Source organism: Camelus bactrianus, chromosome 25 (assembly GCF_048773025.1).
Source record: "Camelus bactrianus isolate YW-2024 breed Bactrian camel chromosome 25, ASM4877302v1, whole genome shotgun sequence".
NCBI lineage: Eukaryota > Metazoa > Chordata > Mammalia > Artiodactyla > Camelidae > Camelus > Camelus bactrianus.
The window spans coordinates 7590289-8743721 of NC_133563.1; the positions used below are offsets into that span (position 1 = coordinate 7590289).

Below are 1153433 nucleotides of genomic sequence, written 5' to 3' on the forward strand. Positions count from 1 at the left end.
AATTATTACTAATAATTTGGATTCTGCTATAGAAGAGCTTTCTCTTCTCCCTATTTACTTATTCAATTATTTAGTTATATAAGTATAGAATCTTGAATTCTCATTTTATTCTATGGGTTATAATCCATTTCTATCATTATTTATTCTGATGTTCACTGGGGTTCCCTTCAAGTTCCTTTGACACGTCCCAATCTTTTGTAGGGGCCTCCTTGCTCTCTGTCTCAACATGTTCCTTCTCTCAACCCAGAATCAAGAAAGTATTTGTAAGTATATGTTCTTCAGTTCTGACAAGTTGTCTTGAATTATTTATTTGATCATTTTGTTTCTTCTATTTTTTCTGCTCTCACTTCTTAAATACCTACTAGTCAGATGCTTGGCTTTCATCTGATCCTGTAATTTTCCTTTCTCTTTAAAATTCTTGTGATAGAAATTATAAAACTGTAAAAAAAAAAAAAAAGTGGAGAGAACAGTAAAGCAAAACCCCATACGTCCATCATCCAGTTAGAACGATTAACATTTACCTTTTTTAAAAAGTAAATTTCAAAACAATCCCAGATACTATATCACTTTCCACCCAGAAATACTTCAGTATACATCTCAGATATATAGGAGCTTCTAAAACGTAACCACCACCATCACATTAACAATACTACCCTAATTTCTTAATATAATGTAATATGCAGTCCACATTCATATTTCTCTGATTATTTTTTTAAATGTCTTTCCACAACTAGCTTCAAATTCAAAGCAGGATTACATCAAGGCCCACATTGCATTTGATTATTAGGTCTCTTAACTTAGAACATTTCCTCCACCCCTCACCCCTTTCTGTCTGTATCATTTATCAGCTAAAGAAACTGTGACCCTCCTGTTTTCTTCTCTCTCTCCAATTTCTATCCCTGTGTCCCTTTTTTCTATAAATTACTTTTTTCTCATTTTTATTTAGATATAATGAACATACAACTATAGTCGTTTCAGGTGTACTATATAGTGACTCCATGTTTGTATACATTACGTAGCAAAATGATCACCACAGTAAGTCTGGTTAACATCCATAACCCTACATTGTTATGATTTTTTTTGTGTGATGAAAACTTTTAAGATCAACTCTCTTAGAAACTTTCAAATAGACAACAGAGTATTACTAAATATAGTTCTTTGTATCTTTTATTCAACTTGCTAGATTTCCTCAACTTATCTTCCAAACTTTCTATTGAATATTTTTTGATAAATAAATTTAAATTTCACGTTTTATTAGTATTTATTTATTGTAGCAAAATGTTCTTTTTTTCATGATACACTATCTTATCTCTCCAAAAGTATTATTCATCTTTTTGTTTAACTATTTTTATGCCCTTCTGCAGTATCCCTACTTCCTCTGTTTTTGGGGTTTTTTTTTTTTTTTCTGTTTATTTGCTTTAGTGTTAGTCTTTCTTGTTAGAAGCTTTCCTTAAATATCTGGTGACCCTTGACTATCTGTCTTTTCTACTTAGGAATGAGACTCTCAAAAGCGGATTATGCATGGGCAGGGCATGCTCACTGTATGGTGAGTTGGTGGAAACCTAGCCTTTTGTGCTAAGGGACCCTCAAATGTCAGTTGCTCTAGGACTTTTCTATTGAGCTACTGAATATCCCCAGAGAGAAAAACTCTCCAATCTCCCATCTGGGATGTGTAAATTCAGCAGCAGGTGTTCAGAGAGCTAGCTTACTGCCTAATATGTAGTTTCCACTTTGGACTCTTGTTTTCAGCATGCGCTCCATCCCACCTCCACTGGGCTTGACATCCCTGGGACTAATGCCTCTGTGAATCAGCCCCTCCATCAGGTGAACCTCCTACCTTCTGCTGGAAGGTGGGAGGAAGAGGCTGAGCTCTGGCTTTTGTGGGTGAGGGAGACCACCTGCAGGTCTAATGACTCTTCTATAGATTTTCAACCCCACTGTTTTTCAGGTTCTCCTTGCCTCCTGCCTTCAGATTCCTGGCATCTCTATTGCTGACATTTTCAGAGGTTCAGTGGAATGGATCTGCTTGCTCCTTATTGGCTTTCTTCCTTGCAGCCACCTAGGTTCTCTCTTGCTCATCTGTTTTCCAGTTTCCAAACTGTTATAGTTATTTCTTGCTTTAAGGTCTCTTATACTATTATATGTATATGTATACATGTGTGTACTTTTAGATTTCGCTTTTTTATTCCTTTACTAACCATTTTGTGAGATTTCAGAAGTGAAGGCAAACATGTATCTTGAATGTATGTTGTTTTATTAGAAATCCCTCGTTAAAAAAAAAAAAAGAAAACCTTTTTTATTTTGAAGTAATTATAGACACACAAGAAGTTGTAAAAACAGTAGAGGTTTCAAATACACTTCACCCAGCTTCCCCTAAAGGTAAAATCTTACTTGACCATAGTGCAGTATCAAAATCAGGAAATTCATGTTGGTACCATCCACAAACTTTATTCAGATTTCACCAGTTTTCTATGCAGTCACAAGCATGTATGCGCGTATAGTTCTGTGCAATTTTATCACATGTATAGATTCCTGTAACTACCACCATAGTCAAGATACAGAACTGTCCTATCACCACAAAGCCTTCATGCTACCACTTTATAATCATGCCAACCACCCTCTTCTCACTCCCAATCCCTGGAAATCACTAATCTGTTCTCCATCTCTATAATTTTATCATTTTGAGAATGTTATATAGATGGAAGCATACAGTATGTAACCTTTTGATAGAATTCCTTTGAGATCCAGCCATGTTGACAGTTTGTTCCTTTTTATTGCCGAGTTGTATTCCATGGTATAGATGTCAACAGTTTGTCTGACACTTCACCCAACTAAAGGACATTTAAATTGTCTCCAACTTGGGGCTATTACAAATAAATGCATTGCTTTTCTAATAAATAAAAGAAACTGAAACATAAAATTCAAAGAAGTATCCCAAATGCTGAAGATGACACCATCTTTACTCTTGTAAAAGAGGGGAAAGTCTGGTTTCACTGTCACTTGTCACCAGTAAGTTCTTGTTCTGAAACCCCTTTATACTCACCATTAAACATGAACTGGGTCCTCCTGAAATCAGAGCACATCTGTGCTGGGGCAAGGAGGTGGGTCTGGTCTTGGTTCAGTTAATTAGCCAGTGATTTTACACCCTTGGCAAGATCAGGCTCTGGTATATTACGAGCAGTTTGTGAAAGTCCCTAAGGCCATTCTCCATAACGATGTGGTCAGTTACAACTGAGTTATGAGTGATTGGTCTCACACATTTCCCATGGTTAATAGGGCAGTTCAATTGTTTGAGATTGATTTAATCTCATTCACAAACCCATGCCGAACCACACAGGGAACTTGGTAGATGGTATTGCAGTATTCTCTGCAGTTTTAGGCAGTTTTTTTTTTAACAATGGTCCCCAGCATCACAAAACTTTTCAAAAGGATTCATTCATTCATTGAGCACATAACAGGTGTTAGATACTATTTTAGGAACTTGGAAAATAATGGTAACCCTCCAAAAAAGGACATGGTTACTGCCCTCATGGAGATTATATTCTAATGGCAGAGACAAATTAATCAAATAATCACAGATAAATGTGAAATTGTAACTAGGGTAATTTCCACACAGGAGAGATACAGAGGTTTGATCTAGTTGCCGTTAGTTGTGGAAGTGAATGGGGAGGTCAGGGAAGCTTCCACAAGAAAGTGAAAGTTGAGCTGAGATTCAAAGGATGAATGGGTCTTTGTCAATCAGGGTTCAGATAAGAAAACACAGCTCACACCAGGCCGTTCACTAGAAGGGATTTAATTTAGGAGATGAGTTATGAGTTACTAGGATGTGAAGAACAAACGGGAAAGTGAGTTAGCTCAGAGATTATTAACCGCAGGAAGCTGCAGCCACCTCAGGGCTTGGGGTGCCACAGTACAGGGCCCAGGAACTGCCAGCTAATGGAGAGAGCTGGGAACCCCGAGGAAGGGGCTATCTGTAGATGGCTGGCACCACAGAGGTGATGGAGGCACTGCTAAGAGATGCTGTGGAAGTGGGGGAAGGGCAGTTACCTGAGTTTCCACCTTCGTTCTGTCCTCTAATTTCCTGCCAGTGCTTTCCATTGGCCAAATAGAGCTAGAAAATAAGAAAATGGAGTTTGCATGTGTTAGCCCCCTACTACAGAGAGTAGAAGAGAGGTGGGAAATAGATCTGAGCAAATAACTGGGGTAAAGGCAGTGGGGGATAAAGAGGGAGAGGCAGGCAGGGGTTAGCATTCTAGGCAGAGGGGTGACATGTCAGAGGCCCAATGGCTAGGGGGGACACTGCACAGTTGAGGAACATGACAGAAGACAGAGAGCAAGATGAAGCTGACGGGAGGCAGGGCCAGACCATGCAGGTACAGCAGGCCATGTTAAATTTTGGACTTTAGTGGAAAAGCAATAAGATGCCAATAAAGCAAGTGGATTTAAGCAAGTTTTAAGCAAGCGGTCATTGTAACTGACAACTGTACTTGAAGTAAAAAATAATTATTATAATGTGTATGTGCAGTCGAACTGTAATAATTCTACCTAATAAAACTGAAAAAGGAGAAAAGAATAATTATTAGCTATTCGGCAGAACTGAGGCTATATACCATGAACAGGAAAATGTTATGAACACTGAAGACGGGTAAGAAAAACAAAGCTCCAGTAAGCCCACTGATCACCATAGTGGGAAACCAAATCAAACTGGCATATAGACAGAGTGGGAACCACAGGACACGATTCTTCAGATCGAACTGAAGGCCTCTGCAACAGTGGTTAAAGCACTTCTGAGCACCTACTATGTGCTGTGGAAGGGGCTCAAGGAAGAGAGAAGAAAAATTTCTTTAATGCTCTCATAGGCTGTGATACCAGGATACATACGTGCACACATTTACACACACAATCCCGTTTAATTTTTACAGTGACTTCCCATGAAATAGGTATTAGCACGCCCAGGTTACAGAGGCGCAGTCAGAGGCTCCGGGGGAGTGTTCTGTGTCACCAGCTAGGAAGTGAAGGAGACAGGATGAGAACTCGAACTCTAGTCCTCCTGATTTCAAAGCCTAACTTTTTTGCTGTGAATGGTAAACCCAGACCCTTCTCAGACTTCCGGTTTCTTAGGCAATCCATCAGCAGCACTGAGAAACCATCCTTAATGGTATCCAGGACAAAGATGACAAATAAGCCTCTGCACACTGAAGCAGTGCTCCCCGCTGTACTGTTTTCCCCTAGGCATGGTGGGCAATAACAAACAAAAGCAGGACCCCAAGTGGTTGCCATTTCATTATTGTAAACGGGACAACCACAGAACCAATGGGAAGACAGCATTCTAAGAACCCAAGGACTTGATTCTGGTAGAAGGCTGGAATTGGCTTCTTTAAAAATGTAGTAGTAGTGGAGATGAATCCAGGGCAAGGTGCCGGCAGCAGGGGAGACTCCCTTCAGGACAAGGGCACTTAGAGGAACACTGTATTATGTAGGTCTGGACAAACTACAATGCCAAGCAGTTACGGAGAATTTATGGCTCAAGAGGCCTCCCTGACTAGATGTCAGCCAGTAGGAGGCGGGTAGGAGTAGCCCCTACCAGGGCAAGAAAATTGAGGACCTACCTCCTGGGAGTGGATCAGAGCTATGGCTGAATCTGGAAGTAGAGGTGGGTCTGAAGTCTGAGCTGCTGGGCAAGCAGAGAGCAAGGGGCTGACGAAGGGTGCTCCCCGGTGCCTCCAGTGTTTGAGGCTTGCTCTGTGGGCTAGCAGGTGGACTACTTTGATTTACAGGGCAAGGGTTGGGCTGGACACTTGTAGTCTAAACCAGTAGTTTTCAAGCTTTTTAAAGCAGTGAAACATTTTCTCCAAAGGAAATCTTAAGCGGCAGTGTAAATAATCAAAATAAAGTGGATTTACTCTGGTGGAAACCAATGGTGGGGATCCACGGTCCCACCAGGTTGGACCCGCTTTCCCCTTCCCAGGTCTCCTGATGGTCCTACAGCCAGATGTTGAAGCAAAGAGGATTCACAAATGCATAATTTTCTCTATTGAGAAGTTAGATTTGAACCCCAGTTTCTAAGTATGCAAATTAACTAGAATGTCTGGGTCTCTGTTGGATGAAATTCAAAAAGAAAAACTTTGAATTAGCACACCAATAATCATTTTCAGCCTGCTCTCTAGGCAGCCCCGGACAGCCCCTGTAATTTAGCTGGTTGATCCTTTCCCTCGGGGCCAAACAGCTAAACTTGAGCCAGGTGGGCTTAAACACATGAACCAATTCAGAGTTTACTGTCCAAAGATGAAAGAGAAAAGTCAGCCAGCATCCTGGGCTCATCCACATAAGGTTCCCAAGAGCAGGACTCAGTCCTTACCCTCCCCTCCCCGCACCCACTGCAAATACACGGAGAGGCCAACCCAGTATAACTTCAAACAGAGCGGCCCTGCAGCCCCTCAGACAAATTACACCAAAACAAGCCAAAGTGAACGCAACTGTCTTTACCAGTTTCACAAAAGAATTGCCTGGGAACCATTCCTTTTCAGACCTAATTATAAAGTCAGTTTTGAATTACAGAACAAGATGGTATGAAAGCCAGTGTTTAACAAGCAGAACAAACAAACACGCAAAGATAAAATGCAGTGGGCTTTTACCCGAGGGCTGCTGCCAGCGACAGCAGAAATGGCCTCTTTTACCAAGTCTGGGGTGCCCTGGAAAACTTCATACCTCTCCAGGGAGACAGTTCCCAAACTGCCCTCCTCCCACTTTACAAAGCAATCTGGTAATAAATAAATAAACTACATTGCCCAGAATTCTCTTTGCTCAGGCATGGGGTTACATTTTGAACCACTCTGTAATTGTCCAAAAAGAGGGAAAAAGTTAAAATAAGTAGAAATATTTGGGGGGAGCTCAGTGGTAGAGTCTGTGCCTAGCATGCACGAGGTCCTGGATTCATACCGCCGTCAAAAAAAGTAAATAAACCTAATTACCTCCCCTCCCCCACAAAAGTAGAAATGTTTAAATGTGACAATGCTTTGACATACAGAGTTGACTCAGATCTTTTCAAATCACATCTCATCGCTGGTGCCCTTGGGCATGTTTTTAAAGATAAAAATACCAAACTCTTACACTATGCCATGGCCAGCAAAGCGTAACAGAACAACAGTTCAATGCTTGTTACACTTAATGTAACATTACACTTTACTCTAAGATTAGCATGTATCAGAATCACCTGAAGGGCTTGTTAAGCTACAGGTTGCTGGACCCCACCCCCACAACCCCTGATTCAGCAGGTCTGGAGAGGGTCACAAGAATGTCCATTTCTGCACTTATTTACAAAACAGAAACAAGACTCTCAGACAAAGGAAACAAACTTATGGTTACCAGGGATGGGGGAAAGGAGAAGGGATAAATTGGGAGTTCGAGATTTGCTGATACTAGCTACTACATATAAAATAGATAAAGAACAAGTTTCTTCTGTATAGCATAGGGAACTATATTCAATATCTTGTAGAACCTACAATGAAAAAGAATATGAAAACAAATATATGTATATGTATGACTGAAACACTATGCTGTATACCAGAAATTGACACAACATTGTAAACTGACTATATTTCAATTAAAAAAAAAAAAGAATGGCCAGTTCTAACAGGTTCCCAGGTGCTGCCAATATTGTTGGTCCCAGATTACATCTTAAGAGCCACTGACTTAGATGATCTCCATGGCCTGTTTCAAATCTATGCAAAAAGTAGGCACACGGCTACTGATTTCTATGGGCTTTGCACTAGCAGTATCTGTGGAAATGAAGACTTTAGCCTTTCCTTGCAGCGTCAGGAAAGGTAAAAGGCAAAGCAACTAGTTCAGGAGGTTCCAGAAACTGGTCCAACACTTTCATTTTCCCAGTGAGGAAATTACGGCTTGGAAAGAATCAATTTGTGCAGTCTCCCGGTGAGCCCGTGGTTGTGCTGGGACCAAAAACCCAGATGTCGTGGCTCCCACTCCACTGCTCTTGCCAGCACTGGAGTAAAATGGGACAAGAGGACCTGGCACGGAACAGGGAAGCCAACCTGACTCTGACTCACACAGATTTTTCCCTTGGCTCCTACCTCATCGTTGTCTCTGCGCTGGCAGAGGTAAAATTCCTCTGCTCAAATCCGCAACCCAGGAACTCCTTTCCTCCCTTCCTTTTTCATTTAGCTCCTCTGTAGCCTAAGACAGGGCAGCCAATTTGTCACAGCAGCCTTTAGTTACAATATTTGGGAGATGAATTAATGAATTTACTTTTCTATCTACTTTGTCTATGTGACAGCAAGTAATGATAGAATCTTCCAGAACAAGCAACCAGACCTTGTGCATCAATCAGCTACTCTGTTATCCTGAAGAAATTAGCCTTTAAGAAAAATTGTTTCTGTGCACCAATCATTCCCACCAGCCACCAGGGGTCACATAAATAGAAGTTTCTACTAGAACTTTCTAACACACAAATCTGCCCTCTTCCTCCACAGGCCTTGGTACAACACATAATTCAGCAACTAATGTTCCTTGGAAAAAAAAACAACAACATCACCTATAAAACTAGTCTTTTTATAATTCCATTGACATGAAACCCTCTAGGAGTCTAGGCCAGAGTTCACAACAATCCATTATCTAAAAACACAGATATACAGATAAACCATTATTTTGGTAAAGATACATCTTCTGAATACCACTCCTCTGGGCGTTGTGTTTGTCCTTGAATTGAAAAATGATCACATTTTATGGTCTTAGCCTTGAGCATGGTTATCAGTGCCAGAAACTCAGAGGCTTAATTTGAAAGATGGCCATGCTGGCCAACCGGCAAGTGCCTTTTATTCTGCCAACAGAGGGGCTGCTGAAAGCTTACACACTGTTGCACAAGTGAAAACTGACTTCGTAACAGTTCTTCAAGGTGCCGGCTCGGAAGGGGGCCGCTGCAGCCCGGTCGGCCAGGGCTGGGGCCGCAAACGCGGCTGCGCGCTGAGCCTTCGCGGCGCGGCTCCGCGTGGTGCAGCTGCTGCATTGGCCAAAAAAGCCCCGGCAGCCCCAGGAGAAACAGAGACTTAATTCACTTACAGGAACTTTCCTGAAAGGGTCTTTTAAAAAGCATTTAAGGGAGACCAGGTGCACTTATTTTCTTTTTAAATCTCATCGCTCTGTCAGATCTTCTCATTTATGGTTTTAATACTCTTTATAGACAGCATTAACCACCCTTTGTTGCATTATAGATTATAATAAGAACTTTTAAAACATACTTAATGATAATGACTTCTAGGTAGATTCCTCTAAACATCTAATATCTAAATGTCTGTGTCACAGTGCCTGAGACAGACATATAGCATGAGTTGCTATTTAGGTTGCCTGGAATGATGTTAAAGGCTTTGTGAGCCCCGCATATTTAAAAAAAAAAATAAAACCGTGTGTGTGTGTGTGTGTGTGTGTGTGTGTGTGTGTGTGTGTGTGTGTGTGTGTATACACCCTGCTCAGATATAAACAGTAGTAAAAGAAAGCTGATTCAATTCAATATGTCATGCTGTTAAAAGACTTCCAGCTGTCAACTGCTTCCACTATAAACAGGAGATGGGAAAAATGGGATCCAGAGGGGAAGGAGATTGCATAAAGATGAAACTTCATAATGTGAGAGACAGGGTAGTGGTTGGACTCAAGTCATCGCTTAGGCGAAAATAGCCAATAATCTGAATAATTCTAGGAAATACTCCCCGTGGTCCTTCCCTACACTCTGAAAGCACTCAGGCCACAGACTGTCCTGTCCGAGCCCGACAAAAGACCTCCCTATGCCAGTAAGTAAAAATGAGTGCCAGCGCCATCCTTAAAGGTAAATATTTGGGATAGGCAGCTGTTTGCATAATGTGATTTTAAGTGTGACAAGCATGCACCCCACCCAGAAAAATAGCTGTGCTGCAGACCTGGGTCACGGATGCCTGCAATTCTGCCCTCAAGGAGTATTTCCATCCCAGTCAGAAACTTAGGAATCATCCTTGACTCTTCTCTCTCCTTCTCTGACCCCATCTAATCCATCACAAATTCCTCCTGCAGGACTCTTGACTCTGCCCCTTTATCTTCATTCCCTCTGACAGTACCATGGTTCAGGCCCCTGCCAGCTCTCGCCAGGGCAACAGCAGATCCCCCTGACTTACCTCTGTGCCTTCAGTCTGTGCTCCACACCGCAACTAATGTGATCTTTCTAAGATGCAAATCTGATTATGACAATCCCCAGCTTAAAACCATTAGTTGGTTCCTCATCCCCGCAGGATGAAGGGATGAAGTCCAGGTTCCTTAACAGGGTTCACATGTCCCTCGTGGTCCAGCCACTGCTGACTGCTCAGCTCATCTCTTGTCGCTGCCTCCTATCAGCACATTCCCCTTTATTTGGTCTCTCAGTCTTGCTCCCAGGGCTCCGAACACATCATCCCCTTTGCTTAGAAAACCCCCTCCCACTTTCTACCCTTCCCCTCAAAGACTGCATAACGCCTAAAATGATCCCAACTTTAGCACTTTCTTACTATGTAAGCTTTACCCATTTGGCTGTCTAATTGTTTCCCAAAAGGCTATGTATGTCATGAACACAGAACTGTCACCTATTCACTACCGTATTTCCAGGGCCTAGCACGATTCTTGTCACATAGCAGTTAATAAATATTTGTTGACTAGATAAACAAATGAGTTCTGATAAAGGTCTTATAATCTATTAACTTACTAATGTTGGGAATTCACACTGGAGTGTGATTTCCCTTACTACAGCTGTCTGAGAATATGTGTGAGAGGGTTAATGAAACGAAGGCAGAATTGGCTCTGGCGAATCGGGGTAAAGTCTAACGGCGTCGATCAGCCAGCTCAGGAAGGCCCTGGGAAGGAAGGGAAGAACAGGCGCTGTCGGAGGGGTTAGAATGGCCCTTCATGGATGTAAAGAAATTAGCAACCAAAACTTGAGTTTCATCTCCGATCACACCCCTGAGGCCACCACCCATGAAAGGTCAGTTCCACTGAACGGGTGGAGGGTCTAGGTACCTGCGCTTGGCCCAGTGGCTGCACCGAGGTCTGGCCTGATGGCTGTGTCCTAGTGTCAGGCCTATACTATGGAGAAGCTGCAAGGACAGGGCAGAGCTGACTGGACAGACAGACTGTTTCATCCTTTCAGCCAGTTTGCCTGAACTTGTCCAGACATAGACGGCTATGACTTTTTGCATGTCATAGCCTTTCAGAGAAGTGTAAAAGTTTCACCAGCCCATGGCAAGAGGGTATAAGCTCAAGTGGTAGAGCGCATGCTTAACATGCGTGAGGTCCTGGGTTCAATTCCCAGCACCTCCATTTAAAAAAGAATTAAATAATAAACCTAATTACCTCCCATCTCCAAAAAAATTGAAAAAAAAAAAAAAAGAGCACGGCTCAGCAAACATTAAAAAAAATAAATAAACATTTTTTAAAAACATTTTAAAAATTTCACCAGCCCGTACTTCATGTATTTCCCTCCCCAAGTATGCTCTTTCATCTATGATCAGGAGAGAGGCAGGATAATATGGAATATAGTTTGGTTATTTATTTTACTATTGACCTCAGTCAATGACTCAATGATGTTTCCAGGCAAGGGGAAAAATCCTTCCTTCCACCCCATGACTGGGGCATCACCAAGGCTCAGCTATGAGCTCCTGATTTTTTTTTCCCATCTGGATTCTTTCCTTGGTGAACCAGTTTTATATGATGGCTCTCACTTTTAGACTTAGGCACCATACTAACGAGGCCTAAGTCTAAAACATCCATCCTGATATCACAAGCGGACTCCAGGCCCACATTTTTCATTGTCTGTAGGACATTTTCCTTTGACTAGCTCACCAAGAACTCCAATTCAGCAAGTCCAAGCTAACTCGTAATCTTGCCTCCTCCCCACAAAACTGACCCACAGCTGCAATGTCCTTACTTTTGCCAGTGGTACCATCATTCTCTCAGTCACATGTCAGAATACTCCACTCCTCCCACCAGAACATAAACTGCCCCCTGCTCAGTGAGGCCCACCTCCACTACTCCATTTAAAATTGCAATGCCACGGCGCCAGCCGTCTCCGTTTCCCCTCTCACTTGCTTCATTTGTTTCATAGCATTTATTGCTGTCTAACATCCTAGTTTACTTGTCTGCTTACTATGTATCAGTCTCTCCGCCAACCCCACTAGAATGTAGGTACCACTGAAGACAGGGATTTGTATCTGTTTTTATTCACTGGTGTCATACTAGTGCCGACAACACCTCCTAACACACAGCAGTGCTCAATAAATAGTTGTTGAATTAATTAATTCACTCCACAAATAGATATAACAAAGAATATATTTTAACTAGTCCTCTAGCTGGAACTTGAGCCCCATTGAAGTAGGGGACTTAGTTTTGTTCATCACTTTGCCCCCCAGAATCTAGAATAGTGCCAGGGATTGTATTCAATAAAAGTCTGTTGAATAAATGAATGAATGGACAGGAACTCATTGAGTAGCTTTTAGTACCAAGTACTAACCTAGATGCTCAGGGATTCTAAGACAATTTAGAAAACTATAATACAATGGGATAAGGATATATGACAGAGGTAGGAACAAGATGCCATGAAAGCTCAGGAGTGACAGCACGGGCATTAATTCTTCACCCCTGGGTCTTGAAGACGATGTAGATGTTCATCTGCTTTATATGCCAGACAAAGGCCCTAGAAAGCATTAAAGTAGATAGTGTGGGGCAACGCTTCTCAAATATTACTTCTACATGAACCATCTGGGGAATCTTGTTATCATACAGACAGTGGTTTCGTGGACCTGACATGAGCCCTAGGGTTGTATATTTCTAACAAGTTCCCAGGGGATGCTGCGTCTGCTGGTCCCCAAACTGTGCACTGAGTTACAAGTGTACTCAACTCAGCACCCATGCTCTCTTTATCGTCCCTTAGTAAACTCCAGTTTTGTTCATGAATCTAACCCTCCTGTCCCCAGTACTCAAAGGAAGTGACTGCAGCCCCAAGGTTAGACTGGGATGGAGCTCAAAGGCAATCGGTGTAAGGCGTTCTTCTGGCTAATTGCTGGATACGAATGGGGCTGAGAACTAAGAATTTTTAAACTGTGCTTAGGGGAAAAGTTCCTCTTTCCCTTCTACTATCCTTCAACAAAGAAGCATGTGGCTTGGTCACTACAGGCGGCCATCCTTTAACCCGAGCAGCTTCACCACAAGATGAAGCCAATGCCAGGGGTGCTGAGTGAAGAGAGGGAGAGAACCTGGGTCCTTAATGACATCACTTGGCTTCTGATCGTGCTGAGCCTGGAAGTTAATCTGCCTCTGGGCTGATCTAATAAATGTCCTTGTTGTTTAAGCTAATTTGAGGTCAAGACCTCTTATTTGCAGCAGAAATCATCCTAATGGTTACATACGATTTTTTTTTTTTAGGGAATAAATGTTTATTGAACACCTACTATGTCCCAGGCACCATCCTAAGGAAACTAGACAGAAATTATTCCTACCCTCATAAAGTTTATAGTCTGTAAGGTAAATTAATTTGATTGAATCCAAATTAGTGAGATTAACAAAATTTCATTTCATTTATTATTTATTTTCTGGGATGGAGACTATTTCTCCCTCCCTGGCTCTGCCTCTGAAATGGTTCATATCAATCACCTGTTGCCCTGATACAACTGCCCTAATCCTAAGTCAGAGCTCTGCCCCCTCACCCTTGATAACTGCAACAGTGCCCTAATACCCTTCTCACATCCAGTCTCCAAACTAGTACCCCATTAATCTTCCCAAAGCATCCAATTCACAGAGCAAAAATCTTCAGAGACACTTCTTGCTCATAGCAGTGATTTTTAAGCTTGTTTTATGGAAGCGAGAAATAGTATCTTCAAAGGCAAGATTTTTTTTTACACGAAGTCCCAGTGTATAAAATAGAAAAAACCAGTGGTGTGTTGTGGAAGTAGAGAAGGGGGAGAGGCAGGCAGCGTCTCACTGGCCCTCCCCCAGTCTTCTCCCCACCCCCACTTCATCCTCCCAACACATTCCGCGCCTGAGGAGTTGCGATGCCTTCATTTCACACTGTGTCAGAGAATCAAACACTGCCACTTGTCATCTGATTACCTGCTTCTATTTTCTGCCCCCATTCTTGATTCCATTAGGTCAGTCTTCCCACAACACTTCACACACACACACACACACATTCATTCTCAAGTCTTTGCTCACACTGTTTCTTGCATCAGGAATGTTGTGTGTCCACCTCTATGTAAAACTGATCCCCTTCACAAGAAATCTGACAACAGGATACTATGCTCCCAGCACCCCTAGAGCAGGCATTACCAATCAATCCCCATCCATCAGGCATAATTTCCTTTGAGTCTTTGAGTCTTTTCCTTTGAGCTCATAATGGGTTTTCTATGCATCACATAGTCAACCACTATCAACCCAAAAAAAGCAAAAAAAAAAAAAAAGTTTAAATCTTTTTTAAATCCCTTGTAGTAAATAGAGCTCTCATTCTGTTGTTTTGTAAACTCACATTATCACTTACTTATAAAATTGTTTGATCTGCCTGTTTCCTTAGATTATAAATGATTAGAGGGTGAGACCTATATTTTCTCTTTCTTTCTCCTCAATTTCTAGCTCAGTTCTGGCCACTTAGCAGGTACTAAATAAATATACTGGATGAACGAATGTGCAGGTAATATTAATTTGTCTCTTCCAAAGTGTGCTTATGTGATCACCACAGAGAATCCCAGCATGAGGCAGGACCACAGCTGGAATTGAGAGACCTGAGCTCCTCACCCACCAGCACCACTAACGAACTGTGTGACCACTTTGTCTTCTGGGCTTCAGTGTTCCTCATCTCTAAGAAGGGACTTGATTAAATTATTTCTGAGGGTTGATACCAGGAGTGCACTTTGAGTTTGCCGAGAGAAGCAGTGCTCAGGTTACCAGTTTGCCTTGTGGGAGTGGGGTCCGTTGGGAGGACATAGGGCATCCTCCATGTCCCTGGCTGTATTCCTGGTCCCCTGACGTCCAAGTCACAGCAAATGCCAGGCCACATGGAGAGCTAGAATAACGGTTCCTGACACAGAGCGTGACAGATCCCTTTCTTCGGGTGAACTCAGCATCAGTTTACCCCTATCCAGCAGACTCTGCCGGTCAGGCAGTTTCACAGCAAACTCTCAAAAGTGGTTAACTTCCTACACATCCAGCTCAAACATGCTAGTCTTTGGCTTGGATACCCATCCCTGGTCTAGTCAGCTGGGGCCAGGGTGTCAGGGATGGTTTCACTCAGGGACCACTCTAGCAACTTTATGTGGGGAGAACTGGTTTGGGCCAATCTTTTCAGAAAAGTGGGCTGCAGGAAAGGCACAAACCTAGTGCTTCATAAACCCTTCTCTCTCCTTATCTAAAATATTTTGTGTTACCTAACTAAATACTCCTAATCTTCACAAAAGCATTAAGAAATATACATTACGAGTGAAAGATTACATTCTATATTCATGTAGCAGTAACTTAATCTTTCTGCCCAGTAGAAAAAGACAAAGGGAGTAGACCTAAGAAAGACAGAAACCACACAATTGCAAAAAACTAACTCCCTTAAAGACTTTCTGGGACCCAAAGGCCTCAAACATAATACAGTATTATTATGTATACTTTATGTATACATAAATACATATTTTGTGTATATTAAGTGTACTTCCTTCAGTATTTTTTTTAAGTTTTTTTTTTTTTTTAAGAGGACACCGAGGATCAAAGTGTTTTATAAACTTCTAATGTGGAGCTAATTCAAACACAGCTGTCTGGTACATGCTCAGCCACAGCCAGTGACAAAACCTCCTGCCTGTGGACTCCCCCCAGCCCCCTGTCCTGGAGCCCCCCCAGACACACACGAGTGTTTCCACAAGGGGCTGGGATGTGCTTACTCAGGCATCTCACTCACAGAGAGATGAGTGGCTGGCCTGCGAGCCCAAGGCCTTTGTCAATGGACACATTTTTATAAATAAGAAAAAAAACCACACAAATCTGTGACTTTGTTTCTCAACTTATAATTTTTTTTAAAAAGGCTATAAAATGGAGTTTAATCAGAGTGCCTTTTTTTGTACAAATGATTTTACTTATTGGAGTGCACAATTTTTTTAAACATGCAAATTAAAAGTTTTAAAACCTGGGGGGGAAAAAGCTGAGCTCAAAATGTTAAGATCATAAACTGTTAGGCCTGGATGGTAGGCTAGAGGATGCTGCAGGATCATCTAGGGAGCACATCCTGGGGGAAGGAGCCTGGACATTGCTCTCAGGCAGCCCTAGGATTGAATGCTGATTTTACCTTTTACCTGTTTGCTAGACCTTTAGCAAGGTGCTTAATATTAATAAGTGTCCATCAAGTGCTTTATTCTGTGCCGAGGACATGATATGCATAATCATGTTTACTCCCCACAATAACCCTGGAGGACAGAAATTGCTGAGGCGCTGAGAGAGTAGCTGCCCCACAGCCAGCCAGCTCAAAGAGGGAGGCGGAGATGCAAAGCTGGATCGGAGTCTCTCTACCACCTTCCTATTTATCTTCTCTGACACTCTTCATCAGTAGAATGAGCTCCCTTAGACAATTGTAGTGAGACTTCAATTTTGTTCTGTTTGTAAATGTGCCTGGAATATAGTCATTGTTCAATCAATGTTGACTGGTAGCATGTTTACACATGAAAAACTGGAGTCCAGGGAGGAGCTAAGTCACAAGGAGACCTGCTGGCCAAGAATCGCTTATCCTTGATTTCCAGTGGGGAATTCTTCTCCTTTTCTTGTATTTAAAAAAAAAAAAAATGTCAAATTTACATTCCCCAAAGTGCAAAACACATAAAGAGAATAGAAAATCACCCCAAATCCCATTACACATTCACAGCTTCTTGTATATTCCATTCTGCTCTTTCCCTATGTGTTGCTTTTACATTGTTTGAGTTTAATAGTCTGCTTTTTTCATTTTGTCGTAAGTACTACAAATATGTCATGAGTAATAGGAATACTATGCTACACACAACGTATGCTATTCACAAATAGACGAAACATTTCTCTCGACCTCACCGTCGTGAGGTTGAGTAGGGTGGTGATGAAAAGTTTGGACTCCATGAATGATGAATGGATGAAAAGTTCTAGAAACCTAGAATTGAATCGTCAGCCCCATTTTATCACCATGTTACGTTAGGGCAGTTTCTTAACTCTCTAAGCCTCTGTTTATTTACCTGTAAAATGGGGATAACGATTCCTACATCATAGTATTATTGTGAGGATTAAGGGAGATCATATACATATAAAACCCCTATGCTTTTACTATTCACTCTTAGCGTTTATTGCATGTATAACTCAAAGCTTCTTCTCCTTCTCCATCCCGACAGCATTACTTCACATTTTCAGTTAGTCAATGGCTTTACAGAAATATGCTTAGCGATTACACGGGTTCGAGAGAGGGAGAGGAGAAAGGGGAGAGAAAAGGCGAGAGGAGCGAGGCGGTCACTGGGAAGCCCTGCCCGGCGCTGCCTGCGGGCACGTCCCGCCTGCCTCCTGCCTCCGCCTATCCGGCCGGCGCAGCGGGAGCAGCAGGGGTTCCCAGGCTGAAATTCCATTCCCAGGTAGCTCACAGGGCAGATCTGGCCACCGCGGCCCGTGTGGGCTGTGCCCACCTGCTGCCTCACGGCAGCCTCATTCCACGTCGGCTCCCTCGGGATGCAGAGGCCGCCGCGGCCGGGGATGAAGGCAGCTGGGCGAGCAGGGCAGCTTTACGTGTTCTCAGAGAGCTTCTCAGTTGTCTGAAATCCTCAGCTTTTTCAAAGGAGGGCTGATCTCTGCAGAGAAATGTGAAACTGCTGTGAGCCAAATAAATCATTAATAGGCAAGCTGGGAAAGAATGGGCAATAAAGAGGACAAAGGGTCAACCTTGGGCCTTCTCAAAAGGATTGACTTAACATGTGCACGCCACTTCCTTATTCCAGTCACCCTCCAGCTCGGAAGATTTCGGCTCCTTGGCTCCTCCGAGGGAGCCCCTGGGGCCTTGCCAGGAAAACTCCTGTAGCATTCCACCCAGCCCAGCCCTCCCTGGTTCTTGAAACTCTATTCTCTTGGCTTCCCTGACGTCAGCCTCTCCTGGGCTTCCTCCTCCTTCTCCATCTCACCCTCCTTTGTCAGCAGTTTCTCCTCTGCCTGACCTCTGAATGCCACAGTTCCTTAGGGTATGGCTCTAAGTCCTGCTCGCTTTGTGCACTTTCCTTCTTCCCCTAGGAAGAAGGAAAATCATTCATTTTAGTGATTTGAAGCGTCGTCTACATCCTGGTGACTCCTACATTTTTTTCTCCAGTTCAGATCTCTCGTCTGAGTGCTACACCTATATATCCAGTAATACCCTGGGCATACTACTAGGATGTCTCAGAAATCTATAACTGAACAAGTCCAAAACATATCTCCCTCAGATTGTCCCTTCACCCAGCATTCCTGTCTCAGTAAATCTCTGTCACTCCCATCTGCACAGTAGTTCGTACATACTTGAGACCTAGGAGTCATCCCTGACTCCTGCCTCTTCCCTCACCACCCTCATCCAATTTATCACAAACCCTCTCAGTTCCTCAGTATTTCTTGCATCCTCCCACTATCACCACCCTGGTCCACTCCTTCTCTTCTGATCACCAGCCAGCTAATCCCCTGAGCCCTCCATGCAGCAACCCACAATCATTTAAAAACATGATAAACGGGATCGTGTCACCATCCTGCACAAAACACTTCAGTGGCTTCCCATCGCACTTAATAATAGCCAATGTATTGGGCATTGTGCAAAGAACCCTACACACGTTATCTCAATAATCCTCACAGCCCTGTAATTACCATCCTGTTTTACAAATAAGGAAACTGAGGCTTGCAGAGATTAAGTAATTTGCTCAAATTAAAGGAACTAGAATGAGGTAGAATTAGGCATTTGAAGTCATTCTGACCCCCAAATCCAGGCTCTTTCATTGCTATCCTTCCTTTCACTTAATCCAAACTCTAACACACCTAACAGGCCCCGTGGGACCAGGACTCTATCCACTTTATCTCTATCATCTCCTTCACCTTCATTGTTCTTTGTGTTCCAGTCATAACGATTCTTCTTTCAGTGACTCTAGGACCCTAAGCTCTTTTCTGCCTCAAGGCCTTTGCACATATGGTTTACCCCATCTGTAACACTTTTCCCTGTATATAGACTAACTCCTTCTCATCCTTCAGGACTCAGCTTTATTGTCACTTTCTTACCGAGAGAATTTTTCCTAATTCTTTATTTAAATTATTTTATGTTGTGGTTTCTTATTGCATCCTGTCTTTTTTCTTCATATAATTTACCAAAATTAATTATATGTGTATATATAAAATTGTTTAATGCTTACTTCTTCCATAAACATAAGTTCCATGTAAGTAGAAACCAAGACCATTTTTTTCCATCACTATATCCCCTGAGCTTAGCATAGTAGAAGATGCTTAATTAACATTAGTTAAGTAAATACATTTATTTATCTTTATAGGATAAAGAATTCATGCACATCAATAAGAGAAAATTCACATTCCCCTGTAGATAAATAGTAAATTATACCAACAATTAACAAAATTGGAATCAAATAAACAGGGGGATGTTCTACCTTATTGAGTAATCAGCTAAACTGAAACAGAAGTGAGATACACTTTTTCATCTATTTCATAGCCAACGTGAAAAAATAAATATATACAACTTCTTAATGCTGATGGTGAAACTGATCCTTTAATGTTTTGTTGGTGAAAGTGTCAATTGGTTTGGAAAAAAAAAGGAAAATCTTACCAAAAAAACAACTGGACAAGTATCAAATTATCAAGAACCTTAAAATATTTATATTCTTTATCTTATAATTCTACTGCAGGAACTCTACTGGAATAAAATAATGTTAATACAGAAATTGCTTATATATAAAAATACTTTATTTCATCATTATTTGTAATGGTGAAAAACAAGGTAGATCAAATGTCAAACAATAAACTTTAGTATATCCACTGCATTAGTCACAGCCACTAAAATTATTTTTACTACAACTTCATAATAGCATGGGGAAATGGCAAGGCTGTGACACTGAAGACACTGAATGAAAATGCATAATTGCTTTTATATTATACATGAATGGATATGAGGCAACTTTGAATATTACACAATCCCAAAATATCCTATTGAAAAATTTAAACAGTTGAGTTTTCAGGGGCAGGAAACTAGAGTATGTAAAGCTTTAGCAGTGAAGATGAAATATTCAATTATCTGCTTACAATATATGATTTATTAATTTAGTTTAAAATACACATCCAAAACCACATGTATAGAAAATATACTGTTAAAAATTTTTTTCCACACTCACATTTCACGAAAAAATTTTATTCAAACTCTTCAGGGTTATGTTTGACATCAGTGTCTTCATCATCTCTAAAGAGATCTACCAACTTTCCAGGCCACCTCCTCTTCACTTCTGTCTAAATTGTTTGCAACATAGTACTTTCTACTTTTTAAAAAAAAATTTTCATTACAGAAATTTTCAGACATAAACATAAGTGTGTAGAAATCTCAACAATTATCAACTCATGGCCAACGTTTTGTTTATACTCCCCCATGCCCTCCTTCCTGGATTATTTCTAAGCAAATCCCAGACATCACATCATTTTATGCAAAAATATTTCAATTTGTGTCCCTATAATAAAGATCCTTTTAAAAATATAACTGCAACACCATTATAGCACATTAAAAAGTCACTTATTCCTTCACGTCATCAAATACTTAGTAAGTATTCGAATTTCCCCAGTTGTCTCGTAAAGTTGTTTAAATACAGGATCCAGACTAGATGCAGATATTTCATTTGGTCGATAGGTGTTTTTAATTCTCTGTTAATCTAAAGAATCTAGGAACTGTTAATTCCTTCCTCTTGCTCTTTTTTCCTTTCCATACAATGCATTCGTCAACTGGTCCTTTAGAGTTTCCTACATCTGGAATTTTGCTCATTCCATCCCTGTGCTATCACATGACATGTTGCTCTAGTTTCCTTTATTTCCGGGAACTCACAGTTAGCTTGAGAGACTTTATCACATTCACGTTCTATTTGTTCAGTGGCAAGAATAATTCATAAGTGGCGCTGAATATTTTCACTGGGAGGCATGACACTGTGCTGTCTGTCTTTTTGTGATAACAGAGCCGTTGCCTGGATCCACTGTTGCATTAGGGGTGCAAAATGTGATAGTCTGTCATTCCTTCCTCATTTACTAGCTGGCATACTTCTATAGGAAGAAACTCTCTCATCAACTTTTGATAACCCTAAGTTGCAATATGCAGGAAAAGCAGGATAAATGCTTGATTCTTACTCTTTATTTGTTAGTTTTCAGAATAATGAACTGGTTTCCTAGCATCCATTACCAGTGACCTACAAGGTTTGTATGTATGTGCCTCTTAGTTATGTTTGTCCTATTTGTGACATACTAGTATTTTTTATTCCACATAGGCTTCTGGCCCTGGAAATTTTATTCCAAGATAAAACCAGTTGTAAAATATTAGGACATTGGACTTTTTTTTCAGTAGATAAGTGTATTTTATTTATTGGTAGATGATGTTGACTTTCTTTTGTTTATTTGCTTTTTTTTTTAAACAGATTTTTTGTACCATGCAATTCACTAATTAAAGGTGTGCAATCCAATGGTTTTTAGTATATTCACAATTTTAGAACATTTTCATCATGTCAAAAAGAAACCCCATAACATTTAGCTGTTACTCACTATGGCCCCATGCCTTTCCCCAACTCTAAGCAACCATTTATCTACTTTCTGTTCTATAGTTTTTTGTGTTCTGGACTTTCATACGAATGGAACCATATAATATATGGTCCTTTGTGATTGGCATCTTTCCCTTAGCCTAAGAATTTCAAAGCTCATCCATGCTATAGCATATATTGGTACTTCGTTTCTCTCTCTGGTTGAATAATATGCTGCCAGGGTGGTTGTACAACATCTCATTTACCCATTCATCAATTGAAGGACATTTGGTTTATTTCCACCTTTTGGCTATTATGAATTATGTCTGTATAGACATTCACGTACAACTTTCTGTGTGGATGTATGTTTTCATTTCACTTGGGTATATGCCCAAGAGTAGAATTGCTGGATCCTATGGAAACTCTGTGTTTAACCATTTGAGGAACTGCCGGACTGTTTCACAAAGCAGCCACACAGTTTCACACTCTGTTAGCAGTGTATGAGGCTTCCAACTTCTCCATGTACTCACCAACATTTGTTGTTATCTGACTTTTTGATTTTAACCATCCTAGAGAGCGGGAAGTGGTATCTCACTATGGCTTTGATTTGCATTTCCCCTGGTAACTGATCATGGTGAGCATTTTTTTAAGTGCTTATTGGCCACTTGTATATCTGCCTTAGAAAAATGTCTATTCAGATCTTTTGCCAATTTTTAATTGGGTTATTGTTTATTAAGTTGTAGGATAGCTGATTTTTTTTAATGGAGGTACTAGGGATTGAACCCAGGACCTCATGCGTGCTAAGCATGCGCTCTACCACTAAATTATTACCCTCCCTGATAGTTGATTTTTAAAATTTGCCACATAGATGTACATTTGCAATACCCATTAATATAACCACTTATGTTTTTAAAAAGTAATCTCTAAAAGCCTTACTTATAAATATAACCAACACTCACAATCGTGTGGTTCTGACCTCAGTGTGTTAGTCAGGGTTCTCTAGAGAAACGGAACCAGTAGGATGTAAGAGGAGGTTTATTATAAAGAATTGGCTCACGTGACTATGGAGGCTGAAAAACCCCACAGTCTAAAAGCTGGAGACCCAGGAAAGCTGATAATTAATCAATTTAAGGATTTGAAGGTCTGAGTACCAGGGGAGCTCAATCTGAGGGTAGGAGGAAATGAGAGGAGATGTCCCAGCTCAGCAGAGGGTTGGGGAGGTCGGTGGTGGGAGCCGGGATGGCACAAATTCCTCCTTCCTCCACCTTTTGTTCTACTCTGGCCCATCACGTTGGGGAGGGCCATCTACTTTTCTGAGTCCACTGATTCCAATGTTAATCTCATCCAGAAACACCCTCACAGACACACCCAGAAACAATGCTTAGTCCCGGCACCCCCATGTCCAGTCAAGTTAACATAAAATTAACCATCACACTCAAGAATGAATTATTGACTTCATATTAAGTTTTTTACTAACTTTGAAAGATTTGAGCAGGTGACCTCAATAAACATGGAAAAAAGGGAAAACTAGCACTGACTAAAGTTTTTTTTAAGCTAAAATGTCTTCCCTGAATAATACATTGTTATTCAAAACAAAATTATTGAAATCCTATAATATGATAGACTGTTAAGACTTGAACATACAATGACTCTCTCTTTTCTGAGGAATACTTTTCAGGAAATCTTGTCTTTTATTGGCTATATGTAGCACATAATTTACAACCATGTTTTTAAATGATGCCCTAACCCCATGCAGTGAGCATTATTGGATGATTAATCATTAGTGCCTCTCTGTTGCTGCTGGGTGGTAGGAGATAGCAATATTAAATGATATTACACAGGAATAAGTTCCTGAAGTCTATGTTCTGACTGTGTGGATATCCTTCTTCAACTCAGACTCCAGCGAGAATGAGTCTTTCCACATCTTTAAAATGTCCTCCCCATGGTTACAGTGCCCAAGAGAAAACTGACTGGACAGAGAGATTGCAGCCCCAAGGATGCGTGCATAGCTCGCTGGAGAGAGGTTAGTGGCAGCCAGTGTGTTCAGCCGGGGAAACAGAGCTGAAGCATCACCTGGTGATGCCCATACACAGCAAGGCCGCAAACAGTAAGCAATTTTGCGGACTGCTGGAGGGCGCACACACTAGAGAAAGTTACTACTCATTCTTTGTGAGGAAGAACTACAGACTGGAGTTAGATGACACTGTTTTGGGGTTGTTTGGGGGGCATTTTTTGTAGTCTATTGCATATAATCTTGTAAGTAAACTCCAATTCTCTTTACAAAAAGTGGGTTTGGTCCTTCTCAACAAATTACTTTGTTGCCATAATGAAATTCTAAGTTAAAGATGCTCTCTAGGTATAGGCAAATTAGGTGGACCACAGCTAATTAAGTCAAGATTCTGCCTTGGAGTGATCAATAATACCTCAGCAGCCTCCCTTACAAAATGACTAAGGCAGCTACAATGGTATGTTACTTATAGAAAATATTCTTAAAGAAAATACACTGAAGCAATGGTTTCAGTATATTATGAGCATTGGTCTTACAAGGGTATCTATCCTACTTTCTATGATTTTTCAAATTATGTTTAAAAGGCATGTATTTTTTTTTCTAGGGCATGTATTTTGAAATGAAAACTAATAAAATAAAAAATGAAAACAAAGTTTAATCCTAAATGACGCATATTGCTTATAGTTTATAGTTGTGCTCTCTAACCTTGAAATAGTGACCAAAAAATCACTCCTAGTCCAAAAAGATGGGTTGTAGAAAAACATTAGCTAAGAATTTGCTTATACAACATCGTATCTGTTGAGGTTTTAGAGAACTAAGCCCCCTTTTTCTCTTCCTGAGTTTAAAATCAGCTGAGAAATAGACACAAGAGTTAGTTGAAGATCAAAACTTTTTGTCTTGATCACTATTAGGCTGGTTTAGGGAATGTGGCTTTAGATCTGTAACCACAGTGGACTCATTCACACATTGCCCCCAAATTAAACTCATCTGCCTGCTCACAGGAGGAGCTGGAAAACCAAGGGTTTTCCTGACCAGGATGGACTGGGCCCTTCTAACAATACTATGTGGATGACAAGCTCTCTGCAGGTGTCTGGGCCAAGCAAAAAGTGAAGTTCCAAAGAGCTGAGCCATGCACGCCCAGTTCTTATGCCCAAACCATCCAGAGGCAGAAGGCAACCATCCAGAGGCAGAAGGCAACCATCCAGAGAGAGACCAGGACTGCTACTTTAAGGACAGCCTCCTGCATGGAACTATGAGACCAGGAGAAAAGAAAAATCCCAACCCACCAGCAACCTAATGATCGTAAAAACTTCATCCAGATAACTCAGGCTACATGATCCTAAGAAATAATTTTGACTATTAAACTAAATTAATAAAACTTATGGTGTCAAGTCAATGCGAAAAAGAAGTCATTAAACGGAAGCAGCTCTTGTAACTTACAAAACAGTAAGAGCTTTCTTTTTAAAATATGCAACAATATGTTTACTTGATTTATGCTTCTTTCATATTCCACAAATTGTGTCCTGCCCATGAAATCTAAAATTAGAGAAACACTGTCATGCCTCACAGAATTCCCTCTCCCTTCCCTAAACATAACTTAGCCAGAAACAAAGACACAAAACCGTCTTGCAAAGAGAGTGGAGAAACTGTAGTTTGTTTTTAAAAAGTTAATCCAGTGTGTAAAGCTCGTAAGGAAAGCCCCTCCTCTTAGCCGGAGTTGCATAATCGTCAGAGAAGAGTCCCTAGAGAGTCATAACCAGGTATGTTGATTCAACACCCACACTTGCTGTGCAAGACTTCTGGCCTTGATCCAGACTCCTTGGGACGAGGTGTCCACACGCGTCTGAGTGCTGCCAAGGAGATGCTGGGGAAGGTTTTCACACAGGTATGTCAGCGTGCGAGCAGCCTGCCCCTCGTTTGCCCACTCGGACATTAAACTCAATCCCTTTCTGCACCGCAGTGCAACTGCCCAGGAGGAAAAGAATCTTCCCCATCAACCACAAATGAAAATCTCTGCTTAGGAGCAAACGGAAGTCCAGGAATGAGAACAAGGGTCCTCCACGGTAATGGCGGTGGCAGCCACAGCTGGCAGCGGGGGCCTCTCTTCCTTGAGAGACCTGGAGTCTCTTTCAGCCCCTAGGACCTGAGCTCAAAAAGACTGAGGCTGGATTCATCAGGCTGGAACTGTGTTGAGATTCTATGATTCTTCAGGTTCTTTCTCTCCAAATATTCTTATGGAACTCCAATCAAGTAAGGTGAAAATTATTTTGGTGATTGCTCCAAGAGTGCCAATTCAAAAAAATATGTTTGTACACCCCACTCACAAAGGAGCTGGAATTATTTCAATCATTTGTTCACACAGGCCCACATTACTCAAACTTGCACTTCATGTTACTGCTATTGACATGTTAATTGTAGCAAGTTGTTTTTAGTTCCTTCAAACTGTCCTCATCTCTATTTAAGTGGAATAGTTTTCTAAACATGGGTCCTCAAAACAAGATGTCTGAGCCAGCACCGCAGGCTCGGGGGCATGTAAGAGCTGAGCGTACTGATACGCCACGCCGAGTATGTGCCTGAAAGATGGATGGCTGTATGACGCAAGCAAATAAATAGTGGTTGACTGAAAGAAAAAGTCCTGAAAAACTGAAGGCGAATACATCTTTCATTAAATGGAGTCAATGGAATCACGTTTTGTGTGTTGTAGGGCAATTCCCTATTTAGGACCACATTTTTAAAAGAACATTGGATTTACGTCCCAATTTATTTCTGCCACTTTCTGTGTAACTTTCGGCCAGGTCCTTAAACCCTCTCTCTGAGTTTCAGTTTCCCCTCTGAATAGTGTAGATAAAACACTCACCCCAAAGAGTGGTTGTGAGGGTTGAATAAGAGACTGTATATGAAAGTGCCCGACATAGTATCGAATATACGCAAAGTTATCTGGATATTAAACTAATTATTTCATCATTGGAGGAATTCTTTCAAAATGCAAATAATAATCATTACTGAGTATGTGTGATTTTTCAAACTGGGTCTTGTAAAAAAAAAAATGCCCCCAGGTAGAAGATATTTATCATTCTGTCATACAAGGCACCCACCCCTATGAGAGAGAACACACCCCCTGACCCCCCCACCCCAAAACAACATTCAGTTCTCCTCCAAGGAGCAGTCCCCCCAACCCGCTTCCAGTGCCAACATGGTATCTCATACTGCCTTTTCCAAGGACAGAAACCAAGGATTAAAGGGTCTATTTTGGGATAGCTTTTTCAGAAACCATTAAAGGTAGAAGAAAATTCTTCCTGTTTCTAAGACCCACAAAGGAGCAGCAGATTCATCAGCTCTGCAGAGTCTTCATTCACCGTTTCAAATGTACGTTTTGTCTCCTGCTGTGATACAAGCCTGCACAAGCTCCAGAGGTCAAGCTTCCTCCAAATAAAAGAAATGTTAAAACTCCAGTTTCCAGTCTAGAGCTGGACATGCAGGGAGGGATGCAAAAAATTTAAAAGGGAAAATGTAACCAAGCAGGACCCTGTTGTCATCGGTGACCATCTGATATCTGTAATGGTGTTTGTAACTGCTTAACTGTATAATGGTTTAAAGGGTTTTTCTCAGGCTCTTGCTGACCAGGGTCAGGCTGGAAAGGAAGGAGGCTTGGGTGCATTAAATCTGCCCCTCGGCCAGCTTCCTAAGTAATTGTAAAGTAATTTCAGTTTGGGATTAGTACTAGTGAGAGATAAACAGGGCAATGTAATTTTTAAAAAAAGCAGAGGAGGAATGGGAGTGGTTCTAGGTTAGTTACGCTTCTCTGAGGGTGGGGATTTTGGAGCTGAGACCCGAGTGACTGGAAGGGAGGTCTGGGAGAGGAGCACCCCAGGCTGAGAGGAGCATGTCTGCACAGGTCCTGCGATGGACGTGAGCTCGATGTGTCAGTGGGTAGGAAGGTGGCCAGTGTAGCTGGGACATGGTGAGCAAACCGGAGAGGGAACGACGATGAGTCAGGAAACAGATGGATGCCAGGGCATTGAGGTCATGGTAGGGATTATTTCAGAGGCCTGCCAAAATGTGCACATTTCTGAGAACCTGCTTAATTGCCTTAACGCATAAAAGGCACTTAATAAATATTTATATTAATTGGATTTCCTACAGCTAATGCCTTGGATATATCTGTGATTTAACAGCCATTGAAATGACCAGGATTCAGACAGAGCAACTGGCAGATGTACCAGCACAGCGCTTTTAAAGAGGACAGCAATGCAGACTGCTTTCCAAGAAGCAGAATCCGGAAGTGGGCTTCTCATTCATCTTGGCAGAAACCTCCCCTGTCCCGTTTAGATCCCAGATCCCACCAACCCCCTGCACAATACCAGGAACGGAGCTCAAGTCTGGGACCCTGTCTTCTAGGTCCAAGGACTCAGAAACATCCCTGGGTGGTAGGGGAAGGACCACCTGCTCAAGGCCCCTCCTTTGCTCCTTGCTAGCTATGCACCCTTGAGTGAGTTAGTTACCTAAGTATAATATAAGAAACGTTTATGTGGTGTTTTCTAGGGGTCAGGCACTGTTCTAAGGACCTTACTGTATTAATTCATTTAATCTTCTGTTTCACCATCTGTAAAGAGAAGATACTAACAGTACTTAGTTCATAGGCGAGATGCCAGGTGTAACATTGAAATATGATAAATGGTGTTTCCTTCTTTTCCTCTAAAGACTGAAATGGTTGCCTTCAAAAGCTCTAGTGGGGGTCAGAGGAGGGATAAATTAGGAATTGGGGATTAACAGATACACAGGACCATATATAAACTAGATAAACCACAAGGCCTACTGTATAGCGCAGGGAACTATATTTGATACCTTGTAATAACTTACAGCAGAAAATAATCTGAAAAAGAATACATACATGTGTAACTGAATTACTTTGCCTTATACCTGAAACACTATAAATCAACTTCAATTAAAAATAAAAAAAGAAATAATAAGCCAAAAAAGAAAAAGAAATAATAAACTAAATGTCAAAAGGAAGAAAAAAGGGCACTAGTAGAGATAGAGTATGTAAAGCACCTGGCACGTAGTGGGTGCTTTCCTAGCTCTAATGACAGCAATGTTATCAATTGTCCCCAGCGAAGCAAGCCCTAGTTCACCTGGAGGGCCAAAGCCCTGTGAGAGACTTACGGAAGCCAGCTATTTGAGATACCTTTTGCTGCTAACTTATCCTAGGAGCTGATTGAGAGCCTGGCACATAACAGATACTCAGCAAATATTCCTTCCTCTCTGCTGAGGCACATTTTCACTATCAGACCAGGAACTACACTAAAAGGTAGCTAGCTTACCTCAGAGAAAACAACTTAACATCAGCTGTTGAAAAAAAATCTAAATCTTTATTTTGGGTGGCATTCCCCAAGGTTCAAACCCAGGCCTCAGCAGAGGGGTTACACCTGGAACATGAGGAGAGGGCCTGGTGCCCGCCCAGCACGTCAGGGCCCGCCTCAGAGTGAGAGGGAATAGCAGCGTGACAGCCAAGCAGAGGAAGGGGTCGGGGAGCCTGGCTCAGGCAGATGGGCCCGAAACAGTGAGAGTACGCCCTGGTAATGACGGAAGGAAGTGGAGAGTGTTCGTAAGCAAAGGTCTCTCAAGCAAGCTGTGCTGTGTATCAGTGCAAAATCCTACACTCTCCCCTGGCTAGCACCACATACAACAGGCCTTTCAGATGTCTCCTCTGCCCCAGCTGGCCACAAGACCTCACCTTGGAACAAGGACCCTTTGGCTCTAATATCTATATCCCAAAAGACCTCTGGGAAATGACAATATTTGACTTAAGACATATCCATCCATTAGCCCCTACCAGTCAATGAGGCCATATTGTTTCAGCAGATAACCTGGCTCCTGTCTTAGGAAACTGAGAGTAGAGTTCAGAGATGGGACACAGATCAGAAAAATCTTTGTCAGTTCTAAAGCAGACCAAAAAACAAAAAAAAACAAAAACAAAAAAACCCCTGAGGTTTAAGGGGCAAAAATCAGAATAATTGTTGCCTAGGGGTTTGACTGGGAAGGTTCATGAGGGAACTTTCTGGGGACATGGAAATTCTATATTGTGATGGGGTATAAGTTATGTGGGTGGTGTATCAATCTGTCAGACTTGTACAGCTATGAGCTGTGCATTTCAAAGTATACAAAGTTTACCTTAAAAAGCTGTGAGAAAAATCAGAACGGAGCGGGGAGAGCAGAGGTACACACGATATAGATATGGCAGCACCTAATGGGTACAGGGGCGTTCATTATGCTATTTGATTTCCTTTGTGTATGTTTAGGATTTTCTGTAATAAAAACTGAAACATGTCTTTGTCAGAAGAGTTACAACTGGGGGCCAGGAAGGGGCTACATGGGATTAGGGCCCACCCGGTTAATGGGCAGCATGGAGAACGGACCGGAAGTGCCCAGGGGAAGGGGGGCTCTTCGTCTGCTCCACATGTCCTGTCAGATTTAAACCTACGTGTTGCATGTTTTTTGTCTTATTAGTCTGATCCCTTTCCACCGAATTTTCTAACTGTAGAAGAGAAAGCTAATACTTTTTATGCATTTGCACAGGCCACTGTCTTCATAGTTGCAAGCACTCTAAGGGGAGGGGAGGTCAATGTGTAACCATGTCCCAGGCCAGCCCTGCTCCGACCCAGTGAGAGACTTCAGGGGAGAGGGGCCCACAAACCCAAAGTGCTTGAGAAAACTCCACACAAAGATCGTATTCCCAGAAATTATTATTATCAAACAAAAAACTGGGGTGCGAGGATAGGTCAGTGACTAGCTTTCCTGTGTCCACAGCTTTCTCCATCAGAGATGGGCTGACAGACCGAGGCCTGCAAACTCATGGAAATTAGCAGTAATGAGACATAAACAGTCAAACCTCAAAATAACATCTCTGGCCTTTAGAATCAACACAGCTCTCCTGTCAGCCTGCACCTGGTCCGTCCGGCTGGGTCCGGGAGCCAGTGGGGTTTTAGGACCCTTTTAACAGCTGCCAAGAGCACATTACTCATGGCCGGGATGTCGGCCTTTTATGTTGCCACAAGTGGCCCAGCCGTTGTTTGGGCCTGGCGAAGTCCATTGACGGTTTTTCCCAGGGCCGAGGCTCTGCTCTCTGATTTTTCCAGCAGCTCCAGTTTGTCCAAATGTCACCAGTGTACACTGAGTGAGCCCCCCGGACTCCTGTGCTGGCGCGCAGCCACGCTCACTGCCGGCCCGCATCCCCGGGTCGCTAGAGAGATGGGGCAAGGGGCCGAAGTCAGAACAGCAAAGGGCTACAACTTCGCTCCACCGACTGATCTGCCTCATCAGTGCCTGGGTTCCTAACACAATGCAAACAGCTGGGAGGTGCCTGTTGAATCCAAAAAGGATACTTGTGAAATTGAAAAAAAAAAAAAAAAAAGCCTAATTGTAGTACTCAGGTGTTTGAAATACACCCTTGAAATGGAGTCAGTGGCTGGAGTGGATGGGTGGATGTTGCAAATTAAAAGAGTCCCACCTATGTCAAGTTAGTAAGGTCCTCCCTGGATCGGTGGGGCTTGGTGAGGTTAGATTTGGGGTTAAATCCTAATGGGGTCATTAGTATCTGATGATGATAAACTCATCATATTTATTGCAGTTGTTTGTTTACTGTCCATTTTTACTTCTAGACTTTAAGTTCTTCAAGGAGTTGTGTCGGCTTATTCACAGCTCTATCCTCAGGATCCAGCCCAGAGAAAACCGTCAAATGAATCTTTACTGAATGAGGGAGTGTGTTGAACTGTAATTCTTCAAGTCGCCACAGCCGTGGAGGGCCTGGGGCATTTCCTGCTACACTGGGTTCCTGTGGTGGCAGATGTTAGAGATGTTAGCTGGGCATCCAGAACTCGTTCCTCACCGCCTTCTCCCTTTCTCCCTCCCACGACAGAGGTTGGAAAGTCTCCCTTGCAGCTAAGGGTCTGGCCAATAAGGCGTAAAAGGGAGACAGCTGGGGTACTTCTGGGACAGAATTTGCTTCCTGATTAAAAAAAAAAAGTCAGACAAAAGAGGAGAACCTGCTAGTGTTGCTTTGTCTCCCTTCTTTTCCCTCTGAACGTAGACTGAAAAGCCAGACACTGTGACGGTCATCTTGCAACCAATAGTGACAAGCCTGGGGAGGAAAATGCACCTTCTAAGGATTGTAGAGCAGAAACAGGACAATAACCCAGGTCCTTTGCCTGCATCGTCACCAAATCATCCCTGGAACCAGAGATGAGGCTGGAGGTAGCTAGCCTTCTTGTTAAGTGAGATGATATCAACATTTGTAATGTTTGCACCACAATTAGTCTGTTTTCTATTACCTACATTCAGAAGTATCTACATACTTCATAACTTGTATACTTCTTAATTTCCACCTTAGTTAGGACAGAGCTTGCGTTTTATTCATCTTGCTATTCCCAAGCACGTAGTTCAGAATCTGGTACACAGAGCTCAATAATTATTGAATGAATGAGCGAACCAGCAAATCAGGAAACGAACAAGAAGTGATTCAGGAATTCATGTATTCAGCTTCTACTAAAAGGCATTGCTGGTTGCTGAGTGAGGGCTGTGGTTATAATTTATTATTTAGTTGAATATTTTAGATGTATGGTATTTATGATGTATTGATTACAAACTATTATGATTCTTGGTTCTTGCTCTTTGATTTGTATAAATTATAGTTTATCAGCATGCACGCTGTTCACCTATTTTCTTAGTGCACACATACTCATTAATTCTTAAAGCTTGAAAAAAAGTAATTGTTCCTCTATTATGTTTATTAGTGCAACTCTTTCTATGAAATATGGAAACTATTTTTCTTCTTTGAAATTAGCTAAAATTGGTTCCGCTGAGGATTGACAAACTGGCTGTTTGCTGACATCATTTAGAGCACTAGGGTACGTACTATCCATGGCTTTTCAAAATGTTTGATGTTTGGAAATTTTAAATTAAAAAGAAATGTGGAGCCTTGATCAAATGGAAAAGCTTTAAATATATCTAATGCAAATTGTAATGAAGCAAAATTTATACTAGCTCACAGTCAATGACCCATGTTAGAAGGTCTAAAATAACAAAAAGAACAGGGGGAAAATGCAAATATTATGTTAATGAATCTGAGGACTAAGTTTGTGGGAATTACAATAAAATTTCTCTTTTCCACTCATGCTGATTTTCAGCGGGGCCCAAGTGAAACAAGTGTAAAAAGTTTTCCATGAACAGGTGGCAATGCTTGTACAGTTTGCTTTTCAGAGTGGGCCTTAATTGCACTTCAGGACAAATGGACTGATAGTTGGTGAAGACTAATATGTTTTTTAAAGCAACCACATCCAGAAATAATATCCTCATGCAAACATAAAATGAGAAGTATAACAGAAGAAATCATAAAAACAAACAAATAAGCCTAAAACCTAGCACTACTTGCAAAAATGGCCCAGGAATTCCCAGGGACATTACCTCAAAGAGAGACTGATTCTCTCTGGGCTGAAACTACCTAGAGTCCCATGGTAGGAGGATGGATGGTCATGCAGTCCTAGGTCTATGAACAAGATGGAATACTCTACAGCCATCAAAAATTTTAAGTATGGAATAGTGGCCAAGTCGTGGAAATGCATATGTGGAATAAAGTTAAGTGAAAAAAGCAGAACATGAAACTGTGTGTATGCACAGATTACAACTTTGCAAAAGCACAAGTCTACATATGTTGACAGTGATGGGAGAGAATTTGGAGGCATGTCAACAGTTTTATGTTGAGCCAGCCAGTTCCTTTTCTTTTTTTTCCCTGTTGAAAGTTTTTTAGATTCATAATACAAGAAAAAAGAAAAACCCTAGCACTAGAATCATCCATGGTACCCTGAAAGATTTGTCAGGCCTTCTTAAGGGGCTCATGGAGGTTGGAGGGTACAGAGAGCTCATGCCAAGAAAGCAGGGAATCATGAAGACAAGGATGCTTTTGTTGCCCTTGAAAACTTCGAGGACAGTGTTCCCCTCCATTGGCAGGTCTCCCACCTCTTGCTTCTTCAGACTGCAGTTTGGACAGCAGGGAGAACCCTTGTCTAAGAAGTTTGTGAACAAAGACTGATTGCTTCCCTTGTCAATAAACATTATCTGCTTCTGTTTCTCTGCTAAATTGAATTTCTGCTTACCCTACCTGGTTATATAAAGGCTTTATGTATACAGGAAAAAGAAATGACAAGGTTATGTAAGCAGGCAGCCTTGGGTAGAGTTGAGAAGTCAGTACAGTTTATTTCATGGGGATCCTTGCTTCTTTTATGCATACTTTTCCCCTTTCCAAAAGCCCAGATGGCTCATGAAGCCACTATTTTCATCTTTCATCAACCTATTCAGGAACCAATAATGGATTTTTTTCTCAGGATTCTTAAACAAACAAACAAACAAACAAAAAGACCATGAGAAAAGCCATAGACAAAGGAATGAATCACTATAAACTGAATTTTGGGCATGGAGGTAAGGTTTATATTTGGGAATGATACCATATAATGGAAATAAATCATACCACGTAGGCAACCGTCTTTGTAAAGGCTAGAACTGAGGAACAAAGAGTCTTAATTTAATTTAAATGACTAAAAAGAGGGAAAGTCAGGATGAGAAGTCAGGTCTGTAGAAAGCAGTAGGTGCAATGGGAAGCTATGAGAGTTCAGGGGAATGGGGATGAACCCGGCTTTCTTCTCCCATGGAGGAGTGGAGTCTGGGCTCGGTTCCCCCAAAGGATGGGCCCTGTGGCCAAAAAATGCCTCAGGATTACTGCTGGTGGGTGACACAGTGTGATGCCAATCAGAAGGAAGAGGACAAAAATCCTCCGGTTTTCATCCAGTGGAGGGGGACAAGGGAGGAGACCAGGACAGAAACTACCCCTACCAGGTTTTCAAAGCCAGATTCCCCTGTGGTGGGTTGTCCTGCAATGAGAACGGTGTTAACAAAGTCCAAACCTTCTCCAAGGTAGGCACAAGAAGATCAGATTGGCTGAGCAGAGTAGGTGCTCGCCAAGAAGCAATTCTGATTGCCACCTCCCTCTGCCCACCAGGCTGCCAGAGCTCTCCTGGCAATCCCAAGGACAAAGTTTTTATCCATCTTTTGGCCCAATAATCCTGATTTTTCTCACAAGTTTAGCCATAAGTAATTATTCGTCTTTCAGTTAAAAACTACAAAATAAAGCATCCAAACTTGTAGTATCACAAGGCATGAATAGACACTGAAAATTTAAGGAGAGATACATAAATATTCTGGAAAAAAAAAACCAACTCTCATTGGCTCTCACAAGATCATTGAGCAGATTGATAGCAGAACTGGAGAGAAAACTGTTTTCTGTACTATATAGTTCACTCATTCATTTACCTGAGGGATCCAGGTTTTGAGAAAATAGTTATATAAAATCCTTAGCATTTTATGCTATAGGAGGCAGCCCCCAGAGCCTTCAATGTCAAAAATCTAAACTCATTCAAATGCCTCTAATTTTAAGGATTTTTTTCAGTCCCCCTTTCCATCTGAAACTTGTATTTTTGTTGGCCCAAACACCACTTTTTGATTGCCCTTGCTGCTTGCTGAGAATGCAGTCTCTCAAGCACTCTGTTTAATCTTTGAATCAGCTCAGGAAGATGGAATTACCATCCCTGGAAAACTGCAGTTTCGTTTCAAGGAACTCACTGCAGCTGCAACAATAAGATGAAAATGTGACTAGTCTGGAGGAGGCGAGGATTAAAGGTAAGGGATTAAGAAAGCCTTGCTTGCCCCAGTGAATAGAATGATCACATAAATCACAGGCTAACCTTGGCTCCACTCAGCTCGTATTAAAGTATGTAGTGTCACAGACGCCCCATAATTAGGATTTGTCATCTTGAGCATTAGGATGGAGAATGCAGATGCCAAAGAGGGGCCAGAGGGAGAACAGAGGATGAGAAGGAAATGAATAATTTTGGTGACAGTGACTACTATTTTGATAGGAACCAGAATGTCTGTAATATTTTAAGAATCATGCATAAGGGTAAGAGCTGTTGGAAATGTGCCTTCCAACTTCAAACTGTGCCTGACCATAAGAGCGCTGATAAGCACTTGGGGGAGAGCAGCTGGAACTCCACGGGCTGCTTGTGTTTCCTTTCCCGATTTTTATTCCAACATCACATTTGCAGCTGCTTTTATCTGCTCTTTAGAAGTTCTTGTATTTGGGGAATCATTAATTGTAAAATAAATACCTACTCACTGACATGGAAATGTAATTTATCAGCCAGCTACAGAACGGGTTGTCTGCTGATGCCTCCATAGTGAATCTGGAACTTTCTACTCCTCCCAACTCTAAGGATTCTGTCGACTGGAGATACTAATGACCATCTTCCCAGGCCTCAGAAGAAGAGAATGGGGCCTTGTATTACGAATAGGAGAGAGAAAAAGAGAAAGAGAGGTCGAAGACAGGCCCTCATGCTACGGCTTGAGCTCCTGGATCTTTTGTGCCAGAAGCTCTTCAACCCGTGGACTTTCCAGCTACATGGACCAGGAACACCCTTTATCGTTTAAGCTAGTTTAACTAGTTTAAGCCAGTTAGAGCTGGGTTTTTGTCATTTGTCAATAAGAGTCCTGACTAATGCAGGCTTGTCTGTGGTGTTCTCCTGTATGCACTGGGAGAACTGGGGAAGCTGAGAGCCGCCGAGATGAGTCAGGATGTTAAAAACAGGTTGGCACCCTATGACATTCGGACAATTGCTGTGGCATTCCATGGCTCCGGCTGTCCTCACCTCACCAGTGTGCCCTGCTTCAGTGATGGTCTGTAAACACACCGACTATCCATCCGCGGGTAACAGTCCTCTGGCTCCCGGAGAGAGGGCTGAAGTTACAGCAATACGGGGCTATCGACCACCATCTCACGAGGAGAAAATGTTTGGTCTGCCTTATCAATGCCTGGGTTTATAGCCCACTGCAAATAACCTGTAGAAAAGCTAGTTGAACACAAAAGAGCCACACCTGTGAAACTATAAAAAGCAAGGTAATTGCAATCCTTGTGATTTGAAAGACACCTCTGTGCCCCCTTCTAAAAGGCTTGGGGTTTGAGGGGTTGGCTGGTTGGTATTCCTGGCCCCTCAGGAGAAGCTAGTAGCTTTTATACTGGTTCCACTTTTCACTAGTTCCACCTTTCCGGGTTCCTGGGCTTACGGAGAAGTGGGCCTCCGTGTGATTTGGCCTGGGGGCTCACGCAAGTAAACCAGTGTCTGGCACGTAGTAAGTGCTCATTAATCTTTGGTTTTCCAATGACTTCAAAACCTGCTATTACTTTTCTAATGAACAGATTCTGTGGTGGAATGAGTAGGGAAGGGTCTAACAGCTGGGTGAACTATTGGAAGAAAGTCTCTAATCAATACTCCCACACATGGACAAGTTTTTGAGCTGGAAAAAAAGTTTTAATTCAAGGGTCAAAACTAGAGAAACCGAGGTTAACTGAATGCGCAGGTCACATAGCTGGTGAGTAACAGTGAGGCAATGAAAAGATCAGGTTACTAAGTTAAATTATGCCAGCGTCTCAGTTTACACTGACAATGAGAAAAATGAAATCCTTATACTTTTTGAGTGTGATATAATCCAATCTTTAAAATCTGAATTAATTATCAGAGTTTGCTCTGTCAGCAAATTATCTAGTTCGAAAGCTGAAATTGCTCGGTCGGCAAGAACCTATAGAATTTTGTAGCTGAAAGGAACTTTAGGAATCAAACAGGGATGGGAAGACGGGATTCAATAGAGGTCTCTGCTGCAGGACTTCTCAGAGCGTTGGCTGTGCTAACTTGACTTTTGATTGTCCAATAGGGAATATGGTATGTATCTTTCTCAAACTTATTTGACAATGGAATTTTTTCCTCAGCAAAGTTATTAAAAAATCTTGAGGTGTCCTGAACACCATCTAGGAAATGGTTGAGTCCCTGCATAGGTTCACATTTTATTCTATAACTCCTAATTATTTTCCTGCTAGCTGAGACCCCAAGTGACAGATCTTTCATTTTCTCTCAATACACCTCAACTCCCCTCACCACTGGGGCTTCTGCTGGGACATCTAGGTCCCTCCCATGCCTTCAAGTGTGTGAGGGAGAAGCCAGAAACTACAGCTGCCACCCCCGGCCCCCAAAGTCCACTCCCCACCCTGCAGCTTTGAATTCCCTCCGTGTGTAATTATAAAGTATGTGTTCAGTTATTTACTTTCCCGGTTCCATGCAGAGTGTGTTACTGAGTCATACAGCTCACAAGGAAGCCCAGCTTTCCTGCTGCAAGGTCTGAATTAAAAAGATTACAACCCTGTATCATCCCCGTTTAAAAAGAAACCACCACTTATAGAGCTTAAAAAAAACAAAAAACAAAGATTCTCTGTCCTCTCAGAAATGCCGGCAAAATGGTAAAATTAAGACTTTTACATGGATTTTGTTGTTTCTGACGGCCCTAAATTGCCTCATTTAGAAAGGTAGAAAATAAAATGCCTGTGTTTCTAGAGTTTCCAGGAACTGAGTCTGGCAGCTGGTTCGCTGTTGTCTTTTAGAGTTTGAAACAAGAAAAATTGCAACCAAAGTGGTGTCAATTTGCTCTGTTTATCTTGGGAATTAACTTTAAAGCTTAATTGTCAGAGACAGTGACCTCTGTAGTCATGCAAATCCCCAGGTCATTGCAAAAGCCGACTACTTGAGGGGACTGGGAATGCCACAGTGCCTGAAGGGAAACGCTCAGCCCAAGAGGGAAGGAGTTGACCCCACAGGTTTTGTACTCATCTCTCAGCACTCAAATCTGGTATCTAATCCACTGCTTCTGTCTGACCCACGTTTCTGCTGCTGATCTGGTCACAGAGAGACCAGGTGTCTTGAAATGAGCCAAACTGGGGTCCAATGAGCAGCCACCATTCAGCTTCACAAGGCCCCTGAGGAGACAGTGCAGTGGCCGGCAAGGGCAGGTGGGTTGATGAAGGTCTGCTTACTTAGGAAGGTTCCCAGGAAGGGCTTGGTCTGGAAACTTCCCCTTAATCTGGCAGAATTTGGAACAAATGTTTGGCTGAAACCATATACTATCAAATTAATAGAACAATTGTAGGATAGAGAACAGTAAGTCAGAAAACAAAAATGCTGGCATACAGCTTATAAAGTCTACTTTATGGAAGAAGTACGATGCTGAAAAAGCACACATTGCACCCGGTGGAATAATCATCCCCACGCCACCCTGCCCGAGCCTGATCTATCTTGCACATATTTAACTTTAAAAAAAAAGAGGAGGAGAAGAAGAAGTAAATTATGTGGACAAATAATGCCCAGGGCTCTCCTGTGTCAGCGGTAAGCCCTGATGCTCAGCAGATAACATCACTAGTAATGAGGTAACAGTGAACGGCCAGGAGACGCACTGGGTTTTGGTAAACAGCCTTTTATGAGTACAAAACACTCTGTTGACTGGCCCCACCCTAAATCATTGCCTCTGTAAGGGGGAGCCCTCCAGAACAAAACAATAACCGTGAACTAGATTACACTCTAGTACACACAACAATCCCCTTTCCTGGAATCGGTACAAATTCAGAGCTGGGAATCATAATTAAGTGCTTTCTTTTGCTCTAGAAAATGGAGTTCATTAATTGACTTAGCCTTGACTGCTCTGGGAATGTTGTTCCCTTGGACCAAAGCACAACTTCAGGAGCTATTTTAGTGGAATGATGAGATTGGTGGAGACCTGCATGTAGCAAACCAGATTAGCCAAATCAATCCTGCTGATCACTGGGGTATCAGATAAGGCAGCCAGGTAAACCCTGATGACTGGCTCTCAGAATGGTCTGAAACAGGCCTCCAGAATAGTTAGCTCCTGATTAACAGAGGGAAGAGGAAGAGGAAATTTGAGACTCCAGCAGAATTTATCTTCTCAAATTGGGAGCAAGTGAGAAGCCAATAAAAGGGAAAGAAAGAAGAGAGAAAATATAGTCAGTAGAAAAACAGCTTTTGTGTTTTTCTGAGAAAAACAAGATAGCAGGGAGAAATGCTTGCTGGTTTCCATGGTTTACCTATTCTAAATTATTCCAAAGCAACATTTTAGATCAGTTGTTCTCAAACAGCCAATTTAAGGACCCATGAAGGTTAGTCACCAGGGACAGCTTTAAATATCTCGATTCCCAGGCCCACCTATAAAGCAAGTCTAGTATATGAGCAGGGTTCTTAATGCATTAGAGGAAAACGATTAAATTGGTCTTTAAGGAAACGATCTGGTGGTAGAGGCGCTGGCCTGGAGCAGTTCTTCCCAAATTTAATCTGCAGGCAAAGTACCTGGGGATCTTGTTAAAATGCAGATTCTTATTCGGTAGGTCTGGCTGCACTTCTAACCAGTCCCCAGATGAGGCCAAAGCTGCTGGTCCTCCAAACACACTTTGAAAAGCTAAGTCCTGGAGGCCAGCTGCCGCTGGAGTTGGGGTACACGAAGGCTGTCAGCAGCACCCACAGGCTGCTGAAATCAAATCGACTTCTTTTTCTGGAGGAAAATTCCAGCTTCAACCTAAATGAGATTGTGAGGTATAACAGAAAGAGCCCCTTCTGAAGTCAGGAATCCCAGCTCGGGGCTGTGGAAAAGTCAGCGCTTGAGAAAATTACTTTCCTCCTGAGCCTCTGTGACCAAACAGGTAAAATGACAGGACTGAATTATGTTGTCTCTAGAATACTTTCTCATTTCATGATCCCAAATCCTTTAACCCCAGAGCATAGAATAGGGTCAAACCAACTTAGGTGGCCTTTTCTAACTCTGCAGGTTATTAGTCACTGAATTTTAAAGAATCAACATGAGTATCATACATCCTTTTGGTGTGTTTGCTGTAAAACATGCATGTCCTTCCTATACATCAATTGTATACGTTACTATTTAGACATGTAGTTACACCCTAAGGGGGGAAATACAATTGTATGTGGTTGATAAAAGAAAATGCTATTGTATACAGACTGAAAAACATTATACTTTATTTTTAAAATATAGTAAGGGCTGGCATAAACAAGTCATAGCTTACAGATGTGTATAAAAGCTGCACGAATTGTGCACATTTACTATTTGGAGGGGGAAAAAAACCTTGGTTTTAAAAATTGTTTGGACTGTATGTTCTTTTCCTTTTTAGCAGGGTGGGGAGCCAAAGGAATCAAATTACAGGGTAGAATATAAAATACCTCCTTCAAGGAAATAAATGTGTAATAGGAACTATCTAGCCAGTTCTCTCAGGCATGGGAATCCCCTGGGGCTCATGTAAATGTGTATAAGTATGTCCTCAGTGTCACTCCAGATGTTTCTGCAGGGAAAGAATCCTTCCCCCATTGACACTGTGCATGCAACCTCCATGATCAGACTTGCCCCAAGCCAAGCAGCATCCTGAAGGGGAACCCCGGGTGAGGCTGGGGATCCACAGGCCCTTCCCACTTGCCTCTCTCTACACCTAGAAGGTCATGTTTGTTGCTAAGTATCCTCCTAGGCTTGGAGGGGAGAAGAGAGCCTGTAAGTATTAGCAGAGCATAAGGAAGACCCAGAAGCAAAGTTAACCAGGCAGAGAGGTCAGGCTAGGACAACTTTAAATGGTAATAAAGTCTCTCCACACTTATCTCTGGAGATTGTCCTTGGACTCTAGCTAAGCAGGGCCTTCTTGGCTATGTGGGGGGTCTGCTTGCAGTTTTGATTCTGCCCCTTAGGGCAACCTGAGCTGCACATTTTTGCTGCAGCCACAGGCTGCCAAGGCCGTAAAAAGGCAGATCCTGGCTTCTACAGTTGCCCCCCATGCCTGCTTGACACAGTGACAGGGCCAGGAAGAATCCAGGGCATCTACTTCCTCTAGTATGTTCTGTCTCATTTCTCGTCCCATGTTCCAAGGAAAAAATGAAGTACTCCTGCAGAACACCCGCCTGACACCCAAGGCCCATCCCACAAAGGGAATGCTGCCCTGTGGGATCAGTGGTATTCCCCACACTCCGCAACAAGACCTTCCCTGGGCAAGCTTCTCACACCTCTTTTCTCCCACCCTCACCCACCTTCTTTGTTCCCACCTCCCCACTCTAAGCAGAAAATCATATACCAGCAGCCACAACTAAGAGGAAGTAAGTAGTGGCAATACGCTGAGGCATTCCAAAACAGAATCCTGACATTGCATATGGTGCTCAAAACCATAAAAGTGACAAAAGATACAGTGACTACTATTCAGAACCAAAGACAGTGATTATGGTGCCAACACATATAAGATAACTTACATAAAGAACCAAGCACCAGACCTAGACATCCTGTGGTAGAGACTCCTGGTCAGCCCCCAGTACCCATTCTCCCTTTCTTCTTTAGCAACAGAAGCCTGAATTTTAGCTAGGCATGTAGCCACTCATAGTAAAGACTACATTTCCCAGCCTCCCTTGCAGCTGGTTCTGGCTAGGTGACTAGGTTCTGGTTTCTGTGGAGCCTCCTTAAAGAAAGGGGGCATGCCTTCCTCGCCGCTAGCTGGAATGCAGCCATCTTGGACTGTAAGGTGGAAGTTGGTGGAACAACAAGACAGAGGGAGCCCAAGGACCTAATAATCAAGGAGACAGCCACCATATTGATTCTGGTTTGCCTATGTTTATGTAAGAGTTAAAATAACTTCTCTGTGGTTTCAACCCATGTTATTTTGGGTTTTCTGATACAGCTCAATTGTATTCTGATACAATTTCCTTCCACCTTATGGGATGGCAACGACACCCCAAAATTAATTGCATTGTTGTTTCATTAAAGAGTAACATCCAAAATAATAACTTTGAAGCCTAAAAAATCTAATCATCATAGATCTAGTCCATGTTTTCTCTAATTGCAATAAAATAAAACCACAGAGTACCCAAAAATGTAATGCACAGTACAGTACTCCTATTTTGTAATATCAATGGTAAAAATAAAAGTCTTGATAAAAGCCTTACTGTCAAATTAGATGACTTTTTCTCTAGAAATACTTGTTGCAGTGACTTAATTTTTATACTCTTGACCACTAGATACTAGACACTGGGTCAAATTTCTTCCCCTCGGTTTTCTTTCCAACTCCTTGGAGAAGTGAGAGGAATAATTTTGTGCTGACAAGGTCAGTTTATGTTAACAGGTAAGAAAGAATCATAACTACTTATAGCACTGATGTGCACTCACGTCATTTATCCCTCAGAATATTGTTAATTTGCAGATTCAGAAACTGAGGTTCCAACCAGTGGCATGACTTGTCCAGGTAATAAACTATTAACTAGGGACCTTGGATCCAGGCTTTCTGATTCATACCATATCATAACTGTCTATTTACTTGTCTGTCTCACCTTATACATTGTTGTATCCCCAGCATCTACTGCAGGGCCGACTATACTAAACATCCTCAATAAACACATGTTAAGTGAATTAACAAGTCTAAAATCCCACTTTGACATTGCTCCCTTACTCTGCAAGGGTTCTACAAGCCAATGTTCTTAATCTATTTCAGATCACTCCCAGGCCATATGGCCTGTCAGGAGAATGTGGTCAAGGATGAGACAGAGGGGAGCAGGACTGGTGAACACACCCATATGACACACTCGTGTTCTCCTCCACGCTCTCCTGGGCCTGGGCGGGCCCACCACGTAGGGCATTTGGACGTGTGCCTCACAGCCTGGGAGACAACTTGCACTTTGTGTACTTTTCCAGGGAAAGGAAAAGGCAACCATGGTTTAACATGTTAAAAACACTGCTGCCTGGTGTCTTGACATCATAGCATCCACCCAGTCTGATTCCTGGAGGCAGGCCCACTTGCCAGGCATGGGCTGGGGAGGGTGTCGAGGGAGATGATGTGGGAAGAGGGGTTAAGCACTGTAAAATGGAGTATGTGGCTAAGACATGCAGTGTGAGCAGCCATGGTGACACAATGCATGCGGTAAGAGTAGAATGGGACCTCTCAGCTTCTTATGCTGGTTTGTCTCCAGAGCCATGGAAACTTGCTGTGTTTTACACTTAGAGGCAGAGATAAAAGAGCTCATCACTTCTGGTAAGACCTGGATACTCTGAAGCAAACTGGACCTGAGCTGGTACTGTTCCAAGTTCTCCCAGGGAATAATGATGGGGCCACTCTAGCTGTCTGCCACTTCTTTTACCCCTCCCTCCAGCAAGGGTGCCGAGGAAGAAGGGTGTTTTTCTTTCTGTGACTCCCTGCAGAGTCAGGAGGTGAAAACAGGCTTGAGTGAGCTATGGTCACCAATCATAAGGAATCTACAGCTAAATTATCACCTGGCATGATGGAAATAAAATTATTGTAAAATGTTGTCATGATATTAAGTTCTTCCAGTTGGAAAGCTGAAAGTTAAGGCTGTGCTGGCATTCATTTTCCAATAAATGAGCTGGCTCAAACACTGACTTTCTCTCCTTGACTTGTAAAAATGACCTAAAAATGTAAGAGAGAGTTCAATAAATGTTTTAAAGATTGCTATTAAGTATGAATACTTTAACAATTTAACAAAATCAGAGGAAACCAACCTTAAAATCCCACCTTCCTTGCCCTTGCCCCCACCCCAAGTCAGGATGAAAGTTCAGGGTCTCAAACAATAACACAATTGTCTAGTACCTGGTACATAGTAGACACTCAAAAATATTTTGTGACAAGAAATTCCAAGTGCCTTATGAGTTGGCACCTCTCAGACTTTTTAGAGAGTTTGCTGACTTGGATTAGATTCAAGAATAGTGTATTAATCTTCTGGGGAATATTCACAAGCAAACAGCTACAGGGATATGCATTTTCCTCTGTTAAACCTTGTGTCTGCACTCAAATATTGGCCTTGGCATTTCCTAAGTAAGCGCTGGCTGCTTTGAATGTTCCTATGTCAAACCATCTGCACTGGAAAGCAAAATCTTGTTAAGAAATATGATCACAGGTTGTAAAGAGATTATCATGTTCCTGACCATTATACATTTTATATTTTGAAAATCCCTATAAGAAAAAGTCATATTAAAATAGCAACTTTGTCAAAATGGAGCTGAGTACTTTTGGTACAATTTATGACTAGGGCAATATGAAAATTCATGTTTGTGTGTGTGTTTTCAGTGGCTTTCCTGCACTGGCTCACTAAAATGAACTTTTTTTCTGACTCTTAAAATAGACGACAAGAGGCTTCTAGCTCGAGGCTTCCCCGATTTTTGAGGGACTCGCCACTTGACTGAGGGGCAAAGTGCCTTCCGCGTTCTCGCTGTTCTACAACCAGAAAATCTCCGTGGGAAGCAAAAGGTCCAGTGGAGGGTGGCTCCTTGCCTGGCTGAGGACAGAAGTTCAGTCAAGATTCTAGAGAGAAATTGCAAAGTGAAAGCTTAAGGGGGATTGATTTGGTGTAAGAAAACTAGAAAGTGCGAGTTTCACTCGGAATTTTAGATACTCTGTGAGAGGGAAACAGATTTTGTACTACTAAGCGAAAGGTTAAGGGGATTTGACCCAATCTTAAGGTGACAAATCCGCATGTTGAGGACAGGACGTTAACGACCGGGTACATTCAACCTCGGGAAGCTGGTCAGTTCGGGGTGGAAGGACCCAAAGTGCGAGCCAGCGAGCACAGAGTGGGTGAGCAAGCGTGCATGTCAGTTTCAGCTGTCCTAAGATCCTCCTACGCAGCCTGAGGGAAATCCAAGGGCACAGAGGCTTGGAGCCTGGGTCCAAACACGTTCCCGACCGCCGACTGGAACACTCTCACACCCCGGGCGCCACCCACGCTAACCCAGTACAGGGAGGGCAGGTAAAGTGTGGGCAGTGTATGTCAAGGTGTGTGTGGAAGTGTATGCAGCAGATACACAGAATTTCCAGGATGTGATGAAACTAGGAAAAGAGTAACATCAATCTTGGCGAGGAAGGAGTGGAGGGTCCCCAAAGGTCAGGAACTTTAAAATGGGGTGCGTTGCTCCTGTTCGGTCCCTAGCAGGGACATTTACTGAAGTCAGGTCAAATTTAGAATTAGATTATAATAATACCCCCCCCCATTGACCATGAAAGGGGCAGGCATCTGTACTGCTTTCTCTCCCTTGTTCTTCTGCATACATTCCGACCCGACTCCTTGAAAAGAGTGTCGCGCCTAATTCACCTGGGGGTCCTCAGCACGTCTCCAAGGACTTGGGAGGTGCCTTGGAAAAGTCAGATAAATGAGAGTGAGGGAATGAATGAATGAGCGAAAGAATGAATTAGCTGCCCTAGGCTAGAATTTTACCCGGATATTCTCCCTTGAGAAGGGGAAAAAAAGGAAGGAGGGAGAAAAGGGAAGAAATGAGGAAGGAAGAGAGACAGGAAGACAAACAGCGCACACCGGCGATTGCCCGCAAAAGTCATTTGAATCTAGGTCAGTAGTTCGCTTTCTTTAGCGTGCATCAGAATCACCTGGAGAGCTTGTTCAGACACAGATCGCCGGGTCCCAATACTAGAGAGTCTGACTTAGTAGGTGAGGCCAGAGAAGCTGCATTTCTAACAAGTTCCAGACGCTACTGATGCTACTGGACCACACCTTATGACAGTAACTCTGGACCGATCTTAGAATCTTAGAGAAACGACCCCTGCAGCTAGAAATGGAAAATCCAGGGCAATCCAAGGCCCAGCATTTAAAAAACAGACCTCAGAGAACAGGGAGCAGAGCAGCTCAGCTCCGGCCAGCTCACTGCCGCGTAGGAAAGGGAGCTCATTGGAAATCAAGATTTTCTTTAAAATTTTCCCAATGGGTAAGCGTTCGCAAGTAAGTTATTTTTTAAGTGAAAACCTAATAAAATTAGGCTTGCAGACTCTGTCCCAGTCTTTTCCGAGGGCAGTCTTTCGGAGCGCAAGGGCTGGGCCAGTCTCACGCTGCCTAGGTAGAGCTGCCGCAAAGGGACACCATCTGCAGGGCTCTCCCTCCTGGGAGGCGCTTGGGTCTTGTCCCTGGCTGCGGTTATCTTCTGTAAACCGGTCTTCCTGGTCATGGATACCAGTGGGCCCCGTTAGAAAAGCACTTTGATATGGAAGCTGTCCTTCGACGCGGGAACGTAGGGATTGACCTGGCTCGCTCTCTGGCGGGGCAAAACGTAGTAGACCCGCTTCCCTAGCGGCACTGAAAGCGCAAGAGCGTCGTGGCCCCGCGCACCCCGGGAGCCCGCGTTCGCGCCCAGCACGTGCCGAAGCCAGACGGTCGCTGCTGCCCGCTCCCTCCCAGAGACTTCTCGGGACTCTTGGCGGCGTGAAGGCGCGGGGCCGCTCTCGGGCTCACGAGGGAGCTGACGGATCGCTGGGCGGCCTCGAGTTGGCCTTGCTGCGGCGGCGCTGCCGGAGACTTCCCCCGGGAAAGCCAAACTCCGACGGGACCCGGCTCACCCGAGGGTCTGCCCCCAGGCGTGACCACCCTGGCTTTGGCCACGCAGCTAACCCTCCGACCCCGTCTTCAGCCTCCACAGGTAGCTCCCCTTTCCCGGCGACTCGGTGCCCTGCAAGCTGGTGGCTGAAAGGGCGCCCGCCGAGGCCTCTGACGGAATGAAACGGAGCGGGGGCGCACGCACCAGGAGGGCGCCATTGGGCCCAACACGCCCCTCTCCCCCTGCCGCCGCCCCGGGGGAAGAGCCAAAGGGACTAGGCCGGCCTCGGGGGCTTCCCGCCCGGCTCAGTTCTGGAGGTGGAGGCCCGGGGATTGGACGGCTGGAGGCGGCGGGTGGTCCTCAGACTCCCAGGCCAGGAGAGGGTCCCGCGCAATTCGCGCGCCTCGAGACGCGCGACTTCCGGCTAAGGCTCAAGGACGGCGCAACCCGTCCAGCGATCCAGTCTCGATAGGGCTTCAAATGCTGGGTGAGATGAGGGGTAAGTGTGGGGAGTGGGAGAGCCTTTCCAAATGCTGTCCCCTGAGAAACCTCTTGCCTCTCCCGCAGAGACCATACACGAGGCTTTGGAATCTGCCAGAATCTGAGCTGATCAGCTCCGGAGCGCCGCGAACTCCCTGGGCTGGGGTCATAACTAGTGTCTTTCCCCAGCCCTGAGGAAGTCAGGGCCACCCTCGGCGGCGTCGTGAGTCCGAAAGTCTGTCTTAGAAAAACCTGCCAGGAAAGGAGTCGCGAGGAGGTCACCGAGCGGGACGCTCACAAAGGCCCCAGCGGTGGGGATAGAGCGGCTTACTGGCCGTGACAAGCCAGGTCCTCTCCTCAGCACCCCTGCCGCGCACTTGACTCTACCACTGCAGCCAAGGGGCCCGGGTCGAGGTGAAAGGGAACCAGCGGCCGGCAGGGTCGCTGGCAGCCAGGCATTCACACCCAGGAGCCTGAGTGACCTCCCCTGGCGCCCGCGCCACGTAGTGCTCGGCCCGTGCCTCCAGGGGGCGCTGAGGCTCTTCCCGCGAGCGGCCGAGGTCCCGCCTGCGGCTGCGCTTTCCCACCCCATCCCTTTGTAGAGCTCCGTCTCGAACCTACTTTTTTAAAGGTAAAATTCTTAGTCTTTTGGACTCTGGCTCCTCACCCTCAGTTCCAAGCCCAGTGCCCGAGATCCTTCTCTAGGTTTCCGCGGGCCTCCTCACTACTCCAGGACTGGAGAAGAGAAGAGCTACCTCCGGGCTCCAGCGAGAAGCGGCAAACAGTGCGGGAAGTTCAAATGCAGAAGGTCCCCGCCCTGAAGAGGCACGGGAAGTCTGGGGAGAAGGGAGGCGAGTCCTCAGTCCTCAGAGGTAATGGCAGCTGAGATTCCTGAAAAAAGATGGGGTTTCCATAGTGTGTATTCTAAAGGGCGAAAGTTTTTACGATGTTCTCAGCGTGTGGGTCAGAGTGGGAGAGGCTCGGAGTCAACCCCAGGGAAGCGTGTGTCTGACACCTGTTCGCCGTTTAACTGGCCGAGCCACCTGGGTGGGCCGGTGGAGGTGGGGAGGGATCTACTCTGCGGGCCCCTTCCTCCTCCCACTCCTCCGCTGTCCTTTCCCCGCCTGCGTCCAGTCCTCTAGGGGAAGTTCGGGTTTGGGCAGCAACTGCTCGCGCTCCCTCCGTCAGTCTGCTAGCTCTTTCCCTGGAAGCTTCCTTAGTGTCGACAGCCCAGAGCCGGGAGGACAGCAGATGACCAGTCGGCAGAAACGTCGGAGTGAACCCGCAGCGCAGCTCCTGGAGGGCGCAGGGGGAGTGGGAGGGCTGCGTAGAGACTCAGCTCCTGGAGCGCAGCTGGGCGTCTGTAGGCTCTGGGACTTCCAGCTCCACACACCAGGACCCCACAACTCCCCGCGGGCTCAGTGGCCTATGCTCCTTGCCGGGCGTTGACACCCGGGAGTCGGGCCGAGGAGGCTGCTTCTGGGTGGGCCCTCACAGAGCGTGCGCTCTAGACGCCGACGGGGGCAGGGGGCTTGCTGGGGCAGAGCGTGGAGAAGCTCAAGGATCCCGTCGCGGAGGTGGCCCTAGAGAGTCCTACGAGTCGTGCGGCGCCGCGTTCAGCCTCCAGCTCGCTCTCCGAGTGGGGCGCGCACCTGCCCGTTGCGGTGGCGGGGCCTGGAGGCTGGCGAGGCATTGCCCCGCCACGAGGCTTCCCCCCAAACCGGGAGCTCGCCGACCCTTCCCTACCTTTCAAACAGCTGCCGCGCTCTGGCCGGCGTGGCCCAGACTCCATTGTGGAAGTTCGGAAGCTGGGGTGGGCGAGGTAAATAGGTTTACGGAAAAACCTGGGCTCAGGAGGTTTGCGGAAAGAGGGTGCAGCTTGTGGATGGTTGGAAATTTTGTTTATCCCGGGGGAAAAGCAGGCGGTTCTGCGCAACACACACACACACACACACACACACACACACACACACACACACACACACACACACACGGTAGGAAGGTGTGAAGCCCATCGCCGGGGAGTTACCTCCACTTGCAGAAGAGGAAATACGAAGCGTAGGAGCACTCTTCAGGTCACCACCCCGGTAGTTGTGTCCTGGGGGTCTGAAAGAAGAGAAAGTTTTCTCCAAATCTTCCAAATTGAGAAAAGCTGCAGAAGGAATGAGGCGGTTGGAGAGAGGGGACCGCAGGCATCCCCGTAGCTGGGGTTCATGGCTGAGCGCTAAAATGAAAGCACCCCTATAGAATCCACTAGGGAAAAATTTTTTTAAGTCCTGAACTTAGGCATTTTGCTACTTCCACACTGTTTTATCAAACCTACTTTGAAGCCGTTAAATACTGAAGGGTATGAAACACTTGGGTCTCCGTTCCAAGCTCACTTTTTAACCTTAGTAAATTTGAAATTGGAAAGAAAGAAAGAAAAAAAAGAAAGAAAGATCTGCTATCTCTGAATTATGTTTTGCCAAAGGTACAAAAAATTCTATCCACCTCTGCATTAGTAAAATGGGAAGGAATTTTATCTTAATAAAATAATGTCCCGTAGCTTCTACCTGGCTCCTCAATCACTGACCTTTTGACAGCTTTTCGTCTTCTGCTTATACTCGTCCACTGCCCCTCACGATTGAGATTATTTTAATTGTCCTTTGGGGCAGCACATCAAAAACCATATTTTAGCGGAACACCTTTGAATTGTGCAGCTTCTTGGCTTGAAGATCTATGCCCCTCGAAGCACAGGCTTGCAGGGGGCTAATGGGAATCGCCAGAGACTCGTCTGGGACGAAGAGCGTTTTGCTCAGTGTTGCTCACCCAGATCATCTGAAAAGAAGCTGTTTAAAATGAGAATATGTCATCCTCTGTCACTCAGTCACTCTACTTCTAGAGTAGCTGAACTGCGTTCTGCAATTACACTCACACAGGACCAAACCTTTAGAGGAACCTGAAAAATGTATCACTACAGATTACAATCGTAATCACTAATTCGATTACGTTTCCTGGCGACTGAACTCTAATGGGGAGGGGAGAAGCTGGGAATGAAAAAAGATGTACACGTTTGAGAACTTAGAATAATATTTTCCTAAATATTAAATGATTGCTTGTCACCCACTCCAGATGGATTCTTTATTGTTTGCCAATGGGTTGCAGATGCCCACGCTTTTAACCAAGTTGGTTAACTGCTTATGAAATGTACATTGTAGGATTAAAGCTTAAATATTGGAAGTAATTTCTCCTGGGACATTCCACATATTTTTGCAGTAATTACAAAATTAGTCAATTGTCACCTCTATAAACAAACCTCGTTTTGAAAACTGCAGGCGAAAGCAGACTACATGTAGTCATAATAGACCAAAAGTATGTACAAAACTGTATTGTAAGTTGAGGGAAGGTTGATACATGCTGGAGAATACAATCTAGAAGTGATTGATTTTATCTACGCAGAAGATAGTTAACGTTAAAATTGTTAAGATGTGGAAATGAACGCTGCGAGGGCGCCAAGTAAAACTACAAAATGCCCTTTGGGTTTGTCTGCGGGGTCTTCGGGAGGCAAGGAAGACAGTTGTTCGGTTTCTAATGTTATAAGGGAAAGTGGCACCGAGAAGGAAGTGGGTGCGCTTTGTGTTTGTGTGTGAGTTTTGAACTGAGTCACCTTGGCTTTGCCTCTGTAACAGGGAAACCTCGAGCAAACCTGTGCCTTTAAGACTCAGTTGCTATCCAAACACAAGTAAACAGAGTGGACCATTAGCGGGCTCCGGGCGTGGAGGCGGAGCCTGGGCTCAGTGGGCCCGGCTAGGCGGTGGGACGCCCGCCCGAAGGGGAGGCGGGGCCGCTACTAAAGCCGGAGACTGCGGGCCGCGAACAGCCTGGGGAGGGACGCGGGAGGGGACAGAGCTCGGCGCGCTCGCTGCTGGAGGGTGATGGCCCTGCTAGGCTGCAGGCTCCGACCTTACCCGGAGTCGGCTTCGAGAGGCTCGCGGCGGCGCGAGGTTCCAGGCGAGCGCTGAGCGCCGGGGCCAACCACCCCGGGTCTTTACACATTCTGCGTCCACAGACTCGGACGAAAGCGAGAATCTGTTCTCGTTCTGGCTACTCGTCGTCCTCCGGACCATGTCTGCGGCTCCCGGGACTCCGCGCGGAAAAAGAAGTTTGCCCGGCCTGGACCCAATGACCTTTACAAGCTGTGCGTCTGACTGCCTGGACCAGATCTGAGTGGCGCTGCCCAGAAGGACCTTTCTGCTGGAGGTGAGTGTCCGCTCTGGGAAGGGGCTGCAGCCGCCTAAGTAAGGAAGGCTGCAGAGGGGTGAAGGAGGGTACTCAAATTCTTGGTTCAGCGTGCCACAAGTTCAGAAGCTGTGCAAAAGAATCATATGGATACAATCCCGGGGCTTTGTATTTTTCACTTTATCAGATCCCAGGCACGCCACTCCTAGCTAACACGCAACGACAGACGCTTTCATGTACTGTTTCTAGTTTTGTTTTGCGACATTTAATCTAAGCATTCAGCAAGTCTTCTTATAAAAGCTGATCGACGTACGTCGAGATTAAACCCACAAGCCCATGGTTTTTCTGCCTGCCTTAGTATTCCTGGTCCACCGCTGCGCGGACAGGCCGGGACACACAGTGCTTGTCTAGCCAGCGCGTTTCAACAGGAGAGTAATAGTTCAATCCTAGGTAATTCTCCAACCTTGTGCGGGTCTTTTGATTTTCCTCCACCCTCCAGTCTGGGAGGAGGAGGCAGAAGACAAATTCCCCTAGGGTTTAAACGCTTGGATTCTCGAGAAATGGCAACAGAGAGCAGAATTGCGTTGAAGGAAGGAGGGCGAAAAAGGTGTCTGGAGGGAGCGCTGGCTCTGTCTCCCTACCTGTTAGCAGGGAACAAAAGAGGGCTGGCGTTTCCTGGAGCGAAACGGCGCAGACAGCTACTTTCTCTGCTAAACAAACTGCAGTCCCGAGCAGAACAAGAAAATTACTCACGCAGGGGGAGTGAGGGAGCAGAGAGAAACAGAACCCAGCTTATGTGGAAGGCATCTTAATTTAATTAACTCCTTGGGAAGGCAGAGGCGCAGTGAAGGGGCAGGAAATTCGCCGTCGTTTCTCTCTGTTCACCTGATCCAGTCTGCCCATTTTAATTTTATTTTTCAAAAAATGATCTCCTTAGATCCACCTGGAGTGTAGCTCTCTGATTTATGTGAAGTTCTGTTATGGCTTGGGCCGAGAAATTCAGCGAGCCTATGGATTCATCAGTTATTTCTTTCAGACTCCAAAGCACAGGTTTTAGCAGATGACCCCTGACTGTATATTATTTTTAGATAATCAGTGTAATAACACATTACCAAAGAGCGAGATTCCTAATCAAATTACCACTGCCTTTTTTCCTCCAATGTTTTGAAAGCTTCACTGAACTGAAATTAGTATGTACACCTCTCACTTGTCAGCCAGTGAGGTGAATTTTTACCAAAATTCTGTGTATGTCTGAAATTCTTGTGAAGAAGACTGATGAAAGAAAACTAGTCTCAGTTCCACTTAAACATTAATGTCTTTTCATTGGTTTAAGTTTTTTTTTTTCTTTGCAAAATTAAAAGTAACTAATGGTCCAAGACGGGATGGTGGAGAAGTGACAGCAGATGACGGCTGTTACTGCTTGAAACTGAGTGTGAGAACTACATGTTCAACTCTAGACAAAACGAAAGTACTTTGGATCCCTGCATTGACTTAAAATATCTTTTGACATAGATTTCCAGCTACTCAGCAGGAGAGTGGAAATCTAAACTCCCTAATTATCTATGGCAAAAGTATTTGTTGGATATTTAGGGTTGTACAGTTTCTGAAGGGTTTGCTATTCTATGAAGAAACTATTTGACCTGCAAATTAAAACGAATACATACTATGAAATAGCACTTTTGTGCCACCATGAAGCTGAATTATAATAGAGGTGTTAATTTTTGTGTTTTAAGACATTTGGTGCAAAAGAGAAGGAATGTGGCACTTTTTGGTGGCAGAATTAACATGTAACCTTTATGGCAGAGTTCACTTTGTGCATTTGGAATAAAATCACAGGTCCTGATATTCCTTCAGTCAACAGCATGCACCCACCACTCCCCAGACGTACATACACAGAGAACATGGTGGGAATTGCACTTTGCCTCCTGTATTTATTTCTAAGAAATCTAGTCTGGGAATACGCCCAAATAATAATTTCAATTTCCTCTCTATGGTGGAGGCTGCTTTTTAACACTACGGGAAAAATAATATTTGGAATCTCTGGAAAATCCTCCTTATGCAAAAAGAAGGAAATAAAGGTATTATGTATTATTTTTAATGGAAGAGGAAATAATCAGATAGATTACCAGGGATGTTAGTAGAATCCTTTTCCCCTACCTCTCTAGGAGAGGGTTTGAGGGTTGCCACTGAACAGAAATGAATTGTGATTTGTGGTGGGAAAGTTTATTACTAATGGAGGTTTACTGTTTCGGTTGAATGGTCTGACTGAGACCCTCTGACTGTTACACACCTCTCTTTAACTCCCCAACCTCAACTCCCAGACCGCATACCACCAGGCAGAAGCGGTTCGTTAATAAATCCCTGTCTCCCAGCCGTTCCAAACAGAGGAGGAGGAACGGAAGGTGTGGGTCTCACGGAGGCAGCCAGATTCTGCCTTGCAGGAGCTGCTGTGTCATTAGCGCAGCCCCTAAGCCTGCCCTCGGAGCCACAAGCAACACTTCACAACACACTGGAGAAGAAAATTTCAGGCTCAGAAATGGTTGGTGCAAGGGAAGTCTGGACAAACTCTCCCACCTTCTTGCTGGGTTCAAAAACCGTGCATAAAAGGTTGATGGCTCAGAAAGGCCTGCCTGCCCTTCTCCAGGGAAAGCGTTTAGCTGTGAGTCCCGCACCTGGGGGGGCCCTTCAGAGGCGAGACCCAGGCACGCCAAGCTGGCAGAACTCGCTGCTAAAAAGGGGCTGGCCGTGGGCCTACCCTGAAAGCAGGTGAGGTGCCCTGTGGAAACCGGGTCTGAAAGCCGACCTCCGTGTTGCCCTTGGGGGTGCAAGGAGAGGCAAGTGCGCGCTCCCTGCTTAGGCCCAGGCCGCAGACCCCGGCCGGCTTCCAGGTGGCAGGAGCAACGTCGCACTCAACTCAGGCAGAAAAACAAGCTTTCTTCAGCGGGGCAGAGCCGCGCGGTACTTGGTCTGCTGTGGCTCCCCTGCTGCTCCTTCCCTTTTCCTCCCCAGGGGGCCGTCTCTCCTGTCCTCTCTTTCCCGGGGCTTCATCGGTGTAGTCTCCTGTTGCCAGGTCGAAAAGTGCTCGGGCCTAGGGGCCTCCGGAGAGTCTGATGTTGGGTCTGGGAGAAGGGGCTCCCGCCTCTGGGTCGTTCTCCACCCCTACCCCCCACTGAGCCTGTACATCTGGAAGGGATCTTGGTGGGGGGTAGGAGGAGAAGGCCCCTGGGAAGGAGGAGGGGGCCGTTCCAGGCCCAACCAGCCCCCGAGGTGTCACTTTTCTTTCCTGTGGCCCGTCACCGCTGATAAATGGGACTGTGGCAGAGAAGGGAAAAAGAAAACCTCGGAGGTCAGCACCGGGCGAGGCAGGCCGCTCCGAGGGCTCTGGAGGCCTGGGATCGCAAAGCCTCCCGGGCTGCTCTCCCGCACCCCTGGCGCGGTCCGGGTAAAGCGCTGGATCGGTGGCCACGGGGCGGGGCGGCGGGCTCCGGGTACAGCGCTCTGAGCCGCCCGGCTGAGCCCGGCCCTCCAGCCCAGATCCGACCCACAACCTGTCGTTCCCCGGGGAGTTCGGAGGAACCGCGGCGACAGAGGCTCAGCCCGGCCGGCGGGTGTTGGCACAGCGGGCTGTCACGGATGACCTAGCTTCGCCTGGCCTGGTAGGGGTGGGTGGGCTAGGCTGGGTGCCGCCTCTGCTGGAGCCCCTTGCCCGCGGTTCTTTCTCCCCCGCCTGGCCCGAGTCTTCCGCTCCTGGAATCCGTGCGTGCCTGGAATCCAATCTTCGATGGGTGATCCACTGGCCAGGGGACCACTTCTAGCCCGCCTGACACCCTGGACCCGGGGCTGAGCTCCCCTGGCAGGCGCTACTCGGTTCCCTCACCTCTCCTTTGGGAGGCCCTGGAGTAGGGTGGGGAGGAGGACTAAAAGGAAGATGTGGCAACCAACGTAGCACCAAAAGGCAGATCGAGAAGGCTTGGATAATAGTCACGACTTTCCTTTTCTCCCCTGCCATTTTTAGGGTTTTCTCTGCTTGCTGCTGTCCCTCTGGGTTTTCGTCGGAGCCCCACGCACACTCACCTCTGAGTCCTGGAAAAAAGGGGCGTCTCCCTCTGCCCTCCAACACTCCGGAAAATGGGGAGCAAGGCCCTGCCAGCGCCCATCCCGCTTCACCCATCGCTGCAGCTCACCAACTACTCCTTCCTGCAGGCCGTGAACACCTTCCCCGCCGCCGTGGACCACCTGCAGGGCCTGTACGGCCTCAGTGCCGTGCAGACCATGCACATGAACCACTGGACACTGGGGTACCCCAACATGCACGAGATCACCCGCTCCACCATCACCGAGATGGCGGCGGCACAAGGCCTCGTGGACGCGCGCTTCCCCTTCCCGGCTCTGCCGTTTACCACCCACCTCTTCCACCCCAAGCAGGGAGCCATTGCCCACGTCCTCCCAGCCCTGCACAAGGACCGGCCTCGTTTTGACTTTGCCAACTTGGCCGTGGCTGCCACACAAGATGACCCCCCTAAGATGGGAGACCTGACCAAGCTGAGCCCGGGGCTGGGTAGCCCCATCTCGGGCCTCAGTAAATTGACTCCGGACAGAAAGCCGTCCCGAGGGAGATTGCCCTCCAAAACGAAAAAAGAGTTTATCTGCAAGTTTTGCGGCAGACACTTTACCAAATCTTACAACTTGCTTATCCACGAGAGGACCCACACGGACGAGAGGCCATACACGTGTGACATCTGCCACAAGGCTTTCCGGAGGCAAGATCATTTGCGGGATCACAGGTAAGGTGGCCTGGGCAGGGAAGGGTGATTTTTTCAGAATATCAAGTCCTGGTTTACATGCCAAGTAAAAGCCCCTCTGAACTAAAATATATCCTCCAAACTCTGCCCCAGTAAACTACAACCAATCCCCAACATTTACCTTTTTCCTCAAAGGGCTGCTGCTGCAGAGGCATGCATGAGTTGCATGTGAGAGGGCCGTCCCCATTCTTAGGTATTTAAAATCTGCTGGGTTGGCCTTGGTCCTGGGGTCTGTTTTCCAGTTTCCTCCAGGTCACCCATAGCGGATGGGGCAGGTAGTCCTGATGACCCCAAAGACCTTCCATGGTGGGTACAGGTCCTGGCTGCCACAGTATCATTTCTGGAAATCTATTCAACCACCTCCACTGGGTTCCCTCCCTTCCCTGACTCACCCCCAGAGCCCACCACAGCAACCTCTCTTTTAAACTTGTTTGCGGGGGTCTTGAGATCACTGAATTTAGAAATAGCTCCCCATATTCCCTCCACATCGTAAACTCCGCATTAATAAAAGGCAACTGAAGACATACTATAATGTAAGTGTTTACATATGGTAAAAACTTCCCAGGAGTGGGAGTGAGAGTATCTTCTTCCTGGAGTCCACTTGCTCTTGTCCCCCAAGGTAGGATCCTCCAGGGCTGTTAAGGGATTTGCTAAAATCAGTTCCCTTAAACTTGGCCTTGCCTTACATCCTGATTTGACCAGTTTAAATCCCAGAAAAACCGTAGAGACCAGGAGGAGCTCATTCGGCACGATTTTGAGCTCCAGAATATGCCACAGAGGGCGATCAAGTGTAGATAAAGCCAGAGTCCGGTGAATGTTTTGAAGAGTCTGTTAGTTGAGGTTAACCATAAACAGAAAAAACACAAAAACAAAAATAATGGAAATCCTGTTTCTTTTTTCCCCCTACGACTTTGTAATTTTAAGTAATTGCCAAAAGAAACTCTTCACTGTGGTGGTAAATCCATTTCAATGAAACCTTATATTGACTTTCAGGTATATCCATTCCAAAGAAAAACCCTTCAAATGTCAGGAGTGTGGGAAAGGATTTTGTCAGTCTAGAACTCTAGCAGTCCACAAAACTTTACATATGCAGGTAAGTCTATTTTCTTTTTTAAAAACAACTACTGGTTCTGTTGTATCATTTTTGCTCTACAGAAGGTGCTTTAATGGCAGGGTCTTTGTCTTAAGAGGCTCTGAGTTAGCTTTCTAGGTGGGGAAAGCAGCACTCTTGATTTTTTTTTTCCATAGATGAAATTAATTTTATTTAACATAAATATTTATGTGTTTTTTTTCTTAAAGAACAGGCCACTCTCATTATTCCAAATCCTAATTTTAGAATTTTTTTTTCATCTGATCTGCCCTGCATTTAAAGCTTTCGTGTTTGGGAGGAAATAAAGGTAATTTTGATAATGGAGGCATGGTGAAATCCCATACGCGCTCTCTCCCAGGGGCCTCATAATTTGTAGGTTTCAGAACATTGAGGAATAGTTTAATTTTCCAGCAAAGAGGAGCCTTATTACCCGGGAGAATGTCGTTCCTTAAGAGAGGATTAAAGTTTTTCCTTCCCCCTTTTCCTGCCTATGACATGGTGATGAAATGTAAAGAGCTGGAAATCACAAAGCCCACCGCGGTGGCCACCGGCAGTTATCAGTGCAGTCGGGCCCCCCGTGTGTGCCTGCGCGTGTGTTTTCGTGATTGGAGGATTAGGAGCACAGATTTGTTCCTGCAAGTCCCTCTTTGTGGTCGTGCGTGTTATGTTAACGCTTGTGATACCGATAAGACAGAAACTACTGAGAAGGGTGCCGTGGCGGTGTGAAGGATTAATCCTTTGCTTGCTTCACATCTGAACAGGAATCTCCACACAAATGTCCCACATGTGGAAGAACCTTTAATCAGAGAAGTAATCTGAAAACTCACCTTCTCACCCATACAGACATCAAGCCCTACAGCTGCGAGCAGTGCGGTAAAGTGTTCAGGCGAAACTGTGATCTGCGGCGGCACAGCCTGACTCACACCCCGCGGCAGGACTTCTAGAGAAGCCCCGGATCTGTCCCGGGCCGCCGCCGCTCCCCTCCCCAGACACCTCTCCACGCCTCCCACATGGGGGGCCACCCCCCAGCCCTTCACTGACCCCAGCTCTTCCCTGGCTGCAGCCGCACCTGCAGTTCCAGGAGGTTAACTCTTCTTCCCGAGGACTGAGAACTATAGAAAGCCACACAAGTACATCCTTTCACAAAGAACATATACTAGTTTCTTGTAGATATTCACAGCTCATTTTAGAGCTCTGTACATAATGTTGTGGGTCTCTGTTTTGTTGTGTTGTCTGTTTTTGTATCTTGTTGGATGCACCTAGATATGGAAAATGGAAGCCAAATTTATCTTTAAAGACTGTATTTCAAAATAAAACTTTTTTCTTGTTTGTTCCAACACTCCTGCAAAAGTGCGTTGCTATTTAACTTCTGTTTTTCCTCTGGATTCTGGAAGAGTGGCATGCCTTGAAAACAGTCAGTATTGAAGGGCCTTCTTCATCCCTAGGCGTTTAAAATAAGACTTCTAACAATTCTCTTACTGAAACTTCATCTCTTCCCTTCTCATACTGTGGCATTTCGGAACTGGTCAACTGTGCTGTCTTTTTGGCTTTTGAAAATATTAAAATGGATACCCTGAGGTTTTATCCCCTTTTGTTTATTCTAATACCTTGTGTATTAGCCCTTCAGATAAAAGCAAAATAATAATCACTAGTAATAACAAGCAACTCCAATGGCTGAGCTGCTTGACACACAAAGAAGCATGAGGAAAAAGAAGAGAAGAGAGCTTCTCACCACTTCACTTTTAGAAGTCCTTGACCTGTTGTCATAGTTTATGATGGGTGACTTCTCTCACCATTAGACTTTGAACACTATGATTTAGCTCTATAGACAGAGACTTTACCCCACCTTTGGAGGGGAAAAGTCTAAAATCCTCCTGCAGAAGAATGCTGGCAGGCACAACCTTCAGAAGATGGGGGACAAGAGGAGAAAGGAGAAACTACTTAGCTATGTTTGCATAAAATATTTTTCCCAAAGGTGGAGTTCTTTTCTTCTAGAAGGTTCAGATTTCTCTGCAAAGCAAACTGAGTTAGGTCACTAGCAAGGGTTCCATCACTGGTTGACCTTTTGTCCTTGGAAAAAAATGCCAGAAGTACAGGTACTTCTGTGTACAGGGCTCATGACAAGTATGTAATCAGCTTCTAAGGCATTTCAATTTGCTCCCAAATGGTTCCTGGGGAATATGACACTAGCATAATGACCACCCTGTGTAGGGTTTGGGTGGAAGGCTTTGGATGCAGATAAACAGTGTTACTATTGCAGACACCAGAAGGGAAATAATTGCACTTAAAGAGGGAACATCAGAGGAGCCTGTGGCCCAGAGGCCTAGTTCTCGCAAACTTTAATACTGAACAACAAGGTGAATTAGATGCTCTCAGATTTTGTTTTTTCATTTGTATACTTGTGTGGGGATGGCATGTTCCATGTTCAGGGTGATGCCAAGCAAAACGTCCTACGTTTGTACCTTAGAATTCTCCAAAAGAATAGGTAGGGGTTTGAGGACTAGACTCAAAATTTCTCACCTGGGCCTTGTTCAGTACAACTTAGGAGGAGGTTTCAAAAACTGTTCCAGATTCACTGCTGACTCTGTTCACAGGGGTGCTGGCTGAAAGTCACTTCTACTTCTCATGAGAGGTCAATTCTCTCCAACAAAATGTCCACTCACCAAGCCTGTATGTCTAATGCTCACACAAATGCATTTCCCAACATGGGGTGGATCCAAAGACTTCACTGAGGAAAGGGGACAGAGATGGAGTGTAGAGGTGTGTGTAGTATTTAGAGGAATGAAACTGTTGTTTGGTTTCTTTTGTTTGCACAGAATTAACTCAGTGACCTCCCTACCCCTACTCCCTCAGGATCCTGGCCACCTTGGCACAGAAGATTTGAAGACATTAGGGCAGAGTTACACATTGACTGTCCCTAGAGCTCCCCTAATCCTGCAGGCTTTTTCCATGCAGTCAGTCTCGCTGCCCCACCCACCCCAACTGACTACCAGCAGCACAGTTCTATAGCACAGGGTTCAGTCGAATTATCAAAGAGTGACCCTTGCTCGATATCAAGTTCAGGCATAACCTTGAAGTCCCTGTCACGGGGATATACAGATAGGTGTGACCAGAATCCTCTTCCTCTCCATTTGTTTTCACTGAAAAAAATGGGAATCAGAAGTGAATGAGGAAAAACAGAGAAGGTGGAGAAAGCAGTTCCCCTACCCAGATACACACTAGTACAAAAGTTTAGGTAAACTTATTTATGATTTACTTATGTAGTTACTAATTTACCAAATGTTTATAATGTGCTTTTCACGTGCCAAGTCCTGTGCTAGTTTCCAATGATTTTCATAATCAGTTTCTGCCTTTCTATATCTACTGGCACCTTTTTTTGAATCTTGACTACCTAGATAATTTAAAATGTTTTAATAGGGCTTAATTTAACATTTTCCCTCAATCTGGACTCTTAAATCGAGCATCCGTTTAAGTTCAGAAAGGATCTAGATTCAGAGTAGACTCTTTCCAGATTCTTCATGATCTCAGGTGAACTTTTGAACAGTGGGTTCCTCTCCAAATTCTAAGTTTTGTTTTCTTTTTCTTTAGATGTCCAAGCATGCAGGAAATGAATCTTACATGAGACACAGTTATGAAGCATCACAGGGAAAATATCTTGTAGCTTATGAAATTGATTTGCTGGGGTTTTTTTTTGTTTTTGTTTTTGTTTTTTTGGTTTAGAGAAGAGTAATTATTTGAGTTTTAGATTAGCCTGTGTTTTTCTTCCTTACACCCTCTACCATAGTCAACTCATGAATCAATACTCCTGGCCAGAGACCAGGAGTGGAAAATGTTACAAGTCATAACCACAGTGCTGAAGAACTTCATGAACAACAGTTAAGTATTTAGCTGTGGCTTTAATCTCATTTTGGAATCTATTTGTGGGATTTCAAAAATAATTTCTAAAAATGAATTACATTGTAGTCAATAATTATAAACTTATAAATGTGTTTTAAGGGCACTTATTGATGCTAATATTGAAATGCAGGTCACTGTAGTGCTAGTACCTGATAAATGTAGTGATTAAAATTGTTATTTTGCATACGCATAGGTTCTGTTACATGAGGAACCTTTCCAAAATTTGACTCTAAGACAACTAAGTATTTAACAAGTAAACAAATCTAAAATCTCAAGTGGCAAATGGGCTTAACCACTGCTAGTGATGAAACCAGAGGCAGTTACTGGGGGTTTCTTCCACCGTTCAGTTGTCAGATGTTCGCACAGGCATTTGAACTTCTTCATTTAAATCATGTTCAATCAGGGAACCTTGTCCCAGTTTGGATTCTGGAGCGGCGGTCAACCCCTGGAAGGTCCTTGGGAAACATCGGTTCTTGGATACTGTCAGTGTGATAGACTAGATGCATTTAGATTAAACACAGTGTAGAATCTACAGCACAATTTAATATGAGAAGAGAATTACCATGGCATAACAGACTGCCTTTCTTATGACCAAAGTAATTTTACCATAATAAAGAGAAAAGGTTGATGAAACCATGTGACACTGGAAACAGAAACAGCTTTTTGTATTTTAGAGGATTATTTGTGTGTTATGTTGAGACTGTGTTTCCCAACTTTTCCTTCTGAAATGTAACTTGCCCCTGATAACTGCCTCGGCTGACAGCAGTGAGCAATAAAGGGAGTGGAGATTCAGAATGATTCAGCTTTGATGACCTGAGATATTTCAAGTTCATTCCTGTTTCTTTTCTTTATTGCATTTCCCACCCCCTCAACATAAATTACATTATTATCTAAGCCATATAACTTTTTTTCTTGATCCTATCCAAGGCAAAAACTGACAGTGAAAACTGTAACATAAGTAGCCTACAAGAGGAAAATTGTTAGGAAATTATAATGCTCTGTTAGGATGCTTTCTACTGCTAGAAACAGAAAACTTGAATTAAAGGGGCTTAAACAATAGGGGATTTATTATCTGACATAACAAGAAATTTCAAGTTAGGGTCCAGGGATTTGTAATTAATTAGGATTATCCAGAGCGAATTCTTCCTATTTTCCTCTTCTTCCATCTGCAGTGTGTAGACCGGCTCCCTTCATGGCCACAAGATGGCTGCAACAGCTCCAACCTCCAGTGTTTCCTTCTTACACACATTCCATAGGCAGAAAAGGGGGTTACTTCTTCCTTGTTAGCACTTTTTAAGAGCTAAGAACTTCTCCCATAAATCCAACTTGTAGACCTGCCCTCATCTCTTATTGGCCAGAATTAGGTCACCTGCTCCCTTTCTCAGCCAGTCACTAACAAGGAGAATAGAATTATACTGTGATTCACTTAGACTAAATAAAATTCACCTTCTATGCACTGAAGAGGAGACAGCCTTCCCTGAAGTTCTTGGCTGTCTGAAAAACCTAAATTCTGTTAGCAAGGAAGAAAGGAGAACTATTGTGAATATGAAGCAGATGTTAAAAATGAAGTTTCCATCAATAACCTCAGGTAGGGAGATTCTTATGTTATAAAAGCAGGTATTTAATGGCACATACAGGTATCCTCTGCTTTTTGAAAGTTCTCTTTACTCCACTTCGCTTTTATGAAAGATCTACCTGTTTTCACTAACTGGAAGGAAATCCAAAGAGGATTTTCACTTTTATGAAAAAAAGGCCAAAATAGCGTTTAGTATTTGTTTTGCAGGAGCTGCTAGAGAGCCAGTGTCACACCCAGAGCAGTGAGAGTGGCACCACCAAGCTCCTCTGGAAACTGGGTTCAGCATCTCTGCATCAAGCTGCTATAGCTTTGAACCGTGTCTGCAAGCGTCTGTGCTTTATCCCAATCTATTTTATGCATCCATTAGCAAGATGTGTCCTAAGGTAATTGCTTCTTTGCTTAGGAAGTGTTTCACTTCTATGAATGCTCTATTTTCAGATAGTAGAGTAAACTATATAACAAAACCTTCAAGAAACTAAACAGAAACAAAGACCAGCAGAAGATATTCCAAAATGTTAACATCAGCTATTCACAGGTAACAAACTAAGGGTCCATTTTCATTCTCATTTTCTGATTTTTCAACTCTTCCACAATGAGCAAGTGTTACTACTATAAAGGAAAAAGGTAATAAATGTTATTTTTAAAATCCAAGAAAAATCTTAATTTCCTCAATATTTTTATGTTTCATTTTGCTTTATTGCTTCTGAGCAGTCTTTGCTTGTCTCTCTTCACACCCACCCTCATGCTTCTTCTAAACCATTCCTTTCATTTAGTTACATCTTTGCTTTTAGATTCTTTTTCTTTCTTCCTTGATTTCTATTCAGATCTCCTTTTCTCTCTTTTCCCCTCTCTAGGTTTCTGTATCCTGGTTCTTATTTTTCTCCCTTTCAAGAGCTTTAATAATTGTAGCTCAGGGTTCCTCCAGGTGTGATCATTAGAATTATCCAGGGTACTTATTTTGGGGCCCTCCCTAAGTGCGTGAGTTGGAATTCCCAGTGATACAGACTCAGGACTCTGTATTTTAAACAAACACTTCAGGTAGTTCTAATGTGTATTACAGACTGAGAATTTCTGCCTTAACCTTTGACATCATCATCCCCTTCATCTTATCCATCAGCCATTTAGTAGGTGCCTACCATAATAAATGTAAAACAAATCTCAGCCCACTTTTTTTCCCCACTCACTGTCCTTGAAGTTGTCAAATTTCTGCCTGCCTTGGTTCTTACGGCTCTTCTATGGTCTCTCCATCTACTTTTCTTTTCTACTGCTGCTGTCCCCAAATTTGATTTTTCCTTTTCACATTAATAGGTATCTTTGATGTTTTATTTCTTCTCCACTCACTAATTTAAAGAGGCAAGAGAAGAAAGAGAATGTGATCATTGATTAAGATGAGAAAATCACAGAGAAGTAAAACTAATTCTCATTTCATTCTGTGTTGAAATATTGTCACCAAATGACCTGTTACTTTGGCTTCTGTCTCAGGAACATTAATTTGCTATGAGTAATGTTTTAGGTATTGAGGTGTGGGTGTATGCTGGTTTTAAGATCAGAGTTAAATGAAATTATTTTTTGAATTACTTATATTATCATTATACTAAAATTTCAAAGCTGGAGGCCATTTTGTGATGGAAAGAGCCATGGACATGAAGTCAGAAGAAGAATTTAATTCTTTTTTAAGCTCTAGAATGGTTTATCTACAAGACATTTAACTTCTCTGAGACTTAGTTTCTCACTTTTAAAATGAGAATTTGCTCCACATAATAAGATCTTTTCTAGCTTCACAAAAACTAGGGAATACCAAGAAATCATATCATTTGTCTCTCATAAAAAATTTTATTAACTCAATAAAAATAATTGTGGGTTTACAAATTAAGCTCTACTTGAAAATGCTATATCATCTGTTTCCCTAAAGCTGTTGAACTTTTAGTGACTCTTCAGAAGACTGTTTATTGAAAGTAATGCTTTTAAATTGAAAAATAAATATATTTATTATTTTTTAGATGATAAATATGAGCATGCTTATTGTAAAAAAAATTCAATTAATTTTTAAATTATTTGACTGAAGTTAAAGTCTCTCATTTCTCCCTCCCCTACTAATGACCCTTTTAAATTCATTTCCCAAAGATGGCCACTATTAGTATATTTGGTATATATTTCTAGACATTTTGCTGTGGATATGCAAATTTAAGCATATATTTTAAAGCACGCACATAAAAATATGTTCATACTATAATATTATTTTGCAATTTGCTTTTTTCCCCATTTGACAATAAAACATTACATGTGGGGTCTATTTTTCTACATCAGCACAGATACTCTTCTAAGGTAATGGGAAAAAAAAACTCTAAGGGCTTTTAAACCTGAGGATTAATTCTTTCATTAGAATTTAATATGGAGAAATAGGAAAAATCATTGTTATTGAAATTATTTACAGTATTACAAAATTCCATCTTTAACTGACAACCTTTAGTCCCATATCTTTATGACAGCAGCTGAGAGAGTGCCTGAGGGTTTTGAAGATTCTTCAAGGTGTGTCACATTATGGTTCACATCAGTGCACACTGATATACCTCCCTGGCAAGAACTGAAAGATACAGTTCTTAAATCCCCCAGTGACCCATTATTCACGGATCATTGACAAGATAGAATGTAATAGCTCCTGTCTTTTTACCAAGGTAAACTTCCCAGTGAACCTCTACTGTCCAAGCCCTACATCTTTTATCTAAAAAAAAAAAAAAAATTAATCTATGAAAAAGAAACTACATTAGGTAGATAATACAAGTGCCCTCATATTCTTTGTTTTAATATTTATTGAGTGAGAAAATATCTGTTAAAATAGAGTAGCTGTTTAACCAAAAAGACAGACTGAAAAACTTTTTCCATATCCTACCTTTCAAATAGATCATCTGAAATTCAAGGGAAAGTGAATTGCCCAAAATCCCGAATTTGGAACATCCAGTTAAACTAAGATATTTTGCCTATTTAAGGAGAGCATTAAAACAGTAATTCAACTAGTATTATGGTTCAGAACTTCACATTCCCCATTGTTTTGCTATGGTCTGAAAAGTCAGTGCTTCTTCACCCCAAAAGTTATTTCACTTGTGAACTGGGTCACAGTCATAAGCTCCCAGAGGGACTTACTCACAGGCCTCTGCACTGTTTACCATGTGGCATGGTGCTTGTGCAACATCACATATTGACAGTGCTGTGTTGTGAATATCACTATGTGATGACAGGACATGGCCATGTTTTTATGTGACTCTGAGCCACGTACATCTGAATTTCCTTATTTTATGTTAATTTTCTTGACTTCTATAAGGTTTCTGTCCCATTTCTGTCTGCTTAGAGAGAGAGAAGGTTAGAAATAGAAAAATGATGCTCTCATTAAGTTGATTAACACTTTATTTCCTACCCAGGCAAAAAGAAAAAGGAAAAGGAAAAAAGGAAATAACCTGACAAACTATCTCCATAAAAATATACGCAAGTGAATCAGATGTTGTGGCCTAAACTAGTGAAGTTGAAGATATATATCCCTTTACCTCAGAAATTCTAGGAGAGAAACTTAAGCACATGTGCAGAAAGAGATATGGGGGAGAATGTTGTTTGAAACTTTGTCTATAATAGAAAAACTCAAAAGAGCATAAATACCCACTAACAGGAAAATGGATAAATAAATCATGAATATTCACATAATGGAACAGTAGTTAAAATGGGTTAGCCTTACATGTATCAGCATGGATTAATCTCAAGCACATAATGTTGTATGAAAAAAAAAGCAAGTTGCAGAATGACAAGTACATGCCATTCATGTAAAGTTTGGAGACATGATATGTAGTTTCTATAAATATAGTGAAAGTATAGAATGTTCTTGGAAATAATAAACACCAAATTTTGGATAGCAGTTACATTTGGGGAGAAAGAAGAAAGAAATTGGGAAGTGGCACACAGTGAGGGGAGACTCCAATTCTGCTTTTTTTTTAACTGAGCCTTTTTTTTTTTTTTTTGGTAGGGGGAGGTAATTAGTTTTATTTATTATTTATTTATTCTTAGAGGAAGTACTGGGGATTGAACCCAGGACTGATGCATGCTAAGCATTCGCTCTACCACTGAGCTATACCCTCCTCCCTCCAATTCTACTTATTTCTTAAAATCTGAAGCAAATATAGAAATTAAGACTTGACAAAACTGAGTGATGCATGTAGGGGTGTTTACTGTATTAGTCTCTATACTTTTTTTATGCTTGAAAATGTTTATAATAATTTTTTTTAAATATCTGATTTTAGAGCTGAAAGGGACTTAGGAACCATCTAATATTGGATATTTACTGAGGAGATACAGAGATACACTGGTATACCAGAAAGACACGTTCTATACACCCTTTGAGTGTACATTCTACTGGAAAGAGCCCAAATTAAAAAATAAGCACATAAATATACAAAAACAGATATTAATAAGGACCACACAGAGGATTTTATGTCACTTGAGGATGAAGCAAATGAGGCGAAGAAAATTAAGTGATTTTCCCGCGGTGCAAACCTGTTCTAGGAACTTGCCTTCCCTCTTTGCCTTCCCACATACTTCTCTTTTCCCCTGGTCACTTACTAACTTAATATTACTCTAATTATTGGTGGTGTTGGGCATAAATTCATTGACAATGCCTCAGCTGTTTTGTAGCCTCTTCTAATTTATCACAAATTTACCAACCTTAGCTAAATAAGCCTTAAAATTATTGGAATATTTTGAACGTGACATTAAATTTACACAACTTTCTTTTTAGGCAGATCAGCATTATTTTCATGTCACCAGTGAAGAAAGAGATGAATAGTGGAGTAGTAGGGGGGTGAAATTAACTGCCTTAAGCTCCGTGGGAAATGAGCGACAGCTTCTGGATCAGAATTCGTAACTCTGACTAATCTAGTGCAAAATCTTGAGTGAATTTCTTTCTGATATTTCCTTTCAGGTTAATGTGCCTCACTTCCACACATTCCTGTAAAGCCAACACTACTCTTGAAAATTTTAAGAAGAAGGCCCACCATGCTAATATTTTTGTCAGCTCAAAAATTTGAGCTTTTTTTTCATCTTCAAAGTTGCAAATTTATTGATAAAAATGTTTCATGTAAGCTTTTGTGTCCCTCGAAATGTGCAAATCCTTCTCTCCAGATAGGTTCAATGAGTGTTCAGGAAAATAATTCCCCAGACGGCAACTATTCTATTCAGAGCTTCGAAGACAGATTTCAGGTGAGCTTTCATTCACTGTTGGCAAGTAGAGGGAGCGGAAGAACAGAATGATTATGGTGCCCTAATCTACCCTACATGGTGTTAAGACATCCATTCCACTTACAAAATTCCAGCATTTATAAAATTTCTATTAAGGTAGTTATCTTCATTTCTATTATTAAAATAATTATTTTAATGTTATGATAGCCAAAGGTGATTGTTTCAGCTTCTTCTTTCTGTATTCATTAAAAAAAAAACAAACCTGTCCCTTATAGAAGTTAAGTCTTTATGCAGAAAATTATTCTGAGCAGAATTTAAATATTCTACATCAGAAGGTAGTATGGTCTTACACTGTTGCTTCCCAAGAGGCTATCAGCAGACTTTACCCCTGTCACTACATACTTCCCTACAAAGCTGATTATAGGTTTGTGTTGTAAGTGCTCAATATTGACTGGTACAGGAACACTCCAGAATTACTTATTATCTTAATTTTCCAATGAATTCTTTCTTCCCTTGGCTGATGTGTGAAGCTAGGCTTCTAAGGACTTCTTCAGTGTCCTTATTAAGAACATCTGTAAAGAACATCAGAATGAAGTGTTGAATTTCACCCATTTGGATTTCATTAAAGTGTCTATAGTTGTCAAGCATTTAGAAAGTCAAGACACTAAGAGTTTGGGGTTTGACCCAAAGGAAATTGGTCCTCATTTTAAGGCTAAACAGGAGGGATAACTGAGCCAAAGTTTTTTAGGGAGATTAAAAAAAAAAATCATTCCTTTCAGATACATGCCCTTAAAGAATGAAAGCTTAAACAATCATACTTTCTAATGGTAAGTTTTCCATCTTGTCAAAGCAAAGTGTGGGTTTATTGCCGAGGTTCTTAACCCAGAGTTCATGGACTTCTAGTGGGTCCACAGGCAGACCTCAGAGAGTCCATAAACTGTGAAATTGTAAGCAAAATTTCGTGTGCAAATACACATACATACTTTTTTTTTCCTGCGAAAAGGAAGCTGTAGCTTTCGTCAGATTTTCAGCGACATCTGTGATTCAAAAATGTTTTAAAATGTTGGTTTATTTTCTTACATATTTAGGTATCTTAAAATTGTCAAAGTATCTGAATGTGCAAAGTTTAAAAAGTTTCTCTTTTTACTAAGAGTACATAATGTACATTAATGTATATAACTTTTAAAATGTTAAAAGGGTAAACTAATTTTTAAATTAATAAATGACCAGGATTTTGGTAATTTTTGAAATCTCGATTATGACTATATTTACCAACGTATATACTCCGATCCAGCCAGGTTTAACAAAAGTAACCTGACTGATTATTTGGAATAAATAACATAAAAAGTGTAATTTGGTTGAAAAGTGAAAATACGTTATATTGGTAGTACAAAGGGATAAAAAACAAAGGATCTTGAAATGTTCCCCATTACATTAGTAAGAACAATAATATTTATTTGGTTAATTAATTAATTATGCTTTAGAATAAAGTGGCATGAATTAATTTATAATGTGACTCAAATCCACTTTGAGTAAAAACAGCAATTTCATTTCATAAACAGCACTAAGTACAACAAATTCTGATGTGAAAAATCTACTGGCTATTTTTAAGTTTTGGAACATTTAAAATGAATACAAAATAATCTGATCATCATTACATTAATTCTAGTTACATTTATGTTTGGAACAATTGGTAAAATTTAAGAGGCCATATTTTAAGTTCAAATACAAGACATTATTCCTTCTCTGCATGTGATTTTTAAAAAGCATTGTTTTAACTGGATCCTATAATTACATTTAGCTTTAAAAAGTGATTATTTAGGATACATTGAACTAACAACATTTTTTCAATGTGGTTTTCCTGGTGAATCATCTATTTTTAGGCTGGACTGAATACACAGAGTGCAGAAACATAGCATGAAACTTTGATTCACAGGCTATCTGCCACTTGTCTCTGTTTTGTATTGCAAAAATGTATATGTTATTTTTCTCCCTTGGGTTAAACTTCATATATCAGTCTATTTTGATTGATCTTTGTTCCTTGTGCAGCAAGGCTTCTTTGGTCACCTTCTTGAATTACCGATCCTCTCAGATAGTTCTTTAGCTTATTATATGTGAAGCTGGCTTATTTCCAAATTAACTTGGCTAGTCTCTTAATCTTTCCCATCCTCTCTCAAAAGCCCTGATCAGTCCTCTTGATATTCAACAAACCAAACTTAGTTTCCTGGCTTCATAATCCCCTCCCTGCCTTGCACTCTCTGGATATATATGCTGTATATCATCAACCTTTCTTTTCTTAAATTTTTTCAAATGCTTTTATTCTCTCCTCAAACTTTGTCTTTCTAACTTTGCCTCAAAATATTTTCTTCTTTTTAATCTGTCTTAAAAACATACTTAACATTAAATATTAGTGAAACATGGACTCTTGAAGAGTTGCTTAATTGTTTTAAAATTAAAGCTTTTTCTGTTCTTTGGCATCAAGTTTATTTCTTACTGTTTAAATAAGGTTAAGAATCAGTAAAGGTTATAGTATATGAATTATATCTCAATAAAGCTAGTATTTAAACAGTGAAACAGAGAAACAGTGAGGCAAAGAAAAAACCCAATAAAGTAAAGGAGTTCACATGAAAGTGTTTTGAAAGATATAAATTGCCATATGGACCCTGGATATTTATCATAGTTTACTTACTATTACATGCACTGTTTAGCTTTACAAAGTCTCTGAAGCCTTCCTATAAACTAATAATTTAAACTCCTCTGCTAATTTACTGTCCTAGAACTATTTATCAAAATACAAGGTATGTGAAAGCTTCTAGCACAATTGTTGGCATATAGTAAGTGTCCAATAAATGGTAAAAAACAAAACAGTTGAAGTACAATTAATAGAGTCAAATAATATATATTAGTATATGATTTAGACACTAGAAGAATTTAACCTATGCCTAAATAGTCAGAGGCCAATTTAAAGTTATATAAAAAATTTATTCTTTGATATTAGAAATAATATATGCTGTTACACAAGAAACAGGGTTGGAAAACATTAGAGTAAGAATTCATTTTTCAGACACTAAAAATAGATTTACCATAGGATCCAGCAATCCCACTCCTGGGCATATCATATATCCAGAGGGAACCCTAATTCAAAAAAATACATGAACACCAATGTTCATAGCAGCACTATTTACAATATCCAAGACACGGAAACAACCTAAATGTCCATTGACAGATGACTGGATAAAGAAGCTGTGGTATATTTATACAATGGAATACTATTCAGCCATAAAAAAGAATAAAATAATGCCATTTGCAGCAACAATGGATGGACCTGGAGATTGTCATTCTAAGTGAAGTAACCAGAAAGAGGAAGAAAAATATCATATGATATCACTCATATGTGGAATCTAAAAAAAAAGATAAACTTATTTACAAAACAGAAACAAACTCACAGACATAGAAAACAAACTTATGGTTACCAGTGGGGACAGGAGTGGGAAGGAATAAACTGAGAGTTCGAGATCTGCAGATACTAACTAATATACATAAAATAGAAAAACAACAAGTTTATATTGTATAGCACAGGGAACTATATTCAATATCTATAATGAAAAAGAATATGAAAATGAATATATGTATGTTCATGTATGACTGAAGCATTATGCTGTACACCAGAAATTGACACAACATTGTAAACTGACTATACTTCAATAAGAATATATATGCAAAAAACAGAAAAAAAGAATTCATTTTTCAGGCCTTTCTTAGAAGATAGTTATTAAACATCAGTTGAAAATTGGTTGTGCAGAGTAATATGATTCTCAATTAGCTTTCTTCTCATTACGGTGACTAAAAGGGACTTATTCCAACATGATTCCTCCTTTTGAAAACAGAAAGCTACTTTTTAAATTTTTAAACTAAAATATGCAAAAGTGAATATGCAGTTCAAAATGTTTTAGTTGCTCTGTAGATGTTTTGTTTTCCAACCCCAGCTCTCTCTTAGGTTCTCAGTACCAATGAAGAAAGAAACATTTCTTATCAAAGAAGTTAAGGGCCAGAAGTTAAGGGCACCAATTTGCTAGTCAGGACAGCTAACATATTTTCAAAGCTATGGTCTTCATTATGCTTCAAAAATAGAAATGTCTTTGGATTGGAAGGAACTTTAGAAATGTCTCTGTCCATTCCTCACGTAGTATTACTAATGGGAAGAGCACGCACAATTTTTCAAAGCCACAGGGTTCATTGTTAGATAATTCTGAATGTTAGAGAAGTCTTATGCTCAAGTCAAAAATCTACCTCCTTGCACCTTCCAAAGATTGGTCTCAGTCTGTCCTCTACTTTCTCTAAGCTGTAAACTTAGGGGAGAGGGAGGAGAATTCCTCTAATATAAACAGATGCGATATTTGAGTTGCACTTTGTAAAAAGTTTAGAATTGTTAGGGAATGGTGTCACCACACCATCAGGTCCTCAGAAAAAATACGTTGCTTATTCTTCTTTACGTAGCTTCTGGACTAGGAAGTTTTCATCTCTGTCATCCAAATATGTCAATGAATTTAGCAAATTTTCAGTCTCCCTGGAAGATCTGTCAACAAGTACCTTCTAATGGGAGGAGGGAGAAGGAATTAGAAGCTTGGTTGTTTTATTTCCTCCTCTGGTGGTATGGTAGGAAGGAAGATTAACTGGTTAGAGCTGAAGCCTTACTGGGTATGAATCATTTAAATCCCTGGCCCAGATTAACTGAATGATCCTAGCACTGAGCACACAGTTCGTCAAGAGTACTTGTATCACACTGACTTGCCTGACAGCTAATCTGTTTGCACCTCCTACATATTTAATGAGGAGATTCCATTGTCCTCCTCTTGCAAGTTCTAACTTGCTATATTCCTATCTTGATTTAAAAGGGCCTGAATTGCTTGATAATGTCTCAAGCTGCTAAAGGCCACAGCTTCTTCATTTAAACACACACACACACACACAAAGAGTAATTATTACAGATCAGGCAGCAGGACTCAGAGTCTACACCTGGCTGGCCCAGGTTTGTCTCTTCTTCATGTATTAATCCATCCAAATAATAACTTCAAAAATAGTAAGAAAAAATGAGTCACTCTGGTACCAAGCCTGAGATAATGTATATCAGATTTGATCCCATGCTCTGAGGTTTGGGAAAATGAATTATTATAAACTGGGTGTCATCCTCAGCTCTTCCCTGGAAACACTTTTCTTAAATGTTGCTTTTGATCATATTTTTAAGATGTGATTAAGGATTCCTTTCCCCTAGTCATGTTTTCTCTCTTGAGCTAAAACCTTATGGAAACAATCCAATGGAATTATACAGCTATGGTTCCACTCACAAGAGCTCTTGGTAATGATTAAGTTTGCCTGGACAAAAGAATATGGAATAGGTGTTTGCCTAGTGGATGTGTCAATGGTGTGTGGGGGGGGTCTTTTTTTATTTTTCTACAACCTGATGTCCTACGAAGATCCCTAAGACATATCTGCAACCAAGAAATTACTCTGATTGAATTTATATTTTTTTCCCAATATTTCTCATTCACTTGATAGCCATTCAACAAATATTTAAGTATTTCTGTGTGTCAGGCACTGTATTAATCTAGTATGAGAGACAAATACAGAAAAGAAAAAGCATGAATAAATAAATATTATGATCCAAGTCTATGTCGGTGTCTATGGCAACATGCAGAAGATTCCCCAGTCAGTGAGGGAGGAAGGGGGGGGATAAGGGATACTCACTGGAGGAGGTGAATGTGATTTCATTGAAGAGGGGGCATTTAAAGGGAAGTATGCTATTCCAGTAATCAAATAGTAATGGCAAATAATAGTTTCTTTTAAAGCACAATCCATGACATAAGCATCTCTTTAGACTCTGTGGGACAAAAAGAATTTTGTAGTCAAGTACATCGGAAAGTCACAATGCACATTAACAGTTAATGTCACTAAGAAGCCCTGAGTAACAAAGTATAACCCAGCGTTTCCCATACTGCACTGACAACAACTCTCTTCTTTTTTTGTTGGGGGGAGACCTGTTCCAACCTGATAGATGCTGTTAAAATTCTTAACCTGAAGAGGATAATTTCAGATGAAAAACATCCACTGTGAATGAAACACATTTCGGCTTTTCTATGTTTCACCGGTAACTATTGCCATAAAAATGGTTCACAGAGATGGGCAAATTGGGCCACAACTTGGAATCTCTTGCTTACTGAGGCTCTGTGCCTAGCCCTCAAAAAAATCTGCATAGAATCCCTACCTTAGAGGTAAATCAACTGGAGCCGTAGGGCAGAATATGTCTCTACATTCCTTGAAACAAGTGTGAAGAAACAAATAAAAGAACTGCCATTATGAATTGTACTAAAACCATGATCAAAAGTCTCTATACTTTGAAATATCTAATCATATTACAGGATTAAAAACACATGAGTGAACACTAACCAATAATGTATTCGTTTCTATATCTACTTACATCTTCTATTTCTGAAAACTTATATATATGGTTCTTTCTCAATTATAGTGAAAAAATCTTTTTCTGACTTTCAATCTGGTTGGTCCCTCTGGCTTATATGTCTTGTTGTTATACTTGGATTATAGTCAGTTTCTGGCTTTATTCAAACTCACTTTTCAGAGTGACATTTGAGTAGAAGAAGGGGTATGAAATATGAACATTGGGCTTATTTTGTCATGTTCTAATAAGTCTCTACTGTTGAGGCCATGGTGTAAGGCATACTCCTAGAGACAGATGTGATCCTCTCTGAAGAAATTGGGCATCCCTGTATCAGTCATCTGGGGTGGGGGTGGGGGTTCCTCAGACAGGTATCAATATCTTGGAAGGTGGGTCTTGGACTTAAGTGAGAGCTCCTGACTTCCTGTGGGATCACATTCTTTCTGGACTTTTAGGTACACTGACTATTTGGTGACGCTCCCTGGTGGTATGGAAAGATGGCGTCTCTTCTTCTTCAACCTGGGCAGGAAGGCAGTAGCCCTGTTAGGGGATCCTGACACGAAGTGATACGCTTTCAGATTATCAAGCTTTATGTTGCTCTCTGTGTTCTTTCCCGTCTAGCTATGCCCAAATCTTTAGTAAAGCCTTATAATAGTTTAGCCTGGCTCAGGTCTCAGTTGTACACTAAGGACCTTAGGTAAGAATTTGGAGTCCATTTTTGGGCTAAGGAGCTAAAGAAGAGACAGTAATGTGTTAACATAGTTATATGGGGTTATGGTTATTAATAAGGATAGTAACTATCTAGTATCAAGTACCTACTCCATGCCAGGCTTTTTTACATACACTATTTTGTCTAGTCTTCACAACAATCCTCAGAGGTAGGTTCTGTTTGTGTCCTATTTTGTGAATGAGGAAATCGAGACTCAGAGCATTTACACATTTGCAAACATCCCAGGAGGTGGGGTTTCAGTCTAAGTTTCATCTGACTCCAGAGGCTGAACATACGCTGGTCAAATTATTTAACTTTTTAGAACTTAAGTTTTTTTGTTCGAAAACATCTACCTTCTAGGACTGCCATAAGAATTCAGTGAAATAATATGCATAAAGATCCCAGGCCATTGCCTAGAAGATAACAGGTATTCCCCAAATGGTGCTTATTGTTATGTTTTCCTTCTGACGTTTGGACATTCCTTCTTAATACCATTCAAGGCTTCCTCTTCCTCTGACAGTCGGCTAAATTGGTGTTCCCTAAATTAATTTCTTTAACTAAGTACTCTCCTTGAGCGACTTCAACAAACCCAGGGCTTCAGCTACTATTTTTATGCTGGTGACTTTGAAGTCTTTACCTTCAGCCCAGATCACTGCAGGATTCCAGACCCAGATATCCATTCATCTGATATCTCCACTTAGATGTCTCATAGACATATCAAATTCAACATGTCCCAAGCTGAACACATCATCTTTCAGTTTCAATCCTGGTTTCTCTCTCAGTGTGGTGTCATCAAATCTCCAGATATCTAACCTACAAGCCTGGAAATCTTTCTCTACTCCTCATTCTCACTCATCCCTCAATTAGTCATCAGGTTCTCTCAAGACCCTTTTGATTATCTCTTGTATCAGTCCCTCCCTCCCTGTCCTCCCTCAATTTCATTTCTACAGCCACAATCACTGCCTGAATTCAGACTCTCATCACTTCCATCAGGCATTGCTGCAATAGTCTCCTAACTGGTTTTTCTACAATCTACCCAACCTCCTACATGTCCTCAATATTCCCGACAAAATAATCCTTCTAAAAAGCAAATGGTATCATTTATTTCCCACTTAAAATCTTTCAAGAGCTTCTCATAGCTTTCAGGACAAAGTGCAAATTCAATACACAAAACCCTTTAAGATATAGCCTCTTCCTGCTTCTTTAGCTGTATTTCCCACTATTCCTTCATTTTTCATCTTTACCATTTATATCTGCTTTAAAGAATTACTTGAACTTCTCTAAATGAAGCTATTTCTAGCCTTGGGCCTTCAGGCATGTTCTCTGGATGCCCACCTATGCCCCTCTCCCCCACCAACACCCCCTTGCCAAACTGCCCCCTTTCAACTCTTTCCTTAAAGCTCAGCTTAAGAGACACTTCTCTGGAGAGCTTTTCCTTGATCTTGACAATGGTGTTTCTTCTTAATGCCCCCGCGACACCCATGCATTGCTATGTAACAGCATTTTTCATACCACTCATCTCTTTCACTAGTTTGTAAATTGGACCCCAAAGTTTTATCAATATAGGGTCGCCAGCACTTAACCCCTTGTGCCGAGCTCATAACAGATGCAGGCTGTTGGTTTATGAAGGAGTGACTTCAGAAGGAGTTTTCAACCCTTGGCTAAATGGTGTCTACACCTAAGAAGCTAAAGAAAGGCGGGGCTTTGAATTAAGACACCATGTGCTGGAGATTCCTTAAACCTCATTTCTTTCGTCCCCACCCAGTTCTTTCTTCTCAGTTTTACTTATGGCCAGGTTCTACCACTCACCCTAGGAACATTAAGACTCAACAGCCTTTAGACATACAGTATGGAACAAGCAATTAAGATGCAGAGTACTCCATCTGACAGCCTAGGGAGATGAGATAGTATGATTGGGATCTACCAAGCCAATATACACCCTGCCCTGTACAAACCTGAGCCTCAGTGCTCCTTGGTACACCTGAACCAGAGGCTGAGCCTCACGGGGCTAGGTTCCCCTTTATTTTCACTAAAGAAATTGGATACTTCTAAAATGATTGTTATTACTTTCATTGATCTCTTTACTTTCTTTTTCTTTCTCCATATTTTCAGACTTCTCTGAATGTTTTCTCCTTTTTAATTTGAAGCTGTTTCTCACATCTCCTCTGAATGTAATAGAGAGAAGAAGGGTTAAAAAGAAGAAAAGAAAACCAACTAATTCAAATGGTTCTCGAATTTTTAAAATAGCCTCCTTATGGAGGAGAGTCTCTGAGTTGGAAAAAGAGCATAGGAATCATATACCTTACCCAACAACTTTATCTAGTAAATGGTGAAATGAAAGGAAAGAGGGAGTTAATGACTGGCACAAAGACACAAACCCAGTTGAGACCAAGAGTAGTATTGTGGCCCTAAGTCCCCCAAATTCCAATCTTGGCAATCTCTTTTTCCTTGAAGACTTTGCTCTTGTGCTAATAGCTAATACATTTCTGTTTATGCAGTAATATATAATATATAATATGTATACATACATACATACATACATGCATACATACATGCATACATACATACTTACATACAAACACACTAACGGAGCAAAAAGAAGCCACGCGGTAGACGCTCAAAGCTCGGTGGTGGCTCTCTCTACCTTGCCTCTGGGAGAGCACGAAAGGTTGCCAAGGGGCTCCAGGCTCGAGGTTACCGGGAGCCTGGGGCCGGATACAGTCACTGTTCCCTTCGGGTCTTTCTCGAAAGAGTGAGATGACGCGTTGAGAGGCAGCAGCACCGTCTGCGGAACCTGGAAGCGCGTCCTTCTCGGGTGTCCGGTGCGAGACAACTTCCAGGAACTGGTCAGAAGGAAGAGTCTGCGGAGAGCTGGGCTGGCCTCACCTTTGGGCCCCAGCTCTCAGCTTCGGGACTCGGGCAGGGGCTGGAGCCGGGGTCTGGGGGCTTCTGCCGTCGGGGCGGAGGGACCCGCGGGCGTGCCCGGCTCGAGGGTGGGGCTTTTTACGAGCCTGGACTTGCGCCCCCGGGATCTCACTGCCCCGAGCGCCACAGACGAGAGGCAGCCCCGGCCCTGATGTGAGTCCCCAGAGCTTGGGCAGTGCCCACGTCAGAGATCAAAAGAACGGATGGTCTTGTGTTATAACCAAAGTAAAACTCTTCGGTTTCACTGATGGCCAACGAGGACCTTCTCCTTTATCAACGGCGGAAAACTGCGTAAGGAGATCCATTTCCTTTCCTTTTAAGAGGTTTTTCACTATTTATGCAGCGCCCCTGGTGTACCAGAAACTGTATTATGTGCTGTAGTGGAAAAGATGAAAATGGCCTCATATCCGGGGACAGTTTATTTACATATAAACTAAAAATCATTAGGTTATAAGGTAGTGAGGGCCGAATAGACCTAAGGCGGGTGTGTGGGGGGGGGAGGGGAGGTGGGAAACGCAGGTGAGAGACGGATGAGAGAGCAGGTGGGGAAAGCAGGGGAAGAGGGAGAGGGTGGCAGAGTAGAAGGTTTCAGAGGGGAGAACTAGAGGAGGAGAGGGGAGAGGGTTTGGGGGGAGGATGGGAGAGGGAGGAAAGGGAGATGGGGAAAGGGAAAGGGGGAGAGGAGTGAGGGCGAGTTGGAAAACAGGGCCGGGTCGGGGAAGGACCAACCCGAGAGCCTTGATAGGCGGGGCGGGGTGGGGGCGGCTAGGTGGGGAGGGAGGGGCCCAGTTTGTGTCCAGGAGACCTCTCTTCTGTGCCTTCTTCCATTAGCAAAGTCTCTCAGGCCTCCAAACTCGCTCCCGGGAAACCTCCCTGCCTCGCCAAGCGCCATCTGGCTCCGTGACCACCGCTCACACCGCGGCCTCTGAGGCCAGAGATGCGCGCGCCTCCCACTCGCCAGCCCACGCCGAATGCGGGGCCCGACGGCCTCGGTCTGAACCAACCAGTCACCCTCCTCGACGGCCCTTCTCCCCGCGCGCAGGCCCGAAGCCAGGTGGGCGCGAGCCGAGAGAGGCCCCGCGCGTCTAGGAGCGCTGGTGCCCGCGTCTCTTGCGCCCTGACAGCCGGGCCGGGAGGGAACTCCTGTGGCGACCCAGGCGCCGGCCCAGATCTGGGAGAAACGCTTAAACCAGGGGACGTGCCCCCCAGGAGACAGGCCCACTCGCGATTCTCCTCAGTTAACGCTTATTTGAGCTACTTCTGTGCGTTTACGCGTTGATACGCGCACTGAGGGAGTCAAAGGGGACGCGCCCCGCAGGGCCGGGGATGAGGGGGCGGGAAAGTCGAAGAGCTAAGGCTCGGGCAGGAATAGAGACTGCTCGCGGCAGCGAGGGCTCGCGCACCACGAGGGAGCAAGCGGCGGTCGGGAGCTGTGGGCGCAGAAGGGAGGCCGGCGCGCGACCCAAGCAGGGTAGGAGCGCGGGGCCGGCCGCGGACGGCCAGCACGAGCCGACGGACCGCCGAGCTTCCCGGGTGAGGCGTCTGGCGCGGACTGTCCTCCTGTAGGGGCGGCCTTGGGCGGGGGCCTGACGTGGGGGGCGCAGTGCAGGCCACGGGGAGGCCCCTGCCCTAGACGGAGCGGAGGCCTGACGGGGCCACTGGGGCGCAGACGGGTATTTAGGGCTTTGCTCCTCCCGGCCCTGGGCGTTTTCCCGTCTCTCGAGCGCATCAGTGTTCAGAGCGCGCCCGGCTGCCCCGCGGGAGGAGGGCGGCGGAGTCCCGGAGGCGGTCAGGGTCGGCGTCCTCCACTGACGCGGCGAGCCGCGGCCTTCAAGAACCGGCAGGAGGCGCTGTGCGGGAGAATTAGAAAAGAAAAAGATTTTCTGGGCGGCGTTTTCGCATCTTAGGACAGGCCTTCTGTAGTTGGGTGACCCCATTCAGACATGCTCCTTCTTCGTCTTTTCCTCTCCTCTTTAAAATGTGCGTGCTTGCGTGTTGGGTTAGTCAGAAGGATGAAATGTTAGCGAGAGGTTGTAAGTAGAAAATCTGAAAATTTCAGATTCACTGAGGGTTTTAAAAAGATGTAAGGCAGACCTTCTAATTCTTGACTTTCTACAAAGTGCTGGCCTATCACTGCCGTTTGTTAAAGAGCCTAAAGATCTAACACTTTTATAAGACATACCCTTTCGTAGGGTTTGGCTCTAATTCTTTTCTTGAAATAAGGATTTATATAAAACTATTTCTGCTTATTCCTATCTATAAGATCACATATAAGTAACAGGAGCAAGGAGAGGTAATTCCAATATATAACTGAAATTCCAATAGAATTATAAAAATATCGTGTTTGTGACACCTTTATCAAACTATAAAAATCCTATTATTTGCGAATATGTAGCGGTCTGCGAATCATTAGTGAATCCAGGAACTGGAGCAGTTATGCAAAAATGAAATGTATTATTTAATTTATCATCATACTTAAGTTTAGGGCCAAATCATGCCAGTGAATAATATCCTAAAAACTCCAATCAAGATATCCCTGAACCCATCGTGCATAAGACCAGTCCAGACTCGTGAGTTCTGTATCAATGATGGGGCTATGAAGGGATTACATGTTGCTGCCTTAATCTGTGTGTATTCTCAGTCTCAAAGAGATCTGCCTGTTGGTAGAAACTGGCACTCCTGGACTTTGGTTTTCAAAGTGATTTTATGCCATTTTGGAAATTATTCAGCAGTGATTATAAATGCAAGATGACTAAAGTGCATGGACTATAAAGACACATTTTATTCTGTTAATGATTAGCCTAATTATGGGAGAACTAATTTCCAAACAAAGTTTCTATTTTAAAAAAACTATCATTTGTTTTATGGTAGTGTGATTTGAAAGTGAACCTGTTCTAGTTAATAACTATTTCAGGACCTCTGGATATTAAACTTAAAATCTGCCTGAGTTTTTGGGAAAAGGAAGAATTTATGGTTTAAACAGATGTTAATTGTACCTAGCTAGACAGTCTTTCACAGTTTTGCTTAAATACAATTCAACCTGATGTGACAGTGTAATTTTATTTCTTCTTTGAGTAGGTTAAACCCAAAGTAGGTATAAAGTAAACCTTAGTTAAATAGAATAGTTCTTTTTATTTGATTTGATTAGATAAGTAGGTAAGCAATTAAGTACGTAGTAAAATTACATGGGAAGTTAAATAGATAGTAATCACATTACCCTACTTTTGTGTAGCATTTTGTATCTTATAAAGTGCTTTAAGATACATTTATCTCATTTAATTATCAGAATAAGGCTATGAAGTAGATACCATTTTGTCAGTTCTATTACTGGGGTAACAGGCTCACAATGGTGACCTCAAGTTCATGTAGCTAGTTTGTGGCAGAGCTGGGAGTCAAACTCCAGATATGGGTAGACATTTCTTTTTTTAAATATATTTGCCTTTTAAATGGTACATTTTTAAACATGTGTGTTTAAACTGCCTAATCAAAGTTTCTTTCAAAGTACTCAATCTAGATTATTGAATGGCATATTTTACTTCAGTAAAGACAACATGGAGGTGTGAGTGATTAAAATGTGCCCAAAATTTTGCTTTGAACAGTTGGGTTAACCAACACTTAAATATCCTCTACGTTAAATAGGCATAATTCTGCAATATGCCTCCTGCTATTTTTGTTTTTGTTGGTTTTATATAAGTTAGAGTATTATTTTTGCTTATTATTTGGGATACATAGGTCACTGGCCTGCAAATTCCATAAGTGCAGAGAATATGTTTAGCCATCTTGTTAATAGATGTATCCTTAGTACCTTGCATATGTTTGGAATTTAGTGGGTAATAAATATATCATAAATAAGTGATGCTTATACTGTCCTTCACCTCATCTCTTTGGAAATTCTAACCCATCCTTCAAAACCTGTATCAGATCCTATATCCCATGTGAAGTTCTGGTCTTTCCCACCTATAAATTTGCAAGGTGCTTTGTGGGTCTCTCATTATTTACAGCATCTGTTTATTCCAATTGCTTTTATTTGTGGCATGTTTTTAATTTTGCCTCTTAGACTGTAAATTTCTTGTGGGTAGAGACACCTTACCTAGCATAATGTCTTGTACCATGTATTCCATTAGGTGAATAAAACCAAAACGGTTTTACATATACTACTCAATATGAACTTATATAACTTGATTATAAGTTTCATGGTAAAATTTATAAACAAATATAAATTTGTCCTAACAAAATAAGTTACATGCTCAGTATTGGCCATCTAATGATCATTTTCATTATTTCATTATCAGCATTTAGCATTATGTTTACTGTAACTTTTAACACTAACCATATATCTAGAACAAAAGTTACAGGGATTTTCAGTATAACTTTTTATGACCAACAGAATTCATTTTCCAAATTACATACTACTTCTTCTCCAGGCTAGAAAAAAGAGAGATGTAGGATATAAGAATACCAGTGTGTATATTTTTCAGAGATTGCAGACTGATTAACATTTAGTGCTATTACAGTAGTTGTTTTAAGACTAGAAAAAATTAACACTTTAATGTCAAGATTTAAATAAAACCTGAGTCATAAGGAACTATTTATTTTACCCCTAGAACACAGTTTGAGGCAAAATGAGCTTTTTAACTTCACTTATTCTGCTTAGAAATTGGAAATGATTTAGTCTCAGTGGGAGGATATGATTTGATCTCAGTGGAAAATTCTTGCTCTTCACTCAGTAATTTTACATAAACAGTACTACCAGAAGTGTACCAGGGATAGATACAGTTATTGACTGAAATTTATTCTGTACCATGGCAGAATGAGCACTACAAGCTGACTCTTCAGAATACCATTCTATAGGAAGTTTGTTGAGACATTTGATTCTTATATTTAATTCAATTAACTCTGCCATGTAACTGGAATAATCAGCAACCAGTCGTATCTTGATTTTCAAACTGCATGGAAAACATGGTGTTCCTAAGCCAAATAAATGGATTTTAAGCTGGGTAATGCAGAAGTAAAGTTGTGTTGTAGTTTTGAAGTGAGAGGTGGGTGTGTGGGAGGGAGTAAAGTGGTGTTTCTAGTCTAAGATTAAATATATAAAAGTACAAATTGTGAGTCCTTAAAAAGCAGTAATGTGATAAGTTTACAGTCAAAATAGCGCTGTTTTCTTAAAAAGGAAAAAAAAAACAATGCAGGTCAAAATTTAAAGTCACAATCCTAAAATATCTTTTTTAAAAAATTAATTTAACTAAATGAAAGCAACTTTTAAAAGTTATTTCCTTAAACTTTGGAGTGTAATATATTTTGGCCAGGTGACATGAAATAGAAAACAGATAAAGATGACTTACTGGGTAGTGAAACACCAGTCTGCTTAGCAGACAGCTTACTTTTTTTCCTTTTCATTTCCTCTGGACCAGCTGTTAATGTTTAACCTTCATTTACTACTTCAAGAGTCATATTTACACTTCTCCAGCAACACTTTATCCATATGTTCCTTGGCCTTATACATTACATAAGGCTCTTTTAGGGCAACTTCCTAATTTTCTCATTAAGAAAATGTCACACTCGCCCCAAATAACCCTATAGAAGATGTCAGATGATATCACCACTAAAATAACCCCATAGAAGATGTCATCTGATATCACTTACAGGTTTCCTTTCATTTTTGCCACCAACAGTCTTCACCAGGTTGTTCTTCGCATTTAGACAGCTAGGGTGTTTCCTTTATTCAACTGATAGAAAAAAAATCTGTAAATACTTCATAATTCACTTGATAACAGATAATGAATTCAGCTTCCTTAAGAGAATGATAATACAAAGATAGTTTTTCTTCGTCATAATCAGTTATCTTATCTGAACCAAGTGATCATTATTCGGTTCATAATTTCCTACTGGAATGTTACTGCTTTAAGACTGTGTAGAAAATGTGACAAGAAAGAACAGAATGGAGTTTCTCTCATCTGAGAGAATAACTTGCTTGTTCCTAGTTCTTCTTTATGTTCCAGAGATTGAAGGAATTGACAAGTGAGGCTGAGGAAGTGTTTTTAATGAACAAATCAATCTCATTATTTTGATTTCCTTGATCATTTAAGATAGTTATATATATTGGGGGAAAAGTAAGGTCAATGGATTTTCAGATTGCTTTCTCTAGGTCTGGTTATTGATAGTGGTTAATTCAGTGAAGTTGGAATTAAGATTCTTGTGTTTAAAACTTATTATAATGTAGTAATTATCTAATTGACCTTTAGCCATTCAATATCACCAGGCTCAAGGGTTTCATCTGTAAAAGAAATATGATCATATTTATTACCTTTGAGGAATATTTAACAATTTGGTTTAAAAGATGCCAGATAAGTTCTATCATAAAAACAAATTTAATATGTTACAACCAATATTAGATCACTTGTATCTTTAGAGTTGCTTTAAGATTTACAAATAATGTATGATCTGAGTGATTACATCTCATTCCTGTTTGATTTGTTGTTGGCTTAAGAAGGTACTAAGTTTTACCAGAATCTGCCACTCCTTTCAAAGTAGGCCCAACTGAGCAAAATAAGTTGAATTCGGACTTCATTTTGTCAAAAGTAATGTCCTTTTGGCATAGAATCAGGCTGTCTCATCTAGGGCAGTTCTGTGTGGTGATACAGTGCTGATTCTCCACGTCCTGACACTTCTTCATTTTTAAGTCTGTAGAGTCATCCCTATGAGTGTCCATTTCTGGAATCAGTGTGACCGAAACTGCCTGAAAATTCATTTTTCTAAAGCAAAAGTTATAGTGATTTTCTATTTAATCTTTTGTGACAAATAGAATTCTCTTACCAAAGTACATGCTACTTCCTCTCCAGACTATAAATCATTATGCCAGCTTTGACAGTTGGGAGATATTGACAGCTCCTGTTAAAATAAATTACAATTTTCACATTTAAACTTACTACTTCTAATTCTGACATCCTTATTGCCTGAATTGGTAATTTTGGCACTAATCACAGACTTGCATTTTAATGTTTGTTTTATGCTTCATTCCCCTTGAGACTGAAATGCTCCTGAGGGCAAGTTCTATGTGTTGTGAGATTTTTTAATGCCTCACAACTATTGAGTATAGTTTTGGCATATGGTATGCACTTAGTGAAGAATTCCTCAAATAAACATGAACTGTTTTTATTGAGGGTTGTATAAGGCACTTTTCTAGAAATATGAAGAATTAAAAGACACAACCTCTGTCCTTGTGATATGTGCAGTCATATTAAGATCCACATAATTTGTTAGATCACAATCTTATGAGTAATTCTGAAATACCAGAAAACTTACTTTGTTATTTTTTTGTAATATGTTTGGCACTAAAATCTAACTCAAGATTAACTCATTTGGCAGAAAAGTCTGACTTGAACTGATATGAAGCTTTTTATAGTCTTCATTTATTTCACTTAAGAGAAATATTCATATGTTTAACTTCAGATATATTAATGATTTTAATTATGGCGGTGTTATGCCTTCCATGGTATATGTACTATATTACCTTCTGAAATCTGAAAATTTTTGACTTTCAAAATTTATTTGATCTCAAGAGTTTTGGGAATTATGGATCTGTATAACATACAAAAAGTTAAATGATAAAATATTTAAATAACAACTGATATAATAATAGGAGAAATATTTCAAACCAGTGCTTGGAAAGACACCTCAAACTTGGGGTCTCTGTCAGGTGACCCTCCCTGCAAGTGGGTGGGTATTCAGTCTTGGACCCTAGGGCCCAGAGGCAGATGACATAGGAGTATTTTCCTGACATATTCAGGCATGAGAAGAGCCAGAGGATCTGTACAAACCAAGTTCTTTAGAAAGCCTCAGGATCAGAGCCAGGGAAATGGAGTTCAGCCATCAAGGGCTAAGAGATAGCTTGAAAAAAGGAGCCAGAAAGGCACTGGAATAGGAGGAGGAATTAAGAGTAAGGTGAGTCCTGGACATTTGCAACAACCAGCGTGATAGATCTGCAACCTTATGCTGCATAAGTGGATGGCTTTGATTTATAGTATAGAGTTGGGATGGGCTGGTACAGACAATTGTTGTTTGGATCTGAAAGGGGCCTTTAAAGATAATTAACCTCTATACCCTCTCCCTAGTTCAATAATTATTCAAACATCTGGTTAGTGATTGAGCCACAACACAAACTCAGGTTTCTAATGTTCTTCCCACTACCATAGGGAGATAGTATTTCAGTCTATCTGAAATGTCATAAATGACTTTAGGATATGATATTTCTGTTGAATCATTACACTAGTTTGCCAAAATTTAATCCCCCAGCAATCTCTGAATGTATTTTTGTGTATATTTTTGCATTTTAAAGTACCTTGAGACCAAGGACTATCTTAATTTTTAAAAATCCTTAGATTACCTAGGAAGTATTTTGCACATAGTATAGAATGAAAAGAGAAAAGGTTGAAGTGGAGGCAGACTAAAAACAAGTGTGTGTTACAGTGGAAGGAATACCACTGAGAATTGTAAACCCTGAGTTCTAGTCTAGCTCTGCACAGATTATCTGCACTGATTATCTGGATAACCTAGTGCAAATCACTGAACCTCTCTGAGATCCATTCTCCCCCTTAAAAAAGGGTAGGACCAAGTGACCTTTAAACTTTCTTATTCTGTAATTTAGGTCTCTTGTCTGTATTTGCTAGGACAAAGTAATCGCCATTAACACTTTTTCACTTGTATTTAATTGTTTAAGTATTACAAAGGCATGGATCTCATGGATTTAGATTTTCCAGGAACTCTCTAAGGAGAGAGATCTCTCAATATATCTGGAACATTGATTCAGACATTTTGGTAAAATGAAAATACAAAATAAATTAATATCAATAAGCATCCAATAGTAATTATTTAACATTCATTATGTGTCCGCAAAGTGTTGAATAAGATGTGTTCTCTGACTTCAGGTTGTTTAGGATTTACTCAGAGTTTACTTTAAATAATTAAAAAAGTAAGAAAACACAACAAGCTCTCTGGAACTCAGATATGTTTAGCTGGAATGAATCAGCCTCTGAAAGTGTGGTATGACTGGCTGTTCAACCTCTGGTTGGGACTGTTTAAATTACTTAGCATTTCATAATGTAAATATTTTGATACTGTGCACTCCTTGATGAATATGAAAGTGGTTTACCATCTTTGAAGAAAACTTTTAACTCTTAAAAATCAACTCAGAGTATAATGTTTCTAACTGACTATCATCAGGGACAGTCTAACTATTTCCCCAAACCCCCTCTTCTGAGTCGCAAGCATGTTAGAGATGTATCATATTCATTTCATTTTATGTTGTATTAACTAATGGCAAAAATATTTGGTTGGAACTGCATAGCATTGTGATTGACTGGTGAACATTTTAATAAAGGAGATCTAAATAAAGATAACATTTTTCAAAAGAAGGACATTGTTTGTGCTTGACTACCTCTTTGGTGAGACATTTATTCAGTCTTGTCAGTTAATTTAGATTAGGACATTTGAAGTTACCAGCTTATGAACATCTTTATAGAATGAACCATTTTGTGAAATTTTCTTGCAGGTATTTTTCTAAACAAAGTTTTTTTCCAAACTTTTGACTATGAGATAAATTTTACTTTGTAACCCAGTACACATACACATATATAGGTAACTGAAACAAAACTTTCATGAAACAATACTTAACTTACTATGTGTGGTGTACAATGAGTTCTTAAAATTCTGCTCTATTTTATTGTTTTGAAATAGTTGATCAGAAACCCAGTAAATTGACTTAATAACTCCCCAAAGGTCATAACCTGCAGTTTTAAAAGCTTAACCTAAACTCTTTTTTAAGAACAGTTACTATGTTCCATTTAACTTTTATTCCCCCATGCCTAGGTCTGTGCTCAGCACATAGTGCTCAGATAATGTTTGTTGAATGCTTTGTTCTCCATCTAGTTTCAGAAATGTTACTCTATCCGTGAGATTTGTCTGTAGCTGTTGCATGAAACTGCTGAGTTAGAAGAAAATTATTAGTAATTAGAAGATGAAGGTAAAACATACATGAGAAGAGGCAAAAGTCACCATACATTAAAAAAAAAAAAAAAACCTCCACAATAACAATGTGTTGGTTCTCTTAGAAGTTATAGAATCAAGTCCTGACTTGTGTTTTTTTCAGATGCCACTAATTTAAACTCAGCATTCATTTTTCAAATTATTTTCTCTTGAAACTATCACTATTATATACAAATATATACTAACTTTCTTCTAACTGCTTTTATACATCTGTGTGTGTGTCTGAAGTTTAACTTTGGTGTTATTTTTCTAAAAAATAAGACCTACATCTTGTAAATTTTGTTTAATTTATTCTTTATTACCTTTCTTCAAACAATACTCTGAGCCACATGGTATTTGAGTGTACATCACATTTTTTTCTTTTTTTGTCTTCTAAATTAGTAGTACAAAGTTTTTTCCTTATAATAATATTTTCTTAATTTTTATCCGAAATATGATCATTATTAATTTATACATTTCCATTCATACTCAGTAGCTTTTGAGGGGGATTTTGACAAGTATTTTGGTTTCCTGTAAGTTCAACTAACATTCTATTATAACAAATATTATTAGAACTAAAATTTATGAAAGATTGACTGGTATTTCCCAGCTGTTGACTTTTTTCCTTATAACAATAATTTGTATAATAGGGTTTCTATTTAGCAAAAGAATTAGGTTAGCACAATAAAATTATCTAAGATTTGATTAATCCAAATAAATAAAAGATACATAATTTATTACCAGGGTTAAATTACATTAATAAATCAGGTAATTTTCACAACTGTTATTTTGTACTTACTGATATATTATTTTATAATTAGTCTAAAAATTAATATTTTCTTTCCAGCCAAATACCAAGTTCTTCAATAGAATCTTCTCTTCCTCTTTTTTTCTTTCTTTCTTTCTTTTCTCTCTTTCTTTCTTTCTCTAATTTTTCCTTTTTTAAATTTCTTTTTACATCACACAAATACTACTGTGGTTTGTACACTGTAAAAACGTCAATGAATGCTTGCTAATTAACTTTAGGTTATCTCCTAAAACATTTAGGATCTCTAAGGCTCTCTGATAGTTATGTTATGTAGTGGATAATGGATTGGAATTAGAAGTTAGAAAACTAAGTCCATAATTCTGTTTTTTACTAACACAGTGATTTTAATGTCTATGTCCTTTTATGTTCCTATCTGTAATTTACATAGGACTAATAATTGCTTTTGCCTTCTGTCTGTTTCATAGCATAATGTGAAGATCATATGAGATAATTATAAGAATGTTCTTTGAAAATTTAAAAGCACTCTACATGTATAAATGGTTAGTGAGGCCCTTCATGCATGGTTTTCATTAAATGAAATGATGTAAAATGACCAGCACAGTACTTAATACAGAGCAAGCACTTAATAATAGTGGCTGATGTTAATATTATTTAATTTGCATATGTACTTGTAAATTTCAATTATTTTATATTTCACATTTTAAATTTTAATATAGTCTAACTATAACTATTTTTTTGTAAATCTATTTTTGATGTGTCTCATTTTCTGTAATTCTCTAAACTGGAATCCTACCCCCTCCCCAAAAATCTTATCTATTTTTTTTATACCTATTTGCCATTTTATAAGTTTTTACATATAGAATAGTTAAAATTTATAACTAGGTAGTTGAAAATAAAAATTAAAAGTAATTCTTCAAATTGACAGTCATTCTATAAGGTTGAATATTTTGAATTTCATATTTTGAACTATGACAATTTGAATTATTCAGTATGGACATTTGAGTAATAGCAGTTGCTTTGAATTATATAATTTTGATTAATTATATTTTGCCATATATGACATAAATAAAATTTATATTGCATTATTTTCTTTAAGCAACAGGTATTTTATCCACAATGGGAAGTTTTAGCCAGTTGAAGATGTAAAAGTACAAAAGGAATTTAAACTTAACAATTTAGATTCCATTCAGGAAACCGTATTTTACTTATTTATAATATTGCTATAGATTCCTTCATATTTTTTCAAATTACTACTTGTTTTATTGTTTTCCCTATTTAAAACAGTGATTCCATTACAGTGACTGGAGCCTTCTTTCTTTAAACATTAAATATAATTCATGTTTTTGCAATTCAGTATTATATATAAATGAGAGTTACTCAAATAGTTTAACTCTTCCTTACGAGGGGAAAAAAGTGTGTTCCTCTGTGTGTGTGTGTGTGTGTGTGTGTGTGTGTATGATTTAGTTAAATTAAGAGTCTTTTTTTCCATTCAGGAACATTTCCTAAAATGTTAAAAGAGGGATAGAAAAACATTTGCAACTTTTGTTTCACTTGGTGAACGAGTCAGGAATTGTTTATGCACAATAATCCAACATCAGCTTAAGGTTTTTGGCTGTGTTTTTGCAAGAGCAAGAAAAGATTTTGCTTCCAATTTCTGCATGTTTTTTTTTTTAAATTGGTTGGTTGGATTTCCTATTCAGCACCACTTTACTTTCATTCTTTTGGTCAGTAATCTGTTCATTTTGGAAGGATAAGTAATTAAAATAGTTTTTTAAAGTTTTTTTGGTGTGTATGTGATATTTTGTTGGAGCATCTACAAAAGCAATGAAAACCCTTGTTCAAACCCTCAAGATGCAGATGGTGTCATGAATGTTTTGAAGGCAGGAAACCATACAGTCCTATTTTAAGAAATTCTATTTATTTTAAAGTCAAATAAAATTTCTCCCTCCTCTTTAAAGTACCTAACTGGCAAGAGAATTTTTATGGCATCCATTTACAGAAAACAAAACAATTCTTCTAGTAGATTGAGGTTTGAATACCACAGCCCTTGCAGACATGGAGATCCAGGGCTTACTTTGAAGTTAACTTATGTTTTCACCTACTTATTTGCTGACTTCTTAAAAATGTGTTAATTTTTCATGTTTTTCTATTTCTATCAGTATAATTACATCATCTCCTTAACCAGAACTGCTGTCTGTTCCTCAGCTCTGTATCATAAATGAAGATCTTTGACTGTGTGTTGGGCTTCCTTGATGCAGGTTAGTACTTGACTTCTGGTTTGCTCAGATTTATTATCAGCATTTTTCCTACTGTGCTACCGGTGCTTTACTTCTTTATTATGTGGTAATTTTGGGGGTAAATTTTTGTATTGTATTTTTAAAATTTCTATTCTCGAGTTATTTTATCTTTCACAGGAGTTCTAATAAAACTGACCAACCAACCAAACAAACAAAACCAAAGGGGAAAAAAATGATCTTCCTGCTTCCTGAAAAGCTTGACTCTCTCCATATTGAGTTTCTCTTTTATTTCATTCCTCAGTTATTACAACTTTTGAAAATTATTTGGTGTCTCTTTTAATCTCATTAGGTCATGCCCCCTTTATTCTTAACATTTCTCAAATCTGTCCCTTCTGTGTCAGTATCAGTGTGGTTTCCATAGTCTAACAAATTGATCCATCTAAAACACAAACATGAACAGATTACTCCTTCCTAAGAACCATTTAATAACTCCCGTCACCTACAGAAGAAAATTAACATTAGCATTAAATACAATAATCTAGTCAGTGCCTACCTCCCTGACTCTTATTTTGGAAATATGAAACTACACATAATTACCAGAATTTATTCTGATGTTTTCTTGCCTCTGTGCCTTAGCTCATGTTTTCCTCTGCCTAAAACCTTTTCTCTTTCTCATGCCTTCCTTACCTGGCTAGGAAGGAAGACTTTCATCTTTTAAGACTCTGCTTGGATAATATTAATTCCAGGAGAATTTACTGGCAGGTCATGGGACCCTGTCTCCTTGGATTTCTCATTGCAGTCTTTGCCTGACTATCATAGCACTTACCTGTTTATCTGTTGATATCATTCATTAGAGAATGGGCTCATTGAAGGCAGGAGCCAAACTGTAGATGGCTTTGTGACTGAAAGTATTGTTAAAATATCTATTGAGCTGAACTTTTCTCAACTCTGAGTAAAAGAAATTGAATATGACGTGAATGGTGCTGATAAAAGAGAAAATGATGCGAAACGCAAAAAGCACATTATAGGTTTCTGATAGCCTTATTGATGGAAGGTAACTGATCCAATATCCTAAACTTCTAACTTTTCTCTGTTCTGAATCCATTCATGGTGAGGAAGTGAGCCACAGAATCATATCCTGAAAATTCTGAATCAAAGGAATTTTCTCTACTCTGTGGAACTGTCTGGCTTGGACAGTTTTTGAAAAGAGTGATACCCTCTCAGATCATTTTAGAAATGATAAGCTCTGTGTAGCAGGTGTATTTCCCAGGATATCCTGACAACAGAAAGGAAAATACAGCTAACCTATTCCAGTTCCAAAACAGTCTCAAATGTAGCCATTCTCCAAAAGCCTTCGGCAAGAGATCTGTGGAAATGCTCTGATTGTCCACGTTCTTGGAAAGATGGCAGTAAGAATAAAGTTGCTTTCATCATGCCAATTTTCTACATTTCTACAGTTCATGAAGTTTAACCTCTCAAAAAAATTTTAAAAGAAAACAGAATTTAAACACATTTAAGAAAGCATATAATATTAATCTCTACTTCTACCCATTCTCACAGAACTTGATTCATTTCCTATATATTTCTGGAAGAAGAATTTCCCTAGAATTTATGGGAAGTAAACATTTTGAAACTAATGAGGATCATATACATTTTAAAGGGTACACATACACTTGTCAATTTATAACAGGAAGGATGAAAGTAAGAAACATACTCTATTGCATTTTCATTAAATTGTTCAATTAACACTATTTTTTCCAGCTACTTAATTAGGAGTATATGAAGTCATCTTATGACATTACAAAAAAAGAGAAATAATCACCTATTTAGATAGATTTAAAATTTATTTATGACTGGCTAATAATTACACTGTTTAGTATCTGATGCTATCTTTAATTTATCTAGACTGGTGTTGTCCAATAAAATTTCCAAATGTTTTGTCTGTGCTGTCCAGTATGGTAGCTAATAGCTACATATGGCTACTGAGCATTTGAAATGTAGCTAGTGTGACTGAGGAACTGAATTTATAATTTAATTTAATTTTAATTAATTGAAATTAAAATTTAAATTCTTGTGGCTAGTGGCTACCATGTTGGACAGGTAGATCTAGGCTATACAAATCAGTTTCCATAATTAGCTGATCCATAATCTATAATGCTGATTATGTCTTCCTGTTGAGAGATGGAAATTTTTGTAGCAACAATATCTTTATGGCCTGAAAAACTCAATGTATTTGATGTATTCAAAAGATGCTGTCATTGTTCTCAAGGGACCTATAATTTTGGTACAGAAAAGACAATGAGTGATGCTAGCTCTGTATTAAGAATTTTAGTGTAGACTAACTGGCTCCTCTTATAAGAGTCTTTTATTATATTTGCTGAGACCCTCTAAGACCTGGTTAACATTTTTGGAAAACTGAGAACCAGAAATTTTACATACTAATTACTATCAAAGAATTTCACGTTTTGAGGACATAATCAATTTTGTTAATTGATGTCTGTGCATTGGAGTTAAGGATAGAGGTAATTAGCCAAAGAAGGAAGTTGAAGGGCAAGGGCAAAGGAAGGAATGAGGTAAATAAACTAAATTGACTTAGGAACTCTGAAATGATCTAGAACATGTGCACAGATTTTTAACTCGTCTCTGTTGTGATCCCCAGTTACTTCAGAGGTCTGGGAAGATGGATATTATGAAAGTGAGAAGACAAGGGGAAATTGCCTGGAAGATATTGTTACTGAGTGGGAGGAGATGAGATTAACAGATAGCCTGAGCAGTCCAGAAGAAATCAGCAGTGTAGTCTAACCCTATTTGTGTTAGATTGGAATAAAATCACCTTTGTTTCAACTGGTTGTTTATTATCCCATTTTCTAGAAGATTACTGCCTTCAATTGAAGTATATGATATGTTTGCTACATGACACTTTAATGTTTCTTGGTTGGTGCCTAAAGAAATTTTGCTATGTGAAAAGCCATTATTATTCCTTATCTGTAGCACTCTCCTTCAAGGGGAGTCAAATAAGGAAATCAATTATAGTGAATTTTCTGCCACCCATTGAGGTGATAGTTCCACCAAAAACTAAGTTAGCCGTTTAAAACAGTAGAAATGCGTTATTGGAGAGTACATTAAAACTGATTCAAGTCTTTATTCCTAATTAAAATAAAACTCATTTAAAATTTGATTAACTTTCTCTCGGAATCACATTAAATTTTGGTGATGTGCTTGTACCTCTGAGCAGGCAGGTTCTATTTAGATTTTCATGTGGAAAGGCCAAATAAAATGTCTCAAGACATTCTTGGCACAGTTAGAAGCATGAAGTGCCAAAAAGTTTCATGAGAAAAAGACAACCTATTTTCTCAAGATTTCTAGTCCAGCTAGCGAAATTCAAGGAAGAGGAGATTCTTAACTCCTAGAACTATCTTTAGCTTGTGGAAGAGAAACCAAAGGCCAGCAGTTAAGTAGCAGAAAGCAGGATAGTAAAAGAGTGTTGCCACCTACTTTGCTTGATAAGAGGGAAAGATAAACTGCGTGCACATGTGTGTGCGTGCAAGTGTGGGTATAAAGTGCAGGCCTTCAGCAGCTCAAGGTCAGTCCAAAAGTGAGTATTGGTGCTGATTTGCTTCCAATTTCCAATTTGTTTCCAACTCTAAACACGGTTTAATGATATAAAGTGCTCCAAATCATAATCTCCTTTTTCACTTATCAGCATCTTTCTCATTTCTTTTCTTCAAACTACAGCAGTTTTATTAAGCAGCAATAATACCAAGACAAAAAAGAAAATCTTCTGCAAATATTTTGAGCCAACATCTGATTTTTTTTAGATCTGGCATTCTTTTTATTTGTGATCACATATTAATCTACTTTTCTCTGCTCATAAGCAAATTTTCATTCCTTTCAAGCCACATGCTCATGCATGGCTTTGGTTTCTTTCATTTCTGTTTCATCATTACATGTTACATCAGAACTTTATACAAAAGTAATTTGTGAAATAAAATTGGATTTTCTTTGTTTTGTTTTTCTGAATATTCAGCTATTTATTTTTCACTTCCATCTCCTCCCCCTGCCAACCCCGCACCTCTGCCTCTCCCCACTTTTTATTTCATTTCCTCAGAAGGAAACAAACACTTATCATTTGCCTACTATTTGCCAATCTCTTTGCTTTTCACATTTACAGAGAAAAGAATGTCAGCCTAGAGAACTTAACGTAACTTGCCTAAGGTCACATAGATAATTAATGGATGAGTTGCTTTAAACCCACAGTCAGCCTGACTCTTAAGACCGCCTCTCACCAGTGTGCCTTGTTTATCCTTTTGTCCACACTCTTCAACTCTGTTCCCGCCTCCCCTCTCCTTCCCTTCCCTTCTTTCCTCTTTGGCAGCAATTTTTTCTCTGTGCGTTTCTCTTCCAACATATTCTTTCCCAGCTTTCTCTTGTGGCCTCTCAAACTCTACCTTTTCTCCTAAATCACAGTTTTGTTTTCCTTCTAGTGAGAAAGCAGAAGTGGCATCAGATGATGATTGCATTTTTGATTAAATAACTTAAAATTGTTTATATCTCCTGACCTTGTAATTCTAAATTTATTCTTAAGAAATCATCGGAGACGTATGCAAAATGTATGTACAAGGAAGAAAACCCAAGCATTATTTGTAGTTTTAAAAAAATTAGAATAATTTTGATGCCTAAGAGGAGGGTTAAACATGGGTTAAATAAACCCTAGAAGATATATATTGGACTGTTACAGAGTTCAGTGAAGTAATGAATACTTAATGACAGAAAAATGTTCATCATATATTATTTTTAAAATTCATTTATTATGATAACTCATTTATTATAAACCTATCCTTCATACAAAAGAGAACTAAAATGTACACATTTAATTTAAAGAAAAAATGAATACCTATGTATCTACCACTCACTAAAATGAACCAGTTTCTTTAAATCCCCTGCTAAGACACCATATGATAAGTAAAAGAAACAAAAAAGCATCTTAGAAAATAGTACGTAAAAATGATAATAGCGTGTTCAGTATAACTTAAATTTAGTGAAAAAATATATGTATAGTAGAAGTCTGGAGAAGTATACACTACAGTTTTAGCAGTTGTTACCTCAGGTTGATGGCTTTGTGGGTGAAATTAATTTTTTTAAATTTCTAATTCTTTTTACCTCATTGTTTTCCAAAGAACATTGATCAGATTTATGATAAAAATACATAACAAATGTTTTATATGTACATATAACTTTATTATTATCCTTTTTAGTGAAAGGATAGATTGAAAAGTCAAAAAAATTTCCTTTTTTCCTTTGAGGCTGGGAAGATTGTAATTGGAGACTGGAAAGTAAAAGGATGGTTTCTGATTCACCAGTAAACACAAAGATTTTTAAATATCATTCTTAATCAGTATAACATTACTAGTTCCTTTCAGGGACAAGTTCTGTACCAGGTGGCTGGTATAGAAGAACTACAAGTGTGTAAGTGCTTGAGGTATTCAAAGTAGGCAGAGAAGTTCCTCTCTAGTTGCTGTGGTCAAAGAATATATCAAGAAGGAAGGCTTTTTTTGGACTTTAAAGGGTACAGAAGATTTAGATCAGCATTGTCAAACTCATTTAATAATACTCTTCAAAATTATTGCGGACCTCAATGAGGTTTTGTTTATGTGGGTTACATTTATCCATGTTTATCACATTAGAAATTGAAATTGAGAAAATTTAACATATTTATTAATATATTTCAAAATAAATTACATGTAGATATATATAATATAATTTTGTGAAAAATAACTGTATTTTCCAAAACAGAACCATTTAGTGAGGAAAATGGTATTGTTTTACATTTTGCATTTTAATATTTGGCTTAACAGGAGACAGCTGGATTTTCTTATTTGGTCTTTTGTGGTATCACATGTCATATAGCCTCTGGAAAACTCCACTGTCCACTGTGAGAGAATAAGAGTGGAAAGGTAAACAGCATCTTAATATTATTACGAACACAGGTTTGATGTCGTGGGCCCCCTGAGAACCACTGATTAGAATAGACTGAGGACAAAATAGAGGGATGGCATAATCTCAGAGGTGGAAAAGCTTAGAGCATATCAGAGAGTGAACAGACCAATCTGGTGGTTGTGAAAGATTCCTATGGGGGGAGGTGGGAGAGAGAGGGTTAGAAATGTAGGTTGGGGGCATCATGTCAATTGAAAAATACCAGCTTCCCTATTTATAACCATAGTCTCTGATCTCTATCTTTGACTTTAGAAAACCTCAGGACAGGAGCGATAAAAGAGAAGACTATACTTGGTTCCAGGCAATACCAAGTTATGTGGCTGGTAGTATTCTTATTGCCTTATTGATTGCTTTATTCATTCAATTTATTTAGGGTTTACTACATTTCAAGCATCAAAATAAGAACTAGTGATACAAAGATGATAATGACACAATCTCTACCCTTTGACAGCTCTCAATTAAGTGGGAGATTCAGATGTTAAAAGATAAGTAATACGTTTTTTAGACTGGAGGAACACAGAAAAGGGGACAGCTGCCTGACTGGGAGGTGTGGTGAACAGGTTGTGAGATGGACAGGAAATCTTAAAGGTTGAAGCCCTAGACACCAACAACCAGTCATATCTAATCATGGTGAAAAATACTAGAAGTATAGGGTTGACAAATGCAGACTAGAATTAATACAGTAGATCTGGGGAGATGGTCAGATAATAGCATAGAATAATTTCCTGAATATATCTTCTCTTTTGGAAAGTACAAGTGTTCAAGGTCTCTTTCTCCTAAAGACCTACAGAGTCTTTCCACTGCCAGGCCTGGGAGACACCATCAGTTATCTTAACTTCTCTCTTCTCTTCATTTGTATCACCTTTTTTTCAGTCTTTTTGTTCTCCTCTGTGACTCAGTAACCAGAGCGAGGGGGAGGAAGAAATTTTGAAAATTACAACAGCTTGAAATCAAGTACCGAGAACACCTTTGCTTGCCCATATAATTATGGTTAAATAAGTAAATAGATAAAGAACCTGTCTCCCAGCACCACCTGCAGGGGATGAAGAACCCTGCAACAGGATTTAATACTTCCTTCTCTGCCAGAATATCTTCAATCCAACATTCCTTTATTGAGCATCTACTAAGTAAAAACCCTGATTTTAGTAGCTAAGGAGAACACAAAGTTCAGGAAGGGACCATGCACTCACACTCTAAGGAACTTCGTTAGAACTTGCAGATTTTCGTGGTGAGTAGAACAGCGTGGAAGGAACTGGTTAATTCTAAGAGAATCAGGGTTCTTTCATGCAAATTGAATAGTAAAGCAACTACTGCATTGCCTTTTTGCATCTTTCGTTGATAGAAACTAAGAACAAAAGTGATTTCACAGTTTCAAGTAGCGAAGTGATGAAATCTGTTTTTGAGGCTTCAGGGCTGTTGAGCCTGTAACATGATGAGAAAGGCCTGTGTTGCATACCATTTTATGTGGGCCAGTTAAGGTTGTTCATTTCCTAATTTAAGACTCTCTCCAGACAGCTGTCTCATGGGCTGGTTCTCTTCTGGTTATAAGAGAGATCAGATGGAAGAAGATACATGGCTTAGTATAAATCCATAAACACCTATTTGAAATAAACTCAAAGTGTATCCTGGTAAGTGCCCTTTACTTTCCTTACCAAATCATGTCCCAGAAGCTAGGAAGAATGAGGTTTTCAAAAGTTCCTAATCTTTGACAGTCTTACAAATAAGTACAGAATATCTTTCTGATTTCTAGCGTTTAAAATATAAGCAGAATGCACCACATACAAAAGAGGCAAAATAAATCACAACACCTTTAGAGCAAAGAAAGTCTTCCGCAGGGTGAGTGATAAAGAATATGAAAAAGGCTGATTTGCAGGATGGCTTTCAGTGTTTTACTTTGTCTAGATTTGGAATCTTCTTACATATAGAGACAGGATTTTTAGGGGGAGCAGCCAGTCAGCTATCACTCCTATCACCCATCCCACAACCCCAGGCGAATGCATACATGAATTTGGGTAGCCCTATTCTGGTGTTTTTAGCTTTTTTTGACTAGGTATTTGAATTAATGAAGATTAAGTCTCCCAATCGTATCTCTTTCTAAAATCACACCATTAAAGCAATGATATGTTCTGGTAAGTAAAACAATATGCTGTCAGGGGTTAGGGTGTAGCTCAAGTGGTAGAGCGCATGCTTAGCATGCATGAGGTCCTGGGTTCAATCCCTAGTACCTCCTCTAAGAATAAATAAATAAACCTAATTACCTCCCCCCACCAAAAACCAACCAACCAACCAAACAAAAACAATACACTGTCAGAGGTAAGGGGAATCTTAGTATCACGTAGTCCATTATTTCTCACAGTGTGGGTCCTTTGTCTGCTGAAGGGTTTCTTGCTCATTGCAATTGCAGATTTGGGAATGACATTAAAACTAATCAATTTCAGTCCTAAGGGTGACATCTAAGTATCTGCATTTTTAGCAAGCTCCTTAAATTGATATGTATATTAAAGTTTGGGAACCACTCATCTAGTCAAACTACTTCATTTGACAGATGACAAAATAGTATCAGAGAAGTAAAGTGATTTAATCAAAGTGACACAGCCAGTCAAACGCAGAAACTGGACTCAATTTCAAATCTTTTGACTCCCACATTAGAGTTTCTCAACTACAAGTAGTTTGTATTTATTTGTAAATTCCCAATAGAACTCAATGAAAATGGAATTTATTCGAGTTCTTTGTTCCTTGCCAGCCTCCAACCCCAATTTAATACCAACAGTTTACCATCAGTGGGTTCCCTAGTACTTGCTAAGTAAGCTATTGCCTTAAAATTTTGGGAGTATCAATTATAGAAGCTTGAGGACAAAGGCATTTTGTTATCTTGTTACCGTTCCCTTCCCCAGCCCAATAAGACAAACAACAATCAACAAGAACGTGTGCCCATTTTCCTCAAATCACAAGAGACAAGAGCAAGAAGTAAACAGAAAACCCTGCTACTAGTGTTAAACAAGAATATCCCACCCTCTGTAACAACATACCATATGGTCCTTCCCTACCTGGTTCAGTATTTAGCCTAACAATTTATTGCTAGGCGTCTTGGCAGCAAGCTGTGCAAGTTGAAGTGGAATCTGATTGAGGTGAGTTAATTAATGTGGTGGCAGCTTGGAATGTTGTCCAGCTGCCAGTGAGAATTATGTTTGTTTGCCTTTGGCCCAAGTGTGAAATGGCTGGCTGTTGATTTCAGAAGTGTGAGTGTACATTTTTATATCTCACACGAATGAATACATTTTTTGTATCCTACACATTTGGGGAAATGCTAAAATTTATTGGGTAATGTTATTTACCACTTGTGTGGCAGAAAGAGAAAGGTGGAATTTTGCCCCAGAGGTTGACTTTGCAACCGTAGAAAAAGCAAAAGCAGGTGGCATATAAATCTATGAGCAGGTAAATAAGCCATCTGAAATTAGCTCATCTGGGCTAATGTTTTCAGGAGTAACTGTAAAAGGCAGGTAAGCAAGATCTGAACCAGAAAAGAATAGCTCTTGTAATGATGAAAAGATTCTGAACGTAGAAAACACAATGTAACACTTCCCTCGAAAGGAATGGTTTTGGGATTTACTATTGACTTCCATTTAGAATTTTAATTTTCTCTTCCCCAAACACAACCTTCAGTTGAAGACATTGTCTCTCTGTGCAATCTTCCTTCCCATCAATAATTGATGATAGTGATTCCTGTGAAGTGTTTTTGATGTTGAAGGTACTGTGTAGTTTTGGCTGGTTGTTACTGATAGGGGCAGGGGTTCTCTGGCTCAGGTAGTCAATAACTGACACTAAACCAACACAGTTCAAAGTACATTTGAAGGGGGTCAGATATTATTGTTCCTCTATTTTTTCTATGTCTAAAACCATTTAGATAAAATGCTTTGACAAAAGTTTACTTTAGTAGACTAAGGTAATGAATACTTAAAAATGTAATGTATACACACATTCCTTTCTTTTATTCCACCATTCTGAAGAAATTTAAAATCCACTAAAACTAAATGTAAGAGCAAATCATATGAAGAAGAGTTTGCACACCTAACAAAACAAGTATCGCCAGAACTCCTTTTTGATGATAAAAAGATTTCCTTAAATGTTGATGTTGCCATGAGAATATTAACAAAACTTTAAAATGAAAATGTTCACACTTTGAAGATATTAAATGAAATGAGTTTGTCAGGTAATGATCTAGTGAAAGTATTATTTTAAGACTCACAGACATAGAAAAAAACTATAGTTACCAAAGGGGATGGGGGGAGGGATAAATTAGGAGTTTGGGATTAACAGACAGTACTATATATAAAATAGATAAACAACAAGGGCCTCCTGTATAGCACGGGGATCTATATTCCATTTCTTGTAATGAGCTATAGTGGAAAAGAATCTGAAAATATATGTACATATATATGTATCTGTGTATAAGTGAATCACTTTGCTGTACGCCTGAAACTAGCATTGTAAATCAACTACACGTCAATAAAATATAAAATTAAAAAACAGTATTTTAAAGGTGGAAATGTATAAAAAGAAAGCACAATGTAGTTCTTACCTCCTAAAAGCTTTAATCTAAGAAAATGTGATGATAGCGTTAAAACTTTTATTCAGGTAAGTGAGAACTATTGGAGGTTTGGACTTCATTTTAATGGAAGCTGGAGAAAGGCAGTTTTTTTGGGGGCCTAATAATAGTATGTGATAATGTTTCCTCTTTCCCCAAGGGTATTTGATAGAATATTATTTATGATGCTTTTCCTATGCTGAAAAGTTTTAATAATAGAAGCAATTATTATAATTATAGCTATAGTTATCCCCAGGTAACTTTATTTTTTCTTTATTAGGTATGACAATTTCAAATATGAGAAAGACATTTTGTATCGACCTTTCACATAAAAAGTCAAAAGGAAAAATCTGGTAAGTATTGTACCCTTCAGATTATAGGGTTATCATATCCTTGACCTTTCAGGCCAAAGTAAGCCCCAGAGACTTGTTTTAGATTATATTACTGTCAGAGTGAATAAGAAATCAAACATTTTAATCTAATGTACACCCTCCGGGCATCTCATAAGTTCAGACTTACCACAGATAGCTGGCCTGAGAATGAACTGTTATAAATTATTTAACTGTTATTGAAAAAAATTTTTTTAATTTAATTTGGCTGAGGTTTTTTAGACAAAATGTTTGCCCCTTAACATTTTCTGATGTTTATGGTATATTTACAAGTATGTAATGATTGAGAAAGATGTCCTTATGCAAAATTACCCTACATTTGATTATTGTTCTCACATAAACTTTACATTAACAAAGTTAATGTGTTAAATACTTTTTGTGAAATGCTAACTTTTTAAAATGTGTTTTTTTTAAAGAAAAATCAGGATGATTTAATGAATGCTAATATTAATGAAAGGTCCTCAAAATAATTCTAACATCAGGAGATTAAAATAACAATATATTACATGTTTTCAAAATAGTGGAGGAAACATTGTGCACCTTCTATGTACAAAATAATACATCAGTGGGGGATAAGTTTAAATAAAATCAATTCTATGGCCTAGTGAAGTAATTTATAGGAAGCTTTTGTTGCCTTTAGTTAATGAGTTCCACCTTCATTTTGCACCACCTCATAAGTTCTATGTGATAACATTTGAGTTGTTATTAATGAAATGGTCAGTTTTTAAAAAGTTATTCTCATTTTAGTGCACTTGAAGTTTTCTTAAGCATTAAGAAATCATTTGAATGCTGCTTCATTTTCCCATGTGCTTTTTTCAGATGTAACTGGGTTAGTGCAGTAATAGAATCATGGGTTCAGAGAACTTTTGACTTTAAAATAGAGAGACTCCAGGTCCCTCAGTCTGAGATATAAGGTGAGCAAGCTAATGTCTAGAGATTTAAAGTGACTTAACTTGAAATCACAAACTAAATTATGGGTAGAGTCAGGCTTGAGACTCAGATCTGTAAGTTCAATGTGCTTTCATCTGTATTATTGTCCTAAATAGCTATATATATGTATGTATAATTTTTTAGAATAGTTTTAGATTTACAGGAAAATTCTGAAGGTAGTTGAGAGAGTTCTCATACCTCACACCCAGTCTCCCCTATTACTACTATCACGCGTTAGTATGGTACATTTGTTACAATCAACGAACCCACATTGGTCTATTATCATTAATTAAAGTCCATACATTTTCATATTTCCTTCCTTTTTACCCAAGGTCATTTGTTCTGTTTCAAGATCCTATTTAGGAGTCCACATTACCTTTGGAGTTTTTCAGACCCTCCTTGTTTTCAGTGATCTTGACAGTTTGGAGAGGTGTTGTCAGGTATTTTGTAGAATGTCCTTCAACTGAGATTTGTCTGATGTTTTCTCATGATTAGATTGATTATGGGTTTTTGGAAGAAAGACCACAGAGGCAAAATGTCGTTTTCATCAATCTTATCAAAGGTACATACTATCAGTGTGACTCTTGGTGTTGACCTTAATCAGCTGGTTGCAACTGTCAGGTTTTTCCACCATAAAGTTACTCTCCCTCATCTTTTTTCACCTTTTCATACTGTACTCTTTGAAAGAATTCACTATGTGCAGCCCCCACTTAAGTTATGCTCCATCTCCTTGGGTATATGCATAAATTATTTGGAATTCTGCAAAGGAGATTTGTCTATTCTCCCTCATTAATTTACTCATTCATTCAATTATTAAAGTCAGTATGTACTTAAGGATGTTTGTTTTATGCTTCGGGTTACAATTCCATACTACTTTATTTAGATCCTTGCTCAAATTGTTCCAGATTTGGCCATTAGGAGCACTTGCAGTTGGCTCCTTTGTCTTTTGACATATGGCTATCACTGTGTGTGTGTGTGTGTGTGTGTGTGTGTGTGTGTGTGTGTGTGTGTGTGAGAGTGTGTGTGTGTGTGTGTGTGAGTGTGTGTGTGTGTGTCACTTTCTTACTCTCTGGCACTACAGGATGCTCCAGGCTCATCTTGTTTATTCCCTGCCAGAGTCCTAAAATCTGCCAGGTCTCCACGGATCTCTGGGTCCTTTTATTGGAGAATGGCATTAGAAAATAGGAAGCAGGCACTAGGTATGATCATTATGACCGGTGTGTCATTGCATCTAAACCCTATCAGGTGACAAAGCAGGAAAATAATTGTGCATGTAGATACACATATCTATAAATACTTATTTGTGTAACCAACTGCCTCTATATTAAGCTAAACATTGATTCATACTGTCTTAATTCAGTATATATATTTTAAAGTTCTCTTATTAGTTTGATAAATGTAATCCATATTTTTGGTATGAAATTTACATGACATAAAATTAACCATTTTAAAGAGTACAATTCAGTGATACTTAGTACATTAATAGTTGTGCAACCACCATCGCTATTCAGTTCAGTAACTTTTTCATCTCTCCAAAAGAAAACCTTTAACCATTAAGTAGTCACTTTCCATTCCTCTCTCTCTCAGCCCCTGGTAACCACTGATGTCCTTTCTGTCTCTATGGATTTACCTATTGTGAATATTTATTATAAACCAAATCATGTAATATGTGACCTTTTGTGTTCTTTCAATTTGCATAATATTTTTGAGATCCATCCATGTTGTAGCATGTGTCAGAACATCATTTTTATGACTGAATAATATTTCATTGTATGTATATACAACATTTTGTTTATTCGTTCATATGTTGATAGGCATTTGGGTTGCTTCCATCTCTTGCCTATTGTAAATAATACTGCTATGAATATAGGTCTACAAGTTTCTGTTTGAATCTCTGTTTTAAATTCTATGGGGGTATCTACCTAGTGGTGGAATTGATGAGTCATATGGTAATTCTATGTTTTAAGTTTTTGAAAGAGTTGCCATACTGTTTTCCACAGCAGCTGCACCATTTTACATTCCCACCAGCAATGTACAAGGGTTCCAGTTTCTCCTTATCCTCATCAGTACTTATTATTCTCCCTTTTAAAAATTATAGCTATCCTAATTGATGTGAAATTGTATATCATCATGTTTTTGATTCAAATATCCCTACTGACTAACGATGTTGAGCATCTTTTCATATGCTTATTGACCATTTGTATGTCTTCTTTGGAGAAATGTCTTTTCAAATCCTTTGTGCATTTAAAAATCGGGTTGTTGGTCTTTTTGTGGTTGTGCTGTCAGAGTTCTTGGTATATTCTGGATGTTAAAACCTATCAGATATATTATTTGCAAATATGTTCTCCTGTTCTGTAGGTTGTCTTTTGACTCTCTTGATAGTGTTCTTTTATGTACAAAATTTTAAAATTTTAATGAAGTTCTATTTATGCCTTTCCTTCCTTTTTTCTTTCTTTCGTTCTTTCTCTTCTTCTTTTCCTTCTCTTCCTCCTTCCTCTTTTGCCTGTGATTTTGGTGTCATTTAAGAAACCATTGTCAAATCTAAGGCCATGTAGATTTGCCTCTGTGTTTACTTCTAAGAGTTTTATTTAGAAGGTTAGCTTCTAAATTTAAACCTTTGATCTGTTTTGAACTAATGTTTATACATGATGTGTGATAAAGGTCCATTCATTTGCATGTGGATATCCAGTTTTCCTAGCATCACTTGTTGAAGAGCTTATTCTTTCCCCATTGAGTGGTCTTGGCATGCTTGTCAAAAATCAATTAACCATAGATTCGAGAGCTTGCTTTTGAGTTCTCTAGTCTATTTGTCTATCCGGATGCCAATACTACACTGTTTTGGTTACTTATAGCTTTGTAATATATTTTGAAACAGGAAGTGAGAGACCAACCTTTTCTTTTTAAGATTGTTTTGGCCATTTGTGGTACCTTGAAATTTCTTATGAATTTTAGAATGGGTTTTTCATTTGTGCAAAAATGCCATTGAAAATTTGATAGTTATTATATTGAGTCTGTATGTTGCTTTGGGTGGTATTGTGATTTTAACAATATTAATAACATTAACAATATTAAGTCTTCCCATTTGTAAAAAAGTTTTGTTTTTTTACAGGGATGCAAAATTATACTATCTTCTTGATCAACTGACCTTTGTTTCAAGTATACTGTGCATCTTTGTCTCTTATAACAATTTTTGACTTAAAGTCTATTTTGTATGATGTTAGTATAGTTATCTAAGCTCTCTTTTACTATCTGCATGTAATATCTTTTTCCATCTTTTCATTTTTCAGTCTGTTTATGTCTGTGGATCTAAAGTGAGTTGTAGACAACATATAATTGGATCATGCTTAAAAAAAAACCCATTCTGCCAATTCTCTTGTCTTTTACTTTGTGAATGCATTTATATTTAAGGCAATGCTGATACTTCTGTTACTTTTTTCCATTGAATAGGACATACTTTACTGTTTCTTTGCATAGCTTGTGATATTCTTTTGGTCAAAAACTGAGCATTTTGAATATTATAACTCTGGAAACAGATTATCTCCCCTCCCCAGAGTTTGGTCTTGTTGCTTGTTGAGGGCTGCAATCATCCATTTGTCTAGTGATTTTCCCCTACTCCTTTTGCAAATATTGTATTTCTTATTTGTGTGTGGTTACTGAGTCTCATTGTATTATCTGAATTGTCAGCCAGTGACCTGACAGAGATTTCTCTAAATGCCTGGAGTCAAAAAGAAAAAAACACACTCTTCCTGTTTTTGCAGATTGGCTCTAAGCAGAGGCAATCCTTCAATGCTTGGACAGGCCACCTAATTCTGCCTCAGCTGTTTACTTTCTGCTTGTGCAATCCCTCAAGATCAGCCAAAGGTGCAAGCTTAGGGTCCACTCAGGTCTTTTCTGAGCATGCATTGAGCTTTGGGGATGTTGCACATACCAGTACTTCTTTTATTGCCAAATAGTATACCTTTTATTGCTAAATAATACTCCATTGTATGGACATATCGTATTTTATTTATTCATCTATCAGTTGATAGACATCTGGATTGTTTCCACTTTTTGGCTGTTATGAATAATGCTGCTATGAATTGTGGATTATTTCTAGGCTAGTATGTGTAAATATAAATAATTTCTATCTTAAAAACAGACTTATTTAGATATAATTGATATATAATGAACTGCATATATTTAAAATTTATTATTTGATCAATTCTAAACTATGTATGAGTCTGTGAACTCATTACCATAATTAAGAAAACAAACATTTTCATTGCTTTCACTTCAAAAGTTTCCACATGCCTCTTTGTAATCCTGTGCAACTCTACAACCCTATCTGACACACCCACTGATCTGGTTTCTGTTACTATACATTAGTTTGCATTTTCTAGAATCTTATGTTAGTATAATAATAAAATATTGCACTTTTTGTCTGGTTTCTTTCATTTGGCATAATTATTTTGATATTTTCCCATATTGTTGCTTGTAGCAATAGTTCCTTACTTTATCGCTGAGTAATATTCCATTGTATATCTGTATCACAACCTGCTTATCCATTACAATTACAAATGATCTGCACTATTACAAATGATCCTGTTTAAGCATTTTTCTACAATCTTTTCGTGGACTAATTCTTTCATTTCTCTTTTGTAACTGTTTAGAAGTAGAATGGCTGCATTGTATGGTAAGTGAATGTTTAACTTTTTAAGAAACTGCCAAACTGCTTCTAACAATGAAAAACAATGACCATTCAGACAATAGCCAACTATTGTGTCATTTTACGTTCTTAACAGTAGTGTATGAGAGTTCCAGTTCATCTATATCCTCATCAACACTTAGTATGGTCAGTCTTTTAAATTTCAGCCATTTTAGTATGTGTGTAGTGGTATCTCATTATAATTGTCTGTAACGTTTTACTAGTGAGTAATGATGTTGAGCATCTTTTAAAGCACCAACTTGTTATCCATTTTTCTTCTTTAGAGAAGTGCATGTTCAAATCTATTATGTATTTTAAACTGGTTTTTGCTTTACATTATTACTGAGATTGAGGGATAGGAGTTAATAACATACTCTAGATAAAATTCCTTTGTTGTGATATGATCAGTGCAACTTAACCTTTACATGCCCGAGTTTCCTCATTTTGCTATACTTTTGTCAAAAAAGGAACGAGGTATAACATGTAAGAATATTCAGTGACTAACTCAGGGATAGTCTAGGTAAGTATATTTTAAAATTTAATTCAACAGTGACAATTTTATGAGTAAATCAATACAATTTTAATACTCCTGAAGTAACAAAGTTGAATAGATTAAGCTCAGCTCATGTCTATTATCTATTTACCTCTGTGTTACTTAAAATAATGCTTCTTGCTATAACAGATAAACCCCAGGATCTAATGATGTAAAAGGTTTACTTCTCAATTGTGCAAAATTTGGATGAATATTACTAATCAGCAGTTTGTGTTACTCTAGGCAATGATTCACAGACTCAGTCTTCTGTTTTTTTTGTCCTTGATATCTCCATGGACCTTGGAGTCCTCTGTTGCATCCTACTTATCTAGCTTGGTGATGGTGGGACGAGTAAGGCTGTTATGTGAAAGGCTTTTATGAGTCAGTCCTCTGCCTACATCACTTCTAGCCACATTCAAGTGGTCAGAACCCAGTTATTGACACCTGAGTGTAAGAGAGCCTGAATAAAAATCTAGCCGTGTACACAGGAGGAAAAGGAAGGCAGATTTAATGAATAATTGTTAAAATCCATCACTGCCACAACCTATTAAGTACTACATAATATGCAAGGTGCTAGGGGTATAGGTCCTTGTACTTGATGATCTTATACATACACTACACAGAATAGAAAAATAAATAATACACAAGTCTTTCTTTAACCTTTTTCAATCTTTTAAATACCACTCAGGTATTTAAAAACTTTACCTGAGACTTTTCAGTTTCTGGTCTAGTATATGAGTAGCTCAGAAGTTGCCACTCCATCTTAACAAATCAAAAGCTGAACAATCTGAAATACCACCAATTCTTCTTAGATCCATCAGAGAAGTGAGATCACAGGGCAAACCACTGCTCCCCAAATTGGAGACAGGTGAATACAGAGAATCACACCTTAACACAGCAGAAACCCATGAGCAGAAACCTCCTAGGAAACCAGTGTCAGGGTAGGAAAACCTAAATTGTAATTAATGAATTTCTGAAGGCTCAGTGTTGACAAGCCTGAGCAAGCAAACTTGTTACTTGTCTTCGCTCCCTTGTGCACTAGTCCCAGTAAAGCCTCACCTGAATTTCATATCTGACCTCTTATAATTCCTATTGATTAAGGAGGCCAAGAACCCTGGTCAGTAACATTACAGTACAATCCAACAATTGTGCTCATTAGCATTTACCTAAAGGAGTTGAAAACTTATGTCCACACAAAAACCTGCATAAGGATATCTATAGCAGTTTTATTCATAATTACCCAAACTTGGAAGCAGCCAAGACGTTCTTAAGTAGGTAAATGGATAAACTGTGGTACATCCACACAAGGGAATATGATTCAGTGCTAAAAAGAAAAGAGCTATCAAGCCATGAAAAGAAATGAAGGAAACTTAAATGCATATTACGAAGTGAAAGAAGCTAGTCTCAAAAGGCTACATACTGTGATTCTGCCTATATGACACTGGAAAAGGCAAAACTATGGAGACAGTATAAAGTTCAGTGGTTGCCAGAGGCTGGGGGAAGGGAGAGTTGAATAGGCATGGAAAATATTTAGGGCAGTGATACTATTCTGTATATGATGGATACAAGTCACACTTTTGTCAAAGTACACAGAATGTACACCACCAAGCGTGAATCCTAACGTAAACTATGGACTTTGGGTGATAATGTGTCAATGTAGGTTCATCAAATGTAATAAACGTACCACTGTGGTGTTGGGGAAGTTTGTATGTGTGTGGGGACAGAGTACGGGAACTCTGTACTTTCAGCACGATTTTTCCATGAACCTACAACTGCTCTAAAAAAAATTAAGTTAATTAATTAAGAACAGCAAAAAACTTCACCTGACTCTGGAGAACTATTGCCTGTATACCTAACCTGTCTCAAAGCCTTCTTGAGATTTAAAAGATATTTTTTTTGAAAAAAAAATCTTTCAGTAAAAAGACATATAATAGTAGATTTGGAAAAGGCTGCTTATTTGACATTAAAAAACCATGAGCAATGAATGAAACATTAGTGAAAAGGAACTAAATTTACCTTGACTGCTTACAGAACAGGGCACAGAACAGTTGAAAACCACTACTTTTTGATTCTTAAAACCAAACAAAAAAAAAGTGCCCAAATAATTTTTCCAAGGCATAATTTGGTAATTTTTTTGTTGATGCCAAGAGAAAATTTAGTATTCCATGGTTAGTTATTATTTTGTTTATACATTATAATAAAAAATCTATTTTAAATATCTGGCTAATTTATCTTAACTCCTTGGTCTTACTTATTAAGTTGCCACACAAATAAGACTAAGCCCTTTATCTTTCCCTAGAAAAATTAGATTTGGAGCTCCTGCTCTAGACCACCTACAGCTTTCTTACAATTAGAGGAAGCATTCATATTATAACCTCTTGAGTCATGGCTTCAACCCGTTCACTTTTCAAGTGAAGCACATAACTAAGAAATTACTTGGATAATTTAGTTAGGTGACTTTGCAGATTTTAATAAGACTCAAATTATTTGGGTTATTCATCAAAGCTTTCCCTGAGGACAGTTGCTCTGAGTTAGCAATTAGCCACTTCTCTTTCTTTTCCTTCCTTCCTCTTTCTCGAACACCTCCCCCTCCTCTTCCTTTTTGAAACTTAGTTCATTGTTTTCATTAGCAAAACAGATCTAAACACCTTGGCATCCTCACTTATGCCTCTTTCCTACCGCAGTTTTTAAAATACTTTCAAGAAATCATAATCTTAATTCTAGCAAAGAGTTTTAGGAATTTACTCATGAACTTTAAATGCATCAACCAAGGTGGGTATTTTAATAACTTTATAAGGAAAGTCTATTTTCAAAATGCAGTGGTAGGTGTTTTCTTCAGAAGTTACCCAAAATAGGAAATACAGATTAAAAAAAAAAAAAGGCAGCATGTCCCATGGTATCCCTTTATGCCAAGTGTATGTTTCCGAGTTTCTTGACTTCGGTTAGCTTGCAAGATAAAAGAAGGAAAGGTAATTTTAAAAAACATATTCATTTCAGCTTAATAAAATCAACACTGACTCCTAAAAAACTCTGAATTCATTCTCTATCATAACCTGTCCTCCTCCCGCCCCCCATTTTGTCTTTAAGGGTCTTTTATCTTCTTCTGTTATTCCCACTGTTTTTCTTAAGTCTCATATATCAGACCAATGGATAGCCACAATCTTCTCTTTAACTATTCCTTCCTCGCTCCACAAAAGCCTATTTAGCCATATTTAACCACTCCTTCATCAAAGTAAAAGAAGGCAAGAACCTGTCTACACGTTTGGTCAAAACGCATTCCCCTACATCACATATCCTAATCCCTGCAATTTCTCCTTTCTAGCAAATGAACCTCTTGATTTAAATTTAAATCCCTTCTCCTACCTGCAGCCTTATTGCTATTGCTCTGCCAGTGAACCCAAGTTCTTCCCAGGCCATTTCCTAAGAAAAATAATAACCACCTGTTTTTCAGGGTTTTAATCGCTAGCACCCGCTTTCTTTCCCTAATCCGCCCTGCGTGCTTCCCTACCCGGATTCCACCTCCACCATCCACAGCCGCTCTACCCGGAGCGCCACTTCCGGATCTCCGGTGTTTCCACTTTACGGGTCCGCCCACCTCCCCCGCGCACTTCCTAGAGCTTTGTCCTAACCACTGGCGGGGTGGGAGCGGAGACGCGGGCTCGCCGAGCGCAAGAGGTGTCCTAGAAGACGCATTGCGAGACTGCTCCAGGCTGAGAACTCCGGTCCTGCTGCGGAGTCGAGTGGTGGCGGAGGACGGACGGTTTGTTTCGAGCACCGAGCGGGGCACACCCGGAAGTGGCGCCGTACGGGAGCTGCGCCGCCGCCGGGGGCGGGTGCCAGGTACCGAGAGGAGGAGGAGGAGACGCCACGGTACTCTCTGGCGTGAGTGTCAGACGACGGTGCAATAAGGCGGGGGGCGGAAGCCGGTGTGCCTTTGGCTCTGGTTCTACGGTGGTAGATCCCGCCAGGTTCCGGGAGGCGAGGGCCTCGTGGGGCGGCTGGGCTGGCGTAGCGGTGCGGCGGCCAAAGGCAAGCGCGCTTCGCTTCTTTTTCCCACTCCGGGGGTCCCGCTTTCTGCAGGTCACCACCTTTTTCTCCCACTCCTCGCCAGGGGAGTTGTACTAGTGAGGAAGTCGGGGCTGGAGCAGAGAGTCCACTTGAATTTTCTCGGTTTCTGTAAGGAGGCGAGCGGCCGCTTTGGTGGGGATTTGCTTTTCGGCCTCTTCAGCCCTTTCTGAGAAGTGCTTTTTCCTTCTGCACTACCGATTCAGTTACCTCTAATGTTTCTGTCTTTACTCTCTTCAGCATCTGACTTTGACTCCCCTGTACCTTAAAGGATGCTGGAGTCATACGTGACTCCAATTTTAATGAGCTATGTGAATCGCTACATCAAGAACTTAAAGCCATCAGACCTACAGCTTTCACTATGGGGTGGAGACGTGGTTCTCAGCAAGCTCGAGTTAAAGTTGGATGTGCTGGAGCAGGTAAGTGGTGTAGCTGTCATTGATTGGAAACATTTTCAGCTGTTTAGAACTAATCTTGTTTCCTAAAGTTTGACTTTATGCTTTGAAGACTTAGTTTTTCTGCTAATGTATTTTGGGCTACCCTGAAACTAGAGACCTTCCTTTACAGAATATTTCTAAAATGGTTTGTTACTAGTGATAGATTGTTAGAATCCCAAAAGTTGTCTCAACAGATGGGGAAACAATTTCCTTGTTCTTGTTGTCAGAATTGTTCACTCTGTTTACTCAGTTCCCTAGCATTACCGAATGTGCTGATTTACATTGCTAGAATTAGGAATATGATGCCAGATATTATATTACTTTTTTCCTTTTTGGGGAATGGAAGGGTTGGAAAGACAGTAAGGTCAGTTCTTGAGGAAAGTTCTGTTTCTTGGTAGGAAAGATGACACTACCCATGGCATCCTCAGAACACTGAGTAGACAGACGCTGATTGAGAATGACAGCATAATTGAAAACTTCTTTCTTACTCTTCAAGTTTCTTTTTTTTTTTAATGTGAGAATGATCTGATGCAAATGAACTGTAAATTGAAAGCTCATATACTTATTAACTCGTTTAGTACATTTATTATTAACATATGCCAGGCATCTGTTAGGCTTGAGGATATAAAAATTATCTTTAGAAACTCAGAAGAGTCAGAGACCAATTGGTTTTTAGGAGATAAGTGAAGACAATCTTATGATGATGTTATCAATAACTTTTAGTTATATTCTGCTACTTTATTATTGAATAATCTAGAGTTAACACTGAGAAATGATGTTCTTGGTTCCTTTCCCTTCCTGTCTCCAAGGCTGATTATCTTAACAACGTTGTATGAACTGTAGTTTATTCTTTGTATTGCCTTGTAGTATTCCATTGTATAAAGATCCACATTTACGTATTTATTTTCCTATTGATGTACATTTGGATTGTTTCTACTTTTGGCTATTATGAAGAAAGCTCTTATGAACATTCTTGTATTTGGACATAGGTATTGATATCCCTTAGTTGCATACCTAGGTAGGCATATATTTAACTGCCAAATAGTTTTCTGGTGTGGTAGTACCAATTAACATTCTCATCAACAGTGTATGAGAGTTCCAGTTACTTCAGGTTTTTGCTGTTACCTGATAAGTTTGTTATTTTTAGCCTTTTTGGCAGTTGTGTAGTGGTACCTCATTGTAATTTAAAATTGTATTTCCCTAATGACTAATGATGTTGAGCACTTTTTCATGTTCTTCTTATTAGCTATTTGGATATCCTCTTTTGTAAAGTCTCTAATTCTTTTCCCTTTTTAAAAAAAATTGAAATTGGTTTTTCTTTTGGCCTTTTTTCTTACTGATTTGTAGGAGTTCTTAATATATTTTGGAAATGAGTCCTCTGCTAGATTTTATAGTATTTATAAAATTTATAGTATTATTTGTAGTATTTATAAAAGTATTTTATAGTATTTTCCCCAATCTATGGCTTGTGTTTTTACTCTCTTAGAAGTGTCTTTTGATGAGCAGAAGTTTATAATTTTATTGAGGTCCAGTTTATCAATCTTTTCCTTTATGGTTTACTTCTCATGTCTTGTTTAAGAAATCTTTGCTTATTCCAAGAACATTATTTTCCTATATTTTCTTTTAGCAGCTTTATTGTATTTATGAGTCATGTGAAATTAATTTTTCTGCATATGTAAAGTAAAGGTCAAGATTCTTTTTTTTTTCCCCCGTTAATCCACTCAACTGATCCACACGATTTTTGAAATTCTTTCGCTACTGAATTTTCAATAAGTCTTTGCTATAAGTCAGGTTGTCATATGTGTGTGAATTTGTTTTGAACTCCTTATCTGTTCAGTGGACTGTCCATTCTTGTGTCACTATCATACTATCTTTTACAGTAAGTCTTGATATCTCATAGTGTAATTTGTACAGTTTTGTTCTTTTTTACTTCAAGATTGTCGTAGCTATTGTAAATCCTTTGCATTTTCATATATATTTTAATTTCATAAATTTTTGAATTTCCCCCCCAAAAAAGGGAAACCCATTTTGAATTTCCCCCCCAAAAAAGGGAAACCCATTTTGAATTTCCCCCCAAAAAAGGGAAACCCATTGATGTTTTTATTGAGATTACATTGAATCAATAGATTAATTTGGGAGGAATTAACCTTAGCATAAATTGTGCTGACTGACATACTATTGTGTTTTTCAGTTTGTGTTCAGGACATTGCTTTCTGTGTTTTTAGGTCTTTACTTTTTCTTAGCAGTGAAGTTTTCAGAGAGATTTTACATGTTTCATCAGATTTTCTCTCTGTTTTTTGATGTTATGAGCAAGATTATTTATTTTTTGAAAATTTCATTTTCTAATTACTTGTTACCAGTACATAGAAATACAGCTGATTTTTAATATATTGACTTTTCCAGTGGCCTTTCAGATTTGTCCAATACTTTTTGGTGGATTCTTTTGGATTGTCTGTACACAATCATGTCATCTGCAAATAATGACAGTTTTACATTTTTCTTTCCAGTGATTAAACCTTTTATTTTTCTTTCATTATTGTACTGTGGAGTAGAGATCTTGAAAATACATTCTTTGTTCCCAACTTCAGTGGGACATTTAGTATTTTACCAGTAAGTACATTGTTAGGTGTAAATACTCTTTATTGGGTTGAGGGAATGTGCTTCTTTTTTTTTTTTTTTCAAATTTTTATTTATTTATTTATTTATTTTTTTGTGGGTGGGGGAAGGTAATTAGGTTTATTTATTTTTTAGAGAAGGTACTGAGGAATGAACCCAGGATCTTGTGCATGCTAAGCATGCCTCTGCCACTTGAGTTATGCCTTCCCCTCTGAGGGAATGTGCTTCTATTCCTGGTTTTCCAACAAGTTTTTAAAACCATGAGTAGGTGTTGAATTTTATCAAGTATTATATTTAATGAATTGATACTGTATTTTTTTAATGTGAATTTCATTCAGTTTTCAGATGGAGTTTGCATTCCTGGAATAACCCCTATGTATTATGTATTATCCTTTTTATATATGGTTGGATTCCATTTGTTAAGTTTTTGGTTAGTTTTCTTTCATCTATGTTTACGTGTGTTACTGGTTTGTAATTTTCTTTTCTTGTAATGTCCTTATCAGATTTTGATTATGATAGATTTGTTGGCCTTGGCCTCACTAAATTATTTGAACTATTTTTCTCTTTTCATAATTCCTGGAAGAGTTTGAGTAAGATTGGTATTATTAGGGAGTTTTTTGTGTGTAGTGAAATATATGTATCATAAAATTTACCATTTTAATCATTTTTCATGGTATTTATTTTTTACATTTACCCTCTATTTGGAAGTTAATAAAAGCTTTCCCTTTTATTTCTTTTTTAAAAAACTTTTTTATTGATTAATAATCATTTTACAATGTTGTGTCAAATTCCAGTGTAGAGCACAATTTTTCAATTATACATGAACATATATATATATATTGTCACATTCCTTTCTCTGTGAGCTCCCATAACATCTTGTATATATTTCCCTGTGCTCTACAGTATAATCTTGTTTATCTATTCTACAATTTTGAAATCCCAGTCTATGTCTTCCCACCCCCCACCCCCTTGGCAACCACAAGTCTGTATTCTATGTCTATGAGTCTATTTCTGTTCTGTATTTATGCTTTGTGGTTTTTTTTTTTTAGATTCCACATATGAGTGATCTCATATGGTACTTTTCTTTCTGGCTTACTTCACTTAGAATGACATTCTCCAGGAGCATCCATGTTGCTGCAAATGGCGTTATGTTGTTGTTTTTTATGGCTGAATAGTATTCCATTGTATAAATATACCACATCTTCTTTATCCAGTCACCTGTTGATGGACATTTAGGCTGTTTCCATGTCTTGACTATTGTAAATAATGCTGCTATGAACATTGGGATGCAGGTGTCATCCTGAAGTAGGGTTCCTTCTGGATATATGCCCAGGAGCGGGATTCCTGGGTCGTATGGTAAATTCATTCCTGGTCTTTTGAGGAATCTCCATACTGTTTTCCACAGTGGCTGTACCAAACTGCATTCCCACCAGCAGTGTAGGAGGGTTCCCTTTTCTCCACAGCCTCTCCAGCATTTGTCATTTGTGGATTTTTGAATGACGGCCATTCTGGCTGGTGTGAGGTGATGCCTCATTGTAGTTTTGATTTGCATTTCTCTGATAGTGATATTGAGCATTTTTTCATGTGTCTATTGATCATTTGTATGTCTTCCTTGGAGAATTGCTTGTTTAGGTCTTCTGCCCATTTTTGGATTGGGTTGTTTATTTTCTTCTTATTGAGTTGTATGAGCTGCTTATATATTCTGGAGATCAAGCCTTTGTTGGTTTCATTTGCAAAAATTTTCTCCCATTCCATAGGTTGTCTTTTTGTTTTACTTATGGTTTCCTTTGCTGTGCAGAAGCTTGTAAATTTCATTAGGTCCCATTTGTTTATTCTTGCTTTTATTTCTTCTAGGAGAAAATTTTTTAAATGTATGTCAGATAATGTTTTGCCTATATTTCCTCTAGGAGGTTTATTGTATCTTGTCTTATGTTTAAGTCTTTGATCCATTTTGAGTTGATTTTTGTGTATGGTGTAAGGGAGTGTTCTAGCTTCATTGTTTTACATGCTGCTGTCCAGTTTTGCCAATAGCATTTGCTGAAGAGACTGTCTTTGTTCCATTGTATATTCTTGCCTCCTTTGTCGAATATGAGTTGACCAGAAGTTTGTGGGTTCATTTCTGGGCTCTCTATTCTGTTCCATTTGTCTATATGTCTGTTTTTGTACCAATACCATGCTGTTTTGATGACTGTAGCTCTATAGTGTTGTCTGAAGTCTGGGAGAGTTATTCCTCCAGCCTCTTTCTTTCTCTTCAGTAATGCTTTGGTAATTCTAGGTCTTTGATGGTTCCATATGAATTTTATTATGATTTTTTCTAGTTCTGTGAAATATGTCCTGGGTAATTGGATAGGGATTGCATTAAATCTGTAGATTGCCTTGGGCATTGTGACCATTTTAACAATATTGATTCTTCCAATCCAAGAGCGTGGGATATCTTTCCATTTTTTTAAGTCTTCTTTAATTTCCTTCATCATTGGTTTATAGTTTTCTGTGTATAAGTCTTTCACGTCATTGGTTAGATTTATTCCTAGATATTTTATTACTTTGGGTGCTATTTTAAAGGGGATTGTTTCTTTACTTTCTTTTTCTGTTGATTCATCGTTAGTGTAAAATGCAACTGATTTTTGAACTTTAATCTTGTATCCTGCTACCTTGCTGAATTCTTCAGTCAGCTTTAGCAGTTTTTGTGTGGGTTTTCTATATATAGTAACATGTCATTGGCACATAGTGACACTTTTACCTCTTCTTTTCCAATTTGGATCTTTTTATTTCTCTCTCTGGCCTGATTGCTGTGGCTAGGACTTCCAGGACTATGTTGAATAGGAGTGGTGATAGTGGGCATCCTTGTCTTGTCCCAGATTTTAGTGGGAAGCTTTTGAGTTTTTCACCATTGAGTACTATGCTGGCTGTAGGTTTGTCATATATAGTTTTTATTATGCTGAGATATGTTCCCTCTATACCCACTTTGATGAGAGTTTTTATCATAAATGGGTGTTGAATTTTACAAAATGCTTTTTCTGCATCTATTGAGATGCATGTGGTTTTTGTCCTTTCTCTTGTTGATGTGATGTATTACACTGATTGATTTGCGTTTGTTGAACCAGCCTTGTGTCCCTGGGATTAACCCCACTTGATCATGATGTATAATCTTTTTTATGTGTTGTTGGATTCTGTTTGCTAAAATTTTGGTGAGAATTTTGGCGTCTATGTTCATCAATGATACTGGCCTATAATTCTCTTTTTTGTTAGTGTCTTTGCCTAGTTTTGGTATCAGGGTGATGGTGGCTTCATAGAATGAGTTTGGAGGTATTCCCTCCTTTCCAATTGTCTGTAAGAGTTTGAGAAGGACTAGTTAATCATTTTTGATTATACAGATCTGCATCATTGATTATATTTATATTGTCGTGCAGCCGTCACCAGAACTTTTCAGTTTCTCAAACTGAACCTCTATACTCACTAAGCACTAAGTCCCTAGCCCCTGGCAAGCACAATTCTACCTTATGTCTTTATGAATTTGACTATTTTAATACCTCGTAAGGGGAAACATACAATATTTATCTTTTTGTGGCCAGCTTATTTCACTTAGCACAATGTGTTCAAGATTCATCCATATTATAGCATGTGTCAGAGTTTCTTTTTTTAAAGCTAAATAATATTCCATTGTGTGTACATACAACATTTTGTTCATTTGTCAGTGCACATTTGGGTTGCTTCCACCTTTTGGCTATTGTGAGTAATGCTGCTGTGGGTATACAAATACCTGTGTGAGTCTCTGCTTTCAGTTTTTTTTGAGTACACATCCACAAGTGGAATTTGATAGATTGCATGGTAATTCCTTTTAATTTTTTGAGGAATTGACATACTGTTTTCCACAGCAGCTAAACCATTTTATATTCTTACCAGCAATGCACAGGGGTTCTAGTTGTTCCATGTCCTCACCAACACTTTTTTTTTTTTTTTTTTGATTATTGCCATCCTAATGGATGTGAAATGTTATCTCATTATGGTTTTAATTTACATTTCCTTAATGATGGAGATGTTGAGCATCTTCCCATGTGCCATTGGTTGTTTGCATATCTTCTTTGGAGAAATGTATTCAAGTCCTTTGTCCATTAAAAATTTTTTTTTGTTAATTGTAGGAATTATTTATATAGTCTAGATATCAATCCCTTATCATATATGATTTGTGAGCATCTTCTCCCAATTTGGGTTGCCTTTTGACTTTGTTGATGGTATCCTTTGAAGAACTAAAATTTTAAACTTTGATAAAGTCTAACTTAAAATTTTTTCTTTTGATGCTTAGGCTTTTCATGTTATATCCAAGAAGTCAGTGGCAAATCCAGTGTCAGGAAGCTTTTCCCTTATATTTTCTTCTAAGTGTTCTATAGTTTTAGCTCTCACATTTAAGTATTTGCTACGTTTTGCATTTTTGTGTATGGTGCAAGGATCCAACTCCATTTGTTTTTACATGTGGTTAGTCAATTTTCTCAGCACCATTTGTTGAAGACTGTCCTTTACCTGTTGAATGGTCTTGGCACCTGTCGTGAAAAATCAATTGGCCATAGATAGGAGGGTTTATTTCTGGGCTCTGAATACAGTTCCATTGGTCTGTATATCTGTCTTTATGTCAATAGACCATTGTTTTGATTACCATAACTTTGTAGTAAATTTTGAAATCAGGAAATGTGAAATCTCCAACTTTCTTCTTTTACTAATTTTTTAAATGTTAGGAAGAATTTAATCTTGAAGTCATGTGGGTCAGGAATTTTCTTAGTTGGAAAGTTTTTAATTCCTGATTTACTTTAACAAATATGGGACTATTTAGATTTCTGTTTATCCTTTTGTTAGTTTTGGTTAGTTAGGTTTTTCGAGGAACTTCTCCATTTCCTCAAAACCAGGCATCAGCAGACAATGGCGTGGGAATACTTTTGTAAATAAAATTTTATTGGAGCACAGCTATTCTCATTTGTCTACATATTGTCTGTGGCTGCCTTGGCAAACTAAAATGACAGAGTTAAGTAGCTGGAACAGAGTCTGTATGATTTGCAAAAGTCTTAAATATTTACTATCTGTTCCTTACTGAAAAAATTTGCCTGTCTCTGCTCAAAGTTGTCATATTTAAAAGTACAAGGTTGAGTTTTTTTTTTTTTTTTTTCATTTTAACGTCACCTCAAAAAAAAATCTAGGAGCTGTTAATATCCTCTTTTCATTGCTGATATTAGTAATTTGTATTTTCTTCACCAGTATTGCTAAGGCTTTATTAATATTTACAAAGAACCAACTTCATTGTTTTTTTTTCTATTGTATTTCTGCTTTGTTATGTATTTTTGCTCTTATTTTTAATAATTTCTGTCTTCCTTCTTTGGATATGATTTGCTAGTGTTTTCTCTAGCTTCTTGAGGTGGAAGCTTAGGTTATTTATTTTCTTCAACCTTTTTCTGCTCAAATACATGCATTGAATGCTATAAATTTCTCTTTAACCCTCTATTTAGATTTGTCACACAGAATTTTATATGTTTTCTTTTAATTATTATTCAGTTAAAATTTTAAAAATTCCATTTGATTTCTTCTTTAACCCATGGGTTATTTAGAAATATGTTGCTTAATTTTCAAACATTTAGGGAATAGTTAATTATCTTTCTGTTACTGATTTCTAATTTAATTCCATTTTGGTCAGCACATTCTCTGTATGATTTTGATCCATTATAATTTATGACCCAGTGTATGGTCTATTTTTATAAATGTTCCATGTGTCTTCTATATCTTTGATTTTTATGTCTATTGTTTTCTTCATTACTGTAAGTGAGGTCTTTTTTTTTCTTTTTCAACTGTGAACTTGTTTTTATTTTTATTGGGAAATAGAGGATGGATTGGGAAATACTTATGCAAGTTATACCCCCCTAGGAAACGTCCATCCTAATCTTGCTGGGATAGCTTTTGGAGCTTTTTCTGTTTCTCGGGGACACTCTTATTTCCTGATTCTTCAAGGTCAATAACTGGTTCCTCTTTGGGGAAAGATTTCTTCCTCTTAGGAAGACTAAAGCTCCCAGCTGTCTCTTCAAGATCACTACTAACCAGCTTCTCTTTGGAAAAAGATTCTTTTTCTTGGGTTTGGAGAAAGAGACAGTTGGGTCTTACATTCCATTTTCTGGAGGAGCCTCCTGGGGCTTTTGCTTTTTCTTCTTTTTGGGTCTTTCACTTGTCTCCTCACACTCCTCCAGAGTACTGCTGCTATTATGTGACGATGCCAGGGTGATTGCAGCTAGCCTTTTCTTTTCCTTCTTCAAGCTTTTCTTCTGTTTCTCCAACTTCCTAGTAATGTCAGCAGCTGCTTCCTCTCCCTGGCCAAAGAAAAGTGCTGAAAAGGCTTTGAAGATCCCTGGCTTTCTGGGCCCTCTCTTGGCTTTTTTGGAAAGTCTTTATGATTAGTATTGAATTACCTACTTCTCTTTTCAGTTTTTGCTTTATGTATTTTGGGGCTCTCTTGCTATGGTCGTGTATGTTTTGTGTTTTTTTCTTCAGTTGACCCTCTATCATAAAGTGTCCCATGTTATGTTTAGTAACTTTTTTTTTCTTCTTAAAAGTCTGTTTTGTCCGATAATAGTATAATTACTCTAGCTCTATGGTTTACTGATTGCATGAAACATCTTTTTTTTTTTCTTTTTCCCCTCTGTATACTGCTTTTTAAACTGTGTTAGCACTTTTCCTTTGTGTTTCTTCAAGCCTGGTTAGCATACTGTTTGAAAGTTTTATAGCCATGTTATTTGGCTTCCACAGCTCTTTAAAATTTCATCTGGTTAATTGTAAATTCAACTTACGACTGGGATAAATTATTTTTAATTGCTACTTATTTCCATTGGAGAAGAGTCATGAAAAACAGGGGAAAACACTGTTGGAAATTAAGATCATAGAACTTAAAATTCTCTATGTAAAATAGAATCCCATACCATTTCCCTAAATAGCAAGAAAATATGCTGATTTGAGGTATTCAAGACAAGCAACTGGATCACATGATTTCCTGGGATCTTGTTTATTCATTTTTTTATTGAGGTATAATTGACATACAGTGTTATATTAGTTTTGAGTGTACAGTGTAATGATTTGATATTTGTATATATTGCAAAATGATCACCAAAGTAAGTCCAGTTAAAAGTTCTGTCACCATACAGTTAAAAAATCTTTTTTTTTATTATGATGAGAACTTCTTAAGATTTACTCTCTCACCACCTTTCAAATATGCAATACAGTATTATTAACTATATTCACCATGCTGTTCATTATATTCCAGGTATTTTATAACTGGAAGTTTGCATCTTTGACTCCCTTTACCCATTTCACCCACTTCCTATCCTCTTTGCCTCTGGCAACTACTAATCTGTTATCTGTATCTATACAGAAATAAGGTACAGTAAAATTATGAAAAAATAGTTTTTTATCTTATTTTCAACCTATTTGTGGCTTTTGAATCTAAAGGATGTCTTTTGTGGAGAGCATGTAGTCAGATATTACTAGTTTTTAAAATCCAGTTTGACGATCTTTGCCTTTTGATTAGAACATTTAATCTTTTCTCATTTGATGTTTTTGTTCATATGGTTAGATTTCTGCCTACCATTTTGCTATTTTCTGTGTCTCATGTCTTTTTTGTTTTTTTCATAATCCTTTGCTGCCTTCTTTTATATTAAATATTTTTAATGTTTCATTTTAATTCCTTTAATTTTTAAATTATTTTTGAGTTATTTTCTTAGTGATTGCTTAGAGGATTATAATATGCATCTAATTTATCAGTCTATTTGAGATTAATGCTAACTTTATTCCATTTAAATATGGAAACTCTTCACCATAGCTCCATTTCTTCTGCCTCTTTTGTGTTACTGTCAGGTATATTGCATTTCTCTGTTACAAATCCAATATTACAATTGTATAATTGTTTTATATAATTGCCTTTTGAATCAGAAAATGGAAGAAAAAGACATTTATACTGTCCTTTAATTATTATATACATAAATACTTTTAATAATGCTCTTTATGTGGTTTTGAATTACAACCTGGTATTACTTCCTTTCAGTCTGAAGAACTTCTGTTAGCAATGAATTATCTGAGACTTAGTTTATTTGGGTATGCCTTTATCTTGCCTTCTTTTTTGAAGGATACTTTTGCTGGATATAGAATTTTTGGTTGATAATTATTTTCTTTTGTTATTTAAACACGTAATCTCACTGCCTTCTTGCCTTATTGTTTGTAATGAGAAGTTAGCTTTTAATCTGCTAAGAGTTTCCTTTTGTGTGACAAGTTGATTTTCTGTTTCTGCTTTCAAGATTTTCTTTTCATCTCTGGCTTTCAAAATTTTTGCTCTGTTGTGTCTGGATGTAGGTTTGCTGATTTTTTTCTTCTGCCAGCTCAGATCTGATATTGAGCTCTTTTAGTGAAGTTTTATTTATTGTACTTTTAACTCCGAAGTTTGCATTTAGTATCTTTTTTGTAATTTCTGTCTCATTCTTGGTAGTTTCTATTTGATGAATCATTGTTGTCATATGTTCCTTTAATTATTTAAATATGGCTCTCTTTATTTCTTTGAACATATTTTTGATAGATGCTTTGAGCATACTCAGAAATAATTTCTATTTGATTACTTTGTATGCTTTTCACGTTTCATATTTTTGGTTGAAAACTAGACATTTTGGGTAGTATGTTATAGCAACTCTGACTCTGATTTCTTCTCTCCAAGGAATTTTTTTGTTGTTGTTGTTGCTGTTGGTTCATTATCTGTTTAGTCACTTGCCTGGAGTAAATTTTTATTGTCAGTTTCCCTTGCAGTGTATGGCCTCTGATGTCTCTGCTCAGTTTTCTTTTTTCTCCCCAAATGCTTTGCTTTTATGCTTGGATATCTAGGGATTGCTCTTGGGTCACTATAACTGAGTCATCAGCCAGTGATTGGCTAGAAGTTGTTTAAACTTTTGAACCAATAAAGTTTCTACTCTTTGGTGTGGACAGATGCATGTACTGGATAATGCTTTCAAACGTCAAGGAGTCTACAAATCTGACCCATTTTTTAACTTACTGTGTTTACACAAGTTCTTGGTTGACCATGAGTAGATTGTTAGGGGTCTCTGCAGTGTCTTCTAAGTAAGCACGAGCTGGCACGTCCATATAGCTTCACATACTACCAGCGACAGGTCATAACAAGGCCGTCTTTGGCTATCTTGTTAATTTTCTGGCTGCTCTGCTGTTTTGTTGCTTGTACCATCTGGTGTTGTGAACTCAGGCTAGCCTTCCCTTACTGCTTCTGAGATTGCTATTGTTTTTGATAGCTTTGTCTAGGTTTGTCATTGCTTTTTGGTGGGAGGATTTTCCAGCCTTCTAACTCAGAATTTTTTAAGTCTTGTCTTATATTTTTATTTTGTGGTAAAAAGCACATGATGTAAATTTACCATCTTAACCATTTTAAAATATACAGTAGTGATAACTATATGCTGTATACTGTTGCTCAGCAGATCGCTAGAACTTCTCATCTTCCAAAACTTAAACTTTGTGTCCACTGAACAACTGCTTCCCTTTTCTTACCCCAGCCTCTGGCAATCACTGTTCTGTGTCTAAGAATTTGACTGCTTTAGATACCATATATAAGTGGAATTGTACAGTATTTGTCTTTTTGTGACTGGCTTATTTCACTTAACACAATGTCCTAGAGGTTCATGGTATATTATAGCATATGACAGAATTTCCTTTTTAAAGACTGAGTAATAATGTTTCATTGTATATGTGTACTATATTTTTTAATCCACTTATATATATATATTATATATATATATTTAGCCATATTGCTACTGTGTTGCTAAACCAAGGTGAACAGTTCTTGGATGAATGAATAGCTTATATTTTCTTAACTTTCACAAGTAGAGTTACAGTAACTGTAAAAATGTGATTGAAATATAATCTGATTACAATTTACTTTTGTTGATTTGTAACCAATTTTTTCTGAAGGTGAAATAACTTAGTATAAAGTGATTGTGGTGACATTTATGTTACCATTTTGAAACTTATTTTTAATAATAATGGAAACCAGTCAGCAAATATTTAAAATTTATGACCAAATAGTATCCTGGTACAATCCTTAATTAAGTAAAGCTTGATAAAATTATTTTTCATACTTAGTTTTTATTTTGTCAGGTCATTCTCCTGTCTTTAATGTAGTTCCCCTTTCAACTTGCCTTAAAATCCTATTCTGTTAGTTTTTTTTTTTTAACATTTTTTATTGATTTATAATCATTTTACAATGTTGTGTCAAATTCCAGTGTTCACAATTTTTCAGTTATTCATGGACATATACACACTCATTGTCACATTTTTTTCTCTGTGAGTTATCATAACATTTTATGTATATTTCCCTGTGCTATACAGTGTAGTCTATTCTACAATTTTGAAATCCCAGTCTATCCCTTCCACCCTCCACCCCCTCTGGTAACCACAAGTCTGTATTCTCCGTCTGTGAGTCTATTTCTGTCCTTTATTTATGCTTTGTTTTTGTTTGTTTGTTTGTTTTTGTTTTTGTTTTTTAGATTCCACATATGAGTGATCTCATATGGTACTTTTCTTTCTCTTTCTGGCTTACTTCACTTAGAATGACATTCTCCAGGAGCATCCATGATGCTGCAAATGGCATTATGTTGTCGGTTTTTATGGCTGAGTAGTATTCCATTGTATAAATATACCACCTCTTCTTTATCCAGTCACCTGTTGATGGACATTTAGGCTGTTTCCATGTTTTGGCTATTGTAAATAGTGCTGCTATGAACATTGGGGTGCAGGTGTCATCCTGAAGTAGATTTCCTTCTAAATACAAGCCCAGGAGTGGGATTCCTGGGTCATATGGTAAGTCTATTCCTAGTCTTTTGAGGAATCTCCACACTGTTTTCCATAGTGGCTGCACCAAACTGCATTCCCACCAGCAGTGTAGGAGGGTTCCCCTTTCTCCACAGCCTCTCCAGCATTTGTCATTTGTGGATTTTTGAATGATGGCCATTCTGACTGGTGTGAGGTGATACCTCATTGTAGTTTTGATTTGCATTTCTCTGATAATTAGTGATATTGAGCATTTTTTCATGTGCTTTTTGATCATTTGTATGTCTTCCTTGGAGAATTGCTTGTTTAGGTCTTCTGCCCATTTTTGGATTGGGTTGTTTATTTTTTTCTTATTGAGTCGTATGAGCTGCTTATATATTCTGGAGATCAAGCCTTTGTCGGTTTCACTTGCAAAAATTTTCTCCCATTCCGTAGGTTTTCTTCTTGTTTTACTTACGGTTTCCTTTGCTGTGCAGAAGCTTGTAAGTTTCATTAGGTCCCATTTGTTTATTCTTGCTTTTATTTCTTCTAGGAGAAAATTTTTTAAATGTATGTCATATAATGTTTTGCCTATGTTTTCCTCTAGGAAGTTTATTGTATCTTGTCTTATGTTTAAGTCTTTGATCCATTTTGAGTTGATTTTTGTGTATGGTGTAAGGGAGTGTTCTAGCTTCATTGTTTTACATGCTGCTGTCCAGTTTTCCCAACACCATTTGCTGAAGAGACTGTCTTTATTCCAATGTATATTCTTGCCTCCTTTGTCAAAGATGAGTTGACCAGAAGTTTGTGGGTTCATTTCTGGGCTCTCTATTCTGTTCCATTTGTCTATATGTCTGTTTTTGTACCAATACCATGCTGTTTTGATGACTGTAGCTCTATAGTGTTGTCTGAAGTCTGGGAGAGTTATTCCTCCAGCCTCTTTCTTTCTCTTCAGTAATGCTTTGGCAATTCTAGGTCTTTGATGGTTCCATATGAATTTTATTATGATTTTTTCTAGTTCTGTGAAATATGTCCTGGGTAATTGGATAGGGATTGCATTAAATCTGTAGATTGCCTTGGGCATTGTGACCATTTTAACAATATTGATTCTTCCAATCCAAGAGCATGGAATATCTTTCCATTTTTTAAAGTCTTCTTTAATTTCCTTCATCAATGGTTTATAGTTTTCTGTGTATAAGTCTTTCACGTCATTGGTTAGATTTATTCCCAGATATTTTATTACTTTGGGTGCTATTTTAAAGGGGATTGATTCTTTACTTTCTTCTTCTGTTGATTTATCGTTAGTGTAAAGAAATGCAACTGATTTTTGAACGTTAATTTTGTAACCTGCTACCTTGCTGAATTCTTCAATGAGCTCTAGTAGCTTTTGTGTGGACCTTTTAGGGTTTTCTATATATAGTAACATGTCATCAGCATATAATGACACTTTTACCTCTTCTTTTCCAATTTGGATCCCTTTTATTTCTTTCTCTTGCCTGACTGCTGTGGCTAGGACTTCCAGGACTATGTTGAATAGGAGTGGTGATAGTGGGCATCCTTGTCTTGTCCCAGATTTTAGTGGGACGCTTTTGAGTTTTTCACCGTTGAGTACTATGCTGGCTGTAGGTTTGTCATATATAGCTTTTATTATGTTGAGATATGTTCCCTCTATACCCACTTTGGCGAGAGTTTTTATCATAAATGGGTGTTGAATTTTACAAAATGCTTTTTCTGCATCGATTGAGATGATCATGTGGTTTTTGTCCTTTCTCTTGTTGATGTGATGTATTACACTGATTGATTTGCGTATGTTGAACCAGCCTTGTGTCCCTGGGATGAACCCCTCTTAGTCATGATGTATAATCTTTTTTTATGTGTTGTTGGATTCTGTTTGCTAAAATTTTGGTGAGGATTTTGGCGTCTATGTTCATCAGTGATATTGGCCTATAATTCTCTTTTTTTGTAGTGTCTTTGCCTGGTTTTGGTATCAGGGTGATGGTGGCTTCATAGAATGAGTTTGGGAGTATTCCCTCCTTTTCAATCGTCTGGAAGAGTTTGAGAAGGACTGGTATGAGTTCTTCTTTGTATGTTTGGTAGAATTCCCCGGTGAAGCCATCCGGTCCTGGACTTTTATTTGTAGGGAGGTTTTTAATTGCTATTTCTATTTCCTTTCTAGTGATCGGATTGTTCAAGTGTTCAGATTCTTCTTGATTCAGTTTTGGTGGACAGTATGCTTCCAGAAACTTGTCCATCTCCTCTAGGTTATCCAGTTTGGTTCCATATAGTTTTTCATAATATTCTCGTATGATATTCTGTATTTCTATTTTGTCTGTTGTAATTTCTCCATTTTCCTTTCTTATTTTGCTAATTTGTGCTCTCTCTTTTTTCTTCTTTGTGAGTTTGGCCAGAGATTTGTCGATTTTATTTACTTTTTCAAAAAACCAGCTTTTGGTTTGGTTGATTTTTTCTATGGTCTTGTTAATCTCTATTGTATTTAATTCCTCTCTGATCTTCATTATTTCCTTCCTTCTGCTGCTTTTTGGGGCTTTTTGTTCTTCTTTTTCTAATTCATTCAGGTGGTGGGTTAAATTGTTTATTTGAGATTGTTCTTCTTTTTTGAGGAAGGCCTGTATCGCTATAAAATTCCCTCTTAGCACTGCCTTTGCTGTGTCCCATAGGTTTTGAGTGGTTGTGCTTTCATTATCATTTGTCTCAAGGTATTTTTTAATTTCAGCTTTGATTTCCTCATTGATCCATTGTTTTTTCAATAACATATTGTTTAATCTCCATGCTTTCCTTTTTTTCTCCTTTGTTTCTCTGTTGATTTCCAGTTTCATGGCATTGTGGTCAGTAAAGATGCTTGAGATAACTTCTATCTTCTTAAAATTGTTGAGGTTTCTTTTGTTCCCAAGTACATGATCGATCCTGGAAAATGTTCCATGTGCACTTGAAAAGAATGTATATCCTATTTTTTGGGGGTGTAATGCTCTGAAAATATCCACCAAATCTAGCTTTTCTATTGTAGTATTTAATTTCTCTGTTGCCTTGTTTATTTTCTGTCTGGAAGATCTGTCTGGTGATGTTAATGCTGTGTTAAAGTCTCCAACTATGATTGTATTCCCATCAATATCCCCCTTTATCTCTGTTAGTAATTCTTGCATGTACTTAGGTGCTCCTATATTGGGTGCATATATATTAACGAGTGTAATATCCTCATCTTGTTATCACTCCTTTAATCATTATAAAATGTCCTTCTTTATCTTTCTTTATGGCCTTTGTTTTAAAGTCTATTTTGTCTGAAATCGGTACTGCAACACCTGCTTTTTTGGCTTTTCCATTTGCATGGAATATCCTTTTCCATCCTTTCACTCTCAATCTATATGTGTCCTTCTCCCTAAAGTGGGTCTCTTGTGTGCAGCATATTGAAGGTTCTTGCTTTATTATCCAGTCTGCCACTCTGTGTCTTTTGACTGGAGCATTTAGTCCATTAACATTTACAGTAATTAATGATAGATGTGTGTTTATTGCCGTTTTGAACTTATCTTTGAAGTTGAATTGGTATATCCTCTTTGTTCCTTTCTTCTTCCTTTTGTGGTTTGGTAATTTTCCTTTGTATTATCATGGATTTTATTTAATTTTTGTGACTCCTTTGTAAATTTTTGGCTTGTGGTTACCCTTTTTTGTAAATCTGTCAACCCATTACTATAACTGTTTTTATTAAACTGATAGTAACATGATCTCAAACCCATCCTACTGTTAAAAAAATTTAAAAAAGAAAGAAAAAAATATTCTATATTTCCCTGCCTCCCTCTCCCACTCTCAGTGATTTGTATGTCTTCTTTTATAATTTCATGTTTACTTTATTTGTAATTCATGAGTTATCACCTTTCCAGTTGTGTGTTTCTCATTTCTGTAGCATCCTGCTGCTTTTCTATTTAGAATAGTCCTTTCAATATTTCTTTTAGCATGGGTTTAGTGTTGCTAAACTCCTGCAGCTTTTTTTTGTCTGTGAAACTCTTTATTTCTCCTTCTATCCTCAAGGATAGCCTTGCTGGATAAAGGATCCTAGGCTGCATCTTTTTTTCATTCAGGGCTTTGAATATATCTTGCCACTCCCTTCTGGCCTGTAGTGTTTGTGTAGAGAAGTCAGCTGAGAGCCTTATGGGGGTTCCCTTGTAACTTACTCTTTGCTTTTCTCTTGCTCCTTTAGAATAATTTCTTTATCCTTGACTCTGGCCATCTTGATTATGATATGTCTTGGTGTGGGTCTATTTGGGTTCTTCCTGTTTGGGACCCTCTGAGCTTCCTGTACTTGGATATCTGATTCCTTCTTTAAGTTTGGGAAGTTTTCAGTCATGATTTCTTCAAAAACCTTTTCAATCCCCTTTGATCTTTCTTCTCCTTCTGGGACCCCTATTATGCGAAGATTGGGATGCTTTATATTATCCCATAGGTCCCTTATGCTATTTTCATTATTTTTTATTTGCTTCTCTTGTAGTTCTTCTGAATGGGTGCTTTCTATTGCCCTGTCTTCTAGATCACTGATTCGTTCCTCTGCATTATCTAGTCGGCTTTGCACAGCTATTAGATCATTCCTCATCTCTGTCAATGAGTTTACCCATTCTACTTGGCTCTTCTTTATAGCTTCAATTTCATTTTTGACATATTTTATATCTCTAAACACTATCTCTTTTAATTCCTTCAGCAATTCGATCACTCCTTTTTTGAAATCTTGATCTAGTAGGCTATCGATGTCTATTTCGTTGATCTTTCTTTCAGGGGATTTCTCTTGTTCTTTTAATTGGGAAAGGTTTTTCTGCTTCTTCATCTTGCTCATAACTCTTTTCACTGTGGTTTATGGAGTATCAGTTGTTTATTTTGGTCCTTAAGGATTTTATCTATCTGATGCCTATTTAGGAATAGAACTTAGGAAAAAAAGAAAAAAAAATAAGAGAGAGAGAGAAAGAATTTTAAAAGAAGGGAGAAAAAGAGGTTTTGAAAACAGTGTATAATGAATAATAGAAGAGTGAGTTGAAGCAGAGTATTAATCGGGTTGAGACGTCCTTTTAAAACCTTTACAAAAAAAGGGGGGGGAGATGAATAGATGTATTTGAAACCTGTGTCTAATCAATAGCAGGACATCAAAACCCAAGAGAAATAGAAATGAATTAAGAAGTAAAGATTAAGAGAGTAATAGAAAATAGAACAGGTAAAAACAGATTTAAAAAAAAAAGGGGGGGGGGTTTGTCGGTGTTCTCCTGGAATCTGTGTGCTTTTAATGTGAAGTCTTTCTGTCTTCGTCCTGTTTTGGAAGCTCAGCTTGCTGTTTTCAGAGGCCCTCCGTCGGCGCCCTCTTCTGTGCTGCTCCCAGCACCTGTCGGCAAGCCGATTGCGCCTCCTTCTAACACTGGGTCAGGTGCAGCTCTCTGCTGTGGGCGGGCGGGTCGCTGCCCCTCCGGATGCCGCAGTCAGATGCCGCAGACTGGCCAGGTAGGAGGGCGGGTCATGCCCCCTCCCAGCACCTCGGTCAGGGGCTGTGTTCCTGCCCGAAAGGCGGGGGGGCCGCTCTCCCTCTACCTGCGTCGCCGGTAGTAGTTCCACTGCTCTGTGCGGCTGCGCGCTCCGCCCTGGTCGGCGCTCCGCAGGTGGGCTCGGGGAAGACCGAGGGACAGCCCTGTCCCTGCTCCCAGCAAAAACCCAGTTCCTTGTTTGTCTTTGTGGAGCAAGTTCTCTGAGGGACCAGGATGGAAGGATCCTATCTGCCCCGGGCTGCAGGCCAGTCTCAGTCTGGCCTTTGAGGCTGCTGGGCCCTTCTGTGCGGATGCAGGTTTCGCCCCCGCCCCCGCCTGAGTGCTCAGTGCGGAGGATATGGCGGCTGTGCCTGAGCCCCGCCTCTCTTCCCCCGAAAACTTTCCGCGGGTTTTCAGAGATGGGGGTGTGCACCCTTCCCCCGAGAGCACATCAACCTTGCTGTTTTATGGAGGGCCCAGGTTGTTCTGCCCTGTGCACCCACAGCCACGGTGCGCAGCCCCTTGCGATCCCCTGGGGCTGCCTCCGTGCAGCCACTTCCGTCCTCCGCCCGGCTTGTGCAGCCTGGCCCTGCCCGCGGCTGCCGGCCCGCGTCTCAGGCTGGGTGTCAGGGGGACGCTCTGTGCCCGTTTAACTTAGTTCTCTTAGTCAAGGGCTGCTCTGTACGGATCCGAGCCTCGGAGGCTCCCCCTCCGTCCCGCTGGCCTCTCAGTTGGAGAGGGGAGACCCAGCGAGCGAGCGCCAGTCCTCCTTCGCGGCTCCCTCCCCGCGGGACCCGTCCCGCGCTGCTTTGCCTTTTGTTCTTTCTTTTTTCCTTTTCTCCTACCAGATTTTTGGCGTCTTTATCTTTTGAAGAGGGCGATGTTCTGTCGCAGTTCCACAGGTGCTCTGGTTGGCTGAGTGGGTCTGTAGATGTGGGTCTTGGTGTATTTGTGGGAGAGGGTGACCTGCGAGCGTCCTTCTACTCCGCCATCTTCTCCGTCTCTCCTATTCTGTTAGTTTAAAAAACATTTTGAATACATTTTTTTAAGTGGTGATTTTAAACTGTATACCATTCAATTATCTCAGTTACTGTTGCAGTCTACTACTGTTACTACCACCACCAGTACCATGTATGAGCCATTATTATATACCAAGTATTGTGTATTATTTCTATTTAGCAAGATAAAAAATGGAAGCCTAGACAGGTTAAGTAGTTTATTAAATGTAATTTGCACAGTAAGTTTTTGTAGTTTATCATTAACTGTAGTTTAGCAAGTTATTTGATATTGTTTGGTGAACAGTAATTCCCAGAGTGTTTTTATGTTGGAAGTTTTCTGTTTTCAGAAAGTTATTTAGATGAAAAATATATTATTAGAATGAAAAATATATTAAGCACTTACTAAATTTTATTTAATATTTTGTGTTTTAAGGAATTGAAATTACCATTCACTTTTTTAAGTGGACATATACATGAACTGAGGATCCATGTACCATGGACAAAACTGGGTTCAGAACCAGTGGTAATTACCATCAATACAATGGAATGCATTTTGAAACTTAAAGATGGAATACAGGTAAGAAAGTATTGAACCTAGTTATTTATGTTAACCAGTTTTGATAGTTATTAGTAGTTGATATTTCTTTAACTTTTGGAGTATGTCAACATAAACAAATCTTAGCTAATACACTTTTTATTACATACCTATTAAAGTAACATAATTAATTGGAAAAAGGTTTTCTTTTAAAAAGATTTTTTTATTGAAGCATGGTTGATTTACAATGTTGTATTAGTTTCTGGTATACAGCAAAGTGATTCGGTTGTACATACGTATATTCTTCTTCATATTCTTTTCCATTATACGTTATTATAAGATAGGAATATAGTTCCCTGTGCTATGCATAGTAGAACCTTATTGTTTGTCTATTTTGTTTATAGTAGTTTGTATCTGCTAATCCCAAACTCCTACTTTACCCCTCCCCGACTTTCCCCTTTGGTAACTGTTTGTTTTTTATATCTGTGAGTCTGTTTCTGGTTTGTAAATAAGTTCACTTGTATCATATTTTAAGATTCCAAATGTAAGTGATATATGGTATTTGTCTTTTTTGTCTGACTTCACTTAGTGTGATAACCTCTAGGTCCATCCATGTTGCTGCAAATGGCATTTTATTATTTTTTATGGCTGAGTAGTATTCCATTTGTGTGTGTGTGTGTGTGTGTGTGTGTGTGTGTGTGTGTGTATGTGTACAAAAACCATGTTTTTATTCATCTGTCAGTGGACATTTAGGTTGCTTCCATGTCTTGGCTATTGTAAATAGTGCTGCTATGAACATTGGGGTGCATGTATCTTTTCAAATTAGAGTTTTCTCTGGATATATGCCTAGGAGTGGGGTTGCTGGATCATATGGTTACTCTATTTTTAGTTTTTTAAGGAACATCATACTGTTTTCCATAGTGGCTGCACCAATTTACATTCCCACCAACAATGTAGGAGGGTTCCCTAAAAGGATTTTCTTTAATTTGGATAAAATATTCTAAAGGTTATTTCCATACTAATTTTACTTAATCTGATGATAGGAATTATGTATATTACTTATTACCTATAACTACTAGAAATGGAGCATGATAGCGTCCAATTTTTAGGTGAACTTTTTTGGATTTTTGCAAAGAACTTGTATACTTTTTATTTACATGGCATTTCTTAATGTGATGAAAATTTTTCAAGTCATTTGTTGAGAAGATGAAAATATGTTCAGTTTGCCTTCGTACTACTTTTCATTGTCTTTGAAGTTTTGTCATCAGAAACTTTTTTTCTGACTTACTTCTTCTCTGGCCCATGTTTCTTTTCAGTGTTTTTTATTAGGTATGATACTGATTTTAAGGAGTTTCTACCAAAAATTTTCTGATTTAAGAAGCAAATAGCAGCATATTGTGATAAATTTTTCCACTTTTATCTTGTAGAAAAGTAGTATCTCTGTCTTTCATTTTTATTACTTTTTCCTTAGCCCATATTTAACTTTAAGTTTTAAGGAAAAGTTTCTAGAACCAAGTGAATTGATGAGTATTATTAAATTTTAATCTCTGTGAAATTAGTTAAGGTTATTAGTGAATTGTTAAAATAATTTCCTGTTATCAGTAGATCCTTTGAGTGTCATACGAACCCACTGGGCTCAAATCTTTTTTTTACTTTTGTGAAATCTCTAATTACAAACCTTTATTATCCAATTTAACTGAAATATTGTAGCTCTTGAAAGTAAGTGGACCCATGCTATATTCTCGTTAAAATTTACTTTGTGACCTTTAAATATTTGGGAAATTGATCCAGGAATCTGTAGATAGTTATAGTGCAAGAAAAGTTTTATTTTACATTTATATTTAGTAATACTTGACTGGTTCTTAATCATCATCTGTTCTTGGAATTTAATTTTTTTTTAAAAAGTCTGGACTTGGTTATACCACCCATGCAGTACTCCATATTAAGAGGAAAAAAAAAAAAATCCAGACACTAAGTATTTTTTCAGTGGGAAGGTGGAAATTTCAAGGCCAGATGTCCCATAAGAAACACATTTTAAAAGAGGCAAATTACAACTAATTATAGAGGCTGCAGAAAAAGATTTGTAACACATGACAGTGTAACCTAGAACTAATATTTGATATTGGACCATGCAGATGGCTACTGCAGGAATGATCAGGTTTCCTGCTTGCATGGTATTTGAGACTTGAGTTTTGTGGTGTGTACAGCAAAAGGTCAAGTGTCATGAGTGTAAACCACTCTCAAAACAAGTATTTTTTACAGATGTTTAAAATTTTGAGGTAGAAAGGATTTTTGAAAATTACAGTTGACATTTGGACAAATTATTGAGCAGTATACACCCCTGGAGAGTAATAACTTGAGTTTATGCTAGTGATTGGAATTAATTTTTCAGTAAAAACATTATAGATGAAACATTTTTAAGAAGTTTATTTTCCTATTTTAAGCTTTGATTAGTATAGTAGGAAATTATGTTTACAAATTACACATGTACTAGTAAAACTCAGTAAGCCCATATTTATATTACTTTGAATTATTATAGATTCACAATGAAGAAGTCTTAATTTCTAAGTAAAATTAGTGTGGGATGGTAGGTTAAATGAAGAGGTGTTTTACAGTTATGGATCTGAATCTGTTAAAAATAGTACTATTAATGTATGAGAATGTAATATAATTCTAAAGCTAGAAATCTGAGGTTTATTCAGAAAAGATCATTACAAAAAACCAGTATTGCTAAATGCCTTTGATAAGAAGGCATGCCTGGTTTGTAATTTGTAAAAATTAGTTCGTAGTTTGTTAAAAAAAATTAGTTTGTAATTTAGTACAAACTAACTAGTTTGTGATTTTTAAAAAAGATTTATAATGATTGTGACTCTTGTGATAATAGTTATACTGCCTTCACGTGTCTTTGTAATCATTTTTAATTATAGAAATTATTTTTGATGTGAAGGTGACCAAGTTGTGTGGCAAAATGAAGTCACCTTGATGTTCACTGTGAATTATTTTAATATATTGTTATTTTACTTAGGAAATATTAACTATTTGCTATTTACTCTAAGAGACATCTGTGTCAGTCATGGCTACCTTGAGATCCTGCAGATTTGTCTGTCTTTTTCTTTTCTGGGCTTGAGACACAGATTTTGATTCATGACACATTATCACTAGTGGTCCAGGTCTGACTTTATTTAACTACTTTTGTCCACATTAATCTAATCTAATACTTGTGGACCCAGCACCCAGCCCAAGAATGAAAACATTACCAGAAAGTTACATTTAACTATGTGCTCCTCTCCTTTTGTATATTCCTGCTTGTTCAGCCTCTGTGGGCCTCATCTGTAAAATACGATGAGACTTGCTACATACTTCTTTTATTCTGTGATTGTATATGCTTTCTCTGCTCATAGTGTTAATAAGTCTTGGAAAAAACTTCAACCTAAAGAGAGTAATAAATTTATTTTTAAAGTACTTATCTATTCTGGTCTTTGTATCATCTATAAAGTAGACTTTCAGAATCTTTTAATATGATAATATGTAAGGCTGTTCTAGAAGTAATGCTTGTTATTAAAAAAAAATTTAAAAAAATCTTTTGAACCTAAACTAAAACTTTAAAATTCCATTCAAAACTTGAGATAAAGAACTAAGCTTTTTGTTAATGTATGTGCTTTTAAATCCTGGTTAGTGCTTGGGGTTACAGAGCAATCTTGACTGTCATTTCCTTTCATGTTTTGGGGCTATGGAAATTGGTTATTGGCTTAGATAGTTGCTAATAGAATAGAGAAGTATCATATCCTATCTTTGAATCTTGAGCACTGTTAATGTGTTAACGCTATAGGAAGCTAGAGGAAGTATTGGTAAGGCTATTAAGAATATTTACATGGCTTTAAAAAAAAACACTTTAGTTCTCTTAAATGAAGCTGGATTAATCTGGTTAACTGCTGCTGTGGTTTGAATATGTCCCCTCAGAATTCATATGTTGAAATCCTGTCCCCCAAATATAATGGTATTGTGAGGTGGGGCCTTTGAAAGATGCTTAAGTCATGTGAGTGGAGACCTCATAAATGGGATTAGTGACTTTTAAAGAGGCTCCAGAGATCCTAGCCCTTCCTGCCAGGTAAAGACACAGTGAAAAGGCACTGGATGTGAGCAAGAAAGAGGGCCCTCACCCGACTGTGTTGGCATCTTGGCTTTGGACTTCGCAGCCTCCAGAACTGTGAGAAGTAAATTTCTGTTGTTCATTAGCTACCCAGTCTGTGGTATTTTGTTATCTGCCCAAATGGACTAAGATAGCTATCTTTTCAGAAATTCGGGTAGGGCTCAGAATTGCTGATAAGGTTGTGGAATTTATTGTACTATTAATGATTCTTTCACTTGCACTGCTCCAGGTTAGTGACGGTGACGATGATAATAGCAGATAAGGTAGTCTAGATTCTGTCTGTAGATTCCATATGTGAAAAAAGAGGAGCAGAGTTCCCTATAAATTATGAGTAGTGTCTTTATTCCCACTAGGGAACCCCTTTATGTTGGGTGCATAAATATTTACAAATGTTACATCCTTTTGTTGCATTGACCTGCTTATCATTATGTAATGCCCTCCTTTTTCTCTTATTACAGTCTTTGTTTCAAAGTCTATTTTGTCTGATAGTATAGCTATCCCAGCTTTTTTGTTTCCACTTGCACGGAATATCTTTTTCCATCCCTCTGTTTCAGTCTGTGTGTGTCCTTATATCTGAGGGGTTTCTTGTAGGCAATGTATAGTTAGGTCTTGTTTTTAATTCATTCACCACTCTATTTCTTGTGATTGGAAAAGTTAGTGCATTTACATTTGAAGTGTTGATTGATAGGTAGATACTTGGTGCCATTTTGTTTTCTGGCTGTTTTGTAGTTCTTCTCTGTTCCTTTCTTCTTTCTCTTTTCCTTTGTGATTTGATGACTTAGTGGTTTGCTTAGAATCCTTCCTCAGTCTTTTGCATATCTACTCGAGGTTTTTGCTTTGTGGTCACCGTGAGGCTTATATGTAACAGTATATGTTTATGATAGTCTATTTTAAATTGATAACAACATACCTTTGAATGCATTCTAAAGCTCTGCGTTTTTACCACCACCGCCACATGTTTTTCATGTCACATATTACACATTTTTATCTCGTGTATCCCTCAACTAATTATTGTACTTGGTTTTTCTTAACTACTTTTGTCTTTTAACCTTTACACTTCATAGCTTTATAAGTGATTGATTCACTATATTTATATATTTACCTTTACCAGTGAGATTTATATTTTCATATGTATTTTTCTTTTAAAAATTTAAATATTTCTTAAAATTGAAGTGTAATTAACTTGCAGTATTATATTAGTTTCGGGTGGGCAACATAGTGACTCAATATTATACATTACAAAAGGATCACAGGATAAGTCAAGTTACCATCTGTCAGCATACAAAATTGTTACAATATTACTGACTATATTCCCTGTGCTGTATGTTATATCTCTTTGACTTATTTTATAACTGGAAGTTTGTACCTCTTAATCTACCTCACCTACTTCACTCTTCCTCCCTCACTCCTCCCCTCTGCCAGTCACATGTTTGTTCTCTGTATCTATGAGTCTCTTTCAATTTTGTTATATATATTTTTTTGTTTTTAGATTCAACATGTAAGTGAAATCATAAGCTATTTTCCTTTCTCTGACTTACTTAGCATAATGCCCTCTAGGTCCGTTTATATTGTTGCAAATGGCAAGATTTCATTCTTTTTTATGGCTGTGTAATATTCCATTGTGTGTGTGTTTGTGTGTGTGTATCTGTGTGTCTGTATGTATATATACTACATTTTCTCCATTTATTGTGAACACGTAGGTGACTTTCGTATTTTGGCTATTGTAAATAATGCTGCAGTGAATGTAGGGGTGCATATATCTTTTCAAATTAGTGTTTACTTTTCTTTGGAAAAATACTTATGAGTGGAACTGCTGGATCATATGGTAATTTTTTGAAGAAACTCCTTACTGTTTTCCATGGTGGCTGTACCAACTTGCATTCCCAACAGCAGTGCATGAGGGTTCCTTTTCTCCACATCCTTACCAATGCTTGTTATTTGTTGTCTTTTTGATAGTGGCCATTCTTGTAGGTGTGAGGTGATACATCATTGTGGTTTGATCATTTTCATTTCCCTGATGATTAGTGATGTTGGGCATTTTTTCTTGTGTTTGTTGGCCATCTGTGGAAAAATTCAGGTCCTCTCTGTATTTTTTAATTGGGTTATTTGTTTTGATGTTGAGTTGTGTTAAGTTCTTGGTTTATTTTGGATGGTAACCCCTCTTTGGATATATTGCTTGCAAATATCTTTTCTATTTCATTAGGCTGCCTTTTCATTTTGTTTGTAGTTTTCCTTCACTGTGCAAAAGCTTTTTAGTTTGACATAGTCCCATTTGTTTATTTTTGCGTTTGGTTCCCTTTTCTGAGGAGACATAGCCAAAAAATATTGCTAAGACTGATGTCAAAGAGTGTACTGCCTGTGTTTGTTTCTAGAAGTTTTATGGTTTCAGGTCTACGTTTAAGTCTTTAATCCATTTTAAGTTGATTTTTCTGTATGGTGTGGGAGTAAGTAGTCCAATTTGATTCTTTTTCATGTAGCTGTCCAGTTTTCCCCATATATTAAAGACGGTGTCTTTTCCCAATTGTGTATTCTTGCCTCTCTTTTCATAGATTAATTGACCATGTAAGTGTGGGTTCATTTCTGGACTCTGTATTCTGGTCCATTGATCTATGTGGCTGTTTTTGTTCCAGTACCACACTGTTTGATGACAGTAGCTTTGTGGTATAGTTTGAAAGAAGGGAGTGTGATACCGCTAGCTTTGTTTTTCTTTCTCAGGATTGTTTTGGCTACTTGCAGTCTTCTGTGTTTCCATTCCATACAAATTTTAGAATTATTTGTTCTAGAACTGTGAAAAATTCCATTTGTCTTCTGATAGGGATTGCATTGAATCTGTAGATTGCCTTGGATAGTATCGTCATTTTAATAATAATAATTCTTCTAGTCCATGAGCATGATGTATCTATCCATTTGTTTGTGTAGTCTTCAGTTTCTTTGATCAGTGTCTTACAGTTTTCAGAGTACAATTCTTTTACCTCTTTGGTTAGATTTATTCCTAGATATTTTATTCTTTTTGTTGCAGTTATAAATGGGATTGTTTTCTTCATTTCTGTTTCTGATAGTTTGTTGTGACTGGTAATAGGAACACAGAACATTACTGCATATTAACTTTGTATCCTGCAGCTTCACTGAATTTATTAGTTCTGATAGTTTATTGATGGAATATTTAGGATTTTCTGTATATAGTATCATGTCATCTGCAAACAGGGACAGTTTTTTTCCTTTCCAATTTGGATTCCTTCTATTTTTTTTTCTTATCTGATTGCTAGGGCTAGAAGTCCTAATACTTTGTTGAGTAAAAGTGGCAAGAGTGGGCATCCTTGTCTTGTTTCTGATCTTTGAGGAAATACTTTCAGCTTTTCACCATTAAATATGGTGTTAGCTGTGGGCTTGTCATATATGGCCTTTATTATGTTGAGGTCTCTCTCTATTCCCAATTTGTTGAACAATTTTATCATTAATGGAGGTTGAATTTTGTCAAAAGGTTTTTCTGTATCCATTGAGTAGATCATATGATTTTTTATTCTTCATTTGGTTAATGTGGTGTATTACATTGACTGATTTGCAGATATTGAATCATCCTTACATCCCTGGGATAAATCCTACTTGATTATGGTATATGATCCTTTCAGTGTGTTGTTGAGTTTGGTAGGCTAATGTTTTGTATAATTTCATTTCAAGAATAACAAATATGAATGGAATTCTTCAGTATGTAATATTTTGAGGGTAGCTTTTTCCACTTATTGTAAGTTCCTTGAGGTTCAGTCAAGTTGGTGTGTATATCAATGATTTTTTAAAAATTGCTGAGTAGTATTCTACTGTATGGATATAACACAGATTGCTTAACTATTCATCCACTGAAAAACTTTTCAGTAATTTCTATGTTTCAGTATTGCAAGTAAAGCTACTATAAACATTTGTGTACAAATTTCTATGCATACACAAGTTTTCATTTCTCTGGGATAAATGCCTAAGGATACTATTGTTGGATCCTATGGTAATTACATTTTTATTTTTAAACATGATTGCTCAACAGATTTCCAGAGTGGCTCTGCACACTGTACATTCCCATGAGAGGTATATGAGTGATCCGTTTTGTCTGTATCCTCACTAGCATTTGGTATTTTAATTTTAGCCATTCTGGTAACTACATGGTGATGTCTCATTGTGGTTTTAATTGGCATTTTCCATGTGGGAAATAATCTTGAGCATCTTTTTGTATGCTTATTTGTCCAGTGAAGTGTCTGTTCTTATGTTCATTTTCTAATTTATTTATTTTCTCAGTGTTGAATTTTGAGAGTTCTTTATATATTCTGTGTATAAGTTCTGTCTTTGTTAAAGTAATAACATGCCACATGTTACTAGTTTTTTATTTCTGTTTGGTTCACAAGCTCTATAGATTCTCTTTCAATCCATAAAATTCAGCAGTTCTCTGAATTTTGTCTTGATGGTTAGATGCTGCTAATTTTCTTTTTTCTTAAATTGGTTCATTTTACCTTGATTTTCCTTTTGAAACTTGGGATATCTTATCTTTAGAAACTTTACTGAGCCTATAGCTGAACTGAGTTTTCTGTAGTCAGTTATAATTGGACATTACTAGTCTAAATAATAATTTCTGCCTATTAATTTTAGTTTTAGATTACTTATGTTTTATGTGATTTTTAATATTAATCTAATTGAACTATTCGGAGTTCTGTAGTGATACATTAGTAGCCCTAATTTTAATTTTTGGTTTTCTAGTTTGAGATGATTATAAATACTATAATATTCAGATTTGCTATCTTACTGGTAAAGAATTAAATTTGCCAACATTGTCCAAAGATGGAGTGATTTCAAAGAGTGCCTCTTGCTTGCTGTTGATGGTTATTTTGTGCATCTGCATATACAGAGGTACTGATGATCATCAGTACTCCTTAGTTGTTGAACTCTTCTTGAATTCTAGACTCATTCCTCCAGCTTTGCACTGTTTAGCTCTCCTGACTTGTCTTATTGTTTGCCTCAACTTGTCTAAAAATAAAGTTTTCTCCAAATTAGATCTCTTTCTCAACTTTAGTATCTTATTTAGTAGAACCATTATTTGCCTCTGAATGGCATTTGCTTTATTTATTTTTATTTTATTAAAAATTTTAAAAATCGAAGTATAGTTGGTTTATAATATTGTGTTAATTTCTGGTGGCATTTGTTTTTTAGGGTAGATAGGATATATTATTGTTGACTGTAAATACAATTTTTCTAATATTTATAATGCAAGTGCAATGCCAAGAAAAAAGGGAAGAGTTTTATTTAGGGTCCAATTAAGTAGTTCAGATTAACAGAGGATTTTCGTATGCATCAAAAAAGAGCTAGTAAGAGACTGGATATACCTTTAAGAAACAAAATATCATTATTCTTTTCTTATTTTAGAATGAGACAAACTTAAAACTGTGAAAAACTATGTGCTCTGAAAAATTAGTTTATTGTACATAAATTTTAATTTTTTAATAGATGAGACTATATTAGCATCTTATAACAGTTAAAGGTATTTAGATCTTTTCTTAACCATTGTTTAAAGTGTCTGTGAATATGGATGGACACTCAAGTATAGAATATATGTTAGGGGATTTCAAGTACAATCTAAATAAGTGTTTATTACTTAAACAGAGGTGCAGTAAACATTATGGCTCTTGAGGCCCCCCCCCTTTTTTTTCTTTTTTAGCAGCATACTCATGCTATAGCTCTACAGCCAAAGTCCCTTTCATACCTAAAGTGAAATGAATCATTATAATCTGACTACTTAAGGATTTAAAAATTTTGTATTTGCTAATATTATTGTAGTGTATAGTTTAACTCTTTTAACCTTTATTTTAGTTCTTGAAAATCTTTAAAATTCTTTAAAACCTTCAGTTGGCTTCAGTAGTATTACTGAGATATATTCATGGTACTATTGAGAAGGTTCTACTCTGTTTTACTGAAAACTCATCTTGAAATGTATTCTTTTCTTCTTATATACTGAATGCTCCCTGGGTTTCTCTTCTTTTGGAATTATCTGTGATTAGAAGCTGTATCCAGATTTCCCCCCATACTTATATATATCTTTTTTCCAAATTACTCTTAGGTTTTATTTTCTTTATCATGTTGGCCAAATTTTTAACTTTTAGTTTTGCATATGTTTAGAATGTTCTGTTTTGATAATATGCAGCAGTTACATGTATTCTTTCTTTCCAGAAATGTCATATTTTTTTTCTCCTTTGAGTCTCTAAAATCTTCAGCCTATTTTCTTACTGACAATTGCTTTCCTTTTTCTTATTAAACCTTTATTCTTTTGTTAAAATTAGTTAAAGGGATAACAGTAGAAATGACCTTGAATAACCAAAACAATCTTGAGACAGAAGAGTAAAGCTGGAGGTATCACATTCCCTTATTTCAAACTATACAGCAAAGATACAGTAATCAAAGACAGACACATAGATCATTGGAACAGGATAGAGAGTCCAGAAATAAATCCATGCTAATACAGTCAATTAATCTATGACAGTGGAGGCAAGAATATAAAATGGGAAAAAGACAACTCCTTCAATAAATGGTGTTGGGAAACTGGACAGCTGCATGGAAAAAGATCAGACTGGACTGCTTTCTCTCATCAGACAGAAAAATAAACTCAAAATGAATGAAAGACTTAGATGTAAGATCTAATACCATAAAACTCTTAGAAGAAAACATAGGCAACACACTCTCTGACATAGGTCAGAGATATTTTTTTCAATTTGTCTTTCAATCTGAATTTTATATTCTGCCTCAGGATTGTCTTGGCTATTCAAAGTTTTTTGTGTGTCAATACAAATTTTAGAATTATTTGTTCTACTTCTGTGAAAAATTCTGTGGTATTTTGATAGAGATCGCATTGAAAGACACCATACGTGCAAAACCTTTTGTGTCAGTATCACCGATGAACATAGATGCAAAAATCCCCAGCAAAATATTGGCCAGCTGAATTCAGCAATACATTAAAAGGATCATGCACCATGACCAAGTAGGACTTTTCCCAGGGATGCGAAGATGGTTTGATATTCACAAGTCCATCAGTGTGATACATCACATTAACAAATTGTATAATAAAAATCATATGATCATCTTAATGGAAGGAGAAGACACTTTTGACAGAATTCAGTGTCCATTAATGATAAAAGTATGATAAAAGTGCTCAGCAAAATGGGTATAGAGGGAGCATACCTCAACATAATGAAGGCCTTTTATGATGTACCCCCAGGAAACATCATTCTTAATGGTGAAAGTATTTCCTCAAAGGTCAGGAACAAGATAAGGATGCCCACTCTCACCACTTTTATTCAACATAGTATTGGAAGTCCTAGCCACAGCAATCAGACAAGAAAAAGAGGTAAAAGGAATCCAAATAGGAAAGGAAAAAATAAAACTGACACTGTTTGCAGGTGACAAGATGCTAAATATAAAGAATCCTAAATACTCCAGCAAACAATTAGTAGAACTAATAAATGAATTTGGTAAAGTTGCAGGGTACAGAATTAATATACAGAAATATGTTTTGTTTCTGTAGACTAATAACAAACTATCAGAGAAATGAATAAAACAAGTCTATTTACAGTCACATCAAAAAGAATAAAGTATGCAGAAATAAAACCAAGAGGTAAAAGTGTTGTACTCTGAAAACTGTAAAGACATTGATGAATGAAATTGAAGATGACATAAGTGGAAAGATACACCATGTTCATGGTTTGGATGAATTAGCATTATTAAAATAACCATACTACCTTAGGTGCACTATACAGATTCATTGCAATCCCTGTCTATGGCTGTTTTCGTGTTATAGTGGCCAATGGCAGAATTGAGTCACTGGGACAGAGTCTGTATGGTTTTACAAACGTAAAATATTTATTTTCTGGCTCTTTAGAGAAAAAGTTTGTCTATCCTCTTTTAAAGTATATGATCATTTTAAAATTGACATTTAATTTCATTAAAATTAAAAGTATAAAATAATAAAACATATATTGCCATTTCTAGATTGATTATTCTAAAAGGAATTTATATGTTGGTAGTTACTAAAAATTAAGAAAGCCATATATGAGCTCTATGTCAACAGACATATGTTGAGGAGTTGATATTTTACAAGTGCACAGTAAGTTATTATGTATACATATTTGTTATATTTATGTTGAAATAGATGATTGAGAAAGGTAAATTTTTATTTAGTGTTAAATTACCAGATACTTTAAGTAATACACAAATAATTTGAGTCCTTAAATAAATAGAATCAATTTGGAAAATTTAGAGATAGATTTAGATTAGAAATTAAATTATTAGAATATATATATGTATGTATGTATTTGTATTTTTGTTTGTGTGTTTGTTTTCATGTCTAGTATGAGGCAGGAATATGGCTAACCAGTTCTTTCTGTAGTATTTAAATGGTCTCTCTTTCCCATTGATTTATAATGCCACCTATGTCATGTTCCAGGTACTCATATCTATCTGGATCTGTTTCTGGATTCTTTTTTTTTGTTTGTTTCATTTTTGTTTGTTTAAATTTTAATAATTCTATAATAAATCATAATGCTGAAGGAGGGGCACTCTTCCCACTGTCTTTACGTATCATATGTGTGTATGTTGGTATTCATTCATTTGTATTTCTCTGTGAGGATCCTAATATGTTTACTTTAAAATCTTTTAAGCATGTTCTAGGCAATTAATTTTATTGTGACTGAATTTCATTTATTTGTTTTGTTATGTTGGCAAAGCATAGTGATTTGTAAAATTTTTTTGAATAGGAGGGTCACTGTCTTTATTTCACCATCTTTTCTCTTTCTCAGCCCCTTGTTTTGCTCATCCTTTCTTGTCTAGTAGTTGTACAGTTCCTTCCTCTGATCTCTAGTCTAGAACCGGTTCTTACTTTGGCAGTTCAGGGCTCCTGCAGTATTGATATGGGGTGATATAGAGTTACTTGTCTCAATTCTTATTTGCAAGGTTTGTTTCCTTCTGACTCCTTTGCCATGCAGCTTCATACGAAGTTTTAGACAGCAGTTGGCAGCAGCTTTCTTCAGCCTCCTTGAAGAGTTGGGAGTTTTATTACGTTACTGATTCCAAGTGTTGGGCCTGGTGATGGTCTCCCTGCCTTACATGGACCAGTTTCAGTCCTCTTTATTGCTCACTTGCTTTTGCCAGGTTTTGCATCTTGAGCTGGGGTAAAATTTTCCTTTTTTTCCTTTATTGTTAGCATCAGCGCCCACCCTCACCCCCCAGTGTTTCCAGTTATCTAGTCTTCCATATTTTTTAGAAGCATAAATCCTTATCTTTTCTTTAAATTGGAAATCTAGTTACTTAAAATATCACTTGTGTTTGGATGAGGCCCAAATCTTATCTAACTCCGATTGCTGTTTTTATCTTTACAAGTAAATGTTCAGTTCCCTTGTGGACAAATATGATTGGTGTGATGTGCCTTCACTGGAGATGCCACATATCTAAAATTGCATCTGCTGTTTTACTTTAAAAATTAGATTTAAAAAGTCAGTTGGTTATTTTTGGGTAGTCTGGAGCTCAGAGTCTATCCTATACAATTCACGGTCAAGCATCTCTCTCTCTCCTGAAATTTTCAAAGCTCATTATAGCATCATTTTGCAAAGTTAGAGCAGATATAATAGAGTCTTAGGAGACTGAGACTACGGTAGTGACATCGACTGAATTGGGGTGTAAGGACAGTATTTTTTTTTTTTTTTTGAAAGTAGGGGTTGGGGAAAGGAACAGAATCTGTTTCAGAGTTTGAATTTTGTTTTAACGTTGAGTTTGAGGTGCTAGCATTTAAAAAAAATTCTCATGGCTACTTCCTTCAACATTTAATTTCTAACTTTGTATAATAACCTTTCAATTGTTAGTATCTCTTTTTTTTACTTTTTGTCACATAACTGGAAGATTCTTCTTCCTGAATGAAGTACTTCAGCTTGTTAATCCCTGCTTATAGGTTTCATTGGCTTGATATGTAGAATAAAGCTTACAGTTCTTGGCCTGATAGTCATGTTAGAGACCGTTTGCTTTAGCTTCTTTTTACAGCCCAGTATTTCATTGCTCTACTTTACCTAAATTGGACTAGTTATTTTATTTTCAATAAGACAAGTGCTTTCTTTTTTCCTACTTATTTTTGTTCAGCCTCTCCTTTTTTTTTTTTTTTTTTTTCCTGCAGGGCACAGTCTTTTCAAACCTTCTGTCCTTTGTGATGTTTTCCTGACTAATCTATCTCCCTGTGATCTCTCTTTCAGAATATATGGCGCTTAGTACTACACTGTTTAGTTGGCCTTTTCTTATAGGGAGGCAGTAGAACAGTGTAATTAGGATTGTGCCATTTAGTAGCCGTGTGATTTTGAATTACTTACTTAATCTCTTTATGCCTTTGTGTCTTCATCTTTAAATGGGGATGCTCTTGTATGGGGAATAGTGTACTTCATAGGGTTGTTAAGAGAATTAAGAGATGTGAATGTAATGTCAGTAGTAGCTCATGACACATTGGAAGTGCCATAAATAAAAACTTTTTTCTCTGTGTCTTTTCCCTCTCCCTCCCTGCCATTCTTCTTTATTCCCTTTTCCCCTGCTTTCCTGTCTTTCAAGTTTAGTAGTAATGGGAGGGGCTTTTCTGTCAGACATATCTGAGTGTTCATCCCAGCATTGTTACTTCTATCTTTTTGACATTGGAACCTCTTAAGCCCTAAAATATTTCCTTAAAATACTTGAGGCCTGGCACATATAAGTGCTCAAAAATTCTACTTTTGTTTCTTTGTGACACTTGTTATTGATGGCTAATTTAAATTGCTCTTAACTTTTTTATGCATATAAGTATTGTTCCTCAAGTAGGTAAGTAATGTTACCAGGATAAGGGTACTGTCTATTTGTACTATTTACTTTCTAACAGATACTTAAAAAAACACTCAAGTATTCCTTGTTGAGGGAAGTGTGTGTGTATATGTATATATTGTATATGTATATATATGGAAACAAAATACAGTTTTATTAATCTGTTGATGCATCCAATTCCCTCAGTGAATTTTTCTAAATATTAGATGGTAGAATGTGGTTTAGGTCAGAATATCTCTGTATAGTTTTGATCTTTCCTCCCTTAATTTCGGACTATTTCATCTTCCAAATCTAGCAGTGAGTCTAACCACTTCAATCCAATGGTTTGAAAACAGGGGAGGAGAGCTTGGCAATATGATATATACCTACTGAGACAAAGGAAAGGGATGTCATAGACAATAATAAAGAACCATTTTTTCCTAACACGTGGTGCTGTTAAATGGCATAGTTTGATTGTTCTCTGGCTCGGGCAGTATCCTGGGTTAGGTGGCCATGAATGTGAAAAGAAGGCAGAGGAGCCATGGCTAGTGATTGCATCATCTGGGAAACTGCTCCTGTTACTCAGTAACTTGAATCTCAGATAGATGAGTAGCCCCATCACTTAGGTGTTTACAGTGAATACAGTGATCTCTTTCATTATTAAAAGGTCGCCTAATACAGCTTAATGTATGTTCAGCTTTGGCCTGTCAGGTTAGCTATTCTTCCTTTTGGAAGGTTCAAGTAAAAGGAGAGCGTCAACTCTCTTCTTCCCCAGGCTGTCATAACCCCTTATCCTCACTCTTGATGGGAGAGAAGCCGGAAGCAGTCTCTTCTGTGGGTTTAAGTTGATGTGTGAGGAGATTGGGAACATACATTTGTTTTTTGTTTAAGTGTGCTTGGCATTATTTTTAATGCCTAAAATTGTTTATTGATATTGCTGTCAGGGTAGAGATAGGTGATCCAGAGATTCCCATTTTTATCACAAAAGCTAGTAAATGTGGTTTCTCTGGCTTGCTCTTGTGTTCTCCAAGTGTACCTCGGCGTTGCTGACTTTATTTCTCTGACCCCTGGAAGTATAGGGTTACTCTTAGAAATTCTTTATTGCATCTAACTATTGCAATTGTACTTGCTTCTGGAGGAGATAGAGGTGACTGTCCCTAAGAGCTTTGTAGCAGTTCATTGCCAAGGTCCTCACACTGTTTCAGAACTTTTGGTGACCAGAGCTGCCAGGTGAGTGAGTCTCAGTCCTCCTTCTCTGCTTGCCAAGTTTGGTTCCCTAGGACTGAAGAGCATAAAGCATATCAATTCTTAATTCTGCCTTTCAGTTTCTCCTTCTTCAATTCTTTCTTACTTTTAACCTCTTTGTTTTTAAACAAGAACTTAGAATGATTCAGTCGCCTGTTTTAAGTTTTGTCCTCAATCTTATTCTCACAGTATTGTGAATCTGAGAGTAGATGGTTTTCCAGTTTTAATTGACTAGCCCTGTAAGGACTGAGGTGAAAAGTATGCAGCATGATTCCATGATCTGTTAAGTAGGAAAGTAATGGATCTGTTTACATACAGTATTTACCACATTTTCCCTCTGTTAGGAACTTTTGTAAGGAAATGACATTCTTGCCTGTTTCATGAGGAGCAAAGGGCAGTATTTTCAGAAATAGCTATGTGGTCCCCAAGAGACAACATTCTTTTGCCATGAAATATACTTACCAGACATTTTGGAAGAATTGCAACCTAAATAAGAAAAATATAAATGTAATGTGTTTGGGCTTAAAAATTATCTCAAAACATTTTAGCTAGTATTTTTGGGAACAGAGTTTCTTTTATTAGAAATTAGAGGCTTTCAATGAAGTAAAATGTGTAATAGTCCAAAGTGATGCATACTGGTTAAAAGCAGATGATAAACTCAAACTAATGATGGAAGTAATTCCAGTTTTAATAGTAAATATTATAATTCTTATTTCACTTTATTTTTATTTCTTTAATTTAGTTGCAGCAGGATTTGAATGGAAGCTCACTTATAATTGGTGCAATTAAAATGAAATTGAGATGAAAACAAGTTGAAATTATCAAAATGATTATTTTCTAATTATATATGCAACCATGATTTCCTAATTATAATTAAGAAAGAAGTGTTTACACGTTTGGTAGTGTTTGTTTCATAGTATGTATCCCTGTGGGTACCATGATTAATGCTCATTTTTAAGGCACACTAAAATTTCAAGTTTATTAAAGTTTTTGTTTTAGCAAATATTTAGTTTGTTTTTCTTTTAAATAATAAAAATGTGTAGTTTGTAGGGAAGCTTTATTCACTGTGTTTTTTAAAAAAACTTTGAAAACTCATATTTAGTCTATGCACTTTACCCCTCTTTACTGCTAATAACTTTTAAAAAATAAAGTAAAAATAACTTGTTCTTTCTTTTGCTTTAAAATGTTTGTCATTTCATGTATGCCAGATTTATTGGACTGCAGTAGTTTTAGTGCATTTTGGCTGGAATGTTTATTATGACATCACTGTAATCTATATACAGTATGTGATTTCAGATGGTTTCAGTGTTAAATATTTTCATAATTATGCTGGTTTTGGCAGTTCACTTGGAACTTTTTCACATCTCTTTAATGAATATGTTTTACTTCTGGGCTTTTGAGACAACCATATGTTTCAAAAATTAATAGTGTGCTTTTAATGTTAACATTGTGCAGAAGTGTATGACTACAGACATTTTTAAGGATGTAAGTTGAACTAAAAGTAATTACAGTATGGTTTTATTCACAGTAGTAGTCTTTTAATATTTAGAGACTGTAACATCCCCCAAAATAACAGAAGATGTCATTATAAAAATTGAATAGTGAAGTTGTTTCGTGGAATGAAATGCTGTGAAGTTTGTTTTGCATTAACTTAAAATGAGCATAAGTGTGTGAAATTTTTTTTATTGTTTATTATAGCAAAATTTAAAGTTTTTGCTTGTAGTCAAGTTTTGAACAAAATTTTTCTCTTTTGCTAATATATTACTAGTATCTGAAGCTATGCTATATTGTAAAAGATTCATCTTTACTTTTGTATAATCCTCTTAGTGTGGTAGTGAGTAAGAATTTTTGTTTCCTAAAGGAGGTCCTGTCATTGTTCTTAATTGCCTATGGTACCCTTTTAGATAAATTAGTGGTTATCCTTATTTTTGTTCTTTAATTTTTTCTTCAAATATATAAAATAGAAAACCTAAATTTACCACAATTCTTTTAAGTATTATGAATTAGTTTTATTATTGATTAATGAATTGATGGTACACAGTATACTATCAGTTCCTCTTTGTATTGGAGAGATGTTTGATCTCTCCCACCTCATATGCATCTCTCCTTCAAGCAGAATGTGCTCTTTTATCCCCCCAAAAGGAATAAGCTGATGCCAGGTGCTTTTTACCGCATATTACTATCCCACCTGTTTCCTCCTTGTAATACTTGTCTTCTTGAAAGAGCAATCTATAATTATTTTTTCCATCTTAACTTCTTATTCATTCTCTGACTACTCATTTACTTCTCCCACTCCTGTCCCTTTACTGGAATTACCAAATCTCCTTTTTTATAGGTTATTGGCACCCTGCTCCTAATTACCAAATCGTGACTGTCAGCTAGAATGAATACCAAATCTTGAGTGTCAGCTAGAATGAAGACAGAGAACATCTCTGTAGTTCTTAACATAACCTTATTTTTATTGAACTAATCCATGCCTCTAGCTTCTGGTATTGTTCCCCCATCTTAAACATTGTATACTGTGGCTTTTTTTTTTTTTTTTTGGACTGATCATTATTCCTTGTATATGCTACATACATTTGTACTATTTTGTTTATAGTTTTCTCCCTATTTAGCTGCCGATCTTAACCTAAAACATTCCTACATTCAGTTCTAAGGGCCTGATTTCTTTAATTCTTCCAAATGGAATGACTTTTGTGTTCCTTTCAGTTAAAAACAAAGAAAAAAAGTACTTTTGTAGAACTGGTTATGTATGTTTTGAATAGATTCTGAAATCCTTGAGGACAAGTATTGTATCTAATTTGCTTTGTAAATCCAGCAATTAACACATAAGAGTATTATATAAATGTTGAATGAAATCAGGAAAAGAGTACTCATTTGCATTGTATAAATTTCAAAAATATGTATGATTTTTTGATATTTTTGTTATTCATGTTAAAACCCAATTAAACCTTGTGTCTAATCTGAATAATATTCAATTCAGTGAACATTGTTAAATAGGATGTCAAGGATTCTAAGGATGGTTAAGATTAATTATTAAAGATGATTAAGAAGACAGCTTGGATTCTTATTTTGACTCACAAAATAGTGAGGAGTCTTTTTTTTTTTTTTTGTGAGGAGTCTTAACATATAAACAAATAGGAAAAAATTAAGACCTTTTCCATTTATTTTGCACTCAGATGGAAAATGTTTAGAAGTTTCTATAAAATTGTTGTCTTTTGCTGAAGCCATATATAAGAATTTTTTGACATTATCAAGTGGTTTGTTTTGATACCAACTAAAGAAATGAACAATTTGTAGTTTTAAACTTCTAGTTATTTTTGAAACTGAGAATGCCAATTATGAAAAATTTTGGTTATGTTGATTTTTAGAGCTAAAAAAATAAAATTAGAAGAGTCTTGTCTAATCACATTTATTAACTTGCATTCAGTCAACAAAACTTTTAAAAATTCTTGAATGCTGATTGATTGATTTACTTTTCTTTCTTCAAAATAAAAACAGGATGACCATGAAAGCTGTGGTTCTAATTCTACCAACCATAGTACTACTGAGAATACAAAATCATCAGTAAAACCCCGAAGGATTCAGCAGGCTGCTCCCACAGATCCTGATTTGCCACCAGGTAACTTGATAAAAGAGAAAATTTTGATTGTTATTAATCATTGTTTTAGCCCTTTGGAGAATAAGTACTTTCAGTATTCCTTAGTGTCGTGAAGTATTTAAACCATATGTACATTTGCTGCATATTGTCAGGACGAATTGAAAGACATTTCTGAGGGCTCTGGGCTCATTCAAATTTTGATGCTCTTTTGCCCTTGGTGGTTCTTTAAGTTTCTTACATCCTCTCCAAGCCAAGACTTACCTTTGACTCCTAGTCATAGTCTCTTTGTTACTCTTGCTTCTTGATAAACAAAGGAATGACACTAGATTGTTCTTGAGTTTCTGAAAACTGTAATATTCACTAACAATCACACTGGGAGAGACCATCTCTTCTCTTTCATTTCCTAAAATTTTTATTTACCTAGAAGAGTAGTAGCTTACAAACAACAGTTCCTTGGTAAATATTTAGTAAAGGGAAAAAAACAGTGATTGTTACATATCACTCCTGTGGCCAAAGTGCATTGCTGTCTTTTTACAGTTACTAGTTATCTATCACTTCTCTTTTGATTTTATTTATCAGTCAGTTTTTTTTTTTTTTTAAGCTATAGGTGACATTGGTAAATACTTGTTTTCTACACCAAAGATTTGGAAGCTTTCTGCTGGTTTTAACCTAGTTTATTTTTGATAGTCTTCTGGCATCATCTACTTCACTTGTAAGAGATTAGAGTTAGATACATCATTTCATAGCCCTCCTCCCTCAAGTACAGGTTCTAAATTGCCTTTGAATTGATTTTTTTTTTTTTTGTATATGTATTGCTGAAGTGAGCACTGAGCTGAACATTTTTCACTGTAGTGTTATAGTGATGTTAATGCTGATGCTTTGTGTTTTTAGGAACTTTACCTAATAGTTCTCAGTAATCCCTCTGGCTTTAGAATAAATAGATTAATTGCTGTAGCTGGAGAAAGTGCCAGAAGAAGGTATTTTACTTCTAAATGTTTCTAATTCTACTTTGAGTTGTGTGATGGTTACAGAACTTTCTAAATTCTCTTCTTAATTATCAACTCCTTGGGAGAAGTCCCTGGTGAATTAAACTGTAAGTTAAACTATAGTTTATTCTTGTTTATTAAGTAGACAACCCTTTCACCCCTCCAAATTTCTGACTACATATCTTTTTAAAACTTCCTAAGCCAGATCTTTGTATAGAACTCTCTCAATCAATATCTTGGCAAAAAATAATCAGTTTTAGGTTTAACTATTAAGTCTTACTACATTTTTTTTCTAGTGGGAAAGAACTTGTTTAAGAAAAATTTAATTATTTTGTTAGTTTTTGATTTCACAGATAAAAATCTGTGGGCTAACCTGCATGTAATCAAAACAGGTCCCAGACTTTTGATGATTATTTAGAACCTGTTTTGCAATTTACACTGATAATCAGGATTAGGAGAATTGTTCTGTTTTTAGGAGCAGAAAGCATAAAACATAAAAACATAAATGTAACATAAAACATCCTGTTTTTAGTGGCATAAAACAGAGCTGTATTTTCCCTGAACTACTTGAGGTAGCTTTTGGATTAACATGTGCTTTTCTGCCTTACCTAATAGGAGGACTCGTATCCTCTTTTATGCTGACATAAGTCACAGTTAAGGAATTGCTTTGGGAAGTCACTGAACTTGTTGGGCAATTACTGGGAGGCAGAGCAGCTAAACGTAATCTTGCCAAAGGAAAAAGAAAAGGGATAATTTGAGAATCCAGTTGGATAATAGTAAATCACTTAATTTAAAGATTAACTCATACAGTTATTTGAGGACTCATTTTTGGTGACATTATCCTGCCTGGAAATTATATTTAAGTTCTTTTATGATAGAGATGAATTCCTGTTTTCAACATTTTCTAGGGAAAGTTATTTTTTCTAGAATCTGTGGTCATAATTTTGGAATTTGAACATTTGCGTAGATCCAGAGATACTTTTTAAGAAAAGTTTTGGTGTTGCCAATAGTTGTTTGTAGAACAATATATTCTTCTCAAATTTCATTGAGGAAAACTATTTGCAAGGACATTACAGCTTAGAAGTATTATCTCGGTAACAGTTCTGCACTCTGGAAAGGGGAGCACAAAATACTGATGGATAGCTAGCCATTTCTGTCATACGGCTGTTCTTTTTCATTAATACACTGATCCTTTTAAAAGTAGGTTATGCTTCAAACTATTATCTTGTTAATAAGCTTCAAGATATCTAACATTTATATTTTGTTTATAACAGAGAAGGTGATAACTGGAGAGCCTTTATTTCATTCTAATTAGGTTGAATTTCAAAACATTGCTTGGTGGTGGCAGACCCTTTAGTTCCCTAAATCTTTATTGCTGTGTGAATGAGAATATGCTGGAGCAGCTCATTGGAGGCTATCTTTGCCCTCAGAGAATTAATGGCTTAGTATAGGAGACTTTGTGAACTACTAATTAGTGTAAAACCAAGGCAGAGAGAAGCTCTAAGGAAGCACAAGTACTGTTTTTTGGATACTGAAAGAAAGGAGTGGTTATGTCCGTGTGTGTGGCTTCTAAAATACGAAGGTAAAATGGAGAAGTAAGAAAGATTGCAACTGAAAGAACGGGAAATGGCACAGTAGACAAGTACTATCCAAAAATAAATCTGTACTTATAACATAAAAATTAGGCAAAATGTAACTAAGGCAAAAGCATTGATGGACACGCATAATAGATGCTGAATTATAATAAAAGGTGCAGTCCTCCAAAAAAATTTATGATGATTTTTTATGTACCTAGCAACTTAGCTTTGAATTGTGATAGATCAAGCAAACAAAAATAAAAAATCCCCAATCTGGATCTTTGAATATCAAAATTAACAAGATTGTTCTATAGATATTTGTAGAACTCTGCACCCAACAGATAAGACAGTTGTACATTCTTGTGATGCACACGTTGGATTTCTATAGACATTGGGAAAGACTTGGTCAAAAGGAAGTCTTGACAAATTTCAAAGAACCACTATCATAAAGACCATCCTCTCTGGCCCCAGTACATTTAAATTAGAATGTAATTACTATACCATTTGATATCATTCATGTGTGGAATCTAAGAGAAAGAAAAAAAAAGAGGACACTAATGAACTCATCTACAAAACAGACTTGCAGACATAATAAACAATCTTATGGTTACTGGGGGAAAGGAGTGGAAAGGGATAAATTTGGGAGTTTGAGATTTGCAAATATTAACCTATATATATATAAATCGATTAAAAAATTTCTTCTATATAGCACAGGGAACGATACTCAATATCTTATAACAACATTTAATGAAACAATATGAAAATAAATATATGCATATATATGCATGATTGGGACATTATGATAAAATGGTAGAGATAAATTCAGTATTTTTCAGTTACATCTTTTGGATTTTCTGTATAAAAAAGTCATCTTGTAGTGACAATTTTGTGTCCTCCTTGTCAATGCTTACACTTACTTTTTTATCCTTACTTAGTTATTTAGAACTTCTGTGTCTATCTTAAATCATAATAAAAGTATCTTCAACTCACAGCTATTTTCCTTTGCTCCTGCAGTAGCTGCCCCAAGTTACCTTCTAGTTACCAGATCTGATGGATGTTTTTTAAATTCATGTGTTTTTGAACCTTTCTACTACTGCATTAGCAATAAGGAATCCTAATTCTTTCCTAAACTTTCTTAAAAAGTTTAATTTGAAATAATTTCAACCTTCCAAAAAATGCAAGAACATTACAAAGAATTTACTTTTCCTCTAACTATTTGAGCATAAGTTGACTGTATGATGCTGCATAGCCCCCAGATTTTACACCAGGAAGTTGACCAGGATGTTTTTAGGTACTGTGACCAGATCATCAACCATATAATTACTGGTTTTGAGCAACTTGGCTTCCTAGTGACCAAGTTAGAGTAAATCGATTGCAAATATTGTCTCTTTGTAACCCAAATTATTTGCTATACATTACTTAAAGTATATCAGAGAAATAATTAAGATACAATCTTTGCCCTCTAGGGTTTCATAATTTAACAGAGAAGGTAAGTATAGATAAACATATGCAAAAGGCAGTTGTAACCTAAGCCCAAGAAGAGTGGTAAAGACAGTCTCTTTAATGTTGATGTGGAGGGTGAAGGGTTGGAAAAGAGGATATATGGCAGAGGGTACACTGGACCTGAACAAGAAGGGAGAATAGACAGACTGTTTTAAACAGAAGGAAGAACATGAGCAAAGTCAGTGAAAATTCATAGAGTTTTATCTGGCCCTGTGGGTATATGTGTTGAGAGGAATGGGATTTATGGGTGGGAGAGAGTTGAATAGTGATAAGAATTTCTGGAAAGGTTGACTAGGCTGTTGTTCTAGAGCCATCTAATATGATATCTTAGAGGTTCTTATCCCCAGAGTGCCTGTGGAATAGATTTGGATTACTGTTACTTCATTTGAACAGATAAGATACACTCCCCGGGAGTCTCTAAATATGGAGTATTGAGAGCTATTAGATCTGCTGTTTGACCCTTTTCTGTGGCAAATTTAGAGCTAAGTTATTAGGAGGGATTAAAGAGAGAGTATATTATCTATTCCATTGGATAGTCACTGTTACTTGCTTTGGCATTGAATTTTTAAATAAGAAAACATAGTTTTATGTAGTTCTTTTTAGGTATTTGATTCTTTTACTTTGGTGAATTGGCTTATTCATCTCAGTTTGTGTAATGAGAAACTGAGAGAAGATATTAAAAGGTATATGAAAAAAATCTACCAGTAGGATTCTGTTAGTTAAAATACATTTACATTATTATGTTTCTGTTAACTGCTTTGCATTATATGTTTTGCCCAGTTCTATCTCTTGAGTTATTTATTTATTTATTTATTTATTTATTTATTGAGGATAATAGAAACTCATGAACTCTTACAAGGTTTTTATGAGTTCTCTATTGCTGACAGGTTTTTCAGAAATAGGAAAACCAATATTAGTCATGCTTCTTGACTTTACAGAAACAATTTATTTTTATTTTTAACATCTGTGTTGCATAATAATAGCATGGGTGAAATATACATTCTAAACTTGAAAATTTAGATACTTAAAATTTCTTTTTGAAACTTAATTTGTTAAGCATTATTGTAGCATATACTCACATAAAAGAATATTTTTTAAGTTTCTTGATATTTTGTGTGTTAATTTTATAGCATATGATAATTGGCACTCTAAACATTGCTAATAGTTACCATGTATGTGAAAAACTTGAACATAGTCATTTTACATTTTTTTCCTATTTGTATCCATTGGGAATGAATGAAGGATTTGGTTTTTGGTTGAATAAATTTAAGTAAGCTTTCTCCCAGCAGACTTCAGTGTAGGTGTTAACAATGTCAGTTGCTGACAGAAGTTGATTCTATTTTGTCCAGTAAAGTTCTGGTTTAAAGAATACAACAGATAGTTATTTCATGAAATAAGCTAAAATTTTAATTAGCTTTTAAATAGGGTTTATAGTGGAAAATGTATTTGAATAAAGTGAAGTTTTTAATCTTTTTCTCCTGTGTCTTTTTAAATGCTGTTTATGTTTAGGTTTATTTATATTTTCAATTTAATTCCTCAGTAATGTATCTCTATGTACATTTATTGTGTGCAAGAAACTTGAGAGATTATGGATTCTCAATATGCTTTCATCTGTTCTCTTTCTTTCCTTACTCTTCTTCTGTCTTCTTCATTGTATTCTTTTTCCCTCTTTAATTTTTTCTATGTTTTCTTCCTCAGTCATACTTTCTCCCCTTCTTTGTTTCAATATTATGTATTCGTATGTGGAAATAATTGAATCTGTTACGATGGTCTTGTTTCTCTTTTCTTCTGTGCCTAACTTTTGAATATTTTTATGGCTATTTAAAGTAGGAAGAGAAGATGCAGCTGGTTCAAAAAGAACCTTGAAGAAGTTCTTCTAATATATTGTATAATCAGTGTATATAGTAATATTGTTTCATTTTGGAAAATGTTTATAAAATAGGCAGAAATCAGACAAAGTACACGTAGTATAGGGTAATCATTTAATGGGATCTAGTATTATGTTATGAAAAGAGGTATAGTGCCCATGGTTTCTCTTAATATGCGAGCACTTCGTTACATAAAACTTCTTTGTAATGGCTTTTTTGGGGGATGGATCTGTTACTTACTAGTTATGTCACCTTGGTAAGCCTAGTTGAATGTTACCTAGGCTGAATGTTAGTTTCATCTTTACAACATATGCTAAATAATACCCATCTTTTACATAAAGTTCAGTAACATTTTAAGAGTAATTATTTATTGATAGACTTATGTCTAACTGAATTCTTTTTTCCTGTTTTATAGGTTATGTACAGAGTCTGATTAGACGAGTTGTAAATAATGTAAATATTGTAATAAATAATCTCATACTAAAATATGTTGAAGATGATATTGTTCTTTCAGTCAACATTACTTCTGCAGACTGCTATACAGTGGGTGAATTATGGGATCGTGCATTCATGGATATTTCTGGTGAGTAAATGTCAACAATAGTATAGATTTTTCTATTATTGAAACAGCTGTCCTGGATTCTAAAACTTTTCTGGGCCAACAGGCTGTTTGAAAAGTCTAATGAAAGCTTTATGCCTTCAGCCTGGAAAAAGGCATATATGTAAAATTTAGCATATAGTTATAGGAGGTTAATAAACCCTCAGATTAAGAAATTTCAGACTTTTTTTGATATTGTTAAATTTTATTCTTTCTTGCCTGTCACATACTTGTTTCAAATGCGATAAATAATATTTTACAATGCTGTGGATTGAAGCAATAATAATTAAATAATATTAAAATTTTGAATGTTTTTGAAGGAGGAAAGGAAACATGTTGCTTTTGCATAGTTGGATAATGGCAAAACAGTGTATCTGATTGATTTATGTTTTAGGGTTATATATTGCAAAGCATAGTTGGGAGTTTTGGGTAGTCCCAAAGCCTCCTTTGTTACCTGCTGCATCTTATTCTGCTTATATTAAAAGAACTACTAGTAATAATTTTAATAACTCCATTTATTTATTTTATTATGTTCTACATGAAAGGTAGGCACTGTGCTAAGCACTGAAAATACAGCTGTGAAAGAAATAGACACTGCTTTTTCTTAATTTTGTCAGAAGGCATAATAGTTAAATAAGTCACAGTACTTGTTGGTACATGTTCTGATGGGGTAAGGAGTGGATATTTTTGGAAAATATAGTAAGGAGACTATTGTGAGCACCTTTTATCTGTGACTTAACCATGATACGTAATTGCTAAAGTTATCCTACCCGAGTTTGAATCCTGGCTCTCCTACTGAGTACAGATTTATGACTTCACTGTTTCTTAGTTTCCTCAAATACGTATCACAGCATAAAAGCGTGCTGTACATAGTGCTCAGAAAATTAGCTGCTGTTCTTATTATTTATATTCAGTCTCAAATTTTCATAGCAATTCTATAGAGTGATATCTTTTCTCATTCATTTACTCATCTTAAGTTGTAATTAAAAGAAAGTAAAGTGAAATTGAGTCTCTAGGTTACTTGACTTGCCTTGTTAAGGCATACAAATAGGAACTAGCAGAATTGGAATGCAGTTTCATTTTTGTGCATTCTTTAAGGTTTGATCTAGAAATTTTAAAAATGAAGAATAATTCTGGTCTCAGCTCTGTTGTGAAACATAATTAAGAGCACATGCAAAGACCCAGGGTTTGTTTCTGAGACATTGTTAATTCCTCCTCCGTCTTATCCTCTGTGGGAGGAAATACTTGGTAAAAATCGCAGAAGAAAAAGTTAAAAAAATAGAAAACAAGCAGAACTGGATAATGCAGGACTGAATAAACGAGTTGACATTTTAGGGAAAGAAATTTCATTTATAGTTTTTTTTATCAAAGTAATGCAAATATTACTTTGGGAAATTATTTATAATGAATTAGAGTCTTGGATTGGGAGTTAGGGGGTCTTGGTTCAAATCTTGTCTCCAACACTGACTTAGTGCAACCTTGGGTAAGTCATTTGTAATGAAAATTCACATTTGTAAATTTGTAACTGCCAACCTGTCAGTGTATTTATGAGAATCAAGGATGATACCACGTGAAAGATCATGATGATGGTGGTGTTAAGGACAGCAAAAAGAGTAATTTCCATTTATTGAGCACTTGTTAAATGCTGGGCCTGGTGCTGTTTTTTTTTTTTTTTTTTCTTTAAGTTAATTATCTTGTTTTAATCCTTTAGTTTCTGAGGTAGATGTTTCCCCTTTTATTAATTTTTAATGCAACATTTGGTATTTACAAGAGGATTTATGTAACATATTTGTTAAAAAAACAATGCAATGAGCACTTATACTCTGAGTAACTAGAACATTAACAGTTTCCCCATCAGTGTGCTTTTCCCTGTCCCATTCCCTTGCTACCTCCTAGAATTAACTGCCATATTAAATATTGTTTATGATTTAATTGCTTAAAAAGCTGGGCTATAGAAAGGAATGAAGTCCTGATACATGTTACAACATGGATGAACCTTGAAAATGTGTGCATACATATAAGCATTTCTAGGACATATACAGTACTTACGAGTAGGTTTGTTGGATGGGAGGATATGCAGATGTTCACATTTTCAAAATAATGTTTAATCATTTTCCAGAGTGCTTCTTAGATAGGCATAATTATCCCCATTTTACAGATTAAATGGTAACAAATTATCTAAAGTAAGTACCAGAATCAGCATTCATTTTGTATGTTTTTAAGATAGCTCCTGTTGTAATAATGTTTAAGAAAAACATTTTTCAAAGCTTAATAATTTCCTCTCTCACTGACAAGTTTTCTGAAATATCCTTGAAGTATGATCACTTTATGTTCTCATAGCATGATGGATAGGAAAATGTGCTTTTGAGTAAGGCTGTTAGAATTTGAATTACAGCTCTGCTCTTCTTTATAAACTGTCTAACAATAGACAGATTATTTACCCTTACTTTTCCTTTGTTCCACATCTTTAAACAGAGCCATATAAATATTATGAGATAATAGATGTAAAAGATTTAATATAGTGTCTAATAGCAAATATTCAGTAAAGTATAATTACTATAAAGAGAAGGAAGGAAGCATTTAGTTTCTTTCATGTCGAGTCCTATTATAATTTCTTTAATTTATGTACGTGTATATAATAGTAACTAAATCATTTATGTATATACTGTGTAAAATGAAATAATATGGTAACTTTGTATTTTTTTTTGAATAAAAGTAGATTTATTTAGAGAGATGTACATGGTAGGGTTACGGGTGGTGGTTAAAGTAAAGGTAGATACACAGTCTGTAGACAGAGTGCAGGCCGTCTTGGAAAACAGAGAGCGACCGTTGTTTGTGTATTTTTTCAACAGACAAATTTGATATTTATTTGTTTAATGAAACTTTATTTTCACACATGTACATACTGTTTAAGTTTTTAAGAAGTAAAAACTAAATCCAAAAAAAAAGAAAATTAAATGAGTTAATTAGAGGTTGTCAGAATATACTCAGAAATAGAATGGACTAAAGTATAATTTATTGTTTGATTCCCATGCCCACAGCATGTGGATAGCTGCTAAAAATTACTGATCAAGTAGATTTGGGCCTGATACTTACCTAAGAATTGCTAATTAGTTAGGAATAAAATAACTCATTTGCTAAATGTTTCACCTTCTAGTTTATACTTTACCAGCAATTGTTTCCATTTTTATTCCCTTGAAGACAAACTTTATACTGTCATTGATAATTTGGTAATTTCTTCATTAGTTATTATTGAGAGAAGTGCTGTCCACTAGAATTTTCTGTGATGATTGAAATTTTTCATGTTTTTACTGTCCAGTACTCTAGCCACTACCCACCTGTGACTTCTGAGTTCGTGAAATGTGGCTAATCCAACCAAGGACCTAAAGTTTTATTTTCATATAATTGTAATCAGTTTATAGGTAAATTTAAGTAACTACATGTCACGAGTGGCTACCATATTGAAGAGTGCAGGTTTGAGAGTAGCAGCAGTGAGTTTTTTAGTATAAGATAAATGATAAATGTTAAATGAATGACTGTTACTCAAAATGTTATTTTTAATATGATTTCTCAATAATTTGATTGTATTTTAATATTTCATTGCAGATTGTGAAATGTAACAAAATTTTTTATAGACTTTGTCTACATTTGTAGTTAGGTGTCAAGCAAATTGGGGGTGAACTGCTTCATTTCTTTGGCTTCTATTTGATTCTTCATACATAAAATGGGGATTATTGTGCCTATTTCATAAGGTTGTTGGAAGACAAATTATATAATAAAGGATAAGTTCTTTTCTTAGGCTCTGGCATCATGTATTAAATATGCTATTAATTTTATTTCTATTATTTTTATTACTATTTGTACTAATAAATAATAGTTGCATTTTCTTCTCTAACTTTCCTTTTTACTTAAAATGTTTTTCTTTTCTTTTTAGCAACTGATCTGGTGCTGAGAAAGGTTATCAATTTTTCCGACTGTACAGTTTGTCTTGATAAACGAAATGCTAGTGGTAAAATAGAATTTTACCAGGATCCTTTGTTATACAAATGTTCCTTCAGAACTCGTCTACATTTTACATATGATAACCTAAATTCCAAGATGCCATCTGTTATAAAAGTAGGTGTTTCTTTTTCTAGTAGTTAAGTTGCATGTCTCTACTTGGTTTATTTGCTGTTGTGCATATTAATAAATATTGAAGAGCAAAGAAGAAATTAACCTCATAAATATATGTACCATTAATTTTTGTTAAAAAGTTTTATTTATATTTTTTAACTTTTATGTTATTATAGTTACAACTTTTTGCATTGTGTGTTCTAGTAGAGATATTTTGGGATCAACTTTTTTTTTTCTATGACTGTACTTTCCTTTTTAGTTTGTCCAACTATTTGTTAATGATTTTTACTTTGAGGAAATAGAAGAGATCATATGAAAAAAGTGTATTTATACCCACAGTGGACTGAGTATCAATCTGTATTTCAATCCTTATAATTTGTTTAGCACGATCTGATAACTGTATAGTTACTGACCCTTACCTTTCTTAAAGATATATAAGGCTTAATTTGCTAACCTAATCTTAGTTGATTGGTTCAAGAAATTTTAGCTTTTTATCTGTGGTTTCAAATTGTAATTAAAATCTTAAGAAAAAGGAAACTTTTCAGATAATGTCTTTTGATCTGTGTGAAACTTTGTTCTCCAAGGTACTGGTGTATATATTTAATGTGTATAGTTATTCTCTAAGTGTAAATCTTGTGTTCTTTTATTATATAACAGTTTTCCTACTTCTTGTCTGACTGTTTATCTTTGAAAAAGAACATACAGTGACTTGTCATCTGGTTAACTAAGTTTTAATGTGGAATGAATTTTTATTATTTGAATTACAAGCTTTTGAATGCTTAAGTACTGCAATGGAAAAGCCTGCCTTGAGTCTGAACAGTGGTATTGACTACTATATGTGTTTGGGCATGGCTATATAAATGATTAGTTTTGCATAATGTTTTTTAAAACAACACTTTCTATTTTATGAAACTTTATTAAAATTATATTTACACATGAAATCTACCTGTTTTTCTTTGGTAATGTGCAGTTATGAATATTTCATTTTTTCTCTGCACATTGTGCCGTGCACATTGGTTTGTTTAAATTCTGTTACTTTCTTCTACTTTTGAATTAGCTTCTTAGGCAAAGATAAGCATGGAAAAGTATGAATTCAATAGTAATTAGGCCTCTGTCTCAGGACAATGGACTTAATTTCCTTCTTTGTCCTTGACTCTCCTCCTAAAGTTAGAGGATGTTAAGGGTGAATTAAAGCTATATTTTGAAAGCAAGTAATGCATATATGGAAGCCTTACTATATAAAAAACCCTTATTGATCATTGGTACAAATTCAATTGTGCATTCTAGGATGTGGCTAAATTAGAGGAGAGTATAAAGAAATGAACTTGAGGAAAGCTTAGTGTTAGCAATATTTGTGTTCTCAAAATTGATTAGCCATGACGTTTCATTGTAAAAGGCACTTTAATATAAATAAGCTTGTTGACTTGTGGTTTTTGACTTTGATAGTCACTGAGTATGAGATACTATTGTGCTCAAAAGAAATTCAGTTTTGAGTTTTTTATTAATACTATTGAGATGTAAGATTTGCTGTTTTGAGTTAGACCCATCATTCTTCCAACTCCCATCCCTAGGAAAATATGTATTAAATGGACGTGGTTAACCTTATCTATCACCTCAGAGACAGGGGATTTCCCAGAAATGTTCCAGATACTCTAATTATTTGTGTAAGACTCTTATGTATGCTTGTTTGAGTGGCTTTTGAATTTGTTCATATTTCGGTTAGGCTTTTTATGATTTCCTGTCTTTGTGAGAAAAAAGTATATCTGGAGATTATATCATCTATGAGATATAGATCATATGGGTATGTGATTTATTTAACATTTCTCTTGGTTTTGAAAATTTACTTTTTTCTACAGTTTCAGAGGAATGAAAGTCTGCAATAAATCTTCGAGCACATCTCTGATTAATTCCTTATGAAAGATTTCTGTAATTGCAAATATCTTATTAATGGATTTAAACTTTTTAAGTCCTGTGATCTGTGCTGCAAAATTGTTTCCAGAAAAGTTTAACCAATGTATATGCTCATGAACATTAAGGGGAGTGTCTGTATTGCTTCTGCTGTCATTAAATATGATCATGTTAAAAAATGCAAAATTGAACAAAAATAGTATATTTTAATATTTGGTTATTATTGAAGTTAGATTTTTGAAAATATGTTCACTGGCCATTATTTTTTCTTTGAAAAATTCATTCAGGTTCTTTGTCAGTTTTTCTATTGGGGATTAATCTTACTGATTTTAAAGATACTTACATATATATAATATATAAAATATATATTTTAATGACATGTTTGTGTGTATGATATATTAAATACATTCATACATATATACAGGGTTGATTTTTTGGCATTGGTTTTGCTAAGACAGGTTGTTACTGGTGCTTTTGGTGCTATGTAGTATTTAAAAGGATGTGGCAGAGAAATCTCAAATTTAAGAAGAGTTTGGCAGAATTGTACTGCATACTTCTCCCCTCCCACCCCCCCTAATTTTCTTATCTCTTTATGGTGTAGTCAGTGTATGATTTTCAAGTCAGTTTTAAGAAACCTATACTCATATTTGAATATGGTATGTTACACCTGCCCCATACAACTTTCTTCCCTTTCAAATACAGTTCTTCTTGCCTTTATGCCTAAAAATATGATGGTTATCATTACCTCTTTTTCATGTTTCATAGACAGTCAAATACCAGGTAGTTAAAATAAACCTTCCAGGAGACTTGACTTTATGACTTAATTGGTTTTACTCCATGTTTATGTAACAGCAGGAAACCATTAGATTGAGGCTGTGTTTATATTCCATTGACGTCTCTTTCTATAAGGAAAACCAAGATTTGTATCTTATGGATAGTAATTAATCTTATTTTTCACTTATAATTGATTCATGTTATAAATTTTATATCATGTTTAAATCTTATTTAAAATTTGTCTAAGAAACTTTCCTGAACATATATTTCACTTGGTTTTTGTATTTGACAATAACATTTTTATCATGTGCCTACTTCTGTAGTTTTAATGTTAGTAATTCCCTCACTTAACATATGTTTTTAGGATGTGTATGCATTCTTTTGGTGAAGAAGGCTGGAAAGGGTGATTCAAGTCTTACTAAAATGACATAATGAAACTTTTATTCGTAGTTGTGACAGAGATCTTTCTGGTTTTTGTGGGAGTACTATCATATTCTTAGAGGGTGGATATTTGCATAACAAAAACTTCTGGGAAAAGTTATCTGGAAATCCATTGTGACTGTATCAGCTCAATATCATTTCTATTTCCACTTATATAGTTTGGATTAGTATACTTTCTGTCTAAAGTTTATTGATCATTATAGCAAAATTTGTTTTAATTCTTAAGATTTTAGAGTAAACTATTATTTTGTCTTAAATGTTAAAAGTTTGGAGACATTACTGTTTCTCCTGTGATATTCCATTTTAAGACTTAACATTTCTCTACTTATATTGAAAGGTACTCTCTTTGAATATGCTTTTGTTGGTGTTTTTGTTTTTTTCAAAATACAGATTCATACCTTAGTAGAGAGTTTGAAGCTTTCTATCACTGATCAACAGTTGCCTATGTTTATCCGTATAATGCAACTTGGGATTGCTCTTTACTATGGAGAAATCGGAAACTTTAAAGATGGAGAAACAGACGATTCTACCTGTTACAATAAAGATATGTTAGGAAACATTACAGGTAAATATAACAAAAACTTTATTTTATAACTATTGTTCTTACAAAATGTTTTCATCATTGTGAAACTTTAAAAACTACGTTAGATTGAGTTTTGCAGTGTTCTAATGTGATGGAATGATTTTATTTTGGTTGTTTGACACTAATTTTTTTCTTTTCTGCATTCTATTCTGATTTTGTTTTTTCCACGTACTAAAAATAACTTTAATATTTCTAATAGGTATTAGTGTTTAGAATGTACGTTACATAAAATTTAAGTTAGTCCAACCTCAAGATTTCCTAGTAAATTATAGTACATTTGACCCTAGAACAACATGGGTTTGAACTGCGCAGGTTCACTTACACATTTTTTAAAATAAATACTAACTGTAGTACTGTATGATCCATAGTTGGTTAAACCTTTGGATGCAGAACTGTGGCTACAATGGAGGGTTGACTGTGAAGTTATACCTGGATATTCAACTTGTGCCTTTAACCCCGTCATTGTTCAGGAACAACTATATTGGTAATTTGTCTGAGAAGTCTCACCAAGAGTTATATCTAATTAATTTATTTATACTTAATTATTATATGTAATTATTATTAACTGTAATTATACTTAACTATATGCTTCATTGGAGATACCTAGTTAATTAATTGGAGCATTAATTAATGAAGTATATACTTCACTGAAAGATACCTAGCAGGTTAACTTCAGTTATTTAATTCATTTTGCTTTTATTAACACCTAGTGTATGTAAGACATTATTGTTGGTAATGTGGGAAAATACAGAGAAATTCTTTCCTTAGAATCTTAATATATAATGGAGTGGACAGAAATGTGAATAGTTAAGTTTGATGTTTGGTAGAATGGTAGGATATTTGATTAAATAGAAGTATGAATGATCTGAAGTAGAAAAATGCTGAAAGGAATCATTGATTTGCATTGGGCCTGAGATTCAGGAAAAATTTGGAGAAGTTGATGATTAATTTCTATAATTAGAGCCTTTAGAGAAGGGCATTTAAAACTTAGGAACAAATAACCCAATTAAAAAGTGGGCAAAAGACCTGAATAGACATGTTTCCAAAAAAGATACACAAAGGGCCATCAAGCACGTGAAAAGATGCTCAGTATCATTAGTCATGAGGAGTAATGCAAATCAAAACCACAGTGAGATACTGCTTTACAGCCACTAACCAGTATAGTTATAATTAAAAAGACAAATAATAACAAGTGTTGGCAAGGAAGTGGGGAGATTGGAACCCTTATGTATAGCTCATGGGAATGGAAAACAATCTGGTTTGTCACAAAGTTGAACACAGAGTTACCATATGACCCAGTAATTCTATTCTTAGGTTTATATGACAGAGTTGATAACACATATCTACATAAAAATTTGTATGTGAATGTTCATGGCAACATTATTCTTAATAACCAAAAAGTGAAATAACCTAAATGACCATCAGCTGATGAATGGACAGTTTGGTATGTCTATATACTGGAATATTATTCAGCCATACAAAGGAACGAAATACTGGTATATGCTGCAACATGGTGAACTTTGAAAATGTTAAGTGAAAGCAGCCAGTCAAAAAGGAACATGTTGTGTGATTTCATTCATATGAAATGTCCATAATAGGCAATTCTATAGAAATAGAAAGTAGATTAGTAACCTGGGCTTGGGGGAAGGAGGTAGCGGGGAGTGACTGCTAATGGATAGAGATTTTCTTTTTGGAGTTCCTTGTTTCTTAGAACATGAAAATGTTCTAAAATTAGATAGTGATGATGGTTGTACAATTTGTGACTGTATTAAAAACCACTGAATCGTACATCTTTAAAGGCCAAATTTTATAGGATTCAAATTACAGGTTAAGAAGAAAAATCTTATCACCTTAAAAGAAAGCTTATGGGACATTAGTAAGCATATATAGGTGTAACACATTTTATTTTATTTCACACTAGGCAACAAATTTCTGTTAGACAATGAACTCCTGAGACAGGAACAATGTCTAACACCTAGGACAAAACCTGGCATATAGAAGGTGCTCAGTTCATTTTTTCCACCTTGCTATTATGATTAATTTGAAATATATAGGAAAGTTGAAAGAATATACTGTGGACACCCATATACTCATCATCTAGATTCTACAATTAATATTTTATCACACTTGCTTTATCTTGTATTTCTGTTTATCTAACACCACTTTCTCTCCATCAATTCAACCAATGTTTTTGATGCCTTTCAAAGTAAGTTATGGACATTAGTACATTTCACCCCTAGACTTCAGTAGCATATCATTAACTAGGGTTTATATTTATTAATAATTCTTTTTATTTTTTCAAAGGTTGAATTTACAAAGTGAAATGCATTAATCAAGTGTATTACTCATCAAGTTTTGAGAGATGTGTATGCTTGTGTGATGTAAAACACCCATCAAGATATAGATGATTAACATCTAAAAAATTATTCATTAACATCTAAAATTATCTCATGCCTCTTTCCAGTCATTCCCTCTTCCACCTGTCTGCCCACCCCTACTGCACTCAAGAAAATACTGTTCTGAATTTTTTGAAAATTCATGGATTAGTTTTGCTGATTCCAGAATTTCATGTAAATAAAATTATACAGTATGAATTCTCTTGTCAAAGGATCCTTTCATCAAACATAATACTGTTTTTTACCTTTTATTAAGATTTAATTTTTAGAGCAGTTTTACATTCACAGCAAAACTGAAGGGTAGATATAGAGATTTCCCATGTACCCCCTGTTCTTGTACATGCAGAGCCTCCCCCATTACCAGCATCCCCTCCAGAGTGGCGCATTTGTCACAACTGATGAACCTGTATCATTATAACCCAGAGTCCTTGGTTTACTTAAAGTTCACTCTTGGTGTTGTACATTCTCTGGATTTAGACAAATGTATAATGACATGTATCCATCATTATGGTATCATACAGAGTGTTTTTGCTTTCTAAAGGCATAGTATATTGGGGATTCATCTATGTTGTATATATCAGTATTTTTGGGGGGTTGCATTTTGCCTAGTAACACTTGGCATTCTTTTTCTCTGCTGGGCGCATCAGGAAATCAAGAAAGTTTCTTGATCTTTTTGGTATTATGTTTCCGAGAAAAGTCAGTTTTTCAGCACTTTAGCCTTATTTTGGGGAGGTGGGTTTATGTTGTTTTTTAAGTTAGTGAAATGATAATGAATTTATTTTTTGTGTTTATCAAATACATTTAGAATTACATGATAAACTACTCCCTATGTAACATTGTCAACTATGAAAGGAGATTGATACAGTACAACATATAGAAACTTGAAAGTGGTAATGCTACATTATTGGTTTCAAAGAATAATAACCAATGTATGATTTGTCCATATTTTATATGTAGAAAAAATCACGTGAGAGAAACATCTTTGTATAATTCGAATTCCTATTTATCCTTAGTTAAATTCTCTTGATTTTTAACTTTATTTTGATTGTTAGGTACAGAAGATGAAACAAGAATAGATATGCAGTATCCGGCTCAGTACAAAGGCCAAGAGCTGTATTCACAGCAGGAGGATGAGCAGCCACAGGGATGGGTATCATGGGCGTGGTCATTTGTGCCTGCAATTGTGAGTTATGATGATGGTGAAGAAGACTACCTTGGGAATGATTCTACATCAACCACACATCAACAAAAAACACAGACTTTGAAGGATCCTATTGTTTCTATAGGATTTTATTGTACAAAGGCAACTGTGACTTTCAAAGTAGGTTTCCTTTTTCTTGCTGATTGTCTGTCTCTCAACTTTAATGTTTATATTTTGATTTCCAGTAAGAATCTAGCTTAGTTTATTTTATACTCAGTAGATGTAAGGCAGAGTCTCACAATCCTTAATTCTTAAAACCATATGTCATCTCTTCTAAAATCTCTGAATTTTGATGTCTTTTCCTATCTTCTTAAGGCCTTCTTCACTTTCCTTTTTTATTAGGATTATAAAAGGAAAGTTTTATAATTAGCTTCATGGAAAGTTCTTCTGTCCCTTCTGAATCTTTCAGTTGGCATACAGGGTACCTTAATATTTTTATTAAGAAAGAAATACACATTAAGAAAATATCCTGTGACTTCATATACTTTTCCAGCCACTATTTCATCTCTGAGCTCTCCTTCACTACAAAATTTCTTTAAAGGGTCGTTTATATACATACTTCATATATATATAAAATTTTCTTTAAAGGGTTATTTACTTCTCTCTTTTTTTCACCTATCTTTCTTTAAGATTGTTTAATTTTTTATTATCTAGTTCCTAATCTAACTCTATTTTTCAGCTGTGTTTAAAATACTTTGAATACTTCCTCCATTAACAAATACATGTAAAATACATTCTTAAAAGAGATTATATAATAGTTATTTTCAGGTGAAAGAATAATAAGGTGGTCACTTTTATTTTAAAAAAATATAATGCCACTAGTACTTTGGTACCCCTTATTTGTTCTTCTTTGATTATATAATGTCTTCTTTGCCCCTCAACTATAACCCAACCTTTATTTTGTGTTATTTATTTCTTGACTTTTTATAATAGTACTACTGTACATGTAATATTCTTGAACAGTATCAAATTCATTCAAGTATATATATTCAAATTAATACATATTAATGCTATCTATGTACCATTGTTTTGTCTCTAGAGAGCCACAGTGAATAGATCAGCTATCAATCTCTGCCTCTTAAAATGTAAATTGTTATTATAAACAAGTAAGATATATAGTATACCCATTATTATATGTAGGAAAAATAAAAGAGGAATAGTGAATGCTTCCCCTAGATGGGATGGGATTATGCAAGTTAAAAATGAATGATCAGGGAAGGGCTTAATGGAAAGGGGATATTACAGTAGAGACTTGTGGGAAAGGAAGCTTTGTTGATGTGTAGGAATGAACATTCTAGGAACAGCAATTTAAAAGCCCTCAAAGTTCAAGGAACAGTGAGGAGGCTGGTGAGGCCAGAGCAAAGTGAGCTAATGTAGAAGCAGTACAAAATCAGGTCAGAGAGGGCTGAGAAAGGTCCATAAATTGTCAAACCATGTAGGTCATTTTATGGACTTGGTCATCAATCCTGGGTGAGATAGGTAGATTTTGGATAATTTTTAGCATAGTGGTTATCGGACGATCTGAATTATATTTTAGATTGCATCACTCTGTTTGCTGTGTTGAGAATAGATTCTAGGGGACAGAAGCAGAAGTATGGAGATCGGACAGAGAATTGCAGTTTTGAAGCAAGAGTTATGATGTCTTGGACTAGGTGGTAACAAGTGGAGGTGGTGAAAAGCAGTTGGATTTTGGATGTATTTTGAAGGTCAAGTGTCCAGGACTTCCTGATAGATTTTATTGTGAGACATAAATGAAATAAAGAGGATCCAAGGATGAGTCCTACACAACTAGGAGGGTTGAGTTCTGATTTTCTGAGATGGAGGAGTATGGCGAGAGGATTAGCTTTGAGATAAATATCAGGAGTTTCATTTTGGAGATTTCAGTGAGGGAAACTGAAAATAAGTGACTCAGGATGTAGGTGAAAAAACCAATAGAGTGCCTGTCCAGAAGTGCCATGAATGTTTTCTAGTGGAGGGAGTAGGTTATTTGTGAGAATGGATGATTGGATTTGGCAATGTGGAAATTACTGTTGATCTTGTCCAGAACAGTGATTTGACACTGGTGGAATCTTAGTTGGAGTTGGTTAGCAACAAATGGGAAGATTGGTGGGGATGTAACATTGTGCAGTTGCTGTGGAAAACTGACGGTTCCTCAAAATGTTAAACATAGAATTATCATATGATCCAACAGTTACACTGCTAGGTATATATTGAGAAGAATTGAAAACTAAATTCAAAGAAATGAAAGTACACGAATCTTCATAAAAGCACTATTTACAATGACCAAACAGCTAAAACAACTTAAATGTCCATCAGATAGAGGAAGGCATAATAGCCTTTTCAGAAAGTAGTGGCTGTTCTTTTTCCATTGTACACCAAACTCAGTAAGTGGTGGTTTTAAAAAAAAAGACTAGTTGTATCTCTGACTCTTGGAAATTGTCTGGTACATATTCAGCAAATAAATGTTTGTTGAATAAATCCATCATCTATCCATCTACCCATCTGCTTTACATTTTTCTATATTTTTGGACCCTCTTTTAGATTTTTTTCTTTACTTTTATCTGTCTTTGGGCTTATTTTTTTCATGGAGGCATTTATCTGAAAAAGATAAACTTACGTGTTCAACCTGTGAGGTAGCATTAAAGGTATTATTCCAGGCAACTTGTTAGATACTGGAAATGTAGCTGTGAAAAATCAAATTTCTGCTCTGCTGTCTTTAATTTAGCTTGGATTGTTTAACTGCTTGAAGTAAACTTTTAAAATCAGTAGTAAAGCTATATAATTATTAACGCTAGCAGATGGTAGATTAAAAATATTTTAAAATAAACAGTTTTTAAAGATTTTTCTTGTTAAAACCATTCAGTATTTTCTAATTTGACAGAAGCTACGAAATATAGAGGATAAGTTTCAACAAAAGTATAGTCATGGCTTGACTGGTTTAAGGAATATTTTTTAGGGGGGTAATAGTTTGGGGCAGAAATGATAAAAATGCCTACATTAGCTGTACTACCTTAGCACTACTGTTTATGAATTTTATGAAATAAATTATTTTTAGGTTGTATTATAAAATTTGCAGTTGAAATTCATTGATTTAGCTTTGTTTAAATTAAAGGGATATGGGTCAATCTGCAAAAATAAAAACGATGAAATATAGAACTCTTTAAAAAAAAAAGCCAGCTGTTGCCAACTGTTTAGATATCTTGCCAGTTTTAGATGATCCAAATGAAGTTATTTTTAATTTAAATTTGTGAGGAAAGTTAAGGATTGCTAGTGAAGAACTATCTTTTCTTGTGATTTTTTTTATGTATTTACTTTCAAAGTTGAAATTTTGCTGGTACTTTTCTGTGAACTTCATTGATGAGAAGAATAGTATTAAACTGAGTCAGGCAGAATAGGCATATATAAAACTTTTATAGACTTTTGGGCTAGTATTTTGTCATTAGTTAATACATCTTTTAAAAAATTTGAAACATTTCTGTCTTTCTAAGGTTCTGTAAAGGAGATATGTTGATATTTAGAAAGAAAACAGAATTCATTGTTCAGCTTGGATTTGAAGAATGTATGGAATTAATTTGTGGTTCATATTTTGGTCAGAAAATAAGGTCATGTTTCTACATTAGCATTCTGAACAGTTGATATTAATCCAACAAAAATCATGCCAAATTAAAGGTAGCATTTAAAAAATAATGTTGAAAATTATTCTTGTAATGTTTGAGTCCTTTTAATCAATTAATTGCTTTTTTTCTAGAATAATTGTAGACAGCTGAAGGTTAATTAAGTTTAAAATATTCAGTTTTACTTAAGCATTTTAGGTTATAGAATTGTACTTTACAACAGCAACATTGTGTATACCTGTTTTAGAAGCCTCCAAGAAGTAAAGCTTAAATTTTATAAAAGCTATTTTTTATAAAGAATGAGAATAATTTAGTTGATTCTCAATATATAGAGGTTATCTTGCTTACAAGTATAGCTTTTCAGCTTTGACCTAAGTTAATTTTTTTTTTGAAAGTGTGATCATTTGTGAGGTCACTGAGTCATTAGCAACATGGAGAGAATATCTTTTAAAAAAGAAATAACATTTTTACTTTGAAATAGTTTTAGATTTAGAGAAAAGTTGCAAAGATAGTACAGACATGTGACATATACTCCTTATTCAGTTTTTCCTGTTGTTAATGTCTTATGTTATCATAGTACATTTGTCAAAACTAGGAAGCCAACATTGGTGCGTTATTGTTAAATTCTATACTTTAATTTCATAATGACCTTTTTCTGTAACATGATCCAAACCAGGATACCACATTGCATTTAGAAAAATATCTTTTTTTTCCCTAAGAAAAGTATCTTTTAAAAATAATTGGTTTTTGGATACATAGAAATGTATGCTGTAAGTTTCAGAGGAGCAAGAATATATATAAATATATACATTTATTTGTCAGCATCTAGATTAGTACTTGTTATCTAGCAGGCACTCAGTATTTGCATGATCGAATGAGTCTATGACACATGCTGTGAGATTATGTACTTAGTAAACAGCCGTGAATCTGCTTAGCTCATAGAACTATAAAAAGTTTTGTTTAATCCGTGTTTTTTCACAGCTTTCTTTTTGATTACAGATAGAGAGAGATCTTAGAAATGATTCAACTAAATCTGATTGAATAGTGCATATAAAATGAACTGAGGTTAAAAAGTATATTTAAATTTTTGGCAGAATATATGAGCCATTTTATGACTGTGGGACTATTATAGCTATATAGCTTTCACATTTTTAAGAAATATTGTTAAGAAAAAGGAGTTAAATAAAATAAAGTGGTGCTTAAATACTCCATATGAATTTATTAGACTAGCATATTCAGCCTTTATACCATGGATAATCTGTTACAGCTGTTTTTGTTGCACCTGTTTTCCTGCTTAATAATTAAATTTCCCGAGTCTTAAAATTGGCCTTGTTTCCATCAATTCATCATAGTAATGACAGTTTATTGCCATTTACTACTAATTTGACTTACTTAATATTCTTATATCGTTTCTTAGCTCACTGAAATGCAAGCCGAGAGTAGTTATTACAGCCCTCAAAAAGTAAAATCTAAAGAAGTATTGTGTTGGGAACAAGAAGGAACTACAGTTGAGGTAATCTTTCAACACTGAACATATGTTTAAAAATCTTTTGAATGGTCCTTAAAGTTAGTATTCAGTAAATGCAGGTTTTTATCATAGGTAGTTTTAAAAAAATAAGTTTTCTGTTTCTGTCAGGGTCAGTATTGTTTGAAATAATTTTTCTTTAACAAAGATTTTACTGTGATATGTGACGTTAATTTTTTTCTTTCATTTTTCCATTTGACCTGTGTGTACTCATATGGATGTGTGGATTAGTGTTCTTGAAGTGCAGTTGAGGATCCAAAGTTTTGATGATACAGAGACAAAAAAGATGTTTCTTACTTTAATAGGGTTTGTGATCTGAGGAGAATAAATTTGGAAAGGTCATAATCCTAGAGATGTTTCAACTAATTTAGAAATTCTACAAGGAAAGCCTGTAACATTTCTATGAAATTCAAGTTCATAGTTCTAATGTTCCCTTTCCTCTTGTAGGCCCTTATGATGGGAGAGCCTTTCTTTGATTGCCAGATTGGTTTTGTAGGTTGCAGAGCCATGTGCCTTAAAGGAATTATGGGTGTTAAAGATTTTGAAGAGAATATGAATAGAACTGAAACCGTAAGTCAAAATCTCCACTTTCACCCATTTTTTTTTTTTTTTGGATAGAATGCAGGGATAATGAGGTGCTTATTGAAGTGTTTAACCATACCAAAAATTTTGTTGGACTACATATATCTTTGGCTTGAGAAGGGAACTTTACTATTTTCCCCTGTAAGAAATTATAGAGCTCTGGGGAATTTAGAAAGTTGGTAGTACTTAACACCTGGACAGTAGTTCCAAATACTTTCCAATTCATAAATGTTTCTTCTTTCTTGTTTATGGCAGCTACTTGGAGTTCCTCTTTGGTTTGTTAAAATGTTCTTTGCCAAAATAGGCAATGGAAAATTGTCTTTTTACAGGTCTTCAAGTTGAAGTGATTTGTATTGACTACTGACTTAGTGTTATAAAACCAAAGTTTTATTTTCCTTAACTGTCTAATGATTTTTCCTCCTGTGCAAAAAACTTTGTGTTTATTTTCAGGAAGCCTGTTTCTTCATTTGTGGTGAAAATTTGAGTGTAAAAGGTTTGACATACCTCACAAATTCATTATTTGATTACCGAAGCCCAGAAAATAATGGTACTCGTGCAGAATTTATCTTGGATGCAGCTAATCATAAGGTCAGAGAATATATATTTGAGCCAAATTCTAGGCTGTGTTTGCATGGACACTTTATGTGAATACTTGTGATTGCCATCTTTTTTCTCAAAATAATGTATTCTGAATGCTAGTTGTTTACTGAAACATCTAGAATACTTTTGTCCAGCTTCTATATCTAGAGAGGTTTGGGAAGTGCACAGAGATCTCTGCTTTCATACAGTATATAGCCACAGTAGTTCACTTAGTCATTCCCTACTGTTAAAACTGTCATGGAAGAAACATGTAGAATTATTCTTTGAATTTCAGTTACTTTTGAAGTGTGGAATTAATGAAAAGAGATGAAGAATTTCACGTTGGACTTCGTGTATATCTTAGTATTGCTTGAATTCTTTGTATAAGATTATGTTAATGTACTTTTTAGGGCATAAATTAAAAAATTCAAAGAAAGTTACTGAAGAGTAGTTTAATAGAATCAATAATTTACATTTTAGCCCTTTTCACTACAAACTTAATTTTATAGTTGAACATAAAAGAATTTAATTTTTACCTAATTAACATGTATTTAAAATATTTTAGTATATCTTTAGTGTTTGAACTGTTTTATATAAGTGTACTAAAATATTTAAGGAGTAACTCTATTTGAGAGTATATGTTTGACAGTTTTGTGTTGGTAATAAAGATCAGGAACCACTGTCCTGCTCCATTATAGGTATTCATTAACCAAACATTATTGATGAAGTGGTTAAATTGTCTAGTAGAATTACAGATGTCCTTTTGTGTGGTTTGTAGCAGAGGTAACACTAACTTTTTTGTAACTGAATTCTTTGAATAACCTCTGTTCTTTCGTTTTGTTAATCCTTTGAGTTGGTACATATTCTGTGTTAGGATATATGTCTGATTCTTGACCTATTAGATTTTAAACTCAAAAGTCTCCTCTGTACAACATCCGTTCTGTTTGCTTTTCTTTGTTGGCAGGAGACATACACTGAGATAGCTGGAATGCAAAGGTTTGGGGCTTTTTACATGGATTACCTGTATACAATGGAGAATGCCAGTGGCAAAGGTACTGGTTTCTTTCCTTTATGTTTGCTTTTCCTTGAACAACAGAAACAAACACTTCTTAGAAATCAAGTGTTACCTGATTAGTGTTGCACTCTGTTACATCAGATTAACTTTCCATTACTTTGGGGAATGGTTTAATTTTAATGTCATGTTAGAGTTTTCTTAGATTCTTAATGTTTTTAGTCCTTTCTTTGTGCAACTGACTGAAAAGGCATTTTGTATTATTAACTAGAATTAGTTCTAATATGTATCAAATATTGAAAATTTTGATACATCAAATTTTATATTAAGTTGTCAAAAAGCATAAATAAACATTTCTTTTTCAAAACATATATTTTGAAGATTATATAGATCCTAAGGATCTACTGTATGGCACAGAAAACTAAATTCAGTATCTTGTAATAACCTATAATGGAAAAGAATCTGAAAAAGAACATATATGTGTGTGTGTGTGTGCGTGCGTGTGTGTGTATAACTGAATCAGTTTGCTGCACACCTGAAACTAACATAACATTGTAAATCAACTATACTTAAATAAAAAAATATTTTGCTCACGAAAACAAAAGATTATATAGATTTTTTTATTAAAAAAGAATTTGTTGTTTCAAGCAGAAAAGTAGAAATAAGTTCTAGAAACTATGGACAATCTTTTATTATTTTATGTGTTTCATTCTTATTATGTTAGCAATCAAATGATTTCAAAAATTTAACTATTTGATATTTTATTTGCACATCAACATAGTGTGTTGTGCTTAGTGCTCCAGTCTTCATATTGAAAATTTAGTTAAAAGATTCACCATTTTTTGGGTTAATTTTTTATATTTTAATGATTTCTTTGTGTTAGGTGATGAGTTAGATATTGTGAAGGCAAAGAAGACCAAGTCATTTCTTAAGAAACCAATAGGTAGTGTTTATGCACTTAAATAAATGATTATAATAATAAAGCATGTTAAGAATAGCAATATGAACACACAGGTAAAAGAGGTCCAGGTGAGAAAGTGACTGCTTTTGGCTGTGGGGTTGAAGACTTCATAGAGGAGTTGATCTTGAAGGATCGTTAAGTTTTGTTAGATGAAAACAGTTTAGGAAGGAAAGGAAGTAAAGAGCAGTAATTTTCTGCTTCCTCCTTTTGTAATGGATTTCTAAATGTTGGTGTTCTGAAACCTTGGATTCACTTCTTTCCCTAAACTCTTCTTGAAGTAATCTTATTCTTTTCCATGGATTTAAGTACCTTCTGTATTTACATACTTGACATTTTCCCTTCTGTATCTTACATATATCTCAAAATTGAATATGTCAAAAATTGAATTAGTAATACCTCCATGGTCACCTACTATTTCACCCCTATTTCCAGTTTTCTTTTATTGGAAAAATTTTCTACCATCTTCTAGTTGCACAAGCCAGAAACCTGGGAATCATCACGACACACTTCTCTCCTAGCATCCTAACCATCAGCACATTTTGTCAAATTTTGTCTCCAGAATCTATCTTGAATTCCTCTCCTTCTCATAAGCACCACTGCTACCACTCTTGTCTAATCCTCTATCTTCTCTAGATTCTAATAGCTTTTTTACTGGCTTCCTGTTTCCACTCTTGCCCTCCTATAATTCATACTGCAATCAGACTGGTTTAATTTTGTGCTTAAAATCCTCACTGCCTTTGCATTGCTTGATTTAAAAACAAAATTTAAATAGTTTATCAAGTTTTGGTTTTGAGTTACTTAGTGGATAATGATAACCACTAAGGAAGATAGAGACACAGAGGGAAGATGTTTGGAGGAAAAGTTGTGTTTTGAGGTACCTGTGGATATTGGTAGAGATTTTCAGTAACCAATTAGATGTTTCAGGTTCCCCCTGCTGTCCAGAAGAACAGCATTCCTGTGAAACCTTTGGTAATCCAAAGTGGTGTAAAGTGAAGAAGCAGTTACCTTAGGACACATCTTGTTAATGGATGCACAAAGTAAAGTGAGATAAAATACAGATACTCACAGACACACTTCAAAGCTATGATGGCTTGATGCTGAGATTCTGAGTGTAGTTGCTGGGGAAGAAGCTTGGTGGTGCCACTCTCAGTGCTGGGGGTTTGCACTGCCTCTATAATGCCTTGTTGCAAAACAAATGCTGAATGCTATTTCTGCCTTTTTTTGTAAAAGTGAAAATCCCCTTTGGATTTCTTTTGGTTAGGGAAACAGCTACTAATATAGATCTTTTATAAAAGTGAAATGGCATAAAGCTAACTTTTGAAAAGCAAGGGATACCTGTATATGAATGTGCAATTCAGAAGTCTGTTCTAAGAACTTGCAAATTGTTATTGTGTTGTAGTTGCCAAATGTAGGTTGGTAGGTTTCTTCTGGTTTAGTGTGATGTCTTATGCATGTGCTATGGATTCAGTATCTTGTGAGGAGATGGGGTATGAAGTAGTGGCCTTTCAAGGAAACCTAACACTGAAAGTTTTGTTATTTGTACATATTCTGCTTCTAGAATTTTTAAGAGATTGAAACATGATTTCTGTTTGCTAGGGTGCCTGTATGTTTTCTGCCTGAGAGGCTGGTAGTTAGTGTTTGAATTTTTCATATATTCCATTCTTGTGAATAGTATGCAGTATTATAGATATCTTAGTCCTTACTTTTTTTAAACAAAATGATGGATCAGAACATACAAGCAGAAAAGTTCTATGCATTTATGTACAGAATAGCAAAGAATTATAAGCATCTGTGTATTCCCCACACAAGCCAAGAAACAGGACAGTGTTAGCATCTTAGAGCCTTCTGTGTGTTCCTTTTCTATCAGTCTTCTCCCTCCCTCACCAGAAGAAACTGCAGTTCTGAGGTTTGTGATAATCGTTTTCTTGTTATTGATTTACCACTTACACAGAAATTTTGTGAGCGGATAATTTTTTTTGAGGAAATGATAAAATTCCACTGTTAATTTAACTTGTGAATGTCACATGTACTTCAAAAATGTATTCATTCACCCAGTAATCTGTTCATTTATTCTTTGCCTGCTTTTAGGTAGCTGTGTTCGTATGTTTGCTTCTTATTGTGAATCTATAGTCACTTATAATGTAGTGACGGTGATTATAATAGCTAATGTATATTGAATGATTTTAAATGGAAGGTGCTGCTCTAAGTGTTTTATGTATAGTAGCTTATTTAATCCTCATATTAACCCTATAAGGTAGATAATAATACCCTCATTTTACAGATAAGTAAATAGCCAGTCTTAACACAGGTTAAGTAACTTGGCCATGATCAAATACCTGTTATATGGGATTTGAACCCAACTAGTATAAATCTATAGCCTACATTCATGACCACTGTGTTCAGATTTTCTTCTTTCTTGGATTACTTGAAACAAGAAATTTGTAGATTTTTCATTATTTATGAGCCTAAGAAAAATATTTTGAATTTTCACAAGATGTTAATTTCAAAACTTGGAAATATTTTATCTAAAATTCTTGATTGGTTGTGACTCGACGTTTGTTTCTTCGGTCCAGATTATCAAAAAGTGCCCTAAATTTTATTTTATCTGAATGTAGTATTAAACTGATAATTTCACGAAGTTTGTAGTGAATTTTGAAATTTTGAAAGCAGATTTGATTGGTACGCTTTAAGTAGCTCACGCTAATATTCTACTTAATGTAAAAAAAAACTAGTAAATGCAGTAAGAAAAAGGTTATATTATTTATTTCTGTTTTGGTAAATGATGTAGTAGTACTTTGCTCACATTATAAAATAGCATATGAAGAAAAATTCAGTTTATAAATTTCTGGCGGCTCCTGCTTGATATTAATAAGCATTGTGATAGTTATTTCATTTTTGTTATGCTACTTGAAAGCACTTAGTGTTTTAAAAATGAAATTTCTTATTAATGTAACTTTAAATATTACTGTTATAACTACTACCTTTCTAGTCTTTATTTAGGAAATTATTGCCAATTTTTTATGGACCTAAAATAGATAGCTGAAAATGTAATCTACCATAGAAAGATTTTAGAGACATAGAGATAAAATTGAAACCATTCAGTTATTGGATTGAGGAAAAGGATGAGAGAGAGGCATCATGGTTCATTGCCCTTTGAATCTGGGTATCTTGTGACAGTATTGGTGTTAATTTAGGTGAATGTTGAAATAGAAGGATTCTTGATTCCTACATTATTCTCTTTAAAGGTTAATTTTCTAGCTTCTGGAGTAGAGCTATTCTCTTTTTTTTTTCTATAAAGGTATGGATTTTTTTTTTTAAACTGAAACTCAGACTTATAAGGTATAAGTTAAATATAAGCCAACTTTTTAGAACTAGTAGGGAAAGAAAGCAGGTGAATCTCTAGTGCAAGAGGACAATGAGGGATATATAGTTCTCACAGATGAAAGTAGAGTTCCTTCTTGCACACTGACAACACAAATGGTTGATGGAGTTGTTTTGATAACTTGCAGATTCCTCTTCAGAAGGGAAGAAGAATAATTTTGTGTTGTTAGATATAAAAGTACAGATAGGTGTGGGCTGTGCAGGTTTGTTGCCTCTGGTTATCCTGGAGGGACTGACAGGTCCTTCCTTTTTATTAGGCTAACTGGATATTGTCTTGACTTTTAATGAGAATAGTCAGATATTCAGGGAGCTGGAATGACCAGGCCTTGAGGGTGGTTACAAGTAAATACCTTGCTGAAAAGATACAGCTAAAAGCCATTCACAATTTTACATTTCAGATAAGCCACTGGTATCTAAATTTAAACTGCCTTATAATCAAGTTGCATTATCTGGGAAAAAATACAAGCCTTCTGTTATTTTAGAGGCAATCTGAAAAAAGAAATGTCTTCTCATAAAGTGACATAATAGTCCCTTCAGTACTCAAAGCAGCACATTTTCCTTGTTTTTTGAATATTGTGATTTTCAACCAGAGTTCTTCTGGTTGTGTTTAAGTTACCTCATCCTAACAGGTAACTTTAGAAATGCCTGATTTAGCTATGAAAAGAAATTTTTAAAATGTGAATGGTATTTTATTTATGCCTAACTTCTAATGTGACTCACTGTTATTTATGTGTATCATAAAATGATCATAAAATATGCGTAAGATTAACTTTGTATGTTTTGTGACATTTAATTCTGTGTGATCATCTTGTTAAGAATATATGAATAATTATTTTTTGTCTGTGGTACCGAGACTAAAGATTAAACTGAACTCCTTTGTTTGAAATGAAGGAAATGTATTTTTGAAAAAGTTATTAAAAGGCATAGATAAGGAATTTTTGTGTTCAACTGGACCTTCCTAGATTCTAAAGATAGTAAATGTTGGAAAGTTTTACTCAACTATATTTGTTTGAATAAAGAAAATGGCATAAGAGTTAAAAAATTAATATATGTTGTCCCTTAAAATGGTGGATTTATATGTTAAAACCAAATCTCTAATGTAAGGTGTGTACATGGTAGATAAGGAGACATACCGGTAAGTAGAGCCAGGGTTTTCTTTAGGAGACAGCTTTGGTTCCTCTTCAATATATGGGCAGGTAAGGAATTGAGGAAATTAGATTCTGCACCATGGAGCATGGCCATAATGATTTTATTCTGGAAAAAGTTCAGAACGAGTAATACCTATTGTTTACTTCCATGGTCATTATAAAATTCTCAAGGCACCTTGTGAACATGTAATTTTAAGCAATCTATTTTTCAGTGAAACGTCTAAGATGAAATAATAGTAAAATGTAACTTCCTCCAGAGTCCTTCTTCCTAGTCAACATAATAGTATTTATTGTGCATAAAATTATTGGATATAGGCCAATTAGATTTTAGAGAATAATTTTTTAAGAATGACCATTTCAATTTTATAGCACTTCATTAAGTAGATACGAAGAATGCTTGTTTTTTATTTGTTTTTTGTTGATAATGTCTTCTCATCTGCACAAAGAAAACTATATTCCAGTAGGGTACTGTGTATCCAGCTGATGGAGAATTCGTTTCAAGGCATTTAGGTATAAGCTAAAAAGATAAGAGTAACATTAAGACATATCCTTGATATATCTGGTGCTTAAAAATTAATATAAAATTTGACTTCTTGTAGGTTCTGCAAATCAACAAGACTTTTCTTCAGGGAAAAGTGAAGATTTGGGGACAGTTCAGGAAAAGTCTACCAAAAGCCTTGTTGTAGGTCCTCTTGATTTTCGCTTGGATAGCAGTGCAGTACATAGAATTTTAAAAATGATTGCCTGTGCACTGGAACATGAATATGAACCATATAGCAGACTGAAGCCAGGTTTGTTTTTTGCTTAATTTTGAATCTCTTGCCAATTGATTTGAATAATTATATAATCCAATTTGTTGTATTTCGCAAACTTAACCTTTTTAGCGTATTTTCTCTTATCTAATGTTCATATAATTAGTTGTTAACTTCTACACTTAAGTTTATCTTTAAGTTATGGGAGAAGTCAAAATTTAGAAGTTACTTGTATAAGTACGTACTTTATTTGCCAGTATTTGTCAGTATTTTATTGTCATACCTTTTTGATACTTTTTCCATTGGATACTCATGAAATATGACCATTCTTCTACCATAGTGAATTCTAAGGAAGAGACATGAAGGTGGGTTCTAAACATACACATTTAACATTGAAGAAAACTTAGGTCTTACTTGTAATAAGGAATTTTCTGTATGACTGGTATTTTCTACATGGTATGAAGATTTGGTTATCACAGTTTCATAAAATACATGTTTATTTTTTATGCAGTAAAGCACTCTAGGACACAATAGCATGATGAGGGTGTATAGAGTAGTGAAGAACTTAGCCCATGGGGTGAGACTATGGTTTGAATTCTGACCTCTACTTCTTACTGACCTTAGGAAATTAAACTAACATGACTGATTTTTCCATTTCTCTATCTCTATAATGAGTTTAATTATTGTGACAGATGGTTTAATTGTCTCCTCAATATTCATTCTCCTCTTATTTTATAGTAATAGAAATTTCTATGGTAGAAATTTTATTACAGAAATAAGGACTCCACGTCCCAAATGTAGTCATGTGACTACGTTCTGGCTACTGGAATGTAAGCAGAACTTCATGTGAATTTTTTTGTAACATGGCTTTAAGAAGAAAAGAGCATGTCTTCCTTTTTTTCTTTTCCCCTTATTTCTGGATGAAAAAAATTACAATGGCAGAGCTGGAGCTTCCAGCTTAGACTATGAGATGAGAGCTGCATGCTGAGGATGACAGAGCAACTAGACAGAGAGCCTGGGTCTTCAGCAGTGCCATGGCACCGTGCCAGGATGGACCCTTTAGACTCACGTTGTGTGAAAGAGAGATAGGCTTCTGTTTTTGTTGATGCTTCTAGTATTTTCTTTTGTTACAGCACATTCACTCTTATCCGAGATGATACACTAACAGGACCCACTTGTTTAGTTTAGAAAGATTAGTGCCTGTAAAAGCATGCAACCCGGGGCTTAGTCCATAATTAGTGCTTGATATGTTCGTTCATTCATTTCATGCACCTTGCTTGAATGCCTGCTCCATGCCAGACACTCTGAGAAGTGCTGGGGTAGTATGTACAGAATGGCTAGAACAAAAAATAGTGACAACATCAAGTTTGGGGGAGGATGTGAAGAAACTGGGTCACTCATTCATTACTGGTGGGAATGTGAAATGGTATAGCCACTCCTAAAAACAGTTTGGCAGTTTTTTAAAAAAATGAACATGCAACTGCCGTATAGGCCAGCAGCTGCACTCCTGGGTGTTTATCCCACAGAAATGAAAACTAATATTCACACAAAAAACAGTACATAATTAATTTTTCTCATGTAAAAGTCCAAGCTGGTAGGTACTACAGGGGACTAGGGTGACTCTGTTTTATGAGGTTATGTTAGACCCAGAATTCTTTCTAGCTATTCTGCCATCCTCTGAAGTGTATCTCCTCCACACAGTCAGTGTTCGCTTACCAGTACAAGGTCTAATTTTAGTCAACAGGAAGGAGTAACAAGAGAAAATAGTAGGTACGTAGTCTTGTTAAATGATAACAAACCGCTCTGTCATCCTATTGACCAAAACTTAGTAACATATTTCTATACCCAGCATCCAGGAAGGCTGGAAAAATGTATGCTCTGAAGGAGTCCATTTATCTGACATAAAACTCAGAAAGTTTTGTTGCTAAAAGGAAGAAGAGGAGTTTGCAATTAGCAGTCTGTTCCACAGTGGAATTATGCCATACAGACACACATACACATATACATGTATATTAAATTAATTTTTATTTCAGTTTTTATTTGGAATATGATGTATATAAGGAACATCTGCTAGCTGACTGTATACAGGCAGTTCTCTGCATGGTAGTTAGAGACCATAAAACTGTGCAAAATGAAATCAAAGTGATCATAATCAGTGGGGCAAATTAGTTATTCCACACTTTTTGATATTTTTGTCAAAACAATAAAAGCTTTAACTATAAATTTTATAGAAGTGAAAAAATAGTAAAAAGTATAGCAACAAATTAAGTGTTTTGTTTCTTTGTAAAAAAAAAAACTAGTAGTTTGAACAGTGCTGTCTCCTTCTTGTCATATAAATTACAGTATGGAACAAATGTCTTTCCTATGTCTTGGCAAATTGTCAAACTCCCAAGTTTGGATTAGATTCCAACATGTTATCCCATACACTTTCAATGTCCTAAAAACCTCTGTGAGTTCCTTTAATGGGAAGTATTTTGCTTACATCACTTCTGGGACATCTTCATCCTTTTTATCACAACCACTTTTCTCATCTACATTGATGTTTGTCTTCACTAGGTTTCCCTAGCTGCACAATCAGGGTCTCTCCAGTTGTGGAGTGTCAGTATTCCCACAGTCAACATTTCATCTGTAACTCCATTTGTTTTTTATTAGAATTTCACTTCCAGCATTTTCATTTTTCTTTACTGCACTTTCATCTTTGATTGCCAGTTCATTATTTCGATAATCCAGTTTTGTAAAATGTCACATGGATTTATCACTAGTAAACAAGGAATCAGTACAAGTACATGCTTTACTGTCTGTGCCAGAGCTATATGACAGACACTGGTAACCAGTAACCAAATCTGACAGACTTTAAAAGAAGTGACATGATTGGTCACAGAGCATGATGTTTATCTCTAATGATTGTGGACTTTAGGGCTAGTAGTGAAGTTAGTACTTTATGCAGTTATTTACAGTCATTGTACTGTGGGAGCTGATATTTGATCTGTGTTTTTTGGGGACTTTTTTTTTTTTTTTAGCTAAAACAAGGTAGTTGGAATTCAGAACTGTGTGAAGTGAAAGCTGCCTGTACGTACATATATATGAGTGCATAAGGGTTAAATCTTAAGTAGTTATAAGTCCTTCTCCACTCTTTTAAAAATTATGTATTGAAGTGTAAATACATACTGGAAAGCACACAAAACCTAAGGGTATAGTTCTGGGAATTTCGTAAAGTTAACCACATCTATGTGTCTAACTGTTCAAGAATTGGAACTTTACCAGCTCTCCAGAATTCTTCTTGCCCTCTTCTGGTTATTACTCTCACCTCAGGGGTAATCACTGTCCATCCTTCTAACATACTAGGTTTAGTTTTGCATATTTTAGAATTCTTGTAATTGTAATCACACAGTATATACTCTTATCTATAGCTTTAGCTTACATTACGTTTGTGAGATTCCTTTCCATTGTAGTATAGTATCCCATTTTGTGAATATAGCATAACTTATTTATCCATTTTATTTTTTAACTTTTTTTTGAGTTATAGTCATTTACAACGTGTCAAATTCCATTGTAGAGCACAGTTTTTCAGTTATACATGAATACATGAACATACATATGTTCATTGTCAATTTTTTTTTTTTTGCTGTGAGCTACCACAAGATCTTGTATATATTTCTCTGTGCTATACGGTATAATCTTGTTTATCTATTCTGCATATGCCTGTCAGTATCTACAAATTTTGAAATCCCAGTCTGTCCCTTCCCACCCACCACCCCCTTGGCAACCACAAGTTTGTATTCTATGTCTATGAGTCTGTTTCTGTTTTGTATTTATGTTTCTTTTTTGATTCCACATGTGAGTGATCTCATATATTATTTTTCTGTCTTTTTCTGGCTTACCTCACTTAGAATGACATTCTCCAGGGACATCCATGTTGTTGCAAATGGCGTTATATTGTCGGTTTTTATGGCCAAATAGTATTCCATTATATAAATATACCACATCTTCTTTATCCAGTCATCTGTTGATGGACATTTAGGCTGTTTCCATGTCTTGGCTATTGTAAATAGTGCTGCTATGAACATTGGGGTGCAGGTGTCTTTTTGAAGTAGGATTCCTTCTGGATATATGCCCAGGAGTGGGATTCCTGGGTCATATGGTAAGTCTATTCCTAATCTTTTGAGGAATCTCCATACTGTTTTCCGCAGTGGCTGCACCAAACTGCATTCCCACCAGCAGTGTAGGAGGGTTCCCTTTTCTCCACAACCTCTCCACCGCCTCTCCACCATTTGGTATTCTGATTGGTGTGAGGTGATACCTCATTGTAGTTTTGATTTGCATTTCTCTGATAATTAGTGATACTGAGCATTTTTTCATGTGCCTATTGATCATTTGTATTTCTTCCTTGGAGAATTGCTTGTTTAGGTCTTCTGCCCATTTTTGGATTGGGTTGTTTGTTTTTTTCTTAAGTCGTGTGAGCTGCTTATATATTCTGGAGATCAAGCCTTTGTCAGTTTCATCATTTGCAAAAATTTTCTCCCACTCCGTAGGTTGTCACTCTGTTTTACTTATGATTTCCTTTGCTGTGCAGAAGCTTGTAAGTTTCATCAGGTCCCGTTTGTTTATTCTTGCTTTTATTTCTATTGCTTGGGTAGACTGTCCTAGGAGAACATTTTTGAGATGTATATCAGATAATGTTTTGCCTATATTTTCTTCTAGGAGGTTTATTGTATCTTGTCTTATGCTTAAGTCTTTGATCCATGTGTTGAGTTTGTTTTTGTGTATGGTGTAAGGGAGTGTTCTAGCTTCATTGATTTTCATGCTGCTGTCCAGTTTTCCCAACACCATTTGCTGAAGAGACTGTCTTTATTCCATTGTATATTCTTGCCTCCTTTGTCGAAGATTAGTTGACCAAAAGTTTGTGGGTTCATTTCTGGGCTCTCTGTTCTGTTCCATTGGTCCATATGTCTGTTTTTGTACCAATACCATGCTGTTTTGATGACTGTAGCTCTATAGTATTGTCTGAAGTCTGGAGAGTTATTCCTCCAGCCTCTTTCTTTCTCTTCAGTAATGCTTTGGCAATTCTAGGTCTTTTGTGATTCCATATAAATTTTATTATGATTTATTCTAGTTCTGTGAAATATGTCCTGGGTAATTTGATAGGGATTGCATTAAACCTGTAGATTGCCTTGGGCAGTGTGACCATTTTAACAATATTGATTCTTCCAATCCAGGAGCATGGGATATCTTTCCATTTTTTTAAGTCTTCTTCAGTTTCCTCCATCAGTGGTTTATAGTTTTCCATGTATAAGTCTTTCACCTCCTTAGTTAGATTTATTCCTAGATATTTTATTACTTTGGGTGCTATTTTAAAGGGGATTGTTTCTTTACTTTCTTTTCCTGTTGATTTATCGTTAGTGTAAAGAAATGCAACTGATTTTTGAATATTAATCTTGTAACCTGCTACCTTGCTGAATTCTTTGATTATTTCTAGTAGTTTTTGTGTGGACCTTTTAGGGTTTCTGTGTATAGTATCATGTCATTGGCATATAGTGACACTTTTACCTCTTCTTTTCCAATTTGGGTCCCTTTTATTTCTCTCTCTTGCCTGATTGCTGTGGCTTGGACTTCCAAGACTATGTTGAATAGGAGTGGTGATAGTGGGCATCCTTGTCTTGTCCCAGATTTTAGTGGGAAGCTTTTGAGTTTTTCACCATTGAGTACTATGCTGGCTGTAGATTTGTCATATATAGCTTTGATTATGTTGAGATATGTTCCCTCTATACCCACTTTGGTGAGAGTTTTTATCATAAATGGGTGTTGAATTTTACAAAATGCTTTTTCTGCATCTATTGAGATGATCATGTGGTTTTTGTCCTTTCTCTTGTTGATGTGATGTATTACATTGATTGATTTGAGTATGCTGATCCATCCTTGTGTCCCTGGGATGAACCCCACTTGATCATGATGTATAATCCTTTTTATAAGATGTTGGATGCTATTTGCTAATATTTTGGTAAGGATTTTTGCACCTATGTTCATCAGTGATATTGGTCTGTAATTCTCTTTTTTGTTAGTGTTTTGCCTGGTTTTGGTGTCAGGGTGATGGTGGCTTCATAGAATGAGTTTGGGAGTATTCCCTCCTTTTCAATCTTCTGGAAGAGTTTGAGAAGGACTGGTATGAATTTTTCTCTGTATGTTTGGTAGAATTCCCTGGTGAAGCTGTCTGGTCCTGGACTTTTATTTGTAGGGAGGTTTTTTATTGCTAATTTGATTTCATTTCTAGTGATGGGTTTGTTCAATTGGTCAGTTTCTTCTTGATTCAGTCTTGGTGGACTGTATGTTTCCAGAAACTTGTCTATCTCCTTTAGGTTATCCATTTTACTGTTGATGACTATTTGATTAGTTTCTGGTTTTTGGTTGTTTTGGTAGTGATGCTACCAACATTCTAGTACATGCCTTTTGATAAACATATATACTTATTTCTTTTGGGTATTAAAGAGTTAATATCACTTAGGCAAAAGGATTGCATATGGTCACTTTTAGTAGATATTTCCAAACTGTTTTCTAAAGTGTTGAACCACTTTACCTGCCTACCAGCAGTTATAGGAGATTTTTAGTTGCTCTTAATCATGGGGTTGGCAAATTGTGACTTACTGCCTCCTCCTGCACCTTATGAACTGATAACGGGTTTTGCATTTTAAATAGTAGGAAAAAATACAAAGAAGATTCATATTTTGTGACAAGCTATATGAAATATAATTTTCAGTTTTCATAGATAAAGTTTTATTGGGACATAGTCAGGCTCATTTAGTTATGTGTTGTCTGTGGCTACTTTTGTCTTACAGCTGCAGAATTGAGTAATTATGACAGAGACGGTATGGCCCAAAAGACTAACATATTTTCTATATGACTCTTAACAGAAAAAGTTTGCTGATATTTGGTTTACATGCTTGCAAACTTTTAGTATTCTTAGTCTTTTTCATTTTAAGCTTTTTCAGTGGGTGTGTAGAGCTATCACATTTTGACTTTATTTGCAATTATCTGATGCCTAATGATGTTAACTAACTTTTGACATATCTTTTGGCCATTTGGGTATATTATCTTTTGCTTGTTCAAGTCTTTTTTTCCCCATTTTTTATTGAATTATTTGTGTATTATTGTTTTTTAGAAGTTTTTAAAGCTTTTGATTTTTAACATGCTGTGGGTACAAGTCCTTTGTGGCAATATCTATGGATGTCTGTGTATCTGTCTATGGCAAATATTTTCTCCCCGTCTGTGGCTTACTTTTACATGATCCCAGTGGTGTTTTTATGAACAGAAGGTGTTATTCTTTTAAAGACAGATTAATAGTTTCTTGATTATTATTTCACTTTAGATATTAAGGATGAAAATGAAACAATGCGGAATCCTGAGGAAGTAGCGTCTTTGGAGGAATATATTCCTACTCGACATACAAGTGTTACTCTCCTCAAATGTACATGCACAATTTTCATGGCTGAATTCAACTTGCTGGACCATTTGCTACCTGTCATTATGGGAGAAAAGGTATATTTTGTGATTCATTACTTGTTTTCTCATATACGTATATTTGTTGGTTCTATGATATTGTTGAAGAAGATAAGTAAAAGAATATCTGTTTATAAGTTATCCATGATGAAGGTAAAGCAATGTAACTATGATTTTAACTGTTAGAAAGTAATTTATATATATTTATGTAAATAAATAATCTGTAGCTTAGGCTTTATAAAGAAATGTTGAAGATCGTGGGCCTAGATATCAAACCATGTACAAGCAGTGACACCTTATGAACTTTGTTTTATATCTCTAAACCATTTTTTCCTTTTCTGAAAGACAAAAGGAAATTGTATTTTTAAGCTGACAGATTCAGCCAGCAAAGAAGCAGCAAGCCTAGATAGTTTATTACTTACATAGACAACAAAAGCAAATCAGTAATGGTATCAGCTCACTTTGTCCGTTTTAGGACAGCCTTGAAATCAGAGCGCCAAATGACATACAACACACATGGTAGGGTACCCTTTTGACAAGGATTTAGTTCCGCACTGAAGCCAAGCAGTTATTTGGCCTACAGTTGTATTGTGAGAGGGGCAGATGGAAAGCCCCCTATCTTATGTGAATGACGGTTGCTGATGAGAAGACGTCCTATAGCAGCATTTCTCAAGATGCGAAGGTAAGTGAGAAATTGTCTCTTAGCAGCTTCTCTCAAGACCACCTCACCCATTTTCCCCTGTTCTGGTAGTATCACAGGATGGACTGCTTTGGTTGAGCCTTGCCTTTGTGGTCTAAATGGATTTTAAGATTGTCAGGGAGCTGGCACAGAGCAGTTTCCCTACAGTACCTAACTCTTAAAATTATTTTGAATACTCAGTGAAATAATTCATGTAAACCATTCTGCGTGTATTAGGAACCCAGGATTATTACTGCTACTGTTAATGAGAACTTATTAGATGCTTAATATTTAAGGTCTATTTACAATGTGTTGCTTTCTGAGACTGCTGTATATATATGAAGTATTATCTGTTATCTTTAATTTTTTATTTTTTGGGTTATATTTCTTTTGATGTCTACATAATGATGATGACTTTGAAAGTCAAAATTGTCCTAACTTTAAGAAGAATGTATGAAAGTGTGGCAGAGAATTAAGCTGCAGTAGTTTCATTTTGTATATTTGCTCTCTATTTGCCACTCATAAGTAATTATTAAATTGCTGGGTAAAGGGATCACCTGGGGAGAATTTTAGTGGAGAAAGTTAAAATTTGATTTTGATTAGGCATGAACTTCAGACAAGAAGTTTAACTATGATTAAAAAGTTGAAGAAGAGACAAAAAAAAAAAAAAAGTAGAAGATTTCAAAAGACCTCAGTCTGTTTGAAAAAAGAGAACCAAAAGAAATTCCGGAACTGAAAGTTATAACACTGGTTAGAAATAAAAAGATAGAAAAAAATATACTATTTAAAATGCTAATCAAAGAAAAGATAGAGTGGCTATTTTAATATCAGAAAATGTAGAGTTTAAGACAAGAAATATTATTAGAAATAAAGAGAGCCATTCTTTAATGATGTGTCAACTCAAAGAGTGAACAGTAGATAATTCTCACATGTTATTTTGGATGAAAGCAGGCAGACGTGAGTATATTCTGTGTGATTCTGTTTATATGAAGCTGAAGAACAGACAAAACTATGGTGATTGAAGTGAGGATATTGGCTACCTCTGGTGGGATTTGATATTATCTGAGAAAGGGTATAGGGGAGCCTTCAAGGTATTTGAAATGTGTGGTGGTTACATACATAAAACTTTGCTGAGCTCTACAGTTAAGATTTATCTCCTTTACTGTATACTTCAGTAATCGAAATACATTTCCTTAAAAAAGTAAAGTAATTGCTCAATAAGTGGTGGTTTAAAAATTATTATTAATAATGAGTCAAAAAATATTGTACGTTCAGCTTAGTCTTAGGCATAGTGTTTCTCAATAGTGCCATGTTGGCTTTCTGTACTAAAGAAGGGTTATGTAGCATTTACCATCTTTAGCCAATGCCAGCTAAATGCCAATACTGTTGCCGAGTTATTGTGATAATGAAAGACAGACAAAACAATTAAACTGCTCTTCCCACATATTTTCGCATACCCCTGAACGGAAGGTCATACTGTTCCTCATTGAGAGCTATAAGTATAGGAGTAAAGCTCAAGGACTAGAAGGGGTTGCTTGCTAATCAGAGTTCGTACTCTGGACATCTTGAAACTTAACCTGCATTTATGGGAAGCTTTGAAAGATTCTATAACACTGAAAATACCAAACCCACCTCGAGATTCTTAGGACTTATGAACCTTTACCTTGATTATTATTAGTAGATATGATACGGATCAGAATTTTTTCTGTCCTGCAGACTTTGCTTGTTGTGGCATATCTTTCAGACTGTCTTGAGTTGTGTGCTTAATCTCTTAGTCTTTTAAATGAAGGAAAAGAAGATAAAAGGTGGCTGGCTCTGGGATATCTAGGATTTTTTTTTTTTAATTATTGAGCTTAAGAAAGTACCTTCAGTGTTCCGAGACATGTAGCGATAATATTCCAGTTGATTGAAAATAATGAAAGTTTTAGCTAAAAGGACATTGATAATTTTGTATTAAATAGACATTCTTTGAAATCTGGGACATATCTGAAAATATGTTGAAGGTGTTTGTATTTGGTTATGGTAAGAGAGTCCCATAGGAAGGCATCATTTCCAGGATGATTTGATATCATTGTGTCAGTCTGAAGCTTGTGTAGACAGCTTTGTCCATCAGTCACTGTTCTCCTGAAATATAAAGTGAATACTGTTATTTTCCAGAACTCAAGTAACTTCATGAATACTACAAACTTTCAGTCTGTTCGGCCTTTGCCATCGATTCAGATACTGGTGGATAAAATTAATCTGGAACATTCTGTGCCGATGTACGCGGAACAGTTGGTGCATGTGGTCAGCAGCCTTACTCAGCCTTCTGATAATCTGCTTCATTATTGCTATGCACATTGCTACCTTAAGGTATGGAAAGTGAATTTTCTCCTGTATTAGTATCTAGTTGGCTTTGTGGGAATTAAATAAAACTTCTCTCTTTGTTGTAATTTTACAGAATTAGTACTACATAAGATGAGATTTAAGTAAGATATGGATATATTCATTATTCAATATAATTAATATAAAAAATAAAAGTGTACCTATTTTAAAGATTTCTTCAATTGGAGTTAATAACTTGATATTTATAAGATAATTTAATTGTGATTTTTGAAGATTTTATGTATCATTGATATTTATAAGCAGTATGAAAGAACACTTAGTTTCTAAGGATGTTTTAAAGGCTTCATAATTTCTTTGAGGAGAACATTTATGTGAGATGATGTTTTATAGAGTGGGTTTAACACATTTTTTTTTAGTCATTTTCCTCTTACTGAATTCATCTTAATTTTTTAATGTAAAGGAAAACTTTATTACTTTAAATCAAGCTATATAAAGTTAATTATTGGAGATGTTGCTCAGCTCTTCCATCTCCTTTTTTTTTGGTAAATTATTAATACATCCCAATGTAGGTACTTAAAATGGATAAACTCAAATGTTGAGTAGTAAGTGTTTTTGCTAAGCAAACACTTATATATTTAATATCTAAGCAGAATCAGCATAGACCTAATCAAATTCTGTTTGATAAGGGAAACTGTAACAAGTTGAATTCAAGAATAAAAGTACTAAAAATGCACTGAATTTTATGTAAAGTACTAAAAAGTTGGAGGACTCCAAAAATAGACTCCTGATTTTATCGGTTCGTGCTTGATAGTTTGATGTTTTACAGTTCTTAAATATTCGCATGTTTGTAGAATTAAAAAAAAAAACCAATTTAGAGATAGCAGTTTTAGATCACCTCTGGGCATATTTAAATTTAAGATGTTAAAATCTGACTATTTTCAAACCACGTAGAGTGGAAGAACACATTTTTCAAGTGTCCATGCAAAGCCCATTTTTAAGAAGATGGAGGAATTTGACACAACATTGTAAAATGACTATAACTCAATAAAAAAAGTTAAAAAAAAAAGAAGATGGAGGAGATTTCACTCCTTTGGTGAAGGAGTGACAGTATCATATTGCAAAGGGGTGTGGACGCAGGAAAGTGTGTTTCATTGGGGGGCCATTATTATAATGATCTATCATAGTGTTTTACGTCATGCGGAGAATGGCAGAAGGTTTTTGTGAAAGTTAGTTAATAGAGAATATTTTATACTTGTGCTTTTTTATTCATTCCCGTAACTAATACACTGAGGTGTGTGATTTAAAAAAAAATATTGGTACAACTTAAATATCAGATTATATTGTTAAACATATTTGCCTTGTTTTGTTGAAAAAGTCTAGTTTTAGGCAGTTCTTTACAAGATATTCTACTTCTTTGGGATTCATTCATTTGGTAAATATTAAGTTCTTACCATATTGCAGATACTCATGATTAAAGATGAGCAAGCATGCCCTATCCTCAAGGAAAATGGCCCTCAAAGCCATCGGTCACCAGTATGGGTGTCATCCATACTGACATAAAAGTTATTGGCATAGTTGTTGTTAATATGTTAAAAACTTACTTGAATTTTTAGGGAAATGTGAAAGTTACAGTGTAGTCCAGATAAAATTATGTTTTGGGAATATTTTGCTATACTTTCTGTCTAGTTATCTTTTATATTTTGGTTAGTTTGACTACAGCTACAATGGATAAGATAAATGTTCCAGAAAGTTAAATGTTGGGCATAGTATAGCATGTAGAAAAACTTTTCATTGGTAGTAAGAATACTGAATATGTTAAAAAAAAAAAAAAAAGCTTTGACTTTTGACTATTTCATTGCCTTTTGTTTTTTGAAGATTTTTAAAAAAAATTTGCATTATTTTTTATTGAAGTATAGATAGTTTGCAATGTTGTGTCAGTTTCTGGCATATAGTGCAATGTTTCAGTCATATATATACATACATATATTCATTTTTTATTTTTCATTATAAGTTACCACAAGATGTTGAATATAGTTCCCTGTGCTGTACAGTATAAACTTCTTATTTATCTATTTTACATATAGTAGTTAGTGTCTGCAAATCTCGAACTCTCAATTTATCCCTTCCCAACCCCTTTCCCCGCTGGTAACCAAAAGTTTGTTCTTTGTGAGTCTGTTTTGTTTTGTAAAAATAAGTTCATTTGCATTTTTTTTTTAGTTTCTACATGTAAGTGGTATCATACGGTATTTTTCTTTCTCTTTCTGTCTTCACTTAGAATGACAATCTCCAGGTCCATCCGTGTTGCTGCAAATGGCATTATTTTATTCATTTTTATGGCTGAGGGGTATTCCACTGTATATATACCACATCTTCTTTATCCAGTCATCTGTTGATGGACATTTAGGTTGTTTCCATGTCTTGGCTATTGTAAATAGTGCTGCTGTGAACATTTGGGTTGCATGTATCTTTTTGAATTACAGTTTTCTCTGGGTATATGCCCAGGCATGGGATTGCTGGATCATATGGTAAGTCTATTTTTAGTTTTTTAAGGCACCTCCAGACTGTCCTCCATAGTGGCTTCACCAATTTACATTCCCACCAACAATTTAGGAGGGTTCCTTTTTCTTAACATCCTCTCCATCATTTATTGTTTCTAGACTTTTTAATGATGATCATTCTTGACTGTTGTGAGGTGATACCTCATTGTAGTTTTGATTTGCATTTCTATAATAAGCCATGTTGAGCATATTTTCATGTGCTTGTTGGCCATCTGGATGTCTTCTTTGGAGAGAAGTCTATTTAGATCTTCTGCCCATTTTTTGATTATGTTGCCTTTTTTTTTTAAATTAAGCTTTATGAGCTGTTTGTATGTTTTGGAAATTGGTTTCTTGTTGGTTGCATCACTTGCAAATATTTTCTCCCATTCTGAGGTTTTCTTTTCATTTTGAGATGGTATCCTTAGCTGTGCAAAAGCTTTTAAGTTTAATTAGGTCCTATTTGTTTATTTTGCTTTTGACACTGTTCAGTTTTGAAAAAAATCTAGGTGAAGAAAAATCACTTATTGTTTATTGTTACCTTGTTTAATTAGAAATACTTGATTTTCTTTCCATAAGAAAAGACTATATCGGTTTCAGTTCAGAGTTTCTTTTTGTTTCAGTGGATACATGAATAGGAAATAGATTTAAAGCATTTAAAGAATGAGTAGGCAATGAAAAAAATGTAGCATACTCCAGGCTACTTTAAGATATTTGCTGATAAGAGGTGATAAATGGCATCTTACTGATGGTTAGAGGAGAGGTAGTGGTGAGAAAGATTGTTTTTTCTATTCCTGCAGTAAGTAATTCTAAAGTCCCCCTTTATCCTTTTTGGTTCTCACTTTTCCCATATATAAAATAAGGTGATTTAGTTAAATTGTTAGATTCTAATTGGATTTTTTAAAAGGTGGTTCTACATTTTTAACTTTTCATTTAACATGATGTAAAAGTCATCTTACTCAAGTTGGCATTTCTTTCAACTAAATTTTTATTATTGTTATACTTACTGCTTCAGACATTCTTTTTGCTTCAGACTGTTAGTTTGCAGTGTTAAGTACTTTTATTTTCTTTCTAAATATATGAACAGTCATGGTGAAAACAACCTCAGTTCATCCTGCGCTGGCTTCTTTTTTCTGGTAAAGTGTTTGTAATCTTGGCCAAGGGTTGTTAACAAGTTATTCCGTTATATAGATATTTTAAGTCTATGTATCATATTGCTGTAATTTAAAAGAGAGAACTGAAAATTGGTTATTTTGAAATAATTATTTTTGATGTGGTAGATAGCCCTCTTTCATTATAATTCATACTTGCTTGAATGTTCCCTTCGAGGCATCTCTGGACAACATGTAAATTTAGTAAAAGCTTAAAAAAAAACCCCTGCAGAACAATAAGCAATTTCCCCAGTCCTTTGCAGTTTTGCAGACAACCAGCAGGGGATCTCCTCTACACCCAGTTTTCATCTGTGTATATTAATGAAAGTGTCTGTAATTATACTGTTGGGGCATTTATAGAATACTAGAAAGTGGCTTGAGAGTTCTTACTTGAACACAGATAATCTAGTTTGCTAGCACATTACCATGATTCATACTGTAGAAATATTTGTAGGTTGGGCATTGTTTCAGTAATCATGCTTTGTATTAAGTGGTGTTAATGATTATAAATTTCATACTCCTTTAAATCCTGAGTCTTTCAGAGGAAATACAAAATGCTGGAATTGTACAGTGCCTAGAAGTTCCTTGCATTTGTGTTGCTCAGAACAAGTCTTCGCAGAAAATGAATGTGGAATAACAGTCTTTAAGGTTGATCAATCAAGTGTTAGAAACAAGCTTTTTTCTTTTTCTTCTCACTTTAATTCTTGCCTCTTGATTAGCAGCAGGATTTATGGAATTAATTAATCACTTTCATTTTTCTTGATAGTAATTATGTGGATAGATCCTTTGAAATGCAGTTTTTTTTTCTGAAAACACAAAATTCTAACTAATGTCTGTTTCCAAGAAAATTATTTTGTTCTCTGAAAACTTGACTTTACAGGAGAAGATTTGACATTGTCAGTTTGATGAATGATAGGAGTATAGTAGCTTTTTAAAACCATTTGGAACTACTTTTACTTTCTAAGAAATTGATCATCAGTTTGTGTTCATTAAATGAAAGTATTGTTTTGAAAATTAGTTATTGAGATTTTTATACATGTTTCACTGTTGAATTTAGCAGCTAATATTAATTCTAGAAACAGGAATGTCAGTGCTTTATAAACCTGAGGAATGAAAAATAAGTGTTGGGGTTAAACTGTTTCTGCATGTTGTTGGAAAACAGTTAACTGTTTTGTATCCCTGTGTGTCAGTGTTTCCTGTTTGAGACATTTATCTTTTACCTTAGTGGAAATAATGGAAGAAAATGTATCTGTCATATTCAGTTCTTTGGCATGTTTCATGTAAAGTGTGGTGTTAATATTGATTCTTCCTATTAAGGTAAATGTAGAGTTCAGGAATTTCAGAGTGTTTAAAGTTCTGACGGTGATCTGCTTGTTTTAAGTATAAACATATGAAGAATAATTTTTGCCATGTACAAAATTTCCTGAGGTGAGAAACCTTAGCCCTACAATTATTTTCACAAAAGAAATGGAGAAGATGTAACACTTACGGATATATCTGGATATCTGTTTTGTGTGTGTACTGTAAGTTGAAGGCAAAATATATTTTTAAGATTGTTCTTGTAGTTACTGTTCTTTTAGGCATAAAATGATATAACAGTAATTTATTAAAGTTAATACCTGTATTATGCACAGTGTAGTCAGTTATATATCTTAAGAGAGAATATGTGCATTTTAGCAGACAGTAACATGCTAAAGGAGAATTATGTGTAGAAATAAAATGTGAAACTTAAAATTAGTGAAAAGAGCAGTGATCTTTCAGGGTTGTGAATGAAATACTGTATATTTAAATCTCTCAATTCTTAGTATCAAATTGAATAAAGAAAATGTTCATGTTTGGGAAGTGGAAAAAGACATTGGAACATATTTAGTGTGCAGCTGTTGTAGAGCAAATTGAAACTGACGTATTTCATCCTGTGCTTATTAAAACATTGTCTCTGTGAACATTTGGATCTTTTCTTCTTGTTTCAGATATTTGGTTTCCAGGCAGGACTGACGTCTTTGGATTGTAGGGGATCTTACTGCTTACCTGTTCCCATTATTCCCTCTTTCAGCACTGCTCTTTATGGTAAACTTCTTAAACTACCCACATGCTGGTAAGTATTATGTTAAAATGTGGTTTATGATAATTTTCACTTACTGTTTTAGGAGAGAAAAAAACCCAGTTGTATCTGTCTTATGCCAGTGTGTTAGTGTTATACAAAACCTTAGAAAAATCTCTGAAGTTAATACTGTAATAAAACTTTTTTTAAATGTCTAAAATGTATTAGATCATAATATCTTTTGTAGTAGTGGTAACTGTTGTGGGATAGTAACTGTTAATTCATGTTGCAGCTATTAGTAAAATGTTTCTGCTTCACATTGTAGTGGGAACTGCAAGGGCAAGTACCTTCTTTCCTTTTTGAGGGGATACAAATTTTTTTTACAATTAATATCAAGGCCAAAGTATTTATCAACCAAATACAATTTCATGGTATTCCTAGCCACTGAAAAAAGTATACCCATGATATAGATTTAGTATATTTGATATGCCTGTGTGCAGTCACTGCATTTTGGAAGAAATTGATTTTAGCCCCTAACTTTCATTTAGTTTTGGATTACTTTACTTGGAGGTCATATTTCCTGAATTAAAAGAGATTTATGAAAGAGAGCCTATAGTTATTAATCATACTTTTATTTTTAGTTGAAAGCAGTAGTTTTAATATATTAAAGGAATAATTATTTAACTGTATGAAATAAGGCTTAAATACATGAAATTCTAGTGAAATGTTTCTACATTTACAAATTTGGATTATTTCAATCATTTGGAATATATTTTACTTTCCTATCCTAACTAGTAATCTTATTTTTTTGTAGGATGTATTTTCATTAGATATTTATGAAAAACAGCATAATTTTCAGAAAATACATATTGATTTCTTAATCTAAAGTACTTCATTTCTTAAAAGTATATTTCCTTTAATAATATATAACTTTTGAAATGATACTTGTATCCAGGTGTCCCCTCTGAAAAAAGATACTTGTCAATGCTCACGTTTTCAAGGAAATTTGCCTGCTTATTAAGAAAATTAAAAAATATACAACTTGAAGTTAACTAGGTCTTGGAACTAGCTTTTCTGTAAAATGAGATCATTGTTAAATGATTATTCTTAATTTCTCCTGGTAAGTTTAATTTTGTCCTTAATTATCTATATTCCTCATATATCACATTATGTTGTTTAGAATTTCACTTTGCAACTTTTTATTTGTGTATGCGTGGCATGTTGCATTTGAGCCAAATGTAATATTCTGATCTATTACACAAAACCATGAGATATGTCCCAGTTAATAAGTTGATATCAACTTTAATAGATATTTGTGAGTACTATTATCTCAGTTATGTGCTGATTTATCATTCATAACACTAAAATTTTATTAGAAACAGTGCATTTTACTATAGAAAATACTTAAAAAATACAACCAAAATTTTCCAAGTGAATTATATTCTTTATATGAAAAAATTGAATATTTAAATAGGTAAGGCTTATTCCAAGGATGTGTAAGGCTTACTATAAATATTTCCAAATGTGGCTTTAAATATGTCTGCTGACGTCTAAATGAAAATATTCCAATTAAATACTAAAAGTATGAGATCACAGAATGCTAATATTTATTTGGAGGTGATTTTTTTTTTTTAGTTAAGACCACTTCTGCATTTTTTCAGTGATATTTTTGTATTGCTTTGAAATAGCTTCTTTAAATTGTTTTCCTTAGTAATAGAAAGTAAACTATAATTATTCTTAGCAACTCTAAATTGAACATTGATTTACACGTTCTTGATCCGCAATTTTAATTTAAAAGTAAGTACCTGAATTTTGTTTCAATTTCCTTTTCATTCCTTTGCCATTTTTTCTTTCCCTTAAGAAGCTTCAATTGTATTAAGGGACATTAGATGTCATCAGATAGTTTTTGATTTTCTATGTTTTGATAGACATTGTGCTACGTGTTGGGATTGGGGAAAGAATGAAGTAGAATGCAGTGAGGGTAAAAGATACACCCTGACTATGAAAACTTACAGTCTAGTTGGGGCGGGAGGAGGAGCAGGACATTAAACACATATGTGAACAGTTGTCATTAAATCACCAAGTTGAGGCTTAAACAGAATGTGCTGTTAGTTTAAAGAAAGCAAAAATTTCTCTAGGACCTGAGGGATGGATAGGACTTCAGAGAATTGGCATTAGAATTGGGTTTTAATGGCTGTATCAGTTAGATATCCAGGTTTTAGGTTGATTGGGGTGTAGAGACTCCTAGGTGACAATATTGTTTGAACAAAGTCAGGGTTAGTCCATTAGATCTGTGAATGGATACAGTGGGGGAGGAATTTGGAAAATTACTTTGGGCCTGTACTTGTACACTAATAAGGATGTCTAAGCTTTTTAATGTGAACACTTTAAAATAGTTAAAATAGGTAATCAGATATTCACTAGTCCCCTTTCTTTCTAATCAGAGTTACTGAACTACAACTATAATATAGTTTTAAGTTCACTTTTTTTTCTATAATTGAGGCTTCAAAAATGTGATCTTAGTCATAAGTATATTTTGGAAGTCAGAGAACAATTACTTTGGCTTAGAAAGTCATGGAGAACGTGAAAAAGGTAACTTTTAAGTGGGTTGTTAAAGAATGGGTAGAATTTGAAAGAGAATACTTTTTTATACAGTGTCAGATATGTAGTTTAACGAACTTTTTGTAACAGCCCTGTGAGGTTAGGTGATACTGCCTCTTATAAAACTAAAACTCAGAGAGGTTACATAAAGTGTCCAAAGTCACACAGTGGCTGAACAAGGATTCTCTTGGAGGGTTACTTCATTCCAAAGTTTTGATCCCTTTCTTGCCTGAAAGGAGTGAAGACATACATTATCTTTTGTTAATCATCTTTGAAAACTCAAGATCCTTCTTGTCTTATAGTAAATATGAATTTCCATATATAGAGAAGCTAGTTATGATAGTACAGCTAATGAATCTGAATTCTCCTAGTGTCAGTTGATAGTATGTGGATATTATGATGCTGATCTCATAGAATTGGAGATATAAGGGTTAGGCAGAGTCTTATTATCTCAATTTCTAAGTCTTTCTGACATAGCTTGATTTATGGTCATCTATCCAAGGCTTGAACATTTTATTCAAAGGGAGTTAGCTACTTTCACATGCAGCCAGATTCATTGTTGGGCAGTGCTAAAACTCTTTCTTTTATTGAATCAAAATCTGCTTTCATGTTTCTTTCTTTTTTCTTTCTTTTTTTTTTTTTGTAATTATTGCTTATTTATAACATGAGCCGTTTTCATACTCATAGGAATGTGGGCAAAAACGTATTTCTTTACAAGATAAAGGATTCCATCCAAGTACCTGTTCCTTTCTTAGCATGGTGCCAGATAGCTTGGTTTTGAGCAGTCAAGTTACTAAACTGTTAATTTGTGGGAGGAAGATGCTTCTGTGGAATCCGTGTTTGAGTTCAGTGTTAAATAGGAAATACAGGATGTGGTGCTAGTAGCTTCATGGTATTGGTGAGGAAAGGGGAGGCAGATACTGATTTTTTTATCTCCCTGAAATGGAAACTGAAGTAGCCATTCTTCTGTTGTAGTTCAGAATAACACCAGAATAAATGATTTCAGCTTCAGTAGAAACTGGGCCCTTCAAGTCTAACAAAAATGCCAATAATATTTATTAGCAAACAGAGAATAAGTAATCCACCCCACAAGGCCCAAAATGATGTTTGCTCAACTGCCCTGTCTTTTATAGTAACGCAGTTTGTGGCCTCAGGAACATAGAGTTGGGCGTTTTTAATGTTCCTGGAGATAGATCTTTTTAATTCCCTTGTTTACAAAGCTGTGTTTATTTTCTTCTGTCTGCTTTTGTGATTAACATTCTCCTTACAGAACGTCTTAAAACTGGTAAGACTTAACTGGGATGTTAATTCTCTTATCTCCACTTGAGTGGCAGCAACCTTATTTTCAGCTTTGGTTTGTCTGGCATCTGGAATGTGCTTTCCTGGAATGTTTTGAACTGAGAAGAAATACTGACATCATCTGTTATAATCTTCTCATTTCAAAAGTGAAAAAACTGAATCCCAGAGAGGTCAAGTTAGTTACCTAAGAGCACATAGTTAATATCAGTACCTCAGTTTGATTTTCGTTTTCTTAAGTCAGGGCTGCCTTTTACTGTATCACACTGCTTTAAAAATTATTTTAATTTTTATCATGATAAAATATACCTGACATAAAATTTGCCATTTTAACCATTTTTACGTGTACAATTCAGTGGCATTAAATACATTCACATTGTTGAGCGACTCTTACCACTATTCGTATTACCACTACCCAGAAATTTTATGTTCTATACCCATTAAAACAATAACTCCCATTACTCCCTACCTCAAGCCCTGGGTAACTACAATTTTACTTTTTGTCCCTATGAATTTGACTGTTTTAGGTACCACATGTAAATGGAATCATGAATATTTGTCCTTTTGTATTTGGCATATTTCATTTAGCATACATAGAATTTCCAAGATTCATTCATGCTGTAGCATATATCAGAACTCCTTCCCCCCTTCCCTTCCTCTCTCTTTTCTTTCTTTTTCACCCCCCCCCCTTTTTTTTTTAAATGAAGGTAGTGGGGATTGAACCAAGGACCCTGGGCATGCTAAGCATGTGCTCTACCATTGAGTTATGCCCTCCCTTCTTTTCAGACCTTTTTAAGTTTGAATAATATTCCATTGTATGTAAATACCACATTTTCTTTATCTGTTCATCACTGCACATTTGAATTATTTCTATCTTTTAGCTCTTGTGAATGATGTTGCTGGGTATACAACTGTTCAAGTCCCTTCTTTCAGTTCTTTTGGGCATATAGCTAGAAGTAGAATTGCTGGATCATATGGCAATTCTTTGTTTAATTTTTTGAGAAACTGCTATTCTGTGTTTTACAGCGACTGCACCATCATTCCTATCAACAATGTACAGGCATTCCAGTTTTTCCACATCCTTACCAACACTTATTTTCCTTTTTTTGATAATAGCCATTCTGTTGAATATGAAATGATACCTCATTGTGGTTTTGATTTGCATTTCTCTGGTGGTTAGTGATTTTTTTTCTGAAGTATGGTTTAGTATAATGTAATGATTCAACATTTAAATAAATTTTGAAATGATCATGATAAGTCTAGTAACCATCTGTCACCATGCAGTTTTTTACACTATTATTGATTATATACTTTATACTGTATGTTACATCCTTGTGCATTATTTTGTAGCTGGAAGCTTGTACCTCTTAATCCCCTTTACCGTTTTCCCCCAACCCCTAACCTCTCTCTATCTTTTCAAATGCTTATTGGCCATTTATATATCTTCTTTGGAGAAATATATATATTCAAATTCTTTGCCCCTTTTTAAATTGGATTGTTTTTGTTGTTGAGTTGAAGGTTATTTATTCTGAGTTGTAGTTATTTATTCTGTATATCAATCTCCTATTATATATATGATTTGTAAATTTCTTTCCTCCAATTCTGTGGGACTACATTGCTTTTCAGTGTTAAGTCTCTCTACTATAATCTAACTCCAAAGCCAGAGGCTGAGTTTATCTTCTTTATGTTATTTGCTTTTTGTTTGAAATGTTACCTTTTAGATTTGACACAGTTTTTCTTAAGAATTAGTATTGCTTTAGCAAGTAAAAAGTGCTAGTGTGTATATTTGGAATAGTTCTACCTAATTTGAGAAAAAGAAGAAAGAGATGAATTTATTAGTATTCTTTGGGTTCTTTACAAGTTTATCTTTACAGTAATTTATGCTCTTACCAACTGTGAGATGGCTTCCTTATAATTGTTTTTCTGCAGAATGATTTTATAAATTTCTATGATACAGGGAGATCTTTTTCTGCTTAACTTTCTTCTCATTTTAAGCCTATTTTAAACACGTATGTCTGTTAAGCTCTTCAAAAGTTAAATATAGTGCTTGACATAGACTTTATAGTTTTTAGATTATAGACCACTTCAATACCATAATAAAATCAAAATTAAAACAAATGATCAATCAATTAAATCAAATGACGATTTAGCTAGTAACTTTCTGTTATTCAGGATAGGGTTCAGGAAGACATGGAGGTTTTAGAAATAGCAGGAAGTTTGGGATTTTAGTACCCATTTTTAATGGGAATTTATAAATACCTCATATTTCCTACTCTGGGTTGGCATACATATATACATCATGTTTTGAAATCTGTATACATATTGGCTTCATCACCTTTTTGTTATTAGTAATTGTACTTATTAATTATTGGAAGATAGTTTTTTATAAATGAAGTAATACTAAAGTAATCGAAAATTATTTAATAATTTTTGTATTATTCATTAAAAAGATACTATCATCGTCCTAGTGCTCATTGCTCCTCAATTTGAACTTGAAGAGAGTATTGAAATATAACTCTTTGAGGTATTATTAAATGGTAAATCAGTTCAGTCAAGACATTTATTCTGATTACAAGATTATTTCTCTAGTAATAGATATTAATGTTGATTTTAACAATCTGATGCTAGAGAATATATTTTAACAAGTCCAAGCAAATATGAACACTGATCTTTGTATGGTCACAGAGTTAAACATTTCAAAATAGACTGGGATTCATATGTTAGTCTCTGAAAAATCCAACATTTTTTGCATCTTGGCTCTGTCACATCCTCTTGAAACTGACATATATTGCTGATACAGGTTTCTACTTCAAAGATAGATGAATTAAAGTATGATTTCTTCATCAAAGTAAGATTCAAACTCATCAAAATGTGTACATGGCTTCTGAAATTGTGACTTTTTTTCAGTAAAATGGCTCTATAGTTCTTAATAACTTACGGGTCTTTTAAAGATGCTTAGAGAAGTTTAAGAGTGAGACATAGCAGTCTTCGTGTGTCTTTGGCTGAATTCATGCATTCGCTTTGCATCTGAACTTGAGTTTCTTTAGAAAATGCTCTTTTTCGTCCATGTAAAATTTTAGACTGGGTACATAAAATTGTGCTATCTGTGAGACCTTAAGGGTGGGGTAAGTCCAAATTTTACAGCCTTAAATGAAACAAAATATGCAAGCTTTATCTCAGTAGGTTACACATTAGAGACAGTTAAGTATAATCACAATGAAAATATTCCATTGTGATCAGTTTCTCCATTACATCATATGGCAAATTTGATTTGGAAAGTTCAGAGTGCAAACTGTTCTCATAACAGTTTTCTCTTGATTTGGATAACTTGCTGAATTTTTTTTCTTTGTAGCAAATGATTAGGTCTTATTAAGGTGGTATATTTCTGTATGAGCTGTAATCTCAGGTCAAGCATACAGCAGTGGATTCATTCTGGATGGCATTGTTCTTGATGTAACTTAATCTTCCATCTTACGGGATTCTGTGTTGTGTGACTTGCCCTGCTTTGTTAATGAAAAAATCTTTTAATTATTAAGCATTTTCTTGCATATTTTTAAGAACCTTTCTTTGTTTTGGTCATACTGTTTTTGCCTTCTAACTTCTTCATGCTTAATTCTTCTTTTGTATCTTTGTTGGGATAATTAAAGCAGGGAAGTCTGACCAGAATAGACAGGATACATGTTTTCTTCAATTTTTGAACAATGTTCCCCAGTCGATAGCACGTTTTTTTAAACTCTAGTGAGTTTTTCCACTATGTCTGCATTTTTGCACATCTGAGATTGTTTTTTGTTTATTTGATCTTTTCCACAGATAGAGATGAATGCCTGCTGTACATCCACTTTGCAGGGCCCTGGCTAGAGATGTACCAGTAAACAAAATGGGCATGGTACATGCCCCCATGGCAGCAGAGAATACACAATCAATTAAGAGAATTTTAGGGAGAGAAAAATTGCTTTAAGAGGCAGTGTATATTTTCTCTTAAAATCTAGTTATAAAATTGTCCTTCTTGCTATCTTGGGCCTCAGAAGGAGATGCTTATGTAGTTTTTAACTGCATAATGTTTTAAAATTATTCAGTATTTTTCTGTTTAATTTTTATTAATGATTCATGTTTAATGATTCATGTCTGAAATACAAGCCATCTAATTAGTGGAGGAAACAGTGATTGAAACTGAAATACATGTTCCTGCAGATAAATGAAAACTCACTGAATAAATAGATTAAACATATCAATGTTTTATCTTCCAGCTTTTTGAAAACATTCTTCAGTTACTATTGAATACTTTTGTGGCTTGTATTTGATAATTCTGGACTTAACGTAAGCTTTTTTTAAAATTTGATTTCTCAGCAGTTTAACATGTGTACAATCTCCAGTATTTACGGAGGTTAACTTATATTAGGGCTTTTAAGACCTGTTTATAAATAGACACATTTAAAAATTGCATCCTTGCTTTATACTCTTAATACCCACTTTTCTGCATTATAACATTTAGTGTGAATACACGTCAAAAATCTGTAAAGTTTTTCTAATTTGAGGATTTTTAATTATTGTGTTTTTAAATATGTATGTTCATATGAAGCTATATTCTCTTTGATTATAAATTACTGATATTAATTTTTCTAGCAGGACTTTCCTAAGAGTCTTTTATGTTTTCTCTTTAATCTTCACAGCAACTTTATGAGAGAGGTACTATTATACATTTTATATATACCTTTCTCTTAACTTATTAATGCTTATACATCTAATAAATAGCAAAGATGAAATTCAGTTTTAGGTTTGTCTATTTGAATCATGACCCAAGATTAGTACTCCCTTCCACCATTGATGAGAGTGTATTGCAAGTTGGCCGTTAAGTTTGTAACCGTAGACATCCTTTTATAGGAATAGCTTTGCTAATTTGTATCTTTTTAATAAACGCTTTCATTGAGGCATACTTTATACAGCATAAAATTCACCATTTCAAGTGTACAGTTCAGTGGTTTCTGGTGGCTTACTGAGTGGTGCAACTGTTAACATAAATCAGTTTTAGAACATTTTCATCCCTCCAATAAGACCCTTCATACCCATTTACAGCTAATCCCCATCTCCAGCCCCAGGTAATCACTAATCTACTTTCTTTCTCCATATATTATCTATTCTGGTGTGTAAATAGAATCATACAATATGTGGTATCCTATATCTGGCTTGTTCCACTTAGCATAATATTTTTGAAGGTCGTCCTTGATACAGCATGTGTTAGCAGCTAACTTGTCTTTTATTCTGCATCTCTATGTGGCTTTTCCTTCCCAAGTAAAACATATTCAGGCTTACAAGTAACTATCCTTACTCTTATCCAGAGATGTTTAAATTCTAGAGTTGGATGAGGGGTTTGAAAACCTTGTTAACAGTTGCTGCTGTAACTGTAACTGTGACTTGGGATGTTCTAAGACTATCCTTTCACGTCATTAGCCCTTTCTTCAACCTTAAATAGACATAAGCTTTTGCCATAATTTCTGAGAAATTACAGAGGTGGGAATAGTGTATAGACTCCTTGCTCTGTGATTATTGGTATTGAAATTCATATAAATATAGATTCCAACTCTGTATCAGACTTGCTTTTCTCAGGGAGAAGGATAGCTGGTAGTGTTTTTTTTTTTTTTTTAATCTTTGATAAGTTAACTCACTTTGAAATGCCTAGTCTTGTCATTTTAGGACTTTATCATTTTTGTATCTTGACTAACTTTTCATATTTGCATTTATGCTCCAGGACCTAGCATATAGTTGATTTTCAAGAAATGTTAATTAAAATGAACTGAACTAGAATTAATTTTATAAATTTTTAAATCAGTTAACTTATGTTTTGAAGATGACAGAAAAACAAACAGATATATTCAATCATATTGATGTTTAAGGAAGAAAAGTTAGCAAAACTACCCAAACTGTTTACTTTTTTGTTCATCCTTAATATTTTTAAATAAACGAAGCTCTAATATTATGAAGTATTCTTTTAGATTGTAGCATCTAAAGAGAAATATGGGTTAAACATATCATTCTTGAATATTTTCAATTTTTGTTCATCCTGATAAATGCGAATAAATATTCAGATATGAGTAGTCTTGCAATTTGTATTTCTAGATGTTAGTGTTTTTAGTCTCACGATGTTCTTTTAACTTTTTTTGGAGGAATAATATTTGAAGGTGAATACTTAATTTTTAATACCTTATTTCTCACAGTATTATTTTAGTTTCATAAAATCCCTGTGAGTAATTTAAAAAAATTATAAAAGTACTGAGGGATCTTGCTACACCTGAAAATAGTGTATAACTGTGGTAAGCTTTCATAGTACTTTAGAGCTCTGTAGACTGTGGTAAGCTTCTCTAAAATGGTTTATAATATGAATTATACCAGTGTTTTCAGTAACATTGTTTTCACTTTAAAATTAGACTGTAATTTTAGTCTAAGTACAACAATTTTATGTGAACAATTCAGTGACTTTGACAGACATGTAGCTGTCAGGTGGTCACCATCAAAATCAAGCTATAGAACATTTCTTTCACCTCCCCCTCCCCCACCAAAATTTCTCCCTCTGGAGTTTGTCAGCTTTTGGTAAGGGCAGTTTGCTCATGGCAAAGGTAATGCCTATCTTGATTCCCCAGTTGTAGAGTGACCAGGGGATAACTGGTTGGCAGCTTGTTAGGTGGCAACTCACTGTTCCTTGCTTTGTTGCTCCATCTCTCACCCTAATCCATCAGGTGACTGCTGCTCTTCACTAGGGCTTCTAGGCTTTCTCTAGCCCACGTGGCTGCCAGAGACTGAGCCGCTAGCATTTTCAGTTACACAATAAAGGATTTTGTAACTATATTTTATATACACAATTTCACATATTTTCTTTTCATTTTTTGGATTCTTTTTTTGCCTAGGTAATTGTTTTTAAAGTAATAAAAAGAAAAATAGAAATGTAATTTTAACAAGTGAGATATCATAGGACTCTGATGTATTTTGTGACAACAAATATAGTAGCCTAACCCCCAAAAAAGACTGATTTAAAATTAAAACATTATTTTACTATTGTTTACTACTTATTATTTACTATTTTACTTAATTTGATTAATTTATTTACAGCCTTGTATTTGTATCAGGGTGAAATTCTTAACCAAGATTTCATTTGCTGTCTGAAATACCGGTTTATTTAAATCTGAAAGAATAGTTTTATTACATAATCCATATTTTTAAAAAATATTTCTTTTAGAAGTTGGGAAATACAGAATAGAAATGAATCTAGGCTTTATTTTGATTAAAGATGTTTTCTTCCCAAATATGTTCTTACTTTATCTATGAATTTGTGTTGACTGAATGACTTTTAATAACAGGTTTTAAAATTTTAAAGAAATAATGCCTCATAAATAATCTTTATATGAATGGTAGTCCAGAATCTTAAATTTAACAATTAACATAATTGGTTCAGAATGTGTTTTCATTAGATGTTCTGTTTGTTTCCATCTTAGCACTAACTTGTAAAGTCTCTGCTTATCTTGGTGTTGGATTTAGTTTGGTTACTTTCAACACTTTGCCACATTGTAGGTAAAAAAAATTCAATTATGAAATTATAAATACTGTATCATTGTATTACTATGATTTTATATGTTACTAATAAAGTACATTTTTTAGAATATTAATGTGTTATTATCTGAAAAATAGTACCTGGAAAGGCCAACTTTTATATATGTTAATAATCCTATCAATTTTTTTGTCATGTTTTGGTTTTGATTTTATAATGTGTTTAAATAAATGACTAGCTGAAAAATACCTATTTTTATAGTTTTTTAATGAGTGCGTATATGAATAGAATTAAAAAGACATGAAATACACAGCTATAGGTAAATAGCACTTGTCTTTATACAGTTAGATTTTTCCCTTTGAGTTTTTTAGTAAGTGCATGAGCATACAACATATGTTAACAACCAGGACATGCTGGTCCAGTGAGAACAGAAGGTTTTCTCTGATTTTGCTTTTGCAAAATTTGGTATTTTATGATTAGTTAGGTGTGAAATTGTACAGGCAAATATGACTCATCTATTTCCCTTTTTTTAAAGTTTTAGACTTAGTAAAATAGTTTTAGTGATACCCAAATGAGCATTTATAATTCCTTCTTAGAGTGTTGCTTTTAAATTTGAGTTTTGGGTATTGGAGAGTATTATTACAAGACCTATACCTCTTTCTATGAGATGAATAACTGTCTTTTTCTCAGAATTTGTTTTTATCTGTGTACAGTGGGAGACATTTTATTCTGTCTCAGTGTCAGTGTATTCTGTGACAACATCTTATTCTAGTGATAATATCTATTACATATGTCTGCGTTTCATTATTTTTTGGGGGACTGAAACTTGAGTATTCAAAAGAATTTTAAGTTATTAGTATATTTATTAAAAGAAATGTCTTGATTAGAAATCACTAAATTTTGATTAAGTTTTATATCTTTAATCATTGCCTCTAAATTTCTTAACTGTATTTGACCATTTAATCTCTCTTTAATATACTAACTTGAAGTTTAGGAACAAATAATCATTGGAGGCCCCTATTGGGGTTCAAAAGATCATACAGTGCATATTTGGTAGCAGAAGAAAACCTCTAAGAACAGGATCATAATATTCTAGTATAGCATCTTGCACTTAGCTGATGCACTACATACAGGGATTCATTTGCACCTCACAACAGATCTTTGGAATAATCAAGTCAGGTAATATTATCTCTTTTATGAATATGAAAATGGAGGATTAGAGAAGATGAAACTGGATCAAAAGAGGTGAAGTCACTTGTTCTAGATGTTCTGGAGGTCTAGTTTAGTTGGTGACGGAACCATTAATAGCTTATTGGTAACTATTAGCAAGCTCTGGATAATAGCTTTTATAGTATTCTTCATTATGATTTATAAATATAAATATACTTCCAGTTTCCTAAATCAATCTGTTAATACTTGGCACTTTTCAAGTTTCAACTGATTAATGAATCATTTGTTTTAGAAATAATTTTTGGCATCTACCATGTGAAAACTGTTGTGTTGTAGGCCTCAAGTCCCAATATGAGTAAGACATGGTCTTTGCTTTTTTTTCTTGATTCTTTGTATTTAGAGAGGTGTTCTTAAATACTGACTAACTCATACATCTGAATCCAGGTTTGTTTGACTGATTTGTTTTTGGAAGATAGTTTTACTTATGTCCTTCTCCTGCCTAAAATACTTTGCTTCTCACAGCTTTTATGATAAAGATTAAAATCTTCGAAACATTCTGTGTTGCCCTCAGTGGTCTGGCCCCTTCTTGGCTGTCTAGATTCATTGAATATCTTCCTCTCTGTCCCCTCCTACCTTTTTGCCTTTTTTCAGTGTGTCTTTTTTCAGCCAAGGTTTTCACCATATCGTCTTAGGAGTCAATAGTTTAAATAATTTTTACTCATTCCTCAGATATTCACCCAGTTGATACTTTCTGTGACCTGATCACATCCCCTCAATGTATTCTTTCATGTGATATTTTTCCTGTTGTTTCACTGTACTTTGCATAGAAGTAATTTTACCCTGGTTTGTGTGATTATTTAAGGTGTTGCCATTCTTTTTACGTTAAGTTCTGTGAAGACTGTATCTTATTTTTTTGGGTGACATTTATCTTCCAAACCTTGAAACTATAGGAGGGACAAATAAATGTGTTGGCAGTTGATGATTTCTTCATCAGTTTTAGTGTTTTTTGATCGATAAGGTTTTAGGTTGTATGCTTTTTTGATAACCATGGTTGTCTCCAATTTACTTACATAGTATATGTAAAATGTGCTCTTGGTCAAAGCAAAAACCAAGGACTTCAATTACTGAAACTGAATTAAAATTTAAGTGATTTTTTTACTAATCAGAATTCTCAAGGTACGATTTGAATGTTTTTAATTACATGTGTAAGATCTATTGCATAAACTTACTTCCTTTCTCTCTTTTTTCCTGAGTAAACATTTTTACTTATGTAGATGAATTATCTATATTGAATAACTTGTCTGGGAGATGATGAGATTAATGAAGAGAAAACACTTTGGTCCATTACTGTTTTGTTTCTTTGCTGCCACCTGTAATTCATTGTAAGATTTTGAGCTTTGTATATTATAATAATAATGGCATTCATTGTATTTTTATTTTAGTAATAGACAAGTTTTACTTCTCATTTTCTCTGTTCACTTGTTATCTAACACGTTCAAATATTTATTTCAAAAATTTGAAAAATGGTAAGATATTTTCATATTTCAACACAACAAGCTGTAATTTGTATTTTACAGCTATTTGCAAATGCTGAAAATCATTGTACTTAAATATATATAATAGTTAATACTGGTGGGGTGTTGAGAAAGTCATATGCTGATACACTGCTAATGAATGTAAATTTTGATTCAAACAGTGAAATATCAAGTGTGCATTAAAAAGACCAGTGTGGAAGAATCTGTACTGATGCAGAAAGGTCTTGATGATCAATCAGTAAGATCGGTTGCTTAGTCATAAAAGGCAGGCTGTAGACATGTATATATATATCTCCATTAAAATGATACCAGTATCTATGAATGTATAAAATCAGTAGACAGAGATCTGTAGATATGTATGCTGAATTCATAAAAAGTGGTTATCTATGGGGAGTGAAGTGGATCAGAAGGAGGAAAGAGGAGTTTTAACCTTTAATTTTACTTATAATTTAATTAAGGCATTTTTCCCCCTTTCATTGAATATGGATATATTGTGAATGTTAAAGCGTCCCTGTATGCAGAACTAAATACAAATTTCTTAGCTTTTTAAACTGCTTTCATTTCTCAGTTGAGTTAGTGAGTTTTACACTCATTTTATTTTGGAAAAAGTGATCTAATCTTATTTTACTGTACAGGATATGAGTAATAACAAAAATACATTTTTGGAACCAATTTGTAGGTTCAGACTTTGCATTTGGGGACTCTGTATAAATCTTTAGATCCAGCTGTTGCTGAGGATATTCTTTCAATTGCTATGAGGTGTGTTGATTTTAAAAGAATGGATGGTTGTTTCTCAAGTGTATGTTTGGCAAAAATTTTATGGTATTGCTATGAATGTGAATGGATTGTTTAATTCCTTTGCATCAAATAGTAAGAACTGCTCCCATGTTTTTTATTTAAAATTAAGGAAGAATTTTCTTTATAGAAATGCCAGATTGTTTCAGAATTTCATCAACTTTGTATTGTAATTTTTCAGCAAATGTACAGGCACAGTCTTTTAAAGTGTTTGTTAATTAAGGCATATTCATTTTCAGTCTTTGCTATTACACAATCAAGACTTACTTGTTTCTGTTTCCTTAAATTTATCCTGGAGTTTGTCCAAGTTGAGTTTTAATGAGTTGTTTATCCCACTAGTTACATTAGGATTTATTTTTCCCTAGAGAGTAATGTTTGAATTGATAGTTTTTAAACCTATTCTGTAAAATGAACATATGTTCAGACTAGGACTTCTGGATATGTGAAATAGGCATTTGTTAAATAAATTATTTTATTTTCACCAACTTAACTGTTAAAATGTAGGTTTAGTGATATTTAAAAAAACACAAAGTAGCCCAGAAGTTCTTAGATAATTTTAGTATGAATTTTATTGAGCTGTTTTATTTTAAGCAAAGTTTAAATAAATTTGTAGTGGTATAAACCACAGGGAAAATTACACTTTTATTTTGCATTTTCATTGACATTTTAATGAGCTTCCCAAGTAGCTTAAAGTTATAAAAGCTATTGGTCTGTTTAGAAATTCTGAAGCAAATATGCTATGGTGGTATGGTTTGATGAATTGGGTTTGATGAAATGGATACATGGGTATTTATTATTTTCTTGTTAACCTGTTAGAAATATTTCAAAATTGACAAAAACGAAAGAGAAAAAAACCCTTCATTGAGACTGTTAAACCAACAGGTACATTCTATAATCTACCATCTATTGCCAAATCATTTTTAAATAGTTTATTTTAGTTCACATGCTACTGGAGTATTTAACAGAAGTATAATAAAATGTACTTTTATTTGCAGTCAGTTACAGCTGGAAAGTAAAACAAACCACAAAAACATGTCCTACGTGTATGATATAATTTATTTGTTTATTATTGAGTTATGGCTTTTGTGCAAAGTGAATTACTTCCTTTGATGTTAAATTGAACCTGAAGAAGAGAATTGTCCCCTACCCTTAGGCATCATTAAAATGTAGAATAAATTAACTTTTTTGAATTTGCATATGTTTAAGTTTTTATTCAAGTCTGTGTTATCCACTTGGGAGTCATTTTATGTGACATATGATGACTTAAAAGCTACAGTACCATGTACAGTAGCTGAATTTTTTATGAAATAGTAAAGACCCACTTGTAAATAGAATCCTGACTGTAATTTTGCCTTATAAATAATTATTGCTATAGTTATAAGAACATGGCTCTTTCTACACCATAGAATTTCCTAACTGCCACAGAGTATCTGGCTGAAGATAGAGTGGCTAGATTAATTGTACATTTTTATATTGTAGGTTTCTGTTTTGTTTACTTAGTATCACTACTGATTAACTTTTTTCTGGTCAGGAATTATGAATGAAATTTGAGAACATAGTAGAGAGAGAACCACCTCTAGTTTTTTAATAAAAGACAAGAAAGAGATTTAAAAAATGACTGCAATGTTGAAAAAGCAAAAGAAACCAATAATGATAATGAAATATAAGTTGATGAATTAGATCCTATTTGTCTTTCCTCCTGTCTCATTTAACCTTTACTATTTTACCTGATTGGTTGAAGGAATCTTTTATTCAGTGAATATTTCTAGTCCTTTGATTTTATGGTAAGATATGACCAGGATTGTAAATTGAATAGTAGATCTAGGAAGAGCCATCTATTGCTATTAAATATTTAAGAGTTGTATGGACAGGGTTTTAGGTGTCTTAATGTGCAGCTGTATATTTAATTACGTGACGTCAGCTAAATAAGAGACAGATTATCCCAGGGTTTTGTTCCTGTTTTGATATTTTTGAATAAGAGAATGCATTCGTTAGTTGCTTGGACTAATGTTCCTAGGAACAGAGTTCTGAATACTTGAGGGAGATCTTTTGTTTTAATTGAGGTAAAATCCACATAACATAAAATTTACCATTTTAATTATTTTAAATTGTACAATTCATTGTTTTTTAGTATATTCATATTGTTATGCAGTCATTATCACCATCTAACTTCAGAGCATTTTCAAAACTTAAAACCTGATTCTATCTCTGATTCTAGATATTTCATATAAACAGAATCATACAATATGTGACATTTTCTGTCTGGCTTCTTTTACTTAGCATGTTTTCAAGGTTTCTTCATGTATCATTACTTCATTCCTTTTTGTGGCTTTATAATATTCCTTTATAGGGGTATACCACATTTTGTTTATCCATTTGTCAGTTGTTGTTTGGGTTGTTTCCACTCTTTGCCTGTTAATAATAATACTTCAATGAACATGCATGTATGAGTTTTAATATGAACATGTTTTCATTTCTCTTTAGTTTATACCTAACCATATAATTGTGTATTACCTTTTTGATGAACTGTCAAATTGTTACACAGAGTGGTTGTACCATTGTATATTTCTGTCTCCAGTGTATGAGGGTTCCAGTTCCTTCTCATCTTTCCCAACACTTGTTATTTTATTTTATTTTTTTTTCCTTATTATGTTCATCCTAGTGGGTGTGAAGTGGTGTCTCTTTGTGTTTTTGATTTTTATTTCCTTAATGATGTTGAGTATCTTTTCATGCTTTTTGGCCATTTATATATATCTTCTTTGGAGAAATGAGTATTCATGTTCATTTTTTAAATTGGGCTGTACATATTTTTGTTGTTGAGTTGTGGGAGAGCCTTATTAGATTTATGATTTGTGGAACCCCCCCCCCCATTTTGTTTTGTTGGGTTTTTTTTTTTTTTTTTTTTTTTTTTTACTTTCTGGATAGTATCCTTTGATACACAAAAGGTTTTAATTTTGATAAAGTTCAATTGATCTGTGTTTCTTTTTATTACTTTTGATATCATATTTGAAAGACTTATTAAAATCCAAGATTGTGAAGATTTACACCTATGTTTCCATCTAAGAATTTTATGGTTTTAGCTTTTTGATCAATTTTGAGTTAATTTTGTTATAGGGCATGAGGTAGGGGTCCAACTTTATTCTTTGGCATTTGAATATGCAAAACCATTGGTGAGAAGACTGTTTTTATCCCCATTGATTGTTCTTGACCTCTTACCAAAAATCAGTTGATGATAGATGTCTGGATTTACTTCTAGACTCTCAGTTCTAGTGCACTGATTTATATGATGTGTATTTTTGACTACTGTACCTTTATTAAAATTGGAAATTGTGAGTCTTCTAGCTTTGTTTTTCTTTTTCAGGATTATTTTGGCTATTCAAGTTTCCTTTTAAATCCATATGAATTTTAGAATTAGTTTACTCATTTACCAAAATAGACAGCTGGGGTTTTGATAAGGATTGTGTTGAATCTGTAGATGAATTTGGAGAGTATTGTCATCTTAGCAATAATAAATTTTCCAATCCGTAAACATGGGATGTCTTTCCATTTATTTAGTTCCCTCCTTTAGTTTCTTTCAACAGTGCTTTGTAGTTTTCAGTGTAAAAGTCTTGCATTTCTTTGTTAAATTGTTCCTAAGTATTTTATTCTTTTTATTGCTATTGTAAATTAGGTTGTTTTCTTATGTTCATTGTAAGTGTATATGAGTACAAAACTAGTTTTTGTGTAATTACCTTATTTCTTGCAACTTAGTTGAACTCGTTTATTATTATAGTTGGAGTGTGTATGTGTGTTCTTTATGGTTTTCAATGTATAAGATCATGCCATCTGTGAGTAGTGATAGTTTTACTTCATTTACAATCTGAATGCCTTATTTTTCTTGCCTCATTTTGTGGCTAGAACCTCTACTACAATGTTGAATAGAATGGCAAGAGCAGTACTTGATGTCTTCCTGGTCTTGGAGAGAAAGCTTTCAGTCTTTGACTGCCAAGTATGATGTTAGTTGTGTGTCCTGTGTCATACTGAGGACATTCTCTTTAATTTTAGTGTGTTGAGTATTTTATATCTTGAAACAATTTTGGATTTTATCAAATGCTTTTTCTCTGTCAGTGAGGGAACATGTTTTCTGCCTCCTTCATTCTGTAATTATGGTATCTTGCATTGATTGAGTTTCTTGAGCCACTCTTATTTCTGGGATAAATTCCAGTTGTTGTGGTCCATAATGGTTTTAATATTATTCTGAATTTGATTTGCTATTATTTTCCGGAGGATTTTTGTGTCTGTGTTCACAAGGGATATTGGTGTGTAGTTTTCTTTTGTTGCCTTTGTCTGGCTTTGGTATCAGGATAATACTGGCATTATAGAAGAAACTGAGGAGAGTTCCCTTCTCTTTGTTGTTGTTGTTGTTGTTGTTGTTGTTGTTGTTGTTGTTGTTGTTAAAATTTGAAAAGGATTGTTATTTATTCTTCTTTAAATGCTTGGTTGAATTCACCAGTGAAGCCTTCTGGTCCTGAGCTTTTCTTTCTTGGAAGATCTCTACTTCCTTTTTGAAGGGTAGTCTTATCAGAATTATAATTCTCAATTGACATTTCTTCCTTTCACCACTTTGAATATTTCATCCCACTGCCGTGTGGCCTCCATAGTTTCTGGTGGGGAATACCTTCAAAGTTCAACCAGGCAGTTTACAACTCTGCTGCCTCTTCTTTTTGTGTAGACCCTGAAAGTCAGCCAGAAGTGAGAGCTTAAGGCCTTTCTCTTGCCAGTGTGCAGCCCTGAGCACGTGCAGGTATGCCTTCTGTATTCCCAGGAGGGTGCTGGAGCTTTTCAACATTTTTATTCTTCAAAGCATCATTTCCAAGACTTTCTAAGATTTTGGTTAGTCTCTTTTCTCCTCCTTTTCTTAACCATTATCCCAGGCAGCAAGGACTCATGTAATACCTTTGCCTGTAAATATTTTCTGCAAGTGTACCTGGGTAGTTGTTTTAGTTCTGAATTAAGAGAAATAAAGCAAGCCCTTTGAGTTGGTCCTCTAGGTAGCCACCAGATAGGTCAAAACAAACAACCACAATTTCTTGTGAATAAGGTCTATTTTGCTTTCTCTGTTACCTCTGCCTACACTGGGAATATGGGCTGTTTGGTGCCACTGCCGAGCTGGGGTTTGGGGGATGTAACATGGGTAAGTAAAAACTACCACAAAACTCACTTTTCCTATTGAGATTGAGCTGTTTTTTAAACTTTAATTTTTTTTGTTAATATGTTTCCCTGTTGGCTGCAGACTTTCGGTTAGTTTTTAGAGTTCTGGAAAAAGTCAATTCTTGATAGTTTTTGCCAGCTTTTTTGTTGCTGATAGTTTTTGCCAGACTTTTGATGTACCTTGCTCTTCCAGTTTTGATGATGTCATTCCTCTTTTGGAGGCTTTAAAGTCAAGTTTATTTGTATGAGAAGATAAGAAATCCTTTGATAATCCAGTGTCAGGGCAGGGAGTGGAGATAGTTTGATAATGCTGATATCTTATCTTCATATTTTAGAAGTATTTTATGAAATTACTTCATTTTGACACAGTTTGTGATTTCTATAGTCCATTCTTAAAATATTGCAATTTCTTAAAATTTTTTGAAAAAAAAAATGATATTGATTTCTCAAAGGACCAAGTAAAACAATATAGACATGTATATAGGGGAAAAGGGGAGAAGATCACAGAAAAGTCATCCTCTGTTCTCATTTTTGAGGACTATTAATAATTCTATCCAAAATTTTTAATCTCAACATGCAAGCACATGCGGACATACTTTTATGTGTAGGTAACTCACCACTTCCTGCCATTATGTGGGGCCATATTATAATGCAACTATATATCTCTTACCCATACTTCAGGATATCCTTTCATGTCAGTTGGTTTATCTAACTTCATTCTTTTTAATGATCTGAGTAGTTTTGCATCAAGTCAGTACAACACAATTTATTCAGCAATGACTTTTTCTCAGATTTAGGCTATTTTAAACAATGTTGCAAGCACTGTCATAGTGTAAGTATTCTTGCAGACTCGTGAGAATTCCTTTCAAATAGATTCCTAAAAGGTGAACTAGAGGCTGAGAGATTTGCTAATCTGAAAGGTTAAAAAGAGTTATACATTGTTTTAGTTTGAATTGCCCTTTTTACTGGTGAGGCTTAGAGTCTTTCCATGTTTGTGGATCATTTCTGTTTTGATATTCTGTGAGTTTCCTGTTGATGTCCTTGCAATATTCTTGTATTAGGATATCTTTTTACTTTAAAGAATTTACAGTTATATTTTTCTGAAATGGTTCATATTTATTCTTCAGTATTCAACTTAAATATGACACCTGCATAGTTTTGCTCTATCATTTCGGTCTATTTCACAGGAACCTGTACATAATAGTTCATCCTTGTTTCGTTGTACAGTGTATTTTTCTACCCTCTGCTTGGTTTAAGATTTTTTTCCAACAATTTGGTTATAATGTACCTTTGGTATGATTTTAAGTCTCTTCTTCTTGGAGTTTGTTGAACTATCTAGATCTTTGGCTTTATAGTTGTCTTCAAATTTAGAAAAAAATTGGCCATTATTTCCTTAAACATTGTGCTTTTCCATTTGTACCATTTCTCTTCTCTCTTTTGGGATTCCAAGTACACCTGTTTGAGGTTGCTTGATATTGTCCCAAAGCTGATTAAGGTTTTTTTCCCACAATTATTTCAGTCTTTTTTCCTCTCTGATCCTTCATCTCCAGGGACCTTCATAAGAGGCTTGTGAAATGCATCTCAGAATTGTCAGGCAGGGAAACAAAAGGGGGAAGCATTTATCTCTACACTTCCAGGCTCTGAATTAATGAACACACAAGAATTCCCACTGGAGTCTCAAACTGTACAGTGGCCTTTTAGGCACTGCCACTGAAAAATCTGCATTGAATGGTCTTCATAGCAGTGGCTGGAATAACGGGTGGGTTGAGAGGCTTTTGAGGTGATAGACAGGAGATGTCCAGTACTCTCCTTGTGGATATGGTTGGGGAAATGATAAAGGGTTGAGGTTTATTGGGTTAAGGAGGGAATGAGGTGTCTGAGTCTACTATAGTAGCATCCTACTCTTTTTTTTTTCCTATCTCTTGTTTTTCTTCTTTCCACTTTATCTTGCATATTTCATTAACCTTCACTGTTAGCTTGTTGCTCATAGACATATTTAAATGTTTCCTTACTTTGAAGCTTTGCTATTTAGGAAGTTCAATTAAGGCACCTCAGTCAAAGGCAGAACCAGATAAATATGACAACAATGAGTTAGATATTCCAGGGCAGAGGTTCTAAAAATAATTTTTCTGTTACTCTCAAGTAGGAGCCTGAGTATAATGTAAATGGTTTGTAAGTACTTGTGAAAGTATAGGATAGAGGGCTCTGGATCAGATTGCCTAGACTTAAATTCCTAATTTTTTAACTTTTTAGTTGTATGATATTTGACACCTACTTCATACCTGTATCTTAGTTTCTCCATTTGAAAAATGAAGATAATACCTCCATCAAAGTGTGTTATGAAAAGATTCTGAGTTAATAAATACGAGATATTAAAAATAAGGCTGATCTGCTTATAAATTCTGTTTAAGTATGATTAGTATTATTTTTGATAATTGACTTGATTAAAAAAGTGTAATTGCTTCAGCAGAATGCATGTGTATGAATATGTGTTGACATTCTAGTTTGTATTTTTATTTTATTGTGAGAGATTCTGAAATAGTGAAACATATTTAAAGTTAGTAGAATTGCGTATCTATTTGGTTTAAATTCTATTTTAAAATATTTTTAATGTGTACTTTTTCTTACCTTATAGTCTAATTTATTTTATATGTTGTTTGTAAATGCTTTTTAATATATTACTTGCTGTTATTCTTTCTATTTTCTTATGCAGGACCAAAAGGTCTCAGATTGCTATAACTGAGGGTATATTTGAACTTCCAAATCTCACAATTCAAGCTACAAGAGCACAGACACTTCTGCTTCAAGCAATATATCAAAGTTGGTCTCATATTGGAAATGTCAGCTCTTCAGCAGTGAATGAAGCTTTGATGAATGAAGTTTTCCAAACTATAGGTAAGAACAGTCTTTTTGACAAGTGTATGGAAAATTCTTACTAGAGATGACTGATATTCTGTCGTTCAAACCCATATGTGTGGCATGTTCAACTTAAATTGTAGTATATTTCTGTGAAAGCAGATATGTATAGGTCCTGTGTAAAATCCATGATATAAGTTAAGCCATTCAATCTTTTTCTCTGCCACCAATTTGTGGATACGTTTTATAGTTCAAGAGATTATTTTCACCAACTCCTTGTACAATTGACCTTTTGGCCTTACTTGGATAACTTCTGAGGGGATCAGTATGTGTGTTTGAAATGATAACCAAGTCAAGTATAAATATAAATATTTGATTATGGTGGTAGAGTGGCATGAAATTCTTGATATTATAGAATACATTAATACTTGGTAAGCAAATTATTCTTTTTGTGTGAAAATTATTAGTATTACACCTTGAATGAATTAACTACAGAAAATTAAAAATCTGCTTTGATGCCTGTAAAAGAGATATTATCTTCATCTTATTATTCACTTTGTCGGTAAGCAAAAAAATGTTACAGAAGACTTGCTTCTTTAATTGTTTCAGTTCATAATAATTATGTTACTTTTGTCAGTGACACAAAAGAAGGATATATTAAGTGTAATCATGCTTAAAATAATAACATTATTTTCTACTTCATTTATCTGTTGAAATATTAGTTTTATTTTTACATGATGCTTTTGAAGGTTTTAATGTCAGACCTTACTATGGGGAATATATTATAAGGTCTAAAAAATGCATTTTTATTAGAGTCTTTTCGTTTGATATAGCCATTGCCTAATGTGGAATTTTATAGTTGTGTCAGGTTTTAGGATTTTATAAAGAAATGACAAATGTTTCATTAGTTTAGAAGTTCTTAACTTGGGGTATATGAAAAGGCTTTGAATACTCTGAATTTCCTGAAATAGTATGCAAATCTTAGTGTGTGCGTAAACATATTTCCCCCGAACACATATTTATGTTCTCTTTTTAAATAGATTCATTTATTAAATGTGCTGAGTCTGTTCTTCATACAGTCTTTTGAGTTATATCTATTTTTTCTTATATTAACATATTTATAATTACCTTTTCTTTGGTTGGTATTTGCTGTATTTCCTTTTGCATTCTTTTTCTTAAAACCAATGTTTTTATGCTTTATGTATATGTCTTAGAAATAGCATACAATTGAATATTTTAGGTCAAATTTCATAATCTGTCTTTTATCTAGTAAATTCAATCTATTTATATGTGTGATTGTAGTTTTTTTTGACTTTGTTTCTGCTTACTATCTTACTATATCGTTTCCTTTTATACTGTTTTAGCTACAGTGCTTCTTAAAAAATACTATTGTTTCTTACTTACCTCTTTCTACTTGTTTGGAATTGTATACTCTTATTGAATTACTAACTTAAAAATAACTGATGTTGCTTTGGAAAACACTTTGGTAGTTCTTCAAAAAGTTAAATTAGAGTTACTATATAACCCAGCAATTTTACTCCTAGATATGCACCCAAGAATTGAAAACATATATCTGTGTAAAGTCATGTACATGAATTCATAACATTATTCTTTTTTCCTTTTGCATGCAAGTTTATTTTTTATTAATAATTTTATGTATTTAAGGTATGCAATATGATATTTTGATATACATGGTTAAATGATTACTACACTCAAGCTAATTAACAGATATGTCCCCTCACATAGCTACTATATTTTTTTCCCTGTGGTAAGAGCACCTGAAATTTACTCTGTTGGCAAATTTCCACTATACACTACAGTATTATCAACTATAACTATCATTCTCTACATGAGATTTCTAGAACTTACTCATCCTGCATAACTGCAGCTTTGTCTCCTTTGACCAGCATCTTTCATTTCCCTCATCTCCTTGCCCCTGTAAATACTGTTCTACTCTCTGCTTCTATGAATTCGACTTTTTAAGATTCCGTATGTAAAGGAGATCACATAGCATTATTCCTAATAGCCAAAAGGTGAAAACAACAGAAATGTCTGATGAATGGATAAAATGTGTTATGTGTACAATGGAATGTTATTCAGACATAAAAAGGAGTGAAGTACTGATATATGCTGTGAATGAACCTTGAAAACATGCTAAGTGGAAAAAGCCAGATGCAAAAAGTCACATATTATGATTCCATTTATATGAAATACTTAAAATAGGCAAATCCACAGAGACAGAAAGTAGATTAATGATTGCCAGAGTTTAGAGAAAAGGAGAACTGGGGAATGACTGCATGAGTTTCTTTTGGGGTGATGGAAATGTTTTGCAATTAGATAGTAGTAATGTCTTCACACTTGTGAATCTGCTAAATTCCATGCAATTGTACGCTTGTAAAAGGATGAATTTTATGTTTATTTTATTTCATTCAAAAATCATTTTAAATTGATGAATATTTAAGTGGACTAAATTATGTGTTATGCTCTGAATGTTTACATTCCACCAAAATTTATATGTTGAAATTCAATGCTCAAGGAGGAGGACGGGCCTCTGGGAGCTGATTAGATCATGAGGGCAGAGTCCTCATGAATGAGATTGATGTCTTTAGAAAGAGGGGCCAGAGAGGGGTCCTTTGACTCCCCCACCATGTGGAGGAAGTAGGCAGCCTTCAGCAGGAAGTGGTTCTCTTCGGAACCTGACTGTGCTGGTGCCCTGATCTTGGGCTTCCAGCCTCTAGAATCGAGAGAAATAATTTTCTGTTGTTTATCTGCTGTACAGTCTGTGGTATTTGTTATTAGAGCCCGAATGGACTAAGACAGTGTTATTGCCGTTGTTTTATGTGGAGTTACTGTGTGAAAGCTCTTCTTTTAGATCCTCACCCTTAAGGCCTGTGGTGAGGCCTTTTTTGGTAGTAGCATTTTTCACTGTATATTATTTTGTTTGTCAGATTTGTTTCCTGTGATGTTCTCTCCAGAAGTTTGTTTGTTTACTGTCTCACAGTATTAATCCACCCTTATTTATTTAAAATTTTTGTTTTTGTCAACTTAGTCTAAAAATTCATATTAATAAGCAGGTGGTGGTGGTATTGACTTTTATAATTTTTTCCCTGACAAACTCATTCTGCATTTTTTTCTGAATTGATCAAATGGACTGTGCTAGGCAGATTCTATGTAAAATTTTTTATTCTGTAAATATTCTATCCTAATAGAATGCTGCATAGATATTAAAAAATGGGTCAGATAAGTACACAGAGCAAGTGATCCATAACCTGGTATGCTGACATTGAAAAACCTAAAATTAGTGGAAATAAGTTTTTGGAGATTAGAGGAGTTGAGGAAAATGGAATAATGTTAGGAAGTTTCGTCTCTTCGCCAAGGAATCTTAAATTTATGAAATGAAGCAGCTATAAAATTTATAATAGGTGAATTAAGAGTTAGCCAAAATTTTGTTTTGAAAATCTGGTTTCCAAGTGTCCAATTTCCTTATGTCTTTTTTTGCTCCCCCCAAATCTTATTCTGTTCATTTTATTCTTAACATAGTGCTTGCTTATAGTATTATTTCTCTAAATTTTCTGTCTTAAGATCCAAGAAGTATGTATTTAAGGTGTAAAGTTTATAGCGTTTATTATCTTACATCTGTGGGCTGTCAGTAGACATCACTCAGCACTGTTAAGCTTTGTTTAATATGTTTGGTTTAACCAGGGATCTTTTGCTTCACATTGCAGCTAGTTCTCATTTATTACATTAATGAAGTGATGATGCAGGATTATGTACATTCTTCAACTTCTCAGATTTTTATTCTGATAATCTGTGGAAGAAGAACCATTATTCTTCCATTCTACGGTTGACTATAAGCCAAGCACTTGTCTTCAGTGTTTCTGCCTCACCTTTCATGATAATCGTATACTTCTTGCTTACCTTCCTACTTCTTGCTGTCTTTTTATTGATAGTTGCTAACCCACAGCATCAGTCTCCTCCTGTCCATCACCTTCATGGCTTTTCCTTCTGTCTCTGTTGAACGTAATTCTGATTTGATAACATTCTCCTACATTATCCTCTTTTCTTTGATAACTAGTTCTTTAACACAAGTCAACACAGTTTTTTCCTTTCCTGTAGTTCAGGAAACTGTAACCTGCATTATAGTCTGTGGGTTCCATAAAAAAATTACATTTTTTTCCACATTTATGCCTTTGCCCAGGTTTACCCTTCTACCCCATGCCAGAAGTGTTTTATTTCGCTTGCTCTCCTCCTTCGCATTCCTCCTGTTCAGTTTTTCGAAACTGCGTTATTGAGGTGTAAATCACATACCATACAAGTCACCCTTTTCAAGTAGGCAGTATTTAGCCTGTAGTACATTCAGAGCTCTGTCTTCATCACCACAATCAATTTGAGAACATTTTCTTTACCCCAGAAAGAAGTCTTAGATTTTTTAGCCATCGCTTCCCAAGCCTGCCATGCCCCCCAGCCCTAAGCAAACAATAACCTGCTTTTTGTCTATGGATTTGCCTATTCTGGGCATTTCATATAAACAGATCATATAAAATACAGTCCTTTGTGACAGAATTCTTTCACTTAGCATACTGTTTTGAAGTTCATCCATATTGTAGCATTCATCAGTTTCTTTTTATTGTCAAATAGTATTCCATTGTATGTATATACTATTTTGTTCATCGATTCATCAGTTGATGGACATTTGGGTTGTTTCCACTTTGACATTTATGAATGATGTTGCCGTGAACATGTATGTGCAAGTTTTTTGTGTGGATATACGCTTTTATTTCTCTTGGGTAGGAGAAGTAGGAGTAGAAGTGCTTGGTCATATGGTAACTGTATATTTAACCTTTTGAGAAATTTGGAAAACAGCCTGTTTTCCAAAGCAGCTGTACCATTGAATATTCTTAGCTGTAGTGTATGAGGATTCCATTTTTTCCCACATACTTACCATACTGCTATCACCTGTTTTTTGGTTCCAGCCATCCTGTTGGTTGTAAAGTAGTGTCTCACTGTGATTTTGATATGCATTTCCCTAATAGTTAATGGTTTTGGCCCTTTGTATATCTTTTGTGGAGAAATGTCTACTTAGATCCTTTGTTCGTTTTTTCGTTGGTCTGTTTATCTTTTTTGTTTTGAGTTGTGAGAATTCTTTCTATTTTCTAGATACAAGTCCCTTATCAGATGCATGGTTCGCAGAGGTTTTCTGCAGTTCTGTCGGTTGTTTGTTCACTTTCTTCATGGTGACATCCTGTCCGACTTTTTCCTCAGTTGTAGCCCCAAGTATATCTTTACACTGGACCTTGTTATCTTTTAGAAGTGGTTTATTTCTCCTTTGTTACTGATTCTGCTTCTTGGTCTTCATAATTGCTTTCAGCCTTTTAAGTTCTTTTAAACTTTTTAATATCAGAATCCTTACTGCTCTTGTTATCCAAGGCCTTGATTTCCCAAGGCCAACAATTTCAGTGATGCTAACCTTCTATATTCATTTCTTCCTTTCTCTTTTCATCTTTGTTTTCTCCATGCCTGTTCTCACAAATAAGAAATTTATGTGTTACCTCTGCAAGCGCCAAAACAACACTATTCCATCTGAACTGAACTGTTACTGATTTGGGGGAGATTTAGAAAAATTCATTTATAATTGAGTTCCTATCTTACCCTTTCATTAATTGCAGGTTGTAACTTATTAGTTGGGTTTGAAATCGACGTCTTTGGGTACTCCTAAGAGTTTGAAAGAAATGAACTAGAATTAAATAGAATGCATGTAATGTAGTAAGATGAAGTATTATATTTATTATATTTATAAACATGAAAGGCATACATTGTTAATAAATACAGTTATTGCTCTAAATTTTTTCTTGGTAAGACTAGGGATTAAAATTCTGTGCAATTGCTTCCTGAATATTGGGTTTTGGAAATTTTGAGAGGACATGAGAGATGCCCTGAGTAAAAAAAGGGAAAAAAATTTAGTATTTTTCCAAAGAGAAAGAACTAAAAGAATTGGGTGATAAATAATTAATGACATGTTTTTGAAATTCTAAAATTCTTTAGCTAGTAGTTGCATTATTGATTTTTATGCTATTTTAGATGATACGGTGAGGGATGGTACCAGGTCACTAGCAAAATACATGTACATGTAAAGCATAAGATGCTCCTGGAAAATTTTAAATGTGAAAAATTTCATTCTGATCTCTTGATTCCTAAGAAAACATGGTTATTGATTTCCTGATTCTAATAACAAGAAATTCTTAGTGAAGAGTGAGCAGTGTCAAGTTGTGAGATAATGTAATTTTATCACTCAAAGGAAATAAATTAGTTTGATAGTTAAGTTTTATGTGTCCGATTTATGCTGCATTTTAAACATTTTTTAAAAATTGAAGTATAGTCAGTTTACAGTGTGTCAATTTTCTGGTATACAATATACTGCATTTTTATATAAAGAAAACTAAGTGCAAAAAACTTATTCTTTGTTTCTTTATAGGTACAGAATTATTTCACTATTTTATTAACTTAGTTTTTTTTATAAATACGTATTTAGTTAATCTTTTTTTCCTTTTAATAACTGAAGCTGTTAAATATGTCTCTATGTAAAACCAAGTAAAGTTAGGTTGTTGTATTTGATTGAGTCTTAGAATATGCAACAACCTTGTACATTAGTCTTCGAAATGTTGAAGTTATAATGGTACTTCAGAAATGTGATATCAGATTTAATTTCAAGCATCAAAACTGCAAAATTCCTTTAGGAAGAAAAGATGTTTTCTTTAATAAAGTGTACATGAGAGATGCCCTGAGTAAAAACTGTGTCACAAAATGTGATAATTTTCGTTGAGTCAATTTTTGTACTGTGTCACAAAAATGTGATAATTTTCGTTGAGTCAATTTTTAGTTTCTATTTTGTGAATGACTTTACTTAAGAGGCTTTAAGAGACTGTGTGAATATTGAACTATACTAGTGTTATTTAGAGCTACATCAATGAATTTTTCTTCCTCAGCTCTTGTAAAAGGAGAATAAAATTAAAGATATTAAATTAAGATGAATAGTAAAAAGTTCTGTGCCACTGCTTCTTAGAGGTTTAGTTTTGTCTGTTGAATTTTATTAATCTATATGCTATATAAATATTGGTGTAATGAATGTTTTACTATCTCTGTCAGGTAATAAAAATATTTTCACTCTTCGACTATTAAAATTTACTGAATTGTAGTGTGGAAATCACACTACTTATATGTCTAAAGAAAGGTCAGTTTGTTTCATTGAGTTTCAGTTAACTTTCTCATCTGTAAAATGGTAATAGTATCTTTAGATCTACTCATAGAGTGCTTGAGAGTGCCAAATACAGTGTTACTTGAGGAGTTGATTCATTGCTCCTGCCCTGGCTGTGGAATCCTGCTAGAATCATACATATGGGGATATTACCTGTGGAGGTGGTTGTAGGGTATGAGTTCTTGGAGGCATGAGATAACTATCACTGTCAAAACTGAAGCTTCAGTGATCCAGTATTTTAGGTGAGAAGATACAGGGCAAAGGTAAATTCAGAGAGTAGGGCAGGAAAGTAAATAGGATAATGAAGTAGTGAACTTGATGAGAGAAGAATAAAATTCAAGACATTGGTTAGGTCTGGTTGTTTGGACTTAAGGAAGAAACTGTGCATTGTGCTGCTTTAATACAGCTGTTGACAAGAGGCCTTGCAAGCTCATAGACACCTATGATGAATCGTGTATTCTCTCCTGTTAGGAATTCCCCAGCGATGTGGAACAACAGGTTGCTGCAATGCAGTGGGAGAATAGAAATACGAAACCCTATCCTTTAATCTGCTTTTCATGTAGTGAGCAGCTGCCTACCAAGCATTTTTCCTCCACTGAGCTGCATATTGTAGCGACTGGATACCGTAAGACTTACTGAATAGTCTGAATTGGCTCACCTTTTTAGGTTGATGTTTCTCACGCATTAATTTCTCTGGCTTCTCCCCAGTACTATTGATGTTGGCAGGTTATATGTCCTGTGTTACACATGTGACAATTTATGCGTGGAACAATTTAGTGTTTTTCTTAAGTATCATCCCACAGATACTCACTGAGTAAGCTAGTTTTTGAAGCCAGGCCTTTGGACCCTTCGGTTGTTCTTACTTCTGCTACTACATCAAACAACCTCTCTGGTAAATAAGACCAGAAACAAAGTAAGGTGATTATAGTTTGCTGTTCCATTAGGAATTCTGTGATGAAGGAATAGCAAATATTGGCAACTTAATTAAAATAATAAAGAAGTTTATAAAGAATAAACAGATGTTAAAGTTTGAACTAAATATGTATTATTAATTGGGATCATTGAATTATGCATTTTTATTTTTCATGTTTCTTATGGTACTCAAATCATAGAAACTGTAACCTCTGTAATTTTGCCAGAAGATAAAAATACAAAGTCACATGTGGCTTTTGCTTGCTTAGGAAAACAAGGACTTGTTACTGCTTTTTCCTTGCTCAGGTAGTTCATTGTTTTGTCGACAGTCTAGTTCCACTAATCTGGTATTTGCAGGGAAATTGCCTACAGACTCTCAAATCTGTGCTGAAGGTGATCAAATGGACATTTGAATCTGTTATTTAAGTGATGTCTTAATGTTAAAATAAAAAATCTACTTTCCAGAATGTAACTGTAAAAGTATTTTATGCAAGATTTCATGTGGGATACCTTAATGGTTGAATAATAAATTTTACCTCATAAAAATGAAATTCAATAATACAGTAGCTTTCTCAGCTCAGTAGCATCTGGTCTATTCTCATGAGAGCCAATATTTTCCAACTCATTAGGATCATGTCGTTCTGTATGTCGTCAACATTGACTTAGCCAAGCTACCTTTACTTACATAACCGCCAAACTATTAAATAGGTCTCTTGTGGAGTGAAGTCAAATATTCCTCTTTCTTTACTTCTGCCTTAGAAGAGGGGAAGAAAATGTACATACTGTAACATTTAAACATCTGGTCTAAAACCACATCAGTGTAACTCTGAGTAAAGTTACGAATTTGGTATTCTTCCCAGGTGTGCATATAAAAAGGATTTTGGAGTTGCTGAACAGTTCTTTAACCATTTAGGAAAAGGATTGAGGTATATAGTGATATGCTTTTTCTATTCCTCTGTTTTTAAAGTACTTTTTTTCTCACGCACCTCCAATGTGTTCTAAAATATATATTTTTGAGCTGTTATAAAATTGTCTTTCCAGATAGGAGAAGTATTGATTATAAATTTATCCTTGCCTAAAAATAAAAATGAGTTAGTTTTGCATTAAACACTACCAGTGAGACTTTTTGATGTTTACAATGGAGTAAAAATTTAATAAAAGAAATAGAAGAAGACACAAATGGAAAGATATTCATGCTCACGGATTGGAGGAATCAGTATTGTTAGAATGTTCATGCAGCATAATGACTTGACTTAATATATTGAGAAGTGATTACCACAGTAAGTTTAGTTAACATCCATTGCCTTGTATAGATACAAAAAAAAAAGAATATTTTTTTCCTCGTGATGAGAACTTTTAAGATTTACTTTTTAAGCAACTCTGAATTATACCACACAGCAGTATTAGCGATAGTCATCATGTTGTACATTTCATCCTCTACTTACTTATTTTCTAACTGGAAGTTTGTACCTTTTGACCACCTTTATCCAATTTCCCTACCCTCCATCCCCTTCCTCTGGTAACGACAAATCTGATCTCTTTTTCTGTGAGGTCCTCTCCCCACCCCCCCAATTCCTCATATACGTGAGATCAAACAGTATTTATCTTTCTTGACTTACTTCCCTTAGGACCTCAAAGTCTATCATGTTGCAAATGGCAGGATTTTCTTTTTTTCTGTGAGTGAATAGTATTCCACTGTGTACATACACCATAGTTTCTTAATCCATTCATCTGTTGATGGACACTTAGATTGTTCTCATATCTTGGCTGTTGTAAATAATGCTGCAGTGAACATTGGGAGTGCAGTTATCTCTTTGACATAGTGATTTTATTTCCTTTTGATACAGACCCAGGAGCGTAATTGCTGGATCATATCATAGTTCTGTTTTTAATTTTTTGAGGAACTTTCATATTGATTTCCATAGTGGCGCCAATTTACAGTCCCACCAGCAGTGCTTAAGGGTTTCCTTTTTTCTACATCTTTGCCGGCATTTGTTATCTCTTATCTTTCTGATGATAGTTATTCTAACAGGTATGAGGTGATACCTCCTTGTGGTTTTGGTTTGCATTTCCCTAATGATTAATGATGTCGAGGACCTTTTCATATACCTGTTGGCTATTGTGTATCATTTGGAAAAGTGTTTAGATCTTTTGCCCACTTTTAGATCGTATTGTTTGTTTTTCTACCATTGAGTTATATGAGTTCTTTATATATTTTCGATGTTAACCCCTTATCAGATAAATGATGTGGAATTATCTTCTCCCATTCTGTAGGTTTCCTTTTCCTTTTGTTGATTGTTTCTTTTGCTTTGTGGAAGTTGTTTAGTTTGTTGTAGTCTCATTTATGTTAGCTTTTGTTCCTTGTGTTTTAGGTGTCATATTCAAAAAATGGTTGCTAAAACTATGTCAAGGAGCTTTCTTCCCCCCTGCCTCCATGTTTTCTTCTAGGAATTTTCTAGGTCTTATGTTTATTTCTGTAATACATTTTGAGTTAATTTTTGTGAGCGATGTGAGATTGAGATCTGGTTTTATTCTTTTACATACCATTTTCGAGTTTTCTCAGCATCATTTATAGAAGAGACTGTCTTTTCTCCATTGAGTATTCTTGACTCCCTTATCAAATATTAGTATGCATGGGTTTATTTTTGAGCTCTTGATTCTATTCTATTGGCCTATGTGTCTGCTTTTATGTCAATACCATACTTTTTGATTAATATAACTTTATAATATGCTTGAAACCAGGAAGTGTGTTATCTTCAGCTTTATTCTTTCTTCAGATTGCTTTGGCTGTTAGGGGTCTTTTGTGGTTTTATGTAAATTTTAGGATTATTTTTTCTAAGTCTGTTAAAAAAAAACCTGTTATTGGAATCTTGATACGAATTGCATTGAACTATACATGGCTTTGGGTAGTATGGACGTTTTAACAATATTCTTTCAGTCCATGAGCACAGGATATCTTTCCATTTATTTGGGCCTTCAATTTATTTCATTATTACTGTCTTCTAGTTTTCAATGTAGAGATCTTTCACCTACTTGATTAAATTTGTCAATATTTCATTGTTTTAGATGACATTGTAAATGTAATCAGTTTCTTTGTCTACCTCCCCCACCCCAGATAATTTGTCATTAGTGTATAGAAACACTACTGCTTTTTGCCTTTTAATTTTGTTTCCTGCAGCTTGACTTGATTTACTCATTAGATTAACAATTTTTTGGTAGAGTCTTTGGAGATATTATATATATAAAATCACCTCATCTGCAGATAGGGACAGTTTTACTTCTTTCTTTCCAAATCTGATGCCTTTTATTTCTTTTTCTTGCCTGATTGTTCTGGCTGGGTCTTCCAGTATTATGTTGAATAGGAATGGTAAGAGTAGGTGCCCTTTTCTTGTTTCTGATCTTAGAGGAAAAACTTTCAACTTTTTACTGTTAAGTATGATGTTAACTGTGGGCTTGTCATATATGTCCTTTATTATGTGAGATTGGTTCCTTCTATACCCAATTTGTTGAGAGTGTTTATCATAAACAGAAGTTCAATTTCATCAAATGCTTTTTGTCTGTCTCTATCTAAATGATATGATTTTTTAAATTTCTATTAATGTGATTGTGCCACATTTATTGATTTGCATATTTTGAACCATCCTTACTTCCGAGGGATAAATTCCACTTGATTGTGGCGAATGATCCTTTTAATGTGCTGCCGATTTTGGTTTGCTGTTACTTTGGTGAGAATCTTTTCATTTACATTCATCTGGGATATTGGCTGGTAGTTTTCTTTTCTTGTAGTGTTCCTATCTGGCTTTGGAATCAGGGTAATACTGGCCTCATAAAATGAGTTTGAGAGTGTTCCTTTTTGATTTTTTGGAAGAGCTTGAGAGCCCTGCTCTCTGTCAACTCTGAGGCTTGACTGGTCTGAACTTGCATTCTTGTCATGGATTGACAGTGGATTGGATAGATGATGGATGGATGGGTAGCTATGGATGCACAACACCTTAACACATGTGCACACAAACTGCTGAGTGGAAACATCTCAGTGGGTATTACAGCCTGTGGCAGGAGTATATATGTGTGTCTTTTTGGACAAAATCTTTACATTTTAAGGTTTGCAAATATTCAAGAGGAAATGTCAAGGAAGCAGCAAAACCAAGGACAGTACCACCAGTGGGTTCCGAATATCACAATGTGAGCAGAGCTGTGCTTGAAAGCCCTGATGAGTCATCTGTTAGGGCTTTGGTTAAATAAAACACTAAGCAAATTGAGTAACCAGCATTGTGTCTGTGGATCTCTTTCACAAGAACTTGTCTGACCCTGATGGTAGGATTGGGTCTGAGGCCGTGTCAGTGGATTGGGATTGGAAGGATCCTGGGGACATGGCTTCATGCTTTCTTCTCTGCCTTCCCATGAAGTCTTTCAACTCTTGGATGATAGTCCTGCCATGATTGGCTTTAGCTTTGAACTTCCCTTCATTTGGCTACTAAAGTACCTCTGGATCCACCCTTCCTAAAACTTTGCATCAAGAAGGCAGGAGTAACCTTATCACTCTATTCCTCAAGAATTGTCAGTGGCTCTCCTGTGCCCTCAGGATAAACTTAAAAGACTCCTGGTATGGCACTTTAGGACCTGGGTTTTCCCCAAGCATGAAGCTCATGCTTTACCTCTGGTTGAATCAAATCCTGCATACTTTGCTCTTCAGATTTCCTTGCCTTCATGTCCCCCCTTTCCCCACAAAAGATGCACTGATTTATTACCTCTTTTCTATTTGAAATGTAACATTAGTATTAGTGTTTAGTATTAGCATTAGTATTTCCTCTGCAAATACTTCTCTCATTCACTCAGAGTTAATTACTTTTTCCTTTGTGATATCACTATGATTAATATATCGCTCAGTTCAACAGATGTTTATTATGTAGTAACTGCTAGATTTGGACCCTGTTTTCAGAGATCTTTCAGTCTGGGAAATAAAATATTTAATTTTTGATTACACACATCATTCTGTATTATAGTTATGTTTGTACTGAGATTTTCTGACAAAATCTAGTATGCTGTAGTAGATCTTTGTTTAGACATTCACATGAAGTATCTTTCAATTAGTATACTTAATCATAATAACTGGATTAAAATTTGTTGCAAATATTCAATTAAAGTAAATTCAATAAGTCATTGGTTTTAATTATCAAATATAATAACATTTACTTCAGATTTTATTGTCAAAAATAAGTAACAGATAACAGATAGTCCTCCACAAAAATTTTTGTTGGTAATTAGAAACAGCTTTATTCTGTTTTGTTAAAATTTAATTATGAGGAGAAAACATTAGAAAATTTCACATGATGTTAGACTAATATTATTTGTAAACTGGAAGGCAGAACTCATCAGTAAAATAGCTAATAATTTTTTCCATATCTGACTTGACCTCCTGTTGTAGATCTTCCCCCATGAGAAATAGTTACCTTTTCTTAATTCTTCTAAGAGCCTGCTTGATACCCACCTTACTCTTCTCTGCAGCTAGACCACTGATCTCTGCTTGTTTTTTCAGCCTTGCCCCATGTCTGGGTCTGATTCTATCATTAATCTGGGGATGATTTAAGGAATACACATCCAGGTGACTCAGGAGCATCTCCTGCAACTTTGCTTGACTATGTGCCTTAGCTCTATTGATTGAACTTGTACTTGAATTGTTCAAGCTGCCACCTTAAACTGCAATTTCAGTTGCTTAGATGCCTGTTTGTTCTGCTGGGCCATTCCCTGTCTCATCAAAGACTAACATCATGAATTTCCCTTTCTAGACTGCCGTAGGTTCTTGAGGCTTCTCCTTAATTTTCGCCCATGGATGTGGTACTCCCTACTAACTGTTACCAGACCATTTTTGAAGAATCCACCTGCTGACCGCCAATGTTACCTTTTTTTTTTTTTTTAAGGAATTATTGATTGTATTACATTTGCCTGCAGGAACTGCATTATTTCTCGTTGAACAGATATCTGATCTGACCACTTGTCTTAGCTTTTGCATTTTTTTTTCCTCATTGTAAAGATCCAGCATTGACAACTCTCGCTCACTGCTTGTTTTTGTAAATAAAATTTTATTGGAACGTAACTACACTTGTTCCCTTAAATGTTGTCTATGGCTGTCTTTGTCCTACAATGTCAGTGTTGAGTAGTTGCAACAGAGACCATATGGTTCCGAAATATTTACTATCTGGCTCTTTATCAGAAACATTTTGCTGACCCCTGATATGGTTTATAGTCTTGTTCTTTTCATTTGGTGCCTATTTTAAATATTGTACTTTTTATTTTATAGAGGTTTTATGAGAAAATGACCATATTTATTCATGTGACTTCCATGTAATTTTTAAATTCAGTTAGTTGGATGTTTGGCAGAAGATGTCTTGGACTTTAAATAATCTTCATTGTTAACTTTTTTCATTTTTTTAACTACCATTTTGTTAAAGAAAAGTGTCTCTTCCAAAATAGATAGGATTAAGTGATTATGATAATTGATACTTTCTACTCTAGTCATCTGCCCATAGTAAATCAGTCACCAAGTATTGTCAAATTTATTTTCTAAGTACTTTTACAATGCATCTATTTTTCTCCATTTTTACTTCTGTCACTCTAAGGCAACTTCATTATTTCTTTTCCCCCTTCCAATCCATTTTCTACCATGTACCAGAGTGAGCTTTGAAAAATTCCGATGTGATCAAAGCACTCAGCCTTAAATGACTTCTTGTTAACTGCAGGATAAAGACTCAAATCTGGCTCTATACTTCATTAACCTTTCAGTGTCTCAAAAGAGCTGTGCTTCTTTTTGTCTTACGGTTTTTTTCAAGCCATTCCGTCTTTCTGCAATGTTCTTCTCCCTCTATTTCACCTATTTATAGCAACTTGTCCTTTAGAGTCCAGCTCAAGTGTCACTTCCTCAGAAGATTCTTGAAGTAGAAAGTAGATTCCACGAGGGCAGGTTCCATGTTTCAATTTGCCCTGCTGTATCTCCAGCGACTAGTATATACTTTGGATAGTGTCTAAAGATAGTAAGTACATGTCTGCTTTTTTGAGTGAGCATTCTAAATGTAAATAGACTACAAGTTCTACCAATTCTTAGGGTCACCCCCCTTCCGCACCTGGCTCCAACATCATGTGTAGTATAGTAGATAGGAGCCAGGAGATCTGTCTGCTAGTGACTGAGCAGTCAACCACTTAAAATAAAGACTATCATTAAATTATGGAAGATAATTGTTAAGAAGAAATTACTATGATTTAAGTTACCTGTGAAAAATGGTTAAAATAGAATTGCTATATGAGTTCTTATGTCTGGGGTCCCTAAGACCCCTATTTTGGAGATTCTCTGGAAGAACTCAATAGACAGCATAGAGTATGTTTGTATAACATTTTTGATAATTAATATTTAATAACTCAGACTTATGTCTAGTATGGTAGCTTCTAGCCATTTGGGATTAATCTGAATTGAGATGGCTGTACATGTGAAATTCTTACTGGGTTCAGACTCTTTTTTGTAAAACAAAATTGTGTAAAATATCAATTTTTTGGGACTGATTAAATATTAAATGATAGTATCTTATATTTGGTTAAAAATGTTATTAAAATTAATTTCATCTATTTTTACTTTTTAATGTAGTTCTCACAAAATTTTAGGGGAGAGGGAAATAGCTCAGTGATAGAGCCAGTTCTTAGCATGCATAAGGTCCTGGCTTCAATCCCCAGTACCTTGTGGTAGATAAATATTTGTTGAGATCCAGTGTCACCTTACCCACTGTTCTTCACTCTGAATTGTATTTATTTCTTTCAAATATTCAGACTCACCCCTCAGATGATCAAGATTTGTCATTATTAGGACAGTTCAGAAGAAGACTTGTAGGTCATAAATGTAGTTGTAAATGAGGAGTACCAAAAATGTTTTGTTCAGTGAGACATTGATGTAGTTTAAGACTACTTTGAAGGACAGTTCTTGGCTGTCTCCTAATTCACTATATCAGTCAGGATCTATGGTTTAAATTCTACTCCCATGCAACTCCCTCTTTCCCAGTTCTGCATACTAGTTTTAGGATCTCAGGTGCTTAAATTCTTGAAGTTTTAGTTTTGTCATTGTGAAAATGGATGATAATACATTTTTTATGGTTTTGTTGTGATAATCTGCATTCATCACAATGCCTGGCTTAATGATTGGTGGTTACTGTTACAAATTATATTGACAACAGTAATTAAAATATGTTGCATTATTTCACAATTTTATAAAAGATAACAGGGTTTTCTAATTCTATAAAGGAAAGAAATGAGCTAGAACTCGAAAAAATTTAGTTGGATGAAAAGAAGAACCAGTGGTGTTGCTGCATCTCTGAGACTGGAATGGAATGGGATGACAGTTACTCATTGAATGGCATTACATTACTTACTTGCTTTCTAATACTTCTTCCCTGTAGAAATCATTGTGTATGTTTCATGTAATAGCTGTCAGTGCACTGATCACAGGGGGTCAGTTATTTAAATATCTCCATTTCCTTTGAATGGATCTTTACTTTTTTTCTGCGGCACATGGTTTTAATGTACACTGTAAAGAGAGCCCTTACATAGTAAGTGTTCTTTATTGGTGCAGTATCGCTGTTCATACTGGAGATGATTTTAAGTATGCTGGAACCTGTTTTTAATTATAAAAATTATTTTACTCCATATTAGGAAAAATATATCCATATGTTACACCCATGATTTCAGATATTATTACTTAAGGTAATAATGGAATAACAGTTTGCTCATGAAATAAATTTATCATCAAGTAAAAGTAAAAAAATTGTGGGTAAATTTTAAGAAAAATGTTAGTATTAGCTAATTACTTATTTAGTCCTTGCTTTGAGCCAGGTGCTCCTCTAAGTGCTTGATATCTACAGAGTCTTTTAATCCTTACAACAATTTTGAGAGGAAGGTACTATTATTATCACCATTATACAAATGAGATACTGAAGCTCAGAGAGATTAATAGGCTTGCCCTTGGTTATAGAACATGTGAATGGCAGAGCTGCAAAATCACTCCATGTGCTCTGACAGTTTTCAACCTCTTAGCCACTGTGCAGTACTGTGGCTTCTTTGTTAAGTCAATAATAGTACAAATGATACATGGGTAGAGTAATATTGTTAGTACACAAATACATGAAGTTTGTAAAAACTGCTCTAGATAAGAGAATTATTCTTATCTATAATGAATATATTTCCATACACATATGGAATTAAATAGAGATGCTTTCCAAATATCTGTCAAGGTTATTCTAAGTATTAAATGAAGCATTATCACTATCATGCCTTTAATATAATGAAATAATGCTATATTTAAAAAAAAAATCACAGTATTGTGAGGTATGGTCACAGTTTTATCACCACTTCTGCACCTGTTTCTGTGAACAGGAAATATTCATAGTTTATAACTAGAGAAAATTATTTTTTCCAGGTCATTCACAACTGTGTTCCAAACTGTTTTGATATTTTAGTTTCAGGATTTAACTTCCTAAAAAAAAGTCATGTGACATCAGCAGTGAGGTGCAATGAAAGCTCTCTCAGGAATACTCTTAATAGAAAGGAAGACTTTGGGTCTGTGAAGTTGTGTGGGCTTGAATGTGATTTTTATTTGATATATGAGCTGTGACATAACTATTGCATGACTGAGATGTACTTGTAAGTGCCGTACTATGCAGATGGGTTTTTTCTGAAACAAAGCCAGAAACAAAATCTTGAATGCGTTCATTTAGTGGGGAAAGAATACTTCATAAAAACATATGGAAACATTTCTAAGTTTTTTTCATTAAATGAGGCTTTTACTTTCTAAGCATTTTTATGATTGTTCAAGTTAATATGTCATTTGCCTCATATTTTCCAAGTTTAGTGAGACATGGGAGGCTTACAGAACTGGGATGTTTTGAAACAACCAGATCACTTTTAGGAATGTACATTTTAGAATTAGACAATTATTAAAAATTATGATTGAATCATGGATATAGTTTTCATTAAATTATTAGTCATAAGACTGTCCATCTCCAAGTATTTTAACATTATGATTGGATTTCATGAGGAGATTATACATGTATAGAGTCATTACTCTTTTTGTTCATTTTTAAGTTGTAAGAGCATAGGACAACATTAAAGGAAATCATAAAAAGAAAAAATACCGCAAGTATAACATGACTGTTTTTAATTTTCCATGTTCTGTTCTAACCCATGTCCCTCTACATAAAGTTTTACATGGTTTTTATTTATTATGTATATACCACTTTATGTTATGCTTTTCTTTTATAACATCACATTAAATTGTTTTTCTTTTTGGTGGTCACATACTTTTGTTTTTCCCATTGTGAAAAGCATACAAAGAAAATTTCCTTAGATTCTGCGTCCCTCTCAACCTCTCATTTTATCTTTCTCTTTTCCTTCACAGAGAAATAACTTAGAATGATACACATGTTGCTTTGCCTCTTAGCTTTGATACTGAATCCAGTGTATATTTTGTAGTTTTTATCTTCCTTGACTATGTATTTGATACACAGAGAACTCTTTTTGATTTGTGGGCTCTTTTCCTTTGTCTTTTATCCTTGACCTTGAGGAAGTACTTGGACTAATCTTTTCTTTCTGTGTGGCTTCAGCTACCACCCATATACTGACAACTGCTTCATTTAGTTCTCTAGCCCCGAACTTACTCCTGAAACTGATAAATTTGTTTGGATGTGCCAAGATATCTAAAACTGACTATACTCAAAATGAAACTTAACCCTTTTTTCTAATTATAGCTTATGATATTACCCATGGTCTCATGCAAAACACCTAGGAGTCATCATGTTCTGTCAGTTCTTCTCTTAAATCTTCCTAACCTCTGACCTCTGCTTTGTGTTACTGCTTCTTTTTTCCAATTGGGATTATTGTAGTATCTTATCAAGTGATCACTCAGTCTTCTCTTGTTCTTTTCCAGCTCTTACTTTCCATTGCAGCCTCAGTGATCTTTATAAAATGGAATTTTGCTCATGTCCTTCGGTGGTTTTCCATTTGTCTTCAAGATAAAACTGGAACTTCTTTGTGTATCAGTACAAGGTCGTTTCATGATCTCTCAGACCTATCTCTTGAAACTTTATTCAAGTCCCTTCCTTTAGTCATTTTGAACTACTGGGTGCCCAAACACACAGAAGTTTCCCGTACCTCTTTGCTGTTGCTGCACATGGTATTGTGTCTGCCTGGAACACCCTCATGACCATTTCTTCCTCTTCTTTGCTTAACTACTACTTTTCCTTTAAGACTTAACTGAGGCTTCATTGCCTTCAGTTTGACTCAGGTGTACTTCTGTATTCCCAGAGTATGCTTTCTAACATGATGCCACGTATATACTGTATGACTCAAAAATGCTTTTAATTGAATTATTAAATAATATTCCTCTGAGTTAATTTTTGGGAGTTCATTAACACTTGGAATTTAGGTGATTGATTCTTAGATAAAGCATTTTGCATCTTTGCATATGTTAATATATTTAAAAGTTATTTCCCTGCAAAAATAGTCCAAGAAATATTGTACTAAAGGTAAGGACACTTTTTATGACTCTTGGGCATCCTCCTTTGGGTAATGAATTTTAATATCATCTTGCCCCAAATGCATGTTATTCGGTAGGTATAATGAGTTTTCAAATCAATACTGTTGGTACTGGTAACATTTTCTCATTTCAAAGACATTTTTATCTTTTAAAGAAAAACTGACCTTGGGATATTCATTCATTTTTGCATTTAGTAAACATTTGTGGGCACCACTGTATGCCACTCTTTGTGCCAGGCACTGGGAACACAAATGTAGTAAGATTCTTCTCCTCCCTATTCTTATCTTGGTTAATTGCAAATACATTTCCCAAAAGATTTGAACAGTGATACACATACTACAATTCATACATGTTTATTATGCTAATTGGAGCTGTTTATTAAACAGGAAGACAAATTAATGTTAAATTTAACCGATTAATGCCATAAATTTATCAGAGTTTTTGTTGTTTATATTTGAGAGTGGTTTTCTTACTTATAAAATTGCCCTTTTCTATCTTAGCATTGTGTTTTTGCTTTTATCCCTTATATTAGAGGAAGGTTGTTTCAATTAGGATCAGATTTTAATGAGTAGTAGAAATTTTTTTGTTGGAAAATATAATTAATAGATTGCTGAATGAAGTTTAGTTTTTTTAAAAACAAGTTGAATTAATGGGTATTTGTAATATAGTTTATGTGTGTTTATTTCTTAAACTGTTGTTCTGGTATGTTACATATTTCAATATTAAAATGTAAGCAGATGGTTATAGTATTTCTTTGTACATGATATCCACACAAGAACTCTTTGTACTGTTGGCGGTACTGTTACACAGTTCCTTACTACAATAAGTAAATACATTACCTCAGCCCTTAATCAGCCTACCATTGCCACTGATGACCCAATGCTTAAGTTGTAACAGTATGCTGCTGACCCAGACTCTGGGGGCTTATTTTATTTTATTTTTTGATGCATTGCTGTAGGCAATTTTAAGGGTGTGGAACCAAGCCATTTTCTCCCTTGGACTCATTTCCACTTTTATTTCCTATGGGAGGCTTAGCCTTCCTTTAAAACACTAGGATTTTAAAATTGTTCACCTATTCTGTGATTACTGGGTGGAGGAATAATGTAATGCTGCTTGTCCATTTTAGCTCACTGAATTGAAAAAAATTAGTTTGACTTCACCATTGGTGTTAAACAATTCTCAATTAAAATTTTGGGATTCATAAAATGCTTTTCTGGTGGTAGACACTTTATTTTTGTGTGTGTATGTGTGTGTGTTTCATAGTTTAGATTTGTTTTTATGCTTATATGCTAGGAAAGTTTGACCTGATTTTGTCCTGGGAGGGTGTAATTGAGAAGTGACAGGTTATATGAAGTCAAAAAGAAATTTAATGAGTTGTGAAAACCAGTGCTTCATTTTTCCTTGGTAACTAATATGTTATTTGTAAGGAAATATCCTAAAATGTTCAAAATGGGCCTCTAAATTGCCTAGTGGCTTTCAATTTTAACATTAATAACTGCCTCTTGAAAACAAAATGAAGTTTATTCACTAAGAAGAATAAAGTTATTTTATTTTTACAATATGAATGTTTGGGACTTGGTATGTACTTAACGTTACAGATTAAACTATGTAAAAATCATATGCTTTTTAAGTTTTTTTAAAAAATTACTTAGTTTAGTCCATTTCCTTTCTTCATCAAGAAATTTATAGAAAATCTTACTTGAACCAGGTGCATTATAAGGCACTGGGGTTATTAACAGGAGGCAGGCACAGATTGAAGGAGCTCCATTCTTAATAGGGAAACATATATAAATAAGCATGTAATTTTAATATAGTATGGTAAATACTGCTAGATGTTCAAAAGACAGGCGCAAAAAAAGATCAGTTAATTGTTTTTGAAGGCTTCATAGAGGAGGTACCATTGGAATTAAGACTTATCTATAAATAAAGTAAGAATCTGCTAAGTGCCACGTGGTTAGGAGTTGGGGGGAGTGTGTGGGTATATTTGTTGTATGAATGTTAGTGGGGAATGGGGTGGTGGTAACTTTTTCATCAGATGCTTGATATAAAGTGAATTCTTGATGCACTGGTAAAAATGACCAGCTTGATTCATAGTCATATGAGTGATTTTTGAAATGGAAAGAGTGCTGGTTGAGTTCTCCAGGGAGCAAACACTGAGATGGACTTAGGACTGTGAATGGTTTACTGACAAGTAACACCTGTGAAAAGTAAAGAGTAGGAGCAGGGTTGGTCAGGAGGAGTCCTTGCATTGTGAAGCTGACTTGACATCTCTGCCAAGCCAACAGGGGCTTTTAGAACTAAGATTTTTGGAGGAGTCCTGGACTGGGTGGAAAATACTACTCGACCTGTGGGTGGTTGAATCTGCAAATGTGGAGCTTGCCGATACGGAGGGTTGACTGTAAGAGACTTGAGCATCTGAAGATTTTAGTGTCTACTGGGGTTAGGGAAGTGGAGATCATGGAACTAATCTGCCGCAGACATCCAGGGAAGACTGTGTGTCCTTGACTGCATAGCTGAGGCAAACTCTAAAGAAGCTAACAGCTGGAGGCTGTCAGCTGGGCCGTGTGTCTTTTGCTGAAGGGTAATCTAAGGTGATCTATGTGTCTGTCCCAAGGATGCGATGGGCCTTTGGATGATAGTAACCATTTAGTAAGTAGCTGTCACTGGACACTTACTATGCATTAGGAATATATTGTTCTGGAACTGGGTTTTGCAAGCAAAGTAGATATGTTGCTGTTCTTACATAGGGCAGAGATCTGGAGGAAGAGTATTCCAGACAAAAGGAGCATTAGATATAAGGCCCCATTATGGGCAACAGCTTGACAAAAAGAGAAAGAGGAAGGCCCAGTTGGAGAGTTCTGAAAAAGAGTATATGTGGATGTGTATCTTTTCTGCAGACATTATACTATTGCCAACAGTATAAAAGAATTCTCCAAGAGACTTCATTTTTGAAGATCAACACTTTTTTAAAATGGGTTTTAGTTCAGAATACAAAGCAAAGTGCTAGTTGTTGCCTCAGTGATAGTATAGTGGTAAATAGTGACCTTTACTCTGCCCATTTAGTTGAGAGAGAGAGACAGAGACAGGTAGACAGACAGACAGAGAGACAGAGACAGACAGAGAGACAGAGAGACAGAGACAGGCAGACAGACAGACAGAAGGGAAATGAAGTCAGAGAGTTGGAGGGATCTGATAAAGCCTTGCAAGCCACAGTAAGGACTTTGGATTTTATTCTAATTGCAAGGGGAGGTCAGTGGAGAGTTTTAACCAGAGGAGGACACAATTTGACTTATGGTTTGAAAGTTTACTTTTGCTTATCAGTTTCTGCACTTAATAGTAACAATGCAAGTATGTTTTGTCTTCTGGCTACAACATGTAGTCACTTGGGGAGAATTCTTTTACGTTGCTGGCAGTGGTATAATATCTGCAGAAAAGATACACACCCACACCCATACCCACACATACACGTGTCAATTACTTTATTAGAGTCTGTTTTTACGCATTTTTCGTATTTCTATAGTAACTCATTAATCAATTCTTTTGTTTTTAAGTGATTATATATTACTCAATTAGAAGAGCCACATTAGTTACAGTTTTTAGTTGACTCCATAGAACTGATTTTTTTTTTTTTGCCTATTCTTAAGTCTGAAAAAAGCAAATAAACTTCTTTTTTGGAATTTTATGTAGGCATTTGAAACTCTTCATGAGTTTGTGTTGTGAGTCTTTAAAGTTTAACTAGTCCCTCACTGAATCCATACAGCTCTCTGGTGTAGTGCAGGACAAAATTTAAAGATCCCAGGTTTCTTGCATATAGCAGAGACCTGCACATTGCTGGCTACAAGAGCTGCTCTTATTTTTCTTGGGATCGGAAGTTTGCCCTCCTCTCATAAACATGTTTAGGACTCTATCTTCACCCCAATATTGACTTGCCTAATTGAGAATGATTTTGGTTGTCAGTGACTCTTTTTTAAGGCTTGTGTTGTTTGCTGAGAATTAAGTTCCAGTTCTGAGAAGTGTTTTCTTAATGCTGAAGTTTGAACCTTAGCCACATCATTTATTACCCATGTGATTTAGGCAGGTTTCTTGATCTCCTGTAAGACTCAGTTTCCTTCTCTGTAGAATGAGGAAGACCAGTAGTACCTGTTTTTATAAGCCAATACTGAAGAGTAAGTGAAATAATACAGAATGTCTGGCATACCATAACTGTTCTATAAATGAAAATTATTACTGTTTTCACTCTTTCTTTAAGTATGGTTTTTACTTTTCTAGGGATGTACGCAAGTACAGATTCATTTTGAATATTTATTTAAAATCTGCTCTTTGGCTTTAGCTCTGACCTTAGTCTTTGAAAGATTGATTGCAGAATAACGACTTCAGTGTCATTTTTGGCATCTTTAAATTTGTGTGTAAAAATGCTTACCATCATATCTAATAGTCTAACAGCATCAGTTTACTTAATGAGGCATATCACTTGGATTTATTATTAATATCTCAATTTTCACTTTCAATTATATGTAAACATTCTCTGTGTAACCAAGTATGAGCATTTCCTCATCAGTTTTATGTGTTGAAATTGTCAGTGAGTTGAAGTATAAATATTTATTATAAGAGTAAAATACTACAAGTACCAAAGGTTATGAACACTGTAAATTTAATGTGCAGAAGTAATTACTTTTTAATAGTTCAATGATTAGGTAAAGAGATTGATAGTTAATAAATATTAATAGAATACCTTATTTAGGTAACTTTATAAAAGTCTTAATTTTTCTAAGTTAAAATGTTCTTAAACATTTGATAAAAAGAAATACATTAATAGAGTTTGGATTATAGCCTCATTCTTTATAGAATCTATAAAATTGTTTAATCTGCTAGCATTAATAAAACTTTAAAATTATATTCATTTTCTAGTTATTTTAGCAACAGTTCTCTCAAGATAAGGTCCTGTTTGGGAATTCACATCTTATAAGGTCGAATTAAAGGCAGAAATCAGAATGTTTGTTGAGGAATAACTCAAAATGGTGTTCACTAATATCTAATAAAGTAATCTGTGATTAAAATGTAATAATGGAAAAGTATAAAGAGTATGAAAAGAAGAAAGTGTTAGAGAAAAATGAGCTATCTAGAATGCATTCTGTTTTCCCAATCAAAATTACAGACTTTTACAATTCTTTACAGTGATTCCTATGAAGGTTTGAAATTATTGTCACAGAGAAGGAAAGGCTTAATTACTTAGTAGAAACATCACCCTCAGCAATGTTAGCTAAAAAGCATCTTTCTTACTCATTTACTTCAGTTGAAAATTGAACATTTACTTAGTATTGCAAATACGTAGACTCAACACCACAGAAATAACCTAGCAGCAGACAGCAGATGAGAAATTGTGTACTATATTATCAAATTAAAAGTCAGCTCTTAAGATGCTTAATAAAATTTATAGTATTTTTTTATTAGAATATTTACCCTTATATTTCAGAAATGCATTCTGTTATGATAATATTTGGCCTTGGCTAAAGCTGAGTAGTATGCTATATTTTAATAATATAGGAAAGTAGTAAAATCTTCTTCTTTTTCTGCATGCCAAAAATATCAGTTTACCCAAAGTATGTAGAATGTTGGGTAATTTTAGAAGAAAAGATTTTTAACATCAAAATCTGCATTTTCATTCTAAAATTTTTCAGAGGCCAGTGTCTGTTTTAATTAATAATTTAGTAGATTGCATATTATATATAAAATTTGAAGGGTTTCTTACAGGCTTCAACACGTACAAACAGAATCATTGCCAAATATTTTTCTTCTTAGTTATTTCATTACTTTAAATCCACATTAAAAAAAGACCGAAGTACCTTTTAACATAATTTGATATAAAGAATACTACCATGAAAATATTTTATACCATTTCATATTCCCCTTAGGTCAGTGCATGCAATATTTACTCTCAGTTCTTTTGTAAAGATAGTTAGTGGTTTTAATAACTGTGAAATAGAAGTGATACATAAATAAAATACAATTTTGCCTCTCTGTTTCTGCTGCAGTAAAACACTTTGGTAATTCATTATTGATTACCTTGCCAGTGGATGGAACAGAATAGGGTTTGCTTATAGGTAGGGGATGGAGCTCTTAAAATTGAAAAGCAGTTGTGTAGCATCCAAATAAATAATACAGGACACATTTTAACAGTACAAGAACTGGTTTAATTTAATTAACTGTGGTCCAATGTGATGTGTATCCCCACTCATGGTAAACCACAGTGGCATTTACTGGCTGATGCTTCAAAGCACTACTGATTTCATCCACTTTGGCCAAAAGTGTCATAGAGGCATTATCTAAGGTCTGGAAAACAGTTCTCATGTATTTTACTTTAATGATAAGTCTAATATATAGTTTATTTGTTGATATCAATTCAGTTGGACTTCTGAAATCTATTCTTAATGACATTTTAGTGTGAAGCTGTGATGATTTTACCATGTTTGCTGAAGCAGAGAGCAGATGAACTAGAAGGATTTGTTTTTAGCTACAATTCAGCAATGATCATCATGACCTATTACATTCACCCCATAAAAGAACCTCTGTTGCTAAAAGAAGGCAAGTAGAGAATGGAGATAAAAGGATTACATTTCTTATGTGTAGAATATTCTGGAAAACTCTTACGATTTTATATTGCTGTGTCAACTGTCTTATACATAAGGCACTTATAAAAAATAATAGTTTTATAATCATTTTAACCCTTGGAGTAAATCAGATACCTGATTTTATATATATATATTTTTTCTACAAATGTTTACTGTTTTCTTTTACAGACACATTTTGGATTACTTGCTAAGAACTGTAAAAATTGCTATAAAAGTAGAGGATTATAACTAACATTCTATCACTGTTATCTTTCAACATGTTGCCAATGCAAGGGTGACAATTGAAGTCTTTTGTGAAAATGGTGAGGGCGAGTGACTGTAATAATAGGTTTATTTTAGTCAATAGGAAAGCAGATCATAAAACTCTTGTCAGTGAGAACTGAACAAATACTAATACGAAGTCATGATTCAAACAAAGTGTCATGGATGTCTTTGGAAAATGGGTTACACTATAGGGATATGTAATTAATTTAGGAAGCATTTCTGTTCCTACTTGACTACAATAATGCAGTTTGGGTGTTTGTTGTTGTTGTTATTGTTATTGTTGTTTTAAGTTAGGAATGGTCAAGTCCCTTACGAAACTCTTAATGGTCTTTATTTCTCTAGCTGCACCTCACATCACTCACCCCTACCCTTCAATAAGTTCCGTTTCCACTGACCTGCTGCAGACAATCGCAGCTCTTTTCTCAGGTTCATGGCCCATGCTTGGAGTACTCCAATTCACTCCACTTTCATTCCTTTTTCTGATTTACTTGTCTTTATCTTTTAGTCTGATTTCTCTAGATCAGTCTGGGACCCCATTGTATATAATTTAAAGGCACTGGATACTTCTATCATAGTGCTTATCACATTTCGCTTCAATTCTTTAATTATTCATTTCTCTAAATGAGTTTTAGATAGTTACTGTGGGAAAAGACAATATCTGTCGTTAACCAAGCACAAAGTAGATGTTTTGACTAAATGGATTCTGGTTCTAGTATTTACCAGTTCTTAACTTTAGGGAACACTTATTAAATACTTAAATATTACCTCTTTGTCCTGCCTGGTGGGGATGGGAGAGAACAAGTGGCCGTGGGGCAAGGATAGGTGAAAAGATGCCTGTACTGAGTTTTGAAAGATGAGTGAATCTGGACATAGGAGCTGGAAAAAATAGAATAAATTTTGTTAGGATTTCTTAATCCTGTGTATTCTGGCACTATTTTAGTAGAATGAAAAAGAAGTCAAGGGATGCTATCCTATAGTAAAATTTATGTTTGAAAAAATAAAAATTTCAAAAGAAATTAATTTCATATGAAAACTCTAAAAAGGCCATGCAAAGTGTGCAGATGCTTCATGTAAATTTAGAGTTATTGTCTATTTTATCTTATTCCAGTTCCTTTTAAAGTTCTGAAAAGAATTAAAACAGTTTTAAGCACTAAGAAATTAAGTAGATATTGAAGAATAAATAGCATTATATCCAAAACATGGAATGCCTTATGGTGGCATTTTGCTGTTCTATAGTAATTTGGTCCAGTGGATGATAACAGTATGTTTCAGATATATGTGTTCAGGATTTTACAGAACATCTCAAAAATTCAACAAAAAGAGGAAGATATTTATTTGATTTAAACAAATAACATGTGAAAATACCTCAAACTTTCATCTGTATAAGAATCACGTGGAAGTGCTGCTGAAATGCAGGTTCTCAGGCTCATTCTTAGGCAAGGACCTTGAATTTGACTTTAAATGAGCTTCCAGGCAATTTTAATACTTGTTATTGACCCTTACTCTCCTGACTGTTTAGTGGTAGGACTGAAACATTCTGTATAAGCCTAAATTCTTTTAACCAGTTATGTTCATTCTGTCATGAATTTTGAATATTAAGTACATTGAATGAATCGGATGTTACTTTTTTGAATGCATGAGGCTTTGTATGTGAATTGATAAAATCAGTCAGAGTACTTTATACTTATCCTGTGGGTACTCAACTTTTGAGAGTAAATTGTGTTATAAGCTATTTTGCTTATTATAGTCTGTGGAAAAATAAAAATCTCAAGGTCTGAATTGTTCAGTAATCTAAATAATAGTCTAAACAACAACAATAATAATAATTAGTTATCTTTATTTATCTTGTATAGTTTACTTTAGTATTTCTGGCATTTCACTAAAGCCATATCTTGATAGTAAGTATATCTTAATAATTGTTGGTAAACTGTCAGTTTGGTTTTTAAATAATAGTCAATTTAAAAAAATGTTGTAATATAGTAGTGTTTTTCCCTGACTTTGTAAGAGAATAACTTTCTTTTTAATTTTGGTTTTTCTTTGATTATATGTTGCTAATCTTTTATAAAAGCTTAGGCATTAGTTTTGTTTCATATTTTTAATTTTTTATTAAGTAAAAAGTAATACCAGGTAGATATCTTTGATGAATATAGACGCAAAATCCTTAACAAATTATTAGCAAACCAAATCTAACAATGTGTAAATAGGATCATACACCATTATCAAATTAGATTCATTCCAGGGTTGCAAGGATGGTTCAGCATTTGCAAATCAGTCAATATGAGACGTCACATGAACAAAAGGAAAGGCAAAAACCATTTGATCATTTCAATAGATGCAGGAAAAGCATTTAACAAAATTTAACATCCATCCATGATAAAAACTCTCACCAAAGTGAGTATAGAGGAAACATATCTTAACATAATAAAAGCCATTTATGACAAAGCCACAACCAACATAACACACAACAGTGAAAAGCTGAAAGCCTTTCTACTAAACTCAGAAACAAGACAAGGATGCCCACTCTCGCCACTTTTATTCAGCATAATTTTGAAAGTCCTAGCTACAGCAATCACATAAGAAAAAGAAATAAAAGATATCCAGATTGGAAGTGAAGAGGTAAAATTCCCTATTTGCAGATGGTATGATACTCTATGTACAGAGAGCCCTAAGTCTTCACACAAAAACTTTTAGAATTAATAAATGAATTTAGCAAGATAGCAGGATACAAGATTAATATGCAGAAATCTGTTGCATTTCTTTACCCTAATAACAAAATATCAGAAAGAGAAAGTTAAAAAAAAAAAAACCCTTTAAAATTGCATCAAAAATTACCTAGGAATAAACTTCACCAAGGAGGTGAATGACTTATATGCTGGTAACTGTGAAACATTGATAAAGGAAATTGAAGATGATTAGAAGGATATTCCATGGTCTTAAATTGGAAGAATTAATATTGTTAAAATGGCCATACTACACAAAGCAGTCTACAGGCTTAATACAATCCCTATTAAAATACCCATGACATTTTTTCACAGAATTAGAACAAATAATTCTAAAATTTACACTGAATCACAAAAGGTCTAGAATTGCTGAAGCAATCCTGAGGAAAAAGAACAAAGCTGAAGATATAACTCTTTCAGACTTAGACTAAACTACATAGCATCAGTAATCAAAACAGCATGGTATTGGCACAAAAATGATCATAAATCTATGAAACCAAATAGAGAGCCCAGAAATAAACCTATGTACCTATGATCATTATGACAAAAGAGGGAAGAATATACAATAGAGAAAAGACAGTCTTTTTAAGAACTGGTGTTAGGAAATCTGGGCAGCTACATATAAATAAGTGAAATTGGAATGCTTCACACCATGTACAAAAATAAACTCAGAATGGTATCAAGACTTAAATATAAGACATGACACCATGAATCTCCTAGAAGAAAGCATAAGCAAAATATTCTCTGCTGTAAATTGTAGTAATATTTTCTTAGATCAGTCTCCCAAGGCAAAAGAAGTAAAAGCAGAAATAAACAAATAGGACCTAATCAAACTTAAAAGCTTTTGCACAGCAGAGGAAACCATCAACAAAAATGAAAAGAAATTCATGAAATGGGAGAAAATATTTTAAAATTATGCAGTTGATAGCGGTTAATATCCAAAATGTTCAAAGAGCTCATACAACTCAGTATAAAAGAAAAAACCCAAAACAAAACCCTCAAAATGTGCAGGGGATCTAAATAGGAATTTTTCCAAAGACATACAGATGGCCAACAGGCACATGAAAAGATGCTCAGTGACACTAAATATTAGAGAAATACAAACCAAAACCACAGTGAGGTATCACCTCAAATTGGACAGAATGACTTGTCATCAAGAAGTCTACAAATAATGAATGCTGGAGAGGGTGTGGAGAAAAGGGAACCTTCCTCCACTGTTGATAGGAACATAAATTGGTGCAGCTACTATGGAAAACAGTATGGAGATTGCTTTAAAAAAAATAAAAATAGAGCTGCCATATGATCCAGAAATCCCACTCCTGGGATATATATATGTAGAAAAGTGAAAACTTTAATTTGAAAAGATACATGTACCCCAGTGTTCATAACAGCACTATTTCTAACAGCCAAGACAGGGAAATAACCCAAGTGCCCATCAACAGAAAATCGGCTTAAGAAGATGTAGCATACAGGTAAAATGAGATGTTACTCAGCCATAAAAAAGAATGAAATGTTGCCATTTGCAGCAACATGAATGGACCTAAAGAATATTCTACTTAGTTAAGTAAGTCAGGCAAAGAAAGACAAATAGTATATGATATCACTTATATGCGGAATCTTAAAAAAAAAAAGAATGAATATATGTACAAAACAGAAACAGACTTACAGGCATAGAAAACAAACTTACGATTATGAAATGAGAGAAGGAGGGAGGAACAAATTAGGAGTTTGAAGAAAGAGTATTTGTAGATTTGCGTTGGGTATATGTATGTATTTTCATGAGATCATATACATATTCTAGATCCTGCCCTTTTCACTTAATACTGTGTTATGATTATTTTTTCAGCATAATACTACAAATATAACTTTCTTTTCTATTAATAGCTGCATACTACTTTATAGTATAGGAGTACTATTATTTATTCAGTCATTCCCCTCTTGAACATTTAGGATGTTTCCTTTTTCGCCACTACTTGTGAGTGGTGCAGCAGGTAACTTTGAATATAAAATCTTTACATTTTTTTTTCTATAAGATAGATCTGAAATGTGAGATTGTAGGTCAAAGAGAAAGTGAATTTCAGCTTAATGAATTTTCTTTATAAGATACAACAGTTTAAATGCCTTTTACTGCAGAAATATTGTAGAAACATGGGAATTACTAGAAAACATGGAATGATATAAAAAACATAAGTCTGCCACCAAAACATAATCTATGTGATAAATCAAAGCACATTTTCCAATTGTTTTTTCTCATTATCTACTCTTTCCAATTCATTACGTCAATTGTGTTATAAGAAGCTAAAGTTTATTTTTACCTTATGAGAGAGGTTTTGCAGAGTTATTTCAAGTTTCTAATTTACAGGGTTTTTTTAAGGGCCTTCAGTTTTTAATGTAGACTTGTCTTTGTTTTTTCTACCACTTTTGCTCAGAGGGAACAGCTGAAAATGTCCAATAAAATTTATAATACAGTCTAGGAAGTACAATATTAAAAGAGAGAGGAAAAATAGTTCTGAATTAAGACTGAGAAAGCTCGAATTCTGGAGGTGGCTTCTACCTGATTAGTCATGGAATTTTGGTTGTTACTTGACCTCTCAGAACTTCAGTTTCCTCCACTGTTTCCAAGTGTTGAAAATAATGACTTAGTATTTTGAGAGTTATTTACCTGCAACTGAAGAAAAAGAAGCAAGGATGTCAAATAATCTGTTGATAAATGGTTTTACTCTGTCTTAGAACCAGAAATAATTTCAAAGTTTTCCGGACTCAGTAATTGGGAGTTGCTTTATGCTCCCTTACAAGTCAATCCTAGTCACCCCTGTAGCCAGTTCTTGTTCTGATTTTTGTCACCATTGATTGCCTATCTTTGAAGTTCATGTAAGTGGAATCATATAGTGTATACTCTTCTGCGTCTGATTTCTTTCTCTCAGCAGAATATTTGTAATTCATCCATCTTGTACAAATATAGTATACAGCTATGCTATATAATATTATGCTGTGCCTTTTAATATTAATCATGTATTAAAATAGGTAGCATAGGTTTATAAGTTCTAACTAAAAACTAAGTTCCAGACTAATATGTACAGTACCATGTCACCTTTGTTTTTAAGAGAAGGCTATGTGTATTTGTGTGTGTGTGTGTGTGTGCAGGTGTACATGTGTGTATGTTATTGATGGATGACTAATTAGTAGGTAAGATAGATAGACTGAATTGACAGATTTGTGTGCAAAAAATTTTATATATAAAACTAGTACCAGTTGTTACCTCTTGGGAAAGTGTAGGGCATGGATGAGATGGAGAATGGGGTATGTTAGGCCTACTTCTTTATAAAATTTAAGAAAAGCTGTGTAATTATGGGAGAATTTTACATTTTCATGTTTTTTCCCCAAGTATCTTTTAAATGGTGAGAGGGCTAAACATCACCCTACCAAATAAATAAAAAGTTGAAAAATTCCCCCCTCTTTCTCTTCCTTATTTCATTCGGTCTCCTGAAAATTCTAATTTTTGTCAGAAGTGTATTCTCCAGTTTAGCTCTTAGCATTTTAAGAATTGCTCTTAACCTCCCATAAACAAGAATATTATAATGCCTGTTATGTTTTTTCTTGTGTGTTGTCTGTGCATGTGTAAATATGTGTGTAGAAAGCTGGCTATCTATTATAATTAACTCTCCCTCCCCTGATTCTTTTAAGAGGTCTCTTAAAAGTTCTAGTAATTATTTACTAAGTATAGTCCTTTCAAGCAAGTGAGATATGATTTATTTAGGTAAAAGCCAAACTTTCAGTGTTTGGTAGTAAATGTTTTAAACTCTTAAAGATTGATCATTTTTGGTGACGGAAGCGTAATTCCAGTGTTTATATTTGGGTGTTAAAAATGTAAACAGAATTAGAATTAGTTTTGGGTATAGATTTAACCTCTAAGGAGTCAGTGAAAGCAGCTTGGAAAAAATGATGTGTATCATACCTTGCTATCCATTAGTCACTCTAGTTTATAATCAGGTCCATGCATATGAATGTCATTAATAAATAACAACAAATTACAAAATAAAATACTAACTCTTTAATAGAGTAATTGCTGGCAAAAATAGGAATTTTTTTTTTTTTTAAAAAAACAATATTGTTACTATACTGAGGTAGCCAGTCTCCAAAGATGGCTATGAGTCATACTTGTCAGTATCCTTATATAGGTTCATCCCCCTGAGTTCAGGCCAGCCCTGTGATGAATCATCTTTGACCAACAGATTGTGGCAAAAGTGATACTGTATGACATCTCAGGCCAGGTAATAAGCTCTGCAGCTTATGCCTGGGTTACTTAGAATATTTGCTCTGGGTGAAGACAGCTGCCGTATAAGAAGTCCAGTGACCCTGACACTGTCATAGTGGGAGGAAGCTGACGCTAGCCAACTAGAGAAGAGATGCCTGTCTGGCCCCCAACTGCTCCAGTCCTTTTGACTGAGGGATCTGGCATGTGAGTGATGACACCATCTTGGATAACCAGCTCAGTAGAGACTTCAGATGATTTCAGCCCCAGTCACCATCTGACTGCAGCTGCATGAGACAGACTCAGGCAAGATCCACCCAAGTGAGTCCAGAAAATCCACAGAACTGTAAGAGATAAAAAATAGTTTTAAGCCACTAAGTTTTGGAGTAGTTCCAAAGCAATAAATAACTGAAACAGATACTGTTAACTAAAATTTGTTTTAAATGTATTTTTCTGTGGACATTAAGGGCCAAGATATTTTACTCACCCTCACAATGTGACATTTTTCTTGATGACAGTATTTTGGGCCAAAAGGTACTGATGTAAATGTTTGAGACAGAATTGCTGAAAAAGAGTTATTCTGAGGTTCAGAACCAAAACTCAGCTGGATCCAACCTGGAGGATCTGAGGCTACTAGGAAGCTTTAAAGAGCTATAAATCACACCTCTGGGACCCATCAGTAATATGGGGATACAGGTTGAATTCCAAGTATTTCCTGTGTATAGTTTCAGAATAGAATATGACATGAGATAATTTGCTTTGTAGGAATCTAATTAAATAATTATAAACCTTTCACCCCTTTTTCACTACTTTTTCTTTTCCTACTTTATTCATTTAAAATTTACTACTTTTTAATTGAAATATATTTGACATATATGTGTTTAAGGTGTACAACTTGTTGATTTGATACATTTATATATTGCAGTATGATTGCCATTGTGATGTTAGCTGGTACCTCTATCACTGAAACTCATTAAAACAGAGAGTAAAATGGTGCTTACCAGGACATGGGAGTGGGGAAGTAGGAGAGTGCTGTTTAACGGTAGGAACTTGCAACTCGTGGACAAATAAGTCCTGGAAGATCCAATGCACGGTATACTGGTTATAGACAACAGTATTATACTATAAACATAAAACTTCCTGAGAGACTAGATCTTAATTATTCCCATCATACCTAGAGTTCTAGATGTTATAGAAATGCCTATCAGCCTACAGCCAGCCTGACCTACAAAACTAGGGCAGATTTCAAGCTTTTGTTGCTATTGTTTTTCCTTCTCATTTTATAAAGATATGATTGACATACAGCACAGTTTAAGTTTGAGGTATGGAGCATAATTATTTGAATTACATACATTATGAAATGATGGCCAGAGTAAGTTTAGTGAACATCCATCATCTCATATAGGTACAAAATAGAAGAAAAAAAATCTTTACTTGTGATAAGAACGCATATCTCTTTTCCTAATTTAGATCCTATTTTTGTGGCTCATTTTAACTACTATAGTACTCAGTAAAATTAGGTTTCATGTAGAAGGGTGTGATTTGTATCAGACTTAGTTTTTAAGTACCTGTATACCTTCCAGATATAAGAAAACATGAATCCCCTGCTGTCAGAGATGGCTGGTGTTCCTTGATTACTAACTCTTTGACCTCAAGTTCACTGAAGATTAGTATATTAGGCATAATGCATTCAAGCTCATTTTCTAAGTTATCTTTCATGTTTTGTCAACTGCCAGGTGGACTCTGAGCATTTGGGGGGAAATGTGGTTAAAATAGTCATAATTACCAACTGCTTGAAGTGCTCACCTGGTATTTTGAAGAATATTAATAAGGTCACATTTAATTTTGTTTAGGGGCTTTCACATGATTGCAAAATGATCGTGTCTTATATTTTCATTTATTTCCCCTGCCATTACTAGGTTGATGTGCTTTCATATCATATTTGAACACTAAACATTTGTTGACAATTTAACATTAATATAAGCATGTAACTTTTGATAGTTAAATGTCATAATTTTGGACACAAATAACTAGCATTGGCAAGTTCATCTTAAAAGCATATGAAAGTAAAAGTAGAATTATAAATATAATAAAATGTAATATAGAACTGATAAGTATTTTAAAATATACTTACTATGATTTGTAAATATTATAGCCAAGGCATTCAGTTGCCTTAACTTCCAAAAACACAAAACGAATTTGAAAACCTTTTCACACTTTGCACTTAATAAACTCATTTATAGATTATTGCTTGTATTTAAAACTAAAAAACGAATTCCACTTTTCTGCAGACATTCTAACAAAAACTTAATAAGTAGGCATATCTTTAAAAATGACACAATCCACCAGTTATTTGGTAAGACTAGCATAATCATAAATTTCCTATCCATGCTTATTCCAAAAATACTAACCCATATTGTTCTCCCTGGACCTGTTGTAGGGATGACTAATCCAACTGCTGAGGTTTCCCTTTATGTGTTTGATGGAACACTTGGCTTGCTGGACTACAGCTGTGTGTTTATGTGCAGTGCACACCTGCAGGGGCCTGACAAATAGCTGTAGTATGCGGAGGATACAAAATTACCCTGGCAGTGCTGCAAATAAGGAAGTTTCTGTTTTGAAGTCCATATGTGTGTGTGCTTGAGATGCCAGCTGGTGTATTTATGTTGCATGCACAGATGTAAAACTGCCAACTGATTTTATACCAAATAAAGTTTAATCTTTTTATACGTACTTGGTGTCAAAGTTATGAAGTGGTACGTAGAATGTTCTCACGACTTAGGTCTTTTAAAATAAAAGGTGCTTTAAAAAATATGAACTCATGACATGATTAGGAAAGAGGATAGTGACACATATGGTATTAACTATTATCTTTGTGTGGAAGAATGCTGTTACTGCTCTATCATTATATAAATAAGGCATAATTTATTATGATCATTGATATATATCCTCTTTTGTGGCTAGAGTCAATCAGGTCTGTGTTTAATCCAATTTATGAATACTGAAATGTGAAAGCCAAATTTATACGGTTACCTGAAGTCTTTGGCCTTTCCATTTTTTCAGTGTCCTTAATTTTAACAGGTTGAAATGATTGTGTATTTTAGGTGGCATTTTAACCAATGTATTTAAATTTTTTTTCTGAAAGAAATATCAATATTTATGGGGATAATATTTTCCAACTCTGTGGAAATTTAAACATCCACATAAAAACAGTAGAAAAGCCATTTATTCAAAAGAATCTTTGAAAGAGTTTTGTTTTTTTTTTTCGTTTAACTTGTCCCCTCTAACCAAATGAAGAAATCAGTTTTATTTAATGTGCCCACCCTAAATAAGAATAATGATTTAATTACTGGAAAATTGATCTTCAAATTCCTATTTAGAAATTAACCTTGTCTTATTTGTTATTCAACTGCAGACTTATTTCAGAGTTGGAATTCTTTTTGATTAGTGTTTGATACAGTCATTTTCTCTTAACTCTCATAGCTTACCACCTATGATTTTTTTCAATATATAGTTTCTAATATTAATGGGTATGTTTCAGTTGAACCATTTTCAAAAGTATTGATTTTTTCTTATATTTGAAATATGTCTTCAAATTAAGAATTTTTAGACATTGCATGAGAACTGGTTATCTGAATGGGTATATTTGTTTTTAGTTTGTCTAGGGTTTCTTAGTAGTTTTTATCTCACTGTATGTGATTTGTACTGGTTTATAACTGTAAGTGTAGAGGAGTTTAAGTGCTTATCTGAAATCATACTAAATTTAATTAGAAAACTGTGATGATGCTGTAAAATTATGTTGGCCCACAATCTTCTATCCAAGTTTGCACCTGAAATACACTAAATGTGTGTTTTACAAATGTACATCTAAATATATTAATTGATTCTTCTTGCATTGATGTAAGTTATCAGTTTGTTCTGACTTTCTGCCTTATCATAGTTCTATATTTGATTATATTTGTGCTAATGTTTTGTATGCCTTTCTCATCCATTGTTATTGATATCATCAAATTGATGAATATTTTTAATAATGCCTTAATATTTATATAAGTAGCACCTTAGTAGGCATGGTTTATTTTTCTTCAGTAGTAGACATTCTTTTGTCATAAAAGAATGTGCATTTGCTATTATTTCTGGCGCAATTTTATTTGAACTTTAGATTTCATCAACTATGAGAAGGGTCTAAACTTTTTGCATTGTCCCTTATCCTCAAAAGCATGAATTTTGATTGAATCAGGCCTCCGAATTCATGAAGACAGCTTTATCTGGAATAAGCTTTATATAATAAGACAGAAAGGTAGAATAAAAACTGCACCTCCTAATGGCTAACCTGGGGATAAAATCGTTCTGGCAAAATGTGCAATTAATCACATATCAGAAGTATATCAGGAGACCCAGGAAATTCCAAAAAAGGTAGAGCAGAAAGCAGTGTAGTGTAGTTGAATGAGCTATTATTGATCAGAAGACAAAGAAACTCCAGGCTTGTTGCTCACAGTTGTGTGATATGAGGGTAATTTCCTGGAACTTCAGTTTTTCCACCACAGGAAGGGAATAGTAATTCTGGTTTAATGAAGTTAATGTGAGTATTAATAAGATAATGGACATAGATCTCTTCCTACTGTTAGTATGCAAAGCATGTAGTAGATATTCAATACATTTTTTTTAATGGCAGTAGTTGTAACAATTTGAGATAAATAATTACATAGGAAATAAGAGATGTATGTGATGTTAACTCAGAAAAGGACAGAAAACAGGAAGGATTAATTGTTGCCTTGTATTTTTTCTTAAGGAATATTTTAAAGAGAGGACCAAACCTCAGGTTTTTATAGCTAAAAGACAGAACCTTTTATTACTCATTTGAGAGATTATGTTCCATACATCGTTTTGTTATTTAGTGCCAGGGCCAACTTCTTTTAGTAGGGTATCACTTCAAACACTGCAGCCGCCACTGCAGGTTGCAAGCACATGATTGAAGGCTTCTAGTTCTCAGCTCATGCCCAGATGTCTTTCAATAACTATAGCCAGTAATTTCTTCAAATTGCTCACTTTATCAGCAGCACATGTCATCAATCCTGAAGTGGTTGCTCAAGTCAAACTGCAGAATCTTTAGCTTACAGACGCAGCTGCAAACAGGTGAACAGGCAGAAAGTAATTTGTGCAGCTTGGTGGCTGTCAGACGAAAGACAGACAATCTGTGTTTAAAACAGATTGCAGGCCCTGTATGGGCCAGACAAAAGGGAATTCTCCAACTGCAAATAATTCCAAGGTTAACATATTTTCCTTTCTGCCATTAGGTGATTTGTTAAAATTGGAAACAATGAACATTATAAATCTACACAGAAACTGGAGACAAGATGAAAGAGAAAATCAGATCACTAAATAGGTTTACATTTGTCTTTCTAGAGAAATACAACTGGCATTCATATAAGCTATTTTCTCACAAATTAAGTCAAGTTATAAAATAATTCTTTGAAACTTACAAGATTATAAATGTTTCAAGTTGCATTATGAATTACTGGTATTAAGAAACAATGAAACCTGAACCAGTACAGTTTTTATAATAAACATCTTGCTTTTTAGAGTTAATTGTTAATTTGTGAATGTTAGAATTTTCTCTTTTGAAATATTATTTAGTTTTTCCCTTGAAACTTTCTTAATGTAGATTTAGAAGTAGCATATGCCAGATATAACACAATTTTCAGTATATAATGATCTATTACGGTTACAGAATAAAAATTCTTATAGAGAAAAATTTTTCAGGGACTTAAGCATTTAAAAAAGTTATTTTCACATTTTATTTTCCTAGGAGTTACCAGAGCATGACTACGAAAGATCTGAATATACTTATAAGATAGCCACATTTTAGAAGATTGTTCCACAACAGTATTAAGAATATTCATTATTTGTCCATGTATCTCAAAATTGATACACTATGTTAGAATAGCCTAACTCAGCGACATATTACTTGTCAGTGTTAGTTCCTATGAGTGCTTACCCACTAAACATGAAAGAGGACTGTATTACATTAGCTTTATGAGTAGTTCATCATGGAAGACTACTGAAGAAGATACACACAGACATCTTTATATATTTAAAATATACATGCGTGCATATGTGTAGCACATGGAAGGTAAAAGATGAGTCTTTCTATCTACCAGAGCTTATGTCTGTGATACAAAGAATATCTATAAATGAATGTGACTGATCTATTCTCCCTCGTTCTCTGGTTCTCTTGGCCTTTCTGTTTTGTTTCACAAGCACTTTAGTATTGTAATTGTTTTTAATGGATGATGAACTTTTGTTACATAGTGTTTAGGAACTTACTCTTCAGTGTCAAACTGCATTCAAGTCCCAGTTCAGTGATACTGTATGACCTTCGACTAGTTACTTAACCTCTTAAGTATTCAGTTTTCCAGTGATGATAGTGCTGTTTGTCTAACTTGTGTTTTTTTTTTTTTTTTGATATTTCAGAAAAATTAATATAAAGCATTGTGCATGGTGTCTTGTGCATATTTAAAGGTTCAATAAACCTTAGCTATTTTCTGCTACAATTTAAACATCCTGAGGAGAGGGAGTGTGTGTGTCTTGCTCCTAGCTGCTTTCTGACCATTTGCCAATTTGCCTTGAATCCAGTAACTAATCAGAATGAATTTATTATTGGTTCTGTAAATTTCAGAGTCCGCTTTACTTTCTTTAGTGGTAACAATCTTTCTTTGCTAAATACCTTACTTTAGAAATTAGAACAATTCTGATTTATGTTTTGACTGTAGACAAAATGAAGGGATATGAGAATTTTAGTTTTTCTTAGTTTACTTTACCTAACAGTAAGCTTATTTTTATTTTTAACTTAAAAAAATTTTTTAATTGAAGTATAGTTGATGTACAATGTTATATAAGTTACAGGTTAATAATATAGTGATTCACATTTTTAAAGGTTATACTCCATTTATAGTTCTAAAATATTGGCTATATTCCCATGTTGTATAGTATATCCTTGTAGCTTACTTTATACATAATAACTTATTTCTGATTGAAATTATTTTCCAAATATCATTGATTTTTTTTCAGCTTTATTGCATATAATTGACAAAATTGGAATATTTGATTTATTATGTATTTGATAGTGGTGATGATTTGGTGTACATATACATTGTTAAAGGATTAATACATTCATCACACATATTTACATAGCCATGCATACTCACACACAGATGTATTTGGTGAGGACATTGAAATTTTAGCAAGTTTCAGTTATACAATACAGAGTTACCAACTGTAGTTACTGTGTTATACATTAGATCATCAGACTTCATTCATCTTATAGCTGATAGTTTGTACCCTTTTACCAAATTCTACCCAATTCTCTCACCCTCCAGACCCTGACAACCAATTTTTAGTCTGTTTCCATGATTCTGATTTTTTTTTTAAAGATCCCACATGTAAGTGATACCATGCAGTATTTCCCTTTCTCTGTCTGGCCTATTTCGCTGAATATAATGCCATCAGGGTCCATCTGTGTTGTCACAAACATCAGGATTTCCTTTTCCATGGCTGAATAATAATTCCATTGTGTGTGTGTACATATATATACATAGATATACATATATATATGTGTGTACATATATATCTATGTATATATATGTACACACGCCCCCTACATCTCTTTATCTGTTCATCAGTTGATGGGCACTTAGATTGCTTCCAAATGTCTTGACTATTGTGAATAATGCTTCAGTGACCATGGGAATGCAGATATCTCTTTGATTCAAATATACATTGATTTTTAGTGCCAGATTATTTTGTAAGTAAAAGCCTCATGATCTCTAGACCGACCCACCAGTTTTCCTCTTTGTTTTCAGGCCAGAAACTAAAGAGTGCAAGAATACAAGTCTTAGCTTTAGTTCTTGCACATTTCTCTGATCAAAACTTCTTTGCCTCTAAGGCAGTAGCTAGAGCATCTAAAATATACTGATGTTCAGTCCATACCAGACCTCTTATTTTGGAGGTCTCTGAGGGTGGGACTTTGATACTGCTCATTTTAAAAAAACCTCTGTGTCCATCGAATGTGGATCCAGGGTTGAGAACAACTCCTCTAGAACAGTGATTGGCAAAGTACAGCCCACAGGCCAAATCTAGCACACTGCCTGTTTTTCACTGGAACACAGCCGTGGTTATTTAGTTTTGTCTATGGCTTCCTGTACTACAGTAACAGAGCTGAATAAGTGTAACAGAGACTAGTGCTCACAAAGCCTAAAATATTTACTGTCTGGCCCTTTATAGGAAAAGTTTGCCATACCTTGCTCCATATTTGAGCTCTGATTATCACATCTTTGCCAATTTTCTAGATTGCATGTTAATACTTGAATTAATCTAGTGGTGAGTTTCCAAAATTTTTGGTTGTCTTTTCATTTCTTGCCTAGCTAGCTATTGGCCTTAGGTTATTGCTTGAGGGTACCAGCAAGGGGCAGCGTGGAGCTTTTGCCTTGCCCACTTTCAGTTCTTTATTTTTTACTCATTCATCTGTAATATTACAGTATGTTAAAATAGATATGATAGTATTTTATAGTATTACCAAGCCATAGTTTTACAATTATGGGAAATAGCTATTTATCTGTAATTCCCTTCAATCCTTATTAACTCTTTCTGTTCGTTGTACTTGAGTTTTAGATCCGTCTCAGCTATAAAGTAGCATACCATGTTTTCATCATTGTTACTCTTTTAAATATTTTTTATTATGTGTTTTTATTGAACTATAGTCAGTTTGCAATGTTGTATAATTTCTGGTGTACAGCACAATAATTCAGTCATACAGGAACATATATTCATTTTAATATTCTTTTTCAGCATAAGATACTACAAGATGCTGAATATAGTTCCCTGTGCTATACAGTATAAATGTTGTTTATCTTCTTTTTAAAATTTGCCTTCATTCATTATTTCAAGAAATTTTGGCAATGACTGGGTTATCCTTGTCTTGAAAATATTTCGGGGCCTGGCAGATAGGCAGGTGATCCAGCTTTATAGTTTAGCCTTACTTGCATGCCTCTAATGCGTCAAAATTAACTTAGCTTTTGTTTGTAGTGTGAGTTACAGTAGTGTTTTAATTGTAGGTTGCTCAGGAGAAAAAGCAGGCATACAGACATCTCGTATAGGCTTCTGTTTTATTCCCCTGGAATGATGTGTTCAACTAGTTTTCAGCTATTACTGTACAAATTTTGTTCAAGGATTGTGTTTCACCATTTGTATTCCAAATATAGTTCACATCCACGTGTTATATATTTATTAAGAAAGTAAGATCACCATCTTAAAAAGATTTTTTCATTTGAGTTGTTGAATAAAGTGAGTATGTTATTTAGGATAAGGAAAAAAAATAAAGCACTCAGGCAGGTTGCTGACTGCAGTCCAAATGGCTGATCAGAGAGTCTTTATATGCATTGGTAATGTGTTGTGCAATATAAGCTGAAATATATTCCACAGGGGAGGAAAACGGAATAGGTTACATACGCTGTTCCTAAGTGCAATGAATATAAAACTCCATTACTCACTTTAGGCAGGTGCTTTTTATATGAGGCTTTAAAGAAATATAAAACTGCTGGTGAAATGATTGGTTTGTACAGACACCACTTAGCTCCTAGTGCTTTGACCAGATAAAGAGGCTAAAAATATTCTTGCAAACATTTCTTGAATGAGTCAGGGATTGAAGGTTAATATTCTCTTGGTGTAATAACCTGTCAGTATAACTATTTTATAGTATGTGAAATTTGTCGCTGACTTGTTGATAAAAAATTATTTTCAGGGACACAAGGATAATTTTCTAGTTTTTCTTCTTATCTAGTTAATGATACAGAAATGCTACTTACCAAAAAATATTTTTAAGGTTCACATATGTATTTAAATATATTTTTGAGGAGCTTCTTAAATAATATTTCTTTGTAGTTCTTAATATTTGTTCTTTGAGAACTATGGAGTGTTTTATAGGCATTAAAGTTGGATAAGCTTTTGGAATGTAAAATAATTCTTCTCAGGATAACTCTGCAACTGGTTGATGAATATCATGAAAAATTAAAAAGTATGTTAATTAGTCCATAAATACTTACAGTGATTTCACCTACATATGCAAATGCCTATATTTTTCTTCTCTTCAACTCTTAGAACAAGCACCTGCTTCTAGTTTAAACACTAAACATTCTTCTAAAAATGAATTTTCATAAACATGATCTAAAAGGGAGATAGGGTAGTAAAATGGCATTTTTCAGATTTCTTTAATGTTTTAAATATGTGAACCAGTAGGTTTTCTTTTTAAACTCTGCTTAGATTGATTTTTTTCTCTTTCTCTGTATAATTGAGGTAAAATTCTTATAGCCTATTATTAACAACTTTAAAGTGTACAATTCAGTGGTATTTAGTGTATTTACAATGTAGTGTAACTGCCTACTCCCTGATTTATAAACCTTTTTATCACTCCCTAAAAGCACCTCATACCCTTTTAAGTAATCACTCCCTGGTTCATCCTCTGCTTCATTCCCTGATAGCTTTTAATATTCTTTCTGTTTCTATGCATTTACCTATTCTGGACATAGCATGTAAAAGTAATCATGTAATATGTGATAATTATCTAAGGGAATTATCTAAGTTGTGTGTATCAGTAGTTCAGTTTTACTACTGCATCATATTCCATGGCATGGATAATCACAGTTTATTTAATCATTTATCTGTTGAAGGACATATGGGTTTCCAGTTTTTTCCTTTCCTGTCTGTACTTCTTATTTCTCTTTCTTGTCTTATTGCAGTGGATAATGCTTAACAGCATTATGTTAAATAATAGCAGCGAGAGCTGACATCCTCTGCTTTGTACCAACCTTAGCGTGAAAGCATTCAGTTTTTCATCAAGAGCTTTAGGTATTTTTGTAGGTTCTCTTTCTTATGTTAAGGAAGTTTTTCTTTTTTCCTTTTTCTCTGAAAGTTTTTATCATGAGTAGATGTTGAATTTTGTCAAATGCATTTTCTGTATCAGTAGATATTATTAATGATTTTTTCCTTCAGCTTGCTAATATAGTGGATTACATTTATCTTGCAATATTTAACTGAACATTCATTCTTGGAATAAACCCTACTTGGTCATGATGTATTTATTTATATTTTATGTTTATATACCTGCAAACTCAATGCTGAATTCCATTTCTAATGTTTTGTTAAATACTTTCATATGTGTATTAATGAGAAATATTTGTATGTAGTTTTCCTTTTTTGCAATGTCTTTGTTTTGGAATCAGGGTAATTTTAGCTTCATAAAATGAAATGGAAAGTGTTTCCTCCTTTTCTGTGTTTTGGAGGAGATTGTATAGAAGGGATATTAATTCCTCTTTAAAGACTTTGTATAACTCTCCATCTGTCTCTGGGGATTTACATTTTAGGAGTGTTTTTTTGTTTGTTTTTTGGGTTTTTTTTTTTTTTTTTTGATTTATTGATCCGTATCATTAAAGTTATCACATTCTCTGTGCAGAATTGTTTGTGGTATTTACTTATTAATCTTTTGATGTTTGCAGTCTGTAGTGATACCCCATTTCATTCCTGATATTGGCAGTTTATGACCCCTCTTTTATTTTTCTTTGTTAGTCTTGCTAAAGTTTTGTCAGTTTTAAAATTTCATTGATGTTTGCTATCTTTATTATATCCTTCCTCTGATTGCTTTGGGTTTTTCTTTCTTTACTTTTTCTATGTTTTTGAGGTGAGAACCTAGATTATTGGCTTGAGATTTTTACTTTTCTCCAAAGTGTGTATTTAGTGCTATAAAATTTCCTCTCTGCACTGCTTTATTTGTGTTGTACAGATTTTGATATGTTGTCTTTTCATTCACTTCAATGTATGCTTTTAATTTTTCTTGAGTATTCCACTTTGACTTCTGGACTGTTTTGACTTCTGGACTATTTATATCTGCTTAACTTCCAAGTAATTGGAAATTTTCCTGTTACTCTTTTCTTATTGATTACTAAGTTGAATCAGTTGTGGTCAGAGAAGAAACTCTTTTTTTTTTTTTTTTGTAATGTCCATGAAACTACCAGATAGGTTTATTCTGGAAATGTTTTCAATGGAACAGGAATTTAGTGCTTTTGAAAAGTAACAAAATGATCATACAAAGAAGTTACAGTATCTCTTTGAGAAGAAACTCTGTTGACTGCAATTCTTTTAAATATATTGGGGTTCGTTTATGGCTCAGAATAATATGGTCTATCTTAGTATATATTTTGTAGGCATTTGAAAAGAATGTGTATTCTTTTGTTGTTCTGCAATATCAAGAAGAGCTCATTGGTTGGTTGTGTTTTTGACATCTTCTGTATCTTTGTTGATACTCTTCTAAGTTTTCTGTCAGTTGTTAAGAGAGATATTGAAGTCTCCAGTTAGAATTGTGGATTGTTTATTTCTCTTTTTATCAGCTACATGGCACAGTTTTTTGTGGCTATATTAGTTTCATACAGATTTAAGATGGCTGTGTCTTTTTGGAGTATCTGATCTGGTAATTTTTTTCCTCTTAAGTCTATTTTATCTGATGGTCATATAAGCATTTCAGCTTTTTAAAAAACATTGAGATTAAAGTCATACATATAAATTCATAACACAGCACTTAACATTTAGCCATTTAAAAGTATGCAGCTCAGGTTTTTATTATATTCATAAAGTTGTGAGACCATCACCACTGTCTAGTAGAACATTTTTATATCACTCCAAAAGATCCCATATCCTTTTAGCAGTAACTCTCCATTCCCACTTAACTCTAGCCCCAAGCAATCACTAATCTTTTGTCCTTAGGGACTCACCTGTTGTTAATATTTCCTATTAGTGAAATCATGCAATATGTGACCTTTTCTATCTGACTTATTTCATGTAGCATGATGGTTTCAAGGGTCATCCATATTGCTGCATGTATCAGTACTTCATTTCTTTTTATAACTGAATAATACTCCATAATGTACTACAGATTGTTTATCCATTCATCAGTTGGTAGACATTTGAGTTCTTTCTACTTTTTAACTGTTAAGAGCAATGCTGTTATGAATATCCTTGTACGAGCTTTTGTGTGGACATATGTTTTAAATTCTGTGGCGTATTTACCTAGGAGTCGAATTGTTGGGTCATATGTTTTCTCTGTGTTTAACTTTTTGAGGAATTGCCAAATTGTTTTCTATAGCAGCTGCACCATTTTACATTCCCACCAGCAATGTATGTGGGTTACAGTTTCCCCACATCCTCACCAATATTTGTTATTGTCTCCTTTTTTAATAGCCTTTTAATTGTGTCCAGTGGTGTCCTGCTATATTCTGCTTTCTTTTGAATAATATTTGTATCCTAACTTTTTCTGTTCTTTTACCTTCAACTTGCTTACCTCATTATATTTGAAATGAGTTTCTTGTAGATAGCATATAGTTGGGTCATGTTAAATCCAGTCTGCCAAACTTGTCTTTTAATTGCTAGATTTAGATCATTTACATTTAATGTAACTATTGGTTGGTTAGGCTTTAAGTCTGCCATTTTAATTTTTAGTTTTTGCTTTCTGTTTGATCGCTCTCTTTCTAATTTCTTTATTTTCTCCTTCCTTTCAGTTACTGAACACTATTTATAATTCCATTTTGATTCATGTGTAGCTATTTTGAGTTATTTGAGTTATGAGTTATGTATAGTTATTTTGAGTTATTTGAGTATTATCTTGTGAAACTTTTTTAGTGATTGTTTTAGGCTTACATTTCATATATCTAACTTAATACTGTCTACTTGTATCATCATTTTTCTAGTTCGGCTGATGTGTAGAAAGCATACATATTTTTGTTTCTTTACCATCTCCTGTTTATAATACAGTTGTCTTAAATATTTCCTCTGTGTATATTGAGAACCACATCAGATCTTTTTGCTTCAACATGAAAGATATTTTAGAAAAGTCAAGAAAAGAAGGACAGTCTGTTATATATACTCTAGTTTTGCTTATTGTATTCTTTCTTTTTTCCTAATAGTCCAAAGTTTTGTGTTTTATCTGTTTTGTTTGGAGAACTTACTTTAAGTGTTCTTTTGGGGAAGGTCTGATATTTACAAATTTTCTTAGTTTTCCTTCATCTGAGAATGTCTGGTTTCTCCTTTAATCATGAAGGATATTTTCAGCTGTTGAAAAGTGTTGTGCCACTTCCTACTAAACTTTATGTGTTCTAATTTTTAAAATCTGCTGTCATTTGAATTGTTCTTCCTCTGTGAGTAAGGTGTCATTTATCTTTTGCTCCTTTCAAGAATTTTTTTCTCTGTCTTTAGTTTTTAGAAGTTTATATGTAATGTGTTTTGATTTCTTTGATTACTCTGGGGTTAGCTCAGCTTCTTAATTTTCAGGTTTATGTCTTTTGCCAAATTTGAGAAGTTTTTTGCAATTATTTCTTCATGTATTTTTTTCAGCATCATCTTTCTCCTTTTTTGGGATTCTGATGGCATGAATGTTAGATCTTTGGTTATGGTTCTGTGGATAACTGAGATTCTGTCCTTTCTTCCTCCCTCCCTTCCCCCCTCCCTCCCTCCCTTCCTTCCCTTTCTTTCTTTTCTTTCTTTCTTTTCTTTTCTTTTCTTTTCTTTTCTTTTCTTTTCTTTTCTTTTCTTTTCTTTTCTTTTCTTTCTTTCTTTCTTTCTTTCTTTCTTTCTTTCTTTCTTTCTTTCTTTCCTTCCTTCCTTCCTTCCTTCCTTCCTTCCTTCCTTCTTTCCTTCTTTCTTTCCTTCTTTCTTTCTTTCTTTCCTTCTTTCTTTCTTTCTTTCCTTCTTTCTTTCTTTCTTTCCTTCTTTCTTCCCTTCCTTCCTTCCTTCCTTCCTTCCTTCCTTCCTTCCTTCCTTCCTTCCTTCCTTCCTTCTGTATAGTGCAGATTGGGTAATTTCTTTTGTGCTGTCTTCCAGTCTAGTGATTCTTTCCTTCATCTTAACCAGTTTGACACTGAACCCATCCACTGAGTTTCTTCTGTTACTGCATTTTCCAATTCTAAAATTTCTATTTGAGTTATTTTTATGTTGTAATCCTGTCCTCTCTCTCCCTTCTTTAATTTCCTTCCCTTCTTTCCTTTCTTCCTTTGCCTCTCTCCTTCCCTCCTTTCCTTCCTTTTCTGTTTCTTTGCTACATTATTATTTTCATTTGTTTCAGGGATGCTTGTAATTGCTTATTGAAACACTTTTAAGATGGCTTTTTAAAAATCTTCGTTAATTGGTTCTAACATCTCTGTCATCTCAGTGGCATCTATTAATTCTCTTTTAAAATTCACTTTGGGATCTTGGTTTTTGGTATGACATGTGACTTTCTATTGAAGCTTAAAAATTTGGATGCTGTTTTCTGAGGCCGTAGATCCTATTTAGACCTTCTGTTTCATATGGCTTTATTTGATAATGCTCCAGTGGTGAAAGGGGACATGCCCCCTTTTTACTACCAGGTGGAGTAGAACTCCAGGTTTTCCACTTGGCTTTCACTGGCATCCAAGTGTGGAAGAGCTTTGTAATTCTGGCCTGGGGTGGAGATTCTAGCTCTCATTTAGGACTCCAATGATAACCTCCTGGCTTGAAGTGGTTGGATTTTCTCATTACTACTTCCCATGAGGTACTGACACCACACTGATGGAGTGGCTCATTGTTGCCGAAGTTTGGAGAAAGTCCTGACTCTCCACTTGGCCTTCTTTGATACCACCCTGGAAGTTTGAGGGGTGCCTCCTTATTGCCGGATTGTGTTGGAAGTCCAGGTTTCCTATTCAGCCTTCTTTTATACTCTCCAAGTTGGGGGCTGTTGTGTTTCCTTCTTAGAGCATGTTGAAAGTGGAAGTCTAGGCTTCCCATTGACCTTTGTTAGTGTTGGTGGGGGTTGGGACCACAGTTTTTTCTGTGGTGTTTGGCTGGAGTAGAACAATTATTGTCTAAAAGGTTTTTGTCTTGCTTACCTTATTCAGGTGCTTTGGCTAGGGAGAATAGGCTTTTGTTAGGACTTTTTAGTTCTGTACCTGTTGGCCTTTCTTGGTTGCTGGCTTCTTTAGCTTCAAGTCTGGAATGTATGATGCAGAAACAAAACCTGTGTACCTCACCACTGTGTATTTCTTTGGATTCTGTGGTCCCTAACTGGTTACCTTCTTCTACCTTTCAGAGTCTTTTTGTTTGTTTTATACATAATTTTGGGTTTTCAGTTGTACTTAGCCTGAGAAATAGGGAAAAGTCTACCCCGTCTTCCTGAAAGTGGAACTAGTTTATTTCCATAATGAACTAAGGAAAAGTGTCTTTAAAAATCTTAATTATGTTTCTTTTTGGTTAGAATAGGGGTGAATGTGACCTTGAGTAGTCTTGTGTTTGTTTTATGCTTTTATTTCTTAGCCTAGCCATACCTAAGCGTCCTGACAGGATATCTAAGTCTGAATTTGGCTGTAGTAATGTTTGTTCTTAGGGATGTGGCATGCACTGATTCATGAATAATTTAGAGCTCAGTTTATGTATAGATTGGATTGTCATTTCTATTCTTTCTGTCCTAGCACATATTTTAAAAATATTTTTTTAGTTTCCTGAGATTTTCCACCATTTAATTTTTATGTTTGAGTTATTTATTGGAAAGCTAAGTGTTATTTGTAAATTTACATATTGATCTCTGTTTATCCTCTTTTCTTTCATTTATAAATTTGGATATATATGCCAGAATTACTCAGGGGTGTTGTTGCTGTCTTCTGATACTACCTACAATGATTACGTGGTACTATTTTTCTGTAGTCTTTAATGTGAAACCTTATTATATGATGGCACTTAAGCTTCCAGACTTAGTTAATTTTTGTTATATATGAAGTTTTGGAAAATATCCTATTTTACACTAATGCCAATTTCTATATAACTTATGTTATTTTTCTGTGTGTAGTTTTCATAGTCGTAACTGTATTGCATGTACCATCTAATGTTCTATTGTTTGATTTAACATTTCTTAATAAATGTATTTTGTATACTTCTACATAAATATCAAGTAAAATAGGTTTTTAATAATAATGAGATATTGATAATGCATCTAATGATTTTCCTTCTAAGTATTTTCTGATTTTCGCTGCTATAATTAATATTGCTGTAAAACCCTTTTCCTTCTTTTTAGTTTTTTCTTTAAGATAAATTCCCAGTACTGAATAACTTGGTTATGGATTATAAACTTAAAAAAAGTAGCATATAGATGTATTGCTCTCTCAAATCATTCCATGAATATATACTGCAACTGGTAATGAAGTTTCAGCAAAACCTCGACAACATTAAATGTTGCTATTTAAATTTTCACTTTTCGTTTAACTCACTTTTCTTCAGTTAGAGCAAAACTGGTCTTTCATCATATAGCTTTCTATTATTTGTGTTTCCTCTTAACATGTGAACTAGCTTTTGTGTTCTTTACCGTTCACTGATTCATGAATTCATTTATTCATTCAACAGATAATCTAAGTGCTTTATTAAGTGATTCCTTAAGCTTTTAGTGCATTTGTTAAAGAAATTTTTTAAGTTTCTGTAAGTTAAAGTCTTTGCCTCTCCCTCTGAATAGTTATTTATGCTGTCAAAATCAAAACATGTCAAACTGTCAGAGAGGGCTACATTTGATTTCTTCTTATAACAATATTATTTTTCCCAGCAGGTTTTATGTACATAGTAGTTGATAATCTTATCTATTATTGTTATTACCTTTATGAAAATGAGACTTGGTGGCATATGGCCCTTTGAATAAATGATGTCCACATTGGCTGTCTGTTTGCTATCCTGGTTGTGACATTGTATGTAGGCAGACAGTATCCCATGGGGGTGAAACTTTTTTCCCAGTTCTTTCTTTTGGCTAACTTCTTTGTTGTAGCTTAAGTGGTGTTTTCTTAAGACTCCCCAGACTAGTTTAACCCCTCCCTTAAGTTTTCTTGTACTTCCCATTTTTAGCATTTTTCATAATATCAAGTAGGTACATATTTGTGTAGTTATTGGTTTAAAGACCAATAGCACTTCTTTCTATAGATTGTGGATTTCATGAGAGAAAAGCCTGAATTGGTTTTGTTTACCCCATAACCCTGGACTGTGCTTGGTATATAGTAGTGTATTTAAAAACGTGATTAAGTTAGTTAAAGTTAGTATTTGCATGAAGAACCATCAGTAGATGATCATCCTTAGGGACAGACAAGAACTTGTATCCTTAAGCCAGGAATATTGCCCTTTACAGTGAGAAACAGTCTAGAGTTCTGTGCAGTAGACCTTTGATTTTGTCATTGGAGGTCAGTAATTGAAGTAGCAAGAGTGAATCTTGGTTGCATGAAGTCAGAATTCTTACAGTAAAAGAATGCTTGTCAAAGTCAAGGTTTCACAGTGCTCAGGTACTTAGTGTGGCAATTTGACCTTGTGGTAGAACTGAGAGTGGCTTAAGGCAGAATTAAACTATGGAAAAAAGAATGATCTTGTCCTCTGCAGAGAGAGTGAACATTGTATTTATTTTTATTCTGATGTGCCCTTTACCAGCTCCTTCTAAACATACACACACACACACACAATTTCCTTCATTTAAAAGATAATTTTGCCCTTTGCTGTGATGTCATTTACTTTACCATCTAGTCATTTAGCATTCTTATCCACGTTTAAATAATTAAAAAAAAATCTTTGCCACAATTTCTCCTGTGTTTACAGTAAGCTTTCAAAAAATAGATTCTAGGCTGCCTGTGTGATATTTTTTAAACGATTTCACTTCATTTTTGCCCTAACGCCTGCATAGTGTTTTTTCTTAATTTCGTGCACAAGGGTGATGGCTTTTTTCCCTGTATCCACTTTGGCCGTCATAGTGTGGAGTTTAATATGACTTTTATGTAGTAGTCCTTCTTTAGATATTTCCACCAGTGGTTATTAATGAGAATTTATTTTTATATATTTTCTTTCCATATGTGTTATGAAATACCTAATCCAAGAAGGAGACACTTTGTTTTTTTCTAAGCATTTTATTTTCTTAGCCTAAGTGTTATTTTTTAAAGTTTATATATGAGGATAGTACTAAATGATCATGACTAGTAATTGGGTGTTATTTATTATTTCAAATAAGAACTTTTATGTATAGAAAATCCCAATCTAATAATGTATGACTTTATTATTTATATCACAAAGTAGTAATTTATTATCATTCTTCACCTGACATTATAGCTCTAGAAGCTAGGGGGAGATATAAAAGATTTCAAAAGTTATTCTTGCAATATCAATTTGTAAATTATATTTATTCTTTTAAATTTTATGTTTCTTCTTTCACTAAAGTCACTGACTTTACCTAGAGTCCATATATTTTGTTAATCATATGTACACAAACATCATAACTGCTTCGTTTATTAGTGTAATTTTTCTTTGCCTTTAAAAAAAAAAACTGATGACAGATGACAGTATTGCTCCCTTCAAAGGCTACTTTTCCTTTCCATATATCCCCTCATACAGTCTTTAATCTCCTTTCACTGAAGTTAATTATGGCTTTCAATGCTTAAAGAAATCTTAGTCATAGTCAAACCCAATCACTCTTTTTTTTTTTTTTCAGTTGAAGAAATTGAGGTACAGAGATTTTCAGTCCAAGATTTCAAAACTATTTGATGGCAGAGTTTATACTAGAATAAAAGTCTAGTGATTAGTGTATCATTTCAGTAAACTCTCTTATTCCTCATTAATGTGTATAAACTGAACTTCCATGATCTAAGCTTGTATTGTTTTTAGTAATAGTAACAATGAGAATTAACATTTATTGAATACTTACACACCAGATACTCTGTTAACCACTATCCACTTTTTCATATCAGCACTCAAGATTATTCTGTAAGGTAGCTAGTGAATTATGCTCACTTTACAGTTACAGAAAGAGTAGTTAAGTACATTTTGGGGTTCATACTGTGTTTAATATCTCTGCATAACCTGCAGTGTTTAATCTTAAAATAATAGTCCTTCCTCATCTATCATGGATGAAATCGTAGGGAGGAGAAAATTCAATTACAAGCTATATTTACTTAAGAAACGTATAGCAGAGCATGATGACTTCTATGCCTGGTAGCATGGCATGCTAGTTAACCTGAAAAGCTTTCCTCTACAAACACCCATAATTCTAAGTGAATTGCTCTCAACCTACAAGAAAACAAACAAAAACAAACAAACAAACAAAAAGTCCCCAAACAAGGATGAAACTGAAAACCAGAATGGGAAGCAGGCATTCATGCTTTAACTGTCCTAATGGGCTGTGGCAACCTCGGTTATCAGTGGTCTTGGCTTTTAATCACCAGAAGTGGGTTGGAGACAAGAAACGAAGAATTGGGAAGTGATTTCCATTTCCCTAAGCTCATAACTTCTAAGGACTAGTGGAAAGGGGGACTGTTTCAAATATCTGCTCCACTCTCCATTTAACAAAGGAGCTTCTTTATTTTGGCCTTGATGGGGAAGGAGGAGGGTGCTTTCCCGAGAATTTGTAACCACAGTCTTGTCATCATGCAGATTTTAATTTCTGCATGGTGTAGGAACCATCACACCAATAAGTTAACTTAAACTGTGATCCTGGGTGGACTGGTTACATCTCTGGATATCTAGCAGTAAACACAAATATTTGCTTTTGGCATATACCCTTGACTCTGGCAATGTATTTAAAAAGGAAAGCATTGTGGAATATTAACTACGAATCCAAAATTACTGAGAACTTAAAAATAATCCCTCAAGAATAAGACCTCCAATGGCTAATTTAGTCTCCTAGAATTTCAGTAATATAGTAACTGGAAAAAGTATAAAATGACTAAGTTTGAAATTATTAAAGAAATAAAAATGGAGTTGAAAATATGAGAGAGGCACAGATATTGTCAGTAAAGACTAGAGAATTTAAAAAAGGGAAAGTCAGAAGTCACTGAATGAATGAACATAGGTTAGATGCAGCCAGACAGTATTTGTGAACTTAAAGGTGCATATAAAGAAATTATCTAGAATGCAGCATTGAAAATATAGATGAAAATGTGAAATACAGGTCAATAGATCTGGTTACTAGAATGAGAGGATTCTGTATAGGTCTAATAAAAGTCTCAGAAGGAGAAACTAGGAGAGGGGCACTAGAGACACTTTTTTTTACCCTACAAAATTGGTGGATGATGTGAATCTTCAGATTTAAGAATCAAAAATCCTGAATAGGAAAAATAAACTTAAATTTCTAAGTAGATACATTGTGGTGAAACCCCAGTATGCTAAAGACAAACTTAAAACTTTAAAAGCAGCCCAAGGAAAAAGAAATTAATGATATGATCTGCCAACATTAATGTTAGTTTTTTAGTTTCCGCACTTGGAACTGAATATCTCAAGGATAAATAAACTTGTTCTTGAACATTTATTAAATTTGAGGCACTATGGTAAGGTATCTGGAGTTCTTTTAAGCCCATGCAGTTTGGTGATCTTTCTCTTCCCAGCCAAAATTGGTTATTGAAGTCGTCTTCTGATCTAAAGACTATGTCCCAAAGTTGTAAGTTCTTCAGTTTTCTAATTAGGCTCTGCCTCACTCCAAATGAAAAGATTTTTTTTTCTAGTTCCTTATACCCAGGAATGTCTAAATTCCTACACCTGTAACTATAGTGTAATGTTAAGTAAGCTTGAAGAAGAACAGGTTGATTCTTATTAATAATGCAGATTAGTTTTCCAAGAATGTATGTGGCTATGTGACAAAGCTATGTAGGAATGAGACTCTGATTCATAGAATTTTAGAGCTAGAAGCAAATTTTATTTTGTTAATATTTAAGAATTATGCCATAAACTAGGTGGCAGAATATATTGTTTTAAATTAAGACATCTTATTTTGTTCTTTTGTCATTGTGAAGTTGAGTTTTTGTCAAATGTTTATTTGCAGTTGTTTATGTTACAGAATGTTAAGAATTAAAGAAGCCAGTCTGTAGATAACATGTTGCTCAGTAAATACCTGTTGACTCTTTTTGTTGGAAACTGCAGCAATATGGACAGGGATTGCAGTGAGAGTAGAACAATGAAAAGTTGGCTCTTGCTATAGAAGACTTTGTGTTTTGCTCCTTGTGAAGATTTAAAGTTCAGTTCTGTCACCTAATTATCATTGTGAGCTATGCTTTTGAGATTACTTTTTGTTTTATATCATTTAATTGGTTATAGTTCAATGGTTATATTTTATATTCTGTTGAGAATATTAAGTGATTTTTACTGAAATACTTTGGCTTAGCCCTGGCATGTTACTTCATCTGCTTTTCCATGTTAAAGGCAATAAAATCATCATCAACAGTAATAATAAAACAACCACTATCTTCTAAAGTTTGCTGTCCCCTATTTGCGTGTGATCTCACTGGGACCCTTTCCAGTCTTTGTCACGTATTGAGGCTTGAAGCTAACCAGCTTTCCTGCTACACCTATTTGTTCTTGCCTGTCCAGCCATTCTTGTTAAGACTTCCACTTTCTTCTCCTGTGATAAATCTTAAAAACTCACTCTCATTTCACTTTCTCCTTTTATTTTTCATCTGAAAGGCTAATGCTTGGTTTTTACTACAATATCAACCATTTGGAAGCTCTTTACTTTTGTCATTTTGTGGAGTGTTCCTTAGTAATCCTACTGGGATGGCTATCCATTCAATGCATATTTTTAAAGAACTTAACTGCTTCCCTCTTCAGAAGCCTTTACTATTGGTTCACTGTTCTCTGATTTTTATTATTTTTGTGTATCTGTACTGAGTCCTGGATGCTTGAGTGTCCTGAAAGACTTTTTGTTTTATTTGATTAAATTATAGGTTTTGTAAGGCTGGTAACAAAAAGGGCAGCCCTCTGGGCCCTTATCATCATCACTGTTTTATTAGAAGCAGTCATTTTCACCTCATTCTTAGATACCTCTAAATTTCTAAATAAAATGTGTAAATTGAAATTTTTTAACTTCTGCGTTTAGGTATTATGTACATACTTTACTAAAACAATCATGATGCCTTAAAACAACCTAAGTTTATTTTCTTACAATTCTGTAGTTTAAAATTCTAAAATGAGTCGCATACTAGAAGCAAGGTGTCAGCAGGGCTGTGTTCCTCTTTGAAGCCTCTACAAGGGAATCTGTTTCCTTGCCTTTTCCACCTTCTATAAGTTACTGGCCTTCATTGGCCTGTGGCCCGCATCCCCACCTTCACAGGCAGCAACATTGTGTTTCTGTGAAAGTGCTTCTGTTATGACACGTCTTTCTCTGACTCTCCTCTTCTGCCTCTTTCTTTTTCAAGAATCCTGATGATTACGTTGGGTCCACCTGGCTAATCTCTGTATTTCAATTCAGCTGATTAGTAACCTTAATTCTGTTGCAACCTTAGGTCTCCATTGCCATGTAAGGTAAGACATTGTCAGGTCCTAGTATTATGATGTGGACATTTGGTTGGGGGTTGGGGGCAGCATTATTCTACCTGCCAAGGGGATTTAACTTTTAGGGCCAATACTCACTCTTTTTATCTCTGTTCTTCCTTTTTCCAAAATCGTTGACTATAATTAATTTTCAGTTAAATATATATTCAATATTAGTATATTATGACCATGTATATATGAATTATAGTGTACTATCATGCAGTTTTTTTAATGCAGTTTCTATTCTTGGAGGTAATAACTGCTTTTTTGGCTTCATTAGTATTCCATGTCCTTAGTATTAATTAATTCCCCAGAATTCTTAGAGAAGCATAAGTCTTCTCTCAGTATGTTCAGATGCATTAGATAATTCATTTTAATTTTTGTAGTCATCATTTTTTAGTGTACTTTCCTCCTGTTTCAGTCTCTGTCTGCTTCTAATCCTGCTGTAGAGATGTCTTGAGATTTACTTTTATCGTTGTCCTGAGAATTCCCTTTTCTCTTATGTTGGATCCCCTGTGTCTTAGGTCGCATATGTTATTCTTTCCTGATTTACTTCCTCTTTTTGGTGGAGCATAATTCTCTAGTTATCTTTCTAGCAGAGGAAGTAAACTTTTTTCAGATCTGGTGTGTTTGAATGAATCTTTATTCTACCTTCATACGTGAAGGTAGTTTGGGTGTATAAATAGAGTTGTAGGTTGGAAATGATTTTCCTACAGAATTTTAAAAGCATTGTGCTGTTGTCTTCTTGCTTCCAGTGTCTGTACAGAAGTTTGATGCCATTCTAATTGTATGTTGCATGTTAATTTTTTTCTGTTTTTATGCTTCTGTTTTTTCCTCTCCGAAGCTTCTAGGAGCTTTTCTTTAGCCCTGATACTTGTTTTTTCATTTGCTGTGCTGGATACATGGTATACCCTTTTAATTTGAAACTCATGTACTTCAGTTTGAGGAAACCTTTTTGAATTATTTCTTTGATTATTTTCTCCATTTTGTTTTAATAGTTCTTCCTAGAACTTTTGTATTTCAGATATTTCTTTCTGCTGATCCTTTCATTTTTGGGTCATTTTCCTTCCATTTTCAATCTCTTTGGGTTTTTGTTTTTCATTTATGTGGTAGATTTCCTCAATTTTCTTTTCTTTTCTTCCTGTTAATTTAGGGAGAATTAACATCATGTTCTTAATTTCAAGACATCATATTCTTACTGTAGTATCTTCTGTACTGCCTCCGAGGATACTAGTAGTAGTAGTAGTAGCGGAAGTGGTAGTAGTAGTAGTAATAAATAATAAATAGTAGTAATAAGTAATAAATAATAATAATTATCATTATTTTAAGTTTTCTATTCCTGGCATTGTCTTTTTACCCCAAGCTCCTTTTGTGTGTGTGTGTATGTTTTTTAATCTCTACCTTTCATGCTGGTGATTTCTACCTAATATCTGATGATTCTTCATATTATAGAATAAAATACTAAATAACTAATTGGAACCTGTGTGTGAGATTGCAGCTTATTGGATGACTGGTGTTGTTGTAGGTGAATTGAACACTTATTAACTTTTTGTCAGGGGATAATCGGTTATCAGTATCTCTGGTTCGTTTTTCTTGGACTGGCCAGTTTTCACAGCGAGAACTCCATCCATTTCCTTCCTGCAGGTAATAAATCTGGCATTCAGAGTTCTTAGAAAGTGAAAGAAAGGAGATTCATTATCTAGTACATCTATTTTATATTAGCTTTTTCGACAATCTCCCATTTTTAGCATGCACCCTTTCTTTTGATTGTATCCTTTCAGAGTCCTTCTGGTTCAGACTCTGACAAGTGAACTCTTCAGTTTTTTGCCAGGATGAGTGTGAGGTAGTTGTGTGGTGAAGGATTAAGGCAAAGGAATTGTAGTCATTAGACAGACATTCAGTTACTCCTCATCTTTTCAGCCTCCTCTGGATTCCCGCCCTCTTAACTGCCTGGCTTCTTTCATTCTTATCTTTCCAGGGCTTATTGCAGATCAGCTTGCTTCCTAGTTTGGTTACCCACAGGTACTTTTCTCTAAGTCATTTTGTTGCTACTTGTTCATCTATATCCATCCTCCAAATTTTTGATGACAGCTCTCGCCTCTTCGAGAGCTGCGCATTCAGCTCTTATCTTTTCGTCTTCATTTCTTTGTTGGTTTTAGGACCCTACAAATTAAGGAGGAAACAGAGGTAAACTTACATATGGCTTGACTCTTTAATCTTTTACTTCTATACAGATATGTAGGTCTTTCTTATTAGTTCATCTTTTAGTTTGTAGATGATAATTACAGGAGTGATCATAAGTTGATTACTGAACATTGGAGTTCACACCAAAGGTTAATGTCTCAGTGAGGCTAGGAGAATTATTTGGGCAAGAAAAGTGGTGGAAAAGGAATCAGAGTTAACAGTGTACCACAGGAATAAGAATATTATTATTAGGAGTTAGGAGTTAATATTTTTCAGAAAAATCCCCTGTAAGAAGAAGAAGTAACTGCATTATTTTATATTACATCATATTACAAAAATTCAGTATTATTTTTAGATTATTACGTTGATAATGTTTACCATGTAAAATTATATTTGAATTGCAGTGCCTTAGGGATTCCCTTTTCCCTTCCTCTAGTAGATTATGACAGCAATATTTGAGTAAATGTATATGAAAATGCTTTGTAGTCATTATTTCAAATATAAGACTTTGTCACTGTCTTTGTGACTATTTTATTGACTCATGTCAGCTAACTATACATCTTACCAAAAATCTGCACCTCTTCCCTAAATTGTGTTCAAAGTTCAAAATTATGTATAAAATTCAGCTGATTTCTCAGAGTTAGATACTCTGAACAATAACTGTAGTATTTTGGCCTCCACAGGTAATAATAATAGATGGCTTCCCTTAAGCCATCTAACTATTTGATACATAACGCTGCCTGCATCTGAAACCTTGCTTTTTCAGTTTCAGAGCTTTTGCTCTTTTTGTTTCACCATATTGCACTGCTAACAGATTTCCTTTCACAAGTTCCGGAAGCAGCCTTCATGTCCGTTGGGAACAGTGTGAATGGTGTCCTGAGTTGTGTAGTGCTGAGACTGCTCCTCTCTGCCTCCCTAGTGTTTATTACGTTTGGGGTGTTGTAAAAATTTTGGTTTGGTGGTAGAATGGAAAGAAATTAAGTTTGTTTTAGAATTCTTTTTTTATTAATACTTTTTTTTCCCTTTAGAGCAGTTTTTGGTTCACAGCGAAATTGAGGGAAAGGTACGAGATTTTTCCATGTACCTTCTGCCTCCATATCTTTCTGCATTGCTTCCCCCTCACAAGAGTGGTACATTTGTTACAACTGATGAACCTACACTGACATACCATAATCACTCAAGGTCTTATATACAACATACATATGTTTTAACAAAGACCTACCATTTGCAATTCAAGATAGAGTCGTAAACTTGGTAAAAAGAAGCAGTGTTAAATGTTTCTTAAAAAGCCATTTTGGCCTATTTATCTTTCTTTCCTTTTGCATCTACTAGAAACTAATTCAATTCTTTTGGTTCTTAACACCCCCAGGAACCCTTGAGAGAATCTTTCAGTAGCTCTTGCCTGCTGATCACTATCTAAATTCTTCAAATTTTTCAAAAAGTTGGCGTAGAATGAGTGTCTGACTCTGGGGGCTTAAGAGCTAGAGGAGGGTATTATTCCATTTTGTATCCCTCTCATCACATAACATGATGATTGGAGCAGGGTGAATTATCCGCTGATTATAACTTCTGCATCCGCAGTAAGATGTTAAGTATGCATAGTGGCCCAGCTTCTTTTCTAATGGGGAGAAAAGTGTTGGTTGAAGGCCTCCCTGCTGTCTAACTTGAGCCTGGGCAAAATCCTTATTTCTCTTAACCTTGGTTTTCCTGTATGTAAAATGGAATAGTAATAGCTACCTCTTTTTTTTTTTTTTGAGATGAATAAAAATAACAAACTAGGCATAGTGCGTGGTACTTAGTAAGTTGTCAGTGAATGTTAGGTGTTGTAACTACTACTGTGTTTATATATGTATTGTTGGCATCATTTAATTTTGTGACATACTGCTTAAGTTTTTTGAGTCATAAATTTTGAGAATTTGAGAAAATCATAGAAAATGTGTAAATACACAGCGTTTAGACTATTGCTATGAGGATAATAGATACCACTGCAAATGGAAATAACATGGTGGTAAGTACTGGAAAAATAAACCATTGATACATGTTTACATAACAATCAAATAGAAATTGATAAATAGATCCTTCTAAAGTAAAGATTAGTATGTGAGAAGGTGTTACTCAAGGTGTCCTTTAACCATCTGCAAACCATGTAGTTTATTAGCTAAACTGCAGGTTCCTGGGCCAAATCTCAGGAATCCTCTTGGAGGACTGTGGGGCTTTTTGAATACACCAGAGTTTGAGATTAGAGATTTTAGAATAACGTTTAATATATGTATCATATAAAATTTATAGTTTTCTTAGTTTTTCATATGTAGTTCTACTTAAAGGAGTTTCAAATATGAAGGATAATATATATTTGATTGAAATGTGGAATGAGGGAAAGTAGGGAAGTTATGTTAGCCAGTCTTCATGGGTGAAATGATGGGTGAGGTTTTCATTGATGGGACTAAGTTGTGTTAACCACCCCAGCTCTTCTACTGCTGTAGGATTGAGCAAAAATTACTTAACTCCTCTAATCCATTATATCCTAATTTGTAAAGTGAGGATAACAATAACATCTTTATTACAGTCCTGTTGTGAGAACTGAATGAGATAGTGTGCATAGCACATTGTAAGTCCTCAGTAAACGTTAGTTAGAGTTCTTCGTATCCTCATCATCATTTAAGTGGTTTGCAATAATGTTAGTATAACATTCTTAAGGTTTCTCTGCCTTTTTAATTCTCACCTACCCTTCAGGGCCAAAATGAGTTTCTCCCTTTTGAATTCAGTTTTCTGTACCATTTATTTCATGGTAATTGTTCCCTTCTGTGCTTTTATGTCCTTCAGCAAGTAGCAGACAGGAGAGACGTTCATATTCACTTTTTTGTCAAGTGATATAGTATCCCTTTGGTTTCTTTTATCTACACATGGCATATCAGTTTTGCTTATAAGCTATTGTATTTTAACCTAGGAGCTGTTTCAAGCTGTCTTGTTTCTCTCTTTTCACCCCATCTGACTAAGATATTTTGAGGAGTCTGTTTACTTAGGAAGTTTCCTATTTAAGTTAAATGTCTCTGCCAAAATAAAGCTCAATTTGTAAGTTAATTTTGTTTCAAATTAAAATCTTATTCCATATTCCAAAATCAAATATGATTTTTAGTCCCCTCATTTTTAAACAAATACTTGTTTAAAATTTACTTTTATCTCTTGAGCTTGACTAATTAAGAGCCAACTTTGTATAAATATAGTTATGAGAGTTCAGCCCATTTATTTTAAAATTGCATCTTTTTACCTCCTAAACAGTAAACTGTGAAACCTAACACAAATACTGTAAGAACATCTGAGGTAGATAATTAAAGTATAATTAAGTTTAAATGCCTTGGTGAAGGAGTATAAAAATTATTTAAATTCAATCGGCTAGTACATTTGCAGTTTTCTTTTATTAGGTGTGAAATCTAAGAATCCCCTGCCAACTCTTGAGGGCTCAATCCAGAATGTTGAATTGAAGTACTGCAGCACATCATTGGTCAAATGTGCCTCTGGGACCATGGGATCAATAAAAATTTGTGCCAAAGCCCCAGGTATGTGCAGCTGGACCGTGTAAAACTTTATTGCCTGTATAGGAGAATTGGCCTTGCATTTTACAAGGAGCGTTACTGAAACAAGAATTTACTCATTGTTCCTATGAATCAGAGGTTTTAAATTTTTTTATTTTTACTTGAAAAAATTGTTAATTGTGCCAGGATGATACTTCTTGACTTTAATAAATTAATTTTTACTTAAGGAAAAAAAACTTTGCATAATTTTAAGTGTGGTTATGAGGGAGGAAAAATTAAAAGAAAGTTTATTCCTATACTTTTAGTGGGGAAATAGGAGGTATACATATATATGACACAGAAATTGAATTAAAATGTTGTTAGTATAATAAAATTAAGCAGAAAACCCAGCTGTTTTTCAATTTAAGGTTGTAATTGACTTTACCTTCTTACCAGTACTTTATTTCATAATATTTTCCTTAAACTATTTGTAATTTAATTTTTTCCAGTGCAGACTAAATTTCTAGATATGTTTAAAGTGATACAGATTCCACTGAATATTTAGAATACAGTATGTTCATGTTGTTTTATTTTAAATCTTTTCTGAATATGCTCTACATTCATTAGCTAAGTATTAAAACAATCTTTTAAGAGTTAAAAGTGCTTTTAATTTTATCATACTTTTTAGAGTATAACTAAATATACAGCTAAAATTACCAAATGGAAATTGAAATTTTAATTATGATGGTAGTAAATTTTAAGATCAGGCATCTACAAGCTGTTCTTACAATTTTGTTTGATGAATTTCTTTTTCATAAATATTTCTCCTCAGGTGACAGTGGAAAAGAGAAATTAATTCCATTGCTTCAGGGTCCTTCTGACACTAAAGACCTTCATAGCAGCAAGTGGCTCAATGAGAGTAGAAAGCCAGAGTCTCTCTTAGCTCCAGATCTGATAGCCTTCACAGTCCAAGTTCCGCAGTATATGGACTACTGCCACAGTTCCGGTAAGGACATCATTATTCATTTATTTTGCATTTTCTTTTTCAGCAGGGCTTTTAAAGACAACACTCCTTAAAAAAAAAATGTTCATTCTGATGAGAATGGGTATGGATCTCTAAGGAAAAAAAATGGGAGAATGAGGCCATAACCTGAGACTGTGCCTGTAGATAAAAGATTTTACCCATTTTCTAAGGCAGGAGCTGGTAAACATTTTACTAAAGGGCCAGATAACTCACATTTTAATTTTAGGCTTTGTGGGCCTTAGGTCTCAGCTATTCAGTTCTCCTGTTATAGCACAAAAATAGCCAGAGACAATATGTAAATGAACAGATATGACTGTGTTCCAATAAAACTTTATTCATAAAACAGGAGTTGGGCTGGATTTAGCCTATGTGGTTTGCTTTTCCCTGTTTTAGGGAGAAGGGATTGGTGGTTAAATAAATATCATGCTTTTGTTAATGCCTATTTAATCAAGTTTTTAACATATGTTGTTTGGGAAAATCCTTTATATAATTGTCCATATGGTAGTTTTCAGTAGGTTTTGTTTTCAAATCATCAAGTCATTAAAGTGTTATTTAAATGACCTGACAATCTGGTTAGAATTTTGATACCTAGGGAGGGACTAAGCTTATTTGAATCTATTGCATACTCTTTTTTTGGGGGGAGGGGTTGGCATTAGGTTTGTTGGTTTGTTTGTTTATTTTTAGAGGCGGTACTGGGGCTTGAACCCAGAACCCTGTGCATGCTAAGTGTGCGCTTTACCACTTGAGATGTAACCTCCCCACTATTGCATACTCTTAAGTTGGACAGGACTTTATGTTTTTTGTTTTGCCATATACACAGAATGACATGAGTCAAGCTTATTTAAATAATAATCTGATCTTTCTCATAATAATATTCATGTTATTCTTTGTAATTTAAATGCGTTTCTAGGGTCACAGAAATATATTTGCATTTTGAACCTTTTCTATGGGTCTAAAAGTAACTATTATAAAAAAATTATACCTATGATAATTCTAGGGTAAAGTTTTACATTTTTTCTTGCCATTAAGGGAATTCACCTAATCTTCAACATTAGTGTTATGTTTAGTGATATGTTTATGGATTTGCTTGTAAAATTTTAATGTGATCAAACATTTGGTGCTTTGAAAATAATCCTTTGGATGTGTTTTACTCCTAAAATGTAATGTGTTTTTACTTAAACTACATTCACGTACTTTATTTACAGTATTTTTAAATTTAAATTTTCCACCTATCCTGGGAACTGCCACCCACATTCATGGCTTAGGCATTTATGGTATGGTTATGAGAGAGCTCATAAGTATTATTTTTTAAAGCCAATTTCAAAATAATATTGATGAATCGTATGTTCCTATAAGATTTAAATTGGGGAAGTGTGTATGTGTCTATGTGTGTATGTATATTGAATGATGGTATAAATAAATTGTAAATGAATACATCTTAAGTAAGAAATAATTTATTAACAATCTTTTAAGACTTTACTGAAGTATCATGCTTTCAAGCATGTGCTTTTCTGACCAGTGCATATAAAATTTTTTTTCTCTCATTGACATATGCACATGCACACAAACACTGACACATTTTACTTTCCCACTCTTCTAAAGTTTTTCTTAGTACTTATCACAGTCTACCATACTGTATATGTTACTGATTTCTCTTGTTGATTTTTCTTCCCCCTCTGCTATTAGAATTTATGCTTCATTAGGGCAGGAATTTTTGTCTTTTTTGGCCACTACTGTATTCTTGGTGTCTAGAACAATATCCCACATAGAGTGGCTATCAATAAATATTTAGTCAAACTTTAACAATTCTACCTAATAAAACTGAAAAATGAAAAACAAAAAAGAAGCAGGAGAAGCAAATAAAAAGGAGTGGATATAAAATAAAAAAAAAAAACAAACCAAATAGTGAATGCATGAACAAGTAAGTGATGACTACATTTGCTTTTCTTTTGTTTTTGAGGCTAGAACACCTAAGGTAAATGACACAGAATGAGTCTTTCCTGATTTTTGTTTACTTTTTAAAAAGATGCTGGGTAGTTAAACTCATGTAGATGAACAATTAAAGGGAAGCACAAGTAATCCCTGATGTCTTTTTCACAGACAGACAGATGTCCAAGTGAGGTTGTTAATGAACTTTCCCCATGGGTTTATAGTATTTGAATGAGAGGTATTTGAATGCAGAGTAGTAAGTGATCAGCTAAGTGATTTGAGGCAATTTGTGTATTTTAGAGGAGTTTGGTGATCTTTCGGACTGGCTTCTGTTTATCATGGCATGATATGTGGAAGATAGCTGCCTTTGTGCGTATGCCCCCAAATTGAAGGTGGGATATTAAAAATAGGGACCAGAAAATGTTGTGGATATTATATTAGGAAGTGAGTTTTGAGAGAAGCTCAGTTAGGATAAAGAGACAGAATTTTTTGACTCTTCAGAATGTGAGGGAATGGACAGCTTTATTAATGGGAATGAGGTGTTACTTTACTGAAAGAAATATTATTAGTGTTAGTAAAACTCATTATAAAAATAGGATTTTACAATTTAAAAATCACTTTCATGTAAATTATTTTCTTTGATTATAAAACAAGACTTTTCAGCACAGCAAATTATATTCTGTCTTACAGAGGAGGAAATAGATGCCCAGAAACTGTCCTAACTGTTTAAGAAGTCTGACTCTGGACTTGAACCTGGGGCACCTAACCATGCAACATTTCCCACTGTACTAGGCTATTTATCATTTTGCCTTTTAGTCTTAGAATCCATATTGCTAACGTGCCCTCCCCAATACCTCCCCCACCTCAAGCCTTATAAGTTCTTACCTTTGAGGATCTCCTTTCTTACTTCATGTTAAGCACTATCTAAAGAGCCACACTTCCATGTCACAGAATTGCTTTGTCTTTGAAGTTTTAGCAACTCCCTTTGCACTTTTTCCTCTTCCCCTTGATCACATTCTTTCCTTGACTGGCTCTGATTACAGTGAAGTAGCTGAAGGCTCTTGTGGGAGTCCAGTGTTCTAGCCCACGGTCTCTATTCATTGCTTTTATTCATGGGAACCATTTAGAGGTGCTTCTTTTCTTATGTTTGTAGATACTAGATGCCTCTTTGGCTCCTTCAGAGGTAGAAGCACTTGGTGACTATAATTGATGTGTGTAAATTACTTTAAAATGGGTTCTAAACAATTTTCTTCCTTTATCTTTTACATACGAACTTTAGCTTTTCTTTGTATGCTGTATTTTGCCTATGATTACAACAGAGCCTGCTTGTTAAAAAGTCCTTAGTCTTTGTTAATCCTGGTATTAATGTGTAAATAAATTTTGAGGTGTCTGCTATTTAGGACTATAAAATGATCAGTAAGTACTACAAACTTAGAATACAAGGAACTTCGAGGCCATCCATTTCCATTTCTAAGCCAGTGTTAGGAGTCCTTTCAATGTGTCCCCCTCTCTGTGTGCTGCAGATCTTCTTGGCCTTCTTTCAGTTTCCCAGTGGTGGTTATGCTTTTGTATCTACTGTGGTTTTTTTTTTTTTTTTGGTCTGGGATTCTTACAACTGTTCTTACCCTTTCCCCTCATACTTGTTTAATTCCAGCTTAGTCTTAAGATCTTTGTTCAACTACCGTATCTTCAATTAAGCCTTTTCTTGATGCTGCTCCCCCACTCACAATTGGATTAAGTATCTGTTACATTTGTTTTCCTAGTTCACTGTACGTTTCTTTCATAGCACTTAATGACAGTCTGTATTTATGTAGTTGTGTAATTTGAATGTTGTCTTCACCACTTGATAGTGAATTCTGTGAACACAGGGTTAGTCACTGATTCCTTCTTTTATCTCCAGGGCCTAACATTGCCTGACATGTAGGGAATACTTGAAAAATCATTTGTTGAATGAATGAATAAATGAACATTTGTGACAGATGGTCAAGGGTATGAAAGTATTTCACAGATATAGTAAGCACTTAATACATATTAACTGCCTTCCCCTTTCTCTCCCTGTGCTTCTTCCTCCTCTTACTTACATATGTATCTACCATTGGAGAGAATATCTACTAGTATCTTCCATTGTTAGACAAGTCTGGTTACTACCAGATCCTCTGTTGGCCTGTAATTTCCATTTTTTTGGTCTGGTTTCAGTCTTATAAGTGACATGAAATAATATATCAGTCCTTAATATACCTGACAAAATTTATTGTTATCTTATGTTTCTTGGCATTTGTGTATGACTGTACCCTTTCTGTTGAAACATTTGTCTCTCTTGGCCTCCAGGTGTTGAGAGATAACTCTCTATACGTCTTGAGGTTTTACATATCTTGGGAGTGGAGTCACTAACAGCTCTTCATTCTGGACTATCTTTTTTAAGGATGTTTGTAGGACCATCTTGGAAGACAGATCTAGTGTCCCTCTGGAGGCAAAATGGAAGGCATACTTACTGCCCCTTATAAAAGATTTGGTGCCTCAATTCAGGGTTCATCTCTTATAATGCGTTTCACTTCATGTGCAGGTATCCATCTGGATACATCTTTATTGTCTCCTCTGTGGACTTGGGGGCAAAAGGAACTGAATCAGATATGTTGATACTCAGGCTGCTTGCTGTGCCAGGAATAATAAAGTCCTTTGTCTGACTCAGGAGTCTCTTGTCTTTTATATTATTCATGACAGTGTAAAAGCATAGGCTCACAATTCTTCACACCAAAAAATGTAGTTTCTTGGTTCTCCTTGCTGATCCATCTTCATTTCCCCCCTCAAATACGTTTCTTTCCTTTGTGCCTTAAATATAGGTTGTTCCCAAGATCGTATTATTGGCCCTCTTCTATTTGGATGATTTAGTCAATACTGTACGTGTGTATGTGTGTGTGTGTTTGTGTGTTAAAGCAACCACCCATATGTGTATAGCACTTTGTCCATTTATTTTCTTTTGAAATCCAAACTTCAGGTTTTAGGAGTCCTCTTTACCCTTGCCCTATGGATATTTTACTGGTGCCTAGCATGTTTAAAATGAAACTCAGTGAAATCTCCCCCACCCTCTTACATACTCCATTATTCAGTTGCAATTAATGACTACTTCCCTCCTAATGCTGCAGATTTTAATACTAGCTCAGCTGCTCCTTTTCCTCTGCATATGGTAGATGTTCCACAAAAGCTTTTTTTAAAAAATTGAATAGTCCAGGCCAAATGTAATAAATTAATTTTAGTCTCTTCTCATATCATTTGCCTTCAGATTCATTGCCATACTGATTACTTCCACTACATGTTTGAAAATGTCTCTTTTAAAATTTAGCACAATCTTCCACATAGCACAAAGTACAGAATGTATTTCCCAGATATGAATTGTGAACTTCTATTTAGTTACTGTTTATTTTGGGCTTATGTGCCACTGGACGTTGGAGTTCTTTTTCACATAACCTCTCCTAAGACAGTTTTCTTTATTTTATAGCCTACATTAATTTATGAATTTACATGAATAATACCACACTTATTCCTATGAAATTTTATCTGATTGATTTTGGTCCACCATTTATAAAGAAGATATCTTTAAAAGTATCTGTTTGGCTGTGGTTACTTGTGCAAGTAAGGTGAACATACTGTATTTACTTTCGATATATAAAATTCAAAATAACTTTCTCCCTAACACTAGAATAATAGAATTAAATGATTATAATGTTATTTAAAAATAATTTAAGGTGAGTGTTCCTCTTAAAATGTCACTTAGATATAATACAGTTTAAGCCAATCTTTTAATTCCCTAGTATAATCAGTTTCAGAAATAAAGTTTTAACTTTACTAGATTGCTATATATTAAAAATTATTTTATATTTCTCCCACCAAATATGGACAACTTTTGACCATCGTTATTGGAAAGGAGAGCCACAATTATAGTTCTGTTCTCTGGAAATTCATAGTTAAATTGGAGGAGTAATTCTCTTTCTGGATTAAAACATACTAGCAAATACACATGCTCTTATTTCACCATCCAGAGTTGGTTGATTAGGATATGAATAGTTAAGGAGTTTTTAAAATGAAGATATTTTAGATTGTAAATTTTAATTTATGGGAAATGGTTTTTTGTTCCAAAAAATTCTCCTCATAATGTAGAATTAAGTGAATTGCCTTGAAGTTATGTTTTTAGTATTTTTGACAGGACACATGAGTAAGAATGCTTATATATTGTAGCAATTAAAGACAATTCACATTTGTGGTTTGGGCATAAATGTGTAAAAATTATACCCATCTATCTTATTACATTTCCTCTCTCCTCCCTGAGGACTTTACTATGTACTTTATCTGTAATTGTTGCCAGTTTTCTATCATGTTCCCACTGGGCTTCTGGTGCAAAAAATCTTATCCTCTTGATGACAGAGCTTGCCTGAATGATTTCATGCTCCTAGCATTTTTGTTCACGGGAATTAGGGGCAAAATGTAACTACAGCTGAACAGAGCGTCTATTTTTGTAATTTTGGAGTTTAGGCTCTGTTATTGGAACTAAATGAAGAGATGCAGGTGTTCTCCAGTCCAAGCCCTTTGGGAGTTTTGATGGTAGATGCTTGAAAAGAAAATGCATGTGTTTCCAGAGTCAAACAGCAGCTGTGAGACAAGGATTTATGTTTTTCTCAGAACTTTGGGATTTCAAAATGTTACATTTAATCACAAGCACAGAAAAGGGAGCAAATGTTAAAGATGTTACGCATAAAAGTAAGTTTACTGATTTCTTTACCATATGAACTATTTGTGGGAATATAGGAGCAAAGTGGTTTTTAATCATAATATAAACAATTTCTAAAGGATTATGATAGTTTCCAGGACATAGCCTTTTGAGAATGTTGCATTTATAGCACAGAGAGTTTTTTTATCTTACTAATTACTTTAAAAAATTTCTTTTTTTTTTATTCCCCCTTTAGACAGATACACACACACATACAATGAAAGGTTTGGTAGAAGATTTGCCAGATGAATTTTTATTATAACTTTTTTGGAAAAAAAAGTAAATCATAAGTATCTTATAATAATAGCCCAGTGTTTTCAAGTACAAGAAATATAAATTTCTAGCTAGCATAGTAATTAAGACAATATACATATATATGAAACCATATTTTTTTATATATTAAAACAGAAATTTTTTAAAACATTTTTCTTTTTCAAATAATGAAGTTTGTGTTGTGATTGATTCTCAAATTCATCTTTATTTAAGTAAAGGAAAACTTTCCAGTATTTCTTTGCCATTCTTATATTACTTCTTTTTTTAATAAAATTATTCATTTATCCACTCAACAAATATTTATTCCAAGTTTTTTTTTGTATAAAAATATAATGAACATGAAAGGCTCTACGGTAAAGAAACATATTGAGGACATAAGCATATAAACATCAAGGGTGAATGAATGAAAAATGAATGAATGAATTACAAAAAAGCTTATATTCTGAGTGCAGCTTTATCCATTGTAAGCTATATTACTTACAAGTCAACCTCCTGAGTATGGTTTCTTACTTGTAAAATAAGTATATTCTTATCTGATTGCTAGGATTGTTGTGTGGGTTGAATTAAATACTGTACCTTCAAGTCCATTGTACCTGTAAAAATAATGCAGAGTTTAAGTATCAATTACTCTGTCCAAAATAGTACCCTATATCAGTCATTTTTTCATTCAAGCCTTGAGGCTTTTCTCTGGAGTCCTTTCCTTTACTACCATGTTTTCTGTATGTCCGCTGATTTGAAAGTTTTCTTCAAGTTAATTCTATAAACCTGTGGATATGCCGTTGTGAAGCTAGGAGCAAATCTTTACCTAGACCCAGGATCCTGCCTTCTTCCAGCTTGAAATGTCTCCTGGATGGCATGATGCTAGGGGGCAGGAACAATTTCAATAGCAACAGGAAATTACTTTGCTTGTGTCTTTGAAAGGTCCCAGGTTCTGGAAGGAGGCCATTGGAAGAAATTCATGAGCCTTGTAGGGGATTAGTTGTTTTCGTTATTTATAGCACAAGGTCAAAATTTTTGCATTTTTTTTAACTGCTTATGTAGTAAAATGAAACTGGTATTCAAAGTAAGCAAGTGGTAGCATCATTTGTAAATAGTAAATTATTATTCTAAGAAGTATTTCAGGTTATAATAGTCTTCAAGTGATCTTCAACATAAAATGTATAATGCCTTGTATGTTTTTATGTGGATCAAAAAGCTACCATTATTACTTCAGTTTATTTTATATTTTAGATAGTGATATGTCTTCAAAGTAAGGTTTTGTTTTTTTGCAATTTCTGTTCAGATGTTGAAGTTGGCTGTGTAGTAGCTGTCATAATGGCCGAATGAAAAGTCGTAGCTTTAGTGAACCACTAGGAGTTGATTTACAAAACTCTTACGAGTGAAATTCTCATCCATCCTTGCTACCTGATTCTTCCCTTAATTGTCCCATCCCTTCTAGAAGAAACTTTATTCCACAGATAGCTTTTGCAGCCACTTCAGTCAGTACAGTATACATAGGAACCATCCTTATGCTTTTACTTTGTTTCCTAGATAAATGATGAAAGTCTGTTGTCCATTAATGTGTGAGAACTTTTAATCGCTTTTTTTTTTTTACTGTGTTTTGTTTTATTTTCGCCTTCCTCTGAGTTTTGCTTTTACTCCTCCTCCTCTTTTTTCTCCCTCTCCTCTCTCCTCCCTTATAAATTAATTACTGCCTTCTAAGCAGCACCATGGTACTTTGATCATATCACAGGGCAGACAGTTGTAACTGTTTATAGGAACCTTCCCTGAAGCTGGGCAGGGATCATGACAAGTACATGATAGGTATTTGGTAAATACAAGAAAATGCTTTCTGCCATTTGAGCATAGCCCTATTGTCTACAGGCTCCCATCATTTTATATCTAAATTGATCTCTGGGGGAAAAATGTAATCTGACTTTAGCCTATTAAAGAATAATTTTTAAAAAAGTGAAATTATGACTCGTACAGATATGAAATTGACAAATGTTCAAGATTATTAACATCATCAATGAGACAACTAGGCAGATGTTACAACCAAATCAAAGGAGTATTAAAAACACAGAAATTTATAGATCAATAATACTATAATAAATTTGGAAATAGTCACAAAATAGCCTTCTTCCCCACAGTGGGAAAGAGAGGTGAATTGAATTTCTACCTGACAGAATTTACTTGCATCTGTAATGAAGAATTATTTTGCACTGCTGTTGGTTATCTACAATTTGCAGATCTATAAGGTAGCTCAGAGGCAGCGAAGAGGTGCAGAGTCCCCATAGAATCAGACTCCGATAACCTGGGAGGGTGTACTCTCAACAATGCAGAGCTCTTCGTTGAAGCACCAATTTTTCACTGTAACTGCTAAATTCCAGATGGCTAGGCTATTTTTAGCTGTGGGTGGTTTAAATATAGAGGCAGGTCAGACGTAATTTTTTGTGAGGCAAATATTCAGTACCTGCAGGGAAAAATTAAAGGAAAATAATACCACCGGCAGAGGGCAGTGATGAAGTTAACAGTTTCCTCTTGTCTAAAGGCTGTATTGATTGTTGAATAATTCTGGGCTAATTCTGTAGAACTTGACTTGAGTTTAACCTTTGAAATCTTCTCATAGTAAGTTCTCTTCAACCAGGTGCTTTGTCAATATCTACAACTTTCCAGAAAAAGGACTTTTTTTTTTGTAGTTGTTGTTAATTGAGTAGAGAAATGAATAAAATGTTCTAACCTAGTCTTAAAGTAAATACTGTGTTCTAACTTACTAAAAAAGCTTTCCTGAGAGAAGTGTTTGTACATCAAATGTTTGAATACCTACTTTATATATATGTATCAGGCACTGCTTTTAGGTATTGTGAGAGAGGGAAGCTGAGTGTGTGTGTGTGTGTGTGTGTGTGTGTGTGTGTGTGTGTGTGTGTACGTGTACATACAGGAAAGAGCAGTTCCCACACCTCACAGAAGTAACATTTTCTTGATTGACATTTTTATTTTATTTAGTTAAGTATATTGTATTTTTTCTTATTAGAATTGAGTGCTTTATATAATGTTATCTAAATTATAAGAAGCCACTTTTAAATGAAAAATTATACCTTCTCTGATTTTTTTTCCACTTAAGAGATAGAATTCTGAAATACTGAAAGTATTTGTGGGACTATAACAGAGTTATGCAGAACTTCATTACAAGTAAATAACAAAGAAAAAGAAAGTGCATCGCAGGAAAATGGCCAAAGGACATAAAAGTAAACAATATAAATGGCCAAAAACACATGAAAAAAGTCAAAGTAATAAATAGTCAAAGAAATTGATATATATAATGTCCAGTAATAATGAATAATTTTTACCTTTTTAATGAGTTTAATAAATTATAAAACTGAAAGCTGGGAAATTTATGATAAGCACTTTAGTAAAAGTCTGGTCCGACTATTAATTGTTGCAGACTCTCCAGAAATCAATCTCACAGTTTATTAAAGACTTTAAGAGTGGTCATCATCCAATAATCCTACTTTCAAGACTATATCCTAAAGGAATAATCCAAGATGCATTTAAAGACTTGTATTTAAAATTAAGAGTAGTTATGTCACTGTATTTATAATAATCACAAATCTTTGTTGTTCAATAGTAGGTTAAGTATAAAATAAAGGTATATCCAAAGAAGAACGTCTTTGAAATCAGGCAATAGAAAATGTTCATAGGAAAATGTTCATAATAAAAGCTTGTGTGAAAACAGTGTATAAACCTACATACAATAAGACTGTTGTTTTAAAAATTTTCTCTCAATGTATGCATATGAGTATGTACTTACATGTGTATTCATAGAAAAAACTTACTTTCTAATAGTGGTTATGAATGCTTGATGGGATTATGAGTCATTGGTTTAATTATGATATTTTTCTTGTTCTTCCTATGTGCTAAACATTTTAAGTAGAAACAGTTTGACTCTAGAACTCATGCTTGTAACCATTACACCAAAGAGCAAAGACTGAAGAGATTCAGTCCCCAAGACATTGATTAGTCAGCTTATTTAATTCTGTTTAATTCCATTTATTGGCTGCTAGCTGAAAGCATGAAGCTGCTAAAGGCTGGTATAAGAAGATATTTGATACAGGGCCCTATGGAGTAGTATACACACAGCTGATTCTAAAACAAGCCTAACTTTAACAAATGCTAAGTGTTTGGGAGAAAAGTGTGTCTATCTGAAAATAAATGGGAGAGATTAATTTGAATGGGAAGGGAGGATTGAATGATATTAAGAAAGGCTTCCCAAAGAAGGATAGCTATTGAAGCCTGGAATGATAAAAGATTACGTATGAGTTGAAAATTCTTATTATTTAAGCATTGCAAATTCTTTCAGTTGGCTTATGTTGTCTTGTTTTAAATGTTGGTAATTATTACTAGCTCAAGTCCATATTTTTGTATATTGTAACATTTTGTATGATGTTAAAAAATGCTTGGTACATATTTATGGTAAGGTAGTTTTCCTTCTGAAGTATTTAAGTATATTCAGAGAACTATTGCCAAAATTGTATTTAAAATTTTAAAATTTTCAGTGTGATTGTAAAATTTAAAATATTTGAATATTTGCTATTACTGCTTTTGTTTTCTAAGACAAAATTTTAAAATTAAAGTGTGTTGAGTTCATTAGATTGTATTTAGTTTATGTGGTTTAGCTTGAAGTTAATTATTAAGTAGAATTCCATTTTTAGCTTTAAAAGAACAAAAGCAGCAGTTAACAAATCTTTTTTAAAATATATTGGATTCACTGTTAACAAAGCATAACATAAGTAAGCCTCAGTCAGCCTGTGAAAGGGATGAGTTAACACAACTGTTGATGCATTTGGAGTGAAACATCTTTATCAAGTTAATACAAGAAGCAGTCATGCCCTACTTGAATTACTCATTTATAATAGCTGAACAGCAGCCTGCATGTGGACTTTGAAATCCTGGGAAAGTAAGATGCCTGTGTATATCCAAATGTTGAAAGCCTTTACTCCTCAGCAGCTGGAAAATGTTGAGCTCTGTTGTCATCTAGGTTTTTGGTCTTCAGGGAGATGTGATCAATTTAATTACTGATCAGCTTTACCCATTACTTTTAATGATTGTAGCCTTTGCAGCCATCCTTTGAAGTTTGTAGCTTAAAAGGTAATGTTAAAATATTTCATATTTAAAATTTACAGAAATCAAACACATAGTTGATATTACTTTGCTCAAGTTTATCACATATACTCAAGATTACTAAACATGAAATAATTCAGATATAACAGTAGAAATTATTTACTTTAAATGAAGTCTAAAATGTGTTTGTCTCCGAGGTTCACAAAATATACTCCATATATTGCTTTTCTGGATAAATTTTATGCATTAGATCCATTCGTATGCATAATTTTTAATTTCCCCTGTTTATTTTGAATCACCACTATCTATAAACAAAGGAACTAATTATTTATCCTGCTTATTTAATCATCTTTTCACTACCATCTGATATCTGATGCAAAGTGAATTTTTAGAAAATATGGAATGGGAAAAGATTCATGTTATATGAAGGAAGAAATGTATCTGTAACTTCAAGACTGTTACTTGAATTCTGGTCTAACTGTGAGGCCCAGTTTTTGTATAAATCATTTGATCTCACTTTGTTTCTCAATCTATAACATGATTGCAACACCAGGCCCTGGATACTTCTGTGTCATTTCTCCATTATATAAAGACATCCTTTTAAAGAGGTCACCATTCGTGTCATAAACCAAATGAATTTGCTTATTAATATTATTTATTGCAGGATTTTCAGGCAGATGACAGTAAAATGATTATTACAAACTTGGTGTATTATGATCGTATTGAACAGATGGATGTAAAGTTGAGGAAGGTGCCATGTAGCCGGTTCATGGCTATAGGCAATATTGATGTTATCATGTTTGATAAGTTTCTTTTTTTAAGTTGATAAAAGTATTTCTCAGTATTAAGTGTAAGATATCATCCTCATTGACAAACAGTTGATCATCATATATTTAGAGTTATTATGCTGGTGACATAATGAGAAATTTTTACAGATATTCATAGTAACTATCCTTATTTTTATAACATAGATGTAGAGTTAACATGAGCTAAATTGGTTGCTGTGCTTCAGGATATGATTATATCACTACCACCTGCTCATCTAGGAGCATGTTTCACAAGGAAAAGTTTTATTTACAAAATCAGATTTGTATATGTTTCTGAATCTTTGAGTCTTCTTTCTAATCCTATCTTTTGATATCCTTTCCTACAGCTGCTTTATTTAGACCCCTATAAACAAACCTATGTGTGTGTGTAGCCAAGGGTGACACAGTTTTGCAAGGCTTCCCCCAGCATAATATCAGTTCATATACCCTCATTTATTTTGTATGACCTTCTCTTATCTTCAGTTTCTGAAATACTCCCAGGAATTTATCTTTGGTTATACCTAAGTTAATAGTACATGGGGCATTAATTTGCTCTTTGATAAACAGTAGGTCACTTACTCTAAATAATTTTATGTCAGCTTTTCAAAAATAATTTGTCAGTTAAAAAAATTTCTCAACAAAGTGTTGGTTGTAGAGTAAATACTGAAATAGCATGCAATTATGGTAATGTTGGTATGGGGGTATATCAGGTATCCTAAACAAATGGTTCTTTGAAATGTATTTAGACCTTTTAAAATTCAGTGAGTCATACTTAAGTTGCTGTATCTCCAAATCAGACTGAACAACTGTGGTACCTGTTTGGTTAAGAGTACAGTACAGGTTTCCGGATCCTTATTGCTTTGTTTCTTCCAGCCTTGGTGTTAGTTGTGGAAGGGCATTTCCTGGGAGATCTGATGGGTCTTCCTGTGTTCTCTTACTTGTACTTCTTTTCCTTCACTTACCTATTCAAGAGGGATTGTCTGCATTATTGTAGAGCTGGATTCAAGACTCAGATGCATCTTTTATTGGGTATTTGTCACTTACATAATGTGTACCTTAAGTATTCTCATCTGGGAAATGGTAATATTAATAAATACTAGCCTAACTCATAGGGTTATTGAAAAGAGCAGATGAATTAATGTGGGTGTGATTTTTTTCATAAACTGCATTCTGTGCATATAATGAAAATACTAGCTTTTAGTGGATGCTTCTTAGCGTCAGGCACTGTTTTAAGAGTACTATCTCATTTTATCCTCACAATAATTATGGAACAGGAATTTTATTTTTTTTAAGTTGAAATTAGTCATCATAGATGATATATTAAATGTGTTCATGTAAAATGAGGCAGAATTTGTATTTGAAGTCCTTGATTCTACCTACAGCAGAATATTGATGAATAAATAATACATTTATGTATTCTTAGGATTTCTCACTTTACTGATTATTTTTCTCCATCAGTTCAACCAGTTGTGTTTGTGTATGTATGTGTGTGTGTGTGTGTGTGTTTGTGAGTGTTTGTAGCCAAGGTCAAGTAAGCCATAGTGTCAGGTCTCTCTAAGTGAACCCAATCTAAGAAAGCAGGGCCTTCCAGATTTTCTCCTGCTATAAGTCATCATCCAGGGGTTTGAAGATAATGAGTTTTCTGCCTGTTACTAGACTCATTTGGCTATCACTTCATCATCTCCAGCCAGATTACTAGGGCAGTCCGTAGTAATCCCTAGTTCTTCAGATTAGTACTTCAGTATTTTGATGTTGAATACCAGTAAAAATTATGCTAAGTAACATGAAAAGGTCTTACTTTGTTGTTTAAACCCAGTTGAGAAAGTGAAGAGATGAAGCATCATTATTTTGCAAAATTGATAATAGAGACAGTGGTCACACATTTCTCATACGGTGCAGATTTACCCATAATTCATATGGTGCTTCAACTTTATAACTAGCTATGTTTTCTGTATAATGATACCACCATTAAAGGAATTGAGGTGGTGGTAAAAATGAAGAGTGTTTCAAATATTTTTAAAGGCTGGTGCATTCTAGGATCAGTGAATCCAAAAGCAAAATTCCAGTAGCAGTAAGATTTCAAAGCAGCTGTAGAAATTCTGGGCATAGCCCTCCATGCCATGCAGCTTTAAAGTGCTTGTTTCTTTGGTGTGCCTACTCAGTGCGGGTGTGGCTCAGTGCCTGAAATTTATACTACAGGTATCTCACTAAGGAGAGCTGCTTTTCCGTTTATACTCAAATCTGCTTATTCATTTCTATCTATAATTCTTCATAGCTTCCGAATAAGTTTTGATGTTTACATAATCCTAATCTATTAAAGAAGTATCATTTATGACAGATGACGTAGTATAGTAGTTAAAAGCATGGGCTTTGAATCAGACTGATTCCTGGCTTCATTATGTACTATCTCTCTGATCATGGGCAAGTTTCTGGAGTCTGGAGTCTTCAGTAACTTTGTTTTCTCATTGGTAATGGGAATAATAATAATATCTATCTCATAGGGTTGGCACGAAGATTAAATGAATTCATGTGACCAAAGCATTCAGAGTAAGATTTGGTACATACAAATGTTAGAAGCCATCATAGTGGCAGAAGTTTGTGACTAGAACCCTCAAAACAGAAATAAAATAGTCTTTTCTGTGAGAGGATATTCAGGTATAAGGAAAGGAGGAAAATTTTAATTAAGTTCGTATTTGCTATTGGCAAATCTGACTTTTAAAAAACATTATTTTTTCATGGAATAAAGCATGGTATCCAGTGGGTAAAATGAATTGATATTGTATGCCCAACATTGGATAATTCCAATCAGTTCTGTAAAGATAAAATGTTACATTTGTGCTATTCCCAATGTATAATATGGAGTACCAGCATTTTCCCTGAGCAGCAGATGAATTTTTGGTTATACATGAACATTTCTCTTGGATAATTCACCGGCACATTAGACTCAGCGCTTCCAAGTTAAATTCACCATTTTACTCCAAGTCGGCACCTTGACCTGTATTCTCTGTATCAGTGAACGGTGGTAGTATCGGAAACCTAGGGATTGTCCTAAACTTTTTCCTTCCCTCATTTCCCATCTTTCCTGTTTGAGCAGTCACAAGATTCTAAGATCTTCCTATGAAACTTCTGTGTAAGACAAATCTAATCCTTTTACTTCCTTTTAAAATAGGCTTTAACATGTTGATTGCCACGTCACCCAAATCTAGGTGACAGTTGTGTTTCCTTAGGGGCACCCAACACACAGTGGACAATCAGTGTGTTGAAGGCTCTCTCATTTCTTTCTGCATAAAGGTCAGGCTTCTTAGCCAGATATACAACTCTATCCTTGTATCAGATATTGTTTTCATATGTACACCACATTACGTGGAACTGTTTTTAACCCCAGGAACGTGCTGTTCTCACATACTGTTCTCATTTGTGGATACAAATTTCAAGTGCATGGGAAGCTTTCTGCATGTCTCCTCTCTACTTTAATCTACTCAGCTGAAGCATTAACTCCCACTGAAAATTAATATGCAAATTTCCGTCCGAGGCAAGTTAGGTGCCCCTCATGGTTTCTACTCCTGTTGCATTCTGTAACCTCTTATGAATATTTTATTAAACCATTTATAAAAATTATGATGATTAATATTTGTCAGCATTTTCCACTAAATTATAATAGCTCAAATACAAGGATTATTTTATTTACCTGTGAATGCTTAATATTTAGTTTTAAGCAGATGGTTGGTGTTCAGTAAAAGTTTGTTGAATTAATAAATGGTTTTGAACGAGAACAAAATCTTTGGTAACAGCTACATACATGGTAAACCTACCTTTAATGGAAGATAATGAGAATTAACTGCCATTAATTATTCTCAAGAGGCAAAAATAAGAAAATGGACTGAAATTCAAACTTTTGCCCATTTGATGTTAGTCATTCTGTTAGTTTCTTCCTCTTATCACTGTGGCAATCACTACTTGGTCCTGTCTTCTTTTTTGTTAGTATTAGTCATTGTCAGAAGGTGCCTCTCACTTAACCTGTTTACAGCATCAGTCTTCTTAATTCTTAACTTTTAATTTTATGAATGTTGTTTATTTTTGTTTTATCAGATGACTGGAAATATACATTTCCCTCCTTGTTTTGCATATTCATTGTAATAAATGTGAAGTGGGTTCACTGAGTTGATTTAAGGGAATTTTGCAGATTGGTTAGGAGGACTAGTCCTTGGAGGACATGAAGACAGGAATCTGTCGTTCACAGGATAAGAGGTCAGAGAACTGTGTAAATAGGATAAATATATGTCAGGGAGTTTTCTCTGAGAGTGGCAGGAGGCTAAGTCTCTGACCAGGCGCAGGTCAGGACTTTGTGGCCAAGAGGTAAAAGTGGTATCTAGAGTGCCAGAAGGGCCACGGTGACAGGGGTTGGCATGTCTTCATAATTGTTGAGCGATATCTAACTTTTAAGTTAGGAGAAAATGCTGTTTGGGGGGAGACTGGATGTGGATACCACTTAATTTCCATTAGAAATCGATACAGCATATAAATATAATGGAGCACCTTGGCTCTGGTAGTGAGAAAAAATTATTTTTATTGTATTGACACTCCTAGGTTCAAAACTATGTATTATTTTTGCCTGTGAATAACCTGGTTCAACTTGGCTGTAGCAGAAAGCTAGAGACTGATGTTCAGATCTATTTAGTAAATAAATTTGACTGGTTTTCTGTGCCAATGGCGGAACAAATTAAACTTTCACTGGTTGAGTGCTTATATCTACACGGTGTAGTGTGGGAGGATTATCAGCTAGTTTGTCTTATTGGTTTATTGGCAGCAGAAAACTCTTAAACTGAGTTTTCCCATGGAAGAGGTATCTTTCTTGAAATCCCACAACTTTTACTAAAAAAATTTATGAAGTGGGATGACAGTAAATTACTGAAGACTCATCAAAGCAAGTATGTTATTAATTGACAATTTATTGACTTCATCCCCACGCCAGTTTAAAGAAAAGGGAGGGTGGGTTAGATTTCAAGCTACACTTTGAATGCTGTGTGAGGTCTGTTTGAGCTATTTTGGTTAGGCTGTGATTAATTAACTCAATTAAACAAGTGTTAGTACATGAGTAAAAGTACATGCCTTGATGGATCTGTCAAATTGATAATAATGGATTCAGTACTGTGATAAAATTGTGAATCTAAATCTGGTTAACATTAGAGGCACACAAAATTTCACCTGTCGTCTTCAATCTTCTTTGGTAAAGGATGGCAGTAATTCAGGGTTCCCTATATGTCTTCTCTATCTTTATATATATGTGTGTATATATATACATCCATATGTCTATAGATGTGTATATTCATTTGACTTCAGAGATAATGAAATTAAGCTTTAAATTTCCTTTGAATTGTATTTTAAAATATTAACTTTTCACCTAGTCTGACTCTTTTAAAAACTGTTAGAAATTGCTATCCTTGGGCTCTGTATCTTACGTAGTTACGTAATTTTACTGATACATGTAAAAACAAAGAAAAATTTGAGACTTCTCTTCTTACTGTAAATACTCCTTAAGAAAGAGGTGCTTCCAGTTTATGAACAAGAAAGTATAATTCCCTAGCTAGAACTTTGTATTTTTTTTTTCTTTGAAAAATCCCTGAGTATTGAGATACTGAATCCCTTTGTTCTGTTCCCTAAGTATGATTTCATTTGTTTTTGTTAATTCTGAAAGCATCTATATGCTATTTCATTGATTTTCATTTTGCAGCTTTTCATATTTTAGCATCTCTGAAATTGAGTCAGTGATACCTCACAATTGCTCATGGCCTGAGTTGAGGTCAAGGTCTGCCAGAGAGGTTATGTGTTGGCCTCTGCTGCTCATCTGGTGGCACTGCAACTTGAGACTACCACAAGTTAGATTGTCTGCGTGAGAATTTTTTGGTCTTCATTGGTAGTGTGGATTCAGACTGCAAATCTAAGTGAATATCTGCTTATGGTTCAGATTCCCTAAGATTTGTATTTGTCTCTCTACCCAATGTGAAGCTTAAGTCAAACAACTTACCTTTCTGCTTGATGGCTTTTTTTCTTATTTCCCATTACACTGGCAGATTTCATGTGTCAGCTTTATGCAGGACTTTCCTCTTAGACTGTTTTGAAAATTTTTTTCTTTTTTAATGACACATTAAATAATGCTGAATCTTGAGAATTAATAATGTCTTAGCTGTGATGATATGCAGGGGCCATGATGTAGCCAAAATCAACTGCATATAGGCAGCAGAAAATGGTCCATGGCCTTGGAGCTACTTCAGAGGTGGCATGGAGTGGACTTTTTAGTGTCACTTTTTGTGGCTCAAAGTGGTAATGAATTCATCTGCTGTATTGCCTACCGTATTTATAAGAGAGACCTCTTTGAACACTGTCCCAAATCTGGTAATGCAACATAGTGCTGTATCTTGTGCAGTCATTTAGGAGCAGCTCTTGACCTGATATTTAGTAAAAGGTCTAGAGATGCTGAACCATACAATTATTATATAACTAGTGGCATCTTAGTCTTATTTTTGAGGTGAGAGTTATTAGAGGATTCACTATTAATAAGGATTTGAAATGGGGCAAAAATTATTCAACTCATTCTTTTAAAGTTTTGTCAAGAATTTAGGTGTATGCACCAGAATGTAATGTGAAGTCCATAAGCTAGTAGAGGATACTTGCTTTCTATAGATACGTGTCTATCTCCAAACAACTATTGTATTTTGTGGTAGGAAAGTTATAGGATCCTTGGAAAACTTTAATTCACAGTTAGCATTTTAAACCTTTACTTTAGTTTTTAAACTCAGATATTTAGACAGTGCTATTGTGTGCCTGCTATAATTTACTACCTCTGCAAATTGAGAATTCTTTTTGTGAAATTTCATATTGGGTGTGAATAATATTTGAGTCTATATACTCTATCAAAAAACTATTGTGAGTTAAAAGCATTTATAAAATGGTTGATGTATTGGATTGTTCAGTTCATGAGCACACTGATACTGAGTAGGAATGCTATGGAGTTAATTATCATTCTATGACTAGACATTCATTGAAAACTTAACTGGGACATATGGTAAGTAATAGTGAGACTGATAAATTCCAGTGATAAAATACAGCCTCTACTTGTTTCTTCTATTTGACCTATTCTTGTCTTGCACAGTAGATGTCTTAGGACAGAGAAAAGAATAAACATTTAAATTATAGAATAAGGAACTTTAGTTCATTATAAAAAATGTCCTGCCATTGAGAGTATCTTTTATGAAATTTTTCAAGAGTAGAGTTGAATCTTATCATTGGGATGGTTCCAACTGTGTTATTTTAAGGCCAAGAATATAGCCTAGTTAATATCACAGTTAGAACCACGTGGTTCTCAGTGCTATTTTCTATAGCATGTATTTTCTGATAGCTCTTTATTATCTTGATATACAATTTATAGTTAATGTATGTTTTAAGCTGATAACTTATGGAGAAATCAATATTGATTTGCCATAGTTTGCCATTGATTTGCCATTGATAATGCCATAGTTGTAGTAAGGGATAAATAAGAGGAAAGCGATTTATTCGATATTTAGACTGTAAGTAGACTAGAAGACATGAAGAAGTGCTCAGGTAAGTCATTTAATCTGCCGCATGTGTTATATCAACACAGTTATAAATCTTACCTGCCTGCATGTTTGATAAATTAGCAGTACAGGTACTCAAATGGAATAGCCATGAGTGAAGTTATTTTCTGAAATGATAAACACCTCTTGGTCATTTCTCAGTGATTGATAATTTTTCTTCTGATAGATAAATTTCTGAAACTTTCAGGTTTATTAAAAGTGAGTATGGAAACCACTATGTGTTTAAATGTAAATTGGAGTTAGAGTCTAGATTCAAGTAATTATAAATAGATTTTCCCTCACATGAACTGTCAGGATATTTGAAAATTGTGTAGGATGCAGAACCATTCTTATGTAAGGGACTGTTCTGAGCATTGAACAACTTTGAACATTCTTGATTGGTATCTAATGTCGGGTAACATCTCCTAATCATTGTGACAACCAGAAACATTAATTTCCAGAGATACTCGTAATGGATAGTACAACACTTATATAGCATCTACTGGCTGTAGGATAGTGAGTACAGGCTACTGGCAGGAGTCACAGTCTTGGATTTGATTTCAATTTTCTTCTCCTTACAGACTTGTTGTTGACTGTGACTTTAGACAAATCAATTAACCTTCCTTAGTCTCAGTTTCCTTTCTGGAAAACTGGGAGAATATCTTAACAGTTGTTAGGTGGATAAAATATAATATGTTTTAGGAATGTGATTCATATGAGATGGGACTCTTTCTCTCCTATTCACCTCTTTATTTTCTAATACTGGTAGGTATTTAATAAATATTTGCTTACTCATTATTTAACTCTTCTGTGTTACACTGTTCCAATATTAAAAGCATGTGTGGGAGTGATTGCTTATAATAGGTACAGGGGCTATCATCTGTGTCTTTACTCTTGTGTTTTGGAACTTGTGAATCTTAGCTGAGAATGCTAGCACCCTGGGATTATGTCCTCTAGTTTCCAAGAGTGTATTAAATTAGAAATATGATGATTTGCTTTCTGTTTGAAAGAGACCTGTAGGATAAGGGTCTACCCCAGTAAGCACGTTCATTTCCCAGAATACTAAATTTTCTTAATTATGTTGTTTTGCCAATGTCAGAGTGTCAGTGGGGACTATGGTAAAAGGCTGAGTACTTTTAGTTTCTTGTTAATGCTGATCTTTGTTACACAGATGTTTAAAATACATCATCAATAATTTAGTTTTCTTTTTCAACTCTTTTTTTTCCCGTCTTCCTGTCATTATGGCCAACGCATTTTATTTTCTCAGTAAATATTTGTTATCTTTGTCTTGTTATTTGATTTGTTCAACTTTCATCTTAGTCAATTCAAACCATTTACTAATAGACTAAAATGGAATAGTTACTTCTGGCAATTGTAATGATACTAATTACTTTGAAAATGTGGAAGGTACCCCAAGTCTTCTTTTAAAAATTGCCATCCACTTTAAGAGAGGAAGCATTTAATTGTAAGTGATGCCCTACATTTTTACAGACTTGTGAACCTTGTAAGTATTGAGGTTTTCTGCAAATAAATGTTTTAACTCACTTAAATATATGATGATTATTATGAACATGAGTTTTTAAAGCAGTTACCTTGCTTTGATATTTACAGTGTGAAAAGCTAAATTTTTCTCTTTTCCTTTTATTCCTCCAGGTCACCTTTGGGTCAGGCATTGCTACTTTTGCTAATATGCTTACTCTTAACCTTTAATTGCTCAGAGTTTAAGTTTGGTTCTGAGCCAATAACTGCTGAAATTTTTAAAATTAAAAAAGTGTTTAGCATTCATTTGTTTTAAGAATGGTTTAAAGACCAATTGTCTTTAAACATTCAGCCTCTTCCACAAGAAGAGTAACTAGTGTCAGCTTCAGGCTCTATTACCAAAGTCTAATTCTGGAGCATTCTGTAAAACTACTGAAAACCTATCTGATTGTAATGCATAAAGGTTCAGATGGTTTTAGGTTATTTTAAAGTCTGAAGATTCTTCTATGCACAGTTTTATGAATCTGCGTAAATAATTAAGATGGATGATTATATTAGGTAATGACTTTTCCTAAAAAAGTTAAAAAATTTAAAAAATCTGTTCTATTATTAAACTTGTATCAGATAAACTTTTTATTCATTTCCAGTGCTGAATTGGTTAATTTAAAATTTGCATTTGAATAGCATTTATAGTTTCATTTCACTTGCAAATAACATTTTTTTGCTTAGTAAGTTTATGGGCCATTTATTTAACTCCTACCATATAAGAAATGTGACATGGGATATCCAGAGGATTAGGATTTAGCCATAATAAATAATTAACTTTATTCAGTCTCATTTCTGTCTGTTTGCAACACAGAGGGTTTCTTGACTTCTTAGATCTCTTTTATATATGCAAGAAAGAAGATGGAGCTTTTGTGTTCTTAGAGTTGCTGTTCAAAGTGTAAAATTCCCAGGAAGGCTCTTTTGCTTTCTGCATTGTAATTATTGTAGGAAGCCAAACAGGCTGCTCTCAAGTGTGAGAGAACACAATAAAATCAGGGCCTATTTGCCTGTGTCCGAAGGCTTTGTGCGTCTTTAGTTGTATCATTCTGAGAGCCCCAGTTACTGGTTTCCTTTCTTTGTCTTTATTCATATGACCTTGTTCTTTCCTTAGAGCTCTTTGTTATTGACTGCTCTTTACTAATAGTGTTGAGTGAAACAGTCACCTTTTTTTGTGATGTACTTGAGATCTCATGCATCACTGAAATGTACATTTGCTCTGTTAAAATGTATTCAGTTAGTAAGGTCAAATTGAATTGTTAGATTTAGGGCTTTACTAGATCACTAATATTTTCTGAGGTTTTGGGGATACAAGTCTGCTCTTTATGTTGTGCTGGATGTACAAATGTAAATTTGCATATTAAAAAAGTCTCCATATCTTAAGAGAACATAAGGGGAAAATAGAAGTAAATTTTTAATTTGAGGATTGGTTATGATTTTTGGTCATATTAATCCAATGTGAAAAGTGATTACAGTATTTTAACTGAATTATTAATATTAACCAATTTTCTTATAGACATGTGTTGCCTGTGAGATTAAGAGCATGAATACTCGTTTACCTATTGAATTGGGAACTTAATATGAATACAATCCACACATCATTGTCAAAGATTTTACTGGAAATGGGACTCATAAATGTGCAAAGGCTTAGCTTTTGCAGGAGTCCTGTGTTGTTTCCTTTCGCTGTTCTGTTTTGTTATCTGCATTTACAAAGGGATTTGAAGAAATTAGAATGGATTTGAAGAAGAGGAATAGTGATTAGGTTAGTATCCAGGACATATGGAAATTATACAGCAATGGCTTGTAAATATTTTTGCCTTAATTCATTGATAGTTTACTCTAACATGTGTTATTCTCTGTACCCTACATTTAGTCACAAGAGTCATTAGCATGACCAATCCAAATTATTTTTATCAGAAAGAATAGCAGGGAGGGTGTCGTTCAAATGGTAGAGCACATGGTTAGCATGCGTGAGGTCCTGGGTTCAATCCCCAGTACCTCTAAATAAATAAATAAATAAGTAAACTTATTACCTCCTCCCTCCACCAAAAAATAAAATTAAGTAAAACTAAGTTATTAAAAAAGAATCAAACAGGCTGAGAGCCACAGAACATCATTTAAAAAAAAAAGTATAGAACAACACACCCCCCCCAAATAAAAGAAAGGTTAAGAACTAAGAAAAAAAAATAGAACAGAATCAGAGTATGAATCACTTTCTTTTGGGAAATTAGAGTTAGACAGTGTGAATTTGATTTGCTCTCGTGTCAGTTCCCTAGACTATACAGGTGTGTATTATTGGTTTGGGTTCCTTGCCTTTCCTACCCATTTTTCTGGGAGAGAAAGTTTCAGACCTGAAAAAGTGGTCATCCTCTCCAGGTTGTGATGACAGGTCTAAGCAAGCTGTAATGCCTGGTACTTAATAGTTGTCTAATAAATGTTGAGGGAGCTCTTAGTCAACTAACTGCAGCCCTGAATAGACTATAGCTTTTGGGTTTCACTGGGATTAATTTCTGTCCATTTTGGCAATCTAAGAGTGGTTAGAGTCCACTGTGAAGATTCCTTGGAAGGTCTGTAGCATGGTCAACAAGAGATTGTAAAGATTTATTCAAGCCTGGGCTATTCTACTTAAAGGTACTTGCTTAGAGGATAGTTATCCAACATGGTTTAATGACTATCATGAGGGCCAAATACTAGCAATGATGGTGGTCATCAAGTTAGAGGCAGGGTACACAGGCTTGGCCAGTTTATTTTCTCTCATTCCTGTTGAGCAAAGGAAAATAGATGTGTTTAGTAGGTGTATTTTCACATACGTGTATGCCAAAAACTGTCCCTTACACTTTTATCCCTTTCATAATTACCCTAACTTTCTTGACTCCATGACTGTACATGCAGAGATTAGATTTCTTAGTTATGGTCTCAGAGAGTGTAGAGAGTTTCAACAGTAACTCTAACTAATGTTGGCAGTTTTCATTTCTACAAAGGGTAGAGAGGGGAAAACTAACAACTATTGAACATTTACTATTCTTACCCACAGTGAACATTTATTAACATTACTGTTACCAGGCACTATGCTTGGTGCTTTTGTCTGACATATTTTTAAAATCAGAATAGCCCAATAATGGAAGAATTATTTGCTTCACTTTTACATGGAGAAAACAGGTTTAGGGAGGATATTAACTATCTCAAAGACACCTAGTTAATAAGTGGCAGAACCAGGAATTGAACCAGTATGTTCATGTCTCCAAAGCTCTCTGCTGTCTATCAAACTGTCTCAAATCCGGTATCTGAATGGGAATGATTGTGATAGATAAGTATATCTGTTTAACTATAAGAACAATTAAAAACTAAGATAGGTTACTAGGTATGTTTGAAATCATACTGCTCTACTCTATCTTCCCCAAAGGTTGTGGTTCTAAATAATCAGGTTGTGTTCTGATTAATCTTTATTGTACTCTGATGCAAATTTTGCCTTTATTTGACTTGCAACCTCCTTTATAGAGTTAGTGATTTATTAGATATCTTGGAAGCAAGTCCTTGACAGGCAGTATTTTAAGGTGAAATTGCTATGTGAGGATTTTGTTAACCTGACATTTTGTGGTTTCGCCTCATAAAACTGGCAAAGGACTCCCAGCGTGGAATGTTAATGGGGTGAAGTAATGAATGCAGGCTGGGATACAAGTAACCAGACATGAGCAATCCTATAGTTCATACTCCGTGATTCTTGGGGGAGGTCTTTGTCAACAGTAGCTTAACTGAAAGATAAAAGCAGTAGGAGATCTTTTTAACTCAGCAGTTGATCAAACTCTTTCTGAAATTTAGGCTTAGAAGCCAAGCAGTGGTACGAACATGGGAAAGAAATTAAAATTAAGCAAGTGCAATCTCTCATGATAATTTTCACTTTCTCAAGCTGTTGAAGTAAATAATTATTGAGTACCTATTTCCTCTAACCAAATAGTAGCCTTTTAATTCCATTCAGCTTTCGAGTACTGTCTGTTTCACTTGTATACCTCAATCTGTCAATAAGGTAACTAATTTAATTTTAGTGTTAGTTGTGCAGATTTTATCCCACTGGACAAAGCAATATATAATTTTCTCTTTTCCATTTAATTTAATTTAAAAACTGCTCTGCAGAGCCCAAAGTTTCTTAGAGTTGCCGTTGGGTAAGGCTCTGGACCTTTATTTCTAGATTCCATAAAAGCAACTCTACTTTTTACTGATTAATTTGTTGAACTACTGTGTAAGATTTTGTTTGAGAAAAGGGTTCTGCTCATAAGAAAGTCTTAAATTCTCATATTTAGCTACTAAAAATTTACAGATGATTAGTTTTAAAATATATTTTCAAAGTTTTTATGATCAAAACTTAACGTGATGAAAGGGTATATATAGATTACCTTGAGTCTTTTATTCTAAAGAAGAGAAATGATTATTTACAGGTTGAGGGGAATTTCTGAGATTTGTTCCTATAATATAATCCATTTTGTAGGATTATCTTTAGTTGCAGAGATTATAAATAGTTCTTAAAATAGTTGTTTTGTTGTATTTTGATACTTTTAATTAAAGGCTTTCTCCCTCCACTGGATAAGCTATTAAAATATTTTTTAGATAAAATCTGAAACAGTTGTATTAACCATCCTCACTTTTCATTTAGGTCCTGAACATGTAAACTAGTATTGTTATTCTAAAAAGGCATAATTTAATCTATATTCTGCTTTATTGCTTATTCAGTTAACAGGTCTTAAAGTTTTTTTTTTTCTTTATGATTCTTTTAAATTTATCCCTTGCTTTTTATTCTTACTTCCCATACTTTAAACTAGATTGGCAGCGTTAATCACAGAGTAGTTGGATCACTTAAATGTTCTCTTGCTAATTTTGCCTTCCTTCATTCATTCTGTATAAACTGTCCATTGATATTATCACTTGAAAACCCACAGTGATTCCCATTTGTCTGTCAGATGAAATCCAAATGTTTCAACCTTTCCAACTGTTCATATATTACCTAACATATTGCAACAAGCCAGTTTAATTTTATGTTTCATTTGTTCTTCAAAATATTACCTTCTAGGCTAAAAGGTATTGACACTTTAGTTCTCAAAAGCAGTTTTGTAGAATTTATTACTAAGAGCAATCTTAGCAGAGTAGTTCTAACCTATGTGTATGTATGGTTTAGGTTACAATCTCAATCAACATAAATCTGGTATCTCAGGGGAGAGCTATGATTTAGTTCTCTCAGGAGCATTATTTTACATGATTGACAAAGACCTAATCAAGAGGTTAGTTCCATGTAGTGAAAAGATCACTTTTGGTAGGACACAGGTAAGTGTATCAACTTTCAAGTATGAGCCAATTTCTTGGGAGAGTCTTTAAACAGGTGCCTGTCAATTCCTACAATACTTTTTATATTATCCCTCTGTTGTCTACCTTCCAAATATTTATACTATGCATTCTTTTCAAGGTTTTTATTATTTCTAAGAAAATGACATTTTCTTTCTTTGGATTTTTTCCCCCTCGTTAAATTATTTATTTGTTGCTCATAGGAAATGGCTTTGGGTGGCTGTTCTTCCATGCGCCCATAGTTGTACCTTAATGATTCGTTACTTTTTTATCTTTGCCACTAGTTTATTGAGAGAAAAAAAATCTTATTCATCATTCTTCCTTCTCATCTATTCTCTACTGGATTCCCTTCTATCCTGTGCATCTGTGTTTTCCATACCTGGAAGAATTGAGAAGATAATGAGTCAAATAATTTTCCCTCTTTTTTGGCTCAGATGAGGAACCATAAAAGACTTATATGTCTTTTGAAAAGGCTTATATGTTCCCTGGCATTTACAACAGGTACTCAGTATATATACTGAGTAAATAAACTGGTGTTAATTCACATTTAATACTTCAGATATGTATCTTGTTTCCAGCTAGCTTCTAAGCTTCATGAGAGCTAAGACAGTGTGTTCTCTGTTATGTGAATGTTTCTAGTTGTTGAGTAAGTAAATAGTTTATAAAAAACTTAAATAATTTGGAATAAGGCAGAATTTCTCTCTACCCAATTGGTTAAAAACAAATTAGTTTGTAAAACTAATTTTGCTCAAAATGGAAATGGAATTTGATAATTTGGCAAACCAAGATATTACTTGTAAGAGTTGAAAAAGAACTTGAAAAATCTCGAAGTTAAATTGTTCAAAATTGATTCAGTTCCTTTTTGAATAACACAAGTAGTTACTATTGAGCAGTTTCGTGTGCCAGAGACCATCCCATGCTCTTTCTATATATTAGATTATATAAAGGTCATAACTGTCCTGTGAGGTATAACTCTTCTTCTTTTTCCTTTTTTCCCTTTCTCCTTTTCTTCCTTTCCTCGCCCTTCTTCTTCTTTCTCTCTCCACCCCTCTTCCCCCAACAGGTGAGAAAACCATGATACATAGAGGCTAATTACCCAGGGTCAAGCTGTAGGTAGTCAGTTAGGATAAAAGAGTTCAATCTCAGGAAATTTAAGAGCAGTGCTCATGCTTCTAACCAAATATAAACCCCAGAGAGAGATGCAGCCTTGGAGAGGAATTGTAGCATTCTGATAAGTAAACCAAGTGGTAATTTTTAGGTAATACGCAGCCTTTGAAGGATGGTGAGAAAGTCCAAAATAACCCAGTGCAGTGGTATTGTTGGGTGGGGCAGTAGGTTACTGCAAAAGAGTTACTACCATTGCTGTTTTATTTCACTGATAGGTTAGATTGCTCTTCAGTTAAGTCTTAACTCTGCTTATTTTGTCACTTTGAGTACTTCTTGGCTTACCATTGCCTATGTCTTAAGAGTAAGTACCCTTTTTTGAGAAGTTTAGCTCAGGATGAATTCTAAGTTTTCATTTAGTATGGCTGTTTCTGGATTATAGGACTTTTCTGCTTATAAAGAGGTATCTTGCCAGTTTTATGTGAAACGTACTGGGTGAAATTTTCAGTCTCTTGGCATTTTTTGAGAGGTCTAAACCCCGTGTTTTAGTTTGAGGCATATTGTTTTGAACATCATTTCAATAAATACTACTTAAGTAGCTACTGTGAGTTAGAATCTGTCCTATTTCCAAGCATGTGTTTTATAAAATGAATGATTAATTTTGAAAAGATACATTTTTAAGTTATTCTGAAAGGACACTGTAATCTGTGTATCTTGTTTGACAAAATCACTTAGGGAATGCTGATCAAAATTTTGTTACATTTTTTTGCCTTGACATTCAGTGCATGTTGTTAGTGGTTCAAGGAAACCCATCTACAGTAAAGAGAAAAACCTTGTTAGTTCCAGCTTATAAATAAAATTGATCTTTTTGCAGTGTTACTTCCAATTTCAGTTTTGAAGCAACTTCTTTTTGAGACATCAACTACAGTGGATTATATTAAATTTAACCACCAAGCTTTCTCAGTGATCTTTACTTTCCTGTTCTGTACTATGACAATATTCCCTTTGAGATTTCACTAAATAATGTCTTTCTTATTGCAACAGGTTCTAATTTTTAATTTTTTAAATTGAAGTTGATTTACAATGTTGTGTTAGTTTATGGTGTACAGCAAAGTGATTCAGTTATATGTATATTTTTCATATTCTTTTCCATTGTAGTTATTACAAGATATTGAATATAGTTTCCTGTGCCATGCAATAGGAGCTTATTTATCTATTTTATATATAGTAGTTTGTATCTGCTAACCCCAAACTCCTAATTTATCCCTCCCCCTGGTGACAGATTCTAATTACGTATCGCAGTACAGACATTCTGCCAGTAAATAATTTACTAACATTCATTGTTTCTTTTTTTTTTTAATTAAAATTTTTTTGGCAGCGGGAAGTAATTAGGTTTTTTTTGTTTGTTTGTTTTTTCAGTGAAGGTCCTGGGGATTGAACCCAGGACCTTGTGCATGCTAAGCATGTGCTCTACCACTTGAACTGTACCCTTATCCCCATTCATTGTTTCTTTAGAGCAAAAAATTTTTTGACAATGGCTCTACTGACATTTCTGAATAGATAGTTCATTGTTGCTGGGGACTGTCTTGTACATTTTAGGATATTTTCTAGCATCCCTAATATCTACTCACTAGGTGCTAAAAAAAAATGTTCAAGAACCACTTATTCAGCATGTATGTTTTATTCTGTAATTTTTATTAAGTAATTGGAGATGCCTATTTAAAAGTGTTCTCCTCGGATTTTAGGAAAGAATTGAAAGTATGGACATGTTATTTGGAGCAGTTATCTTGGGGCTACTATTTCTGTATGTCCTATACTGGAATTGTTTTATAAAAATTAAAGTACACCATATCAAAATCTTTTGACCACAATATAATGCTAAATGGTGACAGGATTGTCCTCATTGTTACACTATTATGGCTATTTATACAGAATATAAGGTACTAATTAGGGTCCCATGATGGAGTGTGTGTGTGTGTGTTTAACCAAATTTTTTTATTTGAAGGGTGGGACTTTGGAAGAGAAAGGAGAAATAAATTTTGGGAGTTTAATCAAGTGCTGAGTAAACATCAAAGAATAAGCTTGAACTTTCTTAACATTACTTAAGATAATTGTTTCTTACCCCTGGACACAAGCTCCTACATTATTCCAGCTTTTGTCATTTCCTCTTTCTTCACATAATCCTGCCTTCAGGCTAAATTAATTGTAGCTCCTAAGTATTCCCTTCTTTGTGACTTCATTTTTAATATCCAGGTGTTATCATCTGTATTTTAATTTTTGATTGTCTCCTACCTTCTGAGTTGTGGGAGAATGGAGTACTGGGTTGACAAGTGAAGAAGTTAGGAGGAAATCATAGTGATACGAGGTACTATGTTAAGTTAGTTGATCCTTGTGATTGTCTTTAAACAGAATGGAAACCATCGATATCTTGTCTTTGAATAGCCTTTAAGAGAATCTCCAGGTTCTCTTGGTAACTAGTTTTTTACTGTCTAAGAGTCACTAGTCAGAAATTTATTTTTTTCCACTTATCTTAAAGCATTTAGGATCAATTTAGTCTTTTATTGAATTATAGTAATAGATGGAGTTCAATTTCTTAAAGAAAATTCACACTATTCCTGGTAAGGATTGTTCCTTCATTTTTCAGCTTAACGCATTAAAAATGCTTTCCTCCAGATTCTTTAATCATAGATAAATTTATTGCACATCCATTGAACTTCCTCTCTTATATTCTTTTCAGAATAAGGATAGATAGTTCCACTAAACTTTTATTTATCTGGCCCGTGACAAGGGATAAGCCCTATAGAAGAAAAGTTAAATTTAAGTGAAGACTGCTGGCAATTTACTTAGCTGTTTTTTTGTTTTGTTTTCTTTTGTTTTGGTTTGTTTGTTATCATGGATTGGTCCTGAAGAGTGCTTAGAAAACCTTACTTGAGGGATCGACTCTGTTCATTCCCCTCCCCCCAGTTGTACTGAGAAACAATTGGCATATGTCACTGCATTAGTTTAAGGTGCACAGCATCATCATGTACTGCAAAATGGTTACCACAGTACAGTGTTGGCCGAACTTACTGTGGCAGTCAGCTTTGTCCATTTTAAGCAGCATTTCCTACCATGGCATTGCAAGATAGCCATTTACTACAGTAGCAGTACAATGAGAGCTAGAGGACAATAGAACTGTCAGACTGTGTAGCAACATTATTTGTAGCTACATAATTTGAATCTTGCAAGTTATAGCTCTAGGGCACTGAGACTTCTTTATGAGGAACCTCTCTTTTAATAGGCTATGTTCTCATTAGCATAGAGGCCTGAGTGTGCCTTTATACTTTTAGTATATATGTTTGTGTCATTTAAAAAATTTATATTTCATATGTTTTGATTCCTTTGCTAGTTATATCCTTTCAAAAATGGCTTTTTAATTCAGTATTAAGTTTTCATTCCTGTAACTCTTACTTCGTCATTTAACTGCTGTATAGTAATCTCTTTTATGAATATACTGCAATTTCCTTTCTTGCCATGGTTCTCATATCTGATCACAACCCATCTGATGCCATGTTTCTTGTAGTAGTCAGGGCAATGTCAGGGATAGGACAAAACTCCTGGGTGACAATATTGTGCATGGAGTTATCCTTGCTGTGTTTGATGTTGATGGTGCCAATAAGCAGATTGTTAGAGATACTATCCATGTGCCCCAGAACTTGAGCCAGGTGCCAACAGTCAAGGTTTGATAAGTGATATATTCTCCTTTGACCTTTATAAGGATCTGTAGGCCACCTGGTTCTTTGCCATTCACTTGTCAAAAGGCTCCAGGAGCTTCAGGTTCTGTCTGGTGGGGCTCATATCCACTCTCGGCCCAATGCTGTCCTTGGGGAGAGGGTGCTGGTAGGTGTCCTGCCTGGGGTCTGCCTCCACTTAGGGTAGCTCATCTCCATCTGAAGCTGCCAGCTTGAACTTTCTTCCATCCTTGCCTGTCAGGAAGTCAATCTCTGGATTGCTTATGAGGGTGCCAGGAATGACCAGGGTTGTGACAATGTCTGGGGATGCAATGGAGGCATGAGTCTCAGTGTTTACACTGTTGTGGCCCTTGAAGTTCCTGTTGTAGGAGTTGAGGATTGTGTTCTTCCTCCTGTTGATGTCTTTCTGTTCTACCAGCCAATGCAGTGGCCACAGATATTGGCTAGGACAAGGCCATCCACTTCCTGTCGGATCTGTGTATAGCCGTTCTGCTCAGTGGTAGTGTAGATCTGCTCAGATCCCAGTGCATTGGTGAACTGGGACTTGCGCTTGAGCCTGCAAGCCAGCTCCTGCCTGGCCATACCTGCTGAATGCCCCCTGGGCTCATACCTCGAGTTGGTACAGCTGCTGATCAGCCCCGCTTGGATGATGAGAAGCCATGCTTCCTTCTCTGCCACAGTACCCACTTCTGCCCTGGAGTGGGCTGGATCATGGTAAAGGGCACATCAGTGTGCTGCTTTACCTTGTTGAGGTTAATTTCAGTCAATTGGCTGTAATGGCAGTTAGGGTCAGGAGCACTGGTACCCAGTGATCCTTAGTTTTATATGCTAGATTTTCCATGTCTCCTTACCCTCCTTCACTCAGGTATTTCTTCATTCTGTGCTTGTAAGGGAGTACTGAACCCCCCCCCCCCAATTTCTTTACCCATGCTGTAGACTGTCATCATGTCAGTGTAGGAGATGGGTTCTACACCAGGCCCATGGTACTCCACAGCGGCGCCTATGTCACCTTTCACTGCAGGATGCCTGCCACCTTCAGGATCACATCTGTTGGTGAGGTCTCTCTGGAGAGCCTATCAGTTTCACACCAATCACCTTGGGGAAACATAAACTTCAGGAGAGTCCCACAACTCCCACAGCTGTGCCATCCACAGCTTCAACACTTCAATTCCATTTCAGATGCCTCCCAAGCGACCACTGTTGGGAGTATGGGAGTAAGCTCCAAGCAGAAGAATCCCAGGGTATGTGATTTTCCAAAGTGGTACAGTGAATGATTCCAGATCCAGGCCCCCATTAGGACATACTATACTTGGAAGCTGAAGTTGCCAGGAATTTATGCACTTTCTGGTTTATGTCCTTGGCATGGTGTAGATGTTTCTCTTCCCTGAGCTGGGCCTTGATTAAGTGGTCACAGTGGATGGTGGATAGTGTGGTAATTTTGGGCACTTCACTGCTGATGAACCATTTGTATCATAACATCCTGCCTGGCTGTGTAGTCAGGCTAGCAGCCACAGATATATCTTGCCCAACTCAATCTCCTGGTTGGCTGGGGTCATTCAGGTTTCCATATACTATCTTCTGGAGAGGATCAGGGCCTGGTTCAATAATTTGTAAACAGTGTTAATGTTTTTCTCTAGCAGGTCTGAATGGATGTGCTCATTGGGCTCTAATAAGCTCATGGCCACCTTGGCCCACTGGTATGGGACTGATGCTATGTAGTAATACTGCAAACCCTTGGACTTTCTGCACCTGGGTCACTAATAGGCATTATTTTGTGGACTGATAAAGATGAGATCACATCTTACATATACTTTATTTAAATTAAATTTTTAAGTTCCAGGAAAATCTGTATTTGGAATTTAATTGAAATCTTATTGTTCTTCTTGTCTGTATTTTATCTTATGTGTATGTGAGTGGATGTTTTTGTGTCTGTTTTATACTCCATGCATAAAATTTTAGTATATTTTATTTTTTATTTGTGTTTTAATTCACTGGCTAGGACTTCCAGCACTGGGAGTAGTGGTCAGCATCTTCTATGTCATGATTTTTTAAAAAATCCAATGTTTCCCCATTAAGTATGATATATTATTAAGTAGAATGTGGTGCTAAAAATATATGTGGAACATATTGTAATTAGGTTGAGAAATTTCTGTTAAACTATTTTTGCAGGCTTACAACAAACCCATATTAGTCATGATTTATTTTTTATTTTTACTAAAGATGATAATGTCAAATTTTATGAGAGTGCTTGGAAATTTAATTTATACACCCAAATAATTCTACAGGTAGTCATGGGGAGAGGGGGGGAGAGGGGGGAGAGACAGAGAGAGAGAGAGAGAGAGAGAGAGAGAGAGAGAGTGTGTGTGTGTGTAAAATAGATAACTTTAAAAAAAATTCTGGAAGAGTTTGTTAAGGTCATGTTAGCTTTGGCTAACAAGTGAAAGAGAATAACTTTTTATGTGATTGAAGAACAGATTTTTTTTAAAGGAATTCCAAAAAGGAGATTCTAAAAATTTTATTCAATAAGAGCATAATGTGACTGAGTGCTTTTTCTTCCAAGTTTTAATTTCTAATAAATTTACTTAAAAGCAAAACCAAACAAAAACATTTCTGTTCTTGATAGTCACACATGTATGACTGGGGAAAAAACTGGTAAAAAGGGCACAGTAGTCCCAGTGACTGTTCTGAGGAAAACTGCATGACAGAAGCTTATAATAAAACATGTGAAATTAGGACAAATAACCTTGGAATTCTAGTTCTTTGACATTGTGGAGCAGTATGTAATGAGAGGTTAAAGGATGGTTAATTTTAGGACAAACAAAAATAGTTCATTGATTTTAAAGGCAGGCCTACCTTAGATTTAAGTTGAATAGCTTCTTTTAAGGAGATACAGTCTAATATAGCAAACTTCTTTCAAAAAGGCCAGAGTGCATAGCACTTGTTTGCTAATGTTATCACTTATTAAGAAAAGACAGCGCTAAAGGGATTCCTTGATCTGATTCTTGTTCCATTTACCTGACCCAAATCTCCCCGAAAGTCTCTCTTTTAAAGTGATTGAACATATTTGTAAATAAGTCCTGGATTCATATCCTTGAGGAAGGCTTTTGATGATTTTTAGCAGTTAAAATAATTACAAAAAGCAAGAAATGAACTTTGAAATGTACACTGTGTTATTGTATAATATTATCTATGGTTTTATGTGATTGTTTTTTCCATTTTGAAAAGTTTTATTTTGTAGTATACATGTGTGGCACTTATAATTGATTAAATATAATTATCTTGGTTTCCAAAATTATCAGTTTCATGATTAAGAAAATAACCTGCTGTATATTACCAGTGTTTGTATGAGAAAATGAAACTGAAGTCATTTCAACTCACAGTTTATTTTCAAATAAACATGTTATAACTATGAAGAATTTTTGTTTTGAGTAATAGAAATTGCAACACAGATTGCTTTCTGAGACTTGGATAATGTTAGGAAACATTTGGTTAAGTTGAAAATGAGATTTAATTTTCACTCTTAATAATTGAAAACTTAGAACTTTGGGGCAAAACCATTATGATGAGGTTTATACTCCAGGCCTTCTTTTCATTTTGTATTTCCACGTCTGTGCTTTCTAAACAATAGAGAAGAAATATCCCAGGATACAAAGAAATGAAACTTAAACCAAAATTGGATATTTCATCAGATTCCAGACAGTGGTTTTAATTTTCATAAATATTTTTATTGTGTTCACATGCTAGAAATTTGAATATTTTAAAATATTTATTCTCAAACTGCATAAAAATTTGCCTGCATTCAGAAAACATGTCAAAATTGGATTTTTAACTGAAAATTGCCTATCACAGTCTGAGTTATCTTTAGTGTTTTCTTGTATAGGACAAGTCATATTGTTCAGAAATCTGTTTATTTGTGGAGATGTCTTTTTAGTTGCCTCTGTTCAGAATCAAAACTTTTTAAAGTATCAAGAATGTTGAATTCAGGCAATTTCAGTGGTCTATAGAGACAGAAATCCAGTTCTGGTTGAATAGCATTCGGAGTGGACTTTCAGCCTTGACAGAGGAAAAGGAAAAATAATAGAACAAAAAAAGGGAAAACTGTCCAATCATGGGAGAAGGGAAGTTGAGAGTGAGCAGTGGAGAATGCTACCAACAGTCTTTCCTAGAATAGAGCCTCTGGAATAGAGCAAGTTTCGTCAGACTGTCCTCTCTATTGCTATTTGTTGGAGAGCATAATTTCCTTCAGTGTTCGAGGTGGGGAAAGGTTAAGAGTTGCTAGACTAGTACTACTTTAGCTCTAATTGGTGTCTCTGCTTTCAAGCTTGCTCTGCTGTGTTCTTTACATCACACTGAGTAATTGTTTTCCCCTTTAATATATAAATAAGCTCATGTTATTGCCCGCCCTTTCCTATCAATTGGAAACAGAAAACTCCAGCTGCTTTTTCTAACTTAGAAATCCCCTACCTACCTCTCTGACCTAATTTATGACTCTGTCCCTTTCCCACTGTATTTTGGCTAAACTGCCTTTATCGTTGTTTAGGGCTGTTCTAGCTGTGCCTTCTGTTTGGAATGGTGTCTTACCACTTTGCTCTTGGCTGGCTCTGTGTCAGCTTACATGTCAGTTTCATAGCGAGGTACTTATGACCATCCAATATTAAAGATTCACGCATTCATTCTTTTTCCTATTTCTGTATTATAATTCTTTGAATTATACTTATCACTATCTGATGTTTTCTTGTATGCTTGCCTTTTGTTTATTTCTCTATTAATTACTATATCTTTAGTGCCTAGAATGGTGCTTAGCATATCATTGGTGCCTAATTAATATTTGTGGGTGTAGAAACATATGATCCACTGCTCTGGGGCTAGATATGCTACCCATGTAGTATTAATAACAGTGTATGTGGTCTAAGTAATACTGTCCATAATTTTTAGAAATTTTACCTGCTTGCACTATATGTTTTATTGTAATGAAAATACAAACCAAATAGTAAAAGTGAAAAAGAATTTTCAGGTCAAAGTCTGGAAAACTGGGTTGGAATCTTAGCACTTTCAGGTATAATATAAATTAGACTTATTCACTTTACTTCTCTGACTGTGTTCCTTCTTCTGTAAAGTTAACTTATCATAGGGTTGTTCTAAGGTTTAATTAAAATAATATATTTAGGAACTTCTTATGAAGTCACTACTCAGATTATCTTAAATTCTCCCTTATTCCCTTCCCCCAAAAATCTTTACCTATTTTTAATGATAAAGTAATTTTAAAATATGAACTTCAGTTTTATATTACAATTTTACTACATATACTGTACAATGATATAACTTAAAATTAAATACCTTAGAGAGTCTCTTATATTGCTTTTGAGTATTTTGTGAATAGCAAAATGGTTGACTTAATAATTTCTTCAACTTTTTTTCCTATTAGTTCTTTCATTCCTGTGTCTCTTCCATTTCTTTCTGTCACAAGTAGCCAATTTCTTTTTGATTGGTTCTTCATGTAATTTGAAATCCTGTTTCTTTTTCCTTTCCTTTCTGAAGTATTTATTATAGAAAATATAATTAGCAAGAAACATAGATATATTTATTTATCTCTAGGCTTTGATGACTATGGAAGAATAAAGCCCATTTAGCTTTTCTTTACTTTTTTCTCTGTGTTAAAAACACTATATTTAATTACATTGATCTATTCCTGAACACAATTTACAGTTTTCTGCCTCCATACTTTCAGTCATACATTAAAATGCTCAAAATGTCCTTTCTTCCTTCTTCTCACTTGCCCATACCTCTCTCTTCATAAAGATTAGTTACAATCTACCTTTTTCTGGTGACTTTTCCAACCTGCTGTATCTGAAGTGTGATAGCTTATTTTTAAAAAATCTTATGTCAGCTATTGTTTGTAATTAATCATATTTTACCATTTCTAATGTCTTACTTTGTTTTCTTTAGTCATTGGTTATTAACCACTTTACTTTTTTTTGCTATCTTATTTTGTGGTTTTGAATTGTCATTATATTTCCCAACTTAATGGGGTGTATGTTCCTTTCAAGATTTCAAGCTCTTTGAGGTCCCTTTCCATAGTGTTGGCTATAGCATTTTTTTTCATTTTGTATGCTTAATAAAAGTTTTTTTATTCCTCATAACAGCCATTTATTTTATTCCCAAAGGAAATAGTTCTGTATTTTATGAGTGGTAATATTATGAAGTGGTTAAGTGGCAGACTTACTGTAGCCCTATTGCTTGGATTCTAGTCCCAGCATAACCACTTAATAGTTGTAGGACCTTGGGAAAGTCACCCACCCTCTCTGTGCTGCAGCTTTGTAATCTCTAATGAAGAAAATAGTAATACTTTATAGGATTGTTACGTGGATTAACTGAGAAAATAGACATAAAATGTTTAACACATTGCCTGGCACGTAGTTACCACTCAGTGTTCACTAGCGCATGTGCGCTCTCAGCTCTCTCTCTCTCTCTCTATATATATATATAAAATAGTTATATACTTATACATATATAATATATATGTAAAATAGTTTATATATATATATGTATATATATATATATATAAATAAATATATCTCAACTTTCTCTAGCAACTCTTTCTCTCCTTGTCTCTATCTGAATTGCAGTTGTATTTCTGGAGCCAGACCACTGCTTTCCTCCCTCCCTCACACCCTCTCATCTTTCTTCTCCCCTTTTTCCCTCCCTCTCCTCCCACCCTTCCTCTCTGCTTCTTTTCCATTTTTTCATCTGTGTGTGTCTGTCTGACTATAAGCAACTCAAGGAAGGTTAACCCTAACAGTTGGTTTAGTGTTTTTAGAACCTGAATTGTGTGAAACCTGACATGTTTTTCTAAGAGTCCATTATGTTAAGAAGATGAGTAAGTATACAGAAATGAGTGAGAATGTTAATCTGGGAAACAGATTTTGGCAGTATGAATGTGGGTTTCATAATACTGGCCTGTTTCATCATCACTTATACCAGTGTCCCACATAAGAACCCTATTGATAAAGAAGTCTTGACTTGTACATGACGATAGTTTATTCCTTAAGTGTAAAATAGTAATTTCATCTAACAGCAGTGTAAAGATAGTTGCTTATACGGTCACCTCCTTTTCATGTAAAATATTGTAACTAAATGTGAAGAACGTTGATGCAAAACAAATGTTAACTCTAGAAAATTATTAATTCAAAAATTTTTTTCTACCAGGAACAATCAAAAGCTTCCCATATTGTTAATGGTTTGGTTTTTCTCTTAGACCAGAGAATGTTGTAGTTGGGTAAACACCTTGTGAGTTCCAGAGCTTCATCTCAGGCCACATCTGAAAACTAGCAGCAGTGGTCTATCCAGCCAGTTATGAGAGGATATTAGCACCACCTTGTGGTGTGTTCTATACCCTGCCATTTATTTTTAGTGCCCTGTCATTACACGGATCCTGACAATCAGGAAAGGAAAAATATGGAAGACCTCAGTTTAGCAATTACTTTTCCAAAACAAATACACATTCTGGTCATTCTTCTTACTATTGAACTCTTAACATTTCCATAAGATTTTTAATTTCAGACCTTGCCTATAATAATAATTGATTTAAGTACTTTAAATTCTTAGGCATTTGTAACAAGATAGTTTTTAAAGTGTGTAGGAATAATATTCGAGACTACTCTGGTAGAAATTATATTTTCTTTGAATTACGTATGATTATTGAAAAATAAGTCCTTTTATATCTTAAAATTATTTTAGAAATAAGTATTTAAGTACAATGTATTTGTTGAATTTTGTCTTGATTTCTATTGTAATATGTAGTATATAACTGGCTTAAAATACAAGTTCTTTGCAAATTAAAATATACTCTTAATATTTCTTGAATAAAATTTTATAGTCATGACCTGATATTGACGTTTAAAAGCAACATTTTCATGAAAGTTAGAATATTAATTTTCTTACAAGGATGTATTTTATACTTTTATGTTTTGAACAGCTGGTCCCTTAATTTCATTCTTTGTTAAAGTATTTTTAGATTTTTCTAATTTGTCTGGAAAGTAAAATATATCAGTTATATTCAAGATTATAGGTTCTATGTAATTTCTGAAAAAAAGTCAATGCTAATAATGATGGATAAATATAAAGAATAGGAAGCACAGTAGTGTGGGTATCATAATGAAGACATTTTGTGTTTTAGACAGTAAAGGAACATATACTGTGTAGACTGAGTCCTCCATATAATTAAAAAGTGCATACTAATTTTTTAATGTAAATTTCCACAGTTGACTGTATGGCTCAACCTTGAATAGTTGTAATAACAGTAAAGAACAATTTAAGGTTTTTTTTTAAAAGGATAAATCTGTAGTTTATTTAGATTTTGAAATGCAACAGAAAGTTTCAGATCGCTCAATCTAGCTAAAAAGAAAATTGAAATTACTAGAATTAGTAAACTCTTCTGGTTTATAAAATTGTAACGAGCAGTGTTCATTAAAAAGTAACTTATGATAAAATAAACAATTAAGTGTAGACTTAAATAGAATTTGTCTAATTTAGTACGTAGGTTAACCACATAGCATTTATGCAGTAAGCAGTGTGTTCATTCTAATTGAAAAGTAGGGCCACTAGGTTATGAATTAGTGTATGATCAAGGCCATGCATTAGTGTTACTTGATTACGAAGGAAAACCACTATTTTTTTCTTTCAAAACATTATATTGTAAACTTGATGAAATTATAACCAAGACTAATTAATTAATCTTAATTAATATAACTGTATTTTCTTTTTTTGAATACCAACTTTCTTTTTCAAGTAAGGAAATTTAGAAAAAGTTACTACTGAAATTCACCTTCATTTCATAAAACAAAATGCTAAATTAATGTGAACAGTTTAATAGGAGGGGCATAATTTCAGACTACATATTCTCTTCTAGTTATCCCTTTCTCAGTGGATTTTTGCCTACTCGTGTATGACCTACTGGCCAGAGCAAAAGGTGTTATAGGTGGTAAGTGATATAACTTGAAAGACTGAGAGGCTTACGGTATCACTGACAGAAACAGGAGGACCAGCTGCAGGAGCCAGTTTTGATACGCATGTTTAGTTCTTAGCCACTTGCAAAAAGCTTCCTTGGCTAGATTATCCCTTCCTCTCAGGGATGTTGGTTTTGATTTCTATAGAGTATTTGTTACTTCATCATTATCCACTTCAGTGTGGAAAATTATTTTCTTTTGAGGGGGATCATTAATTTCGATTCTTCTACTCTCTGTACTCTTATGTCAGACAATTGTTCATACCTTTGGGCTTTGGAGGACACAATTCTGAGCTTGACATACTAGCTATAATAAACTTGAACAAGTTACCACCACTCCCTGATCCTCGGTTTCCTCATCCTTAAAATGAAGGTGAAAATACCTGGCATGCAGTAATAAGTGCTTGGTAAATAATGGCTATTACCTGGTATTATTACCAGAAATGGACTTCACAGTGGTCTTACCAGAGTCTTAATGGAAAATCCATTTGACACTATCTTATTAAGGAACTGGTAGTCATTCCCTGCCTCTCAGTATTGAGGTTTGGAGTCATACCTCTCATACACTGTCTTAGATCAAGGGTTGGCAAACCTCTTATAAAAGACTGGGTAATAAACATTGTAGGCTTTGCAGACCATAGGTCTCTGTTTCAGTTATTTGACTCTGCTGTTGTAGCAGGAAAGCAGCTGGAGACAATATGAAAATGAATGAATGTGGCTGTCTTCCAATAAAACTTTATTTATAGACACTGAAAGAATTTAATATAATTTTCATATAATCTTTTGAACTTTTTCAACTTTTAAAAAATGTGAAATCTGTTCTTAGCTATATTCTTTACAGAAGCAGATAGAAGACTGATTTTGGCTTGCAAGCTGTATTTGCTGACCCTCTCTTAGAGCAGAAATACATGAGAGCAGGGTAGCAGGCAGTCTCTGTAGCCAGATGTCAAGATAGCATCTCCCAGGAAGGAGGGATATCGGACTTGTACTTCTGATGCAACTGTAAAGCTGATCTTAATTAAGATAACTTGGAGAATATTATCATCCAGGATTGTCAGTCTTGCCTCCTTGTATTCTTGGATAAATGAGGCTTTTTCCCCACTAGGTGCCTAATGTGCAGTATTATCCTCCTCAGATATTAGCAGTTAGGGACAGAGTAATTCTCTCTCTGTCAGCTATTTTAAAGACTTACACAAATGGAGGGAAAGTATTGCTATTTGGTAAGTCTCCCTTTAGGCATCTATAGAAGTCATTTCTTCCAGGACCTTCTAGTAAGGCTGGTTTGGTTAACGTATACCTCACTATTGGTTTATAATTTTGACTCGACTAGATTTTCATTTCTCAAATGTGCCTTTAAGAGCACTGCATCCCCTCTAGCATAGGATGCTGAGTCTTTCTTCCCTCACATCTGTCTCTTGGAAGACCATTTTGTAGGATTGGTTACCTTAGATAATTCAGCAAGCTTTTGGTACTGGAAAAATGACATGTCTTGTTCTGGGAAATCTAAAGATAGAACTATTTTTAATTCTTCGTTTAATTTCATCCCTAAGATATGATAATGATGGTGATGATAATGATGATTGCAGCAACTCTCACTTTTTAGGTTTCTATGTAACAGGCATTTTATAAACATTTTCTCATTCATTTTTCATAACAGCCCTATAAACTATGTGGTATTCATCTCGTTTAACATTGAAGAAATTTGCAGTGAGGTGGTATGGTTAGGGACTTCACATAGGCGGTGTCAGTGCCAGATTCAGACCTATACCTTTGACTTTGAAGCCTTTCCACTAAACTTTGTGCATGTCTAGGGCATTGCTAGTCTTACTTGTTTATTAGTTCAGTGTCTGTACTGAATAAATATTAATAAGCGTAGTGATTCTCGTCTAAATTTGTATTTGTACCTTTGGTTCCTGTTATAGTAGGTGCCCAATGAATGTTGATTGAATTAATGATTGACTAACCGAGGACAGATTCAATATAATGGTGAAATAAGGGAAGAATGGTCTCATTTAAATTAGGAAGTCTCCATAAGTAGTGTAGTATGGGTAAAGAGGGACGTTTAATATAAAGTGAGTCTTTCCAAAGACCCATTCAAGGTTTCTAGTGACATTAGATATGGAATTGTCTGTTGAGACTGTTTCAGTTATCAGATCATTAGATGTATATGGTTATTGCTTTAGGTGGTTTTTTTTTTTTTTTCTTTTTTTTTAAATCATACCCTTTTGAAGTAAGTCAGTCATGGTCAGGCCTAGGATAGTCCCAGCTACAGAGGTGTCTTCACTTTCTCCTCCCTCCAACCCAAACCACCTTAGGTAACTTTCTCTCTCTTGTATTTGTGTGTGTGCATATATACATAAAAGTCATTAGTGGAGACTAATTAGGATACTAATTAATGTGTATATATGTATGCATATGTGTATACGTATTTTAGATTACAAGTAATTCAAAGTTAATAGATCATGATTATTGAAATGAGAAAATTGTTGAAACTTTGTGAGAAGCTCCTGTGAAAAGTATCATACATGTGTATGTGTGTGATTGTAAAGACGTTCTACAGTACAGGCATATCTCCCATAGTGCCAGGCATGCATCTTTGAAAAATCTTGCATTTGGCACATAAAATCAACAGAGCTTTCAGGGAAGATAGGACTAGAAGTAGTACCACTCATAATGTATGGAACTTTATAGCAGAAGTACTAAGAAAAACAGTAACAATTTTGGTAAAAATACTAGTACAGTTACCTCTCCTCTGGCAGTTGTAATCAGCATAGTTGTCAGGATAGCCTTAAATTTGGGCTCATGATTTGTTTATGTAGATGTTTGAGAAAATTCGCTTTTAAGGGTGATCACTTTCACCAAGATGAAAAACAATGGAGCAGTATATGGACTTTTTAATAAAAACAATTCTTTAAATATAGGGTAGATGTCTTAGCATCTTCTTCCTCTGCACTCCCATCTTCTTTAGAAAGCTTAGCATACGGAAGGTCTAGTGAGTCATGAAGCTTCTGAATCAGTCACTGCTTGTGTGAAAGGAAAGCACTTCTGTTGGATCGTTAGCCTTTTCACATCATATGTTGCGAAAGCTTTCTCTTTCATCATGAGAAAGCTGATAGCTTCAAAGTGGGCTGAGCGCCAATTTAAATCAGTACAACCTTTTGGTTATGTGTATATTGGCTGATACCATTTCCCTATTTGCCAAACATAGTTGAGCTAATTTGCTTTAAAGAAACATAAATTATGATATATAACAAACTGTTTAAATTTAGGCTTTTTGCTTAAAATGAATAGATACTGACTTATACTTTATTCTTACTCCAAAATAGGATAAATTCTATTACTGTTTTTAAGAATCTTAATTATAATTAATAAAAACCTAGTTAACAACTTACTGCATAGCACTGGGTAATGGAAATAATGTGAATGGACAAAGTTAAAAAAAGACATAGGAACTAAAAGAGGATTCAGTAAAATTTAAGTGTACATGGAAGAAATAATAAGATTTAGAACTTAAGGGGTATGAGGAAAATAGGGTGTTTACCTGAAATACATATTTTATAAAAAGTCACTTGTGGATATTTGAAAAGCAGTAACTTCTTTGAGAAGTATTATAGAACAGAGTTTATATGTGTAGGGTTTGTAGTCAAGTTGACCTGATTTTGAATCCTATCTTCCAACCTTATTTGCTTTTATGATCTTGGACATGTTACTTCATTTTTCTAGGGCTCAATTTTAACTTGTATAAAATGAGTTTGATGTGTACCTATTTCCTTGAATCATTGCTAGAATTAATGAGATAAAGCCTTAGAAGTTTTTAGAGTAGTGCCTAGCACGTGAAAAGTGCTATTGTTTTTATTTTGCAACCTGAAAGAAGATTATAAGAATCACAGATGGATTACTCTTTTTTGCATTTAGATATAATGATAATAACAACAACCATTTAAGGTGAAATCTTTTTTTATTCCAGGTAATAACTTTTTGGGATCAGAAAAATACATAGTCATGTTGACTGACCTCACTGTAATTTTGCGACCACTATCCTAGAAACAGGATCACTTACTTGCAGTCATTCTTTTTTTCCCTGCTATTCTGTTTGTCCTATGCTCTTATATACCCGTGCTACTCGAAGTGTAATCACTTTGGAGCAGGACAGTAGCGTCATATGAGAGCTAGTTAGAATTGCACCATCTCAGGCTACATGCCAGAATCACAATCTGCTGCCCCAGGTGATTCTTAAGCACTTTCAAGTTTAAGAAGCACTGTCCTTAAACCACTGTTTCTTATTTTATCTTCTCTTCAAACTCACCCACATCCCTAACTCAGCTCCTTCAAACCCATTTCATGAATGATGACCTTGCTTTCTATTTCTCTGGAAAGAGTGACGCTCTGAGAGGAGACTCTCATACACTTACACACAACCATCTTAACTGACTTTTCAGTAACTACACCAGTACTCAGCCTTCCCATTACTATAGATGAAATAACCATGCTCTTATCTAAAGCTTGTTCACTACATCCTATCTCTTCTCCCTATTCAAGGACGTCAGCTCCAGTAAATCTGTTCTCATTCACTTGAGTCATTCATTTTTCTCTCTCTGCTGGATCAGTCATTTCCTTCAGCCTATAAACATGCTGGGGTTTTTTTTGTCCCATCTTAAAAAAAAAAAAAGAAAGAAACAAAACTTTCTTTGGATCCCACCTTCCCCTTATCAGCTACCATTGCATTTATTTGCCTCTGCAGTGAAACTAATCAAAACAATTGTCTTATACCTATGGTACCCATTTCTTCTCTCCTTGTTTCTGAATCCACTCCAATCAGTCTTTTGCTCCCCCTACTTCACTGAAACTGCTCTTGTCCAAATTACTAGTAACCTGAACATTGTTACATTCTACTGGAAGATGACAGTCCTTGTTTTCTCTAACGTGGCAGCAGTATTTAACAAAGTTGATCACTCTCCTTGAAATACTTTCTTCCACTTGCTTCTTCTCTTGGTTTCTCTTCTTTTTCTCTGAGTGTTTCTTATTCTTATTGTCTGATTCCTCTTCCTTTCCCACTTAAAATATGAAACCTATTTCGTTTGGCTTCTTTCACTTAGCATAATGTTTTCAAGGTTCATCCACACTGCAACATATGTCAGTGCTTTATTCTTTTTTGTGGCCAAATAATATTCCATTGTATGTATATACTACTCTTTGTTTATCCATTCATCCTTTATGGACATTTGAATTGTTTCTACCTTTGGGCAATCGTGAATAGTGTGCCTAATGAACATGTGTATACATATATTGTAGATACATACATGTATGTGTACATATATTGGTTTGAGTACTTGCTTTCAATTATCTTGTGAATTTACCTAGGAGTTGAATTGCTGGGTCATATGGTAAGTCTATGTTTAACTTTTTGAGGAATCTCCAAACTGTTGCCACAGCAACTGAACCATTTTGTACTTCCACTAGCAATGTACTGTGATTCCTGTTTTTCCACATTTGTTATTTTCCATTTTTTAATCATTGCCTTTCTAGTGGGTATGAAGTGGTTGTGATTTGCATTTCCCTAATTAATGATGTTAAGCAGCTTTTCGTGTGATTATTGACCATTTGTATATTCACTCCTCTTTCTTCTGTGTGTTGAAAACTTGAGGAGACCCTTTGAAGATCTGTGGAGCTCTCTCTTCATTCAGCTCTTTCTCCTCATTGGTGCTCCTTCCTGAGAACTTGAGGCACTCTGATCTCCCTGTACTGTGAGCTCTGTTTCATCTGTTTGGGGAGAGTGCCAGACTTTGCTTGGTTCCTCTCTCTGCACTGCATCCTGGAAGTTCTCTCAAGGCAGTAAGCTGGGATGATTGTGGGGCTCAGCTCGTTTGGTTTTTGCATGTCAGGCAGGGTCCATAGTCCTCTGTTGCCTAATTATTGTCTTGCATACTTTTGTTTCATATATTTCCCCCAATATTTTGGTTGGTTCACACGAGAGGGTAAATCTAGTCCTGTTACTTGGCCCCATGTGGAACCCTTTCATCTTTAAAATGGAGAAAATAAGGCTCAGAATATGCCAAATTCAGATTAACTCTGCTGAGATTCCCATGAACAATTCATGTCGTCTTTCCATGTACCATCACCATCTTGGATGTCAAACATTTGTGCTTTGGCACTCTACTGGCTGGACTTTGCAGAGTTTGATGCTGGTGCGGGGGTGTATAATCAATTGGTTTACTTTGTCAGGGGTTGTAGACATTGATTATTATTCACCTGGGAGTGGAGAACTTTCTAAATGAAATTTGAATCTTTTTTATGACTACTGGCAAGAATTGAAAAATTCCCAATAATGAAAATCACATGTTTTAAAAGAAATGGACTGAGGAATACTTACTTTGTTTTAGTGATGTTACATTTTCTCTTTATTTGTAATGGAAATATCTCTTCTTTCCAGGAATGTTAAGTGACTTCATGACACAGACCCTTTAAAAAAAAAAAAAGAGCTTTCAATATTAGGAAAGACTTAAAAATTATTCACATTTATCTAAAAACACATTTATGCAAGTATATGTTTTTAGTAAATACACAATGACACATTTAGAGGTAAATGGGCACCATATATATATCCAGTATATTCTGAAATGGATCAGTAAAGGATTCTATACATGCATACACAGACGTACACACATGCTGTTGTGTGTTGGTGTGTATAAAACAGTTGGGTCCAAATTTAGACCATTGAGGGATTTGGTTGAAAGGTATTTTAAAGTTCCTTGTACTATTCTTGCAGCATTGAAGTTTGGAATTATATTAAATTTATCAAATTTTTAAAAATCACAACATTGTAATCATTTACTATACTGACTGCTAGGTGTGAAGTGTGATATTTCTTTTGTTTTCGCCTGTTCATTGTTCATTTCCTCCTTATCTGGTAGTAGCCGTAAGCTATATAGTTCAAGTGGGATTGATTTCACAGGGTAGTTCCAGGATTGAACATGTGAGCCACGCCTGGAAATACAATTTTTTGTTTTGTGTGTGTGTGTGTGTGTGTATGTATATATGTATATGTATATGTATATATATATATATACACACACACATACACACACAATTTTTTTTTTAAAGCTTGATTTGATTAGCATTCAGTGCTTTGGATCATTCCCTTGAAAATATTGAAGAAAAAGAGATAGGATGTATCTTAATTTTTCTGTATTCTAATTCTGTCCTTCTAACCATTCTTTAATTCCTTTTTCAAAATTTTCTTTCAATCTGTAACCATCTGTACATAACCATCTAATTTCCTTGATGAACATAGTCCAAGGTAATTTTTTTCTTTGACTACAGTTTTAGCTGTATTTATTTATTTACATATATATTATATAAAATATATTTTATATATAATAACTATATTTATATATGCATTGTTTTCACTGTTTATTATATTGTATCATATTTAAATATGTGTTTATTTTTATTTTACCTTATGGTTGTAATTTGATTAATATAATTGTTTCCTTCCATGTAGTTCAGTTACACTTCTAGTACCAGGGATAATGTTCTACCAAATAATGTTGGCCTATATATTATGATTACTAGCAAATATCTTTACCTTGGTGTCTAATAGACACCCCAAATTCCCATTTCTCAAATTGCTATCTCTACCTCTCTCTTCAAACCCATTTCTTATTTTAGTTCATTTCATCAGTAATTGTACCACTGTATCTTCTTACTGGCTTGAGCCATTCTTTCCTATATCTTACATCTAATTTAGTTATGGAATGTTATGTCTACCTCTCAAATAAAATATTTCTGACTTCTTTTGTGTCAGGCTATGCTTTTATGGTTTATGTCCTAAATGCCTAATTAATTATAAAAGTACCAAATTTTACCAATTTTTTTTTGCCTCTAACCCCTCAGTCCATAATTCATGCTCTGTTCATTTTGATCATTCTGAAATGCACATTTCTTTTTCTCCAGGTTGAAAATCTTCAGTGGCATTTAACAGCCTCAGAATAAAATACTAACTCCTTAGAATGAACATTCATGATCTAGTAATGTGCTTTACGTATCTTCAGCTCCAGCCTTTTAAAATTACTTGTATTTTCCTAAAGACGCTGACTTTCCCTTACCCATGTATTTGCACAAGTGGTATTTATACTTGTGGTGTCCTCCCTGCTTCTTGTCCGGCAAGGGCAGAATTCTACTCCTTCTTTAGAACTCCATTCAGAAATCATTTATCTTTGTACCTTGAGTGCCTTGTACAGTATCTTATACATATTAGATCTATAAATGATAGGTGAAAAATGGAAAAAAGGGAGGGAGAGAAGAAGAGAGGGTTGACTAAATCATATGCACAAGGTAAAATGAAATAGATTTAGCTTTATAGGCAATTTAGGACAAATTTAAGGTACTTGATTTCAGTCACATGCATATCCTTTGGGCAGGGAAGTATAGAATACCTTGATTGATAATCCCACTAAACTATGTGTGATTCCAAGGGAGAGTGCGTGATAATTCCTGGGAGGGAACTGGATGGAATGCTTTTACCAGAAGAATCAAAAGAAGAGTTTTTTGGGTTCCTCAGAAAGCAGAAGCTAAGAGAAAGGCTTATGTGCACTGTTATTAGGGATTATAGTCAGATTAAGGTTATGAGTCAGCAAAGGAGGGAGACCTATATGGAGACGTATAGTCTAGTTGGCTACCACTACTTCCTAGGACAGTTCTTTCTGGGAGAGATTTTTTTTTACCCCCACTGGCTCCCACACTCCATTGGTCAAGGTTCTACCCTTCAGGGCACTAACTTTGCTGCTGTTCCAGCTTCTGCTTATGTTTGTGGGCACTGAGTGTGGAACAGCACTGTTCCTTATCTCAGGAGTTAGCTGGGAGGCCCTGGATCCAGAGGAAGGGACGTGTTGGATGGGCACAGGTCTAGGCTCTGTCAGTTTGCCCTGATGGAGTTGGTTAGGAACCCACACAGAGGTGACCACCACTGCAACTGCGAGAGTAATTTAGGCACAAGTGGGGAATTAGAGGTATTTGAGTCACAAGAAAGGAATGCCGGAGAGTAAAAAGCAATAGCTGTCTGCTAAAAATGACGCACGAAAAGGCTCATCATGAAACATTAAAGAAAAAAATGTATTATAGAATGTAATGCTCGTTATATCTTTAGAAAATATATTTGTTTCTGGATACCAGCTTCATGTGACTACAGTGTAGACATAGATGTTGAAACAGCTGGGATTTAAGTCCTCAAACATTAGGAGTCTTATATACAGCCAGATGTTAATATTGATTAAAAATATTTTCCTTCTAGTTTTTGTGGACTATAAAATATCTCCGCATATCCTATATTATTTATATAATCAGAAAAAAGCTTAACACAACATATATGAAGTGGTATCACATTGGAATATTGGATTACAGGCCAGGAAACAGATCTATTTGTTATCAGTAATCAAAATGTGTCTTATATTTAGTAATATTTGGGATATTCTTTGATTTGAAACATATTTTTCAATAATTGCTTCTGAATGAAATGAAACTATACTTAACAATAAGTACTTGAAAGATTAAAGGTAAATATAATCAATTATTCATATATTCATTCATTGAATTTAGCATTTTCTATGTACCAAACCCTGTGCTTGGCATTGGTCACATGTGAACAGTAGAGATAGTCTGTGATCTCACAAGCTTACATTGTATCTGAGGAGGGAGATGATGAGTAAATAAAAAATTATATAATCATAAATATAAACAAAGATACTGTATGACAAAGAGTGGGAAAACCTAGTTTGGATAGAGAGATCAGAGACAGGCCTGTATGAGGGATAACAGAGAGGTGACTGATGGAGCAGCATAGAATTTGATAAGTTCAAGGATAGTTGGTTATGGTTAGCGGGGAAGAGGGTCAGAGATGAGATTGCAGAGAGGTGAGTCAGATGTGTCATGGCTTTGTAGGCTATGAGAAGAATTCTACATTTAATGCAAAGGAGGTTGGGAAGTCAGTGTTTGAAGCAGAGGAATAACATTTTTATTACCTAAACACATGAAATCTTTAGATATTTTCATATATTGTTCTTATTATAGATGTAATTATATCTCTGGTAAGTACAATTTGGAAAGTTAAGAAATCTAGAAAGCAGAAGAAAAAAATTAACCTGCAAACCATTATAAAATTTTTTTATGTCATCCTAGGGTTTTTTCCTGCTATGTATGTACTTCGTGTTAAATTGTATTTAAAATTTCTGTTTATGTCCTAAATATTTTCTTATCACAGTCTTCATAACTATCATTCTAATGATCGTGTGCTATTTTGTCACTTAAATACATCAGTTTTCTTAATTAGTCCTGACTGTTAGAGATTTAGATCATTTCAAATATTCTATTGTAAATAATTAAATGTGAAATTCTTGATGGTAAGTAACCCCTATATTTCCTTAGCATAGATTTCTAGAAATGAAATTAATTAGTTAACAGTATTAACTCTTTATTACCAAATTCGTATGTAAACTGTTAATTAAACTCCTGCCAGCAATGTGTTAACAAGGGTCAGCAAACTTTTTCTTAAGGGGCCATCTACTACATATTTTAGGCTTGTGGGCCATATGATCTCTCTAGCAGCTACTCAGTTCTACTGATTTTGTGCAAAAGCAGCCATAGACAATATGTAAACAAATGGGCATGGCTGTGTTCCAAAACACTTTATTTATTAACGTAATTTTACCGAACTATCTCAGTCTGTGAACCGAAGCCTGTATACACTATCAGTTTTACTGTAACCTTGCTAGCATTTCGATTTAACCTTTTAAAATTGTATGTATAGAAATTTTGGGAATTAAATAAATTTGACAAACTTATTTTAAAAAGTTCTAAATCACATGTCACTCAAAGCATCATTTTCATTTTTTAAAGTTTACAAGGTAGTATGAAATTAGTATGCTTTATAATTGTGGTTGAAATTAATAGCTATAGCAGTAATTCATTAATTTTCCTCGTGTTCTGTATTTTTTATACTTGCTCCATATTAATCTTTGATGTTACAGAAGACTCTTATCCAGTTTGAATTCCAAGAATAGTAATGACTTCTTAACTCTTTTAAGGATTGGCAACCATGAATTCGATTTAATACTGGAATGCTGTTCAGAAACCGAAACTCTGAATTTTAAAGCCTCTACTTTTGTCAACTAATCCTCACACCCGTGTAAGCTTTGTAACCTTGAGAACTCTGTATAAGGCTAATGTTGCCTGCTCTTCAAATTTACGTGTATCTTCTAGTGTTTTATGTCTATGTTACAGAGGAAAGATGTAAAAACTGCAACCTTAGGTAGAATAAAGTATTGGCATATTTCAGAGACCTGCTGTTCTTTATGTTGTGCTATATGGTGTGAATAGAGTAAGATTCTAGATGACCATCATCTCTACTAAGTTCTCTACTAAGTATTTTTGGAAAATAGTAAATAGGCTAAATTAAACATGCAAATTTACTTTTTGAATCAGTCATCAGTTTTTTTCCCCCAAAGGCAAGCCATATCAGGGGGGAAGATCATTTTAGTTTCAGGTTACTTTGTGAAAAACATAAATATTAGGGTTTTTTTTTCTGATACATGCAGATAACACTTTTTAAAACGTTTTAAAATTTATGGTGATCCTAGTGTTCTTATATTTAAAAAGCAGCCTTAATTTCTGAAAAACTGAAAGAAATAACTTGGCTGGAGAAGAATGACTGATGGGATGAAGGGCAGTATCCTGGACTTAGGAATGTTAGAAATCTATCCTGTGATTTACGGCACAAGATTTCAGATGAAATGAGAAGTAATGATATCAAATATCAGAAAATGCATGCTTGACTGGTCTTCATCAAAAAAGCATTGCTTTTCATTTCCGCGTTGATTTATTATTATTAATAAAAATTCAGTATGCAAAGAGTTCATAATTAAATCAAAATGTATATTCTGTCTCTTAGTTAGTCTGCTGAATATTATCATAATTTTGAGAGAGTCCTTTCCAACCACTACTGGTATATGAAATTTAAAAACTACAGACACTGTGGATAACTTTGAAGATTCCAGTTCATTTTACGAATCATCATAATAAAAAACATTTATTAAGTTTCCTGCTAGCATCTATAACAAGAAATACATGTGTATGATCCTTAACTCTGTGTGCTTAAAATTTAAGCCAGATGTGGGTAACTTTCATATAGTCAGCAAAATGAAAATTCTAAATCAGTACATTATTAATTATTTAGAACCAAGCAATCATAGATTATCATTATTGGCTTTAAATGCCTTAAACCAACTAAATACACAGTTTTATTCTGAGTTATTGTACACTGATTCATAGTTTATGCTTCATTAATTCAAAAGGTAATTCTCTCCTATTGTTGACAGTGTCTTTACAGTGCTCGTAGCCTCAGGTTATTTTAAATATGCTAATAAAATTGATGTATGTTAGAGTTTGGGGCCTATGTTTAAAAGAAATGGAGAAATATTTGAAATTAATAAAGCTATCATAATATTAGCAATAGAAAAAAATTTACTGAAGTATATGAGTCAATGATAATAAGTGATTATATGCTGATTTTATTTTGATTATATTTCACTGTAAAGTTCAGTTTAAATTGAAGAATTGGTTTTAAAGATTACTTTTTAAAAGACTCTAAATTTGTTCAGATTGGTTTGGTGCAGGATATTGGATTGGGTATTCTGAATGATGAAAATCCTGAATAAAGAATAGTGACAAGTTGAAAATAAAAGAAGACTTACGAGATCTGGTAATTTCCTAATGGTTTTTACTTGTGGTGAATCAAATTTTTGCTTTTGTTTCTTCTTTGAACCAAAGTTTTTGTTGAAATTCAAGTTTTTGATCAGGAAAAATGCTGATGTAGCTTCATGCTTTTAGAATATCAGCAATATAGTAATATATTTTTTAATCATGAAGTAGTATGTTTGTTCTCCCTTGATTTATATACAGCTTGGTTCATAAACTTGCAGATTTTTTTTAAACAGCGTTATCAGTTGTATATTCACCAACATCTACACATATCACTGTTTTATGTTTTAATATACTTACATAATAATACCTGAGATTTCTCTGCAATACACTTGCATATGCACTTTAACTTTTTCACTTTAAATATACTATTCTGCCCTTGTTTCTGTGTCATTACATACCTCTGTGCTTCATCATTTAATAGCTGAATGGTGTGCCATTAAATAATTGTAATTTAACTATATATGTAGGTTTTTTTTACATGTTTTTGTTGCTGTGTTACTGTAAATAATACTACAAATGAACATCTTTGTGCATATACTTCTAAGAGCATCTACAAGTGTTAATGTAGGATTCCAAGAACTAAAATTGCTGCATCAATGAGTTGTACATTTAAAATTTTAATAGGTAATTCCAAAATAGCCTTCCAAAAGATTGTACCGCTTTCTTTCAGCAGTGCATGAGAATGCTTTATACTTCACAGCCTTATCGGTAATAGAATTTAATTCATTTAAATTTTTGTTAATTTGTCATTGAAAAATTATCTTATTGTTTGGCCTTGAATTTCTTGGCTGTTAGTAATGTTGAACATTAGTAAAGGCTGGTTGTATTTATTTTGTGAGTTGTCTATTTTCTTTTTCCATTTTCCTGCTTGGTTGTATATATTTTTTTCTTAGTAATTTTTAGGAGGTCTTCATATGTCATGAATATTATCTTTGTTATCTATTTTTCCTAATATTTTCTTCTAGCCTGATTTTTGCCTGTACTTTTGTCTATGATATCCTTTATCATTTAGAACTTCTAAGCTTTTTGCTCTGAGACCTGTCCATAGATACCTCTATGGTTTTAGGATTTTATGTCATGAATATAAAGTTAGAGGTAAGAACTTTGAAATGCCACAAAGTATTAATTATTGACACATATCTCTTCCAATTGAGAAATAAGACACAATAGTCACATAGAAGGAAACCGGTTACTAACTTAATACCTGAGAAAACCAATTAGGTAACTGTTTGACCTAGGGAGAAAAAAAGAAAAATAACAGTAGGAAAAATAAAATAATGCATGGAGTCTTATTGAAGTCCAGTTCTTCTGCCTTCTCTGTACCTGAACTGGACTGGAGAAGAACACGCAACCAGGATGAGTTAACTCATTTTGAATTCATGACGAGGAAATGCAGATGTGTCTTTCATGTTACAAAGCAATAGAATGTATCACTATTTCACATAGCCTGCAGTTTCCTAAAGCACTCATTATCTCCTTTGCCATTCTTATGTTTAACTTATGACATTCTTATTTACTGAGAAAACTGAGTTGAGTCAGTGGCTAAATTGAGCTCTATAATACTCACTATTGCAGTTGGGCAGAGAATGGAAAGGGTAGTGGTGATAAGCAGTCTTAATTATGGAAGTTAATTTGAATCAAAGGATGTGTAGTCTTTGGATAGATGGAAATAAAAAAGTACAGTTGTACATAAATAGGTGTTTAATAAGTATTTTTAACTTCATCTAACTTGGGCTTGAGAGTAACATTGATATATGTATATGTTTGTGTGTGTATGTAATAAAAATAAAAATTTTAAAGAGGTCTTTATTAACCACCATATTTTACTCTTTCTGGTGTCCATTCCTTTCCTAGAATTGAATTTCTGTCTGGTATAATTTCCTTCCAGACTAAAGTACTTCCCTAATAATTTCTAATAGTGCAAGTGTTTTGGTGACAAATTGTTCTTGTTGTTTTGTTTTTTTAATTCTGTCTTCATTTTTAAAGAATATTGTCGTTGGATATAGAAATCTAGTTTGTCTTTTCTTTTAGCACTTTAAAGATATCATTTCATTGTCTTCTGGCTACCATTAATTTTGATGAGAAATTATCCTTATTGTGTTTCCCCATATATCTATATATTGTGTCTTTTTCTCTGTATGATTTCAGAAGTTTTTTCTATCTTTGGTTTTCTGTGTTTTGATGATGATGTGTCTAAATCTGGTTTTCTTTTCATTTATTCTTCTTGGGGTTTGCTGAGCTTTTTGAATCTGTCAGTTGATATCATACATCTGTTTTGGGAAGAATTGTAGAAAGAATTCTTCACTTATGATATTGTATTTTTTGAATTCTGGTATTTCCATTTGGCTCTTTTTAAGTTTTTGTCTCTTTGCTGCAATTCCCCTTCAGTTCATGCTTGTTATCTACCTTTTCCACTACGTTCTTTAGCATATTTCTCAGAGCTCTGTAAAGTTCCTGTTTGATAATTCTAGTATCTGCCACCTTTGGGGCTGGTGCTATTGACTGTTTTCTTCTTTGATATTAAGTCATTTCTTCTTGTTTTACTGTGTGTTTCATTTTTTTTTTTTTATTGAATGCCAAACATTGTAAAACGAGTAATAGAGCCTGTGGTTAAAAAAAAAAAAAAGTTTATGCCCAGAAAGGGGCATACCTCTTATTTTGTTACATTATTGATGTAGTTGAGTTGGATCTGGTCTTTGCTTTCTGTTCTCTCGTTGACCTGGATCTGATTCTTGCTTTACTTATATTAAGTCACTCCAGACTTCAAATATTTTTGAGAGCAGGATCAGAGTTTTCTTTAAGTGTGGCTTGTGATTTTCTCTCGGTTCTTCTGACCCACCCACAGACTTCAGCACGCCTTGTTCATCTGTCCTTAGTTCCTCTTTTCTTCTCCTGGCACAGGTTGTCCTGCTTGGTGCTCACTGAACAGTTCAGAGTGGCTATGAGATTTCTCTCAGTTCTTCTTTGCACTCAGCCTTCATCAGGCTCCATGCGCCTGTGCACCAGTGGGATCTTTCTCATCTTTCCAGACCTGTCCCTCATTATTCTGATGAGCATTTGGTGGAGGCTTGTTGAAAAGGGATGGCAGGTGGGTGGATTCCCTGTGTGTCTAGGGTTCTCAAAGATTCTATACTGTCATTTCAGCCCCCAACTAGCACTTTAAACATTTGTTAAAAGTTCAGCTGTTCTCTTCTTACCAGCTTTCTTCTCCTCTGTTGCTGTGTCGAGAATGAAAGCCACTATTCATTCCTTCTGCCCTATGAGGGGCCTTTCACTTTTATGATTTTTGTTCATAAAAAAATCTGTCCGATGAATGTTGAAAAGCTTTGATAAGTTACATGACTTGTTCTTATTGTTACAATGGGATCGAGTGTTCTTGTGATTTTCTACATCCTAAGAGAAGGGGAAATAACTGTTAATTAAGTAACATGAGCTACCATACACACATAGCTAAAAGATCTTATGATTCATTTATACTAAATTTGATAGTTACCTTGGATAATCAGATGCCAGCAGTTGGCAGTGCATCCCTGCTCTGTCCTTTCTTAGCCTTTGATTGCTCTGTCTTGCATTTATTCCCCACCCTTGTTTTTGAAGTATTGTTTCTTCCTTTTTTGTTTATGTAACTGTGTAGCCAGAATTCTTGAAATTATTCATAAAAATAAGAGTAGCAAATATTTCATAAGAGATTTCACAAATTAAAATACTTCATAAGAGATTTCACAAATCTTAAAGTTGTTACTTTATTGTAGTTGCATAATAGAAAAATAGTGAGTTTTAGCCACTTAAACTTAGATGAAGATTCATATATCTGTGCTTTTGTCTCATTCATTGATTCAAGATAAGTGAAAGACACTTTTTTCATGTTAATAATTTGATATTTTACAAGACAGTCTAATTGGTTGACAGGGTTTCTGTAGCTAACAAGAAATATGTATGTTTAACTTCACTGCTCTGCAATTTTGGACTCTAACCCTTAATTCAGTTCTCATTCTTCAGCTTAGGATGTAACTGAAAATGACAGTGGTTCCTTGGGTTAACTAATTGGTGAAGCCTGAATGGAATGTGGATAAGTGAGCCATTTTGGCAGTGTGCAGAGAAGTAAAGCACACTTTTCTCATTAGTTGTCTCCCAGGCTAAAATTAAACAGAATAATATATTGCCAAATTTTAGTGATTTATGGGGACTCTGTTCTGAGTCAACTCAGTATCAGACTAATTGTCTGCACACTTATATATCAAAACTTGTGTATCTTGTAAATGGAGTGTACTATAAAAAATATCCCCTTAAATTTAAAAGAACATAATCTCTAAATTATAATTTCATTTATATTGTTGTTAAATTAATAAGATTATTCTCTCTCTTTTTTTTTTTTAACTTGTTTAACACTCATGAGGTTCAAGTTCTGGCTATGTCATTTAGTCATTTTTGGTATAATGTAATCATGTAACTTATATGGATGTTGGTGAAGTATTTAACTTTTTCATTATAATATAATAAAACCTTCAAAATTAATTGTTCACATGAAAATATTTACTTGTTTACATTTGTTTCTCTAAAATCCCAATTTAAAATTGTGCTAATAACTTTCTGAGAACATTTTTCAAAACTTACTCAACATGTTTAGTTTTTCACACATACAAAAAGACTTTTAAAATAACTTGCCTAAAATGGAGAATGTCTGTAATTCCTTAATTTACTGTTATGTTTTTCAGTTTGCATAATTTTAAATTTAAAACACACAGATCTTTTTGCATATTTTTTATCATAATTAAGAAAAAGTTTATATGTTGCTTGTATTTGAGATGTATAATATTAGAACAAAACTTATCCAGATTTATTTGCTTTTAAAAATCAATTTAAATTCTTCTTTTATCATCTTTTAATTGTTCGTTTAGGGTCTTTTCTGATCTTTTTCTCATCGGTGTTTTGTATCTCTGTTTAATGTAGGTCTATTTTTAGTTATACAGTTTGGGTTCATTGGGCTTCTTGAGTGTGAGGCTTACTGTCTTTCAACAGTTTTGTAAAGTTCTCAGCTGTTACCTTTTTAACAATAGTGCCTCTGTTCATTCCTTATTAATTCCCTTTGGAATCTCATTAGTTTTTCTTACTCAGTCCTCATATCTCCTAACATCATTTTAATAGTTTTCTTTCATTTTTCTATCTCAGATGTATTCTGAGTTATCTTACTGTGTTTCTTCTATTTCATTAATTTTCTCTTCAGTGACATCTAATTTGGTGTTTAACCTACCCAATGAGTTTTTTACTCAACAATTAAACCTGTCATTTCTATAATTGCCATTTTTCTTTAAAATATGTTCTTTGCTTATACATTCTCATTGTTTGTTCCTCTTCATGATTTCATACTTTTGTGTTTTAAACATTTCCTGCATAGCTGTTTTATATTCTGTATTCGAATGTCTTCAGTGCTTGAAAGTCTGAATTTGTTGTTTATTTGTTTTTCTGACCCCCACTTACTTGCCTCCTGCAGTGCTTACTGATTTTTTTAAACGAGAACCATTTACAGATCTTAGTTTGTGGCTATTGTATGACAATGAATTGGAGAATTTTTTCAAAGAGAAAACTTTGTTCTGCTTTTTGCTAGTGGCTGTAAGGAAGAAAGAAAATCTAAAGCTCATCTGCTTCTCTTTTCTGTTGTCCCCAGTTTGAGAATTCTAATTATATTTTCTCTCATGTCAACTGCACCTGTTTTTTAATGTTCCCTTTTCAAGAAGTAGCTAGTTTCAGATCTTTTCAGTAATTATTTTGGTGTTTACATCCATATTTTTAAATAACAGGGCTTTTCCTGCTCTTTCTTGATTGTTCATTTTAGAGCATCATTTATTATTACCTTACTGTGGAAAATGAAAATTGGCCAACTTTTACCCTCTTCAGCTCCCATCACACATTCCTCTTAGGTACCCATAGTCCCAGTTTTGCTGTATCATACATTTGATTAATCAATTAATTCATTTTTTCAGAATTTACATTGTTCTGTCTATAAATATTACTCATGGCACAGTCATGTTTATCCTATGATTAGTTATCTTTTACTGTATAACATTTTCCCCATATTTAATAATTGGGTTTATTATTACTAAGTTTTCCATGTATCTGTCACTAATTTACTGTTGTGATCCTGGGGATTCCCATGACTTTTTTCCTATGTTGGATCCTTTGTCTTCTGGATCCCCATGTCTTTTTTCTTGTATTTCCTTCTTTTGATGAAACACATCCTGTATTGTCAGCCATGTATTATTTTGGTGTGTTTAGTATTTGTGATACTAATTATAAAACAAACTATAGTGGGGTCATGTAGCAATTCATAGTAATTTAAATCTAATTGTAATTTCTTTTCTGTGTATGGATTTTTAAAAAGTCTTAACTTTTGTGATTGAATTTTACATTCTTGAATTTAAATATGTTTTTGAACTCTCTATTTAAATGTGTTCAACTCATTTCTTTAAAATAAAAAGGTTTTGATAAGCAGTTTTTAGTAATTAAGGCCAAGTTCTGTTTCTCACCTAGTGACTAACATATTTGAAGAGGATGAATTGTTATAAAACAGGAGCGCTCTTTAAATTAACTCTTGTTGTTTTTATGTACTGTATCTTGCTACATTTTTATACTAATATATCTGTGTACTGTATTTTTGTTAGTTTGCAGATATGGTAGTGACTGGTATAGTAGAGCTATTATTTTATCTTTCTTAATATAATATAGCATTTTAAGCCTTTATTCTGTACACTAGTAGTAGTTTTTGAGAAGTAGAAGAATTTAGATTCTTATGAGGGATCTGCATTCTATTAGAGGAAAAATATATGTTAAATTGCCTTTTCCAATTGACTTCAATTATAAACCCCCTGTTTTGCAGTCATTTTGTATTTAGCCTCTCACCATCGTCCCTTTCTGATATATGTTTGAGTGAATCACTGATCACTAGCACATGCATTTGTACATGGAAGTAGGGATTGCTCGTGTTGTCTTGGCATGCTGCCTACGAGTCTGTGCTGATTGTGGTCCCTGGGGGAAGCAGCACTGTAAGGCAGAACAAGAGTTCACATGGCAAATTTTGGTTCTTTGAAAATTCTGTGCAAAGCTTTGAAAAAAGTGGAAATTTCTCTTTCATTTGCTTCCTCTCCTCCATTCTTGTATCTTCATCTTTGTGTGGTTCACTTTTCATAGGACTCTGTATTAATGCTAATTATACTAATTGTACTAGTTGTTTAAATTATATGCAGCATTATAAAACAAATGGCTCTTTCCTCCAACTAATGTGAGAATCTATTTACCTTTTATTGTGACTTTTTTTTCAGTCCCTGCCAGGTGGTAGGTACTTTTTTAGATGCTGGAAATACAATTGAGAGCAAAACTGACTAATACCCTTTCCTTCATATTCCATACATCCTAGTGGAGCTAATTGTATTTTTTTAATTAAAAGATATATGTAGAAATGTAAAATCTTATTTATGGATATTTATCACTTGCCACACATAAATTTAAAATGGGATACTTTGCTTTAGTTAAGTTTATGTGAGCTACTTTTTCTCAGAGAGGGACAAAAATATTTTAGTTAGTAGGATGGAATTGCAACTTGTTACACTTCAGCTTTGTGTTTTATGTCAGAGTGTTGGCCTACATTTCATCTAGGCAGATCTCTCTCTTTGCTTCTGCACATTTAAAGCTGTAATTTACAGTGATGTATTGAGTGGTTATGATAATACTTCCTTTCACATCATGAGTTAGTTTTGTAATATAAACAAAAGAAGGAGATAATACTCCATTCTCATGGCCAGTATAGAAATTATTATTTGCCTAAAAATTAAACTTATTACTATTTTGTGAAGACAAGTGCACTTTTAATGAGATGTAAGTCACATTCCATAAAATACTTTAAAATGCATAATTTAATGGTTTTTAGAATATTTGCACGCTTGTACAGCAATCACCATTTGCTAATTACAGGACATTTTCATCACTCCCCAAAGAACCACATATCTATTAGCAGTTATTTCCCGTTCTTCCTTCCCCCCAGGCCCTGGCATCCACTAATCTACTATTTTTCTTTATGGTTTTGGTTATTCTGGCCACTTCATATAAGCAGAATCATATAATATGTGGTTTTCTGTGACTGACTTCTTTCACTTAGCATGTTTTCAAGGTTTATCCATGTTGTGACATGTATTGGTGCTTCATTCCTTCTCATGGATAAATAATTTTCTTCCGTTTCATGACTATGCCACATTTTGTTTATCCATTCAGCAATTCATGGGCATTGATGTTGTTCCCACTTTGTGACTATTGTGAATAATACTGCTGTAAAAATTTGTATGCAAGTTTTTGCATGGGCATGATTACAGCTCTCTTGGTATATACCTAGGAATAGAGTTGCTGGGTCATGTTGTAACTGTCTGTTTTGCTTTTTGAGAATTTGCACAATTTTAGTTTCTACCAGCAATGTGTGAAGGTTGAATTCCTCCACATCCTTGGCAACTTATTACTGTTTGTCTTTTTATTGTACCTATCCTACTGTAATTGATGTGAAGTGATATTCAGCTTATTATTTTTAGGAGGAATTGTAACAGTTTTCAAACCTTGTTTTTTTAGGTGCTGTGCTTCTTTGTAGTGTACAAGGACTAGCAGTTAATATTGACCCTATCTTATACACTTGGCTCATTTATCAACCTCAGAAACGAACCAGCAAACATATGCCACAGGTGAGAAACTCTTCATAATTCTCAATGAGTGACTCTTTTTTCCTCACTTATCAGAGTTAGGTATTTCTTCTATTGATTTTACTTATGGATGTATCAGGATTCTTATGACCCCTGCTGTACCCCTTTAAAAAATTCTTTAATTTCTTTACAAGAAATTACAGCTCAGAGTTGAGTTGAATTAATTTTTAAAGGGACTTGCTGTATAATTGCTCGTAAAGCAGATACTTTAGAGAGACTAGATTACTGGCCTGTTTTCCCTCAAAGTGCGTACATGTTTATTCTTAGAGTGCCTGATACATAAGACTTGTTTTCACTTTATTATCTCTACATTTCTTCATATTTATGTTTATTCAACAAACATGCACTGAGTGTGTCTAATCCTGGTACTGGGATGGTTGGTGCAGATGACCTGGGGTATATGTTTGATTAAGGGGGTATAAATTACAGAGTAAAGAGTAGCCAATTATAGTCTCTAGGATACTTATATGTAATTTTCCACATCACGATACAAATATAATTCTGACATTTTATTATTCCCATTTTAAAGATAAGATACTTATGCTTATTGAGCTTTACTTACCTACTGTCACATCTGGTATATTCTAGAGCCAAGAATTTTTGAGGCCAAATTTATGCAGTATTGGATTGCATTTTCCCATTGACTCAAATGCAGTTTTACAATATTCTACCTGAAATAGCTTTGTATTTTTTTTCCTGAGGTAACTTAAAGCTAGTTGATGGGAGAAAATGCATAATTATATAAGAATATAATAAATTAACTAAAGTATAACTCCGCTCCTCAAGGAGCATCTGTTAAAGGCTTTTTTTCTTTGTCCTAATGTCATTTGAGACTTCTGCCATCCTTTTCCCACTTCATGCTTCCTTTTATCAAACAGTTGCAGAATACAATGTAGTATGTTAGATATGGGGCTACACAAATAAAATCATGGTTGAGACCATTCCTCCCTCTAGAAGCAGTTAGTGCATTGGAGAGTATGAAGGAATACAGTAATGCCATTCTTAGCACAGTCCTTCCTCGGTATCCACAGGAGATTGGTTCCAGCCCTTTCTCCCACGTGGATACCAAGATAAAAACCAAGGGAGCAAGGATCTTACATGTGTCCTACACAGCTGTATTCTAAATACTTATAATGGTGTCCAACAGAGACCCTCCATAAATATTTGCTGAATGATTGCTAATGTAAGTGCTGCATGTCAGGCATGAAAAGATACTGGGTAAAGAATAAGATGAGTGACTCTTACCACTCTTCTGGAAATACGACTACCCCAGTCAAAACAAAAGCAGTGCCATTTATTTTTAGCAACCTCTCATTGCTCTGTTTACATGCTTCTACCTTTTGGTACTGGATATTCCCCCAAATTTCAGTGGTATTTTAGCCCTGGCTCTGCCTTTTCCTTGCCCCATCAATATCCATGGTTCCAAAATACCTAAGAAGCCTTTCGTCCTTCTTCCTATAAAATTTTCCTATATTATTAAATTTAATAAGTGTAAAAATACAGAAAATTATAAAGAATAAAACATACATATTCTATTATAACAATAATTACTGGCAATTTATCATATTTGCTTATTTTTAAAAGAGATGAATAAAATATTACAAGTAAAGCTAAAATCCCCTCTGATTGCTAACTGACCACCCGTTCCTCCCAGAGTCAGTCACTATTATGATACTGATACAATCCTTTAATTTTTACACCTGTATTTACTTATATACACATACTATATATGTAGCATGTATACTATATATAATATGAAATATATAATATGTGACATGTAATATATAGGGTGGTTTTGGGAAAATATAATTTTCTCTGATGATTTATTATATATTAATTTTGACCCTCAAATTTGTTCTAATTTCTTAGAGTGCTTCATCATATTCTGAGTTTATAAATGATGGCCAAGAAACCCAAGGCATTATAGAATCACTAAATATTAGAGCATAAAGGATTTTTCCAGTAGACATCTCCATCCTGTTAACTTTCATAGATGAGGAAGTTTAAATTATGCTCAGCATTTCTCATTTAGGTTTTAAATGCTATTTCTTATTTAGAGTTGTAGAAATATTGTCAGCTTGACTAAATATTTACATAACATGAAAGCAGGTGTTCTACATTGTAGTGGTTCTCACAGTACAATCTTTTCATATTCTCATTATCCTTTTTCTTGTCCTTTTACTCAGCCTAAATAACAACTTGCAAAATAATCTGGCTTTTTTTTTTCCTCTAAGTCATATGTTGGTTGAATATATTATACTGTTATATAATGTACATATGTTCTCATTGAAATATTTATTCACAATTTAAATGATATTAAATAAGACTCATAAGTTGGGTGAGGCTTATGAAAGTGTGGATGCTGTAGTGTTGAGGGTAACATTAGACTGCACTGCAGCCTGACCAGCCCCCTCCAGATTCACCATCTGATGCAGCTGTGTCACAGTTATCATCTGTTGTTTCCCAAGCTGCAATTTCCTTCTCAGTTTGTGGCTAAAACCCAACATTAGATGATTGTTTTCCACCCAGTTCAACATTGATCTTTGATCCTGCAGCAAACTTAAAATACTTTTTTAATTTTTTTTGCCAAAAATCTGACAAGATTGTGTTGGGCGTCATCAGCAGTAACATCAGACTTTATTTCAGTGAATAAAGATGAAACAGCTGCGTTATTGTCCAGCTCAGGACTCATGCATTCAATATAGGATCATAATGTTTTCCAGCTTTCCCTAACTATAGATATTTTTCTATTCTTTCTAAATATGCTGTGAATATCACCTTGTCAGACAAAATATAGAGATTCTCAGCAATTCTTAAAAAAAATTGGACTGTCCGCATTAACATGTGCATAAACACTTTACAGAAGTATGTCCCTAAAATATCATTTTATAACTTTTCATTTTCTAATAACCCTAATTTTCAAAGTTAATTTTAGTCTTGATTTATCCTTACCATATTATCTTTATACTTCTTATTAAAATTTATATTAAATTTTAATTATTTCCAAGCTCTCTTGGGTTTTGAACAGAGTTATAATTTAAAATTGAAATTAAGTGTCCTTGTGTGAGTGTGTGTGAAAGAGACAAAGAGGGTAGGTGGCAAAGATTGATTAATTTGTTTAAAGTAAAAGAGCCCCATGTACAACATGGGGTATATAATCAATTATATTGTAATATCTTTGTATGGTGACAGATGGTAACCCAACATATGATGGTGATCATTTTGTAATGTATAGAAGTATCAAATCACTATATTGTGTATCTGAAACTAACATAGTGATGTAAGCCATTGGGGGAAAAAAAAAGATAAACATTGAGAGGAAATGTATCAAAATGCTAATGATTATTATCTCTGGGGTGGTGGGGATTATGGTGATTATTAGTTTAAAAAATAATAATAAATAATGAAACCTCAACCCCAACATGTGAAGGACTTCCCGCAGGGATGCTGTGTTTAACCTTCTCTGCTTTAGAAATAGTAAATAATTTACTTTTTCATTTGGCTCTTCCAGCAGCCTGTGATAGCTGTTCCTCTTGTTATGCCAATTAGCAGAAGGAAGGAGGATGACGTGTCTGTTGGAAGTGCACCCCTGGCAAAGCAACAGTCTTATCAGGCCTCTGAATATGCCAGCAGCCCTATAAAAACAAAAACAGTAACAGGTATGTGTCAAGAACTCTAAAGGGTCTGTAATTTCACCCTACCTCTAAGCTGACAAGTTATCATGTTATCCAGGGTACAGTTTCATCAATGTTTGCCAAAGACATGAGGCTCCTGGAATGGAGACAAAAGACTTTATTATCTATGGCATTAGCAATTACCAGAGTGTTAGCATTTTCTTATGTCCTTGCCCTACGCCTAATTCCCACAGGGTGGCACAAAGAGGGCCAGGGGATACCTGTATACAGTGGATTATGTTGTAGCAGCAGAACCCTCAATGTAGGGAACCTGAACCTTTAATAATGGGTAGAAAGCATGCCTGCTGTTTTCTCTCGTGGGAAGCCCTGTGTATACCTAGCAAGACTATAAGCAAACCTGCTCAGAAAAAAGACAATGTCTCTGTCTTCTGAGGCTGTACACTGTACAGATATCCTTAAAAACACCTTTGGGAACAAAGGCACTCACTGCCTCTACTTGTAAGACGTGCAAAAGCACAAGAGACCCATGGAGAATCGTCTCCTGATAGTTCCCTCTTAAAGTGAATTCTTGCAAATGCAGAATACCTCAATCTTCTTTCCTCCTCCTCTTTTACTTTCTTAGCTAGAACATCTATGCAAATATAAAACATAAATATTCTTCCATAAAACAATGTTTTAAATTTCCTATTAATGTAATTTAAAAAATTGTATGATTTCATTTGAAATAGTGTTTTTCTCTTTAACGTCTAATAATAAGCTGTAATGAATTTGGTAAGGTATTCATAGCTTCTTACATATCATGTTTCTTGTTGTTTTTCTTGTACTTTTACCATCTTAACCTTTTTAAATGTACAGTTTGGTTGTATTAAGTATACAGACAGTCCCTGGCCCACGGTAATTTGACTTCTGGTTTTTCAACTTCATGATGGTGTTAAAGCAGTATGGATTCAGTAGAAGCCATACTTTAAATTTTATATTTGATCTTTTCAGGGGCCAATAATAGCAGTAGGATACTCTGGTGATGCTGGGCAGGGGCAGTGTGCTACAGCTTTCAGTCAGCCATGCAGTCACGAGGGTAAACAGCTGATAACACCCAAAGCCATTCTATCCCCATACAGCCATTCTCGGTTTCACCCTCAGTACAGTATTCAATAAGTTACATGAGCTGTTCAATACTTTAGTTTAAAATAGACTTTGCATTAGACAATTTTGCCCAATTGTAGGCTAATGTAAGTGTTCTGAGCACATTTAAGGTAGCCTAGGCTAAGATATGAAGTTCAGTAGGTTAGGCATATTAAATTCATTTTCAACTCAAGATATTTTCAACTTACAGTGGGTTTATCAGGATGTAACCCCACGGTATGTTGAAGAGGATGTGCATTCACATTCTTGTGAAATGCATATTTTAATTTTTAAACTGAATTTCACAGTGGAAAAATGTGTTAATTTATCCCTGAATTCTTATTAAAATAATCTTGTAGTTTTATATCCTCAACCTAAGGTCCAAAGATGTTATGTTCATCCCTGTGTTATATAGTATTTTTGGCACAGGAAGACCAGGGTTTGTGATACTGCACTGGGCTTGATTTTCCTTTTTTTCAATAAGAAGCAGACATCCTCTTCCAATCTCAATTAAGCAGTTTTAAGTAGCTGGTTGCAGGGGGAACATGTGCTTGATGGCTGAAAATGTGTTGACAGCAGAACAGCACAATTTGAGTGATATAGGCACGCAGGGCAGGCCAAGCCAGAATAAAAGCATGTTTCACATGAAGATAATATATTATCACAGAATTCTAAATAATCTTCTAGAGAATCTGTATTTTCTTTAAGACAAGGAAACCACTAAAAGCTATGACATCTGTTTACCCTATGTTTTGGAAATGTTATGAACATTAATTTGGAACTCTTGATGAAAATGTCTGTAATGGAGATGAAAACTTTAAAAAGCAGGATACTTCATAAATGATGGCTTTTTTAAAAATATGAGCCATTTTTATCTTAGATGTTTATGTATTACGTCTCGTCTAAAAGCACTGTGAGTACACAGTTAAAATAACAGAAGGCATTTTAATTTGACTCTTTAAATGCTACCGAGATAATAATGAAGATGTGATAATTAATGATGTAAATTTTAGTAGATACTGCTGTTAATTAAAATTGTAGAGCTTCAGCTTCTGCCTGTGATGGAGTAACAGGGACTAGATTTATATTCCTGTTGTAAATAACTAATAAACTGGTCAAAACATATGAGAGAACAAAAAAAGTTTCTAAACATCAGACAATAGGCAGTGCAGGACTATGATCCCTCATAGAAGGGAAACCAATTAGTTGAACCTTAGGGTTGCCCAGGCTTTTTAGCTGAAGGCGCATTCCAGTCTGCGGAACAGGGTGGGATATATCAAGCTGAACGCAGCTGTATTGCTGAGTTGAGGTTTAGGGAAGCAAAGGGATCAAAGTAAAAGGAGGCAGCAATAGCTGGAAATTACAGGACAGAGATCCAGAGAGAGAAAACTGTGTAGCAAAAGAGCTTCATAAATCAGCAGTGGATTTATCCTTGAGTATTTGCCAAATAGTGAGATGTGCACACATAGGATGACCAAGGAATGATACCCAGGTCTGAATGATCCCCAGAGCTCACACAGGACTGGAAGGCATTCAGGTTCCTACTATGCATAGTTCACAATTTCCGTTGATCATTTGGGAAATTGAATAGAGACCCCAAAAAGGCTGTGCCTCAAGAGTGGAGCTAAATTATCCATAGGAAAGCCTATACTAGACCCATCTTAAATAAGCTTTAAAATGCCTCTCTGAAGAAACCAGAACAAGGAGTTATTCCACTGCTGGTAAAACGAAGCCCAGTGCTGTTAAGAGGAATACAGTAAGATCCAGACAGGTAACAACTTAAAAATCACAGTGTCAAGTATTGAATCAAAAACTATTAGAGATGCAAAGAAACAGGCAACTTTGACCAGGAGGGAAACTAGCCAATAGAAATAAACTGAGAAATAACACAGATGATAGAATTGGCAGGTACATTAAATGCCTGTGCGTTAAAATAGGTATTATAACTACATCCAGGTGTTTAAGAAAATATGAATACATTTCAGAGAGAAATGGAGGGTATAGAAAAGAACTGAGCCCAAATCTAGAGATGAAAAATATAGTATCTGAAATGAGAAACTCACTAGGTGGAATTAGCAGGAGAGTAGACATTGCAGAAGAACAAATCAATGAAATTGAAGACGTAGTGATAGAAACTGGCCAAAATGAGGCACAAAGAGAATAAAAGGGAAAAAATGTACAAAGCTTTAGTGAACTGTGGGGTGAAAATTAGGGTAATTACAGTAGGCATCACTGAAAGTTGATATTTGACCAGATACTTGAAGCAAGTGAGGGAGTAAGGCATGTGGATACCTGTAGAAAAATCATATGGGATTGTATGTATATTTAGGAATAAATCATCTAACCTTTCATTTTATAATCAAGGAGATTGAATCATCAAGAGGTCAAGCAACTTACCCAAGCTTAAAAAATATTTAATGAGACTTTTTAGAAATGAAAGTCCCAGGTTACAGTAGTCATTGTGTGATTATTAGTTGTCTCTTTTATTCCTTAATCACATAACCAACCCTAAAAATAAGGTCTATGTAAAATTTCCCCGCTAAAACCTAATACATAATCAGCTAACCTCTTAGTGTCTTTTTTTGTATCAAAGGAATATTTTAAGTTTTCAGCCCAGTTCCATAGGACTAAGATGGTGAAGAATTTTGCATCAGAGCTACCAATGTAGGTATAGTGGGAAACACCTAACCTCTGTGATGATCAAGGAGGTTCCTTCTGCCTTTAATTGGGTGTCACTTCAGTGGCGTAACTCCTGGGTGAAACTCCAAAGTGAGCTACTACTACTGACATACTTTTTCTTGCATGAGAATGGAATGATTCCCAGAGCTCACACAGCTTACACGTCCTTAAATATATCCCAGAGTCATTGATGCTTCTAATAAAATTTAAAATTTATGATGTTTCAGATGTTTAAAATTTTTGTCAGGTATACGGAAATTCTGTTTTATTTGGTTTTCAAAGAGAATTAAATATGCCATGTATAACTGAAAAATTGTGCTCTACACTGGAATTTGACCCAACATTGTAAAATGACTGTAACTCAATAAAAAATGTTTAAAAAAATAAAATAAAATAAAAAGAATTAAATATGAAAAATCCTGAATTTTTTAAAGCACTTTGTATTATAGATAGTGAAAGGTTTCAGATTTTTTTTTTTAAAAGAATCTTTTGACAATGAACTTGGGCTATTATGTAGAATATTTCTAATTATTTTTTTCTGACCTCATTTCAAAACATAGTATTTTTAAATTAAGCAAGAGTTCAGTAATTTAGCTATGATCTTAAGATTGTGTTAAGTTTGGCTGAAAATATCAGAAAACCCTTGTTCAACCTTTGGTTTAAACAAGATCAAATTTTGCCTCTCATGTGAAAGCTTCGAGTAGACACCCAGAGGTGTTAAGTTTCTCCAAGATGAGGTACTTTCTCTTCCACTATGGGTAGCCTGTGATGCAAGGCCTTCTGGTCCACAGTGGATGTTTCAGTAGTTTATCATATCTGCATTTCAGTGAGCAGAAGTGAGTAAACAGGAGTCTTTTATCTCTTTAAAAATTAAACAGAAGTTGTATACTCCACTTTTGCTCCATTTCTCTGGGCCACAAGTTAGTCACATGATTGTATCTAGCTGCACAGGGATCTCAGGATTGCAGTCTGTATTCTTTGAGGCACATGCCTGGCTAGAATGTGTGGGTTCTAACAAAGAAGGGGGAGAATATATATTAGTGGTTATTTAACAGTCTGTGCCACAATAACTTAAAATGGAACGTCACAAGCTGAGTTTTGGAAGACAGAAAATAAATGTTCTCCTTTTATTGGGGCTATCAGAAGTCAAAGCTGGTAAAAGTCTTTTCATGTCTGAGATATGGCTTAGATTTTTCACAGTGAGAGATACAGGTTTGGGAGTCATCAACCTGTGGATCATAGTCAAAGCCTCTCCAAGGGCATGATCTCTCAGGGAGGCCTTACACTGCAAGATAAGAAGAAGGCCCCAAATCCAATTCTGAGTTACTTTCTCATTAAAGAGTAAGGAGTAGGAGCCAGTGGAGGAGACTGAGAAACATCATTCTGGAAAGCAGGCAACAAAGGAACGTCTAAGATAACATAATTGAAAAGAGTTGTAGGAAGAGGGTGTGACTGCGTGGTGTGCTGTAGTCATCAAGAAAAATGAGACTGAAAAACTTTAATTGGCCAACATCAGTTGGCCAGAGGAGCTTTAGTCGTTAGGGAATGAATGGGGATTGAGCATGTAGAAACCAGCCTCTGTCTGTACACAACTCTTTCAGGAGTTTTGACTCTTGAGAAACTTGGGTAGGTCGGTCAATAGTTGTAGTGAGGTAAAGAGGAGAGAAGAAAAAATTGGAGATACGGTAAAGTTGGGAATAATTTATACAGTGAGATCACAGGTCTTAAAAACAGATGTAGGATTTAACAGCGAATTGTCACTTCCTCTGAGAAAGAGGTAAGAAGATAAAGAGTATGTACCATTATAAGCCAATTTAGTTGATTTTCTCTTCACAAACAAATATTTATGGAGACTAAGTATAACTTTCCTTGCACTGTTTCAGAGACTATAAGAGATTAGGAAATGTATAATTTTTTCAAGGCAAGCCCCTTGTTTTTCACATACAAGGAGTATGTTCCTTCTAAGAAAATAAGAGATGACATTACACTTGACCTTTTTTTTTTTAAGTTTAATATATTACACCAAGTTTGAAATTCCTTTGAGCCTTAAAAAAAAATCATTCTCTCCACAGGCAGTATAACTTATAGGATGGTTTTAAGGAGGGAGATTTCCAGTTTTTGTTAGTAATAGTTTCTCCTGAAGGCACTGATGTATTTTTGGGTTCTAATTTTTTTTAAGAATTGTAAAGTATAAGTAAAATGGATCACACTAGTATAGTTACTCATCTAAAAATGGTTAAGCCATCCTTAATTTGATTAAGCTTGAATATTGAGCAGATATGTTTGTAATTACAATATAGAATTAGTGTTAATGTACATGGAATATATTTTTTGTGGATTTATGTATATTAGAAGTTGCTCACTTTAATCAAGTAGGTTATAAAATTCCATTCCTTTCTGTTTAATTACATATTTAATTTCATTAGAAAATATTAAAGCATGAGTACACACTAATGCATAATATGTAATTGATTTTATTCTTTCAGGGATAAAAAAATGTGGTTTAAAAATATTTTCCTTTTATAGACTAGAAAAAGCTTTAAAATAAAATGAAATTTATTTAATAAAATATATTTAAAATAAATTGAAAATATTCATATACTAGTCAGAATTTAATGAAAATATAGATTTATTAAATGGTTCTTTTTCTTTTTTTACTTTGTAAGAAAAATTACTTTTATTTCTAAACCTAAAATTTATGGGAAAAAGTATTAGCAGCCTGCAGAGTTTAAAATGATACTTAATATTCCAATTGTAAATTGTTTCTCTACTATTCTGGGCAATGAACATAATTTATAATCAGATACCTTTTTTTGTATTGAGTTATAGTCAGTTTACAGTGTGTCAATTTCCAATGTAGAGCACAATTATTCAGTTATACGTGATCATACATATATTCATTGTTGCATTCTTTTTCTCTGTGAGCTACCACAAGATCTTGTGTATATTTCCCTGTGCTGTACAGAATAATCTTGTTTATCTATTCTACATTTGTCTGTCAGTATCTACAAATTTCGAACTCCCAGTCTGTCCCTTCCCACTTTCCTCCCCCTACCATTTCTAAGCTTAGTTTCCTAAAGGATTCAGTAGATGCCAGATGATCATTTGACATATCAGCCAGAGTCTAGATGATTGCAGCTATCAACTACAGTTTCTTCATACTTTGATTTTTTTTTATGTTTCACAAAACATCCCTTGATCACTTGATGATGACCTTTTATAGACATGTTTGATAATTGCATTGCTCACTTGGTTCTACTACATAAGTGAATTTCTTTCATTGCTAGTGTTCATATGAGGACTCCTCAAGGAAATCATCAGCTCAGGAAGAAACGTCATTTGTACTTTTTTAGTATGTCTCTTCCTGTGTCCAGCAGAATGCTTATAGTTAGTGTTTGCCAATTAATTCCAAGAATGTATTCAGTTTGTTAAGCAAACTACATTTATTGATTTTTATTTTAAAATGTACTACAGTTTGTATTACATGCACATAGTCTTTTCTTCTTGAAACCTCAATTTTCGAGAATTAGACCAGTTACTATTTCGTATTTAATTAAACAAAATACTTGTTCCATTAGCTCCTTGACTCATTTTTTTTTTTTTTACTTCTCTAGGACAGTAAAGGAGATTTGTTTATGTATGGTTTCTTTTAATATGTTCAAATTTTACTCTCACTTTTACTCTGAAGGTAGACTGTAGCCTCCACTGAATTTTGTCAGAGGCAATGTCTTTAGAAGAAGGTAAATTATTTTAATTTTGAGAAGTTACTTTTAAATTCTACATCATTTGGAGTTATTTTACTGTGATTACTGTCCTCACCTCTTTACTCCTTCCCCTTTTAAATTTCTTGGTCGAAGCTTGGATTAAAACAAAACTAAGTAGAAAAAACCAAACCAAACCACTGTTTTTGGTTTCCTTGAACACAGCTGAGGCAGGCTCACATTTTGTTAAAAGCATTACTAAATAGTAAAAGAATGAATTAAAACAAGTACAGAGGAAACAAACTGTTTGAAAGTAGTTTATCTTTAGAGTAGTAGTCATCAAACTTTTTTCTTAGTACTTTCTTATCAGTGAAAAATTTTGAGCCAGCTTCTGTGGTATATCATTTATTGATTTATGCATTATATATGTGTATCACTATATTAATACATTATAAAGCATTCAAGAAAATGTTAACTTTAACATTTAAATCTTACTATTCTGATTGAATTATAATAATACGTTAACCATATTAACAGTGAGAGTAAAATTATACTTCATTTTTAAAAATAAAGTTTAATGCTTTGTTATAACAACCTAAAGATTTAGTTCTTAATTCAGTTTATTTCAGTAATTGATTTTAGTGGCTGACATAACTGACAGCCACCTCACTGAGATATACAGATTCAAGAGGAGAAGAGGCATCATTGATGTACTCAGGACACTTTTCATTCTTAGCCATTTTGCAAAGATCTTATCAACATCAGGCTAGTGTGTTTCTATCTTTCTTATATCGATAAGGTATTCTTCCAAATTAATGGAAAGACGTTGCCTGTTTTTAAAAAAAATTAGTGGCATCTTTATTTTCTTGTTTTTAAATTAGTGGTCTCTTTAATCCATATGTTTGGGTGTGTGTATTTTACAGGAATCTTTTAAAAGTATGTATCCAAATTATAAGGATTCATTTACTTATATGTAGGTAATACAATTTGGTTAAATGTAGATAATAAAACTTATAAATTTGATTAACTGTGTATGTGTAAATTGTAATATGCCACAGTTAACTGAAAACTGAAGAGTGAAGGATCCCTGCCAGTTCCTTCCTATTACTGAATGTCTGCTCTTCCTTCAGTATATTTAGCGTAGTGTTTTGAGTGGCCTTCTGACATGGAGAAGGACCTCAATGTGAGTCTACTTTACTAAACATTAACTGTGTGTCTTTTTCATTTTTAGATAAAAGTAAATAGGAATACATATTTTTCTCATATTTGTCCCCTACAGCTCAGTGGATGGTCTTGTGGTTTGTGCACCACATTTTTGGAGGACATTGCTATATTGGGACGCAATTACCTGGAAGTTTAGGATAATCTAGAGAAAGTCTGTCATATGAGGTCCAGGTGGGAGGGTCCCAAGGAGCCAAGTTAAACTGAGAGAATTATTGGCTAATGTAGTTCAAGAAATCTTATGGAGTGGAAAAAAAGATTAGAGGAGTTAAAAAATCAATAGCATCCCCAAATACACAGGCCCAGGCAGAAAATCATTGAGATAATGACCAGTAAATGTGGGAATGGAAGGAGGGAGAGCCAGGTGAGCTAGGCAGGGAGTGAAGTTGAATAGCTATTAAGGAGGTAAGCCCCATGTTATGCTGACAGCATTCTGTGGTGTTTTGGAGCCTGTGCCGGCTGTGTAATGATATTACATGGACTGGGTAGGTTTAGCTACTAACATGTTGCCTGGTTTTCCCCTAATTAATAGATGATTCCTTTACTAGAGAAGACACAATTCTAAATTAGGAAGGGCTCTCTGATAAGAAGAGAAAAACTATATTCAAGTGGTTTTTAGTTTTAAAAAAACAGATTATTTATTGGTTATCTCATAACCAAATGGTAAGAAAAGCAAATATAAATCTTTTCTTTGGGATGACTTAGAGATTTCATTCCATTAGGATTCTGTCTTTTAAAATCTTGGCTTATCTTTCTCTTAATGACTATATTTTTCTTGACTTAGCAGTGTATGTGGCTGTGATACCTCTGGACTCACTTACTTAAGTCTCTCTGATCAGAGAGAAAGGGATCTGTTCCAGTGTCTGTTGAAAACATACCTGAAGAAGATTTTATTTGGCCTTTTTGGCTCATGTGCACACATCTTGGACAATCACTGTGGCCAAGGAGGTTAGTTATGATTGGCCCGGTGGCAGCCCAGGTTGGGTCACGTGTCTACCTCTGTGTTCAGGGGAATGAAAATGTAGGGATAACAGAAACATGACCTCTGGGGATAATTTTTGAGAGTCAATCAGCTTTTCCAATTATGTCTGCTAACTTTTCACTTTACCGTCAGTCAGAACAGCTTGAAAACACAAAATGTTGATTATATTACACTTAGACTAAATCACATTCACACATTTCTGTTTTGATAGGAATAAGGTAAATGAATTATGAAGGTAATGCACACATGAATGGAGTGCAGGATGAAAAGTAGTTTAGAAGAGAAAGACATGGGATTACAGACTTTACAACATGTTTTCATTTGTTTCTTAACCTAGAGTTTATTCAGCTGGGGGAAAGGAATTAAGAGGTGTTTTTGTTATATACAGTTTTGAAAAGACAGTTCTGCTTTATACAGTTTATTAATTTTGCAACTTTGTTTTATTATAAACAATTTCTTCTGGAGATTCATTAATTTGAGTTATCATTACATACAATTTAAAACATGTCAGTTAATTTTAAAGTTCTTTGAGAACACATGGTGTTGTTAATAAGTACGTAGAAAGGTTTTCGAATATAGAGTTCTTCTCTGGAAATAAATTCTTTCAAATATAGAGTTTTTACACAAACTGGCAAGAATTCAGCAAAAATTCAACCAAACTGTTTTGTATGCAGTCTTTTCCCCCTCCGTTTAGCAGTCAGAGCAAGATTATAGTTTCCAGATGAAATTCTGAATGTCACATAGTGATGACATATATTTTCCTGGTTGGCTCAGCATAAGATGCAATTTTGCATGCCATGTCACGCTGACTTGCAGAATCCAAAAGCCATTATTTCCCAAGGGGCTTTCTGGAGTGATAGTATCAAATGAAGTTTGTATTCTGATGAAAAGTCTCAGGCATTGCTGCAGTTTCTATGGCAAGTTGCTTAAAGCTTTATATATTATCCAAACTCCAGAAATTCAAAAATAGTATTACTATGTAAAGGGCACTTTCTATTCAAGTTATTTAAATTTATGTTGTCAAATAGAGTTGCTGAAAATAATGATCAATGTAAACTACAAATCAAGAATTTGGAAGATATAGCAGGAAAAAACAGTAAATGAACAACAAAAAACCACATTTTTGACCCAGTTCCCCCCTCCCACTTCAAGCTAACCTCAGACAGCCACATTTTATTCATTTATAAAATGGTAGTAAGTATACCCAACTATCTCACAGATTTAAGTCTTGTTGTAAGACTTAAATAAAATAATGTATGTGAAAATTTTATAAAATGATAAAACACAATTCAGATAAAACACAATTCATATTTGCATTTTAAAAGGAAAACTGTAGGCTTCAAGCAAGGTAAAACTATCTTTAGTTCTTGACCCTGCATTGTAATTTTACTTTTTCTTTTCTTTGTCATCTTTATCATGTTTCTTTTTCTAAATCATCTTAAGTCTGCTTTAAACTCCAGCATTTTCAGTCATGCCTACATATTAACGTTTATTTCAGATTGATGATTTATTTTATATTTGTCTTAACTGGCTTGCTTTGTTATACCAGTCTTTCTTTTCTTCTATTTTCTTCTTCTTCTTCTATTTCTCCTTCTCCTTCTCCTTCGTGTCTCACATCCAGTTGCCTCTACATCACTAAATATCTTACAGGCCACTGAAGCCGGGCACGTATCAAATCTGTACAACTGTGTAACTCTCCCTCACCATCATTGACTATGTTGCTCAAGGCTGAAATTTAGGATTGATCCTTAGTGTCTTCTGTCTGTTCTGCTTCCAAATTATATCTCGAGTCTTTGTTTCATTCTGTCTGTATGCTACTTCCCTAGTCAGAACCAGGTAATTTCTTGTACAGAGTAATGTAAGGGTCTCCTAACTAGTCTCAGTGCTGTCATTTACAAATTATCTTGTCACCTTTTGTCCAGATGACAGCGTGAGCCATCTTATTAAAAAATCTAAATTGGATCATTTCCTTCCCTGCTTGAAACACTCTTGTGACTTACTGCACTTAAGATAAAATTCAGGCTCCTTACCAGGACTTACAAAGTTTGATCTGAACAAGCCTTTCTGTCTGGTTCTTCCATTCCATCTTCTGTCATTTTTCCTTACATTGATCCTCTTTGATTTCTTCAAATCCTGCATGTTTTTTCTTGCCTGGGATCTTTTGCATATTCTGTTTCTGTTGTTCCCATTGCTCCTTTCATAGCTATGTGTTTTTCATACTCTAAGTCTTTGTTTAAATGTTATCCTTTCAGTAAAGAAACCTTTCCTATTTGGTCTTTCTAAAGTAGGTCTGTACCACTCCCCCAGGGTTCCTTACCTTAGCACCTCTTTTCTGTCCTCGTAACATTTATCAGTTTTCCATTTTTTTTTTCTGTCTCTTCGTCCAGACTGTATGTCAAGGGTCATATCTGACTTGTTCATTTTTGTATTCTCAGAATCTAACAGCTATTTCTAGCATTGAGCAAATTGAGTAAATAATTGTTGCGTGTGTGAATAAACCCTTTTTCTTTTGTTGTTTTTATTTAGGGGCTTAATAATCACATTTCTTAACCTTATTTACCCTCTGTCTTTTAATTGATTTAAATTGATGTCCTGTAACTTTCTAGATCAGTTCCCAGATTTCCCAGAGATACTTATCAAATATCTGGGAGAAGGTAGCAGCTTATAGCACAGTTTAGATTGGTACACATTGTCTTTTGGGGTATTCCTGCTGCATCAGAAATTTAGATATGTTTTAAAATGTTGAAGTGTGATAGTAGTCCATGTACAACCTAACATATAGAGGTAAATTTTTATTTTTAGTCAAATAATCAGTAAATATAACCTTGAATTTTTTCAGTGCTCTTAACCCTGTTCTCAGCAATTTTGGGAATTGAAAGTAGTATATGATGTGGCATCTGTTCTGATAAACTTTAGGTTCTAAATAAAGGGGGAAATGTAGTGTGCTATGTGGTAGGCTTTATAGAACTGAGGAGGATCTAGAGAAAAGACTATTAATATAGATTTTAGGAATTGGAAAACTTTTCATTTTGTAAGGCGTACAACTTGAAGGTCAGTCTTAAATAGATGGGGTTTGCATGGTCAAGAGGTTGCAGTTTACTTGGATGGGAACAGCCTGGGAAAGATTTTGAATTGGAGTGGAAAATAAAGTTGAATAGATTCAGAAAGGCTATCTATCTAAGGATCTATCTATCCAGCCATCATTTTTTGCAAGGGGTGAGTAATTGGGTTTATTTATTTATTTCTTTGGTATTTCACTGGAGGTACTGGGGATTGAACCCAGGACCTCCTACATGCTAGGCATGCAGCTCTACCACTGAGCTGTGTCCTCCCCTGTTGCTATTTATTCTTGAATAATATCCTATGGTTGAGACTAGTCTGTAGGATGGATCTGAAGGAGGAAGACCCTTTGCAGAAATGTGAGTTATCCTGCTTTATAGTGATAAAGATTTTCAGCAGGTTAGCAGATGTGGGTTGGAGAAAAAAAGTACAGATATAGGTTATTTTTTAATGTGAAAATTCACTTTCCTTCCTTATCTTTGCAAGAGGTATCTATATTTCTTTCCAGTGACATAAAAATCATTAGGATTATGAATGAGTTATAGCTTCTTGTCCATGGCTATATGCAAGTGGTTTAGAGAAGTGTGAAGGGTCATTATAAGACAATGCTTCTACAGTTATTATACTTCTTACATTATGGTAAAATTTTCTGAAATAGGTCTGTGCCAACGATCCATTTAGTAAGTTTGTTACCCAACTATTTCCCTCTTTTTGGTGTAAACTCCTCAACGACATAATCTCAGTCTCAGGCATATTTGTTTCCCAAGGTCTTAGCATAAGTAGGCACTCAGTAATGCTTATTGAATTGAACTAAGCTACTTTTCCAGAGCTCATAAGTCTTGGAAGAAGATAGCATTTTCCTTTATCTCATTTTCAAGTGTTTTCCAAGCCACACTAATGGAATGGAAGAATAGCAATATAATAAGATTCACAAATTGGCATCTGTCTGCCTTTATTCCTGCTCCACTGAAATTTCCTAAATCCTTACTGATTAAGGAAATGGGAGATGGAGAGAAAGGTGGTGGGTGGCATGGTTCCTCTTTTGCTGTGTTCTTCAGCCCAGTATTTTCGCCAGTATTCTTGCCTTCAGGGAACAGCAAGGAGGACAATCTAGCTGGAGCAGGAAGAGCACCATTAAGAGGGATGTAAGGGAAGGTCAAAACTGCTGGTGGGAATGTAGTTTGGTGCAGCCATTATGGAAAACAATATGGAGATTCCTCAGAAAACTAAAAACAGACTTACCATTATAATCCAGCAATCCCACTTCTGGGTATATATCCAGAGGGAACTCTAATTTGAAAAGATACATGCACCCCAGTGTTCACAGCAGCACTGTTTACAATAGCCAAGACATGGAAGCAACCTAAATGTCCATGGACAGATGACTGGATAAAGAAGCTGTGGTAAATTTATACAATGGAATACTACTCAGCTATAAAAAAGAATAAAATAATGCCATTTGCAGCAACATGGGTGGACCTGGAGATCGTCATTCTAAGTGAAGTAAGCCAGAAAGAAAAAGAAAGATACCATATGATAGCACTCATATGTGGAGTCTAAAAAAAAAAAAAAAAAAGAAAGACTCTGGACTCATCTACAAAACAGAAACAGACTCCCAGACTTAGTAAACAATCTTATGGTTACCAGGGAAAGGGGGTGGGAAGGGATAAATTTGGGAGTTTGAGATTTACAAACGTTAGCCACTATATATAAAAATAGATTTTAAAAAAGGTTTCTGCTGTATAGCACAGGAAGCTATGTTCAGTATCTTGTAATACCTTTAATGAAAAAATATGAAAACAAACATATGTATGTATATGCATGACTGGGACATTGTGCTGTGCACCAGAAGTTGACACATTGTAACTGATGGTACTTCAATTGAAAAAAAAAAGACAATGGGGAAGCCAGATTCTATAGGGACTTAATAAGCCATTTTAAGGACTTTGACTAATAAAAGTGAATAAAATGGAATGCCATAGAAGAGTTTTTATTAGAGGAATATTGTGGCCTTTTGGGGCAGTTTTAATAGTATTTATTACTCTGGATGCTATGTTGAGAATGTGACCACATTTGTGCCATGTGGCTATTGCCGTACATGCCTGTAATCACAGTGACTTGGACCAGGGTAGTATCACTAAAGAATATAATGTCAAATTCTGGGTATATTTTTGGATAGAGCAATTTAAATTATGCCAAATGTCTGTCTCTAGAGGGGTCAGTGTTTTTGTTTATTTGTTTTCATCTGAGCAATTGGAAATGTGGATTTGCTATTTACTGAGACCTGAAGGAATATAAAAGGAAAGATCTAAAGGCAGAGGGAGACTCAAGAGTTTTGGTTTGGCCGTGTTAAATTTTAAATTCCTATTAAATGGAGACATTGAGTAGATAGTTGGATAAGTAGTCTGGAGTTTAGGGGACGGATCCAGACTCTTCCCTGGAAATTTTCACAATGTAGAGGATACTTAAGGCCATGACATGGAGTGAGATCATCTAAGAAGAGAACATTTAAAGAGAAGAGACATGGCACAACAACTGAATCCCTAGATCTTCTAAATGATTAGAGAGCTGGAAAATGAACTAGCGGTGACACCTAGAAAGAGCTACCTGTGAGGTAGGAGAGGAACATAGTATAAACAGTGGTGTCCAGAAGGAAGTGAAGAAAATGTTCTAAGAAGATGGAAATGACCAGCTGTTTCAGATTCCTCTAGTCGTCAGTCAATTCCTTGTAGTCAGTGTTGTCCAGTGGCTGCAAAAAACAACCACAAAAATCTCAGTAACTTTACACAATAGAATTCATTTCTTGTTCAAGGAAAATCTGTTGTTGTGTTCACAATGAATCCCTGCACAAACACTTAGAAAGCATGCTTTTATAGATACCCTGGTGTTCAGGACTGTCTTCAGCTTCTGAAAACTTGTAATGAAACAGTCTATAGCCCTGCTTCAGGTCCTCTCTTTCCCAAGCTTATAACTCTTCCCTCTTTATCCCTTAGTAAGCCTTGCTTTCCCATATGGGCAATTTGTGGATTTGTCTTGTCTCTTTGCCTGTCACTGTTTAAAGCATGCTGCCTTTCCAGAATGATCCACAACCTGGTGTGCAAGGCTTTTTCTCAGGAGGTTTTCTATTTTTATCTTTTAAGTTTCCTTTAAATAATTCAACTCTGGTTAAGGCAGCTGCCCCGTGGCATTATTTTGTCTGGGCAGTGAATACATGGCTGAACAACTTGATTTCCCATGAACAGAGAGGAGAAATAAAAGATTGAAACACTTTTCTTCTTGGTGATCATTTAAAATTTTAAATAAAAATGAAATCATAAATTTTAAATATGTACCTTACACAAAGGTACATTTTTGACCAAAATGTCAAGTAATATGCTACTATGGAAAGTTTAAATAAGGTGCATATATGGTTTTTTTTTTCTCTTTTTTAATCATTAATGATTGATTCAACTAATGTTTACTGAGCAAAAGGCACTATACTCTTTCAAGATACTACATGAAATAAATAAAGGAAACATGGATTGTCCTTTCAGTGAAATGAATACTCTCTTATTATTAGCACTGTACTGAATAAAGTGCATAAACATATGAATTAGTGGTAAGAAGTCTTATGTTTATAGGAAAAATTGCTATAGGAATTTTTTTGTTGTTGTTGTTACTTTCCTATTAGAAGTCATCCTCCCCTATTGACCAAGTACTGAGGTCGGCCTGCTTTTGTGATAGCACCTCTCTAAGACTTTCATACAACAGATGATAAAAACCTGAAACACAAAGGGCTTGATTCTGAGAAGCACTTACTGTGAGAACTGAATTCTACTGCAGCTGAACAAATGTCTTCTGACTCTTTGATATCACGAAGTAACTTTGTTATTATGAGAATCTTTAACTCCTAGAACATAAGCCATTTGGTATCAGATGTTATTATTTGGTGTCATTGGTTTATACATACTATACAATACTTAGAGTTACCATTTAACCATTGACATCATTACTGAAACCCTCAAAATAAGAACAGAGGTTTTTGACATACTAATGTTGAGTAATTGTTACTAGGTTCCATCCAGTTCAACCATAAGGAGATGAAGGAATGTTCTAATATAAATCACTGATTGATATTTAGATGCAAAAAATAGTCATTTAACTCTGTGCCTTGGTGTTTTTAGCTTTATGTGTTTTCAGCTAATTTTATCTAATTCGTGTTATGTTAATAAATATGTACATAAAGATTATTTCTTATTGGAAGAGTAAGATTAGTAGGGGTCAGAATCCAGAATTATCTTCAAAGTCCAGCCATTAACTACTACCATTTATTGCTATCCCATATTACTATGTTCTGCTGCTTTTGGAGAGACAACTATTTAAATGTTTGATAATATACCATGAAGAATTAAATATATTCACAATTATATTGGAATTCTACAATATTATAGAGGAAGGTCCAAATCTGAAACCTTAAGTTGACTCTAAGTGCGGTACTTTTTCCATGACATGAAAAACAAAGGAATAATATTGTACCAAGTTGGATGGTACATGCCTGAGAAATGAATATTTTAACCAACAAAATTTGGACCTCAAAATTACCTTAATTGTTAAAAACAATAAGTGTAATAGTTATCAGACTACCATCTTAAATGTAGGTTTTCTACAGCTCCAGTGAGAAAGGACAAGTATACTGTTTTCTGAACTATTTGTGGTACCAAGATCCTCAGTAGAAATGTACATTTATTACATATTTGGTAGAACTAGAAGTCATTGCACAAAGTTTGAAAAACAGAAGAGGCATGATAACATAGTAGTTAAAAAGCATGGGCTTTGGTGTTAGATGGCCTAGACTGCATCCCTGTTTTGCCACTACCAGTTAGGTGAGCTACGATAGGTTACTTACCTCTCTGTGAACAGTTTCCTTATCTGAAAATGGTAGTAATAAGAGTAAATAACTGTGTCTTCATCGGGGGTTATGAGGTTTAAACTGGCGCATATTTGTAAAGCACTTAGAGTGGCACCTGGTATGTAGTAAATGTTACAGAAATTTTGGTTAAAGTATGGATCAAGATTGGCAGACTTTATAAATGTATACATGTCATCCTTAAAATAGACATAATTACAGGGAAAAAACTGTCCTTTTTAAAAAACAAATTTGTCTTCATATTATCTTTAAGAAAATATGATGGATTGAAAATTAGTATATCCAAAATAGGGTGCTTTTACACTTCTAAAAGCCAGATCATGTTATTTAATGAGAATTTTAAACTGATTATGTTTTTCATAGCCTTTTGGAAAGCACTTTTAAGCCATATACAGATTTCAGGGTCTCCTTTAACTTCTTAAATTAAGTAATTCTATCACATAATACAGCATTTATAATAAATATGTGGCTGTTTTGGTTAGTAGTGACTTGAAATACTGCTTAGCAGTCAGATAATGGTGCCCATACGGCTTGATAACGTTAATTAGATGTATTTATTTTCAAACTGTGATAATATTATTTATACAACACTAATATTCTGTATCACTAGATTTAAAAAATTCAACCATAAACAAATTTTGTAGAACTTTTGCTATTCATGGTTTCAAAGAGTTTTAAAATTTGGTCTGCATTTTAAAATATTAATTTTTTATAGACTTTTTTTTGAAGGGTAGTTTTAGGTTCACATTAAAACTGAGGGGAAGGTACAGAGAGTTTCCTCATATGCCCTGCCCCTACACACGCATAGCCTCCCTCATTATCAAAACCCCTCACCAAGGTGATACATGGTTATAATTGGTGAATTTATACTGACCCATCATTATTATCCAAAGTCTATAGTTCTCATTAGGGTTCACTCGTGCTATTATACATTCTTATACTTCGGACAAATGTATACTAACATGTACCCATCATTATAGTGTCATACAGAGTAGTTTCACTGCCCTAAAAATTCTCTGTCCTCTGCCTGTTACTCCTCTCTCCTTCCCAGCTCCTGTACTGAGCTTTTTATTGTCTCCATAGTTTTGCCTTTTCCAGAATATCCTATAGTTGGAATTAAACAGTGTGTAGCCTTTTTAGATTGGTTCCTTTCACTTAGTAATATGCATTTAAATTTCCTGCATGTGTTTTTATGGCTTGATAACTCATTTCTATTAAGTGATGAATAACATTTCATTTTCTAAATGTATCTCAGTTTATTTAGCAGTTCATCCACCACAGGACATCTTGGTTGCTTCCGGCTTGGCAATGTTGCATAAAGCTGCCTTAAACATCTGTGTGTAGGTTCTTATGAGGCTGGTCTACATTTAAGTCAGTTGTTTAAATTGGCAGAGTTCTACAATAAGTTTACGTAACCATCTTCTTCTTGTAACTACTAAAGTATAAAAGAATAGCAGTGAAGTCCAAGTGAATGGAAAGTAAATTAAGGTGTGTTTTATTTTAAAAATTACAATGAGAAATTCACTGTCGTAAAACATTAATTCTGAAATATACAGGGTAAAGAGTTAAATAGCTCACCTCACCCCTCATCAGTTCCGTTTTACTGTCCTCAGAGATAACTCTGTCAAGGGTTTGTTTTTTACCCTTTAACTTTTCTGTGTATGAAATGAACAAATACATGCTCAAACTCACACTGTTTTTTAAAAAAATATTTGGATTATACCACACATATTTTGTTTTCATTTTACAAGTTATTGAAAATGATTTCTGTCATACCTTTAACTGTTCAGTTTTAAATGATTAAATTATAATCTGTATTAAAGGTATTCCAAAGTTAATTTAACCATTTCTTTTTTGATGGACAGATAAGTTGCTTAGCATTTTCTTTCTCCCTTCCCCTTCCTACCTTCATTTGTTTTGCTGTTTCAAATAATACTGCTGATACTCCTGACGCTGAACATCTTCTCTAACTTGTTGATATGCATGCACTCTCACATGTGTTAGTATTTCTGTTGCCTAGGTTCTTAGAAATGGGATTTTTTGTAGAAAAACATGCATGTTTGAATTCTGGTAGATACAAAATATCCTCTGTTGTAACTTTACTGTGTACTTATTTGTATTCCCTGTATGTGAAGCATTCTAACGAGGGGCTTTGACACTGTCAAAAATTTTTAAATATAAGTTAGCTCTAAAATGTTTGCCACCATGACAATTGAAAAGGATATATGATTGTTGCCTTAATTTTTGTTTGTTAGTGAAGATGAATGTCTCTTAATAAATTTATTGGCCAAATTACATTTTTTCTGTGAATTATCCATTCATATTCTTTTCCAGTTTTAACAGTTGTTTATCCTTTTGCCATATTATCTTCAATTGGATCTGTAATGGAACTCTCAACTTGACAGTCTAAAACTACATTTCTTTCCCTCTTGATTCTTCTCACCCTACAGGTTCATCCTTTCAGTTGCTCAGACATAAAACTTAGGAGTCATACTTGCTTTGCTTTTCTCTCTTCCTGTACTTCTAGTCCATTAGTAAATCCTGTTGGCGGTATCTTGGAAATGGATACAGAATTTCACCACTTCTCATTACTGCCATTGCTGCCACCATCTTTCATAACTTGTCTTCCTTTTTTAATACTTAATGTATGTAGTCAGCATTCTACACAGTAGCCCGAAATATTCTTTCAGAATATGTCCATTAATTTCATGACTGTGTTTAGAATCCATCATCGTATCCTGGCTCCCTCAAAGTAAGACCCAACTTTCTTACCATGGCCCACATAAGCCCTGTGTGATTTGGTCCCTAGCGATAGCTCTGTCCTCGTCTCCCATTTCTCACTCTTCCTCTGTTCTAGCCATCCTTGCTTTTATACTGTTTCTTGAAAGTCCTAAGTACACTCCCAGCTTGAGACTTTGTATTGTTCTCTCTGCCTAGAATGCTCTACTCCTATCTCCACAGATCTCTCTTAAACTTTTTTTAAGACAAACATTTCTTGAATTTCAAATATGTATAGTATGTTAGACTGTAGAATTATGAGAAAAAAGATTTATGTCTCATGCCTTTAAGATATTGTTACCTAGTATCAATACAAATATGCAAACTAAGTTGAGAGAAGAAAAAAAATATGAGTAGATATAGCATTTGTCATCCTTATAGTGGTGATATGGTGGCATTTACTTTGGAGAACATTCTGTGATCAATCAAACTTAGTAAAAGTCTTGAAAAGTAAGATCTGTTTTATTTATCTTATAGTATTTAAAATAACACCTATAAATTATATGTTTGCATTAACACAAAATGTATTACCTAAATATATATGGATCTGTTCAGATATATCTTACTATACATTATAGTATAATTTTTGGAATTTACATATAAAATTATTGAAGTTCTCTAATTTCTTTATTTTAGTTGAACAAAATTTTTAATAACATAAAACTGCTTTTTATGTAATCAGTACTTCTTTTGGTTACCAGCAGTTTTAAAATTGAGTTTCAAATCAGTTTTAAAATTGAGAGATCTTGTGAGTAAGGTTTTGTTATCAGAAAAATTCACAAATGGGAGACATATTTCCTATCAGTTTCAGGTAAAGCCAGTGCTTTGTAGTTGTATTTTTTTCTTCAAGTAAGACTTTTATTGCTGTGTTAACTTTATACTGAGAAATGAACAGATTATTAGGTTACAACTTAATAAATTTTCATGGAATGAATACATCCATGTATTCAATAAATAGAACATTACCATTGCTCCCCAAACCCACCTCCCAATCATCAATCCCTGACAAGAGTCAGAAATACTCTCCTGACTTTTAATAGGTTAGTTTTGCTTATTTTTGAATAATTGCAAAAATCAGTAATTCTGTAAGATAAAATGATCTAATGTGATATTTTATAATCTCATATAGAAGCTTTAATTTTAGGCAAGGAAAGAAATACTCTCAAAATATTTTCTGTATATTTTTGTGAAAGTGTAAGGTGTATTTCTGTTAAATAATTAGCTGTTCTTATACTTAGAGTCCAGACCGTTGTCAGTTCCTGTGAAAGCCATGCTGAATATATCTGAAGGCTGTAGAAGTCCTGAGGAAAGAATGAAAGAATTTATTGGAGTGGTGTGGAATGCAGTAAAAAGTCTCACATTGCAGGTAAAATAAAAGTTAGAAATATCGTGGCTTTAGTTTATATGACTCTTTTTAATTTTCAGAGGTACCTTTAATGTTGGTAAAAATGTTCTCACTGGTGATGCTTATGTATACTACCTCATTTTCATAATTTAGAAGAAAACTATTGCTGTACTTTGCATGTTATTAACAGTGATATGAAACACTTGTGCTTTTCCTGATAGATTTATAAAACCACAGATTTTGAGATGTTCCTTGAATTAAAAAAATTAATTAATTGCATTTTTTGTTTCTTTTAAGCTTTATTTAATATATTTTCAATGGTCGGTGTATAAATCCCATTCTTGGTGCTAAAATAAAAGCTTAGTTGGAATAATTAGATAACCCTTCTATTTTTTCCTACCTAACCATAAACTAGATATGAAAATTATAATTATTTATTTATCTTATTGTTATTAAATTTTCTTTTTACTTATTTTCACTTCTAAGTAGACATAATTTAATCTTTTTAAATTACCCTTCTTCTACATCATGTTTAAACTGATGAAAATATACAATTAAATTCTTATCTTCTTTCATAGGTATTAGGTAAGGGTAACTCAACAGTTTTTAAGTTTTTGTGTAGATCTTTTCCACTTTGAAATAAGATATGGAAGACTGAGGTCAGAGGCATCTTTGTGGAGTTTTATGTGTATCAGACAGTAATATCTAAGTATTGGGGTCTTTCACTTCTGTTTAAGATGTAGAAAATTGCAAAAGAATGTTGTTCCCACCTTTTGAACACGAGCAAGGTGGATGACCTGGAGATTATACCGGGAAGCTTCACACACATAAACTGCAAGATAATGCGTATGTGCTGTTTTTTGCTGCTACATTTGTAGTAATTTGTTATGCAGCATAGAAAAGTGATAACTCACAATACAAACACGTTATGCATAGCTGTAATGTAGTCTGATTACTATAATGAAAACTTACCAAAATTACTTTTCAGAAATCTGAAACATCTCCAGTTGCCTCCTATCAGTATGTGAATATGATTACTGTTGACCCTTGAACAACATAGGTTTGAACAGTGCAGATCCACTTATATGTGGATTTTTTTCAGTATTTCAGTACTACTTGATCTGTAGTTGAATCTGCAGATGCAGACCGTGAATCCAACAGGTGGGCTGTAAAGTTATATATGGATCTTCCGCTGTGAGGGGTCAGTGCCTCTAATCCTTCTGTGGTTCAAGGGTCAACTGTATTTCAAATCTATCTAATACCAGAGCCACTAACCTGGATTTTGGGAGTCCTTTACAGCCTCTCTCTTCTGAGCATGCTGCTTATAGAAAATTCAGAGAAGAGTAGGAGGGAGAAAGTGTGTTTTGTCATTCTTTTGTTGTCATTTTAACTTTTAGCTTGCAAGAAATATGGCCTTTTCACAGATACCAGCTGCATCTCACCAATCTCAGCCAGTGTTAGGCCTTTTACTGTTGATATTATCCTCGTAACTGTAGCTCCCTGTGTTGACTTACCTGTCTTTCTCCTTTCAAGGTTCTTTTGATGTGTTGGTGGCATCAAATAGGAAGAGAGACAGCAGCAATGCAGGAAACATTCAGTGCCTTTACATTGCTTGAGGTTGATTGTAGAAGCAGAAAACAGACAGTGCTCTTAACATGTTGCTGATCATTTATAGTCAATATTACTTTCTTTAATCTATAGTAAACTACTGTCTCCTTATGATCTTTTTTACTGTTTTTCATTCAGTCCTTGTATAAACATTTACCCATGCCATCCTTCATGATAGTAGTGTCTGGTTTTGTTCCTCATAGCTATTTATATTTATTCATTTACTTGTATGTAGCTTTTCTGTATAACAAAATCTTTCATCTAAGGGGAGACATTACTGATGGGAATGAGGGTAGTACATGGGCAATTGTATCTCAGTTACATTCTCTTTCTCAGTTTGGTCCATCTCAGTCTGTAGTGTTAGGTTACTCTAGTCTGTAGTCACAAGAAAATAAATTTAAGGAGTCTTTTTTCTTATTTCTTGTGTTTCTGCATAATGCCACATGGGCTCCTCTAAGTTCACTGATTAATTAACACATTCTGTTTTTACTCTTTAAATCATCAGTAAATTAAGTGGGTTTTTTTCCCTGATAAGTACTACCCATCATCTTGTTACGTATTATTTTGTTATCTTCTAGAAAGAGTAATCTGTGGTGTTTTTAGTAGTCAATAAGTACTAGAGTGATTAGTAATTAAGAAGATGTATAACTACTTAGAGCATATATTTCTACTATAATTATTACATAAATAAATAACACTGAACTCATCTGATTATAGTTCAATCTTAAGTTCTAAATGTTAATTTAATATAAATAGTATTTCATGGAAGAAAGGAATAATCCAAATATTATTAGATCTTTCTGCGGTGCTTTACGTTACATATCATGCCTTTCTTTAGCACTTTACTTTAAGCCATCTTATTCAAGAATTAGTTGTATTTTGATTTCATTAAACTAGGGCTAAGAATTGTTGTAGGAAAGGTATGTATTCTTTGTGTCTTTTCTAAGACTTATTCAGTGTATAATAGATCTTTGTGGACACTTCCCCTGAATATTGATGTCTACCTATTATACAAAATTTGCTTTCTCTTGATTCTTATCTATTGCTTTCTCTTTCTGGCAACACAACTCCTTTCTTTTTTCTTTTTCTCAGTTTTCCTTCTCTGTTCTAGTGAAAGTGCTTTGATACCAAAATAAGCTTACATAGTATTCTTTCATTTCACACGCATGAAATATGTATATGCAATATATAGGTATAGAAATAAAAGTTTGACTATAGTGGGACTGTAGCAGATCCCTTAGTACTTACATGTCTTGTTAAAATTAATTACCTTGTACTCCCCTCAGAAATAGCCCTGGAGTTGATGAAGTGGTGGAATATAATTTGAGGAATTACTCCAAGGTCCTGTTGCTCCTTCATATATCCTGCTTTGCTTTCTGAAATTCCGTATGTCCTTTCTGATAAACATTGTAGTTCCAGGAAAATCTTGCTAAAATATAAGTATTTGCTTAATCATAAGCACGTTAACTCTTTAATACCTTAGTACAAACTTGTTTATTTTTTTAAACAACTAGTTGCCTAGTTGTGAAATGCTTTCTTTCCCTCCATTTATTATTATTTCATTTGTCCTCACATTCAGCACTTAATTTTTGTTATATATCATGCCAAAGGCTGAGGAGAGCTAAGAAACATAATAGTTCCCTTGGTCTAGCAGGAAAAAAGCAAAGAGCCATCTATGAAGTCTTGTGGGGAATGTCTCTTAGAGGGCTCCCTTAGAAAACTTTAATGATCTAAAAGAGAGATGGGCGTGTGCAGGTAAATTTCACTTACTGAAAGGACTCCTAGGGCATGCACTGAGATTCATGATGAATTTAAATACTGTTCCAGGGTAGTATTTATTGATTTGTAGAACTAGATGACACTATAGCATTGTCCAGTATGTAATAACTAGCAAGAATATTTAGCTGTTAGTCTACTTTAGTCCTAAATATTATTTCATGATGCTATAAGTAGTTGTATTAAAAGTAACCTCATTCCTTTTTATCCATTCCACAAAAAATGGACAATTTACTGTAATTACACTTTTCAAATAGCATTTTGAGTAGTCATATAAAAAGGATAAGAAAAATAGTATTAGGTTACGTGATTATTTGACAGCTCTAGGGAAACTTTCCAATTTAAAATTCCAAGTGATATAAGAAATTTTTATGATATTTGTAAGCCAACAAGTAGACACATGAATATCCCACAACACAAGATATTCTGGAAAACATCCTCCCCTGCCCAGGATGAAGTAACAGGGACCGGATTTATCTTGCTGCCTGAAACAACCAAAAATAGACATAGTGTATTAAACAATGGTTTCAATACACTAGACAATAGGAAAAGCTAGGCAGTGATCCCTGCGAGACTTAAGTGTAAAATCAGCAGAACCTACTGACTTATGGATTTGGAAAATGAGAGAAAGGAGCAAGTCTGGTATTCCAGATCTGGTGTGGGTAGATAGAGATGCCATTATATGATAAGAGAAGCAGCTTTTCAGGGTTAGCGGCAAATTGGGAGTTTGAATTTACACATGTATTTGAAATGCCTGTGAGATATCCGGTTATCTATTGGACTGAATATTTGTATATGGAGTTTAAGGAAGAGTTGCACAGTAGCAATACAATTTTGGGAATCCACAGATGGTTAAACCTAGGAGAATGAATCATTCAAAAAAGTACAAGAAGTTGAAGGAGCAATGGGCCAAGTGAATACCATTTCTAAAGTAATCAGTATAAGAGAAAGTATTCTTGAAAAAAATGCTAAGCAAGGGATCAAAAATGTAGGCGGGAAGCCCAGAGAGTTCATGGAAGCCAAGAGTGTATAGAATTTCAAGGAACCATTGGTCAGCAGTATCAGATTCTGAATGGTAACTGTGGGCTTTACTTTGCTTATCTGTGGTATGAGGTGGTTAGATTGAGTCATGTTTAAGATATTTCCAATTCTTACATTTTTGTGATTCTTTTGCCTGTTTTGTAATGATGCAGTGCCTTCATTAGCTTGACCATGAACAATGAACTGTCTTATATGTCATTATGGATTAGTTATAAGTAGAGATACTGATGTTCCTCATTTTTTTCTTCTTTTAGTATTTTTAATTGTGGCCAAATCCACATGTAACATTTACCATCTTAACCATTTTTTAGTATACAGTTTAGTCTGATGTCCCTCATTTGACTAAGCTTATTGAATACAAATTAACATTTAATTACAGGAGTACTCTATGATATATACATGTTATTTTGCATATGATCAAGGAGCCCTGCTTGCCTCACCCCTAGTCCCAGCCCTGTATTATATTTAGACATGTCCAGATGTTAATGTATTCTGAAAAAGTTTAAAGATAAAACTAGATTTTGATCAAAATCCAGGCCCTAAAACTGAGGTTTTTTTAAAGTTAAATCCATTTTCCAAGATGTTCTATGAACCAAAACATACAAAAGAAAGCCCGGAAGTTGTCATCAGATAAAACAGAACATCGCAACTTAAAGCCATCAAAGGATTATTCTTTTAATGGAAGTTTGAGCAAGTAAATGTGTTTGGAATCAGAGTCTCTGGAAAGTTGATTTTGGGGCCCAAGTTGATATTTGCTAAGCCCATGTACTTTTTAACTTATGGTAGAAAGACTTACATTGCATTGAGACATAAACAATACTTGCAACAACCTATTCTTCAAATGGTGGAAAAAAGAACTTCTATACATCATTGTAGTTGGATTATTTTATAGTTCTAGATGTAGAACTTGAAAAATTGAACAACTTTTTTTTTTAATATGGACTTAGTTTGGGGCCCTCTTCACAGTAGATTAGCATAAACTCATTGTTCTTTGCAGTTTTTGTCTGTCTGCTCCTCAGCAAAGATGTTATCTATTATACTTCAAAAAAGTGACATTTTTATTCTGGAATCACATAATTGTCAATGGCATGTAGTTGACAAAATAGAACTACTCTGGCCTAGAATTCAGTAATAAAGGATAACATTACCCTGGCTTTTGCCAAACTCAGTCTCCTTGTCTTTTACATTGAAGAAAATGTTGCTGCCTTATGGCATTTCCTGGGTGTTTTTTTGTAGTTTCTGAAGTCTTCTGATTGTGGACAGTATAGTATAATGGACTCTATTTTTTATCCTTATCTCCTTCTTTTGCTAATAATCTTTTATTCCTTTTAGGAAATGACTTACCACATTCTGTGTGATTTTGATGAGGATGTCAAAGTGTCTCACGTTACCATAAGCCAGTTAAGCTACAACAAGTGAATTTTCTCTCCCAGGAAGTTACAGATAGAGAATGAACAGTGATGCAGTAATCATGTTGCATTATTCTCTTAATATCCTCAAGGCCAGTGAACTTCCTGACTTATCGCCAGGATTAAATAAGAGTAGATGTTTTAGGCTAGACATAACAACTGTCAGTTACCTTAATTATAAAAATAATTATTTATGTTCAATGATTAAAATTTGCACACAGGGCCATATTTTTATTTATAGGCGTTGAGAAAGTGACAGCAATTGCAGGTTAGTTCATTAGAAGGAGAAGGTCTGGGATACAAATATAGGAATGTTTTTTCATGTTTTCCCTTGACTGATGTTTATGTGAAAAATGTGGAGATTTATAATACTCACTGTGGAAAAGAAGACAACCACGGTTCACTTTTGAAGTTTTTAACTAATGCCCTAAATTTTGTATATTCAGATTTCTACTACATAGGAAGATACCCCAAATATTTTCATAATGTATTAAAAATTTATAGAATAGAAAAATTGACTTGAGCAATTGTTTATATATGTTTTGTAGTACAAATATAATACTGCTTATTTTGGTGGCCTCTATATACATAGAAAGCTAAACCATAAGCAAAAGCGTTTTAAAATAAAAAGACTGTGAGCAACGTTTATAAATCTACAAAGGCTAATATATGGGTCTAGTATATATTGGATATTTAGTATATGTTCATTGACTTTATTCAGCAAACATTTATGTGGTACTTAATATGTTGCATCTTTATATCAAAGCTGATTTCCCCCCATTTACAGATGAGGAAACTGAAGTCATGGAAAGATTAAATAACTTGTCAGAGGTTCCACAGCTGGAGTTGAACTCCTGTGGCTGAGAAGTCAGTTTTATTAACTACTCTACGAGGTGTCTCTGTGGAATGAAATGGTGAACAACATGCATTAAACAATTATTTTAATTAATATCAATATCTGATGTTAATAAAAATGATTGTGTTCCCTTATTTAACGGTTGTTTATTTAGTACCTAGTACATGGGAGGTACTACACTTCGTGCTGACACTGTAGAGTACAAAACAGTCAAAGGAGCTGGCGATTTGTTCTGGGAAAATCATATAAGGCTATTAGCATTTTAAAACCTTCTTGTTCTTAAGTGCTAGGACTCTGTCTTTTGTCTCTATTCCTGACTTCCAGCTCACTTAATGGTAGACATTAAAGAATCCATAAATAAAAGAAAGAAAAAGTGAGTGAAAATAGAACCTGCAATACTTCTTCATTTTAATATTTTTTTTACTTGAAACTGTTTCCTGAGGCAGTAAAATACATTCATACTGAGAACATTTCATTCTGTATAAATTTTTTACATATAATTATCACTAAGGTTTGAAGTTTTGAAGAAAGGAAAACACGTTACTTTGGGAATGGGAAGTAGGAACATTATTTAAAGGGCAGACACTATGGTAAAGCATTTATATTAAGTATTCTGTATGATGGACGGTGGGCTAATTAAAATGCTTAGCTTAATGTATAAGTGAAACCTATCTAAAATCTCTTTTTAACTGAGTTATGATCGCAGTTATGTAGCACACAAATTAGAAAAATCCAAGTTTACCAAACCTTACTTCTGGAGGGTAGGGGTACACAGTGCCATATATCTTTTCAAGCAGCACTTGAAACTTAAGAAAAAATGGAACTTGGAACTTCAGAATGCGTAAGAATCATTTCATTTATTAAAAACAATACCAAATAATTTCTGCTTTATTGGTTTATCCTCAGCATATGATACTTAGGTATGTAGCCCTTGACCTAGTAGGAATCAAAATAGAGGTGGTTCTACTTCAAGAATTTGTAATAATCCCTTCACTTTAACACATGAATGTGTTCAATATTGGCGAAAGAACATGTTGCTACCAAAACTGAAATAAGATCCGTGAAACAGAAAGGATGTTGCCATGGAAAAATGAAGTAACACTCAGTGCAGCTGTGATGGATTAATGAATAGGATATTTTTTTAAAAGATCATTTGTGTTTGGTGTGGCTCAGAGGGTCCCAACCAGATGGTTTCCATGAACATGATCTGACCCCCAGTTTGAGGACTTCTTACTGGCAGATTACTTCATTTTCTTTCCCTTGGATTGTCAGATCCTTACATTAACGCAAAATTTACTGCTGCAGATTTATATTCACTTACATAAATCACTCAACATTTTACATTAAAACCACAATTTTAGACATACAGTTTAACAGTTATTTTTAAAGTATAAAAAGATTTCTGTGATATCTTTAGTATATGTAATAGATGTAACTTTATCATTAAGTTTGAGCGATTTGGATTATGTATTTGTTTTGCTTCTTATCATTAAAGAACCCCACAACATATATTTGTTTATTTTTTGGAGTTGCTGTATACATACGTCAGATTCATATGCTGTTGATTCTGCATGCATTGCTGAGGCTGTTTAAATTTGATTAAATAATTTATTTCTGAATTAATGGAAATTTGGAATATATTGTGATTTTTGGAAGTTTTGGCACAATTGAGATTTGTTTCTCAGGACATCTATGTATATATTTGTGTATGGTGGCATATTAACCTAATTATCTCACATTGTTGAAAGCATTTTTCAACATAGGGTCAATACTTAACATGGATTATTAAATACTGACTCTTCATAGTTTGACCCTATAACCATAATTAGTATAGGAGAGTACGCTCTCAGTGTGCCGCTTCAACTTGTACCCTTCTACGTGCACATCACTAATGAATTAGTTCATATTTCGTACATAAATGTAATACATCTTAGACAATATACACTTCTATTTCAGAAGTTAAAAATGTTGTGTTCTTAAATCACTTAACATATACACGCTTAAGCTACAAGATGAAATTCTTGAATGAAAAATTCTCATACTCCATGAACCAGTGTATTTATTTTTGCAAAATAATATATTACTATTTTTCTTCACAAAATTCATCAGTTTGTACATGTACAGAAATGTTGAAGGAAAGATGAGTAAGTTTGCTTATTTATAAGACTGGCAAATTATCTTATCAAGAAATTCCAGACCTGTTATATATGCTCTCGCTAAGGGATATATTAGCTCCAAGAGAAGGTATATTACCATATTCTTAGTTATCTTTTATAAAATATAGTCTCTTTGTTATTTTAATTTGCTAGAATATGCAAGCATTTATCAAACAAATTTTAGTTTTTATTAGATAAAAACAGATAATACTTTTGTATGCCAAATGTTTTATAGAACAGGTCATATTTTGTAATTTTTTAAAAATGATTTAAGTATGCTAGGCTGTTTGGGCAGTTTACTAACCAGGTACAGAATATTACCTTGTAAAAGAGCTAACTGAGACTAATAGGCTTCAACCTACATTGCTTTTGAGTTAAGAACTCATGATGTATTCAGTTTTTGATTTTATCTTACTTAGTCTTATTTGAACTCTACAAGGTCCTGGCAACCTAAGTAACTATACTGGGGATACGGGAACATAAAAATTTCACATGAAATTACAATTTAGGTAATAATTTGAAGTATGATAAAAGTAAGGACTAATGCACTGATTTTTAAGTCTCTTGAATTTTCTTCATTACTATGTATGTCATAGACATATTCTTTAATTTTTGTCTAGAGATATAATTGAATGTTGTACACATTTTTTCTTATATTTCAGTCATAAAGTAAAAAGGAAGGGACAAATTCACATAGAAATAGCTGTTTGTGTTTTTTTTTTTAATTTTTTAAAGTAAGAGCAATAAAATGCTAGTCAGTCCTAAGGCCTTAGCTGGTGTTAACAAAACCTAATGAACTGCAAAAGGAGGAGGATTTTCTCACCTTCTATGCCAGCACATTTTCTTACTCAATCATGTTTCTTGGAAAGAACTGTGGAAAGGCAGATATGTTTTCATTTCATGTCACTGTGCTCTTTTGATCAACTTTATAGCGAGAAACAACACCTTTTCAAGTGTTTGTTATATTCTTTAGTAGAAGTAACTCATAAAGACATAAGTATGGGGCACTTTCTTTTTTGGCTTGCCTCTGTACTCTGGTAAAGATATTAGGTCTTTGAGGATACATTTACTCTCAAATATGATCTGATCCAAAATATTTTGATTCTGCTTTTTTTCCCTAGCTTGAAGTACAGTCTTGTTGTGTGTTCGTCCCAAATGATAGCTTGCCTTCCCCAAGCACAATTGTATCTGGTGACATTCCTGGAACAGTAAGAAGTTGGTACCATGGACAAACCAGCATGCCAGGAACGCTTGTCCTCTGTTTGCCGCAAATAAAGATTGTTAGTGCTGGCCACAAGTACATGGAACCTCTTCAGGACATTCCATTTGTCATCCCACGACCCATCCTTGAAGAAGGTACATCTTTTAAAAAGTCTTCCTAGGGTTATTATATTTTATACTGATAGTTTTAGTTTTATTGTTTTTTTAATATGCCAGTGCATCTGTAAATCAGTCTTCTCATTAGAAGAACTACATGAAAATGAAATAAGTGATCTATTACGTAGATTTAAAATGAGAGCTGTCCAAAGTAAATGAGGTAAGTGATGTTTATTGATAGCCATATCCTTTAATCACACACACATATACAGACTATCTACAAAAGATCATATGCAGTATAGTATAGTCACTGAAATGCTAAACATAGATAAAATTAGCTCAAGAAGACAGTTGGTTTCAGATGTTTGCATTAGGCTGAACTAAGAATTATAAGTAAGTTGATCTTAATTTAACCCACTTGAGTTATGAATGGATATATTATAAATACATAGACAAATGACTATATTGTTTACATCAAGCATAATATATTTCTAGATTACTCATTTATTTAAATGAAGTAGACAGTTGTGCAATGATTGGAGCCATGGCTCTTTCTTCAATAAATACATGATTTCTGATGTTGCAGTATTTTTAGTTGCAGATTCATACCCTTTTGAACTTCGACGTATTCATTTCAAAAAGTATGTGAACTTGGGAAAGTTTTGAGTCACAAAGTAAATAATGTGAATCTATATTTTAATAACAAGCCTCAAATTTTTGACAGTGCTAAATAGGTCAACACCTTGTTCATATTATTAGAATGTAAGTGTCTGAGTCGTGATATCATTCAGGTTACCACACATACTGTTACTGAAAAGCAGATACAGCCTGTGCAGTTTTTGACTTTGACTTGATGTCGATTTCTCTCTCCTTTTCTCTATTGACATTTCCATTGAAATCTAGTTTTCTTAGAATTATCAAAAGTACGCAAGATTTTACTGCCACAAATTAACATTTGTGCTTAATAATATGAATACATTATCATAAGATCATGGAGTTCTAAGAGTTAGAAGGAATTTCTTTAGAGCTTTTCTCATGTGCTCTTTGTCTTGGTCGTTGCTGTAGCATATTGGACAAATCTGTTCTTTGCTACTGACTTTTGGTTATAGGGAATTATTTCTTATCACAACAGCTGTTGCATGTCGTATCAAGGATATGCTAGCCTCAAAGTTAGCTGGGGCATGCTCCCCCTCCCCTTTTCTTTTAAACTATGGAATAATTTTTGTAAAATTAAAACAGTTTGTACCTTGACTTTTTGTTAAAACTCATTGCTAAAATTTGCATATTGTAAAATTCTTCCTTTAAAAGTATACGTTTAGATGATTTTCAGTATATTTACAGTTATCACCTTAAAAAGAATTGGTATATCATTACTCCTTATTCTCCCTTCTCCACAGTCCCTCTGAACTATTTGTCTTTCTGTGTCTATGAGTTTTCCTATTTTAGACATTTCATATGAATGGAATAAAAAATATGTGGTCTTTTGTGACTGGATTCTTTCACTTACCATAAAATTTCAAGGTTGATTCGTGTTATAGCATACATGTCTTTATTCCTTTTTATGGGTGACTGATCATCCATTTTATGGGGATACTGTGTTTTCTTTATTCATTATTTGGTGGATATTTGGGTTGTTTCTGCTTTTTGACTATTATGAATAATGATGCTGTGATCATTCTTGTGTATGTTTTCGCATGGACATGTGTTTTATTTTCTTACATACATACCTAGGAGTAGAATTGTTAGGTCATTTTGTAACTCTATACTTAGCTTTTGAGGAATTGACAAATTACAAAATACCTGTGTCATTTTATAATCCCACATCAATGTGTGAAGGTTCTAATTTATTCACATCTTTTTATTGAAGTATAGTTGATTTATAATATTAATTTACTCATATCTGTGTCACTGCTTGTTACTGTCTATCTTATTGGTTCCAGTCATCCCATTGGGCGTAAAGTGGTGTCTCCTAGTTTTGATTTTCATTTCCCTAATGACTAATGATGTTGAGCATCTTTTCATGTGCTTGTTGGCCATTTGTAGATCTTGTTTTGTATTTTCCTCTTCTATTCACATCCTTTGCCCACTCGTTAGTTGAATTATTCGTCTCTTTATTGTTGAGTTGTAAGAGTTCATATTGTGATATTAAACTCTTATCACATATATCATTTGCCAATATTTTCTCCCATTGTCTTTTCACTATCTTAACTATTTGTTTTATTTAATTATCAATTTAATTATTTCCTTTATACTGTAATATATATTAATTTAATTATTTTTTCCCTGCTGTATTGGAAATTACTTTCTAGCAATTCTTTTTTTTGTTCAATCTTAGAAATTATCACTCTTCAAAGTCAGCTCTAGTCCGAGAAATGTTAAGCTGCCTATTTAACTTATTAATTATGCAGTAAGTCAAGCTATTTGCTCTGCTCCTGAATAACACACAGGTCTTAAAATGCTTTAATTCAATTATTGTCTCTGGAGTAACTGGTTATCACTTTAAAAAATAATTGCTTATATTTATTACATATATATAACCAGGGCAGGGGTTGGAAAACTTTAGTAAAGTGCCAGACAGAACATATTTTCAGTTTTATCCGCTATGTGGTTTCTGTTGCAACTACTCAGCTCTGTGGTTCAGAAGCAACCGTAGACAGTATGTCAGTAAACTAACGTGACTTTGTTTCTGTGAAACTTTATTCACAAAATCTGATAGCCAAGATTGAGTCATGGCCATATTTGCTGACTCGTAATACTAGTACCTTACTGGTCATTCCCTCTTACAGCTCAGTCCTTCGTTTATATTTTTATTTTACGTTATATTTATATTATTTTTTATAGTCCTCAGATCGTTTTCCTTCTGCCTTTTTGTTATGATATGCTGTTAGCAAACTTAATTTTGAGATCCATTTTCAGTTTGTGTTTCCCTGAAGGTATTTTGACCTTTCTTTCTGGTAGCTTTAAGAATTTTTAAAATCTTTGTGTTTTAAAGTTTAACATGAAGGGGAAGGTACAGCTCAAGTGGTAGTGCATGTTTAGCATGCATGAGGTCCTGGGTTCAGTCCCCACTACCTCCTCTAAAAATAAATAAATAAACCTCATTACCTCCCTCTCCCCACACACAAAAAAGTTTTAATATATTGGTATCTTTTATGAGTTGTACAAGTTTTCTGGCATTATCTCTTCAGATGCTGCTGCTGCCTTATTCTCTCTTACGTGTAGTTTGTTTATTTATTTATTTATTTATTTTTCTTACATGTAGTTTTGAATTTTTCCCCTTTTTACTGTATCTTTCTTGTCTGTCCTTTGTACTTTTTGTATTTTATCTCTTTAACTTGCTGACCTGCATTCTGAGTAATTTCTTTAATATGATTTCCATTTCATTATTTTTTTAAGTTATGTCTAATATGCTGTTAACGTTATTCATTGAATTTTTATGAATAAACTTTTATAGAATTTTATAGAATTCTCATATACATTTTATAAAAAAGACCTACTCATGTTGCCAGCATCTGAATCAAGATCAAAAATACTGTCAGCACCCAGGAGATCTCCTCTAGTCCCTTGCGAACCTTTATTTCTTCAGATTCAAACTGCATCTTGACATCTAAAACCATCAATTAATTTTCCTGGTTTTGAGCTTCACGCCACTTTATTAAATTTTAAATTTTACTTATGATATTCTTTATATTTTGATTGATTTTTAAAACTCCTCACTTTTTATTCATTATTTTCAAGGCTTTCTTTTATTTCTTGATATATGAATCATTTATTTCATATTATTGTCTAATTCCTGTTGACTCTTGCCTCCTATGCCTAGGATTCCTTGTGGGAAATTTCTCTCTGGACATTTTTTGAAGGCTAGCTGAAAGCTTCTTTCTATGCATGATTGAATTTACTTCGGATACACTGGAAGTATTACCAGTTCAAGACAACTTGAAACAAAATTCCTTGTTAGAGGTTTTTATGCCACTCAGATAATAAAAATTCAAGTTACAACCTCTTACGAGGCTTGGCTTGTGGTTTTGAGTTTTTTTTTTTTTTTTTTTTTCCTCTGTTCGAGGTTCAGTTTTCTGGGAGAGTTTTAATAGGGTCATGTGAGGAGCAGAGAAATGGGCAGTTTTCTTTCTAGTTTACCCTAATATTACTATTGTAAATCTTTTGCATATAAGCCTATTATATGATTAGATTCTACACTGCAAATTGGCCCCCAACTTTATCTTTAATCAACCTTACTTGTGAACAAGGATGTTCAGGTTCACCAGTTTTGAAATGTCTCAAGTGGTTTGTTTTGCTTATCTGTGATTTTCTGGCTTCTCTCATTCCTTGGCCTTAATAATCCTTACTTTACCCATTAATGAACTTAAGGACATACTCTGTGTGTATAAACAATTATGTTTTAATCATAATATGTGTTACACATAAATATTTTATAAATATATTCCATCATTTTCATTTGTTTTTAGCATAAGGGTCATTCAGGGCACTAAATCTACCATGATTCTGGAAATAGAATCCTTCAATGATGTAAAGATGTTATGACAATTTTATACCCTCTTTTCTCTAATGAATTTCATGAAAGGACTGATATATACTACCCTATATTCTTTTTCTCTTCAGTACTCATTTTAAATCCCTCTTATTCCTACAACTCTCCTGCCAAATTCAACTGTTTGTCATTTTCATATGGTAAATTATTTTATTCTTATCTTGTTTTTTCCAATATATTATGAGTGACTTAAGAACTACAGAAGTCTCCATCTTTAAAGCATAAGGTGTTATTATATTCTCTGATTTTTTTCTAGAACTGAGACAACATCTTAGTTTATTTTCAGCTTTAAAAAATGATAGAACAGATGGAGAGGACTAGAGTTAAATAGAAACTTCTAAAGTCTATTTTTCATACTCCCTAAGAGAATATAGAATGACTGTATAATCAACATTGAAACCTAAAGTTGAAACAATTTTTTTAACCATCTGGTCATCCTCATTGGCCAAACCTATCCTGAGGAAATGGGATTACTTCAAGATATTTAAGACTTCTTTAGACATTAAAAAACTATAGGTATTAACTTCTTATTGAAGGACCATAAATATATCTTTATTCGTCATTTGAAAGGCCATTTTTGAAAATATTTGTGTGTAACCCTTTCGTGCATATGTGTAAAGAGTAGTTTACTCTTTATCTTTACACCCAGGCATATATGGAGAAAGAATTGGGAGATTTCTTCATTTTCAAGTTTCAACCTGTCCTCCTGGTTTCACTGTCACTTCTGTATTCTCTTTTTCAAGTATATTTGAGTGTTAGAACCTGTTGAGGGCTGGATGTCATGAAGCAGATTGATCCTTTATAGTTTACTGCTCTGGGCCTTATCATTTGCTGCTTATCTATTATCTTTCCATTTTTAAAAATTTGTTGATAATCCTTATCTGCTGTTTTGTCCTTTCCTGTTCTCATATTCATTTTGATTTACAATGCTTTTTTTTCTCTCACTGTCATTTTGCTGATTTCAGAATGTCGATAAATATTTTCAGTCATTCATGTTCAGCTAGATTATAAATGTGTCTAAATCTCTACCACCTTCTGATTATACTCCTTTCTACTTTGTTTCTGTGATACTGTTGCTATATTCAGCTCATTTTTTCAGTAAATGTTTTTTGGTAAGTGTAGAGGTTAGATGTGGTGGGGGCTGGAGTTGGGCACGGATGCAAGGGAAGGCAGGAAAACTGGAGGCAGGGAAATGAGTTGGATATTGCAGGTAGCTATTATAGTTGTCTAAAAACATGACTTTCAGAATCAGAATTGTGATAGCGATGGAGAAAATGAGAAAGAATAGAGAAATACTTGAGGTTAACAGAAAATTGGCAAAACTCTGTGACTAGATTAGTTATGGATAGTAAAGGAGAAGTAAATATGTAGAATAACTTTATGGTTCCTAGCTTGGATGCCTGTGTGCATGTTTATATGGTTACTATTATGATTACAAATAAAGAAAAAGGTTTAGTTTTGGAAGATAGGAAGGGTGAATTTCCATTGGGGCATACTGTGAAGTGTTCGTGGGGCATTCCTGTAAATATATCTAATGAGCTGTTGCATAAATGGGTCTAGATTTTAAAAGAGGAATCATTGTTAAAGATACATAATGATAGAGAAAACCATGAAGAAAAATGTGATCACCCAAAGTCACTTGTACAGAGATAAATAAGTAGAATCCAGATAGAAGAAGGGGGAACACTAATGCCTGTTGGATGAAAAGAAAAGAATAATCCATGATGGAAACTGCAAATAAAGTGTGAGGTAAGTACGGGAAGAACCACGAGGCAGTAGTATCATGGAAGACAAATGATTCAGTCTTTTAAATGTAGGAGAGATGCCCAATAACAGGAGGACTAAAAGGTGTTGAGAGGAATTTGACAATTTGGCATGATTGGTTTCTCTTATCACAGTACTTTCAGAGGAGTAGCATTAATGCATGTTGGCTGATGGTGGCCTAATGACTAAACAGAAAGTGAAGAATTGATATAATAGATTTACAGTGTCTTAAAAAATTATTTGAGAAAGACAGAAGAGAGAGGATGGTGCCTAGATGTATATATATATCTTGATATTCTTTGGTTGCAAACAACAGAAACCAAGCCAGGATAATTTAATCAAAATGGAACTCAGTGACTCATTGTCTGTATTCTACTATAGAAAACAACTTTGAATTTTTAGTTAAAATTGTGATATTTCATCATTTGACTCTGGTGATTATGAAGACCATGTTTCCAATTAAAACTTTTTTATTTCTTTGCTTTTTTTTTTTTTTTATCTTGTCCTCAAGGCTTCTGTGAAGTCAGTTTTCTCATGCTCTTTGTGTTTGGCTTTGTTTGGTTATCATTCTGGTGTTCTAAATTTCTATTAAATCCTTAATTTTTTAACCAGTTGTTTACATTCAAGGTATAGTGAACTAGTCATTATGATATGAACAAAATTTTTAAAAAACCCTCTAACATTACAAAGATGATCAGTAGGATGAACAAAATGGGTTCTCATTATAGATTTGAGGCTTCTTCTGTGCTGAACTTGGACTTCTAAAGTTCAAAATGAGGAACTGTTTGTTGAAATGTGTCATCTGATTTCAATTGCCCTGGAAAGGGAGAGATGCTCTCTAATATAGCCAGATCCAATCTGTGTAGGGTGTTTGGGTCAAAATCAACATCTTGAGTTTCATTAGAGAGCATTTGCAGTGAGGCTTACAGATGTAATTTGCTGCATCCACCTCACACCTCTGAGCAGATGGGTTTCTACACTGTGTCTAGCAGTGGTTTGTTTTTCCTTCTTTGAAAGAGTTGCCTGTGACTTTTATAAAATATTTTGACAGAGATGGAATATTGAGATCATTTATAAATTAAAATTCTGCTGTTGTTGGATTTAGTTTTGATAGACACTGATGTGAAAGTTGTTGAACATCTATGAAGAACATGAGGGCTATTTTTCCTTGTAATTCTGGTCACCTCAGTGGTTCATGTGTACTGTTCCAATACAGATTTAAAAAAAACAACAACATAGTTTGATTATCATAATTTTTCCTTGTTCTGAAAGATGGTGACGTACTATTGCAATAGATGTTTTTTCCCCAGTTTTACTCAGTGTCTTTGACTTTAATTCTTAAACCGTATGAAAATGAGATTCCCTGGGGAAAAGAGAAAGTTCAGAAGAGAGTTTCAGATTTGTTCTTAATGTTGTTGTTATTAAACAAATCTCTTGGGTGCCATCATATATGTCTTACGAATGAAATTAAGCTATTGAACAGCCTAAAAGTATTTAATATATAATTGCTATAGATATTATTCTCTTTTCAGTAGCTACATCTGTCCTACTCAGTCATTTGTTTAGGTTATGTGACTTAGGCTGGACGAGGGACCCTGCTTTATTTCTTGTTAATCAGTTTTGCATTTTCACCCCTCTAACACACACTTATTTTAAAAACAACTATTAATATGGCAGATCTAATAATGCCATTTTATTTTTCCTGCTCATCCTTTAAAAATAAACTATATAATTTACATTGGCATAAAATCTTAAAAATATGGTTTTTAAATGGTACCATAGTAACACATTCTCATTAAAGGGAATTTTTAAAATTGAGAAATAATTGACATGTAAAGTTGTATAAGTTTAAAGTATACAACATACTGATTTGATACGTTTATGTATTGCAATATGATTATCACTGTGGTGTTAGCTGTATTTCTATCAGGTTACATAATTTCTTTTTTGTGAGATCTAGTTTCTTAGCAACTTTGAAGTACATAATATAGTGTAGTTGACGGTAATCACTATGCTGTGCTTCAGATCTTCAAGTCTCACTCATCTTCTAGTTGCAAGTTCGAACCCTTTAACAATATCTCTCCATTTCCCCTACCCCCAATCCCTGATAACCACCATTCTTCTATTTCTCTGAGTTTGATGTTTTTAGATTCTGCACACAAGTGATATATATGGTATCTGTCTTTCTCTGTCAGACTTACCTAACTTAGCATAATGCCCTCATTAAAGGAAATTTGAAAAGCAGGAAACATACAGAGTAGAAAATAAAAATCAATGATAACCACTTTTAACATTTTGATTTTTAAAAATTTCTTCCCAATGTTTAATCTTTCAATTTTGTGTGATATATACATATATAATATTTATTGTGTAAAATGATTATATTCATTATACAGTTAGGATAATAATGCCTGACAAATTTTACAGTCTTGTTTTTTCTTTTACTGTTTTATCATGGACATTTTATATGAGATTGACATTTCTTGCATCCATTTCCATCTGAAAGTAAGAGGATTTAAACTTTCACTATTAAGTATGATAGTAGCTGTGGATTTTTTATAGAGGCCCTTCATCAGGTTGAGGAAGATCCACTTTATTCTTAGTTTATGGAGACTTTTTACCATGAGGTGTTTCGGATTTTATCAGTGTTCATATGGATCTGCTGAGATGATCAGGTTTGTTTTCTCCCTACTTTATGCTATTAATGCAGTAATTAATCAATTTTACATAAATAATTGCTAAACTAATCTTGTATTTTGGTATATATATGCTGATTGGTTGTAATATATCCTTTCTTTATTTGATGCTGAACATAGTTTGCTTTTTTATTTTTTTAATCTACATTCTTGAGGGATTTTAGTCTACATTTTTCTGGCAGTGTCAATTTCAGGTATTGAACACAATGTCCCAGTCATGCATATGTAATACATAATTTCTTAAATCTATTTTATTTGTTATTTTTTATAGCTACTCTAACTTTTTGTGGGTATAGTTTTTCAGTCTGACAATCCCTTATTTATAAATGGAGTGTTTAGACCATCTATATTTCATGTAATGTTGATATATTTTAACTAAGTTGGTCATTTGCTGTGTTATCTTTCTTATTTTTTGTTGCTCTGTTTCTCTTTTAACATCTTCTTTGTTTTAAATGTGTATTTTAGCATATCATTTCGTTTTCTCTGTTGTTCTTTTTACTATTTATTATTTAATGGTGGCTCTAGAAGATTATATTATGCATCTGAATTTATCACATTCTATCTTAGATATATTTTAACTTAATTCTGGTAATTTACAGAAAATTTATTTTAACGCAGTTCTGCTCTCTGTTCCTTTCTATTCACATGTATGTACATCTCCACGTATCATAACCCAGCAATACACTGTTACAGTCACTGCTCTGTATAGTATACTGCCTTTTAAAGTACGTAAGAGGAAAAATGAGAAATAATATGTTCATAGAATCTTTCATATTAACCCACTTATATGTCACATCCATTGCCTTCATTTCTTCCTGTGGGTTTGAATTAACACCTGAAGAACTGACTTTAGTACTACTCATAAGGCAGCTTTGCTAGCAGTAGATTCTCTCAGCCCTTATTAGTCAAAGAATGTTCTTTTTTCACCTTGATATTTGTTACATAGTTTTTCTGGATGTAGAGTTCTTTGTTGGCAGTTTATTACTTCCTTTCATGTATTTGAATGTGATTTTGCACGGCCTTCTGAACCCATTGTTTCACATAAAATCGGCTTTTAAGCATATTGATTTTTCACTATTTATGTAATGAGTCATTTTTCTTTTGTTCCTTTTAAGGATTTTTATTGTTCTTTAGTTTTCAACAATCGGATTATAATATATCTAGGTATTTATGTCTCAATATTCATCCTGTTTGGGCTTGGGTTGAGGTTCTTGGATGTATGTACTAATGTTATTCATCAGTTCGGGGATTTTTCAGCCATTATTTTTTCAAATATTTTTCTGCTCTTTTCTCCCTTCTCTTTTCTGAGTTTGAGTCTTCTATTACATTTACATTCGTACACTTGATGTTCCTCATGTCTCTGAGATTGTCAATTTTTCTTCAGTATATTTTGCTTTTTTCAGGATGAATTTTTTTGTTTGCTTTTTACTTTGAGGAATGTGCAACATTGACTTTATTATCATCTTTTTTGGACAAGCACTAAACAGGCTAACATTTTAGGTACAGGGTAATTATTCCTAAAAAGCAAGATGTCAAAATAAAGTTTATAGTTACTGGCTTGTGGTTTTGACAGGAGCTGTGTGAAAGTCCCAGAGATGTCTCTGAGTTACAGAAAAGGTTAAAGATGAGCATGCTGTGCAGGCAGAGGGAGGTGCAAAGGTAAGCCCCACTCTGGGGCATGTTGTGGAGTACAGAGATCCTGGGCTGGCTCTCTTACAGGCTGATTAGAGGAGGTCCTGGGAGGGTACCTTCATGTCCACGACTGAGTTTGTCCCTTCCGTTAATGCCACAAGACTTCTAAGGACAATATGTGGTATTAACACACCTATTGTTCCAATCTTGGAGTTTTATTCACCTGTCAGCAGAACACACAGGTATCGAAAGTGTATTTATCCTACCTAAGTGGGGTTGGTGGGGTGGGGTGGGGCACTACAGTAGATTCCACAGGCCAGTGGGGGATTTAAAGGCTTGTAGCTCTAGCTTCTAAGAAATGCTGTCTTTGGATATCTGACTTGTGCCAAATTCTAAGAGTTTATTTAGGCTTTGATTAAAGGACTTGATGGCTTTGTCTTCCTAGATGTCATCCTTGCCAGTAGGCTCTTCGCTTGGGCTTGTTGGATGGCTGATGCTGCTCCTCTGCTGTGCCAACAAGGAAGGGTTTGTTGTGCAGACCTTTTCATGGCAGAAGGAGTGAGAGTGGCACCAGGACCCTGGGGAGACCACTGTCTCTGGGCTCTAGACAACTTTTGGCCTGACTGCTCTCCCTGACTACCTCAATGACCCCAAGTTCCCTGCCTGTTTTTCTAGATCCCGAAGATCCTAACAGCATTAGCTATCCATTTTGTTTGTATATAATGGGGAGTGTTGGATGCTTACTTGAGTGGGCTTGAATATAGTCTCCAAGTACATTTCTTCAGCATGGACATCTTTCTCCCTCCCATAGGCAGCTGGGGATGATTTGTTTTTACTGGTCTCCTTTTGGTTTTTTTCCCTAGTAAAGTTATATAATTTCTGTTCATCTGTTTTTAGGTTCATTGATTTTTTTCACTTCTGCCGTCATGAATATGCTATTGAGCTTCTCTACTAAATTTCAATCATTTTATTTGTCTACTTTAAATTTTGACTTGGTTCTTTTTTTGTATTTTCTTTCTCCTTATGAGATTATTGATTCATGTTGTCATACTTTTCTTGAATTTTAAAAAATATTTTTCTTTTATGTTTTTCTGTATGTTTCCTTATGTTTTTCCTTATTAAAAAATGCCATCTTTTGTTGCACTTCATGCCACATCTGTTGACACTTTGTGACAGTTTTTATTGACTGCATTTTTTCCCTAGGAATAGGGCACACTTTCCTATTTCAGTATTTGTCTAAAATTTTGAGGATTTTAGCTCTGTGTGTGTGTTTATGTGTGTATTCTTTTTCCCCTGATGGTTGTTGTTCTTTTATGTATTTATGCTTCTTTGTAAATTAATTTCCTTGAGCTAAATCTGTTTCTCCCCAACTGTGTGACCACTGATGTCTCAGCTCAGTTTTGTTTTATTCTTATTATTCTTGGTTTTATTTTTATCCTTGGCTTTTTAGGTATCACTGTGTTTTCTTATCTTAGTGGTCAGCCAAAATCCCCAAATCGAACAGAGTTAGTTCTCAAATAAGGCTTTTGTCCTCTACTAATAGATGTCTGTATGCATAAGATTGTGCCTTCACTGTTCTGTTCATTTTCATATCTGCCACACTTATACTCCCCTCTGAGCCTTTCCACAAGTCCTCTAGACAAATGCACAGTCTCAGGGTTGTTTGGGAGTATCCAGATAACTCTGTTCTTCTGCATTCACTGTGCTTGTGTGCCACCACAGTCAGGAGTGTGCTTGCCCCAGTCATATCCACAGTCTCAGGCTAGCAGAGTTGTTGGCCCTCCCTGTTCAGCCATGACTGAGATCATCATTTCACTGACCCCACTTCTGGGTGTGTTGGTTGTTCACCACTACAAGTCAAGTGACCTCTTTTTGACCATGCCACCAGTGCCTCCAGTCCTTGTGACCTGCCTTCTCCTGGCACAGCATCCACACTGAGCAAGCCCTGGGGGAGATCAGTGTGGCCTCATACAAGAACACCACAAACTCTAACTCTTCTTACCCAAAGTTCAACAGTTTTTTAAGTGTAAATCCTTTGCAGGCTGTTGGATGTCTTTCTTTGATTTCCACAGTGCTGAAATACTTTTGTTTTTTCCCTTGTAACAAGTGTGTCCAAATTTATAGTTTATTCTTGGGTAGAGGGTTTGTTAAGCTCCTCACTCTACCAGAATTGTAAATCTCATCTGATTCCCCTTCTTCTGTTAGGTCACTTCATGGGCTACTAGTTTTCCTCATATTTAGCCTGGACGTCTCTTTAGTTTGGCCCCATCAGCAATCAGGCAGCACAATGCATTGTGACTTAGCAAAAAGAATTACCCATTGACTGCTTTATACAGAGGAAGACTGTGAGTGTGGTGGTCATGTAGAGTTTTAAGCACGTCCAGTACACACACTGTGTGTAATAAATAAATGTGTAGTTGCATGCTCTGGTAGATTCTCAATTTGTTTTGTTTTTCAGTTGAAGTATAATTGACTTACAATACTATTATTAGTTTCAGGTGTACAAAATAGTGATTTGATGTTTTTATGTGTAATGAAATTACCACATGGTAAGTCTAGTTACCATCTGTCACCATTTATTACAGTGTTATTGACTATATTCCCTATGCTGTAATGTAATATCACAATGACTTATTTATTTTGTATCTGGGAAGATTGTACCTCTTAATCCCCTTCACCTTTTTCTTCTCTCATCCCGCAACGCTTACCCCTCTGCCAGACACCAGTATGTTCTCTGTATCTATCAGTCTGTTTCTTTTTTGTTATGTTTGTTTGTTCTGTTTGTAGATTCCATATATAAGTGAAATCATATGATATTTATCTTTCTCTGTTTGATTTATTTCATTTAGCATAATACCTTCTAGGTCCATTCAGGTTGTCACAAGTGTCTGAGTAATATTTTATTGTGTATAACCACATCTTCCTTTTCTGACATGTAGTTGGTTTATAATTAATTTCAGGTGTACAACATAGTGATTCAGTATTTTTTCTAGATTATATGTGATCTAAAATTATTTTAAAATATTGGCTATATTCCCTATGCTGTATAATGTATCCTTGTAGCTTATTTCTTTATACACAGTAATTTGTACCTGCCTCTTCCCCTTTCATTCTCCCCACCAGTAACTCCTGGTTTGTTCTGTATATCTGTGAGTCTGTTTCTGTTTTGCTGTATTCACTACTTTGTTTCATTTTTTAGATCCACATATAAGTGATAGCATACGGTATTTGTCTTTGACTTATTTCACTAAATATATACCCTCCAGATTGATCTCTGTTGTTGCAAATGGCAGAATTTTTTATTGTGTGTGTATATGTTTGTATATATGTGTGTATGTTTGTATCTGTATATACCAGATCTTCTTTATCCAGTCATCTATTGATGGACACTTAGGTTGCTTCCATAACTTGGCCATTGTAAATAATGGTGCTGTGAACATTGGGATGCATGTATCTTTCCAAATTAGTGTTTTATTTTCTTTGGATCTGAGAATGGAGTTGCTAGATCACATGGTGTTTCTACTTTTAGTTTTTTAAGGAAAACCAATCCTGTTTTCCATAGTGGCTGCACCAAATTACATTCCCATCAATAGTGTGCCAGGTGGGAATTTTCTCCTTTTCTCCACATCCTCCCAACATTTTGTTATTTGTGGTCAATAGATGTGAGGTGATAATCTCTTTGTGGTTTTGATTGGCATTTCTCTAATCATTAGCAACGTTGAACATCTTTTCACGTGCCTATTGGCCATCTGTATGTCTTCTTTGGAAAAATATTCAGGTCTTCTGCCCATTTTTTAATCTGGTTGTTTGTTATTTAGATGTTGAGTTTTATGAGCTCTTTATACATTTTGCAGTAACCCATTATCAGACGTATTATTTGCAAATATTTTCTCCCATTTAGTAGGTTGTTTTTTCATTTTTTTGATGGTTTTCTTCGCAGTGCAAAGCTTTTAAGTTTATTATTTTTTTCCTTTGTTTCCTTTGCCTTCAGAGACAGATCCAAAAAAATATTGCTACAATTTATGTCAAAAAGTGTTCTGCCTATGTTTTCTTTTAGGAGTTTTATGGTTTCCAGTCTTACATTTAGGTCTTTAATCCATTTTGAGTTTATGTTTTAATGTGTTGTGGGAAAATGTCCTAATTTCATTCTTGTACATGTAGCTGTCTATTTCCCCATCACCACTTAATGGAGAGACTATCTTTTCTCCATGTGTGTTCTTGCCTCCTTTGCCCTAGACTAATTAATTGACCATAACTACATCGATTAATTTCTGGGCTCTCTGTCCTACTCCACTGATATATGTGGCTGTTTTTATGCCTGTACCATACTGTTCTGATTACTGCAGCTTTGTGGTATAATTTGAAGCTGGGGCACATGCTACCTCCAGCATTGTCCTTTTTTCTCAAGATTGCTTTGGCTATTCAGGGTCTTTTGTGGTTTAATACAAATTTAAAAATTTTTCTAATTCAGTGAAAATTGTTATGGGTATTTTGATAGTGATTACATTCAATCTGTAAGAATGCTTTGGACATATGGGCATTTTAACAATATTAATTCCCCCAGTCCATGAACAAAGGATATCTTTCTGTTTCTTTGTATCATTTTCATTTTCCTTCATCGGTGTTTTATAGTTTTCAAAGTATAGGTTTCTCAGTCTTCTCTTCTGCCTTGTTCCAGGGAGTTACCAAGTGTGTGCTCACATTCGTCAAGAGTGGAGTCTTGTTTTCTTACAACCTTCCATTAAGTCCCATTGGTTTTCCATCAATGGGGGACTCATCATTTTAGTGTCGGGTTCTAGGAGCTGAGGTGCCCAACATGTGGTTTGAACCTCTCACTCCCCAGGAAGGACTTCCAAGCCCTTGATATTCCCTTCCTCTGGTGTGTCCCCTCTTAGAGGTATGGGTCTCCACCTGATTGCCTGTCTTCCCTTCCTGCTCGTCTCCCTGTGGATCTTTCTTTGCAGTCTTGATTATAGAATAGCCTTTCTGCCAGTCTCCACTTTGTTTTCAGTGAGAGTTTCTAAACATGTTGATGTATTTTTGATGCGTTCACTGGAGGAGGTAAGTTCAGTGTCCTCCTACTCTGCCATCTCGATCTCCTTCTACACCACATTTTCTTTATCTATTCATCTACTGATGGACTCTTAGGTTGCTTCTATATCTTTGATATCGTGAATACTGCTATCAACAGTGGGGTGCACATGTTTTTTTCCAATAGTGTTTTTGTTTCATCGAGTGAATACCCTGAAGTGGAATTGCTGAATCATATGGTAGTTCTGTTTTTAATTTTTTGAGGAACTTTCATCCCGTTTTCCATAATGGTTGTACCAGTTTACATTCCCATCAACAGTGTGCAAAGGGTTCCCTTTTCTCTACATGCTCTCAGGCATTTGTTATATATTGTCTTTTTGATAGTAGCCATTTTGAAAAGTGTGAGATGTTAACTCACTTTGGTTTTGATTTCTGTTCCCTAATGATTAGTGACGTTGAGCATCTTTTCATGTGTATGTTGGCCATCTGTACGTCTTCTTTGAAAAAATGTCTATTCAGGTCCTCTGCCCCTTTTTAAATCAGATTGTTTTTATGATACTGAGTTGTATGAATTCTTTTGGATATTGTAGGTTCTCAATTTCTTGGAAGAAAATGTAGCCTTGGATCATTTCAACATTTTGACATTTGAGCTTTTCTGAAGTTCTTGACAATTTTTTTTAGGGGAAAAAATGACTTCTTGCCCTCATTGATAATTTTGTAAACTTTTTATAATTCCTTTCATGCCTTTCCACCCCTCATAAAAGCTGTCATAAACTTAACACCATTTTCCTCAAAGTTTTCTGATGATTTTTCCCTTGTCAGCATACAAGTTCCTTATTACTTTAATGAAAGCACTGAGAACTTCCCATCCCATCATGTTCCTGCTACAGGGTCTTTGCACTTACTATTCCCCTTCTAGAACACTTCCCACCCTCCCTCCCAAGTAGCTTCATGACTTATGTCTCTACAGAACGTCATTTCGTCTGAGAGGCTTTTTCTATTCTGTCTTAAAGTGGCAGCATCATCCCCTGTTCTGTTTCTCTGCTTAATTGTTCTTCAGAGTGCTTATCACCACCAATGTGATATGTGTCATTTACTTAATAGTTTATTATCCTTCTTTCCACAACTGGAATGCAAGCTCCATGAGAGCAGTGAGCTTATATTGTTCACTGCACTCTCCCGGGATCCTAGAATAATGTCTAACATATATTTAATTCAGTAAATATTTGTTTAACAAATGAATCTACCTTACCTAGAATAAGTCTTCAGTCTTCTGTCATTGCTTAGGACTGAGCCATTTTTATTCATTCATGCATTTCCTTCCTTCCTTAATCAAATACTTATTGAGTGCATACTACATGCTATACGCTGTGTTTTTAAGGAACTTGTTTCATTAGTTATAACCTCCTTATTTAACCCCTTTTATATAAAATGCTAAAATATCTTTCATCTTAATTAAGAAAACAAACCTCTTCATTGCAAAGCCAGTGGAAACCTTTTAATCTTTGATGTTGTTCATTGATTCTTTTTTGAAATTCTTTCTTAACTTCTGGACAACTTTGGTTTGTCCTTTGGTTTGTTTTCTGTGGATTGTGACTACTTTTTCTGCATATCTTTCATGGGCTCCTTTTCTTCTGCCCTTTCTTTAAAGGTAGCTGTTCTTCATATTTATAGCTTTGCTGGGTACTCTTATCTATACTGATAGTTAAGCTATCACCTTTTCACTGATGGTTTACAAATCTGTAAGATTGTCACAGACCTGGCTTCTTTTTTCCTTTCTTATATCCTCAGGTATCTATTTGACTTACATTGTTCATCATATGGCACTAATAACATGGTAGAATTTTCTGTTACAGAGTAGCATCTATTTTCAATACCAAAAATTGCTCTGTATCTAATTTCATGGCTAGTCTCTGGTCACACCTGTCAGCTTTAGCATGGTTTTGATGTGGTTCATGTGAGCCCCAGACACTGAAGCCATACTTGAGGTGCTAAGTTATGAATAACAGTCTCCAGGACTGAGGTTTTCTTCCATATGATTCCCTTCTTTATAAGGTTTTCAGGAAATACAATTCATTAATTCAACCTTTGTAACTTAGAATTTGGAATAGTTTCTTGAACTGAACGATTCTTAGGGTCTTTGGTGAACTCGCTACCTTTCAAAAAATTCTTCAAATAATGAAATTCATTAGAGCTTTACTTTTTACCTTTTTTCCTTTAACCTTTTTCCTTTTACTTTGCTTTTCATTTTTATGTCTTTTCTTTTGTCACTAAGTTGGTTCTTTTATTATAATGAAATAGTCCACTCAGTTCTTGCCAACAGAAAAGGCATGAAATGGCTCAACACTTCATGTAGAAGAAGCAGAGGATTTAGGCATTAGTATTTCTCCCCTAACAATAAGGGACTCTTAGAGCTAGGATTCTTACCTAGGTCTGTCTGATGCAAAATCCAGGCTCATTCTGCTGTACCAGGCAGTGTCATAGCATTCTAGTGCACTCAGTAAACCAATTTATCCACTTAAGTAGATCAGTGTGGTCTGTCAGTAATATAAAATGAAAGCTCAAATGAATATCTTTTATTCCTCACAAATACTCATTTCCTAGCAGAGTTAAAATGGCAGTGCTTTTGTATCATTAGCCATGACTTTTGTCTAATAGCAGCATACATTCTTTTGTAGAAGTCTTGGGAAAGTAATTGAGATTTGACTCAATTTGACTAAAATAACTACATGTACTATGTGTTAAGAAAAATGATTGAGTGTATTTGATATCTAGGATGTTTGTGTTGTAAATGTTTATAAGTATTTTTATTGTTGTGAATATAATATATATAGCTGACAATGTTTTGGAAAGGGAATCATGTCTTAAGCATCGATTTCTTATCTGTTATTAAAGTTTTGAGAACATGGTGCTTGTAAAATACATACTCAGTTAAATAGCTTAAAAAGGAATAATTGGCTATTTAGTTATTTAGGGAAAAACTAAAGTAAAAAACAATCAGGAAGCAGAAAATAACATTTCAAAATAAGGATATTTAAAATACCCTATATTTATTTCTAAGTTTTAATCCGTATGTCATATCACTGAGTGATGAGATTGAATAAATATTTTATAATTTTCTTAATTATGTAGACATCTTTATATAATAATTTAAGTGAGGCAAGGATTGCCACTAGTTAGTGGTAAGTCACTTTTGAAAATATGTGGAATTGTAACATTTCTTGACAAGCTACATGAAGGGAGGCTATATCTTGTTAGCTGACCATATAACCTTACATATATCCTGCATTGTTACAATGTCTCTTTTAAAACTGTAAAGTGATTACTCATACCTTCATTCCTGGAAGAACAGTGCTAATCTTGGGGGTTACTTTTAGTTTTAAAAGTGATAATTCTGGTTTTGCATTGTTTATGATGATAAGTTTTAAAGAATCTTAAAACCAGTATTATATTTCTTTATGCAGTAATGAAATTTTTGATGATAATGATTAAGCCAATAATAACTTTGAGGAGAGTACTTAGCATTGAATGCTGTTTTCTAGATGTGAAGAAAATACTTCACAAATTTGAAATGAATTATCTATTAGTATGATTTAATAAACATGATTTTTGTATTTTTATATAAATTTCATTTATTTATAAAATTTTATATATTTTAATATTTATATTACATTATTTTATGCATGCAGTACATTTTATATTTTCTGTTACTAAGTGATATTTTTTTTCCAAATGTAGAATTTTGGTTATAAAGCGAATCAAACTGTAGGTTGCTCATTTTTATTTCCTTCTATACCAGGTATTTCAGGAGTTCTCCTCTGCCAGGAAGATTGATTATAATTTATATCATTTTTAATGCATTCATTCCTTGGAAGTTCCCAATACTTAAATTAATATCATTTAGAATTAAAGAACCCCTTTATTTCAACTGTCTTTAAATCAATTAAGTGCTAAGTGGTTTGGGGAGACAGTGTCAGCAGTTCTGGCTCATTTATATTTGTTGAATACAGTGTATCTGTCTCCAAATTGTTAACCCTCACAACTAGGAGTAGAATATTCCTGGTTATACTAATTCGTATTTGAAATAAAAACCTTCCTGAGTTATACTGGATTGTGGGACATAGGAACAAAAATCAGGGAGAGGAGTAAGGTACTTTTTTGTTGCTTTCTAAAGACTAAGGTTATGAAATCAAGAAAACTGAGGGGAGTATTTCTAATGTTGTCTAACTTTCTTCATTTTCATATTGATGTTTGTTAAAACCAAATATATATACTTTTCCCTTAAGTATAGCATTAATAGAATTGGAAAGACTGATCCTCTTTTCAGAATATTGATCCCTACCTACCAATAGTCAAGGTTGTAAATTAGATGTGTATGATGAGGGTCTGTATAAATAGTCACTATTTCATGATGCCAACATTGATAATAAAATTTTTGAAATATATATTTTTTGAGAGAGAGAGAATGTTTTCTTTGTTATCTAAGTCACTCCTTTTTCTTCAGCTTCTAGTGTTGTACAAAATCAGCAACGTGTGATACAGTATAAGAAAATCAACACTAAAAAAAAAAAAGAAAATCAACACTATATAATGTTTATAATTTCACTCAGTTTTAAGTTAATATTATGTAATGAAGTCCCCCTTCCCCGTTGTTGATACATGTATCACGTAGTCTCACCAAATTTCTCTGTTCATTTTGTCCTAAAATTCTGTTACACTTACTCTCTTTTGCGTTACTTCATCTGAAGTATGTTAGTGTTTGGTTATCTTTTTTTTTTTAGAATTAGTTTACTGGTATTCATGTCTCTGTTGATAATACAGAGGTTTCACAAATTCACACAGAAATGCAGTTCTCAATCCTCCTGCCTTGTTTTTATTTTTTCTTGTTCTTGTTTCTGAATTATGCCAGCAATAATTTTTCTAAAATGATAGGCTAATTTTATAGCATTAGAACTTTCCAATTAAAGTAAAAATACTAATTTTGAAGGTCTCAGAATAGTCCATGTTCTTGGTCTGTCATGGATGCCTGAGCATATTTAGGGAGTCCCCAGAACAGTATATTGCCAGTGTTGTAAATATATAAGGAGTTTCATGTGCATGTATATGTGTGTAAAAGGGATAGTAATGCAGATAATGATGTGTTTTGGTAATTTTTTTTTAAAGTGATTAATTGTGGGAGTTTTTGTCATTACATACTAGGATCTTATTTTCTAGATAGAGTTTACTTTTTAAAACAAATGATCCGCTTGCCAAATAAGTGGACATGAATTTATTACCTTAAAAGATTCTGTTTAAGACTTAGAATATAATATACCCAGTTTCAACTTATGATCTGATTCCAAAGAGGAAAAGAGTCACATATCTGAGATAGTATCAGTATTACTTGGAATTTTTTTTTTAATTTAACAAATTAAAATGTGGTCCTTTCTATCAAGCATAATCACAATTTAGCATTTCTTGAATAACATAAAAAATTTAAAACTATATATAGTTTACTACCAGTTTTAAAATATGTAACCTGAAATCATTCCAAAATACTTTAAGATAAATTTGGCAAAGCCTTTATTTTGTAAATAGCATGGAACACTCTGTAGGTTTTTAAATAATTTCAGAATTAGTTACAGATGATTTAAAGTTCGTCATTCTTTCCTGGGGGAAAATATTTTAAATCTTAAGACAGGCAGAGTACCACAGTGCCAACCACATATTAGTACGCAGTTTTCATTGTTTCCAGTCAAGTTATTTTGGGCTACTATGTGTAGCTAGATTTATTTTATTATCCAAGTCTCAGTTTGAAAGTTTCTGTTTTTAATTTTATTAACCACTTGGTCAAGACATTTTGAATGTTCAAGCTTTAATGAGAATGTATTTTGTAGCATCCATTGAGTATCAGCATTCACAGTTCAGCTGCATATTTCGATTCCTTTACAATATATATTTTTAGCATGATCCACATAGTTACTCACTTGGAATTTTTTTTTCTTACTGAAAAATAATGTGAAACTAAAAGTACAATGTAATCCTGATTCTAACTCTATGTGGGTATGTTCAACACTGGGGTAGGGGGAAAGACTTGAAGGAGACTTGAAAGAAATGTAACACTGTTAATAGTGCATATTACTGGGAGTAACAAGATGGAAGGTGAAATGTGACTGGTTTTGATTTTTCTTCTTTATATATTACATTTTATAAATTATTTTCAGCGAGGTACTAGTAGCTCTAATGAGAGAAGTAAATGAATATTTTAAATTTGTTTTAAAATAATCTAGATACTTAAAGAGAAGCCCGTAATATACTATCTATACTGACAAGTGCTAGTAGAATTGCACAGTCAAAAATACAAGTATAGGAACGTATTTGCCATCAAACTGGCATCCCAATAATAAATGTCTATAAATACTCTAATACTGACTATACTTTTAAACATTATTTCACAAAGTATTTTATCTGTTGTCACAATAAAAAAATCAGATGGCTTTATCTCATAAATTTATATTAAATTTTTCTCTAATTAATAAAAGAATAAATATAAAACAATGAAAGGAATTTTGCTTTTAATCTTGAAATTTGAGTGCTTTTTTTTTAATCAGGTATATTTTCTTTAAGAATTACATTGTCCATGAGAATCACCAATGGAAGATATCAGCATGCATCCTGGGTCTTTGCTACCAGAGAGTCTGTTATATCAGCACTCACAGGATTCTTGTGCAGATGGTCCAACAGACCATAGAAGATTGTTTATTTTCCTTTTTTATTTCACAGTCAGATCTGTGGTCACCTTTAGTCCATTTTCCTAATTTAACACATTTTCTGTGGTCTCCAAGGTACAGTGCATACATCCCCAGCAGGTGTACTGTACAACCCACTAGCACTAAGGTGAGGGGAGAAAAGTTAGAACTTCTGTGTATATTTTTATCTCATTTCCTTAATTTCTACTTTTGTATGTTTAATAATGTGCATAATTATTGTTACAGTAGTATAATAAATATAAACATAAACATTTTTTAAAGGTAACCATTACATAGCCTGTAAACTAATTTAACATCGTCTCTGGGGTACTATATTCCCTTTTTATGGTGACATATTAAGGGTTTTATATTTCAAATACTAACAATAGACACATTACTGTAAAGATAAAATTAACTATATTTTTGTATGTCTACCTCCCTACCCCCTTTTGTCCCCATTATCAGGTGATGCTTTTCCTTGGACTATCAGTTTGCATCATTTCAGCATATATACCCTCTTTGGAAAACAGCTGACACTTTGCCTTGTGGAACCTATGGGTTGTACCTCTACTCTAGCTGTTACATCTCAAAAACTACTCGCTGCAGGACCTGATATGAGGCATTCGTTTGTTGTCTGTCTGCATGTAGACCTAGAGTCACTTGAGATAAAATGCTCGAACCCCCAGGTTGGTACATTTGATTTATGAAAGGAAATTTAAAATAATGTGATTTAAGAACAATTGTTATCCATTTTGTCGAAGAGTTTCTCTTCTATTAAGCATCCTAAATTATTTTTAACAGTTCATCAAGATCAGAATGGTTAGATTAAGTATTGCTTTGAAGTTCTCTCAAGTTTTGTAATTTAAACTCTTCTGAAAATGTAACAGTGGCAGCATAAATGCATCTATTGGCTGATGGAATGAAATCAGTTGCAGATGTAGTTTTAAATGGTGAAGAACTACTTTACTGTCAGACTGGAAGAGTCTGTCAAAGTGATCAAATGTAATTTTCAATCAGATTCTCACTCAGAACTTCTTTTGCCGCACATATTTAAAAAAAAAAAGAAAAGAAAAGCACTGATTACTTTTGTGAAAACGCCTTTTGTTAATCTTATAACATTTCAGTTGATATAGGCCAAAAGTTGTATTCTATAGTTTGATAATTTAGTATAAATTCACATCTTCTGGGTTTATACAAATTATTAATTGCATACAATTTAATACTTGTTTCTTTGACCTCAAGCAGATTGTGCTATGTTTTCTACATAGATTGTCAATGTTGAACAATATTTGAAGTTACATTTTTATAAACAATATTTTCTAGAACCTTATTGGATCTGACAGGTCACTGTGATAAATCTTTGTTTATCTCAGCGTTAGTGGTTTCAAACCAGTGTTTAAATTGTGTTTCTTAAAGTGGGTTCAAATTTTATTCCACATTTTATAGAGCCTCCTTTACTGATACCATCCTCCTTTCTCCTCTTTTCTCTGCCTCTCTCCACCTACTGTATACTACACAGTTTAGTTTAATTTTTATATATATTTGTGCATTTTGCTAATATCTTAGTGGTGGATGGCCTTATTATAAAAATACATAGAATTATTTTGAGACAGTTATATTAAATGAACATTATTGTAAAACTAAAAGCTTGTCCACTATTATAAAAATAATTTCTTTTCTAACCAGTAGTAAATTATTTTGAATAATATTAAATAATCTAGTTTAATAGCCATTTGCCATTCTATGATGATCCATAGTGATATAGAAGAGAATAATTATGAAATGACTTGCCCTCTCTTAGATTATTCTTTGAATTCTACTGTTGATGATTGCTGAAAAACATTTCCAAGAGGAAGGGAAACTGTTACAGGTTGAATTGTGCCCCCCCCCCAAAAGATATGTTGAATTCCTAACCTCTAGTATCTCATAATGTGACCTTATCTGTTAATAGGATTATTATAGAGGCAATCAAGTTTTAAAATGAAGTCATTAGGGTGAGCCTTCATCCAAAACAACTAATGAAAGGGACATTTAGAGGTAGATGTACACAGAGGGAAGTTAATAGGAAGACACACAGGGAGAGTGCCATGTGCAGTTAGAGGCAGATGCTGGACTGATCCAGCTGTGAGCCGAAGAGCACAAGGATTGTTGGCTGCCCCAGGGAGAAGATGAAAAGCAGTGAAGGATTCTACTCACAATCCCCGAGGGAGCGTGTCCCTGCTGATATGTGGATTTAGGGACTTGATCATCTCCAGAACTTTGAAACTATCATTTCTGTTCTTGTAAACCACCCAATCTGTGATACTTTTGTATGGCAGCTCTCACAGATTGTAGAGAAACGGATTCACCTTCTTTAGATCCTTAATCACAGAAAAAGGGGGAAAAAAAGATTTAATTCTATCATAGCATCAGAGGCCAACCTCAGCCCCTCCCACTGATTAAAACAAACAAAAAAGCAAAAACTAACAACATAAATGAATGTTCCCAACTTGTTTTTTATATAATTCAATTGTAAAAAAGACTTTAAGGCAGCTATTATACTTTTTTTTCATGAGTTATAAAAGAAAGCACACTGAATGAGAAAGGTAAGAATTTTCAATGGAGAAATAAAATATAAAGACAATCCAGTGGAATTTCAGAATTCAAAATATAGAACCTGAAATAAAAAACCATGGTGTATGGGCTTAGAAGTGGTCTGCATATGATAGAAGAGTCATTGAACTTGAATATAGAGCGTAGAAATTATTGAATTTGAAAAACAGAAAAAAAGACATTTAAAAAAGGACCAAAGCTTCAGTGGTTATGGGATAAAGTGTCCAAATATATATGTAATTGGAATTCCAGAAGGTAGGGAGAAAAAGCTTAGGGCAGAAAAATGTGAAAAAATAATTGTACAAAGTTTCCAAATTTGCAGAAGAAGATAGGCTTTTACATATTCAAGCAGTTCACCTAGTCCTAAGCATGTATATCTTTGAGGATAAAGTCAAAGATCAAGGAAAAGCCTGGAATGCCTGCTTTCATCATGTATTTCATATCGTACTGGCCATCCTAGCCATTACAGTTACTCAAGCAAAAGAAATAATAGATATAAAGATAAGAAAAGAAGTAAAACTCTCTATTTTCATATGATCAAATACTTTATAGAAAATCCCTGAGGAATTAAAAACCTATTACTAGAGCTAATAAGCATATTATGGTTGCAGGAGACAAGATTAATGTATAAAACCTAATTGTATTTTTATGTACTAGCAGCCACCAATTTGAAAATGGAAGGGGGAAATCAGTTTCATTCATATTGGTGCCGAAAAAAAACCCAACAAATGAATCTCTTAAAAAGATGTGCAAGACCTCTACCCTGAAAACCACAAAACATTGCTGAGAGAACTTGAATATCTAGTTGGAGAGAGATACTTGCTCCCAGATTGGAAGACTCAATATTGTTAAGATGGCAGCTCTCCCCAAATTGATCAAAAATTGGGCATAACCAAGTTTAAAACATTTTCTCTTTAAAAGCCACATTAAGATAGAAATGAAAGCCAGACACTTGGAAGAAATTTATCAAACTGTTATCCAGAATATTTAAGGAATCCTTTCTACTTGATAACATGAAGGAAAAGAACAATAAATAAAATAACATGAATGCAAATAAAGGGAAAAAGATTTGAACACAAGATATATGACTGGTCAATGAGCACAAGGTGCTCAACATCATTATTCATCAGGGAAAAACAAAATAATACATAAGGACGTATCACTACACACCTATTAGATTGACTAAAGTTCAAAAGATGGGATATTGTGAACCAGCTAGAACTCTGTATACTGCTGATGGGAATTTAAAAATTGTGTAACAACTTTGGAAACAACTTGAGAATTCCTGAAGAGGGGCAGCATGTACTTACCCTACGGCTCAGCCATTCCTCCCTAAGTATTTCCTCAGAGAAACAAAAATGTATGTCTACACAGAGACTTTTACATGAATGTATTTAGCAGTTTTATTTATATAGACAAAAGCCAAACATAACCCAAGTTTTCATCAGTAAGTGAATACTTAGACAAGTGATTGCCTATCCATACAATGTAATACTATTCAGCCATAAAAAAGACTGAATTATTGATAGAATGAAACATCATGGATGAATATTGCAATCATTACACTGAGTGAAGGAAACCAGACAAAAAAGACTACTTACTGTATAATTCCATTCATATAAAGTGTTGTAATCTGCAAACTACTACATTGTGGCAGAAAGCAGGTTCCTTGTTGTCTGGAGGCAAGGCAGCGAGAGGGAAGGAGAGAGTGATAGGAAGGGTAGATTACAAAGGAATATGAAGAAAGTTTTTGCAATAACAGAAAAAATATTTCTATTCATAGTTTATACTTAGTAATAGCTCAATCCCTGCATCATAGATAGCTAACTGCCACTTGTAGTTGTCACCAGGAACCTTTTATTTTAGGGACTTATTTTAGGGATCATTATAGCCTTGGAAGGATTGCCCTACTCCACATGGTCTGGTTGTCCATAGCTCTCTCAGCTGAGAATAAATTCTGTTCCCATTGTTGTTCTAGCCTGGGGCTCCATTATTATTAATCTTAAAACATTTTTTTTCTTTTACTTTGACATCCTCGATGGTAATGTGATTTCTATGGATTCTTATTATATGTAATACTGTTGGTCAAAACTGGAGCTCTGGGATATAGTCTTCAGATTTTTACCTTGTTTGTTGTTGAAGTATAAACCAGTTTTAAGCTAAGTCATCACATAGGTCGAGCCTATGTTTGGCCTGATATTTCCTTCTTAAGTCTTATCCCTCCTTTTGTTCTTTCTTCTGTCACTGGCTCCCAGGGCCTCCTTGCTGCTGTTCCCCAGATACTAACAAGGATCTTTTTTGGGTTTTTTGTTTGTTTGAGAATTAAACCAAGGCTGAATGAACTTCATACCCTGAGAATCCTTTTACACTCAAAAAGCAATAATTTGTTTATATCTTCTTGATAAGTCCTGATAAACCAGCCTCTGTTAAATTGTTACCAACTGCTATATCCAAAGTTGATCACAAGGTTACTGGGAAGTTTTAAGTGAGGTAATTTATGAAAGTAGTTTGCAAAGTCTGATATGCAATCTGAATGTCGTTTTGTCAGTTTAGGTTGACTCTGATATAAAATGCAAGACCCTCTACCTATGTAAATTGGTATGAATATCCCCAGTAGAATGTAGCAATATTCCTGAAGGGACAGGAAGCCACAGAAAAAAATAGCACTTTGAAGGATCAACATGTACTCAAATACTTAGTAAGAAGTAAATACTCTCATATCCTTGTGTGCTAGATTGACCTACATTTTAATGGTAAAACATTAGACTTCAAATAAACCATTTTTTTTAATTTTTTTTTTTTTTTTTTTTTTTTTTTTTTTTTGTGAGTGGTTGCTTTAGCCTGTGCTTCCAGACTCCCTCTGGATTCTGTCAGAATTACAAAGGATGACTTGATTTTTTTTTTCCCTAAGTGAATTCAGCAGATATTTATTGAGTACCACATATAAACCAGAAATGAAGGGGAAAAGTTGAATAAGATAAACACATGAAGAAGGCCATGCCTACACACATCATAATTCAGCTGTTGAAAGCCACAGATAAAGAGCAAGTCTTGAAGGTATGATGAGAAAAATGACACATTACATATAAGAGAATCAAGATTTTATTGTTAGCTTGCTTCTCATAAGAAACTATAGAGGTCAGAAGAGCAACATCTTTAAATTGTGGAAATTAAAAAAGAAAAAAAAAAAGAAGCCGCTCAACCCAGAATTCTAAATAAAAAATATATAACATTTATGAATGAAGACCAAAGAAAGACATTTTCACATAGAAGAATCTGTCACCAGTAGGACTGCACTACAAGAAATTCTAAAGGAAATCCTTCATGCTGAAGGGAAATGAAACCAGATGCTTGAGCAACTTTTCAAGTGTTTATTGGCCATTGAGTTTGCTCTTTTGTGAGTTGACAATCCATATTGTTTACATTAATTTGTATTTTCCTGATTAGGAATAAGGATGAGCCTACTTTCAATGTTTTTTGACCAGTGAATTTGCTCTTCTATGAATTGATATTTCATATCATTTACCTAATTTTTCTGTTAAGTTTCTTAGCAATTTGAAGAGCTTCCCTTATATTCTCTAAATACAGACCCTGTATCTGTAATGTAGTTATTTGCCTTTAAAGTTTATGGAATCTTTTGCCAAAAATGTTGAATCTTTCTTAGTGATACATATCTATGTGTCTTTTTACATTTTCTGGGTGCCCTGCCTTATAAAAAGTATCGTGGGCTCCTATAATACAAATACCCACATGCATATAGGATCCTAAAATTTCTTTTACTGTTTTTATTATTTTCTTTTAAGATTAATGACTCAAAATAAACCTTTTCTGTATGTGTGAGTGATTGCTCACTAATTCATCTCGGTTTTGTTTCTGTTTTTTGAAAGTACTTCTCGTTCTTTTTTGTGCCATAGACTTCTTCAAGAATCTTATAATAGCCTTTTCCCCAGAACAATGTATATACCCACTTAATTTTAATATACTGTCAGAATCTTTGTGCACTTCCGATTATAGCGAGTATATAAGCGTCTTGATTCCATTCAAGTACTTCCTACTTAAATACCATTCTTTTGTTTATGCATTAGAGTGACATCAGAAGTGTTAACACTTGTCCATGAATTAATGTTTCATTATTGCTTAATGCCCTCAACTAATTTCTTCTACTTTAAAATACAGTGCAAGCTCTATATGTAGGGCAGGCCCAGAGCAAGTTCATTTTCATGTCCGACATTGTTGTAAATCTCTGTACCAAATACAGAGACCTAAACTACTGTGTCAGTTCTTAAGAGTTCATTGCCATTCAAGGCCTTAGACACTATAAATATTTAACCTGGTTGGATATTTAGAGAATTTGTAGCCATCAGTGATTTCCATCAACCTTGCTTTCATCTTAAGTGTTTTGCCAAAGTTACCCAGTTCCCTTTGTCTTCAGACACTAGTTTCTCAGACCTTAAAAATTGTGTTTATTCCAAAATTAAATGAGCCTGGGGGATCTCTAATAAAATTGCAATTTTCCCTCAGCCAATAAATAGATACATTTTGTTTTCCTATAAGATATTCCCAGGAACATAAAACTATCTTTTCATTTTTGAGTTTTTAATATGTGAAACTAGAGAAAGGATGGATTTCATGCTCCTTTCCTGTCCATTTATTCATAGCTTTTATTGTTCAAAGTTATGTTTAGTTTTCACCTAGGCAGTGGAATTTGGCATTAGTCTAAGAACACAAGCATTGCGTTCAGACAAAACCAGATTTGTGTTCTTCCACTATTCACTCATTTTTAATTTCTCTGAGCTCCTCATTTCCATTTTTATCTCTTAAAATTAGACTAAATGTAATGTCCTACATAAAAAGGGTTTTTTTTTTTTTTTCAAAAAAACGCTTTCTTTTGCAACTGAATTTTAATGATTAGTAAACAACCTGCATACCAAATGAAATAGACTTTGTAAATTCACATTCTCTTGGTTGTTATTCAACATGGATGAGTAATTGTTTTTTGAAATTCCATTCCTGCTCGGTTTCCATTGACATTGTATATCTAATGGTTTTTCTTATTCCTGTCTACCTTTATGTTCCTTTATGTTCACTCCTCTATCTGACTCTCCTAATACACTGCCAAACTTTTCATGGCCCTACATCATGTCTCGATCATTTTCTGCACTTGGCTATTGCTCTTGCTATTCTTATGACTGGAATGGCTTTTTGCACCCATTTAAATCCTATGTATCTTTCAAGAATGTATCTCCTTGAGGTTTTTCTCCACTTCACCAGTCCAATTAAGTCTCCTTTCTGATTGGATTTGGTTAAATGAGAAAAAGTATGTGCAGTTAATTTTTAAACAATAAAATGTTACATTTTTATATTCAATCAGTATTTGATATTTAAGATACTATTGATATTCAGTCACCTCCATACATAAACCACATAAAGCTACCTCACATAGAGCTCATTTTTTAGAGATTTTTAAAAAGTTTTTTTGGGGGTAAAAACGTAAATGCAATAAGCTACACATGTTTAAAGTATATATTTGATAAAGCTTGACATATATATTCCCATGAAGTCATCTTTATAATCAAGATAATGACAAATCCATCATCCTCAAAACTTTCTTTGTACCTCTTTGTAATCCTCCCCCCAATCCCAGGCAACCACTGACACTGTCATTATAGGATTTGCTAGGATTCCATATAAATGGAATCATACAGTTGTATTCTCTCTCTCTCTCACCTAGCTTCTTTCAATCAGCATAATAATTTTGAGATTAATCCATATTTTTCCATGAATCCAAGTTTATTTCTTTTTATTGGCAAGTATTCTGTTGTATGGATATTCTAAAAATCATTCACCTACTTACTGGTTACCATTTGAGATTTTTTTTTTTTTCCAGTTTTAGACTATTACAACTAAAACTGCTGTGAACATTTGTATTCACGTCTCTGTGTGGACAAAGACTTTAATTTTTCTTAGGGAAACACTTAGGAAATGGCTCAATCATACAGTATATGTATGTCTTTTTTGGAAACTGCGAAACTGTAGTCTAAATTTTACATTCTCTTAGCAGAGAATTTTAGCTGCTCTATATCCTCACCAATACTTAGTTTAGTTATGCTTTTTAATTTCAAATGTCTTAATAGCTAGTTGATAGTAGCTCATTGTGGCTCTATTTGGCATAGTTTTCAGTACAGCTTGAAGGATAAGAGTTGAACATTTATCTTAACTTTTTGCCTTCTTTTTTAAAAACTCTGAATTTGGAAAGTCTGAATTCTGTGATATAAATAAAAATAAATATTTTGAAAATAAAAATGTATTTAAAGTTTATGTCAGTGTTTGCTTGGTATGCTAAATGCACAGTGTACTTGGTGACATTCATATACAATTCTTTTATGATACCAGTTGAAATCAGGAGTAGTGACAATAAAAGCAGCATTGTCTTAACTAAATAAAACTTATGTCCTTAAAACTATTTAGAAGCTATTTATGTTTTCCTTATTTGTCAGTTCTAATTGTTTACCGAAAAGTAAAAATCTTTTTTAAAATTTTGATTTGCAGCAAAATGGTTTCTTTTTAGAGATTTATGCATCATCTTATTTAATGGCCAAAAAGGACAAAAGAATTTGAACTAAAATTTCTCTCATAAGGTTTTTATAGGATTTCTAGCCATTAGCTTATTATTTTAACAAAAAGAGCTATAACCTGAGATTTGAGACTTCATCACACAAAAAACAGGAGAAACTGTAACCATGTACTGTTTTATATCAAATAAGGATTGACAAGAGTGTTTTTAGGCATCTGTTCTGCCCACATAAGAAGCCAGCTTTATCATTTGGATATGTCCTGCGGCTGAAACTTCTTATAAATATGAGAATTTCTTTCTTTCTTTCTTTTTTTTAGTGGCAAGCAGAATATGGTATCCAGCTGTGGATTTGCTTATATATTGTGTTTGCATTTTTTTCCTAGGCTTCTTTTATACAGTATATGGCAATATGTTGTCATACAAATTCCATGATTAATGCTTATTTATGAAATCTTATGTAAATATCTTACAACTTAGTCAAACAACGTGCAAGTTAAACAGTTTTTTCTCTGAATATTGGAATGACAAATCTGAGGGGAATAGTAGGTTGGATAGTTTATGTTCTTTATCTATAGAAAAGTTTCATATGTAACATTTTCCTTTTACTGTTCTATGTTATATCATTCTTTTTTACTTTATTTTGCTGCACAAGAAATCCAGTTTCAGATTTATTCCTCAGAAAATAGAGAAAATTTAAATGTGGAAATAATTTAGAAATAAGAATGGTGATTATTTCATGTATAACTAAATAGTCATATTTACTAGGATTTATTTGATTTCTAATTTTGATCTGGACCTCTGTTTAAGAGGCATTTCTTTGTGTTTGTTCTATTAGTTTTGTATTAAAAGAAATCCACTGTCCCATAATAAGCTGTTTTATTAGCATTATTACCATCTTAGCAATATTTTCTCCCAAAATGCTAAATTGCTTATAAAATATTACAGTTTGAACATATGGCAAATTTTAAGTGTAAATAAGTTCATCATATCTGTCTCAAATTCAATTCATGATAAAATGTTTAATATTATACATTTTTATATGAATTCTTTTTCTCTATATATCTCATCAAAATTATGGTGTCATGACAAAATGATCATATATATGATAAATACAGTGCATATAATATATAATAGATTATAGGTCAGGATATAATGTCATGATCAGTGATACATTGATAGATTTTTGTTTCATATATTCTTGTTTCCCTGGACTTGTTTTAATTTTCTCACGTTTAATTAGTATTTTGGTCAATTGTGACTAGAAGTTGAAAGACTTGTTCCTTTTTTTCCCCTTCTGCTCAGGTGCAGCTCTTGTATGAGCTAGCTGATATCATGAATAAAGTCTGGAATAAGATTCAGAAGAGAGGCAATCCCAGCCCTTCTTCAGCTTATCCAGAGACCGTGGCAGGGCCTGTGCCTGGTTCCCCAGTTAGGAGCAGCATAGGCACAGCTCCTCCAGACACCAGCACGTGCAGCCCGTCTGCTGACATTGGGACTACTACTGAGGTCAGTGTTTCTGAAAAATCCCGTTACTAAGTGAAGGGCGATGTGTAGCTCACAGTTCCGTCTCAGGGCTGAGAATGAAGATGGCCTCACCACTGTGGCAGCCGGCAGGGTCACGGGGCTCCTGAGGAGCTGTGGTAGCAGTGGCCGTGTGGCACAGTTTCTTTTAGGTCCAAGTATTTTAATCACTTTTAGTAGGAAGTGAAGTGACAGTGGGCGTTCTGTGAAATGGCAAAAGCTGAGGCACAGGAAATGTGGTTCCTCAGAAGTATGGAAACTTAGAAGCTGAGTGCAAAAGAGGCTCATGCTCCCCGCTCCCCTTCCCTCTCTGCCTTGTTTTTGTTATCTTGTAGTTTTCAATTTTGTCAGACCCAAAGTTCTCTCCTCCTTCCTTCTGATCATAAAAGCCTTTCTTTTCATTTTTTAATACCATAACCTCACCCAGTATGCCAGTGCCCTTTTTTATGACAAATATTTTATAATGCCCCCTTTACTATCCTGAAATGAAAATAAAAAATAATATAACCTTTTTATATATATAATTATAATATATATATAATTTCAAAATTTTCTGGTATCTTGAATAGAGTGGAAAGGATTAAAAGGATTAAAAGGATTAAAAGAAAGTAATTTAAGGTACAGTAATATATATTTCAATTTAAAAATGCTCAGGCATGGCTACATAGAAGATATAATGAAGTAGCCAGGTATATGCGATTACTGTGAATGCGACTGATACAAATAGACTTGTGCAGGCCTGTGTTAAATACAACAAGTTGATGATGTGATTTTCTGAAGTGATAGCAAACTTGGTAAAGTTTTGAACAAAACAAAGTTTATTCTCCCTCTTATTTCCATAGTCGCATTTCTAGAACTCTTTGTATGTAAGAAGATCATGCAGAAATGCAAAAAAAAAAAAAAGTGTTTACATTTAAAACAGAATCCAATTGGATGCCCATATGTTTATTTATAAATAGGATTTCACCTGCTTCAATGCCTGTGAGATAGGCTTCATTTTTCAAGATTGTCCTGTTCATCATAGGGCCTCTTGATACCCTAACTGGTAACTCTTAAATGCCAGTAGTGACATTGAATTATCAGTCAGCCAGAAACATCCTAACACATTCTCAAAACACCGCCTAGTGGCCTGAACTCTAACCCCCGAGAACTACTGTCATAGATGGAGGTAGTTTTCCTTTTTGTGTAAACACGTGTTGAAGTAGATCTATTTGACCCCTGCACAAGCAATTTCTCTGTCCCTGCTTATTCCCAATCTTAAGAAACTCAGTGACCTAAGTGATAGGATTACTTTTTGTTTTCCCTTCAAATGAAAATCTAGAAATATTCCCTTTTGAAGTCAGTAAGGCATATCCTTTTAGGGTAAAAACAATGAATTCTTTCTGGAGATTCCTAATGTTCTTAGAATAATATAAAGGCTCCTGCAGTAAAGAAAACTTTTTAACTTTATTGAATGTAGTAGTTTCCAAACGTATTTAACCAAAGACCCCTTTTTCATACACTATATGTTAACATTGCACAAAATACACTTAGTAAAATACTTTGGTAGAGTAATCAAAGCTCAGGGTGTTAAAGTGCTGGACAAGGCTAGTACAAGTGAAATTATAAAGTTAAATCTTCTGGATGTTTCAGTGGCAGGAGGGAGAGTGTTCCACTAAACAGTTCTTGGCTAAGTATTGTATTAATTGTGATGGTAATATGAACATGACTGCCTATCTTGGGAGTGGTCTTTTAGAAAGAGTTATTTAAAAAACACTGCAGGTCCAGAAAAGACAGGGCTCCAACAGGAATGGTCATACCTGTTGGTCATACATCTAGGGACTGCCATTCACACAAAGTACAGTTTGTGTGGTGCTGTCTACAAATTATAAAGTGGACGTGGTGACCATGATATAAGATGTAATAGAGATAATCATGCTCTGCAATTATAGAGAAATGATTTCAAATTCAATCTACAGAGGTATTTTGCAGAGGAAGTAACATTTGAAATGGATCTTAAGAAATGTGTAAGACATTGGTAATAGTTTTGCTTTAGTAGGTATATAATAAATAGGATAGACTGGAAGAATGATGTCTTCATTAGCGAAAGGAAGAGATTAACAAAGGGGGAGGATTTTCTCAATCACTTAATTCTGCTTTTAATAATAAGTTCCTTCTATGACTGCAGCTAATTTAAAATTGGAACTTTGAGAATTTTTTCTAATTGGATCATAGAAATAAATGATGAAAATGTTTCTAGTGGATTTGTTAGTTTTTTGTTAACTATGGATATAATCTGATCTGATTTAAAAAGATCTGAAAGTGAAAGAATCTTAACGCAAAAGATTCACATTAATATTCAAGAGACACCATGTAAAGCAGCTTACAAAAGGTAACAAGAGTTATGGGGGGAAATGTGGTAAATAGTTTCAAAATGTACCCACTTTTGTTTACATAGTGTGGGCAAGAAAAGAAGTGAGTGATGACTAGTAGTTCGATATGGATTTGAAACTCACAGTCACTTGGGAACCTTGTTCCCTGAGAAGTATCTTAAAGTAATTTCACTGGTTTGTTTTCTGTAAGGAGCAAGAAGATTTTTGTGAAGACTGTTATGATATGATAGTCAACGTTAAGGCTTTGATTTAACTTTACAACTTAGAAGGAGGTGTTCATATATTGAATATTTCATGTATAATTTGTCTGCTTGCTCTCAAGAAAATAATTATGTGGAGATCAAGATTAACTATGTATGCATCTGAGTTGAAATTAACCTCTTTGAGAATTAGTAAATGATGGCATCAGAAAAGATAGTCACTGTCTTCTCCTTTGTGTGTGATTGCTTCATTTGTGACTAAATCTGTGGTTGTTTAGTTGATGCAGAATTCAGAATTTGTGCCCAGACTTTGATTTCTCATTTTCTTTTGTTTATAGTGCTGCTAGAACTGTGGGTAATGACCTTTGTAATTCTCATTCTTTTTATTTTGAGTTCTAACATGGTAGGTATGTTACTATGATCCTTTGAATTCCATTTTAAAATGTTCTGTAACTTTGGTGAATTTGCCTATATATTTAAAGTTTTACTTGACTGAATGGTGATAAAACCCTGTTCTCTCACTGGAGAAACTATTTAATGAATGGTGCTAAGGAAGACAATGTGGAGAGAGACACACATATATTTTCTTTTAATCTGTTCAGAAGCCTTTATGACTTTTCAAACCTGGCATCCCTGGCCTCCCTGGCCTCCCTTTGCTTCTCTTGCTAATCATTGTCCTAATAATCTTGTGATTATAAGACACTCTCTGGATAATAGCATCATATAAGCAACAGAACTCTCTATATACAGATTTAAATATACTGTATCTATTTTGTGGTTAGTTGTAGCTGTAACTTCCCTACCCTTTTCATGACATTGCATAGATAGAAAATGATATTTCTACCTGGAGTAATCAGGAGAAGCTCTAAGTCATTGAGAGCTTGATTCACCCCAGCCCTTCCCCACAAACTCTGAGGGCCAAGAGACCTGTGTCTCAGCATTGACATGCCCGTGGTGTCACAGCGCACTAGTTAGGAAGCTCTGAGTGATAGTATTTCTTTGATAAATATATTCCTAAAACTTTTGTTACTGCCGCAGTAAAAGGTGCTGATATTGATGTATTTAAGTAAAATTATTACCTTGAGATTGCTTCATACCTGTGTTCTCCTGCCTCCCCCAAGTTTTAACAAAATAGCATTATAACAGCATAGGGCTGCTGTGGTATACCGTGTCCTTAGTGTGACAGTCTTCTTCATGCAGCCAGGGCTAAGAAGAAAATAAAAAGTTTTTGGAGTATCCACTAAACTGAGCACCTTATAAGCATTCTCTCTTTTAATTTTCAAACCCATGTTATGAGGTTGGTAGTATTATTTACCTTTTACAGTGAAGAATTTGTGGCTCCTGCGGTTGAGTGATTTGTTTGAGATCATACAGATGAGTGGCAAGGCTGAAATGAAAACTTTTGCATTGTGACTTTAGAGTCCCTAAGATGTATTATCATACGAATTCTAGGACTTAATCCATTGGTAAATCTTCCTTTTTAAAGTAAACTGTTGCCACCAAGTGCAGATGTGTTTGTTCTCCTTTGTCCTGCTCAACACTTGAGTTTTGTGGAATAGTTCTCTTCAATTCTAAAACACTCATTGTCACTTGACAAAATACTTCTACATTGTCCTTAGTTTCTCTTTCTAGAACTTCTCATATTCCCTCTCCAAGTCTTTGAACCACTGTTTGTTTTTTGTTTGCATTTTTGTTTTGTTTTTTCTTTTCTGTTTTCCCCCTTTTTCCCCTACTCTTTTAACTCTCTGTGTTTTCTCTAGGGCATTTTTCTCAATTCCTTTTTTTTTTTTTTTTTTTAATTCCCTTTGCTAAATGCCCTTTTAGCTATTTCTTATCCATTTGGTTTAGTCAGTGGGTGATACAGGCAGGAGATCGGAGGGTAATAGAAGTGAGAGGTTGGCGGTTTTTGTTCCTTGTTCCCGCCCCACTTTGGTGCCCCGTATGGAAACCGTTCATGACATTTCTTCAGTCTGGGAAGCCTCATGTGGATTGTCTGTTTTTACTGAAGAAGCAGCTCTTTTTGGTGCCAGGCTTTATGCAAATGGCTCCAACTCAGACTCTAAGCTTTTTCCAGTCTCTGAAGGAGTGTTAAAATGGCATTGCTTAAACCCCTAGACCTTTCCCTTTACCTGAGTTTGAGACTTCCCTTTACCACCATAGACTCAGTTCCCAGTCATTACCCTGACTTTGTGTTTCCTCTTCATTTCTGGCATCTTGAGATTTGCCTCTTCTTATTTCAAGTTTGGCTGTTATATTAGTTAGAAAAAGATGGCATTCTCAAATTGGGCAGTTTTAAGAGCGTTTAATAAAAAGACAAAGGTGTCCCAGTTAATTTTTTTGTGAGTTCTTCTATTGTGGTAAAACATAGAGAACATAAAATTTCCATTTTAACCATTTTTAAGTGTACCATTCTGTGGCATTAAGTGCATTCACATCACCATCAACCATCTTCAAAACTTTATTTTTCTCAAATGAAATTTGGTACCTATTAAACAATAACTTCCCATTTTAACATCAAGATCCATGAACATGGGACATTTTTCTATTTATTTATGTCTTTTTTCATTTCTTTTAGCAATATTTTATAGTTTTCAGTATATAAGTCTTTCACTTCCTTGGTTAAGTTTATTCCTAAGTATTTTATTCTTTTTGATTATAAATAGAATTGTTTTATTAATTTCTTTTCCCGATTGTTCACTGTAACTGTATAGAAAGATGATTTTGTGTGTAGGTTTTGTATCCTGCAGCTTTGGTGAATTTGTTTATTAGTTCTAACAGGTGTTTTATGTGTGTGTGTGTGTGTGTGTGTGTGTGTGTGTGTGTGAAATCTTTAGGGTTTTCTGCATATAAGGTCATGTTGTCTGCAAACAGATAATTTTACTTCTTCTTTTCTAGTTTAGCTGCCTTTTACTTCTTTTTCTTGTTAATTGCTCTGGCTAGGCTTCCAGTAATATGTTGAATAAATATTTCACTCAGCTTTTTAAATATTGGGTAGTATTTTCAAGTTGAACGTAATTTTCTCTTTTGACAGTCATTTTGTGTTAAGGAAACCTTCTAGCGTGTTTCAACAAACAGATTTTGTTCAGATAGCAAAAGACATATTGAATAAATGACCCTTTGTTGCTTTTTCTGTTTCCATATTAGCTATACTTTTTATGCAATTTTTTTCATCTAAAGTATGTGTTAAGTCAAACAAACATTATAGGTTAGAAGATGATTTAGACTGGGAGACTTACGCTGACTAAGAAGTAGGGATGTCAAATAATGATTATATTGTTTCAGTCACATCCTGGATGTGAAATACAAACTTTCTACTATTATTTTTAGTATCTGAGAATAACCCTAGTTTAAGCAACCAGAACCTACTCAGTATCAAGCACTATTGTTTGGTACAGAGCAGACTTTAAACACATTGTTCTTGAATATATGGATGTTTAATGATTTGGAAATAGTACCTCATTTATGATAAAATTAAATCTGATTGATTATGGTGTGGTACAAGATGTATAGATTCATTGTCACTACAAATATATTTTGATGTAAATTCATAAAACTGTATAATGAGTTTTTTTCAGTTTGTTTTCATGTCTTCTGTTGTTTTAAACATAATTCTTTTATATTATTTATCAGATCTGTTATCTGAATTTCTTGAGAATCTAATCTTACTGTTTGTTTTGTTCTTAACTCTTGCTCTTACACCGTTGCCGTATGTGTTATGTACTCTTCTGCTGGGAGTTCTTCACTAGTGGGACTTTATGAGGCTCTTACGTAGTGGTCAGGAGCCTGTTCCCCAACAGAGATTTTATGTGTTTCCTTCTCTGAGAAACTCCAAAGGCTATCACTAACCTGGGGCCCCTTTGCTATTAATTTCATAGACATTTCTTGAAACATTCGGTAGTATGAGATCAAGCCTTCAAACCTACTTGTAACTTAGAGTTGTGTTTAAAAAGTCTCAAGGATAACTGTTTTCTACTACCCAGGCTAAAATAGATACTGCTTTTTTCTTGGGTTTATTCTGTTGCTTTTCTAATTTTTTTAATTGGATACTTAGCATAATAATAGTCATCTTTTTTTTTTTTTAATTAACCATGTAAGGCACAGTCCTTTATGCTTAGAGGAATTTATAGTATTTAAGTTGGGGGATGGATATGTGTATACACATGATACATAGGTGGCCTGGGAAATTTAGCCTATAAATTACATTGCTGTTTCCCAGAGAAAATTCTGTGTTACATGGAATGGGGAGCAAAATTTTTGCTGTACCCAATGTGTCTCTGGCGCACAAATTGTTGACATGGACTCAAAGATAAATAAGACTTTACCCGTAGACTTGAAGAACATACTCCATTGTATTTTGGCTAGTTAAAATTGTCAAAAGTTTGTGTCCCATCAGTTGTTCAGGAAAGTGAAACATTATATAATTATTTTAATTGAAATATTTATGCCATTTTGCTTACAAGACAGTCCAACAATAAAAACTACCTTTAAAAGCACTAACATTTTCATGATTTCATTTACATAACAAGTCAACGAAGCAAACATACACACAATATACAAATACATGGGCACTCACATACTTCCCTTACAGGGTAAATGCATAAATTGTAACTCTTTTGGAGGCTGTTGTAGTTATGTAAAATGATATTTCTCTCTTGTGCATTTTCAATACTTTCCATAAAGGGGATACAGAAAGGACAGTTATTATGGATAGCTATATTGTATTGATGAAGCTTTCTCATGTGTACACATGTAAGATCTTTGATAATGTCATCCTTATTCACAGTATTGTTATAAGAAATAATTTTAAAGCTTTAGAAAAATCTAAAATGCTGAATGAATGCTAGAGTATTGTTTTATAGCTCAACCTAAATTAAAAATTGACAGATTAAACACACATGTTGGAAGCTTAGGATCATGGCAAAATTTGAATTCCATGTTTTATTGATCTAGGAGTTGAAATTGCTTTAGCAGCCGAGTTCTCAGAAAAATCCAGCATGAGATATATTGTACAGCACAGGGAATATAGCCAATATTTTATAACAACTTTAAATGGAATATTATCTGTAAAAATATTGAATCACTATATTATACACCTAAAATTAATATACTACTGTGCATCAACTATACTTCAATTAAGATAAAAAAATTTATTTTCAGGAAAAAAAATCCAGCATGAAGTGGTTCATTTCTTAGTTTCTAATAGTTATTTAGAATGCATTTATTTTAGTCAAATATAAAGCGAAAATTTGGGGTGGAGGGGACAAAATGAGTGAAGGTGGTCAAAAAGGTACAAACTTCCAGTTATAAAATAAATAAGTCCTAGTGATGTAATGTACACCATGGTGACTGTAATAATACTGTATTGTATATTTGAAAGTTGTAAGAAAATAGATCTTAAAAGTTCACCTCACAAGAAAAAATAATTTGTCACTGTGTGTGGCAATGGATGTTAACTAGACCATACTGTGATTATTTCACTATATATGTAAATATCAAATCATTATGTTGTATACCTGAAACTGTTATAATGTTATATGTCAGTTATATATCCAAAAAAAGAAAAACAGAAGTTACTTGACAGCAACTGCCATAGCAAAACTGCCATTTTTTCAGTTATAAAAAGTTGTTACTCACTTATGTATTAAGTGCAGTTAACCTAAGCAGTAATCGACCTCAATCTGTTATTCCAGACATCCTTATAGAAAATAAATTTAGTTTGAACTTTTTTACTCAATTTCTATTTTAAGAACATCTCATAATAATTTTATATCTGTTCCTGAAAATAGACTTATTTCATTAAATATTTATCTTTAAATGGTTTTATCATCAGCATTTAGAGAGAAACTTTCATTCAAAATGTAGGAATCTTAGCATTTAGATCATTATCTCATCAACTGAGTAGCTGTTGAAAGAACCAAGATAATACATATATCAAAGCAGGTACTGCTTAGCCTCCACATACAAATCAACAAAATATTTTGTTTGTTATGCTTTTCTTATTTCAAAATCATCATACCAGAAGATGCCTCTGGTTTCTCGATTATTGGCTTATTTTTTAAAATTCAAATAGTTTTATTGTATAAATATAACCTGTTAATCTGAGGTCACCTTACATTTGTTGTGCCTACTTATGTCAATTATGGATCTGGGGACCACTTTTAAAAAGCAGTTTTGATTTTTAAAAATTTCTTATTAATACTTGCACTCAAAAAGTTCATGAAATTTTAAAACATTTACTGTTTAAGGTATCTCTTGCTATTTCTTGCTAAGTTGGATCAAAACCATTATTTTAAAATTATTTTGACTATAAAGAACTCACTGTAAATGGATCTAGTTTTAAAAAGCACACTCTTACCAATTGTTTGTGTTAAGTAGAAGAGAAGTATTTGTTTATATGATCCTTGGATGATGGGTACTTTAAACTATGAATAATTCTTCTTATGTTGACATGTTGATAGGGAGCAACATACTTTTCAGTGGATAAAGCTCTAGCTTCCTGAATATCAATCTGAGTGATAGTAGAGGGGGAAATATGAGTGAGAGACTTAAGTACAGAGCTTAAAAACAGTTCTTTATTTTTCCCACTCTTCACATTAAAATAGTGAGAGCAAAGGTAGTGGAAGCCACAGCAGGCCACTTGTTACTGTTGACTTAAGTACAAACAGTCGTGGAAGTGTTTAGCCCTTTGGGAAGTTTAGTGACTGAACAAGAACCCTGGAGTTGTTTTGATAAGAGAGAGTAATATGGCCAAAAGTATGATCATCCCTGAGCTCTGAAGCAGGCCAAGGATAAAGGGCTGAAGTATTTGCTCTTCCAGATGAACAAAGATAAATTCAGTTAGCAAAATAAACTCAGTATTTTGGTCAATTTGTGACAAAATGGTGAAAGAATTGAATTGTGTATTTTAGAACTTGGCATGAAGAGGTGTGGGAAAATAGTTCAGCATCTCTAGTTCTGGCTCAGTTTTTGCTATAGATTTAGAAATAGAGCAGAAAATTAATGCAGAAACATATTTAATAGTACCACCCAAATGTTGTAAATCCAAAATGAAAATTGAAACTATATGAAGAAGGAGAGCAAAACTTTTTCTCAGGAGTCCTTACTTACTAAATTTGAGCCACAGTTTTCTTAGCATTACTACTGAGTAGTGTTAAAAATCAAGGCTTCCATTGATGTGAGGTACTCTTTGCCCTGTAATTCCCATTCTCGGGATTATGATGTTCTTCTGACTCTTGGAGAGAGAAATTAATTTGTAAATGCTCTGAGAACCAGTCTGTAGAGAAAGGCATACTGACACATTATGTTGCCTTTTATTAAATTTAACTTTGTAAAATATACCTTTTTCTGGGATTAGTTTTTGCTTTTCATTAGATACTATTTTACTTTAGACACTTAACCAAAAACTTGAATTTTTTAGCTGTAATTTTTAATTGAAGTATAGTTGATTTACAGTGTTGCAGGTATATAGCAAAGTGATTCAGTTTTATATATACATATATTCTTCTTCAGATTATTTTCCGTTATAGGTTACTACAAGATACTGAATATAGTTCCCTGTGCTATACAGTAGGTCCTTGTTGTTTATCTATTTTATATATAGTAATATGTATCTGTTAATCCCAAATTCCTAATTTATCCCTTCCTCCCACTTTCCCCTTTGTTAACCGTAAGTTTGTTTTCTACATCTGTGAGTCTATTTCTGGTTTGGAAATATGTTCCTTTGTCTAATTTTTCTAGATTCCACATATACATTTCTCTGACTGACTTCACGTAGTATGATAATCTCCAGGTCCATCCAAGTTGCTGCAAATGACATAATTCATTCTTTTTTATGGTTGTATAATATTCTATTATGTGTATATGTATGTGTATATATATGTACGTGTGTGTATATATATGTGTGTATATACATATCTTCTTTATTCATCTGTTTGGACATTTAGGTTACTTCCATGTCTTGACTATTGTAAATAGCACTGCTATGAACATTAGTGTACATGTATCTTTTCAAATAAGAGTTTTCATCTTTTCCAGATTCCTGGAATCATATGGTAACTCTAGTTTTCTAAGGAACCTCCATACTGTTCTCCATAGTGTCTGTACCAATTTACGTTACCAACAGTGTAGGAAGGTTGTGTTTTCTCCATACTTTCTCTAGCATTTATTATTTGTAGACTTTTGATAGTGGCCATTCTGACTGGTGTGAGGTGATACCTCATTACAATTTTGATTTGCATTTCTCTAATAATTAAATGATGTTGAGCATCTTTTCACATGCCTATTGGCCATCTGTTTGTTTTCATTGGAGAAATCTCTATTTAGGCCTTCTGCTCATTTTTTGCATGGGTTGTTTGTTTTCTGATACAGAGCCATATGAGCTGTTTGTATATTTTGTGAATTAATCCCTTGTTGGTTGCATCTTTTGCAAATATTTTCACCCATTCCATAGGTTGTCTTTTTGCAAAACCCTAAATTTTTGTATACCTTCTCAAATTCTAAGAAATTTCAATTATAGCAGATTTAGGACCACTTATGTTTTAGAGAGGCATTTATATAAAAACATCCCAAACAGTAAGCTATTTGCTTTGTTTGGTGTAATTGGAAGGAAGGATGACTATATATTCAGATTTAAGTCTAATTTTGTGTCACAGTGAATTGCAAGACACTATTGCTTTGCTGTGCTTGGTCCTTAAGTATTCCAACAGTAAACACTTCCCTGTAGTTTTGTGAAAATCTTCCTTGTTTGATCTCTTCTGGGGATTCAAGGAAACTGAGTTTTCTTCTGGTTGAAAGATGCTGTAAAAGTGAGGTCAGGGTAAAAACTTCATATAGAACTGAATATGCCTGCAGAGATGGCATGTCTGTACTAGTGAGAGTAGGTTTTTTTGGTTTTGTTTTGTGTGAGGTTTTCCTATCTTCCTTGTTCTTTAGGTGCCAGTCTAATGCCTTGACTGGGAGATAAATGGGTTCTGGTCTGAGAAACTATCCAAGGAAACAGTGTACTGACCATGTTGTATTTTCTTCTGTTAAACCTTAAAGGATGTTTTGTCTGGTAGTTGGCTACTGGTTATGGATCCTTAGCGTAGGCAATGAACATTTTGTTTGAAACACTCAAAGCAACAGGTGAGTGTTACAAGTTGAACATACATGGCAAAGGAAAATGTCCTGAAGTTAGAAAGGTGACAGAATGAGAAAGGCAAGAGGGTGTAGGGTATAGGATACCAAATTCTACAGGGCGGAGAGTAACAATGTCTAAGTAGTAGCTAAGCTTGATGGTGATTACTATACATACCATTTATGAATTGTATATTACAAATTATCACTTTATATTTGTGTTCTTCCTTAATCTTAAGTAAGATATATATTATTATTATATAATAAATATAATTATAATAACCATTTCGCAGATGAGGGAACAAATTGAGAGGTTAAATTACATTACAGTATCTGAAGTCCTTAACCTCATATACCAGGCTGCCTATCAGACTGAGCTTCAGCACATATAACTAATATTTAAATAAGCATGCTAGAGTATAGTTGATCAGCTCACAGAAAATGGGTTTAGGCTCTCAGGTTTTTTTTTTTTTGATGGTTTTAGATGTACAGCAAAGTTGGGATTTTAAAAAACCAAATACGTGGTAGCTAATCCTAAAAGAGTGGAGTGCATGAGTGAGTGATCACTGTTTCTGGCACCATCTCTTCCTGCCTTTGAGACTGAAGCTGTTCACCTCCAAACTAGGATTTGTTTTTCAGCTGCTGAAAAGGAAAAACCCAACAAACCTTTTACAGAAAGTTTGTTAGTACCAAATTTAGGGCCTTACACATATCCAGAATTCAGTGTGTATTTGTTGACTTGAATAAGCTCATGCTCTGTTCCTCTAATTAAGACACTTTTAACCATATAAATCATTTAAAAAATCTATCATCAAATCTATTAACTTTTAAAAGTCTCTATAGTAACATATGTGAAGCATGATGAATGTCTTGCTGTTTCTTAAATCATGCTACTTATGTTTTGCTATGGTTCTTATAGAGTCAGACATTAATATTCCATAGCAAGGGTAGGCAACATTTTTAGTAAATGGCAAGACAGTAAATATTTTAAGTTTTGTGGATCATAGCACCTCTATGACAGCTACTTAACTCTACTAAATAGCAGCCATTGGCAATAGATAAATGAGTCGATGTGACTGTGAGGCAGTAAAACTTTATTTCCAAAAATAGAGCCCAAACGGTCCTTGACTATAGCTTCTTGATCAAGAAATACTCATTAGTACGATCCTAATTTGTTTAGAGGAAACTGGAAGGGCATGCCTGTACATTGTAACTAAGAAAAGCATGTGAGTAGTATGTGTTTATATTACTGTCATTATGTATTAGCATAAGCATCTGTATGGTTAGCATTAGCATATATTATAAGGATGAGTTATAAGGAATCATCGCAGGTTTTTAATTATAATTTTTCAGTTATTTTTATTTAAGTTACAAAGTATTGTTGTTATTTCTCATCCCAGGGAGATTCTGTTCAAGCAGTTGATGATTCACCATTCTCGGATTCTGTTACCTTGGAACAAACTACAAGTAACATTGGTGGATCCAGTGGACGTGTTAGTCTGTGGATGCAGTGGGTGCTGCCCAAAATTACTATAAAGCTCTTTGCTCCAGATCCTGAAAATAAAGGCACAGGTATAGGATTACTTTTCTACTGAAAAGATAAACTATTAGACAGTATTGTTTAGAAGAAATTGGAGAGTCAGTTTTATCTGTCATTGTCATTTTTATCAAATAAACATTATTAGATCTAATTCAAGTGATTTCTACTAGTAATACTAACATGTTGACTCTATTTCCTAAATCTTGTCTTGTTTGTATTAAAATTCATTCCGAAAACCCTAAGGTAATCTTTCCATTGGTCAGATTGATGCATTAGATCATCACTAAACGAACTGCAGCGATTGTTGACTGATACCAGATGTAGCACTTCAAACATTAACCGAGATTTCCCCTATCTTGAAATAAGTATCCTGTCTTAATTATTAGGGCTATATTGATATAATTTTCCTTATTATTTTAGTATCTTGTGTGGCTAATGAACAGAAAGTCTCATTCCCACTTTAGATCTGAAGGATATCTATGCCAATATTATATGTGAAATAGAAAGTTTTAATACTGAGTATGAGGCTTATACTGATATTAATGTTTGCTTCTTATTGCAGAGCTTTGTGTGGTCAGTGAACTGGAAGACCTCAGTGCTTCCATAGATGTCCAGGATGTTTACACTAAAGTGAAATGTAAAATAGAAAGTTTCAATATTGATCACTATAGAAGCAGGTAAATAATGAATAATGAAATCGGGAAAAGCTATATTTACTTTGAACAAATTCTATATAAGAATTTTTGTATTTTGGTCTGATTAGTAAAATATTGTACATATTCCCAGAGGGTTTTTAACAGATAAATTGGTTAATTTTACTTGGTATTCATTCATATATGGAATATAATAAAGTTTTGTTCTATAAGAGGGCAGATCTGTTCATAAACATCCACACAGCTACACTGAATGAAAGAAGCTACCTCTACTAATTATCTCACAACTTGTTACATATGTTGTATATTTGTTTAGATTCCTGGGACACAGTGGATGGCTTTGGTTTTTACTGTATATTCCCCATCCACTCCGTATACCAGTATAATTATAGATCGAAATGGAGCAACGTCTCATGTCCCTTTGCACTTTGGAGAGTTCTCTTATATCACAGATGATTAATGTACAAGTTGTAGATGTGCCTAGAACCATATATTTCCTTCTTAATAAATTTCTATCAAAAGTAATTTACAGTTATAAGCAAATATAATTTACAAATATAATTTGCTTATACTAATAAATAATGGTAGGACAAAAGTAGAGTTTTAGATATTTTTATGAAACTTTACAGCAATTTTATTGTTAATTTTTCCCAAAGAAAGATGCTTTTTTTATTTTGCTTTATGCTACCACCCTAATTTTTTTAATTGAAATATAATTCATATACCACAAAACTCACACATATTTTTAAAAATTATTTTTTAAACAGCATTCTATTTTCAACTTCATAGTATTTTGGCATAGAAACAGCCTGAAAGTCCTTTTTTTCCTAGATTTGTAATATTTACTCACTCAACAATTATTTATTAAGTGCCTGCAGAAGCATGTATGTTTCTGTACCTTTATTGATGCATTATGTATTCTAAAAACCAAAGGCTTTTTTATTTAATGGGTTTCTGATTTTATATTAAATATATTTGAAGTTTTATTCTTTATTGTATATATCATTTTTGTCAATTACTATTAAATCTGGCACAACCAAAAAAAATGTGTCATATCTGTGAAGTTCAAAATATTTTGCTGGATATATATTAAGACATATTATACTAGTATTATCTTATCAAGCTTATGATAATTGGTTTTGTTGTAGTAACGGTGAATCACTAATTGATTTTTAATAATGGAATGGTTAGCTGTATAGTTCCTTTTGAATGGTATATCTCTATGTCAAAATGATTTTTGTAAGTGATACATGAATTACATTTTACTGCTGAAAAAGTGTCTTGATTATGTGAATATTACAATTTATGTTCTAGGCCATCAATGACATTTAAATTTATGTAATTTAATAATATTTAGATAAATTACTTATTCATTGATTTAATAAATATGCTAAGCTCTGGGGATATAGTATTTAACAAAAATAGACATAAACATGCCCTTACGGACCTTAGCATCTCATGGGTAAGAAAGAAAAATAATCAGCCAAGTAAGTATACAATTTACCATTAAGACAGATGCTTCTGTGCAGAGCTACCAGGGTTTGGTACTAACGTAAACTGTTCTGTTGGTTGCATTGTCACATCCACGTTTTAGTTCAGTATAGTGTTGTTTACATCATAACTACTTGAAATAGTTATATATGCTCAATTTTTTAACTCAGAAAAATTGAAGAGAACAGATAAGGTGAACTTATGTTTTCCAGGCCAGGGGAAGGTTGGCAGTCAGGACATTTTGAAGGAGTATTTCTACAGTGCAAAGAAAAACCTGTGGTGAGACTCATTTAGTAATTATGATTTTTTTAACAATATATTATAAACTGTTTATGTTTGTTCTTTCATGAGTAGGACTAATGGTTACAAGAATTAGAGCTCCGAGTAAATTTTTTGACCTTTTCTTCCCAAATTACATTACAAAATGAAGCTATTTATCTTTTTAAGCTGCTTGTGTTTTGTAACCATTTTCCTGTTCTAGCAATTAAGTAAATTTTTCAATAAGGCAAAGGTAGGGTTGCTTTTATTAATATATGTTGTCATTAATGTATTATGTTGACTTTTAGATGTTTTTTTCCCATTTGTAAGTGAATTCCTATTAAATTGTCCTTTTTATAAACTGAAAGTAGCTGTTTACACTAAAAGCAATTATTTTCCCATTAACAATGCTTTTGCAGAAGATGGTTCTGACAGAGGCCATACCTAGCAGTGGCTCAAACCTAAACCTATGCAAACTTGAGCGGAATTAAAATTGTCCAGATTTTTTTTTGCTTATGGCTTTTATTGCTTTTGTCTTTTCACCTTCTTTGCTCCTGTCCATCACCTCAAGCCTTGGGGAAGAGTGTTGGTCTCTGGGGCAATGTGGAGGTGTCTTCCTTTCCTGTACTGACAAGCTGAACAGACGCACCTTGTTGGTTCGACCCATCAGCAAGCAGGACCCTTTCAGTAATTGCTCTGGCTTCTTTCCTTCTGTAAGAAATCATTTTTAAATTATGCTACAGATCTCCCATTAACAGGAACCCAGAGAAGGAACTGAACTATCCATAGAGTCAACTCTTGATTTTCATCTTTCCCTTTACCACCCACTTTGTAAATGAACTAAAATGTATTCTTAAATTATAGGCTGCTTTTCACAATAATCTAATTTGTTTCTCAGCTAATTATGTATGCTTTTTGTCATTCTGGTTTTGTGAATACAAACGAATTTTACCATCAGCATTAGAAAATCAAAATAGATTGTTAAATAATGCGTGTATTGAATGATTAATGATCAAGAGTTGACCTACTGCTTTTGTTATTTCTTTTATGATTCTTACTTAGATTGCTTTTTTTCCTATTACTGTGCCATTTCCTTCTCACAACTAACTCCAAGCACCTTATTTGATGCCTGTAAAATCTGGACAAGGCTGTACGTCTGTCATTGACTGGATGGAAGATGAACACTAGACTGTATATCAGTGGGTTTTAGAAGTTTAGAATCCTTTCTTTTCCCTAGTGATACAGTATATCTGAATATGTTATAAAGCTAATTCTTTTAGTGACATTCCTTTTTTAATTGAAGTAAAGTTGATGTACAATATTACATAAGTTACAAGCATATTAAGTGACATTCTGAAAGTTAATAAAATGCGTGTGATTTTAAAATATTAAGAATGAGTTATAATGGCAACAGCAATTCTCTTAAGAATTTATTAAATCAGAACATTATTAGTTTCTCAGCATGTGTAAACTCGTACTTATTTCCTCTTTGTAGCTCAAAAGGGATTTAAGACAAATATCTTTAAAAAGATTTTTTAAGTTAACCAAGTATTTTAAATAATTTTGTTCTTAGACTTAATGTTTAACATTATATTTCCATAGCCAAATGCTAGTTTCTGATTTGATTTTTGAATTTTTTCTAGTCTTGTCTGGAAAAAAGAAATGTCCCTAAATGTGGCTTTTATGTCAGTGAAAGTTCTGTCTAGATTTATTTTCTTCTCTTTGAGTGTTTGTTAGCGTCCATGAGAAATACTGTTAATAATTTTAATATGTATTCATGAAAGAAAGAAAAAATTATTGTTAATTCCCTTTTAAAGTTTTTAATCAATTTTTCTAAATTTAAAAATTTTAAGATTTCTTGAATTATCAGTTTTCTAGCTTATAATTGTATTAAGTATTTATTATTACTCTGTGAAAGTAACATTTATATTACCTCAATTCCAGGTAGTATTCGTTCATTCTTTCATTTCCCCCCCTTCTACTAGGGGAGTTAGGAATGCAGAAGTTGAGCAAATAAACTTTCTCCAATGGGAGTTTACCTTTCAAGAGTACCTACATTTATACATTGAGACACCTTTTATACTAATTGCAGAATTCAAATGTTGCCATTAATGAAAATTGAGTTAGGTTAGTGGTTGATTCTACTCACTACCCTCATCCCCACCCCCACCCCCACTTCCCGGTAGAGATGCCTAGCGTGTTGCTGTGACCTCTTCCACTGGGGCCACCCGACAGCCACCCTTTTCCACTCACTCCTGCCTACAATTCAGCAGCATGATGAAAAGACTGGTGTCACTTTTCTTGTTTTCCTGTGTTTCCTTTTGTTTTGGATGTAAAAAGCGAAAGGTAAGGGAAATCAGACAAGAGGCAGTGAGAAAATTGGAAACAGTTAAAAAAAAAAAACCACTGAGGGCAAAACAGTTATAAGAAAAATTATATTGCACAACCATTTAATGCCTACTTTCCAAATTTTTTTTAATGCTAGGAAAATTAGTTTTAAAAAAAGATCGTATGCAGAGGTAAATTTTATCTCACCTTTCTTCATTATAAAGTCCGGGTTAAAGACTAAATTAGCAGTGAAAACTGAACTTCACTGTGTTTTCTTCTCACCATGTCACTGGGTGACAGGCAACAACATGAGAGGAAGAAGACAAAGTAGAGGGTTACTAGTGATGGAATAGCAGGCTCAGACACCTTGCTGCTCTGCTGCTGCTCATTTTTTTCTTGTTTGTGTGAATATATTTCATTCTTCTTCTTCCTCAGTTCACTTCCTCTCTTAACATCACTCTTTGGACCCTAATAACTTTGAAAAATTTCATCAGGCCTTGGGAAGAAGGGATGGGAATGTGGAATATAACAACCTAACTGATTTTATATTGAGTAATTTGCAGAATAGAGTTATGTGTACTTTAACTGGGCCAGGAAAACTTTTTGCAAGAACTGTCCTTTTCATATGTTGAGAAATACAAAATATGCATTTTTACCTTTCTTTAAAAAATACTTTATTTTACTGTAATTTCTTTATAGTGTACAATTTGAATATGAGTTAATTGGACAAGTTTTGTCAAAAATATTAGTTATAATGATACAGTTTTCACTATTTAATATAGTACTAAACACAAGGAATATGAGTTTTTGGAGGATTGATAGGTTTTGTAAACAATATGATAGTCAAAATAGGCAAGTTATAAAAGATGTTTTATTTTTGTGTCATGTTACCATTTCTGTTAAACATGCATTAAATGATTGATTCAAATATGAAAGCATAGTCTCAATGAGGCTCTTTTTATGGGCTCAGTAACAGATTATCAGATGAAAAACTTTATTCATATAAGTGTTGTCAAAGTCAATCATCTTTTCTATTCAGATTACTGATCACAAATGGAAATATATAACATGTTTATTTCAATTTCACTTGCATAAACAACCCCTCTGTGACCCAAATTATAACAACATATTGGTCCTCTTAATGAAAAATTATTAAGAATGAAAAGATGTATCTAGAGGTGGTCTGTTCTAAATTCAGAATGTCACAGAAAATGTCAAAATCATAGAAACAAGCACACAGAGGTTAATTACCTCTCTCAAGATCTTGAACTACAACCCAGGATTCGTAACTTTAGTTCATTCAAAGTCTTAGGACCTTTTGCCCTATTTACAAAATTGATCAGTAATGTGCTCGTTAAGAAGTGTGGACATAATAAAACGTGAGATCATTTTCTGCTTTCAAATAGGTTTTTTTATTTCCTTTTTTAATGAAGTGTGTATTGTGATTTCCTTTTCCTGGAACAGACGACTGCAAAACTTCTAGATGGCTCTCATCAGCAGCATGGATTTCTCTCTTTGACATACACAAAAGCTGTAACAAAAAATGTCCGCCACAAGTTAACATCAAGAAGTGAGCGAAGAAGTTTTTATAAGTTATCTGAAGGTTTAACAGATGGTTCCCCTCATTTTCTTCATGAAATACTTCTTTCAGCACAAGCTTTTGACGTTGTCCTTTGTTTTCCTCTACTTAATGCCATTGCAAGTATATTTCAAGCAAAACTACCAAGGGCCCAAAAAGAGAAAAGAAAATCTCCCGGTCAGCCCATGAGGACCCATACTCTGACTTCACGCAATTTGCCTTTGATTTATATCAACACAAGTGTAATCAGAATTTTTGTTCCAAAAACAGAAGAAACACAGCCAAGTATTGAAGGTATTGTCTTCAGAATTATTTTTTTAGTCTGATTTTAAATAACTTTCATCTAGGAACTTTAGTTTTCTTTTTTTCTTTTTACTTTTTTTTTTCCTTTGGTAATATGGTAGCTGGTTGTAGTTTGCAGTTTTGTGTATTTTATAAAGAATGTATATGTTATAGTGATTTTACAACTAAATCTTTAAAAGTTATGTCAAAATATTGGGTATGTTTCTGACTCTATTACTTACTAGAATAAGAAATATGAGATTTTTTTACTTCAGGTCTTTTGCTAGTAAAGCTTATACTTTCTGTCCTTCGTTTTATTAAACTCAAATGTTAGGTTCCATGTACCTAAGGTAACTAAAAATTACTTTAAAAAATTAGCCAACATATCAGAGCTCCTGTGGCTTTTTCCAGGCTTCTCAGTGCCCTCTGAAATTATTCTAGAATTTAAAATGAAGTGAACTGATTATTCCTCTGCCTCCACCCCCAAAAGGGACTTGAAAATTTTTGGTTTCCTCCATGTTGTAAAAGAATGAAGAACTTTAACAATTTTGAGTGAAATTACAGCACAGTGGTTAATGGTATAGGATAACAGCATTACCATTACTTGAATGGTAAAGTTCAAATCCCAGCTTTACCCATTAGGAACTGTGAGGTCTTGAGCAAGTTCATCTCAGTTTCACTGTATAAGATGGTAATAGTAGTGCCTAACTTGATAGTAGACTTTATTAATAGCTCACTTTCAAACTATAAGAAACTGTGTGCCGAGTGTCAGTCCCATAGTAATCTCTCAGTAAATGAAAGTCTGATCAGGAGAGGATTGTGCCCTTTCTTTTAAAATAGGATTTCTGAAGTCCCACATTTCACTACCTCTTCCTCCTCATTGGCCAAAACTTAATCATATGACTACATCCCACTGTAAGAGAAGCTGAGAGGTGGTGTGCCCAGCTGATAAATTAGTGCCCTGTGAATTTGAGCAAGGAGAGAGAATGGATATTTGAGGGATAGGTAATAACCTCTGCCACATAAAAACAGCAAAAGTGGGTGGGGGGCGTTGGGTCTTTTTTCCTTTTAGTTATGTGGAGGAGGCAGAGATTGAATCGTCAATGATGATAAATAACAAAAGAAAAGCATCTAGTTCCATTATATTTCTTCTTAGAGCCTAGTCTGTCTCGTTCTGTCTTCCAAAGACAAATGATCTTAATTAGGGAAGATACTCTGCCAAATAATATCAATAATTAAATTTTATTCAAAGTAGTAGGTTTTTTTTTCTTTACATGAAAAAAAAAGTAGAGATTTATAGTTTTTAATTACCAAGATGTCTAGAGATAAATTTGTAATATTATACTTACAGATTCTCAATACACACCAGTTTCTATTCTTTTCGTTCTAATATTTGCTAGGGACTATCATAAAATTAATAACTTTGAGATGTCAAATTAATATTCTCTGCTTATGCTATAATCTGACAGCACTATATAATTTTCATCTTTTCAGATCATTTGTAGAAATATATGAATGGTAAAAAATAAAGAGTTCATCTTTTTTTATTCAGGTATAGTTGATTTAAAATGTATTAGTTTCAAGTGTACAGCAAAGTGATTCAGTTATACATATCATATATTTTTTAGATTCTTTTCCATTATAAATTATTATAAAATATAGAATATAGTTCCCTGTACTATACAGTAGGTCCTTGTTGTTTATTTTATATATAGTAGATGTATCTGTTAATCCCAAACTCCTAATTTGTCCATCCACTCCCTTTCCCTTTTGGCAGCTACAAGTTTGTTTTCTATGTCTGTGAGTCTGTTTCTGGTTTGTAAATAAGTACATTTGTATCATTTTTTTTTTAGATTCCACATATAAGTGATATTATATGATATTTGTCTTTTTCTTTCTAACTTACTTCACTTAATATGATTATCTCTAGGTCCATCCATGTTGCTGCAAATGGCATTATTACATTCTTTTTTATGGCCAAGTAGTAGTCCATGGTGTGTGTGTGCGTGTATACATCTTCTTTAAGAATAAAGAATTAATCTTTATTGAGTAATTGCAAATGATACGAGAGACAAACTACTAACCAGAAAGAGGCTGTGTATTCATTGTACAGGCAGTAACCTTTATACACTTCTATTATTATTATTATTATTATTATTATTATTATTATTATTATTATTATTATCATCATCATCATCATTATCATTATTATATGTAATCTACTGAATATTTAGATAATTTATATTATAGTTACATAGATTAAAAAAGAAACCTACTTTTTACACAATATAGTTCTCTGAGAAGCAGTTTGAGAGTCGTAATAACACTCTCTCATAACCATACAAGAAAAGGAACAGATATAAAAGATCACTGAAATTTTCAGACCATCTTTTTGATTTTCCAACTCAGAATAGGGGAAAACACTATGGAAGCAGGAGTAGTTTGGCATTGTTATTACAGAAGAGTTATTGTTATTTTGGAAATAGAGTCTGGGTTAGTACATTAAAATTTTAAAATAGCATTATGTTGTGGTATTTATAACCTTTTCCACTAAAATAAAACTACAGAAATTTTGTATTTAGATAAAAATAAGAGTAAATTGAATCTTAGGATACCTCTATTATGAAAAATCCTGATTTTTTTCTAACAATTAAGGATATTATTTTCCACAAACATCTCTCTGGATGGTACAAAAGCATTCATTTTCCTAATGAGAATGAGTTCCAGTAATTTCATTTAAAAGACAATATGGTAAGTAAGCTTTTAGGATTTCCTGAAAATTCCTTGTAGCATATTTTTACGTTCCCCTTCTGTAATTTTCTATTTATTTTCATTTAAATGTAAACAATTGGTGAGGCCAAAATTTCACTGAAACCTAAAGAAAAAAGTGGTATTAGAGGTTAGAGATTAGGATGAGGTGGGGAGAGGTGCAGGGAAAATGCTGTATGAAAAAATAGAAAGTGTTCATGCAGACATGCCAGGAAGTAAAGCAGTGTATCTGACTATGGTGCCTTTGTAATAATATAGAAGTGTTCAGGAAGTACAAATGATCCTCAAATTATATGAGCTAATTGGTCTCTGAATAGTGACTGCGTGGTTAACTAACCCTAAGCTAAGTCTATTTTCTTAATATCCTCTGTGCTGTTTTAATTTAAAGTTTCACACTTTAAATTTCATGCTATAAAATATCAATATTGGTCACAAATACAAATAAAAAGAAAACAAACCAAAGGTATATGCTTCATCTCTTATTTGAGTTATGAAATTGGGCCTAAAATATAAAGCAGTGTCAGTATGTTGTTTTTTCTAGATGAGCCATTCTGGCTAAGACTACTTAAATAGGTGTCCAGTCATGTTTATACTGGTAAGTCTTTCTGAATCAAACATAGCTTTTCCTCCAGTTGCGCATTTGAGTGGCATTTAAAATTTGCTCATTTGTCTTAAAATATTTCTTCCATTTGATGTTTTCATCCATTTGATGTACTGAGCACTTCTGAATGCTTTTGACTGTCATTTGTTAGTACAGGAAATATTTCCACAGTGAATCACTCTTTCATTTCAGTTAATCTTCATTGCAGGGCTTCTTGGAATGAAATTCTTGTGACTAACCATATGTGTGAGAGAAGTTTAAATGACTTACTTATTTTCACCATCCATATCAGTGTCATGGCCCTTAGGTGAACATCACTAGGAAGACCTTATGTATAGTGTTAAGTTTTTCCTCTTAAGAGAGAGTTTGCCTGTAAAATGTAAAATGTCTTGTTCATTGCATTGGAAGTCTTTTCATTTTTTATTATGGTAAAGTATATATATAACAAAGTGTTTTCCATTTTTAAGTGTAACTGATAGCATAAATTACATTGACGGTGTTGTGCAGATGTCACCACTATTTCCAAAATGTTTTCATCACCCCAGATAGTAACTCTCTACCCATTAAGCAATAACTCCTCCATGGTAGCCTTTAAATTACTTTCTGTCTCAGTGAATTTACCCCAAATAGTAACTCTCTACCCATTAAGCAATAACTCCTCCATGGTAGCCTTTAAATTACTTTCTGTCTCAGTGAATTTACCTCTTCTAGATGTCATACAAGTAGAATCATACAATATTTGTCCTTTTGTGTCTGACTGACTTCTCTTAGTCACGTTTTCAAGGTCCATTCATGTTGTAGCATGTATCAGAATTTAATTTCTTTTTTGGCCAAGTAATATGCCATTGTATGGATATAGCACATTTTGTTTATCTATTCATCTATCAGACACTTGGATTGTTTCCATCTTTGGGCTGGCTGTTTTTGAGTAATGCTGCTAATGAACACTGGCACACAAGTATCTGTTCCAACCCATTTTTCATACTTCTGTTTTTATGCCTAGGAGTGACATTGCTTGCTCATATGGTAATTTTTTGTTTAGAATTCTATCATTTTTGAGAAATCACTGATCTGCTTGTAAGCCCTCTTGACTAGTGCAGGATTTATGGTATTTTCTGAACAATATTGAAGTGCAGACACAGTTCAGTCAACAGGTGACAAGAACAATGGAAGCTCACTGGAAGGGGAGAGGACCTTCATAGTGAGACAAAGATCAGAAGTTCCTTGGTCAACATTAGCTTCATTTTTCCATCATGCTCAGTAGTAGTTGGTTGAAACAGTTTCTGTGCTTCACTGATTTGTATAGATGCCTTAAGTTATACAAACCTGGCTATTTGAGAAAAGAGGGAAAGGGGCTATTTGAGAAAGAGGGAAAGGAGCTATTTGCTTTGTGTGTGCGATTGTTTTGTTTTGCTTGTTTGTTGTTTTTGGCTTACTGTTTCATAACTGTTAACTATTACTATATATCACAGTTCTGTTTATGTTGTTTCAAATTTCCCATTTGGCTTCTGTAACTAGGAAAAATCCCCTATTGATTGTAATTGCAAGAATGATTCTAAACTCTTGCTATCTTGTTTTTAAGCTAGCTAGCTTGCTTGCTTCCTTCCTTCCTCTCTCCCTTCCTTCCTCTTCCCTCCCACTTCCTCCCTTTCCTCCCTCCCTGTCCCCCTCTCTATTCCTCCCTCCCCTTCCCTCCCTTCTCTTCCTCTCTTTTTCCTTCTCTCTTTCTTTTCCAAAATTCTGATGACTAAGTACCCGCCAAGCAGGTAACCTTGAATAAGAACATACAGGGTAAGGGGGTGGGATCTTGTTATAGCCATCTTTAGAAAATACAGGCTGCCACATGTCTCTGTGGACTTTTGGTTAATTTTAATCCTTTGCTTATATAAACACTTTTTGCAATTAACACCTTTTTAGTGGTACTTTTCATGACTTGTGTTTATATATATATATAAAATAAATTCCTAGCAAAAATACTGCTGGATCAAAGGGTACCTTTCATATGCTAAGGGATGTAAAATGGCCTCCAGAATGGCTGCACTAGCTTGTACTGTTTCCTCACTGTCATCCTAACAGAGGTTTATCAAACTTGACTTTTTGTCAGTCTCATTAGTGAAAAGTGCACTTTCCCCCGCTAGGGAATTGCTTATCTTTTCTTTATCACTTATCAAGAGCTATTTATGTTAAGCTTTTTGTTTGGACTATGATTGTATTGCATACATCTTATTATTTTAGACTTTGTGGGTTTTTTCTTTTTTCTTCTTTTTGCCTTCTGCCTGTGTGTCTGTCTATGAATATATCTGTATCTACACGTATGTATCCCTACTTCTACGTATTCTCATAGCTGTATCTATCTGAGATGTTACGGGTTGCCAGAATATGTGCATATCCATAAACAACAAATATAAAAGTCTATGCCGGAAATTTAGAGGTTTGGCATATTATGTTAGTTTTTTTTTTATGCTTTATCTTTCATAATTGCTACTCTTAATTCAAATGATCATAATTCACCCAGGAGAAATTCTTTACTGCTGTAAAATTTGTATAGCGTAAAATTCACCATTTTAACCATTTTAAATTATAGATAAAATTTTAAATGTATGTTTTTATATGCAAGGTTGGATGTTTCTATATAATACATTTTAAAAGATGTGATTAAATAAGGAAAAACATGATTGAAGCAGCAATTCCATGGGAAATAAATATGATTACTTAAATGAGTCCAGTAAGATCTAGTAAGAATCAAGAGCATAGTATTCATTTTACTCCAGAAAGTCTTAAAAATTTTACTCATTCAAACTTATTTTTAATCAGATTAATTAAACTGAATGTAAATTATATGCTAGCATAGCAAAATGTTGCTATATCATACTTCTCAGAATAAACTATATTATAAAAATATTTCTAAGCAATTTGTGCTTGAAGATCAGAGATGATTGGTAAACTAGATGCAACATATTCCCATTAACATACGTAATCACTGGGTTACACAGTTATTGGACCTTCCTTCTGTCTTCAACTGCAAATGTGGCAGTAACGAATAAAACCTTTTGTTCAGAGCTTTGTGTAGGGCTGTCACTACTATTGTGGTTTTATAAAAGTGTAATATTGCGCAGTGGCAGGTTCAAATACTCTTGAGACTTCAGATGTTTTACTATATAGAGTTTATATTGAGAATCTTAAAGGAAAATCTTAAACTCTCCAAAACACTTATATTTCACGTTGAGTTTAAGAAAACTTAGTTATGAGCAACAGTCTTATATTGTCTGACAATTACACGAAAATTCTGGAAGAGAGTGGATGGATATAGCTCAGTGGTAGAGCACATGCTTAGCATGCACAAGGTCCTGGGTTCAATGTCCAATACCTCCATTAAAAGAAAAGAAAAGAAAAAAGAAAATTCTGTTCTATGTAAGGTTTTGGTTACTTATACAAGCTCATAATTTCGGAGTTGTTCATAGTCTTTATATTTTCAATACACACCCTTTTTCCCAAGACAAGATACAGTCTTTCAGACATATTTCATGTTACATTAAGTGTAAAAGTTTTTAGTAGTTCATGTGTAAAGTTCAGTTAATAATAAAAAAAATTTAGCATTCTAATATTTTAAGAAGTGATATTGAAAGTCTGGTTTTCAACTTAAATATTGCTTGCATTATGTGCAGTTATTATCAAGATTCTGAATCTAGGTGTTTGATTTCCAGCCTAAGCTATTTATTTCAGAAGAGAGGACTGTTTTTTTGTATCTGGTGTGTGTCTTCTGGAGTCAGTCGTTCCTCATGAGCCTCAATTTTTAAAAAATACAGTTAAAGCAAAGAAGGAAAACATTCATTTTCATGTTGAAAATGCTTCTAGAGGGAACATTTCCTCATATGGTCCAACTATTAAATGCAGGTGAAGTAAACTGAAAAAGGGGAACTTGGTTTTTTCCAACTATAAAGTAACTGAAGAAATGACTCAAGGCACTTTCTTTTTTAAATCCCTATTTTTATTATTTTTTCTTATATCTCAAAGATACATTTTGATAAGCTGAATACTTTCTATAATAAAATTGATTAATTTAGCTTGTGAATGATCTGCATTAAGTGATTATTATTATTATTATTATTATTATTATTATTATTATTATTATTATTATTATTATTATTATTACTTCATAGTCAGTATAATCTAGTGAGAACAGTTTTGGCTCTAACAGAAACAGAATTCTGTTCTTGGATCTGGCTTTGTATGTAACACCAAGTACGTCATTTTTCTACCATATGTACCTCATTTACTGCAGTGTTTCTATTACATTTTAGACTTTCATATGGTAGGTAGTATCTGTAGCCTGGAAGAACAGTTAGCAAGTACACTAATTGCACTTTTGTGGTACAGTCTATTCTCCAGGCTTACTGTTTATTGATTTAATTGATGTCTTTTGCTTAATCAGAGGTTTTACCCACATGGAACTATTTGATAAGCTTGGCATAAAATGCAAGATCTGTGAAATGCAAACATTGTTCACAGTATAAGGACTTATATAATCAAGCCAGACCTCTAGTCATTTGAAAATAGGGCAACTGCATGAGAAGTAGTTTCTATTTGATCTTCTTTGCTGTGGACATTTGAAAGTACTTTCTTTATTGTGTCATCCGCATGCTAATACTGCGATAGCGCATCTCTTTTTCCCCCTTTTTGCTGCTCCTGCCTTCCCAAGCCCCCTGCCATTTTGTTTCTCCCCTTATTTACATCTTATTCTGGTTCCTTTTTTCCCACACTGAGTATCTTTCTTTTTATTTATTTCTGATTTTCTTAATTCTGACTTTCTTTTTTAGACTAATCTAAGTCAGACCATACCAAGTGTTCTGCTGAAGCAGCTGGAAATAATCTCTTAGCTTTTGCATTCTTTGGGCAGCACAGTTTGGGAAGTATGGATTGTATGCCTTTGTAGGCATGTTCTGTTCAGGATATTCCTGAGGTCTTGCAGCCAGTCCTTTTCTGTTCCTTTTGTGGCAGATGATAGTTCTTTGAGAGAAATTTTGAATTTTAGTATATGTTTTCTACAAAACCCAGAAAACTATATATTGATAATAATTTTTAAACAATTTTAAACAACTACTAAAGTAGAATCATCTATGGAAGAAGAAGGAGTAAAATTTAATATAAATTAATGGGGCTATCAAGAATGCCTATTCATTCCAGATAATTTTTAGAAAAGACGCTGAATTAGCCAGTGATCTACAGAAAAATAATTGAGTTTTACAACATGAGAACATATGGTAAAATAATTTTACTCAGTACAAAGAAGAGAATCAGAATTAATATATCTTTTTACCTTTTATTGTTTTCTGAGAATACTTACCTTAGTTTTAGATTGCATTAAGAAGTAGAACTTTTACACAGGTGTGAAATTACTATTTCTCAAGCACACACCACCAGTAGAAATTATCAAAATTTAAAGTGCCCAGAGTCACAAGTTGAAATGTTCTTGTATATTAAACAATCAGTTGGTTATTTTGTTCATTCACATTTCAGATATTATATTTCTTCTTAATTTTCTGACATGTTACAGCTTAATGTACTATCATGTGTGTATGTTCTATTTAATTATTATTATTAATCATGTAAATTTAAATGGCTTGAGCATTTGTTACTGACTTTGTTACTGCCTATCCTTAATATATTTGTAAACAACAATGCAGTGTTGAGAATCCAGGGCTAAAAAATCACTTGGGAGAAAGATGTAGTGTAAGACCATGAAATTAGTTAAACATACTACTTCAGTACCACATACATATGTTTAATGTCATATGTTTTCATGTCAGGCTGAAGTTTTTTAAGTTGCCATTTTAATGTGTATAGAGAACTTACTTAATGGGATATAAAGGAAATAGTTAAGAAAAATAAGAAATATTTTGATTTTTAACATAATTTTTTCTTTGTTCTCATTTATTCGTTTTATTGTTTCTCTATCCTATTATTCAAAAACTTCTCCTTACACATGAAATTACACGCAGACCTACTGCATACCTCATAAATCTATTCCTTTTGTTACAGTTAATCAGGCAGCCAAAGAAGACACTATGGTTTTGAAGATTGGCTCTGTTGCTATGGCTCCCCAGGCTGACAATCCCCTTGGCCGATCTGTCCTCAGGAAAGATATTTACCAGTAAGTTTATTTTCTTATGTTCAATCTTGCAGCAATTTCATACGCAAAGTACACTGATCAATAAAACTTGCTTAGTGTGGCCTGTAGAAGTACTTTTCATTCAGGGTCTTTTGATATTTAAAACCAGGTTTTTCTGATTTTCTTCAGTTGTGGGTTTTTAAATTCCTTCAGACAAATCAAGTATTTCTGTGAAGTGTTGATGAATAACAGAATGTAAGTACCAAGTCACCATAAAACTGAAGAAGCACAGTTTTGGAAAATTTTAGCAGACTTTGAATTTGATCAAATCTCTTATCACATGAGAAAATGAGGTCCTCTCTAAAACTACCACATCCAGTGCAGTCATATTGTATCAAATTGAAGTATTTTCTTAATTTAACTATAAGCCATTATTTGAAATGTAGGACTGTGGATGTCATATGGATCAAAGCTGTAAAGAAAAGCAAACTTCTAAGGAGAAATTTCACAGTAAACACTTTCTGTGAAAATGCCATGCTCTGGATTTTGTCACTGACTGTTTGCAAACCACACCAAGCATAGCTGGACAACTAAACTGGTGAACATATGTAATCAACATGATAAAACTAATATATCATTCATACTGAAGTTGGCACTGCTGCCAGACATAAAAGTACAGTTGCAAATAAAACCAAGTGGGAAAAGTCACAGAAATACAGATGAACAAGTGTCTTATTTTCCTGCTGGTCTGTTTTTCAGATGTCCTCCTCTCTCACTCTTGTAAAAAAAATAAATAAATTTCTACTGTTCTCCAGTAACTGTTACTGCTAGGAAAGATTCTGAGTTTTGTAACGTATTTACCACCTAGAGGGTGATAGCTATTTTTTACTTAAAGTGGACCTAGGGATTTTGTTTTCTCATTTTTTCCCCATTATTCAAGTTGATATTTTTTTACTTTGAATTACATACCCTGCTCTCTCTTGTATTACTTTTTTTGGGTAGCTTATGGTCTTCATCCCTTAGATAAGTTTTTATTTTGCTAGCTTATGTGAAATTTAAGGGTGTCAGAACTGAAGGAAGCATTAGGAATGAACTAATCCAACTTCATTATTTTATAGAGTAGGAACCTGAGGATCCAAAAGAATAATGATGTCAAGTAATGATAGAGCCAAGATCACAGCGCATGTCTTGTGACCTGCTTGATATCTAGAGAAAGGATTACAGGGGAACCCTTTTAGAGAAACAATTTAATTTTCTAACATTTGGAAATTCTTTAAGGTATATTTATCTTTTCTTTTCCACTTTAGAAGTAAGTGATCCTCAAAGAGTTTCCTACTTTACTTTTGATGAAAGAAATATGTTTCAGATTTTTAAAAGACCCTATTGCCATCAATAAAACAAACCACGAACATACCCCCTCCCCTTCTCTACCCTTTCCCTCTCTGGCTCTTCAGTCATTTGTGAGGGTCCTTATTTACCTCCCTATTTTTGTTCAGGCCTAATTTTTCCTTCCCTTTTTGTATCTTCCATCTGTCTTTACTTTTTCCCTTTTCATATTTTTCCTTTCTTTTTTTTTTTTTTTTATTTCTGACTTTCTTTCCCTGTATCTCTTTTCCTTCCGTTTCACTACTTTGATAGTTTGACTTACTTTATAGAATATAAAATATAATGGCAAAAAGTAAATTAAGGATAAAATGTACATTATCTCTTTAGATCTGCAGTGCCTCACATCCTACCTCACACAGAATACATAAAAATTTGTAAACAAATAGTATGTTTATAGAATAAATGCCCTTACTTTCTTTTTCTCATTGGCAAAACTGAGGCGCACGGAATTTTCACGTTTTTCCAAAAACATATACTGAACTAATGACAGAGCATTTCTGAATATATTTCTTCTGAATTCCTTTTAGAGTTATTTTTAAATTCATATTTTCTGTCATTTAGTCCCTCAATTATTTAGTCAGTTAGTAATTTAGTCATTTCATTTTCCTGCTCCCTTTCCATAGGTTTATACTTCCTCTTTCTTTTAATCTGTTTGTGTTTCTTCTTTCTATCTTGGTTTTTCTGTCTTCTTCACCCTGATAAATGGCATCTATTAAAAAAAAGCAAAAACCCACAACTGATATACTTCATGGTCAAAGACCAGATGCTTTTTCCTTAAGATCCGGAGCAAGACAAGTTATGTGCTCTCACTACTTCTATTCAACGTTATACCAGAGGTTCTAGCCTGGGACGGTAGGTAAGAAAATGAAATAAAAGGCACCCAGCTTGTAAGGAATATACGTCTGTTTGCAGATGGCATGATCTTGTATGGGGAAAATCCTAGGGAATCCTCTTGAAAACCTACTGGACAAATAAACTAGTTCAACAAGGTTTCAGGATCAAAAAAAATCAATATACAGTTGACCCTTGAAGCAACAGAAGTTTGAACTGCATGGGTCCACTTGTACGTGGATTTTGTTTTTCAATAGTAAATACAGTATTACACAATCTGTGGTTGGTTGAATCCACGGATGCAGAGCCATGGATAGGGAGGGCTGTCTGTAGGAGTGTAGTGAGTTTTGTGTCTGTGGATTCTGGTATCCCAGCAGATCCTAGAACCAGTTACCCACAGATACCAAGTGGCAACTGTATAAAAGTCAAGTTCACAAGAACAGTAAGCAGTGAACTATCTAAAAGTGAAATTAAGAAAACAATTCCATTTATAACAGCATCAAAAAGAATTCAATACTTACAAATAAATTTACGAAAAGAAGTATAAAACTTATACTCTGAAAACTACAAAACGTTGTTGAAAGACATGAAAGAAGATCTAAATATATAGAATTATATCCCATGCACAAAGAGCAGAAGACTTAGTATTTTTAGATGTCGGTGCTTCTTAAAATGATCTGCAGACTCAACATAATCCACATCAAAATTCCAGCTAGCTTCTTTGTAAAAATTGATAAAATTTCTAAAGTTAATATGGAAATTATTCATAGAATTTCAGAGGACCCAGAATGGCCAGAATAATCTTGGAAAAGAAGAACAAAGTTGAGGACTCACACTTCCAGATTTTAAAACTTATGACAAAATAGCAGTAATCAATGTAGTGGAGTACTGGTGTAAGGACAGCCATATAGATCAGTGAATGGAATTGAGAGTCCAGAAATAAACCATCACTTTTACTATCAAATGGTTTTTGGTAAAGAAGCCAAGACAATTCAATGGCAAACAGTATTTTTTTTTTCAACAAGCAGCACTCAGACATCTGGATATCCACATGGAATTGGACTCTTACCTGACACTATACACAAAAATTAAGTCAAGTGGATCAGAGACCTAAATTTAAGAGAGAAAGTTCTGCAACTTTTCGAAGGAAGCATAGGAGTAAATCTTTGTGACCTTGGATTAGGTAATAGTTTCTTTAAAATGACACCAAAAGCATGGTGGACAAAAGAAAAATAGATAAAATGGACTTTATCGAAATTATAAACTTTTGTGCTGCCAAGGACTCTATTAAGAAAGTGACAATCCACAGAATAGGAGAGCATATTTACAAATCACGTATCTAATGAAAGACTTGTATACAGAATATATAAAGAACTCTTACAACTCAGTGATAGAAGGAAAACCCAGTTTAAAAATGGGCAAAGGAATTTGAATAGATTTATATCCAAAGAAAATATAAACATTGCCAATACACGCATGTAAAAATATTCAACCTAGTTAGTCACTAGGGAAATTCGAATCAAGACTACACCCATTAGAATGGTTGTAATCAAAAACGCAGCAGATGTGGAGAAATTGGAACCCTCATGCATTTCTAGTGGGAATGTAAAATGGTGCAGCAACTATGGAAAACTCTTTGGCAATTCATCATCAGGTTAGACACAGAGTTAGCAAATGATGCAGGAATTTTACTCCTAGGTTTGTACCTAAGAGAATTGAAAACATACATCCTCAAAAAAGCATGCACACCAATGTCCATAGCAGTGCTATTCATAATAGCCCAAAGTTGAAACCACCTAATGGTTCATCAGCTGATGAATGGCTAAACATATTGTGGCCTCATGCCCATAAAGTAGAATATTATTCTGCCGTAGAAAGGGGTGAAATATATGCTGTAACATGGATCAACCTTGAAAGCACATGAAGGGAAAAAGCGAAGCACAAAGAGCCACATCTTATATGATTCTTCAGTGTGAAATTTCCAGAATAGACAAATCCATAGAGACAGAAAGTAGAAGTGTTTTTAGGAGGGGAAAAAAGAATGACTGCTGATGGGTATAAGATTTTTTTTAGGGTGATAAAAATGTTCTAGAATTGGAATCTAGTAGTGAGGTACAATGAAAGATGTATAATGAGTACAATGATAGTATACAAAATAAAGCACTGAATTGTATACCTCAAATGGGTAAATATTGTGGGATGTCAATTATGTCTCAGTAAAGCTGATTCAAGAAAAAAAAATAAAAGATTGATATCACAGAAGGGTCCAGAGGCACTAAGTTCTAGAGAGAGAAGCACCCTTCCTGGATGAATGGAAACTGGGTACTCTTCATCTCTGGAATTATTTGCCTTGTCTGGCTATAAGCAGAGAGGTTTTGTTGTGGGACGGGGAAATCAAAGGACATCTATCAGTCACTTGGGCTAGGTAATGAGTGTACATCAGTGAACAAGATCAAGAAAAATCCCTACTCTTAATGGAGGAGATAATAGTTACAGTTACAAATAAATGTTCTAGTGCAGAATATAATCAGTGCTGTGGAGGCAATGCAGTGGGGAGGCAGATAGGAAATGGGGAGATGGAGCTGGACATCTCACTGAGAAAGCACAGGATCCTGAGGCACGAGTTTGCTGAGGAAGCCAATGGCAGCTGAACCAGCATGTGCGGGGGGACATAGTAGGCTGTGAGGTAAGAGACACTATGGAGGAGCCTCACGGACTAGTGTGAGGACTTTGGCTATTATTTTAAGTGAGTTATAGTTGTGGGAGACAGTAATTCACACCTGCACAATTTTGAAGTTATGCTTTTGTTGTTTACCAGATACCTACCTACAGAAAGAAATGAAGTTATTGCTAGCAGGGACTAAAGATCGACAAAGAGAAAAAAGGTGGAATGTGTATTTAGCAACAAAGCGACTCACAGTTCAAAAGAGCAAGTGGGATTTGGATAGTGATCTCTAAAGGAATTATTTGGAGGGTTATTTCTATTGTTTGAGTCAACTGAATATGTGATATGAAGTTCTTTTGATTATTAGGGAGTTGATTTCTTCATCAAATGAGAAGCCCTCAGAGGGTTTGAGCAGAGAAGCGGTATGGTTCAGTTTATATTTGAGCAGATAATTCAGGCCAACATGTGAAGAGTAGACTGTAGGCAGGGAAGGGCAAGGGTTTGTGACTGTTGCAGTAATCTTGGCAGGAGATGATGGTGGTTTGGCTCAGGGTTGTGGCTGCGGAGATAGTGAGAAGTGGTCAGATTTTGGAGATTTTTAGAGGTAGAGCCAAGAGAATTTGCAGATGGATTGCAGATGGGATTTGAAACAGAGGAGATAAGGATAATTCCTCAGTTGTATGGCGTAAGTACCCAGAAGGATGAAATTAACTGTGGGAAGGCAAACTGTGGTTGGATTTAGTTTGAGGGTTTGGCAGGTGGGGATCAGGAGTTTATTTTTGAAAATGTTGAATTGGACCAGTGCTTCTTGAGGTCAACATGCATACAGATCACCTAGGGGTCTTGTTAAAAGACAGGAGGCCTGAAATTCCACATTTCTACCAAGCTCCTGAGTGAGTGGGTATGACGCTTGTGCTGGATCATACTAATGTGCTGCTTCAGGGACCACACCTTGTATAGCAGATGGGATCAATGGTTCCCAAAAGTTTTGAACAAAGAGGATTTTTTTAAAAAATAGATTTTTAATAAAGGTTAATAATTTTAATACTAAAAGTTCAAACATTATAAAAGGTTCTATGACAAACAGCGAGTAGCCTCCTCTCCCATGCCTTCCCACCCAGTCCCTAACAAGATCACTAAGTGGAGTCTCTTTTTAACTTCAGAATTTTCACAAGCTTTCAGTTGATAGTGGTTGTTTATTTTAGAATCTTTGACTCAGAAAATGTAAAATATAAAACTTCCATTAAGTTACTAATACCTCATATGAATTCATACCTTATTATTCTAAAAACCATCTGACCCACTAGAAAACAACAGAACATGTATAACATGTTATTTATTCAGTCTTCATGCCCAGCTGTTTATGGTCATGAGCTCCTTTCTTCACTCTCTACCTTCTTCACCTGCCTCCTCCTCGCCTGTTGATTTAGACAAGACCATCTCCCAGTTTCCTTTCAATTCAGCCTGAGATTTTCCTATTCTGTGGTGTGTTCAGCCATTTCCCTGACTTATAATGAAGTTCTGAAGCTCACTCTGGCCTAATAGTAAGATCTTTGCTTTATCTTACCCAACGTCTTTTCCCGAGAGATGATTCAAGCTCTTATCTCAACAGAGAAACAATTAAGAATGAAAGGTTATAAGGGCAGACTTTTTAAAAAGTTACGTATGCCAATGGTGTTACTTCATAGACTGATTTAAGGAAATTAAAATAAAATAGGGATTATAAAGTATTTTAATTAAAATGTTTAAATGTGTTCGTAACTTAAGCATATTAAGAATTTGATAAATTTGGTTACTATTTTCTTATAGAAATAGTTTATATATTTTTAGAAACTTTATGTTCTACAAATGCTGGTACATCATCTACAGCTCATGAACTGTAGTGTTTATGGTTGTTTCTGTTAAAAAATGGAAATAGGTCTCAGTCATGATCTTAAGCCGTTTTATAGTATAATTGCTATAAAGAAAATTATATTGGATTTATATTATTTCTCTTCCTAAGACTTTTCTAAAAAATTCATTGACTGTGATCCTGAATACTATTTCAAAATAGTTTGACTTGGTTTTCATCGTTTTAAATAATTTTTCAAGAATAGCTTTCCATATGAGAAAAGGAATAAATAGCCCTATATATCAATCATTAGAACAGTAGGGATCTTTGAGACATTTATGCCATTCCGTTACATGTGTGCATGCATTAATTTATTCATTTAATTCATTTATTACACATACACCAATTAATTATTTCAGTTATTCAATAGATATTTATTGACTGCCTACAATATATTTGACACCAATGATAGATATGTATTTTTGACTAGAACTTATGGTACACCCCCTTCATGGAACTCAAAACCTCAGCCACATCATTTGAGTCAGTGAAATTACGTAGTGAAACTGTGATAGGTTTGATATCATTAATAATTCATGCTTTGTCTACAGTACCACCCACATTGCCTGGATTGATGAAATAAGCAAAATCAGAAGTTATAAATTTGCACCCCACACCTTTTTTCATGGTCCCATTTTTGCTATAAGTGTTCTTACAATGATTCTGTCCTGCATCTTAAAATTATTACATAGGGAAAGAATGATTCCAGAAGTTCCATCCAGTTTTGCAGTTTTCACAGGAAGGAATAGAGAAAAGTGTTCTTCAATTCTGTTCAAATTTTTTTCTTTTTAAAAGTAGCCAAAGGAATAGAAACATGAACGTTAATTATTCATTAGACTGTGTAAGTAAAATACATCACTTTTTTAGTGCCTTTTAAGTTATCTGTTTTTCTTTTTTATTCCAAATTTTTAAAAAATATTGTTTAAAATTTAGTTTATCACTACTGAGTCATCTTATCAAATTAAAATATAAGTTAAAATAAAAAGTTAAATAATTTAGAAACTGGTAGAATGACACCTTTTTGTATCAAATCTACCTTTAATCTATTAATAAGCCTATAATAGGAAGATTTTTTAAAATAAAATTAAAACAAACATAAATAATACCAAAGTGTGTGCATAGAAAATGGAATTCCAAGGCTTACTCTGAGTGCTGACCATTTCCTTACTCTGTGGCCCCTGTTAATAATTTTGTTGACATTCTTTTAGACCATGTGTGTGTGTGTTTGTGTGTGTGGTGTGTGTGGTTGTGATGTTGCTGTCTGTTTTAAATAATGGGATTGTACTCTACATGGTGTTCTGCAGCTAGCATTTGTGTTACTGCAATAATATGTATATATCCATGTATATGTATAGACAGAGGGCATCCTTCAGTGTCATTATATACAGAAACACTTGTCTGTTTTTAAACTAGCTGTTTTAGATGGTCAAAAGTGTCTTTAAGGTCTGCTTTTCTGCCTCTAGCCAACAAAGTATTCTCCATTACTAAAAAGCTCCATGAAAACTTTTGAAGAACGTATTGTGACCACGATTTACCAGTTTTCAAAACATTATTATACCTGAGAAAATATAAAAGGAAAACTAAGTTGTTTCCTTCAGTGAAATAGCTATTAGGATGATCCTTGAGAACAAATAGGTCAGTACCAGTAGGAAACTGAAATTGCTGTAGCTCAAGTGTTCTGTTACCACTTAAACTGCAAAGGCCAAGTGATTCACAGTTCAGCACTACTATGTGAATTAAAGTATTGTAGGCGGTTTTGGCTTTAGTGTACCACTTTGAAACATTATTTGATGATAGCAGCTCTGTTTAATATCTGTCATAGTGCTCAGTTTTTAACATGACAAAATCCCTGTCTTTTAATGCATCTTCTTCTGTGAACTGACCTCAACCTAGACTTCAAATCTTCCCACTAATTACTTTCTTACGTAAGACACTTATTCAAGTTAAATATTTTATTTACCCCAGTAATGCTTATAGTTCTTTTCTATGGCCCTTGTTTATGCATGCATTTTCAACTTACTTGAAATACAGCTTTCTTCCAGCTCAGTTTTTCAAAGTTTTTGTTATAAAAACTTTATATTGATGAGGTTATGGATTCTTTAAAAATCTTTTTCTTTGGTACTCAACATTGTTAATTTAGAAAACATTTTAAGACTCACATCTGTCTTTTAATGTCTCACTTAAATCCTTCTCTCTTTTTGAAACGTTTCATAATCAGTTTACTTAGAAGTAATGTCCCCTTTCTTTGGCCTTCTGCACCCGTGTCTAACGAGCCCTTCTGCAATGTAATATGTTAGTATCAGCAGCAGTAGGTGTGGTAGCAGCAGCAATGGCTAACATCTATTGCATGTTTTGTGTCAAAAGATTCTACTTGATGCTTCAGTGCAACGCTTCCGAAACACAATAACCTTAAGAGTCAGGTATTACAGTTATCTGTATTTTAGAGATGAAAAAAACTGAGTCTACAGACATTAAATAATTTCTCCTAGGTCACACGTAAAATAAGTAGGAGAACCAGTTCCCACTGCCCATGCTCTTTACCACTACATCTTACTGCCTGAAACTGAGTTTCTTTTAAGACAGACTGGCTTTAATTTAACTAACTCAGTTAACCAAGGTATGACATTAAGTTTGAAAGTTAATTTTTTTGAAGTTTCACATTCATATTCCATTAAATTTTATTGCTGTTTAGATGTCAGGTTTTTTTTAAAATAGCATTCTTGTTAACAGTGAATAAATTGAAAAAACTCTTAGGTACCAGTTTTTGTGTATTTTCTATGCATTTTCCTTAGGTTTTGGAAAATACTCCAAGCTGGGGCGGACTTAATATGATAGATATTAAAGCCGTAATTTATGGTGAAAACTCATAATTCTAGTGTTTGAGGTCTTTGGTCCTTGAGGGCATTTGAACCTGTCTATTTGAAAAGAACTTTTATCAGGTTGTGCTGAATACTACTTTTGGATCCACAGAAAATGGCTCCCCATTGGCATCCCTAGCTCATGATTTTGATCTTGATCCAGTTTTTTCTCACACTTATTGTAAACTCTAAAGTGAGTCATGACCAGATATGAATATTTACATAGATTTGTTGATAAACTCAATATATGTTCTCTAATCCTGTGCAATTGAGAAATATTGTGTTTAAGCTACATACCTGAAAACAAGGCTTATAGAATTAGGTATGTAAGTTTGGAAGCCATTTAAGATTACATGTTGACTCCCTGTATCATTACTGTCACGTTATCTAAAATTCATTGTCTTGTAAATACTTACCCTAAAAGACTTAAATAATAAACTAGTGATTGTAACAGTAAAATTTAGTTTTTATTTTTTCCCAAAATATTTTATTTGTTAGAAGAATTTCAAAATGTTCAAAACAGAACTTTTTTTTCTTTTGTAATATTTTTAATTGCAAAGTTTCTTAACTTTAATCTTTTACTTGAGGGAACTATATCCTTGTAATTGGACATTTGTGAACCTCTGCATACAGCTTTTGGCTCATGCCATTAATATTTGTGGGTCTTCTGATGTCCCTTATGGGATTTTATCTGTGACTAATTTATCCCATAGCTCTTTAAAAACTTTGTCAGTTGTTGAATTTTTCAGCCATACCTTTTTTGTAGACATTTGCTAATCCTTTTTAGTGCATTCAGTACTTAATAGATTTGAATCTAGTATTGAGTTTCAGCTTTTCTCCATAGAGAATTTCAGTCTTTTAAAAATTGTCTACGAGCATTATATGAAAAATCCATGGTAATTTTGGCAAACTTTTTAAAGACATCTTTTATAAATGAGGCTTCTGACAGGTGTACCATATCTGTAGCAATTTAATTCATGAAATTCTACCTTTAAGGAAGTATAGAAGTTAGGGGAGCTGATGTATTTCCACTCTTAGAGACTTGAATTAATAGAATTCTTCCAGCATTATATACAAAATTTGTTTTCCATCTGTTTATTGCTTTTTTATGGGCAACTTTTGCAATAGTGGTTGCTCTCCGTCTCTCACTGTGAGCCTGATGCGACACCACCAATACAGAAAGAGTGGGAAAAAACATGCTTTGTTCTGACATAGTTGATTGAGAAATTTAACTTTCATTATAAAAATTAATTCTATGAGTAATGTTTCAGAAGCATAGATGCTCAACACAAAACATGCATATTTCCTAAATGGAAGTTTTACTGGAAGCTTGTAAAACAAACATAATTTTTTTTAAACTACTATAGAATGTCTTTTAATTTTTTATTAACTTTAATGTGTATATATAATCACTGTACTAAGATTTTTAAAATCATAGTTTACTAAAAATCAGGAATCAAGTACCTTGCTAAAGGTTTAAATAAACAGACCTTGATGTAGTTCAAGATATCCGCAGGCAACAGAGTTGTTTCATACGTTAAAATGTTGAGAGTATCTTTTTGTAACTTTTAACTCTCTAATGGTTGTCCTGATTTCTCAAAGGGTTAATGTTCGCAATATGAACTAACATTATATTGATGTTAGTGACCAGTGAAATTCGTGGTTGAGATTGACTTAATTTTTTATTTTGTTTTACATGTATACTTCAACAATATTCATAGGCTCAAACACTTGATAATTGAAGCATATGACCTACAGAAATTCTTAGATGAGATTAACAACCTTTAGATGAGCTTAACATCATAAACAGTTGGGCATGTATGCTTTGAAAATTTGTCTTTATTTCAAAATAGGAAAATTATTCTTTTTCTGGAAATATCAATAATAGGCTTTCTTTATTCCTGATGAATGTGCAGCACACATATGGCATTGCTCCTCTGTATGTCTTTACAGTTTCTCCTAAAACCTAGCTTATCATCTACTTTAACACTAAGCTGTAGTTCCCAGATACATTGTAAAGATTAAATTCTACAGATCTCCACAGAACTATGCCCTTTCTTTCCCAACCATTAATTTCTTCCTAATTTTCTTTCTATATCATGTTCTCAGAATAACCATTGTGTTGGGTTTTGGTGAGGTATGTTTCATATCTAGTGACTTTATGTCCCTAATCCTATAATGCATAGTGTTGGTTTCAAAATAACTCTTTTAGCAAATCAAGAGAGATTGGGATAGTAGGTATTTAGAGTAACTTGCCTAAAAGCTTTATTTGAAAATACTGTTGGCAGACTTTTAGTCCCTGTCGTGTTTTTCAGCTGATCTAGTGTGAAGGCCGTGGATTTATATTTGGCCCTCACCAAAGTAGCTGCGTCTTTTGTGGCTTCCTGTAGCAGGATGTAGGTTTCCACGAATGTGTTTCTACTTGCTGCCAAAAGCTACCTCAATAACAGTGTTGAAAATGACTATAAGTTCTACTGTCATAAATTTTGGAATGTTACATTAAATGTATTTAATGCTTTTTATTGATATTTTTGATGCTTTCCTGTAGAAACTCACATTGAAAAGCTGCAGAATAGTAGAATATGTTTGGTTTCACGTAATAACGGTTTTTTATTATTAAGTTGGAAAATCTTTCTTACATATATTTGAAATACATTCTTGTTACATACCGTATGTTGGATATGTAGTATCTTATGATGTGTTTCCTGATTGTGTGTTTTTATTGAGGCACTTACATTATCATGTGACATTATTATCTAAATACCTCTGGGCTTAAAGGCACGTGAGAGAAAGCATAGTGTACCTTTCAGATACATCTTCAGAGTTTCTAGAATATGATCATTGTTCATCAGAACCACTGGCATACAAGACAGCTCTTTAAAAAAAAAAGAGCAGTAAAACATTGTGATGTAAAGGAAGAATACGTTTTTTCTTATTAATAACAAAGACTGAATACTATAACTTAAGAGTAACCTGCATGTGTGTTCTTATAGTTATTCATATAATGTACCGATTCAGCATCCTAAAAGGATTCAGTAGGAAAGACAGATGATTGATAGGTAGAGAGGTAAAAAATCTTTGACCAGCTTTGAGTTTAAGAAATGTGTAAATGTGAGCGGCAGTGCTGGCTTTGTAATTGCAGTTTGAGGGAGGCCCATTTTACCCTTTGTTGACCAGTGTCTGTTTTCAGCCTTCATATCTCCTCCACAAGTATCAAAACTAATTACAAAGCAAGTTAGGAAGCAAGCATCTATGTGTTCATTTAATATGTGGGATTAATAATAAATTACTTCTATACATTATTTAAGAGTACTTGCTAACCACTGAGATGCTGCTATCCAAAAATCCTTCTAATTTTTACATGAGATCAAGGAAATTATTTTCTAAGGTAACAATTTAAACAATAGCTATTAATACATAAATTTATGTTTATTTCGCATTTTATTCTGTGTCCACTAGGTCACTGCCCTAAAATAAACTACAGTTTTACCTGTTTTATGTACTAAAAATACTTCTCTGTTGGGAGACCGTGCATCCTCTGTGCTGAGGACTGAGGAAATACTTTTCTTATGCATCATTTCTAACATTAAGCTCTGAGCAAAAACTAGATACCTGAAAGTCATTCCACACTGACAAAGGAATGGAATGAAAAATACAAATGTGACTGCAAAGATTAGATAAAAAAAAAATCAGCACAAATCTAATTTTTTTTCTGGTTTGTACTTTTTTTCATATCTTTTTATTTTTTATTGAATTATAACTTACATTTAGGAAAGTGCACTAATCATTTGTATACAGCTCAGTGAACTTTTACATATGTACATAGCTATGTTACAACCACACAACACACCCAGTACGCAAAAAGAAACTTTCCTCCTTCCTTTCGCACCCAGTACCCTACACTCCAGAAGACAGCCACCATTCTCACCTTTATAGCCATAAATTAGTTTTGACATACCTAAATGTTAAAATGAAATCTTAAGTTGTGAAAACTTTTTTCTCAACATCATTCATCTATAAGTCTACCTGACATAGTCAAGTCAGTGTCAAATCATACAATTCAAAATATAATTTTGATCAGAATTAAAAAGCAATTTTTAAGTTCAGTTGGTTGTACCTTAATATTAAACTGTGTGTTCATTCACTATATTTCCATGTAAATCACTAATGAATATAAAGAAAAAGTAAAAATTTCATGTATGAATATTAAAGTTTTTCTTAATAAACAACTTCATTAGACAAATTCCTAAGATATACCTTAATAGCTGGTCATAATGGGAGCTTTTGAACCAATTTCTGTGAATTTTATTTATTGCGGCATTTATTTAATGCAGATTGTCATATACATATGCCTGTGGCATTTGTACATCTTAGAGTATATTGCTTCTCAAAGGGAAGTAATGCTTTGTATTCAGGATTCTATTGTCCTCTAACTGAACTGACTGTCGTCCAGGTATGGGTTTGATAAACTGACACAACAGTGAAAAGAATTCCTGTCCCATGTCAGCTTATCAAACACACTGTGGACAGCATGTCTTTGGCATTGAACACACTCACAGTCATTAAAGTTCTGAATAGAAGTCACGAAGCTCATGTTCAGTGAAACACAACCTCAGTATTTCCAGGTGATTTTAATTAACACCTGATAAAACTGAGGTATAGTTCCACTCAACTTTAAGAATTATCCAAAAAATAGGGGAAAAAATATGCATAGTTCCAGGATTGCAATGTTACTGCTTCAGTTTGGTGATTGAATAGATATTAATGAAATACACAGTAATTAATATCCTGTCATTCTGGTAAACAGTATCAAATTATGCTGTAAACATGTTTATACCATAGAATAAAACAATAAAATCAAGTACTTTGTTTCAAATCCTAGCTCATGTCACAACAGATACCTCCTAGGAAAGTTATCCTTCATTCTGAATTTGTCAAGGTTTTTTTTTTTTCCAACTTCATATAATTATTGTATTTGAAAAAGTTCATCCTCAGATATTTAGCATTCTTCATTTTGAATAGTGTGCCAAAATCATTTGTACATTCTACAAGTTAAGTATGGGCACATTAAAAAGATACTCTTTTCAAATTCATTCTTAGTACTATGAGTATATTTTGGTGAAAATCTAACTTACAAGATGATGTAGGTCAAAACATGTTTACTTGTATAACATTTAACTTTATTTACATACATAGATATATATAATAAAATAACATTTATGAGTCAGTTGACCTGATACTATATCATATAAAATGCGAAAACATACTTTTCCAGGTTTATTCATTGTCTACACTTTTAACCCTTCAAAGAAGAAGCTACGTTATGCAGTTACAGTACCTCATCAGTGGAGCTCCATCTCTGCTGCAGGTTGAAATGTAGTGCAGCAGTGCTGAGCAGAAGCTGCTCTTCTCTTTGGAGAAAACTGCAGTACCCAAGAGCTTTTTTAACAAGGGACTACTCCTAAATGTGTCTGGTCACCTCAAAGGATATGTTGAGCATTTCCTGCCAGTAGAATTAGAGGAAGGAAGCACCAGGCCAAAATGTTTGATGTGTGATGTACTGTAATTCTTTTCATGTGTTCGGTGGCTTTTATATGTTGATCAATGTTCTGCTACCAATTGTGACCCTGGTGTGGTCCAGGTCATTAAAATTCGACCTTCCTTAATGTATAGGGTCATTAACTATACCTAGCAGCATTATTATAATTAAGGATGCTGTGTTCTTTTAAATAACCACCTCTCGTTTTCATTAAAATATTTATTTTTCATAATTGGATAATGCTCCTAGAGACTGATTCTCATGAAGGAGATGATTCAGTGTTAGAGACTGCCAATACTAAAATTACTGTAGCTAGATGCTCTTTGGGGTCCCTTACTTTACTTTTTATACCTGATGTTTAAATCAGCATTTTCTTCCCATAGTTTCTTATGAACATATAAAACTCAAGATGGAAACTAGCTGTTTTTTTTAATTAATAATTTTTTTCTCCCCATTTTATTGAGATATAATTGACATACAGCATTGTGTAAATTTAAGACATAAAGCATACGTACATCATGAAATGATCACCACAGTAAGTTTAGTGAACATCCATCATTTCATATAGATACAAAGTAAAAGAAAAAATTTTTTTCTTTGTGCTGAGAACTCTTAAGATTTGTTCGAACAACCTTCATATATAACATACAGCAGTGTTAATTATGTTAATCATGTTGTACATTACATCTAATTTTATGGTATAGTTTTCCTGGATGTGTGAGTCTCATAGGCAATAAGAATAAGTTTTGACAAAATCACTATCGACATTGTTATGTACCTTTAATGAAACAAAGTTGACAGTTACACATATTCCTTACTATTCTAAGATCACATATTCAAAAGCAGTTGAGTGCTAGTCGACTGTAGGTTTACTCTGTTTTTTAAACATAAATGAGCAACAGGGGCTAATTAATATAATGGCAAAGATTTGATAATCTAAATGCTTGACTGTAGAAGATTGGTTAATATAATAATAGTGTATCTGTGCAGTGAAATTCTAAGCAACTTTTACAATGATATGGGTGCCTGTTTATTAACATGAAATGTAGTTTAGGTATCCATTAAATGAATAAAAGTGTTTTTTAAACTGCATGCATAGTATGATCTATGTACATGTTTACATGTGAACAGAAAATAGCCTGTATGGTTGTCAGAGGTGTGATTATTGGTATATGAGAAGTTGTTTTTCTTGTGTTTATTCATGCATATTTTCTAGATTTTTTTAGACTAATTTGAATTCCGTAATTGCAGTTTTAAAAAGTAGGGGAAAATTGCAGTTCTATATACATTATATTTTAAAATCTTCAGATATTGTTGCCAATTGTAAGATTTTTTTTCTATTCACTCAGTGTAAAATATATGAAAATAGGTCTTTTATTCTTTGATATTCATCCTTTCTATGACCTTTATATTTAATCGCTTTTTGGATCTTTTTAAACTTCATTTTTAATATGGTATCATTAGCTCACCCGTTAGTCATTCAGCTCTGGACAGTGGTGGTTCTAAAGAAATATGTGCTCTATTCTGATGTGTGTGTACACGTGTGCGTGCGTGCGTGTATGTGTGTGTGTGTTGAGGATTATTTTGCTTGTTTGATCGAGGAACCAGTTTAATGTTTTCCCCTCACATGTGCATCCACATATTTGCAGTATTTTTCTTTCGTCTCTTAGTACTAGTGCTGGATATATCATTAATATACTGATTTGACTAATACTACAAGCATGTGCGAGGTGCCTAAAAGATTCTTTCTATAATATAGAAATAATGTTGTTATTCCTTACATAATAAATCAGTTTTATTATATCATTTATTTATTTTCTCAAAAATATTTGTGAATGCTTACTATTTACTAGCTATTTGCTAGTTGTAGGGCTCCATTACATCTAAAAAACTTAATAAAAATATTCAGTCTTTACCTTCATGGAACATGAGTTAATCATCTTTAGTCTTAAAGTGTATTAATTAATTGACTAATTTTTTTAAACATCATTTTCTATAGGTAAAGAAATATATATTCAAAATATAAAGGAAGAACTTCCTGAATGTTTTAATATTCTTAGTATATTTATGTAATATCTACACTTATTTTATCTTGTAAGAAATGTTTCACTAGTTTTGTAAGTTAAAGTTATTGTCATTATAGCTTAAGTTGTCTTTAGGTCATGACATATGATGTTAATATTTAAGATCAAAATAATCATGGTTAAATTTAAGAATATAGTGTAAAAAGTAAAAAAAAAAAAAATGAAGTAACTAAGACTTTTCACCAGTAATTTGTAAATAATTATTCCATTGGCCTTTAAGAAAAGGTACAATAATCTTCTGCACATTCTTTTGTATTTTTTTGCATTATGTTAAGATACAGATATACAACATGTTTAATTCAAAAACATATTGATGTTGAATGAGATTTCTATTTTAATATAAGGTGTGATTTTATTAATGCACACACAATATGAATGGCAGATTATGTGAATATTTAGGGAAGGAAGTATATACAATAAAATAAAATCAGTATGATGAATAACTGTAGTAGATAATTGTTAAATAAATTGTTGATAGAAAAGATGCTTAGAATTAGGTATGATAATATCTCCTCTATTTGGAAGCAGCCACTTTTAGTGAAGGTATGTCCTGTTTCTTCTTTTTTGGTGCCCTAAAGCAGAAAGCACATTATTCTCTCTTTAAAGTTATATATAAAGAGTTACGTATTTAAGGAATATTTCACGGTGTTCACAGAAAGAAAAGATATTTAAAATTCATCACCAGCTAAGTTGGGAATCATTTTTGTAGCATCTCTTTAACAGCTGTTCGACCTCATTATTTCTCAGTTCATAAATTTTATTTTGAATGCTTGTACCTCAACACATGTGCTAAGGTGTGAAAAACATCCCTTTTTTCCCCACCACTTTTATATTTTAGTTTTATTGGTAAAATATTTCCTAGCTGTTCCCCTACTTCTGACCATGTCTTTCAGAACTAAAATTTTGGATTTGAAGAATTCATAGGTAAACTTAAATTTTTTTAAATTTTAAGTCAGTTTCTTTTGTATTCCCTTTGAGTGATATTAAACTTTTTGTTTTTGTATTTATTTTGTAACCAAAATCTAACAACTACGTAATTGTTCTCTGAGATTTTACTGTGGTCTTGAGTCCCTATTTTGTATAACTGTACTTTCATGTTTTATATATTTGTCTTTGCTATTGTTCAACATTTTCTTTTCTACTATAAACTTATTTTCTTTGAATGTCATGGTATAGAACCACAAATACTAAAGGTTAAATTTTTTATAATTATTATTCTTGTTATAAAAACTGCCAAATGTACATTATTAAATTGTTTATATGTTGCCTTAATTCTCCCTTTTTCTTTTCTGTTTTAACATTTTTTATTGATTTATAATCATTTTACAACGTGTGTCAAATTCCAGTGTAGAGCACAATTTTTCGGTTATACATGAACATATATATATTCATTGTCACATTTTTTTCTCTGTGAGCTACAGTAAGATCTTGTGTATATTTCCCTGTGCTATACAGTATAATCTTGTTTGTCTATTCTACAATTTTGAAATCCCGTCTATCCCTTCCCACCCTCTGCCCCCTTGGCAACCACAAGTTTGTATTCTATGTCTAAGAGTCTGTTTCTGTTTTGTTTTTATGCTTTGTTTGTTTGTTTTTGTTTCTGTTTTTTTTGGATTCCACATATGAACGATCTCATTTTCTTTTCTGTTTTAATTATAGCTTAGAAAATGTCTAAGGGTAATATATTTAGAGATTATACTATATAGTAATATTTATTTATCAGGTTTTAAGATTATAAAAGAATATTATTCTCTGGAATCAATTAAAGCTTATATATAATATGTTCTTAAACAGTATAACTGAAGTATTTTGGTCAGATAGTTCATATTTTGCTGTAAAGTCAATACTGTATGTTATTATGGCAGGATTCCTAATCAACTCTTGTTATGCTATTAAGAATAAGCTTATCATATTTGTTATCGCCATAGTTATACATTTCTTGCCATGTTAAGACATTGATGCTCAATGTAAATACAAATATCTCTATACTTTGAGAATAAGACAGGAGAAAATATTTTTATGTTATTTTCCTGAAGAAAAAAATGTACATCTTAGGATAGGCATGATAGTGTTCCTGAGTGAAATAGGTAGTGGTTTATTTTCACTCATTAATTACTGAATCAATGGATAAAATACTGTAAGTGGAATCTTAGTAATATATAATATTTTAAATTATATCTGTAAATCTGGATAGTGTTCAACCCTAAATTTAATGGAGATCTTTCTAGAACCTTATCTCATGAGATTAAATTTCTATAAGGAAAAATTTTAAGTTACATGCACCCCAGTGTTCATAGTAGCACTATATACAATAGCGAAGACATAGAAGCAACCTAAATGTCCATTGACAGATGACTGGATAAAGAAGTTGTGGTATGTTTATACAATCAAAAGAAGAAAATTCTAATCCCAAACCTTAGGAAACTGCTAGCACATGTCTTGACAGTGTGTACATTTATTACTGACAGGGATGTCCTTAGAATTTCCTTGTTGCAGCATTGCTGTTTTAAAATCACATAGTCTCCTAATTTGTATCTGTGTAATTAATCACATTTTGATTATAGATGGTACATTAGGGAGATTTTCTCATAGAGAAGACTTTTGATGCTATGATATCCAGAGGGAATCTCCATGGAAGAGTTAGAACTAGGTGAGACCATTGAAGGATACTTTGAATTGTAGCAGATATGTCAGGAGGAGGGAAATAAGGAGTCAAAGAAGAGAAGCAGGTACAATTTAGAGACCTGAGCAGAGGATTGGTTTTAGGGGCGTAATGAGAGAGAGGTGGGGAAACATAATTGAGGTCAGATTGTGGAAGCTTTGAATTCCTGGTTAAAGATTTGTGCTTCAGTGCCTGGCTGATGGGGGAGGTCCTGAGTGTTTTTGATCAGGTTTGTACTATTTTAGAGGATTAAACACAGTATCAAGGACATAATAGGTGCTTAAAGAGTACAGTTTCTGGTACCACACGGTCTGGATTCAGGTCTCAGCTTTTCCACTCACTAGCCAAATGTCCTTGGACAACATATGATGCTGAAATGTGTTGATTTCCTTTCTGTAATGCAGGAATAACACTACCTATCTTACAGGGTAGTTATGAGGATTATATAAATTAATGCTTGCTAAGCATTTAGAATTTGACTGGCATATAGTAAGCATTCAGAAATATTTACTGAATACTTATCTGTATTAGCTGTCATAATTATTGCTGATATTTTAAAAATGATTACTTAATCTGGCTGCACTGTATTGATTAATCTGGGGAAAGGATTCCACCTCTAGTCCTTGCTTATGCAAAATTAAATAAGAATCACTGGCAAACTAAGACATGATAATTTTTTTATGTACCACATAAAAACATATCCCACCTTATCCTACCTACCCAAGAGGTTTAAAATCCCCAGATAATTTTCAGTTTGTATTTTTAAGCCCTATATAATACTAGCTGACACTTCACAGCATTTTATATTTACAGACTAATTTCACATATTTTATTCCTTTAATTTTCACTGCAGCCATGGGCACTTATTACTATTATTCACATTTTGCAGCAGAGAAAAACAAAGCTCAAGGTTGCTGGAGATCACACAGCTAGCTTGAGCTCTTAACTCCGCTACATTATAATTCTTCTTGGCCTTTTTATTGAAACAGCTACTTCAGAATAATATAAAGAATGAGAAAACGTGTTCTATACCCACCACCTACCTCTGTTCTGCAGCTTGCTCCTTAACTCTATCTTATTCATGTCATACTCATCACTTGGATGTTCATAATCTCATTCATAGATTTTTTTTTTACTGCTATTTAGTAGTCCATTGCATGAATATGCCAGCTTGTTTGTCTTTCCTTCTAATAATGGACATTAATGTTTAAAATTTTCTCTATCACATATAATGTTAAAATGAATATTCTTCAGCATTCTGCTTGTACACATATATAATAGTTTCTCTGCAGCAGTGCCTTACAAAGAACTTCCTTCAGTGATAGAAATGTTCTATATCTGCCTTATCCCAATATGGTAGCCAGTAGATAAACATGGCTGTTGAGGACCTAAACTGTGACTACTATGACTGAGGAATGGGAATTTTTTAAATTGTATTGACCTTTAATTAACTTCATTTTCAGTAGACGCATGCAGCTAATCTCTGCTGTATTGGACAGCAAGCCTCTAGGTCGTGTAGCTAGGAGTAGAATTAATTCATAGATTATACATAGCTTCATTGCTGCTGGATATCACCAAATTGTCTTCCAAAGTGATTATATCAGACTTACATTCCCATTGGCTGAGTGTCAGAGTTGCCATTGCTCTACATTCTGGCAAACACTTGGCATTAATACCATTGTATTAGACACTACAGACAGGATTGTTTTAGCACTGGAAGTGAATGGAAGACCCGTAGGGAAAAATATCACTCTCTACACCTGGAGGCAATGCTGTGATGTCCTCATATGATGATCAGATATATAGATGTGTCCCCTCTAGTGTACGGTGGTAGAATGGCACTACCCTACTCTACAACAGGGAAAAGATACCAGATTTTTAATCAAATGTGAGACTATGTACTTTACTGCTGACTGGAAGATTCTTGATTGGTACCTTTCCTTAAATCATCTTTACTGTGATTATTTTACATGTTGGGATATTTATATTTTAGCATCACTTATTAAGAGATTTCCTGAACTATTGCTGCATTTTTAAAAACTACTATTTTCCTTTATTAATAAACAGAGTTGCTTAATACTTATTGTTGTAAATTTGAGGATCTTGACCTCTGGTTCCTTTTTTTCTGTGACCAATTTTGTAACATTTGTGGGTTTGAAGCAACTCAATATGTTATAAACTATATAAAATAATGTGGAAACATTTTTTAAAGGAGTTGCTTTGTTATATACCAAATCTGAAGTTTTCTCTTCCACCCCCTACCCCTAAATTTCTTTATATCTACCCTAGTCTGTAGTCTTAGAAATACTGTCTTAAGTTTAATTTGACATCTCTCAGTTTTTTACCCAACTATATCATATATACATTTTAATAAAGTATAATTTTACATTTTATTTTGAAAACCAGTTTTCATATGAAGTATAGAAAAGAGGTAAGAGAGAGAACTGAATTTGCAGTCACAAGGTGTGGTTTCCAATTTAGACTCAGCTCTAACCTAGTCTCCTTACCTAAACCATCAGCATCTATAAAATGGAGTCTACCTGTCAAGACTCTGTGCTTGGTCACTTACCTGAGACGACATTGAAAATCTCTTTGCAAACTACTTACCTGTATACAAATTTTAAAGTGATATTATTAATATTATTACTATCATGTATATTTATGTTTTCTGTATTATAAGACAATTTATAGTTTGGTAAGAGAATTGGAATAATGTGTAATAAAAGAACATAATTAAGAAGAAAAAAGTTTAAAGATAGAATTAGAGGCATATTAATAAAAATGAATCTGGTAAGAAATAAAGGGCAATGTCTTTGTTTAAATTTTTATTAAAGATTTCCCGTGCAATTTAGAATTAGAAGTTTAACATGTAGTCCAACTAATTCAGCTACACTTTGCTTTACATAAGCACTTTTATAAGCTTATAGGATTTTTTCTTACTATAGAAGGTACTTAAACAATTAAGAAGAATCTACCTTTCCTATTTAACAATACCTATGAACATTTCTCTCTCTGTGTAATTAAATGGTCTCTTAAAACATCATTTACTCACCAGCCTATCTAAATAGTGTTATTATTCCTGAGAATCTTTAGCTGAGATTTTGAGTAGAGGGCAATCCTGAATCTTGATTTAAATGATGATTTTTGGAAGGAAATCTTCCATGTAATAATGATGTTAGGAGTAGGAGATGATGAGTAATGACTGATGAGTAGAGAAAGAGGGACTATTACACGTGAGAATTTCATAGAAATGTTCAAATAGGATTTTGAAATAGGATTATAAATAAGTAAATGAGGACGCTGTTAAGTACCAAAACCAATTGTTTTGAGTAAATGAAATGAAAAAAATTGAATAAAGATTTGAAAATCTCTGAATGAAAAAGTGTGCTAACACAGTTGGATAAAGTCTGGGTGGTTCATGATTTATATAATAGGAGTTGACTTGCAGCCATGGTCGATTTTATAGAAGAATCTAAATCAAGAGTGTTGCCAGAGATTTGTTGCAGAAACATTAGAAGCAAAAAGGAGGTCTGACTATCTTTTAATAAGGACACATCATAAATTTGATCTGTTTTACTATCATCTTTAGAAATCTAAACAAACTTGAAGAATACAGGGTTTACTAAATACACAGTTAACCTTTCAAAGTTACCTATGTGGGAATTGCAGTAAACTTCACTGCTAAGTAAGACCATTCTGGACTCTAATATAAAAAGTTAACTTTTATGCTAAGTACTTACATGTTTTAGAAATCTATGAGGATTTTATGTAAATACACCTGTAATATATTATTATAACATACTGAAAAAAACTTTCTGATCCCATGTTGTCAATGAATTATTATACATTACTATTTGAATTGAAGCTATGCAGAAAAATGCACTCATTCTAAAATTTTAATGTTTAAATATTAATGACAGAATAGTATTTAAGAATTGTGCTATTTTACTAGTGTAATAAATAAGAGATCGCCTAATCCTGTGAAACTTTATAGTATGTGCATAGTGTATGTTAGTCTATTTAAAAATTAAAAGGCTAGAATGACATTTGACAATGCTTTTGATATTTCTTTTCTTTCCTATAAGCCAGCCTAACTAACTCTAGGCTTTTTGTTGTTGTTGGCCTTTTTTTTGTGAAGTGTTGTCAAACCATCTCTTTCACATCTTGTACTTATAGAGTTGACTGCTTGAATCTATGTATGGGTTTTGCATTTATTCCTGTTAAATTTCATCTTATTAGTTTTGACTCTGTTCCAATATTTTGACATATTACATAATCCTGATTCTTGCATTCAGTATATTAGCTGTACTTCCCAACTTTGTGATATGAAAATTTGATAAGACAGATTTGTATGAATTAATTAAAATTAATGAATGATAAAAATAATTGAATTGAGCCAAATCCTCTGGCATGTTATTAGAGACCTGACTCCAAATAGATATTATTTGGATCAGCTCTAAATCCATTTTACTGTGCTTTCATCAAGCCCATATTTTTTATTACATTAAAAAAGTATCTTATCAGTTACACATCTTCATAACATCAAGTTCCATAATATTGATGCTTAGTTTCTCATTTATTATGGCAATACAACTAAAAAAGGAAATAGGTTTGTTTTGGCTTGATTTATTCTTAGGTAATTCATGTAACTCCTAATATGTACCACTTTCCAAGTGCTCAAAACCTTTCTGATGAATGAATAATCAATTTTGTTGAAGATCAACATCATAATTAGATTTTTTTACAAAATTGAAGTAGCATTTCCATTTCTCTATATTGTAGTGGATCTCATTAATTTCTCTGAGAGCACATGTAGGTTCTCTGATCACATGAACACCTTTTTCAGTGCAGTACATGTTCAGTCAGTGCATTTTTGTAGACCATGTTTCTAATGGGATGACAATTGTTTGGTGTATACTTTTGTATACTTTTCACATTGCCCATACGTTGTATACCTTACAACTTCTTAAATCACTTTACAAATATACCTTGTTTATAACATTATTGAGCAAATGACTACTTAACAGCACAAGTTTGTGACTGTTGAAGACAAAAACTTCAAAGCGCACCTTTTCCTGAAGATAGATTCTGAAAACCTAGTTTCTTATTTACTTAACCACTAAGAACATTTTGAGAATCTTCAAGCAGCAAGAGATATTTTATATTCTAATGAAGTTGCCTATAACTTAGCCATCAAAGGAAAATAATTGGCAAATATGGCTGTCATGTCACTATTACTTTGTATTTGTGGATTTGTACACATAAGTCATTTAAAAGTTGTATAACTGAAAAAGTTGAATTTTATTATTACCCCATTATAAAACCATTGTTAATGTGAAATTGTTGTTTATTATAAAGTTTATTTTAAAAATTAATTTTAGTTTCTGAAAGATATGATATCTCAGAAAATGATTTAATAACCAGATTACTCTTTTTGCTTCTTTACTTTTATAACTCCCTTCTTTTGAGAATGTGAAATACATGATTAATTTATCCCTTGGACTGGAACTGTAGAGAAACCATTTTCTTACTTAATCTTCTGTTTCTTACTTGATCTTTCTTATGAGATATCATAATTGTATTTTGAACTCAAGGAATTATATTACGACCTGTTTGCTTAAATTGAAGTGTCTGTATCTTCAGTATACTTTTGGATTTTATAGTACAGAGTAAGTGAGACTGATGGATTGAGTCCGAAAGCAGGCCATCCAGCTTTTTTTTCATGCACTGTAGCAATAACAATAACCAGGGTGTCATTATAAGATAGTAGGCATGTTAAAATTATGTACTTCTTCCCAAACAAAACCTCCGTACTGTTATCTCCTTACAGAGAAATTTTATACTCACTGAGTAGTTGACTTCTCCAAGGATATATGTATAGCCTGTCAGCAGTAGACTAGAATTTGAATATGATTGTGACATTAAAATTCTTGCTTTTAATACAGCGTTACACTGCACTCTCCTTGGCCATGGAGCCCTAATGGCAGCCAGTAGTCTTACAGATGTGTGCCATTCATCATTGAATGGACTGGGCCAGAAAATAAAAGGAGATCCTGAGAAACCTGTCTCCTTCATTAGAGAGATAACTGAAAAATACATATACTGACATTTGTGAATCAGTTGTGCTCCTGGATGCATAGAAAGCATAACATTAAACTGAAGATAAAAGCCTGGAGATCACTAATATTGAAGGATTGAAGGGGAAAACAGAGAAAAAATCTAGTAAAGGAGATTAAAGAGGGACAGTTGGGGGAGTTTGAAGCCATTCAAGCTCATGGAGGAAATTTCAAGAATAAGCACAATTGTGATAAGTAGCTTTAATATGTAATTATTTACTTCCAGTCAGATATTCCTTTGCATGTATTAACTCATTTGACTCCCTTCATTGACTCCACTTTTCAGATGAATTAAATGAAGCGCTGAGCCTTTAACTGGCCCGAAGATACCCAGTGGTAGGTGGCAGAGCTAGAATTATGGACCCAGGCAGGCTAAATGTGCAGTGTGTGCTCTTGACCAGCATGCTGTACTGCCACTTTGAATTGTCAAGTGCCCAGAAAGGTTAGGTGAGTTAATGACTGAAAATCGTCCGTTGGATCTGGTAATTAGAAAATGAGTTGAGGGTAGGGAAAATTTTTCCAGGAAAATTTCAAAGGAGGGATAGGGATGACATCTGATTGTTCTTGATTAGAGGAGAAAATAAGTAGGAAATAGAAATACTGAGAGAGAAATACACTTCCGTTCAAAAGGGAATGTGGCAGGGTGTCACCTAGTGTGGGTGTACTGGGTCTTAGGGAGTCTTTCTCTTTCACGAGGAGAATAATTTGAATGGTACTTTTTGCCTGAATGGTTAAGTTTCAGGAGAAAAAATGATTGAGTATAGTCTCCAAGGGAAATGAAGAGAATGAAGAAAAATATTTGTTATTTATTCAACTTTCATATATTAAAAGCCTACCTTGTGTCAAGCTCTGTGGCTAAGTAGAAGCTGGTGAGAAGACAGACACTGACCCAGCCTTCAAGGGTGAAGTGAATTAACAGAGATCTTGGCCTTGAAGAGAAGAGGTGCTTCCTCTAAGTAGTTCAGTGAAAGAGGAAGGACAAGTATTTCTCTGTTTTATAAGTGAAGTAGCCTTAGATTTACTGGTCCTCGTTCTTGCTCTCCTCAGTTCACATAGCAGAGATAATGATGTTCCAAGTCAAAAAGATACGATGCTCAAAGTATCAGAATGTGGTTTTTAGAATCAATAAGGATAGTAGCTTAGATTTAAAAAAAAAAAAAAAAGAGGAAAAGGCATTCAGACCTGCTGAATCAGAATTTTTGTGGTTTGGGAACCTAACATTTTTAATAAGCTCTGGGTGATTCTTCTGCACTCTAAAGATGAGACCCTTTGCCCTAAGTCATTAGTTACGGAAGTCAGCAGTTGGTCTTAGCATGATGGTCAACCGTCTATACCCCTACCTATACACTCTCAAAATTACTGTCACTTATGGAGACTCAGCAATAAAAATGTAGACATTTAATTTAATCAAGAATATAAATTTTACTTCTTTTTACATTCCTATTTTTTGGCTTGTTTAACATTTTGTAGATCTCAATTGAGCTGTAAGTAATGAATTTTACTTCTTTACAGTGAGGTCCTGAGATATGCCTATTCAGCAGCGAGCAGTAAGTGGTTCAACATGAGCTGTTCCTTATGTAAACATACAAAAGGCCTGACCCAGACTAAATCAATTTAAAAAGGAAAACATTAAAGCTGTGTTTCCTGTTATATACTTAAAGTCTTCTTTGGTTCCTTATGATTATATTATTGACCAGCTATTGCAGACTTCAGTTTATCCTCCTACACCACCTGCTGAACAGTTCAAATGGTATGGAGATGAGTTTCGGAAGGGCAAAGCAATTACAATTATAACTCCTACATTTTAGCTAATAAAGCAGCTTTTTGTGTTAAGAGTAAGGAAGTTATGGGCATCTTGACTCACTCCCTTTTCTGATTTGAATTGCTAAAAGGTTTTAAAGACTGTAATAAGGAGGGAGAGTGAAGTTCATAGAGCTTTTAGAAGTATGTGAATTTGAGACAAGAAAATTTGTTTCCTATTTATGATATCAAACATTTCTAGGAAACATTTAGTTAAGAAATAGTATGAAGCTTTCCTTATTGAGATATCATAATTGTATTTTTTAAGGCTAATATTGTTAATTTAGACATTCACTGAAGCCTTAAAAGTGCTTTTTGTTATGATTTAGTAAAGTATCATTCTATTAAAATTCTTTAATAATTTTGCAGTTTTTTTTTTTTGTGCCGTGAAAATGTGATGCACTTAATCAAAGCTTTCTTGAATAAGATATACTTTAATTTTTGGCTTTGCAGTCAGATTGTTTTTCACACTTAACAGACTACTTTTAGTTATAAAGTTCTTATTTATGGAAAACAGCATTTTAAAAGTTGTATGATGATTTCCAGCCTTTGAAAAAAAGTAATTTTCAATTCTGTAGCTGTTTATGTATTTATACCTTTAAAAAATATCTAGTATACCAAGAGATGTGAAATATATCTTTTGCAAGACACCTTGTTCTAATACTACCTAATAAAAGTTAATGTATGGTATTTGAATGAAAACATTTTTAGTACGTTTTCTTAATTTAGTATTGAGAAACAAAGCAAAGTACTTTGAATATTCTATATTGTAATAAGAGGAATTGGTTTTAAGTATGCATAAAACAAAATGAGCATATCTTATACTTTAAAGGATAAAGATTAGTGAATATTTCAGGTTGAGGAAAAAATCAAGTACTTTTTGGAAAATGACATAAATCAATGCACCACTGTATGTTTTCTGACTATAAAGAATTAAAAATAAGTCATATTGATCATGTAATAAGAAAGAAAAATTAGATTTTATTATCTAAGTTTGAAAATACTTATCCTGTATTTATTTTTATCAGAGCAAAATCAAACCAAACGTATAGTTTGTAAATATTAGCTAATTCTTTAAAATATATTTAATCTTTATATTAACCTAAACTAAAAAGCCAGATGGCCTATGTTTATTAATAGTAATTTAAATTTTACACTTGGGAAACGGCAGAGTTTTGTAATTTGATCTCTCAGAAGGTGAAAAAATTGTTGAAGAAAATGATTTCTTAAAGATGGAACTGTGTTTTTTATTAAAGGCCTAAATTTTATACAATAGGTTGTTTCTTCCCTTAGAAAGTAAGGAATTTATTACATACTAATGAGCGTGCTGTCAAAATATTTTTAGATTGATGAAACATTAAATTAGAAAATTTGGGCAGAATTCATTGAGTTTGATTAAATTGAGGGTCAGTGGTGCTCTCTGGTCAGGCTTCTGTTTTTTTCCGAATCCTAATATGTGCTTTATCTGGGTGAGTCTCTCTTCCTCTCAATTTTTCAGTTATTTCACGTCTATTTAGCATTTTATACAAAGGCTGAGGAGTGAATCAAAGTGAATGATTTTTATTTTCTAACACTTACTGAGGTTTTTACAATGTGGAAAGTTTTGTGCTAGGCTCTCTATATATTATCTCATTTAATTTTTATAATTAAGATAGAAGCCCAATTCTTTCTCCTCTCTTGACTGTTACTCCATAATTTCTATAACCTTCTTGGCAGAAGAGAAGATGCCAATTTGCTAGGCAGGCCTGACCTGTGGGCCACACCTGTAAAAGGGTAAAACCCCCAGAGATGGGCCTAGTACAGGCCACTGACACTTTGGGAAGAAAGGCTTGTCTTTGGCTTGAAGCCTCACTAGCTTTATGGCTTTGCTTCCTTCCATGCCTCTCTCCACTCCAACCATTCAGAGCCTCTTCAGGGTTTCTGGATGGGCTGCTGTCTCACAACTTTGGGCCTTTAAACCTCTTGTTTCCTCTGCCTCACTACTTTCTTCATTGTGCTAAATGAGATTGAGCTTTTTTGAAGTCCCTTAAACACTGCCTCCACTTTCCTGGGCTCCCCAGATCTGGGTCAGCAGTCCCTCCTGTGTGCTTCCAATTGCATTCTGTACCTAACCTTGTATAATGTTGACTGTTTTATAAGTCCTCTCTCTGCGTGAGGGCAGGACTCAGTGTCCTCAGGACCTAGCATGTCTTGCCCACTGAATAGCCTTTGAATGAATGAATGAATGCAAATTTTCTCATTGGAGACAGTGCTGTTCAGATAGAAGGATACCCTTTTGGCAGTCTTGACTGAGGTGAGAAGTAGGGAAGTGGTTACTTTTCACCGGCTATTATATTAAATAGCTGTTTTTATATAGAAAAAGAGTATGATAGACATACTGTTGTATTTGGTAGAAGAAATGAGAGGACAACTTTTATATTTGTCCCATGGTGAAAAGGATAAGACATGTCTTCTAGGGCAGTGATTAAGTAGGAGAGATTTTTTTCCACAATAAATTGTTACAATCTTTGTTCCTATAAATCTTCCTAATATCCTCGTAATATCTGTTTAATCTCCACAGTGTCATAGTTATGTTTCCGTTTTTATTGCAAATGTAGTTTATTGGCCTCCTATCTTTATCTCTTTTTTGTCCTTGAATTGCTAGAGGTTTGTTTATTTTTGGCTTTGTTGATCTTCTCTGGCTTTTTTATTTCAATAATTTCTGCTCTTATTTCCTCCCCCTCCCTCTTTTAAAGTTTACTCTGCCTTTTAATGTTCAGCTCATTAACTTTGAGACTTTCTTTTTTTGCTAAAACAAACATTTTAGACAATAAATTTCCCTTTAAGTACCACTTTAACTGCATTCCACAACTTTTAATGCACATTTTGTTTTTAAGTATTTCTAAATTTTTATTATTGTTTTGATCAGTGAGTGACTACATAGATGTGTGTTTTTAAACAAATACAGGCAATTTTGCAGGCTCTCTTTTTTTAATAAAATATCTTACTTTTATTATACTCAGAGAATATATAGTCCATCAGATAATAACCTACTGAAATGTGTTGAGGCTAGTAGCTTTATTGCCTTTTGGGTGACTGGTTTCTGTAAATATTCCTGTATGCTTGAGAAAAATATGTATTCTCTAGTTGTTGGATACTGTGTTCTATAAATGTCTGTTTCAGCAAATGTATTTATGTTTTTTAAATTTTCTCTATTTTACTTTTTTTTTTTTTAATATGCTTAGCCAATTCATTACTAAGGGAGGTAGGTTAAAATTTTCCACTACAGGTGATATATTTGTCAATTTCTTCTTGTGGGTATGTCTGGTTTATATATATATATATATATATATATATTTAAATTATATTATTACAAATAAATTTAGAATTGCCTTAATTTCCAGGCAAATTGATCTTTTACATTCAGATAGTAACTATTTTAAATAATTTTTTTCCTTAAAGTCTATGTTGTCAAATATCAATATAATTACTCCAACTTTCTTTTGGCCTAATATATGCATATTTTTTCTATTTGTTGTCTCAATCTTCCTGTGCACTGAAGTTTTTGGTATATTTCCTAAAAAAAACAATAAAACTATGATTTGTTAAAACCAATCTGACAGTTTTCTCTTTTAATTGGACAGTTAAATCAGTTACATTTATTCTGATTGAAGTTATCTTTGGATTTGTTCTTATTATGAGCTATTTGTCTAAGTTTCTCTGATTTTTGCGCTTGCATTCTAATTTTTACTTCACTTACTTGAGAGTTACATGTTCCATGTCTATTATTTTAGTTGTTACTCTAGCTGTTTTCACATATGTACTTAAAAAGTCTGAAGTTAGTGTCTTTGTCTTCATTTCCCCCCTCCCCAAATACAAGGACTTTAGAAAACTTTACCTAAAATTACCTGGTCCCCTAGTTTATATACTGTCATTGTCCAGTGTCTTATTTTTAGCTTATTTTCTTCTCATAATTTTGGCATTATTTAATATTTTGAAGATAATGTTTGTTTAGGTGTAGTCATATATTTACCAGTTTCTTCCTTATATTACTTCTTGGGATTCTTTGGGCTGCTTGGATCTAAGGTTTGGCATTTTTCAGCAGTTGTAGAATAACATTGTCTCTTCAAGTAGTTCCTCCATGAATGAGAACTCACTGTACTATCTCCCTGGGACTCCAATTAGGTCTATTTTAGACTTTTTCTGTCCTTCAAAGGGATTATTAAGTTGCTTTAGTCCTCTTTTTTAAAATGGGTTTAGGGAATTTATTTAAAATGTAGAAAGCATTGGTTAGTTTAAAATAAGTAAGTGTAACTATTATATGGGGAACAATAATCTAGGGAAATAAGCTGGGCCACCAAATGCCAAAAATACTTGCTGTCTTTCAGAGATTATGTGGTCCTGCAGCAGAAGTTTCCTGTCTGGAGACTCTGTGTTCTTATTGCTATAGATTGATTCCTCACTTGAGATTTTTAAATATTTATATTAGTTCAAATCAGTGAATTGAAACAGCACTTACTGATTGTTTAATAGAAGACATAGATTCTGTCTTCAAGAAATTTATGTCATATTGAGAAAGACTGACAAGTCACTGTGATGTTCTTATATTTGTAAGTATAGAAAGACCCTAAGAGCTGAGATTTGAGAGTAAGGGAGTTTGAAGAAATGGTGGTCAGGAAGGGCTTCTTAGAAAGTGAAGTTTGAGCTGAGCCTTTAGAATTAACAGAATTATTTGAGTATTCAAATGAAAGGAGAGCGTTCTACCAAAATAGGGATATTCAGAATGTTACTCCTTCCCACCTGCACCCTCATTCACTCCTTTTTTTCTTTCCCTTCATTAAGGCAAATGTTCACAGCCCATTTTCTGGGCCCTATTCTTAAGGTAATTCTTGGGTTTATATAAAACTTTAGGGCACCTTTTCTTGCATGCCCATTCCTAGATTGTAATGTTTCTAAATTAGAAAAATGAAAAAGGAGACTAGGTTCAGCTCTTACCTTGGGTATAATGAGAATCCATCTCTCTGTTTTCTGGCTCCCACTATGACTTCTGACCAATGCCTGTTTGTTTTCCTGTTCCCTGATTGTAATGCCCAGTGATATCTCCCTTCCTGAGCTGCCTGCTCACTCTGTTCCAGGCCTCTCCTTTTTCCTCTCTTCACTTGAATTTGTTAGCCTCAGCCCTCACCTTGCCTGGCCCAATGCATGCTATCTCCATGCCTGAGAATCTGGCCCAGACTCCTGCCATCTTGAGTCTCAGTTGTCATCCACCTTCCATCAGTGTTTGACCAGTCCCTGGGCATGGTCTGACCCACACTGTTTACTTAGTCTTGATCCAGGGGTAGTCTTGATCACATTCTTACTGTTTCTCTATAATTTTCATACTAGGACCCGTGCTTCCCTCCCTTCTTCCTCCACTAATCAGTTTTATTAGTGTTCTCTTGATGTAGCTAACTTAACTGTATTTTTTCTGACATCTACAGTTGTGTCTGTGCTAGTAAAGCTATTTTATCCCCTATATAATTTTATTTTTTTGTGTTGATTGAAACTTTCACAGAGGGCAAGTGGTACTCTCCTTTTGATAACTCACTTTAAAAAATTTGTGAGCCAACATAACTAAAAAGTTCCCAACTCACACAAGCCTAGGCTCAACTGGCTTCCAATTAGCCTTCTTCCCAGTCACGATACTGCCTTGCTATTTTTCACTCTAGAACCTTCATGAAAAATTTAACCATTTACTTCTTTTAGTTTAGCTTTAAGCTGCTGATAATTTTATTCTTTTACTTAAGCTTGGGTCCAGTAAGATCAAAGTTCCAACTCTCTATGGGCCAGTAATCCTTAATTGTGTTTCTACATCAGTAAGCAATGTAGTCTTCTCAACAGTTTAGTCTCTGTGTCAGTGGGTTATATAAAGAACCAAAGGCGTGGGGTAGGGGAGTTAAATAAATTAGCAAGGCTTCACCATCTTTCCTAACAAGACATCAGAGTGCTGAGGAAGGGAAAGTAGGTGTTTAGCATTGGAAAGAAGACAGGGTGTTTTGAGTTGGAAAAACCTGGATTTACTAGCTCAGTAACTTTGGCTAAGTCTTTCAATCTCTCTGCGTTATTTTCTCTTCAGTAGAAACTGAAATAATAATAGAACCTCACAAATCTCAAGGATTGACATCATATTATGTGAAAGTGCTTAGAAAAATAACACAATGCTGAGAATAATGTAAGAAATCGTTATAGGGTAGATACTGTAAGTGATCAGTTTTGGATGTATTTTCAAGTCATAATATGTGGTAACTTTCTAATACCTGCCTAATAGGTTTGATTAACCCAGTAATCCAAAGGAAAGAACGATAATGATATTATGTTAGGGAACAAGATAAACACAGAAAACTTATTTTATCTGTTTACTTTTTTTTTTTTCTCACTGCCTTTACAGGAGAGCCTTGAACTTAGGAATTCTTCGAGACCCTGGGTCAGAAATTGAAGATAGACAATACCAAATAGACCTGCAGTCCATCAACATTGGTACTGCGCAGTGGGATCAACTAAAACCAGAGAAGGAAAGTGGCACAGGAGGGGTGCTAACAGAAAGTGAAAGAAATTCTCAAAATCCAGCCCTGGAGTGGAATATGGCCAGCAGGTAGGAAGTGGTTGAGAAACTTTTTACTATTTCATTGCCATAGGAACAGTTGATGATAACAGTCTTTAGTCTGCCCAACCTAAGTGTTTGGATGTTGCTTCTGCAATTCATGGCAATCGTAAAATGTATTTTGTAATTGTAGCTCATGATTTTGCTTGGAAACCTGCTAGTCCTGATAGGTCCTGTTACACTGCAATTATTATAAATTTAAAGTTGTGTCAGAATTTTTATTTTTTTTAAATCTTCCTCTTTGATGAAAGATTCCTCCTCAGGCTAAGGATACATTCATATTTTCCCTTGAAATTCATTATCCTCAAGGTCAGATTTTTTTTTTGTCTTTTCTTATGAGGTTCTTCTCCTTTAGGTACCCACATTCCTTTCTAACTTTGTTATGCTATAGTCATAACGAGCTGCTTTCAGCTTCCTGAAAGTAGGATTTGTCAGTAGTTACTAGCCTTTGCGTGTGATCTTCTCTTCGCCTGGAACCCTCCAAACCCACCCTTCACTTGCCTGTCATTCATTAAGTCTTAGACTAGACATCGAGCAGGTTAGGGTCCCTTTCTGTATGCTCTTACCATATCACTTAGCATATTTAATATTAATTATCTATACTCTTTGGGTCCTGAAGACAGATCATCACTATTTTGTCCATTTATTTATCCCTAGCACAAGGCACTTTCATGATATGAAATGTATTATTACAGCCCTTCATTGTCAAGTGATTGCCTATGCACCTAAGGAGGGCTCTAAATTTGGGTGATAAATCTCCCACAGCTGGCCAGGTACATTTCAGGGGAGGGATGTAGTTAAGGAGCCATCCGCTTGCAACACTCCTGGCAGCTGGAGGCATTGAGTGTTTTGGTTCTGAAGGGAGGAGCTGGGTCCACACCACAGATCCTGATCTCTAAACATCACGTGGTATCAGCCAGGGTCCATCCCCTCATTCCTTCTCTTTGCTTAGTTTTCAGATTTAGAAACTACTGTCTTACAAAACTTCAAGGTCATCATTTCTTAAAAACCACAGATGCTATCATCAACCAGAAAGATGAGCCTTATTTTCCTAGGAAACTTTATGACCATCCAGCCTCAACTGAGCTGTTTCTGCTATTCAATACTTAATTCATTTAACAAAAAATTTGTGTGCATATGTGTGGTTTAATAATTGAGTTGAATTTCACATACATATAATTAACAACTTAAAGTGAACAATTCAGTGCATTTTGTACATTCAAAATACTGTGCAACCACCACCTCTATATAGTTCCAAAACATTTTCTTCACCTTGAAGTAAAACCCTTTGTCCATTAAGCAGTTTTTCCGCATCCTTCTCTCTCCCCACAGTCCCTGGAAACTGCCAATCTGCTTTCTGTCTCCATAGATTTATCTATTACAGATATTTTGTATAAATTAGAATCATGTACTCGATGACGTTTTATGTCTGGCTCATTCATTTAACTTAATGTTTTGGAGGTTTATCCACATGGTAGCTTGTGTCCATACTTCATTCTTTTGTATTGCTGGGTAATATTTCACTCTATAAGAAATATCGCAGTTTGTTTATCCATTCATTCATTGATGAACATTTGGACTGTTCGTACCTTTTGGCTATTGTGAATAATGTTGCTGTGGCATTAATGTTTGAGTACCTGTTTTCAGGTATTTGGGATAGATAACCTAAGAGTAGAATTGCAGTGTCCTATGGTAATTTTACATTTAAATTTTTAAGGAGCTGCTAAACTGTTTCCACAGTAGATAAACCATTTTACTTTCTCACCAGCAATGTTCAAGGGTTCCATTTTCTCTTCATTCTCACCAACGCTTATTTTCCTTTTTTTTCCCTTTACTTTAGCCATCCTTCTGGGTACCATTTTGATTTCCATAATGTTTAATGATGTCATGTACCTCTTCATGTGCTTCTTGGCCTTTGAATATCTTCTTTGGAAAAATATATGTTCAAGTCTTTTGCTCATTTTTAAATTGAATTGTTTGTCTTTTTGTTGCTGATTTGTAGGGGTTCCTTATTTATTATGGCTACTGTACCCTTATCAGGTATATGATTTACAAATGATCTTTTCACTTTCTTGATTATGATCTTTGATGCACAGGTGTTTAACTTTGATAAAGTCTAATTGGCCTACTTTTTTTTCTTTTTTTGCCCATGCTGATGGTGTCATATCTAACAACCCATTGCCAAATCCATGGTCATGAAGATGTATACCTATATTATTCAGAGATCTTTATGGGTTTAATGCTTCTAGTTAGGTTGTTGATTTATTTTGAAATTTTTTGTTTGTTTCTGTATATGGTGTATGTTAAAAGTCCAATTTCATTCCTTTGCATGTTGGATATCCAGTTGTCCTAGAACCATTTGTTGAAAAGATTGTTCTTTCCCCATTGAATGATCTTGGCACCCTTGTCAAAAGTTAACAGACTTTCGAGCATCCAGTATATACACTAAAGAAATAAAATAAAATAGCTTCTAATATGTCCCTATCCCTTACAGAGCTCAGCATCCAGTCAAAAAGACAGATTAGTTAATTAGCTATTAGAGTACAATGTGGAAAGTACTCTGATAGACATAAATAAAGGATATTTAGGATTATGGAAGAGCCACAGCAAAGCTGGGATTAACACATTGCATGAACATAGGACATCTCGGTCTAACAGATGTGACATAAACACAGAAACAAAACAGTAAATTAATGTAAAATCAACATAGGTACAAATAAAGAATTTAAAGAAAGAAATGAATGATTAACTCTATGGGTAGGTTTTCAGGGAAGGCTTCACGGAGTATATGGCTTCTGAACGTGTTTCCACAAAGGATGCGTGGCGGGAGAGGGATGGGGGCATTTTGAACTAAGAAAGCAGTAGATCCAAAGAGTAGGAGCATTAAAACATGGCTTGTTTTATTCACTTCTGAACACCCAGATGATAACATACTTGGCACATAACAGGGACTTAGTAAAGATTTGAATGAATTAATGAAAGATTAAATGATTAGATGATTAAGTAGGGCTAACAAATCAAGTGACTGAACGTGAGTGTTTCTGAGAGATACTGATTCAAATGAAGACAAGAAATTTTAGATCTGATGTTGCTCAGTTCTGACAGTTAATCTTAACAGAAATATAAACAGAACCTTAACATTATTATGTTTTTGCTTTTCAGTAGATATTACAGGTAGAACTCAAAAGATACACAGTGAAGAATAATTTGCTCCCTCCCCTAATTAATATTAAATGGCAACTTTTATAATGATTTTCATTTATTCCTCCTGATACATTACTCACATTTTGTCTTTGATCATAATGTGTTTATGTGTGTGAGTTGGGGAGAAGGAAGCAAGGAAGTTAAGCGTAAAGAATCATCAGATTTTAAAGCTAGAGGATCTTTTGCTTCCATAATCTTAATTTTTCAGCTGAGGAAATACATCAGGGTTCAGTCAGGGCAGCACAACCACTATAATCATTGTAACATAAGGGATTTATTTTAGGAATAAGATGGCACCCAATTGTGGATGAAGCTAGGTGACCTGGGTTAAAAGAAACAGTACAAATAGTAGCACCCCAGGGAACCTGGGAAGCCAGGTTCCAGCAGCAGTGGGACCAGGCACAGAGGCTGTTAGAGAAGTCCATGGGAGGCTGTTCTCTTGCTTCTGGAGTTGAACCTGCAGTTGCTGTTGGTCAGCAGGGCCAGCGGTCTGGATAAGGAGCTGGTCACAGAGCAGGGAAGAATGAGGACAAGCTGGAATCTGCCAGCCCCTCTATGTGGTAATTTCACTGCTGTTTAAAACAGGATGGCATGACTGGGACATTGTGCTGTATGCCAGAAATTGACACATTGTAACTGTACTTCAATTTTAAAAAAAACAAAAAAACAAAAACCAGCATGACTTCCAGAGTCTATTATCCACTATTTCTCTTCCACATTCCAACTCTCGTGTAAATGTCTCTCTAAACTGAACCATTCTTAGCTATAGAGCAAAACCACTATAGTAAACTAAGTTGGAGGAGATTCCTTGGCTTGTCCAATGTCACTTATAGACAGAGCTGAGTACAGAACCGTGCTTTACTTCCTTAGTCAGCTGCTTTTCTTCTCTTCAATGCTCTGACCCCTTACACTTATGCTAAGTTCATTGTTAATCACTTTTTTTTTCTTTTCTTTTAGCAACCATTTTTGCTACATCTGGGCTTATTTTATAATCTGAGGAAATGAAGTGCTGAGTACTGAAATAACCTGTACTGACGTCTGCCATGTGCAGATTACACGTTAAAATCACTGCTGCTGTTTTACATGGTGATCAGTACTTAGGGCGGGGTTGGGGGATGGTGTGGAAAGTTTATCTTATGATTTCCTGAAAATGCCAGTAAGCCTTTATTCTTCAAGTTAGTATATTTTTCTTGTTTATAATATTTAAAGATACAGTTTGAATTGACTTGAAAACTACACTTGAAAAATAAATAATTTAGTTTTTATACAAAATACTTTTATTTGGTCCTATGATTATCTGTGTTTGATTTCCTTGGGTAATTTATCTTTCAAAATTTGAGAGGAATAGTCACAGAATATTTATTTGTTTAAGTATTTTGATATACATGTACCAAATTATATATACTACCTTTAGGCCTTTTTCCCCACACATAGGATTTTTTTTTTAATTGTTGTTTCTGTGTTTGCTTAGCAGGCTGAATTTGAATTTGACACGTTCTTAAAACCTGTCACTTCTGTGCTTCACAGAATTAGTAACATTGACTATGTGGAAGAATGACTTTGTGTTGATATTAAAGTCCCTGAAGCGTATGTAATTGGCCTTAATTCTGAGAGATAGTGACTATTCCATCTGTCTTTTGATTACTTACATTTTTATTTTTTGAAGTGAAGTATCACCCAGATCTTCATAGGAGCCCTTGCATATTTTGACTTGTGATTAATCAAACATGAGAGTTTTTCAGAATTGCACCTGAAATCATAAACAAGAATGTGGAAGGAAAGCATTTCCTTTATTTTTACCCTTCACTCTGAAAACCATCACTTGTGTCTTAATTTGTGAGGATGTCAAGCAAATTTTTGCCTAAGCAAAATTATGTAAGTTAGTCTAATTCTTATAGTTTATAGATTAATGCCTGGAGTAACCTAAACCTTCTTGAATTGTCTGATTTGATAATAATCCTCCTTAAACTTTGTCATGGCTTTACATGGGAAAATGTGATTTCTCCCTCCTGCTCAAAGTGCCTGGGAACTCTGCGTGGTGTGAAGGGAAAAGAGATGCTGATGCAGCAGGAAGGAGCGGTTGGTTTATCCTTCCCAACAGCCAGCAAATATTTTCTTCCTTACATATTGGCTGAAGGTGCCCTTGGCAACCTGAAAAGGTGGCATAGAGATAAAATGACAAAGACTGTCTTGCCCAGCCTTACTCTTTGTATCTCAGCATAGTTACTAACAGACAGTAGGTATTCAAAAAGCCAGAAAATATTTAAGTTAAATAGAATCATCATAATAGTAGATCATAAAATTTTAAAAACCTTCCGTATCTTGAGTTACTTTGTAGTCTTAAAGCTCCTAATACCATAATTGTTATCTATATAAACATAGATTATAAAGCCCTGATTGATCTAAACCCAACTGACTAAAGCCCTAAATAGCCCTCCTTGAACATTTTATTTTTAAGAGATGGAGCCAAACAAGATAATATCAAAATTTACTTAAAAGTATATGTGCAACTCATAACTTTTATACACCATCTTGTATAATTCTGTGAGCACTCTGCCTGGTAGATCAATGCATGCTATTAAAGCTTTAAAAATGAAATACAATAAATCTCATGACCATCCAGCTCTTGGTGGATTCCTGTTTATATCCACAACACACAATTTCCAAATGTCCTTTTCTCCAAGAAACTTTGAGTAGTCCCCCTGGTTTCTCCCTCCTCCATGAAGTTTATTTTGAAGTTTTTTCTCAGAAAAGAGCTATCAAGTAGAGATAAATGCAGGAGTTCCAGACTACAAATATCAACAGCTGGAAACTATAACCAGAGCTATTACGCACTGAACATCTCAGTAAAATTGAATTAGGTCGCTGTTTCAGGATAGGTGTGCGCATAAGACTTTGTTTTGGAGACTGTAATACATGTAGCACTTGTGATCTTCATCACAAATATGTTGACCATTGTTTTGGTTTGTTATTTTGTTTGTTTGGGGGAGGGAGAGTTTTTAGTTTCTATTTTTTTTAAAGAATGAGAATATTTTAATATTATTTTATTTTGCAAAAATAAATTTGTACTAACATTTTATTTAAATGTACCTTAAAATTATTCTCATTTCAAATTGTAGTTCCTAACAGCATTGTTCACAGACTCTGTGTCTTTACTATATAATTCCTTATGTAAGTTTAGGACCTTGAACCCTTACTGATGTTTCTGTGCCTCTCTGTCCTTTATCAAACTTGTCTTACTGTATGATTATTTTAATTTTTTCTGAACTCCATGCATCCATCTTTGCCATTGTATTCCCAGCACCTAGCAGAGGGTCTGCCACAGTTGTGGACCCTCAGTCCATGTTCTCAACATTTCAAAGAATGATAAGTGCTAGGAAAATAGTATGGCAGTATAATGTGATAAGGGTAATTGGGAGATTTCCTTAGATTAGGGTTCAAGGAAGGCCTCTTCTTATACCTGAATGACAAGAATGAACTAACCATGGAAATACCCCTGGGGTGTTTCTGCCAAGAGTGTTGTGGGCAGAACTTAGACCCTTGAGTTTGGAATAAGTTTAGCACATTTAAGGAACGTGTCTGACTGGGAGGAGAGCAGTAACAGATGAAGTTTTAGGTAGGGAAGGATTAAATTATGAATGGTCTTGTAGATCATTGGGAGTCTGGATTTTATATTATTTTATTTTTTTGGATATTACTTTAATTGCATTAGAAAATCACCAGATAGTGTTCCTCTTGGAAGGAAAAAAAAAAAAAAGCCCACTAAAATGGGCTTCAATGCTTAACTAAATTTAAAGTCACTATAGAAATCAAATGATTTATCCTTTGACTATGTAAAAATAAGAGGAATCTATAAATAAGTATAGTTAATCGAATTATAACAAATAATTTTCCAAATAGCATATATATTTATTATTTATAATAAATATGTGTGAATATTACTGTTTTTTTACATTTAGGAATATCCACTATAAAGTATTCTCTCGGTTGATTCCCACAAGTCTTGTGTCTTCTATCTGAAGCGCAGCTGTAATGCCGTACCAAGAAAGTCTTCATGTTGCATAAGAAATGCTCTGCGCATACATAGACCATCTAGCACTTTATGTTCTGTCTTTTTGGTGGAATATTTTGGAAACCTTAGTACCATTTTTCCTGCCTCTAGTTTTCCATAATATGAAATTTTTGAAGTATGGTTCTTAAACTGCTTTAATGTTTACCACAAAGTCATACCAAGATATTTGGGAGATGGGCAGAAGAACCTTAGCGTAAATATGCCGGCCCAAGGAAAATGGCCTCAGCCTCCTAAACCTGTGTTTCCATGAGGACTTGTGGCAGATACACGTGCCTTCTTGCTTAGTGACAATTTCAAGGATCTGTAATTTTTATTATTTAAAATCTCCTCCTCCCAGAGCTTAACAGAATAGCTTAACACACATATAATCACTTTTCCTATCATTTAACACCTTATGGTTGTCAAGGTTTGTTTTTTTAAATGCTTAAAGAGGGTTTAATAAGTTTCTTTGAGCCTAATCCTCTACATTAGATGATAGGTGCAGGTCACTGTACCATTTCTTTGTTTCTGTGGACAATGTGGAGTAATATTAAATCATTGTTACAGTAGAACACATCAGAGAAATATTTCTTCTGCAGCTTTTCCAACCCCATACGTCTTAACATTTTCTCTAGCTGATTTTAAGATCGTTTACTCAGCAAGATACGTGTAATTGTGGATTTTATTATATTTGTCTGAACCAGGACTCACTGTGCTCAATCTGTCGATTCCTATATTTCAGCAATTCTAGAGAGTGCTAGGTCATTATTACTTTAATACTGTCCCTTTTCCTTTCTTTTCTCTCATTTGGAATGCCAGTTAAATGCATCAGACTTGCCTCTCCTGTCTCTTAACTTTTCTTTCAAACTGTCCACTTTAAATTTACTTTAGTACATTTCTGGAAGGTTCTCAAATCTGTATCCTAGTTTACTAATGTTTTCTTAAGTTACATCTAAAATTCTATTTATCGATCTATTATGTATTTAATATTAGAAGAATATTAAAAATAATCCCATTATTTTAAATTTTCCCATTATTTTTATTTTAATTTTTAAGTTGAAATAACAGGAAGATCTCTGAATTTTTTCAATAAGCTTTCTTGCCAAACCAGGCAGGCTTCCTTATTCTTTTCTATTTCTGATGGGAAGTTGCTTTTCTGGCCTTTCAAGGGCCCGGATCTAGGTTGGCAGCTCATTTCAAAATCCTTTACTGTCAGGGATGTAAGGATTAGCCTGTTGTCTCAATATGGCCATTAAAAATCTATTCCCTTGGTTTACTGAGAGCCTGAAGTCATTAGAAATGTTAGTTAATACTTTGAGTTGTACTTCCCCCTTTTGTTATTTTAAACCCTAGACCATTATCTAGTAAAATGTTGGCAGAGTGTAATTCTTATTGTAGTTACTTTACTTCTTCAATGTTTATTTTTTCTTTCTTTTGAATTCATCCTTGAAAATATTTGAGTCTTTTAAAAAGATTTTATGATAAAAAGAATATGTATTCTTACCTCAAATACTTACCAGAAAGAATACAAACGTTAGCACTCTATACTAGTAAAGTTCTAGTTTTATGAGACTATTGACTTACTAAACATCTTTTTTAATCTCTAAGGTCATGAGTCTTTCATATGTTATGTTACTTTTTTAATTCACATAATGGGAAAAAATTATGATACGGACAAGTACTTTTTTTCCTCCCATCAGTGCTTCAGTTAAGATTTGCTCTTATTTGGTTTCCTGCCATCTTTTCCATTTTAAGGTATTTTTAATACATCATATATTTTAGCACTCCCCTATGAAAGCACATCAGATGTTACATGTTTCTCACATTGGTCATTTTATGGAATTTGAGCTATTAGGCCATAATTATGGTGTCTCTCAGGATCTCAGCCCTTCCTCTGTATTGAGATTTTAATAGTTCTTCCTGTTACTCTCTATTCACCAGATCTCTTAATTCTTTAAAATTGACTCTCTTGAAATCCAATACTTATGTGTCACAGAACCAGATGATCCAATTTGCTTTTTTGGCAAACACCATATAAAGCTCTGCCCATTGCAAAATTCAACAAAAGATACTAGTTCTCTGTAGACTACTCTTGTAGAAAAGGATGTGGACAGACTTGAGTTTTGAACTTATCTGGGCTTTTTCGTGAGATAACTTATGCCAATTCTCTGATATCAACTTGATCATTTTATAATAAAAGAGAGTAATAAGGAATACCAAATTAATGGTTCCAAGGCACTTCTGAGGTATGGCTTACTAATAAAAACATAGAGCTGTATTATTTCATAAAATGAAAACTGAGAATATGGTTAGTAGCCTTGAAGATCTGCACTGGCACAAGATTTGGTTTCTAATGATGTTTTCCAATTTCATCTTCTACCATGAATGCAGTACTTCCTTTGAAATTATTAGCAATTAGCAATCTTAAACGTAGGGTATAAATATTGTGCTAAGTAACTGAGCAGAAGGTGAGAATGTATACGGAAGAATTGAAATCGAGGTTAAATGCTGTTCTGGTATCAACTTACCCTTCAGGCCCACTTGTGGAACCTTTCTTTCCACTGGGTGGCCTTAGCCCATCCCTGAACCCATTTCCTCACAGATAATGTAGGGCTAGTAATGGTCCTTACTTCACTTACAGGGTTGTTGTGAAGAAGAATTCAGTATCAGAGTCACCAAAGCCATTTCACAAACTGTAAAGGCAGTAATAATCTATGAACTCAGATGGTTTTAAGAGTTAAAGAAAAAAAATCAAAGATTAAGAGAATATGCTTGTGAACCTATTGAGATTGGAGAGGTGGCAGTTGTCAAGTAGAATGTCAGAAATACTAAAATTAAGAAGTTAAAAATGATCACAAAATAGTAAGATTTTTGTTGGTATCAAAAGAGATACTAAACTATTTGTAAAAACAAAAAGAATTAAAAATAGACAAAGTAATTTGTTGAAAGGTCCTAGGATGCTACTAGTATGTAATTGGTTAATGACATCTGAGTTTCTCAGTGATTTTTTTTTATCTTTTATGAATCTGAAGTTAAGTGAAGTTACAAACTATAAAATATACAAATAGACACACTCAAAATAATAATGTAATTTTGTCATATATGTTGGTAGTACAAACTTGTACAAATTTCATGAAAATTATCCTTAAAATGAAATGGCTAATAATTTTTTATTTATCTTTTAGCATACGACGGCATCAGGAAAGAAGAGCAATTTTGACTCCCATTTTAATGGATTTTTCTGTTCGAATAACTGGAGCACCTGCCATCATTTTCACCAAAATAATTTCTCCGGAAAATATGCACACTGAGGTTAGAACTTAACTTAGGTTTTGTTTTAGTCTAAATAATGGAGCAGGTTCTCTTTGTGTGTTACAGGTTTTCATAGTTTCAGTGCACAGGAACACAAATTAGCTTATTATTAATAAGATACTACTATAGCTAATAATTATTGAGCGCTTTTTGTACTATTCAGTTATTTCTCTTCATGTAATAACTCATTTAATCTCCATAATAATCCCATTAGCTTCTCCTACTGTCCTCATTTTGTAGATGAGGAAACAGAAGCATAGAGAGTTAACTTGTCCAAATTTTCACAGGTAGCAAGGAGCAAAACATGGTGTAAACCCAGCTGGTCTGGTTCCAGGCCATACACTCCTGACCTCTACAGCCTCTTTCTAATGAAAGCAACAATAATATTGACAGATCACTTAGCATTCTCACATGGGTTACTTTACAAAGAGCATTCTACATGAATTACCCTATTTATTCTTCACAGCATCCGTATGAGATAGATAGTACTAGTTTCCATGTTTTATAGATGAGGAAATTGAGATCAAAAGAAATTAAATAACTTGACCGGTATTACTAGCCAGTTACTGGTGGATCCAGGTTTGAAGTCTGATCACTATGGCATACTGCTTCCAAGCCTAGAATAGAAATGTAATAATAATCTGATCCACCATAACTCTAAAAATATTCTTCATGAAAATTTATGCTATGCTAAAAACATGATAAGCTTTTTGATCACTGAATTATAAACAGTTGTCATGAAAAGTTCAGAAAAATTAGATACAGATTAAATATATTAATCTAAGTTGATAAAAAGTTTACAACCTTCTCTGAGTTTTTGAAAAACATTATTTAGTATATGTTATTGTCTTTGATGTTTATAATAGCCCTATGGGGAAAGTTAGGTTGGGCATGATATCTTCTATATCCACAAAAGGTGTATAAAAATGAAGTCTGCTATTATCTTTCAGTTACTTAGTAACACAATTGGTTTAGAATACACAAATATATTCCTTTCATCATTACTTGAGGAATAAAATAAGAATTTAACTATAATAAGAAAATGCTAGAAAGTTTAGGGGGCAAAAGTTTATTTAATTTTAAAAAGTAGGGATCATTTCCGGCCTGCTGTTTTTTATGGCTTTATTAAAAGCTGTTCTAAGCTGTGTGGTTTGTATTTGGACCAGTCGTAAGTCTGCTTAAATCCCTTCCCTTGAAAGACACTAATAGGAAGAAGGTTTGTTGGACATTTCCAAGCATTTGAACATTATCCACATGCACTTCCTGACAAGAGGCAGGGCTTCTGCTTATTAAGTGAAGCTTCTGGATTGTTTTTCATTTCTGTTTTCCTTCCCTGAGTGGTTTTCCAACAATGAATGTTCAGGCGACTCAGTTATGCAGAACAGCACCAGTTAAGCAGTGGACATCTACCTAAAGCTGCCAAGATTTTAGAGTTTAAAAAAGTGAAATTAACTAGCCTAGCTGTTTTTAGCTTCAGCACTCCATTTTGTTATAAATCATTTGGAACGTCCCCTTAGGAAAATACTCAGACCATACCACTTGTGACTGTAACTGCCTGCTGATAGTTACCTGTTTACATTTGTCTGCCCAACTGGATTGTAACCTTCTCGAGAGCAGATTGCCCTTCAAGACTGGCCTTACCCTCTGTGGTGTTCCCAGCACTCACGTATGGTACTTGTGACTTAGGATATGCTCACTAAATACTTGTTGGTTTGAATGGATGAACAAGATTATGTTAAGAACTACATCATCACTTACGTATTGAATCAATGATAGTAGTTTGAGGTATGAAAAAGGCAAATGTGTAGGAACTGGTGAAAGTTAGTTTGTTTCCTTATAACTAGGACATGGCCTGCGGCACAGCAGGCCCTCATAAATGTTTATTAAATTAATCCATTAAACTGTGTCAAGTGGCAGTGCTCACCATGTGTGCTATTCTCATTAATAAGTGAACTTGAGTCCCAGGAGAATTCATCAACATCGTAAGGGTCAAATAAGTAAGAATGATAAATTATCATCTAATGGCTATCATGTTTCTTTATCTGTATTCAACCTTTTTTCCCTTCAGGAGATTTTAGTATGTGGCCATTCCTTGGAAGTTAATATAACCACAAACCTGGATTTCTTCCTAAGTGTGGCTCAAGTTCAGCTCTTACATCAGTTAATAGTAGCAAATATGACTGGACTGGAACCATCAAGCAAAGCCACAGAGGTAACTGTTACCTGATTTTGATTAGGCTAACTACGTTTGTGCCAACCTTACATTCGTAATAGGAAAACTGAAATTAAATGCTTTCTGCTAATTATTCTGTATTTAATTTTATTCAAAATATGGTCATAAATCATTCTGGATTAGTGTTTTTTGTTTTTGAAGTTTGCTGTCTTTTCCTGTAATTTATCATGCACCTTTGCAATATCGCTGTGGCCCAGCCTCAGAAAAGTCTCTGGTGAAAACATGATTTTATTAGCCTGCTGCAGCTTTTAAAGCACAGTGCACGAAACCTGGTATAGTTTTCACTTGCTCAGATACATTACAGGGATAGAGCCTCTTTTGGAAGTGAGCTTTGTAAGTGTACTATGGGAATATCTTTAGTAAGTAACCTCTAAAGCATTCATTTCCCATGCTCAGTAAAGAATGGACACAATCATAGAACTTGAATGCCTGCCTAGAAATTTTAATTTTGATCCAGTGTTCATTGGAAGCCTGCGTTGTAACCACAAAGCATGTCAGTGTGAAACAAAGAAAGCTTCTTGTTAGATGTGTCTCAAGATACTTTTCTTTGCTTTTTGTTTCTGTACTTAGAATAAATCTTTTATAAAAACTCTAGGGAAGAAACTGTTTATCTATGAAAAAGGCACTGCTTTTATTTTTGTTATGAGTTATGCAGAAGGCTCTAAGTGCTATTTATTAAGAAGGAAGGTAAAGAAGATGTATTCATTGAGAGCCGCTTGATGCTAAGCAGGTGTGCCAGGCATTTTCATGTAAGTTAGCTCATATATCTTCAAGCATGTTACTACAGCCGCCCTGTGGGGTAGATGTGGGCGTTATCACCATTTAACAGTTTAGGATATTGGGGCTCACAGACAGTAAATAACCTGCCTGAGATCATACACACAAAACTAAAAAATGGTGGATCTGAGGTTTTTAAGTCTTTCAAGTCAGTGCTTTTTTTTTATTCTGCCACAGTTGGTGTGCTATAACCATAACATTAGTCTTAATCAGCTTTTTAAAAAAATTATTTAAAAATGATGAAGCTTTTAAGTTTCATGAACGATTCTCTGACTAGATTATCTTGTATCATCCATGCTTTCTGTTTGTTCATGTCTTTTTAAAAAAGAATGTAGAGCTATATACTCTCCAAAATACTGACTTCTCCCCCAGTATATTTTAGACAACCCATAATAATACAATTATATTATATGAAAATAAGCAGACCAAAAATATTTCCTCATGGCATTTTTCAGTGAAGTCCTTGAAGCAAGTTGCGTTCCTACATTATTTGTGCTATTTTATGAATCTATCATGTCAGTGAATTCTAACTCACAGATTTCTAATGTGTTTTAGGAATTCATAGAACTTTGCAAATTGATTGCTAACACCTATTTACCTACCTACATTTAATACCTATTAATAGGATCTGATTTCAGTAAATAAGATATACTCAGACTATGATTACCAACAACTCTTACTTGAATGTTGAGTCATTCCTCACAGTTCCATAAACAAGCTAGGATTGTTTTTGCTGTTTTAAAAATGTGGTTGTGGACCTTAATTCCTTCTTGGAGGTGATATTAAAAGTACAGATAATATACTGAAATACAGTACAGAAAATACACTGAAAAATCATTAAAATAGTAAAATTTTATTTTATGTATGTTCTACCACAGTTGAAAAAAAAGTACAAACTGTCATGAGGAGGGGCAGTTTAGTCCTATTCCCTGCCTCAGTGGTGTATGTCTCTGAAAATTCCAATATTAAGAAAAGACCTCCAGTGAACTAGAAGAATACTTTTATATTCATAAATGAGTAGCACAGCTCACACCTGATAGTGTAAGAACATAAAGACGTTTCAGCTGCACAGAGTACACTGCTTATAATGTCACAGTATGTTCTGAAAGGGCTGATTACCTTTAAAACAACCACACTTCTGTAATTTACATTCCCACTGACTGTGTGTAAAGGTTCCCCTTTCAACACATCCTCTCCAACACTTGTTATTTATTGTCTTTCTGATAATAGCCATTCTGACAGGTCTGAGGTGTTATTTCATCATGGTTTTGGTTTGCATTTCCGTGATGGTTAGTGATGTTGAGCATCTCTTTGTGTGCTGTTGGCCGTCTGTATGTATTCCTTGGGGAAATGTCTATACAGTGCCTTTGCCCATTTATTAATCAGGTTCTTTGTCTTTTTGATGTTGAGTTTGTATGTGTTGTGGGATATTTTGGGTATTAACCCCTTATCAGATATATTGTGTGTAAATATATTCTCTCATCCACCAGGGAGTCTTCCTTTTGTTGATTGTTTCCTCCCCTGTGAAGATGCTTTGTGGTTTGATGTAGTCCCATTTGTTTATTTAAGAGTGTACTGCCTGTATTTTCTTCCAGAAGTTTTATGGTTTCAGGTCTTACATTTAACTCTTTAATCCATTTCAAATTTATTTTTGTGCATGGTATGAGAGACTAGTACAATCTTTACACTTCTATTTCCTTTTCATGCGTTAATGTATTAGCAAGAATTTCTAGTATGTTACTGAAAAGTAGTGATGAGAGAGGATAACCTTCGCCTTCTACCTGAGCTTAGCAGGAAAGCTTCAGGTTTCTCACTGTAGATGTTTTTGTTGATAGTGTTTATCAAGTTGAGGAAGTTCCCCTCTAGTCCTAGTTAACTAAGTTTTTATCATGAATGGGTTTAGATTTTGTCAAATGCTTTTCCTGCACCTATCTGTGATTTTTCTTTTTGGTCTGTTGATATAATGAATTACATTAAATGATTTTTGAACGTTAAATCAGCCTTGCATACCTGGGATAAGTCCCACTTGGTCATGGTATATAATTATTTTTATACATTGTTGGATTCCATTTGCTAGTATTTTGTTGAAGTTTGTTACAAATATGTTTATGAGATATACTGGTCTGTAATTTCCTTTTCTTGTATTGTCTTATCTGGTTTTGGTATTAGGGTAATCCTAGCCTTACAGAATGAGTTAGGAAATATTCTTTCTGCATCAGTCCTCTGAAAGATATTGTAAAGAATTGGTATTATTTCTTCCTTAAATATTTTGTAGAATTCACCAGTGACCCATCTAGGCCTGATGTTTTCTGTTTTGGAAGGTTATTAATTATTGATTCAATTTCTTTAATAAATGTAGGCCTATTCAGGTCCTCTATTTCTTCTTGTGTGAGTTTTGTCAGATTCTGCCTTTCAAGGAACTGGTTCATTTCCTTGAAATGGTTATCAAATTTGTGGGTATAGACCTGTTCATAGTATCCATTATCATTCTTTTAATTTCCATAGGATCTGTAGTTCAACTAAAGTCCCCTCTTTCGTTTCTGATATTAGTAATTTGACTTCTCTCTCTCTCACACTCTCTCTCTTTTTAAGCCTGACAAGAGGCTTCTCAATATTACTGCTTTTTTTAAGGAATCAACTTTTGGTTTTATTGATTTTCTTTACTGGATTTCCTGTTTTCAGTTTCATTGGTTTCTGCTCTAATTATTATTTCTTTTGTTCTGCTTACTTTGATGATGTTTAAGTTTTCAGACAATCTTTCACAGGTCTTCATTTGAAACATTAATTTAAAATGTATCCAAGAATGTGAAAGGGGGATTTTTGTTAGTAGAGGAAACATCTCTCTAAACAAAGGGTAATAAAGATGGACAGATCTTTGGAAATTGAAGTGAAAACAGTGGAACAATCTAAGGATTATTGCTAGAAGCAATATTTAATATTAATTTGAATTTATGGGGAACTAATGCATAATGAAGCTTTCAAGTACATAGATAGCTAAAAGGGAGGCACTTCAGGTAATAAGATGACCGCCTACAGTTTAGGCAAATTGTCTCCTACATTGACTAAAACTTTTCCAATATTTTTGCTCTGAAAACATACACTCTGCTTAGTGATCAAGCAGCCTGTATTTGTACTCTTTGATTTTCAGTGTCTCTTTCAACTGTTAGGACTTCCGTGAGTGCTGGCTGCCAGAATATTCAGTTTCTTCATGTTAAATTAACCTTTTCTTGTTCCTCTATATATATTATGACAGGCTGAGAAAGTACAAAAGAAAAGTAAGCATTTAGTATTTAAAAAGCCAAAATGTATTCCACATCACAAAGTACTTACCCTTCTGTATTCCGTTCTGTTGCTTTTGTCTTTATGATGACATCTGACTGCACTAGCACAACAGGATGCTATTTGGGTTCCTCACATCCTAGTTCCCTGCCATTTACACGAGGTGGGAGTTCATCTCCTAGATAATGTCATAGTGAAATCTAAATGTGCAATTCTAATTTTTCTCCAAAAATAGGGCTACACTACTCATCTTTGATTTCTTTCCTAGTGTTTAGCAGGGCTGTGGTGATTCACACAATTGGTTTACTTTTTAAGAAGATTCTTCATCTTCTGACAAAGTAGTCCAGGTTCCATAAAGGCCCAGTTATATACTAGTGGTTATTAGTAATGTAATCATAACATTCATGCAAGAAGGATTTAACAAGGGAGATAGTTTAGTTACGTGTACAAGTAAATGTCAGGAAATTTTTGAAAAAAAATATGAATAAACAAAGAGTTAAAGGATTTTAATTTGTGCAAATCTATTTATGAGGTAATAATGCAGGCCATTTTTATATAATAGTAAAAAGAAACTAAAAATCATTGTAAGTATTCATAAAGCTATTGGTATGCAGGACATTATAAGGAATTGTTAAAAAGAAAACAACCAAAAATTCTACTTTTTAAAAACATTTTCTTCAGCTTGAGTCACAAAAAAATACACCATAAAAAAAGATAATTTTTATAGAATTTTAAACTAGTAGAGTGCCTTAAACTGAGATAAAAGCTAAGTAATCTATCTGAAATTTGTAAAATTATAAACAATATAGATAAAATACTAAAATTAGCCTGTTAAGTTGAAATGGTTTGTTTATTATTTTTATCAAAGTAATACATGAATTTTAACAACCAAATGTTGCTGAACTAAATATATCAAAATTGTGTCAGTACCTTCATACCCCTACTTTATCCTGCTTAACTGTTTTAAACTCTATAAGCCCTTTCTTCTGGAATTTATTGCCATATTTCTGAATAAAATGAATGGACTGACATCTCTTGACTTACTCATTTTAGTATTACCTGTTGACTTGCTATTTGCTGTAGATGAGAATTTCACCTCTCTTCTACTTTTCCCCCACTATTACATTCTCCCAATATTCTTGTATTACATTTATAAAGCCAGTATGAATTGTTTTCATTATAAAGACTATATAAATATTGTTCATTGCTTAGTGAAGTAATATAATGTGATTATATTTCCTGTCTTTTAGAATCTTGTTTTTCCTGAAATTAATCATTGCCACATTTTCTTATTTGCTCAACTTTTTTTTTTTAATCTCTACCTCTTCTTTCTCTCCACCCAACCCCAGCTCCTACCAGTGACTCTACATAATACCTGACAATTTGACTTTTCACACTTTGAAACATAAAAAAATGCCCCCTTTGTTTGAACCTTTGGGACCGTTCTTCCTAAAACCTTCCTTCTGCCTTCGCCATTCTGGACCAGTAGTTCTCTAGACCTGCTGCACTCTTGACGCAGCAGAGCCAGATGAGAGAAGATTGTGATCTCTGAGGTTAATGATAAAGAATGTTGGAAAATTATAGGTTATCAAGTAAATAATGTTTTTTCTATGAAAAAAAAATTAGTAAAATTGCCAATATGTTTATCCCACTGTTCTAAATAAAATACTACATATTTGAGTTCCTATATAGAAGTAGTATAATAGTATAGAAAAATATTGTAAATAAGGCTTATATGTGCCTCATATAGTTTGCTTGGGTGTTTTTACAATTTGTTATAAAATGTAATAATTTGGATCTTTTTGAACTGTGATTGAGTGTATGCCCTAGGAGTGGTGATGAAGGTTGTTTTGTGGTAATGTTATTACAATTTTAGCTTGGAAATTATCTGCTTTGGAGTTGTGCTTCATTGTAAGAATGGAAATTCTTACTTTTCAGTCGATAATGAAAAATTCTTACAAGATATACTCGACCAACCTAAGGATTGCTAAGAAAAATTGGAACTAGGAACTTAAGAGTAAAGAAGAGGGGCAGGGACTTCGAGTGGTGATGTTGTAGCAGGTGTTTTCTGGAGCAGAGCTTCAGGTCAGATGCGGGAAGTAGAGGCAGATACACGCTGAGAAGACATGTGAGCGGAGGTAGGGTTTGAAAGCAGGATCTGAGGCTGGTGTGGGAGAGGATGCTGATGCTGTGGCCTATCTGGGGACTTTCTATCTTGAGGTAGGCATGAATGGGAAAGGCCATTTCAGAGGTTACCCAAATATGGAACCTTTGTAACCTTTCTCTCACCTTTCTCCTTTAGAAAAGGAGGTAGGAACTTCGGGTAACATGCGTGTGGTGACTTTCCGTCGGCGTTACTGTGCTGAGTATTTGTTTCCCTTCAGAGGCACCTGGGTTGACTACTTGTAACCAGGCAGTAAACCCAGGCTCCAATAAAATATGGAATCAAGCAGAGCCTTAAATGGACAACAGGGCCTGTGAGGAAATACACTGAATTTCTTAAAATCTTAGACCTGGAAAAGCTATTAAGTGTTTTACTACCTATTCTCTCTAAGGGAAGGACTTCTTAGGTACATTGAACTATCACACCTGTCTCAATTTTACTTAAGCTTTATAAATGTTAAAAATAGTATAATTTTCTCCTGATAAACAAGCTTATGCTTAGAGAGAAACATGTCATAGTTACTCCAGGGTAGATGATAAACATCAAGAAAACATAAAATTTTTAATTTTCTGGCCTTGCTGATGTTTAGCCCATGTAGATTTCTTGACCAGAAATCCAGTGAATGCATTAAGTTTTCCTACGTGCCATTAAACTTTCTGCCCTAGTCTTATTCAGCAGTGTTCATTGAGGGCTTACTCTATACTACAGAGTTATGACATAGGTATGAAAAATAAACATTCCGTGGTCCCTGCCCTCTAGGATTTTATAATCTGGTTAAGAAATAAAAAATAAACAAATGAATTTACAACTAAGAAGTCAGCAGTAAATGAAGGGTGTCAGATACGCTCTAAGGAAAATTAGCGCTGTTTGACAGCTATCCAGAATAAGGAGAGGAGGCGCTAGGTGCTCAGAGATCTAGTTTCATGGAGAAGTGGGAACTGACTAGAGAGAGAAGAATGACCTACTTATTTACTCAATAAATACTGAATCCTTTCTATGTGTCAAACATTATTCTGGATTCTATGGGGACAGCATTAAACAAGAGGTAAAGTTTCTGATTTCATGTTCTAGTGTTCATCTATTCAGTGAAGAAGATAGACAGTAACAAACAAATAATTAGAGCTAGATCAATATATATTGATATCTTTATATATAACTAGTCATATATGCATGATAATATAAACACAAATACATGTATAAAAACACATATTTGCACATAATTAGTTACATACATCACTTTCCATTGGCTCAAGGTTAGTATGGTCACACCTAATTGCAAGGAAGTCTGAAAATATAGTCTTTCTAATGTATAGCCATATGCCCTGCTAAAAGTACCATGAAAGAAGGGAATAATGAATAATGGGGTGCACCTGACAGCCTTGGCCACAGAGACTTCAGGGTTGCCTTGTTGTCAAAGCTAGGATATTCCTTAAAAAGCAGCTTCAGCTCACTTCAGTATTTTGAATATATCATAAAGTTCTATGTCATATAATATGACAGAAATAATGTTAGCTTGAAGATTGTTCAGAGCTGCTCTAGTGACGAATACTGTCTTTGCCCAATGTTTCTAACCCTCTTCATCTGCTAATAGAACTTCGCTTCCTTTGGCTAAACAACATTCTCCTATTCCATGCAATTTTGATGGGGATTCCCATTACTGGGTAGACATGAGACACAGGCCTGGCTAATTATTATATGAATCCCCTGGTCCGGATATAGGCACGCTCCTCAGGCAAGGGCAGTGTTGCATATGGAGACTGAGAAGAACAAGCCCTCTCTGCTAGGGATCATTAAGTGAGGATGTTGTCATGTTGGAGCTTTCTCTGACCGTGGCCCCACTCTTCTCCTTCACTACTGTCATGTGAAGAAAATCTGTGTCAAATTAGAGGACTTGAGCTCACAGAAACAAGCAAAGCTGAAAGAAGGAGAAAGTCTTTGACATCATGTGACTTCCTTGACACAGTTCTAGTCAATGAGGTATGAAGAGAAATAGTCTACGGATTTCTGGGAAAGTCTCTGTTTTCTCCCTTTTCCTCCTTCTTGGAATAACGACAGCAGAAGTGACTGGCCACTTGTTACCATGTGATGACAGACATGAGGATAAAAGGATGCAAAGTGGATAGTTAAAGTGATCCTGAGATGTGAGTGACGTCATGGAGCCACTGCAAGCAGCCCTGGACTTCAGAATATGTGAGGAACATAGATGTGAATTGTTACACCACTAATATTTGGCTTTCTATTACATAAGGCCCAACACAACCCTCACTGATACAGACGCTGTTACAGTGTTCTGAGATGGAAATGATAAAACCCAGGGGAAGTGCTGAGCACAGAATGGAATTTGATGCTGAATAAATGCTTGCAGGATGAATTAATAAATTAATTCCTTAATTCATAGGAAGTCCTATTTCTGTTCACAGACATAGAAAAGACAAGGTATATATGCCACATATACATCAAAAGAACTGGAAGAAATTGCTGATTATATGTTTGATGGAGACAATTTGGGTACATATTGTGGAAGGCTTTGACTATGAGGCTGAAATGTTTTAAGTAAGTAGGCAATAGAGAGGAGGTGAAGTTGGTTGAGCTGGAGAATGACTTACACAGATGGCCGTTGAAGCTCAGATCCATTTTAGGCTGAACCTGTCAGTTGTACTCAGACATTGATAGTAGGTGTATGATCTTTGAACATAAATATCATAGTTACATTTTCTTCTATTCTTGTAGAATAGAATATGTTATATTCTAATACAGTATCAGTTTATTTCAGTTAGGATTTGAAATAGCTATAGCATATAATATTACCTATTGTTTCCAGAAGCTACAATTCTTAAAAAAAAAAAAAGAAGAAGAAGACACTTTTAAATTGACTAAATGGAAGGGCGAGAGAGGTAAAATTGCCCTGGGTTATGTTCATTTGGCTGCAGTAATTATTCTGTTATTCCTGAATAGCAAGTAATCATCTTATTAAGCCTGCTTACAGAGGAGTATATGTAAGGAGTAACACATGCTCATTTTCAAATGAATGTTTTTGAGTAAATAAAACTTTTATAGCAAAATAAAAACCATATTTTTACGGGCAGAGAATAGAACCACATCATTGGGGATCGGAAGGTGGGGGTTCTTTGATCCACACACTGCATATCCTGGAGAAGAATGTAGACAGCTTGTAACACTAATTGAGCATTTCTTCCTTTGCTTTCTCTCCTTCCTCTCCTCCTTGTCCTCCTCCACTTAACCACTTGGTTTCAGGCACTTCCTTCACTCCCCTTTCCTTTCAGTCTCTGGCAGTGACTCACTTGGTGAACTGTGCCATGCATGCTTGGTGCCTATTCTTAGACTCTCTTTGATGGCTGTAAGGAAAATCTCATTGACCAAAAAGTTACTTTAACCATCATGAAATATACGGTACCTAGTCCATGTTTCTTCAGATTTCTAAAATAATAGGTATTTCTACCAAAATAAGGTTTCTATTTCCTCAGACTTTTTGCTCTTATTTATTGTATTTGGCTTCTCTACAGCAATTTAAAGAATTAAGAACTATGTAAAGCACTATATCTAACTATCTAGGAAGCATGATAAAGTTAGAGTAAAAAAATAATGTTATGGTCAAGCTGGTCAGAACAGGTAAAACTCCCTTGGCTCCAGGCACATCTCCATCTTTAGTCGAAGCCTGTCTGCTCAAGACTACTCTCCGTTGCATCTGTGCTTCTCCCTGGGCCTCCCTTGTCTGTTTTATATTTATATTTCTTCCTATCCATGCTCAGTTATACGCCTTCTCTCTGACCTTGAATTCTCTTTGATAATTGCTCCTTTCCCAAATACTTTTCTTGAATTTCCGGTGCTGTCTTTTAATACCATATTTCTCATGACCTACAAAAATGCTTGTCTATATGGTGAAAGCTCTAGGAAAATAGGTTATAAGTAATTCATTATTATTTTTTCTGGGTAGAAATAGGATAAAGGAACTAGCTGTTCAAAATAACTGAGGAGCCATGGTTGGCTTGCTTTCCTATCTGACAGTTTGTGCTTTTCTAACAAGCAAACTTTAGGGCTTTCAGTTACTGTTACATAAAAGAACTGACTTTAAAAAAAGAATATGTTAGCATCAGCGCCATGGGAATGTGTATAATTCTCATCTAAGGTTTCATACATTTTTAAATTGCTTATTTCTAGAATTTTGGCTCTTCTTCAAAGGTTTTCTACAGCAAATGACTAAAAATCCTCTCATAGAGTATAGAGATACATAAAATAAACACCAAAACCTAATCCAGTGATCTTCTTTCTACAGTTTTTTAAGATCCGTAGACTTCAGCAAATGTGCCACTGGAGCTTTCCCACCTTTCTTTCTAGAAATTAGCCCATTTGGTAATGCACCTTTGGAAGACATGAAAGCATTCTGGGGAGATTGAAATGTTTTATATTTTGATTGTGACAGTGGTTATACAACTGTATGTATTTGTCAAAGCCCATTTGACTGTATGTTTTTAAAGTTTAAATTTTATTTACAAATTATATTCCAGTAAACTTGGCTTTAAAATGTTTGGCCACTCAGTAACACAGCCTTGGAAGACACAAAGCCCAACTGGCAACAGTGATTTAACATCAGAGTGTCTGTCACTGCAGTAGCTACCCAGAATCTGTAATACCAGCAAACAGTTACTGGGTACTCACCATGTGCCACATAACCAAAGGGTTTTATATAACTTAACTCCTTTAGTCCTTTCAATAACCATGTGAGTTTGAGGCTCTTTTTCAGGTTGTACAGACATGGAAACTGAGTCTCAAAGTTCCTTAATTTGCACAAGGTTACATAGCTAATAAGTAACAAAGTCAGGCTTCCCCCCCCACCCCCCACCTGAGAATATATTGGTTAAAAGAGCTGTTAGAGGCAGTTCATTCACATAACTGGTATGGATGTGAGTGTTTTAATGGGAGAATGAAGCAAAAACTAGTGTATATAGGCCTCATTTGTCCTTATATAAAGTTTATCTTTTATTATATTGTAATGATAAGCTGTTGAAGGATCTCAACAACAGCATGATGTGATCAGATTCACACTTGGAATAGTGGCAGATGGATTAGGTAGGAGTCTGCTAGAAGCCCTAGAAGTGATCCAGGTGACGAGAGCGCCGACTGAAGCCGTGATTAGGGAAGAAGGGAAGGAAAGCGAGTAATGGGCTAAGTCTGCATTTGCTTGAAAGGTTGTATATAAGGAGGAAAGACCTAGGAAAATGGGTTATAGCTTATTCATTATTATTTTTTCTGAGTAAAAATGTCATAATTGAGCTGGTTTATCTCAGCACATGTGTTAAGGGAAAGGTAGTGCTCTAGATGGTTCTTTCCCCTGCTGTTCTAAACTAGATGGCAAAGGGCAGTGACTCCCCAGCTACATGTCTGCTTATAGGCATCAGCTTTTCCTGAATTCAAAGCCCACAGGCTGGGATCTCCCTGCACTTTGCACCTTCTTGAACTGTTGAATACTCAGCTCAGTATTTCATTCATGCCCCCCCAATAAAAATGTTGAACTGGGCTGTTGTCTTTTTAAAGGCTCAAAAGAGGGTTATTATTTATTTGTTTGTTAGTTTTCTTTTTAAATATGGAAAAGACAAGCATCTTGAAATGTCAGTGGGAATGATTCAGTTAGAAGAAAGGTTGAAGTATACTGGGATGAGAAGAGAAAATCAGTAGTATAACATTCCTAAAATGACGAGAAAATTATACCTCATGAATGAAAGCTAGAGAGATTGACACCCCTTCTAATGCAACAGAAGGGATGGAAGAAGGGTGGTCATATATGGAAGAAGATTTGAGAGTCGAGTAATACGGAGTTGGGAGTTGAGGAGGCGCTCACTTGATATTTTACTCCATGAAATAGGATGTCCTACCTCTATTAAGAAATGGTGCGGAGCTCAGAAATTTGAGATGGGGGCAGGAAGCTGCTTATTCTATTTAAACTTTACTTTTTTGCCCAGTAAATATAGATTGGAATCTACAAAGATGCATACAAAAAAAATGGTAAAATAGATTTCTAAAATTAAGACCAGAGGGACAAAAAGATAGCATAAATTGGAGCCACGAGGACTGAACTCTTTGGCTCTTAACTTGCGGCCAAAAGAAAAGGGAGATTCAGATACTAGTAAATTGCTAAAAGATTTCACCAATTTTTTGAATGTATAGATCTTTTAAAATACTATTTATATTTTAAAATAGTTTAAGATTTACAGGAAAGTTGCAAAACTAGTATAAAGAGTTCCCATATGCCCTGCACCCAGTTTTCCCTATTGTTAAAACTTTACACTGCTGTGGATGTTTTTCACGACTCATGAACCAATATTGATACATAATTATTAACTAAAGTCTACACTTCATTCAGATTTCCTGTTTTCACTGAGAACATTTTTCTAATGTCCTCTTTCTATTCCAGGATCCCATCAAGGATACCATGCTACATTTAGTTCTGTGTCCATGGGCTCCTTAGACTATGACAGTTCTCATATTTTCCTTGTTTTTGATGACCTTAAATGTTTTGAGACATAGTAGTCAGGTATTTTGTACAATGTCCTTTATTTTAGATTTGGCAGATGTTGACAGAGTATCTACATAATTCAGTTGAATTCTTCTGTACTGAAGATTTGCCTACTCTCCTTTTTTTTAGGATATATATATTATTAATAGATGCACCTTTTACAGTCAAAAATTGTAAAAGTAAATTACTAGTGTAGATTGCAACTGTAGTTAATCCCTTATATGCCTGGCATTTCTTTAATCTCTTAGAGCTTTAACATCTTCATCTGCAAAGTGAGAGCTTTGGACTATGCTGTTGACCTTCACCTCTTTTCTTGTCTTTCGTTGGTGCTTTTGATGACCCAAGAAAAGCCCAAGACCGACCTCCGGTGGTAATCCACGCTGCTCTGTTGAGATGAATTGGAACAACTAGATAGTTAAGAAAAAGTAGCACAGCAAGGCGGTTTCTAATTTATTCATCATATATTGGTAGTTAATGACAAGTTTCAATTTCTCTATGATATGACTAGAGAAATTTCTATCTAAAAGTGACCCCAAAATGTCTTTTTTCTGTTCTTCTGAAATTTCAGCCATTTGGAAAGAAATGAATCTAAACTCTATTTGTCAATGTATAGGTAACTCTAATTCTGGGTATAATCATTTCAAAATGTCTCTTTTGCCTAAGTGAGTTCCTCTCAATAATTGAGTAAAGTTTTTTGCAGTCATTAATTTTAGTTCTCCTAAAATATTTTCCAGAGTTAACTCGCCATCTTTCTCATTTTTTTACCAAGGCTTATCTCTCTTCATCAAACCATATTCATGTAAACTCTAGTCCCCCCCACCCCGAAATAACCTCAGAATGTATTTGTGAACCTATGGAATTTGAGTGTATTTCTACGGGAAAATTTCCTATAGTATTGTTTTTAGCATTCTCCAGGGGGTGGATCTCAGTTTTCTGGGATCTGAAGTTGACCCTTTTTAGAAAGAACAAATTACAAATGTAAAATTAGGTTCAGAACCTTGAAAAATGCCCTATGCAAGCAAGAGTACTTGAAACTGAAACTTCTTTTTAACTTTATGTTTAATCTCCCTCAACCAGTTTTGGATGAAAAATGACATTACCACCGTATTAGTTTTCTAATGCTGCTCTACCACGTTACCACACATTCAATAACTTAGAACAACACAAGTTTATTACTTTCTCTTCTGTAGGTCAGAAGTCTGATACTAATGTCTCACTGGACTTAAGTCAAGGTGTCTGCAGAGCTCTGTTTCTGTGGGTCCTAGGGAAGAATTCATTTCCTTGCCTTTTCTAGTTTCTAGAAGCCTCCTGCATTCCATAGCTCATGTGTCGTCCCTCCATCTTCAGTGCCAGCAATGTCAAGTCCTTCTTACATCACATCTCTATAACCTTTTTTCTGTCATCGCATCTGTCTCTAGCCACAGCAGGGGACAATTCCCAGCTTTGAAGTACTCATATGATTAGATTGGGCCCAATCAGATAATCGAGTATAATCTACCCATTTCAAAATCTCGTAACCTCAGTCACTTCTCCAGATCTAACATGTCATGTTCACAGATTTAGGGGATTAGGACTTGGACATCCCCAGAGGGCCATTATTCTGCCCAACACAGCCACATAGGAGTATGGTCCTGTCTTCTTTCCACTTGATGATAATGATCAATGACATACTCTTACTGACTCAAAAAGGCAACAGCAAGCTAGCAAACTCAAAGCTAGGCATATTGTCCAGAGTTAAACAACACATCAAAAATCGTAACTGTATCTTTGGGGAGAAGACATGGTACAGAGAAAAGTATTAGAGATTGCTTATTGTGTATCCAATTCGAATTTGGAGGTTAGCATTACACTATGGTAGCAATTTGTTCCTGACTTAAAATGATCATTTTTATGAAGTAATTATATTTTCCAAAACAAAAATAATTGGCATTGTCTTAATTTTTTGTAAACCTCTGTAACGTATGGCTTAAAGGAAGATAGCTAGAGTCTCCTGTCTGCTTCTGTATTCAGCCTGTTGCAGCATGTTTTGGTTGAAGTAAAGGAAGGAAAATCCAACTTCACAAAGATATGTAGTCAGAAAAGGGAGTATTTTAATAGCCTTTAAGATAGTTGTGGGTATTCTTCTTTGATATGTAATAAAACTTGAGATATGATAGTTTTTTAATCTACTTTATTGACCTTATATTTTAAAGTTTTTTCTAATATAATCAATATACTGTACAATTAGCCCATTTACAATATGCAATTCTGTGGCTGTTAGCATATTCAGAATTGTGCAACCATCACCATAATCAATAATAGAACACGTTCATCCCCTCAGAAGGAATCTCATGCCCCTTAAGCATTGTCTCCTAACTCTTCTATTCCCTCCATCAGCAAGGTAACCACTAATGTACTTTCTTTCTCTATAGATTGGTCAGTTCTGGAAATTTCATATAAATAGAGTCATATTACTATATGTGGCCCTTTATGAGTGGCTCCTTTTGCATAATTTCTATATCATTCCTCTGTGTTTTAGCCTGAATCAATGCTTCATTTTTATTGCTAAATAATACTCCACTTTAGAGATATATATATCATATTTTTAATGTATTAATCAGTTGTTGGGCCTTTGTTCTTTTTCCCATTTGGGGACTGGTATGAATAGTGCTGCTGTCAGCATTCATGTGCATGTTTTTGTGTTGATACATGTTTTCATTTGTCTTGGGAATATACCCAGGAGGGGAATTGATGATCATATGGTAACTCTATGTTTAATCGTTGTAATTTCTTCAAAGGTTAGTTACAAGGTGGAACTCAGAACTATAGTGATGAACTTTTCTTATTTTGTTATGTTACAATTCAGTGGTTTGTCTTGAGTTTTAATGACTCTTTTACCCATGCATGACTTTGTAACATCATGCATTGATCTTCTGGAAAGTATTTGTTTACTTAGTTATGCAGATCTTCTAAAAGTTGACAGATTTTATTACATAACATCAAAATACACATTTGTTAATATTATCAGAAAAGACTAAATATTGGGAAGCTGTCAGGTTCATGATAGCCAATACAAGAAATGCTAATTTTTGCTTGAAAGCTCAAATTTTACTTTTGGGAATAAATACTATCTATTATTTTCCTTTAAAGAATAGTTTATTTTAGAGAAAATATTTATGAAATACCCAGTTCTGAGTAATCAGTCACTCTTTCAAATAAAAAAGATTTTTATGAAGAAATCAGTTTATGTATAGCTAGCAGTTCAGCTGTGTATCTGCTTTTCCTCAAGACAGCTGTCATTCTTTGGTGTGCTTTGTGCATGCTTCCCATTTCGTCACGCTGAATATTAAAAAGATATCTATTCATTGATCAGGATTTAATGAAATGAGTAATTTTTGCTGTTTCATCACGAACATTCTTACATGAAACTGCTATTTGCTTCTCTTTTTTTTTTTTATTGTAAATGTATGCTGGAGAACTAGCTCATTTTGGTTCTATGGCTAGATTCATGCTAAGGCACCCCTATTGCTTTTGCACCATCAACCAAATGCCAAGATAGTGAAAAAGAAAAATTATGTCTTAGTATTACTGCAAAATTAATTTTGACCTTTTGGGGTCCTTGATAGGGTCTCTGGGACCTCCAGGGGTCCATGGACCACACTTTGAGAATGCTGTTCAGACATTAAATTTTCTGTCTCTGTTTCTCTTTCTCAAAAATGGTATTTTCCAAAAATATTAAGGTTAATGAAAAGCCAAAATATATTCTTGGTATTTTGGAATGTACTTTTTAAAATCTCGTTTCTCCTACCCAAGCTACTTTCAGTAGTTTCATTGTCTAGAGATATTCAGAAAGTAAATAAACTTCATCCTCATTTTAAAATGAAAAAAAAAGGAAATCTTCATTTATTTGTCTAAGGTTAACCAATTAACTTGGTATACATTTTAAGTTGAAATCCTAGGCTTCTGATTTTTAACTACGGTGCTTTTGCTTTCTATAGGCTGCCTTACTAGAAAATCTGTGTGAAATATCATGATGCCTTAAAAGTAAGAAATGAAAGTCAAAAGTGTAGGCTTAAATTGTCTGTCACACTGAATAGTCTTCAGATAATCATCTTTCAGGCTTCAAATCGACTATATAAATACTTTGAGAAGGGCACTGGGGGAAATGGGTGATGATGCTCAGAGGGTACAAACTTCTACTCATAAGTCTTAGAGATGTCCTAGGAGTGCAGCATGGTGACTGTAGTTAACATCGTATTGTATACTTGACAGTTGCCAGGAGAGTAGATCTTAAATATTCTCACCACACACACAAAAAAATGGGTAACTATGTGTGGTGACGGATGTGGTAACTAATCTACTGGCGGTAGTCTTTTCACAATATATACATATATCAAATCATCATATTGTACACCCTAAACTTACACGGTGTTACATGTCAATTATATCTTCTTAAAACTGGAAAAAAATACTCTTAGATTAGAAATTGGATATGAATTATGCTGACATTCTAACACTCTCATGCTGAATTCCCCTAAGCAGTGTTCTATGGGAAATGAATTCATTTAAACAGATTAAAGAAATATTTTAAGGATGAGATAATACCTTTAGTTATAAAATCTCTTATTGCTGCAGATATACTTAAAACTTTTGCAGTAAGCTGAATGAATTAGTTACATAAAAATCTACAAATTAATTTTCTATATAAAACATAGTAAACATCAAATAAATTATGTATAGGTATTTTATTAGCTGGTTGAAATCTGAAGTCTAGGATTATTTTTAGTAAAGAAGATCACTTACTACCTTGCATACTTTTTTGAAGACAGGCTCAAAGTCTGATTTATCTTTGAGTGTCCCAAAATGTATAGCAGTACGTGTTACACCTTGTAGGTATTTCTGAAGGGTAGAGACCCTATTTTAAATTCGTTGGGAATAAACTACCTTATTTATCTCAGCACTTCTGGTACCTTGCATACTGCCAGGCCAATAATCAGTGATAAGTTCATGTGGTCTAAAACAGTGTATTCCTCTTACTAGACTGAAAGTTTTTTGAGGTAATAAAGCCATATTTATTATTTGCTTACTTAGTTCCGTTCTCATCTCCTGTCTATCCATTCATCCATTCCCTGCTTCATTCAATGAGACTGGAAGTACTGGCAGGAGCATCTTGACTTCACTCTATATAGTAAGCAGAGACAGCAGAATTCCTTTTATGTATTTAATTTAAAAAAAAAAAAACATGTTTAACATAGGTGCTGAATATGTTTTGTTGCATGGATTGTTTATTAACCTGGCACATAAGTTAAAGGTGAAAATATTTTCATGCCTTCCTGTTGTTTGGTGGTGAAGTATCATAGACGTCAGAGCACCTCAGGACCTAAATCACAGGTTATGTACATGTAGAGCTAGCTAAGTACAGTTCATTTTAACATGCTGGCATTCTATCAAAAAAGTATAGACTCCCAGCAGCCCATTTTTTTCTCCTAGAAAAAAAGACCCAAGAAAATACTGGCTTTGTCTTGATGTATATGGGGACCTCTTAGTACTTACTTAATTTCCACTCTTCCTTAATTAAATAAACAAGGATAAATTAAATGCCAAATTTGAGGGAGTACATAGATTTATACTTAGAGATTACTTGTAGTCTGTGTAGACTAACGTGATTTCACTAGAGAAAATAACTCCAAGAAAAATCTTTTGTTTTAAATTATTTTTCTTTTAAAAGTGTTTCAGTATGAGAAGGAGGTCTCATGGACCAGGGTAATTTTAACCTAGGTGTCATATGGGGATTTGAACTTGATCCAGATCATTTTAGATAGCTCTACATTACTTAATTATTTAAAACAAAACTTTATATTTTCATTATTTGGGTTAAATATACATTTATTTTATTTTGTCTCATACTAAAGTGGTAATCTAGGGGAACAAAAGGCAGATACCTTTACCAAGTTTCATTGTAAAATTTTTGCTTGCCAAAATCAATATTAGGACATTTCTCAGATCTATTGAAATTTGCCTTTTTTTCAGTGCAATAATTAGTCCTTATATGATATTAGTAGTTATATTATTAGCTGTTTTCTAAGTGAAGTAATATAGCATAGTGCAAGAAGTATAGACTGATAAGAAAAGCTGAGTTCAAAACCTGGCCCAAACAGTTTATGTCTTTGAAAAGCAGGCAAACTGTTTGATTTCTGTCCCTGTTTTCTCATCAGCAAATTTGAGATAATACTTCTTCATTCTTAATTTCACAGTGAGGCCTACATGAGATTTTGTGTTTAAAAAAAAAAGCACTTAAGCTTGGCTCTTACTACAAATCCCTCAAATATTTTAGGAGTTTTCACTGCTAGAATTTGCTGTCTCACGTTAACTTACAAGGTTTTTTTTTTTTTTTAAGTTTATTCTTTTAATAAGGAAAACTGAATACTTCAGTGTGTTTTGGCAGTTTATAATTGGTAATTTTCTAAATTTTCTTTGGATTTTTTTCAATAAATCTAAACTAAATTAGAATTTGCACACTGTGATATTATGAGAATAAATCTTAACTAAGCATCAGAGAAATTGGTGTAAAATTTGCTCTGCCACTAATGATAGAATCTTGGTCAAGTCGCTTTCCCACTGTGGACTTCAGTTTCCACACTAAACTAAAAAATGTGTGAAATGAGAGAATTAGGGCAAAGGAGTTGTGATAAGTGAAATTAAAACTCCATTCCATTCTAGATTCAGTGTATATTTTTGGAATATTATTCTGATTCATTCTGAAGGCCTAACTTCTGTTCATTTTTTAAGTGTCCTTGTTTTTTGTTTGATGCTAGTATACATGTATATTTTATGCAATATACATACATATAAGTGGCTGTTTTCTTAACTTGATGATAATGATGAAAACTGGTTAAAAATCTCTAGAGATTCTGATTGAGTAAGTCTGGAGAAGGCCTCAGAAATCAGTAGTTTAATAAGTATCCCAGGTGATTTAAACCAAGTTTAAACTGCTGTATTCTTTTTATTGTATTTTATCTAAAAACTACTCTTTGCAGGGGAAAGAGTCTGTATTTTGGGATGCTGAGATCTAGTCTGTGGACATTTACTTTATCCAACAATTGCTCATTGCACATTTACAATGCCAGATAAAAAAGGAGTGTACTAGATAGTTGGAAGATTTTTTAAATAGTGAGCAATAGATGTATGAATAAAGGGATGAGGCGAAGAGAGAAGGTTCTGCCTGTAGGGATAGAGAGACAGCAGGCAGGAGTTGAAAGAGGTAACATTCAGGATGGACTGTGAAAGAGGGCATTTCCCCAGCAGAAAGTATGGGGAAGGGTATCACAAGTAGAAGAAGATACAGTGTGGTCAGAAAGTATAAGAATGGCAGATATAGCTGGGTGACTTTGAGCAGCATGGTAGATGGGACAGGAGAGAAAGGCTGCAGGAAAAGTGCTCAAAAGGTTGGACTTCATTCTGAGGACAGTGTGATGGAAGGAATGGAGAGGTGCACAGGAATGCGTGTTTTCTGAAGTTCACTCTGCCCTGGTGTAAATGGTACATTTGCAGAGTGACTGCAAATGAGAGGGCAACTATGGTCTCCACTAGGAAGCAGTACTCGTGACTACGAGGGGCCCGACAACTGGCGCCCGGCTGCCTGGCCTTAAATTCTGGTTCTGGCACCTACTGGAAGGTTCCTAAATTTTCTCACCTATAAACTGGGACATTTTCTTCTACTTATCACTTGGAGTTGTTGGGAGGTTGAAATAAGATAATATGTTTAAAGCACTTGACATGGTCCTCACAGTAAGTGCTCAGTCATTGTCATCTGCTACCATTATTGTTGTTGTTGTTGCTCATTCAGGATTGTAAGGGCCACGATTAGACGAGAGGTGGCAAGAAAAGAAAAATAAGAATAACATAGAACCGATTTTCAAGGATTTGGTGATATATTAAATACATGACAGTTGATGGACAAAGATGAATCAAAAAAGATTACCAAGTTTTTTAGTTTGATGGATTGGATACCATTTAACACATTCCACTTGTTCAAAAATGATATCTCATAAACAAAGCATGTTAGCTCACGTGTTCAGTGCATAGAATCACAGATGCACCAATCACAATCTGTTTTAGAGAAAAGTTCTTTAGCCTAATTTAAGTATTATAACCACCCTGAGAATTACTGTTATTCGTAAACTCTTAGAATCTTAGAACTGGAAGAGCCCTTAGATATTATTTAATTTAATGCTTTCTTTACAGATGAAGACATTGACATTCAGAGAGATTACAAATTATAGATTATTACAGCTACTGAGTGAAAGATGTAGAACCAGGCTGTAAGTGATCTGAGTCCAACCAGCACTCTTTTCTAACTGGAAAAAACCTAACATTAGAAGAAAACCAAATATTCTCTATATAAAAAGGCAGACAGACAAAGGGTTAATAATATCCTTTCTAGAGTTCTTATAACTATAAACATCCACTATGATCCCAATAGATAAACAGGTAAAATATATGCAAAGCAAGAGGGAATAAAAATAGGTAATAAATATAGCAAAAAGCCATTCAATCTAGCTAGTAGTTATATCTTATTAGTGGTAATATCATTTGGTACAAACTTTTTAGGGTATATTTTGGTAGTATGTATCAAGAGAAGTAAAATTCTTATAATTTTGTCTAGTAATTTTGCTTCTAAGAAATTATCCTAAATAATAATTAGAAATATAGGATCAGTATATATATAGTTATTTTTGTAAGGTATGCTATTCTGGGGGGCCAGGGAAGAATTAGGCTTATTTATTTACTTTCTAAATGGAGGTATTGGGGATTGAACCCAGGACCTTATACCTGCTAGGCACAAGCTCTATCACTGAGCTCCACACCCTGCCAGCTACATTATTTTTAATATAAGTATATATTAAATGCTCAAATGCATAATAGAAAGTAAATTAATTAAATAATTTGTATATAGACTTATACACATAATATTTGAGTTTATTCAACAAATATTGGGAATAAAATAGATAAGTCATACACTGAAATGCTCCATGTGAAATAAAGTTTTACAATGAATTTTAAATGGTAATTCATTCTTCTTCTTTATTAAAACAGCAACTACAACAACAATAAATTTCAATGTTGAAAATTTAGGGAAGTTGAAAAACACAGTTATTACCTTTAATTGTACTGCCCATGGAAAACTATTACAATATTTTCATATATTTTCTTCCAGATTTTCCTTCTCTATCTTACTATATGTCTGTTCACGTATCCATTTATCCATACATACATAAATATATGCATCCCAAGTGAAAAGTGAGCCAGTGACATTTTATTTGCACCTAGCTATTGAATCAGTTTACTTAAGGCCAGCATTTTTTTTTAATAAGGAAAAACTGGATAATTAGAGTATGTTCTTAGGGCTTTGTATTCCCAAAAAGCAGACATGCCTTATTTTCAGCCTCCAGGTGGTACAGTTAATAAAAGGAAGGAAGAATCATATTTTTATTTCAACCATATTTGGCTTTTCAGGGCATAAAAATATCATGTAGGTAGAATGAAATTATAAAGAATCTTTTTTTCCTTCAAGTTTTATTGACATAATTGACATCACTGTGTAGATTTAATGTATGCCACATAATGATTTGATTTCACTCATCATGAACTGATTATCACAATTGTTTAGGGAACATCCATCATCTCATATAGATACAAAAAAAAATTTTTTTCCTTATGATGAGAACTCTTAGGATTTGCTCTCTTTAAACTTTCATATATAACATATAACAGTGTTCATTATATTTATCATGTTGTACATTACATCCCTAGTACTTATCTGTCTTACTACTGGGAGTCTGTACTTTTGACTACCTTCATCCAATTCCCCCACTCCCCACTCTGGTAACCACAAATTTGATCTCTTTTTCTGTGAGTTTTTTTTTGTTTTTGAAGTATAATTGACATATAAAACTGTTAGTTCCTGTTACACGACATAGTGATTCAGTATTTCTGTACATTTCAAAGTGATCGCCATGGTAAGTCTAGTTATGATCTGTCACCATACGAAAATATTACTTAGTCACTGATAGTATTTCACATACCATACATTTGATGCCCTTGATTCATCTATTTTGCAACTAGATGTTTGTAGCTTTTATCTCCCTCACCTATTTCTTTCCTCCCCTTACCCTTCTCCTCTTACCCTTCTTGCCTCTGGCAAATACCTGTTTGTTCTCTGTATCTATGACTCTGTTTCTGTTTTGTTATGTTTGTTCATTTGTTTTGTTTTTTCAGATTCTACACATAAGTGAAATCATATAGTATTTGTCTTTCTATGACCTATTTCACTTAGGATAATACCCTCTAGGTCCATCCATGTTGCAAATAGCAAGATTTCATTCTTTTTTACAGCTGAGTAATACTCCATTGTATATATATACTATATCTTCTTTATTCATTCATCTTTTGATGGGCATTTAGGTTGCTTCCAATCTTGGCTATTGTAAATAAGGCTGCTGTGAACTTAGGGGTTCATATTTCTTTTCTAATTAGTGTTTTTGTTTCTTCAAATAAATAGCCAGAGTGAAATTGCTGGATCATATGATAGTTCTTTTTTCACTTTTGGAGGTACCCCCATATTATTTTCTATTGTGGCTGCACCACTTTACATTCCCACCAATACTGCATGAGGGTTCGCTTTTCTCCACATCCTCACCAACACTTGTTATTTGTTGTCTTTTTGGTAATAGCTATTCTGACAGGTGTGAGGTGATATCTCATTATGGTTTTGATTTGCATTTCCCTGATGATAGTGATGTTGAGCGTCTTTTCATGTGTCTGCTGACCATCTGTATGCCTTCTTTGGAAAAATATCTATTCAGATCCTCTGCCCAGTTTTTAATCGAGTTGTTTTTTTTTACTGATGTTGAATTGTATGAGTTTTTTGGATATTAACCTCTTACTGGATATGTCATATACAAATATTTTCTCCCATCAAAGAGATGGCCTTTTCACTTTATTGATGGTTTCCTTCCCTGTGCAAAAGCCTTTTAGTTTAATGTAGTCCCATTTGTTTGTTTTTACTTTTGTTTCCCTTGCCTGAGGAGATATATCGAAAAACATACTACTAAGACAAATGTCAGAGAGCACATACCTATGTTTTCTCCTACTGTCATTCAGAAAAGCTTAAAAGCAAGAACTAAAGGATCAAATTGTTTCCAAGTAATGCATCACAGAGCAGATATTTAAAGGAATATTTAAAGAAATACAGATATTTAGAAAAGAACAAATACCTTGATTCAAACAAAGTTAAATTCATAATGTCTGGGATCCAATAAAAACTGGCATGAAGAGAAGCAAGAAAATATAACCCATAATGTTGAAAAATTAATCAATACAAAACAGACCCAGAAATGGCAAAGATTATAGAATTATTAGACAAGGACAGTAAAAACAGTTATTATAAATTATGTCATCTGTCCAAGGTGGTAGAGGAAAGCATGACCATGCTGAGGAAAAACATGAAAGATATTTAAAAATTGAACTTACACAGATGAAAAATACAATATCTGAGATTAAAAAAACCAAATGGGATTCACAGCAGATTTGACACTATAGAAGAAAATCTCAGTGATCTTTAGGACATAGCAATAGAAACTATCCAGACTAAAACATACAGAAAAAAAGGCGGGGCTGTGGTGAGAGTGGGAAAGGAACAGAGCGCATCAGTAAGCTGTGAGAGACTCCAGTTAGCCTAGTGGGTGTGTAACTGTGGTCCTTAAGGGGAGGAAAGACAGGCAGAGGCAGAAAAATTCTGAAGAATTAATGGCTAAACATTTTCCAGATTTGGTAAAAACTATAAACCTGAGAGATCCAAGAAGAATCCTAATCCCCAGACACAGGAAGAAAACTGTACCATTGTCAGATTGCTTAAACCACCGATAGACACAGTCTTTACAGTAACCAAAGACACAAAGGTAAATTAATTGCAGCAGACTTGTTGTTGGAAGTGCAAGCCAGTAGACAGTGAGGCAGCATTGCTGAAGTTCAGAACAGCAAAACATTCTATATCCAAACAAAACATCTTTTAAAAAACTGAGGCAAAATGATGATTTTTTTCAGACATACAAAATCTGAAATAATGCATCACCAGTAGACCTGCACTCCAAAGATTGTTAAGGGGAGTTCTTTAGACAGAAAATGATGCTAGGTGAAATCTGCATGTACACAAAAGAATGAAATCACGGAGGATAATAATTATGTGAGTAACTTAACTGTAAAGGACTTTCCCTCATCACTTTTTAAATCTCTTTCAAAGACTATTGACTGTTTGAAGCTAAAATAATAACAATGTAATTGGGGCTTTATAACATGTGGCTGTATGATAACAGTAATGCAAAAGCTGAGAGAGGAGGAATTAGTGTGCACTGTTAGAAGGTTCTTAGACTGTATGCAAAGTAGTATAATAGTATTTTAAGGCAAATTATGATAAGTTAAATTTTAAAAAATAATTTCAACACAGATACACACAAATAGCATTTGAAGAGTCCTAAGATTTGACAACTCAGATAGGTAAATAAATCTGGAGTTAAGAATTGTATCTTTCTTATATCTCAAAAATAATTCTTCACCTATTTGTTTGATCTGCTTTAAGGCTGAAAATGAAAGTTGAGGGTATGAGATATTTACATATAATATTGCTCTGAAGTAGTAAAACCTAGATTTTGTTGTTGTTGAACGCATAACTTGCTTTGGATCAAGTTGGGTATAACTCCTATAAGAAACAAGAAGACAGTGTGAGCCTGGATTTAGCCATCCATCACATTGAAAGATTTATAAACAACTTCTACCCTCAGTGCTGCTAGGCTTTGTTGTTTTAAGAAGGCAAAGTGAATAAATAGTCCCAACTCAGGCAGAATTGTTATGGGGAAGAAATGTGTTGTCCATTCCCTCTCCTCCCCCAATTTTGTTGGTTATCTACTTTATACTCAGCTCTGGCAGCTGATCCACAGTCTCTCGGCTGTTATATCATGTTATTTTCTGACACTCTTTCCCCCAAAATATACCCACCTTGGTAAGCTGCACTTTGCTTTCCAATGTAATAGTTATCAACAGTGATATGAATGACCTAACTCCTTGGAGAACTGCACTTCGCTCCATCAGCACCATGCACCAATCAGCTGGGAAGAAGAGGGAATGGATAAATAATCTACTTCTTCCTCTACATAATAATGTGGCAGTTTTTTTAGCATCATTTCTTTTAATGATAGTGACTGACAAAAGCCATCTACTTGTGAGCAGAAGCTAACATAGCATATTTCCTTAATAACGATTCCTCAAGTTTGTATTTCACAAATGATCTATCAGTTGCTCCTCATAGCATTCCCAGGGCTTTTCAGTTTGAATCCTAGAAAGTCAGTAACAGTGGTAATGGGCTGGAGCCTGAACTGGAACATTACTACGGCCTCCAAAGCAGAGGGAAGAGTCTGGGGACCGGGTGACAGTGTGGTTATCTGCATGTAGGGGCTGCTGGCCAAAACTCATCTAGACTTTTTAAAGCCTGACTGGAATTCATTTCTCTATAATCTGTGGTGGAAATATAAGGCCTGTTCTTCAGGGAAGGCCTCAGAGTTCTGCGCATGAACAACCTCAGGAAACTGCTGCTGCTGCTGCTAACCTCCCCCCCCACCCCGGGAATGAAGTCCCCCAGAATGCCGGCTGTCCACGGCAGCCGCCTCACTCGGCAGACCCTTCGTACGGCTCTGTGAACAAAACGCTTTTAGTGTGCTCTCTTAGCTATTACATTTTTCTGTACGGTATTTTTGGCTGGTTTTCTCTATCAGCTATGATGTCTACAGCTACAACTAACAGAAAACCCAAACAGTATTGTGCAGTAAGGAAATTTATTGGCTTTCATAACTTGAACTCCAAAGGAAGGGAGACTTGAGAGTTACTTCAGTCTAATGTAATAGTTTCTTTTTTCTCACTTGCTCTGCTACATTCTCCTTGATGCATTGGTTCCATCCTTAGATTGCTTTCCTCCTGCTGGTACCGTCACTGTAATAGTTCTTGGCCTCGTGTCTGTACTTCATGGCATCTAGTTGTTTCCCAAAGCTCCCTGATAGGCGTGAGGAAGCTTTTCCCAGAAGCCCTGAGAAAACTTCTTCCCATGAATTATCAGACCAAATTGGGTCACATGCCCATTCCTGAACCAAGCTCCCTGATTTAGGCAGTTCCTGATCTGATTGGCTTAGGCCTGAACTTCTGAAACAATCAAAGAAAAGGGTTGAAGGTATGGTTAACTATCCCTGAGACATAGAGCATGGGGTGGACAGATTTGTGAAAAACAAGATTTCTCTTAGGATGGGAAAAATTAAAATGGATGATGGACACGTAACCAATAATGTCTCCTTCAATTGATTAGTTTGGTTTTTCCTCTTTTGGCTTTTAGGATCAGTTTAGAATATTTAAGAGTTTTGGTGCAAGTCTAGCTCTCAGGGACCTGCTCTGGGGCTTTGCCCATCTCCTTAACCCCTCTGAGCCTTGGGTTCCCTGTAGGAATTTTGTAAGGATTAGAAGTAGTGTAGGTAAGGGACTTAGCACATAAGGGTGCAAAAAATAAGCATAGTTGTTACTAATATTTTTGTTGATTTCTTTAATCATAAACAATAAGTGAATAAAAGTGCCCTTTTTTTCTTCTGAGAGCCATTCCATCCCTAGATAGTGATTAAAACAAGTAAACAAGAAAATATTCATTAAAGAATCTAGGTGGTAGCTATACAGATGCTTACTATAAAAGTCTCATCTTTTTGTGTGTTTGAATATTTTCATGGAGGCATATTGAAAAAAATGAATTTACAAGATGATGGTGTTGTAATAAAAACCACTGAAGGTGACTCAGAAGAACTAGAAGCCAAAATTTCTCAAGACAGCAGTAGTGTAACCTAAGTGACAATTCAGATGAATTGCTGGAATGGTATTATCCCTTTATGTTGGAAGCATTCCATTTGTAAGAAAATGCATGGCCTGAAATTCTGTGTTTCCTGCCTTGAAATTGCTTGGTATTAACCATTTTATGTGCGCAGTCTGTGACACAAAAGGATAATGAAGTATATGTGAGAACTCACTACAAGAGCTCTGGAATTAGCCACTCAGAAATAAAAAGCTGGGAGGGAAAGCTGTACACAGAAGGGAACTAAGGAAAGTGACTTTTATTGACTTTGTACGTTTGTTCCTTTTTTATAAGATGGTGGGATGCATGACTGAATAAATGAATGAGAAAAACAATAGAAAAACTGTCGGCAATAATATTAATAGTTTCTAACATTGGTATAACTCTTCACAATTCATGAGACTTTGTCACTTACATCATTTAATCTCATACCATCCTTATAAAGCAGATATTTTCTCCATTTTATGTGGTCATCAGTGAGCTCCAAAGATGTTAAAGTCCCATCACAGGGAAGTGGAAGAGCCAAAGTTTGACATACAGGTTTTCTTATTCTAATTCCAGAGCCCTTTCATCCTGCCCAAATTGTTCTTAAATCTAGGGGCCAAGAAGCTGTAAATACATTTGTTTTGGTGAGCGGAAGGCAATCAAGAATTTAATTCTTAAGCTAGTAGACTAGAATTTCCAGCTACTAGTGAGAGAAATGTTAGTTTTAATGAATAAAAGTTATATAAGGTCTCCAATGCAATTCTAGATACAGTGCCTAAAAACTAAAAGACCATCGGTTTATTTTTAATCTACAAATAAATGTATGCTAAGGAGAATGAACTGTGATTGTAAAGTAAGGATTATGGCATTTCACTACATGAGGTTAACATGTTCAAGATGAAACTCCTGATCTTTCTCTTCCTCCAGACCTACTACACCTGTAGTCTTTTCTGCATGTCAATCATTGACAACTCCCATTCTTCTAGTTACTAAAGCCAAAATTTAAGTCACATTCACTTCCTCTTTTTCTGTTATACATCACATCTAATCTGTCAGGAAGCCCTGTTGGCTCTGCCTTCAAAATATATCCAGAATTCGACTCCTTGTCACCACCTTCACTGTTTTGCCCTGGTCCAGGCCACCAGTATCTCTCAGCTAGGTGACTCAGTAGGTAGCCTCCTGATTCATCTGTTTTTTATACCCTCTTCTCTCTTCCTCATATTCTCAGCACATCAAGCCAGAGTGATCCTTTAAAAACCTAAGCTAAATGATTCTGTTGTCCCCTCAAAAGCTTTCTTCACTGACTCCTGTTTCTCTCAGAGAAAAGCCCAAGTCTTTACACGGACAGCTTCCCAGGTCCTAGAAGCTCTGCGCCTTGCTCCCTGTCTGATCTCCTCTCTTCCTCCACTCCAGTCCCGCTGGCCTCCTTGCTGTTCCTTGAGTGTGCCTGCTGGGATTCCTGCCACCAGGCATTTGCAGGGTTTCTTTCCCAGCAGTTCCTCAAGTCCTTACTCCAGTGTCTCCTTTTTAATGAGGCCTCCTGTGACCACCCTGTTTAAAATTGCTGCCCTTTCTCAGAACTCCTGTTCTCCTTTGCCCTGCTCTTGTTTCTCTCATACTACATTTGATTGACTAACACACTGTATGATTTACTTCCTTGTTATATTTATTACTTCTCCTCCTTCTCAGAATACAGACTCCACAACGAGAGTTCTGGGGGTTTGATTTGTTTTGCTTTTTGTTCACTGATACAGCCCCAGTGCCTAAAATCACTGGACACATGGTGGGAGCTCAGTACAGATTTGTTAAATGAAAAAATGATGGCTATATGTAATGAATGTCTCAAAGCAAAGAATTTACAGTTATTGGGGAGGTAATACTCTGCTGGTTCTAATAACAATTGACCAATGCAGAGCCCTATGTGATAAGACTACTGATAGAGGTAACAGAAGTGAGGGAGATCTGAGGGCTGAGCAGTTAATCCAGTTACAAAACTCCTCAAATAAAGAGTAGTGGCCTTTGTTTTTAAAAGGAAAAAAAGATGAAATGAAATTGCCTGTGGCTTCCTAAGTGTTACTTACATAGCACTCGACATGATACACCTTTCTCAGATCTGTAAGGGAACCAGATACTCTGTACTTACTCATTCAAACGAGTACCTTTCCCTGTTACGCGCCACGCACTGTGTAACTAACTTCAAGGTGACACCTGCAGCAGCTACAAAGAGTATGTTTTAGTATATCTGTATTTACTGTAGAAAAATGAAAATTTCACTGGTTTGTTAGGTTAGCTTGCCAGCATTGCTTGTGTGCATCCTTTCAGCTGTTTTAAAATCATATACTCTGCACATGCAGGGATAATGCTACTTACCTTTCATTGGTAGGACATGCACTTGGACTTGAATTGTTCTTTTGCAATAATAATGTGAATAGTAGCTCACATTTGCAAGAGTATTAGCCAGAATTAAGACTATAGGGTATGTCTATGAAACAGTCTTTTTTTTTTTTTCTGTACAAATCTAATTTAACTAACTCAATACTAAATGAACTAACTTGTCTAAACAATCTGTTATGTGGGCTCATGAGAGACAGAGAATGGAAAAGGTCACTAGCAGGTTATGTCTGTCAGTTGGTGGCCAGTGGAAGTTAAATCCTAACAGTGTTTTTCTAATGCCCTGACCATTCTGGTTCTTTTGGGTTAAAGGACCATTTCCCTTTTCATGTAGTAAGCACTTTTCCCCTATAAAATAGCCCATTCCTTGGAACGGAAACAGCATTGGGTCTTTGTAACTTGGGTAGTTTTTAGCACTGGATTGTTTAGTTTGTAAAAATATTTGATTTAGACTGAGCTTGTGGCCTGATGATGTTTAGAAGAGTGCCAAAGTGTAACTCATAGAAGATGCCAGTAAAAACCAGAGTTGGAAGAGGTGAATAACGGTTGCGTCATTTTCCTGGTAGGTGTAACCAGGCCTGAAAATCCATCACTGCCATTTTTAAAAGTGTTCCTAAGAATAAAGTCAACTGGTATTCTGTGAACTACATTACGTATCAAAATAAAATATCTGCCAGTGCCTTGAGTCACTGTCCCACTGTCTTTACATTGTTAAGGAAGCTTTGTTTCATCATTGTGTTTTATTGCCAAAAACAGCAGTAATATTTTTCCCTGACTTTTAACGAGCATTTTTGTTCCACTGAAAACCTTCAGCATACCAGATTTTTCATTGTGCTTTAACTTTGATGTCAAGCAAATTCTTATTAACAAAGAAGTTCTTGTAAAATGTTTTAAAACTTCTATTCTTAAAATATCCTCTCAAATAAAGTCTAAAGACCAATATAGCTAGGGAAAAAAAGCACATTTGGTTAAAATAAAACTAAGTTTTGTGAGTATCATGCAATAGTCAGGCCAACACAGCCAGTCTGATTTTTACATTAATAAAGTACAAACAAAAGATTTTAAGATTCAAACACGGTACATTAAAATGTGTTTAATTCTCCTGGGTTAGTGCAGGATACTTCTAGAAATAGTGAATGTACAATTCCCTGACTCCTATTGTGAATGAAATATACCTCAATAATTGATAAAATGTATTTATTTGTTTGCATGTGTGCCTTCGGCTGTGTCAGGAGAGTCTGTTAGGAGATCTGAGGTGCTGGAGCAGATGGAATCATAAAACCATTTCCTGCTCCTTGGGGAGTACAGGTTCAGGGCAGAAGGGGAATGGGCATGTAGAATGCAAAGTGAATTACTGGCATCTGATAGATTTGGGTACACCGATTATAGTGTGGGAGGCAGGTAGCAAGAGAGAGTAGTGTGAACTCTGTTTTTTCTTAAGCCCTTAGACCAGACCCTTTTTTTAAAGGGAAAGAATCCATTTCCCCTTCAAAAGGCTGTCGTTGTGCTCGGGCATGCCATCTTCATTAAGGAAGAGCATGTGCACAGGCATGCTGAGGGAATGGAGGACGGGGGCCTGCCCGTGGGAAAGTCAGACTGCTTTCTCCACAGCCATCCTTGGGAATGTTTCTTTGTGACCTTAACCACAGTTTACACTTGTTTATAAAAGGATAAAAAGAACAGTCAGAGAGACAAGTGAAGACTAGCTCTTTTACTTTTTTTCCTTAGTTGGCCAGCATTCTCAAAACCCTTTTTTTTTTTTATTCTTATGGATCTAACTGCAAGTGTGTCCCTTTGATCACATGTTTGTATTGTCCTCATTTAACTTTTTTACTTTGTTTTATGCCTGAGCCCAGGACCACAAGGAACACTCAAACAGAAAGGGGCTAGGAGGAAGCTGGATAGAACCTCTGGGAAATCCACAGTTTCAGACCAAGGCTCTTCGTAGAGTGACCATATGACTTCCTATCTGACAGGAAATCTTCAAGAATGGCAGTAGACGCTATTCGTAAAGAAGATAATAGGTGTGAAATAGGACTGGCCGGAGCCATCCCAGATATGTGACCATTTGAATGGAGGGGTGGGTAGGAAGCTGCTGTTGCTTCAACCCAAACTTCACTTTCTCTAAGTTTTCTGTAAAATAACAAGAGATAGAAAAACAGTAGAGAAAATCAACAGGACCAAAACTTGGTTCTTTGAAAACAGCAAAATTGACAAGCCCTTAGCTAGGCTGACCAAGAAAAATTACTAAAATATGAAATAAAAGAGGGAAATTAATACTGACCTTGTAGAAATAAAAAGGATTAGAAGAAAATACTGTCATGCACCATATACAAAAATTAACACAAAATACATCAAGTCCTAGACCTAAGAGCTAAAGCTAAGGTCTTAGATTAGGCAATGATTTCTTAGGTATGACACAGAAAGCATAACAACCTAATTAATTAATTGGACTTAATCAAAATTAAGAAAGTGAAAAGACAACCCACAGAATAGGTGATAGTATTTTCAAGTTGTATATCTGGTAAAGGACTTGTATCTAGACTGCGTAAAGAATCCTTACTTGTCAGTAATAAAAAGGCAATTAATTTTAAAATGGGCAAAAGATCTGAATAGACATTTCTCCAAAGAAGATACGCAAATGGCCAATGGGTACATGAAAAAACTTATCAGTACCGTTTAGCCTTCCATGAAATGCACATCAACACCAGCATGAGCCGCCACTTCACACCCACTACGATGGCTGTGATGATAGAGACAGATAATAACACGTGCTGGTGAAGATGTGAAGAAATTGGAACCATCATACACTTGATGGGAATGTAATATGTTGCAGCTATTTTGAAAAATAGTCTGGCAGTTCCTCAGAAGATTAGACACAGAGTTATATACAGCCCAGCAGTTCCACTTCTAGATATGTACCCAAGAGAAATGAAAACATTTGTCCTCACAAAAACTTGTACCTCAGCATTTATAGCAGCATTATTCATAAAAAAAAAGAAATACCTAAAAAGTGGAAGCAACCCAAATGTCTATGAACTCTTGAGTAAGTATAAGGTAGTGTATCTGTACAGGAGTATATCACTCCGCCGTATAAAGGAATACAAGACTGACACATGCTACAACAGGGCTGGACCCTGTATACGTGTTGCAGAGTGAAAGAAGCCAGTCACAAGAGGCCACACACATACTGTATGATTCCATTTATATGAAATGTCTAGAACAGGAAAATCTATAGAGATGGAAAGTAGGTTAGTGTAGGGGCTGGTGGGGAGGGAGGAAAGTGGAATAGTGAAGGAAAGTGACCGCTAATGGGTATGGGGTTTCTTCTGGGGGTGGACAGAAATGTTCTAAAATTGAGAGTGGTGTTGGTGGCACAACTCAGCAAATATACCAAAAAAAATTGATTTGTACACTTTACATAGATTAACTATATGGTATGTGAATTACTGTCTCAATAAAACATATATTTAGAATTTACATTAAGGGGTAGTTGACCTGTAGCAGATTTGGACTTTGTGGCCCTCAAATCACCTGCATACACATTGGTGACCCAACCATCCTGGGCAGCTTTGCTTTTATCTGTTTTATATATTGTGCATCTGCCCTCCCCGACCTGGCCCTCACCCGCTACCCCATTGCCCCGTAAGATATTCTTTGAAGAAATGGTACTGTGGCTAAAAAGTAGTTTGAAAATCTCTGGAAACAATGAGCTCCAGAACCTCTTCCAGCTCTAACAAGCCATTATTCTGCTGCATTGAACTGAGAACTTATTTGGCCTAGATTACCCACATTTTAGCTCCATGTCAAAAAGGAAAGTTGTGAACAAAGAGGTTTTTTTCCCCACATGGCTGCACACAGGTGTGACTTAGTGGAAACTGTGGAACTTGGCCAGGTCTTCATTCCCTGGTGTAGTGCTCTATCTCCAAGCCCTGCTTCCTGTTCTTGAATATAGTGACTTGCTAAAATAGACACACCTGGTCCCAGCACCTTGCAAAATGGATTTCTTCTTTCAGCATTTCAAAATGTATTTATATATTGATGAAGGCTTTCTCTGGAAGCCATCTGTCTGCAATCTGCAGCAATAAAAAGCTTCTCTAGTCCCTTACATATTTATAATGGTATTTGTTGCTTCACTCCTCTCCTCCTCCTTCCTTATTTTTTCATTTATTTATTCATTTGTTTCCAAAGCATGTATTTATAAAGCATCTACTAAGTGCCCAGCACTAGGTATATAGCACTGAACTAAATTAACTCGTCCCTACAATTAAGATCTGGCCATCTAGTAGTGGGACATATATTAAGAATAACAAAGAGTTGTAAGAATTTCAAATTGTGAGGGCTATGAGAGAAAGAAAGAAGGTTCTGACGTAGAGACTATGTAGGTTATGATTTTAACACAAGCATGGAATCCTAATGCCAGTGTTCAAATCCAAACTTCACCATTTACTTGCTGTGTGATTTTGAACCCATTACGTATGTTTTATCCCCCCCGGGCCTCCATTTCTTTTAAAATGGAGATAGTAATAATACTTCATAGAATTCTGAAGATTAAATGAGTTGATACAGAAAAGTGCCTGATATATACCAAGTGCACATAGAAAAATGCCTGACACATTCTCAGCATCCAGTAAGTGTTACCTATGTGCTAGTGTTGTTGCTTTAGAGAATATTAGGTAATCAGCTTGGTGGGCTGTCATCATTGCCATGTTAATCACCTTCATCACTGTCATCCTCATATACTGACCTCCCCACATACACATGCTCTATGCACAGGATTTACAAAAATGGGCATGGTGTGTTTCTGAACTCAAGAATCCTACCATTTGAGTGAAGATACAGAGGCAAGAAGGTGAATGTGAAGTTCCAGAATGGAGACTTGAGTAAAGGAGCAGTGAGGGGTGGGTAGAGAGGAGGTCCCAGAATACTGGTTAAATTATTCAGTAGGCAGTGGTCTGCTTTGGCCAGATTCTGAGCTGGAGTGATCAAGTAAGAATTTTCTCATTTCATCTCCTGAGCTGCACTGCTTCCTGCGTTACTTTATTTCACATCTCTGGCGTCGTCATCTGGTCAACTGCTTTCTAACTGCTGGTGCTACCCACCATCTCTCTGCTCTCCAATCTCCTACTCCCACCGTTTTGTTCACATTAATTTTTCTTAAGCATTCTTTTGTCACTTACTTGCTTAGAAAGTTCTAGTTTTCAATTGTCTGCAGCAGTTTCTCACATGTTAGTGTGCATAAAATTATTTATTACAAGCACGTCTCACCTTGAGATAAGATGCGTCAGTCATGGGGCCTGAGAACCTCTGTTGAAACGCTGGGCGATTCTGCTGCAGGTGGTCAAGAGGCTCTGCTTTGAGGGAAACTGGGACAAAACTGAAAGTCCAGGTTCCTTAACATCCACCTAGAATCTTGCTTTATCCTAACTCGTTTTTCATTCTTCTCATTATTTTTTTGTTTGAGAAAATTGGGACATTTCCTTTTCCATTCTCTTACCCATACCCTTTTTTGTCTTTTGTCCTTTTTTCATTTATGTTGTTCTCTCAGTCTCAGTGTCTTCACTGCCATTTCAACAAGTCCAAATTCTGGCTTCTTTCAGTCTTGGTTCAGATGCGTTCTAAAAGCATCTTTATTAAGTAAGTATCTCTAATCTAGAAGGCAGGGTTCAAGTTTAAGTGATTTTTATATCTACTACCCAACACAGGAACCTAAATGAGCACCTTGCAAATGATTCAGTCCATTTGTTCATTCCTTCGTTTACTAAGTGTTACCAAGTGCCTCCTGTGTATCAACCACTGTTCTGAAAGCTGGTGATAAAGTAGAAAAATAAAAACTAAAAATCTGTTTCCTTGGATCATACATTCTAGCGGGACAAATGTTTTTAAGTAAATATTGAAAGTGTTTTCTTTCAGAAGAGTTATCTGCCATTACTATATGGGGTTCTTTAGGAAAAGGAAAGACCAGGGAAAGAAACTAACTAGGAAACTCTAGTAGTGATCCAGTGTAGAATGGGAAGGCTGCATGAAAATAGAAAATACGAAGGTAACAGCAAAGGTAATTAATGAAATGAAGGAATGACCAGCAGTATTTGGTGGATACCGGGGAGAAATATTTAATATTTGAGCCTTCTGAGAAGGAACAAATGAACAAAAAGTTAACGCATAGAGGCAGTATTTTGGGGAGAAGGTATTTTTAAATGTTATGGTGATCTTTTAGATGCATGATAGTAACAAAGGGACATCCGAGTCGAAATGCTCGGTAACAACTACGAACATGAAGTTCTTGTAAGAGCCCGGTCCTCTCTGTTCTTGCCCTTCTCCAGCGAAACACACAAATATTCTTTCAGTCTCAACTCTTCCAGGGCCAAAATTCTCCCAAGAAATAATCTCTCATTTATTTAATTTTCTGGGATGTGGTGTGACTCCATGTGTTGGCCTCATTTCCCTGTTCTCCAAGTGTTTGTCTAGAATGAGGCCTAAGCCCAACTCTAAAAAACCATCTCTAATCATAGGCCTTCCTTGAATAGTTCTCAGCTGACAGGATTCGCTTGCTGGAGGAACTAGGAAGACATCATAATTGAACTGGGGGTGTCTTATTAAAACTGGGTTTGATGGGATGTCATCATCTCTCTGTGTGAAGATCATGGTGGTCCTTTTTGATTCTTGGGAAAACAGGCAAAATTTAGAAAGGCAAATTGTTAAAGCATTGGCCTAACTCAGAGACTGGTAGGGAAGCTGCTTGCATAGTCTAGAAAATCATCTTTTCTCATTCTTGTAGCTGCTCAAGCCAAAATACTCAAATCAGTTTTGACTCTTGTCTTTCTCTCATACTACCCAACATCCACTCCATCAGCAAACACAGGGTATGAATGTGTGTTGTATTGTATAAAATTGTATGACCTGACTTTCACACTAGAATGTGGACTCCATGAAGGTAGGGGCTTTGTTTCTGCTGTATTCCCAGCCAGTCCCTGAAACATAGTAGATGTTCATTCAATAAGAACTTGTTAAGTGAATGAATAATGAGAAATCAAATTGTAGTCCACACTTTGTTCAATAATTTTGACACTGGCTGTTCTCAAGCAACTCAGGAAATATTTTATCCCAATAAAATTGTATAGCTGAAGTCCAAACATTAACCATACTTGAGTGAAAAATGTTACCTTAAAAATACAGTTGACACTTGATCAGTGCAAGGGTTAATCCATGTATCATTTATAGTCAGCCCTCCAGTATTCTAGGTTCCTCTACACCTGTGGATTCAATAAACTATAGACCATGTGGTACTGTAGGATTTACTATTGAAAAATATCCATCTGTAAGAGGACTTGCACAGTTTACACTCATTCAGGGGTCAGCTGTAATTTTTTTAAAAAATAGAAACTTTATTCCTTGATAAGTCTAGAGAGATGTAAGTTTTTTCCAGGCCTAGTTACTAGAGTGTTTGATATTGGGAAGGAGGTAAGCTTCTTTTTCTTTCTAACTTCTAAACTTTTACTCAAGTATTCCCACATGACCGGGACTATCTTTAAGGTATAGATTGGATTACCTTCATTAATATACAGAAAGTTGCTTTCTTGGGACATATCTGTATATAAAAATTTATTAATGATGTAGGGCTAGCTGATGAAAGCTAAAGTTAAGAATATTTACCTGATTTAGAGAATGCTTCAAATTTCTAAGGATTGAAGGGAGAGGTTGATATGATCAAAGCAGTGTGTGTAGAAGGTCATTTTGTCCTAGTGATGCTTTTTATGGAGTAGCAGAGAAGAACAAAGTTGTTCTAATGGAAAAGAAGAAATGGCTGCAGGGCATAAATAAATGTTTCTAACATCTTGACCATTTTGCATTTCAAGTCCATTGCATCATTAAGGTACTGATAACATATGACACACAGAGAATCAATATGTACCTTTAGTTCAATTTGAATTTAATCTGCCATCATGAAGTTAAAGGGGAGCCAATAAAAGTTTGTAAATGACCCTGTATTCTGTAATGTCTTGATGTACTTCAATAAAATCAGATACAATATAGAGATTACTAATATTCAGGTTTACTTGGAAGAAAATCTACAGTTAACTGGCCAGGTTGGTCTAGATTTAGTAGATAGAATGTATATAAATGAAAATCAGCTTAATATTTCTGTTAAGTAACTATATTCTATTTGGCAAGGAAGATCAGCTACTAGTTAAAGGAATAGATACACTTAAACCATGTTCGTTGTTTTTCAACTTGTTCTGAATATTAGGGGAAATTTTTAACACATGCTTTTGCTTCATTACCATAAACTGCATAGTTTCTTTAAAAGAGTGTATGTGATTTGAGGGATAAAATAACCAAGGATTCATATTTTTTTAATCAATAGAAGTTTTTCCAAGCTCAACTATAGTTTTCTTATCAGAAAATCGGGTTCATAATAGTAAAGCAAAGGCCTGCTGGAATAGTTAATAAGCATGTTCTGCTTCTGCACTACTGCAGAAACTAAATGCAAACTTTTCTGTGACTCTCAGAGAATGCATAAGCTGGGTAACCGTTCATCTGCTTCAGGGTCAGGGCTGATTCAATCTTACTGCAGTTTTATGAGAGTGGCTGATGTGATACAGTTGTTTCTAGTAAAATCAGACTAGCTCTAAGGAGCCAATCTAAGTCAGTCTCTAAGTAAAATTCTATGAGAAACAGACTCCAACTCAGACACAATTGTAAACCCTGATATAATGAGGACTTGCAGCTGATTTAATCCTATTGAAAATCTTTAAGCAGCCACGGGACAGGATGGTTTCCACATTGACATCAGTGGAATGAACCTTGGATTTCATCAGTGTGAGGAGTATTTACCTTGAACACATAGTAGCAAACTGTTTAAGAATTAACAGCATGGCCATTTCAAAGCAGGTTGTTGTTTCTGATACAGAGGTATCTTTGATTAAGATCCAAGTTCCCAAAATGTGTCAAGTTTTATTTTTTTAAACTGAATTCATTATAAAAAGCAAACAAGTCAAACTTAGAAGTTAGTATAAATCAGACAGATCTAGTCTCCTTTAACAAAAATGACCAAACTATTCCAATTTTATGAGAGGCATAGAGAGAGAGAGAGAATCAGAACTGTTTCTGAGTTAAGATTTTGTATACAAAGTCTTACCTGTAACTAATTTTTTTTTCATGAATTTAGAAGCCCCTGAAAGTAAGCTAATGCTGTGAAATCATACAGATATATAAAAGGAGAGACAAGCACAAAAGTCTTAAGGATCAGCTCTGCTGATAAAAATCTCAGTAGGATTTGAACTTGTGCAAAGAGATTGGTGTGTTTACTTCTTTTTTTTTAGCTCTTTGGTTTATCATATTGAAACAGACACTGATAATAATCTAGGTATTACAGTCAGTTTAGCACTAGAATTGGTCCCTTTTTTGCAATTTACAACTTAAATTAGGACAATAGATCAAACACAACTAAAGTAAAACACAACCTTGCCTGAACTGTCTCCATGCTGCTTTTATTGCAGTTAGCACTGGTCTTGAAATGTGAGTATCTGAACTGATACTTAGCAGGCAGTAGTGGCCTCATACTGTTACTTCAAAGAACCGGAAAAGTAACTTCATGAAAGGGAAAACTTGAAATGGTACTCTACCATTCTATCTGTTAAGCAGTGATGGGTATCATTAGTTCTGCTCTCTTGCATAATTACTGCAGTATTGTGAAAACTTTTTTTGCCATCCAACTGGGAACAATTACATCCTGTGGGATTTTGTATAACATTTGGCTTAGAGAAATAAAATATAAAAAGCCCTTGTTTTCTAGCACTCTGTATCTGTAGTACCCAGTGCATACAGTGCTTGTTAAAGTTTGTTTTTTAAATAAAAAAATAACATGGACTGGTGACACTGAAGGAGGTATTTCATATCAAAGTCAATTTATTGTTTATAATGTTTTTAAATTTAATGTGCTTAGATAAATTTTATCCAGCACATCCCTGAGCTGCGATTGTAATTCATCTATAAAATAATAAATGTTCATAAAGTGTAATGCTGACATCACTGAGAATATGAGACTTAAAAATATACTTTTGTTGTTCAGTTGATTAATTAATCAAGTTGGTGTATTTCTGATTGGTACAACAATTTGTATTTATCTAAAGCTTCCAGCGTAGACTACCTCTGTGTTAAAAGCCTACGACAACCTTTCCCAGCAGCACTACCCTACCCTATCCAAAAACCAGACTTCTTAAAGATATAGTTAGGAGATCATGCTTGCAAATGTTTAGACAATGAGGCACATAATTTTTTTAAGCTTTTAAAAACTCTCTTTTGTAATTCCAGTACATAAAACCATTAAAATACTGTAATCAATTTTTTATTGTATTTAATTTTGTAAGATAGACAGAATGTTTACTTCTTTGAAAATACAACTACATTTTAGCAAGAATAAAATAAATTAGAATAAATGTCACAGTAGTATACAGATGTGATTGTCACTTAGATTTTGTGGTTTCACACTTTTCTATAATTTATAAGATGTCAAAAGTGATCTCATGATTGGCAAAAGATATTTTGATCAAGGTTAAAATCCAACTGCTGCTGTTATATAACCATAATCATGCTAAGAAGTTGGGAAAATATGTGAGTATGATCATGTTTGGTATATAGTTTAAGTTTCCTTTAAAAGGCAAAAGAAATAATGTGAATTAAAATATTGGAATAGGTGTTGCATTGCCCTTTCTTGTCAGCCATCAAAACAGAAGTTATATTTGTTCTAGTCCTTGTTCATTTTCGAGGTCAGTTTCTATGTATTTTCTTAAAATTTTTTAATACCCTTTTATTTGCAGCATTTTATCAATAAGGCTGACTTTGGAGTGCGCTCACAAAAATGTTGATATGGCCAAACAAGAAGTTACAATCAGTCAAGCTTATCTTTCTCCACTCCAAAATGCTACTGCAGAACATCTAATTAATGTCATTCGAAATTATTTTAATGCATTCTTTGGTATTGTCGCATACTTAGTGTGGTTTTAGCCACTGCTCTTGAGACACTGTGGCTCTTATTTAATTCCAGGATGAGCTAGTAAACTTACCTATCTCAGTACATGAAAAGCAGGGATTAGCAAGAATTCCGTAGCTCCTAGTACTGCTTTCAGCACCTTTTCAATGGTGGCTAATATCTGTACCACATATAGCTGCGAAAGGATGGGGAAATGCGCTGAAATGATCTGAGAAGTAAACGATCAACTTGACATGTTTTCCTAGCTATTGAAAACCTTCTCATATTGAAACCCATTGATAGTGAAACTGTAGAATTCCTCTGATTTAAGTACCATCTGGTTGTGCTCAAGGCTTTAAAGCTGTTATCTCTGCATAAAATTTCAGAGTCCTATACTTTTTTCACCAAACTATCCATTTTTAAGCCACAAATATTTTTCCAGCTCTTTCAGATTTTATCTGAAAGTATATTTTAGCAGTATTTAAATAGTTCTTAAACAATAACAATTTATCTTGATAGATGGCATGCTGTATTTTTTCATTTTATTTTAATTAGCCATTGTGGAACCAAATTCCCTTTTGTTTTAGTCTTTTGAATATTGTTTAATTATAGTTATCATGCCAGATATCTTAAAGGTTATTTTACCAATACAGTTTCATTTAACATAACCCATATGGAATCAATAGCCCAGTTTCCTAAAGTGAATGCTTGGAAAATCTTACATTCATATGTTAAGAGTACACATCCTTTCCTCATTAGTTGGAAAGTACAGGGATTTTGGCACAGGTTCTGTGTGGAAGCATTGCGCAGCTTTTATATGGATTTTGTTTTTAGCCTTTGATGACACTGTTTAGAATAGGAAGTATCTAATAAGTAAAGCATTTTGTCTCAAGTGCTGCCAGTGTGTTTAATATATGCCTGGAGGTCTGAAACATTATCTTCTTCACTGCAGTAATATGCATTTAATTCTCTGAAAGCAGAAGGTCAAACTTTTAAAAGGGACGTAAAGTACATTTTCAAACAGAGTAATTCAAAACACATGGAAGAGAGGAGCAGTGTAATGTACAGTTGGTTTTTATGGTTTAATCATGATCATGTTAATGCACACCAGTAGCTAATTAAAGAAAACTTTTATTGTTCATTTTAAATGAGTTAGGTAAAGAGCGGGAGAGCTGATGTAACAGCACTGCCCAGAGATACGTGTTTCTGCTGCATTCACTAACAGCAGGCAAATATTGCTGTTTTTGACAACTTAAATTATTAGTCCCTGTGGATCATAATAAAGGAAAAGTTATTTTCAGAGTTATTACATTGTGAACTTTTCTTTTTCCACAAAGGAGTAGTAAATTGATGCACAGTTTTAGGGCTTAGCACACATAATTAATTATAAAACTTTCTTAATAGCAGGCCAGATACTCTTCAATATAATAGATGAATCTGCAGTGGACTGGTGACAAACCAATGGATTTTTAAATATGTCCCCAAAATCACCAGCTTATTTGTTTCAGTTCTGCAAATGTCTGGAAACTTAGAAAAATGGAGGAAATCTTGGCTTTTGGCCCATTTTTAAGAATTTAGCCTTCTAGTACTGGGGAAGTTGTACTTCTTTTTTCTTTTTCTTTTTTTTTTTTTTTTTTTCCTTTCCCAAGAAGAGTCTGAGTCTTTCATCTCTGGGTAATTGGTTCAAATTTCATTCTGCTCAGTAGTAACTAGAATTAGTTACCAACTGACTTCTGTTCAGTAACCTGTGTGACCTAAGCAGATAGCTGCCATCCTGCCTTTGCTGTTTGTTTATATCTCAAGATTGTGCCACTTGACATAGGCTGGAGTCTAATGTGGCAATCTCAACAGGTAATAGGGCTGGGCACTGCATTTCTTTATCTTTACCTACAGGTGGTCTGTCTTGTCATCTGTTGACACCAGTGGGAACACTTAATTCACTTTAAAGGAGAAACTAGATTTTAAATACAAATCTGTAAATCAGAAGAAGAAAATACAATCCTCTGTTCATTCAAAGTATAGTCTCCCATAGTTCATTGCGGTTGCCTTTCCTGATTGAGAGAATAAAAATAAATGAGTTCTTGTTTTGAGTTTGCTGTGCAGCTAACCGAAGGGATTTTTTTTTAGTTTTGCTGTATACAGCTATTTAGTTTGTAATGTTTCAAAATGTGGCAGTAAATTTCAGATTACGTATATACTTGATTCTTTTAACTTTTCACATACTATTTGCAAATTCCTAGCTGATAATGGATTTGGAGGTATATTTGAAATTTTTTATAATACATAACTAAAACCTTTCCAATTAAATTGTTCCTTTAATAGTCACCTTAATTATTTTTATCTTACTGAATTTTAAAATTAAACTTGTTCATTCATTTGTTCAGTCAGCACATAATTACTGAGCTTTACTATGTGACTAGCAGTGTGGTGTGTGCCATGGATACTAATGGCGTTCTCTCCTACATTGAGCCTGCTAGCTGTCTGACCTTGGACCTATTGATTAATCTCTTTAAACCTCAGTTTCCTCTACTGTAAAATGGGGATAAAAGTACCCCCTTGAAAAGTCTGTAACACTTAGTAAAGAAAATGTATGTCATGTGCTAACAATGTTTGGCAAATAATAAACATGCTCAGTGGTATCTTACTTTTTTATCTTTGATTACAATTGCTGAGACACAGCAGCGTTTGAAAAGTACTATAATAACAGTTTGCTATGAAAGCAGAGAAGCTGGAGAGACTCACACCACCTGGAAAGGTTGAGGCAGTCTTCCCAAAAAAGGTGACTTCTCTTTTGAACTTACCCTTTAGTGAATGCCTGCTATGTGTGGTCAGTACAATACCTGGTTCAATGTTGCAGCAGCTTTGTGGCTTGGGTATTAACATCCATGGTGTGAGAATGAGCATCCAGCAGAGACTGAGAGGACTGCTTGAAGTGTGAGCAGCCCACAGCACGAAGGATGCAGTTAAGGAAAGGACTTGTGAATAGTCTGAAAAGACCTTAAAGAGTACAGTATACCCATATATTTACATGTTAACGATAACGTATTTCTAGTAGGCAGAGTAATTTTTTCCATTTAATGTTGTATCAGAAACTAACATCTCATCAAACACTCATGGATCCTCCCTACAGTGTGTCAAGCACTGCGCTGTTCCTTGGTGCTACACAGAAGCAGAATGATAGGGCCCGTCCCTCCTGCATCCTTCACATGAATAATACATGAGACAGAGCTGCCCATCCCTGGGTATTTACTAGATGCCAGGCACTGTGCTGACCTCTTTAGGTACCTGAGCTCATTGAATTCTCATACTAACCTTTTGGGGTTGGATTTATTATCCCCATTTCACAGATGAGGTTATATACCCTTAGAGAGGTTTGTAATTTGTCCAGTATCATACAATTAGAAAGTGTCACCCTTCACCCTGCTTCTGTCTGGCTCCAAATCCTTTATATTGTGTTAACACTTTTCTGTTACTGCCACCACAGAGCATTTTAGTAGAAAATAATACATCCTAGAATAGAAATATAAGTACTAGGACCAGCAAGAAGGAAAAGCGTGCGAGCACAGTTCTCAGACAAGTGTCGTTTGTTCTGAGTCTTCACATAGCTAAATGTCTGCCAGCTACAGCAAGCTCAGAAGGGGGCTCCAGGCAGGGAGACAGCATGGGAGAGATAGAACAGCTTAAAAGAGCGTGGTGTCTTCAAAGAACACGGATTAGTTGTTTTTGTTTCATATACCTAAGGTTGGATTTTTCTGACGACAGTGTGCCTTCCTCAACAACTTTAAGATCAATTAACAAAAAATATTATTTGAAAACTTTTAATAACTATCACATCATTGTCCTGAATTATTTAACTGTCCTCTAACATTTTCACAAGCAACTTATAATAATTTGTAGCATGTGGAAAAATAATACTGTATTTACCAAAATAAGGAAGAGTCTAAAAAATTAGAAGCAATACCCAATACTTTGGGGAGTATTCTTCCACTGCTGTTGGTAATGTAAATTAGTGCAGCCTTTTTGGAAAGGCACTGGCAATATTTGATAACCTTAAACTTTTTCATACCCATTACCTAGTAATTCCTGTCCTAAGAAAAATCTTACTCGGTTTGTCATAGATGTTGGCAAAAATTGAATACTTGAATGTCCAATTATATGAGAATAGTTGAACAAATGGTTCCTAACAGTCGATGAAATGTTACGCAGTTTTTTTTTAATGACATTTATGAAGAGTATTATTAACATGTTAAAAAATTGGGTAACAAATTGGTCTCTATGGTATGATTATAAACATAAAGGTGTAGGGGCAGGGAGGATAAAAGACCGAAAGGAAATACGCTGAAAGATCGCCACTGGTTATGTTTGGTGATATAACGAGGGTTAGGAGGATTTTGTTCTTCTCTCAGATTTTCCATGATCTCTTTAATGAATCTGTATTACTTCAGTGAGAAAGCAAATGAATTATCTAGGTCTCAAATACAGTATCACAAACTGATGGTTGGGAGACTGAGAAAAAGGAACCAAAGAATCAAACTGGAGGTCTTGCAGTTGTGCTGCCAAAGTCATCCTAACTGCTGCCACCACCAAGTTGTTCTCTGTTCTCCACGGAGGCAGGATATCTTACATTTACCTTTGTTTCAAGCCCTATTGTAGTAAAGGAAAATAAACATCATTTGAATGGCATACCTGTATTTTAGATTACTTTTCTTTGTCCTTTAATTTAGAACCACTGACTTTTTCCTCTATTTCTTACTATCCAAAATACTATAAATCAATTTTATAATAAAATGGGTACACAATATAAACTACTCTTGCCTAAGATATAATTTTAACCAATAGTAATCATGATTTGTAAGCAATTTATTATACTACTTGGAAAAATCACTATAAAGAATACTAACCAATATAATTGTTTAAAAGGTATATTTTTAATATATACTGCTTCATATTAATCCAAAGAAAGAAAGTCTGGCACTGAAAAATATATTTTAATGATAGACATGCACATTTGATGATTTTTTGTTTTTGTTTTTGTTTTTTGCTTTTTTAATCTTTTATTTATTTTTTAGTTGAAGTACACTTACAATGTGCCAGTCTCTCATATATAGCACAAAATCCCAGTCATGCACAGACACATATATATTCATTTCATATTTTTTTCCATTGGGGGTTAAATTTGCTTTTCTTTTTACACATTTTTCATTGACTTATAATCATTTTACAATGTAGTGTCAAATTCCAGTGTAGAGCACAATTTTTCAGTTATACATGAACATACATATATATTCATTGTTACATTTTTTTCTCTGTAAGCTACCATAAGATCTTGTGTATATTTCCCTATGCTATACAGTATAATCTTGTTTATCTATTCTACAATTTTGAAATCCTGTCTGTCCCTTCCCACCCTCCGCCCCCTTGGCAACCACAAGTTTGTATTCTATTTCTATGAGTCTATTTCTGTTTTGTAGTTATGCTTTGTTTTATTGTGGGTTTTTTTGTTTTTTTTTGTTTGTTTGTTTTTTAGATTCCATATATGAGCGATCTTATATGGTATTTTTCTTTCTCTTTCTGGCTTACTTCACTTAGAATGACATTCTCCAGGAGCATCCATGTTGCTGCAAATGGCATTATGTTGTCGGTTTTTATGGCTGAGTAGTATTCCATTGTATAAATATACCACATCTTTATCCAGTCATCCGTTGATGGACATTTAGGCTGTCTCCATGTCTTGGCTATTGTAAATAGTGCTGCTGTGAACATTGGGGTGCAGGTGTCATCCTGAAGTACGGTTCCTTCTGGATATATGCCCAGAGTGGGATTCCTGGGTCATACAGTAAGTCTATTCCTAGTCTTTTGAGGAATCTCCACACTGTTTTCCACAGTGGCTGCACCAAACTGCATTCCCACCAGCAGTGGAGGAGGGTTCCCCTTCCTCCACAGCCTCTCCAGCATTTGTCATTTGTAGATTTTTGAATGATGGCCATTCTGGCTTGTGTGAGGTGATACCTCATTGTAGTTTTGATTTGCATTTCTCTGATAATTAATGATATGGAGCATTTTTTTCATATGCCTTTTGATCATTTGTATGTCTTCCTTGGAGAATTGCTTGTTTAGGTCTTTTGCCCATTTTTGGATTGGGTTGTTTGGTTGTTTCTTATTAAGTCCTATGAGCTGCTCATATATTATGGAGATCAAGCCTTTGTTGGTTTCATTTGCAAAAATTTTCTCCCATTCCGTAGGTTGTCTTTTTGTTTCACTTATGGTTTCCTTTACTGTGCAGAAGCTTGTAAGTTTCATTAGGTCCCATTTGTTTATTCTTGCTTTCATTTCTATTGCTTGAGTAGACTGTTCTAGGAGAACATTTTTGAGGTGTATGTCAGATAATGTTTTGCCTATATTTTCTTCTAGGAGGTTTATTGTATCTTGTCTTATGTTTAAGTCTTTGATCCATTTTGAGTTGATTTTTGTGTATGGTGTAAGGGAGTATTCTAGCTTCATTGCTTTACATGCTGCTGTCCAGTTTTCCCAACACCATTTGCTGAAGAGACTGTCTTTATTCCATTGTATATTCTTGCCTCCTTTGTCGAAGATTAGTTGACCAAAAGTTTGTGGCTTCATTTCTGGGCTCTCTATTCTGTTCCATTGGTCTATACGTCTGTTTTTGTACCAATACCATGCTGTCTTGATGACTGTACCTCGATAGTATTGTTTGAAGTCTGGGAGAGTTATTCCTCCAGCTCTTTCTTTCTCTTCAGTAATGCTTTGGCAATTCTAGGTCTTTGATGGTTCCATATAAATTTTGTTATGATTTGTTCTAGTTCTGTGAAATATTTCCTGGGTAATTTGATAGGGATTGCATTAAAACTGTAGATTGCCTTGGACAGTGTGACCATTTTAACAATATTGATTCTTCCAATCCAAGAGCATGAGATATCTTTCCATTTTTTAAAGTCTTCTTTAATTTCCTTCATCAATGGTTTATAGTTTTCTGTGTATAATTCTTTCACCTCCTTGGTTAGATTTATTCCTAGGTATTTTATTACTTTGGGTGTTATTTTAAAGGGGATTGTTTCTTTAGTTTCTTTTTCTGTTGATTCATCGTTAGTGTAAAGAAATGCCACTGATTTTTGAATGTTAATCTTGTAACCCGCTACCTTGCTGAATTCTTCAGTCAGCTCTAGTAGTTTTTTGTGTGGACCTTTTAGGGTTTTCTATATATAGTAACATGTCGTGGGCATATAGTGACACTTTTACCTCTTCTTTTCCAATTTGGATCCCTTTTATTTCTCTCTCTCTTGCCTGATTGCTGTGGCTAGGACTTCCAAGACTATGTTGTATAGGAGTAGTGAAAGTGGGCATCCTTCTCTTGTCCCAGATTTTAGTGGGAAGCTTTTGAGTTTTTCACCATTGAGTACTATGCTGGCTGTAGGTTTGTTATATATAGCTTTTATGATGTTGAGATATGTTCCCTCTATACCCACTTTGGTGAGAGTTTTTATCATTAATGGGTGTTGAACTTTATCAAATGCTTTTTCTGCATCTGTTGAGATGACAATGTGGTTTTTGTCCTTTCTCTTGTTGATGTGATGTATTACATTGATTGATTTGCGTTTGTTGAACCACCCTTGTGTCCCTGGGATGAACCACACCTGGCCATGATGTATAATCTTTTTTATGTGTTGTTGGATTCTATTTGCTAATATTTTGGTGAGGATTTTGGCGTCTATGTTCATCAGTGATATTGGCCTATAATTCTCTTTTTTGGTAGTGTCTTTGCCTGGTTTTGGTATGAGGGTGATGGTGGCTTCATAGAATGAGTTTGGGAGTATTCCCTCCTTTTCAGTCTTCTGGAAGAGTTTGAGAAGGACTGGTATGAGTTCTTCTTTGTATGTTTGGTAGAATTCCCCAGTGAAGCCATCCGGTCCTGGACTTTTATTTGTAGGGAGGTTTTTTATTGCTATTTCGATTTCATTTCTAGTGGTTGGTTTGTTCAAGTGGTCAGTTTCTTCTTGGTTCAGTCTTGGTGGACTGTATGTTTCAGGAAACTTGTCCATCTCCTCTAGGTTATCCAGTTTGGTTCCATATAGTTTTTCATAATATTCTCATATAATATTCTGTATTTCTATTTTGTTTGTTGTAATTTCTCCATTTTCCTTCCTTATTTTGCTAATTTGTGCTCTCGCTTTCTTCTTTGTGAGTTTGGCCAGAGGTTTGTCGATTTTATTTACTTTTTCAAAAAACCAGCTATTGGTTTGGTTGAATTTTTTCTATGGTTTTTTAAATCTCTATTTTATTTATTTCCTCCCTGATCTTTATAATTTCCTTCCTTCTGCTGCCTTTTGGGGGTTTTTTGTTCTTCTTTTTCTAGTTCTTTTAGTTGGTGTGTTAAATTGTTTATTTGAGATTGTTCTTTTTTGAGGAAGGCCTGTATTGCTATAAACTTCCCTCTTAGCACTGCCTTTGCTGTGTCCCATAAATTTTGTGTGGTTGTGCTTTCATTTTCATTTGTCTCAAGGTATTTTTTGATTTCCTCATTTACCCATTGGTTTTTTTAATAGCATATTGTTTAATCTCCATGCTTTCCTTTTGTTCTCCTTTGTTTCTCTGTTGTTGATTTATAGTTTCATGGCATTGTGGTCAGTAAAGATGCTTGAGATAATTTCTATCTTCTTAAAATTGTTGAGGTTTCTTTTGTGCCCAAGTACATGATCAGTCCTGGAAAATGTTCCATGTGCACTTGAAAAGAATGTATATCCTATTTTTGGGGGGTGTAATGCTCTGAAAATATCCACCAAATCTAGTTTTTCTATTGTATTAGTTTCTCTGTTGCCTTACTTATTTTCTGTCTGAAAGATCTGTCTAGTGATGTTAATGTGGTGTTAAAATCTCCAACTATGATTGTATTCCCATCAATATCCCCCTTTATCTCTGTTAGTAATTGTTTTATGTATTTAGGTGCTCCTATATTGGGTGTATATATATTAATGAGTGTAATATCCTCATCTTGTATTACTCCTTTAATCATTATGAAATGTCCTTCTTTATCTGTCTTTATGGCCTTTGTTTTAAAGTCTATTTTGTCTGAAATCAACTGCTACACCTGCTTTTTTGGCTTTTCCATTTGCATGGAATATCCTTTTCCATCCTTTCACTCTCAATGTTATATGTGTCCTTCTCCCTAAAGTGGGTCTCTTGTATGCAGCATATTGAAGGTTCTTGCATCATTATCCAGTCTGCCACTCTGTGTCTTTTGACTGGAGCATTTAGTCCATTAACATTTACAGTAATTAATGATAGATGTGTGTTTATTGCCATTTTGAACTTATCTTTGCAGTTGATTTGGTATTTTCCCTTTGTTCCTTTCTTCTTCCTTTTGTGGTTTGGCAATTTTCCATTGTATTATGATGGATTTTATCTAGTTTTTGTGACTCCCTTGTAAGTTTTTGGCTTGTGGTTACCCTTTTCTGTAAGTCTATTAGCCCTTTACTATATCTCAAACCCATCCTACCGAAAACAAAAAATTTTAAAAAGAAAGAAAAAAATACTCTATATTTTCTTGCTTCCCTCTCCCACTCTTAATGATTTAGATGTCTTCTTTTACAATTTCGTGTTTATTTGTAATTCATGAGTTATCACCTTTCCAGTTATGAGTTTCTCATTTCTGTAGCATCCTGCTGCTTTTCTATTTAGAGTAGACTTTTTAATATTTCTTTTAGCATGGGTTTAGTGTTGCTAAACTCTTTTAGTTCTTGCTTGTCTGTGAAATTCTTTATCTCTCCTTCTATCCTAAAGGATAGCCTTGCTGGATAAAGTATCCTAGGCTGCATCTTTTTTTCATTCAGGACTTTGAATATATCTTGCCACTCCCTTCTGGCCTGTAGTGTTTGTGTAGAGAAATCAGCTGAGAGCCTTATGGGGGTTCCCTTGTAACTCACTCTTTGCTTTTCTCTTGCTGCCTTTAGGATCATTTCTTTATCCTTGACTCTGGCCATCTTGATTATGATATGTCTTGGTGTGGGTCTGTTTGGGTTCTTCCTGTTTGGGATCCTTTGAACTTCCTGTACTTGGATATCTGATTCCTTTTTTAAGTTTGGGAAGTTTTCAGTCATGATTTCAAAAACCTTTTCAATCCCCTTTGATCTTTCTTCCCCTTCTGGGACCCCTATTGTGCGAAAATTGGCATGCTTTATATTATCCCATGGGTCCCTTATGTTGCTTTCATTTGTTTTTATTTGGTTATCTTGCAGTTGTTCTGATTGGGTGCTTTCTGTTGTCCTGTCTTCTAGGTCACTAATTCGTTCCTCTGCATTATCTAGTCTGCTTTGCATCGCCTTTAGATCCGTTCTCATCTCAACCAATGAGTTTACCAGTTTCTCCTTGGCTTTTCTTTATAGCTTCTATTTCATTTTTGACATATTTTATATCTCTAAACACTATCTCTTTTAGTTCCTTCAATACTTTGATCACTCCTTTTTTGAAATCTTGATCTAGTAGGGTGTCGATGTCTATTTCATTGATTGTTCTTTTAATTGGGAATAGTTTCTCTGCTTCTTCATCTTGCTCATATCTCTCTGGCACTGTGGTTTATGGAGTATCAGTTATCTATTGTGGTCCTTAAAGGAGTTTATTTATTTATCTATCTAATGCCTATGTAGGAATAAAACTTAAAAAGAAAAAGGGGAGAGAGAGAAAGAGAATTTTAAAAGAAGGGAGAAAAAAAGGTTTGAAAACAGTGTCTAATCAATTATAGAAGTGCAGTTTGAATCAGACTAGCATTCGAATTTAGACATCTTTTTAAAAACCCTTAAAAAAAAGGAAAAAAGATCAAAAAATATTTGAAACCTATTTATAATCAATAACAGGAGATCAAACCCAAAGGAAATGAAAATGAAATCAGGTGGATTTTTTAAAAATAATATAACTACTTTAATAAAAGAAAAATTTTAAAGGAATTAAAACTAGAAGTATATACAGTTGTTTAGAAAGTAGAAATTAAAAAGGTAATAAAAATAGAACAAATAAAAAAATATAAAGAGAATTTTGAAAAGGGGTAGAAAAAAAGGTTTGAAAACTGTATAATGAATAATTGAAGAGCAAGTTGAAGCAGAATAACAGTCGGGTTGAGACATCTCTTAAAAACCTTTAAAAAAGGAGAAAAGAGGAAAAAATACATTTGAAACCTGTGTATAACCAATAACAGGAGATCAAAACCAAGAGAGATAAAAATGACATGACGTGCATTTTTTAAAATAATAATACTTTAAAAGAAAATTTTTAAAGGGATTAAAACTGGGAGGATATATAATTGTTTAAAAAGTAAAAATTAAAAAGGTAATAGAAAATACAACAGGTAAAAACAGATTTAAAAAAAAAAGGTGGGGGGATGTTCTCCTGGAGACTGTGTGCTCTTAATGAGAAGTCTTTGTGTCTTCCTGTTTCCCGAACTCAGCTTGCTGTTTCCAATGGCCCTCTGTTGGCGCCCCCGCCTCTCCTTGCGGAAGACCTTCCGTGGGTTTTCAGAGATGGGGGTATGCGCCCTTCCCCCCAGGGCACATCAGCCATGATGTTTTATGGGGGGCCCAGGTTTTTCTGCCCTGTGCACCCACTCATCCATGTTGCGCAGCACCCTGCAGTTCCCTGGGGCTGCCTCAGTGCAGCCGTCTCTGTCCTCCGACCGGCTCAGGCAGCCTGTGCGAGCCCCCAGCCCCCAGCTCCCGGCTCGGGTCTCGGGCTGGGTGTCGCAGGGACCCTCTGTGCCCGTTTAACTTAGTTCTGTCGGTCAAGAGCTGCTCCATACAGATCCGAGACTCGGAGGCTCCCGCTCCGTGCCGCTGGCCTCTCCGTTGGAGAGGGGAGACCCAGCGTTGGAGCGGGGAGACCCAGCGAACGATCTAGTCCTTCTTTGCCGCTCCCTCCCCGTGGGATCAGTCCCTCACTGTTTTGCCTTTTCGTCTTTCTTTTTTCCTTTCTCCTACCAGATTTTTGGCTTCTTTGTCTTTTGAACAGGACAATGTTCTGTCTGAGTTCCGCAGGTGCTCTGGTTGGCTGACTGGGTCCGTGGATGTGAGTCTTGTTGTATCTGTGGGAGAGGGTGAGCCACGAGCGTCCTACTACTCTGCCATCTTGGCCTCGTTCCTACATTTGATGTTTTTTTCTCAAGTGTTGCCTTGGCATTTTAATAAGAATAATTGTTTTGAATGGGCACCTACTTTGTTTTCCTGATTACCCTGTTAGAAGTTAGACTGGACCCATTTTTAACATGTTTCTGTAACATTTGTATAGTAACATTTGGAATGTAACTAGTTTAAAATGTTTTATTATTTTTCCTTACAGATCTCTAAGCAAGAACAGAAGAAAACGGATACATTTGATGGAAGCATGGCTGAAACCTCGTCTCGGTACAGTGGTGCTCAGGATAGTGGAATTGGCAGTGACAGCGTTAAAATCAGGATAGTGCAAATAGAGCAGCACAGTGGTACCAGTCAGCATCGCATTGCCCGCCCCTCCCGCCAGTCATCAATTGTGAAAAACCTAAATTTTATTCCTTTTGACATATTTATTACTGCAAGTAGAATCTCACTGATGACCTATTCCTGTACGGCCTTACCCTCATCGAAATCGCAAGAGCAAAAGGATAATGAAAAAACAGGCAAGAGTTCATTAAATCTCCCAGAAGTTGATTCAGATGTTGCTAAGCCCAGCCAAGCATGTATTTCCATGGTAACAGCAGAAGATCTCTTAAGCAGCAGTGTATCTTTTCCTTCAGGGAAAAAAGTCGGGGTCATCTCCCTTGAAAGTCTTCACGCATCCGCAAGGTCATCTGCTAGACAGGCACTTGGCATAACTATCGTTCGGCAGCCTGGGCGAAGAGGAGCCGGTGACTTGCAGCTAGAACCGTTTTTGTACTTTATTGTGTCCCAGCCTTCTTTGCTTCTGAGTTGTCACCACAGAAAGCAGCGAGTGGAAATATCTATTTTTGATGCTGTGCTTAAAGGGGTGGCTTCTGATTACAAATGTACAGGTAAGAGCCTTCAGATTTACTGGGGTGCTAATAACTACTACTACAAATTAAGTTTTATTCCCAAAGCTTCAAGATTGATCAAACAGAAAACAGCTGGCAGGCCAGACAAGATTTCTTTTCTCTGCAGAATATGTAAATATGTAAAGTTCATATCCCACAGCTGAGTCGTATTTAAGTAAATGTTTGAAATGGAAAAAGGGTTAGCCTAGTGTTCTTACCATGCCTCTGAATATTCATTTGTTTTCAGAAGCTAAATGAAACAGGGACTGTCTCTGGGCTAAATGCTTAACAATTTCCAATGATTAGGGAGCAAAGTTGTCTTTTTTTTTTTTTTTTTTCATATTAATGGCCCATAGGTGGTATGTTTTCCATGTTAATGCAACTATTTGGATAAAAAAAGAAAAATCTTAGAAAGCGAAGTTTATTGTTTTGGTGTTCTTTTGCTCTAGTCATCTTGCTGTAACAGCATAATATGAAATGTATTCGAGAAGGTTTATTAGTAAAGTAAGATTTTTATACATGTTCAACGAGCATGTTTATTAGCCATATTGGCCAGCTGGCTCTTGTTGTCCCATCCACACCTTCCTTATGACCAGAGAGCATCATATATTATAAGCATTATATATAACTTCTGAAGCTTCTTGCCTACTGAAACTAGGAAAGTGATCGGGGTACAGATTTAAGACATACAGGCTGTTAATTAACAAAAGATAATGGAAACAGGGCCAAACAAGATATAGGGACCTTTTCCCTGAGGTAAGGTAGAATTAGAAATATGGCTGCAAAGACCACCCAGAGAAGGTAGCTGGATCATCTAAAATTCGACATTGGAAGGGGGCCCTAGCAAGCTCAGGTATAATTCAGGCATTTTATTGTTCTCAGGTGGTCCCGTCTAGCAGATGGAAGACAGCAGTGAGGCATTTGGAGAATTTGTCCAGTTTGGAAGTCAGCCTGGTTCATTCTTGGCATCAGGGAGAACCGTTTTACATGGCAAGATTTTGGAGAGTAGATGGCAGGTGTGAGGATCAGGATTCAGCCCAAGGAAGTAGGGTCAAAGGAGCCCTTGGCTTTTGCTGAGGTACAGTTGAAGTCCTCCGCTTTAGAAAGGGGTAATTGGCCAGTTGCTAAGAAGGAATAACCTAGAGTTACCTCCTGGGCTGCCTGCTGGCCCTCTCTCTGTCAGTGTGCTGGAGCTGGCTCATACTGGCTCAAAAGAGCTGTTAAATTTTTAGGAACTTTGAAAGACAGTTGTTAAACCACTGGTAGTTTAAATCGGCCATAGTGAGAGTATTTACGCCACAGATATTGGCAAATGCTATCAATCAGCTCTCCTACTCTGAGAGCCAGTTGTTAAACATTTACCAGTAACCACTGCCTCCCTTCTTCAAGCATGTTCTCATTTACTGAGTGCCTACAATATAACAGGTACTTCTGGGAGCCTGGAGATGGGATTGGTGCTGAGGTAGTTGGTGTTATGTGATTCAAGGACTCATGCCTGCATACCTGATACCTGTTTGGGTGTCTGCTGAGCATGGGCAAAAGGTAGGTGTAGGATTGGGAAAATAAATTTCAGTTCCAAGCCCCTCCTTAAGTGCTTTCTGCTGTGGTTGGTTTTATGGCTGTGTGGCGTCAGCAGCCTCTACAATACATAATGATACTAAGTTCAGCAGAGTTATCAGGGTTCATAGCAAATGTGTGCATTTGAATTATAACTGGTTCCTAGGTTGAAATAACAAAATATTTTTTGTTTAAAAAAAAAAAACCTTTGTATGTAGAGCAAGATGGAACCTAATTTTAGTAGATGAAGCTTAGAGTGAAGTTTATGGGCCAGATTCAGTATAGGGGATTACGTGTGGGAGGAAAATGTCTTAACATATGTCCCACAGAGCATCCTTTGCGTAATACTGTTGTGGATCCCTTTCCTTATACAGAAAGCATCTACTTGGACATTTATACTATCCAAGTAAAGAGTTAATCAATATAAATTATCATGTTTCTTTAAAATGAATTTAGTGATTTGGAAAAATTTGTCAGAAGCAAGCAGTTAAAATATAATGGCTAAAAAATGCAACTAGCAATTATTGAGAATTCAGTCTGTGCCAGGAATCATGCTAACTGCTTTAAATGCATGATCTCATTTGATCCTCATGGGATTAAATGGGAAATATGTTCCCATCTCACATTCTGTGTTTTAACTGGTGAATTTGTACATATGTGTCCATGATGTGGCTACACAGTACAGCCTCTCCTAATCATATGACAAACCTGAGCTGAAATTCTAACTCTTGTCACTGTCAAGATGTGTACCTGTCTATATTGTAGGGTGATTGTGAAATTGAAAAGAGATAATTCATGAATGTACTTAGCATTGAGTCTGGCGAGTATTAGACCCTCATAAATGTTTGCTGCTTCTGCTTTAGCTGTTCTGTAGTAGGAAGATGACCAAACCAGGAGCAGAAAGCCTGCGATTTAATATTGGCCCTGCTATTAACTAGCAAAGTGATCTTAGCCAGGCAGTTCACTTCTTTGGGTTTCTGTTTCCTTAGGTATAAAATGCGATGATTATAATAGATACTAACAAGGTCCATTCCAGTTCTAAAGTTTTATCCTTCTGTAATATGGAATGCATCTCCCCATACTCACCTTTCTAAAAATATTTAAACTAGCTTTGGCCTCAGGGAGTTGACATCTCTAAGCCACCTATCAGATAAAATTTATTTTGACTTGTTTTAAAGATGCAGATTTTCTTCTGATATTCTGTTGGAGCACCGATTAGTTAATTCAATATTTTAAATACACAAATGTGTATTAATTGTTAATGAAGCTATTTTTCAAAAACTGATTGGGGAATTTCTATTTTGAATTGGTTCAGTTGAATGAACTATCCGAGTCCCATTATCAATTTAGTTTATCCAGAAACACTTCATGTAGCACTTTTCTACCCAGAACAAAACAGTGTTCCATGTCCAGGATTCTTCTGAAGCCCTGCAATAGTTACCATGTGGGTAAGAAAAAAGAAAAAAGTAAAAAGTATAAATAACTGTAATGTTAGTATCCACACAGGGGAGGAGCAGTAAGGTGGAGATGGCCTTTCACAATTCTAAAGTGAAGGACTACTTACAGTGTCTTAATTGGAGGGACAAAAAGGGACAGCACTGGAAAGCTTACTTTCTGAGAAAGGTCAGGGAAAAGTTAAAGGCATCATAAGCAAAAAATGAAAGGAGTAATATATTAGATCTTCCTGTAGTGTTCATACTTTCCTGATACTAAAATTCATCCTCTTTTATAAGGTAACTCAAGTGGCAGTCAGCCAATAGCAGTTTTAGCATATATGTGCATTTCATTCATTGCCCAGTTTCAGCATTTCAGACACGCCTGAGGTTGTTATGGAGATAATAGGTTTTCTTTTTAAAGAGGAGAAAAACATTTGATTGTTAAAAAAAAAAAAATCCAGCACAACAGTTTGTAATTGTTAACTGTTTTATGTGGAAGTCACAGGCCATTATTACATGTGTTCATGATCCTTTGTATGGAAATCATATGGAACTAAAAGTAAACAAAGGATTTTGTTTCACTCTTTAAAAAGACTTATCATGTTCAGAGGATAATTTCCAAAAAATCATAATTCTTATATAAACAGAAAATGAACATGTCAAAGATTTTGTTTAACTCATTAATTAATGAGGGAACCAATAAGAATGTTACAAAGGAATTCACAGTGCAGGAGACCTCTAAGGCCCTAGTCGTCTCAGAAATTTTGATTCTCTAATTCATTAAGATAATAAAAATGGTACGAGCCACTTCATCCTTGATTTTATTCATTGATAAAGCATGGCTCTGGGTAATTCTAAAAAGATGGAAGTATTTTTAACATGAGATTATGAGGATGTGGTTTTTATTTGACATATTCAGGAGACTGCAGTGAAGACCCTGAAAGCAAATACTAAAAATCCTTTGAACTTTGTTAGAATATGGTGTAATAGCTCAAGGTAACTACTTTAAATTAATCAGCATGGTTTTTAAAATCACACCCTCCTGTTTTGTACAATCATCTTGACATTAGTTTAGAATGAACTTCTAATCCCTGGTGTGCTTTCATTTCTAGATCCAGACAGTCTTTAGGACTAGTCTTTCATATACTTCATTTGAACCCTGGCTAATTATCAGACCTGTTCAAAATGAGGAGGAATTGGTAATAAGACCCAGTTCTGTCCTTCAGGCATGTCCCATCATTTAATAATTACACTTATTATGATTAATGATGAAAGTTGAACAGGATATGGGTCTTCATGATATGGAGGGCTGTGAAACACTTAAAGTTAAGTAAGAGCTGTAACTTCCGGAGAAGCGATTTAGAAAAGCTTAGTAAGATTTGTATGAAATGACTTAAGGAAAGCTGCTTGGATTTTGAGGAATGATACAGAACTAGTCTTCAGAGTTGTTGTTTTTTTTTTTTTTTTTTTAAGTAGTAGTAGATTCAGCTCTAGCTGCAATTCAGAATAATTTTATTATTCTATTTATCTATTTGCTCTTTGGCTGTATGTCTTAAAATGTATTTTAGTGTTTGCTCTGAGGTTTTGAATATGCTTACTTAGTCTTTCACAGTCAGTATATTTACACATACTGAAAACCCTACTAGATAAGATTTTGATCTTTGTTTCAATAATCTGACATATTTTAAAGAACTAAAGAAGAAAAAACTAGTATATTTTGTATTTCCCAGGTACTCACCATGTCCAGAATGCTTCCTTCTTTCCTAAAGTTCTGAGTTTTCCTCTGGAAATTAAGAACTTCCTTTAGCATTTCTTTTAGAGCAGGCCTGCTAGCAACAAGTTGTCTTAGTTTTCCATCATCTGGGAGTATTTTATTTTCTCTCCCTCTCATTCCCAAAGGATATTTTTGCTGGATATAGAATTCTAGGTTGACGTTTCTTTCAGCACTTTAGAGGTATCGTTCCACCATCTTTTACCCTCTGTGGTTTCTGATGAGAAATTCATGGTAGTTCCAGTCATTGTTTCTGTATCTGTAATGTGTTTTCCTCTAGCTGCTTTCAAGTTTTTCTACTTTATCTTTGGTTTTCTGTAGGCTTATTATATGATGTGTCTGAGCTTGATTTCTTTGAATTTATCCTGTTAGAGGTTCTCTGAATTTCTTGACTTTGTAAATATTTTCTTAACTAAATTTAGGAACTTTTTGGCTATTATTTTCTAAATATTTTTCTGTACCAATCTTTATCCTCTCCTTTCAGGACTCCAGAGTTAAACCTTTGTATATTATCCCTCAGATCCATGAGACTCCATTCATTATTTTTTCTTTTCTCCTACCTGTTCTTCACATTGGATAATTTCTATTGGATTTTTCTGTTCTAAATTTTTTTCTTTGTAGTTTCTATTTCTCTTCTGAGAACTTCTATATTTCCATTCATTTCTAGCGCGCTTACCTTTACATCATGAAACATAGTTATAGTACTCCCACAAAGCCTTAAATACTTATGTCACTGACACCACAGCACAGCCATTGCACTACCTCTTCACTACACACACACACACACACACACACAGCCCACCCTTGGGGCAAAACCAGGAGAGAAGAAAAGAAAAATAAAAAGCAGCTGGTTTCCTCAACAGTCTTGAAACCACAGGGGCCGTATCTTCCAGACAGGATTTCTGTTGGACTTGGGGCTGTTCCTGCCCAACAACTTAGGACTCACTGTCAAGTCAAAGTTACAAGAAAAAAGAGGAAAAACAAAACAAAGTAGAGAACTCACCACTATGGGGTCATATCTACAAGTTTAACTCCCCTCCCCAGTCTGCATTGTTCTTGTTTATTGTGGGCTTTTTTTTGGGGGGGGGGGGTTGGTTGAGTTTTTAATTCAAGCAACATGAGAGTTGGACTGCAGTGAGCTTACTCCAATTTTGGCTGGCACCAGAATTCCTGCAATTTTAAGATAATAAAAATATTTTCTAGTCTATTAGTGGAGGCATAGTTTTCTGAGAAACTTAATACAGGATTTCCTCCAAGAGTGATACTTTAATATCTTTACATCTCTGAGCACAGATCACTTAAATATATTGTAATGAATAATTACTGCTCCCAGGGAGTTGTCAGCATTAACTGAATTCTGCCCATGTCCCCATTAAGCAAAGTACATATGCAAATACTCAAAGGGTGGTAATAATGTCCTCACAGTGTGTTCCTTAGGGATATTCTTTCATATATTATAAAATCAAGTTAGAAGAGGAAATGCTGTGAAACTCATTGTTCCTCATGTCGATCTGCCTTCTCAACACGTGTGGCTAGTATATATACATATGTGCATATCATATATACCATTTATACACATATATATTTAAAAACCAAAATTCTACATTTACCCAGAATTAAATGGAATCAATATTTATACCTATATCTATATCTTAACCCAAAGTGAAATAAGAATGAGGAGAATTGCTTTTGATTTTGAAAGTGTTATTAATAAAGTATAAGGCGGGAGGATATAGCTCAGTGGTAGAGTGTGTGCTTAGCTTGCACAAGGTCCTGGGTTCAATCCCCAGTACCTCCATTAAAAAGAAAATAAATAAACCTAATTACCTCCCCCTGATTTTTTTTAACTTAAAATATATATAATAAAACTTAAAAATATATATAATAAAAAATAAAGTATAATTGCCAATCTGTGTAACTTATGATCTTAAATTATGCCAGCTCTACCTGAAAGAATATATATGGTGCTTTGTGTTACACTCCACAGTTTTTTAAAAATGGCAGATTATTTTTTGAAATCTGAATTATCGACTTGCATTTCTTTTATGACTATTAATACTAATTACCTATAGATGATTTTCCATATGGTCCAAGCAGATAGTACATCGGTGAGTTAACAAGTTTCTTTTTAAAATGATAAAATAATGCCCCTTTTCCATGCCCTTCCAACTTGGAGCAACCTCTAAGAGAAATGGGATCTTCTGCCAGCACCTTTACATGCAGCAGCTGTACTGTTGGCAATCCTCATTTAAATAAAGATGTATGTAGTTGTTTTAACATAATCATATTAGTTGTGTTTATAAATATTTAAAAATTGGTATTTGTTTTGTTTAAGGTAATGGAGTCCAGATTTGAAATTGCCTCATATCTTGACTATGCAGCCCAAGGCAACCTCAAAAAGTCATTTTTCTTCTTGTTTGTTTGGGGCTTTTTGTTTGTTTTTGAAGAAATGATTGTGCCATCTGGTCAGTTGTGAAGGAGTTGAACCGTTCTGAGGGAATTTAACCTACCCCCGACCCTGTACTTCCTCAGTACACAGTTAGTCCAGTATCTTATTACTCATTAATGTGTGCTAGGAACTAACAAACTAATTTGAAAACTTTTTTACTTTATTGTAGTCTTTCAATCATCAGCTAGACTAAAATACCAAAATTACAGTTGATTAGAACTTATCTTACTGAAAAAGCAGGTAATAACACAACTTCTCTGTAGGACAGAAACATCCATGTTATGATATTTCTAGTATGGGACGCTTTCTTCATTTTAAAGTTTTGTAAATGTTACAAATATGACTTCAGGTTTAAGAGGCAAACACGGAATAGAGTTCATTAAAAGGTCAAGAGTTGGAGTCAGTCAGTCCTGAGTTCTGATCCCAGCTCTGCTACATATAGCTGTGTGACCTTGGGCAAATTACTTAACCTCTCTAAGCCTCAGTTCCTTATCTTTATTTTTTTTAAATGTAGTTGATTTACAATGTTGTGTTAATTTCTGCTGTACAACATAGTGATTCATTTATACATATATATATTCCCTTTCGTATTCTTTTTCATTATAGGTTACTACAAGATATTGAATATAGTTCCCTGTATACAGAAGGACCTTGTTGTTTATCTATTTTATATATAGTAGTTAGTATCTACAAATCTCAAACTCCTAATTTATCCCTCCCCATAAGTAACCATAAGTTTGTTGTTTGTATCTGTGAGTCTCTGTCTCTGTTTTGCAAATAAATTCATTTGCGTCTTTTTTTTGGTTCCACATGTAAGTGAGATCATATATCCTGAGATTGCTGTGAGGGGTAAATTATGTATGTACATGAAGCTCTTAGCTAAGTGTGTAGCCCTGGATGCAATGAATATTAGTACTGTTGTTGTTGATGCTTCTATCATTATTGTTAATATCTTTAAACTGATTTTTAAATAGTGGTTGTAATCGGCCAAAAAAAAAATTAACATCATTTTAGTGTACTTATAAATATTGTGTAGTTTGAAAATTTTCAGTTATAATAATTGGCTTCTTTACTCTTTCATGAGTAGGTCTACAGGAAATGTGCCAAAGACATTTGAGTAAACCAACAGTTAGAAAATCATAAACTGGCTCCTAACACCTCATAAATCATATCTTTATTTCATTCAGCTATTGTGACTTTAAGAGAAGGATTGAATTACATGTCTTTTTAGAATTAAGGTTTTGCTAATATCCCTGGAAAGACTTAGAATTAACCTGTGACTTGAATGTCATAATGATCACAACTTAAACATTTATCTGAAAATGTAGCTGCTAGGAGCATTTCTTGCTGGCCAGTAATGTGAAAAGAAATTATTACTTTGACAGGAATCGGCAAGTAAGTAGATTTTTTAAATGGGAGGTACTCTAGTAGGTCACTCAGGGAGAGTTGTGGTGAGAAAGTTAAGTAAGAAGTAACCCAACCAGTGTGGGGAATTAATGTATGGGGAAGGGTTTTGGAATGGAAGTCAGAAATTTTGACTTTCAGCCTTGACTCAAATGCCATCGCTCTTTCATGAAAATAACTAAATTTCTTGGTGCTTTAGTTTCCTTATCAATAAAATACAGGTACAGGAATACCTCAGAAATATTGTGGCTAAGCCACAGTATATATGCAAATATTGCAGTAAAACAAGTCACATGAATGGTTTGGTTTCCCAGTGCATATAAAAGTTATGTTCACACTGTAGTGTAGTCTGTTAAGCATGCAATAGCATTATGTCTAAGATGCAATGAACATACCTTAATTTAAAAAATACTTTATTGCTAAAAATACCAACCATTATCTGAGTCTTCGGCAAGTCTTAATCTTTTTGCTGGTGTAGGTTCTTGCCTCAGTGTTGATAGCTGTTGACTGATCAGGATGGTGGTTGCTGAAGGTAGGGGCGGATGTGGCAATTTCTTAAAATAACAGTGAAGTTTGCCACATTGATTGACTCTTCCTTTCGTGAACAATTTCTCTGCAGCATGTAGTGCTGCTTGATAGTATTTTACCCACAGTAGAACTTCTTTCAAAATTGAAGTCAATCTCTCAAACTCTGTTGCTGCTTTATCAACTAAGTTTATGTCATATTCTGCAACCTTTGTTGTCATTTCAGCAGTCTTCACCATATCTTTACCAGGAGTAGATTCCATCTCAAGAAACCACTTTTTTTTTTTTTTTTTTTTTCTCATCTATAAGAAGAAACTTCTCATCCATTAAAGTTTTATCATGAGACTGTAGCAATTCAGTCCCATCTTCAGGTTCCACTTCTAATTCTAGTTCTCCTGCTATTTCTACCATATCTGCAATTACTTCCTCCACTGTTGTCCTGAACTCTTCAGTCACCTAAGAGGGTTGGAATCAACTTCTTCTCAACTCCTATTGATACTGGTATTTTGACATCTTCCCATGAATCACAAATGTTCTTAATGGAATCTAGAGTGGTGAATCCTTTCCAGAAAGTTTTCAATTTACTTTACCCAGATTCATCAGAGGAATCATTGTTTATGACAGCTGTAACCTTACAAAATGTATTTCTTAAATAGTAAGGCTTGAAAGTTGAAATTACTTCTTGATCCATGGGCTGCAGAATGGACCTTATGTGAGCAGGCTTGAAAATTACATTAATCTCGTTGAACATCTCCATCAGAACTCTTGGGTAACCAGGTGCATTTTCAATGAGCAGTAGTGTTTTGAAGAGAATCTTCTTTTGTAAGCAATAGGGCTCAACAGTGGACTTAAAATATTCAGGAAATCATGCTGTAAACAGATGTGCTGTCATCCAGGCTTAGCTGCTCCATTTACAGAACACAGACAGGGTAGATTTAGCCTAATTCTTAAGGAGCCTACCATTTTCAGATGGTAAATGAGCACTGGCTTCAACTTCAAGTCACCAGTTGCATTAACCCCTAAGTAAGAGAGTCAGCCTGTCCTTTGAAGCTTTGAGGTCAGGCACTGACTTCTCCTCTGTAGCTATGAAAGTCACCTTGTACTTTTATGTTAACAGAGATGGCTTCTTTCCTTAAACATCATAAACCAAACTCTGCTGCTTCAGACTTTTCTTCTGCAGATTCTTCACTTTTCTCAGCCTTTATGGAGTTGCTCTAGATTAGGCTTTGACTTAAGGAAGTGTTGTAGCTGATTTGATCATCTATCCAGAACACTAAAACGTTCTCCATATCAGCAGTAAGGTTGTTTTGCTTCCTTACCATTTATGTGTTCACTGAAGTAGCACTTTGTAGTCAGAGGCCATTGTGGTGCCATTAGTTGCCTTATTTCTATATTGTTTTCTCTCAGGGAATAGGGAGGTCTGAGGATAAGGAAAGAGACAGGGAAACGGCCCATCAGTAGAGCACTCAGAATACACACATTTTTGGGTCAAGTTTATCATCTTATATGGGCATGGTTCATGGTACCCTAAAACAATTACAGTAGTAACATAAAAGATCACTGATCACAGATCACTATAGCAAATATAATAATAAAGAAGTTTGAAGTATTGGAAAACTTACCAAAATGTGACACAGAGACACAAAGTGAGCAAATGCCTTTGGGAAAATGGCACCATTAGACTTGCTCAGCACAGGGTTGCCACTAACCTTCAATTTGTTTTAAAAAATGCAGTATTTGTGAAGCACAATAAAGCCAAGTGCAATAAGACAAGGTATACCTTTATAATAATATCTGGGTTTTGTGGGCAAGTAGTTTAGTCCGTGCTCCAAATGAGGTAATATTTATGAAATTCCTCGGGAGCTATGAAATATTCAGCTATAAGTTGGGGCTTCCGTAGTTACTAGCAGTAGAAGGGAGAGCTTAATAGACCTTCCTTTCTGGACATGAGAAAAAGATTAGTGTCCTGGCCCTTTTGACACCAGTTTTAATCATCAGCATTTACTCAAAATGAAGGGAAAACGGGAGGAATCATTTTTAGCCACTGAATTGGCTTTCAGTGTTACAGAACCCAGACTTCAGTCAGAGCAGAGAAGAGGCTTACGATTGGGATTAAGTTGATCTTCCTTGGATATATTTGGCTACATTTTTTGACTGGACAGCACCCTGTGTTTACTTGTTCTGATTTAATCAAATGTTCTCTAAAATATCTGAAACCTACATTAGAATTTAACATGAAAACAATGAAATGGGAAAGTGATCAAGAACACAGAACAGCCTAGAAAATAAAAAGAAATATTTGAAATGATATTTCATATATTATCTGCTGATTAGCTTCATTAAGTAGAAAGAATGCACTTTCTTCTGGCAAGATATGGAAGATTTGGTTCTAAAAGTTAGAGCCAACAGACACTGATGATCACACATGCCAGCGGCCATTTTAATCTTTTCCTCTTTCTCTTCCTATGGGCTCAGGCTTGGGATTTCAAACCAGGAAATCTCTTCCCCTTTCTGTCACATTTTATGAGGTGCAGAGTACAGCACATGGGAAAAAAATGCTTGTGGAGTTTGCCAAGTGCCTGAATACCAACAAGGAGACAGCGGCACTTGCCTTGCATCCATAGCAATTTAGAATTGGTTTCTTGGTCGGTTTTGCTGTCCTAACATTGAATTGTTACTGTGTTTTATGAGTCTAGGTTCCTTCAGGATTTAATTTTCAGGTACTGTAGGAGCCTCATGGACTATATTTGTTTCTGTGGCTACATTTTTTTAAAAAAAAGAAAAAGAATAAGGAAGTCATTAAACTAAGGATCATAAAATAAACAGAGAAAAATATAAGAAACTCAGTAAGCCTGTAGCTTTGCCTTTTGTGTGTCCAGTGGTTGGAAAGTGACCCCTCTGATAGCAGCCACTTGTTGCAAGGAGTTACACTTCCCACCATTGAACATACCAAACCCAAGCACAACTGTAGCTCCTGAAAGAGGCCCCTGGAAGCTTTAACCATATTGATTTCATAGACAGAAGCAGTAGATCCAGTAGATCCTCCCAAAATGCTTTCCTTTAAATTTTATTCAATTTCTGTTAAGGAACACCTTTAGGTATTCTTGTCTGGAAATAAGAGAATTCAGCTAAAGAACAATCTGGGAACATCTTGTCAATGAAGTCAGAAAGCAGGGAGTCTCTAAGCCTGCCCGTACTACCCTGATTCCTCTTTAGGTATTTTCTTACCCCCTTTTCTGGTTGGTTGTGAATTCTACTTGATCTTCCTTAAAAAAGAAAGCCTTGTGAAATTGAAATCCTGATGGGTTCACCATGTTTATTTGTGTATTATTTTAGAATGCCATTTCAATCTCTTCTTTGTGGAAAGGTTGATATACCCAGACACCTTTGTAAAAGGGGTCTCTAACTTTTAGTTTAAAAAGTAGAAAGGAGTCAACCTTCTATGTAATTATCTATATCCCTTGATTCATCTGTAGGCCAGATATTTCTAAGGGATGAGAAAGACAGTAAGAATATAAGTTTGATAATTATCAGAACCAAAAAGCAGGGAAGTTGTCAGGTCTATAACTCCTACTCAGCCAAAAGTATTTGTCAGGGAAGTAAAATATGTTGACTAGTATTTCAGGCCTCAATAATCATTATTTTCAAAGTTAAATATAAATAAGCTTATTAGCTTTACAATCAAAATTGGGTATAATTTTCACTAATAAGCAAGGCTTTTTGTTTTTTACCTTTTATTCTCCTCTTATTTTAGATCAGCCATGAAGATTTTTCAAAGTTAAAAAACAAAAACAAAAAGTTAAGAATAGATACTTGAAAGATATACCACACACATACTCCTATTTTGTTTAGAATTTGTGTTTAATAAATCAAATAGTGACCGTTTATTGAACTCTTACCATGACCTATCCCATGCAAACCATCTTACATACATTACAATAGTAATAGTCTCAATATCCTCACAATTTAGTTTATTATCTTCATTTTGGAAATGAAGAAAGGAGGACTCAGTGAAGTTAAAATTAAATTTACCCAGTTCAAGGAGCCCAAGGAGTCAGGATTTATACACAGATCTACCTCCAGAGTTCATGGCCTTTCATCACCCTGTATTTTCTCCTGTGTTATAACCTAATATAAACTCTTCTATAGAACAAAATATTAGATAGCTCCACAAAAGAAAAGCTGTGTTCAGTAAGTCCAGGGACAGTAATAAACTATTTCACAAGCCTTCTGTTGTCCCTCAAGAGTTCATCAGAAGTCACTTAAATGCTCTTTCATAAATAGGATGTCCCTGGATACCTCAGGCCAAAGAGAACCAGTCTCCCTAAGTAGCCATACATGTCACTTCAGTTCTGTGACACCCTCGGACAGGCCTGGGCTCATCAGCTCCAGCAGACTTCAGGACACTTGTGACTCAAAATAAGAGGTCATTGAAGACTTTGAAAAAAGGTGAAAAAAATATATAATCTGTTTTTCTTTTAAAAAACACCCAAGTAATAATAAAGCTTACAAAATCTGCAGCATTCAGCTGTTCTATATGAGTGTGGAAAATAAACTTTTTGTAAGTAGAAAACTATAAAGAAAATAAACGAGTTCATTTTTGAAGTTTCATTTTGAGTTGGCCACACTGAATCATGTTATGTTTTATATAATTCAAACGTTAAGCAAAGGTATACTAAACTCTGAATATTTGCTAAGGGCTAAGAAATAACAATAATGAGCAGCACCACTATAAGAGTCAGAGGAGGACCTCCCACACAGTTAAGAGAAATGAAGGTTTTGCGAAGAAGAGCAAGGTAACCTGCAAGCACAGAATATAATCCAAATCAAGTCTCTGAAAGCCAGGAGTACCTTGATCCATCTGAGAATAGACTTCAGACTCTAAATCTTCTCGGTTGTTTTCTATGACATGTTATGATGAAATATTTTCTTCTGGAGGCCAGGTCATCCAAGAAGAAAACCAAATATTATAATTTTGTCAACACCAGTGTCTCATTGAAGTGAATTCTAATTGACTTTGAACAAGATTTATGGCTATGAGCAGCTTGTCATTTGCTCTGACCCATTTCCCACATTCTGTGACTCCTAATAAGATAAGGTGTTCTCCTGTTTCTTAGGCTTAAGGATGACAGTGTACATGTAAGTGTGCTCATCGGTAGCAATAGGAGCTTATTATTTTTGAGAGCTTCTTGTACTTAAATAAGTACAAGAGTGTTTGCTATATATGGAGAAGAAAACTGGCAAAGTCTGAAGTGGCTCCCAGTATGAAACAGTCATCCCTATTTGCCACTCCATTTATATTGTATTCACAGGCTCCTTTCATCTTCGTTTATCTGGTGCTTTCCCAGCTATAGTGACCCTGAGGAATGTGTAACATGACTCCTCTTTTCTAGACCTTGATGATGGAGTTAAGGAGAAGCTAAATTGAAGACAGTACAGGAAGTCTAGCAGTCATGCCCCTCAGCATCTAGCCATCAGACCATAAGGGACTAAACGGTGACTTGCAGACCCGAGCTGTTCTCTGGGATTCTGACACCACCTTCCTGCGGCTGCTGCTGCTTCATCTGACCGCCATGACTGCAGGCACAGCCGAAGCAGAGATTGTAGCCAAACCTGGGAGGGTAGCCACCAGCTCTGTCATCCCTTCAGTATTCATCAACCGTGCAACCAGTGTTTTCCTAAATGGTCTTAATTTCAGTTTTTCTGTTCTCTCAGTCCTCTAAATATAGTTGTACTTTTTAAACCAGTTGTGTAGTAATATTAGGCCAATTATATCATTAGACCAGTAATATTTGGGGGGGAAATAGTCACTGAAATTTTAACTTCCTTGCTTAAGTTTCCTGGACTTTTACATTTTCTTTCGTTCCTGATTCCTTTTCTGCTTCCTACTATTGCCAGGTTGTTTATTTTATCTTTGTTGAGTCATATCCATCAGTAATTGCCCCAGTGCAGACTCCCTGACTGGGTGCCAGATGGCCAGGCCCTCTAACTTCTACCCAAAGAGAAGCAACCTGCATGAAACCCATGTCCCCTACTTGGAGAACTCTCATTCACATTATCAGAATTTGCTGCTCCCCCCGTCCATACCTTGTTGAAGGTAGGACATCATACATCCTTTGAAATGCTTTTTTCTTATTTTAATTTTTGTAAATGCTTGGTATGTAGTCCTATTTTTCTTCAGCTCTCGATAAATTGTAGGTCCGTATATCAGTTTGTGCTTAGGACCATCCTAAAGATGACTATCCTCCAGCACTAAAAAGCCAAAACGTGTGTGTGTATGTGCGCGTGCAGAGATAGGATTTTTACATTTGAAGTTACTAAAGCTGTGTGTATTCTGTTCCTTTGTTTTATTCACTTAACAAGACATTTTGAAGCTTTTCTATATCAGTACATCAAATTCATTAGCTTCTTTTTATTAGCAGCACAGAATTCTGTATTCACAATATAGTCATAATTTATTTTACCATTTCTCTGTAGATGGATATTTAGTTTTGTTTTTCCCAGATTTTTAATATTTCACATGATGCTGCAGTCAACTTCTCTGGACATTTATCTATGTATTCTTAAGTATTTCTTTAAGAGAAATTCCTGCAGTGGCCTTTCTGATTACAAGAGCATGGATATTTAGAATTTTGGTAGACACTCATTTTCAACCTTCGCCCCACCCATGCAAAAATACTGTATTTACACTGTTATCCACCATATATGGGAGATATTATCAGTATTTTTAATTTATGCTAATCTGATGAGTGAAAAATTACATTTTTGTTTTAATTTGTGTTTGTTTAATTAATAGTGAGACTGAGCAAATTTTTCCTATTTTTCATAAAACAATGTTCTCCAGAAGGGTTAAATAAGTAAAAATAAAATTTTTTAAATGCTTCAAGAAACTATAGGAAAATATATAATCAACTAACGGATAAATCCATAAAATATAAGTTAATGATTTTTTACCACACCTATTAAAAAAACAGTGTGTTTGCAGAAAGCATCAGAATATAGTTAAAAGGCAACTAGCATACCAAGAGGAAACATTTGCTACACACGGCAAACAAATCATTAACACCCTCACTAAATAAGGAGCTCCTACAAATCAGTAAGAAAAAGAACCCAATAGAAAAACAAGTAAACACGTATTTCTGAAAGAGGAATCCTAAGTCGCCAATAAATGAAAAGATGCTTATCCAGCTTTTTTTTTTTCACTATTAACAATATAAAGTGGCTGTCTTATTATGTCAGTACATATAAATCTTCTTGATTTTTTTATACATTGCATGGATTATCATTGTTTATATAAATGTTAATCAATTGATGGGTATCTAGGTTGTTTTCTACTTTTTGCTATGATAAAAAATCATGCAATGAATGTGTGTGCGTGTGTGTGTGTGTGTGTTTGTATGTCAATTACATAGGCTTTATCAGCTTTTTTAGTCTTGGCCTGATAGGTAGAAAGTTCTATTTATTTTAAAAGATTTTTTTCCTTTGATTATTGCTAAGATTTAGTAGCTCTTAATGTTTATATTTTTAACTTTTTATGTCATTTGTTTTTCTTTATTTATTCTTTATTTTCCTCATTAAATAACTACTCATACTATCCTCTACCTATTTTTCTAGTAATATCTGTATTGATTATATGAACTCTTTACATATTCATGATATCCCTTTTCTGTCATATGAGTTTGAATATGTGATTTCTGTAATTTGTTTCACTTATTATTTCTATTTTATTTGCCAGTTTTGTACACATATTAATATTTCTACATCATTTTAATTCATCTCTGTTCATTCTTTGTGAGATGATTGTTCTCTCTCTAGATTCAAAATGAAGTTATGTCTCCTCGCATAGGTCTGCCACAGTATTGCTTACTTGATAATAATGGCTTCTTGATGATGGCTGCACAGACCTGGAGGCCTAGAAACAGACACTCAGATCCTGGCAGTTTACATAGCTCCTACAAACTATTACAGATCCTACTGATTATAGATCCTACCAGCAACAGACTTCTGCCATCCTTTCAGTAAACTTGACCATTATATTTAAAAGAGAGAATAGTATTGTGTTACTATAATAGATCTACTATGCATATTCTCACTGCTTTATATTCACTGATCATATAAAAAGAGAAGAATGCACTAGCTTAGTGTTTGATCTTTACCACATAGATCTAACGTCACAATCAATTGCTTTCAGTATTTTCTTTGAAATCACATAAAGGTTCATATGTGCCAAATTTCATAAGAATCACATGATAAGGTCAAGAAACACAAATTCCAAGGCAGAATTTATATGCTCAGTTCACATATGACAGTAATACTATATAACCATATGTTGAATATAATATACAGTATGTAAATGCTATTCTTGAAAGCAATCCAATCAATAAAGCCTAAAATAAATTAACACTTTAATAACACATCTCAAATTGACTGAAAATGGAATAGATGGACTCTGTGGCAAGGACATCCCTATAAAATTGACATTCAGAGGCCATTAAAACACAGACAGTAAAACAATCTTGAAACTAAAGAAAAGCTGTGAATATTTAGAAGTTTTTAAAAAGCCTACACCATTGTATGCCAAGATACAGCAGTCGTTTTTATTTAAAGAGCTATTTCAGTAAAAACTGTGGATTGCCAAGAATTAAAAATCTAATTCCATTTGCCATCATCAATAGCTAAAAAATACTTTTTAAAAATGTACAATATTAACCTTAAAAAGAGTTTAAGCTATTTACTATTTCATAGAAAAAGTCAAACTGAAAAAAAGGCAACTTTTAGTTGTAATTGGAACTATTAAAAGATTGACCGATTTTATCATTAAAGAAGGTTATGGGAAAGCTACTGAAGTTAACTTCAAAAGCCTAGTAGTAAAAGTGATTGTAATGTCAGTAAAACTCTGAAACAGATCGAATAACCCCTAAGTAGTACTAATCCACTGCATCTTTGAACCTGTATATGCCTCTTTTTAAGCTGAAAAGGTTGCTATTTTTTTCTTAAACTTGTTTCCAACATCCTATTTAAAAAAAAAAAAATCTAACTGTTCAACTGTTAACAGCAGCTCAGAGTACAGAAATTTTATCTTCACTCAAAGATGATATGACTTAAGACTTGAAATATCTTTCCCTCTTTGGCTTGGTTCTGGAAAATATGGTTTCATTATTCTACCTTGGACAGAGAGCTTCTCTTTCTCCATACAAGTATTTATGTACTGAATATGTACAAACAAATGAATTAATGAAAGTTACATATAATGTTTTAACCATTTTTTCCTCTTGTTTTCAGCTCATACTCTTACACCAAAATGGGATGTTTGCTTTGTAATTGACATTTTTAATTTCTATTTTTGTCACTTCAGATCCTGGAAAGACTCTGCCTGAAGCCCTCGATTACTGCACAGTTTGGCTGCAGACAGTGCCTGGAGAAATAGACAGCAAAAGTGGTATTCCACTTTCCCTTGTAACGCTGCAAATTAAAGACTTTCTTAATGGACCAGGTAAGAAAGTCATAATTCAATTTTTTTTCATGTGAGTATATTAACATGTACATAGGATCTGTTAGTAATCTTGACATTCCTTGCCAAAAATAAGTAATTCATTTTCCAAACATGTACTTTTCTCCTGCTGCCATTCTAGAAGTCAAAAGGCAAATATTAATATGCATTAAAAATTACCATTAGTCTGACAAAAAGTTGTTACCAATTTAAAAATAATTTTAATTGATGATTTTATTTCTGCTTATTAACTGTGTGACCTTGGGCAGTTATCTAATCTGTGCCTCAGTTTCCTTACCTGTAAATGAAGAGAATAAAGTAGATAATGGGTGGGTACATGGGTGGGTCAATAGGTAGATGGATGGATGAATGGATAGGCTATGTGACATACATACACAAGATAGTATGCACAGATAGTTTCAATAGATAGATAGATAACGCTTATTTCAAATGCTTAGCAAAGTGCTTGAGGCATATTAACACTCAATTTTAAATAGATAGATACAGATATCAAAGCTATTGAGTGCTTTTTATGTCCCAGGTACTAAGTGCTTTACATACTCATATAGACCCAGGGAGCAGGCACTGTAATTATCCCTATTTTATAATAAGGAAGCTAAGGCTTAGAAAAATGAAGGAAATTGCCCAAGGTCATAGTAGCAGAGGAACATTTCAAACTCAGGTCTTTATGACTCAGAGGCCTAGGTCACTTTTGTACTACACTAATTGCGGCATAACTAAAGATTTTTTCTTTCTTCTCCATAGTCTCCTCGTACTCCTTTTCTATTTTTCCTGCTCTGTTTCTTCTTCCTTCACCTCACGTTCCTTCTTCTCTTTTCTTTATTACTCTTTCCTCACCTCAGTGAGATCTTAACTATTTATTTAACAGAAATTACTACATTTCAGTTTCCCTTTTGTTAGCTTACACTTACAGTGCTGCAGAGCATGTTAGTCACCAAAACAATGCTAGTTTCTTCATTACAGATTTAAAACAACAGTATCACACTGCCTTAAGCTCTCTAGCAATACTCTGCAAGGCATGAATTTTGATGATTCAAACATATCCCTCTGTGAACCTGATTCAGTTTGTATGCCATGACATGCCAATGCACTGATGACCCATGACGACAGTTAGAGAAGGTGGCCCATCACCTTGTCTGGAGTAAAAAGAGCCTGAAACCACCTCAATTGACCGTTTCATTGGAGCCCAGTTCTTCTTAAGCATGTTTCTCCAGTGCTGGGGTTTAAAAGGTGTAGAAGTATGAAGAACTATTTCTAACCTCTATAGGTATCTAGACATGGTTTTAAAAACTCAGGGGAAAGCGAGAAGCTGATGATAAAGGTTGAGTCATGAAAGTTAGAAGAATCCTTCAGAGTGAGTTGGATGGACTGAGAGGAGTGTGAGTCCTTGTACTTGGTTAGTGAATGTGAAGTACTGAATTTTATTGAATTTAAGCCACCATCAATTGTAGGAAAAAACATTTTATACACCAGTAAGGAAAAAAAATCTGCTATTTAAAGTATGATTCAGTGTTTTCTTACTACATCAGTTGCAAGACAAAAGACTGAACATGCTACAATGAATGAATAGGATTAGAACATGAGGCTGGTTCATGAAGTGACAGGGAAACTTGTATTTACTTCTTATTTTTCTCTTTTAGTTTTAGATTTCTTTGTTTTGAGGCACAGTCTTTCACCATTTTGGCTAGGAAGTTTTCTAGCTTACATTTGATTGATTTGTTTATAAAATGGATGGGATCCGCAAGTCAGTGGTAAATTGTGTGCCTGGCAACCAAAAAATTGAATTTTAAGAGAAATATCAATGAACAAATGAAAAATTTTATGTTTATAATTCTGTCATTTAATGTGCCGGGGTAGTAGAAGTGTGATTTTTACAATAGTTGTACTTTTGTGTTTCTTATACTTTTTAAAATTGGAAACTATACATATGCTATTTCTAATTTTATGCACATTCAATAATAATGATAATCTATCTGGAGATTCAAACTTTTAAGTAAATGAATTGACATTTATTTTATAGCAGCACTTCTCAAACTTAAGTGTACATTTTTTTAAAATTTGTATTGAAGTATAGTAGATTTACAATGTTAGTTTCAGGTATACAGCAAAGTGATTCAGTTATACATACATAATACATTTTTAGATTCTTTTCCATTATATCAGTTGAATGCATATTTGAACATCTCGGGGAACTGGTTAAAATGCAAATGTGATTTAATAGAGATGAAATTCTGCATTTCTAACAAGCTCCCAGGTGAAGTGGATCCTATTGGTCTGGGGACTACACTTTTTATAACAAGATTTTAAATAACTCGTATAGTAATAAGATATATACAATTTGTGTGTGTGTCTGTATATATATATATGATTTTCTTAATACCATCAGGAACAGCTACTGAGGTTCAAACTGCAGATATTTTGGGGCACAGGAGAGGGGGATGATACAAAGAACGTTGAGTGGTTTTTTAAATGGTGCTTTTATTATGAAAAATCAAATACAATGTCCAATAAATGGTTTAAGTTCTTCAAAATCTAAAACATTTTCACCAAGAGTACTTTTCTTTAGTAAATTATTTGATGGAAGATTAGTTTGAATGATATATCAGCTTTGTGGGATTTCACTAGAACATTAACCTAACAGCTCTGAACTCCAGAATTTACTATCATAGACAGAAATTTCCTTACTATAAGCAATTTGTCATATAAAGTATATAAGTAGATGTTATTACATAAATAATTATATTCTCTCACTACCCAGCCACCCTATATTAACTTAGAGACCAGCTGGAATAACAGGACATATTGAAGCATTTCTTGTTATAGGAATGTATTAGTTAATAGATTTTTGGCAACTCAAGAAAATTATGTTTTTCCAGATTTTAGATAATAGTCTATTAAGAGCAATATTATTTATGCTGAGCCTCGGGGAAAAAACTTTAGCTTTATATAATATTCCCCAATACTCTTCTCTCCCCTTGAAAAATAAAAAGGCATTTTTTTTAGTATTGCATATAATGCTCAGTTTTGTGCAGTATCGTCATTAAGAATCTTTTGCTACCATTATTTTAATCTATTATGCACATCTTATTTAAGTATCATTCCCAAAGAATGTTTATTACATTTCTAAAAAAAAAATAGTAGGTTTTCATTTATTATTTTCTTGCTCTTGAATTAAGGTTGCAGTAGCAATAAAAGTTACAACCCTGAATAGCAAAGGAAATACTGATTATAACTACCTAATGTTAAGTTTTCTTTATAAAGATGCAAACTTAACAGCTTTTAAATTAAGCCTTTCAGATTTTTTTTCAGGGATTATTTTATCTAAACAAGGTGATGCAAGTGCTGCTCTGTAGCATTTGTTTTTGGAAAAATGACTCAGTGTTCTTGAGTATCCCTTTATTTCCTCTGTGCACTTAATAATACCTTAGAGCAAATGATAGGTCCTTAACTTCTACATCAAAAACCCCTTCAAAGCTCTCTCAACCCCACCTCCTTCCTTCAGAGGCAACAATTGTACCCATTAGCAAGGTCAGTGGCTTGGAGAAACCTGGAAAACAGCAGCTACCAGAAACCTACTAGAATAATATCTCCAGCAGGTGATAGATTAGTTGGAACAAATTGGAACCACTGCAGTTCAGCAATCCTGGTTTCTTTCAAGCTGTTTTTAAAATGTCGTCATTTTAATACACAATCTAAGCCCCGCGGAACAGTCCACAGCAGGTTAATTTGAATCATATGATGTGTCACTGCCCTCAGCTGACATGAGCTCTATTCCATGTGTGAAGCCATAATAAATCCATTCCCAACCGAGGAAAATTCCCCGTGAGAAGGTGAACTAATCCAGGCCTCACACTGGCATGCTAGCCCTCCGTAATTGAAAGCAGGGCCACCTGTTCCCAGCACAGTTAGCCTGTAGAGAAGAAATTAGCATTAGAGCCGATTCTTCTTATATTGAAAAATCTTTCATACTTCTCGCAAATTCAAATTCAGCCGTGAACTGCTTAGTATGACATCATCCAGAAACGTAGGAATGGGCCCACCTGATCCCAGTTTAAAAGTTTTGTTAACCATAGGATTTCTTAACTTTGAAATGAAATTTTTTTTTCATTTAATGAGAGCTGACACGTGAGAAGAAGAACGGGGAAGGGTGCAGATTTTTCTAATTAACTCAGGGTCATTTACAAAAACATTTGAGCTCCCTGGTACTTTTTTAACTTGTTCCTTTGCAGACATACTTTTGAACGCTGTCACTGTAGCCATGAAATAGACATTTAAATGACAAAGGAAAATACGCCAAATTGAGAGGACATCTCCACATCATTTAAGTTTTATTATAGATTAATTAGCATGCCACAGTCTTCATATAAATTTAAGCAACATGGTTATATCAAACATGAAGTTATAACTGCAGTTTCACATTTCTTTTATCTTGGTCTACCTGGTGTCTCTAGTTGAAACACGTAGCCACTGATATTTTTTCTCTTAATAAAATCATTTATCTAGTCTCTTGTTTAACCTAACCTGTTCATTAATTTACCTGTATTGTTTTCAGGTTTTCTGATTTCGTTCTAGCTTTGGATTGGTTTTGTTTAAGTTTTATCTTAAATTTTTATTTGACTTTTAATTGGTTGTAATCCTACTTTGAATACTGTTTTCTTCACATACTTTATAGGTTAACTTACTGTTTTATAGGCTGCAATAATTTTAATTTTTACTGTTAAAAATTCCTAAACATCCTAAAATATCCCATTTCCACAAGCTTCTTGGATTTGAATGAAAATATGTACTTAAATAATGTATTTACTGTAAAAACATCTCAGATACAGAAATGCACCATTCAAAAATTAAGTTGTTTTCCCCAACACTGTATTTTTTAAGTGTTTTTACTTTTGTTGGTGAAATCTGCTTTTGTGTTCTGTTATTACAGAGTTCATTACTCACTGAGGGTTAATTTAGACATATGTCAAAGGCAACTGATTCGGGGGAATTAGGATACCTGAAAAAGATGATGCAAAAAGCCTCCTGACATTTTTCTGGAGCAGAAAATGAAGATTAAGAAATATGATTTTTAAATGCAAGAAAATTCAAAGTGAACAGAAGCACCTTAAAAAGCTCATTTTAATTAATTTATTTCTCTTAGTATAACCCTGATAGTTAACCCTTTGCCTCTTTTCTCTTTCCAGAAATAGGGCCAAGACCCATACCCTAATCACTGGAGTCCTATCTCTGTCTTAATTCAGTTTTACAGCCATGCAAGCAGGCTATCTTCTACATTTAAGAAATGTAAACTAGTTAATAAAAATGTTAGACCATTGACTTTTGCATTTCCTGAGTTTTATAGGTTCCAATTTGCAGTGTCAGCATTGCATTATTGTAGTTTATTTTCCCCATGATTTATCAAAATGAAGCAGTAAATTTGATGTCAGAGTGTCAAAGGGAGAATAGACCGAGAACTTTATTTTATTTTTTAATTTTTTGTATTGAAGTAGAGTTGATTTACAATATTGTGTTAGTTTCAGGTGTACAGCATAGTGATTCGGGTTTTTTTTGCAGATTATATTCCATTATAGGTTATTACAAGATATTGGGTGTAATTCCCTGTGCTATACAGTAAATCCTTGTTGCTTATCTATTTTATATAGAGTAGTTTATTATTCCCATATTCCTAATTTGTTCCTCCCCCTCTCCCTCCCCTTTGATAACCATGTTTGTTTTCTATGTCTGTGAATCTGTTTCTGTTTTGTATATACATTCATTTGTATAATTTTTTAGATTCCACATATAAGTGATATCATGCAGTATTTGTCTTTGTCTGACTTATTTCACTAAACATAATATTCTCTAGATCCATCCATGTTTCTCCAAATGGAAATATTTCATTCTTTTTATGGTTAATATTCCAGTGTGTGTGTGTGTGTGTGTGTGTGTGTGTATGTGTGTATATATATATATATGTATGTATGTATGTATGTATGTATGTATGTATGTATTTTCTCACATCTTCCTAAGCCAGTCATCTATCAGTCGGCACTTGGGTTGCTTACATCTCTTGGCTATTGTAAACAATGCTAGTATGAACATTGGGGTGCAAGTATATTTTCAAATTAGAGTTTTTATTTTTCCTGGATATATGCCCAGGAGGAGAATTTCTGGATTATATGGTAGTTCTATTTTTAGTTTTCTGAGAAACCTTCATACTGTTTTCCATAGCGGCTGCATGAATTTATATTCCCATCAACAGTGTACAAGTGTCCCTTTTCTCCACATCCTCTCAGTACTTATTATATATGAACGTTTTGATGATAGCCCTTCTGACCAGTATGAGGTGATACTTCATTTTGGTTTTGTTTGCATTTCTCTAATAATTATGATGCAGAGCGTCTTTTCATGTGCCTGCTAGCCATCTGTATGTCTTCTTTGGAAAGAATGTCTTTTCAGGTCTTCTGTCCATTTTTGGATTGGATTGTTGTCTTGATATTGAGTTGTATGAGCTGTTTATTTATTTTAGATCTTAACCCCTTGTCAGTTGCATTGTTTACAGATGCTTTCTTCCATTCTGTAGTTTGTCTTTTCGTTTTATTGATGGTTCCTTTGCTGCGAAAAAGCTTTTAAGTTTGATTAAAGCCCATTTGTTTATTTTGGCTTTTATTTCTTTTGCTTTGGGGCACTGATCTAAGAAAGTATTATTACAATTTATATCAGAAAATATTTCACCTATGTTCTCTCTTAGGGCTTTTCTTGTGCCACATCTTATATTTGGGTCTTTAAACTATTTTTAATTTATTTTTGTATATGATGTGAGAGAATGTTCTAATTTCCTTGTTTTATGTGTAGCTGTCCAGCTTTCCCAGTACCACTTGTTGAAGAGATTGTCTTTTCCCCAAGGTATATTCTTGCCTCCTTTGTCATAGATTAATTGACGGTGGATGTGTGGATTTATTTATAGGCTCTCTATTCCATTCCATTGATCTATGTGTCTACTTTTATACCAGGAACATGCTGTTTTGATGACTGTAACTTTGTAGTATAGTCTGAAGTCTGGAAGGGTTATACCTCCAGCTCTGTTCTTTTTTCTCAGGATTGTTTTGGCAATTCTTGGTATTCTGTGGTTTCATATAATTTAGAGTTACTTATTCGAGTTCTATGAAAAATATCATGGATATTTTATACGGATTGCATTACATCTGTAGATTACTTTAGGTAGTTTGGCAAACAGTATTAATTCTTCCAATCCAAGAGCACAGGACATCTTTTCATTTCTTTGAATCATCTTCAGTTTCCCTCATCAGTGTTTTATAGTTTTCATCGTGTAGGTCTTTCACCTCCTTGGTTAAGTTTATTCTTAGGATTTTTTCTTTTCTTTTCTTTTCTTTTTAATGCAGGTTTTAAACAGGGTTTTTGGGGGGTTTTTGGGGGGGTTTACTTTCTCTTTCTGACATTTCATTACTAGTGTATAGAATGAAACAGATTTCTAGATTAATCTTGTATCCTGTAACCTTGCTGAATTCATTTATTAACTCTAATAGTTTGAGGATGGAGACTTTAGGGTTCTCTGTATAGAGTATCATGTCATCTGCAAATAGTGACAGTTTTACCTCTTCCCTTTCAATTTGGATGCCCTTTTGTTGCTGTTGTTTTCTTACTGCTGTGGCTAGGACTTCCAGTACTGCGTTAAATAGAAGCGGTGAGAGGGGCATCTTTGTCTTTCCCTGATTTTAGCAGGAAGGCTTTTATCTTTTCACCATTTAGTAGTATGTTGGCTGTGGGTTTGTCATAAATGGCATTTATTTTGTTCAGGTATGTTCCCTCTGTACTTACCTTGATGAGAGTTTTTATCATGAATGGATGCTGAATTTTGTCTTGAGCCCTCTGTTCTTAGTACAGACAGTAACCTCAGCTACCTCTTTTATGCTAACTTCCAAATGCTTAGTTCTAGTTTTATTATCTATCTCTAATAACTTATGGTTTCTCCATCTGCCTATTAGATGTGTTTAGTTATTTAAAATTCACTATGTTCACATTAAATCAAACCAATTTTCTCCCCTCTTCATATGCACTCCTTCTCTTAGTATAGTCTTTAAATTTCTTCGCATGCACTGGTGATAGCAACATTCTGCTACTCATGTCTTCTCTTAGTTTTACTGTCACCTTTGATTCATCCTTCTTTTTATTCAAGTCCTTTTAGTTTTCCTTTGAAATGGTCCTCCATTATGCCTGCTACCTTCCTGGTGTGTGCCCTCGGTACTTCTTCAGTCTGTTTGCTGGCAGCCCTCACTTCAGATTCTCCTTTTATTCAATAATCTTGTACCTTTGCTTTTGGTAGATTAACCTTCTCTGCCAAACTCATAAGAATATTGACCACCCACCTCCTTCTGTTGATCAAGTCATAACCCTCCTCAGCCCCCAAGAGTGGAGATTTAGGGAAGCTTCTCTCAGCCAAGTTCATATACTTGAATGAAAAGAAGTTAACCAAAGACATGGAGGGGAGGGTGGCTTTCTGAAAGAATGTGTGCAAAAGACTTTGTGGGGAAGTGGATCGTGGCACCCTGAAGGAAATGAAACCAGGGCAGAGCGAGGGAACAGTGGTAGGAGGAGAGGCTGTAGAGAGAGGCAGAGGCCAGGCCTTGCTGGCTGTAATAAAGGATTTTGGATTTTTATCTTAAAAGCACTGGGGAACCACTGAAGAACTCTTAAGTGGGGCATGTATGTTATTGAGGAGGAAGGAGGTATGTGTGTGTATTGATATGATTATATTTGCATTTTGAAAAGATGATTCCAGTTGCAGGATGAAGAGTAGGTGAGAGGGGCTAGAGTAGAGGCAAGCAACCAATTAGGAGACTATTACAGTAGTACTGGTGAGGGGTCATGGTAATTTGGATCAGGGAATGGTGCTAGAAATGGAGAAAAGTGAAAGAGTTGGTAGATACTGGGGAGGCAAAGTGCACAGACTGCAGTAGTGGAGTAGAGAGGATAGAGGGTAAGAGAGATTTCAGCATGACTTACGGGTTTCTAAGTGGTCTTAAGTGGATGGATGGTTGTGGTGTGGACTGAGTTGTATCCCCACCAAATTAATGTGTTGAAGCCCGAATCCCCACTGTGATAGTTTTTGGATATAAGGCCTTTGGGAGATAATTAGGTTTAGATAAGGTCCTGGAGGTCAGGCCCTCATGGTGGGATTAGTGCACCAGAGATCTTGCTGGCTCTCTCTGTCTTGTGTCTCTCTCTCTTGCTGTCTCTCTGTCTCTGTCTCTGTCTCCTCACTCGCTCTCTGCCATGTGAGGACACAGTGAGAAGACAGCCATGCAAGCCAGTAAGAGAGCCTTCCCCAGAAACCAGCCATGCTAGCACCTTGATCTCAGAATTCCAGCTCTAGAAATCTGAGAAAATAACTTTCTGTTACTTAAGTGACCCAGCATATGGTATTTTGTTATGGCAGCCTAAGCTGGCTAAGACAGGTGGTAATCCTGATTAGTGAGACAGACAATACTTGAAAAGAGTCATATTTTGTTTGTATGTGTAGGGAGAGATCATGAATTTTATCCTGAATATGTTGAGTTTGTGGCAATTGTACGTACATATCTGGAGCTTACAACAAAGACTAAGACTAGTGATAAAGGACTGGGTGTTTTGGAGCTTTGGGATGTAGATGCTACTTCAAGCCACAGGCACGGATGAGGTTACTCAGGGAGGAAGTGGAGAAAAGAGCCTAAGACTTCATTTCTGAAGAAGTTTAATCAGTATTTCTTGTCCAAGAGGAAATGGGGGACCCTTGAGAGGAAACTGAGGGAGAAGAGGAAATTTGGGTGTAAGTCAAAAAAGCCAGGGAAAAAGTGTAGAAGTAATAATGTCAAGTAGTCATTTGAGATAGAGAAAGACAAGAAAACAAAAATATCTAGTGGATTTATAGACATTGTGACTACAAGTACTTCCTCCGCATTGGTTTAACCTGGATGGACACTAGTCTGGGATGCATTGAGGAGTAAGCAGGAGAAAAAGAAATGGAAGCAGGATATAATGCTTACAAGAAGTTAGGCTGTGAAGAAGAATAATGAGGATAGTATATTAAGGAACATTTTGTTTTTTACTTTTCCACTTTTTTAATTAAAGTATAGTTGATGTACAATATTATGTAAGATGCAGGTAATTCACAATTTTTAAACATTATACTCTATTTATAGCTATTATAAATGAAGGAGCACTTTAGATCAGAAGTTTGGGGTTTATTTTTATGTTGAAAGAGACATGAATTTTCTCGTATTTAAATATCAGCAACAGGAATCCAGTTGAGAGAAGAACTGGATAAACTAAAAAGAAAAGATAAAGGCAGGTTCCTTAGAAAGCGGGACAGAGAAGAATCCACCGCACATGTGACAGAACTGGTGTTACCTAACAAACTAAGGAAGGAAAGGAAATGGCATATGCAGGTAGGTTTTCAACTTGGTAACAAGAAATCGAGGAAAATTTAATGCCTTTAACTTTTTCCTTGAAGCTAGAAGCAAAGTCACCTATTGAAGTTGAAGAGAAAAGAGAGAAATTTGATAGTTGGGAGGCAAATGGTTTGAAATCATATTCTAGTACGACTTTTTCATGTACCAAATTCACTATCATCTCTATGCCTTTTTAAAACTTTTTATTATGGAAGATTTTAAACATATACAGAAGTAGACCGAGTAGTATATAGAACTTCCTGCATAAGCAATTGTCAACTTATGGCCAATACATTGTTTCATATATAACCCTGGGCATTTCCTCATCTTCTGTATTTGAAGCAAATCCCATGCATCATAGTATATCATCTGGAATATTTCAATATGAATCTCTAAAAGATAAGAACTTTTGAAAACAGGACTGCTATACTATTATCAAACCTAAAGAGAATAATTCTTCATTAATATCAAGTACCCTTTCAGTGTTCAGATTTCCAGTTATTTCATAAATATCATAATGTGTGTGGGTGTTTGTGTGCCTCTTTGTTTTTTGTTTCTTTGTTTTTGAATCAGAAGCCAGATAAGGTCTACACGTCGTTATTGGTTTGTCTTTCAAATTTCTTTTAATTGGTAGGTTTTCCTCTCTCTTTTTTCATCTCTTGCAATTTGTATATTAAAGAAACCAGATCTTTTGTCCTGTAGCACTTACCACAGTTGGGGCTTTGTCTACCCCTGTCCTTTATATTTCCTACATATAAACTGGTAGTTGGCTTAATCTGATTCAGGTTTGTTTATTTTATTTATTTATTCACTTTTAGCATGACTGTTTTGTAAAAGGTTTTATATTGTTCCATGAAGCACATAATGTCTGAAGGTCTCTTTTTGTGATGTTAACAACCAGTGATGCTTAGTGCCTAAATTCATTGGAGGTTGCAGACAGTAATATTTTAATTCTGGCATTCCTTTTTAATTCTAGCATTTTAAATATTCATATTAGCTGGAATATTTCTGTAAAGAGAAACATTTCCTTATCTACTATTTGGTTACTCAGTAGTATTGTTCACCTAAGAAAGGTAGGATAAATGCTTAATTCTTTCCCTTTATTTACCCATTGGGGAAAAAAATAAGTTGGTTTTTTAGATAGGAATTTTTTCACAATGTACATGTGTATCAAATCATCACAGTGTACACTTTAAATATCTTACAATTTTACTTACCAATCATGCCTCAATAAAACTGGGGATGGGGGTGGAAATGAGTTAGTTTTCTAGATATTCCAGTGGTGGCTAATTAGTTGTTGTTTGCTGTTATTCTGAATTCATTATTTTTAATGCTCAAATTGTCTCATCATTGGCAGTGGGAGCCTCTGTAAATTGACTTCTCTGTGTTTTTAATTTTCCTTCAATCTGGAATCCTTGCTCCCTTATCTCAAAACACTTCACTGTTGCAAAAATCAGATCTGCTGTCTCCACGGATAAGTATATGCCATCATTGAGAATAGAGAAATAAGAAAAAAGAAATGGGCGCCAGAAAAGCTGCCACAATTATTAGAGCAATGGAATATACTTAGCCTTCTATGATAACTACTTAGAGGGAGAGAGGCTCATTTAGATGAGTTTATTTAAGTTCAGTACATTTATTTTAGAAAGCCAATACAATTATCCTATAATCAGAACTTTTATGTTGTGATTTTTGGGGAGTGGGACAGTGTCGTCCAAAAAAGTCAGTGGTTGATCAAAAGAATATGTGCATGAGTAATTATGCTACTAATGATGATGCCCAAATCCCAGTGAGAAGCACCACTGTAAGTAGCTGCTGACTGACCAGTCAAGGACATGTGTCAGTCCATGTCTCTGAGCCTCCCCAACAACTCATGGGACAGCTTGCACCCAGTTCCATTTGGTATACTGTTGTTAATTGACACGCTAGCGTCTGCCACCGCTGAGGTCTTTACACTTCAGTGAAAACCTGTAGATCTCACTGTCATGGGCAGCTTTTCAAATTTTCTAGCTCTCACACCTGTGAATACTCAGTTTCCACTGCCCATTATCATCATGAATACCTTTACTTGGACAGTGTAACCAAAGTCTGAATTTGAAATGCTGAATAAGAGGAAAAAAACCATACTATGACCTAATAATAAAAAATACATATTTTATTAGAGTTACTATAATGCATAGAGTCAAATTTGATTAAAAATGTGTTCTTTTTTCTTTTTTCTTTTTTTTTTTTTTTTTTTTTTTGCATTTTCCCCTCTAAGGTTGGGGGGAAAACACCATCGTTCATGTGTCTGTTCATAGCCACTGACTATTTTCCTAGTAAATCCTGCTTGTCTTTAAAAAATTGTCTTTTACAAATAAAATTCCAAAGGAAGAAACACTTAACAAAGAAGTTTTCTTTCATAAATGTTATGATTTGGGTATAACAAGCCATATTGAATCCATTGGGTTTTTGGTAATAGATTTCAAAATACATCATAAATGTAAGTAATATGATGACTAATGGGTCAAGTAAAGTTGGAACATTTTAAATGAGAAAATATCTGGAACAGTTTTCAGGAAACTTTTCCAGTTGGTGTTTGGTCCCCCACAAGGTGTGCATTAACATAACTTAGAGGAATCACCTCTGGGGCTTGAATTCCCTCTCTGATTTCATTATTACAATATGATTCTTTTCCTTTCACTATTAAGTCATCTCCTAGGGTGATGGGAACATAAAATAAGTATAATTTATTTGTATTTGTCTAATCTCCTTTTAACTCAATAATCATTCCATCATTCTGTTTCCTGGTAGCTGTTCAGAAAGTTTTGAAGGGTAATTAGAATCTAATAATTGACAGGCATGGATTTACTTGGTAACTTAAAGATACAGAATGTGTTCTGGGAATGGCGAGAAATTAAGAGTTGGCAGAGAAATAGATGACTCAGCTGAGAGATTCTCTATTACTACATAGTCTTAAAATCTAAACTTTGAAAATAGTCCACTTATTAAAGTTCAATGAGAATTATGAAAAAATTTAAACCCTTTAAACAAGAATATGATAATAATTGGAGTAAAATCCACATTATCAATCTATGCCTGGTTCTTTATCCAGTTACATTTCCATGTCTTTTAAAATATTATTCTATATAGCTCCCACTGTGTTTCTGTTGAATAAAACTTTTTGTAGTCCATTTCTTTAATGTTTTCATCTTAATAATGAAGTTAGATGTTTTTCATCAATTTTTTAAAAGTATAAAAGAAGACTAGAAAACATGTTGCCCAATTTTTATGTTTTATGTTTAAGAAATGCCAAACTTTTATGTTGTATAACTTTTCCCATTTGTAAAAGTAATCGTCCTATCATTATGAAGCTGAAAATATTTGTAATAAAGGCACTAATTTTCTACCTAAAAAAAGTGCCTATCTAGTTCAAGGACGTAGTAGTCTAGAGACACTAGGTAGCAAAAGTAACAATACAAATTTATTGAATTACCAGATGTGACGATGGCTTCATGATTTTAGTTGGAGGATTCACACATGTTGATGGACTTTATCCAGCAGGAAAGGGTGCTGTTGCATTTGTGGTTCTCCTCATTCTGGTGTTTGCTGTGTGTCTCTTGATGGACCTGCTGCTTTGAAAGGAATACGTAATATTACAGTATGGCCTCATTTCCACTCTGCTTTTTGGGCTCTTGGCCTAGAGTACTGTCCAGCTCACCCAAATGGGACTGCTCCAAGCCCTCTGTTTATACATAGGACAGACTGTGTTTTGCAAGGAATGTGGCTCAGCATTCTAGCTATGGGGGGTGGGGGAGAGGAACTCTGTGACCTAGTGGAGGGCACCATGCACAGAGATTGCACTGTGTGCGAACAAACAATTAAAAAACATCTGAAAGGTAAATTATTTAGATGTTTTAAATATCAACTTGTTTTTAATAAAAAGTTAACATCTATCATGTACTATGTATCTAGCTCTTCTAGATTTTTGAACTAAAACTAAAAACTTTCATCAGCTGGTATTCAGTGACTGAGAGATTGAATTTGTACTCCTAGGTTTAAGATCACTCAAAAAATGAAGTTTTGATGCATACATAACAATTTTGACCTGACCTCATAGGAAAGATAAATCAAGTGGCCAAAGTGTCCAAACAAGAAGCCTTCCTTTAGCAATCCACTGGCCAAAGAAAGCCATCCAGAAACCAGATCATAAAAAGTTAACATTAAAAATTCACATTTCAAATTCATGCAGCCAAAGGAATTTAAGTAATTAAGCTTTAAAATGATTTTTTAAATAATTCTGTAGCATTTATTCTTCTGAAGTTATTTAAGTTTAAAATCACACTGATACTTTGGGGACAAACTATATGAGATACATGAGAGAGGGAGGACCAAGATAAATTGCTTCAGACTTTCTTATTGCTAAAATTTGTTGAGTCTTGGTGAATTGTTATATATAAACTTGTAACCTAGTAGAGATTCATGACTTAAAGATAGAACAAGAGAGGCAACTGTAATTAATTATGTGTTTGCCATCTCCATTTTGAGCTACCAGACTTATACCAAATACATGTCATGGGCTGACCTTGACATTGCTTTGAGAAATGGGTCTTTCTGATTTTATACTACTCAAAGAATTTGTATTTGGTAGAATAAGGTCAATAATGTAACTCAATTAGATTCATGGTTGAACTTCACCAATATGTTTAGATTTTTTTAATACACATTTCTTTTCCTGAATTTATCAGCATTTGACTCCTACTGATAAAAAAAGGGACCGTTTTAAAAAATTTCTTTTGTAATACGAGCCAAGTCATATGAACAGATATTTCTCTCTTGTAACTCAACTGCTTTGGGTGGCACCAAACTGACCTATGCTTTTGAGTTTTACTGGCTTAACTGACTCTAGTCCAGCTGTTAAGTTAAAGCCTCTAATTTTCATGTGCCACAACATTTGGTGTTAGTAAGATCAGGAATTGTCCTGTGGCTTCCCTAACACTTAGGAGTAGCAGTCCCCCTTTTTCACCTTCTACAGAAAGGCCACCCTGATCTCACCATTAGCACAGATGTTCTACTACCTTGTTGGAGGGGCTACAGAGAATGGAAAGTAAACCTCAAAAACTGACCCAGTAGCGTTGGTTAACACTCAGGCATAAAGTGGGCTTCCCTACACATAGGGACACATTGAAGCCCTTTGGCCTTTTGAGAAGCACACGTGTGGGTAAAAAATAAATGGAGTGGAAAATACTTTCCTATCATGCATAGGACAAAGTCATTGGAATAACTTGTGTTTCTTTTTTATTTTTTAAGTTAATATGTAGTAAAATTGTCCTTCTTTGGTATACAATTCTATGACTTTTGATACAAGTATAGAATTGTGTAACCATGGCCATAGTCAAGATACAGAACAGTTCTACCATGTTAAAAAACTCTCATGGTATTCCTTTGTAATCACACCCACCAATAAACCCTAATCTCTGATAACTACTGCTCTCCATCACTTTAAGGTTTGTTTTTTTTTCTTTTGACTTTCTGAGGATGTTATACAAATGTAATCACACAGCATGTAACCTTTTCAGACTGGCTTCTTTCACTCATCTACTGCCTTTGAGATTGTACTGCCTTTGAGATTTGGTCAAGTTGTCACGTGTATCAGTAGCACATTCCTTTTTATTGCTGAGTAGTATTCCATCATGTAGATATACCACAGTTTAAGACTTCATCTATTGAAGGACATCTAAGTTGTTTCCAGTTTTGGTTATTATGAATAGAGCTACTTTAAACATTCATGTATAGGTTGTGTGTGAACATTAGTTTCATTCCTCTATAATAAATACCTAGGTATGAAATTGGTGGGTCATGTTAAGTAACAAGAAACTACTAAAATGTTTCCAGGTTGCCTGTATCATTTGACATTTCCACCAGTGATGTATGAGAATCACACTAGTTCTGTATCCTCCCCAGCACTTCGTATTGTCAGTATGTTTTATTTTAGCCATTCTAATAGATGTGTCATTGTCATTTTTTTGTACTTTTCTGTTGACTAATGATGTCTTATGTTTTTATATGTGTTTATCTGCTACTTATATATATGCTTTTTGGTGAAGTTTCTATCCAAATCTTTTGCCTATTTTAAAATTAACCTGTTTGTTTCTAATTGTTGAATTTGGAATTTTTTTTTTTACATTATGGATGCAAGTCTTTTGTCAGATATGTGATTTGCAAATATTTTCTCCCAGTGCATAGCTTGTCTTTTTATTCTCTTAATGTTACTTTTTACAGAGTGAAAGTTTTTAGTTATGAAGTCCGGTTTATAATTTTTAAAAAGAATCATGCTCTTTTTGGTACTGTATATAAGAACTCTGCCTAATTTCAGGACTTAGAGATTGTCTCCTATGTTTTCATCTTAAAAGTTTTATAATTTTACATTTTACATTTAGATTTGTGATTCATTTTGAGTTAATTTTGGATAAGGTATAAAGTTAAGTTCAAAAGTTCACTTTTCTCTTTTTTTGGCACCATTTTTTGATAAACTAATCTTTATTGAAGTATCTTTGCACTTGAAAAGAAAATTCACAGTATTTGGTTGGACTCTTTATTTCTGGATTCTCTGTTATGTTCTGCTTGATATACATGTATATCACTTCTCTGAGATTATATTGTCTCGATCATAGTAGCATCATACTAAGTCTTAAAATCAGGTAGTGTAAGTCACCTAGTGTTATTCTTCTATTTCAAAAGTGTTTGACTATTCTATTTCTTATGCTTTCCTGTATACATTTTTTTATTTGCAGTATAGTTAGTTACAAGATGTCAGTTTCTGTTGTATAGCTCCTCTATAAATTTTAGAATCAGCTTTTCTATATCTACAGTAAATACTTACGGAATTTGATTGGAATTATGTGAAATCTGTAGATCAACTGGGAAAAAACATCTTTATAACTTTAAGCCTTTCAGTCCATAAATACGTTATGTGTACAGCATATCTCTCCATTTACTTAGGTCTTTAATGATTTTTCATTAGCATTTTGTAGTTTTCAACATACAGATTCTGTATGAGTCTTACTAGATTTATACCTAAGTATTTATTTTATTTGGTGCTATTATAAATGTTATTTTCTGTTTAAATGTTTTTTATTCCAACTGCACGTTGCTAGTTTGTACAAACTCAATTGATTTTTGTGTGGTGGTCTTGTATTCTAAAATCTTGCCAAATTCATTTATTAATTCAAGGAGCTTTTCTGTAGATTTCTTGGAGTTTTCTACATAGGTAATCCTGTCATCTGTGAACAGACCATCATTTTATTTCTTCCTTTCCAATCTTCATGCCTTTTTTTTTTATTATTATTATTATTGCCATATTGCACTGGTTGGGATTTCTAGTATTATGTTGAGTATGGGTAGTGAAAATGGATGTCCTTATCTTGTTTCTGATCTTAGGGAAAAAGCATTCAGTCAATCCAATCCTTCATGATTAAGGATGATGTTAACTATAGGTTTTTTCACCTGTGAATTTTAACAGGTTAAGAAAGCTCCCATCTATTGACAGTTTGCTAAGAATTCTTATCATAAATGGCTATCAAGTTTTTCAAAAGCGTTTTCTGCATCAATTGATATGATGATGTCTTTTTTTGTTGGTGGTGTTTTTTTTGTTTGTTTGTTTGTTTGTAAACTGGTAATACTATTATTTGATTGATTTTCTAATACTGAGCCAACCTTGTAGTCCCAGAATAAACCCCTCTTGGTCGTAGTATATTATTACTTTCATACATTGCTTGATTTGTCTTTTTTTTTTTTTTAAGATTTTTATGTCTCTGGTTTTAAGGGATATTGGTCTATAATTTTCTTTTACTATCTTTATCTGACTTTGCTATCAGTAATGTTGATTTCACGAAATGAATTTATGAGTGTTGTCTCCTATTTCCTACAGGACAAGATAAATAAGGGGGAAATGAGGGATTTTCATAGTCCCTGTGAACATTAGAAATTTCCTTACCATTTCTGACGCCAGAAATAGAGAGTTTCTCCTGCTGCTCCCTCTGTCCATTCCTGATGCCCACCTCCAGGTTTTGGGCTGCCTTTAGTCCAGGCTGGGAGTACGGGAAGAAAAATGAGAAACTCACTACATTTTGGTGGTGTTTTGAATCTAGTCATCTTCCCCAATCTATCTGTTATCATTTACTTTTTTTCCCCATATATTCATTGTATGTATGTATGTGTGTATTTATTTATTCATTCATTCATTCATTCATTCATTCATTCTTATTTTTTATTGAATTGTAGTCAGTTTACAATGTTAGCTTCAGGAGTACAACAGAGTGATTGAGTTATATATATACATGCATACATATTTATTTTTTCAGTTTCTTTTCTGTTACAGCTCATTAGAAGAAATTGAATAAGGTTCACTGTGCTATACAGTAGGTCCTTGTTGTTTATCTATTTTACATATAATTATGTGTGTTACCACTTACTTTTCAGAGTCCTCAAATAGCTGCTCTGTGTAGGTCTTATGGCTATATTCTCTCTAGATATTATAACTGCATGAAGTGGGAGAGACAGGGTTCCATTTTTCCTGGAACTCTGAAATAATTTTTAAAGAGAAGAAATTGGCAGCTAACAAAGAGAAGAGCAAGGTATATTAGATATTTTTGCTTTGGAGGAAGAAGATAAAAGAAGCTGAGGCAAACATTCCTAGGCCTTGAGACTTCATTCATGATCATATTAGAAACTAGAACTATCCTGTGGGTACATGTGCATATGGAATTTGATGTATAACAAGTCGCCACAAATGTAGTGACTTATAGGAACACAAATTTATTATCTCACAATCCTGCAAGTCAGTATCCTGACCTACAGAAGTCCAGGTGGGTTCAGCTGGATCCTTGGCTCAGAATCTCACAAGGCCAAAATCAAGGTGTCATTCAGCTGGGCTGGGCTCTAAACTAGAGGCTCTAGGAAAGAATCCACTTCCAGACTCATTCCATTTGTTTGCATAATCCATTTCCTATGGTTGTAGGACTGAAGTCCCCAATTCCTTGTTAGTGGTTGGCCAGTGCTTCCTTCCCTCAGCTTTAGAGCACCCATTCCTTCTCAAATGGCCGCCACCATCCTCAAAGCAACAATGACATACCATAGAGCCCTTCTCACATTTCTCATCTCTCTGACTTTCCCTTCTGCCTCCTTCATGTACTTTTTAAAGGGCTCATTTAATAGATCAGGCCCACCAGATAATCTCTGTGTCATAAATTCAATTTATCTGGGATTTTTATCACAACTGTAAAATCTCTTCACAGCATAGCATTACCTAGATTAGTGTTTGATTCAATAATCAGGGGAGATGAATCTTGAGGGAGAGGGGGTCATCTTTAGAATTCTGCCTACCACAGAGCCAGATTAGAATGTTCTGTAGTGCTCCAGGTGAAGTGACCAAACATGTACTTCATGCTGAGTTTGAAGCCCAATGCTAAGTGTTAAAGATGAAAAACATGCACTCAAGGATCTTCTTAGTTGGGATTATATCTCACAGAAAACTACTTGTGCAGATCCAGCTTTGTGGATCAACTTTTTGGAGCAAATGCTGAGCAGCATGCTGAAGACTAGGTGTCAGGCAAGGAAAGGGTACATTAGACTAAGGAGCAACATGATCAAAGGCCTGAAGGTCTGACATAGCGTGGGTTGGAGGAAATGAGCTCTGTAAACTCTTTGATATTTCTGGAACTTTAATCTGTAGTGGGCAATGGCTATAAAGAAATGCAAGTTCTTTTTTCCATTCTGAGGAGCTTGGTCTTTTATCCCATAGGTAAAGAAGAGCCATTAAAGAGTTTTAAGTACTAGTGTGCCAATCAGGATCACATTTGAAACAAATCATTTGGAAATTGCTCTGGAGAGACTGGATTAACAGGAATTGGTCTAGACAGAAAAGCCATTTAGGAGGCTTTATAATAGTTGAATATCAAAGGCGTGAACGAAAAAATGGGGAGTGGCTGGAATGCTGGAGAGAAGGAGATTGGATTCAAACAATATTTTGGAAGTGAAATTAACAGAACTTAATCATTGAGCAGATTTGGACCAGGGAAAAAGAGAATGAAATGAGTCCAAAAGTCAGATTTTTTCTTAATATGAGCCAAATGGAAGATTATAGAGCCAGTAACTGAGGCTGGGAATATAGCTTGTTTGAGAGGAGTTGATGGATTGTTCCGGATGAATTGATTTGATGAGCCTGTGGGAGTTCAGTAGAAAGGAAAAAGTCATTCATTTTTTGCCTTCACTACATCATTAAATATTCATTTAGTACTCACTCTGGACTAAACAGTAGTTTCGACACTCTGAATGTTAAGACGTAGGACAGTCCTGACTGTTCAGGAGCTCACAGTTAGCTGGACCAGGACAGATACCTAAGCAGTAACTATATAAAATAATATAAATAGGTACCTGATGATGACACAACACATAAGATACTCTGGAAGCAGTGGATGAGAGGTACCTTACTCAGCCACAAGGGTCAAGAAAGATTTCCTGGAGGAAGTAACTCAAAGACTAAGTCTCAAAAACAAGTTAGGCAAGTAACTAGAGGTGTAGTTTTTTTCTGTGTCACTGGGACGTGATACCTGAGATGGGAGGATCAACGGTGAGATGGTAGTTAGCGACTCATACGCGCCACTGCATGGACGCTTTGCCGGTCCACAGGCAGGGGAAGCGGATCCCTTAGGCTCAGCAGTTGGTATAGGTGGCTATTTGGGCAGCTTCCTGGGTAGGTCACTAAATTGTTTCTGTGGCTACAGAATGAGCACTTCTGACCCTTAATTTAAATCTCACATTATGAATCCAGACAAAAGCAGATATTTTCTGTGAAGCCACCAAATTTGGAAGCCCACAGAATAGGATTTATAGGCAGAGCAGGTTGATGTATGAGTCATTCGAATCATCCAATTTCCCTAAAATATTTTGCTCACCAGCCCCTTTCAGTACCCCAAATTCTACAAGTCAAAAAATAATGCCATTGAATTGTTACATTTTAAATGGGTAAATTATATGGTGTGTGAGTTAATATGTCAGTAAGGATGTTAAAAAATTAATTCCCTTAAATGAGGTGTTTTTTTTCTTTCTTGTTTAAAAAGTGTAGGCAGCAGGGAACATTTTAGTATTGCAGAAGGGTGATTCAGGGGTCTGACCCTTTCCAGTGGACAGCTAACTGGAAGCAGGACTCTCAGCATTTTCCTAGGCCTGATTAAAGAAACACAAGGAAAGGCACACTCAAAAGGCATGGTACCCTGAGGGAGCCTGGGTACCCAGGAAGAACCCTTAAGGTGCTGATATCTGAGGAAGGTGAGAAGGGGTCCTCCTTATGAAGACAGAGATAGAATATGAACTTAATCTGCTTGATAACTGCTATTTCTAGCTTCATCTGTGGTTGGCTTGTATTACATCCTCAGGCTCCAATGAAAAGAACACTTGATAGGTTCAATTCAACTCAACCATTTATTGAACACGTACATTTGAGAGAGACACTGTGCCAGGCACTGGGTATAAAAATTTATGACTTGCTCTGCCTTCATGATGCTTATAGTCTTATGTCTTATTGACAATAAAGAAGTAAGAAGGCAAAAACTGAACTAATAGGACCTAGTTAGTTTTAAAGTCAGGTGACTGAGTGGCAAATAAGGGCACCATGTGATATATGATACATGGCAAATGAACTGTAGATTTTAAGAAATCTCAGTTCACCCATCTTACGTTGGATGGGATCATTGATATTCTATCCGTGCAGAATGTAGGGAAAGATGTAGGCACTCTTCTGGTTTTTAGCAGGTCACAAAGAGGAAACAAACAAAGTTGTGGAGCGGCCACTTCAGTGAATCACGTGGACAGATATTCATGAATACCGGTATTTGTGTCAAGCATTGTGCCGAATGCTGAGGGAAGAACTTTTACCTCAAAAGAAAGATTGTCAGTGCCAGTAACAAACTGGAAAGGCTGCTTAATTTTGCCTCAGAGTGGAGAGGGCAGATAGATGTCCATGCGTGGCCTTCACCCTGTCGGGAACAGTCACATGGATGGAGACAGGAGTGTAGGATGTAAGTAAGCCCGGGAAAGTGTTCCTTTAAGCAACAAAGTGGGAAGAATAGTTAGGTGATGAGTAGAAGAATTATAATGGCATCATAATGAGTCCACAGTACAGGTGTTGAGGAGCTTAAATAGGAGCTTAACAGGGAAGTAAAGGCTTATAGTTAATAAGAGAGCTTCAGTAATTTTCTTATCTTTTTCAATTCTATAGCAGACATCAACTTGGATATATCAAAACCTTTGAAAGCAAACCTGAGTTTTACCAAGGTGGACCAGGTAAACCATTTTTTACAGAAGATAAAAAGTGCACACAGCAAAGAGACCTCAGCTCTGTCAGACACCACGCTGAGTAAGGATGAGCTTCCAGCCTCCACATGCTACCGTGGAAAGTTGTCTAAACTGAAAGTTCATGGTGATGGAACACAAAAGATTCCATTTCAAGAAAATGTGTGGAGAACTGTTTCCTGCTTTCAGAAGATTTCTGTTCATACTACTCAGATTGTGGTCTCCATGGAAACTGTCCCTCATCCAAATAAACCATGCCTGTTAGCATCTTTATCAACACTCAACGGAAGCCTTAACGTCAAAGCAGCACAAAAAGTACCTGGTAAGTGACAGAAAAGGGGAGAGGGAGATGACAGTATGACTTGTTCACATCTGAAAGTGCATAATTCTGAAGGTTGATCTATGCATGGAGAGGTTAAAAGTTTCTGGGACTATTAGAGATGGAGACATTTTTGGTTTGTGACCTTACTTTACAGAAAATTTTATAACAAATTATTTAAGCCCTGAACTAAACTGTTCCAATCCACTTCTTCAGGCGTGTTCCTACAGATGTCTTTAAAACTGCTCATTTCTAAATTTCTTTTTACCTAAAATAGCTGTAGTGGAAGAACAGGCTACGTATCAGGTTTTGTGAACCATTAATAGCTTTCAGAGTGTGATCTCAGGACCAGCAGCATCCACATCATCTGGGGACTTGTTAGTAATGCAAGTTCTCAGACCGTACCCCTGACCTACTGAATCAGAAACTGGGCATGGAGCCCAGAAATCTGTGTCCCAGCAAACCCTGCAGGTGATTCCAATGTGCTCCATTAAGTCACTGGTAACAATTTATTTAAAAAAGAAAAATTGCTCTGGTGGCATGAATGTTACACAAAGTGTAATAGAAGCCAGGGTTCAACTTTGCAAAGACAATGCCATTGAGGATTATCAGGTAGCAACACCTGGCAAGGAAAGGCTGTGCTTCTGTGCCCAGCTGAGCAGAGGGAGCTGTGGACCGGCCAACTGAACCCCCTTGATGGTTGGAGAGGTGAGAAATTAATGGGCAGTGACATCTACATTTTCCTCTTTTCTTACCGTGACTAGTTTGTTACGTGCTTTTTCAGACTGAATCAAAAAGGGTGGGCAGGAGGGAAAGAGAAAAGACAAGGTACAGGTGGGAAATGACCATTTTCAATCACAGAAACTACTACTGTAAACGTTCAGGGCAGGATGCCAGAAATTTTACTTTGAAAGTAAAAGTCGCAAGAGGGAAACATTTTTTTCCACTTGAATTTGCAGTAAAGAAGTGGGACTAGATGCGTAGTGCGGGTGGCGGGGTGGGGGATAAAGTAAATCCTGAAACTATATGCAACTTAGTTGCTTTCTATAAAGTAATTAAGTGGCAGCTGGAGACTAGCTGTAACTTAGTTCCATATAGCCAGTTTGGGCAGAGTAGTTGAAGAGATAAAGAATTTTGGAGTTGAGAAGTATGAATTTTAGGCAAAAAAAGAAATGATTTCTTTCTTTCTCACCAGAAATATTTGTGACCAAGCCAGCTAAAAGCACTGTATATTTTTTAGTCTTAAAGTTAGAAATGAAACATGTAAGGTCCCCCGGACATGAAAGGCTATGAAACACTGGAGTCTACAATATCTGATTTATCCACAAATAAATTGCAACCCAGACAACCCTGGATCCATTCCCACTCCTTTCCAGTTGTACCTGAATCATAGGAGGGAAAGGGTTAGGACTCAAACATAGTGAAAGAATTGAATGTGTACTGTACCTAATTCTAGTTCCTTTTCCTTTTTTCATCCTCATTTCTTATTTTATTCATTTGCTATTCGTATTTTATCCACTTTTAATAGTGTCAATTTTGAGTAAATATCTAAAATATAATTAAAATCCTCTCACTGAGCACTACAAGGTAGTAGACTCATTCTGTTTTTTTTTAACTTGTTTTTCCCTCTTATACCAGTACCCCTATTCCTTTTACCTAGTTAAATGCAGAAGTAGAAACTATAGCTCTGACTAAGACTTACCTTATACAGCTCTAATGTGGAGCATTCAGCAAATGTTCTGAAGTAGTTATTTACATCAGGAAATCAAATCAAATTGAAGTTAGCCATTTAATAGGAACAACTTTATTATGAGAATGTAACAAGCACAAAATCTGTTTTCTCTACGTTTCTGCTTAAAGCGATGACATGCTCAAATGTTTAAAAGATAACGAAGTCAGCAAGGTAATAACAAATTATAATTAAGTGAAATAAGATTATAAATTCTAATTATTGCTGTAGGCAGATTTCTAGGAAATTATAATTGAGAGATTACTACATAGTTTTCAAAAATTGATTTTTAACTAAGCAGAATTTTTTTTAAAGTAAGATATAATTTAAACCTTGAACATCAATTTCATTGTGTAATTGAGTACCTTAAAAAATCATGCTTTGCACCTTGGTCGAAATGTATGCAAATATATATTTAAGACACGTTTTTGATATTTGTAAAAAAAAATTCTCCTCACGAAAAAATAACTCTCCTACCAGTAATCATATTTCTTTGTGTATTTTTCAAGTGACATCATAATGTATTCAACCAAAATTTTTTATATTATTTCTCTGAGCACAGCAGAGTTAATGTCAAGATTTTTATAGTTTGAATCTAATGCAGAAATACTTAACTACGTCTTTGATTGTACAGTTTATATAACTGTTGTGACCATCTGCAGCAGCTGCACTTTTCAAATTATTTGCTGAACCAAATTGAGCCCAGTGACAAAAGTAGTCATCTCAGACGTACTATTAAACAGAAAGAAAAAGGAGCATTGCCTTGGTACAGCATAGCCATCTGCTGTACAGATGTTATTGTATAGAATGACTTAAGATAAAATAATTGCAGAAAATTTTCATTAAAACCTCAACAATTTGCACTTGTTTATGCGAATCTGCATAACTCCCCAATGAGACAACACACTTGGGGTTTCTTTGGTTCTCACTCACTTTCTCTTTGATCCTTTTTGATGTGCTGACTTTAATAAACACAGTCAAAAACACTGTGCAAAAACATCATGGAAAAAACTACAAAGGAACAATTATAGCAGCAGAAACTACTCTAATCCCTAACTTACGCAAGCTATTTTTAGTGAAATATTTTTTTTAACACTCTTTATGTGACAATGTTATATAAACAGGGTAAAACGGTCCTTTCCAGATGAGTTTTAATTTAGGATCTGAAATAGATTTGTAATGCTAGAGGAATCTTATGTTCTGAGTAATATTTAGAGAAACACAATTGGGAATGTGTTGTAGGCATGTTTCCTCACTTCTGGAAAGTACAAAAAATATTTGAGTTTGCCTAATGATTATATTTTTTATCATCTAAACCGTCATGCGCTTATGGGAAGTGCATGGGGAAGGGAATGATAGAAGAGTGAGAGAGAGAAGTTAATTTTCTTCCCAGACACTGTCAATACATTAAATCTGATACCCTTTTATAGTCACTTACTTGTTTTTACAACAAAATATGTACAGATTATTCACTGAAATGGTTTCATCATTTGAACCAAAATGAAATGGTTAAATATTTTCCACTTAATAAAAGAAAAATCCACGAGTCCTTCGTAGCCTCCTGTACTGTTCTGCGGCCCTAAACTATCCGTGTTTCAAGGGACTTGGTTTTGGGTTTTTTTTTTTTTTTTTTTTAATACCACTCTACAGATGCTAGTTTAACAGTGACTTACAATTAACCTAACTCATTTTTCTGCTAAAATACTTACATTCTCCTGTATGTCTTTGGTAAAATGACCCTAAAGTTCTGATTGTAGTAGACATAATGCTTGTATTTTTTAAATTGCTCTATAATATTGCAAAAATTTCTGATTGTGTATAATATCGCAAAAATGTCTATGATTGTATTATCTATAACAAAATTAATCTTTTTTTTAAATTGCATCTTATTTTCTGAAACATTTTAAGGCAGATAATATTTCTTTTGCTGTCTACTAAATCCATCCCATTCTATAATATGTTCTTTTTTAGAAGCACCCCTCTTCCTCCCCCCCCCCACCCCACACAGTCTTTTTTTGCTGTTTGAAGTGTGTCATTTTGGAGAAACCATAAGTATGTAGCTATAAATTCCAGACCAGCAGTGTAGCACTTTGCACAGGCAGGGTGAGGAGTGAGCCGCAGACTTTAGCTCCCCTTGTCAGAGTAAATTATGGCTCTGTTAGGGCGGCACTTCTTAGATTTTGGCAAATAAGGGTACACAATTCAGGCTGTGAGATAGCTGTGCTTTGGGCTGCCTTGCTCTTCTCAGGGGCACTTAGAATAGTAGCATCCTCCACACAGACATGGAGGAGGGAAATAGGATATGAACAAATTAGGTGGCACAGAGGGTGGGAGGAAGAGCCGAAGTGAGGCCATCTTGGCTGGCATTTGAGTCAGAATTGGGGGAAAGTTGCAAAGATCCTCTTTCCATAGGGACTTAGGGGACTTTTCATCCATGCAGGAAGCAAAGAGTTGAACTCCTAGTCAAAGAGCTGTGGTTTAAATAACTTCCACTACCCCAGCCTCTGTCATCCAGATGTACTTACCTTTGTGTATAAACAAAAGTAAAAAGAAAGAAAGCATAACCACATTATTTTTCACATATACAAATGCCTCTTCTCAAGTTCACTGAATTCAGGACCAATAAAACATAAAGAACCTAACACTCCTTTTCATGTATTGAAAAGTGAAACTGGGCTTTAATTGATACAAAGTGGAGCTCCAGCTTTTCATTCCAGAGTCAACTGGATCTCCTGAGGAAAATCTCTTAAGGCGTTGTCATAGCCATTGGATGCTGCAGAAACGCAAGGAAGCCTGAGGGAAAATAAAGCATTAAATTAGGTATGAATACCTAAAGTAATATATTGCAATAACAAGCCATTTACAATACCCCAAAGACTTTTGTTACTTTTAGAAAGAAATAGTATCTCTGTCCAATGGCTGAACAATAGGAAATGAATTCTTTGACAGTTAAAGTCAGAGGACAAACTTAACTGTTAAGGAGCCACTGAGAATTGAAGTGGAAGTTGGACTTGTGGACAGCTATACAAATCGCTAACAAACCATAATGAATATTGGGTGTGGGCATCAGAGTCCTGTCATTTTTGACACTGTGTCCCAAGTAGCTTAAACCCAACACTCAGGGAAAGGTGGAGACCTCATAGAGTCTGTAACATCTGGGGTTTTATTTGTCATTTTGGCATACCTCGCAAGCGCAAAAGAAAGAATAAAAGGGGATTATCTTGACAATGAAATGAGTTACTGAATCTTGTGATAATGAAAAGCAGAAGAATTCTAATGCCTTTCTATAGTCCCTGAGGTAGAGGTGCGTTTATAGTTTTGCAGAAGTAAAATGTAGGCAGGCAGAGCAGATGGCCTAGAGTCCGTGAAACATGACACCGCTCATCCCCGAGCTGAGTACCACCATTAATCCTGCTCAGATTCCCTCCTATTACTTTATAACAAGGTTCAAAGTTGCTACTGAGGAACTGGCATGTCCCTCTTTTTATTTTTTTTTATTCTTAAATTACCTGTACATTACTGATTTTTTTCAACAGTGATATTTTTCTGTGCATACTGGTGGACTACTGAGACATTAAAAAAAAAAAAAGGTAGGATAAGAAGTTCTAAAAATGAATGGAAAACAAGTGGAAAAAGTAAAATTTTCATAATTTCTTTTCAAAATAATGTCCCATATTTTTTCTCTAATGTGGTAGAAAATAAAAACCATAAATGTGTAAGATATCCTCTTGGGGAGTAATTCTCTTGTCCTCTCTTTTAGAAATCACATGCAGTGGAGAAGGAATCCCACCATACAAGTTTTATTCTCCTGGCTGTAATGGTTAGCATAATACATGATTAGATAGAATTTTGGACAATAATAAGCAATATTAATACTACTCTCTTAGAAGTGATCTTTTTCGACCCCTCACAAAGAGAGGTAAAAAATTAAAAATATTGGATATTAAAAATAATTTCCACTAGTATATATGCTGTTCAGGCATATTTATATGGTCGTTTGTTTTTTTGTTTAACCAAATTATGCTGATCACTCTTTACATCTTTCATTTAGGATATTTAAGTTTTTCTGTGTTAAAGGTTTTATGCATTTTTTAAATATCTGTTGAGTGCTTTTTGTTCTTCATGTACATTTTTTTAGTGATGATCTTTTCAGTTATTATAGCTGTTTTGGATTTTAATGGGAAACCTTTAAATACATAGGAAAGCAACTTCAGGAATTTAGATGATGACCACTGGGTGAGATTTCTGATATGTTCATCTCCAGGCTGTATGAGAGGTAAAAATCATCTAGTAAGCACTGGTCCTAGGATGTCAGAGCACTGTCGTGCGCCTGGCATAGTGAACACGATGTACCTGCCCAGCCGTGCGTAGAGGGAGATGAGCTCAGCGCAGAGAGATAACCATCTCTGACTTTTTCTTCTGATTAATCACCGACCTGAACTCCACTTGAACCTTGTTAGACAAAAAACAAGCAGAATTCCTGGCCCAAACTATAAAATATAATTAAGCCCTTTTGAAATGATGTGTAAAAGAACATTGCTGTACCCCCACTTATAACCACTACCACCACCACAACCAATAAAGTTAAATCAAGCGCTGCCTGTAATGGATTAAAATAATAAATGTTCCTGGATTTCAGCGTTTGAAGTACTTGAAGAAAACAGGCTCCCAGCAGCCCGGGTAGCTGAATGCAGGAGAGACATTTATTAATGACGAGTTCAAGGATTTGGCCTGTTTAAGATCATTACTTTCTGTTTACCGTGTGTTACACATCCCTTATATTTTTACACAGCCCACATGTGTCCACATGCAATAATGAAAGCTCTTTCTTTCCTCAACAAAAGAATTGTTAATCGTGTAAATATGGTTCTCTTGGGAAATATGAAGTCTTCATAAGACTGTGTTCCCTTCTAATGAGAAATCCAGTACCGTTACTCTGCTCTTCCAAGTATATTCACCTTCAGCCCTTGTCTCTGGCTAAATTAGCCTTCTCCCTATTGTTTTTAGTTACCGAATTCCAAACTTAATCTAGACTGCTAGAAAACTGTTGGCTTCAGATTACATATTTTAAAATTGTGTCCTGTTGTCCTGGGCTGTGTATGTCTTCTGGGACTATGGAAAAAGAGAAGGTTAGAAGTAAATGTCCCCGACTCTAGTGAATTTGTGACACTATTTAGTTTTGCCTGCGGTCACAGCAAATTGCCCTCTCATCCACATAAGCCAGAAGGCTGTTTGCTAGGAAAGTTTCTGGCAAAGCAACACTATCAATGATGAGTGGCTGAAGACACATCTTAGATGTTCTTTTGCTCTCTGGCTGGGCCCCTGGACCTGTAGGCTATGTTGGCATAATATTACTGGGGCCTTGCAAGACAGCTGGGGACAGGAAAAAGCATTTATTCACAACCCTGTTACCAGTTGGAAAAATGAAATTACTAAAGAGCTAACTAATAGCAGTAGTTTTTATAAGGCAACATGGTGCTGGAAAGAGGCAAACTCTTAATCCCAGCCCTGCTACTTGCTGACAGTTAACTGTGGTAAAAATTACAACACAGCTCATTTCCAAAATAAAGGCAAAAGTCCTTACTTCACAGGGCTGTTGAGAGGATTAGGTGAGATAATGTGTGCTGAGTACACATTCCTTGGCATAAATGTATTAAATTCCTCATTAAATATTTGTCTTTTTGTATCGTCTTCTCCCAACTCAGTCACACCACATGGATGCTGAGGTCATAGAGCATTAAATTTTAAAGCTGAAGATTATCTCAAAGATCATTCTTATCTTTATCAAGAACCCTTTTTATCCTTTTCTCTCCATCATCCAAACATGCTGTATTTAGGATAAAGTAAATAAGGATAAGATAGCTAATAACATGACCATACCAACTTGATATGACTGTAACCAAAAATAAAAATTTTGGTACACCTATTCAGCCCTGTCTCCAACAAATTCATGATTTATTTCAGGCTCTTTGAAATACTGAAAATGCCATGTGGATCACCATTACTGTGTGGGTCCACTAAAGTGTCAGAGAACCCTGGTTTGAGGCCTGCTGAGCTTAGTCCGAGGTTACTAAATTAAGGGTGTCGAGATTAAGTGATTTGCCCAGGGATATTCTGACTTGCAGTGAGGACCATAACACGTCTTCTGGCTTCCAGTCTTTTTAATAAAGCAGTCTTTTAAAACTTGGATTATGTGGATCAGGACCAGTTTCTAAGCCATTGCAGTAAATCACTTAGGAAATCATTTTGCTTTCAACATTGTTTAAATTTATACCAAGTCTTCCATCCATGTGACTTACTTTAAAAAAATTGATTCACCAACAGTATTCTCATTTAATTAAATTAACCAGCTACCGTATTCATCTGAGAAACTTTTGAAGTACATATTTACTGCTGTTCTTTCCTTTGTAAGAAGGTTGTCATCTACTTTCCAATATGCAGAGTCAGATCTGCTAGTCTGCTTTTTTTTTTTTTTAAGCATATCCACATGATCCAGTCAAGTTTTATTTTTCTAATAAACTGACACAACTGTAAAAACAGTAAGTGTGGTGGCAGATTGGAGGGGAAGAAAGAGGCAAAGCAAATCTTCCATCACCCTTTGGTATTTTCAGTTTAGTTTTTCTAGGATCCAAGAGTTATAAAACATTTCTCAAAAAATACATTTCCCAGGCGAGGGCCAAGTATAAATAGCCAACTCAGTAAACATTGTCATCTTAGTGATTCTCCCTTTCTTTATGTGAAAGAAAAAGAAAATTGTATTCCCGCTATTTGTCATTTTCTTGTATCCAAAGAAGAGATTTGGATTAGAGTAGGGGTCCCAGCTATTACTCTCACTAGATGAGAGTCCCTGGGGACTGGAAGTGCCGCCCACGAGAAGTCATCAGGTGCTTTGGAGAAGGGACACATTTAGGAGATGGACCACCCAATTGACCTCTCATTTTGAGGACTAAACTTTTTAGTAATTTTGTTCGGGGCACCAGCATCCCTTTCGGCTTAAATATCAGTATTCATGTAGGTCTCTGACAGTTTTGTTATATTTTTGTCTTATACATAATCTTATCTTTTACTACAGCTTACTGTAATAATAGATTCAAATATATGGGCCTGTTACAAAATAGAATGTAATTAAACAGGATCTGAAACACTTGCATGTTCTGATCAAGATAGGGGAAGCGAGTTCTTTTTCATGGTTAAAATACCCAAGTGCCATTTTTATGTGCTTCAACATAGTTAGTTGAAAAGATTTTTAATCTTCTCTTCATGGACCAGACTTACAAAAAGATTTTTCCAGTCATCCAGCCACTTACGGTCATCTTTTTTTTTTTTTTAAACGTTTTTTTATTGATTTATAATCATTTTACAATGTTGTGTCAAATTACAGTGTAGAGCACAATTTTTCAGTTATACATGAACATATATATATTCATTGTCACATTTTTTTCTCTGATGGTCATCTCTTTATGGATCATACTTACAGAAATTTTTCTTCCTCACTTCTGAGGCAAACTCATGCTTCATTATTATGCAGATTGACTTCTGGATGTATCTAACACATGCTTGCTGATTTTCTAGTAGCCTTAGATTATTTCCAGCTGGATAAAAAATACCTGGATATGCTTTGCTAGCATATGTCATCATTGAGTACTCTTTCCTAATGACATACAGAAGCTTGATGTAGATTGCACTTTGCACAGTCAGCATGTAGAGAGTAGAAGTCTTACTAAAGATCTAGTAGAGACTGAGGATGTAGGGCTGGCAGCATTTTGTAAACATTCTCCAAAACAAGTGGTTTGCATTTATTTGTCTTCTGAAGGAGTATTTTTTAAAGTCATGAAACTATTTGTTTATTGAACTAAATTTTTACACTCAGTGAAAAGTATGTCAGTTTGCAAACAAAGCAAGATTATTTCTATGTATCAACCAGTTGTTTCTGAAATTACTTCTCAATGTTACTACACCTCATTTAGTTTAATTAAATATCTGCCATTAGTTTGCTAGAGCTGAAATTAAATATATAAACAGATTTTTGGAAGAGCCCAATGGAAAAATTCAGGCAGAAAAGCATTCTGTTGAATGGAAGGAGGTAGAGAGAAGTTATATACCTGGTCAGAAGTGACCCGATCCCACAGTTGCTAAAAGCAAGGTAGGATTCTGGGTTGGATCCTGGAACAAGAAAAGTACATGAAGGGAGAAAGTGGTGAAATTCAGATAAGGTCTGTAAGTTAGTAGTACTGTGTGGATGACAATTTTCTGGCTTTTGAGAATCATACTATAGTTTATGTAAGTTGGTAACATTAAGGGAAGCTGCATGAAGGGTATCAACTTTGCTGAAAGCCTGAAATTATTTCATAATTAAATTTTGAATTACCTGATCATTGATTACATAAGTTGCTTTAATAATATTTGTACCTGTAAAGTTTAAGTGATCATTTTAAATCTTGCACTTCAATTTTTCTTTTCTTTTCTCCTTGTTGTTTTTATAAATTAGGGAAAAAATTTAAAGTACAGAAAATATAAAGGATAACACATCAAATGCCTGTATACTCACCAACTAGAACAGATGTAAACATTTTGTCATATTTACAATATGTAAACACACATACACACACAGGGGCGGAGGAGTGGGTAAAACTTCACAGAACTATTCTGACTTTTCTAATGTTTCAATGCTAAGAATTTAGTTTTTATAACTTTTACCTGTAGTCATTTTGTCCCATAATACATTAGTCCGTTAGGGAGAAGAATAATACGTGCCTTTAACTCACTTTCTGTTGCCATTTGTACCAGATTTTGAATGTATAAATATCCAGCTTATATGAACTCTGAGTATTCTCTGTGGCCCTGGGTTTATATGTGTGGTGATATTTAAAATAAGATTCATTTTATCCTCTGGAAGATATTTAGTATGTTTCCTGATTTAAAAAAGGAGGGGGGATGACATCCCATGGGCCAGCTTCTCATAGAGTGAAAGAAAGGGGAAAGGAGAATTAATAACCCTGTCATGAATCCCAGGGCTTATTTTCGTGTTTTGTGGTAGAAGTGTGAACTTTAGTTTACCATTTATAAATGACGCTTTGTGAAATTAATCACCACTCTTTCTTATTAAGTGATCACCGTAATCTCTTATTGCTGGTCATTTATACCAAGATTAAAGCCACTTGGACTAACATGTTTTTCTGTTACTTTGTTGTAGCTTTTTAAAAAATGTAGCAAGAAATGTTCAAAAGGGAATGGAGACTATTTTAAACTTAAAAGCGGGTACTTGTGGGTGACCCTTTCTCTGGTGCCACAGGGAACTGGATCCCCTCATGGAGGAGCAAAGCCACAGCAGGCTGGTGTGTGTAGCAGGTGTAGTGGGCAGGTGGACATGTGGGGATGAGTTAAATTCATTGTTTAAGTCTCCAAAGTGAACCATGCCTAATTTCCTTGTAGGTTTGTGGCATGAAGGAAAAGAGACAGAAGGAACCAGGCAGGGCACGTTTATATCTCTAGGTCATGTGTGTTCTTAATGCCTCAGGCAGTACCTGTTCCTGGGTCCTCATCGCCAACATTAGCATCTTCAATTCTCAGAGCGCCCTGTGTGTTTAAACAAGCCCATGGTCAATGCTGGACGACCTGTGATAGAGGGAAGTGCAAACTGTAAAGGAAAAAGTAAAAACAGAGTGAGTGAGGGGTAGGCTGTTGGCAAATAAAAGAGGAAAGAAAAGAACAGCACCTTACACGTGGGTATTCAATTAAATATTTGATTAGCGTAAAAGAACTGACAGCACATAAAGTGAATATAAAGCAGAAACTCAAAGTATTTGTATGATAATAGGGAAGTGTTTGTGTTTTTCAACAGTTTACTTGCTTGACAGAGTCAGTATTATAAATGTTGGTTGTCTTTTTTTGCCTCCAGTACTTTCTGAGATCTCAGAACTTGAGCCTAATAACACATTGCCAAGGAAAAATCTTGTGATGTGGAAGACAGTTGCAAATTACTTTATTTTTGTATATACCCAGTGTATGGTAATCAGCAAATGTTTTTGAATAATGAATATGTTCTTGCATAAACATTAAGCTGGAGGTGATCCAGGATATCCAATCCCCTAAAGACAGTTAGAAACATGGGAGCAGTACTTATTGAAGAAATGAAGCGAGGTTATGGATACTGTCGTAAGAAATTATACTTAAAGCCATGATAGTAAAGAAGTTCACAGAAATAAGCTATTAGGGACGGGGGGGGAGGAATAAAACTCATGCTTGGAAATCCTTTCAGTTTGAGAATGTATATCAAGTTGGGATACTTTGGGATTATAAATGGCAGAAAATCCAACCTAAACTGATTTAAGCAGTCCCATGTAGGTGAAAAGCCTGGGACCAGCGCCTGCTGTAGGTATGGCAGAATCCATTAGGTCTTCCTTCTGCATCATACAGCTTCAGCCTCGGGCTCCACATGGTGGCTGCTCCAGCACCTTCATTTTCTTAACTTCACAACTGGACAGCAGGAGGAAAGATCACTTTCCCCAAAGTATTATTGTACCTCATTGGTTTTCATTGAATCTCATGTTCATCCTTGAACCAAATCAAACTCCAGAGAGTATCAAACATGAAAATCTAGAAAGGACAACAGGTTCCCAGCCCTGCTAGTCAACTTTCTAGAAAACCAGTCATTAGATTCTATTGCTAGAATGTAGCTGTAGCGGGGTGAGTGCCTTCACTGCCGGGTCTCTTGTATCTCAAGCACATTGTGTCTCCTCCTGCCTCCTCAGTGCTCACCTGAGTCTGGCGTGCTTGCTTTCTGCTTGTTTCAGGCTCCCAAATGTTTGCCTGCCCATTGGCTTCCTATTGTTAGGCCATTTTCCTGGGGTTTCAGTCCCTACTTTTATCTTTACCCTCCCGAGAATTCTAGGTATCTCATTCACTCTACCCGAGCAGGAATGAATGGAATTTGTATGACAGTAGGAAAATGTTCACATGTTTAGCAGTGGACACAGTAATATAAGAGCTATCAACATTTTGATATTTGTTTTTGTAATCAAGTCTAGAATTTTTTCTTACATCCCTCCTCACCCCAGCCAGTAAATACTTCAAATTGTGTAACTTTGGGGAATTAAGATGAGCCCTCCATCAACCCTGCTTATGTTCTTCTTTGAGAAAAGATAGGTATTCTTAAGGAACATACAGTCAGGAATAATGAGGCAGATTTTGTCATCCTAGTACTATTTTTTAAAGGCAGAATCTCAGAAACGAATTTAGTACAGTATCAATATTTTGAAGTCATTCCTGCATAGCAAAAATATCTAGTAAGGTTCGAATTCTGTACACATTAACTTACTTCTACAAAGATTTATCCTAGGCTTACAAGTATCTTTGTATAAGAAAGCTGCTATACAATGAGAAAGGTTTATCATTTATCTGTATTCTCCAGACAAAATGTTGTCAAGCCCATTTTTAATGAAACTCCTAAATATCAGCTCTTCCTTTTGATGGTCTTTTCTTTGGTAGATAGTTACCTCTGCTTTCATTAAGTTGTCCTTTATGTCTGTCTTCACTCTTCTGCTTCAATTTCAGCTACTCTCTCCGAAGGTGATGTTTTAGGGATGATTAGAAGTCAGCACATCAGAAGGGGTACTCTGCAGGTTTCTCCCTGTCGTAGGAAGACATTTCAAATAAGGAGAGTGAGAAGGCTAGAAGCCACCCTGTGGTGTTGGGTTAGAGCCAGAGGCATCAGTATGAACTTATGATTTTTAATACATTTACTGATGGGTACAGAAGCACAGATGTGTGCATATACGTGGGCCGTATACATGCATATATCTCTTAGCCCTCTCTGCTGACAGGGCCCAGAAACAGTGACACCCTAGCAGCAATGAGCATACCTACTGCCCAGATTTTGGTTTCTAGATGCCATTCTTCAGCAAAAGAGACTAAAGCTCTTTGGAGAAGTGGCTGATACTAGAGATGGGATGGGGAAAAAACAAGATGAGCCTGAAAACATCTTGAAAGTAATGAAGTTCTCAGATAATATTGGCGGTATGTCAGAATGACACAGGAACCTGTTTGAAAGGGTTCCCAAAGGCCAAATCTGGCTCAATTTAAGCAACAAAGGAAATAATGATAATATTAGATTATAACCCATAAAATAAAGTAAAAGTACATGAATCCATCCTGGTATAAATAAATAATTGAACTAATAGGGTAGAGGGGACAGCTTCTTTTTTTTTAACTCTAGAATACTAATTAATAAATGAAGAAGAATAGGAGAAATAGGAAATCAATATTATCAGCACCATGTAATAATCATTGCAGGCAAGAGCCAGTGATGGATGCTAACTACTGGGTGAAAATTTGATGTAAAAGTAGATACTCGTGTAATCTCCAAATATATCCCAAGATATTTATTATTTTCAAATGGAAAAACAACACCTTTACAGTGGCAAAACCTGGCAGACACCACTGTAGCCATGTGATCAACATTAATATTACCAGTAAGTAGTAAAACATCAATGTCACTTACCCCGGAATGATGCACCGAAAAGGGCAACCCTACTCTGGTATTCTTGCCAAAAATGCATAATCTCATTCTAATGAGAAAGGATCAGACAGACCCAAATTGAGAGATGTTCTGCAAAATAATTGGCCTGGACTATCTAAAAGTATCAAGGTCCTGAAGGACAAAGAAAGCTGGAGGATCTGTCCCAGATTAAAGGAGATTAAGGGGACTTGGCAGCTAAATTCAGTGGGGTTCCTGGATTGGGTCCTGGACCAGAAAAAGGACATTCATGAGGAAAATGGCAAAATGTAAATAGGATCTGTAGATGATGTAATAGCATTATACCTGACTTCATCATTTGTACTATAGATACCTAGCTAGGTGGAAGGTATATGGGAACTACATTTATTTTTGTAACTTTTAGGTAGGCCTAACGTTATTTCAAAATAAAAAGGGTGTGTGTGTGTGTGTGTGTGAGAGAGAGAGAGAGAGAGAGAGAGGAAGGGGACTTGGAAAGACGGCTTCTAAGATCTCTTCCATGCAGTCTTATTCTACGATACAGTGATGCAAAATGAAGAATGGCAAAAGATTTAAGCGTTTTTCTGTCTGTCACCTAAGAAATATATTGCAGCAGCTGAAAATAGGATCAGATGCTAAACTGTCAGTTGAGTTCAGTGGAATATGTCCTGAGTAGCTACTGTTGTGCTCGGTGCTGTACTGCACAGGCTGGTCCTTGCTTCCAGGGTTGTCACAGTCTACCTGTGAAAGTGATGTGGTCTTCCCTCTCAATCACTTAGATTACTAAGGCCTCTCTTCCTTGATGTTTTAAAATAATAAAGTTGAATGGAATAATACAGAAATTGATGAAATGATACAGAAATTGAGAGACCCCCTCCCCCCCCAAAGCGGGCTCCAAGATTTTCCAGTTTGAGGTACCTGATGATAATGATAAACATTAAATAAGATAAACAACCTAGGCCTTTAATATTAAATACTTTGTGTATAAGGGACCAATGGGACATTGACATTAAGATTACCACCAGGTAATTGAGTATTTCATTGTAGAGTAGTATGAAGATGCATGTATTTAGAATAAAGGGTAATGTACTTCTGACATTCCCTTAATGCTCATTTGCTGGATGATTGTACTGAATTAAGTATATCCTTTAATAATCCCATTATGACAGTATCCCAATAATGAATTGGTATATTTAATTTAGCAGCCATTTACTGTTGAGAGGTAAGTATTTCTCAACAGTAGGAAGGAAGTATAATGCAGTTAAGTCAGAAGTTATGACTTAAGTTCTAAACTCCATCAATAAGGACGATTTTTGATTCTTGGATAATTGATGTGTTTCTATTTTTTAATTTACTTTCTTTTTTTTTAGTCTAAGTGAAGTGTAGCTTTGAATCAAGAAAATTGTGTCAATGAAGTGGAAATCTGACTGTCACAATATATTTGATGAACAAACTTAAGAAATTAATTTCCACCATCACAATTTTAACCAAAGTCTTAACCCTAACACTTTTGTGAGTGTGATTGCCTTCCACGGAAGATCAGAAGTTTGTATCTTATTTCTGCAGTACGAACATACAACATATATGAAGTTTTCAAGTCTCTAGAGAATTGAAAAGTCAATGTGGGTACTGTACTTTGAAACATGTATACTGTGGGCCTAAGGTGTTTTTTAATCTTTCATCTCTTTTAAGGATCAAATATCATTAGAAAAATAAGCCATGGGCATTACAAACGTAGTCTGGTGAAATTCAATATTCACAATGACAATTCAGAATGTGAGCTCCTTAGGGGAAAGTTAACCCACCACTCTTAACTTTGCATCCAAGTATCTTGAAGTGTGCCATTGGTTTTATGAAAAGGTTTTGATCTACACTTCTAGCTTAAGTTCAAAAGAAAACCTACGTTTTAAAGTGTATTCCTTTTTTGGGTATATTTACTTTGAACTATAGCGTATAGTTTTTCTCATAAATCTAACCTGCCACTATCTGTTTTTAAGACTTTGTAAACTTCAAGTGGTTATGATGTGTGAAGTTTGGATTAAACTAAAATTTTTTAGAAAACACATGTTATATATTTTGATTGTTTTGAATTTTAACATAGGCCAGTCAAAAACTTGAATGTCTAGCAGAGTAATATACTGTACTCTGTTACTATAAGAAATCACAGAAAATTGCCCTTTCCCCATCATGTTAACAATAGACAAATGAAGCAGCTGTTCTTATTCTTAATGTAGTTGTTTGAAAAACTTCCACAATTTAATGAAAATGTCTCTACTCATAAAACTTAAAATGCTCACACATGGAAAAAGTCATAATGTTTTGGCAAATATTGCTTTGTTAGGAATGTGAATGAGGTATACCTGCTTCATAACTAGAATTCTATATAAATGGCATGAAACTGTGGGGGAAAGCCAACCGAAAAGAAGGCTCTGACAAAGGAGGGTGAATAAACGTTCTTAAAAAACATAGATAGTTCTTGCCCAAACATATTTTTTTTGAAGAGGAGGAATTATAATATATACCTCTCTCCATCTCTCTCTTTTTTTTTTTCAGGTTTAATTATTGGGTCATCATTTCTACTCACTGTAAATGATCTTCTTCTGAAAACAAGTCTCAAAGAAAGAAGTCGGATTCTAATAGGACCATGTTGTGCTACTGCCAATATGGAAGCTAAATGGTGTAAACACAGTGGCAATCCAGGCCCAGAACAGTCCGTACCAAAAATATCCATTGATTTAAGAGGAGGTCTGCTACAGGTCTGTGGAGATTGGCTCCATGTTTCCCCCATAAATTTTTAACTAGCCTTTGTTCATTTTTTGAACTGTTCCATTACATTTTAAATCTTGATGTAGTAAAAAAGGGTATTGTCAGATTGCTGTCTTGCTAAACTTGTTTTTTCTTACTAAACTTTTTTAACAGCTTTATTGAGATATAATTCACATACCATACAATTCACCAAAAGTATACAATTCAGTGGGTTTTTTTAGTATATTCACAGAGTAGCGTTGTCATCACAACAGTCCACTTTAGAACATTTTCACACACATGCCTCCAGAATCCTTTATGTATTAGCATTCACCCACCATTACCCTCTAATCCCCTTTCGGACTAGGCGAGCATTAATCTATTTTCTGTCGCTACATATTTGACTCATTTAGACATTCCACATAAATGAAATAATGTAAAATGTGGTCTTTTGTGACTAGCTTCTTTCACTTAGCATGTTTTCAAGGTTCATTCATGTTTTTGCAAATGCCAGTACTGTATTACTTTTGATGGCCAAATAATTCTCCATTGTATGGGTATACCCCATTTTATTTATCCATTCAGCAACTGATGGACATTTAGGTTCTTTCCATTTTGGGCTATTATGAATAATGCTGCTCTAAACATTTGTGTACAAGTTTTTGTGTGGGCATATTTTTCCTTTCTCTTTGGATAATATGACTAGGAGTGGAATTGCTGGGTCCTTAAACTTTTTTCTAATGTGTAGACTTCCATGATTACAGAGTAGTTAACCTGTCTCAAGCACAGTGTCATCAGGAATATATGAGAACCATTTCCTAGTCACAGATTCTTTAGCTGTTATAATGTCTGATGACTAACTTGATATACAATCTTACATTGCAACCTTTCATGCATGTGACTTACAGCCAAGTAGGGGGTTTGTGAGGGTATCCAACTTATTTTATTTGATAATTTCCTTTTTGGATGGAATCTGAATGTATTCTTTATATGATTTGATGTCTCCCAAATTTGACACAAGTCTAAAAAGCTTGAGAAATTCACAGTTATAGAAAATAGAAATGACTAATTTGTTAATAGCGGAGGCATATTAAATGGCAGTTTCTTATTTTCATCTAAAAGTTGTATTGCCTCAAACTTTTCACCAGTTTTCTTGCTGACACAGAGCTACATGTGGGGGATCCTAATAATTAATGCTTTTTATTGCTTTGGAGATTTTCAGCATCTATCATAAATCTTCATGTATTTACTAAGCTTGTGATTTTGTGTTGTTTTTTCAAGAATATTAATTGTATTACCATTTTTCCAAGGTAAAAAAAGTAACTCTACCATAAAAACAACATTAAGAGCAAAAACAAAGTATATCATCTCTACATTATAAAGTGTCTTGACATTTTAAGAGCTGGGACACAGTATTTGACTCCCCTAGCTTTTCACCTATCTCCATTTCTCAGGATTCAATAAAAATAAGATTGATGAGAAAAAAAAATAGACTTAGTATCATGTCTCTTACCTTCATTTCTGAGATGCCCTAATTCCAGAGATCAAGACCTAAGCTTAGGGTTTAAAACTTACCCACAAGGTATAGGCTTATTCTTTTCTATCTCTGTATATTTTTTTCTTCTTTTCTGTGTTACCCGGTTCTCTTAGAAATAATAGTTGTATTGCCTTTATCCAATATAAGCAGAGAAATTTAACATTATTAAAATTTGAAATCCTCTGACATTGATCATTATTGGCCACTGGTCTTACTTCTGTTGTAGAACAACATTCTTCACATGTAGAAAAAGGGAACTTGATCCTGTGTGTTAGACAAAACACCAAGACCTCTGTTTGAAACTCTGCCGTAGCTCCTGTCCAGCTGGTTCTCAGAGGCTGTGGAATACTGTGCACTGACACATTCTCGCTAAACACAGAGTTGGGAGCCTTCTAAGTTCAGGCTCATTGAGCATCTCATCTCTCCTTTTCTCTGAAGAGTGAAAGTGCAAAGAAAAGAACTCTATAGTCTGACTGAAACGTTGTGCTGTACACCAGAAATTGACACATTGTAACTGACTCTACTTCAAGTACAAAAATAATAAAATAAATAAATATTACTATTTTAAAAAAAAAGAAAAGAATCCTATAATCAAGATGTGTTCATTTAACCTCATGGCAACGTGTAGGAAGCTATTCCACGAGGTTATTATTTTATTACCATTTTCACCCAAGAGGATCTTCAGTGCCTTCTCTCACACTATGATTGGTGTTCTTTTCTCTCTTAGCTAAGTTAATTCACAAACATTACTTCATGTCAACGTAATTTTGTCACTAATTCAGCATTTAAAATTGATTGTTATTCACACAGTATATGATGTAATTGATTTTCTTGTTTTTATGTATTTACCCAAATAATAGAATTTCATCTAATAGGTCAATTACTTAAAAATTGTAATTTAGTTATTGTCAGTAATTAAAGATAATTACAGTCTTTGATTCAAATATGATTGTACCTAATTATCCTCATGAAATATTTGTATTTAAAGCTACTGAATTTTTTTGTATGATTTTAAAGGTTTTCTGGGGTCAAGAACATTTGAATTGTCTAGTTCTTCTACATGAATTACTCAAAGGATATCTTAACGAGGAGGGAAAGTTTGAAGTGCAAGTTTCTGAAGCAATGCCACAGATGCCGTCTCCTCTGGAAAAAAATCAGATGTTTAAAAGTGAACAAAGTTCAGACGACCTGCGGACTGGTCTATTTCAGTACATACGAGATGCTGGTAAGTAGCTCTAGCTTCAGTATGAGTGTGTGTGTGTTTGTTTTTAGCTGCACACTTGCTAAATGATAGCACATCAAGATCACCTGAAAAGTAAGTGAATACCTGCAGGACAAAAATAGTATGTTGTCATTCAGTCTCTCTTAAGGGAAAACTCTTGATTTGTTCCTGTCTCAAACCATATAAAAATGATCAACCAGCTTCTTTTCTTTTTATTCTCATAATTTTTTTCGTGCTATAATAAACCAATGTGTCCCCCTTCAAAAGCATGCAATTAACTATTCTTTCATTTAACAGAACCTTTGAAAATGCCTGGTGTCTATGAAGTCTTGTTTTACAATGAAACTGAAGACAGCCCGGGCATGATGTTATGGAGATACCCGGAACCACGGGTGCTCACCCTTGTGCGGATAACCCCTGTGCCCTTCAACACCACAGAGGATCCGGATATTAGCACAGCAGACCTTGGCGATATGCTCCAGGTATGTAGGGACTATTCATTTTTAAATAAAAAATTTGTGGGAAAGTGCTGATTCGATAGTAGGAAAAATGTTGGGAGCATATCTGTTTTTTCCATCCATAGTATCAGAGCGAATACACACACGTGTGTATGCAAACACATACATACACAGACACGCGCACACACACACACACACACACACAAGAAATTTTTTAAAATAAGGGAATGTTATTCAGATTCACAGTACACAGCAATTTTGAGAGACCTTAATTTTGCCCTTGTCCTGTTACAAGTAGCTTACATGGTCCCTAACTGTAATGGGACAGATAGGTGTCACTCAGTTCACCACACGTTTTCCAAGTACCTACCATGTGCTCACACTCTTTAGCATTTTTAGAACTGCTCTGTGAAATAAGATACATCCCCATAAGGTCAGAATGGATGACTCAATTTTCATTTCATTTCCAGAACTGAAAAAGTTCTTGGGCCCTGAGGCTGATAGGAAAACCATGTAACAGTGATGAGATTCCATATGATTTTGTGAAAGTTTGTTGCTTGTCAGTTCCCTGCATGTGGATATCACTAAATTCTTATTCTACTGGTTAATATTCTACAGATCTGGATTTCTCCTAAATTTTGTTTTTCTCTTAGTCTTCTACCTATTACTAGATCAGACAGCCATCCACTCAGAGTCATTCCTGATTGCTCTCTTTCCCCAACTCCCCACATCTCATTCATCAACAGGTCCTGTCAGCTCTGCCTCCAAATATTTCCCTATTTCACCTCTTCTTTCTGTTTCTGCTGGTACAGCTTGAGTCCAGGCTACCATCTTCTGTTCCCACTATAGGAGCTTCCTCATTGGTCTCTGTGATTCCATCCTTGACTCTTTGTAATACATTTTCCAAACAGCAGCTAGAGAGATCTTTTAAAAATGTAGATTAGGTTACATTCCTCACTTGAAACCTGATGGTGGATTCCTCTAACAGTTAGAACAGAATGTGGTATTTTACTGTGACCTGCAAGGACCTATGATCTGTGCCCTGCCCACCTCTCTAGCTTGATCTCATGTCAGTCTCCCCATTTCTCACACTGCTCCAGCCCTACTGGTCTCCTTTTTCTCCTTGAGCATACCACTTGACAGTCACCTCTCTCGCTCTTTTTCAGTCAGGTACCAGCTCAAATGTCACATCCTGGCTAGCTCACCACTGCTTTTTTATTCTGTATTACGTTACCTTGTTTTACTTTCTCCATAGCTCTTATTTCTATTCAGAATGAGCCTATGCATTTATTTATTTACTTGATTATGGTCTTTCTCTACCATTAGAAAATAAGCTTCCTGTATGTCTTGATCACTTATCTTCAGCTTCTGCTACATAGAGGTATTAACCAATTTTTTAAATCACTGCATTATACTTAACAAGTCAGAGTAATAATACAAATCAGAGAAATCTACAGTACATATTAACATAGGTATTATTATATGCTTATTTAATACTTGTTTAAATTCCTGATTATTATATAGTCAGATACACAACTTCTGAATTGATAACAATGAAATGTGTCATCATTTTGTCAAGTGAACTAGAGTGTGCAGAACTATCCAGTTTGCCAAGATGTCAACAGTCTTACCTTTGTTTTTTTTTTTTCTTGTGATGAGAGCCTTTAAGATCTACCTTCTTAGCAACTCTACTTTGATTCTTAATTCCTCAGATTTGCTTCCCCTTCTGTCAAGGTCATACTCATGATTGTCTTCTCTACCAGTATTCTTGGATTATCTTTGCTAAGTAGAATCACATTGTCTTTGAATCCTACTGTCTTGTTAGACTTGCCTAAATGTAGAACATCTGTAGTATTTTTGGTCAAAATGAAAATACTCATACATCAAAGTTTCAGCATCGTATAAGGGCTTCTTTATAACTGATTTTGGAGTTCAGATTTATAGCTAAATGTTAATTAACATAAGCCTGATAACTGTTGGTGGTAGTATTATGCCAGTTGTATTTAACAGAGCATTTAAGGTAGTAAGTACACTCTCTAGGCGACGTGCCCTTCATCTTTTCACTGCCGTTGGAGAGGCAGGAGAGCTTAGTGGTTAAGAGAATGAGCTATAGCCAGAGTGCCTGGGTTCAAGTTCTGGCACTGCATTTGCAGACTGTGTCACCTAAAACAAGTAACTTAATCTCTCAGCCTCAGGTTTTCTGTTTTGCTTTTCTTTCATCAATAAAATGAAACTATTACTAATGTAGTGATTATAGGAATTAATATTTGTGAGACATGTAGAACAATGCCTGGCACATAGTAAATGCTATGTCAGTATGAGTACTACCAACACTATTAATATGTTCCTCATCCAAAGTCTTTTCAACAAGCAGAAGCACAGGCTAGACTAGAGAGAGCTGGGGTCTAATGGGTCCATAGACCAGCTCGGGTAGTCTAGGAGATCTGGGACAGTCAGAGGGGCCTACAACAAGCAAAGACTTGGTATCAGAGACTTTCTGCTATATTTTGTATCTTGTTGGAGAGATAGGAACTGATACCTGGCAGAGTTCAAAGACAGGGATGCTGGCATAAGAAGCAAGACAGGGTTGTACCTACTGTAAGCCGAAAGGGAAAGCCTGATCCCCACGGTAAGAAAGGACACCAGAACCGACACAAGGAATGAAAGAACAGACCAGGACTGGCAGAAAGTTGCTATGCTCCTGAGCCCGTGAGCCCCCTTCTGTTCCCATGACTAGGAGCAGAATTTGTCCCAGGGGTGGGGGTGAGCCTCATCTGTAGAAATAACTCTCTGGGTTGCAATCTTACCATACAAATGGGCTGTTTCCTTGGAGCTTCTGTTGAGAACAGAAAATACATTGCATTAGTCACAGGTGGGACTCAGTATGGCAGCTTGTTCCTTGAGCACTTGCAGCACCAGACCCTGGGCGTACTCCCGGGGATTCCGAGTCAGGTAAGACACTGTCTGCTCAGAAGAAGCTCTCAGTCTAGCAGGCAGGTTTCTGTGGTTGTTTGGGGCAGAAGAGTTTCCTTGATTTCAGTATGAATTATTTGTATTTTGAGGGGCAGGTAATGGGGTTTCTTCATTGATTTCTGCTTAGAGGAGGTACTGGGGATTGAATCCGGGACCCCTTGTGTGCTGAGCACGCGCTCTACCAATTGAGCTATACCCTTCCCCCTCCTTGATTTCAGAATTCAAGCATTCAGCATTAAACCTCTCTGTTGTCAGAATCATTCTCCTGCTGTATGCAGATCTGTACCAGAGGCACAGCTGAAATATTGAACTACCAATCCTGAACAGCAAGGAAGTTAGGAAAAGAAAGCCCTTTATCAACACAGCATAGTGTAGATAACCCAGACGTTAAAGTCTCAACTGCTGACTCCTGTTCCCCTCCCCTTTGTATTTTACTAACTCAGTGATCTTAGGCAAACTACTGATCTCTTAATATCCTTAATATCCTCAACTGAACACCAGAGTTAATGTTATTTACCTTTCAGAGTTGTCATGAGAATTAAATGAAATATTACAGCTAAAACAAATAAATGCCTTACACATAGTGAGCTCTTCATAGATGTTAATTTCCTTTCCTCCACTTGTTCACAAACAAATGCCTGGGCCACTAAAAGAGCCTCCTGAGTGAAATGCCATCCTTCAAACTCTTCTTCCACCCTATCCTACTAAGTTCCTAAAGAAACATAAATATCATTGATTTCCTCAGAAGAACCTTCAGTGGTCTTACCACCCTGCTAGACTGATTGGGACAGCCCTGCAGAACCTCCCGACCCAGCTTTGCCTTCCCTTACACGCTATCTTTGCTCTGGTCAAACCGCATTTGGGGTATTCGACATTCCCCAAACCAGCCTGCGGCATCCCACTTCCACACCACTCTCTCTTCATGTGAATCTCTCCCTTCTCCCACCCACACTTGCAGACAGCTCAAATGCCATCGATTCCATGAAGCCCTTCATGGACACCATCTCCAAACATGACACTGCCTTTCTCTGAAGTCCTGTAACACTCCATGGAACCACTTGTATGCTATTTCTCACCTATTGCTCTCATTTTAACCATCTATATCTTGTCTGCCTCCTAGATTGGAGGTTCGCAAAGGAAATGATCATAGCTAATTTGTCATCATGTTCCTTACTGTGTCCACTGTGGTGGAGATGCTCAGTACATTGAATGCATGAATGAGTGCATGAATGTCTGTTCCCACCCCACATAATTCAGAAGTATTACATTGTTTGTCACTATTTCATGGTGCTATTGATGCATTTGGTTTTACAAACTAAATTATGTCAGGATGCATTATGTTATGCTTCAGTGGTATTACCTACTATAAACACACAGTCTACTGTCATTATGTTACACAGGCTCTTGGTGAGATCATTGAATATTCTGCCAAGCCCACTGCCCCCTAGGCAGAGGCTAGTTCTTAAATACAAAAATAAGTTGATCTCCTTGGTTTTAGTCATAAAAACAAAATTGAGGTTGGATGACTTCTTCCTTTCAGGACCATTTAGTTCATAAAAAACTTGACCTTATACAGTTCCCTTGTACAGAACCCTTAAATATATCTGTTTATATATTTTTCCATGATTGATATTGGGATTTAAAAACAGGCTCCTCTTATGACTTTATGGAATTTATTTTGTAATTATACTAAAAAATATGGAAAACATGCCCATAATATTAAACTAACCATAGGTACAGAAGAAAAACCCTGAAATTAATGTTCACAGAAAGCAAAAGGAGCTTACTTTGTGGTCGACTTATAATTTTATCACGTTAAATTTTAAGGGTCAGTAGTATATTTAGATGTCAGTAAAATCAGAATCTGTAAGGTAGAGTAATGCCATCAACCTAGAAGGACTGTGGTGCTGTTTAAATGAGCTTAAATGTAAGACATTGCTGGCACTGCGTCTGGCACATACTGTAAGTTCCCGTCTCTCCCCTTCCCATTGTGTACACTGCCTACCAAGGATTCCATTTTGGAAATGCCTACGTTCTCAGATTGCAGAGTTTTAACTCATCCCTTGTAGTAGAATGGGTCGTGGATATTCTGATTCTCACACACGTCTGTCAGGGGGCTTGTTCCTGTTCTCTCAATTCTGAATTCTTCTTCTTTCCGTATTTATTTTCATGTATGCATGGCACTAAATTTTTAGATACCTTCATTTGCTATGTGACAATCAGGCAAATTAAATTTCCTCTTTTCCCAGAAATCTAAGATTATAAAGCTTGAGCACTACAGTTCAAGACAAATACTGAATGTTAGGTTGGGGTCACTTAAGCAATTTGAACAGAGAGGAAGCAAAGTTAAAGAAGTACAGTGAATGATAACTGTATGGATTGAAAGGAAGGATACAGGAGCTAATGCAAGGAACATCTAGGGTGTACGTAAGCTACTGATGTTAAAGTCAGGTAAAAGGGAAAGAAGGTGTTTAAGTAATTTAGGGAAGTTTTTACATAGGTTTATAAAACCTTATATTAGAAAAATTAAATACACACCTAAATGCAGAGTTACATCTTCAGAAAATGTGAATATAATTAACAAATGAGAAGATAATCATGTCTCTGTTATTTTTATTTTCACTTCCTAGCATTTATCATTAACAAATAATTATTCAGTATCTTCTCAATATCAGTAGAGGGTTCTACCACATATAGACAGTGAAGATATTAAGAGATGGAAAATCTGTCCTTACTCTGATAAGGTTTATAATCTAATTGAAAAGACAGGGCATAAATGCATATACAAACTCAGAAAAGCTGAATATATTTTAGGGTCCATTTATAGCAGAGGAATCATGTAATTTGGGGAATTCTAACATCTGAAGAGTAAATTGAATTAATTGGGAGAAAAAGAATAAATTTGTTACTACAGCTCTGTGATTTCATAGCACTTTCTCAGTTAAAAAGGCATTTTCAAGCTTCAGAGTTAAATGCAGAACTCTTGAATATGACAAAAATTATGACTAGAGTCCTTAAATGATGCCCTCCCAAGAATAACAGGAAGAAAAAGACAAAAGCGAGCTGTGTCATTTGTTTATTTCTGGTGGAGAAGGAGAACAGTAAGCCAAAGAAATCAGTACACTCGTGCCCAGTTCATTTTTATTTATCCAGTTCAAAAGTCAGGAAAATTAGTTTTTAAAGTAACACTAATATGATTATAAAAATCAAAGTGAAACCACATTGGAAGAATAGTGAACAAAAAACAAACATACTTGGAAGCCCAGGAAAATCTAAATGGTTAAGATCTGTATTATTTGTGCTCCAAAGTGTTGTGATCATCTTTGTGTTTTTCTCTCAGCACTGTGCTAGGTGTTTTGCGTACATAACCTTATTAAATCTCATTTTATTCCGGGTGGTGGGCATTATCCCCATTTTATAAGTGGGGAAACTGAGGCCAAGAGGAATTAACTGGTGTTGAATCATAACTCATGGTTAACCAGTGGGGGAATGGGGGTGGGAAGAGATAAATTGGGAGTTTGAGATTTGCACATGCTAACTATTAAATGTAGGATAGATAAACAACAAATTTATCCTGTATAGCACAGGGAGCTATATTCAATATATAATAGTAACTTACAGTGAGAAAGACTATGAAAAGGAATATATGTAGGTATATGTATGACTGAAACACTATGCTGTACACCAGAAATTGACACAACATTGTAAACTGACTATACTTCAATTTTTTTAATGGAAATTTTTTTAAATAAAACTTAAAAGTAGGGGAGCCAGAATTTCATCCCAGGACTTTCTGACTCCAAAACTTACGTTCTTTACCCTATTTATAAAATAACAGGGTATTCACATTGTAGAGGATACATTTAAGTGATAGTAAACAACTCTGTTGAGAAATATGGAAAGAAGGAAAATAAAATTATTTTGCTTCAAATTGTTAAATCATGAAATAATGAATCAGACCAAAGATATGCAAAATAACCTTAAATAAATAAAAGGACTCCCAGATACAGATGATGGTTTGCGTATTATGATATCTTAAATAAAAAAAAAAAACAGCATTTCTGTCAGAAGGAGAATTGCTCAGCTGTAGGAGCCTAGGATGGTCAGGGAAGCATTTGTCGGAAGAAGCCCTCCTGGCTGCATCCAAAGAAACGGTGCCCGAGGCTCACCTGGCAGCTAAATCCCCTTTATGGAGATGAGTGTCGCAGCTGTCAGGTCTCTGTGTCTAACATTCAAATCATCTCACCCAAACAACCTTCTAATAGTTTGGCTCCCAATGCACTCTGTCTACAGAGAGTTTCATACATTCTCAGGCCAGCTTCAGTCTCCAGGCTGCTTGGCAGTTATACATCTCATGGTAAATTAATAACTTGGCATCTGGTTTATATATCAGTCTCTAGTGAACTTTGTTACATGACTCAGCATTCCTGAATGGAGCCAGTGCTAGGACACCATGGAAATGTTTTGAGACCGCAAGACCAATGGCCAGATGGTAAATCATGGTGCATCCATCACGCTAAGTCCCCTCTTGTGGCTACCTGCCTTCCCAGCACGCGGGCCTCTCCCACATGATGTCTCTATTGTGCAGTGTGTCACAAACCTTTCCAAACAAAATGTTACTCCCACTACCTTGAAGAGTTGTGAGGAATAAAGATAATGCATGTAAAGCACATAGTGCCTTAAGCAGTCAGAGGCTCAGTAAGTTATTATTACAGCCCTTGGTAACTGCTGTCGTTGTCGTCATATCATCGTCCTCGTTACTGTAATATCCACTGATCAAAGAACCTGGATCCTGCTATGTAGACCCAGAAAGCCCTGTTTCCTGAGAAATACACTGTGTTTATAGCCTGTTAAGGTCGTAATTAATTATTGAGAATGATGGCTCTGCATGTGATTAGTGTAATGCTTTCACCGACTGGGAATTGCTGCTGGAAGAGACACCGCCTTCCCGCAGCTCCATGGTCAGCGGCCTCCGAGGTGGTACGTCAGCCACAGTCCTCCAGGTTGCAGGCAGCAGAAACCCCGCTGGAGCTAGCCTAGCGAAAAACAGAGGAGGGATCTAGTATCAAGATACAGTGGAGGTGGGAGGGGTATAGCTCGATGGTGGAGTATATGCTTAGCATGCATGAGGTCCTGGGTTCAATCACTAGTACCTCCATTAAATAAATAATAATAATAATATAAATAAATAAACCTAAACACTTCCCCCCTCCCCCCAAAATAATTTTTTTAGAAAGATAACAGTGGGGAGTCCTAGAGGCCAAGGGCAAAATGCAGCTGGGCCTGTAGAAAGACAGGGCCAGGAAGAGAAGACAGGAGTCCAGGGGAGTATTTGCCCACTGTCACTTTTCTCTGCTGCTTTTCCCATTTTTGCTGTATTCTTCCTTTTCAACAGAGTAGCTTCTTTTTTTCCCTGCTTCTCAGGCCACCTGGTAGTCCCCACACAACTCCTAGAGCTCCCAGAGTCGAATGTACAAGTCCAGCCTCTGGTCCAGTTCTGCATTCCAGATTGACCTAATTTGCTGTCAGGTGCTTTTGGCCCATTCAGCTGAGGCCATGGGGGTGGTGTCATGTTAACCAAGATGGCTGTGAATTAGGGGTCATTGTGGGCTTTGCAGATACCCCCAAAGGGATTCATCCTATATCGTATCTCTTTTACTGCTCCTCTTTGCCACCATGTCTGGCCTGGCCAAACTCATGGTCAGTACCTGTCTCACGCTGTAGGCTGCTTCTGTCCAGTCTGATCGACTCTGAAGATCTTCACAGTGTATTCTGCTCTTCCAAGAAGAAGCCTTTTATATACTGTCTGTGGTTTTGGAGAAGAGTCGCCACTGGCAAGAGGGTCTCTTGAAAGACTGCCTCACTAAAGAAATTTACTCCTTTTTGCCATGGTTTTTCCACTTCTTCCCTTTGTAAATATCTGGCAAAGCTGTTTCTGTCTGCACATCATGGGCTGTCTGTGTCTAGAGAAGAGCTTCCTATCACTTTTTAAATCTTCTCATTCCACCCCCACCCCCTGCGTCTCCCTAAAATATAGATTAGGCAAGCTACTATGTCTTACAGGCACATAAGAGCTATTTTCTTGTCCCCAAGTATCTTCTGAATTCGATGACTATATAACACATGAGCAACTTCACAGACTCTGTAAGTACTGTCTTAGTTCTAATGATGTATGAGAGCTTTACATATAAAATAATTTTCGACTTTTGAAATTGAGTTTACAGTGTGATGCTTAATGTCTGTAGCTGAGTGGTGATTTAATTGTGTTTGGTTTTCTAATAACATTTTATCATACATGCTTATCTACAGACTGAACTAAAGCTTCATTAAACCTCATAGTTGTGTGGATTTTACTCTTTTTTCATAATTATATGCAAAAATGTTCAGAGTCAGACAGTAATACTCAACATTACCCAATAAATTAAAAACTAGACTTTTGCTGCTTTAAACTTGACTTTACAAGCTTCCTGTGATTCTAAAGCACATGGACCTGATAGGCAAAGGTTATGATATTAGCACATGGGTGACACTACAGAAGAAGAATCCTTCTGAGAGTTACTTGCAATCCAATATGATTTGCGTCTTCCATGCACAACTTAAAAAGAATAAAAGGAAGTGTTCTTGGGTGTTTCTTTTCAGCTGTGTTGGGCGGTTCACTTATAGCTGCACATATGTTCCCAGAATCCTGAGCCTTTTTATTTTATAAGCACCTCCTGCCCACTGGCAGCTGTACTAATGTGTCCCAGAAGACTTTGCTCCTATCCATCATCTTTAGGAGGGGTGCTCAAAGCCAGATATGCGATTCATTGTTGTTGAAATGCAGAAAAGAAAAAGAAGCCTTGGGGGCTTTGAGGAAGTCAGAGGCAGAGCCAGACTCTTAGGAAATAAAGGAAAGGAAAAAGTCCTGTGTACCCAGTGGACACAGTAATAAATGGTTTTGAATAATGGGGAACAGTGCTGGATTGACTACTAAGTATTTTGCATCCAGAAGCCATTGCTTCCTTTTTTGGACAGTGAAGGGGAACCTAAAATAGAGTATTCCCTGGATACACTTTTAATCATTCTGTCTTCGTAGTGTTGTAAAAGTATTAAAAAAGGATCTAGGAATATATTGAAAAGAGCTCCGCCTGAGAATTTTGAGGTTAATTCAGTAAACACAGATAAAGGAGTTTGAACTAGGGCCTTAGGAGATACGAAGGAGGAGAGGTCTCTAGTCCTGCTCTGAAGGCACCAACAGACTTTTAGGAGAGATAAGTACACAAAATAAGGCGAGACAGAACCGTGAAGAGCCACAGGAGACACAGAGAACGTGCCTTTTAGACAAGGAGAGTTTACATCTGGCTGACACATCAGGAAAATGCTTCATGGAGGAGGTGACAACTGAGAGGATCCTTGAAGGCTAAATAGGATTTCAGCAGATAAAAGGGGGAGAAAGGACATATTAAGAAAAAATCAGTCAGAGCAAAGTTTCAGAATTGAGTAAGAGAAGACAGAACTTCCACCTGGAAGGTGATAAATAATCTGCTTTGACCAGCACGGATTATACAAGTAAGGGATGAGTGATGAGCTGCACCTCTGGGTTTTCAGTCTATGACCATTCATTCCATGGAGGGTAGAAGAAGGTGACGCATTTATTGAGCACCTAGTGTATGTACCAGGCATGAAACATGTCCTTTTATATGGCATGTCTCTTCTATCCTCTCTGTAACCCTGTGTAGTTTGTACTATTATCTCTACTCTGGAACTAAAGTTACTTAGGATCTGAGAAGTTATACAATCTTCCCAAGATCACAAAGCAAGTAAGGAGGTAAAACTGAGACTCATATCTAGGTTTGTATGAATGCGTAAGGTTTTCTTCTGTGTTGTGCTACCCTGACCACTTTTAGAGTATGGAGTTTATACTTCATTTGATGGCATTGGAGAACCATTGGCAGCCCAGGACTTTGCAAAAATGAATCTAGTAGTCTGATAGAGAGTGGAATAGAATACAAAGAGACCAAAAATGAGAAGATCTGTCAGGGGTCTGTAACCTGGGGGCAGGAGCCGGGGGAGGTAGCAGCTGATATGGGGAAAAAGATAAGAATGTGGGAGACACTGCAGAGAGATAATCTATGTTCTTGACAGTGAATATGATAATTTAATGAGAGGGATAAGGGAAGTCATAGATGATGGCTAGATTTAAGCTCAATGAGAAGTACGGTAAGACTGTTTACAAAATTTCAAAAATATGAGGAGTGCCTCTCATGCTGGGCAGTATTCACTGTGCTACGCACGCTGTGCAGATTACATCTACTCCTGAAGTCAGCTGCAGAGATGAGTGGTCTTCTCCCCTCATTACAGATAAGAAAGCTGGGGATCTGAAAAGTTAAATGAATTGCCATGAGCCTCTTCTCCTTGAAAAGGGCATGATTGCACATAAGATTTAACATACAGATTCAAAAAGTATATAGATTCCTATAAACTGTGTATGAATCTTTGGTGAAGGCTCCCAACAAGAAATACTGCCAGAGCTCCATGTCAGTTGGGATTAGGTTTAGATATGAGAGACAGAAAATACAGAATAATGGTAGCTTAAGCAAAGCAAGCTTCTTTTCCTATCGTACATGAGAACAGTCTGAAAACAGGTGATCTATGACTGTTAAGTGTCTCTACGGAGTCATGCGGGCCCAGGTGTCTTCTTGCTTCCTGCTGCTCTGCCGTCCCCCGCACTGGCCTTTCTTTCATGGTCCAGGATGGCTGTGCAGGCTTCAAACATCTGGTCCCCAGTCCAGCCATAGGAAGAGGAAGGAACCAAAAAAGAGCACGCCTCCTCACTTTAAGGATGTTTCTTGGAACCACACCGTGCACACTGTGTTGCCAATATCTCAGGGTCTAGAATTATAGCATGTGGCTACTCCTAGTTAAAGGGGAAATTGGGACTTATTTGCTGAGGAAGAAGTGAAGGAGAGGTTTGGGGAGGCAACCAGAAGTCCGTGCTGGCATCACAACTGTAACTCCTGAGAATCTGGGTCCACAGTCGCCGCTGCGCCAGCCAGCCCTGTGGCCTGCGTCTGCTTCTGGCCTGCTTGTGAAATTCACCAGTTAGTCTATGGTGCAGTAAGAGAACTCACTTTCTAGTTTATTAGTGAATGGTCTGCTGAAACAGAATTTATAGAGAAAACTTAAAAAGCAAATGAGATTTTTGACATAAAAATAAATAGATAAATAGTTTAAAATGCTAGCATTCCTTATGCTTCGAATAAGTAAGAAAGAGGTGGAGAAGGAATCTGTCAATAAGACGTGCTTTTAAAGTAAATGGAAAACATTTGCAAACTGGGAGAATACTGAGGTCATTTTTGTCCTGTCACTTTTTTTGGTGGGAGAAATTTTATTAGCCTATTTCTCTTTTCCCGTGAAATACTCTTGCATTTAAAAAGGCCGTGGGGGAAGCATTTTTTTCTGGAAATGAACTATACTTAGCAGTCAGTGTGTTTGATGTTTATTGCTCAGCATTAAAAATGTTAGAGGTATTAAAAAAAAAAAGAAAAATAGTAAATATGAACTGATGATCTATGATCATCTTTTTAGAAATTATTCTCCCCCAAATAGAAATACTTCCCTCTATGAGAATTACAGTAAAAACTATTATTCAAAAAGTATAAATTGTCTTCTGAAAGCTACATTGTTGAGAAAGTAACAAACAGAAAGAAAAGTGAAGTATAGAGAGGCAACATAGAATAGTTGTTAAGAACAAAGATTCTGGAACTCAAGTTTCTGGGTCCAGATCCAAGCCCCACTGGGTGACCTTGGGCAAGATACCTAACTTCTCTGTACTTCAGCTTCCTCATCTGTAAATTAGGCACAACAGTTTTGGTTGTTGGGAGGAATAAATGATTGCTATATGTAAAAAGCACTTAAGACATTGTCTAGCACATAGTTAATGCGTTATAAATGTTAGCAATTACGACTTGCCTCTAAAATCTTACCATCAATAGGTGCCAGTTTGTCTCTTGTTCTGCCCTGAATTTTAAATGTTGGAGAAAAACTGAGTTTTGGTTACAAACTAAAAGCTCTTTATCCTTTTACCCATCCTTTTCCTAAAGATATCAGTCTGAAAAATTCAAATTTTTGTCATATATTTTCAAACATGCATGGCTTTCCCATTTCCTTATTCAAGTTCTAGTTAGGAGAAAAAATATCAAACTTGAGAACGTTACTTGTTTTGTACCATCATCGTCAAATGCTACATCAAAGTTAAGAATCTTGATTGTGTTACACTGTTAGTACTTTTTTTAGCAGCTGTTTTGAGATACGATTCACATACCATGCAATTCATCCATTTAAAGAGTACAGTTCAGTGGTTCCTAGTATATTCACAGAGTTGTACAATTACTACCACAATCAATTTTAGAACATTTTCATCATCTCAAAAAGAAACCTAGTGGCCTTCAGCTATCAATCTCCAGTCTCCCCGTCCCCAGCCCTTAGCAACCACTAATTTACTTTCTGTCTCTATATATTAACCTATTCTGGACACTTCGTATGAATGGAATTACATAGGTTGTGATTTTTTGTGATGGGCTTCTGTCATTTAACATAATGTTTTCATAGACCACCCATGTCGAATCATACATCAGTATTTCCTTTTTGTTACCAAATTCATTCCTTTTTATTACCAAATTCATACATTGTATGGATTTACCACAATTTATTTACTTACCATTCATCAGTTGTTGGACATTTTGGTATTAGTGTTTTTGAGTCCTTAGCCACTTAACGTAGTCTCTCTTCTGTCCTGCAAACTTGAGGGGAAGGACCAAAAGGTGCTGATGATGCTCAATAACATTTACATGGTGTTCATACAAGCATTATCTCTAAGAGCTTACAATCCAAGCTTCGTGAAACAAACCCATAGGCAACTAGCACCCGGTGTGATACCGTAAGTGTTAATGCAAGTACAGAGAAGGAGTTCATACAGTAGTTGATGAGCTTGCAAAGTAGACTTAAACCCCAGACAGTGGAGGATCTTAAATGCTGTCTGAGCCGTTTGGGCTTATTCCATAAGCGCTTTATTCTGTAAGGGTCGTCGTTACGGTTATCAAGCTGAGCAACAACCTAGGCTGATTACAGAGGGAAGGGTGAATTAGAGGCTGCTCCAAGCATAGACCTCATTTTGAATGTGCTTCACTTTATTGCGCTTGACAGATTTGTGATTTTTACATAATGGAGGGTTTATTGCAATCCTGCATCGGGCAAGTCTCTTGGCGCCATTTTTCTAATGACGTTTGCTCAGTTTGTGTCTCTGGGTCATGTTTTGGTAATTCTTGCAATATTTCAAACATTTTCATTATTTTTATATTTGTTATGGCGATCTGTGATCTTTGATATCACTGCAGAAAGATAACTCACGAAAGGTTCAGATGATGGTTAGCAATTTTTAGCAATAAAATACTCTTTAAATGAGAAAATATGTGCTTTTTAAGACATAATGCTAGCACACTTTTTAGACTGCAGTATAGTGTAAAGATAACTTCTACATACACTGGGAAACAAAAACATTCGTGTGACTTACTTTATTGGGATATTCACTTTGCTGTGGTGGTCTGGACCCGAACCCACAGTATCTTCGTGGTGTACCTATACAGGTCAGCTGTGTAGAGACCTATTCAGAACACAATTTGGAACAGGAAGGAGGAAATGAATGTAAGAGACATCTGGAGGTAGAATAAATAGATTTTAATATCTAGATGCATACGATAATAGGAGAGGAAAATTAAATGACCCTGTGGGTATAGAGCCTGGGTGACTGGATGGATTGAGCATCATTAATGGGGACTGGAAATATCAGGAAAAGTGGGGTTGTCCGATTTGTGGAAGAGATAGTAAGTTCTTCATTGAATGCTCACCATTTAAGGTTTTAGAGGAATTATCATGGTGAAATGCCTACCACAAGTTTGGAAACGTGCTGACAGCTCAGAAGAGGGTCAGGCTATTTAAGCAATGTTTTGCGAGTCATCCTCACAGAATTAAACACTGAAGCCATAAAGGTGAAATGGAGAGATGTCACACACAGACAGAATGAAGAGTTCAAGGACAAGAGAACTGAGAATAGAATCATGAGAAATCTCACCCCCTCCAGTAAATAAATAGTAGATTAGGAATTGAAGTGGGTTGAATAGTATCCCCCCAAAATTCATTTCTACCTGGAACCCCAGAATAGGACTTTGTCTGGAAGTAGGGTCTTTGTAGCTATAATTAAGTTACAATGAGGCCATGCTGGATTAGACTGGGCCATAATCCAGTAACTAGTATTCTTATACAAAGAGGGAAATTTTAATAGAGACAAACACACACAGGGGAAAAGGCCGTGTAAAGGCAGAAACAGAGACAGGAACGATAGAACTACATGCCTAGGAAAGCCAGGGATTCCCAAGAGCCAGCAGAAGCTGGGGAGAAGAGAGGGAAAGGTCTTCCTCCCTAGGACCCTCAGAGGAGCAGGGCCCTGCTGACACCTTGGTTTTGGACTTCGAGCTTCCAGAACTGTGAGAGAACAAATTTCTGTTGTTCTAAGCCTCCAAGTTAGTGGTAATTTGGTATAGAAGCCCTGGGAAACTCATACAGGAATCAACAAAGAAGTGGTCAGAGAGGAAGGCCGAGGAGACAACAGTGTCAGCAAATCCAAACAGAGTGAAAACTTTAGGAGGCTTGGAGAACTTGGCAGTATCAGGACTACAAACACGGTATGTTGTGGACTGGAGAAAAGGCTGTCAATCTGACAACTCTGAGATCACTGTTGACTTGGAGAGAAGCTTTAGTCACCAGGGCACCATGGCAGCCATTGCCTTGCATTAGCCCATCTCCATCTTGGACTCTATGCTTGTGTCACATTGGACTTAATTGTGTGACACCCTCACTAGACTGTAAGTTCCGTGAGAGTAAGGCCCTGTGCCTTATTCATCAGTGTTTCCTTGTCACTTAGAGACTGGCATATAGTAGTTGCTCAGTATTGATTTGTGGAATGATCTGAGGGATGGAGAGAAGTTAGGATTAGAAAAGAAGTTATTAATTTAGTTTATAGTTGATTCTGTGGAGGAAGTTACTGGCAGGAGGGCTTAGAAGCAGAGAGTTGAGTGATAAGTTTCATTCCTTAGAGATGGAAGAAATTAAGAGGAAAGATGTAAAATTAGGGGGCAAGGGGGAGATAATTAGGTGTGTTTAATTTTTTTATTGGCGGTACTGGGGATTGAACACAGGACCTCATGCGTGCTAAGCACACGCTTTACCACTGAGCTATACTCTCCGCTAAAGATGTCAAATTTTTTTACGTTGTAAGGTGACAATGACAGGGCCTGAATAGAGGTTTCACGTATATCTATTTGCTTTTGTATTCTAGCTAATAAACCGTGATAGATGGCAGTATGCTGAGGACAAAAAACAAACTTGGAAAACGATCCTAGGGTTTCAGGATTGGAAGGGGTAGTTCTTGACTTTTCTCCCTCTCTCACTTATTGTTTGCTTATTGCTTTCTTATTTAGTGCCAGCCATTTGCTAAGAGTATTAGATGACTACCTTACTTCATCCTCAAGCTACAAAAACTGTTATTCACATTTTACTAAGGAAACCCTAAGGCTCAGAGCGGTTAAGTAACCTACGGAAGATGTCTTTCATGAAACACACTTTTACGTGTGATCAGTGTTTCTTAACTTTCAGTGTCCATGGGTGGGTCGAAGCAGCCTCCGTCAAGCACAGACTTGTTGTTTGAAAACACTTCTTGTTTTCCATCCAGATTCTACATTCTATTCTATGATGCATTTTTATTGGTCTTACTATTACAAAAGAGTTTCCTGTCTATCTCGTTACCAATACTATTAGTTACTGGAAGAGATCCTCTTGTATTTTATAAAACTGATTGAAACCCAGAGAAAACTGTGTCAACAGTTTTTTCTATCTTAGTGTCACAGTGTTTTGAAAGCCTAGACTTACATAAATAAGTAACTGCAAATGGCAGTTATTTCTTCACTGCTTTATCGGCCACATAGTAGTGAATCACCAAGTAGAGATGCTCAGAATCCTGCCAAAGTAACTAAATAATATGATGGTTTTAGGCTACTATTAGAAGGAATTTTAGTAAGTGTTTTTTCTTTTCTTTTCCCAATTTTTTTTAATTAAAGTATATTCAGTGCACAATGTGTCAATGTCTGGAATACAGCATAGTGTTTCAGTCATACACATACATACATATATTTGTTTTCACATTCTTTTTCATGTTAGGTTACTACAGGGTATTGAATATAGTTCCCTGTGCTATACAGTAGAAAATTGTTGTTTATTTTATATATAGTAGTTAGAATCTGCAGATCTCAAACTCCAAATTTATCCCCTCCCACCCCCTGTCCCCCCAGTAACCATAAGTTTGTTCACCATGTCTATGAATCTTTTTTCTGTTTTGTGGATAAATTCATTAGCATCTTCTTTTTTCTGTTTTTGGATTCCACATATGAGTGATATCACATAGTATTTTTCTTTCTCTTTCTGGCTGACTTCAGGTAGGTGTTTTTTCTTGGTAACAGTTCTCATGTAATATATTGGACTGGAATGTGTGCTTATCCAATGTGGGATACAGGCGACTGCCTCCTTTAACTATCTCAAGGAAATAATACTCATCAAAGGGCGTTTTAGTGAAGAGATGACTAATGTGGTTGTACTTTACTTGTGTGAGTCTTGCTGTATATAAACTGAACCAAGATTCTCAAAGGACTCATTTTCACCACAACCAGCTTTCTAACACAGCTCTCAGACTTCGTTTTACTGCAGTGATCTTGAAATATATATAAACTACATTCATGGTTTTATCTTATTTGTTGATTAAAAAGTATTCAGCTTTAGAAAAATATATGCTATATAAGCCAACTTTGAACCATTCTTTAAAAGTAAATAATGATTTAATTAATCGTACCCATCTTTTTATCCCCTGTTGTGACATCTCTTTTTTTCCCTCCATGAGGAAAAGTCATTTCCAAACATTGACTAGGACCTTTTTCTCTTTAGCTACGTCATGGTACATGTATGTAAAGTAGCAAGTACAAATTTGGCCTTTTCTGAGATATATACATGGCTTCATCACAATTATTTATATGAGCTCTACCTTCTAAAATGATTCTTAAACTGATTTTGCAGCAAGTTTTGAGCAATTTTTAATTGTTTTCTTGACTGATACGTTTATTATATTATTCCTAACAGAGACTTCTAACATTCGATCAATTTTAGTTAGGGAAAAAAATCTGATGATTTCCCCTTGGAAAAAAAGTTTTTGTCATGAAAAATGTACATATATGAAAGTAAAGAGGCTAGCGTACTAAACTCGGTGTGTCTCTCACACGTCGTTAGTAATGATCAGTATCCTAGTGTCCTTGTTACACCCGTTCTTCTCAGCACTTTTTGTTGATCCTGTTGTTGTAAAAACTGGAGAATTTTAAAAGAAGTCTCAGACATCACATCGTTTCACCCATAAATACTTGAGTAAGCATTGCCAGAAGGTAAATATTTTAAAATACGACTCAATATCTTTATCACAGCCAACAAAATTAACAATAATTCCTTAATATCATATAATAGTCTACATTTAATTCTCCCTGTTGTCTCAGAGATATTTTTTTAGAGTTGGTTTGCTTGAATCAGGATCCTGCTGAGTTCCACACATTACATTTGATTGATACAGTTCTTAAGTCTCTTTTAATCTATGACAGTTCCCTCTCTCTTTTTTTGTCTCCTATGTCATTTATTTGATGAAGAAATTGGATCATTTGACATACAAAATTTCCTACGCTCTGGATTTTGGCTCACTTTATCCTTATAATGTTGTTTAACATTTTCCTCTATTCTCCCATATTTTCTGTAATCTAGTAGTTGTTATGGAGGACTGATTAGATTTGAGTTGCCTTTTTTTTTTTTTTTTTTTTTTTTTGTAAAGAATGCTTCCCAAGTGACACAACATTCTTTGTGTTGCATCACAATGGGAGACACATGATATCTGCTTTATTTCACTTTTAGCAATGTTAAAGTTGATCAGGTCATTATCCATCATTATCAACTTCCCCATCAACCTTCCGCACATTGGTTTTAGCACCTATTGATATGTACCATAGTTTGTCAGTAATTTCCACAAACCACAGAGAGTAAATTCAGTGACTCATTCTTCCCTAAGAGGGAAGAGGCAACTTGCATTTATTGAGCAATTTCTGTGTGCCAGAAATTTTGCTTGGCAGTTTATCTACATTCTTTCATTTCCCTTCCCAAAATCCTATGCATTCTATATCATCATTATAGTTTAATAGGGAAAGAAACTGCAAATAGAGACAATTTGCCCAAGGTCGTATAGCTAGTAAGTGAACCCAGTTATGCTGGTTTTAGGAGTTGTTTTTACGGAAAATTAACCTAAAAATATTAATTTTCATGTATATGTAGAGGTAGATAAGAGAATGTAAAACTAAAGACAAAACTGAATGAAAAATGAAAACATCTATAGCATTTGTATTACTGTCGTAAAATGATGTCAGTGTCAAATAAGCTGGGTACCTCCCTTGCTCCAATTATGGACCATTGGAGCCCAGCAAATAATTTATTTCAGTCTTAAATATCCCTTTAATGGACTAAAAATGTAAGCTCTATGGTAGTTCATTTTATAGAAAGCCATGATGTCTGCCAAATAACATTTTTATAAAATGAAAACTGTATCATAAAGCATTTTCTAATAGGGAGATGTGCTAAGCCCTGCAACGCTGATGAGAGAAATCTTGAAATTTCTTCTCCAAGTCTTTAAACATCATTTGTCTTCATGGTTTGGAGTTAGTCTTGTCCAGAGCAAGTTGATGTCTAAATGACCTCCCAAAGTCCTTTCTAGTCCTGCGATTCTCACACTAATGAATTCAAACAGAAAAGGATTATTGGGCCAAAACTCGGCCTGTCTTCAGAGCCAGAATGTAGGAAAAGTTACAAAATACAGATGTCTGTCAGGGATGAGGTCCAAAGGGAGAAAGAAGCAGGCCAGAATTTAGAAATAGATATGTTATTGTACCAAAAAAAGTTTTGAATTTGGCCTTTAGCCAAAAGAATTTTTTTAATACTTAGATCAAACTATTAAGCCATAATATTCAGTTGAGGTACAATAAAGTCCTGTGGTTGAGGATATATAGTTGAAAAAAAAATCATAGTTCGTTACATTCAAAGAAATGCAGACCAACTCTCAGGTCCTCAGACCTGTGCCAGACTGTACATTTTAAAGAATCTATAATCCTATATTTTTCATTCAGGAGTAAAATCATTCTGATGCTCTTTGGAAGTATCAGTGTTTGCATAAGAAGAATTAAAAATGAAAATCACAATCTTTAAAATACTGTATAATTATGTAAGATATCACAGAAATATCTGTACTTTTTAACACTAAAAGTAAAAGTCTTTTTTTTTTATGGAAACATCTGTAAAGTTAATACCATTTATTTTAATTGGTTACTAAATTTTTAAGAAATGGTTGTATTGGGGAATAATAAAGAATCTGTTCTTTGTGGTTTTTGACTTTTTCAAGAGTGACATGTTCCAAGAATACTTTTTTCCCCTGGGAAGCAGGGTCAGGGGAAGACAATCAGAGTGGGGAACACCCAAGAAGGTGCCTGATCATTCTGTGTGAATATCAAAACTGATCTATGGGCACAACATGTGGTTGGGTATTTTTTTTTAATCCTGTCCATACTATTTGTTAGTTTTCTATTTTACTTTTTTTCCTTTCCATAAATCTCAAGAGAAACATTTGTCACATAAAGTCTATGATGTACCCCTAAACAGCAAATTAGGTGGCTGCGGCTTTTATTTGAGTCTATGATGTGTTATGAATTTAGCTAAATTGTCTAAAAAGCATTCCCGAAACTCATCTTTTCCACATTACATTCTTTCTACATGATGATTCGCTTAATGGGACATAGGTCACCACCAAATAATATTGGTCAGTACAGCCAGAAATTCTATCTGCAGATTTATGAGGAAAGAGCCAGTCATTCCAGCCTTGAAAAGTTGCCTCTCTGTAGATTTTCGGAGATGATTTTGCAAGACTTAGAAAATTACAGATATCTATGAGAGCCTTCTTTGTTCCCTGAGCCACCTGAAACCTGAAAACAAACCAAGCAAACAGAGCTGTGGTTTGATATGTTCAGATATGCTGTGTAACGGACATATTTTCTAACACCCTCTGGCTGTTCTTAATGGTAAATCAGGAAAGTATAAGGTTAAGAGTGAATGGCACTAAACTACTGTAAGTCATTCTTTCAGGCAAATTTGACATGACAGGTAATAGGAAAAGAATCGTAATTAGTGTCAAAGACATTCATGTTTCCTTTGTAAGGGAATAAATCATCGACGTGCCTGGATACTTTTCTTTTGCGTTTCACTTTTCTTTTGCGTCTCACCTTGGGACTACAGTGTTGAGGTGGTCATTTGTGAATGTTTGTCTTAGGAAACTATATAGTTTACCCATGTTTCCTTTATCAGATTTGAACATACGTTTTGAAATTCCAAACAGTTTCATGTGTTATAAACAAAATTTAATTACATACATAATGATAAAAAAAATGCTTCCTGATTTTCAAGTTTATCATCAAACCTTATCCATTTTTAAAAATGGATATTCCACAGTGGTTTATGCCAATTACATTGTCATTTCTTGTCAGTTGGGTTTTATGTATATTTGAAATAGGACAGTTCAAATTTAGTTTAATGATACGTATTTTGTTTTCCTTTGTAATATAATATTTCCAAGGTAGGGAAGACTTTGACTCCTGAGAAGATGAAACACATCTTGTACATGTATGAATTGTTTTTGTTTATATTTATGTATTGTTCCTTTCTGGTCCTCCAGGAAGCTTTCCCTGATATCCTCTGTCTCCACCCAGGCTGGGAAAGTTGCCCCCCTTGAGGACATCCATATTACCCTGCCCCTATTTATGTTACTGATTCCTTCCTTCACTTTAGGCTTCTTGAGAGCAGAGTTTATGATATTTATCTTTGCTCTCCAGTGCCTAACACAGCACTTAATGGGTGTTGACTGTGACTGAGTGAAAGCTTAAAGTGAAATAGAATAAGGTTAGCTTAATGCGTTGAGACTGTGTCCTAAAGGTAGTTGCCTAAGTAAGGCCTCACCTACATACTCATTTTAGTCTGGGCTTTACATACTATTGTCATGATGGGTTTGGTGGATCTGTGAAGTCTCCTAAATGAGCAGGCTGAAGACAAGGAGAACCCAGTAATATTTCTAACAAGAAGTTTAAACAAAGAGAGCTGGAGTTATAGCTTATTCTGCACAGGAGAGGCAGGGAGTCACAAAGGTACACAAGCTGGAGTTCCATCTGCACAGATAGACACAGATGACTCTAAGATAGTATTACCAAGTGCCAGTAAGAAGAGTTTAAGCCACATGTGTCTAGGGAGAAATCGGTTCCAATTTTGATTGTTAGAGAAGGATTTTTTGTTTTGTTTTTCTAGAAGGAGGTGAAGAGAATAGTTTTGAAAGATGGTTGAGATTTCAAGAAGCACTGATGGAGACAAACTAATGGCCGCTAAATGTGTATGTAAAAGTGTAAAAGTAGGTGGTTAGTCTGGGGAGACAGGGAAGGGCCAGAATTTAGGGATACTCCCTTAGGAATGTTAGTGGAATCTGCACACAGTTTCATTTTTACCACATTGAGATTTATTCCCCTAGGACACTTATCCAGAATACCAGAGGTCAACCAAGGTTACTATTCCAAAATTTATACTGCACAGTCTGCCCCTTACTCAAGGGTTGATTGTGCAGACTTAGTTTTTTAAATTTTTCATTGCTTTTCATTCCTGCTACCTGCCAACAAATAATTCTTCTTCCCACAGTACCTCCATCAGAGTTAAAATTGTAAGTCATTCTTGCCTACTTATTAGCAGCTCTGTAGAAGATCTGGTGAAAAGATAGTGTGAAATTATGGACTTAGGCTTTGAGAAAATAAACCCTCCCACTTATAAATAGTTAAACCACATTAATTTGGACTCGAAAGACAGATTCAAATTTACCAGAAAAGTATGGAGTAATTGTGTGAAAAAAAATTTTCTTAACACGCTTTAAATCATGCCTGGCAACGTCAGGTACTTAACTCTGTATTCCTTATTTGTCAGTTCCATGAAGTCATGAACCACGTCTGTCTCCCTTGCTGACTGCTGAATCCTGAGCTTGCCCTTATCCTAGAAACAGTAAATATTTGGTGAATAAATAAAATATAATTGGTAGGCTAATTAATATCACTTTTACATATACATTTATGTATGTGTAGGATATATGTGATACATAGAAAAATATATGCTAAATAAAGTATAGGTGTCAAAAATTGTAAAGTGTTTACCCCATTTGCAAGTTAACAACTTAGCCTGCCACAGTCTCATGGACGCTGATAGAAAATAGGGGCATGCTGGATCAGAGGTGAAGGACAGTGTATTACTGACAACAGAGTGTCTGCACATGTGCCAGTTCCCCAAGCCTCAATTCCCTTAGAGTAACAGGAAGAGAGCCAGGTGACACTTAAACACACAATGAGTTACATTCTAAGAAAGGAACCCCAAACTTGGGGAACCTGAATCTTTTGAAAAGGAGGTAAACGTGCCTGCCCTTTTCTTTGTAGAGAGACACTATCTGTATCTTCCATAGCTGGTGTGTGTGTGTGTGTGTGTGTGTGTGTGTGTGTGTGTGTGTGTATCTTTATCACTTTAAAGTTTTAAAGAGCTGGAGTTGTCTTAATCCATCATCTGATTTTTTTATAGGTAAGAAGAGTGAGGCTCAAATTGGGCCAGTGACTTCAACTCAAGGTTAAAAACTAGTGTGCAACTAAGTTTAGATTAGAGTTAAGCTCCCCTGATTCCTTGTTAGCGTTCTTTACAGTGTACCATGTACATCTGACTATTCCATACAGATGAGTAAAATACCTGAATAGTTAGAGCTGAGACTAGAGCACAATGTTGAATTTAGGATTTGTAGTCTCATTAAAAGAAACCATAAAATAGTACAGTTGCCCCTGTTCTAAGTTTGTTTTGACTCAGAAGTTCTTAATATATTTATATTATTTGTCTTTATGGGAAATATTATCTTGAAAGATGTCATATTACACACCTGCATTTGCTTGAAACTTGGTAGCTTGATAAATTGATAAGATAACTGGGTCATATGTTAAGGTTTTTGAAAAACCAACCCAAACATAGATCCTAATAAAAGAATGTTACACATTTCCTTTTAAAGGCTAAAAAAGTATTTCTCAGGACTCTTAAATTACCATATTCTGATACCAAGGGAAAATAAAATCTGGACTTAGAGTCTTGTTTGTACTTAGAGGGTTTTCCGGACAGGAAGGCAGTCTTGGTGCAATGTAGTAAGCCACAATACCAGTGGGGCATTACAGGTGAAAAATCTGCAGCTGTACCCCTTCACCACAAAGTATTACAACTGTATGCTGGAATATTTCCTGTACAGAAATAGGGTTTGGTTAACTTTGTTTCCCAAGAGTAGATCACATTAAAATGTTATAAAATCATGATTTCCTGCATTTGAATACTTGTGGTTTCTCAACTGGTTCCAATATTTTAAGGTTTTTTTTTTTTTTTTTTTGGTATGATTTCTATTAGTTGAAGATGTATAGAAGCTTTTCTTTTCCTTCTTCAAAATCAACTAAAAAGCAAATACATATAAAAATAGTATTATAAGCTAAAACATTTGAAATTACATACATATCTGTATTTTGTTATTACTAAATGATAGATTTTTACTTTGAAGTAGACACAAAAAACTGACAAATGCCATTATCAGAATACATTTTACTTTTAATTGACCATTGAAAATCAGTTGCGTTTGTTCTGTATGATGAATATTTTTTTCTGTTATAATGATAAATAACTGATTGTAATAAATGTTCTTGATGTTTAAAAGGACAGTTAAGTCCAGTCACAATCGTAAGTAGAAAACAGTCTTCTTTATTTATAGAGGCAAAGCTGGTGTTTTAGCTTATTAGGTTTTAATGTTTATATTGCTGTTAGTTTACCTTCATTTGTATAATACTATATAGATATCCATTTATCCGAATTTCTATAATAGTATGTAATAAATTGTCCTAATTTATGTAATGATATGATGTATATATACATTGTATCTTTCAGTCATGCATCAATCCACTATTTCATGCTCAGACCTCACATTCTATGTTTTAACTATCCACATACCTACTCTCTTCCAGTCATCAATTAAAAACTCTTTATCTACCTCTTGTTTTTTCCACTGGATTCCCCAAGGGGGAATATATTTGGTCTTATCATCATGTTGACATTGTGATAAACTTAGTATACACTTTTACTTGGTTAATGAGGTAAAATAACTTTCTATTAACAAAATGAAGGTTTCATAACAATTACTCTTTCAAAAGTTATCAACTAGGAATGTTCCAGTGTGAAAAGCCCTTTACCTACCCAAGGGTGTATGTGAGAAAGAATTTTTTTTAAATGGTGCTTGAAGCAGTGGATAACAGATAAACTTTTAAGCTAAGCAACAAGCTTAAAAGGAAAAGCTGGGGAATGAGATGTCCACAGACAGTGTGAAAAGCTCTAGCAGATTTCTGGGAAACTAGTGGGATACGCACATGCGTAGGTCTGTGCATTCACTTCTGGCTCTGCGCATGCTAAGAATGATGTAAGAAGGCCCTGTGCTCTCACCTCTGGCTGACCTTAAGACTCTGCAGAAGCAGAAAAGGAAAGCTAAGGCAGAGTTGAGGGTATGCCTCAACGGCCACATAGAGTCCCTCAGCAAAGACTGTGGGTGCTTACTGATTCCAGGCCTTTAAGGAAAGAAGAATTATTTGAAAAACTAATGGCTGAACACTTCTCAAATTTAATAAAAAATATTAGTCTACACATCCAAGAAGTTCAGTGAACTCCACATAGACAAAACTCAGATTTCTGCACGAAATAGTCAAAAAACAGTCTTGACTGCAACTAGAGAGAAGTGACTCATCATATATAAGGGATACTCAATAAGATTAACAGCTGATTTCTCATCAGCAGTGGTGGAGACCAAAGGCAAAGAGGTAACGTATTCAAAGTGCTGAAAGAAAAGGGCTGCCAAAGAGAAAAAATTTGCCAAATTAAGTATCTGGGATAAATGGTAAGAATCAAAATATTGTCTGCATTTAGATTTCTTTCTATGAATCCACTTTAAAGAAACTGGAAATGGAAACTGTGGCTGATAGTTTCCTTTGCTGTGCAGAAGCCTTGATGCAGTCCCATTTTTTAATTTTTACTTTTGTTTCCCTTGCGTAAGTAAACATACCTCACAAATATTACTAAGGTCTTTTTCAAGATTGTTTTGGCTATTCAGAGTCTTTTGTTTCCATATAAATTTTAGAATTATTTGTTCTGTTTCTGTGAATTATGCCCTTGGTAATTTGATAGGGATTACATTAAATCTGTAGATTGCCTTGTGTATTATGGTCATTTAAAAATATTAATTCTTCCAATCCATGAATATGGTATATCTTTTCATTTGTTTGTGTCATCTTCAGTTTCTTTCATCAGTGCCTTATAGTTTTCCAAGTAGAGATCTTTTACCTCCTTACTTACATTTATTCCCGGGTATTTTATTCTTTATGATGTGATTGTAAATTAGATTGTTTTCTTAACTTCTCTTTCTGGTAGTTCATTGTTAAGGTATAGAAATGCAATGGATTTCTATATATTAATTTTGTAGCCTGCAACTTTACTGAATTCATTGATGAGTTTTATAGTAGTTTTTTTGGTGGCATCTTTAGGATTTTCTGTGTATAGTTATCATGTCATCTGCAAACAATGACAGTTTTGCTTTTTCCTTTCCAATTTGAATTCCTTTTATTTCTTTTTCTTGTCTGATCACTGTGGCTAGTACTTCCAATACTGTGTTGAATAAAGTGGCAAGAATGAGCATCCTTGGCTTGTTCCTAATCTTAGCAGAAATGCTTTTTTCACAGTTGAGTATAATATTAGCTGTGGGCTATAAATGACTGGGATAAATGGTAAGGATCAAAATGTACTCTGCATTCAGACTTCTTTCTAAGAATCAACTTTAAAGAAACTATGACTAGAAACTTGAAATGATACATTATCAGGTCTGTTTTTCTTCTTTAATCTAAAGGTGATTAGTTTGTAGAGCATAGGATTTATGGCCAAAATGTCTGCACTTACTAAATGTGTAATCTTGAACATATTACCTAACTTCTCTAAGCCACAGTAACTTATCTGTACAATGAGAGTAATATCTCCTCAATAAGATAATGTATAAGAACAATCTTTGTAAATTGAAAAAGGCTATTCTTCTACCACAGCTTCTTCCATCAGTAGTATTATTACTGCTCCTTCCAAAAACACAGGTGATGATGGAAGCTTTTCTTACCTCTACGATAGTCACCTCTTGATTGGTGTCTTGGGAAATCTGGAAGTGTGATGGGAGGAGTGATAAAAGATGGTATCCTCTGCTTTAACCAGGCTTTAAAAGCTTACTCCTGAATGGACGCTCTAGCTTTCTGCACACTAACTAGCCCTACACAGTCAGCTAGACTGCCTCTATTTTGTCATAACATAAAGAAAAGGACAGTTGAAGCAGATTGATTGATAGAATAACACTTGCTAAATAGTACCACCTCTTTATTACGTACGTAAATACAGAGAACACACTTCCTCTGTATCCTTTTCCTGGGTTTCTTGGTGGCACTGAGTGGGCAAAGGGGCAGTGGCCCAGCTTCAGCAGCCCCTGCACAAAGAATTCAGAGCTATTTATCTATGAGGACAGATGGGCAGTTGCAACCCTGCTAATAGTCTTGGCAGTACAAGTTAGTAATAAAAACAAATTAATTGCCAAAATATTCTTTGTACCGAAAATATTTTTAAATGGCCAACATACATGCAGATCTTCCCAAATTAGCCATCAAACGGAAAAAAATTGTGGAATCACATTTTAAATGCAAAAATGCATGTGCTCTTACCAACTGGCAGATATACAACTTAAAATATATTCCTATGCAAAGACCGCATATGCTTAGAGTACAGTTTATTATGTATGGCTGGCTAATTTTTTAGGTCCTGTCAAATAATGGATAGGAAAACAAAATGTAATAAAAATATACATAATCTTGACAGTCATTTGAAATGTACCATGTGTTACATGTGGAATGTTTTCCAGTGAAACCAATTTACTTGTTCCCACTTCCCATGACTCAGTACTAGATAGTCAGGCTTTCTAAACTATTTTTTGGCAACCAGACTTTCTTGGAATAGTCATCTTTCTTTCAAGTTATTCAGTGCAGGCATTAATAATAAATCCTCAGTTATAGATATGAAACTAAAGATCATTCACATCATCTCTTTCAAACCTAAAAGCACACAATAAAGTTATTTTAAGTAGATCACACAAAATAGAGCCCAGAGTTATTCCTGAGAGTAATTAATTGCTACCATATGAAGCACAATGTGACTGCATTAGGTTTTCAGTTTAATTATATTACTACTTACCTAGAGATTAGTTGGGCAATGTCTGCTTCTAACTGAAAGGCAAAGGAAGATCAGTGAGCTGACGAAAAGTTTGTTAAAAGTGGGTGTGATTACAAAATCTGGTGGGAGGGCTCAGTATATAAAACAAGACCCTTTTAGAGTAGAAAACTGTGAAAAAGATTATTGTCTTTTCAGCACCTATCTTCTTTCATAAATTTAAAAACTATTAAGCGTGTACCATGTACCAGACTCTATTGGAGCAATAGGTCGAGTTCTTTAAGAATGCTCGGCAGAGAACACACAGAATGCAGCCAGGCCTCAGGAAGGAGCAGTAGGCTACTTTTAGAGCCACAATCATTATCCCTCCCCTCCTAAATCAGGTCTCAATTCCAACACATGCCTCACTTCTGTCATTCCTAGTCACTACCCAAAGTGTAAGATGTGTCCCCTTGCATCTGGATACTGATTTATATCCCCTTTTCCTTCTCTTACCAACCTCTTTCCTTCTCTACCTCCCAAACCCTTCCACTAAGCCCTCAAGGAACACCTGCTCTATGATAAGTGAACTTCCCTAAACGTCAACCTCTTGTTCAAGAATTGTCCCTACGCCTTTACCTTAAATGAAATCTTGCTGTTCCCTGGGACTCTCCACAACATTGGAACCTCCTGAGGTGGAAGCTGTTTATTCTCTCACATCCCTTCCACCTCACGGTCAGGAGTTAAGATGTCCTCCTGCCCACCAATGCCACTTGCATAGAGTCTTCTTTACGCCTGTGAAATCCTCCTCCTTCTTTGAGGCTCATTCCATCCAGTCTTACCATCCTCACCCCACTTTGTTGTTGCCATCCACTCACTATATGGTCACTCTCCCTCATTATATCTTTGGCCCATGGCTTCCAGCCTTTTTCTTCACAGCCATCAACATCCATGTAAAAGATCCAGCCAAAAGCCCGGCTTGAGCTTCTCACTCTAGTGATCATCTCCTCCACTCCATGTAAGTACTCCCTTCCACACACAAGCCTTGGAACTTGTCAACATCCCAAACTGCTCTGCCTCCCAAATCATTCATGCCAGCATCCTAGTCCCACTCGCAGTGTCTCAGCTTCTCCTACTTGCTCACTCAACAAGCCCCACTGTAGTCATTCATTCTCTGAAACCTGTAGTTCTGCTTTCTCCCTATCCATCAGCTTACTCTGTTTTCACATCCCCTTTTAACCAGTTTATAATTTTCACCTATCATTTAAACCCCCCTCTTGCAAATAAGTACCATAAACTTCACTGCTGAGTGTGTTTTCCATTCCACTCTCCTGACGAAAGGTTAAGGCTGGATGAGCCTACAGCTGTGTATCAACACAGTTAACTCCCTGTCCCACTCTCTAGAATAGCCAACTCCATGCTCAAGAGTTCCACTTGGATGGCTCATTGGTGCCTCCAGCCCAGCTTGTCTAGAAATGAACTTATGATCTCCCCCTCTCTACCCTACACATACCACAAACCTACTTCCCAGAGGGACAGATCAGTCTTACCCATCCCAGTAAATGACATCAGTATCCATACAGCTGCTTAGGCCAGAGACCTGGGAATCATCCTTAACAACTCCCTCCCCTTATGTCTGTCAGTCAACATAATTTTTATGCCCCAAGGATCTCCCGCATACCATTCCACTGCCACAAACCATACCATAAGCTATCTACAGTTCTAGCTTAGACCACTGCCCTAGCCTCCTGTCTTTTCACATCCATTCTAGCCCCATTCTCTTTTAATGCGTTCTCTACACAGTATCCAGAAGCTTTTAAAAACATAAATTCGGCATTAAGCATTGCTTCTTTGCTTAAAACCCTTCAAAGATATCCCACTGACATTAAGATAAAGTCTAAAATTCTTAACATGGCCTAAAAATTTAGTTTTTATTACCTACATTTCACAAATGAGGAAACTGAGGCTCTGAGTTACTAAATAAGGTGCTCAAGGTCACAGAGCAGTGATTGTCAGTGCCAGGATTTTATCCTAGGTGAGTATAATTCCAACAAGATTTTTTATGATGGAGAAATTTTTTTTAAAAAATAAAAATTCTGTCTACATGGTTTATAAATTTATGGCTCAGTATGTGTTTGAGTGCACAGTTGACTGAAATTACCTTTAAAATACTAATTGTACCGAGTGTTGTTCCTAGCTTTTCTTTTGAGGTTTTGAAAACAAAAGTGTTCTTAAAATGGGGGAAAGGATTAATATGTGACTTCTATAAATGCACTTATAGGCATACAACTTTAAAAAAATTCAACAGAATTTTCATTTGAATTTGTTAATACCTCCTTATTAACCAAGGAAAATAGGATGTATACAGGAAAATCCTGACAAACACGTAACTGACATATTGTAAGATGTATTTCTGTACTAGTTTTCTGTTGTTTTCTAAATTTTGAGAGTAACCTGGAATGTTCCAATTGAAGTATGTAACCACAGAGCTAGCCTCACACAAAGTCGTGAACTAAAAACAGGTTGGGTTTTTGTTTTGTTTTGTTTTTGATGTTCTTCCAAATCTCTCTTTTTGAACTTTCACGGTTTCTCCTTCCTAAGCCCCAGTGTTGGTTCAGTTCACTTTCATTGCCCTTAAACTACCTAATGGCTTCCCACAATGGTTCCCAGTTTGGATTGCCTTTTATTATGGATCCATTCCAACTCTCCCCTGTACATCAAAACTGACTAGCACTTTTTTCCTAAGGCCCCACTGTGAGTTCCAGTGTGACATCCAGTTTTCATAAACTCTTATACATTAGTTTTAATGGAGAATTCTGGAGACAATACCAGAAACAAGTCTTTTTTTCACCCTATTTGCTGTGTGACCTCTCTACCAAGAAGATGATGTTGATCTTTACATTCAGTTAACTTATTGTTAATAAAAATCAATAGGTATATTAAATATGCTTTTTCTAAACTCATTTTCACTCTTCCATGAGATTCTCATATGTTTCACTACACTTCCCACATCTTATCCATTTCTGCTTATGACCTTCCTAAGCTGAAGGGCTGACTTACTGGCAGTCTAGAGAGGAGTTAAGCAAGGAGATATTTATGTCTCAAGTAATAGCCAACATACAGGGACATATTTTAATAGATACGCAGCAGAAAATCATATTGAACTATGATTACAGTGTTCTTGAACATCCAGATTCAAGGTTTATTATTTTCTTCCCACAAGTCCAACCCATGGTTAGGAAATCCAACAAGCAAGACTCTTGTTCACAACCTACATGATTCTTTTAACGACACCCAAGCGTCAGAAGTGTTCTTTGAGCATAAGAAGGATGACTAATTAGTAGCTAACATTTCTTAAGCTTTTGCTGTGTAGTATTAAATGGGATGCTGTACCTCATTTATTCCTCATGACAATTTGTGAGAGAGTTCTGCTACTATCCCCTTTTTAGAGATATATTGGTACTGATGTTAGGGAAACTAATGTGCCCAGGAGCTCATAACTAATGGAGCTAGGAATTGAATGCCATCAGGAAGCCAAAGTTTATGTTTTAAACTTCTATACTTCTTTGTGGAGAATTTTTAATGTGCCAGAGATAGACTGAATCACCCAGGATGTGTATATTCGTTCATTCACTCATGAATTATTCATTCCTTCATTCAGCGACTTTTTATTTTTTGAACATTCACTATGTACACTTGGCCAGGTGCTGTGGAAATCCAAAGCTTAGCCAAATGGAAATCATTCTCTCAAAGAATGTGTCTACCGGGGAAGATGTCATGTATAGAAATAACTGTAACATGAGTTGTATAGTGATAAGAGCTATGAAACAGATTCCCATTTTTAAAAACTATTGGAGTTCAGAAAAGGGAAAGCATGTCTCCATCTGGGAGGTTAAAAGGCTCAAATAAATGTGGTATTTCATTTGGACCTTGATAGATGGGGAAGATTTAAACATCAGACATTGAGAAACTAGGGAGTCTACAGGTATTTCAGGCTGGGAGATAATATAGGAACAAAGACCCAGAGAGGGGAAAGTTAGGAAAAAATATGTCATGGAAAGCAAGGAGAGGGAGAATTTCAAGAAATAGTATTTCCATTGAAAGACTGAGAATCACTTATTTAGGAAGGAAAGGTTAAGGAGAACTCTGTTCATTCAGGAAGCTTTCATTAATATCCTATTGTGTCCCCAAAACTGTGTTAGATGCTAATATTTTTTAAAATAATGTGCCATTTTTGCCCCAAGAATCACAGAGTCAACTAAAGAAGATGTACATGTAAATAAGGAATTGCGAAGTGTCATGACTCCTATGATAGAGGAGTGTGTTAGATATGAAAGTGACACGAGGGAGGCAGGGATCAACTCCGAGGGTAATGATAGTTAGGAAATGCTTCCGAAAGAGGAGACACAGCTGACCCCAGTCTTTTTTTTCTTTTAAGACAAATGGAATTAACCCATATATTCTATTTTGAAGCTTAATTTTTTTAGTTTAATAATACATCTTGGGTGTCTTTTGTGTTAGTATGTGTAGCTATTCCTTATTCATTTTGATGGTTGTACAGTAATTAATTCTGTAAATCTACGTGTTATATTTAACTAAACCCCTACTGATGTATATTTGAGTTGTTTCCAATTTCTTACCAATATATGTAGTACTGAAGTAAATACACACACATGCAACACACACACTCTTGCATTGGAAGATCTGTAAAGCAATTTCATAGATGTATTCTTCCAAGCATTTAATAGATGTTGCCAAATTTCTCTCCAAAAATATTAAATAGAAATGCTTTTCCCCACATGTGTACAGAAATTGGAACTGTTAGTTTTTTAAAACTGCCAGATTAATAAATAAAAATATTGCATTATTGCTTCAACTTGAATTTCTGTAAGTATTAATGAAGTTGAGTATCTTTACATGTATACTGGCTGGTTATATCTTTCCTTCTGTGAACTAATTGCTATCAGAATCTGGGATTTTACCTTATGCATACTAATAAATTAGCCTAGTAATGTTTATGGATGCTGACAGAAGATGAGACTTTTGGGTCAGAAACAAAGAACATCATTGCTTGTAGCACAGCAAGTGCTATGTGCATAACGATCGCATTGGTTCCTCTTGCTCCCAAATCCCATGGGCGACGCAGAAGGGCCCCAGGGGGATGCTCTGCATGCAGGAGATCAGTGGCACTGCAGGGAACATAGAGCTTGTCAAATTCACCTTAACTTTTAGAGCAAGTCTGCTCTTTGTCCGGGAAAGAGGCTTGACCTTATCGCTCAAGGTTGCTCTCTGCAAACACAACCTGAGACGTGGCCCCAAGTAGTAGCTTTCAGGGCCTTGCATCTTCTGCACACCTGGCAAGAACATGGAAGATCATTCAGGGGTTCCAACGACAACCTTTGCTTATTTTTCTGTATGCTTACTTAACATTTTCTCACTGATTTCTAAAAGCGCTCTGCTTTCAAAAGTATTCCTAGATCCATCATCGAATATTACTTGTTTTATCCTAGTTTGCTTTTTTTTTAAATTTGATTTTATGATGTGTGGGATTTTTCCCATCCATGGGTTTCATGCCATACATAAAAAAGGCTACCCTATTATGATAAAAATATTAACTGATTTTTTTTCTCTTATGCTTTCAGTTTTTAACATTTTGATTCTTTTGGAATTTACTTTCATGTAAGAATGATGTAGGGACCCACTTAGGTTTTGCCAAATGGCTAACCAGTTCTGCAACCTCATTTCCCATCCTTCCCCTGCTTATCTGAAATGGTACCTCTATTACATGCTACAGTGTATCTACTTGTATTTTATAATTTTTTTTCTTCTATCTATTTTTATGTTAACTACTTCAACCTTATCTTTTAATTACTTTAACTTTATAAAACACTTCATACCTGGTAGAATTTTTTTTCCCATTTTTTCTCTTATTTAAAAAATTTCTTTTCAAAAACTTGGCTATTTTCACATATTATTCTTGAATGGTTCTTTTAAAATAAAGTAGGTAAACAGGATGACTATAACTATGAGAAGAAACCCTAAACTACTGTCCTTTACAACTGTATTCTCTTTTAAAAAGTCTCATTAATGTTATAACTTTTATGAAGATTCAATTTGCATGTCAACAAATACAGAAGCATAGTTTCTGTTTGCAGCTCCTAAAATCTTCTTTCTTTTACTACAGATTCCCTGTAGTTTGGAATACTGGGATGAACTCCAGAAGGTTTTTGTTGCATATCGAGAATTTAGCCTGTCTGAAAGCAAAGTTTGTGAACTGCAGTTGCCAGATGTCAATCTTGTGTATGACCAGAAGAAACTGGTGTCCTCGGACCTTTGGAGAATTGTCTTGAACAGCAGCCAAAATGGAGCTGATGACCAAAGGTAACTCAGTGAACAAAGAGAAAATGAAATAGTGGTATTTACTAGGAAACAATCGTCAAGTCATCTCATCCAGTGACCCCTCACTTAGCTGTGTCTCCCCTGTCTCGCAGCTGCATCTGGCTGAACTACAGATAAGAACCAGGAAACAAGACAGAAACTGATGCTTCAAAGTCTGTATACTAAAATTTCTGTGTTTTACTGTGAGCTCTCAGTACCTGTTCCTTAAATATATATATACAAAAGAGCCAAAACAAACCACAAAAAAATTCAGTTATCCTGAACCAAAAAAAAATGTAGAGGAAAAGAGCCATATACACTTCAATAGACTCTTAATGACACAGTCATCAGTATGGGTAATGTTAACCCTGGGGCATTAAAAGAAAGGTTAAGTAAATTGAATTGTCTCCTTTTAAAAAGATAAATTTTGGAGATATTTCCTTCCTACGTGGTTTTTTTAAAAAAAAAAAAAAACTTTTTAAAAAGACAAAGCTCCAGACGTTAGGAAAACTTGGGTAACAAAAATAACTTATACTCAAAGGATTTCAGATAGCCGGAGTTCTACCCAGCTCTAGAGTCTACTTGACCATGATTTCTCTCTAGAGCCAGGTACTCTGAATCATGTCCCCAGAACTTCGTGTTCCACACCTCCTACCAAATATCTGGTTAGTAGCAAAACAGGGCCAGATTGTCCCCATTTCCAATATTTGCCTGCTTAATACATCCACTCACTTAGAGTAGAGGAAAATGGCTTCAGCAGTTTATTCTTCAGCTCCATATCTCTTTCACATCTTTCTGTTCATGCTCCCATAAATGACAAGAAAAAGAAACCAAATCACCATCAGTGAACGGTTTCTTGGGTCCTGTGCTGTGCGTATTGTGGGCATTTGCTGATCTTTCTGTCCACCATGTTCAATGTCCTATCTTCCAATTCTCCTGGTGAGTTTGCTTTAGCATTATCTTGCTCCCTTTCTATAATCCCTCCATTTTCCCCCCGAAGAACATTTTGACACTAAGAGAAAAAAAAATCCACCATTCCAACACCCTACAAATGAGCTGTTTTCTCTTCTCTGTTAACCTTTATTTTTGTCCATTAACTGTATGCCTTTACAAGGTTATAATCACAGCATACCATTTTTGTATTCTGATTCCTATTTTATAGATAGCTGTGAATGCTTTATTTAATTAGTAATAATATATATTCATTGAAGACCATTTGCAAAATAAAGAACACAATACCACCCATAATCGTGTCACAGTGAGACAACCTCTGTTCACGTTTTACTCTGCATCCACAGTCTTTTTCATTGATTACTTTATATGCTTAATAATAATATGTTTTATATATCCTATTTCTAGGTCATTTGGGCTCTTTAAAAATTATTACCTTCCTAGTATATTACCTAGTAATGTAAAAATGGTGAAAATGTATTAGAGCAGTGGGATCTTGTTTTTACCCAAATGAAACACAGCAATGAAGAGAACACCCATCGTGTGAGGAGTTAGCAGATGGACAGAAAGACTGCCTCTTCTAAGCATCAGTTACCTAGGAAATCTCATAAAACAAAGCTGTGGAGAATGAAATTGACTTTTTAAAGCCTGAGTTTAATTATTTGTATCAAGTTAGAAAACATTTCTTGATTCTAATTATGAAAGAATGCATTTTCATCATTGAAAGAAGCATTTTAGACAAGGTTAATTCCTCTGAATCTGAAACATTCATAAAAATCACTTTGTGGTAAGCTTAGCACTGCAGAAATGTGGAACCTTTAGGGAATGGAAATTTATGCAGACAATCAAATTTAGGCAGTTTTTCACCAAGCTTTTGGCATTGTAATCACAGATCTTTTGTCCTCACCTGGGATTTTTCAACTTGCCTAATATTTCGGAATTGGCTTTAAATTGTTTGACATTAAGCATTTTTCAGATAGAAATTGGTATTAGTGAAATGAGGTTTGAAAATCAACATAATATAACACTATTAAGACATTTTTCAAAGGGGACAATAAATTTCATCTTATTTCTTGAAAGAAACACCAGTGCTTTGATAATATGTCAGCACTTCATGTAGAAATGAAATTGCTGTATTCTGTTATGAGAAGTCTAAAACTGGACAAAAACCTGACACTTTTATGATTAGAGATTATCTTATCTTAAATAATATTTATGGTTTGAGAAGGATATACATTAGACCATTGTACACTACTGGAAGAAAGCTCCTAAAAATAAGTTCCATGAAGCTTAATCTTTAAAAAAAAAAAAAAAAAAAAAAAATCTTGCCCACACTTGGCAAAAAGTGCAACAGTGTAAGGTTCTTCGTGGTAATAGCATCACTGTGTATATGTAAATAGAAGCACGATTTAATAGAGAATTTCAAGTTAGCAGGCCTGGTTTAAGTCCTGGCTAGCTGTTTGGCCTTGAGAAACTGATTCCTAAGCTGAGGCCTTAAGGAATGGACAGGAGCTAACCAGTCTGGGGAGTGGCAGGTAGCCTTTGGTACAAAGGACTAGAGACAAAAGACTTAAGTCTCTTAAACTCTGGTCCATTTATCCCATGCAGACATCTTTCATTTAATCCCCGTGTATTTGTAATAATTATTTTCCACTATCTTTAACTAATGTTTTGCTTGATCACATGAAAATGAATGATTGGTAATGATTGTATTTTTCAAGGTAGCATTGGAAGTAGAGTAACTTCGAGCTTAGTTTCCACAATATTATTGACCTTTAGAAAACTTCTCCTGTTTGTTTTGCACTGGACTGAAGCTAGAGATACAACATTTACTCTCTGATCAGGATATCCATTTCAGCTATTTGTTTTTAATCTCATCATGTGTGTATTTGCCCATCTCCATTGCCCATTGCTGAAGCCTAAATAAACCCCTTTTATCTAGGTCCTGACAGGAAACAGATGGCACACTCAGCTTGGGAGGCTGAGGAGAGTTTAATGTAGATTATTTACAGAAGTGGTGGCAAGGTTAAGGGATAGTACAGGAGCCTGACACTAGAAGCCCCGGGGAGCCATCCTGTTCTTAGTCCTGAAGAACCAGGTGATTGAGCCGTTACCAAAACTAACTAAGAGCAGGTTGTAGCTGTTTTTGATGGAAGGATGCAGCAATGTGCGAGATGTAGCTAAGAAGGAACCAGGGGAATACATTCCCCCACCAACTCTCTACCCACCTCCAGTCCCCTGTGGGCACCTCCCACTGGCTGAACCAAAAGACAAGCCAGGGGACTACCTAAAAATCCCTTTTTAACCATTGCTTTGTGTGTTTAATTTAGGAAAAGTGAATAATGAATCAATTTGTTATAAATGAAGTTTGTGGCATATTTGTGATGTTTTAGCAACCTTTTTCAATATGTTATAGTATTTGCTACTCTCAAGAGAGAAAAAAGTAAATCTTGGAAAATCTCAAAAGTGTGAAAAATTACAGATGGCAAGAAAAATTCTTCAGATAAACACCTCATTGCGTACTCGCTGTTTTAAAACTGATCTCAAAGAACTCTCACCTGGATTTTTAATAATATTTTGACTAACACTATACCAGTATTTTTAAGCACTTCTTAAAGGTAGTATAAGGGAAGGAATTCAGATTTGTAAAACACATGTACAGCTAATACATTTTGGAATTTCTGAATAAATACAAGTTTTAATTTTACCTTGCCAATGAGACCTTTATTTGTAACTCTAAAGATAAATTCCTAGAAGGCTTTTTGGATTAGTATGCCCATTTATAGAAATTTTAAGAATATAGTTAGATACGTTCTCACACAGAGCATTTCATCAGTAACGTAGTGACCCAGAGTTGTGTTTTCTTTCAATACAATGGAGTGTTTCTAACATTGCAATAAATACCACCACATAACTCTAAACCCCTTGAAGTTAAACGTTCAGTAAACCTAGCTTTCATTTTCACCAGCCTTTTCCCAGCTTCTTTCAAAACTCCGCTGAAGATTAACTCTCTGAGAACCGCACACAGTTCACCCCGTGCCGTTCTGAACTCCTCCTCAGTTGCCATCCTGGCAGCACTTCTGACTCTCCTATTCCTGGATGGTTGTTCTGTTTTCTAATGTTTGCAAATGTCTACATATTTTAAATCCCCAATTAGACTGAGTTCTTTGAAAACCAAGGATTTATTTCTTCACTTTTTCCTGTCATAGTTCTCACTAGGATATTATAAACCACAGTGTTTCTTCTCTAGGCTCTTCATGGATTAGGGAGCCAGGTGACCATAGCTGTAGATCAGACTTGGAAGGACAAGGACCAAAGACTATGATGGGGATTAAGGCAGCATCTGATCAGTGATCCACAGTTACCGGGATGTACTTGGTCCCTCCCCGTCAGCGCTCATGCTTCTACTGGCATTGAGGCGAGGCAACTAGATTATGGGACCTAGCTTTAAAAACTCTTATAGAGAGACATTTATATGATATTGGAAAATTTAGGTTATTGAACTTCTTTTATTACTTATCTCCCACAGCTCTGCAAGTGAATCTGGTTCCCAAAGCACTTGTGACCAGCTTGTAACTCCAACAGCCCTGGCTGCCTGTACCCGAGTTGACTCCTGTTTTACACCGTGGTTTGTCCCATCTCTTTGCATTTCTTTCCAGTTTGCTCACCTGGAGTTCCATCTTTGTCATCACCTTGATCAGCTAGGCACAGGTACTCTTAGCAGAGTAACATTTACTTAAAACTTGTTATTTTGTCCTGAGTGTTGTTAAGACACAATTTGTTAATTTTTACCCAATTTATTGTCAGGAAGTAAAAAGGCCTGGAGAGGTTTCCATTCTGTGCACCACAGTATTAGTGATGTTTCAGAATGTGATTGCCAATCACTCCCCATCTCCCCCACCACCAACCAAAGCTCCTTCTGTGCTGATTGCCACCCACACGGTGGTGGAAATATTTAGAAGCAACATTCCTTTCTGCCAACAGTGAGCACTTGCAAAGATCTCCTGAAGTTGATTTCATATAACAGTTGAAATCTTGAACTCCATCTTATGGACCTATTACATAAGTTACCAGTTATATTGAATTGCCATGATTTTGCATGCTTCCTAATGAATTTTCAAGGAAAATACAAAAATCGCCAGTTTTTCTATTACTCTAATTGTGATCTTTTTGACAGAAATACATCTGTTTTTGTTCTATACTGAGCCACTACATTAATGGCAAATAGTTTCCAAAAGTACTTGATATTACCTTATTTCAGAAGCACAAATACCTCCTACCAAAGATGGGCAAATTCTCAAATAATGTAAAGGACCAGCACTTTTCCAAGTTTGTAAGGTAGAAAATTAAAATGTTTCCACACACCAGAAGTGGCCTTTTATAAATTTGTTCATTTTACATGAATAATTATTACTAAAAGTCAGTACCAAACCTTCTCTAGTTAATACATTTAGATTCTGGTTTTAGGTTTTCAACCTCCATGTAATGGAAAAAGAAAAAAAAATCAGATTAAAACTAAACACAGCTGCTATTAAGCATCTTGCCTTTTCAGCAAAAATGGAGTTTAACCTGCATTTTCTAACTCTCTTTGGGTCATGTTTTTGGTTTTGAGATTTGGTTAGTAGATACAGAGCACTTCCATAAAACTCTCCTTTGATATTTACCTCCTCTTCATTTTATTTGTTGTCTTTTGTGATCAAATTTTTATCTAGGAATGTAACCTTTGGAAAGTATATATATATATTTAAGAGACCTCTTTATTGCACAAAGTTTTGTCTGCAGATATCAAATGGTATTAAAATACTGTATTATCTTCAGGAGAATGCTTGAATTTATGTAACAGCAAATATTAAAATCAGTTATGAAGAAGGGAATAATTTAAATTAATTCATCTCTTTATATCCATAAAGTATCAGCTCATCTCAATTGCTGTTTTTCTTGTTCATTCTCTCCACAGCTCCACCACAATACCTCCAGCCATTTATTTCTGATAAAAATGTGCCATCTGAACTGGAATACATGATTATTTCCTTCAGAGAACCACACATGTATCTTCGACAATGGAACAATAATTCTGTCTGTCAGGAGATCCAGTTCTCAGCTCAAACAGACTGTAAACTTCTAGAGTGCAGAAATGTTACTATGCAAAGCGTGGTAAAACCCTTCAGCGTCTTTGGACAGATTGCAGTTTCCAGCAATGCTGTAGAAAAGCTGGTTGACTCCGCCATCATGGTTGACTCTATATTTGTAAACTTTGGGCAACATGTGGTTCATTCTCTAAACACTGCAGTACAAGCTTGGCAACAGGTATGCACATTCTAGAACAGTTTACAGTTTGTCTGTGGGTGATCTTTTACTAGGCACTCTATGTTATCACTTCTAATAATAAGTTACGCGTAAACAAAAGTGCGAGAGAATGAAGAATCTGATGGGCACCATAGTGTTTGGGCCTTCTCTGTTTTGGCAAAGTGATGCATGTTATTTTTAAAACCTTTGGAGAATGTGGGTTCTCTACACATGCACCAGAGATCATGCCCACATTTTTGTGACTAATGTACCACATCTGTGTGGAAAGTTACATATTCCCAGAAACTTTTTCCAAGTCTTATGGCTTTAGTTTGCCAAAGCTTCAACTTAGCTATGTATCAAATTGTCTAAGCATCCACTGCAGAAATGAAGAGCCTGTGTGAGCCTTTCTGAGAGATAAGCATTTCAAAGAGAAAAGGCAGTGAGAGGAAATGTGTGAACACAGTATAGTCTCAGTCTTTCCCCCATTATCATTCTGCCATTTTGAGTCACTAAAAAAGCACTGGATAACAGATTTTTTAACTAAAGTCTCTGGATTGGTAATTGTTTTACTTTTATCTCTTGGCAGAAATCAGCCACCTCAGAAAAGAGATGGAAAGTCTGTTTTGAATGGCGTATTTAAAGTGGGGAAATGCCCGCATCCACTAGTATGAAAATAATTTCACGAAATGTTTGGATAGTGATATGCTCAGTGACTTAATAACAAATCACTTCTGCTTCCCTTACGATTTTCAGTATTGTGTTTCCACATAGTTTGTGTTGCTATTTAAGCTGAGACATTTCCCCACATTTTGTATGTTACATGCATTTGTGTGGACCAACTCCCCAAGTGAAACGGTCCTTCATTCTGCTCTGACCTCATGGGGGGATGGGGCAGTGGAGAGGGGGAGGGTCTTGAGTTCCCTAACTTAAGAATTTTTATGGGAATAAACTCTTTTCTTTATATGCATGAAGACCTATACAAGACTAAGGAATTAATTACCTAACATGGCACTACAATAGCAAAGGGAAAGAAGATAACACATCTGTTTTATATTTTAAAATTCTTTTTTAAGGGCATTCCATGGTTTTCTTGTTGCAGAGGACATGCGTAAAATAAGAGCTAGTGTGATCTAAATCTTTGCAGCTGGTTCGAATAGCGATGTGAAAAAAACCTCCATGGCTCCAATTTCTGTTTTTTGTCATATTTTGAACAATGCATTTAATAAAAAACAAACCTAGAAAATATAAAAGACTCATTGATAGAGCATTTAAACCCAGGATATTTTTGTTCTGGTATCAGAGCCAGTATAAGGGGACTCATGTGTAGCAACTACTGCAAAATGGCCCTCAGAAATATGTTTCCTCCCAGGGTAAAAATCTTCTCTTAGACACAGCTATACATATAAATAAAATACGGTGCATAAATATTTAAATGTTTTAAACCACATCAGAGTGTGAGTGACTGGCTAACAGAGTGCCTTGAAGGAATACTCTGAGTTTTTTTTTTAAATGGAATTGTATATTTGATTAAGTAGAGCCATATGTCACGTAGCATATTGCTGACAGGTACATTCTATGAATAGTTGGTTCTGATTTATACAGGGATTTGGCAATGTTAACGTGAGCCACAAGAGGATATACTTCTGTAATTGTTGCTGTAATTTTCTTGTTTCCTCCCATGTCAAGGGTACTTGCCACCAAGTTTTAATGTGGTAGGCATCTAACCCTGTGTATTCTAAAATAAATACCAAAACACACTACTTTGAAATTATAGGACATTTGACATTGAAATGGGCTTATGGAGGGGTTATTAAGTTCATTGTTTCTAAGATGTTCTGAATGTGGTTTATCCCCTTTAGAGGGAGAGATTAGTTTCCCAAGCTTGGATTTTATTGTGTTCTGATGCTCACATGGAGTATAATTACTCCCAATGAGAAAGTGAAGTTAATAAGCAGGATAAGTTATTTGAGTTCTCCACATACTTTTTATCGGATATTCAGATCCAAGACAAGTCATTTATATCCAGTGTGGATGGACCAGACAGTTGAAGCATGAAACAATTTGGCCTTTCACCTTTAGGTCATGAGTTCAAGATTAACAGAAGCCTTCATCAGTGTCCGATTTCTCTGGCTGTAGGTTTTTTCCCTCTTTCGTAAATGATTAATGTTTTGCGAAACCAGATTAAGGACCCAAAGTGCCACTTGCAGTTTGCTTTATATTTCTATGTCACATTCCCACATTTAGACAAAATAGCATTTCAAGATTTTTACTTAAAAATCAAAGTTATATTCATGTGTCTTACCTTACACCAAAATGATACCTCTCTTTACTTGCAAATGCCTGTGTAACACTGCAGCACAAATCTTAAATATAGTTAAGCCATCTTTTAATTACAAATCTGAGTGAGCATTCTGAGGTTTAGCTTGTATGATGTCATACAAAATGTGTATGAATTTTTATGATATACTAGAATTTAAACATTCTAAGAAATGCTTAAACTTGTTAAAGTCATAATGAACTCTACAGATGAAGGAGCTGTAGAGAAACGGTTCCCTGAGGATTCTGAGGATTCTTTAGAAAAATGTAAACAACCCCCTTGTGCTCTTTCATTTACATTTTTTCCTAAAACCCTCATCATTTATTAAAGGTCAGTTTTTAGAGATGAGGAAAGTAATATCATTTTTTTTTTCACTCAAGCCCCATCTGGTAACTTAACCTCTGTGTTACCAGCAGATTGATCCCAATTCATTATGAAAACTGAATTTCAATCTCAGGATGTCTGTCTGAGTGGGAATTTGGAATCTTATCCCTTTCTTCATGGTTGTACTCTTGGACCTAAAGGAGAAAAAAATGTTTACAAGGAGAGCAGTTTATGTTAATTATACAATACTAAGTGGAAAAATCTCATCAAAACTAATTATACACTGTGACTCCAGTTTGATTAAAGGTTTCTAAACCTTTAAATATATAAGATATCTAAGATAGGACTGGGTAGGGAGCAGCTGGGACACTCAGAAGTGAAAAATTGCTGGAAAAAATTCACCAAAATGTTAACAGCAATATCTCTTAAAATAAAATTAGAAACTTTTTTTTAAAATTCATACTGTTTGCACTTTCTAATCCTTCTACTGGGAGCATATATTAGTTTTATAATTTTAAAAATTAGATTTACTCATGTGTTTGTTTTGTGAGTGTTTATAGAGTACTTATGCGCCAGGCATTATTCTGAGCACAGGAGATAAAGTTGTAAGTAGCAGATCTTGTTCCTGCCCTTATGCAGTGTGGAGTCTAATGATGGAGACAACAGTGAACCATAATCATGCAAATAATTACTCAGTCCCTGAAGGGATCAGTGCTGTGAAGGTGAAATACAGTGTTGTATGAGCATAAAATAGGGGGGTCAAAATTGGTCCAGGAGGATCTCAGGAGGGCATGACCTGGAAACAGGAACCTGAAAGCTGAGTAGAAAGAAGTTAGCCAAGCAAGGAAGAAAAGAGGTCCAAGCAAAAGAAAGGCTCGGAGGCAGGAAGGACTTTCATGTGTTGGATGAACTGAAAGGGGGCCATTGTGGTACTGGAGGAGCTGAAGGGGCTGGCGGAGCTGGGGTCTAGTGGGCAGATGGAGAGTGGTTCAAGATGCGGCGGGGGTCGGATCAGGCAGGGTGCCTGAAACCTGCAGGCAGTCCAGTTTTGAAATCATAGGTCATGATTAAAAGCCACAGCAAAGAGCAGTATGGTAGACAACAGGTAATTGTTGGTCCTAACTGCTTCAGTCTCACTTAGCTAGAGACTCTTTTATCTATGATGAGCGTGGCTGTCGAGCAAGGTTCCGCCCCATGAGAATAGAGAGGTTTGGTGAGAATAGACGGATGACAGGTCGAACGCTCAGGAGTCCTCGGGGGTATCTGGAAGGATGAGATATTCCAGGGCCTCCTCACCAACTGCACTTAGAGAGCTCTGCCCGCCCACTTTGGGGGCCTTCTGGATGATTAGGTAACTGTTCTTGGTGAGGTTCTAGGTCAGGTCTTGGTCCAGGCTGGATTCCAAATACGTTCATCCATAGACTCCTTGGCTTCAGGCCACATGATCACTGAAATCTCTATGCTCGTGAGTGATGTATCCCCTTTTTACTCTCCCTCCCCTCAGTAAAATGACAAATGATGGAGCATGGCATTGTGACAGTGTTTAGATCCACAGCCAGGAAATAGAGGCCAACTGGAGAAGCATCAGTTACATATGAGCTCCCATTGTCTGCAAAGTCATTGGCTAATTGAGATATTTTTGTTGCATTCTCAAGTTAATCGTTTATTTAGCTATTGTTTTCCTTTACCAGAGGTACATTTATTGTTTTTTAAGCCATAACCTATCCAAAGTGATAAAAGAGTAATCCCAGAAATGCTCTATCACTTGGCCAGTGTTTTGATATAATAGCAACCTGTAGAGATATCGCTGAGAAGGAGGTATCAACACAGGAACATGTTACTAATTTGCTGAGTCTTGCTAGATTAATGGAAGACATTGGCTGATTGATTATTAGCTGAAACAGACACCAACAACTGCTTTTCAGCTAATGTTATTTCTCTTGAAAACTACATCTCAGCTTACACTGACTCTGAGGTTGATCTGTTTTGTATGTTCAGCCTCTTTAACAATAGAGGGAAAGTTATGGTTTTATTTACATCTCTCCCTGAGCAGATTTACACACACACACACACACACACACACCCTCCCCCTTAAGGAATCTGGGGATGTATTACCTAAATGATCCTTACTTTCTGTAGGGTACAAACTGTGGCTTTGGTAATTGGTCTTGATTGTCAAGTTTAGAAGGTCGGGAACATGGTAATTCTAGCCCCTGGTACTCTGCTCAAAAACGCACACTACCCAGTACAGCAGTCTTTGTAGCGTGTTAATTCATTTTAAAATGCTACGAGTTTGAGGGATCTCATTGTTCTTTTACTCTTCTGTGTATATGATTTATTTTGCAGGAATATAAATCAAAACATGTTCTTGGAACATTTAAGATCTCTTTAAGGTATTTTCTTGTGCTTATCCTGGAAGTATAGAATACTTTGTATACCAGAGCTAATGACAACAGATCTTTTAGTATTTCTGTGTTGTAACAATCGCCACTGGGCAGACAGCTGCCAAACATCTTGCAATTAACCTGATGCACGTTGGCTTTCGTATTCTTTTTCTTTCAGAACAAATGCCCTGAGGTAGAGGAGTTGGTCTTCAGCCATTTTGTGATCTGTAACGACACACAGGAGACACTGCGGTTTGGCCAGGTGGACACCGATGAAAATGTTCTGCTGGCCAGTCTCCATAGTCACCAGTACAGCTGGCGCTCTCACAAATCCCCACAGGTATTTGGAGAAACAGTCTTACAAACACAGCAATTGTTAAGGTTGGGGAGTCGTTTATTCTGCATTTGTGTGCCTGTGTCCAGTTACTTCCCTTTTCAAGTCTCCCGAGGAACCGCAAAGTATAGCTACATCCGATCAAAACCCAGAAATGTTTAGAGTGGGGAGCACAGTGTCCCCGTGCTTCTCGCGGAGTGGATGTCTCCTGGTTCGCGGGGGGTTTATGAGGTTAACTCTAGAGCCACAGGACGTGGGCTTGGATCCTGTCTCTGGATTACCTCGCTTTGCTTTCCTGCCTCAGTTATCTCACGTGTAAACTGGGGATAATAGTACCTATTTCATAGGGTGGGGGGGGCTATATCAGTTAATATGTATAAGGCACTAAAATTGTGCTTGATACACTACTGTAAACATGATGCCTTCGGTATTATTATTCATTCATTTATTCTGATTCATAGTCTGCACCAGTCATGTCCTAGGCACTGGGAATTCAAAGGCAGAGAAGTCTCAGTCCTTACCTTCCAAGGACAGCTCACAATCTGCAGCAAAAGTGAGCACAATGGCAAAATATGCCCAAGGGAGCACTGAGAAAAGACATACCGAAGGATGTCTGTTTTCCAAGTAGTATAATTCCATTTTCCTGTCACTTTAGATGGGAATGATTAGAGGGGTGTGCCCTGCAGGGGTAACTGAGGGGGAATTAAATACAAAGATGTGGTCTTAAATGAGTGAAAGAAAGCCTAGGAAGTATTCACAAGAATAATGTATTTCCAAAACTCTGGGTAATAAGGAAACTACTGTCTGCTTGTAATTAAAAGAAAGTCATTAGATTAGAGAACAAGTTTTCCCATCTGGGCTATAGACCAGCTTTAGAGTATGTTATACCCTCAGGCTCCCAGTTCCCTTTTTTTTTTTTTTCCCCCAGTAGCTAGATTCGATTTCTTACTTGCTTTTTTGTCATACTGCCACACTACTAGTATAAAATTTGGGAAAGTAAATACAGTGCAATTCTTCTTAAGTCTATCTATTTAATTCTAGTTAATCTAACAGCAGATTAAAATGCCATAAATTCTTTTTTAATAAAAGGTCTTACAAAAGTCCCATATATGATATGATATTGCGCTTGTATTTTTAAAGTGAATGACTTGCCTTTATTTTCTAATTTTCCTTTTGAGAAATGTCCTTGTTAGAGTGTTTTTAAGTTATTTGGTTATTTGTCCCTTGTAACATAATTAAAGAGCAATTAGTTGGTTGATTCGTTTCAAAATTGTTTCAAAATTAAATCATTATTTTTTTCTTATTAATTGCACAAATGAGACTCTAGATGAGATATATAAACCAAAAAGAAAAAGACGACCTATAATTCCAACCAGCTAGAGACAATCCGTGTCAATACTTGTTGTGTAGCCTTTTAGCCCTTTGAAAGGTTTCTATGATAATTGCATTCCCAGAAGTGAACTAGTAGTGACAGGAAAGAAACTTCTGAGGTGTGGTGATGTGTGACCGTACACTGTACCTGTAGCCACTTCCCCCATTTACACACATAAGCTGCAGCCCTCAGCCAGTGGAAAGCAAAGCAGAGGAAGCTTCAACTCCCTTCCAAGTCATTTTTAGATGCATAGACTACCATGGCCCTCGGTGACCCTCAAGATTCCCTGGACACTGAGCCAGGAAAGGAAGGGTGACGGTATAAACAGCTGGCTCAGGGGTGTGGAGGAACAGCAGTCTTCGTGTGATGGACTTACAGTTTCTGGATGGGAAGGGGATGAACAGGAAAGAAGCATGGATGACCATGGGCACAGTACACCTTTCGCTTTTCTACTCTTTTGCACTTTTTCAAGCACTTTTACTGCTTTTGTTTTCGTAATATCCCTGTGTGATTTGAATTTTTATTATGACTATTTTATAGATAAAGAGGCAGAAATGTAAAGCTAAGATAGTGGTAAGCTGGGACTGAATCCTGTATCTTTTCATTCTCAATATAGTGTTATTTCCACAACACTGTCAAACTCTCCCAGGTTTTGGCAGCATGATTTGTCGGTTAGAATAGACAAGCTGTTTTAAGAGGTTTTAAGAAAAGGGCTGAGAAATCACTAGCATAGTACTCCACACTTAAAGCTAGACTAACATGGGATCCTTAGTATGAGTATGAACCTTTGCAAAGCTTTAAGAACCAAAACCAGTAAGAACCTTTTCATGACAAGCTGGAAAGAAAAGACAGGTATCTATTAAACTTTGTTTTCTCTTTTTAATTTGTAACTGCATCTTTTGGATACAAATCTTAAGATGAGCTATGTCATTATAATCTTTCACTAAAACTTAGATCAACTCCGTGGAAAGTGTCTCTTTGCTACAGCTATGTATGCTGAAGGAAGTGTGTTTTAGGACTCTCTGAAGTCAGAGAGGTCTTAATGGGCCCAGAGGGTCTTCAAGGAATTCCTTAACATCCACAATTGGAAATTCTGCTGTGTTCTAATGAGAGGTTACATCTGAGGATCTGAAAAACTAGCCACTTAGCTTCATACTGCACCTGGAGGTAGTCAGAGACTCACAAGTGAGCAAGTTGTTCCCATTTCCAGACTCCAAGTCATATCCTGCGCTGCCCAGCAGGCTGGGTCTCAGGAACATTTGTGTCTGCGTGTTTATGCTACCTTGGGCGTTAGTCAATTCATAGTCTCAGGGAGGATTTCTAAAGTTCATAGAACTTAACTCCACTGAACAATGTAGCTTATATTGCAGAGATCAAGAAAGTGGCAATGACACCTGGAAAGGTTTCAAAGAGGTCAACATGTCTTAGAACCACACAGGAGGTTGCTAACAACAGTAAGTCCCAATAGGATGGGAAGAAACATGGACACAACCAAGTCCAGAAAGCTAAAGCGAAAAACCTTTTAGAATTGAAAAGTTATAACCTCTCCTTATAGTTTCTAACACATTCTCTGAGGCAGAATCACTTAAAACGCTGGATATCCCGCAGCAGTTGCTTGTCTAAACAAACAAAGGAAGAACAAAGCTATTTCCTAGGGAATAACTGAGCATGCTCAGCTGCACAATCATATATGCCACCACAAAGGGCCCTTAAATCCCCCAGTTCAGTAGACTTCAGAGCAGGTTGGATGAGAGCAGTAACCAGCAAAGGACTGATCTTCCGAGAAGTGCTTCACGTTACGTGAGGTTGAGTCTAAGGACTGGATAGGTGAGTTTGTGGAATCTTTCCCCAGAACATGGGCAGGATTTGCAGCTCAGGGTCAAGGGAAGTTTCGTTAAATTTAGCCAAACCAAATACACTGGCACTTCCGTCGTAGTAGGATTTGTGTTTAGAGACTGTTCAAGTGAACTTCTTTTACTGGTTAAGAGAGAGCACTCTTGGCTGATTAAACTGCTTGAACTAGGAATGACTGCCTCTGTCTTGTATATAAGGAACTACAATTGCTTTTACCCTGAAAACATGCCCAATTTGTAGATGATGCATTTTTTTTAGATTTGCAGAATTCCAGTGACCTGTGGAATTAATTTTAGTGATCAAACCATCAGTCAAGGTGGAAATGGGCTCTAGACAGAGCTATAGGAAATAACAAAATATTCCTTCACAATGGATATAATAGAAAGTTTCATAAGCTTGTAAAAATTGCAGATATTTTGAAATGCAAAATGCCACAAGGTTAAGAATCAGTTTGGAAGAGCAGCAGAGGATCTGGGGAATACTTGTCACAGTAATCAAATTTGGTGAAGAAAATATAAATCATATATTCGTTTCAGGCAGACATTGGCAAACTTTTTTGTGTTGGACCAGGTAGTATATATTTCAGGCTTTCAGGGCTTTAGACCCTCTCTCACAGCTATTCAGCTCTGCACAAAAGCAGTCGTAACAAATGTGTGACTGTGTGCCAATAAAATTTTATTTATAGACAGTGAAATTTGAATTTCAACAATTTTCACACATCACGAAACAGTATTCTTCTTTTGACCTTTTTCAGCCATTTGAGAATTTCAACCATCTGAGCACACAGGCCATAAGTGCACCAAATTTGGCCCATGAGCCATGCCTAGTTTGCCAGCCCCTGCTTTCAGGTCTCTTCAGCTGACAAAATTCAATAGACTAAAAAATAAATAAAATTTAAAAAGAAAGAAAGAGAATATATATGTATATGTATGACTGAAACATTATGCTGTACACCAGAAATTGACACAACATTGCAAACTGACTATACTTCAATAAAAAAAAATTAAATTAAAAATTTTTTTTAATTAAATAGACTGAAGATATATGATTTTAAACTGTTTTCACTCTGGTCTAAATGGTATTCTGATCACTTGAAAACTTGGTAAGATGTTTCAGAAATTAAGACGTGACAGGTAATATTTTAAATCTAACACATATAATCAACCTGGACTTATCACAAAGCAGTAAAATATTTTTTGCTGTACTTGTTTTTGGCCTACATAGACAGAAAGTTATGCAGTTCTTTTTTTTTTTTTGGATGTAAAAATATTTTAAAGTGAGATTTGACCATTTTTTCTCTTGTCAAAAGGGAGAGTAAAGGATTTTGAGTATCTTCCTGTCTTATGGTAATTCCAACCAGTTGTCAATTTTATTAACAAGATTGTAGTTCTTATTTAGTTACTGCTCTTTTCGTATCCATTTATATAATGCATGTGTACCCATATATCTAGAGAATGAGCACATTTCTTGTTGCCACAGTCACAATTTTGAAAATTTAAAAGCAGACTTAGGGAGGCAAGGAAATATTCCGTGTTGGCAAAGCTATTCAAACTGATACATTTTTCAGGTGTTTGCCTCTGCTGTTTTGTGGCACATGGCATGCATATCAGAGTTTATTTAGAAAGAGCAAATGAGGAAGACAGTATGGACATTTCTCCAAAAACTAAAAATAGAACTACCATATGATCCAGCAATTCCACTCCTGGGTATATGTCTCCAAAAAAAACAAAAACACTAATTCGAAAGGATACATGCACTCCAGTGTTCACAGCACCATTATTTATAATTGCCAAGATATGGAAGCAACCTAAGTGTCTGTCAACAGATGAATGGATAAAAAGATGTGGTATATATATACAATGGAATACTACTCAGCGATTTAAAAAGAACAAAATTTTGCCATTTGCAGCAGCGTGGATGGACTTGAAGGGCATTACACTAAATGAAGTTAGACAGAGAAAGAGAAATATCACTTATGATACCACTTATATGTGGAATCTTAAAAATACAACAAACTAGTGAATATAACAACAACAATAAAAAAGCAGACTCAGAGAACAAACTAGTGGTTATCCCTGGGAGGAGTCGGGAGGGGCAATACAGGGCGGGGGGGGGCAATTCTTTTTCACAAGCAAGGATGAGTCAGCTCCAGCACACCACTTTTTGGAGGAGTTATGTTCTGAAGAGCCTGGCAATCCATTCTGAGGAGAGATACCTGTATGTGGTGGGAAGCTTTTGGCTACTGAAGGGTTTTAAATAGAGGAGTCAGAAGATCACAGCTGCATTTTGGAACGATTCCTGTGGTGGTTGAGAAGATGCTCGGAGAATTGTATGCACACTACTGCAGAGTCCAGGGGTGAGAGAGACGATAGTACCTGAGCCAGGACAGAGTAGAAGTCATAGACTGGTGTAAACGCCTAACAGGCTGACCTTTCTGTGACAAATAGCTATAAATTCTCAGCAAAACACTAAACAACTACCTCTGGAGATGAACAAAGGCAGGCAGATTTTGGAAGGGCGTAGAATCTCTGAGCTAGTAATCTGCACAGAGTGAATTACCCGTTCTGTGTGGCTTTGCTTTGAGGGCAGCTACAGTTGCAGCAAGGCAAGGGTGGCCCGTTGTCCTTCTGGCCCAAGGTACCAGGTGAAAGAGCTCAGGCAGTCAAGGCTGTAGAGAGTGGGGAGAAAACCCTGGAAAAGGGAAGGCCAGAGAATGGGAAGATAGTACGTTTAAATTTAGCCCCGCTTGTAGGCTTACTGCTGAACCACGCATGCATGCATGGACAGACTGAAAGCAGCTTGTACCCAGGGCTTCAAGACCTGAATTAGTCTGAGCTGCCACTCATCCAGATATAAGAATTTTCGGTTTGAGTATAAATGAGTTACTTACTTCTTTAAAAAAAAAAAAGTGTTACTCAGTTTCAAGGGAAAGATAATTAAAAGATGCCAACCCCCCAAGATGACCCAGAGGTTGGAATCATCAGACATGTAAAATTTTTTTTTTTAACTGAAGTTACCATCACATATGTAACTCTAAAGCGACTATAGCACCAGTAAAGGGATTTTATGGATGTAAGTCCTAAATTAGTTGGTTTTTTTAACCATTCTTTTTTTTTTTTTTTTGAAGTATAGTTAATTTACAATATTGTATTAGTTTCAGGTGTGTAATACAGTGATTGAAAATTTTAATAGCTTATATTCCATTTAAAGTTATTATCAAATATTGGCTATATTCTCTGTGCTGTACAGTATATCCTTGTTTGTTTATTTAATACATAGTAGCTTGTGCCTGTTAACTTCCTGCTCCTATCTTGCCCCTCCCCTTCACTCTCCCCACTGAAAATCTCTAGTTCTCCATATCTGCTTGATTTTTAGTTAATCAAAAATAGGTAATTCTGAGTGGGCTGAGTTAATCTAAAGAATCCTAAAAGAGGTACTGACTGGGCCCTTTTGTGAGGAGAGAAAGATACATACATTCCTGCTGGCCTTGAAGAAGCAAATTACCATGTCCTGGCTGCCTGTGAAGAGGGCCATGGGCAGGGAGCTGGGGGCAGCTTCCAGGACCTGCAGGTGGCTGCCAGTGCCAGTCATTAAGTCAAAGCCCTCACCATATAGACAAAGGGAAAAAAATTTTGCCAACAACCTGAGTGAGATTGAAAGTGGATTCTTCCCAAGTTGAGCCTCCACGTAAGAATCTAGCCCAGCTGACACCTCAGTTGCAGTAGTGAGACCCTAAGCCGATGACCCAGCCAAGCTATGCTTGGACTCCTGACCCACTGGCACTGAGATGATAAATTTGAGCTACTTTAAGCTGCTGAATTTGTGGCAGTTTGGTACTCAGCAGTAGAAATAATACAACATGACAAAAGAAAAAAGTGAGTAAACCTGAAGATGGATCAATAGAAATCATGCAATCTGAAGAAGAGAGGGAGAGAAAAAAAGATCCCAACAAAATACTTAGAATTGCAGGGACCTGTGGGGCAGTTTCAAAAGGTGTAATATATGAGTAATTGCAATGAAAGATTGAGAGAAGAGAGAGAAAATGGGGCAAAAAAAAATTAAATAATCCCAGAAAACTTCCCTAATTTTGTGAAAGTCAGAAATTTACAGGCCCAGAAAGCTCTAGTCATTTCAAAGAAATTCACACTCAGGCAAATAATGAAACTACTAAAAGCCAAAAGTAAAGAGGAAATCTTGAAGCAGCCAGAAGAAAACGAGAGGGGAAGCAACAGTTCACGTAACTCTGGACTTCTCTTTATTTAGAATGGAGGCTGATAGACAGTGGAACAAAATCCTCAAAGTGCTAAAGAGAAGGTTTAGATTGCAAGAGATCTGTTTGGAGGTTATTTTAGAGGTTATAATCACCAGGATTTGGTAATTGATTGTGGGAGAGAAGAGCCTGGTTTGACTCCAAGGCTTCAGACAAAGGGGACAAGTTGGCAGTGTTGCCTTTGGCAACAGGGAACTGAGTAGGACGGTGTTTTCAATACAGAGAGTGGTGCAAGATGTGGGAGCGCAGCAAGGTGTCCCTGAAATCCATTTGGAAACGCTGAGTTTTAGGTTACTTTGGAGGGCAGGAAAGAGGATATATTAGAAAAAGCACAAAATTGAAGCTGTGAATACCTGAACTTCACTCCTAAAGTTTTTTAGCTGTGTAAAATTGGCCATTGTCTTATTTGCTAGGAGCTTCAGCTTCCTGTTATGCAAAATTAAGATATTATTATGAATATCCCATGAGATAACATTCATAAGGTGCCTCCCTAAGAACTTGGCTCTGTATATCCAAAGGTTCCTTTCCTTCCTTTTTTCCTTTTAACCACACATCCAAGTGGCCATGTAGAGTAGACAAAATGAATGTAATGGCCTGAAGCTCAAAAAGATAGTCTGGCCTAGAGGTAAAACTTTGGCCTTTCATCAGTGCCTAGGTAGCACTGGGAATAGAGAAGAATGCCCAAGGAGGGAGTGCTAAGATCAGAGGGCTTTATTAGTTATCTCTTGCTGTAGAAAAGTGTCCAGTGGTGGTACAGGCATAGGATAGCTTCTGTAGGCACTCGCATTGTAAAAGGAGAAAACAGGAGACACGTAGGAGTTACTGGCCCATAGAAACTCTGAAATCCAAACAGGTGAATATTGGAAGTTTCTGGGCTAGTAATCATTCATACTTCTGTTTGGGAATGATTCTCCATGGCTCATGGCTTTGGACTCTTGGCTCAGGCCTCTGTGTCATCCATCCTTTTCCATGAAAAGTATCCTTTGTTTGAACTTCATAGTTTTCTCAGCCTGCTTTCTACCAATAGAATTATGAAGGTTTAAAGGCCTCTTTACATTTTGTACTGTCTTGGCCTCTTTCAGTCTAAATTGTCAGTGGGGGTGATGGGTATAGCTCAGTGGTAGAGTGCATGTTTAGCATGCATGAGGTCCTGGTTTCAATCCCCAGTACCTCCATCAAAAAACAAAAAAGATTATAATAAAAATAAATTGGCAGTGTTTCTGCCAACATAATTCTTTAAACAACACTGTAGGTCTCTTGTTAATCTTACTGAAGTTCAGCACTGTAGACAAAAATCGTACCCACATATCCTACCCAAGATAATTCCTTCCCTGCTTCAGATTCTGCTGACATTGCTAGGGGACATCACCCTTAAGTGTTTTGGAAGCCCTATTGTTTGACTAGTTTGCTGAGACACCAATTTCGATCTTTCTGAGATCTTAACAAAGGATTTTACAGCCACATCCTTAGCTTCATCTCTCCACTCAACTTTCCTGGCTGTGTCCTGAATTTGACCTTAGCCTGGAAGCAATTTCTTGCTTTTAACATCATTTGCTGTCTGGAAGGCTGAAAATTTTCAAAACTAGCAAGTTGTGGCTCCTGTTTATCTAACAGTCCTTCCTTAAGTTTAGAGCACCCCTCTTGGACTTTAATATAAGCAGCAGATAGAAGCCAAGAGGGACTTCAGCACTGCCTGGAAATCTCCTTAGCTAGATAGCATGGCTTATAAGGCACATTTTCTACTTTCCAAGTTACTGCAGGTAATGGTGTTGCTAAACTCTCTGTCACTACATAGCAAGAATCCCCTTTTCTCTAGTTTCCAATAGCATTTTCCTCGCTTCCTCATTGGCAGCCTCCTCTAAGGCCATCAAGTTTCTATTAATAATATCTTTGAAGCACCTTAGACATTCACGAATACTCTCCTCAATTTCTTCCACTTTCTGCTCACTTACCTGCTCCAAAGCCCCTCCCACATTTTAGGCTTTTATTGCAGTAGCACCTCACATGCAGATACCACACTCCAGGTTAGTTACACATTGCTGTTTAACAGATTACTTCACAATTTGAGTAGATAAAGCAACAAATATTTATGATCTCTGTTTCATTAGCCAAGAATTTCGGGAGCAGTTTACCTGGGTGGTTCTAGCTCAGACTCTCTGATAAGGCTGTAGTCAAGACATTCACTGGAACTGCAGTCCTTTAAAGTCTTGACGGGGCTGGAGGATCCATTTCCAAAATGGCTCCCTCATATGGTTCTTGGCAGGAGGCCTCAGCTCATTGCTGCAAGGATCTCTCCAAAGGCTGCCTTGAGTATTCTCATGACATAGCAGCTGACTTCCCCCGGATCAAGTTATCCAAGATAGAACAAGCCAAAAGCCACAGTGTTCCTTACGACCTAGGCTGAGGAGTTATTCATTGTTGTTTAAGTAATATCCTGGTGGTTACCCAGGTCAGTCCTATTTAGTGTGGGAGTGGACTACCCAAAGGCACAAATAGAAGGAAGCAAGGATCACTGGGGCTGTCTTGGAGGTGGGCTGCCATAAGGACTAGTAGTAGAATTTAGGGGTTAGGCTGAGGAATGGGATCCATTGAAGAGGAACAGGAGAAAGAAGGAAAATCAAGATGTGGTAGGAGGACTGGGACATAATGGTGTGCTAAAAGCCAAGAAAGGAGAATGTCTACTAGGATAGGATTATCAGTGTTGCCAGATGCCATAAGCAGATTGAGTGAAGCAAGGACTGAAGAGACCATTGTATTGGGCACTTGAGAGGTCACTGATAGCTCAAGGAAGGCATTTCCAGTGGCAGGATAGGGATAGAAGTCAGACTGAAGTGAGTTGAAAAATGAATGGGAGGTGAGGAAATGGGGAGAATGAGCATAAGTTGTTTTTTTTTTTTTTTTTTTTTTTTTACTCTGGATTGGGTGTTAGCTAGAGAAAGCCGCAGGGTCAAGCAAGGGTTTTAAGTGGTAGTAACTTGGGCATGTCCGCATATGAGAAGAAATAAATAGCAGATAGGTTGGTGATGTAGAAGGCAGGAAGAATGATTAATGGCATGAGGTCTCAGAAGGGGAGAAGAGAAAGAATCCAGATCACCAGTAGGACTGATGCTGGATGGAAAGAGGCTTATACCAGATATCTACCACTGCTTAACAAACCACCCCAAAAGTTAGTGGCTTAAAATAGTTTATTAGCACATAAGTCTGTTGGTCAGAAATCTAGATGCTCTTAGTTAGGAAGTCAGTTCTTCTGCTGATCTCAGCTGGGCTCACTCGTGAGGCTGCAGTCAGCTGGAGGGACAGCCAGGGCTGGGTGGTCCATGGTGGCCTCGCCTGCATTTTTGGTACTTGGCAGTCTGTTGGCCAGGGTTCTCTTCCATGTGGCCTCTCCTGCAGACTAGCCTAGACAGGAGAGCAAAAGCAAAAACTGCAAAGCCTATTGACCTAAGCTCAGAGCTCTCACCGTATCTGCTGCCACATTCTACTAGGCAGAGAAAGTCACAAAGTTAGGGCAGGGCCAAAGAGTAAGGAACAAGATGTTAACCTCTTGATGAGAGTTGCTCAGAGAATGTGTGGTAATTAGCAACTTACCACAAAAACCTCCTCCTGCTTTGAAATAGGAGAGAGAGAATGAGGACGAGTGTGTGTATAGATGTGGTTTGTAGCGAGTATTTCCTGAAAGGAAAAAGGTGGGGGCAGTAGGAGGGTTTTATAAAAGTGATTTTCCGCAATATCTAACCCTGAGTCTCACTCATAATCAGCATTTGATAAATGTTCACTGAATAAATAAATGTTGAGCTGTCTCATAATGTTTCTGACATTTCTCAAGAACATAGATTTAAACGCTTAATTTAACAATATGGAAATTATGAACAGTATTCTTTGTGTCATGTTGGATGCTTTTGTGTATATTCTACAGACACATGAAAAGAGGTCCTCTAATTTCAAAATGTATGCTTTAGTATACTGTCAGTGCAATTAGACGCTTAAGTAAGAGTAGCTCCTGGTCTCCCTCACCTCCACCCCTTTGACCTCCCAGTGGCCTCTCATGGAAACTATTATAAAATAGTAAAATGCTGCAGGAGGGGATTAGCAGTAAACTTCAACTGAGACCAACTTTCAGGCCCACATGCATGTCCAACTCCACCTACTTGTGTTTAACTCTGAAAAGGTTTTATTGTTTATCATAAACTAAAAGTACATTGTACAATTGACCAAGTATTATTGATTTAAAGTAGATATTATTGCAAGTTAAATTTGTCTTATATTGTCTCTTTCTCTAATCATGGAACTAGATCCCCAGAAACCTGCAGTGTCACCCTTACTGTTGGGTAGGGCACAGCTGTCTGCATCTAGCAATTCCATCTGGGGAGGAAGGATTGTATGCCTTTGCTCCCCAGTGGCAGTAACAAGCTTCTTTTTATTGTTGCTGACATTAAAATAGCTGAAATCAACAGTGAGGTAAACACTTCTTGGGACCATCTGGCAAGGATTGTAATCCAAAATATTCTGTAAGCACTGACCCCATTTGAGTACCTGAGACCTACCGTCCAGTCACCATCAAATACATTTTTATTTCAGTTTCAAGCAGTAATTGAAAGAGCAAAATAGTAGACTGTAGACCCAGTCTCTTCACCTAGCTCTTTTAAATTCTCTTAAATATTTGTAGTTTCTTGAGAGATCCCAGGAAACTTATATTCTCTGAGGGAGATTATAGGGCCTAGTTGAAGTCACCAGTAAATGGGGCCCTAACAGTTTGGTCATTAAGTATTTAGTGAATAGAACATATTTGGAATTTGTTCAGTTTCTGTTGGGAAATACATTCACTCTATTTAAATGAGAGGCAGAAGTTTGGGATTGAGTTTTCTTTTTCCTGTATGTTTCGAAGTTTGTGAAAGTGTTTTCCAATATGACCTAGTTAAGACTTCTAAAGTCTTTCACAAGCAATGGCAAGGATAGAATTGTGATAGGACGCTGTATCCAGTCCCAGGGCTGATTCCTGGACTTTTCTACAAGCTTGCATGAAAGCGAACGACTGGGGATTATTTCAGCTGCGAAGCACCCAGAGGAATGGCTGCTGGTGCTGCTAATGGTCTCTCTGTCCCTTCTCTGGCTATAAATTTCAGACACTGAAAATATAGCTTTGGAGAAAAATGTACTGAGGATTCCTTAAGATTTTTACAAGACACTCAAAGGCTTTTCACAAGCTAGTGCTCTGCAAATGTGAATTCTTGGTGTCTAAACATAAAGGTACTTGACTGAACTAATTTTAAATGTGAATTTTAATACAGAGTGCTTGGAGAAAGGAAATGCAGCTGGACCATTAAAACATGGTATTTTGCCATTTTTAAGTAATGGGAAATACTGATTAAGAATGTTACAAAGATTTCAGCATACATAATGTGATCGTGTTTAATCATAGCCTATTACCACAAGTCTGTGTGACAAAAGCGTTAACTCTGTTAAAGACAGTGGCGCACCTATTATGCTGTGGCACTTCTTAATTATTTCCATGCTGAACAGGATATTGAAGGGCTTATTATCTAAAGGTCAGAATAATGCCCAAGACATGGCCAAGCCCAATGAGCGTCAGATGCATGGAATGTTGGATGACTTCATAGTTATGAAATTATTTCATTTCTCATGATAATTCCTGACTTGCCAAGTTAGTGGATTTTAAGAACTCTGAGAGCAGATTTTAAGATAAATGTGAAATAATCCATACTTTTGGAGTCAGGGACTTCCCTTCAGGCATTAGTTCACATTTGACTTGCTTGACTTACACTTGGGGATAAAATGAGTTAGGGCAAGGTCTTAGATACCACATTCCCTCACTGGGAAAGAAAACCAACTTGCACAACTTTGGCTGGCTCATGTTTCTTGTTATACAGGCACTGAGAAGCAGCGGTTGCCATGAAATACTTTATTTAACCTTTACAAAAATGTTTTCTTAGTATGGCAAGGCAGTTTAGTTAAAGGAAAATAAATAACTAAAAATTTTGGATTTCTTTTATATCCATCTGTTGACTTCTTTTTTTGCTAATTAAAAATTAGGGTTAACAATCATAATTGTCTGAATTGCCATGATGACTAAAAATCAATTACAGACTGCATGAAACTACTTGGTCTTTTCTTAGGACACGTGTTGGCATGCCTTCTATTTTCTGTTAAACTAAATTTTGTTGAATGATGAATGTTACATTTAAGAACAATTTAAAAGAAAAATTTTATTCAAATGTGGGTTAGGTTTCTCTATTGCATATATTTGTATTTAGTCAAAGTTAATTTTCAAACAAAAAATACCTGACAATTTGGCTCAGAATCTCAGAACATTAATCTAAATCTGAATGACTATCAAACGATATCTCCAGCTTCTTATCTTTCTGGCTTCCATTTCTCAGCTTACCTTAAAATATTCTTTATTATTTCCATCCGACATATTCTTATCTTTTCCACTGAAGAGTTGGGTTCAACCAAGAGCATGATGACCATTCACTATCATTCTGTCAAGAAAATCTGTCTACACAACACCAGAATCTCCTGGCTGTTAGTGCCACTCAACTAAGCAATTAAAGTTCTTATTTATTTAATTATTTAAAAATAAAGTGTGAATTAGTTCATATTTTATACATAGACCATCCTGTTCTGTACACACACATACACATACATAACAAATTTCCTGAATTTTCACTTTTCAACCCCTTATGGCAGTAGCATCAAGGGTGAACAGCCTCAAAGACTCTCACAATTCTGGATGTAAGGCCGCTATTAGCATCACAGCTCATGTTTTTTAAGTCATATATCATTTAAACATAGGGAAGCCCACACCCTTTAGAAACATGAAAACAACAGATACGTGTAATGTTGAAATGGCCTCTTTAAAACAAGCCTATACATCATTTCTTGCTTTTTTTTTTTTTACTGTGTACATTATATCTGATTCCATGATTAATGTGTTCCTAAAAAGTTATGTGTAAAATTAAAAATTTTAAATATAAGAGAATTTGCTCAGTAAACCTTTTTGCAAAGAAAAATTGTGAAGTAAATTACTTTTCCCTAATTTAGATACTTTAGGTAACTTTTTAGCAAAGAATACCCATTTAAGCATCTTATTGTTTCATAGATAATGTATAAATTTAAAGTGCCACTACTCTTCACCCTACTTTTTCTTTTTTTAACTTATTTTTCTCATAAGTATGTAAGTTTTAGTCAAAGATTGAACAGAGACTAATGCCCAAACACTGAAAAACCATAAATAAATTCTTGAACTCAGTTTATAGTTATTTATGAAAAATTTTTTTAGTTTTTAAAAAGATTCTATAACTTGATTGTAGATATATTGGAACATTGATTAAGCCTTAATGTTTGCTAAAAATGTGTGATATTTGATATCCTATTTACTCATGGAAATTCAAATGATGTGAACTATAATTTCCTTTGTTCACAGCTGCTGTTTTTGTTGTTTTTTTCCTGACTCTTTCTTCATCTGTTTATCTTGTGATGACTACTCATAAAATACAGTGGGCTGCTACTAGAATCTGTTGTTTCCTGGGAGCTACTATCTCTGATTAGAAATAGAAAGACCAGGGAGATAGTGAATAGTATATTATTTCAAACAACCCAACAGCTGTCACTTACTGTGTTTCAGTGTCTTTAATGTTGCAGTCCCTGGTGTTTACTGATGATTGATGCTCTGAGGGGAAGTGACAGTTCCTGATCTAAGAGTTCACTGCCTCTTCAACCTCCCTTTCTCTACCACTCTCTCTCAGGCAACTCCTCTTACTAACTCTCAACTCTCCTCATCGCCAAGAATCTACAAACATGCCTCTTGGCTTCCCAAGAGCAAGATCTGACCTCCTGAAATAATGATACTTGTTCTGGTATGACTCTTTCCTTTCCAGGATCAAAATGCAGTGGCTCCATTTGGATTATAGTCAAAGCTACAGGAGGAATAGCTTTGATGAGTTCATAATATAGAGTTTATTTTCCAAGTTACGTTGACAAGAAGTATGACAAGTTATTTGAACAAATGTTTTGAAGCCATAGTTTGCTACTTTTTTCACTTGTCTTTGTTTGTAATGCAATCAGTATGTTTTGGAGACATTAATTTTGTACAGAAAGAACTACTCCAAGTTAGGCCTTCACCTTTGTTTATTAGAAAATAGTGATCTTGTATGCCTTTTTATTCTATTTCAATGTGTCTTTTTTTTCATGTTACTTCTTTGGATAAGTAAAATATTTCAGTCTCTAGTCAATCTTTTATTTCCCCAAGCATAATACCTCTGGAGTCCTACAACAGTTTTTTCCTTCCTTTCATAAATTTTTACAGTATAATTTTTCTTGTTAGATATCTCTCCACTGTATCGTGAGAATCTTCTGTGTGTCTGCCTCACTTGTGTCCGTATCTGCCATGTGTAGTACAGTTAGTTGGCTTATGGTAAACATTAAATAGATGTAGATCCTGGAAATATTTGCTAAGTTGAAAAAAAACTATTGCCCTAGGGAAAAAACTCAAATAATTACATTAAACTGCTCCAAGAATCATGTTAATAAGTATTACAGCAAGCCAGACCCTGTGTGAGGAGCTGTGGTAGAGCCTGCAAAGATGAACCGAGGATCGTGTCACCCTTTTAGCAAAGGGCCGGCAGAGCAGGTGGGGAGGCTGTGACACTGACCAGGACCAATGAGGAGACTTCATGCAGGAAGCCGAAAATGAGTTTTTAAAATAGGCATGTATAATTCCTTTTTACTTAAAATGCAGGCTCTGTATGCTTTCTATTAGACATTTTTTAATTTTAATAACATTAATTTTTATCTGATTGCAAAGTAATACATATTTATAGCATGAAATTTGGAAATTACACAAAAGCACACAAACACACAAACAAAAAGGAAACTTAAAACACATAACCCCACCACCCCAAGATAACCACTGTTAGCATTTGGGTATATTTCTAGCCATTTCTCCCTTAGAAACAGGCATATATACTTTTTTGTTCATTTTACAAAAATGGGACATAGACTGCACATATCTTTTTGTAATGTGCTTTTTTCCAGTTAACCTTTTGCTAAGTAATATTATTAACATTTTTTCATGCTGTAATTTTCTTCAGTGGCTTGAGAGGATTCTACAAGGAACTAGATTCAATATCTTACAATAAATAACCTGTAAGAATATGAAAAAGAATATATACAACTGAATCAATATGCTGTACATTTGAACCTAACACAACATTGTAAGGGAGCTATACTTCAATTTAAAAGAAGAGGAGAGGCTCTGAGTAAGCACACTTCTCAGTAAAGTAAGTTCAAATCTTATACCTTGCCCTCCTCAGTGCTGTGGCCCTAGGCAGGTCACACAGCCTCTCTGTCACTCAGCTTGTTTTTTCATCTGTAAAGTAAAAGTATCTGCATGTAAGATCGTTTTAAGGAATGAATAAGAAAATATATATAAAAAGTACTCAGCCCAGTGCTTGACACAAAGTATGTGTCTAATAAATGATAGCTATTATTGTTTTTGATTATATTTTATTTGACCAATTTCCTAGTAATACCAACTTTCCATTATTAAAACAATCCTGGAATACATGTAGGTGAATCTATGTGCGTATGTATAATTATTGTATTAGGATAAATTCTTATTTAGAATTGATGTCAGTGAGTATCTGAAACTAGATTTTTGATACAAGGGTAACCCCTCCAGCTACAGTTTTCATTCTAACCAACACTGAGTGCGTGTGCCAGGGTTCCCTGTTTTGCAAGTGGTTGTTTTATGCCAATTGCACAGAATTTGTGGCCTTCACTGAGTTCAAACAGTCTTGAGGGAAAACCCACAAGCCTCAAAATTTGTGTGATGATGCCTGTGTGATGACAGTGAAGCCTCCATTGTATCACCTCCTGAAAGGTGGATTTGGAAAGCTTTCTTTTTCTTTCTCCTCTTTCTTCCAGATTACACTGCATCAAAGAGTCCAAGTTGTTCTACCAGAAAAAAAGGATTCAATTTGATTTATTTCCACTTTATCATTCTTTTAGGTGTGAGATTATGTTCTATAAATGTAAAAGGGTATATAGGGTCCTAAGAATTTTGGTGTTGAATCAGGGTGACACCAAGCATTAGCCATTGTCTAGAAATTTTCCTGCTTGGCTTTTAGCATTATTTCAGATACTCTGAGTATCCTGAAATTCAACTGCCTTAAAAAAACAATTATGAGCTACAGATTTCATTTTGTTTTTATGTTAGTTTATTGGTGTGAAATGTACTGTCAGTCCCACATATGCATTCTAAATAAGCAGTTAACTTTGATCAGTTTAATTTGACCTGTAGCTTTTCATTAGTTAGACCAATAATTTTTAAAATATTTTAACTTAACTTTCACTCATGTTGCTCACCTAGTAGATCATTTGAGGTCTGCTTTGTGATGTAATATCAATATTGCAATGTCTGAATTAATGATCTAAGGGATTACAGTGACTTGTAGTTTAATCTAGTATCATTATCCACCTGAAGTGAATCTCTTGTATTGAAAGGTCATTCATAATCGGAGTTGTTTCTAAATATTTTGATTTGATTCTCATTTTATGATATTTATGCATAAATATTGCCACTAAAATTTCTGAATATCTACTTTGAGTTATTTTTCAATAATCTTGATTCATTTATTCAACAAAGATTTTTATTGAATGCTTACTATGCACTAGGCTCTTGGTACATAGAGATAAGTTTAGAAGTTTAAAAAATAAATATGCTTAAGCTTTAATATATATACTAACATACATTATATATTATATATGTTTATTTTATATACACATCTATGCAGTAGCTTATTTCACTTGGATTTCACATTAATTTTTTAGAACTCCTGAAATGTCTTAAAAGACTACAGTGGATTAGGGAAATATTTTGAAGTTACTTAGATTTTCAGTTTCTTTTTAGAACATTATATATTACTGAATAGTAAATTATTGTAAAATGTAAAAAATATTAAAGTGAATCTGGAGACAAATTTTCAATTTCTGATTAGATAGAAATCATCTTGATAATAGTTTTAAAATGAATAGTGAAATAAAGTTCACAGAAAAGTATCTAGTACCTTCTTTATATTTAAGAGATAATTAAATTTTTTTTTCTTAACTATCCCCTTTCTCTTTCTCTTCCTTGGTGTACCCTATTCTCCTGGATTTCATCTTGTTTTTCTTTCCTCTGTAATCCGTGGAATCCTCCCTTTAGATGTAGCTGTGGGTGGTCCTGAGAGCTCAACCCTCAATCCCCTGATCAGTAATTCAGTCTTAAGTTTTACTTTGTATTGAAAAACATGAGTGAGAAGTTCTGTGTTCCCATTTGAGGCCTTCGGTGGAAAAACTACGAATTTAATCTGGCTGCCAGTGCAGTGCAGCAGGGTTGGGGGTGGGGTGATCTGCTGCAGCCCCTTGAGCCCTTCCATTGAGTGTGGCCGCTGTACAGGCTGCCTTATACTTAGTTTCAGTTCCCACTGAAAAGTTCAAACAAGAGTGGATCCTATTTGCCTTTTTTTCCAATGGAAAATACTAGACACTGGCTAAGTAGGCCACAGAGAATGAGAAGTTCTGAATAGAAAAGGTGGTGAAGGAAGTGAGTCAGTGAGGGAAACTTAATTAAAAAAAAAAAAAAAAAAGAAGGGAAAGAAAATTTCCAAGTCGATGAGAGAACATTAAAGATACCTTGTGCTCTAGGCAAAACGGAGGGTGATATCTCGCTAAGCCCGTTGGCTTTTTTTCTCACGTGTTTCTGGCCCACGCTGCCCCTCGTTCTGTGACCGTTGTCCTCACGTCTGCACTCCGCTCTCAGCATCCTTCAGCACATGGTGCATCTATACAGAAGGCTGATTCCTGAATACAGCACAGCTTCCTTAGCTTAGTAAATCAGTGCTGGCCACAATCTCTATCCACTGTCTGACCTTATCCTTCAGTCTTTTTTACATGTTCCCTTTTCTCCGGCCAGTTGAGACTATTAACTTTGCCCAGGCAGACCTTCTGACTTCACCTCTCGGAGTGTGCCTTTGGCCTGGAAATGACTGCCATCTTTACCAGTTGAAATCCTACCCTAACTCTAAGACCCAGATGCTTCAGGGAGCCCTCCTAATCACAGCAGTCTACACCAGCCCTCCCTTCTCTAACTCCTGTATCAGTTTGTACTTCTTCTAATGCCTCATGTTAGTTATTTGTGCATGCCTTATTTTCCCTGTAAAATTTTAAGCTCCTTGTGGGACAAAGAACAAAGCTCTTCTCTTTATTTCCCCCACAGTTCCTAACATGTTGCCTTCCTTATAGTATCTGAGTAAGAAAAATGTATTGGATGAATGATAGAAGTCTCATAGAATTAGGCAGTCTAACATAAATTTCAAATTTTTATGCCTGATTTTATAGTTTCCTAGATTTAGAAGTAAAAATAGATACATGAGTATATGTTATTAAATGGAGACTTTTCAGTGCCTATAGCAGTGAAATTTAGTGAGTTGGTCCAACAAGAACGGAACTTCCCACCCTCAGTTGAAGTCCATGGGTATCTGAGCCCCGCAGTCTAGTGCCCAAATCAGTCACACCATGGGAAGGAGGACTAAAGTCTCCTCTGGGTCTTTTTGTAGATTTTCTCTCTTAGGAATGTCATTCCTTTCCTAATAAATTATATACATCTAATCGCCAATGATATTTAGATGCTTTTTAACTGTAGACCAAACATTACAGATACTCTACTGGTGATGCATGTGGGTAGAAATGTCATGTTTTTCTCCCACTTAACTTTTCTGTGTGAACTAACTCCAAATATATCTGAATTTTCATAATTCAAGGAAAATATACGTGCCAACAATTTGAGAACAAATAGCTGCCAAGCGAAACCTGACAGCATATTCCTTGGTGACATTCAGTCATTAAAAGCTGTGGACACAAAGTGAGCAGCTACATAAAACTGAGCTCATCTGCAAATGTGAACACTCCTCAATTAAATTTACATTGTGTACACTAAAACTTTCTTTAGAGGCTATGGAATTTTCAGGAAAAATACAGCTGGACTTGACCTTAAGTACCTTGCTTCATTATTCTTTTTTTTGTCATTTCCAGCTACTAGTCTCTCCAAAGAAAACAGCTTTCTTGTTTCTTTTAGTTTTGTGTGTACCCTGAGCTTTATTCCCAATTGCTGCTAAAAAAAAAAAACTGAAATGGTTCCAAACACTGCTATTGTTTTCCTTTTTTTTTTTTTCTGTAACTAATATTTAAACATCAAAGATACTCTGGTACTTTTATGTTGTAGAGTGCATATAAAACCAAATTTTTCCTAAAGGTTTTCTTTTTTTTTTTTCTGCCGTCCAGGATTTTTTTTTTTTTTTTTTTTTTTTTAGCTGTTAGACTTCTTTTTTAAAAGTCATCTGAATGGTAGCCTTTTGATTTCAAAAGATCACTAGCAGTTATATGGAGGAAGAACTGAAGTGAGGCCATATTAAAAACGGGGAGATGAGTTAGGAGGGTTTTTTTTTATGTATTTTATTAAGATACTTAAAAACAAAAAAAAGTCCTCTCTTAATTTTCCACCAGAAGTCATATTATGATGACCAGTGACCTTGGGAAATTTTCAAATTAAAGCACTTTAAAAGAGGTTCTCCTAATGCTAAAACTTAAAAAAAAAAATCTTTTCATCAAAAACTTTTATTATGGTGGCAATTTCCATGTAAATCCTCAATGTATTTATTTCAAGAGCCTATTATGATAGTTCTTATAGAATTTTTTAAAAGTTTACTCATTCTGTTAATTGGGAAAATGTTTCATGCGATTAGCCTTTGGCTAGCTCTTGTAAAAAAAATTATACATGATATGAAAGAAAATATTAATTTTGTATATCATCTAAATGTTTTTCCTAAAATATCAGTTTTATTTCTTTAGACTCAGTAATCATATAGCACATTGCTTATTTTCATTTAAACATGTACCCTAAAGAAGCAGTAATTATTGTTGTTTTGGAATACTTGTTCAGTTAAACTGATTTCCTTAATTGCAGTTAGTGGGTAGGAGTAGAAATAGAAAATATTTGCTGACCGTGAAAGGAATCTAAATTTTACCAACATATGAATGTGGATCAGGAGACTCAATTGGTAAAAGTTACAATAGACACACACTAGAAAAAATAGAACAAAGACATTTTCTCACACATTCAAAATGTTAAAGGTATTTCTCATTTGATACATGTGATCTCATAAGGAGAATATATTAAATGAACTGTATCCTCAAATTGCTTTTGTGTTCTTTCTCAAGAGAAAAAATAAGGAATGGCAATTTAGGGTCAAAAATAATGCCACAAACCAAATTTAGCTTTAATTACTGTCTAGCCGTAAGAAGGAATAAACTATCAGCCAAGACCAAGGTTCTTTGATCTCACATTTCAGCCTTCTTGTCTTCCAGATGAATGAAATGGTCTTTCCTCAAATGTTCACCAGGCCTTTTACCATTTGATAGGACAATTATTTTTAAGAAGGTTTAAAATGTGATCTGGAAAACCACATTGACTCTATGTGGCATATTTGCTATTCTTAGCCTGGTTGAATAAGCTGGAAGTGGATGAATAATGCAGGTTAGAAAGAAAACAGATGCTAGATATTACAAATAGGAAGGTTTTCCAGCAATGAGACTTTCATTTTAGGACTAGATTTTCGTTGGCACTTTTGGCATTATGACGATTATTGTTTTTCTCTCCAGCTGTTACACATCTGCATTGAAGGCTGGGGCAATTGGCGTTGGTCAGAGCCCTTCAGTGTGGACCATGCTGGGATGTTTATTAGAACTATTCAGTACAAGGGTCGTACTGCTTCGCTCATCATCAAGGTCCAGCAACTCAGTGGAGTACAAAAACAGGTGAGTTCCTTTCTGTTCATGACCCAGATGACTCTTAATTATTTGGTGTAATTAATGGAAGGGAAACGTAAAGAAATGAAAATAATCACTTAAAAAAATCACAGGACTGAGCCGAGTTATGCCTACCACTCCCCTGCACATGAGCCCTTAAAAAGTGCTGGTTGATGATCGTGATGATGATGGTGGCTTCATCCCCCTTGTCCCAAGCCTTTTACAAGAGCTGCTAACGAGCAGTAAAATTTACTGATTTTCATTTCACCTCTTCTCCCTGTCACCACCTACCTTCTGGTGGAGGTGCTAATGAGCTGTGAAATGGCCAGAGGGTCTTTATGGAGAAGAAAAAAGAAGCGAAGGATGGTGAGGACTCTGGATAATCCAACAGTGGATAACCAGGAGTTGATTCTCATACGTGCAAAAATAATCTGCAAGGTGTTGTGATAGTCTCCCGCGACAGAGCGGGCCTGAGTCTCCAGCAAGCTTTCTTTTCCTAGGAGTTAATATTAACTGCAGTAAAAATTCACTGCAGTCTAACTGTTGGCATATAAAACCTCAGCTCTCAGCACATATTTTTACGTATTTTATAAAACTTCCTTTTGGCTGTTTTTGAAGTTCTAAGACTGCAAAGGGGGGAGAAAAGTATCTGACACTTTTTTGTGTTCTTAAGATGTGAAAATGTGGTTTTAAAAGATGTTTTTCAAGCGTGGAGCATATGACAAGAGTAGAAAGAAAAAAAGGAAGTATTAAAATCTGAAAACTGGCTTCACTGCACACATAGTAACTGGATTTGTCATAAGAGTTTTAACATATACATCTGCATCTGGACTGTAACAGTGGATCCAGAGCTTATGTGAACTGGGGACATGACAGACACAGCATTGGGTCCCTAGAAAAGAAAAAAGGGAGCTTTTCATATTGGGCATCAGAGGCTCCTCCATTGCTGTATGCCGGGGGGCAGGCAGGAAGCAGCTGGTGAGGGCAACAGTAGGGCCCATACCATATACATTCTTGGTCTGCACCTAGTCAAGGAGCTGGACTTCGGGGTCTCATTTTTGTGGGCAACAGAAGTGAAAAGAACACTAGCAGAGGAGTCTCAGAAAGGGAGCATGGAAGAGTCTTCCCAATCACCCAACCACTCCTCCTAATGTTTGTTGATTCCCCACTGTAGGACGGGGTAAAAAGCACTAAGTATGTGACACAGTCTTCACTCTTTAACTGAAAACTTACAGAAACCCAACAATGCATACAGCAGACAGTAAGTGTGAGGGAATTTAGAGGTTTCACTAAGAAGACGGCTTGAGCTGGGCTTCGGAAAACATGTAGAATTTGGATTAAGAGTCGGAGTCGGCAGTGTGGGATAAACAAAGATACGCATATGGGACAAATGGGTCTTACCCAAGGACTCTTGAGGAGACCAGCCTAGGTAGTGTGGGCTTTGAGCTGGGAAGTCATAAGAATAAGAAGTGTCACTCCCACCTGCCCTCAGAGCTCTCTTATGTGGACAGGCTCCCAACAAATACCTGCCCAATACATACCGGTTTTCTGAACCTGTCATTCACGGTCTCTCAAGAATGCCTCTCTACCCTCCCGTTCACCAGTGTGCCTGAGAAACGGTCACTCAGCATCCACTTGAATACTCCAAATGATGAGAGTCTCATTCTCTCCCATGGCAGCCCTTTCCATTGTCCGTTACTTCCAGCTATTCATGAAGTTCTTTCCTAATTTTGAGCCAAAATCTGTCCCCATTCAGCCAGTGTTCACCATTCCTCAGAACTTGTGAGGCATACCCAGGAGGCACACAACTTGTTACCTCTCCTCTGTACTAGGGCCCTCCAAAAACAGGGGAAGATTTAGCGTATTTCCCCTTAGTTTCTTTCCCTCTAGGATAGTGGTTTTCAAATTTGAGCATTGATCAGAATCCCCTGGAGGACTTGTTAAAACTGATTGCTGAGTCCCACCCTCAGCATTCCAGACTCAGTAGGTCTTGGGTTTAGCATGACAAGGTGTATTTCTAACAAGTTCTCAGGTGCTTTGTCTACCACGGCTCTGGTTTACAGCTTCCCAATTCATTCAGCTCTTTGGCATGTGGTTGCTAGAACGTTTACCAGTAAATCAGTGGAATGGCAGGGTCCTTCCTGGCCCACTGTCATAACCCATTAAATTTTAGTGCACTTACAATAATATTCCCAGGCGCAAGTAATGCTAGTTGGACTTTTTTGTGTTTCTATATTAATGCCTCATCTTGCCACCAATATTATCTGTTTTCAAGAAATGGTATTAAATTTCAGGGATAAATTAATATATACAGTGTACCTGAGCAGATAACTATTACGACAGTATACCGTAAGTCAAAAAAGTTAGTTGTGAAAAATCCATTTTTTTTAAATTCTCACAAAATTTTACGTACTTTTTTTTTCTGGTCACAAAAGATTTCTCAGCCCTAGTACTTATTACCTATATGACCTTAGGCAAATGCCTTAACATTTCTATACTTCATATTCCTTTTATAAAAGAAATTACCCAATAAATATTAGTTCACAAAGTTATTTTTATATTAATTATTACAAAATATATCTGGAAACACAGAAAAGTCTTATGAAGAAAGTAAAAATCACCCATAAATCTACCACTCAAAAAATATATTCTGTTATTACTTTAGTGTATTTTTTCTGCTCTTTTTTTCGGTGCTGATAATTTTTTAGCCAACGTGAGATCAGATTGTAATTACATTTTTCAACTCATTTTTTCATTTGACAGTATATAATGCTTATTTTCTCAGATTATCTAGAATTCTCGAGTTATCCCTTTAATGGTTGCATAATGATTTATCATATGGCATATCAAATCATATCTAGACATTTCCTTGTTGTTGGACTTTTAGTTAATTTTCAATTGGTCACTATAATAAATCCTTAAATAACTATCTTTGTATATTAATATATGACCAAATTTCTGAGTCTGTCCTTAAAATAATTGCTATAAAATTTAATTACCTGAGCAAAAGAGTATGAATGTTTTTGTGGTGCTTGATGCACATTCCCAAACTAAAAACATGTACTTTATTCCTTAGACAAAATTCTTTGTTTTGTCTTACCAGAGTCTTGTTGGGCTATACTAAGCTTTTAAATAGCTCAATGTATATTTGTCCTTAAACTTCTGCTGATTTCCTGAATTTTTCAAACCATTAGCATTTTGTAAAATCTTAAATGTTTATAAGAAGTGTTCAAATCAGAACCGAGGAAAAATTTCCATACATTGGAAGTTGAAGGAATCCTTGTAATCACTCTCGCTGTTAATGTCATCACTGTAGATTTTAACGCATCTGGTGCCAAATTACATTTCAAGACTTTTCCAAATGTTATTTGTACTGTTAAATGGTCATAATCCTTTTCTGTGGGGAATGCCTCTCACACCTTTCTCTGCTTCTACCTTGCTTATAATAAATACTCTTAAAAAAAAAAAGTCGAATCTAGCCAGGCAGGAAAGGACTATATGGAGAGCAATAACAGAGGCATAATCCTCACTCCCAGAGCATTTACCTCTTTGAAGGGAAGTGTCTTCTTCTCCTACAGGAACTGGGAAAGTCCATTTTACGTTCCCACAATCATGGGAGGCAGATATGCACGTAACTTATATTTTGAGTTTTAGCACTTCTTATCATCAGATGAAATTGAGCTCTGCATTAGGACCATTTTTAAAACTGAGCAGAGCAGGGAAAAGTGGAACAAAGAAACAGCAATTCACTTAACCTAGAAGGAAGCAAATGGAAAATGGTTCATCAGGAACTCGGGTAATACGAGGTTCAGCAGAGCACCCCTGCCAACCTCAAACCAACTGTTCATGTGTCAGTGTTGTGAAAATGCTTCCTAGACGGTGTTTTTCAGCCTCTCATCTCTCTCTCTCTTTCCCCCTCTCTGTCTCTGTCTCTCTTTCTTTCTCTCTCTCTCCCTCTCTCTCCCTCTCTCTCTCTCACACACACACACAGGTAAAAATATATTATTTCTTTTTAAATTGGATTTTTTTTTAATGCTCAGGGTAGATTAACTAACATTCAGATTAGCTGTAGTGAAGCTACATCAGAGACCCAGGATTTCTGCAATTGGCCTGGTTAGGAAGGAAGATGAGGAACCAAGCTTCCAGAAGAGGTTCGTGGATTCCTGCCTCCCTTACGACTTGGCTTCTCTCCTTCTGCCGACTTGGGCCTGGAAATTTGCAATAAACCGCAGCTGCCTAACTACCAATCCCCATTCGGGGAGCTGAGTGTGTGCAGCTCCCTGATGTACCTTAACCACGTCAATATGCCACTGGACAACAGAGAACTGGCTAAGGCTTGTTTGAACACTGGCATTTGGTTATCTGTACATCTCTCATTTCCCCAGTTGAGTGAAAACTGACCACTGTAAAGTTTCTCAGGAACTCTGTAAATTACACAACTACTTAGGTACACGTATTTGTGTCCATGTTTTCCATCCCTTCATTGAGGAAAGCTTTGCCCCTCTAAAAACTTAAATGTACATATGAATGTATGCATATATATAGATACATATTTGTATCTTTATACATGCACTTTTAATCATGGTTCAGATATCATTTTCCAGTGCATCTGGTACTCTGGAGTTATTCTTTAATATCACTATTCTTCTTGGCACTGATCTAATAAGAGTTCTGAAACCTGCTAAGTAAAATCATATGTGGAAATCTTCAATACACATCTTTGTGGCTTTGGGGAAAGAGGAGAATAAGTGTGAAACCTGGAAATGTGTATTAAAGAGAAAGCCGACATTAAAAAAAAATTAAGAAGCTGTCTTCAACTGATGAATTAGTCTTGAAATTCTAACCATAATTTTCAAAATAACGGCATTGTAAGTGTTGCCACTCTGAAGAAAAGCAGACATGGCTCTCACTGAACCCTATGTGGGAGCAGCCATGAAGACCCCACTCCAAGGAGTCGCCATTTTGGATTTTCCTTCATCCAAGCAGCCTTCCCTCCCTGGCCACTTTTAACGGTTTTTCTTTTTATCAAATTTGAAAGCCTATTTAATAGGCTTTTTAGTTGAAAATGAAACTATAAAAACCGACCAAGAGGATCTTTGTCTTTAAACAAAGTGAGTCCCAGATGGTTGTGGAGATTCTGTGGTTTCTGTGAGAGACAGCCAAATTCTCTCCTAAATCACATGGGGCTCAAAGGTTCTGAGCAAAGGCAGTGAGCACACATTGCCAGGCCTGGGCACATCCAGAAGAAGAACCAAGTCACATACTGCCCCAACTTTCAACTGTTTACTCGAAGTTAGGCAGCACTGTGGCACCATAAGGCTTCTCATGGTGTCTAGCAGCCCCTAGTATTTGCTCAAGAAAATGTGGGACTCATAGTTCAATGGAATTCTGTGTTTGTTATTTTGAAAACATTGTTTTAAAAGATAATAATGGCCAGGGGACCTAGGGGAAATGTAACAGTTAAGCACAGCTTGGTTTTTACAGATGTGTTCCTTCTAAAGAAAAGTCAAAGGAATAGGTAGTTAGAAAATAAATGTTTAAGAAAGTACTAAACCTCACTATTCAAATAATGCTAGTCAACAACATGACCTTAGTTTTTGGTCTATTAATCTAGCAGACTTGTTTTGGGTGAGTAATAATTCATTCATAAATACTTAGTTACATTTATTTGTGTTAAATAATAGTTTTGTTTAAAATGATGGTTACAGAGTATTCCTAGCGACATGGGAAAATGTATCACTTAGGATGCTTTCAGCGTGAAGTTACAGAATAGGGTTCTTAATCTTCTTAGCAAGTTAATGAGGCAGATACTGTTATGTTCCTATTGTGTAAGTATTATCTCATGTAACCAGAAGGAAGAAGGCAGGTTCAGTGTCGTTTAGTTAATTAAGCAACTCAGTGCAGTGTCTGCTTCTCTGCTGTTCTCTTGAATTTGTCTTCCTGGTCTCAAGATGGTTGCATAAGCTTTGACTATCCTCTCATAACATCTTTCACGGCGGAGAAAAGGAGGGCTTTCTCTTCTCAAATTGTCACGCTTGTTATCAAGGAGTGAAATCTTTCCTAGAACATTTTTACCAGTTTTCCTTTTTTATGTTATTAACCAAAACAAAGTTCCATGCTCGCCTCTAAACTCATCATTGACAAAAAGGGAATATAATGAGCAGGACTGGCCTGAACCAGTTCTGGTGCAGCTCTGGGGGCCGGGGGAGGTGGCCACCTGCCCTGGTGCTATGCTGCTTTTTGAGACCTAAACCAAGTTGGGGATTTTAATAGCAAGGGGAAAGGGGAGACCAGCTGTGTGGAATGGAACCAGTGGTTTTGGCCACATTTACCTTATGATGGGCAGCCTTTATTCTCCTTTTTTTGTGTGTGGTTTCTATGTTTTATTAATTAGTAGAGATTAATTTTTTGAAATATGGAACATCATGGTGATTATCAACACAGACTCTGAGCCAATCTGTGTAATATCAGGCAAGTTATTCAGAATCTCTGTGCCGCTCCTTTTTCTTATTAAGATGAAGAGTCATTGTAGCACCTGTTTTATGTGGTTGCTGTGAGAATAAAAGATAATTTGTGAAAATGCTTTGTGTTAGGGTTCTCCAAAGAGACAGAACCAATAGGATGTGTGTGTGTGTGTGTGTGTGTGTGTGTACATATGAATGCACATAGAGAAGGAAAGGGACGGATGTATTATAAATTGGCTCACATAATTATGGAGGCTGCACAGTCCCACGGTCTGCCGTCTGCAGGTTGGAGAACCAGAAGAGCTGATGTGATGTGTAGTTTCGGTCCAAGAGCCAGCAGACCAGTTTACCAAGAAGGGCTGATGTTTCAGTCCACGTCCAAAGGCTGGGAAAGACCAGCTCAAGCAATCAGGCAGGTGAAGTTCCTTCCCACTCAGACTCTTTGTTCTTTCCGGTCTTTGATTGATGGCATGAAGCCCGCCCATGCTAGGGAGAGTCTACCAATTCAAATATTAATCTCACCTATAAACACCTTCCCAGACACACCCAGCATGGTGTTTAACCAGTTGCACACCCTGTAACCCATTCAAGTTAACCCATTAAAGTAACCATCATATCCTTAGACCAGTAAATATGCTATATTTGTATATTACTTATTACTATTTTATAACCTGGGAAAATATTACAAACAAGGAAATCCAGTATGTGAAAGTTCTGCCTTCATATAGGAGAATGATTTGCTTTCTAAAAAGCACTCACTACATAAGAATAAATTTTGCATTATCTTTTCAATTTCCACCAATTGAAGAGAGATTTTTTTTTAATACAGATATATTGTGTCCTTTTTTAATTTTTAGTTTTATTTTTTGGGGAGAGGGAGTTACTAGTTTTGTTTTGTTTTATTTTAACAGAGGTACTGGGGATTGAACCCAGGACCTTGTGCATGCTAGACACACACTCTACCACTGAGCTATGCCCTCCCCCTAAAAAGATATTTCTTAAGGCCTACTCTGAACTATACGCTTAGCTGGATGTAAATTTGAATAATCCATGGGTTTAATGGATAATTCTGTGTGTTTTATAAAGATAAATGATTCCACAGTATAGGAAAAACCTGAGTAAGATAAAATATAATTAGACTTCTGAGTTAAAAGTGGTTTGTATTATCTGTTTATGCAGAGATCTTGTATTGCATATGAGTACAATAAACCCTTGGGAATCAGCCTCGGGGGATGGACTGATCACAACTGTTATCTCAGCTATGAGAACTGAAGTCTTGTTCTCAGTCCCCATCCTTTGTGCCTGCTGCCTTGTTGGATACCACCGACCACCACTTCCTGTTGGTCTCTTCTCTCATGACTTCAGCAACACTGCTTTCTCCTGATTCACCTCCACAAAGAAGGAAATCCAGTATATGAAAGTTCTCTCTTCACATTACAGAAGGATTTGCTTTCTCAAAGCATTCACTGCATAAGAATAAATTTTGCATCATCCTTTCAATTTCTACCAGTGGAAGAGATATTTCTCCTGCTTTCTCTTCCTTTCACACTTCTTCTCTAGCCCTCACTCTGCTTCTCACCTTGGGTCTGCCCTGACAGTGTTGGTCAGTTGCTGGGTTTGAGCCTCCACCCTCTTTTCCAGATAAAGAGTCTGTGCAAAGCTTTGATTTCCGAGATCTTTTATCTCCAGCCCCACCTTCACTCTCAAGTACATGACCAGCATTTCTAGCTGGACATGGATCCTGCCTACCTGTCTGTGCTTTGAATACCTCAAACAACATAACCAAAGCAAAATCCTTTCCCTCCTTCCAAGCCTCTTTTTCTTCTTGAACTCTCTAAATAAGCTAATGGCTTCATTTTCTTTGCATTAAAATCAACATCATTTACTCTGAGCAGTTATATACAGGCATGCCATGTTTTATTGCACTTTGCTTTATTGCACTTTGCAGATACTGCATTTTTACACATTGAAAGTTTTTGGCAACCCTGCATCAAGCAAGTCTGTTGGAGCCATTTTTCCAACAGTGTTTGCTCACTTCAGGTCTCTGTGTTACATTTTGCTAATTCTCAAAATATTTCAAACATTTTCATTTCTTATATTTGTTATGGTGTCTGTGATCACTGATCTTTGATATTACTATTGCAAAAAGATTATAGTCCACTGAAGACTCAGATGATGGTTAGCATTTTTTAGCACAAAAAAATTTTAATTAAGGTATATACATTTTTTTAGACAATGCTTTGCACACCATCTATTATAGTATAGTGTAAATATAACTTTTATATGCTCTGGGAAACCAAAAAATTCATGTAACTCCCTTTATTGCAATATTTGCTTTATTGCAGTGACCTGGAACCAAACCCTCAATGTCTCCAAGGTTTGCCTGTATCTCCAGTTCATGGAATCTAGATAGATGAAGTCTCATTGATTGATTGATTGATTGTCTTTTCCAGATTATCATCTGTGGAAGACAGATCATCTGTAGTTACTTGTCTCAAAGTATAGAACTAAAAGTTGTTCAGCATTACATTGGTCAAGATGGACAAGCTGTGGTTCGAGAACATTTTGATTGCCTCACAGCCAAACAGAAACTGCCTTCATACATCCTAGAAAACAGTGAACTGACTGAGTTGTGTGTGAAGGCCAAAGGAGATGAAGACTGGTCGAGAGACGTGTGCCTGGAATCCAAGGACCCTGAGTATAGCATTGTCATTCAGGTATGAGAAGTAATACAATCTAAAATAGCGCAGGTTTAAAATGTAAAATTTCTCATTATGCTCTTTATTCAGTGCAGCATTTAATTTATTAAGAAGGGATCTCTACAGAAGAGGGGATGCCTGAAATAATAAAAAATCACTTTGAATATTACTGCTCAAACTTTTTCCTCCCTATCCCACAACAACACATTTATATTAGTTCCCATAGTTCTCATGGCCAAGACTCTACCCCTCCCAGATGGAGATGAGTTATATCTTGAAAAAGATTCTGATGCACCAGGGCTTTGAGGGGGTGGGAGGGCATAAAAGGTGTCCTCCCCATGTGAGAATCTTTGTGGTGATCTGCTACTTTTTTTAGCTCTCTCTCAGTCTCCACCATCATCACTTTCATTCCCATAAAGGACAAGTCCTGTCTTTCGTTCTCCCACTCATGCTTGTATCAGCCTCTCTGCATACGAATCCCTTCATCTTTCTGGAAGGAATTGGCCCCATTGACTCACTGCACATTCACTTGATGCCATAATGAAGTCTGCTTTTCCTTAGTTATTCTTTAATGGCTTTTTTCTGTAACTTTAAACTTTTTTCATCCTGCACGCTGATATCATATCTGTGCCTTATTTTGATTAATTAGTGAACCATGTAGTATTTAATAGGATTCTTTTCTATCTCATATGCAGGTGCCATCTTCAAACAGTTCCATTATTTATGTTTGGTGCACAGTTTTGACTTTAGAACCCAATTCTCAAGTGCAACAGCGAATGGTGAGTGCTTTCCAATCCTAAAATATGGTATATGACTCTGACCTTTCCTGTTCTGAAATAAATTAAGGTCAGAGTGACCCAGAGAAGAGATTTATTACAAGTTTGTTTCAGCATCAAACAGCTGGAATACTGCAACAAAGCAAATATGAAAGTTGTTCTGTCCTTTTATTTTTATAGATTGTGTTCAGCCCTCTTTTTATCATGAGGAGTCATCTTCCAGACCCCATTATCATACATTTGGAGAAAAGGAGTCTGGGATTGAGTGAAACACAAATTATTCCAGGAAAAGGACAGGAAAAACCACTGCAAAACATAGAACCTGACCTTGTACATCACCTGACATTTCAAGCAAGGTACTGGAAAAGTCCTTACGTTTTCCTAAAAGAGAGTCAGTCAAAAAATAACCTTGTCCTATTGAGGGGGAAAGGGAGGATGGAGTTTTTTTGTATGATTCCTTATCTTATAAGAAGATTATTGTAAAATTGCCCTGCCTAGTGTTCTCTTACTCTCATCTGTACATTAAGATAAAATTCAGCCCCTTTAGAAATAAATAAGAATGATCAGAAAATTTAATTGACACATAATTTCTGTAGTGGAATAAAAAAATGAACAGAGATCTCACCCCAGCACTGGGGAGGAAAGGCCATGGCCCAGATCATCCCAAAACTGTGTCATCACCCCTAAATCACCAAACATTGACTCAGTCTCACAAAAGGAAGCATTGGTTTGTAATGCATCTAATACTCATTCTTGTTTATTCTCTCCATTTCCTAGAGAAGAAGATGACCCTTCACATTGTGCTGTTCCCATTTCAACATCTCTCATTAAGCAAATAGCCACCAAGATACACCCTGGAGGCACACTTAATCAGATCCTTGATGAATTCTACGGGCCAGAAAAGTCCCTTCAACCTGTGTGGCCCTATAATAAAAAGGACGCTGACAGGTAATGTTCTCCAGTGCTGTTTTTCTACAAACATTTCCCAATCTTAAGAAATAAATGACCATTCACAAAAATGTTAGATACCATAAAAATGTTTTCAAAAAGATGTTTGCACGTATGTGTCAGATTCTGACCTTTTATCACCTGGTAGATACGTTTTGTAGACTGCTTCTTTCCTAACCTGGAGCGTAATTGCATGAAAAGTTCCTTTCTCCAGGATGCAAACGCAGCATAGCATTGCATGACTCTGGTGTGAAGTGTCATACTGGAGCGTCGTGTGTCTGGAATTCTTAAATACGTTTCATGAATCCTGAAGTCATCGCGTTTCATTGTGTCTCTTGGATGTGGTGTTTGGCACAGGAACGAACAGCTGAGTCAGTGGGACAGCCCGATGCGAGTGAGGCTGTCAGCCTGGAAGCCGTATGTGAGGACCTTGTTGATAGAGCTGCTCCCCTGGGCCCTGCTCATCAATCAGTCCACGTGGGACCTCTGGCTGTTTGAAGGAGAGAAGATTGTTCTGCAGGTTCCTGCTGGCAAAATTATTATCCCCCCTAATTTTCAGGTACTGTAACTTTTTTTTTTTAACTAATATGAATTCTTGTCTTTCAACAACCAGCTTTTATTCTGAGGTTACATTTATGTTCTTAACAGAATGAATCAGTTGTGGAAAACTGTCCGCCTAGATGCATGTGTAAGGGGTATGGAATGTTCTCTGATATTCAGAGATACTTCGTATGTTTTTTTTTTCTTCCCATCAGCAGTATTCATGCTTGAGTTATCATTAAATTTGATGACTTTACTAGTTACAGGCTTATTTCCATTGTGTACAGAATGTTTGACAAGTATTCTGGCCTACTCAGAATATGTTAAGAATACAGAGTCATATTCTGTGCTAACCCACCCCCTAGATATTTTTGTGATTTTTGCAGAAACTCTCTTAAGATTTGCAAGGTGGGTAAGAATTAAAGATTTCTGAACAACTGGTTTTGTCAAGGCCCTTTTTCCTTTGTAAGGGGACTTACCTGTCCGTAACCATGGAAGCCCCCCCCCCCCCGTTATCGATAATAGCAACATAGAATCATTGCTAACACAGAGGAAAAATCTCATTGTAAAACAGAATTTCACAGGAAGATTTTATATTCCATCACAGGAGAGCTTTCTTGATAAGGCTAGCCCAGTTCAAGAAGACACATAAATCTGTAAGAAAATAAGAGTACAAGGAATTCCTAAATAAAGTGTTTTCCTGATAGGGAACAATTTGAGAGTACTTTTTCTTGACCTCCAGTTTATAAACATCTTTATTCAATTGCATTTTTCCTTTTTTTTTTAATAATCACATGATGTTACCTTATGGAATTGGAATGTTGACCTACATGTACCTAATATTGCATATTATTCTCTTGTCAAATGAAATGAAACCTTCAGGTTTTAAGCCGTTGGTATTTACAAGGCAGAAGCAGTTTGGGTTGATGTTTTTCCCTCCTTCCATAAATATGAATTCCATTGTGAAGCAAAGAAAGCATTGGGAACTAAAATAAAATGTATGTTGCCATTATCAAAAAAAAAAAAAGGAAAGAAAACTGTAGAGGGATTGGTTGCCTAAGTAGATCAATTATATAACACACAAAAAAATTCCTACGAATTGAGGTAAAAATATCAAAGTTAAGAAAAATACTTTATAATTGAGGCATTATTTTTCCAGGAAGCTTTTCAAATTGGAATATACTGGGCAAATACAAACACTGTGCACAAGTCAGTAGCAATTAAACTGGTCCATAACCTGACGTCTCCCAAGTGGAAAGATGGAGGTAATGGTGAAGTTGTGTCATTGGACGAAGAAGGGTTTGTTGATGCTGAAATCAGACTTGGTGCTTTCCCAGGACATCAGAAGGTAGGATCAGAGTCTGTGGTTTGGGGGGAGTAGCGTGCCATCCCCTCAACCTGTTTAAAATGAGTCTACACTTTTCTTCTTTAACCCCTTTTTGGTATTACTTGTTCTAAACAATTTATAACAGTGAAACATGTGATTTCTTAGACCTCTCTGTTTTACAATGTCTTCTTTTTTCCTTTACCAGTGATAATAGCTGTGTCACATAATTTATCCAATAACCACTCTATTTCAGAACACTCAGCAGTCACTTGATTTATTGTATGTGGGGGAAAAATGAATCTACTCCAAAATATCCACAAATTGTACTTGGCCTCCTTGTTTTAGAGCAGGAAGCAGAGTTGCTAACATTCTGAGTATTGAGTGAAAAGACAAAGGCTCCTGCAGCAAAGGTTATTTTCCTGGAAAGGGCGTCCTGACCAAAATGAGGTGGATCCCATAGAACCAACATTATGAGAGAGAGTTGTATTCTTTTTTTTTATAATTAAAAAAATTTTTTATCTTTAGTTGAGGGGGAAGGTAATTAGGTTTAGTTAGTTATTTTAAATGGAGTTACTGGGGTTCGAACCCAGGACCTTGTGCGTGCTAATAAGCATGTGCTCTACCTCTGAGCTACACTCTTCCCCTCTGGGAGTTGTATTCTTGAACAAGGGACTGGTACCCATGTTTGTAAAGATACGAATACAAAAAACATACTTAATCAGTTATTTAAGTACAAATGGTATGTGCCTTTCAGCATAAATTTTTTCTCAAGTAGTATATGAAAACCAATTAAACTGAGTAACATAGTAACAAATCACAGTTAACTGGATGTGTGAAAGTACAGTATCAACGTGTACCATGTAGAAATCTCATGCTGTGCTTAAGAATATCTTCATTATTTTAGCTGTCCCAAATCAGAAAAAGAAGGCATACTTCATCAGAGTGGTGTAATTCAGAATGACCTTTCTCTGGGGAGAAGTTAGATTTTGACAGGCATCTTTGAAGAGCCTCTTGAGAAAAGTTAGGGTCATTTGATGACTTTTTAAAAATAAATTTCTCTGATACAAAGAAGTTGGTCTGCAATCTTCAAGGCTGGTATCCATTTCCTCCAAGTTGTCTGGGCAACACATGTTTATGCTCTGCCGGCCAAAATACTGTAACATGGATGTAAATGGCAAAGAGCTGTAGGCATGAATCACCCAGAGTTGAATAGCTGTAAGTTGAGAAAAACCATCAAAACCTGGAGAAGAAGTTATGATATACAGTCAAACACCCAGTGCCTCCAGCATCTCACAAAGTGGCCGCAGCAAATGCAAATAAATGTTAGTGAATGAATGAACTGCTGAAAATGTAGTATTACTATGTTTATATCTCATTATTCTTTAGCAGTGATTCTCAAACTTTTTAGTTTTAGGGCCCCTTTACACTCTTGAAAAATACCGAGGACCTCCAAAAACCTTTTGTTTATGTGGATTATAGCTATTGACTTTTATCAAGTTAGAAATTAAAGCAGAAAATTTTAAACACAAGAATTCACGAACATACATTTCATTAGCCATAAGAACTCTGACATCATATGTCATACAGCCTCTGGAAAACTACACTGTACACTCAGGAAAAAATTAGAGTGAAAAAAATAGCATCTTAGTGTTATTGTAAAATTAGTTTTGACCTTGGGCCCCTGCAAGGATCTCAAAGACCATCCCCTCCAGGTATCCGCAGACCACACTTGGAGAAGTTCTGTTCTGACATGACCACTTACTAGATGGGTATCTTTAGGTAGATAATACCGTCTCTGAGCATCAGTTTCTCATACAGTGTGGTAAGAAGGTGAGGTGATACATGTAGTGGTTAAGAGCAACACCATGAAACCAGAGTGCATGGTTTCTCAATTCAAGCCCTAGACCCTCTTTATCTTTGTGACCTTGGGCAGGTTGCTTACCAATTTGTGCCTCATTTTTTTCTCTTCTGTAAAATGGGAATAGTAGTAGCTACCACATGTGGGTGTAGTAAGGATTCCGCAAGTTAATATGCATAAAGTACTTTAAACTGGTGAAGCACAAGAAAGCAGTATGTGAGGTCAGTCATTACTGTCTTCTTCATTATTGCCATCAGTATTACAGTTGTCAGAACTCCCCGTGGTCCACATATACCTACGGTGAGGTGGTTGCTGGGATGAGCATGAGGAGGAGGGAGGGAGTGCTGGATGGACTTCTTTTTCTTTTCTTTCTTTCTTTTTTTGTATTGAAGTATAGTTTACAGTGTTGTGTCAATTGGATTGATTTGTTTATGTTGGAAAAGATAAGTGGCATCGGTGTAGGTGTAAGTACTATATAAATAAATATTTTGTGAAGGAATTGGTTAAATAACTTGAAAACCACACAGTAGCGGCTAAAGCACCCTGTTGAAAAGCAGATACTGACAGTTTTGAGACTGAAAAGGAACTGTATGAAGTACTGTGGGACAAAAGGTAAAATTGACATCGTCCTGGTCAAACCAGTGGCTAAAATGGCCTTTCGAAAATAATCAGATTTTTCTATGCCATGTCACATTGTTTAAAGTACTCTTTCCTCAACTGTCCCGCAGTTATGTCAGTTCTGCGTTTCCTCCATGGTCCAGCAAGGCATACAGATCATTCAGATTGAAGACAAGACTACAATAATCAATACTACGCCGTATCAGATGTTTTATAAACCACAGTTATCTGTCTCCAGACCCCACTCTGGAAAGGAGGTAAGCAATTCAAACGTGACTGATTTGTCTAAGTTTTGATAAATAAGTAATAATTAGATCAGCTTTTTTTTTTTTTTTTTAACCTAGAACAAATGAAAAGCTCACACAGAATCTAGGTAAAGATTCGTGTAGTTTTGCTTTCATTAAAGCCGTGGCCGTCTCGGGCAGCGCTTCCAAGGTAATTGGACGCGGAGACGTCCTACGAAGCCGCAGATCCCGGCAGCTGCGGGCGGAGTGCGGCCGCCGCCTGCCCGGAGGCTGCCGCGCACGCGGGCGCCCTCACTAAAGCCGGGCCGCACCGGCGGCGGGAAGTGGGCCTGAGGACCGTCTCGTGGAAAAGAACATCTGCTTCACAGGCTGTGCTGCCTGAAGGAGCCATGTGTGCCGAAGGCCCAGCCCAGACGAGCCCCAGATCTGGGAGCACTGAGCTCTGTGTCCGCAAGGAGAGGAAATGTGAAAACAACGTACCAGCTCATTTATGTTAACGTCTCTATGGCACAATATTCGGGAAATGAATCCAGGGAGGATTTTTTTTTTATTCAGTTCTTGATACAGTTCAGATGAACAGTTTCATTTTAAGAGAGTAAGGGGATATTTAAAAGGACTTAAAAACAGAATATGCTAAGTGGTATGCTATTATTTTATGCTATTGAAACCATCATATAGGAAAGTATTATTTTTCTTTGCTTTCATCTGCATTTATTGTTATCCCTTACTTTCAGCTCCTAAAAATTACATTAGAACAATACACAAGGATGCTTAGGAAGCATTATAGTATTTATAAAATGTCAGAATACTAGAATTTCATCTTGGGTCACTGAAGTACTGATAAAATAAATAGGTGACCAGAAGTCCCCTGTCAGGAAGTAGAGGTCAATGATAATTGAGCTGTAGTTGAGGATTTGAGGATAGAACCAGCCTGTGCCCTGATAATGTTCCTGCTTCTCCCCACCCTGAGATTTGGGGTCAGAGTTTTCCAGACTGACACGTCCTCATCTGAAAATGGGCACAATTTTCCATTCCTTGCAGGGTTTGGGTGAAGATTAAATGAGATGATATGAGGAAGAATGCTGGGCACTCAGGAAATGAGAGCTGCCGGCAGCCCCCTCTACACCAGCTCACAATCGGCTCCTGGAGAGAAGTGGAAATCCTCGTTCTTTCTGCAGCCGAGGGGGCCCCTTTTTCCAACCCTGACCCTGCTTCGGGCAGGTGTGGGAATGTTTTAAAGACATGATAATCCCTACCCTCTCTAGGAGACTGTCTGAGACAGTGGGAGAAACAGCAACCAGGGCAGGGGGAAGGCTGGCTTCCAGCCAGGGTCTGCCACACCCGGCTCCGTGCTGCTGGACAAATCATCGGCGCTCTAGAAAACAGCTCCCTCGCTGTGGAAGAGGAGGTGCCAATAAATTATCTCTAAGGCCCTTTTTAAGTCTCAAATTCTGAGATTCTTCTCATGTGCCAGAAAGCGTTTGGAATTCTAACTGAGGGCTGGAGATCAGAGTTTCCTGCTCCCTCGGGATGAGCCTTCAAAAAAAGTGCATCTTCTGAGCTCCCAGCTTACCTTCTGTATCTCATTCAGGTCTGTTCTTTCCAAGGTCCCCCAGGGCACCCGCCACCCTCTTCGTGCAGCCATACCTTTCCAAGAGGACTCCCTCCCAACAAATGGCATTTCTACCACCAGCATCTGGATTTTTTGCAATACCTGGGGGATATCAAGAACTTTACATCACCTTTTAAATCACACCAGCTCTATCACGTTTCATTATGCCTAGAAGAGCAGACCCTGCCTTCACTGCTTGTAATCATCTCATTAGGGCTTTCTCATGGGAACAGGTCTTCCAATATTCCCATGTCCCCCACCTGGCTACCTCCTGAGAATACACAGTTCTGGTTTCTTAGAAGCTGTTCTCTAAAGACCTTAACTTCTCAGTGTGACTATAGTAACGGTGCTCTCTGCACTTTTTCTTTTTTCAGTATTTTCATATTCCAGACAGCACTACTTACAGCGTTTGCCCGGGTGGTGAGCCGCCTGCTGTGACATCCAGCTCCCTCCCTTGCTGGGACTTAATGCCTGACATCAGTCAGTCAGCGTTGGATGCATCCCTGCTTCAAAAACAGATCTTGCTGGCCTTTTCCGCTGCCGCAGCTGCCGGCAGCTCACAGTGTTGGAGCCTGCCAGCTCTGGTCAGACCGGAGTTTCCCAGACAGAGTGTGGCCGTGCCCTTCGGGAATTGTAGGGAAAATGGATTCTGCACCAGGTAGTTTACGTTTATGTAAATGCCCTTCTTTGCTCATTCATCCAGGTACCAGAAAAGACAGGATAGTTGTGGGGCTCACCGCATGTAAAATTAGGTTTGATTTTTATTTTCAGCGGCTTCTAGGTATGGTTTACAACTGGGCAAGGGTTATGATCACACATAGGATATCCCGGTGTACTACGGATGAGATTTTTCCCCTAACACAGCCTAAACCCGGGGAAAATGTGGTGTTGGTACCATAGAATAGCAGCACCTATCTATCATAATGAACAGATCGCCTTCTTTTATGACTTCTTAGCCTCTGTCAAGTGATAAGAAATAAAGGTTAAAATATGAGAGAGTCAAGTTGGAAAGCATTTTCTCTTCCCATATTTTACTTTTACTTCAACATGGAATTTTTCCCAAAAAGTTATTGAGAGATAACTTAGATAAACACAAGTTACAGAAGACTCTGTTCTGGGTTGTTCCTGCACGCAAGTTGCTCCAATTACCAATTACCAGTTATGCAAATAACAACCACAGAATCAAGCCAGAGACGTGTAATGGTTTGCTCTTACCGGATTTTTATTTTGTGGTCGCTTTGCACGCAGTACGTCCTTTCTGTAGCTGTCGGGAATAACTTATTTATGGTATATGTTAAAAGTACAAAAGAAAACATATTGTGACCTTATGAGAGGTACCTTATTCTCATGATTATGAATTTATAGACTTTATTGGAGATTTTAGCCATCTTAACTTTGATGTATATAGAGATTGCTAGAGGTAGTATTTCAAAAGATAACTTCCTAACTCAAGTCATCCATAATGGTAAGGCTCTGTTCCCCACACACATCCTTTCTTCCTTCACAACATTCACAAACATCCCTGATTTTATCAACACTTTCCATCTCTAACTCCAGAGGATTGGCTGTCCTTAATGTTCTGGTTAGAGAAGTTAAGTGTGGTAAGTTTAAGGAAGTATTTTTGAAAGCAGTGTAAACCTATGTGTAGAAAACCAAACTTATTTTTAAAACTGAGAGGCAGAATTTAAAATAACACAATGAGAAATTATGTTAAAGTTTCTAAGATTTTATTAATGTAATTTAACCTTATCTATAAATAATAAGATAGGTATTAGATTGAATGTACCATATTTTAGTCCTGGTACCCACTTTCTTGACTTTAAGTGAGACATTCTCTGAGGTTGGCCTGCCCGGCTCTTCCAGAATTAGGCTGGGATTGAATTTCATTGTCAATCCAAAGATTATACTCTGAAGTGTTTCATCTCCTCCTCTTTGTCCTCCCCTCAGTACGACAGTGCACATGTGTTGGTGTTTCCTCAAATGCTAATGTACAGTTCATCTTGACATCTCAGACAGATAGTCTTTGGGAAGGATTCATGCTGGCGAACAGGGTAGATGGTGAATGGGAAATTCTTTAGTGTGTTACTGACCGCTTATAATCCGTGTAAACTAAGGGTCACATTTGGCAAGTATATGCCTTCTTTGTAATTTAAACTTCAGAGAGAATTCTTTTTCCTGCTTTGATATAAAACATTGTTTGGTGGTCTCTAGGTCTAAATGGGAGAGTTTCCCTCTGTCTGTTGTAGAGGGCAGCCTATGCCCGCACAGCAATGTTTCTGATGCCAAATAGAAAATACAGTTTTGCTCTTGGTAGTCACAATGGAGATCCTGTAAGGTGTGATGATCTTGTGAAAATGGACAGCAGACATAGTGAGCCTACCTACCTGTAGAACAAAAACAGAGCAGACACCCAGATTCTCCAGTCGTCCTCCTAAAAGCACATCGGCTCCCCCTTTGCCAGAATTTACCAAGCGCTTTTGAGGAAGAAGGCAGCCCATCAGAAGAGATTAAAGCACATGTGCAGAGAGGGGAAAAGAGCAGCAGGAAAAGCTAGCACGTCTGTAATTCTCTCTGAGTGGTAGAAGCTGCAGGATTTTTATTTTAAATAATTTTTCACATTTTTTTTAATATTTCATATAAATACGTGTTACTATTGTCAAGAAAAAATTAATAATAGTGCTTGGCAGTTAATAGATGAGAGGACGGCCTCATTTCTCTGAAAACATTTCCTCTGATGTATAAGAGAGATGTTACAGAGGTTCAGAATATTGCAAATCCGAATGAACATGTACCAGGAGAGAAAGCATGCATCTGTTTCTAAACCATCTCTGTCCTGTGATTGGCTTCTCTTCCAGGGCGGTAGCACTGACGTATCAGGAACACTTGGGGGTGACCTATCTAACCCTCTCCGAAGACCCTAACCCTCGAATAATCTTCCACAACAGATGCCCAGTAACAATACTTATAAAGGAAAATATTAAAGGTATATGTTACAATATTGAATTTAAATAATATAAAACCTATCTTCTTTCTGGAGATTTTTGACTTAATAGTTTCCTGTGATCCTTAAATAAAAATATTATTCTTTAAGTAAACTTCCAGAAGTTTCTCTCACCACTTACGTTTAATATCCCCAAGTCTTTGTCTTCAAGGCCTCAGTCTGCCTATGCCTTTTTTTTTTTTCACTCTTAGATATTCCAATGTTTGAGGTGTATTGCCGAAGAGTTCCTCCTGAGTGCTCAATCCATCATGAGCTGTATCATCAGATTTCCAGTTACCCAGACTGCAGGACCAGAGACATACTTCCCAGCCTCCTTCTGAGAGTGGAATTGCTGGAGGGAATAACGACCGAGTGGAGTGATGCCGTCGACATCAACCATCAGGGAACACAGGTCAGTGGGCCGCGTGCGTTCCTGCCAAAGCCCAAAGAAAAAGTCCCTTTTCTAGGGTTTCCATGGTTGTCTGTTTTTAAACATAGTTTTCTAAATGCTGAACTTCTTGTCTCTGTGTGAGGGCACACGTGTGTCCACTTTTACATCCTCATTTGGTTATGAATTCTCAAACCAAGCATGTATCTCCAAAGTATGCCCTACTTTGAAGATATAAGAGAGGAGCGCTTGGTAAAGCTTCCCCTCCTGGGTCAAATCCAAGGTCAAAAATGAAATTAAATTACTTATCTTCTGCCATTAAGAAGGTGGTCCAACTCTCCAGATTTTAGGACAACCATAATGCCAACCCTAGTTTAACTGCCTCTTTTGAAAATTTGCTTGTTTAAAAATATACATACTTATCCCAGGAGTACATGAAACTTTGCAAACATAAGGACAGTTTTAAAAACCTGAACAGATCTATGTCCTGGTTTGTCTCTTGTCTTACTCTGGATGCTAATGGTGTTATTTTTGTTGAAAACGGCACAGGAACCTAGCATTTCCTTTCTGCTCTACTTAAATTTATCATTTTAAAGTACACTTCAGTGGCATTAAATACATGCACAATGTTGTAAAACCATAACCACTATCTATTTCCAGAAACTTTTCTTCATCCCAAAGAGATACTCTGTACCCATTAAGCAATAACTCCCGTTCTCCCCCTCCCTAGTCCCTGGTAATCTCTGTTTTGCTTTCTGTCTCTGGATCTGCCTACTCTAGGCACCTCATGTAAGTGGAACCATACAGCATTCGTCCTCTGGTGTCTGACTTGTTTCACTTAACATAACATTTTCAAGGTTCAGCCATGTTGTAATGTTGTCAGAACTTCATTCCTTTTTATGGCTAAATAATACTGTGTACTTTGCAAAAGTTCTTTCACATCTATTAGTTCATTTGATCTTCACAACAAGCTTTGAAGTAGGTCCTATTGTAATGGTTACAAAACACAATTTATGAATGTATTTACAATAATGACAGTGGTTATTTCATAATCGCTTACTGTATACCAGGCATTGTGCTAATGAGCACTTTACATTCATTCTTATTTAGCCTTTGCAACAGTCACGCAAGATAGGAACTGTCCTCTCCAGGTTACAGAAGTGAAAACTAAGGCGTCCAGAGGGAACGTGGCCTAAGTCCCACGTGTTCCCAGGGAAGGGACTTGTAGGAAGTAGCGTTCACGCGTAGTGGTCAGAGCAGATGCTTTGGAGTCAGGCAAGCCTTAACTCCCCTCTTCCCCCGTCCTGCTGGCACACTCTGTCTCATCTCTCAAGGGATCTCTCCACCCCGGTGAGGTCTCCTCCCCACCCCCAGGACCCCCTACATACTCCAATAACATTTGTAACATTTAATGGCACTTATTTCTGGAAATGATTTCCTACCAAGTCAGGATCCCTGGTGGTCAGATACCTGCCCTGTTCATCCTCGGCCTACAGCAGAGTGCCTGTCAACACAGTCAGATGTGAATAAATATCAAACGAATAGATGAATGACTGAATGAATGAGTGAGAAGATGAGGTTCCCAAGAGAGATCTTGTGAAGGAGGGAAAGAAGGTCGCAGGCTAACCTTGGGAAACTCCAACATGTGAGTGTCGTGCGTAGCAGGGGGAGAGGCCGGGCGGGGTGGAAACATGAAGGCCCTGAAAGAGGAAGCCTAGGAGGTGGAAGGCAGGGAGAAGAGGGCAGGCACGATGAGCACTGGAAGTTACAAGTTCAGAGGCAGTGGAAGTGAGGGAGAGCGAGAATGGGTGGGAAGTGCTCTTTTCAGGAGTACGGCTATGAAGCAAATGAGATCGGGGGTTGGGGGGTCGCCCTTTATTACGGTAGGAGAGGAGCCAGTCAAGCAGCCGTGACCACAGGAAAGAGGAGTGGCAAGTCCAAAGCTCCGGGGGTGTAATTCTACTCGAGCAGGAGGACCGCGCCTTCTTCTCTGACGATGGAAGAGAGGTGGGGCTGGGCAGAGATATAGGTAGAGATCTTTGGAGGAACAGGGCTGAGAAATGGGGTGAAGTGATGCTCGGTGGCCTTAAGTCTGCTGTGAAGCATGGTTTGAATCAGCTGCTAAGAGAGAGGGAGGGAAAGGGTGGGGGCCCGGGGAGAGCAGTAGCTGTGCAGACAGGTGACAGACGTGGCCAGGGACAGGGGCTGAGCAGGCTGGGGTCCCCGCTCACCTTGGAGACCTGCAAGTGTGGTGGCCCCAAACTGAGGGCTGTGATTTCCATCTGCAGTGCTCATGTGATGAACAGGGAGAAGCTGCTGGGTCTGTATGGCCTTAGGACACATCCCCCGTCTTGTCTTGGGAATTTACAAAATAAATATCACCAACTACTTGAGGGTCCCAGAGCTCCCCTGCATCGTTATGAAGGTTTTTGAAACTTGCTTATATATGCCTAGAGAATTCTTTACAATAGGCATTGTGCCTGCCAAACCTTAGTTTGGGGATTCCCGTTCACTCTAAATTTCCTCAAACCTTTGTAGTCAGGGACACTTCAAAGCTAAGAGGAGGTACTCTTTCCAACACCCTTATCATCCCTGGTCTGAGGACCCAGCAAAGTCTCATGTTCCCATTAATCTTTAAGGAGCTGCGGGCCATATGTCCTGCAGACCACGGTTTACTTCCTACCCTGGAGGAAGATTTGTTTCAAACCCTCACTGACATCTCCTCAGTAACACACCAGGACATATAAATCACCAGGGAGCGTGGGGAGCTGTGTCTTCCGATGAAAGGAGGCAGCCCTCCTGTAGGAGTGAGCTTGTCTCCCAGAAGCTTTTCCTCGGCCCTGGCTCTGAGGCACGTGATGTGAAATTCAAAGCTGACCTAAAAAAGCAGAATTAAAACACCGTAAAATCCCCATTATGCCGCAAGGGAGAAAACTCACTTAGCTGTTGTCAGTCATAGGTACGCAACTGCCTCGATTTTGTAAATAGGACCGTGTCATGTGGTATAATTTTGAGGTGCAATATGGGAGGGAAGAGGCAGAAAACCACTTTATAATCACCCAAAGAAGTATTCTTTGGATCAAGAGTTATCAAAAAGACCTGAGAGCATGCAGGCTGCAAAATTCTCATTGCTGTGGGTTCTCTGGGGTCGTGTCCCCGGCTCACACCCAGTCAGAAGGTGTCTCAGCCAGAGGCCCTGCAGCGGCAGCTGTGGCTGAGAGCCAGACTTGAGGGGGAAAATATCTTTAGATTCTCAATAAATAAGTAAAGGCATGAAAAGTAAGCTTAGGTTGATCATTTTAAGTCATAATTTTGACCCCATCAGGGAAATAGTTTAGAATCCTGTCATAGTGTATGTGATTTCAATAACTGATACAGCCTGAAACCTTATTTTTGTCAGAGTTAGGCAACATTCTTCTGAAAAATTCCAAACCAAAAAAGTACAAAGAAAACATCGTAGTTACCATTTAACTAACATAAACATTGCGAAGTGCACTTTAGTCATTCAGTCAGCAAGCACTTAGGGAGCTTCTAGCGCATGTCAGACGTGAGAGTTTTGGTGTAAAGCACGGGAACAGAAATGCAACACAGCCTCGCCCTCAAGCAGACTGCGTTGGGAGGAGGTAATTAACAAGCAAGCGATCACGTAGGTCGTTTCTTGTTGTGAACTCTGATAACAGCTCTGAAGGAAAGATAGGTACAGTTGTGCTGTCCCCAGCAGACCAGTGTGAGAGGCCAAGGAGTGTGTCCCTGGCCAGTCGACCGTGCGTCTGTGCCCTCACGGAGGAACAGGCATTAAGTAGACAAGAGAACAGGAGAGTTTTCTTGGCAGAAAGAACAACATATTCAGAGCTTTGGTGCTCAGAGCGTGCACGTGGGCCTTTCAGGGACCTAGCTGCCAGTGTGTTGGTAGTGCCAGAGGAAGGAAGAGGGGGAGGGAGAGGAGGCCAGTGAGGCAATTCAAGGCCAAACCTGGCAAGATCCTGTCGCTCCAATCAAGGATTTCCATTTTTATCTTAGGAGCCATGGAAAGTGATTGAATTATTCATGAAAAGCAGTTACTGAGCCAAAGAAGGAGCAGTTTGAACCCCAAAAAGCAGATTAAAACGTTCCCTTTGCCAGTAATTTCTCTTCTACGAAGATCCAGTAAATTCTCATGATCTTTGACCCTTAGCAGAAGTGTTTAGCCAGGTCAGCCTCAGCTGTTTTCTTCTCCAGTGAGCTCTGTATCGTTACAGAGCGCTTTCACGTCTGACAGTCCCCATTCTTTCAATTATTCAACAGGCTTTTGCTGAGAACCTATCAAAGGCCAAACCCTTGCCCCGAATAATGTGTAATTCCCACCTTCAAGGCACCTGAGTAACTAAATAAATGCGGTCAAGTAGTAAGTCCTAACACAGAGCCTTTGATCACTGCAAAAATTCTAAGATAGTCAGGGCAGTAATTTTGATGTTTACGTTACTGATGAGAGGGTTGAGGCTTAAAGAGTAATCCGCTGGGTTCTTTCTAATTAAGTAGCATCAGGCTGGAACCTGGGTCTGCGCACATGTGGCTTGGTCTTGTCTTTCCTCCACCAAGTTGAGGTCACTGCCATGTGGAGTCCTGCCCTGGCTACAGACATTGCTACCTGAAAGTCAGTGAAAGCACAGGTTAGAAGAGATTTTCTGATTTCCCCTTTTCCCTAAAACAAGAGTCCCCTCCATGACATCCCACCTCGGAAGACTCCCAGGGTACCAGTCATGGCTTATTCCAGCAGGGACTATGAGAAAATTTCTGCTTGTATCAAACCAAAAGCTCTGTCTGTAGCATCCATTCATCCTTCCTTGTGTAGCCCTCTGGGGCATCACAGAATGTTTTCTTCCCCTTTAATACAGCCGCACTACAGTTATTTGAAGGCAGCTTCAACATCTTCTCTAAGTGTTCCCTTATCCAGGCCAAACATTTCTGGTTCCTTGAATCATTCCTTCAGTAAATGTGATTTCCAGACCCATCACCACAGTTACCCTTGTCTGAACACACTAGCGTGTTCTGTTCCCTTTTAAAAATCTGGCAGCCAGAATTACACACAGTATTCCAAATGTGGTCTAACCAGCTATTACCTCCCTATGCTTCCATTAATAAAGTAGAAGATTGAGTTAGCTTTTTATTAACAAGTTCAGACTGTTTGTTATTATTGAACTCGTGGTCAGCCACATCCCCCAGGTCTTTATCGTATGACTTGCTGTATAGTTGACTTTTTGAACCCAATGACAGGACTTTACATTTATCCCCAATAAATTAAATCTTGTTGCTATTGGCATAGTCTACTTGTTGAAATCACTTTTTTAAAAAATTGTGATGCTGTCATCCAACATATTAAGAATCCCTAGTAGCTTTATGTCATCTATAGATGTGGTAAGCATGCAGTCTATGTGTTCATCCAAGTCATTAATAAATGCATTGAACAGGACAAGTCCAAGGTCTACATACTGGTGAATCACCAGACACTTCCCTAATGCATGGGTTCAATCAGCCACTAATGCACCAAACTCTACTGTCATCTAGCCCACATTTCTTAAATAAGAAAATGCATCTAAAAGCACTTTTAATCTCTACTGTATAAGATATTTTTCTTATCTTGCTTACAAGAGCATCATGAGACACTTCAGTAAATGCCTTGAGGAGCCAGGACTCCAATGTGTCATCGGTCCATTTGGTGCAGATCAGACAGGAGGAAGCCTGAGCACTGATGCTTCCAGAGCATGCAGTCATTTTCAGAGCTCTCATTAGCCCCAGTCCCCAGATTCTTACAGAGAGAAGAAGGTACTGATCCAAGTGAGTACCTGATTTAGCATATGTGTAGTGCAGATGTTTTGGCTTCTTGCTTACTTCTCTCCCTCACACCCCAGATCAGGGCCAGAAGAGATATCAGCAAGTTGGCACCCACTTCCAACATCTGCCAAGTGGCCTGGTCTAGAGTCTCCTGTGTGTTTCCAGTTTGTTCTGGTTGAGTCCCCATTGCTACCAAAGATACTTGGGAGTAGGGATTTCCCTGAAATACTTTTCAATAAGTATACAGAGGGAATAATACACCCAGAATGTCTGCTGTTTTCTTCTCATCTTTGTCCAATCTTTTCTACCTTGATCATCTTAGAAATTCGTCCCCCCTTTGTTTCCCCTCTGAGAGATCTAATTCATCTCAGAGCTTTAGCTACCAACTATCACCCCATCACTCCCAGATGTCTATTTCTGGCCCCCACATCCCTCCCAAGCTCAAATCTCTACTTCTAGCCACCCGCCAGACATCTCCGCTTGAAAGACCTACAGCCACCTCAAACCATCGCCATCGTCTGAAACCAAAGTGACCCTTTTCCATTCCACAAGCCAGCTTCTCCTAGAGTCTGTACTTCAGTTAATGTCGTCACTATTTTCCCAGTATAAAAACTTTAAACAACATTGATATAAATTTGTATGGACTGCCTGCTTTATGTCAAGCACTTGACAAATATTGTCATTAGTCCACATCACATCTCATAAAGGTGAATGCTTCCTGAAGCTCGGAGAGGTTAACTTGCACAGAGCAAGTGGACCTGGGATTCAAACCCAGGACTGTCTAGGTCCCAAGCCTGTCTTTCTCTCTCTTCCCCTGCACATCCAGTAAGTCACCAGGTTGTGGTAGAAATTCCTCAGAAGTGTCTCTGTGTCTGCCCCTTCTCTCTGTGACCAGGGTCTACCTCAGGCCTTTTATTTATCATCTCTCTCTCTCTCAGATTTTAGCAGTAGCCCCTTAAAAGGTCTCTCTGTTATCACCTCCCTGCCCTCAAATCTGTCTCCACGACTTCCACCAAAGTGATTGCTAAAACACAGGGCCAGCCCAGAAAAGCCTCTCCAGCCCACTGGACTGCTGAAGACAAACCACTCCCCGCGACCAGGAAAGCTCCTCTCACTCCCTTCCTTCCTCCCTCTGCAGGTCAGACTTCAATCATGTGGAACTCTCTTCCTCCCTTCAAAGTCTGAGTCTTGAATTCTTCTGTACCATGCTTTGCCTTCTTAAAACATTCCTTAACAAACTGTTTGATCTGGAGGTATAAGTAAATTTTATATTTATTCCTTACCCAAATAGAGGGTGAAATGTTTTATGAATTTTTGCAGAAAGTCAGCAGAACAAATGCAATGTCTGACTGCCATGTGATTAAATCAGTTTATGGAGGCTAAGACATCCCACAATCTGCTAGAGACATGCTGGAAACCCGGGAAACCCATAGCGTAAAATTCCAGTCCAAGGGCAGAAGAAGATGAAATGAAATGTCCCAGCTCAAACAGAGAGGTGACAAAAAGGGGGCAAATTCTTTCTTTCTCCACCTTTTGTTCTACTCCGGCCCTCAATGAATTGGTGATGCCCACCCACATTCAAATGCAAATCTCCCCTGGAAACATCCAGAAATAATGTTTTAATCTGGATGCCCCATGACCAGCCAAGTGGACATAAAATTAACCATTAACAAGGAAGTGAAAATGTGAGGGGGTCGGGGTGAGATGAGTCGGGTAGAGGGAGAACTGGAGAGTGATGAAGTCCAACAAGAGACACTATAATGGGAACGAAGACCAGCTGAAGAGGAAATTAGTACAAACTGGAGGAGTGTGCAGCTTAAGGCCTCTTAATAACAGGGATACCTGTTCCGTAACTCAGCCGCAGCACTGGGATGCTTTCTAACTCCCTCTTGGTTATCCCTGGATTGTCACATATTGCCTGGAGGGAGTGGTGCAGGGGGGGTGTGGGGTGGGGGGAATGGGAGAGAAAGGAAGAGAGATGGACTTTCAAGAATTTCAGTTACTTCCTAGGCATCACCTTGTAACTTACTTACTCTGTAAAATTAAACTGGTATAAATTTTTTAAAATATTGTTTGTTGGCTGTAAATATAGTAAATAACCATTTTAATAAAGATAGCTGAATATACAGCAAAGCACAGGTCATATTACACTGTTCTTGCTGGTAATTGTAGGAAAAGATAATGTACTATGTAGAAGGCAGGACCTAGGCTTCAAAGTTTTTCTTGTCTAAGTGCTTACTTACTGATCTGAGTTCTCTTACTGTATGTCGCCTGTAGCTTTCCACGCACACCCTCACACTACCAACGCGAAGAAAGTGAAAAACAACTACACGACAGCATCCATCAGGACTGACTAGCTTATACTGTAATAACAAACAACCCAAAAAAAATAATCCACTCGGCCATTAATCATTCACTTCATTCTCCACTCCACCCCCCACACTGCCGCCCCAAACACAACAGAACAAATCTCCCCAGGGTTCTAACCAGTCACCACATCCCACTGGAAATCGCATACTTCTGAGTGGTGCTCTCTGAGTCTGGATGTGACTTGTTTTCATCTGGAGACCTATGATCCCATCAGCCCCCTGCCAAATGACAGGACAAGAGAATGGTGGTAACTCCTCCAAATTAGAAAAAGGGGGAATGAGAGGCATACCCAGCCTCTTGTCCATGACAGTTCTGAAGTTTCCCCGCACGCCCTGCAGGCACACCTTGGAAGCTGGGAGCAGTCTTCAGGCCCTCTCGCTGCTTGTGGAAGCACTCTTTTACCATCATTCTTCCAGTCCCTGGTTTACCCTCCGAGGGCTTCCTCGGCCACATCTGAAGGCGTATTGAGCCCTAGTCAATCCCAGTCTTCTTTAGTCCATGTTCGTGAATTAATTAGGCAATAGTGATTTCTCCAGAACTCGGTGGACTTCTTATCTGTTTGATTCCGGAGAATCCCACATGCTAATAACCACATCCTTAGTTCTTAAGACATATTTTCTGTGCTATCTTGCTTCCCTACCTCTGTCTGAATTTAAAACAGCCTGTGTGGCAAAGTTATACTCTCCATCTAAACTTTTTTCTCGGTTACTGAAACAGTTAAGGAGTTTTAGCAGTGAGCGGGATGCCTATACGTGGCCCTCAGCATGTCCAAAGACTACATTTTATCTCTGGCTGTTTGGGGTTTGAAAGCGTTTCTAACTCTGCAGAGCCCTGAATTTCTGGAATCTCTTTCTTCTCTTTAATTTTTATTTGCAAACTGGCTAGTTCTTTCCTGAGCTCATGTCTTCTTCATAATACGTTGCCAGGCGCAGCCAGCAGCAGCCAACACACACTGCTAATATTTTGTTTTCAAACCTCATCTTCTAGAGCTACAAATAAATCTATTAGGTGTACAATCTACCTCTCAAGTCATCTCAGACAGTGGTTTTACTGAGTGTCTTGCTGCTTTGTAACATGAGTTCCCATTCTTGTAGCTTTCAATAGCAATTTCTACTGCCTACCATTAAGCCAAGGAGTCGTATTTTAGGTTTTTGCTGGAACCCTACTGTGACCAGTATCTCTCTCTGTCAGTATAGGCTGCATTATGCTGCCCGGCCCTCATCCTAGCTTTTCCTCCTTGCTCGTGCTGCATGGCCAGTGCTCGTCACCAGGGGGCTCTGTTCTGCATGGTCACACAGGGACCCAGGTTGATGGAGGCTCCATCATCTTCCATTGCCCCATTGTAACAAACCACCCCAAAGCATGGAGACTTGAAACAGCAGTGATTTGGAGGGTCTGGTTGGGTGATGTTTCTGCATGATGAACCTGAGATCACTCATGCAGCTGCATTCAAGAGGGGGGTTGGCTAGGGATGAGTTCAGCTGGGAAGTCTGGGCAGCTCTCCTACCATGTGGTCCTTCCCTCGCAGGGAAACTAGACCAGGCTTCCTCGCATGGTTGACAAGAGGATAAACCTCGAAAAGCAAGCTGTATCATGCCTCTTCTTGTCTCGTGCTTGCTGACATCCCGTTAGCTGAAGAAAGTTGCAAAGCCAAGCTCTGTGTCATTATGGGAAGGGATTAAACAAGGGCATGGATCCTGAGATGTGCAATTCCGTGACTGTCTAACAGTCTACCACAGCTACGTAGAACAGGAGTCAGCAGACTTTTTCTTTGAGGTCTACATAGTAAATACTTCAGGCTTTGCAGGCTCCATAGTCTCTTTACAAGTTCTCAACTCTGCTATTAGACAGAGTCAGTATGTAAATACACGAACATAGCTATGTTCCAATAGAACTATTTCAAAGAACAGGCATCTGCTTGGATGCGGCCCACCAGTGATACGGAACATAAAGCCTTTATTCCGTCTCTGCAGCAGGGGAGAAGGCTGGCGCGTTTATGCTTTGGCTTAGAACTGACATCTGTCAGTTCTGCCCTCAGCCCGTTGGCCAGAGCTAGTCACGTTGCCACAGCAGTGGGGCAGGGAGTATAACCCCACTCCCCGCTGAGAAGGAGAGGGCAGCTCGACGTTGGTGGACACTGGAAGTCTCTACCACAGGAACCACATCGAGATGATGTCCATTCAGATCTTCATTGAGCACGAGGCGCTGGTTATAAATACTGAAGAAAATGCACACAAAACTGCTGCCCTCACAAACTTATACTGAAGACTCTGGTAGTTAACACCCTAAGGGGGAGAAGCATTTTATACATCTCTACCCTGGAACTGCTAGCTCTTATTTCATTATTTGTGAACTTGGCTTTAAACATCCAATAAATGATTGGATGATTAAATGATCAAACATGAGACCAAGACAAGGACTGATTTTAATTTCCGGGGGACCTGGGTTTAGGTGCCCAGTTCCTCTGGCACTTAGGTACCTAACTCTCTAATCCCTAAAGCTCACACTGTACAAAATGGTTGACGTTATAAGTTGTTTCTCCACATGCGGAAAGAACTAAGAATAGGCACCAGAAGTTAAGGTCTGGGTTTCTTCCGTTCTAGTCGTGAGTGAAAGGGGCACTCTGCAGAATTTCTCTCCAGAGTCTATGTTTTTGGCCAGAAGAAGTACCTTAAAGGTTTGGGTTGCTTTGCTTGCTTTCAAGGTCCCCTGAGCAGTTAACAGAAACAATCAGCTTGCCTTACCTTTCCGATCTTAGGAAGTCCAAGTGTCCTCACTTCATACTGCCTCCAGATCGCTTTGAGATTGAGCAGAACAATACGTACTTCCCTCTTCTGATCACCTCCTTCCCTCTTGGGAGGGGTGGTAGTTCTGGTTTCTAACACTGTCTGCTAAAACCCCGGAGAATGCTCTGAAATTACAGACAGTCCTCGAGAGAAGGGAATATGGATGGGAACATAGGACCTTACAAAGATTTGTGTCAGATGAATAATCCCATGTCTGTAAGCCTAGTAAAAAACCGATCAATTTCCTTTACATATCATACTTTTTGTAAAAATCATAGCTTTTTGTAAATGTGAGTGTCTCTCAGAGAGTACCTGTTTTGTTTTAGATTCGTGAGCTGAGCCGTTTTTCAGGTTGGCTGCATTCCACATTTTATCATAGTCAGTTCAATTCTTATCTTGGAACAAAGGAGCAAATTCAGGAAACAGAGTTTTCTGAAACAGATACTTTTGCAAAACAATCCGTTTGGGAAACATGCCACTAGCGAATACAAAAGGACTCCACTCCTGCCCTTAAGAAGTTGACAATCTAGTGATTGAATCTGTGATAGAAACCAGTGACTGTAATACATACAATAAGATTTGTCATCAAACAGAAGTATGGTTAAATTATTTTTAGAAATGTACGAGTAGGTATCAAGCTAAGGAAAGGAGTAGAAAAATTAGAGAATTATCTTCCTGGTATAAGGTGTTCTTACCCTATAGGTGCAAAGATACAGAGGATTTGGAAAGGGCTTTCATGGGGGAAGGCATGTTCTCTGCACAGAGGGTGCCGAGGGGCAGACAGGGGCCTAAATAAGCTACAGCATTCGATGGCTGCAGAATGAAAAAGCTAGTGCAGGAGCCGGCAGAGCGGGAGATGAAGACAGGGAAGAGGCAGAGATGACCTCCGGGTGCCCTGGATGCTGAAGATGGTCAGGATTTCTGATGGAGGAGCCATTATTCAAGAAAGAAGCCCAGTGGTCTTGAAGTCACATCCAGGAGTGAGAATCACAGACTCCTGGTACCTCTTCATTTGGTCAGAATTAGAATACATTCATTACATGCCAGGTGGATATCTAGCTTTGTTCCCTCACCCAGGAATTTTCAGTTATTTCTTCTTTTATTTGCTGTCCTAACAATAATAAAGGGCCCAGACTTGGCCTGCATTGGTATTGCAAATCACCAGGATCAACGTTCCCAAACACAGGGAGGTTCTTGCCCTTAACCTCAGGTAATGCTGGCTGTGAACATGGTGTTCTTGGAGCTGTTTTTCAAATAGTTCTGTTCTGTTTTCAAATATTTATCCATTTAAGCACCATCGGTATTTAATGCTGAAAGGACATCTGTTCTGCTGGCCTGGCACCTGGCTTCTGAGATAGAACTTTTTTTTCTAGGTCTTAGTCCACCTTCTCATGGAAGAAAAATTAATTTTGACTCCAAGCAAATGAAGTTATCTGACATTCTTGTTACAGTTATATGAGGGACCTTGAGGGGATTATAGCATGTCCTGTTGGTGGTTTTCAGGTGTCCCCAGCATAGAAGGGCATCCTTGTGGCAGTAAGTCAATACTCAAGAGCCTGCAAGTTTTTTGCACATTGCATTTCAAATCTTGAGTTTTAGGGGGTTTTCCCCCCCAGAGATTCATACGCACACGTAAAGCTCGCCCATGGCGGGACTCCAGCCCTTGTAGAGTTATTTGCCAATTCCAGAGAGCAGAGAATGAAGATACTCATGCCCCGTCATCCATCTTTTTTTTTCTGTGAACCTTACAGCTGGATATTGAAAAATCTGGATTTGATTTTTTTTCTCATTCCAAGTCAGCGGAATAGCCTGTAAAAATGGTTATAAAGGAAATATAACCAGGAAGTGTTTGTGGTATTGAATCAGAACTTAAGACATCAGAAGCCATTTCAATAGCATCTTTTATTTCTTTTCAATCAGATTTTGAATACTTTTTGCAGGTTGTGTTTCTGACTGGCTTTGGCTATGTCTATGTGGACATTGCCCACCGATGTGGCACAGCCTTCATCACTGTGGCCCCAGAAGGAAAAGCTGGACCTATTTTAACTAATACCAACAGGTAGGCTTCATTATTATCCCAGTACCAGCATGGTAAGTTTCCTGTGTTAAAGTTGTCAGCTTACTGTTTACCATTCCTCATCATCCCTGAAAATAACATTGAAGCTTTTGGTTAATTGTTGTGGACTCCATAAGGATGTGGTTACTAACATTAAATGACACTGATAATAAGAAGCAATATATCATCTTGCGTGGGTACCGCTTCCAGTTCTTCTGTAGAAAGTTTAACAAACTGATTTACAAACTGAGACGTGCATCTTAGAATTATACATTATCATTAGCATGAAATGCAAATTCATACTTTTGTATCCACAGCACAACCTGGTAATTGGTAATCAGATTTAGCAGTTAGAGCTACAACAAAAATAAATTCACCTCTTAGAACCACATTTTCCCCTCTTCAACCTGAATGTCGCCATCACGTTTTAGACATGTGAACCAGAGTTAATATCCTTATTTTAAAACAACTCATATAATTCAGTAGGTATGATACAAAGATAGTCCCTCCTTCTAAAAATTAAATAAGGACAAAAAGCATGAACAGAAAATTCTAGGAAGAGGAAACACAGGTAATCAAAGAAATGCAAATTTAAATGAGATATTAACCATGATATTCCATCATATACAGTCCTAGTAAAAGTGTAAGTTGTTAACCATTTTCTGGAGAGCACTTTAGCAATATATAGTAAGAACTTTAAAATCCCTTTGGCTTGGAAATTCCACTTTTAAGAGTTTTAAGAGCTTAAGAGTTAAAGCAGTCATTAGGGAAATAGGCAAAGGTATGCCAAGAGATAATTATCACATTGCTAATTATAATGGCAAAATATTCAGAGTACAAATCCCATCAGTAGGGGCATAAAGGATACATTAATGTATCATAAATGGTATTTCCACAGAAAAGAGGCTTGTAGGATTTTAGTGAAATAGAAAAATACATACAATAAATCTAAAATAAAGCAAACAAAATATAAAATTGAATATATATGTATCCTAATTATATGTACATATATACACATAAGTACATGTATGCACACACATTCTCACAGAAAACATTCCTCTGAAATTCCACTGAAAAGAAAAGAATGAAAAATTTTAATAGATGTGCAGTTGTAAGTGGTTATTTAATAATTTTCTGTATTTTAATTTCTATAAGAATTTTATAATCATAAAAATGACTATCATTCAAATTATTTAAAATATAAACTAGTGATATCAACTTTCATACATTTGTTTAAGCCGTCTTTTATTTTTTAGTTTCTTGCTTTTCGTATGTGGTTAAGAACTCCTTACTTTGGACCTTGCCAAATTATTATTAATTTGAATTTATCATATTTCAAATAGGTTGGACAGACTGTTTCCTTTGCCCAGAAGTATTTGTAAAAAATTAATACTGTAATAAGGCTGGAGGCTAAATTTTAAATTGCATAACACAACTACTTTATATAAAATAAACAGCAAGGTACTACAGTATAGCATAGGGAACTATATTCAATACCTTGTAATAGACTGTAACAAAAAAGAATATGGAAAGAAATACACACACACACACACACACAACTGAACCACTATGCTGTACACCAGAAATTAACACAACGTTATAAACCAACTGTACTTCAATTTAAAATAAATAAATAAATACGGGGGAATTTTTAATTGTATAACACAAAATTTCAAGCCCACACAATTTCAGAAATGTTTTATCTAGGGCATTAGTAGGGCATTGTTAATGATAGTAGCAACAATCTATACACTCTGTGGTCAAAGTAGGAAAGGTACAAGTGTTTACTCGTATTTTCTTAATTCATTTATTTAACAAATATTTTTCAAGTGCTTCCTGGATGCCAGTGCTGTTCTAGGGCTGTGGATACATCAGTGACCTAAAAGTCCCAAATCCCAGCTCCTGAGGAGACCACATTCTCATAGGTGTGGAATAAATAGAGAATAAACATTAATTTATAAAGGAAATTTTATGGTTCAGTAGAAGGTTGGCATTCAGCAAGGATAAAACAGAGCCTGGTAAGGACCAGGAATGCCAGGGCATAGGAGCAGAAAGAGCGTGGTTTTGAAAAACTGGTGTAGGTAAGCCTCACCAAGAAGTTTACACTTGAGCAAAGACATGAAAGCAGCAAGAGGGTTAGGAACGTGGTTGTCTGGGGCGAGAGCTCTCTAGACAGAGGGCACAGCCAGTTCCAAGGTCAGGAGAGCATGCCTGGCAAATTGGAGAACCAGGGAAGAGGCCAATGTGGGCCAAGTGCAGTGGGGGAACGTGAAAGGAGCAGTGCTTGAGGTCTGGGAAGTACGTGCTGGAAGGAGGAGACATGTTGTGTAGGGCTTAGTTTTAATTCTGAGTGAAAAGGGGAAGTCATAGGAGCTTTTTGAGCAGAGAAGTTACGTGCTCTGACCTAAATTTTAGAAGACCACTGGCTGCTTTTGAAGTAGACTATGGAGAAGCAAAGGTGGAGGAAGCAGGGAGACCAGTTAGGAGGTTAATACAGTTATTCACACGAGAGGTACTGATGGCTTGGACCACACTACCAGTGGAAGTGATAAGAAATGGTCAGATTCTGGATATATGTTTAAGGAAAAGCCAGTGGGAGTTCCCTGACACATTGGATAAGGGTTGAAAATAGAGACGTCAAAGAGGACTCCTAAAGTTTTGATCTGAGCAACCAGTAGGATGTGGTTGTCCTGAACGAAGATGGGAAAGACTATCTGTGGGTTTGAGGGTGAGATCAAGAGTTTGACTACAGACATGACCACCTGAAATGTCTTTTAGACATACAGTGACTACTGTGTGGATGGGCAGTTAGATACATAAGACTGGCGTTCACAGGGAGTTCTAAGCTGAATATGTGACTCTGGAAGTCATCAGCATATAGATGGCATGTCAAGCCCTGGGACTGGGTGAAAATCTCCAAGGGGAGTGAGTGGAAATGGGAGGAGAAGAGGACCAAGGGCTGAACATTGGGCACCTGAACTTGAGGAGGCCAGAGAGAAGAGTGGGGAGGCACATAGGTGATGAGGATGAGTGACCAGACATGGAAGAGCTGAGAGCAGAAGTGCAAAGATAGTGTTTCCAGAAGGAGGAATATTTGACCACATCAGATAGCCGCAAACTAAAAGCCAGTCATTTGGCTTAGCCACACAGAAGTCACTGGGGACCTTGATGAGAACCACTTTAATACACCGGAGGGGGCAGAAGCCTCCTTTGGTGTAAGGGTAAGAGAAAATGGAAGGCAAGGAATAGGGGACGCCGTATAGAAAATGCTTTGGAGTTTTTATATATAGGTGATCAGGAAAATGTGTAGTAGGTAAAGGAGGAAAGGGAATTACAAGAGGGATTTTTTAAGATAGGAGAATAACAGCATGTTTATAAGCTGCTAGTAGTGAAGGAAAAAAATAGGGGTGCCTTGCTGGAGAGATGACCTTGAAGAGGGCAAGAGCACAGTGATTTAGCGCACGGTAGAGGGGTTCACAGAGACCAGAGCCTGGGCAGTTCAGCTCTGAAAATGGCAGGGAGAGCAGAGAACACGACCTGAGATGCTGGTAGCTGGGCCGTTGTGGTGGGAATTCATGGTCAGTGTTCTTCTGCTTGCTTTTCTTTTCCAGTTTAAGGCATGTTGGTTATTTTATTATGACTTTTTGCCTTGTGACAATCACGACAGAGAATTAGTGCACAAAGAACAAGAGGGATTTTGGAATAAAAATCTCGTGTTGATAAGGGAAATATGATACAGAAACACAAGAACTTGTAATAGTCCCATTGGAAACATTTCCCAGTACTGCTGGAGTGTGATGGGCTCTGTCCAGACACGATGTACTGAAAGTTAAGTTCTTGTTTGTTTCTTATGAGAATCTGATGGGACATCAGGAGGTGCTTAATAAGGCGCTATCATTAGAAAATAAGAAATTAGAGAGGAGGGAGGGAGGTAAAGAAAAGAAAGAAAGAAAAAAAAAGCAAGGGGAGGCTAATGTTCTCTTCCCTTTCTCCTCTAGAACTCTGGAGAAGATCGTGACATTTAAAATGTTCATCACCCAGTTGAGCCTGGCGGTGTTTGATGACCTCACCCACCACAAAGCATCATCTGAACTTCTGAGACTCACACTGGACAATGTTTTTCTCCAGATGACCCCAGGGGCTGGTCACCTCCCTGGGGAAGAGACGGCCGCAGCCCTCTTCCACCTTTACTGTGTCGAGGTCTGCTGTGGGGACCTGCAGGTGGACAACCAGCTGTACGACAAGTCCAGTTTCCACTTTGCTGTCTTGGTCTGCCGGGGGGAGAAGGCAGAAGCTGCTCACTGTTTCAAGATGCAGAATCTCCTTGTATCCAGCAAAGATTTGGAAGAATACAAGAAAAATTGTTTTATCAAACTTTGCCTCACCTTAACTGAGGGCAAGAGCTTCTTATTTGATATTAATGAGTTCAGTTTTGAATTGAAACCCACCCGGTTATATGTGGAAGATACCTTTGTCTACTACATCAAAACTTTGTTTGAGACCTACCTCCCTAGCAGCTGCCCAGCTGGTCAGGCCACGAGGCTCTCAGGTGGGAAACAGGGGCTGCCCGTGCAGGTCAGGCAGCATGCCAGGGCCTTGGTGAATCCCGTGACGTTACGGAAGCTGGTGATACAGCCGGTGAATCTCCTTGTCAGCATCCACGCATCCCTCAAGCTGTACATAGCCTCCGACCACACGCCGCTCTCCTTCTCCGTGTTTGAAAGAGGCCCCATCTTCACCACGGCCAGGCAGCTGGTCCACGCCCTGGCGATGCACTACGCTGCGGGGGCCCTCTTCAGAGCAGGTGAGGACACGGGCTGAGGGTCCGTGATGGGCTGGAGCCCGAGCAGAAAGGAAAGGCTTCGGGGTGGACTCACGGACCTCAAGACAGAGGGAAGCAACACAGTGGGAAGTGAAGAGCGTGGCCTTGGCAGTTAGACAGCAGTGGATTTTAGTCTAGACTCAGCCACTGCCGGCTGTGAGGCTTTGGCCAGGCTATTGAACCTCCCACGTCTCGGTGTCCTCATCTGGAAAATGGGCTTTAAGACTTCTGACAGGATAAAATGGCAGGGGGTAAAGTAGTGAATCTGGGTTGGCACTTCGTGAACACCCAGCAATAGTCACTGCTATGCCGGCTGTTATGTAACGTAGAATTTCAATCCCATTCAGCGCTTTGTGAGCTCCCCGCAGGCACCAGCTCTGTGTGAACGCACGGGTGCCGCCAGGAAAATCAGCCCCAGCCCTCAGCCCCTGGCCCTAACAGGAATCCAGTGCTGGCTTGTTAGCTTTCTTCATTACAGCCCATGAATAGCTCTAGGTGAGAAATTCAGAGGATTTGTGTGCTCGTCAGATGCACAAAGAGCCTTCTACCTACCCCGTGAGGCCCTCCCTGTCTAGACGGATGGCAAAGAGAAGGCATTGGGTGTCCCAGCCTCTCCGTAGCCCTGAGCGGGCAGAGTCTGCTGGGGGCGGCTTGAATGTGTGTACAGAATGTCGTATGGAGTGTGCTGTGCGCCCAAGGGTGTTGTCTCTTGATGCTCTATGGTAACTGGCTTCAGAGCACCCCTTCTGGAGCTAAATTCACTCTAAAATGGTTTCCTTCTGATAATCTGGCTCCTCAAGTTCCCATGAATTCAAGCAACCAACACCAACCAACTGGAGCTGGTCTTGCGATTCCTTCTGGTAAAGAACACAGAGGTCTTGCTTTCTGAAAATAACAAAGGAGAGACCTTTGTCACGTGGTACTTGTGAGTGCCTTCCCCTGTGAGGTTAACCTGGTAGCACCAGCTGACCCATGCTGTTGCCACGTTGGAAAGATGACACTGTCTCCACAATGAAGTTCACAGAGTTAAGATGGCTGCCCAGGACTCCCAGCTGAAAATAGCGAGGTCTGGAGAGCGCCCTGCCGGAACTGTGGTTTTGATAGCTGGTACAAGAGTGAAAAAAATATTACCCTCTGGCTAAGAAATTCTTTAAAAATAAGCCACAAACATTTCAAATTTAATAGATGGGTATATTAGGAGCTTTCTCTTTCGGGCAGTTTTGGCTTTTAACATGAGAAGCAGGCATGTCAGCTACTGAGCTCTGATCAGGAGCCTGGGAAGGAATCAGCCTCCTGTCCATCTGGTCATCACATAAGGCTGAGGTGTGGGAGCACCCACCAGAGTAAGAGACTCCAGCTGTGGCACCAGGAACTAGGTCCCTGCAGCCCGTGTGCTAACAACAATCTCTCTTTGTTTTGTTTTTCATGAGCTTTCACAAGAACATTCTGTTTGGATTTTTTGTAATCCACCTAAAAATCCTCCAAGCTGTTGTCCCAATCTCATTAGATGCTGAGACAAGAAATTCTAAAATAGAGGGCCAACTTTTTAGGCCTGTTGGGAGTTCTGTCACTCAAGGCCTACACAGTCTGAAGATTATCTGGAGGAAATCAGTGATTGGAAAGAGCTGCAAATGGGAAGATGGCAGGAGGTTACTAACACCCTGGGTAGAAGTGTCATAAGGAGGATGTACTGGCACTCCTGCAGAGGCCGGGAGAGGGCTGGCCTGGGAGTGGACCAGTTGCCTCTACATCTCACACGGGTCAAGATTCACCCATTGGACTTACTTAGAAGGTTTCTGACCTCGATGTCTGAAACACCCTGACCTCATTTCTAGGGAAGTAACTTGTAGAGGTTTTAACAATAAAGTAATTAGAAATGAGTAACAACTGGCCCTATTTGAAGGCAAGAATGTGGACTTTGTAATTTCCTGGCATCCCTCTTTACCCCCAAGGCTTAGTTTGATGGGAAGCCAGACCAACACCTTTTTTTCAACAAAATCTCCAAACAAGTAAGCAAAAGCTGTATTTGCTTTTGAAGGGAAATAATTAAAGAAGGAATGCCCCTGGATGCTTTGGCCCTTTTCTGGCCAACTCAGATGCCACTGAGAAGTAGCTCTGCAGCGATCCTAACCGAGGAGAGACTCCCTCACCTTCCTGTCCAGGGGGACAGGCTGGGGTCTGAGGCTGGCCCATTTCCTCACACTCCGTGCCCGCCGCACTGGCCTGAATGGGCCCACAGATAGAAGAGTGAGTGGTCTTTGCTTGGCAGTAGCTACTCTCCCTTTTTTTAATCTCTGTATAGAACCTTTGGAGGGAAGGGGAAATAAGATGTTTCTAGTCGAATCTTCTGCTTCCAGGCAAACCTTTCAACTTTTCCAGTCTAAAGAGAATCTGTTGTTTTTTTACCTCCAGAGAGGGCCCTCCAAGGGAAAATCTCCGTACCCTCCATGGTACCCAGCCTTCTGGGTACAGCCTGGGCTCCCCGAAGGAGGGAGGGTGGGCTTTGGAATCAGGTAAACCCGGCTTGGAAACCCCTCCAAGTGTCTCACCAGTGGGGAGATTGTGAGAATTGACCCAACCTCTGAGCTGCAGTTTCCTCCTCTTCCTGCCGGCCCTTGAGATGGTGGACACAGGGCAACACCACATCGGATTAGGCTCTGTTCCCTGTGCCTGGTACAGAGCCTGACCCAGGAGAAGCTCAGTCTCTAGCTAATCTGAATGTATGTGAAGGCAGGTATGAGTTCTTGCACTGTTGCTGTGAGAAGTGGGTTGAATGCCTGGCACCCACAGGGCCTTCCCGTTTCTAATCTTCATCTTCTAGAAATTATTCCCTCTTTTAACCTGAACCCTAGTGTTACCTCCTAACGTCACAGAGAAGAGAGGTGGGCTCAGAATTTAAGAATCATCCTCCCGACAAGGGCTGGGCCTGGGAACCCTTTGGTAAAGGCTCTGGCTTGGCACCCACACCTTCCCCACCCTCTGGGATGGATGACTTGATGGCGGGTCTCTGTCACAGGCCTGGCCTCCAAGAACCTGCTGGGGAGGCAGGATTGGCTCCCGCATGGGTCCTGTCCCCGCGGCCTCCCCATTAAAGCGCTCGGCCCCAGGCTAGGGAGGTTACTGTGTTCCCAGAGGAAATTATCTGTTTGGAATCATCCTCTCCTGAGCCCTCCATCCTTGCTGGCACCTCCTGTCCTCTGGGCTAGAGCTCTGAGCCCCCACCCCGGGAGGGAGAGGAAGGGTAGCCACTCTGGGGTCCACACCACAGCCGCGTTCCCACAGGGCCGTGCGCTCGGCACTCAGGCTTTGGAGCAGGCCCGCTCCTGGCAAGCCCCGGCTCCAATAGGAAACCCGATCCAACACTCCCCTCCAGGGACGTTCGCGGGAAACACGCCCCTCTCGCTAACCTAATCAGTATGTCCCTGTCACCAGAGTTTACACAACTGAAGCTAGGGTTGAAGGGGAGACGTTTCTCTGGCTCCAGCTCCACTCCAAAGGGAAGCACTCAGCTCGGTAGGATTGGGAAAGATTAAAAGTAACTCCCCCATCCTTGTCAGAACTGTGTGTCCCCTTCGCAACACCCCATTTAGCATCTGGTCCCCTCCCCCGACCAGGCGTCTCTTCCTCATCCTGGTGCCTCTGCTCCCCAAGGAGGTTTTCAAGATGACTTCCCAGCCTGCGAACACCTGCAGCCCAAGGGACCGCCTGTCCCCTGTACACGGGTCCCTTTTAGCAGGAACGGGAGGCTTGGGCAGGGAAGTCATATTAAAGCCATTTGTGAGGCTGCCAGAAGGATCACTTTGATTTATAAAGTATGAAAGTTTGCCATTTATGAATTCACAGTGAATGAGTTATTTCCCATATTTGGCTCCAAAGGAGCTTATTACATTCTCAATTCTAGTGTGAAAAATGAATTGCAGGGAAAATGGGTCACTTTTCCCAAATGTTGAAAGGGCTGTATTTAGGGTTTCAGTAACCCCTTCCCCTTGGCCCCTCGCAGGCTGGGTGGTTGGATCCCTGGAAATCCTCGGCAGCCCGGCGAGTTTGGTGCGAAGCATTGGGAACGGGATCGCCGACTTCTTCCGGCTTCCGTACGAGGGGCTGACCCGGGGCCCTGGAGCCTTTGTGAGCGGAGTTTCCAGAGGGACGACATCATTTGTGAAGCACATTTCCAAAGGTAGCTACTTGGGTTCCTTGTAAACGATGCCTTATTTTCCTTCCTTCCCTGTCTTGTTTTTTATTTTTGAAGACCGTGTTACAGTTTTCAGTGAATTAAGTTTGCCTCTAGCTTTGTTTGGCTTGTTAGCTGGCAGTGAAAGGTTGGAGTTGTAGCAAAGCTCATATATAACGTCTTATGTTTTAAACAGATCACTCCTTGCCTGCAGTGTGTGAAAATGTTTCAGAAACTGCAGAATTTTAAACCTCCCATTGGGAAAACCAGGATTGGCTCAACTGTTATTCCATGTGATAAATACAGAAATATTAAAGGTGTTCAGGACTTCTGCTAAACATCAGAAATCCTACACTGCGTTGCCTCATCATATTTTTTTAAATGTAGATACAGTTGTCATAACTTTTGTAAGGATACGGATATATTTTGATGGGGAAGCCGATCCGGAGGTGAAGGAGCCAGCCTTTCCCTAGCAGGCCACGTAAACAGTGCCATCTTGTGGCCAAGACTGGTCACCAGCCCAGAAGTCTGACTGCCGCCCACGAGAAAGAGCGTGCTCTCCTTTCATCCGTGTGTTTGTTTGCCCACATTCGGGTCAGGTTGGCAGTGACTCGGGAACTAACAAGGGCCATCTGAGTCCCTGTTTCTTCTCGGCAGGAGGCAGGGGAAACAGGGCAAAGGCCTTCTCCCCCATAAAAGGCTTTTTACTGTGAACTATGCTGTAACTGTTATGAGTAGGCAGCTTATAGAAGTCTCTAGAAGGCCTCAGAAGAAGAAACTGGAGCTTGAAATGGAAGAACCCAGGATTCATCGAGCAGGGCTGGCAAGAGAACGGCGAGAGCAGTGGACCAAATTCCGTGGACGACGACAGGACCGCTGCCCCGGACCCCGCCACCCGGGAGGCTGCGGGCAGAGCTGTGGGGACTCACAGATGATTCCCTGGTGGATTTCTCAGTCTTGACACTTGAATCTCTATGGTTCTGTTGTTTTTATTTTAAAATAAGACAACGAGCACCAGCTCAACTGAACCCTGGCGGTAATTTTAGCATACTGACTCACTGGATGTTTTTTTCTCTTGTCCTCTCCTTCTCTTAGCAAAATCTGTTTGGTTTGTCAGTGTGTGTGTGCACATGGATTTTGTTCTTTTCAGATTACTGGTAGAGATGCAGCTGCAAAAACAACATCTTCCACTTCTTCTTGAAAGTAGACATCCAAAAACAGATGAGCTAATTCATTAGCTTCAGGATATGTCCACTGATGTCTTTCAGTTCTGCTCACGGAGATGATCTGTGCGGACTCCCTAGAGGGGGTTATGATTGTCTGGAGCAAGATGCAGAAGTACCTTCCTTGGGAAAACCGGACAGAGTCGTGGCTTTCACATGCTTAACTCCCTTTTACTGTCCTTGCCTTTTTTTCACTTAACATCCTGAATATCAAAATCACACATAGTCTCTGTGGCATAATAATTACTGCCTCAGAATATCACGTAATAAAGTTTAATATCTCCCTTTACGAGGACTGAAGTAATAAGGAGGGAATACATTTTATTCTGAAAGTGGAAACATTCCTTTACAATCTGTTTAAAATTCAGCAACATAACCTTAACCTTTAAAATCAGAGCAGACAAATTGTACCCTTCAAAACTGGGCCTCAGTATGGACTTCTGAACTATTTTAGCCAAGCCCTGACCATCAGATGATAGTGAGTGATAACTTCATCGGAGACTTTAAGCACTTTTCTGGTAACAGAGATTGTGTTCCACCCCTCATGAGGAGGGCCATCACCCTCGTAAACAAGTGTCCATCATCACCTCCTTTTCTTAAGGCTGTCGTTTCATGCTGCCCAAGAGGAAGCCACTGTCACTCTCCACAGGCACGTCCAGAAGGCAGATGTGCTTCTACTGTCCCCCCCCTCCCCCACAGCGCTCCGGGGACCCCTCACCTCGGGGCCACCATACATGTGACCAGAAGGCCGACCCGTGCGCTCTTGTGCCCTCAGGTACCCTCACCTCCATCACCAACCTGGCCACGAGCCTGGCCCGGAACATGGACCGGCTCTCGCTGGATGAGGAGCACTACAGCCGGCAGGAGGAGTGGCGGCGCCATCTCCCGGAGAGCCTGGGCGAGGGGCTCCGGCAGGGCCTGTCCCGGCTGGGCATCAGCCTGCTCGGTAAGGGGCCGAGGGACCCAGGGGCTCTGGCGTCTGTGTGCGGCTCTGCCAGCAGGCCACGGCGCCCAGGCCCGGGACCGGGGGTGGTTGTGGACTGTCTCTCTTTCTGCAGACGAAGCTGGGGCTCAGAGAGGATAAGGCACACATTCTGGTTCCTGCCCTGATCATGAGGCTCTAGAACAGGATACCCTCTCCAGAGCCTGGTGCAAACATGGCTCGCACCATCCCAGGCCCTGCCGCATCACTACTCCTGAGCAAACGCCCCAGCCCTACCTTCCATTGCCTCTAGTGGAAACTGCCTCCTCGTGGCTGTAAGAAAGCATCATTCCACAGGGGACTGTGTGCGGGGTGTCAGCACAAAGATGGGGTCATGCCGCTGTTTGCTTGCAGAAGGGAGTAACAGGCAACCCTCCTGAAGCCCCCACTCCTTCTCTGTCACAGACACTGCATACGCCTGCTCTTGTTTGGGAAGCACTTGAGCAACGTGCAAGTGTCATGTAAACTTCAGTGAGGAGCCCACTTTTTCCTCTTTCTTTTGTAAGAGTGCCGGATCTGCCTGATTCCAAGTGATTAGTGACGGTCGAGCAGCCAGATGTATAGTTAGAGATGCAGATTGCGGTGGGTATTTCGAAATATTGCGAATGTTTGAAAAATAAGTTGCTTTGGAAAAATCTATAAAAAGGAAGCTTCAGAGCTGAAATTTTGCAGAGCAGGATTTTCAAGAGTATCTTGTTTATTTGTTTGCAAAGGAATTTAAAACTGTATTGCTTGGCAGCCTGCCTACCAAGCATCTGAAGGAGTGTGCATCTCACAGAGATCAAAGTGGCTTGAAGCAGCGAGAGCACAGGTCAGAAAAGATGAGCTTGAAAGTATTTGTCCTCTCTCCAGGCTGCGGTTCTGTACACGACCCCTCAACCCGCAGCACGGCCAGCTGAGGCTTTAAGAGGAAGTAGTAAGATGTTCCAAGTTCAGGCTGAGTTACTAGAAACTGTGTAAGTCCTAACATACAGCAGCGTGGGGCACGGTTTCAGAATACTGTGGGGGAACGGGGACTTGGGTGGAGCAGCCGGGTTAAGGAGAGCCGGGCAGGCAGCGTGGTTGCTCTGGGGAAGAGGGAGGGGGTGACCACGCTCCTCAGGAGCCAGGAGACCCCAGGTTTGGGTGTCCAGGTCCTTTCTTTATGACCTCAGGCCTTCTCCTTTGTAAATTGGGGCTGGAAATGCCATTGTTAGAAGTAACGATGGTCAGTTGTGTGCCAGGCATAGGGGTTGTGTTTGGTAAACAGCACCCACGATTACACTGCGGTAGCAAAGGAACTGCAGGAGTTGCCTGGTTTCAGAGAGTCTCAGCAAAGAGAGCCATGTGAGTGATGGAGGAGCATTTTTGCTTTAGTTTTAGTCCACTGGGTTAAGCTGTTGTAACCACGGGAAGTGATAATGAGGTTATCTTGGAGGACTTAAGTCTTTGTTTGGGATCTGTGGGACCTCTTTCTGCTAAGAACTGTGGCCTTACGTGCCCTCTGCTCTGGGCAGGACAGCTTCCTTCCCTCCATCCAAGCTCTTCTTGGATGGAGGTGCTCAGCAGAGGAGACCGGAGCTGGCTGGCATGTGGCTGTTTCCATCCTGACTCATCTGTTCTCTTCCCACCCAGAGAAGCCGACACCCACTACCCAGTTTCCACTGCATAAAATGGTACCTGATGGTGGAAATCAGTTAGGTGGGGAGCCGTGATTCTGCCCTTGTGATGTCACCCTTTTGAGCGTGGCTCCTGTTGTTAACTAGGGTAGAAAATCATAAATCTTTGATCTTTGCTGTAGTCATTGTGTCTTGTCCATGCATGGGAATCAGTTAGCCTGTCTGTGGAAACTGCAGTAGGCTCAGGGAGTCTTTCTGAATCTCTGGTAATTTCCCAAAACCTGGGAGTTCAGGGAGTGATGTAAATCCCTCCCCCGTGTGAACTGATTGCGCCTGCAAACACTGGTTTGGCCCTGCGCCCCCAGGAGCTCCGCTGCCAGCAGCGCACCCGGAGCAGTGTGTCCATTTCTGTGCTCCTCAGACCAAGGGTGGCCCAAACCAGCTCCCTTTCCTGGAGGAGTTCAAGAACCTTCTGTATTCCACGTAATCACTGGGTCATCTCAGAACATCTAGTCCTTGATATGTGGCAGGAAGAAGAGGGAGAGGAAAGTATAGATTTATTGCCCTTTAATCCATCCCCAGAAATGGTGTTTAAAACGGCCCAATGCAAGTAGGTGCCCAGCTGAAGTTAGAGCTATTACATATAAGAGTTTGAAAGCCATGCTTAGTGACATCAAAATGCTGGTTCCTCGGTTTCTTCCTTTAGAAGACATAAACACTGATGACCCAGTTAGTAAACATGTATTTAAAGAACACTTCGGGGTTGACAAAGCACTTTCCTATGTGTCATCTTATTTGATCTTCAGACCCTATTCGTGGGTGAGGTGAAGTGACTTGCCCAGGTCAGACCTCCAGGCAGGACCAGAGCCTGGGCCTCTCCACGTCAGCTACCCTGGAGGGCTTCAACCTGGAAACAATCAGGATGTGGGGAGGCTGAACAGTTGAAAGTTCCAGGGTAGGAAAAACACATTTCCCCCAAATGTTTATGAGTTTGTGGGCCTTCTTGACTCTTCTTGGCCCTCGTGGGGACACTGTGCAGTGTTATGAGGCACTTGAGAAATCAAAGCTCGTCTTTAGCCACCATGCCCAGCCACATTGCCCCAGGTCAGCAAGGAAGTGCTGGCCTGCGAGAGATGCGCCGAGGTCCCTGGAGGAGATCCACAGTCGTTTTCAGAAAGCAAAAGCTTTTGGAAAAACTCCATGGAGCCTGCAGACTTGGCACCAGGCTTGCCCACATTTACCAGGTCTGTTCCCCCGACTCCCCCGCTTTCTGCTTCATGCTGGAGTCTGCTGGGAGAGGATGTGAGCTCCGCGTGGCAGTGACACGGCACCCTCCCTCCCGGATGTGACCTGTGGTGCGTGAATACCAAGGACAGGATGTCAGAACTTGCTTCTCTGACCCACGCTCCTTTGAGAGCACCTGACTGAGGAAGCGTGGCTGGATTTCCCAGCGACCACACCCTCTATCTTCACAGCCACTCCGGGGGTGCCGTTTGGCATCCCAACGACATAGGCCCCCACCAGGTGAATCGCGGCGGTTTCCTGAGCGAGTGGGTATTGAGCCAGCACCAGACAGCACTTACGAGCTGTCCCTCTGATGCCGCCCCAGCAGCCTGGTTTGCAGTTGGAAGGGAATCCAGGAGTAACAGACGTGCTTCCTTCTCAGTTTGCTAATCTGTTCTGGTCAGAAAAAGCCAGCCTGAAGCCAGAATACCGAATACCCTCTGTGGGGCTTGTTTGTCCCTGGAATAGTCAGCTGAGGAGAGGTGTCCCAGCCCAGGCCTATCCCTCTGCTGTTATGATTTAAAAAAAAAAAAAAAAAAAGTGGCCAAAATAAAATCACAGTGTGTGGGAAGGGCAGCTCCGAGATACCCCACAGGCGGATCTCTGACCCAGTGTTTTTGCCTCAGGCTGGGGAGGAAGTCACAGAAGAGGTGGGGGAGGGCCTGGTAGTTCCCTTGCTTTGCAAAGCAAGCCCCCCTCTTCCAGCGAAGGGCAGGAAAGGAAACGGTCCCGGTTTCAGCCCTGCCCAGCACACAGGGTCCGTGGAAGCGTCCCTGCGAGGCGTGTCCCTCCTCCCCGGCCTCACTTGTCACCTCACAGCTGGCTCCATGTGGCCCCCCGCCCCGTGGGCCTGATGCCAGCAGACAAGTTTGAGGATCAATTTCCACTCCCTAAAGCCTTAGAGCAGAATTTGAGCACATGACAGTAAATAATTTACCAGTGGTGGGATTTAGCTGGATTACACTTAAGAAGAGAGCTTTCTGAAGCCTGGAGAAAGCTGCCTCTTGGGCTCGGCTGCAGACCGGCCGGGGCTGCCGGCCTCTCTCGGCCTCGCATCTGGTGCCCAGTGTGGTGTCGGTGTGTGACAGGCCGGCCTCCCCGCCCCAGGGCCCAGTGCTGGCCCAGGGCATGTGCCCTGACAGCGCTTCTCTGCCCCTCAGAGCCTCACACCTTGTCACGGGGCTCAGGCTTCCTGCCTCTCAGGCTGCCCGGTTTCTCTCTCAGAGCCGCAGGAACCGAGCCTTCACCGTGGCGGGTGGCTGGAGAAAGTGGAAGATCAAAGGGGAGTTTCCCTGTGGGACCTGTTTGCACTTAGCCGGATGTAGATGCGAGCCCTGTGTGGACAGTCTCGGCTCCCTGCTCCAGGTGCTGGGTGGGCCTGGCACATTAAAGAGAAATGGGAGATTTTCACTTGCCCCGGCTCAATTTTAATAGTCTGATTGGAAATCTGCACTTGAGAAAAGACATTTCTCCCAGAAATACAGGCAATAATTTAACTTCTTGGTGAATTTGGCATTATCTACCCCACCTTTTCTGCTCTTCTGCATAGAGACCTTTCAAAGATACCAGAGAATGAAATCGCAAAAGCTGTCTTGTTTGATTGGATGCTATTCACCTCAAACTGTCTGCTTTGAAGTGATTGGAAGGGAAGACCCCAGGGTTCTTGCCTCCCCACTGCAGCCAGTTCCATGAATACTTCCCAGCTGCTCTGAGTCCTGATCTCATAGAGGGGGAGCAGAACACCAGATTCCTCAGACTGAAAACATGAGGTGAGCTCCCAGCGCAAGGGCCAAGACCAGTGTCTTGTGGGGCACTGAGACCGCCATCTTTTGGCCCCAAATGGCCAGGGTGGCCGGGCCAGCTGTGAGCAGCTTCCCACGTAATTTCTTTAGGAGGTTAGGGAAGCAGTGGTCTAGGCTGGGAAACAGACCTGTCACCTCAGGTCATTCTTAATCTGTCAATACATAAACTTAAATGGCTCTGTCAAAATTTAGAGGAGTGGAATCCATGAAGAACGTTCCCTTTACAACTGATCTGAAGGAACTGGCCTTTCGTTTTACTGGATTTGGTTCAATGTAATACTGCTTGAAATTAGCAGGTCATTAACTGAGACCTGGAAATCTCCATTTACCCAGGAGACTTTGAATTAGTGGCATTTGGAATAATGAGATTTGACATGTACTAAAATTTCTACCAGGGAGACTGCATTTTCATTAATCCTAGCAGGTTTGAGTTGAAAACAGAGAACTCGGTCAAAAATTGTAATAAGATTTTTACCTCTTACTGGGTCTGGGCTAGGGAACCCTTCACTCTTATGGAAAAAAAATCTGGACTGTTGGGACTTTACTGAAACTCATCCCTGGTCCCTCAGAGTGAGAAGAGCGAGGAGGGGACCCACAGCAGCTGAGGGGTCTGCCCTCCAGCTCCATGCCCGGCCTGGCCACCCTGGGGGAAAGCCGTTAGGGCAGAGAGTCATGAGCACAGGCCTTGTAGCTGTTCTCAAGTGAAGAGTAAGTGGCCAAACCTCAGTTGAAGCGAGAGAGAAGGAAATTTTTCCCAGAGTGGCAAAGGGAAGAGCCTGTTTTATAAGCAGGATCAGTGAATAGTTTGGTGGTTAAGAGCAAGGCTATGACTCCAACTCCCTAAACTTAAATCCTGGCTCCAGCACGGGACAGCTGTGTGACCTTGGGAACAACTCCTTAACCTCCCTGTGCCTCAGGGGCCTTATCTAGGAACTCGGGATAAAAACCATGCCTGCCTCCCTAGGATTGTGAGGATTAATGACCTCATACAGGTAAAGCTCTTAGCACATAGTCAGCACTCAAAACAGATTCGCTATAATGGAAAGAATAATTGCTATATCAAAATTATTCATTATTAAACAATTATTAAAATATAAATATTGAATTATTATTAAATGATTGCTCTTATTCTTTCTAAAAGAGACAACATGGGAAAGGCCTGGCCCCTTGCAGTTTTTCATCCTCTTCATTCAGGGAAAATGTCCGAGGCTGAGCAGACTCACTCTTCTAAGGAGTTGTTAGCTCTCTTCCCTAAACTGTGCTGCCTGGTTTCTGGAAAGGTGTAAGGGTGCCACTTCAGAATGGTCTGGCATGTTTATTAAATTCTGAACTGAACTTCACAGGTCCCATCTGTGATGGGCCAAACCCAGTCTGAACCTGTAGTTTTGATGAAGATAATAAATGTCTAACTTAGCCTCAATGTACTTAGACAAATGGGAAATAAATGCATAGTAAAGAATTTCATAATGAGGCTGGGGTGTCAGTCCGAATAAAACTATGTTCCAGATTGAAGGTTCTCACTAGCTCAGGACTTTAAGCCTTAATCCTCACCAGGGACTCATTGTTTTTCAGGTGCAATTGCTGGTATCGTCGATCAGCCAATGCAGAACTTCCAGAAAACATTGGAGGCGCAGGCTTCAGCAGGACACAAGGCCAAGGGTGTTATCTCGGGCGTGGGGAAAGGAATCATGGGGGTGTTCACCAAGCCCATCGGCGGGGCTGCTGAGCTCGTGTCGCAGACTGGCTATGGTGAGTCGGCGGAGAGCCTGTCGGGCCAACTCAGACATTACCCATTCATTTGCGTTTCTATACCGAGGCCCCCCCCACTTAGATAATCCAGCCCCTCACGTGACAAAGGACTGAAAAATAAAATAGATAAATCTATAAGTAGATAAATAGCTATTTTTCTCACCTCCTTATGCTTATTTATACAAAGAGTAGAACTGGCCTACTAATAATAAATAATAAAAGTGCAGAACCAGGAAATCAGTGAGTAAATTCAGTATATATATGTCACAGATCTTTTTCCAGTACATTTAATAAAATAGACTTTAATGAAAAGTAACCAGTTAGAGGTTGAGGTCAAGATGTAGAATATATTGAAGCTGAGAGTAGAAGTACTTTTTCTGGTGAGCAATTTGAAAGGAAAAAAATAGGTTATACGGCAGGAAGATATTCTTAAATGACAAAGTCACTGTCACACTGGAGAGTGAGAGAGAGGGGCCTGAGTGTAGGTGGGTGCGTGTGCACGCAGCGTTGGGCATGGCTTTCTCGCCAGCAGACTGGGGGGCCTGCTGCCACCTGGCCGAGTCTCCCGGCCAATGTCAGCAAAGACATGTGATCTGCAGCCGGAACCCCCCTCTCCCAAGCGCAAGGCTGCAGAAACCCTGGGCTCCTGGAACTACCGTGCTTGGAGGGTGCCTGGGCTCTCCACACACGCCTGCGTGCACGGGAGCGCCGGGTGCCTGGGAAAGGAAGCACCTCCTCCTTTGCTAATTTTCTGCCGTCTTGACTGAGCAAGTTAAAGGGACTTTCAGTAAACAGGTAACTGGAATTGTTACCTTTTTTCCTAAAATCATGTCTTTATTTTGGTCACAAAGCTATTGTCTAGCTGGCATCACCAGCTACGAGAAGGCCCTCCTCCTCCCTGCGGGCGCTCTGCATCTGCATCTGGCCATAAAGCCCAAGGGCTACATTTCACTGCGGCATCCTGCGCCTCACTAGACCCGACAAGAGGCAGCCAGATCAGGCATAAAACACTGTCTGAAAGGAAGAGAGCGGGGGACGAATGCCCACACTCAGGCAGCCATCCAGAGAGGCTCCTTTAAGAGACCACACAGATAGGAACATGTGTTCCCCTCCGCTTTCCCCCTCGCCTCCCGCTCTAGTTCTGTCTCTCCTTCTCTGAGTGACATTTTCACTTGCAGGGAAACTGACAAAAAGAACTGCTGCAACTCATAACTGGACAAAGTTAAATGCTTCCTTATCAGATGCTTACACAGTAATAAAAACTATTCCTTCTGCGATGGACGCCTGTGAGGCAAAGTCAGCTTATACTTCATAAATTCCCTTGGTCTTGAGAATGCCATTGTCCCTCACTGTGCGCTTCCCAGGGCTGCGGAACTCTCCCTTATGTAAGAGCATCTCAGAACAGAGCTTCACATGGACTTGTTGGTTTCCATCATTCTTGTAAAACTTTTATTACCGCACTGAAGGTTTTACAAACCACTAACTCTTAGTCTAATGACTGTGCCTCCTTTATAAACATTAACAAGCCCTCAGAAAGCACACATGCTGTACCATCTTTGGTTCTGGAGAGTCTCTTTGGAGGACTGCGTGGCCGCTGCTGGGTGCCCTCGTTTGGTGCTGGCACCAGGGAGAGCGTGTCATAAACCAGAGGCCCCAGGAGCGCTCATAAATGTATATGGATTCATGTTTAACAGCTGGATTAAGTCACTTAAATACGTATCTAAGCAAAACATGTGCCTTTGTGTGCATCTGTGTGTGTTGTTTTTTATTATTTGACCAGCCACAGCAGATACAGAAGTACTGTAATATTAAGCAAGGAAGTTGACTAACAATCTTGACTTTTTTTATCATATAAATTGTAAATGATGTGTAAGCTGTTGCTCAGGACTGATTACTCCCAGGAGCATTATGCTTCCTCTAATTGCCTGTCTCTGCTTGGACTGTAGCTCATTCATATTTCAGTTTGTAGCTAATGTAAGATCACCAGGGTTAAGAGCCTTCCACTGTTTAATGATTATCTATGCACATGCTTCCAAAGATGTGACATCATTTTGGATCTGTAGTAGTTTATGGATGGCGCTAAGCAGATGACATCACTCTAGCGTGAAACTGTTTTCCAGAAAACAACTAGTAAAACTCCCTTACTTCTCTTACCACAGGTATTTTACACGGAGCTGGACTTTCTCAGCTCCCCAAACAGCGCTATCAGCCAAGTGATCTGCATGCTGACCAGGCTCCAAATAGCCACGTCAAATACGTCTGGTAAAATCACCTAGACACTGGGTCATGGGTACATGCGCACTGTATGTTAACAGGCTCTGGCTTGATTTCAAACTAACGGGCCGTGCTTCCAGGGGAGCCCACACAGGGCAGCTGCTTTCAGGGAAAGTCTGCCGTATACAGATCTGGGCTGGCAGAACTCCCCCGCCCTATGCGTCCCATTCAGGGGAGGATGCACATTGGCAGAGGAGCCCAGGCCTGCGAGAGGGCCTGAGATTCTCTGTGGAGCCAGCATTCCAAGTAGGGGTGACATTTCTAGTGGGAAGAAGAGGAATTAACCAGAGCCAAGGGAGGTATGTCTCCTGAAGGAGCTGGGTTCTGTTGATCAGTATCAATTTGAGATTTAAAGTTGACAGTTACATCTCAGGCTGAAATTAATCATCAGGTTGGTGAGGGCTTTTTCCTTGGTACACACAGTGAGCCCTGATAGGTGACCATCTTTTCAAAGCTGCCTCCTGGCCTCACTGTTCTCCTTTGAAATAGGAAAATGCTTCAGTCTCTGGGCAGACCAGAAGTCCACATGGCCCTGGATGTGGTTCTGGTGAGGGGCTCAGGCCAGGAGCACGAAGGGTGCTTGCTGCTGACGTCAGAAGTGCTCTTCGTGGTGAGTGTCGGCGAGGACACCCAGCAACAGGCTTTCCCCGTCACGGAGATCGACTGTACACAGGACAGCAAGCAAAGCAACCTGCTCATCGTGCAGCTCAAGCAGCCAAGAGTGGCCTGTGATGTGGAGGTACATTTCAGAAAGCAGGGCGACCGGGGCTTGCTGCTGGCAGAGTCGAGACACAGGGTGACCGGTGGTTCCAGGCATTTTTGAGCCCACAGCCTGTAGAGTGGCTGCTGGAGACCAGGAGGGCTGTCGGGGGAGGGTGTGCGGGCGGTGAGGCAGCCATTGCAGAAGCGGGTGGGGAAGCTCTCACCCGGGTGTGCGTGTGAGGCTGTCACAGGAGAGCCAGGCAGGAGGCTGGATGGACTCACAGCTGGGGCTCAGTCACCACAGGAGCTGAAGAAGGCTTGGTTGTCCTGAGGCTTGGGCACTGGAGTGGGCAGGACAGTGGAGCTCCAAAGCGGGCAGGCCTGTATGCGAAGGGGCCAGGGCCGAGGCAGCAATTCCCTGAAAATACTGCACGGAGCAGACCTCCTGGTCTGAACTCCCCAGAGCAGACCCACATCTGCACATGGCCTGGGAGTGACTGCATTAGGTTTGTGGGGACTGAAGGGGACCACCATTGAAGTGAGGGGTGTCGTGAGTGAAACAAGGCACAGGCAGTAGGCCGGACCTTTGCAAGGTCACAGACCAGGTCTGACTCCCTCCCTCCCTCGTTCCCAATCCCAGACTTCAGGATGAAAACTTTGTCAGTGTGTGTCTCTCTCCCACCCCCTGCTCTGCGTTCTGTGTTCCCTTTCCCAGAGGACAGTTTCCCATCCCTTATGGACCAAAGGGGGCCTCCTGGGGATGCTGCTTGGGCTCTTGGGGCAGCTCCCTGGCCACACAGCTTGAGATGTGCTGGCTAATGTGCTGGCCACACAGAAGTTGATGTAGAATGGCTGTTCAGGTTGGTGATTCTGGGTGTCAGGGGTCAGAGGTGAGCACCAGCTTCCTGTAGTCCAGGCCGCGGTGAGCAGGTGCACCCACTGGAAAACTGCCCTCCCTGCTGACTGCCTGATCCACAGGGCCCTGAGAGTTGACCCCAGATACAGGTGTCTTTTCCCACACAGCTCACCAGAGGTAGACCAGTGGCAAGCTGGAGCCTGCTGGTCCTAACTTAGGAACTGAGGAGCCCCAGGAGAGGACAGCACACCTGCCTCCTGCCTGATTCCTTCTTTCTTTTCTTCCTGGTATGGGAGCCTGCGTCTTCCTCACACCACCGTTTGGGTAAAATTATCTGAGAAGATGGAAGGCAGCCAACCACAACAACTCTGAGATTTCTCTAGTTTCTTGGATCATAATCAGTCAGGCTTTAAGCTGGGGCTTGGCACTAGGACTACACTGCTGGTTCGAGTTGATGACTTTCTGGGAATAAACAAGAGGTCAGATGTCCAGGCTGACTTTATTAGATCTGCCAAAATCTTCTGATCCAGTTGACAATAAAGCAGCAGTAATCTGGCTACAGGACTTGGCAGGGGATAGTATCATTATCTTCAAGTCCTTGGTCCTTAACGAGAAACTTCCAAAGCCCTGAGGAGTATCTGTGACCATCGTTATTCCTTAGCTGTTTGGGAAATATTTCAGATCTTAAACTATTGAGACTAGAGAATCATCTTTTGCTGTTATCCCTCTCTTTGGCTTTCCTGTTTGAGAAGGGTACTGTTTGAGGAGGGGACCAGACCTCAGTTTCTCTGGGGGTTGTTGAGATGATAGCTGGAGTCACCACCCCTAGGCATCACCAAGGCTAATTGAGACCGTGGGATCAGCTGGAGGCAGAAGCGCTGACACTCTGGACACCAAGCTCACCACTCATTTTCCACTGGTGTTCAGGGGTCACAGGACCAGGGTTGAGGGGTGGCTGAAACAGAGGCAGGAAGAGGTGACCGAGAGCAGGGACACTGTTGTGCTTCCACAGCAGCACCTGGCACTGGGCAGGACCAGGTGGATCCCCAGCATGCCTTCAGCCTCCAAATTCTGCTCTTACTATCTTCTCACAGGAAACAAAAAGTAACTGCCTCGTTAATCCTGTGTCCAAACCCTAACCTCCCCTACTCACCCCAGTGGACACCCAAGCTGCAGAACAAAATGCCTTTTTTTTTTTTTTTTGAGACAGTAGACCTTTTAAGAGTCCTATATCCAGTGTATTTTCAAAGTGGGAGTAGGGGGGCCGTCAGCAGTGCTGTCTTGACAGTGAACTGTCCCCAGTGGCCATGCCCACGTCAGTGCTCACCAGCCTAATGCACAGGCGTAAAACTGGGCTGAGAAGCCTACCCAGTGTCCTCCAGTGAAAACTAAAGAACAGTATTTTAAGGTCTTTACATAAAATGGCTTTTCTGGGATTTTGCTTTCGATGCTAGGAAACTCAGCTCCTTTGAGTTTTAGAAGGAATTAATTTATAGATGACATCATTCAGTATATTCAAATATCGCAGGATTGATTTCTTAAAAATCAGCATTTACTCTTCTTGGTTAAATGCAGCCATTTTTAGGGTAATAATTGCTTAATATGCCTGGCACACTGTTGAAGTCCCATATGAGAGGCTCAAAATGAGTCAGAAGGTCAATTTATTCCTTGGCCATGTTCCTTTCACAACACGGGTTTTCCTGTGCTGCTGTTCAGGAGGAGCAATTAAGACTGTGTGTGTATTCAAAGCTTTCCAAGTGAATTCTGACCCCATCAAATGATATCATCAGAGCTCTGGCTTTTGCCTGGTGGTGCACAGCTTTCATCTGTCAGTGAACCTTTGGGGGCCTTCCTTTTCTCTACCAAGCTTAAAAAGACAGACTGAACTCTAATGCATGGATGCCCTATGTATTGCTCTGGCAGGCAGACCTCACCCTTTACCAGCCCACTGGCTTTCTACAGCTTTTAAAGCACCTTTAGCTGCACTGTCTCTGTGCCCTACACAGAAACGTGTACATTCTTTATTATTTCAGGAAGTAAGAAGCTCACATTAAAATGTAATTCTCCCAGAGTGGTCTTGCCAGCATTTGCTAGGTAAAGACCACTGAAAGGTCAGTGGCTACCTGATTCCCACAGATCAGTGGCTTTCGTTTCAAGTTTCCAACTGCACTTGATTTACACACTACATAGCTGCAGGATTTCAGGATGGGAAGAATTTATAGCTCCACTTGCCTTTGATGGGTGCTTTCTCAGAAAATCTTGCTTAAGAACTTAGGTAGTATATCTCAGTTCTCCTATTTGAGTTCCACTGAAGATGAGCCAGACTTTTATGAACCATAAATGTACTTTGCATCCTCCCTCTTTTCCATAAAAATTTCCCCTTCCTCTGCCCAGTTTTTTTATTTTCTCTGGCTTTAAATCCTAGTATTTATAAAAACAGAAAATGTTACAGTTCAAAAGGTATTTATTTTTTTAAATGCTCGGTCCAAAGCCACTGATTTGAAAGAGGCGCTATTCTCCATTTTTTCCTGTCAAATTAAAGAGGTTCTGTCTGGAGAGGTTTGCAGAGACAGGCAAACAGCTTTTATCTCAGGGTGCAGAGTTTAATGTTGATGAGATTCAAGTAGAGGAAAGGCACTTTTCTCCTTTCTTCCTGGACTAGGTTAGTAAAGAATAGCGAGATGACTTTTAAGAGCAAATCATCAACTTTAAACCTGGGAATTTTACACACCAAATGCTTATTCAGGGCCTTTATTAGATAACCTAAAAGGCCTAACAGTGTATCAAGGCAAGAGAAGAGATAATCTTATGGAAAGTTTCATTATGGGGGGCTTGGCAACTAAAGAATCTTTCTTTTGGACCCCAGGTGGACGGAGCTCGAGAGAGACTATCAGAGCAACAGTATAACAGACTTGTGGACTACATCACAAAGACATCTTGTCACCTGGCCCCCAGCTGCTCTTCCATGCAGACACCTTGCCCTGTGGTGGCTGTGGAACCTCTCCCCTCCACTGTGAAATCATACCATTATATGGTTGAGCCACATTTTGCTCAAGTCTTCATTAGTAAATTTACCATGGTGAAAAATAAAGCCCTGAGGAAAGGGTTCCCTTGAGCCCCCTCTGAGGTGTTGATTCCTGCTTGTTTCTTTTTGGAAAAGAAACCTAACGAGTTTTTTAGGGTTTCTAACGTCTAATGCAGCACAAGGGCAACACTGTTCTATAGTTATAGTGATCTAGCCTCTAAAATGAATTCTGATTCTTCCTTTTCCCTAAAACTACGATACTTTAAAATGGAGTGATCAAAAAAGAAAAACTTCCTTTTCTGATTAACAGAATCCTGATTAACAGAATCTTTAGTTTTATCACAAGTAGAAAATGCATTCTTTCTTGCTCTGGTATTTGCTAAAATCTCAACTATAATTAAGATCTGTTAACTCTGTTCTAACACAAAAGTCACGCCTTAGAATGGTGACAGATTGAAACTTCACACCCAGTTGCATCTGTTTTTAGGCTAAGACATCACCTTTAACACCCCTGTATGCAAAGATTTAAATTCTTTAAATGAAATTAAGTGCTTAGGATTCTGTTTACCTTATTGTTACTTAAATGTGATGCTGTCCTTTTAAGTGAAAGCTGACATGTATAGTCCTACTCTACATTCTGCATTTTACTGAAATTTATAAAACATTCTGATGACTGTCCACGTGTGTTTTGGAAAAAATGTTTTTGTTTTCCTAGTTTGTTTTACTAGGCAAGCTTGGCGTAAATCTTTTGTGTCTGCTGATAAAAACGGACCCAGAATGCTCAGGTGAGTTTATCTTATACTCCAATTAAAACACATTTTTACTCATTACATTGAAACTTGGGCCTTCAACCTGACACCTACAATTGTGAGATGCTAAGAAAATTAAATTTCAAATGCCCACATTAACTTTCTTTACCTTAGACATCACATGCTATTGAGCATAAGAAGTAACTAACTAACTACATAGTTGTTTCTAGACTGCAAGACTGTTAATAGACAATTCAGGCTGAATATGAAAAACAAAAGTAGTTTGTCCATTACTTGTATCATACTCATTTAAGAAAGTTAAAGTTTTGTCAACCTGAAGAGTAAAACTATTTTTAAGAATGTAAATATGTATTCTTGTATCTTTTATGGTAATTTTGCATATTACTTCTAAAAATTGTTAAAAATAAAAAGAATCCTTGAATTACTGACCACACATAAATGTGTTGTTACCAGGGGCTCTTAAAATGCAGGTTTTCACTGATACCTGGGTTTACTACAGTCCACAGTATGGGACTCAAGAATTTTGCATCAGTTAATAACAATAAAACTGGGGATTAAATTAGCTTTGCCTAAAATACACTTAATTTTTAAAGCTCTCTATAGTGTCATTTGATCACAACAAAAAAACAATTATGAAAGGGGAGAAAGGTCCTGAGACCTCCTCTGGAAAAAGTTACCACACTGTGTAAATTAGCAGGCATTACTCAATTCCAACAAGACACAACTTTTTTGGATTAGACATTTTCCATACTGTACATACATTCTGTTAGCTCTTCCATAATACTGAGGAAAGACTCTTAAATTCCAATTATCTATTATTACATCTGTCCGGTGGTTGGATTCAGCAGGGCTAGAGACAATGAAGTCCAGAAGCATCTAATGCAAGTGTGTGTGTGTGTATGTGTGTGTGTTTTCATATATATATACATACATGTATATATATATGAAAAACAGAGCAAAGACTCAGTGTCCACAGTATCTGTTAATTGTTTATTTATCAAGAGAAACTACTCCTTAACCAAGATATTCATAGTTTCATAGTTCAGGAACGCAGGTAAGTGACAAACTTCCACGGAATTCAACCCAAAGAAATTCTGTGGAGAAAAAAGAGTAGCCAAGTTAACAAGCTTTCTCTTAGTACCTCACCACCCTGAAGGTCCCCTGAAGTCTACTGCTACCAGTGGAGCTGAATTTCGCCCAGGAGCCTGGGCTCCGGGTCCAATCTCCCCCATGCGTCCTGACCTCTCTGATCAGCCTCTTTGCCATTTGGGGCATACATATCTTACCCCAGAGGTTTCTTGCTTTTATTTACCAAATTCTTTTTTCCCCTCAAGTCCACCGCCCTCCATTCCCTTCTCATACCCATACCGTTCTTAAAAAGCAGCCCACCAGTTCTAAACATTTCTAGTCCTGTCTCCAAAACAGGAGAAAACAAAAATCAAAACTGAAAGGGGACCTATTTCCTCCAAAAACAACAATCAACTTCTTGTAAGTAAAAGGTAAAATAAACCTAAATATTTAAAAATCAGCCTGTTAACATCTGAGTATGAAATACATACCCACTGTGGAAATTCTGAAAATTTCAAAGGTATAAGAAAACAGCAATGTTAAGATTCCACACAGAACCACTAATATTTTCTTGATCTTCTTACCTTCAGCTTTTTTTTCTATGCACTTTTCACTTAACATAGCTCACGCTTTACATAAAACATTCTTAATTTTCTATTATAAATTTCTTCATATTACTTTGTGTTTATCATTTCTAATGGACCTAACAGTCCATGGTATGAAAGTCATAATTCCTTTATCAAATTTTCCAAACACTGGGAATAAAGTTGTTTTTCTATTGTATATTACCTATACTAAATATAAACTATAGCTTTTTATGCATGTTTTATCTATAATACAGATACTTAAGATAAACTATAGAAATGGACTATAACAGAGTTGAATTTCACGTTAGGCAAAAGTTACTTATATTCAAAATCATCCTTAAGTCTTAGAAAACTGATCTGAGTCCAATACAGCAGGTCTTCCCCCACATCCCAGATCTTAGCAAAGATCACACACACTCTCACACACACGTACATATGGCAGTTGGAATGCTCATTAAGGAAAAGTCTGCCTGAAAAAAAAAATAACATTCATACTCCCCTTGTCACATCAAACTCACTGAGGTGGCAGACAGGCTCATTTAACTCTCCTTAAATTGCTCTTTTTTGTAGAGCTTGAATCAAGTTAAAGACATGAATGACAAGATTCCAGAGTATGAATAGTTCCATCAGGTACTGCACACATGCTTTTAAATCAATTTAAAAAGCATATGGAACATCCTCCAGGATAGACCACATGTTTGGCCATAAAGCAAGACAACAGATTTTAAAAGACTGAAATCATAGAAAGTATCTTTTCTGGTCACAATGGATGAAACTAGAAATCAATACCAGAAGGAAAACTCAAAAATCCAAGTATGTTGAAATTAAACAAACACTAACAACCACTGGGTCAAGTTAAGTATCACAAAAGAAATTTTAAGAGATCTCAAATCAAAACCTAAGTTTACACCTTAAAAAGCTAGGAAAAAAGCAAAGCTAGCAGTAGGAAATAAAGATGAGAGACAAAATAGAGAACAGGAAACACTACTGATAAATCAACAAAATCAACAGTTAGCCATTTGCAAAGACCAACAATATTAACAAAACTTTAGTCAGACTAAGACAACTGAAAACAAACGAAAGCAGGGATATTACAAATGATTTTACACAAAGTACTATAAAGGAATACAATAAGCAATCACACCACCAAAGGTTGAACTGGCAATCAGAAACCTCTGGACACAAAAAAGTCGAGGATCAGGTGGCTTCACAGATTAAACTCTTCCAAATATTTAAAAAAGAATTAACACTAATCTTCCTCGAACTCTTCAAAAAAAAATTCAAGAGTGGGTAACACTTCTAAATTCACTCTACATATTTTATATATATTTATTTTTTATATATTGAGACACTAAAGATTTCTGGGTGGAGGAGAGACTGTCCCTACCATGCTTCCCTGAGCCTCTCCTGAGTCTCTTGTGACCACACCTGACTGACCATCTCACTAATGAATACAAAACATTCTGTAAGGCCAGCAGTACTCTGATATCAAAGCCAGACAAATATAACACAGGAAAAGTACTGAGCAACATCCCTAATACAGATGCAAAAATCCTTTACAAAATGCTAGCAAGCAGAATTCAACAGCTTATTAAAAGGATCATCAAGGATGATTCAACATACGGATATCAAACATAATAACACCACAGAAGGACAAGCCACATGACCATCTCAACTGATATAGAAAAAGCATTTGAAAAATTTAACAACCTTTTTATGATTTAAAAAACTCAAAAAATTAGGAATAGAAGGAAGCTACCTCAACATAATAAAGGTGATTATACAAGAAATCTACAGCTAATATACTCAATGGTTAAAGACTTAAAAGCTTTTACTCTAAGATCAGGAGGAAAAAAACAAGGATGCCCATTCTTATCACTTCTATTCAACATCAGACTGGAGGGGGAGGATATAGCTCAAATGGTAGAGCGCTTACTTAGCATGCAATGAGGTCCTGGGTTCAATCCCCAGTACCTCCCCTAAAAATAAATAAACCTAGTTACCTCCCCCCACCAAAATAAAAAGTAATTAAATAATACAATAATAAATAGAACATAAAGCTCTTTAAGAAAAAAAAAAAAAAAAAAGACAGACAACATCGTACTGGAAGTCCTAGCCAGAGCACTTGGGCAAGAAAAAGAAATAAAAGACATGCAAATTGGAAATGAAGAAGTAAAACTATCTCTGCAGATTACCTGATCTTACAGGCAGAAAACCTAAAAGATTCCACAAAAAAAAATCTGTCAGAATAAACTCAGCAAAGCTACAGCATACAAAAATTAGTCATTTTTTGTACACTAACAATGAATAACCAGAAAATTAACAATACCCATTACATTAGTGTCAAAAAAAAAACTAGTAATAAACTTACCAAGGGGGCAAGACTGGTATACTGAAAACTACTAAACATAAACTGTGCTGAAATTGACACAAATAAATGAAAACACATCTTTTGTGTTCGCAGCCTGGAATACTTGTAATTAAGATGTCCACAATACCCAAAGTGACCTACAAATATAATGCAATCTCTATTAAAATCCCAATGGAATTCTTGCGGAAATAGAAAAATCCATCCTAAAATTCATACGGTCTATTAAGGGATCCTGAATAGCCAAAACAATCTTGAAAAAGAAGACAAAGTTGGGGAACTAACACTTCCTGATTTCAAAACTTACCATAAAGATCCAGTAACCAAAACACTGTGGTATCAGCATAAAGAAATATAAACCAAAACAACAGAATAGAATCCAAAAATAAATCCTCACATATACAGTACAAAACAAACACACCAACAAAGGTGCCAACATCTAATGGGGAAAAGTCATTTCAACAAATGGTGTTGAGAAAACGGGATATTCGCATGCAAAAGAATGAAGTAGACTTTTCCCTTAACATCATATCCAAAAATTAACTCAAAATGGATCAAAGACCTAAAGGTAAGAGATAAAACTATTAAAACTTTAGGAGAAAACAAATACTTTATGACATTGGATTTGTCAATGATTTCTTAGATGTGACATCAAAAGCACAGGCAACAAAAATTACATAAATCAGACTCCTATCAAAAATTTAAACACAATCAACAGTGAAAAGGCAATCTACATAATGGGGGGAAAATACCTGTAAATCATACCTGACAGGGGGTTTAAAGAACTACAAACTCAACAAGAAGTCCAATTAAAAGTGGGCAAAAGAAGGGGGCATATAGCTCAAGTGGTAAAGCACATACTTGGCATACACAGGGCCCTGGGTTCAATCCCCAGTACCTCCGCCAAATTTAAATAAACCTAATTACCTCCCCCGACTCCCCCGGCCAAAATAAAATAATCAAAAAGTGGGCAAAAGACTTGAATAGAAAAAGATACAATTAAATGGTCAAAATGCACAAGAAAAGATGCTCAACATCACTAACCATTAAGGAAATGCAAATGAAAGCCAAAATAATCACTTCACATCCACTAAGATAGTTACTATTAAAAAAGAAATGTTCTCAAGGATGTGGAGAAACTGGGACCCTTGTGCACAGAAGTTGGTAGAGTGTAAAATGGTGCAGCCACCATGTAAAATAGTATGGCGGTTCCTTAGAGAATTAAAAATGGAACTGTCGTATAACCTACTTCTGGGTATATACTCAACTCCACTTCTGGGTATATACTCAAAATATTGAAAGCAGGTCACCAGAGAGAAATGCACACATCACAGATCATTATTCCCAACAGTCAAAAGGTGTAAGCAATCCAAGTGTCCATTAACAGATGCATTAATTAAACAAAATGTGGTATATACATAAAATGGATTATTTAGCCTTAAAAACAAAGAAAATTCCCACATATCCTTTAACAGATAAGCCTTGAGGACATTACATTAAGTGAAATAAGTCACAAAAAGTCACTTTATGATTCCCCTTACATGAGGTACTTAGAAAGTAGAATGGTGACTGCCAGGGGAAAGGGGAAATGTGGCAGTTTTGCAAGCTGAAAGGAGTTCTGAAGACTGGTTGTACAACAGTGTAAATGTACTTGACAATACTGAACTGTACACTTAAAAATACTTAAGATGGTGTACTTTGCCACAATTTTAAAAGATTTTAAAACAGTAACTTCAAATAACCACATTACCTTTACATTCCAAGATCATTTTGCACTCTGAAAGATACCAGCCTTCCTCATCTCCTCAAAATCTTTCATGGAATCATAGTTTCTGTAGAAATCTGCATATGCCTTCTTTCTTGGTTCAGCCACACCAAACTAAAAAGTACAGGTTACATTAGGGCTTATTTTTTAGATTATTAGAAACAATATCTAAAGACAACATAAATCACAAAGTTAACTTTAACTTGACCCTATTAGGGCCCTTAAAGAGGTAAGTAAGTTAAAATGAGGTCTTTAGGTTGGGTCCTAATCCAGTTTTGACTTGCACCTTTACAGGAGAAAACTGAGACAGAGGCAAGCTCATATACACAGGACCATATGACAAGAGGGAGAAGACAGCCATCTCCAAGCCCAGGAGAAAGGCCTCAGAAGAAGTCAACCCTGCAGCAATCTTAATCTTGGATTTTTACCTCCAAAACAAAAAACAAATTTATATTGTGTAAGCCACACAGTTTGTGGTACTTTGCTAACTATGGCAGCCCTAGCCGACTAAGACAGCTTCATTTAAAGATGGAGGACAAAGCTCTTTGGGGAAAATGATACTTTCCTGTCACACAGAGGTGAACAGAGAAAGGGAATGTATTAAACAGGGAATTTCTTTAAAAGACTCTTATGAAAATAAAACACATTTTCAACTTTAAGACACATTTCTATATTATGAGCACAAAATAAAAACCAAACATACATACCTTATACAAGGTTGCAACTCCCAGGGATACAACGAACGCTCCAACAATATGAAATCGCAGGCGCTTGGCCAAAAGGCCTCGCATCTGAGGTTTCGTCAAAGCACCAGAAGTCATGGTAGTTATTATCTTTGACAGCTAAATAGTAATAAAAAGAAAACTCTCATAAGACACCTAAAGAATTCTGTACATCTTAGTACCTAGAGGGGAAGGATAGAGGACCGACTCCTCCCCCAAAGCCTAAGGTGTTTACTGGCTCAGCCGGCTGCACCCTGTTTACCCTCTGACTACCCTAAATAAGCAAGACAACTGCAGCACAACAGTAACCGGGGATCAAAAACGACAAAAAAAAAATCTCTTGCAATTACAGGGAAGGTTAACAGTGGCTCTAGACTGACAATCACATTTCTAAGTATTTACAAACTTCCTACCAACTCATTTAATCGTCCAGAGGACCCTGTGAGACAATTACTATTCCCATTTAATTATGAGAAAACGAGGTTAGGGAACTACTGCAAGGTCACGCGGTCAACGACTAACACTGGGTCGGCACCCAGGAGCTGCCTGCAGGTCTCACTTAGTGACCGGGGCGCGTCCGTCTCACCCACGGGCCGACCTTGAGCGAGCGCGGCCGGGACCAGGCCGGAAAGGCGGTGGGCGCGCGGAGGGGGCTGCCTGAAGCCCACCCTGCCCTCCTGCCACAGGCAGGGTGACCCTCCTCTAGCTTCCCAACCCTAATCACGAACGCCAGCACACAGCGGACGCAGACCGAGGGCCCACACTGTTCCTTGGACCTCAAGTCCGGCCGAGGGAGAAACCACCCTCCCTGCAAGCGAACACACCGGGACCAGGCAGGTCAAATGACGTAACCAAGGTCACACAGAATGAGGGGAAAACGCAGCGGGGACCCAGCCCGGCGGTTCCTCCTGGCCCCGCAGCCCACCCAGCCTACGTGGGGCCCCTGCCACCTGCCCGCCTGCCCGCAGAGGCCGCGCTGGGGTCGACGCGGGCGAGAGGTCCGTGGTTTCCGACCGCAGAAATGCAAAATCAAGACCCAACTCCAAAGCACACCGAAGGAGGCTACACGCAGGAAAACCGAACAAGGGAAGGAAAAGCAACACGATTCACCTCAACAACGCCCTTCCAGACTGATGGAGAAATGGCCGGCGTTCCCGCAGTGCGCAGGCGCATAAATAGAGGGCGTGGCGAGGACCCGGCGACGGTGGCCGAAAGAGATCAAAATGCCTCTGGCGCGCCTCCCGCTGTTCACAGCTGAAGTTAATCCCTGTGTTTAGTCTCTTCCCCTCGGGACTTTGGTTTTAGGGCTTCACCTTATGAGTCCACTTCCTTAGTAATTTAGAGATATTGATCTTACTAATACACAGAATTAGGGAATTCAAAGATGTAGTACGTGAATTTTTTAAATGTACCCTACAAATACAGTACAAATCATCCTGGGCATGGATCGCCCCAACAATGTACACAAACCGACATTTTCATTATGACTACCCTTATGCGTCCAACCGCTTGCTTGTTTGGTTAAAGAGTGAACAAGACAGCCAAATTCTAGGAGCTCACAGCCCTGCAGATGAGACAGACATAAACAGATTAACACCAATCCTAAACAGTGGTCCCTACCACACAGAGGTGACCCAGCTGCTGCAGAAGCAATTACCTGCTTAGCAGAGCAGAGCAAGTTTTGATGGAAGTATTTGCGTGGGTTTTTAGTAGAAGACAAGTGTTTTAAAGGAAGGCATCTGCAAGTTTATGCAAAGTCGTGTGTAAAGGTAAGCCTCTTGTACCTTAGGGGTGTCTGGCTTGGTTTTTATTGAAACAACCTGGATTTGTATCGTGTTATTTAAGTCAACTCAGCAAGCAATGTGAAAGATTCCTAGGGACACAAAAGATACATGATACTGATTCAACCCATATTGATTGAGCAATTACTATGTACCAGACTCTGCTATTATAAATCATCGAGGAAGTGGTCCTTGTCAGTGAGTCTTTGTGTTCAACTTGTTAACAGACATTCTGGGGCATGAAACCTTTAGGTCACAAGGAAAAGGTGCTGATTGAAGGTCAAACTGGGTTTGTACCTCAGCAACATTTTTTTTCAGGCTACTTATTGTTGAACCCAAGTTTACAAGCAATGCACAGTGAGGTCAAACGAACTGAAACATCAGATTTTAGAGCAGAGAAAGGCCAAGAAAACCACACCAAGGGCTTGCCATTAGATTCTGCCTGGGTGAACTTCTCTCTTCTTGAGGTCCTCAAAATACCAAGATTCCATCATCTGTCAGGGGGCAGCCTTTCTTATTCACCTGATAAGCTGCGTGGAACGCAAGAGTTTCCAAAGTCTAGAGAGATCAGGTTGAGAGAAAAGATAAATGTTTTAATTCTACTTACAAAGGTGTAATTTACCAAATTGCTCTAAGTCATAATTAGCTCGAAGGGAAGGGTTTCCTTATAGCTGGAAAACACAGATCAAAACCAGTAATATTCCAAACAAAACCATGAAAATTATAACCATATTCACCAGTTACTCAATAACCAAACCTTTTGTTAATAGTTTTATGAAGCCATCAGATTTTCCATTGGGATTTTTAAATTTCTTACCCAGTTCAGCATTATGATCTGAAATTCATCAGAAACTTGTATTTGTCAAAGAGTCCTTCCCATGAATTTTCTTAAAGATGAAGCACTTTAACAAAAGTACAACAATAACTGTCTACGAATAACAAGACTTTAAAAGACATTGTTAAACACCTTATTACAATGTAATAGACAAAGAAACTTGGTCACAGCTGTGACACACAACATTTTAAGATACTAACTAAAATAATGACTGATAAGGTTTTAGCAGATAGGGCACGGGGTCCCTGGAGGAACTTTTTGACATACGAGAAGCCGTTTTAGACCTAAGCCATTTTGTGATCTAAGCCTGGCCACATTGCTTGCCCTTGAACAGATCTCAGTAATAATGATCTTAAAGGAAGACTGCAAGTTCTATTTCAATGGTAGAGACCAGCCTGAAGCACTTTCTTGAGCTGTTTTGCAGAATGTAACCCTCCTTGGGCATTCAACTGGAACCCAAGGGATGATGGCCTTTTCTGACCCTCGTGACTTCAGTCACCTAAAGCTGGGACTCTGTCGACCTTTGCCCCAATTCAATGCTGAATTCTCCTCTGCTGTAGCCCCTTCATGAACATGCATATACCCTTAGCTTAAAACTTTGGCTGTTCAGGAAGACATTGCTTTGGGAAAGATCGCAGGTGGTCTCCTTACTTGCTGCAAGCAATAAATCCTTTCTTCTCCCGGTCTTTGGCGTGGTGTGTCTTCTGGCTGACACCAAGAGGCAAACCTAATTTTCAGGTAACAATAACATTATATACCAGGGCATGTCCAAATTTGAGAAATTCATATAATTTCTAGAATGTCTATATTAATAAAATTTACCCATACAGTATAACCTGAGGTTTAATCACTCATTTCACAATGCTTCCCATGTAATTCAACACACCAAATAATCCTAGTTAATTTACTCTCTCCGAGATGCTGCAGGTTTCCAGAGTGAGCTGTAGATGAAAAAAAACTTCAATTTGAATTTGATATTTGGGCAGTTTGTCAAAAATATCAAAAAGGTTTCAAAACACTTGGTCACACAGGATCACAGATCAGTGTGAATACTATTCATGTAATTAAAGCAACAATAAAAGATTTTGAAAGCAAATACAGATCACTTACACACAAAGAAACAATCTAATCAAAAGCAGCATTCCAAGAAAAGTTTGTTCTCTTAACATAGTGAGAAACCAAATCCAGTCCTACACCAGCCTAGTCTTAAAAACAAAATCAGTTTACCTAGTTACATTTAACCTGTCAACTGAAATAAGATGCACAACCTGTAAGCTGAGAGTTATGTTTTATTTGGCGGACTTTCTGAGGATTCAAACCCAGAAAGCAGCCTCTCAGATGGCTATAAGAGACTGATCCAAATTGGCAGGGGAGGAGCCAGGATAGATGAGTTTTGCCACAAAGAACAGGTAGTCGGAACATCAAAAAATTACTGTTAATTAAAGAAAATCAGACATCTCGAGTTCAGGAATTTAGCACTTTTCTATGTATGGGAAGATGCAAAGGTCTGAGCTCACTGAAATCATTCCTTTGATACACACCTAGCTCTCTAGGGCCAGTCTCCTGCTCTTCCACAACCTGAGTTCCCTCAGGGTGCACTGTTGGGGGTGGCTGCAGGGGCAGGTAGTAGCATACGACTTGATGGCCATAGCATCCTTTGTTTACTGATATGACTTGACTATTTTTCATTCACAAATCTTCACAAATCCAAACTGAGCAAATCATGACCATGTACAAAGCTTTTCTCGGTATTCCTTTTCTACAAGCCTACAACTTTTTGTATCCATTTTATTTTGGCCCTTGTTTTCTTTTCCCTTCAGAAACAAACAGCTCCAGGACAAAACTACCCTTTTTTCCTTTAACAAAATTTCCATTCCTCCTACCTCCTTTTACTAAAAACACACACCCTACTCTCCTGGCACACTGAAATGTTTCTCTTATTATTTTAGTAGCGTTATATTTTAATTTTAACCCATAAAATTTAACCTTAAGTCTCTAGCAAAAACTGAGAAGCAAGTAATCGTAAACTGTTTGTCATACCAGCATTTCCTGCCTTAGTTTTCTTCTTGTAAGAAGCAAAGGTAGGTAAACTCAGACCCACTTAGCATTTTATCTTCTTTGAAATAACCTGGATTTTCAATAAATTCCTATCATTTAATTGAATTTAGCAAAACTAAAATTTCAAGTTATCAAAATCTGCAGAGACTGTTTTAGAAAGACATTTCCAAAACATAATTATTCCAAAAGAGTTTACCTAAGACCTCTTATCTCATTTACATTGAATTTACTTATAATTTTCATCAAACTGTTGACTGAAAAAAAGATGCACAACCTAAAAGTTGAGAATTAATTACATTTTCTTCGGCAGACTTACTGAGGTCTTCAGTGTAGGATACAGTCTCTCAGAGGTAACTGAGAGACTGTCCAAAGAGATAAGGGAGGAGTCAGAATATATAGGACTTTTTGCAAAAAACAAAAACAGGTAGTTGAACATCAAAAGATTACTGTTAATTAAAGAAAAGTCAGACAACTCAAGTTAATAAATTTAGGACTTTTCTCTGTGTGAGAAGATGCAAGAATCCAGGCTTAATGAAGTTATTTCTTTGATGTGCACCTTAACTATCTAGGACCAGTATGCTGTTTTCCTCCATCCTGGATACCCTCAGGGTGTACCTTGTGGAGGGGAGAGGGCAGCTGCAGTGGCTGATGGCTTGATAGCCACAACATCCCTTGTGTACTGATATGGCAGGCAGCATTCTTTGTCCACAGTATCATGTTACTTTCTTTGCTGACACATTGCAACAGATTATTTGACTTCCAGTAAACCTAGTATAATAAAAGTATACTTCTTAATACTGATGACCTTAAAGACATGTCTATATTAATCAAACCAACAAGCTTAAGCTATACCAGATTAAATACCAGATATTAATTTAATATTGAATATTTCCCAGATCATGTCAACCTGAAATTCATTCTGGCCAGTTTCTTATATATTTCTGAGAATTTACATAAGTGCTTAATTCTTTTAAGCTGATTAAACAGAGCTTATCCACAAACCAATCTTGGCAATGCCATTTGGAGGCAGAGACATATCACACTTATACTGTACACGTATACATATATCTATACAGACACAGCCAGAGGTCTCACAGTTTTCCTGCTTGAGTTTAAAAAGACCTCTTTTTTTCTTTAGTCTCGGTGATCACAGATGATTAAAGTTCCCAAGAGCCCAGGTAGATCATTTACAATAATACATATCACTCATCACATTTACATGCCTCACTCACTTCCAGATGAACTTGAATCAGCATTCAAGTTACTAAGACTCCATAATGAAGGTCAAAAGCAGAGAGAGAGAACAGAATTCGGACTCCTATACTAAGACACTCATGCACACACCCAAGATAAAAGCCAAACCAATTCCAAAAAGCTCACTTTAATATAGTAACATAAAAGCCTATACATAAGGAATCTCATCCCATTTTCCCTCCCTTCTACAAAATAGTTCTAGCAGTTGAAAGGTGATGTTATAATTTAGAGAGCCACCAGGAGCCATTGTTCTCCTATGGAGTACTGAGGCCTAGCAGGGTTACAATACAGTAGCGTCTTCTCTCACTCATGGGAGCATAGCTGAAGATCTCCCAGTGATCTTCCCAGCTGTAGTCCTCCCTGGGGACTATGCGATGGAACAGAGCTCTGATCACCCATACTTAATTATGGCAGGTGTTAAATATCAAGTAAACAACAAACCAGTGCAATGCAAAGTGGCAAATGGTCTTGCGTCTTTGAAGAGCTTTAAAGTTCCTTTGAGGGCCTCTAAATTGAATTACCAATTTACAGGAAATACAAGCATGACAGAGCAACATGTTAAAACACCACTGTAGGGATGCAGTTAGAATTCAGACTGGGAAACTCTGCAGGACAGCCTGGTTTCTTTCTTTCTTTTGTTTTGTTTTGTTTTGTTTTGTTTTGTTTTGTTTTGTTTTGTTTTTACAACCTGGTTTCTTTAAAAAAAAAAAAAAAGAACTGTAAGGAACTAAAAAAGGGAGTGAGAATTGTCAAGCAATCACAATGTGTGGAACTTGTTTGGATCCTGATTCAAATGAACTGTAAAGCAGGAAGACAAAAAATCTAAAAAGATTTATGCCCTGGAGGTAATAGGAAATTTCCACACTAATTGGTTATTTATGAAATTAAGAAATTATTGTGAAATCTCTTTTTAGGAATGATAATGGCATTATGGTTTAGAAATATATACTGAAATATTTCCCAATCAAATGACATCATGATGATGATGATTTGCTTCAAAATAATACAAGGGAGGTTGGCAGGTAGATGGACAAGAGTGAGGGATGTTGATTAGGGGAGAATTAATCAGGGGTCAGCAAACTGTTCCTATAAAGGGCCAGGTAGTGGCTGGTAAATGCAAAAGTAAAACAGATAAAATATAAAGAAATGAACATGACTATGTTCCAATAAAACTTTATTTATAAAAACGAGTAGTGGGCTGAACTTGGCCCTTGGGCTGTAACTTGCTGACCCCTAGTTAGTAAGCATTATTGCAGCTGGACCACGGTTACACAGGAGTTCACTATACTATTCTGTCTACTTTTGCATATGTTTGATGTTTTCCATGATAAAATGTTTACAACAAATGAATGTCTTTAGCATCGTTTCTAAGCCTCAGACCACTCTTCAGTCATCTTGGTATAATTCTTGCAGGCGACTGTCCCTCATACCTGACTTTGATGACATAACTTTCATTGCCGCTTTTGTACATAAGCTTTTAAACACCAAACTCACCTGAGAGTTCCCTGAACAACTACATTAATTTTGGTGTGGCTTCTATTTCAGAACTATATTTTCATTTTTAAATTTAATTTAATTTTTAATTTTTGTCCTTTCATTCCTCTTAAGCCATCCCATTTTAAGTGGAATCAGACCACATCTCACATTTCTCTAAATAACTTTAAAAATATAAAAATCCTCCTTTCCCTCCATCTAAGATGCTTATTCTACAAATATTTACTGAGGTTACTACAGGCCATATCTTGTGGCAGTTTCTGTGAAAGCAAAGATGAACATGATTTTATCCTGATCCTTGGGGAGCCCCTAGAGCCCTGCAGACCCCTCCTTTCTCATTCTGAACTCCAAGACACTGCCCTCTAAGCTTCCCATCTCTTTAATATCACCAGCTATTCTCATTATTGATAGACTTAAGCTCAATGTATCAATTAGCTGTGCTTTCCTCTCTGCCTTCTGGAGAGATAGACTGACCCAGGACCAGTAAAGATAAGGGCAGCCCCAGGAGAGAGGGTCTCAGTGTGCATGCAGCTTAACCCAAAATTTCCATGCTTCAATTATCTGCACACTCCTATACTATTACTTATTAACATTTTTCTTTAAATTGACTCATTAGAAAAAATCAGTATAGACATTAATATTTGGAGATGCTAAACTTGGGCGTTCCCAATGTCCATAGGGCCACCATTCACTCCAGGGGAAGAGCTTTCTTTACACACTGTCCTCAGGGTAGTCAACTTGTTGAAGTGATTTTGAACCTCTCAGTTGGCAAATAGTCTTAAAAGCCACAGCTTTTGATTGGTGTGAGCTTTCTAAGGAAAAAGAAAGTCTTCAAGAATCAATAGCTTAGTCCATTAGGAAGCAGGGGTATAAAGAAAGTGGGATTATAAGCAATAAGTCCAAAATAAGCAGTTTCTTACTCCAAAGAAAATTAAATGAGATGGGGGGAGAAGGATCAGGGAAGAGGTAACTGGAGCTTGGATATCTCACTGATTACTTCAGAGCAAATCCCAGCTACCACATAATTTCATCTGTAAATATCCTATTATATATCTCAAAAAGATAGTCTATTTTATAATAGAACTACAATATCATTATCATACCTGAAACAATGATAATCCCTCACCATCAACAAATATCCAGCATTCAGATTTCTAAGTGTCTTTTTTTTTTAACTGTTTGAATCAGGATCCAAATAAGGACCACATGTTGCGATTGTTTGAAATGTCTTTTACATCTCTTGCAATTTATAGATTCCCTCACCTTTTTTTCTTGCAACTTATGTAATTTTTTAATGATGTATTTGCCTTTCACATTGAACTTCTTTTTCCCAGTTTACATTTTATTCATTTTTAAAATGGTGGTACTGGGGATTGAACCCAGGACCTCATACATGCTAAGCTTGGGCTCTATCACTGAGCTATATACCCCACCCCCCCACCCCATTTTGTTTGCTTAGTGCAGTTGCTGTGTACTACTTTAAAATCATCTTGCAGTGAGCTGTCCTGTACCTGGAGGAACACTGACTCTTGGTCAATAATTGTAACACACTAACATTTCTGGAGCATAGACAGCTCTCATAGATACAGGGTTGGGAAGAATCACAAGCTAGAGGCATTACTAGGTCCCCCTCCCAGTCTATGGGAGGCTTCATCAAGGACTCCTCTGTTGACTATCCCCACACAACAGACAATTTCCCCAGATTAGGACTGTCAATGCCTTCTCATAGCTTGTAGGTCAAGTTCACGCTCCTAATGGAGTGAAACAGCAGATTCTAGTCTGATCCAGTCCACCTGTTCAGTTTCTTGCCCAGAGTCACCCTATAAGGAAACTCATCCACACTCCTGGTTATACAGTCCTCTCTCTCAATACACCTACTGTCATCCTACTCTGCAGAAGCAACTACTTTTACTGTTTCTTCCATTTATTATCTTTATATTTATGAATCATAGCTATCATTTTGCAATCATATGCTACCATGTGAAAGCATAAATAATATATTATCATTATGTAGTAATGTGCTATCCTACTGCAGGGAAGGAAAACTTTTCTTTTCTTCCCTTCTAGGTTCTTTGGCTGGCCTAATAATTAAATTGACATAAGACAGATTAACAGGAGAAACAGAAATTTAATTTCATATGTATAGGAATTCATGAAAAATATGAGATACAAAGAAGTGACCAACGGGGGCAGCTTTTATACCTTTTAGACAAATATACGATAAATTTGTGCAGAATTGACAAGAAAAAGAAGTTTGGATTTGGGGTAATAAATCAGCAAAGAACTAACAAGGTTTATAGCTTTTTAGAGAGCTCTAAGTTCTCTATCTCTGGTGATGAGGTACATTTCTTCAGTATCTAGTACAGGGAGGGTGCCTTTCACAAGGGAGATTTATTTCCTGCTTTCAGAGGGACAAAGGAGGGTCAGAGTGTTCTCCTGCACTGGCTGTTTCTGGAGTGACTTTAATTCAAAATAATCAATATGCAAAGTGGCATATTTTGGGGTAGCATATTTGGCTGCCCTTCAATATGACAGCATAATATGCTATTAAATAAATCTCTTGTGGCTCACCCTGGAGACCTAAAAGCTGGTGGCAGACATTTGGGGAGTGTTTATCTACATGAGTTATCCTAGAGGCTGACAGCTTGCTTGGGTTGTTAGCACCAAGACCCAGCCCCACCCAACAGCCTGTAGGCTTAAGTGCTGGGAAGCCTCAGGCCAAACAGCTTACTGGGTCAGGCCAAAGTACTGGGCTGGAACGCAGCCCCACCCATCAGCAGTCCAGAGCAGCCTAGGCACAGCCCTACCCACCAGAGGGCCAGGACCAAGCATAAAAATGGACATAAACATCAATGGAACAAGATAGAAGGCCCAGAAATAAACCCATGCACTTATGGTCAAATAAACAAAGGAGGCACAAATATACGATGGAGGAAAGACAGTCTCTTCAATAAGCAGTGTTGAGAAAACTGGATAGCTATGTGTAAAGGAATAAAATTAGAACATTCTCTAACATCATATATAAAAATAAACTCAAAGTGGATTAAAGACATAAATGTAATACCAGATACTATAAAACTCCTAGAGGTAAACATAGGCAGAACACTCTTTGACATAAATCGCAGCAATATTTTTTTCGAACCAGCTCCTAGAGTAATAGAAATAAAAACAAAAATAAACAAATGGGATCTAATTAAACTTAAAAGCTTTTGCACAGCTAAGGATACCATCAACAAAATGAAAAGATAGTCTACAGAATGGGAGAAAATATTTGCAAATGATGCAAACAACAAAGGACTAATTTTCAAAATATACAAACAGCTCATACAGATTAATATCACAAAAAAAAGCAACCCAATCAAAAAATGGGTAGAAGACCCAAGTAGACATTTATCCAAAGAAGACATCCAGATGGCCAACAAGCACATGAAAAGATGCTCAACATCACTAACTGTTAGAGAAATGCAAATCAAAACTGCAGTATCACCTCACACCAGTCAGAATGGACATTATTAAAAAGTCCACAAACAATAAATGCTGGAGAGAGTGTGGAGAAAAAGGAACCCTCCTACACTGCTGGTGGGAATGGAAATTGGTGCAGCCACTATGGAGGACAATATGGAGATTCCCCCAAAAAACAAAAAATAGACTTACCATATGATCCAGCACACCACTCCTGGGCATATATCCAGAGGAAAATATAATTCAAAGAGACATATGTATCCCAATGTTCACAGCAGCACTATTTACAATAGCCAAGACATGGAAACAACCCAAATGTCCATCAACAGATGACTGGATAAAGAAGACACACACAATGGGATACTATTCAGCCATAAGAAGGAATAAAATAATGCCATTTGCAGCAACATAATGGAACTGGAGGTTGGCATTCTAAGTGAAGTAAATAGGAAAGAGGAAGAAAGATATCATACAATATTGCTTATATGTGGAATCTAAAAAAAAGGACAAAAATGAACTTATCTACAAAACAGAAACAGACTCACAGACATAGAGAACAAACTTATGGTTACCAGTGGGTAAAGGGGTTAGGAAGAGATAAATTAGGAATTTGAAATTTGTACCTCTTAGGGAGTCATGGAAATGTTAGCTATCTTGATTGTAATGGTGGTTTCATTGGTGTATACATCTATCAAAATTCATCAAATTGTACATTGAAATATATATAGTTTACTGTATAGGAATCATACCATAATAAAAGTGTTTAAAAAAAATGAGGCAATATAAAAGGTCACCTTCAGATCTGTGTTCATGGCAGGGCCTGTCAACTGGAAAGTGTCACTTTAGGTGAACAGACAAGGAGAAGCCATTAAGCTTTGGATGTTATAAAATGAAATGAGGAGAGCTGTGTGCTGACAAAGGCACTAATTCACATGCTTACTGCCCAGTCTCTCACCAGACAATTCTTTCCATTTCTTTTGTTTTTTTGGTGTTTAGTTTTTGGTTTTTGGTTTTATGAATTTGTTTAAATTCCTTTTCCCCCAGCTTTATTAATGTAGATTGACAAATAATAGTTGCATAAACTTAGGTTGTACAATGTAATTTTTTTCTTCTTGTTACAGTAAGCAATGTGATGCTTTAGTATATGCATACGCTGTGAAATGATATACAATGGAATATTACTCAGCCATAAATAAGGAAACCCTCCCATTTGCAACAAAGGATAATCTGGAGGACATTTTGCTAAGTAAAATAAGCCAGACACAGAAAGACAAATATTATATGATCTCATTTCTATGTGGAATCTAAAAAAGTCGAACTCAAAATCAGAGAGAAGAATGGTGGTTGCCAGGGGCTGAGGGATGGTGGAAATGGGGAGATATTGTCAAAGGGTACTAACTTTCAGTTAGAAGATGAATAAGTTCTGAGGAGCTAATGTGCAGCATAGTGACTATAGTTAACCATACTGTATAATAGTCTTGAAATTTACTAAAAGTATAGATCTTAAGTGTTCTCACCACACACACACACACACAAAAAAATAGTAGCTTTCCATGTCTTTTGAATTGAAATTAGTCAGTTTTTCCCTCTCACTCTTGCTCTGTCTCTCTTTTTCTCTTTGCTTGAGGAGAATGAGGCATTCTCTGCAGAGATTCATATGTATTAAGTGTTTTGCCTACAAATCTTCCAGTAACTCCTCTATTTTCATCCCCATGTTTCACTGTCTCAGAGGACCTGGCACTTCTGAGTCCTCAGCCTCTCCAGGTTTATGAGGGGAAGTTGTACAGTCTCCTCAACTACAATATTTACCATGCATTTTTTCAAGTGAGGTTTCCTCCCTGCCTCATTAAATACTTACTCCATCACCCACTTTCAGTCTCCAGAAACTTGCTGAAACCTCTGATCAACTGATGCCCTCTATTTATTTTTGTGGGTTTATAACTTTATCCTTTATAGTAATTTTTAGGGATTTGGAGGAAGAGGAGCTAAACACGTGTGCTTAAACCACTATATAGAATTACAAGCCTGAAAGTATAGTTTAGAAATCTTACTATTTCCAGTGCTTTTCTCCTTTCCTGAAAATGCAGGCTCCCATTTGGGATCCCATCTGGGATCATTTCTATTCAGCCCTGGGAACTTCTTAAGTATTTCCTGCAGTGCAGGTCTAGGGCCAACAAATTTCCTTAGCTTTTGTTTTTCTGAAAATGTCTATATTTGGCCATCATTTATCTATCATTTAAAATTTTACTTTGAATTAATTTTAAGCTTACAGAAAATTGCAAGAATAGTACAAAGAATTCCCATATACTCTTCCTAACTGATAACATTTACTTGTCAACATTTTGCCACATTTGTTTAATCATTCTCTTTCTGTCTCCCCCTGTCCCTTTGTCCCTGTGTGTGTGTGTGTGTGTGTGTATAATATAATTTTTGATATTACACATAATATAATTTTGTATAATATACATAATATGATTTTTAACCATTTGAAAGTAAGCTGTAGATCTAACAACCCAGATTCAGGGAATTAACACTGAAACAATACTACGATCTAATCTACAGATCCCACTCAAATTTCACTGATTGTTCTGACAATATTCTTTATAAGTCTACAATCCAATCCAGGATCACATGTCACATTTAGTTATGATGCCCCTTTAATTTCTCTCAATCTGGAAGATAATCTCTGTTTTTGTCTTCCAGGAACTTAACATATTTTAGAAATGTACATGCCAATTATTTTGCAGAATATCTATCAGTTTGGGTTTGTCTGATATAATCTTATTTTTGAAGGGAGGTTTTTTGTTTTTGTTTTTGTTTTTGTTTTTGGTAGCAGGAATGACACAGAAGTGATGCTATGTCCTGTTCAGTGCATCCTTTCAGGAGGCACACAATGTCAATTGTCCTCATTACTTGTAATGTTAATTTTTATTACTTGGTCAAGGTGGTATATTTCAATCAAACTTGAAAAAGAAGGGCAAAGTTGGAGGACTCATACTTCCCAATTACAAAAAAAAAATGTAGTACTGGCATAAAGACAGACATATAAACTAATGCAACAGAATAGAGTCACCCCCACCACCACCACCACAAACACACACACAAAAGCTCCTTACATACACAGTCAAATAATCAATTGTGAAAGGACAGTCTTTTCAACAAATGGTGTTGGGAAGCTCACAAAAGAATGAAGTTGGACCCTTTCCTTACATCATATACAAAGTTAACTCAACTTGAATCAAAGACCGAAAGGTAAGAGCCAAACCTATAAAACTCTAAGAAGAAAATACAAGAGAAATTTCATAATATTGGATTTTGCAGTGACTTATTAGATATGACATCACAAGCACAGGCAACAAAAGAAAAATTAGATAAATCAGATCACATAAAAATTTAAAACTTTTGTGCATCCAATGAACAGAGTATAAAGGCAACCTACCAAATAAGAGAAAATATTTGCAAATCCTATGTCTGATAAGGGGCTAATATTCAGGACACAAAAAGATCTCCTACAATTCAACAAAAAAAACCAAACAACCCAATTCAAAAATGCACAAAGGACTTCAATAGACATTTCTCCAAGAAGATATTCAAATGGCCAATTAGATACTAAACTTCACTAACCATCAGAGAAATGCACATCAAAATCACAATGAGATACCATTTCACACCCATCAGGATGGATATTATTTTTTTAAAAAAACAGAAAATAATAAGTGTTGGGGAGGATGTAGAAAAACTGGAACTCTTGTGCCCTATTCGTCAGAATATAAAATGTTGCAGCCACTATGGAAAATAGTATGGTAGTTCCTCTAAAAAAAATTAAACAGAATTACCATATGATAACAGAGATTTCACTTCCGTGTAAATACCCAAAAGAATTGAAAGCAGGTTCTCAAAGAAATATTTATACACCCATGTTCATAATAGTATCATTCACTATAGCTAAAACATGGAAGCAACCCAAGTATCTATGATGGATAAATGGATGAATAAAATGTGATATATACATACAATTAAATATTACTCAGCTTTAAAAAGAGGAAATTCTGACATATGCTACTACATTGATGAACCTTGAAGACACCATGCTAAGTGAAATAAGCCAATTACAAAAAATACAAATACTATATGATTCCACTCATATGAGGTACCTAGAATCATTAAATTCATAGAAATAGAAAGTTGAATGGTGGTTGCCAGGGGCTGCAAGAAGGGGAGAATGAGGTATTATTCTTTAATGGGGGCAGTTTTACTTTGGGAAGATGAAAAGTTTCTGGAAATAGTGATGATAGCTGCACATCAATATGAATGGACTTAATGGACTTTAAGTGTGAGCTACACACTTAAAAATGGTTACAATGGTAAATTCTGTATTAAATTTTACCACAATAAAAATGTCACATGCTATGTTTCTCTACTGTAAAGTTGGTAAGTGTCTTGAACTTACTACATTTGTAACTTCCTCCTTTAACATTGAAAAGCTGGCTCCCATTATCCTCAATATACAATTTGTTAATCCTCCTGTATGTTATCAAACATATAGGCCATCCTCTCAGTGCTGCCTCCACCAACCATACAGGCCAAAGCCTTGAGCCTGGCCACACTGATTTTGACAACTGAATTCATGGCTCTGACAAAGATGAAATGAAGGCTGTCAACTATGAAGGATATTTTTACTGGATATAGAATTTCAGGTTGACTTTTTTTTTTCTTTCATCACTTTAAAAATGTCATTCCATTTTGGCTTCCATTGTTTCTGATAAAAAGTCAGCCATCCTTCTTACTGTTCTGTGTTTAAATGTATTACCTCTTTTTCCTCTGGATGCTTTTAAGATTTTTTTCTTTCTCTGAGTTTTCAGCAGTTTGATTATGATGCACTTCCGTGTACTCTTCAAAGGATATATTACACTTCAGGCTCTCTGAATTTCTTGGATCTATAGATTGTTGTTATCTTTTATAAAATTTGGAAAAATCCAAGCTGTTATATCTTCAAATATTTCTTCTACCCCATTCTCTCCATCATATACATTATATCATTTGATATGGTCCCACTGGTCTCTGATACTCTGTCTTTTTTTTTTTTTTTCACCTTTTACTTCCTCTCCATGCTCTAATATGGCTAATTTCCACTAGACTGCCTTTAAGTTTCCTCATCCTTTCTTCTGCTTTGTCCATTTGTTGTTGAGCCATCCAGTGGAGTCAATTCAGCTACTATATTTTTCAGTTTTAGAAATTCCACTGGGTTCTTTTAAAGATTTTCCACTTCTTTGCTCCAGTTAATCCATCTCTTCAGCCATTTGTTTAATCTTTTGCTTTAAATATTTTTATGGCTTAAAACACCATTTATCTCACAGTATCTGTGGGTCAGGAATCAGTTTGGCGTAGTTGTTTCAGCTGGATGTCTTTGGATCGAGCTGTCTCATGAAGTTGTAGCCAAGATGTCATCCAAGGCTGTGGGCACATATGAAGGCTCAACAGGGGAAAGATCTTTAACATTTTAAAACACATTTATAAGTTTAAAGTCCTTCTTTACTAATTCCAACATCTTGGTCATCTGTGAGTCTCTTAGATTTACTATTTTTTGTCTTAACTATGAGTTAATTTTCCCCTGCTTCTTCACATGTCCAGTAATTTTTAAAATCTTGTGCTGGACATAGACTCTAGATTTTGTTATCTTCCTCTGAAGAGTACTGTATTTTATTCTGGCAGAAAGTTAAATTGCTAGGACATCACTTTGAGTCTGTTGAGGTTTATTTTAGGCTTTCATTGTGGATATATTTCATGTTTTCCTTAGATTTAAGGTTTAGCACTTACTTATATGTATCAGCTTTACTCCTAGGGCATGGCCTTTTTGAAGTCTCAACAACACATCTCCACTCTGAATGGGCAGTGACTCCAATGTCATCACAGCATTGTACAACTTCTAAAATCTAGGCTTCCTTTCAGCTTGTCCAGCCATTGCTTTCTGACATGCCTTGAAGAGACTCACCCAGCAAATATGAAGCTGAGGATTTGGACAAGAGTCCAAAGGAAACTTCTGTGCAGATTCCTGGGGCTACTTCTTTGAGGCTTCCTTCTTCTTATGTACCTGTACTGCAATCTCCAACCACTTTCACAACCTCAATCTCAATTTTTCCTCTCCAATTTCCTGCAAATAGTTTAGAAAATGCCCTCAGGTTGAATATAGAGCTCTTATTTTGTGCTTTACTCTTAAAGATGACATTGTGCGTTGTGTACTGTCTGATGTCTCAAAACAGTTGCTCTGTACGTTTTGTTTAGTTTTGCAAAAAAACCTAATAAACAGAAATTTCAATTAAATAGAGTTGGGAGACCAGAAGAGGGAGCTCTCACATTCTGTGACAATAGCAGAGCCCAATAGGAAGAAGAAAGACTTCTTTCTTGGCAATAACTTGACCAATGAAAAGCTGTCGACTGTTTACTACAGTACTTCCTTTTCCCTCTATAAGAGTTCTTCCTTTTCCCTCTATAAGAGTTCTTCCCTTGCTAAGTGGGGACTTGGCATGTGATTCACAGTGGTTGCAGACCTTAAAGTGCAATCCTCTGCTGATGTTAAATACCCTTTTCTCTCTCTCTCTTTTTATTCCTTCCTTTCTTTCATCTCTTCTTTCTTTCCTCCTTTCTTTCTTTTTCTTTTTCTTTCTGGAGAAATAACTGGTAGCCTATTTGTTTTAGGCCAACAATTTAATAGTTGTTTATGGCATGAGGAGAGGTCTGGTACTGTTACTCCAACATGTTCAGTGCCAGAAGTCCTCAAATATTTCTTTAGTTATTATAGATCAAGCTTATATTTATCCAGTGAGAAATTAAAGGTGGGCAAACCTACATCGCATGATTTCCAGTTTAGTTCTGCACAGGATAGGAAACATGTGGACCCTTATCTGTGTGCTTCCTATAACTTTTGTCATCTCAACTTGCACTGAGGATACAGAAAATATGATCGGTAAATTCATTAAAAGAGAGCTGAACATCAGGAATCCATCTAAGTCATACCTAAGTACCATTCAGTATTTTATTTTAAGCCACTTAGATTTCAGGATTTATTACAATGGTATGGCCTGGCTTATCTTTGATCTACCAATCAAAGATTATTTTTAACAAGTAAAAAAGAAGCTATATGGTACCCATAATGTTATTACTCATGAACAAGAGTATCATGAGCATAGGCATTAGTAATTAGATGAAAACTAACTTATACCTATGCACACGCATACATGTGCACATTTAAGTGGCCATGCCACAAAGTACATCTCAGAGATCACTCAAAAAATAACTTCCAAATTTAAAAAAGGACTTTCTCATTTCATTTGAGAGTTCAAGTGGCTAATCAATTCTTACATGACCAAAAAAATAAAATTATACTTTAACCATTGCATTATCAAAATATATGTATAAATGTCAGTGTCTTTAGGCCAAACATCAGAGTCTAAAACCATAGCCAGAGCTTCACAATGTAGAAAAATCAAACATTTCTAAAGAGGTCATTCCTACCTGTCACAGAGGTATGCGGACTGCATTTACCACTTAATCGTCTACTCCGCCTACAAATAAGCAATGTTATTGTTACTGTCAAACAAGAAGACTAATTTGCTTCATATGAGGCTTCGACTTCAATTCTCTCTTATCGCTGAGGCTACGAGTCATAATGATACAAAATTGTGTTGGTCTTGGATAGGCTCAAAATAGAATTAATACTGGAAGTCATCATGGTTTAACGGTACAAGTTTTAGCAGTGTAACCATGGATAAGTCAATCTCTTTGTTGCCCCAGTTATCTCATCTGTAAAATAATTTTTTGTTGATGGTGCTGGTTCTTGTAAGGAATGCAGAAGAAGTTGGTAATTAATAACCATTTAATAAATGTTAGCAATCATCATGTTCAATTATCATTACCACTATAGTATGAACGTTCAGATGTCACTAGTACAGATGACAACTTTGTCATTCACTTTGCATGAGAGCGTGACTAAGAATATAAGCAATATGTTTCATCATTTGGGGCTTTTCCTTTTACCTTCTTTAGTAAAATAAGAGTATTGCTATAAACGGCATACTGAAAACTGGGATAGATGTTTTAAAAGTGAAGTCAAGAAATACATTTCTGAACTAGATTTCTGTTTCAACAATCAGCGTATGCCATCCTGGGAAAGATATTTTTAAATTATGAGGAAAACAGCCTTAAGCAAACCACATACAAGCTTTTTCCTCATATATTTTTAAACTGTTGTTTTGGAATCAGCTTGCGATTCCTTTGTGTTTGCTCTCACACACATTAGACAGAACACAGGGGCTACGTTAACACAGATACTGCCAATCAGAGCTCAAGGTAAATATATTATAAACTATAATTTCATTAGTTAATCCTGGAGCCTTGGGCTCTTGGAAATATGGTGGAATCCCATTCATCAGAAGGTCTCAGGGGACACATAAAGCTTTCAAATACGTGACGATTTGGATCAGGTAACATGGCAAAGCTTTGAACTTGGCAGCATAGGTTGCTACATCTATGGCACAAATTCACCGAGTATCCTTTCCATCTCCCTTGGTTAACAGATGGCTAATGAATGTGGCCAAATGAGTCCACTAAACAAAGGTGTTATGTTCCAGGACCACTGAATTTGGAGTTTCAAGAGTAGTTTGTTTTTACTTTTCACCAGTTAGCTAGGGTTGGAGAAATCTAAGAGCTGAAATTTTTTTTTCCTTTTTTTTTTTTAAGGACACATTGTCTTCCACCATGAATTGAAAACTTAACTATAATCTCAGGAACTCCAAAGTACAGTGCTTATAAAACCATCCAACTGTTTCTTCAAAGGCTGGCCCCTACACGCTGCTCAACAAACACTGAATTGATGTGTACCCACATTGTCACAAGACAGCATGCAGAGAAGGTGACCCTAATTAGACTCAGTCAAAAATATATGGCACCCTCTGCATCTGCTAAAAGCATAGTAGGCAAATTAACCCAAGTATTTTAAAGTTTATTCAATACCAACTAAAATATGATGGATATACCATAGCACTAACCAAAATTTTTTGAGAAATTGGTCACAGACAAATCTTCAAGCATAAAACTGCAAATCTGACCTTGGTTTCCTGTACAGGATTCTCAGGCTGGCCAAAGACCTATGGAGCTGGAATTTGTCCCTTAAATTGGTATTGCTTAATGCAGTCATAAGAGATTTACAGAGCCCATGGAATTGTTCATTTTTATAAAGCTGGAATGCTGTTGGCTTATGCATTACTTGGGACTTCAAAAAAATCATAAAATAACCTGTTTTTACTTTATTGTTTTTTCTTGAAAAAATCTAATTAGGAAAAAGTAGATCTCATATTTCTGTTCCATTGAAAGGTTTGAGCTTCATGATTAATAGTATTGGCAGCAGATAGTATAAACAGTCCTTCTTGAATGCATTTTGATTAAATGCATTTAGAGTTCCACTTAAGATGCATTTTGTCATGTTCAGCATGGTGCTAGACATGGGGTGGAAAAACAGCAGATATTTTTCCAAGCAGGAGGCATGAGATTGCTAAGATCTTCAGCCTCCACCACAACATTAATTAGCGTGTTTCACCAACCAAGGCTGTAAGATTTGTAAATGAAATTCTAGAAGGGGCATCAAGCTAAAACAGGATATGGAAGCCAAATGGAAAACATGAACCAATAAAAGAAAAAAACTAAACTAGCTAGGAGTCTAAGTTTAGTCTTTGAAGTCAGTTCAAGTCCTGCATGCTTTAATTCTGATGTAATCTTAAGATGGTGGGTACAAACAAGAACTCAGAAACAGCTTTTGTAACTTTTGGACCAACTGCACACGAATCAGTTTGTTGATGGCTATGATGGTTACACAGTGGTCTTTGCTGAATCACATCTGAGTTAAAACCGTCATTCTCCTTACGCTGGAATATGGTAATGAATACTTATCAACAAGAACAGCCATCCTCCAAACACACATACACCCCCTACACACACACTTACAAGAATCTTACATAGTATGTTACATTTTGCTCGTATATCCCATTATTTGTCTTAACAACAGTGATGCATAAGCTCTTGCACGCTAGCACATTCTTCCTGTATGACAGCGTGTTTGTTCCTTGTTTGTCCTGTCATTTGTCTCATATCACATTCTACTTAATGAGATGATTGTTTTTCTGTGTGCGAGAATATTTTTCTGAGAAGAGATAATTCTCTTGATTTGAAAAAAATATTTCTGTCAGGATGGGAACTTCAAACACGTATAGCATAAAAGGACCATGTCCATAATAGTTCTAGCGGACCAAAAAATTCAATTAGACTGACAATAAGGGTATTCTTCTTGCCTGCTGACAAGTCTTAAAAATGAATAGTACACAAAATGACAAAATGCACACTGATTTTTTTTGTAACAATCCACTTAAAACCCTCAGATGGAATAAATGTTATCACTATATTCACATGAGCCAAATTAAGTATTCTTTGAAAAACATGTTATTTTCTTCGATGATAAATGGAAAAGTTTAGTATATAAATGTTACTTTAACTTAAAAAGAAGGCCTTTTTGATAAAACAGCTTTGATTAAAAATACTATACACAATCTCAGTATTCTCATGATGGGAACTGAAAATGTAGGTTTGTATTTATTTATAGAACATATATGTGAACAACTACTGAATAAGTGCTCCCAGCTAAGTCTGTTCAGTATTTTGATCAGAAGCATTTATGCTGTAGATAGCTTGCTGCAAGAATTTTTGCTGCAAACATACTACATATGGGTCCCATCAGAGGCAGTTTCTACTGACTAGTTTTCTTCCTGTGTATGGGTCATACTCTTCTATTTCTTTGCACCTCCTTTAATTTTTTGTTGAAAACCTGACATTTTAGATGATACATTGTACTGTCTCTAGATTCCAATTCACTACCCCACCCAGGGGTTGTTTTCATTTTGTTTATTATTTGTTTATTGGCTCGCCTGGGCTAAGTCTATAGAGGCTATCGCCTCTACAGTGTGACCACCTGCACAACTTAGTGGTCAGCCAATGGTTGGTCAGAAGTTGCACTTAAATACTATGAGCTAGTAAGGTTTTCACTCTTTGCTGATGCGCTGAAGTGTTGCATCACAATGCAGTGGCTTAGGGACTGAATTCAAAATTTAGGCAGTCTGTAAGTTTGCTTCAACTTTTACCTTCTGAGTAAACAGGCCTCATATTCAACAAAAGATGAGAGATGGTTAGGGTTCTCTCTGATCTCTCTTGAGCATGTGTGCCCACCAGTTTCCAAACCATCAGGGATATGTAAAAGTTTATCAGTGCCACTATGGTTCTTCATTCTGATTTCTGTTCTATTTCTGGCTGGTCTGCTGGTACGTCGCTGGCCCCAACCAGTGGCATGACCTCAGTCTGGCTATGAGGTTGGCCTTCCTGGATATACGCTCTTGTTCTTGGATTGTCCTACTGTATTGACAAAACTCCTGGGGATGAGGAGTTCCAGTGTAAATCAAATCAGCTCCCTGCAGGCAGCAAGGCTGCTGGTCCTGGCTGACTGCCCACTCCGGAAGAACTACTACACATGGAACAGCACAGGGGAGAGGAAGCAGCCCTAACCCATGAATCCACAAACCCCCAACTATTCCTACTGAGATTCAGTAATTTTTCCTGAATAAATGTTCCTCTATTTATTATATATTTGAAGTAGTTGTTTTGACAATTTTGTCCAGTTTTATTGTTTTGTTTTGTTTTGTTTTTTTTGGCGAGATGATTTGCTAAACTTCTCACTCAGCCTATAAGTCCCACCCTATTTAGGAATTAAGTAATTTTTAAAAAGTTGCTAAAGACACCAAATTTGATATGTCAAAACTAAGTATATACTTTCTAACACCTCCTTCTGAAAATCCTACATGATAGCACATGAGAATAAACATATCACAGTATTGAGGATCAGAAAGGAATTCATCAGGGGACAGAGGTTTTGACACTATAAGGTAAAAAGCTGATGGGACCATACTGACATAGAAACAATGGCAGAGAAAAGAAACAATACAACATGATGGCTTGAAAGGACAATACATACTAATCAGAATTCATCATCTTGGCTAGAATTGTGAAAATACCTTGTGCAATGAACTGAAATTCATACGCTGAAATTCATAACTGAAATTTCCAGTGTGATGGTACAGTGTGACGGCCTTTGGGAGGTTATTAGGTCATGAGGGGAGAGTCCAAATGAATGGGATCAGTGCTTCATAAAACAGACCCAAAGGAGCTCCCGCCTCCTTTCCACCACGTGCGCACCCAGCAAGAAGACAGTCATCTATGAACAAAGAAGTGGGTTCTCACCAGACACTAAAACTGCTGGCACCTTGATCTTGGACTTTTCAGCCTCCAGAACTGGAAGAAATAAATTTCTGTTGTTTAAAGGGCCACCCACTCAATGGTTCTGTTACAGAAGCCCAAATGAACACACTGTTAGAGCCTGATTCTACTCTGTGAGGGAGAAATTCTCTTGTTCCTACTCCTCTGGGGCCCCTGACTTTGCCTTCTGAGAAAAACTTCCTTATCTATTATCTTGTAGGCCACGTCTCAAGTTGGCATTGGAAAGTAGGCCTCTTTGGAGGTTGTATAAATTTCACAGCCTGCTTTCTGATGATGCAAGTTTGGGGGCTGGTGGTTGTTTTATAGACTGAAAAACTACAGGCACTTTCAGGCCAGGTTTGTGGTTTTCTTGAGAATACAATTCCATCAAAATTTAGTAAGCTTTCAGTCTATTTACTACCAGTTGGTTCCATGTCAAAATTTCTTCTTGTCATTGTTTTTAAGCCTGCCAACTCTCTTATTCACTTCTATGCTCAGCACATTTCACTCTTTGTTACTTTAGTGGTGGTCATTTTAAGGTCATTTAAAACAATAGGCTAGATTAGCAAGGCAACACCTCTACTCTGACCTTTGTTACAGGGCCACCACTATTCAGATGAAAAGTCTTAATGAACAGTTTTTAAAAAGGGCACTGACCAAAGGCTCTGCTTTATGAGGCATAGTTGCAGTTGACTTTTCCAGCTTTGAGGAGCCAAATTATCAGATTTTATATCAGGTTTAATTGTAAGCCACAGTCAGAGAATGTGACTCCCTTTAGCTTTCATTTTTACTTATAAATGGGTTAATTCTAGCATAATATATCGCTCATGGTACCTTGCTAAAATCAACATGGAACAGCCAACACATAAACACACACTAACATTCTATTTTTGGGGGGGGGACCACTTCCTTTAGAAAGCTATGGGCACAGCAAGCACATGGTCTACCTTCCAAGTTATCAGAAGTAACAGGTCCACCAAATATTTTTTCATGACATTACAAAGGTCACCACCTTTCTAGCCTTCAATTATCTGTTTCCTTCTGCCCAAAGACTGACTGATTAACCAATGTCCCATAATTTAGGTTTTTGTTATGGCAGTACTCTACTTTTGATAGCAATTTTTACATTAGTTAAGGTAAAGTATAAGCTGCTATAACAAAAAGGCACAAAAATAAACTCTCTCACATAACAGTCCAGAGCAAGGTGTCTCTTCTTCATGAGGTCACCGAGAGACCCAGGCTATACAATTCCTTAGGAAGGTGCCCCAGCTATGTGGTGGGACCTTGTCAGCCAGCACTGCAACTGTGATCCAGCTTATAGGAAGAGGAAAAAGAAAATGGTTGGCAAGCAGTTTCATTTTTAAAAAACTTGAATGGACATTTCACACTTCTGCTTATATACCCCTTGGCCTGACAGTGGTCATATGGCCATATCTAACTGCAAGGTAGACTTGGAAATGACAATTAACTCCAGTTAGGCTTTCATGGGCACAGCTAGAACTTGGGGATTCCATTACTAAAAGACATAAGTTGGACAGACGTTGGGAAACAGCAATCTCTATCACAATGGGGTTGAAAGGGTGGTTACCACTTAATAACATCATATACTGTTGAATTTTTAAAATGAAGTATATACATTAGTTTTATAATAATTACAGTAAAGAAGAAGTTTCTAAAATAGTAATTATTTCAGGCCAGGCCTATACCCTAAGTATTTTACTCTGGGAAAGGAAACAGTATAGAATTACTTTCATCTTTTACAAAATTACGTAAGATTCAGGTGTGCAGAATTATAATTCAACATTGATATACACTACAAACCTGGTTGCCATCCATTACCACATAGGCAGTCTCCTTTGACTCATTTTGCCCACCGTAACCCCCTTCCCCTCTGCTAATTTGTCTTCTGTATCTATGATTTTTTTGTTTTGTTTGCTCAATTTTTTTTTTTTAGATTCCACATATGAGTAAATTCATATGGTATCTGTCTTTCCCTATATCTGGAAGTGGAATAGTGGAGTCATATGGTAGTTATATTCATAATCTTTGGAGGAATCTCCATACTGCTTTCCATAGTAGCTGCACCAATTTATAGTTCCACCAAGGGGGTACAAGAGTTCCTTTTCTCCACATCCACTCCAACATTTATTTCTTGTCTTTTTGATAATAGCCATTCTAAATGATGTGAGGTAATATCTCATTGTGGTTTTGATTTGCATTTCCCTAATAATTAGTAATGTTGAACATCCTTCCATGTGCCTGTTGGTTATCTGTATGTCTTCCTTAGAAAAATGTCTACAGTTTGTTTGTTTTGGCTTTTAAAATAGTTTTACTCTGGCTATTTTCCAATTTATAAAAAGCAATGAGAATAATATGATGAACTCCCAATATCCAGCTTCATGTCAAAGCCAAAAATCAGACATCATATCATTTCATTCACCAATATTTCAGTATCTACAAAATATAACTTTTTGAACATAACCATTGTAGCATTATCCATGCAAAAGTTGTGAATAATTCCTTAGTGAATCAACTTAGTTTTTAAAAAATTTTTTATTGCAGTGCACTTGATTTACAATGTTAGCATCACATGTACAGCAAAGTGATTCACTTATACATACATATATATTCTTTCTTTTCAGATTCTTTTCCATTACATGTTATTACGAGAAGTTGAATATAGTTCACTGTGGTATACAGTAGGTCCTTGTTGTTTATCTGTCTTATACATAGTAATGTGTGTCTGTTAATCCTCAACCCAATTTATCCCTCCCTGCCCATTCCCTTTGGTAACTATAGTTTGTTTTCTATGTCCGTAAATCTGGTTTTGGTTTGCAAATAGAATTTGTATCTTTTTTTTTTTCAGATTCCACATATAAGTGGTATCATATATTTGTCTTTTTCTGTCTGACTTACTTCATTCAATATGATAATTTCTAGGTCCCATGTTGCTGTGAATGGCATTATTTTTTGTGTGTGTGGCTGAGTTAATATTCCATTGTATATATATATATATATATATATATATATATATATATATATATATATATATATATATATATATACATATATATATATATACCACATCTTCATTATCCAGTCATCTGTTGATGGACATTTAGATTGTTTCCATGTCTTGGCTATTGTAAACAGTGCTGCTATGAAAATTTGGGTGCATGTGTCTTTTCAAATTAGTTTTCTCTGGATGTATGTCCAGGAGTTGGATTGCTAGATCATATGGTAAGTCTAGTTTTAGATTTTTTAATGGATTCTTTACATATTTTGGTTATTAACCCCTTATCAAATATATGATTTGCAAATATCTTTTCTCATTAAGTAGATTGTGGAGTCAGGTCCACAAAAACATTGCTAAGATCTCTGTCAATGAAGATATTACCTATGTTTTCTTCTCCGAATTTTATGGTATCAGGTCTTACATTCAAGATTTTAATTCATTTTGAGTTAATTTTTGTATATGGTGTAAGAAAGTGATCCAGTTTTCCCAACACTATTGTTCCTTTTTTTTCTTACTTCCCAACATTATTTGTTTAAAAGGCTGTCGTTTCTCCATTGTATATTCTTGCTTTCCTTGTTGTAAATTAATTGTCCATATATGTATGGGTCTATTTCTGGGCTCTCTATTCTGTTCCATTGATCTGTGTGTCTGTTTTTTGGCCAGTACATGTTTTGATTGCTGTAGCTTTATAGGAGAGCTTGAAATCAGGGAGTATGATGTCTCCTGTTTTGTTCTTCAGTCTCAAGATTGTTTTGGTTATTTGGGTCTTTTACGGTTCTATACAAATTTTAGAATTATTTGTTCTAGTTCTGCGAAATATGCCACTGGAATTTTGATAGGGATTATACTGAATCTGTAGATTGCTTTAGGTAATATGGACATTTTCACAATATTAATTCTTCTAATCCATGAACACAGAATACCTTTTCATTTATTTGTCTTCTTCAATTTCTTTCATCATTGTCTTCTAGTTGTCAGTGAATAAGTATTTTACCTGGTTGGTTAAATTTATTCCCAGGTATTTTATTATTTTTGATGCCAATTGTAAATGGGATTGTTTTTTAATTTCTCTTTCTGCAAGTTATTAGTTTATGGAAAGATCACAGATTTCTGTATATTTTGTATCCTGTGACTTTACTGAAATTCATTAGTTACAACTTTTTTTTGGTGGACTGTTTAGGGTTTTCTATATATAGTATCATGCAATTGGTAAAGAGTGATAGTTTTGCTTCTTCCTTTCCAATTTGGATTCCTTTATTTATTTTTCTTACCTAACTGCTATAGCTATAACTTCCAATACTATGTTGAGTAAGAGTGGTGATGGGGGTATCCTTGTCTTGGTCCTGATCTGGTCCTGATCTTAGAGGAAATGCTTTCGGCTTTTCACTGTTGAGTATGTTGCCTGTGGATGTGTCATATATGGTCTTTATTATGCTTTAGTATGCTCCCTCTATACCCACTTTGTTGAGTGTTTTTTTTAATCATAAATGGAAGTTGAATTTTATCAAATGTTTTTTTCTGCATCTACTGAGATGATACGATTTTTATTCTTCATTTTGTTAATGTGATGTATCATGTTGATTGACTTGCAGAGGTTGAGTCATCCTTGCATCCCTAAAATAAATCTCACTTGATCAGGGTGTATTATCTTTTTACTGTATTGTTGGAGTTGGTTTGCTAATATTTTGCTGAGGATTTTTGCATCTATGTTCATCAAGGATATTGGCTTGTGACTTTCTTTTTTTTGTGGTTGTTCTTGTCATTGATATCAGGGTAATGCTGGCTTCATAAAATGTATTTGGAAGTGTTCCTTCCTCTTTTTTTTTTTTTTTTTTTTTGGAATAGTTTGAGGATAGGTACTAACTCTTCTTTGAGTGTTTTGCAGAATTCCCCCTTGAAGCCATCTGGTCCTGGGCTTTGTTAGGAGAATTTTTATTACTGTTTCAATCTCCTTACTAGTAACTGATGTATTCACATTTTCTATTTCTTCTTGATTGAGTCTTGGAAGATTGTACATCTATAGGAACTTATCCATTTCTTTTAGGTTATTCAATTTTTTGGCACATACTTGTTTGCAGTAGTCTCTTATGATCCCTTATACTTCTGCAGTGTCAGTTGCAACTTCTCTTCCATCTCTAAATTTATTTAAATTCTCTCTCCTTTTTCTTGGTTAATCTAGCTAGAAGTTTTTCAATTTTGTTTTCCTTTTCAAAGAATCAGCTCTTAATTTCATCAATCTTTCCTATAGTTTTTTAAAATCCCTATTTCATTTATTTCTGCTCTCATATTTATTATTTCTTTCCTTATACTAACCTTGGGTTTTATCTATTCATTTTTTAGTTCCTTTAGGTGTAAGGTTAGGCTAATTGACACTTTGTTGTTTCCTGAGGTAGGCTTGCATTCCATGGCCACACTCCCCCTCAGTAAGTATCTTTATGAACATTATTTTTAAAATCTTTATCAGATAGATTGCTTATTTTCATTTCATTTAGTGCTTTTCCTAAGGTTTTGTCTTATTTCTTCAATTGGAATATATTCCTCTGTCTTCTAATTTTGCCTGTTCTCTGTTTGCTTTCATGTGTTAGGTATTCAGCTATGCCTTCCAGTCTTGAAGAAGTGGCCTTATTTAGAAGATGTCCTGTTGGGCTCACAAGTGCAATCCTGCCAGGCACTAAGGGTTGTCCCCAATGTAGATTGCATGTGCCCTCCTGTTATGACAAGGCTGTGGCTGCTGTAGAGCAGTGCTGGGTGGCACTATTGCCCAGCCAGCTGTGAGGCTCAGCTGGAACATAAGGGTAGGCAGGGCTATCAGCAGGGCATTCCTACTGACACTAACAGTCTAGTTGGAGAATTCCAAAACGGCGCCCACCACCACTAGTATTAGCAAGGTAGCCTAAGATTGCATTAATGGGAGCGTGCATTAATCAATCAATCCCCAGGGAGCGTCCTACTGATTTTTGCCTCTCTGTCAGATGCTTCAAGATTAGTACACAGATCCTTCTCACCCATGGTCCATACACTTTTCCATCTGGTGTTTTTGTGCTGATTTTCAGGTCAAGTGAGTCTATGCACAAGCTCTTTAAGACCAGGTTTTCTGTTTCCTGTAGTTCTGTAGTTTTCCTAGGTATATTTCCCATTGGTTTTCAAAGCCAGGTGGTTTGGGGCTTGTCTCTCCTATGCAGGATCTAGAGGTTGGGGCGCCTGACATGGATATTCCTCAGGAAAAAAGACCCATACGTTTGTGATCCCTCGCAGTTGTGGACTGCTGCATCTGGCATGTGGGTTTTTCCTTGCTGAGTCTGTCCCTGCCTCTCCTATTGGTCTTGCTGCTGTCTTTTAACTCTTTGTTGCAGAGGCTCTGTTCATCTAGTTTTCTGGTCCGTTTCTGAGGGAATTATTCCATATGTAGTTGTAGATCTGTTTTCTGTGTCAGAAGGTGAGTTCAGGATCTTCCTACATTGCCATCTTGAACCCTTCCCCTTCATCTTTCGATCTAAGGCTCTAATTTAAAATAACTGCACATTGAGGAATACACCAAAACTCTATCTGCAGTTATAAATTAAAAAGTTCTAATATCAACTTATAGAATCACAGAATATTAGTGCTAGAAAAATGATCCTTTGTTTCTTATATGTAAGTAAACTGAGATTCAAAGAGGTAAAATTAATGACTCCAAATCAGAAAGATAGTAATTGATCCAAAATTAGAACCAAAAGAACCAAATTTTCCTCAATCTTTGGATATATACCAACTGAGATATTTTTGAAGTAGAAAGGTTATTGTAATTTTAAAAAGAAAATGTCAATTAAAAAAATTATTCACAGATAATGTTCTATAATTTTCAACTATATAACAAATGATAAAGATACATATTTAAACAAATACAGCATGAATTAGGTTATCTCTTTAACACTAAATTTGTTTATTAAAAAATAATATACACAAGCTGAATCTGAGCCAATTGGCCAAATTACTTTTGGATTATTTCACTATTGTATTTATTTCAAACTGTTCACTCAAAACAATAATGTAAACAAAGTATAAGCTCAATTTTCGCATGTTTTGAAGGATGTAAGCTGACATAGTATATGGAATAATTTGTGTGTTTTTAAAACCTAAGGCTTCGAAAAGTAAACTGTTTTTCCTTTATGAGAACTCATAAAGTCAAGAAGCACATTAGATGCAAACATGTATAGCACAGTTAGAATTTATTTATTTATTTGTACAAAGCCAAGACAGATTTAAGGGCACTTTTAAGATTACCTAAAATATAGTGTATGTTACATTAAATCTAAGGAATTTGTGTGTTATTAATTCAACAAACATTGGCTGAGCATCTCCTTTATGCATTTTACTTTCAAAGATGATGTAAAAGGAGAAATTATTCAAGTGGCTGTAATACAGCTACTCACTGAAACAAACAAGCTGTCATCAGTTAGAAGACGCTGTTGGTAGCATAATGGAGCTAACAGGCGTTATACTTTTAAAAAATGATATGCTGGGGAACTAGAATCTGAAGATTCCATTGTAATTAGAGATTTCAAAAAGTAAAATGCAAAAATGTTCCAACGTCTAAAGTAGTTCTCAATTAGGGATGATTTGGCAATGTCTGGAGATGCTGTCAGTTGTCACAGCTACGGAGGGGCTACCAGCATACAGTGAGTAGAAGCCAGGGATATTGTTAAACATTCTACATTGTATAGGACAGCCCTTCACAACAAAAAAAATTAGCTGCCAAAAATGTCAATAGTGCCAAGGTTGAGAAACTCAGGCTGAAAGTGATTTAAGTGATTGAATGTGATTTAATATGTGTTAATTTTTTCTCTGAAAGACACGATGACACATTGGTCTATTTTCATAAATATGAAAAATGGTATAAAATAACCATAGTACTGGGCATTTATCATTACAATAACACAAGTGGAAAATTTTTGTGAATAGCATTATACTGACATTCTTAGATGAGCAATACTTTTTACCTTTTGAAGATTTTAGAGTGGAGATATTTCCTTCATTTTTCCAGCAAATATTTAATAAACATCTATTGTCTAGATGTTCTATGTCAGATGCTAGTATTCAAATAACAACAAGAAAATTTTAAAAAGAAGTATAATTGATATGCTAAGAGAGAAAATGGAATCACATAAAATGCTCAATTTAAAATCAAAAGAAGGCAGAAAAGGAATGGAATTTAAAAAAAAAAAAAAGAAGACAAGGGCAATGAATGGAAAACAGATACAAACGCCTTGGCCAATATGGGGTCTAGAGGAGTGTGAGAGCAGAGGGAACTACAGGGTTCCAATGTTTAAAAAAAAAGTGTCCAAAAACCACTGTGTTAGGGAAAAAATGATCTCTGATGTGTGCCTCCTGATGCTTTCCCGTTTTAAAATGTCCAACTCTTTAGAGAATTAGGAATGGCAGTTTCTACTTGAAAATACTTTCTGGGATCGTAATAGAGTGTAAGTCCAGCGCCTCCAAGCCGCTACTCCAGGTCACAGCTTCTGAGTCCCAGGGCCTACGGATGGTGAAGCTTCACCCCCCAGATCATTTCTCACACATTCTCCTTTGCCTCCAGGAAGAGGACAGGAGGATGCGTGTCTGGGTTTCTCTCTGCTACAAGTGTAACTCCAGTTAATAAGAGAGCTTTTACCTTTTAAAGCTCTTCTCTTACTACCCTAACAGTTTACGTCAGAGTGGACTGTGGAACACCTGTATCACAGAGACAATGAGGATGTCTGTTAAAGAGGGAGATTCCTGGGTCCTGTCCAAGAACTACTGAATCAGCCTCTCAGAGGGTGAGCCCAGGAATCTGCATTTCTAGCAAATGTTACACTGAGTCTGATGCACACTAAGGTTTGAGAACCACTGCTTTAATAAATGGGGTTTTTTTTTAGAATTGTGTATAGGGATAGGGATAAAGTGGGGAAGGGTCTTCCCTTTATGTTTTGGGTCAATTTATTGCTAGCAATATTGTTCCCCTGACCACTTGCTGAATATATCAATGAACAATATGGAGGGTAGGGGTACTGACCCTCTGCAATGTTGAAAATCTGCATATAACTTATAGTAGGCCCCTGTACTGAAGGTTCCTCCATGTGTGCAGTTCCGTATCTGTGGGTTCATCATACACAGATCTTATAGTACTGTAGTATTTACTACTGAAAAATATCTGTATATAAGTGGACCTGCGTAGTTCAAACCTGTGTTGTGAAAGGGTCAACTGTACAGTGAATACTCAAGAAACATTTGTTGAAAGACTACTTGAGGAGCAAAACATTTATAGCTCCTTAAGGTCTGTGATAAATGAAACATTTTGATTCTTCTAACCTAGATAGAAGTTGTTTTATTCTAAATAAGTTTAAAAATTTTTTATAGTCTTGTATGTCATGTGTACAGAGTAGCTGTAAGTTTTGAACTGTGGAAGTAAAACAAGCCAAACTTTATTTAGATGATAGGCTTGCTCTAAAGCAGACTGTCAAAAAGCATTTGAGCTTCCATTGTTAGTTAAATTTGGTTTAAAGAATTCCTGCAAAAAAAAAAAAAAAGGAGAAATGATTGAAACATAAACAGCTACAAAAAATTTAAACCCAAAACAACAAAAACAAAAACTTAGAGAGTTGTAACAAGGATCAAAAAAGTTAACACATGTCAGCACACCCTACGTGCCAGAGGCACTGTGAGGTTGGTCTCAAGGGTAGGGGAACTGGCAGCGGGTGCAGAGGCAAGGGCAAATCAGAAGAGAAAAAAGATGAGCAGGCTAAGAACATACAGGCCTGCTCATCAAACCCTCCCAAGAACCAGAAAACTATGGATTTTAAGAAACGAAAATCTAAGCTGCGAGATGGAAGGTAAGAGAATAGGGACTTCTACTGGGTGTTCTAAGTACTGGGTCAATGCGTTACACAGGTTATACCCCTGCGCTACTTTGCAAGGGCATTGCTAAACTCTAACATTAGTATCTGATCGAAACTGTATAACCTCATCAGTATCTGTGTGAGATGGACTCCAGCTTGAGTTTTGGTTCTTTATTTTCAGTCCCTTCTTATGTTCCTATCTTGGGAAAATGGAACTTAGAAAAATTCAGCTTGGGAGAACTTGGGAAACTGAGCAAGAGCCCAATCTTCCATAAATATTCTCTGTGGAAGAGAAGACTAGATAAGAAGTAAATAGAAGCAATAAATGGTCATTCCCCAGAGGCCTTCCTACTCAGGAGGCTGTGTTCAGAAGGCAGGCAAGGTGCTCCTACCCACCAACTTGTTGGTGGGGAGTCTAACTATGTGTATGTGTGCTTTGCGTGTGCGCTCTGTGCAGGTGTGCATGGGCATCAGTGTGTGAGTCAGCGGGACATGGATGGGAGTGATCAATTCAGTCTCTTACTTACCTTGTACCTACAGCAGCTCCCATGAGTGCTGTCACTCTGGGAATGGGGCAAAGGGTTGGGTATAGGCTTAGTCCTTCCTCTCCAGCAGAGGAGGAAAAACAGAGAGACAGGACACACACACGCACACACACACACGGAATTCTCCTAATGTGTGGATCAGAGCAGTTGGGAGGGAGTTGTCCGTCATCCCTTCCTGCCCTCTATATTCCAGACGGTGAGGTAAGAGATGAAGCTCTAACAATAAGAAAGAAAGAACCGAAGATAGACTTAGCACTTGAAACTCACTCTGGATGTTGTGAGAAGATATGGTCTTTTTCAGAGACATATTGGAAGCAGTAGACTTGAAAGTTGTAAAAGATGGCGTGGCTGCAGAAAAAATAAGAGAGAGAAATAAGGAAAACAGTGAAGTAACCATCAGTCAAGTCCTCTGAACTGAACCCATGATAGAAGATAACAAAGCAACTCTGTAAGGAAAAAGCAAAAACTACCTGCAAACAACTTTCTTTCTAGTTCTTCTTGAACTTTAAGAAGAATCCTTTCCTGTTCTAAAGCTTCTATGTACTTCGAGTAGCACCAGGTTGGCTAGAAAAATAATTTTCAAAGTTAATTTGGAAATATTTGCCCTAGGAAGTAAACTGAAGGTAAGATAGCTTCTATCATCCCCTTTATTTAAACCTTTTATTGTAGAATAACACATACAAAGAAAAACACAGGTGATAAATTTATAATTATATGAATTTTCACAAACAGAACTTGCCCATTTAAACTTTTAACTGGATGCCACAAATTGTTATTGGTCTACATTTATGTACATATATTTATGATAACGTAAAGGTAGTTTTCTATAGCCTTGACCCAAATTTTTAATAATTTAATTTTTCTTCTAGTTTTATTGAGATATAATTGACATATAGCACTGTTTAAGTTAAAGGTGTACAACATAATGATGTGACTCACATCATGAAATGATCACAAGAGGTTTAATAAACACTTATCACTCATAGATAAAACATCAAAGAAATATAAAAAATATTTTTTCTTATGATGAGAACTCAGGATTTACTCTCTTAACTTTCATTTATAACATACAGCAGTGTCAATTTTATCATGTTGTACATTACACACCTAGTACTTATGTATCTTATAACTGAAGATTTATATTTTTGACTACCTTCATCCAATTCACCTTCCTTTCATCCTCCACCTCTGGTAGCCACAAATATGATTTCTTTTTCTACGAATTTGTTTGTTTTCTTCTTCATTTCTGAAGTATAATTAACCTACAACACCATGTTAGTTTTGGGTATTTCTATACATTTGGTATTTCATTGGTAGTTTTTGATATTTCTATACATTTCAAAATGATCATGATGATAAATCTAGTTAACATCTGTCACCACACAGAGGTATCGCCCAACTACTGACTATGTGCCCCACACAATAAACCTGTGACTGGTTTATTGTGTAACTGAAAGTTTGCACCTCCCACTCTCCCTCACTCATTTCTCTCCTCCCACCAACACCAACCCCTCTGGCAACTACCTGTTTCTTCTGTGTCCACGACTCTGTATCCGTTTGGTTCTGTTTGTTCATTTGTTTCGTTTTTTAGATTCCACGTATAAGTGAAACCATGCAATATTTGTCTTTCTCTGCCTGACTTATTTCACTTAGCTTAATACCCTCTAGGTCCATTCATATGTCACAAAAGCAAGACTTCATTCTTTTTATGGTTGAGTAATATTCCATTGTGTATATACTACATCTTCTTTATCCATTCATCTATTGATGGGCATTTAGGTTGATTCCAAGTCTTGGCTATTGTAAATAATTCTGCAATGAACACAGGAGTGCATCTATCTTTTAGAATTAGTGTTTTTGTTTTCTTAGGATAAATACCTACAAGTGGAATTGCTGGATTCCACTTGTATGGTAGTTCTAGTTTTAATTTTTTGAGGGGTCTTCATACTGTTTTCCATAGTAGTTACACCAATTTACATTCCCACCAGTAGTGCATGAGAGTTTCCTTCTCCATATCCTTGCCAACACTTGTTATTTGTTGTTTTTTTTTTTTATATAATAACCATCAGACAGGTGTGAGGTGATATCTCCTTGTGGTTTATATTTGCATTTTCTGATGATGAGTGATGTTGAGCATCTTTTCATGTGCCTGTTCACCATCTATATGTGTTCTTTGAAAAAAAAGTCTATACAGGTCCTCTGTCCCTTTTTACTTGGGTTGTTTACTTTTTTGATGTAGAGTTGTATGAGTTCTTTGTATGTTTTGGATATTACCCCTTCAGATACATTGTTTACAAATATCTTCTCCAGTTCAGTAGGCAGCCTCTTCATTTTGTTGATAGTTTCCTTCCCTGTGCAAAAGCTTAATTCGAAACAAAAAAAAAAAGTCTGATGTAGTGCCATTTGGTTATTTTTGCCTTTGTTTCCCTTGCCTAAGGAGAGCTACCCAAAATTTTTACTACGACAGATGTCAAAGAACGTACTGCCTATGTATTCTAGCAGTTTTATGTATTCAGGTCTTATAGTTAAGTTTTTGATAATTTTGAGTTTGTTTATGCATATGGTGTGAGAAAGTAGCCCAGTCTGACTCTTTTGCATGAAGTTGTCCAGTTTCCCCAGAACTATTTATTCAAGAGGCCATTTTCTCTCTTTAGCCTCATTTCCAAACACACCTCTGCTACTATAAAATGACTGGGTTACTGCACCCTGCTGTCCAGTGCTCTGTAGAAGAAATGTTATCTGTGGCATCTTTCCTGCTTACCTGTCGGCCGTACGCTTGCAGGCCTAAACCTGGGTCACTGCCTAAAGTGGCTGTTTTGATAGCAGATCCTGAAGTACTCGGATACTGTTTGATTCCATCCTGTAATTATACTGAGTTAAATTATTCCCCAAAAGGGAAAAATGCTATATTAATATAAACTTACAGTTCAGAAGTCATATCATGTAAAAAATATTTTGTGGTGAGCCCCATACCTGAGATTTCACCAATATCACTAATATAACGTAATCTACTGTTATGATCTTTAATTTTATTTCATACTAGTATAAAAATATTACAAAATAAATGAAATTATGACGTAGAATGTAAAAATCACCCCCAAATTCTAGTTTCTAAGAAAAACCACTACAAACATTCATCCAAACTTCTCACTAGAGAGATGCTTAGATATAATCTATAATTTTAATATGTTTATTTTATTACATAAATTTCATACACATGGTATTACACTATATGTGCTCCTTTAAAACCTACTTTTTCATGCAAAATATTGTGAAAACATTTCTCTGTGAATAAATATAGAATAAGAATGTAAGGGCATGGTCTTTGTATCATATACCAAGTATGCCTACAGTAGAACACATAGTATATACTCAAATATTTGATGGATGATGAAATGAATAAATTAAATTATTATTTTCTATGGATGAACAGTCTTATGCACACAAATATTTGTTGAATGATAAAAGAATAAACTACATTATCATTTCAATAAGTGAATAATATTCTAGTAAAGGAGTGTACCACAGATAATTTAACCACTGCCTGCTATTAGAAATTTAGGTCACTTAAAATTTTGCTATTACAAATAATGCTATGTACACATCTTTGTGTACTTTTTTGATTCTCTCCTTTACAATAAATTTCTAGAAGTGTATTTGCTAGTTTAAAAAGAATGAATATTTTAAACAATATAAGTTCTCAAACTGCCCTCCAGAAACTGAGTATCATTTTTATACTTCCTCCAATAATGCATGAATTTGTAGGCCTTTTTCTCATACCCTCAACCAACACTGGATTTTTTTTTTCTGCCACTCTGCATGTCTTTGGTTATCAGTGAGGTTGAACATCTTTTAATGCTTTTAATCATTTGTATTTCTTTTGTGAATTGTATGTTAATGCCCTTTGCCCTACCTTCTGTTTAGAGTATTTACCTTTTATATTTTATTTTTATAACTTATATCATAAATTTTTTGAAATATCATATATTTTCCTAATTTGTCTTTTAACCTTGTTTATTTTTTGCCATTTACAATTTAAAAGATTTAGTTAACTTATTATGATCCTTGTTTAATGAATTTGCCACTGTTCATTTTAAGTACTTGACATTAAACTATATGAAAGCTTTTCATGACATTCTTTCTCCTGTCATAATTTTCTTCAGATTACCTAGCTCCATTTGATTCCTTTATAAGAATAATAGATGAAGGATATAATTGACATTAGTATTTTTGTTGTAAGGGACAGTTATTGTTACAATAAATAAGATAATAACTAATATTTACTTTATGATATTCATTATGCTTCACATGTCATATTTAAGTCTAACCTATATTCTTTATTCAATAAGTATGCATTTAAAATCATTCACTAAAATCCTACTTTTTAAGACTAACTCGAATTTACCTTTCCTTTGAGATCCTTTACCATTCCCCACAAATAATTAATTGCTCATTTTCTGTGGTTTCAGTTGTTTGTTTATACCATTTCCAGTTAAGTGTATATGTGTGTTTACCTACCCTTACACAATAGGTAAATTATATTCATATCCCTAGCTTATGTAGCAGGGATCAATATGAACAGATGATCCATAAAACTCTATGTAGTAGATAATTAATAAAAGTCTGGTGAAAGAAGGAAGAAAAGGACTAGGATGGGAAGTTCTTTTGAGACACTATTTAGGCCACATTAGTAGAAAATGCAGCAGAGTCACAAGAGACATCTGGTTGGTGAAGTTATTCATGTGCCACAGGTGGAATCAGAACAGAGCTCCTAGTGTACATAAGTTAGACAACATTCTATTTTTTTCCTCCCTCAATCAGCCCTTTAAACCTTCCTGAGGCTACCAACTTAGGATCACATTCATACAGCTCAGCTGGATATGGACTTGCCTCAAGGGCCTGGAGAAATTAAATGTGAGGATTTTTATCAACCTCCAGATGATAGAAAACAACCAAAGAGTAGCTTCTGAAAATCTGATAATTTTTTGTAGCATCATTCATATAGAAATGTTATTAAATATTAAACACAAAATATTTGTAACACTCACATCAGATATGAATAGTAACATTACCACCAAAGCTTAAGAAGTGCAGTATCACTTTGTATCATTCCTCAATCCCATCATTTAACTCCACTCAACCACAAAGGTAATGGCTATACGGGATTTTGTGTTTCTCATTACTTTTGCTTATTTATAGTCTACCATATTTGTATTAATTAGTTCTGCATGAATTTTTACTTTATATAAGTAGAGGTTACTGCTTCTATTCCTTTGCAACTTTTCCACTCAACATTATACTCCTGCTATACATCTACACTTATTATTGTGGTTATGATTTATTTGCTTTTCATCACAGCAAAGGATTCTACCACATGAATTTATTTTTCCAATCCCTTGTTAATAGACATTTGGATAGCTTCCTACTTTTTGCCATTGAAAACACGGTTGCTATAAATCATGTGCACATTTCCTGATGTATGTGTTCATGAATTACTCTAGGATATACGTACATATAAGCCTAGATTTGCTTAGTTGAAGGCTAAGTGCATCTTTTAATTTATTGGATAAAGTCAAATTGTTTTCTGAAGTGATTATCAATTTATACTCCTATTCACAGTGTATAAGAGTTCTGATTGCTCCACATCCCTATTATTGGTTGTTGAAGAAAATATGACAGTTCAAAATGAGCAGAAAACGGCAGGTGATGGCCATATAAAACCATTATAAGAACAAAAAAGAAAATGAGAACTCCAACACTTTAGTTGATAACAGTACTCTCTAAGAAATCCAATCATGAATCAGAGGAAAACTCTAACGTAGGATCCCAAAATAGATAAAATATTCCTACAAAAATACTTGCATATATAAAATAATACTCCAAATCATAAATACAGAAGCTGAGGACAGAAACAGACAAAAAAAATTTTAAAAAGGAAAATGTAAAACTGACAGTTTACTGAACTTAAAAAAATTGAAGAAAAAACCAAAATCTCTCAGAAATGAAGCTATAAGGTGCCCATGGGATTATGAATATGGATCAGAAATAAAGTGCATGTATACACACATATATATATATATACACACACACACACACACACACACATATATATATATATATATATATATACACACACACACACACAATGAATATACACACTATGAATATAAATATACTATGAATGTAAATTCCCCTCATCCAATCTTGGCAAAAGATATAAACCTACAGACTCAAGGACCCAAATAATCCTCAAACAGAATCAACTCCCCAAAATACCACAGAAGATACATTATAATCAAAATTATGAAAACTAGAAACAAAGGAAAAATCTTGGAAGAAGTGAGAAACAATACCTTACTTGTAGGGAAAAGAAAGAATAAAATAATAAATCTTGGAACATCAAAAAGGAAGAAAAATGGAAAGAGCAAAGGTATGGGCAAATACAACAGACCCAATAAAGAGGACGAACTATGTGTATACACAACAGTGTGGATGGATCTAAAGGGCATTTATGTTGAGTGAAAAATGCCAATCTCAGAAAGTCACATATTATATGACTCCATTTATATAACGTTCTCAAAATGACAAAATTACATAAATAGGGAACAGACGTGTGGCTGCAAGACATTAGGGATAATTGGGTGGATATGACTTGTAGTCACAAGGGAGAACTTTGTGGTGCATCTTGGACGTAGTGTTGGCTACTTGAACCTACACATGTGACAAAGTGGCACGGAACTATACACACACCTTGTACCAATGTCAGTTTCCTGATTTACTATTGTATATAGTTCACGTAAGATGTAGCCCCTGGGGGAAACTAGGTGAAGGGAAAGTGGGACTTCTGTACCATCTTTGCAACTTCTTGTGAATGTTAATTATTTCAAAATAAAGTTTTTTCTAAAAAAAATCACCTGGAATTGGAAATTTAAAAAATAACAATAGCAATATTTTGAATATGAAATACTTGGGAATACACTTCATAAAATACATTCAAGACCTGTCATTGAAAATGACAAATCATTAATGAGAGAAATTAGAGAAGAACTTAATAGAGATAAACTGTGTTCATGGACTAGAAGACACAATATTGTTATAATGTCAATTCTCAAACTGATCTATAGGTTTATTACAATCCTGATCAAAATATCCAAATAACATTTGAAAAGTTGTTCCATTTTACCAATAATTAGGTGAATGTAAATAAATGCATTAGCATGATGACATACTGTTTGTCATCAACACATTGGCAAAAATTTCCAAGTCTGAACATACTAAATGGGGAGAAGCAGTATTCTCATATACCACTGGTAGAAATATAGACTGACACACGTACATACTCTACTACTCAGTCATTCCAGAACATTTTTATACAAGTGAATATGGAGACATTTACAGGAACGTTGCCTGCAGTGCTGTTTGTAATGGTGAAAATTGGAAAAAAAAATCCAACAATAAAGAAATAGTTAAATAAAAATAGTGTATTTATTCATATGATGGAAATGCAGCAATAAAACTGAATAAACTAGATCTAAGTAGTGCAGTAGAATTAAAAGACAAAATGAATTTAAAAGCAAGATGTAGAAAGCATAATATATGCTATGGAGTGAATTCAGTCTCCCCATATTCATATATTGATGCCCTAACTTCCAGTGAGACTGTACCATGAGATACAGTCTTTAAGAGATTTTTAAGGTTAAATGACGTCATAAGGGTGGGGTGCTAATCCAAAGGAATTGTGGCTTTATATGAAGAGGAAGAGAGAGAGAGATCTCCATCCCTCCTCAACTAGCAAGGACACAAGAAGGTGGCTGTCTACAAGCCAGGAAGAGAGGTCTCACCAAGAATCGAATCAGCTGGCACCTGGATCTGGGACTTCTAGTCTCCAGAACTGTGAGAAAATAAGTTATTTTGACCTGTGCAAATTGGGGTGTTCATTATATTACTTTTGTTTCTTTTAAATTTCCTTTAAAAAACAGAATAGGAATAAATTTGTGAATAGGATTAAATATATTACTTGTTAATCCTTTTCAAGTCAAAGAAAACAGATAAACATAAAGAGAGCTAGATGAATGGATGGATGAATGGATGGACAGATTAACAGACAAATAGGCAGGCTGGACAATTTATGACTTACATTTGTAAGTTTCACAGTTAATATATCACTCTGTAATTTTAATATTGAAAATGCTGCCCACAGTACAAAATATTTTTTCATTCATTCTCTTATTCAGTAAACAATGATTAATAATTGATCATGAACCGGACAATGGTTAAAGTGTTAAGAGTATCTCTGAGGATCTCAGTCCAGCAAGAAAGACAGATGCAAAAACTTACTCACAAGACAATATAAAGTGTTCTCCAACAGAGGCAGGACTGCTTTTACAGCAGATGTGAGCTGCTGTGCTAGGAGGGTCCAGGAAGCCTTCCCATAGAAGAGATGACATTTGAGATAATTTTTAAAAGTTCAAAAACAAGTCTGAAATCTCTGATTGAAAGCATAAAGCCACTAAAATCTGTATTCTATAACTTCTCTGTCTTTTTGCCCAATCCAGATTCTTTAAATTCACACATATCACATACCTTTTAAAGGTCTGATTAAACCCAAAATGATTCTTGTCTCACCTTTGCAGATTTTTCATCTTCTGTGACTGCTGATTTTTTTTTCTGCTTACTATATTCTTGTCTTCTCTCCAAAACACTCATAATTTTTTCATCAGTTAAGTTCTTCCTAAACGCACAAAACTGAGGCCAATATTTAAACAGAACCCCAAAAATTGTCATCTGTATAAAAAACAAAGCATGTCTCAGATTACAATTTTATACAAATGTACCAATTTAAACTCTAATTCACCATAATAATGGATTAACTATTCTATCTTTAATATACAGCATGTTTCCTCCAACTTATTGTCTCCAGACATCTTGGTATAGTTTAGCTCAGCACATGCTTATCATCAATGTTTTTTACTACCAACGAGAAGTCTTTCTTTCAAAAAAAAAATACACTTAAATACACTTAAAAGTCACTTTATTCTTTATGCTTCTCTAACCAATTGATTGTATTAATAAAGAATCCATTAGGTCTTTCTAAATAAGAAATTTATGTTTTCTTTTAAAACATATACTAGTTGATCTGCCACACACTCTGTTGTTTTATGCAAGTATTCCAAATATTCAGTTCATCAAGGGGAACTCCTCTCCACCCCCCTTTTCCTTCTTTCAGAGAAAGGAAATACCATTTTGCCTCTGGAAAAGCTCTTAAACAAAGCTGCAGATCTAAGAATAAATCTTGAGTAACTTTTAAATGATATAATCTCTCTTTTATGTAAGAGCAAGAAAAGTAACATTTAAAAAGCAGAGTGGTATCCTGGACAAATGCTTTCTATGAGGACACTCTACATTAAGTGATTAATTGTGATATTTATAGAGATAAGAATTGTTGCTCAAATCCCCATGCCAAGTTTTTCCATTAGTTCCAAAGGCATACATTGCTTCCAAGAAGGTAGGACTTGCCACATCAGATGAAGTCCAACATCTTGTTGCTAAGAATGGCCTTTACCTCATGCCCTGGAGAAAAGTGAACCATCCTGTTAGGCTCTAAGCCAACTCTTCAGGGGGAAAGTGGAATTTTTAAAAAGTAAATGCTGCTGTGATCAACAGAGTCCTGAACTGATACATTTTATTACTCTTCCTTTCTGTACATGAATATCATTAGTAATTGTAATACAATTTAAAATACACTCTTATTGAATTCTATAGCCTCTTGGGATTGTAAGCACAAAAGCTAAAGATACTTTATTTGATGAAACGCAGGCTTTAAAAATGTTTTTCATTTACAGTTATCTGCCATGCATTTAATTAAGTAACCCCCTGCTCCAATGTTACGGGATCATAGTGGTTCTCATATGAACTCCTTAAGGTTAAATACTCCTCCTCCTCTATTTACCAACTATTGACTCAACTTCTCAGTTACCGCTCCAAAACCTGAGTCATTCCCAGCTCTCAAATATATTTATTTTCATCTAGAAGGCCTTCCAGTAAGTCACCCTATTAGGACACAATTTTTCAAGGCAAACATAAAATTGCTCTACTTCTAAAAGTTGCAATTAAGGTTAATGACATACATGTTATTCATGAAAATTGCCCTGTACCTCCAGAACCTTAAAAGATAACCTAACTATGGGTAAGGAAATGTTTTCATAAATAGAGAGCTACTTTGCCCGCTGCCAGCAGATGGCAATGGCTGTAGTTTTATTTAAAAGGGTCAGTGAAAATACGGCTGAGTGATGAAACCTTTCAAGCTATTAGGAATGCAGGCGGAGGCTACAATGATAAGGATGCAAAAACAGGCAACAGTTTTTAATTTACTATTCAGCCCTTTTGTTCAGCTTCGCTTTCATTTCCAACTTGATCTATTCCTTTCCGTCATGATGGATCTCTTCTCACACTCTTTCATTTATTCAAAAGTGTCAAGTGTCTATTCTGTGCCAGGCACTCAGGCCACAAAGGTAAATAAGAAACACTCCCTGCCCTCAAAGACCTTATAGTCCAATGGGGAAGTCAGACATGAGAATAGTCATTTTCAATTTTGTGTGATAAGTGTTCTGACAGGGACAAACACAGGACATTACAGAAGTATAAGGGAGAGAAGATGATACTGCAAAAAGCTCTGGAGGGAAGAAACATTTCAGTAAGACTGGGAGATAGATGGCAGCGGGTAGGACGACGTGGTTAGAGAGATATGCAGGAAGGAGTATGGTCTTCATTCTGAGGATGATGGGGAGTAATCGAAACTGAAAACAGAGAAGTGACATGATCAAATATACATTTTGAAAAAGATGGCTCTGTCTGCAGTGAGTTAAATAGTTTCAAGAGAGCCTAGAGGCAGGGAATTTTGGTAGTCAGTGTAAGACATTCCCTTGTGAACTGAGGTAGCAGCATGGCGTTGGAGAAAAGTAGATAAAATAACAGGTAACAAGGAGCCAATTGGATATGTTTTAGTGACTGAAGATCACCAAAGGTAAGGGAGTGAAGGAGAGGGAAGCCATGAGGATGGCAACCAGACCTGTGGCTTGTACACCCAGGCAGGAGGCAGGCCATCCCTTGAGCTTCCTTATGCACAGAGGAGTAATAGATTTGGTGAGGTGTTTTTTGATGCTCCAAAGTCCATATTTAAGATATGTCTAGGACTTTGTTTGGGAACCCAGGGAGAAGGCATAAACTAGGAGACTCCAGGAAATTTCCCAAGCTGCAATCCCTGGACAGTGTGGCAGAACTTACCAATGTAAGCAGCTCTGGACATTCACTGTCAGACTCAAGGTCTACGCTCTAGACGGGCAAGCCCCGGCCTGGGCTTCAGGAGACTGAGGCTAGGCTGAGTGATCTTTTCATTAACAGATGCTACGGTTCTGGCACCATACTTTCTCTATTTCTCTCTAGCACATCCTCAATCATTCCTTTATATTTTTGCCTATTTTAATGCATAATTTGGATTGTGAGTCTACTTTCAGTTCCTTTTAGGACTTAGAACACAGCTGGCTTGCAAATGCATGTTAAGGAATAACGGCTTTTTTTCCATGCTCAAGGGCAATCATACCCTCAGTCTCTGTTTCATATCACTTAAATCATGACACAGCCTTCCCTATTACCCTTATTATAATTTATTTTTCTTAATCATTTTTCAGGAACAGCATCACTAAAAGGCTTTTCAAAATGCAAATAAATTATGTTCAACAAAGCAGTGTTTTCTATTATTTACCCAAAAAAGAAGTAACTTGAGCAGGTTAACAGGCCCGACTTTCCTTTCATGAGCTTGTGTACTTTATGTTGGTTGGGTACTTAAATCTCCTCTCACTTATTTTATGAGCTATGTGAATATTCCAATCTTTAAAAATATGCAAATCTTGGGACATACATATTTTATACACATCTGTCATAGCAGATATTTTAAAAGGAAATATGAATGGCGGGAAAGAAAGGAGGAATTAACTGGAGTTTTATAAGTTAGAAATAAAAATGATAACCATGCAAAGTCAAAGCACAGTATTTAAATAATGGTATTTTCTGTACATTATCATCAACAAAATATTAAGTTACTAGTTTCCATGTTCTGTGGCATATGCAAAGATTTTTTTAATTAAATAGAATAAATCCCAGCATTAGAATTAGAACCTTGCAAAATATGAATAATGCAAAAACTTTAAAAGAATATCTAGACTGTTCATCTGTTTTAAAGTATGTTTAGCCACATGTCCTGACTTCTTACCTGTGCCTCTCTAAATACATATGGTCCTAACTCCTTCCTGTGTTCAATAATCTTCTGGGCTTGCTCTAATGGAATGTCAATTTGTAAAGCTGGTGGAATACTGGAATTAATAAAACAGTTGATAATAGTCATGATCTTCTTGTGGATGACAGACTCATCACAATGAGAATGGCACAAGTCCTAACCAAGGAAGAAAGACAGAATAATACATGATTAATGCGTTACTAGAACACTTTATAGAATGTGTCAATATGTCCTTCAGTTATTATGTACACTCTAACTTCAGGTCAGGAAGGTACTAGGACATGCTGACTACCTTAGAAATCGTAGCTTTTATTTCTCTTAGGTTTGAGGAACCTAAGACTTTGATGCATGTACCTTACGTAAATACAGGTTTTATTTAATCCTGATTGCTTTTTCTCCTGGCAAAAGAGCAGCTTAGTGTCTACTTTGACTCAGTTAACACATTTATATTAAATGCCTCCTATATGCCAGACACTGAGCTGAGCCCCGAGACACAGCACCTGCTCTTTAAAGGCTCAATATCTATTGGAAGAGAAGCATGAAAACACGTTACTCCGATCTGAGATAGTTAATCTAAGTGGTCCGTAAAGGTAGCCGGAGCCCTGGGAGAGCACTGAGAACAGGCACCTAATTCAACTTACATGTGGACGCAAAAGCTTTTTCTACCATAACTGCTTCTACACCAAGGTGACCTAGGCTCAAAAAGCCTAGCAACATAAGCGGGAATCCTGTGCTGGCAGGTGGGGTATTACACATCTCTTAGTATCTACATTGTTTTAAGTTAACTTATTACATTATCATATTTATAGCTAAAGAACTTAACAATAGTAATTGTACATTTAAAAGACCCAGTTTTATGCCGAGATGTAAGGCTATCGTTTTTTAAAATAAAGAGGTAGCTTAGCTCGAATCATGGTATTTCTCTGTCAAAGACACTGCTCTCTAAATCACTAGAAGGTAAACATATTTGGAAACTTGTAATTCTAGGCCAGAAATAAGCCAACATTTACTAAGTACTCACTATATGACAGGCATTGTAATAACTGTCTTAAGGACACTATTAAAGAAAGAGAAATTCTAGTGCTCACCAAATAAAACTTCACATACATAAGTTACAAGTTTGGAATAAGTTATCTGTGAAAAATCTTGATATAAATGTTACATTGAGGCAACAGTTAGCATCTTCTACTCAATTCAGTATCCCCTCAGAAAATGCCTATTTATAACATATATGTTTGGTACGTTACCAAAAATTACCATTACTAGTGAAATTATCGTATCAGATTATTTGGCAAGCTGGCTTATTATTATTATGGGCTGCAAGGCTTGTGAAATAAAAATAAATTTGTGAAGTTATGCAGTTTTAATTTTGAGAGTGTAATTTTTGAGAATTTTGATTCTTTCCTAAGTGTTCTGCCCTACTATACCACTGGCCAAGTTAACTTTCACCCATCATTAAAGTCTCAGTTTGAGCACACAGTTGACCTTTAAACAACATGGGGGTTAGGGGCACAGACTCTGCCACGCAGTAGAAAATCTACATGTAACTAGAGTTGGCTGTCTGTAATTGCGATTCTGCAACCTGGGATTAAACCAACAGTGGATTGTGTAGTACTGTAGTCTGTATTTATTTTTTAGAAATCCAACTATACGTGGACCTGCACATTTCAACCCGTGTTATTCAAGGGTCAACTGCAATGTCCCCTAGTAAACGTTCCCTCAGTCCAGGAAAGATGTCCATTGTAGGTAGTTCCATTGCATCCTGTGTTTCCTCCACCACTGCATTAATCACACTCTTATAATTGCCTAGTCTATCACTTGTCTGTCCCTCCCACAACAGTGTAAGCCCTAAGAGGAAAGACTGTTCACAGTTGCACCCCCAGGATTTAGCCTGGCCTTTGATATGTGCTCAATAAGTATTTGCTGGATGTATATATTCTTCCAGTCTTTTCTCTACGGACACACACACACGCACACACGTACAAACATACTTTAGATTAAAATCATACTGTTCTCTAGTAGCTAGGTGTTGAAAAATCGATGAGATGAATATCTTTTCCCATCATTGATTATTCTCCTACAGCATACATTCTAATGGCTACAGAGTATTCTGTTGTATAGATGTATCATAATTGAGTAACCCATGTCCTGTTGCCAAACATCTGGGTTCTTTCTAATTTTTAACAATTCAGAACAATGTTTGAGTAAGATCACTGCAGCCATCTCTTTCCATATTACTACAATCATCAGGGAAGGGAGCGTAATTTAGTGGTTAAGGGCACAAGCTTTAGCAATAGAATGGCTTGGTTCAAATTCCAGCTCTACCACTTGATTAGCTGTGTGAGTGATGTCAGGAGTTTCTCAAATTTTTTATGCCTTAGCTACTTCATCTGTAAAATGGTGAGAATTATAGCTTTGACCTAGGATTCTGATAAAGAATAAATTAGTTATTACATGACAAGTGTTAAGACAATATCTGGCAGACAGTAAACACTCAGTAAGTCACATGAAAGCGAGCACAGTAAGACTCTGCTGTGTGGGACGCTTCTCCCCTGGCAAACTTCCTCAAGACTCAGTTCAAGTATCATCCCTTCTGCTGAGATCTCCCTGACCTACCAGCCTCCCTGAATCATTCTCTCCTCTGTGCCAAAACTGTGCCTAGTTAGAACATGGATCAGAATCAATATTATTTCATGACATTTGTTTTCATGGACGTCTCCTTCCTTGAGGGAAGGCAGTGCATTGTATCCACCTTTTTATTCCTACAATCAGCACAATGACTGGCATATTAGGGACAATATATGCTTACCAAATGAACAAACTTACCCTTACAGCATAATTTTTAACAGCTACCTAGTGTTGTCCTTCATTCTATACCACAGAAAAGATATTTAAATGGGGACCAAAGGCAGCCTTAAAGGAGAATCAGCCACAGAGTTAAGGGTTGACTGTGTATGAGACCATGGTTTTTTAAAAAGCTTGTTCTGCACAGTTTATCTCATTACCTCTTGCCCTAGCAGGGCTGGCCTTACTCATACTCATTTTAGCTTACAGACTCTTCTGCCCACTCATCATCATTGCCTGTCCTGCAGAACAGACTCTACCCCCTTTCTAATTTTCAAAAAAGTATTTTATTATTACTTAACTTGTGACAGATTTTTTTAAAACTTATTTTAAAATACTTTTTTTTTTCCTGAGGAAATTTCTTCATTGAGAAAAGTACAAAAACTGTTGATAACAGAAAAGAGTAGAAAACAGTTTCATGGCATGCTGGAGAACGTCTGGAAAGAAGATTGCATTGCACAGCTACTAACTATATAGAACATACATGCTGCAGAGTACTAGCACTGCCTAATACATACTAAGATTATGGGCCAATTAAAAGCATTATCCTCTAAAATTTCCATTTTATTTTTATTCTCAGCTTTTATAATTGGATAAAATAGGTTGCCTGCAAAGAAATGAGCCTGCTAATCTGAGAGTATTTAAGCTGGATGCCTATTCTTAGGTATTTCTGGACAACATTCCTGTATTCAAGTCTAGAATATAGCCTAGAAAGTCCTTTCCTCCTCTTCAATGCAAAGATTCTATATGACTCCATCAAACAATTAAACCTGAAAAAGAAAACTGTTTTGTACCTAAAAACTTGTTCTTTCACTTATTTATTTTGTTACAAATTTGGCCATTCTAATAGAAAATCCTCTCTCGTATCTGTTGGTTTATTTACCTATAGTCCATTATCTTTGATATCAAAGATATTGATAACAAAGCTGCAAATAAGTCAGAAGGAATTCTTGTAAAGAGGTCTTGGTTAAAGTACTGAATATGGATATCTTCAGGAAAAAATGTGCATGGTACATTTATAGATAAGTGATATGCAAAAATTAGTTAAAACTTTTCAAGAAGGTTCTCATTTGATCATAATACATGTGAACACCTTGAAAGGCCTAATACTATCATTTCAGGGCTTGCTGTTACTCTTCACTGTAGAATATTAAATGTATCTAACATAGAACAATAAACACCTCAATACTGACACATTTGTGTGAAGACATCAAGATCTGCGACACCTTAATCAAAATCTTGTCCATAAAATTAGTTAGAAATCTGATATGTTAATGCATCTCCTCTTCAAAAAGAGGTGGTTTTCTCCAGTTTTTAATGTAATACCTTATATTTTTGTACTTCTTGCCAAAAGAGCACCCCATTTTCCAATAAATCTCCTTTCAGAGCCACAAACCGTTGAAATTGTCTTGCTGTAACTGGATTCAACAATGCTTTACGGAAAGCAACGATTTCACATGATGAAGATATCCACTTACTCTCCACAGGCTGTCCAAATCAGAGAATACAGAAAATTAGCTGTGTTCTAAAAATTAATAATAAAGTTACTTATTAGGCTAAAAGTGACCAACTTCTGTCTCCTTTACTTTTGGCTGTTGAAATTCATGGCACGGATGAACAGAATTACACAACTTTCCCCCTCTGTTCTTCTCTCTTTTTTCTCCTTTATATTTTTATGGCATCATGTTTTTAAAAGGTAGAGGGAAAAAGAAATGACTGGATGATTTAGAACACATAATTACATTAAGAGCGTTAACAATCATTACAGTTTGGGACTAGGATGAAAGACTACAATTTGGTGTACAGTATGAGTTCTGTGCTTAAATAGAACAAAGTAATCATAATGTTATGATCACATATTGTTATTAATTACATATATTATGTTATATATGTTAATATATAATTCCTGTCTTTTAAAAAGTAAAAGCAGTTAAACACTTAAGAATTTTTTCAAAAATTTTAGAAAAAACTACCAATGAATCCTATTAATTTAAATAGAAAATTTACTATAAAGCTTCACTATAATTCTGCCCTAGAAAGACCATGTTTTTAGGTGAGATATCTTTATATTATCTTAACAATAAATTGCTATTAATAATTAACAGCAAGAAGAAATAACTATTAATGGATAGTTTAATAATAAACTTCCTCTGACTGAGGATTTACTTTATATAGCAAAACAACCAGAAGGAACCCAGGGTGTTTTGCTATGGCTAAAGGCATTACTTATTTCATATCTTCACAATTTTGAAATATGATTTCTACTTTTTTACTTTGACCATTTTAGATCACATATTCATCTTCCTTTAGCCTCTCAGATTAAAAAACTTAATAGATTTTATTGCATTCACTGAATTAATTTTTTCACTCAATAAATTTACTGAAGTTCTCTAAATCTGAGTTTAGCCTACAACCATGCAAGGAGGCATCATTTTAAAGGCAATGTTTTAATGAACTTGGGAATTACAGTAACAATCAATGATAAAGATCCACTATGCATGGTAAATATCCACTAATGACAAGGCATAAAATAAGTTTCTTGAAATAAGTCATATGTGATCATCAACATAAGTGTTTAAGAGAGCTGTGCAAAAACTCTATGGGAACACAAAGGAGGGAGTTACTAATTCTGCCTGGAGGAGTTAAGAGCTTGGGGAAGGCCAGAGAAGGGCTTTGAGGATGACATCTGAGTTGGAAACTGAAAAGTGAAGGCAACCGAGGCAGTCTAGATGAATGGTGGGTCCTTTACCCCAGATAAAGTGAATAGATGTCTATCACTATTTCAGTGAGGCACATGTGGTGTTCTATGGATAAAAACATTAAGACACTCACCATATGGTCCCTATTAAAATTACAGCCCCATAAATAGGAACAACTATGTATTAGACCGGGATGTTTATTTAAAACCCACTCAACAAATAATGTTTTAAGACCTGCTTCTTAAGATACTAAAACTTAGCAATTTAACTAAAACCTGTAATTTAACTAAACAGAAAATAACATAATAGATAATGCAAAATAATATGAAGTATAAGCCCATTCTATTTAGTATTTAAAAAAATATAAAGCAAAAGATAAATATAAGGACAGTTTATTTCCTTTCAAGAGGAAAACACAGAAAAAGAGCACCCTAACAGATACATACATTCCTCTAACAGTCTAATAAATTTTTATCTTTGCTAGTTGTAGAGGGTCACCTGGGTCTAGCTTGACATTTTATCAAGACCCGTAGAAAGATGAATACACATGGATTTGCAGGCTCAAAAAGAGGACTGTGTTTAGCATGCTTGTTAAGAAGCAAAATAGGCAATTTCTAATAAGGTATTATAATGGTTTAAATAATCACCAAAATGATACCTATTTTAATTGTTTTAAAGTTAAAATGTAATTCTAAATCAAGAGGATGATGTAAGATCATCTAAGTTGCTGATTCTGCTGCATACTTCTCATCCTTTTTGTGTAATCCACCCCCAATAATAAATAAACGACCATATGCTGGAATGAACAGCTTGTCTCCATAAATCCATCACGAGCAAAACAAATAAAAATATAGATTTAAAGTCCAACTACACACTTCTTGGGTTGAGCAGGTCAAGGAATTCTTTAAGGTGAGGGCTCCAGTAGACTCACACTTTTCCCTAGATTCCACCAGCCAGTTAAGAACAGTGTCAGCAGTCTATTGGTAGCTCAGAAAGCAGTGTCTACAATGAGGTTCTTTGTACAAGAAGAAGAAAAACAATCATTTGACAGAGCAGAACTTACAAGAGGAAGAATATAACAAATATTACTTGCCTTCCAGACCCCGATTTTCTTTTCATGCTTCTGTAGTAAAAGCTCTTCAGCTATGTCTCTCATCTGTACCTAGAAGCAAAATCAATGATTTTATCCCAGTTATTCAGAATGTCCCCAGTTTTGAAATTATCTACTAATTTAATAGCTTTTAAAAATGATGTAAAGGTCAGTGCAGATAAAAGACAGAGAACAGGAGAAAGAGGATAAGACTTAGAAATGGATGCCCTGTCCAGGTTCCTGGGCAAGTCACTCAAATTCTCTGAACAGTTTCTTCATCTGCAAAGTGGAGATAAGAACACCTGAGTGCATTGCGCCAGAGGCAGACAATAGTTTCACTCTGGGTAACATGGAAACTAAAGCTAGAAAGATAATTAGAACTTCCCAGATTTTTGTGCTATTTTCCAGTAAAACAACTAATTTTAGAAGAGCAAAAATGTTACTCAACACAAGGAAGAAATACAGTAGGTATTTCTTGAGGTTATTGCCTATTCACAGTATTTTCCCTTTCTTCGGAACCATTCCCGCCTATTCTGTGCCATGTGACCATACCTCCCTGTCCATCACACACACATCCAGGAGCTGACCTAGAGAGTGACCCAGAGTCACTGCTGCTGAGTCTTTTGGTAGCCCCAGCCTGGAGAAAAGATCTGAGGATTCTTCTTGCTGGGTTCCCAGGGCTGTCCTGGCCTCTAGCCTTTCTAAAGCTTGTGTGTCAATTCTTCCCCTACGTTTGTGAGATGCTCCAGCATCATTTTGTAATAAATACTTGTTCTCTCTTTTCTTTTGCCTTTGGCTTAAGGTTGCCAGAATCAGTTTATGTTGTTGACCATCCAAAGAATTGCTAAGCAGGAAGTGGCTGTAGGTAACAATAAAATTATTGTGGTAAACATAGTGAGAAGACATGGTAAATGATATTAGTAAGCCAAGTATCTTTTTACTTGGCTTTGGATAGAGAATTAGAGTCATCATGAAGAAAGAAAATGAGAAAATCTGAGTTGTCCCAAAGCTTATTGCCAGGAATTTTTTGCCTAAAGCAAATCAGGTCTTCTTCCTCATACTATAAGTCCTATGCTTCCAGCTGTACTGTGTTTTCTATAACTTAAGGTATGCAGAAGACTAAGGATATTTCCAGATAAGTAAGACTCAAAGCGTTTGATAAATTAAGTATGGAGAGCAGCTTTTTTACATTCTTCCTGATCAATACTAGCGGCATGTGCTTTACACACTAAAGTCCAAAATTACATGCTCTTTGCCTCTTGTGTTCTCTTTGTAAAGATCATGTTCACCTATTAAATGTGATAATGACATTTTAAATTATCAAAGCAATACATGCTTCTTATAACAAAAAAAGCAAAACAGCAACAACAACAAAAACCCTACTTTACAAAGTAAAAATCCTTTTCACTCCCTAAATCTATTCCCAGGATGCAGATCCTCTTCTGATTTTTGTTCATAAACATAATATAAATAGATAAAGAGAAAGAGAGAGAGATGCATTAAATAGACAGATACAGAGATATAAGCATATATAATAGGATTATTTTCTATATATTTTTGTTCTGCATCCTGTTTGTTTCAGTAAATAACATCTTTCATTATCAGGATATGTGGGAATCTCATTTTTATAAACTCATTTACATGGAAATCTGCATAGTTTTCCATAGTATGGAATTATCATAATTCATTTAACTATTCCCCTTTGTACATCCTTCCCCATTTATAAGAGGACTCAATAATAATAATATAAAAAATAACAACTATATTTAATAGACAATATCTGAGTTTGCTGTGTGCCAGGCACCATGCTAAGAAACTAAACATACATCATTTCATTTCCTCTTCATAAGTCTTATGAGGCAATTACTCTTATTAACCTCATGTTTTTTCAAATGAGGAACCTAAGGTTGTAAAACTTAATGTTGCACAATTAATATGTGACAGTGCTGAGATTAAAACTTGGGAAGTCTGACTCCATGTTCTTAACCACTATGCCACAGAAGTACAATAGCTGGGTCAGCAAGTATGTGCATTCAGTGTTTTGAGAGGTGCTGTCAACTGCTATCCCAAGATTACATTAATGTATATACCTTTATCTTTTGACGTGCTGCAAACTGTTCACTTGCAAGAAACAACGGCAACCACACATTTTCTAGCCTATTTAGGACGTGCTTCTGAATTTCAATCAGAACGGTTGCATCAAGCTGCTCATGGAGAATCTTTCCCCAGCCACCACTTAAATTCATTATCTAAGGAAAAAAAAAAAAGAAACTTCTTTAAAGAAGTAAAGAAACACTAATAGTCTTTAATTTATTCATTCACCCCAAAACCATTTGCTGAGCACCTGACAGATGCCATAATTTCCATTTTCTGTAAAATATCTCCTGGCTTTACTGTGTATAGTAAAGAGAGATAACTCCCCTAACATCAAACAGAGAATTGTGGTCTATGTGATGGTTGTGTCAGATGTATGGTTTTGTTTATGGTATGTCTCAAAGAACACAGGGATTTTTATCCTGCATAACAACTGCAATGCCATTTTTTTCTCCATGGCCTCAGTTTCTTCAACTGTAAAATAAGGCATTAGCTTGTGAGTCCTTTTCTAGAACTAATACTTAGTGAATCTGTGATTCTACTCAAATGGACTTGTTTGAGAAAGCATTTTCTTTTGTGCAAGAGAAAAATAAGGCATTAATTACTTAAGAGACGATCTTGACTCAGATATTATAAGCATGCACATCACAAACAAACACTGGGTTGGAGATGGTGGAATGATGGTGGTGGTGGCAATGTAGGGCTGTCCCAGCAACTTCAAAGAAGAAAAAAGGCAGCAGGAAGTAGAGGAAAGTCAGGTTATATAGACAACAGTCTCTTACTTGCACGGGTAGCACCTTTTATAAACACAATTCTTTGTGGCCCAAATCGTCCTTCTGCATAATTACTGACTTCAACAATACTAATGGCTACTTCCTGCTATAAATCATTCTGATTTTTTACCTCTTTCTGTGTACAGACCACTCAAAATTTTTGGACTCATCATTAGAAAAATTATCTCTTCTTCGTTATCTTTTGATTAATGAGATTAATCAAGTCCTTGTAATAATATCGTTTCATTAAAAACAAAAGGGAACCACAGAAATACAAAAAAACTGTAAGAGAATACTGCAAACAATTAAATGTCAACAAATTGGACAACCTAGAAGAAATGGACAAGTTTCTAGAAACATACAGTCCAGCGAAACTGAATCAAGAAGAAATAGATAATTTGAACAGACCGATCATTAGAAAGGAAATAAAATCTGTAATGAAAAAAAAAAACTCCCTGCAAACAAAAGTCCAGGACCAGATGGCTTCACTGGAGAAATCTACCAAACAAACAAAGAAGAACTTATACTGATTCTTTTCAAACTCTTCCAAAAGACTGAAGAGGAAGGAACACTCCCAAACTCATTCTCTGAAGCCACCATTACCCTGATACTGAAATCAGACAAAGACACCAACAGAAAAGAAAATTACAGGCCAATATCACTGATGAATACAGATGCAAAAATTCTTAACAAAATATCAGCAAAACAAATCCAACAATACATAAAAAAGATCATATGCTCTGATCAAATTGGATTCATCCTAGGGTCACAAGGATGGTTCAAACACACTCAAATCAATCAATGTGATATACCACATCAACAAAAGAAGAGACAAAAACCATATGATCATCTCAATAGACGCAGAAAAAGCATTAGATAAAATTCAACATCTATTCATGAAAAAAACTTTTACCCAAGTGGGTATAGAGGGAACATATTTCAACATAATAAAAGCTATTTATGACAAACCCATAGCCAATATAATAGACATGGTAAAAATTTGAAAGCCTTCCCACTAAAATCTGGAACAAGACAAGGATGGCTGCTCTTACCACTTCTATTCAACATAGTGTTGGAAGTCCTAGCCTCAACAATCAGACAAGAAAAAGAAATCAAAGGGATCCAGATTGGAAGGTAAGAGGTAAAACTGTCATTACATGCAGTTGACATGATGCTACATATAGAATACCCTGAAGACTCCACACAGAAACTACCAGAGCTGATAAATGAATTCAGCAAGGTGGTAGGTCACCAGATTAACATACAGAAATCTGTTGCATATCTTTACAAAAACAATGAAATATCAGAAAAGGAAACTAAAAAAAAAAAATCTCTTTTAAAATTGCATTAAAAAATACTTAGGAATAAACCTGACCAAGGAGGTGAAAAGCTTATACACTGAGAACTGTAAAAATACTGATAAAGAAAATTAAAGATGACTTAAAGAAACAGAAAGATGTCCTATGGTCTTGGATTGGAAGAAATAATATTGTCAAAATGGTCATACTACCCAAAGCAATCTACAGATTTAATATCCCTATCAAATTACCCAGAACATTTTTCACAGAAATAGAACAAATAATCCTAAAATTTATATGGAATCACAAAAGACTCAGAATTGCCAAAGCAATATTTAGCAAAAGAACAAAGCTGGAGGCATAACTCTCCCAGACTTCAGACAATACTACAAAAGCTACAGTAATCAAAACAGGCTAGTATTGGCACAAAAGCAGACATATGGATGAATGGAACAGAAAAGAGAGTCCAGAAATAAACCCACACACTTACGGTCAATTAATCATTGACAAAGGAGGCAAGATTATACAATGGAGAAAAAGATAGTCTCTTCGGCAAGTGGTGCTGGGAAAGCTGGACAGCCACATGTAAATCAATGAAGTTGGAACACTCCCTCACACCATACACAAAAATAAACTTAAAATGGCTTAAAGATTTAAATATAAGACAGGGCACCATAAAACTCTCAGAAGAGAACATAGGCAAAACATCTAACATAAATCATAGCAGTGTTTTCCTAGGTCAGCCTCCCAAGGCAATAGAAATAAAGGCAAAAATAAATACACCAGAAACTAACACATCATTGCAGGTCAATCATACTTCAATTGAAAAAAAAAAGTAATAAACAAAAGAGAAACCTTCTTAGGCATTCTTTAACAATAGTAATCAAAATTTAAAATAATACTATTTTATATAAAAAGAAGAAGAAAACAGAATAAGGGGAAAGATTACTTTGCTAATCAGACTGCAAATTAGCCACACAACTAAAATTAGAACTAGCATGGTCTATATAAAACATGTGATGCAGATATACTTAAGTATAAAATAGGTAAAAAGAAAAATAACAATAATAATAGTAAAAGTAAAGACAAAGATGAAGAGGAGGAGTCATTCGGAAAACCCCTCTGTAGTAAGCACAACCATTTGCTACGACAGCAATGAGTGACTTTTTCCACTGAATTTTAAGTTCTCAGCATGTTTTACTGTGGAGGGTTCACACAGTAGCATCAGATACCATGAAACCTCACGCAATGCAGCACAAGCCAAATAGAAAACAAATGCTTTCCATGTGTTTATTTCATACTTGTGCTTATTGAGATACTCCCAACCACTTTTGCTTAATATATCCCAGATTTGTATCTCAGGGAACTAATGGCAAAGGCATTCTTGTTAAGGTTGCTTAATTCTAGAATTTCTTCTCCCTCTTTTTCCCAAGGACTTTTGCTTATTTTTCTCCAAAAGATCTAGCTTTTTAATGTGGTATGCTCTACTTGTGAACATCTCTGAATTTTTTTTACTTTACTGAATTAATCTGAGATTTTTATTTTATACATGTTGCCATTAAGATATGCATCCTGTTTAACTACAAAAATAAAGAAATCAAATGCTATACATTTGATCTGACAAACTTCTACGACTAGCAAACTTCAAATTAAATAAATTATAACACTTAATACTTTATATTTCAAAGCCATAAAAACTGAGTTAAATTTATGTGATCAAAGTGCTACATCAATACTCAAACCCAATGCGGAATCCCAACCTGACATTTTTGATGTAAATAATGACATTGTATAGTTATTAATAAGTTGTGATGAAGGGTATGTGGTTTTGGTTCAACAAAATGGCAAACCTATGTTCCTGATCAATAAAAACAGCTTTGGAGGACAATACAATGGCAAACAGGATTTTTCAATGATCGGTTATGTTTGGAGTAATATCAGCTACGAGAAGAACAGAAAAGAGGTAGAGATGAGGCTTAATGGCTAAAAATGGCTATTTTCTTGCTAACTGAAAGGTGCAAGGACTTTGTTTACCTTGTTTACCATTTATCTTGAGCACCTAGAACAGTGTCTTGCATATCACAGGTACCCATACTTGTCAAATGAATGGGTGAGTGGATGAACAAAGTTACTTTCATTCCATAAGTTACTTTTTAAAATAATACTGCTTTTATAACATGTAACATTTGAGTGAATTGTAAAGACATTTGCAGATACTTATGAATACCTTAAAAAGATATCAAAAGTGTCTAACACACAATCATAAAAGCAAAAAAAAAAAAGATGACTTTAAAGTTGTTGGTAAAAAGAAATAAATTACTAGTTTTTATACTTGAATATAAAAAATGTGTTTCCACCTTGATACCTGGTCTTGCTGATAAAGAGAAGCTGGACTGTTGGGTCCAAAGAAATATTTTTTATTAAGATATTTGTTTTTAATATATATAGATTTTGCTTCCCTTTGCTCTCGATCTCTGTAAACTATTCTTCGGAACTGTTCAATGTCCGTCCAGCACATAAGGTCCATGCTAAAATGAAAACAAAAACAAAGTACAGTCCTTCTTAGTTATTTCTTTCAATTATACTGAGCACCAAACTAGCTGTCTTTCTGACAGAACTTAGAAAGTGTCTTGACTAGTTAGCACATCTGATTAGATCGTGAAATTAATGAGTACAACATTGTCTTCTCCTGGCTAAATATATGAAAGAATAAAAGGAGCACTGGGATCAGAAAAGAAATCTCCCACCATATTGGCAGGGTCTCAGTGTTCTTACATTAATGATGAACTAGTACTGTCATTTTCAAATATGTAAAAATTTCCACCTATTGCATGTCTATTTGGCAACATGCTAAATTTAGAATAATCCGCATCACAAAGAAGAGAAACTGTATATGTGAAATTTGGCTCCCAGGTCTAACCCGTTTTTGCTAACTTGAGAGAAAAGTATTGGAAAAAATATGATTAATGCTTCAGTTTATATTAGACATATGTGTCATAAGGTTCCAAGATTCTGTGCAAAACTACAATGTTTCACTTATATATCAGCTAGCAAAAATTATAAAATAGTACAGTAATTTCAGTAGCTTAGTGAAATATAAAAGAGAAACTTTTCACAAATAGTAATTAGAGCACTTGTGTAGAAAAATACAAAAGAAGCAGCGGAAAGGGAAAAAATAAATCATACTGGTGTTTTCATTTAGCCAATGCTAAAAGTATCAACACATCTTGTTTGATCACTGAAAATAACATTTTGGAGGCAGCTATTATGAAAATGTGATCTCCACCAAAAAGTTATCCATACAGGTTTGAGACAATTATGCTCATTAATTTTTACTGAAATGGCTAAAATTGAGCACCAAATCACTTTATCAAAATAAGTAGCTCAAAAAGTAAATAGCTTAGAAAAATACCATTTTAAGAGAGAAATAAATTTTAAAATGGTTATGTTCCTCACCTTGAAGAATGAGCTTCAAGGAACTGACGGAAATGTTCAAACTCCAATTTATTGTTAAGCAGATCGTTAAAAGTAAAATGCTTATATTCTGCAGGCACATTATTCCAGTATTCTGATTGCTTAGAGACACGAGGAAGTGGTGAAATGCCAGTTCCAATTCCACAAGTGGTGTCCTAGTGGAATAATATTTTCCATAAAAATCTCTTAAATACAACAAATTACTTTCCAAATTTAAATAGAGAAACTGAAATAAAAATTAACTATTAGGCCAATGCCATTTATCACTTCAGTAGTAGAACTGGGTAAAGAATATAGAATCTGGTTCTAACTCACATCAAATTCTGTTCTGTTCCTTTTCTTTCCATTCCCTTCTTTTCAGGAACATTTAGTAAACATTTACTATATACCTGCTTATAAAATGTTACTTTTATAATTTTTTTGGTACAGAAGTAATATGTCTTTTGTAATAAAAAGAAAACATTAAGCATACACAGTACTACCATTCAGAGGTAACCACCATTGACATGTTCATGTGCATCCTTCTAGTCTTTTTTGTATTCATACATGTAGTTTATCAAAAATGAAGATAGGCTTAAACAATTATGTATGGTTTTAGAACTTGGTTCTTTTCCTTAGTATATTATGAACATAAAACATTATTTTGTCTATAACAATTTTTAAAGTTATAGAGTAATACAAGATACTTTAAATGTAATCTCCTTCATATAACAGTTAACTGTGAGGTATTTTAAAGACTGCTTATGTTTTGGGAACAGTTTATGAGCCCTCCAGGGCAAAGAGCTAAAGAAGTTTATTCTCTGGAAATCCCTCCTTATGTAACTTGCTGTATAATTAATTCATCTCCCTATTTGATTTCGAAAAGCATCAGACCATGAGATAAATTACCAATGTTTAAAAAATCAATTTTTGATATGTAGAAGTATTATGAATAGTATTATAAATCAAAAAAAATTTTAAATACAACTTTCTAATGTGCTATCTTTATGGACTTTTGTGTATCCTTTCCAGATACTGTGTTTCATATAAAGAACTTCCATGTTAATAAGGCAATATCATGAAGATTCCATTAAAAAAAACTTTACTGTTTGTGTAAAATTTTACTGTAAAAGAATACAGATTTCAGGTAGGTAAAATTAGAAAGTAAAAAATCCCCTGAAACCGTACCTCTCAGCACTATCTTTAATATTTGGATGAACATTTGTCCAGATAGCTCTCTCTGCATGTATGTATGCAAGTAGAAATGCATGTATAATTTTATATAAATAGGATTATATGATCCCAGTATTTTTGTTCCCTACATTTTTATATAATAATATTTTCTGGGCATTTTCCATATCAATAAACATGAACCTAAACTGTCATTTTTACATAGATACACACATCTAATCTTACGGCTTTATAGATCTGTCACGGTTTACTTAGCCAATCCAAAAGTTGCATCTTTATAAATCAAAATAACATTTTAATATCCTAGTCAATTTTATGATCTTTGTACTGACTCTCGCAAGCCCTCTCCATACTTTTTCTTTATTGTTTAGCTTACTGCTGTCACACAACAGTTCCTTTTCTGTTTGGAAAACTCGATTTAATTCTTTTGTGACTTGACAACAAATAGAGCTGTGGCTGTACAGAAAATAACTAGTACCATTCAAAGGAACATAGTGTGGCTTGAAGGCAAGTGAGGATCTTGGCTCCCTATGCAACCTCATCTGCTTTGTTTCTCTGGCTTTGCTGTTAAATTGTCAGTATAATGTGACACCTGTCAAATTCAGCACGCTAGGCAAAGAAGCAGCAGAAAATGAAACCGCCTGTCCCTTACCATATCAATACATGATCTTCTCAATATAGATCCCTCTCCCACCTCCCACCTATGCAGTGATAATCGTCTCCAGGTTAAAATACTTGTTTTTCTAAGTAGAATGTTTCTTACCTCAGCTTTCTTGAAAAGTGTCTCTTTATGCAAAGCCTGTAGTTTTCTGAAGCATGTGGAATCTAGCTGTCGAGTTTCTTCCACCAGCTCCACCTATAATAAAACAATAATAAAGCTTGTAACATCAAAAGAATGTGCATTATGAAGAAGTGGGGAAAGAATGCACAATTTGCCAATAAAACAGTGGGCTAAAAAACAAATACACTTGCCAATAAAGTAAGCTAGTCAGGAGACAAAAGCAGGAAGACCAACATGGCGAAAAATATTAGAGACAGCAAAGTCAGGCTGCAAATGCATGTGATTAAAAGTATACATACATTTCTATGTAATGATACAGTGCCACCAAAGATCATTCCTCCTTTCTGGATACCCCATGTGAACTAATAGACAGTGCAAACATGTTGGGTGACATTTCCAGCTTCTATTCACTGTAACAGGATATCAGTCATGAAGGTAGGCACTGCTAGCTTTGGGGACCTAATAATTCACAGTAGAATAAGAAATGACTGAACTCTACTGTAACTGGTCTGTGAGCAGAGGGTTTTATAGCTGTGGGAAGAGAGGAGAGGGTTAATCCTCAAATTAAACCTCACAGTAGGGCTCAGTCTTCAGCGTGTGCCCTGTACTGCTTTAAACGGTCAGGAGAACAAGCTCATTCTCCATCTCTCTGTTGCAGGGAAACACCAGTTTGGCTGACTGAGAACTTCCTGTGTTTAACAGCTAATTTTGGGTAAGTCTCCTCGTTTATCCTTTTTGGGAAAGAGTCTACATAATCCAGTCGGCTGGACTTTTAGAGAAGTCCTCTGGGCTGAATTTAAGTTTCTAGAATTAAGAGAAATTTATTATTCCTCTTATTAAAAAATGGTATATAATTTTTCCCATGAATTTTATAAGAATCACTACTAATGCCCAGACTTTTTGGTTTAGGGAAGTTAGTCATAGTTCTAACTGTTTTGTCACCCTAGGACCATATCTCAGATCCAGTTTCCTCTACATTATACAACTATGTTTAAAATAATTACTGGAGAGAATTTTTTTAAAATTTCATTTATGATATCCCAATTTTCCTAGTGTAAAATACGTATTTTTGTAGTAGAAAGGATGTGAAAGCTAATTTTTCAGGGTGAAAAGAAATCAGGGGTTAAAAACTCATTATTTTGGTCAGTGAATTTAGTAAGTCATAAAGGTTGTTTTGGTCACAATCCAATAGAGTCATTCTATCCAAGGTGTTGTGGTATTAATTTTACCCTAATTACCTAACCCATCCTTTCTGGAAGAAGACATGACTCAGAAGTTGTTGAGGAGATACGAACGAAGAAGGGCAATACAAAGACAGCAGAGTTCCCTTTGAAATGACCTCATGTACAAAGGACAAGCATTAACTTAATATTAAAAATACACACGAATGGTTTTAATTTGTGATTCAGAATAAACATTTAAAGAAATGTCCTCCACCCATCAAGAGAAAAGCGAAAATATTCAAGCACTGAGGTTTAAAAAAAAAATGACCTTTTCTGGAACAAAAAAAAAGATGTGTTGACACTTTTATCCCATCAAGCAGTCTGACCTGATGAACATCTGGGGTGTTTTAAAACAGCAGCACTGAAGTCAGAGAGTATGCCTTCCACAATACATATGAAACGTTTTTATTTTCCATGGGTGTAATATTCACTATAACTCATCCAGCAGAAAAATAAACGGGCTTTTTCCACTAATTAAATTAAGGCCACTGCTGAGAAACACAGGAAGGGACAAAGCCACTATATTATCATGGCGTATTTTATTGATTCATAGGAAACCAAAACTCAGGTTTCTCTCTGCTGACATATTTGTAGAGAGAATTAAAAAATGACATTGATTTTAGTCTTTTGTTAGGAGGCAATAGGGAAACTGATAAATAATTAAGTTAATAAATACTTTCCCTGCCCCAATTTTGTGTCTGCCCAAATCTTAACTCTGAGTCCTTGGCCCGTATGAAACCTTTTTCCAGCTTTTCTCTCTTGTGAGTTAACTTATCATCAGTTTTGTAGTAGATCTGAATGGTCCACATACAATTGATCAGAGCCACAATACCTTTCCGTAAGCAACTTGGTCTGATTTTACCATCTTTGTCCAGGGCTCAAGAAGGAGGAGAAGGATATATTCTTCTGCTGTGTCAAAAAGGTCTTCAAATGGTGGCTGTATTTTCATATAAATTTCTTTTTTCTTTTCCTGGTGGAGTCCAATGTCAAGAGTGGCTGAAGGAGCAATGTATGTGGCAAAAAGATACTATGGGAGAAGGGGGAGAAAGGAGAGGATATTGGGAGAAAACATAATGGTTAGTAGATTCCTTAGCAAAAGCATATTTTAAAAGGTAAGAGAAGGCAGACAAGTTCAAGTGATTTTTTTCTTGAAGAGATGTGCAGACTACTTAAGACAAAGCAATGTGTTTATTCAAAAAACTTTGCCTTTCATTTTTTTTCCTATTTCTTCATTGGAAATTAGTCAATTGGCCAGTGTATCTTGTAAAACAATGCATGATATGAATATTCCATTTTTTCTCAGATTACTGCTATGTACTATTATGATAGATTCCACACTATATGTCCCCTTTTTTTCTTATGTTCATGACATTTCTAACACATTTGTGCTACTTTCCAAAGTGCTTTGAAATGCCCTTTTGGAAACAAGAGGCAAGAATACACCAGGGCTGAAAACTGGCTATCACTCTTCTAGTCTAGAGACCCAGGAGACCACCTGCCCTCCCTAACTGAGGTGCAGAGTTCTTACACATCTCCACCTGGTGTCTAATGCAGTGGAAGGGATGCAGAAGGAGATAAGAATGAATGGAAAGATACAGATGGAACTTCTAGCTTCCTAGACAAAGCTGCATAAGTATGTATTCCATTTTACTCATTTGTCTTCTCCCTCAATAACAGCCATTTAAATCTGAGAGGTAATTTAATAACATTTTATTTTTTAAATGATATTTACTGGATATGTCATGCCCTACACATCAGATTTAAATGTAGTTTTACTAAGAATCTCTAATTGTATTTTATTTCAATTTTATTTTTATACTTAGATTTTGGACCTAATAATGCCTAGACTGAACCCAAGTGATAGATAGATAGATTGGTGCCAAACACCAAATAATAGTCTTACGTAAAAGAGCCTTTCATAAATTTTAAATGGATTCACATTGGTAAGTATTTGCTGAATATCTGCTACATCTTAGACACTTGGGTAGGTGCTGTGTGTGCAGAGATTAATGATTAAGACCCAATGCAGGCCTGAAGAAGCCTTTTGGTGTGACATGGAGATGAAAAACAGTGTTAACAATATAGCATGGCAAGCACCACAATAAAGGTATTCATTGCAAATAAGATCTTCAATGATTGCCTGTTCATTCTGTTCAAGCTCACCCCCTATCAATCACCTTTTAAGCTTTATGCTCAAACACCAATTTTTCTGTAATTTCCCTAAGCTTTGCTGTTTTCTCATTCCATACCACTGCACAAGTTGTTCCTTTAGCCTTGGATATTTGCCCTACCCCATGCACGCAGCCTGCTCAACAAACTTTGAATTATTCTTTAAAAACCAACATGGTGCAGCAACATGGATGGACCTGGAGATCATCATTCTAAGTGAAGTAAGCCAGAAAGAGAAAGAAAAATACCATATGATATTACTTATATGTGGAATCTAAAAAAAAGACAAACCAACTTATTTACAAAACAGAAAAAGACTTACAGACATAGAAAACAAATTTATGGTTACCAGAGGGGGAAGGGAGTGGGAAGGGATAAATTGGGAGTTCAAGATTTGCAGATACTAATTCAGCCATAAAAAATGACAACATAACGCTATTTGCAGCAACACGGATGTCCCTGGAGAATGTCATTCTAAGTGAAGTAAGCCAGAAAGAGAAAGAAAAATACCATGCAAGATCGCTCATATGTGAAATCTAAAAAAAAAAAAAAGAAAAAAGAAAAAGACAAATGAACATAAATACAAAACAGAAACAGACTCAGACATAGAATACAAACCTGTGGTTGCCAGGGGGGAAGAGGGTGGGAAAGGACAGACTGGGAGTTCAAAATTTGTAGATACTGACAGGTATAAATAGAATAGCTAAACAAGATTATACTGTATAGCACAGGGAAATGTATACAAGATCTTGTGGTAGCTCACAGTGAAAAAGAATGCAACAATGAATATATGTATGTTCATGTATAACTGAAAAATTGTGCTCTACACTGGAAATTGGCACAACATTGTAAACTGACTATAACTCAATAAAATAAAATAAATTAAAAAGATTTGCAGATACTAATGTATATAAAATAGACAAACAACAAGTTTATACTGTATAGCACAGGGAACTATATTCAATATCTTATGGTAACGTATGGTAAAAAAATATTAAAACAAATATACGTATGTTCATGTATGACTGAAGCATTAGCTGAACATCAGAAATTGACACAGTATTGACTATACTTCAATAAAAAATATATATACAAAAAAATCCAACATGGATTTCTTCTCTTCCAGGAAGCTTTCACTCACATCTTCCTCCCAAGAGCATACTTTTCTACCCTACCAGACTATAATGCGATTCTGTATTCATGTGTCTTCTCTTCTAGAACAAGGTCCTCGAGGGCAAATACTGCAGCTTAGTCTTCCGTGATTCTCCAGCTCCTAAAACTGTTCTTGGTAGAGAGCAGATTCCATAAATGTTTATTGAATTGTACTGAATCCACAGAGAAGACCCATTTTTGTCTTGGAACTGGGGAAGGAAAAGGTCCAGAAACTCTTCAAAGAGAAGAAAAGCTTCTTAGCCTTAGTCTTTAATTTGAATTTTTAAAGATGAGTTGGAGTCAGCCAGATAAGAGAAGGGAGTCGATGAGGATAGTTCAAAAAGGAAAACATGGGTCAAGGCAAGGAGGCCTAAGAAGGTTTTATAACCTTGGAGAGTCGAGTCTCCAAGCAGGTAACACTGGCTAAAGGACAGAGGTAGAATGAGAGCGGTTGCTATAACGGGAGGCAGGTACCAGAGCGTGGATATGATCTTTTATCCTTTGGTAAGGAATTTGGATTTTTACCTAAAGATATATAATGGGGAAAATCTGAGGAGTGACATCATTACATGAATTTTAGAAATAAATCACTATGGTATCAGAAGGGAGAAATGGTTTCAGTAGATCAAGATTTGAGGCAGTTTGGAAGTTATTTTAACAGCCGAACAAAAAATTACATGCCACCCTCGTCTCTAGCCTGTTTTTTTTTTTTTTTGCAACAGCCTCTTAACTGGTCTTCTCAGGTTCCTCTTTGCTTTCTTTCAGTCTCTTGTTACCACAGCAAAAAGAGTAATTCTTTTGAATATCACTCCTCTAGTCAAACTCTCCAGCAACTTCCCATCTCATACAGAATAACAGTCGAAGTCCTTAAACTCTAATTTGAAAAGATACATGCACCCAATGTTCATAGCAGCACTATGTACAATAGCCAAGACATGGAAACAACCTAAATGTCCATTGACAGATGACTGGATAAAGAAGTTGTGGTTTATGTATACAATGGAATACTACTCAGTCATAAAAAGAGAATAAAATAATGCCATTTGCAGCAACATAGATGAATCTGGAGATCATCATTCTAAGGGAAGTAGGTCAGAAAGAGAAAGAAAAATACCATATGACATCACTCATATGTGGAATCTAAAAAAAGAAAAAAGCAGACACAAATGAACTTATTTACAAAACAGAAACAGACTCACCGACACAGAAAACAAACTTATGGTTGCCTGGGGGAAAGGGGGTGGGAAGAGATAAACTGGGAGTTCGAGATTTGCAAATATTAACTATTATATATAGAATAGATAAACAAAAAGTTTCTTCTGTATAGCACAGGGAACTATACTCAATATTTTGTAGTAATCTATAAAGAAAAAGAAGATGAATACAAATATATGTATGTATACATATGACTGGAACATGATGCTGTACACCAGAAATTGACACATTATAAACTGACTGTACTTCAATTTTTAAAAATATATTACCAAAAAAAAAAGTCAAAGTCCTTACAATTACTATAATTGAAGTTTTTGGAAATTTCTCAATGCTGAGGGGATAAGAATTGTAGTTCAGGACCTGTCAGTGAGGAAATACCTATAAACACCTCAGGCTCTCAAAAAACTCTAAGAGCAGGGGTCGACCAGATATAGACTCTGGCCTTGAGTCTTTAAAGTGCCAAAAGAAAATAACTGCTAACCTATAATTCTATACCTAGTAAAAATATCTTTCTAAAATGAAAATAAAGATGTCATAAATCAATAAACAAAACCAGAATTCATCACCAGCAGATCTGCACTAAATAAATAAAAAAAAAAGGGAGGCCTTAGACAAAAGCAGGATGGAATTCAGAACAACAAAAAGCACACATATGTAGGTAAATATCAATAAATATTGATTGGAAAATATAATAATAATGAATAAAGTCAGAGGAAATAGTAAAAGAGCCTACAAAAGAAAAGTCAGAATGGAAGGTGTAGAATTAAAGTGCAATTGAAATGATCTACCATGAGGCCTGTTACAGGTAGGAAAACAAAACAGGTTCAAATCAGGGTAGTAACAAACAATAAGCAGGGCAGTGTATCGAAGAACGAGGAGTGAAGACAGAGGAGGAGCACACGCACCACAGTTAGAAGGGAGTACTATCAAGTTCAGGACATAATAGGCACTCAATAAATATTTGCTATATGAATGAATGGAAGAGAGGGGCCTAAACTGAGATTATGATCTGAAAGGGAAATCTCAGAGTTCAAACATTTTAAGCTGACCTAGTTCCAAATTATGATGAATCCTAGGATATAGCCATCCCTACAGTTAACTTAGGAAAAATGGAGATAAAAGACATTTGGAACTGGGTAAGTTAAGAAACAATATATAGCACATATGTTGTAAGGATTATTAGTGTGGATGTAGAAAGAAGCTTCAAGATGATAAAAGAGAAAAAGTAGGGAGAAATTTCAAGAGTCATGTATTGAAAACTCCTAGGAAGATAAAGAGAACTTAAAAGTTCTTTAGAAAACATTAATGAGGTTAAGGGGAAGGGAAATTAGCAGATGGAATAGACTTCAAAATTTTTGAAGCTATTAAAAGATGAGTCCTGAACAGCAGCAGAGGACATTTTTTTCCTCCTAAGTGTTGTGAAATATGGGAGAAAGGGCATATAAGAGCCACTGGGGATCTTCTATATAATTAGGTCATCTACAGTCTGGAAACTTCCTTCCCTAAAACACAGGTACATAGTCTGCTGGATTTAATAGTCCAAAGTGAACCACGCTCTTACCAAGTGATTCTATAGTATCTAAAATGAAATTTGGTTCACATACACATGACCATTTTTCTTAACCTTGGGAGTTATTCAGAAGAATGACTTGTAAATCTAATCTGTTTGAAAAGCTAGAATTTTATCAGATTCAGTTCTACTACTAAACATTTTCTACACTGGAAGTTTTAAAAACCGCACTAATGAAAATAATGCCTATACTAAAGTAAATTAAGAAACTAAAGACTAAAATGATCAAATTAACAACACTAAAAAAATGTCTCCAGAATTTGTTTCAAATTTCAAATTTACCTCAAAGGAAAGTAAACTTGACTCCCCAAATCACTAAGCTAACATCAGCAGTCAGCTTCCACATTGGCAGGAATATCCTCTCACGGCCAAACCTCTCATGGTTCCCCCTGGCAACCATAAGTTTGTTTCCTATGTCTGTGAGTCTGTTTCTGTTTTGTAAATAAGTTCATTTGTGTCTTCTTTTTTCTCTTTTTAGATTCTACATAGGAGTGATGTCACTGGGTCAGCTGTGTTCAAAGCTGTGCTTTCAGACGGCCTGATGTGCCACCTGTCAGACTCTATACAGACATTAGGGCAAATCCTCTGACTTAAAAGCATAGTAGTGAAGAGGGTAAAATACAAAAGCTGAAATGGTGACTAGAATAAGAGCGAGAGGACTGTCAGATTCCAGTTGATACCCAAATCGATTCCTTTCCTTTTCACTCCCAGTCTTGCCTTCACTCTCGTGTCTTTTAAAATCTGCTGCTACCTCCAGTCCTGTGAGAGACTCTAGATGCCATGTACATACTCTGTCACTCACTATACACTGGTGGCCATCTCATGATGTCAGGATAAAGCCAGATCATGTATGCAACTGGATCCAGTTGGCTTGGCCTTTTACCTTCTGGAATTCTGCTCTATGGTTTTCTTCAGAATGAACAGCATTTCACTTTAGCACTGACTATATAACAGCACAGCTTCTTCTCTCTGACCATTACTCTTCATCCTTTTATACCTCTCACCAAGATCTGCTTACTTTCAGCACAATCTGCAGCTTCTTCATGTCCTCTAAATGAGCCATGTACCACCTAGTTTCTCATACTTTGTTACACAATTAGGACTGAAGACTGTCCAGCATTTCAACTGCATTCTTAAAACATCCTGAATTCCTGCCACCATGATCTTCTGCCCTGTCAAGGCCCAATTCTGGGTCAGCCTAATCATTCATTTTTCTAATTCTATCTTCAAGCTCCCAAAAAAAACTATGATAATTGGCTTCATTATTAATAGACTTTAACAAACAGAAAAAAAAAAAAAAAAAACCTTAGCTGTGATTGCAAAGCTTGGCAATTTTGCTTATTTCTAATCAGCTCCATCCCCCCATTTCTAAACTTTGCCTCCTCCGTGCTTGTTCACTCAGTGGACTTTATCTTCCACTTAACTCAGAAAAACCACTGGTATGAATGCCCTCAATTTTCCTCTCAAGAGCTTTCTTCTAAATCATTTTCTTTCTCTGTTTCAAAGGACTCTTTTCCAAGGCTAAACAATTCATGTGTGCTGCTGACTCCATTCCCTGAGAACCTCCCAACACCAATTATGTCCTTATCTTTCCATTGATTCCATCTCCTTCCTTATCCTACAAAGGTGTTCAAATGAAGCATCTCTCCCATTCCAAAATATTCTTCCTGTTTTGTCCACAAACTACCACCCTTTTGTCTCCTTCCCTTCCCTACAAATCTTCACACTCACTTTCACTCATCTCTCAATCTACCGCAATCTGCTTTTCGTGCCAGTGAAACTGATCTCTAAGATCACTAATAACCACATAGCCAGCAGTTCAATATCTTCTCTCCTTAATCTTAATCCAACTTGACTCCTTACGCAGCTCTAACACTGCTGACTTCCCTTCTGGACTCTCTCCCTTGCTCCACTCTCATCCTCTTTTCCCCTTTAGCTGAGCTTCTCTCCATCCCAAAGGACCAAGTTTCCTGAAGTCTGGCTCAGGAATCATTCTTATGTATGCCCATGGGACCCTGTATTTGTGTGTTCCCCCCACTGGATCACACGCTTTATGAAGACAGATTGGGTTTACTTTGTTTATTACTGTAATTATAGCATCTAACGAAATGCTGAGTTTAGAATGAATGATGGATGAATGAATGAATTAAAGACTTCATCCATTCTCAGAGACTTAACAGTCAACTACAGTGGAAGAAACCCAGATATATTGTTATAGCTACATGGATAGCATACAGCCCTTCAAACTCAAGGACTCAATAACGTAAAAAATTACCATTCCCTATCTTCCCAAGCCTGCCATTTCCTTCTGTGTTTCCAGTTTTTATTAATAACATACCACTCATGGCATGATCTTTGACTCTTCTCCTTTCTCCTCAAATGCAAGTCCTGTGAACTTAATTCTCTATAACGAAACAAGCAGAAACTGACAAGACCAAGTATAAAAATATGAGGAGGAAATACGGGGCAGCATTTCCATCCCAATTAAAAAGATAAAAAAACTCAGTCCTCTGGCCAAGCTAGGTCAGATCCTTTCCAGGCTACTGTGCCCAACTCGTACTATGCTCTATAAAGCCACAAGGGTCTATGTGTAATATTTGTTATTGTTCAACTATTTTGTTTCAGTTTTATTGAGATATAAATGACATATGGCACTGTAAAAGTTTACTGAATACAGCATGATCTGACTTACATATATCATGAAATAATTACCACAATAAGTTTAGTTAACATCCACCATCTCATATAGATACAAAAACAGAAAAAGAAGGATTTTTTTCCCTTGTGATGAGAACTATTAGGATCTACTCTCTTAACTTTCATATATGCTACACAGCAATGTTAACTATAGTCGTCCTGTTGTACGTTACATCCCTAGTACTTACTTATCTTACAACTGGATGTTTGTACCTTCTGACTACCTTCATCCAATTTTCCTTCCCCCCACCCCTACCTCCAGTAGCCACAAATCCGATCTCTTTTTATGAGTTTGCATATGATTTAACTGCATATCCTACAGCCTCAATGAACTACAATTAGGGTAGCCATACAACTTCGTTCTGGTTTAAGCCCACTGTCTTGGCATAATTATTAATAGTTCCCCTTTTACATTCAAAAGAATCCTGGTTTAGATGGCAAATTATATGGTCTCCCTATGTTTAACTGTCATCCGTTAGATAAAATTAAAGTTTCTCTAAAACAAGACTCAGGACTGCTTGACACACTTAATGCTGAAAATATAGGAAAGAAAGGCAGAGGATATTCCTTTCTAATAAACACACATTTGTCTAATTTGCAATCATATGAATTGAATAGCTGTTATCAAAAGCCAAAAATCCCAAACCAGGAATATTTTATTTAGAGCTTGGATTGAAGCTTCATGGACTTTCCTCTTATGAATAAATGCAGTAAATGAAAATCTTAATAGAAATTAAAATATTTCCCCTCTCTGTATCTAAATGTAGGTATTTGCTCTTCCATTTTTTCTTTTTCTTTCTTTTTTTTTTCTTCCTCACAGCCAGTTTATCAGAACATTGTTCATTATCACCTAAGTAATTCTCTTTGTTCAAGTATCAACACCCGACCCCCATGATAACCAGCATAATCCTTAAGAGCAACATACTCCCTTCACTTCACTGATTGTTTACCAGTCTTATTATAAAATCACAGGACAGGAAGCATTAGAAAGGGGCTTGAAAGTTCATCCTCCCCATGACAGTCTACGCTGTGCACCTGTATTGTCTTCCTTTGAGGCTCGGTCTCTGGTCTCTCCCTCTTCCTCACCTCCCCAGGTGGGTAGGGACCAAGGTGGTTAAGGAGGTAAAAAGGAGAAAATTGATTTGATTTGTCAATCCTTAATTAGGCCACACAGTAAACTTATAGTACATTCAACTTAATTATGCCATTAAAATCTGAGAATGTCTTTCTGATATGTTTCCAATAATCCAGAGATAACTGATGAGTGGACAAGTGACCACTAACTATATATAATAAACACAAAGGATGTAATCATATATATGAAACAAAATTAAGAAGCTAAACAACATCTTTAAGGTCTATATAAAGATGATGAAAATCATTTTTAAGTTGATGTAAGCTGACTTTCCAATGGAATCTAAAGATTATGCTTTATGATCGCTAAATGATAAACTCTAGTTACAGGATAGAAATATTAAATATCCTGGATCATTTGCTTTTTTGTTGGCCACCCAGTTCTTCCCTTCTAGCCACTGAGCAAATAACAATGTAGCTAATGTTGGAAAAGAAAATGTTCCCTTCATTTCTCAGTCAGTTACTCTGATTCACATTAAAGCAGAGATTCACTCATGCACAGCTGTGGCCCACATCATTCCAATTTAAACACTAACCTATGATGCTTTAACAACACAGCAGGAAAGTTTCTGAGAGGGATACAAGCACTGCCTGTCTGTGATCAGACTGCCTGGCACTGCACACAGCATGGCTCTAAACCCCATCTCTCCTGGAGACACTCAGAGGTTATGTAATCAGGAAATGCACAACGGGCGGCTTGCCCAGCCCTGCTCTACACCTGTGCCTGTGACTCACTTTCTTGGCATCTGTATCAGAAAGGAAAAAAAAAAAAAAGCAACGCCTCCCCCTTAAACATCTCTTACAGTCTTGAAATTCTGCAAGTTAATTTTCTTTTTAAACTAAACTCTCAAGACTAGTAAGAGAAAAAGATGTAGGATGGATATCTTGGAGATGAGAGGAAGAACTGAATTGGAAAGTGGAATGTAGGAACAAATTGGGAGAAATGAAGACGAAGGCAGAGAGAAAAGGAGAGAAATATTTTCATAAATATTTTGCTTTTTCTAAAAGATGTTTAGATGACAAATAACATTTAATTTTATGAAAACGAATTAATGTATGTATACATATGACTGAAACATTATGCTGTATATCAGAAACTGACACATTGTAACTGACTGTACTTCAATTAAAAATATATTTAATTTAAATTACTATTAATACCCATTAGCTTGTTGGTATTATAGGAAAAAATAAGAAAATATTTCTGTTTGCCTCTTCAAGGAAATCTCAGATGCTTCATTAACTAGAAGTAAAATCCTGAACACAACAGCTGTATTGTACTACATAGGAGATGGCTCAAATTAAAATATGACATTTCCCATTTCAATTTACATTTTCACCAATGCTAAGATATTATTCATGCAAGATTTCAGCACTTAACAGTTTTCAAAATCATTTTGAAAGTGCATGTTATGAGCATATTCTTGGATGAAAGTGGATCCATACCTCCTTTCAAGTGTATGAAAATGCATTCCAGTCTTGGTTTTTGGACATTTTATTGATTCTCATAGACCCTGGAATGTATTGATGTTTTCCTACTGCATCATAAAGCCTAGATGAGCATATCTGGGAGAGTAGAATTTGAGGCTTATTGAATTTATTCTTGTTTTTAACAGTGTAATGAAAGAAAGAAAAGAAAGAAAGAAAGAAAAGAAAGAAAAGAAAGAAAAGAAAGAAAGAAAGAAAGAAAGGAAGGAAGGAAGAAAGAAAGGAAGGAAGGAAGGAAGAAGAAAGGAAGGAAGGAAAAGGGAAGAAGGAAGGAAGGAAGGAAGGAAGGAAGAGAAGAAAGAAAGAAAGAAAGAAAGAAAGAAAGAAAGAAAGAAAGAAAGAAAGAAAGAAAGAAAGAAAGAAAGAAAGAAAGAAAGAAAGAAAGAAAGAAAGAAAGAAAGAAAGAAAGAAAGAAAGAAAGAAAGAAAGAAAGGGAAGGGAAAGGAAGGGAAAGGAAAGGAAAGGGAAGGAAAGGAAAGGGAAGGAAAGGGAAGGGAAGGGAAGGGAAGGGAAGGGAAGGAAAGGGAAGGGAAGGGAAGGGAAGGGAAGGGAAGGGAAGGGAAGGGAAGGGAAGGGAAGGGAAGGGAAGGGAAGGGAAGGGAAGGGAAGGAAAGGAAAGGAAAGGAAAGGAAAGGAAAGGAAAGGAAAGGAAAGGAAAGGAAAGGAAGGGTTTCCACAACTCTTTGTGCTATTTGGATTTCTCTTTGTACCAAAGACTAAATGATGACAACTATGGGGTTAGATTCCAATTATCATGCTGTAGAAGCACCCAGCAAAGCATGCTCGCTGTGCCAAAGGTGAGCACAGTCTTTGGGAGAGCATCTTTTCCATAAGTAGGGGCCATTTGATGAGCTGCAGCTTGACACTCAGCTGTGTTCCAATGAAAATAAGAACAATTCCTGTGTAGCCTTAAAAGGCAAAGTCAAGAATAACACCAAATGTTGTAGCACATGTGTTGATTTGCTATGTTACATTTCAGCTGTTAGTTATGTTAATGGAACAGTCTCACATACTTTGTTCTGATGTATTTATTTTAATGATCATGTATATGTATCTTTCTATGATTGCCTGGTAACACTGATTGCATGATGTTCTGCTGTCACCACCAGGCCAGGGCTGGAAGTAAGAAAAGAAATGTAAAAGTTCAACTTCAGAACTGTATGACTTAAAATGAGTCCCTCAGTACACTAGATACAAGATGTTTCAAAATCTATATGCTGTGAGATCTTAATACTAGATTACAGGACATTGAGCAGAGCATATTACCAGGTTAAGTAAAACTGGGGGACATTTAAAAAGCAGATTTTCAATATAAGTTGTTAAAGTAGTCCAGAGACTAACTGGTATTTCCTTCTACTTACTGGGAGGTAGCATTAGGGTCCTGCCAGATGGATTGACAGGGTGTTATCAACAAAGATCCAGCTGGCCCCCGGGGAAGAAGAAATGTCCTATAAGACCATGACACTATTTTATATACTTGAAGGATAAAAGAAGAAAAAAAACTTTGGCTACTGAAATATACAAAGATTTTTCACAGGCTCCTTTTTTCAGTTCACAGCAAACGGCAGCCAAGGTTAATATGCTTTCTCTGGTAGGTAAAAGTGAGGAGCTCATGGGCAGTCTCTAAAGGGTGGGAGAAAAATTTGATGGTGGAAGATCAGGGTCTCCAGTTAGAATGTTAGAAAAACCTAAGACTGAAGGATCAGAGTGATTCCTTCCACCACTACGAGCACTGGTATGCTGGAGCCAGCTCGTAACAGCGCACAAGAGCTAATTCATGAATTTTTAGGAATTTGGTAAGTGGGTTGTTAAATTTAGTCATTATCAAAAATTAAATTATATAAGCTTACAATTTAAAAAATTATACTAAAAACAAAGATAATGAATACTCACAGCCCACACTTCCTAATGACTTTACTGTTTCACGACTGTCCGTGCTCTGGAGGTCCTTTACCTCCATGCTGTCTGTCTGGTGGAATACTGTGTAACGGTGGGCTGCTGCACCTCTCTTTCCAACTCTAGTAACGCCACGCGGCAGCTATTTACACCCAGAGATCTACAAATGCTACAAATCAGAACTGCTTCCCCGGCCCCAGAGTTGGTTATTAAACATTTATCACCATATCACTGATTACAAGGCAGATATAATTCTCTTTTCCTATCATGATGACTAAAGAAAGAGAAATAAAGTAAGAAAAAAGCAAATGACACCAACTAATTGAAATATTCACTGGAGGCAAAGCACGTACCAGAATATACCAATTCACACTAAAACATGCCAATTTATAACACAGTTTACTTAAATATTATTTAATTGGCATCCATTTTTTAAAACATGGATGTAGAATGTACTTTTTAATAGTTAAAGTCAAACTACAAGAGGAGGGCAAATAAGTTTCTCTTTGAAATTGTTTGTTTACATTCTGAATAGTTTTTATTTAGAAACGGGCAAAGCTAAGCTTCACATGTTAAATTTAACTTCAATCTGATTAGTAAATCAGAAGAGGTAAGAGTTTAGTGGGGAGAAGCTTGTTAACTTGTCCTCATGAAAAAGTACAAGGAGCAGCTACAGCGAAGAAGCATTAAAGCCTCCTGAGGAATAAAATTGGTACTGATGGGTCCTGATGCAGTGTCTGGACCCCAAGGAGACCAAAATCAACTCACGGATAATCAGACACAACAGAACAGATGTCCCCTACACTGTAACAACAACAAAAAACAGATTACTGTACTTGAAGTCAAATAGCAAGTAATGTGGGATCTTCTCAACTGGGCTCAATGATTCCATCTTTGGAATTTATATTTAAAAAATGAAATGAAATTGTGCTCCAAAAAGCTAAAGGCAAAGAGCCCCTAGAGAGGTTTATAAAGGGAATGTAAATACCCTGATACAGGACACCTTCAGAAATCACAAAATATTCACTTCAGCAAAAAAAAAAAAATCTGTTTTCATAACGATTCTCAGCTCTAGCAGGCACTGAACATCATTATCTGGGTTCATATGAGGCAGAAAAAAAGAAAATAATGAGCAAGTTCAAGCAATCCAATTTTTTTTTCTGCAAAAAGAGGAAAAAATGATGATTTTTAACGATCTCTCACATCCAACTAGGAGCTCAAAAACATCACTGAGGAACTATGCCGAGAGGGAATAAATTACAGATGGAGCTTTCCACAAGTGGATTTTCATGTGAGGGACCTTGGGGTTTTTCAATTAGGAATCTTAAAAGATGGGATCTAGAGATTGCAACATTGTGATACGCAGAGGCAAACTACTGCAGAGAGAAACACAAGATGGAGCTGCACAAACAAGACAACGTGATGACAATCAAACAGAATTTCTGGCAATTACTCAGACTCTACTAAACAGAACTCAATGCAAAAGAGAAGCTAAGAAAATGCCAATAGGATAAAAGAATAAAACAAACTTGAATCATTTCGGACAAAATGAAAAATCAAATGGGAAAAGAGTATGTTAAGTAAAGCCAAAAACGAACCACAAACTCAAGGGGCAAAACAGAATAGGCTTAAGACTGACTTGGGCCATTGCTTAATGTACTTTAAGCAAAATTGATTAAGTATATAAGGAATAAAATAAACAATTACACAAAGAGTTATTACTAAGCAGTTCAGGCAACCTAAGGAACAAATAAGGATTTTATTCACATAACTTTTGGATTCAATTAAAAAAAAAACCTATTAACTGACAAAAGCAAAATATGTATTTAAACTAATGGAATTATTTAAACTCTAATAAAAATAATTCCTTGAAAATCAGTGAACAAAGGATAATTCAGTGAGAAAAGCATGGCTATATTAACATTTTTGGCTTAAAAAAAAAAACCCTGCCCCTAGAGAAGCCAGTCCATGCTAACAAAGCACAAGAAACTGACACATAAAACCAGAGCATCAAGGGGTCACTTTACAACGAGAAAATCAACTGTCAAACAGGTGGAGTATTTCTATTCACCAGCACTCCACCTTGGAAAGCAAGCTCAAATGTAGCAGGTTCCTTGGAGTCAGAATAAGGGAAGTTAACTATGATTCTATGGAAAGAATCATCTTTTCTTCTAGATCTATCAGGCTGACCAGGCGCTCTCAGGAGTAGCCAGCTCAGCACAGTGCTTCAAGTGTGTGGTCAAGGACCACCTCTGTACATTTTCCCTTTCTAAAATGCCACTGCTGACCAATGCCTCTTCTTGCCTGGAACACTCTTTCTTTAGATGTACTGGTACATTCACTATAAGTCCTGAGACCTGTGAAACCATTCTGTCTCCAGATAATTGCTCATATCCTCTCTGAATTATTACACACTGATTTCATAGTTTAAGTTTCAGAAAGCAACCTTATTTTTAAGTTCCTTGAGTGAGGTGGGAGGATACAGGGAGATTTCACTGTTGTTTCAGTGAAGCTTGTTAAGAGATCTTTATTAAGAGTAATCTTGGACTATAAACACACTATGTCTGGAAAGATAGAATACTGATCATTGTTAAAGCTGAGTGATGGGAGTTCATTAAGCTTTTTTATTAAAACAAATTTTTTTAAAACTAAAAACATCTGGCTGGCAGTCATATATAGATAGTCAATCATTATGTATAATTAGGTCTATAATATGTTGCTAAGAATATAAACATGCCAATGAGTTCATTCAGTCATTCAAAAAATATTACAGCACCTTTTATATGCCAGCTCTAGTTCTGAATATACAAAGTATATAAACAAAGCAGACTGTCTTCATGGAACTTACAATCTACTGGGGGGAAATGTTAAGGGTGAATTTGATATTTAATATTCACAAAGACTTTAAGATATCAAAGTTAAAATTAAATAAGGTGATTTTTTTCTAGAGACAAGTAATCAGAGAGCAATGACTTAGAGGTTAACTGTACAGGGTCTGGAGTCAGAATACTTGGTTTAATTCCAAGCTCACTAATTGCTAAATGCAAAGTACTGTCTTAGGAAAGTATTCAACTTCTCTAAGTCTCAGTTTCCTAATCTATAAAATGGAGAGAATACCAATATCTACCTTTTATAATTGTCAAGAATGAAATAAAATTATCCATGTAAAGTGATTTCCACAGAACCCAACAGATAGTAAACATTAAATAAACATTAGGTATAATAATAATTATGGTTTAGAGAAGCTCAGGTGTTGATTTTTCTGGAAACAAGAGGACAAAAAAAGGAGCTTTTCTGGTCCATAATCTTATAATAGTCACAATCTTAAAACTGAAGATGGGTAGCTGGTACAAACATGAGGAACAGGGGAAATGAATGACTAACTGAAAGCCAGAAAGCTGGCTGCTACACGTGTTCTTCCTGAGTCCCTGTCACTAGTAAGCATCACAAAATGGGATGCAAGAAGAGAACCCTGCCGATTCTCGGCTCAGTGATTCATAGTGCTTGAGATTCCAAGCCGGACTGCTGCTTGGGACACCATCTCTCTGGTAACAGAAACAAATAATGTAACAAAGCCTGAATAATAACTGGCCCCGCACTCAGAAACAACCTAATTCTGAAGACACTGAAATTTGTCATTAAGCTGTAAAGAGGTACATGATTTCTCACATTTAATCATCACCCCAGCCTCACCCCTCACCCATGCCCGTTCACCTTTTAGGAAACACAGCTTTATTTTCAATGCTGCTGCTGTATAAAGAAAGAATGATCTCTGTTAGTGCACCTGAAAATACACCATCAGCCTAGAGAAGGAGCACTCAGCTCATAGCATTTTAATGAAAATGTCAGGACCACCCTGAAGTATTTAAGTCTTGTAAATGCCAAGTAAAGAGAGTAGCTAAACAACTAAGGTAATGGATGACAGTGGGCAAAGAAAAACCAGGCTGATTATCAGAAAAATCTTCAACACTCATCTTCTTTGCCATAACATTTTTTTTTCTCGAAGGAATTTGTGGTAACACCCAAGGTTTTGGTTACATAAAATTAGCTCAGACTTCAATGGAAAACATTGTCAGGACAATGCAAATTTTATAGAGAAAGAGCTACATGGTCTCTTCTTTCTCAGTCTTTCTAAGGCTTACTGGAAAAGCAGCCAAGAAAAGAGCATATTCTTGAACCTTGACAGCACTTGCATGGCAGCACCTGTGTATGCTTTGCTCCCCAAAGTGTTCCCCAGTGTGGCTTAGAGCCTTGTATATACTAGACGTTTGATAAATGTTTGTATAAATATCAGTGGATTTCTTAGGCTAGGGAAAATTTGCTTGTAATTGCTGGTCTAAGGGCTATCCAGTTTATATTAAGTTCCTGTTTCTACAGTAATAGACAACCTGGTACAACCTAATGGAAAATTTAAATGATCTGGGTCCAGAGAGGACGAAAAGGATAGCAATAAATAATTGCTATGATCAATAGGCACATGAAAAAATGCTCAATATCATTAATTATCAGAGAAATGCAAATCAAAACTACAATGAGGTATCACCTCACACCAGTCAGAATGGCCGTCATTCAAAAATCCACAAATGACAAATGCTGGAGAGGCTGTGGAGAAAAGGGAACCCTCCTTCACTGCTGATGGGAATGCAGTTTGGTGCAGCCACTGTGGAAAACAGTATGGAGGTTCCTCAAAAGACTAGGAATAGACTTAGCCCATGACCCAGTAATCCCGCTCCTGGGCATATATCCAGAAGGAACCCTACTTCAGGATGACTCCTGCACCCCAATGTTCATAGCAGCATTATTTACAATAGCCAAGACATGGAAACAGCCCAAATGTCCATCAACAGATGACTGGATAAAGAAGATGTAGTATATTTATACAATGGAATACTATTCAGCCATAAAAACCAACAACATAACGCTATTTGCAGTAACATGGATGCTCCTGGAGAATGTCATTCTAAGTGAAGTAAGCCAGAAAGAGAAAGAAAAATACCATATGAGATTGCTCACATGTGGAATTAAAAAAAAAAAAAAAGAAAGCATAAATACAAAACAGAAATAGACTCACAGACATAGAATATAAACTTGTGGTTGCCAAGGGGGCAGAGGGTGGGAAGGGATAGATGGGATTTCAAAATTGTAGAATAGATAAACAAGATTATACTGTATAGCACAGGGAAATATACACAAGATCTTATGGTAGCTCACAGAGAAAAAAATGCGACAATGAATATATATATGTTCATGTATAACTGAAAAATTGTGCTCTACACTGGAATTTGACACAACATTGTAAAATGATTATAAATCAATAAAAAAAAGTTAAAAAAATAAAAATTTTAAAAAAGGCATCAGACCACAAAAAATAATAATAATTGCTGAATGAATAAATTAATGAATTCTGCATTATTATTACATCACAACTTAAGGTTTCCTAAAAACATCAATACACGGTATAGGTCTGAATACCATAATTGACTCAGTTTTTTTGTTTTCTTTCTCTCTTGTGAAATCCTGCAAACATAGGAATAAACTCTTATAGACCCTGGGGAGATAGGGGAGATGGGGTAGTCACTTAACACTGACAATTATTTGCCATTGACCCATCAACTAATTTCTCTGTAGGAATATAAACAGAGGCACAAGAGTCTCTCACTAGAGCATTAGGCCAGAATATTTCCAAGCTGTCAAATTACTGGGTGTAGATTGCAGAAATGGGACTTTCAAAGGTCAAGATTTCATCTAGCTATAGTTAAAGATATGGAAGAGATTTGAGATTTAGTCTAAAGTCATTGATATGAGTAAAACAGGACAGTACAATTTTTTTGTTTGAAGAACTGTCACCCAAAAGACAGAGATTTATTTTGTATTGCTTCACAGGGCAGAAGTAAGACCAAAGGATTAAAAATGTTTTGGCTCAAAAAAAAAAAAAAAAAAAGGAAATAGTTTCCCTTCCTTCTACAGGTATTTGAAAAGAAGTTGATAATTTTAAAAAATGATAATCAACTTTTATCTCCTGGTAAAGAAAGAACTTACTTAATCTCCAATTAAGATGCTGTTATATGTTATTTTATTTCAAATGTGACTGAAGTACTTCAGCAATTATTTCTCTCCCCAATTAGAGTGTGAGCTCTTTAAGCCAAGAACTTTGTCCTAATCGTTTTCATATTCATAGAACATTACTTGGCATATAGTAGGCTCTCTGTGAATGTAAATTAATAACTAAGTAACAGGATATTATAAAATATATCTTAAAAGGTTGTGATTCTATGAAGCGTATTTTAATTTAAGTTTTATTTTGAATCTTAGAATAAGTTATAGTTAGTGATTGAGTGAATATCTCTTTGCTTAGGAGCTGCTGTTTTTCCAGCCTATTTTCTTCAATTTCTTCAAATTCCTGCCTTTCTTCCCCATTAACCAGATAACTGACAGAGCCTTAAGTACTGACTCTAATAATACTACATACTTCTTCCATAGAGTGCTCTACATTAAACTACAGAATACATCCAACTACATCATCTTATGCAGTCCCTGCAAAGTCCTCCGAGGCAGTCATGAGGAGCTTTTATACGCACAGCAGAGAAGGCAAAGTGCAGCACTGAAGTAGGTTCTGCACCACAAGTCTGAGCTCAGTTTTGTTCCCAACTATGAAACCTTGGCAAGGTTAACATTCCAGAGGTCTAGTTTCTCATTTATCCACAAAAAATAGATAAAAATACCTCACATGCTTACCATGGGTATTAAATTAGAAAACATATGACCGCTTCTTATAAAGATTCCTTTTTTGGTAGGCTAGATTACTTGAAAACCTTTCCTCTATAAATTGCCTAGAAATGTTGGATAGAGTATAACAAATATCCTCTTAAATGCGTGGCTGAGATCATACTGGAAAGTCACCAGGGGTCAAAATGAAGGAGTGTACTGAAAATCAGGGTGATAAGCATGAGCTTATCCCATGAGACAAGACTACCATGGGGTAAGTCAAAGCTGTGGGTTACAAGAGCCACAAGGTAAAGGAGACAAGGCCCTGGACCCTCACAAAGTGAAAAGGTGACACTGAGATCCACACACATACACCATGATCCTTGAACGGGTATAGAAAAAGTGAAATGCAGAGTGGGAAAAATGAACGTATATATACCTACCAAACCTAGGAAACAAAAAAGAAGCATGCTTGTCTTGGCCTAGACTCTATGTGGAGGAAAAAAAATCTCCTGAGAATTCATTATTGTGAGTTTACCATCATTTGGGATTGATTTTCAAGATTACACTTGGCAAATGAGGAATTTCTCATCTACTTCTCCAAGATGAGAAATTCACATTAAAAATGTGCCCAGCAGAAGCACCACAGATAAAAATCTCACTTAAAAGCTCATAATGCAAAATTACAAAACTCACAAAGAAAGAATCCATCATTTCAGCAGAAATAATAAATAGCAGAATTAGTTCTCCCAAGAACTACAAATCATGGAATTATTGGATCCTGTAGGAGCCAGACTCTAGGGTGGCTCCCATGAACATAGTGTCTCCTAGTGTTCATTCCCTTTCATAACCCTCTCCCCTAAGTGTGGACATAACCTATGGCCTGCTTCTAGCCAAGAGAACATAGAAACAGTGATGAGATTTATGTGATTACATGTATGTGATTATGTTCATAAAATGGCAATGCTAGTTCTACTGAGAAACTCTCTCCCATGCTGGTTTTGGAGAAGCAAACTGCCACACTGTTAGCTGCCATGCGGAGAGGGCCACATAGCACAGAGCTGAGGTGGCTGCTAGCTGACAGCCAGCAAAAAAACGGAGTTCTTATTCTGGTGGCCTGCAACGAACTGGATGATGCCAACAACCATGTGAGCACTGAAGTAGATCCTTCCTCAGTTGAACTCCAGATGAGAAACCAGCCGTGGACAACATCCTGATTTACAGTTTTGTAGAGGATGCAGCAAAGCTGTGCCCAGACTCCTTACCCATATAAACTGTGAGATGATAAATGCATGTTGTTTAAGCCACAAAATTAATACTCTTATGCAGGAATAGATAACAATACAGCTACAAACTACAATATATGTTTAAGATGCTTAGAGACATAAAATAAGAAATAAGAAAAAGAAGAAAAAGTAAGACAAAGAGAAAAACATTAGGAAAATTTGAAAAACACAATAGAATGTCTAAAAAATAATTAAAAAGAAAAAGTAATTCCTTAAATGATTCCTTAAGGAACTCAATGGATGGGTTAAATAGCAGATTGAAATCTGCTGAAGAAATAATATATGAACTGGAAAATAGATCAAAGGAAAGTGATTGATTTCAGTTTATAACATATAACACAGATATTATAAGGTGGAAAATCTTGAGATTAAGAGAGAGATACGATAGACTGAAAAGCACCCACATTGACCAGAGAATTGAGAATGACAGAATACAGACAGGAAGAATAGAAAGACTGAAAGAAATAATGGCTGAGGATTTTCCAGAACTGATGAAAGACATGATTCCTCAAATTCTAGAAGCAGCTTAGACCCAAGAAAGATAATGGTAGTAAACACATGTAGGTGACATACAGAATCCTAAAGTCAAAGGGAACATCATAAAAGTAAACAATGAGAAAAAACATCCTCCTTTAAAAGAGCAACAGCAGACTCTTCAATAATAGCAACAAAAACTAGACACAAAAGAATAATATCTGCAAAGTGCTGAGAGAAAATTGTCCACCTAGAACTCTATATTCATCTAAATGATCAATGAGAGAATAAAACAGACATTTTCAGACAAACAAAACCTAAGAGATTTTTACCACCAGTAAATCCTGATGAAAAACCTACTAAAAGACATTCTTCAGAAATCAAACCCAGAGGAAGGAAAAGGTCCTAAAAGCAATGGTAAACAAAACAAAACAAAACAAAAAAAACAGTGTGAATAAATCTACATAGCATTGACAAAAACAAGATAGTGAAGACTACTCGGTGGCTATAAAGCAAAATCTAAAATGCCATACAAGGGGGAGAGATCAAGATGGCGGAGTAGGACACGAAGCTCATCTCCTCCCACAAATACATCAAAAATACATCTATATGTGGAACAGTTCTCACACAATACCTACTGAATGCAGGCAGAAGACCTCATACTACCAAAACTCCAAGAAAGAGCACCATGGAACTGGGTAGGATGGAAAAAAAAAGGAATCTGGATGGAACCTGTGCCCCTGGGAGGGACCTGTGAAAGAGGAAAGGTTCCCTCACCCTGTAAACTCCCTTCATTGGCCAGGAGTTCAGCTGGGACAGACAGGGAGCTTCAGAGGCTTAGAGGAGAGTGCAGCAGCCTGCTCATGGCAGGCAGAACAAAGAAAGACCAGCACGGAGGGTCCTGGCCACCTCACTGCAGTCTCTAGCACAAGATGCACGTCTGCTGGGGCGTGTGTGCACTGGGTGCTGAAACCTGGGCTTCAGTAGAAAGACCTGTGGAAAGCACTGGGGCTGGCTGTGCAGAGATGGCCCAAAGGGGCTCCAGTGTGGCCTGGGCCACAACTGGTGGTACACAGGACAGAGCCTGTTAATTTCTCTTCCTCCATCTCATTTAATTTTTTTAAAATTTTGAACATGTTTGTATGTATGTGTGTCTACATACATGTAAACATGTATAATACTTATGCATCATACAGGTTCACTAATTTTTTTTTAATCTCAATGTATATGCTATAGAGAGTGGTAAATTCTAAATGCATGGTTTCTGTTGGGATACAGTTTATTTGAAAGATTTCCACGAAGATGGAAGAAGTTACAAAAGACAGTGGTACCCACATGTACTTCATTCTACTGTAGTGCTCTGTCACTGGAGGAAGTAGGTAATGTTAAAAAAAAGCAGCAGGACTCCCTGTGGCAGCAATCTGGGCTCCAAATCTTGGCAGTGATGGATGGGACCCTGGCAACTTGTTGCTAGAATCAAAGATGGTACCTCTGCACTATGGTGGTGATTCCCTTTCTCCTTGCCGAGACCATTTCATTAGGTTTCTAACCACATTAGTCTATCTTAAAGCTGTGAAATAAAATCTTCAGGATGTGCCAGGGACTACAGTTCAAACTCTTGGACCAGAGTTAGTCATGGCAAATCACTGTCACCGACCTCCCACCTGGTCTGCCTACAGATATTTCTGTAGTACTTCTTGAGGAAATAAAACTTTAAGATACATAATTTGCCCACCAGCATACAGAAAAGCATATAAGTGTTTTGTAATCAACTCTTGGTCTCCTACCATACAGCTTGTCAGATGTATAAAAACAATGTAAAAATCAAGTTCATAGCAACTGTAACACAGTGCCAGCCAATGACATTCTGCCATTGACATGATCAATCCAAAGATCTGTATTGCAAATGTACCCTTGAAGGAAGTCATACAGCATTTCTATTATAAAGAAATGGTGGGAAAAAACAAACAATCCAATCCAAAAATGGGCAGAAGACCTAAACAAGCAATTCTCCGAGGAAGAAATACAAATGATCAATAGGCACATGAAAAAATGCTCAGTATCACTAATTATCAGAGAAATGCAAATAAAAACTACAATGAGGTATCACCTCACACCAGTCAGAATGGCCATCATTCAAAAGTACACAAATGACAAATGCTGGAGAGGCTGCAGAGAAAAGGGAACCCTCCTACACTGCTGGTGGGAATGTAGTTTGGTGCAGCCACTGTGGAAAACAGTATGGAGATTCCTCAAAAGACTAGGAATAGACTTATTACCACATGACCCAGTAATCCCACTCCCGGGCATATATCCAGAAGGAACCCTACTTCAAAAAGACACCTGCATCCCAGTGTTCACAGCAGCACTATTTATAATAGCCAAGACATGGGAACAGCCTAAATGTCCATCAACAGATGACTGGATAAAGAAGCTGTGGTATATTTATGCAATGGAATACTATTCAGCCATAAAACCGACAACATAACGCCATTTGCAGCAACATGGATGTTCCTCGGGAATGTCATTCTAAGTGAAGTAAACCAGAAAGAGAAAGAAAAATACCATATGAGATTGCTTATATGTGGAATCTAAAAAGAAAAAAGAAGAAGAACATAAATACAAAACAGAAACATACTCATAGACATAGACTACAAACTTGTGGTTGCCAAGGGGGCGGGGGGTGGGAAGGGACAGACTGAGAGTTCAAAATTTGTAGATACTGACAGGCATATGCAGAATAGCTAAACAAGATTATACTGTATAGCACAGGGAAATATATACAAGATCTTGCGGTAGCTCACAGCGAAAAAAATGCAACAATGAATATATGTATGTTCATGTATAACTGAAAAATTGTGCTCTACACTGGAAATTGACACAACATTGTAAAATGACTATAACTCAATAAAAATATGTTAAAGAATAAAGAAATGGTGTTTCATACTGTGAAACAAATCCATAGGATTATGGTATTTGAAACAATTCTCAACTGTGGTGGCACAGAAATCTCAAATAATTAAAGCCTGAACCAATTTAGACAATTGCTTTGCTAACCAAAAAATAAAGTAACCATAGAAACAAAAAGCAAGCAAGTCCAAAAAAATCACACTACTTGCTCCTTTTATTTCCCCGTATTAACCTGAAAGCAAATGTCTCCATGGCTCTCCTCCCCCTACTCTGCTTTACTCACCAAAAGAGAACGTAGGGAAGAGAAAACAGCTTATGGGCCTCGCTAATCCCAAAACAGGATACTCCATCTCAGAATAACCAAAATGGGACTGTATCCTGCTTCATAACCATTTATAGCTGGTTGAATGCCATTACAAAGACTTACTATCTACCATGCTCAAACAGAATTCCCACTTTTACAAGTGCATGGAAATATGGTGATTACAATCATAACAAGAAAATCTGCTTAATTGAGCTGCTGAAGATTTTGAAGGAGTAAGCTTTGTAGCGGTGAAAACATAATAAAAACAGATGGTACTTTAGCAGACAGGGGCAAGAAGTTAGGGAAGGAGGATAAGTAGAGAGTAGATAAGTAAGTACTTTTATAGGTAAAGGATTAACAAGCAGAAGAGCCAATTGTGTGGTCTCAGAAAATGGTATTGGCAAATTAGAGGTATAATTTTATCATTTTACGGAGTCAGATCTGGGCTATGTAGGAGCCGAAGCCCTTATTTTCATGGTAAAAAGTACAAAGATCTGTCGGCTGATTTACAAAACATAGTTATTAATACCGGAGTCAGGGTGGTGGAAGTTACAACAAATAGCCAGCAGTACTCTCTGATGTCCCAAATAAGATAACAGGAAGATAATAAACAGTATGACAGAGCTAATCTGTTCAGCATTGTTCAGGGAAAGGTCCCCTGGAATGGGGTTATTTCAGGTTATAAGAAGCACTTAAGTGGCCAACAGGTACAGAAGTGATTGGCAGTTTTCTAGGCTTGATGACATCTCTCCATAAAAGATCAGGACAGCCTAAGAATAAAAAACTGAAGACAAGTTAGCTTGAGCCATAATTCCATTCCCTTTCCTTCTCCTCAGAGAATCGTCTGTTCTTCCTCCTCTATTTTGCTTTGGAGAGGTCTTAAGATATTCTTCTCTCCAACTTGGAGTATCTGTCTTACATGGCATGCAGCACAGAAGCCCAGGCAATGATGCGGGGTCTACACCACACAGTGTCAGTCAGCATTCTTTCCTCCTCTTTAGACAGGCCAACAGCCTAAGTATACCCAACAGCTGATTTCTGCAGGAAGCTCAGAGCACAGCTTTGGTCAGTGCCTCCATTCCCAGTCACTTCAATGATTCATTACAAGCCCTCTCTCATGATTCTCTTTTAAATGACTCAGAACTCAACCAAAAAGGCAAAAATTAGGGAAAAAAAATAGGATGTCTTTTATTGGAAGAACAATTAATTGGCAGCAAAGAGAAAATAGAGCAAATCAAATAAAACAGATAAAAATGAGAACCCACAAATCAGATTATAAAACAATATTCTGCTGACGTTTAAATAAAGTAATCCAATGGCAACAATTTAACTGCACTTTTTCCCCACACTCCCAGATTTCTCTTGTTTGGGGCTGGAAGCAACTTTTTATTTCTCGGTGTACTCAAAGCTTCACACTGAACCAGCGTTATTTACTACTTACTTGGGCTTGCTTGCATACTTTAAAAGGGTGAAGTGTTTCTTGGTAGAAAAGCTGATGATAAGCTTGTAGGTCAAACCAAAAGTACACACTGTTCTTCCACAACTGCAGATGGAAAAAGTACATAAATTATTACCACCCAATCATTAAAGCTCTACAAAGCTTTAATTTCAAATATAAATAATTGTTTAGCTCCTTGGTGTTACTATAAATCAGGTTCAGTTTAAGATGGTTTAATCTTCTATCACAAACTGGCAACATACAAAATATTTATTGGCATTGTCACTAGAACATTTTATTTCTGCATCTACATTTTTTCACATAATTGGTCATTAAGATAATAAGTGTTCTAGTTAATAATTAAAGAGTAATCACTTACTTCTGGCATAAAACCAAAATCTGAAGGTATTTTGATATCTATGGGCAAAAGTTCATTATACCAGAATCAAACACTACTCTAATAACTGAGCTAGTGAAATACTTTTCATTTGAGCAAAATGAAGACTATTTGTGACAACTAAAAAGCAAACAACCTGGAAATAAGTTTGTCACTATTCATTGTAATTGTAATTATTAAAATTATTAAAAATAAAAATTAAAGGACTGATAAAAATCAACTGAATTTAATATATATTACATTGAAACAAAGTTACAGGAAAGTTAACAACTGTTAATAATACAAGTCAATCCTTATCTATCTGTATTTTACTTCTCCTTGTAATTTTAGTAGGCTAGTGAACCAAAGAGAATTATAATTAAGACACTTAAATTTTTACTAAATATTTAGCATGAAATTTCTTACCAGGAGATGGGAATTTTAACATCAAATATAATTACTTCAGCCTTAAATTATTTCAAGCTCTCATTTTAAAATGAAGTAAAAGTGTAAAGTCAGATTTAAAATAATTATCTTCTACCTTGTTCCCCGAATTCTCGCAGAATTTAGTAAAGAAAAATCCAGCTCTATTTTCTACATACAAAGATTGCAACAAATTTTCCATGTCAAATCCTCCCAAGGCACCATCTGCCATGGTTTTAATCTAGATAACAAAACAGAAGTACATTATCCACCCAGAAACATTGTAATTTTTTATGGCATTGTACAACAACAGGATTTCATAAATTCTGCCAGGCTGTCATTTCCCCACTGAGCTATTTTATTTTATTTTATTTTTGTACCATATATGTAATTAATGCAGTATGTTTGCATCTGACTGTCGCATAAGATTCATTTTTGGAGCCAACCATAGCAGCAGAGTTCATTCTGTTATAAGCCAATCTGATTTCAAACTTAATGTTACATTGACTTCCCAACCTCAACTATTTTCACATTTCAGGCACAGTGATACCATTTTAGGAGTCTTCCAAATCTCTGTTGGTGGCCTCTTTCCTACATACTTAGTGTTATTTTAGCTGTGAGCTGCTGCTGTAATAGCTACAAGAGAGTTATAAAAAGAAGTATCTTCATGGCCTCTTAGCGCTGTTCATTAACTGTCCTTATGGGGTCCCTCTTTGGACAGTCTCACTCCACACAGGTCACGGCCTTCAGAGTATAAATGGCTGGATAAGTTCTCATAAAACTTTACTGTTTATGGGCTTCTCTGCCAAGGACGCTGGCAGGCCTAACACCATTTTTAAGACACAGAAGGCTGGCTATTTCTCCAAGCATAAGAGTAACTCTGGAATAAGCAAGGGCATCCACTATTCACATGAACTCTTCGCTATCTGCTGTGTGGAACTCAGACTTCTTTGTAATTTTAAGATAACTATGGCATGAACAATTTAACATTTAAATCAGGTCCTTGCTCTCTCTTTGTTACAATGTCTCTCTGCCTCTCTATCTTCCTAAACATAAAAAATTTAATGTTTTTATGATGTTTAACCACTGGCATTCCAAAACTACAATAATCTTTTTTGTAGGAAAAGAAATACTAATTAGAAGAAAAGGAGAACTGTTTGCTTACAATAAAATAAATAGTACAAAATTACATCTAAGTGTTCAGGCTATATTAGGACTACCAAGCTTTCTACCTAAAGTATAATTGTTAGAGAATGTAAAATTTTCACTGAGAACTGATGTATTAAATATACATTATCAAGGCAGCCACACTTTGGAAAGATTCTGCTTTATAAAAATTCTAGGGTTCCAAAGTATAACATCAAATTTTATCTTTCTTTAACTGTTAAATATTCAACAAAAATCCTAGAGGATCTTATTTTGTGTCTGAGGTGTGATCATACCAAAACCAGAACATAGGTGTTTTTCAAAACAGTAACCAATGGAGTATATAGCAACATAGTTCTACAAAAGGAAATAACGTGGTTTTTTCTTAATAAAAATCCTTTTGCAAGGAAAAAATAAAATTTTTGTTCAGTAAAGAAAAAATTACTATGGTAAATCAATTAAAAATTCTCTAAAAATCAGGGGAAATTGATTAGGTAAATGAAAAATCAGATTAATCGGCCTTAAAATACTTACCAAAGGTTCTTCTGTATAAGTATACCTTCTATCCAGCTGGGGCTTCAGACATTCAGAAATGTCAGTAAAAGATGTTAAACGAATAACTCTGCTTTCTGACATGTGCCTTGACCTAAATTATAGGGATGAGATCACAAGTATTTTAAGCACCTTTGGTATACATGGCATCAAATATTAGGAGATTTCTTCCAAGCGTTGTGAAATAATTAGAAAAAAAAGGTATAAGCATCAGGTCCAACCCTCAAGAGGTAGTTGAAAAAACGAAGCAGTCATATAGGAAGTTATATATATAGTCATATAGAAAGACAACTCCCAATAAGATAACTGCTGACTGAATGAATATGAGAACATATTATAGATGCCCAATGACTGGGCTGGATAATAAAACTATGCAAGTGTAAGACCGAGAAGTTCCTTTGAGCTATATTAGTAATTGAAGAAATTAGATTCTTCCTGAATAAAAGGGTTAGACATATTCTGTGTGTGTGTGTATTTAGAGGGGTTCTTCAGATAAGAATAGTGAACAATATATGAAGGTAGGCAAGGAAAGTCTTGTTTAAAATGCAGCAAGTTAACTAATTTTCTTAAGGTAGGAGGACACTAAGAACTAAACTACAAAGCAATCATTGTGCCAAATAAAATTCATATTATCATATTTAATCCTCACAACAGGTGGGATTCATAAGGGTTTATATATAGCAGTCTGAGATGAGATAATGGAAGACTTTAGAGTTAGAATAATGACTCTGGACATTATCTTTTTATGTTCTCTTATCCAGCTCCCTCTCCCACAGCCCACTGCAATTATCCTAAACCTCATTTTCCAGTGCCACAAAACGTGCCTGTTCCAACACACCAATCTACCCCAACTCCAACCCACCAGCAGATTACTTTGCAGGTTCCTCAGGTTCTTCTCAAATAAAATGTAGGTACAATATGCTTTAGTCTCCACTTCCCCATGTAGCAGACACTGTGAATTGGCTAACTCAACACCCATTTCCAGTGGCACGATTCTATAATGAGCACCACTAAAATACTAAAAAGCTAAACATTCACTTATCAAGACTCCATGCGTGGAGGGGTAGTCATGTAATGCAGTTGTGACTAATGAGATATAAAATGAAGCCTGCTGCAGAGCTTCTATGAGAACTTGCTTTCCTGACCAAGGGAGAGGATTCATGGATATTGCCCCTCCTCATTCTTTATGATGTGAAAGCTTGATGTCAGGAGCTGTAACACCACTGACTATAAAGGAATGGCCAAGAGAATCACAAAGATTCAGGCCTTAATACTTCTGACACAACATTTGTAAACATTTATGTGCCAAATATATGAGCACCTACATATATAAAGCAAATTCACAGACCAAAAAAGAGAAATAGACAGCAATACAACAACAATAAGGAAACTTAATATCCCACTTTCATCAGTGGACACATCATCCAGACAGAAAATCAATAAGGAAATATTGGCCTTAAATGACACACATTAGACCAGATGGGTTTAACAGACATTTACAGAACATGCTATCAAAAGCAACAAAATATGCATTCTTCTCGAGCACACACGGAACATTCTCCAGGTAGATCATATGTTAGGCCACAAAACAAGCCTTAATAAATTTAAGAATATTAAAATAATATCAACCATCTCTTTTGACCACAATGGTATGAAACTAAAAATCCATCACAAAACTGAAAAATTCACAAATATCTGGAGATGAAACAACATGCTACTGAACAATCAATGGGTCAAATAAAAAATCAAAAGAGAACTCAAAAATATCTTCAAACAAATGAAAATGGCAATATGACATGCCAAAACAGAATATTGTAAAAGTAGTCTAAGAAGGAAGTTCATAGGGATAAATGCCTACATCAAAAAAATAAGAAAAATCTTAAATAAACAACCTAACTTTACTCTTCAAGGAAATAGGAGAAGAAGAACAAAGTCCAGAGATAGAAGAAAGGAAATAACAAAGATCAGAGCAAAAATAAATGAAACAGAAATTAAGAAGACAATAGAAAATATCAATGAAAATAAGAGCTGGTTCTCTGAAAAGATAAAACTGACAAACCTTTAGCTAGGTCACCAAGGAAAGAAGAGACAGGACTAATAAATACAGTCAGAAGTGAAAGAGGAGACGTTACAACTGACACACAGAAATACTGAGAATCAGAAGAGACTACTGTGAATAATTAAACACCAAAAATTGGACAAACTGGAAGAAATGGATAAATTCCTGGAAACATACAGCCTACCAAGACAGCATCATGAAGATATAGAAAATCTGGACAGACCAACTACTAGTAAGGACATCTGAATCAATAATCAGAACCCCTAACAAACAAAAAGTCCAGGGCCAGATGGCTACACTAGTGAATTCTACCAACATTTAAAGAATACCAATCCTCAAACTCCTCCAAAAAATAGAACAGGAGAGAATACTTGCAAACTCATTTTATGAGGCCAGCATTACCCTGATACCAAAACCAGACAAGAGCACTACAAGAAAAGAAAAGAAAATCATAGTCCAAAATTCCTGACGAACATAGATGCAAGAGTCCTCAACAAAATACAAAAAAAAAAAAAAAAAAAACAAATTCAACAATGCATTTAAAAGATCACACGCCATGCTCAAATGGGACTTACTCTAAGGATGGAAGGATGCTTTAATATCTGCAAATCAATCAATATGATATACCACATTAAAAAAATGAAGTATAAAATCATATGATCAATCTCAACAGATGCAGAAGCAGCATCTGACAAAATTCAACATCCATTCATGAGTAAAACTCTCAGCACAGTCAGCGTAGAGGGAACATACTTTACCATAATGAAGGCAATATATGACAAAGCCACATCTAACATCACACTCAACAGTGAAAAGCCGAAAGCTTTTCCTCTAAGGTCAGGAACAAGACAAGGATGCCCACTCTTGCCATTTTTATTCAATGTAGTATATTGGAAGCCCTAGCCAGAGCAACTAGGCAAGAAAATAATCGGCACTCAAATCTGAAAGAAGAGGTAAAACTGGCATTGTTGGCAGATGACATGATTATAGAGAAAAATCTAGAGACTTGACCAAAAAAACTTTTAGAACTAATAAATGAATTTAGTAAAGTTGAAGGAAACAAAATCGCTACACAAAATTAGTTGATTTTTACACACTAATAATGAACTAAAAAAGAAGGAGAAATTAAGAACATAATCCTATTTAAAATTGCATGAAAAGGAACAATATCAGAACTAACCAAGAAGGTGAAAGACTTATATAATGAAAACTACCAAACATTGCTGAAATAATTAGAGGATACAATGGAAATATACCAATATTCATGGATTGAAAGACTTGATATTGTTAAGATTTCAATACTACACAAAGCAGTCTACAGAGTCAATGCAACCCCTATCAACTTTCTAACGATATTTTTTGCAAAAATAGAAAAATCCATCTAAAACTCATATGGAACCTCAAGGGATGCTTAACAGCCAAAATTAGTTTTCAATTTCTATTTAATTTTTAAATTCTTCAAAAATCTTACCATTGCAGAAAAGCACATGTCACACAAAGAGCTGCACCTACCCTTTCTCAGTCACATCCTCCTTAGAAGAAACTGGATACAAAGACTCACTCTTCAAAGGTTTTTGAATTGCTGTTTTTACTCTGGGTGGTTTCTTGGGAGATTTAGAAAGTTGCAATAAACTGGATTCTTCTTTCTAAAAAGTAGTAAGATAATGAACAGAGTGAAAAATGGGCACAATGGGGGAAAAAGGGGACAAAGAATAAAAGCATGGCTCTCCATATACACTTCAAATTTGTTTTGATCACTAGACGATTTCTTCCCTCACTCTACCACCTACTATGCTTCTGGCTAGAATAAAAATACTCCCACTTTTATGCAACCAGCAGGCTGAAATCCCTACTACTATTTAAAGTATAAGGGGAAAAAAGCCAAAGGCTTGTATATCCTTATATCATTGTGAAAAAAGACTCTTTCCTGGAGGAAGAACTTTGCAAAAAAACATTTCTTTATTCCAGAACTGAATAGGTTTTAGTGCTGTGTGTGGATGTGGATGGATGTATGTGGGGAGCGGGGTGGGGAATGCACGTGGTGGTGTGGTGGGGTGAAGGATGAGGATAGCATTGGTCCATAAGACACCTTTATCTTAACAGGGCTACTTCCTCTCATTTTTGGACATTTTATTTTCATCGGTATTGTTCCCATTTTTAAATGTTCTTTATGGTAAAAGTGAATATTTAAATCTAGAATATGAGATGCTACATGCATGAATCAAAAAAGTACAAACACAAAAAAGTACAAACTGTCCAAAGAGAGGAGAAAGAAATAATTAACTGTGTATGAGATATACATAAATGTAACACTATATAATACTTAAAAGTAAGAGCTATGAAAATTATGACACACATGGAAAAATACTGATGATGTTAAAAGGAATTATCAGAATACAAAAATATAAGTATATTAAAGCTAAACATTCACAAGCCTAAGAGAAAATAAATAACAGTTGTCTAGGAGCTGGTGAGACAGGTGTAATCTGTCTCTTCAGTTTCCAAATGTACAGTGGTTTTATTATTTTTATAATTTGAAAAACAAACTTCTTACATGTCAACTTCAGTTAGAATGTGATATATGCTGCTGAAGTGAAAGAAATATATTTGTGATGTTTTATTATCCAGAACTAATAATAAAAAATCTCGTATACACTCTAGGTGTCTAACAACCACTACTATTTTTTTAAGAATTCTGTAAATAAAATTACTTAAGTACATTTCACATATCACTTCCCATGTCTCAGGGCTCACATCTGTTTTAGAAATTCATAACACAGCATGACATTAAGCAACGCTCAATAAATGAGTGGGACCACAGGGAGCTGAGATTATTAAAAGTGGTCAAATTCATAGAAACAAAGTAGAATGGTGGTTACCAGGGGCTACAAGAGGATTTGTTTTATGGGTGTACAGTTTCAAATTTGCAAAATAAAGCCGTTCTGGAGATCTGTTTCACAACAATACAAATATACTTACTACTGTAGTATATACTTTCAGATGGTTAAGATGGTGAATTAAATTCTATGTCATGTTTTTTAGCACAAGAAAAAAATTTTAGTATTAAAAAAAACTTAAGTGTATTACACTTAAAATGAGAGAATGGCCTAAGTTAGAATTTCTGAGATTTCTGGCTTGGGTGAAAGCTAGAAAAGTAAGCCAGAAAGAAACTGACAGGGAAAAAACTGACAAAAGGACACAGCAGAAGTGGGGGGCAGTGGGGGGGTGGTAAAGGAGCTGTTCTGTATCATGATTGTGATGGGAGTTACACAATGTATATATTTGTCAAAAATCATAGATCTTGTACATTAAAAAAGGTGAATTTTACTGTACATAAATGATATATTAACTTTTAAAAGAGGAAAATAAAGAAAATGGAATTGAGTTCCATTCCTTGGACAGTTTTCCACCAAGGAGAAACAGAGTGAGATCAGAATGAGTTATCCAACTAGAAAACATCCATGACGACACACGGTGATGATAAGAAAGCGAAGGGAAGTAACAGACGAGGTCAGTCCTGTCTATACCACCACACACAAGCCAGTCTCTCCCCACTCCTCTGGCATTGCTCTTTCATTCAAGTTCCTTTCGTTAACCATACATCGCTTGTTTCTCCCTTGCCTCTCAAATGCTGCACAAGTGCCATCTGTTTATGTGTTATGATGTACTTTCTACACTACATGTTTAAGATGTGTATTAACTTGTGACAAAGTCACATGGGCTAAGAAGGTAGCACAAATGACATAAAAAAGGCCACCATTAGTTCACTAAAGTGACACTAACTCTAACAATGGTCCCCAGACCAGCAGCAAGAGGATCACCTCAGAGGGAGCTTGTTAGAAATGCAAATCCTTGGGCCCCACCCCAGACCTACTAAATCTTGTTCCTTAGGTGGAGCCCCAGGATGTCTAGCTTACCAGGCTCATCTGGTGACTCAGGTATGCTGAAGTTTGAGAACCACTAGCCTACAGCAGTGTTATGCATACAAACCACCTAGGAATCTTATTAAAATGCAGTTTCTAAAATGTGACTCTATGTTCAGGCAGGATAGGAACCTCAGTTCTAAGCCAACCCCCTGATTTTACAGAATGACTCCCACCCAGTCTAGATCAATCAAATCAGAATCTCTGAAGATGGGACCCAGGCATCAGTATGGTTAAAAGCTCTCTGTGTGATTCTAATATGTATCTACAGTTAAGAAACCACTGACAGAAAAACTAAGATCTTTCCAGCTCTAAAACACTACTTGTAGACGTAGAATTTTTAAAACTATATTATACGTCTTTCTACCTTTTAAAAATAAGATATCCTAATCATAAAGTAATCTTTGCTGAAGGGGTTGACTACGGCCAATAACACTTAACACTGGGTGACACCTTTAAAGGTTACAAAGATTAATAACTTTCTCCTCTTTTGAAATGCAGATCTTAGCTACATTTATTTTGTAGTTGTGCCAAAGCATGCAGGGTTATTTACTTCTTCTCCATAAATTGGTTAATTTTTCTTCTCTTTCTGGGCTTTTTCCCCAGAAAGAGAAGAAAATTTGTATTATTTTATTCTTCCTTGTTGTGAAAAAATTCTCACTCTTTCTAATTTTGCTGTTGCTACTTTTCACTTATTTGTTCAATTTATACTTATTAAGCAATTATTATGTGCTGGGCACTGTTCTAGGCACTGAGGAAAAGCAGTTAACAAAAAAGTCCCTTATATTCTAGTAGGAGGTGAAAGACAATAAACACAAATCATGTGATCCAAAGGACAGTGATGGAGGGTAGCAGTGCTACTCTACACGCGTGCTTATACAGAAGAGTCAAGGACAGCCTCTCTGATTAAGTGATATTTGAGCAGACGCCAAAGTGAGTGAAGGGCAAGTGCTCCAAGTAAAGTGCCAACTCCCAGGCTTTTGCTTGGTGTATTCAAAGGACAGCAACAAGGCCAGTGTGGAGTGGAGTCAGTTACAGAAGAGTGGTAGGAAATGAGGTCAGGAAGTTAGCAGCGGCGTGGACAGCTGTGTAAAGTCCTTGGCTCTTATTCTGAATGAGAAAGGAGGCCAACCAGAGAATTCTGAGTAAGTGAGTGCCATAATCATGTATTTTTAAAAGATCACGTTGGCTGCTTGGTGGAGAACAGACCATCGGTTTTCTTATTTCCTAATTGTTGCAGCATGTACATTAACAGCAATAACAAAAGAGCTTATGATTAAACTTAAGTACTAGTGTACAAAATTCAAGCATGGGTACTTTGCTACAAACTTAACAACGAGATCAAAGTATCAATGTACACTCTGCCTGTACCTCAGATATCTGTGGAATGCACGATTTAGGTCTTAATGGCAAGAGGGTTGCCATTTGTGGAAAAGGGTCAACATCCTTCCTTGGTTTCTCTTGACGAAGGTGCCAGAACTTCAGTTCAGCACTAGCATGTTTTGTTGAGGATGAATGAGTAATGCAGAATCTTGGTGCCCTAGGTAGAGGAAAAACAAATTTAAGGTTAAATTAGGCAACAAGCCTCAAAAATCAAAAGCCTAATAAATGTGTAATACCCATGGTCACAACAACCAGTCTTCCATACCCCTTTCTAATACTTCCTTCTTTTTCTGTTGTCTAAACCCTCCCCAACCAAATGTTATTCTATACCAACTGCCTGAAGTCACATTCACTTATATAAAGAAGCAATATGCATGAAGAAAAAACAATTTATAAAATTATATCCAAATTATTAAGAGAAAGAAATCTATATATCTATCTGAAGAAGGAATTTTTAAAAATTACTTTTAGTTTATAGCAAAACAAACATAAAATGCACCTGGGACCCATTTTTAAGCAGTTTAGAATTTATCTGTAGTATCAAATAAAAACTGGTGGATGAATAAAAAATAAAATTAAAAAAATGGTAGATGAAATTAATATTTAAAATATATAAACATTTCTTGAAATAAACTTGCTTTCACTTAAATGCATATATATAAACATTTTTATAATGCTTAAGTATACTACTAAAGAGGGTTATAATTCATATGATCTGTTTTCAAGCTTTAAACTTGAAAGTAAGAATTAATTTTACAACAATTTATATACATGAAAGACCAACACTACTGCCAGAAATTTAGGAAAGAGGATGTCTGGCACAATATCAAGGCCGCACTTACTTGGATGGACATTCTGGTACTCAGTCTGTAGGCTAACTCTATACTGGCTACAGGGTTAACTTCAGCTGCCAGGGCCTGTTAATTGCATCTTGGACTAGGTTTTCCCCTGAGTTTGGATGGCCCAAAGACTAATTCCCACTCCATAGTGCTTCCCTTTAAAATAGGAAGAAAGTAGATACTTCCCTGATGTGAACACAGATTATGGGTGGAAGAGACTCCAAAGTCCACGATTAGTTTAGGATCAGAAAACACCTTGTAAAGATCTGCATGGTCATTTTACACTATATTTCAAAACCTTTACTTGCAGACTTGGAAGTATCTGAAATTATCTCATTTTCATGCTAACAAGTGGGCATATCTACAAGATCCTTATCAAATAAATCATACATGTGCTGGAAAAGAAATCTAGGTACCTCAATTTCTGATTCCCATCACCACAGTATATTCATATGACCCCATAAGTCCCTACTAACCCCTACTAATTTAACCTTGCATTCTAAATTTCATTCATTGCATTAATTTCTTATTAGCCACTATGTGAATTCATCAAATATTGTAGACTACATTTCACAGTCAGTGCTAAACTGGTATTGGATTTTTTCATGCTTCTGTCATACCAGTTTTCATGTACATTGATTGTACACGTCTTAGTTCTCAAGCCCTAGAGTGGGAAAAGATATCTGTCACATAATACCACTAAAGGAACTGTATCCAAGGAACTGTGTGTGTAAACATATATATACATTTATGTACGTGTTTATACGTGTGTGTGTGTCTATCAGTCAATTTATGTATCTACCAATGGAAACTTGGTCAAAGAAGATAAACAGGCAATTCAAGAAAGTTGAAATCCAAGTGACCAATAAACACTGAAAAGGTTATCAATCTCACCAATAATCCGGAAAATGCAAGTTAAAAACACAATACACCAATGACATACCAAACACACAGGCAAAAATTTTTAAATCTGAAAATATTAAAGGTCATCATGGATTTGTTGCAATGAGTACTCTCATATTCTGTTAGTGGAAGTACAAAGCGTTACAACTACTTTGGAAAAATGGATATGTGTACAGCACTGCTTGTAATTATGAAAAGAGAAAACACCACAAATGTTAGAAATAGCCAGTAAGTTATGGTATAGTCACGTACTGGAATACTCTATACAACAAGAAAAAGTAATAAAACTCTTAAATACAGTTACAGACAAATCTTACAAATATACTGCTGATAGAAGACACAAAAGATTGCATGCAACATGATTCCATTTTATAAAGCTGTAGAACAGGTTGATAAAAACATACATTTAGGGATTTATTTGCATACACGGTTGGTAAAACTATAAAGAAAAGCACGATGATAATCACAAAAGTCAAGATGGGAGTGAGGATGTTGTGATTAGGAAGGCACCTTCAAGGGTCTTGGCAATGCTTTATTTCTCAGCCAGCATGGTGATTACACAGGTTGTTCATGTTTTAGTTTGAATTTTAAAGAATACGCAGGGTTTAGCTAGATCAAGAAAAAAGGTAAGAGAGGATTCTGGGGAAATGGCACTGTCAGTCATATTGTTTTTTTACCTCTCAGAATCCCATCATAAAAAGAGACAGCACAACTAGACAGCAAAACCAAAACTCATGGACAACACTTGCAACAAAACCTTCATAAAATAAAGTATCTTTACAAACACCAAAATACAAGCAGGTGGGAACAGACAATCAGCCATAAGACCTGCATGATATTGGTGTGTGGTGAGAGGAAGAAGGAAGTATCTCATGAAAAGATGCTCAACATCACTAATTACTAGAAAAATGCATATCAAAAGTTAATACTGTATAACTTAATTTATGACATTCTGAAAAAGACAAAACTATAATGGCAAAGAACAGATTCGTGGCTGCCAGGCTTTAGTTAGGAGTGAAGAAAGTGTATAATGACAAAAGAGAAGTCTGAGAGTTTCTTAGGAGGATAACTGTACATTGATTGTCATGGTGGTTGGTTATGTGAATCTATATAATTCGCTTTTACTGTACGTTAATGTAAAACAAAGAAAGAGGAAAAACAGGCTTTTCAATAAATGAGGATGAGCAATTAGATATCAATAAGCAATTAAAAAAAGAAACCATAACTCAATCTTGACCTAAAATTCATACCTTATATAAAAATTAACTCTAAATGGACCACAGATCTAAATGTAAAACATAAAATTACAAAGCTTTTAGAAAAAACAAAGAAGAAAATCTTCAGAATACAGCACTAGGCAAAGAGTTCTTATGTTTAACACTAAAGGTATAATCCATAAAAGGAAGAGCTGAAAAACTGGATCTCAACAAATTTTTAAATTTTGCTCTATTAAAAAACCTTTTTTTTTTTTTTGGTCCTTAAGATATGGTTATATTTATTCTTAATAGTAGGTGCAGGCAGCAACATTTGACATAGAAAAGTTGTATTCGTTGAATAAACTTGGCCCAAGAGGATAATTGCCTCTATTCTAATGAAACATTTGGAGTAAAACTTCTGTGGAAATCTTCATTTAGAGAGCCCCCCAATACACTCCCCTCCACCAGGGAAAATTTCACACACAATTAACCTTAGACTTTCTCTCACAAGTTGTTTTTTTCTTGTCTGCATGGCCTGTTTGATTTGTCCTGTTTTTTCAGTGTATTAGTCTTCACAATTGAGTATGGTAACTTGAGCTTGTGCAAGATGTATTTTCCGTTTGCACCTCTAATTCCAGTTCATCACCACAGGATTCAGTCTGTTCTCTGACACATTTGTAACTCTCTTCCACACTGATGAGAATTCTGATTCCCATTATCTACAATATTTTACTTGTTTGCTTAATGTAGATTACTGGCTTTTTGTTAAAGGATATAGCACAGAGACAGCCAGATAGAAGAAATGCACAGGGCAAGGGCTGTGGATGCACCACCTTCCCAGCACCTCTACGTGCTCACCAACCCAGGAGCTCTGAAAGAACCTTTTAAGAAGTTTAAAGACTGGGAGAAAATATATGCAGACTATATATCTAACTAATGACTAGTACCCAGAATATAAAAATAACTGTAAAAATCAATAAGAATAAAGAAAACAATCCAGTTAGAAAATAGATAAAACAGGTATTTCACTGAAGTGGATATGCAAATGGAATATAAGTACATACAAAGATGTTCAGTGTAATTAACAATTGGAGAACTGCAAAGTAAAACTATAATGAGATATCACTACACACTTAGTAGAATGGCTAAAAAAGAAAACTGTGACAACATTAAGCATTGCAACGATGCAGAGAAACTGGATCACTTATGCACTGCTGGTGGGAATGTAAAAGGGGACATCACCTTTGGAAAACTAGTTTGGCAGTTTCTTTTGAAACTAAAAACAGACTTACTATATGACCCATTAATCTCACTCTTGCACATTCATCCCAGAGGAGACATGTTCATGCAGAAAACTGTACATGAATGTTCATAGTTGCTTTACTAGTAACATCAAAAGACTGGAAACAACCCTAATGTCCTTCAATAGGTGAATGAATGTATAACATCCATACAATAGACTACTACTCAGCAATGAAAAAGAACTATTGATACACACAACAATTTGGATGGATCTCAAGTGAATTATGCTGAATGAAAAAAATAATCCCCCAAATTACATATTGTATTATTTCATTTATATAATAGATTAGTAGTTTCTAGGAGTTAGAGATGGAAAGAAAGGGGGAAAGGAAAGAGGTAGGTATGGTTGTAAGAGGGCAACACAAGGGATGTTTGCGGTAATGCAACTGCTCTGTATCTTGACTGTAATGGAAAATGCATGATTATACAGAACTAACTATACACACATAGACATAAATGCATGTAAAACTGGTGAAAAAATGAAAAAAAGATTAGTGAGTTATATCAATGTCAATTTCTTCACTGCAATATTATACTACAGTTATTCAAGATGTTATCACTGAGGAAAACTGGGTGAAAGGTATACAGAATCTCTTTGTATTATTATAACTGCATATGAATCTACAATTATTTCAAAATGAAAAGTTAACTTAAAAATGAAAGCTTGTACTGGATTAATATTTTATTAAGTTTGGTAGTTTGTACATAGTAGGTGCCTACTATAGTATAATTTATACCTTTCTGCATGTCTTAAATATTTAAGAATAGAAGTTTTTAAAGAAAGAAAGAGAAAAAGAATATTCTCTCTATATATGGAAAAATACAAAGTATACAAGAAATCTGGAAATCCTAGATGGGAGATAATGCTAGAAGAGTAGGCAAGGGACAAATCATAATGACCTCATTTGCTAACTTAAGGAATCTGAACTTTATACTGAAAGCTTTGGGGTAACTATTGAAAGATTCAGAGCAGAGAAGTGACACAATCAGATCCATCATGGCCACAATGGACAACTCACTGATCCTCACATGACACACATTTCTTCTCTAGGTCCATTCTCTTTTTCTTGCTTAGTGTCCCTTGAGTCCCAGGGGAAATATTACTCCTTCTCTGTATCCTGTGCATTCACCACACTTTCTGTATTATACTCATTTCACATGCAGGTTCCTCCCACTAGACTAGAATCACTAGACTTGACCATGTTTTACCTTTGTATCTGTAGCACAGCACTTAGCCTACAGTAAGTGCTCAAAAATGTTTATTGAGATGATAAATCTAACTCTAGCTACATGTACACACACAGACACACACATCAATTTGACAAGATACTGAGCATAAAAAACATCAGGTGTAGAAGGACGGGCTCACAAAGTTAAAAAGGAGCTTAAGTACTCTCCAGTCTTATTATGGATTTAAAGGTCCCCAAACTCCCACTATCTAAAGGATAGATACTTTAAGGAAGGCCAAAGATACAATAATCTTGTCATTTCAAATTTCCATATATAATATATCCTTAAGACAAAAAAAGTATAACTTGTAACTAGCTTAAGAAAAGTGAAAGCAAATAACTTTGATTCACTTTATTTTTCTTACCAATAAAGAAGTAAGGGTTTTACAACCTCAGACTGAATGTTTTTTAAGTGTCCTTCGTTCCACTGAGATCCATCTAGCAGTTTAAATTTTGATAAGATTTCTGCAGAAAGGTAGCAATCTCCACTGCTCACCAGATAGCACTTTTTCATCTTCTCAAGATGTCTGAAATAAAACATATACACATTGATGCAATATTCAACTAGCCAAATATTTTCACTTCCAAAATGTTTCAGACAAGTAATGAACTATCTTAAAACCAGAAGTGAGTTACAGGGGTACCGATGTGGAGATACAAATATTTCTCATAGGTATGGAAATGGGAAGGGTATTTCTGGTAGGCTGGACAACAAACGGCCTTGCAAAGATGGCAGTATCCTAATCTCCAGAACCTAAGACTATCACCTTACATGACAGAAGGGACTCTGCAGATGTGATTAGGATTTTGAGGAGATTATCCCGGATTATTCAGTTGGCCCTAATGTAATCATAAGTGTCCTTCTAAGAAGGAGGCAGAAGTGAGAGAGAAAAGATGTGAGACAGAAGCAGAGGTCAGAGAGGAGAGATGACGTTATGCTGCCGGCTTTGAAGATGGAAGAAGGGGCCATGAACCAAGCAGGTGGCCTCAGAAGCTAGAAAAGGCAAGGAAATAGCTTCTCCTCCAGAGTGTCCAGAAGGACTGCAGCCTTCATACCCATCTTAGACTTCTAACTTTCTCACTGTAAGAGAATTGATTTGTGCTGCTTTAAGCCTCTGAGTTTGTGGTAATTTATTACTGCAACAATAGAACTAATACAGCATTAATTCTAAAGAACCGGTGTAGGTGGCTTGCATAATACCTTCCCTAACGTGACTTGGAAAGTGGTAGTGGCCTTCCACCCCAGGATCAATCAGGTCATGCTTCATAATCAACCATTTGGTAACTCCTGCTCTTGTAACTATGTACAACAATAAGCTTTCTGATCTGAACGCCACTGAGATAACTGGAATAGCCCAGTCACGAGAACATACTCAGTCAAACCCTTAAATGGGAAGAAGTCTACTCTAGCTGAGCTGTTTCACAGAAGATCCAGAGAACACAGACAATAAAGACTCTCCTAAAACAGGGTCCTCTTAAGGTTCTTAAGACTTACAATGACCCAAAACATATGAAGCAGCCAAAGACCTGCACCCCCCCCCCCCGGCAGACCTTTACAAGGCTCTCTAGAGGGCATATAGCATGCTATCTAGTGGAAATGAACTCATCCAGGTACGAAATGTCTAGGCGGCATCCACCTAAAGAGCATAGAATTTGTTAAATCAAGCACACTGCTAGGAACTGTAGTAGATATCTTTCATGTAAGGTATCTTATGCCACTGTGGTCATATAACTGATCATTTTTTTCAATAAAAATCTATCATTGGAATATTATAAAAATAAAATAGAATGATTAATCTGAAAGTAAGTTTAGAATCTATGGGGAGAAACATTATGTTTAACAACAAATAATTGCTACTATTAGCATCTGAAAGCTATGAAATCACAGAACTAGTGAAATCAATATTATAATAAAATAAATCTTATTATTCATTTCTATAAAAGTATAAATTACATTTATATATTATTTCAGGCTTTCTGCCTGTGCTTAAATAACTCAAACTAACATTCTTTAGTTTTAAAACCATTGACAAAAAAAAAAAATAGAAATACCTTTGACGTCTTCCAGGATCCTTAAGAACTTTTAACCTCTCAATATCCATCCATAGCCACCAGTATCTCTCCCCCAAAGTACCTTTTATAAATTTCTTAAATCTTTCGAACTCCTTTCTATTGCCAATGTCATAAGTTTTGTGAGAAACACACCAGTCAGCCCTGCCTTCTGGTCCAATGCTGTCAGTTTTTGAAATTCCTTGTTCTAACATTTCTTCTAACTTTTCCGTTGTGGCTTGAGCCATTTCACTTAGCAAAACATTCCTGCCAGAGGTAGGCCCCAAATACTCATCAAGCTCCACTTCTGTTACATGGTTGAAATTTATATAATCTGGGCTTTCTCTGAGCGGAACTCCAAGAATTTGATGAATTGCCACCCTCAAAATAAAAGTTATATAAGATTTTAAAAATTCTTCACATGTTGAGAAATGCAATATCAGGCTTTCTTCAACATCCTGTTGCTTTTCAAGGTATATCCTCAGAAGAGCTTGAGAAGGAGTGTCTTGTAGAGATACAGATCCATCTTCTTCAAATTCAGAAATTAATCTAGTGGCTTTAGATGGGTCCTTTTTCGTCCTGGGGTGAACTCCATCATCAAAGATAAAACTCTCTGTATTAAATCATAAAAGGCTATTAGGTGAGGTATGAATGTAAAAATTTTTTAAATTACTAACTGGATGTTATAGAGCTAGGGTGGCAAATGGGTTTAATACAGTTAGTGACCACAGGGACCTATGTTGTGAGGAGTTCTAAACTTCTGGTCCCACATTTGGGACCAGCAGAGAAAAAACTGCCAACAGGGATTAGCCATGTCTTCCCTGGACGTGAAAGGGGATAATGGTGGCAGATGAACTAAATATTTGATATCCCTAATAAAGAGGATCTCCAAAAAGACATTATACCACTTTTAAAATGCAATAGTTCAGGCTGATAGAGAATGTCAACATATAAATGCCAAATCTATTAAAGAATTAGAATGTGTACATCAAATAATTACAGTGCTTTAATATTTCATGTATATGGTAAAATAAAATAAGCCACCATCGATGATGAGACGAAGGATCAGAACTGGAGTCATATTAGTAATTTTTTTAAAATTCACTATTTTATCAGAAAGATTCAATTACTACTACACTTACAAACTATCATTAAAAATTACAAAATTGCATAAGGCCCTTCTGAAGGCTTACAAATAGAAACGGAATGTTTTTACATCTTTTCTAAAGATACAGTCTAGCTCCTATTTTCTGTCTTTCAGAAATCAGTGAAATATCTGATATCAATACTTCACTTCTCATGGCAAACCTTGATGTGCATGCTCAATTTTCTCAGTAAGAGATTTCAAATCTCAGTGAACCGGAAATGTTTCACCACAATTTTTATTGAAGATAAATATATCAAATTTTGCCAATATTAAGATAAGATTCTCATAAACCTGTGAAAGGATACTGAGTCTCCACTCAACCCCACCAACGTGGAGGCAGAGCGAAGGCCAGCATTTCTGCTCACCACCTTCCTGCTCACCTTTCTCTTCCTGTTGACTACCTTTACTCTCCAATTTCCTGCTTTACTATTGGGGGAGATAGTAAGAAATCCATAAATTCAGCTATTTTCAATTAGGAAGGTTATTGTCCTCTTTACCTGGATTTAGGTTCAGTTCCAGAGAATCCAGACTTACCCCTGGAGGTGGCTTATACTTCTCAAAGGAAACATGTAAGAACTATCACTGAACTGCTGAGTTCCCCTCCTGAATCACATTGCTAGATTTCCTTTTTTGCCTAGCAAATTATACATGTTAATCACTCTCATTTCTGGAAGGTTCCTTTTATTTAAGAAAAGTTTGTATCCCCACAGTAGAAATTTATCTGCTTTTCAAGGTGAAAAATAGTCTGAACTTAAAAAAAGAAGGAAAACTCAAGTTCCATGAATCACTATTCACTTCCGGGAGGAGAGAAGGGTTGTATTCTATTTCAAAGGCTTAATAAGAATTTGTAAACTGTGATAGGAAATAAAGACAAACATTTATTGACTGTCTATTAGATACCAAACACTAGGCCAGGCATTTTCTATGCATTTAGTATGTATATATCATTATTTTAATCTTACAGATGACAAAGCAAGACTCCCAGAAGTGGAATAATTTACAAAAGTCACAAGCTAATAAATATCAGAGTTGGGTTTAAACTCACGCTCTTTTCACTATACCAAGCTGTCTCTAGAAAAACAGTAAAAAGTAAAGTTGGGGGGAGGCAATTTTTCTCCCTATCCACTAAGTGTCATGCTATAAGTTTAGAACAATAACAAAAGAGGCTTAAAGAGCAGTTTTAAAGTCATTCTCGTCCTTTTCTGCTTACCAGAAACAGATGAAATAACTGGTGATTCAATTTTATTGTGGAGCACACAAGATGGTAATGAAAAGGTTGATACTGTTTGCTGACTCTGTTTTGCTAATGTAAACCAATCTTTTGTTTGAGTATACGAGGCCTACAAAGAAAGGAGCACATTTGTTTAACATAAGATTAGCAGTATTCTTCCAATCACAAACCTGGACAAGTCATTATGATAATATGCCATTTGCATAGTACAATATGTAAACAAAAAATTATGCCATGAAAGAGAAGAATGTTGTATACAGAAAGATTCATTAGCTGCAAATAGTGGTAAGGAAATTTCAATCAAGATTATTTTCGCATGAGATGACCAAAGGAAAAAGGTGAGCTCAATACTCATCACATTCTTTACTCTGCCCCCAGAAGCATGTAACCTTGCCTCCTGTAATCACTACAGGCTCATGCCATCTAACTTTAACTTGAGCAGTCACCATGGCTCATCAGTCTTTGGATGCATCTTTTGCCAGCTGTTCCCATTTACAACTTTCCCAATTATTTCATGCCCCCGATTCTGTCTGGCCTGGCTCAGTGTTTTTAACAATGCGTCCATAATATGACAAAAATTTACTCTCAGTAGCACTGGAAACCTCTCTAAGCTCATCTGCCCCTTTGTCTTAGATTCTGTTTTCCTGACTTGGCTTGGATTGGATGCTTCCTGAAGGCTGATTCCTGACTCACCTGCCCCTGGATGGAGTTTTCAGTTGCTCCTTTCTTTTGTGTACTCTTGAGCCAGCTGACCCAATTCCCAAACTGACCCGCAGCTTTTAGGACCCCAGTCCTAAGAAACCCCATCTCAGATTTCTTGGGAAAATTCCTCTTTCTACTTCTCTGGGTAATATCCTCACCTATCTTTCTGGGATAACCCAAGTTATTCAACCGAAGCAGAGAAGGCAGTGCCCAGCACTGCTCTCATTTCTTCTTTCTCCAACTGAGTCAGCTGGTTGCCCCTTCACCCAAGGAACATTCACAAAGGAGGCAGGGCTCAAATGGAGTAGATACAGTTCCCTGGTCATTATGCAGAATTAGCAAGACAAGTTAGGCCACACAGTAAGACCAAAAGCAAGAGAGAGAAGTGACAGGTGCCATCTGTGTAGTCACTGCCCCTCTTCAAGGTAAGGTTTCCTGGCTAGATAAAAGCTTTGAATCTAATTTCCTTTTGTTTCCTCTTCTCCTTCCTCCAAAGCCAAGTCATTTATTATCAATAACATGCTCATTCAAAATATTTATTGAATGACTGTTCTATTCCAAGCAGTATCCTAAGCACTGAGAGGAAGCCAAAATAATTAAGGAACTTTCAAGGAATTGAGAGAGACTAACATACAAGAGTCCTTGCTATTTCAACTGCACAAAAAATGATGAAGACAGGGGAGAAAGAAGTAGTTAGTCAAACATAAAAGCAGTTAATTATTCCACTTTATATTCTTAAAAGATGGGTCAACTGTTTGTGTTTACACAGTAAAACTGAAGACTCAAAGAAATATTACCAATTATCATAAAGATTAACCCCTATTTAATAGTCACGGTTTAATGACTTAAGAACCCAAAGAACACTGAATTCTCAAAGTTCAAAAGCTATTAAAAGGATAATATATAGTTAAAGCATGACTCGAGTCAACAGAAATGAGATTTTTTTCATCACAGAAAATAGCAAAAGTAAACTAGCCTGCGTTTTCATTCTCTTAGATCTGATTCAATTTACAAGTGAGGAATCAGAACTTACTCCACTAGACTGATTATTTCCTTTGCATGTTTATTGATCTCTGTACTCTATATTGATCAGTATATATTTTTGACATTCCTGACATTATTATAATACGTAAGTTAAGAGAAAAAATACTTAAAAATAAGGATAAGAGAGAAGGAAAATATGCCTTCAGTACATCTCCAAGCATCTTTCAGAGGAAATACTGGGACTGGCATAATTTTTAACATTTTTGCCAAATATTACCAATAGAAATGCCAAACTACAAAATTAAATAGGAGCTTACACAGAAAAAAAAAAATGTTAAAAGCAAGATAAGATAAGGATATCTATTCCAACAGAGATGGCAAATAGTTTTTGTCTTGTATGACATCTTTGATCAATTGGAAGTGCCTGCCTAGAGTGTCGTGTTGACAAGAATTTGGAGCCAAGTCCTAGCTCAGCAGGGTAATTGCCATGATTGATTAGCAATGTCTGTCATGAATGGAGAGTAGGAGAAAAGCAACACATGGGCCACATATTTGCAATTCTTGGTTTGTAAAGAACTCTATTTTGGAAATGTGTTCTCAGACAGAAGATGTGAAAATTAGAGGCTAAAGAGAAGCAGAATATGTGACCTCAAAATGTGCCACTTTGGCATGTGGATTATTGTGAGCTGAAGACAATCAAGACCCAGCAGACTCAAGAAAAACTTCTACCTCTCTCTTAACTACGCAAAAGAACTTAGACAGGAGGCCTGGCTCAGAGAGGGCTATTGCCAGAGATAACTTTTATCTGATCGACCTATCTGTAGGCAGGCAAACATCTAATTACCAAAGGTCTGCTCTTCTTACCCTCCCGTGAATTACCCGCCTCCCCTTTGAAGCCCCAGGCCCCTACCCCCTTCCTTAGCTGAAGAGGGCACATCAGCCTCACTGCTCAACTTGCTCGTGGGCCTCATATTCTCATAGGACTCCCATACATATGAAATTACATCTGCTTTTCTCCTGTTACTCTGTCTTACGCCAATTTCATTATCAGACCAGCCAAAGAACCTAGAAGGGTAGAAGGAAAAATTCTCCTCCCCAGCAAGGCCAGAGATCAAACAGCAATTTTCACTATACCATGTTTCTCCAACACTTGATTCTAGGTTATATCTCTTCAAACGTACTCATACAACCCAACACTCTCCAATCACGGAGGACAGATTTACCTGACAGCAGTTAAACAGTAAGGTACTTCATTACTGAGGAATAATCTGGACAATAGGGAGGAGAAAACCCAATTTATCAAAAATTAGAGAACCCAAATAATAAAAAATTTGGAATGAACGATGAAACCCTTGCTTTCCAGGTGACACTGGGCACATTCTTCCATCCGGCATTTCTCCTTGAGGATAATATCCTCTCCATGAGGATAATAATTCTAATTACATTTCAAGTGAAAGAGTGTAGGGCAAATGGGTCAGCATAAAATAGGTATTTGAAATCATCTTCCTAGTCAAGTGGTACAAATGAAATTCATGTCCCTAAAATGAGAAGCTTCACTGAAGTGCCACGTCACAAAGAAACAGTCACACTTTTACCTCGCCAAGAGAAATGTAGAACTTTTTCAGAATCATAACATTGTCGTCTTCAACAACAGGAGGTGGTGGACTGGGTGGTTTTTTCAGGACCCAGGGAGAAAAATCTGTACCTAGTATGATGTTCATGCCTGATTCACTCCATCTTACTTGTGAAACCAATTTGGCTAACCTGCATTGTAGAAATCATACAAACTTGAAGTAAGTTTCAAATATAGTAGAATTCAGGAAAAAAAAACCCAAAATTTTATTTTATGTATTCAAGCCAACCTCCCTTCCTAACTCTGCAGGATGATTCTCTTAGGATCTGCTAAAACTGATGGCTTATTCATAGAACTGCTAATAAATTAATTAATAATCATTCTGTTATTTTTTAAATGATTATTCCATTTTATTTTATTTTTATTTTAAAAGATGGTTGTTCTAAGCAAAGGTCAAGTTTTAGTAAAATTTCATAATGTTTAGGTACTTAAACTTTAAAAGTCAGGGGACACAAAAGAAAAACTTGGCCCTGCACTACAACATTCTTTTTCATGACATTCATGTTTATTTTTTAACACCCTCCACATAAATACCTTCGCCACAAATAGAAAAGATTTTAAATATAATGATCACAGAAGCAGAACTGAAGTACATTTGTTAGGCACTGCTTTTGTGAAATCTCTTTGGAAAAGTTAAATGATTTTCACCAATGCTTTATCACTCTTATATTATAGCAAGTGGAATACAAACTCCAATCGGTTTCAAGGTATACAATTTTATTAAGAAAGTACAGAGAAATGATTTTAGGTGGAAAAATACAAAGCATTTAAAAATATGTGTAGTGATGAGACTATAATACCTGTATTCAAAGTAGCAATCACTTTCCAGAAATGCTGGAAGTCTTTCTTTTTTGATCCACTGAATACCTTGTTCACGACTGAGACACTATTAGAGAACAAGTGAAAAAGAAAATCACCTTGTAGGACAATTATGGCCTCATCACTGGAGCAACACTACCTCTAGCTCCTCCCGGGAGCCCTGCTCTACCCTCCATTTGCACGAGGGACAGCAAGAACCCTGAGTCACAAATTTGAAGCTATTTCCTGCCTTCCGGTACTTCTTTCTCTCAACAACCCTGTATCAACTATTATCTCCACTTTACAGATTAACAGGCTGAATCCGGAGAAGTTAAGTAACTTATTGAAGGAGGAAAAATGAGGAAAAAAAAGTCAGTTAGTCTCAATATTTTCAGTCATAAAATCGGTTAAAAATAATCACAAACAGAAAAAGAACTAACCAGAAAACTTGGTAAGGCTGCTAGAGTAACTGCAAGCCCCTTGCCCTTCCATATTTAGAAAATTTTGTTAAATATTTAATATCCCCAGGAACTATCCTCGAGGACACCAAGGTTAACAAGAAAGATAATGCCCTTCTCTTACGGAGTAAAGATACTTCAATAAGCAATAATGGTTGAGTGCGGTTAGTGCCATGAGCGCAGGCTCCCATGGGAGGCCACAGGGCACAGAGCCAGCAAAGGTTTCCCACAGAGCATGGCTGACTGGAAGCATGATGAGCTTTGATTGAAGAGGGAGCAGGAGAGGAAACATAGATAAGTTTAGTATAACTAGATCACAAACATACTTTCTTACCATAATATTGTAGTTGACATTAACAGTCTTATCTTCATAGTGGGGGGCATTCACTTGAACAGGTTTGACATTATTCTTTTCTTTTCTTACAACATCATAGATGGGATTCCGAGGTTGCTGGTCTAGCAGAATTTTTTTCAGTTGCTTTTCCAGAAGTTGTGGAGCATTGTTAACTACTTCAAAAACTCCAAAGTCCGCATTAAATCTAATTGCCTCTGAAAAGGTCTGCAAAATAAATTTGTGGGAATATGTTTAAAGATTGTTTAAATCCAGAAATTCACTGTCTCCAAGAAGTTCTGATACTTACATATATGCATATATACTCACACAAAGTTTTGTGTTCTTAATCATTACCTCTTTCCTTTTAGGAGCTTGGAAATCTCTTGACTACAGGTAAGAGAACCCACTGAATCCTTCCTTCCAAATGTACTTATGCTATGAGATAAGTGTCAGGGTATATTATGGCAGAAATTCCCTTTGTATAACCTCTTATCTCTGTGCCTCTTTGGAACTGGAAAGAAATACACACCTGGTCTCTAGGAAGCAATGTTACTCCCTTAGAAGGGGGCAGATTCCCAGGGAAGAATGAGCAAAGAAGAAATAACATTCCTATTGTCTCTTTCACCCCCAGGAACCATGAAAGCTAAGTCTTCCTTGCCCAAAAGGAGAAAATTAAGTACAATGTGTTCTTCATTTAAGACTATTTCAACACCATTCCATTCACTGTGACAAAAAAAAAAAAAAGGAGAGAGTGAAAGACAATAACATTTCTGAGTTCTTCTCAGTAATTACTAAATGGTGCCAACTTTTATTTAAAGTCAGTCCATTAATATACAACAGTCAGCAGTCTTGAGTTTGAATACCAGCTTGCCAATAAGTAGCCCTGTGAGTATGGGTAAACCACTGACATATTTGGGGCCTCCATCTCCATACCAAGTAAATTGGGGATTGGCTGTGCCTTTTTCCATTTTGCCCTCCAAATCAAGAATCAGGTCCCTTTTTCAGAATATTAATTTATTTTAGGATACCACCAGTGAACTGCATACTCATATAGATTAATCTATATATTTTTAGCCACATGGTAGAAGACATTAAACCCTTCCCTGTGGATCAGTAAGTGTCCTAGGGAGAATACCAATTCTTCCCAGTTTTACTAAGATATTGCTAAATATACTGCAGTTAAAATCTAATAAATGGCAGGATGTTTACATTAGAGTTGGAAATATATGTGTGAATACGTATAAACCTATTGCTTGTTTGCACATATATTCATATTTCCTTATGTCAGGTCAAATCACATCTCTAACGTCTGATTATTTCCCCTCCTAAGGAATTTACAGTGCACAGAAAACAGAGTTTAATATGAATGTCAGCCCATAGTCCAAAAGGCCTCACGGCTAAGGTTTCCCCTCAGAGGAGTGGGGTGGGGGGGTGAGGGGAATAGGTGAGAAAATGAGTAAGTACAAATTCTCAATTACAAAATAAATGAGTGAAGAAAATGAAATGCACAGTGTGGGGAACACAGTCAATAATATGTAATACCTTTGTGTCGTGACAGATGGTGTCTAGACTTACTGTGGTGGTCATTTTGAAACGTACAGAGATATCAAATCACTGTGTTGTGTACCAGGAGCTAACATAGTGTTGGAGGTCAATTATTCTTCAACAAATGAACAAACCCATAGAAAAAAGATCAAGTTTGTGGTTACCAGAGGTCGGCGAGGTGGGGAGGGGAGAGGAAACTGAATGAAAGTGGTCAAAAGGTACAAACTTCCAGTTATCAGTAAACACTAGTGATGTAATGTACCACATAATTAAGGTAATTAACACTACTGCTGTGTGTTATATAGAAAAGTTAGGAGAATAAATGCTAAGAGTTCTCATTACAAAGAAATTTTTTTTTCTTCTATTTTGTATCTATATGAGATGATGGATAGTCACTAAACTTACTGTGGTGATCATTTCAAGATTTATGTAAGTCAAATCATTATGGTGTACACCTTAAATTTATACAGTGCTCTATGTCAATTATATCTCAACTAAGCCAGAAGAAAAAAAGAAATACAAATAAAAGCTAAAAAAAAAGATTTCCCCTCAAAATGACAAATACAACTCACTGGATAAGTAACGATAATTAGCAGTAAATTGTGTATCAGGTTTCTTCAATAAATACATTTCATTGGTTTCCCACCACATTTGTCTTTCAAACATGAGATTCTAGTCACCACCCACCTGAATGTCAAATATTATCTCCAAATTATACCATCACTAGACTAAAGAGATAAACAGGTCTGCTGATGTCAGAGACCAGATTCATCCAGTTGGAGAAAGGAACTGAATTAAACTTGATAGAGAATGGGCATCAGATATTAACTGGGGCAAGGGGAATGCAGCAGTATAACGTGAAGGACCATGTGGAAAAGATTCTTCTAGCTCTGAGCATGGAACAAGAGAACAAGCTTGACCTTCATTTACTGTTTTCTTTTTTTCTGACTTTTATCCTCACACCTGTACCTGAAGGAACACAAAGCAGTGATAACCCAAAGCAAAAATTGCCAAGTAATTATTTCTATGGACAAATAAAATATTTTCTGTTAATCCAGTAAAAAAAAAATGCTCAAGTAAAAAAATTTAAAGGCATCGTGACACTCTGAGACCCTCAGTAGCCAATCTTATTAGTAAAGTAGTTAGGGTGCAGTTGGTAGAAATAACAGGAGTGATAAGAACCACAGTTTACCGAACATCTACCAGGGGCCAAGCATGTGATAGTCGCTTTAAATGCAGTCTTGACTCCTTCCACATTCCTGCGACGGCTCTTTACAGAAAATGGACGCTCGGGATGGTTATGCGACGGACCACGGACTCAGCTATAAATATAGCTGGTTCGGGACTACAGAACCAAATCTGTCTGGTTCCAAAGATAGCACGTTTCCCCTTCTTTACTATGTTGCCTCACGCATGATAAAACTAGCATGAACTGACCATCTTCTTTATGCAAGGCACTGAAGCAGCAAGATACATGCGGGTAGTTTTAAGCAGTTTAATGCTAATAGAATAGAACTAGAATAGTTTATAGGTGGAAGAGTTTAAGGAACAGAGAAAGAGACTTGAAGTAGATGAGGTAGATAAGATCAGACCATGGAAGGCTTTGCATGCCATTTTAAGAAGCATAAGCTTATCCAGATCCTCTGAGGAAAAGGGTGGCATGGGTAAACCCTAAGCAGAGGAGTAACGTAGTCCCATTTGAGTTTTAGGAAAATTCTCCCCGTAGCAGTGTGGAGTTTCTCCTGCCGGCGCACGAACTGGTGAGGCAGATTGTTTACTCTGGGGAGGTCTCTTAGAAATCACCCAACTCTAATGTTCCTTTGTTTGTTAATGCATTTATTCAGTAAGTATTTATTGAATCCTAATTTTTTTAGGAAAGAATTTTTTAAAAAACAAAATGTTTTATTTAAAAAAGTAGTGGATTTAATACACAAAAATATTGTATCTTATCACAAGAAACCATGGTCCACTCTGCATACTAAGGGGATAAGAACCAAGCTTAAAGTTTTATGGTTAACATCATCCTCCCAGTCCTGCTGGAGTAGCTCTGTACAGTATTTACTGAATCCTTATTACACACCAGGATAGATGATATATTGCTACATTGAGTGAGCCGATTCAGAGCATCCTCCACAAGCCCCAACTGAAATGAATGAGACACAGATTTCATCTCAGAACATGCTAATCTAACAGAAGAAGAAAGATATGTAAATACACAGAGAAAATAAAGACTCATCCTTCAGCAAGATGGCAACTTGGGAAGATCCTAAATTTACCTCCTCCAGTGGACACACTGAGTCCACAGCTACATGTGGAACAATTTCCTCTTAAAAAAGCCTAAAGGCTGGCTGAGTGATGACTACACATCAGGCAATCAAGAAGAAAACCACATCAAACAGGTAAGAAAAGGTGGGACATAACCTCGCCAGAAAATCCACCCCAGTGCAGTGACCCATAATTGGAAGGGAACTCAAAACCCAGAGCTTCTCCATGAGGAGCAAAGGGTTTGAACTCCAAATCGAGCACCTCAACTTTTAAGACCCGCACCTGAGAGATGAGACTCCAAAACATCTAATTTCGAAAATCAACAAGGTTTACATCCCAAGATGTGTCCTGAGATGCAAGACATGAGAAATGGATTCTACAGTCAGCACATAAGGTGAAGCCATATTTAGTCAAAATTATCCCTTGAAATCCTTGAAAACGCATTACACCCATTAAGTACAATGTTGTCCTATCTTTCAAGAAGCTGACCACGGTCAATTTTTCCTCCAACACTGAAATGGTCACTAATTCTTCAGTGAGAGACCAGGTGAAGTGGTGGGCATGTGTTTAAAGCTCATGTTCTACAAAAATAGGTATGTTTAATACCAGAATCACCCTCAGCAAGATAAAATGACCACACTATGAGAAGAAAGAAGGGTAAGAGCCACTGAGGGAACTGCAGATTCTCATCTTCCGTCTCACCCGCTCTGGGATGCTCACGGAGTGGTCTGCATGTGCCAGTGGACTGGGACAACAGAGTCACCCTGGCTCTTTAAATCCCTCTGCAGAGCACTATTCATTCTGAGTAGTAACGCGTGTATAATGCATGTCCACTTTAACACATAATAACTACAGTAAAGGTATATACAGATGGAGTGACGGCACAGAAGGACTTGCTAACTATCTTTAGGAAATTAAGGAAGTTGTACGGAGAAAGTTGAGTCTTGAAGAATAAACAGGCATTCTCATCAGAGAAACAAGGGAGAGAAGGGAATTCCGCACCAGAAACAGGTAAAGACAAAGGTCGAAGCCCGCATTCTGTCTGCTACTTCACGCTGACTTCCGTGCATATTCACATACACGGAGGGGCTGGGCATCCACCTTCTCCACACAGGAGAAAGAACCCTGGTCTTCATTCCGCAAAGTCCTGCTGTCTGCTTAGAAAGAATCTCTCTCACACAGCGAATCCTCTGTTTTTACACTTTCTAAGCTTATCTACAAAATTCCTCAAGTTAGTTTAGTATGTGACAATACAAGACTTGTATGGTGGGGGAGACAGACATGAACGATGGAGGAAGACTTTCCCCGGAAAGCTGAGTAGGCTGATTTAGAGAACACTCAGCTTTTAATCATCCGACAGGAAAAACTGTTCAGTTTGAGCCTCAAACCCAGTCCTCCACAAGTTGTTACAGACTGCTCTTTCCTTTACTTAATTTTCTTATTTCAAGGGTATCATTTTCCAAACATTCTAAAACGAACTGACCTGAAGGTGGTGAAAGCTAACTTTGTAGTACCAGTCACCCATGTGCGAAAAATATTTTCACAGAAAAAGCAAGTGCATGAAAATATTTTTACCACAATAAATTGCTGGTTCCACATTTCTTTGAAAAGAGGTGGGGGGCGGGGGAGAAGCCTGTGAATAATTAGTGATGTGCTTAAACTGCCAGCCCAGCACCACTGAAACTTACTGGGTGCCAAATTATTTAGCTGAATAGTATTTAAATTAAAAACTAATGACTAGGTTAATTTAATACATGTTCATCTCTACTCCAACTCTGTCTCTACTAATTGAGCTCAAAGCTATATTTTACACATACATCTTAGTCAGTGAATGAAAAACAGCTGACTACTTGAATATAACAAGTCAGTTACCAATAACTACTTCTTTTAATCTAAGCTCTATTGTCATTTTAGATGTTTAACCAGAAACTATTTACTGGACATATTCACCAGTAGGGTGGAAGGAATAATGTGCCACATAAAATGCACAAAAAATAGTTACATCAGGTAATTTGAGTGCTTTATGTTTGAGCTGCAGGCTTATCAAAACACCCGTAGTTACAAGTGCTGAGCTAAGCAGTACTACGTGGAGAACTGGAACTCCATCAATGCCTTTAAAAATCAATCTCTAAGTATTTAAATTATGGTCGGGGAAGACCCAAGTCCTTCATCCCCCTCTGTCTCACTCATTCCCCAAATCTATACTCTCTCTCTCTCTCTCTCCTTACTCAACAATCTATCTAACATATAACTTCTTCATAAAGCTGCAAGAAGTTATAATAGTTCACAGATTTTTTTTAAAAAAGTGTGGAGAATCATTCCAAAAAAAGGAAGTTATGGTAAAATTCCAAAGGCGCATAGCTAAGCATGGTCTGGCAAACACATGACATACCTATCTTTGCAAGGAGGGTATAGAACAGGCCACCCCTTCAGCTTCTGCAAACCATAAATGTCACAAACATTCTAAACCACCCACAGAGGACCAACCTAAATCTGTATGTGGGCTCATCTACTCAATCCCACAATAGTCACTGAGCATAAAAACACACCAAACAAAACCAAAAGGAAACAAAAATGTTTTCACACTATAGCATAGAAGGAAATTTAATAAGCAAACACTTGTCCATAAAGAGTTGACAGCAAAAAAAAAAAAAAAAAAACACCTCCCAGACACCAAATGAAAACAGTATCTGAATGTGAACCTGGCACCAGAACAAACCAAATGAAGTTATGAAAGCTAGGATTTGGAAAGTGCCATAATTATTTATAATAGCGGCAACTGTCCCGGATTCCCCTCATCACAAAGTGAACCTGGAAGCAGGCTACCAGCCACCAGTTTCTGGATCTTACAATGTGTCCCAAGCGGGTAATGGTGTAATGGAAAGAAATGGTGTAGGAGCCAGAAAGCCTGATTCCTGGACCCATTTCTGCCACCATCCGATTATGGGACCTTGGGCATATCGCTCCAGATGTGGGAGAAGTCTCAGAAATCTAGACAACCTAAGAGCTCTTTTAGATAGAGAATGTTGTAATATACGTCCACACCCTCAGACTTTAGATTGTTGGGAGCTTTCTTTTCTTTTTTTGGTGGGTGGAGGTGATGGAGGAGGGGAGGCAGAAGAAAAGGAGATTAGAAAGTTTGTTTATTTCAGGGATCTCACATGGAAAATGTAAAAATAAAAACAGAATCTTCCTCAAGAAGTTTTGGGAAATACAGAAGAAACGGATCTATCCTTGCCCCCAGCAATTGTGTGCTGTATTTCCTGAGATAAACAGGGAAGAAACTAATCAAATTTTCTTTAGCTGAAGGAGTCTAATCTCCCACCCAATACATATATCCCCTATAAAATATTCCCCCGAATGACTGCCTAACCTATACCTGAACATCCTCAATCACAGGGAGTTTAGTCCTTCACAAGCCAGCCCATTCTATTGTTAGAAAACAATCTATAAACATCTTTCTTCTAGCGAGTGAAAATTAATTTCCTCATAAATGCTGACCCTGGTTCTGCCCTCTAGCTTCGCAGAATGTGTTAACCCTTCTTCCTCTGTCAGATCATCAAATATTTGGAAAGGGCTGCCCATTCCCAAGGCAGGTTCAGCACCCACACTTCCTTCCACCCTTACTCATCCGACATGGTTTCCCGAGCATTCATCGGCTGAGCCTTCCTGAGTCTGGTCTGGCAGAGCAACTCTTAACATATGGTGCAACACAATATTCCAAATGTGGTCTGACGGTTTGATCCAATTCAGAAAAACATTTATTGAGTGTCTTCTAAGCTCCAGACTAATATTTTTCTTGATCTTAACTATACTTCTATTAATGCATCCTAAAAACATACTAGCGTTGTTTGTTCTAGCACATTTCAGGCTACCATGATAAAAATGAGACCAAACTCTGTTATCCAAACTATCAGTTTGCTCCCTGGCTCCCAGTTCTATAGGGATTACAGTGTGGTAGGACAAGTTTTGGAATCATGTGGACCTGGGTGGACCATGTCATTTACTAGCTGAGTGACCTCAAGCTGGAAAAACACTAGTTCACTTACAATGTTTCATTCAAGTCTCTGATAAAAAAACAATTTTTAAAAGCCAAAGCCAATGTAGCAAAAATTATTCTCTAGAATGACAATGACCCATCAATCCAATTAAAGAGTGACTTCCCCTCATGTTTCAGGTATGGAGGAGGAGATGGTTTAGTTAATGAAGGGAAGAAAGAGAAGCACTAATTCTGCGCCAGACACTTAATATACTGTTACCTCATTTCATAACAATCCTGTAGGATAGTTACATTGTTTTCACATAGAAAGGAATCGAGGAATTAAGTGATTAAGGGATGTGCCTATGATCGCGTGGGTAATAAGTAGGGGAGCTGAGCTCAAACAGTTCTGTCTCCCTCCTGTTCCTGTTCCAACCATCACACCGGGAGAGGAGCACAGGAAGAACGTGTGTGGTCAAGGAGGGTGAGGGGAGGCAGGAAAGGGTGCTCAGGGAGACACAAGTAGCATGAAGCTAGAGATAATGCTGGGAAGGTTAGATTGAGGACAAATGGCAAAGGGTCCATGTTAAGGAATTTGGACTTCAATTGTTGGCCAAGAGTCAACCCCTAGTAGCTACGGTTAGTAATTTCACAGATAATGCTAATGATGTGGCTCTGGAGACAAATAAAGCAGCGTAAGTGGAGCACGTGTTGGGTGTATTGTTTTACACAGGGTTGGGAGGGAAGGCTTTCTGAACAGAAGTGATTTAAATCAGGGAGAAAGTGATGCAAGTATCTCAGGGAAGAGCACTCCAGGCTGGAAAGCCCTGAGCATACCTGGCATATTCATGTTTGAGAAACACAATGAAGGCCAAGTCTCCCAGCCAGGCTGGAAAAGCATTAACAAGGGAAAGAAGCATAGGAAGTAAAGACCAACAGACGGCAAGAGCCAGATCATACAGGATTTGGAATTTTAGCCTTAGTTTAATGAGAAGCCACTAGACAAAGTTTTGAGCAGGAAGTAACATGATTCAATTTATCATCAGTACTATTATTTACTGAAATCATAATAAATTAAATCTATGGTTCCCTGAAGTACCAGTCCATAACTATCCAAAAAAGAGAGAGAGAGAGAAATTAGTTTGGCTCACTAATTCTCAGTAAACCCACGCTGGCTTCTAATTCTTAGTTAAGTGCTCATAAACCAAACACTACTAATCTGTTCTAGAATCTTGCCAGGAACTTGGTGTGAGAATCCATCATTCCTTCTCCTCCCTGCCCCTAAATTCTTTTTGAAAACCTGTGACATTTCCCCTTCTTCCATCTTGTGGTATGAAGCACAGGTAGTTAATAAGTCGTTGTGGTGGTACCAAATGTAGAAGCTAAGGAGACAGACAGACAGGCAGAGAGAATGTAAAAGCAGAAGGATGTGAAGACACAGAAAAGAGGGAGAAGTGGCCCAGGTGGGCTGCATGGGACGTATGAACGGGCCAAACTGCAGGTGTCTGCTGGAGAGGGATGAAAAACATTATCGCACAGAGTTAACAGAAACCACATTCTGTCATTTCACCTAAAGCCTGAAAGAAAACATACAAAAAAAAAAAAAAAAAAGGTAACGTCTATTCTAACTAGATGGCAAGACTATGGCTGAATTTTTCTTACATTTGAGGTTAATTTTCTATGCTATTGTTATAAGATTTCTATAAGCGATTAAAAAAAAAAGTTAAGCAGGGGGGTTTATTTTCCAGAGCAAGTAAAAGTCAAGGTAATCAACTCCTGAGACAATAAAAATAAATCTTGAGAAGCTGAAATCAGACTCAATATAGAGATTCTTCTTTTTAAAACTTCACAATAATGTACTTTTTGTTGAGGAAGAATGGAGAATGCAGAGCCTAGAGGAAAGACTACCTAATCCAGAAGAGCAACATTCTGACAATTTGGTGACTCTGATGGGTTTTTTTATAATACACAATTGGATGATGAAAGCTGAAGAGTCAGACCACAAAAGAGCCTCCCGGGGTGCTCAGGCCTGTGGCTGGAAAGGCAGAGGGTGCCTTGATGTCTCTACTAGACCCCCCTAGTGGTTCCAGAGACCCAGTGGTGCCGCATGGAGGAGAAAGCAAATTCTTTTGTAAAAGAGAATCAAAACAAATACACATACATGCACAGATACATACATATACATAAAGACTAATCTGGGCAAAAAAAATGCATCTAGTTCTTTTCTTTCCAAAAACATTTTCAGTTGTTGGGCTTTTAAGAGATTTTGCATCTTACGGTCGATTCTCTTCAAAAATTGTGTTTTTTTATATTTCAAATTTTCCCTAAGTATTTGAATTAAAAAATTTTTCATAACAATAATGAAAACCTTTTCTTATCTAACTTCCTTTCATCTGACATTCCCGATGAACTTTATTTCTATACAACAATGTAAGTGTTTTTATGCATCCCCATTTCACTTTTCCCAAACCCTCAACGTTTACTCTATCAGTCACTGCTGGCTAAGACCACAAATCTATTATTTGGCATCTACCTATGTTACACCAACACAGTGTCTCAAGGCCTATTTACTATTGACATAAAACTCCAGTTGCCTTGAACACAAATTCCACTTTAAAATCTGTCCAAGAGGATGACAATAATTGCCTACAGGCAAGAAATTTACGTTCTTAAATTTTTTGATATTCTGTCCTTATCACCTCTGTCCAAAGCCTAAAGTGGTACCAAATACAACTGTATCAGATTTTATACAGAATGCTTTTGATGGTTAGAAAGAATCCAGCTTTCTTTTTCTTCTCTTTATTTACTTTTATTGTTGTATGACAGACCCAGTTTTCTTCAATAAGAATAATTCCTAAATATGATCAAACCCAAATGATTAACTCCTTAAAAAAGACACAAACTTTACCTAAATGTTTTAATTAGTATTTAAAAAAATATTATCGCTGATAAATCTGTCTCACAAGATAATCTAGTGTTTACAATATTTTGCTTTGATAATATACTCTACAGAACACAGTAATACACTCACTGGAAGGCTTAGGAATTCATTTAAGTAGTCCACAAGGAAATCATCTGTTGCCAAAGAATTTTCCTGCAAAAATATAAAAACACAATATTATGCTTATACTAAGATGTTTTAAAACACGCCAATGTTATTCTCTAATTCTGATATTAATACATTATAATGTAGATCTTCAAATCTTTATCAGTCAGTAGTGAACCCCTGCTAATAAATAGAACACGGTGCTCTGAGCTCTGGAAGGAAGAAATAAGAAAATAGAATGGAGCGTATTCTTAAAAGACCTTGCTACTGGACTCAGCTGGAAAACAGAACACAGGGGAAACGCAACACAGCACTTAAAGAAACTTCAGCAAATACAAAATACTACACGTGGTAAATTTCCCATGGACTAATTAAAAATATTTATTTCATTAAAAAAAAAAGGTAGAGTCAGTAAAGACAGCACCAATGTATGGAGTTAAGTTGAGATTCAGATGAAAAATTTCTTAAATCACCTAATGGAATTGTGATCAACTAAGTGAAGAAAGTATTCTACTGCCTCACCTTCAGGATGAGACTGTTCGTAACTTGGGTCCTCCTTAACTTTCGCATTAAGAAATTTTGACAGTACATGTGTTCTAAGCATAAGGATTGTATACATTTTTTTTTCCATAACTATCTCATCCACCAACATAGTCACTTTCAAAGTTGGCAAAATTGGAAAGCCACTGCCAAGAACGAATTCTCTCTTCCAAATAAAACACCTTACTTGATTAGTAATTGTTTCCATTGTGTCAAAAGTACTTCATGGCATACTCTGTTGTATAGCGCATGTGTTTATTTTGTTATTCATAATTATATTTCAATTTCACAAATCTAACATGAAAGCTGACAATATGACATAAGGCTATTATTTCCATATGGCTGATTATTTTCTTCTTATACTGGCCAATTTTAAAAACTTTGTTGAAGTACAGTGTGAAAATATAAGGAAGAAATTATAATATATTAATACCTACTTTGGAAAACAGATTTTCAGGGTAAGTTCTTTAAGTAATTGCAGTGTCAGTATAGAGTTATGAACAATCACTTAGAGGATTTATATCAAGCAATTTAGTAAAAACCTGGTTAAAAATGACAACAAATTAAGGACTTAGTTTACTTAAAAATCTCAACTGATTAAAACAATAACAACAAACTTAGGATCTCACAAACCTACTACCTTTCTAGTAGTACCTTAGTAATACAATCTCAAACAAAATTCTGATTGGCAAAGATCTCCTAAAGCAGAACAAGGCAGAAAACATTTGTGGAGGCTAAAAGGATAATAATCTTTCAAGCTTTACCTTTCAAAGCTACTCTAATTGTCTGGACTTCACTTAGTGAACTACCTAGTTTCTGCTAACTCTTAGGAGAAATCTACTGAATTCAAAAAACATTTTTAGGATTTCCTAGGTAAAAGGCATTGTGTTACAAGAAAGGTGGCCAACTTCTGCACTACTAGGCTCATGATCAAAAATCCACAGATGGGAAGGGTGAGTATTTTAAGTTAGTAATGGTAATGGAGGGCAGTCCCGTGTTCATTTTTCTAAAATAGCCATTTTGTTTTAAATTTTTAGCCATAAAACAATGTGTATTTCATGGGTGGTGGACCTAAATATTGCTTAGAATTTGGCCAGCCACATAGCCAGGAATCTGTAGGGAATCCTCAGATTCAGGTATTCATTTCCAGATGCCTCACACTTCTAAGACACTCAGTGCTTTCCAAACCACCTGGGATGAAGTACCTGTTTTGTTTTGTCTTTTCCCTAATTCATTTCAGACAGATAACTTTTGTAAAATGCCATAGAATGAATTGCTAGAAAATGAAATAAAAATATACATAATACAAGCCCAACTTTTTTATTATTAAATTCAATAGCTATAAACATACTCTGTCAAATTACCATAAAGTTTCTAAACATTTACTCTCGATTTCTGAACTCATTTCCTGATGGGCGGATAGGAGTTCTCAGGGGGCACAGTCCGCACACCTACTGGAGCAGAGCTGCCCTTATTCCCTGGTGAGCAGGGTGCCCTCAGCTCCCTCAGGTTCCCCCAAAGCAGAACCACAGCAAGAGGGCATTTCCTTGGCATTCAGTCACATCCTCAGGTTTGCACTTACAACCGTGGACCCTTAAAATAGTATTCAAATCCATCAAAATCTGTATTTCTTTTCAGAAATTGTATCTTAATTTCTACCAATATTAAACATTTGTTTCTGCTGATATCGGGGTGGTCAGATCCACAATGGAAATAAGTGTAGCCTCCTAGTGTCATCTGCTCAATCCTCTCATCACCCTTTAATGAGAAGGCCTGCACGTCTCTAAGTAAGTGAGCATATTTTCCTGCTGCAGTCTCTAGTCTGATGTGTTCAGATACCTTGCCACATCAGTAACAAAGTCTTGTGAACCTACGAGGATCTGATATATCCTTTTTTCTCAAAACCTCTTAGTTAAAGAGAAAAATAAGTTTAAAGCCTTGATCTGCAGAAGCAGCCCAGTTACTCTCAGTATATTTCCACAGTCCAGTCATTTGGCTGTAGTAAAATGAACTAAGTCTCCACATTCAGCTTTAACATCTTTCAAGTAACCAATAAACTGCTGACGGTTAGCGGTACAATCAAGAAGAAAACTGAGTTACAATCAATTCCTCCATTACATCATTCCATGAACCTGACTGCAAAGTTTGCAACACAGATTCTCTGCTGAATGATGCAATGGAAGGTAGGAACAGTCTTTCAGAATTGAATACGCTCTTGAAACCAGTTTTTTCATGTATTACAGGTGTGCCATCTGTGAAAGTGAAGTCATCTTTTCCGTTTTTAGTCCAAACTTCTCACATTTCTTCCTGAAAGAGGATTAAACGAAATAGTTTATATGTGTCTGCTAATTTTTATAGGTAAAATTTTTCATTGTTTAAAAACTCATTTTGCTGGACCCTCAAATGAGATCAACTACAATTTCTTCACAACCCTAAAAGATGCAAGATATACAAAGAAGATCTTCTAAACAAGAGGAAATGGGGTAAATACAGATAAAAGCCATCATCCAAGAAAGAATATAATACATGTCATGAGAAAATCACAACATAAAAATTTTCTCCCGAAGGAGGCAAAGATATTATTTGGTAAGAGGAATCAGAAAAGACTCAAGTGGGGAAAATGGCATTTGAAATGGATTTCAAATAACTTCGAATTCTATATTTAGAAATATACACATGACAGGCAATACAGTGCAAAGAAAGAAAGAGAGGATGGAAAGCAAAACATAGTAATGGTGATCACAGTTGGCTAATGGCACAGTAGAAAAATAATCCAAATTTCCAACTTCCTTTCAAGCCATTCACACATTAAACCAAAGCCATTCATCTAATTTCCTATGCAGAATCCTAAACTGACACACTTTAGATTGGGGATGTTATCATCGATCAGGAGATAGGATAGATCGATCATATTTCCAAAATTTTACCTATCAGGATGGACCTCTTTTTTGCTTTTTCTTCCTAAACCACATATAAATTCTATCTTTTCTCCTTTCTAAACAAGCCAATCATTATACCAGAGCTTTCTACCAGGTATGCAATGACAAATAGTGGGGTGCAGACAATGGAATTCAATGGGTCAAGTGAAAGTAGAACTCTTCAGCCCTCATGGCAAACAGGCAGAGTCAGGGATGGCCGGTGCTTCCAGGATTGCAGTTGTGAGCAGCCTTGTTTGGGACTCCTGAGATCCAACTCCCTGCCCTGGAGACGGTGATTTATGAGCCACATCCCACACCCAGACGCTGAGCACAGCCAAGGAGTTGCCCAAGCCCCTGGACATGAATTTATTAGCTAGCTGCAGAGTGTACCACTGCCCTGTGAAGCTGCTGGAGAAGTTTCTGTTTGAGATGTCCAAGAAAACAGTTCATAGCTGAAGATGCTGACAGCTTGGAGGAAAGGGGGAGGGTAGATCCTGCAAGACTACAGATGATGGCCCCAAATCTTTACCTTCACTTATATCAGATATTTCTGTCTGTTGGCAACTGACAGATTCCTGTAGTAATATACAAGCTAGACATAAAGTGATCACTTGAAAAATGTATGTATATGCTGCAACTGTAGAGTTTCATAATTATTTTAAAATAATTGAAATATTTAACTGACTTCTTAATTTGTTTATCGTAAGAATTTTTAACATTATATTTGTCATAAAAAAAGGAAGTACTGCTAAATTTAAATTTTAATTTCAACTATTGAAATTGTGAATGGTTATAAAGATAGTACAAAAATGTTAATATTTGTTGGGAGATACCATTTCTCACCAATAGAGACTAATCAAAAATAGTAAAAGATCAACATTAAAAAGTCTTGATTAGGAATTGCACATAGGCACTTCAAGCATAAAACCTAACATGAAAAAGTTACATATATTCAAAAAGGAAACTAAGAAAATAATTCCATTTACAGTAGCAGAGAAAAGAATAATAACCAAGGAGCCAAAGACTTGTACACTGAAACTAAAAAAATTGCTGAAAGAAATCAGAAAAGATATAAATAAATGGAAAGATAAGCCATGTTTATGGATTGAAAGCCCATGCTATTAAGATGACAATACTACCCAAAGCAATCTACAGATTTAATACAGTCTCCACCCAAATCCCAATTCCTCTTCTTTTTTTTTTTTTTTTTTTTTGGCTGAAATGAAAAACCCATTCTAAAATTCATATGGAATTTCAATGGACCTGGAATAGCCAAACAATACTGAAAAAGAACAAAAATTGAAGGATTCACATATTGTGATTTCAAAGCTTCCTACAAAACTACAGTAATCAAAACAATGTGGTACTGCCATAAAGACAGATGTATAGAATAGAGACCAGAAATAAATCCTCTCATATATGGTCAAACAATTTTCAACCAGGGTGCCAAGACCATTCAGTGGAGAAAGGAAGCTCTTTTCAACAAACAGTGCTAGGAAAACTAGTTACCCACATTTAAAAGAATGAAGTTGGACCTTTTCCTTATAATGTACACAAAAATTAGCTCAAAATGGATCAAAGACCTAACATAAGGGCTAAAACTATAAACTACTTTGAAGAAAACATAAGGATAAATCTTCATGACCTTGGATTTGGCAATATATTCTTAAATACAACATGTAAAGCATGAGCAACAAAAGAAAAAATAAATAAATGGGACTTCATAAAAATTAAACTTTTATGAATTAAAGGGACCCTACTAAGAAAGTGAAAAGACAACCTACATAATGTGAGAAAATATTTGCGTACTAGGTTAGAATAATAATAATATCCTCATGCTTTGGAAATGCTGTGTTTATAATAATTCCATTCAACCTATACAAATAACAGAATATGAATCTGAACAGACTAGCGATTAGCTCAAAAAATACGATTTTTAACAAGGAAAATACAGAAAATACTGCTTGAAACTACAGTCTCTCTTAATTTGATGGTAAAAATAAAGGGCATCTGCTTTAAAAAATTTTTTTCTTTTTTTTAAATGTCATCTGCTTTTTAACTTGAAACTGTGGTTGAAAAAGAAAAGCTGAAACTGTGGGTTTTATATATCTGAAAATCTTTAACAAGATCATTATATTACAAAATTTTTACTCTACCAAGACTATTTTGAAGCATGGCATATCTATATGTGTAGTTTCAATTTTTAAGGCACAACAAAAAATATGATTATTTTGGATTTAAGAGTCAAGTACTTACATCTTTAATACTAATTTCTGTTTTAAAGTTAAAAAGAATTTTGGGAGTCACTGTCACTTTAAACTTTTTTCAGTGTATATCTAACATACAATCAAATCCCAATGTATCATAAAGCAGTCTGAACTCCACTATTCTTGCTATGATAGATTTATATTTCAGTTTTTATGGAATACAAAAGAGAGGCTGAGATTTAGGGAAGTAATAAGGAGAAGCTTTCACTTTATCACTTTTATTATTTGAATTATTTGTAAGAATGTATTTATATATTGCTTATGTAGTTAAAAATATACCCGCAAAGGAACTAATGAGAGAATCAAATATTTAAGTTTTTGGTGTATATTTTTCCTAAGAGAATTATCAAAGACCAATCAAATACAAAGTTAATAAAGACACTAAAGTAGAAAAAAAAGTCAAGAGAGAAATACTCAGGAAATACAGACTATGTATCAAATTAAGCTTTGCAAAAAATTTAATAAGTGAAGCAAATTATATTAATTGTTATCTATGAAAATATCCATCAACCAAAATTTATTAATCATCTAATAACATATTCTGAGAATCATGCTACTTACTAAAGGGAATATTAAGGCGTACTGAGACACAATACTAGCTCTATAGGAGCTCACAATTTTGTTAAGAAATTGCAAAATTTATAAACAAAAAGTTAAAATTATACAAGGCAATGTGTCCCTGACAACAAATGATTTATCCTAAATGTTATTCTCTCCTTTGAAGATTAAGACCTGACGTAAAGGTTAAATATTTTGCAGACATCCATATAGCACTGCGGATTTTAGATCACTGAGTGAGAAAATGCAATACGAAAAAAGTTCCTATGAACATGGAAGCATTTTATATTAACATAGGATTATACTGACAATAATGGAAAACCAAAACAACACTACTTAAATAAAATAGAAGTTATTTCTCACATAATTATAAGCAGTTCAGAACTGGCATTGTGGCTTCCCAACGTATCCGGAGCCCAGGGCCCTTTGATCTTGTGACTCTGACATCCTCAAGATACCACTTCTACCTCATGATCCAAGATGACTGCAGGGATGAGCTCCAGGATCACATCCTCATTCCAGCCAACAGGAAAAAAGAAAAAGAGTATGTTCTTTCCCTTTACGCTTACCTAAATGTTAGAGGCACAACGACCCAAGTTCTAACTGTGGCTTAACCAGCCACTAGTTGTGTGAGCTCTGGGTTAGTTATTTAATCTTTGTAAACATCAGGTTTCCAGAAATAGGACACAACACTTCTGCTTACAGTCTATTAATCAGAATTTGGTTAAATTTAGTTGCAAAGGAGGCTAGAAAATGTAGTCTTTATTCTGGAGAGCAATGTGTCTAGTATGTATTATGGAAAATGGTAGAATGGACTTTGGGGAACCAGAGACTTCTGCCACACACTTTCTTCTAAGAATATTAATGAGAAAAAGAGAAACTTATACACTTTTGAAAAAGACAGATAAATATTATGTGCCTGACATATGAATTATTTAATCGACAGATAATGCTTGGTGAGCATATGAATTTGAGGATCTCGTCACATACTGATCACAAACTGAAAGCTGCACAGGGCTCAAAGGCAATCTGGGTGATTATAGTTTGGAAACGGAGGAGATGAGCTGGACCTCGAAGAATGTGCAAGATTGTGAAATGGATGGGGGAGAGCAACTGAGACAAAACTCGACAGCAAAGGCAAGGAGGCAACCAAGGCAGTTTGGCTGGAACAGAAGGCATGTGAAGTACTTTATAAACACCAAAAACAGTATGAACATTGTCTTTATCACACAGGAAGTATTGGGAGGTAAGGTTAAAGAAGCCTGAAAAGTTACAGAAAACGATTCTGAACGCTAAAGGGAGGTGTTTGACATTCTGGTTCTGCCAGTTACTAGATGTGTGACCTCAAGCCAAGTTAGTTAACCTCTGTGAACGCTGACTTCCTCATCTGTGAAATGTGGGTGTTAATAACCCCCTAATAGGGTTGTTTTCAGGTTAAATACTAGCAGGTAGTCAGCATTCAGTAAATAGTAGGATTAATGAAAGCTCTGAGCAATCAAGTAATGTGGTGATTTTTTAGAGTTAATAGCAATCTGATAGCTAAGGCAGGAGTGACGGGAGAAGGAAAAAAAAAATCTAAAGGCAGAGCAAAGCCACAGCAGGTAATCTGCATAGTTGATGCACAGGAGTTTGCACTTTATGCCTCAGGCAAAGAAAAACTGAAGTCGGCAGAGGGAGTACTGGAGGCAGTGATATCAGTTAGGACTACTGCCAAAGTCCACGCTCAGGGATGAGGGCTTGAATAAGACAGGAGCTGCCAAGGACGGAGAAAAAGATCTGGCTATGAAAGGAACTTGGTAAATGACTGCAGGTGGGAGGTGAAGAAAAGGGAAGAAAGGTTCTGGCTTAGATGACTGGCCACTGACACCACTAACCAAAATTATAAAAGAGGAAGAAAGACAGAATGAGGGAGAAGGGGTGGGGATTAGTTCATTGTAGACGACTGACGTGACTCAGGGACATCCAGATGATGAAGGTGCCCAACAACCCAACAGATACAGAATTCTGGCATCAGAAGAGGTGTGTGGGCTGGAGGTGCGCGGCGCTGGGTGGGAGTCTGGGACATAAGGGTAGCTGAAGCTATAGGAGGAGAAGAGGAGTGCCCCCAGAGAATCCTGAGGAAGGTCAACACTTTTGTGGGCAAGGAAAAAGAGAAGCCAGAGAGGGGGACTTCAAAATGAGAGACAGGAGAACTAGGGGAGAGTGGCATCAAAGAAACCAAGAAAAAGAGGAGTAGCTAATAGTCTTCAAGGCTATGAGTTCCCACAAACTGGGAAAAGACCTGGGGAGGTTAGCAGACAGCTTAAGTGTTAAGTATAATATTGCTAAGTGCTCTTTAGAGAGTTTATGCTGGCGTTGCATGGGAAAGGATTGCCCCCAGAAACGCTTACTCCTGGCTGGGATGAAGAACAGTTCAGGAAGCAGTTTAAAGAAGTTTACCACTGCACAGTGTTACACCAAGGCAACAGGAAGACAGGTGGAGTTTCTGACTGGCTCTCTGTGCCTCTGTCTCGGTCCCCCTCTCTCAGTGGTGGACCAAAGGGTGAAAGTGGAAAGTGCTAGCGGATTCAGCTAGCAGAGACCCTCTCCTCTCGTAGCCCCTCCTAGCCCCTCCTAGACAGTGAACTTGCTGACTTATCCTCAGCATGGAGCACTGCACTGTGAATACAGAGGCACTCACGTTTGTTGAATAAAAAGCCAAAGCAAATAAGATAATCGACCAGCAAGAGAAATTAAGTGCTGTAGGACATGAGCAAATAATCTAGAGAAGTGGTCAGAGCTCTTGGAATCAAACCTGAGTAGAAATTAGGCTCCACTCCTTCCTATCTAAGTGTATTATTACCTTGGGAAGTTCCTTAAACACACAATGGGAATTATAGTTGAAGCTACCACCCTAGATGCAGGGCTCACCTAAACGAAAATGTATATAATGTACTCAGCAAAGTACTTACTATTACTCAGCTGTCCAGAAGTCTGACCTGAGAACAAAGTTCAGTACACTTTTAAAGGAATTATGCCTATAAATTGACCACTTATTATCAATCAATTCCACCTACTACTGTTTACTGTAACCAGGAACTGCACAGCCACATCACAATAAAACTATGGAGATAAAATCTACCTGCCAAGGAGTCATTTAAAAGTTCAGCAAAATTAAATGAGACCATTTATGTAAAAGAACTTTAACAATGAACAGCATCCACCATAAAAATCAACTGGCCCTTTCTTAAAAATGTACCTGTTAAAAAATACAAGATGGTCTTGTACTCAGCACCACTGTTATGAAACCAAAGCTTCTATTTATACCCATTTGGCAAAAAGAAGAAAAGAAAATGCACAGCTTTTTTCTATGATAATTTGCTGTTAAAAAAAGAAAAAGCCAAGAAAAAAAAAAAAAAGCAGCCCTCTAAATTGTACTTACAAACTCTTCTTCTGTAATAGCTGGTGGCTCTGAAACAAGATAAAAAATGACATTATCTCACTCAAATCTGATTTCCTTTTAAAGTAAATGAAATAATTTGAGACAGTACTTAGCCCTGCTTTATACGTGGGCAAGCTCAGTAAAAATTTTGGCCCTCTGTTCATTCTCTGCACATGGATTGAATTTTAAATTGGAATTCAAGGTGGAAGTGGGGAGGAAAGGCCTCTGGAATCCAGCTTGGTCACTACTTCACTGTGACCCTGGAGTTAGCCTTACTAGATGGAGGTCTCTGTTATTCCCGCTGCAAAACGGAGAATTAAGATAAAATAAGAGGGTGCCAAGGAGGCACTGTAAAAGCGGGGTGGTTTCGGTAAAATTCGTAATAAAACGCAATGAGAGGGCTTTGAAGCCAGGGCTTCGAATGTTTGGAAGAGGGGACGCCCAGGCAGAGGGGAAAGCCCAGAGGCCGTGCGCGGCGGGGCCGCCCCGCGGGCCAGAGCGGCGGTCCGCGCGCCGCGGCCCCGGCCCACCTACCGGCGGAGAGCCGCTTCTGGGGCATGCCGCCGCCGGTGCCCGCGCCCGAGGCCCCCGACCCCGCGCGGGCCGTCAGGACGCCATGGGCGCGGGCCGTGAGGCCCGGGATCGGAGGGCGACGCGGAGCGGCGCACGGCCCCGGGCTGTGCCGGCTGCTGTGGCCCCTGCCCGGCCCGAGTTGCTATGGAGCCGAGACAATGCGGGGGCCGACCAGCGGGCCGCTCCGGGCGGTCACACGCCTTTTGGGGGAAGGGACTCTCCGGCCGCCCCAGCCCGTCCTCCTCCTGGCGGGGGGCCGGCGCCACCGCCAACGCTTGAGGGACGCCGCGCGCCCCGACCCCGGTGCCGCCACCGCGAGGGCCCCGGACACGCGCGTCGCCCTTTGCCCCCGAACCAGCCGGGGCCTCGTTACCGTGGTGACCGCGGTTTGGCCGGTGCTCCCCGCACGCGCTCCCGCCCGCGCCGTCCAGGAAATGTGGAGTCCGTGGAAACAAAAGACCCGCTCGGAGCGGGTGCGGGAGTGGAGGCCAGACGGGCTGGTCCTCCTGAGATGAGTGGGTAGAAAGGGAAGTTTTTTTGATACTAAAGGAGGACGAGTACTCCCCACACACAGCTCTTGCTTGAGCTCATTCACAGTTGTATCAAATGCCTCCATCAAAAGTTTAATATTCGCGTACCTTAGGAACCAGATCTTGCCCACATTTTTCCTCCAGTCGGTTAGGACAGCCGAATTTTCAAGATAAGTAGGCTTTAGCCATTACCAGAGGAGGCAAGAAGGGGAACAGTCAACTGAGGATGCCCACGGTGTGTGTTCTAGGGAAACTTATGATAGAGCAGTTTTAAGTGAAAAGAGAAATCTGAAAAAAGACAATACTTCTAATGGGGGGGAGGGGGTACACTTTTAGAAATGTCGTGGCTAACTCAAATTTCCAACCCAGACCTCTCCCTCTGAGCCTAAGAACCCTAAATTCAGTTGCTACCTGTGGCAGCTCTTCTTGGATGCTTCCAAACCAAAGTGTCCAAAAGGAAATTCACACTCTTCTGATTTCTTATTGTCAAATTTCATCTTCCTACATAAATTCCATGTTCAGTAAATGGTACCTTCATCCACCAAGTGACCCAGGCCAGAAACCCCATATTCAGACAAGCGCTAGGTTCTGCCAATTCTACCTTAAAGTATTTGTGGAATCTGGAATCTTCTCTGCATTCCCACTAACAACCGCAGCCCTAGCACAGGCTCCCATTTGGACAGCTGTAAGAACTTCCTAACTTGTCTCTTAGACTCTTTGCTTTTAGTGGAGTTCCCCTTAAAATCCATTCTCCATGCAGAAAGCAAAATAATCTAAATGCAAATCTGACCTACTTAAAAGCTTCAGTGGCTCCACATTTGCCTCCCAGGGACCCACAGGTGTCAATGCTTAAGCAAACAAGGAGTAAGACAATGGGTGCTTGTACTGCCAGGAACTATAACACCTGCTTAGTTATATGCATTGCCTTTTCAACCATACACAGGCAAAGACAAAAACTAAAGCAATGGACTACTCCCTTGGCCAAACAAAATCAGTGTGCGGAACGAAGTCAAGGGAGAGTAGTGAAGAGAAGAAAAAGGTGACGTGTGAGGGAAGTCAGGAAGGGCTTTGTCCGCCCTCAGATGGACTCTCATCCTGCCTAAGATGCGAACTACAGGAGTTGTGAAGAGAGGGGAGGGTATGGCTCAGTGGTAGAGTCCATGCTTAGCCTGCACCAGGTCCTGGGTTCAGTCTCCAGTACCTCCTCCATTCATACATACATACATACATACCATAAGTTACTTTCCCCCTTCCAAAAAAAGGAGTTGTAAAGAGAGATTTCACATGTATTTAAAAGGATCACTCTGGGCGCTGTACAGAGAGAATAGAGATGGTCCCAGGTAGTAACAGATCTGGCTCAGAGCACGGTGGTAGCAGTAACAGGCTTGAGATGGACTCGGATTCTGCATGTATTTTAAAGTTAGAACCAGGATGATTCCCTGACAAATTAGATGTAGGAATGAAAGTAGTTGAGAATAACTCGGAGGTTTCTGCCATGAGCAACCTGAAGGATGGAGTTGCAGTCCTTGGAGATGGGGAAAGCTGTGAGTGGACCACAGGTCAGACAGAGGTTAAGCCGCCTCTTAGCCATCCAAGCAAAGATTTCGAGTTTGCAGTTGACATGGGAGCCTGGAATTTGGGAGATATAAATTTGAGAGTCGACATATCAACGGGCTTTTCAGGCATTTGCTTGCAGTGTTTCTGTCACCAGGGAAGTCCTTCCGGCCTTTCTTTAACCAGGCTAAATTATCTCATTCTCCAATACTCAGCTTGGGTGTCACCTGCAGAATACCTTCTGATGAATTCCTTGCTGCTGTATACTTGGTACAAACTCCTATCTTAAAACTGTATTAATATTAAAATTATCTGTACAGGATGGTGTACCCTCTACTCTCAGTGCCACTAACCAGACAGTAAACTCCTGGGGGTGAAGGAGATCCATGTTATTTTAAGCACACCCCCTCCAGCACCCACTACTGAGCGCGTACCGCTCAGTACGTTACGTATTTGTTGAAACATTTCTCCATTGCAATCATTCTGCACTGTTCCCTGCTGACAGACAAGACTTGTTAATTCCTGTTTTAGATAGCACATTGATGATGAGTCAATAATTTGTTTTAACATTGTGTGGCTAACAGTTATTGCACTCTCACTGTGGACCTCTAACAATAACCCTAAGAGACCAGTATTGTTCTCAACAATTTAAGAAACTGAGACTTGGAAAGGTGAGATGAGTTGCCCAAAGACAAACAATTTGCAAGTGTTGCAGCTACCAGCTGATCCAGTCTGTCTGATCCAAAGCCTTTGCTCTTTAACAACTGTGCTAACAACTTAGCCTCTCCCTAAAAATAACCTCATCAGAGATTTTTAAAACAGCCTAAGAATCATAAAAACAGTAACTTGCACCCAAATGCGTAGGTTATAAGCTATTTTAATGTTTTGATGATTTTTTTGGTAACAGCTGTATTGATATGTAATTCACATGTCATAAAATTCACCTGTTTAAACTGTGTGATTCAGTGGTTTTCAGTATATTCAGAGTTGCAACCATTACCATAATCAATTTCAGAACATTTTCATCACCTCAAAGAGAACTCATACCCTTCAGCTGTCACCTCTCTTATCCCACTCCCACCTGCACCCACTAATCTACCTTCTGTCTTCATAGATTTGCCTATTCTGGATACTTCATATAAATGGGATCCACACCATATGTTGGTCTCTTGTGACTGGTTTCTTTCACTTAGCATATTATTTGTAAAATCTAGCCATCCATGTTGTGGCATGAATTAGGTCTTTATTTCTTTTTAATTGCTGAATAAGTCCAGTGTATAGATATACCACAATTTGTCCACTCCCCAGTATAATAGACATTTGGATTGTTTCCACTTTTTAAGCTATTATGAATAATGCTGCTGTTAACATTTGTGTACAAGTTTTTGTGTGGACATATGTTTTCATTCCTCCGGGATATATACCTAGGAGTGGAATTGCTGGGTAATGTGGTAATTCTATGTTTGCTTGGTAACTCTATGTTTACTTTTTAAGGAACTGCAAGACTATTTTGTCTCTTTTTTTAGAATTTTTTTCAGGGGAGAGATAATTCATTTATTTATTTTTAATGGAGGTACTGGGGATTGAACCAAGGACCTTGTGCACACTAGGTATGCGCTCCACCACTAAGCTACACCCTCCTCACCCTGCAAGACTATGTTCCAAATTGACTGTACCATCTTATATTCCCACCAGCAGTGGATGAGGGTTCTGATTTTCGTACATCTTCACTAATACTTGTTACCATCTGTCTTTTTGATTGCAGCCATCCTACTGGGTGTGAAGTGGTCGCTCTCTGTGGGTTTGATTTGCGTTTCCCTGATGACTAGATTTTACTTACTTTCAACACATTATGTTTCTGCCCCTAAACTAGCTCATTTTTCCAAAAAAGCCTTCTTCTACGACTAGTCTTTACCACTGCTGAAAATCAAGGCAGTTCAAAACCACAAGTTTATAGTGAGAACTATAGCTGCATAAATGGACTTAAGTTTTTGTTTATTCTCCTCTGATTCTGGACCTACTGTTAGCAAATTTGAAGGCTATGTTTGAGACAGATTTACTTAAACACAGACTTTGTGGTACACCTAAAATTCAATCTGGGTAGAGCATATCAGACAGTCTCCCTGCAAAACAGTTAAAACTGTGATACGGTGAGAAGCCAACATAACTGTGGAACAGGACAGAAGTGATGCCACATTAACCTGCTGCAGACAAAGAAAAATGATCAGGTTTCCAAATACAAGCCTCAAACCAAATGTCACGAGGGCTGATCTGAGTTGCAAGGATTAGTTTGCATTAGGGCTACTCTGTGTAGCCTGCTCAGGGTGAGAAGGGATTTATCCAATGATTCTCCCACGTACTGCTGGAGGGACTGGTGTGTTTGGGTATGTGTATGTGTATATAGCTCCTTGACAACCAAGAGCTTATTTTTAGGCATCCTACCTATTTAATGATTTAAAAGAAGCGGTCCTTCCTGGCATTTAGTGTGGTAGGGTCAAACTTAAGCCTAGTTCTAAACCTTTCTAAATGTGAACAGGAAACAGGAATAGCATCAGACAATGAAACTCCTATTATCATTGTGATTTTAACTTTTGATAGTAATGGGATATTTAACAGGCTGAGAGTCTGAATGTACAAATGGACAATGGCTAGACCATTTATGACAACAGAATTTAATAACCTCTGCAGCAACCAGCCTGGGAAGCCAAGCCACACTTCTGCAGCAACAGGCCTGGAATGGTCTGGCTTTGGTCAGTAACTGCCAGTCTCTCTAATTTTTGTCCCCGCTTCCAACTCAGGATCAACCAGAGAAAGCCAAATATGCTTCCCTAACTAACAACAGGATGCCTGCTAGATTCTGGTTGGCCTGCTTCCAGCTTCCCCACGCCCACAACCTCCAATCAGAGCACACCTGACGTCTTCCCCTCTTCACTGTACAGCTCTTCCTCTCTCTTGCGTGCCTTTGAGCCACTGCCACGTGCAAGTGATGGTGGCCGATGCCTTTGCTGTAGCAAACTCTGAATAAGTAGACTTTGCTGGTTCTCATTTGGGTTATTTTCACTTATTTCCACACAGCCAAACTATATCCTTAACTTTTACACGAATCATTTTTGTTCATGAATAAATGAATCAAAATGACAAGACAATGCAATAGAATGTCTCTCCGAGGACCCAGGGGGCAACTCAGCATCTAATGATATATGATGCCATCTCCTACTCCAGTCCCTAAAGCAACTGCTGTTGTGGCAAGGAGATCAGATACACAGGTTATAAAATGTATGTTGTTTCCTTCCATCCTCTTTTTGATAATCACAGATTCTTTCCTTTCTGTGAAATTACTATCTTATCTATATTGGATAACAACTGCTCACATCCGTATCACATTTAACTAGAAAATAGCCATTTTTTTCTATTTCCTAACTTAACAGTTCATAATTTTTTGAAGAAGGAGCATAATGAGTTTAATACTGTCATTAGGCAGTTTCTTAATTTATCCAAGATAACTACCAGCTGGACCTGCTGTTTTAGATTTATTCTAATTGTCAATATATTCCATTATATTACTTTGTTTCTTTCACAAACTGATGAGATAATTCAAGTTTTTAACCCTTCCCTGCTTAAAGTTTTAAGTCTAATATTGCTCTAGGATGTTGTAATTTTTACAAATAGAGAATGCATTATTTTTTCTTTTCTCCCTTTTTTCTTCCTCCCCATCCCACTTTTTTTAAAAAATGAATTTGAATTCGAAGGGATTTTTTTGACGTGTTTTGGTCTCTCCTGTAGCCCCAGGACCTAGAACAAAGCCTGCCATGATACTGTAAATAACAAATATGTGTTAAATAAGTGGATTATATTTACTGAATAAAGAAATAAAGATTATATTATTGGAAGTTACAAAGTAAAACAACTATGAGATACCACTACACACCTTTTCAAATGGCCAAAATCCAAACCCTGACAACACCAAATGCTGGTGAGGATGTAGAGCAACAGGAACTCACCACGTACACTGCTGGTGGGATGGCAAAAATGGTACAGCCACTTTGGAAGTCAGTTTAATGGTTTTTTATAAACTAAACATACTCTTATCATACAATCCAGTAATTGTGCTTGTTGGTATTTACCCAAAGGCACTGAAAGCTTATGTCCACACAAAAACCTTCACAAGGATGTTTACAGCAGCTTTATTTATAATCAGCAAAACTTGGAAGCAACTAAGATGCCCTTCAGTACATAAACGAATAAACTGTGGTATATCTAGACAATGGAATATTATTCAGCACTAAAAAGAAATGAGCTATCAAGCCACAAAAAGACATGGAGGAACCTTAAATGCATATTACTAAGTAAAATGCAAAACTGAAAAAGGCTATATGCTGTATGATTCCAACTATACAACATTCTGGAAAAGGCAAAACATGGAGACAGTAAAAAGATCAGTGGTTGCCAGAAGTCAGTGGGGAGAGAGATGAACAGGTAGAGCACAGAGGGTTCTCAGCTCAGCGACACTGCTCTGCACGATACTACAGTGGGGGCTACAAGTCATGCGTTTGTCCAAACCCGCAGCGTGTATAACACCAAGAGTGAACCCAAAGGTAAACTATGGGCTTTGGGTGATTATGATGTGTACACGGAGGCTCCTCGGTTACAACAGGTGCACCGCCCTGCGGGGGATGCTGATAACGGGGTGGCTGTGCAGGTGTGGGGATAGGGAGCTTAAGAAACCTCTGCAACTTCCTCTTAATTTTGCTGTGAACCTAAAACTGCTCTAAAAAAGATTTTCTGAAAAGGTATAAAGAATATTAGACTGGTAGATTTTTTTAAAAATCTCTTAATTTTTAATCCCCTAATCGGGTACCAGGGATCAGGAAAAATAAAAAATCCAATAGCTTGAATTTCCTATCGCCTCACCTGAAGCCAGACCAACAGCACGTGATTCTTTAATCACCAGGGAGCAGGAGCAGCAGAGGCCGCGGCCACGGCCACGGGAGAGGGCACTGCGCTGGTTGGCACGGGCAGGCAGAAAGCCCAGCCTCAACGTCTGGGGGCAAACAGCCACCATGTTAACCGCAGCCCTACATTCACTAGTGGGGATGAACACAGTTTTAAACTCCTCTGAGGCTTTTCTGGGGAAAAAATAGCAAATACTAACGGTACCACTTTCACAGCATTGCTCTTAATATAATGAGATCATGTCTGTAAGATACATGGTTCATTTCCTAACCAAATTAAAAATTAGCCCCAACAATAAAGAGCTGTAAATATTTTAAATTGGGGTCACTGTCTCAGGGTTCCACAGCCCATGTAGTCCACATTTACTGTGTCTCTGGTCACACTAGCGGACACTGGAGCACCAGACAGCGGCAGGAAAAAACAGCCTCTGTCCTTGGGGTATTTACACTCTTCATGAAACAATTCAAAAGTGCTTACAAAGCAACCTGAAAACGAGTGCAGGTTACCGTCTGTATCAGCAGGAAAGGAGAGAGGCAGCAGGGTATGTGGAGGTTCAACAACTACAACCCAGGTACACGGCTCTGGCAGCACACAGTAAGAAAAAAGGAGGCCTCTCCTGACAGCAGCCTTGGCAATCCCTCATTTTTAACAATGACACAGAGCTCCCTCTCTCTGCTCCCCACTGCACCCCACGTAGACCTAACCCAGGCTGGGCGTAGGAGTGACAGCAGGAAAGCCTTTTGGTCCACACTGAACTTCCGTTCAGTGCTGAGGCACTAGATTAAGTGCTGAGGACACAGACACCAACCGGTCAGAGGACCTCCCTGCCTAAGGAGGAAAGCATAAAAGTTCTGATAAAGGCTGAGATAACACAGATGCAAACGGTCTCCGGGGAGTGACACAGCCAGCCTAGGAGGGGGGAAGGTGATCAGCCCTGCTGTCCACTGAGCAGAGTTCTAAAAAGCAAATAGGAGTGAGGCAGAGGGGAAGGGAGAGAATGCCTATCAGATCCGAGGGAGGAAGCAGAACAGGCAAACTCTAAGTGGCCAGAGAGCTGGAGCAAAGGGAGCATGAAGCAGGCAGTGGCTCAATTTTAGCTCTCTCAAAAACAAACAACTGTATTTGAAGTTCCCTATGATCTCAGCTGAATAAGTAAAGAAAACTGAGATTTGGATAAAATTTATCTCATATGGCAACCAATTATTATTAATTCAGCAAGTCAATTAATTAATATTTAAAGCAAATGAGAGATATACTCAGATTTGTACCTCAGTAAGATCACCTAGATGGTAATTTTTTTGTTCTTAGCCCATGGCTTTATTATTAAAGTATTTATTTTAAATATATAAGATTATCCAGCTTTTTTTTAGGTGACACCTAAATAAGCTTCAAATTATTTTTATTTTTACCAAAATTATTAATATTTACCAAAATGCATGAAAGCATTCAAGAAATAAAATTACATCTAGTTATAAGATTAGCAAGTTCTGGGGATCTTATGTAGAGCATGGTGATTATAGCTAACAATACTGTATTATATACTTGAAAGTTGCTAAGAGAGTAAATCTAAATTGTTCTCACCACACATACACTAAAAAGAAATAGTAATTATGTGATGGGATGGAGGTGTTAGCTAATATAATACCATGGTGGTAATCATTTTGCAATATATGTTAAATAAATGTAGTATACCTTAAACTTACAGAATGTTACATGTCAATTCTTTCTCAATGAAGCTGGAAAAAAAGAAATATTTTCTTCCTTTAATATACTATGTTTTGAACACATACTTCCCTCTTTTTAACACTAACACACACAAAAATGAAATCTCTTTGCCACCCTAGCACATAAAAATTTGAATGTATGGTTTACTTTCTGCATGTAGTTACGACCACTTAACCATAAATTGATGCATATTTTCCTCTAAAGACCGAAATCCACTGCCCTTAAACATTTAACATATGTATATGTATGTATATATGCATACATGCATACATATCTTAATTCTCATTCATGATATTATCCTATTATATATCACCATCATGATTCATTATAATAGCATGTAATAATCATCATTAATTCAGCAATTCAATTAATACTTGCTGCATCCTTTATCATGCACAAGACACTCTGCTAAAAGAGAGAGGTGAATAAAGCAATTTGCTTTTAAGGAACTTGCTAATGGTGGAAGACAAGTAAAGAATTTAATATGAATAAGACATGCCAGAAATACCCCAAGAAAGGTATAAATAAACACTAGATTCAAAGAAGGTAGGAATTCCACCTTGGAGAGATCAGAAAATGATTCAGGGAAAGAAATTAAGGATTAGCTGGATTTGACGGGATTTCGTGTGGCGAGAGAGAGGAAGTGGGAGAAAGCACAGGGGAAGTTTAGAAAACAGTAAGGAGTCTAGTTTGGCTGGAACAAAGTGTGCAGAGTGGAACGGTGGGAGAGATTACTAGAAAGTTAGGACCATTAGGAGATTCCAAATTCTGCTACATTTTTAATAGGAACCAACATAATTGGAGCCACATTTTAGTACAAATAACCTGGCAATGGACACTTAGGACAGAGTCAGATGGGAAGAAAGCAGAAGCAAAGAGACCTGTTAAGAGGCATGGAGCAGAATCTAGGCAGGATGTGATTAGGACCTGAACCAAGCACCACTTTGCTGCAGAAATGAGAATTCCAGAGGGAAATAGCTGGTAGCTCGCCACCACCATTCACAACCAGCGCTCACCTCCATGTTTCTACTGCTCCTTCTACTCCTCTGGCTCCACAGTCCATGATGAGGGAGCCAGGACGGCAGAGCTGTTGGGCAAGTGAACACAGATGGCCAAGGTACAGACCCGGCCACCAAAAAGGTGCTCTCATTAAGCCATCCCGTAAAATAGTACACTTTTGTAAGCCAGATAAAATATTTTAATTACCAACTCTTAGTATATTAACTATTAACAACATTCATCCTATATACACTTAAAAAATTAAAGAACATGGCCCCTATCTGGCAATGTCATAGCACATCAATGTCAAATATATAAAAACTAAATTTACTTTTTTGAAGGGCAGCCAAAATAACCATAAATGAGTCTTTGGCGCCCTCTTGTGGAATGTTTAGTGTGAGCTTTGAAATATTTACCCTCTTCTACACAGAAACAATGGGTATTTCCATCTTTTAAGATATTTAAAGCACTTCCTACATATATTACACTATTTTAAAGAGACACTATTTAAAATAAATCCATATTAATAACTTAATGCAAACTAGGAACATAAGAGGTCAAATGTTGAAAATATTCAGTAAATTTTTGTGTCATAAATTTATGACGGTTTTCCTTTGTGTCATAAATTAAGCAAAGGTAATTGAAAAATTTTTTCTAAACCTTAGATTTACACAGTGCTATGTAAGTATCAAAAATATTTTCTCAATAGTACTTCTACCCTTAAATTACTGCTAAGAAATCCGTAAGACCTTATTAAGTCTTTAAATAGCTGGAATAAATTTAAACATCCATATTTTTGCCCATAGAAATGCTACCATAAAACAATCAGATAGCACTTAAAGTGTTGTTTCACTTTATATACTACTTATCACAAGTTTATTACCATTTTTTTTCCAAATGAGTGGGATCAGAAATGGGAAATATCTGTCCCTCCTGGAATCAAGTGGAAGTCAAAAAAGAAAATTCCTGCCATTAGATAGCACGGCCACAAGGGGACACATTATAGGGGGAAAAGACAGATTCTTACCCTAAATCAGTAGAAAGTAAAGCATTTATTGGTTTCCCCCGGAATTAACACTCATTCTTTTCCTTATGCCTTCATTAAGGAACAAAACAAAATACAAAAACAAAGTGCCAAATTTAATCATCCCCCTTGTTTTGAAATCTTGGGAACAGAATAGTCCCAGCAATAAATGTTTGGTGAGAAAAGCTCATTGCTTTCCCTCATCCGGTAATCAAAACCTGTTAAGAATGTAGTCATTACTAGAACGTGGTAATGCTCTTGTCTTCATGCCTTGTGTCTTTTGATTACAAAGGCCTTGGGAGCAGTGGCCTCTGGAACTGAGATCCCAGATAATAGTGTATTCATGCAATTCATTAGTTCATCGAAGATATAGTTGTTTAAGCCACTCATGAGCTAACGAACTACTCTATTCAGGCAAAATTGTTCTAAATTAGAATTATTTTTCTCTGGTATACCAATAATTTTTCCTAACTGGCAAAACAATCCATTTAAGACACAATAATTATATGCATAATGAATTTATCAACAATGGTTCTGCAAAGAGTTTTGTCACATACAAGTGACAGACTCCCTCTGCTAGAATTCTAGCTCCCCTCACTTGCTGTTTGTGCAATCTTAGATAATTACCCTTATTCTTGGTTTCCTGATATAAAAAAAGGAATGATAATAACTGCATTAGAGTCACTTTGAAGAATAAATGAGTTAACTCATGTAAAGAACTTGGAACAGTGCCTGTATATAGTAAATGCTCAATTAATGGTATATTGAACTTTTTTTTCAACCATTTTTCACAAGCAGGTTAGAGATGACTCTACAGCTTCATTCAGCATAGTGCTAATGATACCAAGGTCAGACATTCTACCCCAACAAATGTTATTTCGTTTTATTGTATTCATATAGCCAAATGTGTAACACCGGTTGGTGTAACACAGAGTAATTTCACACTACATCATTTCTTTTAACTTCCCTTATTTACAGTTAAAGAAATATACTCAGAATCAGTAAGTGACATAAATAAGGGCACAGCTAGCAGGTGGTTCAGGATACCAAACCCAGCTTTCTGATTCCTGGTCCAGTGTTCCTTCCACTGCACCCTAACTAATTGTAAGAAAAGTCAACTAAAACAATGAGTAGACCAAACAAATCCACTGATTACATGTTTAAAAGAAACTTAAGAAATCATTTAGATTCCACTTTTTTGTGTAATCAACTCTTAGTCACTGAAATCAAACATTAAAAAAATTAACACATTATTAAGGTAGAATTATAATGGTTTACTTAAATAGAAAGTAACACTGGTAGTGCTAAAAAAAAAATCCACTCATTCAATAAGTATTTATTGAGCACCTGCTACTTGCCTGGCACTAGGCTAGAGATGCAATGGTATTTAAATCAAATACGACACAGTCCAGGCCTTCAAAGAGCTTACAGTCTCTTGGGGAAAAAAAAATTAAGGAAACAATTTAAGTAAAGTGCACTAATCCGCGTGACAGAGGAAGCACAGGATACTCCTGGACCCTCCAGCTGGGGCAGCTGCGCCGGCCAGTTACTCTAACACGTGATGATTTATAATTAGGATATTGATGATTATTTTCTGGATAGCTGGAGAGTTTTCTTATTAAAGTTGTTCATGCATACCATATGATTTTCTTTCAGTTAACCTATCTACCTCTTGACTTCATCCCAAATGTAAAACCAACCAAGAAGTGTGGAATCAGCTTCATTCATTAACTTGAATTCCCACGGTGATCTTTTTTCTTCAGAAAGTTTCATTATAAACTCATTTAAATATGTGGTACTAAGTCCTTACACTATTTCAGTCATATCTACTTTGTTATAATATTCATTCCACTTTAACACCAGAAATATTTTTTAAAAATTGAACTTCCATTGTTTAACAGTACCTGCAGTAGAGAGGAACATATATAGATGACCAGTTTCTAAAACTAAATGTGGTTAAAAATCTACTTTTTCTCCACGGGAGTAAAATAAAAAATTACATTCCAATGGACTGGGTAACCAAAAGATGACAAATGTGATCCCACTGAGAGGGCGGTGTGGTTGCAACACATAAAACAGTAACAAAGTGCCTCGTAATGGGCTAGAAATAGGATTCCAGGTTTCTACATTGCACAACTGACAACTTCATGTGTAAAAGAAATTTATATGTGACTCGTGGCAGGTTAGACTAAGACTCCCATTGTGAATAACCACATATATCTAATAATTTACTCTCTACATCTCCTTAGTTGTCAATTTTAAGTAAGTTTTATTTAACCAGAAGTCTGTCCAAATATGATACTCATTAAATTAAGAGAAAGATTGAGGTTACAGAGTAAATTCAACAGAACTTCAGAAAACATTTTATTTATATTTCATTTCAGTCAAATAGTCAAAGATTTCAAAATCTGCAAAAGCCATCTGTCTCAAGTTCAAAATTTTAAAAATTATTTGGAAAATTATTTTTTGAAAGTGAAGAACATTTCAACATAGGGTGATGAAATGCACAATCTTTTAATGTTATACAAAACAGTTATATACATATATACGATAACATTGAAAATTCTTTATTTAAAAACACTGTTATTAAAATGAGTAAAAATGACATAGTAAAATAAAAATTTTCAAAACTCACCACTTCAAAGAAAACAATGACATGGATTAGAATATATACAAAATAGGAAATAAATCATCATCTGTCATTAATGGGAAGACTTGCATGCTTTCAAAATATTCATAATTTTAAGTCAGATAAACAAAAGTTGCTTAGGGGAGGATGCTTCTTTTATATTTAAAGTCTCTTTAGAGGCGTTTTAGATTCCGCTTACTCTGGGCACTTCCTGGAAGAGCATCTTTTCTATTTCTTGGCCTTGCTGCTCCTCTACTACATTCTTCAGACCCATGATAAGCACACAAACATAACACACAAAAGTCAAAACCACAGGCGGTGCGGCTACACAGTCCCCTTTTCTTATAGGGCTGGTACTTAGCAGGGGACTGGCACCTTGGGCAAGGTTTTAATGCTTCATCAATAAAAAGTGTTTTGGCAACCTGCGGTGAAAGCACACACACTAAATCTCCCGGTTTCACACACAGCGTTGCTTTATTTCAAACTCTGTAAACACTTATTTCTAATAACTTATAGTACATACTTACCTTAACATATTCTTCCTGTTTACTACTTAAGGGAGTAACAGCAGAACTTGCTACAGGTGTCAAAACTTCTCCCCAAGGAGAAAATGTTGAAATTTGTTCTCTCTGAAAACCTGGTGTCCTAGCCTGTGCTTGCACAGATCTTAAAGCTGATCGATTTAAAACATGGAGCCGAGTGGCAGCATCCTCAACATTTAATACAGCCCCCTGCGGTAAAAGACAAGAGGGTCAACACTGTAACAGCAAAAGATCCCGGACAGCTTTACAATGCACGTGTATTCGAATGTTTGAAAGTGGTTTGACACCACTAGGAATTTCTCCCTAAACCATCCCTTTCTAGAAAAAAAATTTTCTCTCATCTAGCATTTAGAAGTCAAAGAAATATAAAAAGAAACAGATAAAACAATAAATGCTAGCTTTGAGTTTGCAGGATGTGTTATTTTTTTCTGTTTAAGGCATGGGTCTGCAAACTTTTCCTGAAAAGGGCCAGATAGTTGCAAGCTACTCAACTGTTTTGTTTTTCTCTTTTCCTTTAGCAAAATGTAGCTGTAGAGGTAGAGGTACATAATTGAAGGAACAGGGTTGTGTTTCAATAAAACTTACTTTAAAAACACAGGTGACAGACAGGATTTGGCCCACGGACTGGAGTTTACCAAGCTCCCTTTCAAGCCAAAGTCTAAGTAGAGATGAATCTTTCCGAAGTTTGCTATGGGACATAATTCGAAGGTTTCTTACCTTAGCGACACATCAGAAGAATAATGGGTGTGATTAGACCATGAAACCCAATCTGTTTGGCTGGTTTTCACAAATACCAAATACTTACAATACTTGTAAATACCTGATTAATTTTTACCCTTAAGTTTTAAAAAGCTTTGATATTTTAAGAGGAGAAAAACATCTCTTATTTGAACTGGATTTCCACATGACTCAAATATTTAGCCAAGAAATACTCTCAATGAGTAATCCTTATAGCCTTCTACTTTGTTAAAGTTGGGAATGAGAAAAAAAAATAGTAAGTTTTTTTTTTTAATAAATTGGCATTCTTAACCAATTATCAAAATAAAATGTACTACATGTGAATTTCCTCAAGGGTCCAGCTCTAATTGCTTCCTCTCCCTTGATAGTCTCCCTTTGCCACAACTGGCCCCTAACAGCAGGAGAGCTAAAACATGAGAAATTATAGTCAGATAAGTATAGGAAATGAGGCTAGCTGGTCACGAAAAATTGTGCAATGAACAGTTTAACAACATATGCATAAGTGTAATGGATGAATATTGGTTTTCAGAAATTAGAATGGATTCGGTTAAACTTACCTAAGGACTCAATATGTCTCTTTATATTACATTTTAGAAATGATTTGCAGCCTAGGCCAGAAGCACATGACTTAAGAGCACGCTAAAAGAACACACCCATTGGATATCGATGCAGTTGGCAAACACAGTGATGAGGCGTGCACCAAAAAATCAATAGAGATATATTGCTGAAGCAAATTTCAGCCACAGAAGAAACACTCCTCCATTTAACAAATATTCATAAGACACCCAATAGCTGCCGAGTGAATCAAACAGTCTAACTCCTGTCCTCCTGGACCTTAAAACATGTGCTGCTATCTCTGAACAGCAGAAGGCTCAACAGTCATCAAAGGCACGTGTTCGTGAGCAACAACATGTTTCAAAATATAGTCATCATCACGTTTCCAGAAAATATTTAAGGGTAAGAGTGGAGCCGCCTTATTGTTGTTCATTTCCATGTTTATAAGAAAACAGTGAGGACTACAGTAAATTAAGAAATTTAATCAAAAAGGTGTGATCTTCCAATTTTTATGGTCATTCTCATTTTGCAAAGCAAACATAAAATTGAGATCCTATTACACGTAGTTGGTCTGTGCATTTTAATTTCACACATAAGGAACTTTCAGTGATGCTATACAAGCCTGAGGAAAACCACCAAACAATTTTGTTTTACACTTTTTCTGTTTCGGTCAATGATACACACTTGGATAGTTCAGGTAGAAAGCAACCAGTCCATTTCGGAATAAGAGGGCAAAGGGCACCAGGAAGATTGTCTCTGAGAAAAAGAAGGAACCGTTAGAATACCTGATTTATTCAGACTTACACAGAGGAGATTCCAGTTCTGGTGGATAATAGGAGATGAATCAGGGATCTGTACAGAGAAAACACTAAGCAAAAAAATAAAAAAAAAAAGAAAGAAAAAAAGAAACTGGGCAATTATTAACTGAGGAAAAAAGTTATATAAGAAAGAGGGTACAATAGATACAATCATAGTTTACTACATGTTACAGCTGTCAAAAAGTCATAATAATCTCTACACAGTCTTAATAATGTTAGCACCCAATTCAGACTTGCTCCCAAATGACGGTGGAGTTACCTTCATAAGACAGGAGGAAGGATTTCAGAGGGAGAGGCAGGTAAGGTGCGGTGAGAGGTTAGAGAACTAAGCTAGTCCCTCTATAGAAACAAAACAAGAAACAGCAGTGAAGCCATGCTGTTTGGAAACATGGAGGTAAACCTCAGAAGGAACAACTAAAGAGTTCAAAGTGATTGCTTTGATGAGGCAAGAATCAAGAGTGTGAAGGGACAGGGCAGGAGAATGTGTGTTCTCAGCCTCAAAGTCCAATTTAACATTTTAAACCAGGTACTTGTTTTTATTTTTAAAAATTAAAAAACAAATAAATATAGGAAAAAAGCACAAGTAAGGAAAAGGTATAGTCCTTTAAGAAACCAAGTTTAAAAAATAGTGGTAGCTAGCACATGAGGGTAGAATACTGTATCTGGAATTACCCAGAGGTTGCCAACACAACCACATGCTTCTTTCACACAGGATGTAAGGAGGATGTGGAACTAAAAGTTTAATATTAATAGGTACTTGCTTAAAAATTTGGTTTTTTTTTTTTTTTGGTCTGTCCTTAGCATGTAGGGCAGCATTCTAAAACTTAAGAATTTTATTAAGAGTTAATAATTAAGAAAGCAATTAATGCCTTCACTATTATAAGCTCCCAGAACCAAGCACTGCAGCAGTAAGTAGCCAAGAGCCGGGAATAAGTCATGAAGGATTACCACAGGTGAAAAGGGAAAACTTTTCTTCAAATAAAATGGAAAGGCAACGTTTTAGTTCATAGCAGTCCCTAATATTTTCTTGGAATGAGAAACGCCCCAATCTGTACCTGGGTATTCATGTTTGTCTATGCCGTGCTTCATCTCAATTATTGTATTTAGTCAAAGTATAAATTTACTTATGTTATTAAACACTTTTTACTAGGACAAGGATAAGGAAGTTAACTCTCAGAGTTTCTTTGTTACTGATGTCTAAGAAAGGCCTAAAAGTTGAATATACAGTAAATACGGGTGCCAGAGTCATCAGGTGCTGTTATGCATAGTGTCCCCAGAAAGAATTAAATCAGCTGTAGGACTTCTTGTAATTTCAAAGCTGGACCTCAAGTCTTCAGGGAATACAGGTTTATGATGCGTTACGAGGACTAATCTGCCACGCTCACGCACCTCCAGGCCTTCATATATGCTCCTCCCTCTGCTGAAACAGCGTCCTCACCTGGCTAATGCTAACTCATTATTCAGGTCTCAGCTGAGATGCACTTTTCTCTTCTCTTGATCCCCAAGTATCAAACACTCCTTTTAAATGTTCCAATAGAACTACGTCTGGGCTTCCCCTACCACACCTGTGTTGTAACCACCTGTTTATACCTGTATCCCCCACAGGATATGAGCTCCAAGAGAGCAGAGAGCATGTCAAAAATGTTCTCCTTTGTAATCTGAGTGACTGGCCTATAAGATCCACTCAAAAGACTGGATAGAAAATGCTACAAAGATGCCTAATGACAAATAGGATCCAGCATATCCTAATCGAGTGGTGTTCAAATTCTGCTAACAGCAGATACACTTAAACAACAACAAAATCCAGCAAGACGTTCTTGGCATCACTCAGTCTACTCCACTTACAGACTGGCTAGAAATGGAGTTTGGGGAAAATCAAGAGTTTACAAATGAATGTTGGTAAATGGTGAGGTTAAAAGATAGCAGGAAAACCAAATTAGGTTGTCCAGCAATTTGGGGCTATTAGGTATTTATACAAATCCAGTTTATAATAGTATTACATACATTACCTCAGAATCCGTTTTCAGTTGTGTGATATGAAATTTCCTCCTCCGATTTGCTTTTTTATCTTGAACAATAATTTCACGCCAATTTCTACTCACTTTCCAAACACTGTAACAAAAAGATCAGTCCTAATATTGTATATATTCCACAGAATTAACATTTTTTATACATAGCAATTAATAAGAAAAGCTCATTTTAAAGATTTTGGATAGTTAATTTAAACCTAAAAACTTACAATAAAAATATTACTTGATCTGCCTAGTTGTGAAAGAATACTTCTTAAAATAAAAATATTGAAACATACCAGCACCATATTACTATCTTATAAACGGTTAAGGAAAAAACAAAGTTTCATATAAACTTGATATAAGTCCACTGGGAAACTGATTAAGAGGATTTAACTTAAACGTGATACCAAGATTAAAAAATGTGGAACATGACATGCAGCAAATGATTATCATCTATAGTGCAAGAGATTTTTGTAAATTTCTCCTCTTATTGTATTTAACAAATTTGTCGTTTTGATTAAATAAACACAAGAACAATCAATCCTTTGCTGCAAGTACTAAGTACCAAATACAGTTGATCCTTGAAAAACATGGGTCTGAACTCTGTGGGTCCACTCACGTGTGGGTTTTTCTCACTAGTAAATACTGCATGGTCCCTCATTGGTTGAATCCATGGATGGGAAACTGTGGATGTTGAACCTTGAATATGGAAAAACCTCAGCTATGCAGGGTTGACTATAAATTATACAAGGATTTTAGACTGCATGGTGGAGGCTCAGCACCGCTAATCCTTGGTTGTTCAAGGTCAATTGTAATAAATATTATGGGCAGCACTACGAAGTTCCTTTTTTATAAAACAAAGTTTATGAGAATGAAACAACTAAAGAAAAAACACAATTTATATCCAGTAATATACTTACTTATTAATAACTTTGACTACATTAATTATTAAAGAAAAGCTAATCCTTCAACTGTTAATCAGGTCTTTTTTATTACTTTAACTTAACAAGTCACTCAAAGTGAGTAACGTCAGGAGAAGGTTGAAAACAAGTCACTTGGTATGGAGAGCCCCAGGTTATACTTGAGTTGTGAACACTCCCTAAGCAGATACATGTGCCTTGTAGCAGATAGATGGAAAATAGAAAGTCACCCGTTAATGGGGAAGAAATGAACTACATAATTGCGTATTCGCCCCTCAGCTATTTCAGCTGACTAGTCTCTCACATTACCGAGAATAAGCACTGCCAACATCACACATGCATGCCACAGTACAAATGCAATAAATTTGGAGGTATGGACAGGAAGGGCAATTATTGAAATATGACTGAATATCATCTGCTCCCCCAAGTGAGCACCCAAAAGTGTCACCCAAGTTTTTATTTTAACTGGTCTGTATCCAAATACTCCAGTATATAAAAATAAAACTCCAATATCTCAGCCATCTCCTTTATTTTTTTTTTAAAATAATGTATTTCATTTGAACATTTTCTCTTTTTTTGAACATTTTTTATTGATTTATAATAATTTTACAATGTTGTGTCAAATTCCAGTGTAGAGCACAATTTTTCAATTATACATGAACATATATATATTCATTGTCACATTTTTTTCTGTGAGCTACCATAAGATCTTGTTTATATTTCCCTGTGCTATACAGTATAATCCTGTTTATTCATTTGAACCTTTATTTAAAGGCACAAGCATATATGTCATTGATCTGCTTATTATCCTACTTGGGTTACACCAAATATATTCCTGATCAAGCCTATTCTGAGAAGCCTTAACCTTAATAAGAGTCTGTGGGACTTAGAAATCAGATGGCTCAGTTGTAGATCTGGATCTATTCCTATCTCCTTGAGTGACTACTGGCAGGCCACTTAACTTCTCTGGAGCTCAGTTTCTGCATCTGCAAAATATGTGACAGGACTAGATATTTCAGAAGACTTCCAGCTATGAGATTCTCCAATTCTCCACAGTAGCCTACAATTAATTTATGGGGAAAAGGTGAAGAAGGGCTTTAATGGAAGTAGGGGCCACAAAAAGAGCAAAGACTCTATGAACCAAACTCTTGACATCTACCTGTTACAGAAGAGGTTCGCTACCTCCAAGAGGTTCCCTTGGATGCCCTGCCCCAACACCTTGCAGAAATCCTGTTCCACATGACCTCCCTCCTTCCTGCTCAGGGCATACCCAAGGGGCTTGTCTTCTGATAGTCCTGTGCTTCCCAAAATTGCCAGTATAAATGCAGTCTCACTGTAATTTTTGTCACTTTAGTTAGTTCCCAGCCTCAATTCTCCTATATATGACTTCGTTTCTTTCATTATTAAGCAGCATTCAATATACTGAAATTTCTGTGACATTTCTGTGACACTGAAGAATTTCACTAAATCACCTTTGATAAAGTATAAGGTAACCAAGGTAGAGATAATAAAACAAAACAAATTAAAAAAAAACCCAGGGTGATTACTCAATTAGCAGAAAAACTTTCCAACTTAAAAAAAGAAAGTGATAAAAGGCAACTGTATTTCAGAAAAAAAAAAATTCTTACCTGCACAGGCTTTCTACAGTCAAAGAGTCCAAAACCACAGCAAGAATATGCTTTAAATTTCTGCATTTTAATTCTGTTAAGATGTCCAGTTTTTCTATACCCATTTTCTTGCCAATCAGTCCTGCAAGTACACGCTGTAGTACAGCTATTCTCTCCCCGTCCCTTTCTTCTAACAATTCATGGGCACCATTTTGCTGGAATCTTTTCCTTTTGCTTTTCATAAAGAGCTCATGCATTAATTGCAAAGCTGGGGTCTTTGATAAATTTGGAAAGCTTAAAATCAAATCCTCACTCTTATTATCACTGCTTGGCTGACTCTCTGAGCTGTCTGAAGCCACCGCTGGTGTTGTTTCAGGACCAGAGTGGTTGACCAGCTGTTCTTCTTCTGTCTCTGATTGTGAGCTTTGCTCTCGAAGGGTGGACAGTCTTCTCAACCTTTCAAGATGCCTTGACTTCCTTACAGTGTCCCCAACTTTGAGAGCTCCATTATGTTTTTGAAGTAGTTCTTGAAAAGAACCCTCTTGGTCAGAGAGGGAATCTCCTGATTTATCCAAGCAAAGAGAGTTAAAACCACTGTCTTCGGGTGTTGAAATGTTGCGTCTCACTTCAGTTGAAGGAGTAAGCCTTTGACTTGCGGTAAACTTAATATTTGCTACAAGATTACTTATTGGAGTCACAAATATGTCTTCATCTGTTCCATATGTTGTTCCACTAACAGAGGAGCCCAGAAGTTTGGGATGTGTATTCTCATCGTTAACACATAGACTGCTATCACTGAAGTCATGTGTGAAAGAATCTTTAAAACCACTGCCCTGAATTGGAGATATACATTCAACTTCAAATAGGCTACCATTATCTTTGGAATCATCAACTGTGGAAGTTTTCTGTTGAGAAAAATTAAGCCTCAATTTTTGACTGCTGGAAGTTGCTTCTTCTGTTTTCAAAGTGCTATTAACTAAAGAATTGAAATTATTTTGCCTTGACAAACCTGAAGCAGTGCTTGGAATATTTTTGTTTAAATTGGGAACTTGGCTTATACTACTTTCAAGAGAACTATTTTGTGATTCAAAGTCCCCCTTTAGAAAAGAGAAAGATATGTCCAATCTTCTGCGCAGTAAAAATTTTTTTCCACTGACTTTAGGAGTTTCGCAAAGTTCTGGAGTTTTATCCTTTTCCTTTCTAGGGAAGACAAATCTTACTTTTTGAGTCGGAGACTCTAAATTAGGTGTTAAGGCCAGGCTTGAAGTTTCAGGATGTTCATGGATTAATGTTGAGCCTTTTTCTTTCTTTCCAAAAAATTCTTTATCTGTATTATCAAAGCTGCAAGATTTTAACAGCTCACTGTAGCCACTATCTTGAAATGAACATATGGAACACAAGTCTCCAGAGCTGGAGTCCTTGACATTGACAATAGGAGAGTCTACCTCATTTCCTGCTCCAGTGCCAGCTTGACCTGAATGCCTTTCTGACATCTTCAAAACCTGTTTCTACAAAGTGAAAACAAATTTTATTCTTACTTTGAACAGCCTGGCAACTTACACCAAAATACGCTACTTGTTATGAGCACAGATAATACTGGAAAATTTTAACGGCAATAAAAAAGTCACCTTAAAAACAAATCTACTCTACAATATACTCATGTGTATCTTACTTAAAACAAGGTTTTAACATTATAAAAAACAAAATTTCCAGGATATAAATATTCAGAGATTAACTGATTAAGCATGGTTTAGGCACCATGCACAAATATTTCCTGGAAATACATTTGAAGAGAAAAACCTCTCATGGCATCATTTTTAGATGATTTTATTACCTTATGACTTCAACAGCACTGGAGTAAATTAATGTAGTTTTAATATTCTAGCACATTTGTGCTGGCCTATATCTAGTCGGCTGGATATTTCCCTTCAAATTTCTGGGATGTAAATATAGCTACTTAAAAAAGTCTATATATGTCTTTGGGAAATGGGACAAATGAGTGCTGCCACTGCACTTAACTGCAACTTGGCTAAGCAACTCCAGGATACTGTTATTCATACTTGTAACACAGGCCTGTCTCAGAAATCCAGTCCTCATGACCACTGACAAGGTCTGAGTTCCCAACTTTCATCTTCGCAAAGACTCTTCAGCTCATTGATAAATCACTAACATACTCTTCTTGAGCCAACCAAAATCATCCACTGCCCCACAAACATGGGGCCATTTCAAACCTGGCATGTTACACTCATTCATATCTCATCTCCTAAATATTTTGAGACATAAGGTCAAGTTGCAGGCTTGAATTCAGAGTAAACTGGCAAATATTTGTGGACAACCCACCCTTTATAATATATTCTTGAACTTGCAAATAAAAATTCAAGTAAATTACTTAAAGAAGAAATGTGATTCACTAATTATATTTGTATGGAATGACACTAGGAAATATTTTACTCTTTAACTTTTTCAACAGTATCATTACATTCCTTCTTTTTAGAAACTTGAATTAAATCTTAACTCAAAGAATAAGAAAAAAAAGTTATAGTTTTTGATACTTCTCCAGATTATTCAAAGGATACTAAGAAAATTTTCATTCTTTCAAAGTTTTCTCCAGACCAAACACATGATTTTTCTCTATTAAAAGGATCCTGGGAAGATACATTTCAGTTGAGTACAACGGGAAAGTTATTTATGCTTAAGCTACATCAATTAAATATATAAGTGGATGAGACTTTATTTTTAAAACTTGCTACTCTAACCACAAAACCGAATAGTTTCTTTATGTCTAATGATCATTAGAAGGTCATTATTACTGGGCAAAGTATCTAAGTGTTTTTCAACCTTTAAACCTTATATTCCATTTTGGTAAATCTCATACATGTTCTCTTCTGATTTAGATCTCCCCGGATTGTGAGAACCATGGCTCTCTTCTTTGCATGCTTACCAGCCAAGATGATCAAACTTTGCTTTTTACAATTTGGATTATACTTTAATACAATTTTTGTTTTCAAAATATTAAATAAAACAGAATTTGTTTTCAAATTACACCTCCACTCATGAATATTTCCCCTTTCTGAGAATCATTCTATTAAAGAATAGTTTTCACTCCTGTCGTTTGGTGAACTTAGGTCGAGACTTTTTAAAAGTTAAACGTAACTATTCTTCTACTTCACCACCAGGTGTCTCACCATGATAGAATTTGGGAAACAGAGGCAAATGGTTAGAAACAAAAGTCGGGGTACAAATACCATTCTCTTCCCGCTAAAAACCACAGACCTCTTGCTTTAAACATACAAAAAACTATTTTTTTCCAGTTCATCTACACATTTGAAGTTGCCTCCAACATGCTTTCTGCGGTGTCATCATTTTCATCTTTCACATTTTCAACCCAAGATAAAAGGTTGAGAACATGTATCTCTATGATGCTCTTAAAAAAAAAAAAGCACTGGTTAACTCAGAATAAAATACTTGTAATAACATAAGAACAAATTAGAACTAAATTTCCTTCATTTGTTAAAGTGGAAAAATCTTACCATCAGTAAATCTTGAGCTCTAGATGTCAATGTTCTGTAGGATTCCAAAAAAGAAAATTTCTCACTTTGCCTTTAAAATTCATACCAAAGTAAAACCACTTAAAGAGAAAACTTTAGTTTGAAAAAGTAATTGAAACGTGCAGTAGCACGATGCCGGCTAAAATTTGCAGGGTCCATAAACTACATGCTGTAGGGATTATTTCTAACACTCGAAACTGCCTAACTTATTTTGAATTTCCTCCAGCTTTCCAGACAACAGTAATTTTAATATCTTTGGTTTCTCCAGCTAGTCCTGGATCTGAGGAAACTCCCCAAATTCGGGTTTCCGACAATGCAGTGTAAGCTGCAGCGCTGTCATCTCCTCCCCCGAGGTGCCGTCGGCGGGCGGGTGGTTAATAGTCTCCCCAGGTTGTCAACTAGCCCGCCCGTCCCGCCGCGGACCCTCCCCGGGCCAGGCTGGGAGGGAGGCCCGGCCTGGCCCCGGGGCCCGGAAAGCCACCGAGCGGCCGAGAGTGGACGGGCGTCACCTGGAGCGGAGAGAGGCGGAAAGTGAACGGCGTCGGGGCGCCTCTCTAGTCCCAGCGCCCGGAAAGCAGAGCGGGCGCGGGGCCGGGGGACGCCCGGAGGCCCGCTAGCCGCCGCGCCCGCCCACCTGGACACCACGGCGCGGCCGCACCGACGGGGCCGACGGGCGGGGACACAGGCGGCTGCTGCTGGAGCGCCGGGGAGGAGCCGCGGCCTCGCCCCCAGGGATGCCCCGCTATGGCAACCCCCACGCCGGCTTCGCGTGGGGCCGCCGCGTTTCCCTCCTTCGGTTTGAACCGCCCGCCCCGAGTAACCGCTATGCGCCGCCCCGCGCCGCGCCGCCCCTCCCTCCCGCTCCGCGGCGCCCCCACCGGCCGCCCCGCGACGTGCAGGCCCCCGGCCCCTGCCTCCGCTGGATGAGGTCTGGTCCTCGCTTTTCCACCCTCAGAGGCACAGCGAGGGCTTCCTAGTTTGCTAGGCTTTTCCCCGCCCCATTTTAACTCTGGGGAACATTGTATGGAAGGGCTAATAGATCCTACAGCGGGATGCCATCAAAAATTACGTAGGAGAACATTCACTTGAAAATGTTTCCGGAGATGAAATTGAGCATGAGAAGCGGGTTACATAAACTGAATGACTCCTTTTAGCTTACAGATATACATAGCATAAGGTCTGAAAGGTATGACTAAGTTGGTTATAGCAACTCTAGATGAGATTATGCTTTTTTTTTTTTTTTTTTTTGGCATCTAAAATGGGATGTTTTATTTTATTTTCTGGCCAGGCTCCATCCTTTTGCTCTTGGCAGCTTCTTCCTTATCTCTTTTTTGTGGCTTCTTTTCTTCTACTTATTCCCTAAATAGGGCGTCCTGCCCAGCATTTTTCTTACTTTACCATTTTGTGCTTACCTAACTCTCAGAGCGACAACCATTGCTTTAAAGCCAGTAACTGCCACTGCTACGACTCTCCTCCAACAGGCCATTTCTCCATCTGGATGCCCCTTAGATATCCTAAATGCCATATATCCAAATCAAACTCACTAACAATTATTAATCTCTGACTATGTGCCAATTCCTGGGCTCAGTACTGGGAATACAAAGATAGACACAGCTACCCTGAATGCTATAGAATGTGGTAGAGGAATGGTAGTAGCGCAAAAGAAAGACGGATCAACTAACCCTACGCCAGAAGAGGGGCCAGAGCTAACTTTAAAAAGGCTGTGACATGAGATGGATTTTGAAGGACGAGTGGCAGTTTCAAAGACAGATAACAGGTGATTCCAAACTCAAAATGTGCAAGAGCAGGAAAACTGAAACAGTTGGGCACACTAGAGAAACTAAACAATTTGTAATAGCTGGAAACTAAGAATTGTTTGAGGAAAGGGCAAAGAAAATTCTTGAGAAGGAGAAGAAACCAAGCCATGGAGAGTTTTGGATGCATATTAAGAGTCTGAAGTTTATCCTTTAGGCAATGCAGAGCATTTTAGAAAGACCACTCTGGTGGCAGAATGGAGGACAAGAGGAAGATAAGTGAGGGTGGCTTAGGAAGCTGCTGCATTACTCCAGAAGATAGTGCGGTGGGGGTGGGGGGGGTGGGGGGGAGAAGAACCTGGACTCACATTCAGTTGGCAGAATCAGCTGTATGGAGCAGGGGGTAAGGAACAAAGAGTACAGGTTTAGGAGAAAGTAAGATGAATTTAGTGTGAGGTTGTTAAGTTTGAGGTACCTGGAGGACTTATGGTATGGAATTGGTAAATTACACATTTTTCAAGACAGCAGCTCCTTGAAGCCTTCCTCACATGCTCAGGGAGAGTAAGTAGTGTTCTTTCTAGCCCCTCAAGCAAGTTTCTTTACAGTAAAGTCTCTATTTTGCCACTCCCTGCCCAGCACTTGCAATCCTCTGCTTTTGAATTTTCTCCATGCAATTTACCATGTTCTAAAATATATTATTTACTTATATTGTTTATTGTCTGCTCCCCACTACACTGTAAACAGGGCAGGAGATTTTGCCTATGGTTAAGTAAAATCCACATGACCTTAAACACCATTTAAACATTGCTCTTTTCTCTTTCTCTAGTTAATTTTTCTTTAGATATTTCACTATGACTGAAGAGTAAAAGAGCATATCATAGCTCCCTTTTATTCATTCAAAGAATAATTTTTACACCCCTCTCCCAAAAAAGGGCAAAAAGACACCTAGTTTCATGTAGCTTGCCCTAGCTTTACTCATATACCCCAAATTTAAGCTACTGAGCTGTATTTTCCTATTCTTTACCCATCACAGTCTTTGGCCTTTTCCCTTCCCTTTCCGTATTGGGTGTCATCCCATTACTGACCTCAGAATTCTAAAACCTGTATGTTTTCCACAGATCTAATGCTTCTTTTGGGGACCATCTGGTAAAACATAATGGAAGACTTTTCCATCGTGATATTCAAGCTATGCAGATATACTTAAATGAAAAGGAAAACAGATATTCAGGGAAAAAAATAGCAACTTGCATCTCCACAACCATATAATAAGGAGTTAAAAGCACTAGTATCCAAGGGCAAGACAACACCCTCATTAGTAGAGAGCAATGCAATGATATCTGGCATAGTGTAAATGCTCAAGAAAAGTTAGCTGTTACCATTGATAAGAGCTTCCACTGACCATGCTCCATAATGATCCTAAAACTACTGGTTCCTGCTGATAGGAAAGAGAGTGTTGGATTGGAAACTAGCCTCAACATGAACTCTTGTTGAAATTCTGGATCTTCTTGCTACAACATGTCTTTACCCTACCCCTCCGTAGGGTCCCAGGACCCATTGGTATTCTACATGTGTTGATCCATTCTGATATCCACAGACTGTGTTATGTGCCAGCATCATCTTGACACCTCAAGCTGGAGAGTCAGAATCCAGGTCAGCTTGCAATGATTAAAGTTCCTCTTTCTGGATAAGTCCACCATCTTTCTCTTATGATAATAATGGTTTTATCTAGTACTTCTTGGAGGGAATCTTATTTTGACTGTTCTATTGGATTACCTCTTCCCTTTGGCTGAGAGGAGAGGGACTTCAGAGGAGAGCTGATGGTCAAAATATTTATGTTCTATCTTAGCCTCTCTGTGGGGGAAAAAGCGGGACACTCCACTGTGTTTCCGGGAAATTTAAAAATTGGCATCTAGGAAGACTGGGAGGATCGAGTTAAAGCTCTCAAGTTGGTCTGTGGAGGTGCAACCAGTTGGAACCTCTTCTGGAAATGAAAGGTGAAGCTCTAAGTTTTCGAGTTGCTGGATGGAAGACCGGAAAGCAGCATAGCCTGCTTAATAAGAAACCAAAGTAGTGCATGTTGCAGAGAAAGAAATCTGCTTCTCCTATTAACTGTTAGTTATTAACAACTGGTTATTTCCTAAATTTTAATAACTTTTCTTCTCCCTCCTTTTGATGTAAGTAAAATATTTGCTGTGAAAGAAGCAAACAAATGTTGTGAACCCAACTGATACTCTCACAAATATTTTGAGCTTTTAAAGAACACGCCTCCACTGGGCAGGTCGTTTTGTTCTTCTGGGGAGGTATACATGGGACGAAAGGAGAGTCAGTGGACATTTACCACCACCTAAATCCCTTAAGTGGAAATAACTGATGTAGCTGCCCTCAAGCCCGCCTATGCTTTAAGCGAGTGAAAGGCACAGGTGAGAGGGATGATAGAAGTCTAGGCGAGAAAGGGTCAAAAAGGTAAAACGAAATTACACGAAGGATAGGGGGCAGTTGCTCCACTGCCCCAGCACAGGTACCAAACGATTTGAAATACATAATCAGTTAAGTCTTATTCTACGTGAAAATCAGCAGCGGAGACAATTTCTTTACGTTCCTGTTAGTAACGGTCAGTTTAGAATTCCAAGAGCACTTGCTCTTTGGGTTTCTCTAACCCTCCGTCCTCTTGGAAAAGTGTTACTTTCTACCGGCTTCATTTATCAGAAGACAAACCTCCTTGGATATAAGAAACTGCTAAAAATGCTCTGCTTTCCTGAAAACTATAAACAGCTACACACTTTTGCGCAGAGAGGTTAACATACAAAAACCCCGCCTTCACCGTTTGTGCTCAATCCGGGTTCCTCGGCCACGCCCTGGGCGGAAGGGGCGGAGACTCCACCCTGCATCATATGCTAGCGCCGGAAGCTGGAGGCGACACAGCGGCGAGCTGGAATCTGCTTGTAAGTGCAGAGAAGTTTCTCCGTGCTAGGTGGGTAGGGAATTGCCAGTTTGGGGTTTGTGGGGTGGGTATTTGGGCCAAAACTGGAAAGACACTAGAGGTTAAAAAGGTCCGGTGTCGGGTTAAAGTTGGGAGAGGCTGGGAATAGAGTTGATGCTGTTAGTCCTTTGCTTGGTTTCTTTCCGTTTAGCTGTTCAGCTGTTGGGAGTTGTTTCATTATTTTTTCCTTGGTTCGTAGGTTCCCGTGTTGAGAGATGCAATTTTTTGGTCCTCTCCTGCTAAAGTTTCGAGAAGTAGAACTTGTTCTTGTGTTAAATGAAAACGCGAATTTCCCAGTTAGGTCTAAATCTCTGTGCCTCTTAATAGCTGAATAATCCTGCCGAAACTAACGTCCGGAAACCTCGGTTTCTCCATCTGTAAAATAAGAGTATTACCCAGTAATATTGTTGTAAAGATTATAATGAAATAACGTGTATATATGAGATAACATGTTAAGTGTTTATTATTTCCAGTTTGGGGGTAAATGCGGGGATACGTTGTTTTTTGTTTCATCCTTTAGATCCACCCATAGGATTTGAAAAAAGTATAGATTAGGAATAGGGACCTTTTTACCTTTCCCTGAGGAGAATGAGGCCTGGTTGGATTTGTGAGGAGCGCCTTTGGGATAGTCAATATTTCAGTCTGTGATTTCAGGGACAATGGACACCCAGAAGGACGTTCAACCCCCAAAGCAGCAGCCAATGATATATATCTGTGGAGGTAAGAGTAGTGCTTACTTAAAGTAAGAGTATTTTACTTAAGTTTTTTTTTGTTGTTGTTGTTATTGCATTTATCTTTGTCTTAAAATGAGTCATTCATCTTTACAGTTAGAAAGGAGAACGCTTTAACAACCATTAAAAAAAAATCCTCTCGTTAAGATTTCACTTTCTCTCTTAGTGTTACTGGGAAAAGGAAAATAAGAATTACCTCGGTTCTTAGTCACCTGAGAAAAGAATTTTTAAGGAGAGACAAAAAGCGTGATATAAGCAAGATTTTTATTAGTGAAGTAAAAATAGTGAAAGATAGTACACCCCTGAGAATTGGGAGCGGACCAATCCAAGAGAGGAAAAATGGCGCTGTTCCTTTGTTTTTCCTGTTTTTATATCCTGGTTTCTTGATTGATTAATTGACTGACCGCTCAGGTTCCCTGCACTCTGGCACGCCCATCCCTTTTTGGGCAGGTTCATTGGGTCAAGTTATACCAAGTCCCCCTCCCATGAGCAGCTGTAGCGCTTTGATTTTAACTGGCTTCTTTTACTGTTTCTCATTGAGAGAAAGTAAAAATTTCTGGAGTCCCTTTTCCTGAATGCAGACACACTGCCATTTTCTGGGTTGTTCCTTTCCCCTTCCTCTCCCCCTGCACAGTCCTCATTTCTATCTAAACGTCCTAACACTAGGAAAAGTGCATTGCCCACCACTCTTTTTTTTTTTTTTTGACGCCCTTAGTATATTGGTAATAGCAACATACCCTTGAGATTGAGTATACATATTTTAGTGCTTTGAGTGAAAAGTATGGTAAAGATAATTTGCTTGTCTGTAATATTTCCCTTCTAGACATTGAATAAATGTGTTTTCTTTTCTAGAATGTCACACAGAAAATGAAATAAAATCCAGGGATCCAATCCGATGCAGAGAATGTGGATACAGAATAATGTACAAGAAAAGGACTAAAAGATGTATCCTTTTAACTGTGCTTTCTAAATATGAGCTAGGAGGAAGTGAAGAATAAGGCTTGGGTTGATAGTCAAAGACTAATTTCTGGTGAAAATGGTAACACTGTTTGAATTACCAAAAAAGGGGCATGATTAATTTTTATGGACCAGTATGCCAGTGTATAGGCCTGTGCTAAATAAATACTTGTTGATTTGGGTTTTCATAAGTGTATTTTTCAGGGATTCTATATTTAAATACTCATTCTTGAGCTTGAATTTGTGGACAAACTAAATTATACAAGGAGAAATACAGATACTGATTATGCTGCCTCATGGAAAAAAGGAGGCTTACAAATTAGCCAGAAGACTGAGAGCGTAGTAACAGTATTTTTTAAATCACTAAGGTGCCACCTTTAACAATGCTTCAGTGGTCTTTAGTGCACTGGTCTTTTGCATCATGGGAAGGGGATTAATAAAAATTAAAATAGTTTATATAATTTTAAACTACTTTTTTTTTGTCCTTAACTGAGTTTAATGCAGTGGTGGTTTTTGATGCTCGATGAAAGATGGAATTAAGAGGAATATCTTCATTTTGATTTGGATTTGCTGTTAATGTTGTATAGCTTTTGATTAGTTTACTGTATGAGTACAACTATATACACATGATTTCATTTAAAAAACGTTGTATTTAGGTATCTATTAATAGTTTATATAAAGATATTTTTTGTTCAGTTACATGATTTGTGGTTTTATTGTGTATGTAAACTAACACACAATGAAGGTTAAAAGTGCTTCCCCAAACTACACTTTAATCAAAACCTAGAATCATCTGAGGCCCTTGTTTAAAATGAAGTTTTCTTGGGCCCTCTAAAAGACTGATTAAGTAACTTCCTAAGAGACCACTGTTTTACATCACCAACTGTAAATTCTCCAGCATCATTCTATTCTGTATGGAGTATACCAATGTACTTAACTGTCAGTGTGCATACCTCATTTTGAGTTAGTTTTCATTTAGCTTGGCCTAGGCCTTTCTGTGTATGTATGTAATGCTTGACTATTTTTTAAATCTTGGGCAAGGGAAAAGAAACTTTAATGGTTGCTTTTTGTAGGGCAAAATCAACCCCAAGTAAAATGGATGAAATGGACTATTAAGGCAAGTGCAGTTTGCCAGGTGTAATCATTCATTAAGGTAAAAAATTCTGCTTTCAGGACATAAAAAGGAGTTGCTTTACACCGAATTATTGGATAAATGTTTAAAGCTTTTGCCTTGGTTTTAGGGATATGGATACTTAGATACTTCATCTGTTCCAGGAGTTCATCATTATGGAATGCCATATTGGCCTCTCTAATACTCATTTTGAAGATTAGATCTATTCCAGCTTTATTAATAGCTATGTGTGTCTCTGACATTCAAAAAATTAACTATGCTATTAAAAAAATGTTATTCTACCACTATCCTCAAATACTAAGGTCTATAAATTTATGTGCTATACAAAGCATTATTATGCTCAAAATTTGTACAGTAGTTCCTTGGTCCAGGTTTTCCTGGACTGTGGCTTTCATAATTTGGTAATTCTGCCATGTTCCTTCTTGACCTTGTTCTTTCTATATAAAAGAGTTCCAGTAAATAGCTATTTTTGATAGTACCCTAAACAAAACCGAACTCACTGGGCAGCGCTTGTTAATGATTCTGATTTCATCATAGGCCCTTTGCGTATTAGTAGTTTAATTGAATATTGTTATTTGGTTAACTAGACAGTGATTTGATGGGAAAAGTATTACCACTGGAACTCAAGACCATCATTTCAATCAGTTACTTACCCCTTGGTGTCCCCTTCATCTATAAAATGGATATAATTTTACTTCTTAACCTACCTGGACAGTTTTAAGAAAGGGTAAAATAGATATAAAATAGCTTTAAAAAGATCCTTTTGCATAGTGCTCGAAATATAAAAATCAGTAAATCTGAGCTTGAAGTTAAGTCATAACTTGTCCCCTACTAAACTGCTTACCAGTGTCTCTAGACATGCAGGTCCATCAGAAAAAGCATGGAAATTGGTTCACATCCAGCCCTGCTACTCAGTTACTGGCCAGTTCACTTCATTTCTTTTAACTTCAGCTTCATTGTCAAAGTTGAGGAATTAATGATGGTCAGAACAGTGCTTTGAGATTCTGAAGCTATCTTCAGAGATTGAAGTTAGGAAAAATTCAAAAATAGATGAAATCAGAAATGACCAATTCTAAGGAAGAATAAACTATCGCATAAGGTGAGAAAGTATAAGCTGAGAAGATGTAAGAACAAGTTGCCTCTTCACATATACAAATCCACCCACCCGACCCTCTGCCCAGACTCAAAAGATTTCTCCGTCTGTTCTGTAGGAATGGTCATTATAGGGGAAGCCAGTTAGGGGCCACTTGTACTAGTTCATGCTACCATTAACATGTAGTGATAGCTGTGGAGGGAGTGAGAAGTAGCTGGTTATGACATGTTTTGAAGTTGAGCTAACAGCTTACTCATGGGTTGGTTAGTACTTAAAAGAGTACTTAAACAGTATGGACTTTGGTGAAAGGCTTTGGGTCCATATTCCTACAGTGTCCCATGTTAGATGGCAGTGACTTGACCAGGATTCACTTTCCTTATTTGTAACATAGGCATGAGATAATAGCCCTACCTCAGAGGTTTGCTGCAAGATAAAATGAAATAATCCGTAAAAACTCTGAACCTAATAGATGTTAACTGTTAACACCTTTACTGTAAGTATTAGCATTTTCTGCACGGATTAGCTTTAGGGTTAGTCTCAGCTACTGGCCTTGCTGTCCTCGATACTCCTCAGCTTACCTTTTCTAAAATAGAAATTTCGTGGTGCTGTTCTGCTGAAAGTCCTCAGTAGCTTCTCATTTTGATAAAAACCAAACTGTTGGGAATAGTATATTTGGTCCTTGATAATCAGAATCCTTTCCTGCCTCTGTCACCACTTGCAACACACCTCTCAATCTTTTGGTTCTAAGGAAACATTTGCAGTTCCTTAAGCAGGTAACAGACCTTACTTCTTTCTTGCCTGTTCCTTTTTTCATGCTTTTCTCTCTGTAAGGACATTTTTGTGTGTTCTTCACCAGCATCAGAGTTTGGAGGTATTGCTTTATTGTCTTCTTGCTTTCAGTATTATTGAAAAGTCCAACGGTGTAGCACAGTTACAGTGTTTTAACTATCTGAAAGCGCGAAAGTGAGAGAGCTCACACTGCGCCTCTTATTTTTCGGCTTCTGTTCCTTTGTCCGGGTGAAGCTGGGCCTGCAAGGCCAATCAGCGGGGTGGCAGATCGGGGACTAGCCAATCATCCCGCAGATGCCCTAGTCCCCGCCCTCGGCGGTCAGCTGCATGCCCTTGGGTGCCCAGGCGGGGCGACACGCCCTTCCCTCGGTAACTGCTGGGCAGCGGGTAAAGTGTGCGGCTGCGGCCTCCTCTGCACGGCTTGGGCTCAGAACCAGGTGAGTCACTCCAGGCTGGGAGTAAATTACGTCTTCCCATCGCGATCCCTCTCTCCTCGAGCTGGCGTGAAAGACGGACCCAGTGGAGCAAATTCCCTGTCGGACTCGAGTGGGAGGGAGCATGTGGGATGGAACAATCTTCTTGGTCAGGGAAAACAAACTGGGGGCCTTTTGTTTCTCTTGGCCGACAGTGGCGCATGTTGGGGCGTGATGGAAACACGGGGGTTCTCGGGGGGTCGGCCAGCTGCCACCAGGCCTGGTGAACAGAGCCGGGGAATGGGGAGCAATTTCATGGGGTCCTAAGGGCCTCCTGACCGTTGCAGGTTGGCTGTAGAGCTCCCGGATCCCGGCCAGTCCCTGACCCCGCCGCCCTCGCGCCGAGCTGTACATAGAAACCGTTGCTACGGCCGGAGTTTGCCTTTTCCTTTCGGCCTCTGGCTGCAGGGGGCGCTGTGAATGCTGGAAAACGTGCCCAGGTGAAAGAAAACAATTTTTCGTGTTAACTAAACCCATCACGGTTTGCTTTGAAGGTATTACTGATAAACTGATTAGGAAACATGGGAAGTTGATGTGGATCAAGATGATGGAGAAAAAATTAAAACCAACTAGGACCAAAGTTATTCCGAATCAGAGACAAAAAGATTGCAAACAAACATGGAAGAGTTCTAAATAGGGCAAATAAAGTATTGTATAACTTATTTTGGGGAACATGAAGATTAACATTTAGTGGTCTTGAGAATGTATATCCTGCCAGAAAAAGAAAAGATGATTTTCAAAAAGGATTCTTAGAAACGTTATGAAATTCGTTTGATTAGGTAGGAGCTGTCTTTATCATTTCAAATGTTTTTCACTGTTATTTTATTCAAATCATGAAATCTCAAGAGTTGCAAGACTCCTTCAATTCGAGGTAATCTATTTCAATCCCATTAGATGCTTAAATCCCATCAGAGATCCTCCGGCTCTTTGGAAAAATTCTCCTAAAGACAACCCATTTTATTTGGGGCAGCATCAATAATTTAAAAATTCTTCACTTTCCTTCTTGTAACTTCTAGCCTTAAGGCTCTCCTTGTGATGAGAGACATTCATCATACTGGTTCCCTGGTGGTATGGTGTGAAAGCCATTCTCATTTCTCAGCTGGATTTCATCCAAAAGCTGACAAACTGTTACCTATTTTCTATACCCAAGTCAAAGCCAGCAGGGATATGGAGGAGATACTGACAGAGCATCCTCTTTTTCTGCAGACATTTGATATATGACCAGACTCCCAGAGGGCAGACACGGTGAAGGAGATACTAATGAGTTAGACCCATTGCTACTTCTTGTTTTAAAATTTATCCCAATATGTTTTAGTGCAGTGGTCTTTAAAAACTTTGACAATAACTCATAATAAAACTTTTTTTGCAACACGTGCACTGTATACACATATATTTATAATTCTCTTTGTATAGTCATGAAATGAAAGTTTTTACAAAACAATGTTTAATGGTGTGTGTTAGGTGGTCTGTTTTTATTGCTGTTCTATCATCATAAAACAATGCTGATTGCAACTCACTAGATTTATTTCATGGGTTGCCACCTGCAATTTGAAAAGCACAGTTAAATATGATGGTTAAGTATGTGGGCTCTGTAGTTACCTACTGAGATTGAGTTCTTCAGTTCACTACTTAATAGTTTAATGACTTTGAGTAGTTTATATGCTTGAAATGTCACCTTTCTTATCTGTATCTTTCTTAGGGGATATAAGACAGTACTCACTGAAGTGTTAGTTCTGAAGCTCTGAGATGAATAAAGTAAAATCTCTCACAATCTAGAAGGGAAGACAAAAAAACATAATTTGGATACGTTATAAGAGGTATGTATAAGGTGCCATTAGAACACAGATCTAAGAGCTGTTCATTGTGGGTAACTGGGAATGTAAGGAGGCAGGGAATGGGAAAGAGGGTGATGTTAAGGCAAGTGACAGAAAGGACATTATTTAAGTTTGTGCTGAATCACAAAATGATGGTTGTGATGTTAACAGCCAAAGTAGAAGGTCATTCAAATCAACATTAAAAGATATCTTAAAAAGCAATCTGAGCATTGAAAGGGATCACAGTATGCCATCCCTAGATAGGCCACTTTGGCGTAAGGATTATCTTGAGCTGAAGGCAGTTAAGAAACAGCAGCACTGGAAGAACTCTCTGCCCTCCTCTTTTCTGCCTAAAAGCAGGGCATAAATTTCCCTTTATGAAGGTGTCCCCTTCTCTCCTCTTTCCATACCAAGGCAAGGAGAACAACCCTTATTACAGTAGATGGACAGTTAGCACTTAGATGAGTCTGCATAAACAAACCTTACTTAAACAACCCTTATCTTCCATTAGTTTCTCCATATATTTACCTTCTCCTGGAAGCCAGAACTTTTGCCTTGTCTAATCACTTCTGCGCAGTTTATCACCCTCTGCTAAAATGGTATATACGTTAGAGAACCTACATAGGCCTAAAAGTTTCTTTGGGTTTTCGCTTTTCAATGAAGCCCCTGTGTGCATATAAAATAAATCTTTTCCTCTGTTAATGTCTTTTGTCAGTTTAATTTACAGTCCTCAGCTACTGAACCCAAATGACTAGAGGAAAAAAAATTTTTTTCCTCTCCCGCACCAAAATTTGCTTTGTCATTGTATTTCAACTTTGCTTAAGTGAAGATTAATTAAAATAACCCATGTACACTATATGGTAACTTAGCTTCATAAATGTTAACTGTTCTTAGCAGGGAGAGAGAATTTAAAATAAGTGGCTTCCTCCTTAGAAGAGATCCTCCATCTCTTTTTATATGGAAATGAAAAACAAACATTACAGATGTACCTAGATGGTTATTACTATCCGAATTGAATATACATATATATATTTAGATTCATAATAGTTATGAGTATATATATAATGAGATTCATAATTATTTTCCTATATAATATTTCAGCCATGACTGCCAAAGATTATCCATCATTGTGGGGCTTTGGAACAACAAAAACATTTAAAATTCCTGTTGAACACTTGGATTTCAAGTATATTGAAAAATGTTCAGATGTTAAACACTTGGAAAAAATTCTTTGTGTGCTCAGGTAAGCATTTAAAAATCATTTCATATTTCAGTATACCAATTTAAATTATATTGTTGACTTCTGAAAGTCAAAGCTACATAAGAAATTTTGGAGCAAATTTTCAAATGTTGAGATTGTTGTTTTTGTCCATGATAGGTTCCAAATTAGTGGTTAGGAGGGTTCTGGCTAGGTCTGCTTCCAGCTTGAGACTTAGGCTAATTTATATCTAAGAGGGCATTTTTTGGCTTCCTCCCACTTCCTAGGAAAAGATAAAGCAGCCATTAGGAGGCCCCAGCTTACTCATAAAATTCTCTGGCACTCTCCCACTTCATACTACAGCCCACAAATGTGGGTGAGTCCCTGGGAGCTGTCACACACAGTATGCTGGGAGGCTAGGAGGTAGGACCTGGAGGCAGGGAATCCAGGCCTTCTCTGGGTAAGAGCCCTGTGGCCATGATTTTCAAACTTTAATATACACCAAAGAAGGTGGTTAAAAAAAATGCACATTTGAGGGCCCCTTTCCTAGAGATTCTGACTCAGGAAATCAGGAGTGGGGCCAGGAATGTGTGTGTTTCACAAGCACGCTGGCTGATCGGTGTGCAGGTGGTCAAGGGAACTCTCTACAAACAACACTGTTCCATGGCTGCCAACCTGTGCCACATATTTTGGGTTTTTTGAGGAGTTGTCTTTTGGAGTTGCAGTAGCACTTATGAGCACGAATTGCTCCTTTCTGGAACATCAGTAGTCTTCCTTTTGCTCAGTGGTTCTGTCTTGTCTTTCCTCTGAGGCCCTTCCTTATCACTGTGTCCTTTCCTTTTTCTTTCTCATCACCTTTAACCCCCTGTCCTTCCTGAGCATCCCTTGCTTGTCCTCAGCCAGAGTTGATGTATTATGTCATCATTTTCCCTTTTGTTTTTCTCAACATATAAGAACATTTTCATTTATATTTGGTCAAGAACTAATAAAGGAAACCAGAAGTTTGTAGGATGAAAGAGTTTGAAAGCCACAGTGATGTTGGTTCTAAGACATTTTATGAATAGCTAATTGTGTTCACTTGGAATTATTTTTTTCAATTTAATTTGAAAATGGGATTTATTTCTATGGTTCTAAAAATGTAAAAATGAATAGACTTCAAGGGGAAAAGATTGATTTTCCTTAAGAAAAAAAAAGCAAAAAAGAGCAGTGTGTCTGTTTAACTCTTCAAGGAAGGAATTCTGTTCCCTGAGTGGTAGAATTTAGAGGTGTGTTGTTCTGAACCATTCCTGTGCATTTTCTTCCCATCATTTTGAGGGGGAAAAAAATTGAGTGGCAAACAGTAACTCCGTGTTGGAAAGGAAGTCGGAAGTCTCACTCTTTGTGCTCCTCTAATAATGAATTTCCATTTATAAGTTTAAAATTACCTCACATACAAAATGAACATATGTATGTTAAAGAGGAGAGAAAATATTATGCAACTTTTAAAGGGTGCGATGAAAATTGGTGTCTTTGGTGCTCCTGTTTTCCTTCATCACATCACTCCATTGTTAGCAGATAGACGTGGAGGTCGTTCCAGATGTGTGGGAAGGCAGCAACCCAGCCTTCATTCTTGTGCAGGGGCAGACCTTGAGATCCCCATGGAACCCCTGGGATCCATGGAACCCAGTTTGCAAACCACTGCTCTAGATGATCTCTAAATAAAGCAGTAACTCTAAAACTCTGAATTTTTTTTAAAGGTCTGGTGAGGAAGGATATTATCCTGAACTTACAGAATTCTGTGAAAAGCGCCTCACAGGCTTGGCTCCAGAAAGCAGAGCTTTGAGGAAAGATAAACCAGCAGCAACATCATCCAGTTTTACTGCAGAAGAATGGGAAAAAATTGACGGTGATATAAAGGTACAGGATAACTTCACTTTTTGCGACATTGTCACGAATATATATCTCCTTCACTTATCTGAAATCCTAGGCTTCTTATTTGTCAGTAAACGCCTTTTAGTGGTGATCACTGAGGTGGTATTGTTTGCTTCTTACACCCAGGAGAATATTGTGAATGTGTGTGTTTGTGGATTTGTTATGTGTGTGCGTGCTTGTGCATTTGTGTATATTTTAAATGACAATAATATTCCATTCTATGGAAGAATCACAATTCAGCCAGCATCTATAAAGAGTGCTATCCAAGCATGTTTGTTCATAAAGTTTTTTGGTACCACTCTGCTTATTTCCTAGGGATAAATTATTAAAATTCAAGTTTCTTGATCCAAAGATTTTAATATTTTTAAAGCTTTTGAAATGCATCTCTGTGTTCTCAGAAAGTTGGACCTTTGTACTCTCCCACTGGCAGTGTGTAAGAATGCCTGTTTCAGATACTCTTTGCTGGTTACTGTAGTCAGTTTTTACACTTTAAAATCAAATAGTTGAAAAAATTATCATACATAGTGTATTGTTTGATTACTAGTGGAGATAAATTTTTAATAGTCTGTCGCTTGAATTTCTTCTTTTGTTAATGATCTGTATCTTTACTGATTTCTTTTAATCAGCTTTATTGAGGTATAATTTATGTTCAGTAAGAATTAGCTATTTTATGATATTTTGCTGAGTTTTGACAAATGTATATAGAATATTTCCATTACTCCTAAAAGTTTCATTGTGTCCCTTTTCAGTCAATACTGACCCCATATCCTGGCTCCTGGTAACCACTGAACTGCTTTCTATTATTATACATTTACCTTTTGTAGACTTTGATATAAATAAAATTATGTAGTGTATCTTCCTTTGTGCCTGGCTTCTTTCACTTAGCATAATACCTTTGCTGTTCTTCCATGTTGTTGCATGTGTCCAGACTGCATTCCTTTTAATTGCTGAGTAGTGGTGAATTGCATGCTATCTCACAGTTTAACCATTTACCAACTGGTGAACAAATGCCAAAATGTTTTCTAGAGTGGCAATCAGTCCTGCCAATAATGGATAAAATTTCCAGTTGCTCTAGATCATGGTCAATACACAGTGTTGTCAGTTTTTTTAATTTTAGCTATTCTTTAAGTATGTAGTGGTATCTCATTGTGGTTTTCTTTTGCATTTCTTAATGACTAATAATGTTGAATGTCTTTTCATGTGCTTATTTTTCATCCGTATTATCTTTTGTGAAGTGTCTTTAAATTCTTTGCCTATTTAAAGGAGGACACTAATGAACTCATCTACAAAACAGAAACAGCCTTGCAGACATACTAAACAATCTTATGGTTACTGGGGTAAAGGGGGTGGGAAGGGATAAATTTGGAAGTTTGAGATTTGCAAGTGTTAGCTACTATATATAAAGATAGATACATGCTGCTATCCAGTTTTCCCAGCACCACTTGGTGAAGAGACTGTTTTTTCTCCATTGTATCTTATTGCCTCCTTTGTCAAAGGTTAATTGATCATAGGTCTGTGGGTTTATTTCTGGTTTTTATTCTGTTCCATTGATCCATATATCTGTTTTGATTACTGTAGCTCTGTAGTATTGTCTGAAGTCTTGAGAGGGTTATTCCTCTAACTTCATTCTTTTTCTTCAATATTGCTTTGTCAATTCTGGGTCTTTTGTGATTCCATGTACATTTTAGGATTATTTGTTCTAGTTCTGTGGAAAATGTCATGGGTAATTTGATATGGATTGCATTAAATCTGTAGATTACCTTGGGCAGTAAGGCCATTTTGATGATACTGATCCTCCCAATCCAAAAGCAAGGATATCTTTCTATTTCTTTAAGTCATCTTTGACTTCCTTAATCAAGGTTTTATAGTTCTCCATGTATAAGTCTTTCACCTCCTTGGTCAGATTTATTCCTAAGTATTTATCTTAGATGCAATTTTAAAAGGGATTGTTTCTTTATTTTCTTTTCCTGCTAATTCATTGTTAGTGTAAAGAAATGCCACTGATTTCTGTATGTTAATCTTGTATCCTGCTACCTTGCTGAATTCTTTTATCAGCTCTAGTAGTTTGTGTGGAGCGTTTTGGGTTTTCTATATATAGTATCATGTCATCTGCATACAGTGACAATTTTACCTCTTCTATTCTAATTTGGATCTACCCTCCTACACTATTGGTGAGAATATAATTTGGTGTAGCCATTATGGAAAACAGTATGGAGATTCCTCAAAAAACTAAAAGTAGACTTACCATATGATCCAGCAATCCCACTCCTGGGCATTTATCCAGAGGGAACTCTAATTCAAAAAGATACTTGCACCCCAGTGTTCATAGCAGTACTATATACAATAACCAAGACATGAAAACAACCTAAATGTCCATCAACAGATGACTGGAAAAGAAGCTGTGGTATATTTATACAATGGAATACTACTTGGCCATAAAAAAGAATAAAATAACGCCATTTTCAGCAACGCAGATAGATGGACATAGAGATCATCATTCTAAGTGAAGTAAGCCAGAAAGAGAAAGAAAATACCACGTGATATCACTCATGTGGAATCTAAAAAAAAAGAAACAATCACAAAACAGAAACAGACTTGCAGACATAGTAAATAATCTTATGTTTACTGGGGGAAAGGGGGTGGGAAGGGATAAATTTGCAAGTTAGATTTGCAAATGTTAGCCACTATATATAAAAATAGATTTTAAAAAAACAACTTCTGTATAGCACAAGGAACTATATTCAATATCTTGCAATAACCTTTAATGAAAAAGAATATGAAAACAAGTATATATATATATATATGTATATGCATGACTGGGGCATTGTGCTATACACCAGAGACTGACACATTGTAACTGATTGTACTTCAAAAAAAAAAAAAGGTAAATCCTTTGCCTATTTAAAAAATTAGATTGTGTTCTTATTAAGTTATAAAATAAAAATACATGTCTTTCATATATGTTACACACAAAGATACCTCTTGGTAAGTATTTTCTGATACTCTTTAGTGGCTCCCCTTTTCATTTTTTTTTTTAACAGTGTCTTTGGAAGAGCAAAAGTTTTTACTTTTGATGAAAACAATTTTTCTTTTTATAGTTTGTGCTTTTGTGTCCTATTTAAGAAATCTTTGTCTAATCCAAGATCCCTAAATTTTCTCCTATGATTCTTCTAGAAAGTTTATAGTTTTAACTCTTGAATTTAGGTCTAAGATCTGTTTTATTTTTTGGACACACTCATACAAATAGATACACACATGTGCACACACACGTTCATACAAACTAATATGAATATCCCAGTGTTCAAACATCACTTAATGAAAGATTATCCTTTCCTCACTTAACTTCTTGGTACCATTGTCAAAAATCAACTAGGGGTGAGGATATAGCCCAGTGGTAGAGTGCATGCCTAGCATGCCTGAGGTCCTGGGTTCAATGCCCAGTACCTCCATTAAAAAAAAAAAATGAATAACCTAATTACCTGCCCCCCCCCAAATTATGGAAAATAATTAGTTAAAAAAATATAATAGTTGGACAAAACAATTTTAGAAATTAAATTTAAAAAATCAATTGATCATGTATGTGTCGATCTATTTCTGGACTCTATTCTTTTCATTAATCTAAATGTCTGTCTTTACTCCAGTACCTCACTGTCCTGATAACAGTGTCTTGAAATCAGATAGTGCAAGTCTTCCAACTTTGTTGTTCTTCTTCAAAGTTGTTTTGTCTATTCCAGGTCCTTTGCTTGCCAATTTCTGCAAAATAACTTGCTTATATTTGGATTGGGATTGTGTTGAATTTGTGAATCAGTTTTGGAAGAATTGATATTATAACAATATTGAGATTTCTGATTCATGAACATTTTTTTTTATGTTCATTTAAGTCATTAGTTTTTTTGAAGCAATGTCTTGTAGTTTCCAGTGTGTACTTCTATTTTTGTGAAATTTATTCCTAAATATCTAATATATTTTATGCCATTGTAAAAGTTAATATTTAAAAATTTTTTTTGCTCATTCTGAGTCATTCCAGCTTTGAAATCTTATTGGTTTATTTTCATTGTGGTAAAATACACATATAAAAAGTATCATCTTAACCATTTTAAAGTATACAGTTCGTTAGTGTTAAGTGTATATATTCATATTGTTGTGCAGCCAATCTCAAGGACTTTTTCATCTTGCAGAACTGAAACTCTGTACCCATTAAACAATAACTCTCCAAACTATTCCTACCACGAGCCCCTGGCAACCACCATTCTACTTTCTGTTCCTATGAATTTGACTAAGCTAGATACCTCCTATCAGTGGAATTTTAATTTTAGTTTTTATTTGTACATTGCAAGTTTATAGTTATCTAATTGATCTTTCTATATTGACCTTGCATCCTATGTCTTGTCTAATTCAAATTAGTTCTAGTAGCTTTTTTGTAGTTTCCTTGTATTTTCTTTGTGCAAGATTATGTCATCTGTGAATATTGAGAGATTTTCTTCTTTTCCAGGCTGGCTACCTTATATTTCTTTTACTTGCTTTATTCCACAGGCTCAGACCTGTAGTGCAATGTAGAAATGAGAGCAGATATCTTTGTCTTGTTCTCAGTCTTAGGAGAGATCATTCAGCCTTTCACCATTCAGTATGTTACTTTTAGATTTGTGTAGATGTTATTTGTCAGGTTGAGGAAATTCCCTTCTGTTCCTTGTTTGATGAAAATTTTTATCATGAATGGATGTTTAATTTTGTGAAATGCTTTAGTCTGCATTTATTGAGATGAACGTATGGTTTTCTTTGTAGTCTGGTAATAGGGTAAATGATTACACTTCTCTCAAATGTTATAGCCATCTGGCGTTAATGGGATGAATCCTACTAGTCATGATGTATCTTTTTTATATGTTGCTGGATATGATTTGCTAAAATTTTGTAAAGGAGTTTTTGTGTCTAAGAGTCATGAGAGATATCAGTCTGTAGTTTTCTAGTGATGTTGTTGTCTGGTTTTGATAGCAGGGTAATGTTGGCCTCATAGAATGAGTTGGAAAGTGTTCTTTCTTCTATTTCCTAGAAAAGTTTGTGTATAATTGGTATTATTTCCTCCTTAAATATTTTCTAGAATTTACCATTGATGCCATCTGGGCCTCGAGTTTTCTTTATTGGAAAGATTTTAACTGTGAATTTAGTTTCCTTAGTAGACACAGGGCTGTTCAGGTTATCTTCAGAGCTTTCTACCTGTCTAGCTCTGTCCTCTCATATCTTGTCCCCCACATCTTTGCAGTCTTGGCCTCCCTGAAGTCTGACCTCTGTTCTTCTAAATTCAGTGAGACCACAGGGCTGCTAGCGTTTCCTTTCCCTGTGCTGCATCCTGGAAACACTAGGCAGTCACTTGGGGGCAAGTGTGTGACTTACCTCCTTTGTTTCCCTTCTTTCAGGAATGATTGTCCTGTGCTACCTATTGCCCAGGGTCTGAAAACCATTGTTTCATGTATTTTATCCAGTTTTCTAAAGCTCTAAAGGCAGGAGGGTAAATCCAGTCCCTGTTACTCCATCAGGGCCAGAAGAGGTCCCTTTTTTGATTTTTCTATTGACATGTCTCTTACTTATTTGTAAGAGTTTTGTCCTACATATTCCAGTTCTTCCATCAATTTGTTATTTGCCTTGTAAATTTTGTGTGTGGTATTTTCTATGTTTATTTTTTTTTATTTTTATGCAACCACACCTCTTGATTTTATCCTTTGTGATCTTTACATTTGTTTTATACTTACGAAAACTTTCTTACTGCCAGACACATATTTACCAATATTTTCTCATAGTTCCTCTGTGGTTCATTTTGCTTACGAAATATATATATATATTTTTTTTTGGCGTCACTTGGCCACACCCAGGTTCTCCTTGGTGGCGCCCCTTGGTCCCAGTGGCAGTGGTGGGGACAGTAGGTCATAGGGACAGGTTCCCCGGGCACTCCCCCATGGAGGGGGTGGCTTGCACAGCTGCAGCGCTGGATGCTTGCAGCTCCCATTGGACTGTGATGAAGGCTCAAGCTCAGGATGGGGTGGCTAGTGTGGCCTGTGTGGGAGTGTTGGCCGAGGTGACCCGGGCCAGAGAGCGGAGGGGATGCCGCTCAGCAGGCCTGCAAACTGGGGCTGGAGCTACTCTGCCAGGGCTTAAAACTTTAAATGAGAATAAAGGGTATTATTTATGAGGAAATGAGAGTGAAGTCATCGCTAACCTCCTCCAGCCTTTTTTTCATAAGAGAGACCGTATTAAACTTACATGCTCTCCCGGCTGTGACTGAGCTTCAGGTACGCAGAGTGGGCAGAACATCACCTGGTCTGAAAATAGTGAAGCAACTGTTCCTTCCAGGACTCTTCCCACTGGTGCCCTGCTTTCAGACTGTTTGAGACTGCATCATCCTGCCTCCAGCACCAGCAGTTCTCTGTCCTTGATCACTGTGGTTCACAGTAATTTCTAAAGTAACGGAAGAAATGAGCCAGGGGCCTGGAAAGTATGACTTTTACATTGGTCTGGGATTGGCTATGAGCGCCTGCATTTTCATTGGAGGGTGTTTCATTTTGAAAAAAAGAAAAAAAGGCCTTCTGCAGCTCACCAGAAAAGGCTCCATGAAGGCAGGTCAGGGTGGCCGTGCATATCTTAAAGAATGGCAGTGGTGGCTGGACTGCTGTCAGTGGGAACTGGCCAGGTGGCCAAGTTTGCTGCATATGCTTTTGCCCCAGCCACCTTAGTGACTCCTTTAGGAGCTCTCTGCATGCTAATTAAGTGCCATTCTTTCTTCATACTTTCTAAATGAAAGACATAATCTGGATGGAAAAACTGGGTGTTTGCTAAGTGTTCTGGGATCTGCAGTTATGGTTATTCATGCTCCAAAAGAAGAGGAGATTGAGACTTTAAATGAAATGTCTCACAAGCTATGGGATCCGGGTTTTGTGGCCTTTGCAACACTTGTGGTCATTGTGTCCTTGATACTAATCTTTGTGGCGGGGCCTCACCGTGGACAAACATTCTTGTTATATCACAGTCTGCTCTGTAATTGGAGCATTTTCAGTCTCCTGTGTTAAGGGCCTGGGCATTGCTATCAAAGAGCTATTTGCTGACAAGCCTGTGCTGCGACATCCCCTGGCCTGGATTCTGCTGCTGAGCATTGTAGTCTGTGTGAGCACACAGATTAATTACCTGAACACGGCCCTGAACGTATTCAACACTTCCCTTGTGACTCCAGTATATTACGTATTCTTTACAACATCGGTTTTAACTTACTCAGCTATTCTTTTTAAGGAGTGGCAAGCTATGCCTGTTAATGGTGTCATTGGTACTTTGAGTGGCTTCTTTACAATCATTGTGGGAATATTTTTGTTGCATGCCTTTAAAGACATCAACTTTAGTCTAGCAAGTCTGCCTGTGTCATTCTGGAAAGACGAAAAAGCAACAAATGGCAGTCTCTCTAATCTGTCTGAGATTCTTATAATAATGAAGAACTCTTAGCCTGTGGAATCTAATAACACACTGGTGAAAACATCTTTCGAAGAAATGGAAATATTACAGCTTTTTAATAAGAAAGATGTAATTAAAAGGTTAATCTGTAATTGTGTTATAAAGTGGATTTGAATATCAAAATGTGTCTGAAAAAGCATTGTTCTCAAATAATGTTCTCTAGAGACAATCTTTTTTAAGGTTTCACTAAATTGGACCAGGAAATTACTTTTCTTATATTTGAATGATGGTAGCTTACTAAAATGACCTCAGTACATGGCCAATTTCTATTAACATTGTATTACTGTAGAGATATTTTAAATGTTCCTTCATCAGAATCTAAATGCACTAATGACAATTTTAAGTCTATAAATATGCTTCATTTTTTTTTCCTTGTTAATGAAAGTCTGAAATGTACATTTGTCATCCCCACTCCATCAATCTCTGACCATTATTGGCTTTTTGATTTTAAAAAGAGCAAAATTAATATGTTATCTTATAATTTACCTTACCTATAAAAATGGTATCTATTTGATGAATTTTGAAATGTTAATTTAAGAGACTCCTAAGTTATTAAGTGAAGAAAACTCATTTATAAAGCAAAAAAGGAACTCACCCAATGGAAATATTTCTTAGGCTGTGACTTGACACCGTGCACATTTGATGGTCTTTCTAGACGGCATCGCGTTAAACCAGCACATCCTTTATCTTTTGTCTGTTGGGCTGCAGCCTACCTGGTTTTGTTTTTCAGTTACTCTAATCCCTTGATACCTGGAACCTTGATTACCATTTTACATCAGCTTTAGTACTTTTCAGTATGTTTTCATAATGAGTTATATTATCATTTAGCTCTTCTAACAACTCTGGGAAATAAAGTCAGAAGACTAGGGTAATTTCTTAAATCTAGCTCATGTTATAATAAAAAGATAAATTGAAACAAAAAAAGAATTTTTTAAAAAGACACACTCTGGAAAAATAGTTTTTTCTGTTTTACTTTATTCAGCATATTTTTCTGGGGTGAATAAGACATCTGAAAACAATTTTGAGGTTTGGGTATCCTCTACCTCAAAGTGCTAACTTTTATAAAAACTTTCAGCTTTCTCATTTTATCATTTTATTGACTTGAGTTTGAAAATCTGGTAACTAATCTACAAGTAAAAATAGCAGTTCATGCCCAGAATTCCTTGGCTTTATTTTCTGGAGGGGAAACAGCTGAGTTTTCATTGCAGGGCCTGCTTTTTCCCCAGTTGTGTGTTCTTTCTCTGTCCCGTCTTGAGTTTGTCTCCTTCTCATCCCCCTTTCTTCATACTTTTCTTGCCACTTTCCATTGTTCCCCATTCTCTCTTACCCCCTTTCCTCTTCCTCTCTCATTTTACCCTTCTTCCCTGTTGTTTTTCTGTTTCTCTTCCTATTTCTCCTGTTTGCCCCCTTTTCATCCTCCCTGCCTCCTACATGGGTAGGACAGTTAACATGTTTATCCCAGGGCCTATTTTAAGAGTATCTGACAAATATTAGACACTCCCTATGTATTTGCTGAGTAGTACATAATAGAACTTCACACATAATAAAGACATCTCTTACTCAATTTTTTCTGGTCTTTGTGACAATTCAGTTTCATAAACATTATTGTGAACCTAGTATATGCCAGGCATTATGTTCGGATTTTGTTTGTTTGTTCATTTTTGTTTTTCTAAGTATTCCAGCTTTTCTTGTATCAATTTTGCTAAGTTGTATTTTTTCAGGGAATTTATTTTTTTTAATCTAAATTGCAGAATTATCAGTATAAACTGTCTAAAACATCCCCTTTCACCTTTTTAATAGCTGTAGAATTATTAGTGATGTACCTCTTTTTTGCCTGATATTGGTAATTTATATTTTTTCTTTCACTTTCTTTTGACTAGTCTTGCTATATGTTTGTAAATTGTATTAATTTATTTCGAAAAGATGAGTTTTTTGAGCATTAATTTTCTTTCTTTTTCCATTTTAGGAATTCCTACTCTCATTTATTATTACTATTATTTCCTTTTTTCTACCTACTTTAGTTTTGTGTTCTCATTCTTTTATTAGCTTTTTGAGGTAGAAGCTTAAGTAATTGATTTTAAACCTTTCTCCTTGTTTAAGGTTGTAAATTTCCCTATAATACTTTAGCTGTATCCTACGAATTATGATGTCATGTTTTCATTATCCCTTAGTTCAGATTATTTTCCAATTTCCCATCTGATATCCTTTTAAACTATGGGTTCTTTATAAGTGTATTGTTTAATTTCCAATTATTTGGGGATAGTCTAAATACTTATTGAATTCTAGTATAAGTCTGTTATGGCCAAGTACTGTAATCTGTATGATTTCAAGCCTATGAAATTTATTAAGACCTTTTTTGCCTATGTTCTTTGTGCTCTTGAAAAGAACATATAATTATAATATTGATGAAGTTGTGTTGTTCAAATCTGCTATTGCATTACTGATTTTTTTTCTGTCTATTCTTTTCCTGTGTCCATTCTACTGTTAATCAAATGAATTATTTATTTTAGATACTGAGTCCTTCATTTTCAGCATTTCCTTTGAATCTTTTTAAAGTTTCCATTCTTCTCCTGAATTTTGCAATTGTTCTTGCATGTTGTCCACCCTTTTCACATATTTACTGCAGCTGTTTTCAAGTCCGTGTTTGTTATTCCCAACATCCATCCACTCTCTGTGTCTGCTTCTATTGACTAGAGGTAACCATTTTTCTGGTTATTTGTCTTTCTTGTTATTTTTATATTTTATGCTGACCATTGTATATATTAGAAAAAAAGTGAAATCTGCAGTAATTAATATATACCTATAGAAAAGGGCCCTTCCCTTCTGTCAGACTGCTGGAGTTGGAGACTAGGTCAATCTAATATATAGGTAAGTTGTATCTGATGTCCTAGGCTCTTGAATCACACAAATGAGATTAAGACTTAAGGAATTTACAGTACAGACAGAGGGACAAACAATAAACAGAGGATTTGAAATCTTTATGCTGATACCTGAAGGAGGAGCACTTTTAGCCCAACCAGAAAGTTCAGAGAAAACTTGCTGAAAGGGACAATGAGTAAGATCTTGCAAGATAAATAAAAGTAGGAGGGGCGACAACAATATGAACATACTGAGAGTAAGAAGGGCGTTTCAGGTAAAGAATGGCATGATCATATTGTCACCTCAGAACTGACCCATTGTAAACTATGATGGTGTATAGTCCTTTCTAGTGCCTCATGAATTTGATACATTTACCTACCTTTTTTTCTCCCTTCTTCTCAGAGTTGGGTATCAGAAATTAAAAAAGAAGATGATAAAATACACTTTCATGAAACTGAAACATTTCCAGCCATGGAAGATAATTTGCCTCCAGTTCGTGGTTCAAATAGCCATCTTCACGTTGCCAAGGTAGGCCTTTTTGGTAGGGAGAGAAGGTTGTTGTTAAGTAAGGATGTTCTCTCAGTTTAGTCAGTGTAGCCAAAGCATGATGTCCTCCAGGAGAGCTGGAGATTTTTTTTTCTGCTGACCTTGTGTTATCACCTTGAGAAGGCCTCACTTGGAGATCAAAATGAAACATCAATTTTCCTTTGAAGACTTGCATCTTGGGTTTACTGCCTTCTCCATTTTTTTCTTTTACTGTTCTGTTTCTTCTACTCTGACAAGTTTTGATGAGTACATAAGATACAATTCAGGGTGAGAGTTCCAGGGAATAATTTTATGTATCCAGTAGAGGTATAGAGGGAGTAGTTTATTACATTATTAGGTATACATAATTGAATTTAAAGTATTAAATGGAAACTTTCAAGCAGTTATAGTTGTCATCTCTCTGTCTATTGCATTTTTCCTCCTTATCCCCAGCCCCTCATGGTTATTTCACTGAGATCGGCTCCTGTTTTGCCATGCATATCTTTCCTTTTTAACTGACGTGTTCCATAGACAAGGGGCCTGTTGGAGTTCCAGTTTCACTCTGCTTAACTTCAAGTTAAAAATGAGCTTCTTGGCATCCACTTGACCCTGATATGATGGAACCCAGCCCTTGTCTCCAGTGGGCTTTTGCTTTGGATCATACATTTCATTCCCTCTGCCCTCCTTTTTTTTTTTTTTTTCTTTTCTTTCATTCCTATCATTTCTCAAAGGATAGCTACCTAAGTCTTTTCATTCTGGGTTGTTCTGGGTTGAGTCATTCCTGTTTGTCTCATCTCTTCTGTCCTCAATTTTATTTGAAAAACATGCATAGCCCTTCATCATTCTGCTCCCTGGAAATTCACCTTCCTGGATCTTTTTACTCCTCATTAAGGTAACTGAGGTACATGGTAAGTAAGTATGGTAAGGATGCCATTACCTGTAATCAGTCAATTTGTATTTACTGCACATTCATTATGTGCTAAGTCTATGTCCTGAAAATATAGCAGTGAGTAACATTTGGTCTCTGTCCGTAGAGAGCTTATCGTCCAGTGTGGATAGACAGACTGGTGGTACAGTGGTTCTCAAAATATGGTCCGTGGATACTGGTTGTCCCAGAGATCCTTCTAGAGGATTCAGAAAGTCAGTGTTGTTTAAAAAAAAAAAAATGCTAATACTTTGTCTCTTTCACTGTGTTGACATTTGCACTGAGGGTAAAACTGCTGGTGCTTTACCATGAATCAAGGCAGTGGCACCAGCTGGACTAGTGGTCATTATTTTCTCCACTGCTGTGTACTTGTAGTAAAACATTCCAGTTTAACTTAAAAATGTCCCGATGAAACAATAAAACTTTTGTTTGTTTAATCTTGAATCTTGAGGACACATCTTTTTAGTATTCTGCATCATACAATGTGGAGTATGCAGAAGACACTTCACTGTGAATTGAAATACGACTGTCATAAGAAAAAGCACTTCTGTGATTGAGTTGCCAGCTAAAGTAGCCACTTTTTCCTGAAACAGTTTTTACTTGAAGAAGTGACTGACAAGCTCTGATTGTTCAGAGCTGAATTTTTGGCAGACATTTTCTTGGAAGTGAATGAAATGGTCTGTCACTTCAAGGAAAACAATGAACAATATTTGTTGCCAGTGTGAAAATCTGAGCTTTCAAGTAGAATTTAGAGTATTTCATATTCTTATGGGGCTCTCAAATACCTGCTTGTGACAAAAAAATTTCCCCTTAAGGGAGACAGAGATTTTTCTGATGAGCTCTATGAGGATTTTTAAAATTTTTTTTTCATATTGAGATGTATTTGATGTACAATATTTACAAGTTGCAGGTGTTACAACATAGCAATTCATAATTTTCAAAGGTTATACTCCATTTATAGTTATTATAAAATATTGGCTATATTCCCTGTGTTGTACAGTATATCTTTGTAACTTATTTTATACATAATAGTTTGTACCTGTTAATCTTGTACTCCTATTTTTCCCCTCCCCCATTCCCTCTCCCTGCTAATAACCACTAGTTTGTTTTCTGTATATGTAAGCCTGTTTCCTTTTTGTTATATTCACTAGTTTGTTTTATTTTTTAGATTCCACACATAAGTGATGTCATACATCTCTGACTTATTTCACTTAGCATAATACCTTCCCAGTCCATCCATGTTGTTGCAAATGGCAAGATTTCATTCTTTTTTATGGCCGAGTAGTATTCCACTGTGCATATATACCACATCTTGTTTATCTATTCATCTGTTGATAGACACTTAGGTTGCTTCCAGAACTTGGTAATTGTACATAATGCTGCTGTGAACATTGAGGTGCATTTATCTTTTTGAATTAGTGTTTTGGGTTTTTTTTTTTGGATATACACCCAGGAGAGGAAATGCTGGATCGTATGGTCATTCTATTTTTAGTTTTTTGAGAAACCACCATTACCATTTTCCACAGTGACTGCACCAATTTATATTCCCACCAACAGTATGTGAGGATTCTCTCTTCTCCACACCCTTGCCAGCATTTGTTGTGTTGTTTTTGATGATAGCTATTCTGACAGTTGGGAGGTGATATCTTGTGGTTTTAATTTGCATTTCTCTGATGGTTAGTGATGTTGAGCATCTTTTCATGTGCCTGTTGGTGAGCTCCATGAAGATTTTAACAGATAAGATTTTTTAATTGTATAATGAAATGTAGGAATTTTTGGAAGATCTGTATAACTCATAATGACCAGTGCACAATGTTAAAAAATTGTGCTTGCAGAAATGACCCATTCAGATGGTTTCAAATTATGACTTTTAAGAAACCACGTAAGGAACTATTTGTGAGCATAATTGCTATTGTTTGCTTTCCTCACGTTCCCTTTTGGTGCTTGCAGTGGACGTGTGACCAAATGCTTGGTTAGGGATGGGCACATAACGCAAGCTAACTAATTAGAGTCCTTCCCTGGGATTTCTCTAACTAAAGATGGAGAGAAGAGTCACTCTTCCTTTTCCTTTCTGGTTGGGAGGCCTGTGAGGTTATCATCCCAGACTGCTTGTGGCCACATCCTACTACATGGAAAAAGCAAGTAGCTAGCAGGGAAATCAAAATCAGACAGAGAATAGCAGAGACTTCTAGGGGAGAGAGGGGAGTTGCAGAGAGAGGGTATATGAATTTGTTACCCAGCAATACTCCTGCCCTTTCATCAGGTAGGTTATATAAGCCAATAATGTATTCTTTTAAAATAAAATTCATCCAATTTGTGTGTGTGTCATTGCAAGCAAAAGAGCTCTGACTAATATAGCAAAGGAGTTATTGTTATTTCTTCAATGCCTAGGTTTTAAAAGAATGATAGTTTAGTAATTTTTTATTATAAGAAAATCAATAATAATCACATTTCATATATGTAAATTTAAAAATTTTGTATATGTACTTAAAGTCCTATTGATCACACTCAGAAATAACTACAGATTTAAAACGAATTTTTTACCTGCTGTGTTTTATTATGTTAATAATTATAACATTGGAGTTGTTGTAACTGAAAGGGTGCCCGTTTTTCTTATTCATTCATTTCGTATATCTTAATCTAATACTTCACATTTACAGGAAAACTTGCTAATCTTGTATTAAATATCTCATAAAATATTTTATTCTTTTAGGAAAAAAATTCTAAAAGTAGACCAGCTAAAAAGAAAATTCCGAGGGATTATGCAGAGTGGGATAAGTATGTTTTATGTTTCTTCATTTCAATTTTTGGGGGATAGGTAATTAGGTTTATTTATTTATTTACTTACTTACTTACTTATTTATTTATTTATTTATTTATTTATTTATTTATTTATTTATTTATTTTTATTGAAGGTACTTGGGAGTGAACCCTGAACCTCATACATGCTGAGCATGCACTCTTACCACTAAGCTATACCTACATCCTTCTATTTTTTTATGTAAAATTGTCACTGAAAAATTCTCTACCATAAAATACTGAAATAACTTAATTATTTTCAGCCTGAACATATCAAAAATACCAAGTTATATCAGTAGAGTTCTAAGAATATCTGCTCTAAGCACTCTTGATTTTATTTTTTCATTAAATAAAAAACTATTGTATCCTTTTGTTTATACGAATACCGAAAATAACTAATACTTACACCCATCCAGAATAAAAAAGAACAAAATTTTAAATTGCGAGCAATTGGTCACAGTTTTAATTACAAAGTTCTGCACAATTTAGGTCTGATTAATATTTAAGTCCTCACTAAATTCCATGTTTTCTAGGAAAGAATACAGATGACTCATGAAACAAAACTATTATGCATTTGTGGAATATTACGTCTAAAGGCACAATTGATATAAACACAAGAATATCAATAATTTTATTCTCTTGCTTGTATTGTACTTTTTCCCCTAGTTTTTATTATTCTTTCATTTAAGATTTGACGTGGAAAAGGAATGTTCAAAAATTGATGAAGATTACAAAGAAAAAACTGTAGTAAACAACAAGGCACATTTATCTAAAATTGAGACAAGACTAGACACAGCAGGTAATTGGGGGAAGATAAGAATAATTTAGTAGTCTTTAAATATTTTAAATTATAAATGCTCTCTGCCCAAAGACATTCTCTTAAAATGCTGCAAATTTCCATTAAATGTTTATGGATTTTCTCTTAGAGTTGAACACCTCTTACAAATTCCATTCTACCCTTTAATTACTTAATTTTATGTGAGTAATAGTTATAATAATTAACTTAAGTAAGACTTTAAAATACATATATAAACCTATTTTTTTTTACTGTAATTCTTTTAATTCATTTTTCATTCCTTTTTTTTTTTTTGGAATCTTCTTTTTCCTCCAAAACCCTCAAAAATTTTTCTTTTTGCCTCAAAAAAAAAAAAAAAAAAAGATGGAGCACTTTGTTTTCATTTGAAGTCCACAGGTGGATAGTACTGTTAAGGTAAAACCAATCAACCATACAAAATTTAAACCTTCAAACATTCTGAATGATTAAAAAAAAGAAAAGAAATATCTCTAAACTTAGGAAACCTTCTATTTTCTTTTATTTATTTTACAATTTTCTGCTTCTGTTAAAATAAGCATTCTTGGATTTAAATTTTTAAAAATTCTATTAAATTATATTTTTACTTATAGCAGATAACATCTATTTCTAGGTCTAACTGAGAAGGAAAAGGATTTTCTTGCTACTCGTGAAAAGGAAAAAGGAAATGAAGCTTTTAACTCAGGAGATTATGAAGAGGCTGTGATGTATTATACTCGGTGAGCAGATTTTCATTGTGGTTTATACTTGCCATTTAAAAAAATGCTAATATTTAAATTTAGATTGTTGAAATGATATAGATAAGCTAAGTAATCTGCTTCAGAATCACTCAAGATATTATACTTGTGATTTATCAGAAATTCAGTTGTGTTTGCATTCTATTTTCAATACTTTTCTTAAACCTCTAAGCTTCCGCTCCACCCCCACTTTTGACAGAGGTCCTAACTTTCCTATTTTAGGAAAAAATAGAAGCAGTCTGAATGGAACTTGACAGGAAGTCCATATAGCACAGAGGTAAAGAGGTCAGGTTCTGCAGTCAGACTGCCTGGATGTAACCCTAACTTATGGTGCTACCTCCCACCACAGGGCCTTTGCATATTCTGGGTCCTCCATCTAGAATACTCCTCCCTTTTCTCATTATCTAGATGATTTTAGATTATTCTGCAGGTCTCAGTCTGTGCCTCACTTCTTTGGGGGAAATCTCTCTACCTCTCAGACTAGGTTATATCTCTGTCTACTCCACTTCCTCCCTCCAATTTATGGACTTTTATAGCAATCCTCTCTTTTGTAGTATTTGTTGGCATTACAATTTAAATTTGTGTGATTTGATACTAACTGGACTGTAGGCTCTCTAAGAGCAGAGCCCACTTGTCAGGTTTTTTGGTTTTTGGTTTTTGTTTTTTTGTGTGTGTCACTGTATCTCTAATGCCCAGCAAAGTACCTGGTTCATAGTAGATGTTCACTATATATTTGTATGACTTCTGGAGCATTTACAGTCTATGAAAAGTAGACTGATTCCCTAAAATATTTTTAACAAACTACCTATATATAGAATCACTAATGCCATCTTAGAACTAAACTCTACAATCTTTTTCCACCTTTGGAAGGAAGGCATTTTTTAAAAATGTTGTTTGCATCTGTAAAGAAATTTGCTGAACTGTTTAAGTGAATATACAAGGTAAAGAGGATATTGAGGTAGCATTCATTCAGTACAGCCTCCCCTGTTCAGGCCGGTGGAAGTCAGCTCTTATACTGTTACGTCTCTTCTTGTAGGTTTCCACCAGTGGAGACTCTTGTCTATTACAGGGAGGAAACATTTTTCTTGTCTTCCTCTTTGAAGGAATCATAGAGGTGAAGAATTAAAGCATGGTATAATGGTTAAGGGAACTCAGACTGCCATTTTCTGGCCTTGGGCTGATTCTTCACCTCTCTTGCTCCAGTTTTCTCCATGTGATGAGGCTGTAACAGTGCCTACGTCAGAGCAGCTGTGAGGATTAAATAAAACAACATGCTGGAAGGCAGGATGACATGATAGTAAAGAAAGCAAGTGCTGGAGTAGACTGCTGGGGTTTGAATCCTGACTTTATCACTTATAAGCTTCTGGCCTTGGGCATGTTACTTACCCTTTCTGTTCCATTTATTTTATCATCTGTAAAATCAGAAGAGCAGTAGTACCTCTTCCCTGGATTGTAATGAGGAGTAAATGAGTTTAGTGTTCAGTGCCTGGCATGTGGGAAGTACTCACAGGTACTTGTGTTATTCTTATGTATATTTTCCATGTTTGGTTTCTACCCAACCATATAATTTCTTTATATTCTTCGTTAATGATTTTAGTAAACTGATACTTTTTGTGACTTTTCCATTTTTATATTCTCTTCTTCTGGATTTAGAAAATACAGTGCACTGATATCCTTAACTTTCCTATGTGTAGGAATACATTATTTTACAGAATTCCAAGTCAGTTTTTTAAGCAGCATCCAGGTAGGTTTTAAATTCTTCTTTTCATTAATTATTTTACATTCATACCCTTAAATGTAGCAAAATTTATTTTCTTAAGGTCTGTATTCCTCAATTACTACTATTCTCTTCTGTTTTCTTCAACTAAATTCCTCTGATAAAATTATGATCATTTCCTTAGAGTTAAATCTACTTATAGATTACAGACTAATTTGTGTCTGTTAACACAGTAACAGTAATAAAGAATATTAATTGTGGCTGATTGCTCCATTTTTTTTGGTACTAGGAAATTGCAAAGAGTAAAAAAAAAAGTATTTGATACCTCATGTTAACTAAACTAGTTTTTAAGAAGTTCTATTTAAATTACCATGTCACTTCTCAAGCCAGAGTCAACTTTAAAACTGGATATTTAAGCATCTGTCCAAAGTATTGATTTAGTATGTTTGTAGAATTGTGTATTATTTTTTGGTGTCATTACTTTTGATGATGCAGGCTGTATTAGTTTGCAGGCTTTGCCATACAAAGTACCGCAGACTGAGCAGTTTAAACAACAGAAATCTATTTTCTCACAGCTCGGGGGGTTAGAGATTAGGTCTGAGATCCAGCCGTCTGGGGTTGCTTCCCTTTGAGGCCTCTCTCCTTGGCTTGTAGGTGGCCGTCTGCTCTCTCTGACTTCAAGCAACCTTCCTTCTGTGCCTATCTGTGTTCTCATCTCCTCTTCTGATAAGGACACCAGTCACACTGGATTAGAGAACACCCTCATGACCTCATTTTAATTTAATCATCCCTTTAAAGACTATCTCTAAGTATAGTTACATTCTGAGGCACTGGGGGTTAAGACTTCAACATATGAATTCTGGGGGACACAATTCTACCCATAACACAAACCACGATTGTTTTACTTACAGTTTTAGCTAAGTAAGTTTCTCTGTTTTACGTTTTTCTCTCATCTGCTTGTTGCCAGAAAGTCTCTCTTTTACAGGAGCATCTCGGTGCTTCCCAGCGTAGCGGCCTATAACAATCGTGCTCAAGCAGAACTCAAACTGCAAAGCTGGAACAGTGCTTTCCGGGACTGTGAGAAGGTCTTGGAGTTAGAACCTGGAAACATAAAGGGTAAAAAAATGTTTATAGAATGCCTTTAACTTTGCAGCAGGATCTGTTAAAGACCATTTGTAAATGCTCATTATGTTTACACTGAAAATATTTCAAATAAACTCAAATTTCTATCATTACCTTCATAAACTTACTTTTAATTTCAAGTTTAACTTGGAATTTAAGTTCCTAATCATTTACATTGAAGTAGGTAATAATCCCAGATGATTGAATAAAATGTACGTGTGTTTTTAAGGAAATATCTCACACTTGCTTTTGAACTGTTTTTTTTTTCTTTCAGATTTTTTAATTGTGGTAAAATACACATAACATAAAACTTACCATCTTAATCATTTTTAAGCATATAGTTCAGTGGTACTAAGTATATTGTGTAGTCGTCACTACCATCCATCTTCAGAACTTTTTTAATCTTGCAAAACTGGAAGTGTACCCATTAAACCACAACTCTCAACTGTCCCCACCCCACTAGCTCTGGCAACCACCAGTCCACTTTCTGTCTCTGATTTTTACTGTTCTAGTTACCTCATAGAAATGAGATCATACAGTATTTATCTTTTTGTACCTGGTTTATCAAACTGTATCTTTTTATCCAAAAAATAAATTTAAGTATAACTTAATATAGATTTTTTGATATGTATTAATATAATTCACGCCAGAGCTCTAGAACTTTCTACCTAGCTGCCTCATTGGTGTCGCTACCTAAATGTCCTTTTTTAATGTTTAAATTAAACAGTGTTAAATTAAACATATCCAAAACAGACTACATCTTTCCACCAACACCTGCCTGCTGTTCTGATTTCCTGTCTCAGTGACTGCACCATCGTGCTGTGGTCCAGGCCTGAAGTATGCAAGTCAGACTGCACTGCCCTTTTCTGTGATCAAGGAGTCATTCCAAAAAGGAGTGGCATAAATTATAATAGACTCGTTCTATTTCTTTAAACATTTATGGATTCAAGTAAATATAAACACAATTTTTTTCACATGGGACGTATGCTTTTGTGTCTATAAACATGGTGGGCAGAAACCACGGGTGTGCTGAGGGGTCCCAGTACATCAGCCTGACTGTCAGTGTCATGGATTGCCCTCCTTTCCCCAGTACAGGTCTCCTGTGCCTGTGTTTTGTCTCTGCCACAGAGTACGGGTGGGCTCCCAGCTCTAGGCGGGTGCCCAGCCCTGTGCCATGTGTTACGTGTATTAACCTCGTTAATTTTCACAACAGCTCAATAAGGGTGCAAATACTGTTACTAGCACACTCATTTTACAAAAGGAAACTGAAGCATAGAAAGATTGACCTGCTCCCCCAAGATCACACAGCTAGTAAATGGCAGAGCCGGGACTCAACACGGGACTCAGCTCCAGAGCCCACATGCAGCCACGGTGCCCCTCTCTTGCCAGTACAATGGCCGTCTGTTTCCCTTCTTCCTTGTTTGAATAAATTCTTAAATACCAGAATCTTCACACTATAAACAACAAGTTTGACAGAGCCAAATCTAGTAATCAATATGGGCATAAAACTTTAAGAAGTGTGGATAAATATCTTCCTCTTCAAACCTTTATTTTTTACTCAAAAAATAATTGTTCTAAATGCAATGTGGTATTTGGATTACATCCTAAAACAGAAGAAAGACATCAGTGGGAAAATTGATGAAATCCAAATAAAGCCTATAGTTTAGTCAACAGTGTTGTACCAATGTTAACTTCTTGGTTATGGCAAATATACTGTAGTTACATAAGATGTTAGCACTAGGAAAAGCTAGGTGAAGGTATGTGAGAACTACCTGTGTTATCTTTGCCACTTTCTGTCAATCTAAAATTATTTCCAAACTAAAGTTTTAAAAATGGTGATTTTTATGTCATTAATATTTCTTTATGGATATTCCCTTCTGAAATCTGAGTAGTAATAGTAATAGCTAAACGTGCACTTACAGTGCTATAATTTTGATTAAATTTATGACAAAATGATTTATCCTTTAGATAAATTTTCATGAGTCATTCTAAGACTAAAATCAAATTGGTCAAATTTATGTTTTAAAATACCATGTTAAAATATATCAGATTTAAATTTCTCGCCTGATGCTTTTCAAAGTAGTGGCTTAGTACACAGAATTCTCTCACTATATGATTAATAATGATGGGTCCAAGAATGCATTCATTTCAGTTTCAAAAAATTATCTAATTAGACATTGCAACCTACAAAAAAAAAACTGATACAGATTACTAAAGTGCTCAATTTCTAAACCCAGCTGACTCAATCATCAGGATTTCCTCAGTTCCCTGTGTGAAATAGCTCCTTCCATCTGTTTTAGAGATTGCTACAAAGACTTGACTAATGACCCATATTCTGGGTCAGATGCTGGTCAGTAATACACTAAATTTGAATGGTTTTCTAAGTTTTCATAAAGTGGTGAAGTAATACTAATGATGATTATAAGGAGGAAAATACTGTTGTTTAGTGAAAAGCTTCTCAATATTGCAGCACGTCGTGGTGCCTCTGAAGGTTTGAGGTATAGACTCTCAGCCCTTGGGGGAGCTAGCAGGGCCTGGGGCTGTCAGCGCGCCAGTTGTTGGAAGGAACAGTTGCCTGATGCAGCCTCTTCTGTTTACTTCAGGGTCCTTTCCTGTATTTGCAACAATATGAAAATGGGTGTCATTTGCACAGCTGCATCCTAAACTGTTCCGTGCTACATATAGTCTTCTACTTGAAAAATGTGTGATGATCGTAATGCCATATGTTAACAAATACGACTTTTATTTTGGCAAATTTTCAGCTCTCCTGCGCCGTGCGACTACATATAAACATCAAAACAAGCTCCAGGAAGCTATAGAAGATTTGAATAAAGTACTGGATGTTGAACCTCATAACGAGTTGGCCAAAGTGAGTACGGAAAGTAATACCTCCCCTAACTTTCTAGTTTGCTCTATCAGTATCATGTTAAAATGATATCAGTCTTGCCGGATGATCATCCAGCAAGGAAGACTACCTTTACTTTGACTATTCAACACAATTTCATGTTTACATATAATACCTTAACCAAATGCATTTTTATCTTAACCATATGCAAAGATTAACTGAAAGTGGCTCATATAACTTAATATAAAACCTAAACTGTAGAAGTTCTGGAAGAAAACATAAGAGGAAATCTTTATGACCTTGGATGAGAAGATATTCCTTAGATATGGCACAGAGTCACAGTGCGTAACAAGTCGATAAATCAGGCTTCATCAAAATTAAAAACTTTTGCTCTTTGAAAGGTACTATCAGAACAATAAAAAGACAAGCCACAGACTGAGAGAAAATATTTGCAAATTGTGTGTACAACAAAGGGCTAGTAACATGAGTATATACAGAACTCTCTAATAACAAGAAAACAGGCAAATAAAAAATAAGCAAAACATCAAATGACACTTCACCAAAAGAACTGTGTGAATGGAAAAGAAGCACATGAAAAGTGCTCAATATCATTAGTCACTAGGGAAATGTAAATTAAAACCACAAGAGATACCACTTCAAATCTGTTAGAACAGCTAAAATGAAAAAGATTGACACTACCAAGTGTTGGCCAAGATGCAGAGGAACTGAAACTCTAGGAAATATAAAATGACCCCACTGCTTTGGAAGGCAGGTTGACAGGTTCATAAAAGTTAAACAAAACAATCATACACCTGCCACCTGACCCACTCATTCCACTCCTAGTGTTTACCAAGAAAAATGCAAGCATATGTCCATACAAAGATTTATGCGCAAACATTCATAATGACTTTGTTGTTAATAGCCAAAAGCTGGAAATAGCCTAAAATGTCCATCAGTAGGTGAATGGATAAATAAATTGTGTTACATTCATAGAATAGAATACTGCTGAGCAATAAAAAGGAATGAACTGGTAGGTACATACAACAACATGGATGAATTTCAAAATAATTTTGCTGAGTAAAAGAAGCCAGACAAAAAGAGTATACATATAGTATGATTCTACCTCTATAAAATCCTATAAAACGCAAACTAGTTTATCATGACAGAAAGAACAGTGGTTGCAAGGATGAACAAATGGGAAATATAACAGAGACAGGAAGAAATGTTTGCAAATGATGGATATATTTATTATTATGTCAAAGCCTATTAACTTGTACACTTTATAAGTATGTGTGGTTTATGTCAACTATACCTCAGCTGTTAAAAATGAGGAAGGAAAGGAAAATGGTTTGATATATTTTTTAATTCTAACAGGCATAAAATATTAAAGAACTTTCAAGATTACTCTTAAAAAACATATATACTATTTAATTTTCATAAAACTGTGCATCTCTGTGAGTATATATGCACAGGAACATATCTAGGAAGATGATCATCAGACTGTCAGTAGTGTTATCTGAGTGGCAGGATTTCAGGTGATTTTTTTCTTCCTTTTTTATACATGTTATGCTTTAAGTTTTTTACAATGGACATATATGATTATAATCAAACAGAGCAATGAAGTTGTTTGAAAAGAAAAAAAAAAACGACCACCATGAGAAGCCTTATCGTAGTCATCTTTACTTTTTAATATCTTCATATTCTTACCTGCAAGAATAGTTATTTTTTTAATTAAAGGAAAAATTTTTTCTTTAATGTGGTGATTATGTTGCAGAAAACCTTGTCAGAGGTTGAAAGAGATCTGAAAAATTCTGAACCTGCATCTAAGACTCAAGTCAAGGGGAAAAGGATGGTTATTCAGGAAGTAGAAAACTCAGAAGATGAGGGTGGAAAGGACCATGGAAGAAAACATGAAGATGGCAGTGGAGATAAGAGTAAAACATCTTTTCTCTTTTGTTTATGCAAAAAACCCTTCTCTTGTTACGTGATGAGTTGGTTCAAATTTTCTGTTTGTAAAAAAATTCTTTGTCTACCAGACTTTCTAGCCTTTACCTTGTAAATCCACAAGTAAGTTTTTCCGTAATACAGCTTGTCTTTTTTTGTTTTCTTATTGATATACAATTAACTTGTAACATATTAATTTCAGGTGTAGGACATAATGATTCAGTATTTGTATACATTGTGAAATGATCACCATGAGAAGTCTAGTTAAACTCTTTTTCTTAATCTTCAAACCAACTTTTCTTCTTAACCTGATATCTTTTCTAGTGCTCAGTTTAATTCCTAATTATTACCTTTAAATGCAAATGGCTGTGTCTGTGTGACACCTACTATTTGCAAGTTCACCTTAAATCCATCTCTTGGATGATCATCTTTATATGTAACTACTTGGTTGGAAACATATGTTTTTGGCTTCAGAGGGGTTATATACCTAAAATGAATGCACTGTTGGCAAATTGCTGTGGGTGCCTCGCAAAATTTTTTCATTTTTGATACAATTTTTTAAAAAGAATCTAGAATATATAAAGCTTAACCTTCATGATGTAAAACGATGAAAGTTATATCAGCTTTAAGGGGAAAGGTCTGCCTTTTCACTTGACCGGGGGAGAAAAAGTTTTTCTTCTCTCTTAAGAGCTCTTAGCAGCTAAGAGAGGAATACCAACTTTGAAAATCATTCACAGGTAAATATCAACTGTAAGTATTTTGACAGAATATTTTAATTTTTAGATAGAAATATAAAATGTTCTATTGATTTGACTTAAAAGAAGAACAAGGAGTATATGTTTTTATTTTATCTATTTTTTAAAGTTTTTTAATGGTTAAAAAATATGATGTGAAATATACACCTCAGGTTAAAATATGATCGGTTAAGCTAGGATGAAAACAAAGGCACACAAAAAAAAGGGAAGAGAGAAGAAGAGACAGAATAGAGCACCAGAGGGAGATGGGAAAGGAAGGGAGGGCATCTAAGGAGGAGAAAAGGAGAAATTAAGGTAAGCAGCTTTTCAAGGATTGAGGCTTACCTTTAAGTAAGTTCTGGTAACAGATGTTTTTCTGTTTATATTTATATTTAGCTTAAGATAATTAGTCAAGCCCCTTACAATGAAAGGAAATCATTTTAAATCTTATCTGGGACAGGATATAGTATAAACTGTATTCAGTGCTATTATTTTAAAATTATTTTTAAAATATACATATAGTAAAAATGGACTTTTTCAGTATACAGTTGTAATGTGTATAATTGCATGTAACCACCACTGCAGACAAGGTATAGAACAATTCCATCACACCAGAAAACTCCTTGTTGCTTTCCTTTTAGCCAAACCCTTCCCTCACCCCAACACTTAGTAACCATTGATCAGTTGTTCTCTGTGGTTTTACCTTTTCCAGAATGTCATATAAATGGAATCAGAGAGTATGTAACTTTTTGAGACTAGCTTCCTTTACTTATCATAATATCACTAAGATTGATTCATGTGATTGCATGTATCTTTGGTTCATTCCTTTTTATTACTGAGTAGTACTCCATTATGTGGTTATCCCTTCATTTGTTCAAGGACATTTGGGTTGTTTCTAGCATTTGGTATTTATGAGGAGAGCTGCTGTTAACACTCATGCACAAGTTTTTAGGTGAACATACGTTTCCATTTCTCTTGAGTAAATAGTAGGATTGCTGAGTCATATGGGAAGTGTATGTTTAACTTTATTAAAAAATCTCCAAACTGTTTTTCCAGAATGCCTGTACCATTTTGCATTCCCATTAACAACATATGAGAGTTCTAGCTACTTCACATTCTTGGCAGCACTTGGTATTTTATTTAACAACAATTTTTAGCCATTTCATTAGGTGTATAGTGGTTTCTCATTGTGGTTTTAATTTGCATTTTACTAATGGCTAATGATACTGAACACTTTTCATGTGCTTATTTGCTGTGTCTGTATCATTTTTGGTGAAGTATCTGCCAAAATCATTCAACCAGTTTTTAAAATTGGCTTATTCTTTTCTTAACTGTTGAGTTTTGAGAGTTCTTTTTATATTTTTGATACAGGTCCTTTGTTAGGTATGAGATCTGCGAATATTTTTTTCCTATTTATAGCTTTTTGTTTTCATTCTTTTTTTAAATTGAAATATAGTTGATTTACAATGTTGAGTTAGTTTCGGTATGCAGCAAAATGATTCAGATTTATATATGTATATAATATATATTTTTTTCATTATAGTTATTATGAGATTTGAATATAGTTCCCTGTGCTATATTGTAGGACCTTGTTGTTTATCTGTTTTATATATAATAGTTAATATCTGCAAATGCCAAACTCCTAATTCATCCCTCCATCCCTTTTCCCTTTTGGCAACTACAAGTTTGTTTTCTATGTCTGTGAGTCTGTTTCTGTTTTGTAAATAAGTTCATTTGTATTTTTTTTTAGATTCCACATATAAGTGATATATGTTATTTGTCTGTCTCTGACTTACTTCACTTAGTATGATAATCTCTAGGTCCAAATATGTTGCTGCAAATGACATTTCATTCTTTTTTATGGCTGAATAATAGTCTATACTGTGTGTGTGTGTGTGTGTGTGAGTGTGTGTGTGTGTGTGTGTGTGTCCCCTACAACTTCTTTATCCATTCATCTGTTGATGGACATTTAGATTGCTTCCATGTTAGCTATTGTAAATAGTGCTGCTGTGAACACTGGGTGGTTTCTTTTCAAATATGAGTTTTCTCCAGATATATGTCCAGGAGTGGGATTGCTGGATCATATGGCAACTCTGTTTTTAGTTTTTTAAGTAATCTTCATACTGTTTTCCAGAGTGGCTGCACCAAATTACATTCCCACCAACAGTATAGGAGGGTTTCCTTTTCTCCACACCCTCTCCATCATTTATCATTTGTGGACTTTTTAATGATGGCCATTCTGACCGATTTGAGGTGATACCTCATTGTTCTGATTTGCATTTCTCTGATAATTAGCAATATTGAGCATCTTTTCATATGCCTGTTGGCCATCTGTCTGTCTTCATTGGAGAAATATATGTTTGGGTCTTCTGCCCATTTTTTTATTGGGTTACTTGTTGTTTTTGTTATTGAGTTGGTATATTCTGGAAGTTAAGCTCTTGTCAGTTGCATCGTTTGCAAATATTTTCTCCCAGTCTTTTCATTTTGTTTATGATTTCCTTTGCTGTGCAAAAACTTACCAGTTTGATAAGGTCTCATTTGTTTATTTTTGCTTTTATTTCTGTTGCTTTGGAGACTGACCTAGAATAACATTACTACAATTTGTATCAGAGAATGTTTTGCCTGTGTTCTCTTCTAGGAGATTTATGGTGCCCTATTTTATGTTTAAGTCTTTAAGCCATTTGAGTTTATTTTTGTGTATGGTGTGAGGGAGCGTTCCAACTTCATTGATTTACATGCGGTTGCCCAGCTTTCCCAACACCACTTGCTGAAGGGACTGTCTTTTCTCCACTATATAATCTTGCCTCCTTTGTCAAAGATTAGTTGGTCGCAGGTGTGAGGATTTATATCTGGGGTCTCTATTTTGTTCCATTGACGTCTGTTTTTGTGCCAGTACCTTGCTATTCTGATTACTGTAGCTTTGCAGTATTATCTGAAGTCTGGGAGGGTTATGCCTCCAGCTTTGTTTTTTTCCCCTAAGTATTGCTTTGGCAATTCTGGGCCTTTTCTAATTCAAGAGCATGGGATATCTTTCCATTTCTTTAAATCATCTTTAATTTCCTTTATCAATGTTTTATAGTTCTCAGTGTATAAGTCTTTCACCTCCTTGGTCAGATTTATTGCTGAGTATTTTATTTTTTTAATGTGATTTAAAAGGAATTTTTATTTTTTTCTTTCCTTTTCTGATATTTATTCTCAGTGTAAAGTAATGCAATAGATTTCTGTATTTTAATCTTGTACCCTGCTGCCTTGCTGAATTGGTTTTATCAGCTCTAGTATTTTTTGTGTAGAGTCTCTAGGATTTTTTATATGTAGTATCATGTCATCTGCAAATAGTGACAGTTTTACCTCTTCTCTTCCAATTTGGATTCCTTTTGTTTCTTTTTCTTATCTGATTGCTCTGGCTAGGACTTCCAATACTGTGTGGAATAGAAGTGGTGAGAGTGGGCATCCTTGTCTTCTTCCACATTTTAGTAGGAAAGCCTTCAACTTGAGTATTATGTTGGCTGTTAGCTTGTCATAAATAGCTTTTATTATGTTGAGATAGGTTCCTTTTATTCCCACTTTGGTGAAAGATTTTTATCATGAATGGATGTTGAATTTTATCAAATGCTTTTTCTGCATCTGTTGAGATGATACGTGGTTTTTTTGTCTTTTCTTTTGTTGATGTGGTGTATCACATTGGTTGATTTGCATATGTTGAACCATCCTTGTGATCCCAGGATGAATCCAGCTTGATCGTAGTGCATGATTTTTTTATGTGTTGTTGGATTCGGTTTGCTAATATTTTGTTGAGAATTTTTTTGCATCTATATCTGTCAAAGATACTGGCCTGTAATTTTCTTTCTTGGTAATGTATGGTTTTGGTATCAGGGTGATGGTGGCTTCATAGAATGAGTTTGGTAGTGTTCTTTCCTCTTTTGTTTTTTGGAAGAGTTTGAAAAGGATCAGTATAAGTTCTTCTTTGTATATTTGATAGATTTCCCCGGTGAAGCCATCTGGTCCGGGACTTTTGTTTGTAGGGAGGCTTTGTGGTTTTTTTTACATTACAGATTCTATTTCACTTCTAGTGGTGGTCTGTAAAAATTATCTATTCCTTCTTGATTCAGTTTTGGTGGACTGTATGTTTCTAGAAACTTGTCCATTTCTTCTAGGTTTTCCCATTTGTTGGCATATAGTTGTTCATAATATTCTCTTACAGTTTTTTTTTGTATTTCTGTGGTGTTGGTTGTAATTTATCCTCTTTCATTTCTTTTTTTGTTTACTTGGTTTCTCTCTCTTTTCTTCTTGGTGAGCCTGGCCAAAAGTTTGTTGATTTTGTTTATCCTTTCAAAAACCAGCTCTTGGTTTTATTGATTTTTTTTCTATTTTTTAAATCTCTATTTTATTTATTTTCCCTCTCATCTATTATTTCTCTCCTTCTTCTGACTTTAGGTTTTGTTTGTTCTTCTTTTTCTAATTCTTTTAGGTGGTAGGTTATATTGTTAGGGTTTTTTCTAGTTTTTTGAGGAAGGCCTCTATTGCTGTGAACTTCTATCTTAGGACTACTTTTGCTGCATCCCATATACTTTGTGTTGTTGTGTTCTCATTGTCATTTGTCTCAAGGTATTCTTTAATTTTCTCTTTGATTTTTATTGTTGACCCATTGGTTTTTTAGTCGCACGTTATTTCATCTTCATGCAATTGTTTTTTTCTCATTTCCTTTTCCTGACTAAAAAGTTTTGGGTAACAGTTTTCCTGCCTGACTTCTGTGGACTGTGGTTCTAATGTCAATTTAGTTTCAAAACCTCTGCAGTGCTATTTGGACTTGTCCCACTTGTGCACCACCCTGTTATCAGCTGGAGTCTTGGCAATGGTTTCCCCTTTAATTCACTTCTAAAATTTTTTCATATTATGTTTAGGGTCAGATTTATGCATATGGATCACCTGCAGTGTGACCTTATTTCAGATACAATTTTATGAAATTGTTTTCTTGGGTTCCCTCCTTTCTGTGATTCCTCCCTACTCTTTCTGGCTGCCAAAGGTTTTCCTTCCTCTTCCTCTGGCTAGAAAACCACACTTTTAATTTCCCCATCCTACTGTACAATTCCCATGAGTATGTGCCTCCAGGACTGAACAGCAAGAGGTCAGAGAGAAAGCGAAAAAAAAAAAAGCAGTGGAGACATTCTTGGGACCACAGTTTCTCTAACCAGAGATAAGAGTTCCTCTCCCTCAAAGTTTTAGGTATCTCCTTGGCTGCTTACTGCCACTGCAGCAGCTGAAGGATTGCCTGGCGGCTGGGATTGGAGACAATGGAAAAACAAAACAAACAAAAAAGAAATAGGCAACTTCCCCAAAGAAGCCAGCTATCTTTTTTGCTTTAGATAAATAATAGCATCTTCTGAAGCTCTTTCTGTCCATACCCAGTGCACAGTCTGGGTTTCAGACTGCCTTTGATTCAGGCTAGAAGATATCAGAGAAAAGAAAAATGAGATACTCACTGCTGTTTGAATAGTATTTCAAATTCTAGTTCCTTTCCCCAGTCAGCCTGCTGCCATTTACTTTTCAGTGTCCTCATGTATCTTCTCCAAGAATTCTGGCCCAGATTTTCAATGGTATTGAGTGTGAGAGACAGAGTATATTTACTCTATCTTGACAGGAATTGTCCGTCTCATTACTTTTTTTTTTTTTATCTTGAACAATTAGCACATTTGATGAACTATGAAAGCACTTTACATAGATTATTTCACTTAATCTGCAAGGAAGCTCTACTATTCATACATTATACACTAGACAGTAGAAGCTTAGAAAGGTTATTTACCACATTTGCGCAGTTGTAAGTCATATGGTTAGGGTGTGGCCCTAAATCTTTGAGATTCCAAAGTCTCTCTCTTAAAAGTAGTTATTAGATGTCAACTAAGAAAGTGTAGGTTTTATAAAACACAGGCTGAACATCACTGGGCTACACTGTCAAAGAAAGAGATATAACTTGGTGGTTATCCACTCTTGTGCTCACTGATGTTTTACCAAGAACTCATCAGAGGTTGAATCTATGTTGAGAAGTAAATGACTTAAAGACTAGTAAGATCATTTTTATTAAAAAATGGGCGGAGGAACTGAATAGACATTTTCCAAAGAAAATATTCATATAGCCTACAGGTACATGAAAATATGCTCAACATTACTAATCATCAGTGATCAGAATCAAAACCACAGTGAGATACACCTCACACCTATTTGAATGGCTGTCATCAAGAAGACAAGAGATCAGAAATGTTGGCAAAGATATTGAGAAAAGGGAACTCTTGTGTGCTGTTGGTGGAAATATAGGCACTATGAAAAACAGTATGGAGCTTCCTCAAAAATTAAAAATTGAACTACCATATGATACAGCCATCTCACTTCTGGGTATATATCCAAAAGAAATGAGATCACTTTCTTGAAGAGATATCCAATGTTCATTGCAGCATTATTGCCAATAGCCAAGACGTGGAAACAACCTAAGTGTCCATCAAAGAATGAGTAAAGAAAATGTGACATAGACACACACACACACACACACACACACAGGGATATTATTCAGCCATAAAAAGAAGGAAATTCTGCCATTTGCAACAACATGGATGGACCTTGAGGGTACTATGCTAAGTGAAATAAGTCAGACAGAGAAAAACAAATACTATAGGATCTCACTTGGAATCTTAAAAAGGCTAAATTCATAATAGAGAGTAGAATAGTGGTTGCCAGGGGCAGAGGGGTTAGAGTATTGGGGAGAAGGTGGTCAAAGGGTGTAAACTTCCAGTTATATGGTGAGTAAGTACTGGGATTCAGTATTCAGCATGGTGACTATAGTTAATACTGTATTATATACTTGTTGCTAAGAGAGTCAATCTTAAATATTCTTATTGCATAAAAATTGTAGTCATATGAAGTGATGGATATGTTAAGTAACCTTATTGCAATATATACATGTATCAAATCACCACATTGTACACCTTAAACTTATACAATGTTGTATGTCAATTACATCTCAAAAAACATCCTAAAATGCCTTTCTCATAAGTAGAGATAAACAGAAAAGATAAAAAGGAAAGAGATACACAAAAAATTAGTAATACACTTCCATGATTATAAATCTGAGCCAGGACTGATGTAGTGTAATATCACTTAACAGACTAATTTGTTTCTCTCTTGAGTTAGGTGGTTATCCCTAAGGTAAGTTCCACAGAGAATATTCCCATCCAGATCTCCAAGCAGCCAGAGCTGTAAGAGAACCATTTCTGATCCTGTTATTCATGCCCCCCAATAATTATTTTGTAGTTTAGGGAATATATAAAAATATGTAAGAGTCAGAAAAGAAAAATGTCTGGACAGAAAGAATGTAAATTCTAAGACCAGTTAGTTCCCTTTTATTAGGAAAGCAAATCAAGATTAGGTAAATTAAATGGCTGGAAGCCCAGAAGTCATCCTTTTAAGATAAGATCAATGAAACTATCTTATGTTCATCTCTACTAAGTTCTATGGTTAAATGACATGTAAAAAGAGGTCCTGGAGCCTTGGACAAGACAGGAGAAATCCAGGTCACTTTTAGGAAAATAAAGTGAAAGCCCAGAGTGAGGTTATCAAGTAGGAATCCTTGCTTGTGGTTCCTCTTCCACCAGATTCCAAGAAAGAATTCTTAGTCATTATGGGGTATGATGCAGGAAGCCCTGAAGACCTTGGGAAAATGCAACATTTAGTGTGTTCCAACCTTAGCTGATAATGCTGCTCCCCCGCTGGCTCCCCTTGGGTTGGCCAGGCCCGGTTCTTGCAGACTGAGGTATAGCATAACCAAGGGATTTAATTTAACAGCTGACAGTTACTGAGCACCTACTCTGTGTCACGTACTGAGATTAGACAATTGATAGACGTTCTTCACCTTTCCTTCTAAGGACTGGTATGAAGAAACACCTGCCAATTTGCCAGGCTGATTAGACTGGGGTTCTGAGTTCATGGGCTTTCCCAGAAACTTGCCTTCTCTTTGTGCTGTCCTTCCCTCGTAGAGAGCATTTGGAAGTGGCCATGAGAAAAGAGTTAACGTCTAGACTCCCTTGTAATGTTGCTGCTTATTACTCGCTTAAAAAATGGAATATAAGAAAACTAAAGTCATTAACAGAAGAATAAAATCTAAATAAATACTTACCTTGTCCTAGAATTGGTGGGATCAGGAGGGTGGGAGTATGGGGATTTTTAAGAGTTAAAACAGGAGACAAAATCATAAAGAGAAGGGTAAATGATTTTGATTATGCAAAAATGAAAAACTTGTATAATAAGATGCCATAAAAAAGGCAAATAAATTAGGAAAATGGCAAGGAGTTAATAATCTTATAATATGAAGAGCTTTTACAAAACAATAAGAAAAAGTTAAAGAGAACAAAGTATATGAACAGATAAATCACTATTGAAGAAATTAAATCATCAATAAACTATGTATTGGTAAAAAATGAAAATTAAATATAGATCCTTTTTTTCTCCCATCATATGGGCCAACGTGGGGAAAAAAGTATTTAAATGTCATAAAATTCATCCTTTACAAATTCAATGGATTTTAGTAAACTCATAGGATTGTACGACCATCACTACTGCCTAATTCCAGAACATTTTTATCATCACAGAAAGAAATCCCATGCCCATCAACAGTTATTCCTATCTTCCCTTCCCCTGGCAACTACTAAGCTACTTTCTGTCTTCATGAATTTGCCTGTTCTGAATATCTCCTGCAAATGGAATCATACAGTATGTGGTCCTTTGTGTCTGGCTTCTATCACTTTTCTTAATGTTTTCAAGATTCATCCATGTTGCAGCATGTATCAGTTCTCCATTCCTTTTTTCCCTTCAGTTTTATTGAGATATAATTGATATACTGCACTGTGTAATTTTAAGGTGTACAGCATTATGATTTGACTTACATACATCAAGAAGTGATTACCACATTAAGTTTACAGAACATCCATCAACTCGTACAGATACAAAACTTTAAAAATAGAAAAATTTTTTTTTCCTTGTGATGGGAACTCTTAGGATTTCTTCTCTTAGCAACTTTTATATATAACATACAGCAGTGTTAATTATATTTATCATGTTGTACATTACATCCCTAGTACTTATTAATCTTATCACTGGAAATTTGTACCTTTTGACTACCTTCATTCAATACACTCTCCCCCTACTCCCCACTTCTGGTAACCACAAATCTCTGTTTCTTTGAGTTTGTTTGGTTTGTTTTTTTTTTTGCTTGTTTGTTTTGAAGTATAATTGAAAGCACTATGTTAGTTCCTGGTACACAACATAATGATTCAATATTTCTATACATTTCAAAATGATCATCATGATAAGTCTAGTCATCTTTCATCATATAAAGATATTACATAATTATTGACTATATTCCCTACACTGTACATTTCATACCTGTGACTCATTTATTTTGTGACTGGAAGTTTGCACCTTTTAATCTCCTTCACCTATATCTTCACCCCAATACTCTCTCTTCTGGCAACCACCTATTTGTTCTCTGTATCTATGACTTTGTTTCTGTTTGGCTATGTCTGTTCATTTATTTTGTTTTTTAGATTCCACACATAAATGAAAACAGTATTTGTATTTCTCTGTCTGACTTATTTCACTTAACGTAATACCTTCTACATCTACCCATGTTGTTGCAGATGTCAAGATTGTGTTCTTTTTTACAGATAGGTAATATTCCATTGTGTGTGTGTGTGTGTGTATCACATCTTTATCCATTCATCTACGGATGGACATTTAGGTTGCTTTCATATCTTAGCTATTGTAAATAAAGCTGCAATGAACATAGAGGTGTATATATCTTTTCTAATTAGTGTTTTTGTTTTCTTCAGATAAATGCACAGGAGTGGAATTGCTGTATTGTGGTGGTTCTATTTTTAATATTTGAAGAGCCTCCATACAGTTTTCCATAATGGCTGCCCCAATTCACATTCCCACCAACAGTGTAGGAGGGTTACCTGTTCTCCATATTCTTGTTAACACTTGTTATTTTTTTTGATAATAGCCATTCTGACATTTGTGAGGTGATAGGTCATTGTGGTTTTTGCATTTCCCTGGTGATTAGTGATGATGAGCATCTTTTCATGTGCCTGTTGGCCATCTGTATGTCTTTTTTGGAAAAATGTCTATTCAGATCTTCTGCCCATTTTTAAATCTAGTTTGTTTTTTTGCTATTGAGTTGTATGTGTTCTTTGTATATTTTGGATACTGATCCCTTATCAGATATATCACTTATAAATATCTTCTCCCATTCAGTAGGTTGTCTTTTTGTTTTTTTCATAGTTTTCTTTCCTTTGCAAAAAACGCTTTTCAGTTTGATACAACTCCATTTGTTTGTTTTCCTTTTGTTTCCCTTGCCTGAGGAGATGTGTTCAAAAAAATATTACTAAGATGGGTGTCTTAGTACTTCATTGCTATTTGTGGACAAATAATATTCTATTGCATGGATAATACCACATTTTCTTTAACAATTAATCAGTTGATGGACAATTGGGTTGTTTCCACTTTTTAGCTATTATGAATAGCTTCTATGAACTTTCATGTTCAAGTATTTTGGTGTGTGTGTATATATGTTTTTAACTTTCTTAGGTAGATACTTAGGAGTGGAATACTGGATTATATGGTAACTGTTTAACTTCTAGAAGAACTGTAAGACTGTTATTCATTTTATATTCCCACCAGCAGTATATAAAGACTCCAATTTCTCCACATCCTTGCAAATACATGTTATGGTTTGCCTTTTTGATTATAGCCATCCTAGGGGGTATAAAGTTGTAACTCCTTATGGTTTTGATTTGCATTTCCCTAGTAACTTATTATGTTGATCATTTTCATATTTATTAACCATTTGTATATTTTCTGTAGAGAAATGCTTATTCAAGTAATTTTCTCATTTTAAAATTAGGTTATTTGTCTTTTTATTATTGCATTATAAGTGTTCTTTATATATTCTGGGTATTAGACCCTTACCAGATACATTATTTACACAGAATTTCTTCCATTCTGTGCAGTCGTTTTACTGTCTTGATAATATCCTTTGATGCATGAAAGTTTTTAATTTTATTTAAAAATTTTTTTTTATTGAAGTATAGTTGATTTCCAATGTTTTAATTTCTGGTGTACAGCATAGTGATTCAGTTATACACCTATATACATATTTTTTCCATATTCTTTTTCATTACAGATTAAAAGTTTTTAATTTTAATGAAGTCTAATTTATCTGCTTTTTCTTTTATTGCTTATGCCATGCATCGTATATAAAAATCCATTGTCAAATCCAGGGTCATGTAGATTTACCCGTATGTTTTCTTCTAAGAGTTTTATGGTTTTAGCTCTCAGTGGTGAGAGGAAAGGGGAGAGGTGCAGGGTAGGAGTAGGAGACCTAGGGTACAAACTATTATGTATAAAATAGATAAGCTACAAGGATATATTGCACAACACAAGGAATTTAGCCCATATTTTATAGGAACTATAAATGGATTATAACCTTTAAAAATTGTGAATCACTATGTTGTACATGGGGAACTTATATAATATTGTAAGTCAATGATACGTCAATTTAAGAAAGAAACCTGACTGACATGGTCCGTGTGTGGTTTTTAGAAGTTTCATTGTACTCTTACATTGATTTGCATTTGGTAAAAATTAAAACATATTTTAACCCCCCCCAAAAAATCAGTTGGCTGTAGATGTATAGGTTTATTTCTGGACTCTGTTTCGTTCATCTATATGTCTGCCCTTATCCAGTACCACACTGTTTTGATTGCTGTAGCTTTCAGTAAGTTTTGAAATTAGAAGTGTAAGTCCTTTGATTTTGTTCTTTTTCAAGATTGTTTTGGTGATTGTAGGCCCCTTGCAATTCCATATGAATTTGAGAATCAACCTTTCCATTTCTGCCAAAAAGGTTGTGGAGTTTATCATTGATAGAGATTATGCTGAATCTGTAGATTGCTTTGTATAGTACTGATATTTTGATAACATTAATTCTTCTTATCCATGATCAAGAGATATCTTTCCATTTATTTAATTTCTTTACCCAGTGTATAAGTCTTTCACCACCTTATTACATCTGTTCCTAAATATTGTATTCCTTTGGAGGCTATTGTAAATGGAATTGTTTCTGTAGTTTGCTTTTAGAATTGTTCAATGCTAGTGTATAGAAACAACTCATTTTTCTATGTTGATCTTGTAACCTGAAATTTTGCTCTATTTGCTTATTAGCTCTAGTAGTAGAGTGTGTGTGTATTCTTTGGGAATGTATGTTAATTCATATATAAACAAATTTTGTAAATATATAATCCCAAGGAATCTATCTTTATATAATCATGTCATCTACAAATAGAGATAGTTTTACTTTTCCCTTTATAATATGGATTCCTTTAATTACTTTTTCTTGCCTAATTGATCAGGCTACACCTTCCAGTACAATTCAGAGCAGCTTCAGTGAAAACAGCATCTTTCTCTTGTCCCTTAGCTTCAGGGAAAAGCTTTCAGGATTTCACTATTGAGTATGATGCTAGTTTTGCGTTTTTCATAAATCTACTTTATAATGTTGAGAAATTTTACTTCTGTTCCTAATTTTCTTACTGTTTTTTATCCTGAAAGGGTGATGGATTTTGTCAAGTTCTTTTTCAGTGTCAGTTATGATTATGTGGTTTTAAAAATCAGATTAGAATTTGTTACAAGAGAAAGCTGAAAAGTCTGTATTTAGTGCTTTGAAAAGATAAATTGCTTTGTTTTAAATACTGACACCCATCAATGAAATATTTATACGTCATTTTCATACTTCAAAGTCAATTCATGTAAACAGTACCTAATCATAGAAGTTCTAAAACGAAAATAGCCGAAGAAATTATTCATAGAAAATATTCAGACTTCTGCTGCACACCTACCCCCTAGCAAATCAATTCAATGATCAATTACCAAAGCTGATAATACCTGAAATCTTTCAGTCAAGATCAAAGGAATTTTTTAATTTGAATAAGGCGTTGTAATGGAAAATTTCCTGTCTTTTTAAGGTTCACTTTAAACTAAAAATTACGTGCCTGTTTTATGTGAGTTCTTTGCTAAATTGACTTTTCAATGGCTAAAAAAATCACATGGACTTTTTTTCCCCTCAAATTATCTTTTACTCCCAGTCCTTTAACATAAAGAAAGGGGGTATAAAGTGGTAACTGCTTATAGTTTTGATTTGCATTTCCTCACTTTGGGTATCAGGATTGTATTCAAGTGTTAGTAACTTCCTTCATTCATTCATAAATTGTAAATGGAAGAAAAGTACGTATTTTAAGAGCTCCTTCGACACGTATGCTTTGACGAAGGGAGTGATTTTGAAATGCCGGTTTTCACGTTCCAAGCTCTTTCAGCGTCTGAAGAGTTAAGTCCGGATTTGGCTTCCGTCCGTAGCTGGGGAAGGCGCGGGGGCTCGGAGCGCGGCCTCGGCGGTCAACCTTCCGGGAGGACTCGCCCCTGGCGGCGCGGGAACCTCGGGGTTCCGCCCAAGGGGCGGGCCCGCTCCGCCCGGCTGACCCCGCGAACCCGCCCCCCGCCGGCTCCCCCGCGGCCTCAGCGGTAGTTGCTCCCGATGATGCAAACACTCACTTCCCGCATCCACTTCCCGCAGAGGCCGCGGAGCCGGCGGGAGCCGTGCACGCCGCCGAGCCCAGCGCCATGGGCAACATCCAGAAGAAGCTGACCGGCAAGAGCCAGGGCGGCAAGCGGCCGGAGAAGGGCGCGCCGCGGCGGGGACGGGCGCCGGGGGCCGGTGCGGACAAGCGGGGCGGACCTCGGGCCCCGGCGACGGCGGGCAGCGTGCGGGGCGCCGAGGACCCCGCGTCCCCCGCGCTCCCCGGGCCCGGAGCGCCGCCGCCCGCCCCCGCAGCCCCCGCCGCCCCGGTGGGCCCCGCCGGCCTGAAGAGCCAGGGCAATGAGCTCTTCAAAACCGGGCAGTTCGCCGAGGCGGCCCTCAAGTACTCGGCGGCGATCGCGCAGCTGGAGCCTGCAGGTGAGTGGGCTGCGCCCACGGGGTCCCAGGCCCTCGAGATGAGGCTCGCGGAACCTAAAGGGGCCACCGCGGGACCGGCGCAGGCCACCTCCCGAATGACAGGCGCTCGCCTCTGTACGTTCCTTCCTGGTGACCGCGGGCAGGGCGGGTGCGACTTGACCTCCCCGAGCAGCATCTTGGAACGCGCAGCATGTGCCCGGGCGAGGCGCGTTCGCAGCTGCCCCTACGGGCTTGGCCTCTGTGACCATTGCGGGCCCAGGCGGCGGCTCGGAGCTGCGTTACCAGCCGTGTGTAGGACCGCGGTGCCGCTGCAGGCCTCTGTCGTCTTGTAATTCCGGTGATTTTGCTAACGGATTTTAACTGTGTTTAATTAAATGTGATTTTAGGAAGTGGAAATGCAGAGGATCTAAGTATCTTATATTCTAACAGAGCAGCGTGTTACATAAAAGACGGAAACTGCAGTGGCTGCATTCAAGATTGTAACAGGTAAACTGCCTGGTTTCAGGTTTGTCACGAGATTATCATTTCGATGTAATTAATACAATATTTAATTCCTTCTAAAGTTTTCTGCATAAGAGCCTGATTTTTTTAGACATTTAAGGGATGTGAATTGATAAATACATAAAGGTCATAAATTCTTTCACATGTATGAAGACAATTACAAAAAATTGTGCAAACTTTCTTTATTTCCCCTGCTACCGCCTGAGTTCATGCTCTTTTCACATCAATCAATCACATCTTTTTCACATCAATCCCTGAGAGGTTAGTTAGAGTACTTCTAACTAGTACTAGGGTACTTCTCACTCTACAGGACTTCTAACTAGTCTCTCTGCTTCCTCCAACCCACTGTGACATCAGAGTAACTTTTCCTGAAGCGTTATTTTGTGCGGACTGTTTCAGGGAGCGTTCAGTGGCTTAGTATGGTCTTCCAGATAATTATAAGCTCCTCTTTCACCATACTGCCCCCCAGACAAGCTTTCTACTCCCATTTGGTCCACTATATAATGCCCTCTGCACGTTTTTGCTTCTGAAGTCCTCGCTCAGCTGCCCCTGGTCTCTGCCTTCCTGGTCATCTCAGGCTCCCTGGTGATCTACACGACTGTAGCTCCTGCACTGTCACTGTCACACCTGTAGGTACTTGTGTCATCCGCTGCGTTGGATTTTAAGCTCCATGAGGTCAGGAATCATGTTTTACGCAGTGTTGCATCTGCCCAGCACAGTAGTCACCCATGGTACTCAACAGGTTACATGCTCAGATGGATGAGTGTATTTATATGAATAAAAAGTTTTGGCTTCTTTTACCATTAAGTAATAAGCCTGCTTCAGGAGCCCTTTGGAAAGAAGCTACTATTAGTGCATCTAAGAAAAGCAGAAGTCACATGTCCTGGTTTGACCTTCACCATACTGGCGTACTCCTGTAGTCTGGGTATAATTATTAATAACACCCCCTTTCACTTTCAGAAGACCTAGTTTGGACAGTAACATGCGTGGACACCTTGATTAGAAGGTGAACAATTTTTTCTCCCATTGATACTATTCATTAATTGATAGGGGTAAAAACTTGCTAGTTTAAACTGTGCCTGCAGTTTTAAAAAGAAGGCCTTGAGCCACTTGCATTTTTTGCCAATTTTGCATGTTCAGATTTAAAATAAATACTATTTGTAGTCACTTTCGTCAGACTCTAGACCCCGTCTACCATTTTGCTAGCTCACACTAGCTAGTTGTTACAGTTTTAGGATTTTGTGAGTTGGTGGAAGTCAAGGTGCTAATTGAAATCTGACGTGGTTGGAGTACTAATACCATGAAAATACGCAGACGCCACAAACCTGGGCCTTTTTCCTAGGAGAGCCAGTTGTTAAACATTTACCACTGCCCATAACTAACAACAAGACCACATGAATTTGCAGGTTATCAGGCACCTTGTGATTTGCAGCGAAGCACCTTTCAGCTCAAGTGTCTGTTGCTAATACATTTCCCCTCAGGCTTGTCTTAGGTCTCCCTTCAGTGAGCGAGCTCAGGACTCTTTAGTTAAAAATTGGGACCCCTTCAGGAAGGGCTACTGGAAAAGAGTGGACTTACTTTGTCCCTATTTGAGATCGTTTAAGGTGGCAGACATTTTCCTGCTAAAATTTGTTGTGTTTTAGTGTAGACCCAGGAGGAAATTACAAATGAGACTGTCTAGGGAGGCTGGAATGGAGGTTTGTCCTGGAGGAGAGCAGAAGGTTGCTTACCGGGAAGGCAGGGAAGTGGGTGATGGTGTAGGTAAGGTGTCCTTAGTTAAGGGCTGTGTTCTAGGCCAAGGAATCTGGCTCTGCTGGTCACTACTGACCTTTCTAGAGCCCGACCTACTTAGATGTTTTTTCTGATATCTGGCCTGTGAGTCTCAGCATAGGGGCATGGGGTGATTTTACTCCAAAGCAGTGATTCTCAAACTCCTCTTTGATGCCAGAGAAACCATGATTTGCTTTTGTGAACGTACTGAAATATGGATGTGTTTAAATCTGTATAAACTAGGAATCAGTCATTAGCAGAAACCTTGAGAAGACTGCCAGCATTTTAAAGAAGCCTATTTTTCAGTTTTTTATTAAATTACCTTTGCTTTTTAGGGAGTGGTTTTGTGTTCCATGAGCCCTTATTATAAGGCTAGTGGTAGCAGGATTCAGACAGTGAAAAGGAAAAACTCCCTGGGGCAAAATTTAAAACAAGGGGGAGGGGGAACCTATGAAATAGCTTTCATAGATTTACCAATGAAAACAACTTTTTATGTATTTAGGGGGAAAAGGATTTGATTTTAAGTGTGTGCACTTGTGGGGCCTGCTCGGAATCACGTCCCCTGAGCTGCTTCCCAGGGCACTTGGAGAGTGAGGAGTTGTCCAAGGGGCTGAGGGTCTGCGGGCTCTGCCCTCTCCTCCATCAGCAGCTCCTGGTTCCCAATTTAGGCCTCCTGGTGAAACATGGAACAGGGTTATGACACCTAAGGAAAGTTTAAACTGTTATTCTACAAATTACTTTTTCATTCTCATAGTTGTTTACCAGCTGAAAAAAAAACTTCATTGTTCCCATCTGTCAGAGAACTTTTTTGGGTTATCACCAAAAATCCTTCACCAACTTTCCACGGAAGGTATTTTGACAGACTGAAGACAAATCAGTGTTGCCAAGTGCTTCTCTGCTTTTGCTCCGTTTTTGCTGCTCTCTGACGAACTTGAAAGTAGAAGACTCTTCAGAGTCTTCACTGTGTTAACTTGAATATTTAAGCTTTTGTAAACTCTGGTTGAAAAGTTCTCTGTGTTGGTTTTTATAAATGACTGTGCTTTTTTTCCTGAGTGGAATTCTCATTTATAAGCACGTATAATATAAGATTAATATATGAAACAAAATATAACAAAACTGTTATTTTCAGGATTGTGGTTAAAAAGAAAAAACCTTCCATTTACTAGGCTGGGGAGTGCTAAAAATTAAATGGATTAGATGCATTGTCTCATTCAATTTTAGATTCCATGCCTACCTCACGTCCATCTTGCATGGAGAAATAGCACTTTGGGCACTGGAAGGAAGTCTTTGGTAAAATGAGGGTAGTCATGTGTCTATAACCTATATTTGTAATCACTGTATAATTAATATTCCCTAAGCATTAAACTAAGGTCGATTTAAGGCAGTGGTACCGGTGATAGATCCTGATATCCAGAAACCTGTTTTCTAGTGTTTGAGTGTTTTTAGTTGATTTTTTAAATAACTTCTACTGGCTACAAAAGTAACACATACCTATTACAGAAAAAAAAATTAAAACCCAACATAGCACAAAGGAGATCATTCAAATCACCCACAATCCTAACACCGAGGCAGAGCAAAATTGGTTATTTTTCAAAGGCATGAGGCTAATTAGATTTAATGACATTGCTAGAACAACTTGCATGGTACAGAGCCCAGGAACACGCCATGTGTGCAGTTGAGTATCTGTACAGTGGAGAGAATTATGAAGGAGTCTGAGTGGCAGATGCCTCTGAATTCCTTTATTTGTGGTGCTTTTGTATGTATTTGTGGTCAAAAGAGTGTAGGCCCTGAACGTTCGTTCAGGAGGTGTTTACTGAGTGCCTCTCGTGGCCCAGGAATGATCTAGGCACTGGGAATATAGTGGTGATCAGGACAGGCGATGCCTTTGCTTCCCCGAAGCTTAAATTCAAAAGGCACGTGAGCAGATGGCTCCATGTGTCTCTGCATCTCCTCACCTGCAAATGAGCACATTAATGTTAACGTGCAGGCTCATTGTGACCCTAGGTGAGGGCATCCACAGTGACTCACACTGGCAGATATTCTGTGGGTGCAGCATCCTTGCCAGGTCACGGGAGACAGGATAGATGGCAGATCTTAGGACTATTGGGAAGAAGCAAAGCAGCCCTTCCTCATGCATTTCCTGAAGCAGGTTGGGTGTCTGATACATGAACTGCTCGTGCATAAGAATTAGCGTAAGAGCAAACCTCTGCCCCCAGTGTGGACAGTCTGGTGCAGATACTTTTCCGCGGTTTATAGAGAAAATAGGCTCTTCAAAGAATCTCTGCAAAGAGCACTTCTTTACAGTTTCAGTTGATTTTCTTAAGAGTACAATAGTTTTCATTCATAAATACAGTCTTTTGATTATATGCTTTATTTCAGAATATAATGAAGTGCCTTAAGTAGTGAGGTAGCTTTAAGCAGTTACTTCAAACAAAACCAAGGAACATAACCTTGAAATACATCTCCAGTGATATTGGTGACTCTTCATGGACTAAAAAGTACAAGATGAAAATTCATGACTTACAAGAAATCATTGTATACTTACCTTCTTGATTCCCTCTGGTCTGTTTTTGAAGCCCTTGGGCAGCAAGTAAATCATAATCGACTATATTAAGTTTTAGACAGCTGATTTTCAAAAGGTCATACAGGTTTTTGTGGGTCTGTGCTAAGGTACCTTATTAAATACATTGGTTCAAGTCAAAATTTTCCTTTTAATCTGTCAATAACAAGAACGTGTTGAAAGTCTGCTCTGTGCCTGCTGCCATGGGGGGCTGATCTGTTAGCGCATAGGGGAGCGGGGAGAGGGAGGGCACTGCCTGCTGCCAGGGAGCTCAGTCTCACTGGGGGAAAGAGTAAATGCCAAAGGGCTTTGGTCCTGGTTTAAAAGAAAGGAAGTAGGAGGGAGGTTGTAGCTCAGTGATAGAGCTCATGTTTAGTATGCATGAGGTCCTAGGTTCGATCCCTAGTATCTCCATTAAAAATGTATATAAATTGAAAAAAAAAAGAAAATATTAAAATAAATAAGTAAATAAAAGAAAGGAAGTAACCACAGATTTGATTGCTCTGCTACTCTGGGTTTGCCTTTCTGGTGTGTTGCCAAGTCCCCAAAGTGAAATATCAGATGTGTATGTATGTGAGGGTCCAGTACTGTTAGTAATTTTCAAAACAAATGACATGTAATATTTCTGTCTCCTTCAGGGCTCTGGAACTTCATCCGTTCTCAGTCAAGCCTCTTCTTCGACGAGCAATGGCCTATGAAACTTTAGAGCAGTATCAGAAAGCTTATGTGGATTACAAAACAGTGTTGCAGATAGACTGCGGGATCCAGATAGCAAATGACAGTATTAACAGGTAACCTAACCTGAGGCAGCTGCCTGAGGTCTACTTGTTTTATAATTGAATGAGATTTTATTTTCTTCCTCTCCATCGAGAGTGATGCCAAAGTGTAGACATGTTCTCCATCACTGGCCTTACATGAATGATTGTCTTCTCTCACTGGCTCTCTCTCTCTCTCTCTAGCTTACCTTTCTATCACATGACACATTTTGAGTTGTCCTCTAATACCTTTATATTTGTTTCCTGGTCCATTTATTACTGTCCATTGGATATTCTATATATATGTTTATTTTTAATAGCACAGAATGTAGCTCTTTCGTGCTGCTCAAAAATGCACAGAATTTGATTTTGATATTTGTAAATATCTATGGGGTTAGAAAGATGGTTTCAGTGATGTCATAAATCAGTACTAATTATAGGACAAGATCCAAAAATGTAGTGAAAACTGCCATGTTGAATCTTTTCTGGCAGAATTTGCAGGTGTTCATTGGCACCACACCTGTCAGTGGAAACACATCTTGTTTGTCCTCAGGAGAGTGGATGTCTTCATGAGTCTGCTAGCTATTTGTGTTATATGCCCTTTAAATAGACACCCATCTAGGATGAGTATTAACTTAAAATGGTGAAATAGCAAAGAATTTGGATCTAATTTATGTTATGACCTATTGATCCCCTGAGTGAGAATGGGCAGGTAAGAATTTCCAGACTTCCATAAGTTGCTTTCAGGTGAAACTTGAAAATGACTACTTGGATAACAGTTCTAGTTATGTATACTGTTTTCTGATTCCATCTGTCTAAAGTATAATTTCTTCCAAGTTCTTGTGTGTTACACTGTGCCCTGTGTAGTGTGCATTGCCCCACTCCCCACAAAAAGACAAAAAAGAGAAAAAACTGACGGAGTCTCTGTCTTTGGGCAAAGTAGAACATAGCTGGGGAAAAAACTCAGCGTAAGACAGAGTATCCTCAAGTGTGAACATTTGTTCATGAGGTCGGGGGACCACAGAACGGCCAGCCCCACTCTGTCCGTGCGGCTACAGCTGTTGGAGAGACGGTGCAGGGGTGGTCTGTGAAGGGCCCAGAGAGACCACGAGGAGACCTGGAACAATGCTGTAGAATATGAGGTGGCATGTTTCAAGTAATTCATTTTCTAAAATCCTGCCTTAACCTCCCCACACAGTGTCACTGCACTTTGGAGGAAACAGCTGGAAAGATCTGGGTGGCAAGTGGACAGCCATCTCGGGCACCTCCACTCTGTGGTCACAGGGATACTGTCTGGTCCCAGGCTAAGTGGAAGAAAGGGACAGATCCTGGCTGTCAGATCTAGAGTGGGACCAGATGGCAGCTTGGGCGTTCCCGGCCTCCTTGGCCTCCATCCTGCATAGTCAGGCGTGCGTGCCTTCCCGCTTTTCGTCTGGCTCATTCCTTCTTGCCCTTTAGGTGAGAACCTTCCCTGATCCACCCGTCTCCCCGGCTCACACGCCTTTCAGGGTCCCTTCCTCGGTGCCTCTGCAACGCTGTGCCCAGCTTCCATGATGTTGGTAAACTCCTTGTCCCTCTCTTTTTGTGAAGTTCTTTTCCTCCCATTCCACTAGGATTGGACTTTATCATCTTTGTAGCTGTGGACCTTGCACAGGGGTCTCCTCAGTAAAGAGTGTGGGATGAATGCATTCCCCAATAGAGAGGGCAGGGCTGACCCTGCGCTGCGGGCTTCTGCCCTTACCTTGCCCATCCTCAGTCTGGGAGTCTCCCAGGTAGCTGGGGAAACTAGGACCGTCTCACAGAGTTAGGGGTTCCCGTGAAACGGAGCAGGAAGACACCTGAAGTGCCTAACAGAGACGAGGGCCCTGTTGAAGAGGTATTTTAAGGAAATCTGGCTCATAGAGACAGTGATCACTCACATTTCTGAACTTTCTACATTACACTTAAGAAAAAGGAAGTAAAATTCACGTGACAACTCAATCAACCATTTTAAAGTGTATACAATTCAGTGGCCTTTAGTACATTCACAGTGTTGTGCTACTACCACCTCCGTCTATTCCCAAAGGGAAACTCTGTCCCCACTAAGCAGTCCCTTCCCATTCTCTCCTCCCCCAGCCCCTGGCAACCACCAGTCTGCTTTCTGTCTCTATGGATTGACCTATTCTGGATAGTGTTCATATAAATAGAATCATACAATATGTTCTTTTGTGTCTGGCTTATTTCACTTAACAATGTTTTCAAGGTTGGTCCATGGTGTGTCATGTGTGACGACATCCTTTCTTTTTATGACTGCATAACATTCCATTGTATGGGTATATCACATTGTGTTTATCCATTCATCCGATGATGGATATTTGGGTTGTTTACACCATGTGGCTGTTGCGAATGGTGCTGCTATGAATATTCATGTGCAAGGTCTTATTTGCATACCTGCTTTCAGTTCCTTTTGTTGTAGATGTAGGAGTGGAATTACTGGGTCATATGGTAATTCTGTTTGGCTTTTTCAGGAGTGTATTATAATTTTTATATGTACTCAAGGAGTTTCTTTTATACCAGTTGACTTTTATGACCCATTTATTATTTTATTTTCTTAATTTTTAATTTTTTTAATTGAAGTATGGTTGATTTACAATGTGTTAGTTTCAGGTGTACAGCAGAGTGACTCAATTACACATATAGATGTACATATATCTGTATATATCTTCGTTTTCAGATTCTTTTCCATTACAGATTATTACAAGATACTGAATATAGTTCCCTGTGCTATACAGCAGGTCCTTATTGTTTATCTGTTTTATATGTAGTAGTGTGTATCTGTTAATACCAAACTCCTAATTTATCCCTCCCTGCCTTTCCCCTTTGATAACCATAAATTTGTTTTCTATGTCTGTGAATCTGTTTTGGGGGGTTTTTCTTGGTTGTTTTTTAAATTGAAGTATAGCTGATTTACAATGTTGTGTTAGTTTCTGAGGTACAGTATAGAGATTCAGTTATACATCATATATATTTATTCTTTTTCATTGTAGATTACAAGTCATTGAATACAGTTCCCTGTGCCACACAATGGGACATTATTGTTTTTCTATTCTGTATATAGTAGTTCATATCTGCTAATTCCAAACTCCCAGTTTATCCTTCCTCCCCTTCCTCCCCACCCTGCTTTCTCGTTTGGTAACTGTGAGTTTGTTTTCTTTGTCTGTACGTCTGCTTCTGTTTTGTAAATAAGTTCATTTGCATCATATTTTAGATTCCACATGTAAGTGATACCATATGATATTTGTCTTTCTCTGACTTACTTCACTTAGTATGATAATCTATAGGTCTGTCCATATTGCTGCAAATGGAATTATTTCATTCTTTTTTATGGCCAAGTAATACTCCATTGTGTGTGTGTGTGTGTGTGTGTGTGTGTGTGTGTGTGTGTGTGTGTGTGTGTGTGTGTGTGTATCTTCTTTATCAGTTCATTTGTTGATGGACACTTAGGTTGCTTCCATGTCTTGGCTTTTATAAATAGTGCTTCTGTGAACATTGGGGTGCATGTATCTTTTCGAATTAGAGTTTTGTCTTTTCCAGATATATGCCCAGGAGTGGCAAGAACCATTCAATTAAAAAAAAAATGTTGTTTTATGAGAAGATGAGGCTTTGTCTGTATATATATTTTCTATATAATATCCATTTAAAAATTTCTCTATTCTTTTTCATGAATCCCCATATTTATGCTTGCTTTTCTATCTAAGTAATGATAGCTTTTTTTTTTTTTAATTTAAACACCTGTGCTTATTTTGTTTGTGTCTTCCATTAACCATATTCCTCTCTTCCTCTCCAGGAATCTTATGTTACATTTCCCCGCATATACTTATTTACTCCCTGGCAACACATGATCTCTTTTCAGCTGCTTCTTCCTTCTTCTCTGCTGGTAATACAGGTTTTGCTTGAAAATTCTTTTTTCTAAAGCTGCTTTTTCTTCTGCAGTTGTGGGTGGTTATACATTATTTTTCAAATTTATTTTTTTACACTAAAATATATGAGATTTGGTTATCATAACCAAAGAGCAATATTGAAATTTCAGTTTAAGAACTGTAGGGAAAGTATGTGTATTATATTTGCCTCTATATAAGGATAAAATTTTTACACACAAAAAGAACTACTGAGTTAACTAATTTGAATGCATTCTATAAATAACCAGTAAACTCTCAGTCTTGGGGAGCACCTTTTTAAAACCAGATGTATCCCAAAGACATAATTCAATTTTGTTTTAAAATCTAAGTATGATATTTTGGATGTCCAGAATGATGAGAAAGTGATAGTCAGGGATGTTCATCTGGATTTTATATGTTAGCAAGTGGCATTAATACAAGGATCGTTGTCGTAGACACCAGTGTCCTATTCTTCCATCTTATGCATATGAAAACAAAATGAGCGGATAATTTTTTTTGGGGGGGGAGGTAATAAGTGGATAATTTAGAGATAAAAAAATACAAGGTAAGGGAAGCTTAACCACATGTAAATGTTTTAAGAAAAAAGCAGTATTTCATGCAACGGCAAGTCATCACTTTCAGCAGCCAGTGTGCACCTGTCTTTAGTATACAGTTTGGGCATAAAATTCTAAACTACTTCTGATTATTCTCAAGAGTAATACGTTATCAATTTAGTAATTATATTCAGTGTTATGTGGGACTGTGTTATTTCTTCTAGGCTTCCTAAATTTTATATATTTATATTTCACTTTTTTAAAAATTAAAATTTTATTGCATATACATTAAAAAATTGTTTAACCAGTTAGAACTGTCTTAATTTTTCCTTTTGATACAAAAAGGATCTAAAGTTACATAGTTTGGTGCACCTTTTAAAAGTTCTTCTTTTAAAAGTTTAAGTGGACAGCAGATAGTTCAAGATTATGTGTTTTCTACAGGGAAGTACACACATGCACAGCATTTATAAATTTTACTCTTGATATGACCATCAGTAATACAAAAAGCAAATTGCATGATCAACAGAAAACTCATTTTCTTTTTAGAATCACAAGAATTTTAATGGCTCTGGATGGACCGAGCTGGCGGGAGAAGCTGTCACCCATTCCCGCTGTGCCCACTTCCGCACAGTTGCGAGCTTGGCAACCTGCAGCAGAGGCGGCCCCAGAGCAAGTGGGAGACTCCTGCAGCCATCAGCAACCTGGTGCCACAGGTAGGGGAAGCCGAAGGTTATCGTGAGCCGTGTGTCTGTTTTCACGGTAAAGCAGAAGGACAAGGGTATGAACTCAGTCATCAGACCTGGGTTTAAGTTAAAACCCTGTCCTCCCTCTTCCTAACTACAGTCTTAAGAAGTTGCTTCACACCTCCAGTGTCTTAAGTGTATGTGAGAAGGGGGAAATGGGGAAATACGAGTAACTGTCTCATGGAGTTATTCTCAGGAACAAATGGAGGTATGCATATAAAATACTTAATGCGTGTGCTGACTATGTAAGCTTATAGTAGCCTCTTAATAAAGGTTAAGTTAGCATTGTTAATAATAAGAAAAAGAAGTAGCACATAGTTCGTACACACCACGTATGTGGCAGAGCCAGTGTAATGAGATTGATGAAATAATAAAACAAAGCCCTACAACACATGTCTAGCAGCACCTCCTTCCCTGTACCGGGTGGTCCACATCCACACCTGCATCCCACAGTGCTTGCTTTAGTACTTTGTGCGGAGTGTTTAATAGATGTGGCTTTACTCTTGCTTTCTGTTGGAGTCAGCTGAGGCCCCATTTCTACTGCCTGCTTAGAAACCCCACTTGTGGCTGGAGTCAGCTTCATCTTGCAGACTCCCGGAGGCTCCTGAGCCATGATGTCCCAATGGCTAGTGTTAGACCCTCACCCTTTTCATTGCCTAGAAAGAAGGCGCAGGGAATTTCGCTTGGGGATTTTAGGTGGAGGTCTGTAGTCTCTCAAGTGCATTATTAATGGGGCCTGGCTCAAAGTATTTGCTCAATAAAGGGTAGCTATTCATTATTAATGAAGTGCATATACTAACCATCCCATAGATATATGATAGTAGGTCATAAGTACAAGTAGAATCAGCTCTTTTTTGTTCATATTTGTGTACCAATCATTAGTGAGATTGGATACCCAAGGCTTAAAAACAATGTGGGGAGAAAAGCTTGAAGAAAGTTTTTCAGCAAATTAGAGGGAAAAAAATCCTCTGTAATATTCTGTCTTAGAGCTTATATATACACAAGAATTCTTGGGAAGTGTCATTTGGCACCACAGTGAGATCTTTTGAAACATGAAACATTAGGCAGAAATGCTCTGTAATTTGAAATAAAGGATGAAAAACCAACATTTCATGCCATTTGTGCAAAGGGACAAATAAGAGGATTGTACACATTCCAACTTTATACTTTAAATTCAGTGTGTCTATCAAGATTTTTAGATCGAAGCAGAATTTAAAGGTGTATTTTAAGTTTATGGATTTTTATTTTATATCAAATTACTCATACAGTAAAGTTATTTCATGGCTTTAGAGCTTTTAATTTTAATACTTTGTGTGTGTTAGAAAACTTAAGTTGCAATTAAGAGAAAAATCTGTTGACTTAAAGGAATGGTTTTGGCTCAAGTAACTGAAAGGGCCCAGGCAGACTCTAAAAGCAAGGTTCAGGCTCTGGCCGGAGACAGTAGAACCATAGCAGTTTTACCATGTCTGTACCTATCAGTGTTCAAACGGAGAGAGACACCATTGCTTTTGGTGGCCTTAATTTAAGGATGAAGAAATAAGTTGTTCCAAAGACCTAGTTTGTTTAGCCTGTTATTCTGTTGGCTCGAATTCCACTGGTACTTATTCTAATGAGTCAAGTGCCAGTCCCTGTGCTGAAGGAATGCTCTGCCTGATTGGCTTAGGCCTGAGTTTTCCTGGTCAGTGGGGTCAGCTTGCCTTGAATACATGGCCTGAACAGGAGAGGAGGGACAGCCGAATGAATATCGAGGTCCCCCGAGGAAGAAGAAAGTGGAACCTGAGCAGGGGTCAGCCATGATCATTGTAAGATAAGAGATAATAGTAATAGTTGGGACTCTGACTGCAGATATTAGAAAACCCAACCCTTCATGGCCTAAGCAAAAAAGGTTGTTTATCGTGGCTCTTGTAATACAGTCCACAAGAGTAACTGCAGGGATGGCTGGATTCAGGACTCAGAGGTTAGTCTTTAGTTCTCCATCTTGGCCTCTCTTTTGCTCTGCTGGCCCCATTCTCAGATTCTCCCCTTGTACCGCAGGAACGCAAAATAGCTCCTCCTTTTACACTCCTATTCCACGGGAGAGAGTAAGAATTACCTTATCAGAAGCTGCCACAAAAATCTTATTGTAGCTCATTGGTTCTCACAGGTCCATCTGTGACCAATTAGATTATTGTGACCAAGGGGATGTAATGTGTTGATTAATAAAACAAAGATGACCCCCAAAGGGAGGGCTCAGGTGGGATTTGCTTTACCTAAGCCGCAGGAGTAGAGAGTGGAGGTGGTGTGATTTTCCAAGGAAATCTGGAGTGCTGGACAGATGTCTGCTACAGGGTTTAATGGGTTTGTGTGTTCATTTTTCATGAAATAGTTACTCAAGCAAACACTCTAGCTACTTGTATCTCAAGCAGAGAAACAAAGGCATACCAACATGGATAAGATGAGAGAATCACTCATATTTTATTTTCTAATTTGAAAAAATAGTGTCATAATGTATAATCATTTTTATTTATAATCAGTTTATCTTTTTAATTTGTGTACAGTTTTATGTTGCATTTCAACTTTATCTCTGTACAGTGTATAGTCAAGTTAATTTACAGTACATTTAAGATTTGTAGAGATGCTTACGTGAGAATTTCCTCTTTCTTCTGTGTGTCCCATAGATGAAAAAATGTTTAAAACCCTTAAAGAAGAAGGAAATCAGTATGTAAAGGACAAAAACTATAAAGATGCCCTTAGTAAATACAGTGAATGCTTAAAGATTAACAACAAGGAATGTGCCATTTACACTAACAGGCAAGTTCTGTGTAACTGTATGTATTTCTTATGTGAATACTTTTGATTTAAAAATATAGATGGATTGATTGCGAGAGTCTTTCTCCATGGTTCTGAGAATTTATATGTCAGGTTGTTCTGTTCGTATATTTATATAGCAAAGGGAGTGCTTTTTTTTAAAGAGGTAGGGCCATAGGATTTCCAGAGAGATGGAAAGCATGGTGGTGTGGCCTGGGAGGCCTGACGTGGTCTGCGCTGTTCCTGCGCTGCCGTCGCTGCCCGGGGAGCGGGCCTCACCTCGCCCTCCGTGCCGTGGCCGGAGCAGGAAACCATTGGCCTTCAAACTGGTGTCGTAAGTGCCCCTTTCTCTTGAAGCGCTAAGGGAAGGGACTGGCATCTTTCCGTGTGCAGACTGTTCTAGAATGCTGCTCAGGTGCCACCTTTACCACATTATGGTGGAAAAGATAGTTTCCTAGAATACAGTGATTTGGGAATTTTTAGGGAGTAGATAAGAGTCTGGGGTGACAACGAAGAATAAGGTACGGTTCCTAAAGAGTAGGGGTGGGTTTTCCTAGTTATTTCAGATGCATTTTTTAAAACTTAACCCCCCACTGCTTTGTTTTTGTACCTGTTTTCTTCTCTTGGCAACTTTTTGCCCAAACTTTTGTCAGTAAATACAGCAGGTATCTCTCTGTCCCGCTCCTGCTCGGCCTGTGCGGTCTTGGGCCTCCGTGGCCCCTCAGTGTTCCCTGGAGACCCCCTCTCTCTTGGCCGCCGTGCAGACAGCTCGCTTGCTGGGCTCCCCCCTTCCCTCTTTGTGAGGCTTTTCTTTCCCTGGGATTCTTGGGGTTCTAAAGGTGTAAATCCCTTTTTTGCTCTAGTGCTCTCTGGCCCATTTCATCCTCTCCCCAGCTCTGGTCACCGCCTTCTAGTTGTCTCCCAAGTCTCCGTCTCTGATGTGGACCTGAGCCCTGCCCTTCTGCACTCACGGCCAGTCATCGTGCCTGACCGCCGCCTCGCTCTCCCAGTCTGTCAGCAGCTCAGGTGTCCTGCCTTCCAAATTCCTCTCTCCACCCTCACCGCCAGTCCCTGCTCTGAGCCATCACCGACTGTCCCCAGATGTCTGCAGTGCCCTCCGGGGTGTCCCTGTGCAGTCTTGTTCCCTATCATTCTCCAAGTTGCAGCTGGAGTGATCTTTCTAAGACCTGGTGAACATGTCAGGCTGTTTAAAAGCCCATCACTGGACTGACATTAAGTTCTGGATAAAGCTCAATCTCCTTGCCATTATTTACAAGGCCCTTCATGTTGTGGCCTCCCACTCTCCCAGCCTCATCCCCACACGCCAGCCATAGGGCTCTTTCCTTAGTCCGTCCAGAACACCGTGTTCTCTCTCACTGTAGTACTTGACATGCTGTACCTGTGGCTTCTACTCTCCCTTCCCTGCATCTTAACTCTCAGCCCAATGCCTTCATACTGGATAATTCTCATGTCATACTCTGGACATCAACTTAAATGTCACTTCTTCTGGGAAGTCTTCCTTGACTACTCCTCCCCTTGCTTCAACTCCACCGGATCTGATGAGAGTCTTAGCTCTGTGTTCCCAGAGCATCTAGTACAGATTTTGTGTTTGCTGATTTTAACTGTCTGCCTCTTCCTTCAACTGCAGCCTCCTTGAGGGCCGGTACTGTATTTCGATAGTCATTGTGTCCCAGGGCCATAATTACATGTATTGCAAGAAAACGCCATAATTGGAGAAAAATGTTAGGTTTCAGCTGCAGCAGCTGTGGTATAGAAACAGACTTCCTTAGCTATTTCTGATTCCTGTTAGCTGTCCAAATGTACAGATAATGTTGTCTTTACCTTTCATAACACCCAGTTCCATTGCATTATACCAGAGCTCTCTGTTACTTGAAGCTGTGCCAGTTTGAAGAGGCAAAGCAGGACTGTGATCAGGCTCTTCAGATAGATAACAGGAATGTGAAAGCATGCTATCGACGAGCCCTTGCTCATAAGGGACTCAAGGTGAGATCTTCATTATAATATGTAAGTTTCAGCTCTGTGAGCAACTCATGTGGTTTTCATGAACATAACTTGTGGGACCAAGGAATGGGAGTGACATAATCCTGGGATTTAATCTTAGTTCTGTTCTCATCAGTCCTGAAACCTTGGAAGGTGTCTCAGATTTTTCCTAACTGTACCATGGAGCTAGATAATTTCTGAGATTGCTTCCTACTCAAAAATGATGATTTATTTTCTGATTTTCTAAGGAGTGGTGTTGGTTATAAGTCCACTTTAAGGGACAGGAAGGCTTGTTACTGAATTACTGAAGGAGGGCCACCAGCAATGCCTGGATTCCTCTAGTGAAGGTTGTCTGTGGGGTGGAAGGAAAGGAAGGTGTCAGAATGGAAGACGTGTTCACCAGAGGAACTTGGTAGAGACATACCAGAGTTTGGGAAGTTCATATGGTCTGGGCCTTAATGGCCTGTGGGCAGTGTGAGTCTACAGAATGATACATATATATGTATGTATGTATTCTTTTTCAGATTCTATTACAAGATATTGAATATAATTCCCTGTGCTTTACAGTAGGTCCTTGTTATTTACCTATTTTATATGTAGTAGTTTGTATCTGCTAATCCCAAACTCCTAATTTATTCCTCTCCCATCCCCTTTCCCCTTTGGTAACCATAAATATGTTTTCTATGTCTGTGAGTCTTTTTCTGTTTTGTAAATAAGTTCATTTGTATCATTTTTTTTTTAGATTCCATATATAAGTGATATCATATGGTATTTGTCTCTCTCTTTCTGACTTACTTCACTTAGTATGATAATCTCTAGATCCATCCATGTTGCTGCAGGTAGACTTATTTCATTCTTTTTATTTCTGAGTAATATTCCATTGCATACACATACCACATCTTCTTTAGACATTCATCTGCTGATGTGCATTGTGGTCACTTCCATGTCTTGGCTATTGTAAATAGTGCTGCTGTGAACATTAGGGTGCATGTATCTTTTCAAATTAAGAGTTTTCATCATTTCTGTATATATGCCCAAGAGTGAGATTGCTGGATCATATGGTAACTTTATTTTTTAGTTTTTTAAGGAAACTCCACGCTGTTCTCCATGGTAGCTACACCAAATTTACATTTCCACCAACAGTGTAGGAGGGTTCCCTTTTCTCCACACCCTTCTTTATCATTTATTGTTTGTAGATTTTTTGATGATGGCCATTCTGACTGGTGTCAGGTGACACCTCATTGTAGTTTTGCTTTGCATTTCTCTGATAATTAGTGATGTTGAGCATCTTTTCATGTGCTTTTTCATCTGTATGTCTTCATCACATCAAAAAGAATAAAATACCTAGGAATAAACCTACCTAAGAAAGCAAAAGACTTGTACTCTGAAAACTATAAGACTGATGAAAGAGACTGAAGGCAACACAGAGGGAAAGAATACACAATGGAGAAAAGACAGTATCCTCAGGAAGTGTTGCTGGGAAAACCGGACAGCTACATGGAAAAGAATGAAATTAGAGCATTCTCTAACACCATATACAAAAATAAACCTAGAGTGGATTAAAGACCTAAATATAAGACCAGATACTATTAAACTCGTAGAGGAAAATACAGGCAGAACACTCTGACATAAATTGCAGCAATATTTTTTGGATCCCTCTCTTAGAGTAATGGAAATAAAAGCAAAAATAAACAAATGGGACCTAATTAAACCTAAAAGCTTTTGCACAGCAAAGGAAATCATAAGCAAAATAAAAAGACAGCCTACAAAATGGGAGAAAATATTTGCAAAAGATGCGACCCACAAGGGATTAATTTCCAGAATATACAAACAGCTCATACAGCTCAATATCAAAAAAAAAAAAACCAATCAAAAGATGGACAGAAGACCTAAATAGGCATTTTTCCAAAGAAGATATACAGATGGATTGTTTGGTTTTTTTTGATACCAAGTTGCATGAGTTCTTTATATATTTTGGATATTATTAACCCCTTATAGATACATCATTTGGAAATATTTTCTCTTACTCAGTAGGTTGCTTTTTCACTTCGTTGATGGTTTCCTTTCCTGTGCAGAAACTTTTTAGTTTGATGTAGTCGCATTTGTTTTTGCTTTTGTTGCCTTTGCTTTTGGTGTTAAATATAAAAAAATCATTGCCAAGACCAATGTCAGGGAGCTTACTGCCTGTGTTTCCTTCTAGGACTTTTATGGTTTCAGGTCTTACATTCAGTTCTTTAATCCATTTTGAGTTAGTTTTTGTGTATGGTATAAGAGAGTGGTCCAGTTTCACTCTTTTGCATATGGCTGTCCAGTTTTCCCAACACCATTTTTTGAAGAGACTACTCTTTCCCCATTGAGAATTCTTGGCTTCTCTGTTGTAAATTAATTGACCATATATGCATGGGTTTATTTCTGGGTTCTCCTATTCTGTTCCACTGATCCGAGGGACGGTTATGATGGTACCATACTGTTTTGACTGCTCTGACCTTGTAATGTAGTCTGACATCAGAGAGCATGATGCCTTTACTTTTGTTCTTCTTTCTCAAGATTGCTTTGGCTGTTTGGGGTCTTTTGTGTTACTGTACAAATTAAAGGGTTGTTTGTTCTGTTTCTGTGAAAAATGCCATTGGAATTTTGATAGGAATTGCATTGAATCCGCAGAGTGCTTTGGATAATGCGGCCATTTTAACAATATTAATTCTTCCCATCCATGAGCACTGAACATTTTCTTATTTGTGTCATCTTCAGTTTCTTTCATCAGTGTCTTCATTTTCAGTGAGAGGCCTTTCACCTCCTTAGTGAGATTTATTCCTAGGTATTTTATTCTTTTTGATGCAGTTGTAAATGGGATTGTTTTCTTAGTTTAGTCATTGATTTTTGAATAATGTACATTCCTTCGCAGCCACCACCCCAACAAGAACAGAACATTTCCGTTTCTCCGGAAAGTTCTCTATGTCCATTGACCTTAATCTCCCTCCTTCCACCCAGACCCTAAGGCAACCACTCATCTAATTTCTATCATTGGAGATGTTTGCCTTTTTTTGACATTTACATAAATATAATCATGCAGCATGTCCTCTAGTCTGGCTTCTTTTGCTCAGCATGGCGTCTCAGTTTCATCCTTACTGTATGAGTATCAGGAATTGTTCCTTTTTATTACTGAGTTGTATGAATATACCACAGTTTGTTTCACATCTTCACCAGTTTATGACATTTAGGTGTTTCCCGTTTGGGGCTGTCATGAATGAAGCTGCTGTGACATTCTTATGTGTATTTTTATGGCCTTGTTCCTGAACTGGTACAGCTGGATGCCAGGTGTGGGTGGGGGTGGGGAGGGATGGTCAGATCCCAAGAGGCCCAGAGGTCATGCTATGGAGGCTAAGCTTGATCCTGAGGGTGATGGGGGGCCCCCAAAGGGTGGAAAAGGTGCCACGATTGATTCAATTTGGGGATGTTGTAGGTGGTGGATCAGAAGGGTTCCCAGCGTGGAGGAGGGAGATGGGTGAGAGGCCAGCAAGCCGAGCAGCAGGTGCCTACAGGAAAGTAATGGCAGAGGGGAGAGAGAAGGTGTGTAAGCGTGCTCCGACTGCCCTAACAAAGTACGGCAGCTGGTGGCGGAAACAGCAAATTTATCTTCTCACGGTTCTGAAGACTAGAAGTGTAAGATTACAGTGTGGGTGTGGGCGGGGTTGGTCCCTTCTGGGGGCCGTGCCGGAAGGATGTGTTCCGGCACCTCTCCCTGGCTGTCTTGTCCCTGTGTCTTCACTTCGTCTCTTCTCTGTACATGCCTGTGTCCAGATTTCCTCTTCTTATAAAGACACCAGTCATATTGGATGAGGACCCACCCTAATGACCTCATTTTGACTTGATTACCTCTTTAAAGAAACTTTTTTCTTTAAAGAAACTGTTTCCAAATGTGGTTATATTCCGAGGTACTGTAGGGTAGGACTCCAACCTAGGAATTTTCAGGGGACACAGTTCGGCGCATAACAGAAGGTGAGGGATTAACTGAGGATTGAGGGTCAAGGTGACAGGCCGCATGGAGCAGTCAGACATACGGGGGAAAGAAGGGGAAGGAACAGAAGGGCTGCTGCCCCTGCCCCCATCTGTGTCAGTGGCCAAGTGGATGTGATGACAGAGGCCGCACAGCAGGAGGGGGAGCCTCGAGGGAGTTTAGACCTTGTTGAGTTTGAGATAGTTCTTTTAATCCCATGCCCATCACTGACAGGGAAATACCTAAAACTGTAGTCCGTAAAACTTAGGTTTAGTTGGGCAAGGGTGATCATGCCTTGTGTCCTCTATCATGAGTTCGATCCGTGCATCGAGCGATGAGGCTTTTCTGGATCCTGGAGCCCTCAGGCTGCAGGAGCCACACCTGTGCGGATGCCATGATAGGACCCCCATTCCCAGTGGAGCCTGACCTCCCCCCAAGCCCTGCCCGGCCCTTCTAAGTTTGTTGTAAAGGATGCAGACGAACAGCCAGGTGAAGAGGTGCACAGGGTCCAGGAGGGGCTCAAGCACAGCAGCGTCTGTCCTCAGGGAGCTGGGGTGTGCCACCCTCCCGGCCCTTGGACGCCCACTCACCAACCCAGCAGCTCCCAGCCACGGGATTCTGTGTTCACAGTGTGTTCACTGTGTGTTCAAGGTGCCCAGGTGACCGAGCCCTAATGGCCCCTTTCTGTTAGCAACATAATAATTTGTAAATATCACGTGAAGATTCCCTGTGTATGTGGCACCATGAGTTAAAAGATGCTCTTTGAAAATTTACTCCGCTGCTTTTGAACATATGGATTTGGGTCCATGAGGGGTCCATGTGGTCTGCATGCCTCACGAGTCTATGTGTATCCAGACTCAGCACGTTTATCCTATACCCGCTGCCTGACTCTTTGGTCTCGTTTACTTGACTCTGAGAAGGTGTACCTAGTGAAAGACCAGAATTGAATACTTCCTCGGATGGAATGCTGAAAATTGTATTGTCACACAGAAGGCTGATCCCGAATTTGAGTAACCCTATCCCCCTGGATTATGAGGCTGGCAGCTTGTTTTTCTGGTTTGACTTCTTATAGCTTGATTTATATCCCCTGTAGTTTGAGTGTGTGCCAAGTGAATTTAAATTGAGGATCTTCAGAGGCCGCAGCTGCTGGTAAAATGCAGCAGAACTCACGCCTGGCCCCGCTTCCCCGTGTGACTGGGGGCAGTGCGCAGGGGCTTGCGGGGAGCAGGGCCTGCCCGTGGCTCCTAGCTGAACCCTCTGCTCTCTCAGATCTTTGGTTTGTTTTCTAGTGGGCTTCTTTTTTCCTCCTGTGTGTCAGTTTTGAAACATTAAAGGGCTTTCCTTAATGTATAGCTGTTCTTCATAGGAAAAGATAATGGAACATTTTGCTTTTAATTACAACTTGTGTCTTTTACTGAATGTCATCTGGTGTCAGGCTTTGGGAGCACAGAGGTGAGTAAGACATGGTGCCCACTTCAGGAGTTTACAGCCAACTGGGGATGCTGTAGGGTCAGAAGTATCAAAAATAGTAATATCTTATAAAATAATTGTAGGTTAAGCACATTTACTAATAGTACGTGTTACTGCAGACACCTGATTATACTTTACCTTTTTTCTTTAAGGCCTAATAAGGTCGTTAGTAACTTTCACTGTCTTCGTTTTTGCCGGAGCCACACTTTCTCTTGGTCTGAGCTCTGCTCTTCCCTCCCCTGTGTGTGGCTGGCTTCCCTCCTTCCCTCCAGGCCTTGTGTTCTCTGACAGCTGCATTAGAACAGAGGCTCCTTCCCCCTCATTAGTATCCCTCCCAACCCTTGCTTTTCTTAAATGCATGCATGACAGTCCATGCTCTTCTTATTTACTCATTCGTTTGTTTTCTTATTGTTTCCCTTCATAAGTTCCCATGAGGGCCAGGGCACGGCTGTCCTTCCCCCGCGTGCTCCTGCTCCTGGCACAGGAGTGTGGAGACGGGTCTTGTCTGTGTGGCTCCAGGATCCAGCCCCTCCTCTTCTCCTGCTGTCCTGCCCTCTGTCCGAACACATAATTAAAGTGCATTTCTTGGTTTCTTAGGTTTCCTCCAACCAAACAGGTTGCTCAGTAGCACAGACATTCCTTGGAAACAGAAAGCCTGCCGGCTCCCACGGCGTTGGCCTCCCGTTTCCAAGGCTGCGGGCACAGATCTCCACTTCCCGGCCTCTCACCTGAGCCAGTGTCTGATCGTCCACCTTCTGCTCGTTGCTGCCTTGCTCATCGCACAGAGTACCTTTCTGTGCCTCAGTCTCCTCTTTAAGTGGGGACAATGAAAGTACTTACAGGGCTATTATGAGAGCACAGTAACACTCCTTGCAAAATGCTACAAATGGTGAGAATTAGCTACTGCTCCTCCCTCAGCTGGCCCCGCCGGCCCCCCTTCCACCTGGCTCCCTGCCTGCAACACTTAGGATGGAAATACGATGTCATTTGTTTTTCTGGGGCAGGTTCCACCTGTGCTGCTGTGACACAGGGCTGTGTGGAGATTTGTTATTAATAGTACTCATGTACTGTGGTTTGTAAATAATTTACCTTTTCAAAAAAGTAAGTTAGATCAGGTTTAAGGTCATCCCTGTAGACATACCACTCTTGCTCTGGTGTGTTACTGGATGGGGGTGGGGGAAGTGGCCTCGCAGCTAGGCCCCAGGAATGTCACAGCATCACTGGCTTGTTCTGCCTGTGCCTGTGTCCCGTGCACTCTGGTTTCAATGTGTCATGAATACTTGAGCTGTTACACATCATTGGAATTCTCCACCTCCTCACAGAATTAATTTTGGTTTAATTAAAACATGGGTGTAGCCCGTAGTTCTAGAATATGGCCTGTCACAGCAGACTGTGATTTTGTGGCATCTGTCTCTGCCACCAGGTTCCACGCTGTGTTTCATTACTTAGATTCCTTTTCATTCCCCTCAACCTCTCCAGTGTATTGTGTGACTCTGTCAATTAATCATTGTTGACGCTGGCCGGTTTGAACAGTGAGTAACTTCGAAGGGTTTGTGGAACAAGATATTATGGTAACAACTAATATAACAGCCCTTTATAGGTTTAAACCATTCATTATTTTATTAATTCATTTATGACTTGGCACAGCCTTGTGAAAACTAGAATAAAGCTTTCGTTATCCTTATTTTAAAGATGAGAAAACTGAAACTCAGAAAGGTTCTAGGCTCTTGTTCAGGTTTCACTGCTGGGAGGTGCTGATGTGAGGATGTCCATTCTTTCATCTGTTCATTAGCAGATGGCACATGCCTGTGTGCGTCAGAGACCATGAAGTGGTGATACAGACCTGACCTCACTCCAGGTTCCGTGCTCGCTCTTCTGCGGAGGATGTTCACTGTGATATGGGTTGTGATATTTCAGCCCAAGACTTAACCCCATAGGCCTTCCTTTGTAACCGTGGTCCTAACGGGAACCCAGCGCACACACACCACACACCCCCCTCACCATTCTCACCCCTACTCGGGCGCATCTGTGCTCCTTCTTTTATTTATGGAAATTATTTTCTCTGCCTTTCTACTTTCAGAATTATCAGAAAAGTTTAAACGACCTCAATAAAGTTCTCCTGCTAGACCCAGGTGTTGTCGAGGCAAAGATGGAACTGGAAGAGGTAACCAGAATCCTTAATACTGAGGATGGTGCAGCATCATTCAACAAAGAAAAGGAGAGAAGGAAAATTGAGATTCAAGAGGTATTTGTATTTGATTATCTTTGGAAGTACTCTTTTGGGGATCCTATATGCATGTTGGTTTCCTAGGTCACATTCCATGAGTTCTACCAGAAAAATTTAAAACTTTTAATTCTGATGATCAGTGAAGAAATTTTAACCGATTATAATGTCAAAACGTTTCCTTTGCTGTGATAATTAGCCATTGCACTTCCCAGCGTGGGCCCAGGGAGGTGCTGGGAGTCTGGGGTCTCCCTTCTCTGCTCCCTCCCCAGCGCCACCGGGCCTGGGGGGTTGATTGCTTGCACTCCAGATTGCCCTGGGCGCCTGTGACTGTGGAGAGAACCCTACAACTGATTCAGTTTCAGTGGCCCTGCAGGCCACACCTCACGGAGAGATGTTCCCCTCTCCCCGCTTGATTCAGACCTTTTCAGTACACTGGAACGAGACTGGCCTCGCCAGGGATCCTGGACTTCCCTAGATGCAAACCTCCCTGTGTGACTTCACATAACTCAGGCCTTTGCTTTAGTGAAGGATGTCAGCTCATGAGTTCCTCTGCATTCATGAGTGCCAGTGTCAGACCATCTGTCAGCTTCCATTTCCACTAAGAGTAAGAGGCTAACGTGAGAGACTAGGAAGCTTCTTCCCTCTGGAGAGAAGGCAAAACTGTTTTAAGAAAACTGAAAAATATGAGTTCATTTCTCTGTTAAATGTAAGAAAATAAGTCAATGTAAAATTTATCATGAAAAAGAGAAGGTGGTTATAGGTCTTTTATATAGTAGCTTTTATTCATGGAAAATTATAAGAAATTTTACTGTCATATTTTCAATGTCAAAAAAATTTTTAACTTTAAAAGAGTATGTTTATGAATGGATACTTATACCTTAAAACTTCTCTTCTTGAAAAAAGTAGATTTTATGATTTATTACAAATGAGACATTTTTCACTTAGAACTTGACTAAAATACAGTCCCCTTGTGGTTTTCAGTTCCTTCCCACTTTAAGAAAGGTAACTTAGGATGTGCTCAGTGGCTGTCGTTTGTGTCACAGTGCAGTTTTTTTTCCTCATGAAGGTGAATGGAGGCCATAAAGAGCCTGAAAGGACCTCGGAGGAGGTCTCCACCCACTGCCTTGCTTTTGAGAAGGGGGACACGAGCAACGGGCCACGAGAATTCCACGAGCAGCTGCCAATCGCCAAGCCCAACAACGCCTACGAGTTTGGTCAGCTCATCAGCGCCCTCAGCGCTCGGAAAGACGGAGAGGCCTGTGCACACCTTTTAGCCATCACGGAACCGAAAGACTTGCCAGTGTTGTTGAGTAACAAGCTGGAGGGGGATACGTTCCTCCTCCTCATTCAGTCTCTGAAAAATAATCTTATTGATAAAGATCCCTCTTTGGTGTATCAGCATCTTTTGTATCTGAGTGAAGCAGAAAGGTTTAAGGTAGGTGGCAGAACATCTTATTCATAGAGATTGATTATTTTTAGGGTTTTTATAACTTTAAAATGTTAATTTGCATGCTAATCTAATTTTCCTCTTTCTTTCAGATGATGTTGACATTGATTAGCATGGGCCAAAAAGAGCAAATTAAACAGCTCTTTGATGACCTCTCAGACACACCAAGCCCACGTTTTACCTTAGAAGATGTACAGGCCCTCAGAAGGCAGTATGAGCTTTAAATCGAGATTATTCTTAAATTTCTTCCATGCATGTATGTGTTCCAGTAATGCTAATGAGATGGTATTGTAATAGAGCTGCACGGATAAAACCTGGCTTAGAAAAGATCCCTTGGTCTGGACTATAAATATTTGACTTATTTTTATACATAGAACACGTATATTCTACAATATGTGCTTTTTATCAGTTGTAAATATTTTCTTATGTACCAGAGCTAACATCTATATATTTAATAATAAGTATATTTGGAACTTGTTAAATGCATTTTAATTTATATTACACATTTTCTTTTAATTTGTTAAAAATTTGAGTTAAATTACATTTCTCCGGGCTATGAAAGAGTCCTCTTAAGTTTGATAAAACTTCCTTTAAAATTCATTTTTAAAAGTGAAAATCATTAACAGTGATGCTCACATCACCTTTGTCTCCTGCTAAGATACGTATATAAATCCCATTGTATACTACTTGCGGATTACCGCCCACTAAGATGAAGTGCAACACCTAAGTCTGCAATATGAAATGATTGTTAAATTGTGATTATTAATTTACAGCTATAAGAACCTATTTTTTTCTAGTACAGAAGCATTGCCTAATAACTAAGAACAAAAATTGCCAAAAGTTCTACCACTTTTTACTAGATTTTTAAAAGCTAGTACCCCTCATATACCACTTATATAAGCAATAACAAAACGCCACCATATAAAAGCAGCTAAGCCTGTGTTTCTGTTTGAATTGTCACTCCCACATTTCCCCCACACATTTAAAATATCTTCTTCCTCTTTTGTTTTCCCTCCGTTAAGCATGATCATATTTATTCCCTTGGAATAAAAGGGAAAGTGAAGACCTCTTAATTATATTGAGAGCTCCCTTGTTAACTGGGCCAAAGTAAAGGTGTTTCTTACAATAAACCGGTCAGGTGTCTATTAGTGTTCTGTCATTTATTCCTGTAATCTTTAGTCAGTTGTCCTTTTCTGGAACATTTTTTTGTTCTTTAGAAGTACAGATGAAAGATGACTGTCACTTTCACTGTTACCATATCCATTTTTCTTTAATATTTTATAATTATAGAACATTAAAAAAACTTGTAGGTAAGTGATTTCAAACAATGCCATTTTTCTTTTAAACTGTTCTTTCCTAAGTTCATAAATGAGAATCTACCATAATGGGTACTTATTTCTAGTCTTCAAACAAACTAGTTTTGTCCTCTTTAATATTATTAAGTTTTTGTACAAGTAAATGATGGAGTGTGTTAGTAACTTTACAGCAGAAACGTAAAAAGGAAACATTCTCTTTTGTCGACAGTTGCCTACCAGGTACCAGCTGCGCGGGGCGGCCTCTCCTGCAGAGGAGGTGGGAAGCAGCAAGCGGGTGCCAGGCTGGCCCAATTGATTGGGTGGCGCCTGGAGAAACCTGTTTCTCCCCAGCAGCACCCAGAGCCCTGAGGTGGACCTCCATGACTGAAGGAAGGGAAGAGACAGTGAAGGAAGCAAATAAGAATATCGAGGGCATGAAAGAAGCATGGCTCCTGCTGACTGTTTCAGGACTCCAGCAGGAAGTCTGCCCACCAGCCTCTGGATGTACCCCACTGAGGGATTTCCCCAGTGGGTCCGTGGGGCACCGCCAGTACCCCAAGTGCTATACCCACACCTCCTCCCACTCCATGGTCAGATCCTTCTGCACGCTCCTGAGTGCGGCGGTGGGAGCAGGTCTGGTAATCAGAGTGTTCTCAGAAAAATGGACCAGGGTCTGTGGATAAGCGAGAAACTACACCTGGAGCTATAACACCACTTGCTGGAAAACAAAAGAGAGGCTTCCAGCAACCAGCCTGGTGAGTTCTAAGAAGAGGAGGAAACGCAAAAGGTTAAGAATTCTGCAACCAGGCGGAACAAGAAGAGTAGAGCAGACCTGTGAATGGAGGAAACCCCTCGTGGAGTAACAGCGACCATCAGTACCCAGCCTGAGGCAGCCGGTAAAGATCTAAGGAGGTGTCTGCTACCTCAAATGCAAAAACAGCAACACAAAAACAGGGAGCATGAAAAATCAAGAAAACACGTCACCCCCAAAAGATACCAGGAATTCTCCAACAACTGAGCTCAAAGCCACAGAACACATAACAAACCCAGAAGAGCTGCTCTGAAGAAAGTTAGCTACAAGGAAACTCAGGAAGGTAGTTCAATGATAATAGGATGGAAAACACCCGAACAAGATGACCTCCTTGCCGAACAGGTAGAAATAAAGAACTAAACAAATTCTGGAGCTGAAGGCTGCAGTGAATGAGGTGAAGAGTGCAGCAGAGAGCACCCGCAGCAGCCAGAGCAGGCGGAAGACAGTAAGTGACTGAGGGCTGAGGATTCTGAGATGACTCGGAATAAGAGAGCAGAGAAAGCTTGCGTGACCTAGGGGCCCCGATGCAGAGAGCATATACTAGAACTGGGGAGCCAGAAGGGGACAGAAAGCTTATTTAAAGAAATATTAGGTGAAAACTTCCCAAACCTGGGGGGAGACCTGGACATCCAAATTCACAGAGCTAACAGATCACCCTATTTTCTCAATGTGAAACACCTTCTCCAAGACACACTATGGTGAAACTACCAAACATCAACGAGAAAGAATCCTAAAGGCAGCCAGGGGGAGAAGAGTGTAACCTACAAGGGAACACCCATTGGGAAATCAGCTGATTTCTCACCTAAACCCCTACAGTCCAGGAGACAGTGGAATTACATATTTTTACATATTCAAAGTGTTGAAAGATAAAAACTGCCAGCCAAGAATACTCTATCTAGCAAAGTTATTCTTCAGATATGAAGGAGAAAAATAAAGACCTTCCCAGACAAACAAAAGCTGAGGGAGTTCACCACACTAGACCTGCCTTGCAAGAAATGCTGAAATGAGAAGAGGCTGATTAGTGACATGAATACACCTGTACACTGGTGAAGGCGAAAAATACATACTCAAATTTATAAAACTCTAATTCTATAGTAGGATGGTGTATTAGCCACTTGATTATAGTATAAAGATTAAAGGAAAAGAATATTTAAAATATAGCTAACTTGATGAATATACAATGTAAAAATTGTGATATCAAAAATATAAAAGGGAGCGTAAGGAGGGGGTCTTTATAGGCAAATGACAATAAGCTGCTATCAGCATAAAATGGACTGTGTTATCTATAAAATGTTTTAGATAAGCCTCATGGTAACCACCAAGCAAAAATCTAGAGTAATTCATGTAAGGTTTTAGAAAAAGAAAACAAGAGCATATCATTGTAGAAAATCACCAGTTCACAAAGATGGAGAGAAACAGAGTGGGGGAAACACAGAAACAGAGGGGAAAGGAACAGTGGAAATACAAAACAACCAGAAGGTAACCATTGAGATGCCAACAGTAAGTCCTTGTATATCAATAATTACTCCAAACATATGGATTGAATTCCCAATCAAAAGGCAGAGTAGCTGGATTGAGTAAAAGTCCCAACTATATGCTTCCTTCATGAGACTGACTTCAGCTTTAAAGATGCACAGATTGTCCATGGAATGGAACCACGGAAAGTGGGGATAACCATACTTATTTATCAGACAAACTAGACCTTAAGCCAAAAATACAGCAAGAGGCAGAGAAAGTCGTTATGTCATGATACAGGGGGTCAATAAGCAAGAAGATACAACAATGATAAAGACACATGCATTCAACATAGGAGCACTTAAATATATGACCAAGTGGAATTTATCCCTGGGATGTAAGGATGGTTCAACAGATGCAAGTCAATAAATGTCAAAAAATACATTAGAAGAATGAAAGATAAAAATCACATGATCATCTCAACAGCTGCAGGAAAAAAACATGTAACAAAATACAACATCTTTTCATGATAAAAACCCACAACAGATTTGATATGGAAGGAACACACCTCAACATAATGAACGCTTTGTGTGACATGCCCACAGCAAACACACTCAACAATGAAAAATTGAAAGATTTTCCTCTAAGATCAGGAACAAGACAAGGATGCCCTCTCACCACTTACTCAATACTAGGGTTGGAAGTCCTCACTAGAGCAATTAGGCAAGGCAAGGAAAGAAAAGGCATCCAAATCAGAAAGGAAAAAGTGAAATTTTCATTATTTGCAGATGATGATTTTATATACAGTTAGCCCTCTGTATCCATGGGTTGAATTCTGGGGTCACTTGAATCTATGGTTTCAGAACCCATGGGTACAGAGGGCCAACGATACTATACCATTTTATTTAGTGCACATCCATGGATTTTGGTATTGGTGGGGGTTCCTGAAATCAGGCCCCACAGATACCAAGGGATGACTGCATAGAAAATCCCAAAGTCTCAACCAAAAACGGTTACAGCCAATCAACAAATTTACTAAAGTTTCAGGACACAAAGTCAGCATACAAAAAACGGCTGCATTTCTGTACACCAACAGTGACGCATCCAAGAAAGAAAGCTGTCCTACTCACAGAAGTGTCACAATACCAGGAATACGTTTAATCAGTGACGTGAAAGATCTTGTCAGTAAGTACAAGACTTTCCTGAAAGAAATCAAAAAATGACACAATTGGAAAGATACCCCATGCACATGAGTCAGAAGAATTAATATTGTTAAAATGTCCATACTACCCCAAGCCATCTATAGATTCAGTGCAATCCCTATCAAAAGTCAGATGGCATTTTTCACAGAAATAGAAAAGGTATCGTAAGAATTTGTATGAAACCACAAAAGACCCCAAAAAACTAAAGCAATTATGAGGAAGAAGTGCAAAGCTGGAGGCATCACATTTCCTGATTTCAAACTACACTGTAAACCATGGTGATTAAAACAATATAGTACTGGCATAAAAAGAGACACATGGAGGGTATAGCTCAGTGGTAGAGCACATGCCTAGCATGCACGAGGTCCTGGGTTCCACCCCCTGTACCTCTATTAAACAAAAAGAGACACAGACCAATGGAATAGACAGTGGACCCCAGAATTAAGACCCCACGTTCATGGCCAACTAGTATTAGACAAGGGAGCCAAGAATAATGGGGAAAGGATAGTTACTGCAACAAATGACATTAGGAAAACTGGATAATAAAATGCAGAAAAAAGGAATTGGACTTCTCTTACACCACTCACAAAAATTAACTCAAAATCGAAGACTTAAACATAAGACCTGATACCATAAAACTTCTAGAAGAAAATGAAAGAAGCTCCTCGATATTGGCCTTGGTAATGATTTTTTTTAATATATGACCTCAGAAACAACAAAGGCAAAAATTAACGAGTAGGACCTCATCAAACCAAAAAGCTGCACAGCAAAAGAAACCAGCAAAATGGAAAGGCAGCCTATAGAATGGGAGAAAATACTTGCAAAGCATATATGCCATTTGTGACAGTGTGGGTGGACCTTGAGGATATTATACTAAGTGACATAAGTCAGAGACAAATACTGTATGGTATCACTTACATATGGACTCTTAAACCTGAACTCATAAAAACAGCGTAAAATGGTAAATACCAGGTGGGTGGGGATGGGGGAATAAGAGATACTGTTTAAGGGTACAAACTGGCAACTAGTAGATACGTAAGTCCTGGAGATTTAATACACAGTATAGTAATGACAGACAATAACTGTATTGTAATCATCAAACTTGCTAAGAGACTTGATTTTACTCGCACCACAAATGATATGTGATAAAGGTGGTGGCTAACCCTACAATGGCAATCATAGCAACACATAAATATATCAAATAACATGTTATACACCTTAAACTTATACAAAGTTATATGTGAAGCATATTTCAATTAAAAAAATTATTGCAGGTGATGTTTTTTAGCTTCACTCTGTGCCAGGCACTATGCGTTTATCACACATTGTCTAATTTAATCCTAGTAACAACTCTGTGAGGAAACCATGGCACAGAGAAAATTAAACACAGAAAATTTAAAGTAAATCCTTGTACATTACCAAAGATTACAGATGTAGCAAATGGTCGGTCCAAGGTTCAAATCTTTCTTTTGAACACATAGGTACTGTGTTGTATAATGGAAAATATTAAATATATGAATGGAATAACAGGCCTTCAAGAGTTACAGCTTAGTAGAGGCGATGGATCTGTAGATTACCAATCTTGGTGATGACGCAGAGCAGAAGGAATGCCCAGCCCTGCCTGTGAGACAGGAAAGGTTTCAAGGAGTCAGTGTTGCAGCTTGAGTTCATCATTCGAGGGACAGAAGAGGATGTGTTGGGCACAGCAAATGGGACACAAAGGCATCAAGATGCATGTTGAAGGTGCCTGTGGAATGAAAGTGTGAGTAACGGCGTGTTCAGGGAACTGCATGCCATCTCTGTATTAGTGGAGCATAAGCTTTGTGTGATGAGCCTGAAGGTATGATAGCTGGCTTAACTGCAAAGCTGCATGGTACATATAAAGTGGCAGAGATGTCAGTTTTTTACTTATACAAATAGTTCCTTTCTTTCCCTTCTGGGCATACACAACACTGCTTTTCAGCCCCTTTGTGGTTGGTTAGAGCCATGTGACCACTCCCACCAACAGGGCAGAAGTAGAGTGACCTGTCACCTCGGGGCCAGAGCATGCAGGGGCTGGCCACAGCCTCCCACCCAGCGCCACGCGGACTGCGGAGCCGCCTGCTCCAGCTCCCGGCTGACAGGCCCGGCCCTGTGCCTGCAGCCTGAGGCAGAGTCCTGCGTCGGCACTGGACAGACAGCGTGAGCAAGAACTCAGCTTTCTATGTTAAGCCACTGAGATTTGGGATGGTTTGTAGATATATCCCAAGACTCAACCTCTCACAGTCTGTTTCTGTATCTCTTGTCTTAAACCCTTAAATCTTTCGTGAGCTGACCTGTAAAGCCGACTTCAAATTGTTCATCTCCACAAGGATGCCTCGTCACTACACATGTAATATCCCCCAACTGAACCCTGTTCCCTCAAACTTAGGCCTCGCTTGTTTCATGAAAGCCACTAGCATTCGTACACCAGCCCAAGCCAGAAACTCTGGCTTCATCCTAGCCTTTTCTTGCTCTCAGACTCCACGTCCAGTATTTCATCCAGGCAAACTGTTTCCTTACTCAGTCAACACGGCTCACTCAGCACTGACTGCTTCTGCACAGGGTGCTTCTCTGCTCCAGCGCTCTTCTCTCTGACCTCCAAAAACCACAAAGCTAATCCTTAGTCATCTTTTAAAAAAAGTCCAGTTCAGATGTCACCTCCCAGGGGCTGCTGCTTACCTGCCTGGGCTGCGTTCCCTCTGTTTCCTCGTGGAGCTGTGCACACAGCTCTCTCGCAGCTGCACCCGCCTCCTTGGTGTTTTGAGTTGACTTGTCTGTGACAGAAAATGTCTGGTTTAATTCTGTTCCTCATCTTGCTCAGCAAAACGCCCAGCGCGTTAGAGAATCAATAAATTTGTTGAATGAGTGAGAAGCATCACTCACTTTGTATCTGGGGGTACATGTGTTATTTAAAGTATTTCAGTAGAATGTTAGCACTTGTTACACCTGTTGGGTTGCTGTAAATCATGTATCCGGAACTAGAAAAGTCTCAGAATAATTCTACACGGGGGGAGGAGGGTGATTTAGCATCAAAGTTGAAACTCATACGTTAGGGACCTTATGATCAGTTTCTAGACTAAGAATGAGAGATAAAAAATTAAAATAGAAAAGGAGGGGAAAAAAACAGAGGCTGCTAAATGAAAGCTGCACATGACAATACATACTAGGTGTGTAACACCCAAGCAATCCCCATCCCTAAGTCTGCGTATTTTTAAATGATTAGTAGATACCATCTGGGTCGAATCATGTTTGTTGTGAAATAACAGACAAAAATACCTTTCAGCTACATACAACAGAAAAGACTGTCATTACTTCTGGTTCATGGACAATGTGAAAGCTCCCTAACCGTGGACCATCAGTTCACGTCCAGCCTCTGCGGTTGTTACCACGGGATCCCATGGTCCACTGCCCTGGTCGCCCTCGGCCTCCTAAGCTTAACAGGAGTAACTGAGGCCATCCCATACGACCGCTCCAGTCAGCTTCCCTTTTGACTTTTCACCGAATTTCCCCAGCCCCTCCTCTCTTCCAGAAAGTAGTATTCTTCTCCTTTCTAATGCTGATCCCTGATCCCATCCCCTCAAGGACTTTCCTCCAAGAATAGCACCTCTCTTGCCTCTGCAGTCTGTCCCCTTCTATTGCTGCCCTCCTCTGAGCCTACAGCCAACTGGACTCTCCCCTCCCAGAGAAAAGTCCCTCTTCTAACCTCCAAACTTCCATCTTTTTCTACACCATTATGTTTTCAAAAATAGATAATTTTCTCCATTTTCCCTACCTCCTAAATTTTTTTTTTGAAAGAAATTTGGCTTCTACTTCCCATCACTATTGAACTTGCTCCCAACAACCTTGCTCAAATCCAGAAGCCTTTTTTTCAGTCATAAAATTGGGTTACATTGTAGCCTGAAGAGAATTTTTTTAGAGATTGGCTCGGCTTATCTAAATCTAATCCCTTTATTTAGATCAAAACCAAAATAAGCACACAACAGAATATTGTATAGTGTGAAATGCTGAGAAACAGTGACTATTGGTTTTGCCCTTTTGCTGAGGTTTGTGGGCGAAGGAGGTGAAATTTGGAAGGTGAAGAAGCAAAGCTTTCAGGGCAGCTACAACACTGAGTCTAAACTGGCTATTCTGTTTCTGAATTGCTCGGAACGAGTGTTAATCTCAGGCAAATTCAGAGTATACTTCCTTCAGGAGCAAGATCTCAAAATTCAAAGGGTGACACTGCACAAAGCAACACTGCAAAATGGTGGATGTTTTGAGAATTTGACGTTTGTCAGGAAAACTTTAAAAACATGGAGCTGTAAGTTTAACCTTTTCATTTCTATTTCATATGCATCTTGGTGAAAACTCCCTTCATGTGACAATTTGTGGGGCCTCACTGGAAATGGTGTACCCTTCACTAGAGGCCTTAGGAGGAAGTAAAAGGGTTGGCGCAAAGTTGTATGCAGAGATTAACCATGAGTTACAGCAGAACATTATGCTAAAGTGAATTCAAAGATTTCATTATACTTGCTTTTCTATTATTTTACGGGTTTGCTATCGAAGAAACAGGACGAAACAAAGCCTGAAATTTGTTTTGCTCTCCTATTAGCCAGTTGGCACCACACAGACCAAAAGGACCCCGAAGGACCGATGTGGACAAGTCACAGAATCCTGCCTTTCTCAATTCTCCACGCAAGAGATGTCTGTTAGCACAGGTCTGTCTCCAGACTACAGTGCATTTCATCAAGTTTATAGGTTTTGATGCCTTTGGCCAAAAGTCAAATAAAAGAGATGGCTGAAGGTTAATTGATAAGAAAAATCGATAAAAAAGAAGCAGGAGACAAAGTATAAGAGACAGTTGCTCCCTCTTTTTTTCTGGGAAACTGCTTTAGAGCATAGACTTTGGCATCAGATAAACCTGGAATTAAATCCCAACTCAGGATTTAACTGATACTCAGGAGCTATATAGCCTCGACCACTTTAGGCTCCTCATCTGCAAAGTGAGGAGGGGTATCTTCCCACCGTTCAAGGTTGTAGGATTATGTGGTTCATGTAAAATACCTGTAATTACTTAATAAGTTCCTTACCTTACCTTCCATGTGTATAACTGCTTTCTTCCCAGAAGTATAATGATCTCATCTATGCTGTTATAAAAGGATAATTAAGCTCTTTTCAAATATTATGGACACCTTTATATTTACTTACTGGATAAGAGGCCCACAGTAAAACCATGCCAATAGAAACAGTATAGCCAGAGAAGTGGTCTGGTGCCACCTCCTGGAAGTTAGTCATGTTACAACAGCCAAGAGGTTACTCCACAGGTTGAGTTTAACAGAGAATCTATTTGTAACAGCATGTGTCATTCTTTTCCAGCCGTCACTGTTGAGGGTGGGCCTGACACAGGCTGGAGGCTGCTTAGTAAATGCTGAATGACTGAATCTAGAGGGTGCTGCCCCAAAAGGTGTCCTGGTTTCCAAAATTCGGATGAAAGAAGTTCCTGTTACCAACACTAAATATTTCTCAAACAGTCGTTCTTGGAATATTTGCATCAAAATCACTAGGGAATCTTCGAGTCCAAGGGGTGGGGAATCTAACTTTTAAAGTATTTCTTGTGATTCTTAGTCAAGTTAGAATATACCACCCACTGTCCTAGAAACCGTGTGCAATAACTAATTAATGTCTGAGTTGCATAAGCATTGTAAGTGACCTAAACTATTTATGACCCTATGAATAAAGTATTATGAAGGATAAATTAAAAAGATAGTAACACAACATTGTAAAATGATTATAAATCAATAAAAAATGTTTTAAAAAAAGATAGCTTATGACTAATTTGAAAAAAACAGAAAATAAAACCAAGACTCTAGTAGAAAAAAAGCATTAATAGAATGTTCAAAGTTATTAAAACAGCCAAACAGAGTTAATCAAGAACATTTTCAGGAAGAGGTACAATCTAAGCCAGGTTTTTAAATTGACTGGGACTGATGAGAAGAGATGGGTATGGCTGAATTGCTTTCCTGTAGATTTTCCAGTATCAGTGCACCGGAAACTTCGCCTGAAACCCTGCCACTGCAGACATGCTTCACTGTGCAGCAGGCAGACACCAGACAGGTCACTTACAAACCAAACTGGCTTGGTTTTCTATTTTCCCTCACGGTTTTAACGGTGGCCTAAATCAAATCCAGAATAGCTTAAAATTTAATCTGACTAGCTGCAATCTGACCTCTTTTATGTCAGTTTCCCACCTGTAAAATTGGACCAAGTGTTTGCTGTAATTAAGCACTGGGTTGGGGAAATTATTTCAACAAACACAATTTTAATCCTAATTCATATTTGTGCTAAACAAGGGCAAAGATTTCACTAAGATGGTTATAATAAAAGACAATAACGAATGTTGGCAAAGATGCAGAGAAATTAGAAACTACATATATTGCTGATGGGAATGTAAAATGGTGCAGCTGCCTTGGAAGATGTTTGGCAGTTCTTCAAAGAGTTAGGCAGTGTTATATAACACAACAATTCCACTCTTAGCATTATGCCAAAGAGAACTGAAAACATATACTCACACAAAAACGTGTACAGAAAATGTTCATAGTAGCATCATTTATAAGAGCCAGAAATGTGGAAATAACCCAGAAGTCCATCAATTTACTGATGAATGAATAAACAAAATGTGGTTATGTCCTTTCAGTAGACTATTATTCAGCCACAAAAAAGAATGAAGTACTGATACATGCTGCTCCATAGATGAACCTTGAAAACACTGTTGAGTAAAATCAGCCAAACACAAAAGCCACATATTACATAATCCCACTTATATGACATGTCCAGAATGGACAAATCTATGTAGACAGAAAGTAGATGAGTGGTTGTCAAGGGGTGAGAGGAGGGGGAAATGGGAACTGAGTACTAACATGTGCAGGATTTCTTTTAGAAGAGATGAAAATGTTCTGGAATTAGGTAGTGGTGATGGTTGTATAACCTGTGAATATATTAAAAACTGAATTTTACACTTTGCAAAGATGAATTTTATATGTAAACTGTATCTCAATGTAAAAAAACTTGAGGGTTAAAAAAAAGCAAACCACCCACGGCAGATAATAACTTCAGGGCAAACTCCAATCAGTCCAAAAAGGTCACCCACCCCTTACGGCTTGTCAAGAATTTACAAGAAGGAATAAAAGCTAAGGATGAGTGAAAGACAAAATACTTCCATGCTGTGACTGGAAACAAGGTAAGGATGTCCACTCTAAGCCATTCCCATTGAATGTTGTAGTGGAGGTTGAAGCCAGTAAAATAAGGCCAACACCCACCCCCACCCCCACCCCAAGGTACTACAGGCATCCAGATTGGAAAGGAAGAAGCAAAGCTGGTTATCTGCAGACATGATTGTCTATGTAGAAAAATCCTATAGAATCTACAAAAAGTTATCAGAGTTAATGTGACTTGCATGTTTGGAGGATTCAAGATCAATCTGCAAAAATCAGTTGTGTCTGTACACAGGCAACGTGGGAGACATTGCGGGTTGGGTTCTAGACCACTGCAATAAGGTGAGTATCACAATAAAGTGAGTTACATGAATTCTGGGGTTTCCTAGTGCATATAAAAGTTATATTTACACTATAATATAGTCTATTAGGTATGCAATACCATTATGTCTGAAAAATTATACATACCTTAATTAAAAAATACTTCACTGCTAACAAATGTTGGCCATCATCTGACAATGCAGGGTTGCAAGAAGACTTCAATTTGTAAAAATATTATCTTCAAAGCACAATCAAGCAAAGTGCAATAAAACGAGGCATGCCTGTATACTATTAATGAATAAACAGAAATTGAGATTTTTAAAAAGATCTGCACACTGAAACCACAGAGCACTGTTTAAAGGAATTTTAAAAACTGAATAAATGGATAGATACAATGTGTTCAGGGATTAGAAGAACCAATATTGTTAAGATACTTATTTCCCCCCAATTGATCTATAGATTTAATGGGATCACAATCAAAATCCCAGGCTTTCAGGTAGAAATCTAGAGAATCCAATATAAAGATAGCATTTAGATTGGTGGGAAAGAACAGATTATTTAACAGTGCCATCACAAACAGCTTTCCTGTGGGAAGAAAATAAGATCAGGCCTCTGTATGATATACTAAACAAATTAAAGACAAATTAAAGCAAATGTAAAAAATTACATAAAAATCTCACAAGAAAGCGAGGAATTTTCTCCTAGCTAGAATACTTACAGGACTATAAGTATCATTTAGGAGCAGAGGAGACCTTAACCATGACTAGAGGGCCTCAGATATACCATTAGACACATTTGAAAATAGAGCTTTCATATGGCAAAAAAAATAATATATAGGGATAGGGTATGTGGGAAGCCTCTGAATTATCTCTGAATTAGCCTTTTCTATAAATCTAAAAATACTCTAAACAAAGTTTAAGAATAAAATAAAATGTGCAGCAAAAAAAAAGTTGAAGTCAATAATCAAATACTAGATTTGGAGAAAACTATAATAAAAATGTAACTATTAATATAGTACATAATAAAGCTATCTTTCACATTGACAAGGAGAAAATAACCCAAAAGAAAATAGGGAGCACATATTAAAGTCAATTTAGAGAACAGCAAATCAAATATCACCATTCCCCGCTCCCCATTAAAAAAGAAAACCACACAAAGAGATGTAAAAATGCACTAGTAGTAAAGGATGTGAACAGTCAGGTAATAGGTGTTACTTTATACCAAACAGCCCTGAAAAAGCTAAAGCTTGTAATATCTACTGTTGGGGAAATGCAGGGGAAAGCGGACTCGTGTATGGTTATTTGAATTGTAAGCAGCCTTTTGGGGAAGGCGATCTGGTAATCTCAATAAAATAAAAATATATATATATACTTTCAACCTAGCCATTTGATATCCATGAATGTATCTCCCATAACCCAAACTTATCAGAAAATAAAGACTTATGGATGAGGATGTTTCTTGCAGTGTTTTGTAGTGAGGAAAACACGAGACACACGAAGTGTACACCCATCAATATACAGCCATCAGGAGAATGAACTGGAGCTATACCACCTGACTTGGACTGATTTCTGTAAGATATCAAGAAAATCAAGACAATAATATATATATGTATGTATTGTGTGTGATTATACGCATGTGGAGAAAACTACTTGGTCATTTGCAGTGGTTATGGGGGAAGGTAATGTGGGAAGAGTGACAGAGAAGAAAAGAGGGGAGCAAAGGAAAAAAAGAAGGAAAGGGGGGAAAGGGAAGGAAATTCTTTTGTGCACATTTCACTTGAACTCTCAGTAGTAACTGTCTCTAAAATATCAGTTGCACATTACCTCTAAAGCAGCAATGATTTCATTACTTAGCTGAATGTATTACATTTTCCTCAAACAAAAAACAACAAAAAGCCCCCAGAAAGCAAAATTAAAATGCCTTGGCTACATTAACCCTGAAAACATGTTCCAGTGGCCATCATACATCCTAGAGTATTTACAAATTAACCTATTTGGCATTAAACCTTAAAAGTGACTGACTCTTCAGCCACTGTCTTATTTCAAAACTTACTCTAGTGTGCAATGCAATGAAGCGACGCTGGTCACCAGCTCTGAGGCCCTGGTCCACAAACATCCTCCTGCCTTTGCTCAGTTGCTCTGTCCCATCTTAGCAAGCTTATCCTCAATTCCCTCTTCACACATAAAGTACTTATAAGTGCAAACTTATAGGGAAAAATAAAGGAAAGAGAAGGTTCTTGTCCTCGAGCGCCTGTAGTTTCTTTCTAAGGCTGCTGTTTCCCCAGTACCCTGAATTCAGAATTTGGAGGCACTTGGTACACGTGGTGTTGTGAAATATTTAATTTTTACCTCCTTCATCCAGGACAAAAGGTAACAGAAATAGGTGCTCCAATGCTATTAGGCAAAAGGCTGGGAAGAAAAAGAAAGACAATAAAAGCAGGACTATATTGGCACCAGACACCCAGCAAAATCTACACACTCTAGGATTAGTAGACTCTCCCCAAGGAGAGATCTTGCCAGGCCCTGCTGTTCACATTACACAGATGAAAACGAACCTGACAACCTAGCTCTCTGTGGTATTAAAAAACAAATTCAGGAGGTCCATACAGCCTTAACAGCAACTTCTATTAAACATTCAAGGAAGACAGAATTCCAATCTTGCACACTCTGATACTGAAGTTTATCCCAGGAGGTCAGTTTAACATTTGAAAAATCAAATTCACTGCTACCACATTAAAGGAGTAAGTCACAATTACATGATAGATGCCCCCACCCCCAAAATAGCAGCCAATAAAATTCAACGTTTCTCAAGATAAAAATTCTTGGCATTAGAAGAGACTTTAATAAATTTGATAAAGGGTATCTCCAAATGTATCTGTAGCAAGTAACATAATTAATGGCTGGAATGTTGAAAGGTTTCCCTTTGAGATTATTAAGTTAACAATGCATTACTGCTAATCAGCATTATGCACTCGAAGTCCTAGCCAGCACAAATGGGCCAGAAAAAGAAATACATAATGTGAAGAACGAAGAAGATCTGAATCCCTGTTCTGTCACTTACCAGCTATGTAATTCTGGGCAAAGTAATTAATAACTTTGTGTGTCAGTTTACTCATCTATAAAATAGGGATGAGTACCTCCTTCACATTTGTTCTAAAGAGTAAGTTAGTATTTTAAAAGTACACAAAAAGTGTTTGACACTTCAAAGCACTGTAAAAGTATTTGTTGAATAAATAGAAACAAATTATTTACAGATGATGATTGCGTATAGAGAAATCTCAAAGAACCTAGAAATAAACTCTTGAAAATTAAAGGAGTACTATCCCTCAGATGCAAAATCATTACACAAAAATCAGTTATCTCAATGCAGGCTTAGAAACAAGCAAAAAATTGTATCTAAAAACATCAAGTACCTGAGAATAAAATTTAATAAAAGATGTGAAAGATCTCTATAGGGATAATTCTAGATTAAATGCAATCCCAGTCAAAACTGGTGGAATGAAACAAGGTTATTCTAAAATGTGTAATGAAATGCAAAGTGCTAAGAACAGTCAAGACAATCTCCAAGAAAAACAAGGTGGCTAACTTGCCTTTCTAGATATTAAACAAATTCTAAGACTGATGTCTAAATGGTCCACTAACTCACCTGGGAGATCTCTTTCTGGAATGTTCATCCAACAGACACATCTTCATATTTCCTCCTTCACTTCCTTTAGATCTTTGCAACGTCATCCAACATCTTTCCAGTTTGCCCTGTACAAAACAGCACTGCCCAATACCTCTAGTCACTTTGTTCCCCACACCGTATTTTTCACAGCATCCACCATCTGACATTATTTTAAGCTATGTGTATGTTTACTATTTATGTCACTCTCCCAACGATAAGCTTGTTGAAGCCAGAGTGTCTGTTTAGTACAATGGTGTATCTCTAGATCTATTTTGTTTCTTCGCTGAATGAACAAATCAATCGCAGAAATCACAGAAATTCTGACTGGCATATGAAATGTAGCAATTAAATTTGAAATAAGTGTATAAACCATAAACTCTCCTTCACTCTTCATCTATTAAATGATGGCAACCAAAATACTGTAACTCTCTCCAAGTTTAGAGTACTACTTTGGGTATCCTAAAACAACCAGTTTATAAATACTGACTTTTAGCAATGAAACCTCATAATCAAGGTAAATAAATGACACAACAAACCCATTAAAAGAACCGTATAAAATGCAGCTCTAGAATCCTAATTGACTCTAAAATTGGCAAAATGATGTAGAGCAGTTTAGGCATTTTGCTGATATCATGTATGAATTACTAGCTCTGATGGTTTTCAAAATATGTTTTATCCTTTTGTGATCAGTTTATTTTTTTAAATTTTTTAATTGAAATACAGTTGACATATATGATGTTAGTTTCGGGTGTGCTACATAGTGATTTGACATTTACATACATTACAACATGACCACTAAGATAAATCTAGTAACCACACATGTAACCATACAGTTATTAGAATGTTACTGACCACATTCCTTATGATGTGTATAACAACCCCGTGGCTTGTCTATTTTATAAATGGAAGTTTCTATCTCCTAAATCTCATCACCTCTTTTGCCCAAAGTTCCCCCACCCCCAAATCTGACAACCACTCATTTGTTTTCTGTATCTATGAGTCTGTTTTCACTCTCTTGTTTTCTTTTTAGATTCCACAAATACGTGAGATCATGTATTTGTCTTTCTCTGTCTTATTCCACTTAGCACAATACCCTCTACATCCATCCATGGTTGTTGCAAACGCCACAATTTCACTTTTTTCATGGCTAATATTCTATCATATATATATGTGTGTGTGTTTACATACACACCCCACATCTTCTCTATCCGTTCATCTTTAGGTTGCTTCCATATCTTGGCTACTGTAAATAACACTGCAATGAATGTAGCATGTATACGTATCTTTCCAAATTAGTGCTTTTGTTTTCTTTGGAAAAATACTCAGAAGTAGAATTGCTGGATCATATGGTAATTCTATTTTCAAGTTTTTGTTAAGCCTCTAAACTGTTTTCCATAGTGGTTGTACCAATTCACATATCCACCAACAGTGCAGGAGGGTTCCCTTTTCTCCACATCCTCACCAATACTTGTTGTTTGTTGTCTTTTTTTGATAAGTCATTCTGACAGGTATGAGATGATGTCTCATTGAAGTTTTGATTTCCATTTCCCTGATGATTAGTGATGTTGAGCATCTTTTCATGTGCCTGTTAGCTCTGTCTTTTCTGGAAAAATGTCTATTCAGGTCCTCTGCCACTTTTTTAGTGGAATTTTTTTCCTTCTGATACTGAGTTGTATGAATTCTTTATATATTTTACATATTAACCTCTTATCAGACATGTCATTTGCAAACATCGCCTCTTATTCAGTAGCCTTTTTGTTTGATGGTGTCCTTTCTCTGTGCAAAAGCAAGTGGGTCTGATCTGGGCTCCTTTCAAATGTCTGCTTCTGCACTGGGACTCAGAGCAGGTGAGATTCTGCATGCGTCCTCTGAGAACAGTCTCGGTTTCCTGTAGCCCCCCAGCTCTCAAATGGAAGTCCTGCTGTTTAGAACCAGCCTGTTTTTCAAAAAGTTGTTTTTCAAACCAGATGTCCTGGGGGCTCACTTTCCAGCACAGGAGCCCGATGTGGGGCTCAGGCCCCTCACTCCCTGGGGAGGATCTCTGTGCTTGTGACGGTCCTTCCATTTGTGGCTCACTGACCTGGCTGGGGGTGGGAGTCCTGACTGTACCGCATCTCTGCTCCTCCTACCCACCTTGTTGTGGCTCCTGCTTTATATCTTTAGTTGCGCAAAGTCTTTCCACTAGTCTTCAGGTCGTTCTCATATATAATTGTTCTGTAAATAGTTGTAGTTTTGGTGGCCTGTGGGAAGAGGTGAGTTCAGGGTCTTCCTTCTACACCATCGTGGGGAAGCTCTCCAAAATTTATATTTAACCAGAAAATATGCTATGAAAAGTCTTACATATTTATAAAGTAACCCAATTTCCAGTGAAAACAAGAGTAATGAATTTTATGAATTCAACATAAGAAGCTAACTAATCCAGCGCCCTGAAGCTGGAACTTCGTACACTGAAGAGAACCCAGTTAAACTGCTGGCCTCCGTAATGAACAGTAGGTGTGTGGTAATTATCTTTGTATTCTCTACCGTGGGATTCTCCCCACAGGCCTTAAAGGAAGCAAAGTTTGAAGTGTTTTAAAAAGATTTTGGTGAGTTAAGGCCTGTCTTGAACTCTGGAGTATTCTCTTATGCTATGCTAGCCCAGGGTTGAGCTCCAGGGGAATCTGGTTTGGTCCTAATTTAATCCAAGTTTGAAGGACCCTTGGGAGATGAGTTAGCCAGTTGAAAGGTTGGGAGCACTTTCAGAGTGAGACTGAGGTGGTCCTGGCTGAGGGTACAAGCAGGAGAGGCATGGGACGAGCCACCTGCACTCACTCCCACAGGCACCGCTTCCGCCATCTTCCTCCTAAACCACTTAGCTCTCCATTTAGCCTTTAGCTTTTCACAGAAATGTCAAGAAGGCTGTCAACATATTCTTATACATTTTTTCATAAAGTATGAATTAACTGTGTAACAGGAAAACAGAGAAACCATCTATGCATTTTATAGAGGCTCTGAGAATAGAAAGCATTTCATTACAATTACAGGCTTGAATTTAAATGGCTCTCGTGTCATAACCTAATGTTGCCAGAGTAGAATCTCTTAAAACAGTCTAAGATCTTTTTCCTTTTCTGTTAAGATGAGGATTTATAATACTTTTCTCTTCACAATTTAATGGTAGATCTATGTGTACTTTCCAACCAATTTACTTAAAAAAAATGAAATTATGTTGATGAATAAAACAGCTTCTTTCTGGAGGAAAGGCAGGTATCAGACATGAAGAAAGGATAGTTTCTAACACTCTTTGTTGAGAAGTTCAGCAGGTGCTCCCTCTGGGCTGAGACTAGGATGCAGGATCATCTCAGTGGCCTGCAATTATTTATGAATAACAACCACATGGCAAATGAATACTCCTGTTCTTATAAAAACACTTGTGCACAAACCATAAGGCAGTGATACATTAGTATTTACATTTATTTCATGTATGCAGTTTACACACTCACTACTGAACAAAACTGGAATGCAAACAAATATACAGAAACCATAATAAGCATTATCAAATAAAATAACTGGCACTAGTGTTATAAGCATATTAATGGACCTGGTGAGAAAAAGTGATGAAAGAAGACTGCAGCCCATATGGCATTTTTCTTTTTGTCAAAAGAAAATGCTCAGTAGCACCATAATGGTAATACTTAAAGGAAACACGTAAGATGGAACATTTTAACCGCTATCATTGAGGTTAGCCTGTTTTATTTAAGTGAATTATAAGGAACTTAGCAGTACAGGCAGTATTTTGGCCAACTTCTGTTTATGTCAGCTAAGTATCTTCCATAAACAAAAGCAAAGGAAAAATAAAGCCAGTCGTGTATGGACCCCTCCTTACTACTTGGTACAAACTCTGCACCATGCTTTGATTTCATGACTAGAGAAGATACACATGTTAAAAACTGAGGTTATGTAAAGTTACTCACTAAAGCCTGAGTGTGTCTTTGGTAGGCTAATACTTTTTCAGCATTGTTATTATTAATCATATTGATGTTTATCTATCATGTATTTTTCTACATTCTACATAATCCAAGGTGGCTAGAGGGGACGTTGTGGAAAACAATACAGCAAAACCCTCAACAAGCAGGCCCTTTAAATCCAGTCTATTCCAAAGGCACCAAGAATCAATGGGGTGCAAACTTCCCCTTAGTGAAAGGTGACTTTTTTTGTAACACTTGTAAACTAGTGGAATTTTATTTTGCAGTTTGATATGTCTTATTTGGTGCTGTCAGTATACTTAATTACCTACTTTAACACTTTTCTTGTAAGATGGCATCAACAATATACAAGATATATAGAGTACCAGGTATTTCTATTTCAAAGTTGTGCAAAAAGTGCCAGTCTTGCTCGAAGTGTCTAAGTATCCAAATGGTAGCAAATGGGCTGCATTAAGCTTTATATATCCACATTGCATATGAAGAAAAAAAATGAAATTTATGCCCAGTTATGAATAGAAATGTTACAAAGAGTATCATATACTGAGAGTAACCTGCAAGTATCCCTTAGTGGTTTCAATAAAATGTCACTAACCACTTATCCCTAAGCCTCAACTCTTCTTCATAAGAATGCTATAGAACTGTATTAGTATTTTATACTGATTATAAATTAAGCCAAATTTCTATCTAACTACACAAGTAAGTGCTTCAAGCAATGTTTTGTGGCAAACACACAAAACATAATTCTCTAAAGAATTACTGTCCTTACAATAATGCACTTTTAAAGCCTTCATTTCATAGTTTGGTAATTAAGATCCACATGAAATACAACGCTTTGCTGAACACAGAAAATGTATCTGCATTATGATTATGTAATCCGGCATCTGCTGGTAACCTGAAACCTAAATGAGTCACATGTAGTTTAATGAGCTCCAAACAAGGTTGTTCAGCGGTAATTATTTTGCAGCATTTACAAGGTCTAAATCTCAGTCTGAATCGCAACTTTTAATTCCATCGTCTGATGTGAGTGGTTGTTATTTGTTTCTTTCAGTGCATTACCAAGATACAAATCAACACTGGGTTTTATTCCACCGTCACCATGCTCTTCAGCAATGTGATTCGACTGCGGGACTTCCGAGTGGGCAAGCACGGAAGCAAGCACAGAAGCGCTACGCTGATGCGGGGAATTTTCCAGACGGTCACTTTCCACCTCAGGAAGAATGCTAACAGCAGCAAAGCGGGCGTGATAATCAGTGGAACCATGACTACAAGAAGTTTTCATGCTTTCTAGGTCAGAACAGCTAAATTCAGAGAAATGACTAGAGTGGGAATCCGCTACTGATGGCATACTGTCACTGAGGGACGGAGCCTCAAATTCACTTGAGTTCGTGCTTTGCTGTTCTAACAATTGGGCATCCATGTCCTCTCTGGTCTCATTTATCTTCATGTTACCCTTTTTTCTCAATTTACCACTTTTTGATTTCTTTCCTGCTGTTGCTTCTTTGGACCACTTGGTGGCACTGGATTTACCTTCATGCAGGCCACTGGATGAGCCACCAGGATGACTTCGGGCTGCACTGCCATCCTCCACACTACTGCTTCCACTGTTGTGCCTGAATTTGGATGGCTTTGATTCAATATCTACTTGAACCTCCATACTGTTGCCTTCTCTGGAATATAAGAGTAAAAAATATAAATTTCTGATTTCCATTTTTTTTTTTTAAATTCAAATGACAGCAAAGGGGTAGAGGTTTCTGTGTGAAAAAATTCAAAGACTATAAAAGCTATCAGGACAAACTAATACAAGGATACATTCTATGAAAGGAAAAAAATGCTTGAAATAAGAAGACTGTCTTTATAATAATGCTTCAATTAAAAAAAAAGAAACCTTTTGCTTGTGCTGTTCCAGGTACCATGCTACCTTCTCTATTTTTTTTTCAGAATAGCTTTATTGAGATATAATTTACTTATCATAGAATTTACCTGTTTAAAGTGCAAAATTCAGTGGTTTATAGTATATATTTGTGCAACCATCACCACTACCAAATATTTTCATCATCCCCCAAAGAAACCCTGTACCTATTAACAGCCAGTTCCCATTCTTCCCTTCCTCGACCCTGGCAATCACTAATCTTTCTGTCCCGCTGGATTTGCCTATTCTGGACATCTCATCATTTTCTTTTTCCAGAGAACCTAATAGTCGATAACCATTATTCATAATAATTCTGCCTAATGATAAGGATAGTTCTTTACAAATTAATTTTAAAAAATACTTCTTTTCTTACTTGTCCAGTGGGATGTAGGAATTCAGAATGGACCCTGCCATGGCCTTGGTGCTGGCGTTGTCACTAACTGTCCCCAGACTGACTGTGCCAGACTCTCCACTTAGACTGTACCGTTCTTTCTGTACATCTGCTTGTACTTCCAGCCTTCAAGAGAGGGGTATCAGGTAAAAACCAAACTTACATATAACATCACCACTGCTATAACAAAAATATTATCTTTAAATAATTCATTTAAGAGCTCTAGTAACAAGAAGCTACTTTAGAAACAATTATAAACATTATTTTTTTAGTTTCCTTTTATTTGATTATTCTAATTCTACTGCAGCACAATGAACAGTAGCAGCTATCCAAGTATGAGAAAATTCGCTGTCTGCCAAGTAAGGTTGTAACAGAAGAACACAAAAAGAACCCAAAGGGTTTTAACTTAAATATGCTTCATTATTCTCACTCAGGATGTGGCATTTTTCTTGCCACATTTCAGTGCAAAACACCAAATCTGAATACAAATAAATACATTAAAAACCATTGTATATATGTGTGTATATGCATGACTGGGACATTGTGCTATACACCAGAGACTGGCACACTGTAATTGACTGTACTTCAATTAATAAAAATACAAAAAAAAAATTCTACATGACAGATCAGTGGATCAAAAAATCCTGGGCATCTGTGTATTAAAGATGGTTCTAAATTTAACACCTAACTCTTTAGAAAAGATACAATATGCACCGCTATAATTTAAAAGTTTGTGTTTGAAAGCACATTACATAAAAATAAAATAAGTATTACTGATTTATCTTTTAATTCATGTACTCTGCCCTATGTTTACACACACACACACAAAGCTAATAAAACAGAAGTAAAGAAAGTGAATTAAAGAGGAAACAAGGGAAGATAAAATGCTTTCACATGTCCTACTTATCTACATGACTTTGGGTAAACGACTTCGTGAGAAGGAAATAACCATTAACACACAGAGGGACCCAGGCAGACTACCCCAGCCCTCAGTTCATGTGTTGCCAGGTATCCGGACTCCACCTGCTCCCCCAGGCTTCAGCCAATGTCTCATTTCCTAACGTCCAGCTGCGGTCACCTCCAGAGTCAAGTCCAGGCTTATGGGACTGCCTTTTCTGTGTTAACTGACAGTCCTAGCATTGATTCATAACATAAGATCTGACAAGTGCAGTGAGAAAAATGGCATAATGTTATGCCTTAGGCTTAGTTTTTACCTAATCATGGACATACTGTGACAGAAAATTCAAATGAGTAAAACTTTCCCTACTCACTCTTTACCACTAAATTTCATTTTTTGAAACATTACTGTTTTCAACGCTGACACATTAGGGTTATATGTAATCATGCTTTGTGTCCAAAGTTCTCATCTGTTTAATAATTTGGAGTTAACAGAAGGCAAAAACAAAACAAAGCATATCTGTCTTACCTGTTAAAACAGTTTACCATGGCACTTCCTGACAGACTCCCCGTTATACTGGCTCCAGCCAGTGCCATGGTGCTGGCCGTCTCACTCAGGTTGTCCCGGATGGCTCCTATTCGATCCATGTGGCTGCCGCTTGCACTCAAACTGCCAGTCAGACCACCAACACTTCCCTCCCCTATGCTAGGGTTGTGTCTTGCTTCTGCTACTGAAGTTGTGTCTAAATGCAAATATTTCAAAGAAATTAAGTACAATTATTAATTTTCCTCTCAAAGGTCTTCATGATTTCAGATAGAACATATTTTCATATAAAGTATAAAACATACACAGGAGTAGAAGAGATGTCTGGAGTCAGGGACACACAACTATGGGGTAAGTGTAAAGGGAACTATCTCACCGCGTAGAGCTGGATTAGGGACTCACCCTCGGTTTTAAATGGTCACCACAGGCATACCTTGGAGATACTGTGGGTTCAGTTTCAGACCATGGCAATAAAGTAAGTCACATGAATATCTGGGTTTCCCAGTGCAAATGAAAGTTATGTTTATACTATACTACAGTCAAATGTGCAACAGCATTATGTCTTAAAGAAGCCAACGTATGTACCTTGATTAAAAAATACTTTACTGCTGCTGGGCATGGTGATCGTGCGCCTATAGTCCCGGCTACTCGGGAGGCTGAGGCAGGAGGGTCGCTCGGGCCCGGGAGTTCTGGGCTGTAGCGTGCTATGCCGACCGGGTATCTGCACTAAGTTCAGCACCAACATGGTGATCCCCTGGGAGCGGGGACCACCAGGTTGTCTAAGGAGGGATGAACCGGCCCAGGTCGGAAAAAATACTTTATTGCTAAAAAAAAAAAATGCTAACCATCATCTGACAACTCAGAGTTGCACCAAACCTTCAATTTGTAAAAAAAAATGCAATTATCTTCAGAGTACAATAAAGCTAGGTGCAATAAAATGAGATATGTTTGTACTTTAGAAAAAAAATCTAGAAGATTTAGAAATTCTATGAAGAACCTGGTTGTTAAAATTAATTTAGCTGACTTCAGAAGAAAATTATGTGAGTTTTTCATAATGCCATTTGCAGCAACATGGATGCTCCTGGAGAATGTCATTCTAAGTGAAGTAAGCCAGAAAGAGAAAGAAAAATACCATATGAGACTGCTCATATGTGGAATCTAAAAAACAAAAACAAAAAGAAACAAACAAACAAAAACAAAGCGTAAATACAGGACAGAAATAGACTCACAGACAGAGAATACAGACTTGTGGTTGCCAGGGGGGAGGAGGGTGGGAAGGGATAGACTGGGATTTCAAAATTGCAGAATAGATAAACAAGATTACACTGTATAGCACAGGGAAATATACACAAAATGTTACGATAACTCACAGAGAAAAAAATGTGACAATGAGTGTGTATATGTCCATGAATGACTGAAAAATTGTGCTGAACACTGGAATTTGACACATTGTAAAATGATTATAAATCAATAAAAAATGTTAAAAAAATTATGTGAGTTTTTAATAAGGGTGTCATTTAAAGAGCTTGGTATTCTCTAGGTCAGTAAGAATGAGTTACAAGTTTTCTTGATACAGTCCACAGTTCCTACTGTCTATAAGCAATTACGAGATCTGACACCACTGTATCCCAATCTTATAGTACTTTTCACATGCTTGTATTGAAGGATTTGCTTATTTGCTTCAATATATGAGCTCCTATTACATAGCCAACACTAATAAGCAGTGAGGACACAGTGAATCAAAGAGACAAACATCCTGCCTTCAAGAAGCTTACACTCTAGTTGGGAAGAGCAGTAAGTAAAATTATATGGTGAGAAATGCCATGAGAAAAAATAAAGCAGAGTAAAGGGGGGTGAGTACGACAGTGAGAGTGACAAGGTGTGTCTATGTGCCTGCGTGCTGCTTTCTACCATGGGGGCAGAGAAGGCCTCTCGGATAAGGTGACACTTGTAAAAACCCAAAGGAAGTGCAGGTGTAAGTCATGATCTTATCTGGGGGAAGAGTATTCCAGACAGAGGGAACTGCAAGTTTAAAAACCTAGAAGTGGAAATATGTCTGGCATCCTCAACGTCAAGGATGGGCGGTATAATACAGAGGGACAAGGGATGAGTTCAGAGATGTAGCTCAGAAATGATCATGGGGTACTTACGGGCCATGATAAGGATTTTGGATTCCATCCCCCTCGCCCTCAGGATAGTTAAGAAGCACTGGGAAAATTGTGAACATAAGAAAGACATGATTTAACTCATGTTTTAACTCATGTTTTAGAAGTATCACTATGTGGAATAGTGAGTGGAAGGGGAGAAGCTGAAGGATCAGTTAAGAATATTACTACAGGCCAAGGAAGAAGAGAGTAGCCTAGACTAGTGGAGCAGCAGTAGAGAGGGTGAGAAAGGTCTGAATTATGGCTAAATATTGAAGGAAGCAGCAGAATTTGCTAATGGATCAGACGTAGGGTGAAAAGGGAGAGTAACACTAAGAGAAGTTTTGGCACAGCAATGGCAAGAATGGAGAAGCTACCTGACGAGGTGAGGATGACTGACAGAACACAGGCTGTGGAGTCAAGAGTTCAGTCACAGAGAAGTTAAGCTTGAAATCCTTGTTAGACATTCAAGTACAGATTAAAGATGAGAGTTAGATGTACAAGTATAAAGTTCAGAGGACAGTTCTAGCCCAGATATAAACTGAAGAGTGGTCAGTTTATTTACTGTGGTATATTATTTACCAGAGATTACCTAGATAAAGAAGAGAAATATGAGAACTGAACCCTGGGAAACCCCAAAATTTAGCAGTTAGGAGAGGAAAATGAATCAGCAAAGAAGACTGGAGTGGCCAGGAGACACGATGAGATGAGAAGTTGTTTTCCAGAAGACAAGCAGAGAAAATGTGTCAATAAAGAGGGCGTGGTCTACCATGTCAGGTGTACTGTTGTATTAAAATGAAAACCAAGAACTGGCCAGTATATTTGATGACATGGAAGTGACTGATGACTCTGCTTTGGTGGAGTGGCAGAGATGAAATTCTGGAATAGCAGGGACCAAAATCTGACTGAAGTGAGTTCATGAGAGTTAAGAAAGAGAACATTATTTTGCACAAACGCTCGATTACACGCAAACCTTATTTTACTGCACTTCACAGTTACTGAGTTTTCGTTTTGTTTTTAACAAGTTAAGGGTTTGTGGCAATTCTGCTTTGACCAAGTCTACCAGTACCATTTTCCCAACATCATTTGCTCACTTTGTGTCTCTGTGTCACAATATGGTAATTCTTGCAATATTTTAAACCTTTTCAAACAATATTTAACAATATTATCTTTGTTGTGGTGATGTGTGATCTTTGATGTTACTATTGTCATTGTTTTGGGGCACCATGAACTGTGCCCACATATGACAGTGAACTTAATCAATAAATGTGTGTTGTGTGCATATTCTGACTGCTCCACCAATGGGCTGTTCCCTGTCTCTCTCCCTTCTCCTCAGGCCTCCCTATTCTCTGAGACCCAATATTGAAATTAGGCCAATTAACAACCCTACAATGACCTCCAAGTTTTCAAGTAAAAGGAAGAGTCGCACATATCTCACTTTAAATCAAAAGCTAGAAACGATTAAGCTCAGTGAGGAAGGCACATCAAAAGCTGAGGCAGGCCAAAGGCTAGGTTAGCCAAGTTACAAATGCAAAGAAAAATTCTTGAAGGAAATTAAAAGCCCCACTTCAGTGAACACATGAATTATCAGAAAGCACAACAGCTTTATTGCTGATACGGAGAAAGTTGTAGTAGTTTGGATAGAAGATCAAACCAGTCCCAACATTCCCCTAAACCAAAGCCTAATTAACAGCAAGGCCCTAACTCTCTTCACCTCCAGGTGAACACTATAGGGCTAGTAATAGGGAAATGCAAAGTCTGCCTTGCGTCTTATCTACAGCCTCCACTCATGCACACTGCTAGTAAGTACGTTTTCTTCCTTTGTAGGACTTACCTACAGCCGTGTTAGTTCCACCAACATTTATATCATTTTCATCATCAAATTCAATCCTGACTCCTTTTCCATTCCCTGCTGAGACTCCACAACCTCCACTTCGGCAGAGAGAAATTGGAACAACGCCGTAGACGTAAGCTAACATAATAGGAACACCAATCCCTAAAGAGGAATTAAATTAGTCACTACAAACCAAAAAGTAAATCACAGACACACATGCTTTATTAAGTCTTTTTGAGAGAACTGTACAGGAGAAAAGTGTTAGGGTTCTGCAACCCTTGCCAAAAGTGAATTTACCAGCTGTTAAACGATGCAAACAGACGCAAAGCTTCTAGCTTATCAGGTAACACATGAGGAAAAAAAAAAATAATGCAGACCTTTTTCTTTTTCAGTGCCAGGGCTCTAAATTGTATTCTGATGGGGAGGAAGGGACATTAGCCACTAATAATCTACCAACTGTCCCGAACGCTAGGTTCTTGGGTTCATACTACTTTTAACCAACATGGTTACTGAATGGGAGGCTCTCAGTAGGCCCAGCTTAAATTGTCCTTAAATTAATAAAAATGTAACTCTCTTATCTTCAACAATATAATGCTTTGTTTTTTAAAAATTTCCACAAACTAATTCTATAAAATTTGAGGTAATTAGTATTTTTAAGCATTTCTTACCTACAGTTACTGCAGCTACAACTGGAGATACAATTACAGACAATGTTACACCACCTGCTATGGCCAGATTCCGCTTGTGTTTTGAAACATCCTTGCCTTCATATCGATTGTGAATCTGAAATTAAAAATAAAAATGGGGGTGATGGATTAAATAAAAAATATATTATATACATATTTAAATGAAATAGGCCTACATTTCCTAGAAATTCCCAGAATAATTTCATAGTTAAGTATCCTAATTCAAGGTAAACATACTACTGTTCTTAAATCATATTCTTACACATAATTTGCTCCTTATTAATAATTTGCTTACATAAGACAGTGATTTAATAGATTTTACTTTATGTTTACTTTTAAATAGTCTTGAGTAAAACTAATCCTTTTAATGTTATTCAAGAACAATATACATTATATTTTGAGCAAAGAAGAAGGAATTAAGGATACTGTTTTCAACATAGTTATGAGTTAGATGTTGGACTAATAGGATTAATTCTAAGAAACTTAGCATTCCACAGGTTTCTAAACAAACAACCCTAAATGGTAAAAATTGGCTCCTAGGAGAAGTGTTTAAAATCCTTTTTTAAAAAAAATTAACCATAAAAGCAGTACTAATAAACAAATAATACTAAACAGAAACAAATTTTTCCTCAGATCCCTTTTTATGGAGAAAAATATTATCAAATGACTCAGGTTCCTGGGCTCCCACTTATAGCTCAAAGTTAGGGGTAGAAAAAGAATAAAAGAATGATGCTGCCAGAGGACAGGAGTTGGATCTACTTAGCATCTTTGTAGAGGACAGGTGTTAATAAACAGAACTTAATATCACCATGAAAGTGTCTTGTGAGATACCATATGACCTTCAGGAAATAGCTCAGTGTCTTTGTTCTCCTGGTTTCCAAGGGCTAAAGCTAATAAAGTACATTTCCCCTTGGTTTCAAGACAGATTCAAAACAGCTTCAAAAGTGTACAGGTAGTCTCTCAAAATACTTCACTTGTTTATAAACAGTATTACAGACAAGGCATAATGAAATAATCTATCATTATGCAGTTATTTTGAAGGCTGCAGAGTACAACGAATCTTGTGGGATGTATTAAATAGTGAAAAGGCTGGGATGGGGAATGGGCAAAGCATGCATGGGACAAGGAACACTTATATTTCCTAGTCAGAATCCTGTTCCCCAAAACTGACTATATGTTCTCAGGGAATGGGCCTCTACATTTCCTAAATAGTCCACGCAGACATAGATGGCAGACTTTCCCAAGGTACCTTTCATTCAAACGTTTGAGTACATGTTTGAAAAAAGGAGACTTGTTACTGTACCTAAGACTGAACAATGAGGTAAATAATCTCTCCTCTATAAATTATTCGTAGGTGTGTGCAATACAACAGCCTCTCTTTCCCTTCTACTTCTAAGTAAACAGTTTTGTTTTCAGCCAAACCTTTGGACAACTGTATGAAAATTACTGTAATCAGCTACTATGTTTGGGACTTTAAATTTAGTTACTTAAAATCTTTTGAAATAAACATTTGGCTCATCAATATCTTTGTCCTCTGTCCCAAAGCTAACTTAAAAAAAACAGTATGTATTGTTATTTTTCTGATTTTAAAAGTAATATATACTGAACATAAAAAAAAAAAAAGTGGCTGTTATATGAAGGAGGATTAGCCTTGTACTGAGTTTGGTTCCAAAAGACAGAACTAGAATTAAATGAAATAATTTAAAGGGAGACAGATTCTGACTCACTGTAAGAATTTTCTAACACTTACAGCTCCCTGGCAATAGAATGGACTGTCCCACCATTGAAATGCCCAAATGGCTAGTTTGAAATTTATCAAGAATCTTATATTAAGGGTTTATGCATTTGGGTTTACATCCCAGTTCTGTTTCTTTCTGTGTATCTGAAGATAAGTTACATAAATTTTCCTAAACTTCAAAAGTTTAACATATAAATTGCTGTGAGGTTAAAATGAGTCAAAGTACATAAAACACCCACCATATAATTAGAACTCAACAAATGCTATTTCCCTTTTTAAAAAATTCCTATACTTTGTTCTGCTTGGGTGCATGGTTGGGATTAGATAATTTCTGAAGTTACTTCTCAATTCTGAGATTCTGTTAACTTAGGCAACAGCAGACTTCTTAGCCACTTCCTAAATTATCCCTTTAATCTTTCAAAAAAATTATTTGCTTGACTCATGAAGCATAATTCATCATTCAGGCCAGTGGTAAGTATTGGTGTTCTGACTTGTACAAGATTGTTATAATCTACAAAACAGCATATTTACTAATAACAGTAAAAAAAAAAACCCTTGAATTAAAGTTGGAAATAATTCAGGAACTGGCTGATTATTCTTTATCTGAGGGCATATGTTATTTAGCTATTAACTTCTTACAGACCTGACTTTATAAGGATCTACCCATGAGAAAAATGTCAGATGTGCATACTTAAGTATTTTATACTTAAAGTTGATTTATAATGTAAATGTACTAAAGGTTTTAGAGTCATATAATTTTAAAGCAAGTCTACTTTTTATACATACATACAAGCTTGTAAAACACTGAAAATTTACTATCTTATGAAAAAACAGTAATTGTTTTGTACTTATGATACTGAAAATAATCTTTGTCTTTCAAAATAAACAAAAAATAAAATAAAAAAGCAAAACCATCAATCCTAAATCTAAAGATTTAAAATAAGATAATAAATCAGCAAGGAAGTATGCAGTTTACCTTACGGCCCACATACACAGGAATGCCAATAATCATTGCAGGGATAGCAATGCCAGCTATTAAAGCAATTCCTACAGGAGCACCAACAAGTGTTCCCAGCTGCCACAGTATTTTCTTCTTTCGGCTCCAGGGTTTCTTCCCCCAAAAAGTACATCCCGATGGACTAAAGGAAAAAATTATAATGTAAAGTAACTGCTGCAAAACATCAGAACAATAACTTACTATAGTATGTTCAGCAATGACTGTAAAAGAAGCCTCAAGCTTAGGAATGAGTTTTCCCCCCCTTTCTTTGAATTCTGAGTTCATTAAAAGTCAAAAAATCAAGGTAAAAGCCACCATAAACTATAGTAAAAGGATACTGATAACTGGGATTGAGGTTAAATATTTATCCTTAGTCCTCCATTAGCCTCAAAACCTTACATTAGTTTTTGAAGAGTAAATTAATGTAAAATATGCTTATTTTATCCCTGTTTTCAGCACAGAACTATCTGATTATATCAATAAACTCATTCTGTGGCCTAAATGAAGAAATTTATATATGAGAAAATTAAATGGAAATATTTATGACCTAGCATAATTACACAAGGTATTAAATGCTAGCTTTCAAGTTAAACAAAAAACAAAACAAAACAAAAAAAGAAGCAATTTCTGTTTCTTATTTTTGACTATTAATTCCAAGTGACTAGCATAATAATTGGGCTCCGGTTAAATTCATGTAATTAGAATAAAACAGATCCCTTCAAGCATCTTATAAATCCCAAGTTCAAAAATACCTAGGATAATACTTTTTCCAGAAAAGTCTTTTTGTCTTGCAATATAGAATTATATTTAGATATAAACAGCCCCTTCTACAAGCTTACCTTAGGTAATGTAAATCTGAGATCTCTTTCATACACAACCAACAAAACTCACAACCACAGACAGCACATGTCATGTGATTACAGCTCCCATCATTCATCTTTATTATGTAAGCAGCACATCGTGGACATGGCTTTATATCATCAGCTATTAGGAAAACAAAGAGACATTTAGTATATGAAACTGGTCTAAAAATAATTTTTAGTAGTTTATCAATTGTAGTCCTGCCAAAGAATCTTAACATGTACTGTTATTTTTAGTATATAATGCACTTTTCCTTCTGAGAAAGGAACATATTTTAGATTAAATTTTCAAACTGTAAACATTTTCGAAACACAGTAGGAGAAAACTGAGGACAAAGAATAACAGAATAGTAACAAGAGAAATGAGAATCAAGGACAGCTCTAGGCAAACTGCGAACTATATGAAATTTATCTTTGTCCCGACCCCACAGCTGTGTCAATGAGTGGCTTTTCATATTCTCTCTTCTAACCGTTTCCACTTAACATGTAGATATTCTGTATACTGTTCCTTTAGTGAATGAACACAGGAAATGACAATTTGATAGTAATCTGAAGCACTATATACAAAAAGCACTATGAGTTTACTTCTCTCTTCTAAGTAACATCAACTTTGAATGCTGTAAAAATAACAATACAGACATCTGTAGAAGAGCAGCCTTTTTCTCATATTTTAATTCATACAATAGACAGGTGGGCCTTGCAAAGAATCAGAGCCTAAATAAAAGGGAGAAGCTAAGAGGCTAAGGAAGGATTATAAACACTTAATGGAAAACAGTTTCAGAATTAAAGCAACCATATGTTGATCATGCTCCTGATTGCTTTTAATTAATCATCTTTGTCCATTTTATTCATTTGTTCAAATGCTGTTGTTATATACTTTGTGCATAGTAATATGGTTACAATGCACACATTGCCAAGTTAAAATCAAGTGGTACATAACTTTAGGAATCACTGACACAGGATAAGAGTTATTTCCAATTATATGATGATTTTGAACTTTGGCATCGATTTAACTAGCAACTACCAATTATTCACTGTCACTAGTAGCCACCTGTATTTTGTAACTACTATAGACAGTTAAGAAAAGATTTGTATACTGCTAGTCACGGAATTCAAGTATTCGTTCCAATTTCTTACATGATAAGCATTAAGCTACATTTTATCTTCCTTTCTACAAGTTTTATGGTCAAATTTTACCTGTGTTTTATCAGTGATTTTGGGTTTCCTCAGTGCTTCACTTAGCTGTTTTTTAACTTAAGAACTGGTCAATGCTCACAACTAGTATTTTAACAATTCAAGCAATTTTGAGCAAACTGATAACTTGATGTAGCCAAACCAAGACAAATGATAATTACTAGAATATGCAAATTAAAAATATCCATGAGTCAAAACTGGACAGCTGCATGTAAATCAATGAAGTTAGAATACTTCCTTACACCATACACAAAAATAAACTCAAAATGGCTTAAAGACTTAAACATATGACAAGACACAATAAATCTCCTAGAAGAAAACACAGGCAAAACGTTATCTCACATACATCTCAGCAATGTTCTCCTAGAGCAGTCTACCCAAGCAATAGAAATAAAAGCAAAAAAACCCCAAATGGGACCTAATGAAACTTACAAGCTTTTGTACAGCGAAGGAAATCATAAGCAAAACAACCACCTATGGAATGGGACAAAATATTTGCAAAAGATTAGACTGACAAGAGCTTGTTTTCCAGAATATATAAATAGCTCATATGACTTAAGAAAAAAACAAACAACTCAATCCAAAAATGGGCAGAAGACCTAAACAAGTAATTCTCCAATGAAGACATACGAATGACCAATAGGTAAGTGAAAAAATGCTCAATATCACTAATTATCAGAGAAATGCAAATCGAAAACTACAATGAGGTATCACCTCACACCAGTCAGAATGGCCATCATTCAAAAGGCTACAAATTATAAATGCTGGAGAGGCTGTGGAGAAAAGGAAATCCTCCTACACTGTTGGTGGGAATGCAATTTGATGCAGTCATTGTGGAAAACAGTATGGAGATTTTTCAAAAGACTAAAACTAGACTTAGCATATGACCCAGCAATCCCACTCTTGGGCATATAACCAGTGGGAACCTTAATTAAAAAAAGACACCTGCACCCCAATGTTCATAGCAGCACTATTTACAATAGCCAAGACACAGAAACATTCTAAATGTCCATCGACAGATGATCAGATAAAGAAGTTGTGGTTTATTTATACAATGGACTACTACTTAACCATAAAAAATGATAAAAATAATGCCATTTGCAGCAACGTGGATGGCCCTGGAGAATGTCATTCTAAGTGAAGTAAGCCAGAAAGAGAAAGAAAAATACCATATGGTATCACTCATATGTGGAATTTAAAAAAAAAAGACAAAAGAATTTATATATAAAACAGAAACAGACTCACAGACAGAATACAGACTTGTCGTTGCCAGGGGGGAGGGGGATGGGAAGGGATAAACTGGGAGTTCGAGATTTGCAGACACTGACTGGTATATATAAAATAGATAAACAAGTTCATACTGTATGACACAGGGAATTATATTCAGTATCTTGTAGTAGCTTACAGTGAAAAAGAATGTGAAAATGAATATACGTATGTTCATGTATGGCTGGGGCATTGTGCTGTACGCCAGAAACTGACACAACATTGTAAACTGACTGTGCCTCAATAAAAAAAAAAATCTGTAAGTCATGATTTAAATGATCCAAAGAACATAAAATTCTGCTCTAAAATTTTTTTAACATTGGGGCATGAATGAAAAAAAGCTGGCTTTTATAGCTAATATAATGTCTAGTACATCAAATTAAAAAAATGCTAATTCTATCTGCTTAAGTGATCTATTAATTGATAAAACTTCCTCATCCCAGAGTATACTCAAGCAGTACATATCCTAATTAGAGATGATAGCAGAGACTCAGGCTTTGGCTCTGATATATGCATTCAGAACAAACTGAAAGTTGACATCTCCATTTATTCTATGGTTCTAAAAAACACAAAACAGCCTTTTAATATGCTACAACTACATGTTAGAGAATTAATACCGTAATCAATATATTTTTGATATGTCTCTTTATGTATCTGTACCTGCAAGTTTTCACTCTCTGTATACTTATTTTTCTACAAAAAGCTTTTTTGTCTTTGTCTCTTTTCCTAAAAGCAAACTAGAAAAAAAAAATTTATTGTGCACATTAGATAATATATTTCTCTCAAAACAGTGTCAAAAAGCAAAAATCCTAAATAAAACTGTTTTACTGATTATACGGTCAAATGATGCCTCATTCTCTAAACAACAATTAATCTACAGCTCATTTATATTAAAAAAAAAGCTTGCCATTTCTATTCAAAGTATTTGGCAAAGCTCGTGTATTTTTTTAAATTACAGTATTTCTACTTATTGTTAAAATATGGGCCATTGTCATGTTAAAAAAAACAGGTTACAAATACTATGTTCTTAAAATTTGTTTTAAAACTTTCCCCATCCCACCTCTCCACATCACCTGTAAAAACTTACAGCAAAATATTAACAGTGGTTATCTCTAGGGGTGGCTGTAGTAGGGGATAGAGGTGACGGTGGGGAGTCAAATATACTTTTATAAAGGGGTAAAAATATGGTAACAAAAATGAAAAGTATGTGTCTCATTTAAAGTGCAACTCTAAGTGTATTAACTCCCTAGCTCTAAGTCTCATGCTGATGTAGTACTAATACAGTTTAAAGACAAATATAATCATAATATAAATTATTTAATGTATCATATGATTAAGCATACTTATTTATCTTCAGGTGACTGATTAGAAACAGCCAACCAATTATAACTATTACACCAAGCAATTATTAAAAGTGCAGACTATTTTTTAAAGTATAATGATAATGAGACACACAAAAAATACCAAAATACCTGGAATAACAGGAATTTATAAAACTATTTTAGACGGTAATTCCCTTTTTTCTTTTCAGAAGTCAGCAAGAAACCAAGTTCAAGTTTTAAATTTTTTATAGATTAAATCAGAAGAAACTGTCACATAAACATCTATTCTGAGAGCTCTGAGTTTTGGAGCACTGTAGGTAAAAACGCATGTACTTTGAATTTTCTGAACTATGAGATAAAGATTTTTAAACCAACATGGAAAAATTCCAAATAAAGTTTAAAGTAATCATCCTGGGAGGCAATTTATTCCAACAATGCCACTATTTAACTCAAATCATTTGGAAGTTTGTCTTTCATAATTACTTTCAAAGCTACTTTACATTAAAAGAAGACACCCTCATGATCATATAATCATATCTTACTTTGGATCCACCCCAAACCAATGTTTCAACTTGGTATGTTACCCTAGTTGTTAAGACTTAGTCATACCCAGAAACCAAACTGATGTTAAGAGGATAATTTAAAGTGAATGTATGAGGATCTAAAGGTTATGGCCAAACATAACAAAGTTTAAGCACTGCTTAAACAAACATAAAATCTCCCATGGTGACTACAATAAGGAAGACGAAGATTCATCTGGATGACTAAATCACGATGTTTACTTTAAAATTAATAACAAAAGACATCTTTTAGTCATTAAAAAAAAAAAAAAAAGATGGTCCAGATAAATGTGTATCTCTAGCAGGTGACTGTGGTTTCTTAAGTTTCCCTATTTCATATAGCCAGAGCACTTACTCTGAGCCTGGAAATGTTTCAACCTTATGGACCTAAGTATTAGTATCTTCATTTTACAGATAAGGCAAGTAACTTGCTCAGGGTCACACAGAGAATAAGTGGAGAAGCTAGAATTTAAATCCAGACAGTCTGATTCCACAGTCCATTCTCTTACTCTATGTGTCTTTGTGTCCTGTAAATATCCATCTCCACTTAGAGAAAAGGGGTATCATTTCCAACTGCACCATTTAATAGCTATAGCTGACTCTGCAGAAGAAAGTTTAGGTGTATTCGGGTTCTCTCTGAATTGCTTTTGAACCAATACTGACAAATTATTATTAGTATCTTTGGAGTTCCACCCCAAATCTTCAGGACAGGAAATAAGTCAATTAGCAAACACATGTGAAAATCCATGTCCATTATGCAAAATATTAAGTGTTGAATTTAAAGTTTATTTAATTTTAAATCCAAGTAAGACCTTATTTCTTTCTAGTAGCATAAAGTGTGTGACTACCTCAGCACACTGCTGGTAGGAATGTAAATTTTTTTCATAAATTTCTGTATATTCCAAATTTTTCCCTTTTACAATCAATAAGAAAAGTGAATTTTTTAAAAAAAATGACTGAAATTCCAATAAACAACGAAAATTCTATGAATGTAAAATATTAATTTTTTGAATTTTTATTCAAAGAACATTAAGATGGTCAGATTTTTTTTTAATTTTTGAGATTTATGAGATGCATGTTTGTTCATGTATAGAACTCCAGGTAATTTTTAAATTCCCAGCCAAAGACACAAAGTTCTTAGTGTACTCCCCATTATGGTATGAATCCTTGATCCTACAGTATCTGTAAATAAAAGAATTATTTTGCAAAAAATGTAAATGAAAAGAATTCCAAAAGTAAATACTGTTTTAAATCTGTAACTCTGTGATATTTTTACAATTAGAAATAATTTAAGGGTGATACATTCAAAAGTAATATTTTAATGAAAACATTTGCTAAGCTTTGCATTAAACACCTTCACAGTTTCAGACCATCTTCAGCTATCAGTTACATAAGTTATTGACACTTCCTTTTTTTTAACAATAAAATCTCTCCAATCTCAATACCACTTTCTTCCACAGGAAAGAATGTTTCTGGGACAGAAATACTAACATGTAAAACACTTTCGAAAACTAAAAGGAGACAGGGACTGAATATGGCATTTTTTATCAAAATAATTCCTGTATGTGTCAAAATTTTACTAAAAAAAGTTAGATGTAAATACCTGCTGCTCCAGACTCTTGACTATAACTGATAGAGGAAGAACGTATAGTTCTCAGACGTAAACTCTGGGCTCTCTCCTGTCGAGCAGCATCACAGGTCTGATTGGGGTGCCAAATCTGTTTACAATGGTAGCAAAACTCTGTTCCACAGCCTTCTCGCCCACAAGTTAATTTTGGACAGCTAGCACATCCAAATGCTATCACAGCATACCTTGAAAGAACAGGAAAAAAGATGTAAAATATGATGTAAAATAAGAGATATTCATTAAGTAAAAATATTTTCCAACTTAAATGTATTCCTGAAAAAGTTTTCTATTTATGCATGAGCTAACAGTCATAAACCCAACATTAATAATGTCATCTACAAATGATGACATATAAATGACTAAAAAACATTATTAAAGTTTAATTTTTAACTTTTAGCTTTCAAATTTTAACCAGGATATCAAACTATATATTTGGCCTAATCCCAATTTTATAAGAATTTTATTAAATTAGTATTGTATACATATAGAAAAGACCAAGAGGAAACACACCAAAAATCCCGACAGTAGTTTTTCTGGTATGAGGGTTTTTCTTCTTTATATATTTCTACATTTCTAATTTTTACAGTTATTTGTTACTTTTAAAATCAGAAAGATAAAAAAATTACCTATTTAAAATGATAATAACTATGAATGTTACATCTGTCACTCAATAGTAAGTGAGGCCAATTCTTACATCTTGTGAGTATCTTATATTTACACATAAATTCTCATATTTTTGTTTATTAGATGCATGGCAGAAGTGGTCTCTGGTGCCAATCTTCTACCAAAAAGTACACAAATTTTTATTTCTCAATTAGGAAATTTGTTTTTTTGCTTCAGATAAGACTGAGAACAGTAAGTAGATTTATGATTAGACCTAATATCTATTTTCTGAGTTAATATTTTTGGCACTTAAAATTTTTTTCTGACTTAAATTCTGGGCACTCTTGGCATTTATCTCAGAGCAATGAAAACTTATGTTCACACAAATGTTTACAGTGGCTTTGTTTGTGATAGCCCCAAACTGGAAACAGCCCAGATGTTCTTCAACAGGTGAATGGTTAAACAAACTATGATGCATACGTACCATGGGATACTACTTAACAACAAAAATTAAACTACTGATACACTTAACAACTTAGGTGAATCTCTGGGGAATTATGCTGAGTGAAAAAATTCAATCTTAAAAAGTTAACATACTTTGTGATTCCATTTACATAACATTTTTGAAACAATAACATTTTAGAAATGGAAAACAGATTAGTGGTAGTCAGAAGTTAGAGATGAGGTAGGGGTGGGAGTGGACAAGAGAGAGATGGATGTATTTAAAATGAGCAATATGAGGGTTTTTTGTTGTGATGGACTGTTCAGTACCTTGACTGTGGTGGTAGATAAATCTACAGGTGATAAAATGGTATATAACTAAATACACACACACAAATAAGTACAAGTAAAACTGGGGAAATCTGAATAAGATAGGTAGATTGTATCAATGCCAATATCCTGGTTATAATACTATTTTATAGCTTTGCAAAATGGTAACACTGAGGCAAACTGGGTGAAGGATACACAGAATTTCTCTATTATTTTTTACAACTACACATAAACCCACAATTATCTCAATAAAATTTTCAATTAAAAAGTCTAGGGGCTTCTGGTTCTCTTTGTAAGAGAAACAAGTCATTTATGTGTAAGAGGCTTTTGTAAATAGCAAACATTTCCTTTTGCCTAGAAATTTACGGGAATTTTCAGGGTTTCTCTTGTTAAAGGCAATAAATTTTAAATAATAGTTATAAGTGAGATTTTACTGAATTTCAAGATAATCTATTAAATTATGCAAAATTTTAAGTCAAGAAGTTCCTCTATTTTTGGACCTATTGCTCCCTTAGTATCTCGTTCTTTAAAATTAAATTTTGTATCTTTTTTCTTTTTTTGGAGCAAAGAAAGATTTATTGCAGGGCCAAGCAAGGAGGACAAACAGATGGCCTGTGCTAAAACAAAACAAAACAAAACAAAACCCTCGAACTCCAAATTTTACATTTTAAATTCCAATTTATTTCTGACAGACCAATTCTCCAATTACCACTGTCTATCATAAATACCTTCAAACGTGACTGAACTGAAGACAATTTTAATCAACATGGGGTAATCTAGCAAAGTTTCATTTCCCTGAGCTTTAATATTTCCCTGAGGGCTTATTCACTGCAATCTCAATAAAAAGAAAAAAATTCTTCAAAGCCTATCTTCTCCCAACTCATAATCTAAAGCAGTCTCTTTAACTGTAATTTCAATGAAAAGGAAATGACATTCTCTTCTAAACCTCTTTTTTATTCCACTTTTTCCTGAAGGAAGAAGGGAAGAGGAATGACAGAATGGGGAAATCTGTGTGTGTACAGAGGACAACGCTAAGCCCAACTTTTTTTTTGTTTTTAAGTCAGTCGCAATTTATAATGGCAGAAGAAAAGTTCTGTTTGGTTGTTTTTTTGGGGGGAGGGGAAGGTAATTAGGTTTACTTATTTACAGATTACTACTATTACTATTCTGGGGGGGAGGCAATTAGGCTTATTTATTTTTAGAGGAGGTACTGGGGATTGAACCCAGGACCTAGTGCATGCTAAGCATGTGCTCTACCACATGAGCTATACCTTCCCCCTAGAAGAAAAGTTTAGACTACCTGGTTCAAGTTCCACTTCCACTACTTATTACCTGCATAATTTTATATAAGTAACATAATCTCCCTACAGCTAAGTATTCCCAAACATAAAAAAGGGATTCACTGACTTTGGCTTAGCCTCAATATTCAGCCAAAAATCAGCTTCAGTCCTGGCCTTGATCTGTAGTAGGCCAAATAAGCAAATGATGGCTTCAAACCTCTGCATTTATGTTTGATTAATGACCATGTGATCATATAAGTTATGATCATTTCTACATCAATATAAATAAATGTATGTCACTTAGACTGAACATTAATATCTGAATATCCATTTAAGAATAAACATTGATAACCATTCTAGGGATAAGAGTAAAAATCTTACTGCTTTATACAGTGAAATTTTACTGGACAACTGAAGTATAAGTATACATTGTGTTGCGAGAATAAAATGCAATCATTCTTAGTATGATTGTGAGAGCCAACTTTAGATACAAACAAAATTTTTCAAATAAATAAGGAAACAGATTTACAGTAAAGATGAATATAGAGTGTTAAACTAGATAAACTAAGAACTTATCCTTTCTAAGCAAATTAATATTTACAAAATAGATGAGGCAGATTAATAAAATTAGGCTATATCATAATTCTAATCTTTGTAGAGTATACTAGTATATCTAAACAAAACTTTAAAGAAGTGACTTAATTTCTACTTAGTGATTTATGCTATCTAGAGATAGCCTTTCAAGAGAAAGTTCTATTAGGGAATTCTTCACATCTGGACCAGAAGAATTAAAAGCAAAAGGTCAGAAAAAAAAAAAAGCAGGTCAATTTTGCCATTTAAAAATTTCATTAACAAGAGAAGTTCCAAAATCTAGTAAATTATCCATAATAAAATGAAAGGGTATGGCAAGAAAACAGAGAAAACTGAGGACTCAAAATGCATTTTCTTCTCAATAAACTTCCAAACAGCTTCATAAATTGCTTTAATATGAAAATTCCTTATAGTTTGGGGTCTAGATACTTAAGCTTGTTGAAAATGACTGCTTATAGATAACGACTATCAATCTAGAATTTTTCAAATATGCAGCATAATTTTCAGGAGCAAACTAACAGCTGACATGTAGAGTAATTATATCTGCTTTATTATGTCAAACATTTAATATCTGATCACTAATTTTATAAAAATATTTCTTGAAATTTTATATTTATTCTTGTATCCCAGAAGTTCATCACATCAGTCAAATTGATGATATTTGACTTTAGCCTTGGATGAGTATCAATTAACATATGGCCACTTCGCTTTTGCTGAAAATTTAGGTTTTGATGCATCTCAAAAACTGGAATAATAAAAACACACAACACATGTGTTTGTGTGTGCACACACATGCGTGCAGGGAGGGAGGAAGACAGCGAAAGAGAGGAGAGGACAGGTGGGAGAGAGGAAGAGAATTAGTTCACAGCATATCATATATACTCAAATGTTACAGTACATCAAACTTGTTTTATGCTACTTCACAGTACTTAGTAATAGAAAAGCTAAGATACCATACCCCAGAGCTAAACAATTTAGTCCCATTCAATCTGAGCAAATTCCAAAGAAAAATAGGATTATATTTAATAGTACTAACCAAATATTTTCACAAATGTGTATATTTATAACTACAAAAGTTAAGGTAGTTTGTCTAGAAGTTTATTCTTATGCAAACAGTTGTTGAGTGCTTATTATGTAAGTGTTCCATTCTTATACATACTCAATCCTAATAATAACCGTGTTAGGCACATTCTGTAATACATCAAGGAATTAAATGTACATAGCATTCATATATTTTGAAAACAAAATGTTAGGACTCTTGAAAGTGACTTTCACTGTGTGGGAGCCAAATTTATTTTCCACTGAAAAATAGCTCTCAAATTATAATGGAAATAAATAATAAAATTAAATTAAACACAAAATATTTGCTTTAAAGAAAAATTTCAGGAGTCTCTCTGCTCTGGTGCATTACTATTTGGGAAAAGAATAGGCTCAGAAGAAGGTCACAGAAATAACTGAATAATACTAACTAACTAACTAACTATCTCTGGCTTAACCAGTACCCAAACCTTGGTTTAGAAGATAGTTCCATTTCCTTCTATGACCCCTTGTTTAACTCAAGTCTTACTTTCTGTCTCTATTCTTCAGCTGGAGGGCTCTAGCTACCTGAAATGCTTAAACCTTCCTACTTAGCAGGAGTGGAGGGATAGGAAGAAAGTGGGGAAATAGGAAGGGACTGAAATAAGGCAGTTTTTCGAGAAATATTTTCTATTCTCTGGATTGTTAATAGGTGACCCAGACTAAGGAAGAACTCAATGGTCAAGTTAGGGACATGGTAAGCAAAATTAAAGTGCTTTTTTGTTTGTTTACTTACTACAGGATTTGCTAAAATAACTTTTAATATACCAATGTTACATACAGAGTGTACATATATGGTAAACATTATTTCCCAAATTTATTGGACCATGACTTCTATATTCTGGGAGTGCTTCGCAGTACTACAGTCCTACCAATTAGCACTGAGGAAGCAGGGATAACAACTAGAACAGTATATTCGGCCCAGAGCAAATTCCTTATGAAGACACAAGCAAGAAGAACAACCTATAACTAACATGAAATGTAATCCTAAGAAATACCTAACAGTCTCAATAAAAATTTTAATTAAAAAACGAGAAACAAGAATAAAAGATTATCCAGGAGTCCCGATAACTTTTTTTCCCAAAAGCACAAAGCTTTAACACAACCTTTAAAGAACAAAGAAAATATAATCAGAAATATCAAAATTATTTGATCCAGTTAAGGGGGAAAGTCAAGTTTTATATCCAAATCAACAGGCTCATGTTTCCACTAGCAAGAAGTTACTATTACTCCAGTGGAAAAGGAGTGACTTGTTTGATTGACTATATTTGAGAGACGGTCTAGACAAAGTGAGGCTCATCTCCTGGTTCTCTCTTTCAGGATCTGCTTTCCCAGAGAAGATACATTCTGCTCTGCTCCCCACTACATGCTGCAGGAGAATCCTACAGTTACAGAGAATTATCCCAGACTATTTGCAGAAGTCTGTCTAGTTTAGGGGTGGAAGCCATTTTGCATATATACCTAAAGCTAACTTCTTTAGCTAACTAATTAGAGAAAGCAGATACGTTTCCTGTGTCTTACATTATCAATCTGGTTCTTGTTTTCTAAGACACACGTACTTGTTCCCTTGGGAGAAAATCAAAGTTGGATCTGTTCTCTGAATAAAATTTCTAAAAGGTTAGCCTACAAGAGCATTTCCGGCATGTCAAAAGATGGGCAAGTTATGGCTAAAACCCTTCTTTGTAGGATGGGAATGACAGTCATATGGAAAGAAAAACATTCTAAAAATACACATTATTTAGTTCCTAAGCCTATAGTGCCATTTTTTAAACTCCACTGTGAATTCTATCTTCCACCAGAATAAGTTATTATTTAGTCATTTAAGTGTCAGCAAATTAGCTCAAAGTTAAACATACCTGATTACAGTTGAGCACACTGCTTTAAATGGTTTGTTAACTGTTCCTAAGATATATGACATATTAATGGCATATAGTCAGATTTGTTCATTCGACAATTCTTTATTAAGCAGGGAGTTAACTTATGGTTACAAGGAAAAAATACTTTTTTTTTGCTCTTGAGAGGCTCACAGACATGAAATCATTAATTATATTCTAGTATAATTAATGCCCTTGCATAATCAAAGCTCCCCAGCAAAGTCAGAAGCACTTGCATGAGATGACAGGGATAATGTGTGCTAGCAGAAGGGTGGTCTTAGCCAATTAAAACAAGTGATGACAGAAACCAGAATGCCAATTTTTAGCTATCTTCCTAGACAACGTACAAACTAGGACCACTAGGCAGAAAGTAATCAGATACTTTTATCCAAGACAAGTTTTATGCTTCCCCTCCCACATGCCCCTCACCCTAGTTCTTCTCCCCAGCCATAGCCAGACTTTCCTCTGAACCTGTGTGCATCAGCATGTTCTAGAAACAGTCTAGCTAACTTCACCCTGGTTAAATCACAGCACACAGGTTTGGCCTTCTAGGCCCCTTCTCAAGAGGGGTTTTTAGAAATACGTACTGTCCTTTAAACTAGCTTAATCTGCCCTGGCCCTGAGAAAAGAATATTAGGTCAGAAACCCTCAGAGATCTCAAGTAGAAACCAGGTCAGTTTTTCTCTCTACTCTGAGCTAAGGGCAATATTTCTCAAAGTGTGTTACATGTTTAAAAAAACTGGTATCAGATGCGGAAAATGGTTATATTGGTAAGTATCAAATGCAAAGGAGAAAACTTACAATTTCACATTTATTTCAGGAAAAAAGAAACCTTCCAAGTGTGCTGTATAATAAAAGGGGTGAAAATGCTACACACACACTTACGGTCCTAGCCCTGCTGCCTAAGTACTGCTATGAATAACTGCCGAACAGTCAGATATTTACCAGTGTTCCTTGTGCTAGATTTAAACAATAAATGGAGTTTAAATTAGAAATTTCCCTCCGCACATCCAAAGATTTTAATAAGTTCCAAGAGGGCAGGGATCTTCATCTTTTCTTCATTAAAAATCTCCAGTACCTGGCACATAGGTGTATCAACTATTTGAATGAATGACTGATTTAAGAAAAATAATAACAAAACTTCAGAAATGAAGATAAGGAATGATAAACAGCTATAAAAAGCTTACTGTGTGCTAGGAATTATGCCAGCAATAACATTAAAGACTTATTTCAATCCTTATAACAACATGATAGGATAGAGATTCAAAGTCAGGTCTGTCCATGCTCATGACAAGTAAAACTGAAACTTTTAACGACAGCTTATGCAGTATTCTATATTTTCAAAGTATACATATAAATTTTTTGTTACTGGGTAACATCTACATAACACAACCATAAAATCTATAATGTAATCAAGTATATAAAATATGCTCTTAACAATTTACAAAGCCAGCATAAATCAAATATAAATGAAAATACATAAGTAAAAATAATCTCTGTAACATATTTTCTTTGTCATTTGTAGATAAGACTATTGATAATCACCTAAACAAAAAAATTAATTTATAGCCAAATTACTCAAGGGTTTTTAAACTTATATGACAATATAGTGGTTGTCTTCCCAATAACAATCTATTAATGAAGGTGTTTCCATTATTTTATGGTATTTTATACTTAACACTTAAGTTACCCTCTCCAAAATATTTAGAATACTAAGCCATTTTACTTTTAAACAATGAAGTCTCAAAAAGAAAAAAAAATGTGCAAAATACCTCAAAGTATGAGATTATGAAAAAATTTACTGAGAAATGTCATATATACTAAATGATTCATAAAGAACAATAAAACAAATACCCACCTGCATCTACCACACAACAACAGTGTCACTAGGGTGATCATCTAATACACAAACTAAACTGTAACACTTGAGAAAAAAAGGTAATGCTGGTAAAACTTACATCAGTACCATAAGCATGAATTGGAACTATCCTGGGCAAATCAGAACTTATGATTATCTTATTTATCTGTGAGTTCAGAAGTCCCCTGATTGCCCCTCAAAGTTTATATCGCTTCTTCCTCCTTGCAAGAGGTAACCATGAAAATAAATGTATGTATCCATTTTACTGAATGAACATTTGTCGGGTTTTTGTTTGTTATTATGAACATTCTTAAACATGTCTCCTAACCAGATGTCTCCTGGCACACAAGTAGAGAGTTTCTCTAATGTATTTAACTAGGAGTAGATCTTCTAAGTTATAAGGGTTAAGTGTGTGTTCAATTTTCCTAAATACTATGCAGTAGGTGAGCTAATCATTCACTAATATTTTCTTTTAGCCTAATTTTTTATTTTATTTATATAACTTACCTCTGTAATCTGTTTTGATTTTTTGATTTATTATGTGTGGTGACAATCTAATTTTTTCCCTTCAAATAGCTGATTTTCACAATTGTATATATTGAATCATCAATCCTTTCTCAGTTGGTTTGGCATGCTTCCCCCCAGATCAAATTCTTATACAAGCTAGAATCTATGTCAGCCCTATCTATTGTGTTCTATTGGGTTAACAGCACTGATATTATTCATTATGATGATATGGTCCATCAACCAGCACGAGAGAATATACCTGTTTAGTGACCAGAAAGCTTGTGCTCCTGGATTTATCCTCTCAATCTCTCCTGGTCACAAGTTCTGACAATTATGCCTCCTTTTAATTTGTCCCATTATTTGCACACTATAAAGTTACTAAATGCTTGAAGAAACTTGTGAAATATCTGTTACCCTGGGGTTCCAAGAAAGACAGAAAATCACACTTTTTCTCAAAATTAAAACCAATATATTTCTTACTATTTGAACGCTTACTATAGGAGTATTTGCTATAATGATTTGCAAAAGGAATTTTTTAACCCAAAATATGCTATTCAAATTGAAATCCACTCTAATGAATGTGCACTCGCACAAGTAAAATTGTGCAGGTGTCCAAGGGATCAAGAGTGATACAATTTTATCTAAGCTGTTGTCTGACAGAATACTGTCTCCCGCTCAAGTTATTTAGAGGTATTGCTCATTATCCCTGTTTTTCCCCCACCTTTTTCTTTGAAGAGTTTAGCCTTTTATGGGTCCCAGAGTTAGCTTCTACTATATACCTGGAAGCACAGTCTATCTTGGCCCAGTTTAAATAGTATCTCTAACATATTATTTTGTTATTTATGTTATAGTACATGCAGTACAGGAGAGCACAGCACTAATTTGATACTGAACAGAATCTCTGAGTCCTTCATACAACTAATGAATTCATAAAATGTTAAATAGCATGATGACTTTTCTCATTTAAAATTATGGAATTCATAGACTAGATGCAATCTGAAAATCTGCTACTACACAAGCTTTTGATAATTAACTTGATTGGAGTCCTGACATTGTCATTTGGTAAATTATAAACTCACATCCCAGCCTTGTCTCTGATTACACCCAGGTGGTCTTGAAGTTTTGGATTTTCTCAAACTCTTACTTACAATCTCTGGCTTACTAATGCTACGCTAAATCACATTCAGTGTTTATGGCTCTCATTAGTCTTGAGAAGCATATGACTGTTTCTTCCTAGTTTGGACAACTGTACATAGTAAATGCTCTATAAACAGGGGCTGCTGTTAACATAACAATCAAATATAAGTAAATTATTTTATTTTAAATATTGGAAAAATGGTATTTGTAGTTAAAAAAACTTGAGGCAGATGAAGTTATTACATAACCTCTAGATCTCGATACTCGCAATACTTATGTATTCCAACATGAACACATCATACTGAGGCACATGTGAAGGTACCTTTCAAAAAGGTCATTTAAGTTTATACAACTGACTCCCCTACCAAAAGCAAACATGATCATTTCATCTATTATACCAAAATAAAAGTTCTCCAAATAGTTGGGGAACATCAATTTGTTCATGACTAGATCCTATATTCTATCATCTTATCCTTTTCTTCTGACAATGCTCTTAAGTGAATATATGATGCAGAGACAATATAAAAATGAGTAAGAAAAGATTCCTGCTTTTAATGTCTAACCCTGTACTTGACACATGGTACGCGTCAAATACATGTTTGTCTAGTCAATGAAAAGAATTACCTGGCACGTTAAGATTTTTCTTTTGAGTAAAGCTGAGCAAATTCTTATTTTATCCACAGAGAAAAAAATTAACTCAAGAAAAATCAAACAAAATCTTCTTACCCACAGTCTGGAGCTGGACACCACCTACAATCAGGATCTGCAACGAGCCACCGTCTTAGCATAAATTCTTCATATTTTTCCATCAAGACATCATCACTTAATATCAAGCGAATATCATGGGGATTAAATCGTTCAGTACATTCTGGGCAACTGATATTAACTCTACTTTCAGAAATTTCTATCCTTAGATATTGTCGTAAGCAATCCACACAAGATCTATGATGACAAGTCATTATCTCAGGAAATCTGTCTTTAGAATGCCGCAAAAGGCACAAGGGGCACTCAATAAAGTCTCCAATTTGTTTGCTGATGGAAGTTAATCCATTGTCAGAGGAGGTATTTGTAGAGAAAATGGAGTTCTTATCAGTACACATTTCAGAATGTATACTTTCAATACTTGCAATTCCATCCACCCCGCCATTTAGCTCCCTTGATTTACGTTTGTTATCCTTTTTCCTCCGAAACAGAGAGCCTATTGAAATTCTTCTTTTTTTGGGTGCCTTTTTGACTGAAGGCAAGCTCACAGATGAAGCAGAAGATTGAAGATCTCGATCTGAACCCATTTGCCGATGTAAACTCATGTCTAAAATACTCATTAGAATTGAGTCAGGGTCTGTGTTTACACACAGCCCTTCATTATATTTAGAGATAAAACTTATTTCTTGTTCTTGCATTCAGATTAAGTCATGATGTTAGAAAATCCTACTTGGTTCCTTCAGAGAATTCTTGAGAAAGTTCAATTTACCGAAAACTGTTATCATAGATGTTCTGAAAAAAAAAAAAAAAAAAAAAAAAAGAAAACAAAACACCAAGATTATTTCATTATATTCTTAGTCTGAATGTTTTTTAATAAACTTATAAACTCTCTATGAAACTTCAAACAAGTATGTTCTTTAACACTTAGCTTTTAAAAAAACAAAAATAAGGCCAGTTGGGTAGCACACAAGAGAATATAAGACCAATGCTGAAATAACAAGGACATTCTTTAGTCTTAATAAAAGAGTCTAGATTTGTGCTGACCTTATTAAAATCTTGTACAAAACTTTTGATCATTATCACACTCAGACCTCAATGATTCCCATTGCCTTTATGAGTTTTAAAAAAATTGACAATAAAATGTATGCACAAATACAAAGAGTTAAGCAGAGCTTACATAATCTTGAACAAACTGTGTATGTATGGAGGGGGGAGTGTGCTCTTACACTGTCAGATATGTTATAGTAAATTAAGAAGACACTGTGGTACATCACAAACATGGACATAAAGACCAATGGAACAGAACACAGTCCAGAAAAAAAAGTCCCATATATATACACAAGGATACTTGATTTACTATCAAAAATAACACTGCTGAGCAATAAGAATGGTCTTGTCAAAGACAAAACAAAAACAACATAATACTGTTTTACTGGTAACCATCTGAGAAGACAAAAGGAACTTAATCTGTAACCTACAGCTAATCCCCTGCATAAAAGTCAATTTCAGATGGTTTAGAGAAGTAAAATCATAAAGCTTCTAGGAGTCAATAGAAGAGAATATTTCAATAAAAAGATTTCTTAAACGGAACATACTAAAGAACTTACCATAAAATAAAAGATTGTTAAAAAGGACTATAATAAAACAAAGAGACAGTATTAAGATTAAGGGAGTGGGAGAAGACATTTGCCACACATAACTAATAAAGAACCAGTATCTAGAATATGGAAAGAATCCTTACAAATCCTTACAAGCAGACAATCCAATAGAAAAATGGACAAGGGACATTAACAGACACTTCACAAAAGAATATGAAGAAGTGCTCGATTTCATTCATAATACACATTAAAGCTACACTGAGAGACCACTACACACCCAGCAGGATGGCTAAAATTCAGACTGACATTTCCAAACATCAGCAAAGATGTGGACTGCTGGTAGGAGTGTTAGATGGCACAACTACTTTGGAAAACTGTTAAACAATATCTACCAAATATGAACATATGGATACTCTATTACCCAATTTATACGCCTAGATATGAATGCACACATGCATCAAAATATATACATAACAATATTCATAGCAGCACTAGTTATAATAAGCCAGAACACTGGACACAACCCACATTCCTTCAGTAGTAAAATGGATAAATAAATTGTGATATATTCATTCACACTCTAGGACACCAGAAAGCAATGAAAAGGAACAAAATACTGCTACAAACAAAACAAGGATGAATTTCACACAAAAGGATGGATACTGTATAATTCCATTTAAGTAACATTCAAAACCAGGCAGAACTAATCTATGATGTTACAAGTCAGGACTGTAGCTACCTTTCGAGGAGGTACAAGTATAGTGGTTACAAAGGTATGTACACTTTGTGAGAAATCACTGACCTACAAACTCACGATTAATGCACTTCTTTGGATGATTGTTATACCACAAATAAAGGTTAAACAACAACCACCACCTGAGCTGATATCCATACACATCCTTGAGAAAGTCATACTGATTTTGTCAATGCAAAACCTAGCAAAACATTTCACTCAGGCAAACTCTATTCATGGCCAACAATTTATATTTTTCCCATCATCTGCAGCACTCTCCCTTAATTCTGAGGAAAATATAGAGTGTAATGATAGATTTTATTAAAATTTTATACGTATTTTCTTCTTTATATTTTCTCTTGCATCTCAAAATGCTCTCTGTACTCGAGGGTTCAATATATGTATCACAGACCAGAACTGGACCCCTGGGAATCTATCTTGGGTATCTTGTCCTAAGAATTTATCGCTTAAAATGTAAAACCAGTGGTACTTGATGAGTATCACTCTGTGGACTTTCTCAAAATACACACTTTAAGAAACTTGATAGCCATATAATTTATTACCCAAATGAGAACCTGGTAAGAATGAATGGAGGTGCTGTTAATATTTAAACTAGGATAACAGGGGCAAACTAGAACATATGGTCATCCCACTTAGGAGGCTGTTCTAAAATATGGTGCCAATAAACACATATGCCTCAAAGGAAAATAAATGAATTTGAATACTAAAAATTTACTATTTTTATATGATAAAAAACACTATAAAGTTGAAAGACATGATAAATTAGTAAAACACACATATAACAACAAACAAATTTCCTTACTATACACATTAGTAAGAAAAAATGTACAACCTAATAGTAAAATAAGTAAAGATATAAGGAGAAAAAGAATTAGAAAAATTAGGAAGATAGGATAAACAGTGTTCAACAACAATAACAACCACAGAAATGAAAATTCAAACATTAGATATCATCTTTGTACACATTAGACTGACAAAGGTTGAAAGGGTTGGTGAGTGTGTACTCGAAGAAGCAAGCACCTCACTGTTGGGAGGACTGCAAATCAGCACAGCTTTGGGGAATCAATTTGGCATTATTTATTAACTTCAAAATGGAACTATTCTTTGAATAGCAATCCTCGTGAAATTTATCGTCCAGAAAAATATAAGGACACAAGTGTGCAAAGACATATTGTGCAAGGAAGTCACAGCAGTGCAGTTGGTAGAAGCAAACAAAACAAAGCAAAAAACCCCACACAAAACCTGGAAATAAATTAAGTGTCCAATAGGGGACTGGTAAAAAATAAATGAACCAACTACAATTTATGTGTAATGATAAGGAAAGATCTCTCCATATAGTACCGAGTGAACAATAATAATGGCAAAAGTACTATTTATACTATGAACCCATTTGTGGAAAAAACACACACATACAGTCCTACATGTACACACACAATTTCGGAAAAATGTTAAGAAAGCATTAACAATGCTACCTTGGGAGAACAATGTTTAGTATTCACTTTCTGCATCCTGCATAGTTTATAGTTTTTTCATGAGCCTCTATTGCCTACAGTTTAAAAATAAAAACCTAACTGAACCCCACAAACAGTAACAAAAAACATAATCTACTTTAGAGCTACCCAATCAATGAGGCTGCAGCCCAGAATTTGTATATTCTGAAAATGTTTCTCCGTAATTTAGTTGCACGCTATGGTCAAAAACTACTAATACTAAAGAGACTGCTAAGCACTCTGACTTAAAAACAGAATTCTATATAGACTTGGCCTCCAAATCAAGGCTCCTTGTTTTTCATTACTTTAGGTACTAAAAATAAAAGTTCCACTTAAAAAAAAAAACACAGTTTATAGTCATTGTCAACCTATGGGGTTACAGTTAGGTGTACTTAACCACCAATGGTACAGAGATAAGAGAAACATTAAAAAAAAAAACAAACACATAATTTAGTGACTAATCTTTTGTAGAAATAATCCACAAAAGGTGTTTGCAAGCATGTGACTGAAGAGTTATCTCAATCAAGGGGACTTTGGCCTAATTTCAGAGTTAAAATCTGGCCCAGTATGTGCTGAACCTGAGGTTATCACCATGAACAAGACAGACACCGTCTCCATCCTCAATGTGGTATGTCTGGAGAAGAAATACCTACCACAAATCCAATTATTATAAACCTATACACATTAAATTTGTCTCTGTAACTACATCTCTTGAATCAACTTTTACCAGATTTAGATGAAGTCTTTGAGACATTACAGCAAACTACAGGCTATTACAGAATTTACCTTAAAAAGAGAGGAAGCCATCTTGCAAGCCAGCTAAAGCAAAATAAGAGGTCTTACATAACAGCAGATTCAGAAGATACGGTCAATATTTCATCCCACCGCCCTGAAGTGTAGGCATATCCATATCTCCCTTCTCCTCCTTGCAATGATTTACAATTTACAAGTTTTAGCCATATACATTTTTTCACTACTCTGATTTTGCAGATGGACAACCAGAGATTCAGAGTATTAAGTAAAGAACTAAACCTAACAATTTTATTGGTACATGAAATTAAGATTATATGGGTCACCCATACAAAGAGTTTTTAATCAAACTGTTTATTTGCATAAACATTTTAGAAATTAGTAAACTGACTTGGATTTCTAAGACTACACTATAAACCACTTAAAAAAAAAACCACTATAGAAATTCTGCCAATCTGAACAGGACAAAATATGTGAAAAATCTTTCAGTGATTCAAGAACTTTACTTATTTTTAGAAAAAGCAGATTTCATTCTCCAGTGGGGAAAAAAATCTATTACTTGCATCATTTAATATAGCACTATTCTTTTTTAATTCAGCTTTTCAAAGTAAACTATCAACTGTATGAATCTGTAAGTGCTATTGTTATGTTCTGCCTCAAAAATGCACTCACCATTAAGACAAAAATATTATTTGAATTTTAAAACAAATAGTTGGGTTGCTGATTGGAAAAATAAGGGAAAATATGTTGTATATAATATTATCACTAGACAGTAGAGGTTTTAAAGTACTTTTTATTTGTGTCTTGATTTAAATCTCACTGCCCTATGGAATGGGTATTACTATCCCTATCTGATAGATGAGAAAACTGAAGTTCAGAGAAGGGTAAATATTACAGAGTTAGTAAATGACAGGATTAGGTGTCAAATTCAGGTCTTCTGATATCTAAGTCTCAGTACTGTCATTTGTCAGCAGTCACCTTCATGAAACAACCTTTCTAATAACTAAGAAGATATCAAAAATTATCTCAGAAAATGAAAGACAATTCTTTTTTTCATATCATCTAGGGCTGGTCTTAACTATTCCTCAACTCCAAGCCTCACTCAAGCTATTCCCTTTTCTCTCCTCCTAACCAAACTGTACTCAAGCTTTATAACTCAGATAAAATTTCACTGTTTTTCTTCCCTGATTACCTTCAATGTTTTAATAAGGTTTTAAAGGTAGAACTTGAATATTTGTGATTTCTTTAGCACAACACAGAGCCAAGATAGTGAGTGTCATGAAAATAAACATTGTGAATAAATACCAAAGAAGTATTTCTTAAAATGACACAATATCACTAAAGTGATGATACTATTCCATAGCCACAAGAAAGTATCAATCTAGTTATTTCATTGTCATACCTCCTAAGCATATACATGTTTTACTTTTTTTTAAGTCCAATTAATTCATACTGGGTTTACAAAGACAAATACGAAGGCTGCTGGATTAAATACAGGATAAATTATATATAAAAACCTAAAATAGTTCATACCATTTCAGAGAAGGAATAAATTATAAGAGGCAGTAAATACACTTAATGATATAATTTGAAAAATATCCAACTCCTAATAATCCCCAACTTAGGAAGCTCTTTAAAATGACTTACTATCACAAGAATTTGTCAAAATACAGTGCCTTAATAACACGAAGAAAAGCGGTCGGGGAAAAAGATAACTGAGGTTGACCTCAGTTTGGCTTAGTGGGAATACCTTCCTCCCCAAATAAAAGTATGGGTCTGTAATTAAAAACGCTAGAAGAATTTAGTTACTGAAACAGAAAAGGAGGGTCAAATACAAATAGATCCCATATTATGTATTTTCAACTAAGTATCTAAAATCATAAAGGAGGCAATTCTCTAACACCAATGTCACAAGAAATTTCAGTCACCTGCTAAGTGAAATATGAGAAATGTCTTTCTTCCCCTCTTTCCCAGTCTAGCACAACTCCAGCAAGTAACCAAGACTGCCAACTGCTGTTACACACTTTCATCCCCCTGAAGAAACTGATTGGAGAATTAGTTTTTAATCACTGGCAAAGAAGCCCCACTCAATGTACTTCAATTGAAGAGCAGCACCTGAGATTGGTATTAAGGACAAAGACCTGAATCTGCTTACCTGACCTTCTCTAGTCCATAGTGCTTACATCTCTTTAAAGTCAAGATCTCTTGATTCGTACTTTTTTGTACCTCTTTAGGAATATGTGTGAAATTAAGAAATAAGAATAACTCAAAACAAAAGTATTTCTACCACACATATCAAAACTTTGTGGACCATAGGTTTAGTAGAAGTGCTGGTAACTTTGTATTAACTCATCATAAAATACATCTAACTTGGCAGCATTCTATTTTTTCATATTTCATAAAAATTACAGAAGTTGACCATTTCATGTGAAGTATCTAACCAACAATTACAATATTGTTTTAAGTGAAAATGTGTTTCAGATTTTAAATGCTCAAGTTTTAAACACAGGATACATAAGCACAGTCAGAAGGCTCAAATCCATAGGAACAGTAGCCCATTTTTTAATAAAAGCTGTATGTATCAGTCAAGGTCCCGGCAAAAAAAAAAAAAAAAAAAAAAAAAAAAAAAGCATTTTCAAAGAGCTAACTGAAGGGCTATTCAGTATCTGCCAGTGCTTCACATAAATCCAATGAGAAATCAACAAAGTAGCCCAAGTGAGGCAGTCCTTAGAGATCAACCCCTTCTGGGAAGGCAGAGCAAGGTAGGGAAGGGTTAGGAGTAAAGCCCGAGGGCTAATAAAAAACATCCAGTCTGGATGTATAAAGAAGAGAATTTGGGAGTCAAGACCTGGCCAGCCAGTATTAGTTATAAAATCCTAGATAAAGTACACTCCTGAGTCTTTGATCTCCACTACAAAATACAAATGATACCACTTACTTCAAATAGATGTTATAAGAAGAAAGTGAAATTGACATGTGCTGAAAGTACCTAACAAAGCCTGGGACTATACTAAATGTTAGTTGAAATGAAATGTAAGACAAGCTCTGTATCTCTAGTACCTAACACAATGTGTAACTTACAGTAGGTGCCAAATAAGCATTGGCTAAATAAATTATGGTAGAGAACACATATAAGTGGAAGTAAGGAATTGAGGATTCTGTTCACATCTTTGCTTTCACCTTGTTATTGCTGTGAAATCCTTATTAAGTGATATAACCCTACTACATCCAGCTTTTTAAACTGAAAATACAAGAATCTTTACCTCATAAGTGCTATAGGATAAATAAGACATGTTGACATGATACAACTTCGAGAATTACAGATTTAAAATATCAACCAATAACCATCTCCTAACCATAAACACTTTAGTAGCATCTTCTAGCCACCCACGAGTCTGAAGGATTTAAGACTCATGAGAGGGTATTGTGGAGATAGAAGACTGGGCAACAAAAGTACATAGACAATAAAGAAATTATTTCCCAAGAGAAAATCACACTATACTCTCGAATATCTGCTTTTGCCTGTTACTCAGCTAAAATTAGGTTTCTTCTGTTACTGCTCAAAAAGGTAAAAATATGAAGAAAATCCAATAATTCTGTGTAGATAAATACTAAGAATAAAAGCAGAGTACCTACAGCTTCTAATTTTAATTTCTTTTACTGATGTCTGACACACAAGATGTCTAGCACCTACAAAACATGCATATAATAAAAGTAGCATATAAAAATACTTACTAGCACCGTTGAAGAAAATGAAAAGAGGGCTAAGTATAAAGTTATTTTTTGTTTGTGTGAGGAGAGAATAGGTACAGAGATTCCCAGCAGAGTTTCTACTGATCATTAATTCTGGTGGCTAGTGAAGCCTAAAAAGAAACAAGGCTTTCTATTTTATATGCTACTAAAGTACTTTTATATTAAAAAAATGCTATTAAACTTCTTCAGTAATATATGCTTATGTTGAGAGGTGAAGAGAAGATGATGAATAAGGCAAAATTTAAATTTTAATAACTATATATTTGGTATTATAATATAATATTTGGTTTTCTCCCATGTTTACAAGTCACATTTCACTTTTTGTGAACTAACCACATGTTCATATTCTGCTGTTAGGCTTTTCTTTATTGATGTATAAGATCTATTTACATATAAAGGAATTTTGCTATTATGTGTCAAATACATTTATTTTTTAAAGATTGTATTTGTATGTTTTTTTTCCAGTGTAGGAATTTCAAAATATTTTGTGTGTCAAATTCACATAACTTTCTCTTTATTATCTTTGGGATCTACATCTGTCTTGGAACTATCTTGTTCATTCCAAGATTATATTTTTAAAATTTGCTGTTTTTTTTCCTATAATTTATTTATTGCTTAAATCTCTCATCCATTTCAATTTACTTTCACATTAGAAATAAGTAGCGATCAAAATTTGATTTTTTTCTAAATGGCTAGCCAGTTATTTCACACCACTTATTGAATAATGATCTCCCTTTCTACCTACTGCTGACTTTTGGTAAGTTACTTCTTGGTGTATGAATTTCTTGCTATCTAGATGGCATGGACTTCTAAAATACGCTCTTGAAACAAACTACAAAACTGTTTTGCTCCAATTTCTGTTTCCATCAGCCGGAAAGATACTTATTTCCCTGAATTCTCATCAACATCCTATATTATTTCAATAGCTCTAAGTGACCAAAAAAAAAAAAAAAAAAACCAAAAGTAAATACTTTCATTTCCTCTTTCAGTATTAAACAAATGGAACATTGTTATACTTACAGCTCTCTTTAATCTTTCAATGATTTATCTACTCATATTTTTTGCCTATTTTTACACTGGAACATTAATGTTCCCCTTTAGTTAACAAATGTAACTAAACCATTTACTGGGCAAAACTATTGAAAAGATTATCACGCTTCAGGTTAGAAATAAACTGAAACAAATTGCTGGCTCTGAAATAGCTTTTCTAATGCAATTAGAATTGTTAGCCACTTGCAAGTTTGGAATATATCATTATTGTACATGAATTTATCTAAGGTAAATATGAATAATGTTTTCAGCCTTCTTTATATACCTACAAACCTACCACAAGTAGTCTAATGTTAAAAAGGGAATAAATAATTTCAGCTCAATTTCCTATAAATGGGGGAAGTAAAAGTAATTCAGCAGATCATTAACATAGGCAGGTATCACTTTCCAGCAAGTTTTTTGGAAAGTGAATGCTTACCAGGACTCAGACTATCTTGAGCTCTATCCTTTAGATAGTATCTATGATCTCCTAGAAACACAAAGCTGAAAGTTCAGAATAAACTACTCCCATATGCCACAAAGCCTCCCTAAAGGGTTCTTAAACATCTTCATAAGCACACACCTGCCACATTTACCTATTTAAGCCAATTCTTGTTTGGGAAGTAGAATAGAATGGTACTTTGTGGCTTTAATAACACTTATTATAAATTATATTAATAACTCAATCCACTACAAAAAATAAGGTGCTACAGAGTGAAAAAGCATTATTTGTTCCATTTTTCCAATACAAAAGATTTAAAACATTTAGACTAGGTCATTCCAGGAACCCTTTGTTCAGAGGAACAAACAATATACCAATAGGGAAATGGTAGGAAAAGGATAGTGCAAAACGGCAGGTATGAGGGAGTGTCCAGAGACATGCAGGTTTTAAAACTGGTTTTAAAAAAGATACCCAGGTGTCAATAAATTTTTTTGAACTGGTTAAAATACTCACTGTTACAGATCAACAGAAGGGAAACACTAGTCTGAGATCTTAGTCAAGTCTGTCTACTTTTTGAATTTCAATTTCCTTATTCGAAAGCTGAAGTGGCTGGATGAGATAATGTTTAAGGTCTTTTAGTTCTAAAAGAGTATGATTCTAATATACAAATATATAGACAGCTATAATACAGAGCATATTCTAGGGTTAAAAGTGGATAATTACTGTTTTCTGAGATAATTTTTGTTTCTGTTCTTTAAAAAATATCTCCAAAATCTCTCAAATGTTAGTATACTCTTTTGTCTTAGTAAATCCATTGAAGTATTACCTTTGCAAGTTAAATTTTACAAGTTTCATCATTAATCTGAATAATTCCACTATTTGTACAATTACAAGTATTAAGTGTTTGGGCTAATTCTGTCCTAACCATTTTTTTGGGTTTTTTTTTTTTTTTTAAATAAAATGTATTGATAACAGCAGTATCCTGCTTCTCCAATTTTGGAAGTTCATTTGTCTCTTTCTCCTAAAGACTATGAGGGGTTGGGGAAGAGGAAACCTGGTTAGGGTAAAACATTACGTGTTTCTTTCATTTTCCGACGTTCGTACATAAGGAGATAGCGTACAGGCTGGAAGGGCTATTTGGTAGAAGTTCTAAAAGCTATTTATAAAATTTTCTTCAAATTATAGAGTAATTCTCAGAAGGAACAATATCTCTTGGGAAACAGGCACAATGAGCAAAATGTGTCTGTTTTCCTTTGGATACATAGCATTCATACAGCCTCTCTCTAAACTCGTCCCCTCAAATAAAACCAAAACTAAAAAACAAATGAAATATTAACTTTATAAGGGAAGAAAACAAATAAGGAAGTATATTATAAAGAAACCATAAGAATTCAGGTAAGAATTACACAATAGGTAAACAATCAAAAGGTTTATCATTGTTATGGTTTTCTCATTAAGAATTCAAAAGAAACAAAACAGGTTTAACTAAAGTCATGAAACATATTACTAAATGAGATACATTAGACATTTTACTATAGAAATCCAACTATAGATATTTAACTATAGGGGGCATCAACCTAAAGATAAATTTGAAAAATCAGCAATCAAGAGAGTGAATCTCAAATAAGTTATGAAGATACAAAGAATGAAAAGGGTACAAACCTGGCACTATTTCATAAATGCTAGTCATGCACAGGTGCACCTGCCAGACACGTGTTTGCTCGTCCCAGAACACAGCACCACCTTCATTCTGGCTGCAGAACCCATCCTTCTAGTGAAACTAGTGTTCTAATCTAATCTTAACATTTTTAAGTGAGAAAATTATAGTCGAGAGCTACTCAGTTCAATATATCATTACTCGCTACATGAAACTATGTAAGTTTAAACTAAAAATTTTTTTAATTTCAATTCCTCAGTTGCACTAGTCACATTCCAAATACTCTACAGCCATATGTGGCCACTGGCTATCATATTGGACAATACAGGTCTAGAACATTTCCATCACTGCAGTCCTGCTCTAGAGATTATTTGATTTATCCATATAGCTAACGTGGCAGAGCCAAAGTCTCAAGTTCTCTTTCTACTATCTTATTTCCTAAACAAGGCCTTCATTAATCACCTGGTTTCTGAATGATCACATTGGCCTTTCTGTTAAGCTCTGCATACAAATCTCCACTTGCTTCCTATAGATAAATAAATCTCAAACTTTGCATGACATTCAAAGCCTTTCACAATCTAACCTTAGTCTCTTACCGTTCCCCTACATAAAACACAATCTAGCCAACTGATCTACTTGTTAAATATATTAACAAAACATAGTTTCACCTCCATGATGTTTTCTACGCCTTTGTCTCTGCCTGGAATACTCTTTTTCATCTTCTCTGTTCTGCTTCAAGTCCTACTCTTCTTCCAAGGCCCAACTCCTGTCTTATTTCCACAAATCATTCTAGGTCAGTAATTACAGTATTAAAGTATGAAAAATTATTTCATACTCATATAGAAGTTTACAATTTTCTAACTATGTCATCTAAATATTTTATTTTGACTGTTTGCTAGAATGTGGGGGGAAGTTAAGCAGAGTAAAGGTGATCAGGATTGTGTGTATGTGTGATGCTGATTACAATTTTTTAAAGAGTGATCAAAACTTACTGAATGAAAAGATTACATTTAAACAAAGATTTGCAGAAGGTAAGGGAGTCAGCCATGTGGAAATCTAGGGAAAAAGCATCCAAAGTAGAGGCAACAGCCACTGCAAAGGCCCTACGGTGGAAATGTGCCTGATATGTTTAAGGAAGAGCTAGGGGCCAGAATGTGGCCAAAGGGAAATGAGCAAGACAAAGAATATATGATTTAGGTCAGAATGTTTTGGAGCCAGGTTGCACAGGGAGTCACAAGCCACTGTAAGAACTCTGGTTTTTATTTTAAGTAAGATGCGAAAACATTTGGGGGGCTTCTAAACAGAGATAATTTAGAATTTAGGTAATTTAAAAGGATAATTCTGCTGTTAAGAATAGAATGGGAAGGAAGACGTAAGGTAGTGACATGGAGAACAGTTTAAAGGCTACTGTAATACTCTAGGAGAGAGATGATGATGGGCATAAGGATATGTTTTGATGCATCTTTTTATTATTATTTTTAATTGAAGTGTAGTTGATGTACAATACTATATGCTACAGGTGCACAATATAGTGATTCACAATTTTTAAAGGTTATACTCCATTTATAGCTATTATAAAATATTGACTATATTGCCTGTGTTGTACAACATATCCTTGTAGCTTATTTTATACCTAATAGTTTGTACCTCTTTATCTTTTACCCAATATTGCCCCTCCCCTCTTCTATCTCTCCACTGGTAACCACCAGTTTGTTCTCGGCATCTGTGAATCTGCTTCTTTTTTGTTATATTCACTAGTTTGTTGTATTTTTTTAGACTCCACATATGATATCAGGTATTTGCCTTCCTCTGATTTATTTCACTTAGCGCAATGCCCTCCAAGTCCATCCATGTAGCAGCAAAAGGAAAATTTTCATTCTTTTTTACGGTTGAGCAGTATTTCACTATAGATATACACCACATCTTCTTTATCCATTCATCAGCTGATGGACATTTAGGCTGCTTCCAAATCTTGGCAATTGTAAATAATACTGCTATGAACATTGGGGTGCATGTATCACATCAAATTAGTGTTTGTTTTTCATGGATACATACCCAGGAGTGAAATTGTTGGATCATATGGTAGTTCTATTTTTAGTTTTGAGAAACATCCATACTATTTTCCACAGTGGCTGCTCCAATTTATATTCCCACCAACAGTGTATGGGGGCTCCCTTTTCCCCAAACCCTTGCCAACACTTGTTATTTGTAGTCTTTTTGATGATAGCCATTCTGACAGGTGTGAAGTGATATCTCATTGTGGCTCTGATTTGCATTTACCTGTTGATTAGCTATGCTGCGTGTATTTTCCTGTGCCTGTAGGCCATCTGCATTTCCTCTTTGGAAAAATGTCTACTCAGGTCTTCTACCCATTTTTCAATCAGGTTGTTTTGTTGATGTTAGTTGTATGAGCTGTTTATACATGTTGGATATTAACCCCCTTATCAGTCATATCACTTGCAAATATTTTCTCCCATTCAATAGGTTGTCTTTTTGTTTTGTTATAGTTTCTTTTGCTGTGCAAAAGCTTTTTTTTAAACATTTTTTATTGATTTATAATCACTCTACAATGTTGTGTCAAATTCCAGTGTTCAGCACAATTTTTCAATCATACATGGACATATACACACTCATCGTCACATTTTTTTCTCTGTGAGCTACCATAACATTTTGTGTATATTTCCCTGGGTTATACAGTATAATCTTGTTTATCTATTCTACAATTTTGAAATCCCAGTCTATCCCTTCCCACCCTCCGCCCCCCGGCAACCACAAGTCTGTATTCTGTCTATGAGTCTATTTCTGTCCTGTATTTATGCTTTGTTTTTGTTTGTTTTTGTTTTTGTTTTTTAGATTCCACATATAAGCAATCTCATATGGTATTTTTCTTTCTCTTTCTGGCTTACTTCACTTAGAATGACATTCTCCAGGAGCATCCATGTTGCTGCAAATGGCATTATGTTGTCGGTTTTTATGGCTGAGTAGTATTCCATTGTATAAATATACCACATCTTCTTTATCCAGTCACCTGTTGATGGACATTTAGGCTGTTTCCATGTTTTGGCTATTGTAAATAGTGCTGCTATGAACATGGGGATGCAAGTGTCATCCTGAAGTAGGGTTCCTTCTGGATACAAGCCCAGGAGTGGGATTCCTGGGTCATATGGTAAGTCTATTCCTAGTCTTTTGAGGAATCTCCACACTGTTTTCCACAGTGACTGCACCAAACTGCATTTCCACCAGCAGTGTAGGAGGGTTCCCTTTTCTCCACAGCCTCTCCAGCATTTGTCATTTGTGGATTTTTGAATGACGGCCATTCTGATTGGTGTGAGATGATACCTCATTGTAGTTTTGATTTGCATTTCTCTGATAATTAGTGATATTGAGCATTTTTTCATGTGCCTTTTGATCATTTGTATGTCTTCCTTGGAGAATTGCTTGTTTAGGTCTTCTGCCCATTTTTGGATTGGGTTGTTTATTTTTTTCTTATTGAGTCGTATGAGCTGCTTATATATTCTAGAGATCAAGCCTTTGTCGGTTTCATTTGCAAAAATTTTCTCCCATTCTGTAGGTTGTCTTCTTGTTTTACTTATCGTTTCCTTTGCTGTGCAGAAGCTTGTAAGTTTCATTAGGTCCCATTTGTTTATTCTTGCTTTTATTTCTTCTGGGAGAAAATTTTTGAAATGTATGTCAGATAATGTCTTGCCTATGTTTTCCTCTAGGAGGTTTATTGTATCTTGTCTTATGTTTAAGTCTTTGATCCATTTTGAGTTGATTTTTGTATATGGTGGAAGGGAGTGTTCTAGCTTCACTGTTTTACATGCTGCTGTCTAGTTTTCCCAACACCATTTGCTGAAGAGACTGTCTTTATTCCATTGTATATTCTTGCCTCCTTTGTCGAAGATTAGTTGACCAAAAGTTTGTGGGTTCATTTCTGGGCTCTCTATTCTGTTCCATTGGCCTATATGTCTGTTTTTGTACCAATACCATGCTGTCTTGATGACTGTAGCTCTATAGTATTGTCTGAAGTCTGGGAGAGTTATTCCTCCAGCTTCTTTCTTTCTCTTCAGTAATGCTTTGGCAATTCTAGGTCTTTGATGGTTCCATATAAATTTTATTATGATTTGTTCTAGTTCTGTGAAATATGTCCTGGGTAATTTGATAGGGATTGCATTAAATCTGTAGATTGCCTTGGGCAGTGTGACCATTTTAACAATATTGATTCTTCCAATCCAAGAGCATGGGATATCTTTCCATTTTTTAAAGCCTTCTTTAATTTCCTTCATCAACGGTTTATAGTTTTCTGTGTAATATTCTTTCACCTCCTTAGTTGGATTTATTCCCAGATATTTTATTACTTTGGGTGCTATTTTAAAGAGGATTGTTTCTTTACTTTCTTTTTCTGTTGATTCATTGTTAGTGTAAAGAAATGCAACTGATTTTTGAACGTTAATTTTGTAACCTGCTACCTTGCTGAATTCTTCAATCAGCTCTAGTAGTTTTTGTGTGGACCTTTTAGGGTTTTCTATATATAGTAACATGTCGTCGGCATATAGTGACACTTTTACCTCTTCTTTTCCAATTTGGATCCCTTTTATTTCTCTCTCTGGCCTGACTGCTGTGGCTAGGACTTCCAGGACTATGTTGAATAGGAGTGGTGATAGTGGGCATCCTTGTCTTGTCCTAGATTTTAGTGGGAAGCTTTTGAGTTTTTCACCGTTGAGTACTATGCTGGCTGTAGGTTTGTCATATATAGCTTTTATTATGTTGAGATATGTTCCCTCTATACCCAGTTTGGCGAGAGTTTTTTTTATCATAAATGGGTGTTGAATTTTATCAAATGCTTTTTCTGCATCGATTGAGATGATCATGTGGTTTTTGTCCTTTCTCTTGTTGATGTGATGTATTACATTGATTGATTTGCGTTTGTTGAACCACCCTTGTGTCCCTGGGATGAACCCCACTTGGTCATGATGTATAACCTTTTTTATGTGTTGTTGGATTCTATTTGCTAAAATTTTGGTGAGGATTTTGGCGTCTATGCTCATCAGTGATATTGGCCTATAATTCTCTTTTTTTTTTTTGTAGTGTCTTTGCCTGGTTTTGGTATTGCAAAAGCTTTTAAGTTTAAATAGGTCTCATTTGTTTATTTTTGCTTTTATTTCCTTTGCCACAGGAAACAGACCCCTAAAATATTGCTACAACTTATGTCCAAGAGTGTTCTGCTTATGTTTTCCTCTACAACTTTTATGGTTTCTGGTCTTACACTTAGGTCTTTAATCTATTTTGAATTTATTTTTGTTTATGGTCTTATAGAATGTCCTAATCTCATTCTTTTACATGTTCCTGTCCAGTTTTCCCAGCACCACTTATAGAAAAGACTATCTTTTCTCCACTGTATATTCTTGCCTCCTTTGTCATAGATTAATTGACCATAAGTGCATGGGTTTATTTCTGGGTTTTGATGCATGTTTTGAAGGTAAAACTGATGGGACTTCCTGATGGATTCCTAGACAATTTTGGTCTGATTAACCAGAAGGTTGAAACTGCTATCCTTTGAAATGGAGAAGGCTGTGAAAAGAAGTTTTAGGGAGGAGCAGAGAGTAGGGGTTCATTTCCAGACATTTAAGTCTGAAATGCTTTTTGTATCTTAGGTGAGAATGTACACCCAAATAACCATATGACAAACCTGGAGAGTTCAGGGAAAAAGTCTGGCCTAGAGATATAATTTTGGGAAGACTTGTTATTTGGATGGTGTGTAAAATCATGAACATGGATGAAATCCCCAAAGGAGTAACTAAAGAAGGGTTAAGGACTGAGCCCTGTGGCATTCCAACATTAAGATATAGGAAAGAAGAGGAGGATCCAGTAAAGGAGACAGCAAAGGTGGCAGTCATCCTCTCCCTTAAATATAAACTATATCTTAAGAAGTCAAAAATCAAATAAGGGGGAAATTGGGAAGAGTGGAAGAATGACAGGAGAGACAATAACAATGTATCTTAAATGATACAAACTATTTCTTAGGCCTATTCAGACTTGAGGGTATTAAGACACTTCCTCTGATATTTCTAAGAAAGGATTAGAATTCTAACGGAAGGGATGTCTAGTCTCTGATAGTCACAATGCATGATATAAAACAAAGATAAACACATATCTTTGGCTTACTAAAAAGACTTTTGACTGCATATTAGCTTCCTGTAACAAATTACCACTAAGTGGGTGGCTTAAGACAACAGAAATGTATTTTCTCACAGTTCTGGAGGCTGAAAGCCCCAAATCCAGCAGGGTTATGATCCCTTTTGGGGTTACACTGGAGAATCTGTTCTTTGCCTCTTCCAGCTTCTGGTGATTAGAAGCATTCATTGGCTTATGGCCACATCACTCCCATCTGCCTCCATGGTCACACTGCCTCCTCTTCTTCTGGGTATCTTCCCCTCTTCTGCCTGTCTGTTTCCCTCTGCTTTCCCTTATAAGGACAACTTACTGAATTTTGGACCCACTCATAATTTGGGATGATCTCCTCATCTCAAGATCCTTAATTACATCTGCAAAGACTCCTTTTTCCAAATAAGGTATCATTCACAGGTTCCAGAGATTATAGAGTGTGAACATATCTTTTTGAGGGCCACCATACAACCTACTACATGATTCCAGAAATTTTTGCTAAGGACATCAGTTAAGTGTGTTATGTTTATGCAAAAAGCCAAAGGATGTTCATCCATAATTTTTTAAAGTTATTATTATTAATATTCTTAATAAGGAGGCATCTATTTGATTTGGCTATGTATTTGATTTAGCTATATCTGGCTATGAATAACTGCTTACCAGGTAACCAGTGCAACCCCTGATGTGGATAAGAGTCAGTCATTGTGCTATACAGTACATATCCTGTGATGACAGGCTTTTCTATATGGTTGTTTTACTTTTCCTACTCCAATGCACTTAATCAGTCTCTACCTCTTCTTTTTTGGTTGAAGTCTACCACCAGATGTGTTTAGCAAAGGAATATCATCCCTCAGTCTTTAGCTATGCAGGTGTGGTTACATACAGTTATGTCAGTGCTATACAAAGCTAACAAAAATTGATATCTCATGACTTTAAAAAGCCAAAGAAAAATAATAATTACTGATTGGAAAAAAAATCATCTAAGGAAAATTTAGCTGATCTCCATAAGTAATGAGATTAACATTTTGCTAAAAAAGTATCAACCCAAAACCTTTCAGCTAAAGTACTTCACATATGATCATGGATCCTTTAAGACCATCATTAAACTACTTGTGCTAGTTAGCCAAACACAATGCAAATACAACCAAATATAAATTTAGAAACTCAGTTTTCTTTGGCCTTCAGTCCAATAAGGCCAAATTTTTATACAGGCTTCAAACAATAAAAGAGCATAAAGCTTAGCAAGAAACCAGCCTGCATTTGACAATCAATTGTCACTTGTTAGTAGCATCAGAAAAACAAACAACAATTCTCTAAGATTTCCCTTATAACCTGAGTAGGGAAGACATATAAGGAGGCAATTCAGATGTAAAAGCAACCAAATTTATCCACAGCTTACTCTCTGCCAAGCGCTTGACTTTTATGTGTTATTACAAATACCTCTCTTCCTTCTCTCCCCTTGAAAAATTCAGAAAACTACATTTTTCAATCCTCAGTGACCTCCAAATTGGGGTAGGGGAGGGGGGAGGCAAGGATGATTAGAAACCAAAGAATTTCTGTAATAAATCTAAATAAGTGTTTAAGATAGAATCAGAAACTGCCATAATATACAAGAGATTCTCTCAAATGTTAAAAAGAGTTTGCTTCAATTATCTGTATTTAATTCCATCTAACACTCCCATAAGAATAGTATCATTCAATCTGATCCCATTAAGGAGAGGCAACCCCAAGTGTCTTAATTCATAACTGCAAAAATATGACTTTATGACTTCCCCTATTTCAAAGTTGTTTAGTGCATTTATTTTCCACTAATGAAGTACTTCTAAAAACAGATACTAACCTTCCTATCTTTCATGTGGTAGGCAGAGAAAAAAAATCGTTCATTTAGTCAAGTAAAAAGGCACCCAAGATTCTACCAATCACCACCAAAATTTTTAAAACTCCAATACTGATCAGAAAACACTAAAATGGACTGTTCTTTATATAAATTCTATTGATCAACTGAGGCATCATCCAAATAAAACAACAATATTTCAAGTAGTTACTATTTGGAGACTAAAAATTGGTTTGTGTTTCAACTTCTAAATTAATGTTTCAGTTTTCACAGTTAATCTTATTGGAATCCTCCTGGAAGTCAGAGATACTGGAAAAATATACTAACATTGTTGCCAAATGAATTTTTTTCCTCAGAAAGACACTCAGCATGACATTAAATTAGTTTCTGAGGACACATGAAATTTAAATTTCAGTTATGTTGTATATAGTAATAAAAAGGAAAATATTTAACAAAGAAAGCGTTTTGTTGTCGTTGCATAATTTGGTCTATTAAATCTCATGACTTAATTCTAAATCTTTACCAAAGAATTGCATGTAGGAAGCAAAGAACATTCGAAAATAAACTTTAACAACAGAACATCGCCATTTTCTAAATAGAGATAAGTATTTACATTTTGATTCAGTTCTGACAGTTGGTTATGGGTATTAAGGAAGTATAAACAGGCAAATGTGACAATAGCCTGACATAAACACAAGTGGAAAGATGCTCATTAAGATGGCTAATGGCAAAACTAAAAATGAAATTTGGGCATACCGTCAGACTTCATACAAACAAGAGTCAAGGAATTAGGTTAAAATTAAAATAAAAAATGTAAATAAAAAGAGCCGTATTCTTACAAAAAAAAATGTGGAATGGAAAGGAAAGACCATATTTTTGCTTTATTCCTCCACTGTTTACCAACACTTAAAACTAGCATTTCCAGCCAAAACCTGGGTTTGAAAATTGCAGCGGCATTTAAACGCTATCCTTTCCAACGTCAACCCATCAAGACGTTCCGCAACATTCTGAATAGTAAACATTAACCAGAATAAAGCATCGTTGGTATATTTCTACCTTTAAGGGCCAATGCGAAAAAAATTAAGACCTTTCTCCCTTATCTCCCACAAAGAGCCTTACCCAATCTCTCTCTTTTATTTACTGCTCTTGTCGCGAGGTTAATGAACCCTCAACTTATTTTCCTTCTTTCCATTAACGAAAATGGGGGTGGGGTCGGAAGCAACGGCAGAAAGGAACCCAGATGATAGGAAAAACTGTAAATTAAAAACAGTAGCATTACTTGCTGAGTGAAGGCTGAGAACTCCCTGAAGGTTTAACATGAGGGAGACAATCCTTAAGACCCTTCTTAGACATACTTTACCCCACGACCACACCATTTTTCGTCTGTTTAGTTTCTGTTTTTGAACGGGGTGGCAGCTCTCCCGGATGAACGTTCCCGGGTGCATGCCTCCATTTTCCCCCGGGACCCCGGCCGTAAGGGTTGGGGGCGCTGGCCCCGGCTCCGAATTTGCAGCGAGGCCCGGAATCGGTCCCGTTAGAGCCGATTTCACCCATCAGGAATGCGCTCCGCCCCCGCCGCCTCCCCGCGGCGGACCCCTCCGCGTCGCCTGCTTCAGAGGCCGGGGAAGTGCGGGGGGGAGCGCCGCCTCCGCCCGTCACAACACCGCCGGGTCGGCCGCCGTCTCCCCAGACTGCCGGGCCAGGAGGACAGGGCTCGGGGCGGATCCCACGCTCCGCCTCCGCCCCCGCCCGCGCGGCCGGAGGGGCGCCAGCGCCCGGGCCGGGCGGGGGACGCGGAACCAGCCCGAGGTCTGACCCCCGGCGCCGCCCCGGCCCCGCGCCGAGCACCGTAAGGAGTGCCTTTTCAGTGGGGTTTCCGAATCCGTTTCCGTCCCGGGCAGAGGCGCCTGGGCAGTGGCCGGAGCTCCCCGTGTCGGAAACGGGAGCCGCCCCGGCCCTCCGGCTCCCGGGCGCAGCCTCCCCCCGCGTCCGCCCGTACCTTCAACTCCTCAGCGTGGCGGCCGGCGCAGGGCTGCGGGCGAACAGGCCCATCTCCCGGCCGCGGCGGCAGAAGCCGAAGGAAGTACGGAGGAGGGTCCCTCAGCCCCGCCGAGGTGCCTCTCAGCTGGGGCGGAGGGAACGGAGAGGAAGGGTTCGGACGGCCGCTTTCCCGAACTCCTCCTCCGCAGTTCTGCCTCGACTGCTGTTCCCAGGAATCAGCGCCGCAACTGCCATTCTCCCCCTCCCTCAGCCCCCGCTGTCTCCGCCCCCCCCGCTTCCTCCCGCCCCCAGCCCGCCCCGCCCCGCCCCTGCGTGCCGCCCGCGTGCCGTGCGTCATGGCGTCACGCCCACCGGGCCCGTCGCGGGCGGCTCTGGGACGTGGTCATTCGCTCGCGCACGTTCGCCCCACGCCAGCCTTGGGCTCCCCGCCTGCGACTCCGGTGGTGGCCAAGAGTGTGGCCTATCCCTCCCCCGCCTGTCCCCGGCGCGGGGCAGTCAGCAGTCCTTCCTGCCCCTCAGCCCGCAGGACTCTTCCTGGAGCGGCCGGACCTGTGGGGCAGGTGTCTCTTCCAAGGACGGGTTGGAGAGGCCGGAGCTGCTCCCGAGGTGTAGGGAGATGCTGAACTTGGGGTCCCTGGCTTTTGGCGTTTCCTACGCCGTTATTCATTCCTTTGTGTTCCCACGGTTCACCTGCTAGATTGGCAGCCCCAGGGAGAGCAAGGCCGGACTGTTGCAGAGTTTCTGTCGCTCTCCGCGAGGAAATGTCCTTCCCCGAGAGTGGCGGTGTCCCCACCCCTTCTTAGTTTTAAAAGTCGTCAGTTTTCCGCAGGGGCTGCTAGGAGCAGCACTTAGCCACGGTTAAACACCCTATGTGCGGGTTCTGAGAACATCTTCCACTCACCTTTTTTTCCCTCCTCCTTGTCACAGTCGCTTAAGTATTCAGAATTCATATTTCAGTCCTTTTAGAAACATTCTGAATTACTTTAATCCACCTTTATCTGTTACATCCCTTCATATCCTTTAAGCCAGTCAACCCTTTGAAATTTTTAGCCTACACGCGACTGGGTATCAATTCTTATCTAAATAAACACATTCAGTCCATTCCTTTGTGGTAGATCTCAAGATTTAGTTGCTTTTTTGGAGTACTGAGAAACAGGAATGTGATAGATGCTGGACAGAATGTCCTTTCGCCATCTGTTACTTAACTGAATATATCACTCTATCAATCCTTATTTTAGTGTGTCTAATTTAAATTAGAAACAAAGGAAGTAAAGTTATGGTCTTTCAGAGGGTACTTGGTATCTTTGGTAACCCAGTAAGTGTTCACCAATTAGAACACTAAACAAGCTAGGCAGTTTAGATCTAAGTATCTGACTATGAATTTTAACCAAAGTAATGGTGGATGTGGCTGTTTTCATTTGTTGGAAATTTTAAAGCTGTTATATATCCCTTTAAATGCTATTTGAAAGCTGCCAGCAATTTAATCAATGGGATACATTAAGCCTACAGGTGGTACAAGAATAGTTCAGTTAAATGGATTTTAGAAAGTTACCCATACATAATATAATCCTTCTTGACAATATATCAACATGTTGAACAACATTTCAGAACAGATGGGCACTAGTTTGGAAGGGAGTTTTGAGTAAAGAGGCTGTGCAGAGTGGGAATGGTCTTGTACTCTGTACAATTGTCATAATTTCCAGAGATGCCTTTTCCTACTTCTCTTGTCTTCTTGAAAATTAGAGGGATTTCCTATTCTTCACTAGGGCAAAGTAAATCTATTAAGAAACAATTATCTATTGGACATCGTCACTCAAATCACCCCAGGCACTTGAAACTGAACCTGTCCAGGTCAGAATTTGTTATCTTTTCCTCAAAACTTGCCTCTGTCTTTCACCCAGGCCCAAGCCAGATCTAGGATTCTTCCTAGGCATCCACCTTTCGATCACTTCCAATTCATAATTAACCACCGAGTCCTGCTTTTGTGTGTCCTAAACATCCTTGCACTGTCTCTTCTCTATCCCCCTTCTGCCTTTAGGACAATGGTTTCAACTTTGGCTGCAAGTTAGAATATCTTGCGGAGCTTTTAAAATCCTGATGCCCAGGCTGCAGCCACCAATTAAATCAAGAGCGTTGAGGATGGCACTCAGGCATCAGTAGTTTAAAATTCTCCAGGTGATTCCAGTGCATATCCAAGGTTGAAAACCACACCTAGGGCCTCATCATTTCTCACTGGGTTACTGCAAAAGCATAATAACTGGCCCCAGGTGCCTTAATTTTGGGCACTTTCTTCTTTCCCTACTCTAATTCATTCAATATCAATTCAATAAATATTTATTGGGTGCCTAGCACTTTGGATGGAGGGTTTTGCTATTATAGAAACTGAGAATACAGGAATGAAAAAGACAGGCCTGGTTTCTCTCTCATGGAACTTAAATTCTAGGGGGCAAGGTTGGAGACAGGCAGAAAAAATAACAACAAAGCCATAAACAAAAGCAAATAAACTTACCAGAGTAGCACGTAGAAACCAGCGAGCCTGTTACCTTAGTTTGGTATCTCAAACTAAAGTCCATTCTTCTGACATTTGAGCTGGGTTCTACAAGAAGGAGGTTCTACAGGAAAGAAATTACAGTCCTTTGGACCAAGGTGGAAACAGAAGAGGATGGTTTGGGTGTTTGTTTTAGAGGGAGAATTGCTAAGACTTGCTTGGAATGGATTAAGAGTAGGGGATGAGAGAAAGAGGACAATGGGGTTACAATAAGAGATATTCTTTATTGAATACATATTATATGACAGGCACTGTTTTAAGTACTTTGTAAGTATTATAAAATATATATAAGCTGGGATTTGGATCACACAGGCCGTCTGGCTCCAGGGCTCCTACCCTTCTCCCAGCCCTCTCCCAGCCCTCTCCATTGGAGACACAAAGGGAAAATTTCTTCAGCAACACAGAGCTACTTCCAGTACCACACATCCTCTCCTTTCTCCCTTCCTCTCCTCCATCTTCCCCCACCCCCACCCCCCACACAAGCATCTATTTTTCTTGTATGTGTCACTACTCTGCTTGGAGTGCCCCCTCCCTTCTTCTCCGTCCGACTCAGTTTATCAACCTCCGCTTGTTCTTCAAGGCTAGGCTAAGCCCTTCTTCTCTGGCTCCACAGCAACCCTGTGCTTATCTCTATAATTTTCTGTGTAAAACATTTTCTTATCATTTATAGGTCTTTCCCTCTAAACTTTAAAAGCAGGTAGCTTAATGCCTGACACTTACGGAAGAGAGGAAGGACTCAAAGATGCCCAGCTACACGCCTTCCCTAGGGGACGCAAAACACAAATATGGTAAAACATCGTCCCTGGGCTGCTAACTAAGCTAGATTTCTGGGGTTCCTGGAAGCTACTTTTTAACAAGCTCCTCAGGTAACTCGTATTACATGTTTGAGAACTATAGCTTAAGTGCTTCAGCCACAATGACAATATCTCAACTTTCAGTAGTTTCTTCCACTAGATCTCTCACTGAGCCCTTCAGGAAGGAGTGTACCTTTTCCCTCCTCATGGTACCTTCAGTTACCTAAAGCCTGATTCATTCTCCCTCCCACACGTTATGCAGAAGTGACATCTCCTTTCTCCTCTTCACGTTGGAGACCAGATCCTCAGGGCACCATTGCCCGTTGCTGACTCTAATATTTCTTGATCACCTTCCCTATTTGACTGACTCATGAGCAAATCAACCCCATACTGGTGACCTGGGCCAGAAACCCTCAGAGTGCCCTATAACTAGAGCTGGTTAGTCTCACTCCATGTTGGACAGGATGAGTTTGGCTGACTAGGTCCACAGTGGTGGGCTGCATGGAAATAGGATGTCAATGGGGGATGACAAGGACTTAGTATTGTATGTCCTGGTTGGCTCAGGACATTCCTGGCTTACATTAATGGTACCATCTTGCACTCTCAATGGATTCTGGTCATCCTGATAATGAGCCTAATGTCAAGACCACAGTAGCAATGCTATAGCCTCTGAATTGTTCCTAGACCACAGACTTCCTACCTTCCCAGCCTCCAATCCCATGCCGTGGCTCTTAATGAACCTACTCTGGTATCATTACTTTGGGCCTACATTAAGGGATTTATAAGAAAGCACCATGACATTTGTTGCTATATTTACTCTCTCTGACAATTTCTGGAAAATATTTTTCTTTCATTTTAGCACCTGGTATAGTTGTATTTCCCTTGTGTATTATCACTATTTGTTTTGTCTTCAGGATACAATTGTGGAACTGACAGTGTTTTCCTTGGCTGTGAGGAAGCTTAGAGTCGTGTATTCGGAATCCTTCTGGCTTGTGTATCAGATTGAACAGGATGTGCTTTACATACTTAACTCTTACTTAAATCCTTTGTTTTCATTTCTTCATAGAATTCAGATTTAATTTTTCTGGTGTTAGGTATATCTGCACCCATCTTTTATCCTTTTTGAAATGACAGGTACAAAAAAAATGTGTATGAACACATGCCCACAAACTGGTACTGATTGGTAGTTATATAACTGAAAGGGATTATTTTTAAACGTATCCAAAGAATACTTTTCTCACTTACAACACAGAATATTAACAAATAAATAGCACTTGAAGTATTGCCGGATATCGCATTCTTCAGCTACATTATTATCTAGAAAGTGAAAAGATTCCACATTAAAGCAAACAAACAAGAGATTAGATTAATTTTCAAGCTGAAATATTTTTAGCTGTGACCCAGAACCTTGTACCAGAGTCACGTAATGAAGAATGCACACTACCGAAACCACATGGCCCAATTAGACAGCAATCAGGAGTGTTTGCCTTCATAGCGAAGCCCTGTGCTGTTGGAGATGAAGAAAGGGAGAGGAAGGAAGTGGTCAGGGAATCAGATTTGGGGGTGTACAGTCCAGATAATAATGATGATCCATGAGGAGTAGTCTTTGGCCAGAAGCGTGTCGCCTGTAACAGTCTCCGGACAACTGTTGGCTTTGATAATATTGCAGGGGTCTTGCGGGACCCAGGGGGAGGCCCTTTGTGGTCTGCAGCTAACAAAACCACATAAAGAAATTCACCTTAATGAAACAATTGAAGAATACATTTTATGACTAGTTTATTTTGGAGGCTGCACTGAATTTATAAGACTCAAAGCTAGCTATTCTATGGATGGTATTTGGAGTTATTTTATGGATAAATTGGGCATCTAGTTAAATCTGCTTCAGAAAAACTTTACACCAAAATTATGGAGATAATGCTCTGTGTAGTGCTTCCTGCCTTTTGACAGCATGAATATACCTATTTATCTTTCTTAAGATGGAAGAATTTTTTTTAAATACAAAAAATTTCAAAGAATAAGGGAACAAACCATGTAGCTCCTGGTGGAACAAATGTTAACATTTTCTCATATTTGTATTATTTTCTAATGCAAAAGAAAGGAGACATTATAGAGTTGAAGCCTACTTTGTACCTTCCCCCCATCCTATTCCTTTCCTCCCAAGATAACTTATCCTGAAAGTTGTACCTTTCTGGTTACTATTTGTATCCTTTTACTTTGAAAAATGCATATTCACAAATAACATATTCTGTTGTTTTGTGTTCCAAACGTAGGTTTTACTATACAAATTTTTTACATAAATGATCTTGTAAATTCATATCATTCTACATGTTTTTTTTTCCTACACAACATTGCTTTTAAGAGCTATGCATGTTGATACATGAAAATCTAGTTTATTCATTTTAACCGCTATGAAAATGAGCATTCCCCTTTTGCATATATGGGAGTTTCTCTGGGGTATATACTTAGAAGTAGAATTACTAAAGATGCTCTTTAGTCGTTTAAAAATACTGTAACCCATCTTATGGCTCCTTCTCCACTCTGATACACTTGTAGGTGTTAGTAGTCAATAGGTGAAAAAATACATGTGTGCATTTGGATTCTCAAAACCCTTCCAGTAAAAGGTCTAAAATTATTAACACAGGGAGATAAATGCACAGAGACCAAGGTCCCATCACATCTGTTTCCTCATCTTTACAATGAGGGTAATAAAAAAAAGCTCTTTCTTAGAGCTTCTGTGAGATATAGATGAAATAATAAATGTAAAGCCTTTAGCACTGTGCTTGGCCCTTAGTAATAGCTCAGTAAATGTTAGCAATTGTCAATAGTATTATTTTAAAATGAGTGGATAGTGGATTCAGTGGCTTTTATTGGAAGATAGTCTATCATAGAAAAATAGAATTTTAAGGAAGAAAGGAAATTTTCTTCCTCCCTGTAATACCATTTTTGGAAGTTTTATCTTTATGTTTTCCTTTTCCTTTCAAATTGTGTTTAATATTTTTGGCAGACTCTCAGCACTGAAAGAGTAAGAAGATACAAAACATTTCAGCAGGGAGAGAACAGGGGGGAGAGGCAACTGATACGAGCTAAGCCCTGCTGCCAGTGGACAGCCTGTTCTGCGGATGCCATCTTTCACCCTTTCTTGCCATCCATTCTGTTCGATGGAATCATCACTTTATCTCCATGTATGCTAGCCAGGAAACTCTTCAGCAATTACCAAAAACAATTCTGTTTCTAGTATGGTTCCAATTTTAAAAATCCCATCTACCTTTGCCAGGGGAATCCCATCAGAAGTGTGTTAGGAGAAGACAGATTTAAGCAGTTATTTCCTAGCAAATGTGGTCAGAATCCAAAATGGCTAATTCAAAGTCTGTGCAATATAAAAAGATGGACAAGACGTGACATGTAATATCTTGAGTGCATCAACTGATATTTAGGGCTAGAGGGGGGAATTTGACTTCGTTAACTTGTTGAAATTCATACTTGGGAGTTTTTTTATTTTAATCACAAGTTTGGAGCTAAAATGACTCTTGCAAGCCAACATTCCTATCAATGATCAAAGAGAATAAGATTTTAAACTCATTGGGTAACTGAGCAAGGGAGAAAAATATCTGAAGTCTCAGGGCCAGAGATCTGTATTCAATTTCAAATTGTTTCTAGGGGTTTTATATCCTGTGATAAAAGCAAACATTTTAGACAGTATATCTTGAGGACAGGAGGGGAAAACTAAACAAAATTGCTATGGTGCTGTGATTTTGAGAAGGCTTTGTTCAAATAAAAATTCCCACACACTAAAGTTGTATTATAACTTTTTTTTAAAACCAAGAACAGGAATGTGCCCAAGCCAGACTTTGTATAATGTTGGTTTCACACATCACATGAGCTCTTTTAAATTATCTTGTCTATGTTTTGGTGTTGAATAAAAGAGAAACAATTTAGTAGTAAGCACTTTAGGATTTAGAAGTAATACTTGAGACATACTATTTTTGGAAGTACAAATCTGCAACACAATCAAATTCAAGGACTTACATGACTAAAGTAGATGATCAGCTGCAAAGAGGAATTTCTTTTGTTTCCACCTTAATATTTTATTGATTTATAGACCTAATAGGAAAACAAGTGTAGAGTTTTTGCTTTCCTTTACAATGAACAATGGATTCCCTTGAAACATTATAGTTTGAAGACTCAGGAAATCTGGAGGAGAGTGGAAGTTCCTTTCATTCTCTTCTCCCTCTACCTCACTTCCCATCTAACAATAAGTCACTGTTTCTCTTAATTAGGCTTCTCGTGCACCTTTGCATTGAGATTTCCTAAGAATTTCCAACCTGAGAACCCTATGTATACAAGTATTTGCAAAAGAAATGGCATGAACAAAATTTAAAATAAAATAAAATAGAAGAATCTTCTAGTAAGACATTTCAAGAAGACGTGATAAGAAAATTAATTCAAAAGATTCATCTTTTAAATTGAAAATTCTAGAAGGGAAAATACGTTTGATATTGAAGGCAGAGAATTTAAACAGCTGATGGGTTTTAGCAAAGTGTTTGATTCTTGGGCCTTCCAAAGAGGCAAACACAGAGTATTTCTGGATTTTCACTTTCTGTATGGTACCCACTAATTTGTCCCTCTGCTTGACCTGGCCAATCCTATGGTCTTTGATCCTGGTCAAACTGTGTCACTTCCAGGCCCTTTCCTTTTAGTTTACTGACCTCTGGACAAGATGCCTGTACCCAGGAATTTGGTTCTGATTCTCTGCCCTCAGCAGCTCCAAATCTCCAGCCTCTCCCCTGGGTCCTCAAGCCCAGTGTTTACCAAATCTTGGTCCCATCCTACTGCATAGAAGATAGAACAAAACTCAACTGACAGCTTTTCCAGTCACTGTTGTCAACCCCAATACTGCAGAAAACATCTGGAGAGGTTTATGATGGCATGTGCATTTGTGAGTAGTATTATACACCCCCCCCAACTATTTATACATTTATAGAAACGTAAAATGTGAATAGCTCATAATTTTAATAGACATAACACATGTCAATCATGTCATCCTTTCTTTCTTCCCTTTTTTATCCATTTAATTAACAAACTGGACTATAAGAGTTTGAGCTACAAGATACAGTTCACATCTGAACATTCACAGAATTTAGAGTAAAAATTTGAGTTAGAACCTTAGCCTGTTACAAAACTATATGCTATGCTGGTGTTTTAAAGGGCTCTTTGCCTAACACACTCAGAAGTACTTGTAATCTTGTGAACTTGGCAGTGAATTACTGCTTTCAGTCTGTCTCCACCCTTGACCCCATTTGCAGCCCAGCCTTCATTGCCCTCACATGACTACTAGACCTTGTTACACTTTTTCCATTCCACTCTCTTGGTCACGCCAGTTCCCATCTGACTGCTTTTCTGTTCTTGCTTCTGAACTTCAGAGAAATGCCAATTCCATTTAAATGCATACCACCTAACCTCAGATTTACAACCCCATTGTTCATTTCTTGTTGATTCCTAATATAGCTATTCCCAGCATTTGTCCCGAATGCCCACACTCTTTCATTCATCTTATTCAACAAATACTAACTGAGAATCAACAATATGCCATGCACTGTGCTAAGTGGCAGAGAAGGCAGTAGGGGACAAAACAGATCCAGTCCTTGCCCTGACAGATCTTACAGCCTAGCAGGGAAAACAGGTAGCTTTCTGCCCGTCTGGCTTTACTGGAAACATCCAGGCCTTAGGGGAACCATCAGCCCTCTCATCTTCCCTTTCTCTGTCACCTCCCTCCGTCTTCTTCAACTCTCTCTACCTTTCCTCCTTTCTCAGAAGAAGAGCCAATCTTATATTCTTTCCCAGGCATTCTTGAATTCACTCCTTCTTCTCTCTTCCAAGACCTTACTCCCTATGGCTCTAAATATTGTTTATTCTAAAATAAATTCTATTTATCCTAAATCCTTTAAACAGCCTGTATTAAATACAAAGCTGTACTTTGACTCTGTCTGATGAAAGAAATGCTGAGTACATTTGCTAATATCTTCAAATTCAAAATTGGCAGAGTTTCTTTGAATACTATCTTGTGTTTTTTCCTTTTGAAATTTGTGTTCTGGCCCAAAATAATCAACATAGGAGCCAGTGGACTGACATTCTTGGATGTGGTCTCAACATTCTGATGAACAGTTCCTCAGCAGATATGTCAGCATTACTTCTTTCTAAATGATTTGATTTGGATTGCCTTCCAGGTACTTTCTATTTTGCTATGAAAAAGTCCCACAGAGCTAAGCTTGGTTTTTCAGTTTTCAGTCTTAGACTGGCTGGCAGATATAAAGAAAAAACTATTTTAATTTTCTGATCTACTAGCTGTAAATTGGTAAGGAAGATTGTTTCAGAATCTAGAAATTCTTACAAAATTTCCTGTTAGATTAAGTAATTTCTTCTTCTTCTCCTTCTGTAATTACTTCTTATACACTCTTTACTCCATTGAGTCATGAAAGCCTCTCTCCTCTATGTGATAGCATCCATTACTTTATTGTGGTCATAACCTGGAAAATCCTGAGTGTATGGTCCCTCAATTCCAGTGTCTCGTTTTTAGGAAAAAGGGTGTTAGAAGTTTCCCCTTAGGAAAACATCTGGTTCCTCTTTTTAAAATAATACAAAAAGGGCATCACGAAAAACAAGTTTGGAAAGGTGATGAGAGCATCACTGATGGTTTTGCTTTACCACTGCTCTTCAAGCCAGCATTTCATCTTCAGTGACACAGAATATATGAGCCAGAAGTACAAATATGTCATGTCTCTACTACTTTTGACATGATCTGACAATGGGCTCTTTTAGAGATTCATGGGAAAACTAAGAAATAAATCCTGACAAACAGGTAGGCCTTTCATATGTTTGAGGTGTGAGCCCTATATTGTAGGGAGAGTCCTTCTTCTTTAAGGGTGACTGAATTGGGTCTTAAATGCATGTATTACAGGAGACAGGATGAAAGGGCAGCTGGTATCTACCTCTGGCCCAATGTACCACCTTTCTTTGGGTCAGGGAAGTGGCGCCGCTTTTGACCACACCTTTAGTGTCATAGTTGCACATTTTCTTTAATTCTCATAATTGGCACTTTCCCAGAACCCCAAATACTTAGCATCTCCTGGTGCAGAAGCAGGCTTAAGCTGATAGAGGGTGGTGGTGCTGGGACTGAGAGAACAGTGGAGACTGATCGAGCAAGGAGCTAGACTCTATCTGGGAGCAGTCAGCATTCAAAATCAAATCCAAAATAAAACAAAAACAAACAACCCCTTCCCCAAATCATCAAGTCAAAGGGACAAGGTGAATGCTAGTTCACTTTGGAGCATCTATATGCAAAAGGTCTAGTCCAAGGGTCCTAGGGTGATGTGTAGGAGAAGGCGTCTAGATATTAGCATGTTAAGACAGCAAGTAGGTGTGAAAATCTTAGATTAAGGAGGCCCTTCCCAATTCTGGGGGCATATGTATAGCCCCTTGAAAAGTATCTTCTGTGAATGCGATGAGGGGTTCATAAGGGAATCAGGACCCTTAATGACACAGCAAAAGTCAAGTGGGCTTCAGTTCTGGTTAGGAATGGGGTGAGGGAGGGGTTGAACATCTAGGAATCTAGGACTTGTGTCGAAGGTGCATCAGCCAGTCTGGCTACATAGTGATGGTTAATTAGGGCTCTGACAGCGCTACTTTAAAGCCCAGGCCAGATGGGACTGATTCTAAATCCTTCTGGAGCTGACAGGGCTGCTGCCATTTCAATGGCCATGGGAGAGGGGTGGAACCACCTACTGGCACCAGTGTCTGCTCATCTAGAACAGCTGGCACAAAGCTGGCAGTGACTGCCCTCAAGCACAGGCCAAAGCTCATCACACACACACACACACACACACACACACACAGCTATGGACTAGAAAGCCTGCCCACTTGTTGGTTGTGCACCATATGACCAAAGCATCATCAAAGAACAGAAACCAGATTATTTAGGAATCAGGTGTGAGAGCTAGCCCATGCATAAGCCAAAAGACCAGCTGGGTTAATTGCCAGAGGGTGGTTCTTCTTTTGTGGTAAGATCTCTAGACCTTGCACCACTGAATTATAAAGGGTCACCTTTTGGCAGAGCAAATAACAGGTTGCAGTCTGAAAGAAACAACAAGAAGAGATTTAAAAGGAAAAAACTAGGAAGTTCCATTCTTCTGGCTCAAAGTAAAAATACTGCCTCATAGTTATAAAAGGCCTGACTTGGCAACCATTCATGAGAATAAAAGACCTGGGGATTTTATTGGTAACAGGCTCAAAATAGGTGACTGTACAGAGTGTTGCAAAAAAAAAAAAAAAAAAAAGCCAATGAAATCTGAAATTGCATTAGCAAAATATAGTGTCCAGATAAAGGGAGGCAACAAAGAGAAGAAGAAATAGAGAAAGACAATCAGACTGTAGAAAAAGCTGGTAACCATCTTGTCTGATATGTGGTCAAAAGAACAGGTTGGGTTTGGCCTAAAGAGAAGAGATGGGGGCAGGAATGTAAGTGTCTTCCAATAAAAGGATCGTCCAATGAAAGTTGTAGCCTTAAAACTTGTTAATCCAGAGGGCAAACTGAGAACTAGATTTCAGCTGAATGAAAAGCACACATTTTAAAGAAGTAAACCTGTATGACAATAAAATTAAATACTTTCTGAAATCATGAACTAACCATTATGCATATGTTCAAGCAGAGTTCAAATGGTCCTGTAAGGGGTCCTAACTTGTGTGTGTGGAGTGGGGTGGGGAGGCTTGCAGAAGAGAAGCAGGGGAGCTGCATTAGGTGTCCTCCATGACCCTTCCCAGCCCTGCGAGTCCGTAACTATTCTTTTCCACCAATGTTTCCATCTGAACACCATCCCTGCCCATTTCTTTTAGAGTTTCCTCCCACAATTTCCCCCACCATCTCTAGCATCTTAACTTTTTCTCCCTTGAAAGATTCTTTCCAATTTTTATTCTTAAAGAACGGAAAAATATTCATTTGATCTTTTGTTTTCACTTAGAGCACTATTCTTGTTTTTACTTGTTCAGCATCTTTGTCTTTGGAAACAGAATCCTGATTTCTTTGGGGGACTACCCCCTTCCTCACTCTTAGTTCATTAGATTAGAGTGGGGTTAACCCTTTAGGGGAGATCATATGACCCTTGCCTGGTCTACTAGTATTTTTGAACAAGATTGTTTCAGGGATAGGCATGTGATTCAAGTTGTCCAACAAGTATCAGTTCTAAGATATTTCACTAGAACTAGTGGGACTGCTGGGGCCACTTGTTTGTTCTCTGTAAAGCAGGAGTTGTCAGAAGCCAGCATGTGTGAAGAGCCTATGAGAGAATAAAGCCAGCACAGAAAAGTCGGTGTGGGAGTGGAGAAAGAAAAATAATATCCTAATGATATTGTTGAAGCTCTGGACTTTCCAGCTACACAAGCCAATAAATTCCCTCTTTGGTTCAGATCTCTGTCTCTTGAAGCCAAAGTAGTCTGAACAATATTTGGACTTTCAGTTTCTTTCTAACTTCCCTTATTCGTTCTTCTCACCCCTTTACGTGGTGTCTGGGGCCCATGGCAACGTGGCCCCGCCCACCTGTCCCGCTTCCTCTCCACCGTCGTGGACAACAGCGCAGGCACAGAAAGGGCAGGCTAGCTCTGAGCCAGTCCTTCCGAAGCCCGACTGCCTTGCAACATTTTTGCAAGGTACCTTCTTTTCACTCCTAAGTGCTTTTGTCTCTGAGTCTCCCTTTCACATTGGTCTGCCTGTTTCTCTCTGTGGCTCTTCCATTTTTCTATTCTTTAGCTTAGAATCCTGGTAGGCACCTAAGACATATTTATAAAGTACCTCCCATCTGGGCTAGATGCTCGTTACTCAACCGGGACGTCAACGATGACAGCCCCTGCCATCTCGGGCTTACAGTCCAGGGCAGAACGCTAACTGAAGGAGCTTCTTCCGAATCACATCTTGGAGAGAATCCGAGCAGCTGCCCTTTTGAACCTTAATTTTACACAATGTAGAAAAGCCATCATCATACTCTTAACAGTCACATTTTCCCATTGTAGTTATGTGACACAAAATTCAAAAGAAACATTAGGGATAGAGCAAAAATCCTCTTTTTTATCTCTGCCCTTCAGTTCCCACAATACCTCTCCCTCAGGCAACTGTTACTGTCAGTGACTTACGTATCAATCCAAAACAAGTGTGTGCACACAGAAGCAAGTGAACACCTACCCTCCCCACCCTCAACACTTTTACAGAGTGGTAGCCTTTGCACCTTGCTTTTTCACTCAATAATATATCTTGGAGAAATGCTGTATCAGTACCTACAAAGGCACAGTGTTCTTTTTAATGGATGCATAATATTCAACTGTACAGATATACCATATATTATTTAAATAATCCCCTATTGACATATCCTAGGTTGTTTCTAATATTATGCTCCTATAAACAAATTTGCAATTATTATCTGGGTTATATATTGTTTCATATATATTATGAATTATCTGTAGGATAAATTTCAGAAGTGGAATTATTTGGTCAAAGGATATACCTATTTTCCACATTGATATCTATTGTCCAATTATCCCCCAAAGGGATCTCTAAATTAACAGTATATCAGCAATGGAGGAATGCCTGCTTTCCAACATCCTCTTTGACAAAGTCTACTATTAAACATTTCGGTCTTTGCTTATCTAAGTGGAAACGCTATCACATTTTCATTTTCACTTGCATACTTTATTGTAAGTGAGGATGAGTATCAGTTTGTATTTAAAGTCTACCTGTGTTTCATTTTCTAGAGCTGTTTGTCATATTTTTCCCCCATTTTTCTGTTAGGTTGTTGACCCATTGATTCGTATAAGTTCTTTGTATTTTTTGGAAATTAAACTCTTTTCTGCCGTATGTGTTGCAATTTTTTTCTAGATTGCTATCTAACCTTTCATTTCATTTATGGGTTTTTTTTTTCCCCTTGCTTTGTCTTGTTCATTTTTGCCAAGAACATGACAACTTTGAATCTTCTCTCTTTTTCATCCTCAATACATTGCTAATGATTAAAATTTGTTCTTTCTAACTATTTCTATTTGGGAAAAAGAGAATGGACAAATCATTCATACAAGTGGCTAACAAGCACATAGAGGTCAACCTCACAAATGTAAAAGAAAAAAAATACAAATTAGATTTCATTTTTTACTCCAGAAAATTAAGAAAGCTAATTAGAGTGAAACCAGCATTGCTATACTCTGCTGGCTGGAGTGCAAAGTAGTTCAATACTTTGGAAGCAAATGCTCAGTAAATATCAAGAGTTTTAAATTAAAAAAACTTTATTCAGTAATTGGATATCTAGGAATTTATCCTGAAGATAATCACCAAGATGGACAGATTAATGCATAGGGATGTACTTCTACACAGCACTGATTTAACAGGGGAAGAATTGAAAGAAATTTGAAATATATTATCCTACAAATAAATCACAGTGCAATAAAGACAACACAGCTACAATAATAAAGCTTAAAGCTATTAATGGCAGAAAAATTCTCACACATATTATATTAAAGATGGGATACAAAATTGCTTAGTGAGGTCCAACTGCATAAAAATATGCAAAAAACTGGAAAGAAGTATGTCAAAGCATTGGTTTAGAGAGATAATGCACTTTTCTCCTTATTTTCCTGTGATTTCTTAAATTTTATAATGTGCATGTATTATATGGTCTGATAAAAATCAAAATAAGTACATACAAAAGGAATGTAAACCTATTTCTAGGATTTATTCTTTTTCTTTATCTATTTCTACTATGACCACATAGGCCTTCTTACCCCCCCCCCCCCATTGGGACTATTGCAACAGTCACTATTACCCAGTCTTGCTATTTCTGGTCTCCTCCACTATTCTGTTAGATTACTCAAAAACATTGCCTGTCATTACTCAAGACCCCAGGACAGCATCTGTACTGCATGATGTTTAAATTACTCAGGCCAGTACAGCAGCCCCACTCTACTTAAATCATCCCAGTGTACTTGCTACTACTTCCCAGGAATATCCTGCACCCTCAATAGAGCGGTCTTGTCACTGTTTGTGCCACCCAATGCCCTCTCTTTGACTCTGTTCATTCTGTTCACTGTCCTTGTAACCACCTTCCTCAGGCTCCCTTTGTGCCCAGATCTTATTCATCCTCAGGGGGTCTCATCTTCTGCATATTGACCTTCACCTTGCCCTTGGCTGAACTCTCAGGGCATGTCCTTTTAATCACAGCCACAAAGGAATGCTTCACAGCCCTAGGACCATTTCTGGTGTGCTAATATTGACTCTCCAACTGTTCTGAAAGCTCTGTGAAGGTGGGCAACACTATTTACAATCTTCTTGTCTCCTCCCCACTTGGTTTCTACAGTGTTGAGCTGAGGGTAAGGCCTGGCTGACTCCTGAGGAGGCTGCAATGATGAACAAGTTCTTGGGCAATGTCTTCTTTTCTCCTTTCCTCTGTTCCTGCCCGGAAGCCTCTCTTCTGAGGAGGGCCTGCCACGTAGCAGAAACAAATTAGAAGAAGCCTTGGTGGGGTTCTCAATCCTGACTACACATTATAAGCATTTGGGGAGCTTTAAAAATATGGTTTCTTACTGTCTCTCATACCCTGCCCCACCCCTGAGGTTTAGAATTTAATTGGTCTAAGGTGGGACCAGCATTGATGTGTTTTCTGAAGCTCCCTGGCTGATTCTAATAGTTCACTGAGTCATATTCCTTTCTGGCCTCAGCCCTTTTGGCATTTCATTCCAGCACTTTCCTATCTTGTTTTCAGACAGGAAGTCATCCTAGAACTGGCCAGAGACTCAAAGAAACTGACTTTAGATAAATCCTTTGGCATCAGCTTTAGCCTTTGTTGTTTCTCAAAGGTGTTTAGTTTCAAACTGACAACTGTCTGCGTTGGGGCCTGCTCTGAAGAATGCCTTGCAGGGCTTGCCTTTCAGCCCAGGCATCAAGATAAGCTAACAGATAGACCAGCAACTAGGGTTAAAATAAGCTCAGATCCCCCCCAGACAAAACACTCGTGCTGTACACTACGGCAAGCTGGCTGAAGCAGTTTGCTTCATGTGGAATTGCAATACACAACTTATGTGACAGAGCTAGAACCAAATGTCAGAGACTACATACGCACAAAGAGGCCCATCTCAACCGTTATCAACCACTACGAAAATTCTCCTACTGCATTAGTACATAGCTCCCTTATTTATACAATAATAAAACAATAGCAGAAATAATAATAATTAACAATTTTTAGCGCTAACTATGCACTAGGTACCCATTCTGAAGGTTTTATTTGGATTATTTTATTTAATCTGACAGCTCTACAAGATAAGTACTATTATTGCCTTCGTTTTATAGATGAGGCAATTGAGGAACTGATTTACTAAAGAATTTGCTGCTGGTAAGTGGCAGAGCCAGGATTAAAAAACTTTCCAGGCTTCTGTTCTTAACTTTGTAGGACTAATTCCTATTTCAATGGAAAATGAGATTTATTATTATTATTATTATTTATTATTTTTATTATTTTTACTATCCAAGGTTTCTCAAATATCTGAGTACACATTAAATACCTTCTATTATTTTTAATTTCATAATTTTAAATAGAAATTCTTCCAAAGGGTACTGTACATATCACTGATCCCTTAGATTGAGGCCACTGAACACAATTTACCTTTTTCTTAAAGACTCTGTGTTAGTATCAGAGACTTTATTTGAAGAGGCTAAATGCAACCTGATTTTCTTAGGCTTTTTAAGGTTTCCAGAGCTAGGGTCCTCAGACTCACTATATTGGACAATTACGGGGACCGCCTTTTCCCCAGCCCCTTCTAAAGGTAACTGTGCTGCTCACAGACCCTGCTGAGTTGCCAGACAGCTGTGCTCTGTTCTTTGCTGGCCTTGCAGCCCCTCAGCCACAGCTGCGGACATGGTGTGGACTCCTGACCTAAAGCTGCCATACTCTATGCTGGCCAGCAGCCTACACCATGAACCAGAGGGAAGCGTTTAGCCAAATATGGGCAAAATGGTCCAGATTCTCCCTTTGGGGCATTTGAACTGGGAATTACTGGTTAGCAGGGGGAGCTAAAAGGATGTACAGAGAGAGCCAATGGGGTAGCATAAGCCAAAGTTATGAGGAAGCAGGTATGATGACAAGCAGAAGCTGTGAGGCAGGAAAGAAATAAAAGCAAAAAATAAATGAATGGGACCTGATTAAACTTACAGGCTTTTGCACAGCAAAAGAAACCATAAGTAAAACAAAACAATAACCTACAGAATAGGAGAAAATATTTGCAAATAATGTGACTGACAAAGGCTTAATTTCTAGAATATATAAACAGCTCATACAACTTGATAACAAACAAACCAAAATACCCAATCCAAAAATGAGTAGAAGATTTAAATAGGCAATTCTCCAATAAAGACATACAAATGGCCAATAGGCACGTGAAAAAAATGCTCAATAGCACTAATTATCAGAGAAATGCAAATCAAAACTACAATGATACATCACCTCACACCAGTCAGAATGGCCATCATTCAAAAGTACACAAATGACAAATGCTGGAGAGGGTGTGGAGAAAAGGGAACCCTCCTACACTGCTGGTAGGAATGTAATTTGGTGCAGTCACTATGGAAAATATGGAGATTCCTCAAAAACCTAAAAACAGACTTACCATATGATCTAGCAATCCCACTCTTGGGCATATATCTGGAGGGAACTCTAATTTGAAAATATACATGCACCCCAATGTTCATAGTAGCACTATATACAATAGCCAAGACATGGAAGCAACCTAAATGTCTATCAACAGATAACTGGATAAAGAAGTTGTATATTTATACAATAGAATACTACTCAGCCACAAAAAAGAATAAAATAATGCCACTTGCAGCAACATGGATAGAACTAGAGATTATCATTCTAAGTGAAATAAGCCAGAAAGAGAAAGAAATAAATACCTTATGATATCACTCATATGTGGAATCTAAAAAAAGAAAAAAAGAGGATACTAATGAACTCATCTACAAAACAGAAACAGACTTGCAGACATAATAAACAATCTTATGGTTGGTTACCAGGGGAAAGAGGGTGGGAAGGAATAAATTTGGGAACTTGAGATTTGCAAACGTTAGCCACTATATGTAAAAATAGATTTTAAAAGATCGATTAAAATTTTTCTTCTGTATAGCACAGGAAACTATATTCAATATCTTGTAATAACCTTTAATGAAAGAGAAAATGAAAATGAATATATGTATGTATATGCATGACAGGGACATTGTGCTGTACACCAGAAACTGACACATTGTAACTGACTGTACTTCAATTGAAAAAAAAAAAAACGTAGAGCCCAGGTGTCACAGACTCCCTACCTATGGCAGGGTGCAGACTATGAGAATGAGAGGAGAGAAGAGAGTGTGGAGAAGGTAGCGGGGGCTTGGCAAGGATTCTGGCTACTGCCAAGTTCATGCCCCACCCAAAGACTTTGGAATTTTAAACAGTGAAGGCACCATACCAGCCAAACAGAATGAGTCTGCAGGTTGCAATAGGTCAAGAGCTAGCAGTTTACAAATTCCAAAGAGGGGTGAGGAAGCAGTTTAGGGGAGGCAGAGAAACTACAAGACACTGCCAAGTGCAGCCAGAGGGGAGAGCTGAAGCTCATAAATAAACTGATTGCTGAGGTGACGATGTGCGAACTCCCGACGCTGAAGTCCTGGAGTAACCTTGGGTTCTTGATGGCGTCCTGGTTCAGTCTTCCTGAGGTCTGGCTCCGATACAGCGCCTGTTCTTCCAGAACCTCAGTGCTTTGGCCTTTGGTGGTTCCCACGAGGCCCTGTGGGGTTGAGATCCTTGTTTTCTTCATTCCTTACAACTCCTTCCCCTAATATTAGATGTAACTTGAGCTGTTCCTCGGAACTCAAAGAGCCTGACGAAAACACTCTTTGCAGCCCTAGATTGCTCTTTTTTTCCCCTCCAGAATTATTGTTTTCCTATTTATAGTTTTTCTATTTCCTCCTTTGCTGCTAGGTTGTCAACTGTCACTTTTTATTGCTGTAGCGTGCTTGCTTCCACCAGCCGTTCTCTTTGTGATGAAGGCTAATCATAGACCGGGACACGAGATCTGGAAGCTTGGGGGAATTAAAAAAAATTCAAAGTAAAGAGGCAGTTAAAGAAGGGTGAATTTTATAGGATGTGAATTTTATCTCAGTAAAGCTGCTATAAAAATTAAATAAGCAGTGAAAGACTTTTAGTGTCACTGGGCTTTAGGAGATAGTATTTTGGAAATGTAATTTGACAGTTCATATGCCTTTCTTGTTTACTTTTTGACTTTTGGCTCTAGTCCAGTCAGTGGATGGCTTATTAAAGTATCCCTTGATTATGCGGAACCAAAACATTCTGGAGACAGTGCAAGGAAAGGAAAGGAGATTTATTTTAAGACATTCTACAGAACTCAACTGAAGGAAGTATGCATGGTCAGAGAGCTTCTCTCTCATTCTGTTTCTCCTTCTGTCTCTCCCTCTAGCTACTTGGTTCCCTAATCTCTCTCCATCCTTGTTTCATATCTGCTCAGTTTTCCACTCTGCAGATTAATTATTCTGCTTCTCTATCAAGTTTTTTAGTTTATTTTCCTTCATAAAACTGGCTTGCACATGGCTTTGGACTGCATGCTGCCGATTTTGGCAACAACTCTTCATGATCTTGCATCTTCAATGCCAATTCAGCCTTCGTGTCTCTGAGAATATGACTGACTCAGCTTGAGCCAAGTGTCTGTCCCTGGTCAAATAAGCTGGTCAGAGAGCAGGGCAGGACCCCTCCTCCTTAAGGAATGCTCTTCCAGTCTGCAGGCAACTGGCTCTCTGAGGAGACTGTGGCAGTGAGAAAATGATTGGCATTTCAACCAGAGTGAAAGCTCGAAACATTTGAGCTCTGATAGGTGATGTGTTATTACATATTTATATTTCTTCTTCTTTGTTATTCTCCAGTTAGTGCTTAGAGTCCTGCTAACAGTAAACAAATTGTTGATGATATTACCTACCATCGTCCAGAGTTAGATGATCTAGCCTAGTCAATAGTCATTATCTTGGTTTTCATTCCTGTACAAATCCCAAAAATATTTAGCATTCAGTTGTGGTTTCATTGCAGTCGCAAGGAGAGGCAAGCTCGTGGTCCTACCGCTCTGTCATCTTGACCGGAACTCACAAATCCAAAAACTATAAGACTCAATTCTTCCCTTCAGTTCTTTCGTGTCATCTCTTAGGTTCCTATTCCTCGGTTATCTTTGTAAAACGTTAGTCCATGTTAAACCAAATATAATGAAAATTTAATTTTTAACAACATAGCTAAAAGCTGTTGTTGATATCAACACTGAAAAACCACTTTAAATTCCACACGTGCATCTACACAGAGATATTTTCCTGACCAAAAGTGGTCACTAATCTAGGGGTGATTTGACAATCTGTCTAAAATCACAATTTTTAAAATCATGTAGCCTTCCCTTTGCAAAGGTATGAAGTAATTATGAGTCAATCATGGGTGGAAGGGTTTATTATTTGTTTTTCAAAAGATGCCAACTGTTAAAGGAAATTTTTCTCCTAGGGCAACACAAAAACAGTCTTATTTTAAAAACAATAAAATGCAAATTAAATGTTCCTCCATTTTTAGTCTAGCATTTGAATGGCACTAAACAGTTTTCAAACATTTTTTCATGCATGATTGAACTTAATACTCAAAAGAATGTTCTGAGGTCGGTAGTGTCATTTTGTAGCTGGAAAACAGGCTCAGGGAGGCTACGTGACTTGTCCAAAGTCACAGTGCTATGTGCTCAGGTAAGAGTTAGTCATTTTATTCTGTCTTGTTGGTTTTGAATGGTATTTTGCCCTCCTTTTACATTGTTCCTAAGAATTTGGGGGTGGGGCGCAGCAGGTAGGCATCAGTTAAGTGTTGCATCTAAGTGTTTCAAGATCCACAAATCCTCAGTATAAACTCTTCAGTATAATCCAGATTTGTTTCTCTAATTCCAAGGCCCATACACTTGATGACATAACAAAACTACCATCTAATTATTTATGAAAAATGGAAAGTGACAGACTGAGGGTTACCACAGCCTAAGACAATGCTTGACTCTGTCCCTTAAAGTTAAAATCACGTATACTATTTAATTCAGTGTATCCCTTTCTAACCCTTTCTAATTTTGTTGGAGATGCAACCCTAATTCTTGGGATTAAAATAAAATGCAAATTTCTAACGAAATCATTCTTGGAATGAATAACTCAACGCTAGCCAAACAGAGGAAATTGGTCCTCTAAGTGAGACTATGATCGTGTGGTTGTGGTGTAAAAGCCTATGTAAAAGAAACGTTTTAAAGGAGATTTGTGCATTTGCTATACTTATACGTAAACTGATCCTACTAACTACCCCAAGTGTTATTTGATCATTAGAGTAGGTGAAACTTAGAAAGCCCTCCTTAGCAGTTCAAGTTATCCTAGGGGTAGGAAAATAATGCAATGATTTAGCTTTTTAAAATAGTCCCTAATTCAGACTTTCCATAGATTTAGATTTGTTTTTCCCCCTACTAAGTCTAAAATGAGCAAGATTTTGCACTGTTAATTATTATACAAAGGGAAGTCATTAGATTGGAATTTAGGTCCTCTGTGTGCACTATTTACAAAACTTTGTTTGTTAATATTACATTTAGTGCTCATAACAGGATTCTCAGGACTGTGCCAAGCAGAGGAATTCTAATGGTTCTTATGGTCTAAAGAGTACAAGCAAGAAATGGTCCACTAAGCAACAAAGGGTACCTGCCAACACATGAGTTATTTCTATTTCTAATTCTTACTTCTTTATGTTGACTATATTCCTAATCTCATTGCTTAAAGCTGTTTAGGATCACGTTGGGAAGAAAAATCATCTAGACATTTAGGCAACATTTTAGGGGAAAGGAAAGCAAGTACAATTGACAGAAAAGGATGAAAGTATGAGAGCTGCAGTTCGGAACAAAGGAAAAGTTAGAGATAAACAGAGAGGGACAGCAGCAGTCGAGTTCTCTTAAGAGTAAAAGGATCAAGGTGGGTGTTAGGAAAAAATGAGAAAATTTATTAAAAGAAGAGCACAAGATCTGAGAACTGTGAATGTAGAGGTAGAATCCCGTTTTCATATATGAGATTGGGAAAATGTGAATTAAAGTAAAATGTGTGAGGATATGAAAATGAATATATGAAATCCCAGTCTATCCCTTTCAAAATTATAGATAAACAAGATTACACTGTATAGCACAGGGAAATATACACAAAATGTTATGATAACTCACAGAGAAAAAAATGTGACAATGAGTGTGTATATGTCCATGAATGACTGAAAAATTGTGCTGAACACTGGAATTTGACACAACATTGTAAAATGATTATAGATCAATAAAAAATGTTAAAAAAAAAAAAGAAAATGAATATGTGTATGTATATGTGCGACTGGGACGTTATGCTGTACACCAGAGACTGACACATTATAACTGACTATACTTCAATTAGGAAAAGAAAAGTAAAATGTGTAAGGTAAACAATATAATTTTACATTTTAAGGGGAGATGAAATCCTGTGTGTGTGTGTGTGTGTGTGTGTGTGTGTGTGTATGCTTCTTAGATCTAATCTTTGATAATACGGCTCTAGCATTTTACGCATATTCTCAATTTTGCATTTTTCCATCACAACTGGGTAAGAACTAACCAGTTGAAGTCTAAAAAGCATCTGAGTAGTCTGAAGATTTGCTCCTTTCTGACAGTCATGGCTGTATTACGTTTATAAGACCAATGTTTCTTATTCCTCTCATCAACACTTTTATTTTACATTTTACACTCTTTAAATAAAATAAAGGCAAACTGCAATAATCTATTCAACTTTTTGTCCAAACAGTGTGAGGCAGAGAAAGATGGCAATATATTTGAAGCTGACCTGTTGCCTACCAGCCACCTCCCCTCTCTGACCTCAAATAATCATTTGTTAGCTGAAACACAAAGGATCTAAGTTTGGCACATGGAGGAAACTTGGGAGCATCAGTTAATATATGATGGTAGGTTGACGTCAGGGAAGTCAAAGACATGAAAGTGTTGAAATTATTTTTTCAGAAATATCTGTAATGTATTTGGATGTATATTAATAAAAAAAACCAAGAGATTAGGTAGAAGGGGGATTTTTCATTTTTTAAGTAAAGGAAAAGACAGTGGAAATTTAGCTATCCTGAAAAGGCAAATGCTTTAGTAAAAGTTCAAAGGATTTTGTGCATTTTTATCATAATCTCCATTGGGCTAAGTGCCTTGGACTTGAGAAGTCCTGAGTGACCCCAGGCAAGTCCTTCCCTTCAATGGGCTTCATTTTCCAAACCTAATAAATGGGAAAGTTACTCCTTACTTGACTAATGTAAAGATCTGTAGGAAAAATAGTTGAAACACCAGTGGAGAGACTGTCACTTAGGTACTTGATAAATGTCAGTGATTTTTTGTTAGATATTCTAAAGAATAATGACCTGTGATTATCACAGACTGTTCTGCACTGTGATCACAGTTAGCGGAAGGCTAGCCCGGCTGGCACTGGGGGAAAGCCACGGCGGCAGCAGCAGCAATCACTCCATGGCTTAGGTCTCGAAAGGCTGGTTTAGGGGTGATGTTTTACAAAGACAGGAACCATATGGTAATAATATCTCCAGGACACTTTCTCTTCACCACCCTCTGAAATGGTTCTTGAATTCATCCTCTTCTTTCCCTTCCTACTGCCACTGCCCATATTTACGCTCATGCTCTTTAGCCAAAACCGTGGCAAAATCTTCTAACTAATTCCCGTCACTAATCTCTTCCCCCTAACCATGGCCTCTAGTCACATCCTTGTAAAACTGATTTATATAAGTTACTTGCTTCTTCAGAACCTATGATGGCTCCCCACTGCTTACAGAATAAAGTCCATCTTCCTTGCTGTTTTATGCAGCCTTCCACAAGGAGACCCCAGCGCACCTCTGAAGCCCTCTCACCCTGGCCTTGAAAACCTCATCCTACTGCCACAAGAAAAATGAGATCTTTGAAGAATTAAATCCTATACTTTCTAACTTCTGAATCCTAGCTTTTTCTGTTTTCTATGTTCTTAGTGTACAACGTCACTCTCCTGGGTAAAATTCCAATCATCCATCAGAGTTCAACTCAAACCCTATATCCTCGGATTAGAATGCCAAGTAGGAATCAGTTGCTTCCCTCACTGCTCCCATCACATGCCACCTTTAAGTCCTAAAATGTGCGGCATATTGTGATTATGAATTTCTGTTTTCCTTTCTAGACTGTAAGTTCCTTAAGAGCAGGGAATTTTCTTATTCATCTTTGTAAAATTGTCTCCTGGAAACCACTGAAAGATGACTGAAGTCATGTCCATGTTAGATGACTGAGGTGTAGCCACTCCTGAAGGCCAGGAACTGGATCTGAAGTTCCTTTCATGGCTGTAGGTTCCTGTAGGTTCATACTAAGGTACTTTTCTAAAAGCATTAGGCGACAGACACTGAAAGTTGACTGCTCAACAGCCCTTCAACCTTGCTGGCAAATCATCGCCAACTGTAGAAACTGGGAGCCCTGTTTCTGGCTTTTCTAGCTGCCATGCTGTATGGTACGGGCGGGTGACTGAGTCCTGGCCAGTGGGAGCAGAGTGAAATCCTGTGAGGAGAGGACTTCCAGGAAATATTTTCCTTCATGTTAAGAGGAGACACATGAGGATAAACTCTTTTCTTCCTTTACTTTTGAATATGGCCATGAAAAGATGTGCTTGGAATTCTGATAGCCATTTTACAATTGTGAGGGTAACCAAGACAATTGCAGAGATACTGCCCCGGAATCCCCACACTGTTGTGCCACTTCTTTAACTACTTCCAGAGCTTCCCACCTGTAGACTTCTTGTTATGTGAGAAAATGGGGTAAAAAATCTGTTATCTAAGTCATGTTTTGGGGGGTAGACTTTTACTTGCAGCCAAATGCACCCTAACTGATATACAGAATATGTAATGTGATCCTGTAAACAAAAAGCATAGAAGAATCATTGGATTGCAGGTTTGCTTTTCAACCTCAACCAGAGCTATAGTGCCCGTAACCTTCCTTATTGTCTATGAGTCCCCTCCTGGACGCATTTCCTTTTCTGTTCAAACACCACATCAATTTCTCACTGCATTCACCGTCTTTCCACTGCCAAGTCACTCCTTGTGTTGGCCTTCAGCACTTGTACACTGTAGATATTGAGCAATATAAGTAAGGGAAATTGCCCAACTGTGCAATTGAAACAACTAGTTTCAAGGTTTCCACACATACCTGGGCTCCTAACACCATTTAGCTTCTTTTTCATTTGTTACTGGTTACTCCTCTTTCCCATTCTCCTTAACATCTCTTCCTAGATCTATTCTTCTCCAATCTATTTTCCAGCCCTGTCTCCCTTCTCTTATCAGACCATCTTTTCTCCTTTGCAAGGCCAAGAGGCCAGAGGTGTGAGACCATTTAACTTTCTACTCCCTTACTTACAAGTTTTGTTTTAATTTCTTTCTTTTCTATTTTAGTGGGAAAAGGAATGCATTTCTGCCATAGTAAGCGTTTTCCCCAATCTCCTTCTACCTCTTTTGCAACATTGTTATATCATCTACTTCCAACACTCTCTCTCTCTTTCACTATAAATACGTTCAAATCGCCTCTCCTCTAATTTATGTCTTGGATCCAGATCAAAATGGTAGTGTAGGAAGATCCTGAGCTCATCTCTTCCCATGGACACACCAAAACTACAACTGCGTATAGAACTATCTTGAAGAATGACCTGAAGATTAGCCAGATTTTCTACAACTGAAAATATGAACAAAAGGCCACATTAAAATGGGTAGGAGGGACAGAGATGCAGTCTAATCAGAGCCCATACTCCCAGTGTGGCAATCCCAAAGTGGGAGGGAGATCCCAGCCATGGACTTCTTCCCTCAGGAGTGAGGAGTCCAAGCACCTCCTTGGGATCCCCAGCCCAGGGCACATGCAGCAGGAAAATGAGCCCCCATAATGCCTGGCTTTGAAAACCACCTGGGCTTATGTTTGGGAGACTTGGAAAGCTGGGGGAAATGAGACTCCACTCTTGAAAGGCTCACGCACAAACTCACCTACTTCAAGTCCCATCACAGAGGCAATAATTTGGAAAGCACGTGGGTCATATGAGAAGATTTATTGACTAACATTTGGGCAGATGCCAGTGGGATGGGGATCTGTTGGAACTTTCTCTGGGGATGGAAGCACTGGTGGATGCCATTTTTCCTTTTGCTCTCCTTCCACCTAGCTGGTCTGGCACTGGCAGGTACCATTTCTGTCATTCTCAATCAACCTAGCTAACACTGTGCACCCCACCCCAGTGTTCTCCTGAGGACAGGACATGCCTAACCTGCCACCCTCTAAAGTGACTGTCACCCTGCCCCATCTAGTGGGAAGCCTAGCTGGCATCAGTGGGGCTCTCTCCAAAGGGGCTCGTGCTCTGAATATGACACAAAAATTTGCACCAGCAACAAAAGCAAAAATTAATAAATGGGACTACATTAGACTAAAAAGCTTCTGCACAGCAAAAGAAACAATTCACAGTCCACAAAATGAAAAGGCAACCTACTGAATGGGAGAAAATATTTTCAAATTATGTGTCTGATAAAGGGTTAATATCTAAAATAAAGAACTCATACAACTTAACAGTAAAACAAACAATTAAAAAATGGGCAGAGGAACTGAAAAGTTGTTTTCTAAAAGAATGCACACAAATGGCCAACAGGTACATGAAAAGGTGCTCAACATCACTAGTCATCAAGGAAATGCAAATCAAAGCCACAGTGAGATATCAGCTCACATCTGTTAGAATGGCTATCATCAACAAAGACAACAAATAACAAGTGTTGGAGAGAATTAGGAGAAAAAGGAATGCTTGTGCACTTTTAGTGGGGATCTAAATTGGTACAGCCACTATGGAAAATAGTATCAAGTTTCCCCAAGAAACGGAAAATAGAACTACCATATAATTCCCACAATCCCACTTCTGAGGATATATCCAAAGGAAATAAAATCAGGATCTTGACGAGATACCTGTATTACCATGTACATTGTAGCATCATTAACAATAGCCAAGATATGGAAACAACCTATGTGTCCACCAATGGATAAATGGATAAAGATGATGTGATATATATATATATAGATAGATAGATAGATAGATAGATAGATAGATAGATAGATAGATAGATATAGATATATGTATAGATAGATCTAATATTATATATGTATAACAGAATATTATTCAGACATGAGGAAGAAAGAAATCCTGCCATTTGTGATAGATGGATGGACCTTGAGGGCTTTATGCTAAGTAAAATAAGTCAGACAGAGAAAGAGAAATACTGTATGATATCACTTATCTGTGTAATCTAAAAAGGCTTAAATTACAAAAACAGAGAGTAGGATGGTGATTACCAGGGGCTGGGAGAGTGGGGGATACGGGGAGCCAATGATCAAAAGGTATAGACCTCCAGATCTAATGTAGAGCATAGTGATTATAGTTAACAACACTGTATTATATACTTGAAAGTTGCTAGGCGAGTATATCTTAAATGTTCTCACTACAAAAAGAAATGATAATTACATAAAGTGATGGAGGTGTTAGCTAACACTACAGTGGTAATCATTTCAAATTACATAACTATGTCATATCACCATGTTGTGCCTTAAATGTGCACAATAAGCCAATTATATCTCAATAAGCTGAAAAATAAAATTAGTAAAAATTTGAAAAGATATTTCATCAAAGAAGAGGTACAAATGGCAAATAAAATATGAAAAAATGCTCAGTATAATTAGCAGAGTGCAAACACAATAGGAAAGGTAAATTAAAACTGAAATGAGATTGCACTATGCATGTATCAGAATGGCTAAACTTTAAAAAAACTGACAATATGAAGTGCTGTGAAAAACACAAAGCAACAGGAACTGTTATATGTTGTTGGAATGCAATACGGTAGAGCCACTTAGGAAAACTTTGGCAGTTTCTTATGAAGTTAAACTTAAACCCAGCAATCCCAGTCCCAAGGATCTCCCAAGAGAAATGAAAACATATGTCCACACAAAGCCCTGTGTACAAATGTTTACAGCATTTTTATTTGTAATTGCCCCAAACTGGAAGTAACTCAATATTCATCAACTGAGAAATATATGGACAAGTTGTGATATATCTTTACAATGGACTACTATTCACCAATAAAAAGGAATGAACTACTGAAGCATACAACAGCATAGATGAATCTCAGAAGCATTATACTAAATGAAATGAGCCAGACACAAAAGGCTCCTGTTCAATTCCACTTGCATGATATTCTGAAGAAGGCAAAGTTTATGGGGACAGAAATCAGATCAGTGGTTTCTAAGGACTGGGGGATAGGGAAAGGGGACACGGGGACTTTTTGAGGTGATGGAAATACTCTATGTTATGGTTGATACATGACAGTATATGTTTGTCAAAACACATAGAGCTGTATGCCTAATGCAATAAACCTGAAAAATACATGTATCTTATCCTAAAAAACCACTCCTTCACCATGCATCCTACTCCATTTGTTTATTTATTTACCTGAGTATGAGGTTTCTCAGGGAAGGGACTTCTCCTGTCTAGTTTGCATTCAGCTGGTATGTATTCACTGCTTGCCACGTGCCAATGTCTGCTAGCTGCTGGAGAACCACGGTGAACAAGACGGTTTTCTCTATTCTCAATACATTGTCTTAGGATTAGTTATAGCCTGATCCCCTTCCTTTTTGTCTCTAGCAAGCTTTACAGAAGAATCATCTAAACTTAATGCTCATATTTCATCTTCCTGCAGTCCAGGTTTCCCCCTCCATTCAATAAAATTCCTCTAGGTAGGTGACTAAGGACCTCTTATGGCCAAAGTCAATGGAGGCTCTTCAGTTTTATCTCATTCAACCTTCTTATGATATTTGAACCGTTCACTCCATTCTCCCTTCAACCTCTTTCTTCCTTCATTTTGGAGGCACCATTCTGTCCTAATGTATGATTTTTTTCCACAGACTTCTACACTGACTACTTTACTGTGCAGTAATTCTCAGTATCCTTCAGGGCCCTAATCCTTAGCCCTTCTCTCTTCTTACACCATGCTCTTCCTAGGAAGCTGCCTCCACTTTCCCAAAGATTCAACTGCTATGTATGCATCTAGCCAGAAATCTTTGTTCATCTATAAGGAAAATCACCATTTTTGCAACCAACATGGTAAAAATTGATCTGGACAAGAATCATCAGAGATGCTCAATCCAGGAAGGAAGGTTTGCTGCAAATCAGAACACTTATATGGTCTTAAAGTATTTTTCCACAGATTGCGTCTTGGTCACAAAGGGGAAAATAGTAACCATACCCTGGAGGAACCAGACAACACCCCTGACCGGGTGATCGAGGTTAACACAACCCATGAGGAGCAGACAGACATCATGTGGCCTCCAGATGTGACCCCGTGAGGGACATGACATTGCATATGTGGCCTTCCAGCTGGAAATGCATAGCCTGAGTCGAATCATGAGAAAACCAAAATTAAGGAACCATCCATGAATGAGCAGACCTGTGCGTTTCAAAACTGTCAGTGTCATGAAAGATAATGAAAAGCTGATGAACTGTTCCAGATTAAAGGAGGCTAAAGAGACATAACCATCAAATACAATACGTGATCCCGGACTGGATCAAAACAAAAGGCTCTCAAGGGCACTATTGGGACATTTGACTAAATTGGTAGAGATACTTCAGAGAGAGAATGAACAGGACCTGATGACTAGTCTTGCATCTGTTTTCTTCTTTCTATCCCCAGAGCCACTGTCTCAGTTCAGTTTCTCAGCATTTCTCCCCTCAGCCTATTTCTAGAATCTTCCAAATAAAGTCCATTGTCTTTCCCTTCCAATCTGTCCTCCATATTGTCAGCAGAGTGATTTTTCTGAAGCACAAATCTGATTATGCCACATTCCCTGTCTTAGTCCATTTGGACTGCTATCACAAAAATAGCATAAACTGGATGGCTTTTAAACAACAAAAATTTATTTCTCATAGTTCTGGAGGCTGAGAAGTCTAAGATTCTAGTGCCAGCAGGTTTGATGCCCGATGAGAGCTCGTAGTCTCATTAAGATCATTAAGCTTGTTCCCCCGGCAACCTCACAGGGAGGAAGGGGCAAGGGTGCTTGCTTGGCCAAGATCTTTTATAAAGGCACTAACCCTATGCATGCGGACGCAAACCACATGGCCCAGTCACCTCCCAAAGTCTCCACCTCTTAATACCATCATGCTGGGGGTAAGCATTTCACCATGTGAGTTAGAGAAGGTGCAAAGAGCCCATCTATCGCTCTCCTAATCGGAAATTATCTGGGGCCTAACCCTGGCCATTCGAGATCCTTCTCTACATGGATACATGGATTCAGAGTTCCTTATGGGGCATTTTTTCTCCCTCACTCCCATCTCACATGGTGCCAGCGACTGACTGGTCCCCACACCCTCGGTGGTTATGACACAATGCCCAGGATGACGTAATGAGGACAAGGATGGGATGGAATAAGCCGGCCAGAGAGGGAGTTATTTTAAAGCTCTTACCTCATTTGAAATATAGGCTGGACTACCATGTGAAGTGACTCCATTAAAGTTTTTTAAAGGAATTAATTTTTCAGAGAAATAAATAAGTGTCTACTGTTTGAGCCAACTCAAAGGAAAGGGCAAATGAAGATGGGCTTGTTGGCTGACTTCCACCCTAAAATTTCCTGTGAGGCTATTAAGATGCAGCCAGCTAAGGATCTCATTATCTTAAGCCGAATTATTCTATCAACAGCCCTTTTTCTCTGTCACAGCTGGTGCTGAGAGCCATATGTCATAAAACTCCCTGTACTCCCAAACTTTAGAAGCTCTGCTGAAATGAAAATAAATCACTGTTGTTGAATCAAGTGACCTATGGGGTTCCCAAGAGAATTACCCTTTATATTTTATAGTTAGGTGGTAAAAACTCATAATTTTTCTTACCCATGTGGCTTTTCTCCCATTTCCCATCTGTTTACTCCCTATAATTTTTCCAAAATATTATTCCATCAATCTGTTCAATAAAAAAAGAAAGATTGCTTACCTCACTTGCTCTCAGGAATAAGAAAACTTCACATGAATTGCATTTAGTGATGAGCTGATATAATTCTTTTCCTCTGGACTTATCAAATAAGATTGCCAGCAAATGAATACTCATCTAGAATTCAAGACAGCAGATCTGTTGTATAATATCTATTCCATAGAGACATGTCTTTACCCAAACTCACATTTTTTAAGGCATCAGTTTTAACTGTGGTCAAGTATTCCCTTCAAAGTCAAGTCTGTATAACGTAATGAACAGGGAGGGGGGATTAGGAGTTTAATTGTGAATTGCTTGAGTGAAGATTATTCACTCTGTGCCATGTGTTCTCTCCAGTGGAAGTCTAATTTGTGACCAAACACCATATTCATTTCCACATAGGAGAGATGGTCTATGGAGCTCCTAGTAGCTTTGTCTTTCAGAGGGATGCTGCTACATCATTTTAGACCTAATCTGTGAACTTGGAACGCCTATTTCCTCTTTGCTGTGTGAATTTGAAAAGTCTCTTACCTTGTATTCTTGGAGTAAGTAAAGGAATATATTATTTGTGACAGCAGCAATTTCTAAGCAATGGATCCATTTAATATAAGTTATTGTACTTAGACTCTGAAATCATCCAAGATTTTCAACTAGATTCCAGGAAATTGATGGAGAAAATCTGATAACTCTCTTACCTTCCCAGAGAATATGACTGGTTCATCAATGTCTATGCAAGTTTCCAAACAATTGCCAAAAATCTCACGTTTGATCCTCCAAAATAAACTAAATTAGTGATCCCTCTTTTAAGGGAATAACTGCTCTCCCTACCTCACAGGCTTGTGAGAATCTTTTGAAATAATTTACAGGAAAAAATATTAAGTGTTATTCTAATGTTAAGCACTATAATTAAAAATTACAGTTACTTAAGTTGCATATATGATTAGAGAAACATAAATCTTGAGAAATCATCTAATATTATTTTCCGATAATAGGTAGCCATGTATTCTGTTCACAAACCAGGAAGAGTAAGTTCCAAAGCCCAGTGTCTTTGTTCACTGCCAAGGTGGGATCAGCAGAGCTCGGAAACCCGTCTTGCGGTGAGACTTCTAGGGCCTGACTTGAACTGAATCATGCTCCCTGCCCCTTTGCCTCATTGAAACTATCTAAGGGAGCATCTTTTACTAAAACCTTATTTTCCCCATTCTCTAAAACAGTCACCAACTGCAACAGATTCAGCCCTGGAGGGGGAGGGAGGGTGGTGGAGTCCTATGTCCAGTATAGCCGTGCTGGTTGTTTAAGGCTGGCATTCGTTCTGATTGATCAGAGCCTGTCTTACACACCTTATGAGGTAGATGTCATTTATTGTTGTTATTATCCTCATCCCTATTTAAAAATTAGGGAATTGAGAGGTTAAATAATTCTCAAGGTCACAGAGCGAGTAAGTGCTAGAGCCAGTGTTTGAACTCAGACAGTCAGGCTCCAGGATCTGTGCTCTTAACCTTGACACTGTTGACAAGTAGCTGAGTACAAGGGCCTGTGGAAAAGAGTCATATCCGGGATGTGCAGGGGAATCAGATGCACGGAGAGGGTACAAAGGGGAGATGGCAGAATCCCAGAGGTAACTCTGTCTGCCCTACCCCTAGGAAAGGCCTGGATGGAATATCTGTAACTGAATATTATGCATTCAAGGAGCACTTGGACAGATGGAAACTTGAGAAAACACACTAATGCCTTCTTTTCACAGATGAAGAAAATACAGTACCAGAGAGGTTGTGTGAGTCACCTAGGGTCACATAGCTCATTCATTCATTTAATAATTCATTTAGTCAAGTACCATGCTAGGTGCCAGAGGAAACAAGATAGCAGGTCACCTTGCCTGCTTTCAAGAAAGTTATATTTTAGTCAGAAAATCACGTACAGAAACCAAATATAGCAAAAATACTATAAAAGAAATATGAAAAAAACATATGAGAACCCAGAGACTTTCCCTGGGGGAGTCCTTAAAGGCTTCCCAGAGGAGGTGGCATTTGAGCAGACTCTTGAAAGATGAGCAGGAGTTTCCCTGATGGACAATGAGAAGGTCATTTCCAGCAGTCCAGCTAATTAGTCAAGTGCAAAACTCAGACTCCTGTATCCTCGCTCAGTCCAGCACTCACCTTCCCATACTGCCAGAGAAAGAAATGCCCAGTCTTGGGAAGCAGTCTTGACAGGACTGTTCTAGATCACTGGAGAATGCATGCCAGGAAGACATACACAATCAGTGGTAACTGTGAATATTTTAAATCATTTCTACTTCCTAATCCAAGGGTTTCATGTCTCTTGCTACTGACTTAATTATAACTTGCAGCTCTATGTAAATTACATGTAGAAGACATTTTAACGTATCTATTTTCTCCCTATTTTAAAACGGCAGAGATAATTTATTATACAACGGTCTCAAATTACTCTTATGATTTTTTTGCTCAAAGAATTCATGGGGGAAATTTTGTTATTACTGTTCTTTTAAGCCTCATCTGTGATTGGTGAGAGTAACCGCTATTTTTCAATTCCAATCTCTGTTTGGCAAAGCATTTATCAACATTTCCTTCTAAGAACAATCACATATTTTGTTCTCTACTTAGGATCCTAATTCTCTTAAGAGAGTGAGACTGGCCCCAGCTTTTAGGATTCAGTCTCCCTTGTCCTGAATAGTTGCCAAAATTGCTGTAAAATCCATAGACTTTCTTAGTTTTTAATTAAATGATATTTTTCTTCCCAGTTTTTTCCCCTTCAAATTAAAATAGTAACTAAATTGGTTAACTTTGTTCAGAGTATATGTGTCAAGGTTATATGCTGACCAAGGGCTCCTGGAAAGGGGGTGAATTGGGAGTGAAGTCCAGCCTGAGTGTTGGCAGGCTTAGGAAATGAAGTCTTTCCCTGATTTGCAAGGAAGTGCCTGTTGGGCTAGCAGACCTTTTTGTTCTTCAAACATAGATTTCATCTTCTGTGCAAACTTAGGAAGACTTAGAATACCAATTCCAGTTCAACTTTGGGCTTTTAGAAGAAGGATTATCACGCAGGGCTGGGTTCTAATTACACCATTAGACCAGCTTTGACCCCATGGTAGACTAGGACTTGAAATCAGACAGTCTGACTCCAGAACCCTTGCTTGGAATCATCAAGATGTGTTGACCCCACTGTGCAACTCTACCTCTAATAAAAATATACAAGTCAAGTCACATAATAGCATTGGTGCCCGAAGCCCCCGTGCCTGCAGTCTGTCCATCTCCATTCTCCACCCCAACCCCAAGACCCCACCAAATAAAGGACCTTCTTCCCTGGCTATTTCTGGCAATTCGCTAAGATAGGGGACGAAGGATGAAAGTACTCACAAACTTTCCTGTTGACACTGTTCCTTCTCGTCTGTTTCTGTTCCCTTCATCAATGTGTGCTGTCTAGGAAGGTGCTTAAGGGGCCTCACTATTGCCACAGGCAATGGTGTCTTTCCAAAGAGTGTTATAACAAGCAGCAAATACCTGGATAGCAGTTACCATGTTCAGGCACTATTCTAAGGGCTGGACAAATATAATTGGTTTGATCCTTTAAATGACCCTGTGAGGTGGATATTATATTTATCCTCCTATTTTATAGATGACAAATTGGAAGCACAGAAAGATTAACTTGCCCAATAAGGTAATAATAAATAATAAAGAAAGCTAGTCTGAGGGCAGTGCCCATTATGTACTGATGTCCCGAGACACATTCCTGATGCATCCAACAGTTGAGGTGAAAGAAAGGCTCTGTATTCCTTTCACGAGTGATAAGAAGGGACTGCTCCCAACTGGGGCTACAATACTCAGTCCTCTCAACTCCAGGGCATCACCTGTGCTCAGATTCTTTCCAGCCCTTTGATGCAAAAGCTCCTTGGTTTTCTTGAGTAAATGCTTCCTACAAAGTATTCACGTCTCCATAAGCACAGGCAATGGTTTACCTGCACTTACAGATCCCTGTCCCACATACAAGACTTGAAATCAGACACAAGTAAAATCTGTAACCATGCAGCAGCCAATGGCAACCCAATTATTTTATGTTAATTTATTCACTTTTTCCTCCAACAAATATTCACTGAGCACCTACAATGTATTCCGGCAACATAGTCGTAAGTCACACAGTCCAAATTCCTGCCTTTATGCAAGTCATATTCTTAAGCAGAGCAGTTGAGCTCCTTGGAGTCGTGCCTCAACCATTTCCATGTGATTGGCAAATATTTAAAAAGGTCTGTTACTACACTGTTTTGGGTAGGATATGAAGAAACAGGCATTTGCCTGCGTTGTTGAACACAGTGCAAATTGCTGTATTATCTTTGGATGAAAACTGACAATATTTACGATAAAAATACACCCCTTGACTCCTGCTCATTCCACTTTCAGAATGTTGTCTTATAAATGTACTTCTGAAATTGCACAAGAATATTCATTTCAGATTTTTTTTTCTAATAGAAGTCCCTGGAATAACCTAAATGACCACCATATTGTAATGGTCATATAAATTATGACTCATCCATACAGTGGAATAGTATGTGCCCATTAAAAAAATTATACAGATCTAAAGCAAGTTTTCAGAGGCACTGTTGCTGTCCTGGGCTAGATAACTCTCTGTTGGAGATTGTCCTGTGCATTGTAGGAATGTTCAGCAGCATTCCTGAACTGTACCCACGAATTGCCAGCAGCACCCACGTCCCCCCTCCACAAGACGTGACAATTGAAAATATCTCTAACATCACCCTCAGTGGAAAAATCACTGCTGTAATGAACTGATATTTTCCCCAAGATACATTAAGTGAACAAAGGAAGATGCAGAAGTGCAGTCAGTGTGCTACCACTTATGTAAGCTATTTACCTCTATCTTGCTGTATCCCCTTTAAATAAGACGCTGATAAATATGTTCAGTGGTTCTGAAAGAACAAGAAACTGGTAAGAATTCTTGATTCGGTGAAGAACTGGGGGACAGAAGGTGAATGGAGAAGAAATCTTTTCATTTTCTGCTGTTTTCTTCTGTTCAAATTTTTAACATATAACTATGCATTACTTTCTAAAGAAGCCTAGAAACTGGTTTAACTTTGTTTAATGCAACCGCTCCGAAAGTATATAATTCCAGAATTTTTCCCTCTGGATAACATCCAGAATGGACTTTAGGAAACATTTCCTTGGTTCACTTTCACAGTGTCATTGTTGAGGATCTAATCATTTTCTCGTTTGAGTCAAGGAAGGTACAAGTTTTGGAAGGTTTTGAGCCGAGTACAGAGAAGCCCATTTCACAAAGTTGACTTAAGCAGAACCACTGTAATTGAATTCAGTTATGCCAAAAGGCTTAAAGTTTATTAGTCTTGCCTGCCTTCCAAAAAGCTCTGCTGATGCAAATAAAGCTGTTCTTTCCATACAGCGTTCCCTTTTAGCTGGCCTAAAAAATTTCCCTTCCTGTTTCCTATAAATGTGGTTTCCAGTTGTTCTGCGTTGATGCTTCAGCACATGCTTTTATCCTTGCTAAACTTTCTGCTGTTGAAGATTGATCGTGGTATTTTCTTATTAGAATAAACATTTACTGAGGGTATAATAAGTGACTAGTACTGTAAATGGCACTTTAAAAACACTATCTCTGTTACTTACAACCTTGCAAAGGTACTATTATTGCTCCCGTTTTACTGATAAGGAAGTTGAGGTTCCAAAAGTCACTTGCCCAAGGTTCCTCAGCTTTGAAGGGATGTTCCTAGGATTCAAACCCCACATCTTTTACCCTCGAAAAAGCCTGAATTCTTTCTGCTAAATTCTGGTTCCTTACTCTCTTCTGCTATCACGGGTCTTTTATTTCCTCAACAATTCTTTTTCTGCCACTTTAAATGCATCTCAAGCTAGATTTTTTTCCAATTCTTCAAGGATTGGGCTAAAAGCAGCTAGAGGTTGATAAAAATGTTACTTTCATATCTCATAACAAAGCCGTGTTGTTAGGATTCAAGTCTTATTCCCTGTCATCTGTTATATTTTGAAACAAATTTGCAAGAAAACCCTGCTTGGTCTGAGCTTATTATTATTTTAATCTCAGCTGGAGAGATACAACTGTCCAAACCGATTAAATTAAAATGCAATCTAGACTTGGAAAGCTGCATGTCTAAAGGAATAAAATGTACAATTTCTCATATATGAGTTCTAAATATTCTAGCTGTCCAAGGTACATTTGGGTGTCTGCAGTTCTTTGCAGACTGAATTGTCTTTGTTCCCCCAAGATAAGGATTTACTCATCTCTGCATTAACTAATCTGGGCCAAATAGTCACTGCCCACACAAATGTGTGTTAACTTTTCAAAGGGTTGAGATACAAATGCCTTTTGTTTAGCAACAGAGGACATCAACTGAGCCTGACGTTAACAGTTTCCTCGTGCAGTTACATTTAACAAGATACACAGTCCATTAGGCTCTTGTTTAAGGCCTCGGGCATAGAATGAGAATTTTTCAGCAATTAGTTTGGCAGAATTTCTCGCTTTTGAGACCCCTGAGACGACGAGTTAAAAATCAGTAATGATCAATGAGATCATTTTCATTGTATTTCTTTTAACTTTACTGTATCAGGCCTTTCCTTTAGCAGTTTTCAGCTGATTTTAGTCCACTTTTTAAGACTGCATAAATTAGTGTTTTCTGAAGTATCTTCAGGAGGCAGCTAGTCCCCAAAAAGTATTCTGCAGTAAAGAATCTCATAGTCAAATACGTTTGGGAAATGCTGCATTCTACAGAGCTTTTTTGGACAGTTGCAATGTGCATAAGTAAAACAAAGGCTCTGAGAGGTGCTGAAACAAAGAAATGTGTTTAATTTATTTTAATCTAATTTTCCTGAAATTTGTTGAACCGAAGACCACCCTACTTCTCCCTCCGTCTCTTTCTCTCTCTCTTTGAATAACACCAATTAATCTCACAGTGAATTTCCTTTTGGAAAACACTGACTTTGGTCATTGTAAGGTCAAGGGGACGGTTTACTCCTTTAACCCATCTCGTAGGGAGACACTGGGTAAGTTTGGGAGATGCAAACTCACCGAAACTCCAGGCTTCCAGTGAGACTCAAGGCACAGTGCCTGACATGTAGGCATTCACTCAATGTTCACTGAATGAATAACTCCTTCTTTGGAAAAGTGAACCTGGTTTTTTAGATCAGTGTTAGATTTACAGAAAAGTTGTGAAGCTAGCACACAGAGTTCCCACAGAGTCTGCACCCAGTGTCCACTGTATTAGCATTTTATATTATTAGGGTAGATTTGTTGCAACCAATCAATGTGGATACATTATTCACCAAGGTTCATACTTCAATCAGATTTCTTTTGTGTTTATCTAATATCCTGTTTCTGTCCCAGGATCCCATCCATGACACGGTATTACATTTAGTCATCATGGCTCCTTAGGTTCCTCTTGGCTGTGACAGTTTCTCAGACTAGCTTGTTTTTATGAATTTGACAGTTTTGAGAAGTGCTGACTAGAATGGTCCCTTTTAATTTTCCTTTTCCCCATCTTGCTATCTAACTGATGGAAATGAACCATTGGGGGTGCTCTTTGCAAGTTTTTGCATAAACTTGTAAACAAACTCCCCACCCCAGTGGGAAACGAAGGGCCACATGAATTGGGAAAACCTGGAACACAAGCAAGTACCGAATAAACCAGGGTGTGGACAGAGCTGCAAGCGGTGTACTGTTCTTGCCTGCACTGCTTTGCTTTTTGCTGTTCTGCTGTCTCCTTTTTTATCTTCCTTTGTTACTAGCAAATGCCTTGGAGGTGAGGAAATGAGATTTTTCAGCTTTTCACATCCCTCGATGCGTCCTGTTTAGATTAAATCTCTCCTCTGTATCAAGTGCGTACTCAGAAAAAAACAAAGCCCAATGGGATTTGATTTTGGCAAACACTTGCGCTCTTGTGGTCTTCCTCTCGGGTCTTTGTCTTAAAAAGGAGAAATGCCTCGCCAGGCTTATTCTGGTATTTTAACAATCTCTATGCCTGTGCCTAGAAATCTTGCTATGAGGTCCCTAGGCACCGAGGATAAAACCAGATTTTCTCTGGTGTGACCATCACTGGGGCTTTCCTATCAATGAAATAAGATTCATGCTAATGAAATGAATGTGTAGACTTTTTAATTTCTATTTTTAAAATAATGTCCTTGTCTTTTTTTCCACGTAGGCTTCCCTCATTGATTATTATAGTCTTTTAGCACTAGGGTTTTAATCCTGAAATTGCTGCTTGCTTCTTTGCAAGGAATTTGGTGACTTCTTGGAGAGGGATCTGACTCCTGAACTCATTTGCTGAAACAGCCCAGTTTTGCCAGGAGTTTTGAGTTCATCTCTGTCAACTGGACTGTTCCTCAGTTGAGAAAAGACTAGATTGTTTCATTCACGGTCACTTGATTAATCATTCTAACTCACTGCCATCTTGTTTTGCTTTCTTGAAGAAGAAATGATGTGATCATGTCAATTGCAGAGAAAGCAGGGGAATTTGTAAATTTCTACTGAATCGTCCCTTTCCCTGGCTCTTTATGGATTTGTTTGTTTGGAACAAATTTCTTTGTGACTTTGCTTCTTCTCACTGCCTCCCTCTTCCCCTTCTTTTGCTCTGTCTCTCTCCCTCACTTACTTCCATCTTCTTTTCCTCACCTCCGCACTAAGCTCAGGTGTGATTATGTCAAATAAAATGAAAGTGCGGGGAAAGGCACACTCTGTAAAGTTCTCAGGGAGTAGCTGCAGTTTGTTAATCTGAAAGAATTTCCCACCTGAGGCTGTGTTCGGGGATGGGGTGCGGACGGGGAAGCGGGGGAGGTTTGGCTGGGTATTTCTGCTGTTCTTTACTTATACCAGAGATTGGCAAACTTTTCCTGTGAAGGGCCTGATAGGAAATACTTTAGGCCTCAGGGGCCTTAGGGTCTTTATTGCAACTACTCAGTTCTACCCTTATAATTGGAGAGCAGCTGTAGATAACACATCAACAAATAAGCCTGGCTGTGCCCAATAAGACTTTATTGAAGGGCACTGAAGTTTGAATTTTATGTGCTTTTCGTTTGTCACGAAGTGGTATTTTTTGAAAAAATGTTTTTGACTATTTAAAAATGTAAATGCCTTTCTTATTTCGTGGGCCATACAAAAACAGGGGGAGGGGCAGCCGCGCACCTGAGCCTGCCCACTCTCTCTCCTGAGAGTGCACTATCACTTAAAAAATCCTCGCTTTATTTGACCAAAAGAAAAAAAAAAAAATAGGGGGAGGGATAAATTTGGTCTGCAAGCTCTGGCTTATGTCAGGATTCCAAGATTCCCTTTATACCAGCCAACCAATCAACCACGAAATAAACAAACAGCAAACAAAGCATGCAGCCGGGTAAAAGGAGGTAAGGGAAGGTGTCTTGTGGAGGATCATGCCTTCCGGGTAGATAAGGGGGAGGATGCTACAGGCAGAGGGGCAGAGCCGTGGCTGATGCCCTGTGCCTGCTAAAGATAGATGACAGGGTCAGTTAGGGCCACTGAAGCAGTAACATTGGCACCTCTCAGCATCTTCACGTTAAAGACAGCAACCATTTACAAAGCACTCACCTTGCACCGGCCACTTGACGCTTCTGATGGACTCTTTGCTCTCCTATGCAGTAGGTGTGATCGTCCCTCTATAAGAGACACAGAGCTGTTGAACACCTTGCCAGAGTCACACAGTTGGTGACAGAACCAGGACTAGTCCTGGCTGCCCCACAGCCTCCTTCCTTCACCCACTCCATGCTGCTCTCCTATGCAAGACTGCAGGAAATCAAGGCAACTGTCGTCCCCACGACCCCATCCTGCTGCAGTTCGCAAAGCAAGCCTGATCATGCTGAACAGGAGACAGCTTTTAAAACCTGGTCAGTCCCTGTAAGGCTCAGCAAGCCCTCTGAGCTGCTGACATCCTCCATCAGCTGCTTTAGGGGAGGGGGCAAAGGGATGTGATGAGAAAGAACACCTGAGCTTGACTCCTGGCTCAGTTGTTTACTCCCTGGGTGACTGACTTACCTCCCTGGGCCCCAGTTTTCTTATCAGAAAAGTGAGGAATAAGAGAAACTACCTAGCAGGCTTGTGAGAATTTAATGAGACGATGCAGGCAAACCACTGGCATTGTGCTTGTCACAAAGGAGGCACTAAATCAGCGCTGCTATCCTTTCAGCAGTCATTGTTTGTTCATTCATTCTATGAGCATCTGTTGAGTGGCTGCTATATGCTGGGTACCAGGTAAGCACTGGGATCAACAGATGAGTCAGACAGTTCCTGCCTCCAAGGAGCTGACAGCCAGTAGAGTGACAGGCATATAAGCGAATCAGCTTAATAAGGTGCCACAGGAATGGGTGGGGCCAGAGTGAGAGTACAAACGAAGGTGTGGATACTTTGAAGTGAATAGGTGAGAGGACCAGAACAGGCTTCAGAAAGGAGGAAGCAGAATTTCTGTCCAGGCAGCCCAAGTTAGCTGATCTTGTGTAATTCCTGCGGCTGATCACTCACCAACATAAATCTCATCTCATGGAAAAGATGAAAAAACAACCCACTTTTCCTAAAGGCATTAAAAAAAACAGTATGCAAATTTTGAAAAGCAAAACAGGAAACCAAATTATAGGCAAGGAAAACACTCCTTCCTTCTCAAGTCTCTTGTGCTTGGAAGTTTCCTGCCAGGATGTTGACCAGAGAGAGGAACAGCCTGACCAAGTCATTGGTTCCTCATGAGTTTCTTTAAAAAGAAGCTGATTTCATTTTTTTAATTCCACATTCTTTGTGGCCTTGGGAAACACCTTCTACGAAAATAGAAATATCCAAAAGAGATTAGGGAGAAACGATTCCTTCTGGGTCTAAACTATCCATATGTGACATTGGCATACCGCCTCTGAGCCTGCAGAGTTTTTATAGAAAACACATTTTATAGTGGAAGGGGGCTGGGGCAGGCTGCATGCATTTGTTTGAGTTCTGCCTCCACTGTTTAATAGTTATGTGACCGTGTGGCTATTGGGAGAGAGAAATGAATGATACACAGAAAGTGATGATCATGGCACCTGGCCCAAGAAAGGTTAACACTTTATCGTCATTTTGTCTCCCTTAGAGTCTGTCTATTACAGCCGATGAGGCACAGTCTGCTCCCCCCTTCCCCGTGCGGTTTTGCTCTCCCAGTCCCTCTGCACTCTTCTTGGTTCAACATGAACCTTTCTCCTCGCCTCAGTCTTTTCACTGCTCTTCCTTTACCCTGAGCAGCTCTCACCTCCCTGCTTCATCTGCCTGACTTCTGTTCATCCTTTGTATCTCAGCTCAAACTGCCTGTTCAAGGAAGCACCCCTACCCTGACCTCCCAGCCTAGGTCAGGTGCCCTGGTGAGTGCGCCCATAAGCCCAGGATCTTTTCCATTGTGACAATGTCACACTTACAGTTACTCGTTCATGTCCAGAGGCTGCTGGCTCCGGGCATCTAGCTCGGTGCCTGGTGTGTGACCGCTCTCTACGGATACCTGTGGACTGGGTGGTACGCAGGCGGATATAATTATTCGTCTTCTAGGGGAAGAAACCGAGAAACCAAGAACCCAGTGGGTATTAGAGACAGACTCATGATCACACAGCCAGGAGTCTCAGGAGCCAGGACTTGAATCTTGGTCTTCTGACTTCAAACACAGTGATGCTTCTAGGAAAAACCCCCGAAGTCTTGGTTTAGACTGCCTGGACTCCCGTTTATTTATAAGTGTGCAGAAATGTCGAAGACCTGCTGTGACGCCACAGACGTGCTGGGGAGCTGGGCCTCTCTTTCGGCCAAAACCCTCTCTTTCAAGTCCCAAGCAGGGTCTTTCTCAGCTCTTCCATTCTTACTGGTAACACGTGGCCCAAGGGTTTCTCTTGCTTTCCTTGTCTTCCCAGGGTCCTAGCAACTTTTCACTTTGAACCTCTTTCTTGGCTGAGACTGACTTTCAGGGGACGTAGAGACTCTGTCTCCCACCCCTCAATTTCACCCTCTGCTGTTTCTGAGACAAGCACACAATCTCATTTTTATTTTTAAAGGTTTTTACTGCTTGGTGGAAATAAAGTCACACACACACACACACACACACACACACATACACACACACACTCTAGGTGGGGGGCAACAAAACTTCAAGAAATCTCCAAAGTCTCCAGCAGTCATTGTCCCTGACTTTCACACTTTCCTGTCATTTTCATTTGAGGGGACTGTCCCGGATGCCCCCATCTGCACCCGCATGCTTCTGTGGTTGATGCGGGAAGGCCAGGATCAGGCATGGTGCTACCGAAGGCTAAGTTCATAGAAGAAGGCTTTGTAATGGAACTCAGAACAGGAAATCAGAGAGAGATTTTAAAAGTATAATAAAGTCCAAAAATTAGGTTAACAGGGAGGACATATGGACCTAGTGGGTGCAAATTGCAGAGATTAACCAGAAAGATGATACCTTTAGGGAGTGCCATCAGTGAAAAGGGGACCACGTGCAGAGACGGCCTAGCTAGAGAAACAGTAAAATTGACTCCTTGGTGGACTTCCTCGTCCTCCTCAGAGAAAAGCTACAGACACTTCTTCCAGATCAAAGATAAGGAGTAAAGCCTAGGAGGGGTGGGGGAAGAGGAGGAATCAAAGTAAAGGAAATATAGCCTTTCACAGATTTATGTTTCCATAGCCTTTTCCATCCCCTCATCCTAGATTTCATCAGGACAGCTGGTATATCTTATTCTGTCAATCACTCTTTTATTCCTGATGGTGAACCTTCTTTGACTTACCTGGTTTTCATGGGAGATACCCAGATAATCCTGTTAGGGTGAAATAATAGGAGCCAATCAATTGGTTCAAGTGCTCCAGACCCAAGATTCATTTTGTTTCAAAGCAACAAGAGAGTCCCTTCCCTCCCAAATCTCTCCTGCAACATAGAGGAGAAGTCAAATTAGGCCATTTCTAAGACGAAACTGTTGGAGTAAGGAGAGAGGAGTCCGAGAGACACATTCTTCTCCCTGATGGTCATTCATCTGAAGGTCTTTTGCCTGCCTGAACAGTAGGGTCATGTGGTATAGTCCCTGCCCCTGAAAACCATGGCAATTCTTAGGAAATGGTCTATCCATGTGGACCAATGGTTGGAGGAGTGCTAAGTATATAAAAGAAAAGGGGAAGCTCTCTGCCTCTCCTGTGGAGAGCAGGAGCCATGCCTTAATCTTCTTTACATCCCCACAGCCTAGCATCGGGTTTGGCATGAGACAGTGTATCAATAAAGATCTCCTGAGCTGGAGAAAACTTCAGAAATGAAGAGATCTAGAGAGCACTGTGATCCAATGCCGGTGGAATGACTGCTGGGAATGGCCTTTAGGAACAGAAGAGGAGGAAGAATAGATTAGGCGGACTGACCGGAGGTGTGTGTTCAAAAAAGGGGAAGGTGAGTTTGAGGAAATTTATGTGAGCAGGAAATTAGGGGAGGATCACCACTTCAACTACCTAAGACCACATGGAGTGTAGTCTGGCCTGAATGGGTGGGCATGACCCAACCCAGAGAGTAGGACCTTTTTCCTCGGTGACCAAACAGATGAGGCAAAGGACTGTTGGTTCAGCTGGGCAGAGGGATGGAATTAAGAAGTAAATCTGGTATCAGTTATAAAATTTAAACTGTATAAACATCTCTCAAAGTAGTTTAAGTAATGAGACGATGTACTTCTGGAGTTATTCAACCACTGAGTATAATTTAATCAGATAAGGCACCATCAAAGAGGGCTACAAGGAGAGTGATGGAGAAAGATATGTATGGAAACGGGGTGGTCTTTGGAAGAGAAGTCCTTCTACTCAGAAGTACCCATAGGAAATCTCCTGGCCACAGACCCTTCTGTTGGAGGTGCTGTCCTGGGCATCATTCCCAACCCTGTGTTTGCTGGGGATACTGTGCGAGCCTGAAATCAGCAAATGAACAGATCTTAATCTCCATTAATGCCAATTTGGAAAGTGGTGTGAGGTACTCATACAAAACCACACAAGAACAGACTTTGATTGGCTATAAAACCAGTATAATACTCTCAGCATTATATTTGGTGGCCTCATAGCAGTTTTTGCTTTAAACATAGCAATGTAGATATATAAAATTCCTGCCTGTGTTCTGATCATGCCCTTGAAAAGGATCCAGCATCTGGAGCTGTTTAGTCCTGCTCCATCTTTTCATTATATAGTGACTAAAGAAAGGCTGTATTACTTCTTCTCTTTGACTCCGGAGCATCTCAGGGCTCTGGGAAGAGCTGGGAGTGAACCCTGAAGAAGGATGCTTGGGCAACTGAGGAGAAGCAAGCGACAGCTTTAGAATGAGTGGCAGTCTCTGGAAGTAGAACAGAAAACACCAGGTTTAGGAAAAGAAAGTGTGATCGGTGTCAAGGAAGAGGGGACTTGACTTCATTCACTCATTACCTCAACAAATATTTAAAATATTTCAGTGAGTGTGGCACTGAGCACAGCACTATTCGAGGTGGGGTGGAGAGATGATGGGGAAGGAAATAGAGAAAGTTTAAAACAAAGTCTTTGATATCAAGGGGCTAGAATTTAATACAAGATGACAACTAAATATGCAAGATAGTATCTGATCGTCATCACCACTGCAGAAGGCTCAGTTTCAAGAAGAACTAGAAGATACAAGAGAGACTAAGTGGTAAAATCAAAAGCAAACCAATCACAAATGAATTACATTGGTTTCTTTCTATGTCAAGACACCTTAGCCATTCAATTCCACAAATATGTTTAGCATCCATCCTAAACAAGAATTATGCTAAGGGCAATGGAGATTATAGTGATGAATAAACAGTTTCTGCTTTCATAATATTTGCTATCTAGGATTGGGATAAAATAAGGACAAAATAATTTAAAAGGCACCACAGAGTATAACTGTTAGGTGAAAGATGCTAGGGACATGGCATAGAGAGAGGAATCTCCATTGAGGGAAAGAAATATTTCAGGAATATGGGAAAGGTGGTATTTCAGATGAGCCTTGAAATATGAAGAACTTGGATAAGCAGAGGTGTGGACAGACATTTCAGGAGCAGAGGGGCTGTTCAAGCCAAGCAGAAGAGGTGATGAAGAGAAGGCTGGAACGGTAGGGTGGATGCAGACGGCAGAGCCCGGATGGCCCAGGCTGAGGAGGTGCACACAGCACTGTTAGAAGGAAATCAGAAGTCACTGAAGATTCTCGAACACAGGTTGCAAGGGAGGAGGGTGGGGAGGGGGAAGTGACATGATTCAGCCCAGACTTTAAAAGATCATTTATCAACCACACATGAGATATACTATAGGGAAGACAATGAATGAGGAGAGAAGTTAAAGAATATTCTTAACACGGTGAGTCAGAGATAACAGAACAGAATTATTTTATGTTTTGCATTACTGAGGATTCTTTCTGACAGTAAGTAACAGAAAACCCCCCAAAAAGGGGCTTACACAAAACATGAGGTTATTTCTGTCTCATGTGAAGGTCCGGTTAGGCTGTCTGGGGCAGATGTAGATGTAGATGGGGCTCTACAAATCTCTCAAGACCCGAGGTCCCCTCGGCTCCCAACTCTGCCATCCCTAAGAGTGACCAGCTTCCCCATGGCTCAGGGTGACCACATCTGGGTCCTCGCAGCAAGATGGAGGAAGGGCTGAAAAAGGAGGGCCACGAGCAGGCTCTGGGTATCTTTTAAGGAAAATTCCCGAGAGCTTCCACTTGATACTTCTGCCCCATCTCATTAGTCAGACCTTAGCAACAGGGCCACGTCTAGCAAGGGAAGCTTGGAAACAAGGTGTGTTGTCTGAGGATCCACAACCCCAACTGAAAAACCAAGGATTCTGTTATGAGAAAGATTTTTTTTTAAAAAAGTGGATATAGGGGCTTCTCTGGTTTTCTCTGCTATAGTGTCATAAAAATAATAACTTTAAAAAGCAAGGCTAAGAGGTTATAACTTCATAATAGCTCAAAATTATCCTCCAGATCTTAATGAAGATAATTTTTAAGTGAAGATTCCATCCTAGAATCTTATCTTAAAGCTGATTTGCCTTGAGACATAACAACCCCCTCACTCTCGGATAACACTGGATTTGACTCCGTGGCCAAGGCCGTGTAATCATTGGTTCGTCCAGGTCTTCATGACCCTGACTTACTAACTCTCTCTTAGAGTTGTTTTTAAAAGGAAAATAAATCCATTATCATCATGATATTGTTAAATTCAGTGAACTGTAAACCCAAAATGTGAGCTTCATGGAAACTCGGTCCTTATTCAACAGAAACACAGCTTTGCAGTTATCACCCAGCTCTGCTGCTTTGACTCTGAGCTCCAGCAGCCAGCTCCCTTGATTCACTTTGCATTTTAACTCATCGTAGTGCATCTCTCCCCCTGCTCCTGTCCACCTTGCCCACCAGTGCCTGAAGAATCTCCCAAGGGCACTGCCAGCAACGTGGAACTATATTCAACATGTAACTAACATATGGCTCTCCAATGTTCAACACCTTAAAGGAACTCCTTGGTCTGGCCTCCCAGACCTGTCAAAATCTTACCCAACCAATTCAGCTAGATTTTCCTCTGAGATATTGCTATTGCATCCTGGTATTTGGGGGACTATATTAAAGGTGATTTGCGCTCTCCTCTTTCATTCTATGCCCTTTGTCTCTTGTTACCAACTAGATGATTAACGGTCCACTCACTGAAATAATATAGTAAGTTTTGTGGCTTAAGCAGAATCAGTGTTCCAAGGGGAATGTTAAGACCCCTAGAGAAGTAACACACCTATGTCGAAATGCATTAACACTGTATTTATAATGGAAAACATATATTAATTATTAACATGAAGAAATAAACCAAGATACCAACTAGAAAAATAATTCTAAAAACTTAAGTATAAGCAAATCATTCTTTCTTTCTTTCTTTCTTTTTTTTTATTGTGGTGAGAACACTTAGTATGAGATCTGCTCTCTGCATAGATTTTTAAGTGTAACAGTACAGTATCGCTAACTAAAGGCACGATGTTGCACAACAGGTCTCCAATCTTGCACGACCAAAACTTCACACCAGTTAAACAGCAACGCCCCCCTTCCCCTCCTCCAGGCCCTGGCAACCACCATTCTCTCTGCTGCTATGAATTTGACTATTTTAGATTACCTTTCTTTGAAAGAAATGAATTTGTTTAAGTGTTTGTGATCCTCCTTTTTATTAAATGCTCATCACTCTCTCATTTTCCTCTTCTTTACTCCCATCGATTATTTAACAGAGAGATTTGTGAGCAAAAGGAACTACTTGTATCTACTCTATTTAATTCATACTCAGTTTATTAAAGTTGAACATTTTATTTTACCTTTTTAAAGCCTTCAAACTTAACCTATGAATCTAACTTACAAATTCTATTTGTAAATATAGTAATTTTTATATAAAAATGGGAACCATTGCTTTTCTGTTGTTTGATTAGTGTTCAGTTAAGCTATAAATTTAAAAAGATTAAATTTCCTCAACTGACCACCTTAACGCATGTAATTCTAAAAGTTCCCTAAAATATTTTTCAACTACCTTTACAAATTTAATATATGTGATTTTTTTGAAAGATGTCAAATGCCTGATGGGGCAACACTTAAACACAAAACCTAGCAAGTAAAATCTTTCAACATCTCAATTAACTCTTACAAATCTAATAAAACTAACCTGTAGTAAATTGCGTTCTCTTAAACATTCAAGCACTATTTATGAATATATTCAATTATTTTACAACTTTCAAATGAAAATCACAAATCAAGTACCAATTTATCATTTCAAAATAAAGTCACAAGGCTAATCTGTTAGATTCCCTCAAATATTTCAAACTCCTTAAATAACAGACACAAACTGGTGATCACAGTGGTTACAAACCTTACTCCCAAAACTTAACACAATAGTTCTACGAGTTTGACTGGCTTCACAATCTGCATGCTTTTTGTAATCATTTCCATGGAAATAAAACCACTTTAACCAGCCAAGGGGAGCAGGAAGGTATTTCAGGCAGGCTGGAGTTATTTGGAATTGCCATACAGATTATCTTTAAAATATACAAAACTAGGATTTTTCCCTCCTCCCAGGGTGACTCTATCTGAGCAACGGGTTAACACACTGAGCTGCTTTTTATAGTTGGATTGGTTCTTTCTACTGTGTCACCAGAGGAGGCGTGCACCATACTCCCAGAGTGTCTTTCAGATTTTACCCTTATCCTATTTTTATCATAGCCTCTTTCACTTTTCAACACATGATTTGGGTAGATAGAATTCTGCGGTCCCCCTTGGGGTGTAGCCTATCTTTTCGCCAAGTGATTAGATTTAATTGAATTTTCCATCCTTCTTCAGGTTATAGAACACTGTATCTTTCACTTTATTAAATCTGCTTTATTGTGGCAGCTACTGGCTGGGTCCTCTTCTCCCCTCTTTCCTCTTCTTCCTGGGCACGGAACTAGACTTCGTTTCACAGCCTCTCCTGCAGTGAGGTGTGGCCATGGGGCTGACTTTTGGCCAAGGAAATATGAGTAGCCTGGCTCATAAACACCTCCATCATCCAGGATCCTTCCTCTTCATGGCAATCTTGGGAGCTACGTAGTAAGGATGGTGGAGCCGTAAGTTGTAAAGAGTCTGGGTTGGAAAAGAGCTGTGGGTTAATCAGGAGCATCCATTTTGGACTTGGCTTGAGTGAGAAATAAACTTCAATTGTGATGTTAAAGCAATTATTTATTTTTGGAACTGTTTGTTATCTTAATGAAAATGCCCACTAACCTTTATTTATCGTCATTATAGTAAAAATCTTTAAAGTTGGTGATAGCAGTGCATAAAATTCGTATCATTCTAGTTAACACTGCACGTCCTGAGTCAGTGGGGAACATGACGTGGAGGCGTTGGGTACGTGATTGGCCAGAGTCATTCTTGACCTATACATGGAAACCTGACCTAATTAACTTTTTTCTTTTTCCCAAATAGGGACAAATGCTGTGAGACTTGTGGACCATTTTAGACTTTTTCTTTTAAAGCAACTCAATAAAACAAAGTCAGCAGCCCATGGACAATTAAATCAGCAACAATATTCATGAGATAAAAATAAACCTATTGCTCAGCTATAAATATTCTCTGTTCTATGATCGGACAGAAAAATTTTCCCAAGGGCCCTGATAAACAGGATACTACGTGATACAATGGACAATATCCTTAACAGACAAAACAGTATGTCAGCTCCCCAGACTCAGGAACAGACAAGAGGCACCTATTCAAGGCATTAGTTTGAAATGATTAAACATAGAGATTTTTTTTTCTTCTAAAAAACAAAATTTTCTTTAAAATTTTAAAGGTCCATTACTGTAACAAAGATCAACAATAAAGCTCCTTTTTTTTCGATTCTTGTTACTTCACACTCTGCTTTTGGCCTTTGAGGTTGCTGAAGGTTGTGGGTTTCTGAAAGTATTGTCTTCCAGCACAAAGAGGCCTGTAGTCAGACAGCCTTGTGCTTACAGACCAGTCACAGTTTCCCTCTCTTGTTCTGCACTGACTGGTTCTGCCATGTGTGGGTTGCAACTGCCCCAGGAAACCTTTTAATCTAAACGGAGCAACACACATTCGAATTTGAAAATGAAATTACTCATGAGTGTATTTCTTTCAAGTGGATTTTGTAAGTCTACCCCTCCCCCCAATTTAAACTTAAACCTCTATTTCTATGAGAAGAACCTGTGGGGATAATAAAAACAGACTTTAGATAGTACTGAAATCCGCAGGAGAGAGAAAAAGAGGGAAATGGTGGATATTTAGGACGAAGGATTAGAGTGAAGATCAGTAAAGCAGAGGGTGGATGTGGAATAAAGTTCTTTCCATAAATTGCTTGTATTAGTAATCAGTCCATTCAAGTAGCAAAAATCTGACTAAAGGTGACTTCAACAAATAGGGTTTATATTTCTCAGCACACATGTAGGGTGGAAGTAGGCAATCAGCGGAGTCAATTCCTCAGCTCAGTGATGGGATGCGTGGTAATGTCTCTGCAGTGCTTTGTCCTTTCCTTATCATGACAAGGTGACTGCCCTGAAAGGCTGCTGTCGCTCTAGGCATTACACCACTCTCAAGGAAGGAAGAAAGGGAGAAGTGGTTCACAGTGACAATATTTCCCTCTTCTATCAGAAAAGCAAAAGCTTTCTCCATGCAACTGTGTCACCTGGCTGTTCCTAGCTGCAGAGGCTGAGAAAGTGAATGTGTACTGACTGGAGAGGGAGAAGAGGAAATGGAAGGGCACACTGGGGGGTCAGTCAAACAGCAGGTACCCTAAGAGTGGACGGCTTATAGTACTCACGCCTTGTTGATCGTCGCACAATCAGTTCCCAAGGCCAAACAACGCTCCATGACATGCTTTTCTCAGTCCATGTTCATATAAGGCACATGAGTAGGACTTCAGGTTTTAGAGAAAAATAAGTTTGAACTTGCCCACTGTGTCCTACCATTAAGCAGTGACTACCCTCCAGCTCATGTCCTTCTTAAACATTCTGCTAACTAAAATTGGCACCTGCCATCTGCCTCTCCAAGGGTTGGATCATGTTGCCACTGGCCATCTAACTCTGCTTGCATTTAATCATGAGCCGCTGCAGCCGCTGACCTCCAACACTCCCTGAAAGGAGTTGAGGATGGAGGCCAGGAATAAGGCACTCTATGCTCTGGGAAAACTGGCTGAACAGGCCTTCAGATTGTTAGATATTTTTAGGAGAAGATTTTATGACACCAATTCTTACATCTCCTCATATCTAGAAAAGCACTAAAATCATTCATGGTGACATCTGCTCCTCGTGACCAGCAGCAAGCCTCTGCCTAGATGTGTGCTTGACTGCACGTACCCCCTTCACTGAAATTATATATAACACTGAGTTTTCCCCCTGCCTCTTTGGAACAGTTTCTCAGCGCTTTCTGGGATGCTGTCTCCCGGGCTATAGTCCTCATTTTGCCCCCAATAAAACTTAACCCACAACTCTCATGTTGTGTGATTTTATTTCAGTCAACAATTCGAATACTTGTAATTAAATCCTACCTAAACTCCCTAAGAGGACACACCAAAGTATCCATGAACTTGGATGAGGAAAAACTTCCTGGTTTCTGAAACATTTTATCTATTCCAAGGAGGAACTGTGAAAATCAGCTAGCAAAGGAATTTCTAGAAAGTAACAAGTATATATATAAAAAAAATCCAAAAATTCTGATTGCCCAATATAATGTGTTAAAAGAGATTTGAACTTAAAAAAATAAAGCCATCTTCCCCTTTTATACTATGATAGATAATAACTCCATCTAGAATGGCTCCAGTGGTACCATGCTTTCCCAGTGGTAGAGCCTGCACATCTGGGGGATAGTTTGTAATACAAGGAAAGCAGAGCAACTTCCTGCTGAAAAAGGACAATGGCAGCCCTGCCTTCCCACCTCGCCCCCGCCCACCCCAGCTCTGAAACAAAGCAGTCAATTGTGTTTAGCTGTAGCTTCAATGGGTCTGGCTTACCTCTGATTCCAAGCTACATATTCATATTGGGCAGGGTGTGCTGTTAGGTGAACTGTGCTTGGGAAGAGCAGGCTCGGTAACACCTTCAGTCACAATTAGCACAAAGTCTAGCAGAATTTCTCCTCTATGATGTCTTATTATATTTAAGTAAAAGAATTAATTCCAGGGCAGCACTCGCCGGATTGCACCTCTGAGTTATATGACTGCTAAAGACTGGACAGGGCGGTTATAATATCCTGGCTGAGTTTGAAAGCAGGCTTCCTGTTACAGGCCTCTGCAGGTGACTAGAAGAAAGAGAGTGTATACAGAGAGGGGGAAAATTGGGTCCACATGGCGAGTTGCGTGCAATGAAATTGCCTCTTAGAAAAGCGTTGCATGCTCCCCAGATCAGATACACCTAAGTTCTACCTCCAGGAAAAAATTTTCAGAGGGAAAGACTCTTACTCTTCTCTTAGTCTAGAATCCACTTTAGAAAGCCCATAATAGAGTTATAAGAAGGAATGAATCACTGATACATGCTACCATATGGATAAAACTTGAAAACATTATGCTAAATGATAGAAGCCAGACACAAAAGGTCACATATCATGTGATTCCATTTACATAAAATGTCCAGACGGGGCAAATCCACAGAGACAGAAAGTGGATTAGCGGTTGCCAGGGCCTGGAGGAAATGGAGAATGGGGAGTAATTGCTAATAGGTACATGGTTTGTTTTTGGGGTGATGGAAATTTTCTGAAATTAGAAAGTCGTAGCTGTACAGCATAGTGAATGTACTAAAACCCACTGATGCACACACATTAGAATGATGAATTGTATGTTATGTGACATAAATCTCAATTTTTTTTAAATGCTAAAAAAAAGCTCACTTATGGGAGGATAGTTGAAAAAAATAATGGCTGTGCTAATGCACACAAAAGATAGAATGATACATATGTTTTTGGCAGGGGGAGGTAATTAGGTTTATTTATTTCTTTACTTTTAGAGGAGGTACTGGGGACCTTGTGCATGTTAAGCATGTGCTCTACCACTTGAGCTACATCCTCCCCCCAAGAACAGTACATATTTTGTGATGTTGAACATTGTGGTAGAAAGCAGTGGACTGAAAATCAGGCACCTAGTAACTCTAAAAGTCACTTAAGCTCTCTGGGCCTCAATTTTCTGTAAATAAGATGTGTGGCATAGAGTAACCCTGTTTCTTTCCACTTCCTGTATTTGACAATTCCCACATTTCCTTTTAAAGTCACCCCCTTCCCTCTGCCCCACCCACCCCCTCCCCCACACGCTGTCAACTGGACTTGGACCTGGGGGTCCTTGCCTTCATCTGTGCTGAACTCTCCCAAAACAAGGTAGAAAGCAGAACGCTAGGAGGTGGCTGGAACCTCCTCCAGAAAAATGTCCCCTGCTGGAATTTGGGTACCTTTCTGTGTTCCCCGGAGTAGAAATTCGGTCTGTATCCAGGCAGGCAAAAGACTCTGCTGCTTCCCGGGGGCCTCAGCCCTTAATGTCTGTTGGATCAATGCTGTGTTATTTAACATAGAGACAAATGGAAATGCATTAGAATTTGCAAGGGGGTAAGTTGGTTGACATTTTTTTTGCTCATAATCTTGAAATTATTTGGGCAAACTACCTACCAATGTTGTACAGTTTTAACTTTATTTATTAGAATGTCTAAGGAGTTTTTAGTTATAAATGGTAAAATGAAAAATGTCTTTAAAAAACCGAGGAGAAACATGAGTTTATATTTTTAGTCTTAGATCATATGTGTGTGTGCTTGTTTCTGTTTCATTTTGCGCTATCAGATATTGCGTTAGTGATCCTTAGAGGGGTGCAATGTAATAAAAGCCAGGGAGATAAGGGTTCTAGCCAGGCTTACATCTGTACTCGACACGGATTCTTAAAAAATTCATCTGTTATGTGATTCATTCACTGATATGTTAGAAAAATTTGCCTATCAGAAGACTTTGTGAATACACAGGAATATTTCAGAGACTGAATCAGCACCAACAAGATGGATGTTTAATATTCATCTTGTTATTATTCTCATTATTCACATTTTTTAAAAAAGATCCTTCAAATGTTCTCAGAAATCCTCAAGGGCGTCCCACTGCCTGCAGAACAAAGCCCAGACTTGTTGGGCAGACACAACTACCAAGAATAAGCTTAGCTCCACTAGCCCGTATGGTGTCTTTGTGCAAAAACCATTTAAAAAGCTTTTGATTCATATCACTATGTTGGTCTGCAAAAATGCTGTTTGCTCTGCTTTTATTTAGCCTAGGGATGTCAGAGAACTTTTGTATGCCTAACTCACCATTTTGTTTTACCGACCTGCATGATAAAATACTTTATGCTCTGGAAAAAAAAAAGAGAGAGAGACGGCTCCTCGGCATGACTGCCTCACAGCAGGTGTGCTGGCGGAGGGCTGGGTGTCCTTCCCCGCCAGCCCACGTGGCAGGATTCCTTCGTGCCAGGTACAAACCGTGCCACTAGATACGGTTAAGATTTGGTTCCCAGCCCTCTTGTTGGTCTTGCCTCCTGCTGTTTCCTTCCACCCACTCTTCCCTGGACATGCTAGGATTTTGCTACCTCTGGGACTTTGCTCACATATAGAGCAGCCTCCTCCTTCTCTATCAAACTCCTTCTCATTCTTCAAGACTTACCTCATCTTCCTGTCTGAAGCCTGATCACCTCTGCAGCCCGAGCCCTCCAGCATGATATTTCTCTATTTTAAAATTGTCATTTTCTGGTTTGTAATATAGACTGATGTTTGCACCTATGTATTTCTCACCAGATTACAAAGTCAGTTTCAGGACTTACATCTAAGTCATCTCTCTAATCCTTATAAGGCCTAAGACAGAGCTAGCACGTTGGAGGTGCTTCATATCTGTTGGTTAAATAGAAATGAAGGGAAACATGAATATCTCAAGGCTAAGCATGGAGAACCACATGGAACACAGAAGATCTGAGAGGCCTCTCTCCCGTATCTTCCAGGCAGGAACCTCAGCCTCATTTGCTGAGATAACAGGCATACGGTTCCAAAAAGGTGTGTCTCTAAAGGCCAGGTGTGACTATTAAAAAGACTGACTTTCACTAACAGTGACTATAACAGAAAATGTCCAGTTGGCATTGGCAGTATTGATGGAATAAGCATGTGATAGTTATGCATTTGTTCCCTGGCGCTGGAGAAGGAAATGCCATGTTCTTTTCATTTTCAAAATCAAATGAAATTGAACTCATCCCCCATCTATCAGCTTGGCAGGTATGTGAAGTGACCTAAGCTAGTCTGAATATTCACAATAACTGGTTCTTATTGGTAGCCATCCTTAAGGTAGGTGACAACCATAACCATGCCATCTCCTTACAATGAATATGAGTTTCAGGCTGGATTCTGCCACACACAGAGACATTTTTTACCAAATGGGTACAAAAACAGTCATAAATCTTGTTTGAAAGTTTCACCAGAGGTGGATATGACAGTATTTTGTGGCAGAAGTCAGCTAACCTTCTGCTCAGTCTCCAGTAAGCATGACAGGACTAGAGCAAAACCCTAAACTGCGTGCCACATTGAAAGGAATATGGGGACAGACTCCTGTGCTCACTTGATTCTCAGACCTTGTTCCTGCAAGGGCAGGTGTGCCACTACAAGACTTCTGTCTGGTCCACACATCTTGTTCACCATTTTTTTCTCCAATGAACCATCCCTTTCAACATCAATTTTGCCAATTAACTGAGTCTGTGGTGTTCAGAGACTAAGCCCATGGGAATGTGGGTTTCTAATTTGAGTCTTTCAAACACTAACAAACTACCTTAGAGGGTGTATTCTGATTCAGATATTTCAAATGCCAGCTATCTGCCCATAGAGTTTAGAATAAAACTAACGCACACTGTGCCTCAACTGTTTTAAAGCAACTTAACAGACAATATGACAGCAGATTACATGGAAGATCTGGTGGAGGGGAGGGGTGGGGATTGTGGAGGGAGGCCTCCTCACTTCTCTGCTGAGATATTACTAGAACACTGAGGTTCATGGCACCCGGGAAACTTGAGAAAGGGTCCATCCTGGCCATCACCAACATCAAGATGCTCACTAGCTGGGCCCACCTTGCCCATTTGAAGGCTAGTGCTCATGGTATCCACCCCATCTGTGCCCAATGTGGCCACACAGACCTCCACAGAAGCTCCTGGTCCCCGCACATCACACAGACAGCCCTGGAAGAGATTCTGCTACCTTGGAGGTGGTACTCAAATTGAAAGAGGCTTGACGACCCCGCCTTTCCAGAAGCTAGTTCTTTAGGATCAAGAGCTTTAGACCATCTCCTCCCTTCTCTCATGGCTTCCACCTCTCTCCCTCAAGCCAATCCAAATTCTATGCCTCTGACCAGGGTAGCAAATCCAAGTCCTGTGGTCAGGCACAAGATTCACGTACAAATTTTTAAACATCTTGAATTAATGAACAATGTATGAAAAATTGAGAGATTTAACAAACAAACAAAAATATTAATTTCTGTGTTTCTTCCCCCAAAATTGAAAGCTCTGCAACATTAGGCCATATGCCCACAGGCACTGTGCTCATTGCTGAGAATATGATGGCGAATGAACATGATGGATATGTTTTCTGCCCTCTTGGAACATCAACCTAGTGGGAAATGGGGGCCTATCTAAAGAAATCACACAAGGTAAACAAATTCATGAGATAGTATCAAGCCATTTAAATGCTGAGACGGAAATACACCAAGACACAGAGTTGACTTAACAATACACCATTGGTGGGGAAGCAGGTCGGTGAAATGGAAGAGGAATGGAGCTGGTGGACACACAAGGATCCCTTATTTTGTTTTATAATCTTCCATGTGTCTCACATATATTTCGTGGTTAGGTAAACTTTTAAAAATTAAAGTAAATAGAAGGGATATTTTATAACCTCATATTTTTTGCTTTTTTATTTTTAATCCTAAACTCAGATTAGGCAACATTTTAGAAATCTATTGCACGAGAGTGGATTTCCAACTCTACATACTCATCAGAATCACTTAGAGCACTTATGGAAAATACAGATTCCCCTAAACTCATTGTGATTATCATTTCACGGTGTATGTAAATCAAGTCATTATGCTGAGGACCTTAAATGTATATAGTGCTTTATGTCAATTATACCACAATAAAAACTGGAAGGAAAAAAGGACTGTAACTAATAGAAAAAAACAATAAAAAAAAAAGATTCCACAGATTCTCATCTCTAGAGATTCAGGAAGAGCACAGGCATCTATTTGTAATAAACACCCAGAGGATTCTGACGCACTCATGTAAGGGTTCTCATTTAGGAATCACTGGACAAAGCAAGGAAGGTTGGTAGTTGTGTGCCTAGAAAGATGCACATCTTTTTAAAAGGACTCGCTTTTTAAGAGAAGATGGGGAGATAATTTTTGAGATGAAAAGAACTTTTTGTAATATGAATAAAAGCCAATCAGTTCATGCACCCAAATACGCACACACTGTATTTCCTTCAAAGAGGACACATGTATAAGGACGCTGCCTAGGAGCATTCCTCCAACAGAGTAAGCTGGCCTCTTCTGTCTATCCATTATTTTCATCTTAAACACCAGTTTGGACATGTTAAAATAATGCTTTAAGTTAGTATCACAGAGGCCTATGTAGTCAAGGTCACAAGCTCATCTCTGGATGTACCAATGCACTGTGCTGTTCTTCTGGCCATACCCAGCCCACGTGCCCTTCAGAGACCAAGACCCTGCAAGCCACCCTCTGATGGTGGTGTCACAGTGTCCTATCTGATGGGTCTTCTAGGTATTACCTCTCCGGGCCCCAGCAGTACCCACCCTCTTCTCCTAACGCCAGCCCCCCGGCCCAAGCAGAAGCCTAGAGATGCTTCCAAAGGACTCTGCCAGCATTTGGCAGATGAGGAGAAGTGTCAGCCAGGACCACAACATCTCTTATAAAGTCAAGCTTTGAATCATTGTGCTGTTTCAACACTGTTGCTTATTGGTTTTTTGTGTTTTCCCCTCATTAGTGTTTTCCTGTCGCCTTTTCTTTCTTCTCCATCTTGTGTCACCAGGAGGCTGGGCAGGGCAGCCTGTTAGAAAGGCCTGCTTCCAGCATGAGGGTTCCCGGTGAGCAAAGCTCCGTTTCCAAATTCCTGAGTGCTTTGGGGCCCCCAAAGGATAACCCATGAGAATGACTTCCTGGTAACTGAGCTTGCAAATGCTCCCCCGCTCAGGAAAGGAGGCTGCCCTGGGCTTTGTCACTTTGTTGAGAGGCAGCAAGCTGTACACTTGCTGGCCCTTCCTGTCCAGGGCAGGAGGGAAGGAAGGAGAAACTGTTTCTTTCCAACTGCACCAAACTGTTTCTTCCAACTGCACCAAAACCCATGACACACAGGGCTTTCTCCTAAGGTCCAGAGTGACTCAATTTCAGGTGTCAAACACTTTTATTCCATGCTGCCTATTAATTTTAATGAGTTAGACAAATGATGATGGAAAGAGGCATACTTTTCTAATCAATCAAATTGATTAGAAATGTCAGAGTCTAGACTACATGTACATGTTTATCAAATAGCAACTGAAGTGAGCTGGGAGCACTAATAGTGTTTAAGATAATGCTGAAGCAGGTACCCCTGGATTTGATGCTTCCCCGTCAGGCCTCTTACCTGGGTACCTGAGTAATTTTCTTAACCTTTCTGAACCTCAATTTCTTTATCTAAAAATGAAAATAATGTTACCTGTGTTTAAAGTTTGCTATAAAGATTAAATAAAACATTATATAAAAGCACCTAACATGGGGTCTAGCACCTCCTGGGTATTCAATAAATAATAACTCACAAGTAATGCTACAGGAAAGGGTTTAGCACTTTATATATATATATGTATCACTGTATTTAATCTTCCCCAAAACTCTGTGAGGTAGGTAGTGTGATGGTCCCCCACTTCACAGATGAGAAAACTAAGGCACAAAGAGGTCAAAAAAACTTGCCCAAAGCTGACAGCCCTGATGGTACTCAGAACTTGAACCCATGCCATCTGGCCTGAGACTTCGTGCTCTTAACCAGTTACACGAATGCTCTTCTAATACACCTTTTCTTTCTTATCTTCACCCCTGCCCAAGTGATTAAAAAATGCAAATGTTTAGGCCCTTTCAGGATCCAAAAAGCAGACGCTTGCTTAGGGAGCACAGCCTTTCTCTCACGTTATCTGTCAACCCAATGTCATGTCATAGAGTCTCCCAGCTGGAACGGAGGCACCAAGAACCAGCAGTTATTCTGGTCAGTGTGTTTCTTGTTAAGTCACATGGCCGAGGTCAAGAAGATGCATTTTCCTGTTCTGGGGTTTCAGACTGCTCATTTATCTGCCCCTCCCCCTCCTCCATCCTTATTTCAGGCAGCCGTCTTGCAAAAATCTCTTTCTCTGTCACAAAAGATACAGGACTGAAGGGCATTGATGGATGCATTCAGACTCATCACTGCTAGAAACATCACTGCTAGAAAAAAACGGGCTTACCTTTCACAACCCCAACTCTACTCACAAAGAGGGGTTTTAGAAAAATCTGCTCTGCCCACATCAACTTCTGGTTCCCTGTGTGTTTGTTTCTGTGCCTGCCCTTCTATCTTAATTTTTTTTAAGGGATTTGACATTTGTGTGTGTGATTTATGAACTACTGAAGAAAACTCTGGCACTTATTCCAGGGTTACTTAATAACCGTAGAAGTCAAGTAGTGTTATTATGCTGTACACCAAAAATAGACACATTTTAACTGACTATACTTCAATTAAAAAAAAGTCAAGTAGTGTTAAAACAGGAAAGGATTTAATTCAAAGACAGCACATCTGGGTTTCCCAGCTTGTTTCCAAAATTATGTCTCATGAAAACTTCATCTCTCATAAAATGTCATTATAGCAAATTATCCTAATAAAGATCTACTCTGAGGAGGGTGCTGAAACAAGGCATGCCAAAATTTGGCAAGGCTGAATCTTTATCAGGCAACTGTAAACTTATTAAATTTTATTGCAAAAAATCCCACAGCCTGGTTAAAAAATACACACACACACACACACACACACACACACACACACACAGTCCTCTTAACAACTGGTTAATGTCAAAGTATTTTGAGATTTTGAGTGTTGCGGAGAAGGCAAGTCTAATGGAAAATTCTGATTAATGCCAATTTGGAATCTCATAAACTTCCTTTGCTACCTGACAACTATTTAAACATAATATCTGGAGGGAACTCTAATTTGAAAAGATATATGCACCCCAATGTTCATGACAGTATCATTTACAATAGCCAAGACATGGAAACAACCTAAATGTCTGTCGACAGATGACTGGATAAAGAAGTTGTGGTATATATACACAATGGAATACTACTCAGCCATAAAAAAGAAATAAAATAATGTCATTTGCAGCAACATGGATGGACCTGGAGATCGTCATACTAAATGAAATAAGCCAGAAAGAGAAAGAAAAATACCATATGATATCACTCATATGTGGAATCAAAAACAAAAAAAAAGAAAGAAAAATGAACTTATTTACAAAACAGAGACAGACTCACAGACATAGAAAACAAATTTATAAAACAAACCAGGGGGGAAAGAGGGTGCGAAGGAATAAATTTGAAGTTCAAGATTTGCAGATACTAACTACTATCTACAAAATAGATAAACAGCAAGTTTCTACTGTATAGCACAGAGAAACTACATTCAATATCTTGTAATAACCTATAATGGAAAAGAATATGAAAAAGAATATATGTATGTATATGTATGACTGAAACATTATGCTGTACACCAGAAATTGACACATTGTAAACTGACTATACTCAATTAAAAAAAAAATCTATGAGCCCTTGGCTTTGAAAAAAAATTTTTCTTCCTATTTACACTCATATGAGGACATCTGAAAAACACTCTGACTCTCAATCCCTGTTTTTCAAAGTCTGTTAACCCTCCCAGTCTTGGTTTTCCAGGCAGTGTTGCGGTGACTATCTTAACTCCTTGTTGGCTCTTTAAGGTGTGTTGTGTTTTGCTTTACTCTTCTCCATTATGATGGGACTGGATTTTCTAAGTGCCCAAACCCATATTCTCTGAAATGCCCTAATGGATATTACTGGGAATGACTCTATTGCTTCAAAACCATTTAAAAAGTATTTCCTGGGAGTTGAGCCAAGACAGCAGAGTAGAAAGGCTCACAGCTCTCCCTCTCCCACAAATACACCAAGAATTACATCTACAAACCCACCGAATCACACAGAACACCTACTGAACTCTGGCAGCGTGTCTCTGGCTTCAAAATACAGGAGGATTTTCATGAAATCTGATAAACAACAAGTTTATACTGTACAGCGCAGGGAACTACATGCAATACTTTGTAGTAACTTATGGTGAAAAAGACTATGAAAACGAATATATGTATGTTCCTATATGACTGAAGCATTGTACTGTACACCAGAAATTGACACAACATTGTAAACCAATTATACTTCAATAAAAATATATGAAAAAAAAAAAAAGTATTCCCCTTGCAGGGCCCAGCAGGACTCTGAATGACCCTGTCTTATCATTGGTCAGTAAGTAAGAGCTGAACAAGAACAACAGAGCTCTGGGAAAGTGAAGAAAAGTTGAAGTAATCCCAGATTTAAATTTTTAAAAATGCTTCTGTGTCACTGATCTCATATCTCTAAAGAATTGCCGTAAATTCTTTTAGGAATGGACAAGAAAAGAATCCCTTTTCTCCTTGAAATCATGTTTGTGATTTTTCAAAGACTGTCTTCCCAATAAATGATTAAGTAACCCCTTCACTCACCAAGGGATACTTCAGTCAAATGTACGTTAGCTAGCCGTGATTATTTGAACACTTGAATTCACAAACCTTCTTCATTTTTAGACTTGGCAAGGAAGACAATCCTTTTCTCTTATGTCCTTAATCTTAGCTAGAGCTCAAAAACTATCCTGTCTCCGTGTAAGGTCCTAACCCTTTATGACATGGTGGGGTGCGGCATCAGGGAGACCAAGACAAAACAGGTTCTAAGTGGTCCAATGGGCATCTGGGCTAAACCGTTCTTATTAGGAGCATCACTGCAAGCCAATGAGATTTCCTTACATCTTGGAGGAGACTCATTCTCTCTCTTGCTACACACAGGAAAAAACCAAAATCCTCTGTGCGAGGCCCTGGGAGATTGCATTGCCTATGAATAAAATATATTCTCTTCAGTACATAAAGTCAATGCTGTGTACTTTAGTCGCCTTTTAGAGGATTTTCTGGTTCTTGGCATTACTCTGGATCAAACTACTGTGTAAGTGTTGGGAAAATAATCTGTGTCGGCTGGGACAAGTTTCTTCCCGTCAGCAACCTGGGTGTTCTCTTCTGTAGGGTCGGGGTGATAGTATTATACCCACAGACCTCCCAGGGTGGTTGTGCTGGTTCCATGAGACACTGTGTGAAGCTGCCTTACTCATAGAAGAATCACAAAAATATCAGTTTTCCTCCCCACATTCTGTGGAGTCCAGGTGGAGTGATGCTGGTTAACAAAGGGGTTGAATTGGCATTATTAATGCTGTTGCCAGCATTTGCCATAGCACTCCACGGCGGTATCACCTGCTCTTGCCAAGTCTGCAACAGAGGCAAAAGCCAGCGTCCGTTCCCAAACCTACGTTCAAAATGATAATATTCCCTCTTGCCTCCGCCTCTCTCCCAGCCAGGCTGAGCATGCTTGGGGAAGCAGAGTTCTGTGACATGTCCACTTCATCCTTCAGCTCATCTGCTTGGACAGCCATGTTGAGTCATCAGTCTTCACTTCCAAGTTCTCATCCCTGGGGACTGGAGGTGGCTTCAGTCCAGCATCCATGACCAGGAGGCTGGCGGGCCAGAGCTGCAGGAAGGGGATGCTGGGGGTCATGCTGTGGGTGCCCACCCCACCCCAGGGTGCTCACTATGTGCCGCATGCTGGGCTAAGGGCTTTGCTGACCTTCTCTCAAGCCACTCTCTTAAGAACCCAATGGAGGAGGTGGGGTCAGTCTCCTGTGACTCAGAAAGCTTTTGCAATTATTTTTCACTGTCCTGTGGAAAGTAAATGGCAGAACTGGGTTCCGTCTACACTGGCTGATTCTGAAGTCAGCACTCTGAAGAACTCAGCAGCTGGAGGAGCCCGGAAGTGCCATGTGAAATGTTCCTGCAGACTCCCTCTGCTACAATCTTGGCTGCAGTCTCAGCTTGTATTGATCAAAGTACTCTGCATTTTGTATTTTGATTATTTGTTCATATTTGATCTCAAAGCCATCTTCTTGATCTTTGTACAGCCAGAATCTAGGCATATGTCAGAATTATTTGGACAGCTTTATAGAAGTATTGCTTTTCTTTGAGTTAGAGAACGAGGCTGGAAGACAAAACCATGCAGCTTTTCCTCTCCCCATGAGGTGCTGCGAAAGAGTGACATTCAAGGTCCTGTCTAAACAGCTGGAAAAGAAACCTCCGGGGCCCTGCATTCCAGAGTCATAGTTCAGAGCAACTTCCAGCATCAGCTCAGTGGAAGAAGAGAAATAGATCAAAGTGCAGGCAATGGTCATCCCTTTGATAATCAGCATGTTTTATCATCAATGAAGCATAAGCATTTATAAGAATAAAATTTTAAAAGATGAAGTTATTGATTTGGGCTATTGTCATTTCCTGCTGGTTCCATTCTCATCAGTGGGAGTGCCTGAAAATTCTGTCAGTGTTTCCTAAGTTGTCTCCACAATTGAAGTGAAGTAGAAGGCTGATAATGTTTCCCAAGTAGCTGAAAGATAGGGGCTAAGAGGTTTTCTAGGAAATTCAACAAAGAGCCTAGGTTTGAAAGCTTGAAGCTCTCTGGAGAGCAAACTCTATGCTGGCTGTGGTATTACATTCATATCACACTCAACACACACACACACACACACACACACACACACACACACACACTTTTTTCCCCTACTCTAAGAGTAATATCTAAATTAAGAGTTTGGGATTAACAGATATACATTACTATACATAAAATAGATAAACAACAAGGACCTACTGTATAGCACAAGGAACTATATTCAATTTCTTGTAATAATATATAATGGAAAATAATCCGAAAAGAAAATATATACATATGTATGGATATAACTGAATCACTTTGCTGTACATCTGACACTAACATTGTAAATCAACTATACTTCAATACAAAATAAATTTTAAAAAGAGTAGTACCTGGTTTTTTTTGGTAGACATTTCAGAAAATACAAAGATAAAGGAAGGGGAAAAAATCTTACAGATTTTAACCATCCTGAGAAAGACAGTTATTGATTGGGGAATCTCCTTCCAGTCTTAGCGTATATATTATAACCAAGTATGGCTCATACTGTGGGCATGGCCTTGCAGCCAGACTACACAATATTCAAAGGATGCTGCTCTGGGTGACTGACACTCACCTGTAGTAGACATAATACAGATGTGGTGTGGCACTAGCTAGGGAGCTCCACCCTTGGCAGTTTGGATAAGAGGAGGGGAAAGCTGAAGTATTCCATCAAGGGCTTTCATTCCAGTCTAAACAAGAGCTTTCCTGGGTGACTTCACAGCTGTGGTGTAACCTAAGCTCCCCAACCACGGTTTCAGGCTACAGCCAGCAAGGCCAAGAGCTGACCCAACAAAGCTTCGAGAACTCCAGGGAATATATAGTGACAAACGTTTTAGTTAACACTGAGCCATCGGAAAATCAGATTCCTTCCTACCAGACACACAGATGAAGGCCATTCAGAGAGCCCCAGCTCGTCTTTCAGCGCAGAGGGCTGTGTTGAGAAAAATTAAATGCTATGTGGTTTGGAACCTGTCTATAAAATGCACACTGTTGACAATAGTTCCTCCCCGTAGTCTACAGAAGTCAATCTGTACAAAGAAGTGGCTGGACTTGATTGATTAAGTGAAAGATTGGAAGCCAGGCTCTCAGATGGGGCCTCTGCTGTTGACGTAGCACACAGCTCTCGCGTGGCATTTCTCAATTTGTTTTCCAGAGAAACTTTTGGGGTTGACAAAGCGATCAATTCTGGTGGCTTGGTTTGGGGAGGGTAAAGTTTTGGGGTTCGGTCTCTTAGTGCATGAGTTCCTCAAGGCTAATTCCAGATGGTATGTGGTTTTGCACTAACGTAAGATGAAGTTCATGGCTAAGCATTATGGAGGTGGTTTTGGCCAAGGCATAAGTCATAAGACTGTTAAGGCTCAGCTCAGCAACGCTCGGCTTTCTGGAGCCTTGCTCTGAGACATGCGTGCTGAGCGTTCTCGCAGGGAGGCTTTGTATAAACAAGGCAGCGCCAGCCTCAAAGCGGTTCCTATAAGCAAGGAAGAGGGCTGCTCTGCTGTCCTGCCACCTCCTTCAGGTGCCTGCCAGCAGAGACCTCAGATTCTCCTTTTCCAACGAGGGCACGAAACAGTGCCCACAAATGAGCAAGGAGAAGCATCTGCTCCGAGCCAGCGTTTCAGTCTGCTGCAGATGATGGAAAATGTGCTTGAGGCTGGGAGTTGGGAAATGTGTTTGTGTTCACTCAGCTCCCATTTTAACCACATCTGTTATCAGTCGGGCGGGCTGTGTTAGCATTGAGACTTTCTCAAGCCTGGAGTTCTCCTCTGTGATGTTTTGGCTGAGAGCCTTAAGCAGAGAAGGCTGAGAAAAGCCAACTCTCTGTGCTAGTGATAGTTTTCCCTTGAATTCTTCTAGAATCTGGGTCTCAGGTAATTTATATTTTCTCCGTTTAAGAAGCTAATCTCAAAGTGAATCAGAATAAGGCGCTGCTCTATCTTTTGTTTTCTTTCAATTTTGGGGGGGATAATTAGGTTTATTTATTTAATTATTATTTTTTAATGGAGGCACTGGGGATTGAACCCAGGGCCTTGTGCATGCTAAGCTTGTGCTCTACCACTTGAGCTATACCCTCCTCCCCTGCTCTGTCTTGTGTTCCTGGTTTCTCAGCCATGCTACCAAGTTTGATCAGTTCACAATGTCCCACTTTTCCACCTTCTTTCTCACGGCTGGGCTTAAGTTTTCTCTGACATTTCCTCAACTAGGATCCTGTGGCCAAATTGTTTGCTGTAACAGGATCATGCAGTATTAGATCTGGAAATGACTTCAGGGATCCTCCAGACCTGTAGCTCTTAGGATCTACTCTTTGGAGGAGGTGACTCTGGGATCACCAGGGGAGGGGAACACAAGAAAGAACCAAGAACGCACCCCTGACACACACAACACACACATACAACACACACACATGCACGCACACTCTATTTAGCAGCATCCTCTGAGTAATATTCCATTTGAACAAAGGGTGATGTGGCTGAAGTTTGAAACCCCCAATAAATTCTCCCTCCTAATTTTACTGTCTAAGAAATAAACTCCCAGGGAGGTTAACTGACTTACCTAAGGCAATTGGTTACTTTGTGGCAAAGCCAAGACAAGAATCTGTGTTCCTACTAGCTTTCATTCTTTTATTCATTCGTTCATTCATTCATTCATTCACAAATGTTTTCTGTTCCAGGCATTGCACTAATTGCTCTATCCAAAAGGACTTACTAAACAATTTAATTAAGTCACATCTACTTGAAAAAAATTATTTTCCATGAATTTGAGCAACAGGTTATATAATAACTTATCTTTCAGTGACTTAGTTAAAGGCCTTTCCTCATTAAATATCACATTTCTTCTGATTGCCCTGAGGAACTTGTGGTAAAGTCCTATTACCATTTAAGATATGTGGAATATATTAACATTTGCAAATTCCATTCATTTTCAAAGCATCTTTGTAGTTTATGTTAGTGGGGTCATAGTTGGCATATATTCAACTGTATAATACCACTCTGTATTAAGTTTCTTTCAATGGAGGCAACATTTTCAAAATGAACCATTTTATGCTATGTATAGCTCAGTCAGTACACCAACTGTATTATTTTATAATTACTTATGTGTCTGTTTCTCCCAGCAGAATATGAGTTGCTTGGGGGCAGCAAGGGAGCCTTACTCATCTCTGTATCCCCACAAGGGCTCAGAATGTGTTCTCGATAAATGTTGGGGGTGGGCCATGTACAATGCCTCTCTACAGATTTTTTCTTTTTTTCTGACACGGAAAACTTTCTGAAAGATTGTAGTCCTCTGTTGAAACCAATCCTCTGAAAATACAATACAGCATCACTGTTCCTGAACAAAGGAGTCTTGTAATTGTCTTTTTCAGATTGAGAGCAACCTTCTAAATGAAATCTGCTCAGGCTTAGAAGGGAGTCACAAGAGGGTAAAGTCACAGGAGGGTTCCCCACTATCTGTCTTCTATCCTGTAAGTATTCTGACTACAAAAAGAAAATTCAGCAATCTTTTCCCTTCTTTAAACATTTACCTTCTCTAAGGAAACTATGATATGCACATAATATTTGTTATGAGGCACATTTTGAAACATGCATAGAAGTTGAGATGATAAAATAATGAACAACCAGTAACACCAACCCAGTTCAACAATTATCAACATCTTGTCACTCTCATTGCATCTTTCCCTTTCTCTGTTTTAAAACTGTGTTAAAGTAACATGATAGAATATCAAATGGATATTAAAAACTATAGTCAGGTTAATTATGACCAAATATGGAAATGTTTACATGAAGTAGCATCTAATTACAACCACTTGAGTAACAAGAAGACATTGATTATCACTATATAAAATTTAACATTATATAACTATGTAACATTTAACAAATAAAAGAAGAAAAACTTGAAACATTATAAATTGTTCAGGGTTTAATGTTTGTTTAGGTCATGTTTGATAGCTTTGCTTTATCTTACTTTAAAATCTCTCTCTTATGAAAAAAGCATTCCAATGTTTCACTCTCATTATAACATGTAAAGTTTTCCAATTGTCTGTGGCTCCAAGATTTATATTTGCCTCTAATATCTATTCTCTTTCTTTTTTAACTAGTAGAACCCTCAATTTTCAGCTGGGCAAAAGTCCACCTGAAGTAAAGACTGCATTTCCATTTCCCTTTTCCTTTGCTGATAGACATGGACATGTAACTAAGTTCTGGCCAATGGGCTGCAAGTGAAAGTGTCATGTACAGATTTAAGGAAATGTCCTCTCTCCTCCTTTCCCCTTCCTGTTGGCTACAATGCAGATATGATGGCTGGAGTTCAAGCAGCCATCTTGGGTTCAGGTAGAATATGCCAAGAATGGAAGAGCCACGAGAAGGCTAGGTTCCCTGATGACCGTAGCTACTTCAGCAGCTCTGGGCTACCTCCCTTCAGACTCCTTTCACATGAAAGAGAGAAATAAACTCCTATCTTATTCCTTAGGCTTTTAGTCTTTAAACTCTTATTTATTTTAATTGAAAGAAAAACATCGACTAAGACCATTCTTGGTGGTTCATTTCCTCATTTAGTTTTGCACACAGAATCTTTATTTTTGCAACTGCAGTCTTCCACATTTGATTTCTAAACAAAGAAATCCTTTAAGATGTTCCATTAAAAAAATAGTTGACAAATCTGTGGCAATCCCTTAAAAAGTGAATAGAACTCAGGTTAAGCATTACAGCATTCTAAGCCATTTGCCCTTGCAAATGGATACACAGAAAAGCCATCTGGTGGATCTCTCTGGGTCATTAGACATCCTGAAAACCTTTTCTACCAGGAGTGTTATGTGATAATGAGTTTTCGTCCACACTCTTCGTATTAGTCTACTCAGGCTGCCATAGCAAATTTCTACCAGCTGGCTGGCTTACACAGGAACTATTTATTTTCCCACAGTTCAAGGTGTCAGAACATTTGGGTTCTGGTGAGAGCTTCCTTTCTGGCTTTAGACAGCTGCCTCCTTGCTGTGTACTGGGAGTGGGGATGGGTGTGGGCAGGGGGCAGCTCTCTGGTATCTCTTCTTAAAAGGACACTAATCCTATCAGATTAGGGCCCCACCCTTGTGAACTCATTGAACTTTCATTGCTTCCTTAGATAGAGGCCCATCTCCAAATACAGCCACCTGGGGGTCAGGGCTTCAACAGATGAATCTGAGGGGGGAGGGACACAAACATTCCGCCCATAACCTTCTTAAACTGTCTCACCATGTTGCCTCAAATATGGCAAATTGGGAAGCAGCTAGGAAACTGGAACAGGGCAGACAGTGAAGCTGCACAGCTCTAGAAAGCAGTTGACGGCAGCAGTTTGATGGCACTGCTTTTGAAAGGGGGAGACCTGCCCCCGACACTGCCCTAGTCCTACCCCTGTCCTCCCTCTCTCCAGGCCTTTGTAAGCTGCTGCAGAAGTTAAAGAGCACTGCCCAGTGCACACTCTGATTTCAAGTGAGTGAGGAGTATGTGTTGTTTGCCTTCCTGGTATCCATTTCTCCTGCTCCAGCAACAGCCTGAGGTCCCCTAACAGTGAGCCCTTGGTCTGTGGATCTGGGTGGATGTGTTGCTCCAACTCTGGAGCGAACAGCTGGCCCCAGCCAATCGGTGTATCTCATTTCCTTGGCCACAAAGATTGACTTAGCGGACATGTAACAGGGAAGAACAAATCTGACTCCATGTTAGATCTGTTCCTCTAGCTCTAACCCTGTGCTCTGTTTCCTGGGCTTAGTCATGCTGGTTCTGCACCTTTTGTAAAAGAATGTTGCCTGCAGCCTGAAATATACAGGATAGTCCATTCTCAAGGCTCTGATCTCTAAGGGTATAACACTTTTCCATTCGCACAGAGATAAAAAAAGTTGCAGAACAGAGGATAACATTTGTCTTGGAGGTTTATAGGATCATGGAGACCTGATCTACATGGACGGTGGCAAGAACAAAGGATTCTGACACCAACAAGTCTGCACCACCAACCACACTCCTTCCCCTTTTTAGTAAAAGGGAGTCTGAATTCTGACTTGAGGAAGATGGTTCTCTAGGGCATTAGTCCCCCCATTTTCTCAGTCTGCTGGCTTTCCAAATAAAGTCATTATTCCTTGTCCCAACACCTCGTCTCCTGATTTATTGGCCTGTCATGTGGCAAGCAGAATGAGTTTGGACTTGGTAATAGACATGTGATCTAAGCTGATCTAATAAGAATGACTCTTCAAAGTTTCATGGGAGCTTTTGGAAAAACAACTTTTCTCTTTTTACCAACTCTGAATTTAAGAATATGAGTCTGGAAAACCACAGCTATCTTGTCACCACAAGGACAAACCTTTATCTGAGGATGTCGCCAACCTGGGGGAGACTGACATGGACAGTAGAGAAAGAGCAAGTCACGTTCTTGGTAACATCATTTAGGCCCCAGCTTCAGGCTGTGCTGAAGCCAGCGCGGCCCTTAGACACCTCAGTTTGCTAAGACAGTAAGTTCCAGGTTGCTATGGTTGGTGTCGTATGACTTGTAACTGGGGGTGCCAGATAAAACAGAGGACATGCATTTCAACTTGAAATTAAAATAAACAAAAGGCAATTTTAAAATTATAAGCATGTTCCAAAATTTGCATGGGGCATACTCATACTAAAAAAGTATTTGTTGTTTATCTGAAATTGACATTTAACTGGATGGCCTGTATTTTTCTTTGCTAAATCTGGCAATCCCACTTGTAACCAAAATGCATTAGTGATGGATGGTGAAACACAGTGTTCAGGAGAAGATCTGAAACGTCTGTTGTTTTGGTGAATGGGAGCTAGGAGTCCCTGGCTGGGATGTTACAGAAAGATAAAGCCTAAAGATGTTGGTGTTAACAGTGCTGATGTGGGTGGGTGAGTGGCCAGAAGACAGGGGTCTGAGCTGAGCCAAGTATTAACCAGGAAAGCCCAGACCCAGACGTACACAGGAATAAAGGTCAAGGAGAAATGCTGCTGAGACATGTGGTTCCCTCCACGTTCAACAGGAGAGACAAGGAAGGGGGAGAGGGAGGAAGGGAGAGAAAACAGCAATTAAAACCATGTCGATGATGAAGGTGGTCCTGAAGACTGTTTAGGGGGTGGTGTGGGGCACAGAGTCCCCCAGCTGGCCTATGACAGTGCCAGCATCTCAAGGGCCACTGCTCTCACAGGGCTGGTGGTCAAAGTGTTTAACAACTGGGACTCCAGACTGGTGTGTCTCTGCTGATTGTCATCAGCTCTGCTGTTTGGGCAATCTCCCCTTGAACTATTGACGTAGGCCCTGAACTTTCGCAGAAGTGGTCTCACTTTAGAAGGTGAGAAATGCTGCAGAGCCCAGAGGTCACAGAAGACAGAGGCACGAGGAGGGTGGGAAGGTTGGTGAGCAACGTGCTTTGCAGGGCTGTGACCTCCTCGTGTTCTCTTCCCTATCGCACCCTGGGTCTCCATCGAAAGGAGTTGCTGGGATTCTGGGGCCCCCTCTTTTCTTGACTCTTTTTGCCCTCCAAAGAGTCTCCAGCCCCAATTTCTGAGAACCTTTGGCCCTCTCCTGGCCTCAGGGGGTCTCCTCTTCCCTCCCGAATCTAGCCCTTCAATGGCCAAAACTCATCATCAGGTTTGATAAACTCCATCATGTCATGATGGATTTCCCAGACCCCAAAACTTTCCAAACCTTCATGGTCAGGCTGCATGAAAAAGAAAAATCAATCTCACTCTTCAAAAATCAACTGAGAAGGTGAAGAAGAAACAAAACCAAGCAAGACATCGTGTTCTTTATGCCTAAAGCACAACCAATGTACAGACCTGTAGTTGCCTGCTCCCTGCGAAAGGGCAGAGGGAGGAAGGCACGGACCTGTGATGATGACGATGGAGCAGAGGGTTCAGATCACCACACACTAGTGCAGGGTGGAGGGGTGGTGGGTGACTCCACCCAGCTGTGCTTCACTGAGGTATTAGCCATGTGTAGGCTGAAAAAGATCAGGGGCATGGTTTGAATTTAAAATAGTAAGGCAAAAACATTTCCTGTATTTGCTGTGTAACCCGAATATCCCCAGACCTCATTGGCCTGTGGGTAACTGAGAGACCACATAACATCAGAATTTGAATGTTAGAAAACGAAGAGAGAGAGAGAGAGAATTTGAACATTACTAGGCTCAAAGAGGGTGTCAGGAGGTGAGAGGGTCTTGGCTACATGGTCCGGCACACTAGTAGATGTTAATATCAGACTTCACGGAAGTCCCAGAACTGAGAAAGGGCTTGTGTAAGAAGGATCTGATGGGTTAGTAGAGACGCTGGTGTTACTGCATCCGCAGCAGCGGCCCCTCCTCCTCCAGCTGCAGCAGGCACCTGGCATTATTCCTAGAGCCCCTCCTTCACACCCCGCTCAGGCAGTCTTCCCCTAGGTACTGGGATCCATGAGACGAGGAGGTGTGTGGCGGGGGTGGCTGGGGGAGATGCATAAGGCTTCCTGAGTAAGGAGTAGCTGTAGAAGTCACACCTGGCCACGTCCACGACCACCGCCCCTTCCAACCCCATCCCCCCCAAATCACCCTTAAGAAATTCTTTAGGGATAACAAATTGCACTTTATTTCAGGTGTAAACATTCTTGCATTAAGGGTTAAGTCGAATGATCATTTTTCACACCCTTCTCTTATTTGCCTTCATCACCCCTTAGCTGAGCACAGAGGAGGGAGACAGGAAGCAGCTCAACTAGAGAATGTGGGTGACGGAGGGAGAGCACAGGAGGGCAGGAGAGTCCAGGGCAGGGGAGCAGCTCTGCGCCCACCTGGCTTTGACCCACTTTGCCCTCCTCTTTCCTTCCCGCCTCTAGCCTGTCTCCATTTAGGATGAATTCTGAAAAAAAATCCCCACCCACAGGGCCTCTCCCTGATGGCAAACAATATGAAAATAATGTTCTTTGCCCTCTGGTTTGAGGTTTTGTCCCAGCTTTTGTCACCAGGTCTGGTTTCAGTTTCTGGCCTACAGTTGTCTCCTCCCCCGTCCAGTCTCACACTCTGGCTCCCAAGCCTCTGTTGCCACGGCAACATGATTCCTTCTGAAGCCTTCCAGCCCCCGCCCTCGGAGGGCTCCTCCCCAGAACCAGGACTGTCCATTCCCTGGGTCCCCTGCTGGGTGAATCCTAGTCAGGGTGCACAACGTGAGGTAATGGTCAAGGTCAAGAGAAACTCTCTGCACAGTGCTGTCCCTCCTCTGTGAAACCAGAGGTCAAATGGCCCCTCTTTCTCGTCTTTGAGCCCTTCTCCCAGAAAAGGATCCACATGATGAACGCAATAATGAACACAGTAAATTTTGGTTTACATTCAAGAGGAGAGAAGGAGAGAATTTAGGTCCTACAGCTCCAGGACTTGAACCCCAGCCTGGATATTTCTGTTCTCGAAAGTTTATTTTCAGTGCTTCCTTCCCCTCACCCCAACCTAACCCTCCTTCCTTACCACCACTTGCCCTGCCAACACAAGCACTTCAGTCTCGTCCCAGCTCCCATTTTAAAATGGTTCATCAACCCTCAGGGCAATACTCCAGAAGACAGCAGTCCTGCCTGTTCTATTTCAGATCCATCTGAGACAAGCTGTTGGTTTAAAGCGTCGGTCTGGACCCAGATTGCCTGAGTCAAGTCCTAGCTCAGATGTTTTGTAAATGTGTGAATCTAGGCTTAATTTCTCTGTTCTTTTATCTGTACAAATGAGGATAATAGTATCTACACAGAGCATTGTTACAAGGATCAAGTGAGACTGTTACTAAACTCATTCCACTCTCTGCACGACAGGCCAATAAATCGGGACACAAGGTGTTGGGGCGAGGAATAACAACTTTAGTCAGAAAGCCAGCAGACTGAGATGATGGACTAATGTCCTAGAGAACCATCCTCCCCCAGTTTGAATTTAGGCTTCTTTTATACTAACAGGGGAAGGGGTAAAGTCCTCTCCCCAGCCAGACTCCAGGAGGGATGTGTTAATTTCTTCCTGCCTGTAGCCATTCACAGGTGGGCTTGGTCAGGATGTTTCCTGTGAGTTAAACCAAGTGTCAGTTTAACACTCATTAGCTGGGAGGCAGGGTTCCCAGAGATGGGTTATTATGTATATAATTTAAACTTATAGGTAACATCCCTTTAGTGATTAACAAGCAATAGAATACAAAGGTTAAAGTAAAAGAGACAGATCTAATACAGAGCCAGGTTTGTTCTTCCCTATTACAAGATAACATATAAAACTCAGAACCTACTAGGCACACTGTAAGTGCCACCACTGCTAATATAGTTCTTACTTTAAGGCTTTAGTCTTGGGAGGTGGCTTATCAACCACTGTTGTCGCTCTGAATGTAACCTCTACCCCAAGCACATTCCTTCTAAGGATGGTCAGTGTTCTCAGCTAGCGGTTTACGATGAATGAAATATTCTTTATCAAAATACCTTTACACTAACCCTCATTCATTCATTCGGGCTTAGAGAAATTCCTTCTGCAACAACTTGGTTTCTAGCTTACTGACTTTTCCTCAGTTAATGGCCCCCACCCATGAGCCCTCTACCATATGTTAAATCATGCTGCTTCATTCCAGTTTTTCCATAAGACTTCCCCATGTCTTTTCAGTGGGCCCCCAAATTAGTTTGAGCAAGGGCTCCTGGCTCTTCCTGTGTTCCCTCCTGTCAAATGATGATGGCATTAGCACATCGCAAAAGCACGTTTATAATTTTAAAAGTATATAGGAACACAGGGCAATACAAGCCACAATAAATAGTGAAGCTGAAGTTTTCTAAAGATAGCAATCCACCGATGCGTCAAAGCCCAGCTACAGTTGTAGAATTTCACCAGGCTTTTATGTTCCCATGGTAACCAGTGTACGTGCAAAGCTTATAAACATATATTAGGAGAGCCTGAGATGGGAAAACACGCAGCGCTGAGTGAGAAGAGCCAGGTCCATCCCCAGCTCTGCGGCTCCTTGGCTGGGTGGTCTGGTCTGGAGAAGCTCTTCATAACTGTCGGGGCCGGTGTTTCAGACTTCATCAGTTTTTCTCGAAGGATGTGCCTCAGATCACCCACCTCAAAATCAATGGTTATGCTTTTTTAAAGTGCATATTCTTGGGCGCCTTCCAGGACGACAGAATCTGAATCCCTGGGGATGGGGACCAAGAATCACACTGGTCACGAGATCCCTGTGTGGTTTTTAAACACTGGAATCTGAGAATCACAGGGTGGTACGATCTCCCTCCAACATGTTCCTGCCTATTCATGCAGGTCAGGATTCGCTTGCTCTGGACCCACAAAAGGATTGCAGAAGGCCCTGGGCAGCAGCTGGCAGAAGCCCTTCTTCAGCATACTCTTTCAATAACTGGTATTTACTTGGTACTTTGTACGTGTCAGGCAATATTCTTGGGATGTAGCATTCAAAAGAGATAAACATGCCTGTCCTCTCGGAGCTTACATTCTAGTGTGTGGGAGTGTTAGAGAAGGCAGACAGCTAGATATGAGCAGAGAAAGGGGGACACAGACCAAATGGCAGGAATTGGGCAGAAAGGAGGGGCACAAGCCAAATGCAGGAAACCACACATCATGTAAGCACCAGGGGTCCCTGGGCAGAGAAAGAAAAGCAGGAATCTTTGGGCTGTTAAGGGACCGCACCTTTTGGCCTGGAGACCAACAAAGAAAGGTCAGAAAAGGCAGGAATTTCCAGTGTCCGAATGTAACCTTTTGCTCATTATGCCCTCGTTTCAGTAAAATTAGCCTTGCAGTTCAGAAGTACCCATCCTGCACCAACGCCATGACACTTCTGATCCAGACTAAATAAGGACAGAAATCCCTCCTCCCTTTGGGAAGGTGGAGTTGGGATGATAATCAGGAAATATGACCCCAAGCCCTTCCCTCCTCAATGAATATTCCACCCATTCATTTTTACACCCTATGTAGCTAACTTGCCAAAGAAACTCAGGGCAGCCGCTCTCCTGAGCCTGCCCGCTCTCCCCTGAGAGTGTACTATCCATCCTTTAATAAACCCTCACTTTACTTTTCTTAACCTCTAATATTATCTCTGAATTCTTTCTGGGACGGGACAAGAACCTGGAACACCCACTGGATTCACCGGCAACAGGAGCAGAGATAATAAATGAGCTACTAGTAAATATAAAAATAGGTGAATTGTATAGCATATTAGGTGGTGATAAGGATGGTGAGGAAAAAACTGAGCAAGGTAGGAGGTGCAAGATAGAAGGGTGTTAAAATTTCTCCTAAGTTATTTGATCCATGAAAGTCAACTTCTATATTTATTACCAAGGCCTGACAGAGGGGCCCAACTGCACCTTGAAGGGAAAGGAGTAGATGCTCTTGGTGCCCCACCCAGATCCCGTTTTGGGCTGGTCTCCCCTCCTCACCCCCTTTACCCCACTTTTCAACTCCCTCTCAGTGACTCAGTGACTGGCTATTGATGGCCCCTTGCCTTAAGGGAGGGTCAACTTGGTGGTATAATTTGTGCTCCCTGAGCTCTCCAGGGGAGGCCACATCCTTGCTGGTTACCCACCCCCTACCATACCCTGCTCCCCTCCCTCCCCTGGTCCTGGGAGCACTCTCTGTGAATCACTTGCACAAGAATCCCTATCTGTCTTTGGTTCTATTCTAGGGAACTCAGCCCAAGGCAGGCCCCCAGGCAGTAGGACAGGATATTGACTTCAGTGGGGATCTCCAGACCCAGACAAATGAGGCTGGCTCACTTGCCCCACCCACAATCATTCATTGTTCCATTTTCATCCTCGATTTAACCGAGTATTCAGTCTTTCAGTGCCTGACATTGCCCTGCAGAGAAAAGCTGCCAGCCAGCCCCTCTGAGGTCCGTTGCTTGCTGTCTCCTCTCTGTTCCTCTTACTCCTGCAGCAACAGCCATTTCCCAAGTGGCAGCACCATGCTGGGCTTGGGGGTGGCACACAGCACAGCATGAGGTCCCCCAAGTCCCATTCTAGGCCGCAGGCATCCAATTTCTGTCAAATACCTAGTATAGACTTGAAAATGACAAGGCTTTTTGTACGATCAGCTGGCTTACAGACAATGTTCCTATACCTTTCTCATCAGCAATGTTTTTTCTTTTTTTAAAATCCATCTTTGACCCACCTCTCCTCAAATAAACGAACATTCCCATCTTGACTGCCTCTTTGAAGCAAACAGAGAAGGGAGGGCAGGACCAGAAGGGACAGGTGCCAGCAGTGGGTTCTAATGGAAGAAGAGATGAATGTGTCCGCTACTGGCTTTTATTACAAAAAGAAAAAGCCCACTTCTTCTTTGTAGACTCCACTTTTCACATTCACCACATCAGAGGCTGGTTTTTTGAAGGATGTTGATGGAGGCTGGAGCAGACATTCCTCACCGCCTTGACAGCACAGACATTCTTGAAATAGTTGCAAGATTAAAAAAAAAAAAAACCCGCTTGGGAGGTTTTCCTTTAAAATAAATTCTAGAATATAATTCTTTGCTCCTGGCACTTGGTTGGGGGTGGGGGGTAACCTGGAAAAAATTAAAGGGGTCCATCTATGGAAGTCTGCCAGGGGCCTCCGTGGTTAAGCTCGACCTACCGGCTAGTCTCAGAGGGCTGAGGTAAGGCCTGTGCCCAGAAAGAGGGTGGCAGTGAGGGTCTGGAATTGGCAGACTCCCACCCCCAGCATTTGGATGCAGTCAGAGCCTCCACCAATGCTTTATGAATGTGGTTCTCCAATAAGCAAGAGAGAATAAACAGTTTTGCGTAAATAAAGGGCTGAGGGCCATGCACTCTGATGTTCCCATCTCCTGGGAGAGGGGACGCACCCGGTAGAGCTTAGCAGGAGAGAGGGGCGGTGACTCACTGCTGATGGGTCAGGCCCTCAGCAAGTACCCCCTCCTCCCGCAAGAAGAGCTGCTGTGTTACTCACAGTCCATTGTCTTCCCCCATCTGTCCGCAGGCCCACAAAGGAAAGTGCCTTCGTGGGCCGGTGGTTCAGCTCTCTGGCTGCCTCCCCACCTCTCTCTCCTTACAACCAGGAGGGGGGCCTAGGGCTCACTCACCCCTCAACCAGCATGTGCAGGAGAGTCAGAGGAGGGGTCTTATTAAAATATGGAATTTAAGTCGGCAGCCCTGGGTGGGACCCAACCATCTGCATTTCTAATAAGCTTGCAAGTGATTCTAATGCTAACATGGTCTCTGAATCCCACTGGAATAGCCAGAATCTGGCTGGTTCAGAACCAGCCACACAAAGGGACAGAAGTTGCCTCTTGTGGCCACTATGTTGATAAAGCTGATTTTTTCTAGTGGCAGCAAATCTCCAATCTTCTCCCTGGTGAGGATCCCAGCAGTAAGTTGCTGCCATCAACGTCTCTAACTGTCCCTCTTTATCCATCACACAGTCCGGCTATAATGCTCTGGCCAGCCTGCCTTCCTGCCTCCTGCCACCAGCGCGGAGCAGCCCCCCTGGAAAAGAACATTCACGAGACACAAAAGTGGAAAACGAAACCTCGCGTTCACCAGGCAGATTTTCTGCTCCATCACGCCGCCTCCAGCTGCTTTATGAGGCGCGCCTCAGCACGGCAGCTCTTCCTCTGGGGCAGCGAGGCGGGCGCTTCTAGCCGGAGCCCGCGCCTCCTCCGCGGTGGCGTGTGCTTTGCATGAAACAGCCACTCCAGATGAAAGAGCCATTTGCTTCTAAATTGCATAAATTGCTATTCCTTTATTGCTCTCATAACAGGGGCTGCCCTAAAACTGGCGTGAAGGGCTCGCAGTTTGCGGTTTCTCCGGTTTTCCAGGCTTTGCTCATTTTTCACAGCTCTTGAACCCTCCCTCTCAGTTGCAGCCTGCCTGAGTGGGCCAACCAAGGTTGTTCTGGGGGCGGAGAGCGCTAATTAGCCCCGGCTGAGAGCAGCCCTGGCAAGAAGCCACGCGAGGGGAGGCCTCCTCAGGTGGAGAGGATGACTCAGGGATGGCAAGGGAAACTGCCTAAGGGGCAGTTTGGGTAGCAACCAATATCTGGCTTGAGTCACAGATGGATGTTTACCCTAGTATTAGAAGGGAAGGTTGGAGCCATGATGCTTCCTAAATAAGGAGAGACAGGTTGACACAGACATGAAAGATGTCAAGTCAGAATAAGGCACAGCTGTCAGCTATGTCGCCAGATTTTGTGTTCTTTGATTATTGCCACAGAGCACGGAACAGCGTGCACATGCCTGTCTGGAAGCATCCTACAATTAATCAAAGAGTGCCCGCCTGGCTGGGGGTGGGAGGGGAGTGGGAGGGGAGTGGGCACACTGCATCGGGGAAGGGGAACGACTTGCTCTCCTTCTTGGAGGCCACCTCTGCTCACCAAGAGGTCCTTGAGACTGTCCACTCCAGAACTGACTTCTATGAGGCTGGCCTGGGCTGCCTTCGGGAGACTGGGTAAACACAGCTCTCCCGATGGACCCTCCAGGATCTCCTGGGAGCATTCTCAAGGGTTATAGGTTTTGCCTGGGATCCACAGGGATGGGTGGGGGAAGCCCTTTAAATAGTAGGAGAGTTGAAAGAGCTTAGAACAGCATCTAGCCTTATAGAAATCCTAGCTGTTATTATGAGACAATTCGATTCACTCCAGAGGTGCACCCAAGCCCACCTTGTCAGTGAAAAGCATCAGCCTGTCAGAAGTAGCCTCCTTCCCTGAGCTTCCATAAATCAGTCTCCACCAGTCTGCCACGACCAACGTCATCTATGTTGCAATGAGGTCTTCGCTGATCAAAGACTAAATATTTTCTACTGATTGATGTTTTTAAAAAAATAATTAAATTAGAATGAATTTGAAGGTGTTCTCCAAATAGTAGAGAAAGTTAGTTATAGTTAAGTCTCTGGGAATTACACTTACCCATCAGCCTTGCCAGCTATGCTGTGGTGTAGGATGGTGATTGGTACACACACTGTCACTAGCTGCGTGACCTTGGCCAACTACTTTTACCTTCTTTACCTCAGTTTCCTCATCTGTGGAATGGAGGACAATAAGAACATCTATCTTAGAAGGTCGTGGTGAGAATAAAATGTGTCTGTGTGTGTAGAGCACGTAGCACAGTGCCTGGCATGTAATCAATGCTACCGTAGTGTCACCTTTTTGGAAGTGCTGGCTGTCATTGGTCACATGTCTATCAATAGAAAGAAGACGAAGAACCACTATACTAGATTCTCTGTTGGTCATTCCATCAGTATATTGGTCAGCATTTATCTAGGGTTTTCTTGTTTGAAAACTTGGTGCTTCACTTACAGAAAACCAATTCTGTATATCCCAGTTTCCAAAGCTGATAATCTAGGGATTACGTGACTACCAAAAGGTTATCTGTGTAGTTTTTCAAAGATTTGATGTAGATGTCCTTTCAAAATCTACCTCCTTTAGTGCATTCTAGATATGACTCAGTGAAAACATTGATTTCATGGAATGTTCCAGAATATGCCCAGAATTTGTCTTGTCTTTTTAGCATGAAGCAAATTTCCGAGTAACCAAACAGCCCTAGTGGATGAAGGAAATTTCTTTTGTGTTGAAATCACAGAGGAATTGAATTATGAAGGAAATGATCATTTGGCAGACCCTAATGAAAAACTGAAACAAGTGGTGATCGTTGACAGGGGCTAAAATAGAGGCTAACGAAGAACCTGACAGCAGAGCCCTCAATGACCAGCCGAAGTCACTGACCAATCTTGGCATCACTAAAAATGCAACCAGTTATAAATATATCTCCAGATAGGATGTATAATGGAGTGAAAGGATCACCAATGAAGCGTACTTGGGAAAAAAAATTGAACTTGAGTCAAGTCCAGTCATCAACTCTAACTTCTAGTTGATGGAAAATAAAGTGGGGAGATGGACATGCTAAATGGCATCATGAAGACGGAATCAGGGACACAAGACACCCTAGAGAAGCTGTCTTGGTTTTTTCAGTAAGTCAAACACTCGTAAAGAAACATGCAGGGATGACTCTCTAGATTAGAAGAGATTTGAAGAACACTTAAGAGATGTAACAGTGCACGCAATGAATGGACTGTTCATTGCTCGGTGATTGGAGCAAGCAACTATATAAAAATAATTTCAGTGACTGAGAAAAGTTAAATATGGCCTGATATTAGATGATATTGAGGACTTATTGTTAATTTTGGTAAATGGGATAATGGCACTATAGTTATACAGGGACATTTTGGGGGAGTCATGTTGTATTTTCGAAAGATGAAATGACATGATACTTGGAATCTCTTTAAAATATTCCACCAATAAATAAAACCCCCAAAGAAGCAGAGGGAGAGGGTAGATGAAATAAATATGGCAAAATATGTTTGTTGTTGAAACTGGTGATTAATACATGATTTTGTGTGTGTGTGTGTTTTCTACTTGTGAGTATGCTTGGAAATTTTCATAATAAAAATGTTAAGAAAAGCCTCAAAATAAACATTATTAAAACAAAAATTAAATAAAATTGCAACAACCAATACTCTCCCCCATAACAGGCTGAATTGTGTCTCCCACGAATTCACATGTTGAAGTCCTAAGCCCCAGGAACTTGGAATATGACTGTATTTGTAGGCAGGGCCTTTAAAGAGGTAATTAAGGTAAAACTGAGGTCATTTGGGTGGGAACCAAATCTAATATGACTGACGTCCTTATGAGAAGGGGAGACAAGGACACAGATATACATAGAGGGGAGACCATGTGAAGACACGTGGGGAAGCAGGACATCTACAAGCCAAGGAGAGGGGCCTCAGAAGACGTCAGGTGAGCCAACACCTTGGTCTTGGATGTGTGGTCTCCAGAACTGTGAGAAAATTAATTTTTGTTGTTTAAGTCACCTAGTCTGACCTCGCCGACTAAGACATCCCCTTTCCTGCTTGGTTTTCTTTACAGCATTTACTGCTACCTAATGCATTAGATACTTATTTCCTTATTGTCAGTCTTCCCCCACTAGAATGTACATGAGAGCAGTAAATTTTGTCTGTTTTGTCAACTCCTGCACCTGTAACAGGGCTTGGCTCATTGAGCAGAGGAGTTGCTCAATAAATAAATGTGAGATGTTGGGCTGATGAATGAACATAAACTGGGGGTACTTCATGATTACCTCCTAAGTTGCCCATATTTTCCCAGGCTAAGAGCTGTCATCCAGCTCATTCTGCCTCTGTCTATCTGCTGCATCCTACAGCCTGTCCCACATTTCTGAACTTTGCCTGGAGACTAAGCACCTTGGGAGTCTGGCTTGCAGAGAAGCCACTCTGTATTCTGATTCTCTTCTAGCCTACACTGAGCCCAAGACCTTTTGCATGTCAGTACAGAGAGAAATTTGTGAGAGGCTCCAAACATTTTACTGTGTCTCTGTAGGAGTCTGAAGAAGCAAAATATAAGTGAGGCTTTGGAGAAGTGAAAGAGTGGTTCGGAGCTAAAAAGAAGAGCAAAATAAGAGCCTATCCATATGGGAATTTGGTCACATTTCCTGGCTGCATGCACAGCACCTACTGAAAACTCTTCCTGTGTTTGGTGTTTGGAGAAGGTCTTGCCCCATAAGCCCTGGCTCCCAGGGTGAAATATTTTCCCAGGCTCCCTTGCAGCTGAAGCACAGGCATGTTACCTTGGCTTCACCAATCAGACACCAAACCCACCCAAAACTTCTCTTTGAAAGTGGGCAATGTAGGAATGCTGGCGCCATCTTGAATCTGTTTTCTGATAAAGATAGTAGAGGGGATTTTTGGCAGTGGCAGTGTTTGAAAGGTCAAGTTCTTTTTTTTTTCCACCTCTCAGAACCAAGTTTTAATTTCCAAGTATCCAGGGCAGGGGTAAAATTTTATGTATATTAGTTATCACCTTGCAGCTTAGAAACTGAAAAGAAGTAATCAGGGAATGACTTAGAGGGATACCCTTAGAAAAGTTTAGAAACTACTGGAATGAAGAAGTGGTCAAGTCTGAAAGGCCAAGTTCTTGATGCAGAAGGGCTACGAGTGCCGAAGTCAGTGGCAGTTGCAGTAAAGTCAGTCCCCGGTCAGACAGCAACACTGTGCTTGGTGGCCATGGTGCCAGCACAGTTCTGCAGCCCAGCTGTGACTGCTTCTCCTCAAAACACAGCCCCGAGACTGTTTCTCCAGTCCTCCTGATAATTCTGCGAGCTGCCCAGTACCCTTCGAGTACACCCCTTTTCTACCTAATCAAAGAAATTTAAGCAAAAGGAGTGTAGGTTCGTGAACCACAAAACACATGTTTAAGGCATATCCCTGGAAAGACAATGAAAAAAGGTTTTTGTGGTAAGATATCCATAATGTCAAATTTACCATTTTAACCATTTTAAAGTATACATGTTGTGCAACCACCAGCACTATCCAGCTGCAGAACCTTGAGAATGAAAAGTTTAAACATGGGGCCATGTCTTAGAAGAGTCTAGATTTCGAGGTCACCTTTAACTCAAGTTAACAAACATTTGCTCTCTGCTTTCTACAGTGTAAGCTCCACGGCTCTGTTGTTTATAGCTGCATTGCCAGCACTTAGTAGGTGCCCCAAAAATATGTGTTTGATATGGAATGGTCAATGGGATATTCTGTAGTCTGGTACTTATACAGTCTGAATGGGGTGTCGACAGGTTATACACACACTGCGTGTGGGCAGTGTGTGTTCCTTTAGTGGGCAGAGGTGGTATTACTGAATGTGTGAAGCAGCAGCTTCCAGCCCGGGGATGCCTGTGCCCTGGCTGTGGGGGGCTGGGAAAGCTAATGTAAACTACTTTGACCCAGGATGAAACTAACAAGGTTGACTAAAGACCCCCGTGGCTGGAATTAGAACAAGGGGGTGAGGGTATGTCAGTCTGTTTCTACTTCTTAAGACACTCAGACAGGCTCTCAGTGATATAATCTGAATTTCTAAAATTTGGGGGAGGAAAAGTTGTAATAAGACAATACTTGGAGGTAAAAGAGTTGAGGGGAACATTTGCTTAACAGTATTTGCTGAGTATCTGCTGTGTGTCAACTTTTTTTCCCAGATACTGAAGTCTTTGCCACAAGAAAAACAGACACATGGCTCATTTCTCAGAACTTGCATACTCCCCATTAGGGGAGAGACAGAAATTAAACAAAAGTCAGATATGTCTGGTGGGGAAAGTTCTGGAAAGAAAAATCAGCCGGGGTAAGGGTGGAGAGAGTGACTAGAGGTGTATGTTGTTTGTGAAGCAGTCACCGTGGAGGACCTCTGAGGAGGGGACTTTTGAGTGGGGACCTGAGGAAAGTGAGAGAGGGTGTCACATAGAGTGTTCCAGACAGAGAGCAGGAGCTGTGAGCTCGGAATGTGCTCGGCAGATCCGAGGAGCCACAGGGAGCTCAGCGCAGCCAGTGTGGAGCGAGGGGAGAGCTGAAGGTGAGAAGGTCCAAGAGGCAGCAGAGAAGACACCTCACTCTGAAACATTTGGAGTGAATTTTGTAAGACATGGCGGACGTACCTCCTGGGCTTCAAAGGAGATGTTTTCTCGAAAGTGTTTGCCATCCTGCAGGGCAAGGTGGACAAAGGGACCACCTACTCTTTCCTCACAGGCTTTTTGATAGCTCTTTCTTTTGAGTGCTAGTGATCAGGGTGAATTGCCGTCTTTATTTTCTGGCTTCCTGGACCTCAGCTGGCTCTCCTGCAGTGAGAGGGGAACCATGTGTCTGCTTTCTGCGAGCTGGGGGACGAGTGTGTCCCCGGTGCCTGGTATGGGGCCAACCGCGTTGTCAGTGAGAGGGAGGAGAGGCTTATCAATGCGGTAAAGATGCAAGTGTGAGAAGAAAAGGAAAGATCCAGAGTGGAGGACGAAGGGAGGAGAGGGAACTCCAGGACAAAAAGCCCGTGAAGAGTGGAGTGATGAAGATGGTAGAAGATATGCTCTCCCCTATCCCCACAACATTTGCTTGGACCTCTTGCAATGACTGCCTGGAATTCTGCCTCATGGTTTCCCATTCATTTCATTGACATCAAGAGAAAAGACAAGACTGCTGGAGCTGAGCGGAGAGTCTAATACACAGCGGGTGCCCATGTCCCTCCCCGGGATGCTCACGCCTGCGGAATGTGTCAGGTTTGAAACTGGCATTGTGGAGCCAGCCAGGGCCACATGTACCCCCTGTGCAGCTGAACATCTGGTTCAATACAAGAGGAATTATGCTGTTTTCTTTCAGCCTGTTCTTTGCTGGCATAAACTATTCTTTGACACGAAGTTGAAACTGTCATGTTCTGTCTGGTGGGTAATCTCAGCACCCCCACGTTTGCAGATCTTCTATAAGCTCATTTTTCTAATCCCCCCATTTAACAGCCTGAATCTTTGTCCTGCATGACTGAAGGAAACCAGTCCCCTCCAGATATTTCTGAGGGGGGCTGGCAAGTGCGTGTCACTTACCCACCACGTCCCACCCCACGGAGCATTCCGCTTTCCTGTCAATAGCTATCCCCTCACTTTCTTTCCAGGTTACTACTCTCTCCCTGCTCTGCTTTAATCCAAGTGTGGACACAGCCCCCTCTTTTATTCCCCGCTTACCTCCAAAGCCAGCTGGAGGCAGGGGTGAGAGTTAAAATATTTAATAACTGCTGTGCTCAGGGAATGGCCAGTCAATCCTAAAGGACCCCAGCTGTGTCAGGCATAGCACGTTGGTGTCTGGATCACTGGGGAGGTTAAAGGGTCCTGGAGCTGGGGGCCAGGGCCCTCAAGGCAGTCATGGTGGGAACTGGGAGAGAAGGCTCAGGACAGAGGCTATTTACCACTATGAAATATTTTAGTATTTTAATATCTAGTTTAGCTATACAGTATTACTCACTAAACAGTATGATTTACTGTAGGGTTGAATATATTGTTGGGGCAACTTAAAATTAGGTCTCAAACATGACCGTAAGCCTGTCAGTCGCACCCCATTGGCAAGAACCCCTCCCTGTGGGGGTCTCTCTCCTTGGAAACCAGTTGGCCGCCATGATTCTGGGGTCCCTTCTCTCAGAACTGAGTTCCTTCTCAAATCAACTTTCACTCTCAAGTCCAGAATTACCCCTGACTCAGCTCAAATATTTGTCTGGGAAAACTGCAAATCCCTTCACAAAAACAACCAACACTGCCCTCCAAGGAAATCAGAGTCATGGTTTTACCACATTTATGAAGGGCATCCTCAGCCCCTCTCCCCTTCGGCTTTGCATCACCAAAGTGCCATCGTAACAGGATGTTTTCCTCAACAGCAGAGCAGTTTCATCCCCAGGATGGGCTCTGCCCCCACCCCCTAGAGCAAAGGGTACAATGGGCAGCCATCTTTTAAAATTGCATTTTGGGTTTTCTACCTTAGACACAGAAAGCACTTCACCAGTGCCCAGTAGATACTAGAGGCCGAATAAGAGACATTTTTGTCCACCACTCCTTAGCCACACCTCTTAGTATTTTCTCAACAACTTTATTGAACAAATGGATTCATGCCTTCATTCATCAGTTCTAAAATATGTATGGGGAGCCAACTATGTGTTAGATGCTGTGGTCATTTGGGGAAACAAAAGAAAACCAAAGAAAAGACAAAGACCCCCCACTCTTGTGGAGCGTATATTTAAGTGGGGGAGACAACAGCCACAAAGCAAGTGAGTAAATACAGGGCACGTGAAACAGAAATAAATGCCAAGAAGCTAAAAAGTGGGAAGGACAAGTAGGTAGTGCTGATTTTAGACAGTGATTTTGATTTTAGAGATAGAGATTTTGGGTGATTTTGGATAGGAAGGGCCTCTCAGAGGAAGTGACATTTGAGTGGCGAGCTCATGCTGATAACTGGGGTGGGATGGGAAGAGAAAACCGATTACCACACAGCCAGCAAAACCAGTGACACTGAGAAAGTCGTTTGTAATAGGGACTGATTTCAAATACCGACAGGTGCTCTAGGTGGTCCTTGGTTTTCCCCTTCATTGAATAAGGACGAGATTTTTTTTTTTCATTTTCCAAAAGAAGGAGCTACTTTTCCTCACTTTCAGTGCTTTTGGCAATCATCACACTTTTCCTTCCATCTCACTAAGTTCTAGGAAGACAAGTATCTCCAGCACAGTAGAGTCAGACTATTCAACTTACGGTTTGTTTACGGCAGTAAATAAAGACAAATGTGACATTTCTTCCCTTGGGGCCCTGCAGTTCCCCCAGTAAACCAATCACAGGTGGGAACTTAGGGGCTGCTTTTATGTACCTGAACCAGGTCTAGCTGTTCCCCAAAAATGTCACATTGAAATAACCCAATAATGAGCATTTGCTATCACATTTCCAGAGCGTATCTGCATTGGGCAGTTTTGTTAGTCCACAGATTCTAACCATTGCCTGGAGCAACAAGTGTCTAGATTCAGGTTGGCAGAAGCCTGTGAGAAGTGATCGATTTTTAGAGGACTTCAGTGTTGAAAACCAGCTCTGTCTTCTGGTGGCTCATGTTCCTGTCATATCTCGTGCCCTCTGGGTTTGGAGATGGCATTCTTATAGATAACAAAACCATTTGGGGTCTGTTTGGTGAGCTGTGGCTGTGAGCAGTTATTTTTGGGTAAGGTTGCTGTGTGGACCTCCACCTTTGTCTTACATATCCTTTATGTGTGTGTGTAGGGGGTTGTCTCTGGAAGGACCAGCCAGCTCATACTCACTAGCCATGCTGACCTCCCTTCTTTTCAGCCATGCTCTTCAATACTTTGATTAGATTACCCACCAGAGGAAAATATTATTTGAATGGTTAATCCTGGGGGAAAAAAATCCTGATAGAACTTGCACAGTGAGAAGAAATGATTTCTAATTGTAGCCTCCTCATTTCTTTTGGTGAGTCATTTCATTTCTCTGAGCCACAGTTTCCCCATCTGTAAAGTGCAAAGAGTGGCACCCATCTCATAGGGCGGTGGTGTCCATTAAATGAAATAATGTATATAAAATATCTCACAGGATGCCTAGCTTGGAAGTAAGTCATGGGCACTATTATTTGAGTTATTTTGAAGATCAAGTGAGGTCTTGTAAAGAATCATCTCCATCATCACCACCGTCATCAAGGAGCCCTGTCTTCTCTACGTAATTAAAAACCCCTCTTCAACTCAACACAGTTCTGAGTATCCAAAGGACATTTAGGTTATCCCATTTGCTGTAGTCTGCTATGGAGAAGGACACGAGACGAAAATCAGAAGTCTTGTGTTCTAGTAAGATTTCTCCACTAGATCTTTACGTAACGTCAGAGAAGTCACTTGGACTCTAAGCCCTACTTGACCATCTGTAAAATGGGAAGGCTGAACTCCTAAACGTCCACAGTGCTCAAAAGCGAAGGCAAGAACGGGGACTGTGGGGACAGATTTCTGTGAAGTGGGAGTCCACTTCAGTCCTGGCTCCTGTGTTCTGCCGACCTTCAGCCTCATCCTGAAGGTGAATCAGCCGGAACATCTTTCTGATTGTCACTTGTCTGCTTAAAATCTGTCCCTGATCTCCCACTGCCTTCAGAATGAAATCTAATCCTATGGCGTGTCATGCTAAGGGCAGGTTGTAACCGTGAAATGTCGGAAACAACACACGTGTCCCCTAATGAGGAAACAAACTAGAATATCTCAATACTTAGAATATTATTCCCAAGTTAAAATAATGTTCCTGAGACTAAGTAATAACAGGGAAAGTGGTTATAATGAAGTTTAAAAAGGCAAGGCAAAAATATTTCACATATTGTGTGATTATAACTACACTAAATAAAACAAAATGGCTTACTTTTTAAAAAAGACAATTAAAAAACCCCCCAAAATATGAATAGTAGTTGATTTGCATAATTTGTCCTCCTTTAAGGGTCACTACTATATTTTGCAATTTTTCTCTTTATTGACTGCATATTATTTTTAAAATTATTTTCATTGCTTTCTTTTCTTATTCCAAAAGTAAAACATGTTCATTTTGGAAACTTAAGAAAATCCAGCTAAGAAAAAAACAAAAAACAAAAAACTACCAGAACTCCTTTCAGAAATAATCACTGTTAAATCCTCTTGTATATTCTTATGTGTATACACACACACACACACACACATACACACACACACACACACACACACACACACACACATACACACACACACACACACATATATCCAAGAGGATTTAATGGGAGATTTATATATATATGAAAATATAAAAAAATTATAAAAGTTCTGGTACCCAGAGTAAGCAAAAACAGATGAACAGCCCTCTCTGTAGGGCCTCTTAATGAGGCTTGCTCCTACCTGGGGGTCCCACATCTTATGTGAGGGTCACTGGCATTCTCTACCCTGGGATGGCAGCTCTGTTTTCCACTTCCAGGACCCACATGATGGAAAGTGCTTCCGGGTCCCAGGAGACGAAACCTGCTTTGAGAAGTTTAATTGCCTACAGATTCTCATTTCACTCTTAATGCTCAGAATTGAACTTGAGAACTCTCACTGTAACCACAGAGGCATCAGCCCAGGCTATTAAGTCATCTATAACACTCTGGTCCTGACCGTCTTCATGAGCCTATTTCTTAGAGTTTCTAATGAACTCAGTGGCACCCGCTGCTGCTCTAGTTGAAGGAAGGGACTGGTGAGTGTGGGATGAGGCCTTCTTCTGTGGGCCCAGTCCCCACTGTCCACAACTAGGGAACTGGAGACGTGAATCAGGAGTGGCAAACACACTCATTTTTGCCCACAAAGATAGTTTCACCAGAATTGGAGCCCAGGAGGGAGATTTTTATAGAAACTCAGCCCACTCGCAAACCTGGTCCTACTGGGAACTGAGCTGTGGGACTTGCCCAACCCAACCATGAAACACGAGTATTCATTCAACAACCACTTGAGTGGTGACCGTATCGATGTGCCAGGTGCCAGGGATACAGCGGTTACCAAATGGAAATGCTCCCTTCTCCCAATAAAAGGAGTAAATCTGGAAGGACTCACTTGGATAATGGGCAGCAGGAAGGGTTTTCCAGGCAAAAGGGACAACATGTGGGAAGGGGAGGAGGGAAGAGCTCTCTATGTTCAAGGAAGTGCGAACAGACCAGTGCGGCTTAAGAGCAGTAAACAGGAGGTGGCAAAGGATGAGGCAGAATTCCTCAGGGGATTGGAGGCCATGGTGGCAAGTGTGGATTTCATTCTCAGGGCAGTAGAGGCGAGAAGGGATTTAAGCAGAATAGAGACATGAGGGGTTGGACTCTGGCAACTCTGGTTTCCCTCACTCCCCTCCAAGGTGTCCACTTCCCTGTCCCCACCTCCCCCCCAACCATATTCTCAGCTCCTCCCCTCAGATCCCTCCATTTATAAGATAAGCTTCAATCATAAGAGGCCAGAAGACATTCCCAGGAGTTTGACTGTAATGGTAGTTACGGCCTCCAGACAAGGGCTGATTATCTGACTGCAGAATTGTGGGCATCGACCAGGAGGTAGGGGAGAACTAGTGGAACATTCTTGGATCATAGACTGTTCTTCCAGCTCTGGTCACACACCTGGCAAAGGGTTCAGACTGGTCTCCAGGGAAGCCAAGTAAGCACCTGGTGCCCTCTGTCCTGATGGGGGACTACAGCTCCATGCCCACATAAAGAACGGCACTTGAATCCTAAGGTCTTAACAACAGTAGGGATCCTGGAGTTCCCTGGGCCATAGCCCACATCACCCAGTCTCTTCTGGAGGGCAGGCTCAAAATACTCCCATCTTCATCAGATTTGAATAATTGGCATTTCATCATGTTTTCCATCTCTTGATCACCTTCTGAGAGGGGCTAGTGAATGGAAAAAGAGCTGACAGGGTCCAAGTAATCCACAAATTAGACATCTCATGTCCGTGTCGTCGGAAATAATCTGTGTTCCATTTTCATGAGAAATAAACCTAAATCTTGAATGACTAAGCTATTATCTCCCTCTTAGTCTTATCATGCAGGGTTTTCCCTTGTAGATCTTCAAGTCGCCTCCAAATCTTTGAAATCTTATCATGTAGCTGCTGTAATGTATCTTTTGAGTGATGGAAATTTGAATGCAATAAGGCTTCTCTGTTGCCTGAAGTGAGTGTCAACTACTATCTGGTAGATCTCAGATACCCCAGGTGTATCTCTCTTTCTCTCCCACACACCCACGCCCCCTCCTACCCCCTTCAAAACACCAGCCTTGACTTGGCACAGTGGGACTCCGTAAGTCACCCGTGTCAACCGTTCAGCTCTGACTGACCCATTTCCTGCCTCAGCCAGCGCGAGGCTAGCTTGGTGATGTTCCATTTACTTTGTAAAAAGTTAAATGTCACCCTCTGATGTTTACTCGCTTTGAAGTTTCCCAGCCACAGTATGTGGGGAAACTTTTCTGTCTCCATGAGACTCCTCCTCACTTGTCCCCCACTTCTCTGTGCCAACCAGACCCTCTTGTGACCACTCAGTTCTGTCCTCACATCCTTTTAGTCTTTCAGTTGTGGGGTTTCTTATTGTCTTCCTAACAAAAATAGCAACAGTATTTACCTGGGACTTAACTCTGAGTCAGACACTCTTTTGTACACACATTTGCATATATGAACTCATTTCATCCTCACGACAAGTGTTTGAGGTGGCTGCGATTATGAAGCCTGTTTTACAAACAAGGCACTGACTGAGAGGCTGAGAAACCTGTCCGAGGTCACCCAGCTACTGAGAGGCAGAATCTGGGTTCCTAACCAGTGGGATCTGACTCTCTTGTCTCCCATTTTCCTGTTTTCCAATGATCTCCTGTGCAACCACATTCAACCAACACTGATTACTCTGTGCCAAGCGCTCTGCTGGGCACTTGGGACTCAGGGATAAATACATTGAAACCCTTGCCTGCAGTACAATGGAGGAGACATGCAGGTGCACGATAAAGCAGAGAGTGCCGGCTGGGGAAGGGACGGCTTGGACCACAGACAAGCCTGTGACATCTTGTCTGGGACACGTGATGGGCAGGCGATAATGCTGTAAACCATAAGCCTCTCTTCCATCGTCAGACATTGTTCTGTTTGCCTCTTTCTCTTTCTGCAGGTTTTGAAACTTTAGTTTTCTTGGCCTTTAGCCCCAGGAGAGCAGTTTTTGAACTTAGTGGTGCATTAAGATCACCTGTCGTGGCAGCAAAGGGCTGCTTCTTCTTGGCTACTCGACTGACCCATTTTTCAGTCCCCCTCACACTCAGAGGTGGCAGGTGCCTGAGTCTGCCGATGGGAAGCTGTGCCAGTCACCTCCGAGCCTGGCCCATAAAACCTCTCTCGAAATCCCCCACCCTCCCTCCCCAACCCCAGCACCCAGTGGAAGCCTCAGGGAGATTCCCCAGGACCTGCGGGTTTAAGAATCACTAGCCTGATGTACTTGTTTGAATTGCTGCCTCGTTGTCCTTCCTACAGTGAGACCACTTGTCTTGATGTTTCTTAGGGGGTTGACAAACCAGACGGTTATTTTCATCCTTTGTTCTTTTAGAAAACCCTCACCCAGCCAGTGTTTGCTTTTGGATTTACCTGTGAGCAGATACGAGCTGTGGGTGTTTGAGGGTCCTAACATGTACTGGTGTGATCAGAAAAAAAAAGCATTTTCTTCTTTCTTGGGACTGGGGTCATGTCCTACTGCATGAGGGCAGAGACACTGAGAGTGACCCTACCCACAATAATAAATGTAAATATAAGTAACAAAATAGCTCTTATTTTGATAGAATCCAATAAACATAAATACACACATATATGAACACAATCATGATCGAGCATCTGGTATCCAGCAGGCGCACCATGGGACGCAGTCTACGCACAGTATCTCACTCAATCCTGACACTGGCCCTCGGCGGCAGGCATTGTAACTGTTATCCTATTGTACAGACGAAACCAAGTCAGAGAAGTGGAATTATTTGCCCAGCGTCACGTGATACAGAAGACGAGCCAGGACTGAAAGGCCATCTGACACCCAGGCCCACAGGACAGTGTGTGTAACATCCACATACAGGACCTTCACATAGCTGCCCCCAGGCCCCCATCCCACTGCCACCCTGTCCTACCCCCTCTGGGTGGCCCCTTTCAATCCAGACTTGTCGTAACTTCCCTTACCTGCCGCCCAGCACACTTTCTGTAATTAAAATGTAGTCATTCTGAACAAAGCCCCTGGACCTGATGATTTCCCCCTAGTGTTTTCCACATAGCTTGAGATTCCCCGGCACCATGGCAACCAGATTTTTAGATGAAACTGCATCCCTGGAGGTAAGGAAATGCAGAAACTAAGTGAAGCACCTTGAAAATTCGCTGTGCTAGTAAGTGGTTCCTTCAAGGGGCATCCACCCAGATTCCCACCAGCCTCGTGCTCCCTCATTCAGGGCCCTTCTAGCCATTAAGTACCCTCAAGAGCCCACACAGATGTTTCAGGCTCTTCTAAACGACTTGTAGGGAACTCCAAAGAAAGGAGAGAAAACTGCAACGTTGAACTTAATGGAGGTTGGATTAAATGCCGGCAAAAATATTATGCTGAACCTCATGAAGAGTTAAATTTGGAATTCATAAAACATTCATGATGCTTAAAAACAATAAGGCTTGCTTTTCTTACTTTGCAGAGATTTTCTAGTTCGCATAATGACCGTTGAGAAACCATGGCCAATCGGAAATTGTATGTATTCCTCGTAGGCGAATCATTTCAGAGGCAGAATTACAAAAATTGTATCGTACCTTTTACAGCCAAAACATTAAATAATTTGTTCAAATTGTCCAGCTGTTGAATACCTGAAATGTGGATGTTTTGTGATATGTTTAATGTGATGTGGGTGAAGTCTTCAAAAGGAAGAATCCCTTAAACCCCCTGGCATCATAACCACCTCTAAGAAAGTTCTGTGCAGGCAAGAAACAGAGCCAGGACGCTGGAGGTAAAGGGTGGTCCTGATGGGGGCAGCCCTCAGCCTTGAACAGGGAGGCCCAAGAAGGGAAAGAGCATTCTTGAATGAAATACATTTATCCAGCAAGCCCATCTCAGGAAAGAGTGACTGAATGTGTCCAATAGATTCCAGCTGCCCCAACTGGAAACAAGCCAAGAAAAGCCTGCGCCCCATTTTTCCCTTCGCTGTAGGAAGGAGATTGGGAGGCTTGTATTTTTCAAAGCGGGGGAGTGAGAGGGATTGCAAACGCCAGTGTTATTCTTTCCCCTTCAGGACTGGGGAGTGCGCCTTCCTTATCATTCAGCACTGGCCAAAGAGCACATTTTGACTGGCAGCATCATAAATTCACATCGCTTTTCTTATCAAAGTCCCAGACAGGAGGGAGAACCCAGCAGCTGTCTCTCCCACATCAGGACTGATGCAGGGAGAGCTCTGTGGTTCTGTGATAACTTGAGAACCAGGAGCTGATCCGGGGGCTGCCTTCATCCTTTGTCTGGGCTGCCAACACATCCCTGATAACTTGGCAGAGGCCCCGGGAGCTCCTGGGTTCTGGGGTACAAGCCCTTGACAGAGGAAAGTCTCAGGTCCTTGGATTTTTCTCGCCAGAAAATGAGATAATAATCCCTGCCACTTTTTTCCTATCAGAGGAACGGAGGGCTAGACTGGGATAACAGGGACAAAACTGCCTTAAGAGGTTAAAGCTTTGCTACTCCAAGTGTGGCCCTCAGATCAGCAGCCTCAGACTCACCTGAAAGCCTGCTAGAAATGCAGACTCTCGTCCCCCTCCTGGGCATATATCTGGAGGAAACTCTAATTTGAAAAGATACATGCACCCCAATGTTCATAGCAGCACTATTTACAATAGCCAAGATATGGAAGCAAACTAAGTGTCCATCAACAGATGACTGGATAAAGAAGTTGGATAAAGAATACACACACACACACACACACACACACACACACACACACACACACACACAGGAATATTACTCAGCCATAAAAAATAATAAAATAATGCCATTTGCAGCAACATGGATGGACCTGGAGATCGTCATTCTAAGTGAAGTAAGCCAGAAAGAAAAAGAAAAATACCTTATGATATCACTTATATGTGGAAACTAAGAAAATGATGCAAATGAACTTATTTACAAAATAGAAAGAGACTCACAGGCATAGAAAACAAACTTACAGTTACCAAGTGGGGAAGAGGTGGGTGAAGGGTTAAATTAGGCATTTAGGATTCGCAGATACTAACTACTATGTATAAAACAGATAAACAACAAGGTCCTACTGTATAGCATGGGGAACTATATTCAATATCTTGTAATAGTCTATAATGAGAAAGAAGATATAAAGGAATATATATGTTAAACTGAATCACTATGCTGTACACCAGAAATTAACACAACATTGTAAATCAACTGTACTTCAATTAAAAAATAAAAGAAATGCAGACTGTCAGGCCCCACCCCAGAACACCGAAACAGAATCTGCATTTTAATAAGATCCCAGGTGATGTGTATGCCAATTAAAGTTTGAGAAGCCCTGATTTAAAAAAAAAAAAACAAAACAACTCTGCAAGTTTTGTGAGGTATTAGTTATCGGGAGATGATTTGTTGAAAGTCTTTCCTGTTAGCTCCATGAAGTTAGGCCCTAAGTGGCTTGTTCTCTGCTGTACCCCACTTTTTGGCTCAGATCCTGGCATATCATAGGAACTCAATATTTGTTGAATTAATTAATAAGCCTTGTATCCTGTGTGACTGACCACACAGAGGGTAGGTGGAACAGACAGGATAGTAAACTGACTTCCCAGTGAGCCATACAGTCCACCTGGCGGGGGTATCATGCATTTGGCCTGTGGTACGTCACCCAGCGCAGTGCTGTGATGGTTCTCAAACCTTACCACGCATCAGGATCCCCTGGAGGCCTTGTTAAAGCCATAGCTGGGCCCCACCCCCAGAGTCTTTGATTCAGTCAGTCTTGGATGAGATGGAGAAGCTGTATTTCTAACAAGTTCCAGGTGATACTAATGCTTCTGGTCCAGGGCCCCCACGTTGAGAACATGGCCTAGCACACTGATGATGCCTGAACAAGTCTCTTCACATTTTAAATGCAGAATAGGAGGCGTTCACAATGACAAAAATACCAAATTGGTAGGAAAGCATTTTCAGACTGAGGGATGTGGGACAATCTCAGGCCCTGGCTCCCTGTCAGGTGGCTGGGGCAGCCTGAGATGGGGCAAGGACAAGAGGACCAAGGGACCAGGGGCCAGGGGGTGGTACAGGTGGCCATGAGGTGATAATCTAGGGCTCAAAGGCATGTTTCCAGGTCCTGGCCGTGTGTCAGCGTCACCTGCATGACTCCTAAAAGCTAATTTTCCTCCTCCTGCCCAGCCTCCTGAATCACCAGGGTGGGACCCGGTGTCTCTCAGTGCGGCAGCCCGACAGGCACTCTAGGGCTATTTGCTAACGAACAGTAACAGTGGGGCAGCCATCCCCTCTCTGCCAGGCCTTGAACCAAGTACTTTACATGTACAAAGTGTTATAACAATGTCACAGTAGCCCACCATTCTTGCTACCGCGTTGTTTTCTCACTCCCCTCTGGGCTGGCTTATCTGGGAGGCAAAACAGACTGCAAGTTTCATGCAGCCAAGAATCTTCCTGCTTTGCTGTGTAATGAATGACTGGGGGTACCAGTGAGAAGGAGAATGGAGATGGAAATATACAGAAAGCCACCAGGTTAACACTTGCCGTGTAATCCCGCCCCATATCTTTTTATTTGTGTGTTTACTGGATTACCATTCAACACCCTGTACTGGGTTGAGCAGTGTCCCCACACCCCAAATTCATACCCACCTAGAACCTCAGAATGTGAGTTTACTGGGAAATAGTGTCTTTACAGGTGTAGTTAGTCAAGATGAGGTCATGCTGGTTTAAGGTGGGCTCTAAATCCAGTAGCACCAGCGTCCTCTAAGAGGAAGGACATTTGGGCACAGACATACAGCCACCCGGGGGAAGGCCACGGAGGTGCAGATGGAGGTGAAGGCTGGAATGAGGCATCTACACGCCAGGGAATGCCCGGGATGGCCAGCAATCCTGGAAGCTAGGAGCGGCAAGGCAGGGCTCTTCAGCAGAGACTCGGGAGGAGCACTGCCCTGCCAACACCTTGATTTTGTGCCCTGGCCTCCAGAACCATGAAACAATACATTTCTGTTGTCTTTAGGCCCCCGTCTGTGGCCTTTCTTATGGCAGCAACAGGAAATGAATACACACCCAGTGAGACTCTAAAGCCCTTGAGGGCAGGAGCCACGTCTGTCCCGTTCATCTCTGGATCCCTAGCGCCTAGCACAGTGTCCAGCGCAGAACTGGTCCAAGATAAACATCACGGGAAGGTAGTTCAGCCTGAGCACGTTCGACCGAAGCAAGAGGGAAGAGCGAGGACTGAGGGGATTTGTTTGGCCCCACAGAGAAAAACAGCAGCAGTGGAAGGGAGTCAGCGACTGAACCTGGCTCTTCCTTCCCCATCTCGCTCTCAGATGCTGAAATGACTATTTTGGGTCAATGCAAATCATAGCTGCGGCCAAGGTCTTCAGTCCAAGGCCGCAGATGCATGAGGCGAGCCAGGGTTACAGTCACCAGAGTTTATTTTTAAAGTAACCACGCCTGACCTGCAGGCTCAGAGGCCTGGGGACGCAGACTTTCCCGAGGGCCACCCCCGCGCGGCCAGCTCTCCTCAGCAGGGAAGAGCCGCAGCTTCAAAATGGAAGAAGCCCCCAGCGTCCCCCGCACGCGGCTGAGGAGCACCCTCCTCCGTCCTGTTGCCCGCATGCTGGCCGCTCTCTGGCTTGTTTGACACCCACAAATCACAAGCTGTTGCTCTTGGCTGGCTCCAGTTTCTGGAATTAAATGAGACGCGTGAGCGGGCCCTGCAGCCCACAGGGCCGGACGGCCTCCCCCAAAGGCGGGCCGCTCCTGCTCGCCCCGGGCTTCCCCGGGAAGGGAGAGCAGAGCCTTCTTCAGAGCTGCTGGATTTGGGGGGGTTCCTGCTAATTCAACCACAAGTCAGCTGCAGTCAGCTGTCCGGGGGAACAACGCAGGTTCCAAAGATGGGGCTTCTCTGTCTCAGAGTTCTCCCCGCTTCTCCTGCTATGTACAGAATAGATCAACCACGAATTCCTACTGTGTAGCACAGGGAACTATAGCCAATGGCCTGTAGTAACCCGTGATGAAAAAGAGTATGTGTGTACACTTGTATAACTGAGTCACTATGCTGTGCGCCAGAAACTAATACAGCACTGTAAATCAACTACACTTCAATTTAAAAAAAGGGGGTGGGGTTGGGTGGAGAACATGTTTCTCGAAGGTTCAATCCGCATTTGGAAAAAAATTAGGAAAAATGGTATTAACCCAGCGGGACTCAGGGTAACTTACTCTTCTTCATTCTCACAAATTCTTATTTAGTCTTTGTACCAATAAAGGATGACTCTGACACTCTCTAGATAGATAGACAGATAGATAGATAGACAAAATTTTTTTTAAAAGGAAGAAAAAAAGGACACGTGACCCATTTGTTCCCAAGCTGGGCTTCCAGGGACGTCTTTGCACTCACTCTTACCCACCGTGAGAACCCCTTGGCCTTATTGAAAAACTGACCCGAAAACTCCACACATCTGATTCCAAAAATACCAAGGAACAATGTCGATTTTTACTGAAGGTTTCCAGAGGACAGGCAGGGAAGGCCAAGACTATGTCACGCAGCATGACCTCCTGTAAAACTGCCTTCAGATGTGCCTTTCTACACCTGTCACCCCTCACAAAGGTTTCTCCTCTCTTCTCCGTCTCGGTCTTCCCAGTCCTCCCCATCCCTCTCCTCAGTCTTGCAGCCGCACAGGCTCTTCACCAGCTCCCTCCCCTCTCCGGCCTCTTCTGCTCTAGAAGACCCCTTCACCTGGGTAGCTCCCTCAGCTGCCCTTGGACGGAGTATTTAGGCCTCTCTCAGCCTCACTGGTTGTCCTCTCGGCCCATCACCCCACACAACCCAACAGCTGGGCTCGTTGAGCTAATAAGCGGTCCTTCCTTCCTAGAAAGCATGTGGTTTTCCACTCACAACAGAAACCTTTGGGGGATATAAACAACCACACCTTTAGTTGACACACATGATACCGGGGTGCTCTGGGCTGGTCCTGTTTCATCCTCCCCATTTCCTGTGAGGTTAGAGAGCTAGAGAATGTGCAGTAGAGAGGAGGCAGGAGAGGGTCAGGGCTTCCGCTCCAGTTCCATGAAAGGGTCCAGGATTTATGAGAATCAATATGAGCTCACCCCCCCGGAGACGTACCAGACAGGAGTTTATAATGTGATTGGGACAAACCCATGAGAGACAATTCTAGAACAAGCTGAGACAGGGACATGAGCTAAGGGCCCTGAATGTTCAGAAGGGCAAGTGGGTACAGTCTGGAGGAGTCTCAGGAAGCTTCAGGGATGGACCTAGAGGATGGGCCGAGTCTAGCGAGGTGGAGAGGAAGGGAGAAGG

The 1153433-nt window shown here is 36.9% G+C and overlaps 8 protein-coding genes, 2 long non-coding RNA genes and 2 pseudogenes across 35 annotated transcripts; 5 read left to right on the top strand and 7 right to left on the bottom strand.

The window, feature by feature from the left end:
- Positions 1 to 51377: 51377 nt before the first annotated feature.
- OSR2 (odd-skipped related transciption factor 2) lies at positions 51378 to 58981 on the top strand. Of its 2 annotated transcripts, none has more exons than XM_010955766.3 (4): positions 51378 to 51771; positions 55766 to 56534; positions 57546 to 57645; positions 58404 to 58981. In XM_010955766.3, exons 2-4 carry the CDS (start codon positions 55879 to 55881, stop codon positions 58584 to 58586), a joined length of 939 nt encoding a protein of 312 aa, XP_010954068.1. In that variant the 5' UTR covers positions 51378 to 51771; positions 55766 to 55878; the 3' UTR covers positions 58587 to 58981. The 2 variants fall into 2 exon arrangements, with proteins under 2 accessions (XP_010954068.1, XP_010954069.1); XM_010955767.3 differs by having other exon boundaries at positions 58486 to 58981.
- Positions 58982 to 109909: 50928 nt separating this feature from the next.
- On the bottom strand, positions 109910 to 112865 carry LOC141574958 (uncharacterized). Its single transcript, XM_074352578.1, has 5 exons — positions 112833 to 112865; positions 112490 to 112678; positions 112066 to 112434; positions 111921 to 111977; positions 109910 to 111503 (listed from the first exon to the last, which is right to left on the bottom strand). Exons 1-5 carry the CDS (start codon positions 112863 to 112865, stop codon positions 111462 to 111464), a joined length of 690 nt encoding a protein of 229 aa, XP_074208679.1. The 3' UTR covers positions 109910 to 111461.
- VPS13B (vacuolar protein sorting 13 homolog B) lies at positions 112183 to 739530 on the top strand. 12 transcript variants are annotated; one of them, XM_074352635.1, is made up of 63 exons: positions 112194 to 112439; positions 112863 to 113041; positions 133435 to 133578; positions 153260 to 153380; positions 159709 to 159876; positions 163826 to 164007; positions 167518 to 167692; positions 171159 to 171427; positions 176339 to 176434; positions 176894 to 177016; positions 177479 to 177616; positions 178572 to 178659; positions 184709 to 184900; positions 192222 to 192391; positions 195189 to 195383; positions 201012 to 201136; positions 223920 to 224101; positions 286616 to 286750; positions 287538 to 287711; positions 350243 to 350352; positions 353882 to 354029; positions 375693 to 375820; positions 385767 to 386001; positions 408828 to 409048; positions 418831 to 419034; positions 432136 to 432307; positions 432838 to 432952; positions 435249 to 435390; positions 438470 to 438878; positions 448276 to 448387; positions 482584 to 482787; positions 493237 to 493363; positions 495432 to 495575; positions 548947 to 549262; positions 549380 to 549634; positions 568132 to 568269; positions 590971 to 591366; positions 608139 to 608341; positions 610885 to 611092; positions 611387 to 611571; positions 646220 to 646416; positions 650894 to 651075; positions 652322 to 652671; positions 657857 to 658018; positions 680227 to 680382; positions 689291 to 689554; positions 690232 to 690315; positions 690493 to 690668; positions 691090 to 691260; positions 691618 to 691819; positions 692960 to 693148; positions 695714 to 695860; positions 697835 to 698118; positions 700316 to 700443; positions 700653 to 700852; positions 713736 to 713854; positions 717850 to 718655; positions 722674 to 722850; positions 724843 to 725013; positions 731306 to 731482; positions 733642 to 733744; positions 734246 to 734495; positions 738181 to 739530. In XM_074352635.1, exons 2-63 carry the CDS (start codon positions 112895 to 112897, stop codon positions 738427 to 738429), a joined length of 11940 nt encoding a protein of 3979 aa, XP_074208736.1. In that variant the 5' UTR covers positions 112194 to 112439; positions 112863 to 112894; the 3' UTR covers positions 738430 to 739530. The 12 variants fall into 12 exon arrangements, 11 of the variants coding, with proteins under 11 accessions (XP_045373172.2, XP_074208739.1, XP_045373171.2 ...); XM_074352634.1 differs by lacking the exon at positions 435249 to 435390 and adding an exon at positions 434632 to 434698 and having other exon boundaries at positions 548947 to 549634; XM_074352630.1 differs by having other exon boundaries at positions 548947 to 549634.
- LOC141575020 (aconitate hydratase, mitochondrial pseudogene) lies at positions 318901 to 324548 on the bottom strand (annotated as a pseudogene).
- On the bottom strand, positions 668676 to 681329 carry LOC105069611 (uncharacterized). Its single transcript, XR_835332.3, has 3 exons — positions 680665 to 681329; positions 677203 to 677370; positions 668676 to 668907 (listed from the first exon to the last, which is right to left on the bottom strand). It is a non-coding gene; the product is annotated as an uncharacterized LOC105069611 (long non-coding RNA).
- Positions 739531 to 740085: 555 nt separating the features above from the next.
- On the bottom strand, positions 740086 to 746887 carry COX6C (cytochrome c oxidase subunit 6C). Of its 2 annotated transcripts, none has more exons than XM_010955770.3 (4): positions 746730 to 746887; positions 745605 to 745739; positions 744883 to 745011; positions 740086 to 740203 (listed from the first exon to the last, which is right to left on the bottom strand). In XM_010955770.3, exons 1-3 carry the CDS (start codon positions 746790 to 746792, stop codon positions 744898 to 744900), a joined length of 312 nt encoding a protein of 103 aa, XP_010954072.1. In that variant the 5' UTR covers positions 746793 to 746887; the 3' UTR covers positions 740086 to 740203; positions 744883 to 744897. The 2 variants fall into 2 exon arrangements, with proteins under 2 accessions (XP_010954072.1, XP_074208745.1); XM_074352644.1 differs by lacking the exon at positions 746730 to 746887 and adding an exon at positions 746570 to 746594.
- A 156-nt stretch (positions 746888 to 747043) lies between these two features.
- Positions 747044 to 881464, bottom strand: RGS22 (regulator of G protein signaling 22). Of its 4 annotated transcripts, none has more exons than XM_074352640.1 (27): positions 881183 to 881462; positions 880649 to 880677; positions 870930 to 870992; positions 860110 to 860334; positions 859320 to 859405; positions 858482 to 858650; positions 855180 to 855309; positions 852826 to 853435; positions 851139 to 851300; positions 845293 to 845461; positions 841511 to 841644; positions 837922 to 838033; positions 836360 to 836482; positions 835446 to 835547; positions 809837 to 810031; positions 807764 to 807856; positions 805813 to 805985; positions 804722 to 804884; positions 800282 to 800440; positions 798195 to 798263; positions 795729 to 795890; positions 791535 to 791714; positions 787892 to 788050; positions 782028 to 782126; positions 779737 to 779830; positions 779534 to 779614; positions 747044 to 751061 (listed from the first exon to the last, which is right to left on the bottom strand). In XM_074352640.1, the coding sequence occupies exons 1-27, from the start codon at positions 881205 to 881207 to the stop codon at positions 751042 to 751044; spliced, it is 3786 nt and encodes a 1261-aa protein (XP_074208741.1). In that variant the 5' UTR covers positions 881208 to 881462; the 3' UTR covers positions 747044 to 751041. The 4 variants fall into 4 exon arrangements, with proteins under 4 accessions (XP_074208741.1, XP_074208744.1, XP_074208742.1 ...); XM_074352641.1 differs by lacking the exon at positions 747044 to 751061 and adding an exon at positions 771945 to 778393 and having other exon boundaries at positions 881183 to 881460; XM_074352643.1 differs by lacking the exon at positions 779737 to 779830 and having other exon boundaries at positions 881183 to 881464.
- A 1734-nt stretch (positions 881465 to 883198) lies between these two features.
- FBXO43 (F-box protein 43) lies at positions 883199 to 903320 on the bottom strand. The gene is made up of 8 exons (XM_045517206.2): positions 901849 to 903320; positions 897275 to 897338; positions 895763 to 895894; positions 895163 to 895366; positions 894835 to 895057; positions 888587 to 888743; positions 888217 to 888431; positions 883199 to 883380 (listed from the first exon to the last, which is right to left on the bottom strand). Exons 1-8 carry the CDS (start codon positions 903318 to 903320, stop codon positions 883199 to 883201), a joined length of 2649 nt encoding a protein of 882 aa, XP_045373162.2.
- A 6695-nt stretch (positions 903321 to 910015) lies between these two features.
- LOC105069615 (DNA-directed RNA polymerases I, II, and III subunit RPABC4) lies at positions 910016 to 912496 on the top strand. 3 transcript variants are annotated; one of them, XR_835333.3, is made up of 4 exons: positions 910016 to 910100; positions 910764 to 910829; positions 911693 to 911785; positions 912302 to 912496. It is a non-coding gene; the product is annotated as a DNA-directed RNA polymerases I, II, and III subunit RPABC4 (long non-coding RNA). The 3 variants fall into 3 exon arrangements; XR_006725150.2 differs by having other exon boundaries at positions 910016 to 910071; XR_006725149.2 differs by having other exon boundaries at positions 910030 to 910100; positions 910751 to 910829.
- Positions 912497 to 914883: 2387 nt separating this feature from the next.
- Positions 914884 to 984626, top strand: SPAG1 (sperm associated antigen 1). 5 transcript variants are annotated; one of them, XM_074353089.1, is made up of 21 exons: positions 914884 to 915248; positions 915572 to 915724; positions 916984 to 917101; positions 918200 to 918341; positions 920033 to 920192; positions 930957 to 931082; positions 934718 to 934782; positions 935493 to 935602; positions 936228 to 936333; positions 939036 to 939184; positions 941953 to 942059; positions 943810 to 943969; positions 958377 to 958757; positions 959144 to 959243; positions 964227 to 964379; positions 969361 to 969527; positions 972215 to 972347; positions 974222 to 974348; positions 981890 to 982054; positions 983103 to 983471; positions 983576 to 984626. In XM_074353089.1, exons 4-21 carry the CDS (start codon positions 918202 to 918204, stop codon positions 983705 to 983707), a joined length of 2850 nt encoding a protein of 949 aa, XP_074209190.1. In that variant the 5' UTR covers positions 914884 to 915248; positions 915572 to 915724; positions 916984 to 917101; positions 918200 to 918201; the 3' UTR covers positions 983708 to 984626. The 5 variants fall into 5 exon arrangements, with proteins under 5 accessions (XP_074209190.1, XP_074209191.1, XP_074209192.1 ...); XM_074353091.1 differs by having other exon boundaries at positions 914887 to 915248; positions 939054 to 939184; XM_074353090.1 differs by lacking the exon at positions 915572 to 915724.
- On the top strand, positions 925001 to 928079 carry LOC141574975 (magnesium transporter NIPA2 pseudogene; annotated as a pseudogene).
- An 18250-nt stretch (positions 984627 to 1002876) lies between the features above and the next one.
- RNF19A (ring finger protein 19A, RBR E3 ubiquitin protein ligase) lies at positions 1002877 to 1053479 on the bottom strand. Of its 4 annotated transcripts, none has more exons than XM_074353067.1 (11): positions 1053247 to 1053477; positions 1052367 to 1052500; positions 1031800 to 1032567; positions 1021352 to 1021560; positions 1015386 to 1015530; positions 1014526 to 1014688; positions 1011794 to 1011908; positions 1011126 to 1011287; positions 1007133 to 1007346; positions 1005689 to 1005832; positions 1002877 to 1005073 (listed from the first exon to the last, which is right to left on the bottom strand). In XM_074353067.1, the coding sequence occupies exons 3-11, from the start codon at positions 1032471 to 1032473 to the stop codon at positions 1004383 to 1004385; spliced, it is 2517 nt and encodes an 838-aa protein (XP_074209168.1). In that variant the 5' UTR covers positions 1032474 to 1032567; positions 1052367 to 1052500; positions 1053247 to 1053477; the 3' UTR covers positions 1002877 to 1004382. The 4 variants fall into 4 exon arrangements, with proteins under 4 accessions (XP_074209168.1, XP_010954075.1, XP_074209167.1 ...); XM_010955773.3 differs by lacking the exon at positions 1053247 to 1053477 and adding an exon at positions 1052603 to 1052733; XM_074353066.1 differs by lacking the exon at positions 1052367 to 1052500.
- Positions 1053480 to 1153433: the final 99954 nt, after the last annotated feature.

Excerpts from the sequence above, each read along its gene's own strand:
- VPS13B (XM_074352630.1), top strand. The coding sequence starts at position 112,895 with ATGCTGGAGTCATACGTGACTCCAATTTTAATGAGCTATGTGAATCGC. Across the intron at positions 568,270-590,970 it reads AGACTTTCTTAATGGACCAG|CAGACATCAACTTGGATATA; the intron begins GTAAGAAAGTCA and ends TCAATTCTATAG. Across the intron at positions 690,669-691,089 it reads CACCTGACATTTCAAGCAAG|AGAAGAAGATGACCCTTCAC; the intron begins GTACTGGAAAAG and ends TCCATTTCCTAG.
- RGS22 (XM_074352640.1), bottom strand. The coding sequence starts at position 881,207 with ATGCCCCAGAAGCGGCTCTCCGCCG. Across the intron at positions 859,406-860,109 it reads ATGTCAACTACAATATTATG|TGTCTCAGTCGTGAACAAGG; the intron begins GTAAGAAAGTAT and ends GTTCTCTAATAG. Across the intron at positions 751,062-779,533 it reads ATCTTCTCACAACATCCAGA|GTTTACTGGAAGTCAAATAA; the intron begins GTGAGTTTCAAG and ends TTATTATACTAG.
- RNF19A (XM_074353066.1), bottom strand. The coding sequence starts at position 1,032,473 with ATGCAAGAACAAGAAATAAGTTTTATCTCTAAATATAATGAAGGGCTG. Across the intron at positions 1,021,561-1,031,799 it reads TGTCCAGCTCCAGACTGTGG|GTATGCTGTGATAGCATTTG; the intron begins GTAAGAAGATTT and ends TGTTCTTTCAAG. Across the intron at positions 1,005,833-1,007,132 it reads ATGGTAAACTGTTTTAACAG|GCTGGAAGTACAAGCAGATG; the intron begins GTAAGACAGATA and ends CCTCTCTTGAAG.
- FBXO43 (XM_045517206.2), bottom strand. The coding sequence starts at position 903,320 with ATGTCAGAAAGGCATTCAGGTCAAGCTGGCACTGGAGCAGGAAATGAG. Across the intron at positions 895,895-897,274 it reads AGAACTGGAATCTCCTCTGT|GTAAGAAACCTTCGAATTAT; the intron begins GTAAGTCTGAAT and ends TGTGTCGCTAAG. Across the intron at positions 888,432-888,586 it reads GGCTGTGGAACCCTGAGACA|AAAAGCCTCAGAGGAGTTTA; the intron begins GTGACCCCAATT and ends TTTTTTCCCCAG.
- SPAG1 (XM_074353089.1), top strand. The coding sequence starts at position 918,202 with ATGACTGCCAAAGATTATCCATCATTGTGGGGCTTTGGAACAACAAAA. Across the intron at positions 918,342-920,032 it reads AAAATTCTTTGTGTGCTCAG|GTCTGGTGAGGAAGGATATT; the intron begins GTAAGCATTTAA and ends TTTTTTTTAAAG. Across the intron at positions 936,334-939,035 it reads GCTGTGATGTATTATACTCG|AAAGTCTCTCTTTTACAGGA; the intron begins GTGAGCAGATTT and ends GCTTGTTGCCAG.
- OSR2 (XM_010955766.3), top strand. The coding sequence starts at position 55,879 with ATGGGGAGCAAGGCCCTGCCAGCGCCCATCCCGCTTCACCCATCGCTG. Across the intron at positions 56,535-57,545 it reads GATCATTTGCGGGATCACAG|GTATATCCATTCCAAAGAAA; the intron begins GTAAGGTGGCCT and ends ATTGACTTTCAG. Across the intron at positions 57,646-58,403 it reads ACAAAACTTTACATATGCAG|GAATCTCCACACAAATGTCC; the intron begins GTAAGTCTATTT and ends ACATCTGAACAG.
- COX6C (XM_010955770.3), bottom strand. The coding sequence starts at position 746,792 with ATGCGCCTGCGCACTGCGGGAACGCCGGCCATTTCTCCATCAGTCTGG. Across the intron at positions 745,740-746,729 it reads TCTGGAAGGGCGTTGTTGAG|CTGTCAAAGATAATAACTAC; the intron begins GTGAATCGTGTT and ends ATTACTATTTAG. Across the intron at positions 745,012-745,604 it reads GAGTTGCAACCTTGTATAAG|TTTGGTGTGGCTGAACCAAG; the intron begins GTATGTATGTTT and ends TGTACTTTTTAG.
- LOC141574958 (XM_074352578.1), bottom strand. The coding sequence starts at position 112,865 with ATGCTGAAGAGAGTAAAGACAGAAACATTAGAG. Across the intron at positions 112,679-112,832 it reads TAAAGACAGAAACATTAGAG|TACAACTCCCCTGGCGAGGA; the intron begins GTAACTGAATCG and ends CTTCCTCACTAG. Across the intron at positions 111,978-112,065 it reads ATGGTGGAGGTGGAATCCGG|GAAATGGCCTGGGAAGAACT; the intron begins GTAGGGAAGCAC and ends TATTTTTCTTAG.